This window comes from Lasioglossum baleicum, chromosome 8 (genome assembly GCF_051020765.1).
Source record: "Lasioglossum baleicum chromosome 8, iyLasBale1, whole genome shotgun sequence".
Taxonomy (NCBI): Eukaryota; Metazoa; Arthropoda; class Insecta; order Hymenoptera; family Halictidae; genus Lasioglossum; species Lasioglossum baleicum.
Genome location: NC_134936.1, coordinates 8,903,132 through 10,056,564, shown reverse-complemented (window position 1 = coordinate 10,056,564; position 1,153,433 = coordinate 8,903,132). Strand labels below are relative to the sequence as shown.

At 38.0% G+C, this 1,153,433-nt stretch overlaps 9 protein-coding genes and 3 long non-coding RNA genes across 23 annotated transcripts; 4 read left to right on the top strand and 8 right to left on the bottom strand.

Annotated features, from left to right (window-relative positions):
- Nucleotides 1-36,083: 36,083 nt before the first annotated feature.
- LOC143211099 (beta-galactosidase-like) lies at nucleotides 36,084-43,003 on the bottom strand. The gene is made up of 9 exons (XM_076428521.1): nucleotides 41,570-43,003; nucleotides 40,566-40,716; nucleotides 40,414-40,477; nucleotides 40,222-40,316; nucleotides 39,849-40,076; nucleotides 38,755-38,932; nucleotides 37,944-38,065; nucleotides 36,806-37,213; nucleotides 36,084-36,702 (listed from the first exon to the last, which is right to left on the bottom strand). Exons 1-9 carry the CDS (start codon nucleotides 41,599-41,601, stop codon nucleotides 36,301-36,303), a joined length of 1,680 nt encoding a protein of 559 aa, XP_076284636.1. The 5' UTR covers nucleotides 41,602-43,003; the 3' UTR covers nucleotides 36,084-36,300.
- Nucleotides 43,004-45,365: 2,362 nt separating this feature from the next.
- Nucleotides 45,366-47,522, top strand: LOC143211101 (uncharacterized). Its single transcript, XM_076428525.1, has 3 exons — nucleotides 45,366-46,380; nucleotides 46,683-46,839; nucleotides 46,918-47,522. The coding sequence occupies exons 1-3, from the start codon at nucleotides 46,227-46,229 to the stop codon at nucleotides 47,321-47,323; spliced, it is 717 nt and encodes a 238-aa protein (XP_076284640.1). The 5' UTR covers nucleotides 45,366-46,226; the 3' UTR covers nucleotides 47,324-47,522.
- Nucleotides 47,523-47,615: 93 nt separating this feature from the next.
- Pan2 (PAN2-PAN3 deadenylation complex catalytic subunit PAN2) lies at nucleotides 47,616-58,864 on the bottom strand. Of its 3 annotated transcripts, none has more exons than XM_076428517.1 (21): nucleotides 58,396-58,864; nucleotides 57,390-57,577; nucleotides 56,965-57,134; nucleotides 56,774-56,894; nucleotides 56,504-56,700; nucleotides 56,192-56,405; nucleotides 55,976-56,112; nucleotides 55,731-55,883; nucleotides 55,455-55,551; nucleotides 53,395-53,628; nucleotides 53,082-53,327; nucleotides 52,532-52,778; nucleotides 51,642-51,821; nucleotides 51,387-51,553; nucleotides 51,034-51,202; nucleotides 50,440-50,959; nucleotides 50,072-50,289; nucleotides 49,857-49,986; nucleotides 49,470-49,691; nucleotides 49,124-49,385; nucleotides 47,616-48,871 (listed from the first exon to the last, which is right to left on the bottom strand). In XM_076428517.1, the coding sequence occupies exons 1-21, from the start codon at nucleotides 58,475-58,477 to the stop codon at nucleotides 48,857-48,859; spliced, it is 3,969 nt and encodes a 1,322-aa protein (XP_076284632.1). In that variant the 5' UTR covers nucleotides 58,478-58,864; the 3' UTR covers nucleotides 47,616-48,856. The 3 variants fall into 3 exon arrangements, with proteins under 3 accessions (XP_076284632.1, XP_076284634.1, XP_076284635.1); XM_076428519.1 differs by having other exon boundaries at nucleotides 52,559-52,778; XM_076428520.1 differs by lacking the exon at nucleotides 58,396-58,864 and adding an exon at nucleotides 57,789-58,369.
- A 946-nt stretch (nucleotides 58,865-59,810) lies between these two features.
- Nucleotides 59,811-63,474, bottom strand: LOC143211100 (uncharacterized). 3 transcript variants are annotated; one of them, XM_076428523.1, is made up of 6 exons: nucleotides 62,065-63,474; nucleotides 61,343-61,490; nucleotides 61,078-61,269; nucleotides 60,792-60,840; nucleotides 60,469-60,698; nucleotides 59,811-60,188 (listed from the first exon to the last, which is right to left on the bottom strand). In XM_076428523.1, the coding sequence occupies exons 1-3, from the start codon at nucleotides 62,704-62,706 to the stop codon at nucleotides 61,079-61,081; spliced, it is 981 nt and encodes a 326-aa protein (XP_076284638.1). In that variant the 5' UTR covers nucleotides 62,707-63,474; the 3' UTR covers nucleotides 59,811-60,188; nucleotides 60,469-60,698; nucleotides 60,792-60,840; nucleotide 61,078. The 3 variants fall into 3 exon arrangements, with proteins under 3 accessions (XP_076284638.1, XP_076284639.1, XP_076284637.1); XM_076428524.1 differs by having other exon boundaries at nucleotides 60,771-60,840; nucleotides 61,373-61,490; XM_076428522.1 differs by having other exon boundaries at nucleotides 60,771-60,840; nucleotides 62,065-63,473.
- An 11,444-nt stretch (nucleotides 63,475-74,918) lies between these two features.
- On the top strand, nucleotides 74,919-253,999 carry LOC143211080 (uncharacterized). The gene is made up of 4 exons (XR_013009384.1): nucleotides 74,919-77,038; nucleotides 106,870-106,920; nucleotides 157,575-157,707; nucleotides 252,262-253,999. It is a non-coding gene; the product is annotated as an uncharacterized LOC143211080 (long non-coding RNA).
- A 29,733-nt stretch (nucleotides 254,000-283,732) lies between these two features.
- Nucleotides 283,733-299,591, bottom strand: LOC143211079 (uncharacterized). The gene is made up of 2 exons (XM_076428499.1): nucleotides 299,129-299,591; nucleotides 283,733-284,897 (listed from the first exon to the last, which is right to left on the bottom strand). The coding sequence occupies exons 1-2, from the start codon at nucleotides 299,323-299,325 to the stop codon at nucleotides 284,732-284,734; spliced, it is 363 nt and encodes a 120-aa protein (XP_076284614.1). The 5' UTR covers nucleotides 299,326-299,591; the 3' UTR covers nucleotides 283,733-284,731.
- Nucleotides 299,592-303,741: 4,150 nt separating this feature from the next.
- Nucleotides 303,742-573,218, top strand: LOC143211076 (uncharacterized). 4 transcript variants are annotated; one of them, XM_076428494.1, is made up of 8 exons: nucleotides 352,643-355,369; nucleotides 476,111-476,346; nucleotides 480,735-480,961; nucleotides 482,458-482,759; nucleotides 483,979-484,256; nucleotides 520,254-520,315; nucleotides 538,186-538,249; nucleotides 570,499-573,218. In XM_076428494.1, exons 1-8 carry the CDS (start codon nucleotides 355,315-355,317, stop codon nucleotides 570,766-570,768), a joined length of 1,494 nt encoding a protein of 497 aa, XP_076284609.1. In that variant the 5' UTR covers nucleotides 352,643-355,314; the 3' UTR covers nucleotides 570,769-573,218. The 4 variants fall into 4 exon arrangements, with proteins under 4 accessions (XP_076284612.1, XP_076284610.1, XP_076284609.1 ...); XM_076428497.1 differs by lacking the exons at nucleotides 352,643-355,369; nucleotides 520,254-520,315; nucleotides 570,499-573,218 and adding exons at nucleotides 303,742-304,039; nucleotides 309,721-309,774 and having other exon boundaries at nucleotides 538,186-562,649; XM_076428495.1 differs by lacking the exons at nucleotides 352,643-355,369; nucleotides 520,254-520,315; nucleotides 538,186-538,249 and adding exons at nucleotides 303,762-304,039; nucleotides 309,721-309,774.
- On the top strand, nucleotides 433,960-467,000 carry LOC143211081 (uncharacterized). The gene is made up of 2 exons (XR_013009385.1): nucleotides 433,960-443,305; nucleotides 443,369-467,000. It is a non-coding gene; the product is annotated as an uncharacterized LOC143211081 (long non-coding RNA).
- A 2,323-nt stretch (nucleotides 573,219-575,541) lies between the features above and the next one.
- Nucleotides 575,542-580,494, bottom strand: LOC143211077 (alpha-amylase). Its single transcript, XM_076428498.1, has 5 exons — nucleotides 580,282-580,494; nucleotides 578,974-579,404; nucleotides 578,043-578,412; nucleotides 576,156-576,644; nucleotides 575,542-575,685 (listed from the first exon to the last, which is right to left on the bottom strand). The coding sequence occupies exons 1-5, from the start codon at nucleotides 580,459-580,461 to the stop codon at nucleotides 575,671-575,673; spliced, it is 1,485 nt and encodes a 494-aa protein (XP_076284613.1). The 5' UTR covers nucleotides 580,462-580,494; the 3' UTR covers nucleotides 575,542-575,670.
- An 8,656-nt stretch (nucleotides 580,495-589,150) lies between these two features.
- On the bottom strand, nucleotides 589,151-614,569 carry LOC143211073 (uncharacterized). 2 transcript variants are annotated; one of them, XM_076428487.1, is made up of 10 exons: nucleotides 613,993-614,569; nucleotides 606,130-606,332; nucleotides 604,474-604,609; nucleotides 604,190-604,228; nucleotides 601,290-601,401; nucleotides 600,740-600,897; nucleotides 599,290-599,421; nucleotides 598,899-599,081; nucleotides 593,956-594,115; nucleotides 589,151-593,847 (listed from the first exon to the last, which is right to left on the bottom strand). In XM_076428487.1, exons 2-10 carry the CDS (start codon nucleotides 606,315-606,317, stop codon nucleotides 592,631-592,633), a joined length of 2,325 nt encoding a protein of 774 aa, XP_076284602.1. In that variant the 5' UTR covers nucleotides 606,318-606,332; nucleotides 613,993-614,569; the 3' UTR covers nucleotides 589,151-592,630. The 2 variants fall into 2 exon arrangements, with proteins under 2 accessions (XP_076284602.1, XP_076284603.1); XM_076428488.1 differs by lacking the exon at nucleotides 604,190-604,228 and having other exon boundaries at nucleotides 613,993-614,568.
- Nucleotides 614,570-622,525: 7,956 nt separating this feature from the next.
- On the bottom strand, nucleotides 622,526-1,121,017 carry Pgant9 (polypeptide N-acetylgalactosaminyltransferase 9). Of its 4 annotated transcripts, none has more exons than XM_076428489.1 (15): nucleotides 1,120,018-1,121,017; nucleotides 1,065,783-1,065,842; nucleotides 966,013-966,216; nucleotides 931,050-931,118; nucleotides 864,813-864,914; nucleotides 805,480-806,213; nucleotides 800,133-800,331; nucleotides 675,515-675,684; nucleotides 667,762-668,075; nucleotides 666,490-666,688; nucleotides 664,329-664,498; nucleotides 658,306-658,434; nucleotides 641,804-641,914; nucleotides 628,979-629,107; nucleotides 622,526-626,424 (listed from the first exon to the last, which is right to left on the bottom strand). In XM_076428489.1, the coding sequence occupies exons 6-15, from the start codon at nucleotides 805,727-805,729 to the stop codon at nucleotides 626,284-626,286; spliced, it is 1,812 nt and encodes a 603-aa protein (XP_076284604.1). In that variant the 5' UTR covers nucleotides 805,730-806,213; nucleotides 864,813-864,914; nucleotides 931,050-931,118; nucleotides 966,013-966,216; nucleotides 1,065,783-1,065,842; nucleotides 1,120,018-1,121,017; the 3' UTR covers nucleotides 622,526-626,283. The 4 variants fall into 4 exon arrangements, with proteins under 4 accessions (XP_076284604.1, XP_076284607.1, XP_076284606.1 ...); XM_076428492.1 differs by lacking the exon at nucleotides 641,804-641,914 and adding an exon at nucleotides 637,540-637,644 and having other exon boundaries at nucleotides 1,120,018-1,120,091; XM_076428491.1 differs by lacking the exon at nucleotides 931,050-931,118 and having other exon boundaries at nucleotides 1,120,018-1,120,088.
- Nucleotides 736,200-776,533, bottom strand: LOC143211082 (uncharacterized). Its single transcript, XR_013009386.1, has 2 exons — nucleotides 741,195-776,533; nucleotides 736,200-740,997 (listed from the first exon to the last, which is right to left on the bottom strand). It is a non-coding gene; the product is annotated as an uncharacterized LOC143211082 (long non-coding RNA).
- Nucleotides 1,121,018-1,153,433: the final 32,416 nt, after the last annotated feature.

Genomic DNA, 1,153,433 nt, shown 5'->3' with positions numbered 1-1,153,433 from the left:
ATTTGAACTAGCCAGAGTTGTTATATTAATTGTTCAGCGAGGAAGAAATTATGGGTAATATAAATTGCCAGAGTATAATTTATTTAAAACCATGTGGTAGTATTTCCCGTCGATTTATATCTCAAAAATATTCATATCTATATTCATTCGATTATATTCAATTTGCGGTTATCATTGACCTCGTCTGCAAACATTTATACATAAAATGTAAAATACCGTTTATAACTAGAGTAAATAACAATTACTGAGCCCGAATGAATACTGAACCGGGTGTATAATTTCCTGTTTAATGGTGGTTATAATTTGCAAGTATCATTACTTCACAAATCACTGTATGAAGAAGTTCCTTTAGGATGGTATTTTGTTTACATGATAAATGGAAACTAGCAATACTCAAGCAATTATATTAATACAAATAAAATATAGTATTTTAATGATATCGAATCAAATATTGAACTATTTAATATTTATACTAAATTAGCCAATGAAATTTTCTCATATTCCTTCCACACAAAATTCAAGTAACAACGCACATGTTACAAACAATCAAATACACCGGAACAGGAAGCAGAAAATCACCGAACAAAATGTGCAATCCTTCATAAAGATAAATTGCAGTTTCGGAGCGATCAACGTGTACACTTTTCAATCAACCCGTTAATTTGTTTCTCGGAAAAAATGCTCGTTTCAAAAACGAAATCTCGGTACACACCGCACGCAACAAAATGTTACACGAACGGCCCGAACCTCACCTTTCCGAGAGGAACACAGGCGAGGATCTGTTCGAGGAGCGAGGCTGGTCTTCCATTAAATCATTCGCCAAAAAACTCGTTTCCGCTCGGAACAGAAATTAATTCATTAAAAAGAGTAAACCCATGGTCCACCCTCCCATTCCAGGTTTCCCACGGGGTTCCGCCAAAGCGTCGATAGCTATTCCGTTCGAAGGGAATACGATAAACTGCTTGATTTTTAATCGATTCCCCCTCTCGACTGTGCACGGTATCGCTCGGGCCCACGAAAACGACGAGGAATTTGTTTAGAATCCGCATTAAAAGACCGGGCCCAGGGCGGACCGCCACCGAAGTAGATGCCTCGATAATAGTGCGCGCATGTTTACGGTTATTTCATTATGTTCGGATCGTTTTGCCTCGTCTTACACGGCCAGACTGGGAGGTCGATTCCGAAACCCGATTGAACGGAATCAGATAGAGATCACGATCCCGCGCCTTGATATCGGCCACCGAAAGAAATCGATAATCTTCGGGCCCCGCGAAGAGGTTAATGAAGTGGTGGGCATCGGTCGGGAATTGGCTGTTTCAATTACGGCCGCGTGCGCGCACGCATGTGCGTGGCTCGCCGCGATTATGCTCCCGGACGATTCATTTATGGGTGTAGCCCGACACGGTGTTCCCGGTTTTCAGAAAGAAGTGTCCGATGCAAGAAGCGCTTATTAAATGCTAGCTGGAATTATCCGGACCCCGGTGTCCTTCGATCCGAATGGTTTTGGTGGCTTCGCGGGAACTTGTTTCAATTTCTTTCGGATCTTAACGCGGTAATTTGAAACCTTTTAGTTATTGCTCGATGCAGTTCGCATTGAGACGCACATACTTCTAGGTCAGTTTTGTTAATGGGTTTCGAAAAGGCAAATGTCGTCGACTATAATACATAATATGAACATTTAGTTAGGTTAAAATTGCTAAAAAAGTGGATTGTCAACTTCATTCATTAACATCTTTTCATTACCACCTTTGTCACGAATGACTCCGGCATAGAGGGTTAAAAGTGATTAAAAGTAACTTGGAACTTCATGTGTAATGTGGAGAACTAAAAAAATTCTAAAGCAGTCATCATTAATTTCATTAACAGCAGCTCTAAAAATGCTGCGCAGACTTATTAAAAGACGACCCCTACGTGTATTACAAATTTACTAAATTTCCAGCCGAAATATACGACTAACTCCATGAAAAATGAGACAAGCCCGAACAAGCTGCATCCAAAGTGGCTTACAACCCACACTATGTAACAATCTTCGCATCACTTAATTAATATGTAATACCTCGCTCGCGAAACGTCGCTATAAACCACTGCGCCGGGCTATGCAACTCCAGTAAAATGATCAGAAAGTATAAAAACCTGATATCGTCCTGCTCGAGATAATCTCTCGCGCAGGCCGCTACAAATTACCTAAATTTTTCACGTAAGTGATTCAATATCCTCCACCCAGTGGCCTTCGAGTGATCGTGATAAATGCGTTGGTAGATCAGCGGAATCTCGAAGCGGTGCGCGCGGCACCTCTGTGAGAGGCGAGTTAAGTTGTTTCATGAAACGTATCATAATTAACGCTGCAAGCTTAATGGAGACAGCGTTTTAATTAACGCGTTATATTAAACTGCCGATCAAACGGCGGTGCGCCTGATGCGCTCTGATCACTAAAAATGCCGCGTCGAGGATCGACGCTCGATGAGATTGACCCGTCAAACAGGTGATGCTGTTCGGAGCCGCGTGTCGGCATTTTTGCAGACGCTTCTGACCCGCGGCTACCGCGCTATCTTCTGATCGGACCGGCAACAACAAAAAAAATTCATATCGAGCCTCGATCATTTCCCGTTGCCACACTTCGCCGTGCCGCATGATAGTAATGCGCGAGACGCATTACTATCATCAGCAACCGACTTTCCACCGGATACTATCTGCGCGACGTGAAAACGTTGCTTGGATCACCTGTTCGAGTGAACGATAATAACGGTCGTGGGCTTTATTAAGTTTCATGGTAGAGAGAGATGGAGGGTGGCGAGGGGATGATCAGTAGACATGTCGGAAGTGTGGAGAAGAAGCTATGGTGGTATTCATCAAATTGGTTTTGTGTTTCTACAGAAGTCAAGAGCTGAGTCTGTGCTAGGGCCATTTCTGTCTGTGCTGGAACCATTTCTGTCTGTGCTGGAACCATTTCCGTCTGTGCTAGAACCATTTGCGTCTGTGCTAGAACCATTTCCGTCTGTGCTGCAACCATTTCCGTCTGAGCCACAACTTTTTTGTCTGTGCTAGAACCATTTCCGTCTGAGCCAGAACTTTTTTGTCTGTGTTAGAATCATTTCCGTCTGTGCTAGAACCATTTCCGTCTGTGCTAGAACCATTTCCGTCTGTGCTAGAACCATTTCCGTCTGAGCCAGAACTTTTTTGTCTGTGTTAGAATCATTTCCGTCTGTGCTAGAATCATTTCCGTCTGTGTTAGAATCATTTCCGTCTATGACAGAACCTTTTTTGTCTGTGCTAGAATCATTTGTGCCTGTGCTACAACCATTTCTATCTGTGCTAGGACCATTTCCGTCTATGCTATAACATTTTTTGTCTGTGCAAGAATCATTTGTGCCTGTGCTAGAACCATTTGTGCATGGCTAGAAACATTTGTGTCTGTGCTAGAACCATTTCCGTCTGTGCCAGAACCACTTCTGTCTGTCCTCTGGCTACCCTAACTACTTAGAACAACTGTCCAACTGTACGTTATGAACAAGATAAGGGCGAAATCGCTCTTTCTGCATTTTCTTAAAGCAACTATGTATATTCTCAGAACCCGAAACATCAAACAAACATTCCGTGTTCCAGCCCGGCATTACGAAAGTCGCATTAGCATAAAAATATGTAAGTGCGACCACCTAATTTGGCAGCCGAAGTGAGGAATCCATCGGGAATGTCAGCGTTTCCGAGAAGCGTGCTCAAGATGGCGGTGGATGCGACGCGATCGAGGCGGGAGGATCAGAAATTGCTGGGCCGTATTTCAAGGCGAAATGAAATGATCGCCACGTTAAATATTTATACACGCCGGTGCACCGGCGCGGCATAGAGGGGGCCGGCTGAGTCGAATCTGAAATTCGATAATGCCTTACTCAAGAGCGGTCTTCCATTCGCCCGGAAGCCGCGAATTATGCCGTGAGTCCGGCCGAAGCGACGCCGCGTTACGTATTACCGTGTATCACGTGCAAAGACCCAGGCTGCAGGTGGTTACCTGTGTGGTCCACCTTTCTGTGTACTTTTCGGGAACGTTCCCCGCAATTTCGTGGCCGCCGCAAACAACATTGATATCGTTCGCGCCCGTTTTTCATTTACATGCACGATTCCCAGGCATGTTGTTACCTTGACGGTCTTTCCAGAAATACGAGCGAGAATTTATGGTCGTGACCGGCCGTGTATGTAACACCGTAACTCAGCTTCCGTCGAAATTGCGAATTTACGATCGGTCAGCTGCCTAATTCCGCCCGATTCACTTGGACGATCGGTAATCATGTATTCGAACATTTTCGAGAATCCCAGTAGCAATCATTTCTCGGCTTCGACGTGGATTAAACGGTTCAATGGCGTTCTCTTGTGGCTAACACCTGTGCTATAGTCCTTTAAACAGGCGAGTATCTTCTCGGCGATTTTTCTTCACTTTGGGGTGACTGATTTTATGGTTCCGAGCTCGGGCAAGCCTTGGGCACGTTGAGTTAGTGTGGTCTGGGGTACTGGAGTTTTTGAAAGTTATGTTTTTTATAAAAGAAAGTAAAATTAATCCTTTTTTTGGCTGAACTTTCACGCAGGGGACTAAAGATTGTCAATGTGCGAGGAACCCAAGTGTCGGTGTACGGAGTTCATTCGTTTAAAAGTTATACACGAGTATATCTGTTAGCGGATCCGCTAAGTTTGGGTTAGGTCTTGGATTCCTCGCACTAGAATTTGAAGCTTTATCATCTTTTCGTCGAATTGTATAATATTACCTTCAGAAAAGTTGAAAAGTTTTGGTCCCCTGAGAGAAAGTTTATTTAACACCAAACCTGCAACCGCCGGTTCAATGACCGGTTTCCGATTTTTTCTTTAGCAATTGTTGAAATTATAATTATGCTTTTACTGGAAATGATTATACACATTTTTGTATCCAAAATCTATATAAATTCTACGAAGCCAATTTTGAAAGGCACATGTCAACTATTTTTAAGGCTTGGTAGGTTTAGTAATAATCCTTTTTTGGATATGATTTATTTCTCGTCTTCCATATCGTAATTTCATTTTCGGATATCGATGGAGTGACGAAAATTCCGCGTTCACCTTCGAGCATTCCAAGCCAATCCGACGAAATAATAAAATAAGTATGTTCAGGTACAGTGTACTCGCGTGTGTTTCTCTTATCGGAACGAGGCCGAAACCAGTTCAGTTTGCCCACGGTCCGCGAAAATATCTCCGCGGCCTATCTCGGGTGTTATCGTCGAAGGGAACAGCCTTCGATTCGTCTCTCGCTCGCGAGGGAACAGCATGAATGCCTGCGATAATGGCGGCCGAGTGGTTTTTACGGGAATCAGACAAGTCGATCACGATCCAGCCGGAGATTAGGCAAGAAATACGTGTCTGCAGGACTAAATTTTCTCTCTTATCTTAAATACCCTCTTTTTATCGATGGCCCCCCCCCACTTTCTCTGAATGTGAAATACCGAAACATAATTCTCGCTCGCTCGCTATTTATCGTCGGATTAAAACCGTGAGAAATTCGACGTTTCGCTCTGAACGAACATCTCTGTGCTTTTTCATTAATTTTTTCCATCCGCAAAACTCTCGTTAGGCAAATACGATTTGTTTCAATTAAAACGGTTTGAAATCATACGATTCCGACGGGTTACCGTTTCGAAGCATCGCGCGGATAAATATCAGATTTTGTTTTTCGCCCGGGATTTTTCACGAGTTGCAACGTTCGAGTTCGGGTGTCCCGGCGTTTTTTAATCCGTGGATGGACCGACGAGATAATTAATTCCAACGGCGTTGATAAAATTCGCCGACCACATTCCGCTTCTATCGAAAAAATTCACCGCCCGACTCGTTCCGCCGGCGACACAACGACATATCGCACGACTAATTACTAACGATCGTAGTAATTTAGAAAGGGCATCGTGTGTGGCATCCTCCGATGAGGCCGGCTCGCTATCTGCCGCTTTAAAGTAGAAATTCACCGCTAATAATAGCTCCAGATGGGACGATAAATAAGATAATCGAGTGATACGCCGACGGAATCGCCGTATGGCGTTCGCCAAAAATGGTTTTATTCAATATTCGCCTTCGGCCGCAGCTGATAAGCGTGATAACTGAATTATCTGGAAAATAATGGACCAGTTGCGCCAGCTGATTCTTTCCTTAAATATTCCAATTAAGTCGGAATAAATTATGATACCGTCCCAGCCATAAAGTAACGTGACAAGGAGAGGTCACAGTGGTGGGGTCGCCGAGTTTAATTAAACTTTTTCTGGCGAATCTAGAGCAAAAATAAGCTGAGCCATGTCCGAGCGGTTTTGACAATAAAGATAATTTACATTTCATTTTATAATATGCAGGAAATATCTTGATTTACTTCGTTTCTTAATCATACTACAAGAGAAATTAGCTGGGTGAAATATACACGATGTAAACATAAATATAAAATAAAAATATAATGTTTTCAATACAACAAAATCATTAAGGGACGAAATCAAATTTTATTTTATTCCTGCTTCCCAAAATCAATGCAGGACATTTTTATTTTGCGTAAAGATTCGCAGTTCTATAACAAATGCAGAACATTTTTGTTTGGCTCAAAGACCCACAATCTACCCATCTCTAAGACATCGTATCAAAACGAGTTAATTTTTCAATTTGTAAAAGATTATATACTTGAAGAACGTCTTGCAAAGTTTCCATGTAATATTTAATTTAGCAAATTGTGCGACCAATGGAGCGAGCGGTAACGGTTGAAGTTGCATTAACAACGTTGTTTCGGAGATAGCAGGGGGTGGCCCGGTCCCTATAATTAAGCATCTAATATCAACGAACGAGACACCGCGGAGTTGCCGCGAATCGGGCCGTAAAAAGAACGCGGTGAACGAGGAGCTAATAAAAGGATTAAGACCGACATATAACCAGTTCCACGAAGGTGGTATACGGAGGCCGGGGGTTCACGTAAAATCTCACCCTCGGAGTTCATAAACCCCTCGGTCGGTCGAGATAAACCAATAAAGCAGCGCGATAGCCGGCGAAGCAGGTGCAACGTGGGCGGTGAGTTACCGTGCGGGTCATGGGTCACCGTGAACCCACCATCTCCGGCAATCCTTCTCACACACTGCACTGATGCACTCCCCTTTCACCTTGCTGCATGGTCTCCCGTAACATCCTTCTAACGACGGGGTCCTGCAGGAAACACGGATCGCGACGAGAGCCTCTAGCGACCACAACGAAAATGGCTATACGATCCATTCTAGGACGAGACTACCAAAAAATGTACAGTTAGGAGCAAAACTGAGCACACACACTTTAAATCAGAATAACTTTTTTATCAAATGGCTTCAATTTCTTTGTAAGGTTAAAAGAATTAGTTTAGTAAATGACGCCTAAAAAACATGTTTTGAAAAAAACGTGGTAAAATGCATTTGGTCGGAATTGTGAAAAACAATAGTAAAAATTGATTTTTACGACTTTTTTAGTTGGGCCAATAACGAAAATTTAAAAAATGTGTTTGGTCAACTCGTATAAATTATATACGCTCCGAAAATTTCATTGAAATTGGTTAATTGGTTTACCAGTTATAAATGATCAAAAGTGATAAAAGGCCGAATATTTTGAAAAATTGCCATTTTTAACAGGTTTGATCGTTTATAACTGGTAAACCAATTAACCAATTTCAATGAAATTTTCGGAGTGTATATAATTTATACGAGTTGACCAAACACAACTTTTAAATTTTCGTTTAAATGCATTTTTCCAACATATTTTTTAAACGTCATTTACTAAACAAATTCCTCTAGCCTCACTTAGAGAAATTGAAGTCTCTGTTCCTGATTTAAAGTGTGTGTGATCAGTTTGGCTCCTAACTGTATATTATGGCAACTATGGGTGTGTCGATAAATGATGTGCAAATCGACGAAGGGTAAAAATCTGGTAAAAAAGTTTGGTACACAATTGATCGTGTTCTACTCGTCGAGAGAAACAAAATTCTAAAAGGAACCATCAGTCAACGATCGTTTAGAAATCGTTTAGAAATCGTTTAGAATACACAGGGTTATGGAAAATATAAAAACATGAAACATTCCGTTTCTTGCAATTGGACAATTTTTATTTAGCCTAAAAATTCGCAGGCTAGTAATCACAATAATTCTACGAAGCACAGTTTGATACGCAAAAATGTAAACAGAACCTTTCCTCGGAACACACGTGTCTCTTATTAAAGTTTCTCCAGGATCCTAAAATACACGAAACGATTAAAAAACAGGAAAGCAGGCGTACACAAGCAAATATTACATTCCTCAAGGTTTATCTCCCCGAGAATCTCTCTCTCTCTCTCGTTCACGAAGTTGTCAATAGTTTATCGATACTGGTAGCTTTACCATACCAATAAATTCGATTGGAAATGAGGAAAACGCAACGTGTGGCGATTGCTAGACCCAAGATACGGGATAAAGACGACGATGCTGGTAGACCTAACCCAGACCTCCATGCGCGCGATACTTTATCGAGAAGTCATTGAAACGCAGCGGAGATGCTCGAACGAAATTTATGTTACATAATGGACTTTTTCGTGCAGAACACGAACTGGTAAGTAGCGACAGGTACAACTGGTTATTTTTCTTTCTCCTCGGAGCTTGTTCGGCTGTTTATTAATAAATAAAACAGAAAATATCTCTTGGATTTTTATTCGGGACCGATAAATGCAAATGGCCGAGCATTAAATTTCCCCTGTCTCGCATTTTCTGTCGTTTTGGGTTGGCAAACCTGCACAAACAGCCGTGAAATTTATTGGAATATAAGACCTTGATAAGAAGACTTAACAAAGGCTATTTTAATTACATTGTAATTTCAATTCAAAACGGGAATTAAAACGTAAGATTGAGGATTTTTATACAAAATAAAAATTGTCATTATTATTTGCAAGATATAGGAGTTACATAGACATTTATATCGTTTAAAATAATTTCATAGTGTTCAAAACAACATAACAGTATTGCTAAATTCTTTAAACGTTCTCACTGTTCGCGTTTGATCTATTCTTCTCATAAATTGATAATATTAAATATTAAAAAAGCTATAAGGTTTGATAAAATTCCATGAAATCCATTAAATGATACTTAATATATCATATAATTTACATACACACAAATCAATCATGTTCAAATCCAAATATCATTTGCAATGTACATTTGCATTTGGTCTGGCCAATTTTACAGCCGGACCACTTAATTCTATTCTCTTTTGTATGTAACAATCCCATTTTCAAATGATATACATATAATTCCTGGATAAGTTGTAGCATAAAATGACAATAAAATAGCAATACTTTCAGTGGAATGAACCGTCACAATTATTTGCAAGATGCTGAGAAGACCAGATATAATTGAAATCATTGATTGGTTGGGATAACGTAAGAAATTCATTAGTAAGAAATTAATTTGTCGAATCGAATCGATGTTTTTCGGTATCCGCGTCGCCTTTAGAACATTTATTACACGAATTCGCGCGGGCATCACGGAACGAAGGAATGTCCGGTGAAGACATAGGTGTTTGTTGTCTCGGAGACACCAAGCTTCGGGTTCCCGGTGCTTAATTAATTCGCGTAACAAGAGCATCAGGCATCGGCGTGCATGCATTCGCTTAATTAGGCAATGATGCGAGCCATTGAAATCGTATGCGATTTTCGATCAATCTCCCGGCCAGCCTAATTATCGCAATCGAACCGGCAGATGCAAAGTTATCTTTGGCATCTAGGAATCTTACGATTTACGTATCCTTTCTCTCCCGGCCGCGTTCGACCGAGTTAATTTAATCTGCTGGGAAACAGAGAGGAGATGCCTACCGAACGGCAATCGAATCGTCACGGTCGATTTATATCTCCGAGATCGTTATCGACGATATTTACTTTCATCTGTCTCAATCGAAACGGCCCAGTTAATTGTGCTAAAATTGCATTAACCTGCGCAAGGGAGTTACTTAAGGCGCACTGTTAATTAGGAACCGAGCTGGCCGGAACTCGGCTCTAGACGATGTGGAAACGGAATTTCGAAAGCGCTCTATTTCCGTGAAATATCGTCGCTCGAACCACGGCTTTTTTTTACCGATACTGATCGATAATGCAAAATTGCGCGCCCAGAATTTAAATGGGAAATGTTGTATAAAGAAAATGATAAAATTTTAAAAATTCACAAATGTCGATATACAGTGTGTGCATTTGAAAATTTTCCAGCCGAATATCTCGAAAAGTATGAAAGATATTAAGAAAGTCTGCCCCCCTCTTTCCCCCTCGAAATCCTTGGACACGTGTTTTACACTTTTTTAATATCTTTCATACTTTTCGAGATAGTCGGCTGGAAAGTTTTTAAATGAACACCCTGTATAATGCTTCATTTATTAAAATTATCGAGAGAAGAAATTACATTCTATTCGGCTTTATATCTTGCAATCGATGCAGACAATTTTTATTTTGCATGAAGATCCGCAGACTAGAAATGTGATTAGACCATCAAAGTGTAATTATTCACAGCATCCATTTCAATGTAATCTTATTTTACTAGAGGGGTTAAATATGCACCAAATAATACCAGGTCCAGTAAGAAAGTGAATTTCTGCAAGAACCTCTTTTGGTTCAATTAATGCCGAAGTTGTAATCTCAGTTTTGATGCAGGGAGCCAGTTGGAAATTACCGAAATTCTGCGGAGAAAAAATGGCGAAACCGAGGAAACTACGAGCGCGCAGGGTCGACGACGGGTGCACCGCCGAAAAATCAATTAACTTCGAATCAGCTGGCGAAGCGACGGGCTTAGCAAATGATGGGCATAATGAGGGTAGAACGCTGTTAATTTCATTCCGCGAGCCTCGAATCCCGCGCTTCTTTCGCGTGTGGCTAAAAGGCCCGCGAAGATTGCCGGCTTTCCTATCCGCCGAGACGAATTACCAATTTTCGGACGGGTGGCAGCGGCCTTCTAAATTAAATTTTCACGTGACGGCGACGCTGGCCCCCGGTCATTAAAAGCGAATTTAGCCGAGATTGGCGCCCGGTGAAAACCACCATAATGCTGCGGCGTACGATCGAAAAAACCCGGGACCAGGTTTGACGAAAAAGCGGCGTGGACCGCCAATCAAATTTACATCTTTCAAGGTGTGTAGAGGCTCGCATTAAACCCTATGTCGCTCATAATCAGCTCGCGATCATTCTGCGACAATAGCTCTAATCGCGTTACCTATCGGCGTGTTATTAAGACCGATTGTTCCGCGAGTTACGCCGCGTTAATTGATCTAATGCGAATTTAATTTATTCAGGTGACAATGGACTTGAATATACAGCGCAGAGGGGAGGCGTGGAATCGATCATTGTGGCAACATTATGAATTAAGGGGTGTTTGGAACACAGAAAATAAACACAGCTGCTTTAATTGTTTACCGCTAACAAAATTATCATTCTCACATCCAACGGGTTTCCATGAAATACATCTTTTTTTAAATTAACGTATTTAACCCACCAGAAATTCAATAAAAATACATTCCCGCCTGCAAAGAGTTGATACAGGTACAGCTTTATGCGAAATAAAAATTGGTTTGCAACAAACTGAAGTGAAATTGAAATTTATTTTCAGTCTTTGATATATTGAATAAATTTAAAATAACATAACAGTATTTTTGACAGCTCTTTTCTGTACCGGACTCAAAATTTGTGCCTTTCTCCTACGAATTACGATGTATTTGGTATGTTTTGTGTCCGGTAAAATAAAGTTTACCCGTATTTTTGTCTGCTTTAAATTACGGCCACTCATTTTCGTCATACAATCCGCTGTTTGGTTATAACTATTACAAAGCGAACTTTCATATTTCCTGGCTTAATGGGATACACAGTGCGCCTACTTCTGCATGTGTGTTTATCGTTCCACAGCAAAATAACAACGGACTTCGCTGAACGAAATTCCGCGGTCCTGTTGTTGTAAATTTGCATTATTTAAAAATTCGTTTAATCCCGTTTCCGCGTTACAATTTTCGGTAATGCTCGGTTCATTATGAGATTTTGTGCATACAGTGTCGACGAATTGCCGGGGCGAGACCGTGAGAGAAAAACTGCCCGCGGTCATTTTAAATTCATTAGGCGATTCTGAACGCGACTTAAGCGTCAAAGCAGGCATGAAGAGAGGGCCGATTTACCGCCGCTTTCCGGGGCCAGCAACGGCATGATTCTTTGTAATTATTTTCAGTCTTGTTCCATCGGTGCGGATCAAAGCGTGCACGAGGAGAGTGTGAAATCCTGAATGCCCGGCTGCATAATGGCTCTAAAATTCGAACGTAATTATAGCCGGGGCCCCGCCGCGTGCTTAGGTAAAAAATTTCAATTTACCGAAAACCAGAAAAAGTTCGTTTTCGGAGCAAATTGTTCGCCCGGGTAACGCTTCTTTAGGGGGTGTTTATGATTATGAGCCCTCGGACGCGATGCTCCACGGCGAAATGATGGGGAACGTAGTGACTCAATAATGACGGGATCATGATGAATTAGCAGCGAAAGTTTAAACAGAATTTTAACATCCTAGTGGTCTTTTTTATGTGAACAAGAGCATCGTTTCATTCTACGGTCGACGAACTTCGATCCATGTTAATACAAAGTTCAAGGAATCATTTTTAAATGGGTTCACTTCGATAAAAGACGATAGAGACGTCCATTTTACGTCCCTAATTTTAGTTTTAGTTTTAAAGATGTAAGAATGATGTAAGTGTGCATGTTATATATGTTTTTATTGATTGCAAGTGTTATATATGTTTTTATTGATTGCAAGTGTTATATATGTTTTTATTGATTGCGTTAATGTTTTGTTAATGTTTACGTTGTGATTTTGTTTAAAAATAAAAAGAGACAGTCCCCTGCGAGCGATCAACGAAATAACACGTCGTGTCAAATCTTTATGAATTCCGTATCGAGCCTGAATTCCGTGTCGAGCCTCCTTATAATTTTCAGAAGTGGGATTGAGACAGTCGTTTCGCAATTTCAATTTCAAGTCGGTTTTACGTGAAGTTACGTGACGGACATTTGTGTGAAATTTCATACCGTGTCGCTTAAAAATGAGTTGTTCTCTTACGGTACCGGAACTGAAAGAGAAGCTGAAAGCCAAGAATTTGCAATCGACTGGTACGAAGGCCGAACTGATAAAACGTTTATTGGGTGCTGGTGTCACAGTGGAAGAATTAGCTATGACAGATGATGGGTGTACGGAAGAACCGGTTGCGGGGACGAGCGACGAGACTCGCCATCGACCCGATACGAGAGGGCTGGTGGACGAGATAACTTTACGCGAATTAGACGTTCTAAGGAGAGAACGAGACGTTGTTGTACGAGAGAACGAACTGTTTAGAAGAGAATTGGCGTTGTTACGGGAGACGCCAAGATCAGAAGCAAGCGCATCTGGACGGACGAGAGTGAAGAAGTGGCAAGAGTTGAAAGAAATAGTGGGTGAATTTGGTGGGAATAGTAAGGACTTTGACCGGTGGGAGAAACAGGTGAGAGGACTCCTGTCGACGTACGAGTTGGACAACCACCAAGCGAAAGCTCTAGTGTGTAGCAGATTGACGGGTCGCGCATTGAAGTGGTATCATTCTAGAATGGACTGTGTGGAATTAGGTACCGATGAGCTTTTGAAAGAGTTGAAGAGGCTGTACGGGCAACGACTAGATCCTTTATGTTTGAGACGCGAGCTTGAAACGAGGAAATGGGCCGTGGAAGAATCTTTCGCCGATTACGTGCATGATAAGACAATCCTTGCAAACCGAGTGCCTGTTTCGGAAACAGAATTACTTAGCTACGTCGTTGACGGTATACCGAATAGGGAATTGCAAATACAAGCTAAGGTGCAGTGTTATAAGTCCGTGGATGAAATACTGACGGCTTTCACAAACGTCAAGTTGCCGGCGGGAAGACCGCGACTATCGGAAGGAGTTTTGTTGTCGGGTAAAGTCACACCGTTGGATGGATCCGGTAGACCACCCATACGCCACCAAACAACAGGCCCTTCAGCTGTCGGATCAGGAAGGCCATTGCCGAGGGAAGGACAAGGATCGGGAAGGCCATCGCCGAGGGAAGGACAAGGATCGGGAAGGCCATCGCCGAGGGAAGGACAAGGATCAGCGAGCACCGGGCGGAGATGTTTTAATTGCAACGAGCCGGGTCACTTCTCAGCTGATTGTACGAAGCCAGCAAGAGAAAGGGGTTCCTGTTTCACGTGCGGACAGATGGGTCATCGAGCAAATCAATGCAGCACACAGACAACGAGGGGCGAAGTCAACTACATTACCCGTGGGCGGAAAGAAGACGATGACTTTCGGCGTGCGGTAGAATTACAGATAAGTAGCGAGAGCGGTAGTTTCAGTACAAAAGTAAACGCACTAATTGATTCAGGGAGCCCGATTAGTTTTGTTAAAGAGGGTTACATTCCGAGAATGTGTTTTATGACCGATCGCGATTCAGATAGGTTTCATGGAATTAATGGTAGTGACTTGAACGTTTTAGGAAAGATGCGAGCTACGATTATTTATGACGCAGTAAAATATTATGTTACGTTGAGAATTGTACCGGATGAAACGATGAAAAACCCATTAGTTTTAGGACGCGACTTCATGAAAATTGCCAAGTTATCGTTGAGTAGAGAAGAAACGGTAGAATGCAACGATATAGCCGACATTATGAACATTGAGGTAGATCAGGTTAACGCGTGCATTAGTGCCGACGACATGCATTTCGACGAGAGCCTTTCGGCTGAGATTAAGACACGAGCACGCGAGTTGTTTAATAAGACGTACATTAACGCACAAAGACCTGCAGAGCCAAGCGTAGAAAATACGATGAAATTAACGCTTACGAACGACAAACCTTTTTCATTTTCACCTCGTAGATTATCGTATGATGAGAAAAATAAATTACGTTGTATCCTCGACGGATTATTAGAAAGAGGTATAATTAGGGAGAGCACATCCGAGTACGCATCTCCTATCGTTCTGACGAAGAAAAAGAACGGAGAAATTAGAATGTGCGTAGATTTCCGCACATTGAATAAAATCACGGTTCGCGATAACTTTCCTCTGCCATTGATCGAAGATCAATTAGATCTACTGGAGGGAAAAAAATATTTCACGACACTCGATTTAAAAGATGGATTTTTCCATGTTAAGATGGACGAAGCGTCGGTTAAATTTACATCGTTCGTAACGCCTTTCGGGCAATACGAATACACGAGGATGCCATTCGGGTTAAAAGGTGCGCCTCTTAAATTCCAACGCTACGTCACGGAAATCTTTAAAGAACTAATCAATGAGGGCGAAATATCTGTTTATTTGGATGATTTTCTTATCGCGACTGAGACGATAGAACATCATATGGAAGTCCTCGGAAAAGTATTTAAACTACTTACAGCGAATCTTTTGAATTTACGGTTAGATAAATGCAGATTTCTCCAAACAAAACTCGATTATTTGGGTTATACTGTAACGAACGAAGGAATTAGGCCGACGGAACAAGGACTCGAGGCGGTAAAGAAATTTCCTCTCCCGCGAAATGTTCGAGAGGTGCAGGGATTTTTAGGCCTCTGTTCATATTTTCGGAAATTTATTGAGGGTTTTTCTATCCTCGCGAAGCCTTTGTACGATTTGACGAGAAAGGATGCGAAGTTTCAGTTAGGCGAAAAAGAAAAACAAGCATTCGAGATGCTTAAGAATCGATTGTTAAACGCACCGATATTAAGTATTTATTCTCCGCGAGACGAGACTGAGTTGCATTGTGACGCGAGCGCGTCGGGGTTTGGTGCTATCCTGTTGCAAAGGAAAGCCGACAAGAAGCTGCATCCAGTATTTTACTTTTCTAAACGAACAACCGAGATTGAATCGCGCTATCATAGTTTCGAGTTAGAAACACTAGCAATCGTTTCTGCCCTCCGCCGTTTCCGAACATATTTACTAGGAATAAAATTTAAGATACTTACGGATTGTCAAGCTCTTAGTTTGACACTAAATAAAAAAGAGACCAATCCTCGAATTGCACGTTGGGTACTTGAAATGCAAAATTACGACTATGTGCTAGAGCATAGGGCTGGTTCGCGTATGCTCCACGTAGACTCGTTAAGTCGTCAGGTTCTCGTGATCGAAGACAATTCGTTCGATAGAAATTTAGCGCTATGCCAACATAATGATAAAGATATCGAGAAAATCCGTACAGAGTTAGAAACCACGGAAAGTAAATTGTACGAAATGAGGAACGGTCTAGTATATCGGAAGTATCAGGGTAAAATTTTGTTTTACGTGCCGAGCAATTTGGAATCGAGCGTTATGTATAAATACCACAATGAGATGGGACACGTCGGAATTGAGAAAACCGCGCGGAACATTGCAGATACTTATTGGTTTCCGGATATGAGATCCAAGATCGAGAAACACATTCGTGGCTGTTTGAAATGTATCGCGTACACGCCAAACTACGGAAAGTTGGAAGGTACCTTGCACTGTATACCGAAAGGGGATGCACCTTTTGATACGCTACACATTGATCATTTGGCTCCTGTTTCGAGATCGCACAAATCGCGTTACAATTATATATTTGTTGTAGTCGACGCGTTCACTAAGTATATTAAAATGTATCCAACTAAAACAACGAACACCGCCGATCTTATAAAGTGTTTAAAATCGTATTTCGAGCATTATAGTCGGCCACTGCGTATCGTTTCGGACCGAGGAAGTTGTTTTACGTCTCGTGAATTTGATGAGTTTACACAAGAGTATAATATACAACACGTTATGATAGCGACCGCTTCCCCTCAGGCGAACGGGCAGGTAGAAAGATATAATCGCACAATTTTGCCGATGATCGCTAAATTGATGAGTGAGCGTGGTGTGGTATGGCACAATGTGTTGCGAGAGGTTGAATTTGCGTGCAATAATACTTTTTGTAAGTCTACCAACAAGAGTCCGAGTATGTTACTGTTTGGGATGCAACAGCGTGGTGAGGTCATAGATGGGTTGCGTGATATGTTGGAAATCAGTGGAAAGATTAGTGTTTCCCGTGATTTAAACAGCCTCCGAAAAGAAGCTAGTGAACAGATTCGGAAGAATCAGGAGTCACAAAAACGCACTTTCGATAAAAGACATAAGGTTTCGAATAAATATAGGGTTGGAGATAAGGTGTTCATCAAGAATTACAATTGCACCCCAGGAGTGTCAACAAAAATGATTCCGCGGTTTAAAGGACCGTACGAGATCGATCGTGTATTGCGAAACGATCGATACGTAATCAAAGATGTAGAGGGGTTCCAGTTGTCGCAAATACCCTACCGTGGAACATGGGAAGCCGCCAACATGCGACCGTGGCGACCGTCACCGTAGATTTAGGTGTTTAATTTTATATTTAGATATTAAATCGAGACGATTTGTCGTCAGGACGGCCGAGAGTTGTAAGCTGTGAATCGACATATATTTGTCATCGGTATATATTTGTTGTTTATATTTCGGTAAATCGGGACGATTTGTCGTCAGGACGGCCGAATTGTAAGAATGATGTAAGTGTGCATGTTATATATGTTTTTATTGATTGCAAGTGTTATATATGTTTTTATTGATTGCAAGTGTTATATATGTTTTTATTGATTGCGTTAATGTTTTGTTAATGTTTACGTTGTGATTTTGTTTAAAAATAAAAAGAGACAGTCCCCTGCGAGCGATCAACGAAATAACACGTCGTGTCAAATCTTTATGAATTCCGTATCGAGCCTGAATTCCGTGTCGAGCCTCCTTATAAAGATTGTATAAAAATTCATGAACGTTGCTTACAATTAGATGTGTACAAACAAGTTTACAAAGTTATATGAAAAAGTATTATTCGGTTTATCAAAACAAATTCCCGAATACCGTTACTATTAATTCAGAAGTAAAAATACACCCTTATGATTGTGCCACCATAAGATAGATGTAAACTAAATGGCTTCAGGAAAAGTCAATAAAAATTTATAAAATGGTATACGTATATTATAAGTGAAAGTGCCTGTGAGAATAAAATGGCGAGAATATGAGCAATCCCATGGCACACAATCGTCGGATAAAACGTTTCCTCCATAACCACGTCGTAATATCACGACAGCGGTTGTTGATAGTGGAATAAACCTGCGGAAAAATCGCGAAACGATCGATTGAGGTAAAAGGAGGAGGCAGGAAGTAACGAGCAATTAATCCCGAAATGCTTCTAGCGAAAGGACACCGAGAAAGGCGGACGAAGCAATGTCCGTAAAACATGGAATCTCGTCGACGTAATTGATTTAATTCCTTGCCAAGGGATAGCAGCTGTTGCAACAAAGTTTCCCTTTACCATCTGCATTCATAGAACGCGTGGGGGGTTGTCGAGGTGGTGGGGTGTGTTAATCGGACGTCGAACCTCGAGACCCCCGGTTCTCCATCTTCCAGTCGAAGTTTTCGACGATTTTCTCCGTCTTACCGGAGACGAAGAAATTTGAACCAGAACGCTGACATTCCACGAGCCAGTTGCAGTTTCTTGCGTACGTAATTCGCGCACTGCAAACCGCCTGCTCTAATTCCAAGGTAATTGCTCTTTTCTGTTCCCTGAAAGCCACCGGAGTTCCCTTTGCATTCCGTTAAAACTGCGCGCGAGCCTGGCCAATTAAACGCGGGGGGCTCTAATTGAGACATAGCTATTTGCGGGAATTCGGCGAAACCCGTTATTATCCGGACCAAATGCACTTATAATCGGCCTATTTTAATTATCGTCCCGGTAGACCAGTGGCACTATCTATCATCCAGGGGCAACGTGTGATTCCCGGAAGATCTATATCGTTCGACTATACGATCTGCTCGTTCGGGACTGTCATTCTTTGTTTTTCGATCCGATAACCATCGGGTATTAAGCCGTTACACGCGAAATCATTGATAATTTCGTCGGACGTAATGTTGTAATTAAACCGCGGACTTTTATACGAATCCTTATTTCCAATGGTTATTTGCTTAAATGAAGAACCTTTAATAACGGTGGACTCAATGTAAGAAAGTCGTTAATAACTGGGGTAGCGGACTTATTAGGATTTTATGCGCAAGAAATGTGTTTCATCGGACAAAGTGGTACACTGCCTGCACATTACGTATAATGAAATACAAACGCTCGGTGTTTGAGTGCAAAGTTTGCAATTCCATGCCAATTTCATGACAGATCCATACCAAACCTTGTCCTTGAGCAGAGCTTGGGACCAAATTCTGCTCGCAAAGTACTATCACAAACAAGCAGAGATTTGGCTAACTGTGTGATTACTAGACTGCGGATCTTTCTGCATTTATGGGTTCTGAAAATTTCCAAAAAAAGGTGGAACATAAAATTCGACAGAATTTTGAACAATTTTTATTTTTTTGAGATCTGCAAAGGCTACCACTGGAAATAAGATTGTACTTTATAAACATTTTCTTAAAATTCGTCTACAAAAATTAAAAACTGTATAAACATCCGCAGTCTAGTGATAACATTGTATCTACATTTAAAATTTACAAATTTTCATGCTTATTTAGAAGAAAAGGACAGATGACGTTATCAAAATGGGGTTATTTACTTTGCTAAACTTTCACTTTCAACATCTATGCTTGGAAATTTCCCGTATTTAATGCCAGAATATGTCGCAGAGCGAAACGTGTTACAACAATGTTTACAAATACGAAATTGTGCATTTTCCCAGAAATTGAGAGAAATTATAAAGGAAAGTGTTTGATTTAAAGAGTGATCATAAAGGTATTGTTGTCCCGTGTTCCTGATTAAGTCATATTTTTGATTTTATGTAACAGAACAGAATGGCAAAAGGAAAATATTTAAATGAAGCTGCAAAGGCAATAATATCTTCTTTTAAAAAAGGGGGGAATCGAAAGATTGCCAAAGAAATTAAACGTTCCGAGTCCGTAATACGAAATTTTTTGAAACGTGGTGAAGATTGCGACAAAAAACGTGCTACAAAAGGAAATACAAAAATCACAAAACGAGAAAAAAATAATATAATAAGTGAAGCGGCAAAAAAAAATTAGTTGCACGTTAAATTGTTGCGCAATGTAGTTTTCAGAAAACCGATGAGAAAGTCAATGTTAAAACAACATCACAAGGCTCCCAGATTTACAATTCGCAAAAAATCACATGAACTGGACCGACGAATGGCATAAAGTAATTTTTTCCGATGAAAAGAAGTTTAATTTGGACGGTCCAGACGGATGCTCATCGTATTGGCATGATTTGCGTCAAAAGAATGATTCTAGATTAAATGGCGGTAGTGTTGTGATTCGGGAAGCTTTTTCATCATTTGGGAAACTGAAACTTTGTTTCGTTTACCATTTTTAGAAGATTTAGTTGGAGTTCACGTGTCATGATATTCCCGTGAATCCTTCGAAGCACGAAACATTCGTATAATGGAATGGCCAGCAAGTAGCCCTGACATGAACCCAATAGAGAATTTATAGGTTATACTGGTAAGAAAAGTTTATACCAATGGTCGTCAGTTCGCCAATATAGACAGTTCAAAAGAAGAAATTAAACGCTGCTGGGAAGAAATTCCTAACACCACTATTACCAATCTTGTAAATTCAATGACCAATCGAATTTTCGCTTTAATTCAAAGCAATGGCGATCATACAAAATATTAAATTTGTAATATTCCTGTATTTTTAATTTTAAATTGTTTTCTTTGCATGTGCGGTTAAACGAATTTCGCACGTAAAATATGGTTCTGTTTGTAAAAATCCTTACATAAATGTTTTGGTAAATATATATGTACAAATATTATAGCATATAACTTTATTTATAATCCTCAGTTATTGTTAAACGTTTCTTATTAAAATTTTGAACCTTTAGCCCCGAAATCCTTATTTTTGTGTGTGCGTTTAAACGAATTTCGCTCACAGTATGGAGGGCGGGGGATAAATTCTTATTGGTAACCCAGATTTGTACGGTTTTGTATAGCGTCTTACCGACAGGCTTACGCAAGAATCGACCGCGTAGAATACTTAGGGCCTCAAAGCGGATGCAGGGTCGGCAGGATCGATCGCGGGGCTCGCGCGAGATCATTTATCCACGTAGCTCATTTCGGCAACATCCCTGTCGGGGTTACGTTGGTATATCGAGGTCCATAGCCGGCGATGCCGCATGCGGTTCGCATACTCGCAGGGATTCGCGAGCGTGGCAGAAATTATACGCTTTCGTGATCCGCGGCGGAGAAGAAAAGGCGCGGGGTAGGGAGGCTCTGGGGGAGCAGGGACAGTGATAAATCACAAATTGCACGAACTCGTTGCGGCCGAAGACAAATTGGCTCCGAAGTCATGAGCTACGCAGCGGGTAATAATATAATTATAGGACTGCCAGACGGTTTCGACGTTTCGGTTTCAGCTTCTTGCCTCGGCCTAAGTCCGCGTAAGCGCGCGCGCAAGCGAGCACGCTCGAGCAAAAGCTGATTTACAGCCTACCAAGCGTTTTTTCGCCCGCATCGCCGTTACGTGGACGGATTTCAATAATATCGAGTGCGAGCAAAGGTGACCGGTTATGAAGAGGAATGAGTCGGGCCGTGACAAGCTACCCGACTGCCTAATAGCCAACGCGAGCGAGAAACGCGCTCTGACACGTAATTGTCGGCCCCCGGAGGACTCTGATTACCCTTTGATTAAATACCGTTGGTGCCGGTGTTTAGGAAACGTCTTGATCCACCGGGACCGATCGTTCGACCCCGGTACGATTGAAAAATGGCATCGCCAGGATTGTAATTGGATCATCGGGACAGGTGAAGAGGGGCTGGCTCTTGATTATATTGGAGGTCGTTCTTTAATTGCCGGGGCGGATTGTCCGAGAATTAAACGGAAAGCACCGCCGAAGAACACGCATTCAATTATATGCCATTCGCTGGGACGGGGGACGAAAATAAGCGAAAAGTATACGTTGTAGTGATGTTAAATAGGCGAGCGACCGCTTCGTGGAAGGAAAGCAGGAAGTTTTTGATTAAAAAAGGCAGGAAGGGTATCTGGGTTTTTTTGTGGGGTCGCAATTATTTCGATAATTTAAAACGTTCGAGCAGGAACATAACCCTTGTCATTAGTCAAATACCCGGGCACTGTCAATTCGTCTTATACATTTCTCGTATGTTCTTGTCAAGTGGCACAGTTGTAGAGGTTTACTTTCCTGCATGATCAGAAATTAATTCATCAAGGTGTAAAAATATGCGCTGAAGCTATGACGTCTGACAACTATAACGTTATTGAACGTTGTTCGTTCAAACATTTGTTGTCCGATATTTATTTAAACCATGCTCAATTAATCTGTAGACTGAGAAAGACTAGTTAATTCGTCATTCATAAAAATTTCAAATCCAATGAATATGTGCGAGTGTGAATTTGGCGAGGTTATCTAAAAAATAATACGATTTGATTGCATATTTCTACAAAGTGACACACAGAAAATAACCAAAATCATTAATCTGCATATTACAATTACTTCTACATATTTCGAGCTAATGGAAACTAGAGTTTCAGAGCACAGACCCAAGCAAACCGAAAGCTAGCCCAGAGAATTCCCTAAAGCAACGACCACTCGGCCGCTGCTCGTGGTTGATACAACTCCCGCAAATGAACTGATAAAAACGAAAATTTCGCAGCAGAGACCAAAGCAAACCGAAAGCCAGCGCGGAAAATTCCCTAAAGCAACGACCACTGGACGCTGACAGAATGTTGCTACAGCTTCCACGAGTGAAATGACAAAAGCGAAAATTTCACAGGAGAGACCAAAGCAAAACGAAAGCTGGCAGAGAAAATTCCCTAAAGCAACAACCATCGCCACTGACAGAATGTTACTCCAGCTTCTACAGGCAGCCACAATTCCAAGCCAACATTACAGCATCTTCCAACCACATCACTGGCAAGTATAAAATTGTGTGTTTCTTGTAGCATCCACATTCTAGCAATTGCACCTGTCGCTAATTACCAGCATCGTTTTCCGAAGGTATCGCCTCAATCGTAAATAGTTGGCACTCGGATCGCGACAATCGCCGGTTGATGAAGGGCCCGCGAAGTGGCGGGCGAATTTTTTCGCGGTGTGCACGCCGGGGCTCTCGCAATTTCCATTCCCAGCAAATGATCGGTTGCAAGAAGCGTCGTCGTGTCCGAGCCGAGGGCCGGCTCTCGGGTATAAAGAAATTAAAAAGCGTCTCTCGCGGTCCCCGGTAATCGGGAAAGCAAGAAGAATCGAAGCGAGAAGAGTGGCTGCCGGAGAGGAGACGAAGATGGTCGTTGGTAGCACTGTGGGCCCCGAAGATTGCCACACAGGAGGCTGCCGTAGATAAGGCCCGCATGCAAAAGTGGATCATTACACGGGGCATAAAGGCGAGGCAACCGGGCCACCGGCAATAAATACTTCAATCAGCGGCCTCTAAGGCGTCAGTTAGCATCGCGGCGGTGCGTCGGGGACACCGCAGCGCAGCGGCGGCGACTCGCAAAGACCGAGAGAGAGGAGTCCTTCCACTTTCCGTTTCGTGGCTAAAGTATGCCCGCCCTCTCTGACAGCCAGCTGCAGCCTGTTCGCCAAACGGGCACCCCTTTGTCGTCGATCTGCATAACTCCCGGACCGTCAGGCCTAGCCAAATGCCAGTTTTGACGACACGGAAACGCGGGGATGAGGATCGAGGACGCGCTTTCGCTTCGCGGTGGACCGCCGGGCCTCTCGGAATCGCCGTGAGCCTGGCACACCCCCAGACTTAAGTACAAGCATCGGGCAAACCTCCACCATTTTTTAGAAATTATTAGACTGCGGATCTTTCGGCAAATTCTTCCACGGTAATTAGAAGAAACAGGTGTACGCGATGGAAAATATCCTCTCCCAATTGAATTATCCCGAACCTGGAAATTCAAGAAATTAACTTTGGGGATACGTAATGATTAAACAGCAGATTTTATGCACTTTTGACAAAATTGAGTAGGTGAAATTTGAAACAGTGTAAAGATTAAAAGAAATTGTATACGTCGATACACTATTTTTAACGAAAGAAATTTTCATGTGGCTTCTGATCCTTGGAAGTAATGCAGACTATTTTTATTTTGCATAAAAATCCGCAGTCTGGTAATGATTTTTTTATACTGCCCAGATTCCTTTAAAAATTCTATTTTCTCGATTTATTTAATTCTCAGCTGTTCAGAAATCAATAAAAATTAATTCGAATGAAAATCTGAACTCTTCTCACTTTGGTGTGGAAACTTTGAAATTTCTCACGAACGAAGGCCCATTTTTACCGCGTTTTTATTAGCTCGCTTTCTTGTTTGTTTGTTGTTTGTTTGTTCGGTGGAAAATTTTGCAATTGATTTTAAACTAACTTCCTGATGAGCTAGAGACTTGAAATCGGTTACATGTTGCAATGAAGGTTCCTCGATTGTTGCATTGAGGTTTGCCCAACATATGCGATAATTTCCAGCTATGGGGATTCCGAGTTCGATTTTCCGAGCTATTGTTATCACAAACTATCACTAAGCACGGAACTCCTATCGGGCGTAATTAAAATACACTTCGCTACACCGCAGTCAGGTTCATTTATCTAATCGTACGCCATTCACTGTAATTAACTCTCGCTTCATCGTCGTTCTATTAACAACATTAACAAACTAATTGAACCTACCAACGAGAGCCGACAATAATCATACGCAAAAGCCACTCTTGTGCACCAGTGATCAAAGCGTGGGCCGGATGATCTGGGGAACCGGTCTATCTCTTAACGCAGGATTGTGTTTCATTCCTATCTGCAATTTACTGTGACGCTCGTCGATAAAAAACATATAAAAATCGATTTCCGAGTGACAGGTACAATTCGAAGCATGCACCCAGTGTGACAAAACGTTTTTCCGAATGGACGTACGGTTGTATGTTTTTTCATGCTTCCAGCACCGTGGTTGTAAAACGAAGCTGCTCGATAATTGCGGAAATACTTTAGTAAATACCTCCTGGATCTTTTCTACTAAACTGTTAAAAGCGATAGGCTCGTTTAAATTAGTGCTTACATAAAAAGGAAAACGATAGTGGAAGTTTTAGATTTCAATTCTGCAATCGCCATGTATTTTATCATTAATAATAAAAAAAAAATTAGAAAAGAGAAGTATCAGAGCACACGATATACAAACAACAGTTCGATGCGAGAGCGTGACCGCAGATGACCAAGGCGAGGAGCCTCATGATTTTCGCTCTCGCCCAATTGATCAGCGATCCAGTGGGAACGAAACAAATCACGAGTGATCCATATGATAAGGAATCACTGTAGCGTTTCGCGAGCCGCCGTTCGACGAGGTCCTGACGAGATAGGCTATCGGCGCGGATGATTCGCGTGACCGCGAAGATAGCGGTACCGTCTCGCCGCCGATAAATCATGTCAATTATATATTGTTTATGATCCGTGGCCGGCCTCGGTGGATCCGTGGAGGAGATTCGATCGAATCTGGCTGTTCTAGCAGAGAAGAAGAAGAAGCCTCTCGCTCGGTAGCGAACGGAGAGTGGCTAAGGTCGTTGTCAGGCCCGCTGATAATTGGGTGAGCAAAGCGACACGACACCCTTCGAGCCTCGCCGCTGTATCTGCGGCGTTGTTGCGGGGTCCAGGGCCGTCGTAAAGAGTGGCTGCCACCATCGGGGCATCAGGAGCCCTCAGTCAGGGCCTCGTCCGGACAATAAATCTGGCCGTTCGGTGGGTAATTGGGTTCACTCGGTGAGATCAATCCGATACTGTCTACCGCGTGTCCGTCTGTCCATCCATTCGCCGCTTGGCGAAGCTTCCTCTCTCTCTCTTACTCTCTTCCTCGCTCTCTGTCCGTTCTGCCCCCTTGTTCGCTGGTGTCTCCTTCTGGTCCGATGCCCAAACCACGTCCACGTTTACGTGAATGCCAGGGGAGGAATGCCAGAGGCCTGTCACCGGCTTGTTCCTCGCGATTGTTTAATTATTTTTATTGCCCCCGATCTCGCGGTGGAGGACTGCGGACCCACTCTGCGATTAGGGAAGTACGCGGGTTCATCAAGGTGGTATTCTGGGTTTTTCATCGTCAAAAAATCGATTTTTTTTTTGTAGTTTCCTTTAGGATAAGTATACAGAGAGTATGTGTACGAAAGGATTGATTGTATTCGTAAAATTAACGTGGCTCTGTAGCGCGTGAAGTGGCCAGTCGACTTGAAATTTTGATATAATCTTCAGCATATACCCTGTTGTAGCAGGGACCAACATTTTTGTTAATTTTTTATCGCGCTATAGGCCGAAGAATATACAAAAAAGTCGGTAATTTGACATGAAAATGTCGTCATTTTGTAAATAATCAGGATTTTCAATTTATTTCAGAAAGGCTTCAGTTTTCTGCTTCCGACTAGTAAAAGGACCGATATCGCGACAACCGTCGACCCATGTTTTTCAAAATATACTTTGGAAACATACTGGGTATACGCCTGTTCGACAAGAAAATAGTTCAAAACTGAAATTTCGTCTGGAACAAAGGGTTTGGTGTCGAAGAAGGGATAGGCGACGTGACTGGATTGCGCAGGGAGGTGCGTTCCCTCATCGAGAGCGCCCTTTTTTTCCAGAAGAAGAGACAGAGTCACCGGGATGCTTTTTATTTCGCGGTCGGGGACATCATGAACGGTACACTCGTAAATTCATCTTTTAAACCCTCAGCAGCGTCTTCTCACTGAGTCGGAGACTTCTTAGAGGCCGTCGGGACTCATTTATTATTCAGATTTATAGCCAGACTCGAGCTGACTCCCACAGATCGGCAGGTCTTTGCGAATCTCTCGACTGGCCGCGAGCCCTTGAAGAGAGGAAGAGAACCTTGGAAATTCGACGTTTTTGCATACGACACGATCTTCGCTCGATTCCGAATGAAACCGGCGCATAACAAGCGGCTCCGGGGAAGAGGTTTGTGCCGCTGTATGTATGCTCCCGGTTGAAACGCGGGGCTCGCGCGGCCCAAAGATCTTTTAACAAACGACTCGAGATATCTCATCTTCCCTATATCCGAGAAAGCACAATGTGATATTCCCACGAATTCTCCTAATCCATACAGAAGCTGCATTATACCCAGCCGTGTATCCCCGGGATACCTCGCGGGACGTTTCTACGAAGAAAGGCGCCGATCGGTTAACGTTCCAGGGGGACTCTCGTGTAACAAGTTAAAAAGAATCAATCTTTTTGCATAAATCAAAAGTACATACTTCTTTTTACACGGCAGGTATGCTCCCCAAAACGCCGTGTAAAAATACCGTGCGAAAAACATCATGGAAACCTAACTGTGTATCAGTTCTGGGATGTGTACAATGGGACCAAAAAGTATTTCACGATATTTAACCCGTTGTAATTTCGTGAAAAACAATCGTACAGCAACAAACTTGCGCTCGTTTCAAAGCTTGGAGATTCTACTTTCGAGCATATCGTTCTTATTTTCCCTTCAAGATATTTTTACATTATGTTGCAGAGAAACTGATGATCCATTTGGCCTAAATAATGCTATAAATTGAAACCTCTATAAAAAAATTTTTTTCAATTTTTCATGAACGAATCCTCCACAGATGTGAGTGTTGAAGTCCCTCCTTTACAACGACACATTGAAAATTCATGTATGATTTTTTCTCACTGTTTTATTGTACAAAAATGAGGACCGAGTTATTGTAAAGTTCCCGATACACCTGTCATTCAAAACTCGGTAAAATGATTTTAAAAAATCGTAAATCAGGTTCTTTTATGTCCTTGTAAAGAGGAAACTTTAATCTTCAACTGGTATCATTTTCGAGAGAAAATATGTGTTTGTCCATCCTTTAGTGGTTTTATAGTTTCTTTTGGTCACTTTAGGACTAATTTTCCGGTACCAAAATCGATTTCACAACGATTGTAACAAAAGGGGTGCGCTCATCCCTTACAGATTAGATCTTATCCCGCCAGAGCAGCAGCGATGTTCTAAACCTCCAGTATTCGAAAACCGAAGCAATTCATTTTAGGTACCTGGAAAGTGCCTAAATTCCTTTTTATCAAGGAACAACGCACCCGACAAAGGATCCATGGTTCCAAATCGTCTTTCCCTTGCTTCATTATCTAAACTTCCGCTATTATCTCTGTTTTCAGCGTGTAGCTGATGTCAAAGGACCGAGCAGACCCTCGTTCCCGAAAATACCGCGGATTCCTTTGAGCTGAGGCGAAAGGCTTTCCCTTAAAAAATCATCACCCATTTTGAAACACCTCTCGTACAACGTTACCGGGAACCATAGCAGACACCTGCTCTATCCTGACTGGGCGTGGAAAGGTGTACGAATTTATTTATGCTCACGGACCTCCCTAATGAATTTTCGTCCGCGGTGTGAAATTTCGTCGATTCCATAATTGGCTCATCCATCTTACCTGTTAAAATCGGCAAACCTAAAAAGCCGACGCTGCCATTATTTCCTATCTCTTCGTCCCTCCCCCTCGCTACGACCCATTCTGACCCTCGTAGATCGTAATTAACCCTTTGGAGGAAGTGTAAAAGTATGGGATTCGTTTGGGAAAGGAATGGTACCTCTAACCATACGTGATTTAAAATAGACTCTGACTGTGTGTCGAAATGAATGCTGTAAAGTGGCTGCCATATTTTTACTTCCTTAATGGGAAATACGTATTCGTGTAGAATTTTATCGGGCTTCTTCTCGTGTTTTAATTCTTTACAACCAGAGTTTGAAAAATTCTCAAATATGTGGTTCGATGTGATAAACATGTCAAATTTGTTTTAGAATGTTTGGACGCTATTAAATAGGTTTTTCATTTTTTCCCTCGTAACTAGCCTTACACGTGAGTTGTAAAGCAGAAACTTTATAGAAAGGGTTCTTTCTTGATAAGTTTCGTTTAGAGACAAATTATAAAACGAATGCCTGGTAGAATAATATGTTATGCAGCCAGCAGGCTGAATATAATATTAAGGAAAGTTTCATCACAGCGTAAAATGCAAGAAAATCATAAAAACCGTTCATGAGAAAACACGAGACGAATCATAAAATGAATGGTAGAATAATAGGGTAAACTTTACTTTACCGGACTCCAAATTAGTACCTCCCTCCTACGAATTATGATGTATTTGGTACATAATCCAGTAGATTTGTACCCGGCGCGAATGCAGGTCGAAGTTTCGATCCTTTAGGATCAATAGTTGAGGAGTTATGGTCACTTAAAGTTGAGCATATTTACAGTTTCTTGACAGGTTAGGGCGCCGCCATATTGGTTTGTAGTGACGACCGCGAGCCGCTTACCTTGCCGCTACTACTACTACTACTTACCCGTCACTACAAATCAATATGGCGGCGCCCTTACCTCTCAAGAAACTGTAAATATGCTCAACTCTAAGTGACCATAACTCCTCAACTATTGATCCTAAAGGTTCGGAACTTCGATCTGCATCCGCGCCGGGAACAAATCTACTGGATTACATACCAAATACATCATAATTCGTAGGAGGAAGACACAAATTCTGAGTCCGGTAAATTAAAGAGCAGCCGAATAATATGTTTTGCAGTCAGTAGGCTGAATATAATATTGAGGACACGGGATTAGCAAGTTCCATGAAAGCGTAAAATGCAAGAAAATCTTAAAAACCGTTCACGAGCACACGAGACAAATCAAAATGAATGCCTGGTAGAATAATATGTTATGCAGTCAGTAGGCTGAGTTTAAGGACACGGAATTAGCAAGTTCCATGAAAGCGTAAAATGCAAGAAACTGTTAAAAACCGTTCATGAGCACATGCCCACCGGTGTCTACAGCGAACGATTGTAATTCAGCGTTGGCTCCGTGGGACTTTCACGGCGACCCGCGGATCAATTGGAATTCACCGATAGCGATCGGCGCTCGCTGAAATTCTCACGCGGTCAGCCGGCGTGGCAGTCGCAAAGTGTTTCAGCTTTGCTGTGGGGTTCTACGTGCGCGGCACGTAGACGACGTTTATGACGGGCTGCTATCAGAATGGAGACCACGCAGCCGGTGAATGGGATAGCAGCGAAGCCGACGAGCATCAAAAGGCGCGAAGGAAGCAGCCGTGGCCTCCGCCGAGGTGTATAAATATGATGGAGCCCGGTGATATGGTAGCGGCTACCACGGTGTTGTTGTACGGGTGTTGCCGATCGTGCGGCATGGGGCTACCGAAGCCGAGCACATCAGCGTTACTTTTGTCTCTCGCCGACAACGGTTACCCACGTAACTCACGTCACCGGGAGGCCCCCGATTAGATCTTTACTGTTGTTTCATTTTTTCGCGCCCCTCGCAGCCGTCGCCATCTCTTCTTCTCTCCACCAACCTCGACACTGTCTTATGTCCTCTTCGTATACCTCTGTCTCATGCTCTTCGTATGCCAGGTCCGTCGCTCGTGCTCGTAGATATTCATACGCGAGCGGCGATCTCGTAATGCATCGACAACGACCATATTATTATGCCCTCACGAAATTCGAGCTAGTATTTCAGAGCCGCCGATAGAACCACGAAGCCTCCCGTGAATGGGAATCGAGCCATCGACAGGGGATGAATTATGAAAGCCGGAATTAGGTACGCGGAGGAATGGAGGACTTTCTTGTAACCCCCGCGCCATTTGTTTCGGGTTTGTTTAGCTCGATTCGTTGTGCGTCGGGACAAGAGTGTCGGCGGATTCTTTATTAATCTTCCGATGTTTACTGCCGGTACGGGAAAATGGATGAGAAACGTCCATCGATTGTATGGTAATTGCACGATACGTTTTGACAATTTCTGCGCATAACGCAGATTGCCAGAATAATTTCAAGAGATCCGTCGAGCGATCAGTGGACCGAGGATTTTTATGCGTTTCAGGCAACTATTAGAGGCTACTTCGGACTACTGTGTAACGCGATCAAAAATTGTTAAAAGAGACTGTATGTATGCACAGAATAAAATTAAAATTTTTGCATCTATTACAAAACACAGAAGCCAAAGAAAAAGTTCATTCATTTTGCAATGATTGTGTAAGGTTGAAACTGGCACATTGATGCCCTTAAATACTCGTAATGCATTTCCCGTTTTAATTTGCACTTATTCATTTTTGTCATAAATTATTACTGTTAGTAGTTCTCTTTTTGACGCTCCTAAATATGCTGGATTAACTTCTCTATAGAAAATGATCTGTATCGAACGACGTCACCGTTGCGTCTGCACGTCACCTCAGAAAAGAACCGCTTGTAACGACTGATTGTATTTAATGTTCGGTATTTGTTTAACAGAAGTGGTTACAAGCACTCGTCCCTTTGATCGTTAGAAACATCTGTACCGGATCGCTTTGGCGAATCGACGATGGTTTCCGATAAGGTTTACTCAATTAGGCGAATGTGCGAGCAGTTAGCAAATGAAAGGGTACATAGCAAATCCCAATTAGTTAATCGGCGAAGGTTTAGCCGTATCGTGAAAGGGGGAGAGTTGGGACTCGTTCAGTGAAACGAAGAGAATCCCGCCGATCGAAGAGCCTGGCGAAATGGTGTCCCCGGTGCACGCCAATCTCTTATTAACGAGCATATGTTCGGCCTGCGGGTGTAACGATAACATTAACCCACGATAATTGGACCAATTATCGCGGCCGTTACCATTCTCGTTAGTTTCTTCTTGGGGCGAGTTTGCGGCGCGGGCATTAAAACGCGGCGATGTTTATCGAGGTTTCGGGCCAAATATCCCCGACCACGGTGCCCACGAGTAAGAAGCATTTCGTATAGCTACCAAACTGTTTTCACGGTCCTCGAAGGATAGCCGCGAGGCGCTTTCTTGCGGAGCGACGAATATCGCCGGCTCGTGCACACGCCGCCGTGTGTTTTGCTCTTTAGGAATCATTAGCTTCGGCTTTCGCGGCTAATTCAAATTGCGATTCCCGGTCGGGGCAGGCGCTCCTCCTCATCAAAATACCGGACACATGGCGAGCCGCGCCATGAGGAACCGGCAAAAAGAATCGAATTAACTTTTACTACGGGAAAAAGCACGCAGGGTCATTTTGCGGAGCGCGGCGTGCCTCCTTCTGTGAACCAGTTGCGGTGGAGCCGCGACAACACGTTCCTCAGAGGCCGCCGTTTTTCAACGTTTCCGCCGATACACCAACGGGACCGTTCGCTGATAGCTTGAATTCTCCTGAATTTGTATGCAGAACCAAATTTTCTTGGTCCCAGAAAAACTGGGACAGGTGTTCCTTGCTCGGGTTAGTAATTTTTAATGCTTCGAACGACGCCTCGAACCAACAAGTTGAATATTGCAGCCAGAGTTGGGCATTAATCGATTAAAATTTTAATCATGATTCATTGATTAATGTATACGATTAAAAAAAGAAATCGGCGATTGATTCAATCGATTGATGAAGTTAATCGTCAATCGTTGATTAAAAAAAGAAATCATCGAAAAATCGGATGATTTAATCAATATTGTTGAAGTTAATCGCCTCACGGTCTATCCATAAATTGTAATAAGGAGGGAGAGAGAGACAGAGAGAGGGAGCAGAGAGCGGATGGAGAATTGACAGAAATTATAATATATTTCAACAAAAACACATAACCGTAGCTTTCCAGGAATAATAACTTCAAACATAAAAGCACGCAAACAAAGTTTCTATTATAGACCATTTTTTTCAGTATTCATACAGTTCTGATTACGTATTGCATTTTGAAATTTCAGCAGTTAATCATTAGTCATTTATCCGATTGACGATTAATGATTGAAGTAGAAATTTAGTCGTCAATCGTTGATTAAATTTTTGCCCAACTCTGATTGGAGCACCACCAAACGTGGCATACCAGGATTGTGGTTATTTAACTACCGCGTGACTCTTACTGTAATTTATGCTTGAATAAAGAAATGTAGTCAACAATGTCCCATGCAAGTATTTCTATACGTTCAATAATTGTGAAATAAAAAATTTGGGAAACTGGTTTATACTCTCTTAAAAAACTCATTATTCCATTGACAAAATACTCCAGCGAAAGAAATCTGAAGATGTTCAGCAAAGGTAAGATTTCAACAAGAATAAATGAATGACCTCAAATCAACAAAGCTGCTGGCCATCGTAAGACGTCCCTTTGAAAAAGATATTTTTCAGACACTCATTTACAACTTCAAACACTTTTTCGAATAATGTCTAGTTTAGGGGTAACTGAGTAGCTAAATTAAAATGAGATACCCCATATACCAACCCTCTTCTTCTTTTTAGGGGAGACTTAGGTTGTTGAAAGTGAAATAACTACCTCAACAGCCAGTCTACAAACTCTCATCCCCTGTTAGGAAAATTGACTAAACCGGAGTATAATAAATAAGAATAAGTCGGAATAAGCGACTTCATCTTTAAGTGGTATACTACTTCCTCAGACTAAGTACTATAGTGGGGTCTTCCCAAAAATTCAGTTGAAATATTTATTATATTACCAGAATGTTTTTAGATGTGTAGTTTAAGAGTACCAACACAAATGTTCCCAAGAAGTTAATAAATTTCGTATGTACAATTTGTAAATATTGCGCATGTCTTGCAATGCTGCCACGAAAATCAGTGTATAGTTAATTTTATTGAGATCATGAGAGACCTGGAGATACTACTAAATAGTAAGGGTTGAATGCCGTTTTGATATCGCCTTCATTGAACACTTTCCCTGTCAAGAGGTCATTTAGGTGCTCAATAAAATGGGAATTTGTAAAAATGGAAAGAATAACGAGGGTGAAGGAGAAGGAATTTAAATTGCGAGAAAAAGGCGTTTCATTTGCAACAATATCGCTGCATTAGCATGTGAGCATCTTTCGAAGGTGAATGGAACGTGCAAACGCTTCTGTAGGACTCTTTGAGAGGACGCCACACGACTAAATCGAGGTACAACTCCTGCATCCGAGCACCGGTGGCTGCAGTAAGAAACAGAAGGCCACTAAAGAGATCCTCGTCGGTGCAGAAGGCCACTGATGGGACTCTCGTCGGCGAGAAGGCGAATCATCACGGAACCATATCGATTATCATCAAATGTTACATTGTCCGACGAACGTTTCAAACGATCGTCTGGTCACCGACCAGATACTATTAACTATAGTTCGCTAATGAGTTAGAATTATTTAAATAAATATTATCTGTATACTGATTTTCATTTAATGGAAACTCATTCTCGAAACACAAATACTAAAGCCACAGTGAAAGTTTTATTTTTGAAATTCTAGATACCCTTGTTCAGACAAATCAAATTGTTATCTGACATTAGAAATATTAAAGATCTGTAAAGTATTTTAATATACGATTCATTTATCTTGAAAAAGACCTCTTTCTAAACACCAGAATAATGTATGTTTATTTTCTTAACTGCTTTAATCTTTTTCTTGCTTTTTTAGCTTACAATTTTAGCTTACAGTTTTGCTAAAACTCTGTAAATATTTCTAATAACTGATGATAAATCGTATACGAAATTGGAATCTCTTTTTCATGATGGCGTCTCGGCCCGCCAACTAAACATGTCACCGGAAGTACACTGTTTTACTGACCATTCTCCACAGCATAAAGAAAATTAGTAAAGACATTGCATGCAATGGATTTCTCTGTCTACGGTTCTGCATTACCAACTCTGTAGAAAATGCTCCGATACAATAACGGACTCTACCAAAATGGAACGGTCGGCTAGCGAACTACATGACGTTGCAACATAAAGGGTGTCCGAGGAAGCCAGATTTTAAAAGGTATGGACAATTAGAAAGAAATATTAGATCGAATCGAACAATCGAAAAAACGCAATCTGCAACATTGACAAAATTCGCACGGATTTAGGAGGAATTTCTAGATCTTAGAATGTATTCCTGTAGGAATTTTTAAACATTTGAGAACTCAAATCAATGGTAGAAGATGGTAGGGGCACCATTTAAAAAACCATCATGAGAAATCATGAAGAAGAATTGTTTAATCTTCGCAGCTATTAGCTCGGTGTGATTGTCGATTTTTAATATTTTATACAGCAATTGACCTTCGCGAAAGAAAGTATTCTAAACCGAGAATCACACCGATTGCCCGGGTCTCACCACGTGGAGGTTGCTGCGAGTGAGACCCACCCACCCACTTAACACTAAATCTACCGAGCCTTTAAATTTATTTAGATTTTGTGCAGCTCCTATTGTAATGGTACTGGTACGTACCTTAGAGTGTGCTTGTGTGAGATTTGAACGTAGGGTGTCGGAGGGGGAGGGAGGAGAGGGAGGAGAGGGAGTCATTTCATTTCACTTCATTTCATTTTTATTTCTACCTTGTCGCTGTACTCGTCTGTAGAAGTAGTAGTAGTAAATGTAGTTGTACACATGGGCAGGCCTCGCCGCTCCAACGATCAGTGCATTTTTTGCACCAAACGAACTTCTCGATATTATTTCGAATTTTCCTTTAAACCTAAATGCATCTATCACACAGTGCTATCATTCAACTTTATTTGACGCAATCTTGCGGTTTTGATTTGAGAACTTCAAAGTTAAAAAATCAAATAAGCCCTTATTTGAGGTTTTCCTCTTATTCTGCATAAAACAGTGAACGCTCTTTCAGGTGATCGAATTCATCGTTGCAATATGCAAAAGACAGTTCTCTGTGATTACCAGTTTACGATCGCACGAGCAATCGCACGATTTGTACACGCCCCTTCGAAGTATCGTGAATTATGCTAACGTGGAAAGTAATTCGACAACTATGCATTACGGGCGGCATTGCGTTTGATGATGTGACAAATAAATCGCTTATAATATATTTAAGTCTGAATAAATATTATTCCCCAATGTGGAAAAGTGTGGCTTTTATAACAAAACTTTCGACTTATCTTAGAAAACATATATCTGATACTACGTAACTTTTAATTTTCTTGAAATTAAACATATATATACATGTGATACATGAAGGTTCACTAAAATAGTATTAACAATAGTATTAACAGTGTTAAACAGAGAAATTATTTTTTTGTTTCTTTCAAATTCATTTATTTTATATAACTGTCAATAATCTCTTTTATGGGAGACATGATGAAACGTGAAATGATTAACAATAGTATTAACAGTGTTAAACAGAGAAATTATTTTTTTGTTTCTTTCAAATTCATTTATTTTATATAACTGTCAATAATCTCTTTTATGGGAGACATGATGAAACGTGAAATGATCATTTCAGTGGAATTATTTTAGAAATAGTGAGAGATTGATGCTAATACAAACGTCGTACCTATCAATTAAATGATTCTTCTGCTATTTAGAAACGAAATGATTTGTTCTATCCTTATCCAGGACAAAAACAATCTTCTACAGTATTTGATTACAGCTTGTAATCAAGAATCGGTGTGGGCTGTAATTTCATTTTTCTGCTATTCGGTACGTATTCTAATTCCACTAAAACTAACTCATTTTCTCCAGTCGTCAAAAATGGCGCAGGGACGTACAATGTTATTTGGGGGCCAACTGTTGGCCAATATCGGCCAAGATTGCGTCCATTTATGAATGCTACACCTTTGCCCCAGTCACTGGTATTCAAGTAAGTATCCAAAGGTTTTCCAGTAATAGTGAACGTTCCACGAAGAATGACTGGACCTCTGCGAAGACTTCCGTTTTCCAGCGTAATCGTTGGCAGAGACCTGATCATGCCGATATCATCTAGGCGGTAACCTGTCATTTTCCAATGTTTGATGGGGGCATTGTTTAACGTTACCTCTGAAATTCCCTGTTAAGACGAACAAAAATGAATTTCAAAGGAACGCGAACATTTTTGGGACACTCTGTATTGCCAATGCATAAAATCCATAGTGTAGTCATCATTAACAAACCTTAAAGTCATAAAGGCCTTGTCCATAGTTCACCCGTCCTTGATTCTCAACCAGTAGCTTCAACTTCCGTGCATAAGGATTTTCGATAGCTATATCATAGATGTCGTCGGTGCGAGTCAATGATCCGATTAAGTAATCATCCACGTAGACTAATCCTCTATCTCGAACTGTTGCGTGCAAAATCGATGGATCGGTTGTGCTATTTATTAAATCTGCCTCGTACAGTACCAACCAATGGGACAATCCAAGAGCCTCGAATGTTAGTGGCTCTGATTTCTCAAGAACTACCGTTCCCAAGAGTTGTCGGCCAGCAGGTTCAAAGAGGTTTACGATTGGCGAAAGTAGAATTGATCCGTAATCACCTTTGGCAGATACGTTCGGGAGAGATATGTTCGGCATCGGTAAATACTGGAACATGATATAACGCGTACGATAATAAAAATAAAATGCGTATGAGTAACTTAAACCACCAAATAAATTAGAAGAACTTAAATACAGGGTGAACATTATTAAGCATTACAGACGAATATCTCAAAAAATATTGATTGTACGCAAAAATGTTTCAGATGGAAGTTCTTCCATGCGTTGGCATGGAACGCTGCGACGCAGCGTTGCTTCGGGAAGGTTTAGGAGAAATCCACATTCGAAAAAGTCCATTTGTTCAAAAGTTGTGACGTCATTAGTGGCCAAAGATGATTTGTTATTGCACGTGGACAAAGTCGCGGGTACAGCTAGTAATCAATATTTTTGAAGATGTTCGTCTGTAGCGCTTTATAATGGTCACCCTGTACAATACTGTTTTATTACTTCCAACCTATTTTAAACATATTAAAAGAAAAAATAAATTTCTATCTCACTCCAGGATGTAGCAATTCAGATAGAAAATTTTTATTTTACACAAAGATCCGCTGTCTATTATGTTAGTATTATTATGCAAATTAAACATGTATACATCAAAAACGTAAAACAGGAGCCAAATAAAAAGTTCTTTCCTTCATTAATGATTTTAAAAAGTTGCAAATAACGCTACATTTATGCTTCTACAGTGTTGTCCTAATGTCTTTCCAATTTTAACTAATTTTTGTCTTAAATTAATAAAACTACCTTGCCAGTTTTAAATTTTATTAGTGGTTCGTACCTTCGAGATAACTTTCCTTATTTCGAAATACTTCGGTGTCGGGTCTCCTGCCTCAGTTAGTGGTGCGTCGAAATCGTAGGAAGTAAGGTGCGGCATAAACACGTATTTACCATCCTTGGCACCTGTGCAGTTAGTTACAATAATTTTATATATTGTTAGAGGGTTTTGCATTGAATCGCGTTGTGTACACAAATATTATGTATTGTATGTGTAGTTATGTAAACGTGTTGATTCAAGAAGTATACATCACTCTCATTCTATTAAATCTATAGAATCATTCCAATCTTTCAACGGGGAACTTACAATGGCACGTGACATGAGTGTGAATGTGTGCAAATTACTGCAAATACAATCCTTAAGAAAACAAGTCACACGATTGATGGCGTGCCAAGTGAAAGTTTTATTTGGTAAAATACTTCTTTCAGTATTTAAACAATTGTTTCATTTGACATACGAACACTATTCTTTATCGACTTTTTTTCTCAACAATACCAGCTATGTAATTGGGTATTGTTGAGTATTAACGTAAATACGATATAGTTTATATTAGGTTCTCCAAAAGTTTCTTTCGCAATACGCACGTTTCATATTGTTATGTAACACAAATATGTATAAACAATGTTATTAAACACGCATAACTTCTAAATCAGTGGATTCCTACTATTAAAACATGGATTGCCGGTATTTTCTCGCCGAAATCTACAGGATTCCACAAAAGAAGGTAAAAACTTTTGGTTTCTGGAGATGAAGTTTAACGAAATATTCTATTTTTTAATAAGTACAGTCAAGCGAAAGGAAAGTTTGCACTCACCAGAACCAGCTGTGTAACCGAAGTTTGTGCCGCCGTAAAACATGTACATGTTTACGGAAGCACCGATTGCCAACATTTCGTCCAAGGTTTTCACGACTGCACTAGTTTTTACTCGATTAAACCGTTGTCGCCAGTCAGTCACCCATCCGGGATAAAATTCTGAATTTACGAGTGGACCCTGTGGGAATAATGAATGTACAAATAAGATGACATAACGAATTTGTTGTTATTACTAGACGCCACGTTTAATTGTCGTACACAATTAAAACGCCCATTCTTATGCAAAAATCTAAGGAGTAGTTATAAATTAAACAAGACTGAGTTTTCTAGTCCTTGAAATATACATTGGGAGTTACAACCATTTAGTCGATCAAGTAGTATACGGTGACGTGAGAATTTCTTAGGAAAACGAGGTAATTGGTTTACTGTCATCGGTCTTTCAATTTGTCGTCAGACATTCTTACTGTCAGTGAATAAACCTATTTTTAGAATTTATTATACATCGAAAATTTAGTATTTGATTGCAGGTTATTTAACAAGACCGAAAACATTTCCCTTTTGAAACAAAATTCAGCTTATTTAAGCTGTTCCCATCTTATACTCTCAGTAAGACTGCTCACATAAAGGAACTGTCTGATATTACTTACAGATTTACGCCAGTTAATCCTGATACTGTCTTACATATTACATAACATATTACAGTTATCTTATCATCAAATCATCGTATCGTCAAATCATGCGGTATGTAACACTCTGTTAGATTAATTAAAAATATAATTAATTACGTTACATTTTATCGTTCAATTAACTTTCATGAAGCTTTTAGATCAGGTGTTGTTTTCTATGCAATACGGCAATCGAATGTCGAGTGTTTTGATAATCAAGAGATCAGCACAATCAATGTACAAATCTTCTTGATAAGCTAACCGTTGGTGCTGCTATCAGTAGTGTATCGGATATGTAGAATCGATAATATTTTGAATTTTGTAGAAATTTGTTTCGATATATTGATGTCGCCTTAATATCACTTTAGAGGGCCAGCTGATAATGTCTTGAAAACACCATTCAATTTATATTTAGCTATTGATATTTACCCGTGGTTCGTACTTGCGCATAATTTCGAAGCCTTCCGTTACATTCGTACTTATTCCAAAGTCGATAGTGGTGTAAACACCTTGCGTGTATCCACAACGAAACAAACTGTCGCTATGTCCATTAGTAGAGAACAGGAGAGCCTTTGAACCAATTTTCTCATGCATGATATCTCGAAGACGATTCAGGTAATCATGGTCACAGGCATAGCTTCCATATTCGTTTTCCACCTGAAAGATCGAATGCGAAACTCGCATATCGCGAGTTACCCAGAAAAAGCAGTGTTTTAAACTTTACGACATTATAGAGGCCCTTAGTATAAATGTATCAGATTATTTAAAAAATAATAAATAAAATGAAAAATATTGGGCTTACCTGAACCATGATTATAGGACCTCCATTTCCTCTCAACAAAGGTTCAATTCGACTGAACACCTCGGTTAAGTATATTTCTACGTATCTCATGTAACCTACAATATAAATACAGAAATATGTTGGAAAACTCTAGTTCAACTTGTAATGGAATATAATTAGTTTAAAAAGCACAAAATGCACCGAAATTCTTACGTGGATCATTTGTCCTCAGTCTAATATCCGGAACACGCGTGAGCAACCAATATGGCAGACCACCCTGAGCAAAGTAGGATAAAAAGTAGAATACTTTGTATTATATTATAGGTACGCAAAGGACGAACACAGTGAAAGAATGGAGATCTTACGAAGTCTCTTTCCGCGCAAATGTAAGGACCAGGCCTTAAGATAACGAGCAAGTCTTCTTCTTGAGCAATATTCAAAAAGTCTACAAAATCTGCGTCACCTGACCAGTTCCACTGATTTTCTTCAGGCTGATGTAGGCTCCATTCAACGTAACTGTTGTGTAAAGATTATTCTTCTATAAGAGACTCTTAGAAAATGATGTGACAACGAAGCAATGAATGTATGTACAGCCTCGATCGAATCTGAATAATGCGACGCGCGAACGTATGTATTTTCCGAAACTATACATATATGAATTAGACTTTTGCTCTATTTAAGAGAATCTCGAATATTTTCTAACAAATGCATACATTCACTTCTATAGTCTATTCTCTTTTATCTATGTGTATTAGGTTGTTGCACATGAAATGTCCGATTAATTTTGTATCCAATGTATTGGGTATCTATCGAGAAATACTTATATGTACTTCTATTTAAAAATTTAAAGTTTCTTGACTGTATTACGGTAAAAATAAGATATTATGGTCATTCACGTTTTTCATTTACAAGATTGTTATCTTGATTTTGTAGTTCATTTCTACCATCGACGATTAGTAAGTTAATTAATCACCACATTTTGACCAAAAATCATGAAAAGTTATTTTTCCAGGCATATAAAAGGAATACACGACAGTCGCGTTGGTTGACGTTGAAATATACTTTATTTAAAAGTAAAATTATACGTCTAGATTAAAACATTGAACATACGATATTAACACTAAACGTACCAAGCTATAAAAGCAACAGGCACGTGGTTGCCTTATAATTACAGTAACAGCATTGCTTGATCGAAACGTTTTATAAGAGTCGTATTCTAAAATCGGTCATTTCATATGCAACAACCTAATATTATCAGTTAACAATAGTGAAAAGCAAGGTACTATTTATGTACGAATGGAAAGTAAATAGATAATTGAATGGTTTGTGTAGAAGTCGATCTATTTAAGTGATTAGAGACTTCACTTACGTCGAGACAGCGTTCAATCCAGCCGCCCTCATTTTTCTTAGATTATTCCGCCAATATTGTTTCGGCGCACGGAAATAATGAAAACTGCCGGATACATATCGGAACGGCTTTCCGTCAAGTAAAAATTGATTGTTCTGGTAATCGACTTCGAATCCGAGTTTCTGTGTCTCCTCCTACAACCACAAATACACAAATTAGAGCAGATCTCTAACACAACTCTATTAAATGATCCATGATTGTTATGAATAGAAACGTGTATATTAATTGTTTTCGGTTACTTCTACAAATAAAACTCGTCTTAAACTAATCAGTGAGAAGTGGAAATGATGATGGAGGTCAATTGCAATTTATCATCGTGAAAAAAACAGTGCAGATGACGGAAAGGACTTATTGTAATGTAGGCAGTGTCACCAGGTGAGGGGAGGGAGCACACGGGATTCTTGATATACATATATTACAATATACAGTCAGGGACAATTTAAAGTGGACACCTTTAAAAATAGCATAACTTTTTAGAAATTGGTCCACAGGACTTGAATTTTTTTAAGATGTTAGACCGGCTAGTTCGCTAGAGAATAACTAAACAAAAATTTAATACGATTGCAATTGGTAGGAATTATACAAAATTTTTAAAAATGATGTTTTGTCAACATTTTTATCTGGGCCTGTAACGATAATTTAAAAAATGCGTTTTATAGATTTCGGTAACTTATATGCATACTGAAAATTTCATCGAAATCGGTCAACATTGCAATGAGCTACAAACGTTTAAAGATGATCACGTAAGGGCGAAATAGCCTGGAAAGGCTGAAAATCTGCGACTTTCATCCTTAAGCTCTCTAAGAATGTAACTTGCGCATATAACCAGACATGCTAAACAGTCTGCTAACTGATACACAACTGTTAATTTTCTTATCGTACAGTGGTTGTAACTACAAGTCTTTTGCTGGTCGAATTCGATAGTGAGGTAGCAAGGTAGTATTCTTTTCACATAGAAAATTTGCCGAAACATCCACAATTTAATATCAATTAAAAAATATTAAATTCTCTTTGAAATCTTTACCACGAGTCTCATGATATTCCAAAACACCAGCTCAAATATACGTAACATTTCTAGGCTGCGGAATTTAATAAAAAAATAAAATTCGTATGCATCGTATGCAAGAAAAGGAAATTAAACAAATTTTTCCTGTCAAATATATCAATAATTTGAAAACAACATTATTCTTACGTTCTTCCAACACCTGTTCGTTTTCACCTATTTATGCTTATCGAAAATACATAAAATTCGCAGTGTAATAATTTCTATACAATGATAATACTCACATTATTCTCGTGAACATTCACTACCTCTCCAAACGCACTCGTCAGTGTCAGAGCTAACAGGAAAGACAACATCTTCTAATTACAATAACTGACAGCCGAAGTGTTCGATTGTCCAATAATGTTTTCACTGACCGAACTCACACGGTACAAAAATTACATTGCCGGTCCGACGGTTCGACGATCTAATTCAGTAACGATCTGACCGGGTTCACTATTTCTGCAGATAATAAGTAGCCGACGGTAGGGTAGGAGTCAGTTATCGCACAGATAATACAGTAATGCCTCTATCGACGTAAAAAGGATCTTTATGCAAAATAGAAAGTTTGTGCATTAATTGCAAGGCACAGGAGCTAAATATAAATTTATATTTTCCACTAATAATTTCAATGTAGCCAAAATAATATATTAATACAGTAAATCCTCTATAAACGCAAAAAGGTCGTACACGAGAAACGCAAAAGAATATCCCCTCCACTGTACTAATCTGATCGCGGCGCGGGTATATCGGTGTGAAGTGTGAACCACTGTTAATGCAACGCGGAGAGTCGCAGCCGTCAGTACAGTTCAAAGGCCCGTTTTTATTATTACTTATTTTTTTATGAAACTTTCATCAATATATTCGTGGCATTCTTCTAATTAAAAACAGATCAAACACTATGTTATTTCAACTGTATTTAGTGGTTTAATTGACGATGAAAGTTTCGGACGCAAACTGGGGACGCAGTTCCTATACGCTGTCCTTCCTTGGATATTGGTCAGTAGACGATTTCACCGGTCAGTCAATCAGTCAAATAGTTTCTACCGGTCACAGACTCTCTTTCTACCGGTCACACACTCGCCTCTCGGAATATTCATACCCGTTGTTTATACCCATATAATTATATATATAATATATAATTACAGTTGTGTCATGATCATGTTGTCAAAAGGTAATATTAGTAATTTAAAAAATTTTTAGATTACGTGTTTTATCAATTACTGATTCTGAACTTTTACAAATACGTTCTTACTTTTACCTAAAGGCATCTAGCATCTCTTACATTTTAGTATACAATATTAACGAAAATTCAAAGTGTGCCGCTATTAGAACTAGAAGTTCTTACGAATAGGGGACTATGTATACCGATTGCCCAGAAATTCTTATTTACCCAGAGTAAACGAAAGATTTTTCAACACTTTCAAAAAATATATAAATAGAAGCAATTCATATAAAAATTGAAATAATATTATTTGTTCACAAACAGTACACCTACATATGTATGGGACCGACTGCTCTTTTAGAAGCAGTTGAAAATGTGTCAAATTTGGTACAAAGGACGAATAAGGATGAAAATTTCATCCGTGTTAAACTATTTAAAGCTTAAACTTATCGATCAGTATTCATATTCATCCGTTCCGACCGCCTTCCTCGTTGCTTATCCTAATCACAAGCTGCCATTGCCGATATTAATAGTCGCCTAAAAGAATGAAAAAGTGGTACAAAGAACAGAGGGTCGATTAATGGATCGAAAAATTGTATCCGTGGATCGTAAAACCTCATTTACCGGTTCGTAACGCGAACAGTCAACGGCTTGGCTCTCTCGGGTTTTTTCGCGCTTTTTTCCGCGAATTACACGTAATGCCGCGGCGTTTGTAATTTCGTCTGGTTATTACAATCAATTTCAGGTGGTTCCCTTGCGAGGGAGTGAAGGGGGATGACGAGGAAGGGGTAGTCAGAGCGGGGGCCGCCGTGTAGTCGCAGTCCATAAAACGCTACACAGCCGATGTAATTACCGAGGTCGGCACGGTTTTAGAGCATCGAAACTACGGCTCGGGTAATTGCCACAGAATTACGAAAAATAACGGTTGTTGCAGTTAGATCGTAAAATTGAGCTAACGAGAAGCGCGGCGGGCGGGCATTCATCGCACGCGATAAAAGCAAGGGCACGATGTGTCTGAACGCGACGGACATGCAGCGTACAGATTATTATATGTTTAATTTTTTACCGCACACGTTGCTTCCCCGTCGACTTCCAAAAATCGAGGAACTGCGCCAAACGTGCCATTTCTTTATCCATCGAGTCCCGGAAATATCTTTCGTTCTCAAAAACATTTTTTTATTATTTCTTTTCGTTGCTCAGGTGATGCACTGTCAATCCGATTAGATATACGAACCGTGGCAAAAATTATTCGATTAAAGTAATCAAGTTTTTCAGTATTTTCAATGTGGAAAATATTTAAAAATAGAACTTGTCTTATACATATCCCAACAAAACCATCCTGTAAACAGGAGCCAAGTTCCTATGGCCGTAAAAAGTTGCGAGATCAAACAAAATACGGCCAAGTTCGTTAGCTTAGAAATACCTCTTGCAATACTGAAAAAAGCGTTTGTAAAAATTAGTTTAAAAGAACGCTATTTAATTTTTAAAGGGTTACATGGAGGGCTAAATTATTCAAACTTGGCCGCTACCTAACACCTTTTATGGCCATTGGTTTAAAAAGTAGCGGTGAAGTAAAAAACTTCAGATAGATTATTGAGAATATTTACGTGCTAAGGTGGAATTTCCTAAGCGCGTCGCGACACGACGCTGCGTCTTGCGATTTCTACGCTATACGTCATAACTTCCTGGTATGCGTCTGGCGTCTGAACGCACACGTTCGCGTTCATACGATGCGATGATTTTAGTATGTCTGTCCTTCTTTTTCACTTGAGAAGAAAGAAGAAAGAGCATCGTCCAAACACAAACACATGCATCAGACGGTTTCCTATAGGTGTTCGACGCACACGTTTGCGTTCATACCACGCTTCCAGACCTTCAAATGTTGCACCCGACGCAGACGCGCGCGGTTGTCGACCCATTCCTTCAGCTGCAGTCCAGACGCAAACGCACGCGTTTTTCGACCCATAGTTTCACAACCAGTCCATACGCAAACAATTTCATACGGAATTTTCGTAATACTATTTCGGATTTTGTCCAAATTTGGATATGTTGTAATCTGTAGTGATATATGAACGTATCTTAAAGGATTTGTCGAAATCTCAAAAATTTGGTTTTACGAACGTGGAAAATAATTGAAATCTCATTCAGTACTTCATCAAAAGGGCACTCTCTGACAAATCCTAACCAATCCTAATTTTCAAGCCATAGCTTTTCCAAAACACAAATTCCCACTACAACGATTACAGGGTACCACGCATCTATTAAAAGTATTTAGCCACCCCATAGAATTTTCATCAACAATTGCAAAAGATTTGAATCACGAAGATCGGTAAATCTCGAAATACGATTATAGTCAAACGCGACATTGTCCAGTGCAGTTTTAAGTTGTGCGAGCGGAAGTTACGAGCATAATGACATGGAAATTTACCGCGGCAGAGGACAAGAAGCTTGTGGAGATGGTCTCTACATATCCCAGCATTTATGATCCAAGTGAGGTGGACTATAAAAATTATTTAACGAAGGAAAATTTATGGAGGGAGATATCCGACACATTACAAAAACCAAGTAAGCATTCTTCACACATAATCATATGTTTATTTTCCTGCTAGTCCAATGAACCTGTTGATGTGTTAAAATAAGATCGAAATTTATTTCGAATTTCAAATCCTTCGAAGAAATTGGAATCTATTCAAAGGAAACATATTATCACTTGATACATTTGTCTGATGTTGTGACCTTGTCACACAACATATTGTGTAAACCACATGTCGCCGTAATATGTCAGCTGTTTTCGACAGTATCGCCATTCCTATATAAAATATTCGCAAGCAACCTGCAAAAAATGTTATTACGTTATTATTATGTAGTTGTCGACTGTAAAAGGCGGTGGAGAAATATTAAGGATTCATATGCCAAAATAAAGCGCAGGCAGAAGTACGGTACTGGGTCGGCAGTAAAGTCCAAGTCCAAATGGCCACTGTTGGTACAATTAAACTTCTTAGATAATATTTGTTTCGAGGGAAGGTAAATGTCTTTTATATGCAAACACAGTGCTAAATCATGAAAAAATAATAAATGATAAATATAATTAAAATTTCATAGGGTTCATAGTCCGAACACCGGAGAATCATCCTCCGAAATATCGGCGGAAATATTAGAAACTACACTTTCACCAGCGGAAGTCGAACCACAAACGTCAACAGACGATGAAACGGAAATGGCAGTTGCCCACAAGACGGAAAGAATGAAAATAGAAAACGATTACATTTCAAATATTTTAGAAAACAGAGCGTTGCAGAGGGACGAAATACTTGAACTTTTAAGGTTCAATGCAACAAATAGCGAGGATCCGTTAACCACTTTTTTCAAGAGCATAGAAACAACGGTGAGACAATTCAACGATGACTTAATTTGTGAGGCGAAATTAAAAATTTTCAATATCGTCCACGAATTAGAAGTAAGATCTCTGGAGCAACGGAGACATCATTGTTCTACTTCCAATAATTAATAAATTGTAAAATTTTAATAAACACATCTTGTATACTGCATTTCTTCACTTGTGCAATAAAACTATAATAAGCTCGCAGTCATTAGCTTGATATGATCTTCGACGAGATTTTCGAAATCGAATAACTCCTTTATTACATTTTATAAAGCATCAGAGATAAAAGACAAAATTAGGTATAGTAAACTTCATCGGCAACAAAAGTGTGCCATTGAAACAAAACTTTGAGATTAGTGATACACCCTGCATGTACATAAATGTTATAGGTAAATATAGATTGACACAATCGTAGTAGTTTATTTTCGTGTAGGATCATTTATTGAAAAATCACAATGACATCGTGTACACAAAACAAATGCATGATTATTGTTTACCATAGTGTGCTACTGATCTGTTTACATCACCTTTTACGGATCGCATTTTCATCGGGATCAACGTGTAAGTTTTGTCACATACAAATCATAATAAAATCCTTCCAGATATAAAAAAATAGACGCTTCAATAATCTCATCTCGTTTCATAGATTTTAACAGTATTTTGCCCTCATATTTTTTTTTGATATTGATAAAATTTATATAAAAATAATCTATGAATACAATCATTCTTTTTTTTTTGTAAAATATACTACTATTTTTAGTATTATTTTTTTGTTTTGTCTCGCGAGCTTCATAGAAAAGGACCGTTTAGAAAACATCATCTAGTTGTTTTAGTGCGCAGAATAAATTAAAACAGCCTGTTTTTTCGCTTCTTTTGTCCCGGGTTTTGTTGTTCGATAAATGGTACAAAAGTTAATATCTTAGAAAAGATACGTATAAAAGGAAATCATGAAACGTTACCTTCATATCGATTCTCCATTCAGAATTACTGCTAGAATACTATGAATTATATACACGTATCTGTATATATGTAACTGGACTGCGTTGCATTTTCTTTTGCGGTTAAAAACATATCGCAAAAATTAAAATAAATATTGATACATATTTCGGGCAGTGTGGGATTGATACTGCTCTTCGAAACACTATTGGACAATATGTACAAAATCGCCGCCAACACGGCGTATAAGATACGCGCTGCCTAAAACCATGATCAACAAGAATTCCATTTCGTTAATTGCCTTAATAATTTACATGATTAGTTCAACAAAGATCAGACATCAGTTTGATTCACGTACGATAAATTCGATTATGCTCATGCTCCGTGTAACAGATATTATAATAAACGATCGGACAAAGTGGTATCGTAAAAAGAGAATGTAATTGTACCCGTAATATTAACCTTTGCGACATCATCGTCATATTTCACCCGCAAATGCTCTTTCTACCATGAGAGTTATTTCCGAAAACGAGGAGCGCATGATTTCGCCGCAAAATGGAATCTCGAAACACTGTTAACAAGTGTTCCAAACAAATTAGCTGATGCTTTACGAAACACAATTTTTAAATTATTTACACTGTGCTTCGAAACCATCACCTAAATCTCGCCTTCGTTGCCTAGTGCGATGAAATCATGTACTTCCTCATGGGGGTCATCCTCGTATCAGCTGTCTGGCACCTAATTAAAATAAAAGCATAATTATATAAACGAAACAATGTAAAGTATTTTATTCATACGTCGACTGCCGCGTCGGTCGCATTTGGATGACAGTATGCTTCAACCAAGTTTGAAAATTAATTTACATTCGAGTAAAATAAATTTATTCGAAGAACTAAATAAGTACTCATATGAGAAGTTTTGTATTCTGACTTTGTGGAATTTTTGAGTGGTTCGGCAGTCAAACGTGATCATCGCACTCAGTTTCCCTACCTTCCACTGCAATTGATTGCCAACATTATAAAGTTTTTTCAATGATTCTGATAATTTTCCTGAACTCTCTAACTCTTTATAGTTGCGGTACAATTCAAGAGCTGCACGAGCATCTTCCGTTGAATCATGTGTCTCAGATTGAATCTTCTTTCCCAAAAAGTGCCACGTTAAAAATCGTAACGATACCATACGATGATGAGGCAAATGAAATAATAGTACTGTATCTACTATCTGTTCCGGTGGTACAACTAAATTTATTACCCTGCGAAAATCAACGAAAATGTTAGTTATTCATTGATGGTATCTGTTTGTTAAGTTTAGAAATGATTTTATAAGATAATCTCACCTAAAATCATTCTTTAAACCATGACCAACAAATATTATCCCATTATCCACTAAAAATCGTAACTTCTGGTAAGTTGATTTAAGAGTGGTTAAGTGTTTACTGCTGAAATTCGCGTCCAAGTCACCTGGTTGGATACCACTGAATTTTGTTAAGTAATCAACCACTTGCTCTTGAGTGCTTATGTAGTCATCTATGAAAGGGGTGCCTTCCAAAGGACCATGCCTGTTGGAGAAATTATATGTTTAGCAAATTATAGTACTGTGTTTATAATTGTCCTTTTTGAGGACAGATTAGAGGAAAAGAGAAATGAATGTTTGGAATTCATTTATTAATTAATTGTAGGGGCATGTTCAATCTATTTCATAGGATAAGATAATAAGTACATACCCACGGATACAAGTAATTCGCGCAACAGACATGTGACTTGGTTTTATGGTAGACATTTTACCATCACTGCGAAGTTCAGACTCTTCCTGATTTAATGTTACAAATTCTGCATCGATACCGACCAATTCTCCTGAAACACCAATTCCATTCGCGACCGTTATAGACACAAAGTTACAATCTCAAAAATCTTTTCTTACAACCTATGCTTTTCGAACCTTTTTTCGGCATTTCGTCGGACGTCAACGGAGTAAATGTAATTCCTCTAGTTCCTCCACTACGTGCAATGCATTTGTCTTCTCCAAACACGTCATACGTAAGGGGGCTAACTAAGGGTGCTGGCTCGGGTGCCGGTACAGCTGTGTAATGCAGAACACAGGGAACTTTCCAATCTAAATTCAACCAAACTGCTTCTTGTGGAGTCACTGCTGATATGCTGCAAACAGAAAATAAATTTAGGATTTAATTTACAACACAAAAATTCTGAGATTCCTAACAATCATGACAAACTGAAATAAATATTTAGAAATTCCATGTACACAATTTATTATATAAACTCGTAAATAAATCAAATTCTTCTACTTACCAAAAATCATTAAAAATGTACCACTGCGACACTGCACTGCCAGCTGATCTTTTATGATAATTTGGCCCAACCCGTAGCAACGCAACAATGTTTCTCCTGTCCTCGTTACTTTTATCATCTATGTAGCAGATAACAGCACTGAGACTGTACTGCATTTTGCTCACTTCCTCTGGACGCTCATTAGTCGCATTTGTGTCATCTTCGTCTCCATTGTCTGCTACTGTAGCGACATGATTTTCTAAATCCTTTGTTTCCGAGTCTGTTGTAGAACTTTTTGAATCATGTGGCGTATTGTCACTCTGACCATTTTCTACCACGGTCTCTTTTTTACGTTTACTGCTTTCAGTGGTGTCGTTCTTTGGACTACTAATTTTTTCTATGCTTAGCTCGCCATTACCTTTTAAGGAAATTTCAATATTGTGTGGAATCCAAGAATGCGAATAATATAAGTGACTAGGTGGAGTTGCAATCAACGTTGTAGTCGTTGTAGGAGGTGTAACAGGCGATGTCGATGCATTTTCTATGAGAAAGATGAAATAATTGCTGCAGACAGTTTAGTCGTGATAGAAACATGTTTAAGTTGAATAAGCGTACCTGAATCTCTACCCACGTGCCTAAATCTACAACCAATTCGGGTGCAATTGTTACCGTACCTACAAGGCTTCACAGTAACAGGGACAGGACTTGAAGATGGACTACTCTCTTTTCCACTTAATACCTTTTGAACAACGATATCCATTTGAGTTTGCCAGAACGACTTGTCCTAAAATAATGCCGATTTAAAACACCTGAGCATAATTATATTGCTTATATTTATAGTTATAGTACTAGTAAAAAGAAAGTAGTGAGATAGTTTCGTAGTTCAAATTAAGGAAGTATCCTGCTGGAAAAACATTCATTCTTCTTTTTAATCTTAGGATGTATGTACAAGTTTGTGTTCTATGTACCTGTTGTGTATCTAAACCACAGTTCAGTGCCAATATTTGAGGTAGTTTAGTCAACTGTCGAGATTGGAGAGTGGGTGTAAATTTTTGACAATTGTCACACCATGCAGGTGTAATTTTCTCGGGTCTTAAACTGCGGGCAAGAACACTTGTAAACGGAACCTCCTCAGCTACAAAAAAAGGTAAAATTCGCTCGTTTAATGCACGAGAAAAGTGTTCGACACGCATGGGATACGCATAGCTTAAATATTGTCTTACAAGGGTGAGTTAATTCCGGATAAACTAAGTTACACAGCAACATGATGGAATGTTTGGTAGCTTCTTGCCTACATTTGAGACAACGATGTATGTGCGTTTGTTCGGATCCGAACAAACGACTGATCTCTGTCTCCTCGTCTCGCACTTCGTTTTCTTCGATAGATTTTTTGTCGTTCTTGTCTACCCGCAAAAAGATCAATTTAAAACATGAACGAAGCGATCTTAATAATAGTTAGTTACGCACAAATTTAAAAAACAATGTAAAATTATTTCTATTTTTTGTTCGGTAACTCATTTAGTAGAATTCTGCTGAAGAATACACTTTTATATTATTTGTATATACATTCAAAAGCTTAGAGTAAATATTAATTGTGTGTATCTAAAACACGGAACAGTCTGTATTTCAAAATTACTTTAATTTAGATTAACTCCACTTAAGTTTTTTTCTTATCACAATACGCGTATCACCCTCATTGGACGAAAGAAAACAAAGAATTAAAGATTGTTTTAAATTTGAAAATACCGTTGATACTTATTTTTACAAATAGATCATGCAATCGCGGAAAGCAATGTCTTCTTTCCTATAAAAAAAAGGATCGAATGAAATTCATAAAAAATGGCATGGAGCAAGCAACGGGAGAACGCTATTTTTATGTAGCATAAACAAAAAAAAAACGAAAACAGGTGTAATATCCTAAGAATATATCAAAGTAGCATATTTAAAACAAAACATTATTCATGAATGAAAAAACGTAAAAAAAGTTGAACATAATTGCCATTAATATTCTTGGGATATATTGCCAAATAAGTGCAAACGTATGGTCGGATACAAAATGAAAAATAAACACAAAGAGTGCCCAATGTGAAGGTTACACATGAATTGTGTTTACCTTTCGACGTGATCCACATATATTTACCATCCTCCTCTTGCCTTCTCCTCTTTTTCCGTTCTTCATCGTGACTTCTATACCGTGAACCGATGTCCTGCAAGATGCTAGGGAAGTCTTGCTCGTTATAAACGAACGGAGGATACTTCGGACCAGATTTAAGACGGGCTGCTTCCTCTTCCTCCTGTTGCCGTTTTTTTGTCTCCAGAACCTCGTAATGAATTTGATGCAGAATAAACCTATTCCAGCTCTGAAAAAAGTTAAAGTAGTTAGTAAACTCCTGGCCCACGTGCAATCAATAGCGGTGTGCGAGTAGCTCTCGCAGCTTTATGAAAATAGCTACATTCGCAGCTGTATGCTTCCGAATAATGCAAATTACGCCTCGTAAACGTAAAAATAGGACTTTTGAGGGCGACTGCGGCCTAGATTGATCTTTTATTTAGCGCTTTTGACTACTGAAAACCCCTCTTTGCATTAGCGAGAAATGAGAAGGCGCATCCCACACCCTTGCAATCCTCGAAACGAGACTACAACTGTATATTTTGTATCATACTTGTATCAAGCGTATCAAGTTAGTTTTCCTTTTGGTCTCAGGATGCAGGTCGCTTAATATAAGTCCCAATGCGGCTGCTTCAGGAACAGTCCTAAACGCTCTAAGGAAATTCGCAGCCTGGCAAGGTAATCCTCGAGATATATCCAGCATATGAAACAAGAATCCCAATTCGCAAGAGAGGCAGAATTCTCTTTGGCATGAGTGCGAGAGCAACGCTATTCTCACAGGTTCGCAATAGTAAAGTAACTGAAAAATACGTAAATTATATTTCTCTTGAACAGATTAAAAAAAAGACAGTTGGAGATTACCTTACCTGTAGCATAGCATTACAATAACTATTGGGAAGTGTAGCTTCCAGACCGCAGAAACTGGTACAATTATACTGATCGAAATCGAACTCGTCGTAACCAAGGCGTGAGTATTTCACCTCGATTTTACGGTATCTCTTAGGTATGGCCACAAACGTGCCATCATCGGTTTTAGAGCGTGAGTCCCCCGCGAATAGCTTCGCAACTACGCCACGTCGTTTTTCCAAATTGTAAGGTATCTGCAAAAGAGGTATTATTTATTTTTCTTTAATTAGTCGAATGTCTTTTTCGGGACGGCTTTGTACGCGCGATACATGCTGGAGAATTCAGCGTGTGTCGTTGTCAACATAATTTGGACCGTGAAAAAATAAATAATACCTATTAAAACACGCGTGGGACCGAGAGCCAATAAGTTAGGCTTACGTTTGTGTCGTACAATCTTTATTTCAATCAAATACAACTGTTGTCGATTATACATTCTTTGAGAAATATATTGTATATATATATTCTACAAACAATAAGCGTAATAAGGTTATTGAGCACAAACCGTAGAAAGGGAATAAACAAAATGCATCAGTTACAAACACATTGTGCTTGAAGGTGGGGTCTAGAAAGACAGGGCAAAGTACGGGGCTTTGAAATTGTACACATCGATATGAAATATTAATATTTATCTTTGTTTCATAGCTGTTTTTAAAAATATTGTTATCTCTGAATAGATGCTGTTTTTAAAGATAAAATATCCTATACTCGATTTGTATCTCGCAACATCCTCCATTACTTATCTGCCGTTTTTCTTTAATTTGCTCTCCTTAATGCAAAAATCTCAAAAATTATTTTTAATTAAAATTGTTCTAGAATCATATCAACACAGTAAATACAACAGTTATTGCAAATTATCGAGTACAACGATATATACCACAATGTTAGAGCACATTTATTCATTGCACATTGTTCTTGGCACATTGTTATTTATATAGACATAGAGTAAAAAAAATTAAGGCAATTGCAATCGCTGCTCCTTAACAATTACATTCTCATATTTCTCATACAGCCATCAAAGTGCTATTACTACAAAACAGAAAATTTGATATTGCCTTTCTTGTTTTATTCATACTTAAATTTAGAAATGCTCGAAATTAATTCTAAGAAACTCCTTATGATTCAAGGAAGATAGGAGACTTATAAGTACACACATATCTTCTAATAAGAACTTATGGCTTTATATATTTATATCTCTTTAGTGGCAGAAATGGGATCACAGGTAAATGTAATAAACTGGTAGGAGATATTAATATCAGAACCAAAGAATATAGGAACTAAAAAAAATATAAAGAATATTGTAAAAATATATTCGTACACGCGTTCGCTGTCTCATTAAGATCTTTTTCCCTCATACATTACTGTAGAGGAAATTAATTAGAATACTTGTTGGACTAGTTACGAAAATATATCACGTTTCTTTAACGTTGTTTATGGACTACAATATTTATCACGAAACATTATCAGTCTTAATCACGTTATATTATATCTTGTTTCCTCTACAAAATAAAAGCTTTAATCATATTGAGCTCGATACTTTGTCTCGAGTAATTCATTGTTCTGATTCATTGCAATGGTTACACCTAGCATTACACCACCAAAGCAACCATAAAATTATGGACAGGGCCTATCTGCAGGTATTCATGGAGTTAATATTGTCTTTCAAAATTGATTCAATTAATACACTACGTGTGTCAGCATATATGGAACGCATATTAATGATTATACATTCCGTATGAAAAGAAAAAACAAAACAACGTTCTCTGAGAACGACTTGAACAATTCAAATTTAAAGACAAGTAGATGCTCACAACTTTCAACAGTAATAATTCGTTGTGTGATCTCTTTGTCTATGAACTATAAACATCAAGAGTATAACACAGAATTTATCTTACATAATTATGATTGGAAATCATGGAGCAATACTGGAACAAGGGAAACACAGGAAGTTTGGATTTTAAGAGAGTTTTAGGTAAGCTGGAGAAGAATACTGTAGTAAAGTGGGAGAATATTGTTTCCTCACTTGATTTCTGCGAAATGCCTGAGGATTTGGAGCATAACCTATTGTCCCTTGCATTTTCATTGTGCGCAAAATTTCAGAGTCAATTGGTGGTGTTTTCCTGCGAAGCATACAAACAAAACATCTAATTAGTCTCTCAAGTTTATTTTACCACTATCAACTTGTTAATCGGGAAATTCATCTATTAAAAATTTACAATTATGTTATAATGTACTTTGCTATTCCCAATTAACAGGTGAAATGTGTGTAATCAAACATCTATCAATCACAGTAACGTACCTATAAACTTTTTTTAAGTATTCGTCTGACCAATCACTCAACAAGGGATGTCCAGTATAGATAATAGGTATTGTACTTAACGGTGTAACATCATCATCAAATGGTATATAAACAGAATGAATTTGTTCAGCTGGGTCAGCGAACTCTGTTGTGCTAAATAAATCAAAGCATTCAGATCCTTCTCTACCTTTCTCTCTTGAATTTGCAACTTTTTTACCGTTTTTATTGCGATATAAATTACTAACCGAGAGAACGTATTAAACTGTGGTTCTGGTGTGTTTGTAGACATAAGATGTATGGAACCTGCTGCATCTCCAAAGCAAAGGCATTGGGATGTGGAGGATACATCGAATGATAAAATCATAGCACCACCAGTAGCAACCTTCCAATACAAAAAGGTTGTGTGTAAAAAAATGTAATTGGTGATTTTGTTTCAAAGACATATTTTTGTATAAATTTACCTGATATAGGCATGTCACGGATGGTTGTACATTTGCATAGATAGTATCTAAAAGTTGCATTTGTCCCAATGGCGATACAACAGCTAAACGGCTCGAGTAACTGGGTAGGAACTTTAATAAAAGGGGATATACCAGAGTGGTAACAGGACTTAATGCTCGCATTTGTCTCAAGTCATACGCCATTAAGAAACGATCTACTGAGAGGCCCTGACGACTAAAGTCACAGATTTAAAGTATAAGATAGACTAGTTTAAATATAACACATTTAATTATCTTAAATCTCCTAATTCTTTGGCAGATTTCATTTCTTACCTATTACTAAAACCACAGGTAACAAGGTAATTCCCTTGTACATCGAAATCGCTAAGAGATCCGCTATGAGTATCGAAAGTGTGTTCTACTGATAATGTATTTGGATCCCTGAGATCAATTCTTCCAGCAGGATTACCGGCACATATAAGTCTACTATGCTGCCTTAAAATTGCACAACCACTTTCCCCTACATTTACCTACAAATACAAGAAAATTAGATATACATCAGTATACAGGAATGGACCTTTAATCATTTTCTTAGACACTTACTACGCCAGTCTCTTTCCCTCTAGTAAGATTAAAATCAATTATTTTATCCTGATGTCCCCCCATTAGTAATCTTGTAGGAGAAATTTGGAGCATGCATTGCATGTCTATCATATTCGATGACCTATAACATTATTTGTAATTAAGAAATTAATTCGATTTTATATACAGTATACAGTTTCAGCTTAACATACGTGTGAGTAAATATTGGTATGCCTCTTCGTAATTGACATCTTAACGAACCCTGTGTCAAAATTAAGATTCCTTCATCTAACGGATGAATATGTCGAACTTCGTGTGCAGCGTGCACTTGGAAAGAGGTATATTTTTGTAAATCAGAACCATAATAAGATGTTACATGACCCTAAAAAGTTTTATATTTTGTCATAAATGAATAATTTAAGACAGAATCCCCTGAGTTATAGAGTTTGACAGTATTAACATATTTGCATCCACAAGCAAAATAATATTCACACAACCACTGTCCTTGCTTGGCAAGCATGGAATAATCTATGCATTTAACTATCAATCGAGCATCTCAGATTTTTGAACTTGGTCACCTATGTAGGGTTGTAATGCAAATGGATTAAATTGTCATCCTTAATAATAATTACTGTACCCCTTGATTCCCCATCCACATAAGCTCCTCGGCAGTGTCGAAAGTAACAGTTGAAACTCCGAACCTATCCCCCCCATCAGCGAGTAAGGTACGAGTTTCATTGAACTCAGCCCCAGCAAAATCTTCTCCGAACTGTTCTGTCGCAGGTACATATTCTTCGGTGGATAATACATAATTCGTTTCTTCCCCTGTAATAAAATACACAAAAATTGACCAACAAAATTCTGCATGCTGGTAGCCATTAACGCTGCCGCTTGCTTAACAGCACCATAAATGAACGAGACTAGACCAACGTCAACACGTTTACGTTATCATATGTATCGCAGGTTTCTGTTTCATGTGATGAGACAACGACAGTTGGTCCGATGCTGTTAAGCGAGCGACAGCCTTCGACCGTACGTTTCAATGTAACTTGCGATAACATATTAGCGTTACACATAGGTTACTAAAATGGTCAACAATCTTTTCATAACTTAAAAAACTCTGATATCCCCTAGAAAGCAGTGAAATTTCACTACGTCAGCAACAATCAGGTTTTCCAATTACAAAAAGCTAAAGTATGTGATTAAACGATCAGCTGACCTGTATCAAAATGAAATGCCTGAAAACAATAGAAGGACAGATAGCAGTCAATAACAGTTTGTTGAATCGGCAGATAAGAATTGGCAAGAATCGATGTATCATGACATAGATATAGATAAGGTGTTTACAAAAAGAGTTTGAAGTATCGATCACCGAAATACCAATAGTTTATACAGAGTATTATATCGCGATATTCGGTAACGAAAATATTCGAGGGATTTCTGTTTCGAATTTTATTCGTCTGTGGCAGTGGGACGCTAGATCGCGCACCATGATCCGAGCGTCGGGTGTCACGGAGCGAACGGGTTTCGCGCCTCGCTGAGTCTTCGAGTTTGCAATTGGATACAGTTTGGCACGGTGCGAGAAATTCTTGGCGCCTTCGCGAGAAAGAAACACCGTTCAAACAGATACAGAGAGTACTTACAAAGGAGTTCTTGCTCGTCACCGCCGCTCTCGGCCGTGGCCTCTACGGACGGGTCGTAGTGGCCCAAAACCGGGTAGTCCATAATATTCCCGTCTTCAGGCTGTTCGTTTTTCAAAACATCGAATTGCCATCGGCGCGAAGGTAGCCGTAGAATTGTCGTCCCGACGATCGTTCTCTTTTCATAGCACACTTTCAGACACGCACACGCACAAAGCCACGCACCTTAGTCGCCTTGGCAACTGTGCAACAAGCGAAACACTTCGCCACCGATATTCCCGGTTTCAACAGCACTGCACGATCAAAATGATAGAAACCGGGCGAAACGCAACGCTACCGGAACTTTTTTATCACGATGGAAGAGCTGACCCAGTCATCGAGACACCTTTAATTCATGATTCCACTTTTCTGCGCGTTTCACCCGTGTAAGGTTGTAACACGTCCTTGAAGGTGGCGACATCTGCTCTTGCCGCGTTTGCCAGTCACGCCAATGGCAAGGACAAGAAACTCACTAAATAGATGACAGATCGCACTGCGCATCGTGCGCGCGAAACTCGTCGAGAATTTGCGAGGAATTTCAAATGAATTGTTTAATAGTTTTTCTCGAGTGATCTATACACACTTCTATCATGTTTCAAAGTATTTTAGAATACATATTAATTGTACACGTCTTTTAAGTGGATTTTGTAATTTGATTAGACTGTTGCGAGGTTAACTATATGCAATTTGAAAATATTCAATGTGTTTTATGAAGTTTTACGTTTTATACTCTTGAAACTAGAATTGCTTTATATACGAAGCGTTCTGCCTGACTTAATCGATAAATAATTCAATTATTATTGATAATAGAAAGAGGATAGCATGATTAAGTTTGAATAATCAAATATTGTAGTTAGAAAATTTGTCTGTCTGGTTTTTCAAGAGTTTGAGGTCCTGAATGTTTTGAACATTATATATACGTATATACAACGTTATAACAATGCAAATATTTTTATATTACCTTCACATAATAGACAAGGTAAACATGAATCCAACTACCTCTACTATTGTCACCTTCGCATGACCTTGGTTACTAAAAATAAATGAAAATAGATATAGTTTATAATAAATATTTCCATTAACGATAAACGTAAATATGCAATGATGAAACTAGCCATATATGTATAGAAGAACTAGTTCTATATATGTATATAAAGAACATATTAATATAAAAATTAATATGTTAGCTTTTTTATAAGATGTAGAATGAGAAAATATTATAAGAAATTTATAAGAATTGTTCCGAGAAATTTTACCAAATTGATACCAATTTGGAACATTAGATTTGTTAATTAATACAACATATTCAACTTTGTCTCAATATTTTCATGATTTAGCGTTTATATTTCTGGAAGCGTTAGGATAACTTTTGCACCCAATAGAGAATAATAAAATTCATTTATTGAACACCAATATATGTACATATGTATAAATTTCACAAGTTATATTTAACATTTTGCATATCGCGTGAGAAACGATGAAAATTACAGAAGTGTCGAAGAGAGGTACATGTATATATTTATTTGTTTTTAGAAAATATCGTGAAAATAATTTATAATTTTTTCCGAAAATACATTCATCTTTTTTTTTAATACTTTCACATAGCCTGTGCGTTATGTTACGATTTTGTACGTAAGAAGATACGAACAAGCAAGGACGTTAGCTTCCTCCCATTTCCGGTCCCAAACAGATTTGACGGTCTTTTTATTCGCTTCTCTTCGCTTATTCGCATAAACGTCTTTTGTTGACCGCATCACCTAAAAACAGATAAATAGTCACTAGTATTTTTATGTTGTATACAATACCAGTTGCTATGTCGTCGTTTTTTGACCATTTAATATTCAATTATATAATTATTATTATCGTTACTTGTACTATACATATAAATTTTTAAAAATTCAATCATTTAAAATTTAAAATATTGATTTAATGTTTATCTTCGCCTTATGATTTAAATGTTAAAAATCGTTATCTGTTTCTCGTAAATCGTTTGATAGATTCAGGAGGATTCAATTAAAGAAATAATATGAAAATTACCTTATAGATAATTATAAATGTCTAGAACTACGGAGAGGTGTAAGCAATACTGTTGCGTAGTTTAGCATCATAGGAGTTTCACTGACAGTGTAAAGTTTCTAAATTGTCGGAGTTGCAGAATACGAGCTAGAAGAATTAACGTCTCTTATGGAAGTCCTTTTGGATGGTGGGTTTCCCAGTAATAATTGTTTAGAAAATCGTGGACATGAGCGTTGTGCGATGCGTGTGACCTGATATACGAATAAAGAAATAGTATTACTATTTTTAAGACACACTGTATGTACCGTACTTCGTTGACCTACCCTTCAGTCTAGGATGCGTACCCTGTTAGTGTTAACGCGAAGTTTCAAATAACTCAATAGATTGGTTTGGCTGAAACGGATATAAAGTGTTCAATTAGTATTTTCACATATCTTTACAAATAGCATAATCAATTCATGACAAAACATTTTTTTTAAATAGTCCTTTTTTTTACATAAAGTCGATTTCGAAAAAATTTCTAAGATTCGCGTCTTCAGTAGAACCTACCGATTTTGATCCCTAGTAAACGTCAGAGTATTTTTATTTCTATGGATCCTGGGAAAATATGGTCCTACGAAAGAACGTTACCTTAATGTCGCCGAATTAGGCGTGTGCGATGGTGGAGAGCATTAATAAGAGTTCCGATTTCTTCTTCGGCCTCTGCCGACTGTCGTCGCGACATCCGATTATTCGGAGTGCCACAGACCGAGCCAGCAACGGTTTGCTTAGCCGGCTGCGACGGGAATGAGGATCGGCGGGTAAGCGGCGGCGGTTTTGCACCTACGGGATTTGATTCAGCCATTTACGCATGTTACTTTAATAGCCTGGCCAAGCCGATCTAATTATATGCTACCTAATAAGCGTAAAGCGGATCGATGCGTGCCTTGCATTTCAAAAGACCTCTGACTGTTCATTGGTTGCCTCGGAATAAAACGTCTCTTCATGGGGATTTCGATCGTGGAAGCATATCTTGAACTGGCAATACCTGCCTTAGACGATTCCTTAGGCGGTTTTTAAAAATATGCACATGTACGTATACTCGTGTTGTTTGGTTTTGCAGACACAGAATGAAATATTTTTTGTTTTGTGTTTACTTTTTTTTTTTGTCATTACTTTTTTGGCGGACGTGAAATCAATCAGTGTAAAGCCTTGTTACATCGTTTCTTACAAAAATATAACGTTTCTAATCGAACAAGATATATACGTATATACTCTATATACCTATACACAACATGCTATACAAACAACAGTAGATTCTCATATATGTATATATAACTCTGTGTGATCTATATGATATATAGTATCTTCTATATTGTAATATCTATTCTCACTTTCGTTTCATTCCGAAATGAAATGGGATTCTAAAACGTACTCGAAAGCGCCTACCCTCTCTCGCATATCTATCATGTATAATATACGAACGTCTCACGTTTTTCGAATATCTGTCTTTATGCGAATCTACACTGATTGGATTTGCAAAACCACGGAAATCAGAAATTCGTGATAAATCATATTGTTAAAAATCTCTGGATTCAAAATTAAGGTAAGAAACTAGTGCGGTCGCCGCTGTAATACCTTGTCTCTAGCGAAACGTATTCGCAATACTTCGACTAGAGCAGCTATCGCTGAAATCAGAAGCATCGTCACGAGAATATGCCCGGCCACCGTAACGGATTTCATTCGACGATCTTTGCCACTATCCTCTGTGCATTCTGTCAAGTTCTTGTCGTCGGTCTCCTTCGAGACCTTCTCTCCCTTGCTTTTATTCCCGATCGTCCCGTCTGTTTCCACTCCGTCGTTACCCTTCGAGTCCTTGTTCTTCTTGTATCTTGTGTACGTGCAATTCCGGTCGTAGTCGCACCGGAAAACCGACGACAAACGCTCCTTGTACTCTAATCGCGGACATCGTCTCAGCTTCCGATGATCTATCGGGATCACTTCCGCCTCGAAGATCGTCGTGTTGCACGTCGCCTCTGTTGTGTCGTTGTTGCCAATACTTTCGCTACGGCTGTAGTAAGTTGTGTGCAGCAACAATCGCAGAGGCAAGAACAGTAGCACGCCGAAGATCATCAGCATCACAACAATGCTGATGTTGATGCCCAGCCAGATGTGGATGTCCGACGTCTTGTCGGTACGTTCCGCAGTTTCCACGTGCATCACAGGTTCCTCGGGCACTGACAGTTGCTCGATAGACCTGGGCTTCACCTCACCCGTCATCGGAGAGCTCTTCTCACTACCGACAGTCCGTAGAATGATAATCAAGCACAATGTATCGTTCCCTGTCTTTCGTTCAGACGCAACTGTTGCGCATTCTGTTGTGACTGCAGTTTCAAGTGAACCTGGACGTCGACTGATATTGATTTCCAGGTGGAGGCAGAGCTACGTACGCGCAAGCCTCGCCAGTACCTCTTTTGTCGCGGATTCTGGGCTTGGCGGTAATTAGGTGTCGTTTAAATCGGGCTTGCTGTGAAAGTCGACACCTACGGACGAACTATCCCTTTTCGCGTGGATGTCGTATCGATAAATTCTTTCCGCAGCGTTAGACTGCTCTGGAAAGACCATGGGTTACAGAAAATATGATTCTGTTTATATTTCTTGATCCTTCTTAAGGATTAACGGAATTAAATGGATCTATTGCGTAGTATCTCTTGCGGAAATTTCAGGACTGAAATATCACTTATATCATGTGTATTCCTTGATCTATTACCGCTAGCGTCAAACGTAGACAGTATATTAATCCAATGATCAAGAACTTCTGATTCCAATAAGTTTTTAATAAAACTGTTTCACTGACATGTTCGTGACATTTTTCTTATTAAACTGACTCCAGACAGGACACACTTAGGATTGTATTTTCTCGTGTAATCCACGGTAAATTAGAACCTCGATTATCCGAACGAATGAGTGAAACTTCAACTGAGCAAATTGAGCGAAAATTCAAATGAATTTAAACGATGAATCGGATTTTCTGAAGACATATAAAACTGTGTGGTCACGTTACTAGTCCTCCCTCTAAATTAAAAAAAATCCAAACATCAAAAGCGGAGTCTGCGCCCGTCGGTTGCGCAGGCGGAACTTGAAAGCGGCGCAAGAGTCGATTCATCGTGTGTGCGGATAGCTCTCTGGTTTCCCGTCGAAAGGAAGGAAGCGGTATCGGCGCGGCGGGGCAGGCTGGGTGCGCAGGGGAACGCTTTGAAATGGGCAGGTTCTCTAGCGTGTGCATACATAAATAATATTAGACAATATCGAATTAAAATTCGCATCTTTCTGGCGAGCAACAATGGGTCGTGGTGTCCCAACAAAGGAAATGCCCGCCGCAGAGAGACAGCAGCGGCGGTGGCGGTGGCGGTGGTGGTGGCAGCATCGGCGGCGGCATTTATAAAAGTAATAAAACAGTCGAACAACAACTCTCTGAAGTGAGTAGCGACCTGAAGAGAGAAAGAGAGCTAGAGGAAGGTGGAAAGGGTGAGTGAGCGGGGCACTCCGAGGGAAGGTGAAAAGAGGAGGGCGAAAGGAGGCACAGAAAAACAGACCAAAAGAGAGAGATGAAGCGCAGGAGAACAGCGACCCGACCCGACCGACCGGTAGCCCAGCCAGCGCACGTATATCTTGCTCTGCTACACCGCACGCCGATTCTTCGAGGTTCTCATTGATGAATTCGTTCTCTTACAAAACCGAACCGCGTGATTTCTCATCCCCACCGGACCTCGTCTCGGATCATCCGGAGGAATGGAAACCCGGAAAAAAAGGATCCCTGACAAATCGCGACGTCTCGCGATGATCATCATTCATCTACCTTAGCTACCTTAGCAACCGGTGTTGCTAATAAGATAGAAAGGCTACTGGCTAACCCAGCAAACGATAAGCCAGGATGCTTAATTAGGCCCGATTATTAATCCATCACTTGGTACGCTTAATCCCCTGTTAGACCCGCTCGTTTCGTTCCACTGGTACATCAGATCCTCCTGGAAATCCGTTTCGCGAATATCGCGTCGTGCGGCGTTAATTTAATCCGCGTACCAGTTCTGGTCCAAGGGAATCCTCGATTGAGAAACCAGTTCTCTAAGCGAACCGTAATGACATTAGCCGTCGGGAAAACGTTTGAAAAAAAAACAACGGGGGTTGGTGTGCACCGCGGATAGATGACACGCAGGTGCAGCAGGATGATTATTGGCAAGTTTTGCGCGAAAGATGAGCGGAGGTTGAGAGCCAGGGTATGTAGAGCAGATGCTGGCCATGGCAGTGGTGGCGGGGTGCGTGATTTTTCACCGCCGACAGCTCCTCCTTCGAGAACCGCGCATTCCACCTCTTTCCTTCTCCTTCGACCCCTCCTGCTCCTTCGCCGTCGGTCCCCTTCATCCTTCACTCTTCGTTCGCATCCAACGCTCTCGTCTCTCTCGTTCACCCTGCATCCCCCTTTCCGTTCATCTTTCTTTCTCTCTCCCTCTCTCTCTTTCTCGCTCTCTTTCTCTCCGTCTTTCCCTCGGTGGCGAACATCGGCAACGTATGCCGCGGACACGCCACTGGACACCAGTTGCACGATCTTAGATTTGCTGATCTCGCATCCCGAGTGCACCGACACACGGATGCACTCGGCGAGCTGCACACGATACGAGGGGCACGCCTGCAGTCGCCTCCTTTTCTGCTCGCGTGTGCAACCGGCCAGGCCCGGCCGTGCACGTTCACGCACGCGATATACAAAGGGCCGGCCCCCGATGCTCGTGACCGTTCCGAGAAATGATTTTCAATAATCGGCCAGCAAGGGAAATATGAAAGGCGTGCCCGAGGAAGCCCCGTGTCACGACGGCTCGGTAATTTTGATTGATTCTCCGCGTGCGGCTCGCCACCGTCTGATCACCGACCAGCGCCACGCACTATTGCGGAATGGTTAGATATACAACGTTACGCCGGCCATTACACCATTAACGCCGGAAACTGTATGGTTTATCGGTCATTTCGGCCGATCGGCTCGTGGGCGGCGTTCTACCCCTCCCGGTCTCGATACAGTATTTCATTTGCCTTCGATGTCGATCGCAATATTCGCGCGTTTGCGTTGAGCCTTTTGTTCGAGTATTTTTGCAAATTTACAGTACAGTTCATGTGAACATAGTTATTGTACGATTTGCATCTTAGCTCTACAATAATTAGAACTTTTTACTGTATCGGAGAGTTGAGGTATGATTCAGTGACGAACGCCTGTCTTTATGTGACCGACGCAGTCCAGGTGTGAAGATGGATTTAACTGTAGTTAACAGAAAATTAAAATTTACGTTTTTAAACCAGTTAAAAATACAATGGATCGAATTCTCCATGTATCACACGGTTTTCTACAAGTTAACTTGCAAAATTCTCTACTTCGTCTACGGTAACACGCACCATACTTCAAAGGCACGAAGTTTCTCATGAATAAGACATGACAGGCAGTCTGTTAACTTTATCTCCCAGCAGTGAAATCTCAACTGTGCGGCCACTTTATAACTTTGTTATCTAAATAAACTGGTAATCAGTGGTTGATGCTCTGTCCTGAGAACATTCTAATTGAAACAATTTTTAATGAGAGACCTACTTGTTCCGTACGCAACGAACGACGTTTCCTGCCCAATTGTTCTTTTTGAGTGCGGCTAGCTCAGTCAATGGCTCGTAAAAAGAGAATTCCCCGTCATCGCGATAAACCCTGCCGGTCCCACATAAGGACGATAATATCGCCATTACTTTCCATTCGCTCGAAAAAAGAGAAAAAAAATGTAAGGCGAAGGCAACGCATCGAAAACGGTAGCAGAAAATATTTCCGCCGCGCGCGTTGGTTCATTAGAGCTCTGGCAGCCGGGGGCCGGGCCCCGTTGTCTCGTTTTTCCATCTTTTCCCAAGTGATCCGGGCGCGCGTTACGATTTCCAACAAGTGTACATCGGCAGCCCGCAGCTCGTTACGCTTGTAATTTACATTTGCCAGTCGAGTGGTACAACATAGTTGAATCGCCCGGCGAATAGAATCAACACTCGCGGGAGACCATTCGTTCCCGCGCGGAACAAGTGATTTACGCAAGCGGCGGGCTGTGTCGGTGCGGGCATAGAAAGCGAGATCGACTTGAAAATCGGAGTGCCATTATGCAGATTGCAAGATGCACCGGTGTGTGAGTGCCTGCAGAAAAAGAACGTGCTGCGGTCCGACCTAACCGGGGGATTTGCAATCGAGACAGATCGGAAATCACCGGGCAAGATAGGCATTAACCATCAAAGGCGCGAATACGGCTAATTGACGTAGCACGAGCCGAGGCGGTGCGACTAGCTCTTTGGGGTCGCATAGCTCCGAAATTTCCATCGAAACCGCTTACGAGGGCCGCGAGGGACGTTAGGCTGGGTATCCATTTGGGGAAACCCTAACAGGTCCTTTTTCAAAGACTGTAAGCTATCTATTTAAATCATGTCTCGCCTGTACTCTCTACTCGTAAAAAGGTTACTTTTTCTTCTTTTTTGTAGCATTATAACTCCAAATTGTAAAGCGGAATGGACTCATGGGTTTGAAGAACTGAAGGGTCCGAAGACATTGAGACATCAGACATTGAGTCGCGACTATTGTTACTTGTTTTCACATGCAAACAAAGTACAGTAATGCCTCGATATATGTAAAAACTTTAGAACCTACATGAAACAGGCAAATACGATCGAAATTATATCGTGCTTGGTATGATTTTAATCAGAAAAATGTGACGAATATGTCGGCAAACGTTTAACGAAGAACTAATTGAAAATGAAACGGGAAGAAATGGGAACAAATAGTTCACAAACATCGTGCACATCTCTTCAACATGTATCGAGGCATTACCGTAGATTTTTCTGTAATATTGTCCCCTCACAAGACCGGAGGTAACCTGTCGAATTCGAGAGTGGTATCGAGTGAAGCTCTCAAATGGACACCTAGCCTAAGAGAGTCGCATCTCGCTCGAACGAAATGTTCGAGGAGTTAGCGGGGCAAGGGAGTAAGGATCGCAATTACGCAAATTGCGGCTCTGTTCTCGCCTGCTCGGGGCTTACTGCCCGCGGAAGGGCATCAAGACGGGCAGCCCGGGTTGAAGGATGGTGTTACAAGGAATGCTCAACGTTTGCACGTACCGTTCACGTACAGAGGCGTTCGCTCTGTGGTTCTCGCTTCGAGTTCGATTGGTCGCCCAGGTACGACCGAGCAATTTGAATGAACGACACGAACAGCGAGTTTGTTGTCGGCTGATCCGAAAGGGCTACTGTTCGTACCTGGTCCCGTGTGTCTCCTCGCCGATCTTCGTGGTTCTCGTCCTCATTGGCACGAAACCTCACTCCGGAACGAGAGGAATCGCTTTAAGAGCGATGAAAAATGCTGTTTATATCGGGGAAACTGGTTGAACGGCGCTCACGGGCTCCTCTTGGCCAGCGAGCGAGCGAGCGGAGCGCGTGCCTGCTGCGGTCTTATTAGCGCTGATCAGCCTCGCGATAAATTTATGTGCCTGGCCGAGATATATATGCCGCGAGAGCACCACCGTCCGCCGGGAAAAAACGACGCCGTTACGCGGGATCCCCGTAGTTTCTGCCTCGATTCTGCCTCCGCGGGCATGTCCAGGACGTTTTTGCGTGAACGCCGGCGTACCGGCTGACAGTGCGCCTAACAGAGATCGACAGAAAATCTATCAGGCTTTCAGTGAAACCAGCGGATACACCGCGGCTGGAATTTCTAATGCCGGCGAGGCGCGCGCCCCAGCTATGCCCGGCACGACGATTGGCGAGAAATCGTTTTATGCTTCGCAACGTCGTTTTTGCGATCAACGAATCTGTCCTGTCGCCGTCCGCTACTCTTCCTGTTCCTCTTGTTCTGTTCGCGCCGCGTTGCCCACGGGAACAGACAGGAACACCCTTTTTCGCGGGTGCCTCTAGGATCCATTCATTCATAGCTTAATCCTGAATTGTCGTTGATTTCGCAGGCTTTAACGTATTCAGGATTCCGAAACTCTTATAAAATCGTGTGTCTCGCAAACAACTTTCTCGATGGATTTTCGAGACATTTTTCCATTTGCTCGATGAAATGAATGACAGTTAAACATCCCGGTAACCAGAAGTGCCTCCGCGGCGACCTGGGGCTCGGTTAATTGGCTGGCGCGAGATCCAACGATCTCCTAAACTTTTTAACTGTCTACATTACCCAGGCAAGAACCCAGTGGTCGTTAAAGATCAACATTCGTTCGTTCGCCGAATGAAATTGCGCAGAACAGTGGCCGGGGATAATTATGCCGACGCTTCTCGGCATCCTTGTTACGCGGCTGTTCCATTTTATGGGCCGTTCCGTCGTTGCAAAAGCGAAAGGGACTTTCCTGTGGGCGAAAAACAAAAATTCATAATCCCGATTGATATTAATGCCCATCGGAACAGGAAGGGTCGGTATCAAGGCGGCGCCGCGCAGAAGCCCGGGGTCGCGGGATTTCTACGCGACTGCAAGCGTGAAGCTGCTCACCAGGGGCGTATTAACGGCGGTGGCCATAACGCGGGCATTTATTTCTCTATCGGCGGCATCCGTTGGAAGAAGCGTCGGGACGGCCACGGCCATGGCAGAAAACGATGGAAATTTATACGGAGCCGATAATTAGCGAGCCGAATCGACTGCTTCTCGGGAGGAGTAGCTCAGCGACCGCGGTAATCGCCGTAATTTATGCCTGCTCCTCGGGATATAAGCTCGTTCAGATAGTCCAGGAGCGTAAAAAGCCGCACGGCGAAAATGTCGCCCAATTAACGGCGAATTGGAGCGAGAGGCCACGTGTGTACACGGATCGTTTCCTCTTTCGATGTGTTCGCCACCTTCTGCACGTGTTCGCCGTGAGCTCGCGCATGTCTTTCTACAGGGTGATCCGACACAACATTCCTACATGTATATGTAGATGATGGTTCCATAAAAACATCATGATTTACGAAGAAATGTCCGGACGATTTCGGCCAGATTTTTTAAAATTCACGTCTTTTCAAATTAACTGTCGAAATTATTGCGGTAATCTCAATTTAGGATGTTCGATGGTACTGTTGTATTTTTTAATTATTCACTAAAAACATGAAACACCCACCCTTACCGTTCGAGGGTAAGTCTAAGGTTTAATCTCTTTCATGGAGTTTTATCAATGCTATTATTAGACTGCGGATTTTATTCATTCATGGTAAAACCGAGTGGGCGCAGTTTAAAACAGAAGATGGATTAAAAGAGTTTCAGTGGTTGAATGTGTTAGTCTTAGCTTAGCAAAATGATTAAAGGAAGGAAGAGGAACTTCTGTTTGGCTGCTGCTCATTGTAATCGATGCAAACAACCTTTATTTTGCATAAAAATCCGCAATCTAGCCATCATCTCCTAACCACCCATTACTGGCATTATCAAAACACTGAAAATTTTTTATTGCGTAGCGTTCTTGCAGCAATTTCGTCGACAGTAAATTATCGGACGTGATGCATCGTCGCTTGTAATTTCTTTCCCTTGACCGTTCAGCGGGCCTGAAGAAACGGCGAGCGAATCGCGTCTCGGCGTGTATCGGTTTCCCGGGGAAATGGGAAAATAAAATAGCAACCACCGTGTATATAAATACGCGGAGAACATTCTTGAACATTCTTACTCGCGCACGCAGGTGTACAGATATACGTACGCGACGGAAAGCGGACGCTTAACGAGTCGCTTGCAAAAGCTTGCCGCGCGCTACGCCATTATCGAGAGAAAGATAGAGAGAGAGCGAGAGAGAGAGAGAGCGGGGCAAGTGAACCGGGCTTAAATAGCAAGACTCCGTTCAACCGGACGCGACCAGGCCCGGCATTCCCTTTTGAACTTTGAGCCACTTTTACGATTTTATTATTGGCTCTTACGTTCGCGATATTTATGCGACGTCGCGCGATATTTTCCACGGCGCAACGCGTCGACTTTAATGGCGGCCGCCTTCGTCCGAGCGCACCATCGACGACCCTCTTAGGAGCGACGCATTGCGCGGGCCTGCACTAATAACGCTTCGACCGAGCGGAACTTAATTAGGAGGCTACAAACAACGACGGAGAACGGCCCAGCAACTATTACGACCGTGTCGTTCACCGGCCGGGGATACTCGACGTTTCCAATTCCACGGGATTCCGTGCAGGCCACCGATAATTTAGACGTTTGCTTACTTCTCTGTACCATTGATTAAGCCACAGACCAACGGACGAAACGGAATACCATTGATGCTTGGATCCTTTTATGCTACTTGACTTACCATCGAACTTACAAGGCGAGAGGTCACAGCGGTGGGGCATAGGTTTCGATTTAACTTTTCTGGTAAATCTGGACCAAAAATAAGCTGACCCATGTCCGAGGATTTTTTACGATACTCATTATTTATCAAGATTATTAACATTTAATTTTATTTAATAAAAATCGTTAAAAGTACCTGAATAGGGTAAAATTTACTTTACCGGACTCAAAATTAGTACTTTTCTCCTACGAATTATGGTGTATTTGGTATGTAATCCAGTAGATTTGTACCCGGCGCGGATGCAGATCGAAGTTTCGATCCTCTAGGATCAATAGTTGAGGAGCTATGGTCGCTTAAAGTTGAGCAATCTCCAGTGTTTTTGACAGGTAACGGCGCCGTCATATTCGTTTGTAGTGACGACCGCGAGCCGCTTACCGTGCCCTCCCCCTCGACCTAACCCTAACCAACTCAGTAAGCGGCGTGTGACCATCACAGCAAACCAACATGGCGGCGCCCTTACTTTTCAAGAAACTGGAAATATGCCCAACTTTAAGCAACCATAGCTTCTGAACTATTGATCCTAGAGGTTCGAAATTTCGATTTGCATCCGCGCCGGGTACAAATTTACTGAATTACATACCAAATACATCATAAATTCGTAGAAGATTGGCACAAATTTTGAGTCCGGTAAAGTAAAGAGCACAGACCCTGAATAAATCCATTCTTCTTAGTTTTATAAAGCAATATACAATATTTAGTGTTCCGTAAATCTATTGTTGGCATGTCTTCTGCTTCAAATGGCAGCTGCTAATTTTTGTCATAAACGCATGAAATCCCATCCACTAATCATTCTATTTGCTCTTTGTTGAACGTCCCACTCGGTACACGGCTAGAATTCTGAAATACTCTATTAGATGGTGCGATTGAATTTTTCTAGTTCTGATGATAGTTATTCAAGCTTAAAAGATGCAAATGATGCAGGTGAATTTGACCGGTCGTTAGTCAGTTTCGGTCTTAAACCTTTGAATGGTACAGTAAATAGGGATTGATGAAGATACGAACTCCTGTCAAAGAGGCATCCATTAATCGAATGGCAGGCCATACGAAGAGCCTGATAATCTTTCACGTCTATCGGATGTTAATGACCCTAATAAATGTAACCGGGGCAGGCAGAGGAGCATTGACATTGAGCTGTATCGATATATCTACGCATCCCTGTTGGTCACTCCGGTTAATATTTATTTATGCATCTGAACCGGCCAGCTTCAAACTCGTTTGGCGACGTGTAGGTCCTTCTCCTCTTCTTGAACCTGAAAGGTTCAACCTCCTGGAGGCACCTGTGGATCTTACACGTCAAGCACATTTCATAATTCTCATTAATAATTCATGTTTTAATGAGAATTGTCCAGAGTACACTCCGAACAACTGTAGAACCCAACGAGTGCTAGCCAACGTTGAAATCATTTCAAACGTAGGTTTAATCGACATTCAATGATTTTAGATAATAGACTACAATTGTCTCTAAACGTTTTACAAGCTGAAGGATGGTTCTTTTTGTAGAAAGGTATTTGAAGGTTAATTGGAGTGCATTTGTGTTAACTTGTAAAACTAGTCTATAAATAATATCGATTCGCCCTTTTAGGATCTACATTACTGAAAACATCTTAAAGCCCAATTAGTGTGCATCATTAATATACGAGAGATAAAACCGTTCAGCTATTTAACACAGAATACCTGACACTATCTCATGATACGAAGTTCATCCATCATTATTATACATACTGCATACCTTAACGAATCTAAAAATCGTGTTTAGCGTTAATGATTCAACCAAACGGTTCAAATTACCGGCGAACAGATTAAAATTCGCATAAACCCCGCGTTCAACCTTCTTAATAGCGGTTCAAACAGTTTTAGCTCGGGGTCGTAGTAAAAGCTCTTCTCGAAGCTTTGCTATCGATTATTACCAACCGCTTCATCGCGCACCATGACGTAACCGTTCAAACGCTTTCTTTATAGAGATCGTATCACCTCTGGCGTTGCCTATGGTTTTCACAAGCAGCGTCCATATATGCAAAGAACGAATACGTACTATTTGTTCTGTTCTGTACACGTGTGCGTCCGATTCTCTCTCTCGATGGTGAGGCTCGAAACAGCTGCAGAAGGGACCGTTAGAAGTCGATAACGATATTCAAGCAGTTTAAAGGAGGCCTGGCCTTCGTTGCGTGCCGATCGTGTCCATTTTACTAGGCGCGAACGACAGCCTTTTCTCCCCCCGATCGGCCATCATGCGGACAACGCCTCGCATGTTCCCGACAGCGACGGTCAACGAGTGCTAAAGTACGCGATTTTCGAATAAACTATGGACTTGTCTCCAACTCGCCATTGCCTCAAACAAGGTTATTTGGCTTCGCGACTCTTGCTTGATGGCTAATTCCAAACGTGTTCAACAGTTTCGAAAAATCTTCAATTTTTAAAGATGCGTTTTCAGTGTAACATTTAGAAAGTAATTAGAAAACGACGAGCCCAATAGTTGCCCGTGCCTGGTATAATTTTACCAGAAGAGCAACGTCTTCTCTTGTTTCTCTAGTACTTTCTCTAGTACAAAATTTACTCTGCAGAATACTCTGCAGTTGATGTACCATCTAGATTTTGTTTGATTGTTGATAAGGTCAGTTTCTTTCTTCCATTCTGCAATGCAATCAAAGAGCACTTAGTTGCATCCTGACTCTTGTTCGACTCTCCCGAAAGAGTGGATTTCGCTAGTCACTCGAACAAAAAGCGACCGGTATCGCGTCGAAAGCAATTAAGTGGTTTTGCTGAAACTAGTTCCGAAGCAATCAAGATTGATCCGTCGATATTGTAAAGAGTTTCGACTCCTGCTAATCAGTATAGTCGCCGGTGAGCTTTAAGCCGATCCGGGATACAGTTTCTCAATTAAAATGATCCGCGTCCTTTCGATCTATCCGCCAGCAGGATTGCAAAAGGACGTGATAGGGAACGGGACACTGCAACGCATACAATAGCAACGCTTTACGATTCGATCTATTGCCTAGCATCGTTCGAAACGCGAAAACGTGGAAGTTGTTCTTGCCACCATTCCGCATGGCTGCCCATAGCTATGCCACCACTACTATTATTCGAGCGGACATTTTATTTTCGGCGACAATAGATGCGAGATGATTTAAGTCGGTGCGTATCGATCGTGGAAATCAATGAGCGGTGTCAAATATTTTCCGAGTGAATAGCGCACTTGGAAATTCCGAGGGAACGTGAACAGATGTGGTGGACTTTGAAAGTAGCCACACTTGTATTAGCTAGTACACTATCTGAAATATTTTTGAAGATACATTTGAAAAGGATTTTGAAGATCCATTTTTTAAATTTATTTACATTTAATAATTTTTTTAATACAGAGATCACCAGTCGCAGCGTAATTTGTTACAGGATTTATTAAAATTTAAAAGTCACGCTCAATGGAGCATCACTAGCATCCTTTGATCATTCTAAGGACCCACAAAACAAACAGTTCGCCGACAGACCCGAGCTGCACCGAGGTCTCTTAATTAACGTCACCGGGACGATCGAATAAATCATCTGCGGGTAGATCTGGTTACCGTTTAAGCTAGCTCGAACAGGGTCGCGACAAAGGTCGCTGGGTCCATGAATCACGGCTATTTCGACAGCCGAAATAATCCAGACCACGCGAAAATACTACTGTCGTGGTTCGGTCGTCGCAGTTCCGCTTCCGCGAGCGGGGCTCGCCTAATCTCCGGCGTCGCTCGTTGGACGTATGTTCGCGACGGTTGCGGCGACGTCGGCGTCATATCACTTGGGTTCTATAATTACAGAGCCGGCTCTCGATCGCTCGCCTCCGAAACCGCGGAACGAGCCGGATCCCGAATCAGAAGCAACATTTCAAAGCGCAGTTAGGCGCCAACGATGTGACGGAAATATTTTTTGTTAGAACTGCTGGAAAGTAGTACCAGCGGATCGTTGAGATTCTTCCGATTAAAACGAGTCCAAACACGACGTACGTCGGACTACTTTGAGACTTAACGTAAATAACAAAATCAAGGATTACTATATATACGAAGTCTACAAAAATGGACCGATTTACGTCATGTGAGGACTCATTTTAATCGGAAGAACCTCAACAACCCACTGGTACCACTGGTTTGTTTTTTATTGCACATTTATTTTTGCATCCTGATTTGAACATATTTATTTGAAATGGATACTACGCATACTAATCCGTACAGCCACGTGTACAATAATAAAACTGATTTACCGAAATGTACATTTTCTTCCGATATCGCATGAAAGCACAAAGGAATGTAGTGTCCCATTTTTTTGCCCCCGACTGTAGGTACTCTAATCATCGCGCGAACGCGGCGAAACTGCGACTCCGCGCGACTCCCGGGCGAACCACGCGCGAAATCAAATCGAGCGTCGCGCGGTCGTGTCTCGGTGCTCGGAAGAGTTCGTAAACTTTCGTATGAGCGGCACATCGTGCCTGTTTGACCTGTAGCCGACGACGCGGCAGTCAGCGCGACAGAATCGCTTTGTTTACACCGCCGCGACAACTGCTCATAAATCGATACGCGTCGCCGCCGCTGCGCTGCCGGTGAACGCGCGTGTCGCCGCGTCCGGATCGCTCATCCGATCCAGCGATCTTGCGTCCTCGTGGATCACCGTGGGGCATTTTTACCATGTCCAGCATCATCCTCTACCGCTGCCACGCGCGTTTCAGATCGGACACCGGACAGGAAACGTCGTTCATCGTACCTGCCTAAGTGCAGCCAGGTGCAATATTCAAGTCGAGCTGTTTTTGCTGGCTGTTTCTTGTACCGCTAGTTATGACCGATGGTACCGATCCGGCCGATGATAGGGATCATTTACATATCGGCACGCCCAGTGTGTAAAGGTGAATGACACAGATCCTGCCTCGCTGCTGTTTATACCATCAATGTCAAGGACTGTCGGTACAAAGTGATTTACTATTGGCAAAGGTCTGGCGAAGGACCAGTGCTGTTGATTCTTCGCACGTAGATTTCGTTTCACCCTCCTAGAGGATGGCTTCAGATTTAGGGGATGTTGAACGAATTGAGTTCGTCACGAGTGCTGGGAACTTCGTGACCAATTGACGAATTAGGCCAGGAAACATTAGACCTTAACCTAGACCTGGTCAGTTTCCAGAGTATATGAATCGGTGGCTCTTCGCGACTATAGTTAATTTTGTGGATGACTCGGGATATTAATCCAAACCAAGACGCAGTCTAGGACACGTGGATTAACTAGGCTCTCCAAGAGTGCTGTTAATCTTGTGTCCAGGTGATGACATAGAATTCTAATTCAGACATAGTTTATTCCCAACTTCTCCACAAGTGCTGCTACCTTAGTGTCCAGCGGACAACTTAGAACTATAATCCGCCCCATATTCAATTCCTAAATTACATGATTCGTCCATCAGGTTTTCTATAAGTGCAGTTAATCTTATACCCAGCAGAAACCTTGGGACGTCAACCTAGACCTAGTCGGTTTTGAGACTATGTGAACCGGTGCAGTCAACTTGGGGCCCTAAGCTACCCACTGTGTAGGGTACACAAACTGTTTACCTAAATTCTCCGCGAGTGCAGTTAACTGCACGCCCGTTGAATGACTCGGAGTTCTGATCTAGCCGTATCTTAGGAACGTTAAATCGATTCTCCGCGAGTGCATTTAGTTTGGTGGCCGGCGACTGACTGGACCGTGTGCGGTATGTTCCGAGGATTGAAAGAAACGTTGAACGCACTCGCGCGACGGCGGTTCCGCCACTCGGATGTGTTCGTACGGCTTCGTCTGCATAGAAGAGCGTTTGTAACCTGCGCTCGAGGCCGCGTTAGGTAGTGCACGGGCAAGAAGCAAAGTCGGCCGACGCTTTTGTTTACGTATCAGCCGGGAACGGGCCGATGATCGGTCAGGCGCCCTCGCGTGCATTGCTGTTATCCGCGCACCTTCGTAATCGCGATTCGTCGCTGTGCGTGACTCGTGTCCCGTCAGTAGGATTTCGCGCTTACGACCGCGACGTGCTGACCTGCCGAACGTGGCTCTCGATCATCCGACGGGGAACCGTGTCGATCACACTTCGATTCACACTCCGTCACGCGTCGTGTCCTCCAGTGATTTTTCGCGCAACCTCAGACCTGAGTATACCTCGGATTGGATAGTTAGTGGGTGCGCGCGTGTGACCTCCCAGTCTGGGAACATGAGACGATCCATCGAAGCCGGCGACACGATCTAACGATCCGAGGGGATTCAACAGGAGGATCAACCAGGCGAGTCTCGACCAGGTGAGCACGCCTCGGCCTCTCGCGTTTCCTGGAATTCCCGCGGCCGGCCGATTGTTTTGGAGCGTGAAAGGTACGCGGGACGGCCTTCGGCCGTTGCATATCTGTGTCAGCCCCCGGTACACCGGCGGAAATTGTTATTTGTGCGTTGCACCAGGAATGTTGGAACTTTCTTGGTGCACGCCTCCGATGCTTGGTCAATTGTTGAGTGACGCTTTTGACCTGGTATATAGAGTCTGTCCCCGTGCCGTTTACGATTTGCGCAAGGCTCCTTGGAGTTAATGGGCCAAACTATTAGCATTATCTTGGTCGGTTATATCGCTCGCGAGAATTCTTGCTGGAAATTGGCTTCCTGGTGGTGACGCTTTTCGTTTCAAACGTTTTGTTTCGTTTCAACAGCTTTTTGTTCGACTAGTATTCTAGTATGTTCTAGTAGAACTAGTATTATCTTCAGGCATCAGTATTAAGGTTTGAAGATGTTTTTTATTAATTGGAAAATATTATTACCTGTTTTCTGGGGTATTCCGTTTATGATCGGTCATTATTTGATAACAAGGTTCTTAATCGATGGGATTTGATGTATTTATGACACAAATGCTGAGACACAAAACAATGAAAACATCTGTATGATTTAATTAAATTAATGAAGGAAATTGATAGAAGAAATACATTTTTATTCAACTCTTATTTCTTAAGATTTATACAAACCACGAACATCTTTCAGGAACTACTCTGAATGAATAACTTATGTAGTTTAGAATTAAGTACGTACAATCATTCTAGTTTATATTGTTACACGCAAATTCTACGACTCTCCATAGTAAATATTTATCATACACATTGTAAGCTTGATGGCTGCTTGTACTCTGCGAATCAAACGTTCGTTTATCTTCTGTCGTAACTTCGTGAACTTCAATCTGATTCCGAGAATTTTCTCGTGGGAAAGTGTCTTTAGCCTGGCAAGTATGAAGGATGGAAGAGACAAATATTGAAGGAGAATAATGTTTTCAGACTCAAAATCATCTTCAGAGACAGCAATTCTTCCTTAGGAATGAAAACTAGACTCTGTAGTTCCAAAATAGTATTACTCAGTTCGAATAATTATTTGGGAGTTTAAAATTTGAAGAACTTTGTCGATGCATTTATGACAGGAATAACTAGGTGACTTTCAACCTTCAAAACTGTGAATATATTAGGCGAATTTAAGAACATTCTTATACTATCTTCTACTTGTTAAAATTATTCAGAACCATGACACAAATTATTTTATGCAGACAATTTTTATTTTGACGAATTTCCTTACACAGAAATAGTTAGAACACGTTCAACTTTGTAAAGCATTTGTTACTAACGTTACACAGGACGACTACGATTTTGTGCATCGCGTAAAGAAGATCAAAATAATTTTGTGCATTGTTTAACTTTACAACACACATCTTTACTCATATTTGGCAAGATGCATTTAACAAAATATTGCAACAACGAAGGCTACCGCTGAAATAAATGCAGGTAGCGGACGAGTTAATTTTCGATGCATTTTTATTCGCTGTTCCTTCTCTTGGCAAGACTCGTGCTAACATTCGCAGAGGATCTGTATGTTGTTATTTTATGTAACGTGTGCCGTAAGGTTATATGTATAGATAGAAGCAACTGGCGGCGGAAGTACAGGCTGCTGATAGCGGAACTCGAGGTGAATATGTAGTCGCCACAGTTCGCGTACATTCCGGTGGAAAAGTTATTTCGGTGTCGTGCCGCTTCAGAGGCTTTCGCATTTCGAAGTGACGATGTAGCTTTCGGGGCCGGAGATTAGAAATACCCATTTTACATTACAACCGAACCAATCGGAGCCGTGTTTTCGATTATTGAACAGCAAGTGAGAGGAGTCGGGTTTCTGATTATTGAGTAGTCTGCTGAAGATATGGATTGTAGGTCTGAGTGACAATTTATTTTTTTTTTTAGACGGAAATAGTCTGCTGCTCTAAAACAGATCAATCATCGTCGTTGCGAAAATAGTTAGCTAGCTGATAATTAGTTGGCAATATTTGTGTGTAGACAAGTTTCTAAAAACATTTCTGTGATTTTAAAATTATCATACTATTTCGTGTATATTTATCTGTAATTATTAGGACGTTAATAATTAGGAACAATTCCGTGTAAATTGTATAAAACAGGAGTTATACAAGTGTAGCAGAAGTTAATTGTTAAATTGATAAAAATATTGAAAAACTCGATGCTGCTCACCAGCGGAATAATGATCAAAGTCAAATGTTTTTAGGAATTTAAGAAAGTACGACAAAAACAGAGTCTACTTCTCAGGGGAAAGTTCTGCATGGATCAGACATGGCCGTGTGTGACTTGCAGTAGCTTCCGAAACGCTAATATACAATTATCAAACGATGCACTTTTTCGACCGCCAGCTGTTTCGTTTTTGTAAGAACAAGTGGAAGGTAGCCTCAGGTGAAAACCATTCCGAGTGCACCGCGCGTTTCCAGCAAGCGGGAGTTGATCTTCCTCACGGCGAGGAAGGAGCGGAAAAAAGTTCTTCCTGCGCATTAAACGTCGTATAGCTAATTCCGGGGAGCAATTACAAATATTCATAAAATCTCGGACGATTCCGCGAGATATTCGAACACAAGCACCGTGGTTAACGACCATCGGTCTTGCGATCGAAAGCGGAGCGGCTCGTGTTCGCGTCGGCATCGTTCCCGACAGTGTCAACGCCGAGCGGAACGATCGCAGTCGTCGCTCGTAAATGTCCCCGAGGATGATCCGGCAATGTTTCAGTTCCTCCTGGTTGATCCATAAACACGTAACTACGTATTCACCGCGGCGTCTGCTCGAACGGAACGGTTGATCGTTAGATTTTCTACGATCGACGTTATGGCTCGACACGATACGTGGAAGCATAGAAATCTAGCGGGGGCCGTCTATCGCGCGAGACCAACGGTGTATCGGAGCGGAGTGAAGCAGATAAGATAGCGGGGCCGGTTATCGACTCGCTTACACTTAGTTCACCTGCGTCCTAAGTACTCTTATCTTGGCCTTTTATCGGTGACCTCTGATCCGAACGGCCCCGGACTGATACAGGCGAGAGACACGAAACGTCTGGCCCGTATGCAACCAGACGATACCTCCGCTATAATGTCTACATCGGAATGGCGAGCCGACCCACCTATCGCACCCAGCTGAAAAGAAAACACTCCGGACGAAGACACACACCTGTACAATTAGCTCTGCTAATAAACTCGCTGCGCTTTTTACCGACATTTAACTTTCATTTATAAAGGAAGTTTATGTTCCGAAGTATTCGCCATTTTGTAGTATCTTTTCTCGTCCAGTTGGCAGATCATTGATTTCCCCGGACAAATTGTGCTAGAGCAGTTTCCCAAAGTGTGGTATGCGGACTTCGGGGGGTATAGGAAGAGTTTGGAGGGGGTACGCACAATCTAGGGGATTCTAGTGCAACAATCCTGGTGCAGCGGGAGTCTACTAGTGTGTACAAAGAATGTACATGCCTGCTATTTAGTAACAATTGTTCTTAATGGGGGATAATCAGTGTTACGACAGTTATAGAAGGGGCACACAGATATCGAAACTTTGGGAAACACTGTGCTAGAGGAACCCGAACAGATTATGGCCTGTTACGTTCCTCGTCCTGGAAATATTCCATGTGCCATTTAAAACTGTGGTGCCCAAGGTGGTTCGGAATCCACCTTAAACTGTAGGTCCCGTCGTTTAATAACCATAGCAGTTGAAGAAGTATGACCAAGCATTGATCCAATTTATTGTATACATTGTTGGCGGTAGCAATATGCAGTAATCGTTCGGGCTCATAATTTATTAAATGCAGCCTCATCGCAGACGTGCAGGCCGTTCCGAGACGAATTCGTTGACCCACAACACACCCATCTGCGAAGGTCACTCAAGGTCATCCATAGCCCTTCAACGCCGAGGTTCGTTAACCATCCTTAGAACTACCTCGCGTCCGGAGCGTTGAAAAGAACGACCTTGGCCATCGATAGAATAATTTATTCCATCCCTAGACGCGCTAGTTGCAGTTCGAAACGCGGCGCGCCGTTCGGTTCCTGTCCCGCTCTTTTCCTCTCCTTTTCTCTCTCTCCGCGTTCCACGAAGATGCGATCTTGTCCACCGACCACGCCTTCACGGCCTACAGAGAAGGAGAAAGATAGAAAGAGAAAGAGAGAGAGGACGGCATGCAACGTCGATCTCGTTTCGAGACCGGCGTGTGTCGTTCCTTCTTATTTCGCTGTGGAACGGGGGAACGAACACGGGGTAAAGAGGAGAAAAAAAAGGTAAGAAAAGAGGATACGTATCGAGAGCGCAGGATATAACCGTCGAGGTCCGTCCGCGTGGCAGTCGATCCCGATGCCTACGGTGGTGGTGACGATGATGGTAGTATTGGTGGCGGTGCTCGATGGTAGTGGTTTCTTCATTGCGGAGGTCCCCGCTCGCTCCGGCCGGCCTGGGGAGAGACGGTCTCGACACTTTTGCAAAGTAAATCTCGTTTCGTCGCGAGCATCGTCCTTCTTCCACTCGGTGGAAGGACTTCCGTCACCGTTGACGTTCCTCGTCGTGCTTCGATGCCCCGCAAAAAATCGACTGCGCTCGGCTGGAACGTCATAACCGCGCTCGCTACGTGTTTCTTGTCCGGCCACGATGATTCCTCGTCCCCTCATCCACCGACACGTCACGCATGTTTCTTATAGCCGAGTAAATTCTCGGTTCCACCACCGATCGACCAATCTTTCTTTTTTTTCCTCCAACGATTTTTTACCGTTTCATTTTGCACCAGAGACATACCCTACTCGTCTGATAAGGTGGGCTCCTCTTTGATGTCCTCCTTCCACATTTTTATCAGAAGTGTCCATCACAAGATCCACGTGGCTTCAAGTCATCGAAAAGTGGTCCAAGAATCTATTTAGCTCCCGTTTTGCTCTCTTTTGTTTCCTCCGATGGTCTTTTTTACCGTTTTATATTACACCAGAGTCCTTACTCTCCTGATAAGGTGGTGTCTTCTTTTTTCCACCTTCCACATTTTTATCAGAAGCGTCCATTACAAGATCCGCGTGGCTTCAAGTCATCGAAAAGTGATCCAAGAATCTGTTTAGCTCCCGTTTTCCTCTCTTTCGTTTCCTCCGATGGTCTTTTTCACCGTTTTATTTTACACCAGATACTCTACTATTCTGATAAGGTGATGTCTTCTTTGATCCACCATTCACATTTTTATCAGAATCCTCTATTAAGTATACGGCGATGCATATGTCACACCCAGAACAATTACAAGATCCACGTGGCTTGAAGTCGTCGGAAATTGATCCGGCTCGGAACGTATAAAAGTCATTATAAATCAGAACCTATTTGGCTCCTGCTTTCTTCTCTTTCGTTTCCTGGGACGGTATTTTACATTTTCTGTTGCGCCCGAGACCGTATGTTACCCTGTTGATAAGGTGATATTTTGATTTCACCGTGGCGACAGGTGCACGCGCGAGCGCGCAACGGCGAGCCACGCGATTTCTTGTTAGCCGAGAGAGTGAGAGAGAGAGAGGGAGATGGAGATTCGCAGGTCGGATTTTATGGTAACATTGATAATTTACGATCACGCTGGAAAAGCCGCGGGACCGTGAAATAATCGCCGGTTGCCGTGAAGCTTTTATCGGACGTCGCGTCGCTTATCCCGGCGCGTCATTACCTCGATAGGCGTGCGTGCATCGAAAAAGAAGGCTTATCGGTTCTTCCAGGAAATGCGCCGTGCACGTGATACCACGGGAAATCGAATCATATCTGATCGCAGCCTGGACTGGCGCTAATATCCTACTCATTTTTTTCTTTTCTTCCAGTTTCTTTTCTTTTGGTCGATCTTCCGATGATTTCTGCGGGATTAAGCATCGCGTGCGTATCGACACGGGAAAGCTCGATTGACAGGAATGAGTCGGTCGTGTTTACCTTCCACTCGTTAAACGGATCGATCGATCGCGACAATTTCTCCGAGCCGATACACCAAGCTGATACACGATTTTTCGTACGGGCTCGCCGCCGAGGATAATATGTAATCAGTCGCCCGGTCGATGTCGATGAAACGAACTGATACGGACAGAGTGGTTGTTCGAAGCTTGTAACGAGGAAAATGTGTTCTACCCGGTCAATCCAATCAGAGAAATTTTATTGGTTGTTCGATAACACGGATTAAGCTGTCTCGTGTTTTCTGCGTTTCCCGGAGGGTACTGCTTGCGATGATTACCCGGAATTTTCTGGTCCGCTGCGGCGCGCTCTATTACGGTCTCCAGCTTCTATCGGTGGGCCTTCACTGCGTTATTTCATTAAGTTCAGCGCCGTGAGCGAACGTTACGGTTTCGGACGACTCAGGTTATTCTGCGGAGGCATTACTCGTGGAAATTTTGTGCAAAATTGTCCGTGGCAGAAGTGAAATAGAAAATTGTTTCTACTCTTGTCCATCTTTTGACTGTAAAGGAATAATCTATCTCTCATTCCATAGATTGCGGAAAATCAGAGAGAACATATGCCACGGTAACATTGCAATCGTTCCGCACCTTCAGCCATGATCCTTTTCACCTAATTTCCCCGAAGTGATCGGCTCCTGGTACCGCAGCCATCGCGCCCGACATAATTACACATTTGCTGGGTGCGGAGCTTGCGTACCGCCGATAAATCTGCTCGGTAAACGAAGGAACGGTCCCCTGGCGAGGTGAGCACAAATTAAAAGATTCAATGATCGATCCGGCGGCTGGCCATTCCGTCGTGCTTAATAGAAATGCTTAACATTCTTCCAGGGGAGCATTAAGATATCCGCGTAATCGGGCCTCTTATTATCCGTCATACGATGGCGCCTAATATCACGGTACGTCCGGGGCGGAGAGAAAGAGAGAGAGACGTTCTCTCTTCTTTTTCTCTTCGGCATGTCGAACACTTTTCGTACATCGTGCTACCCATAGCCGACGCTGATGCTGGTAGTCACCGAGGCTCTTTCGGTGCTGATACAAAAGGGGACGATGCTGGATGTTGTATATGTATGGCGGTCGGCAAACAAGAGGGGCAGGTGGAAGGTTGTGCAACCTGTTGCTTCGATGCCGGGACTCGAGGTAGGATGAGAGTTCGGGTTTGGCTGCGGGTGTGCATGAGACGGCACACACCGGAGAAACATTCTGCCCTTGGGTATAGCAATCACAATGAGGCGAGTCTCCTTCTACGTGCTCTTTCTCCCGGTGATGTACGCTCTCGTTGCTCCTTCGTGCTCTTCCCTTCTTCTTCTTCGTCGTCGTTGTCGTCGTCGTCGTTCTCTTCTCTTCTCTTCGTCGTTCTCTTCTTCTTCTTCTTGTTCTTCCTCTGTACCCGATGCGGTTCTTCCCCCAACAGCCTCTCCGCCTTCCTCTTCTTGGACGTCGCGCCCCCGGGACGCGATCCCGATCTGACGCGATTTGCATAATTCCAGTATCCCCGCCCAGTCGTTCAGCTGCTCAATTATTAGCTGGAATTTAAGACGTGTTTAAGAAAATAGCTCGACCCGGCTGCGTTTCTGCCGATCTGATCCCCGATGGACCATTCGCCGGCGCAGAGGATTTCGGGGCTTGCGGAAAACGAATATGGGTGACCCTTCAATTGATGGAGTTTCCCATCACGTGGTGGGGAAGAGTGATCCAATTTTCAGGGTTGTTTCGCCACATTCGGACCCCGCGAACTTAGCTCTAGTTTTTGTGCCACATGAAGTAGTTTGCACTTCTTCATCTGCATGAACGTTTCCCTGAATTTTATTATCTTCCAAGGAACGCTGTTCATGTCCAGTTATACATTACGTGAATACTGTTTGTCACATAATTACATGATGATACAATTTATACAATGCGTATCATAAATTGCATGTAAGCTGAATGAAAAATTCATTTAAGAGCTTCTCGATATTTAATTTACAAAGTTAATGGACCACGTGGAATTACAACTGTTATGCAATTACATATTAATACATTTTCGTGAAGGAAAATTATAGGTGAGCACCAATTGCTGCATGTTGAGATAATGCGCCGTGATTTGTTTGAACAAGAATTTTGTAACGGACGCTTAAGAAATTAGTATAATAACTACACCGCGTTGCTGATGACCATTGATATTAAAGAAACATTGAAAAATAAAAGTATTAGCTTATATAAATTATTTTATATATGAATAACCATAGGAACATCTGCGTTTTGCAAGTTTCACTCGATTCTCCCTAGACACGCAGCAAACCTACAAAGCCACTTATCAAGAAGTTGAATCATTATTAGGTTTAAATAACATTTGCTGTCAGCGGCGGAACGAACGATACTAATACCTACACCGTTATCACGGAACACGTTTTTATCAGCGGTGCGATATGGTAACGAGGTCTGTACTTACGGATGTTTGTTGCGGTTTTTCGTTCCACATATGAGATTTACTTTGTGTTACCGTCTACGGGATTTAATTGGTCGCTTGCAATTTAAGTTCTCTACGCCTGGTTATTTCTGGAAAACTATGTTTCTCGATCTGCTAATTAAAAAAGAAACGTTGCATATGTAGAACCATTTTACAATTTTCATTAGAACCCTCTCAATGTAATTCTTCAAGGATTATTAATATCAAAAGAAAGATAGATTCTACGTCATAGTTATATGCAGTTATACGAATTACATCAGTTACAAACTATAGTTTTTTTAAAAGAAAGAGGAATCTTATGTCACTTATGATATACATTTATTACCTTATAGATTCATTTGCACTTTGTGAACTATCATATAGATTGCTTTGCATCTTGCAAATTGTCATATAGAATTCTTTGTAAATATTTGGAAAAATTGAGAATGAATAGCAGATGTGGTGCTGTTCAATCAAAGTTGGGTAACGTGTCTGTTCATTACCTGCCGTTTCTACTTACTGCAACTGCGAAAGACATATTAAAGACGGGGACTATAACTGTTATAACCAAAAAGAATAAGGTCATAGAATAACAAGTATTTTATCGACTAAAATCGTAATGGATTCAGATAAGAAAATTTTTGGTAATTGTTGGTAAATGTTATCGTTGAGAGAAATTTATTTCGATCGCTCATAACAGTTATCGATGATCGAATTTCTTTCCACTGGTTCATAATAATTATTGATGAGAATATTCATTTTGGTTGCTCGTTTATTGAGTTGTCTACTCTTTTTTGGATGGAGCAAGCCTGTGAAATTCATTGAGAAGGTTTCGTACAACAAGACGAATCGACAGACCATAAGAACAACACAAAATCTGTTTGTTTGTCACATTAAATTTTGATTGCAGCAATTAATTTTACGAATAAAAAATTTGTGAAATAATTCATTGTCTACTGATAATTTCCATCATAAATAACTGTTATGAGCGATCGAAGTGAACTTCTCTCATCGAAACTGCTTTGATCAATCGAAACAGTTTTTCTTCATCGATAACAGTTATCGAGGAGGATTCAATTTGTTGGACTGTTATTTGTAACCAAAAGGTATAAAAATCGATTTTTTAATCATTTTGTCCTTGGATTTTTTCTTTACATTTTGTGTACATTATCTTAAATTTCAATGATAATCAACTTTTTATTAATGATTTTTATCGTAGATAATTTTAGAATAACTGTTATTTTTGGTTCCTGATTAAAGATTCTTTCACAACATCGTATATTTATAAATTTCATCATCAAGTATGTCTTGAAGCGAGTTGTAGTGTTCAGGTAGAAAAGAAAGAACAAAGTTAGTGCTCAGAGTTTCTTCATTCAATTAATGGCGTCGCACAGTGGTCGATAAGTACAAAAAACTGGGACAGAAATAAAAAAAATAGTTTTAGAAATTGTAAATTATTATATAATTTGATGTATATATTAATACTGGATACGTTCAGATTCCAATACAACAAGTCTGATGGGATTTTCATTGGAAAAACCCATGATGATCGATGGTGATAATTAAGTCATTGACAAGAATGATACATGAATCTACGAAGATTAACAGCGTGCATCCTATTATTCGCGAATCGATTAAATTTTCAAGTGATACCGATTTTCGTCGCACTTTCCAGCAAAATCGAATGCAGTGCGTGGTCCCTTCGGCCCTTTCCGCTCCGGCACGTGAGCGTGCAACGTCAGGTTTATGTACTCGCCAATTTCGTTGATTAAAGCGCGCCTTCATCGGTGATATCCTCCATTAATCTCGGATCGGGTCGAGTGCATCGCGAATCGCGCTCCTTGATGCGCGATGTGTGTCTCTGGCGACCGAGAAGAATTGAACGGAACGCGTTAGGGCGCATTCCCACTGGCCAGTCATCCACGAAGCGTGGACGCACGTAGGCTAATATTCTGATCCATCGGGCATCATTATAATTCATTTTATTGCCGCCCACCTGTACCGACGCATCCCTTATGCTATATACGCTCGTGCTTATACATATCTGCGCGTGCATCCTGCTTAAGTGTTTCGCGTCTTCTTGTTGCCGAACCGCAGATTATTCTCTCGATAATTTCGCGTGATACATGGCAACGCGTCCCGTGTTCATCGATATCGTTTCATTCCTTCCTCGTTCCCCCCTTTCTGTACCTTCTGGACGCCCCTCTAGATTTTCACTATTTTTGTTATACTGATCTTACTTAAGTGTGTTAATATATCACGCGGCGCGTATGGGTAATTATTCGGGACGTTTAGGATAAATCCGATTCATTGAAATCGATAGATTAAACTTTTTACTGGTGTTTATTCTTCGGATGTTTTTACTATTTGTTTTTACTATGACATCTGCAATGTAGCAGTCACATTAGATTGGTGTATAAAAAATGACCAAATCCTTCCGCATTGCCTTGTTTTAAGCAGGCTAAGTAAGAAACAAGTTTGAAATAATATATAATAAGCAACATAACCAACAAGATTTGATGAAACTCAAATTGAAAGAGAATTCGGTCATTATTTTCGCACGAGCCTAGTATAACATGGTCAACGAAGAAATTCAAACGAGAAAATATGGCATACTTCAAAAATAACATATAAAAAGTAACACACACGAGAAACAAGATTTATTAGAATTATTTATATATCACAAAGCGAAGATTTTGGTCATCGTTCTTGCACGAACCCGATACAATATCGACCGAAAAGAAACGTAATCAAGAATTTACAGCAATCTCGTTTCAACTCCGAACAAATTCCACAACACAAAGGTACCATCGCGAAAGTTCGTAAATCACACGCGCGTCATCGATTTCACGACGCACTTAGACTTTCATAACGCACCTGAGAACTGCATCCGGCCTTACCCCCATCGACATTACCCAGGATCCTTTCGTCATTAATCGGAACTCTCGAATCGGCGATTACATCAGCGCCATTTCCACCGGAGCACTTACCATGCGTCGGTCGAACAAAAAGCTGCCCTCGGAACGATCTCCGGAGAAAAATTCATTCCGGGTCGGCAGAGGAGAGGATGTTTACAATTACCAGGCAATTACTCTACGTCTCTCTCGTAATACCTCGACGCAGAACACCGGTGGAAACGCACCCTTACGCCTTGGGCAATGAAAGAAGCAGGCCCGGCAGGGCGAGGCTCTCTCATCGTATCGCATCTGCGTACTCTCTTTAAAGGCGTTGGGCGTTCACCCCGACCTCGCCGGAGCTCAGTGCAACTGGTTCAAATGCATATCGCCTAGTGCAGAGGTGCACTACTGGTAGGTAGCGTTCCTTTGCCCCCCTCCCTCTGCCTCATCTCTCTCGCCTAATGGAGCTTGCAGCGGACCTTGTCCGGACGAGATGCACCGGTATTTCGATGGTTATGGTAAATTTGGAATTTTCCACTTTGGATGTACGTCTCGCATTCATCCACGACATGTAAAGGCTGTTATCCTATGGTCAACTTGGGCAAATGCCCAGGGCTCCAAAGCAAAAGGAAGCCCGAACTCAAACCAAGATCCAAGATCCAAATTCTACGTTTTTCCCCGGGGGTTCCGAAATTCTACTTTGCCCAAGGCCCCAACTAGTTATAACGCGCTACTGCTTACGGAAGTGATTCGCGAACAAAGTAGAAAAACAATTTGATGTAAATACATAAAGCAGTGCACAGTTAAGTGTCCACATTCGGACCGACTGCGGACGCTTGCGCGGGAGGTGACTTCAGCGAATTCAACTGATGGAAGGAGAGGGGTTGTGAATGAGATACAGATAACCGGCACGTATCAAGTTTTAATCGGCTCGCTTGAAGTCTGAGGTCCCATTTGTTTGGAATTGGCGGGAATAGCGGCGGACACTTGAGTGTGAACTACTGTACATACTTGTGCCAGCAAAGATCGAACCAGTGAATCGAATTCACACTCATTGACGAAGTATAAATAGTTCGGCTTTCATCCGCGATGTACATCCAAAGCGAAGAAGTGTAAATTCGCATTTATCGCGCCGTCGGCCATTTTCGTGTTGACTCGAGTAAAATGACAGTGATAAAATCGAGATGCAAACATCCGGCGTGATACAGCGATTGCTCGTCAATAGAAACTGGTTGCAAGCGCCATATAAACGAGCCGCGCCGCGATTCTTAGGCCCCGGACCGGTGCCATTTATGATGGAATTTTAATTGGCTCTCTCTCGGCCGGATTCATTACCAGCAGCACTAGCGACAGACAATGTTCTACGTCTGTTTCTGTGCTCGGTTCGCGCGCTAATTGGAGGCGGACGAATTCGGAACAATGGGGAATTGCGATGGAACTGGCGCGAAGAGGCTGTTGGACATGGGGATGAAGGAATCGGTGGTGAATAGTTAATTGAGCGGGAGGTTGGTGATTAGTAGACTGCGGATTTTATGTATTTATGACAAAAATGAGCAGCCGCAATTTTGAACAGTAGAAATATTAAAAGAATCTAAGAGTATCAATAGATTACTTTCGTCCTGTTAAGAGTATTAAAGGAAGTAACCAATTTTTATTTGGCTGGATAATCTTGTACTTGATGAAGAGAATTTTTATTTTGCATAAAGATCCGCAATCTAGTTATTAGTATATTGCGTATTGTATGCATTTAATTATTATTATTTATATTCCACAATGAATTCGAAAAGCTCTAAGTTTCAAGAACAAACGTCAACGAAGAAAGAGATATTTTTCATTTTATGAATTGTCTAACAATTACCTTAAGAAGAACCTAAAACGCAGGAGTATCTTGAGGATAATTTTATTAATAAAAAATATATAAAGAAGACTTTTTAAAAACCACGCTTATATTAAAATGCACTAAAAACGAGGAAATAATTTTTCTAGACATTGGTGACTATAAATAAAAGCGTGGGCGCTCGTGGGTGCGAAGTGTGCCAGTGGAGTGGGGATGATTCGGAGTGGGAACGCGTAGTGGAGTAGGGAGCGCTGGCGCGCGGAGTGGGGATCGCTGAATGCGATTACGTACTACCGAGCGTCGCGTGACGAGGTGTGACGGTTAATATTAAAATTTTCTTTTGTTTCAAGTCTTTAGTTCATCGGGAAGTGGTTTAAAATTCGATTACAAGATTTGACGTAATTTGATTTAAATGTGGTAAAAATCAAGATGGAAGGCTGACTTAAACAAGATCACACAAATAAAAAGATATATAAAAAGAAAATTGACGTTGAAAAAATTGCATCATCTTCATAACACTGATGTTGTTTGATTGTAATTGGAAAAATGAACGAGTTTCAATGATCGTTGCTCATTGATATGGCGTCTAACGCGACTGTTGGTGCATCAAATCCGATTTTCGAACAAAGGGCTTTGTTCGTAGCTTGCATAAATTTCCCTCTTAACGGCAGCGTCTAAGACAACCGGGATGCAGGGAACATATGGTGGTTTTTTGATTGCCGCGCGCCGCTACAATTTCTTAGTTCACTCCCTCTCGCTAATGGATACAAAAGGATAATGCCGGGGTAGCGCTGCTTCTGTGGATTATCGCATAACAGAAGCAAGAAAGGGACGGGTGACCATTAATGGCACTGTACCTTCGATAGGTTGCTTTTGTTTTATCGATACAATTGCGCGGCCGGGGAACGCGAAACGACTCGGGGGCCTGTAATGGATACTCCCCGAGTGTACGTGCTGATCATTGATGGGGATGATAAAGTCGGTACTGATTCTGGAATGAGCGTAGGCGATGTTTGAAGTTACGTTCCGATGCTAACCGCAATATCCCATTCGAATGGTCGCGGCGAGACTTGTTTTCATGTTTGAGCTGGTGAAGATATTTGCGTTCTGTTTTTCCAGTCGTTCAAATGAATCGATTTTAGCAGTGGGTACAATTGGAGGCATTCAAAGACCAGGACATAGTACTTGGATGAAGTTATAGCTTTCGGTTTTGTTGAAAACGTAAGTAATATTCGTCTATATCAGGCATGTCAAGCCTACCACAAATTTTGAAACTGTTGATGACAATTTATATAGGTTTCTCACTTTTGTAAGTCAATTTCACCCTTCTGCAAATCAATTTCACCCTTTTAAGAATATTTAAAATTAATTATTTATTTTATTAATTATATATATTTATATTATTATGATACTAGAACTAATTGCTCTAGTTTCTCAAAAAAGTTCAAATCGTACAGTACAGTATTAAAAAAGTTGTCTTTTTTTAGAGCGTCCGTATATCAATTCGAGTGACTGTATCAATCAGTATAAAATTTTGTATGGCGTTGTTTAATTGAAGAGAGTATACTATAGTAATGCCTTCAAACACGGGTAATTATTGATCTACCCTCGTAATGAGTACAATGTTCCCGCGATTGATATGACTTTCGGGTATGCGGATCATGTGACCTTTTTATCCCCACTACCAGGGGGTTCCCTTGGGCGTTATCTCGCTACAAAGAAATTAATGTAGTTGTATGATACTCGATGTATCATTCTCAGGTAGGAAATAGTATTAGTACAATACAACAATATCCCGCTTAGCACCGTTGTTTACTCAGGATCGTCGTTTACACTTGGAAAAGTTATCCGAGAAATCTGTTCGTATTGTCAAAAAGTCTCGGACATGGGTCAGCTTATTTTTGTTCCGGATTCACCATAGAAAGTTTCATTAAAATCGCCGACCCCACCACTGTGACCTCTCCTTGTCAGTGATACATAGCGAAGCAAGTTTCGCCAGGCCGACCTTGCTCGGCCGCAATACGAGTTAATCAGTGAAAAATCAGCCACGGGCCTAACCGTGTTCGCAACGCATCCGTGCGATCGCCATTACCGTGGATATCTGAATATAGATACTTGTTGCGCGTGTACAGGCGGGTACAGAGCAGCTCGTGTGGCAGTATATGGTTTTGGTACACGGGGGCATAAGTGGCGGCGCATGCCTCGAGCAACGTCGGCGGTTTTTCTGGTTCGAAAGGGCCGAAAGAAGCTCGCCGCAATTAACGGCTCCGTAAATTTACATACGTCGGCGATCGGCAGGGATAAATGGGCAGAAGTCGCGTCCACCGTGAACGAGCCGAGCCCCGCAAGATAAGCAATCGCGTAAATCTCCGCCGGGCAAAAAGCCGGATCTTCGTTTGCCGAAGTGATTTCGTAATTTCATTCAGAAATTGATTTCGCGATCTATCTTCGCCCGCCGCGAATTATCGCGGACCGGATGCCGACAGAAATGATCTCCGGCGGAGCAACGTCGGGGGCCTTTGACTTCTTCGTCCTCGTCGTCTTCTTCTTCTTCTCTTCTCTCCGAGTTCCTCTTCCTCCCCATCTTCTTCATTTCTTCAGGGGCCGCTCTTCATTTTCTTGTTGGGAGCACAAGGTTGCGTTTTCGGAAACGAGTCCCCCAGTAAGAAATCTCGTTATTTATTGCAACAGCATCTCCGAACCCCTGCGAAAAGGTGTTTTAAATCTGATATCGATCGTGGCATGCTCTTTTTGTAACACGTCGCGCCGTACTTCTTTCCCGGTCATATTTTAAATCGGCCGAGGAACATTTCGGCTCTGGACGTAAGTGGTTATTAACTTCCGAAGCGGCCAACGGTGGTAGTTTAACATCTCTATACCGTCGAATCATTAATATTGACTTATGGTCGTCGATAAGGCAGACAGAATACGTAGATTTTTCAATACAATTTATACGGGCGGCGTTCGCTTTTCATTCGACATTATTAGATATTTCGGGTTAAGTGGACGAGGGTGATCGGTGAATTTGTCATCCCTGTATCGGTGCATCTTCGATACGTGTATTCGAGATATTATTTACTTAATTAAGGCTCGCGGTTGATAAATGCTGTCTGCTTCGGAGTTTATCAGATACTGATTTCTGAAATAAAAGATCTCGCGGTGAGTCTTTGAAATTTATTATCTGGAAGCAATATGGTCGAAAGAGCAACTTTTAAACTACTCAACATTTTATTTAACCACTCACTATACAGGGTGTTCATTTGAAAACCTTCCAGCCTAATATCTCGAAAAGTGTGAAAGGTATTAAAAATGTGTAAAACACGTGTCCAAGGATTTCGAGGGGGAAAGAGGTTTTTTTTTGGATGATGTTTTCAAGGTCATTTGAAGGTCAACTTTGTTTTTTCAAATGGGAAGCTATATTTTTTATTATGGGATCTTGAAAACGCCACCCAAATAAAAAACTGATACTGGCCCCCTCTTTCCCCCTCGAAATCCTTGGACACGTGTTTTACACATTTTCAATACCTTTCATACTTTTCTAGATATACGTCTGGAAAGTTTTCAAATAACACTTTGTATGATCTTCGTCGTTAACAAAATATGAATAAGTTTGATTTAGACAGAAGCAACGTTCGTTTGAAGGTACTATTAAAAATCGAACGTCACAGGCGACAACTTAATAATCAGCAGTACACCTGTCACTCATTTTACTAGTTTGCAGAAGTACATTAATATCCTCAGCTACCCACTAACAATGCCGAGAATAATATTCAATCAGCCTCCACCGATAACCCTGAAAAAAACCGAAGCCCGTTTAACAAGGACAGCAGGTCGCAAATCTGAAAAGCGGCCACTCATTAAATTTGCACCTGTCGCGGCGCTCGGGCATCGAGTAATCAGATTAAATCAGCGCGAAACGCGAGGGCACAAATCATTTCTGTCCCTGGGCAGCGGAGTATCGTGAATCGCGTGATCGCTGACTAGAGTCCTGGTAAACACCATAAATCGGGGTCCCCGCCGAAAGCCAGTTTCATTGATCCCCGGTTTCATTAACAAACTCTTGAAATAAATTCCTGCCGCGGTAATTAAAGTCCCAGCCGCCGAGGGTCTTTCTTGCGGACGCGACCGAAAGAGCAGATCAATCACGGGCCGCACGAATTGATTTCTTTTTTCTCGGTGGAGGAGTGGAGAGATCCAGAAGAGAGGAGAGCGGATGCAAACGAGGATTCGTCTCGCCTCGGCAGCAACAGCAGCAGCAGCAGCAGCAATTGGATTCACCGATTCCTTTTCGCTAATGAAGGAATCGTCGGTTCGACTTTGTAATTAACCCACCTCGGGCACGACGACCACGTCAATGAAACTCTCGTTACAGATATACAGACGAGGCTGGCTGCCTTCGTCTGGCTGTTTGCTCCTGATCTCTCTCTTTCTCTCTTTGTTTTTCCTCTCTCTCTCCTCTCTCCTTTTCATTCTCGTGCCACCGTTTCCTTCTTCGCCCCGTGTCCCTCCACGATGTTCGCGGCCGCTCTCGAGATCGTGGCTCTCGGCACGGCCACGTCGCAGAAAGTAATTACAATAATGAATGTTTATTTTCGCAATCAGCTGAACCGCGGTAGGTAGACTTATACCATTCCGTAAGGTAACTTCTCTTGACTCTCTTTCTCAACCCCCGCGGCAAGGTGGTCCCTTACTCTTCGTCCCAGAGGCATCGACGTGACTCGGGCTGATCGCCGTACACACGATTCCTTCGGCCCGCTGCACTCTGGACGCTGCCGATTCCATTTTTGCGAAGCCGATTCGGTGACGGGTTCCCGTTGCAATACTGGGCAGAGGGAACCGTCGAGGAGAGTAACTGGTTGCCGTTATGGGGGTGGAGATATATGCGGGAAGTCTCTAATTTAACTCTTGCATTGATGCATACAATTATCCACAAGTTTTTACAGCGTTCAAGGATATTGTGTTGGATATTGTTTTATCATAGTCACCACCTTTTTCTGGAATTGACTCCATATTTTTGAAAGAATGTTACATGGTCTGTGCGTTACACAAAAACAAAATAATACCAAGCCATTATTAACACTAGAATTACCGAGCACTAAACCCCATTGATGAAACAGATTTCGTATTAGTTTCGTTTAAATGTGTACTTCGATAGAGAAGTTCGCTAAAACAATTTCTCAGAAAATCATAAGTTTCATATTTTTGAAAGAACAAATCAGGAGCAAGTCATTTTGACCCCCTTGGTAGATCTAGTGTTAAGGATCACTACGCGAGTGGAAATAGCGGACAATAGTCAGACATTTCAGGGGGCTTCATAAAGAGGACGTTAATCGTAATGTATAGTCACCACCATTTTCTACAATTGTCTTCATATTTTTAAAAAATGTCACAAATCGGTCCACACTTTTGATGCCCACAAAAACAAATTAATAGCGAGTCATCATTAAGTATCACTACAAGTAGAAATAGCGGACAATAGTCAGACATTTCCCTAGCTATGATATAAGACAAGTGTTCGTGTTGAATGATTTTTTGGGGCTTCGTACAGAGCATGCTAATAGTAATCTATAGTCACCACCATTTTCTACAATTGACTTCATATTTTTAAAAAAAGTTACAAATTGATCCACACTTTTAATGGCCTGTGCATCACACAAAAACAAATTAATAGCGAGCCATCACTACAAGTAGAAACAGTGGACAATAGTCAGACATTTCACTAATGATATAAGACAAGTTTCGATGTTGAATATTTGGTTGGCTAATGTTATTCTTGATTTATTTCTCGTATTTTTAGTTTACTAAAATAATCCTGTCTAATATAAGCCGATTCCCACAATTTTTATTTTGCATAAAAATCCGCAACGAAGAGTGTCCCATTATAAACAATTACCAGACCGATTCCCCCAGTTGAAAAATCACGAGTCCACGTAGCACGGAACGATCGGCATCGAGAGAGCCTCGAATTAGTCGGACATTCACAGGGTAGAGGAGAGGAAGAAGAAGAAGAAGAGGAAGAAGAAGTCTGTAAGAACTTCTCCGGCTTCAGAGGCCGAGTAACGTCTCATGATCCATGGGGCGCGTCGCTGTATCGGGGCGCATTCTTTTCCGCGGGTATAATCAAGATCGACAGTCCGTGCAATTAAAAACAGAGCCATCGACGGCTCGGTGAACCGTACCCTTAAATCCTCTCTGTCTCGTTCAGGCGACACGACGAAAAGGGAGGCAGCAGCAGCAGCAGCCAGCAGCCATCTCTCGAGTCGTCCGGTGGAGTCGTCGTGGCACTCCGTAGAGGAGAGAACGAAAAAGAGCGGGGCCCGTCCGGATCGCACGGATAAACCGTCTGGCGTGCACAGTGCCGTGAATTAATTATCACCCGTGGGCCCCGTGTTCGTACTTTTAATCGGCCTGCCGGAGCCCCGACCTCGGCCCACCTCGTGCCTCGTTTCCACCTATAAAATGTTCGTCGTGCGGCAGTATTTCACGCCTGCCCACGCGCGCCCTTACGCCAGAGGGAGAAGGTGGACAGCCAAGAGAAGAGGAAGAGCAGACGAAGAAGAAGCAGAAGAGTCCTCAAGAAAGAGGGGATCGACCATAGGAACTCTTGCTACGAGTTCCTCGTCTCTCGTTGCCCTCTCCTACACCTTCTTCTCGTCTCGAAACCCGCGCACGTCCATTCCCTTCGTCCCTGTTTGCTTACCGCAGGTGCAGCCGAGTCACCTTTGCGCTGAATGTTTGCAATATTGTACGGTTATGCGTGGCCGTAATGCGCCGGGACGCGCGGACCGTGTTTCAGGCTCGTGTCGCGTTTATGCGAGCCATGGACCACGTCTCGCTTCTTGTCGATCCACGCGATCGAGAACGCTCCAGGGGAAATAGGCTGCTTCGTGCGAAACCCTGGTATACCTCGGTTCCCGGAAAATGGCACCGCAGCTATTTTATCGCGCTTTCTTTCGCGATTTATCGCGGGGCTGTCGGCTGCCGCGTGTCAATGCTTCCGGGACGATTTTTAACCCTGAAGATGTACACTGCATCCTCGAAGGAGCACGCATCTTCCTCAAAATACTATCGAAAATAGTTTTAGGTGTACAGATTAAATAATAATAATTATTATTATATTTTATAGTAGATGGACGCGTCAAGGACTTATGAAGGTTAACTTTGATTTTTTAGATGGAGCCGCATATTTTTTGATGCAGCTTTTTATGTTCTATCAAAAAGTATTCACCCATGCTTGTCGAAAAGTTATTACTTCAGAAGATGTTTTCAATTATTGCTAAGAATACGATTATACGATTAATCACAAATGAAAACGATTCAATAAAAACAGAGGCTCTCAAGCATAATTTGAATTGCTCGCTGAATTAAATTCACTTCGACACAGCATCACACGCAGCTGATTAATGTCCTCTGATCTCGAACTGAAGTAAGCTAATTTCCATTCTTTTTCCTCTTATCTCCCAACTTCAGGCTCCACCAATTGATTCATCGTCATGTTTCTGTTTTTCCATGCTCGTCACGGAACATATTACAAGATTTTTAATAACATCCTCGGACCGCTAGCTTGCAAATCACAGCAATATTTATTCCGGATACATAGAATCATTAATTTCCCGGTCCTGCTATTCCGTTCGCGGTGACCGCGCACGGATCTCGGGCTGATCATATTACAGAAAATCGCTTCGATATTTCATGTCACCACTTCGGCCCGGTCTGAAACATTACTGATAAATGAAAGTCATTTGTCATTTAGGATCGATCCTTTAATTGATGAGCTGCTCATGGACACGATAGTCCGTGCGCGAGTGTGTACCAGGCACGGTTAATTAGATACAGCGAATACACGACGGATCTGAGAGGTCGCCAATTAGTCGTTTTATTTTGTTAGGATCGAAAAATGTCTGGTGTCCGGTTTAGAGGACTTTGAATTTTTAGGGAATTCTTTCAGAAGAATTATTCATTCTTTGCGGACGAGAAATCATTGATCTACCTAAAAGTGAAAAGTTCAATTATGATGTATTTTATTAAAAATTTATTCTATATAACGCTCCAAAGAAAATTGTAGAAGTTATTAATAGGTAATACTAGTCTGATCTCGACTTACTGTTTCTACTTCCTGTACAGATATTTTGTGACCACCATATTTGGGAATTAATTTCAAACGAACCCTTGAACTTAGCAAACTGAAATTTTTCACATATATTTACACGTATTCGAGGTAGTGGTATGAATTTTTATAAGACATTTTATTCAAAATTGTGGTTGTTATTAATAGGTTATACTAGTCTGATCACGACTTACCGTTTCTACTTCCTGTACAGATAGTTTGTCACCACCATATTTGGGAATTAATTTCAAACGAACCCTTGAACTTAGCAAACTGAAATTTTTCACATATATTTACACATATTCGAGGTAGTAGTATGGATTTTTATAAGACATTCTGTTGAAAATTGTGGCAGTTATTAATAGGTAATACTAGTCTGACCATGACATACCGTTTCTACTTATTGCATAGGTGCGCTCCCAGTACTATATCTGGGATTTAATTTTATCCCAAACGCTTGAACCCAGCAAACTAATATTTTGCACATGTGTTTACTCACATTCGAAGTAACATCATGAATTTTTGTAAGTCATTTTATGTATCGAGAACTGTGGGAGTTATTAATTCATGATTATGAAATGTTCTGGATCGAATTAGATTTCTAGGTGTAAATTTCCAGAGCTTCAAAATAGCTTTGAGTGCAAGGGGCGAAAGGAAATGCAAAACAATTGATTTTTTCATCGAAACCAGAATAGCCCTTTAAATGACCGGAGTGTTTCTGTTCGTTTGAGCCATATAAATGTCGAGAACAAGGCTCTATTTATAGAGACACGGCCGCGCGATTGAACTTGCGCTTTTACCTCGGAATCAAGTCGTTCCGGCGAAGCAGATTTCTGTTCTAATGGCCAATTACTGCCGGCGTCCGATAAACGGGAGAGGCATTATGGGCTGGTCATTTCGACACGATTTAGAAAATCGAGCATACCGCGCCGTTGTCCAGGCTGACGTGCATTGAGCGAGCCAATCAATTGATACAGAAGTCCTTTTACGGACGATATCGGTACCAGGTAAAAAGCTCACCTTTCTTTCCTTGAACGGGCTTCGATACCGTGTTCCTTGATATCGACCTGGGAATTGAAGCGATACAGATTTCCATTTAACCAACGGAGCTAACTAAATCGCCTCTCGCCGTGATAGTAGTACAAGGCAACGATTTGATTTCTATTTTTTTTCAATGGAAGTGGCTCTCGACCAAGTAGATAGAAAATCTGCCATGTACTTTATACTGCAGATCTTTGAAGAAAAACCGTGCAGTTCGTTTTCTTTTTATTTACCATTAAGTTGCACAATTATATTTCATCAATTATATGATCTGATTGCAAGGGCTCTTTAATTATGAGTCATAATTAGACTGTGGATTCCATGAATTTACGATAAAAATGAGTAGGTGAAATATAAAACACTAGGAGGACAGAAAGGACTTGAGAATATCGGTACTTATTAAACAAAATGAATAAAGTTTACTTTACCAGACTCAAAATTGGTGCCTTTCTACTATAAATTACGTTTATGAAGTTTTGATCCTGTAGGGTCAATGGTTCAGGAGTTATGCTTGCTTAAAGTTGAGCATTTTTGACAGGTAAGGGCGCCGCCATATTGGTTTGTAGTGACGACCGCGAGCCGTTTACCGAGCAGTACCGCCGGTCCTTGCTGCCCCCCCCCCCCGAGCTAAACCAACTCAATAAGCAGCACGCGACCATCATTACAAACCAATATGGCGGCGCCTTTACCTGTCAAAAACACTGCAGATTGCTCAACTTAAAGCAAGCATAACTCCTGAACCATTGATCCTACAGGATCGAAACTTCATTTCAAAACAAATCTACTGGATTGCATACCAAATACATCATTATTTATAGGAGAAAGGCACAAATTTTGAGTCCGGTAAAATAAAGAGCAGCCAATAAAATGATTATAGGAAGCAACAAATATTTATTTAGTCTATTTTGCATGAAGATATATTTACATTTGATACCAAACGAACTTGTCATAAACCAATAGAACATGGTGCTGACTATATGATTGATTAAGAAAAATATTTGTGGTGGTATCAGTATAGATAATTACTATACTGTGGGTCTCTATAAAAATTGAAGATAAGTGAAAATGTATTTTTTCTCTTTCAATGATCTCAAAGTCGAAATAATATAACAATAGGCTTAATGTTTTAAATGTCTTTTCGGTTTGGTACTTGACCTGTGAATGCATAAAATCCGCAGTTGAACAATTACTGTATCATGTAGAGCAAATCCGATTTCTTGATAAAAATGATGGCAGCGTATCTGCGGAAACGGTTAGCCTAAATCTGGTTCGCCGATCAATCGCCGCCCACGTGCTCAGCTGCGCAGACCCGCGTTCCCCGGCAATCGAAAGTATGCTAAACCGAAAGTGACACCTCGAGGGTGCACGCGTGCAAAATCGGTTCGCGGAGGCTCTCATCTAGCACGTGCGTTCTTTCGGCGGAAAGATTGCGGAGAATGCAGTTGCACCGGTCCCCGTTGCACGGTGATTGCTGCGTCTCGGTCCGGGCGGCGTACATGCTCCGATACCATTGCTCACTTGCGGCCGTGTAATTGCGAGATCGAGCGGGGCGTAATCGTTTGAAAAACCACGAAGCTTTATTAATAATATTCTTGTTCGTCCAGAAAGCGACCGGCCGGGTCCCCGTGAACGCCGCGCTTTCCCGTCCGGCTCGTTTGCGCGATTTACGCCCCGGCCGTCGCACTTTGTATTCCGCTATTAGTTTTTATATCTCGATAAGATTACCGCGGGTCGGAGCAACTATGCGGTCGGAACGAATATCCTGTTCCACCGATACGGCCGATGAGAAATATTTGCGATGCTGTTTGCTCGATATTTCGTTCGGCTACCAGATATCGCGGCTCGCTCTCGTCGTGCTCGTCTTCCAAGCGCAACGACCGTTTTTGCTCCGACTCCGCGTAGGTAAATGTACCTATTACTGCGGGTGTACCCGCACGTAAAATACGTGAAAATAACCATTTCTCCCCGAATAAATTTGTACAATTGATTGAGAATGTGTTCTTGTTGGCGAGGCAAACAAAATTGTCAATCGTTCTCATATTTTTATAATCTAAGGGGTTGAAAAAATATTCTTCATGAAAGGTAAAAATGAGACGATGATGATTGTATATTCTTCATTTTGCTTTAAATTGCATTGGGGAAAGTTTTATTATTATTTAGATACCTACCAGCCCGAAAATGGGGCTGGTTTCCCGTAACTACCCTTGCAGATTAGGTACAGGGCCATTTCCATAATCCGCCTCTTTATATTAAAACAAATATTACAAACGAAAAATGAAATATCAATTTCAGGTTCAATCTTTGAAGAAATAAGTGGGAAAAAGAAAATTCTTAAAAAATCACTTGCTTTCATTGTTACACTACCTCCCAAGTGAAACAGCAGCCAGCTAATACACTTGTCAAACGCAAAGCAGCTCGGGCAGTGTCACTCGCGATAAAAGAACACGGAACTGTCACCTAACGCGTTGCAACGTCTCTATTCCATTCGACCTATCAGCGGAAATGAACAAAAGCTTATTTCGTTAATGATCAGCCGAATGATCCTCGGCCTCTGACTATCGTAGAGCAAGTACTGTGGCATAAGAGCCGTGTTCTCGTAAATCAACGCGTGTCGTAGATAAACGAATGTCCTTATTGTCTCCCCGTGTGCCACGTACAGCTACATGTTCCCGTTTCTGCTACCAAGATACGGCTCCCCCGACACGTACACCTGCGCATATTTAAATATGCGCTCGCGGATTCACGCGATACCGATTTCATGTACGTACGTCGGCAATCGTATAGATCACGGCAATTAATCTAGGCCCGTGAACGGGGCCCGCTCGCGTTTCACGGGAGGAGAAATTTACATCACCCGGTGAGCGTTAACCGAGCTCCTTTAAAACCGCTCGAGCTCGCGGCACTTTGCGCACCAGCAGATCGAAAAAATTCGATAAGGGAATTGCTATTGTAATTAGCCGGCTCGACGACGATTTATACGGATTTTGCCGGATCGGCAATTAGTCGCGCGGAACTGAATGTCCGACCAGGGACATTCGTTTCTCCCACGATCCTTGGGACCGTTTTGGGACTTACCGGATCGGGAATTGCGTAAGCTGAAATTGCCGGTTCTCGGCACCGAGGATGAACATAATAAAATAATTTCAGTTATCGATCGTAAATGTTGAATATCAAATTTCTAAATGCTTTCGGCGCTGCCGTTTCGATCAATTACTAATATAGCAATTTTGCAAAATTTTACTTCTTTCCTGACGTTTCGGTTCCGTTTTGAACCTTTATCAAAGGTGGAAATTTGCTTCTAAACAAAAATATATTTATAATGTAAATTTCAATGATAAGAAATGAAAATGATCATACTTGGTCTTGATACGTACTTGCTATAATAACTTTATAACATAAAAATGAACATTGGAACATGATATGTATCAGTTGCTGGTTTGAAATATACTAAAGTCAAGTCAAAATTGCTATATTAGTAATTGATCGATAGCGCCGGAAGCATTTAGAAATTTGATGAACATAATTATGGAAATGGATCAATAAATTGTAATCTGTTATGGGTCCGCGAGAAGTTCAAGAAAGTTTTCTCAATTTTATTGAAATTGTTAATGCTTACACATTTTTTGTGCAAATTAATTTAGATCGGTGGTGCAGTTATTTTTACCACGTTTATATTAGCTTCCTGTGTCGTTGTTGTCACAGCGTTGTCACAGCGTTGTTGTCATAAAATTGATAATAAACTGTCAGCTTCAGGTAGTTAGGTTTTGAATTTTACTGATACGGTGCTTGGATACTTGGAGTTTATTCAAGAATGTATTAGGAAAGAAATGTGAACTATTCTCGAATTTTGAAAGTAGAAATTACATATTTTAGAACCTCGTTAAATCTAACTTTCCAATAATAATCATCTGAGTTATTCCCATTATGATTTTCTCAAGATATATTATCAACTTCTGCGCAGTTAAAAAAGTACTTGTATTGAATGTTCCATCGCATAAAATATAGAACAAAGTATACAGTTGATATGGAAATTGTTGAAGCATGAAGCATCGGTTTCCATCTAACTTTAGATATAGCATTTTACTTTATGCAAGACGCTGTTACGTATGATTTTCACTTTACAATATTAACTTCGCTTGCCAGATTGAAACTAAGGTGCGGAGATTACTATTTAATTGGAGATGTCTGAGTGAAATAACCATATGTTTCGTATTTAATAGAGAATGACTGTGTGCTCAACTATTTATAAACAGTGGTATAAATTATAAATCCTATCGTAGATGATCGTTGAAAATTGTAGACTTTTAATTATACAAATCTGCAAACATAAACGTCATTTCTGCCTTGTAGCATCCTACAAACAAATTATCTGTAAATAATAAGGATGCAGAAGGTAAATTATTTTCATATATCGAAAATGTGATAGCTTAATAATCCTCAGCTTTAAAAATAAATATCAATATCTAAAAACGTCGGAATAAATATCTACTCTAAAATTATAAATCATAATAGTTACCATAAGAAATGATTAAAGGGATTAAGCAAGGATGAAAATCATTCTCCGTGAGAAAGATCTTCGTGATCAGTCAGTCCCGGTTGTTAAATATATCGCAGCTTTGATAATTGAGGTATTACACGGAACGTTTGATGTATTGTACACCTAATTAAAAACTCGGTACACTCAGTGATTTGTAAAGTGTGCATAGATAATAATTTAAGTGGGTGGCAAGTTAGAGATGGGTATCAGTACCACTGTGCTGTGAACTACGATTCTGGTTAAAGGTCTAAATCGTTTTCTAGTAGGAGACAGGCTAACCTTTATCAGATTTTATCGCACAACTTCTGGTTGCAAAGGTCTCGCGGATCTCAGATCTGATGTTCCGTAAAAAGAACTATTTTTTGGAACGGTGCCCAATTTTCTAGCGATACAACTATAGAGACGTCTCGGATGTTTCATATTCATTAAATACGTAGAATATAGAATGTGTAGAACAAAGAATACAGCATATGTATATAGAATTTGAAATCTTTAGCATATAATAATAGAATACGTAGAACATAGAATATAGATTTTGGAAAATATGTAGAATTTGGAATCTGTAGAATATAGTAATAGAATATATGTACAACATAGAATATAGAATTTGGAATCTGTAGAATATAGTAATAGAATATGTACGACATAGAATATAGAATTTGGAATCTATAGAATATAGATTATATAGAAATTGGAATTTGTCAATACAGTAATAGAATATGTAGAACATAGAATCTAGAATCTACCGAATGTAGGTTATATAGATTTTGGAATCTATAGAATTTGTGGAAACTGTAGAATATAGTACCTAATAGAATATGTAGAACGTAGAATATAGAATTTCGAATCTGTAGAATATAGTGATAGGATATGTATAACATAAAATATAGAATTTGGAATCTATAGAATATAGATTATATAGAATTTGGAAATTGTCGAATACAGTAATAGAATATGTAGAACATAGAATCTAAAATCTACAGAATGTAGGTTATATAGATTTTGGAATCTATAGAATTTGGAAACTGTAGAATATAGTACCTAATAGAATATGTAGAACATAGAATATAGAATTTCGAATTTGTAGAATATACGTAGTGATAGGATATGTATAACATAAAATATAGAATTTGGAATCTATAGAATATAGAATATTGAACGCATTTCAATTTCAAAACAACTCGGAAAGTTTTATCTCCTTTCGTTTAACACAAAAACAAATCGAGTGCCTCGTTCGAGTTCCTCCGCGATATTCGAAATCCATTAATAACATCTCCATCGAACAACATTAATAAACCTTATAAACCCTCAAATTCCAGAGCTGTTGGGCCCATGATCATTTTGCATCAGCGATCGAACGGAATGCACCGTGCACAAAAATCCTCGCGGTATCGTAAATTCCACGGGGTATCTTTCATTAATAAAATTAAATTATTCTCTATCTTATCGAACCGTTTTATCGTACGCTGTCGCGCACTGTCCGCGACCATAAACTTCGATTCGTTCTTCCTCGCCGCTGTGTCCAGGCCTATTAATCCATTTCTCCTATCTCGTTCATAAACCATTCTCAAGGCAGCTCTCGTTCCACAAGTTCTTCGCCGATTAGGCGAGTTTTCCTGCGTTGGTTACGACTAGGTGGCCGGGTGTTTAGACGTCGATTAATCGGAACGATTCCCATTAAATTGACGAAATATAGCCTATCGTCGGTATTAATTGGCGAACCGTTCCCGGAACGGCAGCGCAATTTGTCTACGCGTTTAGTACAGCCAGCATTAATTCCCTTATGCGATTTAAGTGACCTTTGAGCTGAAAGTCGCCGGGTTTCGAGCTGATTCAGATCGCTGCTAGATACGCCGGTGGGTGGTCACGTTTGGTATATAATTAATTGAAATGTTCTGTGTCCCGACTCGTTACGCTTTGATAGAACGTGCCTGCCTCGTAATCCGGACAAAACGTTCCCCTCGCTATATTAATTAGACACCGTGTTGCGGAGAAAGAGGGAACGAACTCCCGTTCTGCAATTTGTCTGGAAATCGTTCGCAAAATACTAATTTGGAAGCTGACTAGCCTCGGAGAAATCTCGCGAACTGCTATTTCGCTCGTTCCTAGTCGCAGATATCGAGACGACTGATCTCAGCTGACGGTTTGCTGCGTTCCTCGCTCGCACACACACACACACACACACATATAGATCCTAGAGAAGTCGAGCGGATCTTGTTTAATTAATCGAATCAATAGCGAATAGCATGTTAGCCGGAGATCTTTAATGTTGCGCTCGCTCGTTCGCGTGTTCCCCGACTGTACGCCGATGTTACTTAATTCAAGGTGATATATTGTTCGAGTAATACTAATTAGAAACTTTAGCCGATGCACCATACGAAGTGCGTTTCGTCTCGCTATTTGTCAGTCGGCCCCGCATTATTTAATGACTGCGAGCGATCGAGCGAAATCATTTCCTTCGGAGGATTCGGTGTTCTTTTTCGAACGGCCGCGTCCGGAATAATTGCCAACTATGTTTCTGGCGCTAGAGGCCTGGTTCGTGAAATAAAATTAGAAAGATTTGTGCAGGTGTTTCTAATGCTACGTTTTTTCGTTTTTGACTGTTTGGAAGCTTCAAGTACCGTGTTTTTCGTGGAACTATTCTATTCAGACGCAATTTCTTCCAGGAAGCCTTCACTATCGATATTTAATTTTATCCATTGTACAGGGTGAGTCACCTAACGTTATCACCTCAAATATCTTTGTTGTTTTTAAAGATACATTAAATGTCTTCAGGAAAAAGTTGAATAATTGTTGAATGGTAAAAAAATGTTCGTTATTGTGTAATTTTTTTTAGAAAATTGTTCTTGAAAAAAGTTCTTTCCCAATCATTATATTGCCTCTTCGGTTAGGTTAATATTGTCCTATAAAGTTCTTTTTCTACTACTAAAGCTAAATTAGCCGAGACACCCAGTATAATGTGAAATAAATTTATAAAAGCGTATCTAAACTGTGGTCCTTTTGTTTTAGGAAGTCGGTCGGAACGCCATCACCACATGTTAACAGATCAATCATCTATCGGTATGTAACGATCCTTTCTGCGAGTATTTAAACTAATCACAGGTTTCCATCGGACCTTCCATCAAGAATGACATTAGTACTAGTTTCTAGAGTCGTTAGCTTGCGTTACCTTCTTCCGGAAATGTGGACGCAATACGAACCGACCCTCCCTTACCGGTTCACATAATTGTTCTGGCTTTTCTACGTCTCAATCAGGTTTCTATCTCTGTTCCCCCGTTTCTGGTCGGTCCAGTGGAGATACTCGGTTACACCTGTATAGTTTGTGATCGTTTCTAGATCACCGATACGTAGAATTTTATTTGAATAATCCGTACATGCTTGGGAACGGTATTTACGAGTCTAAGGCTGATCTTTATGAATGCTTGTGCATAGCATAATCGAGTCTGTGCAGAGTTGCTTGCTTCTCAACGAGAACTTCATATCTTTGTTCACAATGATATATACATTATTAATTTCCAAATGTAAATACTATCAACAAATTATTGATAAATCACAATTGGTTGAATTGATGACAGAACGAGTGTAATTTTACTCGTAAATTTCGTGTGTAACTACATCTGAGTGTCATTAACATCAATAAATAGTCTCATCGAAATTTACTTTACATTTATACACGAGCAAAAAATGGTGCAAACTGGAAATATTTGTTTAAATGTTCTGAAATGGAGGTACAATGAGACTAACAGGTCGTATCCCCGCAAGAAAACTGACACAACTCAAAAAATGGCAATTTTGAGGTTATGTCACTGAAAAATGTGTATGAAGTGCCCCAACATGCATGAAAAGCGTCACATCTCTATCTCGCAATTTATCATACTTACCTGGAATTTAAAATAAGCTTAAACTATTTCAATATAAGTTTTATCATATTCTTTAAGTTGATTTTTCTCAAATGCTGCATTTTTGAGTTGTGTCACTTTTCTTGCGTGGCTGCAATTTACTTAGAATTAAAAGAGTTACATAGAACATGCTGAAGTCGTACATAATTAAACGTGAAACTATATTTCTTACAAATGATTTGGGTCCACAATCTACTTGGAAGAGCCTACAAAAAATCCGTTAACACTTTCGCTCGCTGAACAAACCCGACATCAGCATGATAAGTGAACTCCGTCAAACGTAGTAAATAAAAAATTACCTAGACCTCGCCTTGATCGTACAAGAGGAGCTTGTAAAAAGCTGTGTACCTTGCAGGTTACATTGGAAGACAGATCGTTCGACGTGTAATAGTCGAAGTTTCAGAGCGTAATTGTTCCGGATTCGCTATGTCTCTATCCGGATTGGTCTTTTTGTGATCCTGTAGAACAAGTAGAAGGGGGGGGGGGACGATTTATTTCTCCAGCGACATTAACGCTCTCGACGAGCCAGTTTTACGCGTTGCTGAACGCAGGCCGACCTTTCGTGGATCGGAAACCGATCATCCGCTTATTCGATTCTTCGGCGTCCCCTTTACCCGTTCTGTTTTCTCTCTCTCTCTTTTTTTTCCACGTTGTTCCTCCTTTCCCTCGACCTCTCTCCGGTGTCTTCTGATTCGCCCTGAGCACCGTCACGTATCTCATGCCATCTTTCCCTCGGCAAATCGCTATCGATCGAGATCGCGGTCGTGTAGGAACATTACGTTGAAATTGCGCTATCCGTTTGACCCCGGTGTGGGATCGTCGTCGCGTCGATCTCGTTCCTCTATCCCCATCCCATGGAAACGACACTGTCACCGTTACCCTCGATCATCCAGCCATGCTAACGGCTGCTCTATTTTTCCCTTGGAGACTCTAACCTTTTTGCTTTCGGAAACCATTTTTACCCTCCAGTGCTCCTACACTGACTGCCTACTCATTTTTTATTTCTAGATGTTGCATTGGGTCCAGGAAGTTCCTTTATAATGGTGCGAATAGTGAAAGAATAACCTTTCCGCAGTTTTCTCTGTGGCAGAGATCGAAGCAAAGAGCTGGCTTTTATTTCTCAAAAAATTCTGTTCGAACGTATCGCACGTCTTCATTTGTTTAAGATATCGTCTTATGGAACTTTTATTTTCTATGGAAAATATTTTCTTTATGATTGAGTTGGGAGGAGGAAATGATGAAAGAAGAATCTGGTGAGAGTTTCTTCTACGGCAGAGATCAAAGCAGAGAGTTTGCTTTCAAATCTCAACAAATTCTGTTCGAACGTTTTACACGTCTCAATTTATTTATCTGCTACCTTGTAGAATTTTTGTAGAAAGAAATGTTCTATTGGGAACTTTTCACAAATATTTTCTTATGGGTTGGGTCAGGGATGATGCTTCTTTCAAATGATACTCATTTATTCCTAGATCTTTATGATTGAGTTGTGGGGAGGAAATAATGAAAGAATAATCTTGTGAGAGCTTCCTCTATGGCAGAGATCGAAGCAGAGGATCATCTTTCATTTCTCAAAGAATTCTGTTCGAACGTTTTACACGTCTCAATTTATTTATCTGCTACCTTGTACAATCTTTGTGGAAAGACATAGTTCCATTAGGATCTTTTTAAAAATATTTTCTTATGAGTTGGGTCAGGGATGATGCTTCTTTCAAATGATACTCATTTATTTCTAGATGTTGCATTGGGTCTAGCAAGAAGTTCTTTTATGATTAAGTTGGGAGGTGGAAATAATGAAAGAATAATCTTGTGAGAGTTTCTTCTACGGCAGAGATCAAAGCAGAGAGTTTGCTTTCAAATCTCAACAAATTCTGTTCGAACGTTTTACACGTCTCAATTTATTTATCTGCTACCTTGTAGAATTTTTGTAGAAAGAAATGTTCTATTGGGAACTTTTCACAAATATTTTCTTATGGGTTGGGTCAGGGATGATGCTTCTTTCAAATGATACTCATTTATTCCTAGATCTTTATGATTGAGTTGTGGGGAGGAAATAATGAAAGAATAATCTTGTGAGAGCTTCCTCTATGGCAGAGATCGAAGCAGAGGATCATCTTTCATTTCTCAAAGAATTCTGTTCGAACGTTTTACACGTCTCAATTTATTTATCTGCTACCTTGTAGAATCTTTGTGGAAAGAAATAGTTCCATTAGGAACTTTTTAAAAATATTTTCTTATGGATTGGATGCTTATCTCTAAATGTTTCATTTCCATTAGAAACTTATCGACAATATTTTCTTACGGATCATACACGCTTCTTTAAAATGATACTATACGGGATCTGCTTACTATTATCGCCGAGACCGTTAAACGCGCCGCAAACAATGCCGTTTGAGTTCATTCGGTTGAGTCGCTCGTTACGAGTGCATTATGGTCGTTGGCGGTGCGCAAAACGTTCTGCCGATGGAACTCGCTTACGCGGCGCGTCGCTATTGTTCCGCGTTTCGGACTTCGATTGCGCTCTTAGCGGGAGACAATGCGTCATTGTTAAATAAGGTGAAGATCTTCGATACACTGGCACCTCTTTTGGAAAATGATTCATGGTGTTCTTTGAACCGAGACCTGGACCTAACAAAGTAGCCGCTGGTCACTGGTGCGCAGGTTGCTCATGCGCAATTTCTCCTACAATAAGTGCACGGATAAAAAAATGCATTGTCTCATTTTGCGTGAGAAAAATTTTCACAACTACAAAATTTCCGAATTGTTCATTCAAGCGGTGATGGAAGGTACAGCGTCGAATACCGTCGCGGGCGCAGATATCGCACGGATTCGAAGGATGCGCCGAAGTTAATTGTGCTTTCATCGCGACATAAAATCGGCGAATGTGTCGGAAAGGGGATGGGGCGGGGGGTGGGTGATTTGGATCAACGGTGACGTCAAACGAAGCAGCACACGGTTATTTTGAGAGAGGACGGCTGGTGAGAGGAGAGGAGCGAGGTCGAGTCTCGAGTCTCATGCGATGAGTTCGGGTCAGCTCGCTTTGCTCGCGGGAGTCACCCACGCCACCCTTTTTTTCTTGGCGGTGATCCAGCGAATGGTGTCGTCTTCGCGCTCGGAACCCAGCGGAATCGCGTTCGATAATACCTCGAACGAATAATCTCGGTTTCTCAAGCGAGTCACGATCCCCTTCGGGCGGCGAACATCGCCCGTTTTCCTTGATCGTATATTTTCTTCGAAAACAACCATCGGTATCGATGAAACTGCTCAATGGAAAGGCGAAACCCCATGTTCAAACTTCGAAAAATGCACTCTCTTTTAACCTTGAATAGAAATCACGATTTCCATTATCTTGGAATTTTAATTGTGTGCTAAGGTGTTCTTTCGTCATTACTAGACTGCGGGTGTTTATGCAATTTGCAGTTTTTCTAGACGAATTTCAAGAAAGTGTTGAAAGCCCTTGTAAATCTATTTGAAATAAATAAAAACCGTACTAAACTTTGACGAATTTTATATTCTACCATATTTTGCAAATTTTTCTGGAGCCATGATACAGACAAGACAATAGGTTTAATTGTTTAATTGCCAAAAAATCCGGGAATCTGAAGGTGAGATCGAATACTTGGGTTTAGATAGTCATAGTTCATTCATATTCACTGTTAGTTTATTTCCGTTGGTAGAAATGTCATTAGTAGACAGCAGATCTTTGTACAAAATAAAAACATTCTACCTGAATTGCAATTAACTGTAATATGAAATAGAAATTTATTTTCTTTCTTAATATATTCAATAGGTTGACAATTATACAAGAGTATTTTTAGATTCATCTAATGTTTTTATTGTTTTAAATTACACCAACTCATTTTCGTCATAAATTCATAAAATCCGCTGTCTAGTTATTAAACACAATTGAAATTCTTTTATACGACTTCATTAAATAAATTCATTTGTGTATGCACTCGCTTAAAAGGCAAATAAGATCAGAATTATGTTCGCTATTGCATAGAAAGTTGAGAACGAATTGCATTTATTACTCAGTGGTTCCAGTGTTAAGTTCTGTAATCCCGAATGACGTCCCCCACACGACTAAATAGCCAGCACAATGAACACAAAGAATATTGCTATCTCATTAAGCGCGCAACAGATTATCCGTTGATACGCTCGATAACGCAACCACAGTCTGTTTCAGGAAACCGTTCTCGGACAAGTGAGTTTATCAAAGTAAAATCGATCGAACCTCTTATCGCGTTCACGTTTGAGCCAACGTTTCTATACGGTTCTAATCACGCAGCGGAATCATTTGCAACGGATAGCCCCTTTTCTCCGGTTCATAGAAAGATCAAGGAGGAAAATCAAGATAGAGACCCGACTAATTTCAGTCGCCGTCGGCCAAAACCGAGGCCGTTTCCAGCCATTTGTCGGAGATAGAGGATCGATATCCGAGGTATTCTGTAGATCGCGATCTACCGAATACCAGGAGATCCGACTGCGGCGCGGCGGGCAACGTTCGCGTGTCCGAGGGAGACCGCAAAAAGGTAAAGCACTGTTCGGGACTTGGATACGACAAAGGCCGATTGAAACGCCCTGTACAAAACGATCCCACTCGTACGAAAGAATTTACTGCGGCGGCCCGATGAAATATAGTAATGGCCGGTGCATGACAGATATTAGCGACGATTACCGCCACTGGGACGTCCCTATTGAAATTTCCCACATCCTCTTCGACCGGCTTCGACGAACGACCATCGATACTCCTCAAAATGATCGTGAAATAAAAAAAATACGGTGCTTCAATTTTCGTCCAAGCCGACGGCAGTCTTCGTTTAAGTACAGTAATGCCTCGGTACGTGTCAGTGAGATGTCCACGATATTTGCGAAAAATTTTTCCTCGATACTGTGAACGGAGCAAAACTAGAATAACTTTTTTAGGAATGGACCAAACGACTTCAATATCTCTGTAAGGCTAGAAGAATTAGTAAATGACGTCTAAAAAATATGTTGAGAAAATGCATTTGGTCGGAATTGTGAAAAACAATAGTAGAAATTGATTTTTACTATTCTTTTAGTTGGGACTATAACGAAGATTTAAAGATGTGTTTGGTCAACTCGTATAAATTATACGCGCTCTGAAAATTTCATTGAAATTGGTTAATTAGTTTACGAGTTATAAACGATCAAAAGTGGTAAGGCCGAAAATCTTGAAACATTGTTTATATCTCGTAAACCAATTAACCAATTTCAATGAAATTTTCAGAACATATATAATTTATACGAGTTGACCAAACACATCTTTTAAATTTTCGTTATTTCAACATATTTTTCAGACGTCACTTACTAAACTAATTCTTCTAGCCTTACAGAGAAATTGAAGTTGTTTGGTCTATTCATGAAAAAATTATTGTGATTTAAAATGTGTATGATCAGTTTTGCTTCTAACTGTACTCTATAAGCACCATAAAGTAGTACAATTCTTCCTTCCTAGTTATTTACATATGTTGGTAAAAGTATCATAAGAAGCAACTAGAAACAAAGAAGTTTTATAATAGAGTCAAACTTATTAATTATATATGGGTGTACTAAACACGTTGCTGTTTTGTTCGTAGATAATACTATAAACAATATTTCTCGCCCAAATAGATCATTGTAGCATTGCTATGATGGCAGTAGTAGAAAAATCATTTCACCTTACCCTTAAGTAGTATAATAGAATGAATTGATACTTATGAAACACTACTATTTCATGGACTGTATTCAGAGTAGTGCACAAATCAACTAATAATTAAAAATGACTAATTGTCTGATTGATTGTTAGTCATAGCAAATAGTCGTTAGTTAAAACTTTTTGTTTAGTTAGTCATAACTACATGGCAGTAGTTAGTCAGAGCTCTAAGTAATCGTTAGTCATTGCTCTAAGTAATCGTTAGTCATTGCTTATTAGTTATGATTAATCATTAGTTAGTTTACATGAGCAGTTATCAATCTTTAGTCATCAGTCACTATTGTGCGATTAACATATACATTAATATGTATACTTAAACTATATCGGAATTTGCAGTAACCAAACGTGTCATAATCTGTATTTTATGTTCATAAACTAATAGGATATTTTTTTGTTATTATTATGTCATATTTGTAACTTATAACCATTTCTGGTCATTAGTCGTAGTGAAATTCTGATTGCGTATTTAGTCATTTGTTATGCCATTATAGTCAGTATTCAATATTCATCCTTAATAAAAATGTAGTCATTACGCTCAAATATAGTCATTACTTATTAGTCACGCTCAAGTATTTACTTACAATTATGCAAAATAAAAATTGTCTGTATCGATTGCAAGGAATAGAAACCAAATAGAATGTTATTTTTTCCCTCAATAATTTTAATAGATGAGAAATCATATATTGACATCTTCGATTTTAAAAATTTTCCTACAATTTTCAATTTCATCTACTCAATTTTGCTATGAATGCATAAAGATCCGCAGTCTAGTCATTAATTATTTTATTACTTTTGTAGAGCTTGTGAAGTTATTAGTCAATAATCATAATTGTGACTAGAATTTGCCCAACTCTGGACTGTATCTACATGACGGTTTCGAATCTACGCTTGAATCATTAGAGACGCAATCTCAAGATGTACCACTTAAAGTACAAAACATGAATTTCCCAAAACTGAAAAAGCGAGTTTCTCCCTTAAATATCCCATATGATCATAAAAGAGTCGAAGGATAAATCTCTCGGGGCGATTCGCGCGCGCAGCGTTTGCGTAACAGTGGATACAGCGAGAAATGAACGGCTCGCGAGGATTCCGTCTTGATATCAAGTTTCAATAGCAACCGGCACGCATTCACTTTTCCCGCCAATTCGTAATCGTTAGCCGGATGTTCCGGGATCATGCGTGCGCCCACCGGGATTATTTTCTAATGGGGGATAGCCGCGTGGTAGGGATTATTTATAGAATAGCGCGGACGTTTCGACAAATTGCTTAGGCGAGCACCGGTAACCGCTGCACCAAGATGAATTCTCGTACACCGGGTCTCGTAGATCATGATCCACGAAACGCACGCTGCTCGAGTTCTCCCGCAGGTTTCTGTTCGCTCGGTTGCGTGGGCGTTGAGCTTGGCAGGGTTCCAGGACTCGTGGGAGGCGGCTGACCAGGCCTTATAGACTGACCTCAGCCTCTGACCTCACCCGAAATAGTCTCTCGTTCCCTGGCTCGTTTCTCCTGCATTTCTATTTCGGAATTTTCCTCTCGCGCACCGCGGGAGGCTCGAAAGGGAGAGAGAGAGAGAGAGACAGCTAAGCCAGACGACTCGGAAATTCTGGAATAAAATGTTTACGAGTTGACCGTTTGTAAATTCCGAATTCCTTCGGAGAGTGGTTTTCTTCCCTGGAATTGCTTTCCTCGGGAAACCACCACGGGAATATTTCATCTTGGTTTTGGACGAGGGCTTCACCTGCCGCAAAGGTTGCAGCGTAGAGAAAATTATGGGAGACATACCTGATAGACTCAGATGTCAGGGGTCTTTGAACCTCCTCGATATCACTCTGATGGGAAAGCGTAAGACCAATTTTCGTTAAAGTAACTTAAATCGTCACTAGACAGTGAATTTTATGCTTCAATGACACAGACGGGAATGTGTAACATGAAACACTAGAAACATTGTCGTCATCATTGATTTATTCGGATGATTTAAAGCACAAATAAATTTTTATTTCATTCTTGTACCTTGCAATTAGTGCAGAGAATTTTTATTTTCGTTGAATTTTCCTCCTGATCGAAACCAAAAAATGAAATTGCTTATTAATCGGCATCAATCGGAGTTGGGCAAAAATTTTTATTTAAATAAAATTTTTGCCCAACTCTGGTATCAATATAATTACAGTCCGAACCAAACGACATATCTTCAACAAAATGACGGCATTTCGAAATAAAATTACCTATTTCCGGACTATGTTTCGGCTTTCACCTCGATCAAAAAATAAAAAACAGATTTTAAACATTTCTGTTCATGCGACAACAAGGTATGTGTTGAAGATTCTCACAAAATTTCAAGTGTATCGGTCACCTAGAACATGAGACATCGTGGCAACCGTTCCGAGAAATTCATCGAAGGAGTTCTCCAGGGGTAGTAAATTCGCAGGGCCGTGATTAGCGCCCGGAAGGGGGTCGTTAAAAATTTGTAGCTTTCTCCGCCTGTCTCGCGTTTTCCCCGGACGATCGAAAAAACAATGATCCGGCAGGGATCTCTGGCGGTGATCGAGGGTAAATGTGTAGTTTCGCGTAAACGTCGGGCCGGTGGTCTTCGGTCGCTATTTTCAGCGTCGTCGTTTTTCTCGTCGGCGTCGACGGTAGCGACCAGCGGTCGAGGAATTATGACGTGGGCCGCATGCTACGGGTAGGTAGGTAGTTCCATTAAGATGCAAATTCGCCAATAATTCCGCGGCGCGGCCGCTTGTCGCTCTCCGCTCGCTTACCGGCTCGTAATCGTTCATGCCGCGCGACCGGATCGAGAGCCCGTTTTCCAATTCCCCGTGCATCACAAGGCGCCTTAGACGCCCGGAGTTAATTATTGTCCTGGGGATTTAATTGCCCGCGTATCGCGATACCCCCTGTTCCTTTTTCGGTAGGGGTTCGCGGGGGGACTGAGGGGCCTTGCGACAGACGAGAGGACCGTGAAGAGCGAGTGCGTGTGTGACGCGAAAAGCTCGATTCGCCCGGTGTGTTCTCTAGTATGTAGTACCAGTATCTGTTACAAGCCGATGTTGCAGATATTTGTTTGGCGCTGGGCAACGTATTCAGTACACTACTGGACAAAATTATAAGACTGGAAATTGAAGAATATCATACTAGATTTACGGTGAAAATGACGGATTCTGGATTGTTTGATTTACAATCGTTGACAGTGTAACAATTCATCCGTGAGAAATTGTTCAATTCATTTATTTCTCCGAGTACAATGAAGGCAGAACATTTTTTTAGAGTCTCCCTTTCTTCATTTTTTACTTACTTGGATTCAGTTCATCCCTTTTTGGACTAGTCACTCGTGGGAACTGCAACAGCTGATTCTACAGTTGTTATGGAGACATGTCCAATGTAAAATCTCCACAATGAAAATTCCAAAAAAATTGTCCTGTAATAAGCAATAACTAAACACTAATAAAAAAGTCTCATATTGTCAAATATAAAAGCAATATCGAGGTCTTTTTTCTGACGAGTTTCGGCCTTCCGTATAATTTTGTCGACTAGTGTACCTGTTCTCTGGGATACAAGCCTGCGTACGTTTATATCGACCGATTTCCTGTTAGACGCAGAGTAACAATCCATTCGGCGACGAAAAAAAACGTCGGGCTACAGCAGACGGGTGTAAGGATGACCGGTTGTACGCGTCGATTAGAATAATTGGAGTATCGGGTATCATACAGACCGGTGAATTATTGTCTACTAAAATATCCAATGTATTTAATGAGAGACTCGGAAGCTGCGACGGGTTTCGTTGCGACCAGTTTGCAACGGTGTTACAAATTTGCTGGGATATTTTATTAGGTTGGTGAGAAAGTAATTTGTAGAGGGATATTCATAGGCTGGACGTTCGGGATGGGTATGAGCTTGTACGAGCGACTGAAAATAGAGCTTTGGTAATGATCTTCTTTTTGAAGCGCAGGATATGGTTGTCTGTACATTGGCACAGTGTGTATTGCTGCCATGTAATCATAATGTTCATAGGTTTACGATTATCGGTTATTTATACGTAACATCGGGAACCTGTGTATTTGCTACTAGGTTGCTGAGCACATTATAATTGGCGGTGAATAATTGCAATCCTGTATTTACAAGATTGCAAGTTCTTGCAGCGCAGGACTTTAATAAGCAGGTGTATAGATCAATTTTCTTATTAACATTGAGTAATTATTAGGTTTCGAAGAAAGCTTATGCGGTCTTCTTGTCACAGATACGTTCACAATATTATTTCCAGGTATCATGTGTATGGTCTGATAAAATTGCTAGTGCTACAGGGTGTATTAATAACCATAAACTTCGAACATGATTTTCTTGAAAAGATATTTTGCGAATTGACAAACATGATATTTCGTAACTCTATCAGCTCATTCATTTCGAACTTGGCAGCTACAGTATCTTCTGCAGATGTTCCTTTATCACCTGATCTAGAACCATGTCAATCATCGCAAGATAAACTAGCTTTTGCTAGAAGTCTAAATTCTTTTCGCTATTTTTTATTACATCACACTGTGTACTTAAAAGTGCAGTTACACGCTGTAGAAACATCCATGTATTAGAATTTCTACAGCTTTAGACAATATCGTTATTCGTGCACACAAAAATGCGTATACATTCTTCATTATTAAGTTTCATTATTAATCTTCTTCATTAAGCTCGTCTAAAAAAATTTAGAGAACTGCTACAACCCGAAATAATGGCATTACTGAGGCACAAAAATGGTCGTATATTTTCCAAGAATTGACAACTAAGTCCACAGAATTTCAGTGCGATATCTGTATCAGTTCTGCTAAAAGAAAAAACAATTCGCAGACCGCATGCTTTCCCGCCGGTGAACCCAGCGGGCCCATTTAACCGAACATAAATCGTTTCCATGGCTCATCAATTACCTGGGCAAAATTACGTGGACGTTCAGTGTCCAGAAACCTTTCAGCGGCACTTTCTCCGCGACACGGGGCTGTCGGCGAACAAGCCTAACCATGGTCCGCGTCCGTGACCAGCTAATCGCGCCTATCGTTTCGAAATAGGAAGAAACACCCTGGGAAGCGATGTCTGGTGTCGTGGTGTGCGTGAAGGCATTCGGTCTTAGGTCGTTCCAGTAATTAGATACCCCTGGAAATACGTTAAGTCATGGCTGTCCGGCTAGATCCGTTCGCCAACACCACCCTTTTCAGTTTATAGGAGAGCGGGAGGTGCGTTTCGTACGCTGTTAGGGAATAAGCGATATTGGCTTACGAGATTGGGAAAGCGATAGCCTTGCCCGGGGAGAACTCTCCTTGTACTCTTGCTCACAAAGAACGTTCGCACAACGCGTACCAGCCCGTTGTCACGCGGCAACAATCGTACGCATAATTCATAACGCGAAACTGTAGCGCTTTCTTCCCGCGGAACCAGTCGGAAGCATCTTATTCTGGCTGCAACTGGAAAGTAAGCGAACGTCTCGTAAACGTTGGAACACCGTAGAAGTTGGGACAGTGCTTTTTTCATGAGCATTAGAAGCGACAAGTCTAATCAGTGCCGTAACGAGGGTATGAAGCGCCTGTGGCAAGTGTCCAACTTGCGCCTCCCCATAACCCAATAATGACAAAAAAATAAAAAATTTTAATGTAACAAGTTAAATTTTACTAAATGCAATATATTAAATACTATTAACCTCATCAAAATGAGTTGTCTGTATATACAATAACGTATTTGTCAAGGTATTTTTGTGTATGAATAAATGATCTATAACCTAAATACGAACAAATTTTTATTCATACTCAATGACGACAAAATAAAAGAAATACAAAACATACAGTGACTCCCACTAATATTCGGACACTCTTAAAAACACCGTAACTTTTCAAATACTGGACTATGCGATTAGAACTTTTTCGGAAAGCTAGAGCAACTAGTTTACTACAGGATGTGAGAAGAAATTTTTTCAAAAATTGCATTTGACCGGAATTGTAGAGGAAATACTAAATGTTGCATTTTACAACTTTTTTATGCGGGCCTATATTGAAATTTTGAAAAATACGTTTTGTAGATCTGTGTGGGTTATTATGCATTGTGAAAGTTTCATCGAAATCGGTTGATGCGGGGAAAAATGACAGTCATTGAAAGATGTAAGAATTCTTAGATTTACTGCTGTTACAGGTCGAGAAAATCGTGAAAATCTGCAATTTTTACCATCTTTAAACGCTTGCAGCTCATTGCAACGTCGACCGATTTTGAAGAAATTTTCAGGATATGTTTAATTGAAACAGATCTACAAAACGTATTTTTTAAATTTTCAATATAGGCTCACATAAAAAAGTTGTAAAATGAATGCTTTAGTATTTCCTCTACAATTCCGAATTTAGTATTTCCTCTACGATATCCGGCAAAACACTTTAAACTGCAATAATTTCGTTAAACAAAGCCAGGAAAGAGTTCGAACGCTATTAGGAAATAAACCATCAAATAGACTATCTGAGTTATGAAACGATACATTGGCACAATTTGGTAAATATTCACAGATGGGATATTAAAAAACGCGTTACTATTATAAAATAACGAAACGTCATGCACGATATCTTAAAGCACACAGTTTGTGGAACGATATCCGGCAAAACACAGTGTCCTTTATGAAACTCGCGATGAAACTGTAGAGGGATGCAGTTTGGAGAGATAGCAAGCCTGTCGGTCTTTATTAAATCAATTTACGACGGTTTCGGATCGTTCCAGTTTTCCTTCAGTAACTCGCAACAGGAATGAAAAAATTTTACGATGCCGCCAAAATGACTTTTGTCCAGCAAGATCGGCGATCCGCCACATTACACAGTCCGGAGACTGTACGAACGACCACTGGCACGAGATTAGTACACAGTCGACATTAATATCTCTATGGTATCGACTATTAAACCATGAAATACGATCGCCGGTCACGCAGGCATGAAACGTTGTACGCGGATTTCCGTCGGTCACCGTTTGAGCGGGTTTACGTGAAAATTCCGCAACCAGAATTATTAACATATTCATTGACCAGCTAACCGTATGAAAAATTCCGATATACGCCCAGCAATTGACCGGCGAATTTGTTTGCTGATTTACTCGGACCGGGGATTGTAAAAGACACCGGCGTCGGAACGGAAAAGTTAATATTATCATCTACATCGAATAAAAGTCGCGGCTGGCTTATTTAGACGGCGCGGCGTTACGTACTGGTCGGTCTTGTTGAGTCTCTGCGCGAGTTATGGTGTACGATGCAAATCGAGATAAACGGAATCGAGAATGCGGTGAACAATCCTGGTCTCGCGCGCATTTTTAATTTCTTGCGTTTGTTTTATGGGGAAAGTTGCAACTAACTGTTACGATTTTTGTGATATTTGTAGGTGTATAATGTATAACGTTGCTTTGTGTCTGTTGATCTTGTAAAGTGAGTTTACAAAGTATTCGTACGTCGTTTAAAATAGAATAACTTTTTTATAATTGTACCAAACGACCTCATTTTTTGTAATCAATTAGAAGTATTGGTTTACAAAATGACATGCAAAAAAGATTTTCCAAAAATTATAATTTACAAGGTTAATATCTATAAATCTTGTTAATATCTATAATGGTGTTCTTAAATTTTTTTAATGTCTAAAAATGCATAAAATCTGCAGGCTGCTCATGATTATTGATAAACGATTTCCAAAAATCTGAAAATCTTTGCAAGACTTTTTCAACGTTATGATATGTTTGGGTCAGTCATTTTTTATAGTTTTTTTATAGTACCTAACTATACTGTATCACACATTACAATTTTTTAGTACATACACTGCTATGTTAATATTATTATTAATATTATTCATGAATCTTGTTACTATAATGGTTGTTCTTATATCTGTAGAAATGTCTACGGTTTTACATTCCTCCTATTCATTCATGTAAAAATGCATAAAATCTGCAGTCTGCTCATGATTATTGATAAACGATTTCCAAAAATCTGAAAATCTTTGCAAGACTTTTTCAACGTTATGATATGTTTGGGTCAGTCATTTTTTATAGTTTTTTTATAGTACCTAACTATACTGTATCACACATTACAATTTTTTAGTACATACTCTGCTATGTTAATATTATTATTAATATTATTCATGAATCTTGTTACTATAATGGTGTTCTTATATCTTTAAAAATGTCTACGGTTTTACATTCCTCCTATTCATTCCTCCTATTGTAAAAATGCATAAAATCTGCAGTCAAAAATCTGAAGATCTTTGGAGGACTTTCAACATTACGGTATGATTGGATCAGTCAATTTGTATAGTTATGTCACCCAGTGTACATCATTAAAAACGAAGAAACCAAGCAATTACCCAATATGTATAATACGTAGCTCACGTGTACAGACTGGATCGAATGAAACGCAAGAAACTCGGTCGAATTAAAATCAATTTCCCTCATACATGAACATAAAGAACTGTGCAAACGCTCGAGACAATCCTCGCGGAAGGATACCAAACCGCGGAGCTGTGAAAAATTACGTCTGGAGCAACGCGAACTAAAATCGCAGAATCTAAGCTGAAAAATAATCTCCGTTTATCTGCGGTCGAAGCGCTTCCGCGAGCGCCAGGCCGACATTAATTAAGTGCGGCTCAAGCGTGAGTAAGAGATCCGATATTCATCGAAATGGCGTTCTTTGTTCACTTTGTTTAAAAATTCTCGGAGAAAATCCGACGATAAAAACCAACTAAGTAGCACGGCTAACAATGGCGGCTTCGTTATCTGCGAGCAGAATCGCGAACTTTCCTTGGCGATCAAGACGGAAGTCGCTGGTTGCAGACTTTCAGGGCGTCTCGAGCAAATATCAGCGTCGGTATTAAAAAAAAAAAGATAGAACCTTGCGGATAACTAAATTAATATTTGTATTAGCGGAGGCAAGGCTGTGGCAGGCTGCGGCGAGCGTGCTGGCAGGGAGCGAACGAGCCGCTTTCACATTAATAATACGGCCGCACGGTGGAAGATGCTTTCTATCTCCGGTGCAAACCGGTGACCCTTTTACCGGGACGACATCAAAGAACGCCTGCAGAGGCGTACGCGGTACGTGTTTCAAATACATGAAGTCATATTGATAATAATGCGTGCGGACGGGACGCGCACGGATACGCTCTCTCTCTCTCTCTCTCTCTCTCTCGTACTGGCGCACCAGGCCCCGGGGGTACAAGGAAGTCTCGGGATTTGTGGTACCAAGAAGCCATGATTGCCGTGGCCCTCGCTACCACGTTCATTACATAGCGCGCCATTAATCTGGAACGGTCTGATGGCTCGCAGCCCAGTAAATATGTAGAACGATAACATCTGCGACTTAACATTCGTTCCACGGATCCCAGGGTCCTCGACTTTTCATACCAGGGGCAACTCATCCGCGCGGCTGACCGTCCAACGAGAAGCGAAAGGCGAGAACCCACTGATCCGATTTTCGAACTCGCGCACAGTCGAGTAATTGCCTCGAAAAGTTGGCCAAAATAAGACTTTTCAAATCCCCCTGCCAAACTATTTAAAATAAGAAAAGACATTTATAATAATAACTCTCCTAACATTACACACAGGAAAGACCAAGTAATTGCTACGCGACTTAGAATTGGCCACTCGAATATTACACATCTACACAAAATCTCGAAAAACCCCCAACTCTCTGTCAACCGTGTAACATACCACTATCTATCGAACATATCCTCCTCGAGTGGCCAGCCCTTCAGACACAACGACAAGCCCACAACATTCCAACCAATCTGAGTGAATGCCTCAACGACCAAAAGATTATTACAAGCGTTCTTACTTTCCTCAAAAATGTAGACCTATACTACAAAATTTAATTATATTTACACTTATGTATTATTGCGATAACAAAAGAATGTACTTATAACTGTATGCCAAAAGTGGTCGCTAATGACCTCGATGTTAATGCCACCTTTATGAATAAACAATTAAAAAAGAAAAAAGGACTTTTCAAAACCTCCTTCAGATGAGGAATTTTGCTTGGCCGAGATATTCGATAAATGAACAACAGTGTACCAGTTTTATTTTTTTATTCGTGTACTCGTGTTGCGTTGTTATGCATTGAAAGTCAAGGATCGTTTTGCAGTCTGCACTCATCTTGGCCATTTTTACAGTGGTATAAGCATTAGAAGAATTTAGAATTGTTCTCTGTTATTATTTTTAACCCTCATACGCTCCTCAAGCATAGTTGCATAAAAGAGACCAGGATAATAATTCACCCATGTTTGCTCTACACGTGAAATCAACAAATTATGTTCCATTTGTAACGTCACATTTTAAAGAAATACATCTCACAATATAGACGTAAAGGGATCAATGATTTTACAGTATGTGAAAATAGTAAATGGGTAAATTTTTACCCTGAGGATCGTATAAGGGTTAACCTATTAACCCTAAGCAGTCGAAGGGTGACTCAGAGTCAGTACACTATTAAATATATGTTGGTGTCCAATTAATTACTACGTCTAATTATTGTATGAGGTAGATATTATATCAATTTCACATATCCATAAAATGGAATTATTCTAGGTCGGCAGAAATGTTTAATTTTCAAGTTAAAATATAGCTCCGTCTGCAAATCTATTGAGAAGTGAAATCAATTTTTATTTTGCTCCAGTTTGTTGCAATTGAGATAAAATTTTTACTTTGGCCTCACCTTTTGACGATTATTTTAAGGCGTCATTGGCGAAAAAATGTTGCAATAAAAAGGGAAAACCATTCATCGGTGGATGTTGGAGCTGGCAGATAACAGTAGAATCGAATGATAAAAAAATTCATACAATTTTCTGAACCGCAATACAATAATTTTCAAGCCGAGAATTCACAACAAACTCGTGACTATAAAGCGTTGGCGAAAAATTTCCGCAATAAAAATGGGAAACCGTGCATCACGCGAGTACGGTGTAGATACCAGCACGATCGAATAATACAAAATTCAGTGACTTATCGGCGTGCCCGCACGGATGGGTCTGCGGCAACGCAGCATTTGTTCCAATCTAAGCGACCTGGGGTAATAAATATGCCTCTCCGGCTGATATAATGCGAGCGTGGGTTGGTACCACTGGAATCAGTCGTCGCAGCTGCTTGATTTACGCCATACGCCGCGATGCATCACGGGACTATCGTTCTGCTTGCATTTCGCCGACCGAAAATAGGTTCGGCTCTCTCGTAACCCGATGCTCTCTCGCTCCATTTCGTTCTTTTCTCTCCTCCTTTCTCGAACGGTTCACGAAGATCGGTGGGATACGATTCGGAGCGATCCATTTCTCCCTAAATCTTCTCCTTCATTCTTATCCCGTGCTCGTGACTCCATTATCGGGCGTCGTTTGTTTTCGGACACGGTTCATAGTGCTCGCGATTCACGCCGTTTTCGAAACGTTCTTCCCCGTAAATGTCGGGACGTGTTTTTCCCAGGTTGTTCGATTTTGTTGGGCAATTTCGCCCGAAGTTATTCCCCATTAAATTAGATCAGTCGGATCGATTAGGAGACATATGAATGAATTCTAAATCATTGGAAAGTGCAACACGATGCCGAGTAATAAACGTGAATAGTTCATATTTTACTTCAAACGAATTCTACTATATTCCATTAATCTCATCAATTTTATAAATAAAAATCTTCGTAAAAATTATCGCAATAGTTTTACCGTTAGATAATTAGCCTGAAGCAATTTTCGTTACTTCATTATTTGTGGACACTAGCTGTAAAAGGGATAGTACAGGAGTATCGGTGCTGCACATGGCACAAAACCCACAAAAATCGCAACCACGTGGGCCCGATGTCCCCAAACAAATTTCCAGCATTTCCATTGTTTTCGAGGTTTGCTCCTATCGAGCATCAGAAAATATTCGGTTCGAAAACAGAGGTTTTCGCGAACCAGTTCAGCCTTCGTGCGAATTGTGAGTCCCGGCAGAGGGGACCGGACCCAAGCGTCGTCCGGGGACTGATCGACGAGCTACCTCGTCGGTGATACTGGTCCCGCCGCGAAAGCGTATATCCCGCGGCGTAAAGGCGGGAATATCGCGTGTCGTTCCGGCCCGAACCGAACATTTCAGCGTTTTATGGACGCGCGGTTAGAGGAAAGCCTTGTCGGGCGCGCGAGGTCGTCGCTTGGACCCAACAGGCCCCGTATAGGCTGCAAGAATCGGTCCCATCGTGCAGTGTGTCTCCTTGTTCCTTCCGCTTCGCAGTGGACCGAGTACGGAAAATAACTGGACGCGAGAATTATCTTCGTTGTTTCTGATTTTATGGAAAAATTAGCTCCATTGTTTTGAATGATTCTGTCGATGGCGGAGAATTTTGTTCCACTATGATTTCTTACGAGTGGACTGCGGATTTTTTGCATTTATAATTTTGCATTTATTAATATGTAGATCAATTATGAGCAGGGATCAGAAATGACAGTTATTATAAAATTTTCTGCGATAAAAATCATTAATTAAAAGTTGAGTATTAATGAAATTTAAGATAATGTACACAAAATAATATAAAAAAAATTCGAAGAACAAAATGATTAAAAAATATCGATTTTTATACTTTTTGGTTACAAATAACAGTTATTAGTGACCGAAAAATTGGATCCTCCTCGATAACTGTTATCGATGAAAAAATATTGTTTCGATTGCTCAAAGCAGTTATCGATGAGAGAAGTTCATTTCGATCGCTCATAACAGTTATCGAAGAGAGAAATTTATTTCGATCGCTCATAACAGTTATCGATGATCGAATTTCTTTCCATTTGTTCATAATAATTATTGATGAGAAAATTCATTTCGGTTGCTTATTTATTGAGTTGTCTACTCTTTTTCGGGTGGAGTAAGCCTGTGGAATTCATTGAGAATGTTTCCTACAACAAGACGAATCAACAGACCGTAAGATCAACACAAAATTTGTTTGTTTGTCACATTAAATTTTGATTGTAGCAATTAATTTTACGAATACAAAATTTATGAAATAATTGATTGTCTACAATTTGAAAGTTGTGCTATTTGATAATAACTATTACAAATTTCATTCATCAATAATTGTTAAGAGCGATCGAAATAAATTTATCCATCCATTATGAGTGACCGAAATATACTTCTCCCATTGATAACTGTTATGAGCGATCGAAATAAATTGGTCTCATTGAGAGAAAAAATTTTCGGTTACGTATAATCCTTATTTGTAACAATTACGGTTTTAGTTGAGGAAATACTTGTTGTTCTATGACTCTTTTCTTTTTGATTATAACAATTATGGTCCCTGATTATGAGAATTATTGATGAGAATTATTCAAGGACAAAATTTCAAAGTCATTCGTGTATCTTCCAAATAAAAAGTATTTGCACGGTACGGAGGAACGGAACGCCTATTTTCTTGGACCACAAGCAGATACAGTAGTGCACACTGAACCGTCCGCGGTTGGGACCGAATGCGGACACTTAAGTGGGGAGGTGGCTTCAATTGAAGGAAGGAGAGGGGATGTGAGAGGATTGGAAGAAAATTCTCCGGCACCGTCGACCCCTTTTCCATTTTCCATTTTTCCATAAAATGAGAAATAACAAAGATAATAGGCACGTCCAATTATTTTCCTTACCGGTTCCACCGTGGCGGCCTCTGGTCGTCGCCGGTCTTCGTGGCTCGACCTCCATGGACCGGTTTCGACCCGCAGCTACCGGCGTCAATGAAAAAGTCAACTTATGATACCGTGGGGCTCCTCTGACGGGGAGGCTCTCGAATCGGGGCCCGACCCAGCCGCGTACTCGCCGTTCTGATTGGAGTTCGCCGACGTCGAACCCGGGGCTACCGTAATTACTAATTGCCACCGTGCCTTAATTAGCGATTCACGTCGTTGGTTCATCAGCGCTTTCTGGGCCCTCGTCCGCCACTTTCTTCCGCCGATCCACGGACCGTTTTTCATTTGGAATCGTGAAAGTCGACCGGTTCAGCTCACCGTGTCTCTTCGTCTTCGTCTTCCTCTTCTTCGGAGGAGCACCGTTTCTGTTCCTCTTTCGCTCTTCTTCATCGGCCATCGACGTTTCAGGGGGAAACCGGGAGGATTCCGCGTATCGCGGACCTTCCTGTTCACCGGGATTGCTTCATTAGACAGGTGCACCTGCGCAGGGAATACCTTTACGTACCTTTACGCTGATTTCGGAGTCATTATTGGTCCGTGTCTCTTCTCTATCGCAATAATTTCTTCTTAGGAAACGGTTCCCGGAGGCGCGAGTTTTACTCGATTTTTGCTCCGCAATTTACATAATGACACACGGTGGTCCACCGGGTTTTCGGAGCTACGCGGAGACGAACCGAGTTTAATATATTGGTGGCAGCGAGTACGTCATTTTAGGTAGTTCGATTTTTATTATAGAGTATTCCGGGCGAGGAGAGACGTGAATTATTGTAATGGGAGCTCGGAGTCGCGGAGAATTTGAATTTTGATTGAGCCCTGTACGATGGGCGAGTCGGTCGGATGTCGAGCTGAATTTTTTGATGGATGACTGAATACCGATCAACTCTTTGTCCGAGACATTATTTTGCCAGATTATCGGCTGCGCCTGAAAACTCGTGGTAACTATTGAACAATTTCAGTGTGACTTACATTTCAACTCCATACATCGCAGTACAAAAAGTAATGTAAAAGCAATATTGATGATCTTGGCAGTCAATTCTTTCTGCATTGTCAACAGAAACCTTCACGGTTTCCAATGGCGCAAAGAAGAACATCGGCACTCACTTGGAAGCCTAACATGTCTTTCTAAAAATTCTACAAATGCGAAGTATCGCAGTAAGTGATAGGTCAGCTTCAAACTTGAATAATTTTAAACAGACAAATAATAATTAGGTGAAAATTGCAGAAAACTATAACGTATACCCGTCTAAAAAGTGTCTGTGGAGGAAAAATAACGCAACATCTTCGTTACATGTAAACGATCTTAAAAGCCGAGCGATATTTAAGAAATGGGCGAGTAGAAAAATGAGTACTACAAAAGACTTTACTTTCAATACATAACAACGCTACATGAATAAATTCATATATTCCAGCCACTCACAAGGGAAGGACCCCAAAATATTAGGTGTAGTTACTTAATACTTTTGAAGATATAATCAAAGTTTAATGAACTTCGAAAACTACAGCTCAAATCATAGTATATCAACGAGGTAATAAACTTTAATTGTTTATATCTTTAAAACTATTGAGTAACTACACCTAATATTTTGCATACATAATTAGGGATCCATACCATCGTCTCACAAAATATTATCAAAATCGAAGTTAGACACTTGGAGTCCTTCCCTTGTCAGACAACCGAAATTTCAAATACTCGACAGTGCGTCGGAGGGTTGAACGCCACCAAAGCATAACTTCAACCAAAGTCACGATCGATTGAATAAAAACGCACCGAACTTATTTGCATTGCGATGGCTTTCCATGGAGAACGGCGACCTCTTCCTCCCACACTCGCATCAGCCGGAATACAAGAAAATCCAATGATGTCCTGGCTCCTGTGTGCTCCCGGCGCCGCAAAAAAAGGTTGGCTCGGTCCTCGATAACTACCGTGCACACCGGTGGTTACGCCGTCAGAAAGAAGGGGGCTTCGGATCGGCAAGAGGTGGTCAGAAGGGACCTGCGAAGAGGAGAGGTTACTGAGAGAGAGAGGGAGGATCTTGAAACGAAGAGAAGATGCCCACTGTAAACGCAGAAGGAGAGAGGAAAGACAGAAGAGAGTGGAAAGAGCTGGACGCCCTTCCTCCTAGTTGGTCCACATTAATTAACCTGCTCTCTTAATTGCGCGGCTTGTTTATTACATGGCCACGGCCATTTGTCGATGGCCGGCTTCGAGAGCTCGGCCTGGCTCCTGCGCCGCATAGACCTATTATCCGATCTCTACCGTGCTCATTCGGCAAGCATACGCGTATCGATTCCGAAGGACCCGCCGCAATCTACATACGGGAGGGGTGCATTCCGATACCTCGATCCGGCGAAACGAGGGATATTTGTTTCGACCGGAGTCGCGGCCATGTTACTCGCATGATTCATGATCGGTGCTAATGAACCGAACGCTGGTTTTTGCGCCGAGACCGTTTCGCCCTTTTCGGGCCTTCGATTATGCGCAGAAATTATCGCTCGAACTGCCATTCGTATATTTTCAACCCACGAAACTAGGGGCTACATATTAATGGAGTGTTCAACCCCAGGACCGGGGATGTTGGGTCCGTTTCGACCCGGAGTCGCAATTTTCTAGTTGTCATCGTGAAAATGTTATAGGCCCACTCCTTAACCTATCATAAAAATTTCAGTAACTTCATGTAAAACAATTTTTATTTTGGTTTGAACATGAATTGTCACGTGTAGCGAAACCAAATTTGTGGGGCGTTAGAACCTAATGAGTTCCTTCTGCTATATTGTGTTGACCCCGCCCACACACTTCTACGCTCCGCCCACTTTCATCGATAGGCGGGGATCTGAATAATTGATGATTTAAATCCGAGTGTTTTATCTGCGAAGTGGTACAGATTAACTTCGAGCTGAAATGCTGCGCACCTTTTTGCAAGATAAAGTTCAAATTTGAGCTACATACTTATTTTGATTCATTTAAACAGTACTTAAAAATTTTTTAATATTTTCTTTTTGATTGAATTTTCTCTGTTCTGTCATTAACGCATAAAATCCGCAGTCTGAGCAGATATATTAATATTTTACTTGAGAAAATAATTTTCAGGTAAATTTCAAGTGGCAGTAATTGAGATTATCTTTTTAATAAGTGGGTGCATATTCATTATATTCCGTTGCACTGTGTGTCACATTTGATGTATATTAGGATGAATGGCAAGTCCTCGCATTTTTCATATTAACATAAAATGTTAATAACTATACCGCAAATTTTAAAAAATTCTGCTAAAGGTATACTATTCACTCTTCAAGATCAAAATAAAATTCTATTTTTCTGCTACAAATTTGACAGAAATTTCATTTGCCTTTCGCAAAGAAAAATTCTAATTTTCGCAGCTGTGAAAATATCGCAGCAAAGAGTAGATAGTTTCTATAGAAATGTAGCAATATCAAATGAACTTAAAATGCAAATATTTTCCATTCGGTACACATTAGCAAACATTGGTAAACATCGTGTATACAACGTGCATTGCACCGCGAACGCGTAGGAGAACACTCGCTGTCGAAGGAATTCCCGTCGCGATTAAAAAGAAAATTATGCAACAATTTCCAGCGAAACTAATCGCGAACGCGCGACAAGTTGACAGTATTAAAATAAATAACTACACACTAATCCATTACGATCTAATGAATATTTCATCGTACAAGCGCGTTCGTATAAATTATTGCGCGCACGATCCTTACGAGTCCGATTTGCGAAAGTAACGAAGGCAATCGACTCGACTTTATGCACTTGCCTCGGAAAGTAAGGTAATGGTCGCAGTTTATGGCTAAATCAGTGCAATTATGTTGTGTGCACTTTTTATTCTTTACATTTCTGCATAAATCAACTTAAAAAAATCGTACATCAATTTTTAAGGTCTCGCTGGAAAGAGGAAGCTTTAATCCTTAAATCCATGGTGGTTTCAGCAGCGAGAAAAATTTTGAAAGTTTTCGGAAACGTTTGAATTTGCAGCACTTTTTACAAAAAATGGGTCTGCAGTTTCTCGTCTGCTACACCATTCAAAAATATCTTAGATGAAAATAAATAATGGGGTGCGAAAGTTCGTAGCGTTTGTAAATTAAAATTTAAAGCTAAAATTCAGATATTTATTCATAGATTTATATTTAATAACATATTTTCCATTCTGTTCTATTACCTTTTGCCATTTTCGAGGTAACTTCTCGTGTTATTGAATAAACATATAAATAAATACCTTAATTTGAAAACGCCACGCTTAAAATGAATACAAGTTGATTCTCATACGATTGTTTTTCACAAAATTACAACTGGTAATCGTACAGCCACTGTATATCGACAGAACGATATTGCCCGCGACAGTGTTGCGAACGGGGTCATCAACAAACGAATTCCCTATGGTTGCGGCGCTGGCAGTCAACCAGAATACGTTTTGCAATGATTCCATCTGTAAACGCAGAGGAAATTGTGCGTGAAGCTCGCGCCATTGGGACTAGTGTCCGCATTAGACATCAATTATGAAAGAACATACCGCGAATAGACGTACGCCAGCGCTCGAAGATAATTATCAGACATTTTCCGTGACCGTTCAGCCGTGGGCACTGACATTTTGACGTTAACTCGAGAATTGAAAAACAAAAATCAGACACGTACCATTTATGTTGATTGTGCTTAGAGAGGCAGGTGTTAATGAAATCTTCGTAATCGAGATAATGTTCCGACCTTTACAACCAGATAGAAAGGTATATTTGCACGCTTCGGTTGTTAAGTCTCTTTGATTGCCCAGAATTTCGAGTGTCTTATCGCGCGCTGGATAGTGCTGTTTTCATTTTTGCGAAAATACGCCGCTAATGAATTGCATCGCACCGTTCCAGAAGGCTTTTATCGCGCTTCAGGTCAACGGTAATTTATTATGCACATTGTTATCTAGTCATTTTTGCTGCACGCTACACTGTGCTCGAAGCATTAATTTTGTTGCACATGCCGCAGTGTCGTGGACATGCCACGCGAACTTATACTTCAAGGTTTGAAGTTGCTTCAGTTTTGTGTAGAACACCTACAAAATTTGTTTCAATATTTAAATTGATCATTTTCAGGTTGAAGTGATCGCTGTTTTTAATGTTTTTTACTTTTGATCCTGATCAAAATGTACAATGCAGTTGTTTTGTACGAACCACAAAATTTCCACAATTTTTTTAATGTTTGCGATGAGATATTCAAGAAATTTTCTTCAATGTACACATTTAAAAATGATACTAATTAATAGACTGTGGATTTTATGCATTTATGATGTAGACAGTCTATTATCTATTATTATATGTATGCAACTCTAATTTATTTGCAACTAGTTTTTGCCTGCGGCTTCGCTCGCATAGAAAACCGTTTAATGCCCTCGGAAATTGATATTGTTTCTCCATAAAACCTTTTATCCCCCCATTCACCCCTATAGAGTTTTAATCTTATGTTATGCCGCCATCTTAGATTTCAAACCCCCTTTTCACCCCTTAGGGGATCAATTTTTTAGAATGCCGAAACAGGTGTTTGATTAATTATATCAAAGAGCATTAAGATCACGTATGAAGTAAATCCGACCACGAACAAAATATTCCTCATACAACCGTTACTACCCTTTTTCACCCCCTTGGAGGTTGAATTTCGAAATATCCTTTCTTATCCCTTGTATAGATCATAAAGGAAACCTCTGTGCAAAATTTCAGCTTTCTAGGTCCAAGGGTTTAGCCTGGGCGTTGATCAGTGAATGAGTCAGGATTGTCTTTTTATATGTATAATATTGTATATGTAGATAGATTAGACGTTATAAACGTTGCATCCCCTTTGCAATCCATTAGGAGTTGAATTTTTTAAAATGCCGAAATAGGTATTTGATTAATTATATCAAATAAAATATTCCTCATACAAACGTTGCAACCCCTTTTCACCCCCTCGGGGGTTGAACTTAAAAAAATGCCGAAATAGGTGTTTGATTAATTATATCAAAGGGTATTAAGACCAAGTTTCAAGCAAATCCGACCACAAATAAAATATTCCTCATACAAACGTTGCAACCCCTTTTCACCCCCTCGGGGGTTGTATTTTTTGAAATTCCGAAACAGGTGTTTGATTAATTATATCAAAGAGCATTAAGACCAAGTATGAAGTAAATCCGACCACGATCAAAATATTCCTCATACAAACGTTACAACCCCTTTTCACCCCCTTGGAGGTTGAATTTCGAAATATCCTTTCTTATCCCTTGTATAGATCATAAAGGAAACCTCTGTGCAAAATTTCAGCTTTCTAGGTCCAAGGGTTTAGCCTGGGCGTTAGTCGGTAAGTGAGTGAGTCAGCACTGCATTTTTATATATAGAGATTAATATTAAAAATTGCTGCAGTGTTCCAAAAGTCTGTCACCACTGAATATGCAATTGGCACAAAAGAGTCAGGAAGGAAGTTTATTGCTTGTTCTCACCATTTGTATTGGACGCATTGTCGGTTTCACTGTGTTTGGCGCACTGTCAACTCAAAGTGCAACATTTACATTTCTGGGAAAGTCGCAGCTTAGAAGGAAACGATTTCGCGGAAGAGAATCGCGTGGTCCAATCAGGAAATGGTTGAGATCGTGTTGCGGAACGTACGATCCTCTTCAAGGCCGTGTTAGACCTTCACCTCTTGACACGAGAACGGATTCGAAGGCACGGCTGAATGTAGCCTGGAATACCATGGAGCTTATGAACCGTACACACCCGGGTACTTAAGACATACTTGACCCCCGTGACAGAATTGAGTCAACTGGATATCGGTGCTCTATTTTATGCCAGCTTTCATTCAACGCATTGACTGCCATGGCGGTCGTAGGTGTTCGGCATTTCTAAATCGTATTAGGGCAACGTTGTATTTCTAAATGGCAACGTTTATCATTGTGTATGCGAAATTACACTGATCAAATAGAGCTGCAATACGAACAATGTTTTTACGTGGCGAGGAATGTTAGCTACAAACATGAATACTTCATGAAAAATGATAAGAATTCTTTTAGTATTTTCATTTTTATTTATTCACAGCAAATTTCTCACTAATGCATTTACTCAACAATGTTAAACGATGTTTGAAATTAATAGGACAATATTGACTTAGAACACAATATTTTTAATTTTTTTACGGTACTACACATCGATCTAAAATTATTTTTATGTTGACCACATTTTTTTACTGAACGTACTAAGATATCAAATTTTTAAGCTATTTTAAAACTAAAGATTTTGTATACTTTAACGTCCTTTTGCAATTGTCTAGAAATGACACAACATAATTATTGTATCGGATGATTGCATAAAATGCACTGGTGAAATTTTTAAGAATACAGCTTTATTAATCAATTATATACCGGTCTTTTTAATAAAGAATGCTCTGTGTTAGGTACTTTTTAGAAAAGAATGGTGACTATGTAATTAATAAGGCTGTATTTTTTAAAATTTAACCATCGAATTTTATTTTCAAATCGGGCACGAACTTATGCACTCATCTGTTATTTCACAATATGTATTCAATAATTCATATTTATACTCCTAGCGAACGTCTCAGATTTGAAACATCTTTTTGCTCACATATAATGCACATCTACCATTTATTATAGTTTCATTTCTTCACACTTTAAAGCATTTTTATTCTTCAACGATGTAAATGACTTTAATTACCTAGAAGAAAGCTAGCGTATTAATTTGAACAAGTCTTATGCACAACATAATTATTGTATTTGACAATATGCATTCAATAATTCATACTTATATTCAATTATTCATAGAGAATATCTCTGATTTTAAACACCGTTTTGTCACATAAAATGCACATCTACCATTTATTATAGTTTTATTTCTTCACACTTTAAGAGCACTGTTATTCTTCATCAATACAAATGACTTGAATCTGCCAGAAGAAATTTAATTATTAATAGCTGTAATGGTCGCTAATTGGTAAGTGGATACGATTAGTAATTGCAGTAATAGAATATAATGATTCAATTGCAAAACGATCAAGGTTGATTGGTTTCGATAATATATTCCTCGAGTTATGTAAGACCCATTGTGGGACTCATTTGAATCAGTAATTCGCGATGACTGAACGCTTCACAGAAGTGTATTATGGTAATCGAACTGCCTTCAGCAAAATCTGTGGTGTATCTATAATTTCATTGTCTGTGCTATTCGCGTTTATACCTCTTGCACGTGATTAAATTCTCGGGATTCCTAATTGTCAAATAAAATGTATAATTTCCATGATTTAGAAGCTCGTGCGAATACATGAGGATGTTATTACAGGTGTGTTTTGAAAATTCTAAGAAGCACAAATCAGTGTGCACTGAAAAAATTAAATTATGAATTGAGAAATAGTAATAAGAAAAATATTCTACCTCGTAGTTTAGCAATTTTTATAGTCATGCATTTTTATTCAAGTAGTAGCCTAATTATACTACACATTCACCATAAATTAATTTCACTTCATATTCCTTTAATATTAATTGTCCATATGACAAGTAGACTGCGGATTTTAAGCATTTATGACAAGAATAAATAAAGAAAAAGAAAAATTAAAAAAATAAAAAGATAGTAAAAATATTAGAAAAATTTAAACATACTATTTTATTATTTCCACCTGCTAAACATAATGAGAAAGAAAATTTCTATTTCACTCCAGTTCGTTGAAATTCAGGTAAAAAATGCTTTTTTGTATAAAGATGCGCAGTCTAATAATAAGTCTGATCTCGTCTCCGACTTATTTAATTTCTAAATTATTCAGTTTATGTTTTCGATGAATTTGCTTAATTCTGACATAACGTAGTTTGTTGATAACAAGATTTATTGGTCTCGACGGAGTGTACCAGCGGAAGGGTCAAAACGACCCGGCATTCGTCGATCGAGGGTTAATTAGATAATGGGCATGGAAATGTATTCCGAGTGGCCTGCGCAGAAGCACACGTAGCAGACACGTGCACCGGTGGACAAAAGGAAATTCGCGGATGGTTAAACGTTGCCAAGATCGCTAATTGTTCGGGACCACCTACCAGCTCCTGATTTCATAATCCACGCTCGCGGCGCTGGCAGACGCGGCGCGGTCTGCATGTGCCATTATCATCGGCGTTCGAGTTTCAATTAGCTTGCATCTCCCTTCCGAGACATTGCGCCGCTGGAATTTGAATCGAGTACTCTTGATTAATGCTCGTATCGCTTTGCCGGTGAACGATGGGAACGAGACCGGATTTCTCGACCGACAAAAAGCCAATTTTACCGATGCACTGCAGGCTGACCGAGCTTTTTTATGTTGCTACTTGAGAAATACTGGTTTTTGATTTCCATTTGAACTTTTTGCAATCGTCGCTTTACCAGTTGTTACTGCACAATATTTAACGATGCATAATATTGCATAAATATGCATTGTCAATTATTATGAACAAATGGACCAACAACACATTTTACACGGAATTCTTCCATAATTCTCTACTTGTAAATACATAATGTATTTTACTGCAATTCAAATATTATCATCACCTAAAAATTCGCCTGATAAGGACCCAATCGAAATTTACATAAATTTTTCAACAGTAATTTTATACGCACTGAATATTTTTTGATTTTACATTAAATGAAAAATTGTTAGACACGAAATTATCTTATGATGTAAATACTGTTTGTGAGGTTAGAGTTGTGAAGATTGAAATTGAATATTGCATTTGTTTTATTGCTCTGTGATTGCGGATTTTTATGTAAATATTTAAAAAGGAGAATTGAAGAATATTGTAATATTGTCTTCAATGCAATTAAGTAATTGAGGGATGATAAAGAGACAGAGCTGGGCAAAAATTCTGTTCAAATAAAAATTTCGAATAAAGTGGGTATTTTCCAAGTGGGTTTTAAACCTATTTGAAAATTTTATTTAGATAAAATTTTTGCCCAACTCTGGATAAAGAACAATGCAGAACATTTTTATTTTGCATTAAGATCCGCCCTCGAGTGATCGCCGAAGTTATGGTAATTTCAACAAGGTCACTCAAGGTTAAACATCGTAGCGATTGTATTAGAGAAGACGTGGAAAGTGTTGTCTATTTGCACAGCTGCAAAGTTGCATTCTTTGGTTAACTGAATCACGTACACGTTTTATCGTCTCTGAATTTATTCTATTGCATGCTGCAATCATCCGTTATGCCATATTTTCCCGGTATAGTTGTTTTGCTTGAAAGACAGGAGTCAACTGGGGTTAAGTTTACAGTATTGAAAATCTTAAAAAGACCAATTCCAAAAGTTAATTTAAACAATGTTTGAGACATGTCCACAGAACCTCTTCGATTTTCACGCGAGTTCAGTCGACAGTCTGAAACTGTAGCAACACTTTCACGCGTGGTTCCGTTCGATCACTTTTTCTCACGATACCCGGCAGTTCTTACGCTACTTTCACGGTGCCCCATTATCGTAATCTTCATATACAATTTCCACACACCACCACTGTGGAGACTGTAAACTCTGACCCGTTGATCGGCAGTGTTACGCCACTTTTTTCCGATTAGTCACAAGTTATTTTTCTCATCGAGCCCGAAAGGTTACGGCGGGACCGACCGGTGAGAACGGGGATGCATAATGATGGAGATCGATCGGCACATAATCGTTTGGCATTGCTGCGCTGCGAGAAAATGCGTCGTGCGTGAATGTCAAGAATCGATTCGCGGAATTCCAGTTTAGTCACGCGTGCGCACGCGTTCCCGTGAGAGATCGCTGCGAGATCATTAACACTTTTCACGGCTGCTCTTTACTTTACCGGACTCAAAATTTGTGCCTTTCTCCTACGAATTATGATGAATTTGGTATGTAGTCTAGTAGATTTGTACCCAGGGCGGGTGCAGATCGAAGTTTCGAACCTCTAGGATCAATAGTTGAGGAGTTATGGTCGTTTAAAGTTGAGCATTTTTGACGGGTAAGGGCGCCGCCATATTGGTTTGTAGTGACGACCGCGAGCTGCTTACCTTGCCGCCTCACCCCTCTCGACCTAATCCTAACCAACTCAGTAAGCGTTCCCGTGAGAGATCGCTGCGAGATCATTAACACTTTTCACGGCTGCTCTTTACTTTACCGGACTCAAAATTTGTGCCTTTCTCCTACGAATTATGATGAATTTGGTATGTAGTCTAGTAGATTTGTACCCAGGGCGGATGCAGATCGAAGTTTCGAACCTCTAGGATCAATAGTTGAGGAGTTATGGTCGTTTAAAGTTGAGCATTTTTGACGGGTAAGGGCGCCGCCATATTGATTTGTAGTGACGACCGCGAGCTGCTTACCTTGCCGCCCCACCCCTCTCGACCTAATCCTAACCAACTCAGTAAGCGGCGTGCGACCGTCACTACAAACCAATATGGCGGCGCACTTACCTGTCAATAATTCTCAACTTTAAACGACCATAACTCCTCAACTATTGATCCTAGAGGTTTGAAACTTCGATCTGCATCCGGACCGAGTATAAATCTACTGGATTACATACCAAATACATCATAATTCATCATAATAGGAGAAAGGTACTAATTTTGAGTCCGGTGAAGTAAAGTTTACTCCTTTTCACGATTCCGACATTGTTTATCAAGCGCAGTCGACCGCGATCTTTATTCCCCCTCGATGGCTACAGGATCGTAAAGCGGATTAGACGTCGGCGACACTGATACGCGGCGATACCTCTGTCAATAACACCGGTAATTCATTTCAATTTCCGTCGCAGGTCGAGCAATCCACGGATTACCCTGTGTTTGTATTTGGTATTTTAATCTCCACGATAATCCCTCTCCAAGCGGAATCGACATACGATGATTTCACGTATCAATAATCTGATAACGGTGCCATTGCTGCTTGATGACGGAATGATGCTGGGTTAATTAATTCTGATTTCAAATTGAATGCAAAACTTTTCTGCTTGTTGAAAAAATTATTTTTCTTGGATAAATAACGATGCAAGTGGATAAAGATGATAATTTAACGACAATTTAATTTCAACAAGTTTTTCTCTTCAAACTCTGGAACTGGCATTCAAATGTTAGTAGGACAGTCACACGTCTCCTGGGAAAATGTATTTTTCTTTATAGGAACGAATGACACAACACAGACGATTATGGTCTTTTAAGAGATATGCTTTTCAAGAAAAATTATTAACCTTCATTTCTTTAATTTTGCACTTGATTTTCTAACATTTCTCATTCCATGTTAAACGTTCAAGAAATGTAGATTTGAAGGGCCTGTAAAACTTGATGTTTTTTCAACTTTGTTCTGAAGAAATTCATAGATTTAATTGAATCGTCGTTTATTATATAAATTGTTCTGTACATTCCTCAATTAATTAATTGTTATTTCAATTCTCGCCTGCATCATGTAGTTCAATTAACGTGCACAAATACAAACAAGACTTATTTATCAAGCCACAATAAAGTAAATTAGAACGTGTTAAATATCTACAATAAATTCTCTCAGGGAGAAAGGTCGAAAAAATTCGTTTTATGACATGTTTAGGACATGTGCTCAAATACAAATGAGACCTGAAAGAATCATATTTACCTCAATTTATTAAGACTCGATTAAATAAATTCAAACGTGCTAAATGTTAAAAATAAATTGTCTCGAATAAAAAGCTGCAGATAGAGAACTATATTATATTGTTCTATTTAATTTTCTTCCGTACACTTTAATGGAAGACACAAACGATTATGTTAAAAATGCATCATCAAACAAGCAGTCGTACAAATTCTACAAACACGAGATCGATTGTTAGAACAATTCTCACGTTTCTATATCGCAAAGGCTTCCATCAACGTACCACCATTACTGCGCCCAGTTTCTCGAAAACGTTTTCCATTTTCCAGGGTAATTACCCTATCAATCAGTCGTTCGGTTCGCCATTAACAGCTGCCGCGAGTCTTGTTTGCGCGAAGTTGCACACAGTCGAACACACGAAACGACAGGAGCAAAAGTAAGGTCACTCCGCTAGAATAAAAGCAATTAGGCTCTATTCAAAGCTGCGCCGCTGTCCATTTCGACGCAGTCGCATCCTGGATTGATTCGATCCGATCGAAGGAGTATTCCTATAATCGTAGGACGAGGCTTTCCTATTAACGCTTCATCTTCTCTTATGGTGTTTACGTAACGACCGGGTTTTTTTCGCGATTGCTACTACGAGGGTACGAGATTGCCGGACCATGAAAGCCGCGGCTCTTTGTTTCCTACCGCAACCAAGCCGCGAAAAACGCTGGCATTTCTGGCGATAATCGTTCCTCCGCATCACCGCATCATTTACTCATTACTGCAGAACACCTTCTTGCTTCCTGAAAGCGTCGTCGCTTATGTTCTCCTCCAGCCTTGCTTCGAGACTGCCATATACATAGCCATTCGTTTTCTTGAATAGCACCTTAGAAATTATCTTTTGGAGAAAAAATAAAATATGTGACCTGTCCAGTGAACGAACAAAATTGTGTAGTACTATTTTTTTTTACATGAAAGTTTATTTTTAAGCGACTTCGAAAAAGGAGGTTACTCAATTCGATCTGTATGTGCCTTTTTTCTAACTATGTTCAACGATTACGCCGAGATGGATGGACCAATCGGAACGAAACCTTCTGAATTTTGTAGGGTATGTCTCCCCATTGGTCCCTTGAAAACAAATTTTGCATTTATTCGTTCTTTGCGGTTTTATTGCAAATAACCAATAAGACCGAAAAGCCATCCTACGAAGTGTTCTATAAATTCTGCTCGTTCCACTAAAAAGTGTGAAATAAAAAAATTTTATAAAAAAAAGTCAAACCGACTTCGAGAAAACGCACTAATAAAATGCACTAAAAAGTATGGAATAATTTCCATTTAATTTATGTGAATACACACGAACTTAAATACAATACAATCTTTTCGGAGGCGGCGCAAAATTGAAAATTTTCGACACTGGAAATTACGAAAATCCTTAAATTCTTCTACATGCTTTTATATATTAATGTATCTTCTCTTCCCACCTACTGATTACCAAGTCCATCATATTCCAATGAAATCATAATCAGCAACATTTGTCATTTGGAAAATTTTCAATTTCGCGCCGCCTCCCAAAAGATTGTATTGTATTTAAGTTCGTGTGTATTCACATAAATTAAATAAAAATGATTTCATACTTTTTAGTGCATTTTATTAGTGCGTTTTCTCGAAGTCTAAAGACTAGTGAGAGGATGTTAATCTTAAACGTTTCGTAAGTAAGTAGAAACGGTAAGCAATGCACAGACACGTTAGTCAGACTAGTCAAATTAAATTATCACTATTGCACAGTCAAAATAAATTTATCTTATTTATTTAACAATTGCCAGGATTATGCTGACGCTCTAGTGAAGAATTTAGAATGTTTACTTGTTTATATTAACAATGTTCACCATATTATATACTTAGGCATTTATGTTTTAAAATAACAGCTCCGTTAAATTATCTTTTGCTTCCAATCCTGAAAGCACACACAATAAAATATTTGAACTGTCCAGTGAACGAACAAAATTTTATAGTATTATATTATTTTTTTATATGAAAGTTTATTTTCTAGTGAGAGGGCGAACTTATTATGTATTATATATATATATATATATATATATATATATATATATATATATACCTTATATATATATACAATGTAAATTATTATAATTCACATTATATTTGATCTCAATCAACATTCGAGCCAAACAAAACAATGATAAAGCCAAAGAAGAGACTAGAACTAATTCTGCACATTTCTAATTTATTAATAGACAGCGGATCTTTATGCAAAATAAAAATTTTCCAGCTGAATTACAACAAACCGGAGTGACATAGAAATTAACTTTTTCTCTTAATATGTTCAATAGGTTGAAAATTATATAAAAGTATTTTTAAATTCTTCTGAAGTTTTGAATGTTTTAAATTACACCTACACTCATTTTTGTCATAAATGCATAAAATCCGCGGTCTATTTATTAATTAAAACGAGTAAAGCAATGATAAATTAACAGAATAGAAAAATGCGAAAAATTGAAAACTAAAAATTCTATTAGCTTGCCCCAGTGTTTTCCATAAACGTCAATTAGCAGACGACTAATGGTACAATTTCGAGTAGCAGATACCACTAATTGCAACAAATGGATCCAAGAGTGCCACCTATCGCGCATCGACACTGCCTAGAGAAACTCACCGTGAATCCTTCTTCGAAGAGAAAGGGCGGAACTGAATCCGCTCGTACCGCCGGCCATGACCTTGATTCAGCAGGTGCACTTCCTGAAGATTGTTCCGAGCGATACCTGTCGATTGTCGATCACTTAACAGTCGCGTCTCCTGTTACACACGGGACGAGCTGCAACATTGTAGAAAGCGGCCGGTGAAAGCGTGGCAAACGGCGATCCATCGTTTTAGAACCCCGCCTCGCCAGCGATTTGCTCGGATATATTAAAATTCATTGAAATACCTGCGGAGCAATCTCTTCCGCGTTCGCCGCCGCATTAATTCAATAACATTTGCTCGGACATTTCGCGCCTTTCACGGATCCCGTTTTGTTGCGCGCGCGCGTTCAATTGTCCGCGAGATTCTGTTTCATCGACGCTAGGATCGCGGCTTTGCTCGACAGTTGATGGACAGGTGTCTACGCGTCGCACTGTGGGGTATTTGGCCGATCTAGCTGGCCAAAAGTCGATCTGTCAAACTCATCCCAGGTAAAAATTAGTTGTTATGTGGAAAAGTTGAATATTAAATGTCAATGTAAATGCAAAGTTGACATATGCCCAGAACTACTTGTGTAATCAAAAGAAGAAATTCGAAGCAAATTTTCCTATATCAAGTCGGAAATAAAGCAAAGATGGACGGCAGCATCTCGGAAAGAAGAGGTTTTTTTAAAAAAAATCGACAAAGCTTTTGAACTGCAAAGACGTTAGTGTTTACTTACTTGTGTAACGTCATAGTACGACAGTAATGGTATTTTAGAGTTACTTAAATTGAAATATCTCCTGAACTACTAACTTTTCGACATAGGTGTACTTTTTTATAACGAATGTCCAGCTGCATCGATTGATGTATTAAAAAATATCTGATTCCATTTAAAAAAACAAAGTTGACCTTTATATGACCTTTACGCGTCCACTCACGAAAAAACTAATAACATCAAAATATGCTCCACTCGATACCATTCAAGCCTCTGCTGAAACATTTTTTGCTACGAGTAACAGTAGCGAGAAAATCAAGATGTCGAAATCGGGTGATATGATATTAGTTATTATATTATATATATTATAGTATTATATACTATATTATATTATATGTATATTATATTATCTATTATATTAATATATGGATGTATTATATATTATATTATATTATATGGTGAAATAGGTTATATTGTTTATATTATAGTGATTCGCGCATATTGTTAAATTAGTCAAAAATAATACTTTCAATCAAAATTGTCAATTTTTACTTTTTTATAATTATTTTTTTAAAGATAAAATACTATATATAAGTTAGTAGGTACATTTTAAACACGTTAAGCAAAAAAAAATAATTTTGGCCAGCTAGATTGATTAAATACCCCACTGTGCGTCGCCGGAAATCTCAAGAATGTAGACGCAGAGCATTGTCTTTTGGGAAATATGATTAATAATTCAACGACTGCAGCAATAGGAAAGCTGCGGTTTTCTTCCCGGTTTCTTTTCCGTCTTCGTCATGTTTGGAGCCGCTTGTACAAATCTACCGGATTAGGAGGAGAAAGCTACTAACTTTGAGTCCGGTAAAGTAAAGTTTAGCCAAATAAAAAGTTGACAAATGAAAAGTTCCAAAGAATTTTCTAGGAATGCCCCATGTGAGATATATTCCAAATTTCTTAAATATTGTATGCTTATCTTTTTTATAAATCAATCAAATTATACAAATATACTTATTCAGCCAAATTACACCCCTGTACACGATTAACATTAAAATAGAATAAGAAAATGGAAGTCCAGTGGCAGGTGCCACGACCGCGTCAAACGGCAGCAAATCTTTGAACGTCGAAGCTGCAACCTCGGACACCTCGTTTGCTGAAACCATCGAGTCACGGCGGACTCATCGAGGACTTTCGTGAAACCGATACGAAATGGATTGCCGTGCGAATTTTTTTACCAATTATTCATGGCTCGAATCCCGCGGACTGGTCCTTGGAGTGAACACGGTCTTGATCGATGTTGCTCTTCCTCGCCAGTAGCAGCGCGTTCTCACCCTTTCCCTGCGGGACGCCCATCGAAGCTTTCCCTAATGCGTCCTTGATGAGAGCTAACCTTGCCAGAGGTCTTCACTGGCCACCCCTTCCACGGGATTACTCGGTTTATCGATGCGGACGATTATTTTGCTCGTCACGTTCGTCATCGTCTCTGCGGGTCATCCGGTTGTTAACTTCTTCTAACAGCATTATAGAGACCCGCGATGCGGTCAACTAGGCGGGATAATCTTCTGGACGATGTCGTCGCAGGCTCCTTTAGCGGGTATGTCGTAAGATCGTCCCCGAGAGTCACCGTTTAATCTCCCGATGAAAAATGATCGCCGCACGGTTAGGACTAAGCAGCCCGTACAGGTTACGTATTTAAATAACGGTCTACTATTTAATAGACCGCTCGAATAGTCTGACGTCCATTTTTCGAAGAAATTAATCGGTGCTTCCTTAATCACCGATCTTTCTAATGGCGCTCGATCGGCCCGTCAACAAATTCTATCAGTCACTGTAGGATTATCTCGTACCCGTGAAACACGAGCTTGTTTAAACCGATGGTACACTTTTGAATTTATTAGTTAGAGTATCATTCATTCCGAAGATTACTATTAATATCTTTCTATTACACGTACTTTGATCTTGTAAATCCTGTACGAGTTTGACTATGTTTTATTGTGGGGAAGATAATCTTACAGTGACTGATGGTATTTTTTCTTAGATAACATTTTCTCAGACACCTTTAAATATATAATTTAATATTTATATATTGTAATTGTAAGGAAATTTGATATTTGTAATTACCGTGCAATACAGTAGCGAAGGTGTACCGGTTTAGAGTTAACTAAATCTTATTGAGTTGGACGTTATTTGAAATAATTTGCACTGTAACGGTTTTGTCAAATCTGGAGATAAACGTCAAATTCGTTTAGGATCGTCTCGGTTAAGCAAAGACTCGTTTACTCCAATGATTATAGTAAACGTCTTTTCAAGGATTACTTTCAGTCTCGAAGAGATTAGAATTCTAAATGAATTTTCTGTTTATCCGCAGATTTGACGTAAGAGTTACAAGTTTAATTTATTTCAAGCGTCCGAGTCAATAAGACGTGACATTTATTGAACGCAGTTCCAAGAAACTGTATATAATCAATTCCTTCAACGCCGCTGAACTTCTGACAGGAGGAACAACATTGTAACTTTGCGGTAAATGAGAATTCTTGGCCATAAAAATCTCCAGGCGAAGCTAATTCCCTAGATATAAAATTCCTAACAAAATACGTACTGCCTAGAGTATACCGAGAAAAGAATTCCAAGGCAACAGTAAAACGTAAAGGTGAAACGCGGCGAGCGTAGCAAACGTTCTCGGCAAAAATCCGCGAACGATGCTCGTAACTCTAGCCTTGGATCAACGGTGTTGCTCGCCAATGCTGGAAAAAGAAAATACGGTAGATCGCAAATTTTATTAAATATTTTGTTTGAAATGCTCGTACAAAATCTTCGAATTTAAGGCTTGTGATATATTTACAATTTTTACTATTGATGATTGCATAAGTTCGTGCTGGATTTGAAAATAAAATTCAATGGTTACATTTTAAAGAATACAACTTTATTAATCAATTATACATATAGTCACCATTCTTTTCTAATTGAAGAAAATTGAACCATTTTTTAATTCTAATTTAACCAATCTTTAACCAAATCTTTAAAATTTAACCATTGAATTCTATTTTCAAATCGGGCACGAACTTATGCAATCATCTAGTATTTTCAAGAAATTATATTTCATAGCAGCCTTGATAGATTTCATCTTAAGTTCAAGAAAATTTAGAAATTGTGACTCTACTTTCTTCTTTGCAATTTCGACCAATAGCAATTCTCTGTGAAGGGTACAATCATATAGTCTAATTTTTTTGAGGACTAGAATGGAATTTCAAAGTCAAATTAACTTTTTTAAACGGAATGTCCCAATTTTTATACCATAGATCGATAGAGTACTAAATTTTGAGTATAATAGTGTTGAACTTCATATGTCCTAAACCTAATAGTTAACGAGTTATTATCGAAACAATTTTCTTTCTTCTTTGGATAATATGTCGTTAACAATTAAGTTTAGGACATATGAAGGTCAACACTATTATACTCAGAATTTGATACTCTATCGATCTATGGTATAAAAAATAGGACATTCCATTTAAAAAACTTAATTTGACCTTGAAATCCCCACCATTCTAGTCCTCAAAAAAATTAGTCTATATGATTGTACCCGAACAATTTTTGTGAACAAAAATGGTGTAACAAGATATTTCTGTTATCAGATAAACGAAACACCCTGTACGTGTCCTAAATCGTACTTTCACAATGTCTTCTAAAATAGCTCAAATCACTCTCTTAATTTTATTTTATACGTAGAATGTTTATTTAGAAGGTTTCCGCAAAGATCAAAGCATAATTGCGAAGAACAATTTTAGTAAAACCGTGTATTGTTTATTAGAAATAACAAAAATCCCTTGGGTAGTACGATTTTGGCAACTCTCCCCTACATGGTGCATAAGTGACGGCAGTGTTTCGCAAGATCGTTCAGTAGCAGCGAGCTATGAAGCCGTTGGACGAGTCAGCAAGCGAACAGCGGTGGTACAGAGTACAGGGACAAGGAACAAAGGCTGAGGTCTAAAAGCCCGGTCACTAGGCAGGCGGCCATAGCTAGGGGTATGGGAGGGATGGCGGAGGACAGACGACATTAGAGGCACATTAGCGTGCGCCACTCGTCGTCCAGCTGGTAGTCAACCAGGCTAGCTAATTACATGCCGATTCCAGGGGATCAGCCGCACAATGCCGTGTCGACATACCGTTGGCTCGTCGAGGTGCGCGGGGGGTCCTCGATATATACCTCGATATATCCGTGTATATCCGCGGCTACGCTTTCGCAGAAAGGTTCCATCGGTTACACGGTTGCTCCCTGTAAGCAGAGAGCGCGAGCCAGCTAATCGCTCGAAACTCGCTAACTCGCCGGCGATTCGCGGTCGTCGATTTACTGGCGTCGATCCCCCTACAAACCGCCTGGTAATTGTTCCTCGTGCGTGCTCCCTATGGAAGCTCGGTTCCTACACCAGCCAATGATCCCTCTTTCTCTCGTGCTCTCTATTTTCCTTTCTCTCTCTCTCTCTCTGTCCCTCCCTCCCTCTCACCGTTTCGCTTGTACGCCCCAGCTAAATGAAAGCGAGCGTGCACGAGATCCTATCGTCGCGAGGATCGCGTATTAAATACAGAAACGAATTACTTTCTCGTGGGCCGACTTCAAACCCTGAGCGACGAGCTGCGAGGAGCTGCCGCGGTCAACTCATCTGCATCGAGCAATTAACCCCTCGACTTGTAATTAGCGTTGGATAGTCGATACTCTACACCGGGAACCTTCCCGCGCTATTCAATCGTCCCCCGAGCTTGAATTACTCCCGTAATTGTTTCAGGAAGGGAATTATTGAAATTCTTCGGGAGATTAATGTGTCCGCGGTTATTGAGAGCATTTTTTGAAAAGGCTTTTCAAATGTTAATAGTGCTGGCAGTGTTCGTGTCACATATTTTATGATAGGATAAATTCTTTCGTGACATCCAACGGTTTTAAGAATGTCTTCAAGAATATTATTAGTTTAATTGGTGAACTTCAATACTGAAACTACTGAGCATTAAAAGTATATGATACAAATTGCTTTACTTTTTACTTAATAATTTATTATATTCGCCTGGCTGTAATATTTCTAATATCGAGAAATCGTTTCGCAGATTGCACTCTGCAATAGTTCCGCGAAGATAAACCGTGTTTATTGATAAAATATTAGAACGTATCCGAGAGATGATAGGAACATCGCATAAAATATGTGAACGAAATTAAAGGACGATTGCAGCGTCGATTCTAAGCGTGTATACTTTACAACCCTTAAACGCAACGGGAACAACATGCAGCCCGTAGAGGAAGCTTTTGTTCATTCGCAGCGGCATTACGAGGAAAATCTTGCGGGCACGGTTCAAGTATCTATTTGTAACTGCGTGTTCATAATTCTTTGTACCGCGGAGAGATGCGCGCACGAACTTTTTCGTTCCAGCGGAACACGCTGGATCTACGCTGGTCCGCAGATGTTACCAGCGGGAGTTCTTCAGGTACGTATTTGAAGAACGAGCGCTCATTTCAGACCAGGCTGCATCCCACTGCGACGAAAATTCAAATGTTAAGATACGTTTCTCACTGCGAAGATCAAAGACTGCTGCTTCCTCTTGCTCCCTTGATGCTTTAATTAATTGCCCCCCTTTTGTTCCGATAACGAACGTCTACGCTCGTTCGAGCGTTCGGAAATCTTGTGATCACTTTTCATAGAAAATGGCACTGGATCAAGCATTCCATGCTTCTCTAATATTAATAACAAAAGGAAAAAAGAAAATGTGGTCAAAAACTGATTATTACTAGACTGCGAATCTTTATAAAAAATGTTTGCATTGATTGCAAGACACAGGAGCCAAATGAAAATCTCTGTCTTCTTTTAATTACGTTATTAACATGAAACTAATACACTGGTGGTCCTAAATCTTTTTAATATGTCCGCTGTTTTAAATCGTACCCTTTTTGTCATAAAATCCGCAATCTACTGATAACAATCTTTACTTCAGAAAGAGGATCTCCGAAAAACCGAAGTTCAGGGCTATGAAAGTAGAGTTTACCCTTTGAAATGAACGCAGTTAGGCTGTCGTAGGAATTTTTACACGAAGTTAGAGAAGCTGGAAGGTAGACAATCTTTCTGTTGCTGGCACTTTAATCTTGCAAAACTATAATCACTTCGTGAACAGAATAATATTCTCGATAGCACGGTGCTCAGAGACCACTCTCCTCAAAATAACCCTCGGGAAGCCTGAACGCAGCAGCACAATCATCAATTCCACAAAACAACTTGCCTCATTAGTCGCTCGTTACTCAGTCTCGAATCTTGAAGTGACCGTGAAAATGGCGATCGAAATATCCGCCGATCATGTCGTGTAAATGCGTTAAACGGGTCCACGATTTTTCCACTATGCTCTATCCAAGAGGGAGGCGGTCTAAACCGTCTTCCGACCTTATTGTTCCTGGAAAGTGGTTGCCCCGGAGTGTCTGGTTGTGTCTTTATCATTTTCACGAGTGGCTACGCTCGACATAGCTGAACCAGCGGGACAGGGACCTCGGTTCCTGCTCGCTATTACCGGCAGGATGTCTTCTCGAAGAGACGAGGAACAACCGTCGACAAACGTTTCTCCTCTCTCTGTCGCTGTGTGCCGGTTTCGCGAACGGCAAACACGGGGCATGAGTCCGTCGCGGAACTGTTGACGGCCTTCAGCTTCTTGCGAAAACTGTCTTGCGTTGTCGTCGCCGTTGCAAACCGTTGATGACACTCTACGCCACTCGAGGCGAGTCACCAGGTCCGTAGTATACCTCCTGGTCAGGTTCCTCGAAGAGTCTCAACCCTTGTTGAGGGGACAGGGACATCGACGACCGGGACAGCGGCGACGATTACGACCCGGACCTCTCTCTTCGGCAATTACCGCTCGAGTGGCACCGCAACTGACAGGTGGCCAGGACGTCATCCGCTATTCCTTTTTACCCCAGCGCCTCCTGTGAATTTACGATGGGATATATATATGCTGGTTACAGCATTTATTACGAGACGTGTCCCTATGCTTTACGATTCCCCGGAGATTCCTTATGCTGTCTTTCGCCGCGTTTCCTCGCTTTCTGACCAGATGCCTCCTCGACAAGCGATTACTATTCTTGATCGAGAGCTGCCTTTTTTATGGTGACTGTTCGGGCTTGTCTGTTAAAGGACGGTAGACAACGTGATTGTGTTTTCTTCCAGGTGCGCGAACATGATGTGGGTGATTGACACTAAACCTACCGAGCACTAAAAGCGATTAAAATGTTTTAGGTTAGAAAAATATTAGGTTGGTAACTAAGTTCGTGACCTCCACATTTTTTCTCGAACAAAGTAATTTATATTTTTTAAGCAAGAGTAATTTATATATTCAGGGCTTCCCAATGATATACAGTTCAGAAGGAATGGTCACTGAATCAGGTTATAATGATACAATAAAAGAATTACGAAATAAAATGTCGCGAATTTATGTAGTTGCCAACGTGGTTGGCTAACAAAGCTCTAGTTATTTAGATTTTGGGCAGTTTTTATTGCAATATGTGCTTGGATGAGGAAATTTATCGAATCAATTCTCATGTAAACAATTTCGTAATTTCAATAATTGCAAGATGGAAAATATAAGATTAGTTATTTGACCATTAGTGGTAGGTTTAGTGTTAATCAGGGACCATAAATGTTATAAAACAGAAAAAAATCATAGTATAACAAGTATTTCATCGACTAAAATCGTATTGGTTACAAATAAGGATTATAAGTAACCGAAAATTTTTTCTCTTGTTGGTAAATGTTATCGTTGACAGAAATTCATTTCGATCGCTTATAACAGTTATCAATGCAAGAAGTTTATTTCGGTAACTCATAATAGTTGTCGATGAGAGTTTATTTCGATCATTCATCGGTCGAGGAGGATCCAATTTTTGAACACTAATAACTGTTATTTGTAACAAAAAAGTGTAAAAATCGATATTTTTCGATCATTTTGTTCTTCGAATTTTTTTCTTTATATTTTGTGTACATTATCTTCAATTTCAATAATAATCGTGATTTTTATCGTAGAAAATTTTAGAGTAACTGTTATTTTTGGCCCCTGGTGTTAATAGACTGCGGATATTTATGCAAAATAAACATCTACATAATTATAATGAATACAAGGAGTAGCATGTTACCAGCTTCTTTCGCTCTCCATAGAGGTCTTTTTTGTCAACCGGCAAAAAACCGCAGCGCACGCTTTGTTTTATTGTGTTGGACGTCGTGGTGGTCACTAGTTAGCGATACTAATTAAGACATTAAATTGTGGTAGTTTATTTAAATTGGAATGTTTGAGGAAAAGAAGCGTTTCGCCCGGGGTCTGCTAATTGGACTTACGAGTAATGCTACGTGTAGCAGACTCAGCCTAAAGCGCTGTGATATTTCATTTTTTTTATTTCTTTATCTTGCGTACGCTCCTTATTATTGTAATTTATGATTGTACCTTACAGCTACAATTTAAGAATTGAACGTTTCTTGACGTCCGCATATAATAACCGCAAGAGCGCGAGTGAAAATAAGTGAATAAGATCCTCTCGCGAGCACTCAATTCTCCAATAATTATCACGTTTCGATGACTCAAGGATCATTATCACGTTTTACATAGACTCACTTCTACATTATCTTGGTTGTTTTGTCATTATCAAGCTGCGGCTGCACATACTGTATTTATTAAAAGAGAGGTAATGTCGATGGCGATTCAAATAGGAATTTCATTTAATAATTTTATTTCTTAGCATACTGTGACACGAATAAATAAAGTCGTGCTTTTCTTACAAAGTAATGTAAAGTATCCATTTTTAGTGCACACATTTTTAGGGCTAGCACACATTTCGTACTTGCAGTAAGTAGAAACGGTAAGTAATGACCAGACACGTTAGATTCAAACTCAGCACGATTATTGGCATTGTGGAGATAAAACAATTTTCTTCTTTAAATTTACTTATTTGCTAAAAATTGCTAACAATCGGAACAAGTACATTCATCTTATTTTCACAAAATAATGTAAAATGGCCTCTTCTAGTACCCGGTAGCTGTACTGTTAAAACTCAATTATGCGTTTTTGTGTGAAGAAAACATGCAGAGGTTGTTAGTCAGTCATTTCTGAAGACTGCAATAAAAAAAAATATTACCAGTTTCACTCAAAGAAAACTGTATTTAAAGAAAAAAGTCAATGAGCTTTTCTAAAAAATGCCAAAAGTCACGTTTGTTTTGATCGTTAACAAAACACGCCTCCTCAACAATTCTTGAAAATTATGAAAATTACGAGGGCTCGATTGAATGAACTGATTATCCACTTTGGACAGCGAGTGCGGCGTCGCGGGGCATTCCTGGAGCCCGCAATAAATTCGAATTCAAGTTTCTCCGTGGCTCGGGGAGGCAAGTACTCTTGTTCGACGAGCACGCCCGGTCCACTCTCGGACTTATGGTTAGGTCGGCTTACAACCGGATCGGATCGATTCCCCATGACACGTATGGCGGTGTCGCCCGTGCATTATAGAGCCGCTAGAGAGTCTGCGGATCGGCCGGGGCCCCGGCGGACAAGGCCCAAGTTTAGAATTCCCGCGGATCGTAATGCCGGGCGACGACGAAGCCCGTTCGGGACCGTTACCGAGAAGTCGTTAAGCCCCGTCGTTAAGTCGATTATCCGCAGCCCTTGACGACGAGCATCTCGCATCGAGTTTCCTCGCCGATCCCGTGGGCTGTGGGGGCTTCGTTTATCGGCTGGGAGACGTGTCATGCCCGACAGCGTTATCCTGGATCCCGCCAACGGTCCGCGAGGATCCAGTTTTATCGATCGTATTACGATAAGACGCGTTTTCGTCCCTAACACCGTCCCTCTCCCTTCTCTTCCCTTTCCCTTTCCTTCTTGCAAGATTGTCGACTTATGCCGATGGTTCTAATAACTTGCATCATCCACAGTTGCGTTACGGATAATTTCATGAAATCGTTACGACGCACTTTTGAAATTCAACCTTTCACGAATTTTTCTAGAGATTGAACTGCCATCTTTGGAGTAATATAAGATACCTTGCTCTTCTTCATCAAGATTTAGGGATTCGTTGTATAGTTTCAGTCTTCAAATCCATGCTAAACTCGGTCAAAGAATTTCTCAACGTATAATAAGTGTTCCACGGTATATATTAGGGCAACTGATCGCTCTCCAGCTGCCAACGCTCGAGCAGGTACCCCCACTACCGACTCGTACGAGCGCGGGATCTCCCACTCTACCTTTCCCCTTCTACGACGCTGTTCCCCACGCTTCGTCACGTTACTAACCCAGTTCTGGCAGAGAGAGGGTAGGTGACAAATGGAGTAATTCCAGTACTTTATAAAAATAACAAAAATGTGTCTATCTAAATCTGTAGCCATTCCTTTATGATACAGGGTGTCTCAAAATTCCTTCAACATACGGAAATGGGGGGTTCCTGAGATCATTTGAAGCGACATTTTCCTTTGCAAAAATGTTGTGCGCGGCTTTGTTGAGGAATTATTAACGAGAAACACGGACCAATCAGAGCGCGGCCCGGCGCGCCAACTGTCAATTGGCCGACTGTGCCAACACGCCTCTAATAACTCCTTAACAAAGCCGCGGACGTCATTTTTGCAAAGGAAAATGTTGCTTCAAATGATCTCCCATTTCCGAATTTTGAGACATCCTGTATATACCCAAAGAAATAAATTTGTTGAGTAATTTCTCATCGATGCATCTTTACATTTTAAATAATTGTAAATTAAAAGTATTAGAACTCGTCATTCTGATGTTAACTAGTATTAAGAACGATCCCTTCTCTTCCTTTCTGCTTCGCTTGCCTCAGCTTCCCTTCCGTCGTTTCCAGCTCCGAGCCAGCGCGGTGTTAATCCTCGCCGCGATCCCCGAACAGATTTATGGGGGACCGGAACCAGGGAATTTGTCGATCGGTAACGTACGACGATCGGGAAAAAGTACACGATCGCCGGACGGACCCCGGCGATGATTCATGACGCCGCCTAGTACCGGCGGGCTTGTTTAATGCGTCATTAGCCGCAGAATGTAAGGGCGCTTTTTAATCGGCGACCGAACGCAAAGGGAACCCATGATTGAACAAGGATTTTAATTCTTCCGGGCGAGGGCCGGGCAGAGAGGCGAGGTACCAGCTGGATCGAGATCTTGTGTATCTGTATGATTAACCTAATAATTCGAGAGAAATCAAAGGATTAATTGTTTTCGTATAATGTTGTGTGACAAACTGGGAAATTTTGTTATATAAAGGCTCGAACATGTTTAACACTGCCAGTCATATACTTATGGGTGACACAATTGTTGTAACAAACTTGGAAATTAATCATTACTAACTATTGGGTTGGCAAGAAAGTAATTTCGGTATTTTAAGGTGAAATAGAGCCCAATTTTTTTTTTATTCAAGCAATGAAAGATATTTTCCATTTTATTCGATGATCTTTTGCCAAAAAGAATGAATAAGAAAATATTTTATTAATTAAAGTTCATCGCTTGAATAAAAAAACAAAAATTGGGTTTTACTTCACCTTAAAATACCGAAATTACTTTCTTGCCACCCCAATAGATTAATTAGATAGAATTTTCGTTTGTTTATCTTTAAATGAAAATGATTAAACTTTACCTTTTTCATTCTTGTATATTATTCAATAAGTTATGTTCGAATACCTTTTATTTGGTCGCATTTTTATATATTATAAATGGCAGACTATTTTAAAATAATTGATTGATTAATACGTTCGTAGATGTGTTGATCAAAAGTAGGATTTGGCGAGGCAATGTTTATAACACTGAATTTTTTCCGCGTTTGAATTTATGAAGTTGGTCAGTTTGGACGCCGAGGGTCGCATATGTTACTGTTGACTTATAAGTACCGGCATACATGTTGCAGAGCATAAAGTAACTGAATTTAAGACTTGTTTCGTCCGTGTAGAACATTATTCCTATAACGACGCGTCGTCCTACTTACTAAATAACAGTGTCAATATTTCATGCGGAAAAATTTATGTCGGTTTTTGAATCCATTAATACTTGAAACATGAAGATCCTTCTATGAAAAACCATTAGTCACTGTAGAGATGTCACGATCTTACTGCATTTACAATTCTTCAGTATTTCCAGGATTCTACATATAACTTCTTCGTCTTTAAATCAATTTGAAAAATGTAAAGTAAACATTTTACAAGCGATGGAGATATTTAGCTGACTATCCACTATTAAAATAATATCATGGTTTAGTACCTACGTGATTAACTTATTTTTACGTATTAACCCTTATATCAACATTCAACATTATCTACAAAGATCAATAATCATGGTTTTAGTGCATATTTTTATCCATCAAGCCTAAATTAATTTATAATCACCACAAAATACTTGTCCGTAAGAAGCGTAGTTGGGCAAAAATTTTTATTTAAATTAAATTTTTTCCCAACTGTGGTAAGAACACACCAAAAATTTTAAAATTAAATGGGGAATAAATATACGTGTTAAACAAATGTATGCAGCATGTTCAACTGACTTTAAAATAGTGTAATTTTGCGTACAGTGTTTATAGTTAGGCTAACGAATGAACTGGGTAAAATTGTTCAGTTATGGTTGTTTCCGAGCAACCACGAGGTAGGTACAGAGAAATATGATGTAGTAGGATTAACGGTTTTAAATTTGATTAAATTCGTTCCTCCCCGCGAGGCAACGACGTCCAGTTCAGGGCTCGTGGCTTTCTAACTGCATTTTTATGGTGATCCGGTGCGTAAACGGTTCGGGGAGATTCAAGATTAACCTGACCCTAGGAGGCGTAACCTGTCGGATGGTTTATGGGATTCTTTTCTGTCATAAATATGATTCCGGAGCCGGGAGTATCTGAATCGTGGCGCTGGAAAAATTGTTGGTTTACGGTAATATGCTTTGATCGACTGTAGACTACTTCCAGAGTGATTTCGATGGTATATTGTAGTATAGCTACTATTACATTGTCATGAATTTGTTTCACAGTAACAAATGTTCTAAATTAATTATGAAGTATCCACAAATTTTTATCAAATAACAAAATTTGCTCTATTTGATTTCTTTAATTCAATTAAGCTGGAGTGGGATAAGTCTGCCCTAGTTTTTGCAAAGTAGGAGTTTAAACTGATATATTTTCAGTCTGGTATGTAAAAACTTAACGTTCTTGGCATCAAACTCTTGCCACAGTTATTATTGATGAATTAGTATCATGTAGGATTATAATTTTGGTTGAAAATTATCATTTTGATAGGATATTGTGTACAAAGTGTCAACTAGGACGTACTTGCCCCCAAAATGGGGCAAGTCCGTCTCTGAGAGTTAAAAATGCTTTCTATCCTTGTTTCAAGTGCTACGGGGCAAGAAAAGAATTATTATCAAGCCTGCTACAAAATACTTTTTATTGCATATTGTTTAGTTTTATATGTTTAGTCTTATAGTTACCCATACAGTACGGACTTACCCCACCGTGATAGTACGCACTTGCCGCGTGTAGTAATATTTACGGGGCAAGATCATCTTAGTGTTTTTCTCAATAAATTTAAAAAAGCTACAATTAATGTTATTGGCGCTCTGGTTCGATCAGTTGGAAAAATATAAATGTAAAAAAATACAATAAAAACGGTTTATTTAATGTAAACCTACATCAATATTTGTCGCACTTACCTAAAATAACAACACAGAATATATTAATAACTTGTAAACTATTGCACGTTCAGGGTAACCTGAAAGTTGTACGTGTACTTCGCACGTGACTGTTTGGCATTGGTTGATTTAAGCGAGGAAAACACCTTTATTCTTGGGCGACATCTATGTAGAATAGTTAATACTAACTTATACTACAATAATAAATACAAGCTAGAGAAATTTGGTTTATATTATAATAAAAATAACCAATTAACGGACTTGCCCCGTAGACGGACTTACCCCACTCCATCTTAATAGTTTATATGATAAGTAGACAGCCGGATGTTCATGCAATCTCCAATTTTTATAGACAAATTTTTAGGAAGTGAAATGAAATAAAATTCTTTTCTTAATGGAATAGCCTTTCTAGATCCAAAACAAATAAAAATCGTACTGAATTCTATCAAATTTGATGTTCTGGCATTTCCTGAAAATTTATATGTCCCATAAATGCATAAAGATCCGCAGTCTAATGATAAGTATAATACTAGGTGAAACGATTACTTCTCACAAAGTGTACTGCCATTGTACAATGTGCATACGTATAATATTGTTATTTACATGCAGTAAGTACCTTCAGAAGTAGGGGGTGGTTGTATTTGAACTGTTCATTGAGACTGCACGTCCCTCCCACAAGATATAGTTCCGCCATCGCTCTCCTTATTACAGTCAATGGGAGTCCCCATAGCTTTTACTTGAATCGTCCTGCTCAGTGAGTACACGAGGACACCGGAATTCACAGAATCGTGGTGAACCGTGGGAAATGGCGGCCTGTTTCCGTCATCCTTGCTTGTCTCTGTCTAATTTTCTCTGATTTCTCTTTCTAGGACTGTGACAACCTGGCGGAGGGCTCAGAGCGTGACTCCCCTTGGAGTTGTGGGGGTGGCAGCGGTAGTGGCCGCAGACCCCTCACCTCCATTATCGAGCACCTACGCACCTCTAAAAGCAGACTTCATAATGGTGAGTCATTGCACTAGCTTCTTTTCACTATAACTGGCCAGAGACTGGGTCAGCTTAGACTCGTGACATAATTCATTGATGCATCAGGAAATTATTTTCCTTCGGATGTTGCGGATCTACGTCGTAACATATTTCACACATTTTTATCAGTACATACTTTCTAGCATAATCCTGGAAATTGTTTAAAGAAAGTTAAAATATGGTTATGCATTTATGGTTGTAAACATAGGAAATATGAAATTGCAAGAGTATCATTTAAATATACTTCAATTATACATGAAATACATGTAGTATAAATATTGCTTTGAAACAATTATTCTAATCATTCTATATTTTCTGATAAAATAATATATGTCAGTAAGGATTTTAAATTCTAAATATTTCTTAGTATATTTTTTAAAAGTTTGTTTGAAATTGTGTGTTTTAATTCAACATGTAAACATTGTTCAAGTTAATATGTCAGGTACATCAACGTGAAATATATTTTCTTTTGTTTTGTACCTGGTAAAAATCATACAGAGCTTCGAACATAATAAATCTCTGGAGACTTCAATGCACGATGAAGCGCCATCACGTACAGATTCTCCACACTACGCGTAACCTAACTTAAGGCTTCCAAATGAATGGCATATGCCTAGAGCAATATCGTTCTTTATTAATACTACGAACTATCCAAAGCATCAACTATGTCTATAAATAACAATCTCTGATAAGCAAACAACATTTCCAGCAAGATTCAAAAGTTTTCCGTATTCCTCTAATTCGCATCGTATGGTGGCGCATATCGAGGTCATTAGAGGTAATGAGACCATCCATAAACGCGAGAATAATGACCGGTGCTCGTAAAGATAATAAATAATCGGCGAAACATAAAGGCATACAAAACGATTCGTTCTCGTGGTGGCTAAACTAGGATTCTCTCGGGAGAATCGCCGAGACTATGGTGATGTCTTCATCCGAGGTAATTAGAGGCAAGGATGCACATAAGCAGGACGTACAGTGCATCGATTCTCTCGAGTGAAACGGATGTCCCCATCCTGAAAGCCTTTGCCAAGTCTTTTAATGGTATCTTTGTAGAAACGAATCGAGAGGCAGATGTGTGGCGACGACGAGAGGATAAAGACATCTTTGAAAATGGGGACAGTCCGACTGATTGATAGATATTGACTGTTGCGAAATATTGCCTGCATGCTCTGTCCTCGGCTCTACTATAGTTAACCATTGTATTAACCGGGCAAACGTTCACGTTCACGAGTATTTTTCGAATCGTACAAAGGATCTCAATAGACCCTTCGGGACAACGTGATACATACTCCCTCTGTCCCATAATAATAGTAGCAGTTGATGAATTTAATTTGTCCCATAATAATAGTAGCAAAAGAAAATAAAGATAGAACGCAACATTTATTATGAAAAAACCAGATTACATTAAACAATAAATTAAAAATATTGCTCCTAATTTTTATTTTAAGTGTTCAGATAGTTTCTGGAATTTTTAATAATTTATAACTTGTTTTCTTTCATCTTACTTTTACAATGCATTGATATTCAACTAAAATAAAACAGATCAGCGGATGAAATTAGAAAGATAGTTATATTAGGTTAATCCACGCTTTTATTTACAGTCACTAATGTCTAATTTTCTCCATTTTAGTGCATTTTAATATAAGCGTGATTTTTAAAAAGTTTTTTTTATATATTTTTTCTAGTTAGATCGGTAAAATATCACACCGTGGGCCGCGCGAACAATAAAAGCAGAGCGAGAGAAAGAGAGAGAGAGAGAGAGCTCCGATGTATCATTTCGGATCAGATAAACCGTCGGACAACCAAATTGCTTCGGGACCACGGAATCACGTGAGTGTTTCGGGAAGGGTCGATAAACCAATCAAGGCAGGAACACGGACGCGAGCCCGGTCGAATCTAGATGACCCGGACATGAGAGAAAGAGAGGGAGAAAGAGTGAAAGAGAGAGAGGGAGAGGCGACTTTCTGGTGCTCTCCGGCGTGTTCGCGGTTTTGAATGAATCCCATTCCCGGGGCGAGCCTTGTATCCTCGTGGCGTCCTAGGTCGGCTACTCAATGGGCAGATCGTTAGATAGGATCGGTGCCCGGACCAGCTCTATAAATCCTCCGCGGGCACAATTATGTGGGGGATATAAGGATTATTGTTACGGTCCGAGGCCGGCATCGGCGCGCGGCTTTCGTATGGCCGCGAACGGCCGCGGGGATTACCCTCATAAATATATTCAGAGGCCATTATGCGAGCCCGGGGACGTTGATAACGTAATAATGAGGGCGTGGGCTAATGAGACGCGCGCTGAAAACTCATCCCGTAATCGTGATTGACGTCGAGGATCCTCTCTCCTACTGCTGCAGTTGCCGCTCCTGCTGCTGCTGTGCTCCTGGCTTCTTATTCTTCTTTCGGCCAGCCTACCGATCCTCGATCAGCCACAGACCTTCGGGACTTCCTCTGTTTCCGGTTTGATTGGTTGCTGCTCAAAGCACCGGGCATTCTCTAATTAAGACGTTAACTTGCTTGTGTTTTAAGGCGATCCACGCTCACCGAGATCGCGACGCCGGAGATCGTACGTCCGATCGGGAACCGGTTGCAATATGGAAAAATCGTTTGTTTATCGCCTCCTGGTTACAGTTCCCTTCCACTTTTTGTGAATGATCAACAGATTTTAGATTTGTTTTCCTTCGTACAGCAATTTAAGGGGTGTGGCAAGCTTTTTCAGTATAAAAAAATTATCTAATATAAGGGCCAGTCGAAGCACTTGAGAATTTTTTTTTTGTATTTTTTTACGGACCCTAATACGTCTTTTTTGAGGTGAAACATTTTGGATTGGCTAACAAAAAGAATTTAATGAAATATACTGAATATTTTAACTCGGATTTCGCTTGGATTTTATTTGATGTTAACTGAAACAATAAATATGAATGTGTTGTGACAGTGATTTCAAGTTTTCAAATTATAATGATGTTCGTAAAATAACAATTTCAACGGGATTCTCCATACAAATTGTCCAAGGTTCTTCTTAATCAATTTCTATGAATATGTACGACAAATCCAAGGTTTCGCATCGCTATAACTTCCCTCCAATTACCATGCAATCTCGGAGTTTGTCGGTGCGTCGGATAGAAAAGTATAAATGTCAGACGCAAAGCAGTTTTCAAGGATATGCAAGGAAACGATATTAGCCGAGTAAAGGATGTACACTGTTGGTCAAAAGTACGATGTATCCTATGTTTTCCTTACATTAACGCTTAGTTTCTATCGTGGCTTTATTAAACGTACTAAAATTAGCCATCCCAAGACTTTTATTAGGTAAAAAATTGTACCACGTTTCAATTTGTATCATTTTCAACCAAAAAAGTGTCTTTAGTTTCTCCTAGTTGCTGTATCATGCAAAAATATTTTTGATATAAAAATGAACGTGAAAGTAGAAGCTTCAACCTGTAAAATGAGTCCGTGTATAGTGCTGTACTATTTTTACCACACTTATATTAACTTGCCGTATTGTTGCATGCGTCAAATCTTGTAATCGAATTTTAAACCTCTTCCCATAGCTGATATTTTGTATACACACTTGCTTCCGGTGACAATAAAAGTAGAAAAGAAAATATATAAAAAAACTCTTTAAAAACCGCGCTTATATTAAAATGCACTGAAAAGGAGAAAAGAATGTTTTTTCCTGTTTCTCCATAAAATACCGAATCCAGTAAAATGATTAATAATATTTTTCCCCAAAATTTTAAATAATTAGTTCAAAATTTCTCCTGTTATAACATTTTTTTTAAATTGTAGAAAAATTTAATATAAATTTAAATAAAATCATGACATTGAAGACTATAAAAATAAAAGCGTGGAGCGCTGAACTACATTGACGTAATCTTCGTGGGCGCTCCATGCTTTTATTTATAGTCAGTAATGTCATGATTTTATTTAAAATATTAAATTTTTCTATCTATACCGACACTAATTTTATAACAGAAGAAATTTTGTACTAATTGCTTAAAATTTTGGGGAAAAATATTATCAATCATTTGACTGGATTCGGGATATTATGGAGAACCAGGAAAAAAATTATTTTCTCCTTCTTAGTGCAGTTTAATATAAACGTGGTTTCTAAAAAGTTTTTTTTTTCAATGAAAATATCATATAATTTGTCGAAAATTTGATTGAAACAGTTCACGACATTTGCATTCAGAAATCGAACATTTGCAACGACCACAGTTTTCGAGAAATTAAAGATGGTATCCTGGTGGTATCATTTTGTCCAGGAGTGTATTCCAGGACGATCGTCCGCGACGTGTCATTAGAGTATTGCTCGTACCGTGCCGGATGACATCAGAAGACTATGCTCACCTCTCGGTAATTCCGAGAGAGGCTCTCTTTTCTTCGGTCGCTCACGAACTGCACCTTGCCTGCCACGGTCTGGCCTAATAAGGAGCCTGGCGATGATCCACTGAGATAGATTCGCGTGTCATTAACCGGCGATTCCGTACCGAATTGCCCCTGTCAATTGTGGGAGCGGTCCGCGGTACTTGCTTGCTCCCGGGGCAACGCTCATCTCGCGCAAAGTGTTTTACAGGGCCGGTACCGTTAACGCGCATCGCTGCCCGAAGAAACAGCTCGTTATTAGAAACGCTGTTTTTGGCCTGGCGATCGCACACGACTACCAGGCCCCAAGCTTTTTACAATGGCAAATTGATTTAACGATTCGTCGGCCCGAGGCGTCGTTATTCGTAGGAGAAGCGTGCATTCGTTGACTTTTTGATGACTCTGTTTGTTTTAGCTCTTTACTCTTCGTTGATGCGCTTGGCTAACCGTGGTAGAAATTGGTTAGGCTTCTCTGAATTATTTTTGTGGTCAGTTTTCGCTAATTTTAACACTTGCATTACGGGATCTAATATTTTTATAGATTTTATAGATTATTCAATAAATTTATTTCTTTGGGTATATAGTTATTGGCACTTTTGCTTCTTATTTATATTTCAAAGCAACGTTGGAAGGTCTCATAACGGAGCTCCACATATGACTGTAAGAAATGTGCCAATGACTGTTACCAAAAGATTTGACTCGTAAAACTGTTTGATTTTGCTGAAAAATCTCTATTAGCTTACAATAATAGAAAGTTAAGCTCGTTTAAACATTCCAAAAAAAGATAAACAGATTTTTACTACGATTTTGGCTTAGGGTGCCAATCACTGTACAGTTCACACTATTCTAAGAAAGTGGCTAAACATTTGGACAAACGCGTTCTTGTTAGTTTGATAAAGTAACGTTCAATGGTCACTTTTAGTACTCTGGAAATCCGCAATTTTAAGATTCTGGAATTTCTAAAAAAATCTGAAAAAATTCACTGTGATGGCTGCAGTCCAGTAGGATGTTCATGAATTTTTTCGTAATATTTTACTGAGCAGAACCGTAGAAATTAATTCACTGAACCTTGCTCACCACAGCTACCCTCGTGTTAGGGGTATCGCCGTGCAACTTGTCACAGAAGGTCTGGGTAGGATTGTTTGATTTGTGTCGATCGTCAACGCCCTATGCGTCATGCTCATTAACGATCGATAAATCCACTCGACGGTCCTAAATCAGCTGGAGGAACGTTGGTCGGCGACGACTCGGGAACAGACTCGCCAACAATGCCGCGTACAACCAATTAGAATCGCGTGGCCTGGAAATCGAGATCGGATGCGCCGCCGGAAACCGCGTTTCGTGGCTGAATCAGCGTCGAGCAGCACGCGGTAATAATGAAAAGCCGAGCGATAAATAATGTATTGGAACCGCGGGAGGCGTATAACTCATTCCAGGAGAATATAGCCTTCGCGTTCTCCTCAGCAGCCCGCTGGCTGTCTCGCTTTCTCCAATAGCCAAGTTCTTCTCCTTTTTCATCGTTTGCTCTCGCGCGCGCGCGGACGGTAGATTCTCCAGCTGCCATAAATCCGAGCGCTACCATCCGAGGCTCTAATTGCATTATAAATTGTGCATGTGCCTGCACATCCTGGCGAGCGCGGAGCGCAACGCGGCTACCCCTACCGCCGTGTCCAATCGCCGCTTCCAGGATGCTGCCTGGAATCAGCCAGGAACGAGAAGACCCCGGTTTCGACCTCCACCAGGAGCACATTTCTTCGCTGGCATGATCGTTCCTCGCGCACTATAGCGAGTAGTACTGCGTCAAAACTGGAGTGCACTCTGGCCAGACGCGGACGGTGCATTTTATCGCTGCACAATTTGCCATTAAACACTCGATGGAAAATGCGAAGCGTGCTAGAAAAGATCATTCAAATTAATGTTGTGCATATCGTTGATAAAATTAATAATTAGATAAGGATAAAATTAATAATAGCAGCAGAATTTATGTTTGAGCTTCTGGATCAACGTTGATCTTCGTAATGGACCTAGTCCAGGTAGCTAATGATTTGAACTGGCTGCTGGACAATCATAATTTAGACAGAAAATTTGCAGTTCAGTGTCCGAATGGACCCAACAGGCTGAACGAATGGATGCCATTCGAGGGTTAATAGAATCTTATTACTAAAGTACAAATCTCTATGCAAAATAAAAATTTTTGGCATCAAGTGCAAGAGACAGCAACCATATAGATCTAAATTTTCTTTTATAACAGTCATAATAAGCTGAAGACTATATTAAATTCTTTGGCTGCTCTTTACATTACCGGACTCAAAATTTGTTCATTTTTCCTATGAATTACGATGTATTTGGTATGTAATCCAGTAGATTTGTAGACGGGGCGACTGCAGATCGAGGTTTCGATCCTGCAGGATAAATGGTTCAGGAGTTATGCTTCCTTAAACTTGAGCAATTTGCAGTGTTTTTTACAGGTAAGGGCCCGCCATATTGATTTGTAGTGACGTTCGCACGCCGCTTGCTGAGTTGGTTAGGTAAGCGGCTCGCAGTCGTGACTACAAACCAATGTGGCGGCGCCCTTACCCGTCAAAAATGCTCAACTTTAACCGACCATACCTTCTCAACTATTGATCCTAGAGGAACGAAACTTCGATCAGCATCCGCGCCGAGTACAAATCTACTGGATTACATACCAAATACATCATGAAAGGTACTAATTTTGAGTCCGGTAAAGTGAAGTTTACCCAATTCTTTCAATGTTAATATTTTGATAAATTGCCCTACTCATTTCTGTCATCAATGCATCAAATTCACAGTCTACTTATAACTATTCAAGGATGACAGTCTCCATGATGTTAACACTTTCTTCATACACTTCATACACTTCATACAATTCGCTGTTTAGGCTCATGGTAGACAGCATAATGTTCAGAGGATCCACTACTTTCTTTTTCCAAATTATTCTAATATTTCATGAAGCTGTTAATTAACGTTCTGACGCGGAAGGTAAGCAACGAAATAATCTAGTAGGAAACACGTTATGGCATAATTTGAGATTCAATTCGTTCGGATATAGTGGGCGTTATAGAAACACCCTCTTAACTTTCACAGATATCATTAATTGGATTCCTCAATATTTTTCAGACCTAGTTGAACTCGTTAGTGAGTTAGGAAACAGGTGTTGGGAGCACCTGTTAACCACGAGCAAAACAATAAATAAATAACAGTCGTACACACTTCGATAAAATTTTCCAGAGACACTGATATCTTGTTCGAGGCGACAAGTACAGATTCCCTTATCACGAGCAAGTAACATATTCCCGATCGGTAACTCCTCTCTCAGAGTTCTGAAATAACCCAGACCTATTAAACTCGCCGTTGAAAACAGGAAGTGCGACAGCGTCTCGTTTGACAAACCAATAAGAGGACCCCGAAGATACTGGTAGTGTGCGTCTGTGTTGCGTGTTGTGAGAGAGAGATAGAGAGAGACACGTACACACCGAAACGTGTCTGTTGACTGCGTTTAACGCAATGGTAAAAATACGTAGCCGTAAATAACGGCTTGTGCAACGAGTCCTCATTAGCATCGTATCGTCGACATAAGTTATTGCGCCTAATGATAGAGGCGACCCTGAATATGGCACGGGGCAAAAAGAAATTCCACCCCAGTAGGAGTCACAAAACCGGAAAACAGGTTTTAAAAAGGCGAACACGAGGAAAAGCGTTTGACAAGTATTCGAGTTCAATGTCCACGCTGGAACACTTGTCAGCGAACGGTTGGCTCTGCCAACAAGTGCAAATTTATTAATTACTATCATTCACCGCGGAGTGTCGCTTGTCGCGGCCAACCCCCTCGTCTTGTACTCTGTCGCGTTCACAATGAAGAATTCGAATTGGCTTCGACTAACACGAGACTGGGAGTTCTGTGCATTTTTAGTCGTCTTCAAATTTGTAAAATAGAAATGCAATTGTGTTTTTAGGTGCTTTGAAACGTGATATCACGAATAAACTTGTACTGTTTTATTTACTTGTTTAAGATATGTCGCGAATAGAATTGTGGTTTTATGAGCTTGCTTAAAATGTGATACCATGAATAAAATTGCTGTTTTCGTGTGCTCATTTAAAATATAAATACAATTGTGTTTGTGTGTGCTGATATTAAACATGATATAAATAAAATTGTATCGTTCTATATATTTATTTAAAATATGATACAATGAATAAATTTCTCTGTTTTCTGTGCACATGTTTAAAATAAGATATGATGAATAAAGTTTGTGTTCTCTGTGCACATGTTTAAAGTATGATATCGCGAATAAAATTGTGTTGAAACTGAATGCGATATCAGAGGGATACCACCAACACTATTGCGTTGCACAATTCGAAAAATAAAATTAAGAATAAAATGGTACTACAATTACAAAATACAAAATGATTATTAAAACTTATAATTCGATGAATGAAAAGATGAATAAAGCACATGTGAATAGATTTTGTGCAGCAATTTTCCGAGGGTCGTGGAAGGGTTACAAAAATGCGGAATCAATTTTTTTCGTATTAGCTCGGTGCATTCCGCAGGAATTTATATATTCTCCGAGGATCTCTCGCTGATAGTCAATAAAGACCGAGATCGCCGCGATATTAGAAAGTCTCTCCCCCACGGGGTCGAAAGAAGACGAGCGCGCACGGTTGCGGGCGTGAAGGAGGCAAAGCCGAGCACGAACCGTTAATCGTGAGCGTAATTACGATAATCGCTCATTGATTGCCCCGTGAACGTGCCTTCTGCACCTTCCTACCGCGTCCGGAGGCTGCACAAAGCGTTCCATCTTATTGCGCCACCAGCTACGTACCTACACACGCTGTTCTGGCCTGCGTTGCAGCAAAATTGGGTGTATAAATGATTGTTATTCATACAACGATCGTATGTTTCTCACGTCGGGAAGTGAAATATTATAATTCAAAGTTGATGCTGATTCGGTACACAATGTGCAACAAGTAATGCGGGCATGATTTATCGGTCGCGGCGCACTGTGTTTAAAGTTTTCGCTCTAAAATGATTTATCTTAACCTGGCTACGCTCCCGAGCTTTTTATGCCTAAACTTGCACTATGTGGGACAGTTTAAGCTTGAAACCGCGGTTACACCGGGACCATAAATTTCGAGCCGTTGGACAACGCTTTGAGGCCCGCGAGACTTCTTGTGTCTTCCAGCTATAAATGTCAACCTTTGTGCACAGCTCATTTAGCGAGCGTTAAATAGTTACGCTCCCGGATGTTAATGAGAGTCTGTGGAAAATCGCTCTATCCCGAGTTGGATTCAATGTAAATGTTCAACCATAAAATTAATAACCAGGCATCAGGGATCCTGACTGTTATAACCAAAAAGAAAAACAGTCATGGAATGACAAGTATTTCATCGACTAAAATCGTATTGGTTACTAATAAGGATTATAAGTAACCGAAAATTTGTTCTCTTGTTGGTAAATGTTATCGTTGAGACAAATTTTCGTAATTTCCAGTGTCGAAAATTTTGAATTTTGCGTCGCCTCCGAAAAGATTGTATTGTATTTAAGTTCGAATTGAGTAACGTCCTCCTTTTTCGAAGTCGGTTAAAAAAGTATAAATATCCATATTTTTTAATAATTTTGTTCTTCGAATTTTTTCGTTATATTTTGTGTGAATTATGTTAAATTTCAATAATAATCAACTTCTTATTAATGATTTTTATCGTAGACAATTTTAGAATAACTGTTATTTCTGGTCCCAGCTGCGGATTTTATGCATTTATGACAAAAACGAGCACGTACAATTTAAAGCAGTGGACATGTAAAAACTATTTAAGGATATCGATCTATTAGTCGCAGATAGGATAATTAAAAGAAGAATACAATGTTTATGTGTGACTCCTGTCCTGCAATCAATGCAAACATTTTTAGTTTGCATAAAGATCCGCAGTCTATTAATAACATACAGTAGAATCTCGATTATCCGAATCGATGATATCTGAAGTCTCTATTATCCCAACAAGCTTCAAGTAGCTGAATGTAAAGGCGATACACTGTACAAATCATTACAGATTGAAACGAGCCATCATCTGGGTTACTGTTCTCTGAACTCTCAGACGTCTCTGTTTACGACCAATATAAAAAACAATGATGAAATTTGTTTCAGTGGTGTCAGTTCAAACACCATTGTAAAATAAAAGGTCAACGATTAAACCGATACTCAGCGCAAGCGTTCTCCAGCATCGACGTCATAAACTCGAGCATTTCACATGTAACGACCTAATGCTTGTATCAGCGATCACGCTCGGCTAAATATTGCCACCCACGCTGATTTATTCCGCTAATAAATCTTTGGTGGTGCAACGAAAAAAAAAAAGGAAGAAGAAGAAGAAGAAGAACCAGTACGATGATGATCATACTACGGTGTCCGGTTGATGGATGTGTCACCGCCCACGCCGAGTCGAATTTCCAGAATTCCCGTTTCTCCGATGTGCTCTGGGTGTACGTGGCGCGATGATAAACGCAATTAGCCGGGTGAAAGCGAATTCGTGCAGCCGGGTGATTGACACGCGTGCAGGCATGCGCACACTCCGAAGTTAGCGCAGTCGTCGCCGTTGTGTGTGTGTATGTATGCGTGTGCTCACGAAAGCCGAGAACGGGGCCCGAAGAGTTATCCTGCTCGGCTGGTCCGAGTCCGAGAGCGCAGATAATGCATCTATTCGCGGGTAGACGCCGTGAATAAAGACATTAATAAAGCTCGCGGTTGCGCCGACGATGGAACGCAGAACGCAGCCAGGAACCCGGCGGAACACAATACGCACCAAGACGGGGCCGAGTAATGGATGCTGCTTGGCACTGGATGGTGTAACGGATGGTGCTCTAGATGGTGGTGCTATCTTGGGACTCTGATGGCCGCTCGGATATACGCGTTATCGGCCAGAGGAATCGTGAGGATCGAACAAAAACGGGCAGACCCTCCCGACGCGGAAGCCGCGGAATGGAGATGACAGGATGCTGTTTTAATACCAAACGCAAACCGGCTTTCCGCTTCGGTCATTGTTCCAAGGATGGAATCGTTTGGCGGCTACTCGCCTTGATTCGGTCGTCATCGAGATCGAGCTCACTGTCTCAGCCTGACACTCTCACGGGGTCCCATTTATATCACCGACGACATTTCGCGGACTCCAGATTTGACTGATTACGTCTTTAATCTACAACAAAGTGAGCCGTCATTAGTCTACCTAGCAATTGTATATGTACTCTCCGACTTCTGGAGTTCTAGGACTATGCCGGAGTCTTTTCACGTTCGACACGTTTTGTTTTTAGCTATCAAATTTCATAGGATGAGAATTACGCACAAATTTATTTTTAAACAATGTGATAAATGTTTTGCTGTTATAGGTTGTTGCACAGTCTAGGTGCACGGTAGTGCACCAGCCAAGTTCTCGAACTACCTCCTTTTACACGAAACAACTTAGCCGTTTTTTAGAGGCTTATAACTCGGCACTGGAGGCAGATGGAGAGATGTAATTTCGTACAGTTGTTAAATGCTATCATGTCTCAATATTGACAAAACATTAATCTTCCAACATTAGTAGGTTCCAAGATATAGGACCTCAAAAATCGCTAAACTTGTCACTGACTGACAGATCATCAAAACCTTTTGGGTACTTCCCATTGACCTACAAGCTTGAAATTTGGTACATAGCTCCACCATAACAAACACACAAAGGAATAATTATCAAAGTCTGAAATTTTACACCTTAAAGGGGTTGTATTGAAAAAAAACATTACGAAAAAGGTCTAAAGAGGTAGTAAAACGAAGATGCATTTATTAATTTACTTAATGTCCACACCTTAAAGATAAAAAATGTTTAGGATTTAATGAATCAGGGATAAGAGTAATACCTACTTGATAATTGATGAAATTTCAAGAAAAATTGATGGAATCCCAACAAAAACATCCTGTAAATAGGAGCCAAGTTCTTACAGCCGTAAAATGTTGTGAGATCAAACAAAATATGGCCAAGTACTGAAAAAAGCGTTTGTAAAAATTAGTTTAAAATAACGCTATTTAATTTTTAAAGAGTTACATGGAGGGTTAAATTATTCAAACTTGGCCACTACCTAACACCTTTTATGGCCATTGGTTTAAAAAGTAACGGCCGAGTTTGAATAATTTAGCCCTCCATGTAACTCTTTAAAAATTAAATAGCGTTATTTTAAACTAATTTTTACAAACGCTTTTTTCAGTATTGCAAGAGGTATTTCTAAGCTAACGAACTTGGCCGTATTTTGTTTGATCTCACAACATTTTACGGCCATAAGAACTTGGCTTCTGTTTACAGGATGTTTTTGTTGGGATTGATTTTACAGTTTTCAACAGAGATCGATGACACAGTAATGTTTCATTAAAAAAAAATTATATTCGGACTTGCAAGTCTCGTTTAAGACAATTACTGATATGCACTGATGATTGGACTGCGAATGTTTATGCAAAATAAAAATTGTCTGCATTATTTGCATATAAATGTCGCTTGCTGATCATATTCCGAAATGCTCGCAGCGAATCTACAAATTGGCAGACTTTTCGAAACGATAAATTTGCTGGTCGCCAGGCTGAAAGTGCAAAATTTTGATCACGCTTGGATCTGAACCAGCGTGATGTCCTGCGCGAGTCCCATTCCTCGGCGTCGATGTCCTCGTCCGGAGCCAGGTTCCCCTTAACGACTCCACTCGGGTTTGTGTACCGATCAATTCGCGGCACAAAACGCCCTCGTGGCCACGTGTAAACGAGAAAACGGAACGAGCTGGCTTACCCTTGTCCGGCCGGGTTTATCTCGTACCCTTCGTGAGTCTCAGCTCGACCATTAGTCGTTGTCAGTTACGTCCGGCCTCTCCTCTTCTGGATCAAGAACCAGGAACCGTGGACTCGTAGCCCGTTCGTGCTCTCGTACAGCTCGTAACGTGACCCCTTCACCACCTTCGAGGAATTAAGATATCGAGTCTCGCGCGCTACGGAAGTATCCTTCCCCCCTGGGAGATCTTTCTTTACGACCCTAGCATGATGATCAATTGCCGTTTTACCGCTCGTCTAGTTGGATTCTAATAGTTTCTGGGAATTAAGCTATCGGTGGTTACCTGGCGAAATGGCCCTCGTTCCTCAGCTACCATCTAGACTGATCTTTATGTATTTATGACGAGAATGGCGGGATTTGAAACAGCAGAGACATTAGACACAAGTTAAGAAAGAAAATAAATTTCTATTTCGTTATAAAGTTAGGAGCAAAACTGATCACACACACTTTAAATCAGAATAACTATTTTATGAATAGACCAAACGAGTTCAATTTCTCTGTAAAGCTAAAAGAATTAGTAAATGACGTCTAAACAATATGTTGAAAAATGCATTTGGTCGGAATTGTGAAAAACAATAGTAAAAATTGATTTTTACTACTTTTCTAGCTGGGCCAATAACGAAAATTTAAAAGATGTGTTTGGTCAACATGTATAAACTATTATATATACGCCCCGAAAATTTCATTGAAATTGGTTAATTGGTTTACGAGTTATAAAGGATCACAAGTGGTAAAAATTGCGATTTCTCAAGATTTTCGGCCTTTCGATCCAAGACTTTCGATCGTTTATAACTCGTAAACCAATTAACCAATTTCAATGAAATTTTCGGACCGTATATAGTTTATACGAGTTAAGCAGGCATATCCCTTAAATTTTCGTTATTGGCCCAGCTAAAAAAGTCGTATAATTCAATCTTTACTATTGTTTTTCACAATTTCAACCAAATGCATTTTTTCAACATATTTTGTAGACGTCATTTACTAAACTAATTCTTCTAGCCTTACAGAGAAATTGAAGTCGTTTGGTTCGTAGATAAAAAAGTTATTCTGACGTAAAGTGTGTGTGATCAGTTTTGCTCCTAACTGTAGTTTGTTATAATTCAGGTGGAAAGTTTTTATTTTGCATGAAGACCCGCAGTCTAATGATCACTAATCCCAGTGACCAGCAATTCCCAATTTTCTTATATAATATTGTGGCTTGTCCCAGTCAGAAAATTGTAGACAAGGAAATATAATATATTTAAAAGAAAAACATCAATTTCCATTATTATATACAAAAAGCCTACTCATAAGCTTTTTAATGACTGAGCTCTAGTGAAGAATAGCAAAATTATTGCAGATTTTTATGTCCTCGGGTAACCCCAAATTAATTTACATTTGAGACATAAAAATGTACATTGAATCTATAAAGTACATCATTGAATGTTGTCGAAAACTTTGGTAATTGACACAGGGGTTAAATAATATTAATATAATGTATAAAAATATAATATATTAATATAATATTAATTCTAAAAATGTGTGGAATTACGAATGAAATTTACGTCGCTTGAAAGAGCATAAGAGAAAATGGCTAACACGTGAACTGTTAATTTAATTTACAGCACTTATTCTCGCTGGACGAGTAACAGTCGCTAAAGTCAGCTGTTTAAACGCAACTAAAACGGATAACTCACCGAAAGTAGTTGACTGAAAGTTGTTCACCCAAGCAAAATATAGATTAATCGAGGTATAAAGAAACGTCGGTAGATCCATTCGCTGTTCATAAATCTGGCAGATTGTCGAGCCGCGTTCGATCGACACAGGATCGAAGAAAGAATCCTCGGCTGAAGGATTACGAGCGGCACGCGCGTCTCATTGTCCTAGGAATGGTGTCACGGCACAGCATTCCCCGTGGTACGCCATCATTGTATTTTATTCTTCAGCACGCTTATTAAGTCGGACATTTACAACCCCTTGAACCCGGTCGAATCGGGCTCGGCGAGCTGGTTTTATCGCCGCTTTTATTGCGCTTTACCATCCCGGCTAAATTAAGACGTTGCAAATAATGTCGTCGGTCCCGTCGCACAATCGGCACACCTATCCGAGTGTTTTCTACGCAGCACACCCGGGGCCACTCGGGTAATTTATTCGGAATCGTGAACATTTTATTGCGCGGGCCTCGATCAGGTTCGCTCGATCAACGCGACCCTGGAGAAACGATCGCGGATATCGGGTGAACGGCAATGATTAATAATCCGCGGTCCGTTGCGCATTGTACACGACCCCGTGAAAATTCAGATTCATCGAGGATTCCCAAAGAATTATGCGATAGCAATCATGGTTCTGCGAGAAAGCGTCGAGGAAATCCGCGCATTGTGCATTTCCCCGCGGATCGGGCGTTGGTTTCGGTGCTTGGTATTCATTTATTGTAATTCATCCGTGAGATTTTTCCGCTGGGCCGCTATAGCAACACTTTCCTTGAATACTATTGACCCAGTTGATCGGTCGGATTGGTGGGCCCGTGGGTGTTGCCTTCATCTTATTTTCTAATTTTAACGATTTAGTTGAGATTTATTGTACGTCTGCTGTGAAAAGAAGGTACTTGCAGTCTGGAATTGAATATTAATCCTTTGCAGTCGGAGCTATTTCAACTTGAAAATTAAACATTTCTTTCAAACTAGAATAATTCCATTGTATATGATTTTTTTTTCATTTTATGGATATGTGTAGTAATACTTAAATGTATGTAGTAATACTTAAAGGGGTACTAATTTTCAGTTTGGTAAAGTAAAGTTTACCCATACAGAATGAACAAGGAAATATTTTATTGATTAAAGTTCATGGCTTGAGTAAGAAAACAAATATTTGAGTTTTACTTCACCTTAAAATACCGAAATTACTTTCTTGCCAACCCAACATTTAAAAAATTTTCAATACAGGCCCCCATAAAAAAGTTGTAAACTGCAACTTCTAGTATTTTCTCTGTAATTCCGACCAGTCGCAATTTATCATCAATTTTGTTCACATTCTGTAGTAAGCTAGGTGCTGTAACTTCTCAGAAAATATCCAAGTCGTGCGTATGATCTAGTATCAAAGAAGTTATCGTCCTTATAAAAGTGTCCGAATATTATTGTGGCTCTCTGTAAAAGATATCCCAACAAAAACATTCTGTAAACAGGAGCCAAGTTCTTATGGCCGTAAAAAGTTGTGAGATCAAACAAAATACGGCCAAGTTCGTTAGCTTAGAAAAATAAAAATAAAAATTAGTTAAAAAGAACGCTATTTAATTTTTAAAGAGTCACATGGAGGGCTAAATTATTCAAACTTGGCCGTTACTTTTTAAACCAATGGCCCTAAAACGTGTTAGGTAGCGGCCAAGTGTGAATAATTTAGCCCTCCATGTGACTCTTTAAAAATTAAATAGCGTTCTTTTTAACTAATTTTTATTTTTATTTTTCTAAGCTAACGAACTTGGCCGTATTTTGTTTGATCTCACAACTTTTTACGGCCATAAGAACTTCGCTCCTGTTTACAGAATGTTTTTGTTGGGATTTCATCAATTATCAAGTAGGTATCAAAGATTAACACTCTGCCGGCGAATTAGAACCCAACTTTACCTAGATTTTTTTTGTTCTAATTTTAGTGTCATTTTCTACCTTATTGTAATCTACCAGTTTGAGCTTTTTGCCACTACCTCGAATGGCGCTATACGAACGTTTGAAGAGAGCAGATGATTCTTTCCGGAATTTACACGGTTCCTTATGGGAAAAGCGGCATATTTCATTTTCTCCATACATAACCTATTTCGTAATGTTTTTTTTCAATACCACCCCTTTAAGGTGTAAAATTTCAAACTTTAACAATTATTCCTTTGAGGGTTTGTTATGGTAGACCTGTGTGCCATATTTCAAGCTTGTAGGTCAATGGGAAGTACCCAAAAGGTCTTGATGATCTGTCAGTCAGTGACAAATTTAGCGATTTTTGAGGTCCTATATCTCGGAACCTACTAATGTTGGAAGATTAATGTTTTGTCAATATTGAGACATGATAGGATTTAACAAGTGTACGAAATTACATCTCTCCCTCAGCCTCCAGTGTCGAGTTATAAGCCTCTAAAAAACGGCTAAGTTGTTTCGTGTAAAAGGAGGTAGTGCAAGAACTTGGCTGGTGCACTACCGTGCACCTAGATACATAGTCGGGTGTATCCCATTTGGGGGTTAAGAACCAGAGCCGACGACTATTCAGAAGATGTTTTCGAGTAAGCTGGCAAAATTGTAAAGCAAGGAGGAGAGAAAATGAAAGATCGGATAATCCGGTAGACGCGAGAGGGTCGAATGTTGGCAACAAAAACGGCCCGCCGATATAGTCTTCCCCGGAGCTATCAAATTCCGCGCGGATAAAGACGCGGGATACGTCGGACGGCTCGTGAATGGGATTATTAATATTTCCCTTTCTTGACCGCTTCTCTTTCTCTCTCTCTCTTCTTGTCTCTCTCCCTCTCTCCAGCGGCCTTTCTCCTGCATCGGCTGCGAGCGATTCGCGCGAGATACCCTTGCCGATAATTTATGCGAAATCGTGAAATCAAGTTTTACTACTTCTCGCCCATCGAGAGCCTCTTTCGAACGCTCGCGTCTCGCGGAGAGAGACCTTCCACGGCTGCGTACGCGCATAGATAATTAAGATATCTTCCACCGGCGGATTTATTAATATTTCCTGTTCCCCTCAATAGGGATTCTTACCGCGCCGTGTACAAAGCGGCGATTTCATGGAAATCGCACGTTGAAATTTAAATTAATTCCCCGTACCCACGGTCCCCGTCGTACGTTCAGTCCGCGAGGTGATAAATGCATGCTGGGATCGCGAGGCTCGCGACATGTTCCCTCATTCAGCGAGGAAACTCTGCCGATGCTCTTGAGACTCTGTTGTGTTTGCATTTTAACACAGTTTATTTGCCATGGGTGATTAAATTATTAGAGCCATCGCTCAGTGACGTACAAAAGAAGAATTAAGAGGCGATATATACGATAAAACACCATGATTAAGTTTAAACACGAACGTCTTTCACGAGAACTTATTGTAACTATTAATCGGTGCAGAGCCGATCATTATAGCCTTAAAACGTCTCTATTTCGTGTGGGAATTATTATTGACCCGAAGTGCGAGTGCGGACACAGCAGCCAGGATATCAATCATATTGTTTGACAATGTAGCCTCTTCGATTTGCAGCGATTTAAACTAATTCATCAACTGCGTAAAATGAAACTTCAATTACCCTTCAGCTTAGAAATATTAGTTGCCCGACACTAAAGCTTGTTTTCTCATTTTTAATTTCTTAAAAAACTGTAAACTACGAATTTAATTTGATTTAATGTAGACTGTGTATTATTGAGTATGTATACAGGGTGTCCCAAAATTCCTGAACATCCCGGAAGTGGGAGGTTTTTGAGACCATTTGAAGCGACATTTTCCTTTACAAAAATGTTATCCGCGGCTTTGTTTAGGGGTTATTAACGAAATACACGGACCAATCAGAGCGCGATCTAGACGCGAGTTGGCACAGTTGGCCCGGCGCGCCAACTGTTGATTTTTAAGAACTGGGATTTTTAAAAATTAATTAAGTGCTTAATTTTTAGGGGTATTGCATAGACTATATTTTAAAAACTAAGTCTTATGCACAGTAATCGAGGCCTAGTATCAGTCATTTTGTTTCCCTGCCCATTCACATCGTACATTAGAAGTTGTCAAATAAAATGAACGAAAATCTTATTCATATATAAAATATATGTTTTGTAGATCTATGTAGTTATACGGCGGTTAAAAATGTATGTTCACGACTTTTAAAATCCACAGAATCGTAAATCAACCGATTTCGATGAAATTTTCAGCCCAAATATAAGAGTTTTAGAAAATGCCTTTTTTTGCATGCTTTAAATTATAATTTTTGTAAAATTCTTTTCGCACATCATTCAGTAAACCAATGCTTCTAATTGCTTACAAAACATCAGGTCGTTTAGTACAATCATAAAAAAGTTATTCTGTTTCAAAAGGGCGTACGATCACTTTTGTGGGCCACTGTAAAATGTATTTTAAAAACTAAGTTTTACGAAGAACAGCCTTTCGTGAACCGAGGAGTCCGTAAAAACAAATCATAACAATATCTGTCGGAAATTCCATTTCGCATTTTTGCAGAACTTTGTCAACTTCTTCTCGAATCCTCATTCCGTCCGCAACCATGTCCGAATAATGTCCCGAATGACAGTGTCCGCATCGAAACGTCCTGAAACGAGGAAACTGAACCAAAAACCGGAAAGAATCCTCGGCCAGAGGCCCCATAAAGGATTCCAGACGCACCTGGCCGAAATAAAAGCCATTCGATTATCTCTCTTCACGAACGCCGTAGCAGTGAACCGAGGAGAAAGATCGGAGTAACAAAAGCGCTACCGGATTGAAATGCGAACAAGTGACGCGCTGTTCTTCTCTTTTTTTTTCCTTAAACGGGGATCACGTAAACGCGTAATTCCGGAGCCCTGTGCCTGTTCCCCGATGGAAAAAGGACCGCGGCGATTGGCCATTTTTCTCTTGTTTCCTTTCTACGAGGCACGGGAAGACGTGGGCGGACTTCGACACGGGGTTGACTCTTGTCTCAAGGGAAACTGGATGGAAAGAGCGGATCGGGGCATTATCGGACGTGTTCCGAGCGCGTATTGGCACGCTGTAGGCGTGCTGGCTGCTAAATGATTTGTGGAATGTTGAAATTATCGGAGAACGTAGGAAGGAGAACGTAATAGACGTCGGTTCCAAATAGATCGCGCCAGAGATTCTCAACTGGTCCCCGTTGCCGTGTGTCCGCCGTGCGATTCGAGTTATCGAGAGTTTTCTAACTGCGAGACCGTATCTTGATGGCGGAGCTTAAATGCGATTCGCGATTTATCGCGGCGCGAATTTGACTGACGAGATCGAGCGGGCGAATTAGTTACGATCTCGAGATAAGATCGGTGGTGATACATTGTTTCTAGCGGATTATGGAATTCTATTTGTTCCGCTCCTTTTTCATCAACCATTTGCGTACAAGGATTTTTAACCCTTTTTTTCAGCACTTGAAACACGTATGGGCACGTTCCAGATTTTATGCATTTATTATTACACTGTTTTCGAGCTATTGAAACGATTCATAGAGGAAATACATTTTCATTTTACCTGTGTTTCTTACAATTGTGGCTTGAACAATTTTTACTTTAATTGGACAATTTTTAGACTTCGAAAATATTTTTATTTAATATTTTAATTATTTGAACTATTGATGGATTATTACTATGAATTATTTGAACTTTCTGCGGTTCATATTATAATATCTGAGCTATTATATACATTTATTTTATTATTTTCCACGAAAGCATCTTTGTTATTTCAATAATTGTGAAATAAAAAATCTAGAACCGGTTATCTGACCGGTGGTGTTAGTGTTAAAATCTTGAATACTGGGGAAACTGAAAGATTTGCATTAATATTTTGCCAGGTACGTAATTAAATTATTGTCAGCAACTTCAAAAATTCACTACGTATTAAGTTGTAGTCAATATTTTATGGTTTTCTAAACGTTTCTAAAGTGCACTTTTTATTGATGAAGTTTTATGTACATCTGAGAAAATAATTTTTACTTGAATATGTATTTCATGCACCGCCAAGATTTAATATGTCCGTCTGGGAAGCTCGTACCCCATAAATTCTATTTACTTAAGGGTATTTTCATGTTTTTCTTTATTTTATACATAAAATCGTTGTCTAGGAATTAACTCGTAGCTGGCGCCAGTGGCTACAGACTGCTTCCGACGAGGTAACTCATGGCGAACAGTCAACGTCTTAATTTCGCTTTAATGAAGGATATAAATTTAATTAGTACCTCGAATAAGCTGCTATTCAATATAGGTCTATATAGTTTATTAGGGGTACCGTCTGGTTCCGAGTACAATAAGAACATTATTAAACTTCATTAGCTTTGTTTATAGTGTATATGCATTACACATGCAGTATAATCGGTGTACCATAACTATTTGATCATTGAATTCTCCTCCATATTAAATATTTGCTAATTAATTACTAGATCATGGATTTTGTGCATTTTTTATATACAGGGTGTCTCACCCGATTTTGACATCTTGATTTTCTTTTATTTAAAAAAACGAAGTAGACCTTTATATGACCTTTACGCGCCCACTCACGAAAAATCTAATAACATCAGAATATGCTCCACTCGATACCATTCAAATCTCCCCTGAAACATTTTTTGCAACGAGTAACAATAGCGAGAAAATCAAGATGTCAAAATCGACACCCTCTATAACGCGAAAATCTGAAGAAACTAACAAGCTTGAAGAATTATAACCGAATGTAGATCTGGTCCGGTTTAAATTACAGTGACGATCAATCGCATTTCGGAGCGAGGTCCGAGTCATTCGAAAGCTCATTCAAACTACATTAACTTCCATTTCCGCGGAGGTGTATAATTTCGGTCGCTACCCCCTACAGTAAAACGAGTAGTCCCCGATGTTCACGAGCCTGGTCCCTTGGAAAAACGTGAAATACATATTTTTACGCGTTCCCCTTTTTTTTTTCTTCAATACACGGCGTATCATTACTTTAATGCATCGTTGCTGCTCGCTAGCAGGAACAACAGAATCGAAATCGCCTTGATCGTCGGCGGTAACGGAGTAGGTTACTAATGGTGGGCTTGGTGGGTCGGTGGGTTGGTAGACTGGGTTGGGCTTCTTAGAGGTCCACCGAGGTCAGCTGTACGAGAAGAATATAGTTGCCCAAGGCACCGATGACATCGACGAGCGAATAACCGGGCTCGAGATCCTCGAACGAGCACGCTGACCGAACAGAGACTCGATCCTTTCAATGAAATATTCACTGAATAACGATGCCAATACCCTCGAGATCTATGGTGCCGGGTTCTCCTTACTCCTTTGACAGTTATTTATTTTACCTTCGTTTCTTCCAAACCCTCCGAAGCAAGCTTCTTTCATTTCGATTCTTTTCTTCTTCGTTCCTTTAATTTCAAAGGAATTGTTTAAGATAAGGTATGAGGTAAAACATATTTTGCGTTGTATGTGACTTTTTGTTTTACTTAATTCAATCTAACAACGTGTTCCACGATTTATTTTACAATTGTGGGGATTAGAACATCTTTGTCTGTAAGAATTGTTTACAAAAAAATATGAGAAAATTCATGTGTGTTTTTTGACTACATTTTCGCTGTGAAAATTCATTAGGATCACATGTGGTGTTAAAGAGGAGTCTATGTCTGGTCCCTGCTGTCTGATTCTACTTATAGCAAGAAATTACATTTGCGGTGTCTGGTTACTGCTGTCTGATTCTACTTATTACCTCTTGAATGAATTATTTTGTGGAGGATTATTTTGCACAATTTTAATGTCGACAATTTGCACAATAGATTGTCACATTTTTCGATTTTCTTCAATTTTTAATATGATAAAGATATGGTAGTTTAAAGATAAGTAGTTTCCGCTTTAAAGTGAACAAAACTGGAATAAGAAAAACCCATATTACGTATTTGAATAGCTTTCATTTTAAATTTCTGAACAAATTGCAATAAAAATTGAATGTCTCATTTTAAATTTCTGAACAAGTTCCATTAAAAATAGAATTTTTTTTATGAACAAATTGCAATAAAAATAGAATGTCTTTAAATTAAAATTTCTGAACAAATTGCATTAAAAATTGAATAGCTTTCATTTTAAATTCATGAACAAATTGCATTAGAAATTGAATAGCTTCCATTTTAAATTTATGAACAAATTGAATTAAAAGTTGAATAGCTTTCATTTTAAATTCATGAACAAATTGCAATACAAATTGAATTTCTTTTTTTTTAATTTATGAACAAATTGCAATAAAAATTGAATGTCTTTCGTTTTAAAATTGCACTAAAAATTGAATAGCTTTCATTTTAAATTCATGAACAAAAATGCTGTGGAAATCCCATGATATGCAAGTAGAGTTTAATGCAATGTTCCTCCATTTATAATTCGACAAAGAAACGAATAGCTTCCGTTTCACGTTTGCGAATAAAACTGCAACAGCAGGAGTTTCTGGAGTCCAGTTGTATGAGAACTAGTAGAAATTAGAATCTGATTGAAGCCGGGTCGAGCCTTCCAGAACATGCTAAGCATTTCCTAAGGTAATTAGCAGATGCCACGGGGCGACCTTTGTCCGGGAATAATTATTCCGCGTGCTCTCTTTCGAAGAAACCTCGCGGTGCGTGTTGCAATGTATGAAACACCAGTGTTTCGTGCAGCTGATGTGTGTCTTTGCCGGATGGAGGGACGAAGAAGGATAAAAAGAGGCGAAAGGCCGGGTAGAGAAGGGCAGAAGAGATGCTGAAGAAGGCATGGGTCATGCAACAACAGGAAGGTTAGTTGCTCGGGGCGGCGACAAGCGAGCGAACACCATCTTGCCACGGCTCTTACATACGTAACCAGCTCTCATAATAATTTCACTGAGCCACGAGGGACCATGGGCGATGCCGAACGTACGGTTCCTGGAACTTTGTCCCTTTCACGATCGTCTTTTCAGATCAAATATTTATAGAACGGTTGCTCAGAAAATCTGCAAAAATATTTTTATAAAACTTCTCTAGTTGAAATTATTTTAACTGCACGAGGTACATACTTCATTCAGCGTGTATCTTCCTGAAGATTTTTCTATTTGTCGTTTATTCATTTTGTACAGTTTTCTCTCAAGAAAATATAAATAACATTCGTTTACATTTTATTATTTTTCTGTTAAACTTTTACCTTTACTTAACTCTTCATTTTTGTCTTTACAGAAACACAATAATTAAAATATTGTGTAAATCTGTAAAGACTTTATCTAGTACTGTACAAAAGTAACCATTCTACGAGTTTGGATAATCGAGGTTCTACTATATCGTGAATGAAACAAGTAAATGTGATTCAAACTTTGTCGTGTTTGGACTCCTTTTAATCAGAAAAATGTCGCGGATATGTCAGTCAAAGTTCCATAAAGAAATAATTAAATAATTAAAACATTGTGAAAATCAGTAAAGATTTCATCTAGCACTGTACCCAAGTAACAATTCTACGAGTATGGATAATCGAGGTTCTACTATATCGCGAATGAAACAAGTAAATGTGATTCAAACTTCGTTGTGTTTGGACTCATTTTAATCAGAAAAATGTCGCGGATGTATCAGTCAAAGTTCCATAAAGAAATAATTGCGAACAATAAAATCACGTTAAGAATTAAAGTACAGTGTCAGACCACAATAAAAGTGCCACTTCGGTCCTAAAATTTTCGAATAAACGAAGACATTGTCCACAATCGTACAACGTACACGATCATGAAAACCTTGAGCAGTATAAATCTCGCGCGGACATATTTACTCAATCCTGTCGTTCAGTTTCACTTGGCCGGCAATAACCACCGGTTTCAATAATTCTCGGCACACGTAGAGGTCTGATCGAGTCCGAAATCGATCGACGTCTCACGGATCGATACCGGACCCCGTCATCTTTCTCGCCGTCGAACGTACGAGCGGCGTTGCTCGCGCGATCTCCAATTGTTCCCGATGATCCCGATAAGTACTTAGCTGCCTACCTGCGAGCTGGTTCACGATGGACCGATCGTAATCACGCGAGCGTGTCGTGGAGCATGTCTAGAGGGGGCAGAGAAAGAGAGAGAGAGGGAGAGAACGAGAGAGAGAGGGTTCGTCGAAAGATTCCGGCGATCGGCAGCGAGCCAAGGGGTCCCCGATGGATAAAAGGTGAACCGAGGGCCCCGATTGCGCTCTCTCTCGGACGCTGCGTGAAATCGCGCAGGTGTACATACTGTACCACGGCTAATTAACGGGCTAACGGTGACGACGCCTCCATTAGCCCGATCGTACCTTCTCCGATCGATTATCTTGACCGCAGTCGTCTTGCTGTCGTTAACCCTGTGCGTCGTCGGTGGACAATCGCTGTTCGCCGAGACAAAAAACCGAGACATCCGAAAGAGATGTTATCAACCTGCTTAATCCTCCTTAACCTCTTAACTGTGCTCCCCAATTTTTACCTGCGAGAATTTGTACTCGCTTTGTCGATCATGCTGGTTTCATGTTTTTCACGTTGTCGATTATTTCGTAATTGAATTGGTGGCTGTAGCAACGTTAGATGCGAGATTTCCTTAAGGATGTTCTGGAGGTACAATGGGAGACAAAAGTACAAGAAATTCGAAATCCATCAATACATGGCAATGAAAGCCATTCATGAGTATATTTTGCATTAAACTTTTGCGAATACTGTACCCTCTGTAGCTATATTCACTGGTCTACCCTTGTCGCGTTTCCATGCTAGTGAGAGACAACACGATAAATTTGACGTTTTGTAACAGTTTATAATTTTTTGCTCTGTAACTGTTTAGAGAATCCTAATAAATTTTGAACATAATTAATTACATAATTTTTACTACATATAAAAAAAACTGGAGTTTCTAGTTGCGTTTTTTCAAGGTTTAAATAGGGTTTCAAGTGGAATTTTATGAATTCTCCATAAGAAGACGTGTTTAAATCTGCAAACTTTAAGTTGCTATAATTCTTAAACGGTGCAGTGAATCGAACCCAAACTTTGGTAATTGCATTAATTTAGTAAGAATTATATCTTGTCAAATTTTCAAAAATTTTGTTGCGTTTTTGTATACCTCCAGAACATCCTTAAGGTCTGTTAGCTTTTATTCTTCTCCCATCAAAGGCTACTCTCCTGTAAAATTTGCACTTTGTATCATCCAAAGTTGTTCCAGTCAACAATTCAATAATTGAATTAACGATAACGAACAAGGTTGGGCTGTTACGTAGAAACAAGAAGATCAACACTACTGATTTCTGCATTTGCGGGCCCGTTTGGTGCAACGAGCGGGGTTCTACTGTACAAATGATCATGCACACAGACATCTGTATAATTAGACTGTGGATTTGACGCAGTTATGACAAAAATAAATTAGTGAAATGCAAAACTGTGAACACATGAAATGAATTTAATGATGCTGTTACATTATTCTTGGCCGGTAAAAATTATTAAAAGAGCAAATACATTTTCATTTGACTTCTATGTATGTCTTACAATTTTTATTTTGCAAAAAGATCCACAAAGACCCACATAAGCCTTTTACAATAATGAAGAAACATTTCCTCTTTTACGGTAACCGCTGATGCGTAAGATGGAGGTCGAACACGTGGCGGGAATTTCAAATTTCCGAGGGACATTCCCGCGGCACGTTCGGGCCCGCGTGTACAGAACAGTCGCGACTACCGAGCGGATAATTGCCGATGTCTGGATAACAAAAGCGTGTCAATAATTAATCAACGGTGAAGCGGAGATTAATCAATTTGGTTAACGCCACGGCGGCGAGCGTGCGGTATCGTTCGGGCTAAAGCAACCGTCGTCGTCGCCGGGGCTAAAACCAGCCCGGTGTGTGCCCTCCTCTCTCTATCTCTCGCCTCCGCAAACGTCGGTGCCCGCTCGTGTTAATTAACTCCATTGAGATCCCAGTTAAGATATCATTGTTCCGTGGCGAGTTTGCGTTTCGACGAGAAACAAAATCGCCGCCGGTCCGCCGCCGCGCCGCGCCGTGCCCGCTCCACCTTTCCGCGAGGACCGAATAAATCTTGCCGCTCTGCAAGGGTCCGACTAATTTTTAAGATCTCGGTTTTCAATTGTAATTGCCGCGCGTCGGCCGCGCCGATAAATTATGGATGTCCGAAGTGTGTTCCCCGAGTGAAAACAGGCGAAATGCACGGCGGCCTAGCTTTTTATTCGGCGACCGGAATACCTGAGAAATTCGAGGATATTTGACTCCGTATTCTTGACGAAGTACAGGTATTATTTGATTTTCTCATCTTCTTCAACAATCTCAATAAGTCCAAGATAAATTATTGACACTCTTCAATTTTTTAAATGATTCCAGGTTAACTCGACTTATTTCTTCATGCACAAAATCCACAGTCAAATTAATTATTTTAAAGGCTAGTTGTTTAGTTGTTGGTACGATTAATAAAGTACTCTTTTGTAATTAATATATGACATGGGAATTAATTATTCTAAAGGCTAGTTGTCTTGAATTAGAGTTAATAATACCAGCATTGTGGAAGGCGGACCTTTATACAAAATAAAAATTGTCTGCATCCATTGCAAGAATCAGAAGACACATTAACATTTCTTTTTCCTGCTCTTTACTTCACCGGACTCAAGATTTGAGCCTTTCTCCTACGAATTACGATGTATTTGGTATGTAATCCAGTAGATTTGTAGCCGGCGCGGATGCAGATCGAAGTTTCGAACCTCTAGGATCAATGGTTCAGAAGTTATGTTTGCTTAAAGTTGAGCATATTTCCAGTTTCTTGACAGGTAAGGGAGCCGCCATATTGGTTTGTAGTTACGGTCGCACGCCGCTTACCGAGTTAGGATTAGGTTGTGTGTGAGGGGGGCTGCAAGGTAAGCGGCACGCGGTCGTCACTACAGACCAATATGGCGACGGCCTCACCTGTCAAAAACACTGTAGATTGCTTAACTTTAATCAAGCATAACTCCTGGACCATTGATTCTACAGGATCGAAACTTTGATCTGCAGCCGCCCCAGGTACAAATCTACTGAGCTACATACCAAATACATCATAATTCGTAGAAGTTTTTCTTTACTCATTAATGACCCTAAACAAATTGAAAATAAACCATTGACGTTCTTACATTCTTTTAATGTATCTACCATTTTAAATTGCACCAACTTATTTTTGTCATAAATGCATGAACTCCGCAGTCTATTTATTTATATGTATTGAAGAGGAACATAAAAATTGTGTTATTTATGACTAAATGGGATGGATCAAATGACATCAATTTACTTTACAATTATTAATATCGTTGAGAAGCTAATATTTTTTTGATGGTTTTATGTTGTGCATCGGTTGTTGTGCAGCGCTAGGAAAGTGTATTAGTAGAACTGTTTTTACGATCGGGGCGTGCAAGTGTATGTAAGAGAGGGTCAAGAAGAGGCAAGCAATAAAACAGCGGCGACTTCCTTGTTTGGCGACGAACGCGATCGAGAGATCGCAATTAGGCCCACCGCGTCAAAGGTTCTGGTCGGTGGGCTCTTATCTCCTCGCGCCCGTCTTGTTCACTTTCTCTTTTCGATCAGACCTTACCGATTTCGGTGGAAGGTGTGAGCGTTTTGCTCGACTTGCCACGGATGTTCGAAGAAGATCCGTATACAATTGTCCTTTTGTGTTGGCTGCGCCAATGAACGACTCATTATCTCCTTCTCCACGGCCCTACTATCTTAACACTAGAACTACTCATTCCGAAACAATTCATACGTGTTCCCTCGTAATAGTAACAAGATTGCGCTTAATCAGTCTTCATCTAACTTGGATGACAATATGTGAACTTAAACAGTCTTCATATAACTTTGATGACAATACAGTTAGGAGCAATAACATTTCTATGAATTGACCAAACGACTTCAATTTCTCTGTAAGGCTAGAAGAATTAGTTTAGTAACTAATAATAAAAAAAATTAGTTTAGTAAATGACGTCTAAAAAATACGTTGAAAAAATTAATTTGGTCGGAATTGTGAAAAACAATAGTAAAAATTGATTTTTACGACTTTTTTAGCTGGGCCAATAACGAAAATTTAAAAGATGTGTTTGGTCAACTTGTATAAATTATGTACGCTCCGAAAAGTTCATTGAAATTGGTTAATTGGTTTACGAGTTATAAACGATCAAAAGTGGCCGAAAATTTTGAAAAATCGCAATTTTTTACCACTTTTGATCGTTTATAACTCGTAAACCAATTAACCAATTTCTATGAAATTTTCGGAGCGTATATATAATAGTTTATACATGTTGACCAAACACATCTTTTAAATTTTCGTTATTGGCCCAACTAAAAAAAGTTGCAAAAATCAATTATTACTATTGTTTTTCACAATTCCGATCAAATGCATTTTTTAAACATATTTTTTAGACATAATTTACTAAACTAATTCATCTAGCATTGCAGAGAAATTGAAGTCGTTTGGTCCATTCATAAAAAAATTATTCTGATTTAAAGTGTGTGTGATCAGTTTTGCTCCTAACTGTATGTATTTGAATAAAGAAGCATGTTTAATTACAATAGAAAGAATGTATATATTGCTGAATGCACTTATCTAATTACACTATCCAATAAGAACTGTTTGCTTTTTGCAATGAACTTATTCGCTATCTTAATATTGGGTGCAATAATTTTTAACTTTTCAAACACAAATCAGTGAGTCAAAAATTTAAAACATTCCTTCTTTATCTATGTGTAAATTAGTTACAATAATTACATTTATTATTCACGGTTGTTTGGTGCAAGTACTTTGTTCAGGCTGACGATACAATACGAGCATTTAAAATTGTTATTCAAAATTACGTCAGGTGATCAGTGTAAAGATTGTACTAACACTCTCGTAATGATTGTATATTATTATACCTGTTCTCAGAACTTGTTTGTTCCAGTTACACGAATACATCGTAATATATTCAACAGGTATCGAAAATGACAGGAAACGATAGATTAATTTGTTTATAAACTCGAACTAGATATCTTTTGCAACGTAGAAATGTTTCCAGACAGCCTGTATAGTTTCATATTCGACTAATTCAATCTCTGAACTGAACACTATTATTTTCTATTTACGATCGAATGATTAAATTTGCAAACCTATATGGTAATCATTGCAAATTTCTCGAGTTCCCCATTTTCCGTAGTAACTTTTACGATCAGAAAACCCACACTATTATTTGGAACGGCCGCTTCAGGCCACAAGAGCTAATGATCCTAATTCGTAGTTTTGCAATTGAACGTTCAATAACTCAGCGTAGAATTTTCTTTCTCGCCGTGAAAACACAGCTACCTCTCGGGGCCGGTAGAACATTTCATTTCCATACGGCAGGAAATTATTTTTTATAGCATTTAAATGTCACAATATTTTCATGACGCAATGGTCCCGCTCGCTTAGAGGTCAATTTACTTGTGCGCTCGCGCGAGTTATACAGGCGGTCCATATTACTGTCAATCACAGTTTCATTTAATACGCGAGCCGCACCTTATGGGGGGTAATTGAAAGGTGTTCACATCTGGCCCATAGATTTCCATAACATAGTATATCAAGCGAACGGTTTCCTAGCTTCTCGAATGGCCATTTTCGTTTCGCGAAACGTCCACACCAGTCGCCATTACCATTTTCTTTGGCGCGCGCGTAATTCGCGTGACAGATATGCCCGTCTTTAGAACTATTAGACCTTACAGCTTCGTCTAATCGCGGAATGGGAACGGTACATCCGTTTTTGTTTCTGGAAAGTTGCAATCATCTTGGGCGATTATGGTACAGCTACGTAGCCATTAGGTTTCTTTGGCTACAGCATATTTACACGAAATGAATTCGCTTAACCTTGTTGCGCGTTATTATTTTCCTGTTGACAGCCATTTTTAATTTCTTTTCCTCATCGTGCAATGCAATATTTATTCGGCATCTGCGCAATTCTGATCCTGACCAATGTAAATTTCTTTGGCGCTGATCGATGCAAGATAATCATTGCATCAATTGCGAGACACAGGGTTCACTTAGGAATTTCTTTCTTCCCTTATCAATTTAAAAAAATTTTACATAACTTCGGGTTAAAATAACTGCTAGGTTATTTCGACATCCTACAATAATTCAGAACATATTCTGCATTATTCGTTTAATAAGTTTCGTTTCCTTGATGAAATTTAGCAGAATATTTATCATTTTGTTATATAAAAATAAGGATTTACACAAACTCGAGAAAATATAAAATTCTATTGCAAATCCAACACATTGTACATTGAAAAGCTGTTACTAGGATTCTCAATGATTACAACATATCAAGAAGGAACATACAAATCTCCGTTCAAAAAATAATTCTTCAAAAATCGATTGGATTACGTTCCAGAAGTCTGTTGGCTAAATTAAACAATTTTTCAAGAAATTCTCAGTTGAAAATCACAAACTATCAAGATTTATTAAATAGTCACCGAAAATAATGTGTACATGGATTCTTATGCAAACCATAAATTGTCTGCATTAATTACAAGTCCCAGTAGCTACATAGACATTAATTATTTTCCTTAATAATTGTAATCAGAAATAATACAACAACGTTTTTATTTCCACAATTCGATGTATTTATATTTATTATAAATGCACAAAGTTCAAGTGAACCTTAACACTTTCGTAAATAACTTCCAGACGTCCCCTGACGATAAGCTTACAATTCTCGTTCGTCCCGAAGAAATAAATTGTTGCAAGGTCCCGGACGTGTGCTACCGTTCTGCATCTTTAGTCTTGTATAAAGACCGTTATCGCGATGCAACAGGATTCAACAGCGGCGAACATTTTCTTACGGCAGGGAGACGTACACGACAGGCTGGGCCACAATCAGCGGAAAGCATTTTAGGTATTAGCTCGAACACGTGGCACGTGGACCGTGTCGCGCGATCACGTGGCAAAAAGTTAACTACCGCGGCACACCAGTCGCGGGATAACTGGCAGAAAAAGAACAGGCAAGAAGTCGTTGTTGCGAGCGACGATGAGGCTCTCCCAGACGCGCTATTATACCGGAAGCTACGTGGCTACGATCACAGTACAGCCTGATGCTTTGTACGGTTTTGTAGAACACACACCCTGATTCAATACACCGTGCGATATTAATCGTAACTATTCAAAGAGAGACAGCCAGAACTGCAGTGAAGCAGAAATATTTTCATGGACATCGTTCTGGCAATGTTTTGGATTAAGACAACATGATTCTGTACATTACGCGATATCAATTATAATTCTTTAAAGACAGTTGGAGCTTATGTTGAATATACAGAATGTCACGAAAATATTGTTGATTCCTCAGGTCATTTGAAATAGCGAAAATGTTCTCTGCGATTTTGTAAGGTTAAACTTTACTTTACCGGACTCAAAATTTGTGCCTTTATCCTATAAATTATGTATTCGGTATATAATCCAGTAGATTTGTACCCGGGGCACCTGCAGATCAAAGTTTCGATCCTGTAGCATCAATGGTTCAGGAGTTATACTTGCTTAAAGTTGAGCAATCTGCAGTGTTTTTGACAGGTAAAGGCGCCGCCATATTGGTTTGTAGTGACGACCGCGAGCCGCTTACCAAGCAGAACCGCCGGTCCTTGCTGCCCCCATCCCGACCTAATCTCCAACCAACTCGGTAAGTGGCGCGCGACCGTCACTGCAAACCAATATGGCGGCGCCCTTACCTGTCAAAAACACTGCAGATTGCTCAACTTTAAGGAAGCATAATTCCTGAACCGTTGATCCTACAGCATCGAAACTTCATCTCGAAACAAATCTACTGGATAATATACCAAGTACATCATAATTTATAGGAGAAAGGCACAAATTTTTAGTCCGGTAAAGTAACGAGCAGCCCTTTTTAATATATTTTCAATTATATTTTATGTAAAACTAGCAAGTCGTTATTATTTTAAGAAGTCAAAAATAGTTTTAATGCTTCCTCAGTTTCATATTTGACCAGGCCATTTTAAATAAATCCGACGTGTCAAGCGAAACTCTCTGATGTTAACTATTTTAAGGAGCATTCCTAGCCTCTTTAGAGCCAGCTGCGAAGACTTCTTCCCGAGGGCTCTGCCGTCGAGAGGCAGGAATTTCGAAAAACTTTCGACACTTCAGAACCACAGGATGCTGCAGTCTGCGGTTCTGAAGCAGGCTCTCGTCCGCTGTTTTGATCCAGTGCTCCATCGAGTTTATGTCGTGACGCGGTATTCATCGAAGAGGCACCTTGCTCGGTTCCTCGCGGGGTTCTCTATTTGTCTTGCTCGTCCTGTCGGTGAAGGGCCGCGCCCGGGTTCCTCTGGCTGCAGCAGTCACTCTTTCACAGAGGGTAGCTTCTTTTTTTCTCTCCCCACCGGGAGTGGTCTCTCTCTCGGCCGCATTTCTTCTTCGGGGCTTCCTCTTTTTGCCCGCTCGATCCTCCTCTCGCCTCGTCACTCTCTTCTTTATCGAGTTCCTGGCGACTACCACGGGTCGACGTGATTACTTATGGCCACTCGAGCACCAACGGACGGAACGGAGGGAGGAGGAGGATATAAGGTCCCCACTTTAATCCCTCCTCTTCATCCTTCCTGATAGAAAGAGATTAGGGCCGTTATAAGGCGGACACCAGTTTGTCGAGGCTGATCGATCATCGAGGCGACGACGAGGAGAGCAAGAGGGAAAGAGAGAGAGAGAGAGAGAGATACCGGTGCACGGATACACTTCGGTCCCCTGCGTTCATGACGAGGATTACTGTCAGCCCCCGGACTGCAATTTCTTTGGCTTCGTTGCTTACTATAATTATTTAATAGCTTTCTTAGTACTCGACAGAGTCGTTCGTGCTCGCCCCGCAGAGGACTAGGCTTCGTGAGGAGGCTGGAGCCAAGCTGCGCTCAATTTTCGTTGGATAACGAGGACTAATTCAGGGGACACCGCTTCTTCGAGAATGTTAGAGCTGTTTGATTGTAGCATATGCTTTTTGTTCATTGTTTTTATGGGGAACCTGCTGCCACAGCGACGGTAGCGATACCTGGACTACACACCCACCTTGCTCGACAATAATTGGCCTGTCGTGCTCGATTGTTGTAATCGATAGTGGCGACTAATCTGGTTTTCGGCGCTGGTTGCGACTGTTGAGCAACCTCCATGTCGTGACTATTTTGTACACTGTGTACAAAGTATTAGGTTGTCCCAAAAGTTTCTTACGGAATGTGATTCTTTAATATTGCTAAATAAATATTAGGTTGTCCCAAAAGTTGGTTTTCGATGCATGCACATAATGCAAATTCATATTAAGAAGTACTAAAATATTAACATAAACATTATCGTATCGTTTGTATTTATTTAGCGACATTAAAGGAACACATTCCGGAAGAAACTTTTGGGACAACCTAATATTTCAATACTCCCTCTGTCCCATAATAATAGTAGCTAGTGAATATTTAAACGGGAATTAAAATCAATGTTTCATGACATCTGTCATTTATTTTGACACATCTTTCAATTTTTTAGGTTAACCTAATTATCACGAATTGCAACTATTTTTCTAATTTCTAATTTCTATTATTATTATGGGACTTTTACTATTATTATGGGACAGAGGGAGTATGTGCTTTTATTTTTTAATATTCTTTGTTTCAGTGTTGCAATTTTTATTCACGCCTGATTTTTACTCCTTCTTCTACGAGTATTGTTAAATAATTTAGCTTCGAATCTGGTTTTTACTCAGGAACGTTTAGGACCAATCTACCATATAAATGAAGGATGTATTTTCTTTATTAGCTCCTTAATAATCCGATTGTAATGTAACTCCGATCGTTCACTTAATCAAGAAATTAATTCCGTTTCCTCGGAGGTATTGCATTTTCGTTTCGATATAATGCGTTCGCCTGAACTGCTGACCCAATAGCCACTTAATTCCACCGTGCTCGGTAATCTTCGGCTTGGGTTCATCGATAATTACGATCGGCCAATCGTACCAACAATATCTCCTTATTGAATACCACTGAAAATTGATTTCCCCTGCGTTTCATCTTTTCGGGAACCTGTCGTATAAAGAGTAGCCTGAAAAGTAGTAGCCAGTGCATGGTTCAAAAGTGTCAAGTTTTTCGTTAATATATTCTAAAAAGTCAGAGCTTTTACATAATGAAATATTGCATAGAAGTACTTCTGGGTATATAATTTTGTCTAAATGTCTTAGATAAAAAAGAACAATGGATTGCATGACGTACGAAAGTTGACAGACATTTGCAATCGACGTCATATACACTGGTGGACAAAATGATAAGGCACCGTTGTACACACACAAAATTTCATATTTATGTCGTGAAATTTCAAGGGAAACGACTTATATTCACGGATGAAAAGAAACTAAATTTGGATGGTCCAGATGCAAGTACTATTTCCATGATTTAAGGAAGGAACAAAGGGTTTCGAGCCGTCGCGTCGTCAATGTGAAGAATCGGCTATAGAAGAAAAATGGAAATAAAATTTATTCAAGGCCGTGTGAATGGTAAATTTAAGTTAAATTTAAGTAAAGAGCAAATTATAACACATGCTCACAGAATTGCTGGCAGAAAATATATATTTCAGCAAGATAATGTGCACACACACATACTGCTCGCATAGTAAAAAATTATTTTGAAGTGGAAAATATAAAGGTTTCGAATTAGTCTGCAAGGTCTCCTGACCTAAACATTATCGAGAACGTTTGGGGAAGACTGTCAAGAATATTATACGAAGTTGGAAAGCAGTACAGTACAGTATCCGAATTGAAATCAGCAATTTTAGAAGCTTGGGAAAGCATACATCATGATGATATAAAAAATCTATATACAGGGTCATCCGTTTTTAAACGGCCAAACGTTAACCAGCTGTAGAGGACCCCAAATGGAACAACTTTTACCCCTATCACTTTTCTTGTTTCGGCCTTGATTTCCAGATAATTGCAAAAAACCATCATTTTTTCAGTTTACATAAAATTAAATATCTCAGGACTCCAATGATGAATCTTGATGGTTTTTCCTTTTTTTAGTTTAAAATAAGTAGGGGCATCTTTTTTATTGAATAAACTTTTTTGTATGACGTTCGGATCATGGTTTTTTTGGCGTGGGACACACCGTGGAGCCTGAAAGAAATAAGTTGGAAAGTGGCGGTGTGCCCCACGCCAAAAAAACCATGATCCGAACGTCATACAAAAAAGTTTATTCAATAAAAAAGATGCCCCTACTTATTTTAAACTAAACAAAGGAAAAACCATCAAGATTCATCATTGGAGTCCTGAGATTTTTAATTTTATGTAAACTCAAAAAATGATGGTTTTTTGCAATTATCTGGAAATCAAGGCCGAAACAAGAAAAGTGATAGGGGTAAAAGTTTTTCCATTTGGGGTCCTCTACAGCTGGTTAACGTTTGACCGTTTAAAAACGGATGACCCTGTAGAAGTTTACCAAGAAAAATAATTGGAGTGGTAGAACGTAAAAGGCAGTCCACGCATGTAAAACTGCCAAAAATTGTGTAATTTTGTTGAATTCTAATACTTTTCTTATTTTATATTCAAAGTGCCTTATCATTTTGCCCACGCTAAAAGTCAATTTTTGTAGAAGTAATAAATGGTTTGAACGAGTTATTTAATTTTTAGTATATCATGTAAAAGTTAGTACCTTATTTTTTGTTGTATATTCACTTTCTACGTGTATAAATGTACAAATGAATGTTCATTGCTAAAACCTTGAGGTGCCTTATCATTTTGACCACCAGTGTAAAATTAAATTGTTTAAAATCGTGTGATATGAACGATTTCCAAGTACCTGTCGAGGTAGGGCGTTCATTGACAAGTTCGTCATCGGCCAGCATCGAGAATGATCGAAGTTATAGAGGTCCTCCCCTCAGCGTTTTCGCTTTTGTACGACGCGGACGGGAGATAACGGGGCGGCCAGTCGTTAATCAGCAATAATTACCGATGGTAGATACGTCATAGCGCTTATGCAGCATCCCCGGTGCTCGGACGTATCTCGCAGCGAGAAAGAAAAATCGAACGGGGCCTCGGCCAAGGCCTCGTTCCGGCCAGATCGAAAATGAGATGATCCCTTGTCCCGATATTTCTCATCCTTCGAGGGCCCCCTTCTTCGACGGAATCGAGATTGCTTCCGCCTGAACGCGCGCCGAGATGAACTCCGCTGGTAATTAAAGACGATTGATATTGCGTTTCTTCCACCACCGGACCCGGTCAAGCAACCACCGCTAAGATTACCAATCGCCATTTCTCGATGGCGAAATGAGCTGCTCCGAGGGGGCTGGAGTTGTGTCACTATTGACCCATTGCGAAATCTGTTAGTTTGGGATTTATACGATCTGGTTGTACCGCCGAAGAGGGATTCTACATGAACAAATCAGTTGAATATGTGCAACGCAATTTTTTTCATAAAGGGTGGGCCATTTAAGATTTGGAATTTGAATCGGCTATAAAAAAAAAACTAATGAATATTTTTTCAAAGTTATGAGTTTATTAAAAAGATTGAACCTTTCCATTTAGGAATGGAAGACAACATCATTCAAATGACTGCCACGGCTAGCCTTACAATACCCCATTCGATCAGTCCAATTTTTCAGTACATTTTCGATTGTTTGGGCCTCTATTTCATCAATGGCAACTTCGCTTTCGTGTTTCAAGTCGTCAATCGTCGCTGGATGGTTACCGTAACACTTGTTCTTAATGGCTCCCCACAAAAAAAAGTCCAACGGAGTCAAATCGCAGCTTCGAGGTGGCCAATTGACATCAGCATTTCGGCTGATTATGCGATTTTCGAAAACAATGCGCAAAAGATCGATTGTTACGTTGGCTGTGTGGCACGTTGCGCCGTCCTGTTGAAACCAAATGTCGTCTATGTCATCCTCTTCAATTTTGGGAAACAAAAAATCGCTTAGCATGGCGCTGTAGCGATCGCCATTCACTGTAACGGCGTTTCCTTGCTCATTTTCGAAGAAAAATGACCCAATAATGCCGCCAGACTAAAATCCGCACCAGACAGTCACTCGTTGTGGATGCATTGGTTTCTCCACGATGACGTGTAAATTTTCTGAGCTCCAGATAAAGACAATTTTGCTTATTGACGTATCCTCCGAGGTGGAAATGAGAGGCCCAAACAATCGAAAATGTACTGAAAAATTGGACTGATCGAATGGGGTATTGTAAGGCTAGCCGTGGCAGTCATTTGAATGATGTTGTCTTCCATTCCTAAATGGAAAGGTTCAATCTTTCTAATAAACTCATAACTTTGAAAAAATATTCATTAGTTTTTTACTTTACACTATTTACGACACTATTTATAAAGTTTGTGAATATTTTTTTGTGCGGTTTTTTTCTGCGGTCCCTATCTATCGCACGAAAACAGGTTTGACTGTAGTATATCCTGACTTATTTTATAATATCGCTACAAGCAGCTAAGTCAACGTAAAACTATAAATTAAAAAACAAAAAAAATTAAAGAAATAAATTTCCATGTAGCTCCAGTTTATTTTGCATAAAATCCGCAGTCGAATTTCTTTCCATCAGTAAAATGTGTTCCGGCTGTCTCTAAATAACCAAAATAAATTCACGAAATTACCAATTAATTCGTACACCTAATTACACGTTGCATAGCTGTAATTATCAACTAACCAAGCTACGCACAGCTTTATAAACCTCCGCAAGAGATTTGCGAAAGCTGAAACAAAACTGCCTGACTCACAGTATACTTTGAAGCTAATGAAACGGGTCCCTCGTTAAAATTCAAATCGATTGCAAGAAAAATTGTGCTCAAGTGCTACGAGCACAGGTAAAAAAAAAAGGAAAAACGATGAATAAACGGGATGAAAAATACTACGATACAGTAGCTAAATCGCGCGCATTGATAACCCTGACTACGGTCACGTGTCATTAGCTCCGACCGAGTCGAGATTAGAAATTCACGGTGTAATTTCGCAATATCTGTTTCGCGGGTCGATACGTTCGTCGGGCATCTCGTCGGTGGACTTTTTCGCAGACCGGCGCGGATACAACGAAAGTTTGAAATATCGAGTCGGATTGCGATATTAGATACGGCTAATTGAATGCCTGGGAAGTTTTCACGTAACTCGGGTCTCCGGGAGGCACGAGTAATTTATTATGTACTTAACGCTTTTTCGTATGATTAATAATATGCGTACGAGCACGCCGCGCGCTGCACCGCGCTACACCGGTGTGCATTACACTGCGCCCCGCGATGATTTATCGAATATTATTTATTATTGCGTAAGCCTCTCGTCGGCGGGATTGTAATCCTTCGCCGAACGATCCCTCACCCGGACCATTTTTTCCAATTAATAGTCAAATTGCTTACATAATGCCGAGTCGCCAGACACGGGACTCGAAAACTGCTACTTTTCATCGCCTTTCTTTGCTCGGCTGATGTATACCGTGCATTATGCTAATTTAATAACCGGACTGCGGATCCGTGCGCGTTTGCAGACAGCGTGGAGCTTCGGAAACAATCGAAACTTTAATAGTGACTAGTCGAAGCATTGGATTAATGTTAATTTTTTAGATACGATCTTGCAGTAGACATGATGTAATTCCAGATTTTCTAGAGCATTCTACGAAAATAGAATTTTGTTTAATGCTGTCATGCCATCTTTTTTTGTTTTTATTGTCGCGAGATTTTATAAGGAACTAGCTTTTGCCCGCGGCTTCGCTCGCACAGAAAATCGTTTAATGCCCTCGGAAATTGATATTGTTTCTCCATATAAAACCTTTTAACCCCCCATACACCCCTATAGAGTTTTAATTTTATGTCATGCCGCCATCTTAGATTTCAAAACCCCTTTTCACCCCCTTAGGGGATCAATTTTTTAAAATGCCGAAACAGGTGTTTGATTAATTATATCAAAGAGCATTAAGACCAAGTATGAAGTAAATCCGACCACGAACAATATATTCCTCATACAAACGTTGCAACCCCTTTTCACCCCCTTAGAGGTCGAATTTCGAAATATCCTTTCTTATCTCTTGCACAGATCATGAAGGAAACCTCTGTACAAAATTTCAGCTTTCTAGGTCCAAGGGTTTAGCCTGGGCGTTGATAGGTGAGTGAGTCAGGACTTCGTTTTTATATATGTATAAGGAATAGTGCTCGCTGGAACTTGATAACAGTAAAGGTGTACCACAACCTCAAGTTATTCACAATGACTTCACGTAAATTTTTACATGATCTTTTCCACGAGATTAAATGTCGGTAATTTTTCAATATACAGTAGTGCTTTACACTTCAACTCTCGTGCCTCACCTCGAAGATGCTTCTTGTAATTTCCTTTTACATTAAGGATATTTTTCTCTTTCATCTCACCACCATATTTGTTCAATCCCTCATCGTGCCCTCGGATATCAGACAATTTGCCCCGACGACAGACAGTCTATTTATAACCGCGGCTAACAACAACAAATTACGAGCGTCATCTCCGATTACCGATCCCCCTCTGATTAATTGATTAACGAGCCCCGTTATCGGGATTACGTTTATTAATGAAACCGAAAAGTAATCACGGTGTAATCAATTACCGTTGAACCGGCCCGAAGAAAGTTCCGCAGCCGGTAGCAAACTTCTCTCGCAAGTTTCCACTGTGGAGTTCGTTATCACTTGCTGATCGGTTCGCGGAACAATACATCATGCCGGTAACAATTAATAATAATTCTGCCGGTTGTAATTCATTATTACGAACGGCATCGTCGATTCTCGGAGAGGAGAGCCGGTCTCATAAATATCGAGCCGGGTATCATCGACAAAATCGCGACCAATTGCAACCGTGCTTCGAACCGGTGGACCTGGCGGCGGCGGCGGCGGCTGCAGCAACGGCTTGCATTGGCTGCACCAGCGCGGCGACCACTTATTTTTCCCGCTGCACCGTAATCGGTGCGTGCACGGTGCATACGAATGCGAGCACGCTAGATGCTCACGAAGAAGGAGACACTCGTATTTCTGGCCGTATCGGTGGATTACGGGGCCCCGTGTGTGCACTGCGTGCCACGAGGCCCACTGTGAGTGGCGTGGCGTGGCCTGCCGTGGCGTGGCACGGCGTGGCATCGCATGGCGTCGTGTGGTATGGTATGGCGTGCCGTGCCGTGCCGTGCAAATAGCAGCCCCCTATAAATCTTCATTTAGTGGCCACGGGTCGGGTGGTTAAGGGCTCTCCCGGTAGAACTCGAAAAACGAACCGGAATTTCGAGAACCGATGGAAACTTGTCTTCTAAGGTGTGCTACCACCCCTGATAACCACCACTCCATCCAAGAATTTCAACGAGTCCGCGTGCTGTTATTTTAACGGACTCTCGTTAAAGTTGGGACACCACACAAGATGGAATAGTGCTTTTTCCCGAATTAACACCAATGTCATGGTTGTCAATTTTATTTCTGTTTAGTAAAGGTACTAGTAGTTAACCAGTTAAGAGAAGTTTTCCACGCGAATAATAGTAACCACTTGCTCTGTCATCAAATAGCGAGAGTCGATGCCTGAAGACACTCTTTAAGTCTTCTAGATTATGTACCAAGGCCACTTTTTAAAAAAAGTTAACTTATACAAATTTAAGAAACATATTTAAAAATTCAGTAATTGCTTCAGAAGTTGACCACTCTTGAAAATGAAGAATCTAGTAATTGACTCTGTTCGTTAGTAGTTGACCACTTATACTAGAAAGAGGGTTAAAGCAATAATGTTGGGAATCATTTTACTATCATTTAGTTTCAACAATTACCAGCACAAATTACAATTAAAGAATAAAATAAGAAATAAAACAAATCAATTCCATAAAAAGTTCAATTCAGGAACAGAGTAGAGTTGCGAGTTCTTCTCGATTTCGTAGGCTCATTGATATGAGAAAGTACAGCCTTCCACTCGTAGTCCAGCACACCAGGCTTCTCTGGCCACTTCCATAATCGCCCATACATTTCCATGAATGAAATAGCCGCTTTAGTTTTAGTTACACGAAGAATTTTTTCAGGGAAATGTTTTCCTTCATATAAAAATATTACGTGTTCGTTCACAACTTTTTCAACAGGCAACCAGGCAGGCAATTCAACCAGGCAATTCAACAGTTCGTTTTCTTCGTTTTCCTCTTGAAGCCGATTACTAGGCTATCGGTCGGTAAAGTGTTAAAAAAGTGGACATTGGTCAATAGTATTGACTCAATACTTGACCGTGAATGCAATCAATAGTTGACCATGTGGTCATCCTCTAAAACACAGCATGCTACAAAATTTGGAATTATATTTTGTACTCCTAACAATCGTAGATGTAAAATGGATACATTATAAATCGTAAACAAATTTAAATGAGTCACGTCTGTACCTGACCACGTCTGTCAACTTCTGAAAATTGTTCAAAAACAATATTCAGTATTTGACCACCTAATATACTATTGTTTTTCAAGTTAGAATAACAAAAACAATGCATTCATCACTTATAAAACTCTGTGAGAAGTTAAAAAGCAAATAATTCAGTCGCGAAAAGTTCACAACGTATGGATTTTTTACCCGAACCGTACAGCTGTCCCTAACAGAAACGTTTTTTGCCGTATAAGTTGGAACACAAACTTTTTTTTTGGCGTTTTATGGAATTAAAATGAGGACCAAGTTTGGTAGTGTAAAACCCTCATGGTGTGCCTTATGTCACTGTAAAGTTTGCTCTTTACACCTTTCATTTAAGCTTAAATATAAAACGAAGAAATCTAGTACTGAGATTTAAATCTGGTACACGAGCATAATTAAAAGTAAGGCTTGTAAAATATTTTTCAATATTTTTCAAGAAGCTAGAACAAGTTAATTGTTGACAATGTTTCATCTAAGATTTAACGACACCAATCTGTCCGCAGCGTGCTCGTCCATTAACGATTAATATTGTTTGGAGTCTGTGTAGCCAGACTAGTAATTACAGCGAGGCAGGTAAATTTTATAATAACACATCGATGTGTGCTATTGATAAAGGACGTTTACGATTTTTCGCGGTCGAGCCATTAAAAATAATATTATTCGGTACAAAAACCGGTCTCCTTTTATTACGCAGATAACACTGGATTAAGCAAAGTATCCCATAAGTAACAGTTGCATTCCCCCATTATAATCCCTCAATTCACCACTTCTGCTTCTTTTACCGTAGCATCATAATTATACTCGGAAGACTTCATTCGAAGAACCTTTAAAATCAACAAGCCAGGCGCCCCCATCTGGCGTCTTGAATACCCGAGATGCACATCTCGGCCACTCGAAGCGTTCAAAGTTGCGTTCTCGGCGAAATTATACAAAATGAGGTATCGATTTTGCGAAAACGGACGTCGAATCGCTACCGGGTAATACTTATTGCGTTTTAAAAAGCATCAATAACGCGGCCTCCGTCGACTCGATCATTATGCTCATCATCTTGCTGGAAACGAGATCCTATACCCAGGAGGCTGTGCTCCACCAAGTGAATCCAAAGCTCGCCAATTTACTTGTCCTCTGCTTATCGCTTTTTGCGCAGAGGGTGACATAAAAACATTTCTCGTGTATACTTAAATCACACATTTTTCTTTCAGTTTATTTATCCTATGTTTTTCGACGGTTTTTCGCTCGTGCTTCTTATTTCTGTAACTTCGCATCGCTATACAGATTCGCTTGGCAATAGTTGTTGACACACTTTGATTTATTTCTTTTGTCACACTGTTTCTATAATTATCTTGGACATTTATATTACTAAATGTTAGAATAATGTAAGCAGCTATACAGTCGCGTTTACTGTCCGCGATCACTGTCCAGTGCCTACCCACTCCATTTCGGTTCGGATATATCGGTGTGAACCTCTACATTGACACCGACACCATTAATTGAATGTACAAAACTTCTTTATTTTCATTATTTTTTTATGGGACTTTCACCAAATTATTTCTGGTATTTTTCTGATTAAAACAACACCGAACACGATATAATTTCAACTGTATTTAGTGGTTTAATCGACGATGAAAGTTTCGGGCACAAGGAAGGACTACTCGAAATAATAGAAAATACAAAACGGAGACCATAAAAGCCAGAAATAAGAATTGTAATACTATTGCGTTTCACAAGTGCACTCTTTCGTCTAACAGAAAAGTTAGTTTTCATGCAACGTCGTAGAAAATGTCTGCCAATGCCTATGATTCACGTGACCCAGCACTTGCAGAGTTCATTGGCCATTTTTCAAGTAACTTTCCACCCATTCTCATTAGCTTTTACGAGGAATTTTATCCGCGTTCGAACCTTAACGATCAACCGGTGAAAAATGTTAGATTTCATTCGATCGAACAGCCTCCACGTGTTCCACAATCTTTCCCGACCCCTCTAATGTCGTAATGATTCATAAGTTCGGCAACTGATTACTGTAATGTCGTCGGAGTTTCCGCGAAAAATATGAAAATCGTTCGTTAATGGACCGTAGGCATTCCAAGTCCGGATCAGACGTAACAAGCATCGTAATGGAGAGTGTCACGTGCCATGATTTATACAGTTATCGCGTAAAACCGCTGCGTGCGCATTAATGAACACTGTTTCGCCAGTGTAATTGTAAAAACACGACGCGGTACGTTCTACGGCGTGAGTTAGCGTGCCCGACGTTTCACTAGTCCATTAAAATCATGCTGCGTGAATTGTTTGGCGTAACAATGCGTTATTAGCATTGCGCCCGAGATTAAGACAGTTATTATTGCTCGACGAAAGTGAAAGGTGCTATATTTGGCCTGGTCGGACTTGCTTCGGGCTGGTTAATTAAATTTTTCTGCATTTAGTTGCGGTACAGTTCCGTCCACGCATTCGCCACATTGCGTTCCCATTTATTTCGTGAATTAATCAATGATTCTTACGTGGAATTCGTTTAAAATGACAATTATATTAATGATTACTTATTATTCCTTGATACTATGCTTTATCAAACTTGGAGATCAATTTTTCCAGCGAATAACTCCGCCATTTTGTAATATTTTGTTCTGAAGAAAATGGAGAATGAAGTAAAGAGTTGCGTGAAAATATCGCTGTAAAATCCCAGAATTTTTCACTTATTAATTACTCTTAAAAAAATTCCCGAAAATTTCTCTTCATTTCTAAGTAGCCAAGGTGTGGTCCACCCCCGTAAACTTTAACTTCTTTTAAAAACGAAAGACATTTGGATCTGAAACTGGGCGTTTCCACGAACCTGTTCACGATCGACCAAATCCCGATCATCCCACGGAAACCCAACCTCCGTCAAGTCCCCCCGAAATGCCATCGAAGGTGCAAAGCGTCCAGAGGCGTCCGAGGTGTCCAAAAAAGGTCGAGCGAAGTGACAACGTGCCAGAGCACCGATTCCCAGAAATTTCGTGGCTCGATAAGTTTTCGTCAACCGCAAACAGGATGCGTGTAAGAATGTTTCGCCATTGTCCGTCCTCTTTCGCGGCTTATCCCCCCGGATGGTCTCTCCGTCTCTGATGGCTGATGGTGTTCCTCTTTCTCTCCTTATTCCCCCACGTTTCCACGGGTTTTGCGGTCGAGCTCCGGTCAAGTTACCGGTGTGCACCGGCAGCTAACCTCTCCGCGGATTAATTCGAGATCGGGGCTGGGTGTGTACCGACATGAGAAGAAGGTGCAGTCGTCGTCGCGCCTCCCATTCCACACGCAACCCTGGGGTCGCGCTATCGAGACTCTATCGTCCAAATATTTACGATCCCGAGGGAAGAGGGCCGGCTTTATGACGACGATTTCATCCGCGACAACCCACCGGCAAACTTGCCGCACGTTCGCTACCTCTCGACGCCTTTAGCGCTGCCACCGGATCCATCAACCTTGTCCGCGGTAGCCCCGATACTAGCGCATCGCTTATTATTGTAGTAAATGACCTTGAATGACCTTGAGTCTTATTCACTGTACGCGTCTTGGAACGGGGTCCAATGGAAATCACCGACACAGATTTCTCCGACACGGTTTTCACCGACATTTCATTAATTTTTTATTAATTAATTAATTAATTAATGTGGATTGAATGAAAATCAGTGTAAAAACGAAATATATGAAACCGAGTGTTCTTGAATTAATTAATTAATAAATAAAAAATTAATGAAATGTTGTCGGTGAAAACCGTGTCTGAGAAATCTGTGTCGATGATTTCCATGGGACCCCTTGGAACGACCCATTATACATACAGTGCATAGAAAAGTATATCATTCTAGTTTAAACAACTGAGTTGACCTTCGTATGTCCTCTACGCGTCCATCTACAAAATAAATATTGACATGAAATTATTCCACACTCTTTTTTATCACCAATCTATCACCCCACCGTGTATAGTGTCTCATAGTGTTGTTGCTGAGTGTACAGGGTGTATAAAAAGTAATGGTCATCTGTTCTAGGGGCGAATCTACACCTCTGGATCGGTGGATACTTGTAAGAGAAACTTGCCGCAAAATTGTTAAAGTTGTTTTTCACATCAACACCTTCCACTCATCCAGAAGAGAAAAAGTTTGAAAGAAGGCACATGTCGCAAATAAATAGTTATTGAGATAAAGCTGTTAAAGTTTTTGTAAAATTGGATTGTGTGGAGTTATACGTATAGACAAAAGCCTACTACTACAGTCCATCCGACCGTGTCTATGAGACAGAACATAATCGTGTGCGTGCCCCGACAAACGAAATTTAAAGGGACATTCGTCGTTAGGCCCGTACGACGTCATCGTCTCCCTGCCCATTCGGATCATCAATTTGAAGTTGCAAAATATGAAAGAATACCTTATATCCATTGTTATGAGAATATTAATCCTCTATTATAAAACGTTACCGTTCCTCACCGTTCCTCCAGCGTATTAGGCGATACACCTGTAAAAAACGTATGCCCTTATAAATCACGTTATTGACGACTGAAGATAATACTAAAAGGAAATTTTTGACACTTTCCCCACATCTCAACCCAAAGTCCTTCCGACCACCCCCCGTCCAATTAACAAACACAACATTTCCTCATCTAAATCCACCCTTAACCATTTATGAAAAACCGAGGTGACAACCGCAGTACTATTTTGACCGCGGTCGGAGTAACTTCTTCCCGTTCACTGTCACTACTTCGGAAAGTGTGTTGAGTAGTGTCCAGTGATTGCATAGAAGTGTGGTGTTTTGTGCTTCATCGTTAAATAAGACGTATTCGCGCAAATGGCAGTGTCCTGTTCATCCGACGGAGGAACCGAAGATTCTGAAAAATTTGTAAGTACCTATACTTAACATTAGCTGTCAAAAATGCTCAATTTTAAGCGACCATAGCTCGTCAACTGTTGATCCTAGAGGATCGAAACTTCGATCTGCATCCGCGCCGGGTACAAATCTACTGGATTACATACCAAATACGTCATAATTCGTAGGAGAAAAGGCACAAATTTTGAGTCCGGTAAAGTAAAGTTTACCCGGTATTGACGTAAAAACAAACTTTAACCATTTTCTTTGTTGTAAACTATTTTTCGGCAAATTTCTTTTAACAAATGTCCACCGATCCAGAGGTTTAGATTCACCCCTACGAAGAATGACCATTACTTTTGTACACCAATTCAAAGTCACATAAAGGTCATAGTGTGACGAGTCGTTAGATTTGTCCTGATATCAACTATTATGCCATCATGATAAAAATATACACTCCTATTTAAAAATTGCACACCTTGAAATTTTGAAAAACGTTTTGCCTAGTTTCCCCATGGAAAGAAACATTTCAAGTGATCAAGTTATGTTGTCCAGCCTGTATAAAACTATATGAATCTGCATTCCAAGTTGCTGCAGATGCATTGAACTTGGAAAATGTTTTAGTAACTGTTCAAGTATGATTCAACCTCGCACATATAATTTAAAATAAGTTATTCAAAGAGTTCTTACCCTATCACATGATCTAATGTAGTCGGATAAATTAACTTATTCGGACATTGTAATTGAACAAATTTATTTCGACGTAAACACTCGTTATTCGGATCTAATTAAATTTAATTTCCCAGTAAATAACAATCCAGTGCCCAGTCTATGGGGCAAGACCGTTCTAGAAATATTTGAAGAATTTTATAATTGAGGTGCGCGGAATCTCATTTGAATATTAAGAAGGGATTCAGCAGTTGTTATTAGCGAGGCTTTTTATCTGCAAAGGATATTCATGGGGAGGAAAATATCCCATCGTTCCACCATGCAACCGCCGCCGGATTAATTAAGTTCCGAATGGAACACTTTCAGCTTATTTTTAATAACGCAGAATTTTTTTACAAAAGAATATTAAAAAATTCTATAAATCCTCGCGGATATTTTCGATAGGGATTCAATTGAACAGCTGCGAAGTAAGAGAAAAAGAAAGGCAAATTAATAGTTCTTCATACGGATCGACGCGATTCGCCTTCGTTCCATTAAATCACTTCCTTTTATTACTCGTTCGCGTGTTTTCATTGCTTTTTCCCTGCGGCCGGTTCTGTAAGGTCATCGCGAAAGAGGAACCCGTCCTCCTTCTTCTTGTTCCTCTCATTTTCCTTTCACGTTAACGCCCGACAAAACGGAAAACCATCAGATCAAGCCTTATCATAGACGAGTGGATTTCTCCGATCGAGACTCGCGACTGGTCTGTGAAATGCAGAAACCGGGGCGGTTAGGTCGCCTTCCACTCAAGGTCGTCTCCGGAAAGGAAACTTATACTACTAAGATGTTAACACACCCATAAAATCCCACCTGAAAATTCCTGACGAACTATAACTTCGATGAAAAAAGTTTTCCCCACCACATTTTCTCAACACCTGAAACTTATCTGGCGAAACAGTATCTGGTTTAAAAGTACAATTTTTATCAACCTTCATAGAACCATTTTTAACAATATAAATACCTAAACATAAGAAAATCGTACAAATAACTACTGTGATATTTGAATGTTTGAAAATATTCTTTTTATTTCAAATTGATCAAGCAGTTGTTAATGAAAACTGGTTTTATATTTCTGTAAAGAATTGAAGACCTACATTATTTTCTAATAATTTTTTGCAGTCATCTTGTAAAAAAGATAAATAAGTTGTCTTTCATTTTTTCAAACTACAATTTTTGTGCGAAGAGTTTTTTTAAATAGCTTTCTGATGAAACAGATATTTCAGAATCTACATACGTAATAATATTTTGATAACAGGTTAGCCTTAAACTATTTGGTATTTTTGTTGTCCGGTGATTTACAAAGAAAAACAGGAACTTGCAAATCTCCTCGCAACTTTTGCAAGTAGCAATTCCATGGAAGTGGTCTATGATGGCGTCCGCGATGACTTGTATCTCGATTCTTCGAAGGGAAGTGTCGACAAACTGACCAATAAAATCTAACTCATAACACCAGACAAATTGTAGGTGCTTGAAAAGGTGATGGAAGTGGTTTTTCGATTTCTTCCTGTCAGACAGCTATGCCAATCCTTCTCGATTAAACTGTCTCATCGGCAGACACGCTTCGTGGCTTCGGTTAAGGGTTTAATCCTCTTAAAGTATTTCGAGTCGTTCGTTTAATACGATTTTATATCTTCATCTGGCCTTGTTAAATTGATAAGGAGCGTAATGCGGATGAATTGAAAGAAGTATGAACACACTCAAATTGGCTGGGGACCAATGATTTATTACATTGATCGCGAATTAAGATGCACGGATTATCATTTACAGACCCTTTGCGTTGGAAGTTTTAAGCAAATGCATATTTTAAAGACTGTTCATAGCAACAATAAAGTGAAACTCGTAAACTATACATAAGTTCACTAAATACAACTTAATTTCTTTCAAGTGCAAATTACCTACACGAATTCAATGTGAAATTTAGATAAATTAAATATTCTCGAAAATTGAACATTTAAAAACAAATAAAATGTACATAATTTACCACGTTTTTATTAGCTTTATAGCAATTGATTTTAAACCAACTTCCCGATGAGCTAGAGACTTGAAATTTTAAACATAGCTCAGAACTGGATGACAATGCAATATTAAAAAACAAACTTGTAAAAAGCCTATGCGTTTAAGAGATATAAACTATTAAATTTAACCGTTACACCTACCCGCGCGACGCTCGGTAGTACGTGATCGCGTTCAGCGATCCCCACTCAGCGCGACAGCTCTCCCTACGCGTTGCCACTCTAACTCATCCCCACTCCACTGACCCCACGTGTTTCGTTTTAAATCTTACAAGTATTTTCATAGCTATTAAAAATTCACAACCACAAATCAGGACTATCTGTACGGGGTTAGGAATCTGTATGGGGCTAGGAAAATTTATTTTATACTTTTTAGTTCGTTTTAAAAGCGTGGTATTTTTAAAAAATTTATTTTCATTTTGCATTTTTAATGTTCACGGATTTCGCAAGACGAAATTTTCGCTGGAGAAAACTGCGTTGGCCGAAGGAACAGCGCCGTGGTTACAGTAATTCCCAATCGTCCTCGCGTTTTCCCTATAATTATGGAAAAATGCGTCGTTCACGAACGTGATCACAATCAGCGTCACATTTACCATCGGGATCAAATCGTGCGGGCAACATATGTATATGCAGGTGTCCCGGGTGCACCAACCGGATGTAATAAATCGAACACGGTGAAAACGTTCAGCGAGAGCCTGCCGTGACTCGATGACAGCTCGAGAATATGCTTGGTGATCGTGACTTCACTGATCCAGAAGTAAATACAGCATAATAGAGTTCATTTCGCCTAGGAGTGCACGTCGTCGCCATTTCGAGAGCGTGCCCGCCAGGCGAACATTTTTCTCTTTCGTTCGAATAATGGCGACCGGGGATTTCGTAATTAACGCGGGGTCGCGGACTAGTTTTCATTCGTAATAGTTTGACTGAGCACGCTGTGCAATTATTTAGCGAATGTCTGACCTGCGATATGCAAATACAAGAATTAACGTCTGCATAATTGGACTGTTCATTTCATGATTTTATTACGGGTACGGAAAAGTACGGTCGCTTTTAACACGGGGTTTTTGGAGCACTAAAAGTGATGTAATTTTACACGTTCTTAATCTCTTACACATTTCTTTAATAATTCTTCACAATTCAATCTTTAAATTTGTTTAATAATTCTTCAATTACAACTGAATTTCTTATTCAAAGTACCACTTTTTCTACATATAATATCAAACTACATATATTCATTGTCTCATTGTCTTCATTGTCTCTACACTTTCAATTATAATTTTGATTAGCAACGAGTAAAGAATTAATTTGGTTCTGTGAAAATCTGCAATTCACAATAAAATTGTCGTCAGTGCACTTTAAGCGTTCTATTTCACATAACCGATCATTTAAAATGGCTGCCGATCGACCATGCTTACCATACTTACTGTAGGATTTAAAGTAAAGGAACAAACATATAAAGATTGAATAAAATCAAAGGTATATACAATTTGAAAATCAAAATAGAGATGATTAAGAAAAAGCATTCTGTACGTAATTTCGTTGTTCTAATGAATTTGAGTAAATTCTTTTGCGAGAATGCAAGAGAATTGATTTTTGCAAGATACCAAAAGACAAAATCTGTTCCCGATTCCCTTCAACAAATCGATTCACAACAAAATTCGTATGTTCGTTGCACTTCGAGCGTTCTGTTTCACACAACTGTTCGAGCCCGTCATAAATCATGTAAGATGGCTGCCGATCGACCGTTCGTTTCCCACGACTCTCAGTTTTTCTTTCCGCCGTGGCTTGTTCGGCTGGTGCCTGGTTCGAAGACAGTGTTAAAAGCGTAAAATTTCTCTGTGTTTCAATCACCCGTTTCTTCTTCCTGCTTACGAAATAATGTGTTCCACACTCTATCCCGTGGCTGAGTCCGTTGCGCAACAGCGACACCGGAGTCAATGCGCATTCCGCGGGGAAGACTTTTAAACCGCGTTTAGTATACTATATACGAAGAAGGAATCTCGAGAGGAACGGTTGCAAGGTGGTTTGCAACTGTTGTTGGGGTGGGAGAAATAAAGAATCCGCGCGTCGGTGCACGGGCTACCGATCACGAATTAATTAAATCCGTGTAGCAATATGCGGGGAACACGGTTCCGCGTGTTCATACACGAGATAGGGATTTGAATTGTTCGCGATCACGCGCCGTTTCTCCTATAATCGCGGACAATATATCGTGATTATCCGTTGCATGCTACACTCTACACCCTCCGCTCATTGAAAAGGTGTAGCATTCTTCGATGGACGCCCTTTGACGACACGGTTCGCCGAGTTGCAACTATTTAGCAGGACAATCCTCGCCGCGGAGTGATTAATTGAAACTCGTACGGTTTCTCGTGACCTGGGTAATCCGGCGAGAGCGAGATCGTATCGCGTAAAAATTGATCTAATCGATGATAATTGCTAAGCCGGAGCTGCGCTGGCGGACTACTGTGGCTTCGGTGCGAGGTGTTGGGCAATAAATGGATTCCACTCTATAGAAAAGCTGTTTATACACTGTTGTTGTCAAATATGAACAACATTTCCAGGATAACTTCATTCTACTTCTAGTTTTCGTGCGGTGGATAGGGACCGCAGAAAAAACCGCACAAAAAAATATTCACAAACTTCATAAATAGCTATAACAAATAATTTTTCACAACATATTAAAGAAAATGTCTTTTTATGCGGTGGAGAGGGACCGCATAAAAATAGTCTCACTTAGAATTTAAAATCAATTGCAAAATTTTCCACCGAACAGACAAACAAACAAACAAACAAGAAAGCGAGCTAATAAAAACGTGGTAAGATATGTCAAAGCTTTACGAAATAGCGCGGAAGTGCTTTCCAAACAAAACAAATAATTAATTTACACATGGAAACATTTAAAAAAATTTTAATCTCTCATTTTAAAGGTGGAGAAATTTTCAAAATGTACATAACTCAATACATATACAGGGTGTCCTGCTGAAATGAGATCAGCAGGATCTCGGTAAAAGTGAGCAGGCAATCAGAAAGCAAATCAGCAGGCAAAAAAGTGTTCCTGCAAAAGTTGTTTGGTATGACGGGCTACATTACCTAGTATTAATTGTTTTCTTATGGGTGAAGTGGTGGAGGACATTTCAGGGTCACCTTGATTTTTGTAAATGAAATGTCCTATTTTTTTATACCATATATATAGATATACATGCTATTATGCGAGTAGAATCGTATGACTTCTTTCAAGATGTCGGAGAAACCATTTTGTAATCTTCTATTATAAAAATGTTAGTACAATAGTTTTGCTTTCGGGACTGGCTAATTTGTTTCACAGAAAATTTATTCATGTTTAACTATATTTGACTACCATTTTTTTAATTAAAATGGCCAGTGACACCGGAGAACACGGAAGAACATCCTAATTGAATCAAAGTCTTCAACTTCCTGGTACACACATTACATCGACGGAGATACAAGAAGCTACATATTAGTAATAACTATAATTCACTGCTATTATTCGAACGTGCTTCTTAATTGTTCCACTTAGCTAGGTTCCCGTAGCTGAAGCAAACGAAAATTTATTTCTAGATTATATTTTCTTTACTAATTTAATTAATACATGTTATTTATATGTATGTAATATCACGCGCGACCATGGGGGGAATTTCGCTGGCCACGGAGAACCGTGAGACCGTGGTCCTCTGCGAACAACATACGATCTGCTTGGTCTTCTCCATCTATGATGACTGGACTGCGGATTTCATGCATTTATGACAAAAATGGGTACGTACAATTTAAAACAGTGGAGGTATTACAAAGATTTAATGCCATCAGTGTATTAGTTTCACCTTAATAAGATAATTAAAAGAAGAATGAATTTGTTATTTGACTCCTGTGTCTTGCAATCAATGCAAACATTTTTTACTTTGCATAAAGATCCGCAGTCTAATGATGACATTCATTAAAGTTTGTAATTTATACATGTAAAAGGAATGCTTTCGGGTTTGAAGTGAAATTGAATTTTTATGGAATAGTGTGGAATCGTTGAATTATTAGCTGAATTTCTATTGCAACAGATATTGGCATGTAAATTTTGGTTTCCCATTATTTTCATTAGTGCATTTTAAGACCGGTTTTCTCACAAGTGATTGAAGTATTCGTACACCTTTTGAAAACTAATAACTTTTTTATAATTGTACCAAACGACCTGATTTTTTTGTAATCAATTAGAAGCATTTACGAAATGATATGCAAAAAAGAGTTTCATTTTCATGCAAAAATAAAAGAGGCATTTTTTAAGACTTTTTTAATTTGGCCCTTAATGAAAATTTAAAATATATTATATGTTTTGTAAGGGCCCCAATAAAGAAGTTTTAAAAAATGACTTTTTTATTTTTGCTTCCAATTAATAGTAAAATAACTAATAAAATAAAAAATAAATAATAAAAAAACCAATGCTTCTAATAAATTATAAAAACTCAGGTCGTTTGGTACAATTATAAAAAAGTTATTAGTCTTTAAAAGGTGTACGAATACTTTGTACACCCACTCTGTATTTACTGTGTGCAAAAGTGTCACTTCTTAGGATCATGAGAGACCAGAGTATTAAGGGTTAGAAATATCTTCTTCATTCGTACGAGCACTCATGCTTCAGCAACAACGGCAATCCCAAAGCTCCATACTAAGGTTCACCAAACCAATCCCCAAACGAGCGAGCCGAACCAAAGAATGCTCCGCACGAAAAAATTAAAGCCGCTGCACTAATTCCCTTTCTATCACTGCGCAACCAAGGAAGCAATTAAATACGTTCCACCTTGGTCCAGGTCGTGCCGCGAGGGACCGAGAAAGGGAGAGAGAGAGAGGAACGAGATTGCCAGTTGATCGCCGCGAGCCCCCATGCTTCCCGGTCAGTTCCCCGGCTCATTACTCTCCTCCAAAATTTACGCGATAATTAATTGACCCCTCCGTCGGGGGCGCTCGTTCGCCGGCCGAATAATCGTCGGCTGGCCGAGCCGAATAATCCTCTCGCGCGCAAATATTCTAAATGACCGTCTTAAATTATCCGCCGCTATCGCGGATAATCGAGACCCGCGTTGGGGCCCTGAACGGTTTATACTATACGAACGCGTTGCTGTATCCACTGCCAGAAGCTGGTGGCTGCGGCGTTCCATCGGTGTTTCTTTGCTCGCCGCATGCAAGACGATACCTAGCCACGAGTGTTTTTCACCTGGCGCGCGATTCAACGGGGGCCTTCCCCTCACCTGCCGGTAAGTCCAGAGGCCCTGGTCTTTGCCCGTTCGCGGAAGGTGATAACGATACGGTACATTAGCGGCCGCGTGAATTTCTCATTAGTCATCGTCGCCGGCTGTCGTAATTTTCAGCCTCCTTGCGATTTCTAGGCTTTCGGCGCGCGCACACAGTCATCCGAAAGAAACCGGACTTCGACCAGATCGAATTCGATAACCTCTCTGTACCCTTGTCTATCAGCTCGTCAAATTTCACCCAGAATATCTCAATGAGTGAGAGGCGAAATGGATAAAGTGAATTTGGTTGAAGGAAATGAAGAAATGGTTCGTTTATGAACATGGACAATTCCGTCTGCTTGAACAAATTGTGTATAACATATTTATATGTTTCTGTTGATCGTCTCAATGGAATAGTCCAGGTAACTGATGATTTACCCACTAAAACCAACCACTCATCTGGGGCTTTAGGCCCTATACTTCCATTCAACCAATGTGCCCGTCGAAGGACAGTTCAGAGACCCTATTTGCATCTCTGCCTGAACTGCCTTGAGTTTCAAGCTGGTACCACTCATGTTCTTGTTTCTCCAATAGATAAGTGACGCCTGCAACCCCACAATATGCTTGAACATAGTTACACTAGCTTCATACACTTTGCTGTTTAGGCTCATGGTACACAGCATAATATTCAGAGTCCACTACTTTTTTTAAAATTATTTGTTTAATGTTGCTTCAACTTCAAAGATCATTAGCAACTTCTTTTCCCAAATTATTTCAATATTTGTTAACGGTCATCCTCAACGGGTAAAAATGAGGTTGCCAACGCGTCGTCTGCAACTCCAGTTTCTTTTCGATTGTAAGCGCACTCTGGAGCCGACCTGGTTTTCGAGGAGCCGCGGTAGTCGCTCGGTGAAACGCTTAAATCGTTTCGCGTTCGACACCCAGGCTACCGAACATGTCCTATTAATACTGCCTTTAGCCAGCCGAGTCTATGCGGCGGGTTAATGCACGCTTTTAACGCCCGCCGCCAGCCTGAAGTATGGAGACAGCCGCGCGATACGCGCTTTCACGGGACACCAGCCGGACTGGGCCAGGTGGGTGGATGTGGATATACGCCGACGCTGTAATCCTTCCGGATTGTACGGCTCCTTAGACGGTATATCGTCTGCGAACGTCTGGGAATGCGTCCACGGATTAGAGCCGAGGGTTTACCAGGATCGAGACGGGCTGGCGAGAGTCGCCAGGGTGGATGAAGCCTAGGGGGACTGGGAATGGGATTTACCGGGTGTCCTATTTCGGTTGCTTGTCATAACCGAGCAGATTTTTGAGGAATTTATTGTTCAACGAATAGTTTTCTTCTGCTGAATATTTTTTTCAGGTAGAGGTGCTAGGTCCGTCTCTAAAGGTTGGACAATCCTCATGGTTTCAGCCTTAACCCTTGTGTAGTCAACCGGGTACCCATTTCCTATATTTCTTTGAACAATTTGTTAGTGTTCCTCTAAAAAATATTACAGGATTTCTCTGGATGTCTATTCTTTACTCACTAATATATTAATTTGTAGTCTTATAATGAGAATTTGTGCAAACATGTTAAATACAGAAAGGATTTAAATAATCTATACATTTTGGTTGACTACACAAGGGTTAAGTAGACCGTCAAATTTAACACTTTCCACCAGAAGATGTTTTAAATCCAAAATCAAGATATTTCTTCCGACTTAGAAAATTTTCATTGCACATGATTTATTTATGCATGTTAAGTTAATTAGTGTTGCTCGTACTTGCTTGAATTTTCATCAATTTGTTAGACACAAATGTAGTGATGTAAAAATTGTTTTAAATAATAGTGTGGCTATTTTTAGTGTCGTCATAGATGACTTATTTAATATTATCATTAGACTGCGGATTTTTATGCATTCATGAAGAAATTGCAGTGTTGTTTTTAATGCAACAATACAATTAAGAGATGAAATCAATTTTTAGTTGACTTCTGCTTCCCCCACAATTAATGTGGAACATTTTTATTTTGCATAAAGTTCCGCAGTATAGTTATCATATAATTTCTAATATTCATCACCATCGAAATGGTAAATAGAGACGTGGTGAGGTAGTAAAATTTCATCTATATCTGCAAATATTATTAATAATTACACATTAAATAACTATTAGGTCGGAAAGAAAGTTCTTCCAGCTTTAGTTATTTTGATTTTAGTTAAAAACCGCAAGAACTTTCTTTCCGACCTAATATTAATAGACGAAATATTAAAAAAGAAGTAGATTCAGCTGCTACCCTAGTACATGCTTAACGAAATTCGTGATTATTCTTCATAATGTGCTCGGGTGCCGACAGGGTTTAAATTATAACAAAATAACACGCGTAAAAAGTGTAAAAAAACCCGGTTGACAATCGTTCATCCGTCTTGCGAAACCTCAGAATAAATCTGACTCGAACGAGTTCTTATCGAGCACCGTGCTAATTTTCTCTCTACCGAACGTCATTAGAGAACTGCCTAAAAATGACCGCGTAATCACGATTTCAGCCGCGTAATGCCATCATTGTCTGATGCCCACACTCATCAATTCCCGCGGACAGTCGAGGAACCATTGTCTTGCTGACGGATCGTGGTCATTTCTCAACGGCCTCGTATTCACCCGTACAGCATAATCGACATCAACCCTCTGCGGGGACATTAACCCTTTGACGATTGGACGCTCTTTTAATTATCGTCAGCAGCGGTCCGAGCGAAATTACTGCACCACTGTCAACGCCATATTAATTCCCGTCGAAAACTACATCCTCGGTTCCATTAATTTATTTTTGACAGTCCATCGGGGTCCTTTCGCAATTGCAATCATCGCGAATACGTTTTATGTATGGCTATGAGTTCAAGAAATTTTCAAAGTATTAAACGTACAAATGACATAAACAGTGACTCGAATTAATATTCGGACGCTCTAAAAAAGACGATAACTTTTTTAATACTGTACTATACGATTTGAACTTTTTTGGGAAGCTAGAGCAATTAGTTTACTACAGGATGCGGAAAGGTAAATTTTTTCAACAATTGCAATTGATCGGAATTGTAGAAAAAATACTAAAAATTGCATTTTACAACTTTTTTATGTGAGCCTATATTGAAAATCTGTGTTCATTATATGCACTGTGTAAATTTCATAATTCGAGTCACTGTATGTAATTCGTGGTCCAAATTATTAATCAAGTGTAACAATATTTTTAATTCAAACTGTTTATCTATCGGATTGAAGATTTATTAATTACTTCTCAGCATCAAATCTGCAGTCTAGTTATTAACAAATTCATAAAAGGACTAAATACTTAAAGTACTCAATTCAATAAAAGAAGAAATGAATGTACTTTGTCAATATTTATCAGAACCTTGTAAATTATATCGTACAAGTTTACAGACTATCGTACAAGTTGAAAATCAGGGAAAATTCTGACAATTAATTGCATAACCACATTAAATATTGGGCAAGGAATATAGCACTATTCCTAAAATAATTTTTTTCTAAACAAAGTATGTACACCGCAGATGATAGCTAACGTCTGTCTTTCTAGAACATCTTTGTTTTACATTTGTCTCGAATATTTCTTTCCAACTAATAAAATATTGATTTAACTTGGACCGTAAGCAATGTACAGGAATTTAAGCAAGGTATAAAAAAAAGAAATTTCAAGACAGAATCTGAACAAGGTACGAACCATAAAACATGAAGAATTTTGTTTCAGTTCCAATAACCTTACTAGATCTCGAAGCAAAGGGAGCAAAACTTTTTAATTAAGCCAACTGCATTAAGATTTAATCATTATCTGCGGGGTTAGTAAGGTTCGATCTTCACTGCGAATTTATTAAGGCGCCGCGTATGAAGAATCGTTCGTTGGTAATTGGATCGAACGAGTACGAACATCGTAGCACGGTAATAAATGGGATTCATTGAAAACTGGCACTTTCACTGTATTCATACATCAATGGATTGTTGCACGAAAGGGTACAGTGAATCAGGGAGATTCTGTAACAGTCTCCTGAGAACATGAGCGTGGCAACTGCAATTATACGGGGAACATTCTACAGGCAGTTTCATCTTTGGAAACTTTGTCGATGATACAAAAATTGAATAATTGATTCTTCCAAAGGAATTTTCTAAATCTGCATTATACAAGAGTATTCTCTTGTAATTTGACGATTAACAAAATATTGTATATGTAACTTCTCTGCTTTTTCTTTGGTTTGAAGTTTTCAATTTAGAAAAATATTTTGCACAACACACTATAAATTATGAGAGAATTGAAAAGAGTTTAGTTTACTATTATCTGCATAATAAAAGAATAAGAATAAGGTTAATTGCAAAATACTGCCTGATCGATGTCAATTTTTAGTTTAAACGAGAACTCGAATGTCCGAAGACAATTTGCTTGGGTCACGAATTCCCAATTACCGGAAATTACCCTATAGATTTCAGTTGGACGGAGCCGAGAATATTTTCGCGTAATTTTACGTCCAACGTCGTGTCCAGCGGTTATTCGACTGTGGGGGGATCGATTGCATAAAAGAGCGTAACCGCAAAAAATTTTCTCGATCTCTTCCAGATTCCCTCGGCGGATCTGCTCGTTCGAAAGGGAGGTTCGGGAATCGATGACTCCGGGGTCGGGTATATAATCCTTTCGGCGTCTCCCTTATATGGAAATTCAACGTAAAAAGCCGCTGTCAGGTTCTGTGTCCCTGCGGTCAGCATCTGTGATGAACGAAGGTGACACCGTGCTCATTCTGAAGCGCATTTTATCGAAGAACGATATGTCGATGCCGCGTATTATTAGATACAGCTTTAAGACATTCTGCTCCGGAGAAAAAGCTGTTTCATTTTTCAAATACATTTTATATATTGTATATACTCAATGTCTATCAATTTACTGATAACTTTATTGTCAGTGCAAAATCGTATTGCAAATAACCAAATAAACAAACATTTCTTCAAATATACAGGGTTTACCAAAAATTGACAATTGACTTTAGAATGTATGACAATATCATAGACATATAGAGATAGACTGCGCGGCCTGTACGAAGCGCTGAAGCCCACAATGGCGGCAAAAAACAAAAATAAAACATCAATAAATACATCAATTGGAAAGAGAGCGCTATGGACCCCGGCTAATGCTCTCTCTCTCACTCTTTGTACCGCGCGCCGCCATTGTGGGCTTCAACTCGCCCATAAGACGGCGCAGTCTATCTCTATATGTCTATGGACAATATATTATATTCTTGTTCTTCTGAATAAAAATTGTTTTCCATTTTCGTTACAAGATCAGAGTTCAGGATGGTAATAATTAATAGTCCATCATGTGGTCATTTATTGATTTTTTTAATGTGTCCACAATTTACCGATATCTTTATTGTTAGTGCAAAATCACATTACAAATAACCTGTCTGTTCCGACAAACATTTCTTCAAATATAAAGGGTTTACCAAAAATTGAAAATTGACTTTAGAATGTCTGACAATATATTACATTCTCGTTCTTCTGAATAAAAATTGTTTTCCATTTTCGTTACAAGATGAGAGTTCAGGATGGTAATTATAATAGTCCATGATGGTAATTTATTGATTTGTTTAAATGTGTCCTCTGTTTTGAATTGCACTTATTCATTTCTTTTCACGTCTGCATAAAATCCACAGTCTAGCGACGAAAATAGTAATGAGAGAGAAAAGAAGACAGAGTTACAATTATTTCACCATTTAAAATCACTAAATAATTCGTAACGTACTCTGCAAACGTCAAATAAAATGCAACTACCCATTCCCTTGCGAATTTATCCAAACACTTCAATCTCGGACAATCAAACATCTCAATAATCACGATTAAAAAGATCTGCTAATACTTTCAGCAGTTCCACTACCGAACAATAATTTCGTGGTTGCCACAGCCCGTAAAGAAATATAGCGCCATTAAAGTCGAACGATTTATTGTGCAGTCGTACCAAGAGCGCCAGCAATAAAACAACGCATATATTTTATACCCTCCGACCGTAATTGACGTTATTGTTTCCCCAATGACTGCTACAACTCATCTCGACGAGACCTCGACACTTCCTAATTCCACGGAGCCGCGATTACACTACCGAGCGAAACCGTGCAATTTCTGGGCGCCATGTTTCCCTGAAATTATGGGAAAAATCGCGGGAAGTGTGACTGCTTGCAGCACCTTAAAGTCGCGATCGTTGTAGAACATTATCTACACGATCAGTGATTAGAAACGACTTTTATCAGCGATGGTGCTCGAGGATGGCGACAACGGTGCCCGAAGAATTCCGGAATTCCGCGGGAATTCTGCGCGGCGCCGTCCTTGAGGTAGACCGTGCACACCTCACTCATGCGAGGTCGAGGTCGAGAGGGCGGAACAGGACCACGGGAATTCGAGGTGCTTGAAACGTTTCGACGACTCATCATAGAGAATACCTACCGGGCCCGCAGATAAAAGGGAATCCGTGTGCGTTCGGCGGGAAACGGCATGTGTACCTGTGTACCCGCTACGGTGCCACATGATCGGAATCTCTGCTAGCCACTTCCGTTATTTATGAACACCACCGACTACCTCTTTGAGAGCCCGCGAAGCTTATTACGCGGACGATCCTCTAACGCGAGCTAATCGCTGCCTTGTACGCTCACGTGAGGTGAGTGGGACTGTCGTAAAGATTGGGACACCGTATAAGTTGGGTCAGTGCTTTTTTACCACGCTTATATGTATTAACTTGCCGAGTTGTCGTCGTTGTTGTTGTATGCGTCAAATCTTGTAATCGAATTTTAAACCACTTCCCGATCAGCTGGAGACTTGAAACTTTAAACATAGCTCAGAGCTGGATTACAATGCAACATTAAAAAACACATTTTTTAAAAAACTGTGCGTTCAGGAGAAAAAATAATTTTAATATTAACCGTTATACTTCGTCGCGCGACGCTCGGTAGTACGTCTTCGCGTTCAGCGATTCCCACAGAAGTGTACAACATATATACAGTGAGTGTAAAAAGTATTTGTACGCCCTTTAAAATACAATAACTTCTTTATAAGAAAAGTTTACGAAATGACGGTCAAATAGATTTTCCATAAATTATAAGGGCCCAAGTAATTCTTTAAAGGCCCAAATAAGAATGTTCTAAACAATGCCTTTTTTATTTCTGCATGTAAATTATAATTTTTGGAAAATGTTTTCTGCACATCATTTCGTAAACCAATGATTCTAATTGATTATAAAAAATCAGATCGTTTGGTAAAATTATAAAAAAGTTATTCTATTATAAATGGTGTACGAATACTTTTTACACTCAGTATAAGTGGCTCATTACACAGAAATAAATTAATGTATCTATAAGAAACTCTCTCTCTCCCTCTCTAAGGGGGGAATTATTTCATCTCCATGACTCGGGAAATGTGTCGTGCATAATGATTTCCTGCTGAGCTGGAATCTCGTTTGAAACTATTGTTAAGCTAAAAATATCTGGCCAAGACATTAAACGTTTTATTTTTAACATCGACATCTAACGACTGCGGTTAAAACTGCTGGTCGTCGAACTTTGCACGTGTCCAACCGCGGATTTTGACGGCGAGAAACAGATGGTTTTATAATGGAGTTAAACGATTGCCGCGAGAGTTCGTGATAAACAGTCGAGATAGCTGGTCAGTATTCCCAGCGCGTAGCTTTTTTTACGCCTTTACAATCGACTGTTATAAAAGTACCCGAGAGACACGATTCGCGTTTATTAGCCCTTCGTGATTCGGCACTCGGATTATAAAACTCCGGTGAAATTTCACGAGATCCCTGTCGTGGTCGAAGAATTACTTTTACGAGTGCAAGGACCTGCGTAGCACGAATTCCTTGGGAAAAATCGCACGGTGATAGGCCAGTGTCGCCAAATCAAGGCTTGTGTCCCACTCTACCTTCCCCTTCTGCAACGCTATCCCCCACGCTCCGCCGCGACTCGGTCACGTGTTCGGTACTGGCAGAGAGAGGGTAACTTTTTCTCTCAATTCGTGCTCCCTCGACCCATCACTATAGAAAAGTATTTTAAAATTTTTAAATGTTCTCATTGTTCTGTATTCTATCTACTCATTTTCGTCATAAAACCATAAAAACGCATTATAGTTATTATTATTATTTTTTTTAAATTATTTATTTAATGTTGCTTCAACATTAAAGGTCATTAGCAACACGGTACATTTTCTTACAATATTTTGTGCATATTTGTATCCTTAATATACTGGCAAGACTGGCAACATAACAGAATGGGGTAAGGATCCAGGCAACTTAGCATTTTTCCTTTCATTCTCATATTTTTTGCATTCTATTATTAAATGATCCATGTTAACTGGTACTTTACATATAATACAGATCGTGTTTTCTTATTTATTTAACAAAGATGAATGGGTTATTTCTGAGTGTCCAATTCTGATTCTAGAAATTGCAGCTTGAATTTGACGAACTGCTGGTTCTTGGAAACTTTTGCCACTCAAGATCTGCTCCTTCATATAGTTATTATTAAACACATAGGAGACCTGATAATAAATATAAAACTAGCACTGGTACTTTGAATTATTTTTCAGATACCTGGATAGGTCAATAGATAATTCTAGGCGCGATCAGGGATCTAAGTTTACCAATTCGCAACTTTCTCACGTGGCCCCACGCATTTGTTATCTCGCTATTCAATAACACACAATTCTCCTGAAATAAATGATTATAAATTTCCGAGCGAAAGTCTGCCTAGATTACATTCATGACAGCATGTTTAACTTTCTATATTATACTCTGCTTATATAATAAAAATTCGTTGCTATTATGGCTTGTCGGTCCAGTTGGCCTATAAATGATAGCGATTCGAATTACCAGACTTCACCGGAACGTTCTTAAATAGTAATCTATTTGGATAGGATAATCGATCAACGCCAGTTATCCGGGCAAACGAAAGATCCTGGTTCGAAGCCCCACTCCTCTGAATCGATCAACCGACTTACTTCCTCGCCTGCATAGAAAAGAACACACACAAGACCCGACCTCCGTGCACGAAAGTGGACACAATGAACGCTTGATCGCTGACTCAGAGCCCCGCGAAACTCTCAATTTTTCAGCGAACTCTGCAATTTACCCCCGCCTCGGTTCACAGATCGTGGCAGAGTGATCGATAAATCACGGCTCGAAGGGGACTTTTCTGACAGAGCAGGACGTGTTAATTCAAAATATATCGACCGGTCGGATTCGTGTAGCAGATAAATGATCAGGGCAGCTCGATAACGCTCGAAAACTGGCTCCCTTCCACGCTAAGCGCTACGATAACAAAAACTCCCCGGATCTAATAATGATAAATTAACTCAAATTCTTGGCTTCGCCATTTGTACGATCGATTGTACACGTACAGGGTGGAACACTAACTTCGACCACTATGAATATTTCCAAAAATCACTAGATTTCCCCCTTCATACCGTACAAATTTTCTGTAACAATTTTATCATATTGTTACAAATTATTCTCGTCACCTGCACGTTGTCCTGTTCGGAGGACATCCAGATTCAAATCGATCTCTAGTGGAGAGCTTCACATTCGAGTCGGGTCCGAATGCGGACACTTAAGTGGGACAGGTGGCTTCTGCCAATGCAACTGAAGGAAGACCAGGAATGTGTTTGAGCTTCCACTGCCCAGTACGTATCAAACTCGAAGCTCATTCCGAGGTATAATTATTCTGGAATTAGGGGGATAGCAGGTGACACTAAAGTGTGCAGAAGAGCGGACGCTGAACATTTCAAAATTTCAAATAAAAATTGACTGAGGCTGCTAACATGCATTAAAGGAAAATTATACAATAAATCTGCTTGCTTGAATACACGGGGTGATCGTTAAAAGGGTCGAAATCTTCTCTTGTCACCTGCACGTTGTCCTGTTCGGAGGACATACAGATTCGAGTAGGCAATAGGACTGTTGCTTTCCTTCGAAGCTTCGATTTCAGAAACTTCGAAGGTGATGAGTAGACTTCGGATGTTTATGCAATTTTCAATTGTTGCAGACAAATTTGAAGAATGTGAAATTATGTAAGATGTTACTTTCAGTGGTAGTAGTTTTTATAGATCTAACATGAATAAAAATCGTACTAAATTCTGTGGAATTTTATTTTTACTAGCATTTTTTTGAAGCCACAAATGCATAAAGATCCGCAGTCTAGTGATGAGAATCGAATTTTCGAAGCTTCGATTTCTTCGATTCGTTCCTAGTTAACGGATAAGAGGCGGAAAAGTTGAATCTGCGCGAATGAAGACGCTCATCTTCTAAAATGTGTTACAATGTAAGCGTCGCACAGTGGTCGGAAATCGCCAAAACGTGGTCGAAATAGGAAGGAGTACTCCAATTTAGTTCGAAATTGATACTTATAGGTTTTTCGGGTCGCTGATTATAAATCTGAGGTCAAAATTATAAAAAACAAAATGGCGGATTCAATATGGCGGAAGCGTAACCCAAAAAATTATTGGACCCTCTTGAAGATTAGTATTCCCATATTTCTCGTGCCGTTGAATATGAATCTGATGTCAAAATTACAAAAAACAAAATGGCGGCCGGTTATGTGAAAAAATTATTTATATATTTCCACAAATATTAAATTATTATCAGATGACTTCAGATAGCAAAAAATGTAAGATTTTAGTGTTAAATATTGCATATTCACATAAATTAAATGGAAATTATTTCATTCTTTTTAGTGCGTTTTTTCGAAGTCGGTTTAATTTTTTTTTTTTTAAAGTTTTTTCATCTCCCACAGTTTTAAAAAATTAAATAAAGCAATAAAATCAGAATATTATATTAAATTAGGACATGCCCAACAATAGCAAGAATGATAAACCAGCGTTACAGCGCTATAATAAGTCGCAGAGGTAATTTCAATTATGGTTGAAAATGCCGGTCTTCTAGAACTACTAACTTTGAACTTACGTATCTCCGACAGAAGTACGTATCAAATATTGGTTGTAATAAAAAAACGTGCTCTGGAACCTTATAAATAAAGTAGTATTACATAGATTTTTAAACAACGGAAAAAAAATTTTTTCTTTGGCCACGATTTGGTGATTTCCGACCACTGTGCGTCGGCGATGCGAAAGTTTGGACATAGCTGTTCGCAATTTCGCATCGCTAGGACCGCCACGGGAAGCGAGACGCGCGGCCGGGTCGAGGGGGCGTAGCCTTCGAAAACCGCTTCGTAAACTTCGAAACATCGAAGGTCCTATCGTTCCTTCGAAGAGTCGAAGCTCCGGAAAAGTAACATCCCTAGTAGGCAATCGAATGGCTAGCCAGGAGCTTAATACCCATCCTCTTGGAGCGCGAGCTAATGATCGCGAAACAGAAGGTATCATCAAGCCATTAGACGCGGCGCGCAGAGGGAGGTAGGCAACAAGAGAACAAGAAAGAGAGAGAGAGAGAGAGCGGGAGATTTTTCGCCGACAGATTCAGAGGCCGATAACTGTCGTCGCGTTCTCGAAGGGAAAGAGAGAGCCGGTAGGCGTTTCCGTTAGACCGTAACGATATTGTCAGGTTGCATAAGGGGGGCCCCCGGTTATGACAGATTACGAGCGCATAAATAATGGCCGCGCGATTTTCGTCTCGTGGTACACGTATAGACAGAGAGCCGGGCCACGGCCGCTCACGTACACGTGCCGGCACGCACGTGTTAAAGCCGTGTGGCACAGGAGGCTCGGAACCGTTGCGGTGGGTAGGTATATCGAGGCGAGTGATCTACGGCGGGATCCGTAGATCGATGACTGACCGTGCCGACTGAACAGCTGCTGCCGGGTCACAGAGTGACCCCGGGACCGAGGTTGATCGATGACTTCGACGATGACCCCGGCCAGAGAACGATCGCCCGGCCACGGCCGGCATTCTTCTGCTTTGATCCTCTTCGTGAACACGAAGCAGGAACTCGGAGTGCACCGCGCCGCGCACCACACCGCGCCGCAACCGCATCCGTAGAGTGCAGAGAGTCCGGACGGTGACGTTTCATCGTTGCACAGGTAGGCTGGTATGCAAACCGGTATATCGTCGCTAACTACGATTTGCTCTCCCGCCAATGATACGATGCGTGTCGATCCGACAAAGACCAACAGGCCACGATCCTTGCTTGCTATTCGGGTATACTTGTTACGCTGGCGTGGGCGGTTCTGTAGGGCGACGACGGAGCATGGTCGCATGAACTCGAGGAGGTGTTCGGTAAAGGGATTCGTCGTCGACCCGATCCTCCGCGCGCTTGTGTCAGTGGGCCAGCCACGTCTGTGTTAACTCGAAGCTATTTCAAGGAGGCAGACTCGTTCATTCAATTTTTATCACAGTGGTCGTACGTCTTGCTTTATATAATCTTTTTTATAATTGATTTGAGTAGTCTTCACGTATACTGAACAATTTTAGTTCATTGTTTGTTGGTGCTATCTCTCCCATAATAAATACATAATTAGAGTCGTATCTTGCTGGCGTAGATGATTAGTAGACTGCGGATCTTTATGCAAAGTAAAAATATTTTGCATTGATTGTGAGAAACAGGAATAACATACAAATTGATTTCATCCCTTAACGAATTTGCTCTCGTTTAGAAGCAACATTACAACATTCTTGAATTTTTTAAATCTTTTACTGTTTCATGTTTCGTCCAATCAATTTCTTCATAAATGTATAAAGATCCGCAGTCTAATGATTAGAAATCTCAGGATGGACAGCTGCCATATTGTTAAAAATTGATTTTAGTTTTTCATTGAATAAGTTTTTGAAAATACGATAAGCCGTTCTAATTTATTTATGTGACGCTCTTTTTGGAACTACTATACCGTTGAGCTCAGGAATTATAAGGCAAACTCAACAATTTCTTAAACAAATAGAATTATGTTCCATTCAAAAATTAATATGTACATCTCACTGTATGTTGTTTAAGTACATGTTCAAGATTTGAGCAAAATGGGAAGACATGGCAGCCATTTTTCGTAAAACACTGAATGTCTTACACACACTTTTAAAATACATAAAATTATGTTCTTTAATGATATGTTCCTTAAGTGCTTGTTAAAAATTTGAGCAAAATACCTTAAACTGGGAAGACATGGCAGCCATTTTTCCTAGACGCTCACTGCCAGTATTCTTCAACAAAATGAAAGGACTCTACGTTGATGTTGAAAGATTACCCAATAGATACAGCGTCATTAACCAGAGAATGTTAGTGGTCAAACCATTAGCAACATGTTACACTCCTACGATATGTTTCCCGAAAAGTTTACTGCTTTATGTAAATCTACTTTTGCAATTTTCTACCTGTTCCCTCTATCCCTATCAGTGCTCGATATTTTTCTCTAGGCATTCTAACCATGAATGCCGGTGAAGTGTAACATATTTCTTATGATCTCACAATAACCCTCTCGCTGGAACATGACGAAATAATCCTGGAAATACTTTACAACATTTACGGATAGTGTTTAATGCAACATGGAATAATAAAACGGAATCTGTTCAAATCTTATGAAGTATGTGTCGTGCAAAATATGGCTCAATAAAATTTCATTGGAAAATGCAATATCGAATATTTTCATATACATTACAAGATTAAATTTGTTCGTCGTCGTAAACCGAAATGCAATTTCTCTCTAAAGTAGGGTGATCAATTTTAGATCGCGTGGTAGATGCATTTAACTCTGGATATATGTTTACGCTAATATGCGTTTTTATCAATGAAGTTAGAAGAAATAGAATCTGGGAAATGTTTGTTACGCTCTAACGTGTGTCGCGGTTGAGAAATTAAACTTTTATAGAGGTATTAAATAAAACCTGTTCGGCTGTGCGCGTTTGTTGCAAAAAATTTATATGTGCTAGATGAGTGATCTTAATTAGACAAAAAATATTAATAATAAAATGGAAAACTAAACGAATTCTGTTTAAAATCGTTCCTCTTAAAACTAGAAATCCATGAGAAATTAAACATCTACAAGAAACTATAAATCTACAAGAATTTTCTTTTTTATTTATTTATTTGACGTTGCTTCAACGTCAAAGGTCATTAGCAACACTACAAGAATTATCACTAAAATATTTCATTTAAAATTTCTAAAATTTTATCGAAACATATTTCTGTTGGGTGTTAATGGTACCAAGAATGTAATAAATTCCATTTTAAAAATGAAGGTGACCTTCATATTTCTAAAAAAAATTACATAAAAACAAAAATTTTTTTGGTATCGTAATAGCCCCATTTTACCACGTTTTTATTAGCTCGCTTTCTTGTTTGTTTGTTTGTTCGGTGGCAAATTTTGCAATTGATTTTAAACTAACTTCCTGATGAGCTAGAGACTTGAAATCGGTTACATGTTACCATTCAACTATGTTCGTCAGACATTTGACGTATCTTTAAAAACAACAAAAATATTTGAGGTGGCAAACTTTAGATGACACACCCTGTATAATACAATCGTGTCTGTCTGTCTGATTGTGATGGCATCAACTGAGAACAGCTGAACGTAGAAAGCTGGGGTTTGAGCCATTAGACGCAGCGTTTCTATGGGAAGGTTTAGGAGAAATCCGCATTCGAAAAAGTCCATTCGTTCAAAAGTTGACATCATTAGTGATCAAAGACGACTTTTTCGCCCTCTTTTGGGCACGTGTCTGCTTATAGCTTTTGGATTTGTTATTGCACGTGGACAAAGTCGCGGCTAGCATCATCTACAGTGGTCGAAATTTCTATAAAGTCATCTTCTTTTTCATAGATATTTTAAAAATATCACCATTTTTGTTGATTTATCGTATCTGGTCTTGTGCCTTGTAGACACTCGGATGGAGGGACTGCGTACTCTAGACCGCTATGTTTGCTATTTACGTTAGTTGTTATTTTTTTCTGTGTTGTGCAAAACACAGGTGCGAAGTTTCTATAAAGTCACTTAGTGTTTCTCTGTATTCTGAGCAGAGAACTACGGAAAACTGCGAATATTCTAAAAGTATTAGTTTTAGAACTCACAGAAATCTTGTTTGTTATAATTTGATTCACGTGTATGAGAATGCCGAGAGGGAAAGTACTAACAAGTGAAGAAAAAGCATCAATCGATGCTTATAAAGATATGGGCTGCTCTAATCGCGCGATTGCTAAGAAAACTAATCGGTCATATACTGTGATTAATAATTATATCAATTTACGTGAAAATTACGGAGAAAATCACCTTAAAGGTAGTAATAAAAAATAGACAAGGAGACAACATTCAATATTAATGAGGTCTGCAGCTAAGGAAAGGAAAAATGCAGCACAATTTCGAGGTGAATTGGAGCTCCCGGTAACAATAAGACGTGTGCAACAACTTTTAAATTCTTCTGGTCAAAAATACAACGTAAACCAGGCCTTAAAGAAGTATTAGGTTGTCCCAAAAGTTTCTTCCGGAATGTGATCCTTTAATATTGCTAAATAAATATTAGGTTGTCCCAAAAGTTGATTTTCGATGCATGCACGTAATGCAAATTCATATTAAGAAATACTAAAACATTAACATAAAGATTATCGTATTCTTTGTATTTATTTAGCGATATTAAAGGAACACATTCCGGAAGAAACTTTTGGGACAACCTAATACATAAACCGGCCCGTATTGATTTCGCACGGTCACAAAACACAGTGACTGTATAGAAATTTCGGCCACTGTATGCGTCAGGCTGCGAACTTTCTGAATGACCTGGTATTAAATCAAGCTGACATTTAAGGAAGGGGAAAGAACAACTGTCGGCTCGGTCGCGAGGCTCCTGAAATGAAGTTCAGTGAACAGTAACGGTGTATCGCTTGACGTTTCGCTAGGACAGGAAATTTTATACGCGTGCCACTGGTAAAACGATCCCAGCCCCTACCTCGGTTCGGCTGTTCGGTACCTCGATATAAGCTCTTCACGCGGCAACGCCGATTCTAGTCACTTATAACGAGCACCGTGCCGGATTGTATCGCAATTACCGGTAAACAAATTGCCCCGTCAATTTCGCAAATTGCAGGTTCAGAGAATGAAATCTCACAATCTGGACTGCAAAGTGTGCGCTACCTCCGTTCCGATCGCACGCACACGCGCCCCGTTGCATTCTACGTGTGGTTATATGCACGTGTTTGCATCGTTGCACTCCCGCTTTAACCCGAGAGCGCCCAGGTTTAATGCACGTAAACGACGCCTCGACTCGAATTAGCGGCTCATGGCTACTCTCCACTAAACTGAAGCTTTTGTTTTCGGTAGCCGATTGTTGATCGTGAGGAACAATGTTGCTCCGGTGATTGTTTAACGAGGTTTCAACCACGCTTCCTGTAACTACAGCATCGATAATATTTAGTCTGCCGAGGTGATTTAACGTGAGCTCGAGGAGCGATCTGTGTGGCAGCTTTGTTGGAGGTCTGGCTGCGAAGACAGTGTCGAGATTCTGCTGATAATAATGTGCTTGTGTTATTTTGTTGGGTCTAAAGCGGTTCCGTCTGTTTCCTGATTGCGTGAATATCGAACAGCGGCACGTGTTTGTTGTATAATTTATTTTTTGATAAATTGTGTTGTGCGAGACTGTGGATATTTATGCAAAATAAAAATCGTCTTAATCAATTCTGAGATACATAAGGTGTATCGACATTATTTTCTTGGTTCAGCTGAGTTGAAAACAATACTTTTAAATTCCTTAAATGCTCATTTTGTTTTATATTCTAACCACTTATTTTTGCCACGAGTGCATCAAATCCGCAGTCTAATTATGAGAATGTGCATGGACAAAATGCACAAAAAATATTTTTAGTCGCGTCAATAGTGCAGTGAAATGGTCCCAAATTTTCAAATAGTTTGGTTCAGTAAATCACTTACAATCAATTCGGAAATGTCGCTCCTGCACAAGAAACACGTCACAAATATAACAATAAATAATATACAGTGTATTTCAGTCTCACAAAAATACAAATTTTACATGAGATCGCTGCGAAGTCCTTTGATAGTTTAACTAGCTATGGCTGCAAGTAAAAACAAATAAAACTTGATAACTTGGTGATCTATGGGGTTAGTTTCATGAGTATGTATTAACATAAAAATGTATTTATTAATACTCTGGCGAGTATTTTAAAATATGTTATTTGAACATTTTTGAATTGTTACGTATTTCTCGTGCATGACCGATGTAATATACTTTTCACAACTTCCGTCAATACCAATCCAATTTACCGAGTTAGGAATCTCGCGCGAAGTGTGTTCAAAGTGTTCAGAATTGTAAATACTGGAATTTCCATCAACAAGCATAATTCGTTCGAGGCAATGCTGAAACCGCCTAGAATTCAGCGTCCTTAGGGTACCGTGGCACGTTCTCGAAGTTCGTCAAAGGCTTGTGGAGGAAGTTGATCCACGCATCGGCAGTCCCATTCATAGCCGCGTTTCCTCGTTTATTCCCCCGTTCCACCATGTACCACTGTCTCGACGTCGGCTCGCCGGCTACGATCCTTTGTGACGGGATCGGCCAATAAAACCACCCCGTTCGGCCAGCTACTGTTTACCCTTGAGCGCGCCGTAGCCGCGGACGAATAAACTCGTGATACTTACGGGAGTGCATACGTGGGATGGTTTACCCGTAAACTGCTTTGCATACAGTAACGTGGCCGCGTTCACAACGGAGCCGCCTCCTCTTTGCCGTCGGCTTACTTTCGATTTTCTTTGTGAGCACGCGGGGACCTGAAACCGCTCCGCGCATACCGATGCACACCGCCACTGTATTGTCATTGCGTGCCCGTGAGCTATACCTACGTGTAGGCAATGCCTGATGACGTTGCCACAGGAAAAAATCGATGCGAGTAATGATATCGAAAATCGGCGGGTTGCTTGAATTACAATATCGTACCAGCCTGGGATTTTTCAACGGGGGCCATTTTGTGCTCACCTTCAAGATACAGTTCTCAAACATTTCAAAGTTGTGCTAATTCAATTACACGATCGAATCACATTGTATTTCAATTATATATTCAACTACGTCGTAACTGAATTACATAATTCAAACCTTTCAATTAATTCTATTACTAAGTATTTTAATCAGATGTGTAATTGAAATACAATATTATTAAAATACAGCACTCCAAATTATAGCCCAGAACTACTAAAAAGTACTATGTACATTATGTTGTAATAAATCTCATAAGAGATTTCCTAATAAAAAAAAATTTGAAGAAGTGCGATATATTTTTATGTTTTTCTTTCATATACTTATTTGCTGTCTGTGCGCCGTAGTTTCTATTCCTCGTCCTCGGTCATAATTCGTAACGCTATTTTAAAATTGTACTCCAATTGCAATTACAAATTACATTGTAATTCAATTACAAAGTGTTTTATAATTGTACTCCAATTACAATTACGAGTTACATTGTAATTTAATTGAATGCAGATCTGAATTATAAATTACAATATGACTGATTTACAATGTAATTCAATTAATTTGTAATTACAATTCCTGGAGTAATTCAATTGTAATTCTGCACAACTCTGGACCATTTTAATGTTGACTGAATAATAATTCGTTTTTATACTATATTGTTTAGTTAATAGCAGGATGCATTAAGCAATAATTCATTTATATTGTCTAGTTTAAATGTCCACTTTTCCTGTTCTATTTATTGTACCATTTTTCATGGTACCCCTTTTTATTGATATTTTTATCTATTGTTTTATCTCACAAATTTTTTCAATAAATGCACAGGACACTGTTAACATGTTTGCAAAAACAGAATTAAGAACACTTTGATATAATTTGTTTAATGTTTGATATAATGTTTAAAAATGTATTCATAAAGCATCGAGAATGAATAGTGTTATATCTTATTATTTTTACATGTTCTTAACTAAAGTGTCACTTCATTTACGGTGTCAGGTTCGCCTGCTCCAGTGTTTGTAAGTAGAGTTGGTTGGTCATGAACAGACACCTCAATCGACTCCTACTTATCAGCATGCACATTTGTCGAAAAGAGTGTTATTCTTTTCTCAAACTGGATTATCTGCAAAATTAGAATGTGCAAATTCCTTTTGATTAATAATTTCAAAGATAATTATACAATCAGAATGTACAAATGCTTTTTGAAAGATGACTACAAAGTTAGAATATACAAACTTCTTTTGAAAAGTCACTACAAAATTAGAATATACAAATTCCTTTCGAAAAATAACTACAAAATTAGAACGTACAACTTCCTTTTGAAAGATAACTACAAAATTAGAATGTACAAATTCCTCTTGAGAAATCACTACAAAGTTAGAATACACAAATTCCTTTTGAAAGATAATTACAAAATTAGAACCTACAAATTCCTTTTTAAAATTAACTACAAAATTAGAACGTACAAAATCCTCCGTTCAGAACAGCACAAACAGCTGCAGCTTTTAATGCAAATTACAACAAAGAAGCGAAGCGAGGCTTAACCACGCGTAAGTAATGAGCGCACGATGTCAAAGCCACACATCATTAAAGAAGGTCAAAAAAGATTTAGCTGTAGAAAGTGGTGCTCTAAAGTATCTCCAGGACATAAATGGCTAAAGTTGCTTCCGTCGTGGTACTCATCAATAATCTCTTCCCGCCCATTTTCTAATGCCTCGCACCTCTTAATGACTGACCTGGGATATTTTGTCCACATACAATTTTTTACGAACGCCGTGCACACGTTTTTGCTCATAAAAATCGTATTATAACACGCATTTCAAATTTCGGACGGTCTTTTTATACCGCGACGTTGCATGATTGATATAGTGTAAAACACGGCCGGCTTATGCAAATGACTTGAAACTTGTCATGCATTAACAACGACGACGCTGTGACAGTATTGCAACCCGGTCACTGCTAAATATCTCCTTTAAAATATGTCTTAAAAAATCAATATAAATGTACACATATTTTTAAACAAATTTATCGAAGTAAAATATATTTACCATTTTAATTAAAATTATATCTTCATCAACGAACATTCTCATTGATAATGTAACAATACATTATCTTGGATTTAAAATAACCTTTCAGATTATTTATAAATTTTCTTATATTCTTGTTTGTTCGTTATTACTATTTTGTTGGGGACATATGCGAAAATTAATTTGTAATTTATCTAATTCAACGTGTAAAGGGTTTCGATGTATGAAATTAAGTAAGTCATCCTCTCCGAGCTAAGCCTGCTGCAAAATACTATAATAAACAATATAATATAGTATACTGATATATACATAATAAAATGGTTGCAAATTTTGCAAAACCAAGTATTACCTCGCCTTCAACGTTTACCAGCCTGGAATATGCAAGAGATCCGTGATTACCTTCCAGCAAAAGCTCCTTTTTTTCAAATTTCTATTTGCAAACTCCTTGATAATTGCATCCGATTCCCCGTTGCAACTTCCCGGCCGATATGCATTATTAACATCGACTGCGGATTAAAATATTCATGAACCCCTTCATCCCTAATCAACGATCCTTGAATTCATCTCTGCACGGGCCCTAACAAGAACTATAACGTTATCTTGTCTATCACAGCATTTATAATATACTTAGACGCGCGATAACGCATCGCGCGTACGCTGAATTATGTTTATTAAAAACGTGTTCGCGTTCGTTCCTCCACAACTCATTATAAATCATATACGCGAGCTTCGAGCATGACTTTGCTAGCCGTGAATTTAAACACTATCTTTTCGTTCTATTTTTGCGAGAAACATGGCAATTCGGAGTTATCGGCGGAGCAATCATGCTGGCTACGTGACTTTCTATTATGGTAATGAAAAATGGCGAAAAACTTACAAGGGATTATGATGCGCTCGTTGTTCCAGCTCTTGTTCTAACAAATAAATACTAATTTCAATTTATAATACGTAAAATGGAATGCCGGGTGCTTTAATCTACTATTTTTTAGAATAAAATTAGACAATATTCTTTGTGGAGTGTATTAGACCTTTTTGTTCCTTTACTATTTACATATGGCGGAGAACATGGTAGAACCAGAATTATCATTCGAGTGGTGCTACAGCATTTTTTAAAAATTAATGTTAACTAAGTGATAAAAGTTACTAGTTCCCATTAAATAGAATATGGTCAAATAAATGCTATTATTCAGCAATATCTATACAATCTTGAACCAAACCAAACTCGTCATTTTATTCAAAATTGACGTTTGAAAAACCATTTTATCGAGTACTTTCTTCGCTCTTCCATCACCGTTAACTTCAATGCTCTTCTACAATGCTTAAGAACTGTTCGTTATCCTACATAACTTTCAATCACGATAATTTGTAATTATGCTAAGTGCACAGTGTTTTATATACAAGACATTACATACCGTTAAGACTGCTAACTGTAAGATATACGGCACAAAAGATATAAGACTGTGCACTTAACATAATTACTCGTAATCATAATAATAAAAGTTATGAATTTTAATACTCCTCCTCGTTGAACTATAATTGACTTAGCACGTGTAAAACACGTACTGTCCCATCACCTAATCTCGCGTAGCAAGCGACTAGAATAGAGAAACATTTTTTAACAATAAACCTACCATCACCGGTCAAAATGACCGGTTCCAGATTTTTTATTTTACGATTGTTGATATAAGTTGGAGTGAAGTAAGTGTGCCCTAGTTTTTGCAAAGTTGGACTTTAAACTGATGTATTTTCAGTCTGGTATGTAAAAACTTAACGTTCTTGGTATCAAACTGTTGCCACAGTTGTTACTGATGAATTAGTATTATGTAGGATTCTAATTTTGCTTGAAAATGATCATTTTGATAGGATGTTGTACAAAGTGTCAACTAGAACGCACTTGCCCCGAAAATGGGGCAAGTCCGTCTCTGAGAGTTAAAAATGCTTTCGAACCTTGTTTCAAGTGCTACGGGGCGAGAAAAGAATAATTAACAAGCCTGCTATAAAATGCTTTTTATTGCGTTAAATTATATTGTTTAGTTATATAGTTATCCATTTTTAAACAAACAAGTACTTTGGGGATACAGTGATATTAAAACAAAGTTTAAAAATGCTTTCGAGTGCTTTCAAGTGCTACGGGGCAAGAAAAGAATTATTATCAAGCCTGCTCCAAAATGCTTTTTATTGCATTGAATATATTGTTTAGTTTTATAGTTACCCATACAGTACGCACTTACCCCACCGTGATAGTACGCACTTGCCCCGTGTAGTAATATTTACGGGGCAAGTGCATCTTAGTGTCTTTCTCAATAAATTATAAAAAATTCAATAAAAACGGTTTATTTAATGTAAACCTACATCAATATTTGTTGTACTTACTTAAAATACCAACACAGAATATATTAATAACTTGTAAACTATTGCACGCTCAGGGTAACCTCAAAGTTGTACGTGTACCTCGCACGTGACTGTTTGGCATTGGTTGATTTAAGCGAGGAAAACACCTTTATTCTTGGGCGACATCTATGTAGAATGGTTCATACTAACTTACACTACATTAATAAATACAAGCTAGAGAAATTTCGTTCATATTATAATAAAAATAACCAATTAACGGACTTGGCCCGTAGACAGACTTACCCTACTCCAACCTTAATAAAAATCATTTGAAAAGAAATAATTGTATAGATATATCTTTAGTGGAGCATATATTACAATAGGAGCTGCATAAAATCCGAATGAAATCAATCTTGTCATTTTTATAAGGGAACATGTACCAGTTACTTTTAAGGCTCCGTAGGTTAAGTGTTAAAAAACGGATATCTCTGGATCTACTGTATAAAAGAAAGGTGTTAAAAATCGATACCGCGCAGCATACCATAAGATCGTCGAACCAAAGCCATTGAAAGTCCCAGTATCCATCAACACGAGGAACAGCTTATAACCCAGCGGAGTGAGTACACCAATGCACGTCTCGCAGCGTCCATTCAATTCCCATCGCAAGTAAAACAATGTAACGACGCGTGTCAGATGTTCCACGCATCACGCCATGGTCCGCAATTCTCGCGATCGCAACAAAACAGAACCATTTAACGACACGGTATCACGAACGCAGCGGCGGCGGCGTGGCGTCTTCGCAACGGGCTCAATTATTTAGCAATCATTGCGGTCTCGCGCAATAATCGCCGCGATCCATCCACAAAACACATGCAGCGTCATGAATCCGCGTGAACGGGCCGCGGCTGGAACGATCCCTGAACCCATTATCACGGTCCACGGGCTGAACACAGGGACTCGGAGTCGTGGGTCGAACACACAGAAAAAGAGAATGTAGAAAGAGATAGACCAAGGTAGAATCTTCGACCACATATACTTATAGACCCGGCTTCGGATAACATGCCTTGTTCCAAGACTACATCGTCTACCAGATGACAGTTGTGGGCAAAGTGCTATAGTCCGTTGAAATGTCGCAGTACCACGAAGCTAAAATGTTAGAGGGGAAAGGGGAGTCTTCGCTGCATCTCATTCTGCATAAATATTTATGGAAACTGTAACTGTAATATATATTTTATTACTCGTTCATTTTTACTTTACTCTTATTATTTTACATAATGCTAACTCGTTTTGTAAATTATAATTTGGATAACAAGTTAAATTTTAATGTAGACGTTGATAATATGAAAAGATATACATATTTGTATCGCGGTTTTGTCGTTCCTTACAATTTTTTATGCAACGAGTTTGCACCATTTTCCCAATTGTTCATGAAATAATGCATAAATATAGTTGTGTACCTCGCTTTTTTTATATCGCTATCCACCACTCTGAATTATTTTGTGATGTCAGTTGTGGGCACCAGATACTCCGTTATCTTGGAACACTGCTCTTCCTGCGCATATCCTATACCTTCATTTTTAGATTAAGGATGTGTGTAAAAAATACAGGTCTTCGGTTTGCACAATACCCACTAAAAGAACCACACGTCCAGGACTTATGCCCTTTCCTCCCTCAACTTCTGGCTCGCTGGAGGGCCAGACGAGGCCCCGCTTTTCGCATTTCTCCCGTCTGGTGTATTATGACAGCTGACTCCACTCATGTTCTGGTCTAATCGCATATCCTATACCTATGCCGGATCTATATAAGTAAATACATATGGTCTAAGGGTAGGACGAGATAAACCTAGGTAGAGAAAGAGATAGACCAAGATAGAAATAGATAGAGATAGATAGAGAGCAAGAAAGAGAGAGAGAAATAGAGCTAGATAGGAAGAGGGAAATATAGCTATGTAGAAAGAAATAGACCTAGGTAGTGCGAGATAGACCTAGGTAGAAAGAGGTAGACCTAGGTAGAAAGAAATATATCTAGGTAGAAAGAGATAGACCGAGGTAGAAAGAAATATAACTAGGTAGGAAGAGGTAGACCTAAGTAGAAAGAAATATACCTAGATAGAAAGAGATAGACCTTGGTAGAAAGAAATGTACCTAGGTAGAAAGAAATGTACCTAGGTAGAAAGAAATATACTTAGGTAGAAAGAGGTAGATCTAGGTAGAAAGAGAACCATCTAGGTTGAAAGAGAACCACCTAGTCAGAAAGAGATAGACCTAGGTAGAAAGAAATATATTTACGTAGAAAGAGGTAGACCTAGGTAGAAAGAAATATATCTAGGTAGAAAGAGATAGACCTAGGTAGAAAGAAATATAACAAGGTAGAAAGAGGTAGACCTAATTAGAAAGAAATATATCTAGGTAGAAAGAAATGTACCTAGGTAGAAAGAAATGTACCTAGGTAGAAAGAAATGTACCTAGGTAGAAAGAAATATACTTAGGTAAAAAGAGGTAGACCTATGTAGAAAGAGAACCATCTAGGTTGAAAGAGAACCACCTAGTCAGAAAGAGATAGACCTAGGTAGAAAGAAATATATTTACGTAGAAAGAGGTAGACCTAGGTAGAAAGAAATATATCTAGGTAGAAAGAGATAGACCTAGGTAGAAAGAAATATAACAAGGTAGAAAGAGGTAGACCTAGGTAGAAAGAGAACCAACCTAGGTTGAAAGAGAACCACCTAGCCAGAAAGAGCTAGAGCCAAGTGGGGGGGAGAGAGATAGCTACGAGAAGGGGATAGAGAGAGGAACGGTGGTCGTGGTCGCTTTGAAAGCTCCAGCCGATCGACCTTTCAGGGTTCAACGATCGGAGGTCGATCTCTCGTTCGATCTTCCGGGTGTCCTCTCGCTCGGAGAGCGCATACCACGAGGAAGCACCCGGGCATCGAAGAGCGCAGGGTAATTTCAGCCCGGGACAGATCAGGTGTTACGAGCACCCGAGAGCGTATTAATCATTCGGGGCCGCCGTGCAACGGGGCAGGAGGAGGACCAAGGAGGTGGTTCTTCGCGTACGCGAACCCGGTACCCATAATACGCCTATCTCGTGATCAGCCGCGCGGCTTCCGCGGCTTTAAGCCCCGTGCATACTGACCAGATCGCATATTGGCCCGTAATTACCGAGGCCGGTGCTCCCTTCTACTTTGGCCGGGTCCCGATCGCGCCGAGCTGGCTTAGAAAACATGCCACCACCTGCGCCCAAGGGAGTTCTCCACGGGGGTCTTACGAGGAATGCCGTGATCCTCGCCACGCCACGCGAGGTCGTTCTAGTGTCTGCCGGCCGCGCTTCCGGTCCCGGAAATGGGACCCAGTGGACATTGTGCGTGGCGAGCTGCTCAGACTTCGACTTTTTACGAGAATGAAGTTGTTCTTGCGAGGCTGAAGATTTAGTTCATCCTTCAGTCGTTTATGATTGGAGTTGCTGTGATTTAAAACAGTAGAAAGAATAGATAGCTAGCCTTACTGATAGCCTTACTGATGAGTCCACTAGCGGGTCCAGGACGAAACACCATCTGTCGTTCCCCCAATATTTTTAACTGATCGAACCTGGCGCCGATAACATTATCTCCTTATACTTCAAAATTGCGATCAAGAAGAACTCTACTATAGTAGAAAGAATCTTTGACAGAGTATATGCTTACTTTGAACCATAAGTTTATTTAGGAGAAGATTATCCAACAACCTAATAAGTAGATGCATGAACTACAAAGACGTGTACTTCTTTTCCCAGTAATTTTTTAATGGGCAATTGTAATTGATTTTTGGAGTCTTTCAATGTTTCCACAGTTTTATATTTCGTCTAGTCGTTTTGGCTGCAAATGCGTAGAATCCACAGTCACTAATGCTATGTCCGTGGCTGTGTCATGCACACCATCGCGACCGACTAATATTCCAATACCAACGAGGATACAGAAAGGGGCTCCTCAGCGGCAGTCCTCTGCGAGTTAAGGGGTCGAGGTTCATCGTTTGGTGGTTGGCCGATTAAAGTGATATAATGCGGCTGGCGGCGACGGCGGCGTCGGCAGCGGCGGCGGCATTAAATTAGCTAACGAACTAGTCCGGCGCGCGGGCAGCGCCTAGCTTTAATAAAAGAATATTCGAGCACGAGCGCCGGCTTACACGTTGCCGGCTTTTGCCGGTGTATACTGGCCGGCAGAAGAAGAAGAAGAAGAAGAAGAAGAAGAAGAGCGGGTCTTCGGGTCGACGATGATGCCCTCTCCGCCTCGGTCCCGTGGCGGCGCACAATCAGCGGAGCGTGCTCGTAATGACCATTACCGTCCGACTCGCTACCTCGCTACCTTCGGCCACCACGGTAATGGCTCGTGTCTGCCAACCTTCTCGACCATGTGTTCACCGATACACCTACTTCAGGGACGGATAACCGCTATCTGGCACCCCTTTCACCCCTCCACCCCACCTCCTCAGATCCCCATCCGGCTTCCTGGTGGACGCGGCGGACTCTCTCTCTCTCTCTCTCTCTCTTCGCGGCATCGCATCGGGACAGATAAGGGAGCCGGGAGATTAACGCGCCTCTACAACCGCCGGGAACTTGAGACTCGCGTCGGATTTCATGGAATCGCGTGGGCATATTTCAGACGCGAAAAATGCTAATTTCTAGATACACCGGCCAACTTCGCTGAAGGATAGCTCGGGGATGCTGCGCGACGCTACGATGCCGCAACAGCTACCTTGCATTCTCACTAACACTTTACTCCTGGACCAAGGTATTCCCTCTTTCGAACCACGCTCCGCGACCTTCTTAGGCGCAGTCTTCGACCTGTCCTTTCATATTTCTTCATCATTTTTCAGGTTTTTATCGATAAGTTCATTTCAGTGAACAGTTTGTTGTTTGAAGAAAATCCAGCGGGATTTTTGCAACATGGAGAACCTGGGAGACCGTTCAGCCATTTTGTTTGTGCTTTGGAAGCACAATGTGGCCATCTTCTTTGGCTTCAACGTATGCTTTCGTATTTCTTGATCAGTTTCTCAGTTTTATTATCGATACGTGAGTTTAGCTGAAGGTTTTGTTGTGTTTGAAGAAAATTCAGTGTGATTGTTGCTGTATGTAGAACGTGGAGGACCATTCAGCCATTTTGTTTGGGCTTTGGAAGCACAATGTGGCCATCTTCTTTGGCTTCAACGTGTGTATTTCTTCATCACTTTTCCAGTTTTATTATCGATACGTGAGTTTAGCTGAAGGTTTTGTTGTGTTTGAAGAAAATTCAGTGTGATTGTTGCTGTATGTAGAACGTGGAGGACCATTCAGCCATTTTGTTTGTGCTTTGGAAGCACAATGTGGCCATCTTCTTTGGCTTCAACGTGTGTATTTCTTCATCACTTTTCCAGTTTTATTATCGATACGTGAGTTAAGCTGAAGGTTTTGTTGTTTGCAGAAAATCCAGTGTGATCGTTGCTTTACGTAGAACCAGGTATCCACCCAATTTATGTGTTAGCTAAATATATGAGTAAAACATGGATAAAACAGAATGGGTTAAATTGAAATGTCGAATAAAAACGGATGAGAATTTTAGGAAAATGTTTTGTACTACGATTTTTAAATAAATTAATTTTTACTTGGCTCTCACTTTCACTGATCAACCCATAACGTTTGAATGAACGTCAAACATAGACACCTTGGGTATTCAGTGTCTCTCAAAAATCTGTCTGGAACCATCTAATGCAGCAATTAACAATTATCATTTGCATCTGCTTAATTACCTGTCCAACCAACTAAACTCGAGCTCGTCAATTTTTTCAAGATGTTCAGCAAGTAAGTTTCTCATAAGAAACACCCCTCTATTCCGAAGATCGCGCTCTTATTCCGCTAATTTCGAAATGTCTAGCAGACTAATTAGGCTCGCGGGCTTGTTACCTCCAACAACGCTCGTTAATTTTTTATCTAAAATCGTGGTGACCCATATATGGACGATCGTACAGTGAGCGCGTTAATGCTCACGGGTCTGCGGCGATTCGCGTAATTTCATGTATTACAACGACGAAGGTAGCGAGGAGACTTTTTGTCGATACACCCTTCGCAACCCTAACATCAGTGAATTACGCTGTCCGATGTTGCTGACGTCGATGAACGTGCGCGGGGTAACAGTCCGGTGACCGCAAACAAAAAATCCCGTTCCCCGATCATTTCGTTCCGATTTGATTGCGGAGGGTCGCCCCGGTTGCATCCTCGAGGTGTACACCCCTGCTCAAAAGTACGTGGACACTTGTTTGAGACGTCGCGTCGGGGCAGTGCACAGAGAGCCACGATCGAGTACACAATACAAAAATTTATTTTAAAAAATTTTTTAAAAACCACGCTTATATTAAAACGCACTAAAAAGGAGAAAATAATATTTTTAGGCATTAGTAACTATAAATAAAAGCATGGAGCGCTGAACTATATTGACGTAATCTTCGTGGGCACTCCACCTTTTTTTTATTTATAGTCACTAATGCATACAAAAATGATTTTCTCCTTTTTAGTGCGTTTTAATATAAGCGTGGTTTTTAAAAAGTTTTTTTAATATATTTTTTAATTTCTTACTTTTTAGTCTTTTTTAAATGGAACGCAAGATATAGTAATACTGGTATGAAATAGTAAGATATATAGAAACACAAGATATGGAAATACGCGAGATAGAATGAGGGGATGACTCCGAGAGATGACGTCTCTTGATAGAGTCCGAAATTGTACGAAAAGGAACTGAATAGAGTGGGGATGAGTCGGAGTGGGAACGCGTAGTGGAGTAGGGAACGCTGGCGCGCGGAGTGGGGATCGCTGGACGCGATGACGTACTACCGAGGGTCGCGCGGCGAGATGTGACGGTCAATATAAAAATTTTTCCTCTCCTAGACGCACAGTTTTTTAAAAATTTGTTTTGTAATATTGCATTGTCATCCAGTTCTGAGCTATGTTTAAAGTTTCAAGTCTCTAGCTCATCGGGAAGTGGTTTAAAATTCGATTACAGGATTTGACGCATACAACAACAACAACAACAACAACGACAACTCGGCAAGCTAATATAAGCGTGGTAAAAATACCAACCTAAATACTAAACCTACCAAGCATTAAAAGTATCTGTTAAATATTGCCTTATAAAAATGGCCACGCTAAATTCATAGAGATCCTCTGTAATTTTGCTATATTACTTGAACAAGGAAATTTATTATTTTCCATAAAGGGATTTTTCTAATTTCACAATAATTGGAAAATATATAAAACCGGTCATTTTTTTTATTTAATGCAATTTGAATCTCCAGGTAGAGATTATTTTGCCGAATCGGTCATTCAACCGCGGTAGGTTTAGTGTAAAAGTAATAAAATATCAACATAAAAATATAAATGGAAAAATGGATGACTGAAAATTCAAACAGTAGAAAAATTTTAAAAAATTAAGAACGTTGTATTTTCAACGTGAGAATATTATCAACGACAGAAATTTTGATTTTTCACTAACAAATTATTTTTATTTTGCATAAAAGATCCGCTGTATAATCATTACAAACAAACAGGAAAACGAATTGCGATATTTCGGGAACGCAGCAATAATGGTGAGGTAAATTATACTTGGAAAGTTTCATGAAAAGTGTCCACATACTTTTGAGCGGGGGTGTATATGCAGTGGGGGCAGGGTCTCGCAACGGTGGTCGTCGGCTGACCATTAGGACGCACGCCGGCGCACGTACGTATAATGGCAATCATGTTAATTATTGTAAGTAGAGCCGCGCGCCACCGCTGCGGCCGCGGCCACAGCCGCAGAGAGCCGGCCGGCTGCCTTTTCTCCTCTTTTCTCGTGGTGGTAACGGCGTGTGCCACCATTAAGGGGAGCGCCTTACCGTGAACGCACGCTATTCATTCCCCCAAGAGACCCTGAAGAAACTAGCCAGAGGGAGCACCGGCCGCGGGAGAGGAGAGGGTTGAAAGGAAGGAAGGTCGAACGAGCGAACCAGAAGTGCACGTTTGAACCGCATCGTCTCTAGCCCCCTGTACCGTAACGCGTCCTGTCAGTCCGCGTTATAAATAGGGATACACATTTCTTCGGAGTAGGCTGGTCTGCGATCGCATACGCTTTCTTAACCCTTAAGCAGCATGGTCATAGTTGTACCAAAAAAACGTCAACAAATTAAACCATTCTTCTCATGAAAAAATAAATTAATACAAAATCGAATTGAAGCTCGGTTTATAACATATCTTGTGGTGCTTAGGAAACTTCTTTTCTCGTGTAATCTGTATTATTTTTATGTTGAAAAAATGACACGTGTACCACACATACTGAAAAACATATTAGCAAAGCACCGATGCGAAAGGTTTAATTGTTTCTCTAGAAAAAATCCTAAAAATTCGTGCAAAAATGACCGTGAAAATCAGAATATACCTCTCGAAGTGCAAAGCGACACGGTCGAGCGATTCCTACATCTAGCTACGAATAAGTGTCGCAACGCGGGCCCGAATCCGCGACACTTGAGCAACACTGTAGTGTACCGACTGTATACAGGATCATCCGTTTTTAAACGGCCAAACATTAACCAGCTGTAGAGGACCCCAAATGGAACAACTTTTACCCCTATCACTTTCTTTGTTTCGGCCCTGATTTCCAGATAATTGCAAAAAACCATCATTTTTTGAGTTTACATAAAATTAAATATCTCAGGACTCCAATGATGAATCTTGATGGTTTTTCCTTTGTTTAGTTTAAAATAAGTAGGGGCATCTTTTTTATTGAATAAACTTTTTTGTATGACCTTCGGATCATGGGTTTTTTGGCGTGGGGCACACCGTGGAGCCTGAAAGAAATAAGTTGGAAAGTGGCGGTGTGCCCCACGCCAAAAAAACCATGATCCGAAGGTTATACATAAAAGTTTATTCAACAAAAAAGATGCCCCTACTTATTTTCAACTAAACAAAGGAAAAACCATCAAGATTCATCATTGGAGTCCTGAGATATATTTAATTTTATGTAAACTCAAAAAATGATGGTTTTTTGCAATTATCTGGAAATCAAGGCCGAAACAAAAAAAGTGATAGGGCTGGTTAACGTTTGGCCATTTAAAAACGGATGACCCTGTATACGGAAGTTTCTGAATAGAAATAAAGTTAGAGTTAGTGTACAAAGTATTCGTACACCTTTCAAAAACTAATAACTTTTTTATAATTGTTTCAAACAACCTGATTTTTTATAATCAATTAGAAGCATTGGTTTACGAGATAATATGCGAAAATGATTTTCCAAAAATTATAATTTACAAGGTTACATGCAAAAATAAAACAGGCATGTTTTAAACCTTTTTCAAAAAAGTGTTTTATAATTGTTATTACTTTTTAAAAGATGTACGAATACTTAGTACACTCACTGTAGGTCCAAGAAGAATAATCTGATCTTAGTTTGAAGACGAAGAGAGGTGTAAGAGTTGAGTCGTAAATGTATCTAGATGTCAGCAACGATAAAGTTAGCATACCAGCGACGACTTCGGTATTTTTATAAAACTGCAACCGCAGATTAGAGCAGAGAATGCAGCGAGATTAACTTCCGTGACGATGAGGAAGGCTGCCCGTCTTAATAACGCACGCCGACATTTTCTTACCTCCGACTTAGACCTGGCCCATTGCTAACCGTCACGCTGGCGATCCTAATTAAATTGCCGCTAATTAAGATCGACCTTAATGCACGCTCTCGTGAGTTATATCGCCTATCGCGAATTCATTTTCGCGCGTGCACAGCCCCGATCTAAGTTTCTAGGCCCACATTGAACGTCGAATCGCCGCGGAACAGTCTTTGTAAAATAGTAATCGTGTCACGGACCGTGATTTTCAACGCGATACCGTCACGCAGCCTTCAGATGATTTTTAATTAGTCTCTAGAAAAATATTTTTTCCTATTTTTCGAAATAATTAGCTCTTTATGGCACTCCGAAGGAAACGTAGATTACATTTATAGTTACATAGTTATTGTATCTTAAATTCGTTGTCAGATGCATATTCACTTCGATGTACGAACTTTTCCATAAACAAAATACAATAACGAATTATTAATAACGTGCTTAATTACATTGATGAAGAAATTTTTGGCTCAAAAGTTTATTTATTTTCTACTGTAATCTTACATCAGTTACAATAAATACTAATTCGTGAGTCTGTATTTTTCGAAGATGTTAAGATCACTCTATCCCTTTTTTAATGAATTGTTGCATTGAATTCTCTCTGAGAGTGCTTTATTTACTTCGATCAACATCTTTCGGTCATGTTACAAAATTTAAAGAATGGAAGCAACTTTTCGATCATAACAATTCATTAAGAAATTTTGAACATCATGAAACTGAAAAATATCAACGACTAAAATAAAATGTTCTAGTCAAATAATTGGCATAATTATAAACAATTCGACGTTTTTGTATGAAAATGTACCTGTGCACCTTGCGAATTCTCACTGGAATATCGCGAATGTTTTAAACGCAGTGCACATTGATAGCGAGTAATGACGCTATCAACAAAGAGATCATTCTTCTTGCATACACTCCAAAGCTAATTAAAATAGTAAATTTGGCCCGATGAATGGAGCGACTTTTCAGAATGCCCCATTCACATCGGAACAAAAGAACGGCTAATGAAGTAATTTCGACCATGGAATGAGATCTCTATCGTTGGCTCGGTGCTTTGGAATCTTCAGTTCGCTTTTTAATTATTTAAACGTGTAATTGCACGCGATCAGTGGCACGCACGAGCGAAACGGGTGGCTCGCGAAAACGTATCGTTATGGCAACAGCTACGCGCACTTAAGCCCTCGCAACGTGCCCTGATAATTAGATAAAATGATACACGCCGCGGCGCACACGAGCCAGACGAACGCAGTCCTACAAATGCCGTTAATTGGACTGCGTCTAATTAGAGGTCGCGATCTGCTCGGATCGCGGCAGTCGAAAAATTTGGCCGTTCGTGGAAACACACCCGCAGAAATTTGAAATTGAGAGGAAACTACCACGTGATCGCTGCAAAAGCAATTTTATTTTGCAACTTATAATTTTGTAATTTTACTTATAATTTCTATTTATTTATTTATTTGTTATTGCTTTAAACCAGGTGGTTTATATAGCAAGTACGATATTATTACATTTGGCTTATAATAAATAGGTGTTACATTGTTTCTAAATTCTAATGGAATATATTGTTTGAGAAAATTATAAATTGTTTTCAATAATTTCTAATTTTTAAATTCCATGTTTAAAAGTCTTTACATCTCAAGGGATAGACTAAAGAAAAATAACTAAATCATTTCAATCAATTTTAGCATAAAATTTTGGGAAAGTATATATATGTATATATTTTTTTAAGGTTCTATTCTATCTAAGAATATAAAAAAAGTTTTTGGACTCGTGAAAATGCTCTTTAAAATCGAGATTCCGATTATAAAAATTGTTCACTGTAATGAGTAGCATAATTTCAGAGTTAGCCTCCTCGCTAAACGGAAGAGCTTGTATACTTAGCAAATGTTTCACACTTTATAACACAAATAACGCGATTTTCCAAGTTCTTTCTCGCTCGAGATATTTCCAATTTAACGCACTTATTTATTACACATTGTTAGCAGGCTTGAATTTTCTGCGTGCAGCGTAAAAGCAGAATTTAAGTAAAGGAGAGAATCTTTGCGGAGATAATAGAATTATTTATTGTTTACGCGTGTAATTAATGGACACTGTGAAGCAACTTGCCTTGAAAATTCAAAGCTGTAATGTGTACTTGTTGATTTATGGAATTGCTATCCACTTCTATCATCACATTGTAAACATTTCGCCATTGTTATGCAGACTTTGGATATTTATGTAAACGTATATTTTGATGGATTGTTTTACAGAAATTGTAGAATACAGTTTCAAAAGATCAAATGTGCTTACTCGTTTGTCTATTAAATTGTGAGTGCTAAAACATTTTTCCTACGCAGACATTGAAAGATGGTTAAACAACAATCTTATAATATTATGTAACGAGAAGGTGTGAATTGAATAACAGTTACCATGTCTGATAATAATCGAGAATATCTAATGAATGAATTATAATTGTAAAGAGAGTCTTGGACTGTCACGGAATAGAAAAATGGAAGTAGGAGTTATTTCTGACACAATCTAAGATTATTTAGTAGTGCTTCATTTGCATATGCATTCAATATTTGCATTTCCTGTTTACTTTCAACTCGATCATTTTATGACAATGACCTTACCAGTATTCTCTCGGTGTAGACACTTCATTTGTGAATAGAAAAACATTATACACATCAATTTGCAATTCTGACAGGAATTTAAGAATTGAAGTCTGAATAAAATACTTTTGTTCATTGGATACAAAAACATTTTCTGATGTTGTTATATCTATGATTTGGACTGTAAAATCGATATTAATGTTATCCTAAAACAGTGCTAATATAATTTCCATTAAGACAGTAATATTTTCTTTTGCTGTTGTAATGATGTTAGAATAAGAACAAATATTAGCATATCCCTCAACTATCGACAACGAGATGAAGCCTCGGTGCATAAAGTATCTCGATGCATTAATATCAACTCGATCATATTATTATAATTATATTATTACGATCAAGTGTTTCCATTTGCTATTTGCAATAATACACAAGCAAACTCGATCAGGGCGTTCCCGAAGAACGCGTTAAAAGATCGAACGACGTACATCAAAGTCGACTTCGACAGATAAGGGTTCAACGTTAGCAGAGAGCCTGGTGAAGTACTAATTGGTACACGTCTAAAGAGCCATGAAATACCGAGCAATAGCCAGGATCGTACGATCGTTTCATCGACCGGTGACCAGACTCTACTTAGCTTCCTCTCATTCTCCCGTCACCAAGACCAATTTCACACTAGCGATTTCCAGACGATCTTTTCCCACACGCGACAACCGCCGTCCTCGTCGTCCCACAACAATCCTCTCTGTCCCACTAGCTTGCGTACATTTCACGTGTTTCTCACGCAACGGAAGAGAACATAGTGAGAACTCGGTGCAATCATTTCTCCCGCCATCGGCGAATTCGAAGCTAGACACGCCTGCTGTCATCTGCTTCACAATATACTGCAATTAAATTAAGTCGGTCGTAATTATCAAACTATCAAACCGCGCGAACCACGCCTCTTTTGTCGGACAGAACTGCCGCGCAAACATGATAGAACAATGAGACAAAACTTCTATTAGATCGGTGCTGAAATAATTGACTTTTACACTAGAATATGGTATAATAGATGCCAGAATGCGCCAGGAGAGTCTTGCTCGGCGGCAGGTTCTACTGAGCGTAGCGTTGGAGTCGCGCCGCGGTGAAGTAGTGAACAAGAGAAGGATTATGCAGCTGTAAATGCACTTGCTGCTTCAAGATGTGTCACAGGCCATTCGGAGAATTGCACAGTTGACTACAGGTATACACGTAAACACACTACAACTATTAAAACTACGTACTATTAAAAACAAATATTAGCCACCGTCAGAGTTGGGCAAAAATTTTTATTTGAATAAAATTTTTGCGCAACTCTCTCTCTCTCTCTTCTCTCTTCTCTCTGGCCACCGTGAGCCTTAAAGAGTTTAGGGATGAAGGGGTGGTCACACAGTTGAAAAACAGAACACGAGAGGGACCGCTGCGAGACTAGATTTTACGGTAATCACATGTTTCGGTTTTTTTCTACAGTGTCTGTCCTTTTATCCAGCAAGAGATCGGAATGTCAGGTACGCGTAGCGTTTATGAGATTTTTTGTTCTATACCTCTCTTAACACTTTACCCACCGGAAGCCTATTAATAGGATTTTCAATAATTGTGCTGTACCAAAAGAAAGCATAGAAATTTTTCTTTTACATTGCAATCTTAACTGAAACTATTAGATGATGTTATTGAGGGTGACTTGTTAATTAACAATGAAAATTGCTGTTGCTATTGAAGCTTCCATTATAAAAGTGTTTAGCCATGTACCATAGATTTTTCAAAATTATGCATTAATCACCGGTCGGTAATGTGTTAAGAAATTTTCTAAAAGGACAGACGATTTTTTTAAACAGTTGCCCATCGCTTCTGCGTACCAATCTGCAGGGGAAAAACCAAAACATGTGATCGCCATAAATTCTAGTCTTACAGCGGTCCCTCTCGTGTCCTTTTTTTCGTCCAACACGCCGCGCATTAACGCCCTCCCTAAACTCTTCAGAAAAATTTTGTAAACTCAGTGTTGTTCGAATCGCGGTAGAGAGAACATCCCTAAGAAACATGTCAACTCGAAACTCACGGTTGCTAATATATGTAGTAGTGTGTTCATGTGTATACCTGTGGTCAGTGATACATCTCAAAGCAGCAAGAGTACATTTACAGTTAATAAGTGAGTTTTTGTTACATACATTTCTGCTCCTTGTTCACTACTTCACCACGGTGCAACGCCTACGCTACGTTCAGCGGAACCTGCCGCCGGCAAAAGTAAGTAGCAAAACACCTGCTGGTAACGAACGTATTAATTCCATTCACAACAAAAACTCGACGAGATTAAATCCGCACGATCTTTTCTCGCTACCTAACATAAACACTACGAAAGCTTGATTTATGCAACTTAAGAGACAAGCCTCTACGGAAGCTCGCTAGAAAACGAAAAACTCGCAAAGTGTTGCAACATGTGACGACGTTATCAGCTAACATTCCGAGGCGCGGTTGCAATTCTAATAGCTTAACTGGTGCAATAATCTCGAATCATACAGCACACCGGCGCAGGATAGCTTTAACGAACCGTGGCTGTCCTATCCTCGCGGCGGTGAAACGAATTACGGTAACGAACAAAAATATAATTTCTACAATGTGGAACGTCCGGCATGGTGTGGCCGGAATCAAGGATTCATTAGATCCAATCGAGACGGTCTCGCGAGCCGGCAGGAGTTTAAAATTCGGACGAGCGCGGCCGTAGCCGCCTAGTGCCAATTAATTACCGGGAAAGGAAGGAAGGAGCCAGGATCACGGCCGCGTTTGAATTTCCACGCGAGTTTCTTTCGCGATCTGCTTGAGCCACCGAGCGTAGCATTCGCATATAATCAGCGGCTCGAGCCTCGATTACGCCCTTCCTCTTTCCCCTTGCTCTATCTCTCTCTGTCTCTCTCTCCCTCTCTTTTTATCCCCGCGAGATTCAACTGTTTCAGTCAACCCGGCCGCCTGCATCTAGCGGGGCAGCGCTTCTTTTATTTATTTAGCAGGCCAGAGGAAGCCGTTCATTTCGCCAGCAGCCCCGCGGTAACTAATTAAAGGTCAGAAACGCAGCCCGGTCTTATCCGGGCAACGGCGAGTCTGTAAGCGTTCGTTTCCGGCCCTCCGGGTCAACTTTCATAGTCGAACGATAAACGAGATGCCACGGATTAAATCGTTCCCGCTCCTGGCGATGCTCCTTCTCTGGTGGCTTTATTAGAAGCCACGGTGCCATTCACAGTCGCGGCCCGACGCTAACTGCTACGAACCAGTTGTTCCGTTTCCTCGAATTAACCCTTTGCAAGGTTTTTCTCGGACAATAAAAATTGTTTCCTTGGAAAACCAGATCGTCCGTCCGAGTCGTATATAGCTGTTTCAAGGAAAAACGTGTACCGAGCCTTCGATAGTTAAATGATTGTATTATTTGTTGGCGCTGTAATGACCACACACGCGAGCTCAGTGTTGTATATCTATGGGAACAAGAGGAGACTGGTTATCTTGTCGATTCAGTCCGCAATCGCAGTAATATTTGCTGTGATATTTTTAACAGGCAGTTTCACTCTTTATTCCTTTCTCGAGAATGATTCAATTAAAATTTCGTTGAAGTGAATTGTTCCTGATTTGCATGGATCCTTCATTTGTACAACTTTGCCTGAAATATTTCACTCTCGACAAATTACCATTCGGTAATTAATACTTGCGAAATAAAGAGAGAAATTACTCGTCTCCATAAAATAGTCGTCAAGCAGTGGACTGTGGATCTTTATGCAAACTTGATTTTCCATTTTTCATTTTTCTGAAAGCTAGACGAAAGGAGGAGATACACCTGCACACTTAGTTGACTAAAGGATTCTTTATGGAATAACTCTTTTTTCTGTTTTGTCCACTATATCTTATTTTTTCATAAATGAAGACGATACAGTAAAATTAAATCTAGACTGTGAATCTTCATGCGGAATCAAAATTTGTTGCTAGAATGAATCAGGGATAGGACCCAAATAGAAATGTTTCATTTATCATTTCTCTGAAAGCTAGACGAAAGGAGGAGATACACCTGCACACTTAGTTGACTAAAGGATTCTTTATGGAATAACTCTTTTTTCTGTTTTGTCCACTATATCTTATTTTTTCATAAATGAAGACGATACAGTAAAATTAAATCTAGACTATGAATCTTCATGCGGAATCAAAATTTGTTGCTAGAATGAATCAGGGATAGGACCCAAATAGAAATGTTTCATTTATCATTTCTCTGAAAGCTAGACGAAAGGAGGAGATACACCTGCCCTTAGTTGACTAAATGATTCTTTATGGAATAACTCCTTTTTCTGTTTTGTCCACTATATCTTATTTTTTCATAAATGAAGACGATACAGTAAAATTAAATCTAGACTATGAATCTTCATGCGGAATCAAAATTTGTTGCAAGAATGAATCAGGGATAGGACCCAAATAGAAATGTTTCATTTATCATTTCTCTGAAAGCTAGACGAAAGGAGGAGATACACCTGCCCTTAGTTGACTAAATGATTCTTTATGGAATAACTCCTTTTTCTGTTTTCTCCACTATATCTTATTTTGTCATAAATGAAGACGATACAGTAAAATTAAATATAAACTGTGAATCTTCATGCGGAATCAAAATTTGTTGCAAGAATGAATCAGGGATAGGACCCAAATAGAAATGTTTCATTTACCATTTCTCTGAAAGCTAGACGAAAGGAAGAGATACACTTAGTTGACTAAAGATTCTTTATGGAATAACCGTTTCTTTCTGTTTTTTTCAGTATATTTTATTTTTTCATGAATGAAGACGATACAATAAAATTACACCTAGAGCCAAATAGAAATTTCTTTGTTTAATAACCTCAATAAACTGAAAATAGTATGTCCATATACAAATTCCTTAATTTTTAAAATTTCTATATTGTTCGCAGCAGACCCACGCCCACTCGCTTCTACCATAAACTTACAAGAAAAAGCCGTACAGCTTTTAACACTGTTACGTTTCCGTTTGTTTCAGGTAAGCGACACACAACTCAGTCCACGTAGAACCAGGTAGCACTCGCTTTAGGCACGGTGAGTTAGCAATTCAGCCCGCTCTCTATAACTCAAAAATCCAATTCAACTTGCTGTCCGCCGTCACCAGAAATAGTCTCCCAAGCGTCGACCCACATCTAATAGCCAGTCCAATTTGTCGCGTTGTTTCGTAACCGCGTGGTACGGTTCACCTTGTCTAACGATAGTCGCGGGCGATGACGATGACGACGGGTACGCCGATGATTTAACGATGCCGTGCACGGAGTCGCCGATTGAAATGGATGAAACGTCGTCGTCTTTGGCTGTGCGTCGGGGCGGCGATTCCACCGCTCGCGAGAGAGGTCGAAATGAAATCATTAGCCGTCGAACGAGAGCCGGTCTCGGTCCGCCGCTAATGGCCGCGCGTATATAGCGGCTAAATAATGGTATTGTACCGATCGGATTTCTATCGTTAACAAGCCGGGGTGTTCGCGTAAAAAGATACCGCGACTGACCGTAACTCAGCCGCTCCCACAATGAGCAGCCGCGAGCGGCATCAACGCACTTCGTTATTCGCCGATCGACAGAAACCGGCCGCCTTCTAGGGCATGCCAGCGCATAACGCACGACTAATGGAGACCGAGACAACGGATACCTGCGTGCTCGATAGTATTTACCCTGCCCTGATACCGGACGATTACTAATACCAACAATAAAATTGCATATTACTAGACTGCAGATCTTCATGCAAAATTAAAATTGTCTGCGTCGATTGCAAGGAATAGAAACTAAACTGAATGTCATTTCTTCCCTTAACCCCTTGCCGTACCATTTCTTTTACTGTTGCAGTGATTAGAACGTTTTTGTCCCGAAAAATGTCGTAGAAGAGAAGAGAAAATTTATATTTTTTGTTTGTTAAATTTTATTTCATCTAAAAAGAAAGGAATAACATTCATATTTGTTAGACACTTTGTTAACATCTTCATCACTCGTCAAAATACGGCAAGGGGTTAATGATTTTAATAGAGGAGAAATCGTATACAGGCTGTTTCGTTTATCTGATAACGGAAATATCTTGTGACGCACTGAAGTTATGAAAAAATGTCCTACTATATTATAATATCGTTATTGTTGAGAATAGACTGCGGCTCTTTATACAAAATAAAAAATGTTTGCATTAATTGCAAGACACAGGAGACAAATAGGAATTTCTTTCTTCTTTTGATTGTCTTATTAAGCTGAATTTAATACACTGATGTCCTTGAACCTTCTAAATTCGACCCTTGCTATTAATTTCAGCTAATAACACAATTAAAAGAAGAAAGAAATTTCTATTTGGCGCCTGTGTCTAGCAATCAGTGCAAACATTTTTTATTTTGCATGAAGATCCGCAGTTTATAATAACGATACTGTTGAACATACACTGTGTAACAAAACGATGGCATTAAGACATAATTTTAAGATATTATTTTAAGACATGATTTTAAGACATGATTTTAAGACATGATTTTAAGACATGATTTTAAGACATGATTTTAAGGCACGATTTTAAGACATGATTTTAAGATATGATTTTAAGATATGATTTTAAGACATGGTGTTAAGACATGATTTTAAGACACGATTTTAAGACATGATTTTAAGATATGATTTTAAGATATGATTTTAAGATATATGATTTTAAGACATGGTTTTAAGACATGGTTTTAAGACATGATTTTAAGACATGATTTGAAGACATGATTTGAAGACATGGTTTTAAGACATGATTTTAAGATATGATTTTAAGATATGATTTTAAGACATGATTTTAAGACATGATTTTAAGACATGATTTTAAGTCATGATTTTAAGACATGGTTTTAAGACATTATTTTAAGATATGATTTTAAGACATGATTTTAAGACACGATTTTAAGGCATGATTTTAAGGCATGATTTTAAGACATGATTTGAAGACATGATTTGAAGACATGATTTTAAGACATGGTTTTAAGACATGATTTTAAGACATGATTTTAAGACATGGTTTTAAGACATGGTTTTAAGACATGATTTTAAGACATGATTTTAAGACATGGTTTTAAGACATTATTTTAAGATATGATTTTAAGACATGATTTTCAGACATGTACATGATTTTAATTTATGTTCGCAATGGAATAGAAATTTGTATCTTGAGGGGTGAACCGTCGAAGTCGCAGGACGAAGGTGCAACGCAGCACTCTTCATCGAGTGCGAGCCATAAAATTTCAGCCGCGGCAGGAGCGACAGGCACATTCGTAAAGCTAGCAGCCAGTCCGTTAAACCGATTCACACGGCAATCAGCGGCGAACATTTCCATTTCATTGTCGAACAAATGCTGCGCGGTCCGATCGGGCCCGCGATCGATCTCGGCGTTCTTTAGAAAGGGAATCGGGAATATCGAGGCTGGAATATAAATTTCCCGGGATTATGTAAACGCTCAAGAGGATATGCCTAGAGAGTTTCTCTCTCTCTCTCTTTCTCTCTCTTGGTAAAAAGGGGATCGGTGTGTGCATGTTACGGGGACGCGCGTAACGCACTTGCGGCTTAGTCGGTGCACGAGAGGCCTCATAGTCTCATAGTCCGACATACGCATTCGAGCGTTGCTTCTCCGGCGTACGACACGCCGGAGCGGCTCGTTTGTGGATCTCTCTGGCCGTTTCTTACTAGCGCTCGTGGGACCCAACGGGGGGAAGGAGAACAAAGTTTCATCGATTCAATAAATTCCCATTAGGTCGATCTTGTCGGGATGTAAGGTCTCCCCGCGGTATCCGGTAACTGGTTTTCTACCGTTTGTAACCGGCGTCGTTTACCTTCTATCGTGCATGCTCCTTCGAGACCCACCGACGTAATATTATTTGTTAAATAATCTGTCCGAGCCGGCCGGCGACATTTGTCCCGGCGCGATTTACGATTCTTAATTTACGACGGGAAATCTGATTATCGCGCGCGAAAGCGGCCATTCAGTCGTCACTTAATTAACTTTCCGGCTTGTTGCGCTTGTCTCTTGATATTCCGCACTCGGTATGGCCGAGATTAATGGTCGCGGGGAGCACTCGCGAATTTTACACCGCCGGAATTGAGCTCTTGCCTGTGAAAGGCTTGTTAGCGACAATCCTGGACACTCTTTCACAGAGATTCGAATTGCAGATTAATTTTATATTCAGATCTTAACGCGTGTGTTTCATTTGTTTGAGTTTCGTTCGAGAGCCATTCTATCTACTAGATGAGAAACGTTGCTAGGATACCACTGGCGGTAAAATTACTCTGTTCATACATGCTTAACCCTTTTACTACAGTGGACGAAATATCTCGTGTATCTTTATTATTGATATAAAATGTTTTATTTGAACATTTCGCGCAAATAATCGATTTTTAAGACTTGTCAGACTGCGGAACTTTATGCATTTATAGCAAAATTATGACCTCTTCAAGTCTTCTAGGCATACTTTCAAACAATTTATTTATTTATAACATTTTCGTCAATACTATTCCAAGCACTCAGTTTTACTTGTTTAAAAACTGATTTATTATTCCGAAATTTCTCACTTACACTTCCGATCTAACAAGCGAAGGACCCCAAATGTCCGACTTCGATTTTGATAATTTTTTGTGAGACGATGGTATATGGATCCCTAATGATGTCTGCAAAATATTATGTGTAGTTAACAATTGAACGTTCATACATTCATCCATTAGCCGTGTAAGCAGTTTGCGTGAAAGTTCAATTGTTTATATCTTTAAAACTATTGAGTAACTACACCTAATATTTTGCAGACATCATTAGGGATCCATATACCAACCTCTCACAAAAAATGATCAAAATCGAAGTCGGAAACTTGGGGTCCTTCCCTTGTAAGTGATCCCACACAGGCGATCAATTAAATTCAAATCGGGACTTTGAGGGGGCTATGGTAACAGTTGAATATCATTTTCACTGAAATATTTCGTCGCTAGTTTGCATCTATATTTGCATGAATGTGGACGTTCATTTTTATTATTGAATCTTGTAAATTATGTTGCAAAATATTTACGTACTCTGTTACTGTTAATATCCCGTCTAGAAAATGTAAATTACCAACACCATTTGCAGAAAAACAACCCCAAATGTATACTGATCTTCCACCATGCTTTGCTGTAGACGTTATCACCGTTGATTTAAAATTTAAAGCATTCACCTTGCTTTCTCCATACATATTTTGTATAAAAACAAATCACCAGATTTCTGGAAGAAAGATATATTTAGCGACGAGTCAAAATTTGAACTTCGATGATGTAATAGAAGAAAATATGTATGGAGAAAGCAAGGTGAATGTTTTCCGACTTCTCGGGTCAAATACCCCACAGTGCGTCGGTGTCAATTACACCGTTTTCATAACGATTTCATAGCAGCTAGCCGGTCGTTCCAGTGTGCAATTAGACACTTTAGATAGCGCGCGCATCGATCATCGCCGAGAAAGGACACTGCGAGTGCCAATAATTAGTAATAATTGCTAGCCACCGGGACCGGGCAGGATAGTTTGTCCGGTAGCTGTCGACAGAATTGCGGGAGGTGCCTTTTCATGTGGTATTCGCCAAAAAAAAATAAAAATAAAAAAGGAACAGGTACTGTGTTATTAGAGGGGTCCGCGTGTGTGTCCACGTCGCCGGTGGCAATTAACCCAGCTACCGGTTGTGCGACCGTCGCGGCAATTAACAACGTTCCTCACCTATTTGCCGCGGTAGCTGCTGGCGACGAACGATCCGACGATGACGTCACGGGGACAGGTTCGATAAATAAATCTGGTGTATCTGGCATTCAGGTCGAATCTCCGCCAGCTCGGTACGTGACCGTTCGATCGAATATACACGCCGAGACCGCTACATGCTGTACCCAACCGAGAACTGCTTGATTGAAAGTAACGACCGGCCGGGCAGACGTCGTGCACGCATTTACCGTCTTGTTCCCCTGATCCTTGCGCTTCGCGGCTACGCCACTGTCACGGAAACTGGCCGCTGTCCTTGTATAGGGTGCCGCAAAATCGACGCCGACACTCCGCTCAATTTTTCATAATTTTTTTAGGGTCAGGTCTGGGTTTTACCCATAGAAGGCGTTAAATTACAGTGGCCATTTTTTAAAAATTTTATGTACGGGGTGAATTACGTAGAGTGATCAGTAGAGATTACTCTGTTATTAGCTTTCCAATTGAAAATATTTTTATCACATATACATGGTTTCAAAAGAACTTTCACGTGATTATAGCAAATTTTTCGTAAAAAAATTAAAAACGCAATTTTTTTGCGATGTTTTAAATGTTATGATACGTTTCTGAATTCGCATTGAAATCCTTTAAAAAATAGGCCTAAAATAGTTATAGATGTATTTGCAAAAAATTGAGGGTGATCTTGAAAAATTATAAGAAAAGAGTCGACGAAAAATTTGCCATAATCACGTGAAAGCTCTTTTGAAACCACGCTATACCCGATAAAAATATTTTCGATCGAACTGCTAATAACAGAGTAATCTCTACTGATCACGATTCGTGATTCACTCTGTATGTATGAAACTATGAACTTGGAAAGATTTCCGGAAGGAAGAGGAAACGGGGAAGTAATCATTAGACTGCGGATCTTTATGCAAAATAAAATATGTCTGCATTCATTGTAAGAAATTGAAGCCAAATAGAATGGTATTAGTTCTCTTAATCATTTTAATAGGTCAAAAGTACTATATCAACATCTTCAAATTTTGTTATTCTTCCTACAAAATTTTAAATTTCTCCTAGTCGATTCTACTATAAATGCATAAACTTCGCAGTCTAATAATCACTGTAACTTCCGCAATTTTTCTCTTGGACCGAAAAAACAAAAATGTTTTTAAAGACGTATAAAACTAGTTTTTTTGCATACGTTTTGCATACGAATTGCAGACATTTGTATACGGAGATTGTCCATACAAATGAATCCTGGGATAAAAACTTGTTTCACAAGTTTACGAGGTTATGCTTACAATAATATGTTTACAGGAAAGTGCAGAGAACATTTTAGCATACTTTTTCTTGCATAATTGATTCGAGCAACAATCGCAGAAATGAACAGTTGAGGAATGTGAAGATCGCTTTTTATATAAAAAAATCTTGCTTATTTTGTCCATAAAAAATAAGCTATTCCCAAGTCTACGAGGTTAAGCTTACAACACGTAAAGAGGAGAAAGTTCAAATTGAATATTTAAAAAAATTACAAAGAAGAGAAACTGAGGAATGTTTTTGGGACCTATAAAACTAGTTTTTGACATAGCAGTTTTCTTAATAAATTTTTCACAAAATAGCAGACGTTTGAATGTGAGATCGCATTTTGTATTAAAAAATCTTGCTTATATTGTCTACAAAAAACAAGCTGTTCCCAAGTCTACGAGGTTAAGCTTACAACATATAAAGAGGAGAAGGTTTAAAGAATATTACAAAAAATTAAATTAAAAAATAGCAGAGATGAGAAACTCAATTTCATCCAATAGAAAGCAGCGAAAAAGAATATCCTGCAGGTCCCTAGCAAAACCGCGAAAATACCGTATCGCGTGCCGCGTGCCTGGCGAGGGATGCGAGCGATTTCCTATCGAATTCGCAAAAAATGAAGACTTGCAGGGATCCTTGGTTCGGGTCAGTCGGGGAATTGGCGGACACGAAGAGCCTCGTGAATGGAGGCGGACGAGCGGTGAATGGAGGCAGACGAGGAACGGGGTGGAAGGAGTTGGAGCGTGGTTTGAGAAGAGGCCGGAGGAGAGGAAGAGAAGAGAAGATGCACAGAGAATCCGCGTGGCGTCGGCGTCGTTCGAGCGGTCGCATAACATAACGTGACGTGTGAGCGATGCTTACTCTCCCACAACGAGGCACACCGGTAGTAGATGATGCTATAATGGTTGGGAGTCGGACATGTGAGCGCGGACAGGAAGTCCAGGTTTCCTACGAGGCAAGACGCGGCCGGAGTCACGCGGATCTTCGCATGGAGGCCCTGCAAACCTCCTACGTGTCACGCAACTCATTCACCAGCTTTTCTACGTTGCATTAAGTACCATTATCCGCGAGTAGCCGGCCTCGGCTGCGAGCACGCATGCGTCCGCCTTAAATAATTAATTATCCCTAAATGATATGCAACCACGAACACTGGCCATCTTCTCTCTTTTTCTCGCGGATAGAATGAGATATCTAGCTATTGTTTCTCGCTTCCTTATCACGCCGAGCAACCGTGAAGTTGTTTACTCGCCGAGCATCTTCTCTATGAATTTCATTCTCCTTGTGCTCCCCTTCCCTTTCCTTATTTCCTTCCTCTCTTCCGCTTTTTATAGATCAACGTTTCACGCCGCGGGCCCGGCGAAGTTCATTCACGGGAACGTAATGTGTGGTTTTCGTGATTGCAACCTGAACTCTTCAAGTTCGGGGTCGCGTGACATCCGAAATGGCGGTTCTTACGCTGCTTTGCAAAAAGACGCACGATGGCTGCGCACTAGAAATATCGTAAAAAGCTGCACGCTCTTACTAATTAGTTTGTTGCATGCTTTCTTAACCCCTTGAACTCGAAGCTCTTCAGACTTCTTTGTTCTTAGCACTTTATCCGGCTGCCCGTACTTCACCGTGTTTTGAATGTTCGTAATTAACTGGTTACTTCTCGGAGTCTTGATTAACCCTTCTGGAACGAGGTGCACCGACTTTTATGAATGTTTCGAAATTTATTGCACGAGCTCTGATTGTTCATATATTCATTTGAAGCATTTTTCCTTTTTATATTTATTTCTTTTCGTAATAATCTACACGTTTGATCTACACATTTTTGGCATGAGTGCATCTAGACTAGTCAAATGGCTGAGGACTTTAAGAACCAGTTCAGTCTTAAAACTTCCATAAAGTCTAAGCAATTTTTTGAATTAAATAAAGAATCAATTTGAAGAAATTCCAGATTATGGTTATGAAATTCAAAATTGTTCAAGATGTCAATATCGTACCCTCGCAAGAAAAGTGACACAACTAAAAAATGCAGCATTTGAGAAAAATCGACTTAAAAAATACTACAAAACGTATTTTTCAATGACATAACCTCGAAATTGCCATTTTTTGGGTTATGCCACTTTTCTTGCGGGGGTGCGATATGATTTCTCGCTGACAATTTTTATCTTGCATAAAGATCCGCAGTCTAATTACGATACTAAGAATACTTTTTCACTCTTCGTGTTTCTCAGACTCTTACTAAAATCGTGATACTTATAGTTAGACAGCGCATCTTTATGCAAAATAAACATTTTCTACCTGATTCGAGACAAACTGCAGTGATATAGAAATTTATTTTCTTTCTTGATATGTTTAATAGGATGAAAATTATATAACAGTGTCTTTTAATTCTTCTAATATTTTTACTGCTTTACATTACACATACTCATTTTTGTCATAAATGCATAAAATCCGCTGTCTACTTATAATAATACCAAAATTCATTTCTGGGAGACGCAGAACTCAAAGTGTTAATTATGTCGGTAATTAATTGATGCAATGAATTGATTTCGTGGCAGTCCTATTTAACCCTTCCCACTCGGTTGTCCCTCTTTTTTTAAAAATTATTTATTTAATGTTGCTTCAACATCAAAGGTCATTAGCAACACGGTACATTTTCTTAAAATATTTTGTACATATTTGTATCCTTAATATAATGGGCAAGACTGGCGATATACTCCTCAGAACCTAACAGAATGGTTAAGGCACCACTAAAAATTGCTGTACATTATTAAAAATATTGTTTACATTATTAGATATGTCGGTATTTAATCAATTACTAAACATTTAGGAATTATACCACAATTTTATATCCATAAAATTTCAGAGAAACCATGTGGAATGGAAATATTCTAGATCGGAAGAAATGTTTAATTTTCCAGATAAATAGCTCCGAGTGCAAAGGGTTAATATTGTTGATAAGCCAGCGAAAGAGAAGGTAGTAAAATAGAAATACTAATAGAATAGTGTTCAGCGTTCTCCATAGCGCTGCCACTCATTGTGGAAGGCCTCGTGGGATGTCGTTGACCCACGGACAGGAAGATCATGACGCGTTGCGTAAGAGGACATTATCGTAGAGCCGCGCAGCAGGTTACAATTTCATTCATGAATCCCTCTCTTCCGTTCCTTCCCTCCTCGTACGTGTATTTACTTTCTCTGAGCGCATCCTCGGATTCCCCTTCCGCGCTGACTGACTTCGTTTTCCGACTTCTTTTTTTCCCCTGTCCCTCCATCTTGATTCCCAGGCGCGGGTGGAGGACAAGCGTATAACGCTCGACGATCGTTACTCCAGAAAAAGACGACCGGACGAGAAACCTGGATAATTGGGAAAATTACGTTTCGTATCGCAGGTAGTTTAAATCAGTACGTATTATTTTATTGTTATGGGTTTAATGTATCGGGCTCCTGCGCGAGTAAAAAGTGCAAGTATTATACCAAGAACCCCCATAATACATAATTCGTAAAACTCGATGTTATTCGAATGTTTTATTCAATTGTTTCGTTATTCTGTGAGAGAACGATCTTACTTTTATGATAAAAATGAGCGTACAACCACTATAATAACCTGTACGAGACTCACTCGTCGGTCTTAAAATTCGACAATCTCCTCCTACAAAATTTACGACAAGATATAACATTCACAATTTATTGTTCGACTGCTAACTTCATTCAGAATTGGGCAAACATTTTATTTAAATAAAAATGTCGAATAAAAAGTGGGTTTAAAACTCGCTTGGAAAAAACTCACTTTATTCGAAATTTTTATTTGAATACAATTTTTGCGCAACTCTGACTTTATCCCTTTGTAATATGTGTGATTTTCTAGAACATGATAAAAATTTGAACCTTAATCAATTAATATTGTATCTAGCAATAAAAAGTTGCTTTTTTCTAAACATAATTATTTTCGATTTTCATTTTCTATGAAAATGAACAATAATAGATAAATGACCCGGTGCGATAATTTTCAAAATCCATCAGAGTCTGTACGATACACGGTACGTTATCCTAAGAAAATTAGCCATGCAATGATATCATAGGGTCTCTCATTACTAGATTGCGGATTTTGTGCATTTATAACAAAAATGGAGAGGTGTCATTTGAAACAGTGAAAACATTGGAAAAATTTAAAAATACTATTACATTATTTTCGACCTATTAAATATATCAAGGAAGAAAATAAATTTCTATTTCACTCCAGTTCGTTGCAATTGAAGTAGAATATTTTTATTTTGCATAAAGATCCGCAAATTTCTTCAACTGCTTCAGGACACTTGGATGATTTAGTCTCCACAATTCAATATTTAATTTAATTTCCAGAGAATTTTCTAAAATCCTCAGCATGCTGCTTCTTGTCCCGAAACATCGTACCACTCGACGCAGCTCCCCACCCTTAATTTTCCGGCCTCCAAGCCCAACAATCACCAAAAAACCGTCCCCGCATAAATCCGCACGAGGCCATAAATCTCTCCTCTCGCATCAGCCGGTTCGAATCCCGGGTCCGACCGTGGGCAGGAATTATTGCGCGGTGTCTAACCTCCGAAAAGAATCATACACGAGTCCGGGGGATGAAGAAAAAAGGGATCGAAAAAACGGCGAAAAATGCCGGCTATATTCAGCGGCAGTCCGAAGCGAAATTTATAACATCTCGCCGGAGTAAATCCACATCTCCTCCTGCTCCTGGATGCACTCCGTAGCTTGGTGGAGCCCGGTGCAACCTACTGCAGCCCGGTGCATGGACTTTTTCCAGAGAACGATCGACCCGTGGCCCGCTAGGATAAAGAACGGTGCTCGCCGTGTCTACAAGTGTGAGACAAGAGGGGCCCCCGATATTACCGCCTTATAATAAGACAGTATCGCATGAACGGGCCGGCATCGGGCCCCGCCACAGAGGGCGGTCCGAACAATGGGCTGAATATCCACGGGCCCAGGGGAAAGAGGGCCCCCGATGCGTCGCATCGCATCGGTGTTGTGTGTAACAAGGAGCAGAGAGAGCCGCAGAGAGCAAAGAGAGCACCGAGCAGCGGTGCAGGGCGTGGATGGAGGAGCATGCACGCCATATATCAACATCGTACCGATAACGAGGTCCTCAGGAGGCTACCGGTCGTGGAGGACGCCGACGACCGAGCTCTCTAACTTCGGCTCTCTCTCCAGAGAGAGCAGAGAGAGAGCAGCACCAGCAGCCCCCACAGCACACACGAGAACCTTCTTCTTTCTGGGATCCTGCTGCGGGATCCCGGCGAATGAAAAAGCGGGGACCCGTCCGGCGAAAACGTTCGACACGTCCTGCTATAATTTACAGGCGGACGACCGTCGCGGAATTCCAACGGATTCCGCCGCGTTCCGACCGTCGTGTCACCGCGAACCTGAAAGTCTATTTTGAGAGGCGGGCGACGGAGACGACGCTCTGACGGTACCCGACCACGAGAAATTCCGGTGATTTGTGGCCCTCTTCAGGGGCAGAGATCCCTCGGTTATTTTGACGCAATGCCGTCGTGGTCTTTGCGTTTACTTCCCCCTTCTTCGGTCAGGGCGCAACGGGTTTCACGGCAGTAATTGGTTAATTGTACTGCCCCTCGTCGCCAGTAAATCGTAGGAGGCGTGTATTCAGTCGTAAAATGAAAGGAACGCATGACGCGTTCGGGATACAGGTACTTACAAATTCTACGTACAAAAAATACGTACAATTCTGTCCGAGGCCTCATTTTCGAGAAAATCCGTCAGATTTGTAGCACATTGTGCACTTGAAAAAGTGTGTTCAGTTAGAACCAAAATGGGCTGGAGTATTAAACAAACGTGATTACGAATGCGTAAGAATTGTACACTCTTTATTGAGGACCAGTGTTCCGATATGGTGCATCTTTTCTCGCGGATGCGCGGCGATTTCAGCCTCCATAAAGTAAGGTTCTCGATGAAATGGGGTGCCTTGAGCACCCCGCAGAATTTAAATAAATTGGTATGATTTGATTCTGAAAAATGAATGTATAACAAGTGTATTTGTGTATATTTTGTAACTCGTAGGGACACGTCCTGGAGTTTTTCTGTCCGGAACAGATTGTTTCGGTACATTCTCGCCAATATAACTACCTCAGGGCTCTGGTACCTCATCGTCCTGATATAGATACGTTACTGTTTTGGCCGCGCATGCACGAGAAAAGATGCACCATATTGGAACACTGTTTAGGACGCCTCGACCGAACACCTGCGCACACACATACAGACTCATCGGAGGGATTTGTTTTCGCGAGAACGTAAACAGTTCGTCCTCGTACTCGCTCACCAATCGCTGTCCTCGGTCCCCGTGGTCTGTTTACACTTTTTATATCCAACGTTCGAAAAAACTAAGAAGACGCGCAATTTAACCATGAGCATTTGATAAAAATTAATTGCGTTGTCGTTTTATATTTACCAGAAAGAACGTGTTCTGTATGCTGTCCGATTTTGATTATAATATTTGCTTGGATAAACATTCTTCATAATTCCCCAGGAAAATAAAAAATTTGGATTTAGTCATTTTGACCCGTCTGGTAATGAATTGTAAATTGCAATATTTTTTAGACATGAAAAAAACTGGCTGCAACGTTGGCGATTAACATTTCTTTGCTTAAGTGCTCCAGACGTTTCGCTAATGGACTTTTTAATGGTAATCTTTCGGCTTTTAAGGCTGAACTGCTACCCCGGTTTCTTTATTTAGATGGCAGGAAAATTTTGCGAGTTGCCCCCGTATCTCCGATCTATCTGTTGCCAACGAATTGCCGCGAGCGATTTCAATGGCGTCAGGATACGCACGCGGAAAGAATTCTCAGTTATAAGCGCGCGGCGAGTAAAAGGCTACTTGAAAGCGGAAGGTGGCTCGAAAGAACAAAATAAATGCAACGTTTAAACGCGTTATCTCGGGGCGTTCAGCCAGCAGCACAATTGTGGTCTGCGGCACGCAGCGGATCAGCGCTAAAACTCTTATCTAACTAATTTAAGAGCCGCAGTTTTCTATGCTTTCCGAGGCGGATTTACGCCGCTCGTGGCGTCCAATATGGTTGCGAACGAGGCGGTGAACAATGCCGGACAATAATGTTCGCCGGGCCGATTTGCATGTTCCCGGGAATATCAGCGGATCCAGATCGTGCAATTAATAAATTTGTCGGCCTGCTGCATTATTCATTTGCCACGGTGCCCGCGTACCGTTTTCTCGCTTTTTCTTTTCTTATCCGTTCGCTTTTTTTCCTCTTCTCCTCCAACTAAAACCAGCGACGCGTGCGCTTCATTCACACTGCGCGGGAATCGGACGTGAAAGTTCGGTGTGATGAAAGCTGGCACACGTTGGGATCGATCTTTCGAGTTGAACTGATTTTTTTAGGTACTCTAAAACATTTTTTTAGGTACTCTTGCGATGAAAGAATTTGAGAATGTCAATACATCATACGTAGATTATTGTAATTGTCTAGTTACGATAAAAAATATTCAGAAAGATGTATAAACCAGGATTTAATTGTAAATAGTCCTTACCGTACATGAAAGTGTCAAAAACGTTTATTTTTGGGTAACTAAACAATTTTTTGGTAAAAGTTTAATTTTGCCAGTCCTGGTGAAGAAGTACTTAATAAGAAGTTGCTTAGAAAAATAGAAACAACACAATTTCTTAATAATATTGTGTGCCGAACAACAAGGCTAACGCGTGCTCGAAACCATCTCGTAAGAATTTTGGAATAAAATGTCCATTTTAATAACCGTGAAAACAGAGTGGCTACAAAAACTGCCACGCAACCTCGATAAGAAATGAATGCAAGCAAAATGGCGGGGATCGATAGAAACAGTGACATCAGTAAACCGAGCCATAAATCGCAACGTCTACGGCGGCACAGTGGCAGCAAAACATCGCAAGAGCCTCGCCCTGCGTCTCCCCACGCGGCGCAATCTAATTACATCTCAACCCACGTCTCTCGCAACAAAGTAGAACGACTGTGGTCCTGAAACGAGCGTGGACGAAAAATCTCCCACGCCGTAGCAGCACGCGAATGGTCCTGCAGTGGTGTTCGTCCTCAGAAGTCTCGCCGCCTTACGAAATTTCGAAAAGGACAAGTTTTTGCTCGGGTAGGTGAGGGACATTAAGGTCTGGTCTCGCGACTGGAACAAGCGCGAGTGTGCTTGGGCCGGCTCGCCGGGGACATTGTAGGGCTTATATGGCGATCCGGCATAAATCAAAGGGCTAATATACTGCGGGGGCCCGGTAATGCAGCCACGGCGGCTCGGTGCATCGCGTTGCACCGCTCCGCACCGCTCCGCACCGCTTGGCGGAGGTCTTTTTATCGACGGAGTAAGACAATACGCATTTACATACGCGCGCACGCTCGCTCGCGCTCCTACGCCGGGTTTAGGGCCCGCGCAAGCCCTTCTGCGCCACGCCACGCCACGCCGCACGGGGCCCTGCGAAGGGCATATGGCATGGCTTATTGGAGCGGAGGCCGCGGCAGCGCGGCAATTACCGCGCTTCTGCCCGCCGGCTTCTTCGGATGCGCATCAAAGTGGCTGTCTCTGTTCCCCAACCCTTTCCTCTTCCTTCTCTTCCCTTTTACTCCCTTCCCCTGCCCTCTCGTGATCTTTCTTCCCCTTTTTTCGTACCCTTCTTGTCTCCGTTCTTGGCTCTCTCCCGCTTGTTTCGCCTCTGCTACCGCGAGAGGGGAGATGGGGAGATTGCGCTTATAGGGGTGCGTCTTCTTTTTGCGGAGATTCTTGTCTGGTGTTCGTTTCTGCTTCTTCTTCTTCTTCTTCGGTTTCTTCTTCCGATCTGTTCCCCTTCTCTACCGTCGAGCTGAAGAAGGATACCAGAGGCTCGCTCTCTGTACCCTACCTTCGCCGAACAGTATTTTGGCCCTGATTCTTGTCGCTGGTGATCCGTTGTTAGAGTAATTGGGCAGATGGGATGATGGCGGGGAAGCAGTTTGATGAGTAATTGGGATTATTTTGTGGATCGGTGGCCCGCGTTTTTTACGGTCACCGGGGCTGGGGTTTTTACCCTTTCAGGTCCAGTCGGCAGCGGGTTTCGAAACAGTGGGAGCGTTGTTGCTTTGAGAGTGGAATCATTTTATTGCTGATATATAGACAGCGGATCTTTCTGGAAAGAAAACTGGAAGGAGATAGAAATTTATTTTCTTTCTTAATATGTTCAATAGGTTGAAAATAATATAACAGCATTTTTAAATTCTTCTAATGTTTTTACTGTTTTACATTACAGCTCTACTCATTTTTGTTATAAACGCATAAAACCCGCTGTCTACTTGTATATCTGTGGTTGTAAGGAAGAACGCTGCATGCCACAATACTTTCACTTTCAAGATATTGACGTTTGAAGTTTTGATCGCTAATTGTTCACACCGGGCATCGGTAAGATTGCATTACTTTTTTGAGCCTTTCGAATTTGTTTTCATAACTTTCTCCTGGTAAATACGTAAATTCTATACTCCAAATAGCGTTTTTCCTTAAAACCACAGATATTGTGTTCGAATTTTTCAGGGGTTTCTGAAGATTGATGGGCTTGAGGATTGTTCTCTTTGCAACGGTCCACAAGTTCTAATTTACTAGGAGTCAGATCAAATCATTGACCATTCACGTTGGTCTCAAAGGAGCAGGTCCAAAGATATGAAGAAAATTAAAAGTATAAAAAAATAACAAGGACCCGGTGTACACTTAGTCTACCGTATAATAAAAATTAAATTTTTTCATACAAACGTATTAAATGATACACGATTGCTATGTAAATCTCTGACGTCAACAGTCACGTGACTGCTGTATAAATTCTATCAGATTGCAATTACACACTAGAGATTCTAACTACACACATAAATATGAAGACAATAATATTAGGTTGTCCCAAAAGTTTCTTCCGAAATGTGTTCCTTTAATGTCGCTAAATAAATACAAACAATACGATAATGTTTATGTTAATATTTTAGTACTTCTTAATATGAATTTGCATTATGTGCATGCATCGAAAACCAACTTTTGGGACAACCTAATATTTATTTAGCAATATTAAAGGATCACATTCCGGAAGAAACTTTTGGGACAACCTAATAAAAGCGTTGCTCGGACGCCATTCTCGGAAACTCTTTCTACACATGAAGATGAAAACAATAATAAAAACGTTGCTCGGACGCCATCCTCAAAAACTCTTTCTACATACATACATGAAAATGAAAACAATAATAAAAGATTTGCTCGGACGCCATCCCCACCACTCACACGACAGCAGCATGAAGTCTCTGAAAAATTTAGCATCCCTGTTCCAGTTCTCCGGGGGACAAAGGTCCAGGGTCCCGGTACTCTTGGTCTAAATACAGCCCCGACAATCAATCCTCTATAATTTTCAGAGGGAATCAAAATAAGTATTCGCGGTCTAGCCGCTTGTAATAGCTATGGAAAGCCACGAAACCATTATAAATCCCTCGTTCAGCTGGCTGCTTCATAAACCCCGCAAAACTTTTATCATAATTAGCCGTTCCCAGTTCCGCAGCTCGCCAATTAAGAGGACCAATTAAAATCCACCCGAATCGGCCAAGAGATTCGCGGGGGTGAAGAGTGGAGGGGATCGAAGGGAGAGGGAGTGTACCACGGGAAGATCGCATCCCATTCGTGAGAGTTAACGAACGTCCCTTCGGGCAGTATTCGTACATAATGCAGAGAGTAAGAAAAGGGGTTGGTAGAAGGAGGGGGGATGTAGGAAGGAAAGGAAAGGAGGGAGAGAGAGAGAAGAGGATGAAGAGAAGAGGGGAGACTGAGAGGGATTCGCGGTTACGGGGACCGTGTGGCTTGACGTAGAAGAATTTAGGAGCGACGGCGAAAGCAAAGGCCCAGTTCGCGAGCGGCCAGGTCCCTTTGAAGTCTAAAAACAATGGCATTGTCTCTTCAGTCTAGCGAAAGGCTGCATCTTCCTCTTTTTCTCCCGGTTGCCCCCGCCAGCGATCTCCTCCCGGGGCTCTCTCTGGACCCGCGTAAAACGTTTTAGATCTTTTTTCCGCTCACGGAGACAGAGGTCTCTCCGGGCCGAAAGGCCGCGATCGGTAAGGGCAATCGGACCAATTTACATTTTTCATTTACATCGGCCGGGGACCCCGGGGACCCCGTGGACCCGCACCGTTCGCCGATCCCGCCGGGACATCCCGGGGATATCGCGTGTCCTCGTCCCACGGACGTCCTCCCCGGCTGTCCTTGATTGAGGATGCTGACAGGTCGGAAATAATGCTGCCTGGACACCGGATGTTCAGAAGAAACGCAGTCACCTTCGCCTTTTTCCGAGCCCAGTCTAAATATACCGGGACGTCCAAAAAACCCTTTGCTCAGCTTTCGATCCAGCGCACAGTGGTCCCTTTCAGCGATTTAGCTGGCCAAAAGTCGATTTCAAAAATTGACCTAAAGTGTGAAATTTTTGGTGCTTGCTATAGTTTAATATATGGGGGACAATGTACTAATATTTTTTTTATCATTCAGGCACCCATGAAGTGCTGTACTTCATCGAAAGTTAAAGATTTTCGTAGTACGTGTCTTGCTGCTAAAATTCGATGAGACAGTTTTTATATGTTTCAAGTAAGTTGTTCACATTTCTTTCCATTATAAAAGTTTTGCAAGTAAGTATGGACTATACTTTCAACAATTTTCTATCTTTTTATTGCATATCTTATGGTAATTATTTACATTTCAACACGATTAGTATGTAAATAAGATTTGTTACGATTGTAACACTTTATGAGTAATTATGTTGTATATCAGGTTGCGTCCGAGAATTTTTTTAAGCGCGGTTGTAATTGTCAAAGGTTTGGGCTTACAGCAAAACAAAAAAAAGTTGCACGAGTCTGCACCTTTTTTTTACAGCATTTTGTTTATCGCGCCAAGCGGTCCTTGCGTTTCGGGCGCGCACGCTTTCCAAACGTAAACACTTGAGATGAAATGATGTTTTTAAAATACTGAAACAAATACAAAATGATACTATATGTGATTTGAAAACGTTGCGGGATCATTAAACATTATAAATAATTTTGGCCAGCTAAATTCAATGAAAAGGTTCGGTTCGAAAGTTTTTTCGGTGCAAATGCCCAATTGTCACCACGATGTTTTGAACATTTCGGATAATCTGGCAAGAAAATGTTTCGAACAGAAGTTAATCGATACTCGGTCATCTATAAATTCCAATAAAAATATTTGACAAACATTTTTTTAAATAAAAAATATGATCATGTTAATTTTTTAAATGCTACTAAGTATTTTTTATTTCATATTGTTGTAGCTGATGTCAAGACGAATCCAATGACCTACTTAACTACGGCTTTAAGTCTTAAAATAATGCTAGAATAATTTTGTCCAGCTAAATGGCCCGTTTAGACCACTGTGGCAGCGGTAGCTAAATGATAGGACGCACGGTGGGATATTCGGTCCGAAAAGTGGGAAAAATTTTGTGCAAGTTGCACAATTTTTGCTGTCCGACGCAGTTACAGGCCTGAAGAAGAAGGTATTGTTTCTTTTATTTGTACACACGTCAAGTACTCTACTTCATTGAGAATCAAGAGATTTTATAGCAAGCTTTGCGGTCTTAAAAAGTCTCTGAAACAGCGTTCATTCATTAGAAGTCTGCGGACCTTAATGCAAAATAAAAATATTGTGCAATGATTTTGGGCAGCACGAGTTAAATAAAAAATTACTTCATCACTTAATAGATTTTTTACATTGAAAAGATCATAACATTCTTGGATTTTTCTAATCTTTCACTGTTTTAGATTTCATCCAGTCAATTTCTTCATAAATGCATTAAAATCCACAGTCTATTCATTAGCGATTTTCTACGATTTTTCTTTTCTTACGATTTCGTTATCATCGTAATTAGTACAGTTATTAATATTTGTACACAATCAATCATTCAGTAGGTTTTTTCACGATTACAAAACTTCATATTCAATCATAGTGCAAAAGAAATTAGTCCCAAGTTTGCACAGATCGAAGATTAAGAACGATTTTAAGGAGAAAAGAATCCGATAGTGAAAATAAAATAAATTTTTCTCGGATTAAAATTAATAGATGAACAATTAGACAAGGATGGCTGTACCAGAGGAATTTTTATTTGCAAGATCTTAGAAAGAGGAAGTGTGCATAATCTTAAGAAAGGTTAGTGTTATGGTTTGAGTATGGGATATAATGGTGAAAGTGAAGTACAAATTTCAATGGATATATTAAATCACTAGACGAACAATTAGATAAGTGAGCGATTCTAGTGTTACGCATGACTGTCTGGTTACAAACATTTCACTCCCTCCACTACCCACAATGCAGTAACAGCAAGTCAATAAATCATCGACGATATTATACGAACGCATAAAACGCAAAGTACACAATAAAAATTCAAAACAGCAGTAACAACCTAGAAACGAATCAGAAACGCATTACGTTACCTCGTGGAAACTCTGTATTATGATACGATCTAATCTGGAAGACAAAGTACACAATATAATAGCATAGTCGATTAAGATAAGAACCAATCTGCGTAAAATTGAAACACGTTAGTATCTAATTTCCATTCTGGTAGAGTACTTAGAACTTTTGCTTTCAATTCATTTATCAGTTCAGGACTTTGACAAACATTTCTTGTAGACTACTTAGAACTTTTGCTTTCGCACGCACAAGCTAATTTTAATTTTATTACGTCACTTTCTATTTTTGTAAAATAGGCCTTGAAATGCGCAATCGTTGTCGAACTATTTTTTAAAAAGAATCAACACCTGTAAACTTCTACCAAATTTTTCATATTTTAAATGAAGGAATAAAAGTTTTATTGTGTTATGCAATTCATTTATTGGTTCAGGATTTTTAAAAAACTTCAGATCGTAACGCAGTACAGTATTTTGTCGACAATTGTCCCCAGCACAGGTCTGCCTAGGGACAATTATCCGCTAGGGATACTATTCTTTGACTTTTGCCGAACGTAGAGAAGGACATTGGGGCTCGAGAGGCCTCGGTCGCCGAGAAGTGTAAACATAACTAATCCAAAACAAAACTTCTTTATTTTTCATTATTTATTAATAGGACTTTGACCAACATATTCGTGGCATTTTTCTAATGCAAAATGATACCAATATGATATAATTCCGATGATATTTACTTGTGTAATGAACGATGGAAGTTTTCGACGCACTGAAAGACAGCGTATGGGAAGTTCTTTGAACTGTGCCGGCGCGGTACGACTCTTCGCGTCTCTTTGTTTCCCATACGCTGTCCTTCTTTGCGTCGAAAACTTTCATCGTCCATTACACAAGTATATATCATCGGAATTATATCATATTTGGTATCATTTTGCATTAGAAAATTCCACGAATATGGTGGTGAAAGTTCCACAAAAAAATAATGAAAAATAAAAAAGTTTTGTCATTTGGATTGGTGTGGTCTCACCGATATACCCCAGCCGTATGATGTCATACTTCACGGTGACCGAGGCCTCTCGAGCTTCATGACCCCTCAAGAGGGTACACCCCGCAGAAGTGGGGATACTTCTGGGACACTCATCGACCAGACATTTGGGACATTTATCGATAAAATACTGTATTCGGGAATTTTCAAAAATACTAAATATTGTTCTCTTAGGAAACTAAGTCGAAAGACGTAATTTCAAATACTGGAAAAATCGGGAAAACAAAACTCTGTGCTGTTCAAGTAAATCAAATCGGCATTGCGCAATTTCGAAAACTAAAGGGTTAACAAAGGGTGAACATGTGCTCCCATTCTCCGAAAAAATCATTCCCTCGCATGATACACACATAAAGCGACGCGAGCAAAAAAAGAAGGAGGATAACGTGACGAATGCTCGTTTCTATGAAACTCGGTAGCTCGGTCAGAGACGGGGGACAATAGGATCGTCGGCGGTATTCAGTGAAATTTGTGTACCGCTATTTGCATCATCCACTAAATTATGGGAAACGGAATTTCGGGGTTTCGTTTCGGGACGAGATCGTGCCACCTGCACGGGTTTTACCTTTCGCCGGATTGAAGGGCGAGTCTGTCTCTGGTGCGCGGAGAGGAGAGACGTCGGGTCGTTATTTCGTCCAGGTTCCAGGAGAGAGGAATACAGATTCGGCGTGTGTGTCCCTCGCGGTAGCCAACAGAGGCTATTAGGTTCGTATAGCGAGCGTTCTCCTTTTGTCACGAGTGGAATTTATTCGTCTCGATTCGCCGGGGCCCCCTCTCGTCAAAAAAGAAGCCGATCTGTCCGGGCTCCCCGAGTTCCAGACGATACCCTCCTATCTCTCCCTAGCGTCTAGATCCGCCGACGATTTGAAATTCCCGATGCGGCCCGCGCGCATCGGCCCTCTGACTTCCATGCCCTTCGTGTCACGCGTCGTAAACCATTCCCTTCGCACTGAACAATGGCCCGACTCGGTGCGCCGAATCTCCTCGCTCTAATATTTTCGGTGGCTGCTACGATTTACAGTAATGCCTCGGTATATGCACAAACCTCGGGACTGAAATGTCACTTACGCTGGCCCACTAAAGTACTCGAACGTCCCACTGTTGGGTATTTGACCCAAAAAGTCGGAAAAAAGTCGATTTTTCCCGATGTAGAAAAACGTCTGAATATTAAGGCTGCAGTACTGTTTTTTTTATTTGTTTTTGTTTGTAAGTCAAGAGATTTTATCTCGCTTTTATATCGCTCTGACCCAGCGTTTATTCATCAACGATTTCCAAATGTTTTAAGGAAATTGTGTAAATTCTTGCATTGCAGAAGCTTTTCAAGTAGGTGTACAGAACACTTTCGCACAGATTTCATTTCGTTATCATCTAAATTAGCATAGTTATTAATATTTGTACACAATCAATCATTCTGTAAGCTTTTTTACGATTACAAAACTTTATCGACGATTTTCTTATACTATTCAGTAATATTTATAACTAGACTGCGAATTTTATGCATTTAGGGTAAAAATGAGTGGGTGCAATATAAAACAGTAGAAGGGTTACAATGATTTAAGAGTGCAAATCTAATTTCCTTAGCTTGTTAAAATGATTAAAGTAAGAATAAACTGTTTATGTGGCTTCAGTCACTTGTAATTGGGGTGCAAGCAATTTTTATTTTGCATAAAAATCCGCAGTCTATTTATAACTAAATTAAGTAGAAATGTGAGCAACAACAGTCGCAGTACATATTTCGTATTGAAATATTAAATTACATCATTTCAACATAATTTGTGTAAAAATAATTTTTGTTTTTTAAGGGTTTCCGATAATCTGAAGAAAAAATGTTTCCAACAGAAGTATTTAAATACCTACGTACTTCTATATATAAAATTGATTAAAACGAATTGAAAGACCTACCACATTATAAACCTTGACTCTATAAATAACGCTAAAATATTGTTTTCCGACTTTCCGGGCCAAATAACCCACTGTGCGTCCTTTAAATCAGAATAATTTTTTTAAAAGGGAACCTTGACTTTTTAAAGCAGTTGAAAGTATTGATTTACTAAATGACGTGCAAACAGGATCTTGAAAAAATTCCGATTGGTAGAAATTACATGAAATAATAATAATTTTTTATATGAGCACGTAGGTATACTGAAATTTAAAATACCAGAATGAGGTATTATATCAATTTTATATCCATAAAATGAAAAAATCATACAGAATGGAATTATTTTAGGTCGGAAGAAATATTCACCACTACACCTACCTATTTTTTTTTATTAAGCCACTGAAACCTATTGCAGGTTTCTTTCGGCTTTTACAATTATACATTAGGCTTACAGTTTCTGTACAATTAGAGTCTTAATAACCGCTAGAGGTGAAGTTTGCAGTCGTTTAAAAACTGAAAGCTAAAATTGCAGGCTTTAACATTTGGTTCTGCAAAGAATATGTCCGCTTTTAATGGTAGAAGAAACTTGATTTTACGCAGCTTATTAAGGCCGGTTTTATATCTTTCATCTTACAATTAAGGAAATTATAAAGTTGTGCTTGTGCATAGAAATTGATTCGACTTTCTTTATCCAAGCGCACATACTGCAATCAAAAGTGCATAAAATCTAAATAAATACAGCCTTGTCATTTTTGTGTGCTGAAACATTTTAATCACATTTAGTGCTCGGTAGGTTCAGTGTAAATTTTCGAGTTAAAATAGCTCAAAAAAATTGTAAACTTTTAGTATTTTCTCCGTAATTCCGACCAATTGCAATTACTTCACAAAAATTTTTCCACGTCACGTAGTAAACTAATTATTCTAATTTCTAAAAAAATCCAGATCGTACGATCCAACATTTAAAAAGTTATAGTCCTAAAAATGTGCGAATATTACTGTGATTAACTGCAATTATAAAAATGGTCTGTCGTTCGAGGATTACAGTACTTGAACCTACAATGTTGATCCCGCTGGTAAACCCCGCGGTGGATCGGTAAAAGAAGCCAAGTGGCGACTATGGGCATTAATCTCGCAGAAAAACTTCTACAATGTTCGTGGTAGCAAAAATTCTTGAGCAGTGTTGCTCGGATGTCGCCATTCTTCAGCGTCGGTGATCGCCGAATTTCAACCCCCATCCTCATTATTCTCGAAACAACCGAGCGAGCGGTTGCGGCGGCGAATACGGAATAATTGGTATTCCGAACAATTCGCGTCGTGTTCCGTGGTACGTTGGTTAATCTTGTATATTCCGCAGACCAGTCTATCGCGGTCCAATTAAGAAAACCAGGGTCGAAAGGACCGCGGCGATGTCTTCGTCGTCTCCCCTCTTAAGGAACCGCAATTACCTGGGGCACCTGGAACGGAAGTCAAATTGAGAAGTTCCAGCGGCAATATACAAACACCTACCCGCGTTTGATTTACGTCCTCGGGTTTCCGTGCATAATTCAAGTTTGTTTAATGAACGTATGCACGTTCCCGCCGCGAGGCTGTTTATTTTTACGGCGTGTTCATCACTCGGAAAGCGCGCGAGCCTCCAAAAAAAAAATCAACCCGAGGATTTTAATTACGTGAAATCCGACTTTAATCATTTCGCCGGACGCTGCATATTCATCAGGGTGGCCAATTATTACCGTTACCTCGGCTGATTTGTTGCGCCAGCCTGTAATTAGAACTGTCGATAAGAAATCAACGGAGCCGTGATGAATGCCTTATTAATTGATTTTCATTGAACTTGCTAATTCTATCGCGGTGAAAGTAGCACTGAACAATTATTAAAATTTCCATTTAATTGAAAGGTTTTCTAAAGTATTTAATCGCATATGTTGAATGGGTGTATACTCCAGTGATTTACTCAGGCTTTTATGCGGAGTCAAAGAGCCATTTTTGATGGAGCCATTTTTGAAATTTCAAGGCGACCTTCGCTTATTTTTTAATGAAATGGAACTGCGTTTTCATTTAGCCGGGTTTGTGGTCCATTCTGGGACGAATTCGGTGAACTAGAATATGTTGAACTTCCAAGGTCGTTCAAGGTCATTTATTTCCGCGCTCAAAGGTAACATTCCTTAATATCCAGATTATCCGCTTTCTTAAAATTAGTGAAAATTGCATAAACATCCACTGTGTAATTTTTCCTTTACCCACGTTGTGTAAGCATTCTTGCTTCAAATCAATTTAACAAGGAGAGGTCACAGTAATGGAGTCGTCGATTTTAATGAAACTTTTCTGGTGGATCAAGAACAAAAATAAGCAGACCCATGTCCGAGCGTTTTTGACAGTACTCATTATTAATAAAGATAATTAACATTCAACTTTATGGTATCCCGAAAATATCATGAGATACTTCTATTCTTAATCATTCAATATCTTAATTTTTACCGGGCTTTGTCTGATTTCAGTATTAATATATTGATATCTGACAGATCTATTTTTCCAACGTGAACCAAGTTTGCTTTCCGAATGATATCGGAACAGCGAAGTGCCTATAATTCATTAGCATTCATAAAATGTTCATACTGCCAAAATTTTTTGGTTTCACATATTTTTACGAAGCATACCGCCCTATAAAATTTATAACTTGTTGCACTATTGACAACAAATAGCAAAATTAGGAAGAAAGAGTGCAGAAAAGAAAAACAAAGAGAAAGGGACAAACAGAGAAGAAAAACAAAGAAAAAAAAACAAAACAAAAATTTTTAAAAATTATTAATCGTAAGAGGGATTTGAACACGTTACCTCCAGCTCCCTCACTACCACAGCTGTTGCGATATGATTAAGAAATGAAGTACATCAACGAATTTTCTGTACATCGTAAAATTAAATATTAATTATCTTCATAAATAATGAGTATCGTCAAAAACTATCGAACATGAGTCAGCTTATTTTTGCTCTAGACTCACCATAAAAAGTTTGATTAAAATCGACGACCCCGCCACTGTCATCTTACAAAGAATTATAAAACTGAGGGGGGTGGGGGGCACACCCGTCCTCTGACAATTTAAAAGGTCGTGAAAATGACTTAGTGGTTTCATTATAATCGTGAGAGGACTCGTTCCCATTTTTCCATCGGGTTTCTCTCGGATCGCAGAAACCCATGGCCGAACCTGGGGGAATCGGTTCGGTTTATCGGATACCGCGATCGCTGGTGAACGGATTAAAAGCGGTGGCCCGTAATTAACGAGCGGCCGGACGGAAGTCGATTTGAGAAATTCCGGTGGCCTCCGCGGAGCCGAGGGGCCCAAGGGTGTTTCAAATCGATCGACGCGCCGCCGCCGCCGGTACGTACACAGATACGGTAGCACGAAAACATTTATCGGGCGACACTGGGCCCCGCGGGCCTCCCATCCCTTTTATTGATCGTCGCAATTAAAAGAGCGCGTCTCATTAATTGCGCCGCTGGCCCTTAATTAGGAACCATCAATTCGTAGAGCCGGCGGCGTTTACGTGCTAGGGCCCCGCGTATGATTAACGAGAAACGGCGGCTCTTGGTGGTACACGGGCCCAGGACCACGATAAATATGGATGTCGTACCTGTTTATCGAAATCCTTCCTCGCCGTTCGATTTTTTCCTGCTGCAGGCCTCCGTCGGGTTTTCATCCTTAAGCTCGATACGCACTCGAGGAATTTTCGGGCAGCGTTAAAATTCGGCTTAATCAGCAAACGTCGTGCGTGATAAAGCGATTTAACGACTGGTTCCACATATTTTATTTTGCGGTTACCGAAAGTCGTTCGAAGTGGGCTGGGAAAATATAATAACCATAAAATATGTTCTTTCTCGAGTTTTTAAAGCACGTAAACTGTTACGCTGTTTGTATTTCGAGTAGTATACAGTGTATTTTATTTCATACCGTACGCGTATGATGTACGTGTTGATTTTCTTTGAAGCATATTATGCATTTATAATACAAATTGGGTAGATAAAATATTATGAAATGATATCAAACATATTATTTTTAGTCCTTTAAAATTATTTTAAAAAAATATCCATGCAACTCCTGTATCTTGCAATTAATTAAAACAATTTTTATTTTCGGGAGAACTTTTTTAAAATTGTTTTTTCTTTGAATGATTATTATACACTTATAATAAAAATTGGGTAGATCAGATATGAAATAATATTAAGTATACGCAGTCCCTAAAAATTATTAAAAAATGAAATTAATGTCCATGCAACTCCTGTATCTTGCAATTAATTAAAACAATATTTATTTTCGGGAGAACTTTTTTAAAATTGTATTTTCTTTGGAATATATTATGTAGTTACAACAAAAATTGGGTAGATCAAATATGAAATAACATCAAGTATATTCAGTCCCTAAAAATTATTAAGAAAAGAAATTAATGTCCATGCAGCTCCAGAGTATCTTGCATTTTTACTTTGCTTGAGAAAATCCGCAGTAGAGCTATCCTTTATATCATGAAAGAATATTTAATATTCAATAACTACGGTACTGTTAGACTGAAATGCACGTCGAGTGCATGGAGCGCACGTGATTTATTGAATCTATCACAAAATGTTGATTGTTTTCTACAGCTCTATCACGATCTCCTCGCATCGAAACGATCATTAATTCTCCACTTACCATCACAAAATAAAAATGTCCAAGTGTACAAGAGGCTTTATGCATCCTGCATCTGACGTCGGAGAAATCAACGCACGAACGTCAACTCTGCGTGAGCCCGTGCGTGTTACGAAGAAAGTACCTACCGGCTTCTCGTTTCTTTGGAGTTGTCGAAGTCTGATATTTATAGGAACGCGCACGGTGAACCATTTATTTTGACCAGTTCATATATTTCCGTTCGGTAGTCCCTCGGATCGAGGGGAGAATTCTTTTCTCCTTTTCTCTGTAGATCCGATTCGGCGGAGTTTGTGCTCGGTTGCATGATCCAGGAAAATGCATCGTCCGCGTCGTTTTAATTATGTGGACATGGAAATTAATTAGGTTCGAGCAACGTGGGAATGTACGTAGTACTCCAGTTCGATCGCTCCTTATCGCTGCATATTTCTTCGTTTATTTATCTTGTTAGGATTAAATTACTTTGTTGTTTGAATGCGCCTTGTAATTTATTTGCGATCGACTTGATCCGTGGTTTTATTTAAATTTGGTTAAACATGTTCCTTACCAGTGCATTTTACTTATTTCCTTATTCTCCATTTTTACCACGCTTATGTTAGCTTGCCGTGTCGTTGTTGTATGCGTTAAATCTTGTAATCGAATTTTAAACCACTTCCCGATGAGCTAGAGACTTGAAACTTTAAATATAGCTCAGAACTGGATGACAATGCAATATTAAAAAACAAATTTAAAAATAAAACTGTACGACTAGGAGAAAAAAATATTTAAATATTAACCGTCACACCCTCGTTGCGCGACGCTCGGTAGTACATCATCGCGATCAGCGATCCCCACTCCGCGCGCCAGCGCTCCCTTCTTCACTACGCGTTCCCACTCCGACTCATCCCCACTCCATTCACCCACTTCGCACCGAAGAGCTCAGTGTGGTTGTGGAGTTCCGTTCATTCAGTTCCATTTCGTACAATTTCGGACTCCATCAAGAGACGTTGTCTCTCGGACTTATTCCCTCATTCTATCTCGCGTATTTCCATATCTTGCGTTTCTATATCTTACTATTTCATACCAGTATTACTATATTTTGCGTTCCATTTAGAAAAGACTAAAAAGTAGAAAATAAAAAATTATATATATATAAAAAAATTATTTTTAAAACCACGTTTAGATTAAAATGCACTAAACAGGAGAAAATAATTTTTTACCTGGTTCTCCCAAAAATTTAATATAAATTTAAATAAAATCATGACATTAGTGACTATATAAATAAAAGCGTGGAGCACTAAACTATATTGACGTAATCTTCGTGGGCGCTCCACGCTTTTATTTTTATAGTCACTAATGTCATGATTTTATTAAATTCATGTTCAATTTTTGAGAGAACCAGGAAAAAAATTATTTTCTCCTGTTTAGAGCATTTCAATATAAGCGTGGTTTTTAAAGTGTTTTTTTTTTATTAAGACAGATTATTTAAAGTCGTTATGTCTTGAAAATTTGGCAATAATTTTTAAAATTATTTTATTGATTTATTGGTTACATAAAATTATAGATGCACTCTCCGATCATATTCTATATCATATTTAAAATATTTCTTCTAATATTGGGTTGGAACGAAAGTTCGTAGCGTTTGTAAATTAAAGTTGAAAGCTAAAATATAGATATTTATTCCAAAATACAGATATTTACTCATAGATTTATTGAATAACATAGTTTCCATTCTGTTCTATTAGTTTTTGCCATTTTCGAGGTAACCTCTCATTTTATTGAATAAACATATGAATAAATGCATTAATTTTATCTTGGATTCCTAATTTGAAAACGCTACGAACTTTCTTTCCAACACAACAGTTTGCATTTGGAACAATAGGGAATTCTTTTATAAAAATAAATTGGTAAAGATAAATTGTTTGATATACTCAGATAACATGTTTAACAATGGTAGAGGCCCTTAGATACCACTGATTATATTTAACCCTTAACCAAAACTAAATTTTTGTGGTCGATGGATTGCAACACAAAAGGTGTCCGACTCAGGAAGATAGATTTTACAGCGTTGTCAGCATCCCTGGACCAGTCAACAATCGTGTTTTTAATAGAATATAAGTTATGTACATGTACATGTACACTACGAACATTTTATGTATCAATCTACAATGAATAAATAAAGACATTTTAATATAAAAAAGCAACTCTGCGTTTATATTTATTAAACCACCAATTTTTCCTGACCCTCTTGCTGAATTTCGAAAATTTTTCGACCGTCTGGCTTGACGTTGACTTGCACTACTTAATTTTCGAAATTTTTCGAGCGTCTGACTTATCGTTGACTTGTACTACTCAATTTCGGATTTTCGAAAATTTTTCGACCGTCTGGCTTGACGTTGAGTTGCACTACTTAATTTTCGAAATTTTTCGAGCGTCTGACTTGTCGTTGACTTACACTACTGAATTTCGGATACCTCCTTCGATATCATGTTCTCCTAATACAAAGTTCAATTTTCGAGATTTTCGAAAATTTTTCGACCGTCTGGCTTGACGTTGAGTTGCACTACTTAATTTTCGAAATTTTTCGAGCGTCTGACTTGTCGTTGACTTATACTACTGAATTTCGGATACCTCCTTCGATATCATGTTCTCCTAATACAAAGTTCAATTTTCGAGATTTTCGAAAATTTTTCGACCGTCTGGCTTGACGTTGACTTGCACTACTTAATTTTCGAAATTTTTCGAGCGTCTGACTTGTCGTTGACTTATACTACTGAAATTCGTGCCACCTCCTTGGATATCATGTTTTCCTAATACAAAATTCGATTTTCGGGGTTTTCCGAAAAAGTTTCGAAAAATCGACGTTTGTATTAGGAGAACATGATATCCAAGGAGGTGGCACGAATTTTAGTAGTACAAGTCAACGTCAAGTCAGACGTCGAAAATTTTTCGAAAGTCTCGAAAATTTCATACAATACAAAGTTCACTTTGTATTAGGAGAATATGATATCAAAAGAGGTGTTCCAAATTTTCTGAAGATTAATCTAATTCTACTATCGACTTTTCATGTACGGGGTGGCGAAAAAAGAACACATTTTCTCTTGTAAGTGATATTCTTTATTTTTCACCAAAAAATTACAATATTGTTTAATATATAACAATATATGTGATATATATAAAATAATATAGAACAACATAAATCATGTTGAGGAATGCGATGACGTAGGGTGCGAATACGCTGCAGATTGGATCCGAGTAGAATGGAGATACCTAGCTCTACACGCATTTCCGTCCCCAACCGAAATATTGGATCTAGAACAAAGTTGGGAAATTTGAGGAACTTGAATCGTGAATTAATTGTTTATTGCATACAATCTGCTCATTATCTCTGGATTTGGAGTTGGTTGGGATTCGGTTCGTGAGGAGACGGAGAGAGATGTGAAGATAAATGTCATCAGTGCTGGGACCCAAGGGACCCCTTTAGTCAATACAGTAAAGTCGCGATCTAGAGCCAATCGCCTGATCCGAACAGGGACAGAGGTCGCGTAGGGAAACTATTTTTGTATGACTGCATCGTCCGCGCCGACTATGCCGAAAGTACAAAGAATGCCAAACGTAGAAAAGGACAGCTTATAAAGACGGATCGCTCGGCAACTGAAGAATCTTAGCATCTCGCGGGGATGGCCTCAGTGGAAGGGGTAGGGAAGGGACAGTGATCGTAAAGATCCTCAGGGATCTAGACCGCGACTTTATCTTCCGAATTTATTTTCTACATATGTGTTGTCAGAAATTATCGTGTCACAGAGTGAAATAGGCGTAAGAGATACCACTGACAAAAAGGACGAACACAAATATTAACAATAGTACCTCATGGGTAATGGGGAAATTTGTAGATACGAGTGTCGCCCTAATGCGCCGCGAATAGCTCCTATGCTACGATGTGCTTCGAGCACTATAGCCGGGTCAAGGGTGCATTACCTTCAAGAAACGGCCGTCACAAGTCATTAATTCCGAGGCCTGTGATATATATCATAATAACTAGACTGCGGATCTTCATGCATAATAAAAAATTTCTACATGAATTATAACAAGCTACAGTGAAATAGAACATTTTTGCACTCAGAGCTATTTTAACTCGAAAATTAAACATTTTGCTGCGACCTAGAATAATTCCACTCTACAGGGTGTTTCGTTTATTTGATTACGGAAACATCTTGTGACGCACTAAAGTTACGAAAAAAATTTGTTTACACGAATTGTTCAGTATGAAGGGTACAATCATATAGTCCTATTTGTTTTAGGACTAGAATAGAGGGGAGGGAGTATAGTGTTGGGATGGGGTATAGGGGGATAGTGTTGACCTTCATATGTCCTAAACCTAATAGTTTTCATAATATTGTTTTCATAATATCTCGTAAACTATTAGATTTAGGACATATGAAGGTCAACACTATTATACTCAGAATTTGATACTCTATCGATCTATGGTTTAAAAAATAGGATATTCCATTTAGGAAACTTAATGTGGCTTTGAAATCCCCTCTCCCCACCATTCTAGTCATAAAAAAATTAGACTGTATGATTGTACCCTTCACAACAAACAATTTTTCTACACAAATTTTTTTGATGAAACGAAACACCCTGCATTTGATTTTTTTCTTTCGATGGATACGAGATTGATATAATATAATACCTCGTACAATACTTAAATGTTTCATAATATTGATTCGATGCCAACATATTTCATAATGTAAACAATATTTTGAAAAATGCTACACCAATTTTTTCTAAAGGCTAATAGGTTGAATACAGTACAATAGTATTTTGAAACTCTTCTAAGCTTTTCACTGTTTTAAATTATACCTACTAATTTTTGTCATAATTGCATAAAGATCTGCAGTCTAATAATAAGACGTAATTTATGTGGCTTATATTTGCTTATTAGAACGGATAACGCCGTTAATTATCTACCATCGCTACTCTCATTATTGTACTTGCGATATATTACCATTTCGTAGCTGTAAATAGTGCATACTCATTTACTACTTGGCAAACAATTCGTTTTTCTACAGAAAAACGATTGCACGAGCTAAAAATAAATTCTGTAGCCTCCATTCTTGTGCTAATGACAGGCTCTTGCACTAATTAGTAAGAGTTTGCATACAGATTTACAACCTAGTTACCATTTTATTGTCGTCCTGTTAGAGGAATGCAAGATGCACGTCTGATTAAAATTATTGTCAACTAGAACTCTAAAAATCGAATACTAAGGACGACTATCTAAAAACATCTATTTATAAATCAATAATAAATTACGTAAACGTAAGAGGATGAAATGAAGCAATTTCACAGAGTTTTAAATCAAGCTGGATTCACTTCATCGTTTGTCTACGAGAAAATGCAGTTGCACAGTCGTCCACGGGGTATTAAGACAGCGAAGCACGATTAAGGTTTATTCAGAGCTTAATCTGCACGAGGAATCTGCACTTCTGCGTCGAGAGATTCGCGAAGTCGGGTCGATGAGGGTCGCGAGCTGGTCACGTCGCGAATTCCCAGCACGCTGCGTGAACTGCTGTGACCTTTGTCCAAAAACTTAGGCGAAATCCGGCCTCGGATGTTGGGGGAGAACCTGCAAAGAGAAACAGCACGATTCTCTACGTTAAAAAACAAGTCTCAAATATAGAACAAATTGTTATCATACAGAGCTCCTTCGGTTAGAAAATCGACTTTGAATATTCAGATAAGCATATCTAAGGAGATACGGTTGGCCATGCTCAGACACATTGCGTATTTAATAGCAGGTGCTACGCGAATTTTTCGAAACTTACTTTTCAAATGGTGTAACAAAAATTTAGTTTTTTTTTTAACTTACTCTTTTACATAGAACCATCGTCAGCAATTAATGTGCTTGAGAATGACAAAGAAACATAATGAGAGGCAAAAATGTATGAAGTGAATTCGGTTGTGTACGAAATAAAGAAATGAGTGTGCATAAAGTTTGTTTAAACATTTGTCATTCGTTGATTGATCATCACTTGTAATTGCAGTCATTGCTTGAACAGTTAATTTAAATAAAATCAATGACTATTATTAACTAAATTACTTTCTACTAGTATTTATTTCTAGAATAACCTTCACAATTATAACTTTCTTTAACACATTCTATCATGAAATATGAAGATAATATTATCATTAAAATTTATAAATTTTGCACACATCATGCTACGTATAGTATTAAATAATATTTTTCGAAGTTCAAATAATAATTCAATTGAATTCAAATTAAGAATTTATGTTTGTATATGCAATTTTCTGCAGTAGAAGAAATGAATCGTTAACTTCTTCTGTCGTCCCGATGTTCGATTACATCGACCTGGTCATCCAAATTGATCCTAAGGGCACGTTTATGCTAAACAGCAATAGACGCTATGAGAGCGTCCACCAGAGCAACGATAAATCTGTATGGCGTGTTTATGGTGGAGTAGTAATAATAGTACAGTTTCGTTCCCCTGTTAATTTCTGCAGGTTCGTCGTTAATATGGTTATGAATCAATAATGAGAACGCTATAGCAGCGAAGAAAAAGTAATATTTAGTGAGCGCTAATCTGCTTATTGCTTCAACGCATCTCCACTATAAAACCATAGAATGTATGTTATATATATTTCTTCTGTTAAGTTACTACTAAGAAATACATTCTTCTTATTTTATTATTCCGATTATTATTAGCACAATATTAAGATGTTGACTATCATGTCGATTACATGAACGTATATTATTTCATCAGATACAGAAATTAAAATTGATCATAGTGACTGTCACTCACACTTCTATCCTTTTGCATCCCAAAATTCTCAGAGAATTAATGGAATCGAGAAAATTAAAATTGGTCATAGTGATTGCTACTTTAATTTTGTTATATCCGAAAAATTCAAATAAAATTTTGTTATTAGTATATATCTGAAAATTAAAATAATCGAAATTGAAAAATATTATACAAATTGGTCACAGTAATTGCTACTTTAATTTTGTTATATCCGGAAAATTCTAATACAATTTTTTTATTCGTATATGTCTGAAAATTAAAATAATCGGAATTGAAAAATACAAATTGGTCACAGTAATTGCTACTTTAATTTTGTTATATCCGGAAAATTCTAATAAAATATTTTTATTCGTATATGTCTGAAAATTAAAATAATCGAAATTGAAAAATACAAATTGATGACAGTAATTGCTACTTTAATTTTGTTATATTCGGAAAATTCTAATAAAATTTTTTTATTAGTGTATGTCTGAAAATTAAAATAATCGAAATTGAAAAATACAAATTGGTCACAATAATTGCTACTTTAATTTTGTTATATCCGGAAAATTCTAATAAAATTTTTTTATTCGCATATGTCTGAATATTAAAATAATCGGAATTGAAAAATACAAATTGGTCACAGTAATTGCTACTTAGTTTTGTTGAATCCAAAAAATCCTAATACAATTTTTTGTTCAGATATGTCACTCTAAAAATTAATGAAATCTAAATTGGAAAGCTAAAATTGGTCATAGTGATTTTTACTTTAATTTTGTTGCGTCCAAAAAATCCTAATAAAATTGATTTTATTCGTATATGTCTTACAATTAATAAAATCAAAATTGGAAAGTTAAAATTGATCATACTGATTGTTACTAGAACCCTTTAACATCCTAAAAATCCTAATAATATTTATCGTTCGTATATGTCACTCAAAATTAAAGACATCGAGATTGGAAAGTTAATATTGCTCACAGTGATTACTACAAAAAAAGGATCCTAATAAAATACGAATAGATCACAATAAAAATTATAATTAATTTTTAACAGTCGACGTTTTTAACAGTCTTTCTAGACTTCATATTTATCAATCGACGTGTTAACTCATTCTCGATAGTTGATCGAGCATAGACATGCCCCAAAGCGATGATCGTTACTGATCAGCCGTGGAAAACACGGAAAATGAGGAAAGTGACCTACATAGATCGCGTTTGTGGAGGAAAGAGGATTGACTCATCCTCCGGTAACTCCGCAAGATTCTCGGGAGTTAGGCGAACCGGGAGGAAAACGATGCTCGTGAACGATAATTGGCCGCGTTCAGTCGCGTAACGTGAAATTTTTCAAGCGTTCCAGTCAGCCGGTCGACCCGCCGCTGATGGTCCCGATGCAGGAGTCATGGTTCAGAGGTCCGATGCGGGTCTTCCGCACACATCCATATTAAGTGGCTCACTTTCACGTACGCGGCCGGACACTGAAACGCTCTCAAACGAACGGACACAGAGAGCCGTGCCCGACGTCGCCGCCGCGACACGGCCCTGATCCCGCTTTGATCGCTGCAAAAATATCGCATTTCTCAACCGTGTTCCTCGTACGTGGAACACTATTCTCAATGAAGTTTTTTCTCTCTTCTTCTTGCTCCGTATTTCTTCCTGCTCGAAGTTTGTCGTAAATAATGAAGCGACTCGCGTTTTTAAAGCGACATTTACGTTATCAGTATTGACGTTTTTCTTGCCGGATCAGAAGAAATTTGTTTTGCACCGTGTACGATGTTGCAGATATAATAGAGGTGTCGTGGCACGTGGATTTTAGTTAGTTTTTCAGAAAAGTTCAGAGTGGCACTAAGTGACAGTTGTTTATTCTCGTCTTACGTTAGATTTAAGATATACAGTGACTCCCATTAATATTCTGACGCTCTAAAAAACGCGATAATCTTTTTAATATTGGACTATACGATTCAAACTTTTTTCGGAAGCTAGAGCACTTAGTTCACTACAGGATGTGAAAAGAAATTTTTTCGAAAATTGCAATTAATCGGAATTGTAGAGAAAATACTAAAAGATTCATTTTACAACTTTTTTATGTGGGCCTATATTGAAAATTTAAAAAATACGTTTTGTAGATCTGTTTCAATTAAACATATACTGAAAATTTCGTCAAAATCGGTCGACGTTGCAATGAGCTACAAGCGTTTAAAGATGGTAAAATTTTCGGCCTATAACAGCAGTAAATCTAAGAATTCTTACATCTTTCACTGACTGTCATTTTTCCCTGCATCGACCGATTTCGATGAAACTTTCACAATGCATATAACCCACACAGATCTACAAAACATATTTTTCAAAATTTCAATATAGGCCCGCATAAAAAAGTTGTAAAATGCAACATTTAGTATTTCCTCTACAATTCTAGTCAAATGCAATTTTTGAAAAAATTTCTTTTCACATTCTGTAGTAAACTAATTATTCTAGCTTTCCAAAAAAGTTCAAATCGCATAGTCCAATATTTGAAAAGTTACGGTGTTTTTAAGAGTGTCCGAATATTAGTGACTCAGGGAGTCACTTGTTAAAGATCTTTATCTTAGAAATTTACGTTATCAGTATTGGCCTTTTCCTTGCTGGATCAAAAGAAATTTGTTTTGCACCGTGTATGATGTTGCAGCTATGTATGGTAGAGTTAAAGGTCTTTATATTTTATGTATCATAATTAGTGGAGTGGGGAATTCGTGCATTTATGTTAAGAATGAGTACGTACAATTTGAAGCAGTAGACTAAAAAAGTTTAAAAATATCAATGTATTGGTTTCGGTTTATTCAAACTGATAAGACAAGAAAGAAATTTGGATCTTTCTTCTGATTAGATAATCCTCGTTTCCTAACATGCTGAGTCACTTCAATAAAATGTACATAGCGAAACGTCGAACGATGTAGAGAAACAATTGTAGAAGATCATGAACACAAGGAAACCTAAACTCAGAACTGTTTGCAAATAAAATACAAGTTTCTTGATCGTATTATACAAAAGCACTAGAATCTCGTTCTACCTCAACAATTCTCCTTTTCAAACGACACAGAGAGAAAGAGAGTTACTGACAAGTATACCATGGAACACCATATCCACCATGCACTTAAGACTTACCAAGCACATCAGAACCAAAACCGAAACCACAAGGAGAAGAAATAAAAAGGTCTCGGCTAGAATGACGCCTGTTGCGGCGTTGAACAGAGCGAGATGAGGAAAGAAAAATTAGAATAGGCTGCCATTTGATTAAAAAAATAAGACTATTATTTATGAAATATTCTGTATACGTGATTTTCAAGAAAACTTCGTCTAATCAAAACCACAGAGAGCCCGGAAATCTTGTTAAAAAATTAAACGTGTATTTATTTAAAGAGAATACATTAGAATCTCTTCATTTTATCAATTGTTATTTTAGCTGAACCTTCAAAATTTATAACAGAAAGGGAACAAATTGAAAATAGTCTGGCTTGTTATTAGAAAAGTAATGATAGTGTTCATTACATAACATAATTATGAAATATCCTATTATATGTATGTGCCCATAATTATGAAATTTAGAGGAAGGGAATATTAACACTAAATGAATTACATATAAATGTTGACATAACGAGCACTATCGAACGATTCATTTTCGACAATATTGTAAAATTCGAATTAAATTAATTTAGTTTAAAATAATGTAATGTGAATAAGAAAAATGAAAATAAAAATAGTCATCCTTATGAAATCAATATTTTAAGAATAATCTTATAATAGCAAATTTTAAAATATCATAATTCTTTATATGTATATGAGTGGCATACTTCCTTAAAGAATTAATTTTTAACCGTATCGATAGATTAAATAAAAAAGAAAATGATTAATAATAAAGTAAAAATTGCATTCAATTGATTTAGTTTAAAATATAATGTGATGTGAAATAACTGATAAACTTACTGTTTGAAAATTTTGATATAGATCACTTTCATAATTATGGGAACATATTCAATGGAATAGAAATCACAGAAAAAATTTAAATAATACATTAGAATCTCTTATCAATTCTAGATAAACATATCAAAATAGCAGACTCTTCTTTCCACGAAATAGAGATCGCACTACAGTAAACAAAATTCTAGATTAGCATGCAAATTATCTTAAAAGCAGAATTTTTCACGAATACCATGGAACGTACACGAACAGAACTTCCCAAGCACGTCAGAACCAAAACCGAAACCGCAGGGAGCAGAAATAAAAAGGTTTCTGGCTAGAACGACGCCTGTTGCGGTGTTTAAACAGAGAGAGTGAGAGAGAGGGGGGGGGGAGTGCGGTGAGGGAAAGATGTGAACGCAGAAGAAGAAGAAGACGAAGAAGAAGCGCAAGAAGAAGAGAGAGTAAGAGTGTGAGGAGGGAAGGGGGGAGGATCGGACCGGGTCGGAGGGATCGAGAGGGTCAGGGGTCACGGGTCGTACGGCATAGCCCTGACCTTCGACCTTATTCCCTTCCAGCTCTTCCCAAGACCCCGCGCATACCCCTACCAGTTGTACCTAGAACTCAGCTCTGGCTCGCGTTCGACTCCGACTGCGAGTCTCGACGTCGACTCGTCGTCTCGCCAAGAATACGTCGCCGAAAAAAATCGTTCCAAGTGCAGTCACCCCGTCGAAAGGGGTGAGAAAGTGTTCGGTGCAACGCGAGGGTGGAATTCGCGACTTCCGGTGTTCGCGAAGCCTTGACACAGTTCGGATCCGGCGCGCCGGTGAACGTTCGCCGCGCACACCAGGGCAACGATAGTCTATGTGTGCGCGACACAAGTGCAGCGAGTGCATCTGGTGCAGACGCATGCACCGCCGACCAGTGCAGCCTCGTGACAACGTGTAACGACGCATCGATTTGATCTGGACAACGGTACGACGATGCAGGCCACGCTGATGCCGACTACTGTTGTTGATGTTGATATTGATGTTGGTGTTGTTGCTTCGAAGATCAATGCCGACTGTCCGAGTATTCAGTCGGTGGTTACACTCAGATGATTTAGATTGAGACGATGATAACGTTGGTGGATCTTCTTGGAGAATTGTTGGGAGTGGGAATTAGGCTTTTAAAGACTCATTTTTAGGAACTTGATGTTGATATTGATATTGATGTCGATGTCGATGTTGATGTTGATATTGATGGAAGATCATGGTGACTGTCTGAGTAATTTGTTGGTAACACTCACATGATTTACATTAAGACAATGATAATGTTAGTGGATCTTCTTGGAGAATTCTTGTAAGTGGAAATTAGGCCTTTAGAGACTCATTTTTAGAAACTTGATGTTGATATTGATCATGGTGACTGTCTGTGTATTTTGTTAGTTACACTCAGATGATTTAGATTGGGACGATGATAATGTTGGTGGATTTGGTGGCAGAATTATTGGGGGTGCAAATTAGGTTTTCAGAGACTGATTTTTAGGAACTTGATGTTCATGTTGATGTTACTGTTGATAAAAGATCATGGTGACCGTCAGAGTATTTTGTTGGGTACACTCAGATGATTTAGATTTGGAGGATGATAATGTTGGTGGGTTTGGTGGGAGAATTGTATTCTACACTAAAAATCTCACATGACCATTTTAAACGTTCTATCATGCTGAATTTTGGCAGATCGAAGCCAGTTAAATTGGCAGTGCGATTACAAGTATCAAAAGGTGCACGGAATGTGGTGCGAAGAAAAAGGGATCGGTTAGAGGACAAGAACGGGAAAAATGACGTCGGTGAAAAGGCTCGGAGACGTAGGAGCAATTTGTCTGAATAAAAGCTTCAAGCGGAACGATACACTGGCCGGCGAAACCGATTTCTTTCTTAATGGAAGCCACGGTTACGTACGGCCGCGCGATAAAGCGGCTTTACTGCCGATATCCGGAATAATTTATTGTCATTACATTCATCATGGTGACTGTTATGCGCGACACTCGCGTTCCGAGAGAAAGCACTGCATCTGGAGTAATGTTACTAGGTACTAACGCCGATTTACGGGCGACATTTGCCCATGCGTTTAACGGACGCCGTCGACAAGAGATAATTTCACCCGATAATGGACTATCTTTCTCATCAAATGGGAAATCTACCCTCGCTGAGCAAACGCTTCGAAATATTCTTCTACCTGGATCTTTATGCAAAATAAAAACTTTCTGCATTTGTTACAAGACATAGGAGCTACATAAAAATATATTTCTTCTCTTAATAATTTAAACGTGCCCGAAATAATGTAACAATTGTTGCAAGAAACAGGAACAACATTAAAATATATATTTCTCCTCTTAATAATTTTAATGTGTCCAAAATAATGTAACAATTGTTACAAAGCACAGGAGCTAGATCCCAATATGTATTTCTACTTATAATAATTTTAATGTGTCCGAAATAATGTAGCAATTGTTACAAGAAACAAAAGCTACATAAAAATATACATTTCTTCTCTTAATAACATTACTGTCATCAAAATAAGGTTACAATTGTCACAAGTCTGATGTTTCCACTTTTTGGTATTTTACCTACTCAATTTTGAGATTGCCTATATTCGATTTTATTGATTTTACATGTTTATACAGAATGCAATCAAATGCGCGATTCTTCAAACAAATATTTATCAAAATTGTGTCATTGTTACCATACTTCTCAAGAAAATTGATTTTGAAAATTACCTGTGCACTATGTTTGAAAATAGCATAGAATCAGTTTTCATATTCACAAAAATTAATTTCTCTCTAGTTTGCAATATAAACCGCATCAATAAAGAGCAAAATCTGAAGCTCATTTTCAGAGATCACAAAATATTAAGAATTAATTTATAAAAATTGACATCGAGAAACCACTTGCTCCCTTTATTAGAAGTGCTATTATACTGTATAACAGATAAAAATCATTACCATTTTACTAAATTGTTCCTTCTTTTCATTAATAGGGCCTCTATTATGAAGTTTAAAATTAAAGGAAAATTTTTACATTATTTAAGGGATTGAATTATTATGAATATTAATTTTACAGAAAATTGAATTATTAGAATTAATTTATATTATACAGAAGATATAAAAATCTTACGTCTTCGTAAACATTGTATAAAATATCCAACATTAATTTGCACAGAAATACGCAAATCTATTGTTCAGAAAAATAAAAGTAGTAATTTTCTCTCTAAATTACGATTTAAATATAGATCATTGATTTCCGCGAGTCGGAAGCAGCAACAAAGGGATAGTTTCTGAAATCGATCCCAATCGATGTGCCACGCAATCGATCATGGCGTCGCCTCGTATTTCGAGCATTCCCGATAATCCATCTCAGCTTCGCGCGTAATTTCACCGATCGGCACGCATTAAAATGTAAAACACGTAGCTCGATATCCTCGGATAATCGCGCGGCGCAGTCCCGTCGTTCGCAAATAATCTTTTCGAAGCCGGCACCGCGGATTAATTACGGGGGTAAACGACGGTATCGCGTAATCGTAAATAAAAGCAAAGCCGATGGGGACCATTCAGGCCCCGTGATTAATACTGTTATCCCCTGAGCAACGAGCGGCCGTTTGGCGGTTTATAAACTGATCCTAGATAAACGCCGTTTCCGATCCGAAAGTGCTTCATTATTGTGTCGTACTCGGTGTACGGTAATCCGTTTCATGTTTTACCCCAGACCAGATCATTCCGATTCCATTCTCAGGCGTTGCATTGGCGTCGCTGTAGTCGTTTTAGGTGTGAGCTAGTTGATGGACGATATAATTAAACGAGAATCGAAGAAGCGTTATGATTGGCGTCGCTGCCATTTTTACTGGACCAAAATGTTTCCATTACACTTTCATTATTGCGATAGAACCTCTCCGAGTCGCTTCAAGTAATTACATAGCTTGCTTTTATTAGAGGATTGAATGACGGAGTATTTAGGCACCCGGAGCGAGAAAAATTACTACAGGAAATTGGTTTTTTAGAGAACGTGTTCCGACTGGTTAGTAATGAGTTGTAAGCTCTTGAGTGAAGAAATCTGAATTTTTTAAATTTAAAGCTTGATCAGTTTCAATGCTATTAAAAATGTTTAAGAACATGGTCGAACACTTTCCTTACTTCATTATGACTTTTGTATGAGCAGGCGGAAGTATCATTTTTTAAAAAACCTATCGATTTTTGAAACATTCATTTTTGTTCAATTGAAAATAATATTGGATTTATTTATGCTCAGACGGTTTTAGACATCATTGTATTTCATATACACGTTGTTTAAACTTAATTGGGAATCCAATACAAATAGAGAATCTGGTACAACAATAAAATACAGGTGTGACGTAAATCAAGGTAAAGGATATTGCTTGTAGTATTCCTTTTGAAAAATCCCTATAATATCACATTTTAAAATACTATAGTTGTTTATATATGAGTGGCATACTTCCTTAAAAAACAGGGACTGAAAATATCATTTATCCTAAAATTTTCTACGGTAAAAATCATTAATAAAAAAGTTGATTATATTATTGAAATTTAAGATAATGTACACAAAACATAAAGAAAAAGATTTGAAGAATAAAATGATTAAAAAGTATCGATTTTTATACTTTTTATACTCCTCGATAACTGTTATCGATGAAGAGAAACTGTTTCGATTGCTCATAACAGTTATCGATGAGAGAAATTTATTTCGATCGCTCATAATAATTATTGATGAGAAAATTCATTTTGGTTGCTTATTTAATTATTCAGTTGTCCATTCTTTTTCGGTTGGATAGCAATCCTGCGAAATTCATTGAGAAGGTTTCGTACAACAAGATGAATCAACAGACCATAAGAACAATACAAAATCTGTTTTTGTTTGTCACATTAAATTTTGATTGGAGCAATTAATTTTACGAATAAAAAATTTATAAAATAATTGATTGTCATCATTCGAAAGTTGACTATTTAATAATAACTATTACAAATTTCTTCATCAATAACTGTTATGAGCCATCGAAATGAAAATCTCTCATTAATAACTGTTATGAGCGCGATCAAAATAAATTTCTCTCATTGATAGCTGTTATAAGTGATCGAAATGAATTTCTCTCAACGATAACATTTACCAACAAGAGAAAAAAATATTTGGTTACTTACAATCCTTATTTGTAACCAATACGATTTTAGTCGATGAAATACTTGTCATTCTATAACCTTTTTTCTTTTTGTTTATAACAGTTATGGTCCCCGTTAAAAAATCAATTGTTGACCGTATTAATAGATTAAATAAAAAAAAGTGAGTAGTCTACGAGTCTCCATGCATTTCATCCATAGAATTCATATGGCAAAAGTAAAGATGCTATTAGATTCTTCCTTGAAACATCAATTTTGAACATTGTTATTTCAGTTATAAACATTATAAAAGATCGTACTAATATATTAAAGGATATTCTGCCAGTTTCTGCTCATTTCGTGAATTGAAAGAGTTCTTCTTGCAAAAATAAATGAGAAAAATGATTAACCCTTAGCACTCGAATGGTACATTATTAAAAATATTGTTTACATTATTAAATATGTCGGTATTTGACCAATTACTAAACATTTAAGTATTGTACAAGGCATTATGTCAATTTCATATCCATAAAATGAAAAATTGTTTAATTTTCAAGTTAAAATAGCATCGAGTGCAAAAGGTTAAACATCACTAACATTCTACTTTACTTATACACGAAAACCATAAATACGTCACAACTGCATAAACACTGTACGTTCAGTACTAAAAAACATGCAGGCGTATCAAAATTACCTGGCAACTCCTTCCACGCAGATAAAAGCCCAGCTGGCAAATTTATGTGACATCGTTTCGCGGGAGATGCCCTCGGCAATTTGCGAAAATTTAACGCCGACATGGCCTGTTAATTGTGTCGCATCAACAACAATAACTGAAATTTGTCGGGCAAGAAAGTCCATCGTAGGTCGCAGCAACGAGACAAGAAACATTGCCGAGGATGGGCAGAGTGAATCGTCACGTTGATCAGCGGAGAGAGAGAGCCCGAACATGTCTCTCGTGCGTCAGTTGTGTGGGTGCGTAGGTGCGTAGGTATACACCGTAGGTTACGCGTGGCTCGTGAACGACCTTAGACTATGGTTCGTTAGGAGGGATCGTCCTCTTCATCTACCTCGAAGAGAACGAAGATGACCCAGCGTGGGCGAGGGCCACGCGTCGCTAATTACGAGCAATCAGCCGCGGCTCTATGCAGATCCGGTCTCCAAAGGGCAGCCGGAGAAAGTGATTAGAGGATCGGTTACGTTGCTTCATCCAACAGATTTTCTTAGACGAGCCGCGGTGGTCTTATTGAAGAGGCGAGACGGTGAGACAGCTTCTTTGAGAGACGTAATTAGCAGCCCGGACGTCTTTAAGGGGAGTTAAAGACAAAAATGTTAAACTAGAATTTTTATGAAAATTATTATGTGTGCCCTGTAAGTTAAAAGGAACTTGTGATAGGACCTCCGAGAAATCAGCCATTACTTCAAAATTAATAAATATTTTTAGATTAACAAGTTGTGCTATACTCTATAAAATCAACGACTTTAAAATACAATAATTTTTGAAATTTTCTCTAAAACACCACTTCCGAAAAAGTTAATTTCCTTTTTATAAAAATTATACTGTGCCCTGCAAATTAATATGCAAGTTAAAAATCAAAGTTGAAGTGTATTTGTAAAGGGACCTCCGGGAAATCAGCCATTACTTCAACGTTGATAAATATGTTTAGATTAACAAATTGTGTTACACTTTATAAAATCAACGATTTTAAAATACTTTTCGAAATTTTCTCTAAAATACTATGATACTTCCGAAAAAATTCATGTCCTTTTTACAAAAATTATAATGCGCCCTGCAAGTTGATATGCAAGTTGAAAACCAAAGTTGAAGTGGACTTGTTATAGGACCTCCGAGAAATCAATCGTTACTTGAAAATTAATAAATATTTTTAGATAAAAATGTTGTGTTACTATAAAATCGACGATTTTAAAATACGTCCTGACATTTTCTGAAGTACTACTTCTGAAAAAATTAATTTTCTTTTTAAGAAATTATAATGTGCCCTGCAAGTTGATGGGCAAGTTTAAAACCAATGTTGCAGTAGACTTGTGACAGGACCTCCAAGAAATCAGCCATTACTTCACTTCAACATTGATAAAGATTTTTACATAAAAAAATATTCTGTTACACTCTATAAAATCAACGACTTTAAAATACTACTTCCGAAAACGTTAATTTCCTTTTTACAAATATTACACTGTGCTCTGCAATTTGATAAGCATGTTGAAAACCAAAGTTGAGGGGAACTTGTGACAGGACCTCCGAGAAATCAGCCATTACTTCACTTCAACATTGATAAAGATTTTTACATAAAAAAATATTCTGTTACACTCTATAAAATCAACGACTTTAAAATACTACTTCCGTAAACATTAATTTCCTTTTTACAAATATTACACTGTGCTCTGCAAGTTGATGTGCAAATTGGAAACCAAAGTTGAAGGGAACTTGTTACTCGGGACGTGTGCAAGTGTTCATACTTAACAAAAAATAGTCTGTGGATGTCAATGTAAAAGATATGAATATTCTGTATCGATTGCAAGAAACAGGAACTGAATAAAAGTGTCTTTTTCCTTCTAAGAATTGCAATAAGGAAGCTAGAATTTTCCAATTCTATTAATCTCTGAACTGTTTTAAATTGCATCCGCACATGTGTACGTCATAAATACATAAATCCGCAGTCTAGTGATGAAATAATATTGCAATTTAAAAGCATGATCTATGTCATAAGTAACTTGGAATAACATGGGAATCTACACAGCTGTAATTCTTGATTTGAATATATTAATATTCATTCTTTATAAATAAATTAAGAATTCTTCCGTCTTCTACATGATTAGAGCAGGTCAGAATCTTGATCTGCCTTTTCTGTGATATCGTTCGTTTTAATAACTCAGACCACGTTTACACTGATTTTCAATGCAAACATTTTAACATCGTCACAAGAAGGAGAATTTTGCGCAAGGACAAATGATTGCGCAGGATTACTGCGCACCTAATTCGTCACACGCAGTGTTAGTTTTACTGTTAACGGGAAAAAATTAGGTCGACTGGTGTAAAATCATTCAAACACCTGCTTTAGTGGTCCCACGGACGTAATCTCACTTTTTCCGAATAGTTCATTTCACTCTTCAGTGATTCACTTTGGGTAGAATGTGCGCTCGATTGATTTTAGTAAATGGAACAGTTAGTCGATTTCCTGAGCAACAAATTTTAGTACCGTTTGTTTCTCTGTAATAGTCAGATTTTCAATTCAATTATGTTGTTGTGACAAAACTTATGTGTGAAAAGTATAAGAAAATTATAATCCATGTCTTTATAAAGAGTATTAATTAATATCGACTGTCTGAAATTGGTTTTCTTGCATCTAATATTGTATTGGAAAGAGAAAACTCACTGAAATAGTGCAAGATATTTCTAAAAAAGTGTGCTACTATGAAAAGGATGTACATTGTTAATAACAAGCTATAAATATTGTAAAGTTTAGCAGCGGAACCGATAAAATTTTGCACAGTTACCAGACCGCGGATTTTGCTACAAAATAAAAATGCTTGGCATGAATTTTAAAAAACAGAAGCGAAATAAAATTGTTATTCTTTCTCTAGTAATATCTTTAGTAAATGCAGAAAATTCGCAGTCGGTTTCTATGTCGACCCAGAGTATCAAAATCGCCATTCAATTACCAGTTTCTGGGAAATTAATCAAACGAACTGCATTAGGCACAATAGACATGTAAAAAATTGACAAACAAAGGAGGGAATGGTCCCAAACATCATAAATTATAGTTACATAAGAATACGAATGGTCCGAAGATTAAACATCGCTCATTGTCTCGCGAGATCGATAGATTGCAAGTTTTATCGACTAGTTGTAAGTGTGCATTAGACCTTCGGCGTATGATTCTCATGACATTTCTTTGCGAGCGGCAGTAACGATAGAGGAAGAAAGTTGTTGTGCACCGTTCTGGAGAAAGTTCGAATCAGAGCTCACCTTCGTGGTTCTGGTTTTCTCGCGGTGGCCCCTACCAACGCCGCCTCCTGAACCTCCACCAACTCCTCGAGGTCCGCCCACAACGCGTACTCCTTCATTCCCTTACTCCCACGCCACGTGCTCGTCCTTCTTGCCTCTCTGTTTCTTTTAGTCCACCAGGAAACCACGCATCCTCCATCCATCACGAGCATCTTCATTCATGACTTCTTCGTCTGATGAACCTCCTTCAGCGCTGTACAGGGCGGTCCGAAACTAATGTCGCGAGTAAATACGTCACCGAAAACATTTTTCAAAGTTATGTTACATTGTGTTACGAAAATTTCATGTACTCCAAAATAATTTGTCTAGATAGTCTTTCATAACAGTATACAAAATGATCATACAATTTGGAAACACGAAACTAATTGTCATACTCGTTTTATTTAAGTTATTCTATTTATTAAAACTCAATGTGTTATGCAAATTTTACGTACTCCAAAATTGTTTGACTTTAAATAATTATAAATTAATATCATGTAATTTTTTACAGTCACTTCAAAATTTAAACGTGATCGTTATTATAAAATTAAAATTTATTGATTTTTAATTACCGGTTTTTTTTTTATTTATTGATTTTTAATTACATGAGAAAGCAACTCTCTAGCTCTGAAATTATTTCTGACCCGCACCATTCTCTTGCAAGACCTTTCTCCTCATTTATTTTGCATAGACAACAGTGTATTTAAAGCTGTAAGCGCATAAAAAATTTTTTTAATACCTGTTTCATTCATCCCTAAATAATTATAAATTAATATCATATAAGTTTACAGTCACTTCAAAATTTAAACGTGATTGTTAAAATTAAAAGGCTTTCCTTGGCAGAATGTTCACTTACAATAATATTATTCGAAGAAGGACAATTTAAATTTTCAAATTAATCTATCAAGGTGAAAAAGTCTACCTGATTGATCTTTTTTGCAGCTGTATACAAAATAATTCTACCTATTTGAACAATGAAAATGTCTTAAATCGGGAATGACTAAAATGTTTAAAAAATGATCCTAACTTTCGGCTAAAAATCATTGAAAGGATGATAATTTAAATTTTCAAATTAATCCATCAAAGTGAAAAAGTATACCTAATTTTGTATCTGTATGCAAAATAATTCTACCGATTTGAACAACAAAATGTCTTAAATCGGGAATGACTAAAATGTTTAAAAAATGATCCTAACTTTCGGCTAAAAATTATTGAAAGGATGATAATATAAATTTTTAAATTAATCCATCAAAGTGAAAAAGATTACCTAATTTTGTAGCTGTATACAAAATAAATCAGGAATGACTGAAATATTTAAAAAAGATTCTAATTTTCCGCTGATATCTAAACATTATTCACTTTCCTCGAGCAAACAATCCATCTGTGTCTCGTTTTCTTTCCTCAATAAAACAGTTCCAATCGATTCGGAATCATAGAATTTTTTGAAGATCGATACAAATCGAATGACGACGGTACACAAAATAGAAAGTAGAAAGTGTAAGATCGTTCCCGAACCGCGTTTCCTCGCAAAAATGTCGTGCCGATGGGAGCATTCTCGGCCGAACTGCTCGAAGCGTGAAACAAACTGTTCCCACATTTCTCTATATCGCTTGACCATGAAGAAATAAATCGCTGGATCGCCGCGCGTCGATCACTCTTGATCCTTTAAACTATGACTCAGAAACGTGTACAGTTACGGAGGCGTAACGTAACAGTTCTGGGACGCTAGAAAAACCATCGGAATTTCGAAAGAGTCCAATGCAAAATAGACGGCGAACACCTTATACCGAAAGCGGGCAAAAGAATCTCGGCTGCTTCGCGGAACGTGAAACAATGAATCGTAGGATTCTAGGGTAAATCGATTCGCGTCTGTCGAACCGTGACTCGAATAGTATAATTGCAGTCGGTGGAATTTGATAAAAAGGTGCTGCATCGAGAACTGGGTTTGCGGAACACGCTTTGAAAAATGCCACTGACAAGTAAAGGTGCGTTGTAACTTCGAATTTAATAGATGGATAAAGACAGCACACGTGTGGACTGAACAATTTTAACCTGGACAATTTTTACCTGAACAATTCTTACCTGGACAATTTTAACCTGAAAAATTTTAACCTGAACAAATTTTAACCTGAACAAATTTTAACCTGAACAATTTTAACCTGAACAACTTTAACCTGAACAATTTTTACCTGGACAATTTTAACCTGGACAATTTTTACCTGACCAATATTTACCTCAACAAATTTTAACCTGAACAAATTTTAATCTGAACAATTTTTACCCGAACAAATTTTAACCTGAACAATTTCAACCTGAACAATTCAGATGAATGCCATTTCATCATGCATAAAGTTCATTGAGGGACGAAATGAAATCAATCATCAACGAGAAGTACCTTGGACACTTCATTTAGATTCAATTTAACTAACTAGTTTATCATAACTAGACCGTGGAGTTTATGCATTTATGACAAAAATGAATAAATTAGATTGGAAACAATGGGAATGTTTGAAGAATTTAAAATTCTTGTATCGTTTCAAACTTTTTAAAACGATTAAGCAAATAAACAAATGTTTGTTTAGCTCTAGTATCTCGCAATTAATGCAGACAATTCTTATTTTGTACAAAAATCATCTACGCATAATAAATAAATCATCAACTTTAAATGTATAAAAAAAAAGGTATTAACCCTTTGCACTCGGAGCTATTTTAAATGTTTAGTAATTGATTAGATACCAACATATTTAATCATGTAACCAATATTATGAATAATGGTGCCACTTGAGTGCTAAGAGTTAAAAGTAAAGCTTTATTGCTTTAACACTAAACTTACAGAGCACTAAAATGATTTACAGCGATTAAAATTAGCGATTTATTTAGATTTCGTGCAATTTTTATCACAATATGTGCTTGGATAAAGAAATTTGTCGAATCAGTTTCCGCCTAACATAAGCAACTTGATAATTTCAATAATTGTAGGATGAAAAATATAAAATCGGTCATTTGACCGGCAAGTGGTAGGTTTAATGTTAATAACACTTCATTTAAAAAGATCGAAAACCGATTTTCCGAAGATCGGTTCCCGTCCAGATGGTCAATCGTATAGAAAACGCAGTTTATAGATAGACGCAGCGATTTGTATCGAATCTGAACGGCGGAGTAATCGCGCGGTTTCCCGTCGGATAAAAAAATCGGGATCGATAGATCGACCACGGGGATACGAGGGGTCATTACGGGCGAGCGCTTGCTAACGCGAAAAACAGTAGTCGTTCTGCATGCGGGGAAACGACGACACGCCTCGTCTGCGAGGCAAACAGGCCGGTACACAAAAGCACAGACTATATCGGCACAGGATCGGCGCGAAAATAGTACGGTTACGACGTGTTTTATGATCCGCGCGGGTAAGTGCGCGTTCCTTTCTAGCGGCAAAGTGGCAAAACCATCGTGATAAAGGAACGCAGCCCCATAGGAAACCGCCAATGGTACCTGCGATCCGCGCCAGCAGAACCGTGGCCGAAGGGAACAAGGAGGGAAATCCGCAAGAGCCGGCGGTTTTTCGTTTCTGTCTGCCTTTTTGCCGGGCAAACAGCTCGGCTGGTGCCGCGCCTAGCATAACCTAGCCTAGCATAGAGATAGTTCCATCCTGGCGTTATAAAACAGTAATCTATGGTCTCCTTGGCGCACGGTCCGCCAGAGGTCGAGAACGACCGGAATCCTGGCCGGCTTTCCACAGCGGCTGACGATTATCCTGATCTATTCGAGGAATACTAGCTATGAAAAAGTCGCGAGGCCGTCTTGATCTCCGGACGATCCGTTGCTTTCGATCGCTCCGATCGGGTTACTTGTCCAACGAGAAAAATGTCACTCCTCGACGCTGATTTACCGCGCTAAATGCCAACACTTGCGTTCATCTTTTTTCGTTTTTATTAACCTCTTGATCCAGCTATTGCCAGCGTCAACCTACAGCGATTTATTCAAATTGATTCTCAATGTGACAGCTATTTAAAGAAGGTACCTTTCGGAACGTATTTAAAAAAAATTTTAATCGATAGCTGATCGATTTGAAACGATGGAAGAACTTGTACCCTCGAGAACGTATTTAAAAACATTTTAATTGGCAGCTGTGTTCAATTCGATACAGTGAGAAAATTTAAAAAGGTAGCTTTAAAAGCATATTTGAAAGAGTTTCAATTTCTAGCTGTTCAATTCGACGCAATGTAAAATTTTAATTGGTAGCTGTTCGATTTAATATGACTGTAGAGTTTAAAGAGATACCCTCGAGAACATATTTAAAAATATTTTAATCGGTAGCTGTTCAATTCGATAGATTGAGAAAATTTAAAAAGGTAGCTTCAAAAGCATATTTGAAAGAGTTTTAATTTCTAGCTGTTCAATTCAATGCAATGAGAAAATTATTTAAAAAGTTGTACCTTCAGAAACATATTTAAAAGAATAATAAATAAGTCGAAGTGCTTATAAGTAGACTGCGGATATTTTTGCAAATAGAAATTATTTTAATAAAAAAGAATTTTAATAATCTGAAACTAATACAGCGACGTTTTCAAATTCTTTTAATTTAGCTACTGCTTTAAATTGTACCTACTCATTTTTATCATAAATGCATCAACTACGTAGTTGTGAACAAACATAATATTAAAGCATACCCTTTTCAGAAGAATAAATAATTGATTTGAATCTGTGCAAGTTTGAACATTGAAACGTTAAAACATTGAACACAGTGAACTAGTGGCAGTGCTGTTTTAATCTCTGACACTGTTTGACCCTCGATGTAATATAAAGTCACATTAATGATACTGAAACATCGAGCGAAGGAAGACTATAAAATGTTCAGCCTCGACTGGGGTTTCCATTTTCTACCAGAAGAGTACGAAGGTAAGATATTTCAATTCTCTTTGCATGGTAATTTACACTCACTAGACAGCAGACTTGCATATTTATGTATCGACGTAGCATTACTTCACGTAACGAGAATTAAATAAAATCTTCCTTCTTTCTGAAAGGTTTAATCAAAGCAGGAATAAATTGATTGCTTTATTGCAATTAATATTGCTGTAGATAAGATACCCGAGTGCTCTGTACAATGTAAAATATATTATACACAGTCTAAATATTTACATACAGTGTAAAAACAGAACCAAGTTTCTTAATGTTTGCAAACTGCAAATAAACTTATACATAGATGAACAAATAATATATGAAGTAATACACTGAATATATGAAGGAAATCCTCATATCCACTGTTATAAAGCTATTAACCCTTTGCACTCTTTTGTCGATGTGACACGACATCGGAGAAAGAAAAATGTAAATAATAATGTAATTGTCTTATTTTTTAGTTAGAATCAAATGTAAGTTACAACAAAGTTTGAGAGCTATATTTAACATAATTAGTAAACAAAATTGTTTAAAATAAGTAGCAATCAAGGAACTGTGAAGCACAAAACACCACAATATAAATTCTATACAATCACTAACACTGACACATATTCCAAAATCGAGACAGCGAACGAGAAGAAGTTACTGCGACCATAATAAAAATAGTTCTGCGATTATCACCTAGGTTTTTTCGGGAATGGTTAAGGGTGGATTTAGGTGGGGAAATGTAGCGTTCGTTGATTGGTCGCGGGTGTGTCGGAAGGACTTTAGGTTGAGGAGTGGGAAACTGTCAAAGAAATACCTTTTCCTATTGTCTTCGGTCGTCAATGGCGTGATTTATAATTGCATGCCCACTCGTCGATTTGTGTGGGTCTGCCGCATGTGTTGTACATCTGTCGGGTTGTTCTTTCATATTATTTTACAACTTCAAATTTATGATCTCAATGAGCCGGAAAACAAAAGACCTTGTACAGGCCTGGCGACTAATGTCCCTTCAAATTTAATTTGTCTCGAGGCACGCACACGATTACGTCCTGTCTCATCGACACGTTCAGGTGGACTGTAGTAGTAGGCTTTTGTCTATACGTATAACACCACACAATCAAATTTTGCAAAAACTTGTTTGCAACATATGGCTCTTTTCTTTCCAAATTTATTACAGTACTTTTCTACAAATTCTGATCAATTGCTATTTTACCACGTTTTTATTAGCTCGCTTTCTTGTCTGTCTGTCAATTGGTTTTGAAAAAAAATTGTTCACATCCTGTAACAAACTAATTGCTCTAGTTTCCCAAAAAAGTTCATAATTGTATAGTAGAATATTAAAAAGTTATCGTTTTTCTTAGAGCGTCCGAATATTAATTCGAGTAAATGTACCCATGTACACATATGTATATATTTCAATATTATTAAATGACAAACAAAATGAACATCTGTTTCTGATACGTTAGAAACCATATTTTTGTTAAAATTAAATCGACTCTTCTAAGTACCTTGAATTCTACATAATTATATTTTTACAATTATTATATTATATGTTATCATACATTATACTTTAAATACATGGTGATAATTAGACTGCGGATTTTATGTATTTATGATAAAAATAGGTCGGGCAGTTTAAAACAGGAGAAAAATTAGGACGATTCAAAAATAAAGATACACTATTTTCAACGCGTTAAGATATTATTCAAGAAAGAATAGTATTTACTAAATTCTATATATTTACTTGAGAAAATAGCAAAGATTTTACAAATTTAATGGACGTCGACTAGCTTATTAAAACTTCATAAAACTTGGAACATCGACTCATTACATCAGTCATCACAGCACACCGCGTTTGCAAAAGTCATGCTTCGAGGAATCTAAGTGACTATTGTTTCAGTATGCCGTATCATTCAGCAGAGTTCAGAATAGACTTCTCATATAGTGTTAATTGCCGCATTTATGGCTCAATACGTCGGCCGTCCAACGACCGAGGACGTTGAAACATGGTGAAAACGAGTAATCGCGCGGTTTCATAGGTGCTGTACTCGCGGACCGAGCCACCTCATGCTGCGCGCTTACTATACCACGGGGGTTTCAGTATAACTCCCGAACACGTGGAGAAAGAAACGGTCGTTCGCGATCCGATGGAAAGCTTGGTAGCAGTGGTCCTGCTGCGAAGTTTTCTCGTTTCCAACGTTTTGACGTGCCTCGACATACCGCGAGTCGTCTGGAATAATGCATAGTACTACTCAGAGACCAATTAAATCGTGCCCCGACGAGAACCCCTTCATTACAGACTCTACTGATTTAATCGTTCTAGATACCGCCGTGTATTGCTATACATTGTAGACGAACTCGGTAACTCGTCGCAGTCAAAGAAACGCTCCGAAGACTTACTTACAGAAATCTTTGTCTCATCAATATGGAAGGAATCGTTCGTTTAATTAATTATTTAATCCCTATTGTTTTCAGTGACCTTCGCTCATTAGTCTAGCCGGCCTAATGTCGCGGGAACTGCTATTAGGAAGCATTTACGCGATGAATTTATTTCGTAATTGTAGTCAGCCATCTTGCGAGTTTTTGATTTTTCCTTGATATTTCAATTGTGTTGAAAAAATGTCAGTGGAAATGTCAGAAAAAATATTAAGGTGGTAGACAGTTTACATAGTTCGTTGAATAGCATTTAAATCTTCACATCAATATTAATAATTACACTGCGGATGTTTATGCGAAGTTACGTTTGTCGGTGTGGCTTATATAAACTGGAGTTAAATAAAATGTATTCTATTAATAAATCATGTTTTAGTTAATTTTAATGAAATAGTAACGAGCGATATAGGTGCATGACATTTCTATAGACCACTTTGTGTAATAATAACTTGCGTCTTTTAAGTGTAAGGTGAAGTCTTAGTTTTTAAATACATATATTATTTTTAAATCCACTTCCTACAGTAATTTATTGATTTTTAATTACCGGTGACATGAGAAAGCAACTCTCTAGCTTTGAAATTATTTCTGACCCGCATCATTCCTGCAAGACCTTTCTCCTCGTTTATTTTGCATAGACAACAGTGTATTTAAAGCTGTAGGCGCATGAAACATTTTTTTCATACCTTTTCTCTTCCGTTTCATTGATTTCTAAACAGTTATTGGAACTTTTTACCACGCTTATATTAACTTGCCGTGTTGTCGTATGTGTCAAATCTTGTAATCAAATTTTAAACCTCTTCCCATAGTTCAATCTTGCTGAAATGTATACACACTTGCTTCTCATGACAATAAAAGTAGAAAATCAAATATATTAAAAAAACTTTTTCAAAACCACGCTTATATTAAATAATTTTTTTCCTGTTTCTCCATAAAATACCGAATCCAGTTAAATGATTAATAATATTTTTCCCCAATATTTTAAGCAATTGATTCAAAATTTCTTCTGTTATGAAATTAGTATCGGAATAGATAGAAAAATTTATAATAATATAAATTTAAATATAATCATATGACATTAGTGACTATGAAAATAAAAGCGTAGAGCTCTAAACTACACATATTGACATAATCTTCGTGGGTGCCCCATGCTTTTATTTTTATAGTCACTAAATGTCATGATTTTATTTAAATTTATATTGAATTTTCCTATCTATTCCGACACTAATTTTATAACAGAAGAAATGTTGAACTAATCGCTTAAGATTTTGGAGAAAAATATTATTAATCATTTAACTGGATTCGGTATACCAGGAGAACCAGGAAGAAAATTATTTTCTCCTTTTTAGTGCATTTTAATATAAGCGTGGTTTTTAAAAATTCAAAATAGAATTTAATTTTAGTGTATTGGAAATAACACATTTAAAGTCTTTCACTATTTCTACTGTTATAAATTGCACACATTCTTTATAAATTCATAAAATCTGCAGTAATTGACCTTTCATTTTCGAAAGACAAATTCAACTCAATTCATAGCGGATAAAGTGTTAAATAAACATTTCCCTCTCGAAATAAACAAACTTCATAGAGATCTTGTAAAGCACTTTACCACTCAAAAGTAACGAAGTCATTCATATGCGAGTTCCTCGGGATTCCTTCTGGGAATATTTTTCAAGATCGTTTCCCTCATTCAGTTTCCTACTTGATAGTCAACAGGCCAGCCCCGTTCCCTTGATTTATCAACGTAGTTCTAATCAAGAGAGTATTCGCGCTTGCGACAGGACGCGCGACCATGGAAGCTGTATTAGTTAACCTTGTCAGATGGGTAGGTAGCTACCTTCTAGCTGGTCGTGCATGCTAAGTAGGTGCTTCGTGGGTGGTGCTCCTGACTACCACCTACAGTTGCACTCGCGAAGCACGTGGTATTCGACGATCGATCGATCGATATGCGTTCCATCCCCGAGTGATTGGAATTGCTACCCCCACTCGCGCGTTCCAGATTGTCGAACACGCCGGTCGAACGCGAGAAACCACCTCCAATTTCGATCCTCCGCTCGCCACGTGCATCATTCCACTTCGTACCTGTTCTTTTGCGCGTTCACACATCATCATTTATTTATCGGTATGCTTGCCTTCAAACGTTCATTATCTCCTTCCGCTTTTCGATCGTTAAACGATCCTTTCCCTTTCACTCCTCTCGTTCAAAGCTCGATGAAATGACTTCAAAAAATCCTGTATCAATTTTTAAGGCCTCGTTCTAAAGAGGAAGCTTCAGTCTTTAAATTTTCAAAGTTTTCACAGACGTTACAATGTATAGCATTTTCGAGCAGAAACACGTTTTCCATCCGCTGGATCATGGAAAAAATGTTGAAATAAAGTGAACTGTGGATTATGAAAATGCTTCTAGCTTTAAAATGAGACCAAAATTGCCATACGATTTTTTTTTTTACAGAATTATCCCAGTTTGAAAGTAGGAAATTTTTCTTGGTTAATTTTAAATTTGATTTTAAGTTTGATCTTGTCGAATTTTGTTGTTACTGATTTTTGTAGGCTTTCATAATTTTATAGATTTCAGAAATGATTTGTATGTAATTTGTGTAGCTATGAATTTATATATTGTATTAACAATTTGTAGAAATGGTTGGAATTATTATTAATCTAAAGGTGGTTTCAAGTTCCTTCATTCGAGAAAAAGAAATTATTAATATTTACAGCAACGATAAAAATATTGTACTTACACTTATATAATATATTGTATTAACGATTTGTAGAAATGGTTGGAATTATTATTAATCTAAAGGTGGTTTCAAGTTCCTTCATTCGAGAAGAAGAAGTTATTAATATTTACAGCAACGATAAAAATATTGTACTTACACGTGGAATATTTATTTAGATATTTAATTCAAGACTTACATTTTCTGTTGTCCAGTTTCCTGTATTACCCGTTCGAAAGATTCCGACATTCTTCCGAGCGATCCGCATAATACTAGAGAATCCGCGTGCGTTCACATTGTCAGCCACTTAGACAATGAACCGTAGATCCCACGGGTCTCGCTCGAAACCTCGATCGATTTGATTAAAATCTTTCCATTGATTTCATTCGAATCCTTGGTTCCGACATCTAGGGCGGTCCCTTTAATGACAGTATACGGAAAGGGTTGCATCGTGGGCGGTGCGTACATCTGCATTTGTTCGATTCCGCCGTTTATCCGTCTGCATGAACCCGCTATCTCCGATCTAACGATGCATTCGGTTTGTTTCAGGGTCGGAGAAGAATGGTTTCCCCAACGCTGGTGGTTCCTACGCGTGTCGATTTGGTGAGTGCTTTGTAACACTAATTAATTATCGACCTGTCCCCCAGCTAATTTTAATCACTGTTGATCGCTTGTACTTACTGCCCAATGATCTCTCATTTTTTCTTACAGAGGGTCGTCAAATTATTACGAATAATTGTATGAATAATTGTACGAATAATTGTATGAATAATTGTACGAATAATTGTATGAACAATTGTGTGAATAATTGTACGAATAATTGTACGAATAATTGTATGAATACTTGTACGAATAATTGTATGAACAATTGTATAATATGAACAATTGCATGAATAATTGTATGAATAATTGTGTGAATAATTGTACGAATAATTGTACGAATAATTGTATGAATAATTGTACGAATAATTGTACGAATAATTGTACGAATAATTGTATGAATACTTGTACGAATAATTGTATGAACAATTGTATAATATGAACAATTGTATGAATAATTGTATGAATAATTGTGTGAATAATTGTACGAATAATTGTACGAATAATTGTATGAATAATTGTACGAATAATTGTATGAATACTTGTACGAATAATTGTATGAATACTTGTATGAATAATTGCACGAATAATTGTACGAATAATTGTATGAATAATTGTATGAATAATTGTATCAATAATTGCATCATCAATAATATTATGAATCTATCAGACTTCGAATAAATAGTAGCACCAAAGTGTTCATAATAATTGGATCACTCTCTGTACACATATAAAGGGTGCGTAAAATATTTTCCAACGCAGTTGACCTTCAACTACCTTGTATGACCTTGACTTAAAACGCCCTATTAAATAGTACATAGAAAAGTAAGTCATTTTAATTTAAAAAAACGAAGTTGAAGTTACGAAGAAAACAATTAACCCTTAGCACTTGAGTGGTGACTCTGAGACCACTAAAAATTGCTGTACCATTATTCAAAATATTGTTTACATTATGAAATATGTTGGTATCTAACCAATTACTAAACACTTAATTGTTGTACAAGGTATTAAAAAAGTCATATAGAATGGAATTTTTCTAGGTTGGGAGAAATGTGTGTTTAATTTTCAAATTAAAATAGCTCCTGCTGCAAAGAATTAACATGGAATTATGCCACCCTCGTTAAGACACCCTTTACTTAGTAGGGAGTTGTTGGCAACAAAACTGAAAAATAATTCGGAGTATAAAGGATTAAAAAAGCAACTGACGTGGCCAATTAAGAGGAACTTTAGAAAATAATACAACATTAACGATTTGCTGTCTGCGCATATGCTCGTGTTATCTAACAATATAAGACGTGCACGATGCGAAATGAACTTTCGGGTCAAAGTTGAACATCGACAAAACATCGTTCGGTTACCGTGTAAATTTGCATAGCCGCTAAAAGAATCTGAGCGTAGTTTCCGTGCAGAAAATCGGTTTTCTGAGATAGAACGTCCTGGCTCGCCAGAAAACACGAGGCAGAACGTTTTCAAGGAATGGCCAGATTCGTCATCAGGAGGGTCAGTAGCAAGGAGGCTTGCGTGCAGCTAGGATATGTCGTCTTCCTCGTGAGATAACAAAGCATTCCTATCCCTTGGCCGGCATGGGGCTCGAGCGCATAGGAAAAGTTGCTCGCGTGGTTCGTGTCGTGGCTCGTTCGATTTACATAAACACGTACTCATCGATTGCCGGACCAGATTGCCCGGCGTTATTACTTCTACGACCGGTTAACTCCTCCGTAGGACCGCGAATAATCGTCGGACCCTAATCGTTTCGCTACGCGTCGACCACGACCACGGCATGTCTCGGTCAACTCGATCGATCGGTCGATCGAGAGGGAGAGAGAAAGATGCAGGATAGTTTCATGGGTGTTGATGCCACTTTATTTCGGATACGTGGCTCGGTTACGCGTGATTAGCCCTAGGAGAGTTTCATTTTCTCCCCGGATGATTGTTCGATCGGTCCGGTAGCGCATCGGTGCTCTTTGCGGTATACTTGACGATACCGTGTGGTTTTCGTAAAGAGAAAACCGAAATGAGCCATGAAGGAGGAGACACAACGCTATTTCAGAGAACAGGATGATTATTATAGCGCGTCCAGAGGCGGGGTCACTCGATGCATTATATTTTTTCATGCCAATTTGTAATTATTAAAAATACATCGCTCAAACGGTAATAATTAGATTACAAGATTATCGATATCGCTCATTAATAATTTCTTGAATTCATTGAATCCATTCCCTAAATGCATAAAATCTGCAGTCTGGTGATAATAATCCTGAAACAGCAATCTAATATTCGAAACGAAAAATCGACTGATTGAATAAAGCTTGGCAAGTTTGTTTAATTCCGACGGATAAAAACAGATTTTAAAAGGGATCTGCTAATTTCCTATTTTAAACAGCAGCGTTAAATAAACGTTCCCCAGGTCATTTGAAAGGAAAAAGTTACTTCAAGCGACTTAAGAATACATTTTCAAGGAAGTACAACATTTCTGGGACATCGTGTATAGTTAAATCTAAATGTGAATCCTGGAGCGCTAAACTATATTCACGTAATCTTCGTGGGCGCTCCACGTTTTTATTTATAGTCACTAATGTCTAAAAAATTATTTTCTCCTTTTTAGTGCATTTTAATACAAGCGTGGTTTTTTAAATATATTTTTTTATTTTCTACCGTTTAATCTTTTTTAAATGGAACGCAAGATATATTAATACTGGTATGAAATAGTAAGATATACATATAGAAATACGCGAGATAGAATGAGGGGATGACTCCGAGAGACGACGTCTCTTCGTGGAGTCCGAAATTGTCCGAAATGGAACTGAATGAACGAAACACCACACTGACTGAGCTCCTTCGGTGCGAAATGGGTCAGTGGAGTAGGGAGCGCTGGCGTGCGGAGTGGGGATCGCTGAACTCGATGACGTCCTACCGAGCGTCGCGCGACCAGCTGTGACGGTTAATATAAAAACTTTTTTTTCTCCTGAACGCACAGTTTTTTAAAAATTTCTTTTTGTAATATCGCATTGTCATCCAGTTCTGCGCTATGTTTAAAGTTTCAAATCACTAGCTCATCGGGAAGTGGTTGAAAATTCGATTACAAGATTTCACAACTCGGCAAGTAAATATAAGCGTAGTAAAAAAGATCGTCTGATTGAATAAAGAGCTTGGCAGGTACCTGTCAGCGGGAAAATCGTGTGAAAATCAGCAAGCGTGAGACTCGCCGAGCAACTGGACGCGGCCATTTCCCCGTGGACCCAATAAAGAGTACCCCACCGATCACAGTCTAATATATTCGCCGCGATCGCCACTAAACACTCCCTCGCTCGTTCTTCTACACCTAACAGAGTGAAGTGTTGGTAGCGGTTGGAAATGCTCGGTTGCTGGTCGCGGGTAGCTGACGATCGTTCGAGTTGTAACTCTTGTTGATCGACGATTATCTGTAGTAAATTGCGCCGTCTTCCTCGCGAGCGGGTACCCGTGGTACCCTAGGCTTGCCTCGCGAGTCCAGATGTAAAGCAGAATAATTGTAGTCATTACTTTGTTAAACAGGGTTTCGCCACCGCCTGTATCCCCTCCCTCTCCGAGTTTCGTCCGGTGAACGTGACGCTATAAAATTTTTAGTGCCGGGAAGAGAGGCGCACCGGTGTTATTGGTACGTTCACACACGAGCCTGTCCCGAGCCGGGGCGTCGTTAACGACATAAAATTGCAGCACTTGTGGCATTTGTTTGTCGTGGCCACCATTCGACCGAACCCGCGCACGTCCGTTTAACCAGAACGAATTGCACGACGGCCCCGCGGTAATGATAGGTATGCTAGAACGTTCCCCCGTGTACGTGTCACTTTTTTTCCCCCCACCACCCCTCGTACACCTATATACCTTCCTCCCTTCCACCCTCCCCCCCACCGCTGCATCCAGGTTTTTAGGCGATGCAACTGCACCGGCAGCTGCAGCCGAGGGATTTATCGGTCGAGCGCAGAATTTATGGAAAGTACCCGCCGAACAACATTTTGAGGGACACTGAGCTATGGATAGCTGAACAACATCCACCATGTTTTCGGCGTCACACTCAGGCGAATGAGCACTGCGATTTATGAAAGTGGCACTTGAATGGCGAACCAATGGCGAACGTGCAGCTTTATTTGAAACTCGACTTTCCGGGAAAAGTTTCACCGTTTTGCGGCTCGACGCGTTCGATCGATTCTGCTCGATCGCGGTTGCGTGGAGATTCGAGGGTATTGTAAACAGAGTTAGAGCCATTTTCGTGTGGTACTTCCGGGTGGGAGGCTGGATTGTGAATCTTTACGGCGCACAGTGGGCGAAAATGCTAATCTAGATATATTGCTGTATCGTTATTCACGATATTAATTAAATTATTCGATATGTTGGTATCTAAGAAATTACTACAGATTTAAGTATTGTACGAAGTATTGTGTCAACTTCATATCCATAAAGCGAAAATAAATTGTGTACAACGGAATTACTCTAGCCCGGAAGAAATGATTAATTTTCTAGTTAAAATAGCTCCGACTGCAAAGGGTTAGGACCCAGTAAAATACATATTATTTATGACAGAATTGAAGAGGTGGATGGATAAAGGTGTGAAGTAACAAATTGATTGTTTTCTGTAAAACAGGTTTTAGCGAGGTATGTTGTCCTTTTTTGATGAATGAAGATAATAACACAAATCAATTACAAATATATATTTTGGATCTTTTTCAAGATTTATTTGAATCGCGTCTGTAAAGTAAATATGTTATAATAATTTTAAAAACAGAAATATTGAATGATTGAATATGCGAAAGCATTTAAAAATTTATTAACAGCAAATACGATCGATAGAAGAAACATATTTATATATATATTGTTATGGTTAATCTCTATAATACAAAAAAAGATAATAATTATCTTCCTTCATCAAAAAAGGACAACATATTTTGTTAAAAACTCTTACAGAAAACAAACTTGACACCTTTATCCATCCACCCCTTCAATTGTCAATTTGATTGAATCCGACCAAAGAATTTAGAAATAACTCGCTTCACATAACTCCCAACACATTCTTTAATTCATTCAAGAAGTATGGTCAAGGTATTTCGCATGGTAGCATTAGGTAAGAGAGTCCTGTACGCATGATGAATACCAAAAAGAACGCTCCCGTGAGTTTCACAGTAAACATTTGTGTATCCTTTTCAATCACTTCTTTGATTTCGATGACGTTAAAGGATAGTCCGTGTAGCTTGATCAGTATATGCCTGTCCAGAAGATGTAGCAACGTTCATTCCTGCATTCCAATGTTACGTTACAACAGACGCAGCTTTAATGAATGTTACCTTAACGGCCTGAGGTTAAGGTCATGATCACATGAGCGCTGAGTTATAACGTACCATTAAAGTATATGCATGCAATTACAAGTTCGTTGAGTCGCATAGTTCGGCTAAGCAAAACTGAAGCTGTGAAGCGCATGCCCCGGCTAGCTGATCGATTAGATCCCATTCCTGCAAATCCTATGGGTTCACATATATGCTCAATTTTTCCCCACTACTGATCCCATCGTTTAAAAATTTTAGTCTCACAAATTTCAGGAGTAATAAAAAAAGAATTATTGAATTATTCACATAAATTTTTGGACATTTCCATTCTTTTTTAAACGAAGAAAAATCTGAAAAAGATACACATTAATAATCCCGATGAGACTCAACTAACATGATAATATAAACGCGATACTCTGAAAAGTTGAATATAAAATCGACAATTTTATGATTCTGAATTTTTTAAAATATCGACTTTGCCACCAAAAATTCTGAAATAATTCACTGTCGTGTGTGCCATTAGGTAGAATGTTCATGAATTTTTCCGCAATTTTTTGTTAAGCAGAACAGCAGAAATAGATCATGATTCATTAAACCGTGCTCGCCCTGTAACTACCCTTGTGGCAGGGGTACCGACTTGAAACTTGTCACCGAGCATTTTCTGTGGGAGTCCTATCGAATGATGGAACCAAAAATTGATTTGGTGGGACCAGAACTTAATTTCCCGCATAACATTGGTGTTGACATTGGCTGTTTAACAAAAACTAATCTCGAGTGTCACTAAATCGGTGTTGACGTTACGTTCTACCGCGATAAAAATCTTTTGAGGCTCATAAATCACGCGAGCTGATGTCCAGTGGATTGTCGGCGACTTATTAAGAGTAACTGCGGGACCTGACTCTCAAAGTAAACAGCGGCCGCGTTTCTGTCTTCCGAGATGTTATGGTCGTAACCGTATCAGACGCAACGGAATCGCATTGTCGTTCGTCGAATGGGAGCCGCAGAGGCCGATCAATTATGCCGGTCGATTCCAGGCCACGAAATGTCAAGGCTCCACCTCGATGGAATTCTAAGCCGGCCTCATCCTCGATGTCTGAATATCGGACTCCGGGGGCCTGATACATGTGTACACGTCGTATGATCGTCATTGATAATGTTATGCTCGGTGATCCCCGACTGGAATACCGATTCGATCTCCTCCTGTACCGAGAAACGCATTGGCTCGCCTGTAATTAGGCTCTCCGGAGAGGAAAGCCTCTTTCAGTTATAAGCGGATTTTTCAGGGGACAGCGATCGCGATCGGAGATTTATGCCTGTCACGAGACTCGCCGGAGAGCTCGATACTGACTATATTTATTTTAATAATGTCCCGAGAAGTATCGCTGTGTTGCATACGGATTCGCGTTATTACGTCCTTTTAGTTAGGGGGTTGATACTGTTCGCTGGAACCCGTGCAATATTTCAATCCGGTTCACAGCTTATGTCTTATTCATTTCTTTGGTGCCTAGCAGTCCTACTTCATTTGTTCCTTTCAAATTATAAGTTTATATCCACATCTCTTTGTATTCACGATAACTGATGGATTGAAAATTAATTAGTTTACAAAGTATCAATGTGAATTTTTAAAAGATAAAGGAGTTATTTTAAAACGGTCTGGTCACGTTTGGACCACCCCATATTAAGACAATCTTCAATTTTTAAAATTCGATGAAGAACTGTGTCACCCACGTGTGACAAGCATAGCAGTTCACGTGTTAAGGTACACAGCTGTACATCGATTACTTTTCGCTTAAGATTTACAATTTACAATAAAAATAAAAATTCGACAGAAGTCTGTGGAGAACTGAGAATTTGCCTGGGGTGGTTAGGAAACAGAACAGTTACCATATTGCAACCCTACAGTACTGGGGGTAAATCAATATAAATTTTTTAAAAATAAAAGAGTTCTACATCGATAACTTTTCACTTAACATTTAAAATTTACAATAAAAATAAAAATTAGAGAGAAGACTGCGAAGAACTGAGAACTTGCCTGGGGTGGTTAGGAAACAGAACAGTTACCATATTGCAACCCTACAGTACTGGGGGTAAATGAATGCGATTTTTTAAAAAAATAAAAGGGTTCTACATCGATTACTTTTCGCTTAAGATTTACAATCTATATAAATAAAAATTAAATGCTGTTCGTAGGTAAGCGCATCACTTGAGAACGGCGGGACCGATTTGGCTAATTTTTTTTTTAATTGTTCGCAATAGTCCGATTAAGGTTTTTAGGGAAGGAAAAATTGGAAAAGTCCATTCGTTCAAAAGTTGTGACGTCATTAGTGCGCTCATTGTGCGCCGCCTGTCAGGGCAACCCGTCCGGAGGATCTGGTTGCGAGGGCGTGCCATAGGCACGTCTCGGGCAGCTAGTTTACAATAAAAATAAAAATTTGACAGAAGACTGTGAAGAACTAAAAATTGCCTCGGATGGTTAGAAAACGGAACAGTTACCCCACAGTACTGTGAATATTATACACATCTCGTTCGCATACACCGAGGCATTACTGTACTTTCGCAAACCTAGCCACCCAGTCCCCAAAAGAACCCAGTCCCCAAAAGAACCCGTTCCCAGCGGAAAAAGCCTACGCCCCGAAAAGTCCCAGCTGTCGGTTCGCAAAGTAACAATGATTTTCACGGTTTGATAGTTCGGTATCGTTATCGTAGGCCACCCGTAGACCCGTGGCACCGCGAGTACGTCACGTCCCTCGCGATAATGCAGCGTACGCGGCTTGGCGGAAAGGCGAGGCCAGATGTAAGTACTCGCACGTACGCACACGCGTGTGCCAAAGTATAATAAACATAATCGCGGTAGCACGATGAGAGGAGGCCTTGGCTGTCTCCCTTCGGTCGTGGCCGGCACGCCCACCGTTGCTACCATCGTGCCGTGCAAAGAGAAAATACAGCCGTGGCAATCAACGGTTTTACACCTGAGCATCTACACGTAGGTCGAAGGCGGTCGAAGAAGGGAGCCAGAGGTTAAGGAAAGGATGGAGGAACAGACCAGATAACTTCTCAGCCTCTCCCTCTTTCCTCGTCCTCCCTCTGTTCACCTTTTCTCTGCCTCCTCTTCTTTCAATCCTCCTCTCTTCGTCCTCTTGCTTCTTCTTTATCTTGCAGCCGTTGCTTCTGATTCTCGGCAAGTTGCCTCGCCTTGCCTCGACTTGTGCATCGGGCTCGATAGGACCGAGCACGACCTACGCTGAAGGATTATCGACGGCGCATCTTTCGATACGCTCCCGTTGCCTCGACGGCTCCCGTTGCACGTCCTGGATCGATCCTGCGCTCTGCTGCTCTTTGCTACGAGTGTCCTGCCCGATGTTGCCTACCTTCCACCTAACGGTCGCTCCGTCGGGTTATCTACGCTCTAGAAGCATGATGATCGATTTCGTGGACGCTGCATGTGCGGATTATCTCCGCGATCCAGATCCTACCGGTGCCGAGGGGTCGCACAGAAAAAGTAGAGCTCGGTGGACGTTCATTTCCTCCTGCTGTAACTTCGAGCTTTATTTAGTCGTATCCGCTCGTTACCAGAGTGTGGATCTTTGAGGAAAGTAGAAAGTTCCTGCAGCCACTGCGAGAAGGAGATTAATCATTAGTGCAAGTTCCAAGAGATTGGAGTTGAAGCAAAACTATATCAATTGCTGGAGACAGGAGAGCTAAACACAAATTTCCTGCATTATTTGAAAGAGAAATAAATTACAAGAATTGGAGGGGAATAAAAATTTGTGTCAGTCATAAAAAAGAGGAATTCAATTGTTACTTTTGTGCCAATTGTAAAATGAAAATTTCCTGTATCAATTCCAAGAGACAGGAATTGTTCACAAATTTTCAGCATCATTTGTAAAAAACGAGGAATGAATTACAATCGAATTAATCACAAAGATTAAACAGGAATAAAATACAAATCGTTTGCATCAGTCGTCAGAAACAGGAATTCAATTGTTACTTTTGTGCCAATTGTAAAATAAAAATTGTTTGTACCAATTCCAAGAGACAGGAGTTAAACCCAAATTTTCTGCATCATTTGTAAAAAACGAGGAACGAATTACAATCGAATGAATTGCAAGGATTAAACAGGAATAAAATACAAATCGTTTGAATCAACACCGTCAGAAGCTCAGAAATTCAATCGTTATTTTTGTGCTAATTATAAAATAGAAATTGTTTGTATACATGTATAATATTTTCAAATATTTTGCTAGTTTGAATGCTAGTTAATAATGAGATTCTTACGACGCTGAGGAGTCAAGTACAACGGATCCCACAGACAAAGAAGGCGCACTGTATCCTTCGAGACGTATCGAGATGTATCGATGATTATCATTCGAGCGGAAGCGATCTCTCTCTTCGTGGTCACATCGACCGGGTTGACAAGCCAGCGATCGAATTTCTACGGCATTCCGAAGGGCAATTTCTACGACGTAGAATGATTTCCAGACAGATATTACACTCGCAGTATTCAAAGACAATTTTGCCTCGATAGCTGTAAATTACAGCTGATTAACTAGCAAAGCACAATTTTTTTTCACTTTTCCGATCACTTTCCATTATTAAAGATGAGACTCATATAAATAGAAATCCAATATCGATCTATTTAAAATTTTCGTTTTAAGACTCCTGTACAGAAATGATTAAAAACATTCATCAATTTATTTTAATTTGTGGTTGCATTATTAATTGGTTTATACTAGGATAACTGATCGAACTTCTCAGCAAATTATACGCATAGAACATTAAATTAATTCGTTCATTATATTTGACTTAATTAACTTCTATAATCGACATACGTGTAATAAGTTTAATTAATGTTATGCAACGATGACAATAACAATTATGCACCGACAAGATTCATGAAAGTTAATATCATCTCATTTAATAGTTCTACGTAAAACATGAGAACCATGAACCTTTTTTTAAAAAAATGTTTTAACATCGTCTTACAAGACAACAGTCAATCGGATAATCGATTAATGATTAACTGCTGAAATTTCGAAATGAAATAGGGGATCAAAACTGTATGAATACTGAAAAAAAATGTAAACTGAATTTAGGTGTATTCTCATTTGGTCTATATATGTATAATAGAAACTCTGTTTACGTGCTTTGATGTTTTTTCTCGATGATTTCTTTTTTTAATCAACGATTGACGATTAACTTCATCAATCTATTTATCCAATCGTCGATTTTTCGATGGTTTCTTTTTGTAATCAACGATTGACGATTGACTTTATCAATCGATTGAATCAATCGTCGATTTTTCGATTATTTCTTTTTTCAATCGTACACATTAATCAATCAATCATGATTAAAATTTTCATCGATTAATGCCCAACTCTGCACGCACCTAAACCCGCTCCAAAAATCGGGGACAGCAAGTGAGGCGTGTCGACCGAGTTAAAGTGGCACAGGCCATAAATCACCGGGCGTCGATAATTATATCGAATAGTTCATTAACGAATCATATACGCGGCGAGTTCCCGTGGCAGCCGCGCCGGGGTCCGGGGTAATTACACGCGTCTAATGTCAGCGATCGTTAGCCGCGTTCGATCGTTGCTTCCGCGATCCACGGTGTGCCCGAGCGATCCGTAGATTCGCCCCGCGCGTACATGCCTTTTCGACAGCGATGTAGATCTTCTGAGAAAGTTGTTCGGGTCGCGGTTATTTGATCAGAGAGCTGGTACCAACGAGTCGTTAGCTGGTACGTGCCAAGATCGAGATTCGCCCGTGTGGACACCAACACTGTTCGAGAGCTCGTGCTCCCTGTATCATCGGCATATACGTGACTCGATCGGTCTTCTCGCACCAGGGTATATATTCCCTTCGATATATAGGGTGGGGTAATAACTATTGCCACTTGAAATAACTCGATCGGATGCTGGCCCGAGAGAGCCCCAACCCTGAATGATACCCGATGCCTGCGGTGTGTGTGTGTGCCCGGTGATACCGATTTGCATGAATGGGAATTTTTTTCCTGTGATTTATAGCACGGCCCGAGTAATTGGCAACCGAGTGTGTTCCACCGTTCAACCTTGTTCGGGGGCTTTACACCGCAGCTCGATGATTTACATGTTGAAATACGAGGAGCTTTCAAATTGCCAGGAACGAGATCGGTAGAACTGGATCGACTCTACTGAATAAGTTGCACCGCTGCTGTGACTTGAAATGGCACACTGTTACTCGTGCTAGCTAGAATATTGTTCGAGGTGCTTTTATGGGGCTGGCGTTGTCGGATGTTTAACCCTTTGTGGACGAGGAGGTTGGTTTCGTGGATCCAAATACTGGGTGTGTCACCTAACGGTTGCACCTCAAGTTTCTTTGTTGTTCTCAAAGATACATTAAATGTCTTCAGGACAGAGTTGAATGGTAAATCTTATTGGATTGAATGGAAAACCGAAAAAGGAGACCTTCCATGTGCCCCCTGCACTCCGCTCACCTCCTAGGAGTGGGGACTTTTAGTATGTTTACCTCCTAACTAGTCCAAACAAAGACCCAAAGTTAAAAATTGTGTTCCCCCCAATTTCCCTCTACAACTTTTCGTTGACTGGACTAGCTTTTCATTTACAAGATTGTTATCTTGATTTTGTAGTACCTTTTTACCACTAACGACTAGTAGGTTAATTTTAATCACCACATTTCCACCAAAAATCACATAATGCTATCAACAATCGTCAATAAGCTATTTTTCCAGGCATGCATATAAAAGGAATACACGACCTGAGAGTCGCGTTGGTTGACGTTGAAATAAACTTACCCGTAAATTGACGTTGAAATAAAATAAAACACTAAACGTACCGAGCTACAAAAGCAACAGTCACGTGGTTGCCTATAAAAATCACAAGAATTAATTTAATAATTAAATTAATTCAGATAGAAATTTAAATAATTTCTCTTATGAAAGCATCTTTATAATTTTATTGATTGTGAAATAAACAAATCTAGAACCGGACATTTAACCGGTCGTGATACGTTTTGTAACAATGAATCTATAGACTATAATAGCATTTCCTGATCGAAACGTGTTATAAGAGTTGCATTCTAAAATCGGACATTTCATATATGCAACAACCTAATATAATTCTTCCTGGTCATTCGAGATCACGGACAGAGAAAACGTATAAGATTTAAAATATGAAAGCAGAATGCGCGTTTATCACGAGTGAGACTTTTAGTAAACATACTAATAGTCCTTCAGAATGTTTTCTGTATGTGTGTTTGTATTCTGAATGTTTAATGACGATTTATTTACAAACAGTATGTTTCCAAACGCGATTCCACTATGCTTTTGTCCGTGACCTTGAATGATCTTGAAGAATTATAGTCACTGAATTCGTAATGAAAGGGACTACCATTGTAGGTGTTTAAAAACGGGTGGTTAAAATATTTTGGTATCTAGTGAGCCCCATTTTTGAAATTCAACTTCTTCCTCAAGACATTTAATGTATCTTTGAAAAGAACAAAGTTATTTGGGGTACAAACGTTAGGTTAGGTGGCTCACCCTGTATATTTAAGTAAACAAGAGCATTTATAAAGATAGTAGACTTGCAGTAATTTCGATCTTTGTCAGTACTGTATAAGCTTGATCCTACACAAGGATCTACAGTGTACTAGTCAGGTAGAATCAGATAGTTTGGATACAATAGCCGATTTGATTCCACAGGTAGCTATTCAGTACACCGTACCTATTCAGTAGCAGACCATTAATTAAGACAGCAACGTTGCAAGATACTATCTAATAATATCTGTTTCATACTGGTTCATGAATTTAAATAAAATTACACATTGTGCTTTAAATGAGACGAACTATATTATATAATGGAACCCTGAGGCCTTCATTTGCAAGGTTTTTAATAAAATATTCAATGATAATTTAATGGTTATTTTGCAGGGACGTAAGTATTATGTATAGAAGTAATGACAATAATTGTCTGCCAGGCTGTAATCATTTCAGTATTATAATATTTAGGTGATTACAGTGGAGTGCACAAGTATTTTAATCGACAGCATGTGCCAGTAATACGCTAACTATAATACTTTCAGAAACAGATTAATAATACTATATTATTTATTGATACTGCTCGTTAAACAATTCTGCAGGATCTTGTATACGTCGAATACAACCTTGAAGCAATCTGTGCAATATTTTATAATTTTATGGTCATGAACTATGGAATATGTCGACGTGCAATGACTATATTAAAACATAAATTATAGTCTCTGCATCTTTTAATAACGTGTCAGCTTCTTGAGCTTCAATTTACTTGTTAACATGTCGTAACATTTAACCATTTTAACAATATTTGAAAGATTATTGTGTATCAAGAGTATTGATAATTTTCCCAAGTCGATTGTACGAGACAGAAGTTAAAAAAACTGTGTTTCCTCTTGTAATAATTTTAATAAATCAGGAGGAGTATAAAAACATCACTCAATTCTTCTAATATCATCAGAATTGTATATTTGGATAAACTTTACATTACCGGACTCAAAATTAGTACCTTTCTCCTACGAATTATGATATATTTGGTATGTAATCCAGTAGATTTGTACCCGGCGCGAGGTTGAGGACCTACGGCTTAAAGTTGAGCATTTTTTACAGTAAGCGGCGTGCGACCATCACTACAAACCAACATAGCGGCGCCTTTACCTGTCAAAAACATTGTAGATTCCTCAACTTTAAGCAAGCATAACTCCTGAACCGTTGATCCTACAGGATCGAAACTTCGATCTGGATTACATACCAAATACGTCATAATTCGTAGGAGAAGGCACAAATTTTGAGTCCGGTAAAGTAAAGAGCAGCCTTGTATTTTACCAATCCATTTTTCTCATCAATCTATAAAATCCGCAATCTAGTAATAACACGTTCGCGAATTCCCGAGACCCAACAGTTCCACAATCCCCCAAAAACCGCTAACAAAAATCCGCTCCCTAAAATCATCAGCTAAATGAACACCCTCCGTAATCAAGGATCACGAATCCGGAGGAGCAAGTCCAAAGAGCAAGTCCGAAGCCACACCCAGAGGAATCCGCATCCCGACACCGATCCTCCAAAAGGTCCACCACAAAGAGGTGCTCTGGCCGGGTGACACGCGATGTTCAGCATCGGTGTCGTATCAGGTGCGAATGATCGTGGCGTCTGGTCAAGCCCGGAAATTACCTTGTAGGACAACGAGGTATCTGGTCCGATAGAAGGAGCCAGGTCTCGATTATTTTCCCCGATAGTTATACGCGAGTGTGCCAATATACTAGAACGCGTTCGCTCGTAGCCGCGTAAGATATACGCGCGTTTGGCAGTGGCTGGCGGGGCTGTTACAGGGCAGCGGGAGCATAAGTCTATACTTATGGGCTAGGTGGTAGATATGGAGCGGTCGATAATGATCCAATATACTGGTACATCCTCGCGAAGTAATTACAATGATGAGCGAACCGCTACCATCGGCTGGCCTGCCACTCGGGCGAGCTCCTTCAGGAGGCTAGGCGTCGGGTCGGCAGGCCGGTCCTCTTCTTCTTCTTCTCCTTCTTCTTCTTTAACTCTTCCTGTTTTTCTTGTTTCCCCATAGCTATGCTTCTCTCTCTCTCTTTCTCTCAGTCTCCTTTCTCTCCCGGTTCCTCTCGTCCGCTTTATCTTCGTTCGCCTCCTCTTCTTCTTCCTAGAGGCTGCCGAGCTCTGAACCAAGCCGAGCCGCGCCGCGCCGGTACGCGCATCGCAACAAGAGCAAACATCTCTTCGGGGTCGTCACAGGGCCACGGAGTCACGGTGGATGGATCTCGAAGAGCGCTTTCTCGATCCACCGGAATTATCACGGGGGCCACCGTGGGGGTTCACTCGGCCGGAAGTGCGTCATCAGCGGGATACGTGCCCCGATCGTAACGATCCTACGGGATCCATGGACCCCCTTTGTTCGTCAGCGGCTTTTGTATCGGCTCGCTCCAGAGAGAACACTTCTCCGGTGCCGGTTTCATTGTCGGACACGATGATCTGGAGATTCGTATCGGACTCGGAGACAAAGATCGCGAAAACACCAACTGTTGTGAATCGAGATCGAAGTGCCACTCTTTTTAACCGACTTCGAAAAAGGACGAGGTTACTCAATTCGAACTGTATGTGCCTTTTTCCGCGTTTATTTTCTATGTATGTTCACCGATTACACCGAGATGGATGGACCAATCAGGACGAAACCTTCTGCATTTTATGGGTGTCTCCCGATTGGTCCTTTGAAAACAAATTTTGCATTTATTCATTCTTTGCGGTTTTTATTGCAAATAACCAATAAGACCGAAAAACCAACCTACGGTGTTCTACAAATTCTGCTCGTTCCACTAAAAAGTGTGAAATAAACGAATTTTATAAAAAATTAAACCGACTTCGAAAAAAACGCTCAAAAAATGCACTAAAAAGTATGAAATAATTTCCATTTAATTTATGTGAATACACACGAACTTAAATACGATACAATCTTTTCGGAGGCGGCGGAAAATTGAAAATTTTGCAAATGACAAATGTTGCTGATTATGATTTCATTGGAATATGGTGGACTTAGAAATCAGTAGGTGGGAAAAGAAGATACATTAATATGTGAAAGCATGTAGAAGAATTTAAGGATTTTCGTAATTTCCAGTGTCGAAAATTTTCAATTTTGCGCCACCTCCGAAAAGATTGTATTGTATTTAAGTTCGCGTGTATTCACAACAATTAAATGGAAATTATTTCATACTCTTTAGTGCGTTTTTTTGCACGGTCGATTTGTTGAACTATTCAATTGAACACCGTTTCAGCGTGCATAAAGTGCATTAGAGAAGAAGTTAAATCAATCGTCAAATTAATGGTGACTCTAGAGAAATGATCTAACAGATCAGTGATGCTGCAATGTTTTGGAACTTCTAAAAGGTAGCACATGATGGACTGCGGAGTTTATACGTTTATGACGCAAATAAATCGGTGTAATTTCATATGGCAACGACATCAGAACAATTTAAAAATGCTGTTGTATTATATTCAGCTTATTAAACATATTAAAAAAGAAAATAGCTTTCTACTTTACTCTAGTTTGTTGTAATTCAGGTAGAAATCTTCTAATTTTGTAAATTAAATTGAAAACAATGGGAATATTTGAAGAATTTAAAAATACCCTTGTATTGTTTTAAACTTTGCGAAAATATTTAGCAAAAAAATAAATGTTTGTGCAGCTCCAATATCTTACAATGAATGCAGACAAAAAATTTTTATTTTGTATAATAATCCTCTACTCACAACAAATCCAGTATATTATAACAAAAGGAGGAAGCTTTCTTGAATGTAATAAATTGGAAAAAAAATAAATTTTATATAAAAATATTATTGAGAGGAATAATATAAAAATTATGAAAATTAATAATAGTTGCTAATGACCCTATTTGGTTGGTGCAACTTTAAATATGTGTGAAAAAGGTATTAAAAATAGACAGCTGATTGGGAACGAGTTATTTGTTGCAGTTGTCACTGACTTCTCGAGAGAACGAATGAATAAATAAAAAGAGAAATATAGTTTTTGGCTACCTTGAAAAGGTGGTTGTTTTCAATTTTGGCCATGGAACACCGGTCTCCAGAGCAGAGTGCAGCGCAGCATGGCAGTGCGCGCACCGGCGAAGGTTCATTCATCGATTTTTTGCCCCCGAAGAACCTGCTGCGAGCTAGATCACTTCGCTCGCCGGGAGCTGAATAGAGGCGATACGAAGTGTCTGATTAACGTTGCTTTTTTGTTAGTAACGACCGTAGAGCGGCTCGTCACGAGCCGACGACCTCGCCCTCTTCGTTCCCTTTCCGGTCGACTCGATTATGAGCGAATATGGCTATCGAATTCTGCAACATCGCGTTACATTTACAATTCTCGCAACCGCCATGTGCCGCGGCGAGGCGGTCTCCGTGTTCCCCTGCATAATTGATCAGCTGGGATTCAAAATGTTCGGATTTTATTAAGCTCGACGATGAGCGGTCCATTATTTACTACCGCTTTTGGTTGTGCGTTTCCACAGAACCTCTGGAGGAATTCTATTGCCTCTGGATCAAACGATCTTTGGGAATTCTGCGTGGAAAGACTGTAGAGCACTGGATCTTAACCGGTGTTACGCGAAATTCCACGAAATCTATTAAATATATTTATTTCTACGCGGAATGTTTTTGTTTATTTTTTGAATCATTAATTTTGGTGTTCCGCAAATTTTTCATGTAATCAAAAGTGTTCCCTGACTTCAGAAAGGTTAAGAACCACTGCTGTAGACAATAAAGAAACAAACTATCTTGGATTGGGAACAGACATTTCTCAATTGCAATCAATTGCTCTTGGCTGTTTTTTTAACTCTGTATTCGGACATTTTTCTTAACGCTAGAACTGTCGAGTCCCAGGCGAGATTGGTGTAATAATAACAGGATTGGATTTATTCAGATTTCATAGGATTTTTACGGTGACATGAATAAAGAAGTATACTAAAAAGTTTCTCGAGAAAATATTTGTATAGTTTCGATTTCTGATGTTTTTTAATACGTGGACCACCAAATAATCACTCCGAAAAATCATACACAATTAACTTATTTAATACTGGAGCTACGAGGCTCGTGAAACGACGAAGTTGCATATTTTTCAATTTACGGTTTCTGAAATCGTAAAAATTCATGGGCAATCATTCAATAAATTTATCTCTTCAGACATATATCATGATAATAATCGCAGTAAATTTTAATAAATACGACCTTGTTACTCTTTTAAAGTAACCTAAAATAGTCCCCGTTAGTGCTCCGTTGGATACTAACAATAAGATAACCAAAACAGTAAATTTAAGATATCGATAAGTACATCAAAATATTGATCGTCAATGTTTTACGCATAATAGCTGGAACCTTGTCAAATCGTTTTATGCACGACCATCGTTTCACGTACTACAATTTTGAGCAACGTTATCCAATAATTATCTATGTGGAATAATTAGAATGAAACGGCTAAAAACTTACGTGGAGTATACGTCTGTCATTGTAAGATACATTAAGTTATTTATTCGCATAACTAACGACTTGAATGCGATTTCAATAATTCCGATAACATTAGTATTCTCTGCCAAGAGTAACAAGACCAAGTACTTCAGACAAGTAGAATAAAATACATTGTAACACGTACTTTCTTTTTTATTTAATGCAGTTTGAATCTTCAGGCAGAGATTATTCTGCCGCATTGTAAATCGTAATGAAATCGAAGAAGATAACAACTTGAGAAATATATCTACATTTAAAAAATTCATTGTATATACATTGCAAATTGAAATACTTCTAACCTAACAAAATTGTTGAAAATGGCTGTACGTGTCTCTTAAAGCAACGTTTCTTACGTATATTGTTGGAACGGCGTGCTTTGTCGATGTCGAGGATTCTAAGGTTGTCAAGTCGGAGTAAAGTGACGGTTGCGACGCCACTGTAAGTGCATCCGAGGCACAAGAGCACGCATAACGTAGATGCAACGCTCCGCAGCTCCGGATCGCCGAGGGCGCGCTTCTCCGCAAGAAACGGAGGTGAAGGGGGCACGCCAGGGACCATGAAGAGGGGCCTGAAGAGAGCTAGGGGAAGAGGTCGACCGGGATAAACATCTGAGCCCCGCCCGGCACCCGAGGCTGCACCTTTTGTTGCTCTTCTTCATCGTCTCTCTTCTCCTTCCTCCTCTTCTTCTTCTTCTTCTGGTGGAACCTTTTGCCCGTTGTACCCTCTCTTCTTCTTCTTCCTCCTCTTCTTCTTCTAGCCCCCTCTCTTCTTACCATCTACACTTTGCCATTTCGCTGCCATTATTGATCACCGATGCGGCTCGCTAGTGTCGATACGCAGCATTTCACACATCTCGCGTTTTATGGCGTTACGCCTCTATCTGGTTTTCCTTAATTGTATCCCCTTTATTCGGGGTTGATTAACATTCCTGTTCTAGACTAGTGTTGAGTAATTGTGATTCGATTATGCGATTGGAACAGTGGGGGTTACGAAGTGCTGCAAGTTCTGCTGGAGGGGAGCCTTGATTTTAATAGTTCCGGAACTTCCAACTTCGTGGAACTCCGAACCATTTTATTATAGCTACGTTCACAGCTTTGATTAATCATTTTTGAAAATATATTTTTAAAGATGTTCCTTGTACGTTAATCCTTCTGATATCTCCAATGCGACAGCCATTTATTAGTTTAATAGTAGCTAATAATAGTAATTAGTAGCTGATAAACATTGCCTTGTGAAAATAAAAACCTAGGATTTATTCTAAACAGAAATTTCCTTAATGATTTCATCAACTAAAATGATCACATGGATATTTTTAAATTCTTTCAATTGCATTTTACTAATTTTTCTAAATATATTAACAAAACTAATTACAAATCAATTTAGTCACGTTTTCAAACCTCTCAATTCTGATGACTTAATGAAAATAATTTCGTACAAATGGAAAGTGTGCCCAAAATTGCATCAATATTTTTTATCAGTTTTCCGAATATGCATATTCCGGTTTCGGTTGAGAAACGAGGCCGCGTCAGAACCGTGTAAAAACTAAATTGCACACCGAACGGCCATCTCGCCGCACGAATCAACAAACACTCGGAATCCCATCTGGCCGGGAGCCTCGACAAATAACACTCTGATCGATCCGCTCCGCTAGATCAAATTAGAAATCCATCAGAAAGCTGTTTTTGCCGCGGAATAGCTGCATCGAACGAGGCTACGTTTATCGGCCCCGACCCCGGCAATATCAGCACAGTCGGTCTTTGGATTTGTACCACTTACCGCCGATAACAAGAGCCTTTCTGATTAAAGTTTATTGCCTCCGCGGTGTATCAGATAAGGGCTTCCGTGTTTCTTGTCCCGAGATCATCGGGGGAGCGCCATTGAGAAAACGGTTCCCGCTTTCAGCGTCCTAGACCTGGAAATACTCGCTACCTTGAAGAACGACGTGGACGTACCTACAACTCCAAATCAGAGGAACAAAACAAAAAGAAATTAAAAACAAGAATTCTGGTTGACCTTGATACATTTGTTCAAGAAATCTGCACCTGTTGAGCTCGTGTAGAGAAACATTAGCTCTAAAAAGAAAGAAATATGGTATATAAGATTAAACTAAACAAAATTCATTTGCGAGTACAGTAGAACCTCGCTCGTTGTATACTAGCGACTCCTTAGAAGTTCTATGAACTCGTGGTGGGGATTGTGATGGCCACGTAAGCGAGCACGGAGTAAGAAGGTGGGGGAACCCATCGCGTGATTCGTTGCCTCTTTCGTTGCACAACGAGCGAGGTACTACTGCACTGGTTTCAACAGATTAACCCTACCACAATCCCACTCGTAAATATGAAATTTGTTGAACTTCTTTTGAACATTTGGGTTTGTAATCTCACAACATACTCCGAAAAGTACCCTAACAAATTTGAACTGAATTTGTAGGAAGATTCCAGTATGGTACTTTCTAGTCTGAGGAAACAGTACAACACTTCAGGGTCGAGTTTCTCGCTGGACAGATGATTCGTCCGTACCTTTGTAAAATAAGTAGAACAGTGGAGGTCGAAGAGGATGGATGGATGCGAAAAGTGGGGAACAGATTGCATGATTGGTTGCCTCTTTCGTTGCACAACGAGCGGGGTACTACTGCACTGGTTTCAATAGCTTATCCCTATCACAAACCCACTCGAAACTGTACACTGATTTTTGTAAATCAATTGTAAATATGAAATTTGTTGAACTTCTTTTGAACATTTGGGTTTGTAATCTCACAACATACTCCGAAAAGTACCCTAACAAATTTGAACCGAATTTGTAGGAAGATTCCAGTATGGTACTTTCTAGTCTGAGGAAACAGTACAACACTTCAGGGTCGAGTTTCTCGCTGGACAGATGATTCGTCCGTACCTTTGTAAAATAAGTAGAACGGTGGAGGTCGAAGAGGATGGATGGATGAGAAAAGTGGGGAACAGATTGCATGATTGGTTGCCTCTTTCGTTGCACAACGAGCGGGGTACTACTGCATATTCTCGTACTGCAAGACAATTATAAATATGAAATTTCTGTAACTTCTTTTGAACATTTGTAACCTAATCAATTTTAACTGAGGACTACTTTTATATATAGTCTGAGGAAACAGTATACCACTTCAGGGTCAAGTGTCTCGCTGTACAGGTGATTTGCTCGTACCCTTGTAAAATAAGTAGAACAGCGGAGGTCGAAGAGGATGGACGGGAAATTCGTGAGAAAATCCCGAGGACTTTCCCAGGAAAGTTCAGCGGAGCGAGGCTCGCGGCCAGCGCCGTAAGAATAGGGGAAAGAAAGCCAGAACGGAATAAAGAGTGAAAGAGGGATCGGGCACGCACGTTGCACAAAGTGCAATTTTGTGATTTTTGCCTCGTAAAATCCGGCGAATGAACGGCGTAAAAATGAATAACTGGAGGATCGTTCACCCGCTGCCGCCGGGGCGCAGAGGGTACCCCACTGTTGCTCCTGCTCTCTGCGCTCTTTCGTCACGATCGCCATCTTTGTCCATCGCATAACGCCGGGGCCGGGGCCGGGGCTGCTCCGTGGAACGATTTTTATCTTCCGGGTAGAATAGATTATCTTTATTTACGAGCAATCTGTGGCATGGGCAAATTGTTTGGGAACGGGAGGGCCGCTTATTTAGAAGCCGTAAACTATTCAATACTCGAGGAGGATCCGCAAGAAACGAAACAAGGGCGGCAATGCCGGAATGGAAGGACAACTTACACCTGATAGGGCGGTTTGGTTACAGTGTGACCACTATTGAGACATCACCTGGTGAATAGAATGCTGTTTTCTAGCAGACTGCAGTGCTCTAGTCACTTTCTGGCGTTTACCTCTTCAGGGTTAATGGCGCATAGGTGTGTCTTCATTTTCTTCTCAAATTAAAATTATTCTAAGGAAGACAAAATCAAAATTTGTTGGAGAAGTTCTCTTCCTTTTAAGGTGGAGTGGGGTAAGTCCGTCTACGGGGCAAGTCCGTTAATTGATTGTTTTTATTATAATATGAACGAAATTTCTTTAGCTTGTATTCATTAATGTCGTATAAGTTAGTATGAACTATTCTACATAGATATCGCCTAAGAATAAAGATGTTTTCCTTGTTTAAATCAACCAATGCCAAACAGTTACGAGCGAGGAACACGTACAACTTCGAGGTTACACTGAACGTGCAGTAGTTTACAAGTTATTAATATATTCTGTGTTAATATTTTAGGTAAGTACAACAAATATTGATGTAGGTTTACATTAAATAAACTGTTTTTATTGTATTTCTTAAAATTTATTGAGAAATGCACTAAGATGATCTTGCCCCGTAAATATTACTACACGGGGCAAGTGCGTACTATCACGGTGGGGTAAGTGCGTACTCTGTATGGGTAACTATAAAACTAAACAATATATTTAATGCAATAAAAAGCAGTTTGTGGCAGGCTTGGTAATAATTCTTTTCTTGCCCCGTAGCACTCTTGAAACAAGGTTCGAAAGCATTTTTAACTCTCAAAGACGGACTTGCCCCATTTTTGGGGCAAGCGCGTCCTAGTTGACACTTTGTACAATCTCCTATCAAAATGATAATTTTCAAGCAAAATTAGAATCCTACACAATACTAATTCATCAGTACTAACTGTGGCAAGAGTTTGTTACCAAGAACGTTAAGTTTTTGCATACCAGATGAAAATACATCAGTTTAAAGTCCGACTTTGCAAAAACTAGGGCGGACTTACCGTACTCCACTTTACTTCATTAAATTCGTCCCTGAAGAGGTTAAGTCTTGTTCAACTAACACTTTGAGTGCCAGCCCGGCGGCCTCAATACTTCCATAAAAGAGAAGCAATTTATTTAACAATGTGCTATTTTTAACTTACTAAAATTGTTAAGAAAATAAATAGATGTCAGAGTAGTGCCTGCAGCTTGCAATGAACAGTGACGATTTTTATTTTAGATAAAAATCTGCAGTCGAACAATGAGCAATGGAGCAACGAGACTTTAGGTCCAACTTGCACACACATTTGATCACACAAAGACAAGTCAAAAGATGTTATTTCCCTTGTAAAGATCACTATCAGTCCCACGAGAGTCGGGCATCTGGTCGTTTCAACATTTTCATTAAAACTGCAATGAACCTGTCACCAGCAGTCATTCAGCAGCATGCCAGCCGTCACCAATCGTCAGTATATAAAATCTCCGATTTACGATCATTAATTCAGAAAAAACAGTGCCCAACTCTCTATCGATGTTTCTCAAATAATAAAAACGGATCATTGACCAATTTATCGTCGCCCGGCGCGAGATGTCGAGGTGTTAACCGATAAACACGAGACCCTTAATTAACCGTGAAACGGCTGTCGTTCGGAGTGTCACAAATTCCACAGTGGCAGACGTTTTTATGCCCGAGAAATGGGAATAACAGCTTCGATTCGTTTATTAACATTCGTACGACCTAGACGATGTAATTTTCCTCGTCTCTTGGAATAATCCCGCGGCATAAATCCTTCTAATTTAATACATACAATTCCGGGCTTTTAATTGAAGCACACCGGCTGAAAACATCGTAAACTCGCCGCGATCGTGTCGGACCGAAGATAGAGATGGCGCCGTGCCAACCGGTAGCCATGATTGAGGAAAATGTCGAATATCGTTCCTCGAATCGCTAGAATCCACTGAAACGACGAGGTTTTAGTGGCATACGAACGATCAGTATAGTAACACGTATACTCGTCAAGATCTCAGAGGTGGATTTAACACTAAACATTTTCAATTTTATAATTATTGAAATTATGACGTTGCTTACATGGAAAATAATTCGATAAATTTCTTTATCCAAGCGCATATTGCAATAAAAATTGCACGAAATCTAAATAAACAGAGCCTTGTCACTCAAAACTTGTGCCTTTCTCCTACGAATTATGATGTACAGTGGCTGAAATTTCTATAAAGTCACTGTATTTTGTGCCCGTGCGAAATCAATACGGGCCGGTTTATGTACTTCTTTAAGGCCTGGTTTACGTTGTATTTTTGTCCAGAAGAATTTAAAAGTTGTTGCACACGTCTTGTTGTTACTGGGAGCTCCAATTCAGCTCGAAATTGTGCTGCATTTTTCCTTTCCTTAGCTGCAGACCTCGTTAATATTAAATGTTGTCTCTTTGACTATTTTTTATTACTACCTTTAAGATGATTTTTTCCGTAATTTTCGCATAAATTGATATAATTATTAATCACAGTATATGACAGTATATGATTAGTTTCCTTAGCAATTGCGCGATTAGAGCAGCCCATATCTTTATAAGCATCGATTGATGCTTTTTCTTCACTTGTTAGTGCTTTCCTCTCGGAATTCTCATACACGTGAATCAAATTATAACAAACAGGATTTCTGTGAGTTCTAAAACTAATACTTTTAGAATATTCGCTGTTTTCCGTAGTTCTCTACTCAGAATACAGAGAAACACTAAGTGACTTTATAGAAACTTCGCACTTGTGTTCTACACCACACAGAAAAAAATCAAAACAAACGTAAATAGTAAACATAGCGGTCTACAGTACGCAGTCCCTCTATCCGAGTGTCTAGAAGGCACAAGACCAGATACGATAAATCAACAAAAATGGTGATATTTTTAAAATATCCATGAATAAAAAAATATATAAAAAAACTTTTTAAAAACCACGCTTACATTAAAGTGCACTAAAAAGGAGAAAATAATTTTTTTAGACATTAGCGACAATAAATAAAAGCGTGGACCGCCCAGGAAGATTGCGTCAATATAGTTTAGCGCTCCACGCTTTTATTTATTGTCGCTAATGTCTAAAAAAATTATTTTCTTCTTTTTAGTGCACTTTAATATAAGCGTGGTTTTTAAAAAGTGTTTTTATATATTTTTTTATTTTCTACTTTTTCCTCTAGGATCAATGGTTGAGGAGCTATGGTCGCTTAAAGTTGAGCATTTTTGATAGATAAGCGTCCTGTCAAAAATGCTCAACTTTAAGCGACCATAACTCCACAACTATTGATCCGAGATGATCGAAACTTCGATCTGCATCCGCGTCGGGTACAAATCTACTGGATTACATACCAAATACATCACAATTCGTTGGAGAAAGGTACTAATTTTGAGTCCGGTAAACTAAAGACTACCCAAATAAAATTTTTACCCAACTCTGGTTTTAGGGTACCTCCGACTTCAAGGAACCGCAACATTTTCGAGACACCCTGCATGAAAAAATGCCTTGTTGGCTGACATGCAGCATGAAAATTGCACGAAAAGACAAATTCGATGTCTTCAAAGTTTCAGACCAGAAGATCGCCCTCCATTTCTGGAGAACGCGGTACTGTGTTAATAGTCTGTGATAAACTTGAACACGTGCGACCATGTTACTAAAAACTAATGTACTATTCGAAAACTGCTGATATCGCCGAGGATCTAACGATAGCGCGCTATCTTTGTATCGAGGAGTGTGTCCATCGTTCTGATGGCGACGTAACGGACGATTCCGTCCGAGCAGAGCGCAGTAAAATATTAGAGACAGTCGTAAAGCCGGCGAACAGTGTAAACCAAGCACCGTGGCCGATATTATCTTGTCATTCGAGCGGCGGATCGGTGCCTGTTCGGCGGACCCGCGAATTCCGAAGAAGTGTCTAAACAGACGGGTGTTTGCTTCCACTGTTGTGTCGATGAGTTCTCTCTCTCCGGAGACGAGCACCAGGGCGAAATTGAATGGCACTCGGCGTGATTGCAGTTGTAAAATATTAGATATCGTTTATGGCTGTCGTCGAGCGCGAGCGCGCACTCCGATTCAAAGCGGCGCGTCAGTTTGTTTCCTTGTTTATTGCGTCGTTGGGCTCGTCAATTACTAACCAGAGTCTTCAGCTGTCCATAGAAAAAATGCTGAATGGCGCCTATTCAGGGCTAGGATTCAAACGCGGCGCTGATCTCGCACACCATATCTTGCTCGTTCACACCATCATTATCCTCCTCGACTCATATATTAGTTTATAAGCACGGATATTCCATCTGTCTTTCTTTTTTATTGTTGTATGATGGATGAATGCGAGATACGAGCGATTTTTTGTTGTTAGTGCTATGGTAATGAGGATAGTAATGGTAAGGTTGAATGCAGTAGCACTGACTGTGGCTTGTTGTCAAACCATTGTTGAAGGATAGTCTCTTATTTGTCTCATTTTGTCGAGTAGATTGACTCCAAACACGATACCATTTGGATTGTGCTTGCTCATGCAATTCACAGCTTAATAGATAATCGATAAAGATTTAATCTAGGCTAGGAGGCACCATTAGTTAGTCAAATTGTAAAAACACATTGTTGTTAATCATTCAAAATAACACTTCTTAACGGTAGAACCTGTATTTCATTTTTTTTTTTATTACACTGCTTTATTTTGCTTCTTATTACTATAATGTATTCAACACTCAATTACATATTTTATCCTATCCTTAAATCTATTCTGCATTTGATTCATTCATTTGTATCAATAGAAAACAGTAAAAACATTTAAGGAATTCGAGAATATAGTTGTGCTGAAACATCCATTTTTAATAGATACACTCACAACTTTGTGTGTACATCTTTTTTTGTGCACCAGTTCTTCTATCCTCGGTTAGTTCGGATAATCGAGGCCCCACTAAATCGTACAATGAACAAACAACTACTATGACTCAAATTGTGTCGTGTTTGGTCCCATTTTAATCGGGAAAACGTCACGAATGCATTAATAAAAGTTTCACGAAGGAATTATCAGCGCCAATGTTTCCGCTTACAATTTTTTCTTCAGCAATACCGCGAGTGAACGAAGCTTCATCGCGAGTTTCTTTCGAGCCACAAACAGATAAAGAATTTGTACCAATCTCGAGTAACAAGTCGAGAACACGGTCGCCGCGAAGGCCACACAAAATGATCTTCCCCTGAACGATGTTATTCGCGACGTACACTTGCACGGCGGGGCCGGTACACTAATTAGATTACTCGTCGAACATGTGGCCCGTCCATTTATCGAGACTAGTAGCGACATAATTAACAAGTTCCTCAAACAGGTTACGTAATCGTCGCGCGAGGAAAGCGAGCGGTTTTTCGAGGTGTCGCGTAAAAAGCCAAGATAATTAATTCCCCGATCACGTTTAGAGGTGTTTCCTTTATTTTTTTCCGAGGAGAGACGGGCGACGGCCGTTTCCTTGACCTTTCAAGTGCACGTTTATCCAGCTGACCTTTACCTCCGCTGATTCATCGGCATCTGAGGGTGTTACCTCGACCGCCATAATCGTGCGTGTTCGCATTTATCATCCCATTTATCGTTTCGCACGCGGCCAGATATTAATCGGCCAGAACACGGCCGCAACGAAACTCGTTGAAATTGGACGAGTTTTCTGTAATACTGCTCTGATTTTCTGTGTAATGGCCTTCGGGATACGTCGGATCCTGCGAGCATAACTTTCGATAGGTGTTCCTTGTACAGGGTTCATAGGGAAGTTTCTGAATTTTAAAATAATTGGGCTTTGCAATGCACAACCATACAAATAATGTAATATATCCTTCCTTATTTCATGATGTCGCTAATAACTAGCAGCTGATGCCACATAAAACCATGAATTTTAAAAAAATGCACACATGAAGTTACTTCAATACTAAACCTACTACGTATTCAGATTTTTTGTTTTACAATGATTGAAATTATAAAGAGGCTATCACTGTAAATGAGTCAGAGTTGTGCTAATTCAATTACATTGTAATTCAATTACGTAATTGAATTATATTGTATTTCAATTAATAGTAATTCAATTACGTTGTAAATGAATTACTATATAATTCAAATACAACGTAATTCAATTATTAAGTATTTTAATCAGATTTGTAATTCAAATACAATATAATTGAAATACAATGTAATTGAAATACAATGTAATTGAAATACAACATAATTGAAATGCAATTTATAATTGAATTACAGTATAATGGAAATACACACACACAATATACTTGAAATACAATATAATTGAAATACAATGTGTAATTGAAATACAAAATAATTGAAATATAATATAATAAAAATACAGCTCTCCAAATTACAGCCCAGGACTTGGAAGAACTTGCGTATTTTTATATTTTTCTTTCATATACAGTAACCGCGTGTTTACTGTCGAACAGCCGTGTTCTGCACGGACAGTATTCCCGCAGTGACATCATTTTTTTCACAATGTAACACCAATAATTAATCTTCTTTATTTTTGATTGTTATTTTATGGAACTTCTTTCATCGACTAAAATCGTATTGGTTACAAATAAGGATTATAAGTAACCGAAAATTTTATCTCTTGTTGGTAAATGTTATCGATGAGAGGAATTTATTTCAATCGCTCATATAATTAGACTGCGGGGGTCTGTATGCATTTATAGAAAAATTGAGTAGATAAAATTCGAAATTGTTGAAAAATTTTAAATTTTAACTTCAACGAAGTTAGCAATGTATGATTTCTCCTCTATTAAAATCATTACGGGAAGAAATAACATTCAATTTAGTTTTCATTTCCTGCAATCGATGCAGACAATTTTTATTTTGCATAAAGATCCGCAGTCTACTCACTTTATCGATACGAGAAATTTATTTCGATCGCTCATAACAATTATCGATGAGAGAAATTTATTTTGATGGCTTATAACAGTTATCAATGAGAAAAGTTCATTTCAATCGTTCATAGCAGTTATTGATGAAGGAAATTTGTAATAGTTATTGTTAAATTGTACAACTTTGAAATTTGAAGTTTTATAAATAATGTACACTGAGAAAAAAATCCTGTCGAAACAAAAAAAATATATGTTGATTCAATAAGATGTACTATTGAATAGTGCCAATATCATATGAACTTATTTTAATATTTAATACTATTGAATTTCAATAGCAAAACTCATTTCCGCCAATCATATAAGCGAACAGCTTGACATCAATGTTTTCAAAAAAATAAGATATGGCCTCAAACCAATTCCAGTATAAATCAATACATTTCTCAAATTTTTTTAACAACATATCTGATTGAAGAAAAAAGAGAAATATTACGAATAATAATGTACGGTATTGAATCGAATAATATTTTCAATCAATTCATGACAGACCATTCAAATACATCACGATTTGCTTCTAAATTTCATACTATTGAAAAGAATACATTGATATTCATCGAAGTAAAAAAATTACAATAACACGCGTGTTATTGAAGTAACTACTTTTTTTTCTCAGTGTATTAACATAAAAATGTATTTACAATTTGGAGTTGTGACGTTTTCCTTGTGCACGAGCGAAATGTCCCAATTTTCCGAACAGAGTACAGAAGTTGAGCGGATGGAATGAACCATACTTCAGTTTCATCATCAATTGAATCGATTTTCGGTCACGTATCCCTTACAACACTGGTATCTGGTACTTTACGATCGACACGTGTTCCCCACGTTATGAAACTGTCTGTACACCGTCGGATGAATACATTAAGTAAGAGCACGCACGCGAAACAACGCGTGTACCGCATATATTGTGTCGTATTTATGTAGCGGGTGCAAAAAGGAACTGATATTGCCCCGCTACATCATAATTTTACTTCCCGTAAACATGCACCGAGGCAGTTCGCAGTCGACTGGTATCGCCGGGTCGTTTAATTGTGACCCATGTAAAGATGACCACGTGGCACGTCACAAAATTCATTAACGTGAAACCGACGGGAACGGCGTAAAGGGGGCGGGGAGATATAGGGGGTGGTCACATCTCTCCATTCGGGAACGTAAAGTCCCCGGGCGAAGGAGTGTCGTGGCTTTCAAACGAAACCTCGTGGAACCACGCGAATTCGTTCCTCGTCTTTTGCGTTTCTTGTCGCCGCGGCGAGAAACGAGGCTGGTTTCGTAACGTACGGTTCATTGCGATGCAATTTACGCGAATGCTCCGCGCGCAGGAAGAGGTCGGACCCGATTAACGTTCACGAGTTTTAGTTAATTAAATACCTCGTTCGGCGAGGGCCAAGCCGCGCGAACGATAAACGCTATTCCTTTCATTATTCAGTGTTTTCGCAAGCGCTTAAAATAATTCGAATACGCTCATCGCGGCGTGCATGTTCCCGCGTCTTTTTAACCCTCGTGGCGCACTTCAGGATTACAGACGAGCTTCTTGGATGATACTTCACCCATTTTCGCTCGGGTCTTTAATTTTACGAGTTGCGAGTTGCTCAGAGTTTCGTATTTTATGTAGCGGAAAAGTAAAAATTATCATTTTATCCTCAGTTTACAATTTTTGTCACGATATGAACGTGTATAAATTGCGGATTTTTATGCAGAATAAAAATTGTTTGAATCGACTGCAAGACAGTGGGACCACATGAACATTTATTTATTTTAATGAGCTGGAGGAAGTACAATATTTTTAAATATGCTAAATATTTCATCTGTAATTTTTGTCACTAATCCATAAAATCCACAGATGTGGTGGTAATGACAAAATCATTTTTGTGATTCATTCATCGGGTTGTGTCAAAAGTTTCTTTCTAACAATCAAATCAAAAATATTGTAAGAAAATGTACCGCGTTGCTAATGACCTTTAATGTTGAAAAGCAACATCAAATAAATAAATTTGAAAAACGAAAAAAAATAAATTAATACATTTAATTGCGACTCAACGAACTAACAATAAATTCAAACCTCCAAGAATAATTTTTATAAAATGTTTTAAAAGCTACTGCTTCCTAGATCCAGAATTAAATGAAGTACGGATCCATCGAGGTCCTCGATAAGAAACCTGAAGAAATGAAGTCCACGACAACCCTGAATGTCTGGTTCCGCTAAAAAGGCGACGGGAGCGCCATTTACGAGTTCAATAACGAAACCAATTACCACTTAAGAGAGCTAAAGACATTGACATTTCCGAGACGGTGCAATTCTTCAGCAGCCGAGTTTCCCCACGAACTTCTTAGCGAGCCATCATCTGCCCGTAGCTACCCCAGCGAAACAAGTAAAATCGAACATCTCTGGAAGAGAGCTTGTCACCTTCGGAAACCCATGTTCCCGACTTATTAATTGAGCCATTGGTCCGTTTAGCGATCCGTGAAACCGATTTACATCGAATCAGGTCTCGACAGGCGATCGTCGGATCTCCTCGAACGATCCCGCGATCGAGCACATCCAGCGGCGTCGGATCGTCGATGATCGTCACGATGGAAACGCCTCGAAACCGCAAAAATAACGACGCCGAACCGTCGCTTAAGATATCAATCGACGACGCGTCCGAGAGACTGTGACGAGTGAATCAGGGTGCCAGGGTAACGGACGATCATCCGGTACGACGCTGATAGTCCTCATCTTTTCATGGCTCATTAAGGCCGCGGCATGTCGCGTGTTTCGCCGCATACATCATAATAAAAATTCCGTAAAGCAGGTGCCTCTTATCGTTTTTACGCCTGTGAGAAAGGCCGGGGCAGCGGTCTGTCTCTCTCCGCATCTGGTGGCGTTCCATCTTCCGCAGCGGGGCTGTTGTCCCCGTGGCTTTTAGCGCGGGACGCTTTTAAAGCAAATTAAATACGGCGCGCAACAAATTACGCGCGGCGAGCCGAGCTTCTCGTAAATCAAACGGCCAATAAAACGTCCTCCGAAACGGCTCGAAAAATCCGACGGGCCATCCGATAGGGCGCCGTCCCCTTTCTCGCCCGGAAGAACAACATCGCCGAAGAAACCGGCGAGGGAGGGAGGCGAGGGGTACGGGGGGCAGGGTCTTTTTTAGTACCGGACCGACGTCTCAATTAAATCTTCGAAATCATCATCGAGACCCTGGCTACGTCGGTTTCCTCGTCACAGATCACCTCCCCACTCCCCTCCCCACTACTTTTTGGTCCCTGTTTTGTCGACGGGTGTAAATTTTCTTTGGTCAACGGCACCGTCATGCCTATGCATGAGATCAATGCAGGAGCATCGTCCTCTTTGAGCTTTTGCAGCGCATCCTTTCGTAGGGGATCGTAGAAGACAATCTTGAAATGTTGTATTTATTGCTACTAAATTATCTAGTGATATTGTGATGTATTTTCAATCAATTTGTACTTTCTGTTTTATTTATTGCCGAGTAACCAGAACACTGTGATCCCCCATACAGAGTGTCCCTAATATTGATCTCTTTTGTTTGAAGGGTGTTTTACTCTTCTTTATTTGAGAATTTGTAATTTAAATCAGAGACCATAACTGTTATAATTAAAAAGAAAAAAAAGTCAGAATAACAAGGATTTTATCGACTAAAATCGTACTGGTTACAAATAAAGATTATAAGTAACCGAAAATTTCTTCTCCTGTTGGTTGAGAGAAATTCGTTTCGATCATTTATAACAGTTATAATTTTGATCGCTCATAACAGTTATTGATGAAGGAAATTTGTAATAGTTATTATTAAATAGTACATCTTTGAAATGTGGTAGACAATCAATTATTCCATAAATTTTTTATTCGTAAAATTAATTGCTACAAACAAAATTTAATGAGAACATGAATTATCTCATCAATAATTATTATGAACAAGTGAAAAGAAATTCGATCATCGATAACTGTTATGAGCGATCGAAACAGTTTTTCTTCATCGATAACAGTTATCGAGAAGGATCCAATTTTTTGGACACTAAAAACTGTTATTTGTAACCAAAAAGTATAAAAAACGATATTTTTTAATCAGTTTGTTCTTTGAATTTTTTTCTTTATATTTCGTGCACATTATCTTAAATTTCAATAATAATGAACTTTTTATTAGTGATTTTTATCGTAGAAAATTTTAGAATAACTGTTATTTTTTAATCATTTAACTGTTATTTTTTTAATTAACTGTTATTTTTTTTATACCATTTTTTTCCCCGAACACATGTAATATTAAGTAATTGAATGTTTGACAACGATCTTTATTAGTCAACAAAATTTACTTCATTCCCCATAATAGTCGCACAAGGATTTAATATAAAGTTTTGATGATTCCTGTAAGACAGCACATCAAAGATTTAAAATAATCACGATAACAAATCGTAGTCTCAAATTGTTTGAATTTCATCGCTGTTTTCAATTTCACCTACTCCCTTTTGCCATAAATGCATAAGTCCAGTTATCGTGGATACAGTGAATCGTTGCAGGCTAATCAATACACTCAGACCCCATCTTCTTCCATTACGATTTAATAAAACAGCAGATGCACTTTTAATCAAATAATAACGAGGAATCCGCGCGAGCTTTCAAAGTAATTTCGATTTGCTTAGAACCGCGATTTGGCATGCCCGGCCGGTGTGCAGATTACAGTGTTTCAGAACGCTGTAATCTTCGCTGGGAAATATGATGATTGGAGTCGAAAGCATGAATTAGGATTGATTCTTCGGCTGAGCAACGAGTCTTTCGTGAAGGCTGAAAAAACGAGGCGTTGTTAGAGGGCATAGTCTTTCAATTAAAGTTTCTGAACGGCAAAAGAAAATGCCGATTTTGCCTCTGAAATATTTCGCCCACTGACAGCGTGGAATTAAAGGTGCGCACCTATCAAAAATATTACTTTGGAGCTGTTCCTTTTAATCTCAATTGCATTCCGCAATATATGCTCGTCGTTTTGTAACCTACCACTAAATATAATTGATCCACTTTTTATAAGAGTAATTAAGACACTTCGCAATTACATCGAATTTTCAAATTAACTGCTTGAAAAAATTATTCGTTTGTCTGCGATATTTATTGTTTGTGAATTCATTTTAATATATTCATATATTATTTAATATATTCATTTTAATATATCATTTCAATAATTTTCTCTAGAGTACTCTAGTTTCGCATTCCTTCAAATAAATATCTCACTTTTGTAACCTTGCATGATGCATTGAATTTCTATGTTTCAATTATCTAATTTATATTATTCTTATTATAACTTTCACGTTAATTAAGTGTTTCAAACATAATAAAATTACAGTATGTAAGTGACAAAATTGAGAAGCAATACAAAACAGTACAATAAAAATATTGTGATATTGTTTTTAACTCAGAAATTAAGAAAGTTATTTTTATTTTGCCTAAAAATCCACAGTCATCAGGAACCTGACTCTCGCACTGTGCAAGGGGTAAAATTCACTTGAAAATTCATAGCTAAATTGATTCGGAGCGGTCAAAGTCGGCGAGGAGGATGCTGAAGAAGCGTCCGGCCATCAAACCGCTGGCAGATCTCGAATAACACGGCCAGTATAGGTCTCGTAGAGCGAGAGAGAGAGAGAGAAAGAGAGGGAAGATTTCAGTTCGATCAGGGGCCTCGATGTACAAAAGGCACCTCGTTATCAGTTGGTCCCATCTTATCAGGTTGAACGGGCACAGCCGATAAATCATCCGAGACCTTGGCGGGGTACCTTTAATTACCGGGTGTGCATCAAGGGAAAAAAATATGAAGACGTAATACGTTATCCGGCTGCCTCTCTTCGTGCCTACCGGTGTATAGAGAGGCTGGTCCAGTTGATGCCGAGAGGCGTTGCTCATAAATAATGAACACGTATTCATGAACGCCACTGGTTACTTCAGCTCCGAAGATGAGCTATGGCTAGGCTACGGCTTCCAGTCGAACGAGATGCCTTAACGGGCCCGATCCCGTAGCGATCGTCTTCCGTTCGTCTAGCTGTTTTCTTGAAATATAGATTCCGCTTCAGCGTTTCCTGCAGAGTCGATCAGATGCAGATACAGTTCTATAATCGTACGAAACAACGTGGAAAAATCCCGAGGAGAATGATGCGCTATTTGCCGGGCACAAGCTCTTGCAGCGCGGCGTGAGGGGGATGCGGCGGATGCCCGTGATAAAACTTGTGGAAAAAGTAAATAATTGAAGCGCAGTGGAAATATAGAATGATCGAGTACGCGAATGGATGCAAAATCGTAGCAACAAGGGAAGTGATTTATACGGATTGAATACTACACAAGAAGCGATGCGATTTCTGTGATTTTGTTGCGCGGGCTTTCAGAAGACTTCCTCCGGTGATGTCCAACTGTGACCTCTTATTCTAACGATTTGTTTCTTGTCCGCTCTTTCAGTGATTAGGCGCACGTAACTGTTTCTGCCGGAAATGCACTTCGGGGTTGTTTTATGCTCATTCTTGTACTAGACAGCTCTGTGAATTTCAAACAATTGCAACATGTTCAACGTGGTCGAATTATTAATGAGGAAAGGCTCCTGCGGCCTATAAAAGTCGCTTAATAATTTTATTTTGCATAACGATTCACAGTCTAGTCTCGTTTATTTGAATTTTTATTTAATTGTCTGTCACGGGTTCGTTTATCCAAACACGTTTTATCAGTTTCCAGAATATATTCGCGATATTTTCTCATTTGTGAAGATCGTACATCGCGATCGCTTGCAAATGGTGCCTGTCGATGCTCATTTTCCATTTCCTTTCGAAACAGACTAGTTCATTTGAATCAGCCAATTTTTGTTCGGAAAGTCGATCAACTATCTACGTATGTTATTAAGCATACGTAAGATTATATTGATGTAGAGCGTTCATCACCATTTCCTTTTCAAGCAAATTGGTTTACTTGTATCGAGCCATTTTTAATGCGAACGCGAACCATCTATCTGCACTGTTGAAGATGTTGTACACCTTGCAATTAATGCAGACTAACTAAAAAATCCGCGGTCTAACTATAACGTCAGCTGACGAGATACATATTTAATGATTTTACAAGTTAGAATATTGCTAACCTTCTGTGCACTGATATTCTAATGTTAACCATGTACAGCAGGCATGTCAAACACGTGGCCCGTCGACAAGTACTCTGTGACCCGACTAAACACTTTGAAACTGTTGCTGACAATTTACAACTGGAATTAATCGAAATGCGGTGTGATTTCGTACTGAAGTATTTTCAACACTATTTTCAACGTTAAAGAATAATAAAACTGAGAAAAGGTCAAGATTAACAGACCAGCTTGTGCAATCAATTTCAAAAATAATTACAAAAATTTGGTTACTGAAAACCGTTGCCAAGTTTCTTCGAAATAAAAAGATTAAGTAGTTTTATTCAAATAAAGTAAATTTGAAGAAAAACAATTGTGTTTGCACTATGTTATTTTGTAAGTGTAACTGCAACGTTAAAAAAAATGTGTTTCTTCTTTATCTCGAATCTGCTTTTTTTATTGCGGCCCTCGAATTAATTTATAATACTTGATGAGGCCCTTGGTGATAAATGAGTTTGACATGCCTGATGTACAGGAATGTAATTGGACCTTATACATTTTTGGAGCAAAATGCAAAGAAAAATTTGTCTGCATAGGTACTTGTGAAAATTAAAAATTTTAAACATATCACAGATAGCATTCCCAGAAAATCTTCGGTAATTATCCATTCGTCAACTTTTTAGAGAGACAACAGATCGACTGCTGATGATTCAGAATGATAAACTAGTTTTACAAAAGAAAAATTATCTACGTTATGATTTTTATCTCTAATCCATTCATAATGAAAGGAATCTACAGGGTGTTCATTATAAAACTTTCGAGCTGAATATCTCGAAAAGTATGAAAGATATTAAAAAAGTGTAAAACACTTGTCCAAGGATTTCGAGGGGTAAAGAGGGGGGCAGTATCAGTTTTTTATTGGGGTGTCGTTCTCAAGGTCATTTGAAGGTCAACTTTGTTTTTTCAAATGGAAACCTATATTTTTTATTACGAGATCTTATTGTACGTAAAAAGACCAGCAATTTTACATTTTTTTATCCGCGCACTAGTTTCGGAGATATTTAAAGAGAAGTAGAGCGAGTCATACTTATACTGCGAGAAAGTTTGTAATTTCTTTATAACTATAGCAAATTTTCAAAATGCTTTCCGTTGTTTTCTAAACAATAATATGAAAATAATGCTTGGAAACGTGTTTTACACTGTTTTAATATCTTTCATACTTTTGCGAGATATTCAGCTGGAAAGTTTCCAATAAAATTTCAAGTATGAACTGAAAAGATGCTATAAATTCTTCCGCGAGACTTTTGTCCAGCTAGCTTGGTCATTTTTCCCACAGCGCGACACCGTCGGCATTCACGCCAAGCATGTGGCAGATACCATGAAGAAGGTCTCTAAGACACTGGGCAAGCGTACAAGGATAGAAGGGTCCCGTCCAGAAACACAGCCGACCAGTCTTGTCATTATCATAGCTAATCACGTATCGGGTTGCCGGCGCAGAATGGCAATCTATCCGATTGACGCTAATCTTTGGGATCGGCGATTGCTACATCGCGGACGTTGTCGGTGTCTATAGGGGAGTGTGGGGTCGACGGACCGTTTAATCTGCGAGCAAGGTCCGCGAAAGAAAATGGCCGAGGTGGTAATCGTCCGGTCCGGAAGCTGGGGTCCGATGGGGCCCGATAGGATGCCGATGTAACGCACAACGGCCATCGCATCGCATCGGATCTCGTGGACGTTAGCAACGAGGTTGGACGTCGCTGCTGCTGCTGCCGCCTCGAATAATCTTGGTGCCGAGCGGATATCTAAACGAGGACCTTGAAGCGAACCCGCGGGCGATGTACGCGTACATATGTACGCTCGAGCGGACGTATGGAAGTCGAGTGCTCACCGAGTGATATATATCGGGCCGCGATATATCGCTCTCGATGCTACGGCTCGATCTTCTTTGGCCGTTCAACGGCCAACGAGAGAGAAAGGGAAGAAGGGCAAGAAGGGAGAGAAGATAAGCTGGTCTCCACGCACTCGCCGCGAACAACACTCCACCACGCCCTCGTGAAACAATGTGATGGTTAACCTAACAAGCTCTCATCCGTGCTTCACGTGCTGGTACCCTACCGTGGTGCACGGTTGCAGCTCGTTTCGCTCCGCGTCCTGGTCGCGTTCGCCACGCAGAAGACGCCTAGGGCAACACTTCCAGGACACCGCTCTGCCATATAGCGATATTCTACGGCGATAACGATGTTGCGACATATACGAGAGTTAAGTCGTGGGACCGCGATGGGGTTATGGTCGTATTAACCAAAGGGCGGCTGTTAGGGTCCACGGTGACGAGCCTGACCGAACCAGGGCTGGTCTACGCTCGCTTACCTTCCTTCCTTCTTACTTACTTCCTTCCTTCCTTTTGCTGCCACGGTGTAATTGAAGGGTGGCTTCCTCTTCTTTTCGACGGCCAAACGAGTTTTCTGATCGATTCGCGGAACTCTGCTCTTTGAATATCATTCGACTACGACGCTTATTCCGGAAATCAGTACTCGGGAGCACCGCGGCACGGAGAAATATCTGTACCATCGATATCGGGAACGTTCAAGCACTCTGTGCAAACCATACAATCTTCTATTTAAAATTTTTTAGCGCTAGAACTACAGAATCTTTCAATTTGGTGGGTTTAAATATTTTTGAAACTTCTATAACTATTAAAATGGTTCTCAATGTTTTCCTTCGCAATTACTGATATTACAAAACTGTTTTAGTCAGAAATTATCGAATGAACTTCTTTATGGATGCACATATTGCAATAAAAATTGTATGAAGTCTAAATAACAGTCTTGTCACTATTATAATACAAAGGAATATATTAGGTTGGAAGCTAAGTTTGCGACCTCCATATTTTCTCAAAGTCATTTATAATTATTTTTTAAGCACGAGTAGTTTATATCAAATTAATCGAAAAATTCAGAGCTTTCCAATGATACACAGTTCAAAAGGAATAGTGACAGAATGAGGTCGCGAATTTAGTTGGCAACGTAATACTTGAGGGATGCAATGGATTATTATTGAGACTGTAGAAATGCGTTCATGGGGAAGAAGATAATAAATAGAATGATTTAATAAATTTGAAGATGAGTTTGTTTAAATACACAGCATATACCAATTTTAATATTTTTTTAGATACACTTTTAAACAGTCTGCATTTCGTCTGATCGTTTTCATTGGAATTGATAATACATATAGGGGATTTAATAGTAATTAATTTCCCACTGAATCTTATCAGCATGACCACTTAGCTATGTCAGTTATCGAACAGACGGTTGATATCAATGAAAATCAATTAGTAGTGTATCTTTCACCATGCTTGGCAAGATAATCCCGCCTATCTCTAACAGGCTACTTGGAACTACTGTTATAATGAATTTTAAAATATATTGAATTTTGTATACTACTCTTCACTTATATGTATATTTATTACATTAGTACTTTTTACTAATTTCTATACTACTCTTTGAATCAAATCAAGTTATATCATTCACTAAATTAATTAATTTTTCCCCAATTATCCTTTTCCTGCAAATAGTTAATTCAAAGTTGAAAGCATATTTTATTGATTCTTAAATTGTGAGAATGCTGCAGAATTCAAAGGAAAAGGGTGAAAACTAATTTGTCGTTCATCGATGATATAATATAGCGAAAGAAAATTTGACATACAAATTTCCTGAGTTCACGGTCTATTTATTACGAGCAGCTAACGTGTCTGTTTAATACTTCCCATTTCTACTTCTTTCTACTAAGTGCAGTCAGCGGTGCAGCACACTATCTGTTTACATTTGATATTATTATCTTCTGTTTATCAATTTATGTCAGATTATTACGGAAGACAAACAATACCTTATCGCCGTCAATGTTTATAAGCACTATCAGAAGTAGTAACAATCAACAGTGAAATGATAGTATAACCCTTTCGTTCGATATTCTCAGAAGCTTCAATCGAAATTATTAATTCTAAATATATACTCTCAACAGAACAGTCATTTAGAATCAATGTAATTCACTGCTAGCTTCATCATCAGAAATAATAAAAAGTACTTCTTATTGTACTTACATCCTAAATTAACACGATCGAACGTGAGACAATTTGACCGAACTTGTGCGCTTCAAGAAAATAATTAACTAAAAATATTTTACTATGGATTAAACTACAATGAATATTAAGTAGTATAAAAAACTGGAATTTAAAGCTCTTAAAACATGTCAAGTCAATTTTATCAGGGACGAAGTGCATTTCATTTTGTTCTCGGTTCAATAAAAATTAAACCACTTAATTATTGTGCCCATAAAATATATTACTGAAAAAATTAATTCCTACAAAAAGCTGCAATTTGAAGTCTGTATCCAGTATTGGGCAATAAATAAATTTATTTAAATAAAAATTTAAATAAGTTATTTGTTATTTGGATGTTCAAATAAAAAGCAAAAATAATTATTTATTATTTGAGCAAGTCTAAATAGAATTATTTAAAATAATGAAGTTAATTGTTATTTACAAATACAATTTAAATTATTATTTGTATCGACAAATAAATAAAATAAATAAGAGAAGACCAAAAACTATTTATTTGATTTTCACCTCAATCCAAATAATAAATAATCTTATTTGCAAATAAGAAATAATAAATAGATCACTTTCGGAATTATTTAAATTACTTTTATTTAAATAAAAAGTTTAGTTATTATTTAGAATTAAATTCACACGTTTACTTATTATTTAAAATAAAATTCGCCCAACACTGTCTGTATCAAATATATATGTTCAACATCAATTACAATAGACAGAAGTCAGACAAACATTCCATTCCTTTTTTAAATAATTTCTCGTCATGAATCCGTCTATTGATTAGCATACTGCGAGCACAACCTATTCCAGTAACTCTGAAGCACGAATTACTTTCATTTCTATCTGGAAGACCGCTTTACAGGACTCGGTATAATCGGAACACGATTAAATCGGTAAACTTTTCGTAGATCTGCTATACCCGGAGTGGAGAACAATGTCCGATCATTTGCGAGCATATAAAGATAATTGTATCCCGTATCGTCGCGTTCGAACGTAGAAGCAGTTGTTCTCAAACCGCATCCACATCCCCGTGTTTGGGTGGAACAAGGCATTCTTGTCTGGTTTTATCGATACACTGTCCAGCTAGACGAAACGTAACTCCGCTCGGCTAGAGACGTAAAGAAAGACGTAGTTAGACAGCGCACGACGTTCCCGGACAACGAGTCAGGAGACAATCTGCCATCAGGTTGTACCGTGAATCGGTGGAAACGCCTGGAATTCAATACTCTTCTGTACCTTCGGGAATCCAAATATGGGACTCGGCTACGATCTTTGTAGCAAGCCGTGGTAGCCGATGGAAATACGAAAGTGCCGCGCACACGTCTTTTGTCCGAACACCAATAAAATCTAAATGAACGAATCACTTTCTCCGTACTATTCTTTCTGATCGTCTTCCTTCTCTATTTTCACTCTCCAACACGTCATCGCATTTTATACTGCTGTGATTAGGCTGCGGATTTTTAAGCGAAATAAGAAAATGAACATTAATTTTCTATCCTGATCGTCTTGAAACATCGAAAACGTTACGATATCTTATAACACCCTTTTTGTCTTTTCAGTCTTACATTTTAGTGCCGTGCATAATTTATTTTGCTTTCTGAGTGGTTCATTAAAAATACATATTCTAATAAAATGTCATCATTTGACCTATATAATCTTTTATAAAAGCACGAATTTCGAAACAGGTGTGATGTTGGAAATTTTCCCGGGTAAACTTTACTTTACCGGTCTCGAAATTAGTACTTTTCTCCTACGAATTATGATGTATTTGGTATGTAATCCAGTAGATTTGTACCCGGCGCGGATACAGATAGAAGTTTCGATCCTCTAGGATCAATAGTTGAGGAGTTATGGTCGCCTAAAGTTGAGCAATCTGCAGAGTTTTTGACAAATAAAGGGCGCTGCCATATTGGTTTGTGGTGACGGTCGCACGCCGCTTACTGAGTTGGTTAGGATTAGATCGTAATAAGGGGGCAAGGTAAGCGGCTCGCGGTCGTCACTACAAACCAATATGGCGGCGTCCTTACCTGTCAAAAATGCTCAACTGTAGGCGACCATAACTCCTCAACTATTGATTTTAGAGGTTCGAAACTTCGATCTGCATCCGCGCCGGGCATCATAATTCGTAGGAGAAAGGCACAAATTTTGGTTAACGGAAAACAATATGCAAAAATCTTAAGCTTATCTTTGCAATCTTAAGTGTCTTTTTAATCGATAAAGTAACTTTCACTTTGGGCATAAAACGAGTTGTGAACATGGGAACTCACTTTAAAATCCGAGGCTGATTATGGGGTTTGAAAAGTGTTGCAATATATGTAAAATGATACCGTTTCTGTAGAAGTTCAATATTATTTCTAAGGAAGTAATAAATGTATCGGAGCCGTTAGTCAAGATACTGTAATCATTATTGATAAGGGAATCGTAACCGACTTTCTAGATTCTTCGCGTTACCGTATATCGCAATAAGGTAGAAATATTTTTGTTGGGGTTATTAATAGACGGAAATAAATTCTTTACGATATTGTCGTAGCAATTAATAATAGATTTTTGATCATTAATGTACTATGCACTTGACCATGTTTCTTATCATGGAAAGATACTACTCCATAAAATACTATTTCATGCAAATAGAGGAAAACGTAAATGCATGCGTGTTAACATTATAATCCGATGGAAAATAATTATGAACTGCATAAGTGGAGGATGTAACGAAGTATTCCACGAATATAATGAATCAGTTTGAAAATACATCGAAAATGATTATTCTGATCATTATAGTGGAGCCTTGAGGATGGCCTTGATTTTACAAGCTTCTTTATTTATAAATAACTCACGGAGATTGCACATTAGAGACAGGTTACCGAACAAGGTTTTCTGCGACATTGTAAGTAATCATTACTATGTTGAAACCATCAGAAGCATGCCAAGAATGTTTGAACAGGTTCAATTAGCTACTTTGCTACTTTGTTTAAGAATTCCATTAGTTCTCTTATTACTTTACTTTAAGGACTGTACGTTTAAACAGAGATGCTTGCGAACTTGAATCTGTAAATTCCTCATTAATCAATCCGACAACATTCAAGTGACTCACTCCACAAAATAGAAAGCAGAGAAAATTTATGAAACATTACGGTACACATTCATATTTAAAACTTCTTCCCAGTTTTGTCATTCAGTGCTAAATAAATACATTCAAATCTTCCGATAGCAATTCCTGGATTCAAGATAAATAGCTGATAATTTAAGCTGGAAATCATAACTCTGGGTCAAAATGGACCCGTTTGAACTCTCGCCACATCCGAGGTTCGAGGAAATTGATTCTAAATATGAAAAAGAGAAGCACCACAATTTACTTCCCCAGTAAACTGTCAAAAAGTCCAGAGACAGCCGAGCAACCATGATCGGCTCGAACATAATTCGATCACTGTACTCTCCAAGGTGGCTGTACCTCTCAAAAAGTCTCCCAAATTGTCGTACGCATTAATTCAGTATGCGAAGCGCACTTCGTGCTGTAGCTCTACTAATTCGATCACTGTACTTTCCAAGGCAACAATGTGCAGCAATCCCAAAAAGTCTTCGAAACAGTACGGTGGCGATTGGATTCGAAGGAAGATCCAGTGGTAATCTCTGTGGATGCAGCCTCCGAAAGAAAATATTATCTCTGCGGCCCATTGTGAGGAATCATCCACAAAGAACGGCCGCGACAGGTTACTCCGACACCGTCTGCTCGGCTTGAGGACCTCTTCAATTCCTACTCCTTGGTCCTGCATCCTACCAGCGTCGTCGGCGGCGGCAACCACCACCGCCGTCCTGGCGGCCACCACCACCAGGTACTACCTTTGTCCACCACCACTTGGTACAGCTACCACCTCCTTGTTCGCAGGCAGCGCGGGGCACCTCGCCATGTGACTGATTCCCCTTCTCCGCAGGTTGACGAGCGGTAGGCCTGCCTACCTGCCGCCCGTTGCCCCGCTCCCATTACGGCGCGGACTCTCGCGGCAGGTGCACCAACCTAAGTGCCACTCCGCTTACCTGTGTGTCGTGCCTACCAAGCCAGTGTGTCCGGTGGTCAGGTTCTTCCCTCTCTTTCTCTCTTCTCCCTCTTTCTCTCTCTCTCTCTCTTTCCTCCTCTCCTATCTTCTTCTCTCTCTCTCTCTCTATCTTTCTCTGTCTTTTTTTCACTTGATCTTTTTACCTCCTCTCTCTTTCTCTCTCTCTCTCTCACTCTGACTGTCTACCTCCCCCTTTCTCTGTCTCCTCTTCTCACCCCCTACCCGGCATCTCCCTCTGTCTCTGTCCCCTTCGACGTCGCCTCACGCAGCAGTGCCGTGTTGTAGTGTCGTGTCATCCTGCGCTACGTCAACGATCCTCCCGAACGTGGAGGCAACGATCGATCGCGTATCCTCTCCCGATTCCGTTGCTACCGGGTCGCGTCGCCTGGTGACCCGGTACCCGCCGTGTGTGGACAGTGTAGACAGTGTCGTCTACCCGCAACACCACGACCCTGTCCGATACCGAAGAGCGCCCCGCATAGACACGCCGCCACAACGTGTCAAACCGAGATCGCTTTCTTCGATCCGCGGGTGTTCGGCCAGGATCGAACGTGTCCTAGAGGATTGATCGTTCGTCGGTGGACCAAGGTGGATCGGTAGCGGGATCTCGGATCCGAGTTTCGCGAGTGTCAGTGATTATATCGATAGTGCGCACGACGATAGAAGGAGGACTGGTTCCCTCTGCGAGGCTGGGACGCGGAGGAAGGGGACAGTGAAGGTGTCAAACGTCCGCGACTCCTCATTGACATTTCCGTGACATTTAGTGCGCGATTCGAAGGCGAGTGCAAAACAGCTTTTCGTGTAACACGCGTGAGAGATCGTCCCGCCGGAGGACACGTACCCTGGAGAAAGTCGCAAGGGCAATCGTAGGAGGAGGACCCCGAAGAGTCGATGACGGACCTGACGTGCCTTATCATCGGCGCAGACCGCTTATCGACGCGTATCTGCCTCCTGGAATCGCGTTCTGCACGTGCAGAGGAACGATAACAGAGGAGACGACTTCTCGCACACGACCACCACCGTCGACTCGTTCTGTCGATCGCGCACTGGGATCCAGCATGATACAGGCATGATCTTTGACCGACTTACTAGCTGCGCGCGCGGGTCAACCTGAACCCGACGTTCGACAGGTGGTTCTCTCTCTCTCTCTCGCGCAGTGACGAAACACGCCTACGATATCCCGCCGCGGAATCACGGACTGGGTTCAGGCTAGACCGGGACGGGAGACGTGCTTTCTTATTCTGAACGGGAGACTTTATTGGGAATCAAACTGGACATACTTAGCGCCACGTCGGGACGCACGGAGTGGAGATGTCCGCGGGTCGCTGAGAGAATGAGGGAGCTGGACACCGAAAGCCCTGTTGTCTGGCCGGCCTGGTGTTATACTGGTGAGTCCTAGCAAGATTCATACCAAACTGTCTTCGGATCCAGGATCCTCATCGATCCTCTTAAGGTATACCCTTTCTCGAGGAGACAGACCTGCCAGCCTGATGTGACGTCTATTTGCTAGCTATTGCGTGTATGACACCCACTTAGTGCGATTATACTACGTTGACTTGATCGGGACACTGATAGTCCCCTGGACTATTTATACAATGACTCCGAGCGAATCCTGATGGATTCTCTTAGAAAATGTTACGTCTTGAAGAAGGTTAGCCTCATGTGACATCTTCGTGATAGACACTGGTCACCTGAATTTATTTGATTCAGTCGATCCTGATGGACTCTGTTAGAAAATGTTCTCTTCTTCAGAAGCATTCAGCCGAGTTAGCCTGATGTGACATCTTCGTGATAGACATTGGTCATCAGAGTGTATTTGATCTTCTTCTTTGATGATCTTCTTTTTCTGTGACATCCTTTTGCTAGTACGATACTCATTGATTACCTAATTCCAGTTTGTCGATCTGGAACACTTGTAGTCCACTCGATGATTTATGAAATATGTACGACGACGCGGAAGAAGTCCGTTCGGATTAGTCTCGTGTGACATTTCTTTGATTGATGTTCTGTGTGAGGTTGACATTAGTAGAACCGGTTGCCAAAGTTCGTTTTTGTTGAGGATAAGAATTATAGCCTGCGTGGATGAAGTATATGAGAGAAGTTTGTTTGAATAGGCTTGATGTGACATTTTCTTAAAATAACCAATGTGTCTTGGATTAGGAGCGTTTATAATCTGTGCAATAATTTAGAATTAAATGTGTAACGGAACGAGGTTAGAACGAATTAGTTTGATGTGACGTTTTCTGAGTAGCTCTTCTGTGTACAATTGAAATCGTTGATTCAAATTACCGATCTGTCTCGGATTAGGAACGTTTATAATCTGTGTGATAATTTATAATCAAATGTGTAACGAAACGGAAGAGGTTCGAACGAATTAGTTTGATGTGACATTTCTTTGGTAGATCTTTTACACGGGGTTCAAACTGTTGGAGTACAACTGATTATTAAAGATTCATTTATTGAATCTATCGATTCTTTGTTTCTCTGGTTGCTGAAGATTCCTTCACGAGATGAAAGAGGTTCATTCAAAGTAGCTTGATGTGACGTTCCATTGATAGTTGCGCTACATAGAATTCATCTTGCAAGTGAAAAATGGCCCCAAAACACTTATACTCTGCGGGACAATGAACAAATAATGAAATGGAAGAAGTTCATTTGAATTATTTTCGTGTGACGTTTCTTCGAATGCTGATATCCGTCGAGTCGTCACTGTTAGCTAGATCTGGTTGCCGAAGTTTATACGATCGAACCTAGAACAATCGCGCTGCGTGATCGTTCATGAAACATACAACGAAATAAAAGAAGTTTATTTGAGTTAGCTTGCTGTGACGTTTCATTTGCAGCTGTTCTACGTGAAACTGACACTGGTAGCTAAAATTGACACTCGTAATCTGTGCGAGAATTTATGCGTGTAATACTTATTCGCGTGTAAGTACATAATGAAGTCGAAGAAGTTCGAATTAGTTTCGTTTGACATTTCTTTAGCTGTCGCTTCGTATGTGATTGGAGTCGCTGAATCAAATTGATTGTCACAGCTTAATTAATTCAATCTAGAACACTAATAGCCTTTAAAGAAAGATTTCTCGACATTATTTCACGTGACATTTCAGTTCACGTCTGGAACTGAAATCGTCGAGTAACACTGGTTACCAAAGTTCATTTTCCTGTATTTCACAAGATTGTCTGCCTGATAATTTATAAAATATCTAGCGAAATAAGGTCGTTCCAATTAGTGACGTTTCTTGGTAGCTGACCAATGTGCGGTTGACATTATTGGGTACCAAAGTTCATTCGATAAAATCTTGAACACTGGCGCGCGATAATTTTCAAAGTAATCAAACAAAAATCGTATCTTCCAGTTAGATTTATTTTCTAATTATTTTACGTGGAATTAGCTGTCGAACTTGTCAAATCTGTTGTCAACGTTCATTTGATCGAAACTAGAACGTTGTCTGAGAATTTAGAAAAATGGAGCTGAGGAAGTTCATAAATGTTTTTGCTAATCCTTCAGTCATTCAAATTTAACGTTTCTGTTATATATATTTCGTTATAGTACACGTGACACTGTAATAAATTCTAAAAAGTTCGTATCTGAACATTGTCTAAACGTTTTCATTTCTGATATTCAATGGAGATAAGCCGTTTCACGGTTAAGTGCATGAATGAAGACTGGAGGACGTACATTAACTGTTATCTATCTCATGAATAAGCGACATCAATTAGCAAAATAGTGGAGAAATGGTTGAAGTGCTCGTTAGAATTTCCCTCGAAAATGTTGCGTGCCTCTAAGTGGACAACATTATCAAAGTGTTTGCTCGGAATTAGGTCCCGCCAGTGTGTTGTCGCCATTCATTCCAATGTTTCATTGAGAACAATGGTTTCCATTCAGTAATTGTTAGGCACGGCAGCGAGTAAGTAAACCAAATGACAACTGCCACCGTTGTAAATGACATGGTCTACAATTTTCCGAGGGCAGAACACATTTTACTGCAATAGCAGCTTCTATTTATCTCCGACAATGTCTAACAAAGTCTCGCAAGTCTGATCGCTAAGTAAACCGTGTCTTTAGTCTGCTCGGTTCATTGAATTTGCTACTTTTCAGAATTCAGAAGAATTTCCGATTTTTAAGCTTCTATAAACTACTTATCGTAGCTTATTTTTATCCTAATAAAATATTTGACAGGACTAGTTCTTCATTTATCTTATATTTTTATTCGTTGGCTCGAAAAAATTTTTCCAAACACAGTAGACTTTCCAAAAATATTTTAGGCACCCAACTGTATCTGAATCTATTTGTTTTATATTTTAGTTTGTTGGCTTGAAACAAATTTTTCCAAAAACATTTAAGTATCCAACTGTACCACTAATTAAATCTTCGTGTATATCTGATTCTATTTATTTTATATTTCCGTTTGCTGGCTCGAAAAAATTATTTCAAACATAGTAGACCTTCCAAAAACATTTTAGGCACCCAACTGTATCGGAATCTATTTATTTTATATTTTTGCTTGTTGCCTCGAAAAAATTGTTCCAAACACAGTAGACCTTACAAAAACATTTTAGGCACCCAACTGTATCTGAATCTATTTATTTTATATTTGTGGTCAGTGGGTTCGAAAAAATTTTTCCGAACACAGTAGACCGTCGAAAAACATTTTAGGCACCGAACTGTATCATTAATCGAATCTTCGTATAGCTGACAGATCTTTTATACTATATCAAACGATACGATCAATATGGATTTGTGTTTGACGTTTCACAAACGCTGTTGATTGCTACCAGCGAGTAAGCATTCTATCAGTGATACGCGCGTTAATAGTGGACAAAATACATATATTGATTCTGATGTAACACGATACTATTCGCGATAACAACGCGCGCAAAATTATGAAACACATGTGCGTCCGCGAATCATTGTCCGCCGCTGGAGTTCGAACCTTCGCAGGTGAGAGCAAATGTCGCCTACGATAAGAAATCCGGGGAATGCTGTTTCGCGATTATTTCGTATTATATAACGCTGTAGACTTTTAATCGGTGATCGATGTTGAATAATCTGTTGTAATTGGCCAGAGATTTGGAGCTATCCGGGAGTAACACGTTTAAAGTCGAAATAATCTGTGATGGAGAATGTTATGGTTCACTTGGTGAAGAATGTTATAGTGACAGGTCTGAATGTGAGAATTTAACTTGGTGGATGAAGTTGTTTGTTTTTGAACCAATAAAATTTACAGTAATTAATTTGCCGGATTGTTGGCTGAATTTTAGTTAATTCTCTTCGATCGCTTGAACATTTTGAGATTTAGGGGCCAGTTGCCTCGTATAATGAACTTTTTCGAAAATTTTGTCATTATTGATGTAGTTAATGTTATTCTTGTTACTAATCTTAGAAACTGGTGGATGTAGGGTAAAAAACAGAATTTTACACATTTTAGTATATATAAATATTAAAAATAAATGCATTTATAATCCACGATCATTTAAGAAAGAACTTCGACGTATCAAGACACAATGTTAAGGGTTTCAATGGCTTACAATTAGACTCCGGTTTACATTAAACGTGTTAAGAGAAAAATGTACCCAGAATAAAATTTATAATAAAAAGAATGACGCGATATCATTAGACAGACTTTACAAAAGCGAATAAAAGTAATGGCTGAAAAGTGACAAGAGTTCCACGTTTAAGTGTCAGTCGTGTCGACACATAGTGAAAGAGCCATTCTGAGAACAGCTCGAATCTCCTTCCGGCTGAGGTCTCAGCCGAGAACACCTTCGTTATCTGGTGTTATCAGTGTCGCCTCGAAAGTTCCCGACAAGTGGAGGAGTCGAGGACGACGGTTTCGGCAGGCAACGCCATAAAAACGAATTCCCGGGAGTTTAGGGTGTCTTAAGTGAGCCGGAGGAACGAATGTCGAAGCGTGTAATTACGGCTCTCGATCTTGACAATTAGGAGGCCCTCGGAAGCTGTCGGTAGCGAATAGGCGGCCACTTAGACCGGCGAAATTTCCAGCGGGGCCTTATCTCGGCGAATCGGGCTCGGTTGTTCGTCGGCCGCTTCTAATTAAGAGGGTCCCCGCCGATTTTTTCTTCCTCTCGCGAAATTGCTTCGTCGACTACCGTCCTCGTATAATCCGGCGATATTTATTTATTGCGCGACTCCGATACTTGCAGCCACGCAGTCGCTCAATTATTTTGGCAATGTCTACGATCGTAGCTTCCGAGGGAATGCCATAATTATTCCGCCGAACGAGCCTATCTTTAAATTTTATGAAATCCGTATTCGTTAACTCGTGAATTTCGTCCAATCGTTCCTCCGAATACCGACGTGTTAAGGCTGCGGAATTTACTAAAATATTTTCTGCAAGTTATGGTTCTCTACGTTTTGCACATCGTGTTTCTGATAAAGACCACAGTATTTATTTGAGAAATAAATTACTGTACCTACTGGAAGAAATAGTATATTACAACAATTATTTTACAAAATTACAAAATTTGCTATTTCTCATACAAAATCTGCGTTAAATTAACAAAAGGAATATATTTTTAAATCATCTTATTTAGTAAGACAATTCCTACAACCTCTGGATTAAATCCAAAAATAATAGGAAATAAATAATATTGTTCAGCTTTTTCCTATAATTTCATAAAAAATTATATAATTCTCAACAGTTCCTACAACCTCTGGATTAAATCCAAAAATAATAGAAAATAAATAACATTGTTCAGCTGTTTCCTATAATTTCATAAAAGACTGTATAAAATTCTCAATAATTCCTACAACCTCTGGATTGAATCCAAAAATAATAGAAAATAGGTACATAAAATTGCTCAGCTTTTTCCTATAATTTCATAAAAGACTGTATAAAATTATGCAAGCTCAACAATTCCTACAACCTCTGGATTAAATCCAAAAATAGTAGAAAATAAATAAAAGTGTTCAGCTTTTTCCTATAATTTCATAAAAGACTTTGTATAAAATTATGCAAGCTCAACAATCCCTACAATATCTAAATTAAAACCAAAACCAATAGAAAAATGGCACATTCTCCTCTTAATGGACGCTGTACAAACTGTTCATCTGTAACATTTGTTAATTTCTCCGCTAAATTCCCACCACGTTCGCCTGTCAGCGAATCCGGCGGACAGGCGCGCTCGTTTTGACACAGGATTTCACAATATTTATCCATCCGAGACAGAGAGAAAATTCCAGCAACTGTCCAAGGAAGCAGTCCTTCAATCAGTCATGTAGACCCGACTGCGGGTCTCATCATTTCTCTCGCGAAAAAAGGAAGAAAGTAAGAAAGAGAATCCCGTGGAAACGGTCCGGCGCGATCCAACTGCTGACGTATCGAAAATGATGAACCGACATTGTGTTGTGTCGTGCGCGTATGTCCGCGGCGTGTTGTTGCCGGCTACGGGGCCCTGCAAAGTGCATCGCTTGGCGCACAATGGCGTCGGCAATCAGTGGCTTTTTCACGGGGAATACATTATCTTCCGGCTGGCTGATGCCTGTTCGTTAACCGGTACCCCGTGTTGCGATTCGGTGACAGCGGCGATCCCGCGGAACGAATCCGTCATGATATAATGCCGCGGTAATGGCGAACGGTGCGCGCCGGACAAACGCCACTCTTTGTCGCGGCCGCTAATGGGATTAATGTTCGTTCTCAGCTGACACAATGTAAACCTGGACACACCGTTTCGCGATTCCCGATGATTAATCGACCTGACGACTGAATCAGCCTTGGACAGGGCCTTGCTCCACTATTTCGGCGCTGGGCTCCATTTTTACCTTCCTAACCCTTTCGAGCCAGCGATTTGATCCCTTCAGGACGCAGTTCATTACGTCATCACGTAAACATTTAGTTGGTCCTGACAGTTCTTGCATATATTTGGGATTGGCAGCGAGAGGGTTAAAGACGAATTTAGTAGAGGTGTGCGCTCACCACTCTTTCTTCTCCTTCTACGATGCTATCCCCTCGCTTTCGCTACGGCCCAGTCACGGGATTGTCACGTTTGTGTGACAGCCTACGTTTACCATCTTATTGCAAGTTGAAAGAGTACGTTGGACCGAGAATGGTGACCTCATACGATTTCCTTTAGCAATACAATGTTCCCGCGATTGTTGTGAGAACCTCGGAGCTATCGAGTCTCAGGAAACGAAATGGTACTACAATTTTTTACTGAACATAGATTACTTGGTTAACTTTTCCAAGTGTAAAAGTTGTTGGGAAATTGTTGTATTGTACTAATGCTATTCCATACCTGAGAATGATACATCGGGTATCATAAAACCCCAATTTAAACGCCCTAATACCTTAATTTCTTACCTAATAATAATTAGTAGTGGGGATAACAAAGTCACATCATCCGCGTACCCGAAAGTCACATCAATCGCGGGAACACTGTAATTAGGACGTCGTCGGTGTCTCTAATAATTCCACAGCAGAGCAAATGTCAGGAGAAATCTAATCAATGAAAGGGCGATAAATAACAAATTCCTGTTGAACAGAATTTTCGAGCAGATAGTTGGATTCATCATTGAATAGATCTGGGTTAGTTTTATCACCTTACAGCAAGTTGAAAGAGTACGTCCACCGCGAGAGGTCGACCCTTATGATTTCCTTCAACAATAATTAGAACGTCGGTGTCTCTAATAATTCCACAGCAGAGAAAAGAAGATTCGCATTTAAATGTCAGAAGTCTAATCGATGAAAGGGAGATAAATAACAAATTGCCGTTGAACATGTTTCCTCGTGAACAGAATTTTCGAGCAGATAGTTCGATTCATCATTGAATAGATCTGGGTTAGTTTTATCACCTTATAGCAAGTTGGAAGAATACGTCGACCGGGAAAGGTCGACCCTTATGATTTCCTTCAACAATAATTAGAACGTCGGTGTCTCTAATAATTGCACAGCAGAGAAAAGAAGATTCGTATTCAAATGTCAGGAAAAATCTAATGAATGAAAGGGAGATAAATAACAAATTCCTGTTGAACATGTTTCCCCGTGAACAGAATTTTCGAGCAGATAGTTCGATTCATCATTGAATAGGTCTGGGTTTGTTTTATCACCTTATAGCAAGTTGAAAGAGTACGTCGACCGCGAGAGGTCGACCCTTATGATTTCCTTCAACAATAATTAGAACGTCGGTGTCTCTAATAATTCCACAGCAGAGAAAAGAAGATTCGCATTTAAATGTCAGAAGTCTGATCGATGAAAGGGAGATAAATAACAAATTCCCGTTGAACATGTTTCCCCGTGAACAGAAATTTCGTGCAGGTGGTTCGATTCATCATTGAATGGGTAGAAATTCGTTTATGGGAGGTGAGCAGTGTATACATCGACAGGGAGCTTCCGGTTAGGTTCGTAGAAACGAGGAGTCCTGTCGAAGTACCCCTGTAGAAGTGTCCCTGCAGGAGAGAGCGCCATGTAGGGCCTTCTGGCTTCGACTTCGCTAGCCAGCACGGTTATCCTCGACCTTCGCCTTTACGTCAGTGAACACGAGACTTGTCTTCTTCGGTAGTCCCCTCGGGTCGTAGCTGTCCCGGTTGCACGGATCGCCATTGCCGGAGTTAAATATTGGCTGTCGCTCAAAATACAAACGCGATTCCTCTCGTCGCCGGTCGACCAGACCCTCGCAGACTACCATCCGCGCAGCCAATTGACATATTTATGGACCACAAAGCAGCTGGCTTTATCGTTTCCACCGGTGCCTCGGTTCGTTTTCATTGTTTCTGACAGCATCGGAATTGAGTTACACCGCGGCGTGTATTATTGTTCCGACGCGTTCCGAATCGCTGCGACGCGACGCCGGCTCTCTGTGGGTCAGGGTAGTCTGGTGGTTACGATTCGGCGGCCATTTTTGGTGTCTCTTCTTGATCGCCATCTCTTTCCATTCAGGGAGACGTGGTCTGTAACTTCTGCGTCTGAATTTTATTTTGTTCCAGTACGCTTCACTCGTTTAGAACTACCCCAAATTTTGTTAAAATCTCGAGCAAATTAGCAGTGAACCTACCATGCTTTTCCACCTCTTAATTGTTGAAATTATGAATCGTCAATCAAGCATATATTATAAGCACATTATTGTATTATTGCGAATCTTTATGCGTTTATAGTATGTGCATCTTTTAACAAAGTAACAAACATTAATGACATCTATGCTTACTACAGTGTTCCCGCGATTGATGTGACTTTCGGGTATGCGGATCATGTGACTTTTTCATCCCCGCTACTAGGCAATCCCCCTTGGCCGGTCGATCGCGCTACAAAGAAATTAAGGTATTAGGGTGTTTAAATTGGGGTTTATGATACTCGATGTATCATTCTCAGGTATGGAATAGCATTAGTACAACACAACAATTTCCCAGGAAAAGTTATTTAATTTTGTTTTATTTAGTTATTTAATTTAATTTAATTTAAACAAAATTTAGAATTTGCATAAAGATCCGCAGTCTAGTTAAAATGTAAATAAAGTATATGAACCTGTATCCACTAGCCACGTTTTGTGCTCGGTAGGTTCAGTGTTGAAATATCGTCAACTTCTCGAGGATTCTGAAGGTCTAAAAATGTTCGTCATTATTTTTCCCTTGTTCCCTAATATTTCATCTTTGTTTTAAAAAATGTTTCACCTTCCCATCTTGATTCTATCGAAAGTTCTACAATTTTACCTTCCCCGCTGTACTTGTGGCTTCCACTACGGAAAGAAAAGCTCCATACAATTACCAATTTAGAATCACCCAGAAGAATCACCGGCTTTCATTTTCAATACATCCGTAATCACATCGACAATCACGATGCTCGATTCGCTTGCATAACGAGGAGGAAAATTGTCGCGGCGCACGGCAGCATGTTGGGAACGGGAGACGCGGGTCCAGGGGCGTAGAAAAACGCTTCAGCTAGGTCGGAACCCGGTGCATAAGATCTGTATAAGACACTCGATGTTTCCAAACTAGATAACCGGGAACGTGTCGACCGGCGGGAAACGAGTTTTCTCAAGCCGTCGCGTCCGGGAGGAGGCCGCCGAATGGATCGGCGTGTGGTCGCGGAATCGTTTCGCCTCCATTGTGAGCTGACAGTACATAAAGTCGGTTTCTAACTACGACTGATTGCGAGCAGTCTCGCCCACGTATCGCGGCCACCTTGTCATGTTTAATTTGTCCGCAGCCCGACAACCGGCGGACGCGTGATTCGATAGTTTGTCTCGGGGCACGCGATCGTCGGTTGCGATAAACGTCAACGTCCGCCGCGATTTTCTGCGATCGAGAGATCTGGACTATGACTCCGGCTCCGTTTCAGGATAGATCCGACGATAGCCGAAGTTTCGTTCGGGATGATGCAGTAACCGATCCGTCGAGGAACACGCTCCGCTGCATCGACTGCACTTCGCCGTTCCCTTCGTTAACTCCTCGGACCTGACGTCAATGCTCGGGAATATTTCTAAATTTATTATAAAAGCCAGGGTGGTTAGATGCAATGCGTGTTCATGCAGTATTATTATCGGATTTATAGAATATTAGGGGTGGGCGGGTGGGGGCCCGAAAATTCGTGATACTCGGGGGCCCGAAAATTAGCGATATTCGGGGGCCCGAAAATTAGCGATATTCGGGGGCCCGAAAATTAGCGATATTCGGGGACCCGAAAATTAGCGATATTCGAGTACCCGAAAATTAGCGATACCCGGGACCCGAAAATTAGCGATACTCGAAGACCCGAAAATTAGCGATACTCGAAGACCCGAAAATTAGCGATATTCGAGTACCCGAAAATTAGTGATACTCGGGGGCCCTAAGTCGAAATTGGGTCGAGAACTCCAAAATTTAAAATGTTCGGATGGATCGGAAGGGAGAAGTTTATATTTATTCTATGTTCCTGTATTCCCCAATTATAAATTAAAAATAACAATTTTAAAACGAACAATTAAATATTTAAATTTAAAATGTTCGAATACCCGAATGTCCTAGATTCTCAATGATTATTCCGGATTTTGTATATTCATTGAACACATGTAGTCAATTATGATGCATTAGCTGCCACCTTGTCTTCCGTACTTATTTCATTCTCTACGTTTCATCGATAGCAAGAAACCTGTTACTAATTAACGCCGGTAATTACGCAGATCGATGAAGTGCAAGAAAGAAAATAGTCGAACAACTTTTACACGATTCTAGATTAAAGCATTAGGTTAATTGGTCACTTCTCATTCAAATTATTCGGAAAATATTACTTTCCCTTTCCTTTGTTCCCTAATAAATATTTCTTTAATTTGTGATATTATACTTGGCGAGTATAATTTGGCTATTTAATTTACGGAACTATTGGGTTGGAACGAAAATTCATAGCGTTTGTAAATTAAAATTGAAAGTTAAAATTCTGATATTTATTCATAGATTTATTCAATAACATATTTTCCATACTGTTTTATTACTTTTTGCTATTTTCGAGGTAACTTCTCGCATTATTGAATTTACATATGAATAAATACCTTAATTTTATCTTCGATTCTTGATTTTAAAACGCTACGAACTTTCATTCCAACCCAATACTTTTACCGGCGAGCAAAATCGGAACACGACTAAAATCGTGAATTGTTGCTACATAAAGCAAACAATTTTTACAAATATATGATTTATTCCGCCCTAAAAAACCGAACGAACTTATTTGCCAACCCAATATTGTATTGGATGATTGCATAAGTTCGTGCCCGATTTTCTGATTCTAGAAAAGAATGGTAATTATATAATTAATTAATAAAGCTGTATTCTTTAAAGTTTAACCATTGAATTTTATTTTCAAATCGAGCACGATTTTTTCTAATTGCAAAACAGGATGGTGACTATATGTATAATTGATTAATAAAGCTGTATTCTTTAAAATTCAACCATTGAATGTTATTTCCAAATCGAGCACGAACTTATGCAGTCATCTGATATAATTGACGATACACCTAGGTTCACATCTCTGACAAACAATTTTAAAAAATTTAGGGTTAAGTGTTAAACATCATGTTAGATTATGTATTTAATTAAACAAATTAACTTATTGTACTTTTATTAACACATTGAATTAACACATCTATGAGCACACAAGGAAAACACGTCTATTCTATTTAAATATCACACGTCAATTGAGAATCATTCAGGCTAGAAACTGAACGATACATCGAACAAATAAATAACGGGTTTATAAATAAACTGAACTATACAAATATTAAATCGATCTTGAGTGAAACAATAGATTCATTTTGACATATTTCAACACATCACATGAGATACTTTTCGCCAAAAATGCTTCCCTAATCTTGCCAGTGTATTTCCACGGATCCTGTGAGATTTGATAATTTCTACCACCAACAAAGCACGGGGGGCCTGTGCAATACTTTCTGCAGTTCGTTTCCAACACCCCGATAAGTGACACCATAATGATCCCTGGATCCGCGAGGCCGAACTGTCGATCAAACGAGGAGCTGATTCGGGTTCGTGTGGTGGCGTAATGGTCAAGAAGCGGGATCAAACGAAGGGACAAAGTAGCTGAGAGGGATTGGGGTGAAGGAGAAAGGGGGGCCACAGGGGTATTACGTGGTTTGGGCTTCGTGGAAAGGGAGACCCTTCGTGTTCGCAGCCGCGAAATAACGTCGGTGGTTTGTGGTTTTTCATACGTGCAAGAAGTCACAATGGTGAACGGGAAGAGAAAGAAAGAGAGAGAGAGAGAGAGTGATCCTTGTACGTGGCGAGCCAAAAGCCTCTCCATAGACGACTCCATAGAAGACGAAGAAGAGGAGGATGAGGAGGAGCGGAGGAAACTAAAGAAAGGTGGCTTTTGTTCCCACCTTCGAGCGTAGCCCCGGCGTGGTCTGCCACTTTTTCTCGTTTCATCCTCTTCCCCGTGTCTTCCTGTCCCCCGCCCCCTCGTACCGTCGCTCGTACCCTTCAGTCATTTTCCTGCTGCTCGTTTTCGTCTTTCCGTCCTGCAGGCTTTGTCTCGGGGAAACGTGATTAGGAATCTCCGCGGTGCAATTTTCAGACCCGACTTCCGTCGTAATCGCTCGCCTATTAGTTTCTCGGCCAAGATTTCACGAAATTAGCCGGCATTTTGTCCTCGGCTTCTGCCCCATCTTCGGGTCCTTCCAGTCCCACGGAGATCGACTTCCTATTTGCAGATTCCGAGAAAATGCTGCTCCCGGTGTTGATTAGCTCTCGTGCGGTCTTCGCGGCATTATGCTCCGATCAATGAGGATTTCTTCGCTGGAATTGTTTAGGCGTGCTTGTTTCAGTGATTTTGCTGGTTTCGTGTGGATTTCCGTCGTTCTTTAGATAATGTTTCTGATCGTTTGCGATTTTACGAATAATGACCGGAATTTTATCGGAAATGAAAGTTGTCCGAGCCTATTGTGAGAGACTGAAGTTACGTGAAATTATATTTTCTTTTTCAATGGCCTTAAAAAGTTGAAAATAAAACAACACAATGTCCTGAAATCCCCTTCTAATATCTCTTAATGTGTCTTTAAGTAAATTATTTTTATATTTCTGCGAATCTAATCATAAAATCTATTTTTGCAAAACCATATTTCCCTTTCCTGATAATCGTTATTTAATAATTGGCGGAAATATACGTGTAATCGCGGAAATAATCTGACAGCAGATAAATTGCCATTATGTACTATTAAGGGTAGTTTATATAATATTACGTATAATTAAATCGAAACAGCTTTATAAAAATCCACGCTATTTATGCACTAATTTATCCGCGAACTAATTAGACGAGTGGATATTTTCTCAATTACGAGAATGAACACTTGATATCAAGCTTTAATGAGATGGAATTTATCGTTCCATAAAATACAACGCATAGGTGAATCACAATTAAACATTAAACCAAGTTTACGTTTACTCTTGAAAGAATAAAATTTTCTCATTTGTGCATCAGATCGGCTGATGCGTCTGATCATGACCTACCGATTCTACTTCTTGCATATACTATAGCTCGCGAACCCGACGGATCATTATACTCATTTCTGTCAAAAACGAGGCGTCAACTGCACTGTTGCGTGCAGAATTTCTTCTCGATCGGTTGTCCACGGTATGCAGGATAACCGAGTATTTCTCACGCAGCCACCTAATAACTATGAAGACTGAATGTATGACGAAGTATCAAAATTATCATTGAATTAGTCAGTTCTTGACGAATTAATTTAACGAACATTGCATCGGGAACAATAGAAATAGTAATGTGTCCATAAGAAGTAACTCCAAAAATATGTTTAAACAATTGATAATGGTTCTGAACAGAATTGTACTAATTCAATTACATTGTAATTCAATTAAACAATTAAATTACATTGTGCTTCAATTATATAGTAATTCAATTATATAGTAACTGAATTACATAATTCAAATCTTTCAATTAATTCAATTACTAAGTATTTTAATCAGATGTGTAATTGAAATACAATATAATTGAAATACAATACAATTGAAGTACAATATAATTGAAATGCAATAGAATTGAAATACAATACAATTGAATAATACAATACAATTGAAAAATACAATACAATTGAAAAATACAATACAATTGAAATACAATATAATTGTATGTATGTAATTGAATGCAATTGAGTTTACCCGAATAGCGTTTTACCTCGGAGCGTGACGGATCAGACTAATTCACTGCCCAGCAACTGTGTACGCTCTGCGCCTGAAGAAGTTTTCACTTCAAAGATTAAACTGTTGAAGTGCAGTTATTAGAAAGTGCATTATCAGTCTTCAGGAAGGTAAATCGTGAATGGCGAAACACTTCGACCGACATAATTCGAAAACTAAAGGGAGGAAGTAATTTTTCAGCGCCTGCGACTCCATCGGTATCAGCCGAATCCGCAACAAATTGACACTCGCGTACCCAACTCAACCGTCGTCGTCGCCGCACCTCGGGTTACACCTCGTGGACATTTTACGACACCCCATTCACTCAAATTGATTCATTGTCCCCCCAAACGAGCGCAGGTTGAAAGGATTCCCGGTCGGGGCGATGAATGACAGTAAACCGGGTGTTCGTTCCGACGGAACGGCGCGCGCGCTCCTTCCTACAGGTGTCTCTCACAGGTGAGTGAGACGGTAGAAGAAGTGGGTTGGGAGCTAGAAGGGGGTCTCCTTAATCGCGTCATGACGTTTCCATAGCACACGGAATCGGGCCGAGTCACGTCACTTAATTGCCCCAGCGAATTGTTGGATGTCTTCCGTGCGCGGCACGCGTTTATCTTTCGGGTGGAAACGGCGCCCGGCGTGAAAAGGAACCGCGTGTCTACCTGACGCCATTATCTGCCGGCCATGAGAAACTGTCGATAACGAGCTATCAGAATGGGAAGACGGGACTTGATAAAACGAGGATCCCGGCCACGGATTGTCCGGAATCGGACGACAGCTGGCCGGGATTTCTGCCTGATTGCCGCGAGACTCACTCGAGAACAGAACGATCTAAGGAGATTCGGTTCCTGTTGTCGTTGCGCATCTAACGGCCGTGAATAACACGGATGGAAAGAGTTGGCGGATTTTTAGATGGGTTCTCTCTTTGAAGCGTGGACAATTTTTTAGAAAATGTTGTCATTGTAATATTGCATAAGAACATCTTTATATTTCTGCACAGATTTCACCCCTTGCACTACGATTTATTCTATGGCAGTGATTAGAACTTGTTGGTTGTGTTCATAATTTCTTAGAAGAAGCGAGAAGTTTATATTTACCACGACAAAATCAAGTTTTATTCCTCCTCAAGGGAAATTAATAACTAGACTGCAGATGTTTACGTAAAATAAAAAATGTTCGCATTGACTGCATGACACAGGAAACGAATAAAAATTTTTTTGAAACTAATGCACTCATGTCTACAGGGTGTCCCAAAATTCGTGAAAATCCCGAAAGGGGGTGGTTCCTGAGACCATTCTAAGAGACATTTTCCTTTGCACCAATGTCAACTGCGGCTTTGTTTAGGAGTTATTAACGAAAAACACGGACCAATCAGAGCGCGCCCTGGCCCAGCGCGCCACGCCGCGCCGGCAAGCGAGTGTCGGTGGTACGCCGCGACATCGCAACGAACAAGAGTTTCTCGATAATGTGAACCCTCTCCGATTTCGATGCGCTTTGGATACGTTGTCAAGACCATGATTCTGAACAACATTTCTCTTTAGACTTTTTGGCAATCGGCTTTAGTTTACGAGATAATCGTAAAAAAAGAGAAGAAGCAGAAACTGATTGAATTAAAAACTCACGTATTCAGTCGTAAATCCATTTGCTGCTTCGAAATGTGTGTCACTGGGTCACTCGGTGACGAACTGCACAGATGTCTTCAGGTACACGGCAGTACCGAAAGCCAAGGGACATACGGCCAGGTCGACGAGCTGCACAGCCGGTGGTAGAAGGCCTAAGGGATGCGCGGTCAAGTCGACGATCCAGAATTTAACTTTCACTTTCGAATCGATAAATAATTCGTATGTTTATTTTACACAGATGCCTTGAAATTTTTCCACACTCACAATCACTGTTCACATTTGTCAACACATAGTTATGCACTAATAATAATTGCCATATCTCTTGTACTGCTGCACAAATCACAACAATCAGGTAATGCAATCACTAGACAGCGGATTTCATGCATTTGTAGCAAATATGAGTAGGTGCATTTTAATACAGTAGAGAGATTAAAATAATTTCAAAGCACCATAGTATTATTTTCAACTTCTTAAAATGATCACAGTAAGAATCAAATATCTGTCTGGCTCCCCTGTCCCTTGTAATAGCGGCAGCCAACATTCATTTTGCATAAAGATTCGCAGTCTAGTGATTAGTTTAAATATCACTATCAAAAACACAGCTAATAGCAACCGTTAGCTTTGAATTGACAAGTCTTTGGAGATGTTCTCTCTACCGCGGCTCGAACGACACTGATTTTCCTCAAGATTTTTCTAAAGAATTTAGGAAGGGCATTTAGAGTGTCGAAATTCGAAATGCACGCTGTAGCACGAGAACGACGGGACGGTTAGACGAAAAACAGAATGCGAGAAGGACCGCTGTAAGCTTTGTGGCAAACACATGTTTAGTTTTTCCTGCAGGTTGGTACGTAGAGTCGATGGGTAACTGTTCGAAAACGTCATCCGTCCTTTTACCCAGCAAGGGGTAAAAATGTCAGGTCAGCGTAGCATCCCTATTGTCCTATACCTTCCTTAAGAAACTTTCTAAAAGAAGGACAGACGACGTTTTCGAACGGTTACCCATCGACTCTGCGTACCAATCTACAGGAAAACCTAAACATGTGATTGCCATAAGTCTTAAAGCGGTCCTTCTCGTATCCTGTTTTTCGTCCAACCGTCCCGTCGTTCTCGTGCTGCAGCGTGCATTTCGAATTTCGACACTCTAAATGCCCTTCCTAAATTCTTTAGAAAAATCTTGCGGAAAATCAGTGTCGTTCGAGCCGCGGTAGAGAGAACATCTCCAAAGACTTGTAAATTCAAAGCTAACGGTTGCTATGTATTAGCTGTTTTTTTTACTGTTATATTTAAACTAATCACTAGACTGCGAATCTTTATGCAAAATGAATGTTGGCTGCCGCTATTACAAGGGACAGGAGCCAGACAGATATTTGATTCTTACTGTGATCATTTTAAGAATTTGAAAATAATACATTGGTGTTTTGAAATTATTTTAATCTCTCTAGTGTATTAAAATGCACCTACTCATGATTGCTACAAATGCATGAAATCCGCAGTCTAGTGATTGCATTACCTGATTGTTGTGATTTGTGCAGCAGTACAAGGGATATGGCAATTATTATTAGTGCATAACTATGTGTTGACAAATGTGAACAGTGATTGTGAGTGTGGAAAAATTTCAAGGCATCTGTGTAAAATAAACATACGAATTATTTATCGATTCGAAAGTGAAAGTTAAATTCTGGATCGTCGACTTGACCGCGCATCCCTTAGGCCTTCTACCACCGGCTGTGCAGTTCGTCGACCTGGCCGTACGTCCCTTGGCTTTCGGTACTGCCGTGTACCTGAAGACATCTGTGCAGTTCGTCACCGAGTGACCCAGTGACACACATTTCGAAGCAGCAAATGGATTTACGGCTGAATACGTGAGTTTTTAATTCAATCAGTTTCTGCTTCTTCTCTTTTTTTACGATTATCTCGCAAACTAAAGCCGATCGCCAAAAAATCTAAAGAGAAATGTTGTTCAGAATCATGGTCTGGACAACGTATCTAAAGCTCATCGAAATCGGAGAGGATTCACATTATCGAGAAACTCTTGTTCGTTGCGATGTCGCGGCGTACCACCGACACTCGCTTGCCGGCGCGGCGCGGCGCGGCGGGCCAGGACGCGCTCTGATTGGTCCGTGTTTTTCGTTAATAACTCCTAAACAAAGCCGCAGTTGACATTGGTGCAAAGGAAAATGTCTCTTAGAATGGTCTCAGGGACCACCCCCTTTCGGGATTTTCACGAATTTTGGGACACCCTGTATAAATCTGTAATTAGTCCACTGCTTTAAATGGTACGTACTCATTTTTGTCATAAATGCATAAACTCCACAGCTCCGTCTGTGGAGCATGATTTATAAATTATAACGAAAGCAGGAAAACTATTAATATAAAATTAAGAATTCTATTCCGCGAAAGAAATGTTCTCTTATTCCGATTTTAATGAAACATTTAAATAAAATTAGTATTTACGCAAATAGCTGCAATTTAATTAGGAAAACCCAGACGAGGATACTAATAAAAATTAACTGCATTTTTATCGCTATAAAATAACTCGTGCTTTAAACTACAAACTGAAACCAAATAAAAAAAATACTAGAAAAAATGGCGTGTTCATTAACTCGGTGACATTTCCGAACCCATTAAAATTAGAATCCGCGTAAACTCCTTCTCAGTCTACATCGAATAAATAGTTAATCCGAAAAGAAGTCGGGTAAACACAGGCACATAGAAGGTCTTCGGCGTCGAAACAAAAAGATCGCGATTCCAACAGGCTTCTAACCACATTCCAAAGCGAATATCGCCGCGAGAGAAGGCACCGCGAGTCTACATGTTATCCTGTCGTTTCTTTCTCTCGCTCTAACAAGCCCCGCAATTAAAAATCATCCGCACGCTCCAATCAGCCGAGAAGTTCTCCGTTAATGAGACTCGCGCTACAATATTTCGACCTCGAGACGATTTCGCTCTTCCGGTATGCGGAGCGGTCGAATTTGCGCGAGCACGAGAAAGAGGAAGAGAGAAAGGGGAGGGAAAGAGAGAGAACCCGATGCCCCGGAGACTTTAACGAGTGGAATAAGATGCGTGAAATGTGTCGAAGCGCGTGCAGATAGCTCCCGTAGCCCGGTGCCGATCTAACGAGCCGTGAACTACACCTCGCGGCCCTATGAAAATGCAAATGACGCTGCGCCACGGTCAGATAACGATTTTTACGGGGACGTGGTCGCGATTCATCGGCGAGCACACGTATCGGCCGCCATGACCACCGACGGAAGTCGAGCTTAATGGCGGGATCGTTGTCGGACGATCGAACTTCTGCGACCGATTTTTCGCGAACCACTTACCAATCTCGCGCGCACACTGCCCGAGGAAATTGAGCGGAGATCGTTATCGGCCGGATGATTGAATGGACGGCCGCCGGGAAACGTTTCTGACGGGAAAAAGCTTGGAAATCGCTTCCTGGTTCGCGATTTCTTGGTACCGAGCAGGAAAAATATTAGCTTAGGGGATTTTGAGGATTTCGTTGAATGCCATTTTGCAGTGGTGATAGCATGAATATTGTATTTTAATTTTATATTAAGTTTTTACTACTCCAAAAGCTAGAAACTCGTAGAACTCGTCAAAATATCCATCGCTATCAAAGTGTCATCATCTTTTAAAATACGAAGATATTTTATTCATGTTGACACAGCATAGCTGCACTCACAGTACTAAGCTACTTTATTTTTTTTTAATTATTACGCTGGAATATAATAGTAAGCAAGTAAGACATTTTGTTTCTAAAATTGTCTTCTTGAAAGTAGTGCAGCCCCTGCAATTTTAAGTATTATGGCTCCAAAAATATAAGTTTTATACTCGAAATGTGCAAAAAATAGTCTTCTGATTTTTGTTTGAAAAATACCAAAGGAAGTTTAAAAATGTTCAGACCAGATACGTACTTTCCTTACAAGAAGGAACAGTAAATAATTTGTCAAACAAAAAAATAAAAACTGATCAGACTGAAAATAAATTATTATGAAGGGACTCGCATCGGTAAAGGAAGAGAAGGGAAGATGTTAGAAAGAAAAATTGTTGGCTGACCAAAAATCGACACTGTGTTGTTGAATTGAATTTCTCGGCATACAGTGTGCGCCGTTTGAACCGTTCAAAAGATACGATTCACACGGTGAAAGAAAACGGTGAACGACAACGGTGGAGTTTCTGTTGGCCGTTCGCAAGAAGGACAACGTTTTCGTATTCTGCGGGCGTGTTGTCTGGGTTGTCATACCGACACGCCAGCCACGACACTCCGAGTCTTCGTACGTAGTTGGTAGGCAGACGTGCCAACTCGACGGCTAAATATGCTCAAAGTCACGGATCCAACCGATCGTCTCTCACCCGACAAGTATGCACGCACCTGTGTTTTTGTTTCCCTCGCGCATTCAGCTTTCGATTTTTAGCGCCGTCGGCGAAAAAAAGCGACCGGCGAGACTCTGCATAAATATGGACGGCGGAGCCTCCATCGCGGTTAGCCGATTTCAGCAGATCTAAACGATTTCCCTCGAACCCTCTTCCCTCAGGCATTATGGCGAAAAATGTACTCTGTACTCCACATTCTAGCATGATTAAAAAATATCGATTTCAATTTTTGTGAAAGATATGGAAGAAATATGTATCTAAAATTGGGTAGATGAAATTCAAAATACTGAGAAGATTAAAATTTTCAATCTATTCAAATTATATTAAAGATAGACAGAACTTTCTATTTGGTTTCGATTTACACGAAGATTCACAGTCTAATAAGTCTAATAAGAAAATTTTGAAACCAGTGTGGCTGCCAATTTTTCAATTTATCAATTTTGCAAGGTTGCCCCTTCTGCATAATTATTATTCTCTTTACCCCATATTTGGACTAATCAGCACAACTTTTTGCTTTCCCTTTGTATTTATTATCCTTCAATGCTAAATGTGAAATAAAATTTGTCTGAAAATGTTTAAAAATGTCAATTCATTCAGATTTTGCATAGTTTTTACTATAGTATAAGCTGGAATATAAGGAAATTGATTTGATAATTTCTCATAAATGTGCAGCTTCAGAGTTTCAATGTTAATATCACACTGTTCTCAATTTGTTTTTACTGGCTGGTTTACTTATTGCCATGAAAGTATAAACACTAATTGTTGTTACTCGAAGAAGGATTAAATGTTTATGATCTACAATGCCTTATACAGTAAGAGCACGTTGTACGTCGCTAAAAATTAAATAGAGTCGATACAGTATCTACGAGCTATAAATTCGAGTCACAAGTATCGCAATCATTTTCCAGAGGTGAATCGAACAAAAACTTAAGCTGTTTGCTGCTTTCACAGCCTAGTATCTTATGATGATTGTTCTGTCAAACTTCCGGGTGTAAGCTATCACCTACAGGAATTGTCTTCCGAGAACAATCATCGTAAAAACTTGATCTCGGAGGGATTAATACATTAGAGCCTAGTGGAACCACGATACCTGCAAGTGAACCTCGTTTCTTACATTCCAGCATCACATGATAGGCGTGATCACTTAACACATTATCTGCAGGCAATTATTCAGCACTCTAAAAAAGTCACAGCTTAGCATTTATTCTAGTCCACTCTCTAACAATAGTAGCAATTTCAATCGTGCACCAAATCACCCTGAGTAATTGAAAATAATTTCTTGTGGGACTACTTATTCTTTGAAAGAAGACTTGCAAACTTCTCTTTGATAGAGCATAGTGTTTCAAATAATTATTCTGCAATTTAATGTAAAAAGAAAAAATTGTCTTTCAACTTGGATGACCTGCGGATCTTTATACAAAATAAAAATGTTCTGCATTGATTGTAGGAGTAAAATAAAAATTGATTTCATGCCTTAATGATTTTCTCGCATTAAATACAATATTCTTGAATTTTTCTAATCTTTTATTGTTTCATATTTCACCTAGCCAATTTTTCATAAAAGAATGAAGATCTGCAGTCTAGTAATTATCGTCATTGTGGAAGTTTAAAAAAAAGGTGGTTCCATTCCTAGAATTAAGATAACCTTTGTATCTCTAAAAAAAATTGTATAAAAACAATAATTTCGAAAAACAAGAAAGATATTTGAGGTGCAAACGTTAGATGACTCACCCTGTATACAGTTCTTCTAAACAATTTTTCGATATTCGACAACGAAAATGTCTCTATTCACCAGCACAATCTCAAACACAGTCACTTCAACTAACTAAGGACAACCCAGCAACATGCCCCATCGTCCAAATGACCTTTTTTCATCACATCGTTAAACAAAGCATTAAACGAAACAACACCGCCGCAAGTCGCTCGCGGAGCACCGCCCTCCGAAGCCTGAAGTCTCTGGCAACCAACCAACCGCGGCCGCATACAATCAACCCTAATCCGATTATAAGCGCGATGCCCGGTGCATCGAGGTTGCTTGCATCCTGTTCGACAGTATAACGCGATCGTCCGAGGGCCTGGGCAATCCGAAATATCGTACGTAAAAACGGGGTCCAACGATTTCTCGGAGGAAACAGCTTCCCGAAGAGGGCAGAGAGGGCACGCAGACGAGGGGTCCGAGGAGAGGCCCAGCCCCGGTTGTGTCTTCCGATTAAGAGCGAGCTTGCGTTCCAAGGCGGTCGTAACGCCGCTCTAAGAGCCCGTACCTGTCCACGGCCGGGTAATACCTGAAAACATGTCTCTATCACGAAGGGGAATCTCCCTCGGCTGGTAACGCCTTCGCATAAAACCGACGTTTTATCCCGTCTCCGGCGGCCGCGACGTGTTTACGGCGTTTCTATAGTCGACGGTGCAATAACCAACGTCCCTCACCATGGTCCCGGGGCCCCGTAGAAGAACGGGGGTTAGGGGAGAGAATATTTTCACGGGGCGGCGTCTAAATTAAGAGACGGGAGCGTAAGGTGGCGCCGTCCCGGTATCAGGCTTTTTCTGCCCTTTTCCGGTTCAGCCGGCGGCCCGGCTACCAATACCGTGATTCAGACATTGATACACGGCCAGCCTTAAGTGCACCCTTTCTCCTGCAGTTCGTTTATTTTTCCCTTTTTTCTTTTGTTGCTGCCAGATCGTGCTACGACTGCTCTCTGCCTCTCTCGATCTCCTTATCGCTGCAGCTCTTTTATTGGCTCCGCTGCTTCGTTCAGCTGTTTCCCTGGCTGATCGACGCGTTTTCAGAGATTTCCAGGATTTTTTAATTATTTCTGGTACGGCACTGTGCTTCGGGAGCTTGTTAGAAGATCGTGGTAAGGTGGAGTGGGGCAAGTCCACCCTAGTTTTTGCAAAGTTGGACTTTAAACTGATGTATTTTCAGTCTTGTATGTAAAAACTTAACGTTCTTGGTATCAAACTCTTGCCACAGTTATTATTGATGAATTAGTATTATGCAGGATTCTAATTTCGCTTGAAAATTATCATTTTGATAGGATAGTGTACAAAGTGTCAACTAGGACCCACTTGACCCGAAAATGGGGCAAGTCCGTCTCTGAGAGTTAAAAATGCTTTCGAACCTTGTCTCAAGTGATACGGGGCAAGAAAATAATGATTAACAAGCCCGCTATAAAATGCTTCTTATTGCATTAAATTATATTGTTTAGTTTTACAGTTACAATTTTAACCAGTTGATAATGATCGAGACAGTGTCTTTAAAGTCTTTTGGTCTTCTTGCTGTTTGAAATTGTCCCTACTAATTTTTGTCATAAAAATCCACAGTATTCATTAACAATTAACAATCATGTCCTAGGCCTCACATATTCTAACATGAATGTATCTTAAGATAAAGGGTGATCTTCAACCCAGAATGATTAACCGAGCAACAATATAATTGCTGTGAAACCTTGTTTGAATGGATCATTATAGAGAAACAAATACGAATTAGAAACAGATCATTACGTGCGTTGCTACCTTAGTTTACTGAAGAAGCTATCAAGATTCGGGATTAGCGAAGTAAATGGGGATGCCATAATAAGTGCGCAGAAGGCCGCTTGCGTTAATTAAGTTTCGGTACGATCGAAAGTGTCAGTAGCGCGTTAGTAAAGACATAAATCATTTTATAAACGTGAATTACGATTTCCTCGTGTTTTACGATCGTTGCTTAAGTAATCGCGGGGCGTAATTAAACACGCGAGTTACGTTACGTCTAAATAAAGCCTTGTTACACATCAACGACGATATTTAATTATACCTGGAGTTGATGACATAATTTCGCGTGTTAAAAATTAAATTTTAAAATAAAAAAGTAAATTTTAAAAAATCAGCACTGCTTCTGCGGTAAAAAATTAATTGAACAAAACATAGATGCGCAACACATCAATTAAACATACGTGAACGATTGTCGGAACGTGCAAACCTGTAGGACAAAAGAAACGCACGTACTCGAACGAGGTTCAAGAAGAAATTTCGTCGGCAACGAGCGCATCCTTTATTCCAGTTTTTATGAAACACAGAAAATGAGAATTTGCCTAAAGAACCGCGGCTAAAAGAAAAATCGTAACTGTGAAATGAAACGGGCAACGAGCCGGGCGTGTACACGATCGCCACGTTTCTCATTTCCTCGGCAATAAATATCGATTTCGGTGCATCGAATGCCAACGCGCATCCTGTGCCACCGGCAAAAACGGCGGCCACGAGGATTTGAGAAACAAGGCCGAGACCATAACGCTAATCAGAAACGAGTAAAGAGGAACGACGGAAGAACAAGGTAATGAAACGCATAAGGCAAAAGGATCCCGGTGCCAATAAAGAGGGCGATTAAAAGGTGCATCGGCGTGTTTCGCGAGAAAAAGAGGAAGAGGTGCGCGCGGTGCAGCGGAATTAAGAGGGGAATCCGGTTTACCAACTTCGAAAAAAAACCTTTTTTTTTACCTTTACTTTAATCAGTAGTGCTGTACAGTTATTAGTTCATATATGATGTTAAAAGAAATTAAATCTTCACCGTTTTTTCCTTTTGCAAAGTTCCTCTGTTTGGCCAAAAATTATTTAAAATTCATAGGTGCAACATCAACCTTTCTTTTATGAAACTTTTACCAACATGTTGATAGTGACATTTTTCTGTTTAAAATGATACTAAACACGACACAATTCGGAGCATACTTTGATTAAAGATTCAATTCGTACGGAAGGTAGGAAAAATTGTAGAGACAAGTTTTGCTACACTAGTACCAGTTGGAAAATGCAATTCTATATGTTTTAAAATACAACTCTACGTTTTTGAAATACAACTCTACATTTTTAAAATACAAGTCTACGTTTCTGAAATACAAGTCTACGTTTGTAAAACATAACTCTACGTTTTTGAAATACAAGTCTACGTTTGTAAAATATAACTCTACGTTCTTGAAATACAACTCTACGTTCTTGAAATACAACTCTACGTTTTTAAAATACACAACTCTACGTTTTTAAAATACAACTCTACATTTTTAAAATACAACTCTACATTTTTAAAATACAACTCTACATTTTTAAAATACAACTCTACGTTTTTGAAATGCTACTCTATGTTTTTAATGCATGAATCGATTCATCGTTTTATTCAGAAGAAGAAAGTATTAGATTACAGTCACGAAAAACTCAATACTTTCAAAACATTCGCTTTTTCCCCAGCTCCGTTAGTTCGGATAATCGAGGTTCTACTGTATCGTGGATTAATCGAGTAAGCATGATCCAAACTGTATCGTGTTTGGATTCATTTCAATCAGAAAAACATGACGAACAAGTTGATAAAGTTGTCGCAAAGAAATTATTAAAAGAAAAGAAGGTTTTTTCATTAGATTAGTATCGTCTCATCAGGTGATAGAGTCTGTGCACGAAGTAATTGACATATAGGACCGGGATTTTGCGTATATATCGAGACATTTCGGTAACCACAGGTGGAAGAGTCGAATGTGCCTGGAGGTAGAAGGAGAGAGGGTTAAGCGACATTAAAGAGAGACGCTAAGGAGGGTGGGGCACGAATTAACGAAGAGTCCGTGGCGATCGGGGTCCGCGGGGGTAGGAAGGATGGAACGAGAACGAGTGCCCGAGGTAAACGAAAAGGAACGAATCGCAGGGAGATTAAAGGGGAGGCCAGAAAAGGAGCAACGCGATAAAAGAGAACGAGCTCTGCGCCCGGACAGAAGAAGAAATCGAGGAGGAAGCAGCGTTACGTTTACGCCCACCGAATCGTAGCGGGGCGATGCGACGCGACGCGGCCGTGGAACGAAAAAGGTAGAAAGAGAGACGTCAGGGAGAGGCATGCCTTTACGATACCGTCCTCCGCCATAAACGTCACGTATCTTTGGCTAAAGAGAGCTCATAGTGGCGCCCCTCGCGAGCCCACGGCCCTTTATTAACGACGTGACTCGCGGACTTCCGGGACTCACGGAGAAACCACCTCGAGCGAACAAAGGGGATCGGTCCATGGGGTTTCGTGTACGCTCGGTTGTTCCATCGAAACAATTATGTCGCCAAAAGGGACGACCCAGGAGCAAGTCACACCGAGACCCCACCGGAATCGACCCACGAACAGTCGGACCGGTTTTTCGTGAAATACTTGTAACCCTTTTGTGCGATCATCTGATTTATTGAACGACGCTATGGGCGCGGCCTTGATCCCTCGAGGGTCAAACTCGATTCGGCGGTTTGAGCTCGAGTTTTGATGCACGAATAATGGGAATTTTGTGCTAATCTGCAATTAATGGAGACAATGATAAATAAGTTCGTAGCATTTTATATCTTCTTTTATTCTACAACGATCTACTTGTACTTCGGCAAAGTGTTGTACATCAATCGAAAGAGCTCTTTCTGCTCTACAAAACTGTGCTAATCGTTGTCTTGAATACTTTAATTTTTTATTATTTTTCGAGCTTACAAATGGAATATCCAACAGGCAAAAATCAACATTTTCGACACCTGCTTTTCTTCGCTTTTCATCGAGGTCAAAAAGAATTAGCGGAGAAAATGAACTGCGATCATAGGACCATTCTCAACCATCTTCATTCGATGGGATTTGTCGAAAAATTGGGAGGTCGGGTGTCTCACGACCTCACCGAAAACGACAAAGAAAATCGCCTTCAAATTGCTTCTCAACATGTGTCGAAAATGTTGATTTTTGCCTCCTGGATATTCCATTTCTAAGCCTGAAAAATAATAAAAAATTAAATTATTCAAAACAACGATTATCACAGTTTTGTAGAGCAGTAAGAGCTCTTTCGATTGATGTACAACACTTTGCCAAAGAACAAAAAAATCGTTGTAGAATAAAAGAAAACATAAAACGCTACGAACTTATTCCCCAACACAATTGTATGCTAATTCATGTTATTCAAAGATATCGTATTCATCATATTCCAAACATATAAAAATGTTCTTCAACGTTTTCATGCATTTTACTGTGGCGTTCTTTTAATGATTTGAACTAATTTGAAGTCGAGTTTGAAAGATTGAAGCAGGTTTAATTTCGATTTTAACTGGTTGACGAAAGAGTAACGAGAATTTTTAACTTCTCTATAGACTTTTAAGCAAAAATGCACATTTAAACTTCTTATATATCCAAAAATATTATATTCATTATATTCCAAAGATATCAAATGTCATTGAACTCTTTCATACATTTTTCTGAGGCCTTATTTCCATTTTGATTAGCACCAAGCAGTACAAGCAATTTGAAAATGCAATAGAAACATTGTTACGAAGCAAAAATAGTCGAGTGGAATAAATGACTACATAATTATGTAAAGTAAAAGTAAAACACTTTTATCTTTGCTGAAAATGTAATAAAGATCAGTTATGCTAAACTTAGACAATTTGCATGATTATGGTCGTGTTAAAAACGGAGGCTACTTAACAACCAAATTGCACAGTTTTTGCATTTACATTGTCATAGAATTTCATTTTATTTTTCTTCCATAGAGACTTTAGACTGTTCGCTTCATTTTTATTCAGAAAATAACAAGCAGGCATACACGCTAACACAAAGTGATCGTCTCGTATGAAAATTCTTACGTCACAACGCTGCTGAAAGAAATCGTTGCGACTACCTTTCAAGCAAATCTAACAGACGTCTCATAAAACGTTGACAACTTCGTTCTGCAAAGATTTCCTGAACTTCAGGAGCGTCCTAAAATATAGGTACAAGCAGCGAACAGACCGTAACAAGAAATCACATGGTACAAAATGTCCCGTGTCTTATGAAAATTCTACTTTATGAAAATTCTTACGTCACACGGCCGCTGCAAAAACCATTTGCGAGAAAGTCTCGTTACAGAGATCCCATAAAAATGTTGACAACTCCATCGTGTATAAAGATTTCCTCGACTTCGCGTCCTCGAGCGAGATCTCTACTTTCGCCGGCGCCGTTCCTCATTCTCCGTTGAGGTCTCATTTGGGTTTCTCGTGTTTTGCAGTGGTCCAGTGTGACCGTAACGTTGCCTACTATATACGCAACGACCGCAACCGAGAATTTCCTCGTCGGGGCCCGGGATCGCCCGTAATGATCCGTACGGTTTTCATTGGCGTGAAATACGCGACGTTTACACGCTCGTTCCGTATCTTCGCTCGCGAATATCCTTGCGTACCCGCTGAGCGTTATTCCGCTCTCGATGGAAATGGGCTTGACCTTGCCCGAGCCACGGAAATGGAGCGATTTTATGTGGAGAGACCTGAATCCGCGCAAATAATCCTCAGCTTTCGGTTTCCAGAGGCCACCGAGACCTCTGCAATCGCCGCTGCCATCGAGAAAAGCGACGACGGCCACGGGCCGACAACTAATTTCGCGTGTGAATTACTTGGGTACTGGCTGCTTCGTATTTTGCATCTCCGAGTTGAAAACATTTTTTAAAGCCGACTCTCATTTATTCTGCCCTTCTGTGCGGCATTCAGTTCAGTTTCTTTCATTTTGCGTAGGCAACCCCTTTGCGAAAGGGACTCATTACAGCTATGTGTTTTAGCGTTACTTTAGTGCCATTCGGTATCTATTGAAATTGCTTGAATTCATTGAAAACGACTGAGAAAATTTTTATGCTGAAAAACCTGTTGCTATTCAGATCGTGTATAATTGAAATTTTACTGTTCTCGTTTTTTATTAGGTGTACAAATAAGTTCGGTACCTTTTAAGCATACTTTTCATCTTTATTTTTAAAAGAAGGAATACACGTTATGTTTCGAAGCTCCCAAGCTTCTTCAAATGAACGGAAATTGCTTGTTCAGTTACGCCAAGTTACACCAAGTTACATTAGAGAAAATTTCAATTTGAATTGCAATCACAATTGAATACAGTAATCGCGCGTTTACTGTCAAACAGCCGTGTTCTGCAGTGACAGTGATCGTTCAGAGACACTAGTTTTTTATAACTGCGTCTACCGCGCCGAGATTTCAATAGAAAAGCCGAACATAGAGAAGGACAGAATGAAATACGGATCGCGTGGCCGAAGCATGTCGCCGTCGCTCTCACAATGTAACGCCAGTTAAAAATACTTTATTTTCCATTACATATTTTTTTATGGGACTTTCACTAACTTATTTCCGACATTTTTCTGATTAAAATGACACCAAACATGATATAATTTAAACTGTATTTAGTGGTTTAATCGATGATGAAAGTTTCGAACGCAACGAAGAACAGCGTATAGGAAAGAAAGAGACGCGGACAGTCGCCGTCGCCGGCACAGTTCAAACGCCCGCCTTGTCGCTGTCCTTCCTTGCGCCCGAAACTTTCACCGTCGATTAAACCACTAAATACAATTGAAATTATACCGTGTTTGGTGTCATTTTAATCAGAAAAATGCCAGAAATAATTTAGGGAAAGTCCCACAAAAAAATAATGAAAATTAAGAAGTTTGAACATTCTGATCTCATAATGCACGACAGGCTCACTGTTAAATTTTGAAATTGTACTTTTTCAGAAAATTATGAATACAGGTAGTACTATATGGTTTAATGATTGACATCTGAATATCAATAAGCTATAAGTATACTTGTAAAACCCAGAAAATGAAAGACGAGCCGGCACAGAAAAAATAAGAGGGTACCCATTACTCTTTATAATCGCATTACGAAAGTCATAACTAGACTGCGGATTTTATGCATTTATGATAAAAATGGCTATGCACAATTTAAAGCAGTGGTCATATTAAAAAGATTTAAGGACATCAGTGTATTAGTTTCAATTTAATAAGATGATTAAATGATGAAACAATTTTTTATCTGGCACCTGTGCCTTGCAAATGATGTAAACATTTTTTATTTTGCATAAAGATCTGCAGTCTAGTCATAACTATCAAACCCGATGGGTTCTCGATTATCTCGACTACATTTCCATGTATATGGTTCCAGTATTACGGGTCGAATATATAATTCGTATTACATATACAGTAAAAATGATTGACATTATGTTAAGGAGGATAGACAGGCTCTGATCGAATGGAGTCTAAATTACCAGAAAAAAAGAATCTGCATTAATGAATTGGAGACCGGTCTGGTTACAAGATCAAGCTAGATTTCATGCATCAAGGATAGCGATAAAAAGTTTAATAGGGTGTGAAATTTTACTTATGTAGTTCCATGTATTTTCGCTTTCAAGCTTGTGAATAATTCTCCACGCGATAAAATACTCCCGGACAAGTGGCGCGAAAAATACCGAAGAATGTGGTCATTTAGAAACCCGTCGGTCACGAGAAAAACGATACTTTGCACGGGAATTGTTCGATTCTAGCACAAAAGTGTAACTCGAAAGCGGAGTCTAGCATCTATCACTTCTTTATTAGTGCTGTGTAGTATAGTCTGAATATTTTTTCATGATAAATTCAGTGGTCTTGACAGGGAACATAAACTCAACTAGATAGATAGAAAATACAAGCACAGGGTGGCCCAAAAGTCACTAGATCATTTCCAAATAGAACTACACTTCAATTTTTTAAAAATTCTATTCTCTTATAACCAAATTCGAATTTTAGCTGATTATAAAGCCCCCTTTGAAAACATACATTTCAAATAAAAGAAGAAAATAAGAAACATTGTCCAATTTAAACTCCAATAACTTCATTAAAAAATGTTATAAAAGTTATAACATAATAATATCAATATAAAAATGAGACTTTTACTATGACCTTTCCAAAATTCTATATAAATTTCCTCAGATGCCTTCATGTATTTAATTTGAGACTGAATAGTCCAAAGTTCTCAAGAAGTTAAAAAAAACTTTATATTTTGTTGGGATCATGAGTAGGCTGCGGATCTTTATGCATTTATGGCTTCTAAAAATTTTCAAAAAATGCTAGAATATAAAATTCCACCGAATTTAATACGATTTTTATTTATTTCAGATGTATAAAGGCTACCACCACTAAAAATAAGATTATATTTGTTTCTGCTTTCTCAAATTTGCATAGGAAAATAAAAACTTGCATAAATATGCGCAGTCCATTCATAAGAATCCCCAGAATACCAATTAACCCTTAACACTCGGGTGGTATTCAAAATATTATTTAGATTGTTAAATACATATATTGGTATCTAATCAATTACTAAACATTTCAGTATTGTACGAGGTATTATGTCAATTTTTCATATCCACAAAATGAAAAAAATTATACAGAATGGAGTTATTCTAGGTCGGAAGAATTTTTTCATTTTCGAGTTAAAATAGCTCCGAGTGCAAAGAATTAAAATAGACAGACCAGACTACAAAATTAGATACAGAGTGAACAAGTTATAATTGCACAAACTTCCATGTAGGCGATGATAAAAATTCTCGAGCACTTTCGAACTGGTTTTAAAAATCGTAAAAGGTATAGAGCAGACAAAACTCGTGTAGTAAGTTAACGTGTAGAGGTTTAATCCGATCCGTTCCGCGAGATTTGCACACCATTCGCCTACGCAATTAAGAGACAGTATCGAGGATAGACTATCCCATTGGGAAAACAGTAGAAACCACGGTGCCATCTCGGAAGTGACGATAACGAGCGTCGAAATCGCCTTCCCGTCGATAGTAACGCTCTCGTGGAAGCGGTCAGGGTTCAGCTTGACGCTTCGACACGCTCGTAAAGCGACGCTGGTCGCAACCGATCCACGGGTTAAGTTGTCACCGTGGCCGCTTCGTAAAGAGGGTTGGCCACGGCTCGCCGAGGAGGAACATTAAGCGTGGAATCATCCTGAAATATGGCCAGATAAAAACAGCAGGCTACGACCTGCGGGACACAGCCAGGTCGGGTTACGCATCGGCTTTACGAACGAGTGACCTCCGGCCTGTACCCAACAATGGAAAATAAACAGAGTCGAACAAAAATTTGTTTTCGATCCGGCCAGACCGTAGCTGTTTATGTAATTTCTAAATACCGGGAAAGAGAGTTCGGTCACCGTACGAATTAATACATTGTTTACCGGTGACTGAAGATGTTATCAATTAGATCGAATGTAAAGCAAGAAAAACATTCAACTCGATAAAATTATTAAGAAAAGAAGTAAATAGAAGAAGTTTTATAATATTGATATAGATCATTTTCTTTTGTAAATTTGATTCAATCGTCTAATAATAGTATTATATTATTACTAGACTGCAGATCTTGATGCAAAATAAAAAATGTTTGCATTGATTGCAAGACACAGAACCCAAATAAAACATTTCTTCTTGTCTTAATTATCGTATTAAACTGAAACTAATACACTGATGCCCTTAAATATTTTTAACATGTCCAGAGCTTTTTAAATAATTGTACATGTCTCATTCTTGTCATAAATGCATAAAATCCGCAGTCTAATTATTACCAATAAAATGAAATTATTACGGACAAAAATGCCAATCAAATATAATTTTCAAACATTTCAAAACGATCGATGAACGAACGATTTCAAAATAATAAATTTCAAAACATTTTTATTTTGCATAAAATAACGCAGTCTACGGATGGCTATTGGGCAAATTAGATTGAAGAGTCTAATAGTATTTAGTATTATACTATTTTCAATCAAATAAAAATATTACGGACAAAAATTCTAATCAAACAAAATTTTCTATAAAAGAAAATGTTAAGAAGACTATATTTGCGCCCTAGTTGTTGAAATTTAGACAGAACATTTTTATTTTTATTATTTTCATTCAAATAGAATTATTACGAAATTCCAATCACAAATGAAATTTTCAATTAAAAAAAAATATTAAAAAATCATATTTGCGTCCTAGTTGTTGAAATTCAGATACAATATGTTCATTTTGCATAAAAGTGCACAATTCACTCGTTAATATATGTTCATATTCATCAATGGATCTTCCCAATTGAAGAAATAATAATAATCGATAATAATTTCTTAAAAATTGTTCGAAATGTGTGTGTGTGGTTATGTACAATGTACACAGATATATTTAGTTCTTTAGAGTCTCCAGGATTAGCAATTCAAAACAAAATAGTGACAATGCAACAATTGCAATGACTTGGGACAATAGTAGCACACTATGCCTTGAAGACTGATATAAGCGATTATTTATCAGCTTAGCCCATGAATAATACGTATTTTTGGAAGTTGACACACAAATAGGCTCCTTGCTCGTGCCGATAATAAATTTAAAATTGCAAAACATTAAAAGATAGTAATGTAAAACGTACTTACACATTTTCCAGAATCTTCTGTTCCTCCGTCGAATTCACAAGCCACTGCTATTTACGCGAATACGTCTTCATACTTCTACGCAATCACTAAACACTAACACATTTTCCGAAAACGAGACACTGAATGAGAAGTTGCTCCGGCCACGATCAAAACAATTCTGCGATTGTCACCTCGGTATTTTCGTGAATGGTTAAGGGTCGATTTAGATGGGGAAATGTAGCGTTCGTTGATTGGTCGCGGGTATATTATAATTATATGTCCGTTCGTCGCTTCGATGGGTCTGTCGCACGTGTTGTCCATCTGTGGGGGTTGAAGTTTTCGGAGCGCGATGGTTGTAAACTAATCGGCCAGTTTGGAGCCGAGCCACGTGCGTTTTTTGTCTTCTATAACGTCCTTGTCAGGTATATCGCCAGTGGTCGGGCCCTTGTGCCCCAATAAACGGAACGCAAAGGGTTAAAATAGTAAAAACATTAGAAGAATTTAAAAATACTGTTACCCCCTCTGTGCAGTTTTGGGCAAATTTTATTTCAAATAATAAATAAACGTGTGATTTTAATTGCAGATAATAACTAAACATTTTATTTAAATAAAAGTAATCTAAATATTTTCAGAAGTGATCTATTTATTCACATTCTTATTTGCAAATAAAAGATTATTTATTATTTGGATTGAGATGGAAATCAAATAAATAGTTTTTGGTCTTCTCTTATTTCTTGTATTTTGTATATGTATACTTATAATGAACACGTGCGCGTTTTTTGTCTGCTATAGCAACCTTATTTGTCCATACAAATAATAATTGAAATTGTATTTGTAAATTAACTTTATTATTTTAAATAATTCTATTTAGAGACTTGCTCAAATAATAAATACTTATTTTTGCTTTTCATTTGAATATCTTGTTATTTAAATTTTTGTTTAAATGATTATTTATTTATTGCCCAACACTGTCTCTGAGGCACCACTTAAAATTGCTGTACCATTATTAAAAATATTGTTTACATTATTAAATATATCGGTATCTAATCAATTACTAAACATTTAGGTATTGTATGAGGTATTATACCAATTTCATATCCATAAAATTTCAAAAATCGTAGGTAATTAAAATATTCTAGACCGGACGAAATATTTAATTTTCCAGTTAAAATAGCTCCGAGTGCAAAGGGTTAAACATATTTTGAAGGAAAATAAATTTATAATTCTTTGTTACAATGCAGGTAGAAAATTTTTATTTTGCATAAAGATCCGCTGTCCAGTCATAATCGATTAGAATTGACCGAAGTCCGATGTTTTGCCAGACTGTCAATCGTTCCGTCACCCGTCGCAGTAAAAATGGTCTCGCGCGCGGTAACAGTTTCGCGCGCAAGAACGCCCACGAACCGTGAAGGACAGATTCCCGGGTGATACGTGGCTATCGAAAGCTACCCAAACAGATTGGCTGCACTTGCGGATCGGCAATATTGACAGGTAGATACACGTCAGTCCGAATGACCGCGCTGGGCACACCGATTAAAAACCAGTGGAATTAGCCGAGCATGTCCGAGCATTAAGGCAACGTTTTCCTCGGCGAGAGCAGGGATTATTAGTTGTGCAATAACGTAGCCTGAATTATGAAAGTCAGTGAACTCCGGCGACGACATGGCTTCAGCCTCCTTCAGTTTGCCGAGTAAATTAGCGTGCGCCGTGTAACGAGTGCAATCTGATACACGCACCGGTATTTACAATACTGTTCCTCATCACCGGTTAGCGCACGCTCGTGTTATTCGAAGCAATTAGTCTGCGAGCTATTAGAAAATCAACCGCATGCGTTTTCTGTTCTTACGATCCGCATTATACTAAACCGGCGATTTTTATTCCGATTTCTTCTCGACGCACTGTAGAAACAGTGATGATTGCTCATTTTCTCTGTCGATGATTTTAATGCTCGAGGAAGGATAATGTTCGGATTAATTGTAGTTTACGTTTCCTACGTACGCGTTTGATGCAAACGCGTTGTAATACTGAACTGCTTTGTGCAATTTTATTTTGTGGAATTTAAGGAAACTAAGATTAGGGAACAATTTTTTGTTGTTTTGTAATGGATTTAGTGAAGAAATATTACTTTTATGCTTTATAAATATGAAATCATTTAGGAATATTCGAAATAGGAGAATTAAATCCTTTATAAACGCAAAAGAGCCGTACATGACAAACACAAAAAATATCCCCTCCGCAGTAATGTGAACCACTACTAATGCGACGCGGAGGGTCGCAGTCGTCGGCACAGTTCAAAGGCCCTTGCGTCCTCACAATGTAACACCAATATTCAATTTTTTTGATTATTACTTATTTCTTTATGAAACTTTCACCAATATATTTGTGGCATTTTTCTGATTAAAATAAGGCCAAACACGATATAATTTCAACTGTATTTAGTGGTTTAATTGACGATGAACGTTTCGGGCGCGAGTCTCTCTTTACACGCGCTGTCCTTCTCTATGTTCGGCTCGGCCTTTGAAGCTCAAAAAAATAGTGTCCGACTACGAAAAATGCAAACGAACCACCCCGAGGCTTTTTCGTTAATAGAGGATTTACTGTACATTAAAAACCAGGCAGATTAGTGTATGGAAAATCTAGTAGGTATTTTTCAGGACCCTTTCCCATTATACGTTTACGTAGGAGCCATTAAGTAGTGTCCATATCCTTCACCTCTTCCTTCCTCTCGTTTTTGCGTTATCGGTTTTTGTGATTAAAAATGCATTAATCATTGGAACACGGTTATGCACACACTCTTAGACGAATGTAAACATTCAGCGTTTCTGGAAAAGGGACATTAATTATCATTAATAGACTGGTCTTAATAATGTGATTATGAATATCCTCTGGGTTAGCTCTGGGTTAGGTGATTTGCGCTCGATAATTTCTTTTTTCCAGTAATCTGTTACACCGAGAAAACAAGGAATAGCGCTTCATTACCGATCATTTGAATTTCTGCGAGATCACATTATGTATTTATGTACAATTTTGTTTACATCCTGTCGATTTGACGTACGTTGCAATTTGCAATGCGACCATGGACTTTCTTCATCTCGATACCTACTTGAATTCGTTTAAACTCTACGAGTATCTGTCGTCCGTTTCGATTCGCGAGACCTCTAGACTCCAAATATCAAATACTTAAGCGAGTGGTATTACGTACTTAAACGACTATAACCCCGCGTGATTAATATTAATGAGTCAGGCGTCGTCGTCGTTGTGTGGTGTCGCATTAAAAGCCACCACTGGCATTAATTAATTGCTGCGCTAACTTTATGATAAGCGAGAATTTATGGGACAATAAGAAGTATACAAGCTACACATTTTGCGTGGTAATTAGGAAATTATTGTAAATTCTGTCTCAGTCGGTAAATGCATTTTCATAAGAGTCGCCTGGCGAGTGACTCTGAACTTGTTACATATTATTCACTCTTTGTGAGCGACACTTATTTACCAGATAATATTCTGAATAATATCATACAAGGTTGGAACATGAATACAATGTTTAAGAAACTTTTCAATTTTTAAACTAGCCAATTAGTAATTTATTCAAATTCATTGGTAATCATTTATCTCTTCAAAAGTCTCTGCATTCGTTGTTAAGTTTCAACACCGATTTTAACTGATTATTTATTGGACTGCGGACTTTTATGCAAAATTAAATTTTCTGCATTTGTTATAAGTTATGGGAACCATTTAATATACTGATGCTATTCAATTTTTTCAATCTTTCCACTGTGTCGAATTGCAGCTATTCATTTTTATCATAAACGCATAAAATCAGGGATAAACATTGGAACTTTAAGAATATAATAACTCTGTACTATTTATAAATTTCGTACAGAAATATCAAAACCAACCACTGCATAAAAGAAACTGTTATATTTTTTTATGAATTTCTGAAACCACTCCTAGTAGACACGTTGACCTTTCTATTGTTTTTAATGCAGCAGCTGTTTATCTAATTATTTTAATTAATTCACCAGAATAACGATTTTGATATTATGGATCAAAATAGACCCGGATTCCAATGTCAGAGGGTCAAACTGCATGCTTCATTCTACTTTGCACACCACCACAAGCCATAAACGTAAATCTACAAGTTCAACACCACACGTAAAATTGTGTAACGCACGATTTCAGTATTCGCATCGCGCAATCGCGATTCAAGGCCAGCGACGAGCATTTAACGGGTCCCGGGTGCATTTTCCGTGGGTCTGGGTGGACACCTAGACCAAGTGAAAGGTGTGTTGGCCGTCGATCGACCATAGAGTGGCCCCGGATCGGCATCGAAAACGTTTACTTTCCGCCGATCGGTTTTCCACCGCGTCGAGCGTGGACGCGATCGGGGAGAAAAACAATCCCGACGTGACTCGTTTGTGTATCGGCTGAATCTGACCGCTCGATCACTTCCTTTTGACGCTTACTAGACCGCGTCGAAGTTGCATTACAGTACTGTTCACTTAAATTTGCAAGATTCGGGACCCGGAAGTCAAATTCTTGCGTCTCACAGAACAACGTCTCTCTTCCAAGACTCTATTACAATCAGGAGCAGCTTAAAAAAAGTAAAAAATAAAGGTGCAATAAAAATTTCAAATTCAGTAATGTTTGTTCTACCTTCTCAAATATGGCACCAATAAATTGCCGAGTCTCTTCCGATTGGAACGAGTCCAAACACGACGTAAATCGGTCTACTTTTGCAGACTTCGTGTAACTATCACACGTATGTTTTTAATTATGTCACTTACATCAAGTCCATAAAACTGGTCCGATTCACGTCGTGTTTGGACTCGTTTTAATCGGAAAAATCTGCATAATCCATTGGTAAGACAAAAATTACTGCATTTGAAATTTTCTTTTTCGCAAGATTACTTTTTACGATCACGGCGACTCTTTGAGGTACGTCTTACCCTTCTCCTCTAGTAGTTTCATTCTGTTGCTGGTAACGCTGAGTTCGAGGCAGTAAGTGGTGGGGGAAGAGTGGGGATGGTTGGAAAATTAAGTGTCACAGATTTAGTCGGAATCGTGTCGTGTTTGGACTCGTTTTAATCGGAAAAATCTGAATAATCCATTGGTAATATACATGCGAAGGTAATGCAAAAATTTCTGCATTTGAAATGTTCTTTTTCATAAAATTACTGTTTACAGTCGTAGCATTTCTTTGACGTCTTTCTCTTCTCCCCAATTTTTATTTTGCTTCCTTGCTAGTAACGCCGAGCTCGAGGCAGAAAGTCGCGGTGGAAATGTAAGCGTTACAGATTTAGTCAACTCTAACGAAGCACTACTGTAATCCAGGTGGTGCTATAATGACGCGTTTTTATCGGCGCGGGACCGGTATCCGCGATGGCAAAGGTGCAGAGGTCTGGGTTAGGTGAAGCCGTGTACCGGGATTTTTCCCGTTCATGCGTCGTCGGCTACGGGATCAGAGGTCGATGGACAGATCGTGGAATTCAACGATCATCGGAAACCGCACAGGAACGATTTCTGAGACCGGTATCCGGGATAGACGCGGTCGCGTCCCGTCTCGTAGTCTCGTAATCGTCTCGTCCCTAGCGAGATCTAATTCATCATTATGATCCTGGAGCGAGACCGGCAATCGCGTGTGCCGATGCCAAGCGATAACGATACCATGCTGCGGAGAAGCATCAATCTGATCGGTAATAATCGGCTGCCAGCCAGCCGGAAATCCATTACCGGGACGTCGATGATTTAGCCTAGATCGCGCGCCGAGTCAGTTAGGCTCGACGATCGGTTTCCCGCTACGAGTTTTCTTACCGAGAACAGGAAGTCGGAAAATCGAAAGGCGGAAATTGTGCTGGGTGGTGCGCCGCCGCTGCGCTGATTTCTTGCGAATGGATTACTGTGGGGAATAGGGTTCCGTTCGAGTAACGAGACTGGAATTGGGTGGCAGATTTGTCTTTTCGGTGATTTTGTTGATGGATGTTTTTGCGAACTTCCAGTGTGATTTCTTGGTCGTCAAGAATGAATTTATCGTTCCTTTAAACTGTGGAATTGGAGAAATCGATTCACTTCTTGCAGGAAAAATTGTTCTCCACAGAATTTGAAATTAGAGTTTCTTTAAAGTTGTGAATTTTTGTAGAAAGCTAAAGTCTATTAGTCTAAGGTTTCTAACTTTCTCACAGAAATACAATTGTATTTAATGAATGAAACAGTATATTAAATTATAGTATTTTTAAAGGTGAATTTTTGTAGAAGGCTAATAGAGTAGATCTTTAACATTCTGACAGAAATACAATTGTATTTAATGAATGAAACGGTATATTAAATTATAGTATTTTTAAAGGTGAATTTTTGTAGAAGGCTAATAGAGTAGATCTTTAACATTCTGATAGAAATACAATTGTATTTAATGAATGAAACGGTATATTAAATTATAGTATTCTTAAAGGTGAATTTTTGTAGAAGGCTGATAGACTAGATCTTTAACATTCTGACAGAAATACAATTGTATTTAATGAATGAAACGGTATATTAAATTATAGTATCTTTAAAGTTGAATTTTTTGTAGAAGGCTGATAGACTAGGTTTTAACTTCGTGACAGAAATATATTGCATTTAATGAATGAAACATTATATTAAATTGTAAGTAAATATATCATAAGCAGAAAAAGTAAATTTTTTAAAACTGATTCAGTCATAATTTTATGACTCTATTTATATAACAAGTTTATGCAAATAGAAGTCCCAGTGAGATTTTATTTTCTCCCATAAAGCATCGAATGATTAGAAAGAAAAATTCACTGATTAAACGGTACAATTTATATTGAAATCGTATTTCATGAAGTTTGCAAATTTTTACATGTCACAAAGGTGCTGTAAGGTATAAAAATTGCAATATTAATTAATCTACGTCCCAGAGCTTGATCAAATGCTTATGCTTAACCTGTAATACCTGTACTAGTTGCTAAATTAGTGAAAAAGGTACTAATGGTTGCACAAAAGGTGAAACTCTTCAAACGCTTGTCAATTGAAAAGACGATTGAACACGTTCGTAATCTTGCAACCTCGATTACTAAAATCATTCGAATGAAACATATTGCATTAGCGACTTTCTTACAATCTCCATTTCATATTTCAAAGGACATAGTAAGTCACTGGATGGCGAAAGTAAGAGAATCATAGCATTTAACTGTGAGAAAGTATCTGATATGAATAGCATATAATTACATATTTCTGCATGATCGACTTATGTTTAATTCAGATTTGAAATCGCACTAGATTATATTGGTGTATATACGAGAAATGTAAAACTCAATTGTCGCAATACCTGAAATATATAACGTTCATTGTAATTCTGCGTACACAGCTTAGCTTCATTTTGACTGAAAAAAATGTAATATAATTTACGGATATTTATACACAATAAAAATTGTTTCAATCAATTGTAAGAAGCAGAGGACTGATTAAAAATTCTGTAAAGATCTTAATAAATTGAAAATAATCAACGCGCGTCCTTGGACTGCTTTAATTCCTGTACTGTCTCAAATTGCACCAACTCGTTTTTGCCATAAATGCATAAAATCCGCAATCTAATCATAGCAATCCCCAGCACACTCGGCTTAAAAGTAAAATATTTCGCAATAAGATTGCTGTTAGCTTCATTTTAGGTCCAGAGGCTATCAAACATAATTAGACGGTGAATGTGAAAGAAGCGTGTTACTTAATTGCAGTTTAGAATTAAAAATACATAAGGAGCGTTTCTCATCCGGGAGTAAAGGTTCCGAGGAAATCTAGAGCGCGACGCGTTGATACGTTTATGGTCGCGAGATCGCGGCGGCGACGACGACTGCGAAAAGTCACGTAGAATGGAAACAACGATATATATTTTTTTTTTCTTCACTCGGCGAGCACACGGAAAACAATGAATTCCAGCGCGGCGGAACGAGATCATTGCATAAGAGGCGGCGGCACACGATCGACGCGGACAGATAATTCGGTGTGCACACGTAAGCAATCGCAAAAAGCCTCGTAATCAAGGGAACTGCACACCCCACGCCGCGCCGCGTAATATATCGGTATCACGCGGCCGATCGTAAAAGGTCAGAATGTTATTTTACCCTTTGCTATCTGTTGTCTAACCTTTTACGATCGGTATCATTGATCTCATTAGACGTTAACAATAAAATGTCGTGCCGCCTCGACCTATCGTTATTACTGAATTTATACTGAACCGTTGCCTCTCGACAGTTCGCCGATTTGTCGGGGTCAAAACAAGAATTTGTTCACATTTCTCAACAAAATAAAGTTAATTATCGAGGTTGCAAAAATTATTTTATAATAGCCCAGACCTTCTACATAAAAGAAAAAAAGATTTAGCTCAATCAGATAAACAAATCCTCAGATATAAATTCGTAAGTGAGGCCTGTTTCCGCTAAAATGGGCAAAAATTGCAAACTTCCGAGGCTTGTAATTTCTAAACAAATTTCAAACCGGTAATAATATGATGACTGAATCCCCCCTTTTTTTTGTTACGGAAGTGGTAAAAAAATGCATTACGCACACCCCAAAGGGGGTAGTGTGGGGCTCACGTGACGGATGGTCGGTCACGCATACCCACTAAAAATCACTCCACTCCCGGGACGATCAATAGAGCGCCCCTCTGCAAAACCGAGCCGAGATGGTCAGGAGCCCAGGGTCCCACTCTCCAAACTCCTAGTTCCTGTGACTCAGGCTCTATTCTACACCTGTTCTTGGCACATGACTAGACTGCGGATCTTTATGCAAAGTAAAAAATGTTTGCATTTATTGCAGGAAACAGGAGCCAAATAAAAATTGTATTCTTCTTTTAATTATCCTATTAAGCTGAAACTAATACGTTGATGTTCTTAAATATTTTTAACATGTCCTCTGCTGTATATTGTACGTGTCTATTTTTGTCATAAATGCATAAAATCCGCAGTCTACTCACATGGACTACAACATATTTCATTTAGAACAAAAAATGATCGAATTGGCATGGAATGACCCGTTCATAACGACTCCTTTTGCTAACGATGTCAACAAGCACTCCTTCCACTATCCGACCACCTAATGTTTTAGTAAAAGTGGCTAAGAGTACTTGAGATACATCGTAACTTTCAAAGCATGTATTCGAGTCATTCAAGATTTTATCTAACCATAAATAAAAATTAAAATTGTTGATCTTTCTTTGAGATCTGCTGAGAAATATGTTATTTTGATACATTCGGGAACAGCTGATGTTGCTTTCTGAACGAACAACATATCAAACCATCACATAAATTAGAGTTGTTAGGGGTCCGCACAGCCAACATAATGTGTCATCACGAAAACACGCAGGCTGCACGAGAACGATGCAAATTTCGTCTTGGTTTTACGATCGTTCTTGGAATCGATCAGTGCTATGCGATTAACCTTTCGCCTCCGAAGGATCATGTCATAGGTTAAATGTTACGACGGTCCTTCCGATAAAAAGTGGGACTCCAACTTGTCTGCGATTAGATCATCGCGTTGGGAATTCGAGGAATCCTTCGAGGACTTTGAACACGCTTCTGCTCTTTCTGCTTCTCGGGAGGATGAACGTTCGTTATTTCAGAATTCCATTGATGCATGCATACTTTTTCATATTTTCATACACGATTGGAGAAGAACGCAATTATTATAGACATTGAAACTACTGTATTCACTACAGAAGGTCTAGACTGCTAGTATGTCTTGCGTAATTATTAAGTGACAAATAAAAATTCAATTATTCTTACTTTATTACTAGACTGCGGATCTTTATGCATTTATAGTTCCTGGAAACTTTCGAAAAATGCTAGAATATAAAATTTCACAGAATTTAGTATGATTTTTATTAATTTCAAATCTATAAAATACTACCATTGAAAAAAAGATTTTATTTATTTTCACTTTCTCAAAATATGCATACTGAAGCACTTTCTCATTTTAGCAAACAGCAAAAGGGTTATATTTATGAAAAGGATAGTTGCATTTTTTCTGGGGTGCTTTATCTTGATTCTGGGCATTAACAAAACCTGAGAAAATACACAAAACAGACATTTTGTCTGCTGCACTTTCTCATTTTAGCAGAAGGGTTATATTCATGAAAAAGATTATTGTACTTTTTCGGGGGTGCTTTATCTTGATTCTGGGCATTAACAAAACCTGAGAAAATACACAAAACAGACATTTTGTTTGCTTCACTTTCTCACCTTGATAGCAGCAAAAGGGTAAAATTTATGAAAAGGATAGTTGCATTTTTTCTGGGGTGCTTTATCTTGATTCTGGGCATTAAAAAACCTGAGAAAATATACAAAACAGACATTTTGTTTGCTGCACTTTCTCATTTTGGTAGCAGCAAAAGGGTAAAATTTATGAAAAGGATAGTTGCATTTTTTCTGGGGTGCTTTATCTTGATTCTGGGCATTAACAAACCTGAGAAAATACACAAAACAGACATTTTGTTTGCTGTACTTTCTCATCTTAACAAAAGGGTCAGATTTATGAAAAGGATAGTTGCATTTTTTCTGGGGTGCTTTATCTTGATTCGGGGCATTAAAAGACCCGAGAAAAAAAAATAGAAGAACCGTCAAACTCCGAAGAAAGTCGCATTGACTCTGAGCGGGTACATCTCGATTCGGGCCCACTGTGCGTCATCGGGACAGTACAAAGGGGCCCGGAGCAACACGTAGACACGAATCCACGGGGGAAAGGTACACGTCAACGACGATGGTCGGACAGGCGGCGGCGATGGTACGATGGGTGCAGAGTAGCAGACGCGTAGCAGGAGTTCGGACCAATGATGGAGCTCACGGCCAGTCAGCCAGTACTAATTAACCGAGGAATGCTGTATCTAGATTGAAATCTGGGTGACCCGACGCCCTGGGGCCACCACCTTGGCTTGAACCTCCAGGCTTCGTTCTCGAGGCGGGTTCACCGGCCACTGTGTGCGCAGATATGCCTACCTACCTACCTGTGCTCTCTGCACGGTTAGCTATCCGCTTCTCCAGTACTTGTACACGTGCTACTTTCGTGCGAGATGTTTTCTTGCACGCGACTATGCTTGTCCATCTGACGCGGCGTTTCTTTCGATCAACCGATGACTAGTCGCGTCTTTAATATCCTTTTTATTATTCATTCGACCTGATAGCGATCGCTGCGCGCTTCTTAATTGCTTGGCGGAACTCGATCAGGAATTCATCGATTGTTTATCCTCGCGTTTCTCGAACTTCTCTCGCTGTGAGAAAAATTCAATGTGTATGTCAAACAAATAGGCTAGATAAAATTGTAAACCTCTTTGTTTAACCCCTTGACGTATAATGACGCCTTAGACCCGCCATATGTTTCCTATGACTGAGGATCTTCATGCATCTCTGTACTCTTTAAATTTCCACCTATCCAGGTTTGTCACAAATGCATAAAATCCGCTGGCTATGACGTAAAATAATCCTTAACATTAACATGCAACATGCTTTGAATTTCTTACGAAAATTCTCTGTTGAGCTTGTCGAAATAATAAATTAAAAAACTAATAGTACCTTCGATCTCATCGAATTTCATTCAATTCGTATGTCAAGGAGTTAATATTGTATCTAATCAATTAAAACATTTAAAGCAGATTGTACCACAGAATAACCACCTTGATGTAGAACAGATGCTGCACCTTATTCTTCAGATAGTTAAGCATAACTGCTCGACATTTGCGCGAATGTGGTTCACATAGTGGAGAGGTTTAAAATGTAAGACACAACAGTACTCATTTGGAAGTCTATAAACTCATCCAGAAAAGATTCCTAAAGATTCCTTGTCCTTCAGACAGTTAAGCACATCATTTGAAAGATCGTGGTTCGCATAGTGGAGGGTTTAGAATTGTAAGACTACTGATTTGGAAGTCTATTAACTGATCGAGAAAAAATTCGTAAAAATTGCTCGTTCCTTAGACAGTTAACTACCCATGACTGCTCGCCATTGAAAGGAGCATGGTACACATAGTTCGTTCTAAATCGCTCCAGTTTCCTTTTCCACTAGACCGGGATCGCGGAACAAGGCTGGTTGGTACGGCTCGGTTACAAAATCGCAAGAAACCCCGGTCCCGGTCAATAAATCACCGATCCTCGCTGCCAAAGAATACTATACCCGATATTTCCGGGTAAAGAACGATCTCGGCGCAACTAATACCGGCGTTGTAGCTCCTCCGCTGGTACACGGGTCGGCACCGGCGTCGTGTCATTCTGTAAAACAAGGAGAAACGTGCCGCGGCAAGAAATTTCTCTATATCCCGTGCAGTGTCGTGCAATCGATCGACGTCTCTCGATATCAAGCCCCGCTATAGTGCCCGTTTCCTGGCGCATGACACCATCCCGTAGCCCCGGTTCTTTTCCCTTTTTTATTTAACCATCCTCCCCGTTGCTGCTCCCCCTCTCTACGACCCTTCCACAAAGCCGCCTTTCCTCATTTCTCTCTTCGTCGGAGAAGCCGGTGTGTCTCGCCCGAAGAGGCGAGAAACATCGTGAGTTACCGCGTTTCGAAGATTTATCGTCCGCTGCTACTTCGGCTAGCGCACCGTGCTACCATGTGTGGGATTACGTAACTTATGGCGGAGCCGCGCGCGGAACCCGGCCCGCATAAATTTCGCCCGGGAATATTAAACCGAGCCTTTAAAGATTGCTCGCTTCTGTCCGACTTATCCCGGGACTCCGTGCGGAATAATTAGCTGGCTTGTTCCGATATTTTTCACGAGATTTATGTCGGTCGCTCCTTGGGGGATGATTTCTCGGTGATAGCTTCACGATTGTTTTGGGGTCGTTGCATTTTGCTCTTTGAGTAGATTAGTTTGCTGCCTTCCCCTAAGAGGTGGATCGTCCTATTTAGGGGGTTGATTTTTAGGGATTTTTTTGGGGTAGGTTGTTCTTTTTCATTTTTTGTCAACGCTACACCTATTGAGAGACTACTCCGTGTAGATCAGTTAGCTGCCTCATCCTGAGGGGTGGAATTGTCCAATTTAGGGATGATTTTTGGGTTAGGTTGTCCTTTTTGATTTCGTGTCAACGGTTCACCTATTGGGAAACTAGTCCGTGTAGATCAGTTTGCTGCCTCATCCTAAGGGGTGGAATTGTCCAATTTAGGGATGATTTTTGGGTTAGGTTGTTCTTTTTTCGTTAGTATCAACGGTACACCTATTGGGAGACTACTCTGTGTAGATCAGTTAGCTGCCTCATCCTAAGGGGTAGAATTGTCCAATTTAGGGGTGATTTTTGGGTTAGGTTGTTCTTTTTTCTTTAGTATCAACGGTACACCTATTGGGAGACTACTCTGTGTAGATAAATTACAGCTTCGTCCTGACGGGTGGGTCGTCCATTTGTGGGCTGGATTTTAAGGGATGATTTTCGGCTAAATCGATTTGCTTCGATGGTTGCTTAACCCCTTTCCCTACAACATCGAGTCACACTCGTGATGAAGATTCTGAACTTAATAAATATGTATGTTATTAATAGACTGCGGATCTTTGCATTGATTACTAGACACGGAGCCAAATAAAAATTGCATTCTTCTTTTAATTATCCTATTAAGCTGAAACTAATACATTGATGTCTTTAAATCATTTTAACATGTTCACTGCTTTAAATTGTACGTGTCCATTTTTGTGATAAAATCCGCAGATGAACTCGGTCACACAGAAGAGGAAGCGGTGCAAAAAGTCGCATCATTGCGAACTTGATTACGTAACCCTAGTTGACGCTAAGTACGACAACACTCTGCTTGACTTCTTTCCCGCGAAGTTCACCGAAGTACGTAAAATAACAAAAAATCGAACTATTTACACATTAGAAGCACGTGGATTTAACAAATCGATATAAGAACAAGATAGAAATTCCGAGTTCAGTCAGGTGTTTACTTCTTCCATCGCATACTTACACATGCCAGACTTCAATCATTCATACTTACTCTTCCGAGTCGAATAACTTTTATAAAACTGGACCGAACGACTGCAAGTTTTTTGAGAAGCTAAAAGAATTAATTTATTGATGTAGCGCGGAAGAAACTTTGAAAGAAGTTTGTTGTTGATGACAATCGTTAAGGAAATGGATAGAGGTTGTTTTTTACTGCATGTTTATCCAGATGTGTATTAAAATAGTACTTATATACGAGCTGGACATTTTATGTTCATGCTTTATGTATGTCCTCAATGATTGATCATTTTTCTCGACTAAATGCCATTTTTTTGAAAATGCCTGTAGACGTCAATTAATAAACCAATCATTCTTACTTACCCACAAAAATTCAAGACATTATTTCGTAGAATATCTCAACGCAGTTACAGATTGATAAATTCTTCAATCACGTTTCTATTTTCGAGACAGTTGTACGAGACTGAAATAAATATAATAATTACGTGAGAAGAGAACAGAAGGGTTAATGAGAGTCACTGTGGACAATTTCGCGTTTACACGGAAGCGAAACAGTTCGCCATTACGCGGGCAGCTTGGCCGGAGTCCATCATCGTTTCTGCTCCCGTGACTTTTGTCGCGGATTCGTTGTGTCCGTGTGCCGGGCTTGGTGCGGTCGCGTTGCATAACGCGTTATAAAATTGCAGTCAATTGAAACCGCATAAATTTTCCCGTGGAATGTCGGTTCTTCCAAGCTAATCGTTCTCGCGGACGTGAAACGGCAGCGGCGCGCCGCACAATGGCCGATTATTGTCCCGGCGCGGTTCGTCCTCCGCTAATCCTGTTTCGTTGGTTCATTACGTGATTTTTCTGGTTACTATATCGTTTCCGATCCACGGTTTAATCGCGCCAGTTTTCTGCGCACGTGATCACGTAACAGATGGCGGACCACCGCTCGGAATTAAATACACTCCTTCGTGGTTATTATTAATGGACCTCGGGATCGGACCCGCTGCCTTCCGGGCATCTCTACGGAGCCTCGAAAAAATATCGCCTGGCGCTTGAACTTGTTTGTACAACTCGCCGTTTCATTCCGTCCCGTTCCATCCCGTTCGTGAAATCCCCTTTATTGATAGGTTTCTTCACCTCGGCAAATTATAGTTTTTGCACTTTGCGCCCGTCGACGTCGGGCTACGTGAAAAATTGCCTCGCATAACGCTCCTCCGATGCTTCGCCGGCTCGAGCGGATTTTTTCGTCGGCATTCCGAGAGAGACGTTTCTTTGGTTATCGCGTGTCGAGTGACACGATAGATTCGAGGATTATTACAAATCTGTGTCGTGTCGAATTAAAAATTTTAGTCTTCTGTTTTGATGGACAGTCATTATTTCGTGCGAAGTGGCTCGTTCACAAGCTGAGAACAGATGTCTTCTTCGGATGACGGCTTCGAAGCTGCTCGAAGTATCACAGGCTCAATTTGTACCGCGCATCAGAATTTTTATATGAACTTTTTGCACTTTGTTGGAGGTTCTCTAGACGTTTGTAGTTTGCTCTACGAATCCTCGTATTAATTTTGAAACTCTGGACCTGTCGAAATTCTTTGTTTTACAATTGGTGAGATGTTTCAAAAGCATTGAACTATATCAAAAATTCAGTGACAGTAAGAGCAAGCATCATGTTCATGCATCCTAAAAATCAAATAAATATTGAGTCGAATAATATCAGTCAAATAAAATATTCAAATCCTCGATTGACTACAGACAACATTCGCAACAATTTCGCAAAATAGTTCACTAAAAATTGACGTTTAAAAAGCATTGTACTAAACCAAAAATTCTGCGACAATAAGAAAAAGCACCTGTCCTGGTATTAATAATAAAACTCTGGATCTGTCGAAATTCTTTGTTTTACAATTGGTGCGATGTTTCAAAAGCATTGAACTACATAAAAAATTCACTGACAATAAGAGGTAGCATCATGTTCGTGCATCCTCAAAATCAAATAAATATCGAGTCGAATAATACCAGTCAAATAAAATATTCAAATCCTCGATTGACTACAGACAACATTCGCAGCAATTTCACAAAATAGTTCACTAAAAATTGACGTTTAAAGAGCATTGTACTATACCAAAAATTCTGCGACAATAAGAGAAAGCACCATGAGATGAAGCAGCTACATCAGAATTGAAGAACGATCTTCTGATCGGATGAGAGATGCATCTCAATACCTCTAACAGTTTCCACGAAAGGTAGCTGTCCATTTCCCCGGTAATAACCTGGCATTAATTGCCAGTACCGTCTCATTTTCGTCATTCGGTTCGCCGAAGACGAGGTGCTCCGACAGAAATTTCCGTGGAATAACACAGGTTCCCCGCGACAAAACAATAATTCACGTCGCGGCCTGTGGATCCAGTCGATCCCCGGAGCGGATCAAGATCTTAAGGACGCCCGGAGGTTGCCTCGAGGTCGAGGAAACAACGTGCAGGACAGACAGCAGCATCAGCTGCAACAGCAGCGCACAGCAGGCTGCAGGAGCAATCTCCCGGACAATTAGCCCGTAGTTCGTGACGGGTACCTCCTCCTTGGATCCTCTACCGATGCGGCTTTCTCTTTCTCTTTCTTCCACCTCTTTCTTCCTCTGTTCCTCTTCCTCCCTGCATTCCCGGGCTCTTCTAGCTAACCGCAATTCCCTCGCGCAACGCGTTATTCCTTTCTTTCGCGGACTACCGCTGTGTATCCTGGTTCCCTCTTCATCTTATTCGGTCCCCTTTGTGATCCCCTTCTGTTTTGTCATCGTTCGCCTCGCCGTTGCTCACCGTGGAAACCCTTTCCGGCTCCGAGGGCCCTCGACGGGATCAAGGTTATATTAACGTGCAATTGTTGTGGCCCAAAAATCGCACAATGTTGGTGTTAAATGAGATTTCTTCGGATATTTTCTGGGGATTAGTTTACGAATCTAGTCTTTGAGGATTTAATCCTTGTTATAGGCTTGTAGCCGAAGGATCTATAAATCCTATTTGGCCAATGTCTATGGTACCAATTATTCAAAATTCTTTGCGAATTTACTGATACTCGTCGACTGATTTTTTCAATGGAAACATCAATTTTTATAGTAGTTGTTCACTTTTATGCACTTTAATTAAAATGATAACTTAGCACTCGAGTGGTCACTCAGTCACCACTAAAAATTGCTGTACCATTATTCACAAAACTGTTTACACATTATTTTCTTTCCCCTCAAGAATAGTTGCATAGAAGAGACTAGGATAATAATTCACCCATGTTTGCTATACACGTGACATCAACAAATTGTTCCATTTGTAACGTCACATTTTAAAGAAATACATCTCACAGCATAGACATAAAGCGATCAATGATCTTACAGTATATGAAAATAGTAAATGGGTGAATTTTTACCCTGAGGATCGTACATATAAGGGTTAATATGTTTATTAGGCTGAAAATTATGTAACAGTATTTTTTAATTCCTCTAATGTTTTACTGCTTTAAATTACACTTACTCATTTTTGTCATATTATAAATGCATCAAATCCGTTGTGTACTAATCAATTACTCCACATTTAAGTATTGTATGAGGTGTTGTATCAATTTCATATTCATAAAATAATAATTATATATTATAGTAGAAATTAAAATAAATATAGTAAAATAAATAAATAAATAAATATAGTAAAAAATAATAAAAATTATATAATTTTTGGAAACAACCAGATACATTAACAAATTGGCAAAGAGACGTGAATAATTTTTCCCACTAAACATCTTCCCACGACTCATTTTTATCTCATCGTGACGGCAGAGCGGCACAGCAACGTGTCTCCTCGCCTTCGTCTCCCAGTCAATCTCTACCTGGCGTTTCTACCCTAATGACCTGGCAGGTGCGGCGGCGTGCCCTCTCGGTACAGGGCCACCCGGCTACGTGACGCCTCCGAAAACCTCCGTGAGAGAGCCTCGTGGTCACGAGTCGAATCCTGTCCGAGGCCTGTCTCGATCCCGAGGAACGCGTTCCCCGGAATAATCGGTCGAAAAAAGCATCGCCATGGAACGATCGACAGGTGCTGGCCCGACGGTTCTACGAGCGCAGAATGAAAGATTGATTCCGAGATTCATTAGTGGAATCAGAGGAAGCTGTTACGCTTAATGGTGAAACGATGTTTTGTCGCGATAGAAGACGAAGATTACGAGTTCTGGAGTGAGATATTCTCGGGTTGCCCATGGTGGACGCCGAATCGCCTTTGTTTAAACACTAGATCTGGGACAAAGTTCTATTGTAGCTAGGAAAAGTAAAACGTAAGAAATTCTTTCCTTCTGCAATTTTAATAGTTCAATTATTGGAATCTTCAAATTTCTTACTTTTTCTTCTGTTTCGAATTGCAACTACCCATCTTACTATAAATGCATCAAATTCGCAGTTTAATTATAACACTATGCGATTCAATATTTATAATCTGAATAGGTTATTAATGCCATAATATATTTTAGACTGCGGATTTTTAGGCAAAATAAAAATATTCTCCATTTGTGTAAGGAACAGCAGTCACTTCAGAAATTCTTTCCTGCTTCCTGCTTTAGAAACACTACAATTCTCTCAATCCTTCTGCTGTCTTAAATTGCAGTTACCCATTTTACTATAAATGCATCAAATCCGCAGTTTAATTATAACACTATGAGATTCAATATTTATAATCTGAATGGGTTATTAATTCCATAATATATTTTAGACTGCGGATTTTTAGGCAAAATAAAAATATTCTCCATTTGTTTAAGGAACAGCAGTCACTTCAGAAATTCTTTCCAGCTTCCTGCTTTAGAATCACTTTAATTCTCTCAATCCTTCTGCTGTTTTAAATTGCAGTTATTCATTTTACTATAAATGCATAAAATCCACAGTTTAATTATAACACTATGAGATTCAATATTTATAAACTGAATGGGTTATTAATGTTATCATATATTTTAGATATACATATAAGTACTCTATAATATAGAGCCTAAATTATGGCATTGTTCTCTGTTAGTTCCATTTTTATTCTAGATATTATTGAATACCAGTGCAAAACATAATTTATTGTATAACACAGTAGGCACTTAGAAGAATGTGAGAGCAGGAGAATATACATTATGTTCCTCGTGTTTTACAATTTAATGAACACATTCCTATCTTGCATAAATATCCTGCATATTAAATACAATTTTTAGGTCATAAATACATATAGTGTCATTTTAAGTTCAATAAAAACAAATGCATTTCTTCTAGAAGGCATTCGTGGTTTCTTATATTCTTATACTAAATGTTTAAAGATTGTTCTAATAGCTGTAATAAATTATAAGAACATGAATGAACATATATATAATAACACTTTAAATGAAGTCAAGTGTTCTTAAACATCTACAATAAATTCTTTGGACGACAGGTGCAATTTCATGAAACCTCAAACGTAAAAGAAGTGCCTTAAAAACGTCATAGTATAATATCAATCACATGTATAACAGAAACACCATGAACGAAAATCAGAGTGTCAGAGCCGACAAACACGGAGCATCAAAAACGTGTTAAGTGCTGAAGTGCTTATTCACTTTCCTAAAAGCAAAAGTTCCCAGCTTCCCGAGTCGGGGATCCATTCAACTTTCTTGGTCGTAGGCAGCGATAGAGACTCGTCCGAGGCAGCAGGCCAGGATGCTAATCGATTCTCGTAAGAACCAGCCACGACCATGTTCAGCGCATCCTTACGTATCGTTCCCGGCATCGGGCCTCTCGCGGATTAATTCATTCGCGGTTTGTACTCGTCAATTTTTTCACCGCGCCACGTTTACCCGCGGACGGATCGAGCAGCATGACGCTGCCGCGAAAAAGACTCGCTACCAAGGGATCGGTAATGGATGTGCATATTCGGTCGGTACGAAACCTGGCGCAACGATTAACGTTGCGAAAATCCCGTGTCGCCTGCGGATCGTCGACGTGACTCTATCCCGGGGCTGAATAAGCAATAGGACACGTCCGATCTGCTTCGTCCATTTTACCTTTTATGCCGAACCATTGTCTTCGCAAATTTGTTGGCTGGAGATTGTTAGCGATGTTAATGTTGCAACGGGGATGATTTCTATCGTATAACTAATTGGATTCTACAGAGATTTTATAATAATTTTCTGTTTCTGTTTGTTTCAGGTAAGTGGTCGTTCATATTGCTCTGATACGTAAGTAGCAATTTCGTCCACGTTTTGATATGAATACAGTAATGTCTCTATCGACGCAAAAAGGCTGTACACGCAGGACGCAAGAAAAATATCCCCTCCACTTTAGTAATCTGATCTCGGCTCGGGTATGTCCTCACAATGTAGCACCAATATTTAATCTTTTTTATTATTACCTATTTTTTTTATGAAACTTTCATCAATATATTCGTGGCATTTCTCTGATTAAAATAAGACCAAACACGATATAATTTCAATGCGCTGTCTCTCTTTACCCGCGCTGTCCGTCTCTACGTTCGGCTCGGCCTCTGAAGCTCAAAAAATAGCTACCCGTCTACGCTCGACGCAACCGAATCCCCCCGAGGCTTTTGCGTCGATAGAGACATTACTGTACAGGGGTATATAATTATTAAAAGTGGAAATAGATATTTATTTAAATTCTGTTTCTCACAATGCGCTCAAACAATTTGTATTTTTACTTATTTTATTATTAAAGTCTTTCTGAGCCCAACTGGACTGAGTTAACAACCCCTCCTCATCAATAGAGTGCACATCTTTATGAAAAATAAAAAAATGTTTGATTGCAAGGCACAGGAGAACTTAATTTTCATATTCAGGTGAAATTAATACACTGATGTCCTGAAATCTTTTTAATATGTCCACTGCTTTCAATTGTACGTAACCATTTCTGTCATGAATGCATAAAACCCATAGTCTACACGCAAAAATATAATATTTACCATTCAGAGAAACAATTTCTCTACGCTTTTCCCTTCCGGAGTTTCATTAATTATCTAATACTCGTTATTAAGGCGACAAAGAACGTCGCGACGAGGGCAAGTGGAGGGGTGAGGAAGGGTCCGGGGAAGAGCTCTTTGCAATTCGATTCGAGCTGCGTTTACGCTCGTCCATGGAATAGTAATCAGCCACGACAGCCCTTTTACTCATTGTCAGCGGTGGCGTTCGTAGAAAAGCGTGTGACTGCCCTGACAAATTGGCCTACTACTCCCAATGGGGGACTCCGCTCCGCGGGATCTACGGCCCTCGATCGCTCAAAGTAATTAATTATCGAGTTGGTCTCTCTGCCTCCTAGGAGATCGTGCCGATCGGCACTGTCCGCGGCCAACAGAGAAAGAGAAAGACAACCAGCGTGGGCGAGGTGCGAACGATCCATTCATTATACTACACCGGCAAGGTCTTGTCTTTCAGACGGTCGTCGATGATGCTCTTTCGTTATTGTCACGTCCGGGGACCGGTCGACGGCGATTAACGGTCCCCGGATGGATCGCCTTCCTCTCAGGAAGACGTGGGTGGATCGCCTAGGAAATTCTATGGGAACACTTGAAATTTAAGGATGAATATTCAATCCCCCGTGAAACGTTCCTTTGAAACGACCGGCCTCGGGTTCAGGATCCCTGTGAGTTACGACGTTAACGTTTTGATGGTTACGTCCACGCGATTTCACTCTGCCAGCGATTAATTGCTCGCATCAGTGTCAACTTAATTGAGCTGTGTTTTATGGCGGTCTCGTACGTCTTGATTTATCGTATCCGAGCTCAAAAATTGTTATATTTTAATTTTGAAAAATCGATGAGTAATCTACACGGTCTCGTTTCACAAGATACAGTTTCTACTTTCACTCCCTGAAGCTGTTCTCTTTTTAGAAACACTTTTGTCCTTGCAAAAAAGTTGAACAAGGCAAAACGAATTCTTTCTTGACGGGATCGAAGCTTAAACATTTTTACTGACTTTCAAAAATTTATTTCGCGAATTCGATTACCATGGAATTCAAGATTGAAGTGTTTTCTTTACAATGACAGTACGAAATTTCATGCACGATTTTTTGTTGTTGTTTTATTGTACTTCACGTGGAACAGTGCTAGTGACATTTACCATTTTGAACAGGAACCAATCTCGCTTAATTCTGACGATATCGAGGGATGCTAAGAAAATTTATTAAACAGTTGAAATGTTGCGAAACAGTTACAAATATTTTACTGTACTTGTACGAATAAATCGCACTAAAACATCAACAAAAACTTCGTAAATTCTGCGGAATCACTGTAAACTTGAATCTTCGATTCCCTGGTAATGTAATTCTGTAGAAAATTATTCTCGGGAGAGAGCCGAACATAAAACAGTGAGTTCAGGTTAAAAGCGGAGGATGGCAACACGTACGAAACAAATCGCGGGTGCACCGATCCCGCTGAATAATTCAATGAAACAATTACCCGGGCCGATCGTGGTCCGCGAGCGGCAATCAATGATCCCATTCACGCCGCTAATTCTCATTAATTCAACAGTGGCCCGAGCCCTCCGCGTATTAATCTCTTGAGCGGGCTGCGCGCACGCTCGAAACAAATTATTTCCTCCGCGTTCGAGGTCATTCTGCAGACCGGAGTCGGAAGCGGTTCTCGTATAAAAGGAAACCGGAGATGATCGGTTCGTTAATGGATCCCGGCAACCGGTGATCGCCACCGGGTGATTAATTATCGAACGATCTTGCCGCCGCAAACTGGAGAGGAAGACTGTGGAGCCTGGCCCGACGACGAACGAGAGGAGCGGAGACAAATAGCGTGGGCGAGGTGTGAACAATCCATTAATTACGGTGCATCGCGGCGAGCCACCGTATGTTGAATCAATCAATTTCCTGAGAACTTCGCCGTTTCCTTATTCCTTTTCGATGGAACGGTTCCTTAGCTCCGACGATCGCTAACTGTGAATTAGCGACGTTAATTGTTAATGGACTTAATCCTCCTGCTGCGCTCGGGTCAGGATCAGTCTGCAAGCGATAGTGCCATTTTCAATCTTCATGTAACTGAAGATGTTAACCCTTTCGACTGCGAATTTTTTTCTATTTTATTCTCCACAACTCATTTCTTATAACTTCTCATGAAGTGTTTTATTGAAATTGTACTTTAAGAGACTGTTCCTTGATTGGTAATTTTAAACAATTGCTTTTACTGATTGTTTTGGATATAGCCGAACACACATACAGTGGGTGTAAAAAGTATTTGTACACCCTTTACAACAGAATAACTTTTTTATAATTGTACCAAACGACCTGGTTTTTTGTAATTACTCAGAAGCATTGGTTTACGAAATGATATGCAAAAAGGATTTTCCTAAAATTATAATTTACAAGGTTACATGCAAAAATGAGACATTTTTTAAAACTTTTTTACGCATACTGAAAATTTCATCATGTAAAATTGTATGTAACCTTGTAAATTATAATTTTTAGAAAATCTTTTTTGCATATCATTTCGTGAACCAATGCTTCTAATCGATTATAAAAATCCGGTCGTTTGGTACAATTATAAAAAAGTTATTCTATTTTAAAGGACGTACGAATACTTTTTACACCCACTGTATATTGCTTGAATAATGAAAAGAAAGATTAATATTATAAAATATAATGCATATTTAAAAAAATGTTGTTCAGTGTAAATAAAAATTCTGTGTATTCTTTTGTATATGTTGGAACGCAATGCAAATACATAAATTTTCTTGTGTAATGTATTATTCATTATTTTGACAACATAGTAATAAAATACAGTAACAAAAGAATTAATATATTGTATATACAACATTTTTTTAAAGCATGAAGCACAATTTGTAAAAAGGCGATTGTAGTTAATATTATTCTACCAATTGGACTTAATTTACAATTTTTTATTATCATTAGTGTAAAGTATTTGTTGAGAAAATACCGCACAGGTAATAATGTTTTATAATAACAGTCTGATGAGGTTTTGAAGAGTGACTCTTTACCTTGAGAATGTTCAATAGTTAAACAGAAGTATAACTGCACGAGACCCCGATAAAGTTCAGGAAACCCACTAAAACTACAGTACCGTAACATGACATAATTTCATCTGAAATACTACAGACTGGTGATTACCATAATTAGAGTCTCACCCAGCACAAGGCCTTGATTGACATCGTAAATTACCGAACGCTGATGACAACCCATTCGAATATCAACGATTAATTGATCGGAATAGCAAATTTACATGGACCAGAAGCTCCATAATCATTGCATTACAAAATATTTCGTGACAGTATATATTTCTCGAAATCCTTTTGCCGGTTTTCTTTTGTGTAATATATCTAGCAAAGATTATGTTAATCGGCGACGTATATTTGCAATAAATCTGCAACTCTCTTTTACTGTCGACACAAATCCTACGGTTTTAAATGTGAAGGAAATAGATTTCTAATAAATCTATAGTCGCGGTGTCTTTTTGATAAATGTTATGCGATGTCTTTAAATATTTACATTCCCATTTCGTATATCTCACTAAACATTTATGGGAAGTTATTGGTTGTGTGATTTATGCTATTTTAAATTCGCAAGTTTGACATGTAGTAGAATTCATAATGAAATTATTATATAAAATAAACATATCTATATGAATATCTTAAATCAAATTATCGCTTGTATGAAATTATAAAATATAAAAATTATAGAATAACCTTGCAGAGAAAAATGTATAGAATACATTTATATGTAGAATAAAATTTATAGAGCATTGTTCTATAGAAAATAAAAATTATAAAATGCACAACAAGCTTACGAAATAGAGATTACACAATATTCAACAGAATTGAAGGGTAAACTTTATTTTACCGGACTCGAAATTAGTACCTTTCTTCTACGAATTATGATGTATTTGGTATGTAATCCAATAGATTTGTACCCGGCGTGGATGCAGATCGAAGTTTCGATCCTGTAGGATCAATGGTTCAGGAGTTATGCTTGCTTAAAGTTGAGCAAATCTGCAGTATTTTTGACAGTAAGAGCGCTGCCATATTGGTTTGTAGTGACGACCGCGAACCACTTACCTTGCCCCGCCCCCATCTCGACCTAATCCTAACCAACTCAATAAGCGGCGTGCGACCGTCACTACAAATCAATATGGCGGCGCCCTTACCTGTCAAAAACAGTGCAGATTGCTCAACTTTACGCAAGCATAACTCCTGAACCATTGATCCTACATGCTCGAAACTTTGATCCGCATCCGCGCCGGGTACAAATCTACTGGATTACATACCAAATATATCATAATTCGTAGAAGAAAGGCACAAATTTTGAGTCCGGTAAAGTAAAGAGCAGCCGAATTGAATATTACTTGTCTGAAACTAAACACTGTAAAACTTCTAGAATAATATTACATGTACAATAATATTTATATAATATATTATTATTATTTATAAAATAAAATTTTAGGAATATTGTTACGTACACAATGAAATTTATAAAGTATACAACAAGCTTACACAACCGAGTTTGCACAAGCTCCAGCCGAACGAAATTATTGCTTGTCTGAAATTATACGTAGAATGGATAATTGGTTTCACTCTCGTCTTCAATGGATGATTAGAGAGGCACCGCAATCAATCGATCATTAGTGAGTATAGTCATCGGCGTCTCAACTTTGTCCCTTTATCTTCGGTTTTCTAATCGCTGATCGGGGGTCTGGCCTCATTAAAATTCCTCGCCTATCTGTTGCATATTCATATCAGTGGTATAAACCACGAGAGATGAAACGATTGACCCCGGGTTAATGAGTTCTCCGGATTGCGTGTTCGATATGAGATTTAAGGTATTTCGTCCGGCGAAGTATTTAAGTGGAATGAGTTTATGAATATTCATTCGTGACAGAATCGGTGATAAAGGTTGACTCGGATGGAATCATCAGGAGCGGACGTTTAATTGGCGGTTCGGGATCCGGATTAAAATTTTTAATCTCTCTAATACTGTGAGCGATTATGGTATGCTCTGGGCGAAATCATTTCTCTTCTGAAATCCTCAAGTTGTAATCTTTTTTCTTGAAATTTTGAGGGCAGCGAAATATTAGCAATAATTGGAAGAGATTTAAAACATTTTATTGTCAGAAAAGGAAATCTAGAATCCTATAGATATTAATTATTACACTGTGGACCTTGTGAATTTATAAAATTTACAAATTTCTTAAATTTGAACTTCTTCCAAATATCCTGGCATTTATAAAATACTTGATGAAAGTGTATTAAATAATGTTGTGGACGTAGTTAATAACTGTTTCTTATCTAAATCAGTTAAAATGTTAATAGAGTTCGCCTACTGCAAAAAGTTAATAGTCCTTATCAGATTTTAATAGAGTCTCTTTCTTTGATGTACAGGTTTGCTTTGGTACAAAAAGCAAGTTCGATTCGTTGTTATGTGATCAAGATAACAGATTATAACAAAATGTGTTCTAAACGCTAGAACATATTTTTTGCGGTTCAGTTCTTGGTGTCTGTACTACTCTCTTCTTGTTTAGTCTATTATTTAGCATTGCTAATTCACTCATTTTTATCTTATCTAGGTCGTACCTTATTTAGTTCGCTCGTTAATCAGATTTCGATGTAAACGTCAAGAGAAGTTTTTTCATTACCGGCGATCCCCATCATTCATTACTAAATTATGTATGGTACAATCAGTGATGAGATCGAGCCTAAGTCAACGTCTAATCAATCATTAATATCAATCAATTTAATACGTGGAGTCCGTTCTGTTTTCGTTAGATGTGATTGATGATCGCCAAAACAATTGGTTCATTCCGTGGTCTTGTATATGTATTACTTAAGATCGGTTCCTCGATTTGCAATCACTAATGAAATAAAAACGAACGTATGTTATAAAATAACATGAATGTGTGTGTATAATTATGTACGTATTAAATCGTACGAAATCAATCAATTCATAACTAGTATGAAATGAATAATATTATCGATTCCACCAAAAAACTAAAAAATTCACGTTTTCTAAAAGAATTTTAAAATGACACGCATTTTTCTCTCAAGACTTCTCTAAAATAATGAATCAATGAATACGAGAGTTTATCATCATTATTTTGAAAAAACCATCTAATCTTTCATCAAAATCAAATGGTTTATAAAAATGAATTCAGGTAAATATTGATTGAAATAATGGGAGCCAGACTAACCAAAAAAATTGTTTAAAAAACTTTCAAAATGTCATGTGCAGTATCACTACATGTATGACCTTAAGGACACACTTCAAGATCATCAAAATGGAAATTGGTTCTTTTTATGAACATTTAAAAGTGTTCATACAGAAATCAAGTGTTAGTCTCCATCTTTCTATATGATGCAGTATAAGTACCTCAATTAGGGAGTCTTGCAACAAACAATTGCCTAATCCCCAGCACCAGAGATAGAAAACATGTACATCAAGTACTCGCACCTACATAGAAGCTAATAAAATAACTATCTCAACTAGAGCGTCCCGCAAGTACCGCCTAATCCCCAGCACTGAAGGTAGCCGAAAGTCCAGTAACAAAATTCCCCTGTCACCTGATCGTCAACGAGGAACATAGTCACGGGGACTGAGGGAGCAATTGCTCCTGTGAGGCTAATCGGTCAGTGGTCGTAGCTGCTCCCACCAGGTAGTATCTCGATCAGAGCTCGGCCGAAGGAGTGAAAGGAATTCGATTAGAGGAGATTAGGATAGTGTACGGAGACGAGCCGGGTACGAGAGCGTGTCCTGTCGATGTGCATCCTCTTGTCGCAGGATAAGGAGAGCCGATGCGAGCGAACGTTTGCCGACCGAGTGGCTTTCAGAGCGAGACGTCAGATCACGAAGACAAAGCCATCCATCCGGCAAGACCGGGGGACAGGCGCATTCCATCGCCTTACGAGGCGTCCACACGCATGTCCAGCAACGCACACAGTCATCTCTCCGACATAGTGGTGTGTGCTTGGCACTGTTTGAACCTGGAAGCCTGCCGGTCGCTACGGGGTCACGAGACCTCGCTCGAAAAGAAAGAGAAACAGGCTGCCCAGGATGCAGCTCGAGGTTCTTCCACGTGGGCTCCGCGAACCTGACCAACGGTCGACGATCTCTGCCCCCTCGAAATCGGTTCGAGGATCGGCCATCAAGTGCTTCGCGGCCTTTACGGGCTTCCTGATCGGAATATTAACCTTTGGGAAATTAGAGCGGCGGCTCGCAACCTGGTTCAAGCGTTTGCTCCGGACAGCGACGTCTTCGGAGTTTTATGGAAGAACGTATACCGATCCGATATGACCAGCCATCATTTAAACGATCTAGAATAAATAACTAGATTTTCGACGATCATCAAATTCCTCTAATCAAAAGTAACTTCTGTAACGTCTCATCCTCCCACACCTTCAATAAAGGAAGACTCATCCATGGACCACCAAGCTCCAATTCTTTGGCAATAGAAATCTGAACAATGTAGGAGTAAAAATAGAAATAGATGATCTAGAATAAATAACTAGATTATTGTTTGTTTGGGAGCTTTTCTGCTAATGTTGGAGGTTTCATCGGGATTGAATTGAAATTAATTCTTCAGGGATTCTTCAGGACGTATGTGTACCCACGATTTTGATGGACGACATAATATGTCGTAGCAGCAAAGATCATCAAATTCCTCTAATCAGAGCTAACTCCTATCTCATCCTCACACATCTTCAATAAAGGGAGACTCATCCATGGACCACCAAGCTCCAACTCTTTGGTAATAGAAATCTGGACAATGTAGGAGTAAAAACAAAAACAGATGATCTAGAATAAATAACTAGATTATCGTTTGTTTAGGGGCTTCTCTGCTAACATGTTGGAGGTTTTATCGGGATTGAATTGAAATTAATTCTTCAGGGATTCTTCAGCACGTCTGTGCACCTATGACTAAGTGGCAGAAAAGATCATCAAATTCCTCTAATAAGAGCTAACTCCTGTAAGTCTCATCCTCACACACCATCAACAAAAAAAAGACCCATAAATACTTTGAAGCTTGGTCTTCCTTTGTTGAAGGTGTGGAAGGATGAGACGTTACAGAAGTCAGCTCTGCTTAGAGCAATTCGATGAATTTTGCGGGCACAACATATTAGATATCATCAGATGTCCATCAAAGCCGTGGGTCCATAGACGTCATGAAGGATCCCTGAAGAATTAATTTCAATTACTTAATAAAGGAGCTGGTGGTCCATGGATATCTTCAACCACCAGCTACTTTCTTACTCCAGAATGATACACATCCAGCCCCATAGATACCAATCTAAGTAGAGTATCCAAGACACCCAGGCTCATCAATCAGAAAGAATCCGAGCAGCTATCTCCAGGGTCGTGATCTTCCAATACAGCATGCCGATTCGCGTTACATTCGACATAGGGAAGGAAGGGCATGCGAAGCACATGCACAAATCGAGAAGAACGATCGATCTTTCTCAGTGGACGGAGAGTCCGATCGGCCTATATCACTGGAGTATCGCGACGCGAACCGGTCGAAACCTCGTCAAGGTCTCCGACGTGGCACCGAGGCGAAGGGGACACTAATCCCTTAATATCGTTTTACAAGGCGTCTTCTCGCGATCCGGGCCGCGTGTCAGGTTATGGGAGGAGGCAGGACACGAGTCCACCACGCCGCTATCGGTCCCGTGGAATCTCGCTGGGCTGACATTCAAGAGGACATCGATCGACGATATCGCCGTATCGTCCCGGCTGCTCCTCTTCGGGCTCGTTCTTCTTTTTCCGTCCATTCTCTCACCTCCACCTTTTTCCGCGGCCGCAGACGACCAGGGCGAGGCAGGGCGAGGCAAGGCGAGGCGAAGCGTGCACGTTCGTCCACCTCGTTCCCTCCCGTCGTTTTTCAATCTTCGCCCGAGGAAACCGGCGTCCTGAGGCGCACGCACCGAGTGTGCGTGTCACGCGAGGTGGAGGCTGAAGAAGGAGGGTCGCGTTCATTCGTAGCTCCGGGAGAACAGAGGCTGTAGCCTCTTCCGTGACCTGAACCGGTCCGCCTCGCGCTCGTTCTATGCAGCGGTTCTCAACCTAGGACTACGCCTATGCACCCCTATCCGCACATCCCAGAAAGGATAGCACATGGGAAGAAGAGGGCCTCAGTATTAACAAAGTTGCAACCATATTTACCACTGAATGCATAGCTATCAGCAAGGCAATTGGCATGATAGAAGAAAAACATATAAATGACAATGTCAAAATAATTATCCTCTAACAGATTCTGAGAGTACTCTGAGTAGACTACAAAACATCTCACCAGACAAAAGCATAAACCCATAGATCATAAAAATCGCAAAACAAGTTAATAATATCAACATAAATGGAAATAATAGAATATTCTTTGCATGAATACCAGCTCATGTGGGAATTGAAGGGAATGAGAGAGCAGATACAATAGCGAAGGAAAGAACAAATTATGAACAGGATGACGACATTAAAATACCAGCAAATGATATAATTAATCATATCCAGTTAATCAATCCAGTTAATTAATCGTATCATATTCCTATCCTAGAAATCCAGTTGCACAAACTTCAATTGATATTAATCATGAGTTGAGTGGATAAATGTTGCCAGGCACCGCCATTCAAGAATTGAATAATTATTTATGTGGTTTTATATCAAATACGGTATATATAGTTATGTATTTTATGATAAACACGGTTTATGAATTTCAGTGAAACATAATCGCGAGAGATAATGGCCGCAGTGAAATCACGATACCGAGCCCCGGCTACCTGTTAATATCGTCTAACTCCGAACGGTCATTATCGATTAGATAGACACGATTTATTTCACTTATGGTACGCAGTAAAGATAATCGGTGTTTCGGCCATTAGAAAATTTATCTTTCCCATCGTACCGTACGAAGTAAACACCAGTTAACGGTTGCGGCATCGGTAGGTCGATTCATGATTAGTTCTCTCTCTCTCTCTCTCTCTCCCTCTTTCTCTCTCTCTGTCTCTCTCAGGTCGAATTTTACGGCGTTCCGATGCGGAAGCAATAAACTTTGATTTAGATTCTGTTTGAGACGCGAACCGATTGTTACAGGTCGCCAACCAGCGAGAGTGTTGCGCTGTGTCAAGTGAGATCAGTGACTACAGGTTTAATTAGCCGTTCATAACAGGACACCGAGCTCGCATTCGAGTCTGTGTTTAATTAATTAATTCAATTGCCATGGTGCGGAACGCGTGTTGCGTTCAACGTTTGACGTTTCGTTTAGTGGAGAAAGACCTGTCAGCCTGGCCAAGGAAAGAAATAGTACTAGGTAATGTACAAGGTGTTCTTGAAATTGTGATTGAATCGGGAAGTTCGCGGTTCGATTAGGAAAAGCGAGTCATAATATGAGTGTTGTCACAAGTGTTATGTGACAACTTGTTTGTTACATTCAAAGTCGCCATATCAGGGGAATTGAGTACCTAACAGTCATGTGGATGTTGTGTAATAGCATTTCAGTACATATTTGTCTTTTTTTCCTGATACAGGGTTAAGAAATAAATATTGCACTAATCTTTTAATTTAGTGAGGTGGATAATTATTAGACTGCGGATCTCCATGCAAAATAATAATGTTCAGCATCAATTGCAAAGAACCAGATTAAAATTTCATTCTTTCTTCAATCATTTTAATAAATTGTAAGTAATGAATACTCTTAAATTCTTCGAATCTTTTTACTCTTTTAAATCATAGCTACTCGTTTTTGTTATAAATGCATAAAATCCGCACTGTAGTTAATTGTAGCAATGTGAGCACGCGTTAGAGTTAGTTGCGAAATTCCAGCAATCATCATAAAGAATCCCGAACCTCGATGGCAGGAAATCGATCTTTGATTATCGATTTCGAGAGCCCATTTTCAACGAACATTTTTCAACGCAACGCGAAACGAGCGCGAAAATGTTTGGCCTTGACTGTGGGCTGGTAATTTCCAGACACCGATTACAGTTTTACGATTGCTCACTGGAGATACGGTTTTACGTCTTCCTTTCGATAATTGAACTCCCGGGAACGACAATCGAAATGGCATTTGTTTATCGGTGACCGATAAGAACGTGTCAATATATGCTCGCCGACGTTCTGGGTTAAGCTAGTTTGCAGAAAATGGTCTTGAAATGATTAATTCGCGTTTTAATATACGGCGATGTTTCAACTGAGTCTCAGCTATGCGAAACGACACGTGGACAACCTAATGCATAAAAGGAAATTTCAATGAACTAATTCATACTTAAGAAATTCATTTATTTAAGTAAATTTTTCGTATTAAATTAAATCATATTAATAACATTGTTCGAAATGTGCATTTCCTTTCGTTTTCAAATTTCTATATCACATTATATACGTTTTAATAACAAAATACTTTATTCTAATGCATCATACACTAGCAAAATGATTTAAAGATCACAAACTATGGTGAGTTATACTTCTCGTTGGCAAGCTACAGTGAAAAAACAAGTTTGAAACAAGTTTCTGAAAATCAAGCACCACAACTTTCCCCAACGTTACTAAATTATACAAAGGACGAAACTCGACGTCAAAGATAGGCAAATCGCTATGTGCAAAAAGCGTTCGGGTAAGAACATAAATATTGCATTTAAAGATACGAATTGTTAGTTTGTTTTGAATAAGCAGACACGTATCCGAACATTTATTTATACGAATAAATAAATTTCGTATCTTTCCTTACACGTTATTTTAAAGCAACTTCGTTTCCTTTTTATCGTGATCTAAATATTACAAAAATAAGGTGCCACATCAAAATTCCAATTTATTGTAGTAGCTGCACAAATAAATAAATTTCTCAATAATTTCTCACAAAAGTAGGTGTACAATTTTGGTAGTGGATTTTTCTTGCCAAATAAAAATTGTCTGCATTTATCCAAAGATACACGAGGTACTGTTTATATCTTCTCTTAACAACTTGAATGAGTTGGAGGTAGTAAGACAATATTTTTAACTTCTATAAATATTTTTACTATTTTGCATTTGATCTACTCTTCTCTGTCAGAAATGCATAAAATCTAATAATAACTTTTATGTACGTATTACTTATCACTAGACTGCGGATCTTTATGCAAAATAGAAAATGTTTGCATTGATTGCAGGACACAGGAGCCAGATAAAAACTGGATTCTTCTTTTAATTATCCAATTAAGTTGAAACTATTACATTCATATCCTTAAATCTGTTTAACATGTCCACTGTTTCAAATTACATGTATCCATTTTTGTCATAAATGCATAAAATCCGCAGTCTACTTATTACATAAAATAATAACGCGGAATCAGTACTCCTACATTCTTTAAATAAATAAAATAAAACGGACAATCTAGTCATCCCGAAACAAGAAATCATGAAAGGCCCAATTCAGCCATTCGATACTCGCAGTCTTCGCATTTACTTGTTATTAGAATATCTTTATTCGAGTAAAACCGAGTTCTGGCAGCAGGCAGCATCGAGAAGGAACAAGAAAAAATCGGAGGAAGACAAAGTTATGGTCGGCCCGACTGCAAAAGTGTCGTTTCCATCAGGAGCCGGGGCTCTCGGCAATAGTGAACGCCCACGCGTGACACCGTCATCGCCGATTTAATAACAGTATCAGCATCGTGCGGGAAAAAATCCCGGAGAAAACGGGGGAGCGAGGCTCGCGATTCCGAAAGGGCAAAGGCGACGGGATCTCACGGCGGATTTTTCGAACGAGGAATTTCCAGCCGGACAAAGATACGTGCCTCTCTGCGTCCCCGGTGCAGTGCGGTGCATATATGCAACTGCAACGGTGCAGATTAGGCCGTTTCGAGAAACGTGCACGGGGACGTGCGGGCACGTTGCCGCTTGCAGCACGTCGTCGCAAAAGTCAGAGGTGACGTGTCACTGAAGGTGACGACGATTCCGCGGCGGAGTTGCGCAACAACGGCGAAATAACGGCTGCCGTTGCACGCGAACCGGCAACAAAACGATCTCGATGCCCCCGACCACTTTTTCCTGTTTGCCGCAGGCCCCGGTGAGTTATTGCGAATCAGCAGCCTGGCGTGGCTCACGCTCATTGTTAACTGTTGCGAAATTTCGAAATCCCCCAATTGAATTTTTGCCGATCGACGATTTCAAGTCAATCGGAAGGCCGAAGAGTAAGTGATGTTGGAGAATTTTTTCTGGGAAACGGAATGGCTTACTTTAAAAAATGTTTCTGCACCGAAAATGGCATATTTTGAAGAGTATCTCCAAATTTTTTTACTTAAAAAGATTTATCCAGTGCGAAGTTATGGCTGATCTCCCTAAAGTCTGAAATGACCAGCCTAAAAGAAAGTAATCTTTGAGAATTTTTTTCTGGGAATCTTAAATTTATTTTAAAAAATATTTTGGCACTTGGAATGTTCTATTGCGAAATTTCGAAATCCTCCAATTGAATTTTTGCCGATCGCCGATTTCAAGTCACTCGGAAAGCCGAAGAGTAAGTGATGTTGGAGCATTTTTTTTTGGAAACGGAATGGCTTACTTTATAAAATTTTTCTGCACCGAAAATGACATATTTTGAAGAGTATCTCCTAATTCTTTTATCTAAAAATATTTATCAAGTGCAAAGTTATAGCTGATCTCCCTGAATATTCCAATAGTCCAAAAAATGTGATCTTTGAGAATTTTTTTCTGGGAATCTTAAATTTATTTGAAAAAATATTTTTGCACCTGGAAAGTTTTATTTGAGAGAATATATTACAAAGTTAAGCTGACCTGAGGTCGGTCATAATGAGTATTTCTAAATGGAAGAATTATAAAGTGGTTCCCAAAAGAAACTATTTTAAATACGAGAACATTTTGTGATTAACGTCTCACAGTTTTTAAGGAAAAAATTGCGATCAATTAATTTCTCCGGCCTCCTGACCTGGACGTGATCTTTCGATTCAACTCTGCGAACCTCTGCCCTCGGCGTACTTACGTATTCAGCATTTTTTAATTCATTATTTAGAAATTCTTTCGCAGTGATGAAATACAAATATCCTGTATTATTCATGCATTGAAAGGTTAAGCTATATTCCTTCAGCATTTTATTCAGAAATTGATTAAAGCAACAACGTGATGGTCTGCAACAGAAATTTAGCTCAACGGTTCCCGTTGCAGTGTTTAAAATTTTGAACAGATAATTAAGTGATTAATTTTTCTTGAGAAACGAATAAGCGGAGAAATGAATAGGTGAAAAATGCACGGTAAATGCACTAAGATTCGCCGGTCGGGCCGTCATGCTTTCTTCTTTCGTTGGCCTAAGCCTCCGTATCGCGGTGTAGTTTCTCCGTGGTCTTCTCGCGTATGAAAAATCCTCTTGAACAGAGTATGTAACAATCTGTAGCCGTAGCATTCAGTCCACGCGTAGCAAGGAAAGTCGCTTGAAAAACACACACGGGCCGGAACAAGAGTCGCTGTGGTGTACCAGGTTGGCGGCGACCCCGGAGCACTCGGAGATCTCGTTCACACGGCGCTCTGCCCTCCTCGCGGAAGGATTTGCATTTTACAAAAAGGACAGTCGAGTATTCTATCGAGCTGCTCGTGGAATACGTGCGGGCAACGCTTAAGTGAGGCCCCGTTGGTTGTCGGGGCCCGGTGTCTACGAACCAGGGCCCATGGACCAGGCCCCGCGTGTGTTCGCCCGAACAAGAGGCTGCCTCCTCCAGGGTCGGAGTCGTTACTTATTTACGCAGGCTGCATTGTCGGGAACAATTGCGTAGGCCAGGCCCATTAAATCTCCGACCTTTGTGTAATTACGAGGAAGGGTCAGGTGGTCCGACCTTTCGGCGAACTGAGTCGGAAGAAAATGAATTGCCGCGCGAGACGTCGTAATTCTGACTCCCCGGCTAGAAAGACTGCTCCCGGGAATAGAGAAAGAGAAATGGCACCTCTCAGATACGTTCGAGTAATGAAAATCGTTGCCCGATACCATACGACAAACAACCGCTTTCCGTGAATGCTTGTTTCTTTGTCGATGAATCGGTGGGAATCACCGCGGTTGGGACATATCGGTTTAGTACGCGCGCAGGCTAAGTGATTACCATTTTGTGCGCCGGTGACGACGAGATCTTGCGATTTTCTGAGGGTAAGCCAGTCGAGGTTTAATTCTTTGGTCTAGAACCTAAAACGGTCCTCGTGGTGCTACGAAGTACCATTTTTATTTCAATCTTTTTACGTTTCAATTATGGCCAAAATGTGTTCATTAAAATTTGATGGTGCTTCGATGTGCCGCTTTCTTTATTATGAATAAAATGTTCCTTTCAATTCAACTCTGAATTGAAATACATAGTACTTTTAATTAAAGCTTAGGCAAAATGTATCCATTGTGCTGCGAAGCATTTTTATTTCAATCTTGTTACATTTAAAGTATGGCCAAAAGTTCAGTAAAATTTGATGGTGCTTCGATGTGCCACTTTCTTTATTATGAATAAAATGTTCCTTTCAATTCAACTCTGAATTGAGGTACTACTTTAAGTTAAAGTTTGAGCAAAATGTGTCCATTGTACTGCGAAGCATTTTTATTTCAATCTTATTACATTTACAGTATGGCCAAAATGTATTCATTGAAATCGGATGGTGCTTTAAGAATATTGTTATATTATTTTCAACCCACACTAAACATATTAAGAAAGTAAATAAGTTTCTATTTCACACCAGTTTGTTGCAGTTTGGCTTGAAAATTTTTATTTAGGCGTAAACGTCCGCTGTCTACTAATTTAATTTGAGATGCGAGAAAAATGTATTCGTTATGACTCGACGGTGCTTCGATGTACCATTTGTATTTCCTACTTACTGCGAGCAAGTGAATTTTCTATGATTACTAAAAATCAGATTTTCTCCTCACTTGTCACCTGTATAAAATTCTCTGATTCCGTATAAATCGCTCAGTGTCACGTTTATTGAGAAATAACGTCGCGAACGGGAATTGCCAGCGATATTAAGTAAAATACGGTAGAATAATATTCCGAATAGAGTGCTTGACGAGTTACAGTGAAAAATGTCGATAATTTTCTCATGAATATTAGATTCGTCACGCCTTTCTGGCAGAAGCAGCTTCCTCGATCCGCCGCAAAAACAGAGGACAGCCATTACGCCGGCTGGATGTAAATTCAGCACTAAATTTCCGTCAGTCCGCTCATTTATATTAATCAAAAAATATAAATCAAGAAACGGAATGTTCGGAGTGACGGGGTTTTTGTCGGGCCCGTTCAATTATACGGAACGTTTTTCATGGTCGTCCGCCGAACCATCAATTTTCTAGTGTTTCCGATGCAGCGATCAAACCGATTCGCCTGACGGTCGGTGTCGCATCGGTTGATCACCAATTAAATTAAAACTGCGAGGCCGTAAAGGGATTATCATAATCGACGCGGGTCGGACGTGTCGTACGCTGCTCGTAAAGTCGTGTCCTTTAATTCGACGGTAGGAAGAGCAAGTCTTCATTATTCGATCGTGAAATGTCTAATACCGTCGTGACGCTCGCACACGGTTATTAACATATTAGAAAGCCTGGCCAGTGATTAATATTTTTACGAGCCCCCGAAAAAGGCGACTTGCGTCAGAATCCGTTGATCAACGGTTGATACATTATCCGTCCCGTTCCGCGCATGGCATTTATTACTTATTGTACCTGGCTAGTGAAAGTATGCATCCGACGTCGTCCCGCGAATTTCAGCGTGATTACTATCGTATCGACGATCCTCGCCAACCTGCTGCTTGGAAAAATCCTCTTTCCATTTATTCGGCTTCGACTTCCTTCTTAGACAATCCTAACTGCACCCTTTTCATACTTACTGGGTGTTGTCATCACTTATCTCGAGCAATTAACGCATTACAGGATTTTATTAATTGCAATTTTAATTACGAACAAACAAATACGTCAGATAGTCAAACGTTAACTACTATAATGTTGTCTAAAGTTCCATTCTATGGTCTATTTTAATTAATGTCCATATCAACAAATGTAAATCACGAAATTACACATTGCATTAGGTATCGTCTAAAGCTAACACGAGTATACATATAGCGGAAGAAATTCTATAGTCAGAACCCGAGTGACGTCACACAGCTATAGTGTAGTCTAACCTAGAAAGTAACGCGGCGATTCTTGCTCCAGTCCATGGTCCATTTTAATTAATGTCCATTTCAACAAATGTAAATCACGAAGTTACACATTTTATTAGCCATTATCTAAAGATAACATGTCTGAAGCGTCACACGGTCCCGAGGTTCAAGTTTAGCATCGTCGTTTCAAAATGGAGGGATTTCTATAACATAGTCTAACCTAGACAGTAACGCGGTGATTCTTGCTCCAGTCCATGGTCCATTTTAATTAATGTCCATATCAACAAATATAAATCACAAAATTACAGATTGCATTATCTATCGTCTAAATCTAACACCTTTAAAGCGTCACACGGTCTCGAGGTTCGAGTATACATATAGCAGAAGAAATGCTATAGTCAGAAACCGAGTGACGTCGCACAGCTATAGTGTAGTCTAACCTAGAAAGTAACGCGGCGATTCTTGCTCCAGTCCATGGTCCATTTTAATTAATGTCCATATCAACAAATATAAATCACAAAATTACAGATTGCATTATCTATCGTCTAAATCTAACACCTTTAAAGCGTCACACGGTCTCGAAGTTCGAGTATAAAGCGGAAGAAATGCTATAGTCAGAACCCGAGTGACGTCACACAGCTATAGTGTAGTCTAACCTAGAAAGTAACGCGGCGTTTCTTGCTCCAGTCCATGGTCCATTTTAATTAATGTCCATTTCAACAAATGTAAATCACGAAGTTACACATTTTATTAGCTACCGTCTGAAGCGTCACACGGTCCCGAGGTTCGAGTGCAGCATCCTCGTCCTAACGGATTATTAGAGAACGTATAACCGGGATATGGTAGCAAGCGTACGGCTCGATCATCTCGGCGATATTCCGCAAACCGGGAGTCCGGCTTGACATCTTTCTTCCCTTCTTCCTCTTCACCTTCACCTCGGCTTCTTTTCGCCAGGGATTAATACTAACCGAGAGCGGTGTCCACTAGAGGGCCTACGTGCCCGTGGACGCCCACGGCATCTCATATCTTACGGATGAAGACATTTACGACAATCCTCGCACGGGGCACCCCACCTACTTCTCTCGAAACCCATGCAGAAACTGCTCGTCCTGATGTCACTCCTCCACCCGGGGTCTCCCTCTTACTCCCTCCGGGACAGCTCTTTTGAATTCCTACCTCTATCCATGTCCCGTTGTCCCCCTCTCACCGAGAAGTAAATGTCACATTAGGCTGTTGGACGCGACAGGACCTCGATGTTGAAAAACTCGCGTTTAGGAAGTGGTCTCTGCCTCCCTCGCACCTCCGCGCTGGATATTTTTGCGGTTTTTCGTCACGAGGTCCTCGGAGACTTCTTCACAATACCAGGGCTGTTTTATGCAGTAGATTTAGATTTAGATTTAGAAATTTAGTGCTCGCGAGTGGGCGTTGAAATTGCAAGATCAATGGGAAGCAGGCTGTCACGATGAGAGAAGAGGAACGTCGTGACAATTTGGACTTTGAGGATGGTGTAGTAAAAGGGAGCTTATGGCAGTGTATTCAGGAAGTGTCTGCGGTGTACATTGTAGGATCTATGGAATATGTGACACGGGCGATGAAATTGCAAAATCACATTTGAAGCTAGAAATTACGATCAGGGGAAAGGAATGTCATAGCAGTTTCGACGGGTTGGTTCGTGTAATAAAGGGTAGTTTATGCTACTGGTAGATCATGCCCCCTGGCTGAGATCTAGAGATCCTTGAGATCCCCAGGAAGGATTCATATTTGAGATCCCCCAACCCTTTTGATCCCCAGGAAGGATTCATATTTTCATAGAAGCATTTAGAAAAACAAAGACAGGACTTGCGAGGAAGTATCTCTAACTTTATTATTGCTAAATATTTCCAACTGAAAAAATTACGCTGCATTCACCAAAGTCTAGCATCTGAAACAAAAAAAGTTTGATAAGTAATGTTTTACAGTTTTTGAGAAAAGAATTCCGAAAGATCTGTTTTTCCGGACCGCTTAGGGGTTAATCACCCCATAACGTCAGCTGGATTGAAGCGTGGAGTCTCGAGATGACACTTGAGATCCTGTTGATCCCCCAGGAAGGATTCAGCATGTTAAAGAACTAGAATAGCGACAATGGGCATCGAGTCTCCGAGAAGAAGTTAATCCTGGTTGAATAGCGTCGAGGAAGAAACTTTCCCGAATCGGGTCGCACGCTCAACATTGAAAACCAAATGCCCCGTAAGTCCTCTATTCTTCGGTTTCCACGAATCCTGTTAGGGCTCGGTTGTACGTCCAATGCACCTCGAGAGAGGTTTTACCTTCCTCTCTCGTCGTATTCCCTGACCGGTGAAATTCCAAAGAGGCTCTCGCAGCTTAGAGCTTCGTTGCGTGTTGGCGTTGCACGTGGGTTGGGCACCACGTTGAGCCCCCCACACAATGGTACACCTTGGCCCGTGTACACGGGAATAGGTCGGGACCTCGACGTGTCAGAGGTGAGGCCGCACCCTGCATTGTGTCCTACCCACGTGACCGTCGTACAAGTCGTCATTCGTGTCAACGTTTGCCCCATGAATCCTTCTCTGACCGTACAGACGCGGATATGTGTTGGTAACGAGTTGTGATAAAGACCGCGCGCGCGAGACCAAAATGGCTGATCGTTCTCCCTTTCGGGGACATTTTCTGACCCCGTGGTCACAGGGTAGTTCAGTCGTTTTGCATTTCATTCGACTCAATTTATCATCAACATTTCGTTTTTACTTGCATCGACTCAAGGGGGTATTCTTGTTTTTCTATAAATTTTTTTTGGGAAAACTATTGAACCTTTTGCATTGGCATTCTGCACACATGTACACTGATACTTGAAGTACATGTGAGATTTTTTTAAAGTGAAAGTAATGAAAATCGCATGAGTTACAGATTGTTTTACAGAGTACGTTTCAAAAAACAGAGAAAGGTACTAGACTACAACTATAAATATACATAACTCATGTAATTTTGATTATTTTAACTATTAAAAAATCACACATGCAGGTTGTATACAAGCAAATGTGTACACTAAATTCCAATGCAAAAGGTCCAATAGTTTTTCCGAAAAAAATTCCTAAAAATTGCAAAAGCAGCCTCGAAAACGTTAAAACTGTCTTGGTGAACATAGTGGCTACCTTTAGGTGTATCACCCTGTACAGTGTGTGGCAATATAATGTATATTTGATGATGTTACGGTAGTGAACGGTGTCGCGTTCTCGGGTATCGATTACGAGTACAGGTTGCTCGCGAAAAAAGTCGTACAGGAAATGCTAATTAGCTTCTGGAGGTCCGGACAGCTGCCATGCTTTTTCTAATTGATAAAACGTCTCGGTCAGGCGAACGAACGTCGGCGAATAAAAAAGCTCCTGGAAAGCATCGCCGCAATTTGACATCGAACGGTTTGCACACGGCGGCGTCGAGCGTTTCGATGGCCGGGAAAGATTTATGGACTAACGGGGCGTTTTAGTATTGAACTTAGCATATACCATCGGTTTCTGTGCCGATAGAAAGTTTCGGATCCAGAGGTTAGAACCTTCGCCCCGACTTGCTCGGTCAAACGTGCACCATGTAATTCATCAAGCTTAATAATTGGTGGCCTGCGTAATCGCTTGCATAAATTACGCGTCGGGCGAATTGAATTGATCGGAGTTTTATAATCTTCTATCATGCATCACACGCACGGCGTGCTCGATACATTGTGGGGGAAGACAATTGACCTAATAACGATCTAATACCCGCCGTTGGATTATGCGAAACCCGATTCGGCGGAGAATTGTCCGTTTTCACTGTTGGCTAAATGCCACGGTCTTTAGTTCGAAGTCTATCATGAGGTTCAAAAGCAGGGATTAATCTTTGTATAAGTGGTTGGTGTCTCGCGGTGACGCACAGTGTGTCGAGTATATGGGAATTCGGGAAAAAAGTCATAACTCTTAAACTATGCAATTTTCGAGTAAGGTACCTCAATACTTTTTGAAATAAAATGCAAAGACGAATCGATTGGTATATAAAAAAAATTTTTTTCTAATTATTTAAAAAAAAAATTTTTTTTTCAAATGCGACAACTTTGTTTTTTATGTTTTTTTTTTTATTGAGTTATTTTCGATGGACTTGTTGAAGTCGTCATTGTTCCACGACGGAACATATTATATAAATAATACGCATAAACTAAATGATATACATATAATACAACACACAATAACAAAAATACTATATTACAGAATATTTTAAATATAATATGTAGAATAAAAATAAATACTGTAGGAAATGAATTTACAGATTATTAATAACTTGGACGCGTTTGCGATTGACTGTGTTCGGCTTCAGTTTCACGTCTGATACTTTTGACCACGACGGCTATCGTATAAACAATTGAAAATAATGGACTGTATATTTAGAATAACATAATGAGTAAACATATTGTCTTATCGTTTCGCGCGGACTCAAGTAGGAACTCGATAGACTACGTTAAAGGCGTGGACGCGGCGAACGCACGCGTCTCAACGTCAACATAAATTTCTACTATTTTTAACATTTGTGTATATTTATTCACTTAAGGTCGACCGTCATATCAAGTCTAATGTGCTTTAAATTAATATAATACAAAATCTCAAAGGAACCTATTGGTACTTTCTTTAATACTCAATTGAAAGATTGTAAATGTTTAAACAATTTTAAAACTAAATATATAATTTATAAGAATAAAATTGAACACATATGTAAGTACTTATCAAATGGAATGCGTTTAAAAATAATTGCAACAAATTTCTTCGAAAGACTACGCAGAAAGCCGCCGAGCGCGAGCGCGTCTTAATATGGTTTTTTATTATTTTCTTCGCTTGATCAAATGTGAGCAGATTTAAACCAACGCGAAATTAAAGTTTAATATGCCACCAATTACTGTAAAAAAATTCACGGGTGTACTTTGATGTACTTTTTTTAAAACTCTAATCAAAGATGATAAATGTTAAACATAAAAAATTAGGACAAATTGCGATTATTTAAAAAAAAATTTTTGGGAGATTGAAGGTCTTATAATGTTAAACACACACCCTGTAAAAATCAAATTAAAAAACCAAATAGCTTGCGAGGGACGCATGTTTAAAAAAATGCACGGAATTTGACAGTAAAGTTTCAGCCTCAATTTTAATAACAAATTGATTTATTCAGTTAAAATTTAAGGCAGTTTTAGAACATAGAAAGTGTTACGAACATTTTAGGATACATAAATTTGCCGATCTTACACTTTGATTTTCGGACTTTTTTCCATTGGACGACACACTATTTGACGTCGAAAAATTAGTACACTCTGTGCTGTCACCGTAGAGTAATTGTCAACTGTTGTGTACCTTTAATTTAATTGTGTACATGAAAGAATATGTAAGAAAGAAGTAAAAATCTTCTACATAGTCATTCAAAACGAAATGATTGGGGTAGTACTCGGGCTGACTTGTTGCCGCCTGAATAAAATTATTATTGCTGTTAAAACATCGGCTCAACTTTACATTACCGGACTCAAAATTAGTACCTCTCTCCTACGAATTGTGATGTATTTGGTATGTAATCCAGTAGATTTGTTTCGAGATGAAGTTTCGATCCTGTAGGATCAATGGTTCAGGAGTTATGCTTGCTTAAAGTTGAGCAATCTGCAGTGTTTTTGACAAGTAAGGGCGCTGTTACATTGGTTTGTAGTGACGACCGCGAGCCGCTTACCTTGCCGCCCCTCTCGACCTAATCCTAACCAACTCAGTAAGCAGCGTGCGACCGTCACTACAAACCAATATGGCGGCGCCCTTGCCTGTCAAAAACACTGCAGCTTGCTCAACTTTAAGCAAGCATAACTCCTGAACCATTGATCCTAGAAGTTCGAAACTTCGATCTGCAGCCGCGACGGGTACATATCTACTGGATTACATACCAACTACGTCATAATTCGTAGAAGAATGCACAAATTTTGTATCAAGACATAGATGGATACTGTAGTAATATTTTGATACAGCTCTCCGAGGAAAATCCTCGTTCGTCAATGATTGAATGATTAAATAAATTACACAAAAAGATTTCTAGACTGCGCAACGTCAGGCTCGCGTCTACAACTTTCAGCTTGTACAAACAGTTGTCGACAGTCCCACCGGGCGTATGAAACCAATTGTCACGTTATCGTGTCCACGATCGACACCCTTTAGCACGCGTTAAACCAGTTCTAACGACGTCGCAAGACACGTCAGGTGCCATTAGAAATTCCAATGAGCCCGAATATAGCATTGAAATTTTGAAATCGAGAGACAACGGGTCCCGCGCGCCGCCCAATCGTCTCTCGCGTTTCCTGACAGCTAGCTCGAGGATGAATCTATGAAAGCATTAGTGCAATACCGAGGTCAAGTCGTAGGCAGATACGCCCAACTGTTCTCTTCCTTCTCTTTCGTTTTATTAACGCGGCATCGGCAACTCGATCATCAGCTTTGTCGTTCGTAACCATTCACTGTCTCTCGCTGATTAATCATCTCCAACTCGACCGTTTACGAGCCATTTAATGTACCCACGATCGATTTCATGCAATAACTAGATTGCGGAATTTATTGATCGATTGTGAATTTAATTGTGGTCTTTAATTAAATGTTCTACGTGCTCTATTTAAGATAATCGTGGGCCACATAAATGTTCTCAGACTGTCGTTTCTGTTTTATAGTATCAAGTGTAATTAAATGTAATTAGTCTTCCCATTATGCGCCACGCTGTGCTCGAAATTGATTGAGGATGTATTAAACAAATGACTCGGCGATTAGGCAATTAAGGTGTGCTTGTGATAGTCGGTCTTATTTTATTCCAGCTGGATTTGGTCCAATTATGGGTAGTAAAACAGATTTTACGTTATTAATGTTTAAATCTCTTTTTTGAAAGAATACTTATCAAGTAACAAATCGCTTCGCTACTATTCGTTATCCATTTATATTTAGAAAAGTACTTCTACGAAGTTAGATATGGAAGTTTGCACAAATACAAAACTCAGCTCATTATATATAGAATTATACAACAATTTCACGGGCTTCATTTTAAGCAATCGTGTTTTTTTTTCTGTTACAGGTAAGCAACGATTTTTCCTCTGCATGGGGCCTCGGGGATCGTTAAAGATCAGACGAAAATCTCATTAGGTTCACATCAAACACACGTACGTTCTATCGAGCATGCTCGAAGTAGTTTAGTATGGTGGTTCCTTGGTATCGGGATTTTTCTATTGTGAATACTAAAGTCTATGGGACCCGGAGGAATTCTCACACTTTGTTGTGATTGATCGCACGGAAATCGGCGCCTCCGCTAACCTGGAGCGCCTAAAGAGACGTAGGCCGATAAATTTATGAAAGCCATAACCTTTCAAGTCGAAGTTGCCTCGCGAATTTTCGAACAACACGATAATGGATTTTTAATGCGATCCTCTTTTTCCTTGCATTGAACTATGGAACATTCTTTTTGCAAGTCTCCATTATCGTAAATCATTGGATGAAAACCGGGCGGGAGGAAAGACTTATTATGTTAACTAAAAAATTATTTACGTCGCGACGAAATGGTACTTTAATTAAGTTTCTTTTAATAATAACCAGAAAAGAGGAAACTTATTTTCTCTACTCTGAAAAATTACTAAAAATTGTAGAATACTTTCAACTGTTTATAGCAACGATTATGTAATGAACGTTATTACTAGACTGTAGATTATGCAGAATTAATCATTTAAATAAGTTAAAAATAGTAAGTCATTCAATTATTCTAATGTCTTCACAATTTCGTATTTACCATAAACGCGGAAAATCCGCAGTTAATTATCACCTAGCCTTCGGCAAACAAATTAACGGGAAATATGAATACAAAATATGCATTTTACTAGAAAATTTTCCGTACGATTTGCCGTCTTAACTTCCGGAACGAAGCGTTACGTTGCATAGAAATTCAAATTCTTTTGTACAATGTTTCCCGATATCTTTACTTTGTATTTTTCGGGATCAAGCTTCGTTGGCCAATTAACAATGAAAATTCTAATTAATAGTGATTAAAGGATAATCTGCGAATATAAATAGGAAGTGGGTATAGCAAAGTGCGCTCTGAACTGAAACAAAATGGCAACGGAACAGCCATAATTAAAATGCCGAAAAAGGAGGAAGCAGGAAGCGAGTATTCAGAGATTTTGCGATCGTTTGCATATTATAATTGGTGATCGCGTATGTATTCTGTTAATGACTCGTTTAAAAATTCTTTCGGCGAACTTTATACACAGCGGTGCCATTATTGTTGACGTCTTCGATCCGAAGCTAATTACCGCGTCTATGATATAAGCCAATTACCGCGGCTAATTTCAACCACGCGAATCTACCATTAATATCGCATTATCACGCTTTCCTGCGGCCTGTGCTAGGTAGCATATTTGTTATACGAATAAGAAAGATTTATGAAAATCGCGATTGCTGGGCTACATGAAAAACTCGTTATTGTAATTACAATTTCCACAAAACAGTTTACGATGTGAGATAAATACTGGGTGGAGTTTGTCAAGCTTGGGAAAATGTAGATGTTGTCAACCTTTGGGAGAAAATTATATGAAAGTTTTCTAGTTTGAAAACAAAATCATACTCCTAACTAAATCGTGGACTTTTATGCAAAATAAAACTATTAATTGCACACAAGCTACATAGACATTTATTTCTCGAATAATTTTATGAAGTTCGAAACAATGCAACAGCATTTTTAAACTCTTTAAATGTTTCTCCTGGTTTGCATTTGATCTTATTTTTGTTTGATCTTTAAATTATAAAATGTAATGAGAATTGATATGAATTTTTTCCAGTGAAATTGCAAATTTAATTTTACAGAGTATACATATTTTAATAGCACAATGTAAATTCATTGAATGATGAATCACGTTTTCATAGTCTCTTTCTACTCCCTCACTGTTCGTCGAATTTTGAGAAGAAAATTGATACAAGAACAAATAGAAGCAAATGAAGTCATTACCATTTAATACACGTCTCATGGGCCATCACTCACAGGATGGTTGTAATGGTGTTGTTTCCCTCGGACATTTTACGCTTTTATGCGAACAAATGGCGGTTATGTAAACACAGTAGTCAATCATCACCATTTTCATGTTCTCCGCGAATAAGTGAATGATAGTTCGGCCACAAAACGACGATTGCAACATCTCACGAGAGTAAACGATCGTAAACGCAAGAGCTCGCGAAACGTCGATTTTTCAATGTCATTTTTTCTCCAGAAACCACGATCAACGGCATTCGCTGCATTAATTGCGCTCCGGTCTCTGCGGTTTCTCTATCGTTTGATCGATTGTCCGTATCTGTTCGAGGTTCTACGCGCGTCTAATAGGCCCTGATGAGTTTCGATAAACACTGAACGGTGTTCTTTAATTAATTGCTGATTCAATTAGTTGCACGAGTTACTAATTTTAATTACCCGGCAAGGGCGATCTTGTATGCGAACGCAAACAGACGGACACACGTAGATCTGATTGCACGCGAGATCGAGATCGACGAAACTTCCCTATTCCAATCCAGTGGGCTCGCAGGAGTTATACCGATGACATAATTTCTGATCAAATTCTAGTTTTATAAATAAAAAATTCGTAATGAATTTATTAAACTAAAAAATTGCAACTCACACGTAGCTGAGACTGCAGGCCCTGAGATAAACACAAGACTATCTTCATCGGTTTTGGAAGCGTTCCAGCTAAAAAAGAGGTTAAAAATATATTAAACCATGGACACGTAAGGAACAACACGCACAGATAAAAAAATCTGCATTGCTCCAGCAACTCCATTAAACCTAAGACCGCCCTTACAGGCCCTAAGTAACTCAATTTTTGGGATTCAGGACTTCCCAAATCAGAAAATTCGCATGGGCACTGTACCAGATCTAGGAGAATCTCTGCGCGCTCCAAAATTTTTTCGACGTCCCTAGACACGGCGCACAGTGCGTCGGAATGCCCGTTTTTTGGACAAAATTCCATATCTTAAAAACTATAAGTCATACAAAAAAATGTTTCAAATAAAAGTTATAGAGTATAAGGAGGACTATATATGATGATTGTATTTGTTTGGTATTGTTGTAACCTTGAGAAGCTCTATGGAGGTCACTTTTAAAATTTCATACGGTAATGTACATTTTTGATTATATATTCTAATAGGTGAGGTTAAAACATTTTCAAAACACTACAAAAACATTATTTTTCCATAAACCGTTGTCAAGATATATGCATCCAAAGTTGGCGTACCGTCTACAGTGGTATTGATTATATGTATTACTACAAGTGAAACAAAAGTCAAAAGTCAAAATCGACTGTTTAGTAACGCGTTTATTTTCGTACGATTTTATAATAAATAATAATGATAATAACCATTTCTCGAAAATCTCTGCGTACGTGGTTTCTGGGTGTCTTCCTAAATAAATATTTTTTTAAATTAGGGGAGCAAGCAGGAGCAGAAAATTTTTATCGAATTCGGTAAAGAATAGTCCTACGAATATTTTCTAGCAAAAATCACAAGACATGTTTTAGCTTTTTTGAGAAAAACTTAGTTAAAGTTATAAGAATTTTCGATTTCGCGTTTTAACAAACGGATCAATTTGAATCAATAAAATACGATAAATAATAATTGTAAACACCGCTAGGGAGCCAAAATAATTAGTACACACCTTGACCTAAATGATCCATCGCAAATTATTCAATTTTTGGCTTTTCAGTATGTTGTATAACGTTTTCTAAAGATGCGCGTACTTGAGGTTATAACAGAAGAAAAATTGGCGTGTCGGATTATGAACGGAAGGAACATGTTTTTTCTCAATCGATGTTCAGTTGTTTTTTTCTGGCGAATGTTCATGAATAAATGGTATTTTTAAAATAGATTCATGCAAACACATATACATTTTAAAAATATTGATTTTTTTATTTTTGCCCTCTTGGTCGACGCACTGTGCGGCGGCGAGCGATCCCATTGCCCAAGAGGGCAGCAGCCGTCTAGTCCCCCCATTAGTTCGTGCATCGGTTGCGGTGGCGTGGCACAATAAATCTACTCGGTAAAATCCGCGGCGCAACACGGCGCGGCGGGGTAAGGCTGAAAACGGTCCAGAAAGCTCCCAGAAAGATCGTGACGAGTTCTCCCGGCGAGTAACCGATGAGGGGTGGAGGAGGGGGGGGTGTGTGGCAATAAATCCACGGGTGTACAAGTGGCGGATGAAAAACCGCGTGCAGCGTGCGTCGATGGCGGGGCATACAGCCGGGCTTCTTCGGGCCCCGGAGAGACTTTAACGACACCTCCCAGGCCGCGATAAAGATGTAAATCTGCCTGTAAGCGACGAGAAGTACGAGCACGGCAGCGGCCGCTATTAATTCATGCATGCATTGTTACGTGTCAAGCCGCGCGGTGTATCTGTCGGCAGATCGTCGTGACGAGATAAGCGAGTGAAAACCTTCCTCCTCTCGATCGGCCTCCTCCACCTCCACCTCCTCCTCCACCTCCGCTACCACCTTCTTCTTCTTCTTCCTCCACGTTCACCTCGCGTCCTCATCCTTCTCCTCAACCGTCTCAGCATCCGCGGTTGCGGCGGGGCAACGCGAACGCTGGGAGCACGACGAAAAGACTACTCCTTCGCACTGGCGAAGATTAATCGTCCACGTCGGACGGACGTCGTGATAATTCCTTTAAACGACACGCGGCTACGCGAACCGGGACCCGGTGATACGGTGAAACGAGGCTCCGTCGGTGCCGCGACGGTGGTAATTATTTCGTTTAGCGACGCACTGATAGACGGCTCGTGTTCCAACTGCCAGGCCGCCCCGACGGCCTGCTCTGCCGATTCGGAGCGCTGGAATTACGTTATCGTTTGCCTATATTGCCTAGCTACTGAACAGACTGCGTAGCTTCCTCCCGATTCTGAACGTTGCGGATTGTTATGCGAGGTCGCACTTTTCTGCGCCGGCTGCGAAGAAGAGGACCTTGCTGCTTGCACGTTCCTCCGGAATCAGTAGACTCTGGATATTGGTGGAAGTTTCGAATTGCTCCTTCAAGCTATTGACACCTGCTACACGTCATTCGGAAATTGTTATCTATGCTCGATCAATCCGAATTTACCTTCAAATTCGAGTTTTATGAATCAAATCATTTGCAGCGAGGACAATCCTCAAACACAGCAAGACTGTCAGGACTGTTGATTTCGAAAAACGGTTAAGAATATATTAAAACATGGATACGCAGGGATTTGAATGAACCTAACAATGGCTGCCATGATGTCGTCAAAAATATCCGCCTTGCGGGGGTTAAAACGTTTGCATTGCTCCAGCAACTCCATCAAACCCAAGACCATACACGACCTAAGCTAAAGACTGTCAGGCCTAGATTGCGGTTCTTTGGGATTCAGGACTAGATTTGCTAAAGACTAGACTTGCTAAAAGCATGTGGGGAGTACATTCGAAAGTGTTCCCTTATAAGATCTAATAAAAAGAGGATTATCCTATTTTAGCTAGCGCTTTGATAGATTACAGTCTTCGACCGTAGTTGAGAGCTTAGAGGATAATCTAGCAAATCTCAGTCTGAGCTCAACAAAGCTACATCAAAGATTGCAAGCCATCAAATTGCTAGATAATGAAGCAGAAATATTATAACAACTGTCCAACATTGCTAATGTACTCAATTTATAAGTTAACCAGATTGTTCATGTATTTTCCATGGAGAATCACAGTCTAGTGATCAGGGACGAGTAAAGGTATCAAGGGCCGGCACAATGGTCGAGCCAATGAATCCCTCATTACAGCGACAGAAAGCAGGACCGACGATTTGTCGCGTAATGCGCGATATCGTGGATCTCGAGGTCGCAATCGCCATGACCGCCGCGTCAGACACGCGGTAACACGTGTCTGGCTTCCAATGAGAATTTAATTGCTCGAGCTTTCATTCGCCTACCGGTGAAGCAAGACTCTTCTCGGGACTCTCATTTGCATTGAGAGAGCATGACCATATCGGGGCCGCTTCTCTATTGCCCTTTGCCCTTTCCTTTCTTTACTTCTTCTTGCCGGTGTTTCCTCTTCGACGAGAAGCTCGCGGAACTAAGAACTTTGTCTGGTGAACGCTTCGTGGAACAGTAAAAGTGTTCGCACTTTCCAAGTATTTTCACATTCAAAACACTGTGAACACTCAAATGATAGATTTCAGTTTTTCAGATCTTTTATCTTACTATTACTAAAATTGTAAGGACAATTTTTTTCGTGGGAGTTTAGTCAATAGATTTCTTAATTCAAGTATATTATATTATATTCTCTGTTTTATATCTGTGTTATTCTATATATTATTTTATATTATATTCTGTTTTATATCTGTATTATTCTAAATATTATTTTATATTATATTCTCTATTCTGTATTATATTTTCATCTATGTATATTATATCCTAAATTGTGCTATATTCATTAAGAACATTAGAACAAGAATTCTACAAATTCTAACTCTTGATACTTTCATAAGACACCACGTATCAGTCACTCTTAATGCTTGGTAGGTTTAATACTAATCACAGTTGCGTGGGAGGAAATGAGGTGAAAGGATTTCCTTAGAAACATTATTGCGCACATTATTCAGGAAAATATTTACTCACTTTCATCTCTCTAATTTGATGAGGAAGCATATATTCTTCGAAAGAAGCAACTCTCTTTATCACACAGATGGTAAAATAAAATAAACTGTATGCTTGCTTTCTAAAATCCAATTTAAAATATAAAAATTCATTATATAATGGGAGAGCCAATTTATTATGAGTAGACTGTATACTTTTATAGAAATTCCCACTTTCATAAGAAGACTGAATTTTTATTCCAAATAAACATTTTTAGGTACAATTTATGAAGGATATATGCATTATAACTGTTTGCAATTACCATTTTGTATATTCAAGATTTTCTTTCTCATACACGCAAACACAGAACACAATCTCTTAATGACTTCATTAACATCTCCCTGTTTCCCGATACTTACATAAAATGCAGATATCCATTAGATATACATAAACACATAAACGGGATGAGGACATCCGTTTATGAACCTATTTATTCAACAATTACGAATCAACTAATAGAATATGCAATTAAAAGTCCATAAATCTAATCTTTCATTATCGTAATACATACATATTCATATTCGAACAAATACTTCTTGGGAATTGCGATACCGGGGCGAAAACTATAATCAATTCCATCAATTTAATTATCTATTATTAATGATTATCGCCCTCGCATCTCTACGCACTCTATCAGTCACGCTTGTCACTCTAGGACATATCAATTGATTCAGTCATGCTTGACGTATAGCAACACCTTGTTTATGTTATCTAGTGTCATAATCGACGAATGCTAGTGTCACTAAATAAACGAGCCAATATTTCTCGCATTTACTGTTGTGAAAAACTACCTGCACAAAAATTATTTTTCTTAATTATGTATCTACTTTTAATATTTTATTTAGAATGTAAAATTACGAGCATATCAATTAATTTGAAGATAGAAATCATGTAAAAGAGGCACAAAGTGATCTTTAAAACTCTCCTTTTAAAAAAAGTGTGCATACTATAAATTATTCACCATTTGTTCTCTGAATTTATTTTCAATTTTAAAATGTATTTCAAAAGACAGTTCCTTCCTTCGAACTAGTTTTAAACAATTTTTTTGACTAATTATAAAAGATTAATATCATAAAATACAATGCATATGCAGTTCAAAAATGTTTCATTGAAAGAGTGAATGAATTATTGTCGTAGAGGTTTTATTTCTTCAAGTAAACTAAGATAGAAATTAATTTTTGCTGACATCATTAAACTTTCTATCGCTAATCTAATGGAACATTGCCAGATCTTTTCAAAAGTGATCTTAAAAAGATCTGTTCGCACACCACCAGAGTTGGACAAGAATTTTATTTAAATAAAAATTTCGACGAAAGTGAGTTTTTTCCACTTTGTTTGAAATTTTTATTTAAATAAAATTTTTTCCCAATTCTACACACCACTAGACCACTGCATCACTTCCTTCTTTCACAAAAGTGCGAAGGCTGCGTGTTGCATAAAATTCCCAGTTTACTGTACGCCGTAGAAAATTCCTCGAAGTCTCCGGCTGTAATTTCCATCAGTTTAGAAAATCGAATAACGTTCCTCTCAGTGTTTAGATGAATAACAGCGGACAACGAAACAGCCTTACGACTCCTCCGCGCGAGAAGAAAAAGATCCGGGCAGGTTTCCGCTTACTCGCGTGTTGTTTGCAAGGTTCGCGACGCCGATAATTCTCATTGTCACAATGATGTTTATGCATGAGCGGAGAACAAGGGGGGCTCGACACCTTGGCACATACAAATGGCGATCGATAGTATATCGACGAAGCCTTCCGCTAATTGGTGGTTCGGGAACAATTAACCGGAGGAAAAAAGAAATTCTCAGAGATTTTCGAGAATTCAACCCTAATGTTCAATCGAGTTGGGTCGCATTCCATGGATATCTTCTTGAAGATCCACATATCTCATCAAGATTCGCTCCCTATCGACAAATCACACTCGGTTACTCGCCAAGATCGAGATGCGGTTCCCTCGCAATTAAAACTAGTTGCCGGTGGGATTTTTATAGTTTAACATTCACGGCAAGATCCGAAACGATTCGGCTGGCTATCGATAAAAGTTTAGTGTGCGCGGTAAAAGTATTCTGCGGCCTGTGTTCCCCGTGGAATGTTTATGGTGGTGTTAAAGGCAGGTCCCAGCTGTAAAGACACATTGTGGCGCCTGCAGTTTATGGCGATATTAAAAATATCTGCCAGAGATACTGGCCAGTGTCGGGAATTCATCACTTCGACTAGCATTCCCGTATTCCTGCGATACCTGCTGGATATATTATTATGTTTACGCAAACGCGTATACTTGGCTACGTACGTTTATTATCACGATCGTTTCGTTTTTAACCCTCGCTACGTTAGATGCGTAAAAATCCAATGTCTTTTTACATCGCGTGTGTTCTTACACGGTTTTTAGACACCTTTTACTTACTTTTACGCTGCTTTCTTTTCTTTTATTCACTTTCACCTGGCTTTTTGACGCGTTCCGTTCACTTTTGCATGGTTTTTTAACACTATTTTGCCTGATACCTCTTGTGCATTTTCATACAGTGCTTTCACATGTTTCGCGCACTTTTGCACAACTCTTTGCACACGTTTTATATGTTTCTACACGTGTTAAAATTAACTTCGCAATTTCCTCGAGATCTTTGTGCATACTTAATATCATGTACATGCAATTCTACAGCATAATAATTATATTATAGTGGCTTTCAATGTCTAATATTTCCAGAAGTTTCAATTTTCTTCACAAAAACTAGTACGATCACTATCGTTTTCTATTTTAATAAATAAAATCAGACATACGAGATTGTAAAGTGCACTATGATTACTATTTTCGTTCCAACAGTATTTAAGTGTTCCACGATTTCATCTCTAAAGAAATAAGGTGGAGTGGGGTAAGTCCGCCCAAGTTTTTGCAAAGTTGGACTTTCAACTGATGTATTTTCAGTCTGATATGTAAAAACTTAACGTTCTTGGTATTAAACTCTTGCCACAGTTATTACTAGACTGCGGATTTTATGCATTTATGATAAAAATGGGTACGTACAATTTAAAACAGTGGCGGTATTAAAAAGATGTAAGGTCGCCAGTGTATTAGTCTCACCTTAGTAAGATAATTAAAAGAAGAATGAAATAGTGATTTGACTCCTGTGTCTTGCAATCAATGCAAACATTTTTTATTTTGCATAAAGATCCGCAGTCTAGTTATTACTGATGAATTAGTATTATGCAGAATTCTAATTTTGCTTGAAAATTATCATTTCGATAGGGTATTGTACAAAGTGTCAACTAGGACGCTCTTGCCCCGAAAATGGGGCAAGTGCTACGGGGTAAGAAAAGAATTATTATTATCAAGCCTGCTATAAAATGCTTCTTATTGCATTAAATTATATTGTTTAGTTTTATAGTTATCTATTTTTAAGCAAACAAGTACTTTTATGCTGAAATATGAAAGGGGATACAGTGATATTAAAACAAAGTTTAAAAATGCTTTCGAGCATCTATGTTGAATAATTCATACTAACTTATAGTACATTAATAAATACAAGCTAGAGAAATTTCGTTCATATTATAATAAAAACAACCAATTAACGGACTTGCCCCGTAGAGACGGACTTACCCCACTCCACCTTACATAATGTTTCAAACTCGACTCAACTTTCATCGATAACTAAAGTAATGAAAAACGTATAACCGTTTATAGGTTCCTGCGAGCCCTATCTAAACTATTTAACAGTAACCTGCAACCGAAAGCTTTTAATAAAACTATTAACCAAACGAATAAAGTTCACGGATCAAATAAGACTTCCGCGGTCAGTGCTAATTGTGAGTCTTTCGCAGGTATTACCCTTAATGCTTTTAGCCTTTGATTATCATTAAAAAATAAAAAAAGATCAAACCACTATCTGTCCAATTATTCCACGTGCTAACCGGGCAACGGTTCTGTTCTCCATTATCTCGCGGCGAATTAGTTTTCCAGCTAAGTGTGTGCAACAAGTATAATGTATACGGGGCCATCATATCCCCGCCTCTCGAAAACCCAACAGATCGTAACGTCCATCTGGTCCGAGATTAATGAATAAATAGCAGGAGAGCGTGCGATATCGCGGGTTCCACACAATGTGGCTAAATCGCATAATTAACAACGTGCTTGGCTCCAGCCGAGATTACACGAATGAGGCTTGATTGCATTCTTCGGCGATATCAACGCGCATGAGTCCTGTAATACTAGCATTACAGAGTAGTAACAGCAATCAGAATCTACATTATCGTAAAGGCCACGTTCTCGCGCGGTTTTATGGGATTCCCCCTTTTGATGGGCAGGCATCTAGGTACACCCATGGTGGGGTTAAAGTGTACCGCCTCGAAACAACCCATTAACAGCCGTGAGAGCTTTTATTGACTCGTTTCGTAATTGTGAAAAGTTTACCCAAGACCCTCTAATCTCTATCGGAACATTGAGACCCGCTTGAAGGATAGGTTGTCCAGTGCCATCAGCGCTCGGATGGGATGCTGAAGCTTGTGTCTACTATCGGTTGGCCTTTGGCCGTTCGATTGCCACGCAGGTCGAAAACGACCTGCGAGCTTTCGAGACCCGGTCGTGTTTCCCTGTCCTTCGGTAAATAGACGGGATGCTCGGGAATGGAAGGTTCATTAGCGAGAGGGATATCAGGTCCTGGCATTCCTAAGCCTGTCGACCCGGGGACCCTAGCCAGGGTCAAGGGTCCTAGCCATTTTTCTTACCCGACGATCGAGAAATCGCTCTTATCTCGACGTCCGACCTGTCAGCTCGCTGATGCTCTACGTTGGGCTGTTCATTTTTATACGATGAAAGCGGGTTTTAAATTCTGGAACTACAGTGTTCATCAACTCTCGTAGGTCAACAAGGCTTCAAAAGCATTAATTATAAATGAAGATATTACTAGACTGTGGATTTTTATATAAAATGAGAATTGTCTGCATTATTAACAAGATACAAAAGCCACATTTTTAATGTTCCATGTATACTTCTGCTGGTCAGTTTTATATAATGAAAGTGTGTTTATAATTCTGAAACCAAGACCAGAGTACATATCGTTGAATCGCCAATCTCGCACGCCATTCGCTGTCCTCGGTCCGTGGTCTGTTTACATTTTTAATATCCGACGTTCGAAAACTGAGAAGACGCACAATTTAACAACCAGATTGTGGATTATATGAATTTATGATTTCGGCGCCAGGTTCGATCAATTATAAAGCGACAGCAAATGTGCAATTAATTAAACATGTATCTTGACGTTTCGATCCCTATGTGGATCATTTTCGCAAAGAACATTTATTGCGCCTGAAAATAATGCAAGAAAATTATAATTTGGCAAAAATATTATAGCACAGCCGTGTAGATCCGAAAGATCAAACAAAAATAATACACTTACTTGCTGCGACAAAAAAAGGAAGGAACATTTTATACGAAAATTATGAGTCACAGAGACAATCTTCCATCCATGGTGGCAGATATGTAACTGAAATTTCGTTTAAAATGTTCCTTCCTTTTTTTTTGTCGCAGCAAGTAAGTGTATTGTTTGATCTTTCAGATCTACACGGCTGTGCTATAATATTTTTGCCAAATTATAATTTTCTTGCATTATTTTCAGACGCAATAAATGTTCTTTGTGAAAATGATCCACATAGGGATCGAAACATCAAGATACATGTTTAATTAATTGCACATTTGCTGTCGCTTTATAATTGATCGAACCTGGCGCCGAAATCATAAATTCATATATTTCCATTTCGATCGAGAAACAAATTTCACCTTTATAGATTATGGATTTCTATACAAACTAAACATTTTCTGTATGAATTGCAATTTAACAATTGTAGAAGGTTGGAGCCAATATATCTACATACTGTGTCAGACTACAGCTGCCAACTTTTAGTCACAAATGCATAAAATCTTCGAGTAACTAACATGCCGGTACACACTGAAACTCTCGCCTAATTGCACAACGATGAAGTCGACAACAAAGCAAGCAGAACCGTCATCGAGTATCAACAAAGTGAGTTGCTCGCATCCAACCTGCTGCATCGGAACTTTCGCAGAGTATCTCACAGATAGCGATCGCAATGCATGTGATACAGTTCGGCGTGCGTTTGCCGAAAAAAAGAAAGAAAAGCCGCGTTGAAGAGCTGCGAGTCCGCATTCCTTCCCACGATATGATTCTATCCATACATAACGCAACCTATCACGAAATCTTTCGCCGGGAGATGAGCCGGTAGGGTTGCCAGTCAGCGAGCAGCCGCCGCGTCGGTGCAACATAGTGCAATCACCGAGGATCAGCGGACAGAGAGCAGAGGATCGCATAGTCATGGCCATCCCGAAAAGCGTGACCGATCACGGCGATTACAGTTTCGTTCGGCGATATCGTTCGCCTGCTAATTAATCGCGGGCATGTCGCGGCATTCGCTGGGCCACAGGGCCCCGAGATGGAGGACATATCGTACTGTCGTATGGAACGACGCCGTGCGATGGGCCACCCACGACAGGCCCTCACGGTGTCGTCGACAAACGTAAATTAGCGACTTATCGTATCGCGGTGGTCGTTAGCCTGGACGATCGGCGCGAAATTCGAAGACGTTTTCGTGACTCGGTGATACTGCGAATACGATATACCAGGATGCTAACTTTCCGGTAGCTTTGCTGATTGCTAGCCTACCTTGCCATCGCACTCGATCCCCTACTTTCCGATCATCCTGCGTCGACAAACGTAAATTAGCGACTATCGAAATACTCAACAATATTTTTGGAAAATAGAGATCATATTAAAACAGAAATGTTTAACGATATTTTGGAAAATAATACAATGCACTATTTATACCAACAACAATCCATTTGAACCCCCACAAAACGAACTGTGGATTTTTATATAAAATTCAATAATAAGGATTTAGATCAGTGTTTCCCAACGTGGGGCAATTTGATTGTTAAGTAGGGCACTTCGGAAATTGACTCGTCCAGAGATTAAGTTATACAGTAAATCCTCAATAGTCGTACAAAGGTCGTACACGATGAATGCAAAAAAATATCCCCTCCATTGTAGTAATCTGATGTCGGCTCGGTTATATTGGTGTAAACCACTACTAATGCAACGCGGAGATTCGCAGTCGCCGGCACAGTTCAAAGGCCCGCGCGTCCTCATAATGTATGTAATACCAATATGAACATTTTTTTATTATTACTTATTTTTTTCATTAAACTTTCACCAATATATTTGTGGCATTTTTCTGATAAAATACAACCAAACATGATATAATTTCATCTGTATTTAGTGGTTTAGTTGACGATAAAAGTTTCGGGCGCAAGGAAGGACAGCGTATGGGAATGAAAGAGACACGGAGAGTCAGCTTCAGCCCGGTCTTTGAAGCTGAAAAAAATATTGTCCGTCAACGAACATTGCAAACGAACCTCCCCGAGGCTTTTGCGACTATAGAGGATTTACTGTAAACTATTCAAATATCCAACTTCAACCAAATGTGCAAGGAAACTATTGTTACCGTTTTCATCTTCATATTTAGCTAAATACGGATTTAGTGCCATAAATGATTTGCTGCTAAAACAATAAATCGGCTGGATATAACACAACGGGGAGACTTGAGACTGAAGCTAACTAAATTGGAACCTAATATAAAATCCCTTTGCAGCAAGCATCAAGCGCAAGGATCTCGCTAAATGTAAACAATAAATAATTACTCTAATAATTAAAATAATATAGAAAAATCTTTCATTAAAATTATTTCGTTCTTGAATTCTTAGTACTGTTTTTGTACTTTTAGAGAACTGTGTTTTCTCAACAATTTCCTACTGATTTCTTCCTAAAATCTATCATATTTAAGTTTTTTCATTGAACAATTCAGTTTTTGAATATTAAAAATGATGTGTATGTTACATAGGGGCCATAAGAATTTTAGAAGGGCTTAGGTGGGGCATGGCACAAAAAAGGTTGGGAAACACTGATTTAGATAATATCTGTATAAAATTTAATAATGAATAGAGATGAATAGAGATATTTCAAATAAAATTTAAAGGATATGAATGAAAATTGTTTGCATCAATTACAAGACAGGAGCCAGATGGACAGTTAATTCTTTTCTAAATATGTTATACTTAAATTTTTTTAATTTGACCACCATATCGAATTGCACCCACTGATGTTTGTCATAAATGCATCAAATCCGCAGTCTAATCACAAACTTTCAATTTTCTGCCAGTGGACCACACACCAGTTCCATAAATTCTACTTTTCAAGATTAAAATGTTTCCATTAAACGTGATCCTGAAAACGGCCAATAAATTATCGTCCCGTTAGCTAAATCGCTTTCAAGAAACAGCCCGAAGCACAAGTGTTTATCCGCTTTGTCAATCATAAATAAAATTCGAATTTAAATTCGACTTATCGACATCTGAACAATATTTCGATATTATCGACATTTCGCGATAACGTTATCGACGAAAGCGCCGGCTGCACCGCGCCCGTGTCTCGCCTGATTACACAATATGTGACTGCCGGTCAGCACACCTAGATCGTATCTCTTTCACCTGTACTTTTGAAGAAACTGTGTTACTGACATGGCCTTCCTCGTGCACGCCAGTTATTGCAGGTTACTGAATCGCAGATCAACACAGTTGCGTTGCACGCGGCCATCGGACATGACACAACAATGGCAGCGGAGCTTCGAAAGACAGCCATTAGTCAAGCACCGAGGAGCTTGACCGTGGTGAGCCTCTCGTTTCAGCAAGAAACAGAATGCTCGGCCCTAGAGTGGCAATATATTACGCTGGTAATTACTGTTAAACCGGCATCAATTACTATCAAAGCGGTTCGGTTAGCTGATAGCTGAGCTGAACGCGGTGACCAGGTTTGCTGGCGTTGGAAGCCGTTGGAGGCCACAGAAACGGTTTTGATGACTGTTCATGAACATGATTATCCGAACTGGATTTAGGAATAATGCTGGATTCAATATTTATCGATTTGTGTAATAAATAATGTTGCACATGCATTGCTTTAGAGTTTGCTATTTAAATGTGAAGCTTGTTGGGATAATGGAGAATTCAGATCTTCATGCAAAATAAAAATTGTCTGTACGAATTGTATAAAACAGGTGCCAAATAGAAATTTCATTCTCTGTTTAATGAAAATTTAATTAATCTGTTAAACTCTCTCAATCTATCCTCTGCATTAAATTGCACTTACTTCGTCATAAATGCATAAAATCCGCAGTCTAGTAATTAGTGTTTTGATCCCGCATATTAGTTCAACGATCCATTAAGCAAGCTTTTCTTTAAGCCTCCATAAAGTCATGTTTGATTAATGTAGTGCATGCATTTATAGTTTAACGATGACAGGACCTAGCAGAATCAAGGATCCTGGCTGCTAGACACTTTATCCCTCAAAATGATATCCACCAGTGCTTGCAATGTCCCCCACTCCAACCGGGAAACACCATCGACAGCTAAAAAGTTATTCATGACGTCCATACGTCCCTGAAACGAACGACGCTCGAGGTGTCGATCAATGGCATTCGATACATCGGCTGCATCCGTTTACGTGGCTCCTGTCATTGGAATAATTACCCCGGCAGGCTCCTTGACACGCGATCCGTGGCCCATGTGGCATCGCCATTGGCCATGATGAACAATGCGGTCTGATTGGTGACGCGATTAATTGTGGGAACTGTTCAGTCCACCGCTTTCGAAGGACACCCGTGGTATTCGCTTCTGCCGTGTGGATTGGCCTTGGTAATTAATTGGAGGTGGATTATTTTTTATAATTAATTGTCGGCGATTATGAAGTCGTTAACGAGAATGTGAGAAATCGCTTTGTTTGGATGATATTGTAATCTACTTCGAATCTTTCTCTTTTTCATGAAGCACTGCCTACGATGATACCTGTTTATCGTTTAGGATAATAAATGCTGTCGCATAAAGTTTTATAGAATTTCTGATCATATTGAGAATTAACTGGCACAGTTGACTGTGTGACTAAAATTGACTAAAATTTTAGTTTTGCACTTCCTCGATATCCCTCAGTCCAAAATACTCGTGACCAAATAGTTATGCGAATGAGTGACGTAGAATAAGCATGACTCATAGGTGGATACACAGGAGTCACCGTGCTAAAAGTTCAAATATCAAGATCTCTTCTGAATCTCCAGTTTTAAGTATATTAACTGCTACTGCAAACGTTGCAACATTAAAACTTCATAGTGGCTTCCTAAGAAGCAGTCACTATATGTACATCCATATCCGCTATTCGTGGCGCCTAGGAGAACTAAGGCCGCCACGGGGAGCGAGACGCGCGGCCGGGTCGAGCGGGCGCACACTGGGCCAAACCGACGAAATCTGTATAAAAATCAAAGAACTTTCGATAGAAATGAGGTAGAGCGATGAAATTTTTTTAAAATTAAAGCTGAAACTTTGCAGAATATGGGAAAAATAGGGAGATTACGGTACGAACGTTTTTTAACCTTGAGATAATTCGTTAAACATGGAGAATTTCAAGAAATCGATTTTGCAATATCCTGAGGTCGTAGAAAAATTTTGAAACCAGATTTGAAATCAGCGTGAAAAATCTACGAAAAATGATATGTCGCATGTTAAAAAAAAATTTTTTCGCGCGTGGTATTGAAAAAACCACAATTTTCTTGAAATTGTGCAAGTTTAACGAATTCTTTCAAGGTTAAAAAACGTTCGTGCCACAATCTCCATAATTATTCCATATTCTGCAAAGTTTCCGCTTTCGTTTAAAAACAGTTTCATCGCTCTATCTCATTTCTATCGAAAATTCTTTGATTTTGACACAGATTTGACGAGAAACTCGGCCGTCGCGAGTAAGTAAGCCCGAGCGCTGCTATACGACTACCCTTCATATTCTACAGATTCCCTTTCACAAAAACAACCTATTTTTTCATTATTTCCAATGCACAAAATGACACCATGCAAATAGTTAAAGTACTTATTAAAAGATTGAAGAATATTGTTGCATTCGGTTCGATCTATGAAAATTGTTAAAAGAAGAAACGCTTTTTCATTTCTGCTTCTTTGAATTGACTGAAACAATTTTTATTTTGCATAATAATCACGGCCATGTTGATGCAACTGGCAGTCGTGGCAGCGTTTTGCGTGCGACTGTACGCCAGCAACCAGGCAGTTAACATTAGCCATGATGACGAAGAAGGCCAGGGACTCGGCGAGATGATAGCGAGCGCGTTCGCTGGCTGCTCACATCGGTCACACCGCAGGTGACTCGTCGTGGTCCGACTCTGACCCTTGCTCGACCCACGTACCTGACTTCCACTCCTCCTCCGCGTCCTCCAGCTTCCCTCGCCTTGTTCTCCCGAGCTGGAGAACGAAAGTGGATTGTCGGTGCTAATCGTTTCTCGCGCACGAAGTCACCTTGCTCTTTGTCGTCCATCAGCAGATACCATTACTCGTTCACCCGGGACTCTAATCATCGGAATAGGCAGAGGAGCACGTCGACGATTAGGACCTGGACCAGGTGGTCGATGTTCGTCAATCTTGATTTTCATTCCAACTGAGTTTTAACAAGTTCTACTCAGGATTCTCCGAACTCTCCTGTTTGTAGACAGGATCTTCGAGCAAGGAAGTTTTGAACAACGTCCTCTAGATGATGTGTTTGTTCAATCTGACATTTTATTCCAACTGAGTTTTAATCAGCTCGATTCAGAATTGTTACATCCAGGTGTGTGTTAGGGTAGGTCCTCATTAACCTCATCAACCTGTTTTAAAGTTGACAAGTTTGGTCAATGTGGAATTGACCACCAACTGAATGTTATAACACATCAATGGGTTCTATTTAAATTTATTATGCAATTCAGATGCACCTGCACAGGTCTTCATGAAAACTTTCTTGAAGAAAGTTATATTGACAACTGATGATTGAAAGATGAACCAGCTGGACGGTCCACGTTTACTCCCTCTTGAATTAGATTCCGGCCATCCTTTTATTGAGACATTGAGAGAATAACTTTGATTGAATAACTCAGAACAGGACAACTATTGACTTTGAACTGTGGAAGCTTACATTGGACTTTGAACTACGAATATTGATCCTAGAATCTAGCACGTAAAAGTGGACCGTATATATTAATCATTTATGTTTTTATTAATCAACCTTACTATACCAACTACTCAGAACGAGGACTGTCTATCTCGTCTGCCCCCAATCACACCAGCCACTTAAACTACCTATCTAATTGTAAAAAGTGAATTAAATGCACAGACTAGAAACGTCGAGATTAGACACATCCAGAAGTTGCCAACATAGTTGAAACTTGCTTCAGATAATCCCGAATTGATGGACAGTACTCCACTAATGAGTGAATCTACCTATTCACCAGGTATCACAGTCAAAGAAGCAAACAGGCGTGTAATTTGAATATCAGAACACCCCAGAGAAACCGGGTTGCACATTTGAAAGTAGCCTAATCTATTTTCCCTGGTAAATCGAGTACTTTCTAATACTCCAAGATAATTCTATCTCGATAATCTCCGGTCAGTCCCAATCGCGTGTGTACGTAAGCAACTGTAACTCTCATCTCTCTGGAACTGTCTAATTAAAATACGTGAACATAACTCAGTTCCCTGGATCGTTGCAAACAGCACATCGAGATACGCAAATCGATGCGGTGATTTATTCATCAACCTTGAGCCTCCCGCACCCACGTATCTTTTTATCACCTGGCGTCGAGGAATAATCGAATCCTAGACTATGCCCAAGCTTTTTACAAGCAGTGAACAAGCTGCGAACGTCAGCTCCCTCGGTTTGCTAAACACCCTTTTTTTCTCGCGGAGTTCCTACGAGAGTCTTAGCCGCCTATCGATGGCATAAGCGACGAGAGAGTATCGTTCACGTTAATCGTTCCTCTCGGCGCACGAAACGACGAGGTCGCGAGTCGCTCTTTGTTTGTCATCCGCTCGTAACTCGCCTCGCTGTCGAGGTTTAACATACGCGGCCAAGAAAGGGCGCGAGAGAGATAGAGAGAGATGGGGAATGAGCGGGTGGAGGAGAGGGAGAGAGGGAGGAACGGTGCCAGGACGTGTAAGACTCCGGTGGAACTGCGTGTGGAAAGTTTCCAGTGCACGGTGTGCAATCGCGGGACCGATGTGTGGGTGGTTTATTAACCTGTTTAGATGCATATCTAATCGTTTTTATCTCCCGAGCAATGTTAAATGATTCTGCGCCTCGGAGCGCGAGACATTTTTTATCAAGCGTCACTCTGGTTTCCAGACCGGCGGAATTACCTGTTCGCTATTGGTCGATCGTGGTGGTCCAGGTGCTGGGACCAGGTGGTCTGAAATTTGTCAGGGTGATGGCTCTTTAACACTAGAACTACCGAGGTTAAGACGAAGCTAGTTCTACCAAAACCAGTTAAAATGACTGGTCTTTAAAAAATATGTAATAATAGAATATTTTTATATTTATTGATTTATATTACTGTCTTAGAAAAGGAATATGGGGCCGGATATGTCTTTGAAAATATTATGTAGTGGTAACCTTCCAGCTTTAGACCCTCCTTTTATTTTTCCCAACTGGATCTTGTATACTTTCATTTTCGTCTTCAGAAATTCAACAGTAAATTCAAAATATTTTTTAACTTACTTTCCGTGGACTCCTGAACATTTTCTTTGTCTCTATAATCTCATTATTACTATTTAGCCTCCCCTAAACGTAACATTTACCCTATTTATTGCTATTATCACTGTAAAGTTCAATTTCATTTTCTTCTGATTTACTTTCTTCATGCTCATACAATTCCCCATCCTCGATATCAGAACCTTCCATTGGTATATTGTTCACTTTTTGCAACAATTCAGAGATTTTCAATCGTTTCGCCATTTTTAGGGCTAGTAAAATATTGTTATATAAAAAAGAATTAGGTCCTATTCCAACGGCTATGGTACACAAAATGACCGCGTGAAACAACATCGATACCTATGTTACGTTACATCGCAGCTATGTTTATGTTGTGGCGCCAAAATAAGACGTTGCGCAAAACATCAATAAATCTATCTAAATATCTAATAAACGATTTCGGGTTCGGTAAACAAATTATTGATTACCTTTCTACTTAGAGAAGGACCAGTCAAAATGACTATTGGTATAAGTAGCCACGATACAAAATTATTTTGATTCTGAATAAATTAAACAAAAATAAAATTCATTGTATTACTCCTTTAGTAATCGCTGTAAAACTCTTAACATCATTGCGGGAAAAAATGTAACATGAAGTAGAAATTTTAAAATGAAATTGTAAAACCAGTCATTTTGACTGGTCTGGTAGTTCTAGTGTTAATTGGGTAATTGTCTCTTTCCGAGACTGTGCGACAGTCTGTATTTTTATTTAGTTTAGAGTACTGTAGGATGTTGTAGAGATTCGACGCTACTTTATCACTGAAATAATTAACTGGAGATCTTTGTGCAAAATAAAAAATTTTTGTGATGTTTGTACCTTGCCCTATTTCACCTGCTCATTTCTCTTCGAAATGTATAAAATCTGCAGTCTAATCGTGCCGCATAATACGATCGTCAAAGTGTATAATGGACTACGAGCATTAAAGACTTTTTAGAAACATTTTTCGTTTATCAGCGCCGCATATCGAATGCAAGTACGCAACTTTTACATACGATAAAAAATTATGAATATGTAAAATATTCTCACACGTTTTTGCCACAAACAAACACGCCAACGCTGTAGCATATGCAAAATAGACGCGTGATAAGTGGAACCACACGCACAATTAGTAGCAAAAAGTATAAGTAGAAGCAAAGATAATAAATTACATCCGAAGATTGTATGTGTAAATATAAAATTAGAAGCGAATCTAGAGGTAGAAGTAGTACAGGAAACGTCAATACAGGTAGAAATGCGTGTACAAGCGAACAAACACATGGCGTAGAACGCAGGAATAGAATATAAGTCATTAAAAAGTGCAGGAACAGCTATGCAAACAGTACACATCGCCGAGAAACCACGAGACGTTTCTATTTCACGGTTGCTCGGGCCATAAAACTCTACAAAGTTGATATTCATTTTTCACGGATCGATAACGCGGCGTGAAGCGAACGAAAATGGCAGTAACGTCTATAAGGAGAGACTTGCAAACTTTTCGCAGATTATGACACCATTATCACCGGTATCAGTATCTACGATCGTAAAAGGCTAAACCACTCTGCATCTTTATGACGTTACGTTACAAGCTGAAATATCATACACAGTTAAGTAAATGTCTTTCCTACGCAGTCAGGACAGGCGACGATAAGAACCGGCGGTGATCCGACAGGAAATTTTCATCCTGGAGAAATGTAAAAACCGACTCCCACGACCCGGCCGTTCTATACTTGGCGCGTTTCGCGATCTCCCCCTCTGACCCCCTGCTAGCAAATGAGTTGCGTAATTGTTTTATCACGGCCAATGCGGCATCGAAAGGGCACGGGGAAATGGCGCCACGCGTAGATCGCAGTGCTCGATCTGAACAGATAAAACAGCTTTGCTACTAGGAATTGTAACACAGTCTCTTATATGGATTTTACGTGTGGCAATTTTCATTAATATTCCTCAACCCTTGGACCCATTTCTTGTAGACGCATTAATCTACAGTTGTTTCTAATGGCACATTCATTTAATTTAATTACTAGAAATTGAGAAATTGTTTTTATGGTCAAAATTATTTTAGCGTTATTTCAAGATTCATGGTTACAGTGTAGCAGCATATAAAAATTAAAAATTGATTTTCAACAAAAATATCATCAATGTAACTAAGGCAAACAAAATAAAACATATTCAAAACTATAACTGTTTCTAAAATTCTCTAAAATGGTAATTTTGGATTTTCAAGCTTCCTACTACCAGTTGATGTGTACAAAAATTGGAAATAATTATTTTGTCGTTGCTTGAAGGTTTTTGTTTACAGTGTAGCAGCATATCAAAATTAAAAATTGATTTTCAACAAAAATATCATCAATGTAACTAACGCAAACAAAATAAAACATATTCAAAACAATAACTGTTTCCAAAATTCTCTAAAATGGTAATTTTGGATTTTCAAGCTTTCTACTACCAGTTGATGTGTACAAAAATTGGAAATAATTATTTTGTCGTTGCTTGAAGGTTTATGTTTACAGTGTAGCAGCATATCAAAATTAAAAATTGATTTTCAACAAAAATGCCATCGATGTAATTAACGCAAACAAAGTAGAAAATATTCAAAACGAAATATGAAACACCGAAAATTAAATTTTTGAAAACGGTGTCCCAGCCCACGTTTTTTCCCCACTTTCCCGAGGGCTGTGTTCCCGGCGTTTCCTCGCTTCGCGCATCGACGCCCACCGACTTCCGTTTCCAAAGACCCGGCGAGCACGCGAGGAAATTATCATTTAAGGCGCGTTTGCCTAAGCAACGCGGCACTTCCTCCATCTCGGCGGTGGTATCTCGTCGTGTCGTGTCGTCGATCTTCATCCGGCGTTAGGCGACACTCGAGTCACGCCCAGCATTCACGACACCTACACGACCCTGAGCCAAGGACTAGGAATCGGTTTACGAAACGGTAGACACCTACGTCCGACTGCGACACCGCTGGGAACAAAGTTCACCGGCTGTGCTGGGAGACCCGATGTCCCGCGGAAGAAACCTTCTCGGGTACACGTAGCCGAAGAGACCACGGTGGAATGACCCCGCGGATCGCATTGTAGGCGCGTATGGGGCCCCTTGCGGAGGGTAACATATGCGTGATGGCCTGCGAAAGCTACGTCACGCAGGAACGCATCTCGCGTCTCCTTTCAATCCGCTTCCTTCGCTTTTTCCGTTCAGATACACGGTGGGACGCGATTTATCCGAACCGTCGTTTTGTCAGCATGCCCAATTTACATCAGCTCTTGTTATACGAACGGAGAGAGTGATGGACGTGGTGGAAAGAGATACTGATGTATTGTCCGAGAGACAAAGACAGAGGCTCTGTTCTGGGACATTCTGGGTGCTGATCAACTTTGATCCTCAATAACATCGTTGTTTTGAATTTCTGTCTCATTCTTTCAAGTCATTCAGAAAGTTCGTAGCCTAACAATGAAATGACATGAAATAATGAATCAATATACATTTATTCTTCAGTATATTCTCCCTTAAGCTCAATAGATGGTTTCCAGCAATTTTCTAATTCACTTACTCCATCTCTGAAATGATTTTCCTCGAGACCTCTAAAATACTCATCTACGGCTGCTATAACTTCTTCATTTGATGAAAAACGCCTGCCACGTAGGAATTTTTTGAGGTTTGGCAACAAATGGAAGTCAGAGGGGGCCAGGTCTGGTTAATATGGTGGATGCTGCAACAATTCATAGCGTAACTCCTTCAAATTAGCCATTGCAAGAACACCTTTGTGAGCCGATGCATTGTCCTGGTGAAAATGACTTCTTTCTTCGCTAAGCCAGGTCTTTTCTCTCGAATTTGTGCATCCAGTTGATCCAAAAGGTTTGAATAATACTCTCCTGTTATTGTTTCCCTGATTTGAAGGTAATCAATTAACAAAATTCCTTTCGCATCCCAAAAAACGAACGCCATGACATTCATTGTCGATTTTGACCACTTTGGCTGCTTTGTAGCTGAACAACCGGGCTCAGTCAACTCTGCGGTTTGTTGTCGCAATGCAGGATCATAGTGGTAAACCCAAGTCTCATCCAAAGTCAGTTTTATTGTTTTGCAAACGATCCAAATGTTGTTGAGAACATTTCACGGGAATGCGTTTTTCATCCGAATTTAACGAATGCGGCACCCATCTTGTCAATAGCTTTCTCATACCTAATTCATAAGATCTCATGAACTGATCCAGTTGAGATGCCTATGGCCATCGATCATTTCTGAACTGGTTGGAGTTCTTGGACGTCCTGAACGTGGATCATCATTAATGTCTGTACGACCATGTTTAAATAGAGCAACCCATTTTTCTACCATTGCATACGAAGGAGCACTGTCCCCTAACACATTCACCTTTCCGCTTAATCCTTTTTTATATAAATATTCAATGACTACACAATTTTTCAAATTTTCCATTTTTCTAACCAAAGCAAACACGTCTACTTTAATCAGCTGCCTGAAGCAATCTATTTGACAGATCGATTTGGAATGTATGGTATGTTCACATCAAGGACGGATGTTTTCAACAACGATATGTTTTTGCTGCTGCCAATATCATTTATGTGTCAGGCTACGAACTTTCTGAATGACCCAGTATTGGAGTTTAGTTGAACACCCTGTATGCACTTTTGATGCAGCCTGCTCCACACCATGGGTCCCGTAGGTCACCGCATGCTGTCTGCCACTGACAGAATGGTGCACTGTTGTGCGTGCACTTCCTGAAGCCTTGCGCACTGTTTGTGCAATTCGGAGCAGATGGAAGTTTGTTTTTTCTACAGCTCTATAGTGCATTTTTGTTGAAAGTGCAGCAGCTTGACCATTGTTATGTCTCCATTCTTTAGGTATTTTTCTTTTTGGGTTTCTTCAAGCCATCATCGCATGATCAGTCTTCTTAGTTAGACTTCTCTTTACGTAGGAACTTATATAATTTCTCTTTTCCATTGGTTTCTGTGATTATAGTCCTGTAAAATTGGTAACGTCTACTCAGTCTGCTGAAGAATGTTTAAGCTAGACTCTTGCAATATTAGTTATCAGTTAGTACTTTTTAAACGCTTTTATACGAAACGAGTTCATCATGTTTTTGTACATATGTTAATATTTATTCAACTCGTTCGTGTGAAACAATAAAACGAAGTGTGATGAGGTCAATATTATTTATTTAGGCTGTTACCGGCGGTAACTTACCGCAAACCAACAACTGAAGGTAATAACAATTTACTAATTTTAGAAACGAAGCAATGATGTCGTAATCATACTCTGAATTTTTATACAAAATAGGCATTTTCTGCATCACTTACAAGAAACAGGAGTTAAATAAATAATATTGTAATAAATAATACAGTGTACGTACGATTTTTCAAACATGTTTGCCGATTCACATTTTACATATTCATTAACGAATTCATACGATGCGCAGTCTAGTCATTCCAAACGTTACATGAATTATACAAATGAATAATACAAAATTCGCCGAAGATAGTTTAAAGCGATAATAAACAACGGCGAATGCTTCGACAGAAAAACTTACAGTTATTCACAGTCATGACTGCAGTCTGTAAATATTTGTTCGTGTCTACGCCTTATTCCTTTTCGCTTTGAACACGTTAAAGTGAGCACTTACATAATGTTTTCGAAGATAGACGAATTAGTAAACAAAATAGTGGAGAAACGTGTTAACACAATAAGTTGAATACAATCAAGAATGAAGCCAGTATAATGTGAAAGCTCGTATAGTTTGCATAAGAGTTAAAGAACAAAGTGAAACATCTCTGTAGGAAACTATTGTGCAACATATTATTTATATTATTCAAATTTCCAAATGCTAGTTGTGTTATCACTCTGCGTAAATCAGTATTTCATATAAGCTTATTTGCAAACAATTATGTACAATATTTAAATATGTTTCTTCTATCGATCGTATTTGCTGTTAATAAATTTTTAAATGCTTTCGGCGCAAAACGGTTCGTTCGTTTATTACGAATTATAAAGTAATTTTGCTAATTGTCAAACAAAATCAACGTTTCGATCCTAGTTTGGATCTTTTTCAAGATTTATTTGAATCGCGTCTGTAAAGTAAATATGTTATAATAATTAAAAAAAAAAAAAACAGAACTATTGAATGATTGAATATAAGAATTTGATGATGTTTGACGTAAAATTTTCTGAGTAACCGTTGCGCTTTAATACATTTTTTATCAACAGCAAATTGTATTATAATTAGAATTGTATTATAATTGTATTATAATTCGTAATAAGCAACCGAACTGTTGCGCCGAAAGCATTTAAAAATGTATTATGTACAATATTGCATGTCCTACTGAAACAGTTCTCTGATAAAACAAAAAGTAATTACTTTTAATATGCTGTCGTCAGTAAATCAACTAGATTGCTAATCTAATTTTACTATACATAGAACATTCGTTATGAATATGTAGGTATGCTAAAGAAATGAAACGCACGTCAAAATAAGCAATCACATGCTGAGATTAATGTTTATAAAAAAAAAAAGGGAAGATTGCATCAAGATTTTCCAGAACCGTAAGATTTCTTGATGAAGTCATTATTAGCTGCAAGATGAAACTTTGGTACAGTTTCAGTTAATAAATTCATCGAACTCGAATATGGTAACGAAGGCACAGTATTCTGCAGAACTGCAATATCATTTCCATCAAAGAAACTACTAAATATCCATAAACTCGTTCGATTCTAACAAAACTGGATAGTCATACGTGATACCGCGTACGTTCAACTTTTTTGTACTGGATAGGCGATTGTAACGAAATGTAAATTGTTGTTTTTACGGTTGTCCAAAAAGAAAATCATTATCCAAGTCCAATCTGATATGTATATTACGCTATTATAATTAAGTACAACTAGATTTGCTGTAACTAGACAGCGGATTTTATGCATTTATGTCACAGATGAGTACGTGTAATTTAAAACAGTAAAAATATTAGAAGAATTTATAAATGTACTGTTATATTATTATCAAACTATTAGATATGTTAAGAAAGAACATGAATTTCTATTTCACTCCATTTGTTGTAATGCAGGCACAAAATTTGTATTTTGTAATGCAACGTAATATGACAGTGGGCACCAATAACTTCAATTAAATAAATTTAATAAATTTCATCTGTGTTTCTAATTGGTATCATTATTTTTGTAGATCTATTCTAATCTATTCCAAACTTTTGACATTTTATTGCTAAAGCACTACATTTATGCTTAACAATTTAAATTTAAAATAAATTTTCATGATACCACCAAATGATAAAAATCGAAAAAAATGTTTAAAAATTAATGTATACTATTTCATAAATGTTCTCTAAACTTTGTATTTTGTAATGCAACGTAATATCACAGTGGGCACCAATAACTTCAATTAAATGAATAAAAGAAATTTTATCTGTGTTTCTAATTGGTATCATTATTTTCGCAGATCTATTCTAATCTATTCCAAACTTTTGACATTTTATTGCTAAAGCACTACATTTATGCTTAACAATTTAAATTTAAAATAAATTTTCATGATACCACCAAATGATAAAAATCGAAAAAATGTTCAAAAATGAGTGTATGCTATTTCATAAATGGTCTCTACTTTTATTTTACGAGTTAATCATTATTAAATGTGGTAGTTCCGGGGGGCCAATAGCAAAGTCCTCGAGAAGGTAATGAATGTTGAAGTCTGAACTTGAATGATCACCACGTGCTTCCGAAACCCGCATTCCAGCTGCACCCGACCGCGTCACGGCCACGTGTACTTGAAGGGGTGTTAATTAACCGTAACCATAATAAATTGTATCGTTCCCCTTTCTTTCATCGCCCATTTTCTCGTCTCACGTCGGCTAATAAACGCTTGCCAGTCACGTGATAGCCCATTGTGTACCACGGGAGGCCTTCCACCTGAAACAGCTGATTCGACCATTCTCCGCACGACCAAGGTTACGCCTCGACGGGAAGAATACGTGGTCTTATTATGCGGTCGGTCGTCAGTTCTCGATCGGATCGTGCATTCGCTGGTTCGCGGCCGCGGAACACTCGATAAGAATGCTGAGTTAGGCCGATCGCGATCGGGAGCACAAGCCGAAGCAAGCATTCCTCCCCACCTGGCGATCTCGTTATGATGATAATGAACTTGGAACCCAGCGAATTTGCCAGCCCTTGCAAATCTTTCAACCTGTCGTCCATGAAATTTGTTGACACGATGCTAGTTCGTTCAGGATTAATTATATAGTTACACCACCACAAACCTATTCTTAGACTGCGGATTTTCATTCTTATTTTACGACAAAAATGAATTGGTCAAATACAAACTCGTAAAGACATTAGAAGTCTTGCACTGACTTGCACTGGAGACTGACTGGGACAATTTTTGTTATTAATTGTTATGTGAAGAAGATAAAATTAATTTTGCGTATGTTTAATAGGTACGACCTAGTCAAACATGTTGCACTATTTTTCTTCATGATGTTACAATAGTTTGAGTACCGTCAATTTTTCGGAAAACATTTACAAAATAAACTTTTAATTTTACTCGTCAATAAAACTATGTCAATAAGAGTGGAAGGTAACATAAACAACCAACGTGAGTACCGAATAACAAATGCGTATTAATACGTGTATAAATGTTACTTAATTTTTGAAAACATTTGAATTTAAATATTGATGTTATACTCCTCTGTTTCCTTAATTCAATCAACCTTGTTTTACATTAAATAATAATCGCTTTCCACTTCTCTGTTTCTATGTTCATTTAAAATAATCATACAAAACTATCAAAATTCATGAGCATCGGTAGCCTCTAAACCCCATAATTGGAACATCGACTGATGCAACACTCAGTATTATTGCAACTGAAGAATCCTTTTGAAAACACATTGCAAATTAGATACCATTCAACAGGAACTGTGAAAATTACATCCAAAGAACTTAAAAGAAGCCCAGAATTATGCATGAAGAATTTTCGAGTTTTCATAGATATTTTCGTACGGTTTGTGCCGTTCATAGCGGGTGTCACTTAAAATTTGCAAACGAGATGATATTCGAGCACTCTAGATCGTCTGTAATTTCAGCTGTGTGGCCGTCGCATAACGATGACCTCAACGCGGCCATATTTCACGCTGCAGGGACTCGTTCTGCATAGTAGCGTCGCAACGTTCTTTCCCTGAGGATGATTCCTCGCGTGCTCCGAGTGCCTTCACCTACTTCGAAGTTACAATCATTTGTTCTGTGTCCTCAGTTTCGCTAAATTGACGTAATTCTTCGATTCTATTCGCTGTACCAATCAGATCTATTCATCTTTATGCATTTTCTTGTTACGTATGATCTCATCATTCGTTAATATTCATAGATTATTTTAATCCTTTTCGGTACGAAGAAGCTGGAGTCATTTATTTACTTCTAGACAAACAAAGTGAAACCACTGGAAGAATTGGAAAATATTACTATATGCTCATCAACCTATTGGACCCATTAGAAAAGGAAACAACATTTTTTATTGCAAGATCCAGGAGTTGAATATAAATTTACTGCCTCCACTAATAATTAAAGGGGTGGATGGGTAAAGGTGTCAAGTTTGTTTTCTGTAAAAGAGTTTTGAACAAAATATGTTGTTCGTTTTTGATGAATAAAAATAATTATTATCTTTCTTTGTATTAGCAAAAATTTGTACCATAACAATATATTTGTGTTATTATCTTCATTCATCAAAAAAGGACAACATACCTCGCTAAAAACTCTTTTACAGAAAACAAACAATTTATTACTTGACATCTTTATCCATCCACCCCTTCAATTGTAATACGTTGAAAATATTATAATATATGATGTTATATAATTTCGTCGATTGATATTCTTGAATATTTTCAATCTGTCTCTACTCTTTTAATTCACACTAAAAATTAATTAATAAACACATATAAGTATGATTAAACAGAAGGCATTATATACAATTTTATAATTGATTGATTCTAATGTACCTGGCGATGACCGATTGAACTCTTTGAAGCCCCGATTTCAAAAGAAGTAAAAATGCAGTTTCGTCCACCTATCCCCAGTTTTATGGTGCACCGTCCCGTACGGTGTCGCACTCACCCACATAGAGGCCCGGTGAATGACACGCGCACACGCACGGGCACACCGGCTACTGCATTATGCATTAGTCATGATTACAAAGTAAGTGGCGTGCTCGTGGCGCGTCTATAGTAATAACGGCGTATTTGCGGTGCTTATGATTTTCCACTTGAAACGGGCATAACCTGCTTTAATGGCGCTGGCCGACCGGCCGACCGGCCCTCCCGGTCGCGCATAACTTACGGCAGATTTACAACGCCATCCGGGGGCCCGAGCCCGGCCCGGCTGCGGCCCGCTGACGGCGCTGATCGCGTTAACGTCGTGACACTAATCTCTCCTTCTTCCTACGTTCGCGTTTCTTTTACCCCGTGCGCCGTGCACGCGGCCTTTAAAGGTCGTTTCGCTTGGTAATTATTGTCACCAGGGACTACCAGCCCGAAGAGGATTGATAGAAGCGAAATGGCAGCTACCTATCCAATTCGACCCAGTCTCGTCGATGCTTTTACCGCGACGATCGTCATCTATTATCTCTCGATGCATCTGAAGTCAGAGTTGGGCATTAATCGATTAAAATTTTCATCAAGATTGATTAATTAATGTGTACGATTAGAAAAGGTAATCATTGAAATATCGACGATTGATTCAATCGATTGATGAAGTTCGTTAATCGTTGATTAAATTTTTGCCCAACTCTGTCTGAAGTGTCTGTTTCGTAACAATAACTTTGAACATAATTTTCCCTAAATAAAATTTATTGATTGAAGTTGAGTTTCTCGATTATACTACAATAAAATATAATAGAAATTTGTTCAATAGATATTTGACAAGTTTCTGTAAATTTGTTGTCACGTAAAATATTTACAATGTTTCAAAACAGTTTCTTGATCTCGTTATACATATAGACGTCTACCTGCTGTACAATTAAACCCCTTGACTTATTTGTTGTACAACCACAATGATTAGAATTTCTACTAAAAAAAATATCCATTTGCTAGAATATATCTCCATTGGAATTGTAAATTCAATTGTTTATTTTAAATTGTGTTAGAATTATTTATTATTGTATGTTCTGCAATGATTTGCACGTAAGTACTGTTAGCTTTATTCTAGGCACTTCAAAATTCTCCACCGACGTTTATGCTAGGTATAAATACCTTTTACAATCTTTAAAGTATAAGTGTACATAGTGGTACTTGAAAGGAAGTTGCTATTTAGCAGTACTTCAAAAAAATGATACTCCCAACAATTTTTAGAATGTGATATGTTAAGAATATGTAGGTTTGTCTGCAATCCTTAATGAATTCATATTTTATGCACTTATTAAAAAATGATCCAGTAAATTTGTACACGGCGCGGATGCAGATCGAAGTTTCGAATTTCTAGGATCAATGGTTTAGGAGTTATGCTTGCTTAAAGTTGAGCAATCTGCAGAATTTTTGACAGGTAAGGGCGCCGCCATATTGCTTTGTAGTGACGGTCGCACGTCGCTTGCTAAGTTGGTTAGGATTAGGTCGAGCGGGGAGGCGGGGGCCGACAAGATTAGCGGCTCGCCGTCGTCACTACAAACCAATATGGCGGCGCCCTTACCTGTCAAAAATGCTCAACTTTAAGCGACTATAACTCCTCAACTATTGATCCTAGAGGATCGAGACTTCGATCTATATCCGCCGGGTACAAATCTACTGGATCACATACCAAATACATCATAATTCGTAGGAGAAAGGTACTAATTTTGAGTCCGGTAAAGTTTACCCAAAAATTTTATAGTATTCAATAGAATATAAAAACAATGTAACACTGTACTTATTAAATAAACCAATCGGTTTAAAGCAATAATAAATAAATAAACAATCTAACCTCATCAGTAGATAAACATGTCGGAGTCCAGGTAGACCCAGCAGTAGGAGTCGTCGCAGTTCCTTCCGGTCTCGTGTGGTAGCTATCGAGCTGGCCACTCGGGCACAAGTCACAACACTCGGAGTTGAAATACTTTTACTTCCCGCGGCCTTTCCCGTGGCCTAGGAGTCCCCGGGGAAAAACAAAAACATCACATATTGGCGAATACTCCGATATACAAAGTGCACGATTTTCTTTACGTAACTCTATATTGCCTGAATAATTCGTGCATATAAATCACAGTTTGCAGAAACACTAACAGTCTTGTGATGACATGTTAATGTCCACGCAATAATATAATATTTTATCAGTGGGTGACGTGTTCCACTACACCGTCTCTTGGCACACAATGGAAAATTCTTTGACTTTACAGACACGACGTTTATGAATCTATAAGAAAAACAATCTTTTAACTATTCAATCGAGTGTGCAAGAATTAATTCGTTTCGACCTCCATATGATAATTGATTTCTGATTTATAGATAGTATAATTTATTGGTAGACAACAGATTTTAATATTTTCTATGTACTTCTCATTCTAGTTTATTGTAAATTAGGCAGAAAATTTTTATTTTGCATAAAGACTCGCTGTCTACTTATTACAATTATATAGAAGGCTACATTAGTGCTATTTAGATCACTTGTAAAAATTAGATGCAATTAAATGCAACTCATAGCATTTAGAATTTTTCACATTATCGACACTAAACGACCTATGTAACTATTTATTTCAATAATTTCTGTAGCGATATAATTCATGGTAAATGTAGTCTGTGCTCTTTATCGATTCTAGTTTAATAGACGTTGTAATTACATAGCTGTACTATATTTTATTAGCTCATGTAGACAATATTTCATTACGTGTTCGCCGTTGCATGAAGGTTAAGGATCGAAGTCTTGGCTCCTCTGGCTACAAGGAATATTACTCTTGCGCATTTCTTCGCTGATATGGGTTATCTGAACCCATCAGCGGGGCTGGTCCGTTATAGTGGCACTTGGTAGCAAAGGGGTTCAACCTTTGAATAACGTAACCAATGGCATCTGTGTGGTATATCGACGCATTCAGTGAACTGTAAAATACATTTAAATCAAACAGCATTTCAGCACTGCTTGATTTATTTTAAAATCTATGATCAGGAATTATATTAAAATCATCAGAAAGTCAAATTATTTCAATCTTCTTGCAGGAATCATCTGCATAAATCTCAATATTTAAAGTCCACAACATTTCAATTACGAACATTTGTTGAAAGTCTACAACCTCAATTCACGTAATTCAGACTAATTTTTAATGGTGCTTGAAGCCAAAACTTTCTTTAGTGTTTAAAACAAACTGTCATCATATGGGGTAACAGCAAACCAATATGGCGGCGCCCTTACCTGTCAAAAACACTGCAGACTGCTCAACTTTAAGCAAGCATAACTCCTCAACTATTGATCCTAGAGGATCGAAACTACGATCTGCATCCGCGCCGGGTACAAATCTTCTGGATTACATACCAAATACATCATAATTCGTAAGAGAAAGGTACTACTTTTGTGTCCAGTAAAGTAAAGTTTACCCAAAAATTGTATATTAGACTTAAAAATTCATTTTTGTTCTGATAGACCGACTGCAAATAATTTACCTTCAAATTTGATGTCTGTGTATTTAGCAGATTAAAAATACAACTAAATAAGTTGTTCTTATTCCATGTCTGCGATTGCACAGACGAACAGCACAATTCATATGATTTTAAATGCTCCGAAGTCCACAATCAAAGGAGTATTTCCGAAGAATCTCGAATCTGCGGTCCCCCGTTTAATTACACCATTTTGATAATCTCTCGGAGGCGATGGTCTCGGCACAATGGCCGAGGGGGAAACATTTAATTATGAATGTTCACGCAAAGGATGTTCGAAATACCGGGATAACTCAGCCAGGAATCCCGCGTATTAAAAAAATAATGGCTCACCACTTCTGGAGTTTATAATGACGGTCTGTATGCGGCAGCGCCGCCTTAATCGTTCATTAGGTACCGTGCTAACCCCGGATGCGGACATTCGAAGATGGTTGCGTGCACGCGCGCTGCACGCGTGCAAACTCTTACCTGGCGAACCGACAGTTTTTCAACCGGCCAGCCTTGCCGAGGCCGACGCAAATGGAGGAAACGGGGGCTTCCGGTCTTGCTTCTTCATCTCGAACCATTCCTAAGAGTGCCTTGCCTGATCCGCTCCACCGGAGCAACGTGTTTCGCTATTTCTTTTAACTTTTCATTGAACCACCTCTCCAGCTGCTTTCTTTGGAATAGTTGCTCTACTAGGTAATCGATGTCCGTTTGAAGTTCTTGCTTTAAACCCTTTATTCATTCTTTATCCGTGCTCGAAATAAGGACAGGAATTAAGGATTCCAGCGTGATTGATAAATTGGCTCGTGCAAAAATTAATCAGAAGGGCAGCACTCGTTTTTTATGGGGACGAGAATTCTACAAGTTGCCATTTTTGACATAAATTAATTTTTATTAGCAGAATTAATCTCTTTGTGTCGTTTTAACCATTTGCTTTGTAATTTATTTTGCAGCTTTGATTCGATTTTCTTTGCCATTGATAATGGCTAAATATCAATAAAAGAGAAATAAAATTTTATTGGTGACATACGGGTCATTCCATGGCAAATCGATCACTTTTTGCAGGCACCATCGCCGATTTTGTTCTAACTGAAATATGTTGTAGTCCATGCGAAATTAGGGGGGGTTTAAGTCATCATTTTGCCGGTTTCGAATTTTTTTTTAAATGGCAGGCCTTCAAAGTTTTCAATTTTTGCCCATTTCGGCGAAAACGAGCCTCACTTACGAATTTTTATCTCAAGAACGTTTTGTCCGATTGAGCTAAATTTTTTTTTGTTTTATTCGGAAAGGATTGGGATATTACAAAATAATTTTTTCAACCTCGACAATCAACTTTATATTACATGTTTAATAAATTGTGTTCAAGATGAGTCTACTAACAATATTATATGTTCCAACAAGTTCTGACATGAATAATTAATATAAAATGTGTATCTTGTATTTACAAGCGTAACTTCATTTCTAAAAATAAATTGCTGTTCCACGCTTGATTCAAGAATGAAGTTCTACACAATTAACATAATTTTGCATGTAGAATAGTTCACTCGCATTACGTGACCTATCGCATGAACTTTTCCTGTAAGTGTTTACAATGTTCATGATTGCTTGCAGATTATGGGTTGTAGAAAATGATTTCAAGTGTAAACTGAATCATTCTTTTAAGTATTCAATCATAGGCATAAATGCTCGCCTGTGTTAATTATAGAAGCTGACAGTAATCTGGAAAGGTGTTTACAAATAATCTTGGAACAATTCGTTGGAAGATGTAAAAATATACAGAACGGAGCTCTAACTCCATTAAAATTAGTTTACCTTCACGGGCATACTTCGTTACCAAATTATTTCAAATCGCATATTCTTCTTTCTTTTTAATAATTGCTAAATGATTAATTTATCATATTGTAGAGGACTAAACATTGAAATGTCAATTGTTAAACTTTATGCACTCAAGTGAATTAGGAAAATGAAAACGAATGAAGTGAATTTTCAAATCCTAAGAAATTAGAACAACTAGGTATGGTTAAATAAAATAGATACATCAATTATTAAATGCTCTGTACTCACGTAAATTTGGAAAATTATAATTGATGTACTCTAATATTTAAAATCGTATGAGGATGTCGGCACATCTTTGGGCACATTATTTTGTCACGTGCTCTAACTGCTCACAAAAATAACGAAGTGTGTCAAGAGAGGACAATCCCGTTATTGTCATTCGTTGAAAGAGTCGCAGAGTGCAGATACATTGTGCTCTGTTGAAGTCCGAATACAACGAAAGAATAAGCGATTCCGAAGGCGATCAGTCATTGGGCTTGACAGTCGCTTGATTTCAGCTTTTTTTTTCACTGACCATGCGAGTGCTATATGCTTGAAACGTTTTACACGGATTTCGCCGAAAAGGCTCTTGAGGTGGGAATAATTACCGGCGGCTGAAAGAAGCGTTGCGCCATCTTTATTCCTGTCGCGAGCCGCTCTATTCTCGACCCCGAGGGTCAATTCGTTTTAGCCGCAGTCCCGCGAAATAATTTATGCCCGGCACCCATTGCTAGCAGTTCCGGGTGTCCCTAGCTTTTCTTCCCCGTTCGAGCTGCATTTCGAGCAGCAACGTGATAATTAAGTAATTTGTAACCTTTCCGAGGTATCCGTTTCCGGGACGGAGGCGTGGGCTTTTACGGATATGAACAACTCTCTCGACGCGCGAAACTAATCTTTCGCCATGGAACGTACAACTTAACAGCTGAACGTACCAATCTGTCCAAATTTTTACTCCACAATTCTACAGATCAATTATTTATTCGCAGACACCCGGATCTTCCTGCAAAATGGTAACACAAGTTTTCTGAAATTTATTTCTTGTACTATTTTGTACAGCATTGAAAATAATATATTGCTGAATCTTTTATTATAATTTCATATTTTCTTCTGATTCTGCAAAGTTATTGGCGCATGTTCACAAGTATTATTAATAAACTGTGGATTTTATATGCATCAATAATAAAGTTTTAAGAATTTAAAAGCACTGTTGCATCGTTATCTGTGAAATTATTAAGAAAAAAGTAGCTTCTGTACCTCGTAATTGTTAGATTTGACAATTCTCTTTTTATTTAATCATTCTCCGTATTGTTACATCGTATTCATTCAGTAATTTTCAAGAATTTAGTAATCTATATATTTTCTCCAGTGTTGACTTTTAGAAATATTTTCAAGAAGCCAATTTCAGGCCAACACGGTACTTTTAGTTGCGAAAGGTCGGCGGTGTATAAGAAACTTTGTTCTTCTACTTCGTATTAGAACAATGCCAGGTTCGCGTGTGAAATATCGTAACGACTTGTTAATAGGAGCTAACAATAACGTGTCGTCGCACCTTGGAGTTTAAGTCGACCGTCTTGTGACTTTGAAATCAGGAACGTCAGTTTTCTTACATGTTATGTTTCTGAAAGCTGCAAAGCTATTAATCCTTGGCACCTAATAATCTCAATTCCTGATCTTTATGAATGTTTACATAATTTTATGTGTGTTCTGTTCACTCGTCTGTTAAGAAAAGTTACAAAATCACAGTGGAACCTAGTTCCTTGTCACATTCAGTACAAATTAATTTCTGTTCCGTATAAACATAACTAATTATTTTTTAATAGAAATGGGTTTGGGTAAATGGGTTCCTTTAAAACTTTTTTATAATTCTACCAACCGACCTGATTTTTTATAATCCATTAGAAGCATTGGTTTATGAAATGATAATTTACAAGGTTACATGCAGAAATAAAAAAGGCATTTTTTAAAACTTCTTTCTTTGGGTCCTCAATGAAAATTTAAAATATATGTTTTGTAGATCTATGTTAGTTATACACATGCAGAAAATTTCATTATCTTATATAAATATATTATATCAATAACCTAAAATTTAAAGGGCGTTCGAATACTTTCGTGGCTCACTGTATATTTTTCGGAAATGCTTGACGTGACAAAAGTGACATTAGAAGAATTTAAGTGTATATATTGTCACAATGAATTTAGAAGATATTTATTTTGCTTAAAGATCCACAGTCTAGTAATTACAGATAAAACTTGTTCAGTTGAAAGATTTAACTTTTCGTGTATCATTACAGTCAATTTCAAAGAATGCAAAAATATACAACACAATAAATAAATTGTATACATTCGGTCAGTATACACAATACTTGAAGAAAGCGTCAATGACAGAAAAACATCCTCGAAAAGAATCCGGTGGGCAGAGCGTAAATATTGTGTTGACATTTTCACTTCCATTAAATATTATTGACTCTGGAAAATCGTCCGAGCACTGTCGCAATAAAAATTATTCGCCGCGCGCATAAAACCGGTAAATGTTTGAAGACAAACAGCTGTCGCTTCGGAAACAATTCACGTGCTGACTCGTGGATTTCGCTAAGCCCGACGGCCATAACTGCAAACAATTTTTCGCCCATTCGTAAATAACTAGGAAGAGAGGCCCCGGGGAACGATCTGCAAACAATAGTTCGGCTCTTCGGGAGTTCCGGAATTCGTGTTATGATATTTGTCGTACGTGACTTGGCCGTGCTACCGCACTCATAAAAGTTGCGGTTGAGATGTATCTTCCGAAGGAAACGTGACGGAATGCGATGGAAACGGCCAGATAGCAGTTTACGAGCTTTCCTTATTACGACGTTAAATCAAAACTCGGTCCCGTACACATTAGAAAGTTTCAATTACAAATAGCTTTTGCTGTGTTTCACACTCTCGCTGCGAAATTGTCGTCGCATTTACATCGAATGCACCAGTTCCAGTCACAATTCTATAATTGTTCACACTTTCCATAATTGTCGAGTCGTAAATTCGTAAATGGTTCTTTAAAATGCAACTAGAATGTAAAGGGGAGGTTGTTATTCATTTCTATAATCAAGTCTATAATTTTTTTATGAGAACAAGCATTTTAAAATTTGAATATTTTAAAGAAAAAGAAGCATATTATACATTAAATATATTTAATTCATTTGAGCATTTTATGGTATTTTAATTCGTTGAAATAAAATCAGAACGTAAAAGGGAGGTTTCAAAAGAGAAAGAGCAGTATATAGACAAGTAAATCTTTGACAGCTTTGTTCTATTCGTTCGAGTTTTTCTTGTCATTATTTCAATCCATTAAATCGTAATGGATTCGAGTTTCTTTTTGCTATTAGAATACGATCGTGCACCTTTCATAACGTTTTTTCGTAACGTCATAAGCTAGTACCGAAAGCAATAAATCGACGCTAGAAGCTGCGTATCAATGGCTACCGTTCGCGTGCCAGAAAAATGAACGAGCCAAGCCCATAAACTGCGTGTAGACGAAGAATTCATTTTCTTAATGTACTCGGAAAGAGCCTGTATATTTTCAAAGCATAACAGGAGATGGAGGTATCAAGACGAACGAGGGTTAGTTTCCTGTTTGAAGATAATATCTAATAGAATTTTGATGGGAAGCTGTAAATATTCCGGCCTGTAACGATGAAGTCATTGGATAATGACTATCATCGGAATGGACTTTACGATGTTCTTATACAGACTTTTCTCGTTATACGTAACAGAACACTACCGATTTCAATACTCCGCTTCACGCTGCCGGTAACTATAAAACAAGATTTATGTGATTTATTATGATATTTTTGTTATTGCTCGGATAAACTGGCAATTATTATGTTGCATTAGCCCGTTGCAGTCGGAGCTGTTTTAACTCGAAAATTAAACATTTCTTGCGACCTAGAGCATTCTATGCGATTGTTTGCATTTTATGGATATGAAATTGATATTGTACCTCGTACAATACTTAAGGGGGTAGACTCCTTTTTTCAGGATTGGAAGGGTGCGGGCTTCGCCTTCCCATTTCTCGATAACACAAGGTTTTTCAGTAAAAACGCTAGATAAAAGATCGATCTAGTAAATTTGCATTATTCGGACGCATACAACTGCGCATGTAGCTATTTTCATAGCTAAATGCTACCAAATAATGCAAATTATGCCTAGTAAATGAAAAAATAGGACTTTTGAGGGAGATAGCGTCCTAGATCGATCTTTTATCTAGCGTTTTCGGAAAAGTCTACTCGCTTAAACGTTTAGTAATTGGTTAGAGACCAAGATATAATATTTAATATTTTGAACAATGGTACAGCAATTTTCAGTGGTGCCTCAGAGTCACCACTCGACTGCTAAGGGTTAGAAGGTATTTGAATTCATTGTTAAAAGTCTTTTTCAATATTTTTTGTGCATAGTAGCGTACACTTAACCGTCTCTCTTGTGTTTAGCACTTGGTAGGGCTGAACACAATCGCTTTACTTCAGTGCATGGTAGGTTGAACAGTAAAAATACTTCACTTAGATTCGCGAGAAGACGACTGACCCCGAATTCCCTAGGCACTCAAAAAATCCACTATGGCACACGTGTGCATCGATGGCGAAATCATGGCTCGCGAGGCGAGGGCCTGGTCGTCGGCGAGGATCGCACGCAACCATCTCCGCCTTGATCCTATCGTCCAACAAATTCGGCCATGTGCACGAGTTACTACCGCCATAAAATTCCGGCCGTTTAACGATGGGAAGAATTTATTGGATATTTTTGGTAGCTAATGTGGCCACCGACCTCTCCCTTCTTCGAGTCCTACCCCATTCCCCACATCTCTCCCCACCCTCGCTCTCTCTCTTTCTCCTTTCGAAAGAACCCCGTTTCTCTTACCTTTCCGCGCCGGTACCCCCTATCCTCATCGCTTCTTCCTCTTCTTCCCGGCGGCCCCTTGTATCATTCGCCATCGAGGCCGAAAACTTGTGTAGTTCTCGCACGCGGCAACAGATACGCGTCTCTGATCGAGCATGAAGATAATGGCGGCGGGGACGGGTTCATTTATTGGGTGTAAATCTCTTCTCCGCCTAGCGGCTTCGCTCTCAGCCACCGTGTAATCGCGTCCTACGGTTATCCCTCTTAACGTATTTCATCGAAATTCTCGGCTGTGTCGAAAGACACCGTTTACACGGGGCACGACGTTAAGGAAGCTTTACGACGTGCCCTCAGCTACCGCCTCGTTACGAAACCGGCGCTGCTCAGCAGACGACGGCGACGACGACGTCGACAACGGCAAACGTACGAGCCTCAAGATCCGACGCGGATTTATCGGCACCACGATGCACCGAAATACGAGCCGATGTCCTACGGTGACGCAAAGACGCGGGAAAACCGGCTGTTCAACGTTTAAACGCCGACCCGATGCTTCTTCTTCGTCCTCCTCCTCCTACTCGATCCGCGGAACGAACGCGCTAGCTCTATATTTTAGGGATTATCTGATCCTGAATGAGAACTATCCTCCATACTTAATTGTGCGAGATAGCGACGGCTAGTTGTAAAATCCATGGGAGTTATGGTTTGGTCGGTACTCCGGGTTTCTTTAGGGATTTATTGATAGTGGAGGTTAGGCGATTGGCTCGAGGTGGGAGTTTAGGCGACCTCTAGCGGTGTACTGTTCAGTAGCCAGAGCATCGGCCTCGGCCAATGGGGCATCAACTCCATCATCTGGAGGGTGGACAGTATCGCTGGAGGAAGACAGAGTTGGGCAAAAATGTAATCCACGATTGACGAATAAATTTCTGCTTCAATCGTTAATCGCAATTAACAATTGAACTCCTACTATTTAGTCATTAATTGCGGTTAACGATTACATACATTCTTTTCAATTGTAATCCTCAATCGGATAATTGATTAATGATTAACGGCTGAAATTTCGAAATGAAATACGGAATCGAAACTGTCTGTATACTGAAAGAAATGTAAACCGAGTTTTTGTTGAGATACATTTCTGTCAATTCTCCATCTCCGCTCTCTGTCTCTCTCTCTCCCTCCTTATTACAATTTATGGATAGACTGTGTGGCGATTAACTTCAACAATTGATAACAGTCTCTGATTTTTCGATTTCTTTTTCTAATCAACGATCGACGATAAACTTCATCAATCGATTGAATCAATCGTTAATTTTTCAATGATTACCTTTTTTAATCGTACACTTTAATCAATCAATCTGGTGAAAATTTTACTTGATTAATGCCCAACTCTGTTTTGGGGAAGCAATTGTTATGTACATTTTTTTAAATTCGTTCTGTCACTTAGTCGCATTATATTGATGAGAACAAGAATTAAATATGTACATAATTTTCGTAGTTGTAAATGGTTGTTTATTCTGTCGTGATTTAATGTTATGTGTTGATGCCGAGAATTTAGAAACGTGATTCCACCTTTTATATTTTTTAAACTATCGTTACCGAAGCATATAGGTGTCCAATTTTTTTGTATAGTTGGAATAAACTGTCTTCATAATTTTGCTGCCTGTGCAACTGAGATGTTTAGGACCGTTTTGAAGGTTTAGATAATGTGCGACTTTTTAACAGGTTGTTTTTGGATTTTCCAGGTGAGGTATCAGGTGAAAACGTGTCGGCTAGTTCCGGACCACGTGGCGGCGATCGTGGAGAGGCGACTGACTTAGGCACACACACGGAAAATAACGACGGGGCCACCCTGGCCGCGAATACAGCGGTCGACGCCAGGGGCGGAAGCCCCCAGGGCGCTCACCTGTCAGGTGCGGCCACCCCCAGACCGCCGAGGGGTAGAAGGCGGCAGAATCAGAATGGTCTCGACACTACTCAAGTGAGTTTCGAAAAATTTTCGTATTTTATGCAAAAATATCGAAGAACACATTTTCAATTTCTTAAAATCGATCAAGAAGAATTGAAATGTTTATTTGACCTCTGTCTGTTGCAATTGACGGAGAGAATTATTATTTTGCAAAGCATGGCGTACTTCAAATTTTAGTTACGCAAGAAACATTAAACATTTCCTTGCCACAAATCCCTGAAAACCAGGAACACCCGGTGGTACTCTCACTGTTTGCGTTCGCACAAATTCCCAAAAGACTCGTGCTCACTGTCGTCTCGAGTGTTTGATCGCCTCCGGAAACACGTGTGGGTTGAAGCTTTAGCCTACTCGTCTGCACAAGTAGTATTTCTCTCTTTCTCTTTCGTCCGAGCTGGTCCGGACCGGTGCTCTATGACAGCAATGTCAACGAAAGCTGCACTGTCATACCGCCGCTGACATCCGTGTAGCCGTTCGACGCTTCTGTAAACGGCGCACGGAGGCCAGAAAAAAGCCGACTGTTCGGCGGCGGCGGCCGCTGGGAAAAATATCGATGGTCATCGTTCGAAAAGAATGGCCGACCAATGACACGTGGAAATTCTTTGCTACTATCTTTCGACGTGGCCGGAATGGAGATATCTGCACTGACACTACCTAGAATCTGTCGCGGTAGACTGAGGAATTTATTGACCCAACCGTTGCCAGATTATTTTATCCCATTCTATCGCTTTATTACCACAAACACATTTTTCTTGACAGTTCGCTTGTTCGTTGAATTCGTTGCAAAAGGTTTATTAATAGAAGATGAGCTAGCAGGAATCTATAAAAGGACGTGGACATTTACGATAATAAATAAAAACCGAGAATCATGTTCCTCAATAAAACATACTGTTTGCCTTCTGATCTACCATTTTGTTCTTCGAATGTAGGACAGCAGTGGGAACAAGTAAAAGATTGTTGTAGGTATTGAATCGTACATTTATGCTCAATTTAAGAGCAGTATATTGTGCTTTTAAGAGTTTGTTTTTTAACATTGTAAACATTTTGGAATGTTTAATTAATATTAGGAAAGTGTAAATGGTGTCAGGTATGGAATACGATATGGTGCACAATATGGATCACTGGAATTTATGCTCAATTTAAGAGCAGTCTTATATTTTTAACATTGTAAACAATTTGGAATGTTGAATTAATATTAGGAAAGTGTAAATGGTGTCAGGTATGGAATAGCATATGGTGCACAATATGGATCACTGGACTTTATGCTCAATTTAAGAGCAGTCTTATATTTTTAACATTGTAAACAATTTGGAATGTTGAATTAATATTAGGAAAGTATAAATGGTGTCAGGTATGGAATACGATATGGTGCACAATATGGATCACTGGAATTTATGCTCAATTTAAGAGCAGTCTTATATTTTTAACATTGTAAACAATTTGGAATGTTGAATTAATATTAGGAAAGTGTAAATGGTGTCAGGTATGGAATACGATATGGTGCACAATATGGATCACTGGAATTTATGCTCAATTTAAGAGCAGTCTTATATTTTTAACATTGTAAACAATTTGGAATGTTGAATTAATATTAGGAAAGTGTAAATGGTGTCAGGTATGGAATACGATATGGTGCACAATATGGATCACTGGAATTTATGCTCAATTTAAGAGCAGTCTTATATTTTTAACAGTGTAAACAATTTGGAATGTTGAATTAATATTAGGAAAGTGTAAATGGTGTCAGGTATGGAATAGCATATGGTGCACAATATGGATCACTGGAATTTATGCTCAATTTAAGAGCAGCCTTATATTTTTTACATTGTAAACAATTTTGAATGTTGAATTAATATTAGGGAAGTGTAAATGGTGTCAGGTATGGAATACCATATGGTACCCAATATACGATAATATAGTGAGAGACGAACAATAGGCAGTTTTGTTAGGGTCACCCTTGCCCCACCAATAACAACAACAATCACTTCACCAACACGATTTCCCCGACAGTATTTACATCGACACAGTTAGGTTAGTGACAATCATTTTGCCCACAATGTTTTTCATCGGCAGCGTGTTTCGCCGACAATGTTTACATCCATGCTGTCGACTGTGCCTAATGATTAGTATTCGTTCTGCCAGCGTATGATACAGTTCCGGTCGTGCTTCGTACGTACATATTGAACGTTATGGATTCATCGGAATCGATCCACGTGGACCACCAAGAAGTTGAAATTATTTCCAGTATCCGCGGACAACCGAAAATTTGTATTAATGGTTTTCGGTATTGTAAATCCAGAAACAGGAATAATTTGTATTACTGGGTGTGCGAAAAGAAGATCTACGGGAAAAAGGAGGGAAAAGGCATTAGCTGTGTTGGAACAGTGAACACAATATATGTGAATGGAAAGCACATCATTCGCTCTCATGATATTTCAAAACACAATCATGCTCCGGGAAAATCACCGTGTGAGGTACAAAAATCTTGTAATAGACTGATAGAGTGAAGAAAGTAGCTGAAGATATACAGATAAGAACAATCATTGATCATTGATTCAAACATCGATTCAGAACTAGGTTAGGCACAATGATTGACAACTAGGTTAGGCACTAGTCCTGCGATTTGAGAGCTGTAGTTTCCGTAATTGACAGATGAAGGGTTAAAGAAATTTTCTAAGGACTGTTCCTTCAAATTGCTGAGGAGTTTGAGTAGACCTAGGTCAGTCCAAGTACAGTGCGGAGCACGAGAGAAAACTAGATGGAGGGGAACGGGTCAAGAGGAACGCAAAGGCAATCTGAATGGTCAGACTTCTTTCCCCGTTCCCTTCCCGCGAGTTTTCTCTCGTGCTCCGCACTATACAGACTATATGATGGAAACAGGATTAAATATAAACATTAGCACTACTACATAGGTGCTCAGTTTCCTAAATCGTCAGATGGGGGTTAAAACAAAATGACTATCCCTTCAAATTCGATTTAGACACTAGTCCTGCTAGGTGCTACAATTTCCTAATTTCTAAGATGAGGGGTTAAAGAAAATTTCAAATGGCTATTCCTTTCAATTCAATTTAAACACAAGTCCTACTAGGTGCTACAACATCCTAAATTCTAAGATGGAGGCTTAAAGAAAGTTTCAAAGGTTTATTGATTCAAATTGTTGAAGGATAGACCAGGTGTCTACATTCTGTTAACTGGATTAAATTCAAGCACTAGTCCCAAGTTTTAGGTAAGTGTAGATCCTAAATTGTAAGATGAGGGATTCAGGAAAATTTGAAGACTACATGTTGTGAACTAGATTAAAAGGCACTAATCCTGCGATGTAGGAGAGCTACACTTTTCTAAATCGTAAGACGAGGGATTACAGAAAATTTCATACGTTCATTGATCCAAATTGCGGAGTAGTCCCCGTAGACCTAGACCAGTAGAAGCGAAGAGGGACGTTCGGTCGGTCCCCTTTTGTAAGAAACTGGCATAGTCGGACTGAAAGAGCAGAGTCTCTGGAAACGTATACACGGGGATCGTGTCTACGTCGCGAGACCCGGAGCGGCCCCTTGTCAGGAAGAGGTCTCGAGGCGAGAAAGAGATTTACCGTGGCCTCTTCGAGCGGCTCCTCGGACTCCTCGGGGATCCTATTCTACGCCAATCGAGTCTCGTTCTTCTTAGTGTCACGCCGCGTTTCTCGCAGCCGAAGAGGAGTCAACTCTTACGCCACGCGTTGCCTTCATTACCATATCTCAGATGCAATCTGTTCTCGGGAATTAATGCACGGAGATATTTCCTGCTAGGTCGGACACTTCCACCGGTGAAACCAAAGTGGATCGCAATGACGTTTTCAATGACCAAGGACGCGAGCCTCGCGGAGGCATCTTGATTTGCATCGGAATCGATTAGAGGGCGAATTTAATGGCTTTCCTTCTTCTCTTTGCGCTCGGATTTGCTCTTGTTGGGGTTGCCGGCGTTTCTCGTGTATGTGCATCGAACCTGGTTGATCGAGATTCGAGGAATGCGTTCGATCCGAAGAAGATTCGTTTGCGTATTTCTTATTTAAAACGCTTTTATCCTTCTGTTTTACATTTTATTGAAGTACAACATCTGGTGATAATGCTTGTTATTTTTTAACAACATATAGTATGGTTGCACGCGTCAAACGAAAATGTGTTGTTACGTTTTGTGTGAAAAAAATTATCAGGAACAAATTCAAATCTAAATTGAATTTTTTAAAAGTAATGGCCTTTCCATTTTAAAGTGGTCTTACTACTTACTTTGAAAGTAAATTATTATAATGTTTGTTGGAGGGGTTGAGGGCAGGTTGAAGAGCCATTGCACCCTTTCATCAATTCTGAAGGGTAGCTATTGAGTTGATGAACTTGTTTGGTGAAACACTTTATGTTTCTCTGTTTCAGGTCAAAACTGAACGACTCACGCCAGACAATAACTCAACGTCGTCGAGAAGCGTGACGCCCTCGTCATCAAGCCACCCGGGAACGCCACCAAATGCAACCCCCTTGGGTGGTCCTGAGGGCCCACCACCACCGCATCACCTCAAACACATGGAGCAGATGATGGGACGTAGTTACAGCGATTTTATGAAAAGTCTCGCTGCCAAATACAACAACGCCAATCCTAATGAGTAAGCAATCAACCCCTTTTCTTTCATTGTCACTTCAACCTATTTTACGTAGTTTTAAACACACTTCTTTGAGATCAACCTTTCTATTGGACTTAAACAAAACCTGAACCTAAACCTGACAAATAACTTGATACGATTTGACCATTAGGAAATTAGAATTTAGACGAAACGTTTGTAGTTCTGGGTAAAAATGGACCTGCCTTTTCAAGTTCAACCTCTCGTAATATTTGTGAGGTTAATGAGGTTTTTAATTTCCCCAGAATTTTAGAAATATCGTCGGACTATGTCCACGTCAGTAAAATGACACAAAGATAACTGGAAATATCCGAGTTCAGCAAAACATTGTCTTCCATTTGCACATAAAAGGTGTGTTTTCAGTATCTCCGGACAAAAGAGAAGGTGCCGTACGTGGTTGAACAATGTGTGGCAAGTAGCGCGTTCCTAATTCCAGCGAACCAATCATCATAATTGCTGGAAACTCGAAGAACTCGCGATCCTTTCTTTCCAAACACAAGCGAACGTCGATCCATTACGCCGGCTTCGCCTATCGTCTAGCATTATTTCAAGTAAAGAACGTAAGACCTTGAGAGTCATGACGTTTGCCTTGACATTCTTCCTGTGATCTCTGTGTTCCGTGTGCATACGTGGGAACGCAGGAACGCCTAACAGGCCATTCTGATGGTACACCTCCGGGCTCCGGTAGACAGTTCCACGAGGACACAAAAGCCGCGAAGGGAAAATATTGATCGTCTTGTTACATGTCTTGAAATATTGATGTTCGAGGGGACCGAACCGCTGGGTGTTCCGCGCGGTATCGTCACCGTGGAACCGGTCGCAAGGTTCGCTGATACGTCGACTTTCAATTATGTACCTTCCGGCAATCGATCGAGGCCTCGGGTAACCGGCTGATCAGTCAAGTATCGTAGATCTGCGAGACATGAACGCTGGAAGCTCCCGCGATGCTTGCGATCCGTGACATTTCCAGGAGAAAGTGCCTTCTGCATTGTCTCAGCTCCCAGAATTAATAGAGGACAGCACGGCTGATAGTGGAACCAATTTTTTCATAATATTCATAACTATTTTACAGAGTTCGTACAACTTATAACCTGCTTTCGAGGTTACATTAACACTTTCAGTGCCACGTCTCCCCGAAATTCGACATTTTCTACATTTATAAATGAATTTTTGAACTATTATATTCAGTGTAGTACATTTGGTTAGAATCTGTAGTACTTTATTATAGATCTTAAAAAAATGTTCAGTTTTTATTTCATTCTTCGTTCTGTATTCTTTACTGCAAATATTAATTATTCCACGCAGTTCTCCAGTGAATTTCACTCGATTAAATGCAATATAAATGAAACAGAATGTAAATGTCCAAATGAATGAACTGTTATCCCAGCATCTTTCTCGCAACTATTTCTAAGAAGCATATGAACTCGATTTAAACGTTGTTTACTTTACAAAATTAATTTTCTGATCATTCCTTGTTGCAGTTACTTCAGTTCGCCAAGGAATGGCTACCCTCCCGGTCTGGATCCAAGGTTTCCAGCATTCAAAACTGCCGCGACGCCCTTCGTCGGTTTAATGGCGCCTTTGGGTGCTCCTCAACCACCGACCGTATCAACCACCTCACCCCTTTCCAGCAAAGATCCGAAAGAACAGAAGCAAGACAGTTTGTTCGGTAATCCCGTTTTCCCACCGATGCTCGACATGTCGTCGACACAGGCACTTCTGCACATGGTTAGGACTGCGAATGCAGCCCAGAACGCTGCCGAACTGGAAACGTACCTGAAAGGTAACGTTATGGCACTTCCATCCCCAGAAATGTAACTTTTAGATCAATTTTTAAAAAAATTAAAAAGTATGTTCTTGTACTTGAGTCTTCGAGTCATGTATATTAATTCCTTTATTTAAACAACGGTGCCGCAGTATTTTCCTGCAATATCATCAAAAAGAATTTGTTTGACAAAAATTTCTTAATTTTATGCTGTATTTATTCAGTTCAATATTGTACAAAAATCCTGTTACAATTTATATTAGTTATTTAATAGACCTGCATTTTCATTAAGTCATATTTAAGTCGTTAACATTAGAAATTATTGATACAATAAATCCTCTATAAACGCAAAAAGGCTGTACACGATAAACGCAAAAAATATCCCTTCTGTAGTAAATATGTAATCGGATCTCGGCTCGAGTATATCGGTGTGAACCACTACTAATGCAACGCGGAGAGTCGCAGTCGCCCGCACAGTTCAAAGGCCCGCGCGTCCTCACAATGTAATACCAATATAAAAATGTTTTTATTATTACTTATTTTTTTATGAAACTTTCACCAATATACTTGTGGCATTTTTCTGATTAAAATAAAGCCAAACACGATGTAATTTCAACTGTATTTAGTGGTTTAATTGACGATGAAAGTTTCGGGCGCAAGGAAGGACACCGTATGGGAAAGAAAGAGACGCGGAGAGTCGGCTGCGCGCGCAGTCTCTCTTTATACACGCTGTCTTCTCCTGCGTTCAGTCCGGTCTATGAAGCTCAAAAATATTGTGTCCCGTCTACGATAAATGCAAACGAATCCCCCCGAGGCTTTATAGAGGATTTACTGTATTTGCATCCAAACGAATTTATGCTACAGCCCAATAATGAAGACTAGGTTTAGACCAAGAGGTCCATACAATGTGTTCGGTAGCAATAAATATAAATTTAACAAATGTTAATCTTGCATCTTCAATGAATCATATCTAAATCATTCACATTAGAAAATATTTATATTTGCATCCAAACGAATTTATACTACAACCCAATACTTACTAAAGGGTAACTAAGTATAGGCTAAAGGTCCATATTGAATTGATGAACATTTTGGGACACAACTCAACAAAAAAGAACAGTATAACCAACAAATTTTGTTTAAACTTCCCTTGAAAAATCGTTTTCAAAATACGAAGCAATCTACAATAATCGTAACAAAAGTTTGCATCATTACAATGAATTTTCCTCGTGATCAGGTGCGAACAAACGAGACGCCGGAGTGACGAGTCCTCTGGACCTCTCGAGTCCAGGTGGATTCGCACCTCGCAAGAGGCAAAGAGCGGAGACCCGAAGATCAGGCAGTGTATCTCCGAAGCCGAAACCAACCCCTAGGCCCACAACACCACCCCCAGTCAGGTGTCCATCCCTCTGTGGCCACATGCCCTGCGGCGACGGCCAAGCTGTCAACCGGTGGACCATCGAAGACGTCGTGACTTACGTGTCGTCGATCGACAGTTGCGCCGAGTATGCACAGGTGAGTCACGACACTTTATTTTTATTCTCCCGGCTTGTTTTTTGCCGCTCGGCATTACGACACTCGAGGAACGTGTTGTTACCGAGAGGCTTCGCAAGAAACGCCATAGGCGCTGGGAAAACTCCAGGTGAGCTAATCGGCGAGCTCAGAATTTCAGAACGATCAGGCCGGTGTTCTAATTGATTCTCTTCGACTCGTGAAATATTCGTCATCCTCGCCGGAAACACGGGAATTCTCTAGGCTAGTTTTCAGGTGTGGAGAATTTTTTTTCTGACGGTTTTATTTAATCTGATTCGACGTAAATACGTGGTCGACGCTGCGTGTTTGCATTGTCGCTTGATCTATGGGGAAGGTGTGTTAGGGCATAAATTGAACAATTTATTCTCTGCGTCTAGCGGTAGGATTTAACATAAATAATGGATGAAGCATTCTGCAAATTTTTATTTCGTAACTACTAGTTTCTGAACTCACGTGGTGACGCGGCGATGGAATTTTTATTCATTTTAAATTATTGCTAAGTGTGTTTGGATGTTGGAAATTTTATTATTATAGTGGGAGTTAAAATTCCTACTGCAGGCTGTAATCCGGTCGTTTCTACTGTATTAAATAAATTATTGAATATATATATATTGTAGTGAAAATTAAAAGACTGTCGCTTCTACCGCATTCAATAATTTACTGAACACGGAAGGACAATCTTTCTAGCATAGAGTACATTGTACCACTAAACTTATTTCCATTTTACTGATTTTCATCGAACAAAATGGAAGTGTTAAACATTCCAGGCTCGTCAAGCGTGGACGAACTTTTGCTAGGGACTGTCCAGCAGCTCGATCAATTTCCCAGGCGACGTATCGGCAAAAAACTTGTCGTCGTTCGAAAATTTACGCGGCAATTAGGCCCATCACACGGGACATTAACTGTCTAACGAAGTATCAATTACGAAAACGCGTGCGTCGGACGTCGGCTCAGGGTGAGGCTTTTAATTACTTCCCCGACGCTCTGATTTCACCGCGAGCTTTCTCTCTCTCCGATTTTTCAATGTTTTCCGTGAGCGTGGCTCGGGTTCCCCGAAGAGACCGTTTAGTCGGCCAACAATTTCTCCGCGCGGAGGAACAAAGGCGCATCCCACAGGCGAAAAGCAAGCAAGCAAGCCCGTCGGAGGCTTGCGTCACTCGTCGGAAAATTAACGAGTGGCCGTGGCGACTCGCGGGCGAATAAGCTTCACCGTTGCCGGGTTTTAATTGCTTTTGAAAGTCGTCCGCGTAATGAGCCGTATACCGAGGATCCGTCGCGCAATATCTTTCGAACTGTTCAGCCTCCAACTCGACAATCCGCGTCGCGATGAGGCAACACGGAGGAGGTCTAGGAAGCTTCGAATGACCTGACATCAGTCAATCCAGACAGTCTGGCATCAGCGAGGAGAGCCGGTGCTACTCGCCCGTTAGAAGAGTTCTATAATGACCCCTCGAAGCTAGGATCGACCCTACACCCCTCTCTGCATCCTCTTGTCCGCACTTTCTTCCCCCTTTTAGCGGCCGATCCTACGAACCGTCTGTCTCTCTTGTTCTATCCACCGTTGTTCCATCCGTGGGACCAAATTCCGAGGAGAACGTGAAGCTATCCGTGATTGCTCGACATAGTCGGCTCCCTGATTTTTCCGTTCAGCATCCACTTCATGGGAAAAGTCTTCCTGCATCGTCGTCGTTTGCCAATCGCCGGTGTTTGATCGTGTGTGCGTGGGTTGGAGAAAATAGACGTGTTAAACACGCTGCTCATTTGTCAAACTGAGTGACTTCGCAAAATAGAGAATATTGAAATACAGTAGACCTCCGCAGCACGCGTTTAGCATACTGTGTGTTTATTCTATGTGGCAGTAAGTGTAGAAAACAATTTGCGAAACGTTTACTTCTTGGAAAAGCATTTTATCATATTTTAGAGAAACTACGAAAACACAACAGGGCATTTGTATTGTTATTTGTTTCTCTCGGGATTCGTGGAGTTCTAGAAATATTTTCTTGAGAAATTGTTTACTTCTTCATTCATATAACTATAAAAATCCAACGAAATTGTGAATAAATTTGTGTGTAGTTCTAGTGTTACAATAGGCTGCTCTTTACTTTACCGGATTCAAAATTTGTGCCTTTCTCCTACGAATTATGATGTATTTGGTATGTAATCCAGTAGATTTGTTCCCGGCGCGGATGCAGATCGAAGTTTCGAACCTCTAGGATCAATAGTTGAGGAGCTATGGTCGCTTAAAGTTGAGCATTTTTCATTAGAAACCAATATGGCCCTTACCTGTCAAAAATGCTCGACTTTAAGCGACCATATCTCCTCAACTATTGGTCCTAAAAGACCAAAACTTCGATCTGGTACAAATTGGGTACAAATCTACAGGATGACATACCAAATACATCATAATCCGTAGGAGAAAGGTACTAATTTTGAGTCCGGTAAAGTAAAGTTTACTCTTACAATATACTAACATGTTAAGGATCTTCTTTTTAAACAATTTTTTGATCGCTTTATACGGGAGTCTACTGTTCTCCTGCTCAACAAATTCCACGAACAATGATCTCAGCATCAAATTGATCGAACAACGTTTAGAAATCGTCTCCATCGAGGTATTATTTTCAGTGAAAACAAGAACAATATCCGTTTTTCTCGATCCTCATTCAAACACGATCCCACAAGAACGATCTCCATTGTGATTCACTCGTGCCCCTCGTATCCTTCTGATAACATGCTCGATTCCTCCGAGTGCAAACCTCTCGGAACGCCCTCCTGACGTTCCGAAAACACTGACCGGTCGTTTCGGAGCGTAACGTGGTTCCTCGGGAACTGTCAGATCCGATTATGTGACCGGTTATCGTTGTGCCTCGCTCGCAGCCGCGGTCCTCGAAACGTCAGCCTGTCAGCTTCGTAAATTTTTGCGGGGGCATCCACCTAGTCATGCATATTCATGAACACTCGAACCGGGAACGAGGTCCTCGAGTATCTCGATCGGCCGTCCAGTCGGATTCGAGGATCACGCTGGTCCTCCTGCACGAATATGGTCTTCGCTGGCGAAGCCGGTATGACTGTTGTGGGCTTGGCTCACTTTTCGGGCCCCTTGCATGATAACTAGACAGCGGGTTTTATCACAAAAATGAGTAGGTGCCATTTAACACAATAAAAGGATTAGAAGATTTTTTAAAATACGTTTAGATTATTTTTATCCTATTAAACATATTAAAAAGGGAAATTTTGTATTTCACTCCAGTTTGTTGCAATTTGGATAGAAAATTGTTATTTTCCACGAAGATCCGCTGTATAATGATAATATAGGAGCCTGTAAAATTAATAAACTAGAATGTCGATTTATACATAACATTCGCATTGAATTTTGAGAATTATTTAAGAATGTACTTATTTGTACAAGATTCTTCCTTTTAATCAAAAGGATGTTAAAATTAGATACTTCTTTTTTCGTGCATAAATTGTCGTTAAACCTCTTCAGCATAATCTACATTTCAGAGTGCTCTAAACATTCGTTAGATTGATATTAAATTTCAGGTTTAATATATTAATAATTCTCTAGATTGAAAAAAAGTGATCGCAACTGTTCATGAAAAGGTACATAAATGTAGAAATTCTTTAAATGGAAATTAGAAGTTATATTATTCTGATCAAAAAATTCTGTAGATGAAGAAGAGGTGATTGACAATTGAGGAGGTGGATGGAAACGTATCGTTCCATTGATCGGAGCCGCAGGAGTCGATCTAGGATCGGGGATTGAAGGCGAGCCCGCGTTTCGTGACGAATCACAGATAGCAGAATCACGAACGAACGATTTACAAGGTTTTCTGGTTCGTAAATAGCGTATCGCGTCGCGGCGTCCCGAGATTATCTTATAAAGGATACCGCGAACTGATCAACTGTGTGAGAGACAGAGAGAGAGAGAGAGAGAGAGAGAGAGAGAGAGAGAGAGAGAGAGAGAGAGAGCGATCCTACGGTAGATCCTCATGGAATTATAGCGTCGATCCTTATCTAGATCTGGAATAGTGCCGCGGTATGTACGCTCACTTTCGTTCGAACGTACGTACGGCGAGAAACTATCGCCGAGAAATGTAAATAATTGCCGCGAATACTGCGTGCCTAATTATCGCAGCTCGTTCGCCAGCCAGGATTTATGATGTTCAATGAAGACGCGATATTTAATTGCTCGTTAATGATGCTCGCGCCGGTGTCCACGCGTTGATTGACTTCCGAGGTGGTCGATCTTTCCATCGCGCGCAAAACTATACTGTTTCCCAATTTACTATTATTAGTTTCACTGCATTCAGACAAATTTAATTAGCAATTAGCTTTAATTGAGACGTCATGGGCGCAGCTCTAATTCCACTACCAAAAATAGAGCAATTGCTGGAAAGCTATTTCAAAAACGAATTGAAAACAATCACTATAATTTTGAGTTTTTATTTGTTTATTTAACAAAATATATTTTCGTTCCGATTAATCTGTTCTCCACATTGTTTAATCAAAAAATTTTAGACAAGAATGAACCTAGAAATTCAATAATAATTTTAGACAAACATGGATAGGGGAACACACCTAAACTATATCTTTCCTTTCAACTTCGTTGCTGTAGTAAAAAAGTTTACTGAATACTTAAGAAGAAAGTGAATAAAGTGAACAATGTATAGACTTTCCCTGGAAATATCAGACGAAAGTTGAATGCCAAAATAAAATCTAAAACGTCGACAATGTTTTGCATGTGCAATAGCATGATCTGCTTGAACTTTAAATTTTTCTAATTTTAATAGAGGCATCGAAGAGTCTCGGAAGCGTACTTCACGTTAACAAGAAGCCTCGCCAACGTAAAGAGCCCATAAGAAATCTCGCATGTTTCGGAATCAAGGGGGGACGACTTTAAAACCGGCACATCGAAGTGTCTTTACGTATGTGTGCTCGGTCCCAGATCGTTAGAAAGTCATGAATGTGAATCGAATCGGTTCGTACGTCTTTCGTGATGTGGCACACACGAAGATATCGTGTCTTCACGTCCCACGCATGATCTTCATGCAAACTCCTCCATCGTTCTCGCTCGCGTTTTATCGGTCTCGTGCTTGTCGCCCATTCCAGGTCTGCAGTGATTTTTTGTTGCTGGGGACAAACTGACAACGTTCTTTTGGCTTCGGTTCTGCACCTTTTAATTCTTCTTTCTCTGAATTTCTAGCAGACAATTGATATTTACATAAATATTAAAGACATTGTTTTGTGTTTTCGTTGGCTACTGGTGGGTTTATGTTCATGAAATAAATCTTGGTGTAGGTGCAAACGTTGTGTATAAAATTGTGATACAATCTTCACTGAAAAATTGTTGCAAAAATTCAGTTTATGAAGTTATCGAGTTCAAACTGCAATACTTTCAAAACAAATGTGTTTACGTAGGTTCAAAAAAGATGAAGATATTTTGTATGAATTTATCGTAAGTGGACAGCTGATCTTTATGCAAAATAAAAATTTTCTACCTGATTTGCAACAAACTGGAGTAAAATAGTTTTAGTGTTTTAATATCGCTGTCTAATCATAAGTCAGTTACAATAATTTTAATAAAAGTACTCTGATCTTGTGGTATATTTTAGAGTAATAATTCAGTGTAGTCAAAGTGTTAAAATTTATTCTGTTTCAATGGGTGTACTGCGACATTTTTCGGCTGACTATAATGATTAATACGAAGCTCTCTCGAGTTATGATTAACGATTTTGCTGTTCGGTAAGAATTCCATCGTGTCTGCCACCGTGTTTCACTTCGATTACGCGGATCTATTTAAATCTCGTGCAAAAGCGTCACGTTAGAAAGCATCCTCCGCATCTCGCCCAACATGCAAATCATTCATCACCGATTCCGTGTGGCCGTTCCAAAAATGTCGAACCGCATCCAGATGCACACTGGTGTGCAATTACCCGATGAGTCGTGTTGCGTCGCCTGCTGCACCGACGATCCTCGTAAATCGTCGATCGATGCAACGAAATGCAACGAAACCGGGGTCCGGGATATTTCTGCATCGTGGTCGCGACGGATCTGGGACGATTTTGAAGGGACCCGGCCGATCGACGGACGATTCGACATGCCTGTCCATGATCGACGCGTTGTACCATCAACGTTATCGCCTATTAATGATTAATCGACCGGCATTTGGTACGTGTTCGCGTTACACGCTCGACTATACGCTTCCAGAACGAGAGGGGTCGACCCGGGTCACATCACGCTCCGCACCGAATCGTTAGAAAGTTCGCTCCGGATCCTTCTTCCATCTCGTATCCTTCGTTTTTCCCGTGGACGTGCTCCCATTTTTCATTCTCGTATCCTCTATTTTTCGTCTCTCGTCTCGGCCGATTCTGAATACTGTAGCACGCAGAGAAATTGTAACGCCGCGAATTCGGGACGCGGCGAAATTTGTGACGCGACGAATTTCAAACGCGGCAAAATTACAACGCGCGTGGAAATTCCACTCCAGTAAATTTACAACGCGTAGAAATTTCAGACTGTCTTTACAACCGTGTAGAAATTTCAGACCGTCAAATTTAGAACGCGTAGAACTTTTAGCGCATCAAGATCTCAGGGCACCAAATTTACAACGCGTAAAAGTTTCAGCGCGTATAATGATAAAGAGTAAAAATTACAACACGTAGAAATTTCAGCGCGTCAAATTTAGAGCGCGTAGAACTTTTAGCGCGTCAAAATCTCAGGGCACCAAATTTACAACACGTACAAGTTTTAGCGCGTTAAAATGATAAAGAGTAAAAATTACAACACGTAGAAATTTCAGCGCATCAAATTTAGAACGCTTAGAAATTTCAGCGCATCACATTTACAAGGCGTAGAAATGACAATGCATAAAAATTTTAGCGTATCAAATTTACAACGCGTAGAAATTTCAGCGCGTCAAAATAATAAAGCGTAAAAATTACAATGCGTAGAAATTTTAGCGCATCAAATTTACGACGCGTACAAATGTCAACGCATCGAATTTACAACGCGTAGAAATTTCAGCGCGTCAAAATAATAAAGCGTAAAAATTACAATGCGTAGAAATTTTAGCGCATTAAATTTACGACGCGTACAAATGTCAACGCATCGAATTTACAACGCGTAGAAATTTCAGCGCGTCAAAATAATAAAGCGTAAAAATTACAATGCGTAGAAATTGTAGCGCATCAAATTTACGACGCGTAGAAATTTCAGTGCGTCAAATTTACAAAGCGCAGAAATTTCAGCGCGTCAAAATAATAAAGCGTAGAAATGTCAGCGTAGCAAATTTACAACGCGTAGAAATTTCAGCGCGTCAAAATTATAAAGAGTAAAAATTACAACTTGTCAAATTTAGAACGCGTAGAAATTTCAGCGCATGATATTTGCAACATGTAGAAATTTCAGTGCGTCAAATGTAGAACGTAGAAATCCCAGCTCTTCAAGCTAGATTCACATTTTTTTTCTAAAATTTTGTTCTTTTTCCGTACTGAGAAGTAGGAGTTTGAACTGGAGTAGCGTGACCATGTTCGATTAAGCTGATTCGAGAACCGGTGCTTGGAACTTTTCCGTCGTGTTTCGGTCCGGAACATAAATTAACACTTTTTCCGAAATTTTTTAGAATATTATTCAGCCGCTGATTGCACACCTGGGCCAGTTAACAGAAATTATTAAATACTATTGAATTATATCGGTCGATCGAGAAAATTCATTGATTTAGATGTCGAGTGGTACGTGATAACAAGTATTAGTTATATTCCAGATTTTATGGGGCGGTTAAATTTGTTTTTACTCACGCAATGGAAGGCGAGTTGTGCTGTGCTTAATTCTGTTGCTGATAACTACACTGCTAATTTTATGGCCTTATGGCACAATTTGTTAGGCGCAATTTAAAACAGTGAAAATACTAACACAATCTAAAAAGATTTAAATTGATGAAATTTATATATCGAGCTTGTGAACATTTTTATTTTGTAGTCTATAATATATTTAACTAAACAATAACGGTCTGTGAAACTTTCCAACAATCACGAAGAAATTTTTCCGCGTTGCTAAATCGTCGAGCGGCATTTGGCAATCCGTAATTACTTTCCCAATTTTCTCAAACCTTCTCGTACCCTCTCGGTTACACGTGCCTCTTATTCGGATCGCACAGGTACGAACAAACGTCTAGATGACAGAAGCCATCCATCCAGCGGATAATTCGTTTCGATTGCGAAGGATCCCGCTCGCTATTCGTTGTTCGCGGGTACCGGGACGCGAAAAGGGTCGTTAGGCTGAAAAACTCTTGTGCAACTGTGGATCTCGAAGTGCGTTACCTTTCTACGACTACGGGGAACAGTAACGAATAAATCAGCACGCCTTTAGATCTACACACCGGATTTCTAGCATTTCCTTTTGAGGATTTATTGGCGAGATCCTTGCTGCATTAATGGCCGAGATCAAGGGTGATAAACTTGCGCTCATAACTCCAATTTATCGATTCGAAAAATACTTTCTCGGTCAAGAATTACGATCGTCACAGATGGACACAAAATTAAATCAAGGTAAATTGCGTACTTAGTTGACCAAATGTACATTTCTGTTCAACTAACATAAGATGATATTCATGAAGACATAAGTAGGCGCAAGTCGTTGTAAACCTTACAGTAAAATAAATAAAATTTGATTAACAAGAAATATGAATTTCTTTTCTACCTTTTTTTCTCTCTTTACACACGCTGTCTTTTTCCACGTTCAGCCTGGTCTTTGAAGCTCAAAAAAATAGTGTCCGTCAACGAGCTTTGCAAACGAATCTTCCCGAGACATTTACGACTACAGAGGATTTACTGTAAATTAATCAAATATCCAAATTCAACCAAATGTGCAAGAAAACTATTGTTACTGTTTCCATCTTCATATTTAGCTAAATGTGAATTTAGTGCCATATTTATGGCCCATAAATGATTTGCTGCTAAAAAAATTAATCGGCTGGATATTTTGTAACAAGCATCAAGCGCAAGGATCTCGCTAAATGTAAATAATAAATAATTACTAATTCAAATAATATAGAAAAATCTTTCATTAAAATTATTTCGTACTTGAATTTTTAGTACTGTTTTTGTACTTTTAGAGAACTGTGTTTTCTCAACAATTTCCTAGTGATTTCTTCCTGAAACCTATCATTTAAGTTTCTTCATTGAGCAATTCAATTTTTTAATATTAAAATGTTACATAGGGGACATAAGAATTTTAGAAGGGCTTAGGTGGGCCACGGCACAAAAAACGTTGGGAAACACTGATCTATACTACATTACTTTATTACGACATACAGGGTGTCCCATAAATGTTGTACTTCCCTGAAACCGACGATGCATTTCTTTCCATTGGATTACAGCTCCAATTTAACTCAAAGAGAAGCATGGGTATAATCTTGATTTACAATTAAATATTAATTAAGGTCCGACCAGTTCGGCCAGGCCATTCGCATGATGCAATGCCGCGGCCGCTATCAAAAGTGTCCACTCGCATCCAGGGTACAATTAAGTTCCTCCGTGTCCTCGGTATCTCTGAGCTACAACTCCGGCTGATAAATCGTTACACGCATCGTCCTCGTGAAAATTCTTGTTCGCTGGACAACCGAGCCCCTTATCAAACCTCTACGGAGACTTGTACCGATAGAAACAGTTACTCGATCGACTTTGTGGCGTACGACTTTATCCTGGCGATAAGCCGGACAGGATCGTCGCGAATCTCGCATTCGCGATTCGGTTCTCTTCTCGCGATCCCCGGCTAGAAAGTAGCTTAAGGCATATCGGTTTTTCATGGAATCCCCAGCGCGATCCAACGATCGATTTTAATAACCGGCCACGTGGCCGCCGTTTACTACGCGGATAGCTAATTAACCGCGAGCCACGTGCGCGCTTTCTCCGTGCGTGCGTGTAATTACGCGTGTTCATGGCGGTCCAATGATTTTTGCCGGGAGGTCCGCTCGCTGTCCAACTTGCGGCGGCAACGATCGTTTGCGGTGAAACTGGTCAAACGATTTTTGCCGATTCGACTCATATAAGCTACTTAGCTACTTGCGGCGAGATTCATTGACGTGCTCGTAAATTAATAAATGTGAATGATATCCCTTGCTTCTAGGTCGAAGTCGTATTTCGTTAGTAATCAGTAGACAGCGGCTTTTATGCATTTATGACAAAAATGAGTAGTGTAATTTAAAATAGTAAAAATATTAGAAGAATTTAATAATACTGTTATATTATTTTCAACCTATCAAACATATTAAGAGAGAAGATAATTTTCTATTTCACTCCAGATTGTTGTAATACAGGTAGAACATTTTTATTTTGCATGAAGATCCGCTGTCTAATAATCAGGCTGTCTTTATGCTTATTCGAACGTTCGTGGATTGTTTTATAAAAGTCAGGAGGATGAACAAGCTAAATTTGTTAAACTTATGATCATTGTCTACTTATGATCAATATTTTATGCATCAAAATAAATGTGGACTAGAACAAATATATATTTCATTTTTCTTTTATAAAATTAGTAAAGTCAAAGGAGTTCTGATTATTGTAAGAAAATCATACGGCAAGAGGTTAAATGTCATTTGACTTTTAAGTATTTAATTAATTCATTTCATTAGATACTTCATATCTTAACATCTATACGTAATAAAGATGGGAAAGAATCAATAAATTTCCATAGGGCAAATTTCTATTGAATTCGTTGTTCGACGGCTAACTAGTCTTCAAACAAATATGTATATTACATATCGACCGATACATTTGCAGGTAGCATGTCCCAGTCACGTCAATGAACATACACTCGAACTTTTAGATAATGGTACACTAGGAAATGGTTCCAGCCAAGCATTTCTATGGAGTGACTCATGATCGTGCTTCTGTTGGCTTGATTGAAGCGAAAACTGGTCCTTATCTGAGTAACTGGATTCCTTGATCGAATCATTTCAGTTTCGTACGTGCACTATGGGCGAGATTTATGTAATAACTTCATTGTTCAATCCTGGACTAATGAATATTAGCTTTCCGTTGCTTTGTCGAGCACACCACCCTGTTCTATAATGCAACTTCAATTATTTTGTCGAATTTTGATTCTTGTCACTTTCCACGGCTATTTTTGTTGAAAGTTATTATTTACAAGACTATACGGGTACAAACTTGAGATTAAAGATGACTATTTTACATTGATTTATAAAAATGTCAAAAATATAAGCATTTGAATTTCACCAATTTATATCACAATATTCAAAGAAATAAATGTATTGAATAAATTCCCCATAAATGCTTCCTTACAATTTTAATAATCATGAATTAAATGATTTGAAACGATTCATGATTAATTTCTGAATTAAATTAAATTAACTCATACACCGTTAGTATTTCTGTGTAAATAATTGGATTACGATTTGACATACTTCTTTATGATATAAATTTAATCCAAAGAAACCAGAAAGAAATTAAATTATAAAAGAATTTCGTATCCAACTAACCTTGAGATAAAGATCCATCTAATTATTTCGTATTACCATTTTCTCGAATACAGCAATTTGTGAATACCTGGAAGACCTGAAAGCCTCCCATAAAATTACAGTCTCCGAAAAATGGTAACACCGTACCCTATCGATTATTCAAAGCACAGAGATTCGTATGCGACACACACGTCCCGAAAAATCGGAACGATCCCCGCGAAACGATCAATTGTCTTAACGAGCAGACGATCACCGCTGTCCTTCATCGTCGCAATATACATAAACAATTTTTTCGTCTGCTTCGCGAACGGCGCCTGAGAATCGGCTCATCAATTCCGAAGTCGGCCGGAATACACGAGCATTTACGACACCGCTTGGCTACCAATAAACTCGGAATGTAAATCGTCGAGCGTCGCATAAAATTCCGCAATTTCCCCATAAAATTTGCTCGGTGTCTGTTATCACAGTGCATCTACGGGTGGCGCATTGGCGAACGGGTCCCTGGCCATTCTTAAATCCCGTAATTTATGGCAGCGAGCGCGACCAGCCGCGAACATTGTCCGACATTTAAATTAAAATGTTTAACCATTTTCCGTTCGCATAAACGAGCCGAATAAGCCGAACGACATCGTGTTATACGTTCTGGTCGAACACTCGGGACGGGAGAACAGGTAGCCAGGGGAGAGAGAGAGAGAGAAAGAGAGAAATTCATACGTGGTCACGTAGGTAGATGTATGTAAAGCGATATGTGAGCTCCTACGGAGCCAGGGACCGTTTTTCTTCGACTGACAGATCGCTACCGTTCGTTTAGAAACGTGTACAGCGATAAAACCCGCGGATATTGCCTTTCAGTGGCGTTCGTGTTCTGTCATTTTGCAGATGAAAATGTCTCGGCCGATATCAATGCTGCGCCATGCTGCGCGTCACGTGGGTGTAATTAGGGAGATATTAACCGCGAGCTATCGACACGGGTTCATTATGATAATGAGCGCCGGGGTTCGTTCGTTTCGTTGCCAACAGTGAATTTGCTTTTCCGAATGTCACGTATGCGCGACACGTCGCCAAGCCGATGCCGATACACCGGCGTAACCGAGCACACCACATTTCTCATGCGCTACCTGAAAAATCTGTCAACCGACACAGATACCTGTAATTAATGGCCATTAACCGCGGAAAAGTACATTCAACGCGGACCGTTTTATCGCAGACATTTTTGAAACGTTTGACGCGGGTGATAACCGAACGGTGTAATGGATTGTTCGGCTATCGGCTGCGTTAATGTACACCATGTGTTTTTAGTTAGAGTCTTGGTTCTTGTTAGTGGTGATTGCCGGCGGTGTGTCGGCACATTATTGATACAAGAAGCTGTGTTTACTTCTTCTTTTACAAGGAGTTGTGCTTTTTCAATACTTCTCTTTCTACTACAATAAGAAGTCGTGAATTGTCCTTGTGCTTTTATAAAATTTTATTTTTTAATATTTCTCTTTTTACTTGTACTTTTCGGTTCTCCTTCGTTTTCTATAAGAATTTGTATTTTTGAATACTTCAGTTTCTACTTCCACATGCAGATACACTTTTGAGTGCTTCTACTTCTAATTCTACTACTCCTAAGCACGCTTCTTGTCCTTCTATTTTTGTAAAAATTTATGTTTTCGAATAAGAAATGTTTATAATAATTCGATCACTGGACAGCGGATCTTCGTGCAAAATAAAAATGTTTTGTCTGAATTGCAACAGACTGGAGTGAAATATGTCGAATTAATATAATTATAAGCATTTGAATTTTGACAATTTTTATCACAATATTCAAAGGAATAAATGTATTGAATAAATTCCCCAATTAATCATGAATTAAATTATTTGAAATCATTTATGATTAATTTCTGAATTAAATTAAATTAACCCACATACACCGTTACGACAAAGATCTTTTGTATTTCTGTGTAAATAATTGGATTACGATTTGACGTACTTCTTTATAACATAAATTTAATCAAAAAAATCCAGAAAGATATTCAATTGTAGAAGAATTTTGTATCCAACCAACCTTGACGAGCGTACGTAAATTTATGTTTTCAAATACGAAGTGTTCGTAATAATTTGATCACTGGATAGCAGATCTTCGTGCAAAATAAAAACGTTTTGTCTGAATTGCAACAGACTGGAGTGAAATATGTCGAATTAATATAATTATAAGCATTCGAATTTTGACAATTTTTATCACAATATTCAAAGAAATAAATGTATTGAATAAATTCCCCAATTAATCATGAATTAAATTATTTGAAATCATTTATGATTAATTTCTGAATTAAATTAAATTAACCCACATACACCGTTACGACAAAGATCTTTTGTATTTCTGTGTAAATAATTGGATTACGATTTGACGTACTTCTATATAACATTTTAATAAAAAAAATCCAGAAAGATATTCAATTGTAGAAGAATTTTGTATCCAACCAATCTTGACGAGCGTACGTAAATTTATGTTTTCAAATACGAAGTGTTCGTAATAATTTGATCACTGGATAGCAGATCTTCGTGCAAAATAAAAACGTTTTATCTGAATTGCAACGTGCTGGAGTGAAATATATATAATTAAATGCATAAAATCCGCCGTAAAGATTTCAAAAATTACAGAATTCCACTGAAAACTTCTTGAGAGTGATCAATAAAAATCCGCTGTCTAGTGATTGCTCTGAAGAATTTTCCGATGAAATTTTTCCCGGTAGCCGATTGTTCCGGAGTATCAATAACTCATCCGGGTAGGAGCATATGGTTGATCGACGTCGGATCGTTACCGAATCACTTTCAGCGTTTGTCAACGGTCGAGCGTGCGCGCTAATGAGGAATCGGCGACGGTAGCCGGAAGAAGTGCTCACCGGTCTTGGCCGAAGAAGGGCAACGAGAATTATAGCCAAAGACAACCAGTGGAACCAATAAGACGTTGATTGCGGCTCGGCCACGGCAACCGGCTGTCGATATGGGGAACGCGCGTGTGCCTCGTATACACGTACGTGTCACGACCCTGCTCTCTCTCTCTCTCTCTCTCTTCTCGTTCCCCTTTCTTCTCGGTCTCTCCCGCAACGCCACTTTGCTTCTCCTTCGTCTCCTCTCTCGTTGTTGGTTGTTGGCCGCGTATACGATACGGGTTTAGCCTTAACTAGTCGGCGAATATGTGGTAACACGACGTTTAAACCGGGGGCTTATTGAACCGCCACGTACGAAACGTGAGTGATGGCTCGAAACTCGATCATATCGATCCGACGAACAGGCAAACGAGACCCACAGATGCCTAAAACGAGAATGATCGCCGCGCGTTCCTTCTGCAGGTGCGCTACCATTCGATCAAGCAATATTTTGCAGCGGAAACCGACCTACACAGTTATCTCTCGTTTTTGGCGAATTTTATGCACTCATGGCAAAAATTTATAGGCCAAATGCGAAACTGGAAAGTCATTTGAAAAATTAATTCATTAAATACTTTCGTATCAATTTTTGTGAGCCCTATTCTTTGAGATCAACGTTGATTTTCTTATTGGACACAATATAAGTAACCCTGGCAGAAAATATTCTATCAAAATTTAATTATTTGAGCGTATATTAAACGCGAAAAATATATTAGACAAATATAAGAGTCAATGATATATCCGAAAAATATTAATAAAATGTATGACCGCCTTTTTATCAACTACACTTGCTTTTATAGTGACTGGAAATATTTTTCACATTGAAAATATATGTAAATCATTGCAATGAGAGACAGTTAATCAATTTGAAAATTAGAACTTAGGGAATGTTAACCTACAAAGTGTTACAAATACTATTATTACTATTATATGAATAGCTTTCTGTCGCACAAGCATCCAGCAACAGAACTCAATAATTCATAGCCATCCCGAAACGCACTCGGACTAAGGAGAATGCTGAGATACTAATCGCACTCGATCAATCATTAATAACTATGTGAAGAATCAAATTTCACAAAAACACGAATTCCTGGTCATCTAAAAAGGGAGACGAATGATCGAGAACGTCCCGAGGCGTCAGCAAACTTCACCTAACCAATTCATCACTTATTATCAGATAGTTGGTGCTAATTCATCATTAACGAGCAACAAAATTAATTATATCGCGTCCTCTGTCCCCGAGCTCTGTCGCTGTTGTCTTTCCACGAGGACTCCCTAAAACCTGTACCCTTTCTTATCAGATTCATTGTACATTTCTGAAGTGATCGATCAGCGTGTTACCAGAAGGATTTTTCTCTTCCCTCGACTTCTAAACTGGTTTCGGAGTAACCAGACAATCCTCGTTCACGGGTATCGATCTAGTTGAGACATTTACAGTATCCTAATTACGTAGCCTGGTTGCTGGGATTCAATTCGATTTTTTTCTCGCTTTTTCACGCTGTCCAACTTGTCCGACTGATCGCGAGTAATAGAAACATTCGTAGCTCTAACGTTTCTCCTAGTTGGAAACGTTAGTAAACTGGTTGCTGACTTAACGCCTTGCTGCTGGTAGCAAGCCTCCTACCCTCTGGCATGCTATGTAAAAAGAACATGCTATCAACTGTTCCAATTAATACTTCAAACGTGCGTAATGTGTATCCTCTAACTCGGAGAAGTGGGAAATACAATAAATACACAAAAGATTGCACAGTAGATATTAATTAAGATAAACATTATTTATTGGTTTGGGAACATTCTTGGCTAGTTCACTTTACAATTTCCTGTTGCATTATTTGGATTCGTTGGACTGTTTAAAATAAATATGTATATATTATAAAGACTTTCTATCATGTTAAAATCGTCCGTATTTATTTTTAATTTCGCTTTATATGTTCATTATAATGTATTTCAATCATCAGTGTAACGTTCAAGGTTAATTCAGAAAACAAAACTCAGTTTTTAATTAAGTAACTTATAAGAAGCGTTATTTTTAGAATTTTTTCCCGAAAACACGAATGGAAAACTTGCAGAAATTTTACCATGAACGTCTTAAACAATGTCTTATTAGCAGCCTTTTAAAGACGCTCATTTAGGAAAGAATCTCAATTAATTCTCTGAGAAGAAATGGCTGAAATCGACGGTGTTTTGCAGACTTGGCATGGCGCCTCAAATCGCGAAAAAGAAGAAACAAAATGGAGAACACAATGGTCGCACGAATTGTCCCCCAACGAAAGTTAGTGTCCCGATGTTATCAGCACGCTGATCGTCCGATTCCTATCCGGCTCGTCGGGACATAACTAATTATAGCTCGTTATAGGTCAATGCTTAATTACACCGCGGGCGAGATTCCACCTCCGCTTTCGGTCTTATCGATCCTCTCGATCTTAGACACGGCAACAGGTTCTCCTCCGGACTGGTTTGATTTTACCATAACTCCTGATCCGAATATCCGCGGAGAGCCTGTTAACCTTTTCTGCCCGGCGTGTCACTGATCACGCCGCAGAATTTGCCAGCTCCTATTTAGGTGTCGGCCAGATCTGCCACCGCGGTGTAATTACTTTCTGCGGATCGGTGTATCCTTTTAACAGACGCGCGGCAAGCAGGAAGCCGCTTCTGTTTTAGCCGAACGAAAGTAAGATGGTGATTAATTTGTTGGTTACCGCGTTACACGATCGGCTTTCACTCGACGACCCTCCGGACTCGCGACGCCATCTTTGTGCGCTGAGCAGTGTTAATTATTATCTGTGCTTCCAGGAATTTTTCAGCATTTTTATTGCACTTCCAAGAATTTACCAGCATTTATTTATACTGGCTTTTTTAAAACGCCAACTATCCCATTAAAAAGGAGATTCTAGAAATTTATTATTTTATACGTACAAAGATACGTTCAAAAACTAGAAAAATTTGGTAATCATCTTTTTATCGCTATTATATGCTTGCATACAATTGCTGTTATTCTTTTCGGCACTGCAAACATTATCGTTCACAAGCTTTAAACATTTAATACAAAAGGTAACATTTTTCTTGTTCGCTACTTTTCAAAAATACAATTTAAAAAATCGACTTTTTAAGAAATAAGACGATTTTTAAGTAAACCATTATTTACTACTATTAATTGTGTACAGGAAGGCGTACAAATGCTACCAAACAAATTTTTAAACTCACACCTTTTTAATATCGAAATTGATTTACAAAATTGATTTACTGGAATTAATCATTCATTAAATTTCAGAATCATTCTAATTTTTGTAACTTTCAAAGAGTATGGCAGAATGGAATGAATAAATGTACTATTAGAAATAATATACTATGTAGTCTTGGAGTTAATTCTTGTGAGATTTGATTTTATCCAAAAGAACAATATCTAAATTACAATGGACGATTTAGATTACGCAATATTACCCGCATTTACTGAAATGACAAAGAAAATTCTCCATGCAACGTGTTAATAATCCACGATCTGTTATGGACTTTCACACGCGAAATCCGTCGCGGAAAAACCGTACGTTTCCCCTGTGAGGCAAATAAACATGTGCAGACCCACGACTCGATAATATTGCACGACATGTGCTTAGAAAACAATCCGCCTAGAGTTCGCAGTAGGAAGTGAGTGCATCGCGGTATCAGCATTAAACTAGTGCACCATTGTAGAAACATGTGCATAAAACAGTAGCTCCATCCTTAAAAGGAACGTCCTTGCATTGCACGGTAGCGCACAGATGCACGCTCTTGCTTTCATGAAATTCTTCGTTGCGATTCTCTTACCCTAAACATCTCCAGTCCCATCTTTCCCGCAGTAGTTGCCGTTGTAGGCGCATGCTTCAGATTAAGTTACTGCGGATACCCGGTTGAAATAGTAGCGCAGATATCTGTATCCTTTTAGACGCAATAACTATTTAGACTTTCCTCTTCGCCTGAGAATATTCCTGAACAACCACGGATTTTCTTTTCCACGGTTTCCACAACTTAGTAGCGGGTTTTATGCATTTATAGCAACCATAAAATGGTGCAACTTACAGTCGCTGACAATTTAAAGTGGACACCCTTAAAAATCGCATAACTTTGTAGAAATTGGACCAAAGGACGTGAATTTTTTTGAGATGTTAGACCGGCTAGTTCGCTAGAGAATAAGTAAACAAAAATTTAATACGATTGCAATTGGTAGGAATTATATAAAATTTTAAAAAATGATGTTTTGTCAACTTTTTTATCTGGGACTGTAACGATAATTTAAAAAATGCGTTTTATAGATTTCGGTAACTTATATGCATACTGAAAATTTCATCGAAATCGGTTTACATTGCAATGAGCTACATACGTTTAAAGATGAGAGCTTAAGGGTGGAAGTCGCAGATTTTCAGCCTTGCCAGGGCATTTCGCCCTTACGTGATCATCTTTAAACGTATGTAGCTCATTGCAATGCAGACCGATTTCGATGAAATTTTCAGTATGCATGTAGGCTACCGAAATCTATAAAACGCATTTTTTAAATTATCGTTACAGGCCCAGATAAATAAGTTGACAAAACATCATTTTTAAAAATTTTGTATAATTCCTACCAATTGCAATCGTATTCAATTTTTGTTTACTTATTCTCTAGCGAACTAGCCGATCTAACATCTTAAAAAAATTCAAGTCCTTTGGTCCAATTTCTACAAAGTTATGCGATTTTTAAGGGTGTCCACTTTAAATTGTCAGCGACTGTAAATCGACAGAGAAATTAAAACGGTCCCAGCACATCGACATATTATTTTCAATTTATTAATGTGTCTATGCATTCTTCAATATATCGACAACATCGACAACAACAACATAGAATTTTATGGTATTTATTACAACTAAGACGGAGATTATTATCGTAATGTATTTTAACTGTTTGAAAATAATCAATAAATTCGCGAAGGTCTAATTTGTAAGTCTATCAAAAATACGGAAAACCAGCTACACTGTTGAATAAACAATCGTGAAAATCGCCGGCAAGACGAAGGCAGGAAGCGTATCAATGATCTTAATAACCTCAAGACGCACGAGCCCGGTACATCTCAGATTACGATTTTCCGAGTGAACCGCAGAGGAAGTGTTCGCACGAGCCTAAAAGGAGCGTCCTTGGATAGACCAAAGTCCGGTCTCAATTTCGCGTAATTCGCAACCGTGGTTCTATCCACCAGAGACATCTGGGGTACTGGTCGGCGCGTGCAGCAACACAGGAGGCACACCTATATCCATTTTCCTCAAGTAGATTCCTCGTGTCTCGTTCCACACGTATCTCGTTATCATTTAAGGATGATTACAAAACGCGGCGAGGCTCGCGGGCCTCTTTCAGCGCGGGATGATTGCGCGATGATGAGGCCTGAAATCACGAAACGACGTGGTTGTTTTAAGGCTTCTTCTCTCTTCAATCTATCCCGACGATATTCCCTGTGACCTGTTCCACTCCGTATAAACTCTGTTCGAGTTACCGGGGCCTGATGAATGGCCGGTCTCGCGTCTTCTTCGTCTTTTCATCTTCGTCTACCCGCGAGGCTCGATCCTCCCTCGTCTCTTTCTCGGGTGACAGATCTGGGTTGCTTTGAGTTACGTCACTCCCCCCCCCTCCCCTCCCACTCCTCCTCACGTTTGTCTTCTTCATCTTCCTCTTAGTCGCCTTTGATCCTTTTCCTTCTAAACGCTTATGGCGGTACGAAGAAAGTTGTTAAGAGTGACGTGCAACGGGGGATAAATTGCTCGGTGAACCGAGATTCCTTAATGAAAAAAGTACACGTGCATGCTCTCGAGCCTTCACTTGCTCCTGTGTTGAAGCTCTTAGTTGAGTAGAAGTGGTAAATTGGTCGTGAAGAAGAGCTGCTTGTGCTAAATGAATTTTTTACTCGCTCCGTAAGAGTGTCCATGTTTTATTGTCAGCGGACTGCGCGTCTTTTTGCAGTTACAGACGTGGAAATTTACAATGTACGTGCGAGGAAACGTGTATACGACGATGCCGTTCGTGGACCAGTGATAACTTTTGTTCAAAACATTTTTTTCTCATTGGAAATGCTTCAAAAATTTCGAGCCACCCTGTATATCAATAAAAATCAGTGGTCCTTTCATTTGATTTTTATAAAAATAACCAAAACAAAATTAGGATTTCCATCAAATCAGTAGGCAATTACAATTACTGTTTACAGAAGCTTATTAATGTGATGTTCTACTATTCTAGAGATTTTGTCATTAAACATTGATTAAGACACGCAAGACATAATATAAAATGTCTTCCTCTAACTCCTGACATCAAGATTCCTCTACCGAGCGAAAAGGGCATCGAAATTATACCTCACTTAACGTTCAATCGCGGTTTTCGCATTCGCGTCAGAACTGTAAACACATAAAAGTCCGCGTCCAACATATCGCCAAACATTACCCAACATTGTCCGTCCGAAAACGGTTACGGAGACGATAAATCTGCATAAACGTCCGCAGTCTGTTTATCATTCCTGGGTTCGCCCCTCATCAAGAACCTCACGGAATTCGCGATCATGCCAGAGCGAGGCATTCGAAGACAAAGCATCGATTCCGCTTTTCCCCGTGCTCCGCCGACTCTGAACAGTCTCCTTTGGTTCCCTTGGTAGGAACGAGCAAAAAATGAGGCGCATTAAGGAAGAAAGGGGCACCAGAGTCTGTAGAAGAGAGGAGAGAGAGGGAGAGGGGGTAGAGAGGGCATCGGAGAGAGAGAGAGAGGAGAAGAGAGCTTTCTCGAGAGGGTCTCGTTTCCATCATCGTCTCGTTAAAACCCATCGATCCGCCGGTAGCATCCGAGGACCGTCCCCGTGACACGCTGGAAATGCGGTAAACGAACAGGCGCTGCCTTTAAAGGGCCTGGCGGTCTCCCTTTCCCCTTCTAGGTCCCCTTCTGGGCAACGTAGCTGCACGTCGCTCGTCTCTGTCGTATCGAAAGGTATTTCTCATGGGGCCCTGTCGTCGTCGTCGTCGTCGTTGGGGCCCCCTTTTGCTCTCCTCTGCGGCCGAGGCACGTTTCCGAGCCGGCTTTAAAGTCGGACGTCATAGACAGCTGGTATCTTTATCGAATCGATTCGGCTGACAAACTGGAGGATACCGCAAGACGAATAGCCGATCTGCATGAGGTATGGAGTCGTGTGCATTGCGATTAGTCAGGAGACTCGAAGTCCTCGTGCTCTAATGGGCATCGTTAGCCGTTCACGTAAAGGAGAGGAGCGTGTCGGTACGCGACCGAGCCAGCAGCGGTTCGCCTCCTCTAGCCTAACCTGGACAACCTGGGCGAACGCAACGACGCGACGGGAACGGTGGCTCTCTTCTTGATGAACGGGTCGAGGAGACACGTCCCCGATCGGACCTGGAACGCGTGTACGCTCGTGACGATCTACTTGTTCAGGGTGTCCCGGCTAATCGTCCCACGATCGTCATCTTCGAACCCTTTCCCAGAAGCCGGGAATATGGGAACAGGATGCTACTCGATCGCGCACTCTATACTAGTCCCACGGAGACCCTATCGTGCCGTTTGTGTCTGCTTCTGTGCTTTCTATTGTTATTTCTTTTCGTTGAGGCTTGAACTCTTTAGCCTTCTCTACAGTAATGCCTCGATAAATGAGGAAGACATGCGCATCATACTTCTGAAAAATTGATTCCCATTACCACAGGATCTTTGAAGGACCCAGAAACTTCCCCCAGAAAAACTTTCGTGTTCCTAATTATTTCTATATGAATTTTGCACCGAGATATTCGTGACATTGTTCTGGTTAAAACGAGCCCATACATGATCCAATTCGGAGCGTATATGCTCCTCCAATCCACGATTCAGTAGAACCTCGATTATCCGAACCGATGATATCTCAATTCACCACGATCTCCAAATACATAGAAATGTCACATTATAGTCTAATGTCCACATACTATATTCGACTGATCAGGTCGGACAATCGATTAAACAGATAAATATAATTAAAAGTGTATCGTGTTTGGGATCATTTTGAACAGAAAAGTGTCATGAATGTGTTGGTAAAAGTGTCACAAAAAAATCTGGTCACTATTCCTTTCTGTGTTTGATGCTAGTTCTAAATTCTTCGCATATCGAGACATTATTGTACCTCTGCTTCAGTATTCCACTATATCTGACATCGGCGAGTTTGCGACCGGACGCCGAACTGTGGGATCCAAGGAAAATGTTAGAAGTGATGTTTCCGTCCAGATCCATTCTCTCCCCAGCTTCTTCCCTTCCTCTCGCGATCGGTCTTCTCATTATACCCGGGGGGAGCAGAAGTGGGTCGTGGCACGGGCGCGGTAGCCAGTCACGGCGAAGGTGAGGCTAGGTGGGGTACACACGATCCCATTCCTTCCACGAGGGTAATGATAATTAATCCACCAGGGACCGCTCCTTTCAGCCGGACCCCGGTGTGGTCAACATCGGTGGCGGCCGAGGTCAGCCTCGAGAGAGTCTTCCTTCTCCTACCTATCCTCGTTCCTCCCGGCCAACAGCCAGGCTTCTCCCTCTGCTCGGCTCCTCTTTTTCTTTCCATTAACCAATTAATAACGTCACCTACTATGGCGTTACCGTTCCGGTTCTCCTCCCTGTGTTGACCCTGGCGAACGGTACCTGCACAGAGAGACTCCGGTTCGAAGAGCCCTGTGCCACCTGGATCGAGCTAGGCGATTATGTCCCTCGGGGACAAAGTCACTGGGTGTGCAATTTCATCGGGTTCATTTGGCCTGGTTATTTAATGAGAGAACGACGATGGTTTAGCGGACACTCCGGTGCCCCCTGAAGCGCAGCTCTGATGGAGAGAAGCCTGTTGGCTTCGGGGACGATGCTAACACGATGTCGATTTAGGCATTTGATCTATGACGTTCAAGCAGGGACAATAAACCATTGGTACACTCGCTTTCGAATGGTCTTTGTTCTACTCTTTTGTTAGAAGCTGGTCGAGTGTCTCTGTGTCTCTACTTCTTATGTGATGTATGAGGATTTTGACTGGCAGTGCCATTTTTGTAGATCATTCTGTGACGGATATAAGAGGGCTGAGTTTATTTCGTTGAATATAAGACTTCTCGTAGCGACGATGCCATTGATCCATTCTTTTGTTAGAAGCTGTTTGAAGTAAATGGGCTATTAATGTTAAAAAAATGTCCTCTCTCCTCGTGTAAGTATTAATGCAAATTCTGCAACATTAGCACGTATATTTCATTTATTTTAAGATGTCTTCATCTTGAACTGACAAATATTAAATCATCCACTAAAAGCACTGAACAGGAACCGACAGGAACGAAATTATAATAATAAATAGGAAAAGATATTTAATCTTGAACGATTGCTTTCACAGCCTTTGCCAGCCTCGCAGCAAGACAAATGCGTATAATAATAATGATAATGATGCCAATTTCCCGATCGGACAGATTGTCGGTATGTTCTAATCAAACGCTTTGCATACGCTCATTTATTCTTTAAGTCAACGAATTAATTTTCATTCCATTGTTAGTCCCCCTTCTCGGTTGGATAATACCTCACCTCGAGAATAACCTTAGCTTTATTAGATTAAATGATTCGAGTATCCACGAAGACTACTTCGCGGTGGAGATCTCTCCGATTAGTTGACTCGTTGAATGTAATCAAGATAGCCTTCTCTCGCTGCAGCAAACCAACATATTTCTTCTTGCTCCGACCAATTTTAGCATGTAAAATGGCTGTGAGATACGCATCTTGTCATTACGATAATAAGCCTTTTTTTTCACGCGCACGCGCAATTACTTTCTTCTTTTCATTAGCCGTAGTATCGTGCTGGGATCGGCTTTGACAGGTTCCAGACGATCAAACGTCTCTTCAACTCCTGTGACAATTATTTACCAATTAGAACCTCGTGTACTTATTCCTGTTCTTCTCTGTATGAATGGCTAGTTAAAATCTTTAGGAAATTTCACTTCGCGGGGAACCTACTCTCCTGAAAAGGAATATATTTTTATTATGTTGTCACGTTGAATTATGACTACTGTCTATCATCGTGTAATCTAATCCCAGCAAAATAAAATTATTTGAGACGTCTACGTCGAAACATGTTTGATTTATCGGGTGAATAATAATTATCTGTCCAGTAGGAAGGTATCTAAACTCGAAGATTACAGGCAATTCCCTGTAAATTCATAATAAACACCGATGATACTCTTATTAGTAATCTGTAACTTGTAATAACAATAATAAAACTGCAGATTAGTAATGTGCAGCTGTATGTCTGGATTTATTTATTATATGACGTCGAGCTGAAGAACATGCATAAGATTGCGCTCGCCAGATTGATCTGTTCTATTAGAGATTATTAGGGAACAATACGAATAAAACAAAAGGGATATAAAAGAGAATTGTGTCGGGACAGTGCGAATAAACCACGGCGATAATAAAATTCCGCGAGCAACAGATCGGAATTAACAATGCAACGGAAAGGTGAGGCAGAACCTATCAGCGTCCGCATCAAGCCAATAAATTTCATCGCGGGGAGATAAAAATTCCGCGACTCATTTTCGCCGAAGAATGTGCAATGCATAAAACTCCGGTGTCACATTCGCAAGAGAAACGAGCTCGCTAGCGTTGTCAGCTATTAAATCAGCCGTCGCGAGCGAATTTCAGGCGGCAACAAAGTAATCGAGTGGACCGGCCGACTCAATGCGCGTTCGATTACGGCGGAACGGCTTCATTAAATCCGTTCATCAGAATTAGCTGGCTGTTAAATCGCAATCGGCGGCGCTCGATATAAGTGCAAGCCGCAGTTTGTCGCGATCGCGCGCGGACCGCTCGCTTACTCGCTCGCGTTTATGCAACGAGCCCGGTGCAGGCCGGCCCGGTGCAATGCAGATGATGAAAGATAAAGCGGGCGAAAGAGCACGAAACGAACGTAATAATCTTGTTAAAATTCCCCGCGCTCTGAGGCAACGGTACACCGGGGTGAGACTCGAACAGCATCCATCGCTACGCATGCTGCGGAATTGTGCGTTTTCCTGGAAAACTGGCCAATTTCGATTTAAAAAATTTTTGATATTATAGTAAGTTTGTTGTGCATGTATCGGTGCGTCTAATGCAGTTTGAATTTTTCGAATATGTCGATTGGTTGCCGAGATATAATCCATAGAATTTCATGCTTCTTAAGGGAGTACAGTAGAGCCTCGTTCGTTGCACGGAACGGGATCGAAAAGCCGTGCAAAAATCGAGGTCATAGTGATTTACACGATCGATCTTCTACGATACATCGAACGGATTCTCTGTAATAAACGAGGTTACAACGAGCGAGGTTCCACTGTACATTTAGAGACTTCAATTTCAGACAATTTGTGATGGATCAAGTGTTTTAAAATTTCAATTATCTTTATTATTACATCATTCCCTCCAAACAGCAAATGATTCAATGAAAAATTCAAGTAATTTCCAGAACAAATGTTGTCCGTTTGTTAGACAAATGGTGGAAAGGAAACAGGAAGGGAATCGAGAAAGAAGCTAAAGTAAACCGCAAGGAATTTCGGTTAATTGCAACATCGGTCACTCGCTCACGTTCACGGCGTTAGGGGTTCAAAAGGTGAGAACGAGCGAATAAAAGTGTTGCGTCAGCCGTGCTGGCTGCAAAGATCCATTGTTTCCGTTTTGCGTTCGAGAAAAATTTCGCTCGCGGTTTATAATTGCCCCGTTCACTATCTGTGTACGTTTTATTGTTCCAAGTTTATCGAGCCAAGTTATTTCTTCATGGTTCAAGTGGTAAGGGGAACTTGTGCAACAGCCCAACTTCGTGACGCGAGAGCGATGAAAAATCTGGGTTTTTCGTTTTCGATAGTGTTATCGATTGATTGTTATTTGTTGGAAATTCTGTGTAGAACTTGCTCTATTATATTTGTAATATTTGTAAGGATACACTAATTTACTCTCAACAGTTTATTTAACTTTAAAAATTAACTTACAAGACATTCGTATTATAATTTTCTGAACAATTCCAAATTTGTTAGATAAAGGAGTCCTCTCTGAATCAAATAAACTTTCAAAGTTAATGTTAAACAGAAATTGATACACCTTTAAAATCGTATAGAATTGCAAATTCAATGACAGATTAATTAGATAAAATTTCTAAATTCCTCCTAACAAGGTAGTTGCAATTTAAATGTAAAACTAAGGAAAATTTTTAATTTAAAGGACTATGATGATGCCTTGAATAATTTCCGAAGATGCTACCAAAAAGCAAAGATTTCTAACGAACAGAGAATTACCATTTGTTTAACGAGCGTGTTTAAAGATAAAATACAGCTTCGAATTAGCATAAGCACGCGCAGTCTACTTACTGCACGTACATACAGGATCTGCTTACGGAAATACCGTACGTAAATCACAAATCCCGACAAAGCTTTCCTAACAGCTCGGCGCAGAAGTGAAACATAAAGCAAGAAGAACGGCTAATCGACGCGCACAATAAATCTCATTCATTACCTCCGCGAGGATTTACACGCACACAGAGCCGTGGAAAAAGAGTGGCTCGAGTGCAAGGGGTTAACAAATTGTTCGGTCGTCGCGTAATCTTTCCACCCCCTGTCCCTTTCCCGACGATGATTCTGTCGCAATCTAGAGATCACGCGAGCTAGCGATGGGACCAAGCTGTATCGACTATACCCAACCCAGACCAGTAAGGTTAATTATTAATTCTTTAGTAGAAATTTTAAGTAAAATTTTCAATAAACATGATTAAACCTATCGGTACAGGATACTTCTTCTTCAAACAAAATGTTCTATTTGCTCACTTATAATACAAAAACAAAGCTAAGACTACTGCATCAGTTGATTACTTCAATTGTACATTTTAATTTAAACCTGACTATTCCACAACAAAGAATAAAATTAAAAATACTTTGATCACGTCTTCTGCCAGTGCACAAAATTAGAATCATAAAGACAGGAACATCGTATAAAATCAGGGCCCTAACATCTGAGGACCACACAAGAGACGTAATAAATTTTCTCAAAGAGACTAATACTGTAAAATGTAACACGCCAGGCCTTCGCTAACGACCTCGCAGCCGGTGCGACATGAAACACATACAAACAACCGTAGTATGACATCAGGCCGTTAATTAACTCTATTAAACGGTCGGATCGCAACAGATGAAACGCATGTAACACGTCAAAGTAATCGATATCAAGTCACATCGAAGTTAGTCCCATCGCTAACACGGGCGTAAGCCGCGCGACAAGCGACGATGGGAGAAACGGCTGTTCTCCATGGTGCGCTGGTAGTACAGATCGTCATAAGCGACCGGCAGAGACGAAGAAGCAAACCCGTGGACCGAATAGACGCGTCGGCTCTCCACCTCCGAGTGTGCCGAAGATATATTACCTCCTCGATGTGTCGGCCCACGAGTGCTGCAGACTTTCCCCTGGGAGACGTAACCGGAGCCACTAGATGCTCTCCGTTTCATCTTCTTTGCTCCCCGGCATATCGTCACCTATATCTCCTTTGTATCTTTCCTCTATTGTGCCTCTGCCTACGGTGCACCGAAGACCACTGAACAAGGCTCAGCCATCTCAAACATCCGCTTGAAAGTCCCCATTTTTACGTCCTCTTCATCGGAACGGTTCAGCGGACTCTCGAGTGCTAACATTTGTAATCAGAGTTGCCAGTATGCGTCGCCAGAGGAAAATTCAAGATGCAATTGAAGCATGAGCTTGTTGGTCGCTATTTTTACGTTTTCAGGTCTCTACCTTAACTGTCCAAATTTTATCCTCACTGCTGGGGGTCGGGTATCGGTGAGACTCACACTAACAATGGAAGGACCCCAAGTGTCTGACTTCGATTTTGATAAGATTTTGTGAGACGATGGTATGTGGATCCCTAATGATGACTGCAAAATATTAGGTGTAGTTGCTCAATAGTTTTAAAGATATAAACAATTAAACTTTCATACATTCATCCATTAGCTGCGTAAGCAGGTTGTGTGAAAGTCAATTGTTTATATGATAGACTGCGGAAGTTTACGCACGACAAATATGCAAAATGCATATGACATTTATGCACGAAAAACATGCAAATATGCACGAAAAATATGCAAATATGCTCGAAACATATGCAAATTTTTCCGATATTAATTATATATTACATTAAGTGTTAGGTACACTATTGAGTATTAACAGACATTTCACAGTTATACTGGAGTATTTCGATTTATTTTCGGCAATAAATCGTGAAAATCTGCAATTTTTACCATCTTTAAACGTTTGTTGCTCATTGCAACGTCGAGAATTTTGACGAAATTTTCATAATATATTCAATTGACACAGATCTACAACGTATTTTTTAAATTTTCAATATAGGTCCACATAAAATAGTTAAAAAATCAACTTTTAGTATTTTTTCAACAATTCCTATCAATCGCAATTTTTGAGAAAATTTCTTTTCACATCCTTTAGTAAACTAATTGCTCTAGCTTCCCAAAAAAGTTCAAATCGTATAATACAATACTAAAAAAGTTGTCGTCTTCTTTAGAGGGGTCTTAAAAGCTGTTGTCCGCTACTGTATATTCCTATTGTTTCATTTAATGATAAACCTATATCGTAATATTTGCTTGATCACTATTTTTTCTGTGCATGGAAGTATTAATTGATTTTCAAGAGAAATATGCAAAACATATGCATTATGCAAAAAATGCAAAATAAAAAATATATTTTTGGAATCCTCTAATCGCAAAACATATTTCTGTTTAAGTCCCATTGCTTTATCAGATTCCTATATAAATATGCATTTGCATAAACATCCGCAGTGTATATCTTTAAAACTACATATTGAGTAACTACACCTAATATTTTGCAGACATCATAAGGGATCCATATACCATCGTCTCACAAAAGATTATTATCAAAATCGAAGTCGGACACTTGGGGTCCTTTCTTTGTATGGCAAGCGAAGCAAAAGATTGCAACTTTTCTATATTTTTTTTGTTATAAATCTTTCACCATCGTATTCGTTTCGTTTTTCTGATGAAAATGACACCACACACGATATAAATAAAAATTGACAAGGTGTCCAGTAGGGTGCCCCTTCCATTCTGGGGATTCAGATCCACATTTCTTCCAGGGTTCATCTACTCATCTTAAGATGCATTGACAAATACCTTGATATTTTCATGTAGAGCTCCACAATCCAATAAAACAATCAGTCCAGAGGAACGTGTTCCAAGCAGACCCGGCATCCCCCGCACTCCACACATTGCTATCACACACGAATTCCGTGTTACCGAACAATTCACCTTTGGGAACGGAGGTCGCTAGCGTTGCTCCAATAATTCGCGCGGCATGTTCGCCTCGGCATTATCTGGCTGATTCCTGGGAGTTCATAATTCCCGGTAGTTCGAGCGACAAACGCGGCATTCCTTGCCGTGAATCAAGCAAAACCATAAAAGAACACCGGCTCTCGCGGTGCCGCGAGTCACATTTCCGAGGCAATAACGCCGTGCTCCGGGAACGGTATAAATTTCCCATAAAATCGCTGGGGCAGGCTAATTGAAAAATCCCCCGATAGCGATGCATCATCCGACGCTTTCTAAATTACCCTCCGCTCCCCGGCTTTCCGAAGGTGTGTTACCCGAGCAATGACGCATTAACAGGCAGCAAAAGGAGACAGCTGCGCGATCACGAGTCTGCATGCGATCGGATCGGTCGCAGAACTCGCAGAGAGAAACAGAGACGATTGTATTGTGTATGTTTGTATTATTGTATGTGTGTGTGTGTGTACACGAGGCTAGGTTTATATGCCGGGAGACAAACAGCACACGTTTCTGGGCGGCCGGGAGCATCCTTCTTTTTCCCCTCGCGCGGCTTCTCCTCTTCTTTCGCGGCGCAACATGTGTTACGATTTCGACATGGCCGGGGGCCCGCCACGTTTCTACATCACGGCGTCGCCGTATTCGTCGTCGTTGTTCCACAAGATATATCCACGCAAACCGAGCCCGGGCCGCCGTCACGATTACCTTATTGTGTTCATACTAATGGGCTCGAAACAGCATTACCTTGTTCGCCGTGCGGCTATAGGATCGAGTATAGGCTGCCTCAAAATCCCCGGACACCCGCCATTACATTAGCTTCTTACACAAATACAAACAATTGTTTGATGTATGCTAGTACATGTACAGCATTTTTAAACAATTGAATTCCATGAATTAGGAATTAAATTATTTCCACATTGTGCACTAAATAACGAGCTTGAAGATTTTTCCTATCCTAAAGATTGAACACCTAAATGTTGAAGATTGCTCTCAAATAATCTTTGAAATAAAATAAATGTTGAAAAGGAGTGTTTCCTTACGAGTGCATGCACATTTGCAACTTAGTTCTTGCGGTGTCACAGACGTAACTACGACAGATTGTATCTTATTCTAAGCTCTTCGGAAAAAGTCCCATATATCTAATCCTCGTAACATGACCAATTATAATCTCTCGTCTCCCACAGTATAAAACTTGCAAGACAGTTGCGCGTAGAGATTATGCTCGATTGTGGGCTGAGAACAAGTTTCCGTTTCTTCTTCTCAAACACCTACTCGTTGTCAGGCTAGTGTAGGTATACTAGCGTGTCGGATTAGCAACTTGTTAGTCTCGACTTGCTTCGATGTTAGAGTAACGTGTAGCTGACCGGAACAGTAGCTACCTGTCTTACAATTGTTTCTTTGTGATTGAAACGCAACTGAGTGGTCACTGTCTACTTTGCAGCAGAGTGACTCGGTGTACATAATGATAATCCACGTCAAGATTCATTTGGACCACGTGAGATGATGAGGACTTATTCAGATGGCAATCATGCGAACCCATTGTCTTCTGTACGATAAAAATATAAGGATTTCTCTCTGAACTCTTTATATTAACACATTGATCGTTGCATCACAGAGTCAGAGTAATTCAAGCCCCTCGAGGGGGATGCTTCTAGCAATCTCTTTTTCTCTTGCTCGTGCCGCATACGACTTAAACGCTGAGAGGCTTAATGAAGATCCTCGACAGCTGACTAGAAAGATCCAAGAATTCGGATACACCCAGTATTAGCGATCGCGGCGCGAGTTCTCCAGGCAGACTCGCGGTGTTTCGATCTTTCCCTGGGATAAGTAGATACATCCTAGCCGGGCAGACAGAGCGGCAGATAATATCAGTTTTGTTGGTGGGTATAAAAGGCAGGAAGGAAGAATTCGTCTGGTTCTCAGGCTCGGTTAGGTTAAACTGTGCAAAACGATCCTAGACGTTCCTTCCGGGCACGAAACTCGGCCGAGAAGATCTCGGCACTCTCTCCCTCCGAGGAGGATGATCCTCTTCGGTGTTCTTATCTATAGGGGCCAGCCAACGCGTCGTCTTGGGCCACTTCCAAAAATAAATCACGCAACGTCGATCGTTAGGGGGCCCTTGTCTGTCCAGGACCGGGGGCTATCGAGGAGGGAGTTAGAGGGGAGTTAGTATGAAAAAAGGGGGGCACAACGTAGCTCCGAGGAATTATGCGGGGAAACGTGTGCGCCGGCAGGATGGCTGGTAGTTACCCAACCCACAGAATACTTAGGAATACTCGCGAGAATCCAAAACTCGTTTAGAGTACCTGCGGCTCGGTAACGTCGACCGGTTGGTCCTGCGGAAGCTTTTAAATCAGGCGAGGGCGGCTTTCGATGGATGGGCCCAGGCAAGGTAGTAGTTTGCTGGGTGTTCTTGTTTGGACTGGTCCTTCGAAGGGCTGTACTGCGCACTGGAGATCCTCCTTAACCTCCGAGAAGGTGTACCACATTGTGTTCGTTCCTCTTTAGTTAGAAACACGGTAGAACCTCGATCATCCCCGTCTCGGATATCTGACTTCTTCATTGTCTGAACACGTTCCACTTGTAAATAGTTCCACGTTCCACATAAAAATTGTTTTTCGTTATGAATAGTGTTCATAATGAACAATATAAAGTATATAATCACCCTAAAACATTCAGAAATTATTGTGGCAATGTCTATTGTCATCTTCACCGTTAGAAACATTAAGAAGTGTTGCATTGCTCTGCTATGCTGTTCCAATATTTTTATAACTTTCACATTGAGGGTTCCCTATTTTTTATATGTTTTCATATTCGCTCCAACAATTTGTTCGACAACTTCGATCGAATGTTTTCTGTCAGAGTAGGTATACTAGTCGGAAGAATATAAATCTGTGGAAAGAATGTTTTTGTTGTTGAGAAAAACATTGAACAATTAGAGGTTTCAGGACAGATTTATGATGCCCGTCCACGCGAATGGCGCCGATTATCCTGAATAGTCGTACGCCTAGTTATCATGTTCTCTCGCGGCCCGCAATCCATTCAGTAGCCTGTAAATTTGTTTGAAACTATCAATTAGATACATCCCACAGTCCGGCCCACGCTCCGGATCACAATATGTAATCAGAATATTACACCTCCGTACGTAGGACTAAATTATCCACTATCCAGCTAGATAAATGCGGGCACAGCAACCTGATAAATCTTCTGCAACAGATTCCACTGTCCGTAGCACGCGATAGGACCACACCTACGTGGATTTCATTATTTCGCTTCGTGCAGGTCCGCGCGACAACGCCGCTATTTAATAGATCAAAGATTCCATTAAGTCTCGGCAAAACGGCCAACGAAGAAATCATTTCTTTCTGATGTTTATAGCATATTCATGACTTCATTTGCGGGGCTTAATTGAATACCGCTAGATTACGGTCGCGGTAACGAGGGGGGGACATGAATTACACAGGACGTCCACGGTGTCATAAATGAATGTCTAATGAAAAGTAGAATGCCAACGAGAAAAAAGCTGTAAGGGTTTGATTTATATGAACGCTGAAATATGTTTTCTTCTAAATAACTCGCGACATTTTGTAATTATTTAAATTATGCGCGCAGCGGGTATCGCGTTGCTAGAATGCTGAAAAAATTAATTGGAGCTAATCAATTTCGACATCGACACATTACAACTCTGTGGAGATTGAAGACAGAAAGTACGGCATAATCTTCGGTGAGTGGAATGACGTTTAATGAATCATGTAAAAACTAAAGAAATTAAAGATACGTTCTTCGTGGAAGCTATAAATTGGAAAATTGTGTTATTTTTCAGTTTATAAGTGTGCACTTCAAAAAGCATTCATGTACAATCTAATGTACACGCGTTAACCTCAAACCGAGTTAAAATTAGTGTTGCAGAATGACCTAAACCGTTCTAAAACTGATACATTTCTAAAATAAGACAATGGAAACACCGAAAGCTGCAGTCAGTTATTGGTACGCAGAATCTCAAGCTATAATATTTCGAGACGGGAAACATGTGACTTATGGCGTCCTGCCAAACACGCACACACATAACCCCCATTCAGCGCAATCATTTCAACTTTATTATCCTCGACGTTTTCGTGCCGCATGGCAGACAAGATTATTGCAATTTTGTCGCGCAGTGATCTGGATCGGAGATTGTGGTTACATTTTGCTTAAAACTCAACTTTCTCATACCGGTATCTACTTTGACCTTCTGTCATCTTAGAAAATTGAGACATTAAAGGAATTAAGTAAAAATATGAAGACATGACGATGTTGGGCACATTTATTGCTACAGATTCGGCCGTTGTAGTTGCCTCGAGTAGAACGACCAAGAAGATTATAGACCTGTATAGTCGTATATTGTCAGATAAAGCGCAATTTAAATTTTTGTAAGACATTCAATGGTTCCTCCGCACGTTTACTACCAGATCTTCAGTCATATTTGACGATCACGATTTCGCTATTTATTTAATGACGATCGAATTAATTTTATACACTTTGCTACATCATTCTAACTCACAAGAGCGCTCAAAATTTTCTGATTAAAATGTGAGTGCAAACCACATAATTCAGAGCATATTTGCTTATTAGTTCGGATGATCGAGGCTCCATTATATCGTGGATCAAACAAGTAAATATGATCTAAATTGTGTCGTATATCAATCAGAAAAGTGTCACGAGCACGTTGATAAAAGTCTTGTAAATAAATAATTGGAAACAAGAATGTTTTATCCGCGAACTAGCATTACCTCGCCGTGTTAAAGCGAAGAGTCAAAGAACAAGAAAAATGCAATTTAAAAAATTGTTTAGAGATCAAGCACAGCTTGAAACCGATGGAATAAATTGACTTACACCGTTTGTGCATTAAACGGCTCGTTTAGGAAGGATGTCTTACAGAATCGACCCTGTTGCAACAGAGTGTCCTCAAAATACGGTGCAGAAACACAGAGTTGCAATTCTCGCGCCGTGTCCCCGGAAAATTGCGTTGCAAGAGGCTGGACTGTACAAATCACGAAAGAAGATGGCGCACGGTGTTCGGCGGCCGATGGAAACGGTAATCCCGGTCTGGAAACGCATCGGCCGGTGATTTTTGCGCGGAACTGTACGATAAGAGCATGTCCGACAGAACGTTCGGTCGGATGCTGCCGGCGGGGACAATTACGCAGATGTGTGGCTGGCAGAGGAGGACGCGTGAGCGTGTCGTGCAACTCGGGGGATCGTTCGCGTTGCCCTCACGCGTGCGCTCCGGTGCGCACACCTACACGATCACGGAACCCCATGCTCCCGTCCAGAATTAGCATGCACCGCGGCGGATATTTTGCACAAGTGTGTCCGAACGTCTACGTACACACGTTACGCTTAGGTGTGCGTGGACTGTTGAGTATAGGTGGACGACAGCCCCCTTCCTACGTGAGCACACGTGTGCTCGTCCCGCACGAACGTGGAACGAGGAAGACGGCAAGAGAAAGAGAGAAAAGTGATTACAGAGCTCGAGCCTCCGGTTGCCCCCGGCGCGTGCGTCCACCTCTGCGAGCATCCTCCTCCTGTAAAATCCTGCCAGTTTCACCTTTCCTGGAACACCGCCCCGGGCCGTTTCGAGAGATCTCTTCGGAGTCGAAGCCCCGACGCGCCGGGGAATGTTACCCGGCCCCGACGAAGACGTTAGGAGGAGGAGGATCATGCTCTCGACAAGGAAGAATAGAACGACGGTAAATCGGTGTGTACCAGGTGGCTCCAAGGATCGAGGATCCTTGAAAAAGGTGGTTATTACCGGAAAGCTGGATTTCAAGAACCGATTCGATCCCCACGTTCCTAAGGCCACGTAATGCTTCATCGGATTCGAATCGATCCCCTCAGCCCTTCGTGAAATCGACTTTTAGCTTTTCAGTCGACTCGTTTGTTCAATGGGCTACTCGTGTGCAATGTATACATGCAACTTGTCTAACAAATTTTGTGAATTTTACATTTTTCGCCCTTGTCAAGATGTCAGCACTGAACCCAGAAAGCATTAAAAGTGGCTGAAATGTTTTTATTACAGTATGTACCTAAACAAAGAAAATCAATCATTGTGAATACGTATAAATACTTGGAAACAGCGTTTCAAATAATATTTACATTCATTTAAAATGTAAAATGGAGTACGACAGGATTTTATTTATGCAAGAGCTCCGTTGCCATTTCTCGATCGAAGCAATCCCAACAAGGTGAAGCACGAACTTCACTAACCTTGTCTTCTCATTTTTGTTCCAGGTGAGTCACAAATCAGTGAGATCCACACTTATCGCTGCGGATTATAAATTATCGCCAGCCATGTAAGTACGAAATTCAGACAGCGGATTCATTAAAACTGACTTCAGAAGACAAGTTACCATATACGAAAAATCAGATTTTAACTTTGCTCGCGTGTCCGAATAACTCTAGACGGTTGCGATAATCACCTGCGCGTGATTATGAAATACAAGATGTGCTCTGATGTACAGTGCTACCAAAAAAGGCAGCTTCAGCTGGTAATGATATTGACATATCTGAACCACCGGAATTTTGATATCAAGATTTCGTGTATGATTCTGCGCGGACGTAAATTAACAAGTTGCTGCCCTTTGATACATCATTCGTGCTGGCTGACATTTTTATTTTGCAGCATTTCAATTTGATTGTTGAAGATAATTATAACGAAGTATATCAAAAATATTTTACCTTACACATGTTACTCTAAAAATATGTTTTTTGCAACAATTATTTGACTGGTTAGAAATTCTACCATTATTTTATACATATGTAGGCATTTAATTATATAAAAATTAATTGTTCCAATAAATCGAATACTCCAAGTCACAATTGATTAAGATGCAAGAAGAAGTTCCGTAATAAATTGCTTCGATTTCGTGGTATTCAATAATCGCCGGTACGGGCGTTCGACGTGTTAATAGTTTGAGTGCTGGTTTCCAGAAAAACAGCAGCTACAAAGCATTTTTCAAGCAAGTAGCATCTCGTGTTACACGGTTCAAGTGATTACGCGACCGCGGTGCATCAAATTATGCGTTTATCCGACGTAATGCCTCGGTTCTTCGCTCTTTAGGCGGCGAAGAACCTCGGCCGGCTACCGTATGGAGCAACACATCCACCCCCAACTGTTTACATAACACGAAAAACTTAATGAAGCCTCGTCCGTGGCAAAAAGCATGTAACACTTATTGCCGCGTAATCGACGATGCGCGTGAAGCGGCCCGATGGAATGTAGAAAGTGCAAGAAAGATATTGAACCGGCCGCGGCCCCCGGAGAGGAAAGTCAGCCACCCTTTTGTCGCTCTTTCAACATCCCGGCTCGGCTCGGTCTATCCGTCCGGGGCTAATAAAAACAATGATTGATCTTAATGGGTAATAAGGAACCAGTTGCCGCGTGAGGTAACAGAAAATGATCCGCGATTAACGTCAGGATCTGTTACGCCTCACGATCGCATGACTCCCGGCGCGCGATTCTTCCGCGGATTATTTCGCCCGTGAACAATGGTGTGACAGGATGTGTTAGCGATTACGTCTAATTTGTTCGTGAACTGTTTTTGCTACAGACTCTTCGGGTCACGAAGATGAAGTTCGCGTTTCGGTGCGTGGAAAATGTTAGTGGAGCAACATAAACAATCTTTACCGTGGATGATAAATTCTTGAATTATTGAACGTGTCGGAATTATTTGATTTTTTCTACACTTAACAAAATTATAGAAATTTTTTGAATTCGTTCTTATCGCTATTAATAGACTGCGTAATAGACTTGAATTGCGACAAAATTGGATGAGACAGAAATTTATTTCTCTTCTTAAAAAATGTTCTACTTGAATTGGAACAAACTGGGATGAAAAATTATGTAACAGTATTATGTAAATGCAATTATCTCTGGTTACTATGTTCTTGTTGACTGAACGATACGTGCTTATAAATTAAAGAAGATTAACGCATTCAGACAACTTTCAACAAAATATATTTACATGGTGCGTACCAAGCACGTTACCAAAAGCTGGAGTGCAATCCACAATTCTTCGACGAATTGTCCGCAGCTATAATTCACACGGGCCGAAAACCGGCTCAGCCTCCCGCGAGCTCTCTATGCAAACAGTTCGCACGACTCGACGTAAATCAGTCACGGTGCAAAAGCAGACCGCGGTGGCGGCGGCATGGCAGCGGCTGGTCTGCGATGAAATTGAATTTCGAGCGGAAAGGTCGTCCGTGCATCGCGATGCTCGTTGCGTAATGCGCGGATCACGCGGTGCCCGTTTCGAATCGATCAATTTGAAGGATTCAACGCGGCGGCGCGGCGCTCGATCCAGTTTTCATGACGGGGCACGCGGAAATTCCGCGTTGCGACGAGCGTAACGCGACCCCATAGAGGGCTCCATTAACCCTAGTAGGAGCGAGCGCGCGAGGAATCGGGCTTTTAACTTGATTGCGGTGAAAGTTCACGCGGAACCGCGGCCCAGGACAAACGCGCGAACGAGCCCCTCTCGCTTCCTCGTCTCGCTTTTACAGCCGTTCCTCCTTTTAATTGCGATCGTTCCAATTCCGTGCCGCGTTTTCACCATCCGACTCGCGGGTTCGCGGAATCTACACTTCCACGGAAAGCAATCGAGACATTCCGCGAGACCGATCGATACCCGTGGCTTACGGAGAAACGAGCCTCTATAGGGAATGATAATTTAAGATGCAAAAACTAGATTAACCCTTCCAATACTGAGCCGTGCACGCGAAAACCTAAGCACTTCGTTCCATATGTTTGTCGTGGCATATTTGCGCATGTTAAATTCAGACGTAGTTAATGAGTAGACAGCGGATTTTATGCATTCGTGGTAAAAATGAATAGATCAAGTACAAAAGTCTATGTGGCTCCTGTAGTTCGCACAATTCACACAGACAATTTTTATTTTGTAGAATAATCTATTGATAACTTCTATCACTATCACTTCCGTCATTTCCTGTGAACAGGAAACGTTGCACTAGCTTTTTGAACGCTATTTAAATATTCTCTTTTTCCAGTACATACATTTTGCAGCTGCACCGATGGACTTCCGTAAAAAGTCACAGTGCAGGATGATACTGCTTATTAAACTATGCAAAACTCTGTATAATTTCGTTCTATCTTCAGCAACAACCGAGTCATAATTCAGCCCAGTTACCAGACACGCCCTGTACACATGTACTCTAAAAAACCTTATGTGTCCGGTATCGAGTGCATATCAATTTCCTAGTAGCGTCAGAATTTCCTTATCCGTTTCGATTTCTCAAAAATTTTTCCAGCACGTGTAGTAGTCACTGTGTTAATGGTCGGCCGCAACAGCGCGGAAAATAAATGGCCACGACCGTCGTGGTTTTCGCTACTAATAGTCACTTTATTTATCGTGCCGCGTCATTCGGCGATCCATCATCGATTCCGAACGTCTCACAGCAAACAATCGGTATAAATCATCCGGAGAGAAAACCAGCGGCCCGTCTCTCTCTCTAATGGTATCTCCCGGGGCGAGGGGAAAAACAAAGCACCGACGCGAACGGAACGGAAAAATTTGCGTACGCGGGCACAGCACCGGATCGACGACATAATCACTGTGATCGACATAACGTCGGCGAAAGTAGAGACTCCGGTGTTCCTCGAGGACAGGCCCTGTCCTTCTTCATCCCCCAGGTTGGATACTACGATGTACTATACCCCTCATGCGAGTTTTTCCGTGGCCTTGCTTGTGGATCGGCCGGTCGCAGCTGGCCGAGCACCACGATCGTCCTTCTGGCGAACGCGAGGCGTTCTTCGGGCACCGAGTTTGAAAAGTGCCGTCGCGGCCTGCCTCTAATGACAATGTAGATGTGGATCAAGTTAATGATAATGCGTGGCTAGGCCCCGGCATGGTGCACGGTTCACGGCTGCGAGCGCATTCGTGCGTACATCGCGACGCCAATCACCGAGCAGCTGTTGACGTGTCACGGGATATGATTTCGGATTCGGGTTTCCTGACCATTCTCAACAACTCTATTCTCATGGCAACGAGCAAAAATTTTACGGCCCTGGATCTGATGAGATGCGCTCTCACAAACTGACAATGTGTACCTACAACAACCAAGGTAGTGAATTAATTTTTAGTACCATTCCTAACGATTTCCAACAACTACGAACGAAGAAATACGATGAGAAGATCAGTTTGACAATGAAGAAACTATATCATAATTTGTTAACAGAACGGTTGGGTTTTTACCTGGCTTCTGGCATAATCATCCAATTTTTAACAATTCTTCTTTCATTGCTTGGAAAAATAAATTGAGTTATTAACTATAAAAATGATGTAACAACATTTTTAGTTTAGTCTAGCTACAACCAATCTCCCAATCAGCTAGAGGGATGTATCTTCCAATTCCACTTTCAGAAAATAAATGACAAAATTGCATCAGCAGGTTCATTGTTCTTTCCCCACTTGCACGGAGAGAACGTCAGAGCGATCTACATACTTCCATCATCTAGTTCCCGATTGCTGCTCGTTTCGTTGCCGGTATCTGGACAGTTCACAAAGAAAGTCAAAAGAACAAGTGGAAAGTCTGTACGAGGCTGGAAGATTTATCATTTGCATCCGGAGGAAGACACGGCGCAGGGAGAAATAAGACGTAAGCGAGGGGAGGGAAACAGGATGTGGCTCTACCCCCGAGGAACATGAGCGCGAGTCTTCGACCTCCAGCTCTTCCGACGTTACTCCGATCACAGTGATTACGACTTCGATGACCGATGCGCACGGACACGCGTGTCCCCTCGTACCGCGTTCTTAATTTCACGCACTGTCGCACTTTCAGCGTTGATCATCGGGAGAAACGGACGGACGTCTGGAAAAATACTGCCCGAGGCCGTACGTCTCTCCTAATAATTTCCGAACTTATTTCTCTCTTATTGATTCGCCGGCCGAGTCGGACAGGTTGCGATACGGACTTGACGCTATCGATGATCGTGTTAAACGCGGTCTACCCTCTTTTGCATTCCAGATCTACGTTGGTCTAGGCACAAACAGCTTTTCGATTAAATAGAACCCATCAAAATTCCTTGTTCCAACGATAAACGTTTTATTTGTCCGATCCCATACTTTTCACCAGCGATGCAGAACTCTGTACTCACTTGGGGTCTCTGGAGAATTGACGCAAGCGGCGTCTTATCGACGTCGCGGCCAATCCGAATTGAGCAATTACCCGGCGATAATTAGGTCCCGGCTTTATATCTTTGTAAATTGCGGCACGGTGGCGAGCGGCCACTCCGGTGGAGGGGGGGGGGGGTCGAAGACAATGGGGTCCCGGGAAACAATGGCTGTCTCGTAGCCGGCGTACGGTTCAGCGCTATAAACAATACCGGAGAGAGGCCTGGCTGATAGGGTCAGAGGGTCAGCCCCTGTGGGAGCTCCTGACTCTCTTTACTCCTCTTCATCTACCTTCTTGACCCACCACCGCCTTCGCCGTGGCAGGTTCTTCCTGAACGAGGTCACGAAATTAATTTTTCCTCCTCTCCTCCGACAGAGGACGGGGCCTCCGCGCTGCGATGGCCGCGGTTAGCTTGCCTCGGTTCATCGGTGTTTGCTACTATGTATTGTTCGGTATGTAATTACGCGCGGTGTTCCGCGAGTAATTATAACCGTACGGACGCGGTGCGCGTACCGTGTGTTTAACAGTTGGAAGGAATTCGTTGCGGGAATCCACCTTTTTTTCGACTTCGAAACGATAAAACTGCGGACGAGCAATGGCATCCTGGGATTACGGGATTCGGCCCCGGCTTTGTTTAACCGGGGATAATAACTGGGCTCCCTTGGCAATTTTCTAGAACGATCGCGAGCGTTATTTTTACCACGGATTGCGGGTCTTTAGGCGAGCGAAGTTTTCCTGAAGTGATTCGAAGTTGAATGGGAGAAGCATTGTAGAAGCATGTTCTGGACATTTCTTTAGCTTCTGGTGTTCATAAAGTGCGTTTACACTTAACACAATGAGCAGTATATATTGTGTATCCATGAGCATTTAGGTAATTAGCTACCACATTGTACAACCGCAGTACAGACTATATTTTATAATAAATATTGCAAGAAATTCAATGTGCCAAACGTAAAGTTCGGCCGCGTATTAAATTTCATTCAGCTACCACGCTAAATATTCGAGATTCCCCCGCAACAATGTATCGGAGTCGCGTAAAACCATCGCGCAGACATTGTTTAACTTTGTCTGGGCAGTTAGTTTGTCGCGTTCCGACACAAGATACCAATTTGCCACAGTTGCATGAAACGCGCCGTTGTGCATCGATTACCGACAAACGTTGCAATTTTTCCGCGGTCCTAGGCGCCGCGGTGCGGCGGTTCGATAGGGTAAAAGGGGGCAGAGAAATTCCAGCTGGAGGGTTCAGAAAAAATGGGACCGTGCTTCGGTGCGAGGGCCCCCGAGTGCATTTGTTTGCCGTTTCCATGGGTTTCGACCTTAAAAGCGTGCCGACGAAACCGACTTCGCGGATATCCTATCTCGCGAAGGGATCTCGGCGAAAGATTTTTGCGGCTGGGCCGCCTGCGCCAGCAGGAATGCGTTTACGCGCTCCTGCCTTCGAGTAAATCTCGTTAAAGGCTTCCCCGTGGATTACCGGAGGAAAAAAAACTCACCCGGCGAACATATGTATATATATATGCATATATATATATATGTACACGCGCGAGCGTACGGCGTATGTATATATGCATAACAATTTCGCATGAGGTTTCATGGACCAGCTGAAAGAGAAATTCGCCGGTGGAGATGGTAATCTGATGTTGCGTTATCGGAGAATGCTGTGAACAGAGGAGATTATCTGGCCGCACGCTCTCGTGTAATTTAGTGTGTAACATTTGCTGATGTACGCCAAGAATACCGGCACCGTAACACGTGTACAAGCCGCGAGGTGATTAATGCGACGAACACGCGGCCTACGGTTAGGCGTTTTCGTGAATGGCTCGGGTCCTAAACGGAGAAACTGAAGCTACGAGATGCAGCATCCTCCGTGCCATCTGCTGCGAGCAGAACAGTCTCGCCAGAGGTTTGTTTATGAGCAGACGATGCATCTTTGTGCGAAATTAAAATGGCCTGTTGCAAGATAGAAGTTGCTTGGCAATCTCTTTCTGTCGTTAACCCTGTGCACTATCCCCTTTAATTGAAAATTACTGGGATGAACTAGTATACAATTGCCCCTCCCTGAGCTTTTCGTAGCTATACGTCATTGCACTATATTGTGGTATAAAAGTTTTTGCAAATAATTCGGTAATGAAAGTCAAAAGCTTGGCAATAGATGTTCAAAAGACTTAAGCGAACCTAGTCACCTGTGCAGTTATCAGAAACGTCCATTTTCTGAGAGTTAATACACATTACCTTGAGTTTGTGGGATTTATAACAATAACAATTTGACAGTCAATGTACCAATTGAATATGAAAAAGATCAAGGTGTTTAGAAGTAATTTCGACAGGTGTCGTAGTGCTATTAGAGGTTGGCAAATAAAGATTTAAGCCTGCTTCGCGTTAAGTGCGCAGTTGTCAGAAACGTCCGATTCCCGAGTGTTAATACGCATTCGCCTGAAAGAATCGCGAAAGAACATTGAAGCTGGCGCAAACGTGAGGAGAGGCCGGTCGAGGCGTACATCAAAGCCACGTGGCGTGCGCGCTTCTGTGATTGCAGAGTCGGCCCGTCATTACGTGACCTCCTCGTGGCCTTTTCGCGAGGGCCTTCGAGGTTCAGACCAGCCGTGTACATGCGCACGCAGCGTAATAACCCGAAGGTACCGGAACGCATGTTCCAGATCCTGTAAAATAGAAACTTAATTGTAGCCCGTCTACCGAAACCAAATAGGCTGAGTTGTCCAGCGGATGGACATTTAAACCGCATGTCTGTTGAAATTAGTATTCGCGAATCGTTATTCAATTTTCCGAATGCTATTTCTATAAGAAGCTCATTGTTAACCCATCGTGGGCACACTGGGTCATTTTTAAAACTTTAATCCGTAAAATTTTTAATTCTTACTGATGACAGTATTAAAGTAGAGACTTGAATGAGTATCCTAGAATTTTTCCAGATTTTTTGAAAACCGGAAACAATACATAAATAACCCGGTACACATGTTATTTTATAAATATTACAAGGTTGAGATCATTTAGATTTCTCACAATTTTTGAAGCAATTTGAATAAACCTTTATAATCAAGTCAAGAATTATAGAATCTGCATCGAAGACTTCAATTATTTTGCAATGGCGTCTGGGGCAGCTTGTGAGGATAGCATTTAGTCCATTAAATCTGAAAAAATCACAGCAGAAATTAATTTCTCCACTCGCTTCTGAAACTAGCCACCCTAATTCCCATTAGGGGTTCATCAAGGTGGCGTTCGAGGGCGGAAAAAGTTCACAGCCGCTTTTTCAAAGGCCACGACTCGCCTCCGAGGAGCTCCGAAAATCCATTAGTTCCCGAGTCAGTGGGGTTTAGTGCTTAGTCACAGGCATAATCACGGAGGAAAATTAATAACGACGGTATCAAGACAGAGGCGAACAACGTTCGACGGAATCGAGCATCGTGGCCGTTCCTCCTGGTTCTTCTGAAGGTTCAAGGCACCGGAGGAACTAGTATGATCCGCAAAATGACTCGGATACCTTACCGGAGCCTGGGGTCGGAACCTCTGGACGTTGTCATGGGATTAAATGACTTTGGCCGGCTTGAACAGGGCCAGCTGTTCGAGCCGATAAGAACCGGAGGAGATCACCGAGTTTCGCCGAGTCATTCCCGTCTAATTATACGTACCGCGAGGCCAATAGGGGGTCTCCGTATCGACAATTAGGGCATTTCGGCTCCCCATTTAACGGCCCTTCGATTTATTCGGATACACCCGCGGCCGTTCTTCATTATCTTCTTATGGTGAATCGACCCGACAGGATCACGGATCAGCCGACAAGCTTTTATTAGGGGGTTAGGTACCTAGCTGATCAGAGCATATAAATACCTAATGGTATCGTCGGGACTCGTTTCCACGTAACTGCAGCTCATTTTTGGTAGCGTTATACACATACGGGTTGGACCTAACAATTACTTTCCAAGAGTAGCTTCATCATTTTTATTGAATTTATTGACATTTCCTTCTTTTATTTCACTCTTTCAGGCTGCATCTATCTTTCAAAGTGATTGTTGTAAATAGGTTACAACAAGAATTCATTAAAATAGAACTAGTTTTACTCAACTTAAATTGTCTATAAGAATATGCATAAAAATTCGCACCCTGGTGACTTCGTACCCAAGTAATTTACTCAATGCAGTAATTAAATAACTTGAAGTAGTCACCTTAAAAAATCACGTCAAAGGGGAAGACTTTGATTAATTATAAGAGAAAGAAAATGTTGATCGTAGCAAGAGACGCTTCTTCAGTGAAAATCAACCGGTCGCTTGCGAGACCGACTGTAATTTCTTGGTTATGAATAATGCATGCGCGATTGGTACCGCTGATACCAAACAAGTACATATAATTACGATCGGCTGTGATAATTGCGGGGAACGCCAGGCGAGATTCCCTGATTTGGGGTTGCATAGAGCCTCACCCCTTCGCACCGTCATTTTTGACACTTCAACATTGCACAACTTGTGTCACATTACAAAATTTTCAACTATTTCATTATTTTATTTTATCCGTGTCTAGATCAAATTCCAAACCGTAAGAACATTCGAAGAATTTAATTGTTAAAAGTAGAAATACATTTTTTATTTAACTTCTGTTTTCCAGAATTATTTTAGGCTGTTTGTATTCTGCATAAAGATCCACAGTCTCGATAAATTGAATTAAACCACTGTTTAAGCAATTTTCAAGCAATACTAGAACGTCGCGTGTGAAACAAAATTAATTAGGCACACGTTTTCAAAGAGTGAATTCTAGATCAGCACACCTGGTTTCATCGTCGCCAACAAATTCCATTCTCATCGGGAACTTCAGAACTGCGGAACGATATCATCGTTTCGTGTAACTCTTGCCCCATGAGAAACCGAACTCTGAACGAAGCGTAACAGCTTCCATGGGAACCTCTAATCAGTTTTACAGACCGCGTCAAACTTCTAATAGCCGTGATGACTTCGAACGGTACATCGAGTGTGCCAAATTAGTCAGAATCGAGTCAACATTTCCATATTCTTTTATAGAAAATTTACACTACAAGATTTATATGAAACAGATCTTATAATTAGACCGTGCATCTTTATGCAAATTAAACATTTTCTATGTCAATCCTAAGGGGCATAAGTTAAACAAAAATAGGCCTAACAACTGCAGAAATCTTATAATCTACAATTATTGTTAATATTTGGCAAATTATTATATTACATTATTCACGACAAAAAAAAGTATATAAAATACAAAACAGTGAAACCATTTAAAAAATTTACAAATGCATTATTAGCAAATCATTGAAATGATTAAAAAAATAAATTGATACCGTTGCAATTAACGCAGACAGTTTTTCATAATTGTTACGATCCTATTCTTGTATTATTAAATAAGTTTGAATTACGTGCGCTTTTACGGGCATTTGTGCGGCACTGAAAACGTGCTAATTTTCTCTGAAAAAAGGAAATGCCGATTTTGTGAAGAAGTATTACCGCATCGAATAGCGATCACTGAACCAAGAACTAGAATTTAGTAATTGGAGTCGGAGCATTCAGGTTTTACGTAACTCGCTATTCGAATGTCCGACTCGGGGAACAAAATCGTCGGCACGCAAACGCGTAGAGAATAGTTTCGAAGATCGATTCGAAGCGTAACGAAGAATCCATCTTGTCGACACGGTTTGACGGACAGTCCGGCCGGACAGAAATCGAGTAAGAAGTTTATTCAACGATAGCTTCGGGCGTCTATCGACCAAGAAGAGACAGGTCTGGGTGTTCGAGGACGCGGAACGACTTACAGGTTTACCGTGGAATCTTTCGGCTTCGCTGTCGGACACCTTTTTTCTCTTAGATACACCCACTGTGATCTTATTTCATGGGCATGGTTATTACCCTATCTCGTGGACAGATGCGTATCAGCTCGCCTCCGAGCCATCGTAATCGCTTTGCTCCACTTCGGTCCTCGTTTCTTCTAAGACAATTAGGTTCCTTTTAGTTCAGGTACAGTTACCAGTTTTTATCCCCTCGATCATAGCTTATCTATCAGCTTGTGAAGCTGTACAGTGAATTTTATTAATATTCGGACGCTATTAAAAGGAGGATAACATTGTTGGACCATACGACTTGGATTTTTTACTGGGATGTTAAAACAATTAGTTCACTACATGATGTGGAAAATAATTCGAGGAAAGTTCAATTGATGGGTATTAGAGAGAGAAGTATTAAAACATGTTTATGTGGGCCTATATTGAAAATTTAAAAAATACCTTCTCCTTTTGATTGCTGCTTCGTCCACTCAAGAACAATGTCAAGACGCACTGGTACCCTCATCCGCAATACGTCGAAAGCCGTCCCGAGCCATTATCTTGTATCAAGAGAAAACTGCATCCTGAAAATATCAAATCACAATTAGAAAATATTCGATGTGTAACTAGAATTTTATATAAAAATTGATTATTCTAACAACTTGATCTCGCACTGGATGTTCTTATATTTCGCGTTTCAGAACTATGAACAAAAAATTGGAATAACTTGTTGGATAATCTCTATCTTTCGTAATTATAAGACTCGTGTGCAGGAAGTTGAAGAGAGGAAAGAAAAACGATTTACAGTAATCGTCGAGAAATTCCCCGAAGATCGGATCATCGATGAGTAACTTCTACCATATAGTATAGCTATTGGGTATTCATTACTCTAATTCCTAAAGATCATCGTCGACTTCGACACGCCGTAGATGAAGTGACCTGTAACACGCACGCGCGATTATTCGAAATTTTCAAATTCCATTGGTGCGGGGTCTCGAATGGAACTAAATCGGGCGGAGGAAATTACACGTTACGCGTCTACGCGAGTTAGAACAGGTCTAAAGTTGGTTAAACCCGGCGAATATGTTGCCGGAGGAATGTGCTTTCGTGACGGTTTTATCTGATTCTGCCTAGCAGCCCGGTGATTATGAATTATGCAATTGTCCGTGCGACTCTCTGTTTCGGTTACTGCCTCCCGTTTATGGAAATCGCAATTGGCTAATTATCAAGGGCCCTGCTGCTGTTGGCAACCTCGGAAATTCGTTCGTTCGGGGGCTCTAAGTGCTATAATGAGTAATTGCGGCCCGCATGAATTATGCATTGGCACGGGGGTTAAGGTTGGCATGCGACTATAGGTAAAACGACGAACAAATGCGCCGTTTATAATGTAAACATCTCATAGTAAACGGTGACTTGAAAGAACCAATTAGGAGGTTGTGCTAGCCGTAATTGCGAGAGTGGCGCCTAAGTTCCAGGATTTTACAAGAAATCTGTCTCTGACACCCCAAATCATACATTTTGAATATCGATTGAGACAGAAAGACAACATTTAGTTATTAAGCTACTATTAAACTACAGATTTGATGCATTCATAACAAAAATGCGTAGGTGGAATTTAAAACAGCAGAGATATTAGAAGAATTTGAAACTATCAATATGAAGTGTCTTCTATGAAGAGGTGTCCAATCGAAGATTAAAGTTGTCACTCTTCGACACGTGTGTTTAGTGAAATTGTAAAAAATTGTTAATCGTTGAAAAAAGCAGCGTTTTCTAATCATTTAAAATAACACTTCTCCATGGAAGACCCTGCAGTATTTCCAATTCTATAAAATTATTAAAGAAGGAGTAAAATTATATATAAATATACGTACTATTTTACAAATTAATATACAGTATAAATGTACATACAAGTAGCTTAAATAATAATATAGTATTCTGGATTCGTGTGCACGATTAATCATGTACCGCGATAAAATCACGAATCTGTAAATTTCCCACCATAAAGAGTCAAATGATCTATTAGGCATCGCGTAACGAGACCACCGGCGAGTCGCATTAAATTTATTTCGCCGGATAGCACACGTGACTGGAATTAATCCGGCAACAATTTGATTAACCGTGACTCGACTGAACGATCCCTTTCGCGGAGCATTTTCCGCGTTAACAGTTACGCGTGCGCCGCAACGATTGATACTTCGTCTTTGTCAGATTGCTGGAAAAAGTCACCTGGAAAAGTGTGCTCCGGCACGACGGAATGCGAGCCCGAACACGTTTCAGCCTGCAAGTTAGATATTCATGCCACCGAACCTCGCGGCTTATCAATATTCATACCGTATACGCAGCCGGTGTTATACATATCAATCAGCCGTGGCTGATTAAAAAATGAGGCTGGCTGAATTGCCGACGAAATCGTTCGCTGGCGATTTTCGACAATTTCGCGGGCCTCCGCCGTGCGTAGATTTTTAATCATTTGTAACTGATCATTATTTTGGTCGTGAGACACTGGTGACTGAACTGCAATCTCGTGTTGTGTGCTGCAATTTAGGCAGCATTTACATACTTCTTCGACATTCGTAGGTTAATACTTTCAGTATTATATCAGACTAGTTTGTAGAAAAATATCTGTTTCTGTTTTAAAAAATGAAAGTGACTTTGAAATCTCCGAAATTCTTTCACCTACAAAAACACCTGTTCCTGCCATATTGTAGTCCTCTTTATATTGAAAAACTTCGGTCTTTTTTGTCAAATTAAGAAGAAAATTAAAGCTGTCTGAAAAGCAATAACAAAAAGGTTAGTTCAGCTATGAAACAGTGACCTATGAGGGGCCGAAAAGATCGTAAGGGAATATCGATTCCTAAGCAAAGGTGCAGCAAGCCGAAGCTCGCTGGAAGTCCTAGAGCCAGGACCTGGAAAACGAGTCCCGTGTACGGAGGACCGATAGCATTCCTGCACGTCACCGTGTCCGCCCAGTGGCTGCGCCGAATCGCGGGGGGACTCCTTATATAATTAACCATTAAATTATAAGTTTGGCTATCGAACCGCCGGCGAAGCTCAGCGCCGGACTAGAAGTAATTACTTGGCCCCTCCAGGGCCCGCAGAACGGCAGCGACCGAGATCATCGGTGATGAAGAAAAAGACGATCGAAAGCAACGAAGGGCGCAAAAGGGTGGGGTTGCTTGCTGGATAGACGAAGACGTTCAAAGGGAAACGGATAGGGACAGAGAGATATCGGACCTCGGCGAAAGAGGTGAAAAAGTCGAGGGGGAGGGGGAGCAAACGGGAGTAAAAAGGAGCCGGAATAAGAGGGGTTAGCGACGGCTACCTTACTTCGAGCACGGAATTGCCCAGCGCCGTTCTATCGGCGTAATGATCGGAGGCGGGACTTTGGCCTTTTTAATCGACATTAATCGCACCGGGGGCTCTACCCCCGGACAACGTATCGTCGTTATATTCCGCGCTACAACGACCCGAAGAACGGGTCCGCATTAATGCGGGTTGCCCACCTTTTCGACCATGTCCGACTCTGAATTCTTTCAGCGGGATGAAATATTGAAGCACCGCAGCTCGTCGGGTTGTTAGGAAGTTATGAGGATTGGTTATTGGAATGCGCGCGGGTGCAGGTGCACGCGCTCAGGAAGTCCGATGAAAAGATTTCGCGCTGGACCCACCGAGTTTATAAATTGGAAGGGCGATTCTCCCTCCCAGAACTCTTGATACGGATTGATTCCTCCTGATTGGAAATTCAGATGAGAAACATCGGGGAATTTCTCGATAGAGCTTCGAACACTTTCTGGAGCAGAACTATCGCACCAATAACTGTGGACAACCTGTCAAGCATTTTTGTTGTCATCACATCAAATATGGAAAATTAAAGTTAGGTAAAATGCAAGCATAAAGAAAATTGAGTGCTGTATCACATGAAGAAAAAATCGCGTAATCCATACCTACATATACACAGCACATCCTCGAAGTTTCAGAATTTTTCGAATTCCTAATTATAACAAATCCTCATTTGGGGTTCCTCATCTGCTTCCTTGTATAACCCAAAGTCGAAGCCCACTTTGTAACCTGAGTACCTTCTCAGGCGAAGTGTCCACTCCACATTACTGCAAATTGAGAATCCTCCTTTTCAGTTTCATTTCCATCAGCATTTCCTTATTCGGCGAAGTTAGAGATGCAGGTGCAGTCCCGATCATTGTTATTCGCATCAGTTCGCGCTCGAGGGTGGACACGATCATAAATCCGGACCAATACGTTGGCACATCCGTGAAGCGTCCGGATCAACGAGACCTTTTAAAATTCTCATCCCGCGTCGACCGATCAGGACGTGGCGCGTTTCGAGCCGTCCTTAAAGGCGACCACACACGTCGCGATCTTGATACTGGTTGTCTTCTCTTTCACGTGCACGGTGCCGCAGTGCCCATCAGGGGTTACCAAAGACTCAGCTTTGTCGCCGTACTGATCTTCAACCTCCTGTACTTACAGCGATCTCCACCAACGGCTAATCCCAATTTAATGCCAAGCTGCTCCCTCTCTTTCTCACCCTCTGCCCACCCCCTCGCCATCCGTCTAGCATCCGATGCGCCCGTGTACCTCGTTTATCTCTCCGCTGCGCTCGTGAAGAGTGCTCTTCTCCTAATGATTCTCGAAATATCGTTACATCGGTTTAGAATGTTGCTTCATGGAGCAAAGCCTTGGATGTCGGCTACGAAATTAATCGAAATCTCGACCAGGCTTCGAATCACTTTCGAAATCGGACGGGGGATGAGTCGACGCTTGATTCAGATCTTATCTAGGGATTGAAGAAGTTATGGGACTTTTTGGATAGGTTCTTGTTAGGGCCTAGGCCATAAACTTCTTTGAAGACTGTCCTTGTTATACGGTGGATCCAAAAAGTCAACATTAAATTCCTGAAAAATTGTGGACGTTGAAACAGCAATAATTTTATTTAAAAAAATTTTAAATCCACTATATTATCAATACAGTCATTTTTCCCTATAAAAATGTTGCATGATACAGCTAGTAAAAAACTGAGGACCCATTATAAATTATTTATTCTTTAAATATTATTTATTATAAATGTGTATTGTTTTCTCAAGGGAAAATGAAAGCCAATTTTTTACTATTTATAATAAGTTTTGTAACATTTTCCGTAAACAGCATACAACTTTTTCTTTCGTGCACTGCATTTTTAGCCTTCCGATAATAAAAAAGCAAAAGGTGATGGAAATGCGTACTTTGATTTTGCATATTTGATGCGATGATAAAAAATGCTTGAGAGGTTATAAAGCACTACAAGGTTACGAAATGATGAATGCACCACAATTTTGCGATTTAAAATAAGGTTAAGTAATAACAAATGGAAACAATGCTATCTCTACACGAAAAACGAAATTATTTTTCGAACGAGTTAATAATGTACATTTTCCATTAGTGTAATTTCATTTCACAATGAACAGTAATAATTTCAATTGGTTAACCAGCAGTGTTACGAGAGCCTGTGATGTTACATATAATACGGCTAACAGAAATGGTTATCGAAGATATGCTACATAAATTCTTCCCATTGTGAAACAGCAGATTCCCACCACTTGCTACAAATTCCCCGAATAGTCGCCCAGCGATTCAACAATTACTAATGCAAATATTGAGATTAGATAATCAAGGAATCCGTACTAGATGCATTCTTCATCCTACACGAGGAACAACGTATCTAGGAATTTTCCAATGCGTAATGGACATTCTTCTTCGGACAGAAATTCTTCCTGCGACTTTTAAATTTCAATTGTATTACTGGAAATTCCCCGTGTTCAAGTTACGTCGGCGATCAGAGAGTCTGAACATTTTTTCATTTCGTTTTTTTCCGAATACTATTGCAACAAGAATTTGTCCTAGAATTCGTAATTCACATTTAGATCCTCGGGGGATCCCGTTCGATGCTTTTACGCTGATTTTTATACTTCTTCATTATCATTTTGTGAATCTTTTATCTGGATACCATCGAGAAAACTATACAGTCGCATACATTGCGTTTTTCATCATTCTTTTATAAGGTTAGCATATAAGACATCGTAAATATCGTTGTAAATGACTTGTATTTTGATTTATTTAAACGTTCTTTACTTTTGTTCGCTTCTTTTCTTTTGTTTTCTTCTTTTCTGCTCATCACGGCACTGGTTTTGTTCCACTACGCGTTATAACTTGGTTTATGTCATTTCCTGTTAGAAATCAGACTTATAGGTTAGTGCGATCGTTGCGCCCTCATATTCGTTCTCGGTCGTGTGATTAGTGCGGGTTATGCGTTAGCCTTTCTATGTACGTGTTTCGTATGTTAAATATACATACTGGTATGAAACTAATGTTATCTTTATTTTGAGCGGACATAATTAACAATTAATAAAGCATATTTTGTGTTTCCCTCCCTCTGTAATTCAATCACTAATCCACGACCTATTAATCTCACATTTCCAAGTTTGTAATAGTACAATTAATATAATTATTTTTGAAGTGAAACTTCTTTGTTTAAATTGAACGATTACATAGAATATTTAACAGTGTAACGAAGTCATACGTAATAGCTAATAGCAATATTTGATGTCTACTGATTTACGACAATAGTTTATACCTTAGACTTACGATTACATTGTCTATCATCGTACGAACACTGACTGGGGCAGTTACACTACCGCTCAAAAGTATTCGGACACTTCCTTTTTCTTTACAAAACGTATTTTAAGTTAGTAGGAAAAATATTTAGAACAATTTTGTCACTTGTAATTATTATTATTATGTATATTGTGGTATCATAGCACAATAGAATTTATTTTTATGTACAAATTATACATATATAATAAAAATGCAATAATGTCTTGGTTTTGCAACCTTTCTTGCATTATTTTTCTTTATACGTACTTATATGTTGTTCTTTTCTCCTGTGTAATAATAAAACAGTGAATTTAACAGAGAATTTTTGATAATTGTGTACAATTGTGTATAATTAAAATCAGTGAAAATGAAGCTCTGAAGCCATTTAGACTATATGTCCAATATTTTCATACCATTCCATTTAAAGAGTTAAGTTCTATTTTTTTGTGTACTCAAGCTTATATGCACTGTTATTTTTTTAATTACTCAACTATTTCAATTGTGATTGAAAATAATCAGTCAGAGACTGACTTCTGAGCTCTCCAAACAATTGATTTAGTAACCTAACCAAAGTTTCCATTTCTTTTGTTTCAGGTATGATCCTTTGTCCGTTGGCTATTTAAGTGAACCAAAGTTCGATCAAAAATCCACGCAGGAGGTATGATATAAAGATATGATATAATAGTATAGAAGACAAAGGTATGTTACAATATAAATATGAAAAATTGTCCCGATTGAATGGAAATCCTGAATAGACACTAGTGACAGTGGGTGGCAACTGTGGGAGAATGCCATTTGCTCTATCGACTGTCGAAAAAGGCACAGACCTAGTGAAAGTGGGATCGAAGGTTACGTTGATAGAGGGTGTTAGCAAATCGTGAAATTAACTCTTCTTGTAGCGTTAATGACGGCTGATGTCGGGATGCTGAATCGACGCGATCTTATCGAGAAATAATGTAATTATCATGTTGCTCGGGGCCTTCGATTTAATGATGAAGCACCTTCGTTTTACTCTCTCCTAATTGTCCGACGGTCTTCATTCGTTGTTTCGTCGATTCAGCGTTGTATGTACTTTATTTGAAACTCTCGTAATTAACGTTTCTGCCAAGTCACAGGGAAAGATTGCGTCGCATGCGACGCCGCATTTATCGGACGTCGCACGGCTCCGTGAATTCGCATATTCTGATACATCGTTGTGTATTTGTTACAGTATTATCAACTTCGCGGCGCCGTGATCTCGATCGAAGAATATATTAACTCTTTTACGGCACGATCTTATATTTGCAATCCAATTAAGACTCTTAACACGTACGTTACCATCGCATACGCGTCACGGCCATGATTTTAGATTTTGTGGAAAGAAAAGCAAATTGATTTTGTGCACGTTGTTATTTATAATTATATGGCACGGTGTTGATGGATTTATGAGTTGAAGGAAATATTTTCTTGGATTTCATAGAATATTATAATTAGATTCCTCAGTCTAATTATAACTAACAAGTGTAATTTTCTCAAACATGCATTTACCTTGAAAATTTGAAGCAAAATTAGAGAAAATTGTGCTATTTTATATTTATAGTTCTTACATGTATTTACATGTACTCATAACCTAGAAAAAGGTTATACATTTTCATTAAGCATTTATTATTAGAAAAATAGCTATTATAATCCAATCGCCATTGTTATCACTTTCGAAAAAGTTTTATAGAACCATGTTAAAGGATCGACTTTAAAAAAATTGGCTAAACAGATAAATAAAAATATACTGAGAAGGAATCTTTGAGAATGATCAGCACATCAGGTTTTAAGATTTCGCTATTAGACGATGTTTATAATCTGTGATGATCGTTTATCTCGATCCTCGATGCTTAGGGATCCTGTCCAAGGGTAATCTAATGCACGAACGACTTGTTATCACCAACATGCACGGAATCGATGCTGGCTTTAATTATGTGTATTAGTGCCATCATTATTCTCGTCATTATGGTGTACATAACGTTCGAACATGTTGTACCATCTTCGCGGAAGATCGTCATTAATATACCACTAACCAGGCTGCCTTGTACCAGCGCACATTTTCAACAATGCTTTCGATAAATCAATCGGCTTGAAATACGAGATTTAATTGCGGAATCGACCCATGAAACGACCTCGCGACCAGGAAACAGATTCCTGGACAGGTTTGATTAAACGGTTTCAATTGGTTTTACAAAATCTCCCCGTATGTTAATTAACACTGCACAGAATACGGTGTTTTAGATAATTTATCACTAAATTTGTGACCGAGACATGGATAATATATTTTTGGATTATTTATTATTGAATTTACGATCGACTTTTGGATAATGTGTTCCGGATAATTTATTGTTATATTTAAAATTGTGACTGACTTCCACCATTTATATGAGAATGCTAAATTTTCTCAATGATAAATTAATTATAGTTAAATATATCGTAAAATCGAGGTACTGGTAACATTATTAATATTATTGTTGCTGATTCATGATTACCAGGACGATTAATAAAGACAAATAAATAGCTTTCATTCCTATGCTATTATGTCTATTATAACTTGAATGTCATGCAATTATGCAATCTTAGGATTTTCTCTTTGTTGTAAGTTAGTTGTTCCGTGTAATGGCGTTTGCAATGACTCTTTATTATTTCATCAACATAAATCGAAGAGAATACCTATATTATTGACATAATAAGAAAAATGAGAATTAAAGTTGGTAAATTAATTTATATTCTAGTAAATATTATTATATTTCTCGAACGAATTATTTTGTGTATGAAATTTCTGCATAAAATTGCTATTTAAAATTTGTAGGAATAATTTCGTTCATTTTCATCTCTATATTTCTGGTTAAATTGTTTTTCTCGAAAAAATCAGTGGTCTCTCTATTAATTCCAATAATAATAATTACTTTCGGCAAGCGTACACATTTCCACAAACCGTTTACGTCGAAATTCGCGAACCGATACGGGAACTTCCTCGCTACGGAACGAAATTAACGCGCCTCCGAGCGAATTAATGTCGCATTCTTTCCACGAACGAAACGAAAGCGAGCAAGGGACGTTTTCTCCCGCATTAAGCGGATAAATGTCGCGTTCGCAGTGACAGCTCTCGCTTTCGTTTATTCTTACAATTCCAATAATGTGGAGAAGGGTACACGGTACGAAGACAAAGCAATTTTACCTGATATACGTCTGAGAAATCGAGGTACACTTCTTGGGTTGCACAATCGAAAGCAATTGTTCCAATACGGTACATAATTGCCAGTTGAGTGTTCCCTTAATTAATTTCTTATTCGACTTCTCTATACGATCTCACGTTTCCTACGAGAGGTCGAACTTCAATGTAGACTGCAGACTTTATGAATATGAAGCATACGGGATCGCTATCGTGTATTGCTACTTGGCCTAGTAAGCCTTCCCTTAAATTAGGTGAACGACTTTCTGCGAGACAGTCAGATCTCTGAAGATTTGTTCACCAGAATTATGGTTGAAGAATTTTGCATTTATTGATTATTGAATTTTTAAATATATTGACTTCTCATTTTTCTTTTATTTATAAATAAGCTTATTGAATAAAAATGATCCCCTAGATAAATGGTTCAACTTAGCTTGAGATATGTTATAGTAGATATTTTAAGAATTAGACGTATTAATTGATTTCGGGTCTCGCGGGATGTCGTCAGCGCCGCAAAATGGAGCCGCGTCGTTGCAGGGTTAACACAGAAAAATCTGCAGAGTCACTCTTGACCCGCGATCACCGTGGCAGGGTTAATTACACGATGGTCCCCGACATACAAGCCGCAACCCCCGCGGCGTTCCTCCCTTTCGTCTTGAGGTCCGCACGCGCAGGGTTGCGCGCCGTGTCGCTCGGAGCCGAAGTTGTAAATTCGCCCGCGGTTCGGTTGCGTGCCCTTTATAGGCAAGGCTCTTAAGGGGCCACGTCCAAGTTTTAAGGTCCGTGGGACCGGTGGATCGCGGACATGATTGCATTTGCATTATACACGCCGCGGCGCGCACGCAGATTTATCTGCCCCTGGGGTTTATTTATCTGGAGTTATGGCAAACACTGACCGGCCCGAAGCCGGCCAATAACGTATGGTAATGGAGGGGTCCGATTGACTTTTTTACCCTGCCCCTCCACCCTTACACTTTATCTCTAGCTTGCCATCTTTCTCTTTCCGTCTGGCCGGACTCGTTGCTCCCTCTTCTCGCGTGTAACTCTTCTCTCTTGCTCTTTTTGATTTTGCTTTCGCCGTCTCTCCCGGCGTCTCTCTCTCTACCAGCACGTCTATCATTCATTTTCTCTTTGCCCGCCTCGTTTCTCCCTTTCTTCCTCTAATTCCGCGCGAGCTTGTCGTCCCTCTTTCCTTCTATCCATTTCTACCACGCGAGATCGTCCTCCTCTCCTTTTATTGGGCCCGCGGCCTATCATAACACGAACGATCGGTGAACCTACGACCCTCCGTATCCTCCTACCTCGCCCTTTTTACAGGCTTTTTTAGCTTTATCCCTGTCCCGACGTCCCCACCCCTGACATTCAACTTTTCCCGTTTCTTCCTCTTCTTCATCGGCACGTTTCCTGCTAGCCGCCATCGAGACTGCATCGTTTAGCGCATTCTCCGGGACTGAGCATTCGTTTCGTAGCGATTGGATATTTCTGCGAATTTATGAGTTCATTAAAAAATTTATAGCAACATAAATCAGCTATTTTATTCCTGCCGACGATGGTTTCAATGTATCAGAAATGATCACTTCATTAATATTTATATTCCACGGATTTTTGTGTCTGTGTACGTGGAGAGACATAGTTCGGTGAATTGGTTTTGCGGATGTTTATACATATACGTGGTCTGTTGACTGTCGTGGAAGTGGTTATGGCATTGCAACTTCGGTATTACCGTGAGACATGTTCTAGATAGCAACATTCTTTTGTTCCTCAGTCTAGTTTGTGTCAAATTGTTTCTGAAAGTGGGAATTTCCAAAAGAATCTGTAAATGCTATTAATCTAATCGGTTTATAATTGTTCTTGGAACGATCTAGAATGTAGGTAATCGCTTCCACAGAGATTTCATCAAATACACAGTAGAATAGGACGTTGCGTGCCAGACAGACAATGATTGTTTTGTGTTGCATGTACAGGCAATTGTGATTGGAATAAACACAATAACGAGTGTTGATTAAAAAGATACAGCTTCCTTTAATATGACAATAAATAATAAATTATCTTCTTTAATTATTATAATAATTTTTACATTGTATCGTCCTACTTTAAGGACTTTCTGAAACCATATTCTAATCTTTAAAAACTTTGGAATCTTTTATCTTGAAAAATTATAAGAATATCTTTAGGTAGATTTCAAATACTACTTTTAAATATCATTTTTAATAATTGCAGTGTCAAATGATATATCTAATTTTCAAAGCTGTACGTATACTCTAAAATAAATAGGATTATTTACTGTTTATCGTTTCGAATAGTATTTTAGTCAGCTCTGTTTATCCATGAGCGTAAAATGCGCACGTAAAGTTAAATCAGGCAGTTTAGATGCACTCTGTGCGTCGATTTCTCCTCGGGTATGGAAAAGATGGGCACCGTTGGTCCCGGAGAGAAGTATATGGTAAAAGGTGTCTCTGGAACAAGGTGACAGCGACGCGTCAGCGTATTTGAGGAGCTGCAAGCAATATCAGGCTGCTCGTACAGCACCGCTAATGAGACAGCTGCCCTTTTCGCGAACGAATCGCCCATTTCGCGAGTAATAAAGCCCACGCTGTGTCAACGTGTTAACTGCCGTCGTGTCATAAGGCGTGTGTGTGACATTTTAGACGGCACCGGTCGATAAAAATGATGTTCGATTTTATAGTAGGCCCTCGAACAGAGACTGCAATTACCGCGAACGAATTACATCGACAGTTTTCTTAATCACTTCGCGAACGGTCTCTACTAAAATAAATTATCCAGCGCGAAGTGGACATCTAATTTATCGGTAACAGAGATTAGATCGTAGTTCCTTGCTAATAAAGATGTAGATACTGTATGATTATTATTTCACAGCTTTCTACTAAGTGATATTTATAACATGGGGTTCAGTAAATTGGGATTGGGTAAAAGGAACTTTGTTGCATTATATTTTGAGTGTAACCAAGTTACGAAAAATACGAGCGGTTGAACAATAGCGTGGGAACGTTACCCAATTTCGATTACGTTTCGTTAATCATAAAAATTTGCATTTAAAATTACATAAATATTTAAACGAACTCCAAATGTCGATCTTAATCCATTTTCCGTCTCACCAAGCATGAACAAATTGAAGTAAATATTATTTCTGTCCGCACGTCAGCTTATCACTCGTCATACTGTGGCGCCAGTTTATTTTTAAATCGGTGTCGAGCCTCTGCAATCATTCAATATTATCAACAGAGTGGTGCTCGTTGCGAGAGCGTCGCGGGTCGGTCTCCTTTAGCCTAGAAATCAGCAGATAGCCTAACTAAGCCGGGGATCGTTGGAATTCCGGATTATCGGGGGACACGCAACCGGGGAACGCAAAGTTCGATCGATGGCTCGATGGACAGCAAGTCGCGTTCGCCGGCAAACGAAGGCGTCCATTAAAACCTGGCGAAGTTCGATCTACCGTGAACCGGCGCGGCGATACCGATTGGACAGTTAATATCTCACTCCGGTAGCCGCGGCGGCGTTCGCATGTCCCGGCGGTTTGCCGCGCGAGGGATTCGAAAGGCGGCTTTATATATTCATTTCTCGCGAGACTCGCGTGATGTATGAACGTATGTGGGAGCGGGTTGTTACGTCACCCCTTTTGCCGATCGAGCGCAACCGTGCAGCTGTGCCGTTTCTCGACACACCGCGATACCGCATCGGCCACGAAGAGAAGCCTTTACACGCGGATTCGTGTAAAATTGATACAGCTGAGATTGCGACCCCTCGACGGACACCGGTGTGGAAACACTTGAGGTCTACCTGGCGCTTGAATCAATCGGCTTTTGCAAACAACATTCGGTTCCTGTGTAGTCATTATCAGCTGGAGGCCGAATTTTTACCTGTGTGGTCGACGCGCATGTTACAGATGTTACCATAATCTCCCGATGATTGAGACTTTCTTCAATTCTGAAAAAACACACGCATGAAAGATGTGCACATTTTTGTCACTGCAAAATGTTGTCCCTGAAGGGTTAATTAAAAAATGGGTGGGTCTTATGGAACACAAGGGATAGATTAGCAGAGTTTAAAAGCTTGATTACAATAGTTCCAGCTCATCCAAATTATTAAAGGAAGAGAGGAATTTCTGTTTCGCTTAAAATTGATGCAAACAATTTTAAAATTCTGGTAAACTGTGCATGATTTTCAAGAATTAAATTTTGTATCATAGATATTTTATTGCGAGCAAACTTAAAATTTACTTACTTGAACATTAGCTAACCAATGTCTTTTAGTATAACTGAGAATTGATAAATTCTCTTCTAAGATAAATTTTCTTCTAAGTGACCATTCATGGTCACCCGCGATGGTTTATCATAATCAGAAGCAGAACGAAGATTATTCTCCGGTGAATGGATTTCCGGTCGGCAGGATTTTAAATTTCGCTATTAACGCGCGAGTGTTTGCTTAACGAGATCGAGAGCGAAGATTGACAGCGATGTCAGGCGTTCTGGTTTAACGATTTTTCGTTCCGAGGTAGAATTGCAAACGATCTCGTTATTCAGCGAGCACGCGTGTTGGCGTACGCACGATGGCATAAACGACTTTTACGATCGTGAAATTTATATTGCTGCCAGGATGAAATTTTACGAGTTCTCACAGTGTGTGTCTTACAAATTGCTTTCCCCTCCGGGTTATACCGACGGTCGTACTTTGTGATTTCGATTTGCAAGTAATGCCGGTTTATTGTTAATTAACTATAATTGGTTTCGCGGATTTCGCGGACACACGGAAGAGATGTCGAGTGAAAAAGATTCTCTCTTTTTCGATTCTGCGTTCGTCTATAGCGATTCACGTAAAATATTAAATATCATACAATACAAGTGAGCATGTTCAATGTTTATAAGCATTTTCACACGAATGATGGACGACTGTTAAAGAAGTGATTAAGACCTTCGACCAGCGCCTAAAAAATGTCTATGGTAACATCTGTGTATATGATATTGACGTTGAACGCGCGGCAGTTTCCGTACCGAACGGGGGTAGGCTAATAATTTAGCAATCAGTTTGGTTAATGACTAGCAAGAGTCCAAGCTAAATGACGGGCAAACGGCGCATTAAGCCGGTTACGCAACTCCGCGAAACAACTGCATCTTATGGCAATAAGGTGTTCTCTGGTCAAGATCAGGTCAGGAAAAAATCGAAGGGGCGTGCTAATATCAGCGCACGGAGTCATTACGCAGGCACACGGTCGTTCAACACGCGAGGGATCCTTACCTACCGTCAGTGAAAAGGCTACCAGCGTCCCGCAAACCGGCATTCAGCTTTCTCCCGTGCGAGTTGTCATTAATTCGTCGCCTGAATCGTTTATCGCGGAGCCGCTTCGGTTCCCCTCGTTGATGTTATCGCGACTCGATCGCTGCAAGGTGAACCGCCATGAGAAAAATCATCGACAAATGATTTTTCACATGAACGCTTGGCGATAGTCTTCTGTGCTGTTGAACGATCCATTAATCCATTGCTGTACGACTTTTATCGTAGCTGCAATGATTAGAATCTTCCATTGATTGAGGAAGCATACGATGACAATATTTGCAGAGACTTATGAATAGACTGCGGATTTGTATGCATTTATGAAGTAATTGGCTAGTGTAAAAAAACTATTACGGGTTGAAGTGAATATTTATTTAAAACTTGCTTATAAATATGAAGACTCCCAGATTTGGAAAGAGACGAATCGTTGATTCCCTTGAAGAGACACCCAATCAAGAAATGAGATTGCAAACCAATGGGAGCAAAGTGAGAATTTGCAACCGGTTAAAACAATTGTGCAAGATGGAGAAATTAGTTTCAGCAAAAAGTCCGCAGAGCCAGGAATCTAATAGAAACGCGGCGTGGCCGGGTAGAGCGGGATGCCTATCCCGGCATTGAAATCTCCACACACGCGACCAGCAGCCTCTAGCTGGTCTGGTTGGTCCCATCGTCCCCGTTCGCCGTGGCCCATTATTCAAACACCCGGAAGACCGAATGCGCGCATTGTTCGAGGTGGTCAGCCACGCCTGCCCGACCCAGGACATCCGGGCTATCACCGAAAGAACAACACGAAAGAAGAGGAGAAAGGACACACACCGGAGCGTTTCTTCTGGTGGCGAACAGCGTGTAACACGTGGCAGTATCTTGTATCGGGACCGCGATCCCCCGCTGGTAGCACGGTGTTCTACTCTATCCGCGGTGCTGCCATTCGCCTTCTCTCCGGGCCGCGGATGCCAGTGGCGGTTTCGAGGGGGACACCAGGGCACCATCGTTCTCCCCCCACACACCTTCCCATCATCCCACCCCCTCGGCCCCCATAACCCCTTGCCACCGCCCAGATCTGCTGGCATACCTACAAGAGTAGATTTCCTGCAGATAACTGCCAACCGCACGGAGGTCCGCCGGTGGCCATAGGTGCACTCTCCCCTCGGTTTCCTGCGTGTGTGAGACCCACGGTTATGGCTGTATAATATAGCCCCTCTTCCCCTCTCTTTCTCTCTCTCCCTCTTCACTTCTCTCTCTCCTTCTGTCTATCTTGCTCCTGCTCTCTCTCTCTCTCTTTCTGCCATTCTTTCTTTCTTTCTTTCGCTCGCGCGTTGTGACTGGCCGTGCGCGCCAACTTGCGCGCTCCGAGCAGGCTCTGGTACCCGGGTTCACCAGAGGTCATTGCAAGGTTGCCTTTCGAAGAGACCGCCTCGAAGAGGCGAGGCTCTCCTCCGGGCGACCACTTTCCCCGTTTGATCACCCTGCTATGCTCTTTCGAGTGTTGCCGTTGCCGGTGCAACGAGGGAGCCTCGAGGTTGAAGGTGAGGCCGGGGAGAGGTCGATGTGCTTCGAGGTCGACGGTTTTTTACCCGCTTAGGACGACCATGATCACTGTGTGGGTGGATTGCGCGAAAGGGGTGCACGGGGAAACGAGCACCGTTCTTCCCAGCGGTTTGCGGATTTCGATTTGGGGACAGTTCTTCAAGCATTGGTACCCTGCGAGTTTATTGTATGTCGTTCGATGGTGCGAAGCTAATCTTTCAGGTCCTTCAGCTTCTACTTACATATCCAAGTTTACTTTTGAATCAAGTTTATCTCGATACCAGCTGACAATGCACCACTTCTCCAATTGTTCTAAATATATTAAATTATATTAATTGAAGTTATTGCAAGTTCTGAAATAATATAGAGGGAACTGTTAGGGCAGCAAAGGGTTGAATGCCGAATGTAATAAAAATGGTGCATCTTAGAGTCTGTTAATGGTGCAAGAAGAGTTTTGTCGATTGTGTTTTGCAATATCGTGAATTGTTTTAGTATTCGTTGTAACAAACATATAGGGGCTCAATTAATTATACGATGTTGCAGCACGTTCTGAAATAAAATAGAGGGAGCTATTAGTGCAGCAAATGGTTCAGTACCGAATGTAATAAAAATATTACATTCTCAGGGTCTGTTAATGATGATTGCGAGAAGAGAATCGTATGTATGTTTTGCAACACGGTGGATTGTTTTAACGTTTGTTGAAGCAAAGCAAACATTATAACAATCCGCGGTCTCGCTTTTCCTTTCACGGGAGCGTTCTCCGCGGCAAAAATTCCGATCGAATCGATTTCCTCACTGCCGCCTGCGGCTATCATTTCCTTCGATCGCCGACCGACTTTCCTCGACGCTTTTCGTCGCCGAGTGCACGCACAGACTCCTAGCTGGCTGACCCTGAACTTTCTAGGCTAATTTAAATTCTCGAACGGTGCTCGTAGGCGCGTTCAGATCTTTAGTACTGACCTCGGCCGTCTCACTTCCGGTGAACACCGTTCGTGGATCCAGTCCGCTACCAAAATACGTTCGCTGTCGTCCGGTGGAAAAATGTCGTGCTATAAATAGACACGTTGAATAGTGTCACGGCCAACCGAAAGTAGTCTCCGACTTTTATTCGGAAACACCAGATCACTGTTCAACCAAATCAAATTAATCAAACGTCCCATATTTAATATGATTTTTCATGAATACCTATTTTAAATTAATCAATTGAAGTCTGAGAAGTTAAAATACGAAACTGTAAAAACGTTAGAAGAATTTAAGAACATTTTTACATTATTTTCGACATGATAAAATCAAGAAGCAACGTTTAAAACATTTTACATTTTTATGGAAATAAATGTGGGTAGGAAATAAATGTTGACAGTAAAAAGTTTTAAGTTTTATTAACTGTAGTCTTACTTGAAGCATTTATATAGTTTTATTAAGCTCCTGTGTCTGATTTAATAGCATCACGTGTACTTTAATTATTAATATATTAAATAATAGTACATTGCAAGAGTAAAAGCAGAATTTTCAGAACATTTTAAGTAATTGTAACATTAATGCATTAGGCAACAGCACATTGAAATTGAACATTGAAAAAATGTCTCCATAGCAGTCAGTGATGTCTCAATTACACAACTGCTAATACCAGAGATTATTAATGTGAGCCTGTTAAAGTTGGTCTCATCGCTAACACGAAAATCCAAATGATCAATGTCCAGCTGCCACGCTTCGCTTCAGGCCTGAACACAGACGAATACGATCCACTTATGGTCAATTTAATTCCACGAGGACACATTTTTCACTCCTATTAAGGAAGCTGTCAGAGCTCGGTGCCCTGTTTCGGAGATAAATTAACAAGCCGATGTCTTGTTTTGGGAATCGAAACCTATACTTCATCTCCATGAAAACGAAAATGTTCCCTCGTGTTCTCGATGTCATGTCGGCGCCGGGTTTAGAAATCCACGACCCTATCGACAGTGTACAGTTAAAACGGTACATGTGGCAGTGTATAAATTATTGGCGCGATTTATTATTCAAGAATTTGTGATTGGTCGTTGATAAAGTGGGAAACGCTAAGGGACTGTCTTGCTACTTCGTGTTCCCGCAGATACCACGATTATTGCATCAACGTTGAAGTTTCTTCGCTAGAGCCTTATCAACTGGCACGACTACTTGATTTTAAAGGGGGAAGGATTCAAATGTTTGAAAAATGTCCGAAGTGCATAGGTCTGCGAAACCGGTCAAGATTAAGTATGAAATGTGGTATCGTAGCAACAAGTAAACTACGACTTTATTCGCTTATAGTTCCCTCGAACGTTGAACTGTTCTAGGAATAAACTTTTCGTAAAATTTTTAACTCTTTTCTAACGTAACTTCTCTTTAAAAAATTCGTCGTTAATACAAATCTTTGTATTTGATTGGCAAAAATAAATAAACTTAATAAACTGCATTTTTATTTCACATTTGCTCACAAATGGATCACCATGGAAGAAATAATCTATTTCAACAATTAAAAATTACGTCGAATTAAAAAAGTGTCGAAGTGTTTTCTCACAAACAGGTCACAATAAATAAATAATTTATTTCAGCATCCAAAGATTCTTCAATTTAAAGTGCACACTTAACATGGTACATCTGACGTAACATTTGTTAACAGAAGATAAAAAGCTCAACCGTAAGCTTACACTCGCCATTGTCGTGTCATCCACGCATTCTTTTCTCGAGCTTTCATTAATTACTAACTAAGATTTAGTATCCTCGCGGTTCAAAGGATTGTGTGCACACACCTACGCATCAGGGTGAAGGGATCAATTCATTAATCACGATCAATGCAAGTGTACTCGCCGCTAAATAAATAGTATTGTCAGAGGGAGAGAGAGTATTTTTGTCTGAACAACTATCTACAATGTTTATCAAATTTCCCCATGACGACATACTATATATTATTAGCTGTCGAATTCATGGATCATGATCGATGAACAAATCTCGTGTGATGGACACGCGTCAGGGTGACCAGATCTAAATTCGTTTAGGCTAGAAACATAGACAATATTTTATTAAGATGTTTTACATTAGAAATAGCTTGACACTACGTTTTTCAGTCGCTTTCTAATGCAGAGATTGATTAGGCGTGCTTCATTGCTTGTCCACGTACGCGCAGAAAGTCATTTCTCAAATTAGAATTTCATTTTGATGATCCTTTAATGAGTATTCTTAGCTTCACAAGTTGTTAGTGGTAAATATGTATGCATATTTATACTACTAAAAAAACAATTACAACAATGTCCCACTAACTTGCATAATAAATCTGAGAGACATAAATCATTTTTTGCGATCATTTTTCTATTCAACTCGAAGAACGCTTCAGCTTAGTCATTAATATTAATGGTTCTAGAGGTTAAATTAAAATTGATTGTTTGTCAGATGGATACCGTACGTAGTACCATCGATCAGGATTCAAGAAACAATGATCCGATGACCCCGATGGCCGCCACGAAACTTCGTAGCCCTCGGAATCATTCAGCGATTAAATCAGAAACCGCAATATTACGGATTTAATCGGCGTCATCCTCTGATCGATGACGACGTGCCCGGAGCTAGTTCGGCCGAAGGATCTTCTGTGTTGTGTCTATGTCAGCGTGTTCATGTGTTATCGATCACCGTGTAACAGAAAACAGCATTAACTTCGCCGGGCTCTCTCTCTCTCTCTCTCTCTCTCTCTCTCTGTGTACCTCTTGGCGAAAACACGTAGTGCGGCGGGTTTGAGCCAGCCGCTCGCATATAAAACAGAACTTCTCAATCTATCTTGCGGGTTCCCACATTCGCGACGCATTCAAATAACGTGTTATCGATCGATATGGTTCCCATGATAAAGCCGCGCCTCTCGGAACCTCGTGAACGCGATATCGTGCGATGGTAAAAAGAGCTTTATCCTGATTTTCTGCCGCAGATAGCTTGCTCCGCGCGAGGTCACTGGTTAATTAGCTGTTCAAGGCCGTTTCTTTCTTATCTGTACACCGTGGTCGGATGTCGGCCTGTCAAAAGTTGACTGGTGTCAAGGGATCGCGGAAATGTTTTACTTCGTGAAATAAGAAACGCTCCGATGAAAACCACATTGAAATTTTATAATTAAATATGTGGCGAGTGTAGCGAAAAATAGAAAGAGGAATAAAATGTAGGTTGAAGTCTTGCTGGCTACTTCAGTGCTGATTTTAATTGATTAAAAACGAATTGGGCATTGAAAATCGCAAGTCTTGAATTTCTCGAATTGATGATGAAAAGTTCTTATATTATCCATGCTTTTATAATTTCACTGCTGTTTAACTGTCTATCAACTTGTAAATGCAGGTTACGTATCTATGCAATTTCTGCCATTTTTGTTTCCGAAGAGTTTCCGATAAGAGCGCAGAAAATTCTAAAGCAAAAATTAGCTGCCCCCGGCTTGCAACGTTGAAATTATAGAGATCAATTTGTGTGCACGCATTTTGCGCTTGCTGCAGGGAAACGTTGGTGCTACGAATCGGACCGATTTATCGCCGCTAGTTTATCGCCAACCGCACTTTAATAACGAGTTATTACGAAGGGCTATGCCGCGGGAGAAACGAACATTTATCAGGGATTTAGCCAATAATAGAATGCACTGGTTCATAGGCAACGCACGGGGGCGGCAATTTGTAAAATGTGTAATAAACTATAACCACCCACGTGTCTCATTCTTCAGGCGAGTTCAAAGGAAAATCAAAGACCGTTTTAACAATGAGTTTTGACTTCTCTTCCATCTACTATTAAATGTTCAATTCAATTAGAAGCCTTTGATATAATATTGTTTTAATATCGTACAATAAACTTCCTCTTTAATATATGGGTTCACTGTGATTTGTATAATCTCGATGGAAAATGGCAGAATTACTTGGAATCCGATTTCCTGTGATGGTAATCAATTTTATATGTATTTCATTAACATTTCAGAACATTAATAAATCGTGTAAAACTCGGATAAAAGCGAGAAGGACCAAGATAGTGAACATCAAAACTAAAAATCGCGTGCACAAGCAGCCTCCAAGCATCTTCGCATTACAAGCAGCCTCGATAGATGGTATCTAAATTATTCGATCGAAAGACAGCGCGAGTATATGTCATCCGAGGTATCACGATCTCGTTATCGAGCCGACCTTTCGCCGATTTTTCCTTCACCCTTCGCCGGATACTTTCTCCGATTGTTCGATCGACCTGTAGTTCCCCCCCACCCCCTAACAATTTATTCCGCTCACGTGGGCACGGCTTATCGATTTCTCGAAACGACTTCTACGGGGCCGCAGATAGCCCGGAGTAATCCGAAATCTCGCCCTGGGACACGATCTAAGAGAGTATCGCAGGCAATTTTCTTCGTACTGTATCGTAATGGCGTCGTGGCGCCATTGGCAGCGGACACGATCGAGTCGCAACCTCGTCGCTGATAACAGCCCCAGCTCGGTGGCAATTTAAATTCTGAAGCTGTCCCCCTTTTTGCTCCTCTTCCTTCGCAGATAAGGGACTCTCTCGGTTAAGATCTTCTTTGCTCTGCTCGATCGAGCCCAATAAATACTAGCGAAATCGCTGCTGGTGGCGACGTTGATAATCCCCTCGATTTAATTCGAGCACCGCGAACCAATGTAACAATAATTTACAGTCCCGAGATCATTTATAGATTCTTTAATTATATCGGATGTAAGGGAGCGTATCGGGGAAACCACTTGTTATTTTCGTACTCGTTTTCACGCTTGTAATGTTTATCGGCTATCGGGTACATGCACGCAGATTTCAATTTTATACATGCGGAGTGAATTTAATGATATCGGGTATAACGAGATTGCTGGAAATTATTCGGTTGTTAGCGCGCTGATTGAAAATTCGATTCGGGGAATGTCGCTCGGCGATATGCTTTTAAAGTAATTGCTGTAAATGTGGATCGAGGATCTCTGTCCATTTATTGTGTATGTACGAAATTCGAGAACGACAATTATGGTAAAATTAACAGAATCTGTTGGTTTCACTGCACGATCTGCATGAACAGTCTCAATATATGTTTAACATACTCACCGATTCTGTGTGCAATTTATTCGTAGATTGTATATTAAAAATCGTAAAAATTTTCCTCCGAAGTTCTTTTATCAATTAATGTCTAATTAAAATAATAAAAGAACGAATCCGCCGTTCGCGTTCGTAAGTCAGTATCATTTCCCGAGGTCAGAATTAAGACGTTCCATCAGACACCGAAATTGTCGGAAGATAGTAATCGTGGAAGTTATCGGAGATTATAGGAAACCAGTCTCTGAATGGCAGCCGAGGGGACGCGCGGCCTTAAGAATTCAGACTCGGCAGAAGCTCGGAAACACATCTCGCTAATTAAGAGCCAGCTATCACGAGCCCCACGGCGTGTCTTCCCCCCCCCTTTAGCAAAACAGAGAATCAAAAGCGGACCCTCGTTCTGCATTCCCATTTCTGCTCGGCGCGGCGGGGACTTATCTGCGGCTTTCCGTGTTCCAAGGATCCCGGTGTGTTCGGTGGATCGCCGATTTGCTTTTATCTCGTCCCCGGAGGCTCTCGAAATTCGTCGGGAATAAAATCGTTCTGGGCTTGAACAAGAATATCGGGGCCCGCGGGATGTTCCTTCCCTCTCCCGGTTCTTTTTGCGTGTATCGTCTTGTTTTCATCGGGAGAGGTCCTCTCCCAGCGCAGAGACATAAAGAGACCGGTAGCGTCGTGACAGTGAGCGTGGCTTCATTACCGGGGAACCTGTTAGTTATGCTAATATCGGCTTGCAAACCGTTCATTATTGTTGATGAGCAATTAATACGCCTGCCTGCCTCCTGGCCGGCAGTGCTAATGCACTCTGAATGTCTCTCAATTACATGGCGACACGACCGTGGCCCGACCAGCCCGGCCATCATCGCCGATGCACTTTTCCCCCCTCTTCCGCTCTTCTTGTCCCAGGTGAATTTATACTGAAACCACGCTGAAATTCCTCCCCCGAGACCGCAGTCGAATTATCAAAATCCCGGGCGTTCGATGGCGCTTTACGCTCGCCGGACTACATTGATTATCGAAGCGCACTTTCGCGAGGGATCCACGTTGAAGAGCAACTTTCGAAATTCTTATGGGGTTTCACCGATTTTTTAATCTTTCATTTCATGTACTTTTGTTTTATGTCACTTTCGTTTTAGTAAGTGCATTCGCTAGGTCTGGGTTAGATCTGGTCTAGAATTTAAAGGTTTATCATTTTTTCGGCGAATTGTATAATACACTCACCGAAATTGCTATAAAGTCACTGTATTTTGTAATGAATTCGTATAATTATACCATAGCAATGAAAAATTTGTATTTGTTAGCACTTCGGGATTACATAAAGAAAGCATACGCACCGATTTCGAAACATAAGTATAACATTTACAGTAAAGTCGCGTTTACTGTCCAACAGCCTGTGTTCTGCATGGACAGCGAACGCGCCGAGAGTTCAAAAGAAAGCCGCAGACCTCATTAATAATGAATGTTGTCCCTTTGACAATTTTTTATTACCACCTTTAAAATGATTTTTCTACGTAATTTTCACGTACATTGATATAATTATTAATCACAGTGTATGACCGATTAATTTTCTTAGCAATTCTTAGCAATTAGAGAAGCCCACACGTCTTTATAAGTATCGATTGAAGATGCTTTTTCTTCACATTGTTAGTACGTTTCCTCTCGGCATTCTAATACACGTGAATCAAATGATAAAAAACAGGATTTCTATGAGTTCTAAAACTAATACTTTTAGAATATTTGCAATTTTCCGTAGTTCTCTGCTTACAAGGGAAGGACCCCAAGTGTCCAACTTCGATTTTGATAATTTTTTGTGAGATGATGGTATATGGATCCCTAATGATGTCTGCAAAATATTAGGTGTAGTTACTCAATACTTTTAAAGATATAAACAATAAAAGTTTCATACCTCGCTGATATACTATGATTCGAGTTTTCGAAGTTCATTAATCTTTCATTGTTTATATCTTTAAAACTATTGAGTAACTACACCTAATATGTTGCATACATAATTAGGGATCCATATACCATCATCTCACAAAAAATTATCAAAATCGAAGTCGGACACTTGGGGTCCTTCCCTTGTCACAATACAGAGGAACACTAAGTGACTTTATAGAAACTTCGCACTAGTGTTCTGAACCACACAGGAAAATATCAAAACAAACGTAAATAGTAAACAAAGCGGTCTAGAAGGGGCAGTCCCTCTATGCGAGTGTCAACAAGGCACAAAACTAGATACGATAATTCAATAAAAATGGTGATATTTTTTAAAAATATCTATGAAAATGAAGATGACTTTATAGAAATTTCGGCCACTGTATTGCATTCAGAAGAGTTGAAAATTTATGGTCCCCTAAGTGACAGTTTAACCCATTAGTATTTTATAATGTAGGATTAATATTCTTACGTATAACGATAGATACAAGGTTTTCTCTCATATCAATAATGAAATAACAATTTCCTGTCGCAACTTCCAATCGATATCGACTCCAGCTACATAAATTTCGCGGAGTACTTAATTTTATGTAAATAATGTTTACCACGCGTTACAGGAGACTAGCATACGAATAATTTCTCAGCTCACGCCCATCTTGAGCGAATCTCGGCTTGCTTCATGCAAATTCATCGATTTAAAAAATAAATCTGGTATCTGTAGCTTATTAATAGACTTCTGCTAGCAAGTGAAGTTCGAGGAGCTCTCGACTAGGACAAGATTACGACAGGATGCGAACTTCCCTCGCGGAACGACGACAGTTCACGGCTTCCTCCGCGACGCGATTCAACGGCTATCTAAATAACTTCGTATCTCTTCGGGCTTAATTCATGGTTAGCCAAGTTGTCCGACTCTAATTACTCTAAGCTCGATATCGTTTCGAACGCCGGAGCAAAATGATAATTAAAACGCGAGCAAATATGGCCGGTAACGAGCTCGCTGCGAGCCCCGTGGCTCGGGGCCATGCTCAAAATAATACAAAAAAGGAGGCCGAAGGAATCACAGATAACAGTGTTTTAACGAACCCCGACGCAATGAGGGTAAAACTCGCCGCGGAAAATAGAAGCTCGGCCTGGGTAATAATCTGGGCGTGGACCTCTGAATGATTGCGTCTCAGGGACTGATGGGCACGGGCAGGATGGTGCACGAAGACGTGTGAACGGTACTTAATCCTTTGCACTTTGAGCCCCGATCGTCGACGGCTACTGTTACTGCGAATCTCTGTGACATGGAAATATTTCAAGTCACTCTTGTAATGTTGTTAGCGGACTGCAGGTCTTTATGCATTCATAGTACATGCAATTCCATGACGTGTAAAGTAGTGGTTCGTTAACAGTATTACTGCATTATGTACAATTTTCTAGAAACATGAGCTAGACAGAAATTGGTTCTGGACTTTTGAGTCGCTGCAATTTTTGAAGATGACATAGCTAGTTGCGGAACTGGTGGAACCTTCGAGAAGGAGGGGAAAGGTCAAAATTAGTTGCAAAACTTTCGAGATACATTCGAGATTTTTGGTATCACTAGACTGTGGATTTTATGTACTTAGAGGTAAATTGAGAAGATGACATTTTAAATTGTAGGAAATTGGAAAAAATTTAAAGACGTTACTATATTATTTTCACCTGTTGAAATTACTAAGGTCTTGCAATCAATGCAGACCATTTTTATTTTGCATAAAGATCCGCAGTCTAGCAATCACCGTATTTTCTGAAGCCTACAGTTAAGAGCAACACTGATCACACACACTTTAAATCAGAATAACTTCTTTATGAATGGACCACACGACTTGAATTTCTCTGTAAGGCTAGAAGAATTAGTTTAGTAAATGACGTCTAAAAAATGTTAATAGTAAAAATTGATTTTTACGACTTTTTTAGTCGTAAAGAAAATTTCATTGACATAGGTTGATTGGTTTACGAGTTATAAACGATCGACAGTGGTAAAAAATTGCAATTTTTCAAAAGTTTCGGCCTTTGTACCACTTTTAATCGCTTATAACTCGTAAACCAATTAACCAATTTCAATGAAATTTTCAGAGCGTATATAAATTAAACGAGCTGACCAAACACATCTTTTAAATTTTCGTTATTGACCCAGCTAAAAAAGTTGCAAAAATCAATTTTTACTTATTTAGATTTTACTAAACTAATTCTTGTAGCCTTACAGAGAAAATGAAGTCGTTTGATCCGTTCATAAAACAGTTATTCTGATTTAAAATGTGTGTGATCGGTTTTGCTCCTAACTGTATAAAAGCTACCTGAAGTAGCCTCGAAGAGGAGATGAAGACGGTGTGGAGTCGGAGAAGTAGCGAAAGAAGAGAAATGTATTGGTGAAAAAGGAAATCGAAAAGTAGAGGGGAAAGATAGAAATTCTCTCTACTAGTTTCAAGAAATATGCACCAAATAGAAACTTGTTCTGTATCGATTTTTGAAGACGATAGAGCTATCCGCGGCGAGCTCGAACAGATTCTCTGGGAGGAGATGAAGACGCAGAGTCAGAGAAGTAGCGAAAGAAGAGAGATGAGATAGGGGAACCGGTGAAAGAGGGGTGCGAGAAGGAGAGGAGAAAGGTGGAGACGGAAGTGCAGTGGGAGACAGAGCGTAGCGGGAAGCAGTGGGGCGATGTTGATCTGGTTAGGCTGGTGGGCAGCGGTCGTCGGAACGCTGCGGTCGACGTCTATGTCGGTGTGTGCCGGTTGCCGGTCGTCCGCGAGAGAGACGCGCGACGACCTCCACAGGGCGTGGCAGGTCACCGGTTCTTGTTCGCTGTTGCACAGTGGCGTAGCCACCGATCAGATTTACCGTACGCGAACAACAGGAATTCCTTGCCCGATTCAATCGGCAGGCCTGATCGGCCGACGATAGACCTCGAAACGTTAAACAGAGATGTTACGTTAGTTATTTGAGCATGGAATAGCGGTTTTGGAACGATTCTACACTACGTCTGATAGTTTTATGGAGAGAATTCTCTCTTTGAATTTCTCTATCGCGTGATGTTAGACGATCATTACAGATTTTAGCATCAAACTATTCTGCTTGTCAGCTGTAACAAATTTCGATTTTTGGTGGTGAAAGATAGAAATTTTCTGCATCAGTTGCATGGAATGAGACTCAAATAGAGGATTGTTTCTTTCTTTGATAATTTTAGAAAGTTGAGAATAATATAATATTGTTTGAATTATTTTTGAAAATACTTCTACTGTTGTATATTGTTCATTTTTGTCATGAATCTATAAAATGTGTAGTCTACTGGTAACGCTACTTAAATTTATTTAATCTTTAAAATTGGTCTTGACTGGTCTTGAACCATATTAATGTAAGATTAAAATTGTTACAATAAAGGAGCTATTAATTATAAAAAGGAAGTGTAAGACTTTCTATTGAACTGTTTAAATATTAATAAAGGTCAAGGAATGTAAAGTTTCCTGCAGTGAGTTACACGCGAGATAAAGGTCGCGATTAACAAAAGGTGGAAGGTGACCGGAATTTCTGATACCTGTTCGACACAAATTCCGGGCGTCGGTCGAGTCTAGCACGGAGCATCGGCACATAAAGAAATTCTGTACGAATTTACTGTTTCTCTACACCCGTGGAATTTTCAATGTAAATTCGATCGTTCGTTCTCGTGTTACAGCAACAGACTGTAGGAAATTATTACTGTAATAAAGGAAATAAATAAAAGATGGAGGGTATTTAAAGATTCAAATGATGAAATAGTCACAGATTAACAAATTCAGAGATTTAAAGACTTCAAAAGTCTGAAGATTCAGAGATTCAAAGCTGTATTAATGCTATATCGGCGCACTGGTTCGATCACTTTTTTTTGAAGATTGGTTTTTTTAACGTTTCGATCTTAATTTAGATCATTTTCAAGAAATGTTACCAGGTGATCGATATAACGAAATATGAAAAAAAATTCAATGATCCGAAAAGTCCTAAGATTCAAAGATTAAAAGATTGCAAAAGTGCAAAATTTTAAAGGTTTAAAGATCTCAAACATTCAATGCGTCGTAGATTAAAAAATTCAAATTCAGTCAATAAAACAGTTACGTGCGTACACTCATAAAACCAAGAATTCTCTCGAACATCGTGCAGAGGTTTCTTAGATCAGGGACTTATCTAGTGCAACACCCGACCGAGGCCTAGACTACAACTAGTATTCTCGCTTTTTACAAACCCAATCGCCTGCACAGTAGTGTACAACTTGACAGCAAGTCGTAAACGTAAATTCCGAGCATCGGTTCATCCTACCTCGTGTTTTGCATACTGCAATTCCAAATAAGGCGTTACCGTGAGCGTAAAACAGCCCGGGGCGAATGCAGCAGTTGGATGCAGTAGCGTTAACAAAAGTTATAACAGCGGTTGGCAGGGTACCCAGGAACATCGTTCGTCCTAGATTCATATCGCTTAATTGCTTTGTTCTCCTTGCAGTACTACCATTTAACCTCAAATACAAATGTTCCGCGATTTTTCTCGAAATCTTTTCATTATTTTCATGACGTATTGCAACGTGTTCCAAATTGTGATGATAAGACTCGATGAGAAACTAGATGATTATACTATGTAATATATTATTTTTGCTGCATTAAAATTATTAGTGAAAAATGTAAATTTATATTTAGCTCCTGTGTCTTGCAATTGATGCACAAACTGTTTTAACCAAATATTTCATCCACGTCGAAATAAAAATATGTAATGAATTCATAAACTGTCAACTTACCACATCGACGAATGCATTAAATAAGTCACGATTGTAAAATATCGCATTCCGCAGTTACTAACTCTGAAGAAAAATTTATACTTCCCCGAAGAAACATTAAATTTTTATTACGTTCATGCAAATCGATGTCGCAAGATTTTACTAATTATTTATCATAAGTTGGGTGTGTCTCTGATCGATGTGCCTTCCAATCGATCAGCTCAGCTTACATCGATTCGCTGGATAATGTCTGCGGACAGCTGAATTTCGAACGGAGCTTTTTACAACAGCAGGGGACTATTTTAAATAGCAATAAAGTTTTTCTTAACGGTCGCTAAGTATGCCGCATGATTCATATTCAATTATATCCAGGAATATTAACGCATCGGGTATCGCCTGAAAGTTCACCAAAAGCAAACTCGTCTCGTATCGTTGACCGAGCAGCGTAAAATTTTTGACGTATCGTAAAACGTTCGTCTCATTAACACGTCAGGGTTTCACAACAGCTGTAGCAACAGTCAAAGCTACCTGATGTCAGCGGCGAGACTTTTATTGCAGAGCTACCGAGGACACCTGATGCACGATGATTTAAAGCCGTCGAATAATTAAGAAAAGTATTTTACGCGTCGTAAATAAGGAAACCGATGGCCGGGCGACGGTTAAACAGTTTGACACTTGCTCGAAAATCAAGCGTAAATCACCGATCCCGTAACTATAATGTTCTCAACAGCCTCCGAGGACAGTAAATCCGTCGAGCAACACGCTGAAAATATTCCTGACACGGTAACGTTGACAGAAAAATTCTAATTATTTCATCAATCCGTTGACTGAAAGCGACTTCCAAAAAGAGCATTTTGAGTAGTTATTGTTACATGTTCATTTCTAGTTTAATAATTATTGACGACTTGATGCTTGAATTCTAGTACGTTACCGAACATCTTTATAACAGTAATAATATTCTTATTATCATATTAAGGTGCTTTAAATGGCCATCACTCATACTGTCATTTTATTGATTCATAAATATATTCTTTTATATCGTTCCTAATTTAATTATGAGTATACAGTAACTAGTAATGCTTTGTACAATAAATCACTAAGAAGTATAAATATTTTATACACTGTACAATATTATACAAACTTTTGTCGCATTGTGTAAAAATTATTGACTATTTTTCCTATTCACACGAGAAAATTCTGAAAAAATTCGAACAGGTGTCAAAGACCTGGATACATGTCCCAAAATTAATTCGAATTTTTAAGTTGAAAGTCCTGGTTATAAAAAATCAAAAACCTGAGAAAAATCGACATGAACAGAAGTGTAAAGTGTCGATACGAACGATGCACGACAGTTCTTTTTCGAGGCGTAGGTCGAACAGAATCGAAAGCGTGATAGACATCCGCGGCGTGTTTACTGCATTCCATAAATTCGTTCCCGGAGGTTGGGTCTCTCGATTTTGCAACGGGCAGGTTACTTCTACAGAGTGTTTTTCTCGGCACAGAAACCGATGGACCGAGAGGAAAGATTCCTTGGCTTCACCGCGAACGGTTAACGTGACGCGGTTCCGACTCGGTGCTCTTCCGAGGTTATAACCGCGGCTCCGAGATCCTCCGGGGTCAGGAATTCGAACTCGGTAAGAACCAGACCATTACTTTTCGAGGATCCTCGATCCTTTTCACGCTCGAACAACACTTCTCGAACACTTTCCAGCGAAACCCCTACACGACAATATCTTTCTGCTCGATCGAGCGGATTTTCGAACGTGTTCCCCCGACGCCGACCTCCCGCAGTTTCAAATTCGGAGCTCTTCGAATGAAGCTATCTTCTGTCCGACATTTTAGAGACAAAAGCATCTGCCTCCTGATGCTCTAAAAAAATTATTTTTATTGGTTCAAAATCAGTGTAACAAATATTTGTCTACGATGGAAAGTTAGAAGTAATTAATGTTTGGCGTTCGAGAACCACGATGAAATTCGATCTTCATCTTCGGCGTTCGAAGTCATTTAAAGGTCACGTTACATTTTCTTCTTCGTCTCATTTTTTTATTATTTAGTGTTTTTAATGCACCAAATAAGTCATTATTATTACTTTGAAAGATAATTTTTACCCGAGTAAAAATCCCTTAATTGTTAGTTTCACTAAATAAATATGAAATTTTTCTATAAATTTTTCAACTAATATAAAAATTTCTCATACATTTAAAATGAAACCTTAATATTATACACCTACAATACTAAGCTTTTATTACTATTTTTTAAAATTTAAAATTAAAATTCTATATAATTATTTAATATTAACCACTATACACTAAATTTTCTATAAAATTTTTATAAATAATATTACCTTCTCAAACAATATTAATTATATAAAATTTCATATTAATTTAATGCTATTTTAAAACAATATTAAATTTTATATAAAATTTCTACAAATAATATTAACCCCCTCAAATAATATTAATTATATAAAATTTCATAACAATTTTAAAATAATATTAAATTTTCTATAAAATTAATTCATACGCCCCTACATTATTTATTTCTAATAAAATTTTCATACAAAATTAATTTTCCACAACTTTTTACCCTAAAAAAAGCTTCCTCATATTTTATTAGTTAGTGTTTTTAATGCACCGAATAAGTTATTATTACTACTTTAAAACACATAATTTTTATCTAAGTAAGTACATATTTGAATGTATTTTTTTATTAACTACGCGACGCAACACGGAAATATATTGTAGTTATTTAAAAGAAAACGTCGATGAGCTTGAAAACTACTAGAAGAAACAATCCTTGCGAGATACTGACCACTCCATACCATTGAAATTACACATAAAAATATCGTACATCGTATTCAGAATTAAAATCGTTGCTTGTATTGCAACGTCAATATAAAAAAAGAGCAGCTAATAAAAATAAAGTGAGCCGTCGATTTGCAGAATGTTAATGGCATTTTTAAAAACGATTTAATCCAACTTCGCAGAAAAGCCGAGCTCCGCTTTTAAAAACGTTACACCGATTTGAAAGGTGCGCGAACAATTATGCGAGAGTCACTGGAGATAAAAATCCGCGGACCGCTAATTATTGGGTTGCGAGGTCCAATTACGATCGAGTCATTCAAGGAAAGGAGCAATCAGTGGCCGAAGGCGATGTTCATCCAGGAAATCGTAATCCCGGAAAATCATTGATGACTGGTGCGTACGAAGCCTTCGCTGTTAGTCGAAGTTCACGCTTGTTGGTAAGCTGCGCGAGATAAGAGCGTGTTTGTGGAAGGTATAATTGATGCCGGACCAGGTCTGGGATCGCGTTTGCCCTTAAGAGTTTGGAACTGGGTGGAGAAAATATAGGTTGTCTTCGTGGCCGGGGCTTTGGAGGGCCGCGGTCGCCCGCGGTGCAACACGAGGATGATATATTCGCTGCAACTGCAGCTGCACACCACACGGAGCGCACGGCCGCGCCGCCGCGCCGGCTCTCTTCGTTTCGTGAGATTACAAAACTTCTGCCTGTATTCCTACCTCGAAGACAATGAGATGTATGCGCCGAGATGAGATATCCGCGTGGACGCTCTTTTCTTAAATATGCCCACGGCCCCGGACCCGTGTCAACTGGCCACCGAGCTTTTCCTTTTTCGATCCACGCAAATGGCCGTCCCGATCCTACAACTGGACATCCACTCATCCTTGGAACTGTGTTTAAATCAAGAACAGCTGTCTTTCGCTTTTAAAAATGGTCTGGGACTTTACGTTTAGGAAAACATTTGTTTCTTCAGGACTTTGCTTTTTATATTCTTAAATCTACTGCGGTGAGATGACAACAAGTTCCCCAAAGCAAGACTTGTGTCCCGTATTCGCACGAGAGAGGGTAACTTTTCCCCTCGATTCCTGCTCCTTCCCCTCATCTGCTACCAGGGATCTTCTTGATACCTGTGACAATCTCTGGACATTCATCATTTATATCGTGTAGGTATAGACACGATGGAAAACACTGTACATCTCTGCATTTCTAATGTTGGAACATTTTTCCTTTGCAACTCCTAAAAAGACTTTAATGCTACACGAGGATCTGTAGTATAATTTTCATTCATCTGTACTGTTATCTTTATTCGAGATGTTTTAAAAGTCATTTAACTGTCTTCCTGCCATTATGATGTCTTCCTGACAGAAGCATATGTATGTAACAGTACCTTAAATGAAATCAAATCTAAAAGAATGATAATTTATTTGATTCGTAACAGCTTTATAATGAGAGCGGTACTTTAAAGTGCATCAAGTCGTAAATATTAACTGTAGTACCGCAGGCTATACGATGCTTATCAATGTCTTAAATCTTTACTGCATTTATCTTTCAAATAATATGTGGCATTTAATATTTAAACTTCATATAATATTCATTCAAGTACATAATATTCATATAATATCATATGATACTGTATGAAAATCAAAAACCATGTTAATGAAATATTTAAAATGTGCTAAAATGCATAAAATGTATATGCATAACTGTTCGTGCAAAATTATTTCGGATAAAACCATACAAATATTACCGAATGTTATCCAATACACTAAAAAATAAGCATCTTCACATTACATAAAAACCTCCATACAATCACGAATATCTCTTGATTCTCGTTTACAAAAAGAGTGATCCGTTCACCAAAAAAGTGAATCGTTTATCTTAATTTTTATTATCACATGAAATTAAGCACCAACAATCCCTCGAGGCCTTGAAACGAAAATTTGGTCTGCATTTCACGTAATTACGATCTTTATGCAAGATGATGCATTCCTGTGCAGCGAGTGCAGTCAAACAGTACCGTGCTCGATCTCCCAAACATCTTCATGCCTCGAGGACTGAAACAAGAACATTGCTAAATTTAATTTTAATTGTTCTACGGCAGTTTTCCCGGTTACTTGCTCGTCCTTTTGATCTTCCGCAGTCTCTACAATGTCCAGGTACGCCGATTGAGTACCCAGGCAAGCTACAAGAAAAAGGCGTTCTTTTATTATATTAAATTGCCGTTCGGAATAGACCGTGGCTACGGAAAGGCAGGCTTCGCTCGCGATCTTTTAGCTGATTATTATGAATTACTGACCTGAAATCTGGGTATCAATTATGCTTGTAAGCCGTGGCGGTAACAAGTAGCACGAAATTACAGTGCAGGATGTCCCCTCGTTGATCGAACCGACGGTTTTTGCACGGCGCGGAGCTTCGCGTGGAAATTGTCGGGCCGCAATCAGCGTGTGCGAGGGGACGATGCTCTCTATTTCATTAAAATGTATTTAGAGCAAAATCTTGCTCCTGGAAACGCATTTTTCCTTTGTACCACTGATGACCGCGCATTAAAACCGTCCGTCTCGATTATTCCCCGGATCATCTCGCAAAATTACGACATGCACGCCCGATCCTTTTATTTGGAACTACATGGAATCCATTCTCGATAATAGTCTCGAAAAATAGGCTTACTGAACACGAAATTGCGGCTTTTAGGATATTATAGGAGACGCATTAAGCGGTACAATTTTATTTTATCTAACGGACCTATCTTCGCGATTCTTCTTCACCAATAATTCAACGCTTTGATGTGATTAATAAATGTCTGATTTTAAAATGTAAATGTAACAATGCTTTTTGATCTAGAAATAGTATTATAGTGTACAGATTTATTACCATTTTAAAATACAGAGCTGATTCACCAGTCACCGATGTTAATTTAGATATTTAATTTAGAGTAAAGAAGTAATGGTAAAAAAAACTTGAAAATGAAGATACTAATATGAATAAATATATTGCGGGTCTTTATGTAAAATGAAAAGTGATGGCAAGACAAACCGTATACAATTTTATCTTATTTTATACATATAATTTTACCATACAAAAAATTCTTTCTTCTTTTAATGATTTTATTCAGCTGAATTTACTGATGTCCTAAAATCTTTTTAATTTTACCTACTGTGCTTTAAATTGTACGTACTCATTTCTGTCACATTTCAAATAAATATACTTCACGTGAAATTCTTCAACAAAACGTGTCAAATTGACACGAGAGTCGGATGAAGGTTAAGATGAAGTACCCAAAAGATTTACGTCGCACAGTGGTCTAAACGGGCCATTTAGCTGGACAAAATTATTCTAGCATTATTTTAAGACTCAAAGGCGTAGTTAAGTTGGTCATTGGATTCGTCTTGACATCAGTTACAACAATATGTAATAAAAAATACTTAGTGGCGTTTAAAAAATTAACATAATTATATTTTTTTTATTAAAAAGAAAAATTTTGTGAAATGTTTTTATTGGGATTTATAGATGACTGAGTATCGATTAACTTTTGTTTGAAACATTTTCTTGCCAGATTATCCGAAATGTTTAAAACATCGTGGTGAGAATTGGGCATTTCCACCGAAAAACTTCCGAACCGACCGTTTTATGTAAGTGCTTATGAATCACAAACGACAAAAGACAGCAAAAACTGATTCAAATAAAAGTTACATCGTATTTTTAGGCCGACAAATTTGTACAAAAATGTTCTAAAAAAAATCATTTTCAAAATTTTAAAAAATTTATAAATCTTCAAAATTGTTTGCATAAATTTTAGGGGTCCAAAAATACGATATCACTTACTCCAACCATGTTTTAATATCTTTTTGTGACGTTTGTGGCTTACGTAGAGGAGAATCATAGAGATGATTCGTATATCGACATTGAATTACTTAAAACTGTCTCAAATTCAAAGGCGCAAGTTCGTGCTAATAAAATTGATTTTTTCGGACACTCTAGACTTCTATAAAGATGTTTCAACATGTTCCATCCTAAAGGTTTTTAAAGGTTTTTTTTGCGAGACTGTCAAAGTTTGAATGCTATATACGTTTGAAGTATACTTTCATTTTTAAGCACAAATAAACAATATATTTAAGTTTTATTTGAGTTTTGTCCTTTTGGTTCATGCTGGTATCTATCATAGAATGAAAAATTCCACAAATATTTCCACTACTAGATGTTCACAACGAGATATGAAAACGAAGATGAAAAATGAGTTGTTCGTGGGGGTATATTTTATTATGGGGTGATAAAAAGGGAAAAACCAACAGTGATTCTTCTGACCTGGTACCATTTTTGGGTTTTGTCCAGCTAAATGGCCCGTTTAGACCACTGTGCGTCGTTGCCATAGTATTAGAAAATAGAGTCGAAGAATTCGCGAATTCCGCCGGGAGCTCGGTAATTGTGAAAAGCGGTGAGGAAACGCAGTGACTCGCACAAATTAGTTCGTCTCGCTTTACATCCCATTTATCCGCGTGAACCCGGCAGTTTCGCGTTGGACGGCTAATTATCCCATTCGCCCTTATACCGACGATACGGCGCGAACCAGCTGACACCGTTGTTAAACGACGACAACGACGACGACGAGGAGGAGCACGCGGCGGCCATCTATCACCTGGGGTACACGGCCGACATTGTTTCGAATTTCCGATAGCGTACCGAGCGACGGTAACGGTATAAAACGGGCTGGAAACGGCGATGGAAACCGCTGCTGGTAGAACGGCGCGGCGGAACTCTGTCGACGCGGCCGTGCTCTTCACGGTCGTTTCGCGTAAACGCTAATTAACTAAGTCGTTACGCTGGCTGGAACCAGAGACGCCGCGGAAGAAGCCTTCGCCGGACCGTTATTAGAAGCGAGCGCACCGGGGCAACGTTTCGAGCAATTGGCCCGCATACTCGCGTTTAATGATCCACGGACGCAGCGAATCGCACTAAAAACAACGGGCCAACTCGCATTCGCGTGCCACGGCACCCACGAGATGCGCGAACGTCGAGATCCAAGGAGCTTAATGGTGGTCGTTGCTGGAGCTTTGTGGATTTGCTGGGTAGATGGAGATAACTGCCAAGCTTTGTGCAAAGCAAAAATCGTCTGCATTAATTGTAAGAAACCACGGACGGATCTACTTTTCGAGTGGTTTTATCAATGCCTTATCTACAGGAAGTCTACACTGAGAAAAAAATCCTGTCGAAACAAAAAAAATATATGTTGCTTCAATAAGATGTACTATTGAATAGTGCCAATATCATATGAACTTATTTTAATATTTAATACTATTGAATTTCAATAGCAAAACTCATTTCCGCCAATCATATAAGCGAATAGCTTGACATCAATGTTTTCAAAAAAATAAGATATGGCCTCAAACCAATTCCAGTATATATCAATACATTTCTCAAATTTTTTCAACAACATATCTGATTGAAGGAAAAAGAGAAATATTACGAATAATAATGTACGGTATTGAATCGAATAATAATTTTCAATCATTTCATGATAGACAATTCAAATACATCACGATTTGCTTCTAAATTGCATACTATTGAAAAGAATACATTGATATTCATCGAAGTAAAAAAATCACAATAACACGCGTGTTATTGAAGTAACTACTTTTTTTCTCAGTGTATTAACACATTATACATTTTGGAAGTATGGCTGAGGATTTTTTAAAACATTACAAATTTAATTCTTGAATAAATAACACCGTAATACAAATTTTTGTGAAGTTAAACACGGATTTAGTGGTCCTCTTCAGACCTTAGCATCTAAAAATGTCACAAATTATGAAGGACATCCCCAAGTTAACATTTGACAATTAAGAAATACCTTTCGGTATCATTTAAATGTCTCGCCGCAACCATCCTAAAAATTCGAATCTCGAAACTCTATCTGCTGCTGCTTCCCGTACAATCTTCTACCAGAATCCAGGAATCTGAAAAATTGCTCCCGTTCGAGGCGCCGCCATAAATTCCAAGGTCTCGTTGCGCGACCTCGATTAATCTCGATCCTGATCTTCAAACGCGTCCTCTCTTCCCCCTCGCAGCCGGAATGCCTCGAAGAAGACCGGTCTGCCTTTGCGTGCAACAGTCGCATTAGAGCGTTGAATATTTCATTCATAAGCGGGCTGAGCAATCACCGTATTCCGCGAACGTGTGCAGCGGCGGAGAGACGATACGTAGTATAGTGAGTGGTGTGAGTGGCCTGAACGGACGCGTGCAATGCAGCGGGGGTAAGTTGCAGCGGTTGCAGCCGCAATTACGTCCGTGGCCCCCGATGCCGTGAATGAATCGTCCGTCCTTTTTTTCCCTTTTCCTCTTCCGCTTCTTCTTCTTCTTCTTCTTCATCCTCCACGTTTCGTTTCCCCCTCGCCTCGTTTCGTTCCCTCGATCCTTGCTTCAGTTTCCTCCGGTCCCCGGCAGTCTGATTCTATCCGAGCAGCCCAACTGACTTTCTGCGGAACCAGAGGTTTAATGAGCGAGCGCCATGCGGCGTTCCGCGTCGTTGAAGATGCACCTTGTTGCGCATCGCGACGCATTGCAACCGTGAACGGCATTCCGCGAGATGAGGCGCGCGCGATGCGCTCGCCGCTCCTCGCGTAGAACCTCGACCTTCGAGCTCGTTTCCGCGAGGGTTAAGGGTCGCCCCGAGGTATTCAGGAATGGCAGGATTGTTAATGCGGCCGGCGAGGACGCGTGGGTGTCATTCTTCGGGCTTGTTGAATGGGGATCAGCCTGGGCGCGGTGAACACATTTAATTGAGGAAACGGACCGGCTCCTTCGGCTCTGCGTTATTGAAATGTTGCTCATCGGCTCAATCTTTAACACTTTCACCCTTTATTTTCAATTTGCGTCTCAGAAAACTTTCCGCGCAATTCAGATGTACATGAGAGAGCAATTGGACCCAGCTTGCTCATGGAATTTTTTACTTTCATTGAGCATTTTATAATAGAATCGGTATTTCGAGAGGAGAAAACTTAATATTGAAATGCTGCTCGTCAGCTGAATCTTGAACACTTTCACCTATTATTTTTAATTTGCGTTTCCGGACATTTGGCATGGAAACGTAGAAGCACATAAGAGACCAACTGGTCCCAACTTGTTCATGGAATTTTTAATTTTCATGGAGCATTTTAATAGAATCGATACTTCGGTAGAGGAAAAGTCAATTTTATTTATTTGATGAAGTCTTTTATGGAGAAGTTTGAAGTTGAAGAACGGGAAGAAAGAATTTAAGCTAAAGCTACGACCGGTTCATTCAATAAAAAGTTACTGAACATTCGATATACAACAATCTGATGCAATGAAATCGCAGCGTCCTAACCATCTCGTTTCTTTCCAGAATTTCCGCGAGCACCGCATCGACGGAGCCGCGTTGCCCTTGCTGTCGGAGGACCACCTGACGGGCCCGATGGGCATGAAGCTGGGACCGGCCTTGAAGCTGCGCGCGCTGCTAGCCCGAAAGCTCGGGGCCTGCACGGTGTGCTTGCACTGCGCGCACTGTCACCAGACACCTCTGCCAGCGTTGAACGCGGCTGCAGCCGTAGCAGCGGCGTCTCAGCAACAGCAGCAACAGATGCCCGGAAGGCGGCCGAGTAGCACGGGAAACTGACAAACAATGGCGGAGACTCCGGTGGGTCTGGAGGGCGCGTCGGTGCCCTCGCCGGACCCAAATAGGGCTTTGAGGATAGAACGGCGCGTACCACGTCCGATACGCAAGCCGGAAGTCGTCTTCAAGAAGCCCATCAAGCAGTGACGCGGTTCGAGGACCGTTGTTCAGGAGGCTCCGCCTGTTAAGTCCATCGACTTAGACTCTAAAAGTGTGTTCATACCCAGCGAACTGTTTCGCAGTGGAACGCGGGTGAACGGGACCCTTCGAGTTGCGATCGAGTACCTGGGGAAACGAAGGGTCATTCTTGCACCTTGAACTGTTTCACGATGCCCAGACATTCAAACCTTCCTGTCTTCTTCAGTTTGAAGACGCTCGCGTCTATATATGCGGAAGATAATCGATGCGAGACCCGGATGAGATCGAGAGAGGTGATCGATAGAGACTCTCGAGCCTGGGAGACCTAACGCTAGTTTGTAATTCATGGATGTAGAGTGGTTCGACACCCGGTGCCTAAGGCTACAGTGCTTACAACCCGACTTAGATTTACTCCAGCCCTAACCGCGGTACAGATTTCGAATTGTCTGTTAATGAGACAGTTATTCGGATGTCTTTCAATGATCTGCACCTCGGATCAGGCTTCTAGATCTCGGCTAGACGGGCTTCTGCCGCTTCTTCCGCGCAGGAAGCGGAGGGTAACTAACAAGTGTTAACGATCCCTGAGTCCGGGTATAAATTAGAGATACACACGCGATGAGCACAAAGAAGCTGATACTGTACAATAAACGAATTAATTGGCGTTCGGGAATTCGGAGCGCTCGATGTATGCGGTTGTTTCCATTTTTGGATTGTACACACCTGTCAGCCGACCAAAATTCGATTTTAGATCCTCGGACTTGTGTTGAAAACACGTGGACTGGACATTTTAGGGTAAATAGAGAATTTAGGGTAAATTTGCTGATTCGAAAAGTCTTTCCACGAACGAAGAAAGTATTTCGACGATCAACGAAACGAGTGCCTATCCGTCAAAAGAAGTCTTCCAAAGACTGGCCTTTCGTAGAGAAACTCGATCGACCCGGTGTGTGATTCGTAATTTCCGATCTGTGTACGGCTCGTTGAAATTGCCCCCGCGATGTGAATATTTTCAACTGTTACCTGAGAGGCGAATTTACTGCGACCACGACTGCGAATTATTCGAATTCTTCCGTGTATTAAGCGAACTCAATGTACAGAGCAAATGAATTGTTGGTTTCTTGTAATACAGAGTGATTTCGATAGATTGGACTCTTGTTTGGAAATTTCTTCTGTCGCGTCTCTGTGCTCAGAATTCTCTAATAAACAATTTTGTAAACCGTCTAATGTTTTGAGTATTCCTGCCTCGAGTATTAATCGTGGGATCTTTAATCCATATTCAATCGGATTGGAAAAACGTATTATGTTGGTGTACTGAAATTTGTAATGAATGATTGTTGCTTGAAATTTCTGTAGAATAAAAAGAACGTTGTACAAATCGATTATCGATGAACAATGGCGGTAAATTCGAGTAATTCTGCGAACCCAACAACGACAAACAGTAACAGAACCGATCAAGATGAGAACGAAGAGAATAAATAAGCGTACATACTAGAGTATGTATAAAAATAATTGTTGTTTGCGAGTGCAAAGATGGATGAGCGTACCACTGTGTGAAAGCGTGCGTGAGAGAAAGAGAGATGAAAAAGAGACAACACTTTATTAGCGGAAATTGATATGTGCAATAAAGGAACGTTTCGAACACGGTACTTTTAACTATGGTAGGAGATACGTATTTGCTCAAATCGTTGTTTCTTTTATATATTTTAACGAAGTTTTTATATGAATGAATTATAATGATAAATATACTAAATTATATTTTTGCTAGCGTTCTACGTGCAGAAAACGGGGTGAGCTCCGCACACGTAAATATACATTCATATTTCGTACGATGATCAACGTACTCATAAACACTCGTGTACAGATCGCTCTGGATTCGTGTCATCGGCGAAACTTATGGTTTCCGTTCTTGTAAATAAAGTCTCGCACAATGGAGGAAAGCAGGAAATGAGAAATTTAACATTTAACTAATTAATGTTTGAAAAATTGTATTTCCAAAGTGAGACTCTAACTAAAACTTTGTTTGGTGTTTACTATTAATTTAGTATTCGAATGACACACTAAATGACAAATTGAGAGGTTGTACATAATTTTTGAAAAGATGTCAAGTTTGAAAGAATAACTTCGGAGGGTCTTTCCTTCATTGTTGTGAACCTGAAACACAAAATGTAAATGTATTTACGTAAAACGTAAATTATTAAAAAATTATTCAAAACGTTTTCGACTACAAATTTCGTCTCATAAAATCGTGATAACGTGTTCAATAAATTCAGGACAGTAATCAGGCGAAGTTGAACACGAATAAGAAGAGAAAACGGCCATATTGTTTCTCCGTGATGCGAATCAATAGCGCGTGGTACACGTTGTACAGACGATACGTAGTAAACAATATAGATGTACGAGCGACGGATCCGTAATGTAGCTTAGATGACTTGTAAATTAACTTCTTCTTTCTTCTCTTACTTACAACGTTTAACGTTTATTTATTTAGATGTAAACTGTTGCCTTATTGTATTCACGTATAACAATTAAGACGTAATGAAATCGCAGACGTCCTAGGTTGGAGACAGCGTTAAGACCGAAAAAGTTGGTAAGTTCGTAAAAAATGAGCAGTATTTTTAGATTTACATTAGCCTGAATTTACTGCAGACTATATACGTTTATAAATATTATGTACACATACACTTACGCGGCTGCGTGCGCTCCCGAGTTCGTGTTCCACTATAAATCACAAATTTGGTCTTCCAATCCGTATTGCTTTCGATATTTGTAAAATGTGTGATTGTTACTGTGGAAGAGATGAAAATATTTGTTGACGATTTGTCCCATTTTGCAGAAGAGATTAAGAACGCAAGCTCGAGAGCGACGCGCGGCCATTAACCGAGCTAGCGGCTTTTACTTAAACTGAGATCACTGTACATAATGCTTGAGCATTTATTTATATCGTGCTTTTACAAGAAGACCCGTAGTATTTTATTTAGTTTCGTAGCCGGGGTTCATCATTACTGTGTGGCACGAGATCATTACGTTATCGGGCAGCAGGATCGCTCGGATAGAACGATAGAGTGAAAGAGAACCGTCGAATGCGTGTGTACATGTGTATGAAAGGGAGCAGAGAGAAAGAAAGAGAGAGAGAGAGAGACGAAGATACTTTACATGGCAGGAAATGCGTTCGACGAGAGAAATCCCGTAGAGTTATTTAAAGGGATGCAAGAATATTGTAGACTCGTGAAGAATGATTCGTGACGTTTTTTCTTAGAATGCGACAAGAATTATTCCGGACCACGAGTGTGTAAAACGAACGAAATGGAGAAGAGGAGGGACAATAGAAACGGGCGATAAAGCAATCTTGTGATACTTCGATGTTCTTCCATCCATTTTATTATTTTTCACACCCTTCGTTTCCTCCCGCGGTTGGTTTTCTTGCAACTATGTTCGACAATCGATCCCCTCCCCTCCTCCTCCCATTCCTCCAGCACAAACCCTTTTTTATTTCTCCATCGCGCGTCTGTCGTGTATTATTCTACGATTATCTGTCATATTATGTATAGTAGAAATTAATGGTGAAAAGAGAACAAAAACAGTACATTGTTTCTGTTAAAATAAACTTTGTTGAAAAATAAACGATCTTCGAGTTCAGTCACCCTCTATTTAGGTTTGCTTTTTAGTCGAATGCTGCAATCAATGAGTTTTTCTTCATCTGTTCAGGAATAAATGTTCTTCATCTCTGCCGAAGTTAATTGTGCACGAGTGACTTAACAGAAAATTATCAGAGTATTGTTGTTGTGTTAGTTATATGACTTCTTGTATTTTAAACATTTCCATAAGCCGTTTTTAATTACTTAATGCAATTACTTAATGCTCCACTCTAGATCATTATGGTTTCTTCATGTGAATTGGATTTCTGCTGCAAACAATCGTGGATACATTCGTGAGCAATTTATAATAAAATTTTTTTAAAAATTGTATGAATGTTGAACACTGTTGATAGAATCTGGATGCGTAGAGTTTCGTTACAATTTGTAGAATTGATTAACGAAGAAATTATTGTTTCAATCAACGTCTGAAGTGTAAATTACTTTGATTATAGACTAAAGATTTCAGTCAAGTCTGAAAGGATTAGGGGAAATATGTGTCAAGGCGAGAGCGTTACAAAAACGTGTTGGATTTGGTCGATGCACGTGACAGGTGAGTACAACTATTAGATAAAGAGATAGGAATCGACACGAGGAACCGAGTTGGCGTTCTAATTTTAGATACAAGTGTACGAAGAGTTTTTGGGTAGAAGAGAACATATCTAGAGAATGTTTGATCTATTTTTATCACGACATAGGTGGATTTAGAAAGATCTATGAATACATAGTTCAGATTTATATCGTTTTGTATAGATGGCTGTTATCACAGGTTGCATTGTATTATACATCGAACACAATTCTTTAGACTTATTTTCTCAATTATAAATTAAGAATGGTAATTTTTATTATTGTCGTTGTATTGGCAATTCAATAGATTATTTTAATGAAATTGGTAGATAGATAAATGGTTTATATTAATTGTTTATACACCTTCAACTTTTGTGTGTATTAGTAAGCAAGATTAAAATTATTTACAGTTATGGGGTGTATACGAACTAATTAACAGAACTTGATGATGGCTGTAAATTTATTTTACACAATATAATCTATATTACTTCGCACAAAATTATTTTACAATTCAAGATTCTTAAAGTATCCCCTGTTTATGTCCAAGTCCATTCTTCATCATGAGTCTCCTTTAAGCCAGTCTTGCCTGTAAACAAATTATAATATTCGAAATAATCTTCAAGAAAGATATTATATGATATAACTTCAAAAAATCGTATTAATTTCCAATCTAACAGAATTTTTTAATCTCAACAATAATGTAAGAAACAGGTACAACAAATTTCTAGATTTATTAACTGGAAAATAGAATTACTAGAAGAAAAATAAAAGTGAAGGAAGAATTCTTTACACTCAACAATAATGTAAGAAACAGGTACAACAAATTTCTAGATTTATTAACTGGAAAATAGAATTATTAGAAGAAAAATAAAAGTGAAGGAAGAGTTGTTTACACTCAACAATAATGTAAGAAACAAGTACAACAAATTTCTAGATTTATTAACTAGAAATTAGAATTACTAGAAGAAAAATAAAAGAGAAGGAAGAATGAGGGACGCATGACTCCCAATAATAATGTGAAAAATAGTTAGAAGAAATTCCGCAACGAGTACTCACGTTTCTGTGGATGGCGAGCACACCGTCGTCTTCATTCTTCAAGATCTGGACGTACATGTTGCCGTTGGACTCGACGGTAACGACTTTTCCGGTGCATCGTCCGTTCTCCAGGTTACCGGAAATAACATCACAGTATTTGCCTGGAGGCATGCAGCTCTTGAGGGTCTGCTTCATGTCACCTTGATCGCCGTTGAACGCCACGAAGCCGGCGTTTCCGCGACAGAATGCGATCTGGTTGCTGCCGTTGTCCCACCAGTTTGAGACTCCAGTGCCCTTCACAACACCACGGAAGCGAATCATGTTGTAAATCTGTCTCCAACGGTGCTCGCAAACCCAGCCATTGCCGCAAGTGTTGTCGGGCTTAATGACGGGAGATATGATGTGACCCTGGTTGTCCTGGGGCGGCCCCGCGTCGAAATCGCGGAAATCGAACGAGCTCATCACTTTGGGGATACCGTACTGATGGGCCAACATGAAAGCGACCGCCATCTGAAACGTGAACATGCGATTACGGTCTCAATGTTTAAATCAGCCATGAATTTCGACTTGGTAAAGTGCCTCGTTTCATGTTTCGAGGTTTAATGCTCTCATAAAGTGTGATGTAATAAGATCAATATACTGGAAAGAATGATGACAAGATTTTGTGAAGAATTTTTGGAACACAAGAAGCTCTATAAATTGTGAGCTTGGCCATTTTATTTAGAACTTTCTACCATCATTTACTTCATATATGTATTTATTTATAATATTTATTCGTGTCTATAATGAAATCAACAAACTGAAAAGAATGATGACAAGATTTTGTGAAGAAATTTTTGGAACACAAGAAGCTCTATAAATTGTGAGCTTGGCCATTTTATTTAGAACTTTCTACCATCATTTACTTCATATATGTATTTATTTATAATATTTATTCGTGTCTATAATGAAATCAACAAACTGAAAAGAATGATGACAAGATTTTGTGAAGAAATGTTTCTACAAATTTTGTGAAAAATTTTTGAAACACAAGAAGCTCTATAAATTGTGAGCTTGGCCATTTTATTTAGAACTTTCTACCATCATTTACTTCATGTATGTATTTATTTGTAATATTTATTCGTGTCTATAATGAAATCAATATACTGAAAAGAATGATGACAAGATTTTGTGAAGAAACTTTTCTACAAGTTTGAATGTAATTTATTATACGTAAATATAAAATAGCCTGATATTGACATAAAATAAATATTGCCCGTATTAATTGCCGAACCCAGCAGCTAATTTTATGTGTATCACGACAAATGTTTGATTGTATTCGTTCATTTCGTTCACAATCTAATCTTGTTTCTTCAGCTTGTAATATGTAATATGTAAGTTAAGGTTTTTAATTAAGGTTTAAAGGTTTTTCACATTCTATTTTTTACAATTAGGAAAATGAAAAAATTTTATTTATCTAATTATTTATTTTACTGAGGAATTATATCCTTCCCTATTAAGTATATCATGAACATTTTGGAGAATAAATTATTCCCATATTTGGAGCTACGAGAACTTTTCTTTTCTACTGTTGTCTGACTACGTGTCGACCCATTCTACTAGCTAACCTGTTCAGACCCATTACTGATTGAGGAAGTATCTTCTACTCATTCTATTTACATATACAGCTAGGTAACAAAAAATCCTTATAATTATATATGATTCTGTAATTAATTTCGATCCATTTAAACATTATTTAAACACTGTTTTTATCAATTTATTGTAGAACGAACTTTGCTATCAAATGATAGATTAAAATGCAGTTCACTGCTACTGAAAGGCTGCATTGAAGGTCTAGTTTGGGTAATATACTGTTTTACCATATTCTGAAATTATTAATAAACATAGAAACAGAATTGTGTCAATTACCTTGTACAATTTCGGTGACTTGTAAGTGAGCGGATCATTATTGGAACGCTGAGTGTCATGGTTGTCAATAAAAACTAAAGCAGAGTTCGACGGCAGGAGACCCCATTTTTCTCCCCAGTTAGAGAACCATTTCAACATATTGTGACCACGGAATGAATTGCTGAGCTCTTGGCCAAATTTGAATTCGGTCACAGCGCCGAGGTTATTGTATTGGAATTTGGTAACTGCTTCGTGGCCATTGTAGTCGATTACTTCCTGGTATATGAACGCTTGGCTATTCGGTGGGAAACCGTGATGTTGGCTCAAACCATGTAATCTGGAGTAAATGACCTTCAGGTCCTCTGGCCACATGTGTTTTGCGGCGTCCATACTGAAAGAAAATTAAGAAAACAGTTAACACAAAAAGAATTGAAAAAATTAGAACGTTACGCTATTATGAATTTATACACGCCAGTAAGAGAGAAAATCAATTTTTCTTATGTATTTCTTGTAAATAATGAAAAATGAATCGAAAGAATTAAAACGTTACACTATTATAAATTTATAGATGCCAGTAAGAGAGAAAATCAAGTTTTCTTATGTATTTCTTGCAAATAACAATGAAAATTGTCTATAATCCAATGACACATGTTCAAAACAAAGATTTTTAAAAATGTTAGAAATATTGTTCTCACAGATCTAAATCATATATCATCTTTAAACTCTAGGAACAATTACTATTTAAATAATTAGACTATTCTAAAAATGCTGACATTCATTTTCAATGACTTAAAATATATCTCGCAATTAGAACATCAGAAATGTTTAAAATTTAATCTTCATGATAGCAAAATTAATAATGAAGTTGAAGAAAAATGATTTTAGCAATGAAATGTAACATATACGTTATAAATTGTTTGTAAAAGAGGTATGATAAACGTTTTATACAAACCGGAAACCAGCAACACCAGCATCAATCGCCTCGTTCATGAAGTCAACAATTTTGCCTCTGACATATTCATTACCCTGATTCAAGTCGTGAAGACCGGTCAGTTCACAGTTCCTGACGTTGGTGGCGTCGTTATAGTTAGTGATCGCGCAAAGACTGTGGAAATCGTTTCTGCCGTATGGGACCGCATAGTAGTCACGGTTGTACGTGTTTGCTCTGGAACCAGCAGTGCCTACTGCGTTCGCATGATCTCCACTCATGTGGTTCACGACAGCGTCGACGTAAATTCGAACACCAGCCCTGTTGCACCTGGCTACCATGTCGACGAACTCTGCCTTGTTACCAGATCTTGTACCCCATAGGTAGGAAATGGGTTGGTAGCGTTCCCACCATGGTCTGTTCACGACTATCACGTTCTCTTGGATTGGGGATACCTGGAAGATGACATATCGCATCGCATTTATGGTGGAGGATGTGTTTATACATTTTGTTTAAATAAACTTTATAAGGCATACAAAAATATTTTTAATGATACAGAGGCAAAATAGAAATGGATTTGGTTTAATCCAGATTGCAAAACAAACGACATAAAACAATGACGGATAAAAATGTTCTGAAACAGCCATTTGTGTGAATATTTTTATACTAGTATTTATAATAAGTAGAATCAGCAGGTTATAGTCAGAAGATTCTTATTAGACAGCTCATGCACTCGATGAATTTTTAAACTCAATTTTCTTCAAAACCTATCATTGTGTTCTAAATATTCAATTTAGTTCTTCATGTAAATTCACTCTTCCTGTTTTTCTATCAAAATTGAAACACCATGTACAGTATTATTGCGAATAATAGAATAAGTAGATACTGTTATCTACGTAATTGTAAAAAACAGTTGTTCAAGTGAGTAAAATCATTACGATTATACTCGGCCATCTAGTAAACTAAAAGAATAAGAAAAAATACAGAACTTAGTTAATATTCTTCTTGAAAAATAGCTCACTTGTTGGAGCACATTTGAGGCATGAAAGTGTGAGTTAAAACAGTGAAGTCGAACGATTAGAATGTTCTTAAACGTCATAGAAAATTGTTGGCATTGTCATAAGGGTTAAGAAGTGATGGTAAAATTATTATAATATGAGTAGTCCATTTTCTAAAAATTGGATTGAAAAAACAACTGGTGAGAAATTCGTTCTAAAAAGATTCAACTAAAAATGCTGTTACATTTTAATAAAATAAATGCTTTCTTCATGTGCATGCTATAAATGGTTAAAGAGCCACAGTCTAATAATGAGTATGTTATGGTTAACTCACCTGAACACCACCGAATCCTTTAGGACCAAGGAAAGTCTCACACTCCCTTGCGATGTCAGGCCATTTCCACTCGAACAGGTGTACGATACCCTCGTGGCCAGGTGCATAATGTGGATCGAGGTGGTCGGCTTGGACCAGTGCCACCGAGAATAGGCCAACTAACACAGTGATCGTCAACATCGTAGCAGGTTGTGTCGCTAAACGATCGGTCCCACAATTTATAACTGGTCGCCACTTACATCACTGCTCTCTACCGCATCCAAAGGTCAATAATCTACCACCAGCGATCTCTTATCAGTACATACGATGCTCCACTGCCTGTTCGGTAATTTTGTGTTCGCGTACCTCTTATCTTCCCTATTATCGAAGAAAACAGTGCAAACAGGATAGCTTTTTTTTATGTAATACGCGATATCGATCCATGGTCACGATCGATCGAGGATCAGAAAGGACTTCAATTTTTGGTTTTCCATGGAGTTTTTCGTATAAATTTAGATTCCTTAGACGAACTTTGAAAAGCAACATTTGTGATAAAACGTTGGGTTTCGTATCAGTAGTTTTTCTTGAATTGAAAATTATGCAAACCTATGTAACTTCTATGGAATTTTATACTTTACTATGTAGAGAATTCTCCAAAATATATTCTATCAAAATATAATATAAAAAATATAAAAAAAGTTAATATATTACATAAAATAAAATATAATATAAAAAATATAAAAAATTAATATATTATATAAAATATAATATAAAAAATCAATCAAAATATATAAAAATATATACACAATATATATACAATTCATAGTGCATACAAAAATAGTAAATAGTCAGACTAGGTTTCCACTGAAAAATTGATTGTTTCAATGTAAACTTGTCGATTTTAAATAAAGTCACATTAATAATTTGATCGTTTGCTGCACATGCAAGAATAAAATGCAATTTCTAGTCTATTCGTTCATTGAGATCGTTCAAATTGTATTTCAATTGTTTTTTATATTATCGCAAATTAATTTTGGTGAAGACTCATTACAATCTCAAGATGTTATAAATAAATATTTTTAACGAACTCTCCAACAGTCGTTACACATTCGCAACGTCAATGTTTACAGTTCTATGTATTGGTTTGGCAAATAAGTTCGTTCGGTTTTTTACATTGGAATAAATCACAAAAACCGAACGAACTTATTTGCCAACCCAATATAATACCATCTGCGTCAACACCCACTAATAACGTATAGAACTGGCTCTCAGAATTTACAAGGCCACCGAAATTGTTTTTAGCGAATAAATTATTAACGGGCCTGGTATTTTTATACCATTTTAACATGTAGAAGCACTCTGAGATTTGCAATTATATGACATTTATATGATAACCATTCCGCAGAATTAGAGTTAAATGTGAAACATATTTTCCTGATCAACAAGGACAAGGTTCAAGGTATCAACAAGGACAAAATTGAAAAACTTAAAATAGCATGATATCGAATGATTGTGTTGTCTTCCTTTCATCTTGCAGCGGGTGTTTATGTGCACTCGAATACGTTCGAGTTCCGATTGTAGAGCGTCGTGGAAGATAAAAGAACATGATCAAGCAATAAGATATCTGTACAATATGTCAACTTACTGTTTATATTGGTAAAACCTTCGCGGTGATATTGATCAACGGTATATCAATCGATACGATCGATCAAGAATCATAATATGTACACTGTCAATTATATCTTTGACATAATGCCTTCAGCAGAAGCTTTGATTATTTTTCATCTCTTTTGAAGTGATTGCTTACTATCGATAATCACAGGCTGTGATAACAAGCATGTTCATAAGAATGATGTTTACCTTACTCTATGTATAACAAATCTTAGTAAACAAACTACTTTAATTTCTTGAAAATAATCTATTTTTAAGTGAAGATCTATACACAATACACACCCTCTTTATTATGTTTTTAATGAACTATTGATGTTTCTAATTGTTTAGTAATTTTCACTATTTTAAGAGTAAATATTAAAGTTTACAGTGAGTGTAATTCGTACACCCTTTAAAACAGAATAACTTTTTTATAAATGTACCAACCGACCTGATTTTTTATAGTCAATTAGAAGCATTGGTTTACGAAATGATATGCAAAGACGATTTCCTACAAATTATAATTTCCAAGGTTACATGCCAAAATAAATAAGGCATTTTCTAAAACTTTTTTACATGGACCCTTAAAGAAAATTTAAAATATACAGGGTGTCTCAGCTGAAGGAGGCCACCTAAATATCTCCTTTATTTTTAATGGCACAAAAAGAATATTTATGGCATAATTTAAATGGTATCGAAGGGGGAATATCATAGAAGTACAATTTCTTTTTGTCCGGTTATTTTTTCATAGTTTTTTCAAGGTCATCTTAATTCATTATATTTTTTTTTTATTCCATCTTGTTAATGACTTAAGGATATACAAATATATTTTTTCAGTCGCTACAAGAAGGAATAAAAAAAATAAGTTTTCCCGATGAAAATATAACGATGACCTTGAAAAAACTATGAAAAAATAACCGGACGAAAGAAATTGTTCTTCTATGATATTCCTCCTTCGGTACCATTTAAATTATGCCATAAATATTTTTTGTGCCATTAAAAATAAAGGAGATATTAAGGTGGCCTCCTTCAGCTGAGACACCCTGCATGTTTTGTAGATCTATAGTAGTTACACAAATACTGAAAATTTCATCGAAATCGATTAACATACACACGAGCTGCTAAAAATGGTGAAAATCGTAGTTTTACACGACTTTCGATCAGTTTCTGCTTAAAATCCACAAAATCGTACATTTTTCGATGCGTGTCGTTTTTCTTGCATCAACCGATTTCGACGAAATTTTCAGTACATGTATAACTAACATAGATCTACAAAACATATATCTTAAATTTTCATTAACGCCCAAATAAAAAAGTTTTAAAAAATGCCTTTTTTATTTTTGCACGTAACCTTGTAAATTATAATTTTTGGAAAATCTTTTTTGCATATCATTTCGTAAACCAATGCTTCTAATTGATTCTAAAAAATCAGGTCGTTTGGTAGAATTATAAAAAGGTTATTCTATCTTAAAGGGTGTACGAATACTTTCTAAACTGTATAATACAGTGAAACATTTTTACTGTACATTTAATGTACAAATGAATAAATAATCGAACTCTGCAGATTTTACTTACAAGACGAAAATTTACGACACAACATTATTGACTTGTGGAATGTTACAAACTCCAGCCAATTACACAAATAATAGAACTTCTACAAACGCAATCGTGTCACAAATAACTTTCCGCACAGACGTTGGCCGATTACGAAACGACAATTAAATAACAAGAACAATGATTAGTATTGGGTAACAATATTGACTGACCCTATTGTTGCGCGACATTGTTTACCAAGTTTGCTGCAGTAAAGTGCACTCTTGGCACCTCGAGGAAATTCATATCCCTCGTATAAATACCGGGTGACTTCGCATAAAATGATTTAACAGTTTGTTCTATATTCCAGCCTAACCGAGCTATTTAGGTGTTCCATTTCCTGTGAATCACTCGGTATATCTACTTCGTGGAACAATCTGTCGGCAAGTGTCAATAAACGAGAGTGTATCGCAGTTGATTCAAAGAACATTGTTGTTAGTATCTTATTGGAAAAGCTGACGCCCGCAGATAGCAATTTTTTTCGAAATGTTGCGAAAGACCGTGTTTACATTGCTCTTAAACATGCTTTCGTTTCGTCCGATAAAACGATACTTTGAGGGCTCTTTCATTACCTATCGATCCACTGTGTCTCGTCGTAAATCAATATCCCGGTTGCTATAATTGCTCGCCGATTCTTTCGCTGTGATTCATTGAGAAATACGAATACGTCTTGTTGCCTTAAACTTTGGACGTTTACGTATGAAGTGCGAATATCGCCGATAGTGACACATACGAACGGCAATCGTAGCAAGGCTTTGTGGAAGCTCACTATTACTAATAATAAGCGATAAGTAATTGCAATCGTATTATGCAGAACGTTCGCGTGACGTTGACGTATCGCGTGCGTGACGTTACGCATTGCTCAAGTGTACTGTTTATAAACAGAGAACGCGCGAGGAAAATGTTTCAGAAAATACAGAAATTATTTACTTCGATTGCCAGATGATGAGTGAATAAAGTAATTATAAAGAACTTTTTAAAAACCACGCTTATATTAAAATGTACTAAAAAGGAGTAAATAATTTTTTTAGACATTAGTGACTATAAATAAAACCGTGGAGTTGTCTAAAAAATTATTTTCTCCTTTTTAGAGCATTTTAATGTAAGCGTGGTTTTTAAAAAGCTTTTTTTTATATTTCTTTTTATTTTCTACTTTTTCGTCTTTTTTCAATGGAACGCAAGATATAGTAATACTGGTATGAAATAGTAAGATATGGAAATACGCGAAATAGAATGAGGGGATGACTTCGAGAGATGGAGTCCGAAATTGTCCGAAATGGAACTGAATGAACGGAACATCATAACCACACTGAGCTCCTTCGGTGCGAAGTAGGCCAGTGGAGTGGGGATGAGTCGGAGTGGGAACGTATAGTGGAGTAGGGAGCGCTGGCGCGCGGAGTGGGGATCGCTGAACGCGATCACGTACTACCGAGCGTCGCGCGGCGAGGTGTGACGGTTAATATATAAATTCTTTTTTCTCCTAGACACGCACAGTATTTTTAAAAAATTTGTTTTTTAATATTGCATTGTCATCCAGTTCTGCGCTATGTTTAAAGTTTCAAGTCTCTAGCTCATCGGGAAGTGGTTTAAAATTCGATTACAAGACTTGACACATACAACTAAAGCGTGGTAAAAAGGCTGAATCTTATCTTCATAAATGAAATATAAGCTCCGTTCATATTTAACTTTTTGGAAACTAGAAAAGTAACACTATGTTGATTTCTTCAGAACAAAATCATTTATTAAATGTAGATACTTTCATAATATTTTTTTAGAGAAACTGTCCAAAATTATGGTATAGATTGTTGTATAAATTCCCGTATGACATAAATGCATGAAGATTCAGTCTAATGACAAGAATTAACCGAGCAACATAAATTGTAATTAAGTGTTCAATTTATACAATAGCTTTGGACTGCTTTTCTGAAAAGAAAAAAATGTTGAGAATCTCTACATTTAATAAATGATTTTCTTTCGAAGAAGCCAAAAAAGATTCGTTAAAAATCGTGGTCTGTAAATTGTCGTCCATCGAAATAGTGTTGGTGACGTGGACGTAACAATAAAATAATTTATTGCAGAATAACACGTCGCAAGTCTTTTGGTCGATGTTTATTACCCTATAATCAGCGAAGACTACTGAGCCTTGGTTCTCCGTTCGATACGAGAATTCTCGATTAATTAACATTCATTAGATTACCTTATGATAGCATATTACAAGGCGGTTGCAGGAAGCAGGTATATCGACAGTTGATTTGTGAACCTAATAATCCTTACAACTTCCGCCGCGTTTGTCGCTATATTACACCGATGAATATTCGTTATGACGCCATTTACATTTGTAAGAACGTCCGCTGCATTCGTATGGAATATATTATTTCATCTGTATGTTCCTCCAGTGCACTGATTGCTTCGCAGATTTAATGTGTCATCCTGTTCATTATCATTTATATGGAATGTGAAAAATGTCTCTTGGATTTAGCAATTAGGAGAACAGGTCTGCGTTGGTCTTTTGGATTTTCAAGTTCAAAAGATTGTACGCAAGGATCAATTTGATGCATTTTAACGACTTACTTTAATAATAGTAATTATTGCACTTGACCGACGTCCGTATTAGCACAGAATGCAAGACCTTGCTATTTTTATAGAATTATGAAAAATACAATAGCACAGACAAATTAAATAATAATATTCGAATCTCACAAATTCGAGGGATTTTACAATATTTGAAAATGATAAAATTTAGTCACAATCATTTTCTAGCAATATAAAGAAAGGTAGTTTCAAATTGTTGCAAATATTAAATACCTGTGACGCAACAGGATTTCCAATTTGCATAATCTGATCCATCTGTATCTGTTTATTTCTCGCAGAAGCAAACTAGAGTGCACAAATCTCATATGTAACCACGTACAATTTTATCAGTGGAAAAGTTAAGATACCGTTCAAGTGATGGGAGAAATTTCTTCGATTTGAATTCCGTGATAAATATCAACAAGTCATTAATGATTTAATCGGTATACTCTTCGATAAGGGAAGTTCCATCTGGCGTTATTCCACTTGAATAACCATTTGATATTTTTGTGTCTCCTATCTCGGATAGGTGACGCAATTTATTGAAATGCAAAATCGTTGTTGATTTTCAAGAGATTATTTCATGGACTTATCTTGACTAAACAGTTTCGAACACGCACTTCATAACCCACCCCCTACAACTCGAATTCGCACAACTTCTGCATGGAGTCCGAGGTTAAATTTTTAAAGAATTAAATTATTAATAAACTAGTGGAATGCATTTCTACCTTTCAATATATAAAATATTTAAAAAACGTGTATATATTAATATTTAAACGTCTTTATTTCGAGTTTGATTTTTTACTTCTGATTTTTTCTTTAAAGAAGACAATTTTTAACTCGTTCAGGTTTGTATAAAATAATGGTGAAAATTTGTCTTCAACCCCCTAGAAAGTGCAAGATATTATTTAAGCTCGTGTTATAATATTTTCTGCATTCCGACCAGTAGCAATATTTCCAAAATTTCTCTTCCACATTCTATAGTAAACTAATTGTTCTAACTTCTCAAAAAAATCCAAGTGACATGATCCGATATTAAAAATATTATTGTCTTTCGAAATATGATTGCGAGTGTCCGTGTTTGGCATGGCTAGCTGCAGAAGGAAGGACTCGAAAGAAGATGTCTCTCTGGCAACAGGATCTGCTAGCGCAAGGTCGGTTCTGTGAAGATGATTCTCAGTTTTCGAGATGCTCGTGAAAGGGCATCTCGGCTGATCCAACGGGCGTAATTACGGGCGATCGTTAATCGGCTCCCTCGGTTCTCCGGGATCAGCCAGCCGGCAACCAAGAACAGAGATAGAGAGAGGCTTCACCCGTTATCAACGGCCGACGCATACATCGTTCCTCGGCTTGCAAAGTACCAGCCTCCGAGCGTACGATTTCGCTGCAGGTTACAATTACGAGCGAGGCGCGTAATTAAAAGCTGATGTCCCTCATTTATTAATGCTACCGGACGAGTCCGGTCGCTGTCGATGCTGCGCCACGACTCGCTCGGTTTAATGCCAAACGTCATCAGTCTTCGACCGGCGTCCTTCATTCACCCTGCCCTCCCCACGGAACTCCTCCTACCCTAACTTCATTTGCATACTTCTGCCGCGGAATGTGCGTCCACCGATAGGGGTTATCGATAAACCCCGATAATTGCCACCAGGCCGGATGACTCAATCAATTTTATGTCTGCCCGTGTAATTAAGCCGGGCTCTTCTAGCTTACCTCGCGATGCCCGACGATCCTCGGAACGTGTACTCGTGTTCTTCGGGGCCCAATCTCGAAGACTCAATGACCGATGTCGCGTACATGCGATTTCCGACCGCACCGCTTATGGCTGCTCACCGACGAAATACTTTTGCGCCGTTCAACCCCTTGCCGTAACGTGTCAGACTCGCTATGAAGATTTTGAACAATGTCTAAAAGTTTTTGCTTTTGTAATCAATTTCTAAGCATTGAAGTACCTACATGTAGCTGTATAAATAATGTTAATTTTCTTTTGCCTTCTAACAAATATAAATGTCTTTCTTTATAAACGTAATCAAGTTTTACGCTTTTGTAATCAATTTTTAAGTATTGAGATTTTCTCTTCTCTAACATTTTTAAAGAAAATAATACGGCAGGGGTTAACGAACCGTAGAACTATTGTTAAAGTCCTCATGTTACGTAACAAATATACTATATTATTATAGTTATGTTGTACAACATAAGGATGTTTTTCGAAAGTGAAATAATACGTTTTTATGAAGCACGAAAAGAGGGAAAACTGGGGTGGGTTGACACGTTTCTGAAAGAATATGAATAATATTTTAATGATCTTTTCTACCATATTTAAATATTTTTAAAATATGTTGTTTAGAGAGCTGTGTGTGCTTTTTACTTTACCGGACTCAAAATTTGTGCCTTTCTCCTACGAATTATGTAGTATTTGGTATGTATCCAGTAGATTTGTACCCGGCACGGATGCAGTTCGAAGTTTCGAACCTCTAGGATCAATGGTTCAGGAGTTATGCTTGCTTAAAGTTCAGCATTTTTGACAGGTAAGGGCGTCGCCATATTGGTTTGTAGCGACGACCGCGAGCCACTTACCTTGCCGCCCCTAGACCTAATCCTAACCAACTCAGTAAGCGGCGCGCGACCGTCACTACAAACCAATATGGCGGCGCCCTTACCTGTCAAAAATGCTCAACTTTAAGCGACCATAGCTCCTGAACTATAGATCCTAGAGGATCGAAACTTCGATTTGCATCCGCGCCGGGTACAAATCTACTGGATTACCAAATACATCATAATTCGTAGGAGAAAGGTACTAATTTTGAGTCCGGTAAAGTAAAGTTCACCCTGTTGTTTCTGTGTTGATGCATAATAGTAACTAGATTAGACTGCTTAGAATTGCTATTGAATAATTTATTTAGAAAGCCTTCAGTGATCTCGAAGAATTGATTAAGAAACTGTTGATAAGTAAAATGTTAAAATATTTTATTCATAATTGGTGTACGTTTTATCTAAAGTCCTGTCTAATTTCTGGCCTCTTTCAAAAATCTGTCTACCACAACGAAAATAACGCCGCGAATGAAGCATAGAAACGTTTATAATCACAACTTTTTTTTTATTATACTCTTTTCCAATAGCTCTGTGTAATCATGACAGTTGAACCTGAGACAAGAGCATGTGTCATACGAACAAAGTATTGTCGATGGTATACGCAAGGAGAACAACGAAAATCCAAGCACATAGAAGACCCATTATGTTTCTTGTCGCCTCTTACTGCCCTAGTTTCGTTTAACAATTATACAACGCTACTATACACGACAGTCTGACGAGTAACAGAGGAATAGCGAGAATTTCACGATCACAATGACAGTGCGCGACTGCGGATGTTTATGCAAATTCCAAGATTCGCACGGTAACACACGTTCTATAGAAACCAGAACTATAAAATAGAATTTTATCATTTCTTTTTTTTTTTTTGTTTTTACAAATTTCCTCCGACCATAAACTGAGAGTGAACAGGTATAGTAAACGTTCTTTTTCTATTTTACATCATGAACACTCGGTCTTATAAATGCATAAAATCCACAGTCCGATGATAGTTTTCCCTCTTCGTTCGGTACTAAACAGTCGAACGGAAGCAGTGCGCGACTCGCGAAGTACGAAATTTACAGAAATTGTACAGTTTTATTTACACACGAGACGTTTTACGCTAACAACAAAATCGCTGCGTCTTTGAGCGCAACGTTGCACGGAGTTTGCACGGACAATTGCACGGCTATCATAATTTTTTTTGTCATTTCTTTTATTCATTGCAGCTGTCGAGTACAATTTGTGTTCGTGGAACTGGCTGTACACAATACGCACGCAAAACTATCGCAAATGTTCTGTCGAATATGGCGCGAATATCTCAAACAATCTCTAAACACATCAAACTTCGCGTATATACGATTTTACTTCATACTCAATGAGTTTTATATTCCGCAAACACAATTCCACTAGATGACATAGTTCATTTATTAGCTAAAATGAAGAAATACATTTTAAACCGCGGATATGATTTTACTTCGTACTCAATAAACTTATAAAATTAGGAAATTCATTTGATAAACGAATTATGGTTTACTTTCAGTCTTTCGTAACTCATACATGAATTTCTCGAATTCTTTATCACAAAAAAAAAGAACTGATTATGAATCATTTGACTCGTAGGGATCACCTGATTTGACCATTTGACTCGAAGTGATTAGAGTTACTTACAAGGCGTTTACGAATACGGTTACGTTAAATTATAGTTTTTAGTCTTACGCAGTCTTTCGTAACGCAAGGATTTCTTATATTCACGAGAAATTCCTTGAAAAATTAATTAACTTATTTACCTTAGTATGTAACGATGTTGCGCCGAAAGCTTTTGTGTTTTCACTATTCTCGCACACAATCGAAATTCGTCTAGAAACTTTGGCATTGAGAGAACGAAAATGTTTACTGAACAGCCATGTCCGAGCACATTCCTCTTTGAAACTGTGCTTCGTTCGAAGAACATTTGCCGTCGCACATACAGAAAACAGCAATCACGTTCGCAACCACAGCACACGTAAGTACATTGTTCACAATACGTGCGATCGCCACGTTCGGCGACCGACTTATCATATAAATATTAACATCCATGTCCTCGTTTGACTCCTTTTTGCTGTCAACAGAAATGCAGATCGTAGCATTCGGCGAATCGGAAATTGTCATTGCGCTTTATGCCAACGCTGAGTATTACATCGATCAACAACGTTTATAAACACTCTGATTTAAACCATTTGTTAAACAATTTCTCCTGCAGTGACAGCCAAGCAAACAGATCTCCTCTTGGAAGAATTAATACACCAACAATCATTCTTCTCTTCAGTAAACGAGGCAATCAAATTATTTACACTCTTCTCGAAAATCATAAAATTAGCCATACCACAGAAACCATGTCGCAGTATCAAACAAAGATCATCTCCCAAATCTCCAATATTTATAATCGATCTCGAAACTGGAAGAAAATTCTTTTTTTTCTCTCAGCTGTCAGTTAAACATTACTATAATATATGTATATATACATTCACATTTTCATAAACTAAATTCTCATAAACCACATCACGTTTATAATAACGACTCAATCTCGCTGAAGATCCAAAATGGCGGAAGAACCATTGCGCGTCAGGAGCGTCGAGGAATAGCGTCTCAAGTAACAACACGAGTAAAAAGTATCATATAAAAACAATAAAAAAATATCCAAAATGTCGTAGGAAGGGAAACTTGTTAATACTGAAAGAAAAATTAAGCGACAAAATATCTCTGCTCACAATTCATTGACGCTTCGACTCTGCTGATTGAAATGAACTATTGTAGAAATGAAAAACCGTGGTCTCGAGGAATCGTTTGTCATTGTCAAGTCAGCTAAAGTTCTCGAGTACCTCGTCCGGAAGCGACACGAGCCTATAACACTCTATATTTTTGTTCATTTAGCATAGTATCAAATATAGATATATGTAGTTATACATATATATACATATGAATATGCTAGTCCATATGAATATATATATGTACATAGTTAGTCTTTGCAGTTCTTCGACATATAATAATTCACGGTAATCGATGGATATGTCCTATAGTAAAAGTGTTTAACAATAACATCGTCGACCAGCATTACTTTCCTCTCGTTGCTTCATCTCTAACTATTCCACACTCGATCGGATCCGTGATCGATGTCTGTGATAAAATATATATATTCATTATTTCATTGTCTGCAATTAGTCGCAGCTTGAACGATTCTCGGCGAGCCATCGTGCTCCATCGTTCTGTGTTCGTGTCATGAGTCCAATAGTTCGGTAAAAAATTCATAGTGTTTAAGTATAGCGCCGCTAATCATATGGTTTCACCCAATACGAGAGAGTAGCAAAATGACGAAGGTTGAAACTTCAATGAATTCAGTAAAACCTGATACATAAACGAATACTAAGTTTGATCAATTTTATTTTATTTGTGAGCGTTCATCAAAAAGATGTCTTACATTCGACGAGAAATTAATGAATCCTGTAAGAAAATTATAAACAACGAGACGAAGTATTAAAAAGAAATGACTGAGAAGTACCTTCAACAATAGAATTTTATCAAAATTATAATATAACATTGAACTTCGATCCGAATCTTGAATTGATTAAAGCACCAATGATCAAACAGGTTAAAATAGATGTTCTTCTTTCAACTAAACACAAGTTTGAATTGCCAACAAAAGGAGAACGTGTTTCGTTCAACACCTCTTCAAAGAAACCACCAACATAGAGCCTCGAAGACAACAATGTCGAAAGCCTGCGTTCGGAGTACAATAATGCCAATTAAAACTCATCAGTGCGATGATCGTCCGCCTCCCATTAACAACAACGTTAAACATCTTCGAGCAACACGCAACCTACCAAAACGATCCATCATCGGAACCTGTTATACTCTGGAACAGTTTTCCACACGTCGGAAATAACAAATCCGTGGACAGGTTTCAACAGTAGCAAACCAGAATAGACGAGAACGAAAAAGTTGAACGTCTTTAGAACATGTGTGTCTTGAGGAGCCAAACCAAATTCCTGCCGCCCCCTTGCGTTACCACCAATCTGATATAGAAGCCGCTGACTCCTTCCCTGGGAGCAGCGATCGGTTGCTCCTGCGGCTGATCCTGTTGATCCCGTTTCTGCGTTTCGGGTTTCTTCACTCGTACCTTCACCCTATCCTCCTTCTTCTTCTTCTCTTTTCGCTCCTGTTCCCTGACCTGTTTTTCCTCAGGTTTCTTCTCGGATTCAGGCTTTCGACCATCGAGATACAACTGCAACAGTTGAAACTCCTGAGATTCCAGCTCCTCTTCCCTCCTCTTGTCTTGTATCTGTCTCATCAACGCGTCATCCTGCTGCTGCAAATCCAACTGTTGCTGCACGGCAGAGTGCAGCTGCAGACGCATGTCCTTCCGCATCCTCTGTTGCTCCTCTTTCTCCTGTTGACTCAGTTCCTTCAGCTCTGTCACTGTCTTTCCTTGTTCAGCTTGCGACGTACTCTGTTTCTCTGGTTTGTGTTCTTTTTGCTCTTGTTTGGGCTCTGGAGTCTTCGGCGCAAGATCCTGTTGTTTCTTGGCTTCCTCTTCCTTGTGTCTTAATTTCTCCGATTGTGTCTGTGGTTGAATATCTTGCTCTTTCTGTCTCACCGATGGCTCCTCTCTTTTTCTGCACCGTGCAAATTCCTCCTCCCTCTGTTTCGATTTGATCATGTCCTCTTCTCGTTGTCTGGCTTTCATCAATTCCTCCTCCTGCTTCTGTTTCTTCGTGATTTCTGCCTCCAGCTTGTTCAGAAGCTCTTGCTCCTCCTCCTGCCTCTTCAGCTCCTTCGCTTCCTCTTGCTCCTTCTTCTTCTGCTCCTTCTTCAATTCTTTCTTCGATTTCTTGCTTTTCTTCCGTTTCTCTTGCTGCTTCTTCGTCTCCTTGTCGTCCGGCTTCGACTCGCCGTCTTTGCCCTTGTCCTCGTCCATCAGCTGTCTCTTCAGCTCTTCCTCTCTCTCGTGCATCTGCGCTTCCTCGATCTGCCGCTTCAGCTCTAACTCCTGCCTAAGCAGCTGCAGCTGTATCCTTTGCTCGATCTGCTGCTGCAGGTCCTCTTCTTCCTGTTGCTTCGGCGATTTCGACTCCATCCGCGGCTGGTGTTGTTGCTGGTGATGATGGTGGTGTGTCTGCGGCTGTGACTGCTCGCCGATCGATTCCTGCTCGGCTGTGCTGTTTTTACCTTCAAGCGGATGCGAGCACGCATCGTTAATAGGAATTTCCTCGCGTCGGGACCCGTCCGAAACGGCCGCAATGTTCAGTGCGGCCGTGGCCGGAGGTTAGTTGCTACCTGAATGCTGCTTCTGATCGGAGCCGGCGTCGGAACCACTCGAGCTCAATGTCGTCTTGCTATCGTACTGGTCCGGCGAGGACGTGCACGACATCCCGCGGTCTTGACGAATCACTCTGTGGGGGGAGTGTTTATCCGGGTCGACACTGCTCGGGTCTGCCTGCAACAAACCCTCCGGTCAACGGATTTCGGGAGTTGAGCTGTCGCCACGCGGATACGTCTACAACCATGGGGGATAGTTCCGGGAGCTACACGCACAGTGGTCAATTTGCACGAAAATGTGGACGGTGGACATGTTCCAAGTGGACATGTTCTAACTGCAATCCTGACTACTATGTTCTAACTCCAAGTTTTTCAGTTCATGGAATCGCTACTAGCTCCATCGAGTTTCAGCTACAACCCTGACAAACTTGTTGTAGCTTCAAGGAGGTAAGCTACAACCCTGACAAGCATGTCTTAGCTTCAAGGAGGTAAGCTACAACCCTGACAAGCATGTCTTAGCTTCAAAGGGTTCTACCTACAACTCTGACAAACATGTCCTAGTTTCAAGATTTCGGTTCTTGGAATCTCTTCTAGCTCCAATGAGTTCTATCTGCTACCTTGACAAACATGTTCTACCTTCAAGGAGTTTTAGCTACAACCCTTACAGCATATTCTGGCTTCAAGGAGTATTAGCTACAACCCTGAGACAATATTCTAGCTTCATGGAGTTGTAGGTACAACGCTGACAAGCATGTTTTAGCTTCAAGGGGTTCTAGCTACAACCCTGACAAGCATGTTTTAGCTTCAAGGGGTTCTAGCTACAACCCTGACAAACATGTCCTAGCTTCAAGTTTTCAGTTCTTGAAATCTCTTCTAGCTTAAATGGATTCAATCTGCTACAATGACAAACATGTTCTAGCTTCGGGGAGTTTTAGCTACAACCTGACAGCATATTCTTTCTGCAAGGAGTTTTAGCTACAACCCTGACAAGCATGTTTTAGCTTCAAGGGGCTCTACCTACAACCCTGACAAATATGTCCTAGCTTCAAGTTTTCAGTTCTTGGAATCTCTTGTAGCTCCAATGAGGTCTATCTGCTACCTTGACAAACATGTTCTACCTTCAAGGAGTTTTAGCTACAACCCTGACAGCATATTCTGGCTTCAAGGAGTTCTAGCTACAACTCTGACAAGCATGTTTTAGCCTCAAGGGGTTCTAGCTACAACTCTGTCAAATATGTTCCAGTTCCAAGTTTTCAGTTCATCGATTCTGTTCTAGCTTCAAGAATTTGTGCTGTTACCATGTCAAACATGTTTTACTTCAAAGATTTCAGTTCATGAAAGTTCAGTTCACTTTACTCATCTAGCTTCAAAGAGTTCTAGCTCCAACAATGTCAAACATGTTCTAGTTCAAAGTTCTCAGTCCATAGAATTTTTTCTAGTTCCAAGGAGTTCTAATTGCGATTCTCTCAAATATACGGAGTGTCACATTTGAAGTGAACCACTCGAATATCTCCGTTATTATTAACGATATCGAAAACAGTCTCAAACAAAAGTTATATTGTTTCGAGAGGGACATAATTCCACGTTATCTTTTTATAGGTGGAGGAGTGGAGAGCATATGAAGGTCATTTTCAATCTTTTTATTAGAATCATAAATTTTTCTCTACTCATATCGAGAAACAATTAATGTGTAGGAGATACTAACATAAATTATTATGTAATCTGTATATATCATTAATAATTTCAGATATTCGAGTGGTCCACTTTTAAAGGAACATCCTGTATGTAAAAACTTGGGCATCGATATGTCACTGTCAACGTGTCAACTCAACTATCAGAGTTTGATCTCTTTGAAATTTGAAACACATCTTGTAAGGGTAGTTTCCGATCCTAACAAAGAAATATAATTATAGGATAGTTTATAAGTTATAACTATCAAAGATATACACGGGATTTGTCCACGTCTTTGAGCAAATTGACCACTGTATGACGGTGGCTGACAACGGGGCACGGTGAATCGACAATCAATACTGAGTGCAGTGCTGGGTAAAATTCATACGTTTTTCAGGCAACTGTTGACATTATACTATAAAGACGATTCATAGGTTACAAGTGGTTTAACATATCTTCTCTAATAATATCGAGTTAAGTTCGTAATACAAGTTTTAACAGAATCTAGTAAATATATCTACGTTATTCCTTTATTTTAAATCAAGATACAATTATAACCCTTCAATATTTTCTCTCATCAGAAGGACAAAATTTCATTTCGGTTTAAAAGAAATGGATATCGTTTATATTCAGTAGATTCTTCCATAACGAGTCAGACTCGGTATTATACGAGAAAGGGTTAAGGGATCTCCCCAAATGACGCTTTGATTATAAGACAACTAGGAAGTTTCTAAACGCTTATCCACTAGCATTCGAAGAATATAGGTACTTAATTTTTTCTGAGCAATAATAGTAATTTTCTTTGAGGTTACGACGATAGTAATAAAGGGGTTTGAAGAACAGTTTATTAAAAGCGAAGAAGAAAGAAGATATAGAGTTTGTGGATGAAAGAAAGAAAATTGTGACGAAGCTGGATAAATGAATTAAAAGTTCCATTGAATTTACTTAACTAGTGAAAATTTTAGAATTTTGTCGATAATATTTATTAAAAATGTGCGCTGAAGTAATTACTAAGCAATCCCTATTACGTCATCATGGTCGCGAAGTGATTAAATGTGTTTGATGAGCTTGTACTGGGGTAGCATGTATATTAATCCTTAATGAGATACTGTTCATGAATACTAATGATGCAGAAGACGATTTTATAAGGGATATAATTTCATTAGTTACATCTCGTTAGTTTCATTAATTATATGCGAGCCAAATATTTTAAATGATAAATGTGCTCGTAACTTCGTAAATGAAACGTTCTATTTTTTGGTTATCTCATATTGTAAACTATCCTGTTCCGTTCTAAATTTTGAAATGAATAATTCAAAATATTTTTACCGTAATGAAGACTTTATCTAAAAATATTTCTTGAGTTGCATAAACGGCGGAAATTTTGAGCGATAATGTGCATACACTTACGCATACAGGGTGTATGAATGCATACAAATGTGTGCATGCATATATAAAATCGATATAAATTTGAATTCAATACTTGATATACACTACCACTCAAAAATATTTTACATTGCTTGTAATAATCACTTAATCTTCATTGTTTCATGATCACAAATTCGTCATCATTGTTCAATTAAATGTGAAACCTGAATTACAGAAACAAAAAAAAAGTTCAAATATTCATTTTCACTTGTTCATTATAAAAATGTGGATCGTGGTTTTCTAAACAAATATTCTTGAGCAGAAGTGTACTTCTAAGCACTTATCAACAGGAACTTGGTCCCATTAATAAAGATAATTGAACATAGTGGTAATATAGGGAGATAATATGAAGATAAATTGATAATGAATGAAGATAAAAAAATACATTTAAATGCTTCTATAATACTTATATGCGGGTGTTACAGAATATATAAATATGGAGCCCCATTCAATGCTTCAATCAAACATTTTTATATTTTTTATATTTTTATATTTTATAATTTACTGTTTCTTCAGCATGCTTGAAATATAAAGGAAACACAGAGGGGAGCGAAAAACGGAGAAAAGTATTTTCTCGAAAATCTCTGATTTGCTGAAATTGTTTATCATTGAATCTTAATTATTGTTGCAAGAGAGTGATTAATATTTTCTGGCAAACAGCCACTTTGAAATTGTTTATCACTGAATCTTAGTAATTGTTGTAAGAGAGTGATTAATATTTTCTGGCAAAAATGCCACTTTTACAAGATTAAATTTAGACTAAGATACACGTCATTAATAGACTACTGAATTTATGCATTTATGGCAAAAATGGGTGAGTGTAATTTTACAAGAAAATATAAAACTTACAAGGTAAGGACCCCAAGTGTTCGACTTCGATTTTGATAATTTTTTGTGAGCTGATGGTATATGGATCCCTAATTATGTATGCAAAATATTAGGTGTAGTTACTCAACAGTTTTAAAGATATAAACAATTAAAGTTTCATACCTGTGAATCACCTGCTTACACGGCTAATGGAACTTCGAAAACTAATGAAACTTAAATTGTTTATATCTTTAAAACTATTGAGTAACTACACCTAATATTTTGCATACACAGTTAGGGATCCATATACCATCATCCCACAAAAAATGATTAAAATCGAAGTTGGACACTTGGTGTCGTTGCCTTGTTAGTAGTCTAGTCACTAACATAGAAACACAATTATTATATAACTGTCAATTAAATATACAAAGAAAGAGACTCATGATATTAAAGCTAAATTGTCAGACTACGCTGATCACAAAATTGCTGGATCGAGTAGAAATGAGAATAAATTTTCGAGAGAACACCAGACTCGCACAGAGACGTATTCTTACTTTAATCCCTTTGCGATCGCAAATTTTTCGGACAAGACTGTGTGTCACGGTGACGATACGGAACATCGAGTAGATTTGTTAATCGGTTACTACCTTCGGTGGAGAATGTACATGTTCTAGTTCGTATTGTTAGGAATTCACAGACTAATGTCCTGGAGCTACGTTAAAAGCGCCGCTTGTAAACAGTGTGGTTCTCAGGTATTAATTTTCATCAGGTTAGGCGGGTGGGTGGTTCGCGCGAATCTCACTTACGTCCCACAGTTAAAACAGAGAAAATCGGGAGGTTCGTTGGCGTCGCGAGCTTTGCGAGAAAGAAGAAGAAGAAATGAAGAGAACGAGATCGTAAAACAAGGATACAAAGAGCGAGATTATTAGAAACAGAAGAAGAGCAATCGCCGAACAGCGATCGAACGTGGCAGTGAGTTCCCGCGATAACGGAAAGAAAGAACAGCGAGAAAGTAGGCGTGATAGATCACGATCATTCTGCGGGACAACACGCACCTGATAGGCCAGCGCGTTCATGATGATCCCAGGCGGCACCAGATCTAACGGGTGGATCTCTTTCATTAACACGTTCGTCGGGATTTTATGAAACTGAATGTACTCCAGGAAGTTGGCCATCACCTCCTTCAGGGTTGCGCTCTGGTTACTGTCGCAGAACTTCTTGCTCCACATCAAGGCCGCCTGAGCAATAAAACCAATGTTAGACACACCTGCGAACTTTAATAAATTTTAGCTGAGCTAACATTACACCTGGAGCAAGTATATTAATCTCTTCAAGGATACTGACACGTGTACACTTAATTTTAGTTTCATATGTAACATAACCTCTTGGGAAAGGATGGTAAAACGTGGAAATAGATGTTGTAGTTTCTAATTAAGTTAGACGTACTTGGAACTTGGTAAACTCGTCAGCTCGAAGCTCCTCTCTCGCCAGGATCAACAGGACCACGTGTTGAGGGAGCAAAGTGAAGGATCCTAGGTTCAACACTTCGTTGCCATGTTCGATGACGAATTCCAGCACCTTCGAACATCATCAAGATCCGATTAATATAATCTGAGACATGTACAGTGTGCAGGGTGTACCACTTATAACTCGAGAACTTTAAATATCTCATTGATAACAGAACGGAATATCATAGCAAAACAATTGAGCATGAAGAGCTTTTGGGGTTTCAAGGCCATCAATGATTTTTTAAATGGAATTGTATATTTTAAGATTTTCAAAATGGATTTGTACATTTTAAGATTTTCAAAATGGAATTGTATATTTTTAAATTTTTTAAATGGAATTATATATTTCAAGATTCTCAAAATGAAATTGTATATTTTGAGAGCAGAACGAATCGAATGATCTATAATAACTGTAAGTAAAATAAGAAGAACTAAGTAAAAATATAATAATCAATTTAATTATATAATTGAAATGTGATAGAAAAATAGGTAAAGAAAATATGTCTCAGGAAAAGCTCCAAATTATTATTTTAAAAGGTTAAAAAAGTTGCAATAACAATATTGATAATTAGATCGAAGATGAAAAGCAACTGCGACAGTAATGCAGTATCATCAACACACTTCGATCTCTCATTATGCAACGAATACTACCTTATCTTCTATCGTCATGCAATAAGAACGTGCTATTATTGATCTGATTAATTAATCACGTACGGCGTTATCTAATCTTAATTCAATTAGATTAATGATGTTTATGCGATTCCGAGCGAAGAGAAAATAAATCGGGAAACACTCACTTGATGCTTAGAATCTTTCGTTCATTCTTTTCTCAACGCGATATCTATTTATCAGATACGATGTTGAATCGATACATATGTTGTGGATAACAAATCTGCGTGAGAAGAATTGTATCGGTTGATTTCATTGCGGATTGTCAGAGAGTGTATTTTCTTAATGCACGTGATCGGCTGACTTTTCCAAAATTATATCTACAAACAGTCACGATCAGCTTGAATTATCGTCTTTTAAATGACAAGAGTCTATAAGTGTCTTGTTTACAAAATGTCACACGGTACACGCGTACTTATTTTTGACAGCTCCATGAAATGAGATTACTCCAAGTGTATGTAATTTGTGCACTTGTGGGCTATTCATTATAAAATATTGTATCAATATTATATCGATATGAATCTCTGAAGAAAATATTTTTACTAATTATTTTGAAAGCTCGTCCACAAAGGGTGATTTCCCATTTTATTTTTAACTACTTCAGCAAACAATTTATCGCATAAAGCAAGTTTAGTTCGTAAAACATGAAGAGAGTTTACATTATTTTTAAATACTATGACGTCATAGTTTCTGTGAAATTAGCAAGAGATGAGGTTTACCTTTTGTACCAAGGATTTAGTGCATTTGTACTGAATGTATCGTTCGGCTGATGCCAATAAAGAACACACAGTGTCCACTGTTATACAGCATTGAACAAATCCAGCGCAGGCACTTCTCAGCTGGTTCAAGCCATAGTAATCAGCAGCATTCATCACTCCTTTAACGCGAGAAAATATTATTTTACAATATCGAATGACGATCCCTTGATGCTTTCATCGTTCAGCAATTTTACGCTAAGAATGAAGTTTCCAAAATATTTGATGAAAATTGCAATAATATAAGCATATATAATACAAAAACCATTAATTTATTCAATGATATACAATGAATTTTAAAAGCGATTCCCAAAAAAATTTACCGAACACTATTATTAGTTGTCACTATAGTTTGCTTGTTAAATTTACTTTCAATCATTAAAAATATTATCTTATTATCAATAATAATAATCCTGGAAAATATCGTTCAACAACTTTAGGTGCAATGATAAAATTGAATGAATTAGTATATTGCTTGCATAATTAATTGATAAAATAATATTGTTTCAATTACCTAGCAACGTTCTAGGCTGCAGCATGATGCAGCCGGTGTGAATGTATTCTATCACTTGGCGAAACACGTCCGGCTCGAACTCCTCGATGATTATAGTTGGATGTTGATTCGGCTATGGTCCAGCAATAAATGAAATTTTATAAGAACGTGGATACATCGCAATTAAAATAGTTCTGATTCTAGCTTGAACTCGAGAAACTATGCTAAGTAAGCCAATTGCACGGTGCATTCAATGATGGATACACTAAATTTTGAATAAGGAAATTATAGGTTATTCACTCACAAGCTTTCAATACATTAATTAATCTTTCGAGGACAAATTGTTCTGTTCCGGAGAATTTTTAAACATATTATCTAATATAATACAATATAATAAAAAATATACGTATGTTCATATTTTTGTATACAATTTCCCTTCTGAATAATGAAATGGTATTTTTTTTATTTGCGTTAAAAAATTATGTGTATATACGTTTTTAAAGTTTTCTGCTCTTCTGTATGCTTTAAAAAGTGGTTCAGAATTATTAAGAATATTAACGTTTCCTTGAATGAATTTTTACTCGAACAATTTTCATAATTTTCAACGGCAATTCTAAATATTATAAAACATTTAATCGATCGTCCATCATCGATCGCTTAAGCATCGGTGGAAGTCAGTCGATCCACTTTCTCGCCGTGAACATTTCGCGACACAGTTGGCGTGGGTGCAGATTGTCATAGGCAAACTACTGTGCGTCTAACACCATCATAAATCCACGACTACGTAACGAACTTGTGAGATGCAGAAGATTAAACTGTGTCATTCCTGAATGACATTATCGTTATCGTGCGATCGTAGAACTACTACAAATTCCTCTATGCGATAACTAGGCGATCATTCATCCTCGCGATCCGCTAGATCGCTGGGTCCAATTTGAAATTAGCATGCTCACTCAAAAACGAAAAAAAAAAAATATACATAAACACGATATTTATATTACAATTTCAGCTATCGAGTACTAGCTAGCACTACGTCCAAGATGTCAGCTTATGGATAGAGTCTTTTGTGTTCTTTCTCTATAATTCTGATCATTTTCACGAACTAAACCTAGCATGAATGAATGACCTCATTATTATTCTTTTTTATTGTGTATTATGAGTTTCATTCAATTGATTTTTCATTTATAATAAATCATAAATGAATAGTCAGATTTTATTAAACGACATGCAATTTGAAATTTCACTTACATCCGTACCAGATCCAATATAAAGTATAAATATTCTAAATTCTTGTTGTTAAATATTTCACTGACTATGCAAAATGTTTTAAAATTTTCTATTGCGACTCTAATTATTGAAATATCTTTCTTGTGTCAACAAATATTTTGGATTATAAGTGAATTATTTTGGATTATAAGTGAATTAGCTTGGCTTAATGAATAGTTAAGTAGGGTAAACTTTACTTTACCGGACTCAAAATTAGTACCTTTCTCCTCCGAATTATGATGTATTTGGTATGTAATCTAGTAGATTTGTACCCGGCGCGAATGCAGGTCGAAGTTTCGATCCTATATGATCAATAGTTTAGGAGTTATGGTCGCTTGAAGTTGAGCATTTTTGACAGGTACGGGCGCAACCATATTGGTTTGTAGTGATGACCGCGAGCCGCTTACTTAGCCGCCCCCCCCCCCTCGACCTAATCCGAATCAACTCGGTAAGCGGCGCGGCGTGCGACCGTCACTACAAACCAATATGGCGGCGCCCTTACCTGTCAAAAACACTGCAGATTGCTCAAATTTAAGCAAGCATAACTCCTGAACCATTGATCCTAGAGGTTCTCCTTAGGTAGATTTGTACCTGAGGCGGTTGCAGGTCGAAGTTTCGATCCTGTAGGATCAATGGTTCAGGAGTTATGCTTGCTTAAAGTTGTGCATTTTTCAGTGTTTTCGACAGGTAAGGGTGCCGCTATATTGGTGTGTAATAACGATCGTGCACCGCTTACCGAGCAGAACCGCTAGATGGCAGCACGGGCACACAGTAATATCGTTAACATAGAGAAAATATCTCGGAAAATGTTGAAGAAGAAATCTTGTGGAAAATATTTACAAAAACCACGCGTTAATGCTGATAATATAGAGCGTGTATTGCGATTATTGTTTGAATTTTGGAAGTCGTGGCCACGATGTTGCGTTTTAACTGGTCTGGGTTAGGTTTTTGTAAATATTTTCCATGATATTTCTTCTTCAACATTTTCCGAGATATTTTCTCTATGTTAACGATATTACTGTGTGCCCGTGCTGCCATCTAGCGGTTCTACTCGGTAAGCGGCGCGCGATCGTGACTACAAACCAATATGGCGTCGCCCTTACCTGTCAAAAACACTGCAGATTTCTCAACTTTAAGCAAGCATAACTCCTGAACCATTGATCCTACAGATAGAAACTTCGATCTGCAGCCGCCCTTGTACAAATCTACTGGAATACATACCAAATACATCATAATTCGTAGGAGAAAGGCAGAAATTTCGAGTCCGGTAAAGTAAAGAGCAGCCAATACTAATGTCAATAATTGTTGAATAAAAGAAGAAGAGGTCCAAGAATTTGTACACTATTATACAGGATTTCTACGAGTCAGAGCAACAAAAATGGACTATAATCACAAGGGTTATGTGATGATTCGTGTGACATCAGTGCTAGATCTATCATGCAGTTCTATAAATCACGATAAAATCGAGACTCTCCAAGACAACAGCCAATTTCTCCTAATGAGAATCGTTGAGAATGAGCTCTAGAATCTATGGTAATTAATTTGTCAGTTATTCGTCTGAAAGTTCTATGCTATAGACTGTACAAGACTGTATGAGCAGAATGAGTAAACAGTGGAAAACAGAGCATCGTATCCAGAAGAGACGTTCATAGTACCTCTTGAATGGGAGCCAACTGCTGCGTGAACCCTGACCGCTATACGTCATATAACAGATGCACATTTACAGTAATTTCAGCGGTGAGATTGTCCGTGTCTGTAGCTTACACATACTCTTTTCAATTTCAACTATATTTATGTATTTTCTTCGGTATCGGAAATAATTCAGATTCCTACGGTTTCTGCTATTAGGTTCCAGTGCCGGGATGTGTACTACTCTTTGTGACGACGGACAGTAAGAAGGATTGCAAGGAAACAATCGCTGCGAAATGACTGCAATTACCTGTTGCGCCGCATTCTGCAGATTCAACAGCGGCTCCGAGCTTCTCTTCAGGAACATGCGGATCTTGTTCTCGCGCGTCGGCGGCTCTTTCTTGCGCTGAGGACTCGGCGCTTGGTAGAGCATTTTGTGAAACACCCTGCAACAATACGGAAAATCAGTGAAATTGGACCTCTACGTAACTAGACTACGGATTTGTGGGTATTTATACTTTGTAGAAATTCTCGAGAAAGAGGAAGGTACAGAGAGAATTTAATAGAATTTCTTAGTTCTGGTTTCTCCGCATTTTTAACCCTTTGCACTCCGAATTATTTTTTCTTGCCACAACAACTGCTTACTATTTTAAATGTTTAATTTTTAAAATTAACTTGAAAGGGCAGTCTCTTGACTGGAAGTTATTTCAAACAAATTTATGTACTAATTACTACACTGAGGATCTTTATGCATTTATAGCAAAATTTGGGAAGACGAAATTCAAAATTGATGACAAATTTTTTAAATTGAACATGTCAATATATTTCTTCTCTATTAACATCATTGTAAAGTGATCAATGGGTCGATGGAAATTACAGTACTTGTCACCTTCAATGAATTTATTTTCTCGTCCCCTTTGGCCTTACATCAAAGAGCACTGGATCGAGACTGACCTGGTGAGGACTTCCTCCATACTTCGTATTTTGTTGGGCTCCCCTTCCCGGATCGCGGCGGCCCCGACCAACACGCTATCAAGGGCCCGCATCCCTTCCCGGGGTTTTCTTTGTTTCCGATCGCGATACCAACTCCCACGGTTTCGTCGGTAGCCTATCGGCTCTGGAAGACCTTGTGTCTTCCCGTGCATGATCCCACCATCGTTATCTCAGGTACCTAGCCTGGTCTAGGTGGTACCTAGCGTGGTCTGGCGGCCGCGGCCTAGGGATGACCCTGTGTCTGCCCCCGCAAAATGGCCGTTTAACACCGTTAAGAGTTGGCACGCATCATTATTCCAATATCTCAATAACATTCCCCCTTCCTCCTCGAACCAGCCCCGCCGTTTTCCTTACATATCGCTCTCATAAATCTATTTTTACGGAGAATTACAACATTTTTTACTACATACGGTACCTCGCCACAATAATCTCGCAGACATCCATTTATCGCCACCTTCGCGCTACAAACAATAAACGCTCCTAATTCTATCCGCAACAATCATTAAGGGAAGAAATAAAGTTCCACTTAGTTCTATTTCTTGCAACCGATGTAGACAATTTTTATTTTGCATAAAGATCTGCAGTCTGCGAATTAAACATTAAATATTACTCAAACTTTGTTGTAATTTATATTTGTGGAACTCTTAGATTTGTTTTTAACTGAAAAGTAAGACAATTAAATACATAAAGGAAGAATATAGAAATCCGTTTTATTTACATTTCTCGTTCTTTAATGTCCTTTAATGTAATATTCGACAAAGGAGTGCAAAGGGTTAACCATTGAATTGTGTACTGTTTCCTCAGATTGTAGTCTTCCTGAAGATCCCATAAAAATTTATTGAGATACACTGAGAACACCCTAAAGCATTCAAAAAGTGCAATGTATTTAAATAAAATTTTAGGAGCACCGTAAAGACGATTCTTTGGATTTGTTCCGCTAGAGTAGCCCTTTAAAGAGTAAAGTTATACATACCTACTCCTCGCCGCTAAGACAGCCTTGACAGCGCACACTGGTTCTCTGGTGTCACCGACGAGGAAGGTGACGTCGCAGAGTTCCGGCATTCGAGCCAGAAACTTCATGTCTTCAGCCAAGCCGGTCTTATTCTCGAAAGTCGAATAATCCGACTCGTCGGTCACCCCCGACCCCGAAGCCTCCGGCATCGTGCTCGTATTTTCCTAAGAACAATTCCATGCACTGTCATTTAATATTTAACTCGCACTAAAAAATGTCGTCCAACCTTTAAAGGGGCGGTTTCACCGAGCAGTGAAGAAGAGGAGAAGTAGAAATTGATTTAATGAAAACTCACTTTTATTCTTCCGTAAATGAACTTTCTAGTGAATAGCTTAACACTAAACCTACCACCACCGGTCAAATAATAATTTTTATTGCTCAATTATTGAAATTATAAAGATGCTTTATTATAAATGATTAAATATATACAGTGACTCCCACTAATATTCGGACACTCTTTAAAACACCGTAACTTTTCAAATATTGGACTATGCGATTTGAACTTTTTTGGAAAGCTAGAGCAATTAGTTTACTACAGGATGTGAAAAGAAATTTTTTCAAAAATTGCATTTGACCGGAATTGTAGAGGAAATACTAAATGTTGCATTTTACAACTTTTTTATGCGGGCCTATATTGAAATTTGGAAAAATATATTTTGTAGATCTGTGTGGGTTATATGCATTGTGAAAGTTTCATCGAAATCGGTTGATGCAGGGAAAAATGACAGTCATTGAAAGATGTAAGAATTCTTAGATTTACTGCTCTTATAGGCCGAAAATCGTGAAAATCTGCAATTGTTACCATCTTCAAACGCTTGTTTAATAAATAAAATTATTAATTAATAAATAAATAAATTTTCAGGATATGTTTAATTGAAACAGATCTGCAAAACGTATTTTTTTAAATTTTCAATATAGGCCCACATAAAAAAGTTGTAAAATGGATCTTTTAGTATTTTCTCTACAATTCCGACTAATTGCAATTTTCGAAAAAATTTCTTTTCACATCCTGTATTGAACTAAGTGCTCTAGCTTCCGAAAAAAGTTTGAATCGTATAGTCCAATATTAAAAAGATTATCGCGTTTTTTAGAACGTCCGAATATTAATGGGAGTCACTGTATATTTAATAGCTCAGATATTATAATATGAACCGCACAACGTTCAAATAAATTTAATCTTGTTATATTTATGACGCAACATGTACCGGCTACCAGAGTTGGGCAAAAATTTTATTCAAATAAAACTTTCGACTAAAGTAGGTCTTTTCCAAGTGAGTTTTAAAACCACTTTGTTCGAAATTTTTATTCAAATAAAATTTTTGCCCAACTCTGCCGGCTACTTTTAAAGCTCTGTAGGTTTAGCGCTAAAAAAATCTGACGCGTTTCGATTGATACTGATTTTACGCAAGATTTTTCTGAAGAGCTCTACGCTGTTCTTTCCCTAAGGGAGGACGGGGGTTGGTCGTCGAATTTATGGGAATCACATGCTTCAGTTTTTTTCTGCAAATTGGTACCCAGAGTCGATGGTAATTGCTTGAAAACAAGATCTGTCCTTTTACCTGGCAAGAGGTAGAAATGTCCGGCACGCATAGCGTATATGACACTCTATTGTCCTACTCTTCCTTTGAAAAACTTTCTAGAAGAAGGACAGACTTGTTTTCGAACGTCTACCCATCGACTCTGCGTATCAATCTGCAGGAAAACAAACCGAAACATGTGGTCGTCATAAATTTTAGTCTTACCGCGGTCACTCTCGCGTCCTGTTGTTTGTTTGACGACCCCGTCGTTCGACATCACTAATGTCCTTCTTAAATCCTTCAGAAAAATCTAGCGTACAATCAGTGTCGTTCGAACCGCGGTAGAGAGAACATCTCTAAGGACGTGTCAATTCGCGGTTCTTAATATGTGTTTTTAATAGTGATATTTAAACTATTCGCTAGACTGTGGATTTTTGTGGAAAATAAGAGTTGGCTGCTGCTTTACAAGGAATAGGAACCAGACAGGTATTTAATTAATATATTAATTAAATTAAGAAATTGAAAATAATACATTGGTGTTTCTAAATTATTTTAATCTCTCTACTGTTTTGAAATATCTATTAACCACCAGCTGTGCAGTTCGTTGACCTGACCGTATGTCCCTCCGCTTTCTACACTGCCGTATACCTGAAGTCAGCTTTGCAGTTCGTCTCCGAATGGACCAGTGACACATTACGAAGCAGTAGGTGCATTTATGGCTGAATAAGTGAGTACTGATTAAAGCAATTTCTGTTCCTTCTCTTGTTCACTACTTCACCGCGGCGCGACAATAACGCTACGCTGATTAGTTCGCGTTTTTCGTTAGTAACTCTTTAACTAAGCCGAGGCGGACATTTTTTCAAATGAAAATGTCACTTCAAATAACCTCGGGAACCATCCCTCTCAAAGTTCGGTGACATTTCTGGGACATCCTATTATATACAGTCTATAAATTGAATTAGTTAAAGTATACAATAGGGATAAAATAAATCACCGATTAAATTACACATTATACGAAAATATGTTACCCCATGGGGTTCGTGTAATTTGGCAGCCAGTGTGATAAAAAAGGACAAAGAGAATTCAGAATAAAATTTAATATTTCATTGTCAGAAGAGGGATGGTTTTGAGAGTGGCATGACAGGCTTATTTCATTTGTAGTATTTTAAAACAGTAACTTTAAATTCTTTACATATTTTTATCATTTCGTGTTCAATACATTCATTTTGGTAATGCATGCATCAAGTTGGAAACAATACTGAATATTAGCTGCTTTATTTTTTTATTTTTATTATAATGTTTGACAGAAACAATTCTGAATTAACTGCTTTCTTCTTTTATTTTTAATACAATGTTTGGCAGGAACAATTCTGAATTAGCTGATTTCCTCTTTTATTTTCAATATAACGTTTGACAGAAACAATTCTGAATTAGCTGCTTTCTTCTTTTATTTTCAATATAATGTTTGGCAGGAACAATTCTGAATTAACTGCTTTCTTCTTTTATTTTGAATACAATGTTTGTGTTATCAACAACAGAATATTGAAAATAAATTTGTAACCCAACCTATTAGTTTCTGTAACATTCAATAAGAGATTTTACATAAATAAATAAGTTCACTCCCCGTTATGATGGTTAAGGGTAACCTGAGTGTATTGAATTCTAAACAAAGAAAAACAGAGACAAAAATAGAGAAACAAGAAAAAATGCACTTTTAATATACATAGATTAATAATGCAGATAAATAAATCAGGAGTAGGTTGAAATATCCCCATAATGTCAGAAGAGAGAAACAACTGGTAGCATTTATGCATGGCATTTTTTATAAAATTCACTAGAACGTGTAAAATTTATTCTCACCTTTTCTAGAAGATAAAATAAAAATGTGCCGTAACAAATATAGGACTCGGGGGCGGAGAATTGTATTTTTCAAAATATATGGCCATAACGTCTTTTAAAATTAATAATATAGCACACAGAATTCAATTGATCTGACGATGATATTTTTATTCCTGGTTTTATATTAAAGTTTTTCATTTTGAGGGTTGCGTGGGATGTAGGAAAATTGAAAACGAACTCGACAAAAATTTATTTAAAAAATTCGATTCCAAGATTGAGGACGATATTTCTTTTTGACTGGGATTATTTTAAAATGTTAAAAATATTCACATATCAAAATCTTTCGATAATAATTTTTGGCCGGATTATTTTAAAATATTAAAAATATTCACATATCAAAATCTTTCGATAATAATTTTCGGCTGGGATTATTTAAAAATATTAAAAATATTCACATATCAAAATCTTTCGATAATAATTTTTGGCCGGATTATTTTACAATATTAAAAATATTCACATATCAGGCTGTTCAAGGCTGGCAAAGTGAATAATGTTCTGATTTCATCTGAGTTAAATAATTCCCATCATTCGTATAAAACAATAGGAATTAGATACATGATATTAATTTTGTTAATATGTGGTAACACTACACCTTAGAACGTTAATATCTATATAAATTTTTCAACATGAACATACATCAAAGTATTTTGACGCGCATTAAAGTATATTCATAAACAAATTTCCAATATGAGATTAGCATCCTAAAAAAGAGCTCAATACCAAGAAACATGTTTATACAATGTGCCCTAATAACTTCCCCATCATCGAATTTCATCGATCGCTATTTTCAGTCGCAATAAAAAAAATGTTAATAATACATTAACAATTTCGAGAAGGTCACGATTTCGTGGGAATTTTCCTTTAAAGGGTGACGGTATGAACAGATGGTATGAACAAGGTTCCGATATTTCAAGCAGAAAAGGTTGTTACTTTAGCAGTCTACACACTGTCTAATAAAAACAGGAAATGATTGAAAATACCTAAACAGAAATATCACAAAAAGATATCTCCTCGTCGTCGAACACGTGTGCATACGAATAACGAAGTGAAATATACAGGGTGTCCCAGTATTGATGGTACAACCGTGGAAGAGACGCTTCTACATCAAAATACGGAATAAATTTTTCATTAAAAATTATATAGATATAAAATTTACATTCGACGCTACATTTTCGAGAAAATCTCTCCAATTATTGGGATGGCAAGAAAGTAATTTCGGTATTTTAAGGTGAAATAAAAGCCAATTTTTCCATTCAAGCAATGAACTTTAATGATCTTTAATGATCATCTTTCTGGTAGCTTCATAAATTCAAAAAATTGCGTTTTATTTCATCTTAAAATACCGAAATTACTTTCTTGCCAACCCAATAGATATTCAGAGTCGATATTCTCGAAACCAAAGGGTCAAGTGAGAAAAATTGATTTCATATTTTCGACTTATTTTCTCACGTATCATCACCCCCTCCACGGTTGTACCATCAATGCTGGGACACCCTCTATAGAAAGTTATTTACGAAAAGCTGTTCTCACGTGAAAGGTTTTTAATGCACCCAGCCAGCCGAACGCGTTAAGAAGTTCTAAAGAAAGGGCGGGAGCACGCTTTAATGGACGAAATGCACTTTCCTTTATCGCATAGGGAAATCTGCGAGTCCATCGATAAATCAGCCGTTCCCTCCCCTTCCACAAAAGCTTTAACTACCCCTCCTGGTAACGAGGTACGTTATCTACAATGTAGTTAACCTACTTGGGCCTGGAGACTCCTTTAATCCTTGCCCGTGGCCGACAGTAAACTCTCATTTACATTTGACCTTTAAATCGGACGAATTAATTCGTCGGCATTTCGCGACATTTCAACTTTAATATCCGGTTAATTAGCTGTCGATGAACGCAGACTTCGAACGGGGTACTCTCTGTTCCTTGGTATTAATTCCACTTCGAAAATTAAAGCTATGTTCACACTGAATCAACAATGAGCAACTTTTTTTTTTACTGAAAGCTTAGCCCTTTGCACTCGGAGCTACTTTAACTCGAAAATTAAACATTTCTTCCGAACTAGAATAATTCCATTCAACAGGGGGTCTCAGCTGAAGGAGGCCACCTAAATTTATTTTTAATGGCACAAAAAAAATATTTATGGCATAATTTAAATGGTATCGAAGGAGGAATATCATAGAAGAACAATGTTCATTTGTCCGGTTATTTTTTCATAGTTTTTTCAAGGTAATCGTTATTTTTTTTTATTCCATCTTGTGAATGACTTAAGCATATTCAAATGTATTTTTTCAGCCGCTATAAGATGGAAAAAAAAGTTTTCCCGATAAAAAAATAACGATAACCTTGAAAAAATAACCGGAAAAAAGAAATTGTTCTTCTACGGTATTCCTTCTTCGATACCATTTAAATTATGCCATAAATAGTTTTTGTGCCATTAAAAATAAAGGACATATTTAGATGGCCTCCTTCAGCTGAGACACCCTGTATATTAATTTTTATCTTTGTATGAATATAAAATTGATATAATACCTCGCAAAATACTTAAATGTTTAATAATTGATTAGATACCAACATATTTAATAATCTAAACGAGAAAAGTCTCTGGATGCTGCTTCAGTATGGACATAGCTTAATAAATTAACTACCAGTGTGGATGAGCACTAATGAAGGAGTGAAAATGAAACATTTTAGATTTTTTATTTCATTAATTCTGAAGTTGTAAAATTTTGCAGAAAGTTGTTAAATAAATTCATGCACTTGTGCATGTATAATACTTTTGCACCTATTGCTACGAGATCAACATTAATGCTCTTATTGAATATAAATAAATAATGATTTGTACTGGCTGCTATAAAATTAGAATTTAGATTGAAGGTTCAATTATTGCAAAATTAATTTAATCGTAAAGGATATTAGTTTTTAAAATGTACCGAATCCTTGCAATCGTTAATGTTAGGCTTTCCTCTAACTGTGAATATTTATTGCACTATAGTTTTGCAACTGCGTTTTGGGTTTCGTGGAGTCTAGCATAGTGAAATGTCATGCAACAGTTTAATTCTGAAACACGATGCGCTTTAATCCGCAGGAATTTGAGAAAGGTCACACGGCACTATACATGCATAGCACTCCATATGTATATATATTTTGGATAATATATGAGTCTGCAACAATAAACTATTTTTTCAGAAATTTCAGGATGCTTTTATTTTCAATGAAACTTGCTGAACTTTTACTTTGATCAACGTTATGGAATATTCTGATTTTTTAAACCTGGGTACACTTCAGTTTTGTGTAACATTTCACGGCAATTTGATCTTGAAACTCTCGGTGCATCCTTGTTTTGAGCATCATTATGAGAAATGACTTTGAAACTTGTTCGCATTTGCTTAAAATGATATATAAAGGTCAGATTTGATACCAAGCTACAGAAGGAATAAAGTTTTTTACTTCATATTTTTCATTATTTATTTCGTGACTTCCTTTATGTTATTTCTGTTTTACTTTTTCTCGAATCCACATTCTTCTATTTGATTTTAACAACTTTGTATTGCCTAACCAAGTGATGTTATTGTTGTTGAAACTACACTTGTTATTGTAATCACTAATTATCAATATATTTTGAGTGTTATTATTCAAGCTATGTTGCAGTTTCCTTTTTCCTTTGACGTAATCGTGCAATTACTTCACGCACTAAAGACCTTAATGAAAAATAAAATAGATAGGCATAAATAAAATTTTCGAAATTCTTACCTTGGCTATTACATAGTAATCGGTTACTATCTAAATTGTTATTAAACCGTAAATACTATTAGAATAACCTCAAAACAGCAGAAAAAAACACTAAATGATTCTCAAAACGAGACTTTTACGAAATAATAAAATAAATATTCAATAAATATATAAATGTTACTTAACCCTACAATAAAAAATAAATACACAATTACCCTTATGTACAAAAATGTTAATTGCTAACCTAATATTGTAACTTGCTTGCATATTTTTTTCTAAAACAGTGTATCAAACTACATTTCCATTTCGAGATAGCATTTAATATAAAATATAAATATAACTTAATTGAAACACTGCATTTTTAAAGTACATTTTGAAAGTCCACTTAAGGGTTAAATACTCAGAAAGTGCTGGAGATTATTTCCGACAGTGTCCTGTATATTCATTGTTTGTAAATAATCGAGAAATTCAAGAATTAATTAGTACACCTGACAAAATCTCTCAAAATCTTGTCCATAACACCGAAAATAAAAAAATTACACGAACACCTCGAAAGAAGCCCAAAAAGCATGGCAATCCCATTCATCTGGCCACCAAATTGCATCATGTGCCCCGGTCAGAGGAACGGGGTCACTCTCAAAAGAAAGATCGACAAAAGGGGTGCCCCGTAGAAGGGGTAAATTACCTGTTGCTCGAATCCCGGAGCCCCCTCGCTCGCCGGGTCGCTTTTGCCCCGAAAAAACACTTTTACCTCACTTCCGCGCTTCCACGATCACGCATAATCCACCACTCTGGCCGTGAACAGCATCCCCTGTCGCGACCACCCTTAATACATTATCCTGTTCTGAACGTGGCCGACAGCTTCGACGAAAACGAGTGTAACTGGTCACGAAACGAAGACGAAGCGTCGGAACAAGACTCCCACGAGCCACCCCTGTCGACAACCACCTAACCCCTGTTGCTTTCAGGGCCAACCCCGACCGAGCGATTATGCCACGAGAGACACGCCTGCCCGCGACCGAGTTTCCGTGCCAAAGGCCTTCTCCTCTCCACCTGGATCCTCTAATAATCTCAGCCCGGGCACGCTCCGGAGCTCCTTTTCTTCTTGGATCAGAATGCACGCGCGGGGGTGGTTTCGCGAGCAGGTTGGTGTTTCGTGAATGGAGCTTCTCTCGCGTGTCGAATACGAAAACGGTGCTCGGTTTCGGGCAGAACGAGTCGACTGCGCCGAGTGTCCACTCCCTGAGGCCAGGCAACCCTTACTGCGCACTCGCAGAGAACCGTGTTGGGGGTTGAAACCCGCCGGCTGCGCCTGTACGACCCGCAGCCTCCTCCGAAGGACCTCTCCCTTTCCTATCGGGGAATTTTTAAATGTCACCTAGTTACCGGGTATCCTTGGCGTAAACTGAGATCGGTGGTTTCTAGGGGATGACGGGGGTTTGGTGGAGGGGATGGAGAGGGGTTGGAGGACCTGTTTGATCCGTGGGCTATTTTGAAGGACCTTTCGGTCAATTTTTAGATGTTACCTGGTCAGTGTGTCCTTCACAGAAACTGGAGTAGGTAGTTTCTAGGGGTTGGAAGGGAAAGGGGTAGTACAGAATGGGATTGATAGGTCTAAACAAAAAAAATGGGTTTTTAAAAGTTAAATATTTATCAGATAACCTCGACGTAATCTGAGATCTGTGGTTTCTGAAGGGGGTTGAAGATATTCAGGGGTGATGAGGGGTTGGAGGACTCGTTTGATCCGTGGGCTATTTTGAAGGACCTTTCGGACAATTTTTAGATGTTACCTGGTCGGTGTGTCCTTCGCAGAAACTAGAGTAGGTAATTTCTAGGGGTTGGAAGGGAAAGGGGTAGTACAGAATGGGATTGATAGGTCTAAACAAAAAAAAGTGGGTTTTTAAAAGTTAAATATTTATCAGATAACCTCGACGTAATCTGAGATCTGTGGTTTCTGAAGGGGGTTGAAGATATTCAGGGGTGATGAGGGGTTGGAGGACTCGTTTGATCCGTGGGTTATTTTGAAGGACCTTTCGGTCAATTTTTAGATGTTACCTGGTCATCCGAAGTGGATTAGGTAATTTCAAGGGGTTGAAAGGGATTCATAGGTCCAAATAGTGGATTTTTAAGGGTACAAAATGTGTCCCACCCTGTATATTGTTTTATAAAAATGTCAAGTCTGAATTTATTTAGATTTTTCACAATTTTTACGTGCTCTTATTGAATAATTTCTAATGGAAGCATCTTTATATAATTTCAATAATTAAAAAATAAACAATGTGAGAGCGGTCATTTGACCGGTCGTGGTACGGTTAGTGTTAAAAGTTAACTATTTACCAGATATCCTTGACGAAAGCTGAGATCTGTGATTTCCGAATGGGGTTGAGAATATCGAGGGGTGATGAGGGGTTGGATGACCCGTTTGATCCCTTTTTGGGGAACTGGTTGATGCATTTGTAAATGTTAAAGAGTCTCCTTGATAAAAATTGGAATAGGTGATTTTTATGGTTTGGAGAGGTGGAGACAGGATTTATGGAAAAATAAAAGGGTGAAATAGGATTTTAAAAAATAGGAGGAGCTATTAATGGATTTTTGAAGGTTACCTAGTTACGGTGGCGTAACTTGAGATCGCTGGTTTCCTAGAATGTACGAGAATTGAAGAGGGTTGGAGAGGGATGGAGAGGGCGGGGATGGGTTGAAGAGGATGGAGTACCTGTTTGATCCGTAGTCTGTTTTGGAGGACCTTTCTATGGATCTTTATGTTAGTTGGTCACCGTGTACGTGATAGAAACTGGGACGGATTTTTAGGGGTTGAGGAGATAGAGAGGAAGGGAGGAGAGTATAAGAAGGAAGAAGGTCTTGTAGAATCTGAAGGACCTCTTCTTTTCGCATTGGTTGATTTTTGAAGGTCAAGTACCCTTGACGCCACCTACGATTGGCGATTTGGAGGGGTTGAAAGGGGTGACAGGTGGTTTGATGGACGTAGGAAGGGGTAGAAAAGGATCGAAGATGGTGGAAAGGGGTTGGAGGGGTCAACTCCAAACTGTGGACACCAAAGCACAGATCTAGAATCTTTCAATCACTTTGATAATTCTAGAGAGAACAGATATGTTCCTTATACATATATTTTTGTAAAAACAGTATTTAGAATGTTTGTAGAACAGTAATTAAAATGTATCTTCAACATTTTTATTCAAGAAGTTTAATAGAATTATATTCTTTAGTGTTTATATTTAATACAGTGATTGAGGAACGAAACTTGACGTAATATTCTGAAAATATTCTGTGGAAGTTTCAAATATCGATTTTATCCTAACTTTCTGTAACTTCATTATTGGTCCATTATCGATCAAACAATCTCGTTATATATTCATAACGCCTGAAACTTTCCCTGTGTACATACAAAAATCGATTTTCGCAAGCTCGTGTTAATATACTTTATAAACAGCCAATAAATTTTAACAACCTCCCGTATATAAAATTAAGTACTTGTATTTACAAAAATACTATGAGAAAACGAAATTTCTGGCTTTAAATTCGATAAAATTTTAAAATAACTCGAACTACAACACCAAATGGAATAATCCAATATCCAATAGTACAAGGTAACTACGATGTAGTAGATTTTAACCAAAATACCGTCGGAATTCATAAATCTGTTGACACTTTGTCGAATAACGACTATTTCTATAAAATTAATCTTGCAATTATGCAAGTATCTTAAGCTCCACACAGTTTTTCACATCGAGTTACAACTTGGGCAACGAAAGTGAAGGTAACGTGAACTCCACCGTGACGAATCCGGGTCAAGCTCAAAATCTGGCTCTGTGGACCACAACCATTCATGACTGTAGGGGGAGTCTCGTCTCCCTCCATTGCAGACCGTCTTCCTCTACTAATCAATAACATTCGGCCCTGCAACAAGTTGCTACCCGGCTGGAAGTTGAGGGAAATGGCGCAAGCATTTTGATCGAATAAAAATTTTCCTCTTCCCAGAGCCAGCACCAGTGACCCAATTATTAATACCCCAAATATATCGATGTTTATAAGCCCCTTTATTAATGAAGGGAAAAATTAGAACGCCAAGGTTTTTTTCGTACAAACGTTATTCTTAGAACAGTACATATTATGAGACAGACTTCATTTATACAATTCACGATGATTCTTTGATTCTGTTTAAATTATTCGACGAAAGTCTATCTGAAATATTCACATGATGATGATTCTTTGATTCTGATTTTGTTTAAATTAATCGACGAAAGCTTAACTGATATATTCACAATCTATTGAAAGGTGAACTCGATTTTTTTCAGTTTTAGAAGACTTAGAAGACTGTTCTTTAATTTTAATGTACTGCTGAATATTTATACATACATTCTTCCTCATTTATTATTATTTTCATTAGAATGATCGTGCTCAATGTAATTAAATATTAATTTTTTAATAATTCTCTAAATTCTCAATGTTATCAATGAATTTATATTTTTATTGTATAAGTACACAGATGTATATTAACATTTACCTTCAACATGAATTTTAAAAGGTGATTCAATATTTAATTCTTTCTGTTAGTTTTGATCTAATCGAAGGAGCGAAATCAATGAGATTATTTAAAAAATTAGTAAGATATAACAAGAAGAAAGAAACGTTTGAGTTTTTATTGTAATCTATTAAATCCTTGACATATGAATTAAATAAAATTCGATAAGGCCAAAGGTGCCATTTACTATTGCAATTATTATTTGTTTGAATAAATTCTGGCATAAATTCATAACAGCTCTTGGAGTAATAATAGACGTTGGTAAAATTTGCTGTTAACAATATTTTTCTTCAATGTGAAAAATTGAGTAAGCAACACATGATGTCTTTTCATGCCAAAGAGTTAATCACACACAGGAAAACAAATTCCACTTATTGTACTTACTACATTTTTAACAATATTCCGTATTTAACAGTTCATAATGTTTACTATCGTATATACTTATCGAATTACACTATAGACCCTACTGTTTGTTATTCATAACACTACGAGTTCTTCTTAGTTTTGTTACAATTAGTTCCTCGAAATCGTACTTGTAAAATAAAATTCTGGAAATGTGGTATGATGATTCTTTCAAAGTGCCAGGCAATTTGCACCAACGGGACACGTGTGTAGGATTTTTCCGAGAAATTCCGTAGAAAAGACGTGTCCTCGGCGACGGTATTCCCTAGGCGAGGAACGTTTCAACGTCGAAGAACGCGTGCGCGAGAATAACGAACGATTTCGTTTTGGTTTCCGTAGCAGCCCCTCGATAATTGGCAAACGGCTCGATAGACACACGCAGCACTTCGAAATATTCCTTAAAACGTCTCGACAAATTTTTTCCAAGTAAAATTCACTATCCTCGTAAAATCTTAACCCACTGATTTTGCATAGTTCACACTCCCCTCGCGCGGTGGAATAATTAACGATTAATTGAAAGTCAAAATCGAGCCGGTGATTGCATATTGATTGTACTGGTTTAGCGATTCAGCAAGAATTTGCGGGAGTAGAGCGACGCGCCGAAGTGGGAACGGAAATTTATGGCCAGACCGAAATAGTTCAAGGTTGATCCGAACTATGTCATGACCGACTTTCATGGGGAACTCTCGATTCAATAACTGTGTTTAATTATGCATATCGGGCGCATTAAAGGGAACCATGGCGTTTGAGCTAATTGCAATTGGGCGCGAACGAAAACAAGGGTGAGAAATTGTTTTCATAAAGAATGACGCGATCGGGATACATCGATTAATAAATATAAAAGTTTAACGATTTTCTCAATGTAAATGATTTAGTGAATTGATTAATGTTTTGTGTTGATTCAATGGTTCAAGTGAAAGAGAATTTACAGGGCCCTCTTTGCTAAAATTTGGATGGTATAAAAAAAATTGATTTGGAATTTATAGAACACTGCTGGAATTTTAGAGTAGAAGCAATTTCAAAATACATATATTTTAAGTTTTCATTTATAGGAATTATAAATAGAAATTGTTTGAACTAGGAGAATGTTTTATTAATTTAATGGTTTAAAAGTGCTAGAATCTTGCAATGGAACAAATAGAGAATTGATAAAACGTTCTACTAAAATTTGGAACGAGAACAAAATTCTGATATATTTTGTTTCATGCACAAGAATTATAAGAACAAGAATATTGAATGGAAAACGAGCTTGCTTTTAATAACGTGTTATTAAAAATTGAATTTATGAGCTATAAACAAAGAGCTGAAATAGTGAGATAAATTCTCATAAGAAGTTATACACTCGGGAAGTTTTTAATATATTTAACAAATATAACTTGTAATATTTATTTACATTTACCTATGCATAGTTAATAGTACATTCTCGATGAAAATTAAAAGAAAGAAGTTAACTTGAACACCTTACTTGAAGTAAATTAATTAATCTACTCAAAGAGTTGACTGAGACTTTCTTTTCAATTTAACCCTTGTGCAACGTTCCAGTACAGATTTATTAAACTCATTTGAACATTGAAACACACAATGTATACATTCTCAAAACGATAAGCTTCTAATTTTAACATTACTTGCCCATTGCACGAAATTAAATTGTATCGAAATAGAGAATAGTGATTTTCGAAATTATTCATTTATTTTGAAACAAATCCACCTTCGTCCTACCGGTGAAATCCAGGAATTGGAGAAAGAATTGAATGGTGAGAAGAACATCTCCACCAGTAACATAAAACAACATCGATTTATTTCAACACAAATACTTGCACGTTACGATAGAGGTTCGTAGTAATGATAATAGTGATAATAATATTCATATATACAGGAAATAAGGCACGTTCGATATTACATTAATTAACGTGCGACCAGCGTCGCTCGGCTGTCTGTTATATCTCTTATCATCATCATTGTATCTCCACCTCTCACGATATGCAACATCCTTACCAAATGTAGAAAATGTCTTATATTATATATATAATATTTATAATATATTTATATATCTATCTGTATAAACGTTCTCGTTGAATTCCATTCGTCCGTTCATCGATATTTCGAAGAAAAGAATCTTACACCACCTTAAAATCTACAATGTATGCTCTCCCATTCCGCTTAATTACTCGTGATGATAATCGCGACCATAATTGGTCGCCCGTGTCATAATCTCCCTTCAAGTTTCGGGAAAAATGTTCACGGTTTTGTTCTCGCTGAACGCGTGCCAGGAATCGCGAAAATTTTTTATTAAGAACAAATCAGAACAAATAACGTCGCGATCAAAGCAATTTGCTTTTCAAGGTCATTCCTCCCACCGCATCATCTCGCTACTCCCACCATTCGACTATTTTCGTGAAAACATATCGAGTGAACGATTTATGCTCTCTAAATTAATTATTACATCCTATAATTTTTCTAGTTGCATTTTCTAGCAGAGAATCATCAAATTTTCTAAATCAATTGTTTACTATCCACGCGTGGTTCTTGAAAAAGTTTTAATGTAAATATATGAATAGTATTAAAACTTTTCTACATTTTGACAATCGAAAAATGTGCTTCGGAGAGTTGATGTAGGTGTGGAGGGTAATAATTTCTCTGTTATAAATCGCATAATCTCTCGGGCGTAGGTGTAATGGTCATATCTGATCATTGAAGTTGAAGAGTATTCTAAAAGTGTAGGCGTTAAGGGCAGTTATATCGTCCCACTCAAACTGAGAGAGAGAAGAGCACTTTGATCATTATAAACTCTCGGCGTACTTGGACCTTTCTATTCAAAAACTTTTTATTTTTTTCTGGGCTGGAAATAGAAGATTCACATAAAATCTTATTTCAAGTATCCTGTGTTGTCTTCTTCAAAACAACTTAGTGTTTGCTCTGTAGAAGATGTTCTTAAGAAAAATCACAATTGCATCACAATTTTTCAACATTTTCAAAATCATCTAAAAATGTGCATTGTTGATTTAGTGATTTTTCTACAAGTACACAACAAATTCAAATACAATCTTTCTACTACTACCACAAATCACAAATTAGAATCAACGTGCTCTCCGTCTATTCTATCCGTTAACAATTCCTCGAGTCCTACTGGCAGAAAATATGTACAATGATCGATTCTAAAATTAGGGGTGCGGGTGGATTGACCTGGAACAGCAAAATCAATTTGCTTCAACTGATAAAACTTTATCGCGACATTTCATCGAATCTTATTTTTCATGGAGCATTTCATCCGTGCACTCGTCAATGCATCGCACGCTTAGGTTTCGCATGATTGGAGATAAACTCGCACAATTGTGAACCTGTCCGTTGATTGACAATAGTCGGGGACAATCAGTCGAATGTACAATATTTTCACGAAGAACTTTTTAATAAAATTAGATCGAAAATTTCAATGTTTAACAAGAATACCTGATGGTTTTTCTTTTCGATATTTTCGATTGCGATGCATGACAAATGATTCGCGGAAGAGTTCGAAAACTTTGGGACAGTATGTGTCATACACTGGCAGCGACATTCATGATTTCGTTGGCACGCACAGACGTCTGCAGATCACGTCAATGGAATCTCGGTAATCGACCCTTCGGTGTCCTTTGATATAAGGAAGCCATTTTTTGGAACTGTTGTGGCACAAGTTCAACTGATTCGTTTCTGTTGGGGTGCACATCTTTTGCTTCAGAAGTTTGTACTTTCTTCAGAGTGTAAATGTTTCGCAAATTGAGAAATTTTCATTGTAGTACTTTTTGAGACAGTTATCTGGACCTTCATTGGATTTTACAAAATGGGTACTGTAATTAGTGGACTGCAGTTCTGTATAAAAAATCACTTTTAATTGGATGAACATTTCTTCCAAGATTTTTCTGTGTTAAAAATAATTGATAAATGTTGGCGTGTTATTTTTTGAGACGAATATTTGAAGCTTTACAAAACTTCCCTAATTGCTTCAGCTATTATAATAGGTTCCTTTGGTTGAATTATACTGAATAATCTCACCCATTCTTTCAATGAATCCACGTTGAAACGACGAGTAAAATGTCGATAGTGCAACTGTCTCCTCAGTACAACGACCCTAAATGGTCAATTGATTTTTTCTATTCATAGAGTTCCATGCTTAAAGTATTTATAAAATTACTATGTCGAACATGCGAGTAAAACTTGATTAGGACTGATATTATGCATTCCTGATATTAATTACATCGTGTCTGTAAAATAGTCTGATCAAACATCATTTTCTTTATTATTTAACAAAATCTTTCAAAGAGGCATTGGTGTATATGTTAATCTCCATTTCTATAAATGAGTAAATGTATGAACATTCGTGGTCTATATTATGCTATAAATATACAAGGCAATTAATGATTCTTATTTCACAAATACAATTCTTATCACATCCCATTTTGTTAATCAAAATTCAATAAAGGCTTCAACTTGCTCAATATAATTCGTTCATTATTGTTGTCATTTTATATACACTCTCGACTTCTTTATTTCACTTTTCTACTTTTTCTTAGATCAAACATGATCTTTTGTGTGACTTTGCTTTTGAAATCCTGCTTTTAAAAGAGGAACTGTTTTTTTTAAAGAAAGTTGCTTCTCAGATTTTCATAAAACTTGTACGCAATATAAATTTCGAGACCGTGAACTGTACGTAATTTTTTAATGAGCATCGTTCATATTCAAAGGGTGAACGCAACCCTCAAAATTGGGGTTGTCAAATGTACTTCTGGAATTTTTAATACTGCATTGGCCTATGCACTCAAATTTTTAAAAAAGTCCTTTATTTCAAACACATTAAAAAATATGATTGTGTAGTTACGAATATAAAAGTTGAGTTGTACTGCTAAAAATACTTGTGGGATTTTTAATACTGCATAGGCCTACGCACAAAAATTTTGAAAAAAATTCTTCGTCTAAAGCACCCAATAAAAACTATGATTTCCTTCTCATAAATTGTGCTCACCATGAAAAGTACGTCTAACACTTCTCCAAGTTTTACAAAAATCGATAATCTGAAGCTACTCGTTCGAGGAACAATAGTTCGCTTGAAAACAATGGTGGACACCGAAGGGCCGCACGGATCGTCCTCGAGGAACTCGTGGCTCAAGATCACGCACTCTGCTAATTATTTATTCTCGCACATACACTCGTAATTATACACTCGGAAAATTTACGTTAGGCGGTATCTAAACTGGCATCGAGATACTTTACACGAATGTACAAAAGTCTTCCTGGACAGTATATCGGAATGTATACCGTCGCCCGTCCGCTCTCCTTGTCCCTACACGCTACAGGTGATCTAAATTACTTCGGAAAAAGGGTTCTTATCGTCGCACACGAACTCGGAATCATAGTCAACTTCGTTATCAACCACACTGGAATGTACGATATTGCCGTGAGCGCTGTGAGCACGACAGAGAGACAAGGGATGATCGACGAATCATCGATTGGCTGATCCATACTAGTCGTTCGGGTTTTGATTCGCACACTTCCGAAAGCTTTCTACAATCTTACTAACTTTACCTCGGAAAACTAAGAATTCATATTTATGATTTTTTACGGAAATCAAGTCGCAAATCTAAGACGATTTCAACCCCTCCAGAATTATTATACATTCCGATGCATTAATTTAAAGTCCTTCAACTTATTTTTATAATGTAAAATAGAGAAATAATGAGTCACATTAATGTACATTAATTTGTATATACAGTAGAAAGAATTATATTTGTTTTGTTAACTTCATGGAATTATATAAAATTCAGATCTGAAGGGGCTAATATCAATCTTGAAGTACAAATAATTTTTTTAAATATTCTACGTAAGATAAGTAGATTATTTTTATTTTTGTGGCTAGTTTGAAAGCTTCCCTTTCACTGTTGTCAAGTTCGATTTCAAAAGGCTTTAAATGGATCAAGGCGATGTGGAGACATCGGTTAAAATACAAGCTTGTAAAATGTTGTAAATAGTAAATACTTGTCTTTTAAATTCTGAAATCTTCGAGGTTCGATTAAACTATAGGCGAACGTAATCAACTTCAAGACTAACGTTGAATACCGATATGCAGGAATGTAAAGCATAGAATTCTCAGATTCGACGTGTTAAAATTCTTAAATTCGATGTGATATGTTCACGAAAGTTCATTAAGTTTTAATTCTTAATGTTAATATGTATCTTGAAGCGGTAGTTCGGATAAAAATGAATTTATCAAACCGTCCAATTGGACGTTTTCTGAATAGCTGAATTCTTAACGTTCATTTGATATGTAGGTAGACATAATCAATTTCATAACTCCAACACTAAAGATTATCAATTAAAACCAACATAATTTTCCTATTTCATTTACTTCTAAAACAATTGTCCCTCGGACCTTAAAATTATTAAACGAGTAATTTCAAAGAAATCAAATGTTCTGTAACATTTAACTAATTTTGGAAAGTCTCGTGATATCCATAGGTGCGTTTCCACTGGAATTTGATTCGTAGCAAAAATTTGTAAAATCGAGTTTCAATTTTCCCACCGTTGGCCAGTCAACGATTCGTCGTACTACGATGCAATCGAAACACGTCGTGATCTCTGTGATGGCACTCGCCATAAGCGGTTTGCGCGAACTGTTCGATCCCCGTTAAAAAGTCTATGATCGAACGAAAGCGACGATCGAGGCTCCCTTCAGGAGATCAATGCGATCGCGTTCGTTCGGCCATTTTGGAAAGAAATCTAAGCAACGCATACTCTCGACACGCGTTTCGCTGCCACTGATGCATTGTCAACCTAATTATTGTCTTAACCTACAGAACCAGCCGTTAAAACCTCGTTTCCATTCGTATGTGGCTCGCGAAGATTCCTTCCCATAGCCATTACCGATCAAAATTTCGTAAACGTAACATACTTTACAACTATTCGAGTTAGTATACTACAGAAAAACATATCCAACTTCTTCGAGTCTCGTGAAACACGTTAACATATCCAATGAACGAACCCAGATCTCGTTAACAACGAACAAAATTAAACGAACAACATACAATTATTTAAACGTAATATTAGGTTGTTGCATTTGAAGTGTATCTTGTAATACTTTCATGGACGCGAGTGATCAGTCATTATTATTCAATTTGAAATGGATCAGAGTTGAAAGAAATTGTTTTATCGGAATTTTATGACAACAAACGCTAGTATTGAGGAAAAAATAATTTGCAACAATCGACGCTGAATTATTTACAAACCTATAACAGTTAAAGAAAATTCGTTCTAATGATTGTTAACAGGACAAAGTTTTAACAAGAACTCGAGATCGATCAAGATCGAGGACTGTCCAAGTGAGAATATAACTAAATCTATTTAGACATTGCAAATAAAAATTCTAAATTACGATACCCGGTAGTTCACCTTTCGATTTAATGAAAAATTCGCTAGAATCTCTTCGGATATGGGGGAACAGATCAGAAGAAATGATCCATCTGCAACAAGCTAATACTAAATCTCGGGAACCAACTATTCTGCGAGAACTATTCAATTCTTCAATGCCAGCGAAAGCGTAGCTCGAACACAGACCAGCTCGATCGCTCTCGAAACGGTTATCCCGCCTCTTATTGTACATCAGTTACAATTTCGACCGAAGGCAATGTCCCTATTCGGTCTTTCTTAAGTCGATAAATCTATTGCACTTCGTCTGTTCGAATATCCTATAGAAGTTACGGTCCGACGATCGGCGATTGGATCGTGTCTTCCTCTTCTGTCTTCGCGCTCGAAGCCTCGTCCTTGGAGGGATCCTGATTTCTCTCGAAGGAGACGAGCTTCTCGATGAGACTCGCGACCTTTCCGTCCTCGCAGTCGAGCTTGAGCGTCCAGTCGATGAACGATCGAGGCACCACGGCCCCGAGACCACGGGATCTATCTACCAAAACGAGTCTTAGCGACGGAGTACCGTTGATCGGACATCCAGCTGCCGGAACGATCGAACTTCCGGCCAGTGTTCCTCGACTGGCGACGTGAAAAGGCGCGATATCACAGCTTCGTGGCGTCATAGTTCTCGAAGTTCCACCTCTGCCTCGCGGCCGACGGCGAACACTCCTCCATTATCAGACGCTGCTTGCTCTCCGTGATCGCTAGACACTTGTCGCTGCTCCCGTGTCTGATCTGCTTCGCCTGCGAATAAACGTGATCGTTAATATCAGGTTTTCATGATGATTGCTGACTTGTCACCTTTGTACTTGTCACGCATGCGATACTTTTAACGAGCCAGTTAGTTCGCCTGTTATCGATAGACTATGGATTTTCTGTATTTATGGCAGACGTGAGTAGATCAATATTCAAAATAGTAAGCACTTTAAAATAAATAACAAAATGTGTCATTTTCAATATTTTTAACCGACTTTGAAAAAGGAGGAGGTTACTCAATTCGATCTGTATGTGCCTTTTTTCGCTTTTTTTTTTCTATGTATGTTCATCGATTACGCAGAGATGGATGGACCAATCGGAACGACACCTTTTGCATCTTGTAGAGTATGTTCCCGGGACGGTCCCGTGCAAAAAATTGTACATTTTTTTATTAATTACGATTTTATTTGCGAAAATGTAGGGTGGTGATACCGTTGTGAATTCCGCTGAATGTTAGATATTAGGAACAGTAACGACGCGACGTCGTTACCGTTATCGATTGCGGCTTTCAGATATTTATAAATTACGATTTGGAATGTGACGGCTGACAGAGATAAAAAGTGTGAAAAAAGTGTGAAATAAAAAAAATTTTATAAAAAAATTAAACCGACTTCGAAAAAACGCACTAAAAAGTATAAAATAATGTCCATTTAATTTATGTGAATACACACGAACTTAAATACAATACAATCTTTTCGGAAGCGGCGCAAAATTGAAAATTTTCGATACTGGAAATTACGAAATCAGCAACATCTGTCATTTGGAAAATTTTTAATTTTTGCGCCGCCTCTCCGAAAAGATTGTATTGTATTTAAGTTCGTGTGTGTTCACATAAATTAAATGGAAATTATTTTATACTTTTTAGTGCGTTCTTTCGAAGTCGGTTTAATTTTTTTTTATAAAATTTTTTTAATATTGGACCATACGATTTGAACTTTTTTGGAGAGTTAGAACAATTCGTTTGCTACACAACGTGAACAAATTTTTACAATGTAATGTATATGTGGGTTTATATGGAAAATTTAGAAAACACGTTTCGTAGATCTGTATCAATTAACACGTTTGCTACCAGCATTTGTTTCGTTGCTTACCTTCCTCGTTCGAAAGTTTTATTAAATGCAACGTACCTAATTTTGAATTATTAAAACAGTTTAGCAGAAGAGAGTCACAGATTCTCTGAAAATTTTACATTCTACTATGACCTTAAACAACGAAGAGTGCATAAAATTAATTTGTCTGTTTTTAAGTGAACTGTCAGATTATGGATGTAACATACATATATGTGACGGTGGTAGCGAACATGTTAAACATATCCTGAAAATTTCATCAAAATCGGTCGACGTTGAAATGAGCTGCAGACGTTTAAAGATGGGAAAAATTGTAGTTTTCCACGATTTTCAGTCTTTAACTTTAACACACAAAACGTATTTTAAAAATTTTCAATATAGAACCACATAATAGCAATACATAGTAACACTAATAGCAACTTTTTAGAAAATTTCTGTTCACATCATGCAGTAAATGAATTGCTCTAACTTTTTAAAAATGTTCAAATCGTATAGTCCAATATTAAAAACGTAATTGTTTTTTGAGAGCGTCGAATATTAATGGGAGTCACTGTATATGTCTTGCAACCGATGAAGACAGTTTTCATTTTGGTTGTTTAAGGGGGTATTTACAGATGTCAATTTTAGACAATCTATCTGATAAAAAATCGTTAGGTTATTCTAGATGATGTTGTAATTGTTCATAAAAATAATTCTCCAAGAGAATTCACCAGGACAATTCACCAGGACAATTCGCCAGGGGAATTCGCCAGGGGAATTCGCCAGGGGAAGTCACTGTATATGTCTTGCAACCGAGGAAGACAGTTTTCATTTTGCACAAAAATCCACAGTCTGGTTGTTTAAGGGGGTATTTACAGCTGTCAATTTTAGACAATCTATCTGATAAAAAATCGTTCGGTTATTCTAGATGATGATGTAATTGTTCATAAAAATAATTCACCAGGAGAATTCACCAGGGGAATTCACCAGTGGAATTCGCCAGGGGAATTCGCCAGGGGAATTCGCCAGGGGAAGTCACTGTATATGTCTTGCAACCGAGGAAGACAGTTTTCATTTTGCACAAAAATCCACAGTCTGGTTGTTTAAGGGGGTATTTACAGCTGTCAATTTTAGACAATCTATCTGATAAAAAATCGTTCGGTTATTCTAGATGATGATGTAATTGTTCATAAAAATAATTCACCAGGGGAATTCGCCAGGGGAACTCGCCAGGGGAATTCACCAGGGGAATTCACCAAGAGAATAATACACGATCAAAATAATTCTTTCCAAAATGGACCGTCCACGACATTAAAAACAGAGATAAACGAACGTTCATCAAAAGTGACATCCTCTCGCACGAAGCAGCGTATGAAACGAAAAGCATGTGAATATCCGCGAGCCTGGCGATAAGCTAGGAGTAAAATTAAAGTAATTAGGTCAGTGCTGTATAATCGTTGACAGCGACGCTTCACGTAAACTTGATGATAGCGTACCAGAGGATTATATATCCATTGTTGATTCCCCTTGCTGCCGTGACAAGGATAGAGGATGACATCAGTGCCGCTGTAATCCAGGCACGACTCGTCTCGACGGATCTCGCCGGTCTTGCTCAACATCCAGTACTGTGACAAACGATCAAGATTAATGGCTGCGGATTTTGACCTCTAGCGTTTGCCTATGACCGATGGTTCCGACAGTCGTGTACAGATGCGCGGCAACCAAAGAATTTCGGGAACGTAGACACACGCCGGATGCATGGAATCGTTTTGCTGCGAAATTTGTTGGAAATATTGCGCTATCAAGTTTTTCTGGAATCTCGGACGTTGACGGATACACCATTCGAGACTCCCGAGAACACTTGTATACCTCTCCTTCATCTCCAAACGTGATAACGTCGTTTCGAAGTAATTTCAGAAAATATAAAGGAGTCGAGCAAACTGAAGTTTTCCACGCGAAATTCTTATGAAATATTTTTATTTGTCAAGATGTATGTAGAAGGTGTTCATTTTATTATTAGCCTGCGGATCTTTATGCAAAAATAGAAATGATTGCGTTGTTTGCAAGACACAGGTGCCAAATAAAAATTTTTTTCATCGTTTAATTATCTTATTAAACTGAGACTAATTCACTGACGTATTTAAATCTTTTTTATATGACCACTGCTTTAAATTGTGCGCCGCCATTTTTATCATAAATGCATACAATCCGCAGTCTAATTATTACATACATCGAATGACCAATAATTATAAAACTTTTTTTAATGAATGTCTGGAGTAGTAACCCCTTTACATACAAATTGTGAAAAGGTTTAGAACATTTTAAAAATTATTTTGGAAGTTCGAGTTCGGGTTTATGAATCATGTAAATTTAGAAGAGCATTTAAGCTTACATTTGCAGCGTGTTGCGGAGACGACGACTTTCTTTTTCAGTTTTATCCTCCATTAAACGTTGTTCGACTTTGTCGTGCGAATTAAGTGAGGCTTCATCGTCGTAATTACTAAGACAATCTACTGCATTCAAGTTTGCTGGTAATGGGTAGTTAATACTTGAGACATTTATGGGCCTCATAAAAGAAGTTGCAGCGCGTGGGTCGAGAAAAATTTGTCGCCGCCCTTTTAAACTATTCAAGCCTTCCTTTTACTTCGGCAACTTCCCCCGGCGCGAGCGAAATTATGAAACTTCGCGGGAGTGAAGTAAAAAACGGTAATTGTCAGCGGAAAAAATTTCTCTTCTTATGAATTGACATTTTGTGTCTAACGGATGCACATGAAACTCGCGGAGCCGAGAGTCAAGGTGAAGGGAATTGGAGACGTAGAAAGACACTTCGATAATTCCGGAAAAATTCTCGCAAGTCGGGGAATTCTTAATTTCTTTTCGCTGAAGAACTTTGTTTTTAGTCGAGAGGTGATATTTCCAAAGATATAGATTCAATTTTGCACAGAATATTAATAAGTAACATTTATGAAAATAACTTTTAAATTTTAAGTTTACTCTACTAATTCAAAATGAAGATTGATCGTTATCTTAAATTTTTCTACCTGTACACAGGCATTTAAAATGCTTTAGATTTATTATTTAATTTCTACTTTGAAATAATTTATGAGGTACGGACTAAATGTTTAACGATTCAGCTTATAAACAGAATTGTTCACATTCCTTAATGTGTATATTACAAAAGCTCGATTTACGAAGTGTTACACATGTGTACTCACATTTCGCTCAGCACAATATTTCCAAAAAATCAGCACAAATCTGCTTAAAAATAAAGAAATTCATATCTGAAATGGTATTGTGTACACAATTTAAAATGATTTAATGTACTTCACACTGTCGGAACGATCTGTATACGTACCACACACCGCACACCATGCAATGATAAAGTTGAAAGTAGCAGGATTAAAGTGAAGAAAAGCAAGGATTAATAATGGAAGTATTGTTACACGGTTTACTGATTTGCAAGGGAAGAAGAATAGCTTAAAAAGAACATCAGGTCAGGTCATCAAAAAGCAATTTACAGCATCTTCAATGTAGCAAGGCCGTTTTTATAACTCCGTAATAATTTTCTGCCGGTTTATTCGTAACCATACAATTTCCCTATACCGTAGAATCACACAGAACACAAGAAACTGTAAAAATAAAAAGCAAAGTAGAAAAATATGGTACATTTTGTCTTCTAGTTTCACGAAGACGAAAGGAAAAATGATTCAAAGTTTAAATCGTACATTGAAATCGAATAAAAATCGTTGTTATTTAGAACAGAAATTATAGTAACACTGTACACGTGTTTAATCGATCAGCACCGTTTATTCGTGACATAATCGCAGGGAGTATAGCGACAAAATGAAATTCCTTCGAGGAAAGACTGTCGATTTGTCAGCTAACTGTCGCATTACCTGGCTTCTAATTATCGATAATTGCCTACTATTAATCTCATCGTGCGGAAATGTAATCGCTCGATCTAATTGCAATCTGTCCACTAGCTGTCAGAATCATGTTCTCGCTGTCAGTTCGTGCATTAACTCGGCTAGCATCGACTGGTTTTCAAAACATTGTCATCGAATGATTACTCATTCCTCATCTGCACGGTGTTATTTGATAAATTACAGTTGACTATGAACTTCCATTTAAAAAAAACGTGTAATGTCAAAAGCAACCGGGAACACCATAAAACTTCTCACGCAGCTGGTTCATGAATTATGCTGTCGTCGCATAAAAAATTCAACGACAGGAAACTTTCTATGAGGTGTCAAGATAGTTTCTCTACTTATAGGGGGACACTCGGTATCATTAAAGATTTATTAAAAGGCTGATGAAACGTCTTCTGTAGTTACGAATATGGTGTTATTGATTATATATTAGTTTTTAGTAATGCACGTTTTTAATCCAAGTTTTTACTGGTAATAAAAAGTTTCGTCCTAAATGCATTTCGTAAATCTAGTTCAATGAGATAACGTTGAATAATTACTAATCCCACAAGAAACATGAACATTCTTACTCAATATAAAATAATAAATAATGTATATATCCTTGTATTGTGCAAATTTAATTTAACGTGTAAGGGGGAATGCACGAAAAATAAACATTGATTAACATAGAATCAGACCATAATGCTAAAATTACTGAAATTTATCAAGCATTGTCAGCTCCACGTGGCAAAATAATAGCTTATTAATTATATTCATCCATTGAAAAAGGAATTAAATAAAAGCATATTAGCACGCAACAGCGTTCGGAGTTCGATAGCCTAACTCCATCGCGGCACGTAGCCCACAATCAGCGGAACGTAGCTAAAAGGGTTGCCCTAAGCCAATAAGACAAGTATTCCGTTCAGGTAGAATGTTAACAATTCCCAGCGGTATTCCCCCAATCATTCGAACACGTCGAAGTCATCAATAAACAGAAGTGGTCGCGACTCAATTAGAGGCAGCCCAGTCAAGCCGGGTAACGCTTAATTACCGTGAAACCGCGGTTTAATTGCTGGGGCAAATAGCTAAATTAAAGCGGCGCTTTACGAGACCGGCCGAGCGCCGACTGATTGTGTTTTTGGTTGTAACTGGTTGTCACGGTTGTTAAACCACGCCGTGTTGCCAGAGCTTTTGTGCGAAACGACGGCCGGGATTTCGCTGTCGTTGACGTTGCCGTTGCCGTCGGCTGTTGTCTGCGTCCGTTTAACGACGAGACGGGCGTCTGACACGGTTTCATGCACCTGACGAACTCTTTCACCGTTTTTCCCTGCTATCAACCGACTTTTACAGGGCCGACAGTTGAAGTTGCATTTTAAAAACCACCCCTGACTCGTAATCGTGTATTATTGAATGAAATGCGTCATTTTAGTTACACTAGTTTACACATTTTTTGGAGAATATTGCATTTCTTTTATCAATGGATCCCTAACATCACATTCCTCAAGCATTCGAGTGTTTAATTATCAATGAAAATACCGAAAATCTATTCGTTGAAACTGTACACAATTTTTTTATAGTATTCGCGTGCATAAATAAATTTCTGGGCTGTATTTACGATTTACGACGATCAAAATAGGTTCCTTTTTGGCTAAAATGATGATTGTCATAAGGATTATTGGCGACTCGAAAAAGAATTTTTTTACCATTTCAATGTCAGTCCCTATATTACCGACAAAATCTTTTTATTGTTTTAATGTCATTCTCTACCTTACTGACAATGTCGTAGGCGCGATTGTAATCTGCGACGAGATATGGTGCGGTACGAGGTCAACAAAGCTGGTAATGATCCATTTTTGCAATTAGTTGAAACATCAAATATGTATAGTCTGGAGATTAATATGAAATGTTTCCAAAATTCCAATTGTTAGACCAATTAATTGAATATCTACAATGGGAAGATTATGCGATCAGAAGAAGTTTGGTTTATGTGGCGGGGGGTGGAGAGGCATACGAAAATCCTGGAGTATAGTGTCGGTAAGGTAGAGAGTCGCTAAGTCGCCAAAAATCCTTCTGACAATCATCATTTTAGTCAAAGAACAACCCATTTCCAAAATTTCATCCAAATCTGAGCGTGAACGTAATCGGAAACTTCGCCCAATTTCTGTAATAATTTTCCTTAGGAGTTTAATTCGAATTTCATTTTAATCCTTCTCATAAGGGTTAATAATCAATTACATATTTTATTTGATTAATTTTGAATGAAAATTTTGGTAATATCAATTTTTGTCAACACGATTATAATATACCAGTCTTATATAAAAGGAAAACACCCCCGCAATGAGGGTGGAATTGATAAAGTTCGCCACGCTCAGGAAAGTAAATAGTGGCGCCATCTACCATAGAGGAAGGATAGCGTGTTCGAAAGGTAAAACGGAATACTCGCAAGCAATTGTAGTACTGATAACCCCAAATGATTCTTGCCGGATGGACCGTGCGTCGTCATGTTACCAGCGGCAAGAATTACTTGTGGAGACTTCAATGCTTGATAAACAAGTGTTATCGATCCTCCCTTACAAGTTACGTACGATTGACTCGTGCCAATTCGATCGTGTAACATCGTTTTACAAGCAGTGAGATATAAAGAGTGTTTACACAGTTCTTAATCAGGACTACCCTTTTAAAAAACTATGAAACTATTTACATTAAACTACCGTTACTTTAAGAGATATTTTAACTTCAATATAGAGTAAATTAAAAAGGCACGCCATTTTTATTACGACTACCACCTTGTGTTTTTGGTATTATTACCTCAGTATTTATACATAGTGAATAAATAAAATTTACAATCTTTCACGATCTCTGATAATAGAAGTACTAAAGCCATCACCATAAAACAATTATTTCATCTCCAAATATTTAGACTTAATTATAATGAATTAATCTATATATTGAACGTTTGAATGCCAATACAATTCATGCGTAATGCTTGTCAACGTTAGCATAGCTTCAAATCGAACACTTTAGGAAGAAGAAGCTGTACAGAGATTGCTTGAAAATTCAATTTGGTTTCGAATCTTGATTTCACCATTAATCGTGATTTGCACTACACTGTTATTTCTGTTTCGTTTTAATTAACTACATTCTGAGACTATTATTAATTTTCAAGCACCGTATTCGACCAAGAAAAAGTTGCACCCTTGAAAATTCAATTTTACTACCTCTTAATTGTGCCTCTCAACCAAGACCCTCAAAGCCTCCTCGAGATCAATTACGATTCTAAGTATGTCACGCTCGTTATTTTCAATTAACAATTACCGGGGCTCGATTTACTACCGTCGAGCTTTAAATGCCGCGTTTGGTGAAAAAGAGCTCCACGGGGAACCCTTGAACGGCCGATTGAATCGCTCTACTACGGCCCTTCAACCCTCTAATAATCAATTACGATTTCAATCATGTTTTTCAATTTTTTTCACTCGGAAGCTAGGTTCGTGTAATCAATACACATGTTTATTAAAGAAAATCCTCCGAGATATAATTCTAAAAAACTACTAAACAATCTCTGTGCAAATTCCAATTTTCCTATATTCTTTTTTTGTAAAAATAAATTAAAGGGATGAATTAACTTTTGATTATAACGAAAGAAATATCCACGTGAACGAATTAATATGAAAATTTTGTTAGCAACACGTCTTAAGGGGACAATTTTTTAAACACGTCTTTTGCGAATTTTTTAATTGGCTGTCGATTCGAATCCAATTGAGAGAATTAAAAACAGACAGTGGCTAAATGTGGCATTGACCCAGACCCACGTGAACGAATTAATATGAAAATTTTGTTAGCAACACGTCTTAAGGGGACAATTTTTATTAAACACGTCTTTTGCGAATTTTTTAATTGACTGTCGATTCGAATCCAATTGAGAGAATTAAAAACAGACAGTGGCTAAATGTGGCATTGACCCAGACCCACGTGAACGAATTAATATGAAAATTTTGTTAGCGACACGTCTTAAGGGGACAATTTTTATTAAACACGTCTTTTGCGAATTTTTTAATTGACTGTCGATTCGAATCCAATTGAGAGAATCAAATACAGACAATGGCTAAGTGTGGCATTGACCCAGAACTATTTAAGAGTCATACTATTTTTCTCCTCGGGTCGTACGAGTGTTATTTAAACTATTTTTCTTGTTACCAAAATAACATCACCGAGGCGACCAAAACAAACACGACACTCTGTATAAAACGTAACTGTATATGTCGTCGAACCCCTTTAATTCCGAATGGAGAATTACGAATTTCTTTCAGTCGTACAATTACTAATTGCTAATCCGCGCTTTGTATACACGACACGGTTTACATTTCGGAGCTGCGCAGCGTTTAATCGGACGTCGAAAATTTCGCATCCGTTTCCAAACAAGCTGGTTCGCAGTGTAACGCGAGGCACTAAATTATTTCGCCGCAGTTGCCTAACCGGCATAGTCTGTGCAAACGATGAACCGGCTCTCCGCTAAGCGATCGTTTACGATAATCGTTCCGCCAGGAACAAGTATCGCCGACGTAGGAGAAAAACCGACCATTAGCTGACGACACGTTTACCCATTTAACTTGCACGCTAACTCGACCCATTTCGCTGCAATTAGTAACGTCGCTAATCTAGCGCAGCTGATCATCAATCGTCCAACCCTTCCTCTCTCTCTCGCGGCGCGATGACCCAAGTCAGGTTTCTCCTCGTCACTATCTCGTCGTCATTTCCAGTCCCGTGACACCTAGGCGTCGAATTAATCTTCTTCTCACGTGCGAATAAACATTAACCCCTTTGTTACAACGGAAGATTTAATTGACCTACTAAAAGACTTTATTATGGTCATCACACGGTCGTTTCGCTTAATCCAATTAATCGGCTGCGAATCCGCGCACGTTCGTACCGCACTCGAATTTATGCGGATCTTCGTGAAACGGAGCAATTTTCTGCGTCAATCGCGCGGAACAGAAGCTAAATATTTATTACTAGACTGCAGATCAAGCAGGAATAACATAAAAATTGATTTCATCCCTTAACGATTTAAATCTTTTACTGTTTTATATTTCACCCAACCAATTTTCTTCATAAATGCATAAAGATCAGCAGTCTATTTATTACTATTAATAAGTGTAATAGTGAAATAGTGACAAGGAGGTCCGTCTATTTGTTTGCTTATTTAAAAATTCACAAATGACGTGTTTAAGTAAACATTTACTGTATCAATTGTAAGTGATAAAGGCTGAATAGAAATTTTCTTTCGTTACTAATTGTGGTATTGAAAAGGAAGTCTTTCTTCTTGTATAAATTTCCTTTCTCGAAACGAATTTTATCACAAAGAATTTTTAAGTGCTTTCATTTCTTAAAGTGAATTCAGTGTAAAGAGAATGTGTCAAAGTGGCCCCAAGATTTTCTCTTGCGAGTTGCATCAATTTTATTTGAACCTCTGTCTGAAATATTTGAGCAATCTGTAATGAATCTAACTTACATGAACCGATTTCTAAATGTTTTGAACCAGTTTTTTGAATAAAAAAAATTCTACCCTAACCCAAATCTAAATTCAATTTATTCAAAACTGAGTTTTCGTTCAAATCGAAAGTGACTTCCATTTTACCACGTTTTTATTAGCTCGCTTTCTTGTTTGTTCGTTTGTTTGTCTGTTTGTCTGTTCGGTGGAAAATTTTGCAATTTATTTTAAACTAACTTCCTGATGAGCTAGAGACTTGAAATCGGTTACTGAAAATATTTTCCCTAATAGAGTAGTCCTGAGTAAAATATTTTTATGATGATAATTTCAGAGAGAAATTGCAGAGTCGTTTAAAAATTGTTTAATGGTGCATTAATTATCATTATTTAGTATAAATCAAATCCTAATTGAATAAAAATAGAGTTTTCGCTACGTTAAAAAATCAAAGGAGACTTTTTCTAAATATTTGTCGTAAATTAGAAATCGTGAGCCACAAGCAAGTAGAGTTTTGAATATCCCATCACCATCAAGGACCCTGATCGAACGATCGAATTCCAAAAGTAACGCCGACATTAGCTGATTAAACGCAACCACGTGCCCCTCGATAATTCGTAAAAGTTTGTCCAAGCAGTTCGTCCTATCGATTTTCGAATTGGTGTACCTGATTGCCGCCCTGGCGGTGACAGGGATATAAACCCACTGGCTGGTGTAAGTCTTCCGGTTTCCCTGGCGAGTCTATACATATGCTGCTAACGAGGTGTCTGATCTGAATCGAAATTCAAGAAAAATTTCAATTACTATCGGTCCCACGAACCGGAAAAACGTTTCGTCGATTTTGTTACAGTTCATTGAAAAAACCATAGTTCGAAAGTTCATTGGTTCCTCTCGGTATCTGCTTTCGAGAGGGTCGTTGTCCTTGCTTTTCTTTTTGACTTTCCTGATCCTAAAGCGACGGAGAAACACAAGCAAAGGATAAGCCTGGAAGTGCGTACGTGTGAACATGCATGCGTGATTCGGGATATGTTAGATCACAGACGCTTTTATGCCAAAACGAAAAGTCGACTTTACGTGTATATCGAATATGTTTTTAAATTATGCTCTTATTCTTTTATTGAGTAAATATTTTTAGATGTATTTAATAATGATTTTCTAGTTTATTTTGAATTGAGAATGCGAAATGTTTAATAGTATAAAATCTTGAAATGAGTCGACACTTATTTATATTTGAATTGCAATTTTATTATAAAAGCTGTGTGAAATTTATTCAATTGCAATTGTCATTATTGCAATGAGTAGATATTTCCATAAATTGTTGATTTTTAAGAAGCTTTTCACATCTTTATATCATTTTCAGAATTTTTTAAAAATTTCCGTTTTCTAAATAACTGGAGCTATTATTTCCTATGCAATTTGTTGTCAAATTGATCACACAGTTAAACTACGTAATTTTTCGTATTTCAAACAGTGGATATTTTTAAAAAAATATAGTGTTGCTTTTTCTGCGTATCTCTATTTCTTGGCTTTGCAGAATCGTTTTCAGAAGTTCCGAATTTTTCGGGTATATTTTTCTGTAAATAACCTGCGAGAGTTCAATTTTTTTATTTTTGATCCGAAAACTTGTTTCGTTTATATTCAACGTGAGATTTCATTTTCTATCGGTTACGAGAAATTGATTTACCGTGCTGAAACTAATACCACAAAGAAAATTTGCCATGTAGAATCGAAAGGAAGCAAACTGAATTTACAAAAAATGATGTATGAATTAAAAGGATAAAAAATATAAGTAAAAAAATATTTCTGCTGTGTCAGTATTGATCTGAACCCATATAAAAATAAAATAAAGATGTGAAATCTAACTGAAACATAAAATGTGTACGAAAAATTCAATCTTACTAAAAACTTTTTATTCAATTTATTTATTTTATGTTGCTTTTCAACATCAAAGGTAATTAGCAACACTAAAAAGTTTTATTAATTCAAATAATGTTACAACAAGTAAAATAAAAGAAACGTTCAACAATAAGAAATAAAAATCTTTTCAATGTATAAAAATGAGCGTAGGATTTCGAGACGTTGATAATAAAAATCGTCCACTTGAATGAGTTATGGTGTACACAAAGAAACTTCGTTTCGTTACTGATTGCGTTGCATTTTCAATTTACATCGTATAACTGCAGCAAATTTTACAATCCCCATTGTAAAGGACTGATAAAAAGGACAACCAAAAACCAAAGCCGAGTTTTCGTTTCAGTGAATGCACACGTGTACAAAATTGTTCAACAAAAACACACATTCTGGCCGAAGTATTACGTGCGGCGATGATAACAATGATAAAAATACATGTAATATAATATCCCTTGAATAGTAAATCGAAAAACAGAAATAACATTTTCCTGGTCGAAGTGTAGCTTCCCGACAAATTGAATTTGAATGTTTTTTAGGTCATGTGCGTTTCAATGCCATTTAAACTGCGTCCGACCAATACTGGATATTTCTACTGAGATAATACCCATAATTTACTTTCCACAGAAATTCGAAAAAATTTATTACAGAAGTCCTAATAGACTAAAAATAAATGATTATATCATGTGTTCAATTTATAGTAGGTTCCATAACTTTAAAAATTAATTCTTTTGTTTATCCTGCTTGCTTTAAAAGAGTTAAAGAAAATTAGTTTAAAAATTAATTCTTTTGTTTATCCTACATGCTCAAAAAGAGTTAAAGAAAATTATAGTTTCTACTAACATTATAATTGTTAGTGTACTTCTCTGAATAAAAATGACAATAAATAATTGGACCCATTATACAAAACCTAGTCGACGTCAAGCCTCAACGTTCCAATATTATGAAATTCGATATTTTCGAAGCTCATATTTCGCACAACAAAATGTTAATTCTGTAATTACGATTTATTTTGCACGAGACATTGAGTACCACGAATCTACAGCATCACTATCATTGCACAGTGTATACAGAATGTCACATAAGCTTCCATATAAATTCTGCCTGTGTGTTTTACAGCTAAAAATTGCAAACATTAAAATTTATAGCAATAATACATGTCGCGAAGTTCAAGTTTGCACATTTATTCTTGTGCTCTTGCATTTATTATGGACTTAATTATTCGACTGTAAATTTCATGTATTTAAAAAGCATAAAGTGCTGGTTCACTTTATTTTCAATTTACTGGCACCATTTATAAAGAAAATGGAGTAGCACTTCGTTACAGTTCCTTTAAACATCTCTATAGAAATATGCATTTGCACGAAATTGCGTAGACTAATAACAACGCAGACAATACTGCTCATGCAAGAGATAATTTAGAACATTGGCATCTTTAAAGCAGTGCACATCGCACGGTTACTGCACAGTGCACAGTCAAGTATGTTCTTTATTAGCAAAAGTTACATTGTAAAACGAAATAGAATTCATTGACGCCATAATTTTATCCAACTACATTGCTGAAATGCAGCTTGTACGAGTGCAAGTTGCAGAGTGCGCTCGGGTGACAAAATGTCAACGCAACATTTTACATTTATTTCTCGCTGTATAACACAACTGGCAAAGTTTGTATGGAAATTTGTGGGACACTGTACAGGGTGTCCGGTTTAAACGGTCTTGGAAATTGTTGAAGATATGAGAAAGTTGTTTTTATAGATATAAAACAAAGAAAGAGCAGTCTTTTCAGCATAGGAAAATATCTTAGTGCTCTTAATTAATTTTAAAGAGAATTCAAGATATTTTAAAAATGAAATTCAGTGTTAGGCGTACTTCACTCTGGAGAAGACCATTAAACATGAAAAATACATTCTATAAAATTCGAATTTGTGCAAACAATATTCAAGATGTACGGTCTATTTCTATAAAAATAACTACAATTTGTATCTTTAATACTTCCCAAGACAGATTAAATACATGGTGTCTCAGCTGAAAGAGGGGCCATCTAAATATTTTCTTTATTTCGAATAATATAATTACGAAATTTGATATTTTATCAAGTTTCCAGGACAGCTATGTATTCCACCAATGCATTATCATTTTACATTTAAAACGAGCGATTCAATTAGCAGAACCATTTGCAAAAATCGACGAGTCTCAATTATTATATAATAGAATAGCCAATGGCCAACTAAATTATTTTTCTATGAAGTTGTCGATGTTTTTTTTATATAAATTATATATACAGGTATAGCGATACTACAGTAATGTCTCTATCGACGCAAAAGCGTCCGGGGGATTCGGTTGCGTCGAGCGTAGACGGGTAGCTATTTTTTGAGCTTCAAAAGCCGAGCCGAAGGTAGAGAAGGACAGCGCGTGTAAAGAGCGCGGGCTTTTCAACTGTACCGGCGACTGCGACTCTCCACGTCTCTTTCTTTCCGATACTCAGTCCTTCTTTACACCCGAAACGTTCATCGTCAATTAAACCACTAAATACAGTTGAAATTATATCGTGTTTAGTCTTTTTATAACCAGAAAAATGCCACGAATATATTGATAAAAGTTTCATAAAAAAATACGTAATAATAAAAAAGATTAAATATTGGTGTTACACTATAGAGGACGCACGGGCCTTTGAACTGTGGCGACGACTGCGACTCTCCGCGTCGCATTAGTAGTGGTTCACACCGATATATCCGAGGGGATATTTTTTTGCGTCCTGCGTGTACAGCCTTTTTGCGTCGATAGAGATATTACTGTATAGACACCACGATGGCTAGAATAATTCGATTACCCACTTTGTTCGTCTTACAAATAAAAAATCGTAGTGTATTAAAATTTTCCTGAATACCACAAATTGAACGCTAAAGTACTAATAATAAGGAAAATATTTGGATAATCTTTTTCAACTGGGACACCCCGTACAGTAACGCCGGACACTCCGCACACCGAACGAGAGACAGAGCCAGCTTCCTGTCTATTTGTACCTGATTTCCGCCCTGTCGATGGCAGGGGTAGAGTCCGGCCGGTTTATGCAAGTCAGCCTTGCGTGCCGGCGAATCCAGACAGGTGCTACCTCCCTCTCCGAGATTGCGTACCTGTTCATTAGTTAGTACAATCATTTGCGGGATTAGAGACGTTAGGCCGATATGTTAGTCAGGACTGTTTGGACAATGGGGGTAGAGGGTGGAATATTTACGTGTGTAAACGCGACGCAAACACCGAGAGAAGAACAGGATCGATCCCCGGCGAAGTTACCGGGCGTCGTGTGCACCCCATAAAAATAATAGAATTATCCCACGAAATATTTTTCGCGTCGACGTTTTACGCCGAGCGTTTTCCCATCGAAAATATATTTTGTAACCACCCACCCCTCCCTCCCTCGCTCTCCTCCTTTTCCTCTCGGTGTTTGTGGATCGGCAGAAATATTCGCAGCGACGAAAATTTCGTTGCGCCGCGGCTGGAACAACAAGATACACAAATCAATACGAGTGTAACAATCGAATGAGCCACGCGAGCTCGTAAAGTTGTCGAACCGGTTCGGAACAACGGGGGGGAGAAAAAAATCGAACGACGAGCTCGGGATCGTGTTCGGGCATCGCTCCAGCAGATTTTCCTTTTCGTCTCGCGTCGACCGTGAATGGTTCTTTTGAGTCGCGCGAAATATTTATGTGTTACACGAAACCCCCCGGTTTCATTGATTCCGAATTGTTTCTGGCCTCTCTCTCTGTCGTTCCGCTGCGCTGGCGCGCCAAAGATTGGCAGCGTTGATTTTACGAGCGTGTTCTGCCCATTAAACAGTTTATGGAGCGTGAAAGTGCCGATAAGGGTTTCTTACACGTAAAAATGTTCGGAGACGAATACTCGAGATATTTATTGACGGCGACGCGTTCTGCTTATTTTTGCGTTTATTTATGGGAACATCGGCTTCCGAACTTTCAGACGCGCGTGTTTTCGAGCGTATTATATAGGGTGAGTCACCTAACGTCATCACCTCAATTATCTTTGTTGTTTTCGAAGATACAGTGGTCGAAATTTCTATAAAGTCATTTTCTTTTTCATAGATATTTTAAAAATATCACCATTTTTGTTGATTTATCGTATCTGGTCTTGTGCCTTGTAGACACTCGGATAGAGGGACTGCGCACTCTAGACCGCTATGTTTACTATTTACGTTTCTTTTGATTTTTTTCTGTGTGGCGCAGAACACAAGTGCGAAGTTTCTATAAAGTCACTTAGTGTTTCTCTGTATTCTGAGCAGAAAACTACGGAAAACTGCGAATATTCTAAAAGCATTAGTTTTAGAACTCACAGAAATCCTGTTTGTTATAATTTGATTCACGTGTATGAGAATGCCGAGAGGAAAAGTACTAACAAGCGAAGAACAAGCATCAATCGATGCTTATAAAGATATGGGCTGCTGTAATCGTGCAATTTCTAAGAAAACTAATCGGTCATATACTGTGATTAATAATTATATCAATTTACGTGAAAATTACGGAAAAAATCATCTTAAAGGTAGTAATAAAAAATAGTCAAAGAGACAACGTTCAATATTAATGAGGTCTGCAGCTAAGGAAAGGAAAAATGCAGCACAATTTCGAGCTGAATTGGAGCTCCCAGTAACAACGAGACGTGTGCAACAACTTTTAAATTCTTCTGGACAAAAATGCACCGTAAACCAGGCCTTAAAGAAGTACATAAACCGGCCCGTATTGATTTCGCACGGGCACAAAACACAGTGACTTTATAGAAATTTCGGCCACTGTACATCAAATGTCTTCAGGATATAGCTTACTGGTAAAATGGGGCTCATACGATACCAAAAAAATTTTTGTTTTTATCTAATTTTTTTCAGATGTCAAGGTGTCACCTTTATTTTTTTAAATGGAACCACCCTTTTTCAAACATCTACAATGACAGTCCCTTACATTACGAATTCAGTGACTATAATTACTCAAGGTCATTCAAGGTCACAGACAGAAAAAACGTATAAAACTAAAATATAGAAGCACGATACGTTTATCACCAGTGAAGACCTGTAGTAAACATGCTAACTTCATGAGTCAAAGTAGCGTAATACAAGCTCTGGCCCGACATAAACTTCATCCGTTTCACATATCATCAGGTTTTGGTAGGAATTCATCAGGTTTTTTCTGTCCGTGACCTTGAATGGCATTGAGTAATTATAGTCACTGAATTCGTAATGAAAGGGACTATCATTCTAGATGTTTAAAAAAGGCACACATTAAAAAAAATGAAGGTGACCTTGATATCTCTAAAAAGAATTACATAAAAAGCAAAATTTTTTGATATCGTATGAGTCACATTTTACCATTCAACATTGTCTTCAAGATATTTAATGTATTTTTGAAAACAACGAAGATATTTGAGGTGATAACGTTAGGTGACTCTGTATGTTAGAGTTGAATATAATAGAAGTTGAATTGTGTTCTCGCCTGGGACTGTAATTTTATGCGAGTTATTTTCATGAAGTTCGAAAACTGTTTTGAATTATCATTATTATTCACCTTCGACTAAATATAATGAATTTTAAGAATACATTCTGCTCAGTAATCACTCGTGAAGATGTCGTTAGTGTAATCGATTGTTTATAATGTCTGCCATAATTATTTAGGAATTTTTACTATCTATAAAATAAAACTGCTCAATTTCCAAGTCAATTTCATGAGATTCAAACTGTTTACACTCGAAATTACCATTCTTGTTTGATTAGATATAGTGTACTGAATTTGAACAATTTATTGCAACATATTTATTAAACCAATTGTGTGAACGATTGTTTATAATGTCTGCCATAATTATTTAGGAATTTTTACTGTCTATAAAATAAAACTGCTCAATTTCTAAGTCAATTTCATAAAATTCAAACTGTTTATACTCGAAATTACCATTCTTGTTTGATTGGATATAGTGTTTTGAATTTTAACAATTTATTACAACATATTTATTAAACTAATTGTAGTGTAATCGATTGTTTATAATGCTAGCATAATCTAGTTTGAAATAATCTAGTCCTAGACAATGGTCAAGGCAATGTAAACCTTGTTGTATTCAAATTGCTGTGTGTCTGATCATTGGCAGACCTCTACTACTACTTGGATTCTAGTATAGGTAAACTGTTTCATAGTTTGTGATCATATTTGTAAAATATGTCAATCAAAACGAAGCTTATAGGCAAATTAAATCGATAAACTAGAATTTCAATGATGTTTTGAATAAATGTTTGGCTTAAACATGTATTAACATCGTCAATAAATATCTCTATTAATTCAATCAATTCTTGTCTCCAATAATTCCATCGTACTAATCGACACTGCATTACAAAAGCAATGAAACATTATTACTGTTATTATTACTAACAAATAATGGTGACACTCATTTTTGTATAAAAGAAAGCATGAAATATACGACGAATTATTAATTTTGTTCAAATACAACTTACAAACCTATAAAATACAAGCTTTGATAATATCTAACAAAATATCAATTTATTGTTAATTTAGTGGAACTATTCTGGAAGAAAATTAACTCTAATAAAACGAAACATTGTATTCTCTATTTTACTGGAATTTTCCACGAAGAAAATCAAGTCAAATTAAATTTTAGTTTCTATTTTATTGAAGTTATTCCGAAGGAAATTGAAATTCTATTTTCCATTTCACTGAAATTATTCAGAAATAAAGTGAAATGCGATGAAAATCTGCATTCTATTTTATTGAAACTGTGTACAAAGGAAACAGAATTTCATTTCACATCACGTTTTCCACGGACACATTTTCAGTAAATTAAAAATCAAATATCATCCATTCAGACATTAACGAAGCTTGTCTTCTAAAAATGTACAAAAACTTGCAGAAAGCAAAGTCTGCATAAACCTCCGCAGTGCAGGACTGTAGCAGCCAGAAAAAGTAAGAAACCCGTAGCACAAAATAACCATTCAGTTTGATAGTTCGACAACTTCAGAAGTTCGCGTCGGCTCATCGAATTTCCGACCACAGAATCATTGCGGAAGTCTCGACCGAGAAGCCACAGTTTCGCCGTGGCCACGTTCCGTTTCTCAGACAGCAACAAATCGGAAACGAGCCGGGACTGAATGTTTTGTTCGCGAGAATACACGCACGAGTTCGTAGATTCGTGGTTTCGGCGGTGTGCACACGTGTGTGCGTGTATTCGGAGAGAGAGAGAGTGAGAGAGTGAGCGCGCATTCAGTCACGAAGCTCGGTCAGCAGTTTCGATTCCTGTGCATGCAAGAATTCTGTGGTCGCTGCAGTTTCAACGCGAGCATCTTCATCCCTTTCATCCTCTTCTCCTCGACGGCGTCGTCATCGTCGTCGTCGTCGGCGGCATCTAGCTAGAATAAAAACTGGTGATTTATCGTCGACGGTTCCGATATAATTCTGGCTGGAACATCGACTCGATCCTCGACGTCAGCTTTATTAGAGTGGCTCGGAGGCTCCTATGTGGACTTAACCATTTTTACGAGCAATTTTTTCCTCGTCAACGGGGACACTAAATTTCAGTTTTGTTTTCGAGAGGACTGATGGACTTGTTCGATTACTACGGTTATGGTTCCTCTGTCTCTCTTTTTATGGGATTGTCACTCCATCGTGGAATTTGTGGATTTTCGAAATAGTAACACTGCTAAACTTATGAGAACTTATAATATGCACTCCATGTCTGATCAGACTAAGAATAGGAAGTTCATAATATGTCTGACTATGTATACATTCCACTTTCACTTAAGTGTCTCGTTGTTCTTACTATTAATTGCTAATAAGAAGGAATTTATTAAGTTCGATTAGAAGATTTTAAAGAATTCAATGTATGTCTGACCATATACACTCCACTTTCACTTAAGCTCCTCTTTATTCCTACTGTTAATTGATAATAAGCCATTTCTATTAAGTTCGATAAGAAGAGATTAAAGAATTCAATGTATGTCTGACCATATACATACCACTTTCACTTAAGCTCCTCTTTATTCCTACTGTTAATTGATAATAAGCCAGTTTTATTAAGTTCGATAAAAAGAGATCAAAGAATTCAGTGTATGTCTGACCATATACATACCACTTTCACTTAAGCTCCTCTTTATTCCTACTGTTAATTGATAATATTCCAGTTTTATTAAGTTCGATAAAAAGAGAATAAAGAATTCAGTGTATGTCTGACCATATACATACCACTTTCACTTAAGCTCCTCTTTATTCCTACTGTTAATTTATAATAAGCCATTTCTATTAAGTTCAATAAAAAGAGATTAAAGAATTTAATGTATGTCTGACCATATACATACCACTTTCACTTAAGCTCCTCTTTATTCCTACTGTTAATTGATAATATTCCAGTTTTATTAAGTTCGATAAAAAGAGATCAAAGAATTCAATGTATGTTTGATCACATACACTCCACTTTCACTTAAGCTCCTCTTTATTCCTACTGTTAATTGACAATAAGCCAGTATTATTAAGTTCGATGAAAAGAGATCAAAGGATTCAATGTATGTCTGACCACATATACTCCACTTTCACTTAAGCTTTTCCAGTTGAAAAAGAGAATTAACATCGAAGCAAGTGGGTGTAAAAAAGTATGTAGGTACGTCTGATCATACATATTCCACTTCCACTTGAGCATTTCGAGATTTCTACTCTTTAAGAGGATTAATCAAGAGGATTTACATTGATCTGCTGGAGGTGGGTTCAGAAACACGAGAAAGAAAAATGGATGCGCGGCTACGGCTAGATAAAGCATCCGGCGTCGAGGGGCAGCAAATTTCAAATAGTTCGCCCCCGAACAATCCAACACAAAGCACACGGAGAGCTCGTACAAGCATTTCTGATCGACTTCCACACAAAACTTCTGAGAGAATTGCGCGTCGTCCGAGGTTATAACATAGAAATCGTATCGATCACAACCCTCTTCCAGTTCCGCGAGCATTCTCCACAGCCTCTCACCCTCGATTCGAACGTGGAATGGAATGCGTTTTGCCATATTTTTTCTTCGCGCGCGCGCGCACCGACACGAGCATTCTCGACGGCGCGACGGCTGCAGAAAACTCTTGCACAACGGGTAAATAGTGGAAAAGAGAGGGGGTTGGGGACTCGTCGGAAAAAGGAAGAAAGCATAAAAGATGGCCGGACATTTCCACGAAGAAGCATTTCACGCGGCGCGCGTTTCGGAATGCGGTTCGCGCCGCATGCGAAATAACAATTTCCTCTGGACGAGCCCGTCCGCCCGTGCCAAACTTATGCTTTCGACGACAACCCCTGCGCGTCTCTTCTTTTTCTGCCCCTTTATGGCTTGTCCTTTTTGGGCCGGTTAAATCACGACTCGCGGTTTCCTTTTTTCGGCAAAGCACTTCTTCCTTCTCGTGTAAGCAAACGCAAGATCTAAACTCTCCTCGTTCCTCAAAAATGATTTTGCTACTGTCATATCTCTGATGCAATTTTTTAAAAAACTGGTTTTACTCATAATTAGGCAGTGGATCTTCATGCAAAATAAAAATTGTCTCCGTCGATTGCAAGAGATAGAAACCAAATAGAATGTTATTTCTTCCTTTAATGATTTTAATTGAGAAGAAATGTGATATTGACATCTTCAATTTTTTAAATTGTTCAACTATTTTCAATTTCTTCTACTCAATTTCACTATAAGTGCATAAAGATGCGCTGTCTAATCATAATTGAAGGGATGGATGGATAAAGGTGTCAAATAATAAATTGTTTGTTTTCTGTACAAGAGTTTTTAGCGAGGTATGTTGTCCTTTTTTGATAAATGAAGATAATAATCAATTACAAATATATATATTGTTATGGTTAATCTCTAATACAAAAAAAGATAATAATTATCTTCATTCAACAAAACTCTTTTACAGAAAACAAACTTGACACCTTTATCCATCCACCCCTTCAATTGTAATATTTGATAGTTCAAATAATGATTTGGATAGTACAGATAATACAAATTATATTTTGAACTTAATTCAATAAGTTTTTATGAATGTTCTAATAAGGAACAATTTAGTAATGCAATATAGCCAATGTTCTCCTATCTATTTATAAGTAAACTTCAAACTATTATCGTTGTATAATTTTTATGTCGGTTATTTCGTGTAAAATGAACTGAAATATTCACTAATTTTCAACAACTCCTAAAAATTCCTCAAAATATTATTACTCAGCTACGAATATATACGTATCTTAATGACTTCATACATAATGATGTAGTTTTTATTTGAATTTCTCATTGCAAAGAATTTTTGTAGCAGTGCAAATGCGACAGTATCTGTATTTATCGGGTACTGCTGGTAAATCAGCAATTCAATCTTGCTATGTAATTAAAGCGAGTAAATGAGTGGAGTTGACGGAAACACCGATATTGGTCGAATTATTTTCACACGGCAGAGAGCACGAAAATATTAATAGCAGTTTATATCTGATTTATTCGAGCAAACTGTTTGTTTTTAAAGAAAAATCGTCGGTCCTCGTGAAACGTGTCTAAAATTTCGACGAAACCACGATTCCAATCGGCAATTAAATGCTGTGTAAGCTACGATATCGCGTGAGCAAAATGCACACCTTTGTCGCCCCCCGCTCCCCTCTTTTTTGCTGTTTCTCTTCGCGAGCAATTCATAACACTTTTAACGCTCAATTAACTTCTCCCATTTTTTTATACGCCATTCTCGTAAACTAAGTACGAGAGCAGAAGGCTAAAGTGGCTTAAGAGAGGTACAGCACGCGGAAAAAGAAAAGTTTTAGTGTTGCTAGTGCTGTTTAAAACACTGAATAATAAAAGATGAGTTTTTGTAGCCAATCTGAAGTAATAATACATTTTAAACATGTATAGTAAATATAATTGTTTCAATAATAACATCACTGAAAGATCTATGAAGTTTTGTACGTTGTTTAAAAATTTCCGAAATTTTAGTGCAGTGCTTCAATCATAAACTACAATATTTTATATTCTGTTCAAATTTTATTATTTCCAATCAATTTTATTGTGTAAATATTCCAAGACATGTCAATATTCCATAACCAATGCAAAATTATATTTTTAAGAATTTAGAGAATTGCATAATATTCTTAATCTATATTTTATTTTATCAAAATTGAAATTCTTCTAAGAGAATATTTATTTACGAACGCAAAATATTTATGTACAATTAGGTTCTAATTAAATTTTGTTATAGAATAATACATTTAGGCAAGTGTTCTTGAATATTTTGTCATAAACTGCAATCAAAGAATAAGGAATAGTTTTTCAATTTGAAACAGCAGTAATGTCGAAAGAAACGTCATAACTACTAGTCATAGTTAACAATTGATCTGTGGGTGTTGTAATCGCGGACTCTTTTGTAGTCCTACCCTTCTTTTACGTCTGCTACTAGATCCTTGATAAATACACGGATTAAGGACTTCCTGCTCGCACGTGAATTGCAGTATCACGCAACTTGGATATTTCGTGCTTTGCTTTAAAGCTGTACACCTCCTGTGCACAATGTTAGAAGCCCCCGATTTCTATAGCAAATCTTACTATTCAATAATATCTTTTAGATCGTGTGTATATTCATTAGTTAATTATGATACATTGTAAATTGTAAGTAGAAAGAAAACAAACGTGCAAAATAAAAAAATTATTTCAACGTGTCTGACCAATACCGACTACTTCTACTTGCTCTGAACTCTTTGACAGTGATATAGCATTACTACCTAAACTATCAATATTACTGTCCTGCTACACGATTTTTTGCATTTTAACAAACATAAATATTTAAACATATTGCTTTGTGATAGCATAGAAATTTATTAAATAATGAATAAAATAGATAGAGTAATAAGATTGTATTAAGATGTAAGATTTTCAATTTTATAAAATCCCAATATTTTACTAATAATTGTTGAACAAAAAATTCCATTGTTTTCTTTGCATCAAAACGGCGCTGTTATTAACAGTGTCAGATTTTTAGAAACGAGAGACTCTTATTAGAAAGACTAATCCATTACGAGCTGCACACTAACTACGTCGTTACACTATTCTTTTTGTTCATGATCGATTGTGACGTCTCCAAAGAACTTTGCTTTAATCTGTTATAATTTACACGTGTTTCGTTAAAAGCAAGACGAAGGTGCATCAGTTTTCTTGTGACGCGTTGTTTGAGCAAGATAAAGTAGAAATGAATTTTTCAATTACACACATACACAGAGCTTTGTTGCTTCGAAGTTCTAAACGAATAAGCGAGAAGCAACATTATTCTTCACTTGAATCTAAGTGAAATTGGATTATGTATGGGCAGAGGTATTCCGAACTGAGTAAGTCTTTACACTTTTCTGGAACTTCTGCGACATTTATTAATCGCGAAACTGTTTCTTCGACTGTGATACTTCGTTTCAATCTTGTACTAACTTCTTTTGATACAAGCAGTTATGAAACTTAAATTGCTCGAGAACTATCTGTTGACTTTGTGACAGGAACTGTATATCAAAATGAATAGAAATTATACGATTTAGAAAAATAAAATGATCAAATCAAAGTACTATCACATTAAAATAAATCGGCGACTTTACCATAGCAATGCACTGCTGCATACTGCAGTTAGAAGGTACGTGGACACCTAAGACAATATTATTGAATCTCTAAACAGTTTAGAATATTGACATAAGATTAAAATATAAATTTCAGTAAAAGGAGCTACTACGTCAAATTTAAATAAAAATTACACAAAAAGATGACTTCTGACAGCATCAATTCAATTTTAATTTAGTTCAGTTCATTTAAAGAAATGTTATAAAAGCACAAACTCTATTTCTCGAGTAGTATAAATTAGTATGATATTTAAACGTATCAATAAAAGTCGCAGAAGTTTCGCAAAAGTGTAAATAATTACTAGGCTGTGGATTCTTATGCAAAATCATGATGTTCAATTGAATCATTCAATGAAAATAGTATAGATCTACAAAACATATATTTTAAATTTTGTTTAAGGACCCAAATAAAAAAGTTTTAGAAAATATCTGTTTTATTTTTGCATGTAACCTTGTAAATTATAATTTTTCGAAAATCTTGTTTGCATATCATTTCGTAAACCAGTGCTTCTAATTGATTATAAAAAATCAGGTCGTTTGGTACAATTATAAAAAAGTTATTAGTTTTTAAAAGGGTGTACGAATTCTTTCTGCGCCCACTGTAAGTGCATAAAATCCGCAGTCTAATAATTGCACAGTTCAGAATAGGTCCGACCATGCTTAAGAATAATGTTGCTCTTATCTAATTTTTTTTTTTCTTTTATTAAGCTTACCCAGGCCCCAAAATGGGGTCTATACAGCTGAACATAAATCGCATTATTACATAGTTTGAGTTACAAAATTAGTAGTTTGAGTACAGAGGTTGCACATTTTTACAGAGTTTTGCGGTTTGTGTATCAGTTAGCAGACTGTTTAGCATGTCTGGTTATATATATGGTTATCTAATTCGTTTAGAACCTAGAAATGATTGAAAAGCCGACTGTAAGTAAGGTATTGAGTGGCAAGAAAGAATGTTGGTTTTTTCGTTGACAATGGTTCGGTTCAACATGGACGCGTTCGGATTAAGAAACGAGCGTCGGTCTCGCAACAATTCGATAACAGCGCGAACGCTTTGGCCATCGATCAAGTGCACGTACACGGGGTCGAGAATGTAATGACCCGTAGGAGCAGCGGGGGCCACGGGGCCACGAGATTATCGGCGACAAGCTCGACAATCATTTCGCAATTACGAATGCAGCGAAACAGAGGGCTGCCAGACGTCGGCCGGCGTTGCGACACGACGGAAATAAATCGAAACTTGATTGATCGCCGTTGCCCATGAATCCTCTATGGAAACGGAATTAATGCACTGTCAATCGCGGAACGTGCAAAGCTGGGCCCCCAACTCGGCGAACCGTGGTTTCCGCGTTCCCCATCACCGACGGACTCTAACATCGATATTTGTACGGTCTTTGTCAAATTCTACCGCTTTGCTCCATTTTTACCGTCGCCTGTTACCTCGCTACCGTATCACTATATCGTTGAGACACGGTGGCTCGAGGGAGCTATGCTGTATTTTTCAGTAGAACATTCGCCGTGAGAATCTACCCACTGTGCTGGGAATATTCAGTGCTGAAATTTCTTACTGCGTTTCGTACGATCTGCGTAACTATTTTGCGGGGAATTGCGTGGTGAAATACGGTACAGTGAATGGAGAAAAAGTGTGGTACGTAAATAGTAACGTAGATCGGAGGAAATCCAACGAGAGCCGTTCCAGAGCACGGTCTCCGTGTTTTGAAACAGGTGTTCGATTGATTTGGAGTACCAGAATAAATTCTTATTTTTATATAATACCGATAGAAATATTTTTAATTCAGTATCGATCGCGATTTTATTTTATAGTTGTCTATGGTGGATTGTTGAGGTGTAAATCATTTGCAATTTTCAAGCAGTATATACTGTGATATTTAAGAAATACGATACTACACATTTTGAGCTTCATTTTCATTAGAAATTATGGTTTAAATTTGGTGGGGCCGTAAATGGAGCATTCAAGCCGTGTCTGACCATATGCATTTCACTTTCACTGCAGATTTGACTGATTTCGAAATTTTTGGAGCACCACAATAAATTCTTATTTGCATACGTAATTTTTCGAAATTCATAATAGTAAATGACTGTATGACATCGATAAGAATATTTTTAATTCAGTATCATCGCGATTTTATTTAATCGTTGTTTGTGTTGGATTGTTGAGGTGTAAATCATTTGCTATTTTCTAGCATAGATACTGCAACATTTAATAAATATGATACTATATATGTCGAATCTTTATTTTCATTAGAAATTGTAGTTTAAATTTGGTGGGGCTGTAAATGGAGCATTCCAGCCGTGTCTGACCATATGCATTCCACTTTCACTGCAGATTTGACTGATTTCGAAATTTTTGGAGCACCACAATAAATTTTTATTTGCATACGTAATTTTTCGAAATTCATAATAGTAAATGACTGTATGACATCGATAAGAATATTTTTAATTCAGTATCATCGCGATTTTATTTAATAGTTGTTTGTGTTGGATTGTTGAGGTGTAAATCATTTGCTATTTTCTAGCATAGATATTGCAACATTTAGTAAATATGATACTATATATGTCGAATCTTTATTTTCATTAGAAATTGTAGTTTAAATTTGGTGGGGCCGTAAATGGAGCATTCAAGCCGTGTCTGACCACATACATTCCACTTTCACTGCAGAATTTCGTTAATCTTGCTTGCCTCCTACAATATCATGTTATAATAAAATGATGGTTAGCTGACAATGAACAGTATATTCTGATATCATATAATTTATTAGACTACACTAAATTTTTTATTATATCATGATTTTGTATCTATAAAAAATGTCGAACTTACAAACTGCTATTCTTGCACAGAAACGTGATTTTTTAAATAAATTGTAACTAAAATCAGTGGATTTGAAACTTAAAATTGAACTTGACATGATGATACCAAGTAAAAAGCATGTTTGACCATTCACGTACGACTGCCACTTGGTATTTCCACAATCATAAAAAAATTACTATACAATAATTTCTTCATACCAGGGACCATAACTGTTATAACCAAAAAGAAAAAAAGTCATAGAAGAACAAGTATATCATCGACTAAAGTCATATTGGTTACAAATAAGGATTATAATTAACCGAAGATTTGTTCTCTTGTTGGTAAATGTTATCGTTGAGAGAAATTAATTTCGATCACTTATAACATAACAGTTATCAATCAGAGAAATTTATTTCGATTGCTCATAACTAGACTGCGGATTTTATGCATTTACGACGAAAATGGGTAAGTGCAATTTAATTCAGTGGGCATAATAAAAAGATTTGATGAAATCGGTGAATTAGTTTCAGCTTAATAAGATAATTGAAAGAAGAAAGAATTTGTTATTTGGTTTCTGTAGCGACAATTTTTATTTTACATAAAGATCCCCAGTCTACTCATAACAGTTGTCGATGGGAGAAGTTTATTTCGGTCGCTTATAACAGTTGTCGATGAGAGAAATTTATTTCGATCGTTCATAACAGTGATCAACTTTTTATTCATGATTTTTAACGTAGAAAATTTTATAATAACAGTTATTTTTGATCCCTGCTTAATACAATATAAATTTTTAATTATACAATAAATTTCCATAATAACATAAAATCTGATGATCACATACACGGCAGAAGTTCGACAGAGAATAAAAATGTCTAAAGTGCAAGTAGTGCAAGGAAGTATATAGTCAGACACAGACGAATCTAGCAACTGAAATCAGTACTATTTGCGTTTCAATAACAATTGTCTAAGAAAACGTACGTAAAGTCGTAGAGACGATTAAAGGACAATAGCCGCGAGGTACGGGATCAAAGTAGGAGAGCTTTAATCGCGAAATCGAAATCGAAAGTCTCGGCAGTGGCCCAAGGGAAACGTCTTTGCCGGGGGCCACATTTGATTCGCTTCCATTATCCAATGATTACCAACTTCGTTGAGAGCAGCCACCGTTTCAACAAGCCGATTGAGGAGAATCGATTTCCGATCGGATGTCACGCAAACCTTCAATCCGGCGCTATCGGGATCGTTGCGATCGCGAGTATCATTGTTTCCTTATCATCATCGATCAATCCTCGTGAAATTAACAATCAAGACGCGACATTATACCCGGGAAGGTGATGATTAGACTCCGGATTTTATGTGTAATTTCAAACAGTAAAAAGATCACAAGAATGTAAGAGTATCAACACGTTTCTTACAGCTTAATAAAACCACTAAAGAGAGAAATAAATTCCTCTTTTGTTCGTGTGTCTTTCATTTAATGTATTCGATTTTCATTTGGTATAAACATTATCCACAATCTAGTGTCGATGCCTACAGATTGAAACTGCATTTATGATGAAGAAAGAAATTAACTTTGACCTTGAACTTCAAGGATAAAAAGTGCAAAAGGAACCTACGGTAAAGTTTTTCATTATGAAAAAGCTGATTTTATTCATATCATATTTTCATTTCTCGGTCAGGTGGAGGTTAGACTACTATTGATGAAGTCGTTGTAAATATATCGACAATACAGGGCGTCCCAGCTAACTTGACCACCTTGAATATCTTTGTTGTTTTTAAAGATACGTCAAATGTCTGAAGGACAAAGTTGAATGGTAAAATGGGATAAGATACATAAGATACTAACAAAATTTTTTTTTTCATGTAATGTTTTTATGAGATTTCAAGGTCACCTTCATTCTTTTAAATGGAATGAGGTATTTTTTAATACATCAATCGGTGCAGCTGGACATTCGTTATAAAAAAGTACTAACCTATGTATGTCGAAAAGTTAGTAGTTCAGGAGATATTTCAATTTAAATAGCTCTAAAATACCATTACTGTCGTACTAAGACGTTAGTGTTTACTTACTTATGTAACGTCTTAGTACGACAGTAATGGTATTTTAGAGTTTTTTATATAAATTGAAATATCTCCTGAACTATACTAACTTCTCGACATACATAGGTTAGTACTTTTTTATAAAGAATGTCCAGCTGCATCGATTGATGTATTAAAAAATACCTCGTTCCATTAAAAAAAAATGAAGGTGACCTTCATATCTCTAAAAAAAATTACATAAAAACAAAAATTCTTTTGGTATCGTATGGACCCCCCCCCATTTTACCATTCATCTTTATCCTTCAGACATTTGACGTATCTTTAAAAACAACAAAGATATGCAAGGTGGTCAAGTTAGCTGGGACACCCTGTATAATACAAATAAAATCAGCCTATAATAGGTTCTAGTGGCTCGATAAAAAAAAAATAATAAAAAAATCAGTTTGATAACAAAAAGAAACTTTATCATATTTAATTTTTTAAGAGAACTGTTCAGTTTTGACCCGAGATTTCGTCGGCACTTTTCATCCTTGTGATGCAGAATAAGCCACAATAAAAAAATTGTTGGCCTGTCGACCTTGAGATTCCAAGGTTAATTCTACCACTTTACATGAATTAAAAACTACAACCACGATAGTGGCGACATATAATTTCTACACACCCTGTATAATACAAATAAAATCAGCCTATAATAGGTTTCAGTGGCTCGATAAAAAAATAATAATAATAAAATCAGTTTAATAACAAAAAGAAACTTTATCATAATTTTTTAAGAGAACTGTTCAGTTTTGACCCGACATTCGTCGGCACTTTTCATCCTTGTGATGCATAGAATAAGACACAAAAAAAATTGTTGGCCTGTCGACCTTGAGATTCCAAGGTTAATTCTACCACCTTACATGAATTAAAAACTACAACCACGATAGTGGCGACATATAATTTCTACACACCCTGTATAATACAAATAAAATCAGCCTATAATAGGTTTCAGTGGCTCGATAAAAAAATAATAATAATAAAATCAGTTTAATAACAAAAACAAACTTTATCATAATTTTTTAAGAGAACTGTTCAGTTTTGACCCGACATTCGTCGGCACTTTTCATCCTTGTGATGCATAGAATAAGACACAAAAAAAATTGTTGGCCTGTCGACCTTGAGATTCCAAGGTTAATTCTACCACCTTACATGAATTAAAAACTACAACCACGATAGTGGCGACATATAATTTCTACACACCCTGTATAATACAAATAAAATCAGCCTATAATAGGTTTCAGTGGCTCGATAAAAAAATAATAATAATAAAATCAGTTTAATAACAAAAACAAACTTTATCATAATTTTTTAAGAGAACTGTTCAGTTTTGACCCGACATTCGTCGGCACTTTTCATCCTTGTGATGCATAGAATAAGACACAAAAAAAATTGTTGGCCTGTCGACCTTGAGATTCCAAGGTTAATTCTACCACCTTACATGAATTAAAAACTACAACCACGATAGTGGCGACATATAATTTCTACACACCCTGTACAATAAAATACCCGAGGACGACTCTGAGACCCAGTCAATCTCAAAGTAAGAAACCCCAAATAAGTTTCCACGACTACACAGAACGTTCCCCGTAACTCAACAAATTCAGGAAAGAATAGCAGTGTTCCATCGCGGAGAATGTTCGGGATCTAAAACAGAGGAACCGTAGGAGCACTCGATAATCGCGCGCAGCGTCCGGAGGACGTCGCTGGAAGAGCTCCTCGAGGAAACATTACAAGCGTTTGTTCACCTAGCTCGCAGCTGGGGAACCGAGAGAGGAGAACGTTCGAAAAGGAAACCTCCTCTCGATCATTTATCCTGCGGGTGGTGGGAGCCTCCGAGCCAGTTAGATGGTAACTCAACACCTTGATGGATCAAAGTAGCGGATAACGTTGTTAGAGAAACGAATGGGCCGCCTCGGCAGTCGCCGGTCGATTCCCAATGGCGGCGTTCACCTGCGAAGAAAAGATACGCGGACGAGGGGGTATACGCGTGAGAAATTCTTACCTCGCCGGAAGCCACAGCTTCTCCTGGTATGAAGAGCTCCGGGTAAACGTTGTCCAGGTACCATTTGAACGACTTACAGCCGAGCTTCATCCTCAGCGTTTTACGGTCCGATACGTCCCCGTAGTTACCCTGTAAATTGCGGATTATGAGGAATTTTGCGTTGACTCGATCTTCGGTTAAGGACAGGACTGGAATAACTATGATTCGAACAAGGATGGGGGGGAAAGGGGTGAGGATGGAAATACGAGAACGTCGTTTCCGGGGGCACGGATTTAAAGGCCCAGCGAACGGATAGGAGATATAATCGTAAAAAAGGGAGCTGGAAACCCGAGGAAGAAATAAAGGACGAAGAGAAACACGGGGAGCCTTTTATGGACTGGAGTTTAGAGCCTCGAAGTGGAATAATGGGGATACTTGTTCGGGGTGAAAGGACGATTTATGTGGCTGATGCGCGAGGAATCTTGGACAATCTTTCGGCGATCATACACGGTGTCGTGAAATTTCTTTTGTTGCGTGAGGGTGGAGAGAGAGAGAGAGAGAGGCTTTCGTGGACGTTCCGACGGAGTTTATTGTCTCCTTATCGCGTGTACTCTTGATGGAGACGGAGAAGTTTAATTGAAAATAAAGTTATTTCGAAAGTGGCGGTACGTGTCGATAAAGTCATTTCGAAGCCGTGGGCGTGACAACTGAGATAATTGAGTGTTTTGAAACTTAGTTGTGGAAATAATACTGGTACTTATAAAGGTTTAGAAGAACATACTTTTGTTCAGTTCGCTGAATCTCGATCGACAATTGTTTAAACTACAATTAATAATATCGGCACACTGGTTCGATCAATTGGAAAATAAGCAAATTTGCAAAAATATCACATGAAATTTAATTCAACGTTTCGGTCTCAATTCAGACCATTTTCAAGAATAGAAAATTTCCGTAAATTGCGTCCGTAAGAATTAATTATTTCTTTTTTTTAAATTAATTATTACTTCATCTAACTACGGAAAGAAATAAAAGTAAACTTCTTGGATTCAAACGAACATAACAAATTAGAATATTCTGACACATGTGTTTTCGTCATTCTGCTATGACTTGATTGCGATTGTTGTTGAACAAATTATCGATAAAAAATTTAATTTCAATACAAAACTGTAGATCTCGTGCAGAAAGAAGTTCTACTTCAAAGAAATGTTGAAAAATAAAATTATTATTGGATATTATAAAGTTATTTATATCTAACTAGGGTACATATTGAAGTGACAATCAATTCTTACATAAATATCTTGTAGTAAAAATATCCCTCTCTTATGCGCACATAGATATAAATGTGAACTATTTACGCAATAAAGTGTACAGGAGAATGAATTAATATTTATCGAAAAACTTAAATAGAACAATTATGTTCTATAATCGGTGGTTGAGGGTAAAGATTTTGTATCAAGAATGGAATCTATAAACGTCTGTCAGCATTTAGAAATTAACGATGGAAAGAGTTATACTATGTCTGACAACAGGAGAACCTTTCCCACTATCTGAATAATATTCCTATGTCATTTCATCCAGAATGTTTATATTAACTTCATCATTTTCCAGAAACATTGGTCAAATTTATAAAATGACAATCACTCTATTACCGAATTAATAGTTCCATGTATGTAGTTAAAACTGGCTTTGATGTGATTCTAGTTTGTCTGATCTAATGAAACAGGTTAGTATTTAAACTATTAGTGTAACGTGAACAGCAAAACAACCAATTTTAAGTGTTGTATAAATAATTAATTTACAGTAGTGGATTTCGATAACCGGATCGACGAAAACGATCGTTAAAAACGGACTGCCTCGAACATATCGTACTGTTCGATTTTGAAATAGTTGTACCTAAACGTAATTGCTTGTACGAAAAATATGACTGACGTATCAGCCATGAATCTGTTGGTAGAAATCGAGATTGCTTTCCTATCATCCATGAAAAAATAAATCAAAAACCTGGTTCCATATATCTATAAAAAAGTCCGGCTTAAAAATATGACGAACACTAGTATTCGCAAAGGTGTTGCCACAACATGTGTTCATGACGCGTGTACATATGTACAATAAATGAACTGGTAACAATGACTTACACATTAATTCCAGACGTATTAAGTGTACAAATTAATTCAATTCTTTTTTCATTATAGTACAAATTAATTTAATTCTGTTTTTATTCAATCAATGATGAATCATTTTGAGTCTATTAGATATACAGGGTGTCCCACGTCACACTTTTCACGATTTTTCAATTAAGTGCTTGCGATAATCTGACAAAAAAATATTTTTAACAGAAATCTATCAGTTTTCGATTGACTGTACATTGCAATAAAAAAAGTTCGAAAATTTTCTTTTTAATTATTGCCACCTTTATTTTTTAAAATAGTACTTCAAAGTCATGCGAAGGTTATCCTGTTAAGTCAAAAATACCAAGTGCCATTGAAAAAATGAAGGTGGCCTTGACAATATTAAAAAAAAATGTAGAACTCTTTTTTATTGCAATGTGTAGCCAATCGACAACTGATCAAATTTTGTTGAAAATATTTTTTTGTCAGATTATCGCAAGTACTTGAAAAATCGTGGAAAATGTTACGTGGGACACCATGTATATTTTAGGTATATAATTAGTAGACAGCGGACTTTATGTGCATTTATGACAAAAATGAGTAGATGTAATTTGAAACATCGAAAGCATTAAACGAATTCCAAAATACTTTTATGTTATTTTTAACCTAATGAATTATTAAGAGAGAAAATTGAAGAAATATTATTGAAATATTAAGAGAGAAAAGAATATTTCGATTCAGATTGAAAATTTTTATTTTGCATAAAGACCCGCTGTCTAATAACAGGTACATTTCAGTTTCACTTTCTACGACCGAAATATGAAAGGAAAATTACTTGCGAGGACGACACGAAATAAAAATTGACGTATCTCCCGCAGAAAATCGAAAAACCGAAGTTGACGTCTCCGTACACTCGGTGCGTTCTCCAGCTCTCATTTGAGACACAATGTGTCAACGACCATGTCCCCTTTACAAAATGTCGTCGGAGGTGGTCCGGGAGTGCCACTTGTTCCGGCGATATAATTTGACGTGCGCGCGCGCGTGGGGGAAACGATTTATTTTTATCCTATCATTCCACTTGCCCGATCGGTTCCCGTCACAGAAGGACAAGCTGCCAGGATAAAGGATAGATCGTTATGACCGTGGATAAAGGAAGCGTCTTTCAAGAAAGCCGGGACACGCGAGCGATCCCAAAGAGTGCTTGGCACGTTTATGGCCCCCCTTTTTACGACGAGTCTCGGTCTACACTACTCTCCATCATCGGCTCCGGTTATCGTCATCCCTTATCGTAACTGTTCCGACGAACGTGTGCCCAAGTACACTCTGATGTGCTGCTCAATAAAATCACACGCAAATGGAAACACAAGTGCCGGCCACCCACGCGCTGGATTCGGTTTAATGCGCGTAAAGATACGCTTAACGAACAACAAAAAAGCTATACCACCGTTAGCCGATGTTGTTAACCAACGATCCCAAGGATTTAACGTTGCCCTAATGGAAGGGTTATGATCTACTTCCACCGCAATAAGGGCTCTTTTCTAACGTGGCCTCCAATTTTCTGCTGCTCGGCAGAAGAAGCCTGCCGATTGGTTGACTTACAGTGGCTCACGAAAGTATTCGAACGCCCTTTAAAACAGAATAACTTTTTTATAATTGTAACAAACGCGACCTAATTTTTTATAATCAATTAGAAGCACTGGTTTATGAAATGATATGCAAAAAAGATTTTCCAAAAAATTATAATTTACAAAGTTACATGCAAAAATAGAAAAGGCACTTTTTAAACTTTTTTATTAGGGTCCTTAATGAAAATTTAAAATATATGTTTTGTAGATCTATGTTAGTTATACACATGCTGAAAATTTCATCGAAATCGGTTGACGCAGGAAAAAACGACACGCATCGGAAGATGTACGATTTTGTGGATTTTAAGCAGAAAGTGATCAAAAATAGTGTAAAACTACGATTTTCAACATTTTTAACCGCTTGTAGCTCGTGTGTATGTTAATCGATTTTGACGAAATTTTCAGCATGTTTATAACTAACATAGATCTACAAAAACATATATTTTAAATTTTCTTTAAGGGCCCTAATAAAAAAGTTAAAAAAGTGCCTTTTTTATTTTTGCATGTAACTTTGTAAATTATAATTTTTTGGAAAATCTTTTTTGCATATCATTTCATAAACCAGTACTTCTAATTGATTATAAAAAATCAGGTCGTTTGTTACAATTATAAAAAAGTTAATCTGTTTTAAAGGGCGTTCGAATACTTTCGTGAGCCACTGTAGATGCACGCTACGTTGGTATCCACTAATCTTGTACCACTTCAGGAATTTTAAAGTCTCCGGGGAAGAGAGGATATACTTTTTAAGCCTTTGACTTAGGTGCTTCCTTGGCAATCATTTTGTATTGCTCCAGGTATAGATGTAGATACAGGTAGTTTTACTTTAACGAAACAGTTAATGTGATTACCAGACTGCGGTTCTTTATGCAAAATAAAAATTGTCTGTATTGATTGCAAGAAATAAAAACCAAGTGGAATGTTCTTTCTTCCCTTAATAATTTTAATAGATGAGAAATCATGTATTGACACCTTCAATTTTTAAAATTTTCCTACACTTTTGAATTTCATCTACTCAATTTTGCTATCAATGCATAAATATCCGCAGTCCAGTGATTATCGATCAAAGTTTCTTGAATGTATACAGGGTGAACCCCGAAGTGTGATCAGTAGACTCCGGATTTTATGCATTTATGACAAAAAAGGGTACGTACAATTTAAAACAGTGGCCGTGTAATAAATATTTAAGGACATCAATGTGTTAGCTTCAGCTTAATAGGATCATTAAAGGAAGAATACAATTTTTATTCGGCTCCTGTCTCCTGCAATCAATGCAAACATTTTTTATTTTGGATAAAGATCCGCAGCCTAGTGATCACCCCTTAGATTATTCTGCAGTGGTTTTTGTTAACCCTTTTTCCCCAGAGTTATCGAGGTCACCCACAGTTTTTTATAGGCAAACCTACCATTTTTGACACCCTGCATTAGGTGATACTGGGACGAATTCAGCAAGCATTATAACAAATATTTCTTTTTAATCTAGAAAGGTTCTTTTCGCTGGAACCTGCAAATGACACACCACAAAAACAAATATTTTTCCCAAGCTGTATTAATTTTTTCACAAACTTGACCCCAGAATCTTATAGGAAGGAAATGCATCTACAACTGGTAATTTTTTGGTCGAAAAAGAGCATTCTAAAATAATCAAAAAATGTCATCAACAAAAAGTGGTTTATATTTGGGCACTTTACCCTACAATTCCCATTGTTTCCCCAAATATACTTCCAGGCAAAGTCGATTCCAAGGAAAAGCGAAGTAGCAATTTTTTATAGATAAGCCTACCATTTTTGACACCCTGCATTAGGTGATACTGGGACGAATTCAGCAAGCATTATAACAAATATTTCTTTTTAATCTAGAAAGGTTCTTTTCGCTGGAACCTGCAAATGACACACCACGAAAACAAATATTTTTCCCAAGCTGTATTAATTTTTTTACAACCTTGACCCCAGAATCTTATAGGGAGGAAATGCATCTACAACTGGTAATTTTTTGGTCGAAAAAGAGCATTCTAAAATAATCAAAAAATGTCATCAACAAAAAGTGGTTTATATTTGGACACTTTACCCTACAATTCCCATTGTTTCCCCAAATATAATTCCAAGGAAAAGGGAAGTAGCAATTTCCCTTTGGTTAAAAGTCTTTTTCAGTGAAAGAGCATACGTTCGAGCGTAATCCGTCTCGAGGAAGCTGGAGGAAGGAAAATCAAGATGACGAGTTAGAAGGCAAGGTGTGGAGGTGTGTAGGGAGGATGGGGACGGGATGTGGGTGGATGGGCTTTCTGAAAAAGGTTGCTCAGAGGAGAAGTGCTCACCTTGTCGTGACCTATCCTCTGGTAGTAGTACTTGGCGTACTCGTCTAGCCACACTTCGCTCAGCCTTATGCTGTTCCTCTTGAGCACGTTCACGCCGCTGCGCCACTTGTACGGCGAACGTTTCCGGAAGATGTGGCCCACGTGCGAGCACGGCACGATTTCCAGGGTACCTAGAACCGCAAGTCGAATCTCATTCGTACGTTTCCCGCGAAGGCAAACGGCTGATTGCCGGGGAAACAAGTTTATTCCGCGGAAACCAGACTGGGAGACCCCGGGTTCCCGGATTGGATACAGCCGGGACCAACCCGGTGATCCCGTCGCTGTTTCCGGGTTTAAGCTTTTCGGGGTATCCGTGGTAGGTTCGCGGAACAAAAATCTCCGCCACCCAACGTTATTGGTTGTCGAGAGGGATTATACCCTGATGTGGATTTACGTCCGCCGAGATTGGATTGTTCAAACTACGTTCCAAGGCTTGATACAGTTTAACGGCGCTCTTGGACCAACGCGAGAACAACCCTAGCTACCACTTTGTCAGGATTTTCGGAAGAATGAACGGCGCTCTTTCTTAGCAATTTTCTACTATTTTATTAAGTCGGCTCGGTTGTTCGAGCACTCTTGGTGCTAGCTAACTAAATTATTTTTCACTGCCCTGAGCTTACAGTCAAACCTGTTTTTGTGCGGTCTTTTTTTATGCGATTTGCTTTGTGCGATTTTTTTTATGCGGTATATGAATATCGAGATTCTGTTCGCCGCGAGATTAGGTCAATCTCAACGGTGTTGGCATCACATTTTTTCTATCAGTGTGTACGTACCACGGACTTGACTTATTAAGAATGATTAAGAACTATTATTTAATAGTTAATATCATTTAATATTATCTCGTCGGTGGTTGAAGCTAGTTCTGAGCCATGCCACAGATTTAATAACAGTAAAGTAGGTTCTGTCTTTTTTTTGAAAATTTTGTTGAAACATTGACTTCGTCTGAATTTTTCATATTCTGCTCGGTGACGATTTTTCGTGACCTGACTGTTTGTTGTCAACAAAATTTTTCGAAAATTTTCGTCATCTGGTAAACAAATCTGGCTTTGCAGGAAAATTTATCTAATTTGTATGGAAAAGTTATTCTAGATAGTTTCCATAAAATTAAAATATAATTTTGAAATATTAGCTTCATTCAGCAGATGATTCATAATTAATTAAGACTGTTTTCGAAGTAGAGGTACAAGTATAGTAATAAGCATGCATTCTCTCACAAGTGCTGAATTAATTTTAAGGAAGGAAATGAAAGTCTTAAATGATTGGAGACCTTGAATATATATGTACATTATCTCCCATAGACTACAAAAGTTGAACAAAGGCTTCCTCCCTTAATTTTAAGGAAGGAAATGAAAGTCTTAAATTACTGAAGGACCTGAATAAATATTGTCTATGGACTATCGAAGCTCTGAACAAAGGCTTTCTTCCTCGGTTTTAAGGAAGGAAATGAAAGTCTTAAATTACTGACGCTCTGGAACAATATTTTCTACAGACTATCAGAGGTGAGCAAATTATATTTCACCTTTAAGTTCCTGCAATTGTGATATGAATATTTTGAAGATTGAGTCTAATCAAAAATGTCCAACTAAAATGGAAAATCTAATGAATGAGTCAATTCGATGATAAAAATGCAAGTCTGGCTAAAAAGAAAAATGTACTAAATGAATTTGCATATTTTTATGAAAACAAATATTGAAAGCAACTATTTGATTTTACAACTTCGCGCGCGAACACACACACACACAGACAATATAATAATAAATTATTCTATTTTTAAGTGTGCAGAATAAAATTGATGTTTAATCCACCAAGCCAGTATGAAGCAATGTTGAATTAGTTAATTAAGTAGCACTTTTCTTGTCCCCTTGAAAAATGAAATTGAATTAAATTAAACCAGATTAAATTAAATCAGATTAAATTGAAATTAAATTAAATTAGATTAAATTGAAATTAAATTAAATTAGATTAAATTGAAATTGAATTAAATTATTTTTTAACGACTTCTCGTACAGTTATAATCAATTTTTCTCATGGTTCTGGACAAGAGGATTTTCAGTCAGAAAATTCGATTTCGTTCATTTCTGTCAATTTCTCGGGAGTAGTTTTTACGGTATCGTGTACGTACCTCCACACATCCAGGTCTTGAACGAAAGCTCGAGATTTTCGCCGCCCCAAATGTCGAAACCGCTGTCGTACGTGCCAAGGCGGTCAAAGAAAGCTCGATCTATCGAAAAGAGGCCGCCAGCCATGGTTGGTGACCACACAGGCTCCGCGGGATTCTTGTGCCTCTTTTTCTCTCTTTCTGGTACCGCGTGCCAGTTGAACTGATAACAAATCAAGAAACCATGAGAGCATAAAAAAATTTCGATTTTACCTACTGTCGCGCTTCATAATTACTTTCGACAATTTTTCTAATTACTAGACTGTGGATCTTTAACCATTTATGGCTTATGAAAATTTTCAAGAATTGCTGGAGCCTTTAAATTCAACAGGTTTTAGTATGATTTTTATTTATTTTGGATCTACAAATGCTATTACCAGTGAAAATAGAATTTTATTTGATCCCACTTTCTTAAACTTTGTCTACAAAACTTTAAAATTGCATAAACATCCGCAGTCTACTAATTACAGTGTCCCGATACTTAAAAATATTATACCTTAAGAGGTCATATACCATTGAACCGTTGAAAAATAAGAGAATCTCAACCATTTTTTAAAATTTAAAATTATTTTTCTTTAAAAAATCAAAATGAAAAGAATCAATACAATTCAATAGAAATTCCAAAATTTTCAACACAATAGATAGTATAAATGCAACTCGTCTGCACAGAATATTTAAGATCACAATCGATTTAGGCTACTTAAAAATATAAAGAGATGAAGAATTTTTCTTGAAATTGTTTTTGCAACCCCAGAAAAGAGATTCCAAGATTTTCAATATAATAAGTAGTCTCAAAGCACCTTGACTGCACAGAATATTTGAGATCACAATCTATCCTTTTTATAATGAAGTTAAAAATTTTTCTTAAAAAATAGTTTGTACAACCCCAAAAAAGAAATTACAAGAGATTTTGACTACGAAGAATATTTAAGATCACAATCTATTTAGGCTACTTAAAAATATAAAGAGATGAAGAATTTTTCTTGAAATTGTTTTTGCAACCCCAGAAAAGAGATTACAAGATTTACAATATAATAAATAGTTTGAAAGCAACTCGACTACGCAGAATATTTAAGATCGTAATATTTGGCGAAATTTCCGGTGAAATTTCCTTTGGGAACTAGGACATTTCTTGCATCCAACTCGACAATTCTCGACATAGTTTCGCAGAGCGCGACCCCCGGGTACGAAATTATTTTCTGATAGCGACATAACAGTGGGGGGAATTTCACTTACTTGCAGATTCCAATCGAAACCACCCACGTTGACGCCACCCGAATCCCGCCAGTGATATTCCAGCGTGGTGTCGTCGATCACGTCGATCACGGGACAGACGACCGTCGTTGAATCCCTGGCGATGCGATCGAGAAGTGGCTCTAGCCAACCTTCGGTGCATTCGCAATGGCTGTCCAAATATGTGAGCACAGGTGCTTTCGCGGCTGCTGCACCGAGCAAACGGGCTCTAATAAGGCCCTCACGTTTTTGCGCCCTAATGATCTGCACCTTCGGATAGTTCATCATGTAGTCCTCCAACTGGCGTTGGAGATGCGCTGCAAATCATTTTAGAACAAGAGTTAGCACTCGAGCTACAAATATTGACATAATCTTATCCCACTAATCGATTTTCTTATATTTTTTCAAAGTAACCACACGCTCTATGATTTTTTACAATGTCTAAAGGCAATGATTAAAGTTTCTTTGTCCTTAATAATTTCTACGTTTACTTAAATGCTTCAATATTGATCACAGGAGAATAGAATTGTGTTTCAACTTAAAAGAAATGAATAAAGAACTCGTGGTTATGACTGAATTATAACAGAGAGATTGTTGCACATTTCAAAGCAAAAATAAAATATCCAGGGTTAGTCTACATTATTATGAAAACCGTGTATAAATTGAATAAATTGAAATTGAACTGTTCAGATTCCATCTAAATTATTATATAATAATTGCGAGTAAATTGTATCATAAATACGATTAAACTGTTCAGTTTCCACTTGTATTAATATAATAATTGTGAGTAAATTATGTTATTTTCCCAGGTGATTATTCAGCTATCTAAATTAATATAACAATTGTGTGCAAAGTGAGTCATTTTAGAATAAAATAAAAATTTCTAATTTCCGTCTGGATGAGTGTAAGAATTCGACATAAATTTTACTATTTTTTTAATACGATTAAAAATAATCGAATAATTGTTCAGTTAACTGTCCCGTTTCTATTTTTTAATGACAATAAACTCTTCAATTCTCGCCTAACTTAACACAACAGTAAGGAATTTGTGCTATTTTTTAATAACATTAAGATATAAAAATTCTGCCTAAATTAATGTAACAATTGTGAGTAAACTCTATCATTTTTTAATCAGATTAAGAGGTTGAATTTCTACTTGAATACAAAAGCAAGTATTAATACGCAGAATATCACGTTAAATTAAGCTTGTCAGTTTCTCATAAATTCCGCCATCCAACAAATCATATCTAACGATTACCAGGGGGAGGGGGGTTTGTAATAATTAGCAGTCATCGAAGATTTATTCTTCATTAGGCTACCTCCACTAAAACCTTATTTCACGTGGCCCCATCCAAGGAGCTTAGTTTAACTGCGGATAATATAAAGGGATTTCGAGGACTAGCGCCGATAACGAATGCATCGATTAGTCTCGCAAGACACGCGAATTATTCGAACAGAAGTGACAACGCAACAATCGATTTTTTTTTTTACAAATTCTCCAAACAATCCGCTTTTGTTTCGCCAGCCTTTTAATAACGCGCTTGATACAAAAATTCATTAAAAGCGCGGTATCGAATGCACCAAAGAGAACGGTCGCACGAAACGTTTTAATTAAAATTCAATGTCTGAACTGGTACATCGACGTGTCACGTGACGCTTCGCGTCATGTTCAGGATCGTTAAACACTATTTGCCAATTACTAATACTTTCGCACTCGCGGCACGTAATTATACGAGAAATAAATGTTTCGATACAGGACAAAGGACGGTTTCCGCTAGAATTCACCGGCTTTTAATCGTATGAATCTATCGGCGCGAGAAGAGATGCGCGGGAAACAAAAATTATTTTTCAAAATGTTTGTTCCTTTGTTAGCGAAATTCTGCAGATCGCCACTTTTCCATGTGTTTGCTGAATTTGTGATTGCGGCGTGATCATCTCCATCAGATAAAATGACGACGTGCGATATTTTATTTTCTACCTCCTATCCGAATTACTTTCTATCGAAAATCGATTAGGAATAAACTTTGGGGTGTACGCACTTCTAACGAAAACGAGCAGATCAAATGTGGAACGGTAAAAAATTAAAAGAAGGAATTTTTATTCAATCCCTGGTTCTAGCAATTGTTGTTTTGTATAAAAATCAATATTTCAATTATAAATAACTGTTGTGCACTCTTTGAAATGGTGAAATATATTAAAAGCAATAAGTCAGAACACACTGACAATAATATTTAGTATAATAATGCAAACAATAGTCACTCAATTTATGAAATTAATTTACTACAATAAGCTGGAATAAGAATGAATATAATACTCGTGGCATAATAATGAAGATTATTCTTATTGTGGAGAGGAGAAGCTTATTGTTTTTGTTTATGAAAATGCTGCCCAGGCCCTCGTGATAAACTTATGCATAAAATGCTGGAATTTCCATGGAACAGTATAATGAAAGTACGAAGAATAAGGTTCATTTGCCAGAAAACTTCCAGGAATTGCTGCAGCAATTAATTCCTAATAAATTCCTCCAACCCCGGCGTTCGCGTAATTGAAGTGAATCCAGTATTGCAAAATTAATTTCCGTAGCGGAGCATCCTCTTCATTTATTATGTAGCATCGAACATTGTTTGTAAACTGTTCGATCAAAGCCTATGAACGAAATTTGACACTTATTGTGCGAGTGATTATTACATGCAGCTATTTTGCTTCGGAATATTCGCAAGTGTATGGTATGCTGCACTGTATATAACAATATTAATGTTCGGGGAAAATTGCGAGGGCAAATACTTTGCTCTAAAATAATACTGTAATATGATTTTCATTATCGAAATATTTTGCGTTTCACAGAAATATTGATTCCGAATAAATTGATCAAATATTATTTTTATAGGAAAAGGTACACGAATAAAATACAGTAATGTCTCTATCGACGCAAAAAGGCTGTACACGCGGGACACAAAAAAAAATATCCCCTCCACTGTAGTAATCTGATCTCGGCTCGGGTATATCGGTGTGAACCACTACTAATGCGACGCGGAGAGTCGCGTAGCCGGCATAATTCAAAGGCCCGTGCCTCCTCACAATGTAACACCAATATTTAATCTTTTTTATTATTACTTGTTTTTTTATGAAACTTTCATCAATATATTCGTGGCATTTTTCTTATTAGAGAAAGACCAAACACGATATAATTTCAAATGTATTTAGTGGTTTAATTGACGATGGACGTTTCGGGCGCGAGGAAGGACAGCGTATGGGAAAGAAAGAGACGCGGAGAGTCACAATCGCCGGCACAGTTGAAAGGCCCGCGTGTAGTCTCTCTTTACACGCGCTGTCTTTCTCTACGTTCGGCTCGGCCTTTGAAGCTCAAAAAAATGGCTACCCGTCTACGCTCGACGCAACCGAATTCCCCCGAGGCTTTTGCGTCGATAGAGACATTACTGTAAAATGACTAAATGATTTATCTGCTCGTGAATTTCATTTTTCTTTGCATTTCACGCTTTTAAAAAATAACGTTGCTTTTGTCAGCAATTTTGTTTGTGAACGATTCCTTGCTTAACATTATCTCTTAACATTATTCTTATAAAAATTCATTGAACTATAACAAGAAACGAACAAACAACAAACATTTTACAAAAATGTTTCATGGATATTTATATTGTGTTACAATTATTTTAATTCTTTCGTAATGGAAGTAATAAAGCGTATCAACGGATAAATTAAAGTACTCGCGTGAAATCAACCAAAAAATTAACAACATAAAAATTCATTGAACCTATAACAAGAATTTTTACACAAATGTTTCATGGATATTTATATTGTGTTACAATTATTTTCATTCTTTCATAATGGAAGTAATAAAGCGTATCAACGGATAAATTAAAGTACTCGTGTGAAATCAACCAAAAAATTAAAAATAAATAAATGTTCATTCTTAATTTCTAAAAATTGTGTGTGTAAGATCCTGTACTAAAAAATGGAGGACCAGCAAGAACTTAGTTTGTCGCGTCAGTGAAGCATTATTCTTACAGCCACGCAACCCCAGGCTTCGCGACTGATAAAAGCAGTACAGAGAAGGTTAAAGGAGCTTATTGTGTCGTTCCTATGATAAAACAATCAGTCGGCTTGTAATAGGACACGCCAGGTGCTGTCTATGGTGTTGGTACCCATGTTTATGAGCCGCACTTCCGCCCGACGCGGAAGCTTATCTCGAGCTTTTAAGGGGATTTTCACGGGCTCCACGCCATGCTGCTTCCACCACACCACACCATCCCCTATTCCCTGTCAAGGGTTAATCTCGCCGGCCTTTCCGTTACGATTTTTATTTTTCTTCACCCTTCGTTACACGCGACTCCTGCTGGTTGGTTATCTGCCCTCTCGATCCTCAGGTGTATTAATAAGATCTGAACGCCCTCGAGGATACGAAAGCTTCGACCGATCGAGTCACTTCTCGACGATGTATCGAACCAATTTGCTTACACCATTTCACAAACAAGAATACTCTGGCACGACCAAGTGGAGTATTTCTTAATTAAGCCATTGTTGAGTCAAACTCTCGTCTAGTAAACCCTTCTTGAGTCTAATATAGACCTTCTTTTTATTATAAGAAATTGTTATAGACAAAGAAGTTTTAATTTTTGTAGCTACGAAGAAAATTGTGTAGTAAGGAATAATTGTTATGTTTGAAATGTGAGATGGTGAAAATATGGGGAATTATGGTGGTTTGATTTATCGCAAACTCTACTTCATGTTAAAATATTATGTCTTGCACAAAATATAAATTAAATATCAATGACTCTCTCTTCTAATAGATACTAATTAAAATATTGCATTTCTTTTTAAATATTTGAGCAAAAGAAGGGGTAAAACTTTACCGGACTCAAAATTTGTGCCTTTCTCCTACGAATTATGATGTATTTGGTATGTAATCCAGTAGACTTGTACCCGGGCGGCTGCAGGTCGAAGTTTCTATCTGTAGGATCAATGGTTCAGGAGTTATGCTTGCTTAAAGTTGAGCAATCTGCAGTGTTTTTGATAGTAAAGGGCCCGCCATATTGGTTTGTAGTGACGATTGCGCGCCGCTTACCGAGTAGAACCGCTAGATGGCAGCACGGGCACACAGTAATATTGTTAACCTAGAGAAAATAGCTCAGAAAATGTTGAAGCAGAAATGTCGTGGAAAATATTTACAAATACCTAACCCAGACCTAACCCAGATCAGTTAAAACGCAACATCGTGGCCACGTCTTCCAAAACTCAAACAACAATCGCAATACACGCTCTATATTATCAGCATTAACGCGTGGTTTTTGTAAATATTTTCCACGATATTTCTTCTTCAACATTTTCTGAGATATTTTCTCTATGTTAACGATTTTTTTTTTTAAATTATTAACAAGCTTTAGATCTTTTCTGACCCATAAGCCTTATACATATAAATATATAAAAATACATAGTATGTATTACAAACTGTTATACCCTTGTTCTTATAAACATTACCAGATAATATAATTCCTTACATCTAAATATATTTTTAAAAAATACATAATATATCTTACATAACTAACTGTTGTTACATATTCACCTGTCTATCTCTCCTAAAATATGATATTATAATATAATTTATCTTATATCTACATAGGAACTTTCTGTCAAGTAGGTATCTCGAGTGAACTTACAACCTAATATTGCATTTATTACAGAAGTCATTGATTATCCTTAATATTTTTATTAACATATTACTGTGTGCCCGTGCTGCCATCTAGCGGTTCTGCTCGGTAAGCGGCGCACGATCGTTACTACAAACCAATATGGCGGCGCCCTTACCTGTCGAAAACACTGAAAAATACACAACTTTAAGCAAGCATAACTCCTGAACCATTGATCCTACAGGATCGAAACTTCGACCTGCAACCGCCCCAGGTACAAATCCACCTAAGGAGAACCGGTAAAGTAAGGAGCAACCAAAATAAGACTTGTCTGACCTACATATCTTTTTATAAATACATAAAATCCGCAGTCTAGTTATTAGGATCACATTGAATTGTTTCTGATCAAAACAATCATACTTAATGCATGATCAGCATTTTATTAGCCTTATTGTGCTTACAGTTAGTTTCGAAAATGTTCACGTATCCCGTCCAAGAATACATTCAATAAAACTTCTAGTTAAATTTGTCGGATAGTGTGAAGTTCTAGTTACAATGTAGACAAGTTCTACAGCGAGTATCTTAATCCCCGAAGTTTTAATCTTGTCTGAGTGATGTTATCTAACAGAGCTCCAGGATATTTAGTAGCGAAGTTTAGGAGAAGAGTTTTGGTTCTATTTACGCAGTACGACAAAAATGTTTCATTTGATCGTGAACTTGTCCATCGAACTTGTATTTCGAAATGGAAGGAAAATAATAATTGCCCAATAAACTTGTTCCCTGCGGTGTTGAAGTTCGCGCGTCAAACGCAGACAAATCTGACTATCATGCGAGGGTAGCGAGATCGAACGAACGAACGGAAGTCCGTGGAAAGGTATCAACGTGTCGGCGTCGTTGGCATGTATCAACCTGTCGGAATTTCCCGAGTACACGCGAAACATGTCGGCGAAAGCTTTCCCTTCTATTCACGTTGACCCGATCGTTACGGTGCTCTCGCGGACCCCGCTCCACACGTTGGAGATGGATCGCGATTAATCGATCTATCGTGGAGCTACAGAACACCGGCGCGATAACGAATCACCAGGCTGAATAGGGACAGGCTTGCTCGGTCGAGCAACTATTATTACTGCATAACGAAACTCTTCTATTCGAACTCTGTCCTCGTCGATACTTGACGCATCGGCTCGTTTTTCCGTCGGAATAATTGAAAAAAAATCAGAGGATTTCAACGCGTCGCGCTCGCGGCTGGAAAATTTCATGAAACGGGTTCGGTAAATTTGGTTTTAAATTGTTCTGCGATACACAGCAGGCTTATGGTAAATATGCATACCTATTACTGCGGTTTATTTCTTCCCAATCAGATTAAAATACGTAAAAATAAATATTTTGAGCTAAATAAGTTTATACAAGTCAATGGAAATGTGTTGTTCTCGTTGGCGAGGCGAACAGAATTGCCAATCGCTCCCATATTTTTAAAATATCAGGATTTGAAAAAACATTCTTCATAAAATGTAAAAATAAATTTTTTTTAAATACCACGTTTTTAAAACGGACTATAAAAAGTATAAAATAATTTTTCCTAGATACACATACAGATTCCTAATCGGAGTGGGGATCGCTGAACGTGATCACGTACCACCGAGCGTCGCACGGGGAGGTGTAACGGTTAAATTTAATAGTTTATATCTCCTAAACGAATAAGCTTTTTAATAAATATTTTTCTAAATATTACATTGTCATCCAGTTCTGAACTATGTTTAAAATCTCAAGTCTCTAACCTATCGGGAAGTTAGTTTAAAATCAATTGCAAAATTTGTACCGAACAGACAGACAAGAAAGCGAGTTAATAAAAACGTGGTAAAATGAGACCATTTTTCTTCTTTATGTTGCTTCAAATTGCACACATAGGGGAAAGTTTTGTTACTATTTAGATACATCTACTTCGATACAACAAAAATATAAAAAGTCTCTATCGCCTTATATAATATGTATTATGATATGATTCATATTTAAATAATGTACGTTCCAAGCACGATACCGCAGTAATTGGTACAGTTATATTTTTTGGGGCAATATTGAATTCATAAATGATTAGACTGTGATCTACTTACGCATGTCGGAGAAGTCATCCACCAAGATGATCTCTTGAATCAAATGTTCCGGCGATCTGTCCAGAACCGAATGAACTGTCCTTAACAATACTGACCACGCCTCGTTATGGAAGCATATTATCACCGCTGTTGGCGGAAGATCCTTCATGTACCTTCCTGTTTCTTTGCACCTGTAACATTAAAAATATAGAAATATGTTAATAAAATTTGCCAAACTCCAAAAAATTTCAATCAAATTAAACTTCAGAAAATACGCTGTTTTATATCAAAAGAGATTAATCAATTCCAAATTTGATGAATTCGTTGTTGATATAATTTTCTAAAATATTTACTGTAGTAAGATATTTCATAAATTGTAATGACAAAGTTAAATTGTTTGCCAACGGGACTATTATCATGGTAAACGAAATATTTTATGTATGTAAGTACTGGAGCAACAACTTTGTTATTGCTTTGACTTGTAGTTTTATGGCTACACAAAAAGTACGTATATTAATTATGTTTTTAATGTAATTTCTGAACATCCTATAGTTTGCTTATAAACTACAAATATTTATTTCTTGAAGTTCGTACTAACAAACACTATTACGAATGTGCCTGTATAAAAGTCGTATGTGAATGGAGATGATGATAAATTTTGTATATGTTTTAAATTAAAATTTATATTAAAACATATACAAAATATATCAAAATTTATAAACTTATAAAAGTCGTATGTGAATGGAGATAATGATAAATTTTATATATGTTTTACATTAAACTTTACATTAGAACATATAGAAAATTTATCAAAATTTATAAATTTATGAAGTCGTATGTGAATGGAGATGATGATAAATTTTGTATATGTTTTAAATTAAAATTTATATTAAAACATACAAAATGTATCAAAATTTTTAAACTTGTAAAAGTCGTATGTGAATGGAGACGATGACAAATTTTATATATGTTTTACGTTAAAATTTACATTAGAACATATACAAAATTTATCAAAATTTATAAACTTATAAAAGTCGTATGTGAATGGAGATGATGATAAATTTTGTATATGTTTTAAATGAAAACATATACAAAACTTATCAAAACTTATAAACTCTTAAAAGTCGTATGTGAATGGAGATGATGATAAATTTTGTATACGTTTTACAATAAAATTTACTTTAAAACATATACATTTATCATCATCTCCATTCATATACGACTTTTATAAGTTTACACAGACAAATTCGTGATAGTGTTTGTTAGTACGAACTTCAATAAATAAATATTTGTAGTTTATCAGCCAACTATAGGATGTTTATTAATTATAATTTAAAGAGAGTGTATTCACCTTTATTGCCAGATTCGGCGAACCAAAGTCAAATGCAATTGGAAAGTACAATAACTGATCGCGCTGCCGGCAAGTTTGTCGAATAAGTATTCGAGTCAGCTATAAATTCGACGGTACGGTATTAATATCTTAATCCCATCATCGAACGGAAGATACGGATTACGGAGAAGAGATACCGGCGGAACGATAGGGGCCAAAATACGGTAATGCGATTAGAAACCACTGTGTTGGCAGAATAAACGGCGGGGAGGTGTACACACATTTCTGAGCTCCCTGTAGGCCAAGATTCCGTGTTGTCGTTTGATACGCCGCACCGCGGCATCAGCGTATCGCCTAATAAAGCTAATGTAGATAATACGCTCCGTAAACAGTGAAGTTTCTCTGTTCCTTAGTTATTACGGGCATCTGTGTGTGCCTTCTACCTTTGAATCTGGATGTGTAGCTAGCGGAACGATCATAAACGAAGTCCTTAGTTTTAAGTAGACCGCGTATCTCGACGAATTAACCGTAATTTTAAACACAATAAAACCACTCGTTTACCTAATCCATAAAATAAAATGTAGAAAACTTTGGTCAAATGATACATCGTATTTTTAAAAGTTTTTTAAATGTATGTCGTTCGTTGATTTTAAAGCTAATTATTAAGGACATTTATTCTAAATGAAAAATGTTAAGCAACGATGAAGATGGTTAATCACTTTTGACTCTTTGTAAACTATTTTTGTGGATGAATCATATTATTCAGAAATGCAATTATATTTTATTCTGAATATTATATTGTATACATTTTGTAATACTGTTTCGCATTAACCTGTATTTTGAGTTCACAATCCATTTAAAACACAAACAGCGTATAAAATAATATATTATTTCCAAATTGCACTATCATTTACAGAATTGTATTATTCCTGAAGCTATACAACAATATTCATTACAGTTTTAGACATGTTACATGTTTAGTAGTAGCCATTAAATACAATGTTTTCATGATGCAGGAAAAGCATCATAAAACAAATAGCGTATAAAATACTATATTATTTCCAAATTGCATAACCATTTACAGAATATATTATTTTTGAAGCTATACACAACTATTCGTTACAGTTTAAAACAAGTTACATGAAACATATTTGTAAGGGATATTAATTACGAGTTTAAATAATATTTCTTGAATATTTCAAATAATCTTAGCCATTAAATACAATGTTTTCATGATGCAGGAAAAGTTATTCAATATTTTGGGATTAGTGTGAGTTAATTAATGTAGGACCCAGAGAACGAATATATATAAAATAAAAACTTTCTGCATCAATTTTACAAAACACACAGGCCGAGGAAAGAGTTCTTTCCTTCTTTAATAATTTTAGTGGGTTGAAAAGAATACATTGGTGTTTCTAAATTCTCTTCGTCTCTAATTTTGTTTAAATTGGACTTACCCATTTTTGTTAGAAATACATAAAATTCACAGTCTAGTGATGATCATTTGGAGAAACGTTAGAGCGCATCATTTAAAGGGACTACAGTCAATAGTGAAGTTTTTTAAAGCGACGGTCTTCACAAAGGCGTCACCGTTTCAGCTATTGCGTGCATTAAACTCGAGTCATTTTTTTCGAACGTGGTTCCATTTGTGGGAAATCATTTTGCGGTTTATATTTGCCTGTTTGCGTGGAATCAACTGTAAGCCAACTCGGTTCTGTGAATAGCAATGGTGCAGCGAACAAGCAACAGGAAATATATAAAAGCAGCTTACGTGGGCTTAGGACGATCGTGACTGTGTAGGAAAGAACGTGCGTGCAGTAGATACGACGAACCATGGTCAGACAAGAAGGTAGCGACAGTGTTAGAGAGCTACAGTGGTTACCTATCAACGTTCTAACCACACAGAAATAATTATCAAGTCGTTAAGTATGAAACTTGACAAATGTCAAGAGGTTTGCGTTTTCTTTGTCAAGTTTCATACTTAACGACCTGATACATATAACACAAAAAACATCAAATCGTGATTAGATAGATTTTCCATTAATAATTAAGTAATTAAATTGACACATTTTTTTATATTTTGATATTATTCATACCTGTTACAATATGGACTAATTATTTATCATATTACATCTTCATACATTTATTAATATTTATTATATTTAGGAAACTTTTTACCGCGATTAGAAAATTTTATTTTAATCAATGTTCTTATAATTTCACAAATTGTGCAAAATGTCATTATATTTGTACATGTGGTTGCTTTAAGTTGACAAAATTTGCTTTGATTTTACTTACTTTGTTCATGTTGAACCAACTTAGATTTATTTCAATATACATACTATTTTGTACATATGTATAAGGATGGTTATTTGCAATCAACAAAATTTTATATCACTTAATTTAGTAGTAAAGAATATAACGGATGGTGTAAAAGACTCGGCTGTTGCATAATATAATATTATTAGGTTGTAATAATAATTGATTGAGTTATTGAGATTGATTAATTTACTATTCTGCATAATGGTGCGACCGGAAGACGACCATAAAATTAAAACAATATTATATAAATTATGAAATGTCACTTTATAGATACATTTGTCCAAAATCAATACTTTTGTTTATGGAAGTATTGGAAAAACAGCGTGAGATAAAATATATGTTCGATAAATGCTGATGTGAGAAAATCCCCATCACAAAAATGTATGTACTTGATGTGATTGCTCGAAATTGTTTGCAGTAGATAAATCAGTATATAGTCAGCCACGCCGCAATATTATCGATAGAACATCGGTATCCGATAACAGTACGATTTTAACATTAAACATATTGCTGTGCTATGCACAATGAAAAAGCAACATTGTATTTCCTGAAATATTAACCGTAACACGAACAGTAATTATCAATTAAATGCACTCCGATTAATGGATTACATGTTGAATTATGTAACGTATGTTCTATCATTTATACCCTATCACTGTATAACGAATATAAAATTGATTGCTAAGAAGAATGAAGGTTACACTGAAACATATAATGTTATAGATTAAATTAAAACGAATTTATAAACTACTTCTACTCCTTTAGCAAAATTTAATTTCGAAGAGCTTTCAAAATTTAATTTCGAAGAGCTTTCAAAATTTAATTTCGAAGAGCTTTCAAAATTTAAATTATCACTTTTGCGATTGACTGCGGCGAAATTTAGATTTAAAAGCATTGATACGAAAAAGTGAGGTTATAATCAACGACCATAAATCCATAAAAATAGTTTCAGAAGGAACTTTTTAAAGGGAAATGCTGCAGCCGCCACTCTAATATTCCAATATACAAGCGAAAAACCGTGAGAATTTTCTCGCAAAAGCTGTGACGAAATCGACTGTGTTTGATCGATCTCGTAAACTGATGTTCTAAATATTTTGTGTGGGAGAGGCACATCAATATAAAATAAATATAAAATATAACTATAATAAAAATAGAAAATATAACTATAATAAATATATTCATCTTCACGTTCGTTTAAAGTTGTACGTATCTATACGTTTTTCTTTCTTTCAATAGTGTGACTTTCGAAGCTTCATAAAATAAAATAAATAAAAATAATTCTTATACAGAAAATGTTTGTCGCAGCAAATTATAGCGATTTACCAGGATTTTTAGAGTATTCGACATCCTCAGAACTTCATAAATCATCTCGTTAATTGGGAATATTAAATCTTCGAGAAATTGACGTCAGAATATTTCCGAACAGGAGAAGCAATTTTTCCTTGTAGGTCATTACACGAATCGATCACTATTTGACGTCGACATCTAGGATTTTCTTCAAAATGAATCATGATGTATCACAAGTGACATTAGGGTGAGATGTCGCCACATTCTGCTGGCTTGGAATTTGTACAGGGTGTATAAAAAATAATGTTCATCCGTCCCAGGGGTGAATATATACCTCTGGATCGGTGAAAATTTTAAGAGAAACTTGCCGCAAAATTGTTGTTGAAGTTTGTATTTATTAACCCCATTATTGTGTACTTATTAACCCCTTGTCGTACTTTGACGAGCCAGACTCGTGATGAAGGTCTTTAACAAAGTCTAACAGGTATGAATGTTACGCGTTTCATTTTAGATGAAATAAAATTAGATACGTTTGTAATCAATATTTAAGCATTAAAATAAATGTAGCCATACGAAAATATATATTTGCTTTTCCCTTCTACGATATTTTTGTGCATAAAAACGTTCCAATCACTGTAACTGTAAAAGAAAAGGTACGGCAAGGGGTTAGCATATAATCTGTTGAAGTTCTTGCAAAATTTGATGGTGTGGAGTTATTCGTACAGACAAAAGCCTATTATTACTGTTCACCTGACATTCGAGATGAGATAGAATGTAATCGAGTGCCTCGAGAGAAACGAAATTTAATTTTAATTCAGATCATAAATTTGAAGTTGTAAAATAATATGAAAGAAAATCTTATACTACATATGATTGGCGGAAATGAGTTTTGCTATCGAAATTCAATAGTGTTAAATATTAAACTAAGTTCATATGATATTGGCACTATTCAATAGTACATCTTATTGAATCAACATATATTTTTTTTGTTTCGACAGGATTTTTTTCTCAGTGATACCTTTTACATTAGTATTTTATAATGTAATGATATGAGGTTTTCTTTCATATTTTGCCACTTAAATCTGTTCTATATGTAACGTATTCCTGCATATATTATTTGTTCACGTATGTATAGTTTATTTGAATGGGCAGGGATATGATGATTTTGTAAAGTTCCTTTAAATTTCATTTGGCACATTTCACGCACACGATTATGTTCTAATTATGTCTATCGACACGTCAGGTGAATAGACAGCGGATCTGATGCATTTATGGCAAAAATAAGTAAGTGTAATTTAAAAAAGTAAAATATTAGAAAAATTTAAAAATACTATTACATTATTTTCAATCTATTAAACACATTAACACTTTACCTACCGGAAGCCTATTAATACGATTTTTAATGATTGTGCTGTACCCAAAGAAAGCATAGAAATTTTCTATTACAATGCAATTTTAAATGAAACTGTTAGATGACGTTATTCAGGGTGACTTGTTAGTTCACAATGAAAACTGCTGTTGCTATTGAAGGTTCCATAAAAAAAGTTTTTAGTCATGTACCATAGATTTTTCAAAATCGTGCAATAATCACCGATCGGTAATGAGTTATAAAGAATACAAATTTCCATATCGCTCCAGGTATTTGCAATTCGCGTAGAAAATTTTTATTTTGCATGAACATCCGCTGTCTAGTTGTAAGCGAACGATATCTACGTTGCATTAAAAGTAACAATTTTGAAAGAAAAATGTCGGGAAAATATAAAAAGAAAATTTACCTGTTGAAACGATTACGTCAGGGAATCTAAGAATCGATGAATTCTATTGTTCTGTTCAAAGATCGAAGTAGCTAAATAAATTGTAATAAAACGTCGGCGATCTCGATCGATTTCGTTCAATTTCGACAATTACGCGGTCCGTCGAGCGGGTAGTCAAAAAGAGACGGTCTCGCCGATTCTTTCGCAATATTAAACTTAGTCGTTCTACGGTAGAGACAACTGTAGAAAATCGTCCGACATCGTTCCGTACAACTGTCACTGCGGCCCGTTAATTTCACGAGCGTGTTGCCGCGGCCATGCGGACCGGAAAAACCTTTAAGCCGGCGGAAACAGTGCGGATCGTTTCTGCTCGATTGCCGTTCAACAGCGACGATATCCTCTTTACCGCCGATAAAAGGGCCTCCATTGTTGGTTGCCTGGAAATCAGCCGGGATTATCGAATGAGAAAAGGGAACCCGGGAACTCCTTTCGTCCTCTCCTCCGCCTTTTTCGATGGTCTTCCGGTATTTAATCTCTCCCCGTTCCCGTAAAACCTACCGATCCCCTACGCCTCCCTCTCCCGCAATCCTCTCGTGCTCGTATCCCCAAAGCGCGACCATTTCTGGCTAAAGCTAACATTTGCAAAGCGACGGGGAAATGCGTGCCAGTCCTTTCGAAATAGTCAATTTTTGTGGACCTGCACGTGCTTCCGCGCGACCGACGGGATAAAAAGTTTAGTGGCGTTCTGGCGAACCGTCAACTTCATCCCACACCGCAGACGGTCAAATGTCCGCCACTTTTTTATATAAAGAGATTTCGGAAATTTAATACTGCAACCACCGAGCACTCGAAAGCACTTTGTGCTAGTTTAATGCGAATTATAGACTGCGGAGTTTTGTGCAAAATTTTCTGTTTTAACCTTCTGCGGTCGAATGCGTTCACTTGTACAAAAAAAAAATGTATTCACTTGCACACTGAATAGCTAAGTGTAAGAATTGAGGAGACAGTGTTATGTTCGGTAAAGATTTATCTGTAATTTTTTTAGAGTGATCGTTTCCTTAAAAATGATTCAGTCGAAATTATGAGAAATGAGTTAGATAAAAATTTATTTCGTCTCTTAGTAATTTTAACACATTGAAACGAATACTGATTTATTTTTCGAATTTGTTTTTTGGTCGAATGCGTTCACTTGTACAAAAAAAAAATGTATTCACTTGCACACTGAATAGCTAAGTGTAAGAATTGAGGAGACAGTGTTATGTTCGGTAAAGATTTATCTGTAATTTTTTTAGAGTGATCGTTTCCTTAAAAATGATTCAGTCGAAATTATGAGAAGCGAGTTAGATAAAAATTTATTTCGTCTCTTAGTAATTTTAACACATTGAAATGAATACTGATTTATTTTTCGAATTTGTTTTTTGGTCGAATGCGTTCACTTGTACACTGAATAGCTAAGTGTCAGAATTAAGGAGACAGGGTTATGTTCAGTACAAAAATCTGACATTTATCGAGAGTAATCGTTTCCTTAGAAATTATTCAGTCTTACTTATGAGAAGCGAGTTAGATAAAAATTTATTTCGTCTCTTAGTAATTTTAACACATTGAAACGAATACTAATTTATTTTTCGAATTTGTTTTTGGTCGAATGCGTTCACTTGTACACTGAATAGCTAAGTGTCAGAATTAAGGAGACAGGGTTATGTTCAGTACAAAGATCTGACATTTATCGAGAGTAATCGTTTCCTTAAAAATTATTCAGTTTTACTTGTGAGAAGCGAGTTAGATAAAAATTTATTTCGTCTCTTAGTAATTTTAACACATTGAAATGAATACTGATTTATTTTTCGAATTTGTTTTTTGGTCGAATGCGTTCACTTGTACACTGAATAGCTAAGTGTCAGAATTAAGGAGACAGGGTTATGTTCAGTACAAAAATCTGACATTTATCGAGAGTAATCGTTTCCTTAGAAATTATTCAGTCTTACTTATGAGAAACGAGTTAGATAAAAATTTATTTCGTCTCTAAATAATTTTAATACATTGAAACGAATATATTGTGACGTTCTTAAATGCTTTTAACATTTTTACTGTTTCCTATTTCTTCTACATACTTCATTTTCCGCACACGACTAATAAAAACCCTAACAAAATTTGGTTTAATCGAATGCATCGGAATCAAAAATGAATTTCTGACACGATCGTGGACATTGACAATGTAAATTATAGAAAGTGATACAATATGAGCAGCAAATTTTGAGAACGGAGAGGAAATATTTAAGTAGAAAATAGCAAGGGAATCGGCCACAGAATGGCGCGTGATCGAGGGCCTAACTAAAATCTATAGCTAAGCGGTATCATTATCGTCGGGAACATCCTTCGGCGCCATAACTCAGGCTCGGGTGCGTGTCAAAAGATCCCGGATAGGTGTTTCAATTAGTCTACTGGCGGAATTTCGCAGCCCTTAGGCTGGTCGACCCATGGGGTGTCGTAAAGATCCGTAATGGCCAGGGGGTGCGGACTTTCGGCCGTGAATGTGATAGGGATGTCCATGATGAAGTGTTCCTCTGGCCACGTGGAAAGACGCCAGGATGCGTGTGTATGCCGCAACACGGGCTAACTGATGGGAGTTTTTGCACGCGAGGAGAATAGAATCGTCTACACGAGAATACAGAGTGAATCGTTTCCGTATTTTGTTAGCACCGCGGCTGCTGACAGCTTTTCGTGATGAACAGCTACATAATAGTCAATTTCGTGTACCCCACAGATTTCTTCAACCTTAGTCGCCCCCACACATTTTTTCTGCTTAACACTTTGTGTGCCATTATTAGTGGATACAAAATATATTTGGACACTAAATTTCCCATTCTTCAGACCAGAGTTGTGCAGAATTACAATTGAATTACTCCAGAATTATAATTACAAAGTAATTGAATTAAATTGTGATTCAATTATGTAGTAATTTATAATTCAGATCTTCAGTCAATTACATTACAATGTAATTCGTAATTGCAATGGAGTACAATTATAAAATACATTGTAATTGAATTACATTGTAATTCAATTATATTGCAATTTATAATTCAGATCTTCAGTCAATTAAATTACAATGTAATTCGTAATTGCAATGGAGCACAATTATAAAATACATTGTAATTGAATTATATTGCAATTTATAATTCAGATCTTCAGTCAATTAAATTAAAATGTAATTCGTAATTGCAATGGAGCACAATTATAAAATACATTGTAATTGAATTATGAAAAATGAAGTAATAGGCAAGAAGAGGTTGAAAAATCCATGTAAAGGATTACATCTATCGTCGATTACACCACTAAATACAGTTGAAATTATATCGTGTTTGGTACCATTTTGCATTAGAAAAATGCCACGAATATGTTGGCGAAAGTTCCATAAAATAATTATGAAAAATAAAGAAGATTAATTATTGGTGTTACATTGTGAAAAAAATGATGTCACTGCGGGAATACTGTCCGTGCAGAACACGGCTGTTCGACAGTAAACCCGTGGTTACTGTATATGAAAGAAAAATATAAAAATATATCGCAACTTCTTCCAAGTTCTGGGCTATAATTTGGAGAGCTGTATTTTTATTATATTATATTTCGATTATACTGTAATTCAATTATATTGTATTTCAAGTATATATTGTGTGTGTGTGTATTTTAATTATACTGTAATTCAATTATAAATTGCATTTCAATTATATTGTATTTCAATTACATTGTATTTCAATTACATTGTGTTTCAATTATATTGTATTTCAATTACAAATCTGATTAAAATACTTAATAATTGAATTACGTTGTATTTGAATTATATAGTAATTGAATTACTATTAATTGAAATACAATGTAATTCAATTACGTAATTGAATTACAATGTAATTGAATTAGCACAACTCTGCTCCAGACATTGTCGATATTTAAGTCCAAAATTGTTGCACAATTTTTTAGCCTGCTCTCTGTGAACTGTTATTCTAATGTTGAAGCAAAATATTTGTCTGCATAGGTATTTCTGAATTTTTATTGATTTTCAACCAATTATTGAAAATGATTGATTTAGTACCATTATTCAAAATATTATTTACATTATTAAATATGTTGGTATCCAATTCACATTACTACACACTGAAGTCCATAAAATGACAAAAAATTATGTGGAATGGAATTTTTCTAGGTCGAAAGCAGTATTTAATTTTCAAGTTGAAATAGCTCCGAGTGCAAAGGGTTAAAAGATAAGTACACCATACTTAAAGAATTTGAAACATATCACTGATAGAATTCCTAGAAAGTGTTTGAAAATTTTCCATTCGTCAACTTTTCATTTCCGTTAATGTCAGCCTGGAGTGCAAATGCATCCCATACATAGAGAGAAGGTTAAACGAAATTATCATGGTTCAAATATTGACAATTCTTAATTAAAATTGAAAATCAATTGTCTCTACAATCTGTTAAGCAAACGAAATTTTATTAGGATCCACGTTGTATGAGAATGTTGCAAAAATCACTGCTGTAATACGTATGCACATACCCAGGAAATTGCTTTCATTACTACGTTCACGAAACAAAGCAGACAAATATTTTATCCGGTAGTTTCGCCAGTTCCATTGTCGAGAGATTGGCTTTAAATTCATCGGTTTTAATCTACTCGATCCATTGAACCGGATCAAAATAATTGGAACGCGGATGCAAGTTTTTTTTATTGTATTCGTTTTAATATATCGAGATAGGGGTGTTTTGAAATTGAAAACGTTTCGAATATTTCGAGAACTGTCTCGTAATCTGGAACGATACATCGATCCCGTTCGAGTCAGTGTGTCGAATCTACCACCATTTTTATTTTATTTTACTCCATACTAACATCATTGAATTTTGGATTATTTTATAACGTTTTGTAAATTAATACATTTAATGAAATCATGTTTAATAATCGCAAGAATTTATTAAAGCCAAAGAGTTTACAAAACAGCAATCAGATTTAATTAATTCACAGGTATGTTACACAGTGACTGAAATAAATATAAAAATGGCATGTTCATTAATTTTATTTGCACAAATTGACTCAATAATTTTTTAAAACTCGGGGATTAACAATCGAGTGGGTTTTAATAATTCTCTCAATAACAGCAATTCGAAAACCAACTAGATACACCGAGTAATGCAAACTGATAAATTCTACCGACATTGTTATGAAAAAGAAAATGATACAGCATCTTCTAGACACAGTACCGTAATTAAAAAACCGATAAATAAGCTTCGTAAACAAACTACAGATAGCACTTTGATGTACATATTTGCATCGCGGAAAATTCGTTGGAGGTTCAGCTCGAGAGCAGAATAACTCGGCGAACGCGTTAAAAAAAAAAGACAATTAACCTGAGGATGGGCCGAGGCGCGATCATTTTTGCATACAGCGAATCTAATTGAAGCGACTCCAACGGCAACGTAGCCGCGGACAGAGTAAACTTTCGTGAAAATTTGCTAAATGAATCGCTGCGGCTGTTGTGCTCCATCACGCGTGGCTTGATTGTTTCGTTATGAATTCGTTCGTAGCCGTGCGCGACGGAAAAATAAACCCTACCAGTGCGAAACTGTGTTAATTATAATACTTCAATTCGTATCATTGAGACGCGCGCCGCGAGATCCGTCGTCCTGGTTGTTACACGGAAAATACAACGGACGAAAGTTCATTCTCAATGATGGGCTTAGATGTTTATTTTCGTTGGCCACGGTATTTCATTCTTTAACGCGGCAGTTAATTATGTTTTCACGTAGCGATATTTTTTCTGCTAAATGGAGTGTAGATTTAATGGAGCAATCTAAATTTTAATTAAAATAATATTCCACGCTTTATGCAATTCTTAATTAAATTGCGTGTTTAACGGTGCTACTTTTTTCTGTTCAACTCTGCCTTCTTTTTCTTTCGTTGTATTTCATTATACTTGGGTCATTATTATTACTATACAGACAATTTAATTATGGTGTACAGTAACGTGAAGACCATACTAAAGTAATAAGATTAAAAAATCCTGGCAAAGTGGCTTCTATCCAATTCCAGTTAATTTTTACTAATGTCAGAAATTTGAGGTGTATAAAATCAATGTCACTGTATTGGATGAATTCCATTCTGATCAGCAATTTGCTTATATCGGAATAAATAAATACATATTGAACTAATTTTTATTTAATATGCAGGTCTGGTAAACTTTGTTTATGAAACATGTTCTGCACGAAACACGAAATAAGTATTATACGAGAAATAGAATCTTAAAAACTAACAATTCTTTACCCTCTGAAACTCGATCTCGGAATCCAACACAATTGAAGAGATTCCGCGAACCGCGCAGAAATTGGATGCAAACAGGAATGCTTGTTAGCGCATTGAGCATCCCCCCGGCATATGCCAGGAGCGATAACGCCGCTAGAATGTTGACTCATTACCGGTAAACACAATCTATCATCTACCTTTCAGCTCTAAGTTGATCGCATATTGCGAGGAAAGTCTGATCGACAGCCGTCTTTAACTTGGAGCGAAATTTTCAAACACGTTTACTTGCGAGTATCAGTTTCGCGTGAGCTAAAGTTGGCTTCACAGCAACGAGAATAATTGGTTAAAGCTATTCGTTGGCGGAAACATAATCCCGGTTTTTGTTCTTGAATTTTAACGTTACATATTTTAAGTTTTTTCAGTTCTTTTGCAATCTATAGTTTCTATCAGTTGCAATCTATATACTACAGTAAAAACAAATTTCACTTAAAATAATAATTTCATTTACGATCGTTCGTAAAATAAGAGAATTTATAATTTTATAAATTAATTTTTGTTCTTTGAATTCAGTACTAAGAATTATACAGAATATATACATGGGTAAAAAATCAAATTTGTAGGTTTGAAAAACCTACGTTCTATTAAATGGTGATATTTTTAACTTCAGGTTTCGGCCGAAAATAGGTGATTGAGACCGGAAGTTACATTTTTCAAATGGAACGTGGTATTTTTTATCAGGGATTCTGATTCTATGCGAAAAAACAAGAAACTTTCGTCTGAAACATTTTTTCAAAAAATGTCATTTTATGTCCTGTAAGTAACCTTCCAAATGAGTCTTGGCGTAATAATGTTTTCACTATCTGCTCTTGGCATAATCCAGAAAGATGCCAGAAAGATGGCAAAAGATCATCGAACAAAGTGCAAAATATTTTATTGATTAAAGTTGATTGCTTGAATAAAAAAATTGGACTATATGACACAGATAGTGAAAACATTATTTCGCCAAGACTCATTTTGAAGGTTACTTAAAGGACATAAAATGACATTTTTTGAAAAAATGTTTCAGACAAAAGTTTCTTGTTTTTTCGCATAGAATCCGACCGAAACCGGAAGTTAAAAATATCACCATTTGATAGAGCGCATCTGATTTATAAAAAAAACACTTTGCATTTTTGAAAATAACCTATTTTATAGATTATAAATGGGTGATACGGGTGGTCTGGGACACCCAGTATATAGTTTATGTTCTGCAAAATAAATTTTATCCTGCGTTAATACTGTCTGACCCATACTATATCACAACTGTAAGGACAAACAAGTTGTCATTGTTAATGCGTGTAGAATACAGCAGAATCGATGCTCTTTCCAATGCACTTTGTTCCATCTCGATATCTCAATCCGTTCCCGAGATATAAGCGATCAAAGTTCTCGCGTAAATTGAATGGAGTGGGGGGTTCATTCATTAATAATAGTACGCACTAATAGTAATAGTAAAAACTGACCTGCCTCAATTGGCGGTGCGTAGGGGTAGGTCAGTGGCGTGTGCGCGAGAAAGAAAGGCATGCTGTGCAAGAGAGAAAGATATAGTCGGATGTTAAAAATTGCCTTCGTCTTTACACGACGATATCTCGGGAACCAAGCATCGTAGCCTAACGCAACAAAAACCGTTTTAAAGCGTAGGCTTCACGCCCGCTAACAGTCCAAGTTTCATTAAAATATCATTAATAGTTTCAAATTTATAACAATTTAAAAATTAACTAATTTCAATACAATTTCTCCGTGCGATTCATGCTCTTCAATGGGTTCAAAAGAATAAATATCCGTTATTTAACGCTAGTTGACATATTTTTTAGTGAAAATATTATTCATGACTATTTTATTAACTGTCTGAAGACCCTGTGCGTGGTTATCGATTAATTATTATTTTTTTAAGTTATCATAAATGTAATGTGATCACAAAATAAATTTGTTAGCATTTTCTGTGGGTCAAAGATAACCCACCTTCAATATAAACAATTTCTGAGAGTATCAAGTTCGACATTAATTCGGGTGAATTGAAATTATTCTGAAATTTTCTTTAAACCTATCGCGTTATTTCTCGAAAACAACAAGGTGGCGGTGAAATTAATGAACGGTACGCCAGTACACTGATTGCTCGAGAAACTCAATATTTTAATAATAATGTATCATTAATTTAATTTGACGAGATTATTATAATGCATGAGGGAAACTGCGGGTGAATGTGTACACGAATTTCACGCTCTAATTAGAACATATTCAGAGCAAAGTATCACGCTGGCCGCAATGAAGTTTATTGCCAGCGGCAATTTTGACCAAATTACGTGTTACAAACGCGGCCCCAACAACCATATGAAATTAGCAATCAGCAAACAGCAATATCTAGCTGCATTAACTACCGGAAGCATTTCTGACATTTGTTTAGACACGAAACCAATGAAATGAAATTCAATTTACGACTTCACTAATATTCTAATGTACCGGGTGTAAAACTTTGCACCACACGCTCGCAATTTTAGCAACCTATTTCGGAGTCGCGTGTACCTTCAAATAACTAATCAAAAATTGGTCAAATTAAAATATACATTATATTAATGTGTTCATTAACGTAAACATATTTTGGTTTTCAGAGATTAGAAATGTGTATAAGTATATAAACAAATTATCTTCACATGAATATTAGCATTCTAATCGCAGAAATTAAAAGAATATAAAATTGGAGAGGTAGGATTTTGTCTGAGACAAACGTTTACTATTTCTACTTGCAAAAAGTCCCAAGCATGTTGCTATATTTTCGTGGATACATAGTGCAGTGATCAATATCATTTGCATCTAGATTTGCATAAAATTATTATACAGAATACCTTAATCATTATCAGGAATATTCATAGCACTATTATCAGTAGAAATGTCTAGACATGGTTAGACAAAGGAGAAAAGGGTCGACTAAACAATTTATCATATAGAAAAAATTCTTCAATTATTTTGGTGGGGCTTGTGAATTCACAATTATTTTATAAAGGTTAAAATAAAGGAGAAATATTTGTCTCCTGGGGAGTTTTTTGTGGGAAAAATCAAATAAAAATATCTCTTACTATTAACACACAAAATTATATTATAAAATTTTGTATCTGCCATAATTATATAGTAGTAAATATTATTTAACATTTTCAATTAACACATTTTTGCAATTCAGTGAACTTCATGTCTCATTTATAAGACACAAATTCGTTTCGAACGGAGGATTCGTTTATTCTCGAAAATTCTTAGCATTCGTGGCAATCAATAAATTGACCGTTAATGTATGTTAATGGAGTCCGCAGTCAACACATTTACGCAAGCATTTTCAGCTAAATGGACTCCCGACGCGTGTGAAATTCCGTTCTTGGTGATGCCGACCGGACATATGGTGAAATTCATGAGAATTATAATCTGAACACAATATTCTGCGTCACCACTCTAAACGGGATTAAACGCGGTTCAATTAATTTGCCCGCATTGAAATTGTATTTATTTCATTCGAACGTGAGAGTAACGGGGCCGAACAGGTAGATTATCGGTACATAATTAAATCGTGTTAGACCAAATTAATCGCTTCGGGGATTAATTGACGTTCATTTGTTCGACGTAAAAACACATTGTCGAAGTAACAAGAAACTACCGCCGCATCGGCCGAACTAATATTTCAGTGTTAGACACTTCCTATCCGGGTTAATTAACTATGGCACAATCCCGCGGTGATATACTGCCGCCAAGTCTCACAGAATACTTTATGAAGTTTTCAAGGATCACCTGGAGAAGAACTAGGACCTTCGACACGAAATTTCGATCCTGAACGAGATTATGCCTGCGAGAATGAACGCTTGAACGGATATTTTCTGGTACATTGTTTTAAGCAACCAGACGATATTGAACGAGTAGAACTTTTTAAAAATCTAGTACAGTTTGTCAAATATTTGCACGTGAGTGTACGGTGAATTACACAAAAGATCTCTGAATAATACATTAATCATACAAATTCAAGAATCACTGGATTCTAAGTGGAATTTAAATTTGTCAAATTTGTAGTAACCTCGTGAAGGAAAATCGAATAATTTAGATTAATCCAGGTTAGGTTTACGATCTCAGTTTATCTTCCATTTATAAGAATAGAATTACCATCGAATTGACTTGATTCTTTCCCACGAACTTCAATAGTTCACTTATTGGGATTTTGATTGACTTTTGTACGATTAAAAATTCTTACATAAGAACTCGGAAATTGTTTAAAATGTTAGTATTAAAAGCAGAAACCTTACAACTCCGTAAGTTTTTTCAGGGATGCTTTTATTTTGAGAATTGGTGTGGAAAGTAAAAATTCTCTTTCTAACGTGGAGGTTCGAACATTTCCACAGAGTTCAAACAATTCTTTCTCGCGATTCAAATTACCATGGATTTAAAGATTGAAGTCTTCCCTTCGCAACGACGCCATAAAATTTGATATGCGATTTTTTGTTGCCGTTTTATTGCACCTTAAATGAAAACTGGCCTCCCAGCGTTACCCTAAGAACACCATGAAAAGTTTAGCGATCCTTTAACTGTGATAGCCGGTATATTTTACTCATTTTTCTTTATATTTAACTCGAGATGGATTAAGCTAGATGAATTGTTATTCATGTTATTTTACAACTAGAAAAAATTGCAAAATGGAGTCATGAATAACATGGTAGAAATAAATAATAATTAGATTAAGATTCTTATGCAAAATAAAAATTATCTGCATCGATTGCGAGGAACAGAAACCAGATTGAATGTTATTTATTCCCTTAATGATTTTAATAGAGGAGAATTCATACAGGGTGTTTCAGCTGAAGGAGGCCACGTAAATATGTATATCTCCTTTATTTTCAATGGCACAAAAAATATTTATGGCATAATTTAAATGGTATCGAAGGAGCAATATCATAGAAAAACAATTTTTCTCAGTTTTTTCAAGGTCGTCGTTATTTTTTATCGGGAAAACATCTTTTTTTATTCCATCTTGTTAATGACTTCGGCATATTTTACGGCATAATTTAAATGGTATCGAAAGAGCAATATCATAGAAAAACAATTTTTTTTTCATAGTTTTTCAAGGTCGTCATTTTTTATCGGGAAAACATTTTTTTTATTCCATCTTGTTAATGACTTAGGCATATCTAAATGTACTTTTTCAGCCGCTATAAGATGGAACAAAAAGAAAGTTTTTTCGATAAAAAAATAACGATGACCTTGAAAAAGTGTGATAAAATAACCGGACAAATAAAAATTGTTCTTCTATGATATCCCTCCTTCGATACCATTTAAATTATGCCATAAATATCTTTTGTGTCATTAAAAATAAAGGAGATATTTAGGTGGCCTCCTTCAGCTGAGACACCCTGTATATTGACATCTTCAATTGTTTTAATTTTCCAACAATTTCGAATTTCAGCTACTCAATTTTGCTATAAATGCATATACATCCGCAGTCTAATAATATCACACAAAAGATGCACGGTGTGCACAATATAATTAATTGTTTATTGAGCTTCGTTTGAAGTATCTCGCGAACAAAATGCTGCACTCTGTTTCTCGTAGTTGGTGCGAAATTCTGAATCCGTGGGTCAGTTGCAACTGAAAGAGGACCAGCGTTCGAAGAAAGACCCTCGTTAGGGGGTGTCGAAAGCTGTCCGGGTACGCAGCGAACTAACATAATTATCGGCATATCTCTAGACAATGGTTCTTGTTAGCCGGTACGAAACTAGTAGCGGAGACGGGCTACAGTTTGTCGAAGATGCTGGCAGCTCCAGCTAGAGTAGACCGAGGTATTACTTCCTCTTTGGAAGAGGTCCAAGTTTCCGAGTGCTTATTGGACGGCCAGCCCTCATCTGTGTCTCCCTTTCCATCTTTCCTTGGTCATCCCCACCATTTTCTAGTCGTCTCTTTGCTACCGTCCCGTCCCGTCGTTTCGACGGTATCCCCTTTTCGAGACGACGCGACGACGACATCGAACAGCCATCGAGATTGGACGGTTTTCTAGAACCGCAGCAGATTTTCGACTAATGGACCTTGAAGAAGAGACACGCGGACGACACCGACGTGCCGGGAAACCTTGAGCACGACCTCGACGAACTTGAACGGGTTTATTTACAACGTTACAGCCATTCATATCTGCACATTTCGCGAAATCGATTTCGGCTGTGTCAGAAACGCTGTCGACATAAGAGAACGTTTCAGTTGTTATTGGACATTCTTTTCTGCTTTAGATACTGTGCAATTCTCCATCTTGTAGTTTAACATATTTATTTAAAATGTAATACGGTGTGTATATTTTTGCATCAGTTTGAGAATCAATATTTTAGAAGATTAATATTTATTCTAGTTATGTTGTTGGAAATTCAACCATTTTCTGCTTTACTGTAAGATCTTGTATACCTCTATCTTCTAATTCAACATTTTTATTTAAAATGTAAAACAGTATATTTTTGCATCAGTTTTAGAATCAATATTTTCAAAGATTAATGTTTATCCTCGTTATGTTATTGGAAATTCAACCATTTTCTTCTATCTATCTTCTAGTTTTACCTATTTATTTAAAATGTAAAACAGTATATTTTTGTATCAGTTTTAGAATCAATATTTTCAAAGATTAATATTTATCCTAGTTATGTTGTTGGAAATTCAACCATTTTCTTCAACTATCTATCTTCTAGTTTAACCTATTTATTTGAAATGTAAAACAGTATATTTTTGTATCAGTTTTAGAATCAATATTTAGGAAGATTAATATTTATCCTACTTATGTTATTGGAAAATCAACCATTTTCTTCAACCATCTATCTTCTAATTTAACAGACATATTTAAAATGTAATACAGTCTATTTTTATATCAGTATTAGGATCAATGTTTTGGAAGATATTAATATTCGTAGTTATGTTATTGGAAATTCAACCATTTTCTTCAACTATCTATCTTCTAATTCAACATATTTATTTAAAATCTCACACAGTATATTTTTGCACGAGTTTCAGAATCAATATTTTGAAAGATTAATATTTATACTACCCAACTCATTCATATATGTATGTTTTTTAGAATCGATATTTTAGATGGTTAATATTTATATTTTCCAAGGTTTTTCGAACTGAGATCTATGTATATTGAATATGGTTTCAAGAACGTCGTACATGAACGCTTTTATTTTCTTGTATGCTGTTTACAATGGTCGATGTCTATACTCTCATAACTAGACCGCGGAGTGAATTAAAAAATTTAATTTCTGTCTTAATATGTTTTATAGACTGAAAATAACGTAACAGACTATCATTAAATTCATCTAATGTTCTTATTCTTTGAAATCAGGACCAACCATTTTTGTCATAAATGCATAAAATCCGTGATAATTTCCTAAACAATAAAAAATACGTAACTTCATTTTCGCTTAGAAATTGTTTCTACATAAACACATCAATTCGTGTTCGCAATAATTTAATCATAATTTAATCCATGCAAAGATCAAAATTATGCATTCTTCCTAAATTTCTGTCGCCACCAAGAATGATACAGCATGAAATTAATTACGGTTACGAGACACTATCATTAGCAGTTCCGTGGCAGGTGGAAGGTGCAGTAAATTTCTAACGGCACGTGTGAACCTAGCATAAGGTGCGTAACAAAAATGCATACGAGTGTACCGCTGAACCGGCCCTTCTCGTACGTCGCCACGAATTAATTGGTCTTGCCTCGTGATTAGTAGGTCCAACGGAATTACCACGATGCCTCTGTCCCGTGATTAATATCCCAGCGTTGCCAACTTTCGCACGGAAGATTAATAATGGACAGGGCGAGGATAGAAAAGGGTGGGGGGACGAATAGAGGACGACCATTAGAATAGAAGTTTTAATGCGGCCGCGACGGTTTGTCTCTGAGGGCTTTCGCCGGACAAATTCCTATATTTTCGCGTATGCAGATTCAGGTTTCCTGAACGTCAGATGCAGCAGTTTGTGCGGATCCGGCGTCGACGTAACTCCTATTCAAATTTTTGTTGGCTGCCTGATGAATCGGGAGTTTCGAGGATTAAACCTTGGACCCCCTGTGAGCCCTTCCGCAGATTTCATTCCATAATTTTCACAGCTGATTAAGGAGGATTTTCCCCTCTTCTGTCAAAGAACTGTTCCCACCAATTGTCATGTACCACTGGATTACTGAAAAGTATTATTATACATATAGCTCGGCAGCATGAAAGCTGTTGATAATATACAGGGTGTCCCAGCTAACTTGACCACCTTGAATATCTTTGTTGTTTTTAAAGATACGTCAAATGTCTGAAGAACAAAGTTGAATGGTAAAGTGGGGCTCATAAGATACCAACAAAATTTTTTTTTCCATGTAATTTTTTTTATGAGATTTCAAGGTCACCTTCATTTTTTTTAAATGGAATGAGGTATTTTTTAATACATCAATCGATGCAGCTGGACATTCGTTATAAAAAAGTACTAACCTATGTATGTCGAAAAGTTAGTAGTTCAGGAGATATCTCAATTTAAAAAACTCTAAAATACCATTACTGTCGTACTGTACTAATGGTATTTTAGAGTTTTTTAAATTGAAATATCTCCTGAACTACTAACTTTTCGACATACATAGGTTAGTACTTTTATATAACGAATGTCCAGCTGCATCGATTGATGTATTAAAAAATACCTCATTCCATTTGAAAAAAATGAAGGTGACCTTGAAATCAAATTAAAAAATTACATGAAAAAAAAATTTTGTTGGTATCTTATGAGCCCCATTTTATCATTCAACTTTGTCCTCCAGACATTTGACGTATCTTAAAAACAACAAAGACATTCTAGGTGGTCAAGTTAGCTGGGACACCCTGTATATGATTGATTATTGATCTACGGATTTTATGCATTTTAGGATAAATGAACGACATTTAAAAGTGTGGAAGGATAAAAGGAATTTAAAGTATCATTACACAGTTTTCAAGTTTTTAAAATCATTACGAAAAGAAATCTTTATTCAACTTTCATCTCTCACGATCAATTCAGAAAATTTTTATATGGCACAGCCTATTAACTAAATAAATACAGTCTAAAGACTGATTTGAATTCCAAATCTCAAATACTCCAAGACGTGCTTAAATTTAAAATATCATGCATCAAAGTTGTTCCAGGAAAACACTGAAAAGAATTTTTTATTCAACTTTCATCTCTCACGATCAATGCACAAAATTTTTATACGGCACAGTCTATTAACTAAATAAATACAGTTTAAAGACTGATTTGAACTCCAAATCTCAAATGCACCACAAGACATGCTTAAAATAAAATATTTCAAGCATCAAAGTTATTTAGGAAAATATCGAAAACTGATTTTTAAGGTTTCTGACACATGAATAACTTAATTTATTTATTTATCTTCTGGAAATCATTGTTCATAGTGTATATGTTGCTAGACGCAACATATTGCCTGCAGGAAAATAGAGTCTCGACGATTATAAACGCATGTAATTGATACAACAAAAAAACTGCTGTTTTTCGAGGGCCATTGAATAAAAATTTCGAGGAGAGCACGTTGCACGTCCGTAACTGGGTGCTCGACAGAGCTGCAGAGAGGCTTGAATTTTTCCACTTGCGACACTACTGTAGCTCCGTCAATTTTTGCATTTTAATGTCGGACTCGTTTCACAATATTTTCGAAACTGTTCGTTTATTCAGATGCGTAAAAACGTCGATTTTTCATTTGGTGTTCCGTTTCAATTTATTCGAGCAAATCTACTCGGTTTACAAGCTGCTGAGTACTGTAATTGCACGTTACTAGCTGAATCATTCACGACTCATTTTCACTTGTCATTCACAGGTCCATTTACAATTCTATCTCGCTTATTTCTTAATAATGAAGTACTGTTGACATCCGAACTTACATAACTATTGTAGAAAATGTTACAGGCATTTATTGCATTAATCTAAAATGTACGGAAAATCACAGATTATAATTCTAATAAATCTAAAGAACTTTGCATCTTTCGTTGCCTTTCGTTCGATTCTGTATTAACCAATTCATAGTGAATTTCTATTTAACTAGAACTTATGAAAATTACATTAACTTTAATGCATATGTGTAAAATAGAAGTTTCTGCAATCAAAAATAAAATTCTATAAAAATTCAACGAGGCAACGTTTTCGGACGTTTTAGAATTGATTCTCAAATTTTTGGTAAAAAATAAAAGCATGACTTTTCACGTAAATTTTTAATTTGTCAAGACGTCAATTTCCTCCACAAAAGCTGCAAGACGATTTTCTTGGTAATGTTGTGGGTAATATGAAAATGGTAATAAAGCTTTTGAACCTTTTCGAATCAGGCCGCGAAAGTAAATTGAATGTTAGACCTATCCTTACATCTCGTCTGTGCTCCCGGTTTCTTGGACCTTCGATAAAGGAAACCATCTTTCATTACCTACATTACCAGCATAGTCGCTCGTGCATGTGGTCCACGCGACTGATTTCGCTGAATCTGGTAGACGTCCTTGGCGAATTCGCCCGAATAGGAAGTGACGCAACCGAAAAATCCTTTTGCGCCGCTTCTTATCCTACGGGGCTTATTTTTTGACGATTCGACGGGATCCATTCTTATGAGTCCTTTCGCTGAATCGTAGCAGAAAATCACTGTGCAAATTTAAGATCATACTCTCGTACGAGATTTTCACATCACGATATTGAATTCGGTCGGAAACGAAGTCAAAATTTATTTTAATGTTCCTAACACTTGGTCCATTTGGTTATGTTACGTTGTAGTTCTTTGAAAAAGAATTTTTTTCTGCCATCAAAAATTAAGAATTAAGCAAATGTAGGCATATATTAAATATAAATTTTCTTTTTCATTCTATGAAATTGTTGCGGTCGAATTTCAATAATCAATGTAGCTGCAAAGAAAATCGTACAGCGAGGGTTTAAAATTTATTTATTTGAGAGGAATATTGCAAAACAATGTGTTTCTAATTTGAATTCACTGCTCAATATTTTGTAATTTCTACGAAGAAATTAATTTGGCATTTCTCAAGTAGAAAATTATTTTTTACAGATTGTTTTGTTAACTTATTTCACCCAAAAATATTGTTTGTAATAAATTTTAGAGATTTTGTGTAAATCTCTAGGTTCACCCACATTCAAGGAATAAATAATAAAAGAATCTTTGTGCACACAATTCTAAAGCTTCGAAATGTTCGCAGTTGAATTCAGCATTTCGGAAGTGGGTCGCGGAATTGAATACTTCTATGTCGAGAACAACTATAAAGTGTAATAACTGTTTCTAACGAGCAATCAGCACTCGGAATAATTGAACTTTTTCCCGCCTTTCGGAAGCAACTTTTCGTTCGCGTGCGACGCGATTGCTGTAAGAATGTCTAATTTCGGTTCTTAAATTCTTGTCGGGGTGCGGAACTTTTTTTATGAGTGTTCCTTTCGTCTCCTACAAAAGCGGCGCTATTTAATATCGCCGGTAAAGTATCGTTGAAAGTTCGTGAAATATGGCGAGCAAACTCCCCTATCTAAACTCTTAAACAACTGCAAAGCACGGGCACCGAATGAAATTCAAGGCGCCACCCGGAAGAATAATCGTAGCCATTTAGACGTGCCGGGCCAGGAACTAATAAAAACTCGGGGCACCTTTTCTCCCCGTTATATCTTCATCGAGGTGGAAGAGGCGTCGCGACGCCGTGCGACGCGTCCTCTACTGTAGAAACTGGTATTTCGCATTGACATTCTTGACGACGAAATGTCGCGCTCCCCATCGATTTTCATAAGATCATTGTGATCTTGGATCTGTGAAGATCTGTTAAAAAAATGGACCTCAAAGTTGACGATCCTTTTTTCAAGATCAAAATGGTTTTTCTATTGCATCCTATGATGCTCGTCGCGAGGAACAAAAGTCTCAAGTCAACTGTTATCTTAAAAAATAACTAAAGTTGTCAAACTGTTTTATTCCATCTTCAGGGTGTCCCGAAATGGTATAATTGTGGAGAAAATAAGTGACATTTCTAATTTTGTCTATGAGTGGTATACAACACAATTTCTTACAAAATATAGGAATGTAGGAATATAGGAATATAGGAATGTAGGACTGTAGGAATGTAGGAATGTAGGAATGTAGGGGAATATATATAGGACTTATGAATGTAGGAATATAGAAATGTGTGTAGGGGGGAATGTATAGGAATGTATAGGAATGTATATGAATGCATAGGAATGCATAGGAATGCATAGGAATATATAGGAATGCATAGGAATATATAGGAATGCACTGGAATGCATAGGAATGCATAGGAATATATAGGAATGCATAGGAATGTCTACGAATGCATAGGAATGCATAGGAATGCATAGGAACATAGAAATATAGAAATAAACCCTTTGCACTAGGAACTGTTTTAACTCGAAAATTAAACATTTCTTCCGACCTAGAACATTTCCATTCCCGATAATTTTTGAAGTTTTATGGATATGAAATTGGTATAATACACCTCATACAATACTTAAATGTTTAGTAATCGAATAGATACGAATATATTTAATAATGTAAACAATATTTTGAATAATGGTACAGAGTCACCTCTGGAGTGCTATTAAATATAATAAAGCAAGGTAGAAGAAAGAAATTATAACACAATAGAGAAATTATTCTAGTTGTGTCAAAAGTTCTTAATAGATAATAAACGCTTTCTATTACATACAAATAAATTACAGGATTGCAAAGTGTACCGCTTTGTATCGATTCATTAAACATCGGTTTGAACATGAAAATTGAAACATTTATGTCTGCCATATAAACTTTAACGAAGTTTATCGATTTATGTAGTACCATTGTTGCTACGCTGCAAAAACACTCTTTTCCGGCACGGAAGACTGTAATGTACTTTTAATTGTACACGCGCTGTTATCGGATAAACATTACATAAAGCTAGCAAACGAAGTGAAAACAAGCCTGGACGGCGGATGAAAAATTTACTAAACATTAATGTATTACACTCTGCATAATGTTCTATATAATGGTAGGCGGTAAATCAACGTCTACGTAGTAATTAATTCCTCGATAGACGGAAAAATAAATAACGTCAGCAACATCCGGCGGAGTAATCGATACTCCGATTCCGCGGGTATCGTTCTGAACTGTCCGATGCTACGTGTTCTGCATTGAGATTAATAGAAGATGAAATAGGAAACCCCCTGTTTACGACCACCATCCTCGAAAAATCTAGTACATCGTCGTAAACGTGACGAGCGATTTATCGACGATGCTTGTCATCGGAAACTCTGTAGGACGCAAGTCGATTTCATTCAGTGAAAATCAAGCAAAAAAGAATTTTTTTCTGTCATCAATATTTAAGAATTGACAAGAATACAAATTTTCTTTTTTATACTGCATACGCAATTGTTGCGATCGAATTTCAATCAAAATAGCATAAAAAAAATCATACAGCAAGGGTTTAAAATTTGTTTATTTGAGGAATATTTAGTAATCTTCAAGAAAATTAGAAGATCAATATGCTTCTTTATGTATTGGGTTGGCAAATAAGTTCGTTCGGTTGTTGTGATTTATTCCAGCCTAAAAAACCGAACGAACTTATTTGCCAACCCAATACAATTATTGAGGAGAAATGTTTCTAATTTGAGTGCACTGGTTGATATTTTGTAATTTCTCATACGAAATTAATTTAGCATTCCTCAAGTAGCAAATTATTCTTTACAGATCGGTTTGTTAATTTATTTTTCAACTGTGCGACGTGTTTTGCATTGAGATTAATAGAAGATGAAATAGGAAACTGGAAACCCCCTGTTTACAACCAGCATCCTCGAAAAATCTAGTACATCGTCGTAAACGTGACGAGTGATTCATCGACGAGGTTTGTCATCGGAAACTCTGTAGAACGCAAGTCGATTTCATTCATTGAAAATCAAGCCTTTTTGCCACGCTTTCATTCTGTCAAAAACTATTATTCGCACTCGTTACATGCCTTTGTCCGTTTCTCTTTTAAATAAGCGGACATTGTTCTGGGAAATAGAAATGCAACAATATGATCGGTTCGGGAATCACAATTTCATCGCGGCTTGTTCGAATCTTTAAGGGTGCGTATCACTTTTGTCACATTGTCAAAATCTCTATAGTGTCTTCGAGTAGTGTTAAAAATGCGTTAGTATAAAAAATCGTTCGGACAACGTAGACCATTTAAATCAATTTTCTATGATTTCTCTATTGAACCCTCGTACGATTTTTAATAATAGTTGCTCAAAAGATTCTCTTGCGATTTTCTTACATTTCCCATAGGAATTTAAATTACCGATTTTTATGCATTTTACCCAGATTTTTAACCGAAAGTATTATCGCCTTCTAATTTATTTTTACCATTAGTGTGGTTCCATAATACAAACATAAACAGCCTCCGATATTATCGTGTTTTTTAGAACTTGGTACCCAGATTTATTTGGTAAATATATGTTTCCAATATAAAAACATCATCAAAGTGTTGCATACAGTGTTACTAAAATACAGGGTCATCCGTTTTTAAACGGATAAACGTTAACCAGTTGTAGAGGACCCCAAATGGAACAACTTTTTTTTACCCCTATCACTTTTTTTTGTTTCGGCCTTGATTTCCAGATAATTGCAAAAACCATAATTTTTTGAGTTTACATAAAATTAAATATCTCAGGACTCCAATGATGAATCTTGATGATTTTTCCTTTGTTTAGACTAAAATAAGTAGGGGCATCTTTATTATTCAATAAACTTTTTTGTATGACCTTCGGATCATGGTTTTTTTGGCGCGGGGCACACCGCCACTTTCCAACTTATTTCTTTCAGGCTCCACGGTGTGCCCACGCCAAAAAACCATGATCCGAAGGTCATACAAAAAAGTTTATTCAATAAAAAAGATGCCCCTACTTATTTTAAACTAAACAAAGGAAAAACTATCAAGATTCATCATTGGAGTCCTGAGATATTTAATTTTATGTAAACTCAAAAAATGATGGTTTTTTTGCGATTATCTGGAAATCAAGGCCGAAACAAAAGAACTGATAGGGGTAAAAGTTGTTCCATTTGAGGTTCTCTACAACTGGTTAACGTTTGGCCGTTTAAAAACGGATGACCCTGTATAATATACATAAATTTACAAAATATCAAATCGTCATTCCTGGATTGAAATAATAATGCGAGATTTTGTAGAACACATAATACAAAGAAAGAACACTTTTGTAACAATAAAGAAAATAAGTGTTTAGATAAAACGCTACCAACATTACAAAGTATTGTCAACATATAAAAATAAATTTCTACAACAAATAATAAGTGTAGTTAGACTTCCATTTTAAAATTGATTGTTCTACCGGTAAATTTATATAAGAGGTTGAAATATATAATTTGATCGGCCCCGCTGCAAGGGTTACATACGATTAAGTATCCTCGAAACGGAGTTACGAGTAGGCGAATGTCGAAGCGGAAAGTTTCAGAGTGGTTCGACTGAGCTGCGCGACCGATGAAATTTAAATGTGACCACGAGTCGCCACTCGACTTTAAATTCATGCCCCTGTAAGTTGCCTGGGCATGGCGTTCTCACATGAACGCCCTAAGTAGAAGCTACCGGCACTAGTCAGACAAGCGTAAGTAATTTTATGCCTGTGGTCGACAGCGGCCGGGACGCCTCGCAACGCGTATTAACCTGCTTTTCGTCTATTTGCCAGGCCCGTTACGCGGCCTGGCCAATTTTCCGTTCGAATTTAACGTGCTGCATAAAATTTCACTTCCGGTTGCTCCCGTCTTGAACCCTGGCCACCGCTGGGGAACCGGCTGAAATTTTCAACACGGTCACTGTGTCGCAGCTGCGCGAAACTTTATTTCCCTTTACCTCATTATGGCTCTCGATGCAATGCTCAACTTTGAACAAGTTGAACAATTAATATTTTCTTTTAAACAGTGGCATTTTCAAGTTTTCATTCTTTTTTCTATACGACGTCTCTTAGGATTAGGATTATTCAATTAGGATTGGTCAATATTTATGAGACTTTCGATAACATGATCACTATACATACAAGTCGGTACCCTTACTCCGCCGCACAGTGGTGCCAAATGGCCAAAAAGCGGAAAAAATCTATAAAAACCAAACTATCCCACAGATTTGCTTGAAAATTTGTGGAAATCATGCCACAGGTACAACGGTTATGTGGCAAGACAATAAATATTTATTTATTTATTTATTAATTTATTTTTTCATTAAAAATTTTTTTTTACTTGTTTTACTGTTCTCCGATTTTGATGAAATTTAAATATGTTATAGATTTAGAAAATCCTGAAACCGTTGTATCGAAACATGTATCCCCTATTTTGAATCAAAGATCACGCACCCAAGTTTACATTAAAATTAACTAACAATAAATACGAGAAACTGCAAAAAAATCAAATTTTTAATATATTGTTTAAACAAAAAACTTTTGTTAAAATTTTCTTGCGCGGCTACATTGCCCATTGAAAAACACACAACTTTTTAAAAAATTCAAATTTTTTCGACCTCTGGTTTCCATGATATCTCAAAAAGTATGGTTTTGACCCCCAACTTCGAGGGCTGTTTTCACCCCTTCAAAGTGAATGATCGCCAATACAAAAAAAATACGTGTCAAATATTTTTCAAAGAACTATAAACTCCTAAAGTTTCATCAAAATCCGATTTTCGCATGTGAATATGTTCCCTTGTAAGTAAGTATATTTGTAAGAATTTAACAATCAGGCTAAAAACTGGTAAATGTAAAGCACAGGACCCTCTATAACGAGCTCAAAGAATAATTTAAAAAGGGAAATAGAATGATCTCTGTATTAGCAATTATTTGAATCACAACTAAACGTATGCTTAAAGGAGAAAGAATATTTTCCTCGTTCAAGCAGTGCCAGTATCTTTAGCGGAGCACATAAATATTAAAATAGGAGCTGCACAAAGTCTAAATAAAATCAATCTTGTCATTTCTATAAGGGAATATTTACCAGTTACTTTTAAGGCACTCGGTAGGTTTAGTGTTAAAGAGAGCAGAATTCGCGATTTCAACATTTCCAAACGACAAATCGCTCGTGGATCCTGATTTCCTCATTAGATTTGTTGGAATATCTGCAAAACTAAGTCGAGTGTTGAAGGATACTAAGAGTGTCCCGGAATATTTTAACGGTCCTCGGGTCTTTGTCATTGACTTCGGTCAGAAGTGGAAGGCCTGCAACCTTCAAATACAAAGAGGCCCTGAGTAATAAATTAAGGGACTTCCCACATCTGTTTTTCCCGAGTGGACCCAACAGGGGTTTTTCTTTCCCCTAAAACTTTCTCTGTAGCTTCAGTTCAGTATCGGTCTTCAAACCATACAGACGTCTTCTGACTTGTTCCTACTTCGTTGAAATAAAGAACTGTATTACGGAATTCTAGTGCATGATCTTTATTGATTACAAATACCCATTTCCAATAAGATTCGAATCCCGCAACCATCCTCATCATCATCATGATCTTGTTTTTCCTCCTTGGTGCCGGGCGGTAGTTGAAAACTTCCGTAATCGGATTCCGTTGGGCGTGCACGCTTCATACATTTCCACAATAAACTGTTTCCCGCGGGCATAGCTATGCCGTTTATGCACTTCCGTTCGGTCTGCATTAATCCGGATCATGCATATGGGGGACGTGAATGCATGCATGGCGGCCGCGTTTAAGTGCGCCGATGAATTTCGCGAGCGTGGGGTGGCCGACGGGTGGGCGACGAAGAGCCCGGCGACGGCCGCCGCCGCGGAGGCTGCAATTCATCCCGCGAATTACGACCCGGTCACTGTTTATGATTAATGCGATGTTTCTACCTGGAAACACACATCGCTCGACACGATGGCATAATCCATACGTTAATTAAACGACGCCGCGAGAAACGTCATCGGCCGAGGAACGCTACGCTATCCTGGCCGTCTGTACACCAACTATACTCTGCTACTTTACCTACAAGCAACAGACGCGAAATTATTTACACGTTCCGGGTGTTGCACCACCGGCTAATCGCCAGATATCAAGCTTGTGTAAATTATACAGACAAGCCTGGAACGACCGGCGAGACCCATTCTGCGAGAAGAACGCTCCGGGGGGATGCACGGAGGATTGGGGTGGATCCGAGAGGGTGCGTTTCCTGCAAACTTTCGGGTTCCCTCGTCCTCGGACTCGCGGGAATCAACGCGTGCGAACAGTGCCGGAGTGAGACCTTCGCAGGCCCTCAGCATAGGATTTGTATGCTTCATTAATACACCCCCTGTCCCAAAAATAACCGGAATGGCTATACAGAATGAAAATTAGTTAAAAAATCTTGACAAAAATCATTTTATTTATTCGAAATATTCGCCGTTAGCAGAAATACAGCGATTCGCACGTTCAAGAAGTGCATCGAATGACTTTTTTTATATCGCTGATTCGGAATGATGTTGAGATTACTCGTCGTTGACCGTTGAATGTCTTCAATTGATGCATAACGATTTCCTTTCATTGCCAAATGCAGCTTCGGGAATAGAAAATCCCAACAAAAACATTCTGTAAACAGGAGCCAAGTTCTTATGGCCGTAAAAAGTTGTGAGATCAAACAGAATACGGGCAAGTTCGTTAGCTTAGAAAAATAAAAATAAAAATTAGTTAAAAAGAACGCTATTTAACTTTTAAAGAGTCACATGGAGGGCTAAATTATTCAAACTTGGCCGTTACTTTTTAAACCAATGGCCCTAAAACGTGTTAGGTAGCGGCCAAGTTTGAATAATTTAGCCCTCCATGCGACTCTTTAAAAATTAAATAGCGTTCTTTTTAACTAATTTTTATTTTTATTTTTCTAAGCTAACGGACTTGGCCGTATTCTGTTTGATCTCACAACTTTTTACGGCCATAAGAACTTGGCTCCTGTTTACAGAATGTTTTTGTTGGGATTTCATCAATTTTTGTTGAAATTTCATCAATTATCAAGTAGGTATCAAAGATTAACACTCTGCCGGCTAATTAGAACCCAACTTTACCTAGATTTTTTTTGTTATAATTTTAGTGTCATTTTCTACCTTATTGTAATCTACCAGTTTGAGCTTTTTGCCACTACCTCGAATGGCGCTATACGAACGTTTGAAGAGAGCAGATGATTCTTTCCGGAATTTACACGGTTCCTTATGGGAAAAGCGGCATATTTCATTTTCTCCATACATAACCTATTTCGTTTTTTTTTTTTTTAATACAACCCCTTTAAGGTGTAAAATTTCAAACTTCGATAATTATTCCTTTGAGTGTTTGTTATGGTGGACCTATGTACCAAATTTCAAGCTTGTAGGTCAATGGGAAGTACCCAAAAGGTTTTGATGATCTGTCAGTCAGTCAGTCAGTGACAAATTTAGCGATTTTTGAGGTTCTATATCTCGGAACCTACTAATGTTGGAAGATTAATGTTTTGTCAATGTTGAGACATGATAGCATTTAACAAGCGTACGAAATTACATCTCTCGATCTGCCTCCAGTGTCGAGTTATAAGCCTCTAAAAAACGGCTAAGTTGTTTCGTGTAAAAGGAGGTAGTGCAAGAACTTGGCTGGTGCACTACCGTGCACCTAGATAGATTCTATTTCAATAGAAATTCACATCTGGTGACAGTAATTGTAGATTGACGATCTACCATAATAAATGAATAAAAATAGTATCATACAATTATAATTGTATATTTTTATTCTATAGAATTTATTCTATAGAATAAATTTTTATACTATATTTTTCTCTATATTCTATATTCTATATTCTATATTCTATATTCTATATTATACATATATTCTATATTCTATATTCTATATTCTATATTCTATATTTTTATTCTATAGAATAATATACAATTATAATTGTACTATTTTTATTCATTTATTATGGTAGATCGTTATGTATTTATGCCATGTGCACTATTCTTAACATATAACTAGACTGTGGATTTTATGCAATCATAACAGAAATAAGTTTAACGCTAACCGTTTTATAAAAATTGCAAGACAGAAATTCTTCTTCAGAATGTCTTTAATAATGATTAATGGAAGCATCTATGTAATTTCAATAATTGTATAATAAAAAAGGTATGTAACACTAAACAGCTCCTATATCTAGTATCTTGTGATATTTTGTTTATCTTTAATTGCGAATATATGTTCATAAAAATTAAGTAGCTTGTAAATGCGTAGTACACCGAGTCCGCTAATAGAATGTGTACGAGTTGTTACGAAGAGTTCGTGGATACGTGGTTCGTGTTGTAACGAAGGGCGTATTTGTTCACGTAAACCAAACAAAATCTATTCTACGCGATTTGTACATACACGGCTGCGTTCTGCAAAAATTGGCTTTGAAAATTCGTTAAACGCGCTTTCGACTGAATAACGACTTGGCTGCCGGATCATTCTGTTATTGACTGTTTCTGTCTATCAAGGTATTCGTAAATATTGACAGCAGCGCGGTTCAAACGATTGAACAGTTTTGTAGATTACAGAGAAACAATCGTCAAAGAAATAACGCTGTAGTTGAATCGGAATTAAATTGTAAAATTGTGCAAGAAGATTTTATGGTTTTAAAGCAATGTGATTAATTATAAGATTCAGAGATGCTACAAAATCTATGGCGACGTTCTAAGGTTTACGGAAATTTGAACGACTGTGGGGTTTGTGAACGAATTCGAGGAGCTTTGATTGTAGAAATGATTGTAGAACCCAAGAAGAAATGGGAGGGCTTTTGAGAATTGTGAAACGTGCGAAGGGGAACTATTAGGGCTTACGAAGGAATTCTCAGGATTGTAGAAAAGTTATGGGTCCTATAAAGAAATTAGGGTTCGCAGAGAAATTGTTAAAATCAATTTTAGGTCTTCAAAAATATTTCTGAAATTGAAAAACGATTGGACCACATTTGTAAAATTTATGTAAAAATTACTTAGGGTGCAAAACCGATTTTAAGGGTTGTGATTAAATTATAACGATTTTGAAGATTATAAGACTCACGAAAAAATTGTAGACTTTTAAAAAATATTTTCTTAATTACGAAACAATTATGGATTTCTCTCGATAAATGTATGAGCTTTACAAAACTTTTCCAATTTCATGGTTTCTCAAAACTGTAAGATCTATGAAGCATTTGCAGTGCTTTAGAAGTCCTGCGAGACTTACAAAAAGAATAATGGAACTTGGAAAGTAATGCTTACGAGAATAAAAGTAATATTTGTGAGACAAATTTAATAACACGGGTGAAAAATTGTAAGGCCTTTTAAAAAGTAGAAGTCTTACAAAAACGAGAGTAATAAAACATATTTGCAAGCAGAGTTGGGAAAGGATTTTATTTAAATAAAAATGGGCGGGTTTAAAACCCACTTTATTCGAAATCTTTATTTAAATAGAATTTTTGCCCAATTCTACTTGCTAGACAAATTTAATAACACCAATGATACGTGAGAAAAAGAAGATTTAGGTCGAGCAAAACAATGTCTAGGTTCGACGACGAGGACCATGATGCGTTTCTGACGAGAACAACGCATGAATAACGGAAACTGGCTGCTGTGAAGTTAGCCATTCCTTTTACAGTTTCCACTGGCAGAGGATCAAACGATTACAATATATCGATATGATAATGGACAAAGAGATGAGAGCGATGGTTCTTCAAAGGTTCTTTCCATATCCGCGTAATAAGTGTGAAATTCAAAGGGTGAATGATATTTCTGATCTCTTTTGGCGTATGAACAAAATGAAAAAGGAGAATATATCGTATCGATCCTTTCATGGTGCCCGCTACTTTTTCCTGTTGGCCTCTTTGCCTTTGTCGTGACAGATAGAATTCTGCGGTTTTTTTTTCGTACGCGCTTTAAATTGCATCGAACCACTCGGTACAAAGTGTTTCGGCCCGGACGCAGCGCCCGCGCGCCCACGTCAGTTATTTCTGCGCTTTTATTGGTTTTTTTCTTCCCTTTTCCTCGTCACATTCTCCGCGGGGCTCGCATTATATTTTATGAGCTTCGGAAAACGAGAAATGCGGTCTCGAAATGGGCGCGGAAAGCTCCGACTGTCTGACTTTCCGCTTGACGCGAGATTCAACTTGTCAATTTACACCGACTTCCATTATGTATAGGGGGTTCTTTTTCGAAAAATAAATTCTTTGCGTTTTCCTTACAAGTGTTGTGGAAGATGTGTGCAAAAACTCTAGTTGACCGATTTTTTTTTAAATTTTTGGACAATCTTCAGCACATGCCCTGTGTCACCGACCAATTTGAAATCCGTCAATTTTTTTTACATTTCATTTTTTTTTAAAAAATGGAAGCTTTTTACAAGCAATGTAATGATGCTTGTATAAGTTTTTTAACTGCATTATTTTTTTTAGAAATACATATACATAGATGACCTTCATCTTTTTACCACGCTTATATCTGTGGTTGCAAGGAAAAACGCCGCATGTCACAATTTCGAAAAAGATTTGAGTTAATGCATTCATCGAGTTTATTCGTAGTACAGGATTGACGTATTTACCAGAAAAAAAGTCACGAAAACAAATTCGAAAGGCTCGAAAAAATAACACAATTTAACCGATGTCCTTTATCGAAGCATTCGTAATCTCAACTTTAAACGGTTACATCTCGACAGGGAAAATTTGTGACATGCCACTATAATTATAGTCAATATAATGCCTAAAAAAATTAGTTTCTCCTTTTTAGTATATTTTAATATAATATAAGAGTAGTTTTTGACAAGTCTTTTTAGATCTACGAAGGCTACTACCACTGAAAATAATATTTTATTTGGTTCCCTCTTCTCTTAAAATTCTTCTTGAGAAATTGTAAATTGCATAATTATCCACAGTCTAGTCATAATTATATACAGTGGCTCACGAAAGTATTCGAACGCCCTTTAAAACAGAATAACTTTTTTATAATTGTAACAAACGCGACCTGATTTTTTATAATCAATTAGAAGCACTGGTTTATGAAATGATATGCAAAGAAGATTTTCCAAAAAATTATAATTTACAAAGTTACATGCAAAAATAAAAAATTCATTTTTTTAACTTTATTATTAGGGCCCTTAAAGAAAATTTAAAATATATGTTTTGTAGATCTATGTTAGTTTTACACATGCTGAAAATTTCGTCAATATCGATTAACATACACACGAGCTACAAGCGATTAAAAATGTTGAAAATCGTAGTTTTACACGATTTTTGATCAGTTTCTGCTTAAAATCCACAAAATCGTACATCTTTCGATGCGTGTCGTTTTTTCCTGCGTCAACCGATTTAGATGAAATTTTCAGCATGTGTATAACTAACATAGCTCTACAAAACCCATATATTAAATTTTCTTTAAGGACCCTAATAAAAAAGTTTAAAAAATGCCTTTTTTATTTTCGCACGTAACCTTGTAAATTATAATTTTTTGGAAAATGTTTTTTGCATATCATTTCATAAACCAGTGCTTCTAATCGATTATAAAAAATCAGGTCGTTTGATACATTTATAAAAAAGTTATTCTGTTTTAAAGGGCATTCGAATACTTTCGTGAGCCACTGTATGTATACAATTTCCTTAAAACATTTGAAAATTGCTAATAAATGAACGCTGATTCAGAGACTGTTGAAGATCGCGAAGTAGAGTACTTCACGGGTGTACAAATAAAAACACAATACTGAAAACCTTATTCTTCAGACTTTTAACGACGTCGGACCAGTGTCGCCAGAAAGTGACCGAACCGTCACTCGAGGGGAATACAAGGTACCCCCTCTCTGATGACCAGAGTAATATGTGACACGTTGCGCGTGCGCGATGGTGACGCAACAACGACTGACATTTCGCAGGTTTTAGGTTATTGCCGCGTATCGTATCGTACCTATTATGTACATGTACCTACTTAATGAAATGAATCATGTGGGTCGTTCTAAATAGAAACTGTACACATTCTTTATTATAAATAACATTAATTGTAACATGTGGGAGTTTCACTCGTGAAGCGAAGTATGAATGCTTACTATACGTACAATTGAAAAAATCTTGAAATCTGTATGTATGTAGTACTGAGTTACATTCCAGTAAAATCAAAAAATCATAATATATTTTAACACTGTTAACCCTCATACGCTCCTCAAAAATAGTTGCATAAAAGACACTGTGATACTAAATTCGCTCATTTTTCTTCTACACGATAAATTAACAAATTATGTTTTATTTGTAACGTTACATTGTAACTCACAACATAGACATAAAGGGATCAATAATTACATAGTATGTGAAATAAGTAAATGGGTGAATTTTACGCGGCAATAACCTAAAACCTGCGAAATGTCATGTCATTGTTGCGTCCCCATCGCGCACGCGCAACGTGCCTTCCATTCGCCCCACTAAATTCCCGTCGCGCACGCGCAACATGTCACATATTACTCTGGTCATCAGAGAGGGGGTACATCATTTCACCGTGACTCCCCTCATCTGGCGACACTGCCGTCGGACAGCAAAAATTGTATGATTCACGCAAGATTTTGAAATAGATTTTTCGAGCCGAATACCCCACAGCGTTTTGATAATTTATCCTGCAGGGAGAAAGTATCGAAAAGCTGGTCGTGATGAATTTGCATAAACACGTGCATTTCATAGCCGGTTGGATCCCGGTGGATCAAGCTCGGAGGATTAACCCTTCATTAAATCGTTTTCCATCGCCTTCCGGTGGTTTCGCCGGCCGATCGAATGAATCGCATTGAGTCGTTCGGTCGGTTTGAAACAAGGGCCAATCGAGCAACTGTAATCCGATCATCGATCACCTTTCAATGAGCCGTCTCATCCCCGTTGCGTCATCCCTCCCGATCATCGGCGTGCCCGCGCGTTTTCGAGCCGGGATTCCCGATTGTTCGCGAGCAACCGTCGCTTTAACGAGCTTCCGGCGAGTTTCCGTTTATGTCCGCAACGGCGTGCAGCTTCGCGAGCTTTTAATTTCCAACCATCAGCCGCACTCGAGCAATCTGGCAAGTTCGTTAGCGTTCGTTTAAACTTGAAACGTTAACTGGACCGCGGTGAACCCGCGGGAATAGTTTCGAGACTACGCGATGACTGTAAATTCCTCCTGGAAAAAAAAACAGAGAAGCGAGACGGTGAACAAACGAAAATTGTCACATTGAAAATTCAGAACTTATTATGCCGGTACTAGACCCTGCGAGCTGAATAGATCTTATTAGAGCCCTCCATGCAATTTTCCGTTTCGCAACGCGAATTTTCCTGGATCTCCATGAAATAAAAATTAGATTCGAACATTTTTGAACTGTAACAAAATACAAGTATACTACGGATCTTCGTGCAAAACAAAAATTGTCCTCGTAAATTAATTATTTCACTAAAATATAATTATGATTAATTTAATAAGTTCTAATCGATGTGTTCCCCCAAATAAAAATGTAATTCATGGAATCTCGAAATCAATAAATAATCCAGAAAATGAGATTAAGAGAAATAAATATTTTCAGAATATTGAGACTATTATTGGATACGGTACTGATTGAATAAATTATTTTTTTTTAATATCTAAATATTTACTACAGGTGTGAGTAGTAAATTTAACGTCAGTGTAAATTGTAAATACAGTTAATTAAAAAGGGGATTAATATCAGTACTCCATTCAATTAGATTAATTTATTTTGATGTTCTCTGATATTCTCAGTGATGAATGAAATTACAAATATATACACGTTTTCTTTGCGTAAATATTCCCAGAAGACGGGAAGGAATTGGGAAACAAATTAGAAAGGGTATCTTTAGAAATTCGATTGCGAATTCCCCGGAATTGTAGCAAGCAAAGACGCACTGATGCGGAGAAGCAAGAAAACGAAGAAAATAAAAAGGAATGGAGAAGAGATCGGAATGATTTGACTGATCCAAGAATTGTGTATCGTAATTTGCACGGAGATTGGTTTTTCGATCCGATCGCTGCTCGTACAATTCATTGAGATTTTCGCGTCATCTTCGTCGTTCGACGTTGGTATTACAACTTTGCGCCTCACGCGACTTTTGCCACCGTTGCCGACCTTAATTTCGATCGTCACTTCACATTCTGCGAAGTAAGTTCCGGTGTTCGAATTGTTCCTCAAGTTCTATAATGGCTTCGAGATGAGTTTTCGTAGGAATTCGATCTAAAGCGGTTCGATTCATCGCTCTCGACACGATTCTTCCGAGATAAATGGACTAGTGGAAACGAGACTATAAAGACGTAGACGGGATAAGAGCTCCTATTTGTACGGAAAAGAGTGGCGACGATGGGATCCGGATTATTCTAATTACTGCGGTAACTTTAACGATTTAAATTAAATTGGGGTCGGAAGGCTCACCATTTATTCGTGATGGATCAGGTAAATTAAAGACTGATAAATACAGCCTGCAATTAACATGCGCAAGTGGACAGAACGTGATTCTACGTGTAAATATAATAAATCGAAATAAAAAAATATATAAGAAAGCTTTCTAAAAACCACGCTTATATTAAAGTGCACTAAAAAGGAGAAAATAATTTTTTTAGACATTAGCGACAATAAATAAAAGCGTGGTGCGCCCACGAAGATTGCGTCAATATATTTTAGCGCTCCACGCTTTTATTTATTGTCGCTAATGTCTAAAAAAATTATTTTCTCCTTTTTTTAGTGCACTTTAATATAAGCGTGGTTTTTAGAAAGCTTTCTTATATATTTTTTTATTTTCTACTTTTTAGTATTTACATATTTTGTAATCGATTTTAATTACCACTTCAACCTGTAAATTCAACCATCGTTTGTAAAAGGAAAAATATTGTGTCATGGCGACTGCAAATCGAAGTTTCCATTTTGTAGGATCATTAGTTGAGGAACTATTGCAGTGTTTTTGACAGGTAAGGGCGCCGCCATATTGGTTTGTAGTGACGACCGCGAGCCGCTTACCGTGCAGAATCGCCTGTCCTGGTCGCCCTCCACCCCGACCTAATCATAACCAACTCAGTAAGTAAACTGAGCTCCTTCTATGCCAGGCATGCACAGCTCTTTGCTCTCAGAGCAGCTCCCGTGCTCCCAAGTTGCTCCCCGTATGCTCTCAGAGCAGATCGGACGTATGGAAGGAGAACCCACTAAGCGTGACTTGTAAACAGAGCACGAGAGAAAACGAGTGGGAGGGGCGTGGGGAAGTGGAGAGCGCGCCGGAGTGGTCAGACTACAACAACGTAGACGCCGCCCCCACTCTCATACGCTCTTCTTCTCGTCTTCTCTCGTGCTCCGTTTACAATTGGTGGGTTCCCCTTCCATACGTCCGAGCAAGGTCACTGCTCCGACCCTGCTCAGGAGCAGGGTCGATTGCTCCTGCTCCCAAATCGTCCACCTGTGCATGCCTGTTCTATGCGAAGTGGGCCAGTGGAGAGGGGATGAGTCGGAGTGGGAACATGTAGTGGAGTAGGTAATGCGCTTGCGCGCGGAGTGGGGATCGCTGGCCGCGATGACGTACTACCGAGCGTCGCGTGGGGAGGTGTAATGGTTAAATTTTTAATAGTTTATATCTCCTAAACTCATAGCTTTTTTTCTAAATTTGTTTTTAATATTGCATTGTCACCCAGTTCTGAGCTATGTTTAAAGTTTCAAGTCTCTAGCTCATCGGGAAGTGGTTTAAAATACGATTACAAGATTTGACGCATACAACAACAACAACGACACGGCAAGCTAATATAAGCGTGGTAAAAAAGGAACAGCATTTTTTCTTTTGACGCCTCGTCTTCGAGAAAATCTAATTTAAAGGTCCGTCGGGTTCCCGTGCAATATGCAGGAAGTGGAATTGGTTGGTAGAGTGATCAGACGCGTCGGACGATTCCTATCCATATAATAAAATTTTATATTTTTTTCTTATTTTCTCATAAAAATTTTTAATTTAATCACTTCACGCACGCTTGTACACGTTATTCGGCCGCATCCTGTATGTTACTTGAACAGCGTGACCGTAGGGTTTCGTGATAATCAAAGTAAAATGTTTTAATTATTTGAGCAATTAAAGACGTATTCATTCGTTAATTGAAAATTGATTTTCTCAAAGGAGCGTTCGTTGTTTAACAAGTAATTTTTCAAAGTTCAGCTAGTTATTTCGACTTCTGTTTGATCTATTGGGTTGGCAAGAAAGTAATTTCGATATTTTAAGGTGAAATAAAACCGAATTTCGTTATTCAAATGATGTGAGCTGTAATCTCATTAAAATATTTTCTTATTTATTCTTTTTTACAAAAGATCAACGAACATAAGGGAAAATATCTTGTTCATTAAAGTTCAATTGGGCTTTATCTCACCTTAAAATACCGAAAGTACTTTCTTGCCAACCCAATAGTTCTTGTTTCTGAGAAATTGTAAAAATTGTCCGATCGAAAGTATTTCTAAACAGTCAGGAAATGAATTTGTTTAATTCAGAATTCGATAAAAACTATTTCTGGAGCCTCCATATTATAATTATTGGTAACACAGTTGCAATAATGATTGATCTGAAAAGAGAAACAAACAAAAATGATCACAGATCTTATCATTTTTGAAAAGTAAAAGTAGTTGTGTCAAACGTAGTTTTATAGTGAAATATAATTAAATTCTCTTATCATAGACATGTCATAAAAATCCTCTGTATTAATAAATCATGTTTAACTCCTCCTAAAATTTCCACTGTTAGTATCACTCATTTTCGTTCACCAATTCGTACAATTAATAAAAGCAATCTATAATTTGCGTTGCAAAATTTTAACCATAATACATTAATTCACGGTTTAGCCTAAAATCGCACGATGCAAATTCTCGTAATCCAAAGAGTTATAAATAAATGGCAAATCCCGTGAATTCCCGTAAATAATCACAGCTGAACTAATTCCATACGTACGTAACAGAAGCGACCGTCTAAAAAACAATAAAAAAAGCTCCATGGAGCTTGAGAGATCTCCACTGCACTCAAAAGTCCAGAAAATGTTTAAAAGAGGTACTGTTTCGTTTAATTCTCATTCTTTTCAAAAGGGTCGGGGGGAAAAAAAGTTGAAATCTCTGTCCAGTGATTACCATTTGCTCTCGCGAAGCTTCATTCTGTTTTTGCGTAATCGTGTAACGTTGAACTTTTTCACATGTACCGTAGAACAAAATAAATTCGCAAGAAGCTTTGTTTTCGAGAAAATTAAATTCCAAATTTATCTTACGGGCGAAGTAGAAGTGGCAAATCATGGTCAGACATATTAGCTATTACCTATTCAATGGTCCAAGTGCTTTAACAGTTTTTTGAAACTTGTTTCTTTTAAATGAATGAATTATTTAGGTGTATAAATTAATTCGTAAATTTTTTTATTATATCCACAAACACATAAAATATTGTTGAAAATAATTTCTATCGCATTTTGTGCTTCCACTTCACCCTATAAATAATGAATGAATTTTCTACAATAAGAATCATTAATAAAAAGTTGATTATTATTGAAATTTAAGATAACCTACGCAAAATATAAGATTATGTAACATTTATCAACAAGAGAAAAAATTTTCTGTTATTTATATATTTGTAACCAATTTGATTTTAGTTGATGAAATATTTGTTATTCTATGACTTTTTTTCTTTTTGGTTATAACAATTATGGTCCCTGATTTGAAAGAAATTAAATTGCGGATCTTCACGCAAAATAAAAGTTGTCTAAATCAATTGTTAGAAACCGGAGTTGAATGAAAATACATTTTCTCCTTTAATAATTTCAATAAGTGGGAGATAATATAACATCATTAAATTCTTTTAATGTCTACAATTTTTTAACAGAAGACCACAAATTAATTTGTACACCTATAATTAATACAACAATTTCAACATTGCGATGTAACAAATTTGAAGCTTAGATGTTATTTTATAAATCGTTTTTTCGGGAACGGAGCCTGCAAAAAAGTTTTATTCTACATTGTTGATCTATCTGTCCGCGCAGAATCATCCCTTATCAGTTCTGGAACGAACACCGCGACACTCTGTGTATCACGATTTTTTCCTACGCGATCTCGCGGGCTATGAGGGAGAACACAAAAATATAACTTTCCGATCCCGACGAGAACACTTCACAGCGATTTCCAGGAGAGAAAAAAAGAGTGAAGAGGAGAGTGAGGGGAATGAGAGATGGAGAGATGGCCGCGATGAATCCGCTGGGTTCTGTGTCTATGTAGAGTCGGGGTGCGAAAATACCGATTTCCAAAGAGAAAATGGAACGTTTCGCCGTGGCGTGGACGAGTGCGTGCTGGAATTGAAGCTATCGATACACTGGGAACGAGTGAAGTATCCTGTGACCGCAAACATCATTCGGATGCGTCCCGTCTATAGCTGTAGAGACAGTAACGACTTTTTTTGTGTAAAAAAAGAAAAAGAACGACGGAATCCTCCGCGATCGAGGGAGACAGGGTGCGTTAGTCAAGATGAACTTGTCGGATCGATGAAAAAAGAGAGATGCAGTTTTGATACGCAGAAATTCAACGATATCAACATTTCCAACGATTGTGGTACTGTGGATTTGTGTTTTTTTAGCAGAAGAAATAGTTCTTCTAGAGCAACGGAACTCATTACTGTGGTATCGTGCTTCGACCGTACTTTATTTTGATATTATTCCTAATTTATTATGAGATAATAATACATGTAAGCATTTTATAGAAGAATGATGTGTTTTCAATATAAAAAGAAATCGTTGGCCCTCAAAACATAATGCAACATCAGAAAATATTAAAAATAAAATACATAACATATTGTACGTAATACTGAGTACTGAGATAGAAGAAAAATGGTCTTATTTTTATCTTTTATGAAGAATGTTGTTTCAAATCCTGAGATTATACAAACATGAGAATGATTGACAATTTTATTTGCCTCGCCACAACGAGAATACATTCTCATTGAATTGTATAAATTTATTCAGGGTAGAATATTTAGTTTTACGTATTTTAATCTGATTGGGAAAAAATTTCTCAGTAATACGTACGTACATCCGCAGTAATAGATACATTTACAGTACTTGACAGATTAACTTGCTTTTCAAAATGTGCAGTATTTTTTCGTATTGCTATACTGGAGATCCTTATGCAAAATAACAATTGTCTACATCAATTGTACAAAATGTGAAGCATATAAAATTGTTATTCTTACTTTAATCATTTTAACAAGATGAAAATAATATTGGGTTGAGAAGAAATATTGAATATTGGCAAGAAAGTGACATCGGTATTTCGAAGTGAAGTAAAACCGAATTTTTTTTATTCAAGCGATGAACTTTAATAAATAAAACATTTTCTTATTTATTCTTTTTGGCGAAAGATTACATCGAACAAAAGGGAAGATATCTTATTCATTAAAGTTCATTACTTGAATAAAAAATTGGGCTCTACTTCACCTTAAAATACCGAAATTACTTTCTTGCCAACCCGATACATATCTACTCACTTTGTAATAAATGCATAACGTAAATGTGATAGAAGCTCCGCTGTACCGTATGGAATTTAAACAAGCATCATTTGAACAGGACCAATGTGAAAATAATTGTAAACAATATGAATTGTTACAGTCAAGGACCATTATTTTATAATTTCGTAATTCTAATTAGACTCGTTACGATCAAAGACAATTAAATGCAACGAATGCTCTTACAAAACATGAAGAAATAAAAACTTATAAATTGTATACATAAAATTAATTTATAAATCAAAACCTTCCCCAAAAATTCACCAAATCAAGCATTGCGTCAAACTAAAATTGGATGAACACGTGTCGGCAAGTATCTTCGACGAAGTTAAATGTGAATAAATATTGGCTCACAGTACAACGTATTTTTATTTGGTTACGAATTGCCGGAAACCATCGGCAAAGTTATCGGACGAGTTTAACGTAATTCGAACACGCAGTTCATGGTTCAGCTATGAAACTATTAGAACACGGAGTTATAATAATGAACGTCGTTCCACGTAGAAGGATGACGAGCGACGCGGAGCAGAGCTTTCGGATGGAGAACTGCACCTTAAACTCGTGGCGGCACTTCAAGCATGGAAATGTGGCGAGATAGCGACAGAAGACGAGGACAAAGTGAACTTCGCGGCGAAATTCTCTGACAATTAGTTCAACATCGTGGGGGAGGACTTCTGATTCTATTGACGGAACAAGTTTCCCCCATCGGTTTTAACTTCTGTCACCAAATCAGAAATATACAGTCGCATTTGGCAAACTTCGAGTACTTCGTATACTTCAAACGAAAAGCATTAGCTTCGAATATTTTATACACGAACACGTTTTACATTGCTTCTTTAATAAATCCTTCAGGACCGAATTTTTTAGCATTGAACCCACTACGGTATTTAATTTTTTAATTATTGAAGTGGTAAATACGTATCAATGGGAAATGATTGAATCAATTATTCAAGCACGTATTATAAGGTCGTAAAAAGTCAGAATAAATTAAATCTTCTTACTTAGATTTTTACTAAACGGATAATTATTCCTTTAATAACTTCTTCAGGACCGAACTTTTTAGCATTGAACCGACTACGTTATTTAATTTTTTAATTATTGAAGTGATAAATACGTATCAATGGGAAATGATTGAATCAATTATTCAAGCATGTATTATAACAAGCATGTATTATAAAATTATAATAATGTATTATAAGGTCGTAAAAAGTCAAAGAGAATAAATTAAATCTTCTTACTTAGATTTACTAAACGGATAATTATTCCTTTAATAACTTCTTCAGGACCAAACTTTTTAGCATTGAACCCACTACGGTATTTAATTTTTTAATTATTGAAGTGGTAAATACGTATCAATGGGAAATGATTGAATCAATTATTCAAGCACGTATTATTGTATAACAAAGGTCGTACAAAATCTGAATAGATTAAATCTTATTTTTATAAGAGCAATTATTGTTTGATAGAGTGTATGTAATGATATTTGGTCCCCTCAGGGTTTCAAATCCATTTACCACACTCCCCCTCTTCCACTCTCACCACTATCGCCTAGTTTCAGCGGGACCTACACTTTATAAAGGTGCGTTCCGAACCACCTTTGTTTCATAGAGTGATGATCACGTTTTTTTATTATTCTAAACTGTTCAAATGAATAAATATGATGGGAATATTAAGTAATAAACTCGGTGCCCTTTAAATCGAAACAATTTTGAAACGGTTCCAGGATAAATCACAATTCCCATAAATTGTTGGGAAAAAAATGATAGAAACGCTACAGTTGCGAAAAAAATATTTTACAAAATGAAAAACCTTCAATGAAGATTGAAATAAATGCCTCTCAGAATATTTATGAAAATAATATTATTATACCTCCACAGGAATGTTTAAGGTAGATCGTTTTGTGCCACATAAAATATGTTCCTCACGACAAGAAATTATCCAACCGAAAGCCGACACTGCCGAGTGCTTAGAATATTAAAATACTGATTACGTTTCACGTTGGGGGAGTTTGAATGAGAAAGCTCTCGGCCAAAAAGAAAATATTAATTTCACAAGGTAAAGAATTTCCACGGTAGAAAATGGCAGAGGAGACAGGGGCCGCGAGAAGACGGGTCCCAAAGGGCAAAGAAAAACTGCGGAATGACAGCAAAGGTTTCCACTGTTCGCGGATTAACCTCAAAGTGACTGTCGTTTGCACGAGCCTTCCGGCTTCCATCGGTATTTATGCATTATTCCTTCCCTTTCCTTTTTCCTGCCATCGGCGATATTCCTACCCGTCCCGCTTTCCGATTTCAATACGACTGAATTATTCCGTCCGGGGGTTGACGCGTTTCAGAACACAGACCGCCGGCATATTATAGTTCGTTTCGGCGTTGAATAAAAAATTCAGATGACCCATCCCACAGATCAAACCGGAGAGTTGTATGTCTCTCGTTTTTTTTTTTAAATTCTGTTCAATCTATTACGGCTCGTTTAATATACGGTGAGTCAAAAAAGTCTCCACAACAACACTTAAAGTGGAGTCACTTTTATAAAGGTGGATCAAACAAGACGAGTACTTTCAAGAAATTAGAAGGACACATTCACTGCATGATGTGTCAAAACAATTTTACGAATATTTTCATTGAATTGTGCGAAATAAATAATAGCTTTGTTACCTGTGAGCCTGTAAGTAATGAAACTTGAAAAAATATACACTGCGCAGATTTCTGTCAATTACACAATTTATAGTAGAATATATTCGCTAGAATATATATTGAATGGAATATACATATGTTATTAGTAGAGTGCGGGTCTTTATGCAAAATAAGAATGTTCTGCATTTATTGCGGAAAGCAGGAATTAAATAAAAATTGATTTCAGCCCTTAATAACTTCGTTACATTAAAAACAACAGTCTTCATGCAAAATAAAAAATGTTCTGCATTTATTGTGGAAAGCAGAAATAATAAGCGTGGCAAAATGAAAATTGATTTCAGCCCTTAATGACTTCGTTACATAAAAACAACATTACATTTGAAGTGACTTTGTTAAGGAGTTATTATAGAAAAATCACGGACCAATCAGAGTTTGGTTCGACGGAAGGTGCCACTAAGCGTAGCGTTGGTGTTGTGCCGCGGTGAAGCAGTGAACAAAAGAATTTTTTCTGCAGATTAATACGCAGAGTTGACGGGTAGCCGTTCGAAAAAGAAGTGAAGGAGGGACCGCTGTAAGACTAGAATTTATGGCAATCTCGCATGTTTCTAGGTAACCATTCGAAAAAAGTCTGTCCTTTTACCCAGCAAGAAATAGAAATGTAAGGTACGCGTGGCGTTTATGAGTCTCTATTGTTTTATAGCTCTCTTAAAATATTTTTCTAAAGGACAAACTTTTTTTTCGCACGGTTACCCATCGAATCTGCGTACCAATTTGCAGGGGAAAAACCGAAGCATGCAATTGCCATAAATCCTAGTCTTACAACGATCCCAACCGTGTCCTTGTTTTTCGTCTGACCCACCGCGCATTTGCGACACGCGCATAATGCCCTTCCTAAACTCTTCTGGAAAATCTTGCGTAAAATCAGTGTTGTCGAACCGCGGTAGAGAGAACATCTCTAACGACGTGTCAATTCGAAGCTCACGATTGTTAATATCTGTGTTTTTAATAGTGATATTTACACTACTCGCTAGACTGAGGATTTTTGTGCAAAGAAAATAAAGTTGGCTGTTCCTATATACTTAATTTAATTAAAGCAAGAACTTTAATCATTTTAACAAATTGAAAATAGTACAGTGGTGTTTTTAAATCATTTTAATCTCTCTACTGTTTTAAAATATCTACCACCAGTTGTGCAGTTCGATGACCTAATCGCACATTCCATAGTTTGCTGTGAATAGTCCAGTGACACATTTCGAAGCAGCAAATGAATAAGTGAGTTTGAATTAAATCAATTTCTGCTCCTACTCTTGTTCACTGTTCCACCGCGGTGCGAAACCATCACTACGCTCAGTGAAACCTGCCGCCAAGCCTGACTTTGATTGGTCCACGCTTTTCGTTAATAACTCGTTAGTTTCATTCAGAGTTGGGCAAAAATGTTATTGAAATAAAAATTTTTGCCCAACTCTGGTTTCATTCAACTCTTTGTTATATTTATGTATGTTTTTTTCTTATTTCTTCTCTCTGGGCATAAGTGAAATTTTGTCGTTGTGTTTTAGTCGTGTAATATTACTAAACTGTGGATTCTTACGCGAAATCAGAATTGTCCAAGTTTTTTTTATAAGTGGACCACGGATTTCATGAATTTATGGAAAAACTGAGTAGGTGAATTTTAAAACAATGAAGGGATTCCAAAATTTAATGCCGGAATATTATTCTCAACTCTAGAACATTTTTTAAGAATTCCAGATATTTTCATTTGGCTCCCGTCGCTTACAAACAATGCAGACCAATTTTATTTTGCACAAAAATCCGCAGTCCAGTTATAAGCAGCATGAAAAAATGTTATTGTGCGTTAAATGAAAATGTATTTCTTCTTGTAATCATTTTAGTACGTCGAAAATAATATAACATTCTGAAACTCTTCTAATGTTCCTGCAATACTTTATTTTTCACTTATTTATTTTATAATTCCATGATTATTGATGTTGCAAACACGACGCATAATATACGGTGTCCCCATTATTTTGTCGAAGCTGCATACGTTTGAAATCGCGCGTGTCCGGACGGAAGTGGAGAACCCATCGTGTTTATTTTAGCGGTTCCGAGAGTTCGTGCAATTTCCTTTGAGAACGACCCACGCCGGTTAGATGTGATTATGGGGGTGGCAGTCGATGCAGACCCTCAAGCCCTCAAAGCGAATATCTTTCCCGTAATGGATGGAAGATGTAAAATTGAAAACTACGTGCTCGATGTAACGTTGGAAATTCGATAAAACGACTCATGGTTAATCGCCTTCCTTGTGCTACATTCCTCCTCTTACAGTTAATTACTAGTGCGAAGATTTAAGCTCCTTTCTGGATTTACCTAGCATTTGTCGACCCCTACATGATGATTTTTATACTGCATTCTACAATTTAATGCGTGTCTGGAAGAAGGGCCTATGTGTGTCAGGTTTTTTAAATTTTATAGGAGCCGATTTTTCGATCTAATTTTGCTACAACATTTAATATAAAAACAAAGCTTAAAGAAATTCTTTTAATTTTCAGTCTTTTTCCAATGGAAGATAATCTTACGTTATTTTTAGCCATAAAATTTAAAAAAACCTGACACAGGCCCTTCTTCCAGACACACATTCAATTAGAATTAATTTTAAAATGTGAAGGTCTTTCAATTTTCAGTCTTTTTCCAATGGAAGATAATCTTACGTTATTTTCAGCCATAAAATTTAAAAAAACCTGACACAGGCCCTTCTTCCAGACACACATTCAATTAGAATTAATTTTAAAATGTGAAGGTCTTTCAATTTTCAGTCTTTTTCCAATGGAAGAAAGTCCTATGTCATTTTCAGCTAATTTTAATTATTGCAATTCACGTTTGAGTTCAATATTGCGCTCCTATAAAATTAAAAAATCCCGACATAGACACCCATTACAAGAGAAAATTGTCGTTCAACTTCAGTTTCAATCAATTGTCCAATTGACCGGGACAATTTCTATTTTCCACGAAGATCCGCAGTCTAATTATCTTCATAATAACAGGAATGCCCAACAGGGAAAATAAGGGTCCATTTCAGGGATAAAATGATTCCGTTATAAGAGAAACGTTATCCTGAGAAGTCTCTTTAAATGTATTATTATGGGAACGATTTTCGCATATGTTCAATAAATGTACACTCATTCAATTATAATTAATTTTAAAATGTGAAGGTACAATTTTTACACAATCCGGAACTGGCTCTTTTCGGAGATACAATATTTATATCATGTAAAGAGAAACACAGCGGAGGATCTCTCTTTTTTCGAAAATTTTATAAATTTTTCATGATAAAAACGTGATGCATACAATTTTTTACGAAGATATATTAAAACTACGCTGCGCACAGAATACGAAACGAGCTAATGGACCGCACGGAACACATAGAAAAATGAATAATAAATCAACGAGTACCGAGTGCGTTAACCGAAACACTAATTATTCACGCTCCACAATAAAATGTGGGAAGAAGCGGAATAAATAAATCCGGGTAGCAGTATGAAACGGAATATCCCGTCGGGTTTCGAATCGCCGGGTGCGGACAAACTCGAGACCCAATTGTCCGTGGCGTTCACAAAGAACAAAATATCAGTTTCACAAGTCCGTATAATCGGATGGTTTTTTCCCGGGGCCAGATTTCCCGTAAAATCGGTGTCGGGGTGGCCAGTCAAAGGGAAAACGGGCTAGTAGGCGCGCACAGGTGGTCGCGAACACGAAACCCGGTAGACGCGTAGTAAAAACCGGCAGGGGTCCTTTGAATCGGCGTGGTGGATTATCAGAATACGGTCAATGACACTCGGTATCGGTTACTCGGTCTCCCTTCGACGTGCCATTTCAACGATACAGCCCAGAGTTTGCTAACCGCAGGCGTTAATTCAATACTGACCCTCTTTACCTTCGAACGCCTACACCCTCCCACCCTCCCTCCCTCTTTCCACCCACCAATGCCATTCTAGAGTCTACACTTTGACACAGTCATCGGTGCATTCGAAAGGTGGCCTCGTTTCAGCCTTGGACGTTTCCCCGCGAGGTTTGTGATTCGCAAATTGGACGGCCCCGGTCAAAAGCACCAAGAAACTTCTCTTTCAATGGGAGACCTCCATTTTGTTCACCGCATTACCAGCCGAGAGAATTTTATAGAAATTCTCCTGAACCATTACAATCCTTCTACTGCTTGTTCCGATGCGCGGTCAATTTGCTCTTGAAATTTTTCTTCGAAAATTGTAGAAATATAGAAATTCACAGATAGTACCATTTTACAATTGGTCAATTTATTCTTAAAATTTTTCCTCGAAAATTGTAGAAAGTGTCTGATCAGAAGGTATTTTACAGAAATTCACACATGGTACTATTTTACAATTGGTCAATTGTAGAAAGTGTTTGATCAGAAGATATTTTATAAAAATTAACACATGCTACTATTCTACAATTGGTCAATTTATTCTTAAAATTTTTCCTCGAAAATTGTAGAAAGTGTCTGATCAGAAGGTATTTTATAAAAATTAACACATGGTACTATTTTACAATTGGTCAATTGTAGAAAGTGTTTAATCGGAAGGTATTTTATAGAAATTCACACATGGTACTATTCTACAATTGGTCAATTTGTTCTTAAAATTTTTCCTCAAAAATTGTAGACAGTGTTTGATCAGAAGGTATTTTATAGAAATTCACACATGGTATCATTTTACAATTGGTCAATTTGTTCTTAAAATTTTTCTTCAAAAATTGTAGAAAGTGTTTGATCAGTAGGTATTTTACAGAAATTCACACACATGGTACCATTTTACAATTGGTCAATTTATTCTTAAAATTTTTCTTCGAAAATTGTAGAAAGTGTTTGATCAGAAGATATTTTATAGAAATTCACACATGGTCCTATTTTACAATTGGTCAATTTATTCTTAAATTTTTTCCTCGAAAATTGTAGAAAGTGTCTGATCACAAGGTATTTTATAGAAATTCACATAGAACCGTTACAACTGGTCAATTTATTCTTAAAATTTTTTTATTTACCATTTACCATTATACATATTTATCATTACACACATTTACCATTATAAGGAGGATCATTTACTTTTATATACTTGTTTACAGGCCTGGACATTCGATTCAACATCACAGAAGGTTGTCTCAACCCCGTTCAACATGGACTAATAAAATCGATCAATAAAGAGGAATATACAGTGGAGGAAGTATGCAATAAATGCGGAAATATATTTAAATTTGTAGTGTCATGACAAATCTATTTTAAGTTTTCACAGACTTTTAAGTGTATAGCATTTTCGAGAAAATACGTGTCTTCAGAAAAAATCTTGGGATAGAATCAACGGAATGATTCTATGAAATGAAAGGAAAGTTTTAAAATGTGTTACGAAATTATCACGGTTTAAATATAGACAAATTTTTGAGAATCGGGTATTTAGTGTTTGGACGTCTGAAATATATTTTTGAAAGCAGTATTATTTATTATTTATATACAGTTTATTTGAACGTATGTTATATGTATAACTAGACAGCAATCGACGCAGACAAGTTTTATTTTGCATAAAGATCCGCAGTCTAGTTATAAATGTTTATATAGAAAAAGGAGGACGTCCTGTGATGTTATATCTTCGTTTGGATTATGTTTCGTTGAAATTCTTCTGTTTTAAAATCATTAAGGGAAGAAAGGAAGAAATAGCAATCAATTTCGTCTCTATTTCTTGCAATCGACGCAGACAATTTTTATTTTGCATATAGATCCGCAGTCTAGTAATAACAATTTATGTAGAAAGGGAGGAGGACGTTCCTGATGTTATATACACGTTTAGATTATGTTTCGTTGAAGTTCTACTTTGTTAAAATCATTAAGGGAAGAAATAGCAATCAATTTAGTTTTTCTGTTACTTATAATCGACGCAGACAATTTTTATTTTGTATAAAGATTCCCAGTCTAGTTATAACAATTTATGTAGAAAGAGAAGGACGTTCCTGATGTTATCTTCGTTTAAATTATGATTCGTTGAAATTCTTCTCTGTTAAAATCATTAAGGGAAGAAATAGCAATCAATTTTGTCTCTATTTCTTGCAGTCGACGCAGACAATTTTTATTTTGCATATAGATCTGCAGTCTAGTAATAACAATTTATGTAGAAAGGGAGGAGGACGTTCCTGATGTTATATACACGTTTAGATTATGTTTCGTTGAAGTTCTACTTTGTTAAAATCATTAAGGGAAGAAATAGCAATCAATTTAGTTTTTCTGTTACTTATAATCGACGCAGACAATTTTTATTTTGTATAAAGATTCCCAGTCTAGTTATAACAATTTATGTAGAAAGAGAAGGACGTTCCTGATGTTATCTTCGTTTAAATTATGATTCGTTGAAATTCTTCTCTGTTAAAATCATTAAGGGAAGAAATAGCAATCAATTTTGTCTCTATTTCTTGCAGTCGACGCAGACAATTTTTATTTTGCATAAAGATCCGCAGTCTAGTTATAACAATTTATGTAGAAAGAGAGGAGTACGTTCCTGATGTTATCTTTGTTGAAATTGTGTTTCGTTGAAATTCCATCAAAGTCGGTTTGTACGGGTTGGTGGAGTTCTAGTCGGCGACACAGCAGTTTTCGTCGTGCAACGAAATTCCTTAACAAGAGAGGCAAGATCCGAGAACCCTGAGTGGCCGATCCCTCTCGAATGCTTTGACTCCACCGTCTTCCTCCACTTTCCTTACCCGGACACCCTTTCGTTCGTAGCTGAAGATTCAAACCGCCCCCGCAACCCTCCTCTCATTGACCCAGCGTCTAATGAGCGCACACCTGAGTGTTTCTAGACAAGTGGATCCGCACTTGCATCTACCTGGCGGTGTCTGAACGCCGACGCGCGTGCATCGCGGCGCCACAAAGCCGCGGGATTTGCAAATGGGAAGGGTGGCGAAACACTGTCGCGAACGATGATCTTCCTTCCAGGGAAATGATCGTTGGAAGGGGCGCAGACTGTCTGAAGTATTTCGGATATTTGTTTCCCGGTCCCTTTTACTGTCGATCTACTCTACCACCCAAAAATTATTTCATCGGGACACTGCTCAGCACGAATGTACTAAAATTACAGGTTTGAAAATTAATTATTAATACTCGGATCTTTATGCAAAATGAAAATTTAAATGTAAAGTTCCATTCTTTTTTTCCTGAAGTCTCGTAATAGTTTTACTGTTTCAAACTGCACCTTGTTTATTGTTGTCGTAAATGCATAACATCCGAAATTTTATCAAGAAACTCTTCTGAAAGCGAAATAATTTTTAACTGAAGTATTTTGAATATTTACTTCCCTTCTCATTTTATTATTATTATTGCTTTATATCGGCCTCACATATAAGAAATTTGACATGGTTTACTATTGTAAACCAATCCTATCTTTTCATTAATTAAAAATTAATTAAAATAAATTAATAAATTTTAATAAATTAATTAATTAATTAAAAATTCTCTTTCTCCTCCTTTTATTTAGTCTATACTATTTCCAAAAATATTTAGGTAACATGGTATTGATCAGAAAGACTAGGTGGTTCCATTTAGTACCACGCGAATTTCTCGAATTTCTCCAAGACACTCTCATCGAATCGAAATAATTCAGGTAATGAAACCGAAACTGGAAAAGATAAATGAATACTCCATCACCCCTTTAAATTTTTGACAAATTTAATTTAGTTCAGTATGTATTCATATTACTGTCAAAATTAATCTTTTAAATGAGGTCAGAAGCTGTCAGTCTGTTAAGCAGTAAGTGAAAGTCAATTTTTAATGGAATTCGTTAATTTTATATGCAAATGGTGGGGGGGGGGGGGAGCTGTGTGCAAATTTTCAATTTCAAAGTTCGTTTTGTAACAGTTAAAATAGTAAAAAATAAATCAGCAGTTTAGTAATAAATATTCATAAAGTATTTATATAATTTTCTTGGTATTTGCAAAACTACTATTCCATGCAAAATATGGTTGAATAGTTTTATGATTAATTGTGTGCTGTCGAAATTGATTTGTTCTTGTTTTTGCATAAAAAAATATGCAAATTGGTGCGTTGTTTTTACAAAAATTCCACATCGTTCAATAATGAATGTTAAAAAAATATTGTAAAACAAAATCTCGGTCTCCATTTTTATTCTTGTTTTTGACTGACAATTTTATAAATGATCGCATTTTCTAAAAATATTCTTGAAGATTGAAATTAAATAAGAAAATATATGAAAACAAGTTGGTTTAAGATTTTGACATTATTTATTTACCAGACTATCCATTATTTAAATATCGCCAGTCTTTGCATCCTTATTCGCTCCAGTAAAGAGTTCAGAAAAATAATAATCCAATTTCTGCAAGTATGCTAGTTCATAGAAAGAGACAACAGAGAAAAGATAATGAAATAACAATTGTCAAATGAATTGGAAGAAAGTAATTTGCACTATGTGCTTATTTTATAAAACTTTCATCGAGTAAAAATAGCCTCGGCACAATGTCTGTTTAAAAACCAAACAAAGCACAGCATTTCGCAAAGTTCGTTAGCGCACGAGAGAAACAATTTCATTAAATAACATTAAAGCGAGTAACAAACATTTGGTAGACTACAATTTCCAGGATGGAATAGTCAAGCGGTTCGTAATCAATATTACGTGGAAACGAACTGAAAGCTCGTTATAATTACAGAAAGTGTAATGCAACCGGTTTGCGTGCCAAACAAAACGTTGCGCACTTGGCCAAACGCCGTTGGTAGGATTTCTAGCACACTGGAGCGTGCAATCTCGAATAATTAAAGTTGAAATTTAACCTTGGACACCGTTGCGTTTGAGTAACTTAATTTCGCTTGAGATTCGCCGAGCGATTCGACGGAGACTATGAAATATACTGCGCCGCGAATTGCAAACAGTTTGCGGAGTCGCGTGCAAATCACGTGTCCGCGCCGCGTAACATTACGACGGAACGAAATTGTTTAAAACATTAAACACCAATACTTTAAACGAGGGAGAGAGAGAGAGAGACCACTTGCGTATGAGAATTTAGAGGCGTAAGATAAAATTTTCATTTTAATTGAGGCCGGTTGCATAATGCAGTATGCTAATCCCACTGGGAACAACTGCTTCGTGTAATTTTGCATCCGACTCCCGAATTATAATACCAAATGCATATTAAAAAATGCAGCAAACTGTTCTACCGTGGCTCTTTTATGTTTTGTTCGCGGCACTCGACTGGTTCAAGGAAGATTCGACGCCGAAAAAACTTTTGAAATTCAGTTTTTCGTATTAACCGTTTTCCGAACCCGTTCACTTTTTCGCTGTATTCTTCGAGGTGGAACGTGTACAATTAAACGCAACACAATCACGCGGTCATACTTGATAACAGGCTGCAATTTGTAAACTGTCGATTAAATTTTACCGTAGCAAAACCGAGAGGAAAATGAATTTTTCGACAAAGCACACACTCCCATGTTTCAATTTATATTCCTTGAAAAGATTAATTACAAATATAAAGGTTTACACACTGGTTCAATTCTCATTACCGTGTTCAGAGTAATCTATTTGATAATTGCAGTCGTTCTAAATTATAGTCGCGCTAGTATTTTTTGTAATTAAAAAAAGTGGAATTATTGTAAATGGCTATAAGTGTGTCAAAATGAAAATTGCGAGAAAATCCATGTAAAGCTTGTAAGATCGTCTTGTAACCAATTTAGCTACGAACTCGAGACTTATGACACAGATTTCAAGTCAGTACAGTCTTACAGTAGACAGTCTTACAGTAGACAGTCTTATGGTAAATAGTCTTGCGGTAGACAGTCTTATGGTAAATAGTCTTACGGTAGACAGTCTTATGGTAAATAGTCTTATGGTAAACAGTCTCACGTTAAATAGTCTTACGGTAGACAGTCTTACGGCAGACAGTGTTACGGTAGACAGTCTTACGGCAGACAGTCTTACGGTAGACAGTCTTACGGTAGACAATCTTACAGTACAGTTAAGATTGTAAGCAGTGAAGTAAAGACAGTAGTGTCTTTAACAGTAGAGTCTTTAACAGTAGAGTCTTTAACAGTAGAGTCTTTAACAGTAGAGTCTTTAACAGTAGAGTCTTTAACAGTAGAGTCTTTAACAGTAGAGTCTTTAACAGTGGAGTCTTTAACAGTGGAGTCTTTGACAGTAGAGTCTTTAACAGTAGTGTCTTTAACAGTAGTGTCTTTAACAGTAGTGTCTTTAACAGTAGTGTCTTTAACAGTAGTGTCTTTAACAGTAGAGTCTTTAACAGTAGTGTCTTTAACAGTAGTGTCTTTAACAGTAGTGTCTTTAACAGTAGAGTCTTTAACAGTAGAGTCTTTAACAGTGGAGTCTTTAACAGTGGAGTCTTTGACAGTGGAGTCTTTGACAGTGGAGTCTTTGACAGTAGAGTCTTTAACAGTAGTGTCTTTAACAGTAGTGTCTTTAACAGTAGTGTCTTTAACAGTAGAGTCTTTAACAGTAGAGTCTTTAACAGTAGTGTCTTTAACAGTAGTGTCTTTAACAGTAGAGTCTTTAACAGTAGTGTCTTTAACAGTAGTGTCTTTAACAGTAGTGTCTTTAACAGTAGAGTCTTTAACAGTAGTGTCTTTAACAGTAGTGTCTTTAACAGTAGTGTCTTTAACAGTAGAGTCTTTAACAGTAGAGTCTTTAACAGTAGTGTCTTTAACAGTAGTGTCTTTAACAGTAGAGTCTTTAACAGTAGTGTCTTTAACAGTAGAGTCTTTAACAGTAGAGTCTTTAACAGTGGAGTCTTTAACAGTGGAGTCTTTGACAGTGGAGTCTTTAACAGTAGTGTCTTTGACAGTAGAGTCTTTAACAGTAGTGTCTTTAACAGTAGTGTCTTTAACAGTAGTGTCTTTAACAGTAGAGTCTTTAACAGTAGAGTCTTTAACAGTAGTGTCTTTAACAGTAGTGTCTTTAACAGTAGAGTCTTTAACAGTAGTGTCTTTAACAGTAGTGTCTTTAACAGTAGTGTCTTTAACAGTAGTGTCTTTAACAGTAGAGTCTTTAACAGTAGTGTCTTTAACAGTAGTGTCTTTAACAGTAGTGTCTTTAACAGTAGAGTCTTTAACAGTAGAGTCTTTAACAGTAGTGTCTTTAACAGTAGTGTCTTTAACAGTAGAGTCTTTAACAGTAGTGTCTTTAACAGTGGAGTCTTTAACAGTGGAGTCTTTGACAGTGGAGTCTTTGACAGTGGAGTCTTTGACAGTAGAGTCTTTAACAGTAGTGTCTTTAACAGTAGTGTCTTTAACAGTAGTGTCTTTAACAGTAGAGTCTTTAACAGTAGTGTCTTTAACAGTAGTGTCTTTAACAGTAGAGTCTTTAACAGTAGTGTCTTTAACAGTAGTGTCTTTAACAGTAGTGTCTTTAACAGTAGAGTTTTTAACAGTAGAGTCTTTAACAGTAGAGTCTTTAACAGTAGAGTCTTTAACAGTAGAGTCTTTAACAGTAGAGTCTTTAACAGTAGTGTCTTTAACAGTAGTGTCTTTAACAGTAGTGTCTTTAACAGTAGAGTCTTTTACAGTAGTGTCTTTAACAGTAGAGTCTTTAACAGTAGTGTCTTTAACAGTAGTGTCTTTAACAGTAGTGTCTTTAACAGTAGAGTCTTTAACAGTAGAGTCTTTAACAGTGGAGTCTTTAACAGTGGAGTCTTTGACAGTGGAGTCTTTGACAGTGGAGTCTTTGACAGTAGAGTCTTTAACAGTAGTGTCTTTAACAGTAGTGTCTTTAACAGTAGTGTCTTTAACAGTAGAGTCTTTAACAGTAGAGTCTTTAACAGTAGTGTCTTTAACAGTAGTGTCTTTAACAGTAGAGTCTTTAACAGTAGTGTCTTTAACAGTAGTGTCTTTAACAGTAGTGTCTTTAACAGTAGTGTCTTTAACAGTAGAGTCTTTAACAGTAGTGTCTTTAACAGTAGTGTCTTTAACAGTAGTGTCTTTAACAGTAGAGTCTTTAACAGTAGAGTCTTTAACAGTAGAGTCTTTAACAGTAGTGTCTTTAACAGTAGTGTCTTTAACAGTAGAGTCTTTAACAGTAGTGTCTTTAACAGTAGAGTCTTTAACAGTAGAGTCTTTAACAGTGGAGTCTTTAACAGTGGAGTCTTTGACAGTGGAGTCTTTAACAGTAGTGTCTTTGACAGTAGAGTCTTTAACAGTAGTGTCTTTAACAGTAGTGTCTTTAACAGTAGTGTCTTTAACAGTAGAGTCTTTAACAGTAGAGTCTTTAACAGTAGTGTCTTTAACAGTAGTGTCTTTAACAGTAGAGTCTTTAACAGTAGTGTCTTTAACAGTAGTGTCTTTAACAGTAGTGTCTTTAACAGTAGTGTCTTTAACAGTAGAGTCTTTAACAGTAGTGTCTTTAACAGTAGTGTCTTTAACAGTAGTGTCTTTAACAGTAGAGTCTTTAACAGTAGAGTCTTTAACAGTAGTGTCTTTAACAGTAGTGTCTTTAACAGTAGAGTCTTTAACAGTGGAGTCTTTAACAGTGGAGTCTTTAACAGTGGAGTCTTTGACAGTGGAGTCTTTGACAGTGGAGTCTTTGACAGTAGAGTCTTTAACAGTAGTGTCTTTAACAGTAGTGTCTTTAACAGTAGTGTCTTTAACAGTAGAGTCTTTAACAGTAGTGTCTTTAACAGTAGTGTCTTTAACAGTAGAGTCTTTAACAGTAGTGTCTTTAACAGTAGTGTCTTTAACAGTAGTGTCTTTAACAGTAGAGTTTTTAACAGTAGAGTCTTTAACAGTAGAGTCTTTAACAGTAGAGTCTTTAACAGTAGAGTCTTTAACAGTAGAGTCTTTAACAGTAGTGTCTTTAACAGTAGTGTCTTTAACAGTAGTGTCTTTAACAGTAGAGTCTTTTACAGTAGAGTCTTTTACAGTAGAGTCTTTTACAGTACAATCCCAACAGTACAGTCTTTTTACAGTACTGTCCTTACAGTAGAGTCTTTTACAGTACAGACCTCATGGGCATCTAGTTTCTATGGGTCTAGGTCTCGAGGGGCTGTGTAAGACACTCTGTATCATTTCGGTGTCGCGTCGCATGTTACCGATAGTTCGCGGATTTAGGCGTATTAGCAAGAGCTGAGTACTCTATAATTGTCTAAAATTTTAGATTATTCTACATATATTGTATATGTTTCAGCCGTTGTCTCGATGTATACGTTTGACGTCACATGCTACATAGTATGTGTGAGCACTCTATCCAATATTGCGGTAAAAGACGAAAATGAGTGTAGAGTGAACGTCACCATTCCACTCTGATCCAATCGCCTACGTATTCGTACCAACGTCATCGCATTCCTGCCAGGGACCTTCTCTCCATCTTACTACGATACACGTTTAATATTGTAATTTTTTGGTGAAAAATAAACAATATTTGTTACTCTAGTTAATGTGTTCTTTTTTACTCAACCTGTACATGAATAGTCGATAGTAGAATTAAGGTTAATCTTCAGAAAATTTGGAACATCTCGTTTGCTTTAATATTCTCCTAATACAAAGTTCGATTTCCGGGTTTTTCGAAAAATTTTCGACCGTCTGGCTTGTCGTCAAGTTATACTACTGAATTTTCGAAAATTTTCGAGCGTCTGATTTATCGTTGACTTGTACTACTGAAATTCGTGCCACCTCCTTTGATATCATGTTCTCCTAATACAAAGTTCAGTTTTCGGGATTTTCTAAAAATTTCCAAGAATTTTCGACCGACTGGCTTGTCGTTGAGTTGTACTACTGAATTTTCGAAAATTTTCGAGCGTCTGATTTATCGTTGACTTGTACTACTGAAATTCGTGCCACCTCCTTTGATATCATGTTCTCCTAATACAAAGTTCAGTTTTCGGGATTTTCTAAAAATTTCCAAGAATTTTCGACCGTCTGGCTTGTCGTCAAGTTATACTACTGAATTTTCGAAAATTTTCGAGCGTCTGATTTATCGTTGACTTGTACTACTGAAATTCGTGCCACCTCCTTTGATATCATGTTCTCCTAATACAAAGTTCAGTTTTCGGGATTTTCTAAAAATTTCCAAGAATTTTCGACCGTCTGGCTTGTCGTTGAGTTGTACTACTGAATTTTCGAAAATTTTCGAGCGTCTGATTTATCGTTGACTTGTACTACTTTTTTCAAAATTGGCGGAAATTGGCGAAAATTGAGAAAGTAGTACAAGTCAACGATAAGTCAGACGCTCGAAAATTTTCGAAAATTCAGTAGTACAACTCAACGACAGGTCAGACGCTCGAAAATTTTCGAAAATTTAGTAGTACAACTCAACGACAAGTCAGACGGTTGAAAATTGGCGAAAATTTTCGAAAATTGAGATAGTAGTACAAGTCAACGATAAGACAGAATCTCGAAAATTTTCGAAATTCAGTACTACAAGTTGTAGGGTCGGGAAAAATTGATGGTTCAATAAATATATATACGCAGATATTCTTTTTTATTATATTTTCTTTATTTATTCATAGCAGATTGATACATAAAATGTTTGTGTGTGTGTGAGTAGTGTACATATAAATAACTTATATTCTAAACATTTATAACACAAATGTTGACTGGTGTAGAGAGACCGACAGCGTTGTAAAATGTAGCTCCCTCAGACACGCACCTTTTGTGTTGGAACCTCATGAAGTTAGCTCGCTGATGGTTTTATTTCTATGGAGTCCGTCGTCGTAGAAGTGCATTTTCTTCAGTGTTGATAATTCAGAACAGTAGACAGTAAAATTCATTGCATGCAATGTCTGTACTGATGTGAAGTCCGTGCTTGTAACCAGTCGTCAGAAAACTTTCAGCGCCTTGTATCATTGCATTGGCGTTGGAATTTACATCCTTATTTCCTGAGAAGATTATATTCAAAAAATTATGTCACTGACAGCCTTTTTAAATCCCAGTCGTCAGTCGTTTCAAAGAGAATGTCACGGTCCCTGAATATATCGGGACTTTCGGAATCCCCGAATCCTATCAATCGCAGAGATAAATAAATTCTGCGTCACCAATTCCATGGTCACAATAACACGAAACGTTTTACACGTCAGCTAACAGAAACTCGTGAACTCGTCGAAAAATCTGCAATTCGGATGCTGCGAATAATCCGCGTATAAAAAAGGCGATCGAGTTCTAAACCGAAACAGGAAAAACATCGGGTATAGCGTGAGGAAATACGAGAACGATTTCGCGTCAAGTTGCTCCGGCTGCACCCTAATTTACATAAATAACCCACCCCCTCGTGCTCGCAAACTTTCTCCTGCTAATAATCCGCTGGTTGATCCTAATTCACCGAGACGACGTTTTCCGAACTTGGTGTTCCCCCAGTTCTTCGGATACTTTACGATCGCGTTACTTTTACGGGGAACGAACTTCTGCAGTCGATTGTACCCGGTGTATCCACTCGAGGAGTCCTCCACACACGAGACCGTGTGCGGGGGCGGAGGTGCTGGAGCACCCTCTTCCCCCTAACCATTCGTCGCGTGCGACGCCGTGAACACCCCATCCAGCCCCTTCAGGGTCTCACCAAGCTCTCTTTCTCTTTCGTCGGTGGCTGCGTCTGGGCTCGTATACATATACATATGGATGTAGCTGCATCGCGTAATTAGAGCGAGACGTGCTCAAAGAGCCGCGGACCCCCACCTACCCCCTTCTCCTCCCAACCATCATAAAATCCGTCGCGACGTGATCGTTCCTTTATCGAGGATTCCCGGAAGTCGCTGCCACCGTCAGACTTGTTCTCTACCTTAGAATTCGATGTCTGGTGGTAGAGAGGGGCTGCAGCGAAAATAATACATTTTTTTTAAATTTTGAGACTTTAGACTCTAGCAGAATTAACCCTCTGCAGTCGAAGCTATATTTTGACTTGAAAATTAAATATTTCTTCTGACCTAGGATAATTCCATTCTGTACGATTTCTTTTTTCATTTTAAAAAAGTTATACAAATTGCTCGTACAATACAATTCTCTAAAAATTTTGAGACTTTAGATTCAAGTGGAATTAACCCTTTGCACTCGAAGCTATTTTGACTTCAAAATTAAATATTTCTTCTGACCTAGGATAATTCCATTCTATATGATTTTTTTTCATTTTATGGATATGAAAGTTATACAAATAGTTCATACAATACTTACATATAATACAACTTTTAAGATATTTTGTGACTTTAGATTCAAGTAGAATTAACCCTCTGCACTCGAAGCTATTTTAACTCGAAAATTAAATATTTCTTCAGACCAAGGATTATTCCATTCTGTATATTTTTTTCATTTTGTGGATATGAAATTTATACAAACAGTTCATACAATACTTACATACAACACAATTTTTTAAAAATTTTGAGACTAAATTCAAGTGGAATTAACCCTCTGCACTCGAAGCTATTTTAACTCGAAAATTAAACATTTCTTCTGACATAGGATAATTTAATACGATTTTTTTCACTTCATAATAACTCATACAATACCTGAATGTTTAGTAATTGATTAGATACGAATGTATTTAATAATGTAAACAATATTTTGAATAATCGTACAGCAATCTATAGTGGTGACTCTCTGAGTCACTGCTCGAGTGCTAAGGGTTAAACATTCCTTCTGTAATTTATATTCCAGTATACATGCAACTTCATATAAATATCTCACAAATCCTTATGAATGTTTAAAAAATGTTTTAATACGTATTCAACAAATTATACTTTATTTCCTCAATTCTGCCTGGCTATGGTTTCCTGGCTCTACTATGGCTTCCTGGACTGTAACACAGTATTTCTTTATAATGGAATTTATAACCTTAACAAGTGATATCATGATTGCACTTTTTTACCTACGGATTGCAATTTCAACCAGAACACCGAGGAAACACTAATTCATAACAATTACTTGATATATCATTTATATTATCGCAAGCTACATAACCATCTCTGCATTTATTACTATACGTAAATGATTTTACAACTTTTCTTGATCTGGTAAAAACGTTTAACGTTACGTAAACAGTATTGATTACTGCACATGAACGATTTCACAACACACACACACACACACACACACACACACACACACACACACACACACACACACACTTCTCTTCATCCAATTTACACGTTTAAATTATTTCCTTCAATTAAATTCTCCTATTTCGTTTTTGCTATTTAATAACTTTGATTGGTGCCTAACTCGAACACAGTTTTATATTCTCCATATGTACATCTTTCATATAGTTTTATTATTTTTCGTCGTATAATTATGACATCAAAAATAGCACATCTTTGATCCTATCTAAATTTCCTGTTTCCCTTCGTTTTAGAACTTGACTTGGCTAACTTTGACTTGGCTACTTACATCCTAACTTGCAGAGATCCGAGACCGAAATAAGGAGTAAGGGGCTGTAAAAGGTGACGGTTTGTAAATGATGATTAGACTGCGGATTTTACGGGTTTATAGCGTATGCAAATTTGTCAAGCTCAGTGAAACGAGAGCGTTAATCGCAGGAGCGCCACGGCGTTTATAGTATTTCTCGAGTTGACAAGGCTGGCAAAGTGCTCATATCTCCATGATATTTAAATGCAAAGAAAACAACTCGGATAAAACATGAGCAGTGATGACACGATAACCCAGAATATAGAACACAACAGTTGGACTGCTAACTTTATGCATTTATCGCAATCTCGATGTTCTAAATTTTTTAATAGTCAAACATAGAACGCAGTTTAGAAATAATAGGACAAGCAGATATTTATTTGGCCTCGGTTTTCGTAAATTAGTACATAAAATTTCCTGTAAAAATTTTGTTCAAGAATAGTATTTAGAAATTTACACAAGTTGGAAACAGTTAATACGAATTTTATCGAATTTTTAACTTTATAAATTCTTCCTTTGGTTTATGTAAAATACATAAAACGCAGTTTGGAAATAATAGGAGAAGCAGATATTTATTTCACCTCGGTTTTCGTAAATTAGAATATAAAATTTCCTGTGAAAATTTTGTTTAATAATAGTATTTAAAAATGTACACAAGTTGCAAAGAGTTAATACGAATTTTATCAAATTTTTAACTTTATGAATTCTTCCTTTGGTTTATGTAAAATACATAGAACGCAGTTTCGAAATAATAGGACAAGCAGATATTTATTTGACCTCGGTTTTCGTAAATTAGAATATAAAATTTCCTGTGAAAATTTTGTTTAATAATAGTATTTAAAAATGTACACAAGTTGCAAAGAGTTAATACGAATTTTATCGAATTTTTAACTTTATAAATTCTTCCTTTGGTTTATGTAATATACATAAAACGCGGTTTCGAAATAATAGGACAAGCAGATATTTATTTGACCTCGGTTTTCGTAAATTAGTATATACAATTTCCAGCGAAAATTTTGTTTGATAATAGTATTTAAAAATTTACACAAGTTACAAAGAGTTAATACGAATTTTATCGAATTTTTAACTTTATGAATTCTTCCTTTGGTTTATGTAAAATACATAGAACACAGTTTAGAAATAATAGAACAAGCTATATATTTATTTAACCTCGATTTTCGTAAATTAGTATATAAAAATTCGTGTGAAAATTTTGTTTACCAATAGTAAATACGTATGAATATTCCAGGCCATATTATTTAAAACTTTACACAAGTCACAAAGAATTAATACGAATTTTTTCAACTTCATAAATTCTTCCTTTGGTTTATGTAAAATACCTGCTGTAATTGCTTGCACGAGGTTGAAGGAAAATGCGATATTTATTTTTTTATGCGTAAACGGTCAAGGGGTTGAAAATAACCCGGTAATTAAGGGCTGCAATGTAATTGCTTTAAAATCTTCGAGGCCATTAATGCAAACTACAAAGCTTCCTCATGAATATTATAAAAATCGTTATTATTACCACGGTTACTAAGGAAGAATAAAATAAGCATAAACAGTGCGAACAAGCTTTATACTCAACATAGTGTAATTATGTAAATGTAATAAATAACGTAGATACCACGTGTGTAAGTACACGTTTAAACTGTATAAAATATTTTCAGCGTTCAATGATGTAGAACACGTTAGATTATGTTTTTACTTATTCCGTAGAAGAAATATTCTGAAATGAACGAACACATGTTGTGTAATGATCGATATGAACAGTCACGGAGTAAATAATCAGAGTACAATAGGATTTATTCGCCTTTGGTGTTCGCTCGTTGAAAAACGAACAATGAAAAAGTGAAAGAACGATATTTGATTCGCTAGGAAACAACAGCTGTTAACAGGTCGCCCACTCGACGGGAAATAACGGGAACTCTCGAAGGAAACTCAGTTCTTGCAATATTCATTGGCTGCGAATACATTGTTTTCCTATCACGAAATTTCAAAGCAGAGGGAACAGCTCCTCTAAAATTTTCTTTCGCTTCGGGAAGCAAATAAGCAGGCATTCTCTCTCGGTGACTTTACATTTTCCATTTTCACTACGTCTTGCAGCACTCAGTACTGTTATAAATTAATTCACTGTACTAAAAATGTACATAGTTGAATCACAATTTTTATTAATTTTCACCATCTTCCAGGTACTATTCTTTAATTTTCTATGCTGCTCTATGCTTCTATGCTGCTATATTCAAATGGTTCGTAAAAACAAATTTAATTTTATGAATGATTTATTTAAAATTCTTCACAGTAGAAGTATTGTTATAAATTAATTCATTGTACTAAAAAATGTATATAGTTGAATCACAATTTTTAGTCATTTTTATCATCTTTGAAGTACTATTCTTTAATTTTTTAAGCTGTTATATGTTCAAGTGGATCGTGAAAACAAATTTAATTTGAAGAATGATTTATATAAAACTCTTCACAGTTTCAGTATTGTTATAAATTAATCGACTGTAATGAAAAATGGAGATAGTTGAATAACAATGTTTATGATTAATAAAACTAAAGATTATTTATCATGTTTGAAGTACTATTCTTTAATTTTTTAAGCTGTTATATGTTCAAGTGGATCGTGAAAACAAATTTAATTTGAAGAATGATTTATATAAAATTCTTCACAGTTTCAGTATTGTTATAAATTAATTGACTGTAATAAAAAATGTACATAGTTGAATCACAATGTTTATTAATTTTTACCAACATTGAAGTACTATTCTTTAATTTTTTAAGCTGTTATATGTTGAAGTGGATCGTAAAAACAAATTTAATTTGAAGAATGATTTATATAAAACTCTTCACAGTAGCAGTATTGTTATAAATTAATTGGCTGTAATAAAAAATGTACATAGTTGAATCACAATGTTTATTAATTTTTACCAACATTGAAGTACTATTCTTTAATTTTTTAAGCTGTTATATGTTCAAGTGGATCGTAAAAACAAATGTAATTTGAAGAATGATTTATTTAAAACTCTTCACAGATCCGATATGTTAGTTATAAAGAAATTTATAAAGAGAGATTATTGTTGCTTCTTAGTCTGTGAATGTTTACTTATTCATGTGTTGTAAAAATCCTTAGAAGCAGTAAACTAAGTTCCCATTGCACTTAATTCATCGTTGAATTATTCTTGACGAACTGAAGCTATCCACCTCTTAATACCTGAATTATGAATTTGTAATCAAGAAACTTACTACTTCGCACTTCGGTTTATTGAAGTATGTGGTTCGGTAGAATGAAGTTCGTACTATACCTGTGTTTGCAGACCATGTATAAAGGGTGTTCCAGAAATGTCGTGTTCCGTTGAAAAAATCACTCTTTTCAACGAAATACATTTTTGCGACACCCTGCACACAATACTGATTTGATAGCAAGAGACTATTCAACATTTCAAATCTCGAAACAAATTTTAAAACTATGGTTCATCCATGTAGTTCGATAATTGTTCTGCCACTTTTCAATCTGCTTTTTAATTTGTTTGTTTGTTTGTTTGTTTGTGCATTTACTCGGTTGAATCTGTCATATTAGAACAAACGAAACCAACTCGGTGTGAATATGTATATTTACAATCGAATGGATCATTGTATTTATTTTTGTCGTAACGCGACATGCACGGTTAAATTGAACAATGAGTCTGGCACGAAATACGAACACGTTTAAATAATTAAACTCGTATGAAAACAAATGTTCCAGAAATGAACAGAACCATTTCCGCTTTCATATTCCGAATGTTAAAACGTCTGAGGCATGTTCATTTAATTGCGACAAAAATTGCACTGTTTTTAATTGCAAGAAAAGTTAAGAGTCAAAGGGTCGATCTTAACAAAGAAATAATGATGAAAATGCAATTATCATATCTAACCAGCATCCATAATGAAGGTCGAGCTGGATTTAAATGAAAAGTTAATAAGACATAGCTGAAAGTGGCAAACGTGACAAGTGATGTTAAACAGAGTTGGGCATTGATCGATTAAAATTTCAATCATGATTGATTGATTTACTGTGTACGATTAAAAAAAGAAATCATCGAAAAATCGACGATTGATACAATTAATTGATGAAGTTAATCGTCAATCGTTGATTAAAAAAAGGAATCATCGAAAATAAAGCATAATTGTTTTTACACATTCGTCATATTTGTACCTTGTAATTCTTGGGATATTATTAGTTTCGTACTTGATCTACCCATTTTAATTATGAATTAATCATAAACAAACAAATCCACAGGCTAATTATAATAATCTAACAATTGAATATCTGTGTGCGCAGATTATTTTCGATTTAGTAAAATGATTAAAGTAGAAAGGACACTTCTAAACAGTACAATGTTAACAAATTTTCGGATGAAGGGACGAACAACCAAAAAATTCAGTTGAATGAGAATCTACTTGCCTATGTATATCAATCGAGGACAAAGGATAAAGTACAAGAAACAAATATAAAAAAAAGTAGAAGCTTTTAAGGTTCAATTGAATTTTATCTCACATAACAGATACGAGAACACTATCTGTTTCCTAAATCCTGTGCACTTTCCTATGCAATCGAATTTCCTTACGCAATTGGATTCAGCTCGGACGCGCTTTGCGACACGGGTGTACTATATGGGTCACGAGACCGTGAAAGTGTTAATCTTATTACAGCCGAAAGAATATTGCTCCGTTATCCGAGCAGCGGCGAAGTAAATGAAGCTAATCAGAAGCGACCCAGGAAACGACTCAGAACTTGCAACGTGAAATTTCTTGCGTGAATCTTCTTGCGGCGCGTCGTAACGGGCCCCTGCCTCAATATCGCTTTTACGTTCCGGAAGAGAGACGATATCCGGAATACCTTCTGGCTTCCAATTGCGGCACGCTATGAAATGTACTTCTTGCTACTCATCCACGGAAAATTGTATGAGATTACGAAGATACGAGGGGCCGGACCCCGGGCGTAACGCGAAAATACCCTACTCGCGCTAATGCTTTTTACGAGCGTCGTTACTTCGCGGACCCGTTTCCGTGATATTATTATTATTACAACTTCGCTTATTTATTTCCGGGCGAAAAACTAGCCCGTCTTTCAGTGAATCGTAAACTGAAAATCCCTCCGTTACAAGCCGCTGAACTCGACGTAGCGGTGTAAACAATATGCGAACAAACAGCCTAATTTTGGAATAATGTCTTCGTCACTTCCCCCCCCCCCACCCTTTCGTGTTCCTATCAAGTATATCTTCAACCTTCACGACGATTATGGATTCCAGGTCATAATAAAGTAGGTCGCTGAACTCGTCTTAACGCCAGCTATAACATAGTGAAATCAAAATTCAATGTAACATTTAGAAAATAAAAATAATCTTTATATGTTGTCGTGAAAAATTCCTTTTCGAAATTTTATGTATATTTGAAAAGCTGGAAAAATTATTTTTGCATGCAAATTATGTGGAAATGATTTAATTATTTATTTTAATATTAAATATGTGAATCACGAAACTGTTTAATCAGTAAATATATATTTAGAGAAATTTTTAAATTCTTATATTCATTTTTTTATTAATGATTTATACTTAAACTGGTTATAGATCTTCAATCTGTGCGAATCTGGTACTAATTCTTTTTGCACTATGTTCTAGGTCAGCTAGCAAAAATTGTAAAAAAAATTCACTTTTTCCGACTTCTTTTGCCAAATACCCCACTGTGCGACGTCTGTACATTATACTGGCTCTAAACAGTATTTCAGAATTTAACCCTTTGCACTCGAAGCAATTTTAATTCCAGACTCGAGACATTTCTTTCAATCCAGATTATTTTTATTCTGTGTAATCTTTTTTACGTTGCGCACATCAAATTGCACCTGCTTTCTCATATAACAATTGAGTTTTTCACAATTTAATAATATTTAATTTAATAATATTGAAATTGCTTTGAATAATGGTATGGCAATTTTGACTGGCGCACAGTGCGTCGGAATGCCCGTTTTTTGGACAAAATTCCATATCTTAAAAACTATAAAGTCATATAAAAAAATGTTTCAAATAAAAGTTATGGGGTATAAGGAGGACTATATGATGATTGTATTTGTTTGGTATTGTTGTAACCTTGAGAAGCTCTATGAAGGTCACTTTTAAAATTTCATACAGTAATGTACATTTTTGATTATGTATTCTAATAGGTGAGGTTAAAACATTTTCAAAACACTACAAAAACATTATTTTTGCATAAACCGTTGTCAAGATATATGTATGCATCCAAAGTTGGCGTACCGTCTACAGTGGTATTATATGTATCACTACAAGTGAAACAAAAGTTAAAAGTCAAAATCGACTGTTTAGTAACGTCTTTATTTTCGTATGATTTTATAATAAATAATAATGATAATAATAACCATTTCTCGAAAATCTCTGCGTACGTGGTTTCTGGATGTCTTCCTAAATAAATATTTTTTAAAATTAGGGGAGCAAGCAGGAGCAGAAAATTTTTATAGAATTCGGTAAAGAATAGTCCTACGAATATTTTCTAGCAAAAATCACAAGACATGTTTTAGCCTTTTTGAGAAAAACTTAGTTAAAGTTATAAGAATTTTCGATTTCGCGTTTTAACAAACGGATCACTTTGAATCAATAAAATACGATAAATAATAATTGTAAAAACCGCTAGGGAGCCAAAATAATTAGTACACACCTTGAACTAAATGATCCATCGCAAATTATTCAATTTTTGGCTTTTCAATATGTTGTATAACGTTTTCTAAAGATGCGCGTACTTGAGGTTATAACACAAGAAAAATTGGCGTGTCGGATTATGACGGAAGGAACATGTTTTTTCTCAATCGATGTTCAGTTTTTTTCTGGCGAATGTTCATGAATAAATGGTATTTTTAAAATAGATTCATGTAAACAGATATACATTTTAAAAATATTGATTTTTTAATTTTTGCCCTCTTGGCCGACACACTGTGTGGCACCTCAGAATAACCATTCGAAGGCAAAGTGTATACGAGTGTAAATGTGTGGCGTGAAAATGTGCCCAACACCATTATGCAAATTCAGTTCTACTGTCGCGTAGACGACGCAACGAATTAATAAATCATAAGGCACGGCGAAGTGTTATTTTTTTTCTACAGGTTTGTTTGAGCCACTTTTAAAAGCTGTTTCATTATTCAGTATGTTCCGTTGGAAGACGTACTTGAAAAGGTGGCTGCATTTGGCAATAGCCATGTAAGATTTACGCGAAACGGTTCGAGTCCGGAAAGGGCATAGAATATATTCCTTTTAAGTGGCGAAACGCTTTGCTTTTCTCTTTCAGAGCGTACTTTCTTGCCGAAGAAAAATGTTACTACATGCTTTGCCTTTCTGTTCCGGAAAAAGACATTACGAATGTATTGATGTCTTGCGTTAGAGATGCTGCTGAAAGCAGTGGACGATGTAATGTCGTGGACCAGGTGTAAGAGTGAAAATTATTTACTGTTTTAAATTACACCTACTCATTTTTGTCTTAAATGCATAAAATCCGTTGTCTAGTAATTATATTCCACAAATATTAATTTCAACCTATTAAACATATTAAGAGGAACAATAAATTTCTATTTTACTTCGGGTTGTTGCACTTTGGGTAGAACATTTTTATTTTTCATAAAGATCCACAGCAATTATTTCTATTAATGTTCTGATTAATCATTATTTAATTTATTTAACAAACACAATTTTTTATCTTTATTAATGTTCAAATCGAACGTTATTTCATTTAAAGCATGTTATTTTACAAATATAGTGAATTGGGTAAATAACATTTATTTAATGTTATCTATACAAACAACAGAATATTTTTAATTCTTATTGTGATAATTCCTATTACTATTGTACTTGATATTGCCTATTATAAATTTCGGTTCATTATATGTAATACGTACTGTAAATGATTTTCAACCTATCAAACATATTAAGAGGAACAATAAATTTCTATTTTACTTCAGGTTGTTGCACTTTGGGTAGAACATTTTTATTTTTCATAAAGATCCACAGCAATTATTTCTATTAATGTTCTGATTAATCATTATTTAATTTAACAAACACAGTTTTTTTATCTTTATTAATGTTCAAATCGAACGTTAGTTCATTTAAAACACATGTTATTGTACAAATATAGTGAATTGGGTAAATAACATTTATTTAATGTTATTTATACAAACAACAGAATATTTTTAATTCTTATTGTAATAATTCCTATTAGTATTGTACTTGATATTGCCTATTATAAATTTCGGTTCATTCTATGTGATACGTACTGTAAATGATCAGAAATTATTTCATACCATATTAAATGAAAAATATTTTCAACCACGTGTGATAGATGTTATAAGCATTAATATAAAAATTGTAAAAAGTCAGTGCAGCTAGACTTTCTAATATTTTGGCGACTATACCTTGGTATCTTGCAGCTCATTTTCCAGAAGTTCCCAGAGACACCCCCAGGCAATAAAGTTTTCAATTTGAAAAACTATTGCCTGCTGAATATAATTGTCAAGTTCCGACAACTTTTCTTAGCGAGACGTCAGTTTCATGAATAAAAACAAGTGTCGCTCGTTTGCGTAACTTTGAATGAACTATAACGATGCAAATGAGACACGCTGGGAATTATGTATAATCATTATGCTATGGTTGCTTTATGAACTTCACCTCGATGTAACTATTCGGTGGCAACTGAGGCAGCAATTAGACGTAAAAACAATAGCACCTGATGGCATCACGTCGTGAACAGCATTTTCATTACCTTCGGCTAATAACTTCGAGAAAAAGACTGTGACTACGACGAAATTTCTAAAAACGAATATACGTATATCAAATTGATTTAAAACTCAACTTTTATTCCTCATTGTGGATCGTTATAGAAATATCCATTTTTATAAATTTACAGAGAGAATTATAAATTTCTTTACTCTATTAGATTAGGTAGATTTATCATATTTTATATGTAATTAATTTTATATATAATTAACGTCAACCGCAGATTTTCCGCGTCTCTTTCTTTCCCATACGCTGTCCTTCCTTGCGTTCGAAACTTTCATCGTCGATTAAACCACTAAATACAGTTGAAATTATATCGTGTTTGGTCCTATTTTAATCAGAAAAATGCCACAAATATATTGGTGAAAGTTTCATTAAAAAATATTAAATACTGGTGTTACATTGTGAGGACGCACGGACCTTTGAACTGTGCCGACGACTGCGACTCTCCGCGTCGCATTAGTAGTGGTTCACACCGATATACCCGAACCGAGATCAGATTACGAAAGTGGTGGGGATATTTTTCTTGCGTTTATCGTGTACAGCCTTTTTGCGTTTATAGAGGATTTACTGTACTAACAATAAACCTACCACTGCCGGTCAAATGACCGGTTTTATATTTTTCATGTTACAATTATTGAAATTATCAAGTTGCTTATATGTAAATTGATTCGATAAATTTCTTTATCCAAGCACATATTGTGATAAAAATTGCACAAAATCTAAATATATAGAGCCTTGTCATTTTTGTAAGCAAAAACATTTTAATCGCTTTTAGTGCTCGGTAGGTTTAGTGTTAAATAAAAAAAGAAGCTCCACTCAACTTTTAAATTAATAAATTCGGTAATTACTGGAAAGAAATCTTTACCACTGCATTTTCATGGTGCATTGTTCACAATTAAGAGATACTACTGCATACCTTTAGTTTTAATGTACTCCATTTTCTAACAAAATCTGCAACAGTCTAAATAAAATTTTTTATCATTCTGATTTTATACTGCAAACTACTGTCTATTCGCGCACCAAAATGCTATTTAATACTTGTCCGTCGCTTTGTCGCGCGACGTTTGAAATCTCTTCCGCCGTTCCAAAAAGAAAAGAAAACTTTTGGCCATCGTAAAAACGGATGAAAAAGGACTTCTTTAGAGGATCAGCCACTCGTTGAAACAGCAGCGGACCGGTATTTTTGCCGAGGCGATCCTGAATATCGTCGCTGGGTCGCAGTTTATAACTTTTGAATGAGTCGCGTAGACGCGAATTAAACGCGGCCCCCTGTGTTTTCCTCGCGCGCCGATCTTAACAAGATTCAGAGCACAACAAAATTCGCTCCCATTGAGTGGAGCAACTTCGCTCGCGAGGCTGCTGCTCTTTGACATCCGGCCATGAATAAACTTCATCGTTTTATAACGTTCCCCGTGTCCCCGTGCGCTGAATGCCCGAAGAACGGCGCACTCCGTTGATATATTTAGTGAAACGGAATAAATTGTATTTCGTAATTCAAGCCGCGGCGGGCGAACCGGAACCGGAGACAAAGGCGTCGCGTAATAACCGGCAACAATTCCTGAAGTAACCGTGCGTTCCGGGTGATCGAGGATCGTGGAATCTGGGGTGGCAGATCGCGACAACCGTATGAAATGCAAATTTCACGAGCGTAGGGGTTGCAACAGAAACTTTCGAATAATTCCGTTCGCGCGATAAGGCGCCTCCGGGATACGCAGCGTGGCACAATTGTGACGTAGGTCGACGAGGGAGCTTATGGATTTTGTGGTGATGAATATTGTGGATCAGGATCACAATACACCACATACATTATATTAGGTTGTCCTAAAAGTATCTTCCACTACGTGCACATTGTGGGCCTTAGCTATACCTGGTGAAATTCTTTTCGTGAGATTTTTTTCACAGACCCCCGTCCTAAAATTGTGCCATTGGGTAAGAAAATAATTCCTGCACATGATGAAGTTGTTTCGATAAGCGGAAGACATGCTACATTGACGTCGAAGTTGCGAAAAACATGAAATTTTGTAGGAATGGGAATACATATTTGAAGGAAAGACTTTTAATTATGACTTCGTGAAACGTTCTTCTTGTTCAGCAATTTTGAATTTCATTGCGAATGAAATTCACACAGTGGTTGGATATTTCTTAATTAAAATTTGCAGCTGATTAAAATTGGTGCATAAATTACAAAATCCTTTACTCTATGAAATCGTAATATGAGTTAATCACATACATTACATACGTTACATCATCACATTGATCACATGCGTCACATCATTACTAGACTGCGCATCTTTATGCAAAATAAAAATTGTCCTCATCAATTGCAACACACCATATAAAACTTTCTTTCTATTTTCAACAATTTTAATAAATCGATAATAGCATATGGCCGTTCTTAAATTGTCTTAATGATCTTAATGTTTTCAATTACATCCACCGATTTTTGTCATAAATGTATAAAATCCGCAGTCTAATCGTTACATTCATATGTATACACTACTGTGCAAAAGAAAGAAACACCCAGCATAATTATAAAAGATATAATTACAAACAATATCTTTATGTAGAAATTATATTGTACAATGAAAAATTGATTACATTTAAAGTATTAGATAACACATATGCATATTCTCAGAACTATTCAATTAAACAGCGGAATCCTTTTTCAAAACTCACTGTGTTCTTATTTGATTTTTTACGCTTGTCTATTAAATGTGGCCGGGTGCTTCTCTCTTTTGCACAGTAGTGTACATTCATATACATTATGCATCACATACATCATATACACTATACATCACGTAAATTATATACATTAGACATCACATAAATTATACATATACAGTAGACATCACATAAATTATATACATTATACATCGCATTCATCACGTACATCTGATACATCACATAATCACATACATCATATCATCACATATATACATCATATCATCACATACATCACATGCATCACATCATCACATACATTGCAGACAACATTAAAGACAACATTAAAGACAACATTGCAGACAACATTAAAGACAACATTAAAGACAACATTAAAGACAACATTACAGACAACATTAAAGACAACATTAAAGACAACATTGCAGACAACATTGCAGACAACATTGCAGACAACATTAAAGACAATATTAAAGACAACATTGAAGACAACATTGCAGACAACATTGCAGACAACATTAAAGACAACATTACAGACAACATTAAAGACAACATTAAAGACAACATTGCATACAACATTGCATACATCGCATGCGTCACATACGTCACATACTTCTGATACGTCACATACATCACACAGGTGTTAAGATAGGACTTTGATCATCAGCTGAGTCATTGTGTCCGTAATATTGTGCTAAACACGATTAGAATCTTAATTTCGCTAACTTGCACAAGTTAAAGGATGCGATAAATACATAAACTTCCTCCGTTCACATACAACAAGCAAGTTACCCAAGTCTCATTTCTCTAGTTTAATTATCTCCACTCTTCTCGCGTTTGAGCATTACCGAAATACACGGAGATACTTATCGCGCGTGAATTCTTTGCACCGTTGTTGTTCTCCCGTTTCTAATTAGCTAAACACTCGGTGCAGTAACTGGTTATCAGGCATTCGTTGCACAGCTGCCATCCTGGATCGGAAAACGTTTCTCGAGACGGCTAATTAATTCCTAGCTCGTGATCTTTCCGTATAAGCTGGGGATTCGTCGTCGCGCGAGAAAATGCCAGAAACGTGCTCGATCATGCTTGCACACTGTACAAAACTTCAATGAAATGTACAGAATGTACCGGGTAATTGTGGGAACATGTTTCAACAAAAAATTACGAAAAATTTCATGAACACTTTACCTAACAGCACACATGGCAGTGAATTATTTCAGAATTTCTGGTTGCGAAATCGATTTCTAAAAAAATCCGGAAGCATAAAATTGCCGATTTTGTATTGAAGTTTTCGGAGTACTACCACGGTTATATTATTATATTATTAGTAATGTATATTTTTTCCAGATGTTTCGGATCGTGCGAACATGTTTAAAAAATTTTGAAATCTCCAAACATTCGAAGCAAATCCATATTTGGTGTTGAAGTATCAGAGATACTGGTTTTATAAGAGTCCAGTACTGAAATATTGTTGATGCCATTGTTCTTGATTTATTATTAGTAGAGTGCGGATTTTTATGCAAAATAAAAATTTTTTACATCAATTGCAAAAAACAGGGGCCATCTAGAAAATTTTTTCTTATTCCAAGTATCTTATACGATTGAAACTAGTACACTGATGTCCTTAATCTCTTTAATATAGTCACTGCTTTAAATTGTACGTACCTATTTTATGCATTTCGGACAAAAATGGGTGGATGTACAATAATTTAAAACAGTAAACACACATTAAGACGATTTAAGGAGATCCATATGTTATTTTCAATTTATCGTGTACAGCCTTTTTGCGTTTATAGAGGATTTACTGTAATGTGCAAACTTAAAAATGCAATATAAAATGTGAGTTAATTAGCTTGCCCGTTTTATTTGTGTTTTCGTTAACGAGCGGAACGATGTCACGCGAATGGGACCTTGAAATTCAGATTCGAGCATTTACGGGCTCCCGTACAGACATATTTCCCGTCGAATGCGGAAATTGCGTCGATGCTGACGGGTTCCGGCGGGAGTGTTTTAGCTGTGCAGAAAATCGCGTACGTCGCGTTAAATTGCCCTTGTTGAATTTCTGGAGACATTTGGGAATGGGTGACTGTAGAGAGAAAAGCATAGCGTGGAGGGGGGGAGGGGTTTGTGGAGAGGGGTTTGGTGCAAAGACGTTCTTCCCGATTGAGTTTTACGAGGCGTTCACGTCACGTGCAAGTAAAACGATAGTACCCATGGTTACGCTTCGAGAAACTGCAAATGCCTCGTAAAAGCCAACAGGGGAGGAAGATTTCGGGAGGAAAATGCGAGCGAGTTTTGCATCCGCTATAAGTTTCCTCGTTGCGCCCGCTTTTTTCGCTGTCCTCGTAAAAAACTCTAGCCATTTTAATAAATTTGAAGAACTCCATGGTGTACCGGCGATCTGGTTCGAACGAGGTGTTCTAGTGTTTTTAATTAGAACACTGGGGGGGGGGGGCAACGGCGATTTTTTATTGGAACTTTTAACTATTTTTGATTGGATTTTATATTTATTTCAGCTATCCTCGTAAAAACTCTATTTTAAGAGAGAAGCTGCGTACAGTATCTGCGAACTGGTTTAAATCAGTTTTTATCTCAATGCTAGACGCAACAATGAATTTTTGTTATTTTACTTTTTATTTTACGTATCATATTTCCTTTTTCTGTTATTCTTTTTCAATAGTAAATAGACTGTTGCAGGAAAAATAATATTCTGAATTTCCAAGTCGGCGGTACATTCACGATATTACAAAATGACTTGACAAGTCAAAATTGGATTCAGTTTGATTGAATAAAATTCTGAATTTTTACACCATTGGTATATACCTTTACTTAATAAATAAAAATTGAATTCTACACGTTTTTATAAACTGTCATTTGGAGATTAATATTTTGAAGCTGGTCGTACAGATTGCAATATTCTTAGACCACTTTTTTTTACCTTATTACTGACCTAGATTCATAAATCGAGTGTACTTCTTCGATTTTTCAATTTTAACTGATTTAATAAATTACAATAAATGACTAAATTATGAAAGCTTGTCTCCAAGAATGTTCATGCCAGAAATGAAAAATTATTCAGAATGTTCAGATTTTGTGAGTAATAAAATATTATGTACAAAAACAAGGTATAAAATACTTTCTACTTGTATTTGGAGCATGCTATACCTGCATGAAATTCGCAGTAGTTGGACTTTTCCTAATTAAAATTCACAGCTGATTAAAATTGGTGAAAGCATGAATGAGAAAATCCTTTCCTCTGTTTGAAGGAAGAACAGAAAAAGTCCTTGACAAACCAAAAATGTGTTTGACCAGTCTCTTAAAACAGTACCGATACATGGACACGCTCTGTAATTTTTAATTAGGCGTTAGATTCCGAGTGTATCTAAAAAATCAAGTAGGGTAAGTAAGTAAAGAAAATAAGAAATCATACCAAAAATTGTATAACTGTACCTAAAAGGAAAACAGTAAACGAACACTTTTAATTTTAACGGCAAATAGAATTTGATTTAACGTTAATTAGTGACTTACACATTTAACCAAACTCGCTAATTTCCTCTCTGCCGCGAGATTTACGGTCGATCGGCAAAGTAAGAATCTATTCCCAGCGGAAATCGATATTTCCATCGGAAGCATCGAACGCGATCCAGCTTTTCCACCCTTAATTAATACCCGCCCCTTGAAAATGGATGGGGGGCCGTTCGGATAAAATACTAATTAGCGAGATTCCTAAACGGCGAACAATGGATCGCGCAATTAAGTAATTGCCGTGGAATAGGGAGGAGTCGTTCGCCGAATAAACGGTCGAATTCCTTTTAATAGCTTATTACGATTGACAGGCAATAAGAAGAGACAGCGAAGACGCTGATGGGGGAACGTTATCGAGGAAAAGGAAACAATGGGACGGAGAGAAACGATAAAAGGCGAAATGAACAAGGAGAAAAAGAAAAAAAAAAGAAAATGTCGAAGAAACGGCAGTTGGAAATTGAAGTTCTAGACATTTTCAATTAGGATTATTAATTTTTTAAATATTACATCCAGAATATGTCAAAAGACACGACAAATTGATTTTTTAAAATGGTATTTTTACGACGGAAAATACTTTGCATGAACTGTTCTGTGTTTTTCTCTTTAAATACAGCACTTCTATTTACCAAAAGAATGGCAGATGCTTCAAGTACAGTAGAACCTCGCTAGTAGCGCGGAACGGGACCGAAAACGCGAGCAGAAATCGAGGTTGTGCAACGAAAGAGGTAATTAATTATAGTGGCTCGTAGTGTCGATCTTTGTTTCTACGTAACCACAATCCCCATCATGGAACCTTGAATACCTTGTGTTAGGAGTCGCGGATATACAATAAACAAGGATTCCATAGTGTCGTCAGATTAATACTTGGCTCCCCTATACCCTTCCCCTTCTACGACGATATCCTCCATTTTTTACAGCGAGTCTGCGTCGCACAGTGGTCTGAGAGCGGCAAAACCCCCATATTTTCAAGTTAATTAAAAAACCAAATTTTTTATATTTTTGAATAGTAGGAGAGTAAATCAAAACGTTTCAAGGATGAATCAGTTCAAAATCCAAATTCACTTTGTTGTACAACGTCTGTTTGAAGAAACCGTATGCGCCTGTAAAAATAGTAATGTAAATAATGTTTTCTTTTCTGGCTTCCTTTTCAAGTACGAAGACCCGGAATAATTCGCGAAAAATGTTTATTTTTAATTTTTTCGAGTAGTTTTACAGATAATGCTATTAAACGGGGAAAAGGGCAACGTTAGTGAAGTTTGAAAGACGATATCTCTCTTGCGCCAAACTGCGCCAACTTGCCAATGGAAAAATAACGTTTGTAGAGATATCTAAGTAAACAATAAATGCAAGATTCAACTGCGGTAACCTGCGGCTTTGGGTTTTATCTCATGAAATGTCGATGAGAAACGCGTCAAAGAACGCTCCGCTTTCAGGAAAATTTGACGTCCGTCGTGCGTTATATTTATGTTGAATTATATTCCATTTTAAATCTATTTTTTTAAATATTTAATTTAAGTGTAAAATGTATTATTTATTATCAATTTATTATTTATTTCTTTATTTATTTAATATTTTTCGTGCCCTAACAGTAAATAAACGTTACCTATATACATAGTAAATTTCCATCAAATCTTGTACATAAGCGCGTATACTTTTTATTTCATTTTCCTTTATTTTGTTATAATATTACATGAAATTATTATTTTTTAAATTAAGTAGTCATTTCTTATAGAAAGGAATTATTTTTTATTATCTTCGATTTAAATTGAATTATATTTTATTCCAAATTTATTTTTTATATTCAATTTAAGTGTAAAATTTATTATTTATTTTTTAATTTATTTATTATATTTTTCGTGCCCTAACAGTAAATAAACGTTACCTGTATGCGTAGTAAATTTCCATTAAATCTTGTACATAAGCGTATACTTTTTATTTCATTTTCTTTTATTTTATTATAAATTACATGACATTATTATTGTTTAAATTAAGTTAAGAAATAATTATTTTTTATTATCTTTAATTTTTAAATTGAATTATATTTCATTTTAAATTTATTTTCTATTCAATTTAAGTGTAAAATTTATTATTTATTATTAATTTATTACTTGTGTTTTAATGTATTTATTATTTTGCGTGACCATGAACGGTTACAAACATTTTTGTCGAGATTGTCCGCGAAATAGAGCTTTCCTAGGGTTTTCGCCGTTTTCTGCCGCTCTCAGACCACGGTGCGTCGTGACTAACCCAGTAATGGCCGAGAGTGAATAACTTTTTCCCCTCAATTCGAGTTAATTCCCCTGATCTGGGATCCCGTGCAGTAAACGAGGCTGTAAATTGGCTATTAACTGTAATTAATTGAAATTAACTTTGAATAAACTATTCTGCATTTTTCTATTCGAATAAAGCGTTTTTATCTATGAAAAATTCGATAGGAACTTATTCAGGTAACAGATCCATCATCTGTCGGCTCGTACCATCAGATCGGCAACAGCCTGTACAGGAAGGAGTTCCGAACAAACCGGAGAATGTTTTATTTCGTGTTACGTGCTCCGTCCGACGGTAAACTAACTTCGACCGCGGGTCATGCTACGAGGTATCATTAAAAATTGCCTGGAAAAAGTTAGACCGGCTCCGGTTCTTTTCGGGCTGATCGACTTTGCGAGAGATAGGACGGCAGCGACGGGGGGCCATTAAGAAATGAAACAGGGCCGCGTGTCCAGCTTCTTGCGACCTCGACGGGAAGACTTCCACGGAGCAGAAAGAAACGCTCGTAAAAAGCTACAGTCTATGACCAAGAAAGGAAATTATTTAAAGGACGCAACATCGTGCTCGTTCGAAAGTACCTCCTTCAAACTGTCTTGAAGGACGCCGGGAAAGATGAATACGAGCGCGCGAGTGGTTCAAGCGACTGCATGAAATCTAAAATAGTGCTTTTGTTGAATTACTAATGACGTGGAACGGCCGGATAATGTTTGCGAAGAACGTCTCTTGCGTTTTATTCAGAACAAAGATGGTATTGTCGTTACTCATTCGTAAAATGTTGAAATGAAAACATTTGGAGACAATTCAAAACGTTGCGACTGGATAGTGTATGTCACCTCTTGCCACATGATCAGTATTGAGGCCTCATGATCAATTCTGAGGCATCATGATCAATTCTGAGGCATCGTGATCAATTCTGAGGCATCGTGATCAATTCTGAGGCCTCATCATCAATTTTGAGGCATCATGATCAATTCTGAGGCATCGTGATCAATTCTGAGGCATCGTGATCAATTCTGAGGCATCGTGATCAATTCTAAGGCCTCATGATCAATTCTGAGGCATCCTGATCAATTCTAAGGCCTCATGATCAATTATGAGGCCTCATGCAAAAACATACTATGTGGACGAAACCGAACTTGAACTAAATTTTCCAAATATCCAGAAATTGTCAATACCCAAAATTGCATTAATAACTCATTAAACATGGCCGCGGAGAATACTTTCACGGAGGAAAAAGTAACTTCGAATGACCTGGTGAATCATCTCGTTCAATAAAGTACATTTTTGAAACTATAATATCGAGTCAGAACAAAGTCTATTAAACATGGATATCATTCATTTCCGTTGAATCAAGATAGAATTCGATTTTAACGTTGTCAATACTTAACCTTACTTCTACACCCTTATTTTATCGACGTCGTCTGCAACTGGGTCGTTTATCTTTGCGACTAATCCTTTACGATTCTACATTATACAAACGTCTAAAAAAATTCTGGAATACGTAGTTACGCGTTAATAACTCCTTCACAAGGCTGCGGAGAACACTTTCGCACAGGAACAAAGTTACATTAAATATCCTGAGGAATCACCTGTCTCAAGTACATTTCTGGGAAACCCTGTATAGTCTCTAGTTAGGTACTTCCCTTGTCAGAAAGTGAACGAGCAGTAGTTCGACGGGTCCCGGGTCTCAGCGTTTATTTATTTGCTAGCCCCGGAACGAGAGAACAACACGGTTCTCTTTAATACCGGCCCGTAGCACGACTCGCGGCCCTGATACAGGTGTACCGTCGTCTTTTGTATCGCTCTGCAGCTCGCGCTGTCTGCCGCCGTTGGATTTACGGTGATCGATTACCAGTGCACCGAAGGAAAATTGCTATCCCCAACGACGGCTTTGCACACAGAATGAAAATTACGAGTCCCTTGCTCCCCGCCCACTGGGCCCTCCCCACCCTCCGCCCGACCCCTCTCGCCACAACCCCATTAGCTGATTGATATGATCGAAAATAATGGCTAGATCGAGAGATTGCGAAGAACTAGATCGCGGTCGTGCATTTACACGACGTTTCGCGTGAAATCCGGCTGATGTAAAATGCCGCTTGTTCTGCTGAACGAGGAGTCCGCGAAGCTACATGGCATCATTCGATTTACAGGACGATTCAACGAGGCTTCTTGTGGAAAAGTCAATTTTTCTGATTCTCTATTTTTTGCGAATGTAACACTTGCAGTGTTCCTTATACACTACTGTGCGAAAAAGAAAGAAGCACCCGGTATAATTATAAGATATAATGACAAGAACAATATCTTTATATAGAAATTATATTGTACAATAATTTATTGCATTTAATGTATTAGATAATCGGCAATAACGCATATTCTCAGAACTATTCAATTAAACAGCGGTATCCTTTTACAAAACTTATCGTGTTCCTATTTGATTTTTTACGCTTTTCTATTAAATATGACCGGGTGCTTCTTTCTTTTGCACAGTAGTGTATACCATAATATGCTCGTGAGATTTCAAACTATTTTCCCATAATAGCATGTGAATTGTTAAACATTAATTAAAAATTTTGGAACGTGTAAGGATCTGTAATTATTAGGTCACCTTATAAGTATCAGATGATTGCATAAGTTCGTGTCCGATTTTAAAATAAAATTCAATGGTTAAATTTTAAAGAATATTAATTTTTATTAACTTTATTAATAAGTTATATAGTTACCATTCTTCTTCAAAAAGAATGGTCTGGGTTAGGTTCTTTTTAGAAAAGAATGGTGACCATATAATTTATTAATAAGGCTGTGTTCTTTAAAATTTAACCATTGAATTTTATTTTTAAATCGGACACGAACTTATGCAATCATCTGATAATATGATTTTTATATATTTTCAGAAGGCAAAGTAGCATCACAAAAATATACAGGGTGTCCCCAAAAAAATTCCATTGAAAAAATAGTTATTCCTAAGGGATATCGATATTATTCTTGCATTTAGGGATGCACGTTTCTGCTTTTTAAATCTACCATATAATTATAGCAAAGTAGTTATTCAAAAATTGTCATTTAACTTGCTTACAATAAACGTGAATTCCAAATGTAGAATGATAATAGTAGGAAAAATGAATCAATAATGCTGGATACGAAAGGCTCTGTTTACTAACCATAAACAGTATAATGTGTTTGGGACACGAATTACTGTGACATAAACCAAATGTGTATATTTGCACGTTGTTACAATTAAACATACATTTCCGCGAGGAAAATGTGCGTCAATGTTAAATAATTATATATTTAATTGTATATCTTTAGACCACCATTTTCTCTGGAATCAAAGCTCTGTAAATAGTTGAGGTAATTTATTAATAATGTTAAAAGAGAAGTTGTGCAACCAGGACAAATATTATCAAGGAATTTAGTAACCGCGTCATGTTATTTCATTCATTGTGTAAGCGATAGAATTATTTAACGCCGCTCGCCCGGAATTTTTAACTAAAATTATTCAAAACAAGGATTTAATAAATATCTTTGTATCGCGTACACAACGGGTACCTATGCTTTAAAATATTCATAGGGTTGCGTAAGAAATTTATCCCGCCAGTGTTGTAATAATTCTCACTGCTCACAACGCGTGAATATACATATGTATGTTACAACCATAAGGGTCATTGCAACATTTTATGTGCTCGATTTTTTAACGCACAAATATATGGTACCACACACCATAACAAAAATAATCTCTGTAAACGTATGCTGTAGAAAACGAACATAACTTATAAAGAAATTAATTATTCATTTAGGAACGTAGATAAGTAATCATGAAAACAGGCACAAGTGTTGGCCACAAGTAAGCGAAATAAAAATGATAGATATAATAAAATTCAACCCTTCAGGAATGAGAATTTTTGAAATATTTAATTAACTTTTCTAGTTTGATAAAAAACGAATATCACGCACACGCTAATAGCGTGGCAGCTGAAGTGTTGAATAACCTAAAAAATGTAACCAAATTTTCTCACACGAGCTATTCGCCGCCACCGAGGAATAGAAGAAACCGCACGAAAGCAATCTTTGAGAACGCAAGAACCAGATTTTTAATCTAAATAACGCCGCGAGAAGGTGCGTGATATGAAAAAAAATCATCTCTGCCTCGCACAGGAACGTTCATTAAATTTTTTTCTAAAATTTCAGCTCGCGCAGAATACCGAAAAAGTCGGTGTTCCAATTACTCGAAACACTTTCGCCGCGTTGAACAACGACGTGAATAAAATGTCGGGGCATCCTCGGCGGCCATAAAAAAGCGCTTCAGAAATCATGCACCGGACTCTCATGCTCGCGTATCTCTCTCTCCCCCGCGAACTCGGGGAATTTTTCCAAAAGAATTCTTCCCGTTCGCGTTTCTTTCATTCTTCCCTGTATCTTAGCTCGACGTTCGCGTCATTCATTCGTTTCCGGTTGGATAATGACCGAGGCTTCCTCCTTTTTTCCGTACCCCCGCGTCGCCTCTTTCATCCACTTTTCCCATTTTCCGCGGACTTTTATTATATTTTCATACGGGGAGAAAGAGAGAGAGAGAGAGTAAGAGAGAGAGAGAAAAAGAGCAAAAGGAGAGCTGGCCGCGACTCCGAGGAATTTCCGAGCGAAACGGAAGAAAGTAACGCGGCGGACGTTCCCGTGTCTCTTTAACGAAATGGGTTATTTGTTTCGTAAAAATGGGGCCGCGCATTGTCAGAGAAATTGCAGAAGTTTCCGAGCGGAACGCACCCTTTCGCGAATCTGAAACGTCGTTTCTGTCGTTTCCGCCGACGCTGTCCCTTGACAATATACAGTAATAAACAAAATTATATGGCACTTTTAGAATTGTAGCTAGGAAGGGCTATTATAAATTCGGTGCCGAATTTCAACCCTGAAGAGTCGCACAAAATTAACCCTTTGCGGTATACATAGAATTATTTTTACAGTAAACTATGACAGATCAGAAAAGTGTTTAAAATGATGATATGTATACAAGAGTTGTGCAGAATTACAATTGAATTATCCCAGGAATTATAATTATACAGTAATTGAATTACATTGTAATTCGGTCATATTGTAATTTATAATTCAGATCTTCATTCAATTATATTACATATGTAATTCGTAATTGCAATTGGAGTACAATTATACAATACTTTCTAATTAAATTACTATGTAATTCGTAATTGCAATTGGAGTACAATTATACAATACTTTCTAATTAAATTACTATGTAATTCGTAATTGCAATTGGAGAACAATTATAAAATACTTTGTAATTAAATTACAATGTAATTTAATTACAATTGGAGTACAATTATAAAATACCGTTACGTATTATGAACGAGGACGAGGAATAGAAACTACGGCGCATAGACAGCAAATAAATACAGAAAAAAAAAACATAAAACTATATCGCACTTTTTCAAAGTTCTGTATTTTAATTATATTGTTCAATTGTGTAATTGAATTAGCACAACTCTGATGTATACATATGTATTTCATGTGGAAGTAAATGTACGGTAAATGTACAAAGATTTCTTTGAAAGAACCGTACACACTTATTGCCACAGACAATTTACACAGTTGTTTGAAAAACAATTTTTTCGTCGCGTTATACGGGAGCCTGTCTTTTACACTGTGCTGTACTTCTTCATAAATTCAAAAAATGGGGCATTAGTATTTATATGTATTGTAATATAAAAGTGTAAAATAATATAAACTTTGCGTGACTTTTATTTTAATTCACAAAAATTCAAAATTTGTAAAAATTCTCAAAATAAAGGCAAAAATGATCATTTAATTTAATGATTATTATCATCTGTCAAAAAGATAGATCACTGAAATGAGGGTCTGTTCTCTTAAATAAAGGACGCATGGTCACCCCATTATGGTGGATGTTTTAAAAAGAATCTATCAAAATGTTAATAGTTCTAAGCACTTTTAAATGATTGCTGGTTGATAAACATGTAGTAGTAGGTACATGTTTATTCAATAATTGTGTACGAAAAAGAGTGTGTACCTGTATAATTTCAATTATTGTAAAATAATTCTATCAATCTCTAGATCTGCCCACTATTTCTATCATTCTACAATAAGTGTCGAGAAGCTTCCCCTTTGCCGACCCACGCCATTTTCCTCCTCTCCGCGATTCACACACTCTCCCGCGCGAATCTTAATCAACTTCCCGTATATTTCCGTTCTCCGGTTAATTATTTCAATTCCCGGGGCAAATGGTATACGGCCGGAATAACAGAGAGTTCGTTACACTGTTAATCAAAGTAATGTATAAACAAATATTTAACCGCGCCGCTGAAATGGCTTCTCAATTTCGTTCCTCTACTTTCTGGATCCCTCTCCCTCGTGTTTTAAGGTTAGTTTTTCGTCTCTTTTGTTTTGATTCGGAATTTTGTTGATTTATTCCGATCTACGAGTTCTCTCTGTCGGCAGTGAATTTGAATTAAATCTTTTTATTTTTTAGAGAGAAGGGGAACTTTGTTGATTTATTCTGACGATTGAATACTGTTTATATTATATTTGGCAACTACGGCAAGACAAATGTTCGTGGTCATAATTCATTTAGGGCTTCCTTTCGATTTAAGACGTTGACATTGTTCTACAGTGTTCTTGTTGCGAAAAAAACATCGTCCTCTTATATCGAAAGAAAATTATAATATGTTAAATAAGTAATGTGAGAATTACTATTGTGAATTTTATAAAAAGCTGCGTCCACACTGACAAAACAATGAGGAACATTTAGTTGATGTTGCGTCATCGCGAAGAAGTCGTCACACTTCTGCCGAAAAAAAGAACACATCCGGAGGAGGCAAAATGTCGATGTTGCTTCAGTTGTGGACGCAGCTTAAAGCAACAGGATCAGCTTATTAAACTTGTGAAAAGAAGAATGGAACTTGAATTTTGAAGTGGACCCCATTTTACCACGTTTTTATTAGCTCGCTTTCTTGTTTGTCCGTCTGTTCGGTAAAAATTCTGCAATTGATTTTAAACTAACTTCCCGATGAGCTAGAGACTTGAAATTTTAAACATAGCTCAGAACTGGATGACAATACAATATTTAAAAAAAAATTTTTTTCAATTTTCTTTCATAGATTGTTCAACGACCATCCAGTGAAAGGGAATTTATGTTTCTATTTACCCTACAGAATCGACGCGTGACTCCATTGTAGCAGATAATTTCGGAATTATCGTGTACGGGACCGTATCGCCGCAGCTTGCATTGCAAATGGATAATTAAAATTGTTCTTCCGCTCGCATTATCACGAATTTCACGGTGTTCCGCCGCTTTACGTCGGACAATGACCGACTCGACATCCACCCTCTTGTACTATCTCGTCCTATCCTCCAACAGAAGACGTTCATCCCCCGCCTTTTTCCAATTTCCGCGAGCAGGCGGCGTGCGTTCCGCTCGCGAGTACGTACGTCGTTGGGAATACATAAGGTTATTTGCATGGGACAGTCCTTGGCAACGTAATTTCGCGACTGTGCAATCCCATTGTCTATCGTGCCGCCTTAATTGGACGTTTCACAGCGCAAATCCACGGGACAGCTATAGATAATCCTAATTAGACGGTGCTCGGTTAATTCGGCCTGGTTACACCGGCGAAATGTCACTTCTTAAGTAATGCCCCCTTCATTGCTGTTTATGGGGACTTTTCAAACTTGTTTAATTAGTAATGCGTTGCTCATTGATTGCCACTATGAACACCGACCATTGAATCCTTCCTCTATACTTAGATCCTGTACAGACATTATTCCTTAACCTCTTGTCAAACATGGGAGGACACAGAGTAAACTTAACATTCACATAGTTATAAAACTTTTCTAATTCCGACGATTTTTTAATGACATTTTTACTAACGTATTCGCGAGAATTTTCTGATTAAAATGATACCAAACACGACACAGTTCAAACGATATTTATCCGAGTAATTCACGAAACAGTAGAACCTCGATTATCCGAACTAATCAGTGGAACATTCGAGGTTCTATTGACTCGTTAATTGAATCAGTAAATATGATCCGAATCATATCGTGTTTGGTGTCGTTTTAATCGGAGAAATATCGCGAATTCGTTGGCGCGAAAGTTCCATAGAAAAATAATTAAAAACAAAAACAACATCGTCCCTAATCAGTATTTATATGCAATTTTGTAAATTCACTATTTGCAGAATATTTCTATATGCAAATGCATAAATATCTGCAAACTAATAATGAAAGTAAGGTAATTAATGTTACAGCTGAAAGTGAAAATTGAGATATGTGAAACAGAAAATTAAATTAGCTGTATAACAAAAATAAGTTGTAGAATTATTTAGTATGTAAATTAAACATTGTAGCTGAATGAGATTTAACGGAAGCAGAAGGGACACGGCACTGCAATTTCTCGGGGGACATTTTCCGGCAGAAGAAGCGATCGAAAATTTTCCCACAGTGAAAGCAGATTTCCCCGCACTCGGCGTGGAATGATCTCATCTTTTACTGGAAACGAAACCTGTTTGCAGTTTATTTATGCACTATCCCCGGTTTTTCACCTGTCCGGAACAGGGAACCGTGCGAGAATAGAATCGTAGGAGTCTTGCAAACTTAATTACGCTCGCCAATTCAATTACCCCGAAGTCTTTGTGCAATGTTCCGGATTCAGGGTTTGGATAAATAAATCACTGCCAGCTAGAGCTTGTTACCAACGATCCCGGTGTTTATAAATAATAAGTGAGCCCACCGGCGATAGCGCAAATTTCCAGTTTTATTTCACTAATTTATCGGAGCCGGAATTAAAAATGTTATTTATCGGCTCGGCGATAAATCGATTTTTACTAACGGCCGCATAAAATTAACTTCGCGGAAATGCTTCACGAAATATTTATCCCGCCGTAGACCAATAATAAATATGCAGAGCATTCGACGGAGAGCACTTTCGGCATTTCAATTGCTTCATATTGTTTGCGAGTGCACGATCGATGTAATTAAGGAACAAAAATTTAATTAACGAGAATACCTACGGGAAAAGTAGCTGAATGAGAGATGGAAGTGTTATTTATATGGAATCTGCAAATGTTGTTCCTGAAAATCCACATAATATATGTATTTTTCTTCAATACTTAATTATTTTTTTTACTCGAATCGATCTGTATGTGCCCTTTCTCGCTTTTTTGTCTATGTATGTTCACCGATTACTCCGAGATGGATGGACGAAATCAGGATGAAACCTTCTGCATTTTGTAGGGTAATTCTCGAGAAATTATTAATATTTGAAGAACTATAATTTTGTTAAAAGAATAGGACAATAATATATTGGGACTCATTTTAAAGCTCGTCGCCTTCACTTCCGTAATACATCATTCACTACAGCTTAAAAAATTTTGCATGATACAGCAGGTGAAACACAAACCAATACTGTGTGCATAAGATCGCAGGATTTCTCGGTTCTCGGCATGCACTCCGGATCAGACTCGTTCAGTATCCAGCATTTATGTACGCGGTGCGCCTAAGAAGTTTTCACTTCAAAAATAGAAGACAGCTTTTTCCTACACTGAGAAAAAAAAGTAGTTACATCAATAACACGCGTGTTATTGTAATTTTTTTACATCGATGAATATCAATGTATTCTTTTCAATAGTATGAAATTTAGAAGCAAATCGTGATGTATTTGAATTGTCTATGATGAAATGATTGAAAATATTATTCGATTCAATACCGTACATTATTATCTCTATACATATAAAAATGCAGTCCTGACTCATTCACTCACTCACTGATCAACGCCCAGGCTAAACCTTTGGACCTAGAAAGCTGAAATTTTGCACAGATGTTTCCTTTATGTGATCTATACAAGGAATAAGAAAGGATATTTCTAAATTCAACACCCAAGGGGGTGAAAAGGGGTTGCAACGTTTGTATGAAGAATATTTTGTCGGATTTACTTCATACTTGGTCTTAATGCTCTTTGATGTAATTAATCAAACACCTGTTTCAGCATTTCAAAAAAATCAACCCCCTAAGGGGTGAAAAGGAGTTGCAACGTTTGTATGAGGAATATTTTGTTCGTGATCGGATTTACTTCATACTTGGTCTTAATGCTCTTTGATATAATTAATCAAACACCTGTTTCGGAATTTCAAAAAATTCAACCCCCGAGGGGGTGAAAAGGGGTTGCAACGTTTCTATGAGGAATATTTTGTTCGTGGTCAGATTTGCTTGAAACTTGGTCTTAATGATCTTTGATATAATTAATCAAACACCTGTGTTCCGGCATTTTGAAAAATTGATCCAAGGGGATGAAAAAGGGTTTTGAAATCTAAGATGGCGGCATGACATAAAATTAAAACTCTGTAGGGGTGAATGGGGGGTTAAAAGGTTTTATGGAGAAACAATATCAATTTCCGAGGGCATTAAACGGTTTTCTGTGCGAGCGAAGCCGCGGGGAAAAGCTAGTTCGTAATATTTCTCTTTTTCCTTCAATCAGATATGTTGTTAAAAAAATTTGAGAAATGTATTGATCTATACTGGAATTGGTTTCAGGCCATATCTTATTTTTTTGAAAACATTGATGTCAAGCTATTCGCTTATATGATTGGCGGAAATGAGTTTTCCTATTGAAATTCAATAGTGTTAAATATTAAAATAAGTTCATATGATATTGGCACTATTCAATAGTACATCTTATTGAATCAACATATATTTTTTTTGTTTCGACAGGATTTTTTTTCTCAGTGTAAGAACATTCGTAGAGTCTAATCAGCAGTCGACAGTCCAACAGATCCCGACGCAATTGACACGACTAGTTCACCATCTGGCGCCACGCTCATTCCACTTGTGTCTCGCGAGGATTTCCGCCTGGGCGCGAACCATCGATTCCGAGGTGTCTTCGAATCCCAGAATCGAGGTGTTCCCTTCAAGAAAAACGAGAAGGGGGTTGCGCGGGAGGTGTTCCCAAGATCGCAGTAAATCCAATTACACCGAGGCTTCTGAGTGATGCGCGCAGCCCGGGAGGACTCGGCGAAAGAGAAACAGGGAAAAATAAAGAACCACGGGTTTCCCTTCGACTCCTTCACCGTCCGCACACGTTGAAATTAGAATTCGAAAGGATTTGCGGGAGAGAACGTCGCGAGGTTTAGATTTTCCACGGGAATCTGTCAAGATACATACTTCGACCTCGGTCGTGCCAGAGACAATGTGTCAAAAGTTCGAAGTACCCTGGAAGTTCTATCGAAGATGATTGGAACTTCACGATGTCGGAGTGACGTGCGCGTAGATGGAAAGACGAGCTCTGGCGGAACCGAGTTCACGTCACATAATTTAAGTTGCCGTAGACGGTTAATGACATTGTTTCAAGTAATTATCTCGCCGGGGATCAGACGCTTTCGCAGTTTTTGAGATTAGGTTAAAAATTCAGATGCATGCTGTTGCGGGACTATTATTAGATCGCGGCTTTATGCAACATGAAACTTTGGTCATTGAATGCGAGCAACAAATATGTGGGGGTCATCATTAATCACTGAGAATGTGGATCTTCACGCATTTATGAAAAATTGGCGGGGTGAAATTTAAAACGGTGAAAGATTAGAAAAATTTGAGAACATTGTAATGTTGTTTTTAATGTAACAAAGTCGTTAGAGGACAAAATCAATTTTTGTTGTCGAAGAAAAACAGAATTTCTTCGACATCGTCATTACGTCTGATGTTTGTGAATTATTCGTTTATTTTCAATTTTTGTAGGTAAATTTTAAGAAAGTGGAATTAAATGAAGTCTTGTTTTCAGTGGAGTGACCTTTGCAGATCTGGAATAAATAAAAATCGTACCAAATTCTATCGAATTTTACATTCAAACAATTTTTGAAAATTTTCAGACAATATAATTGCATAAAGATCCGCAGTCTGTACAGCTGTTAGCGATGTAATATTACCAACTGATTTATGAAAATACAGTATACATAGAAGAACATCGTGAAAATAATTTAATCCGGTGTTATACTGTGTTCACATGATCAGCTTGAAAATTTGTTTATCGTTTCGCGAGTGATCAAACATTATCAATTATAATATAAATGTTCTGCATTGAATCTGGGAAGCAGGAGTAAAATAAAAATTGCTTTCACCCATTAACAATTTCGTTGCGTTAAAAACAACATTACAATATTTCTAAATTTCTTCGTATCCTTTACTGATTTACATTTTACCCAGATAATTTCTTCATAAATGCATAAAAATCCGTAGTATATAATTATTACAAACCTACTCATGATATCTCAAGTATAAAAAATCAAACGAAAAATACCTTTTAAAACAAAATGCCGAATTTTGAAGGAACTATGTTCAAAGTAGCAGCAGCTGCTTGAAGCTTCCTAAGTGAAGCCACTGATCACTGATTTTTACGAGTATTATCAAAACTAACGATGACAAGAATTCCATCGCGAGGCTTCGACGGTTCCCAGAAACTTTTCTTCGAAAGTGACTCGACAATCTCGGTAGTTAACTGTTCGTCACTTGTGACACTTGCTAAAAGAGCGGAGACGTAGCTGCGCTGTACACAAGACCTTACTTAGCAACCTAGACCCAAGATCCAGGACGTCGATCATCGTTAAGGCGATAAGACCCTTTCACTTAACTTAATCCTCGCGGGTAACGGGGATTAAGGTGAACCAGTTCGTTAAGGGTGAATACTGGTTACCCCCGCGGAAGAAGACTTTCGGGGTGGACAGTATGCACCCCGTGTACTCCGAAGTTATCCAAAAAGAGAAAACTTTGTCCAAAAGCATTAACGCCTAGCTTAAGCCCCCATCTGCTTCATGATTTCTCTTGCAACCACCCTCATCAGTGCCACTTTATCGTTCATATTAGCACGGGAAGAAAAGGGATTTCTCCTCTTTACCTTCTTCTTTAATCCTCCCCCGCCCGAAGGACGTACGGCGTACCTCCTGATGCAATATGACGAATTTTCGTCTTTTCATGACTCTACGATACATATTCTGAATAACAACAGTATTGTTAGTATATATTTAATATCTTCTTGCTCAATCATTTTTTTATTTTTATATACAAATCTTTATTTTATTTATAAAACTAAAGATATGAAAGCAATCGTGTCTCGCATAGGCTCATTCAAAATTGTGTTCAAAATCAATTGTGTTCAAAATCAATTGTGTTCAAAATCAATTGTGTTCAAAATCAATTGCGTTCAAAATCAAGTGTGTTCAAAATCAATTGTGTTCAAAATCAATTGTGTTCAAAATCAATTGTGTTCAAAATAAATTGTGTTCGAAATCAATTGTGTTCGAAATCAATTGTGTTCGAAATCAATTGTGTTCGAAATCAATTGCGTTCAAAATCAAGTGTGTTCAAAATCAATTGTGTTAAAATCAATTGTGTTAAAATCAATTGCGTTCAAAATCAATTGTGTTCAAAATCAATTGTGTTCGAAATCAATTGTGTTCGAAATCAATTGTGTTCAAAATCAATTGTGTTCAAAATCAATTATATTCCAAATCAATTATATTCAAAATCAATTATATCCAAAATCAATTATATTCAAAATCAATTATATTCAAAATCAATTATATTCAAAAAATCAATGATATTCAAAATCAATTATATTCAAAAGGAAATTGTGTGTGCCTGGACACATGGAGGGAAAAGAATGGGCTTTTATTTATGTATACTTGTATCTATATGGCACTTCATTCTGATTTTAAATGAAGTCAAATGAAGTCAAATGAAAACTTGAAAAATAATAATAAACTTAAATAAGAAAATTTTGAGGACACCTTTACAGAAGATTTTATCATACGAATTATGATCAATGATGTATACTTTATGATGTGTATTTGTTCCGTTTCCAATCCAGTTTAGTCCAGAAATTATTTAAATCTGTATTGTATAATTTGTAAAATTAACAAGTAACTAAGAGTATTTAACCCTCATGCGTTCCTCAGGGTGAAAATTCATTAATTTACTATTCTTACATGCTGTAAAATAATTCATCCCTTTCTGTTTGTGTTGCGAGATGTACTTCTTTAAAGAGCAACGCTATAAATGAAACATAATTTGTTATTTTAAAGTGTAAAATAAAATTAAGTTGAAATATTATTCTAGACTTTTTCATATGCAACTTTTTTTGAGGAACGTACGACGATTAAATATAAATTTAAACACAATAGAAATAGATACGCGAGGATTTTATGTACCTAGAACTGAACCGAGAAACCCCATAAATTTACAATGCAGAAAAATCATCAATTATAAAAAGCAAGATTCAAAGGAATGTCCATTAAAATTTCTTTTACAAAGAACGAGCCAAGAACAGAAAATCTCATTTAACTTCGCCAACAGTAAATTCGTCCCTGAAACTGCGAATTTGCATGAACTTCCACGGTCTAATTAGAACAGCGAATCTACGTAACTAGTGAAACAAATACCGAGCAACGATCTCGTTAATTAACAATTTCCCTCACGTGACCATGTAACTAAACGATCAGAAATCGTCGACGCGTTTTACAACGTTAATTTAGAGTGTCCGGGGTTCGCGCGTGGTCCGAAACGAAAAAGAAACGAGAAACAAGCAAGAGAGAACCGTTTCAGATAACAAGGGAAAGTCCGTTATCACGTTGCAGGAATCTTTCCCTTAAAGCAAAAGTAACAAACCGGCAATTCGCAGAAACTAACTCGCGCAATAGCGACGCGGAGAACTGGTATTCCGGGCAGAAGCTACTTCGGCAAAGTAATCCGGGCAGATGTAAAAAGGGACTCTGCCCGGCCGCTAGATCGACTTCGCGCACGGTCATAAACTGCAAAGTGGAAACGGCCTGTGGAGAGGGCCGGCAAATGAGGCTCGCGACTACGGGCTCCCCGAGTTTTCCTGGTTAACTGCGTCCAAGGACGAAGAGAGCCCAGAGACCATAAGCTCCGGCAACGAAACGGTACGCGGGTAGACAGAGACACGAGCAACTGCTGCCATCCTCGTGAAAAAGACTATCTTTCTTTCAAGAGAACATCAACCTGCGCATTGTTCTATTGTCGAAAAATAGTGTTAAGGGGTATAGCCACAGTAACAGGCTCAAAATCATGCATTAAACAATTTATTTTCAGTAAAAAAGATAATAACATATCTTAAGCTACTTGAACCAATTTTTTTTAGTTAGTTAAGGGTTAAGAACGAATAATAATCTTCTCATAACAATTGACTCATGAGAATGATGTCCGAAAAAGAAAATGGTACTGCATTACCATTCTGGCCGTTTTTAACAAGTCGTCTCGTACACTGAGAAAAAAAAGTAGTTATCTAATACAATGTATTCTTTTCAATAGTATGAAATTTAGAAGCAAATCGTGATGGATTTGAATTGTCTATCATGAAATGATTGAAAATATTATTCGATTCAATACCGTACATTATTATTCGTAATATTTCTCTTTTTCCTTCAATCAGATATGTTGTTAAAAAAATTTGAGAAATGTATTGATTTATACTGGAATTGGTTTCAGGCCATATGTTATTTTTTTGAAAACATTGATGTCAAGCTATTCGCTTATACGATTGGCGGAAATGAGTTTTGCTATTGAAATTCAATAGTATTAAATATTAAAATAAGTTCATATGATATTGGCACTATTCAATAGTACATCTTATGGAATCAACATATATTTTTTTTGTTTCGACAGGATTTTGTTCTCAGTGTACAATAATAATAACATATTTTACGAACAAGATATAGAAATATGACCACCATTTTCGAGCAGCAATGGTCGGCGAGCCTCTGGCAAAATTCGAGACTCTCCGCCATTAATCGTCGTTTCATTTAATATGAATTAAATGCGGTAGCCTTTGAAATTCATTCTCGTTTGCGAACATCATTAACCCTCGCTCCAATTAGCCCGCGAAAATGACTGTAGGTGCTAGCTAAATGCGTATTTGGGACAGTCGGTGATTTTTATCGGCGAGTCCGACGGTTTTTCCGCGAAACAGGAGTTTTATCACGATCAGAGGACGAACTCGACCACTTTCCAGGCTCACTTCAACGTCCACGGTCGAAACGAGGGCGCATTACACTACGAGAACGAAAATTAGCCAGCAGTTAGGCGATCGTAAAGGCCGGTGGGAACGATGCGATGGACTTGTACGCGTTTCCGGAAACAAGGCTGATGCTGCAATTTTTGACTCTGACAAATTGCCGCGCGAGCGTTCCGTTTGGAAACACGCGAGGAATGTTTGGTTCATGCCGTTTTCTTTCTTTATTGTAGAACATAAGCCGAGGCTATAATCAATTTTTAACCGCGACGATGACTCGATTCAGTTTATTTCAGAATTAATAATTAATTGGTAAATTAGAGAAGAAATTATCAACCTTGTGGTCTCGATCTATTTTAACCCAGAATATGAAAATCGTCATTTAATTGCTAAGATTCTAATGATTACATGACATGGACAGCTGGTGCATCAGGAATCACTGAAGTCTGATTGAAACGAAAAATATGATTGAAAGAATTGGTAAATAAAGCAACGAATAGTCCTGAACATCATTAATTATTTTTACAATTTTTTGTATGGTCAAATCTTGATTAACAAATAGAGTGTTAGAGTATAACAAATAGAATATTTTCTCCATACCATTATGTGTTATACTAAAACGATTCAATATTACCAAAAATATAATACAGTCTTTGATTAATTAATTAATTGATTTCAGTCTTCCATTAAAGAGGCTAATTGGTGGATACACGATCAATTATTATTAATACTAGACTGCAGATATTTATGCTAGTAAATAATGTCCACTAAATTAACCATGTTAATAAAGTCGACTGCACATTAAATATCTTCCTTTGTTCAACAAAGCAAATTAATTTGTTGTGTAATAACAGTTACAATAAATTTCTATCTATTTCTTCCAACAAACACGAATTAACACGAAGAGCTACAGTTATTCTTCCCACGCTGTTGCAATAAACACCAACATTATTTCGTATGAATTATAAACCGAAATATGTTATCGCCTTTGCGATAACGACATTCAAACGAATCCCGGAAACAATATTAACAGAGAGGGAACAGTTAATCGAGCGAAGCTTATACAGAGAATTATGTGTGATACCTATAGTGATCCCATTAATATTCGAACGTTCTTTAAAGGAGGTTGACATTAAAATTGGTTCAAACGACTTGAGATATTTTGAGAAGCTAAAATGTTATTAGAATGTTGTCAGTAAAGTTATTAAATAACGTTCAAAGAAAATCTTTTAAGAATTGCACAGATACTTTTACAGCTGTTTTAGCTGAGCATGATTAAAAAAATTTTGAAAAGACGTGTCACTATTAGATTGTGTATTTTGCAGAAATATTGGAGAAAATATCTCATGGCAAATTTTGAAAAATTGATGTTAAAATAGGTTTCGATAAGGAACTTTTTCGTATTACTTTTGTATCTGTATAAGATATACGTATTAATTTCCTAATAAAAAGATAATGCCACATCTAATAAAAATTTTTGAATCTCTCATGAATCGTTCAGAAGTAACGTCTTTCGGAAAAATAGCTGCTTCATTATTCTAGTGGGTTGGCAAGAAAGTAATTTCGGTATTTTAAGCAATGAACTTCAATGAATAGAATATTTTCCATTTTGTTCGATGATCTTTTGCCATCTTTTTGGTAGCTTCATAACTCCACGCTCATAAAACTTCAAAATTTTCCCAAAATTGGGTTTTATTTCTTCTTATAATACCGAAATAACTTTCTTGCCATCCCAATAGTTTACGATATTTGGCCCAAATTTTCAGCAAATATTACTTAAATATGTAAAGTATAGGCACTTACAAATTTTTCTGAATCTTGTGTTCCTCCGTCGGATCCACAAGACACTGTTATTTACACGAATACGTCTAATAAGTATGAAACACGAAACACCACACTTCTACACTCTACACGATCACTAAACGCTACACAACACACTAACCGAAATTATGACAGCGAACGAGAAGATGTTACTCCGACCACGATCAAAATAGTACTGCGATTGTCAACTCGGTTTTTTAGGGAATGGTTAAGGGTGGGGATTCAGGTGGGGGAAAATGTAGCTGTTGTTAATTGGTCGCGGTTGTCGACGACAAAGAAATTCCCTTTCTTATTGTCTTCGGTCGTCAATGGCGTGATTTATAACTATTTGTTTATTGTTAATTGTTTATTTGTGTATTGTCAGAGCCCAATGGTTGTAAAATAATCAGTTATAACGTCCTTTTCAGGTGTACATTGTACATATATAAGATTTTCTTTCATATTATTTTACAACTTCAAATTTATGTGTGATCTGAATTAAAATTAAATTCCGTTTGTCTCGAGGCACTCACACGATTACGTTCAGTCTCATCGACACGGTCACAAGGAACAGTAGGCTTTTGTCTACAGTGTAACTACACAATCTGGCAAAAACTTCAACAGCTTATATTTTAATAAGTATTTGTTTGCGACATGTGAACCGTTTATTTTGAAAGTGGTGCAAGTCCATTCTTTGTTGTTTTGAAAAATATAAATTAATTATGTCAAGTCTGGCAATGTTTCTACTAATTTATCAATATGTAATTTGATTATATAAATTTGTTTCAGGCGGATTTAACTAAAATAATATATATTTACGGGCTGTAAATGGACTTACACCGTTTTCATAATTAGTCAATTGTAAAAATCATTTAATTTCAATTATGAAAAATTAAATATCACTTAAAATATATTTTGTATTAATCCAATTTTGTTTATAAATAATAACTAGAAATAAAACAGGAGTAGTATTTTTTATTTTGAACGTATATTATATTCTATATAAGATATTGCTATTATTTATTTATGCTCTTTATGTGGCAGTATTTTGAAATATTCATGATGCACAGGAGGTATATAAGTTAATAACAACTCCATATCCTTATATTTTTCGTATGCAATAGATCTGGCATCGTTATACAAAGGGGCCAGGGCGATTCTTTCAAATTTTGGCGATCTTCCCCGACATGTAGGTGATAAATCTAGCATGTTAAATTCTGTGTCCTCCATCGATGTTTTATACAGGGTGTCCCAAAATTCGTGAAAATCCCGAAAGGGGGTGGTTCCTGAGACCATTTCAAGCGACATTTTCCTTTGCAAAAATGTTATCCGCGGCTTTGTTTAGGAGTTATTAACGAAAAACACGGATCAATCAGAGCGCGACCTAGACGCGAGTTGCCCGGCGCGCCAACTGTCTATTGGTCGACTGTGGCAACTCGCGTCTAGGTCGCGTTCTGATTGGTCCGTGTTTTTCGTTAATAACTCCTAAACAAAGCCGCGGATAACATTTTTGCAAAGGAAAATGTCGCTTCAAATGGTCTCAGGAACCTCCCATTTCCGGGATGTTCAGGAATTTTGGGACATCCTGTATAAATAGTATACGGTGCACTTTTGCAAAATCTCATCCAACATATTTTCTCTTACCCGTTTTGAATTGCGTTTTGTAGATTTTTTGTTGAAACGAAATTCTCTCGTTTCATTTCGTGTAAAATAAATTTATTTGTCTACATTGTTTTATGACATCATAGTAAACCTGTGGTGTGGTAACCACGTGACCGCGCCACCTATGTTTTATTGGCCAATTTTAAATTGAACAAAACATTGGCATTTTTTAAGATATTAAATATAAACTAGTTATAAATAAACAGTTTATACTAAATTAATCACAAATTATGTGATATCTCAGTTTTTTTTAAAAATGGACTTGTACCACTTTCAAAATAAACGGTCCATGTGGTTCCTTTCAAACTTATTCTCTTCTCGATGCGCAGAAGGTGTTAATGTAAAAATAAACTGTAACAACAATTTTGCGGCGAGTTTCTTTAGAGGAAGCTACTCGGTGTAGGAATGTCCGAATATTATGTAACGGGGATCAGTGAATAGTACGCTGGTTTACCGCGGAAATCGAAATCTCTGTTTCGAAAGTACTCGCGCGGCTACGAGGCGGGTTCATTGAAACCACTCAGCGCATCGAGTTAGCGAACAAAATGGATAATTGAAGAGATCATCGTTGCTCATAACAGACTTTGCTCTGGTCGTTTTTAAGCGATGCGAACCGTGGCCCAAGTCGGCGAGTGGATAAAAGCTACGCAAATACGGATGCGAACGAGAGCCTCGACCAGGGTTGGGGTTCCACTTCACTTGGAAACCCGCACATCCACCAGTGGGCGGAAATCACTGCCAGCAACAACACTACTCCCCGCGTGTCGTAAGCTGCCTCGTTTCGCCCGGTGTGCGAAACCACCCGCAATTAAATACTTAGCATGCGTCGACTAATTAATACCTGTCTTGACAGCCCGGAAGATAAATCTTCGTCGCGCGAGATTCTTCCGAGTCGCACCGCGCAACAAGCTCTAAGCCCCGCTGACGTATACCTGATTAATAATTCCCGACATTGGATAATTTAAATCAACCAAAAATAAAATTATTATTCGCGCTGTATAATTAAATTATGCGGAATGGTTATTAGCGCATTTTTTACAGGCGGTGCGTGGACAGATAAAATGTACGAGGGTACATTATTGTGCTATCATATTTTGCGAGATGAGTAAGTGGCTTTTGTCACTTTTATGCTGGCGATATTTTTTCGGTAACGAATGCGATCGTTACTCGCGCTAAAATGCGTCATATTTTTGCGAATACATATAGCCGAATGCGTTCGCGTATAACAGAACACAATTTGGTCGATATAATTCTATTGGGGGGTTTGTTAGTAACTCTCTCGGAAACAATTACTGTCGAGTACTTGTCGAGCTATAATACAGGTATTCGTTATTAAATTTTGATTATCATGAGGTGTATAATTACAAATATGTGAAACTATTAGAAAATCAACAGAATTTAATTAGTTCGACCTGCATTGAACACATTAGTGGACTATTTTTAACATTAAAATTCGTATAAAATTATAGGATATATTTGGAGAAAATTATTTTTTAATTATTTATCTAATTTTTCTCTTTCATTGCATCAGATGTATTATAACATTTGTGAAATTACTTTGATCACTTTGATCGTTTTTCTGCTGCAGAAATACAGAGTATTTATTGCTTTATTTTCTTTTAATTTTAAAAACTGTCGAGAATTCCATCATTTACCTTTTTTCATACTCGTGCAAATTATTCCCTGTCAAAGAGGCGAACGCATTTCTTGAATACTTGTTATGACGGAGTATAATAAAAACGTTCGAAGAGAATAATGGAACAATTACGACAATAATGGAACAATAGAAGAGGAATGCTCATAGAGGAAATCATACAGCGGGACAGTTCACAACAAAACATATGATGCGAAATGGGACGAGTAAAAATTATACACAGGTATTTAATTAAATGAAAAGAATTTATCGGGGTGCGCAAAGGATGAATAAAAATATTTTGACGTAACTGTGAAGTCACCGAATGATTTAAAACCTTTGAGAGAAATTGGATTAAATAATTAAGATCTAGAACAGCAATTATGAATTATCGATGCACCGTTAAACTTGTAAATACTAATCCAGTGACAAACATTCCTTGTTTCGATTTTTCTATGAAACTTTTACCGTAATATTCGTAACATTTTGCAATACAATTTCGATCATCTTTACTTTAATTGACGTTTATGTAGAACCTCGATAATCCGAACGGATGTTTAAATTCTTTCAATGTTTCTATTATTTTAATTTTCATTCATTCAATTCTGTCGTAAATGAATAAACTGTGGCTCTAATAACTTGATCACCGATTACAACAAAAATGTTTGAACAAGTTTTTAAGAAGCTTTGAAGGCAATGTTCAATTTGAACGTATCAAATCACATGAATCCCCTACTATTTTAATTTTCATCCATTCAATTCTGTCGTAAATGAATAAACTGTGGCTCTAATAATTTTATCACAGACTACAGCAAATATGTTTGAACAAGTTTTCAAGAAGCTTTGAAGACAATGTTCAATTAGAACGTACTAAATCACATGAATCCCCTATTATTTTAAGTTTCATCCATTTAATTCTGTCGTGAATGAATAAACTGTGGCTCTAATAATTTGATCACTGTATGTTGTCTACAGTAAAAATGTTCAAACCACTTTTCAAGAAGCTTTGAAGACAATATTCAATTAGAACGTACCAAATCACATTAATCCCCTACTATTTTAATTTTCATCCATTCAATTCTGTCGTATAAATACAGTGACTCCCACAAATATTCGGACACTCTTAAAAAGCCAATACCTTTTTTTAAATTGGACTATACGATTCGAACTTTTTTGGGAAGCTAGAGCAATTAGTTTACTACAGGATGTGAAAAGAATTTTTTTTGAAAATTTCAATTGGTCGGAATTGTATACAAAGTTGCGTTTTACAACTTTTTAATGTGGGCCTATATTGAAAATTTAAAACATACGTTTTGTAGATCTGTGTCAATTCTATATACTGTGAAAGTTTCATCGAAATCGGTTGATGCGGAAAAAAGCGACAGGCATTGAAAGATGTAAGGATCTGTAGTTATAGGCCGAAAATCGTGAAAATCTGCAATTTTTACCATCTTCAAACGTTTGTAGCTCATTGCAACGTCGACCGATTTTGACGAAATTTTCAGAATATGTTCCATTCACAAAGATCTACAAAACGTATTCTTTAAATTTTCGATATAGGCCCACATAAAATAGTTGTAAAATGCAACTTTTACTATTTTCTCTACAATTCCGACCAATTGCAATTTTCGAAAAAAATTCTTTTCACATTCTGTAGTAAATACATTGCTCTAGCTTCCCAAAAAAGTTCAAATTAAGAGTGTCCGAATATTTGTGGGAGTCACTGTACATAAACTACAACTTTCACAGACTACAAAACTTTGAAGACAATATTTAATTACAACGTACCAAATCCTCTACTATTTTAAAAGTTTCATTCATTCAATTCCATCGTAAATACAAAAACCGTGGTTCTCCAAGAAAGAAAATTCAACCCATCTTTCAGGTAAAGTCAAAACACAAAGTTCTGTTAGAACGTGAAAACTGACCACCTTCCAAAATCGCCTGCCCTCTCGACCACCGAGCTGCACTGCAGAAAAAAAGAGCACGTCAACTTGCAGGCGACCCGGATAGATAGTCTGTAGCTGTAGGAGTACTGGGAGTGGAAGTAAACAGACCAGAACCGGCCAGATCCGCATCCAACGAGCCCCATTAATTTCACTGGGACGAAAAGTGGTGTGTTTAGGAGACGCGACGTCAAAAACCGAGCTGGGGTCTACCGGTTCTCGCGTCAACACCGTATAAATACTTTCTCTCGCACGGTCCACTCTGTCGCAGGTGTCTTTACAGCTCCGGAACACGTTAGTGGCGCCAGGCTATTTCCAGGAGCACGGCAACACCTCGCAGGAAGGGACACCGGGTCCCGGAGGAAGCTGACTGCGCCACAATAGGACCCCACGAATGGATTCTCTAGCTAGCACAATGGGACGCACGGTGATCGTTATGCATTCGCGGCGCGATTTGGCTGGCACGCCAACTTATTTCTTCCGGCCACGAACTGTTCGAAAGCTTCCACTCGGGACGACGAGTCCTCTCTTCGCTCGGAAATTGCTCTAGCGTCTCGCGAACAAGTTTCCAACCGTCATTATGCCGTTTCGTAGCCCCGAATAAGCCCGCTCGTGTGTCGTTTCGTTCAATACCGGTCGGCCGTAACGCGCCCCTTTTGGATTAAGTGTTTAATTTTAATGCGGTTCTCTTGGAATATACAGCTACTGTGCTGGACAAAGTAATCAGATATTTTTCTAATTATTCTGTGCAGCACAATAATTTATTTCGTCTGGTGTTGTTCGAGTAATTTCGTTTTATAGGGTAAATGTAAACGCATGATACCGCAGTAATCGGTACAGTTACCCTATACAGTTATTCTGCTGGACAACTTAATTAGACATTTTCCTGACTATTTTATCCAGCACAATAATTTAGTTTTGTTCGAGTAATTTCGTTTTCCATTAAACCAGAATAAGAACAAGTTCTTCGCGATTTCCTTTCGTCGCATTTTCCACAAAGTTATAATTAAACTGAGTAAATTGTGGAAGAAACGTGAAAATAAAGAGTTACGTATTTTGTAGTTCAGCTTCTTGATGAATTAAAGTTTTTCGATAACAATGTTATTAACAACACGCGTTTCTGTGTAGTGTTTTATTGCGAGTCGGGTTAATGCTCATCCTTAACAAAAAGAAGAAGAAACATAAAAATAAAATGTTAGCTTGTTGATGAATTACATTTTTCAATAGCAATATTGTTAACAATACGCGTTTCTAGGTAGTGTTTTATTGCATCACGTTTTTCGTGCGAATGGGCGATTATGAAAACGCGAATGTCAATTGCAGTGCAAATAATTCTGGTACTAATAAGAGAACTACATTTCATTAAATTGCACATAACGTAATTTATTCCGTCTACAGATTGAATTAATTATGAAAAATAACGCGCGAAACTTCGATGAAATACAATCAATTGAAATCTACGAATAATTTCATTTCTACTGCTATCATACGAAATGATTTTAATTATAATCTTTAATTAAATTACAATCAAGTTAATTAAATATCGATAGGATACAATTTCCCAAAATTTCAATAAACACGTTCCGATAGATATCTGTTTGCACATTTCCGTGATTCATGGTAAATTTATTTGCTCTGAATTTGTTCGTGATATTGTCAAGAAATAAATCACAATTATGTCATCATTGTTCAGACAATGTTTTTATTTGTTCTACCATTCTTTTTTGACACTGAGAAATTAAACCATTTTTGTAATAAGCCGAATCAAATAATTTTTGGAAATCAAATTATAAGGTACTTAAAAAATTGGGATTGAAAATACAAATAAAAGTTATGAATTCCATATTTCTCATGATTTTGTAATCTGAAAATTATAAAATTAATTTACGAATTAATTTAGAATTAATTTACGAGCATGTTACGGAAATAGTAATCAGTCTTGAAAAAAGATTAATTGACCATTCTATTCTGTGTAAATATTTCTTCACACTAAACAATGCTATTTTCAAGATATCGATTGAAGGCATTTTAAATATCCAGGTTGTCTCGTAACATTTCAAATTGCTCACGACTAAATGAATCTTTAATCTCATTTCAGCTCCATGTATTTTCTATTGTATCAAACGTTTCAGCACAATGTTATCAGAAACACAACGAAACTTGAAACGCCAAACTAGATCTGTCAAAGTTTTAATTCACCCGAAACCGAATATGTTTTATCAAGAATCTCCGGGAACTTCTGCAAACAGCTTGACTGCAGTACTGAAACGTTACAGCTTCACCGAAATCCCGCCAAATATAGTCGAGACACTAATATGATTGCAAGTTCGAGAAATTCAATAACTGTAACATAGTTACGCTGCAACAGAAAGTCTAATTCGAGGAACATTTAATCCTGAAACTTTTAAAGCCTCCCTGTCGAGCTCGATGAACTCTTGGATGACGATATACATATTATTCGACATCTCGGTCAGTTGAATTTTTACGTCGAACCGCCGCACAGTGGGCCAAAACGAAGAAATCTGTGCCAAAATCAAAGAACTTTCGATAGAAATATGTGCTTTTTAAGTAAGTCAATAACTGGTATTTCGTGGTCATGATGATTCTTATACATATAGTACCTTAAGATCTTCGTTTAGATCAGCTCCATTAGATAAAAACAGTATAACCATTTCTATATCTTGCTTTACAATAGCATCATCTAGTGGCGTTCTTCCGTAATCATCTTTAGCATTAACATTAGCTCCGTGCTCTATCAATAGCTTGGCCCTTTCCACTAATAAAAGCAAATAAAATAATTTTGTTTAAAAAAATGGTTTCAACAAAAGTTGAACAGTGTTCCGACATCTACAAACTTCGATATATGAAATTTCGAAAATATGTTTTTCACAACAATTAATCAAGGTCACTTTGATTTTTTAAATGTTAAAATGTATTTTTTATTTCATAATGTTGTAGCTGATCTTAAGATGAATTCAACGATATATAATATTATGACCTTGAGACCATAAATAACGTTGCAATAATTTTGGCCAGCTTTTCGGGTCAAATACTCCACTGTGGCGCCGCGCCGTGCAATTTTAATTCACACAGACGACGAAGAGGTCGCCAAGAATTTCATTACAGTCCTCGTTCTGCCAGGAAAAAATGATTCTGTGATACCTGGCAGTCAATGCTCAAGGTACCATCTCGTTTGATAACGTTCTGTTTGAGTTCATCGTGGTGTGTGTCTTGATTGGAAACCGGGTCGAAATTGCTCTTCGCAAATAATTCCGTGGCACGAGCTAGCGGGCAACGGGCTGCTTTATTTAGAGTCATCTTGTTTGGATTTTCGTTCACGGTCCACGAAAGGGCCCGTGTTTCATCTTACTGCCTTCGGTTCGCTACGTTGTTACCCTGCGAAACTACATCCCAGTGTTCCTTGCGCGAGCCGTGTTGTCAGGAAAATACCGAACTTTCGAGATCGACGAGATTTACCTCTCTTTAATTAATAGACTGCGGGTTTTAGGCATATACGACAAAAATGAAGAGACGAGAAAACTGTGAAGATATTAAACAAATTTAAGAATGACGTTACATTATTTTCGACTTATTAAAATTCTCAAAAGCATACATTTTTAATGTTCCGTGTTCAATCGGTTACTTGGCGAATACATCCCCTTGTTGTAAATTCAATTTTTATTTCCTGTGCTTAATTTCTCCTTCAAATATCTGATTCCGTTCGACTTTGTATCGATTCGACGTATAAAGACGTCTTAGATACGTCATGTGATTCTTATGACTATTTTATACATTGAAGAAAAATATTGTTTATAAATATATATATAATTTATAAATATTGTTCAAAAATTTTTTCATTGTCAAACTTATACAAATGATAAATTATTTCTCGTGCCATTCTACACATTGATGAAGAATATTACCATCAACGTGATTATCATCCCAGGAACTGTATTAAATTTATTAGATGATGTATTTAATTAAACAAATTAACTTATTGAACTTTTATTAACACATTGAATTAACACATCTATGAGCACAAAGAAAAACACGTATATTCTATTTAAATATCACACGTCAATTGAGAAACATTCAGGCTAGAAATTGAACGATATAACGAACAAATAAATAACGGGTTTATAAATAAACTGAACTATACAAATATTAAATCGATCGTTCCTTGAGTGAAACAATAGATTCATTTTGACATATTTCAACAAAATTTTTACGAAAATTCATTGTTAAATCTACACAAACGATAGATTAAGAAATGTATTTTTGTTACACTGAATTTCATTTAATTTGTACATGAAGAAATTAATGACTGAAACAAAATGTCAAGTAAATGGCTCAAAATGAAAACTTAAAATTTATTGTCACGAAATGAATGCGATTAAATATTAATTTATTGATTATGAAATTTACTAGATTGTAGCAAGGTGTGAGCTTCATTATCAAGTCTGTAACAATTGCTATTAACGTCAGTCGCTTCTACGAAAGAAATGGATGGAACATGTTTGAATAAAATTTCTCGTGGCTGAGGGGCTGAATTCTAAAAAGTGTTGACTGAAGGGCTTGCAAAAATCGGTGAGAATTGCAACATTCGGTGATCGTGAATAGGAAGAGACGCGTTTTCGTCGTCAGCGATATATTAAATGATAGGCGGTCAGGAGAACGAGTTTCAATCTATCGTTCCGCATACGAAAGCGATTTGGCCTCTCCGCCAACTTATTTCTTCCGGCCGCCGCGACTGAGTTCTCGTCGAGTGAAAGCGCTCCCATCCGAGGAGGGTACCAGTCAAAATTGCTTTTCTATTTTGCGAGTAACTCATTACAGCGGCAATACGCAATTCCAGTTTCGCTCGAGCTGCGTCGGCCAAAGGCATACCATTCGGAAAAGGGGTATTAACTTCGCGTGTTCATCGAATAGAACGATGCCTCAAAGTATTGAGATGCTGACGAAGTATTTTAATCAAAGTCGATGCTGAAAGCAGCCAATTTTATACGGTATTGCTGGTATTCTGTTAACCTGTGCACCGATAAATAATTCAATCTCGAAAATATCTGGATAGTTCAGTGTAGCTAACATTTTTCGACGTTTGTTAAACAAAATGCATTGTGAAGGGCTTACTGTTGCTTTTTAAATGTAATATTAGTCATATCAATACGATCTTGTAATTAATGCATTTTATTGGACATGTGTATACAGTGTAGAATTTGTGATCAGTTTTTAATGAAGAATTAATAAACACGTTTCAAAGTAATGTAGCGTGTCTCATTGTTTTTCGTTGTTTGTTAAATAAAATGAATTAGCTATAGCGTCTTAAATTTATGTTTGAAAATAATGTTAATATTATACATGCAATTTTACAATAAATATATGGTCTGTAAGATATCCACTGTGTTAAAAATGCGAAATCATTGACACGTTTTCGTTGAATATTATTGTACTGCGTTATTTGGTTAATAAATCTGTTTTCGTTTCTCTTGTTCGTGGTATAAATTTTATATTTAAGTCATCTTGAACGAGCAACAATGCTCTACGTTTATCGTTCTGCCAATCAAATTGTTGTATCAACCAATTAGAACCAGGGATCAAAAATAACAGTTATTCTAAATTTTCTAAACTCTAAAATTCTAAAAATCTAAAATTATATATATCTACGACAAAAATCATTAGTAAAAAGTTGATTATTATTGAAATTTAAGATAAATCACAGATAAATGAGACAAAAGCCCAAGACCTTAGATAAACATATTTCATTCGTTGTCATCGACACTCGAATAGTTTTTCTTCGAATGCAGCTAATTTGGCGGAGACGGTGGCAGGAAGAGGGGCAGGTCGTGGCAATTGTACGCAAACTAAATAAACTCGGGTCGACTGGTAATTGAAAAATATTGGCGACCCAGCATTGGCCCGCGTACGCGAAACGGAAGTCGAGCCGGTCAGCTCCCCGACCCGGGCGCATACTTTTTCATTACCGTTCCTGCGTTTCCACCTACTCCGCTCCTCCGCGTCTAGTCGGGACTAAATTAACGGCGCGCAGTTGCTTGTTCCCAGAACAAAGGGAGGATCTCGAATCGTGGACCCGAGAAAGATGGGAATAAATAATGGAGTAGGTTATTCGACCCGAGGGCCGCAGACCCTACGCACGGATCATCATCGAAGGATTTTGTGACGCGTATTTGGCTCAAGAAGTCGGAAAAAAGTCGTTTTCAAAATTCTACGTAAGTCTTCAGTATTGTATTTTTTATTCGTACACCATGTGAAGTACCCAAGTTCATCAACTTCGATTTTATGCATTTATGACAATAGTGGGTGTAATTTCAAACAACAAAGAGATTACAAGAATCTAAGAGTATCAATACATTTCTTAGGGTGGATTTATAGTGAAAAAAAGAAAAACAAAGAAGAATTTGTATGTTGGTTTCTTTTCACCGCGCCGCTATTATCGATATTCTCGCAGCTCCACTATAAATAAATCCACCCTTACAACTTAACACGTTAGCTACCAGCATTTGTTTCGTTGCTTACCTTCCTTGTTCGAAAGTTTTATTAAATGCAACGTACCCAATTTTGAATTATTAAAACAGTTTAGCAGAAGGAAGTCACAGATTCTCTGACAATTATGCATTCTACTATGACTTTAAACAACGAAGTGCGTAATATTAATTTTTGACTGTTTTTAAGTGAACTGTCTGATTATGGATGTCACATATTTGTGGCGATGGTAGCGAACATGTTAATAAAACCACTAAAAAGAGAAATAAATGCCTACTTGGTTCCTATGTCTTACAATTAATGCATAAAATTCTAATTTTGCAGAAAGATTCGCAGTCTAATTATGATGTATGTTGTATGAAGTATGTTCTCGTTTTGTAGACAGTTGCTGTCATGATTTCATAAGGTACAAACCTCCGTCGTAGTGTGTATTGATTTTAATCATCGTTGTTAATCGTTTTCGTGTTAAATAATGTAAAAATCAAATCCTTGTCACTGGACTGCGGATTATTATGCAGAATAAAAATCTCGTGGACTGATTGCAACAAAGAGGAGACAAATAAAAATTGATTTCGATTCCTAATCATTTGAATAAGTTGAAAATGATTATTATGATATATTCTCAACATCAAACATACCGACCTCTAAGAGCGATTAAAAGGTTTTAGCTTATAAAAATGACAATGCTCTATTTATCTAGATCTCGTGTAATCTTAATTACAATATGTGCTTGAATGAAAAAATTGATCGAATCAATTTCCATGTATGGAACTTCATAATTTCAATAATCTATATAATAAAAATCCGATTTGGCTAATTTTTTTTTTTAAATGTTCGTTGTAGTCCGAATCAGGTTTTTAGATTTTAAAAAATTGGAAAAGTTGCCCGAAAATATGAAAATTCGGGAAAAACTAAACGAAGCGAGCGAGCAACACAACTCCCCTCTAGTTATACAATGAAAAGTATAAAATTGCTCATTTCACCGGCAGTGGTAGACTTAGTGTTGAATATTTCACTGTTTCAAGTTTCGACTACTAATTTTGTTATGAATGCATAAAAACCGCAGTTATCATTAAATTATGAAAATCTTTCGAGTTACACAGTACCAAACGAATGTATTCGCTACCCAACTAGAGGATCATGTAGTTTCTGTACCTTTCTCCCATGGACAACAGATTGCATCTAATTAAGAATTTTTACAGGAACCCGGGGCTAGTAACCCTCAAATGTTGCAACGAGAGATGCTTCCCGTTGCAGTTCCGCGAACGAGAGCACAGAGGTCAGTAAGAAGGTAAAAATCTGTCTGACTCGGTTAACGAGGAGTTATGAACAGCGTGGTTGACTCGTCCGGCAATAATTTCACCACTCCTCAGAACGGTTTTTATTGTTCCTGTCGTAACGTGGACTCTTCTTTTACTCGCTCGCGTATTTCATGTTCTTAGAATGCTTGTTAGTATCGTTCAATGCGAAACACGGCTACATTCGCTCGTAACAACAGCTCGTTGCAGAACTTGTTTTTGCAATGAGGATGCTCGACAGCATCATTGGCAAAAGGAGTTCTTGTAATCGTTAAACAAGCAGATTTATGCGTATAATATGCGTGCGAATATTCGTGGATTAGAAGTTACTCTGTATCTCGAGTTTCATCAGTTATTTTTGTTAAAAAATTGAATGGCATGTGCGGCAAAAGGAATTGTTATAATATTATGTAATATTACCCAAGCTACTATCGTTCTATCACTTCCTCCAAGTGCCCCTATAAAAAGTACGGTCCTGTACATAAATTGTCCTACTAAAATCAATATCAAAAAAGAGTTAGTTTAGCTCTGGTTCGAGAATATTAAATAAAAGCGAAGAAGTTGACGAGCAAATTCATTCGGAAAAGAAGGAAAAGCATGTAGAATATTATGTATTCGTTGAAAAAACCGTTAGTTTAGCTCTGATTCAAGTATTTTATAAAATAACTGCTCTTTCAACAAATACATAATATTCTACATGCTTCTCCTTCATTTCCGAATGAATTTGTTCGTCAACTTCTCCGTTTATCCATTTAAATAAGTTTGTAACTTGAAACGAAAGTCACCTAGCGTATATTCGAGAATATCTCCTGGCTCTTCAATGAAAACAAGAATTAAGTAGAACTTTACTTATTCAATTAAATAACTTCACGGACGGGAAACTGAATCGAAAGCGCATTGAATATTCATCAATGTTTTTCTGCTATTGCATTTCGGATACCCCGGGGTATAGTAAATGCATAAAATCAATAATGGAATTTCGTAATATCCTTTTTCGGCTAAAAAAAAAAAACGAATATTGTGACTTTCAATATTCTGAAATTATTGGAATAATGAATCGACGCGTCTGGTAATATTTTGTGCTTCCAGAGGGAAAACAGATTTCAAGCCTAGCACTCGTCGCGAAAGAAACTAATTCTGTGAAAGCCTCTCAAGGAGCTCCGCCAACTTACCTACTATCATTTATGATCGCGTTAATTAACAAAACTTTCCGCGGAAAGTTTCTTATTAAATTGGCCACGGTTTTGGAGGTAATTATTTCGCGATACAATTTTAATTAAACGCCCAAGAGCTCTCGTCGGGAAACATGTGCACTCTGTTTCTAATCACGATATGCAATTTGTTCGTTCGAAAAGTTGCGTCTCGATTTAGCAGTATGGTCGGTCAAGGAATGTCAAGTATGAAATTAGAACTGGTTCTCTAATCAGGGACCAAAGATAACAGTTATTCTAAAATTTTCTACGATAATAATCATTAATAAAAAGATGATTAGTATTGAAATTTAAGATAATGTAGGTAGACAAAATATAAAGAAAAAAATTTGAAGAACAAAATGATTAAAAAATATCGATTTTTATACTTTTTGGTTACAAATAACAGTTATTAGTGTCCAAAAAATTGGGTCCTCCTTGTTACGGATAGAAATACATTTATACAGTCGGTCACGAAAATATTCAGACACCACTATAGTTTTGACTATTATAGTCCGTACTTCATAAATTTATGAAATAAGAACTAAAAGAAGTTTCACGTATGTTACTATGCAGTGTGTAGTTAACATAAACATAAGAGATATTTATTTACGATAAGTGATTACATAAATAATAAAAGAAAAATGGAAAATGCGCTCATTTTCATATCACGAAAAGATTCGTGATCTCAGACGAGTCGTCAGACCATAAGAACAACACGAAATCTGTTTGTTTGTCACATTAAATTTTGATTGTAGCAATTAATTTTACGAATAAAACATTCATGAAATAATTGATCGTCTGCCATTTGAAAGTTGCACTATTAATAATAACTATTACAAATTTTCTTCATCCGTAACTGTTACGAACGATCGAAATGAATTTCTCTCATTGATAACTGTTACGAACGATCGAAATAAATTTATTGCATCGAATAACTGTTATTGGCAATCGAAATAAATTTCTCTCATCGAATAACTGTTATTATTATTATTATTATTTATTATGAACGGACCGAGGTCCATTTACACAAATGTTTACAATAGAACAAAGACTTAACATAAATTACTAAGAAAGGACATGCATAAAAAGAAAAAAAAACTATTTGAACTATTAATCCTGCGTAATTTCTTTTTGAATGTTTGTAACGACCCATTAAAATAGTCAATACTATGTATGTATAGAGTGTTGGAGTTCGCAATAATTCGATTTATAGGATTTATTAATCCATATGTGGATTTGCATTTAAGTGTTTGAAAACCTGCTCGAGATCTGAGCGATCGAAATAAATTTCTCTCAACGATAACATTTACCGACAAGAGAACAAATTTTCGGTTACTTATAATCCTTGTTTGTAACAAATACGATTTTAGTCGAAGAAATACTTGTTATTCTTGACTTTTTTTCTGTTTTGTTATAACAACTATGGCCCCTGGTTCTAATTTTACATCGACTCAACGTTCGTGGATCACAATGCGACAGGAACTTCTCGGATGCATAGTCGCATTTTACTCGCTTCGCGAATCACAGTGGCACAATGGCAGAAAAAGGTATTCATACAGCGCTGACTTTTACTTTCAACTGTCAATACTGTTTCTGACGTAAGGCTGCGCGCGGAATTGGCAGTGTCACGTCGTTTCGCAAGTATTGTTATCGATATACACGGCTGCTCAAGAAGATTTGATAACTGGACCGCGGATTTCATGAATTTATGCTGATAATGGTGAATTAAATCTGATACACAATAGGAAGAGATATGAAACGGTGCCTGTTGTTGTAAATAATTAAAGTGGGACATTTTTATTTTGCATAAAGGGAAGCTCAACGGTTTCTAATTGCTAGACAGCGGATTTTATGCATTTATGACAAAAATGAAATATTATTTTCAACCTATTAAACATATCAACAAAGAAAATAAATTTTTATATGACTTCAGTTTGTTGCAATTCAGGTACAAAATTTTTATTTTGCATAAAAGGAAGCTCAACGGTTTCTAATTGCTAGACAGCGGATTTTATGCATTTATGACAAAAATGAAATATTATTTTCAACCTATTAAACATATCCACAAAGAAAATAAATTTCTATATGACTTCAGTTTGTTGCAATTCAGGTACAAAATTTTTATTTTGCATAAAGGGAAGCTCAACGGTTTCTAATTACTAGACAGCGGATTTTATGCATTTATGACAAAAATGAAATATTATTTTCAACCTACTAAACATATCAACAAAGAAAATAAATTTTTATATGACTTCAGTTTGTTGCAATTCAGGTACAAAATTTTTATTTTGCATAAAAGGAAGCTCAACGGTTTCTAATTGCTAGACAGCGGATTTTATGCATTTATGACAAAAATGAAATATTATTTTCAACCTATTAAACATATCAATAAAGAAAATAAATTTTTATATGACTTCAGTTTGTTGCAATTCAGGTACAAAATTTTTATTTCCAGTGCAAAATATGTAATTACATTTATAGAGCTTCATAGTAATTGTTCCTTTGTTATTCTCCGACTTACACGTTACAGCGATCTAGCAAAAGTAACTAAGGCTGTCTGCGACAATTTCAACGCTGGTCAGGTAATACAGCTTTAAGAAATCATAAGCCGAGTTTCTTATGCAGCTTGCACCTCACGTGCGACCGAATGTTGTCCAGACAATTTATTATTGAAACGATCATGTCCGAGGATCCGAGGACAACGCGCATAAAATTCTGCACGAGATTTCCCCATTCGGTTTACGTCGCCACTGATATGTTACAGAGGAGGTTGTCCTTTTCTTTTCTTATCATGTTGCACTTGTGCCGATGAACAACATTAAATGTGCACATTATGAAACGAATTTTTCTACAACTAATATTACTCACCCGGTAAATGATTGAATATTTTGTGAATAATACAACATCATTTTTAAATTATTATAAATATGGCTTTATAGATACAAACTTCATAAACTTTTTAAACACGTTGACTATTGATTTTTCGTTTGCCAGAAATATTTTTGATCTTTATCATTTATTCCACAGGAAATTAAATAAAGGAAATGAAATCTTGAGATGACACGCTATTGACATTAGCCGCAAGATAGCAGATAATCATTCTTTAAAATGGCACATGTACGATTTAATTACATGATTATAAGATCAAGAATAAAGCTTTCAATTAGTACTTAAATAAAGTTTAAAGCTTTACCGAGAACCTAGTAAATCTAATTTACATGGCAAACTATTCAAGTTAATCTCCGGAAACTGCGAAGTTATATGAAGTTTTTAAAAGGTAAATTAAAATAAATCACGACGCTGCCATCTGCAGATTAAGAAAGTTAAATTCCTATTATTAAACTGTCTTTTTTTTACTAAAATTTTGTGCTATATTACTATTACGTCGAGTGCATTAAAACCATTAGAGTAATTTATTTAAATTCTTCGTTTAAAACAATAATTCCCATGAAATCCTATAATAGTATTCATATTGATTTAAATATTATTCTAATAATAATTAATTTTTAGACTACACAATTTTATGCATTAAGAGACGAAATAAATGTTTAATTCATTCTTTTTCTTTACAATCAATGCAAAAATATTTATTTTGAACAAAAGTGTGCAGTCAAAACTTTTGTCACATTAATTTTATTTGAAACAAGTCACGTAGTTATCAGTTTAGATAATATTTTTACCACCGTTTTGAAGGAACGCAAAAGTTTTTCTAATGGAAATAATTTCCTATTTGTTCTCGACGTTCGAAAATTTCTTTGACATCAATTTCAATTGCACATCAGTTCCCGGTGTAATCTAATCTTAATAGGCGCTGTAAATATGAGGGTAGATTTTCGAAACGCGTGCATTTTATTTAAACGGCCGAGTCTTAAGTTTGTTTTGCATAATTGAGGGGTTCCTTGAGGAGCAGCGATAAATTCGTGTCTCAGTAACGTGGCGAGGAATCGCCTGTGAACCGCCGGCGAACCGTGAAATCAATTAAACGATCTGTTACGGATAAACTTTCTCTTCCTGCAACTTAATGAATATGTCGGGGGGTCGGCCAGTTGAATATTCACGAATCATGGACGCCGTTGAAATAGGATCCATTAAGGTGAATTTGTTCATTAATCGACGCCCGGATTGAATTAATTTGCCTCGATGGCGATAAAAACGAAGTTCCTTCACGGTTTAACCACTTTCTTAACCGGTATATCGCGACTACAGCACCTTGCATTAAGTGCACGAATTAAATCATTGTTATTCCTCCATTTTGAAAATCAGTGTCGTCATTTCCTGTGCATTTTCTGCGTGTTACAGATACATCATTTTCATTCTAAAATTATCAATGCATTTCTGTCAATGCATTTATGTCAATGCATTTATATCAATGCATTTATATCAATGCATTTATATCAGTGCATTTATATCAATGCATTTATATCAGTGCATTTATGTCAATGAATTTATGTCAACGCATTATCTTCCTGTTATAGATAAATAATATTAATCATTCTAAAATTACCAACGAATTTTTTCAGCTTTTCGGGTATTTTAAAGAACGAGAATTTTTTAAATTGAGTGACATTAATTAATAAATTGATTCGTAGCCCTATCTCCGTGAATTTATTGACTATTTTAAACAATCATAATATTGGATTGTAACATCAATTCATTCGGTTGTAAATATAAATATGTTCTAATTTTAATTGTAAATGTACATAACTGTGATTGAAATAAACCCACATGCAGTTCGAAATAATTTAATGCTGGAGAATGAAAAACAATATGCTAATATAAACGATTTAGAAGACAGTACAAATTAAAATGGGATACATTTAAGTCAAAATCGGGCTCTATTTTTTTGTGCACTTCTGTGTACTAGACATAATATTCATAATACTCTTTCAGTGCAAGGTAGTGACGAAATTTGTAGTAGAGAAAGCATTACTGACAAGAGAACATATTCAGATGCGAAAATCCGATTTTGAAGAAACTTATGGTAGCTTATAGTTCTTTGAAAAATATTTGATACGTGTTTTTTTTTATCGGCAACCATTCAATTTGAAGGGGTGAAAACATCCCTCAAAGTTGGGGGTCAAAACCATATTTTTGAGATATCTCGGAAACCAGAGGTCGAAAAAATTTGAATTTTTTTTTAAATTGTGTGTTTTTCAATGGGATATTGTTTAAAATACTATATACGTTTATACTAAATGCTTATATTTTTCGATAAAACAAGCCAGAATTCCTTCCTACGCACGCCAGGTGCAAGACTATCTTCCATTATGCATAATTATGGTTAAATGGCAAAAAAAAGAAAATCCTGAAACAACAATAAATAAACAATAAATAACAATAAACAATATATAACAATAAATAAGAGAAACTGCAAAAAAAATCAAATTTCTAATATATTGTTTAAACAAAAAACTTTTGTTAAAATTTTCTTGCGTGACTACATTTCCCATTGAAAAACACACAATTTAAAAAAAAATTCAAATTTTTTTCGCCCTCTAGTTTCCGAGATATCTCAAAAAAATATGGTTTTGACCCCCAACTGTGAGAGGGCTGTTTTCACCCCTTCAAAGTGGATGGTTGCCGATAAAAGAAAACACGTATCAAATATTTTTCAAAGAACTATAAGCTCCCATAAGTTTCATCAAAATCGGATTTTCGCATCTGAATATGTTCCCTTGTGAGTCAAAGTCACCACAAAAAACTGCTGTACCATTATTCAAAATATTCTTTACATTATTAAATATGTTGGGATCTAAATAATTACTAAACATTTATGTATTGTATGAGGTTTAATATTCGCAAAATGAAAAAAACCATATACGATGGAATTATTCTAGGTCAGAGGAAGAGTTTAATTTCCGAGTTGAAATAGCCCGAGTGCAAAGGACTGAGTATGAATATATTTATATTATATTTAAGAACGAAAAAAAGATAGTAATTGGTCCCGCTAAAATCGCGATCCATCCTACTGTGTCGTCTCGGAAGGTTAAACAAGCAGTGCCTCGATTTTTCGGTAAAAACAGATTAGCTGCAAGCTGCGACCGTTTCGTTGACCAACAAACCGGGCCACAGGGCCGGCGCGTGACCGCCGATTGGCTCTATTTAGCGCCGCGGAAAGCCTGTAAATCGGTGCCACCTGTTCGAGGACACCTGCGCGTCGGTTTCACCCTTCACCCCTGTAGTTTAGATCGAACGACGTCGCGGTGTTCCCGCGCCAATGGACGCCCACGAACTTCGTCCCCCTACCCTTCTGTCTCCTGATAATGCTGGTTAATATCATGTAAATTGTAATTAATATTCATGGGGTTAATTCGCCGCCGGCTGCGAGCACCGGGCCGCAAGCCCGAAGTTTTACCGAGAATTTACGCACGCCGACGAACATATTTCGGAAAGGGGTGCCAGCCCCCGATCGTCGGCCAGATACCGCCGCGCACGGCCCTGGTTGCCGGCCCTGTTGTAAAATAAATCGTCGGCCTTAAGGCGACCGCCCGGAGATTTATTACGGAATTATGAAGAATGATCCAGCGATACGAGGCCCGGTCACCCTTCCGCGATAAATCGACCGTGGCTCTTGATATTTCACCCCCTCCCACCCCCGAAAACCTTCTTAGATATACCACTTTTCAACCCTTCCACCGTGTTTCCTGAATCTCACGTGACGCCGTTCGACCTCCCTGTTTGTCGATCAGAGACTCGATAGCAGAGAATGACGCTTTTATGTGCGCGACGGTGTTTCTTATATTGATGGGACCCACCCCTGCTCGAGGAATTCTGAAGGGGTTCGATTTACAAGCCTGTGTGTGTCTGGCAGACGGTATAAATTATTCTTATGATATTTTAGATCGTAGACCGATATCAACATTTCTTCGAATGAAATGAATTATTTTACCCCCCACCCTTAACGCCTCTCATTTTTTTATACAGTTCTGTTTTGAGAAACGGCCTCGTTTGTTTTGAGAATATAAAGTTTCTTTCTCCTCTTCTTCTTTTCTTAAATTATTCTTTCGACACAGGGTCACAGCGAGGGGGTAAGTCGTATTCTACCCCTTTGATATCGCTGCTCGGCCGACATCTTTATGGTCTTCTATAAATTTATGAGACTCATAAACTTCCGGCCCACTCAAGAATCATGTCAAGCCGAATGGGTCTCTCATCCTCAATACGTCGAAAGCCGTCCCGAGCTATCCTCTTATGCTTAATAATATAATTAATGCTTAATAAAAAAAATAGAAAATATTCCATGTAATCAGAATTTTGCATAAACATATGTATATTGTTTTAATTACGTGCAAGTAGCTCTAACAATTTGAGTATGTTTTTGTATAGATATCTTTTTTATTTTTACAAATTTTTGACTAGTTGGATGAATAAGGAACTAATTTTATTTCAATGCGCGAATAAATTAATTTGTTTGCGAAACGAATTCTTAAATATTGTTCGAGTCCGGCATTACCCCTACGTTTTCTTCTCGCGACTACAAGAAAAAATATGAATTTATTCTACGAAATATGAAAATATCAAAAATCGTGTCATTAGGAAGCGAAGAATATTATATCAAAATTGATTGTTTTGATGTAGTAGTCACGTCAATTTGCACAAGTAGCTTTAATATATCTTTTTTATTTTTACAAATTTGACCACTAAGATGAATAAGAAACTAATTTTGTTTCAACGCGCGAATAAATGAATATTCAAGTTTGCGAAACGAATTCTTAAATATTGTTTGAGTCCGGCATTACCCCTACGTTTTCTTCTCGCGACTACAAGAAAAAATATGAATTTATTCTACGAAATATGAAAATATCAAAAATCGTGTCATTAGGAAGCGAAGAATATTATATCAAAATTGATTGTTTTAATGTAGTAGTCACGCCAATTTGCACAAAGTAGCTTTAATATATCTTTTTTATTTTTACAAATTTGACCACTTAGATGAATAAGAAACTAATTTTGTTTCAATGCGCGAATAAATGAATATTTAAGTTTGCGAAACGAATTCTTAAATATTGTTTGAGTCCGGCATTACCCCTACATTTTCTTCTCGCGACTACAAGAAAAAATATGAATTTATTCTACGAAATATGAAAATATCAAAAATCGTGTCATTAGGAAGCGAAGAATATTATATCAAAATTGATTGTTTTGATGTAGTAGTCACGCCAATTTGCACAAAGTAGCTTTAATATATCTTTTTCATTTTTACAAATTTGACCACTAAGATGAATAAGAAACTAATTTTGTTTCAACGCGCGAATAAACGAATATTCAAGTTTGCGGAACGAATCCTTAAATAGTGTTTATAACCCAATATTTTAATTTAATTGTTATCATTGCTTAAGTGTCCGCCATTACCCCTACATTTTCTTGACTACACGAAGAGATATGAACTTATTGTACGAAATATTAAAATATGTCAGGACATTAGGAAGCGAAGAATGTTAAGGGCCAATTAGATCGTCGAACAATCACGCGTAACAGGGGGTTGCAGCGCGATAAATTAGTAGCGGGGCAAGCAATTTGTCCGGTTGCGCGCGGCATATCGCGCGCTTCGCCGCGGCCAGCTTGCGAAATTACTTTCTCCGTGTCAACGGGAAGTAATTCGGACAATTTGTTAACAAGAAGTTGCAATAACGCGCCATTGCTCCGGCGCCGAAGCGTATTAATGGCGCCCAGTTCGCCCCGTTCTGCTCCGTGTTCTATTCCGTTCCGTTTTCGATGGACTTCGCGGGCGAAACAGGCCTGGAAATATTCGCTTTATCGCGTTACATGGAAGAGGGAACCTTGAGAGATCCTTGAATATTTCATTCGGCTCGTTTCCTACGACCTGGCTTGGCCTCGGCCGTGCAAATCCACCGGTTCGCGAAACACGATGTTTGACATAACTCGAACTAAATCTACTGCCGGGTAATTTAATTAAATAATAACAAAGGAACGAGTTCAATTACGCGAGAAACGGTCGGGCCACGTTGGCCAGCTCCAAATTATCTCGTGTTTTATCGAGATCCCTTGCTAGCACGCAGCTCCCAACGGGATATGCGCGTTCATTTTAAGGTCCCTCCCCCGAAATGGAGAAAACGAACGCGCCGTTGGTTTACGTGCACAAATGAAAGAATAATACCGTGTTTGTGGAGTTACTGTAATTGGATCCTGCTCCGTTGGCTTGACTTTTGTAATGTTTTTCGTGTACCTTTTGTTGCATCGATTCCGACAACGAACGTACCGTTTCCTACTGCGGCCGGCTGTTCGTTCGTTCTTTTTCAAGAAGTCAAATACCCTTCGAAATGAAATAATATTCGCCATTGTTATTCGATGAGCTGAGCCAATTATAAACGAGCGGCTGGTCGAGAGAATATTTTTTGCTGCGATTGCATTGTTAACGTTGCGAACCAATGAACGAATGGTGCTGATATTTACAGGGTTTTATGGTACTTTGGTCTGAATAGTTCTCGTAAAAATATTTTATTTATTTGATTGGTTATCGGTTGTGATAAAGTGAGACAAGCTCTTCAAATTGGCCAGTTCGAAACATTTCATTTCTTTGAAACGTTCAGTTGCTACGACAATGGTATACCTAATTCAGAATTTACCGTTTCAAGGAAAATCAGCTTAAATGCTCTCCTCTCTCGAAAACTACCATTGTGTTATCCCATTGTTCTATCAAATGAGCGACACGTCGGCGAATTTGTTCAAAATTGTAACGAAAATCAGCGGTTATGATTTTGGTATATTCTTTCGTAAAAGAAAACAGTGTTACGTAACATTACTGTTAAGTATACACCAGCGGTGCAATAGCTTATAATTTTCATAATTGCCATTCAGATAATTGACTACAATTTTGATGATACGCTGGTCTATTTCAATTATTAAGCTACTCGACTTCTAGCGAGTAATTTCAAAGCTGTTTAAGTCGGTGTAATGTAAACTAGCCTAGGTAAAGTAGCTCTGAAAATACGATTTATAGAATAGAAGAATTAATAAACGTCTGATCAATCTACTTCAAAATAATATATACACACAATATACATATGTATATACATATAATAATATATATCAAATATAAACGAAAAATAAATATAAAATAATATATACATATATATGTATATAGGTATATAAATACGCGATTTATTGCCGAAAATCTTGAAAATCTGCAATTTTTACCGTCTTCAAACGTTTGTAACTCATTGCAACGTCGACCAATTTTGACGAAATTTTCAGAATATGTTTAATTGACACAAACGTATACAAAACGTATTTTTTAAATTATCAATATAGGCCCACATAAAAAAGTTAAAAATTCAACTTTTAGTATTTTTTTCAACAATTCCGATCAATTGCAATTTTTGAAAAAATTTCTTTTCACATCCTCTAGTAAACGAATTGCTCTAGCTTCCCAAAAAAGTTCAAATCGTATAGTACAATATTAAAAAAGTTATCGTCTTCTTTAGAGCGGTCTTAAACTTTCGTCCACTACTGTATACATAATATGTATATCAAAATAATATATGTATATGTATACATATATTTATATATCACATAATTATAATAATATATTTATATACCATATAATTATAATAATATATATAAGAATAAAATTAAAAATAATATAAAATAAATTATAAGAAACGTAAACAGGCAATTAGCTCGTCAGATTTATCGTCACGGTAAATATGCCGTGATCGATAAGAATACACGTGGCAACGTGCTTATCGATTTATGACGATGCAGACAGTAAAGGTGGTTTTGTATAAAGATTAACTCACCATGGATCACGAGGGTCGGGCAGCGTTCGATGAACAGAAATCAAGTCGCTGACGTACTGATTGAACGCGTTGTTCAACCATCCATCGTCGACGAGTTTTTTCGTTTCGGCAGTTAGGTTAGTTGGCAGAATTACTGGTCTCCCCATCTCACCCGGCGCGCTGGGGTCCTGCTCGCGAGGGGCGGCGAGTACTCCACCACCTGAGGCAACAATTAACAAAAGAAAGTGTTAGACAATCGATAAAAGAACAGCAAAAATAGGAAGAGTTACTTCAAGCTCAGTCTTGTTAAAAAATTACACTGTCCAACAGTCAAAAATTAATTTCGATTATCACTATGCGATTCTTATAGAGTTTTTCGCGCTGATTTTTCTCCTATACGTACAGTTTTTGAGAAGATTGAGTTTAAAAAATGACATATTTTTTAACTTTGAACAAATATTATGATGTTGTTATAAAAGATATTGAATTGTTCTTTACAGCAAAAGATTCTGCAGACTTTCTCGAATACAGTGATACCCAATACTAATATGTTATGATTGTTTAAACATGTTTAAATTAATTTTTTTTCTTTAAAGTCGGAGAGACACCACTTTTGCACCAATTTTTAAGGATATTTTTCAATTTATCTCGAAAAATAAGGGTCCAGCGGAAAATCAAACTATACCACGCGATAGAGCGGACTTTTATCTTGAAAAACCACCTTTTCAAGTTTGCGGTCGTCGTTTTTTTTCGAACCAGAAAGCAAAATATCTTCGCCCGACATGAGTTGCCGCCAGTGGCGCTCACTACTACAATGGGCGATATTTTGCTTTCTGGTTCGAAGAAAACGTCGACGTTCCAAACTTGAAATGGTGGTTTCTCAAGATAAAAGTCTGCTCTATCGCGTGGTATAGTTCGATCTTCCACTGGACTCTTATTTTTTGAGATAAATTGAAAAATATCCTAAAAAATTGGTGCAAAAGTGGTGTCTCTCCGTCCTTAATGCTTGTTTAAACAATCATAATGTATTAGTATTGGACATCACTGTATTCGGGAAAGTCTGCAGAATCTTTCGCTGTAAAGAACAATTCAATATCTTTTATAATAACATCACAATATCTGTTTAAAGTTGAAAAATACGTTTGTTTTTCAAAGTCATGTTTCTCAAAAACTGTGCGTGTAGGAGAATCAGCGCGAAAATCTCTACAAGATCCACCCAACACTACATTGGAAACATAAAAAAGGTTGATATTTGTTGGACAGTGTTATTATACTGTTTTTAGAAATACATCTCGAGTTGTGTCACGTTCCTTATGAATGAACGATATTGTTTGCAACACAGTTATTTTGATTTATGTCTTTCGAAGTCACCTGGCTACACGTTCGGAACAACATCATCATCGCGCACATTAATTTCCCAGCGAGCGACACGAATAGAAATCCAATGACGCCAACAGCAGCTTCTCTCGAGCAGGTAAACAATAGGCACAAATAGAATTTTGATCAACGAACTCTTTCAATGAGAACAATCGACCGATCGAAACCGTTCTTCCCCGAATAGCTCCGTATAAATGGAGTCCCGGCGTATTGAACTTGACACGCGACACACAGAGAAGTCACCCGGAATAGTATCCCCGCACACTTCCACGAGGCGAAACTTCATTTTCCCTTCCGATTTCCTAATAAAAATGTCTGTCGAGCGGACTACGGTCTCAAAGAAACCGGTAAACGCGGGCCGAAGTAATCGAAAGACAAGGAGAGAGAAAAAAGAAGGCGGACGGCGCGAATTCAATTTTCAAAACGTTTCATACATCCGTGCCTGCACGCCGTTCCGAGAGCTTTCCCGCGTAGAGTTTTACTTTCTGGCGAGCATATTGGCGAGGTACAGGTAAAGCCGCGGCGGTAAGTGGAGTCTCGCGATATGCTCGACGCGTCTGGTTCTCTGCTTTCACGCCATCTTGCCTTGTCCGAAAAATAATTTTATCCCCGCCGGCGAGAACTTGGGCCCCGGTGTGTACGCCGCGGCAATAAAGAGAACGACAAATTGCTATAACGGCTGCCGGACCATCGCCTTGCGAACTCCGCCGAGCCGAAACTCCCGTCGTGCATCACTCCTCAACACCAGTTGGATTTTCTTTCGAAATTTCGACCGCCGTTTCCATATATTTATTATACTCCTCGCGCATTTTTTCAACTGCGCTTTCCTCAGGCTGATCTATATTAGTGTGCAAAGTTCTCGTGAAAATTCACCTCTGCGATATTTGAACTGGTAGGATAAATGTACCTATTACAGCGGTATTTTTTTCCGATGAGATTGAAAATATTGAAATGCGGAAAAGTAAATATTTCGCCCTGAATAAATTTGTACGATTCAATTAGAATGTATTCTCATTGGTAGACAGCGGATCGTTATGCAAAGTAAAAATTTTCCACTTGATTTGCAGCCAACTGCGGTGAAATAAAAATTTATTTTCTTTCTTAGTATGTTTAATATTCTTTCAATGTTTTCACTGTTTCGGATGCATAAAATCCGCTGTCTACTCATTGCCGAGGCAAACAAAATTGTCAATCATTCTCAAATTTTTATAATCTCAGGATTTGAAAAAATATTCTTCATCAAAGGAAAATAGGACCATTTTTCTTCAATCTCGATCACCAAAGTATTCTTAAGTATTGATTTAAATTGCATAGGGGAAAGTTTTATTATTATTTAGATACCTAGTTTATCACCAGATGAAAATTCGAACTTTCCACTAATATTTCACGCGTTCATTCTGTTCCCTGTGTATTTGCAGAATTGCTGAATCTGTTTCAAACGGTCTACAATATTGTTGGATTATTTTCTGCAAAATAGGATTTATGTTGTGTCTCGCTGGTTTACACCGGCGGATGAATTTTCGTTCAAACTTTCGACCGATATTTCATGTGTTTATTTTGTTCTCTACATATTCGAAGAATTTTGTTTTTGTTCGGGTTGATCTATAGTATTACCGGATTACAATATCTACGGAATGGAATTTATATTTTGCAGTATTGATGCACACCATCAGCTGAATTTTCTTTCAAAATGTCGAATTGTTTTCCTCCATATGTATTTATCTTATTCTCTGCACACATTGTCTGAATTGTACTTTGGTTTAGCTTGATCTCCAATGTTATTGGATGACACTCTACAGTATAGGGCTTATACCGTCTAGATATCGTGCATGCGTTCAACTGTATTTTCTTTCAAAATTTCGACTGCTATTTTCCATGTTTATCTTGTTCCTGCGTAGTTTCGAAATAGTAACTTTTAGCTAGGTCTGTAATATTATTGGACTATTTTCTACGATACAGGATCTAAAAAGAAGGAAGGTGTTCCCTTTTTAGCCAGCATCAATGTTCTAAATCCCATATTAAATAAATACATAAGTCACTTCATCATCATTTACTGAAGTAAAGAATAGGTGAACTCTTTTTAGCCACCATTAATATCCAAATCCCGCAACCTCTCAAAACATCATCCCCTACTTAAGAAAAGGAAATTAACTCTGTCCAAACACCATTAACATTTTCAGCCGCTTTATCACACACCCACCCCTTACGTAAAAAGCAAATGAACCCCTTCCGAATACCAATAACATTTTAAGTCACTCAGCCGGCTATAGCATCCCTAATAAATGCAAAGTAGGTGAGTCGTTTCAGACACCACCAACATCTTAAAAAGAGGATGATTTAAAATACCTAGTAAATACCTACGGCATCCTAAGTTGATCGTCACAGCATTATCCTTTATATAAAAAGGTACATGATTTTTAGCTCCCATCGGAATCCTAAATCCCACAACCACAACACCGTCCTCTAAAAAATAGGTTAACTCTTTTTAAACACCATCAACATCATAAGTCACTTCGCCACAACACCATCCCTACCTAAGGAACAAATCATCCTTCACTAACGGGGAACTAGATGAACACTTTTTAGCTAGCCTGGGCATCGTAAATTCCACAACCACAACACCATCCCCTAAGAAATAGATAAACTCTCTATACCACCAGTATCCTAAGTCACTTTGCCACAACACCACTCCTCCCTAAAAGACAAGCATCATTCCCCTCTTTAGCCAGCATCGACACCCTAAGTCACTCAACTGCATCATCCTCTACTAAATAAAAAACTTTCCGAACAACCTAATAGATGAACTCTTCTCAGCCATCAGGAACATAAGTTACTTCGCCACAACACCATCCCTACCTACTTAAGGGACAAATCATCCTTCACTAATATTATAACTAATATGGAAAACTAGATGGACTCTTTTTAGCTAGCCCGGACATCGTAAATTCCACAACCACAACACCATCCCCTAAGAAATTGATGAACTCTCTATACCACCAGCATCCTAAAAGACAAGCATCATTCTCCTCTTTAGTCAGCATCGACACCCTACGTCATTCAACCGCATCATCCTCTACTAAATAAAAAACTTTCGGAACACACTAATAGATGAACTCTTCTCAGTCAACAGTAACACAAGCCACTCCGCCACAACACCATCCCTACCTAAAGGACAAATCATCCTTCACTAACTGGACAACTAGATGAACTCTTCTTAGCTAGCCTGGACATCCTAAATCCGACAACCACAACACCATCCCCTAAGAAATTAATGAACTCTCTATACCACCAGCATCCTAAGTCACTTCGCCACAGCACCACCCCTCACTAAAAGACAAGCATCATTCCCCTCTTTAGCCAGCATCGACACCTTAATTCACTCAACCGCATCATCCTCTACTAGATAAAAAACTTTCCAAACAACCTAATAGATTAACTCTTCTCAGCCATCAGCAACATAAGTCACTTCGCCACAACACCATCCCTACCTAAGGGACAAGTCATCCTTCACTAACTGGAAAACTAGATGAACTCTTTTTAGCGAGCCTGGACATCGTAAATTCCACAACCACAACACAATCCCCTAAGAAATAGATAAACTACCACCAGCATCCTAAGTCACTTTGCCACAACATCACCCCTTACTAAAAGATAACCATCCTTCCTCTCTTTAGACAGCATCGACAGCCTCAGTTACTCAACCGCATCATCCTCTACTAGATAAAAAACTTTCCGAACAACCTAATAGATAAACTCTTCTCAGCCAGCAGCAACATGTTAAATCCCACAGAACCACGCCATACCCCTTAAAAGACAAACTCTTTTCAAACACTATCAAGCCCCGTAAACCGCAAAGCCCGCAACATGATGCCCCATCTCCTTTGCAGCTTTTCGCGAGACCTTCATTCATCGGCAATCCCATTCTCCCGATACTTAAACCAGGCAAGATCCCGGCTCCTCGGGGAATCCCCGTTAACAACAAATTAATTACCTTGCTCGGGGCCGGCCTGCACGACCTTCTGCTTGGGTTTCTCGTTAAACGGCGTCTCCTTACGAAGAGCTGCGGCTGCGGGGACGAAACCGTTGGCCATCTGCGGCGCCGCGACGCCAGACGGGGCTAGACCTTGTACAGCAGCGTTCGCTCTATCTTCAGTGAAAAGCAGGAAGCAGACTGTGACCCAGACCGCGGTCGCCAAAATGGCCACCTTCAGCCACAAGGATCTCCGCCTTGGGAAACCCATTCTTGACTCGGAGGTCCTCTTTAACGAAATTCTAGAGTCTTCTCTCTCTCACTTGCTCTCGCTCTCTTTCTCCTCTCGTCGATCTCCTCGGTATCGAGCACGGTTCAATTAACTGTCGTTTCTCTGCCGGCTCGATAAATCGTGTTACCTCAGCAACATTCTCTTACTTCGGTCCCCTTCTGGCCTTCCTGGATAAGGAATGTTGCAAGCAAGCACAAGGAACGCAAAGTTTTCCAGCCGACACACTACTCACGACAGCTTCTCGTCGATCGAACTGCGTGATCGACCTACTGAGATACGACACCGTCGCGATTGGATCATCTTCGAACCTTCATTCGATAAGATTTGAGTGGGATCGATAGCGGTATTTCCACAGTGATTGCGTATCGCTCAGACTTCCGCGTGTCTTGATATGGGAATATTTGATATGGATTGATATGTGTGGTGGCAGGTTCGTGTCTTCTGGTTTACCGCATCACTGGTTCTGGAAAGAAGAAAATTTGGGGTTAGTGGCTGGAGACCGGGGACATGTGTTTTGGAATATCTGAATTATTTATATACGACGTTTGATAACATTTTTAAAAATTGCAGCGAACGAATTTTTTGCTTGGAATTTCAAAGGAAAAAGTGGAGATCATGATGTTTTTATTTACCTATCTGTGCGTTCAATGAAAAGTTATTATGCGTGCACAAAGTTTCATCGAAATTGGTATTTTGGAGACGTACCTAATAGGAACATAATATTTCAACAATTTTATTAGAACGTAAATACTTCGGTTTTGTGCCCGTGGTTAAATAAAATACTTTTATACATTCTTATATTATGAATTTTACTATAATGTATACAATTATTCTATTGCTTGTATCAACAATTTACAAAACAAAAATTTACTTAATATTGGATAGATAAACATGTAACAAAAATTTGTTATTATAATAAAATCTGATATAGACGTATTTCGAGAGGAACAAGAACAATTAACAATATTACCAATTTCAAATATTGATCAACATTATAGTTGAAGTTTACCTACGTACAAAGATTGGTCAGATTGATTACAGTTTTTTTAATCATCACTCTCATTAAAATCTCTGAGGCTGTAGAATTTAATGAGCGGAAGGAGAAAGAAAAATTTAATTTGATACTTTCTTGCAGCAAAATTAAAAGATTATTTGATTATCACGAATAGACTGCGGATCTTTTTATGCAAAATAAAAATGTTTTGCATTGATTGTGGAAAACAGGATTAATATAAAAATTGATTTCATCCCTTAACAACTTTTTTACATTGGAAACTGTATTACAGCATTCTTGAATTTTTGTAATGTTTTTTTTCCAGTTTTACATTTCACCCAATCAATTTCTTCATAAATGCATAATGAGCCCCCCCCCCCCCCCGTTGGAGATATTATAATTTATTCTATATATTTTATGAGAAATGTCCTGGAGGAGTATTTAAGTAAATCTCAATGATGGAACGTTAGGAATGCAAAATATTTGCCGAAGATATGTTTGCGGTGCACTGGTGCATCGTACTGGGAAGCCCATAAATTAACTTAAGCGAAGTAATTGAGTAATCTATCACAGCCGTCATTTCATTAACCAAAGTAAATCAACGGAGAAATTTCGTTTGGCAAGAAACGTGCCGATTGGACGGCGAAAACAAACATTCCAAAGTAAAGAATTTAAACCAATATCCGCAGATGTCAAAAATACCTATCGGAGAAAAATATTAAATTTAAAAATCAATTTTTTAGAATATCGAACACACGATTGCATATTTTGATCAATGAAAATCTACTTTTAAATTTTAATTAAAATTTACACTAATTTTTGTAACTGTGTTTGCACCTGCTTTAAAATCAGTAATAGATTGAACGTGGCTCTAATGCATTTATGATAAAAATAAATAAGTAAGATACAGAACAATAAAAATATCAGAAATATTTAAGAATATTGCTATATTATTTTAAATTTATTGCTTTTCATTGGAACTTTGGTTTTTTATACATTTTTATTGACAATTTGTTTAATGTTTGCCTTAGAATCGGTGCAGAAAATTTTATTTTGCATAAACTGCATATTATAATAATTGTAACTATCAATTGTAAGTAATAAAATAGGAAAAACTATGGCTGAAGCATACTCAATAAAGAATCCCATCGATATGGAAATTCGAGAACTTTAAATTGTTCTCTCCGGGTTTAGAAGCGAAAAGAAGATAAATTTTCCGCGAAGCTAATGAAGTTTATAGTCCATCCGAGATTTGGTTAATTGAAACGAATCACCATGGAACTTTTGAATACGAAGCTGCGGTATTAAGGGCCGAGCTGGAAGTCCACATCGAGTCATTTATTAATAAACAGAGAGCACGTTTGCTTGTTGTACTACGCAGACTGTTCTGTTCTTAAATAACCGAAGCACTTCCAACTGCCATGAAGATTTAAGAAAGCAAAATTGTACAATTTTCTCTGACTCTTTCTCTGCATTGTCTGCATTATACTAATATTGGAATTAAGATTTACTATTCAAACCCATCATTTTCATATTATCATTTTGTATAAGTCATATAAAAGAAATTATTATACAACCATGGTTTTATTTATACGATGCAAATATCAGTATATTTGGTGTATGTAAAAGTTTAATCTTTTATTGTAGCCCCTGATAAAATTGCTTTTAATTAAATTATTTATTTTCCTCTCTAAACACACTTTGCATGTTTTAATTTGGCTAGAAATGTCTTTCCTTTGAGTTTAAAAACTATGCAAAGGCTTATAACTAGATAGCAGATCTTTATGAAAAATAAAAATTTTCCACCTGAATTGCAATAAACCAGAGTGACATAAAAATTTATTTTCTCTCTTAATATGTTCAATAGGTTGACAATAGTATAACAGTATTTTTAAATTCGTCTAATGTTTTTAATATTCTATATTACACCGACTCATTTTTGTCATAAATGCATAAAATCCGCTGTCTACTAATAAGCCTGTATAAATATCGGGTTTGAAAATTAAGGCATTTATTCATATGTTTATTCAATAAAACACTAGAAGTTACCTCGAAAATGGCAAGAAGTAACAGAACAGAATGGAAAATATGTTATTGAATAAATCAATGAATAAATATCTGACTTTCAGCTTTCAATTTTAATTTACAAACGCTACGAACTTTCTCGTTCCAACCCAATACAAAACAATTCAGTAGCCTGAATGGTGTTTGAAAATGTTGATGAAGAAGCTACTATCTCGAAAACGGTATTCAAATGTATTGTGAACCTTCTGATTAATTAAAGATTGAGTAAATGAAGGAAAGTTTCGTGCGTCAACAAACTTGCGAATCGTGGAAAGAGTTGAAGAACTTAGGGAAGTGGAAGTCGCCATTTTCTCCTCTTGCAATACTGATCTATGGCGTGTAGTGTACACTCGAAGACACCGGAATAATGCAAGCGGAACGTGCTAATGGTGTTGCGACCGGCGAAACGTTACGTAAATCGCGAAAAAGCGAAAGAATAATGGGCCGAGCGCAATCTTTGTCCGCGATCCGGCATTAGAATGCCTATGGTTCGACATTGGGGAACCCAAGATACGGGATGCACGCGTATTCAGCCTGTTCACCCTATACATACCGTTTTATGCACCAGGGATTCGCCTTGTGTTCGATGCAGTAGCTTGCTGCATTGCTAAAATTTTGATGACGCAAAGAATGCGGTCTGCCGTTGTCTTTCCGATGGATCAATCACCCAAAAGAATCGTGTCCCTATTTACCGGCGATTCATCATTTCGTTATTTTATCAGAGATTTAATCGGCAAGAGCTGAATGCTCGTTAAGGGAAATGAAAAGATTTATTAACTGCGACCAGCTACAACAAAGACACCATTAGCATTGTGCGACTCGACAGTACCGTGACAATCACCGAGGTTTCGGAAACGAGGAAATATTGCAAAGCATCTTTAAATGATTTCTTTTTAGGAATTTTAACAATACGCTCAATTCTCTATCAATTAAGCAACAAATATAATGAGGTAATATATCTACTATACAATTATTCGAAAATAGCCAAATTAAACAATGTAACATCTAGGTAATGCAAACTACATGTACAACATTGTACTTGCTAAATAAACCACTTGGTTTAAAGCAATAATAAATAAATATAGAATTCGAGATTTAATTTGATTTTTAAGAAATCAAGGTTTTATTTTATTTAAACGAAATTTTTTAGTTTAATTCAACTGTACGGTATCAGAACTAAAATTATTTTAAAGAAATTTTGACGTGTTTTGTGTTTCTTTCTTAATGTATTCTTTAATTAATGTTTAAATGTTTGTCCAGGTTTCCATCTGACCTAATTTTCGCCGTAAGCACTTAATACTCGCGATTTAATTATTAGTGTAACTAACTATTCAATATGTACAATCATTTCTTATTAGTAAGTAGCCATTCAATGAATAAATTGTTTTCCCAAATTGGTACTCAACAACTGAATAAGTAAAATAATTTCTTATTGATACTCAGCTGTTCAATGTATTATATAAAATCATTTCTTCATTCATTCAATGAATAAATTGTTTTCCCAAATTGGTTTTCAACAATTCAATAAGTAAGATCGTTACTTATTGATACTCAACTGTCCAATAAATAAAATTGGTTCATACTAATTCTCAGCTATTCAATGACCAAAATTGAGTGTTATTAATGCCTCTTCGATAAGATGACAAAGTAGATTTAAGTGGAAATGTTATCTCTGGAGAGGGGGGAAACTTCAAGGCGATATCGAACAACGAGGAAAATTCTTATAATTAGAACGGAGTGTCTTCATGCGAAATTACATCTTCCCAAAGTAATCTACGAAAACCGGAATGAAACGGAAATTTAATTCTTCTTTTAATGACTCCGCGGAGTCGCAAAGAAACTTAATGACGTTATTAAAGTTTAATGAAGTTCTTTATTACATTACAGTTCGCACACTCGTATATGTGTCACCGCCGCAGAAGGTCCACTAGTTACCACAGAATGCATTTAGAATTTTCTTGAGAATAAACTGTGAACCAGACGGAAGACTAGTAGATTATTTGGTACGGCTAATACAAATCCCATTTCCCTTAAGGGACTGTGCAAACTTATGTAAATGCACAGTTTTAGAGGTGGAATCGCGTAAAGCAGCACGAAAGAGAAATATATTGTTAGCGTCCTTTGTTAAGAATTTTATTAAACCTACATTTAAAGGAAACTGCAGAGTGAATATTCATACGGGTGTGCGATTATTTGCAATTGCTGTTAATTACTACAATCTCAGGTTCATTTAAATTTGAAAAATGATAATTACGTTCATGATCAAAATTTATTAACAGATTACGTGGACAAATCAATTCGTAGCCCTTTCTTCACGAATTTGTTGATTATTTACAAATAACTTTTCTGAACATTTACACCAATTAATTAATTTTTCATACGACCACGAACTAATTTATACACCTCATAAATACAAAAAGAAATACTAAATTTTTCTGTTATAAGATAAAACAGTATTGTACACATGTGTTTGGACAGGAATCATTATAAAGAGTAACAACATCATTTACACAGTGTCAAGGTAGTCTTACTTGGAATTATTTCTATTTTCTAAAGCGTTGTAAACACATGGTAAATTACAGTAGGACATCACGTATAAGTACAGTGGTTTCCCAAAGGAATTTACCAGTACTAGATTCCAGTGAAATTAAATACTTGCGGACGACGTGAAAGAAACGTCTGCAAGACGAACCGAAAAGTGAAGAGCATTATCCACTGCAATTTAATCTCGTGTACGACATAGTACGATCTCGAATACGAAAATGTTACGAGCCATCAAGCTTTACAGTCGCATAATCTGGCAGCTAACATGTCAAACAGATCGCAATGACTGTGCAAGAGATATATGATTAGATCTTCTTGCATCTAAATTTTTAGTGCATCTGATCTACTTCCACATTTGAGTCTAAGAACTTGTAGCAATTTTTATATATTAATATTCCTCCTTTCAATAATATACTTATTATAAATCATTTCATATAATAATATGCATCGTTATTGAAATTTTATAATACTTCCCGATTTTCAAATGCAATTTTTATAAATCATTTCATAGAATAATATGCAGCCTTATTGAAATTTTATAACACTTCTCAATCTTCAAATTCAATTTTTATTATAATATTATTCTTTTCAATAATGTACTCTTTATAAATCATTTCATAATATAATATGCATCCTTATTAAAATTTCATAACACTTCTCAATCTTCGCACTCAATTTTCATATTAATATGACTCGTTTCAATAATGTACTCATTATAAATCGTTTTGTTTAATAATATGCATCCTTATTAATATTTCAAAACGCTTGTCAATCTACAAATTGAATTTTTATTTTAATATTATTCTTTTCAATAATGTACTCTTTATAAATCATTCCATATAATAATATGCATCAATGTTGGAATTTTATAACGCTTCTCAATGCTCAAATTCAAATTAATAATCTACTGGTTTACACGATTTTCAGTGACGAACAATTTAAATTCGTAATGAGTTTTTATAAATTCACTGGTTGAATAAATTATCAGAATTGCATATGTATAAATGGCATGAATTATTCCAGAGGATATAATTCATCGGATAGCCCAGAATTTATCAAAAAAAATCTTTTGTTAAGTAAAGGGTCGGACTGCAGAGCTTGCAAAATTAAAAGAAATTAGGTAACCTGAAGTTATCGGAGTTTGCTTTCGAACAATGGCTTCCGTAGACTTTTCGAGTTGTCTCGGGGCCGCCGCTCGATCGCGCAATAAATTCTGTATCGAAATGGGCAGAATGCGAAGGGATTGTTTTCTATTTCGCGTTCAGTCGGAACGGAATTTCAACAGTGCGAACGAACAAGTCTCGGGCGAATTCACCTTGCCGAAACGAAATTGTTTCATTCAGCGGCTCGTTACGCGAGCCCGGTATAATATGCGTCTAGTCGTATTGGCAATGAGATTAAATTCCGCTTCATAGGACACCCGGGAGACCGTCAATTTGACGTATTTCAATTAAATACGACGAATCCTGGCATCCTTGTAACGACGACGCGGCGTCGACTCGCGAAGTTAATGAGATCGTTAAAGTTTAAAGCGCGAAACTTCGCAGCTACCAATCGCTAAGCTCTTTCGGGGGTGTGTCGTTTCAATAGTTGAAGCTCACGAAGCTCCTCTGCTTCTCAGCGTAACACTCGCTTGTCGGCGAGTTATCAAAAATAGCGGAAGTACTTCCTAAGTAGCGATATTAAGATTCTGAAAGCAACAGGTGGTAATGAATTTTGCGTCACAGCTAGTTGTCCGTGAGAAAATAAAAGAAAAATGTACTGTCGACAAATTTCGTTCGGGGGCTTCGTTACCGCGTTATTAATGCGGAAGAGTATCCCCGAAGTGCGGCAACCCGCATGCAGCCGCGCGTGAGAAGGTTCCTAGGGCACAGTGATGCATCTAGCGAAAGATGCAATTACGCCAGAGTTATGATCTTGGGTTCATGCGATACGTTTTGGGATCGTGTTTTATGTACACTATAAATATTGAATAGCCCTGTAAGATAAATCCAATTGATCTCTGAATTGATCGTTTGGCTACGGACGCTTCTGCTGGCGAATATGCATTTCTCGATTGATTTACGAATGCTAAAGCGAAATGGTAATTTCTCCTGGTGTAAACTTGTTCGAGCAAAATTCGTATTGATCGCAAATTTAACTATAGGGTTATTGTTGCTCGCTCGCTCGCGAGTAGGGTTGTTTTTGCTCGCTCGTTTCGCTCGCTCGCGGGTAGGACTGCTCTTGCGAGAGGGTTAGTGGTACGCATGGCTAGTAGGGCCTGCAGCTAAAGGGTGGGCCATTTAAGATTTGGAATTTGAATCGGCTATAAAAAAAAAAACTAATGAATATTTTTTCAAAGTTATGAGTTTATTAGAAAGATTGAACCTTTCCATTTAGGAATGGAAGACAACATCATTCAAATGACTGCCACGGCTAGCCTTACAATACCCCATTCGATCAGTCCAATTTTCCAGTACATTTTCGATTGTTTGGGCCTCTCATTTCCACCTCGGAGGATACGTCAATAAGCAAAATTGTCGTATCTGGTGCTCAGAAAATTCACACGTCATCGTGGAGAAACCAATGCATCCACAACGAGTGACTGTCTGGTGCGAATTTTGGTCTGGCGGCATTATTGGGCCATTTTTCTTCGAAAATGAGCAAGGAAACGCCGTTACAGTGAATGGCGATCGCTACCGCGCCATGCTAAGCGATTTTTTGTTTCCCAAAATTGAAGAGGATGACATAGACGACATTTGGTTTCAACAGGACGGCGCAACGTGCCACACAGCCAACGTAACAATCGATCTTTTGCGCATTGTTTTCGAAAATCGCATAATCAGCCGAAATGCTGATGTCAATTGGCCACCTCGAAGCTGCGATTTGACTCCGTTGGACTTGAAACACGAAATCGAAGTTGCCATTGACGAAATAGAGGCCCAAACAATCGAAAATGTACTGAAAAATTGGACTGATCGAATGGGGTATTGTAAGGCTAGCCGTGGCAGTCATTTGAATGATGTTGTCTTCCATTCCTAAATGGAAAGGTTCAATCTTTCTAATAAACTCATAACTTTGAAAAAATATTCATTAGTTTTTTTTTATGGCTGATTCAAATTCCAAACGTTAGATGACCCACCCTGTATTAATGTTTTTTATTTGGTGTGTGACTCTCCAAGAGCCACACAAAGAACTTCCCGATTCGTTAGTTGCAGTATATTATTATCATTATCTTTAGTACTTTTTAATAAGATTATACGTTTTCAGGGAAATTCAATAGTTTTCTACTTATCAAAATGTTTGCTATATGGCGTCGCATTAAACCAACATCGTAGGCTCGTTGCTCGTTTGGTTCCTTGTTATAGCATACTAATGTCGCAAAATAAATTGTCTTAATTAGTTTTTCGCAAACGATACAACTCCTCATTATCCGGGTTTGCAGTATTGATCTTGGTTTTCTTCGATACTGTTAATTTAAATTGTCCCAAAATATATAATATAAACTGCTCAATTTTGAAACTCTGCTCAGTGCTACATACAACATTTGTTAAGTTCGTTTTTCAGATGTTTTAAAATGGAAACATACTTTCTCGTATGTTTGTCCCTGACTTTTATGAATCGTAATCGCTTCCGCAGGAACCACTGGAAATTGACTACGTGTGATTTGATATTTTTCCTCACTCGACATATTATTTACTTGATTCGATATTTTTATTATTGGTGTTAAATTTTGATGTTGCATTTTTCATATAATCACGATAACGAGTTCTTACTTTCACTCCTACTCTGGCCAATTGAAAATCTAACCACAATATAGACGGAATTTTAGTATTTTCTTGAAAAGTAATAAATTTTAATATTCCGCATGTGTGCTCCATTAACCAATCCGTTTTCAACATCAATGTTATTAATAATTATCATACAGTTTATATTAATTTTCAATTTAATCTCAGTTAATAATTCGTTTTGAACTGATTGTTTTTTTAAAGATTGTAATATAAATTTCTTTTTGTACTTTCATCGATATTCTTTGAAAATGTATTCTCGGGAGTAGAGATGATTAACTCACTCTTGCATTGGGATAATTTTCGATTATTGTATGCGGAAACATCATCATAAGGTACAAAAAAAAATTTTTTGTGTAATTACGTTTGTTTCTTCGGTGGAAACTTTCCGTTCTCTCGTATAAATTGTATTGTTGAATGAACTTCTTTCGAAAAAAAATAAAAAAACTAAAAAACTACTTGACCAAAATGGACCAAAATCTAATCAGCTCTAAGTTACAGCGGAGCACATCGATTGCATCATTCACCATTCTGATCGCGTTGTTACTTTTTCAGAAAACGTTAACGAAAAATTTGATTACATACAAACGGACATACATACGCACACACACACATACGAACATTTTGCTGAAAATAGTCTAAAATGGCTCCAATGACCATGAAACGTGAAGATCTGCTAAAAAATCGATTTTCGGGGTCATTACAATAACTTCCCTATAAAATCGGGAAGTTAATAATACGTATAATAATCTATAAGTAGACACTGCGGATTGTATGCATTTATAATAAAAATGGGTAAGTCCAATTTGGAAAAGTGTAGAAGTTAAGAGGTTCAACCCAGTAAAATTATTTAAGCACAGAACTTCTCCCGAGCTCCTGTCTTTTAAAATTGATGCGGGACATTTTTATTTTGCATGAAGATCCGCTCTGTCTATTTATAAGCTGAACAAAGTTGTGCATTTTTGTAGACATTTTTCCGATTTTTGGAAAACTGTCGATGTCTAAGCCATGTTAATTTCCTTGAACAAAATAGTGCAGCAACAAACAAACTCATTTTGAAGCTTGAAGACACTTCTGAATCTGATAGAAATTATAGATGTGTCAAAACGTTAGAAAATAGTTTTCCCGAACGATTCTATCGTGGATTTTAAGATTGAAGCTTCCCATTTCTAACGACAGCAAAAAAGTTCTCTGAGCATATGAAGCAAGGGGGCGGACGCGCCTAATTAACGACTCGCGGTTCCAGAGCGTCGCGATGCCGGAGAATCCCGGTCGTTCGAATGGTGTACGAAGGAATCCTGTTGATCCCTTGGGGAGCAATTTCGGTGTGGTAATCGTCGTCCTTTTCGTCGTCGTTTCTGAAACACGCGGTTACGCAGCCTCGCGTCGTGCTATCGCGACAAGAATCGGAATTGTTCGCGATAAGTAGGTATATGCAATGCTCACGGCTTTATGCACCGTCCGGGAAAAGTTTCGCGGCGCACGCAATCTCGGAAATTGTCTAAAGTTGTCGTCTACCGTATCAGGGAATCGAGAGCTGCATTCCGAATGCCCGGGGACGGTACGAAGAGGAGCGGGATCGAAGCTGGGCCTCGAGGAACGATGAAAGAGGTACACCAGCAACGAGTACGTGGATCTTGAAAGATTCCCTCGATGCGAAAAAGCTCCGCGGAAGCTCGCCTGAAGAGAGTATGCGTGCGCACGGTCGCATGTACTCCTCCATCGACTGGCAGACATCGCGCGACCACCGGATTTGCAGAACGCACCGATGTGATCGTTTCCAGGTGGAATAATTGACCGCTGTGAAAACAACGATGGGAGCCGGAATATCTTATCTCGCGTGTGCCAACTGCGGAGACACCGTTTTATGCGAGATGAGATTCCTTTTTTCTGATCGTGAACACGCGAAACGCGAGTCTGCTGCTTGTCTTAAACGTTTTATCATGTCGGAATCGAGTAACTCGAGATGAACTCCAGTACTGGTTTCATCTAAAGCTGTGCTAGTATTTCTCTTGTATGCATAAGATAATGGATTGTATACATAGAACGGTTCATTTTGAAACCATTGGTGCCTTTGAGAAGACAATTATCACGTACCCGTCAGCATTGAAAATAATCTTCATCATTTTATTTATTGTAATTAAAATAACCTTTAAGTTGGCGGATAACAGATTCGAATCTTAAGTAATGTTACCATTTGACTGTGGATCTTTACGCATTTATAGCAAACTTGAGTATATGAAACTGAAAATTGTTGAAAGATTTTACGAATTGAAGATGTCAATATACAATAATCTCCCCTCTATTAAAATCATTACGGGAAGAAATAACGATCAATTTAGTCTCTATTTCTTCCAATCGATGCAGGCAATTATTATTTCGTATAAAGATGCAGTCTAGTTAAGTCTAGTAAAGTCTAGTTACCACTGATTAATCGTGGAGGCCACAAATTAATTTATACACCTAATATTTGCTAAGAATCAATATTTCCAGAAAAATTTTGACGACGAAAGGATTAATTGAGTGATTAAACGACAATTTTGAGCCTCTGTGTCAAAACAAATCAGGAGACCCTCGTCGTAGGATTAATACGTCAAACGTAAATCCAAAAGGGCATGAATTTTCCACACTGTCGTCATTCTAAAATCAGCTAGGTAAAATCGTAGATAGATCTAGCTCCTGTCTCCAGAACCTGCTAGGAATCAATTGTTGTAGAAAATTTTGACGACAAAAAGAATTAATTGATTGATTAAACGACAATTTTGAGCCTCTGTGTCAAAACAAATCAGGAGACCCTCGTCGTAGGATTAATACGTCAAACGTAGATCCAAAAAGACACGAATTTTTGATACTGTCGTCATTTTAAAATCAGCTAGGCAAAATCGTAGATAGATCTAACTCCTGTCTCCAGAATCTGGTAGGAATCAATTGTTCCATAAAAATTTTAACGACGAAAGGATTAATTGATTGATTAAACGACTATTTTGAGCCTCTGTGTCAAAATAAATCAGGAGACCCTCGTCGTAGGATTAATACGTCAAACGTAGATCCAAAAGGACACGAATTTTCCACACTGTCGTCATTCTAAAATCAGCTAGGTAAAATCGTAGATAGATCTAGCTCCTGTCTCCAGAACCTGCTAGGAATCAATTGTTGTAGAAAATTTTGACGACAAAAAGAATTAATTGATTGATTAAACGACAATTTTGAGCCTCTGCGTCAAAACAAATCAGGAGACCCTCATCGTAGGATTAATACGTCAAACGTAGATCCAGAAAGACATGAATTTTGCACACTGTCGTCATTCTAAAATCAGCTGGGCAAAATCATAGATAGATCTAGGTCCCGTCTCCAGAACCTGGTAGGAATCAATTGTTCCAGAAAAATTTTGACGACGAAAGGATTAATTGATTGATTAAACGACAATTTTGAGCCTCTGTTTCAAAACAAATCAGGAGACCCTCGTCGTAGGATTAATACGTCAAATGTAGATCGAGAAAGACATGAATTTTGCACATTGCCGTCATTCTAAAATCAGCTACGCGAAAGGATAGACAGATCTAACCCCCGTCTCCAGAAAAATCGTGTTCAAGCTAAAATCGACCTTATCAGAAGCAAAAATTTACGGCGCGTCGAATACCTCCGAGCCCGCGGAAAGTTCGCGGTGGCGTCGGTCAAAGAAAACACTTTCGATCTTGTTACCCCGACGAGAATTTTCCCGTCTCATCGCAGTAAAGCCTGGCTTGCTGAGCGTCGCCGATAGTAACGACCACTAAAAACCGAGCGAACCACTTTGCCACGTACGGTTCTGGCAGTCGGTCCCTATGGCAGAGCCCACGGACTATCTTGCCATCGGTGAGAGACGCGGCTACTCGAGACATTGGTATCCTCTCCACTCAATGGGGAAAATGGAGGTCCCGACGCCCCGCGCCGGTGCAGGAACGGGACGGAAATTCGGTCCGGTTCGATTGTTAGAAACGTAATAATCCAACGGAGGTGCAATCACTTGCACTTCGATCGGCACGGGACCTTTCTGCCTGTGCTGTACGTATATACACGGCCCGATACTTCGGACCTCCTTTAGAAATCGAGTTTTATTCGACCGTCTAACTGGATGTACCGGGTAAACGCGTCCTCCCGACATTGTTCGACGATGATAAAGCAAAGTTCGCGCTGTTGTTGCGAGCCGTGGAGGGCTACCTTCGATTGCTCTCGAGCTTTATGAGCTGTCGGTGTTTGCTCCACCTGTTAGCCCCGGTTTTTTCGAGGACAAACAATCAGACGAGGTGTTTAGGAGCGTGTTACATGAGTTGAAAAGATGGGACTTGTAATAAAGATACGCTTTTGGTGTGTGGAGGAATAATAACGTTATAGAATGTGTGCCAACCTTTAGAGTTGTCTTAATTTACACTCTTCGAAAGAAATTGTTGTTGCTACACTGCGGATTTTATGCATTTATAGCAAAATAGATGAAATTTAAAATCATCCCACGATGCCGGACAACGAAGGGGCGATCACTGTAATTTGCTACGCGCGCGGAGCGCGGACGCCACAGTGAGCTCGATTGAAGAAGTACGCGACATTTTGCGAAAAAATCAACTTTCCAATTTTGATATTTTTTCAATTGATATCGATTTCTAAATGTCCACCGACCACGAAAATGATAAAGTTAATCAAATACAATAGCAGTTCTAGTTGTGATACACGCATGAAGTTAGACAGTTTTGGAATATCGATTTTCCCTACATAATTTGGCTGTCCATTCTTAAGGATGTTCTGGAGGTATATAAAAACGCAACGAAATTGTTGAAAATTTGACAAGATATAATTCTTACTAAATTAATGCAATTACCAAAGTTTGGGTTCGGTTCACTGCACCGTTTAAGAATTATAGCAACTTAAAGTTTGCAGATTTAAACACGTCTTCTTATGGAGAATTCATAAAATTCCACTTGAAACCCTATTTAAACCTTGAAAAAACGCAACTAGAAACTCCAGTTTTTTTTAATATGTAGTAAAAATTATACATTACAGAGCAAAAAAATTATAAACTGTTACAAAACGTCAAATTTATCGTGTTGTCTCTCACTAGCATGGAAACGCGACAAGTGTAGACCACTGAATATAGCTACAGAGGATACAGTATTCGCGAAAGTTTAATGCAAAATATACGCATGAATGGCTTTCATTGCCATGTATTGATGGATTACGAATTTCTTGTACTTTTGTCTCCCATTGTACCTCCAGAACATCCTTAAAGTGTCCTGATAACTGTGATCAACTTCTTGCCCTGAATTTTTTTCTACATCAAAGTGCACACTTTATTGATAAGAAATCATACTTTCATTGACAATTATGATATAACACATATTTATTAAAAATACTGAGCAAAATGAAAATAATCGTCGAAAATTTGTATCTTTGACATGCGCGATCTTTCAAGTCCCAGGAGATCCCAGTTTTTAACAAGTAAGGATCTTATCAGTGAACCTTCCTCTATGTAATGTGACAAAAATGATTTCCTCCTTCGAGTCCTTTTTCAAGATATTGAAAATTCGTCAAGTACGCAGCCTCTGAAAGTCTGACAGAACTGTATTGAATATTTATATTATATTTTTATTTAATATTAATTTATATTTTGTAGTAAATAAGTCAGTCTTTCATTTCTGACATTTTGACTGCGTTGAGTTTGACGAATTCTTTTCGACAGTGCATAAGCTACATTGTAATTGTTTACGCGCATCAATCTTCAAATCTTTTGAAATTTCTTTTCAAATGATTTGTTTTGTCGACGCAAATTGTGGATTGAAACAGAATTATTGTCAGTCAGAGCAGAACTATCAGCCTGAGCAGTACTGTGATTCCGATATTATTTTCAGTTTTATACGTTTTCTGTTCATATTATTTAATATAATACATCAAGTAAGTTAATATATATCAATTATATTATATTTTTAGAACTTCATATACAGTAAGGAGCATAACTGATTCCACACACTTTAAATCAGAATAACTTTTATATGAATGGACCAAACGACTTCAATGTCTCTGTAAGGCTAACAGAATTAGTTTAGTAAATGACGTTTAATTTAAAAATAACGAAAATTTAAAAAATGTGTTTTGTCAACTGTTATAAATTATATACGCTCTGAAAATTTCGTTGATATTGGTTAATTGGTTTACGAATTATAAACGATCAAACGTGGTAAAAATTGCAATTTTTCAATATTTTCGGCCTTGACAAATTTTTCTCAAGACTGTAAAACATAAACACTGTATCTATTTGCATTGAATAGCGAAAATATTAAATATATTATAGAATAAATAATTTATAAATCTGTTTTAAATTAATAAAAACGGTTAAACAAATGTGAAATATATTAAGTTAAAAATCATTGAAAAGGAATTATTTCATTGCAATATCTTCAGTGGTTGAAGAGTTATTCAAAAATGTCGCGTACTTCTTCAATCGAGCCACACGGTTCGTTCAAGTGTAAAACGGGGTTTACATGTTCGATCGGTCACCTCGCCGCGCCGGTTGTTGTCAAATTCGAACAGTTGATATCAGGCAAAAACTGTCGAACGCGCTGGTTCTTATGTCTCACTTCTCATGCAAGAAACGTAAATACGGTGGGTTGACGCTCGAAATCGAATTCCAGCTCTGAGAAAACTGTTTTTAAACAGATGCGATTAGACTGTCCACGCGTAAAGTCGTGTTGTCTGGTGCTCGCGAGTATATTAGAACTGGATATTCATTGAGCTATTACACGTTTTGGCAGTGGTGTGTGAAGTGAAATAAAGTTGAATATACCACATCTGAAGCAACAAGGAGGAACAAAGACACTAGTGAATAATTAAATAATATAATGGCGTCTTATAAAGGATCACATGAAGAGGTCATCCCCAAGGAATATCAAGCTATAACCATTGATGCGTCGGAGGGCATTACGTTAGAAGAGTACGCAGTAGCCATTGGCGATCTGATCGGCCCCAGTAATATACGTTTTGCTATAAAAAACGCAGACGGTAAACTGTGTTTCTACCTGAATAGTCAGGAAACGGTAAGCAATCTGCTCGACGCTCACAAACACGTAGAGATAGGCAATCAAACCTCAGAACTACAATTACTGCTTCCCAGATACAAGATGATTGTAATATCTAACATAAGCCCAATTGTTCCTCATAGCATTATAGAAGACAAACTCACAGAGATTAACGTAACTAGAAGATCCTCGATCTATTTTATGACAGCTGGTATAAAAAAACCTGGCTACGAACACATCCGAAGCTCCCACAGATGCGTCTGGATCAATGCTCAAGATGTCAATAAATTAGTTAATGCTGTGCAAATCAATTTTGAGGACATCGTATACTGGATACATTGGCAGGAATGTAAAGGTCGTGATTTGTACGTAAAAGAAATAAAAACCCTGGGACAGAAACTAACCGCCTTGGAAGAAAGAATGCTGCAGCTCAAAGAGTTACCAGTCCCACCATCTGAAGCAACAGTTCCCGATGAAATTATCCACCAAGAGAATCAAGGTTTAAACGAAGAAAACCAAAACTTAAAGCAGAAACCCAGTGTCAGTGGCAGGAGAGTATTACCTACTTTCACCTCTGATAGTTCACTCTACAACTTTACATGGGAAAACAAATAGAGAAAGCAAAACAACACACATCGGTAATCAAACCTGCAACTCTGCCCTCAGTTTATTGTAAAAGCTTATGATGATTTATGACGTGTTAAACCACATTTTACATTAAGAAGCCTGAGGAAACGTTTAACGGGAACCGCGAATGAACCAGAAATGCCTTATTGTTGCGAGCCCTTTTCGGACGAGGATTTCGGATAAGAATCGTCACAATACACAATCCAAACGCAAAAAGGAAGATGCTGACACAAGAAAATTATCAGTCCTGCGGATTACGGCTACTTTCAGTGGAACGCAAGAAGTGTCGACCAATGCGAAGAAGATCTACAGATGATTTTGAAGAATATAGACATTTTTGTGGGTGAACGTCACTTTAGGAGACCAGAAATTTTAGACTTTGTATAATATAATCCTGCAGATTTTTAAAAATCCAAGTTTTAGTGTATGTCGAACAATTTATAGAGTTTTTGACAGGTTGAGAGCCGTCATATTAGTACATATTTAGATGGTTTGAACTTTCAATGATGATTATAGTACACGATCATTGTTATCCATGTGCACTCTTGCGTAGAAATATTAGCACAGATATGTGAAACTAATTTCTCGAAAAATTATGATTACTATGTCTATAACAGACTCCACGCAAAATGTTAAATAAATGAATTCAATTCGATTATGCACATTAAGTGATAAGGTATACAATTAATAGCTTTAGCGGTGTTAACACTTTTAATCAATACCGTGCGATATTTTGTACTTAGTTTCCTCTAAAAAAATAAATCACCGCAACTATAATTAGTTCTGTGTCTCTCTGCAATCCTTCTTCCGACATTTTCCTCGAGTCTAATATCTCTAAAATTGAAGAACTGCTTGGTGGAATTAAATTAGATATCTATTTTCCATAATTATATTTTCATTTACACAGGGAGTATGGTAAGTACTTAAACTTTTTAACTAACTTCTCATCAACGAATTTTTTAACTTTTGCTGATACTTTATTCTTACTTTTATCAGCAGAACGTCATCGATTAGTCTTGCATTTAGACACGCTTGTTATATGAAATTTCTTTCCCAACAGACGGTTTTCTTTATTATTTACTTCAGTCGGATCGGTAAAAAATATTTTACAATATTTGTCGTATTCATGTCAAAGCAGTTAAAAAGGTGACAGCTTTATCCTTGAAAACTCAGATCTGCAAAACGTATTTTAAAAATTTTTAATACAAAAAAGTTGTAAAATGCAACTTTTAGTATTTTTTCTACAATTCCGATCGATTGCAATTTTTGAAAACATTTCTATTTACATCCTGTAGTAAACTAATTGCTCTTGCTTCTCAAAAAAGTTCAAATCGTATAGTACAATATTAAAAGAGTGTTGTCGTCTTTTTTAGAGCGCCCGAATATTAATTCGAGTAACTGTATTTAATGATCGAACCGTTGCGCCGCAAAACATTATATTTCCAAGTTTATTCAAAAACAATTTACGATCGATAAGAATCCCTCCTTAATTATAGATGGCGAAAAATTTACAGAGTTCGAGAAAGCCATGATCGAACCGTTGCGCCGAGAAACATTATTTCCAAGTTTATTCAAAAACAATTTACGATCGATAAGAATCCCTCCTTTAACTGTATTTAATAATGTAAACAATATTTTGAATAATGGTACAGCAGTCAGCACTTTGAATCACGACTCGAGTGTTAAGGGTTAAATAATTGCGCATTCACATGTTAATCTATGGTTCCAATTTCTCTAAAAATGTCCGTTCATTATTCGCTGTGTCCGCGAGTAAATATCGACCGCGACGCGTGCTACATTCGAAAACGAAACTTCTTTAGACAACGAAAGGTTTGGTCATTACGTTAGTAGTAGACCAGGGGGGTGGAAATCCCTCGGTGAAAATAGAAGGCAAGCCAAATAAACGGGAACACGCGACCGAGATGTTATCCCGGGCGTGGCAGTGCAACCTAACTTCAAGCAACACGGAAGGTAATGGCTGAGGGAAAGAAAAACTTTTTGGGAAAGTAATCTGATGTCGGCCATCACGGAAACTTACTGATGAAAATTCTTTCTCTTGATTCATGCAATAAGCTGGTCGACATTCTTCAATCCTGCGTTTCACTGCATAGCAACAAAATCATCTGATATTGTATTCCTAAGTTCGCTGACGTATTCAGTAAAGTCTCTAGTCATAATTTTGAGAATTTATTATCGTTGATTAAGTCCGGCTGAGAACCTCTTAAATTTTAAGGTTTAATAAAGCAGTTAAAAGCTTCCATTTTTTAAAAGCAGAATTTATCACAGTATGATAAACGTCTGAACACGTTTTCACCTTTAGCGTATCATGACCGAGCTACTTAATATACATTGTTGTATGTATGTTAGTTGATAAGTAGACTGCAGATTTTTATGCAAAGTAAAAGATTTGGTATCCATTGTGAGAAATTGGAGTTGAATTCAAACGGGGGAATTACTCCTTTTCTTCCTAATTTTTCAAAAACGAGCCATATGTAAAATATGAATGTTTTAACGAAGATTTACAAAGACAAAAAATTTTTTTATCGACGAAGACTCACTTTTAAGGGATGAAACCACCCCCCGAAATTTCTCATTTATGAAACTACAATCTCGAGAACTCTTTAAGATAGAAATTTATGTACTTCGAAAGCCAAAAACATAACAAATACTGGTGTAAAAATTTAAAAAAATTTTAAGCAGATCTCTTTTAAGACTACAAAAAATTCATAATCATATCTGTTTTTAAGGGATGAAACCACCCCCCGAAATTTATCATTTATGAAGCTTATATTATGAAGCTGTTTTAGATAGAAATATACTTCGAAAGGGAAACAACATGACAAAGACTGATGTAAAAAATTGAAAAAATTTTAAACAGATCTCTTTTAAGACTACAAAAAATTCATAATCATATCTGTTTTTAAGGGATGAAACCACCCCCCGAAATTTATCATTTATGAAGCTTATATTATGAAGCTGTTTTAGATAGAAATATACTTCGAAAGGCAAACAACATAACAAAGACTGGTGTAAAAAATTCAAAAAAATTTCAAACAGATCTCTTTTAAGACTACAAAAAATTCATAATCATATCTGTTTTTAAGGGATGAAACCACCCCCTGAAATTTATCATTTATGAAGCTATCTCGAGAACTGTTTAAGATAGAAATATACTTCGAAAGGCAAACAACATAACAAAGACTGGTGTAAAAAATTCAAAAAAATTTTAAACAGATCTCTTTCAAGATCCTACAAAAAATTCATAATCATATCTGTTCACGAAATTCATAATTACATCTGTACAAATAGTTTCATCTCTTCCTTTTAAACGACGTGACACTCGACACGCTAACAATCGATAACACAAAAGCCACGCTCACACAATGCTGCACTTTACGGAACGTGCCTCACAAAGCCTCTCCCCACCTCGACACACACTTCGCCCAAAACTCCAAGAGAAATTGGACCATGCAAACCGAAACTAAAAATTCATTTTCGTCAGATCCACGACTTGCACGCGATTTCGATAACTGCGTAGAAAACTCGAGGAAATACACGGTCCGGTGGAAAGAAAATTTAATCAGCTTGCAAACTGGAAGCCGGTGTGTAACCGTTTCGATCCTTCGGAATAAAAGAAGGATCTCGAGTTCATTTCGTAAGGAGTAAAAAAGTTTCTCGTTTGTAAGTACGCGGTTCCGTGGCCAACAAAATATATCTCGAAATCAGAGTTTCGAAACTTGAAGTCCCTGGGCGTGTTCGGATGGGAAATATGCGAAACCGGGCCGCGCGCGGACTAAGAAAATAAGCCGACTGTGGCCGGTTGGTTCGGTAGACATAGTGCGAGAGGAACAGGGAATCTAGGGATTTCGAATCTGCATGAGGTCCCGAGTCGCTGTAAAGGAGATTGGGAAAACAATCGGCGGAGAGGCCCTCGCGGAAAGCGCATGAACCGCGCGGAACTAAAGAAAGTAAATCGAAGCCTCTCTTCTTCATCCTCTCTTTCTATCCAGCTCTGTCTATCTCCACTGCTCGGCTCTGCTCCCTTCATTCGTTGTTCTAGATTCGAAGTTCACCTTTCCGCCTTGTTTTTTCTAGTTTCGCCCTTCCCACCATTCACCTAATTCGAGTAAAGTTCTCAGGAACATCAATATTGTTCTTTAAACGCTAGACTTGCTCCCCGAGCTTCTTTGATGAGAAAACTTGCGCGGGTTAGTTGAAATAATGCTGTTAATTAGCGACGATCATTTCCGACGTTCCTTTCTTGCTTTCGAAAATGACGGAATTTGTGGGCCGGGGATCCTTGGGCAGAATAAATATTCTTGGCGTACGTTGTAAGGGGTTAAGTGCAATTTTCTTTGTTTCAATAACTGCGCTGCGGATCTTTATGCAAAACAAATGTTTTGTATATTCACTGCGAAATACAGGAGTCGCAGCTGCAGCTACTCGTTTTTGTCGTGAATGCATTTTACAAAATATAATAACATCAGGGACCAAAAATAACAGTTATTCTAAAATTTTTAACACGTTTTAAAAATCATGAATAAAATGTTGATTATTATTGAAGTTTAAGATAATCTCCACATAATATGACGAAAAAAATTCGAAGAACAAAATGATTTAACAAAATGATTTTTGGTTACAAATAACCAGTTATTAGTGTCCAAAAAATTGGATCCTCAATAACTGTTATCGATGAAGAAAAACGAATGAACGATCGAAATAAATTTTTCTCATCGAAAACTATTATGAGTAGACTGCGGATGTTTATGCAAATGCATATTTTTATCGAAAACAGATAAAAAATACTGGTACCTAAACAGAAATTTGTTTTGTCATTAAAGGATTTTAAAAAATATAATTTTCATTTCGCATATTTTGCATATTGCATATGTTTTGCATAAGTGCATATTTCTTGCATAAGTGCATATTTCTTGCATAAATTTTGCATAAATATATAGATTTTGTATAAATCTTATTCAGAGCCATTTCCAAATGTTACCTGAGGCCATGAAGAAATTGGAAACAATAGGATTACACCTCTAACTTATCACTATGAGCAATCGAAATAAATTTCTCTTATCGATAACTGTTATGAATGATTGAAATAAATTTCTCTCATTGATAACTGTTATAAGTAGACTGCGGATTTTATGCATTTGTGACAGAAATGGGTATGTACGATTTAAAACAGTGGATGTACTAAAAAGATGTAAGGCCACCAGTGTATTAGTTTCACTTTAACTAGATCATCGAAAGAAGAATGAAATTTTTATGTGTCTTGCAATCGATGCAAACATTTTTTATTTTGCATAAAGATCCGCAGTCTAGTAATAAGTGATCGAAATAAATTTCTCTCAACGATAACATTTACCAACAAGAGAAAAAATTTTCGGTTACTTATAATCCTTATCTGTAACCAATACGATTGTAGTCGATGAAATACTTGTTATTCTATGACTTTTTTCTTTTTGGTTATAACAGTTATGGTCCCTGAATAATATTTTATTGGGTAATACATTAGATGTTTTGAAAAGAAATTAGAGAAATGTAGGGTTATCGAGGCTGTTAGAAATAATTTAAATTGAAGTTAATAATTTTTTGAAGCAAGCATACCGTTATAATAAATGGAGAAATTAAGATCATGAATAATATATAAATAAATACTAACAATAAGATAATGGTAGCTTATATGCACGGTGAATACTGTTGACAGTTTTGAAAAACCTTTCCAATTTTCAAAAATGTAATTAAATACGGTACCACGTATCAGCATGGCCAGAAAAGTTTGAGAATACTGCTGAACTTTCAAAATGAAGTCTGGGATATTTTGTGAAATGTTTGGTAAAAATTTCATGCAGAACAGCAGACAAACTAGTTTACAGGATGTTTAAAATGGCAGAGAATGTACACAAGTGTATGAAAACTGCGCAATTTTATCGTTACGTTTTCCAAATCGAAAAATCGTGGACGAACAATTTTGATTAATAGTGTAAACTTCATGAACATGCTTCATCTATGTAGTGAAAATATCTATTAAATTTTTATATATTTTTTGAATGTAAGGATATTAGAGAGAATTCTCTATTATGAAAGTTAGTCTGTAAATATGCGAATTAACATGAATACTCGCAGATCGTTGATTATAAACATCATTGCCAATTTCATTACCAGAGACCATATAAATAATGCTGGAATAATTTCAGCATTCCAGTTATATTTGTTATTTACAGTTCCTTAAATTTGCATTATTCGGGATTATTTCTGTAATATTACAATGCAGTAATGACTACATTGAAATTGTTCAAGCTAATAACAATTTACTGTTGCAATTCTATTGTGATCATTGAACTTTCATCGCTTTACGCAAATGCAAAAATAAAATGATTGTAGTAATTATCAATTAATAAGAACATTTCCGGAAGTGTTATATCATCAAACAAATAAATCAGCATTTCACACAAAATAAATCTTCTTGTATTATCTAAAATCAGAAGTAGCTTGTTACAATCTTCAAATGGTTTGCATCACAAAAATAATAAGAAGAAATCAATTACATTTTAAGTAGATTTTGCAACCTGTACTTTACGCAGACAGGATTTATTGCTCGCGTGAGGAACTGCAATTCATTGAACATCACATTGTAAGCAATATGGTTCATTAATAACGAGTTACAATGCCCTAATTTCTAGCAAAACATTCGATTCAAAAACCACCCGTCTATTGAGAGTTTATTTAATGCAAGAAACAACTGCATTTAGAACGCATGACTCGGCACTCATTTTAATATCAAACTAAAATTTTCGGTAATGACATAGCATGTTATAATGCTACTTAAACGTGGTGAAAAACAATTTAGAATTACATATGTGCAAAGTAGCACTATCGAAGTAAGAATTGATCGTTTTAAAAATGAAATTACTAGTACATTACGTTAAAATTAAGTTCCCCATTAAAAATCTAATTGTTCATAAATTACAATAAAAATTATAGCAAGTTAATATATGCACTTAGAGATGATTTAAAATGTTGTCAATTGTCGTTTCAGTGCTAGAATTTATGTATCATAATTATATTGATATATTTTGTATTATGCAACTTAAGGACCGAGTAATAAGAATGTTTCTAATTATATAATTTTAATATTACAAAAGTAATAATCCACGAATCACGGACCGTATAATACATTTATCCCTCATCGTGTTACGGCGCCGAGAATATTAACAGGAAATTTTCTAAACCCATCGATGCAAGAAATTACATTCTCGACCAGTATGAGCTGCAAAGCAATCTTGAGTGTTATTACAAATCGTTACGGATTTCTGACTTCTACTATTAGAAACGAAACAGCGAACTATGTTATCTACCAACTAGAAGCTAAATTGATTTTCCACTTCACATTATAAAGGTTTCGTTCCCGAGTATCATTTATACAAAAATAAAATTTAACTTTACTAATTTCGATAATAGCAGAATAATTCTCTCCTCCTACACAACAAAAGAACGAACGTGAATATACTACGTCGAATGTTAAAAGGCAAATTAAACATGTTCTCTGTGAAACGAATATCGCATACGAAATGGCAGATTAATAAAATACACAGTAAAATACGCGAAAGGCAGTCCGTAACGAAATGCATCGAAATTTTGTAATTTCATTCAGGAATAATGCAATATCAAGCTAATAACCAACCTCTATATTATAAAATCGAAAATGTGCTTGGAATTTTTTACCAGGCCGGGGAATATAATGTGGGACGGTACACCTTCGTATAAATTGCAGAAGAAAAATAACAGGAGCACGCTATGCATATTTTGCATATTGAAATTTATATGCGGCGCGGCAACTTTATTTGAATGATATGTAAATGATAATGTATTTCGTCTACCCTGCTTTCCGAGCGGATTTCCCCCGCTGCCCTAATTTATTTTAATTCCGTCGCAAATGAAATTTGTTTGATAGCAGATAATTTCGTTGGTCTCTCCCGCGGACGTGATTGAATCATTTTTCATACATTTTGCGAATTGACAATCGCATTACATGTTTGTAATACTGTATAAATGTTTTATACATATTTATAAATATTTATGTTGAACTTGTGCTTCTTATTAGCACGCTTATATTAGCTTGCCGAGTTGTCGTTGTTGTTGTTGTTTAAACCATTTCTCGATGAGCTAGAGACTTGAAACTTTAAACATAGCTCAGAACTGGATGACAATGCAATATTAAATAACAAATTTTTTTTAAAAATTGTGCGTTTAGGAGAAAAAAAATTTAATATTAATCGTCACACCTCGTCGCGCGACGCTCGGTAGTATGTGATCGCGTTCAGCGATCCCCACTCCGCGCGCCAGCGCTCCCTACTCCACTACGCGTTCCCACTCCGACTCATCCCCACTCCACTGACCCATTTCGCACAGAAGGAGCTCAGTGAGTGTGCTGTTCCGTTCATTCAGTTCTATTTCGGACAATTTCTGGCTCCATCAAGAGACGTCGTCTCTCGGACTCATCCCCTCATTCTTTTTCGCGTATTTCCATACCTTGCGTTTCTATATCCTACTATTTCATACCAGTATTACTATATCTTGCGTTCCATTTAAAAAAGACTAAAAAGGAGAAAATAATTTTTTTTAGACATTAGCGACTATAAATAAAAGCGTGGAGCGCCCACGAAGATGACCTCAATACAGTTTAGCGCTCCACGCTTTTATTTATAGTCACTAATGTCTAAAAAAATTATTTTCTCCTTTTTACAGCATTTTAATATAAGCGTGGTTTTTAAAAAGTTTTTTTATGTATATTTTTTTTGTTTTAATACTGAAAGGGCGAAAATATGTCTTGGGCATTAAATTGGCACAAAAGTTTTTAATTTGTATTTTTGGAGCTGGAACTTATTGAAAATTTATTTTATTATTACTTATTTATTTTAGTAACTGCATAAGATTTTTAAAAAATGAATAATGTTAGATTCAATATTATTAACTGCACAATTATTTAAAATTATAATAAGGGGTTTTCCGTTAAGAGGTGTCACGTTGTTAGTAAAATTGTAAATCATAAACAATAGCGTTGTTTTATCATTTAAAATAATGCTTCTTAAAGAAAAACCCTGTATATCCTCAAAATTGATATATTTAAATAATTACTGCGTGCCTTAAGTTCTCTTCAAAGCTCTCATCGATGAATTTCTCATGAATTTTTGATTAATGGATCGAATATTATCGGAGGTTCTCGTTTGCCAAAGAGAGGAGTACGTCAAACTAGTTAGCAGAAATATTTTATTTTATCTTTTCAATCTTGGATGCTGACGAGTATTATTACAGCGTCGAGCATTCGATGCTCCCCTGGCACAAAGGAAAATAATTTCATTTTGATTGCATCAATATTGAATTTTACTGGCTGAATAAAAGAGACTTGTTATCTTAAAAATGGAAGAATATTTTTAAGCTGTGTGATTGAAATATTAAATTGAAATAACTCGGAATGTTTAAGAGTCACACAAAATATATCTGTGTCAGTATTGGGCATTAATCGATTAAAATTTTAATCATGATTGATTGATTAATGTATACGATTAAAAAAAGAAATCGTCGAATAATCGGAAATTGATTCAATCGATTGATGAAGTTAATCGTCAATCGTTGATTAAATGAAGAAATCGTCGAATAAATCGGCAATTGATTCAATCGATTGATTTAATCGTCAATCGTTGATTAAAAGAAGGAATCTTCGAAAAAAAAAACATAAAAGCACGTAAACAGAATTTGTATTATGGACCAAATGACAATACACCTAAACTCAGTTCACATTTTTTTCAGTATTCATACAGTTCTGATTACGTATTTCATTTCGAAATTTCAGCAATAATCATTATCAATTATCCGATTGACGATTAATAATCAACAACTAAGCAATTAACGACTAAACTAGGAGATTAATTGTTAGTTGCGATTAACGATTGAAGTAGAGACGTCAATCGTTGATTAATTTTTGGCCCAACGTCACGTATCACAATTTGTCGAAATATTTAATGAAGGATCTGTTACAAGAAATTATTCTACGGTTAAAAATGAAATTAATGAATAATGAAAATTGTTATATCATTTCCAGCCTTACGATTGTTATAGAGGCTGTCAGGATGAAGGATGCAGGAAGTAAGTCAGGATGTGGGACGGTGTCAAAAGGCAATTAGCTCGGCATGCTAATGGAGAGAATTAACGAGCGATCATGAGGGTCGAGACGCGAGAAGCGAGGCCTTCGGAAGTACGAGCTATCGAATCGGCGCGAATTCGCGTGCGTTCGTAGAAATTCGCCGAGTGCGAGCGGAAACCACGACGATACGACAGTGGATAATCAAATTTTCACCCGTGGGACGATTCGTGATCGATTTCACGGGCCGTCGACACCGTGAACCCGACACGACACCCGCGCTAGGAGACGTCGCGTCGCCTCCTCGAAGAGCCAGCAGCCCGACGCTAATGAATTTTCGTCGAATTAACGCCGACGTACCGTGAACCAAGCGGCAAAGGAGACCCGGCCGGTGGAACGAGGCTTCGCGGATGCGATTCCGCCTCCCAAAGGATGCACCCTGCATTTATTGGCCCCGCGCAATTAACGGGGCGGCGCTCCTGCAACGACGATACACAAACTGGCATGCAATTCGCGGTCCGGCCGTAAATACCATGATTCCTTCAAGAAAAATGGTCGGCACGCGTGAAATCACCTTTTCTTCTATCTAGTCTCGGTTGAGAGCACACTCAACTTTTGGTCAACACGTGTTTCTAGCTTTGTGTTCCCCTAACGCGGATTGCGGTGCACTAAAAATCACAACTTTGTAAAAATAACAAGTTTCGTAGATTTTTACAATTTTAATAATTGATTACAGATAATCATACGTTAAAAATATTCTTTTGTCTTTAACGCTAAACCTACCACGGTCAAATGACCGGTTTTATGTTTTCCAATTATCGAAATTGTAATAATCTATCTGTGGAAAATAATGGAATAAATTTCCTGGGCCAAGCATCTATTATACATATCGCAAAATTACAGACGATCTCAACGTTAGCGTTGCCATTTTTACAAGGCAATATTTACTAGACACTTTTAATGCTTGATAGGTTCAGTGTTAAAAGATCGTGGACAGTAGACAAACTTTTATTTTGGCGTTACGACTACAAGCAGGCTCATTTAGAGTACTAAATGGGATTGGAGAGGCGTGGTCTGAAATTAAATTAGAAACATTACAAAAACTAATTTCATCAATTCCACGCAGAATATTTGAAGTTATAAAACACAAAGGAGGATCAATTGAGTACTGAATTATTTTTATTTTTTCTTCTTTTTAATTTTTTATGTGAGAATACATAATGAACCTATGTTTATTTCGCAACTAAAAATTCAAGAGTTGTAGTGGAAAATTTGCAATTGACATTAATTAACATTGTGTTATTCAATTAAGCTGTGTATTTTGTTAATTTTATTAGAATGAATAAATAATAATAAGTAGAATGACAAAGATACTGCATTAAACAACATTATGTCAACAAATTGAAGTGAACCTATTATTTCGAAGTAGAATTGGTCGGTCATGATCAGACGCGCCAGACGATTCTTATCTAATATGGATGAAAAAATTTATAAATTCTGATATAACTGTTGGTAGATATCGTATTAACACTGCAACCATCGAACACTAAAAATTAAAACCTATTAAAACCAACAATACCGCATTTATTGACCAAGACAAAATGCAACGATTTTTTCAAAGACTTCTCAATAAATAAATGTACCCAGTGTCCCCAAAAATATCAGGAGAATCTCTATAATTGTCAACGAGGGATTCTGTGGTCTGTCGTTTTGGTGGGTAAGGTACAGGGTGCGCCGTCTGTAGGTACCATATGTTAAACGCTAAAACAATTGTTATTCGTAAACATTCCGGAGAATATTCTAGCGTATTTGACAGCTCATTTCATACCATTATTCACCATGAATAACTTAACACCAGCACAATGACTCTCCTCAGAAGATTGTTCCCGAATCGCTTAATCTCGAAAAATGGCGATTACAATTGGCCTCCACGTTCGCCGGATTTGACGCCTCCAGACTGCTCCAGACTTTTTTCTGTGGGGATATTTAAAGTCAAAAGTTTATGTTGGCGCGCCGCGGTCCCTCCAGGAGCTGAAAGATGCAATCCGTAAGGAAATAACGGAAATAATGCCCGAAACGTTGCAAAAAGTTATGGGAAATGCCCAAAAACGAGCATTTCTTTGCGTCGTTCATAAAGGTGATTACTTGCCCGACGTTGTATTTAAAAAATGAATTTTTTGTATTGGTATAAAACAAAGTAAATAAATATCGCAAACCGAACTCGATTTAATTACGTTTTCACTATTTTATAAGCATTTAACATATGGTACCTACAAATGGCGCACCCTGTAGTTCCAGTGCTAAATACTGAAGCTTTGCGATTACTATTTGGTTGGCAGCACGAATGTGGAAAACCGAGTTTCCAAAATCGGAACCGGATGAGGCGAGCGTGTCAACAATCTGGGCTTAAGGTTCTCAAGTCACGTAACGATTTCTTGTTGAACGGGTCACAGTGGCCTCGTGACCCATGACCCAAACTCCGAGCACGCGACTTCTCACGCACCTCGAATTTAGCTCGAGTTTCCATGTCGGTCTGCGCTCACACAAGCTGTTGAACCCCTGGGCTTAAAATCGGAACTCATGACAGACAAACGTTTGTCATAGATTTGGACACGCTCGGCTGTCTTGCTTGATAAATCGCTGTTACGCTTCTCGAAAATTAGATCAACTAGATGGTAGCCGAACGGGATCCCGGTTGGAAATGTACTTGTGAGCCGCACAGGAAGTACATTCATGATTCTGTCATCAGAATCGTAAAAATTATAGCGTCGGACTGATCAATTTCAGAAATGTATAAATAAATCGGTGCAAGTTGAATATGAAAATCGAATTCGCTGAAAAAGAGTCACATGGACGTTCTTATCGTTTGTGAAAATTTTTGGGTTTGTAGAAGATCTTGATGAAATCAATAATCAATATTAAATATATTTTTTTGTTACTTCATAAAATCAATAATCAATATTAAATATATTTTTTTGTTACTTCGTAAAATCAATAATCAATATTAAATATATTTTTTTGTTACTTCATTGTGGTTTTTTAAATTGGAATGCTTTTAGAAAATTATTTCGAAGTGCTTCAAGAAATCGCGCTGATAACAATAGACATAAAATATGTGTGTATATGTTCTTGATTATTAATTACTAATTACTAATGTCGAATTACTTATTCAACATATAGTTTTTTCGCAACCTCTGTTTATCGAGAATCTGCTACGACAACAGCACAGTAAAGGTAAAACGATTACTACTAACCAAATTTCACTGTTAACAATAATAAAACTTTCATTCAAAATTCTCTTCTTTTCATTGACGTGCTATACCCACGAAACCTGTGGAAACCGGAATTATCTTTTCAGCGACGTGATAAAATGATGGACGTTTCCTGAAGAGCGGAGGCAAAAATAGGGGATGAAAAAGGTCCTCGTCTATTTATCGGTGTCGAGTAATAGAGGAATTTTGCAGTTACTGGTTCCAGCTGTGAAAACTCGTTACGGGGAATAAAAATAAAATTCGAAAAGACAAGAGGGCTCGGAATAAGTCAGATTAGGGTGGTGACAAAAGAGGGTGAAAGGGTGCAGTGAGGCCAGGCCAATATTCCGGAAGGGAAATACGTATTTGGCGATGGTCCAGCCGCTGTCTGCGCGAGTGTCCATTATTCCATTAGCGGTTACCGTGTTAACTCTTTATTGCCCGTCGTCGGTATATGAGCCACCGTTCTTCATCCCTCGCGGAGAGGGCGTTTAATGTCCACATTTCCCAGGGATTACCGTAAAACCGTTCCGGTACTGGCAGCCGGACCAGATAGGGCTGTTCCCCTTCGACCACGCGGAAACATTTCCGCGTGCGGCAAACGCAGACCGCTACACAAGTTTGTTATTCTTATCTTAACACGCCTGCGCGAGCCAACTTGCGTCGCTGCGTTAACGAAAATAGCTAATTTAATAATGAGCCGAAGGTAATTGGCAAACTTGCGTGCGCTCGCAACTCGCATACACCCGGCGCAATGATCGCTTGAATAACTTTAATCAAACTCCCGAGTTATTCGTTCCAAGTTCGCTTAAAGGGCTTCCCTACTCCGATGAGTTCGTCAGACTAAATCCTCTTGGTTATTGTTAATTTTTTCTGGTTATGATTGGACGGCTACATTTCCTAACAATAAGAGGATCGGAAGGATTTATGAACACACCGATGCAGTCCTTACAATTAATTTAGTCTGTTTAATTGAAGAATCACATTTCCGTTTGGTTACCGAGCTTTGCGAATGATGCAAATCATTTTTGTCTTCCTCAAAACAGAATTGAACGGCAATGTTTATTTATATCTAACAAACTAATCATCCGATTCATTTATTACTTGGCAGATATCATTATCAGATGCTTATTTCTTATTTGAATTAATACCAAGTTGCTGTTTATAAAATTATTAAAATTTCACATGTTCTAATTCAGACTTTAACCTGAATTATATTAATATAATAAATGAAATTGAAATAACATGACAGTAATTGATACGAAATATATAATTCAAAAACATGTTTTTCAAAATTTTAGACAGCTATAATGGTTAATTTTGAGGTAGCCAATGACGTATATTCTTTTCAACATCATCGGCCTGATCGAATCACTATTCCTGCATATAAAAAATATTTTTATACTTTCTAACTACGTATGTATCCGATCACAAAGTTCGAAATCAATCTCTTCATTAGTTCTAAACAATTCTCGAAAGTCACAACTGTATGTTATCCTCAAACGAAAGCTAATCTTGAATTACAAATAAAATGAATAACAGAAAAAGTCCAAAGACCAAAGTCTGTTCTCAAAAGAAAATATAACTGATGTACAATAAAATAATTGGAAAGTAAAGTGAAATCGACGATCATATATGTATAAAGCATCGAAGCGAAGAAATTTTATAATAAATAAAAATAAATTTTTTAAAAATACCACGTTTTTAAAACGGACAAAAAGTATAAAATAATTTTTTCTAGCCCCATACAGATTTTTAATCCCGTACAGATAGTCCTGAAAATTTGTAATTGTGAATTTTTAGTAGCTATGATAATACTTGTAAGATTTAAAACGAAAAACGTAGGGCGCATGAAATTGATAATTGATGCATGAACACCTAAATCACTAGCAATTCTAATGCACTGCAAATGATATGAACTGTCGTGCGAGTTTTCTCGGCGGTAGCTACTCTCTACACTCCTTACTATGTATGTATTATCTTGCGCCCCACGTTTTTCGTTTAAAATCTTACAAGTATTTTCATAGCTACTAAAAATTCACAATCACAAATTTTCAGGACTATCCGTACGGGATTAAGAATCTGTATGGGGCTAGAAAAAATTATTTTATACTTTTTAGTCCGTTTTTTAAAAATTTATTTTATACTTTTTAGTCCGTTTTAAAAACGTGGTATTTTTAAAAAATTTATTTTTATTTAAATAATTATTTTCTGCTTTTTAGTCTTGTATGTGTGAAATTTTACAATCGATTTTGAACATTTTGATGAGATTATAACAGAGAGATGTAGTAAATTTCAGACGGTATTGCGACGCGTCCATAGACATATAGAGATAGACTGCGCCGTCTTATGGGCGAGTTGAAGCCCACAATGGCGGCGCGCGGTACAAAGAGTGAGAGAGAGAGCATTAGCCGGGGTCCATAGCGCTCTCTTTCTATATGATGTGTCGACACATCAATTAGAAAGAGAGCGCTATGGACCCCGGCTAATGCTCTCTCTCTCTCGCACGCCGCCATTGTGGGCTTCAGCGCTTCGTTCAGGCCGCGCAGTCTATCTCTATATGTCTATGGACGCGTCATATCGAAAACAAACGCCGCCGCGTGGCTATCGCTGAACGCGATGACGTAGGTTTCGCGGGGAGGTGAACAGGTAAATATTTAATTGTTATTTCTCCGAAACGGATAGACTTTTTAAAAATTTTTTTTTGAATAATGCATTGTCATCCAGTTCTGAGCTATGTTTAAAATTTCAAGCCTCTAGCTCATCGGGAAGTTAGTTTAAAATCAATTGCAAAATTTGCCACCGAACAAACAAACACACAAACAAGAAAGCGAGTTAATAAAAACGTGGTAAAATGGCGTGCAACGTACGTGTTGCATAAAAATCGATACGATTCGGGATGTCGATTTTCGAGTCTCATTAAAGGAAGCTGTGAAAGACATATTTTCCGAGTCAACTCTGTATTCGTTTCGTATCAGCCAATAATTTTCGGAGCGTTGACGTCTCGCGACACCGACGCCCGACGTCGAAACGACGAGGACCTCATCTGCTGAGCGCCGGCGACGAAACAAAATTTCATTCCTCGGAAGAATTTGATGGCGGCGTCAGTCACACGACGATCGACCGGAAAATAGAAGAAATCGAATAAGAATCACGGCGTCTGTGCTCGAGGCCGAATGTCTCCCGTTCTGATTACTCGTGGGATTCGGGGGGCGTTCTCAAACGTTACCTTCGGCAACTTTACGATGTCTGTTTCGTCGAATTGCTCCCGACGATTCCCGCAAACATTCCAACTCAAGAACGTGGTGAATGTATTCCATGTATAATTACTAGACAGCGAATTTTATGCATTTGGAATAAAAATGAGTAGGTGTGTGATTCGACACAGTGAAAACATTAGAAGAATTTAAAACCACTGTTACATTATTTTCGACCTATTAGCACTAACCTTTTCACCAACAACAAAATGACCCGTTTCATATTTTTTATTTTTTAATTATTGAAATTATAGAGATGTTTCCATTAGAAATTATTAAATAAATTTCTTTATTCAAGTACTACGTATTATTATAAGAATTGTGAACAATCTGAACAAGTTCGGTCTTGGAATTTCTATGAAACAATTTTTGTTAAATATATTAACACTAAACCTACCGAGGACTAAAAGCGATTAAAATGTTTTAGCTTAGAAAATGACATGGCTCTACTTATTTATGTGCTTGGAACAAGAAATTTATCGAATCAAGTTCCATGCAAGCAACTTCATAATTTCAATAATTGTATTCAATTACTGTTGAGAAAGAAAATAAATTTATATTTCATCCCAGTTGGTTGCAAATCGCGTGAACAATTTTTATTTTGCATAAAGGTTCGCTGTCTGATAATTACCATTCCGTTCATTGAGTGGCGACTGATCCTCGTAAATGTTAACAAATATGCCACATATGTAACAAGGAAAATCAAGATTCAATAGAAGAAATCCTCGGTGACGAAAAAGATTTAATAATCTCGCTAATAGTACAGGAAAAGTCGCGGAATTTGTCAACGACCGCGTACGCGATAGTTGTCACGTGCCTACCCACTCCACTTCCGGCCAACGCCGCAGGGCGGCGATAATTAATCTCGGCTCGGTTATAACTTCTTTATTTTTTATTATTTTTTATGGGACTTGCACCAACATATTTCTGGCATTTTTCTGACTAAGATAACACGATATAATTTCAACTGTATTTAGTGGTTCAATCGACGATGAAAGTTTGGGGCGCAAGGAAGGACAGCGCATGGGAAAGAAAGAGACGCGGACAGTCGCCGTCGCCGGCACTACTACTAAATACAGTTTAAATTGTGTCGTGTTTGGTGTCATTTTAATCAGAAAAATGCCAGAAATAAGTTCGTGAAAGTCCCATAAAAAAATATGTAATAAAAAATAAAGTATTTTTAACTGGCATTACATTGCTTCGGCCACGCGATCCGTATTTTATGCTGTCCTTCTCTACGTTCGGCTTTCGTTTCAACTCTCGGCGCGGTCGGCACGGTAGATGCAGTCATAAAAAATAATGTCAGTATGCGATAATTGTCCGCGCAGAACACAAGTTGTTTGACAAGAATCGCGACTTTACTGTATATACTTTGAAAATTCAATTTTGGTTTTTAGCGATTCTGTGCGACGCGACGTCTCCACGAAAGCGGGAGTCTCTAATAAATCCGTGGAACAGCTTTAAATTGTTCAGCCGGCTAATTGAAATATTTGCGCGGGTCCAAGTTAAATGCTTATATTACAAAACTGCGTCCGCGCCGTGCGCGGCGGCTTGCTCAGTGAAAAGCTGCGGGGCTGCGACAATGAATTAAAGCGCAGGGCAAACTTGTATCGCTTAACGGGACGTGTTACGGCGGGAAGACACCGAATAATATCCAGTTTAACGTACCGTGCATACGAAAAGACTCGGGACATAGTTTCAACGAGTTGAATTCGGTTTCGTCGAGGCAACGGCGGCGGCGCGGAATCCGCGGTGCGTTTTCCGCGAAGTGACCGAAGTCGAGTGCAGGGCAAAGCCGACCGACTGCGAGAACGTCGCGGAATATTTGGCGACTTGGAGTGCAGTTTAGATCTCGAGCGAGGAAGTCGAACCACCCCTAACCGCCGCCCACCTCGAGCTCCGAACTCTATTTCCCGACTGCAACCGCGCCACGTGTACTTTTGACAAATTCGAGTGGTTACTTCGGCGAATTCCCCTTGCACAGACCGGCCACCCATTCTACAAACCCGATTTTCGAAAGATCGGAACTCCCCAATGCAAAGGTCCAACGTTTTGTGAACACTTCGTTTTTATATCGTCAGTGGATGGTCGAATTCTCTTCTCTCACCGATTGGTTTGCTATTCTATTTTTAAATTCGATTACGGTAATGCTTCGATAATTGTGAAATTTTAAAGGTCACATACAGACTCTATTTGTTGATAGCTAACACACAAATGAAGACAAATTATAAATTATTTATCAACTTATCCGTGATAATTCTCTGATTGATGTTACACCAAACGCGACACGATTTAATCCACGTATCAAAACCCGTCCTATTCGAACTAATCAGTCAAGGATTGCTAATATTTTCCTTGGATGTTGGTGTTGCTAGTTTAAATAAAAAGTTTTTTTCCCATAATCCAACAAAATTTATCACTGAAATATCAATGTTGTTTTTGGAGATAAAAAAGACTTCATCGGAAAAAGTTATTCAATATGAAAAAGCTATAACATTTACTAAACAAACATTTGAATGGAATCATACCTCTTTTATACACTACTTGACCTTAGCATTTTCTGTAAAAAAATGTTAACCTACTTTTGATAATATCATTAACATTAGACTGGGTTCTTTATGCAAAATAAAAATTCTCTGCATCAATTGCAAGAAACAGAAGACCCATCAACATTGTTTTAAAATAATACACATCGACGTTCTTAAATTATTTCAATTCGTCTACCAATCTAAATCGGGTCCCATGGAAATCACCGACACAGATTTCTCCGACACGATTTTCTCCGACAACATATTTTAACCGACAACGACTTTGTCCAACATTGAATTTGTCCGACAACAAATTGAGACGACCACAGTAATAACCAACAGTAACATTGTTTGACAGCAACGTTAGCCAGCTGCGTATTTCTCCTACAAATATTACCTCAGCGTATTGCTAAGATCCGAGACGCATCGTACGTATTCATTAGAACTACAATTCTTATTGTGAAATAATTATATTTTTACATAAAAGTAAAAGTGTTAGTGCACTGAATAGTTAAAGAAGAAAATGTCAGCATCATCTGTAGCAATACGCTAACTGAGGTAATATTTGTAGGAGAAATACGCAGCTGGCTAACGTTGTTGTCAAACAATGTTACTGTTGGTTATTACTGTGGTCGTCTCAATTTGTTGTCGGACAAACTCAACGTCGGACAAAGTCGTTGTCGGGCAAATCTGGAGTCGGAGAAATGTTGTCGGAGAAATCTGTGTCGGTGATTTTCATGGGACCCTCTAAATCGTACCAGCTCATTTTTGTCATAAATGCATCAAATCCGTAGTGTAATCATATCCCATATTTTTGAGTATAAAGATGAGTGAGGATAGATCCGCGTTCTCAGTGCGATCTTTCGAACGAGGTTTTCGAAACAGGATTTTCCGGTAGACTTGCACTTCTCTTTGTCGAGTGAAGTGAAGTCGAAAACCAGTCTCCGCGTCGCATAAAAAGCCCGTCACGTGACTTTATTTATCGCTGGGTCCGATCACCGATCGGTGCATCGCGGTTCAACAGGGTCCACGGGGTTATTCGGATTTATTCCCAGCGCGTATGCGATGCAACAAAAGTGGCTCGTATAAATCTGTGTCTAAAGAAAAGGGGTGGGGGTACCAACCACGAAACACAAGCAGCAACATGACAGTCGCGGCGCGACTGGATCCTGCCGCTTCTGGGACGCTCGCGTCTTTCCGACCGGATGCACGTGCACGACTTGCAGCTGCATTGTTGCGCGGACGTCTTGCGAGGAACGAAAACGAGAAAAACTAAGGAACGTCGCAACCGTTCACAGCCACTCAAAATGTATGTCTTTGGAATCACTGAAAACGTTTGTATTTTATAAACAAACGCAATTGTTTGCAGTTAGTCAGGTTTGATGTCTTAGCAATTTACCTGATGGGAATAGCCTCCTAAAAATTAAAATAAATGGACCACAAATCATCCAGAATAAATGTTCCTGGAATCAACGCGACTGAAAATCTTGGACAATGTTTTAAGTCGAGGTTGCTGTCTTAACAATTTTTACCTGAGGGCAATAGCCTCTAAAAAATTCGAATAAATAACTGAAAATCTTGGACAACGCATGTTTTAAACTAATGCGATTTTTGCAGTTAGTCAAAGTTGACCAGAAAAATCATTTTATAAAAAAGTTGATTATTAGACAATGTCCACAAAATATAAAGAAAAAAATTCGAAGTACGAAATGATTAAAAAATATCGATCTTTATACTTTTTGGTTACAAATATAACAGTTATTAGTGTTTAAAAAATTGGATCCTCCTCGATTACTGTTATCGACGAAGAAAAACTGTTTCGATTGCTCATAACAGTTATCGATGATTGAATTTCTTTTCACTTGTTCATAATAATTATTGATGAGAAAATTCATTTTGGTTGCTTATTTAATTATTGAGTTACAGTTACTATTACTATTATAATATTGGGTTACTCTTTTTCCGATGGAGCAAGCCTGTGAATTTCATCGAGAAGGTTTCGTACAAAAAGACGAATGAATAGACCATAAGAACAACACAAAAACTGTTTGTTTGCCACATTAAATTTTGATTGTAGCAATTAATTTTATGAATAAAAAATTTATGAAATAATTGATTGTCTACCATTTGAAAGTTGTAGTATTTAATAATAACTATTACAAATTTCCTTCATTAATAACTGTTATGAGCGATCGAAATAAATTTCTCTCATTGATAACTGTTATAAGTGATCGAAATGAATTTCTCTCAACGATAACATTTACCAACATACCAACAAGAGAAAAAATTTTCGGTTACTTATAATTAGACTGCGAATTTTATGTATTTATAACAAAAATGAGTAGGTGTAATTCAAAACAGGAAAAACATTAAAAGAGTTTAACAATGCCGATATACTATTTTTAACATATAAAAATCATGAATGAGGAAAATCAATTTTTACTTAGCTCGTATATAGCTTGCAATTGATGTATAAAAATTTTATTTTGCATAAAAAGTCTACAGTCTACTTATAAACCTTATTTGTAACCAATACGATTTTAGTCCATGAAATACTTGTTATTCTATGACTTCTTTTCTTTTTGGTTACAAAAGTTATGGTCCCTGAATAAAATATGATAATATTTTATTGGATGGTACATTAGAGGTTTTAAGAAGAAATTAGGGAAATGTAGGTTTATCGAGGCTGTTAGAAATAATGTAAATTGAAGTTAATCAATTTTGAAGGCAAGCAGACTATTATAATAAATGGAGAAATTAAGGACATGAATAATATTATATTATATGCACGCGGTGGACACTGTTGACAGTTTTTAAAAAGTTTTTCATTGTCCCTGATTTTGACAATTCACTGAGGCGATGACGTAGACAATAACCTCTTGGATTAGCAAATACAAGTATCTAAAAATTACTGAAGATAAACATTCATAGAATCAGGCACTAAAAATGGCTTTAGTTAATTTCGTTATACGTTTTAAGAAATCTAAAAAAATTCTGGAATACGCATTGAAAATTTATGGAACAGAATAAGTACTGGAAAGAAAAAAATTCAGGACTTACAGGATTTACATACGTATCTTGTGTTTTCCATTTATGCTGTACTTGACAAATTTTTATCTTATCGCACTCTTTGACAGTCAAATACCGAAACTACATGCATTATTTACAGTCATATCATGAATATATATAGAATGCTATAATTTTTTACCATTTACACGTACTCAGTTTTAATCATCTGGGAACGTTCCATCGAACTTCTATCGCGAAAGCACATATGTCTATAATCTATTCAGAACAGCAACAAAGTACCGTTTCGCCACGATACGCTGTAAATATTTCAGGAGATGTAAGCGATGACAAACGTTTGCTTCCGCGATGATAGAACAATCCAGCAAACGTTCACGCGAGCTCGCGGTTCTGCTGTATCCTTAGTGGGCCGCGCGATAAAGATCGATAATTTCCCGGAGCTGAAACTTTTATCACGCTCCAGTATTTAACGACGCACGACGTTGTATTAATTAATAACTTGTTCGTGAATTCGTCCCGGCGTTACATGGCCGCGTTTCGCGAACGTCCGCGATGAGAGAGAAATTAATTATATCATTCAAAGCGTATAACTGACGACAAAGTACCCGCTGCGCGTCGTATTTTATGCCCTTGCATAATCCGATTGTGACTCTTTTTCAAGTCTTTGAACCTTATGCACGAAAATAATTAGCCTGACGTTCAAATGTTTCGAGCGATCTTCCAAATGAAGGACGATTTTACTAAAAATTATTTATGCAACAAAAAGACCAGCGAATTAATTATTAATTATCAGCGAATACTGTGTGCGACAAATATGCCGTTGTAATTATTTTTTAAAGAATCTCTGAAGCTGAATTTATCAGCAGTGAGAATCATTGTAACAGACATTTTTTTCGTATCATCACTTTCACATATAAATTACAGAAATGTTCAATTAATATTGTGACATACCATTGTTGCAAGGTAAACGTGATGCGGCATTCTTGTTTGCAAGCTAATCAAGAAGTTATTTTTATTTAATTGTATTGTATCTCACAAAGTTGCCATTTATTTTGCACATATTATAGAGAAAGAATGAAATCGAAATTAGAAGAAAATCTCATTTTCTACAGGTTAATTAACCTTCCAATGAATGCAAGAAAAATCGATTTTGATTACAGTTCCGGCCACGCTCTACAAAACCAAATTTTTGGAAATTCAATAGCGAGACGTTCTTCGTTCCATCATCCACAGACTCATGCATACATTCAAAACAGCCCGCGTTATAGACTAAGCTCAACGGAATCAAGTTCCGCCGTCGGTTTGACGATCATTTTTAAACATTATTCGCGCGAGAACGAGGAACAGTGTTACCCAGAATTTTTATCGGGAAATTATGGAAAAAAAGCCGCTATCGGTGACAAGCTTGCTTCGTTTTCGCAGAGACAAGCCGAAGCACTCGTTCGGAACGTTGTTCCTCCGGCATCGATACACGGACGATGTCGTGCAAACAAAAGTCTCATCGGTTTTACGTGGCTTATGTCGCCGAGGAAAAACTCCGAGAATATCCGATTCTGTGTTCTGTACGCATGCATCCGCGAGAGTAAACAGAATGCATTAGGAGGCCGTGCGCTAAGGCCTGGCCTACGATACTGCAAAATACCCTCCACTCCTCGGTACTTTAATCGAATCAACGACAGCGACTAACGTGTTCTCAAACAATTTTTTAATCTGAAATTTTTCCCAGGGTTTACTCCGGCTATGACTCTTAACGTGGTTAAAGGGCTCCAGTGTTCCAACAAATTGTGTATGTCAGGGATTGAAAGAGTTGGAGAACTTTTTAATGGGCTCTGTTTTGCTCTCAATTTTTTCAGTTCGATTCTCCCAACTTCCTATTATTTTAAGTGGTATAGTTAAAATGTACTTGAAAAAATTATTCCTCGAGCAGAGAACCAGTGTATTAACATTCTTCGAAATATTCTTTGAATAACATTCTTCAAAATATTCTTTCAATAACATTCTTTGAATAACATCCTTTGAATAACATCCTTTGAATAACATCGTTTCATTCATGAATTTCCAGAAATTCATAATTTCTTCTAATAATTTATCATTTTATGTAGTACAATATTTTGTCAAAATTATAATGATTAAAAACGGCTTTAGGTAAAGAACTTTCTCTCCAGCGATTATCAAATGTAATTACAGGAAATTCATTATTGCTGCATTAGCGCTCAGAAATTAGTCAACATTAATTTTGCATCACAGGTCGTTAAATCATCCAGTACAATGTGCTGATAAATATTAATGAAAGTGCAGTATACAACGATTCTGTGCTCCGGAATATTTATAATGTATTAACATAGCAAATAAATCAATGGTAATAAATTATTACTAATAATATAACAGACAGTGAATTCCTTTCCTTAAACATATTGCCTGTACTAAAACTAAGTATTAACAATCCACGTCATTCTCAAATTTAAATTTAAATTAAAATTTAGAGAATTTAAATTTTAGAGGATACATGCATTAAGTAAAATGTTTAAACGTAATTGTAAATGACCCTGTATAAAAATCCACACGGCAGTAAAAATCAAAAATCTTGTTTCGCAAATGTTATTTAAAAAAAAAATGTCTAAACGAATAGAATCGACGTTTTCGTTAACAAAACACCGCGCGTAAACGTGTTTAATTTTTCCTCGGATAAGGTGTACCGCGTTATCTAGACTCGAAGGACTTTTTTTTTTAATTCCAAAGGATAATAGACCGGTTCACGAGGAGGGAGGCTGGGGTAGAGAAGCGAGTGGAAGCAAAAATGGTGGAAACGAAGCAGACTGAACGAGCAATATTCGTCTCACCAGGAGTTACACCTCGCTGGTTACATTGTACTGCCCTATAGACTGCACTTTGCGCAATAGTCCGCCGGTGCATATGCCAGACAGACTGCGAAAGCTATTTATGAAATGAAACGAAAAGGATAACGGACGATACGACCCCTGAACGTTTCTTCTCCCGGAAAAATGTTGATTCGACGGTTCCGGACTATATTTCTGGACATTTGCGCACGCAATGTGCTGTAATTAGACGACGTGGAAAATGCTACTTGCTAAATCTACCGAATGTTAATAACACGCTGCCGGCCATTTTTGATTCTCGCCATTTTTTAGTGCACTGTTAGGTTGGTAAATAATTTTCCCTTTCAGTGAATCTATTCTTTTATTTGTTAATTAAGGACAATTGTATACACTGTGTGATCAATAGGCTAGATTTTTATGCATTTATAACAAAATTGAGTGTATGAGACTAAAAATTGTTGAAAAATTTTAAGAAATGACGATGTCAATTTTGTGACGATGTTGATAAAAAATCATTTTATTTTTTATGCTTGAGGTATCATGAGTAGGTTTGTAATAATTAGACTACGGATTTGTATGCATTTGTGAAGAAATTGTCTGGGTAAAATATAAATCAGTAAAGGGTACGAAGAAATTGAATAATATTGTAATGTTGTTTTTCACGCAACGAAATTATTAAGGGATGAAATCATTTTTTATTCTACTCCTGCTTCCCACAATCAATGCAGAACATTTTTATAATAATTAGACAGTGAGTCTTTATGCATTTATAGCAAAATTGAGTAGTTGAAATTCAAAATTGTTTAACAATTTCAAAAATTGAAGATGTTAATATATATGATTTCTCCTCTATTCAAATCATTAAGGGAAGAAATAACATTCAGTTTGGTTTGTATTTCTTGCAATCGATGCAGACATTTCTTACAATTTTGCAATGCACTATTACGTTTAGTTATAAATAAATTATAGTGCATCGATTCTATTTATTACTAAAATAAATTCATAGCACAGTTGAGATTATATTTTTCATTGGCTTTTATTGATTTACTCAAATTATTCGACAGTGGAGCTGCCTCTTTATTGCAGCAGTTTTTCGTTTAAATGTTTGTGTTACTGCTCAATGTCATAATTTCGAACATTTAATATAATTCGAATAAAATGATGGCACGTTTTGAAGTCATCACATTGCTTTATAATAAATTTTTTAGTCCAAGGTTATTTAAAGGTCATAGTGTACCACATCATTGAACTCGTTTTGAAATCAAGGACAACACTATGAAGTTAAAAATATATGTATGGTCCCATGCAGAGAAACACCGATATCATCATATTGCCCTCTTTGAACGGTTTCATTCCACTTTTGAAACTTTCGTTTACCCTTCGTACAAACAGTGAAATCGGGTATTCTGTTTTCGGCTCACCCTGTATACCTAACAATGTAATAAAGGAGGTATTAGTATAAGTAGAAGACTAATTCAATTTCTTCCCAAACTTCAAATAAGTAGTTCCGAACTACAGTAAAAGCGCGTTTACTGTCAAACAGCCGTGTTCTCCACCGACAGTGATCGTTTAGGGACACTATTTTTTTATGACTGCGTCTACCGCGCCGTCCACCCCGAGACTTCAATCGAGAGCCGAACATAGAGAAGGACAGAATGAAATACGGATCGCGTGGCCGAAGCGTTTCGCCAGTGTAATGCCAGTTAAAAATACTGTATTTTTCATTACATATTTTTTATGGGACTTTCACTAACTTATCTCTGGCATTTTTCTGATTAAAATGACACCAAACACGATATAATTTCCACTGTATTTAGTGGTTTAATCGACGATGAAAGTTCCGAACGCAACGAAGAACAGCGTATGAGAAAGAAAGAGACGCGGACAGTCGCCGTCGCAGACACAGTTCAAAGGCCCGCGTTGTCGCTGTCCCTCCTTGCGTCCGAAACTTTCATCGTCGATTAAACCACTAAACACAGTTGAAATTATATCGTGCTGGATGTCATTTTAATCGGAAAAATGCCAGAAATAAGTTAGTGAAAGTCTCATAAAAAAATAATAAAAATTAAGAAGTTTGAACATTCGATTCATTCGAGTCAATGTTGTGGTGTTCACGCCGATATATCCGAGCCGAGATCAATCATCGCCGCCCTGCGGCGCGCCGCGTGGCGTTGCCCGGCAGTGGAATGGATAGGCACTTGACAGTGATCGCACAGGCGACCCCTGACAGTAAACGCGCTTTTACTGTAATAATTTGATCGCTCTGTAGATGAAAGCAAATGAGAAAAAAGCTGATCAATTCTCCCTCGAAGAGGAACAATAAATGAGAAAAAAGAAAGAGACAACAACTCGTCGAACGATTCATATTCCCCTGATCAGAGGCCACCGCCGCGGTACGATTCAATTTTCCGCATAATTGCCCCGATCATTAATAATCGAAATTGAACTTCCGCGATACTTTCGTTCGCTCGAAGTCAATTAAACTTTACCCAGGCTACATTAATCACGCTGTTCCTCGATAAGACGTTATTACGTAAATGTAAAACGCGATCGCTCCGAATATCAGGGGCTTCGAGACGGAGGAGAACTAGACAGAGAGAGAGAGGGAGAGAGAGAAACAGAACGAGAAAAAAAAGGGAGAAGAGGTGAAAACGAAGTAGAATGAACTCGGGCGTCTAGGCCGATTCAATTCTTTCTTCTCTCTCTCCGTTGAACCCCCAGCATCCCCCATCTTCTTCTAACCTCACCGTAGCCACCGGTTAAGAGGACCCTCAGGAGAGGAGGAGGCGAAATGGAAGAGGCAATTAATTAATCCCGGACGAAAGTATGCCGAAGAAGTTCCAACACGTTCCCCGGGTTCCCTGGCCTCTGTTTCCTTCGCGAAACAATGGGGATTGCGAGTGTACCCTCGAGAGAGAAAGAGAGCCGGAAATACTCGACGATTCCTAGTAACGAAGCGGCGGAAGTCGTCGGTTGCCGTCCCCGGATTTGCATAAAGTTTTCAGAAACTTTTCGAATAAACACGAGGGGATACCTACCCCCTCCCCCCGTCCTTCCCCCGCCCCTCGTGCAGTTAACAGGAACAACTTTTCCATTTCCTTTCTGCGACACGGCGCGCGCGAAACTCGAACTCGCTTTTTCAAGTATTTGCGATCGGATTGCCCCGCCGAATTCGAACGGCGTGTCGCCGAAAAGGGCAAACTCTTTTTTTCGGACGGTAGTTTTGATTGCGTCGAGACTTCTTGTCACATTCGAACTGTGATTGGAATCTGAGGGGAACGATAATTACGAAGAAAATGTAGTAAAAGTAAAACAGAGAAGGAAAAGTTATCCCCTCTCTGCCAGTACTGGATTAGTCACGTGACCGGGCGGAAGAGTGGGGGAATAGCATCGTAGAAGGGGAACGTACAGTGGGGACACAATTGTAATCTGAGGACAGTGTTCTCGAATTTTTATGAATTGTTGGTAGTTTGGTTATAGATAAATGTACGATAATTAGCATGGACTCGTTTCAACCCTCGGACGGCGGACCAATTTTATAGTTATATAACTGATGATGTTTAGAACCATTCTTTTACCAATTTTTTTCAATAAAAAGTTTTGAGTTTATTTCTTTTAGACCCGTTGACCTTTCTATTGTATTTAATTCAAAAAATTTACAATGATGATTTTGACACTCTGAGTGTAAACAGAGACGGACTCCGCCTCCCATTCAACCCTCTGATCTTCTACTTTCATAATTCATCATTCATGTTCGCGAATGTTCGCTGACGTAATATTTGATAACAGAAGTTTCTCAAGAATTATTATAAAGAACTATTATAAAATCATCAGAAATTATTTCGTGAACTTCTTGTGAGGTCGCTGTGATAATTATTCGTTTCGGTCGTTCGTCGCAACAAACAGGGATTGCATACTATAACAGCACAGTTATCCCCGACGCGAGGATAGTGAGATGCAAGCATTATGCTCGTGTTTCGAAGAGTCAGTTGAAGTTTCGCAAAACTCAAAGGGGTTGTAAGACCATAAATCGTCTTTGTTGTTTCGGGGCTCGTTTATTCTCCCATTCTGTTATCTGATTAGAAGAGATAGTGGTAAATTGTTCCCTCGGTGGAAATGTTTGATACTGTAGCCAGGGTATTTAAGGTAGAATTATTCCACAGCTTTAATGGTTTCTATGAAATCGCTTGTGGCTCGTTAGGGGAACAGGGTTAATCCTGACTAAAAATATACCGACGGATTCTGAACAATAAATGAAACAAATTCAACGGGTTCGTTCCAATTAAATCACCAATATAAAGTTCAATTACTCAAAAAATCATTCAGTAAAGGATGATTGTATTCAAATATTGGTAATTATTAATTTTATCATTTTGATGAGAAAACCTTACGATTACTAATTGATTGTCGAAAATGAAGATATTTTTTCCTATTCAATATATCAGAAATCAAACAATGGTTTTAGAAATATGGTAACGAATTTGTGATAGAGAATATGTTTTGATGAGCATTTTATAGCATTCCATATTTGGCTATTCATTCAATACTTGGTACTATTTATAATTTTAATTCGATATCCGAATTGTTTCTAATGTCAAAAATGTGAAACTGCCTCGAATTGAGTTGTTAAATAAGAATCCTGTACTTGTTGCGATTGCTTTTAAAAAATGGCACTCGAAAAATAAAATGGTATTCCATATTTGGCTATTCATTCAATACTTGGTACTATTTATAATTTTAACTCGATATCCGAAATGTTTCTAATGTTAAAAATGTGAAACTGCCTCGAATTGAGTTTTTAAATAAGAATCCTGTACTTGTTGCGATTGCTTTTAAAAAATGGCACTCGAGAAATAAAATGGCATTCCATATTTGGCTACTCATTCAATACTTGGTGCCATTTTTAATTTTAATTTCGATATCCGAATTGTTTCTAATGTTAAAAATGTGAAACTGCCTCGAATTGAGTTTTTAAATAAGAATCCTGTACTTGTTGCGATTGCTTTTAAAAAATGGCACTCGAAAAATAAAATGGTATTCCATATTTGGCTATTCATTCAATACTTGGTACTATTTATAATTTTAACTCGATATCCGAAATGTTTCTAATGTTAAAAATGTGAAACTGCTTAGAATTCAGTTTTTAAATAAGAATCCTGTACTTGTTGCGATTGCTTTTAAAAAATGGCACTCAAAAAATAAAATGGTATTCTACGTTTGGCTAAGTTCCTCTATTTTCACTATTTCCAGGTGTGCGCAACCCGTAAAGTGACGGAACGAAACGGATTAGCATTATTTCTGCCCCGAAATGGTAAATAATCAGATCGATCGAATCGTCGGACGTGAGAACCGCATCCGGCCCTCTTCTCCTTAGTAGCAAATCGGTTCAAGAAATATGGGTAGTTGGAAGAATAATGCGGCTGCCAATGCTAGCTGCCTCTGAATGGCCCGGAGAATTTTCTTGAGCACGGTAATGATGTTTTATGTGAGAAGAATCATAGCCCTTCCGGGAGCCGTGCACCATTTACGAGGAATCGATGCGCTCCTCGGATAAGACATTTTGCAAGTGGCTGTAATAGTGATAGAAAAGTGGCTCTCGAAGTTACTTCATCCATATTAGCCATTTTTTTAAATCATCGGTGGCTTCCCGTAATTACCGAACCGATTATTAAAATAATAAGGAAATCTCAAATCATCGTGGAGAGCATTGGGAATTTAAAAATTGGACTGGGAATTCCTCGTGAATAGTGTGCTGGAAGACGTACAGTCAGCTCTGCTGGATATATTCTGTCCCTTATAATGGAGAAAGCAGTTTAATACGCAATATTCAGCAATTTATTATTTAAACGATAAGTTCAGTCAACTTTGTTATATTAAAAAGTATATTAAAAAGCAAACTGAAGAGGAATGTTATGATACAGAATTTATCTTTGAGATCATGCTGTTTTAAACATGTTGCTCTGACAATTTATATGTAAGAAATTTTATATAAAAATATCAGAAACAGAAACCATAGTCTATGATTAAAAATATTCCAGCAAATAATTTTTGTTTATTTTATGTAATTGATCAGTCACAATTTTAAAAGAAAACATTCGAATCCGCCGTATTAAGAAATTTTAACACTCACAAGCTTCAGTATTTGAATATTATATACGCATTATATTACACATTCTTGTACAAAATGTTACATAAATATTTTTAAGAAACAGCATAGGAAATTCGAACCCACAAATTTTATGCATTTGTAATAGACATGCATAAGCAGCAGCGAAACATTAAATATCAATGAAATCATATCAATTATGCAGTTCAAGGTCCGAAGGGGAAGATGAGCTATCAATAAATAATAATAATAATTAATTTCAGCTCAATTTAGACAGAAGCCTCAGAAGAATAAATGCATATTTGTTACTCGACGATTTCCACGAAGAATATAATTTTACGTGAACTTTCACGTAACAATCTAAAATGTTGAAATAAAACTCGACAAACAGTGATTGTGTATCGCTATAAGAACAAAGAACTTCGCGAGGGAAGAAGATACATAGTCAAAGAATCGGAGAAATCTGCGAAGAGCCGACGATAGTACAGAAGTCGATCAAGTGTCGAATCGAACCGTGGCAATCGAAACCACAGCTCGTTTTCGCTAGTTCGGAGCATCTTCGAAGTTTCTCAAAATCGACGTTGGTTCTTGATCCGGAAGTTTCCTCCGAATGGCACAAAAGTGCCTCGGCATTCTCCGTTTCTTCGCGAACTTGAGACCGGAGGCTTTCAACAGGTATACTCAAGTTTTTTTTTCCCCGGGCGCGATCGTTTCCACGGATTACCCGAAGAACAGGGTGAAAATGCGTCGTCGGGGCACCAGATTGTCCCAACAATTTTATTCCATCATGGATTCCATCTCTCCATTTTTTAATAACACCGCAAATATTAAAACTGGGACCTTTTCATGTGTGTTTGTTGTGCGCGAGCCTTCAAACAGATCGATAATGAAACATTTCGTTGAAATCATTCGCACAGGAAATGAAGTTTTATGAAATTTATTTACAAAAATGTGTGTTTGCGAGTTTATTGTTCGAAATACAAGAATATTTACTTGTTTGTTATTTGCTGTTTAACCAAACGTCTTTGTTGATGCTGTATTCGTTTTTAAACCAAAGATTAATCTTAAAAATTATATTATTTAGGAAACATATGTAGTAAAGATAGAATTGTTACAATTCTTAAAAAAATGGAAAATAAGATGATAGTAGATAGTAGCAATTGATGTAAATTTAAAAGATAATAGTAGATAGTGGAAATTGATTAAAACATACAATTGTAAAACAAATATACAGGATCATCCGTTTTTAAACGGCCAATCTTTAACCAGCTGTAGAGGACCCCAAATGGAACAACTTTTACCCTTATCACTTTTTTTGTTTCGGCCTTGCTTTCCAGATAATTGCAAAAAACCATCATTTTTTGAGTTTACATAAAATTAAATATCTCAGGACTCCAATGATGAATCTCGATGGATTTTCCTTTGTTTAGTTTAAAATAAGTAGGGGCATCTTTTTTATTTAATAAACTTTTTTGTATGACCTCCGGATCATGATTTTTTTGGCGTGGAGCACACCGCCACTTTCCAACTTATTTCTTTCAGGCTCCATGGTGTGCCCCACGCAAAAAAAAACCATGATCCGAAGGTCATACAAAAAAGTTTATTCAATAAAAAAGATGCCCCTACTTATTTTAAACTAAACAAAGGAAAAACCATCAAGATTCATCATTGGAGTCCTGAGATATTTAATTTCATGTAAACTCAAAAAATGATGGTTTTTTGCAATTATCTGGAAATCAAGGCCGAAACAAAAAAAGTTCTCTACAGCTGGTTAATGTTTGGCCGTTTAAAAACGGATGACCCTGTATAAATAAAAAAACTGTTTAAAATGTTTTTTTTTAATGTTCAATTATAGTATATGAATATGTTCGAAACAATTAAAATATTTGTAAAACATACGTAATGAAGAAAGAATACTTACAATTCTTAAAAAATAGAAATTTATAAGATGATAGTAGATAGTAGAAATTGATGCAAATTTACAAGATAATCGCAGCAACTGGAAATTGATTTAAAAAAAAAAACAAGAGAATAAAATTAAAATTACAAAGAACGTTTGATTATGAGAAATGTGTTTATTTTAATTATGATAGAAATGTTTGATTACAGTGTATGAATATGTTCGAATGAATTAGAAATGAAAGGTATGTAACGATTGGTCAAAAGTGAAGGTACAGTGAGAAAGCACAACGTAGCGGACTAATTGTGTAATAATTTAATACCATTTAGAGAGTTAATGAAGTAACAAGGTTCCCGGCGCCACGCGGACAACATTTTTCTGCAAAGACAAGGGCTGCTACCACTATTTATGCGGCTGAAAATATGGGGGGACCGCGAGAGAGACCGAGGGACGCCGCGCCGCGCGGCGGGATTTATTATTTCGCCGCTTTTAATGAAATGAGTGCCGAGAATTTAATTAACCCTTCGCCGTAACGAAGAAACAGAGCGCACGTGTGGATAATACATTTAATCCACGTGTACGTCGAGTGTCTACCCTCGTTTTTGGGTATTTTTCGCAAGAATTCCTTTGTTTGCGGCGCAAGCACGTTGGTGCACGTTGCGAAAATGCAACCATGCGACAACGTTGCACCTGTTTCCATTAAACTTTTTTATGAGTGACGTACCGCCGCCGGTGCTTGTGAACGGAGGATGGTTACCGCGAATACTGTCCTCGTATGCGCGTTTTCAAGCGTGATGCGCGCACACGCCGCGCCGCGCCGTGCAAGATATAGTTGTACAATTAAATACTGCGACGACAGTTCCGGAACGTAAATACTCCAGCTGCGCGAACGTAAGTGATCTTAAACCAGTCCCGAAATGGTATGTGGGTACTTTACTATTCAAAATTAACAGACTTCGCATCTGCCGCTACTAACAAATACACGTACTTGGTAGTTGTAATGACCAAACAATATGTAAAAGGAGGTCAACCATTTTTCTTTTAAATAATAATTTCAGATTACGTTGTTACATTATATTAATTCTAAAAATCTGTTGAATTGTACAGGAAATTGCTGTCGCTTTTCAATCATTTAATTTGAGCTCATTTAATTTGGCCATCTTTGATTTTAATTTTACGCTAATAATTATTTGATGTCCAAGTATTTAATAATATAACTATTTGGGGATTTCGATGGAATTGTACCATCTCAATTCAGATGAATATTAAATATAATTGAATCATTGCAATTTTGAAGTACATTTTGAACGTCCACTTAAGGGTTGAAAAATTGTGAGAAAATATTAATTGTAATCTAGAGAAATATTTATCAGAAAAATAGTATTTTATTTTATGCTAATAATTATTTTATAAGCAATTATTTGTGGATTTCGATAAAATTTTACCATTTGACTACGTTTCAACATTTACCATTACGAAAAACAGATGAATATTAAATATAATTGAACCATTGCAATTTTGAAGTACATTTTCAACGTCCACTTAAGGGTTGAAAAATAGTGAGAAAATATTAATTGTAATCTAGAGAAATATTCATTAGAAAAATAGTATTTTATTTTATGCTAATAATTATTTTATAAGCAATTATTTGTGGATTTTGATGAAATTTTACCATCCGACTACGTTTCAATTTACCATTACGATACACAGATGAATATTAAATATAATTGAAACATTGCAATTTTGAAGTACATTTTGAACATCCACTTAAGGGTTGAAAAATTGTGAGAAAATATTAATTGTAATCTAGAGAAATATTTATCAGAAAAATAGTATTTTATTTTATGCTAATAATTATTTTATAAGCAATTATTTGTGGATTTTGATGAAATTTTACCATCTGACTACGTTTCAATTTACCATTACGATACACAGATGAATATTAAATATAATTGAAACATTGCAATTTTGAAGTACATTTTGAACATCCACTTAAGGGTTGAAAAATTGTGAGAAAATATTAATTGTAATCTAGAGAAATATTTATCAGAAAAATAGTATTTTATTTTATGCTAATAATTATTTTATAAGCAATTATTTGTGGATTTTAATGAAATTTTACCATCTGACTACGTTTCAATTTACCATTACGAAAAACAGATGAATATTAAATATAATTGAACCATTGCAATTTTGAACGTCCACTTAAGGGTTGAGAAATTGTCAGAAAGTATCAATTTTAATTGAAAGAATCCAGGATTATTTATTAGAAAAAGTGTACTCATCATTGTCACGAAGGAAGCAGCATTACGCGATTGCGCGTGTCACGCGACCGAATACAAATTACCTAACGCGTTCTCCGATATCTATAAACAGAGAGCAAAATACAGAAAATTGGAAAGTCGAATTCTCCGGTTTTGTAATGCTCGCCGTTCGCTCGAAAATATCGTTCGAGCCAAGAACATTCGATGTGGCGGCTGCTGCGTTCGATCGAAACGCGTCGCACACGGATACACAAGTAACTGAATGTCCCACAAGGAATAACACATGTCCCCGGCAAACACTAATACGCAATAGTGGGCGTATCGTGTACATATCACGCGGAACAACAGTGAAACACACGACTGATTGGGGACTAGCGAACTGCCTATACACAGATGTACCGCAACCGTGAAAGTGCAAACTATTACTGAGGCAGTGGCCAACTTTATGCAAATTGAAATGACAACTGACAATGAAACAGTCGCTGGAAATCCACAAACTCCCGGCCAGGTACCTCTCCGGACCATTACAGCGTCTTCTATTTACACCATAAAGTATGATAATTAGACGTGGCCACCGCGGAAACTCTCCATGAAGGCTTCCGAAGCCGGACTACGGTATCTTTGTGCACGTATGACGCGTTCATATTTGCGAAATACCGTCGAACTGCTTTATTTCTAGAATAACCGCCGCATGTCGATAATTTTTGTGGAACAATTAGTAGACCGCGAATTTTAACACAGAATACAAATTGTCACCGATAATTATAATATACAGAAGTACGTAGACATTCATTTCTTACTCCCTTTAATCATTTGAAAATATGAAAAGTCTATTAATAGGACTCTGTATTTATACAGCAATTACTTCCTTGAAAGAGGCGATTCCCGAGGTCATTTTAAGTAACTTTGTCCTTTGCAAAAATGTTCTCTGCTGCTGTGTTAAGAAGTTATTAACTGAGTCAAGCTCGGTGGCAGGTTCCACTGAGCGTAGCGATGGAGTCGCGTCGCGGTGAAGTAGTGAACAAGAAGAGGAGCAGAAATTGATTTCATTAAAACGTAAAGGATCAAGACAATGATCTTCACAAGAGTTAGTTAAAATTTACTTCAAAAAATTATTCCTGAACAGAGAACTAGTGTATCAACATTCTTTATCTATGTATAATATCTTTCTTATAATATCTTCTTTATCCATAATATATTGTCATTAAAAGAAATTGATTTAAGTAGTAGTGTATTAAAATGATCAGACAAAGTAAGAAAGTGAGGATTTTCTACTATTTACACCATAAAGTATGATTAATTAGACGTGGCCACCACGGGAACTCTACATGAAGGCTTTCGAAACCAGACTACGGTATCTTCGTGCACGTATGACGCGTTCATGTTTGTGAAATATCGTCGAACTGTTAATTTTTGTGAAACAATTAGAAGACCGCGAATTTTTATGCAGAATAAAAATTGTCCCCGATAATTATAATATACAGGAGGTACTCACAGACGTAGAAATTCATTACTTACTCGATTTAATCATTTGAAAATATGGGAAGCCTATTAATAGGACACTCTGTATTTATACAGAAATGACTTCCTTGAAAGGGTCGATTCCCGAGGTCATTTTAAGTAACTTTTTCCTTTCCGAAAATGTTTTCTGCTGCTTTGTTAAGGAGTTATTAACTGAGTCAAGCTCGGTGGCAGGTTCTATTGAGCGTAGCGATGGAGTCGCGCCGCGGTGAAGCAATGAACAAGAAACGGAGCAGAAATTAAGTTCATTAAAACGTGAAGGATCAAGACAATGATCTTCACAAGAAAAAGATTTTAATACGAACCTCCACAACGAACTGAACAATTGAAACACGTGCTGAAAAACTGTTTAATTTTCGACTAATTACGAGAGTAACAGCACAGAGCATGATCCTTCCAGCATGGTTTGAAGACGGCACAGTGACAAGTACTCGCGTAAATTTCCCCAAGGCCGGTGTGTTGAAAATTGGTTTCGCGAAACAGAAATCCAGCGGCGAGTTGTGACAGCAGGTGTCCGTTTCAATTTACTTATCGCGTCGGACGACAGTGTCCGTGTTTAATCCCATCGCGGTCAGATCCAGAAAAAAAGGAAACCAGAGCAGCAAACCCTTCCGAAAACGTAGCCCATTGTAATCCGCGATCCTTTCTATCCCCCGGTTGCCTTTCTTTTTCGGCACAGCTTCCCCCACCCCCCGCCCGTTCCATTTCTTTATCAACATTTCACTCGATTCTTCCGCTCGGTTCTTTTGCCCGCAACCGCTTTCGTTTTCCCTTTTTTTCCGACCACCAACCAGTGTCCCGGTTTCGTTTGATCCTTTTGCAACCCTTTCTTCTTTGGTTTCGGCGCCCTAACATTTATCTCCACGTTTTGTATTAATTAATCGTCGTCCCCCCTCCCGTTTTTTATCCTGTTGCATTGTTTTTGCCACCCGCGCTTCTTCAGGCTCTACCGTGTGCACGGTTGCTTCTTGTTCTTCGTTTTCTCTGGATTAATCGTTCCTCCTATACATACCGGGCAATTTGTACTTTTCGCTCTGTGTTCTTGTGTTTTAATGTCGCACACGGCGTTGCCTTATTTTACGTTCACTTGTAATCTTTAATTTGTTCTTTCGGTTTTCAGCATTTGGCATTTTATCTGTTGGGCACACGGCGTTTCCCTGTTTTATGTTAACTTGTAATCGTTGGTTTGGTCTTCCGGTTATTTCTTTTGGGTTCTTGCATTTTATATGTTCCGCACACGGTGGTTTCCTATTTTATGTCAGCTTGTAATCTTTAGTTTGTTCCTTTGGATATTTATTTCGAGCTTTTATGATCCCATATATCCGGTTTTTATATTAATTTATAATCTTTTGTTTTTCTTCTGGTTAGCTTTCGGTTTTTGCATTTTATCTGTTGGGCACGATGTTTCTCGATTTTATGTTAACTTGTAATCTTTACTTTGTTCCTTTGGATATTTGTTTCGAGTTTTTAGTATGCTATGTGTCCGTTTTGATCTACTTTTGTTATAAATGCACCCCCCAATCTAGTTATCACAGTAGTTAGTTATTTATAGACAACTCATTTACAGAAACAAGATTTTGTCTTTGCCGCAACAATGTCGAATGGACAACGCGAAACAATTAAAAGAAAAACCATTGCATAAATAATTTTAAATTGGAGTTTACAAGAGGATTGTCTCCACTGCCAATAACGTTGGTTCGAAAGAATTAGGTTCTATAAATATTTAAAGGAAAAGTCATAAGTCGAACCAACATTTCTGATGATCAGTCACAAAGAAGGAATTGACCTACATATCCCCAGACGTCTAAGAATATGTAGATCATACCAAATTGATGCGCGACTATTTATTGCCGAATCGCCTGGAAAATGTCAAAACTTTCATCCATTATTAAGAGTGCAGCATATTTTATTAGCTTGTGTCGCCCTCGAAGGAAGAAGACCACGATGTATAACACCGAACGGGTAAACTTTACTTTACCGGACTCAAAGTTTTTTTTTTGTGCGTTTCTCCTACAAATTATTATAACCTAACCCAGACCAGTTAAAACGCAACATCGTAACCATGTCTTCCAAAATTCAAACAACAATCGCAATACCTGCTCTATATTATCGGCATTAACGCGTGCCCGTGCTGCCATCTAGCGGCGCCGTTACCTGTCAAAAACACTGAATAATGTTCATGTTTAAGCAACCATAACTCCTGAATTATTGATCCTACGGGATCGAAACTTCGATCTGCAGCCGCCCCGGGTACAAATCTACTGGATTACATGCCAAATACATCATAATTTATAGGAGAAAGACGGAACTCTTGAGTCTGATAAAATAAAGAGCAGCTCACCGACCTATAACTCCTTTGTCTTTCAATATTAAATTTCAATTGAAAACATGTTCTAGAACTAAAATGCGAAATAAGTGTTCTAATAAGACACCCTGTCTAATCGTTGGAACGTCAAACATTTAAACGATTCCTGGGAAAAGATAAATATCGCAAAGAATGAATTTTCGCTCTGGACATAGACGACCCAGCCTGTCCCCGGAGGGTTAACTTCTGTTTCTTTACAATTAACTAAAAATCCGCAGTCCAGTTATTACCCAATGATTAACAGTTTCGCCTCGCATAATTATTCCATCGAAAGGCTCGACTACTAAAAACCTAACCTTCGCCCCCGGGAGCAGCAATCAACCACCGCTCATCTTTTGTCCCGAAATTGACTGGGATCCGCGAGTACATATCGGGCTGGAACCCGTTCCCGGTAAACACACAGAAAAATTTCAATTTCCACCTAACAAACCGTTCGCCTCGGAGCATCCACCCCCGCCGGGAGCGTCTGCGCCCTTTCCTCGAGCGTGCTCGTCGCCGGGCTACCAGAAATTTCCCATCAAACCCGCATTTACACCTCCAATCTGAGAGAAGAGGCCGGATCCTTTAATACCACCCTTAGTAGTGGGCCTGGTTTGCAAGATAGAAAGAAAACCAAGCAAACCGAAAAGAGAGGGAACAAGAGTGAAAGGGGTTGAGGGATGGAAAAAGCCGTCGCGTCGGACCGATTTCGTCGATGAAGCCCCCAACCCACTCCCCCCCTTTTGTTCCCCGATTGAATGGTAGGCTCGATATCAATTGAAACGTTCTCGGCATCGACTCCATCGGCTCGACCAACAGAAAATTTTTAATGAAAGTCACGAGGGTGCATAAATGTAACGGGGGAGAGATCCCTTCGAGGGGAGAAGTAAGACGACGAATATAAGAGGGGGTGGAAAAGAGGGAGGGGAGAAGGGTAATCTCTGACATCTTGTTACAGAGACCGGCATAAGAAAGAAGCAGAGGGTGTGCGGTGGTGGTGGTTGGCGAGACCTCTTCGTGGCCGTGTTCAATTAAAGCGTCACCTCGCGAAGGAAACTTTTATATGAATGGTTTTCATTACGTCGCGGACTTATTAAAGCCGTCTTCGCGCGAGCATTAATATCCCTCGTCCAGACGAGTTTTGTTATCAGCCCCGACCCATTCAGCCGGCCCCTTGCTACCACCCTGGATACGTAATAGGCGGTTTTATCATCACCGGCGAGACGCTAACTAAACGGTAACCCGGCCCACGCGAATTAACGAACAATTTGCTGGCGACAATGTCCGCATTGTTGTCCCGGAACGATGGTTCTGCCGGCTCCTGAACGGTTTCCTCCAAGCAGGCTTTTTTGAACGTTGCTTACAAGGGAAGAACCCCAAGTGTCCGACTTCGATTTTGATAATTTCTTGTGAGACGATGGTATATGCATCCCCAATGATGTCTGCAAAATATTAGGTGTGGTTACTAAATAGTTTTAAAGATATAAACAATTAAACTTTCATACATTCGTCCATTAGCCGTGTAAGCAGATTGCGTGAAAGTTCCATTGTTTATATCTTTGATACTATTGAGTAACTACACCTAATATTTTGCAGACATCATTAGGGATCCATATACCATCGTCTCACAAAAAATTATCAAAATTGAAGTAAGACACTTGGGGTCCTTCCCCTGCTAGGGTGGTGTTAAGGGATTTTTTTGTACGGTTACACGATGAACAAAGAAATCAACATCCCTTAACACCCCCCTAAGCACCGTTCAAAAAAATCTGCTTAGACTATAACCTAACCCCTGGTGTTAGGGGATGTTGATTTTTTGTTCAACGTCTAACCTATACCTTTGCCATACGATTCTATCTTCTTCTTCATTCTCAATGCTTTCACAGAAGAAAATTTATATTTATTGTCCGCTTAAGTTTATTTTAATTGCTTCATGTTGTCCACGAAAGAATGGAATTTTATCTCCTCCTAAAATAAAGTAGTCTAGACTGTGGTTCTTTATGCGAAATTAAAATTTCATAGCTGAATTGCACGAAACTGGAGTGAAATGGAAAATGAATTTCCATTTTTACAAAGAATTTTTTAATTTTTCTAGTGCCCTCGCTGTTTTAACCCTTCACTGCATGATTTTTTTAATTGGGATGAAAAATTGAAGAAAGGTCAGTTTTTGTGTTTTATTTAAGGGAAAAATATTTAAAAAAATTAAAACAACATTTTATCAAATGAAATAAAATGTGTAGAATAGTAAAAAAACACATTCTTAGTTTACTACATACCAGATTTGTTAATTGTATCAGATATGATACACTATACAGCGAAGGGTTAAATGACACCTGCTCATTTTCGTCATACATGAAATCTACAGTCTAAACATAACATTCACATTTAGTAGATTGTTGAAATAAATAATTTTACTCAATTTTATAAATTTTCTTAATCCTCAAGTTTTTGTAACTTGAAAAAAGGTAATAATTCTTCTTCTCCAGAACAAATCTCTGTTCATATTCACATTCTTTTATAAAAAGAACTCTGCCTCAATGTAAATCGAACAAGCATAAATATAGAAATAACCTGATCGTAGATATTGAGTCTAAAAAAATGGTGTAAATAAAAAAATAATAATCAAAGAAAAATTTCAGTTAATTACTGGATAATGAAAGAAGAATTCTGTAAAACGCAATAAAATCGAAGAATGTTCTTTCACACATGTAACCCATTTGTGAAGTTATATCTTGAAACAATAATACTCGCAACGAGTATGTAATATTCAAGCAACCAAACAAACAATTGGCTTAGAACACTGTTCCATTAAGCAACTCAAACATAAGCTCCATCACTTACCTAATACAACTTTCCCAAGTCCAATATGACGTCACTAAACTGCTTCGTCACGTGTAAAGATTATTGTCTCGCTAATGAATGTCCAAAATCCAGAACTGTATCCTGAAACAAAATAGTAGAGACCAATAAGAATAATCATGGAATAAAGGAAAAATACGCCACGAAATATTTGTGTGATATGAGCTTTAGTTTTTGATACATGTGGTAAGGATATATTTGTAGGAACAATATTGTGATTGTAAATCGCAAGGCAGAGACATGTAACTGCAGCTGGTGACAGAGAGCTGTTGCAAGAAAAAGCCAGTTGGATTGGAAAATAAAATATATTCCTATCCACACTCATGGCACGATAGTGGCATAAAATGTCACGTGCCGTTTCATTCTTAAGATTTAAACGCTCGTAAACTTTAGATAGGATATCCGCCACTGCAACCCGCATACGAAGCACATGGCAATATCGCGGAATCTTACATTTCCTAGCGTGTACACATAATCTCGAGCGTCCATCATATATAGGCCGCACGAACATTATATTATTTCCTTTCTTGAATAATTGCGAACAAAAAAGTAACGAAAATCGTTGTGATGTGATCCTAATAGAATCCTGACATAAAATAATCTGCTCCTTAAATAACCTATAACAATATCTCTTTCGTAGGAAATTACATAAAAATAGTATTATAATATAAATCCTAACATAAAATAATCTGATCTTTGAATAACTTGAAATAACCTAAAATAATCTGCTCTTTAAATAACCTATAACAATATCTCTTTCGTAGGAAATTACATAAAAATAGTAATATAAATCCTAACATAAAATAATTTGCTCTTTAAATAACCTGAAATAATCTAAAATAATCTACTCTTTAAATAACCTATAACAATATCTTTTTCGTAGGAAATTACATAAAAATAGTAATATAAATCCTAACATAAAATAATTTGCTCTTTAAATATAACCCGAAATAATCTAAAATAATCTGCTCTTTGAATAACCTATAACAATTTCTTTCGCAGGAAATTACATAAAATAATAAAGTAAATCCAAGCATAAAATAATTCGCTCTTTAAATAACCTGAAATAATCTATAATAATCTGCTCTTTAAATAACCTAGAATAGTCTAAAATAACATTCTTTCGCAGGAAATTACAATTTAATAATTAAGTTGCATACAACCACAGCTAATTATTTTCTGTCTCGTAAAATGTAAGGAAATTTTAATGTACAATAATTTATAATCAATAATTAGTGTGTTTTCCGAAATATTATATATATTTTTTGTATTTAACAGTTTCTTAAGATTCAGTAAAAATAATGTTCACAACTACCGCCTCCTTTCGAACGTAACAGGTTTACGATAACGCCATATCAAGGCTCCCACGTTAATAAACTTCCGAGTTAAATTGTTGTTATAAATGGGTTGGATTTTAGTGTCGATTTCTATTTATGCGACCATACGATCCGGATTAATAGATAACAATATTAATAAGAGTAACGACGTTTCTTTATGAAACGGGACATAAAATAAATGGCACGTAAAGAACGTGGTTCAAGCATGAAGCTGTTTTTTAAAACCCTACTTTGATGTTGGTATAATGGAAATTTTATGAGACTACAATAAGAATTTTTATACTACTTTTCTGACGCAGGAACTTTCATTTTTTTCGAACAAACTCGTTTGAAGACGAATTATTGAACAAATAAATATTCTTATATATTTTATATTTATAGTAATATAGACTCATTTATGTAAAATAAAAATTGCCATCAGTAGCAACAAACTCGTTTAAAAACGAATTGTTGAACAAAGAGGACTGAATTCTTATATGTATACATGTTTTCTATTTATAGTAATTGACTGATTTATGTAAAATAAAAATTGTCATCAGCAGCAACAAACTCGTTTAAAAACGAATTATTGAACAAAGAAATGAATTCTTATATACATGTTTTCTATTTATAGTAATTGACTGATTTATGTAAAATAAAAATTGTCATCAGCAGCAACAAACTCGTTTAAAAACAAATTATTGAACAAAGAAATGAATTCTTATATGTATACATGTTTTCTATTTATAGTAATTGACTGATTTATGTAAAATAGAAATTGCCATCAGCAGCAGCAAACAGAAGCCAACTACAAATTTCGTTCCTGATAATTTCACTAATAGCTAAATTCTTTTGATCTTTTCTCTGTTTCAAATGTCATCCATCAATTAACACGTTTGCTACCGGCATTTGTTTTGTTGCTTACCATCCTTGTTCGAAAGTTTTATAATAAAACTTTTATTAAATGCAACGTACCCAATTTTGAATTATCAAAACAGTTCAGCGGAAGAAAGTCACGGATCCTCTGAAAATTATGCATTCTACTATGACGTTAGACAACGAAGAGAGAGAGAGTGCATAAAATTAATTTGACTGTTTGTAAGTGAACTGTCAGATTATGGACGTGACATATTTGTGAAGGTGGTAACGAACATGTTAATATTAAATGCATAAAATCCCTATCCCTAGAATTAAACACTGCCAATTGAAAATATTCGGTATCTGTCCAGCAAACTAGTTCCAGGATAATTATGATAATACACCCGTCCCAGTGAAGTACATTGGAAAGTAATAGACAACATTTCCGCTACTGTTGATAGCGATAAAGTAGTTAAGTGGCAGTAACAGCTTTCTCGTCAGACAAAGTAAGCGTTCTGATAGTTACGGGCCGTTGTTAGCGGCTTATAAAAGAGGGGATACAAGGTTTCAAGACATATTCGACTTATCCATAAATACCGATACCGTTATCGGGAGGAGAACCTCTATCCGGGCCGGCCATTTTCTTGATTCTCGGCTCGCCACTTAGCGTACTCCTGCTCGTATTACCAACTCTGCTATTTCTGCTAATGCTTGCAGATACACGGCGCGGCGCATCGTTTGCCCGCGCGGGGCACTCACGTTTGCAGTATTGTTTCGCGAGTCCGTTGCTTTGTCGAGAAATCCTGTTACCCGCGCATTTAGTCCTGCTCCCGGAACTTTGTTTCTTCCCATTTCCGAAGCGCCTTTGTTCCTTCGGATTTTCAGCCCTTGTTGCCCGCGGTAATTGAACCCGCGAGCAGCCGTTTCTGCGGTACTTTCAATAACGAGACAGTGTACGATTAAGTTGGATGATGAGCCTCCATAGTCGTTGACTAAACTTACAATTAGCGTCGTCGATTATTCGTCCACCGGTGATTATTCCGTAATTTTTTAAAGATATTGGGTTGGCAAATAAGTTCGCGTTCGGTTTTTGTGATTTATTCCACTCTAAAAAACCGAACGAACTTATTTGCCAACCCAATATTTTAACACTAACCGCATCGAGCAAAGAGTACTATACGTTCTTTTATGAAAATTACAAGACTGAATTTTTTAACCCTTTGCGCTGCGAATTATTTTTCAATTTTGTTGCCAACAAGTCCCTACTATTTGAAGTGTTTTATTTGAAGTTTATTTCAAAGGGCATTGAAGACAATGAATTGAAACAATTCTGTTTACTAATTATATTATAGATATAGCTCTCAAACTTTGTTGTAATTTATATTTCTGAAACTTGTATTTGTTTTTGACTAAAAAATAAATAAAGGAAGAACCAAATTCATATAAGAACCCGTTGTATTTACATTTTTCTTTATCTGATGTCGAGTCACACTCGACAAACGAGTGCAAAGGGTTAATTGAATATAAGAATTTTTAAGAATTGATTGAATAATTTCTAATGGAAGCACCTTTGTAATTTCAATAATTATAGGCACATGTGTGTGTGGATGAAAATTAAATTCGTTGAATTTCTAAAATGGCACTAGATAACCATCGCAAAACCGTCATGTTAAAAATGTTCAATCCCTAACTGGTATACTGGGGTCTCTCATGACCCCGACAAAATTTCTGCACACTAACTTTCGCTACTGTATTGCACGAAAATTGCAGATATCAACATTTTTTAACTTGTTTATTAAAACCCACTTTATTCGAAATTTTTATTTAAAAAAAATTGTTGCCCAACTCTGAGAACATTTGAATTATTTAGTCTTAAATGATATATCTATAATTATCTGATAAAAATGTATACAAAATTTTAGAAAGGTCCTAGGATGATAGTTCATAATCTGACTAAACACTATCCCACTCAACAGTTAAAAGACGAAAATTAGATGCACAGTAAAAGCACCAAAATTAATGAAACTCGAATTAAAAGGAGAAAATTAATTGAATTAATTACTTCTCGTTACCAGGATACATTGTGGCATTATTTGATACAGTGGAATGGGGTCAATGAGAAAAATTACTGTTCCTATTGGATGTTCAGAGTTCACGTAAGATGTTCTACGAAAGCAGGAGTGCAGAGCAAGTTTGTTGTATTTTTCTTGTAAGACAGAAACGAACCCGTTGCCATTACATGACTCCTGGAATTATACTTGGAATTCCTGTATTACCTCCCAGATGACCTACACAACCTGCATTATCGATATTCATCGATCACATTACCGTTAGGAGTACCTCTATGGGAAACTGACCCGTAAAACCGCAACGCGCGCCAGAAATGGGAAAATTTCTAATCTCGGTAAAAACTGTCGGACATTACGTAAAAAATCGAAAGAATATTGATTGCTTCATAAAACATTGATCCTGGTGAATGGAAAACACTTTTGCCTATCCATGGCAACCATAATTAAACGGAAGTAAAAATAAATTTGAAGACAGCGTTCACATTTACGATGTTATATTCCTATGAAATATTCTATTTTGTTCTTGAAGTAGCCTAGAGAATAAACAATAAAACATAATGACATATAAAATTATAAATATAAATCCTTCATGTGTCAAAGAAAAATTATTATAAAAATTGACAGAATGTAAATGTAATTCACAAAAATTAATTTTAGATGTTTCGGATAATTTTCTACTTGCTTCAGAATATGGACTGTTTTATTTGTCGATTTTCAAGTTTTCACTCAGAATTGCAGAGCAATTAAGAAACCAATGATGTCCATTGTTGGAAATGAATACACCCATTTTCATTCTACACATTAAATCAATAAATAATGTCTCAATTCATTCACATTTTAAAGAAACACATCTCACAATATAGACAGTAAAAGATTAATCACTCCACAGTATCTAAAAATGGTAAAAGGGTGAATTTCCACCCCGAGGACTATAAGAAGATTAAATAACAAATTTCATCAAGTAAAATGTAAAAGAACTACTTCCCCAACTATCTGAAATTGAATTCTAACATGAAGCTACAATAACCTTTCGAATTCTGTTTCACCACGTCGCAACATTTAATCACGTTTCTCGTCCGTTAATAAATAAATTCAGTCACGAATCTCAGCCGCTTGCGTAAGGTTAGTTACGTCGGAGATTAATTGACAAAAGCGGTAATCGGAAGAGGATCTATACCGCTCGTCATTTATATTTGCACCGCGGGGTAGCGCGCGAACGCAAGAAGCTTGTTCGTTTCGGAACCATCGCAGAAATTGGCACTTAAATTCCGCGGCCGCGGTAAACAAATAAACCGGCGAAAAGCGTTCAGGCGAAGGAGGCGAACAAATTCTTCTATAATCTGGCGGACGGTAAAAAAGTCACGCCTCCATCGTAAAGCCCGAACCGCATCGTAATCCTGGAGCAGCTTCTCAGTGCGCGCATCCATCGTGATCTAGCCGTGGCGCGGCGCGGCGGCTGCCGTTTTCAAGCTTTCTCGCCGAGCCATTTCCAGCGTGAAATTATAAACGTCAGTGCGCGCATGCATTTTATACGAGGGCACTGCGCGCGAAACTGCAGTTACTTCGTCGACGGAGCTTACTTAAAGGGATGCTGCGCGTTCTCGCGAGCGCGCGAATCTCGCGAGCCCGCAATTTTTCATTACGCGCGCGGCCAAAGGGAAAAAAAGAAGAAGAATAAACGAACGACGCGCGCGCGGAGGGGAAAAGAAAGGCAGAAAGAAAAATGGCACAAACGGCTCGCTCCGCGAAATCAAGAAGGCCACGGCCGGCGGAATTGCTTCCGCGTGTCGCGCAAGCATAATCCCCCCCCACGATGCGTCTGCTTTTCTCTCGCTGCCCCCACTCAGCTTCCACCCCCTTTCCGTGTTATTATTGTTTCCTACGGGCCAGAGAGTTTCGGAATTTTCAGGTGCTTCGTCGTCCGTGCCGTTTAATATCCGTAACGGCGGATTCAAAGGCCTCTTTTCGGGGTGAGCAGCTCCCGGTATTCATCGTCCGCGGAATCAAAGCGTTCTTTTCGCCGCCGAGGGTTATTTACGTGCTTAAAAATTAATTTTCGACGTTGAATTCCGGGTTGGTATCAGTTTGATTCCGGCCGGCAGACTAATTAGCAAAACGTAAGACGATTTGTTGACCTTGAGTTTGTATGCCGCGAGGAAGTCGGTGTGTTTTATACTGTGTGTGAAATTGCGCGTCTTCGAAGTTTGAAACGTACGAGAAAAAACTGTAAGCAGGCCATGGGCCGAGTTCGGCGAAGAACGCTTTGTTTACGTTTTTTTTCCGCGAGAACGAATCCGGCGTTTGAGCCCAGGGATCAAAAACCTAACCTGAATCGGATTCGGTTCTCAATAACCCGCTGTAACCCGCGTAGCTTCGGTAACCGGTTACTACATGGCCAACTGTAACCCGGTTAACCCGAATCGGTTTCGGTTTTTGGTAACCCATGAAACACTGTAACCCACACTAAGAGCGGGTTTTGAGTACGCAAAGTTTGAACTTCTTTTCTTATTTATAATTATGCTTTGGTGCCAATCAGTTGAATTTATCTACAAATCGATTTTAAATAATATGAGGACAACTTATTATTGTTAAAGAAATTTGGTAAAGAAATTTGTATTTTAGGTAATTATGAAGAGTATGAATGTTGTGTGTTTCGGAAAGAAGGTATATACATATAATAATAAGGCAATAATGAGCCAAGAATGCCTGGTATTGTGGTATCGTTGTTGGAGCGTCGATTGGCAATTGTTTGACGCGGAACGGAAAACGAAACGAAGAGAAGATTTATCAACTGTTTTTCGATTTTTTATTGTTATGGGTTGCCCATCCATCCCATTCTTATTTCACACGTTGTGTTCACACGTTGTGTTGAAAACATTTATAGTTCAGATTGTTTTTATTGTGTGTTCACGTTTAAATAGTGACATTATAGATGACATCATAATACTTCGGACAAACGAATTCGATCTTTAATTTTGATAATTATTGTTATTATCTAATAATCTAATTTAAAAAGCTCTTTTCAATACGATTATTACCTGAACCTGTTTATTTACGTTAGCTATAAATACTTTACGATTCGGGTTATATTCCGTGAATCTCTATTTAATAGTAAGTAACCCGCTCCGAGCGGGTCAACCCGCTCTCTCTAAGATTTGAGAACCGTTCCCTCGAGGATAGTATGGGTTACAGCGGGTTACAGTAACCTTCCTTGGTTAACCGGGTTTGGGTTAGGGTTAGGCGTCGGGTTAGAACCCCTGTTTGAGCCTGAGTGTGTGTGTTGTGTGTGCGGCCGCAGGTGTTCGGGTCGGGGCGTCCGAAACGCGTATTGGTCGGTCGAAATCGGTCGTAGCCGGTGGTAGTGAGTAGTCTGTCGTTGGCCGAACTAGGCAACAGTATCTTGATCCTCAATAAAGAGTTTATGTTCCACAATTATTCCTCTACGAATTCCTAACAGTGTCTTATTTACGAAATCTAGTTTATTTATTTATTGGTTCTTATTGAACATTTGGCGACCGTGACAGTACTGGATTACATCAGTGCAATGGATAAAGTGAAAAGGAAGAGGGCTATACAGCGCACCGGCTTCACGAAGGTGCTGAACGCTTTCAAAGATACTCTCGGGGCAACCTCCGACCACAAGGCCACGAGAGTTGCGTTTCAGATGCTCGAACTAAAGATGAAGGATTTAGAAGAAACAGACATTCAAGTGAGGGATATGATGTTCGAGTTGCCGGATCCAACTGATGAGATGATCGAACATGAATGTAAAGAAGCGGACGATTATAAAAATAAATTCCTCGGCGCGAGGATAGAAATGGATGAGTTTTCGTCGACGTTATATGACGCACCGGTAATATTCAGTGCGCCAAGTGAACATAACGAAAAGAAGAGATCTCTCAAATTGCCGAGGATAGAATTGCGCAAAGGGTATAGCCGGATAAGATAGTCAAAAATGCCCTTGAACCGAATTTTATCGACGATGTGCCATTCGATAGAGCGCCAAGAAAAAACATACTGTGCAAACTTTCAACCCTGTATCTCGATCGGGAGGGTAGTTATGGGGTAAAATCGAAAAATCAGTTTTTGGCCTATTTTCCCTAGTTAATGACGTTTAAAAATTCTGAAAAAAAATCTGACACATGTCAAGAACCCAAATACATACTTTGCAATTGGTTTCAAATTTTTAAAATGAAAATCCTGCTTGTAAAAAATAAAAAACCTCAAAAAAATCGAAAAAATGCAGATTTCACATGGGAGTTCTAGAGTGACAACATTTATATTTTTACAGTAGCAGTATATTGTTATAAGTATTGTTCATGAATTTTTTCAGATTTTTTGGTTTGGTGCGCCGTTGTTGAAAAAAAAATAAAAACCGATTTTTTTCGGCGTTTATTCCGAATTCGCACGCTGACGGACTCGTGAGTAGTTTCCCTCCGACGGACAGCAAATATGATAAAGCGATAGCTGGTCTACGAAATCGTTTCGGACGGGAGAACTTGCAAATTAAAGTCTACGTGCGCGAATTTTTGCAATTGATGCTGCAGAACGTTCTGTCTCGCGGGAAAAATGTGAAGATATCTAGTTTATACGACAAAATGGAATCACATTTAAGAGCGTTAGAGTCTCTCGGCGTGACGACGGATAAATGCGCAGCAATGCTGATTCCTCTCGTTGAGTCGTCGCTTCCGGAAGATTTACTGCGGGTTTGGCAACGCAGTCCGTTGAACACCTTGTCACAGCAAGAGACAGCAGGTCTGATGATTCGAATACGGAGTTAGTTCAACTAATAACATTTTTGGAAGGTGAAGTCCGGAATGAAACTGTGTAATGTCTATAAATAAATATGAATTTTTGTTGTGGATATTATTTCAATTTGTTCTTGAGGCTGACAGTTTGCCTGACAACTGCCAGAAGTGCTTGAACAATCGTGGAAAGTAATTTTGATGCCACTCTATATACTGTATATGATAGTATTTCTGTGTTTGTATAATAAGTAGACTGCGGATCTTTATGAAAAATAAAAATTATCTTCATCAATTACAAGACACAGAAGCCATATAAAACTTTCTTTCCATTTTCAACAATTTTAATTAAAAAAAGAGAATAACATTGTGGGCGTTCTTAAATTGTCTTAATGTTTTTTTACGGTTTTGAATTACATCCACTGTTTTTAAGCGTTCAAATAATTCTTTCATATCGACCATATTTACGATTTTGATCAAATACATGTATGTATTCCAACATGTCCATAGCAATATCAAAACCGAACATTGTTTTCTGTTTATATATTTAGTCATATCTAAAACAATATAATTTGTGTATCCAGAGACTTGTCTGATATTAAACTTGAACATTACCTCTAATATAAAGGAGGTATTTTTCGTGATCGCATTATTTGAAAGAATGATAATAATTATTTTTCTCGGCGCAACGGTTCGATCAATTTCTACACTAAATAAATATAGCTAAAGAGAGGCATGAAACTCTAATACCTCTAATATAACATTTTAAACCAACGCACACTTTATGAGTCGTCGCTCTTCTAGCGTGGTTAGAAAAATTGTAAAAAAAGTTGTTGATTGTAAAACAACAGCGATTCTCATAATTTAAAATAACAGTGCTTACTGGAAGTCGCTGTATTTATGAATCCCCAGCGATAGTTTCCAAATAAAAGGAAGAAGTGCACGCTGGAGGACAGTGAACTTAAAATTCGCGTTGTGCGGTGCAAGGTAAGTGTATTCGCGAGATTTCGTATATTCGAAGAATGGAAAAAGGTAGTATTAAAATAAAGCCACGGCGAGGGACAAAAATGTGACGAGGTACGCAGCCGAAATAAAAAGAAGCCACAATTATGAAACACGACTGTGAAGGAACCGCAGCGAGCGTGTTCCCGCGATACGCAGACGTTGTAAAAAGGGAAGAGAAGCGATGCGAGGAATTGCGGGAGAAAAATTCCTCGTTAAAAATGAATCGGAATCCGCGCCATCGCCGTCACGGTTACTTATCGATTATTTTTTCTCTGTCGTCGCCTTTTTTTCCCTCGTATCATCGGTTCGCTCACTCTTCCTTTCAATCTGATACATCGCAATTCTCTTGTCGGTCTCGGTTGCCGCGAGAAGCGTTTCAAAGCGGATTTCGCGGAGCGTGGCCGCGTTCGAACGTGATCCCAGCAATTTGTCGCAGCGTAGCATTCATCGTAGCAAATCAAACCGATTAAGAGCACCCATGTATAGCCGAGTACCCAGGGCTCCGACCCGCCAAACCGGTTCCGGTTGGTAACGGTGCAAAGCCGGCTCTTTTTTTCCAGCTTTCGTGGGCCCGCCGGATTTTGCGGTCTTTCTAGATCCTTTAGAACCTGCGAGGCACGAAGGCTCTCCATCCAAAGCTGTTACACGCTCGTGCAAAAATCATCGAGGTTTTTGTTCTTGAATTTTGAAACTATACAGCGACTCTCACTAATATCCGCGCACTCTTAAAGTGACGATAACATTTTTAATATTCGACGATTTTTCAGAAGGAAGAGCAATTGCTTTGTTACACGAGGTGAAAAAATTTTCGAAAAAAATTGCTACGTACTTGCTGGAATTGCAGAGAAAATTCTAAAAGTTGTATTTTGCAACTTTTTCGTGTGCGCTTATATGGAAAATTTAGAAAATACGTTTCGTAGATTTGTATCAATTAAACATTTTTTTTTAAATTTAATATTCACTCGTAAACATACAGTACTGGACAAACTAAAGTACGCACCTCGAATATTTTTACAATCACGTGTATAACTTCGTAGTTTTTACAGATATAATAATTATGTATTTCTGAGTCTACTTTTAAGTTTTAACAAAAATAATATCAAAAACATTGAACATTTTTCAATAGACAGGTCCGTTAAAGTACGCATGTGATAATAAGAGTCAAAATTAAGTTCTAATTGAGAACTAGTATTTTGTGTGGCCCCCTTTGCTCGTATGACCTCTTGCAAACGCCGAGGAATGCTCTCAACGAGATTCCGGATGTGCTGTTCGTCGATGTTTCCCCACGCCTTTTCCAAAGCTTCGAATAACTTGAATTTATTCATTACGTCACCCTTGTCAACCTTCTGGTCCAAAATGGACCGCAGATTTTCAATTGGATTTAAATCCGGCGATTGTGCTGGCCAATCTAGCACTTTGATCCTCGAAGCACGAAAGAAAGCAGCAGTTTTATGCGTGGTATGTTTAGGATCGTTATCTTGTTCGAAGATAAAGTCATCTTCCAGACCAATCTTTAGCAGAGACTCCCCTAAATTCTCGTTGAGGATGTCAATGTATTTGTCTGCTGTCATAATACCATCGATCTTGACGAGATTTCCCACACCCGACCACGCAAAACACCCCCACACCATAATACTGCCTCCTCCATGCTTGACAGTTGTTTGGACATTTTTATCCAGAAGCTTTTCGCCGGGCTTCAACCAAACCAGTGTTCGTTGTTTATGACCAAACAGATCATATACTTACTCTCATCGCTCCCAATAACCTTTTCCCAGAAGTCCACTGGCTTATCGACGTATTTTTTTGCAAATTGGAGACGTTTCAATTTATTAACTTTTCGAATTAAAGGGCGACGCTGTGCAAAACTGCTCCGCAGCCCAGCTTCCCGAAGTCTCCTGCGCACGGTTCGTTCAGAAATGTTGAATTGCACATTTTCCCTGATTACACGACTGGTAACAGTCGGATTTTTCTTCGTGTCCCGGATAATTCTACGATCCTCGACTGAATTTGTCTTCCTCTTCCGTCCGCGACCGATGTTATCGGCTACTGTGCCAAGCTCTACAAATTTTTTGTAGATCTTTCTGACCGCTGCGTCACTAACATTGTACTTTTCACCGATTTTCCTATTGGAGAGCCCCTTTTGCCGGTCGTTAACTATTAATTTTCTAATTTGTACGGAAATTTGTTTCGTTTCCATGTTATTCGTAATGGAATGATACAATTTTGCTTCTAAGAGCACTGATGGCTAACTGAAACTTTATTAATACGTTTATTTGTAAACATTCTTTTATCTCCAACCGCAAGAGAAGGTATCCTACATGCCATTATTGCTGAAAGTAACTAAACACTCTAGTACGTACTTTATTTTGTCCGAGGAAAATATGACAACAGACGTAACGTGCTTGACTAATGAACGATGTTTCATGTTTTTAACACTATATCTCATTGAGTTTAAAAGTAAACTAAGGAACCTTCTTTTTGTGCAAATACATAATTATTATATCTGTAAAAACTACGAAGTTATAAACGTAATTGTAAAAATATTCGAGATGCGAACTTTATTTTGTCCACTACTGTATTCTGAAAACTTTTCAGTATTTTTGAAAATTTGCAATCATCTGATTGACTTCGCTAACTAACCTGTACATATAATAAGACTGCGGATGTTTACGCAATTTGCAATTTTTGTAGACGAATTTTAATAGAATCAAATAAAATCTTATTTTCAGTGGTCTCTGCAGGTCTGAAGTAAATAAAAATTGTATTAGATTCTGTCAAATTTGATCTCAAACATTTTTCAAAAATTTGCACAACCTATAAAGATCCGCAGTCTAGTAAAATTCTCACGAATGGATGAACTTTCAACTTTCACATCATTAATCAAGAACAAATGTCTCGTCGAACATAATCTACGAGTTCGCACAGATGATTACAGCCCCGTTGACTTGACCTACCGCATAGAAAATGATTCCTTCATTCGCAGTTGAAACTGCACAGTGAAGGTAAAGGAAAACGGAATGAGATCGAAGAACATTCGAATCTCCCGCCCACGTTTGAATTTTAAAGGTTCGTGGGATGAATCTGATCGACCGTGGAAAATCCGATTCCCTGCGCCTTCCACGTGATTTCGCTAACGCTATTTGCGAGTTCAACGATGCTCTGCGAGATGGAACATCTTCCGAGTGACATTATTCTAGGAATAAGAGGAAGCCTTACTGCGTGCGTGGGCGAGAACGAATGGGGATTATTTTTGAGTTTCGAAGGAGGCTTTAAGCAGATTCCCGGGGATTTGGTTTCACCAGTTTTCTCGACAGAGTGAACACAGTTTCGCTGAAGTAGGCGGTGGGATTCTCAAATCTCGAACACGTGTGCCAATGCACTATATGTATGTTTGATATGACGACAACGTTTAGTCGTTGGTGGTCGTAAGAATTTTCTGCAGTACAAATTAGATTATTACACTTAGTAAATTACTCACGTTAACATAGCAATTTTAAAATACTAGGCTGGCAAGAAAGTAATTTCAATATTTTAAGGTGAAATAAAACCGAATTTCTTTATTCAAACGATGAGCTTCAATCAATAATAATAAAAGCATACAAATATGTACAAAATATTGTAAGAAAGTTGCCAATGATCTTTGATGTTGAAACAACATTAAATAAATAAATTTTAAAAAAGGAATAAAATAAAATATTTTCTTATTTATTCTTTTTTGCAAAAGATCATCGAACGAAAGGGAAAATATCTTATTCATTAAAGTTCACTGCTTGAATAAAAAAATTGGGCTCTATTTCATCTTAAAATACCGAAATTACTTTCTTGCCAACCAAATAGTAAGTAGGTGGAATATTAATGAGTACACTGCTTTTTCTATTTATATGCAAAATAGTTACCACTGAAAAATTTCTTTTTATTCTAATAATTTGAATAAATAAAATATATATTGATATTCTGGAATTCCTTTTATCTCCTTCCCATTTTAAATGGAAACTATGTATTTGCTGTTGTCATAAATGCATAAAATTCACTATTCCACGCTGATTGCAGGGAATGGAAGTTGGAGAAAATTTATTTTGCCGCTTATTAATATTTATAAAATAGGAATGATACTATTTTGTATTTCAAATACTAATTTTCTCTATTCGAATCAAATACTTAATGGTTCTACTAAATGTTAAGATTGAGTTCCCATGATTACGTGTAGACAGGATGCTCAAGCAATTATACATGGATGATACAGACCTCTCAAATAAAGTAAACAAACATTTTAATACAGTCTTAACTGCACATACATGTCACTATTAACATAATACAACTCCCAATACAGGAAATTAAATTCTACTTGATTTCCTTTTCGATAATTGACGAATTTGCATAGACATGCGCAATCTAGTGAGTGTTAATAAATAGCAGAGTATTATCAGGAATTCATATAATCGGGTTAATCTTGATTGATCGTTCGAGGGAACTTCCACTCCAGTGAACTCTATCAAATACGATTTATAAATGGCATTCTCCAGCTATGAAGTGAAGAATCGGCAGATCAGACTACATACCGAAGGATATAGAAATTTAATGGTTTAGAAGAAGCGAAATAATTATTCACATCATTATCGCAGACATTATTACATCATTATTCCACACATAATTAAAGAACCTGCATGTGGATAAGAAACTGACACGGAAGAAAACGTTCTTAGAATACAAAATTGAACACGTCAATCAATGCATAAAAATCGAAGTTTTCATGATGATTAATACATCATGGTATTATGAATTTAAAAATACTGTTACATAATTTTCGACCTATTAATACTATTCACGGCAGAAATTAAATTTTATTGAATACGTGTTTATCACAATTGCAGTAGAAAACTTTTACTTTGCATCAAGACTAGTTCCCTATTTAAACCTGTAGGGATCGAATGATCGGTTCCTTAAATAAGTTTAATTTTACATTATAAGAACTGTATACTTGACACAAAAAAATATTTAATCTTACAAATATGTTAATCGTACATTTTGTTATACTTTCATATTTCTTAATCTCTTTCCTCACGAAATCGTACAAACCCTGAACACTTTTGACCCAGAGCATAAAAATTCAATCATTCAGTATCTAGTAAATTAATTACACACGAATGGTGTGAATTTATTACACAAATGCTGTACTATGTAGTAGCAGTAAAAAGATTAAAGTGTCTACGAAAAATACCTTCAAAAATGTCTTTTAATAAATTGATAGATGAAGCAGTGAATGGTCTAAGATCATTAATCATGTAGTTATAGGAATGGTCGATGAATAGAACCCGAAAGGAAGGTAAACGCCGTGAAAATCAACGAATTCTACAGCCAACAATAAATTCTCGTATCGAATCCGAACACGTTCAAATGTTCCGCTGATTAAACTGTAACGCGTCGGGTTTCTTCGCGAGTTCAAATTACCGTGGAATTGAAATCGAGAAGCCAGAATTTTTCAAACTCCGGAAATTGCGTGATCGCTTGCACGGAAGGCTGTGTTCGTTTATTACGCTCGAGACGATCGGTTCAATTTACCGACTTTCAATTTAGGATTAGAGTAACAACGGTAGATTGTTCCTGTTAAAGTGACCAGTTTCCGCGGTGATCACACACCGGACAGATATCAAACGAATCGGGTTTTTGCGTGGAAACACCGAAACAGCCTGTGCGCTGTTAATTATAATGAACCTGAAATACACGCGAAGAGTGGTCAATATACGTTCGGGTTTGATTAAGAGATCCGCTGGTTTATTCGTTCCGTGTACAGCATTACCGATCCCTGTGATCGACGTTAACATTCGCATAACACGCGCCGAACACTTCGCATTTCACCCGTTGCAATCGCAACTGTTCTCCTCTCCCTGATAAAAACGAGAAATTTATTATGTAACACGAACGATTTGCAATTTACTAAAAAATACGTCGATCCACATCTTCGTTATTTAAACTGTGCAAATGTTGGATTTATAATAGCCTAGTGTCCCAGAAAAAAAATATTTCATCAAAATCATATTACTGTATTATACAGGGCAGTGCCGTAACGAGGGTGTGGCGAAAGAGGCGCCCGCCATCGGCGCAACTGGGTTTGGGGCGCAAAGCAAAGAATACCACTGTTTTATGTTTTTATTATACATATTATTCTAACATATACCTACGCAGTGACTCCCATTAATATTCGGACACTTTATTCTATACGATTCAAACTTTTTTCGGTAGCTAGAGCACTTAGTTCACTACAGGATGTGAAAAGAAATTTTTTCGGAAATGCATATTGAAAATTTCATCGAAAACGGTCTACATTGCAATGAGCTACATACGTTTAAAGATGAGAGCTTAAGGGTGAAAGTCACAGATTTTCAGCCTTGCCAGGGCATTTCGCCCTTACGTGATCATCTTTAAACGTTTGTAGCTCATCGCAATGTTGACCGATTTCGATGAAATTTTCATTATAAATATAAGTTACCGAAATCTATAAAACGCATTTTTTAAATTATCGTTACAGGCCCAGATAAAAAAGTTGACAAAACGTCATTTTTAAAAATTTTGTATAATTCCTACCAATTGCAATCGTATTAAATTTTCGTTTACTTATTCTCTAGCGAACTAGCCGGTCTAACATCTTAAAAAAATTAAAGTCCTTTGGTCCAATTTCTAAAAAGTTATGCGATTTTTAAGGGTGTCCACTTTAAATTGTCAGTGACTGTATATATATATAGATTTTGAAAATCGGGAACTAGAATGTCCCCTTGAGCGATATTTTCGATTTCGGAGAATGCTATCGAAAGTAGAAGCGATTTTCCATTTGATCCGCATGGAAATCGTGTGGCAGGTTTATCGGGGGAGCCGATGCATCTTGCCGAATCTGAAAACGATCTTTTATCCCCCACGGCGCGGCACGATATACGCGCGAGTCTACTAGAACACGACACATTCGGTTTATCGTCGATCTTCCTCCCGTGCTGCGAATCTGCGTCTACACGTTTAACCCATTAAGTTAATCCGGTCGGTAAATTCCGCTGTGGATCCGCAGCGACTGGATTTTTTGGTCGAGCTTAAACGCCTGCTAAATCATTTTTATCGAAAATGCTTGGGAAACCTTGCATACGTACAGCGTATTAATAATGTAATTCATGTTAACAGCGGCGGTCTGTGAAAATTTACATGATTGGGTATAAAATGTTCCCGACGCGATGGTAACCTGCTAAATCACTTGTGTGTTCCGAAGATTTTATAATGAATTTCAGCACTTCCATAGCAAATTTACACTAGAGTCTATCTATTTTCGAAATTGTTTATTTTCGGAATCTATTTCTTTTGAAATTGTCTTCATCAATTAAAAGACACAGAAGCCATGTAAAACTTTCTTTCCATTTTCAACAATTTTAATAAATCGAGAATAACATGTGGGCGTTCTTAAATTGTCTTAATGTTTTTACGATTTTGAATTACATCCACTGTTTTTAAGCGTTCAAATAATTCTTTCATATCGACCACATTTACGATTTTGATCAAATACATGTATGTATTCCGATATGTCCATAGCCATAGCAAAACCGAACATTGTAGAGTCCGTTTATATATTTAGTCATATCTAAAACAAATTAATTTGTGAATCCAGAGACTTGTCTGATATTAAACTTGAACATTACCTCTAGTATAACATTTTAAACCTGCGCACACTTACGAGTTGTCGCTCTTCTAGCGTGGTTAGAATAATTGTAAAAAAAAGTTGTTAATTGTGAAACAACAGCGTTTCTCATCATTTAAAATAACGGACGCGATGGTAACCTGCTAAATCACTTGTGTGTTCGGAAGATTTTATAATGAATTTCAGCATTTCCATAGCAAATTTACACTAGAGTCTATCTATTTTCGAAATTGTTTATTTTCGGAATTGTTATCAGAATATAGGTCAGAAAAGGGTCCAATCTCAATAATCGTAAATTAAAGAATTTGTAATTCTACTGTTGATAATAAAGAACGATTTGTCTTGATTAGACTGCGGATCTTTATGCAATTTTCAATTTTTGTGGATGAATTTTAAGAGAAACTGGAATAAAATAGAATCTTACTTTCCGTGGTACTAGCCTTTTTGGATCTGAAATAAATGAAAATCGTACTAAATTCTGTCTTATTTTATATCCTAGCATTTTTTGAAAATTTCAGAAGCCATAATTGCATAAAGATCCGCAGTCTAGCGGATCCTGTAGTATAAGGTAAAATAGTATTCTTCTCGAAGGATCTGAAAGTTCTAAGTCCTATTTCTCCTGCAATTCCCTAACAAAGCTCGGGAAAAGATAATTTCCTTGGCAGGGATAAAAATTCCAAATTTATATACCAAATTCGTGATTTCATTTCTCACGCAAGCCTCGTCGCTGCACAAAGATCCCTTGTTCAAAGATTTATCCCCAAAACTGGTGTCGCCTTTCCACCGAGTGTGGGCCTGCGATGCGTCAATTGTTATTGACACTGGGGTACGGTTGGTTTGTTTTCCTGATACGAAACAAAACACTTAAGGGGCTAGTATACCCTCGATTTGTAACTAGAAGATACCTAGAATCTTACTAGATTTTGGGTCGAAAATATGGGTTTGCGGCCAGACGTTGATTGACCTTATTAGAACAAATTGTGGGCTGTGTGAGGGCTCATTCGAAAGAGGAAGGTTAGACGCAGCGCGCTTTTCTCACGAGGTTAACGAGATTATGTTTATATCTAATAATATGATGGCCCAAAGTAGAGAAAAAATCTAGGAAAAAATCCCGCAGATTTCAATGCATTTTCTGTCTCTAATAGACTTTTTTGGCTTATGAGATGAGAAAGGCGCGCTGCGTTGAACCTTCCTCTTTCGAATGAGCCCTCACACAGCCCACAATTTGTTCTAATAGGGTCAATCAACGTCTGGGCGCAGATCCATGTTTCGACCCATTTTTCTAGTAAGATTCTAGTTATTTGCTAGATATTTGCTATTTACTAGAATCTTACTAGAAAAATGGGTCGAAACATGGATCTGCGCCCAGACGTTGATTGACCCTATTAGAACAAATTGTGGGCTGTGTGAGGGCTCATTCGAAAGAGGAAGGTTCAACGCAGCGCGCTTTTCTCATCTCATAAGTCAAAAAAGTCTATTAGAGACAGAAAATGCATTGAAATCTGCGGGATTTTTTCCTAGATTTTTTCTCGACTTTGGGCCATCATATTATTAGATATAAACATAATCTCGTTAACCTCGTGAGAAAAGCGCGCTGCGTCTAACCTTCCTCTTTCGAATGAGCCCTCACACAGCCCACAATTTGTTCTAATAAGGTCAATCAACGTCTGGCCGCAAACCCATATTTTCGACCCAAAATCTAGTAAGATTCTAGTTCCTTTCTAGTTACAAATCGAGGGTATACTACCCCCTTAAGGGGGTAGTATAGGCTCGATTTGGAACTAGAAAATACCTAGAATCTTACTAGAAAAAAGGGTTGAAACATGGGTTTGCGCCCAGACGTTGTTTGACCTTATTTGAGCAAATTGTGGCCTGGGCGAGGGCACATTCTAAAGAGGAAGGTTAAATGAACTGCGCTCTTCTCATGATTTTAACGAGATTATGTTTATATCTGATAATATGATGGCCCAAAGTAGAGAAAAAATCTAGGAAAAAATCCCGCAGATTTCAATGCATTTTCTGTCTCTAATAGACTTTTTTGACTTATGAGATGAGAAGAGCGCACTGCGTTAAACCTTCCTCTTTAGAATAAGCCCTCACCCAGTCCAAAATTTGTTCAAATAACGTCAAACAACGTCTGGGCGCAGATCCACATGTTTCGACCCATTTTTGTAGTAAGATTCTAGTTCCTTTCTAGTTACAAATCGAGCCTATACTAGCCCCTTAACTTTCAACCGTACCCAAGCCCGTAACTAATTTTACGGGCCAAGCATGCCAAGCTTCTTCCATTCTATTGGCCAAGCATGCCAATAAATAACTCGAAAATGACAATGTTCCACTCGATCGCGGCACAAACCCAGTCACGATGTCTAGACAATTCTAGACAGTATGTACAAGTACTATTTCTGAAATAGTTTATGTGGATAATGCTTGTAGCACGATATCCCGTACATGGAAACGAAGAAAAAGGTTACCGAGGGATGCTAATTAGAACTGGAGGACGAAAAAGTCGTCAGGGGAGCGTGAATGCCGCGGTACACCGGTTCTTATCGCGTCGACAACAATATCCACGAAAGGGAAAAGGGGGGGACGGGCTCTGAGAATTACGCGCGGATGCGAATACGCTCCAGAGCGTTCGCCATAAGCAGGCGAGAAGTGCAAGCTCCGTCGGCGGTGCTTGAAACTTAATCCTCCGCGTCGTCGTAAGATAACGGCACTCGGCGCCGCATAAACTTCATTGTCCTCGGGGTAAGCGGCCGTTGCAACGTCGTCCCGTCACCCAGCCCGGTCTCTCATTGTTTTCGAACAGTTTCTGACGTTTGAATGACTGTATCGTTACACCTAATTCCCGGCTGTGCTGTTTTTCGGCCGTGGCTGCGCGACCCCATTAGTTTACGGCCAACGTTATCGCGTGTACCCTAACCTGGCTTGCATTAACACTTTATTCACCGAAAACCTATTATCCACTTGGCTGGAACCTGAGCCTAGAATTCCAGCTACATCTTCTTTGATAACAGAGGTGTGTGTTCCCCCCCTTCGTATGCAACCTGGGTCGTTTTTGCCACGAGCGAAATTTTACTCTTCGATTCCTTTCTTTCCAATATTTATTTTCTCCCATTTGAACATTTCACGTTTTAACGATTGCATATTAAAATAGAAACTTTAATACGTAATACAGGATTTTTTTTAGATTTTTGTGTATAATCTAGAATAGGAAAAAATTAGTCGTGAATGTGAACGACCCTGTATGCAGAAGGCGTCGATAAAAATAAGGGACAGACGAAATTAATAGTATTCACGTTTAATAGTCTCCGTTCATAATCTTCGTCGCTTTCCTTGAAAAGGGTGATTCCCGTGGTTATTTGATGCAACCTTTTCCTTTGCGAAAATGTTCTCTGCGGTGTTGTTAAGGAGTTATTAACGAAACCCACGGACCAATCAGTGTGTCCGACTTGGTGGCAGGTTCCACTGAGCGTAGCGATGGCGTCGTGCCGCGGTGAAGCAGTGAACAACAGAGAGAGCAGAAAAAGGATTGATTTAATTAAAAGTCTAAAGAAATGTATACAATCACTGTGCCACTATAAAGTATTGACAACATGAGAACAGAATCTCATTTTGACTCGAGGAAAATGAATATCGTGTTTAACAGGCTATGCACAGCAAGAGGTAAACAATTTCTATTTGAAAAAAATCGTAGACTTTTATACTATTTCGCAAAGTTCCTTCACGCATCGTTCCGTGCAATAAATCATAGAGCGATCGGCGACGTCAGGACGCAACAAATTAGGGCCTACAGGATGCATCGGAGTTCCCGGAATATCGTAAAAAGTTGTTCGACGTTAATGGCTCGGTAAAGATTGCGAAGAGGAGAGCTCGTGACACGAACCAAAGGACAGAGTGCCGTTACTCCGCGGCTGGATGCATCGATGCAACGTCGTCGTCGTCCTATCTCTTTCTCGCTCTCGGCTACAATCCCACGGGGGTCGAAGTTTTCGCTGAATTATGCATGATCCCCACCTCCCTTGTCCGCCGTGATAACCGTTGACTACCAGCGCGCCGCCTCTTTCACCACGCCTTATTTAATAATAACGACACCGTCGTTCCCGCGGCCCTTATCGGCTCTTCGTCATTTCGCGCTGGCTGCATAGCCGTCCCCGTAAAACGCTGACGGCTGACTGGGAATCTCGTAAAACGGCTATATGATTTTCCATGGGAATGTATTTTAATACCTCGCCGTGGTAATCGTTCAGTATTTACTGTTGCCGTGTTTCGCGAGCGCGCTTTGATCTCCCACGCGCCGCTGCTAACAAAGGGCAGTCGAGGTAATTAAGGACACAGAGCTCAAAGATCTTTACAAGGATCACGGCCGAGGCGCCATTATCCTTCTCGCTTGCCTTGTCAAGCCAGTGGGTCAAGCTTGCCTCACTCGCGAATCAAATTGAACGGATTTGATCGTTCCGATAGCTCCTAATGAAAATCGTTCTGGCCCTCTGAATTAACAATTTAGCTTCAATGTTACAGTTGGGGCAAAAAAAATAGGTCACTCAATTAGTTTCTTTATTTTTAGTTGGTAGATAACATAAATGAAGTTTCCTACTTCTTCACAATTTTAATAATCGCGAAACGAAGAGTTTGGAATTCGCCAATTTCGAAAAGTTTCCTTCAATTGTAAAAAGCAGGAACCAAATAAATTTATTTCTTTAATAATTTGGATGAGTTGAAAATAGTACGACGTTCTTAAATTCTCAAGTTCTGTACTGTTTCAAATCGCAGCTGATTATTTCTTTTTTTACGAGCGCATAATATATTACTCTTCAATTGTAAAAAGAAGGTGCCAAATTCTTTTGTTCTAACAAACTGAATAAATTGAAAATAGTACAACGCACGTTCCTGATTGCTCTCAATTTTTCTACTGTTTTAAATCAGAACTGATTTCTTCTTATTATATTATATTATATTATATTATACTATTAAATTCTTATATATTTTCTCTTATGTATTCATATTATAAAATATATTCAATTTATTCAATTTTCAATTTATTCAGAGCAGCTCATTGTTATCACAAGTGCATAAAATGAAGTTTTTTCGTTAACAATTGATCAAGATGAATTTATTTAATAAAATTAAAGTAGCGAGGCGACTACATATCTCCGACGATCGTCAGGCGGTCGAAAAGCCGCAGTTCCTTAAAACGGAAAAACAGAGGTGTCCGATAATGATTAACGACGCTCTCGAACCCGGGAATCGCGAGTCGAAGCGTATGTATCGGTAACGCGATACCGGGTCCTCATTAATCACCGTGTTTCCCCAGCCGGTTTCCCTCGAAAAGAGGAATTTTTGCCTTTGAAAACCCGATTGTAAACAGCAATTTTCATCGTGCCGTTTTCACCGGGGCTCTTTTCTTCCAGTTTCTCTTTTCTTCGAGTTCTCCCTGCGGCGGATCCTGATTTCCGCGACGCGAATCAGCGGGAACCCGCGCGCCGCGCGGCGGGATCCTTCAAACATTCATGCCTCCTTATCTTTTGTTCCGGTTCAGTCGTTTTAAATCCTGATGGCTCCGTGTTCTGTCTGGCTTCTTACGTCACCGTGATAGAGCATTAATCAACCGTCAGTTCCCGAAGCTCTCTATCTTTTTCGCGGCTATGCGCGCCATCATTCATTCGCGCCCCGGCTCCATTACAATTTTTCAACTTTACCGTCAATTTATGAACGCCGCTTCCGCGGGCAAAATAAAATCGCTTTCTCGGCATATATCTTGTACAACGTCGCATTTTTCTTCGGCGGCCACCTGCCTCGAATTGTGCTCGAAAAATCAGAAGTGAAGTCCGCTCGAGAGCGTTAGATTTTCCGAAATTTATCGTCGGGAACGGCGCGACATGTGCCGCGCCTTCCATTTTCTGTTAACCCGGTTACTAACTGCGGTACACACGTGTTTCGATCGTGATTTTGTGTTCCGTGCTGAGAAAATCGATTTCATTTTGCGCACAATTTCATTCTATGATTATTAAATGAATTTCTGCGATGATAATTATGGGAATCGGTGTCAAATAGAAGCAAATGAAGTGACAATTATGCAACCACATTCTTAAATTCATTCAATCCTTCCATTACTGCTTCAAGTTTCATTCACCAATATTTTAAACATGTTTTTTTCATGTCTTTTTGTTATTCCAAACGGAACGTTATTATTGATCATTAGTGTACGAATCTGTGTATACAAAATAAAAATATTCTGCATTCATATATTGTGGAAAGAATATATTAAAAATATTTAAGGACATCAATGTATTAGTTTCAGCTTAATAGGATAATTAAAAGAAGGATACAATTTTTATTTGGCTCCTGTGTCCTGCGATCGATACGAACATTTTTTATTTTGCATAAATATCCGCAGTCTAGTTATCACTATGTTGTCGAAACGAACGCTAGCAGCGAGATCGCGTTAATGTTTTACGTCAATGACAGAAGTAATTAGCAGTATGCTCGGCCAGTGGGATTATCCATCACCTAGTTTTGTTATTTTTACTAAAAGCATAATGAAAAATGAAGTTTTAATTATAGAGATACAGTGTTGTGAACCGGATTATATTTTTTCCGAGTTCCGAGCGTGATATCGCAATATTTAATAGACTATTTTGAGCGAAATATGTTCGATTTATGGAAGAATTCTTTCGGCAAATTGTAGATGTAAAATTTAAGTACTTTTCTTTAATGTCGTCGTAATCCTTTCAGTCATCAGATACGAGTAGGTCGATAATGGGAACCTTTCCGAATATATGAAAATAACTTTTGATTTTCGTGTCACGTGGACATGAAGGACGAAATCGTGCTCGCTGGCACTGAACGTGCATTCTGTGGCTAGAACTACCATTATTGCAGATTTATTGATTTTTTAAGCTGAAATTTGCATAGATTATATTTTAAAATTAATAGAGATATTGGAAAATGATTCAGATTATACGGGGTTTTATATTTTAGAAAATCACAACAATTTTCCTTATCGCGACGATGTATGCAAGTTGCTCTAAAGTTGGCGTTGGATGAATAATAATTAGACTGCGGATGTTTATGCAATTTTCAATTTTTGTAGACGAATTTTAAGAAACTCGAATCAAACACAATCTTATTTTCCGTGGTCGTAGCCTTCTTACACCAGAAATAAAGGAAAATCGTACTAAATTCTGTCGTATTTTATATCCTAGCATTTTAAAAAATATATATAAAAATAATACAGAAGAAAGAGTCTTTGGACGATTAAGCTTTCGTTGTTCTTTCGTAAAATGTTAATTTTGTTCGAAAGTTACTGCAATACTAAATCTAAAACTTACTATACACAAATGAATGTTTATATGATCCTATTTCAATATTTTTAAACATATTTTTCAAGACAGTTTTCGTAGACCATAACTCTACCTGTTGTTCCCAATGTAACATTCAATCGATTGACGAGCTACAAATTGAAAAATGAAGTGATTCTAACCAGAGTTGTGTGTGTGGGTATTAATCAATTAAAATTTTAACCGAGATTGATTGATTAATGTGTACGATTACAAAAGGTAATCATTGAAAAATGGACGATTCAATCGATTGATGAAGTTAATTGTCAATCGTTGATTAAAAAAATAAATCATCGAAAAATCGGAGACTGATTTAATCAAGTGTTGAAGTTAATCGCCACACGGTCTATCCATAAATTGAAATAAGGAGGGAGAGAGACACAGAGAGCGGAGATGGAGAATTGACAGAAATATATCTCAACAAAAACTCAGTTTACATTTTTTCAGTATGCATACAGTTTTGCATTTTTCAGAGATTTCAGCAGTTAATTATTAATCAATTATCCGATTGACGATTACAATTGAAAAGAATGTAATCGTTAACCGCAATTAACGACTAAAGTAGGAGTTTAATTGTTAATTGCGATTAACGATTGAAGTAGAAATTTATTCGTCAATCGTTGATTAAATTTTTGCCCAACTCTGATTTTAACATCCTGGGTTAAAATGGAACCGGATTGATATTCTATCCACGGTATCAGGCACATTTTATAAGATGAAAAATAATCGCCTGAAATAATGAATTATTCTATCTGCACAGGACACAGAGTTGGGCACAAATCAACTAATATTTAAAAATGACTAATAGTCTGATTGATTGTTAGTCAAAACTTTAAAAAAGTCAGTTAAAACTTTTTGATTAGTTAGTCATTACTACATGGCACTAGTTAGTCACAACTCTAAGTAATCGTTAGTTATTGCTTATTAGTTATGATTAATCATTAGTTAGTTTAAATGATCAGTCATCAATCTTTAGTCATCAGTCACTATTGTGCGACTAACATACCTTAATATGTATACTTAACCTATATCGGAATTAGCAGTGACCAAACGTGTCATATATACATATAATCTGTATTTTATATGTTTATAAACTAATAGGCTATTTTTTTGTTATTATTATGTCTTATTTTAACTTATAACCATTTTTAGTCATTAGTCATAGAGAAATTCTGATTGCCTATTTAGTCATTAGTTATGCCATTATAGTCAGTAGTAAATATTCATCCTTAATAAAAATTTAGTCATTGCGCACAAATACTTATGTAGTCATTACTCATAGTCACGCTCAAGTATTTACTTAGTCATTAATTATTAGTCACTTTTGTAGAGCTTATGAAGTTATTAATCAATAATCATAATTGTGACTAGCGTTTGCCCAACTCTGACAGGACACGACGGATCCGATTTCAACATCAAACGTAAGCGCAAAAAGAAAGGAATTGCATGAAGCCATAGCTGGTCCCGGCAGCGATTTAGCAAAAATTACAGCTGGAAAATAAAAATTCAAGAACCACTCACAATAACCGAGATCCAGATAAGGAGGACTGGATTCGCCAGCCTCGTTGAGATAAAGCAAATTATACCGATTCGTATTAATAGCCAACAGGAGCGGTTCTGTATCATGGTCGCGATCGTCGGTCAACGTCACGGTGGCTAAGAAATCGCGAAAATTCTCGACGGTGATATCCGTTCCCGGCGAAATTAGACGAGGGAAAGGTAACAAGGGAAAAGACGAATGACCCTGGCGAATGAAGTCGGAGGGCTGCACATCTCGGCTGGACCCAAGGGTAAAATTTGCATCGTGGATCTCTCTCTCTCTCGCCTTGTCTCTCTCTTTTCCTTCTTTCGTTGTTCTTTCGCTGTTCCCAAGCACTCGTTTTATTTCCCGGACCGTGGAAAGCCACGGGAAAGTTTATAATCGGCCGCGACCCCTCAAGGAACACATCATCTGCTCGTTTCATCCCCCGGAAGATGGATAACCAGTCGCAAAAATACCAGAAATTGTGCGAGAAGTTATGGGACTCTGCACGTGTCTTATACGTTATCCTGCACGACTCTCTTCTGCTTTATATGCTTTAATGAATTTTTGAGAATTTAATCAGCGTGTTACAGCCTTTGTCTTACACGAATTTAATCCTTGGTACTCGAGCAGTGACTCAGAATCACCACTAAAAATTGCTGCACCATTATTCAAAATATTGTTTACATTATTAAATATGTTGGTATCTAATCGATAGACTGCGGATTTTATGCATTCACGACATAAATGAGGAGGTGTAATTTAAAATAGCAAAAACATTAGGAAAATTTAGACATACTATTATATTATTTTCAAGCTATTAAACATGGTAGGGAAGAAAATAAATTTCTACTTCACTCCAGAGTTTTTTGCAATTCAGGTAAGAAAATTTGATTTTGCATAAAGATCCGCAGTCTAGTAATCAATATTACGAAACATTTAAGCATTGTATGAGCTCAGAGTTGGACAAAAATTTTTGCCCAACTCTGTATGAGCTCTATCAATTTTATATTCATACAAAGACAAAAATTAATATGGAATGGAATTATTCTAGGTCGAAAGAAATGTTTAATTTTCAAGTTAAATTAGCACCTAGTGCAAAGGGTTAATGATTTTAATAGAGGAGAAATCGTATGTCGACATCCTCAATTTTTAATGCCAACAATTTTGAATTTCATCTACTCAATTTTACTATAAATGTATAAAGATCCCCAGTCTACTAATGACTCCAGTAAAATTTCCTGTACACTAATCTTCGTGAATATGCAATTTTCTAAATTTCTCTTGGACATTTGGGTTATGTAATCTTGAACTATACACCTGGAAGTATCCCAATGAATTTTAATTGAATTTTCAGGAAGATCCCAGTGCGGTACCTCGCTAGTATACCTCGTCAGGGTTAAGTACCAATCAAGTCAAAAATGTCAAAAAACTCGGAAGCTGGTTAACCGTTTTGGCCTGTGAATGAGTCACATATTGATGAATCCCTACAGATGGATCAGCCTGTATATCAAATGCGGAACGCAACGTTACAGATGCGCGACGAGTTTCGGAACAGAGTTTTAATCGCCTGGTATCATGCAGGATTAATAAAGCATGCACGCGCCTTATCAAGCATTTATGGACTGGCATCTGGACATCCCAGCAATAAATTGACAAGCTATTCCTCGGGTTTACGGTTTTAGTAAAATTGGAGGGAGAAAAAGAGAAATAGAAACCGGCGTCGGGGCTCATCGTAAAAGATGGAGTCGCGTTTAAAGGGTTCGATCTAGCCGAGGATAAAATGCCGAAATGAAATTGGATGTTTCGCCGCTGCGCCGAAAACACGTACACAGAGATATTCTCGTTGCAATTTAAACGGATGTAGAAGTTACGAGAGATTGTTGCGGATGAAGCTCGCTGGATTATACAACGGGAAATTTTATTCCTAGAACTGTATTACTAGAGCGGGGATCGTAACGGAAACTCGACATTTTGTGACAATTATTTTGGAACAGACAGCATAAGACAAATTTGTTTCGTGAAATAGGACACTTCTCTTGTTTTTTTTTTTTACTAAAAGTTGCACGATGTTGCCTCAGTGTGGACACAGCTTTATGGTCAAAATATTCATTAATAATTAACTTTAAGTAATAATTAATAATAAGTGAAATTGTATTTGTTGACCTTTTAGTATATTGTTATATATTTCCGATTGTTTGGTGCCAACATTAAGCAGATCTTGTACTCTAGACTTATTCCATTTTTACAACAGTCTTCAATTTGAAAATTTGTAAAAACTTTATTTCTTTTTTGATCGATATGAAAATTCGATTTTATTATAAATCATTACAGATTGATGTCGTAAAATAGAATATTCTTATGGAATAATGAAGTAAGAATACCATTAACTGAAAAATTATTGATTGAATATAAACTGACAAAAATTATAGAAGACATAATATAATATTTAAAGTTGCTATACTAATCAAAATGTAAAAGATAATTCATCATGTTTTCTTTTATTGTACATCAAAATACATTTACTTATTAAATGCTTAAGCATAGTAATCAAATTTATTTCAAACTAATTTGTCCTGCAAGTTCGTTCTAATACAACAAAATAAAAATTTGCAATTAATGTCAAAAATTTTTATTCTACATAATCTATACATATACAGGGTGTCTCAAAATTAGGTCCGGAGCCGAAAATGGGAGGTTCCTGAGATCATTTCAAGCGACATTTTCCTTTGAAAAAATGTCGTCCGCGGCTTCGTTAACGAGTTATTAACGAAAAACACGGACCAATCAGAGCGCGAGCTAGACGCGTGCAGCCCGGCGCGCCGGCAGCCGAGTGTCGGTGGCACGCCGCGATGTCGTAACGAACAAAAGTTTCTCGATGATGTGAATCCTCGCCAATTTCGACAAGCTTTGGATATGTTGTCAATACCATGATTCTGAACAACATTTCCCTTTACAGTTTCTGTCGATCGGCTTTAGTTTACGATATTATTGTAAAAATTTGTAATTGTAAATCGATCGATGTACTATTTCCTATCCGATTTCGATAATCTTTGGATATGTTGTCAATACCATGATTCTGAACAACATTTCCCTTTACAGTTTCTGACGATCGGCTTTACTTTACGATATTATTGCAAAAATTTGTAATCGTAAATCGATCGATGTACTATTTCCTGTCCGATTTCGATAAGCTTTGGATATGTTGTCAAGACCATGATTCTGAACAACATTTCCCTTGACGGTTTTCGTCGGTCGGCTTTAGTTTACGATATTATTGTAAAAATTTGTAATTGTAAATCGATCGATGTACATACTATCTCCTCGCCGATTTCGATGAGCTTTATTTCAAAGGAAAAAGATATTTAAAACATCGAATTTATAACATATTTCAAAGTCATCGAAATCGGTGAGGACCCACATCATCGGCAACTTTACCCGAACGATAGAAGAAGCACAAACTTATTGAATTAAAAACTCACTTATTCAGCCGTAAATCCATTTGACTACCACATATAACCATCACACTTTTACATAATTGTTGAACTCGTAGCACACTTTTATAACTCGTATCGATATCGAACGAAATTACTTACTCCGACGCGGAAAGAGTTCGATGCTCTTCGCGATGCCGCGCGAAACTGTGTTCTCCCAGCATACAATGTATTCGATGAAGGCGTCGTTTAAAACAAATGAAATCGTTCCCAAGGAGATATTGATTTTTCGAGAATCATATGATTCTCGAAAACACCGATTCGAAGATTATGTAAAAGTGTGGTGGTTGTATGTGGTAGTCAAATGGATTTACGGCTGAATAAGTGAGTTTTTAATTCAATAAGTTTGTGCTTCTTCTATCGTTCGGGTAAAGTTGCCGATGATGTGGGTCCTCACCGATTTCGATGACTTTGAAATATGTTATAAATTCGATGTTTTAAATATCTTTTTCCTTTGAAATGAAGCTCATCGACATCGGCGAGGAGATAGTATGTACATCGATCGATTTACAATTACAAATTTTTACAATAATATCGTAAACTAAAGCCGACCGACAAAAACCGTCAAGGGAAATGTTGTTCAGAATCATGGTCTTGACAACATATCCAAATATTATCGAAATCGGATAGGAAATAGTACATCGATCGATTTACAATTACAAATTTTTACAATAATATCGTAAACTAAAGCCGACCGACAAAAACCGTCAAGGGAAATGTTGTTCAGAATCATGGTCTTGACAACATATCCAAATATTATCGAAATCGGATAGGAAATAGTACATCGATCGATTTACAATTACAAATTTTTACAATAATATCGTAAACTAAAGCCGATCGACAGAAACTGTAAAGGGAAATGTTGTTCAGAATCATGGTCTTGACAACATATCCAAATATTATCGAAATCGGATAGGAAATAGTACATCGATCGATTTACAATTACAAATTTTTACAATAATATCGTAAACTAAAGCCGATCGACAGAAACTGTAAAGGGAAATGTTGTTCAGAATCATGGTCTTGACAACATATCCAAATATTATCGAAATCGGATAGGAAATAGTACATCGATCGATTTACAATTACAAATTTTTACAATAATGTCGTAAACTAAAGCCGATCGACAGAAACTGTAAAGGGAAATGTTGTTCAGAATCATGGTATTGACAACATATCCAAAGCTTGTCGAAATTGGCGAGGATTCACATCATCGAGAAACTTTTGTTCGTTACGACATCGCGGCGTGCCATCGACACTCGGCTGCCGGCGCGCCGGGCTGCACGCGTCTAGCTCGCGCTCTGATTGGTCCGTGTTTTTCGTTAATAAGTCGTTAACGAAGCCGCGGACGACATTTTTTCAAAGGAAAATGTCGCTTGAAATGATCTCAGGAACCTCCCATTTTCGGCTCCGGACCTAATTTTGAGACACCCTGTATACATATATAAAAACGAAGTCCTGACTCACTCACCTATCATACTTGGTCTTAATGCTCTTTGATATAATTAATCAAACACCTGTTTCGGCATTTTAAAAAATTCAACCCCTACGGGGGTGAAAAGGGGTTGAAACGTTTGTATGAGCAATATTTTGTTCGTGATCGGATTTACTTCATACTTGGTCTTAATGCTCTTTGATACAATTAATCAAACACCTGTTTCGGCATTTTAAAAAATTCAACCCGTAAGGGGGTGAAAAGGGGTTGAAACGTTTGTATGAGGAATATATTGTTCGTGGTCGGATTTGCTTGATACTTGGTCTTAATGCTCTTTGATACAATTAATCAAACACCTATTTCGGTATTTTAAAAAATTCAACCCCCAAGGGGGTGAAAAGGGGTTGCAACGTTTGTATGAGGAATATTTTGTTCGTGGTCGGATTTACTTCATACTTGGTCTTAATGCTCTTTGATATAATTAATCAAACACCTGTTTCGGCATTTTAAAAAATTGAACCCCTAAGGGGGTGAAAAGGATTTTGAAATCTAAGATAGTGACATGACATAAAATTAAAACTCTATAGGGGTGAATGGGGGGTTAAAAGGTTTTATGGAGAAACAATATCAATTTCCGAGGGCATTAAACGGTTTTCTGTGCGAGCGAAGCCGCGGGCAAAAGCTAGTCCTACAATAATTTCATAAAAGTGTCCAAAAAGCACAACAAAAATATTTAAGCATTTGATTGAAAATTTTAGAGAATAAATCAACATTCACGTCATCCCTCCATGAATTAGTTTATAAACAATCTCTACTCACTCTCAAGTCGTTATAGGACCCAGTAATTGAAGGAAATATTGTACTTGGAAAATCACGACCGTCGCGTTTCCCGCGTGAGCGAGAGTACATTTTCAATTTCGTTCCGGGTTGGCTTCGGCGGAGAGCGACGGAGGAAATGATTTTCGTTGCGTCCCATGCGAAAATTCATAACTTCGTTCCGGAAACGGGAAAAATGGTCGACGAAGTCCGACGGTGAATCGACGTGTTTGCAAATGTTCGACGCGCTGCTTCGACGGCCCGTTACGCAAGAGAAAAATTGCCCGTTTCATTGTCCACCATTTTTCTACCGGCGAACTATCCTGTCATCCGCCCGCCCACGCTGCAATCACTTGAATTGCGACTATGTACAATGTTTTTGTTTGTCTCCGATTCTTTTCAACCGGCTGTGTTCCGTACTTAATTACCTGCCGACCTAGACTCGCTTCTGACTCTTGCCTCCATTTGTTACTCCCTCGTCTCAGGGGCATTTGTTATGTAGAATAACGACTCGACTGCGAATTTCCAAGCAAAAAGAAATTTTCTGCGTCGATTGCAAGGAACAAAATAGAAATCTGTTCCTACCTTTCTCAAAAAAGTAGACCACAAAATTTAATTATATCCACACTCGTGTATTAATGCGCTATCATAACATTGTATTTATAATTGTATACCAAATGTGGTCGCTAATGACCTCGATGTTAATGCGACCTTTATTAATAAATAATATTATATATAAAAAACAAAATTTTCTCTTTCTTTAATACTTTGAATATATTGACAATAGCAATATAGCCATACTCAAAAATTCCTTTCGTTTTTTATATTGTATTATACTGTTCCATTTACTTATTTTTAAATAGACGACGAATTTTATGCGTTTAAAACAAAAAGAAAGAAGAGAAACACAAAACTGACAGTAAACGAATTTGATTATATTGTTACTAGACTGCGGATCTTTTTGCAAAATAACAACTTTAAACAAAACAGAATGTCATTTCTTCCCTCAATAATTTTAATAGATTTAATAGAACATATATATCTTCAATTTTTAAAATTATCCCTCAATTTTCAGTTTCATCTACTCAATTTTGCTATAAATGCATAAAGATCCGCAGTCTAATTATTACCATTATTTTTGACTTATTAGAATCATAACTTTTAACAACTTCTGTTCTCTACAATTGATCAGGAAATATGTATAAACAAATATCGTAAATTTATACAAACTGTGGCTCATGTAATCACCTCAACAAATAAAAAACAGTTGCTAATTCATTCCCACTAAAATAAATTACACGAAAACTTCCAATTCGCTATTAAGGATGTTCTGGAGGTACAATGGGAGACAAAAGTACAAGAAATTTGAAATCCATCAATACATGGCAATGAAAGCCATTCATGAGTATATTTTGCATTAAACTTTTGCGAATACTGTACCCTCTGTAGCTATATTCAGTGGTCTACACTTGTCGCGTTTCCATGCTAGTGAGAGACAACACGATAAATTTGACATTTTGTAACAGTTTATAATTTTTTTGCTCTGTAACTGTTTAGTGAATCCTAATAAATTTTGAACATAATTAATTACATAATTTTTACTACATATATAAAAAAACTGGAGTTTCTAGTTGCGTTTTTTCAAGATTTAAATATGGTTTCAAGTGGAATTTTATGAATTCTCCATAAGAAGATGTGTTAAATGTGCAAACTTTAAGTTGCTATAATTCTTAAACGGTGCAGTGAATCGAACCCAAACTTTGGTAATTGCATTAATTTAGTACGAATTATATCTTGTCAAATTTTCAAAAATTTTGTTGCGTTTTTATATACCTCCAGAACATCCTTAACTCCTCCAAATCTCAAGATTAAAATTGTGAGACTAATGGACAAAATAAATCTATTCCACACTCGATACTTCTAGAAAATTATTTACAGCCGGCCATTCGTATTGTCAAGTTTCATCATCAATTGTCAAGTTTTTCATCGAGTCGTTCCTTTTATTCCCGCGAAGCGATACACAAGAAAATTGTATAATATACATAGTAGATTTTAATTTTTTACAGCGCGGACAATAATTCACGGAAGAATTACTTTCCAGCAAAACCAACGCGACGTCCAAGTGTGTGCGCGTTCGCCGATTTTGCAGGATGTGTTTCGAAATTTTGTCGCGCGTATATGGATTTATTGATATTCCGTGGAATACAAAGTGTGCATCAATCGCAGTGAATAATTTGAAACAACAAAAAACCAGCGGAGGAAATATCGCCGCTCCGACGTTCCATTTTAACGAGGATTTAATCGCGAAATTATCCGCTCGAACGACCGAAAATCATTTTTCTTTTTTCGCGCGACATGATTACGCGCGTTGCGTTTTCACGAAACTTTGCATTTTAAATCAACAACGACTCTGTCTCTTAGCAATATTTAATATTCGATTAATTCCACCTACCGTCCGCACGGTCGCGCGTGTACACGTGCTCTTTGTATACTCAACTAATTGATTTTTATATATGCGTGTCTCCAACCAATTTGTTTACTCGATCGAATTAAACTTGTTTCACTTTATTCCTCCGTAATATTTACATTTATAGGAGAGATACACGTCTCGTGTATACTACTCTTCAACGAAGCTTATAAAATCCGGAGTGGAACAATCCTGACAAAATACAAAACGTGGAAACATAAGCGTATGGCGAAGCATTTGCACTCTGTTCGATTTAAAAGCTCCTCGTTTCGTGGAATGCGATCTATATGCGAGTATACTTCAATTTACAGTGTTCTATTTACAATGTTTCGCATATGAAAAAGGTAGGCAATTTGCGCAATTTTCGAACGGGATTCTGTTCTTTTATGAAGTATTTATGAAATATTTACATTGCAGCTATCGGTCGATAACTGTTGTGTACAAAGCTGTACTGAATTTTACAATACAATATCGCGTCAGACTCGTGATGAAGATTCTGAACAGACTCTAACAAATATGTATGTTATTAATATTTCCCTCAAGCAGAAATAAAATTCTATTTTGTTGTAGTGTAAAAAGTATTCGTCCTTTAAAATAGAATTACTTTCTTATAATTGTACCAGACGACCTGATTTTTTATAAATCAATTAGAACCATTGATTTACGAACAGATATGCAAAAAAGATTTTCCAAAAATTATAATTTACAAGGTTACGTGCAAAAAAATAACGGCATTTTTGAAACTTTTTTGTTTGGGCCCTAAATCAAAATTTAAAATATATGTTTTGTAGATCTATGTTATTTATACACATGTTGAAAATTTCGTAACACACATTTTTAAAATTTAACCATTGAATTTTAATTTCAAATCTGGCACGAACTTATGCAATCAGCTGATAGTTTGGAAATTGAGCATAGCGTCCTGCGAAATTGAGCGTAGCGGTAGTGTCGCGCCGCGGTGAAGTCGTGAACAAGAGGACGAATAGAATTTAATTGGAACTTACGTATTCTGCCGTAAATGCAGTTGCAGTTTAATGAATTTTCTCAAGGTTAAAAAACGTTCGTACCATAATCTCCCTATTTTTACCATATTCTGCAAAGTTTCAGCTTTTATTTTAAAAAAACTTCATCGCTCTATCTCATTTCTATCGAAAGTTCTTTGATTTTGACACAGATTTCGTCGGTTTAGCCCACTGTGCGGCGTAGCGACATAACACATCCAAGAGAACGAAGTGATTAACGACCGTGACAAGTCTTTAGAGATGTTCACTCTACCGCGGTTCGAACGAGACTGATCGTACACAAGATTTTGTCCGAGGAGTTTAGGGAGGACGGGGTGGTCAGATGAAAAACAGGACACGAGAGGGACCGCTGTAAGACTAGAATTTATGGCAATCACATGTTTCGGTTTTTTCCCCTGTAGATTGGTACGCAAAATCGATGGGTAACTGTTCGGGAAAAAAGTTCGTCCTTTTATTCAGCAGGAGGTAGAAAGGTCAGGTCCGCGTGTCGTTTATGAGAGCCTCTATTGTCCTATACCTCCCTTAAGAAAATTTCTAAAAGAAGGACAGAGGATGTTTTGCCATGTGGTTGCCATAAATTCCGTTCTACAGCGGTCCCTTTTGTGCCCTATTTTTTTTTCTGACCAACGTCGTTCGACATGCATAATGCCTTTCCTAAATATTCAGCACTCAATTTTCAATAATATTTTGGAGTTTTTTAATTATTTTAATCTCTACTGTTTTGAAATATTTACAACCATCTGAGTAGTTCGTCTTCGAATGGACCAATGACGCGCATTTCGAAGCAGCAAGTGCATTTACGGCTGGATAAGCGAGTTTTAATTTAATCAATTTCTGCTCCGTCTGTTGTTCACTGCTTCATCGCGACGAAACGCCATCGCTACGCTCAGCGACACTTGCTACCGAGTCGGACTCGCGTTCTGATCGAACCGTGGTTTTTATTAATTTTAATAACAAAGCCGAACCAGATATTTTTGCCACATTAAGACTCTTCAAAATCTCCTACTAAATAATAAATTTCCCAAAGGAAATCGTTGCTGAAAATGTACTAGATTGTCAATCGTGAACCAGTAAGGTTAAAAGGTATCGAATAAAGTTTCGTAGAAATGTAAGGGGATTGAAAGAAACGCGTGCGAGGTTGGAAAGAGTAAAACGGCTCGCAGTCTACCTTCAGTAGATTAAGCTCAGTTTCTAAAAAAAAAAAAAAATAAAATCACAGGGTAGAAAAGAAAAACTAGTGTCGAACAACCCGGTGCAACCAGATTTTCCCCAGCGTCTCTCGGGCTGCGAAACTCGTTCCGCGTGAAAATGGCTATCGAAAAAGCGGGGCAAGAAATGGTTCGTCATCCGTGGAACGAGATTGCCGATGAAACGTAACATCGTTACGTCCCAACGGTAACATTTATCGCAGCGGAATGTAAATGCACGATCGGCCGGATAAATGCATTTGTCGATGCACCCGCCGCCGTTTTTGTCGCGGGTGCGTTCGCTTCCGTTTCCCCCGGATTAGAATCGAAGCACCGGCTGACAATGATCACTATGGCGCTTCGATATTTTTCTCTCTCTTGCCAAACGAAACGTGTAACACTAAAAATTCCTCTCGCCCATTTTTTCCAACGTAAAGGAACAGTCGGTCGACGTAACAAATTGATATTCGATCTTGATTTTAAAATTATATATTGGCAAAATTTATTCCGTCGAACAACTCCAGTATTCCATTATTGTAATTATCCATATTGTTAACGTGGATAATGGTTCCATTAACGACACAAAGTGAATACAATGATAAAGCAGAATCCATAATTTTATTAATGGTATTCTAAAATATTAAAATATCTATTATTATATTCTGTAAAATATATCGTTGTCTGTTAGAAGACATTTGTTTAAAATACTGTTGCGTCACTTTCCACTTATTCCACTGATCAAGAAATATTTTTATTTTCTATTTTAAGGAAATATAAAATACCTCTCTTTTAAAAATCATTTTGTTAACAATTAAATAAATATTGCCATTACATATTCTGTTATACTGTATATTGCATGTATTAGGTTGTCCCAAAAGTTCTTTCCGCAATGCCTTTCTTTAATATTGCTAAATAAATATTAGGTTGTCCCAAAAGTTGTTTTTCGATGCATGCACATAATGCAAATTCATATTAAGAAGTACTAAAATATTAACATAAAGATTATCGTATTGTTTGTATTTATTTAGCTACATTAAAGGAACACAATGCGGAAGAAACTTTTGGGACAACCTAATACATAATTCTGTGCAGAAAGGCGAATTACTATGGATCGATGCTGCTACAAGAGGAAAGGGCTGCTCTTTACTTTACCGGACTCAAAATTTGTGCCTTTCCCCTACGAATTATGATGTATTTGGTATGTAATCCAGTAGATTTGTACCCGGCGCGCATGCAGATCGAAGTTTCGAACCTCCAGGATGAATAGTTGAGGAGTTATGGTCGCTTAAAGTTGAGCATATTTCGAGTTTTTTGACAGGTAAGCGCGCCGCCATATTGGTTTGTAGTGAGGGTCGCACGCCGCTTACTGAGTTGATTCTGATTCTGAGTTCATTAGGATAAAGTCGAGAGGGGGGGGCGGAAAGGTAAGCGGCTCGCGGTCGTCAGTACAAACCAATATGGCTGTGCCCTTCCCTATCAAAAATGCTCAACTTTAAGCGACCATAACTCCTGAACTATTGATCCTAGAGGATCGAAACTTCGATCTGCATCCGCGCTGGGTACAAATCTACTGGATTACGTACCAAATACATCATAATTCGTAGGAGAAAGGTACTAATTTTGAGTCCGGTAAAGTAAAGTTCACCCGAGAAAAGTGCCATTAAGTTGCCATTTAATTTCCTTTCACGTTTCTTGTGCACTTTTCCGAAGAAGCGGCTCGTTATATTGATTCAGAACGCGTCGGTAATGTGTTGTTTAGTTTATTGGACGTCGACTAACCATGTGAATGAAACTGTAACAAATAACAGTCATAACAAGGCGTACCCGGGGGTTGGTTCGTGTGATGTTAAGCGTCGCGTGACATCGATGCGCGGGCACGAAAACGCAAATTGCAAATGCCTAACCGCAAAAACGGGAATTCCACGGTCGTGATGCATCGAAGCATGAAACATTCATTGTACACGGAAACCAGATATTAGTCGGCATCGATGTACTGGTGGCCACGTATCTACAAAGTGTTGTGCGCGGAGGTTCGTTCGTCAGAGCAATTCGTGGAACATACCGATGAAGTACAGATGACCCCGCGGATCAATTCGCAAAATATGCTGGTCGAGTAACTAGGGGAATTGTTGCAGACGCGGTGTGCATTAGGATCCGTTGCACAAAGGGTTTGACCAGGGGCCGCGAATATTCACATTCACACTATCAAATTCAACATTTCGAACGCATCGTTCATTTTTTAATATCTATTATTGTTATTAGCCGACTGCGGATTTTTATGCAAAATAAAATTTTTCTAAATCGATTGTAATGAATGGAAGCTAGATAATAATGTATTTCATCTTTCAACAATTTTAATGAGTCGTAAATAATGTAACAACATTCTTAAAATCATCGAGTGTATTTGCAATTTTGTTTTCACTCATTCATTGTTACTGTAAATGCATCAAATTCGCAGACTAGTTATTATAGTTATAAAACATTAACCTAGAAATTAATATTGTTATTGTTTGCATACGTAACGTACGAAATGAGAGAAACATTCAGAACATTATTACAACATTGTCTATTATCGCTAGATTTTACGAATTCATAGCGAAAATGAATAGGTGCATTTTAAAACAGTAGAAAGATTCAAATGAGATTTAAGAACACTAATGCATTATTTTCAACCTGTTAAAACGATTTAAATATACTAATGTATAATATTATTTTTAAGCTGTCGAAATGATAGAGTAAGAATCTAATATTCGGCTCCTATCTCTTGCAATAGAAGCAATTTTTATCTTGCATAAAATTCTGTAGTCTAGTTATAATTACTACACTGCGGATCTTTATGGATTTATGGTTTAAAAAATTTTTTTTAAATGCTGGAGTACAAATTTGTCATAATGTACTACGATTTTTATTTATTTTGAACCTGCAAATGTTATTACCAATGAAAATACGATTTTAATTGGTACCACTTTTTTAAAATATGTCTACAAAAATTGAAAATAGCATAAACATCACAACCTGTTACAATTATTAAAGTAAGAATCCAATATCTGGCTCCTGTCTCTTGCAGTACAAGCAGAAAATTCTTATTTTGCATAAAATTTTGCAGTCTATCTTAGTATTTAAAATTTTTTATAAAAATGATCCGGGGTTCTTATTACTACACTGCGGATCTTTATTGAAAATAAACATTTTCTATCTGAATTGCAACAAACCGAACTAAAATTATATATCAGAACTTTTAAATTCTTGTAAAGGTTTTTAGGTTACAGATTTAGGTTTTTGTTATAAATCCATCAAATCCGCAGTCTAGTTATTACACTATGACCTCGTTAGTTGTCCTTTCTGGGAGTCGTGGTGGGGATTACGGCGGCTACACAATGCGTGGAAATGGGGGAACACGGAGCGGGACAGTGAACAAACAGATCGCGCGATTGGTTACGTCTTTCGGCCCTGTTTCGCGCAACGAGCGAGGTCCTACCGTACTTCATTCTAGGTTAATCTTACACATAGGGCTCAAACTTGGGAACATGGGAAGATTCGTATCGCGAAACCGGCGGAAAGTCTGACAGTCCGGAACATGATTGCTTCTGCCAGCTCAGCCGAATGCAGCCAGTATTCGCAAAAAGTCTGGTAGGTTCTTTCGCTCAAGCGAAGCGTCAAAACGCGATCCCGAGGATGCGTGGCTTTCCTCCGTGCGCGATTTTCACCGGATTTCGCTTTGATTTTATCGCGACCCACCAACGAATGCTGGGAATCATGATATCGACGCCGATAGAACGAATCTCGTCGGCGCGGAGGCTGTATGTATGTATGTACACCAATCCCGCAAACCCAACCCACACACGTTCTTGCTCAACTTAAAATTGCAATCGGATTTCGTCTTTGATGCGTAACCCACCGAACATCGATTCCTGTTAATTGCAAAGGTCACTCGATGAGCAAAGGGGCGATTGCCATTTAAAAATGGTTTATACAGTTCTCGTTAACCCTTAGGTGGATCTTCAAACTTTAAAAATGCAATTATTCAACTAAATTATATTTAATATTCATCTCTAAATCCACAAATAGTTATATTATTACTAGTTACACGTTTAATAATTATTGGCGCATAGAGTGGAACAACATCGACCCTAATAGTTTACTCAAGGACCCACCGAACATCGATTCCTGTTAATTGCAAAGGTCACTCGATGAGCAAAGGGGCGATTGCCATTTAAAAATGGTTTATACAGTTCTCGTTAACCCTTAGGTGGATCTTCAAACTTTAAAAATGCAATTATTCAACTAAATTATATTTAATATTCATCTCTAAATCCACAAATAGTTATATTATTACTAGTTACACGTTTAATAATTATTGGCGCATAGAGTGGAACAACATCGACCCTAATAGTTTACTCAAGGACTAATGAGGTTAGTATAGTTCTCGACTAATCAATTGTACACACATTAATGTCTCGATATACTCAAACAAGGTGTGCATGATAATTGTTTTATATCTTAAGAGTCGACACCAACAAGAGACGTGTGTCAACTTATGCGTGACATTTTTCTGATTAAAACGATACCAAACACGATATCATTTGGATCAGAATTAAACGAGCAAACATGATCCGAACTGTGTCGTGTTCGGTCTCGTTTGAATCAGAGAAATGTCACGAATACGTTGATGAAGGTTTCATAAAAAATCGTTAGAAACCAAAATGTTCTGTCATTGGATCAGTTATTTTGTTACTTTGCTAGCTATCCTTTTCTACAAGAGATTCATGCTTTTTATGAGCGAAGTTTGCTTAAAAAGTATCGAAACACTGCTGTACTCGATTAGAAATCGTCCCCTAGTCCTTTCACTCCCAAAGTCGCCTGTTTCGCGATTTTCGTCGCGCGTTCTAATAACTGGTAGCACAGGTTCGCTCTAATCAACAACTCCATTAAAACTTCGCGAATTTCTCACGAAAACGGGGACAACGGAGGACAAGGGGCCCGGTCGTGCAAGATTCGCGAGCAGATTAACCTCTCGCCGAATTGCCAAAAGTCTCGCGATAGGGTTTCATAATACGCTCTATCGCTCGTGAATTTTCAAGCAATCCCGATCCCGGGAAATAGGAAGATGAAGAATTCGCACGGCGCGGCGCGGCGGCTGGAAAAAAGAAGCGCGTCAACGTGTATGGCTGCTGGAAAAAGGGGAGACGGGATTTATTGGATGAAATGCAAATTGAATCGTAGTTAGCGAGAACGCCGAGAAACGACGCGAGTAAATCGTGCTCCTCCTACTTTCCAAGCTTCTCTCCCCACTCTCCAGTCTCCTTTCCCCCCCGCCATTCTACTCGAGAGCTGCCGATAATTCGCACATAAATTCACGACAAATTGAAATAAAAACTGGGTCGATCGAGATGCAATTTACTCGGATCCACTCGGCATTACGAAAAACGAGGGGAGAAAAAAATAGAAGAACATCGAGAGGATCGGTTGGGGGACGGCTGAAGGAGGCGGGATTGTTTAGCGCCCGGAAACCAATCGCGACGCCGGTAATTCCCTCCTCGCGTATTAATTACGCGACTTCTGAAGTCCCCGCGATCAGATAAACCACCGTGACCGGTGATAATTGCCGGCTTAATTGGTGAAAATTATTTTCTTGCCCCGGCCGGTTGTTGCCGATCAGTTGCTGCTATTGTGGCATCCCCAGGGTGTGAAGCGGAGATTGCGCGAATGCTTTAATAATGGTCAAGGTGAAAGAAACAGTCTACTTTTTCGCGCCATTGTTTCCAGGTGGGAGCGCAACTTTAATCGTTTTTTTTGGATTGTAGGTTTTACTCGGCGTTCTTTTAGGGGAGCATTTTTATATGGAGTTACAAGTGAGAATTGTTTCACACCATTTTGCCATGATGTGCTGTTACAAGTTGGACAATTTTGTTCATTTTTTACCACGTTTTTATTAGCTCGCTTTCTTGTTTGTCTGTTTGTTCGGTGGCAAATTTTGCAATTGATTTTGCATTGTGTAAAACATTTTTCTATAATATACTTTCGATGCTAATGTCTTTACATGCTGACCAATTCATTTTTTAGAATGTACAGACTTGATTACATATTCATGATGATTTTTCTGATTTTCATGAATAGGTTGAAGTTGCGTTTTTTGAATAAAATTTAGGAAATCATTGGGATGGATACGGTATAGAAAGAAATTTAAAAAATGATTGGATACGGCACAGAAATAAATTTAGAAAATCATAGAGGATAGAAATGGTATGGGAACAAATTTAAAAAATGATAGGGTATGAATACGCCAAAAGAATAAATTTAAAAAATGGTAGGTGATATGTATATGTTGGAAGAATAAATTTTCAAAATGACGGGGTTAACTTATTTCTAAAAATACTGCCTTTAACCGGTTAACAAAAAGTAACTAGTATTTTCATTTGATTTTTGCAGTATAAATAAAATTAATTGGACATTTTTTTCTAAAATGGTCCACAAGAATGGACATGAATTTACGTAGAACACAGACAGATTAAATTATTAACAAAAAGTTCGTAGATTTTTTATTGATTATTGCAGTATAATTAGAATCAATTGGAACGTTTTTTTTTAAATGGTCCACAAAAATGGGAATTTACATAGAAGATTGCAGGCTGCTGAAGATAAATTGTAACTGATTAAATTATTTCAAACAATACTGCACTTATGGGATGACTATGGTCAGTGTTAAGGAACCGGCTGATCCGCAGAGTGGTTATAAAACGAGCGCGTCAAAGAGCGCTAACGCGGTTCTAATTCAGTCTAGGCATGTCTCGCCTAGGACAAAGGAGCACTGGTTCACGGTGGTCGCTCGCGAATCAGGTTTTATCGGGAGAAACATTTTTTCCTTTCCCCTCAGTCTGGCTCTGTGTCCGAGCTTCGGTAATCCAGCCCTTGCGCCGCAGCCCTGGTTCTTTTAATGACCACTTCTGGCTTCATAAAAATGGCCGGCCCCGGCCAGGCATTATGTGAAATTAAGGGTTTTACGAGCCGCTCCCCTGGTTATGTTTAAATCGCACAATGCGAGAAGTGTTACGAACCTGGCTGCCTCTCTCCGCTTCGTGTGCCGGTGTATTAAAAGTATGCGATGTTTCGCTCAAGCGTGTGCCGCTCGTAAAGGACACTGCGAAAGGATTTTAAGTTGTTCCCGCCGGATGACGGTATAAAGGACCTGCTCTCTAGACCGGCGAATGCGGAAAGTACTGCTCCCGAGGATTTAACCGTAACGAAATAGTAATTTCGCTTTTTGTGAGTCTATAATACAATGTTCTTCAGAGTTGAGCCACTGGCAAAGTATTTGCAGGACGGAATGGGATTATGGTCCGTTTTTAGTCATAGCAAATCCTTTTATTCAGTGATCAGTAGACTCTATGTAAAATAAAAATTGTCCAAGTTCATTGTGAGAATCAAAAGTTATATGACAATGTGTTTCGTTGTTTAACCATTTTAATGAGTCAGAAATAATGTGACGATATTTCTTTCTGGTCTTACAATGGCTCAGTGATAAGTAGACTCTATAAAATAAAAATCGTCCACGTTGATTGTGAGAATCATAAGTTATATAAAATATGTTTCGTTGTTTAACCATTTTAATAAGTCGAAAACAATGTGACGATATTTCTTCCTGGTCTTACAAAATGGCTCAGTGATCAGTAGACTCCATGTAAAATAAAAATCATGCAGGTTGATTGTGAGAATCAAAAGTTATATGACAATGTGTTTCGTTGTTTAACCATTTTAATGAGTCAGAAATAATGTGACGATATTTCTTTCTGGTCTTACAATGGCTCAGTGATAAGTAGACTCTATAAAATAAAAATCGTCCAGGTTGATTGTGAGAATCATAAGTTATATAAAATATGTTTCGTTGTTTAACCATTTTAATAAGTCGAAAACAATGTGACGATATTTCTTTCTGGTCTTATAAAATGGCTCAGTGATAAGTAGACTCTATAAAATAAAAATCGTCCAGGTTGATTGTGAGAATCATAAGTTATATAAAATATGTTTCGTTGTTTAACCATTTTAATAAGTCGAAAATAATGTGACGATATTTCTTTCTGGTCTTACAAAATGGCTCAGTGATCAATATACTATGTAAAATAAAAATCATGCAGGTTGATTGTGAGAATCATAAGTTATATGAAAATGTGTTTCGTTGTTTAACCATTTTAATGAGTCAGAAATAATGTGACGATATTTCTTTCTGGTCTTACAAAATGACTCAGTGATCAGTCGACTGTGTAAAATATAAATTGTAAAGTTATATGATAATGCGTTTCCATTTTTAATAATTTTAGTCAGTCGAAAATAATAGTATTATTAAATTATTTTAATGTCTTCACAGTTTTGTGTATATAACCTATTCATGGCGAAATAATAAATTATGGTAAGGCATGAATTTTTGTTCTTGTGCAGCTTAAATTATTTCAGCCACTTGAATAAGTTGACAATTTTACATTGTAACAATCAATTTTCAAATGATAGCCTGAATACTCATTCTGAATACACATTATTCACCTTAAACATTATAAAATTCAAGACAGAATATTTATTCAAAAGATACTGTTCAGGACAATGATCCATAAATTATTTCTTGCAATAAATCAAGATTCTGAAATTCTTAAAGAATTCAGACCAGCTGTGCTACGTGGTTCTCTTACAGACGAGTCTAATGAATTAATTACTTATTCCTTTCAGTAAAAACTGGATTTAATGCAAACGTCGTTCAACATCGATTAGTACCGAGCATGAGTTATGGCATTAGAACTGTCGATGGAAAGTGGAAATCGAGGAAATCGAATGGAAAGCATCGAATGTAATTTCTGCGAAGGATACTCGTAGCATGGAGTCAAATCACGAGCGAATAAGAAAAAGTCGGTGGAGCTATCGATATCGCGACGATTTATGACGGTGGAGGATTCACCAGAAGTATGATCGCTTTCACTGGTTGCATGGGCTTCGGTAAAATAGAGGAGGAATGAAGATCGTGACAGTGGAATCTGGTTCGTGTCGTCTCAACTTAATCGTTTTCTGTCGCTCGATACTTGGACAATAGAGAACGGAGGAAATTAATACTGTCCATAACCTTTCTAAACAACAATCTCTTCTGTCTTCAGAAATGTTCATTCCATATCTTTTATCTCAAAATTACTCAGAGAAAAGTCAAATTATTTTCACGATTACAGTGTTCCCGCGATTGATGTGACTTTCGGGTATGCGGATGATGTGGCTTTTTTATTCCCACGATGTATCATTCTCATGTATGGAATAGCATTAGTACAATAACCATTTCCCGCTTAGCACCGTTGTTTACCCAGGATCGTCGTTTACACGTGGAAAAGTTATCCAAGAAATCTATGTTCGGCACACACGTAAAAAAAACGTAGTACTATTTCGTTTCCCGAGACTCAATACCCCCGAGGTTCTCACAACAATCGCGGAAACACTGTATTTTGTAATGTGAAACAAGGAAGAAATCAAATTTTATAAATTGACTAACTTTGGAGAAAAAAAACGTTTTAAAAACCACGCTTATATTAAAATGCACTAAAAAGGAGGAAATAATTCTTTTCCTGGTTCTCCATAAAATAGCGAATCCAGTTAAATGATTAATAATATTTTTCCCCAAAATTCTAAGCAATTAGTTCAAAATTTCTTCTGTTGTAAAATTAGTGTCGGAGTAGATAGAAAAATTAAATAAAATCATGACATTAGTGACTATAAAAATAAAAGCGTGGATATATCATTTTGTATACATGACATTTTTTGTAGAAAGAAAGGATTAAGACGAAATTTTTTACCAATGCTGATGGAAAAAACAATTTGATAATTGTATAATATATTGATTTATTATAAATGGTAGTTTAATTAAGGAAAATACCAGGTACTCCTTGTAGAAGTACGTTAAAACTTGAGACTGGAACAATAATGAACATTGAAGATATAAAATGTACACGTGCACGTGACAATGCTACATTGACTTAACGCTTTCCGCTACCTCCACTTCTGCAACCATTTAAAAAACGCTGCTGATCGCAGTATCGCGACCGGGCCGATAAATTGCACGGCAACAACTCGAAATCCAAAAAGCGAAAAAGCTTAATCGCTTCGTTCCAATTTAACGAAGAGCCCGGATTCAATTGTAACGTCCTCCATCACGGATTCTTTTTGAACGATCCCGGATTCGCGGAGCGCAGTTCGCAAAAAACATACAAAAGAGAATTTAAAACTAAGAGGTGGAGGTGGTGAGGGTATAAGTTACCGACGAGAGGGAGGGGAAACGTTATTAAAAATTCAGCGGCGCGTAGCCGGGGCTTTTGTAATTAATTTCCGAGACAAATTCGCTGGAGGGTTAAATCCCGCTTTTCAAAGATAAATTCTGGCAACAAAAGGGGATCGCTCGGGGTGGCGGGTACTTTGAATGTCAGGTGGTTGTCAGTTGTTCCGCGGAATCAATCAAAAAACCGGATTCTGCGGAGATTCCGCTAGTCGAACGAGAGCCCGGGTGAAAAAAGACAACAACAAGAACGACGAGGGGAGGCACTAAATAAATAAATACGTGAAAAGAATTTTCCGATACGTGACCGACGAGATGTATCCATTTCATCGTTGACTCGAGGCGGTCTCTCGACTCGTCGAGAATATTGTACCGGGGTTTCGTGTGCGGGTATCGATTTCTATCGCCGTGAGCGGAGCAACTCGACAAAACAGCTCGCAGTTATTCCTGCAGAACGACGATGGGACGTGAACGAAGTAAATCAGAACTTCCGGTTCCCGGGGCAAGTTCAACAACACGGGGCCATCGCACGCCGCTGGGATTATCGATGATCGTGGAAACTTGATCGTCGCTCCGTCACGGTTTATCACGTTTCCCCGTTTCATTAATATTATTGGACTCCCACAGTATCCTGGTTCAATGATTAATTATACGCGCTGACCAAGGCTTCGGTGCTCAAACTTCGTCATTCTGTTCTTCAACACCTTTCAGTGTCGTTTGTACCAGAAATGGGAATTATTTGGCCTCTTGTTATCGTATTGCGGATTTTGTGCTTTTATAATGAACATGGATTGGTCAAATACAACATTTTCTTCTCATAAAATTTTTCTTAGGGATTTATGTCCTCGGAGACGATGTAAGTTTTACTTCAACCAATTCTTGGTGTCTTCTGTCGTACTCAAACTTCGTCTTCGTGTACCAGAAGAGGGAATTATTTGGCCTCTTGTTATCGTATTGCAGATTTTGTGCTTTTATAATGAATATGGATTGGTCAAATACAACATTTTCTTCTCATAAAATTTTTCTTAGATATTTATGAGCCCAAAAACACAATGTAACTTTTACTTCAACCATTTCTTGGTGTCTTCTGTCGTGCTCAAACTTCGTCTTCGTGTACCAGAAGAGGGAATTATTTGGTCACTTGTTACCATATTGCGGATGTTATGCAGTTATGATGAGCATGGACTGGTTAAATACAAAATCATTTTCAACATTTTCTTCTCACAATAAATTTTCTCTGTGATTTATGTGCTCAGACACGATGTAAGTTTTACTTCAACCAATTCTTGGTGTCTTCTGTCGTATTCAAACTTCGTCTTCGTGTACCAGAAGAGGGAATTATTTGGCCTCTTGTTATCGTATTGCGGATTTTGTGCTTTTATAATGAACATGGATTGGTCAAATACAACATTTTCTTCTCATAAAATTTTTCTTAGGGATTTATGTCCTCGGAGACGATGTAAGTTTTACTTCAACCAATTCTTGGTGTCTTCTGTCGTACTCAAACTTCGTCTTCGTGTACCAGAAGAGGGAATTATTTGGCCTCTTGTTATCGTATTGCAGATTTTGTGCTTTTATAATGAACATGGATTGGTCAAATACAACATTTTCTTCTCATAACATTTTTCTTAGATATTTATGGACTCAAAGACACAATGTAACTTTTATTTCAACCAATTCTTGGTGTCTTCTGTCGTGCCCACACTTCGTCTTCGTGTACCAGAAGAGGGAATTATTTGGCCTCTTGTTATCGTATTGCGGATTTTGTGCTTTTATAATGAACATGGATCGGTCAAATACAACATTTTCTTCTCATAACATTTTTCTTAGATATTTTTGGTCTCAAAGACACAATGTAACTTTTACTTCAACCAATTCTTGGTGTCTTCTGTCGTGTTCAAACTTCGTCTTCGTGTACCAGAAGAGGGTATTATTTGGCCTCTTGTTATCGTATTGCAGATTTTGTGCTTTTATAATGAATATGGATTGGTCAAATACAACATTTTCTTCTCATAAAATTTTTCTTAGATATTTATGAGCCCAAAAACACAATGTAACTTTTACTTCAACCATTTCTTGGTGTCTTCTGTCGTGCTCAAACTTCGTCTTCGTGTACCAGAAGAGGGAATTATTTGGTCACTTGTTACCATATTGCGGATGTTATGCAGTTATGATGAGCATGGACTGGTTAAATACAAAATCATTTTCAACATTTTCTTCTCACAATAAATTTTCTCAGTGATTTATGTGCTCAGACACGATGTAAGTTTTACTTCAACCAATTCTTGGTGTCTTCTGTCGTATTCAAACTTCGTCTTCGTGTACCAGAAGAGGGAATTATTTGGCCTCTTGTTATCGTATTGCGGATTTTGTGCTTTTATAATGAACATGGATTGGTCAAATACAACATTTTCTTCTCATAAAATTTTTCTTAGGGATTTATGTCCTCGGAGACGATGTAAGTTTTACTTCAACCAATTCTTGGTGTCTTCTGTCGTACTCAAACTTCGTCTTCGTGTACCAGAAGAGGGAATTATTTGGCCTCTTGTTATCGTATTGCAGATTTTGTGCTTTTATAATGAATATGGATTGGTCAAATACAACATTTTCTTCTCATAAAATTTTTCTTAGATATTTATGAGCCCAAAAACACAATGTAACTTTTACTTCAACCATTTCTTGGTGTCTTCTGTCGTGCTCAAACTTCGTCTTCGTGTACCAGAAGAGGGAATTATTTGGTCACTTGTTACCATATTGCGGATGTTATGCAGTTATGATGAGCATGGACTGGTTAAATACAAAATCATTTTCAACATTTTCTTCTCACAATAAATTTTCTCTGTGATTTATGTGCTCAGACACGATGTAAGTTTTACTTCAACCAATTCTTGGTGTCTTCTGTCGTATTCAAACTTCGTCTTCGTGTACCAGAAGAGGGAATTATTTGGCCTCTTGTTATCGTATTGCGGATTTTGTGCTTTTATAATGAACATGGATTGGTCAAATACAACATTTTCTTCTCATAAAATTTTTCTTAGGGATTTATGTCCTCGGAGACGATGTAAGTTTTACTTCAACCAATTCTTGGTGTCTTCTGTCGTACTCAAACTTCGTCTTCGTGTACCAGAAGAGGGAATTATTTGGCCTCTTGTTATCGTATTGCAGATTTTGTGCTTTTATAATGAATATGGATTGGTCAAATACAACATTTTCTTCTCATAAAATTTTTCTTAGATATTTATGAGCCCAAAAACACAATGTAACTTTTACTTCAACCATTTCTTGGTGTCTTCTGTCGTGCTCAAACTTCGTCTTCGTGTACCAGAAGAGGGAATTATTTGGTCACTTGTTACCATATTGCGGATGTTATGCAGTTATGATGAGCATGGACTGGTTAAATACAAAATCATTTTCAACATTTTCTTCTCACAATAAATTTTCTCTGTGATTTATGTGCTCAGACACGATGTAAGTTTTACTTCAACCATTTCTTGGTGTCTTCTGTCGTGCTCAAACTTCGTCTTCGTGTACCAGAAGAGGGAATTATTTGGTCACTTGTTACCATATTGCGGATGTTATGCAGTTATGATGAGCATGGACTGGTTAAATACAAAATCATTTTCAACATTTTCTTCTCACAATAAATTTTCTCTGTGATTTATGTGCTCAGACACGATGTAAGTTTTACTTCAACCAATTCTTGGTGTCTTCTGTCGTATTCAAACTTCGTCTTCGTGTACCAGAAGAGGGAATTATTTGGCCTCTTGTTATCGTATTGCGGATTTTGTGCTTTTATAATGAACATGGATTGGTCAAATACAACATTTTCTTCTCATAAAATTTTTCTTAGGGATTTATGTCCTCGGAGACGATGTAAGTTTTACTTCAACCAATTCTTGGTGTCTTCTGTCGTACTCAAACTTCGTCTTCGTGTACCAGAAGAGGGAATTATTTGGCCTCTTGTTATCGTATTGCAGATTTTGTGCTTTTATAATGAACATGGATTGGTCAAATACAACATTTTCTTCTCATAACATTTTTCTTAGATATTTATGGACTCAAAGACACAATGTAACTTTTATTTCAACCAATTCTTGGTGTCTTCTGTCGTGCCCACACTTCGTCTTCGTGTACCAGAAGAGGGAATTATTTGGCCTCTTGTTATCGTATTGCGGATTTTGTGCTTTTATAATGAACATGGATCGGTCAAATACAACATTTTCTTCTCATAACATTTTTCTTAGATATTTTTGGTCTCAAAGACACAATGTAACTTTTACTTCAACCAATTCTTGGTGTCTTCTGTCGTGTTCAAACTTCGTCTTCGTGTACCAGAAGAGGGTATTATTTGGCCTCTTGTTATCGTATTGCAGATTTTGTGCTTTTATAATGAATATGGATTGGTCAAATACAACATTTTCTTCTCATAAAATTTTTCTTAGATATTTATGAGCCCAAAAACACAATGTAACTTTTACTTCAACCATTTCTTGGTGTCTTCTGTCGTGCTCAAACTTCGTCTTCGTGTACCAGAAGAGGGAATTATTTGGTCACTTGTTACCATATTGCGGATGTTATGCAGTTATGATGAGCATGGACTGGTTAAATACAAAATCATTTTCAACATTTTCTTCTCACAATAAATTTTCTCAGTGATTTATGTGCTCAGACACGATGTAAGTTTTACTTCAACCAATTCTTGGTGTCTTCTGTCGTATTCAAACTTCGTCTTCGTGTACCAGAAGAGGGAATTATTTGGCCTCTTGTTATCGTATTGCGGATTTTGTGCTTTTATAATGAACATGGATTGGTCAAATACAACATTTTCTTCTCATAAAATTTTTCTTAGGGATTTATGTCCTCGGAGACGATGTAAGTTTTACTTCAACCAATTCTTGGTGTCTTCTGTCGTACTCAAACTTCGTCTTCGTGTACCAGAAGAGGGAATTATTTGGCCTCTTGTTATCGTATTGCAGATTTTGTGCTTTTATAATGAATATGGATTGGTCAAATACAACATTTTCTTCTCATAAAATTTTTCTTAGATATTTATGAGCCCAAAAACACAATGTAACTTTTACTTCAACCATTTCTTGGTGTCTTCTGTCGTGCTCAAACTTCGTCTTCGTGTACCAGAAGAGGGAATTATTTGGTCACTTGTTACCATATTGCGGATGTTATGCAGTTATGATGAGCATGGACTGGTTAAATACAAAATCATTTTCAACATTTTCTTCTCACAATAAATTTTCTCTGTGATTTATGTGCTCAGACACGATGTAAGTTTTACTTCAACCAATTCTTGGTGTCTTCTGTCGTATTCAAACTTCGTCTTCGTGTACCAGAAGAGGGAATTATTTGGCCTCTTGTTATCGTATTGCGGATTTTGTGCTTTTATAATGAACATGGATTGGTCAAATACAACATTTTCTTCTCATAAAATTTTTCTTAGGGATTTATGTCCTCGGAGACGATGTAAGTTTTACTTCAACCAATTCTTGGTGTCTTCTGTCGTACTCAAACTTCGTCTTCGTGTACCAGAAGAGGGAATTATTTGGCCTCTTGTTATCGTATTGCAGATTTTGTGCTTTTATAATGAATATGGATTGGTCAAATACAACATTTTCTTCTCATAAAATTTTTCTTAGATATTTATGAGCCCAAAAACACAATGTAACTTTTACTTCAACCATTTCTTGGTGTCTTCTGTCGTGCTCAAACTTCGTCTTCGTGTACCAGAAGAGGGAATTATTTGGTCACTTGTTACCATATTGCGGATGTTATGCAGTTATGATGAGCATGGACTGGTTAAATACAAAATCATTTTCAACATTTTCTTCTCACAATAAATTTTCTCTGTGATTTATGTGCTCAGACACGATGTAAGTTTTACTTCAACCATTTCTTGGTGTCTTCTGTCGTGCTCAAACTTCGTCTTCGTGTACCAGAAGAGGGAATTATTTGGCCTCTTGTTATCGTATTGCGGATTTTGTGCTTTTATAATGAACATGGATTGGTCAAATACAACATTTTCTTCTCATAAAATTTTTCTTAGGGATTTATGTCCTCGGACACGATGTAAGTTTTACTTCAACCAATTCTTGGTGTCTTCTGTCGTACTCAAACTTCGTCTTCGTGTACCAGAAATGGGAATTATTTGGCCTCTTGTTATCATATTGCGGATTTTGTGCTTTTATAATGAACATGGATTGGTCAAATACAACATTTTCTTCTCATAAAATTTTTCTTAGGGATTTATGTCCTCGGACACGATGTAGGTTTTACTTCAACCATTTCTTGGTATCTTCTGTCATGCTCAAACTTCGTCATTCTATTCTTCAACGCTTTGAGTGCCGTGTTGTCACCATATCGCTGATCTTACGTTTTTATAATCAGCATGGACTGATCAAGTACAAAATCATTTTCAACATTTGTTTCTCATTCATTTACAAGCATAAAGATATAACTTTTACTTCAGCCACTTCTTGATATCTTGTGTCGTTCGCGATTCACGAGCATTTACGTGGAATGGCTGGTTCGGATAAAAGGGTTGACTTGTCGCTTAAAGTAAAAGACCTTAGGGCGTAATGAACACTTGCGCGAAGCTTCATGAAAATCTGCGTGTCCCAGCCATCGGGGTTTCCTTGTAAGATTGCTAAATCAGTCGCACGGCTACAGGCGTCTGACGTTTTCTTAGGAGAAACCGGTCGGAAAGCGAATCAGTCAATTAACTGGGAGAGAGGGGGGGGGAGGAAGAAATCGATGAAAAGCGACAGGGTACCGACCGAATGATAGCATGAGCCGGCGTTAACTACGCGCCTGACAAGGACCGGCCGTGTTATTAAGCCGGAATGCCGGGTATCGATTTCTCGAGCGTACGCAGAGATCCGCGCGCGGTCCGCGAATTCCCGTGGCGTGCCTTCGACATGTGGAGCGTGAAGATGCCAGCGGCGTCACGCAAACATGCTGTCTGTCGGATGAAATTAGACGGTCAGACCGCAGCTTCTGGATATGTAATAGTTCGCTCATGGGTATTTAACGAGTTTTGCTCCGTAACAGTTTAATAAAGTTCGCCTGGACGCCGTTCGACTCTCACTGCTCTCGGTTCTGTCGCGTCGGCCACCAGTTTCGCCGTCTTCGCGCCTACGTAGTGCTCGCTTAAATTTGATAAATATGTTACACTTAAATGTCCACCACGCATCCCCACTATTCGCCTTCCACTTAGGTTAGCCCAACGAAAACTCATTTCAGTAGATCAGGATGGGTGACTTCAAAGAGCTGCCGCGGACGTAAAGATTTAAAATTAGTACCAATGGATCATCGAGACTTTTCTGATTAAAATGAGTCCAAACACGACATAGATCGGAGTAGTTCTGTAGACACGACAGAACACGTCACGTGACCGGGCCGTGGCGGAAGCGTGGGGGAATAGCGTGGTAGAAGGGGAAGGTACGATTGCTATGTGTAAGGAAGTAGACCGATTTACGTCGTGTTTGGACTCATTTTAATCGGAAGAATCTCAACGATCCATTGATACCACATTTAAAAGGGTAATACAAAAATGATTGAACTTGAAATGTTTTGTTCTTCTTCAAGTGTCGACCGTCGAATGCATCTATCTCGCTTTCCTTTAATATATTAATTCTCTTGCTTTATCCAACTCGAGTCGATTCCTCGAAGTCGAAAAATAACAGCAATATTTTTACAAAATCGCAGATTATGACAATGCCTTATTGTCGAATTAAATTCCAGAGGAGACGCTCTTAAACTTCAATAGGTATATCAAATCTGAAGTTTTCGGGTTTTTCATTTTTCGCGACCAGCGTTTGCCACTGGAAAATCGGAAAGAATTCTCAAATATGTAGTTCAATATACAGTAAATGTGTCAGAGCTTTCTTAGAATTTTTAGATGCACTAAATGGGGGAAAATGGGGCAAACAGTGGATTCTCTCGCTTTTCCCCGTAACTACCCTTACAGGCAGAGTTAAGCAAAAATTTTATTTAAATAAAAATTTCGAACAAAGTGGGTTTAAAACCCACTTAACCCACTTTATTCGAGATTTTTATTTGGATAATATTTTTGCCCAACTCTGCTTACAGGTGAGGTACAGGGCTGAAACTTGGTAGGAGGGGTTCTTTCTTGATAGATTATCGAACGAGCAATTTCTAAGCGAAAATTGGCTGACGAATGTTTTTGACCCACTTCGTCCCAGGCCCTTTAAGTGAACGATACTGTTATTGTCCAAATGCTACATACTTTTAACGCTACCTCGGTTATGACAGAGTTCTTTGTTGCACGCCCACGCGTTGCTGACGGCGTGGGACACTGCCTAGGTAATTCGCGATTGTGAAAGGCGGATAACTTACCGGAACAATGTTAGGCGCGTGCGATACCGTGGGTCGGATAAATATTTGCGCACCCAGCGTTTTTGCGCGGTAATTTTAGGGTGGGACGTCGCGCGTTAATACGATCTTAGCTTTTCTGCGTGATGCTGCCTCGTAACTCGGCGACTGAAACTCTTCTGTCAACACGTGGCACAAGTGGTTACCTAGTTTACGAGTTGCCCACTTCGCCAGTAAACAAAATGGGTGGCGGTGTAATTTCTCTTTTGTTCCTGTTTAGTTTGTTGGAATGCGCGCGTATTTCTTTATCGTTCGCTGTTATTCGCTTTATGTTTGTTAATGTTGTAAGCAGCTACTTTTGTTAACATTGCAATATTGATGTTCATTTAATTCGTTGTTTGTTAGTTATTTAAAATTATTTAAAATAATTATTATATCCTGAGCAGAGTAAAGGGTTAAGAAATTAAATACTTTTCTCAGGACATTTCTGTGGATTTTTATGCACAATAGAAATATTTGCGAGAATTGCTAGAGACAGGAATTAAATTCAAATTCTTTTCTTTAATGATTTTGACAAGTTCTGAATATTATTGGGTTGGCAAGAAAGTAATTACGGTATTTTAAGATGAAATGAAAACCTCAGTTTTTTATTCAAGCAATGAATTCTAATGAATAAAATATTTTCCATTTTGTTCGATGATCTTTTGCCATCTTTCTGGTAGCTTCCGAATTCCTTCGTCATTAGTAAATGTTCAATTACCATTCAGAGTTTTGTAAACCTACCAGAAAGTTGGTAAAAGATCATCGAACAAAATAGAAAATATTTTATTCATTAAAGTTCATTGCTTGAATAACAAAATTAGCTTTTATTTCACCTAAAAATACCGAAATCACTTTCTAGCCAACCCAATATATCGATGATTTTTCACATTTTTAACAGGTTGATGTTCTACTAATGCCAAAACTTTCGAGTTTATAATGATTAATGAATCACAAACCTCCAAATATGACAATAATTGACGAGTCCTCTAAACCAGCATCCATTTTAGATAATGCGCCCCTGAGGCTCGCTTCATGGTCAATGTTATGGATCATAGTCATTGTTTTGTAAGCAATTGTTCATTACGGAAATTCGAAGCCGTTTTACTAGTAAATTTTGATGATTTGAAAAAAGCAATGAATGGTTTCGAACAGAACATGATCTATTAGTTAATGCAGAAATATAACACTAAAATATAAATGATGAAAAATTCGCTGTCTACTAATTGCTGACAACATCACAACAGTGATGTTTGGAGGACAGGCATGTGTCCTGTAAATGGAGAAAATCAACAGTCCAGTGATTCGTTGCAACGTGTTCCAAATTGTTTGGGAACACGCCGCTCGGTAGATTGATATGCAAGTATCACTACAAAACGTATCAAACAAGTCTCAGTCCCATCCCTAGCTACCTGATAGGCCACCCTTGCTATCAACTAAACTAACATTCGATCGATCATCCTACGATTCCAGTCGTTGATTCTATTGAAATGTGAATGATTCAAATGGAAACTGTGTCCGAGTTTTAAAAAAAAACCGATGATCGATAGAGGTATCTGTGAAGGAATCTTTTCTGTTTGGCCGGGAATGGCAATTTATTTCTATCGATCATCTTCGTTTGTATTTCATAGCAGTGATATTGTGCGGGATTGCATAGATGAATTGGTTTGTCCGGTAGCTAGTCACAGTAGCCCCTCAGTCTTCCAAAAACAAATAACTAATTAATGTTTGTTTAAAAAGTAATTTAATTTCAAATACTGAAAATGTGATCATTGATTCATTGATTTAATTGAAAGACAATAAGGTAATAGTATTTTTGATTTGTGCAGGATTGCATACATGAATTAGCTCTACAATCTTTTAAAAACAAATAACTAGTTAATGCATGCTTGAAAAGCAATTTAATTTTAAATACTGGTAATGCAATTACTGATCTATGGATGATTTAATTGAAAGGCAATGAGGTAAATAGTGTTTTTGATTTCAATGTGAGTGATCTATGGAACTATTTAAAAATGATGTTATAAAATTAGTCCCACTGAATATTGATTTATTAAAAATTAATTAGATGATAGAGTAAGGTGAGAGACCTACGTTATTAAATGAATAACAAATTTAAATATACGCATAACGTTCGTGTGGCAGTCAACATGTTAAAAGAGAAAATGCATTATCATATGTACGTCTTACAACCAGGGACAATAACTGTTATAACCAAAAAGAAAAAAAGTCATAGAGTAACAAGCATTTCATCGACTAAAATCGTATTGGTTACAAATAATGTGACAAACAAACAGATTTTATGTTGTTCTTATAGTCTGTTGATTCGTCTTGAAAGAGTAGCCAACTGAATAATTAAATAAGCAACTAAAATTAATTTTCTCATCAATAATTATTATGATCGAGTGAAAAGGAATTCGATCATCTATAACTGTTATGAGCGATCGAAATAACTTTGTCTCATCGATGACTGTTATGAGCGATCGAAATGAAGTTCTCTCATCCATAACTGTTATCTGCGACCGAAATAAACTTCTCTCATCGATAACTGTTATGAGCGATCGAAATAAATTTCTCTCATCGATAACTGCTTTGAGAAATCGAGACAGTTTTTCTTCATCCATAACAGTTATCGAGGAGGTTCCAATTTTTTGGACACTAATAACTGTTATTTGTAATCAAAAAGTATAAAATACGATATTTTTTAATCATTTTATTCTTCGAACTTTTTTCCTTATAGCTGTTATTTTTAGTCCCTGCCTCCAACCGATCTAGACAATTTTTATTGCGCATAAAAATCCACAATTTGCATATAACATTGACAAAGAATTTCGCGCAGGCATAAAGAATGTCGTCGGCATTCTGGCTAAGTACAATCACTACAACACCCACGCTCGATCGAGTCTGTACAGGCGTCGAATAACGTTACACAATCCTTTCAGCGCAAATCGCCGTCAATACAGCCGACGAGTTTATTACTCGATAGCTAAAGTCACGAGACGAGATTGAAATATTTATTCCTCACGGTCGAGATTTTCCGGGAACGATTTCATGTCTAGCCTGAAATTCTATACCAGACAGATGCGGATTGCATCGCGACTAACAGTCTTCTACAACACGGTCGACCTCCTGCGATATTCGCATAACGCTCGCGATCCTTTCGGATCTACCGGGGGCCATTCGACTGATCGTTGCACGATCCAGGAGCTGTAAGTGTGTAACTGTAAATTGGAATTGCTCGGAAGCACCGATATTACACCGCAGTAAAAATATAACGTGTTACATAAAGTTGCGTGCAGCAATTCCGGTGGACGTGACTGCATCAAGTTGTCAAGTTTAACGATCATTATAATTTACGTGGATGTTTTCCATCCAGTAGAGAGACTGGCGAATGACGAAAGAAGTCAATGACTTTTTCGTCTTGGTAATGACGCATTTAATAATTGCACTCAAAAATTGAGTGGTGTCGACTTCATAAGATTAATATTTAAATAGCATTCAGCATTAATTTTATCTTTATTCTCGTTCCGCAGAATTACAGTGGCCGAAATAATGATAGGTTCTGTGTATTTTGTTATTAAATTAGAATGAATAAATAATTATAAGTAAAATAAAAAATTTTGCATTAAACACAACATTATGGCAACAAATTGAAGTGAATCTATCATTATTTCGGCCACTGTAATTATTGAATCTGTTCGCATAAATCATGTAGTGGGATGAATAATTTTATGTTTCACTTAGTTTAATCTGTTAATCGTATTAATAGATGTATAAAGTTGCAGTTCTGCATAAGCTATCACACTTTCATGATATGTAATCATTAATTTTTATATTGCTATTAATTTCTTGGTTGTTAGAAAGTCCTACAAAGTTACGAGGACGATTAAAAGATTTAAATAAATGCTACTCCTATAAGACGAATAATGACAACTTCAATATATTATTTATTAAATAATTACTTAATCTCAATACTCTAATATAATGTGATATTTGTCCATCGTGTTTTACCGCATTCATTATATTATAATTTTACAGACTAACATCTCATAATACAAAGGACAATACAATCAAAGAAACCTACATCATTCCTCTGTGAAATTTTGTTCATACTTTAAAAAGGATACATTATATTTTATAAAGAACTATACCTATGAAAATTGCGATAAAATCATGCATGAATAATATCAAACGAATAAAAATATAAGATTTTACTCATTCCCACACGTATGACGAAAAGAAAATTTTAATAAAGTCTAATTAAACTCACCATTATTTAATTGTGGAAACTCTGTCCACACTCCTAAAATATACCCTTAAAAAGGGAATGAATTCAGCCAGGAGTCTATAAACCGTTTCAGACTCGGTAGATTTATAATCGCTTAAACTGTTCTACTTGTAGTCAAGGTTACACCGTTAACCTTGCTATAACATCAACAATAATCTCGCCTAATTCGCGACGCTGGTTTGGAAGATGGCGAGTAATTCGGACTTGTAAAACATGCTATACCACAGTATCTGTCTAGACTCGAAAGGTCTGATATTTCCAGGGTCGCGTTTGAAATAATTGTTTAATGAAAATTCAGCGAGGGGGGTAGAGGGGGCGGCAAAAAGGAGAACAGTTTGGCGTGTTGGCGTAAAACGCCTTTGGAACGGTAGTCGCATTTAAATTCTACATTCAGTCGCAATATCCCGGGACGAATCACGGTACAATAAGTGGCACCAGATGGTGCCTCCTAATAAGCGGCGCGCCTTTGCACCCTTCATCACAAACGACCACCCCCGCAAACCTAATTCGACTCGAGCTCCGCGAAAGACAAGGCCCGTGCAACTTCAATTAACAAATTCTTGCCGAGGGAATCTCTGCGACTCTAATTAGGGAAGACCGGAGAAATTCTGCCCGGAGACCGTCTCCTGGTAATTTGTTTAAAAATATTGCACCCTTACCGAACGGCACCCGCGGAATTGATATGCTCCGGGGAAGCACGGGCAATTGCAGTGAGTGAATGGAAACAGAGGACCGTTCCAGCATGATATAACGCTTACTGTAATCCGTATTTTAAAAGGAGAATTTTGTTACGCCACGTTTCGACAAATTTAATTTTGGTTATTTTGGAGTTTCCTGCAAGTGAATTAACACTAAACCCAAAACTGACGGTCAAATAACCGGTCTTAGATTTTTAATTTTATAATTATTGAAACGATGAAATTAATTCGATAAACTTATTTATCCAAGCACGTATTGCAACAAAAATTGCACAAAATCTAAATAAATAGAGCCTTGGCATTTTTATCAGATAAAACATTTTAATCGCTCTCAGTGCTCGGTAGGGTTAATGTTGATTTATTACTAATGGATGTCTCGCATTATGTCTGCGATGATTTTTGAAGCAGTCAATATTTTTTTAATGAATGAGTTTTTAAACGTTTTGAAGTATATAAAATGATAACGTCATCCAGGATTAATACACGAAGTTATTTGAATTAATTTTTCATGGAAGTGTGTTATTCATTTCCGTTGCAATTTAATTTATTATGGATGCCTTGTACATACACGACAGATTTTAATAAATAATTTTTCGATAAAATATTTCCATGTGGATATTTTTAAATCGTTCGCATTCTGGCATTATTAAAAGGAATTTTTGATAAAAACATTGCAATTTCATACACGAATGGTTAAAGACTCGAAAATTCTTGCACGAGGTGTTTCAATGAAGTTTTTAGTGAATTATGTCATTGAATGAAATTGCAAAGCTGCTTGAATGAAACTCGCTAAAAACATGATATAACAACGAACTTTAAATGCATAAATATGTGCAATGAATATTGAACGTAATATATTGTAATAAATATTGAACGTAAAAGACTCGATCAAAGTTCGTATTGAAATTGAAGTTACAAAAGCATGATTATAAAGATAAAAAACCATTCTACGTGTTGAGTGCAGTTCATACATTCTAAATTCCAGATGATCAAACCTCGTTACGAACGAGGTACAGAACTTCTTCATTTTCATTATTTTTTTATGGGACTTTTACCAACTTATTCCTGGTATTGTTCTGACTAAAACAACACCAAACACGATATAATTCCAACTGTATTTAGCGGTTTAATCGACGATGGAAGTTTCGGGCGCAAGGAAGGATAATGTATGGGAAAGGAAGAGACGCGGACAGTCGCCGTCGTCGGCCCAGTTCAAAGGTCCGCGTGTTCGCTGTCCTTTGAAACACTAAATACAGTTGAAATTATGTCATGTTTGGTGTTCTTTTAATCAGAAAAATGCCAGAAATAAGATGGTGGAAGTCCTATAAAAAAAATCATGAAAAATAAAGAAGTTTTTGTACATTCGATTAGTGCTATTAGTAGTGGTTCACACCGATACGCTTCGACCACGCGATCCGTGTTTCATGTTGTTCTCCACTACGTTCGGCTTTCTTTTGAACTCTCGGCGCGGTAGACGCAGTCATAAAAAGATAATGTCGGTATGCGATCACTGTCCGTGCAGAACACAGGCTGTTTAACAGTAAACGCGACTTTACTGTACCTCCAAAGGTAGTCAAAACCGGAAAAAATTATGTTTGTACTAGAAACTAAATCTTTTTTACCAAAGTTCATCAATCACATTGAGTTCTAGCTGAAACAGTTCTCGGAGCAGCTGCCGCACAAAAGGAACAGTAGAGTCGACCGTAACCCTAGTTATCAAATTCCCGCCTCAATTAAAACTTTTTGGGTAAACTGCGCGAACTTACGATGACCTGGAGCTCCGATATCCGAACGATCGATACAGGCTGATCCAGAGGAACAGTTTGAAGGAAGCTGTAGCGGCTAGAAACTTGCCTAAGACTTGGCAAGCTACATAAATCTCAGAAATTGTGTTATCGATAGTGTCTCAAGAAACCAACAAGTCGAAGCTTGAAAGCGTGGCGTGCAATCGACAAGCTGGAATGCGATTAGAAGCCATTTTAGGTAGTGTTGTGGCGCTGGATCCTGTGTCTCTGGAGGATCATCCCATTATCGAGTGTCCTGGAAGACTGGGACGTTGGCCCTTTCTCTTCGTTGTCACGAGTTTCGTACGTGGAGGTCGTTAAAAAGTGCCGCTCTCAATCTCACGGCCCGCTCCTCACGATCAAGGACGGGGAGGAGGATCGAGGATGATCCGGGTGGACGAAAACGGAGAAAGATAAATGGAGAAGCAGAGCAAAGAGTAAAAGCTCTGAGAGGAGGATCCTGTTGATGGGCGCAGCTGGCTGTATTTTCGAGTGGAACTATGGTCGTGGTGGGTACAGGGTGATTAAAATTTTAGAATCGTTGCAGCATAATCTAATTCAATTGTATTCCCTTGTGTAACTGTACTACTTAGAACAGCTGAGAAATATTAATTCAGTGACAGAAAATCTTTGGTATTTAATTATTTCTTTTGTGAAACTTGGACTGTGACATCTTCGTGACAAGTTCCTGATTGAAATGGCTCCGAACATGACGCAATTGGAGCCCTATTAGCTCGTTTAATCCACGACATAGTGGAACCTCGACTATCGGAACTGTTCAAGATAATAACCAGATGGCGGATATTTATGCATTTACAGCAAAATCCGCAGTCTAATAATAACAAACGAGAACATAAAGATTTGTATACAATAAATCGCGTTCTATATTCATCGCTTTAGATTAAACTCCTTACACCCGAAGGACTCCGATACCTTCGGTTCGGATAACCGAGGTTCCATCGAATACGATGCAAATCGTACCATGTTTGGTATCAATTTAATCGGAAAAATGTCGCGAATACGTTGGCAGGTGTTCCCTAAAAAAGATAATTAACCACAAGACGGTATAAATAAATTTTTGCACGAGTCCACACTTCTTTCCCATAGATCGAGACATCGTGTTCGAGTATCGAAGAAGGAACGGAGAAATGGAGGAAGGAAAGATCAAGGGCACGGGGAGGGAGGGAAGGGTGAGGGGTGGGGGTTAAATACACGATTAAGTGGGAGAGGAGGGAACGAACGACGCCGGGTGTCGGGCATCGAACTCTCGGCACAAACACGGGGACGTGTTACGTCGGGCCAGAGCGATCATGCGGTATGTGCAGGTATCCCGAAGAGACATTGCGGGGCCACGTGAAATAGACTTACAGGACTTAACGGTGCTCGAATTGCCGACGATCGTGCGAACTGCACTCTACCGGCACGACCTTATGACTGATTTCAATCGCGCCCGCACGACTCTATGCTTCATTCCGAGGCACTAGCGACCTCCTCTCTGTCTCCCTCTCATTCCCTCTCTCTCTCTCTCGCATCGCAAAGCATGTTCGATTAACACCGGGTTTCAACGATCCCCGTGAACTGCTGCGAGTTTAGAGAATTGACTGACGGACTTCGCCTCGGGGGTTCATACTAGAGGTTCGTACTGTTATACGTACGGAATGACCCGCATCAACTCCTGACAGCTATCGTGCAGCATCGCCCTTAACTTTGCATCCTACGTTTATAGCAGGATGTAGGAAAGATCTTATCAGGTTTAGGATGACGAGGCTGTTATTGGCAATTCTAGCAGATGCGCCGGAAATTAGTGGTAACATACGAGCCGTTTATTTCGAAAGTGGCCTAAGTCCATTTTCGAGAAAAATCCAGCTAGCAATTTCAATATTTACATTTCTACGTTATCTTTTCATTCTGAAGCAAATTGTAACTAATATATTTAAAATCACAAAGATTTTGTGAAAAGGAAATTAGCTGGTTAATAGAATGATACAAATTTTTATTTTGAAAGTTGCCCGAGTCAATTTGTCAATTGTTTGATGGACCATAAATTCTTAGTATCAGGACATTCGTTTTCAACGAATGACAGAGACTTTGGCGTCGTAGATACAGTGACTCCCATTAATATTCGGACGCTCTAAAAAACGCGATAATCTTTTTAATATTGGACTATACGATTCAAACTTTTTTAGGAAGCTAGAGCACTTAGTTCACTGCAGGATGTGAAAAGAAATTTTTTCGGAAATTGCAATTGGTCGGAATTGTAGAGAAAATACTAAAAGATCCATTTTACAACTTTTTATGGGGGCCTATATTGAAAATTTTAAAAATACGTTTTGTAGATCTGTTTCGATTAAACATATCCTGAAAATTTCGTCAAAATCGGTCGACGTTGCAATGAGCTACAAGCGTTTAAAGATGGTAAAAATTGCAGATTTTCACGATTTTCGGCCTATAACAGCAGTAAATCTACGAATTCTTACATCTTTCAATGACTGCAATTTTCCCCGCATCAACCGATTTCGATGAAACTTTCACAATGCATATAACCCACACAGATCTACAAAACATATTTTTCAAAAAGATTTAGTATTTCCTCTACAATTCCGGTCAAATGCAATTTTTGAAAAAATTTCTTTTCACATCCTGTAGTAAACTAATTGCTCTAGCTTTCCAAAAAAAGTTCAAATCCAATAGTCCAATATTTGAAAAGTTACGGTGTTTTTAAGAGTGTCCGAATATTAGCGGGAGTCACTGTATGTCATTAAAGAAAAATAATTTACTGTTTGTCCCTCAAGATTATAATAATTTATAATTCGCAAACCAATTAACTAATTTCAATGAAATTTTCAGAGCGTATATAATTTATACCAGTTGAGACTAGACATTTTGCATTTTCGTTATTGGCCCAGCTAAAAAAGTTGTAAAAATCAATTTTTAGTATTGTTTTTCACAATTCCGTCCCAATGCGTTTTTTCAAAACATTTTTTACACATCATTTACTAAACTAATTCTTCTAGCCTCACAGAGAAATTGAAATCGTTTCGTCCATTCATAAAAAAGTTGTTCCGACTTAAAGTGTGTGGAATCAGTTATGCTCCTTACTGTACGTAGCCATTTTTGTCATAAATGCATTAAATCCGCAGTCTACTAATAAATAATATTTTCGATTTTAAATCACTTTAAGTATTATTATTTTATTACTTGTCAATGCTTTAAACCAGAGTGGGAAAGATAAACATAAGGATAGTGAGTGGTCTATGGAACTATTTAAAAATTACGTTATAAAATTAGTCCCACTGAATATCAATTCATTAATGCTAAAATTAACTAGATTATAGTGTAACTTCCTGAGAACTTCGTTATTAAGTAACCATTGCTATTAGTAATGGCGACTTTCTCGAATAAAATAGCTAAAATTTAAATTAAAAAAATATTGTAAAAGAATTTGACACGTTGATTGCCAAATTAGAGATCCGAGAAAATCCGAGGAAGATCAAATTCTCAATTTATAAAATGGAAACTTGGGAAGTACTAATAGGACTCAGAGTCCTCGTAAGTAGATCCTTACGACCTTCGTAAGACTAGTAGGTTAGGAAAATCGAATTTATCGCAGTATGCCTTTGATGATAAGGGCAAACCTGATGCAATGATGCAAAACTTCACGAGTATTATATCATTTTACTTTAATATGTTTAATATGGTTGCTGCAGAATCGTAAAAAAGTTACATTATAATTGTATGGGAAAATGGTTGCAAAGGATGTGATAGACGAAATGGAATTAGGAGCTACTGCGTTCATGATTAAAGTAATGTAACGAAAAAACTCACCGTTGTGATAATGCTGGATATTACGGGTCGAGAATTAATCCTACTTGCAAAAGGTTCCAGTGGTTCTTCCTGTAGCATGAATAAAATAATTTACCCTTAATGAGAATATTTTGTATTTAGAAGAAATATAATGAAAATGTATGGAAATGTACATAGATAAATAATAGAAGTTCTAAGTAATAGGAACACTATTAAATTAAGATATGCTTTCAATTATAGGTAGTGTGTTCACAGATAAAATTAAAAATCTATTCTAACCTATCTATTCTAACCTTTTCGGGCTCCAAGAACCCTAAACGATTCGGCCACGCAGCGTAATAGTAATTAGCGTCGAACGTTTTACACAATATGTACCGGCGTCGCGTGCATTTTCATCGCATCAGAAATGAATTTCTGGTAACCTTTTGGATCGCAACTGTCTGTCTGAACCGATTGCATGAATCTAGCTCAATTACGAGGCACATGAATGACGTGTCTTAAACGTACACCGTCGGGCACCGTTAGATTGAGTAATGCACGGTGCCGCTGCTGAACGACTTCTATCGACTTGAATGACTGTCTCGCCGGTATTGACAGTCTTCCGGTTGCACGTTATTAGACCGTTACCACGTGAGTCCGTGGAAACTCAGAAAATGGACAGTATGCAATTGCAGCTGTCCTTGAAATGGAAACGTTAGGTAAATGACCCCGCCGACTGCATAAGAATGCGATTGTTTGGTTATGTGCAAGTAGAGTGGACGCGAGTTCTCGTTTTCAAATAGCAATTACTTCGAACAGGAATTCTACGTTCTTATCTAAAAGAGATCTGCTGGAGAAGAGAATATCGAGTTTCTCTAAAAATTCGTATTTTATTGGATTTTGCTAAATTTAATACTGTGCAATTTTGCAATAAATATAGTAATTCTGTAATAAATATACACGATTTGCTAGATAAAGAAGAATACCGAATTTCTCTAAAAATTTGTATTTTATTGGATTTTGCTAAATTCAATTCCGTGGAATTTTGCAATAAATATAATAATCCTGTAATAAGTATAGACGATTTGCTAGATAAAGGAGAATATCGAGTTTTTCTAAAAATTGGTATTTTATTGGATTTTGCTAAATTTAATACTGTGCAATTTTGCAATAAATATAGTAATTCTGTAATAAATATACACGATTTGCTAGATAAAGGAGAATATCGAGTTTCTCCAAAAATTTGTATTTTATTGGATTTTGCTAAATTCAATTCCGTGGAATTTTGCAATAAATATAATAATCCTGTAATAAGTATAAACGATTTTCTAGATAAAGGAGAATATCGAGTTTCTCTAAAAATTGGTATTTTATTGGATTTTGCTAAATTTAATACTGTGCAATTTTGCAATAAATATAGTAATTCTGTAATAAATATACACGATTTGCTAGATAAAGGAGAATATCGAGTTTCTCCAAAAATTTGTATTTTATTGGATTTTGCTAAATTCAATTCCGTGGAATTTTGCAATAAATATAATAATCCTGTAATAAGTATAGACGATTTGCTAGATAAAGGAGAATATCGAGTTTCTCTAAAAATTGGTATTTTATTGGATTTTGCTAAATTTAATACTGTGCAATTTTGCAATAAATATAGTAATTCTGTAATAAATATACACGATTTGCTAGATAAAGGAGAATATCGAGTTTCTCCAAAAATTTGTATTTTATTGGATTTTGCTAAATTCTATTCTGTGGAATTTTTCAATAAATATTATAATCCTGTAATAAGTATACACGATTTTCTAGATAAAGAAGAATATCGAGTTTCTAAAAATTTGTATTTTATTAGATTTAATCCAGAGTGGAATTTTACAATAAATATAATAACTCTGTAGTAAATATAAACGATTTGCTAGAAAAAGGAGAATATTGAATAAAATTTGGATTTCATTGGATTTTATACTAGATTTAATCCAGTGGAATTTAGCAATAAATTTAATAAATCTGTAATAAATATAAACGATTTGGTAGATAAAGGAGAATATCGAGTTTCTCTAAAAATTTGTATTTTATTGGATTTTGCTGGAATTTTGCAATACATATAATAATCCTGTAATAGGTATACATGATTTTCTAGATAAAGGAAAATATCGAGTTTCTAAAAATTTTTATTTCATTGGATTTTAATCCAGTGGAATTTTTGTAATATAATAACTCTGCAATATAAATATAAACGATTTTCCGGATACCAGAGAATATCGAGTTTGTAAAAATGTGTATTTGATTGAATTTTATTAAATGTAATTCAGTGGAATTTTGAGTGATAAAAAAATGGATATTGAAATATTGAACTTGCAAAAAATCTTGATACACATAAAGTAAATTTGTATAAATGGGTTAGTTACATGAATGAAAGACCTTATCCAATATTCTATAATTATTTTATACATGACCTCTGTCAAGAAGTATAATTTAATCCATTCTTATTAAAGAAGCGTATAATTGAATATAACGATCAACCAGAAATAAATTAATTAAAAATTAAAATACGTCAACCCGAAATGTTCATTAATATGTAATGCTTAATAATACCTCTAAATTCTCCTTCATCATTCATTTAGGAGATTTTATCTCGTGTATAATTGTCTCACTGCACGAGTGCACATTATCTGCCACAGCATGTTCCTTTCACGCAAATTATAGCTCGAGAAAAATTGATCAGTTCCGTGTGATGAACAATAGATTCAACTTATCGTAGAATAAATTTTTAAACGAAGGAATTTGCATTGATCTGATATTGCTGTAGTTCGCTAATTATATTACTTTAATGTTTTTATTAGAAACACGAGTGTAAATAAACGGAATTTTTAATGAGATAGTATGGAAGTTTATATACTTCTTTTTGGATAAAATATAAAATCTTTGAATAAGCGAAACTTTTAATGAAATAACGTCCGTTTGCTTTTTCCCCGTGCAATTTTTTAATTTGAATTATATGAAACTTTTAATGAAATAACGTGAAAGTTCATTTACTTTTCCTGTAAAAGGTCTTTTAATATGAATACGTGGAACTTTTAATGAAACATAGTTGTTCCTTTACGTTTTCCTTGAAACTTTCAATTAAATAACAAAGATAATTTTACAATTACAGATACACAGTTATATTATACAGGGTGTTTCGTTTATCTAATTACGGAAATATCTTGTGACGCACTGAAGTTACGAAAAAAATTTGTTCACAAAAATTGTTGTATGAAGGGTACAATCACATAGTCTAATTTTTTTTAGGACTAGAATGGTGGTGAGGGGGGGATTTCAAAGTCAAATTAAGTTTTTTAAATGGAATGTCCTATCTTTATTATACCATAGATCAATAGAGTATCATTTCTGAGTATAATAGTGTTGACCTTCATATGTCCTAAACCTAATAGTTAACGAGATATTATCGAAACAATTTTCTTTCTTCTTTGGAAAATATCTCGTTAACTATTAGGTTTAGGACATAGTCAGCGGTAATAATAAGTGGACATCCTTAAAAATCGCATAACTTTTTAGAAATTGGTCCAAAGGACTTGAATTTTTTTAAGATGTTAGACCGGCTAGTTCGCTAGAGAATAAGTAAACAAAAATTTATTACGATTGCAATTGGTAGGAATTATACAAAATATTAAAAAATGATGTTTTGTCAACTTTTTTATCTGGGCCTATAACGATAATTTAAAAAATACGTTTTACAGATTTCGATAACTTATATGCATATTGAAAATTTCATCGAAATCGGTCAACATTGCAATATTGAGCTACATACGTTTAAAGATGAGAGCTTAAGGGTGAAAGTCGCAGATTTTCATTTCGCCCTTACGTGGTCATCTTTAAACGTTTGTAGCTCATTGCAATGTACATAGACCGATTTCGATGAAATTTTCAGTATGCATATAAGTTACCGAAATCTATAAAACGCATTTTTTAAATTATCGTTACACAGGCCCAGATAAAAAAGTTGACAAAACATCATTTTTAAAATTTTGTATAATTCCTACCAATTGCAATCGTAATAAATTTTTGTTTACTTATTCTCTAGCGAAGTAGCCGGTCTAACATCTTAAAAGAATTCAAGTCCTTTGGACCAATTTCTAAAAAGTTATGCGATTTTTAAGGGTGTCCACTGACTGTATGAGGTTCAACACTTTTATACTTGAGAATTTGATACTCTATCGATCTGTGGTATAAAAAATAGGACATTCCATTTAGAAAAAAAAATGAAGGTGACCTTTATATCTCTAAAAAATATTGCATAAAAATAAAAATTTTTTGGTATCGTATGAGCCCCATTTTACCGCGTTTTTATTAGCTCGCTTTCTTGTTTGTGTGTTTGTTTGTCTGCTTGTTCGGTGGCAAATTTTGCAATTGATTTTTAACTAACTTCCCGATGAGCTAGAGGCTTGAAATTTTAAACATAGCTCAGAACTGGATGACAATGCATTATTCAAAAAAATAATTTTTTAAAAAGTCTATCCGTTTCGGAGAAATAACAATTAAATATTTTACCATTCAACTTTGTCCTTCAGATAATGTCCTTCGGATGTATAACTTGAATAAAACAATATAAACATTACATATTCTCTACAAAAAGAAACATATCTCAAAAAAATAATTTCTCAATTTAATCACTTAAATTTCACTGTACATGTTACTCACATTACCCAACAAACGAGCCCATTAACAGACATAATATTTTCGACAAAATTACACATTACCTAAATTGCTGTGTTTATAGCGATTTATGAATTAATCATGGAAAGTGTTGCCTCTGTGAGGAGATTTCGTCGAAAACGAAGCTAATTCCGTTGGTTCTATCATTCATGGCCGTTCGAACGTTCGCCGCTTAACTAGCCGTTCGATTGCAATGATTGCTATCCTTGATCAACGTATCGAATTCGCGAAAAAAGCCGGGGAACACGGGAGAAAAAGTTCGATTGGGGACAGATTAATACGGACGCAGTTAATCCGTGAAATTGCGCTGCGCGCTTGGCGAACCGAACTCAAACACACGGGGGGGGGGGGTCAGTAGCCTGGAAGATGGTGTTGCAACAAGCAGCTCGACGACCTCGCAAACTGGTTTCGCACAAGTCAAGATCTAGATCGCGACCTTCTTGGAGAGCTGTACGCCTCTGACCTCGGAATCCGACTCTTCGGGCAACCTCGGGAAAAGTGGAGGTCGATCCGAGGAAATTAAAAGTAAATAAAGCCGACGAGGTTCGATTGATTTTGTATCAGTTGGATACACTTCGCCTCTCTGTATTTTGGAGCTTGTTCTGTGCATTCGAGATTTATTAGGTTCGATGAAAGAAATGCTAGGTCATACATACAGTCACTCCCATTAATATATTTCCCATTGCAATCTATATTGTAATTCGTACAATACATAATTCAACAAATTTTACCAAATCCTTTCACATTTTTAAGTACAGTCGGGGACAAAGATAAGTGGAAATAGGTAAAAATGAAGTTTAGTCGAATTAACATGACTGTTATAATCTTAAGTTTTATTTATTATATATCCTAATAGTGCATAGATTATTTAACGAATAATTGAAGTTCATATTTACATCTTTGTGTAAACACGCCGTGCCATAACGAAAATGTCAGCTATTTATCAGGAGACAAAAATGAGTGGACACTCAATGAAATTCGTAATAAATGAAACACATAACAAAATTAGTACTTGGTATTGCCACCTTTTGCATGTATTACTGCTTCCAGACGTCGAGGAATACTTTGTATTAACTTTTCAATATAATCGTTACTAATTTTTTCATATTCAGACAGTAACCTCCTGAAAAAATCGACCTTATTATTTCGCTGATCCAATGGAACTTTTGCGTCCAGTAAACTCCATAAGTTCTCGATAGGATTCAAATCAGGACTCTCTGGGCCGGCCATTCAAGCAATTTAATATTGGAATCGTTAAAAAATTTTGTAGTTTTCTTAGCAGTGTGCTTAGGGTCATTGTCTTGTTGAAAGACAAATTCGTCGTCGCAACCCATTTTTACCACTGCTTCTTCTAAATTTTCATTCAGTATATTAATATACTTATCTGCATTCATAATGCCGTCAATTTGTACTAACGTACCAATTCCGTTTTGCGAGAAGCACCCCCACACCATTAATGATCCACCGCCAAATTTAACTGTGGGTGTAATAAATGGTCTTTTATACGTTTCATGCTGTTTTCTCCAGACTTTGTGTTTCTTTTTCAATTGTCGCAACTCAAATTTACTTTCGTCGCTCCAAATTATATTTTTCCAGAATACTAGTGGCATATTCACATATTCTTCTGCAAACGCTAAACGTTTTCTCATATTTTTTTTATTAATATGTGGCTTACGTCCAGCGTTGCAGCATCTTAAACCAGCTTCGCGCAGTCTTCGTTTTATTGTTTTTGTTGAAACATTTAATTCCACTATTTCAATGATACTTCTTGCTGCAATCGTTGGATCTTTTCGACTTCTACGAAAAATTCGACGGTCTTCTTGTATGGTGGTACAGCGTTTGCATCCACGACCTCTCAAATTTTTCACGGTCTTATGCACTAGATACTTTTTATAAATTTTTCTACTGCACTTTTAGATACGTTGTATTTCCGAGCTATTACGCGGTAACTTAATTTCTTACAGCAGTCCGATATAATTAAATGGCGAATTTGATATGAAATTTCTTTCGTTTCTTGCATTCTTTAATTATTGTATGAATGTTCTTATTTGCACGAAGCCTGAATTGGTACTAATAAGATTGATGGACATCACTACATGTAAGCGTGACCTGTGCCTAGTATTTGTATACATTTCTTACCTTACAATAACATTATAACCAAGTGTCCACTGATTTTTGTCTCCTGATAAATGGCTGACATTTTCGTTATGACACGGCGTGTTTACACAAAGATGTAAATATGAACTTCAATTATTCGTTAAATAATCTATACACTATAAGGATATATAATAAATAAAACTTAAGTTTATAACAGTCATGTTAATTCGACTAAACTTCATTTTTACCTATTTCCACTACCTGTCCACTTATTTTTGTCCCCGACTGTACATGTGCTTTCAGAAACATTGAGAAAGAAAAATCGTGGCTGAAGATTAAGCCTAGGAGACAAACTGTAAATATTTAAATCGTTCATTGATGATAAATCGTGGTTTAATAATTTCAACTTACTTTAACAGTGAAAAATATATGGGAATGAGAAATGAACAGGAACATATTAAAAAGTTATGAACTATTAAAAACTTCAAGAGGTCACAGTGTTAATGTGAAAATATATCTTCATTACACCCCGTTAATTCGGTGATTTTTCACCTAGGCAAGTTAGAAATTATTTTCGTAGTTGTAATTACAAGCGAACGAAACTCGTGGGATATGATTCATCACTTTAATCAGAGAAATGCTACAAATAAGTTGGTAAAAGTCTCATGAAAAAATAATGAAAAATAAACAAGTTTCGTAATTGGATTAGTAGTGGTTTACACCGACAAACCCGACCTCGTATCGGATTACGCGACATATTTACAGTTTATACTGGAGATATTCGTTTGTGGATATTCGTTTTTCGTAGATCAAGGTTTTACTGTAGAACTATTTGCTTGGATCCGTGGTACTCCCTACAAAATCAGAGATAACGACCATAATTACGAGCGGGATCATAAGGGAAGGTAATGCGTTGGAATAATACCGTGCTCGAAATATTCAAGCCCACGAATGCGGAATACTCGATGGGAAAAATTCCTGCGGATCAGGCGCAATCGTTTATGATTCTTGTAACGAACCGTAATGATTCCAATTGCACGAATCAAATTCATATTTAACGCGTGAGATCGCATGGAAATTCGCCGGATCGGAAATACAAATATCCGCGCGTGTGAAACAGAGTTTCATCGGGTTCGAGAAAGCGGGATTGCGATCGCCATCCCTAGTAAACCCGCCGGTAAATCCGCTGAATTTTGCTAAATCGTCGGCTAACGAGCCTGTAACGCGATTCGATCCCGGCGATCGGTTGTATCATAACTAATGCAAAGAAATAATGGTCCTCGTTATTCCCCGTTTAAAACGCGACCGGTGTCATTATCGCGCGGAACAGCCCCAATAATCGCTCGTCCTAATAATCTGATTATTAAGTATTGCGTTGCTGCCTGTTACGAAACGACGTTTAACAACAACACGGAAAATTAGCATCGGGTAACAGTAAATGAAAAATAATGGCGGCCATGTTACGGTACGCTCGCACAATGTAAATGGAAACGTAAATGTCTCTGCACTTTAATTAGCAAAGAAAACACTGTAACTGTGTTACGGAATAATATTTCACTGCTTCGTGAAAAGTTTGCAATTCATTCGCGTGCGACTTTTCACTGTACAAACATATGGTGTGACTCTGTCAGATTTTTCTTACAATATGTGCGTGCATAAAGAAATTCATTCAACATGTTTATCACTTCGATAATTGCGGAATAAAATATTAGGTTGTTGCTCACGAAACGTCAAAGCAGATTCGCCAGATCAAGATTTGTGTCCCCACTCTACTCGGACGGTCACGTGACGCGATTCGTCCGAGAGGGGATAACATTTTCCCCTCAATTCTTACTATCTCCCCTCACCTGGCAACTATGTTAGTTTATTATAAATAGACTTCGGATTTTATGCATTTATGACAAAAGGGGGTTCGTACAATTTGAAACAGTGAGCATATTTAAAAGATTTAACGCCACCAGTGTACAGTAATGTCGCGTTTACTGTCCGCTATTGGGTACGCGATCACTGTCCAGTGCCTTCCCACTCCACTGTCATGCTGTCCTTTTCTACATTCGGCTTTCTTTTGAACTCTCGGCGCGGTAAACGCATTCATACAAAAATAATGTCGGTATGCGATCACTGTCCGTGCAGGATAGAGGCCTCTCGAGTTTCATGGCCCCTCAAAAGGTTACACCCCGCAGTAGTGGGAATAGTTCTGGGACATTTATGGATAAAATACTGTAGTTCCATCTTAATAAGATAATTAATTAAAGATTGACATTTTTATTTGGCTCCTGTGTCTTGCAATCAATGTAAACATTTTTTTATTTTGCATAAAGATCCGCAGTCTACTTACAAATCATTTGGAGATACTAAGTTGATTTTTAAAGTCTTACTGTTTTTATTTAGACACCTAATTTTCCTTTAAATGTAATTTGAACATCATCCAATGTGATTGTTGAGATATATGACTGGAAAAATAATACATTGACGATAGCATTGTGATGCTTGGCCAAATTGTTTAAATTATTTATTTAAATTATTAAGTTGGATATTGAAATATATTTCCTTACTGAATTCACTTGACTGATCTATATTTTATTACCATTGCAATATGTAAGTGATTAATTCGAAATTAATGATTGTTATTATGGGGTTATATTATGCTTGATGCAAACATCTGTATTTGAGCAACGCCGCGTTTACAGTGAGCATGCAACATAATAATTAATTGTAACTATCCATGCTTGTAATTACATGTGTACGTTACAGTATGTTATGTCCATTCATAGTGAATTATCGCGAAATGTAGTGTAAAGAGTCATTCCTCAAATTGCTTTTCTGTCAAAATAATGGCTAACCACTTCACATTTCGGGTGAATTCCAGCGGATATTGTTGTTATTGAACTGTAGAAATGTGTATCACACCTGAATAGTATACATAATGCATTTGACAATATAATATAAATGACATTCAAATAAAACCTGAAAGCAGGACCTCAAAGAACGGCTTTGTACTACACAAAAAATACACTAAAATATAATATAATGCAATATAATAAACATCTGAATAAAAATAGAAAATTGGATCTTGTTTTCGATTATTCAATGCAATTGAATACGAACCATTATTTTCAGCAAAATATTCAAAATAAAAAAATTTCGAGATGAAATCCAAATGTCTTTGACATTCTTCAAAAAAATGAAATACTATTTTAAAAACTTGTTACATCGAATAAAATATTTTATTTCCAAAGTTGTACGCACACTAAAAGTAATAGGGGCTGCTCTTTACTTTACCGGACTCAAAATTTGTGCCTTTTTCCTATAAATTATGATGTATTTGGTATGTAATTCGGTAGATTTGTACCCGAGGCGGTTGCAGGTCGAAGTTTCGATCCTGTAGGATCAATGGTTCAGGAGTTATGCTTGCTTGAAGTTGTGCATTTTTAGTGCTTTTGACAGGTAAGGGCGCCGCTTACCGAGCAAAACCGCTAGATGGCAGCACGTGCACGCGTTAATGCTGATAACATAGAGCGGGTATTGCGATTGTTGTCTGAATTTTGGATGACATGACCACGATGTTGCGTTTTAACTGGTCTGGGTTAGATTTTTGTGAATATTTTCCATGATAATTTCTTCTCCAACATTTTCTGAGATATTTTCTCTATGTTAACGATATTACTGTGTGCCCGTGCTGCCATCTAGCGGTTCTGCTCGGTGAGCGGCTCGCGATCGTCACTACAAACCAATATGGCGGGCCCTTTACTATCAAAAACACTGCAGATTGCTCAACTTTAAGCGAGCATAACTCCTGAACTATTGATCCTACAGGATCGAAACTTCGATCTGCAGTCGTCCCAGACACAAATCTACTGAATTACATACCAACTACATCATAATTTATAGGAGAAAGGCACAAAGGCTATAGCCGGGTTTGATAGTGAAATCGGCCTCCAGCGGGATTTTAATCGGACTTGGACCATTCGATAGCCTACCAAAAAAAACCCGTCTCTGCCAAGTTTCAGCCCCCTATCTCATCTGTAAGGGTAGTTATCGAGAAAAATCAAAAAACCAGTTTTTGGCCCATTTTCCCTATTTATTGACAATTAAAAATTCTGAAAAAAATCTGACACATTTCGGACACCAAGCCACATAGTAGGTATCATTTTCAGATTTTTCTGCTGCAAGCTCTGCTCGTAAAAAATGAAAAATACGAAAAAAATCGAAAAAATGCAGATTTCAATGGTCCAAGTTCGATTAAAATCCCACTGGGGGCCGATTTCAGTATCAAACGGTAAAGTAAAGTTTACCCGAGAAATATATAGGATTATTTACTATTTCAAACACTATTTTACCCAGCTCTGCCTAATATCTCATAATGGTATAATACGACAGTACTTCTTGATTAATACAGTTCATTTATTTCGGAGACTCCACGGTGGCCACGTGCTCTGGCGCTATCAGTACACGCGGGGTTATCTGTCCTTTGAAATTCAGTCCCGATAATTCTTGTTCCATTAACCGTAAATGGAGCTCGCGTCGAACAGTGTCCCTTTATGCCCGCGGTCCGTCAATTACAATCGAACACGCCTACGATATAATGAAAGCGAAATGTCCGCGACGCATGAATTCGCAACGAATTTCTGCAAGCTCACGCACCGTGATATTGTACACGAAAATCGTCGGGGTCCACACACCGTCACCATACGTGGGGGTGATAGTTAATTTCAAACGGTATAGTGGCGGATCAGGTTTCCAGCGGATTCATCGGGGACGGTGCCATCATAGATCGAACATTTTTTTGCCGCGATAAAAATCAACATGGATGGCGTGAAATCTTATTTATTCGCGATAGATTACTGCGAAACGGTTTTTTGATCGCCGCCCGTGATTCAGTTTATATTCGAATGAAAGAGTGTTCCGATAATGTTTGCGTTCGCAGAAAACTTTATTCGCTGCTGTCTGAATCGGCGCTGCTCTAAACCGGTTCTCCGTACCGCGAAGCTTCTCTGTGAGATGCGATTAGGTTAAAAATAACCCGGTTTTCGTTTGCTTTTCGCGCGGTAAAACTTGTTTGATTTCACGCGTTTTTAATTATTACGCTGTCTACTTGACTCGTGATTGCTTTATATTACGAGCTTCGGTAGTTATAGTGCTCTTTCAATATTTTATATATACGATTTGTTGAGGTGAGCATGTACTTGCTTTTTACTGTTAATAATTAAATCATGATTCTTTCTATTGCATAAATAATTGTCGTCAAAATATTGAACAGGAACACGTTAGACGTTATTTTAAAAAATTATTTTATGTGTGTCAATCGCGTAATAAAATGATGAGAAAATATTTGTCGAAGTTAACGCTTAATTAAGAGGTTATCTGTGTTGCACTATAATAAGTATAAATCTGCGTCGCACAATAAACTCGTTTATTTATTTCGTTAATAAAGGATATGATTAGAAAGAGAAATTTGTATTGGAATCAAACAGAGGTGGGCATTATTTGGCAAAACAAATATTTCAAATACTATTTAATATTTTAGATATTATTTTGCTTAAAGAGAACAGTATTTTAAATGAGATATACAATTTCGAAAATAAAATATTTCTATTTTAACAATTTGAACCTCAAAATAAAATATTTCTATTTCAACAATTTGAACCTCAAAATAAAATATTTCTATTTCAACACTTTGATCCAGAAAAAAAAATATTTCTATTTTAACAATCCGAAACACAAAATAAAATATTTTACTTTTTTTTTACTATCTTATCGTTAAGAAACGATTTACACTAATAAATGTACTGAATCTGAACCGTTATTTTTCAGCCATAATAATTAAAATTAAAATTAAAAATAAAGACAAAATACAAATATTTGCAATATATTCTTCAAATAAAATACTATTTTCAAACATTACTGCCTCCCTCAAATAAATTATTTTATTTTCAAAAATCACTACATCAAATAAAATATTTTATTTTCAAAGTTGTACACATACTATAAAATAAGTAGGATTATATACTTATTATTCACTATTGAAAATACTATTTTCCCCAGCCCTGGAATCAAACTAGAGAAAATACAGCATGTGAGGAATCTTTTGTATTTGCTCCAGCTTATAAATAATTACTGAATCTTCAGTTCGATGTTTCCAGATTTGGATTTAAAATGAGGTTACAACGAAGTAATTACGAGAGCCACGATATTTCGACTTTCTGGAATAATTATGAGTAAAGTTCACATTCAAGAAATACAAATTGTGTGCACAAAAAAGTTAGAAACAGATGTGACTGAGTTCAGAGATCCAGCAGACAAGTCGGGCGAAAAAAAAATACTGATGACAGTGAACCTGGGAAGTAGAGAATGATAATAAGGCGATTCTAGAATCATAGTCTCGAACCGTGGCGAATCGATAATAAATCAGCGAGTCACGGCGAAGCATTTGCAAGCAAAAGTGGGCACTTCCCGGCACTGCGCAGTGGAGGGATCGAAAGTTTTCTTGGGGTCTTAATCCGACAAGAATTCCCTCGGATTATTGAAAGCGATTCACCTTCACCTCTGACCTTCCTGCCGGCAACATTCCTGTCTCTCGGATCTTCGGCCCTCTAGACTCCTCAAGGATCTCTTCTTTTTCCCGGCGAATCGAAATGGCTGCTGGTTCGCGATCTCTCCTTTCGAGAATATATTACCCACGCGAGATGAAAGCACTTTTATCTGAATTTCTAGTGTTCGGAGATTGCTGCGGATGAGAAATTCTGATGACGTCTGGGACCGAGTTAGCGGAGCACCGCGATGAATCCTTCCTGCGGATATGTTTATTAATAATTTTCTACCTGACGGATTCCGACGAGACGCGTCTATTCCCGTACTCCCAGCGACTGTGTGCTCGAGAACTATACACACGCCCAGGGAAAAAAGTATTTCTGCTCGTTGCGGTTCGTATTCGCGCAAAAGTTGCCAGACTGTCTACTGTCCCGACAAAAATTATTTAGGATTAAAGTACAACGACCGAAGTATTCAATTTATTATCGAACACAGCCCCTATCAATATCTAAGTCAATGTACTTTATTTGAGGTACGTTTTTATTAAGAAATGATAGAGCTAGATTGGTTCTTTCCGTTTTGGATTGATCAAAAATTGAGTACGAAGACTAGACAGCGAGTTTATGCATTTATCTTAAACACACATGGATAGGTGTAATTTAAAACATTGAACGAATTTTAAAATACTATGTCATTTTCAGTGTATCGAACACATTAACCCTGCGATGGTATACTGGTGTCTCCGATGAACCCAATGAAATTTTATTTTATTTGAGATCATAATATAAAAAGGGATTTCAAAGTCCGTCCTCCACTCCACATTAATAGGCCTCCTAGGTAGGTAAAGATTTAAAACTATTTTCGTAAATTTTTATGGAATTTTAGAGGGAAAAGTGAACATGGTACTACATTCTCGGGTTAACCTCTTGCCCTACGATATATTTTACGATTTCAGAGATCAAAAATTTTTCTGTGATTTTTAATTTCTTGAAACAGGGAAAACTTTATCTATTGTATTGTCTTTATCTATTGTGTTTATCTATTGTACGCCTATATATTTTCGAACAGCTGTACATTAACAAAACCAAAGTAGAATTTTATTTCGGTTCAAAGGAAACTAATAGCACACATATTTATTAGACTCTGTTCAGAATCATTAACACGAGTCAGACACGTGACTCGTAGGGCAAGGGGTTAAGAAAGAAAATAAATTTCCATTTCACTCCAGTTTGTTGCAATTCATGTAGAAAATTGTTATTTTGCATTCGATTCACTGTCTAATGATGCTAAGCCTGTAGATTTTGTGCGTTTATAACATTAACCCTCAGTACGCCATTGTCTAATATCAAAATAAAACTGTATTAGTGAAGATGTGCATAAAAAATGACTCGAGAAAGACTGACTTAAGAAAGAAAATATTTTCACTTCAGTTTGTTGCACTTCGGGTAGAAACTTGTTATTTTGCATAGAGATTCAGCAGAATGATGCCAGGCCTGTAGCTTTTGTGCATGTGTGACATTAACCATGATTAAAGGTTACAGTAATTTCAGTAAAATTTAAATGACGTGGTACAAAGGGATATGTGAACAGGCATCAAAGAATTTTCAGAATTGGAAACGCCGAGTACTCCCCAGAGTCGCCAGATGAGGGGAATCAACGAATTTTTTAACTACTGGTGACAAAAATAAAAAAATAAGGTATCACCAGTATTCAAATCAAATACAGTGGGTGTACAAAATATTCGTACACCTTCTAAAAACTAATAGCTTTTTTAGAATTGTACCAAATGACCTGATTTTTTATAATCAATTAGAAGCATTAGTAGTTTACGAACAAATATGCAAAAAAGATTTTCCAAAAATTACAATTTACAAGGTTGCATGCAAAAATAAAAAAGGCATTTTTTAAAACTTTTTTATTTGGGCCCTTGATGAAAATGTAAAATATACATTTTCTAGATCTATGTTCTTTATACACATGTTGAAAATTTCATCGAAATCGATTGGCGCAGGAAAAACGACAGGCATCGAAAGATGTACGATTCTGTGGATTTTAATTAAGCAGAAACTGATCAAAATTCGTGGGAAACTACGATTTTCACCATTTTTAACCGCTTGTAGCTCGTGTGTACGTTAATAGATTTCAATGAAATGTTCAGCATGTGTGTAACTACTATAGATCTACAAAACATATATTTTAAATTTTCATTGAGGGCCTAAATAAAAAAGTTTTAAAGAATGCCTTTTTTATTTTTACATTTAATCTTGTAAATTATATTTTTTGGAAAATCTTTTTTGCATATTATTTCGTAAACCAATGCTTCTAATTGATCATAAAAAATCAGGTCGTTTGGTACAATTATAAAAAAGTTATTAGTTCTTAAAAAGTGTACGAACACTTTGTACACCCACTGTAAATAGTTTTTGGTCTTCTCTTATTTCTTGTATTTTGTATATACAATGAACACGTGCGCGTTTTTTGTCCTTTGCTTGACCTTTTGGGATGACTATGGGATATAACATCAAGTAAATTATACAGAATTTAGTATACAATAACTTCAAAATATACCATTATTAATAATAAAACAATTAATAATATGTACGTTCAAATTCGAGGAAACCGTTTCTAAAAAACCTTCTATAACTTTTATGGGTTTGGAATTAAACAAAATCTGATTATTAATTTGAATTCAGCACTTCAAAAGCTATGATATAAAACAGTACCATTTTTATTCATTTAAACTTAGAAGTAGCTTCAGAAATGATTTTTGTCCGCATTTTTCGCGTTTCAACCCACTGTGCGTCGGCACAGTTCAAACGCCCGTGCGATTAATTGACGATGAACGTTTCGGACGCAAAGAAGGACAGCGTATGGGAAAGAAAGAGACGCGGAGAGTCGCAGTCGCTTCGGCCGCGCGCGGTCTCTCTTTACACGCGCTGTACTTCTCTACGTTCGGTTCGGCCTTTGAAGCTCAAAAAAATAGTGCTCCGTCTACGATAAATGCAAACGAATCCCCCCGAGGCTTTTGCGTTTATAGAGCATTATTTACTGTAATAAGATTTTCAATAATTGTGTTGTACCAAAAGAAAGCATGGAAATTTTCTTTTACATTTCTCAATCTTACATGAAACTATTAGATGACGTTATTGAGGGTGACTTGTTAGTTCACAATGAAAATTGCTGTTGCTATTCAAGGTTCCATTAAAAAGTGTTTAGCCATGTACCATAGATTTTTCAAAATTATGCAATAATCACCAGGCCGGTAATGTGTTAATATCTGGCGACTCCTAATGATAGTTTCTTGTGTAAATGTGAGAGAAGGGAGAAACTTGTGCATCACATCTAGCATATGGCATCGTGACTAGTCGTTGGCTTAACGCGAGATGTTCGACTAGTCACGGGGAGCAAACCACCGTTATTAATATTTCCTTTCTATCTCGTCATTAACGGGCCCGGACTACGGAAAAAGAATCGTCTCTTAACGCGATTCTCCTCGAGCGAACGACAAAGATATTCCATCGCGATTACGTGAACTTTAATTTCGTTCGTTAAGGGTCTCGCTCATGGGAACGATTTCAAATGGAATTTTCCAAACGAGCGTAATTAATGCATATTCCATGACAATACCGGTGAAAAACAGAGGTAACTGGTTCAGAGGAGAGATAATCGAGAGGGACGGGATGAAACAATCAAGGAAATGGGCGTAATCATTTGAAATGTAAACTGTAAGTGTCTACTGAAGCCAGACAAGATGGATTAGCGCGTAATTGTTGGTAAAATGAGTCTCGTTACTCTGTACACAAGTTGCTCCAGTTTTTCTTACAAGTAAAAGTAAGAAACATTTCGTATGCAGATTGGTTCAAGCATTGAATCAAGTTTTTCCAGAATTATTGACATTGTACCATCAATATTCCACGTTGAAATAAATTGTTGGACGAAGCGGCCGGATAAATAGACGGTAAAGAACGGATACGCGGTTCGCATAAAAATAAAGGAGAAGGAAAGTGCATCGCGGTGGAATCGTAGAGCTACACGTCACTGGAAACGGTGGCCAAATGCTGGAAATTCGAGCGATTCCGACGAATTACTGTTATTAATTCTCAGTTTTCACCGTTGCTCCGACGCCGCCGTTATTCAAAGCCGATCGGAATCCGCTCGGATACACATCGATTTGGCAATATCGTTCGGTTGAGGGTGGGGGGATGCAAGTTGCTCCGTTTACCACGGAGAAAAAGTAATTAACGACACATCCGTTCCGTGGCGACGGAAAGCCCTCGTAATATTTTTCCGACGACCGCCTTTTTTCCAATGGCCGCGACGCGACGCAATATAGCGCGAAAGAGCGCGAGCAATTTGATGAATTTAATGGCTGTATTGCGGACTTCTGTTCATTTATGGTTTAGAGAAATTTTGGGGAATCAATGTGGCAGGAAATCCCATAAAAATCGGTGCTATTTCTATATTTCGAACCTGTCACGGTGCAAATAAAATTGAAAGCTGACAAGGAGAGGTCACAGTGTCACTTTACTCGCCAAATGAAAGCTAAATGAGGAAAACCCATGAAGATGAAAAGAATTATTAATCGTAAGAGGGATTACGAATAAACTGAAATATTGAAAATTGAATTTAAAAAAAGACTGAACAGGCTTTAAACCTTTAACAAATTATAAGACAGGAATCAACGTAAGGATTTTAGTTTATTAGATTCAGACTGGTAGCTGCTAATAATAATTAAATATTAATCAAAATACACGTATAAAGACAGTGTTCAAATTGCGTAGAAAGTATTAATAAATAATTGAAGATTTCTTAAGAAATGGTTCTACAAGAAATAGTAACAAGATTATTTTGTTTAAGAGAAAATTGTGAAACTTCTTTTACACAAAGCTTCAGTCATTAAGAATCCTGTTAATAGGTTCCTGGTAATTAAAGTGTTAATATTTGCGGCTAGAATAATGTATTGAAATTATAGAAAGCTGAAGAAGTTGTCCATTAAGGTTCTTTAATAGAACAAGAAGTGAAAGCAATGTTACAAAACCTTTTTGCCTAGAAATGAGCTTACATTTCTCTTGTCTGCTATTTTAGTCTGTTGTCCATTAGTGCGTTTATTGTACGCAGAGTAATAATCAGAAAAACAGAAATGGACAATGAGTATTTTGCACAGTGTACAACGTTCTGCTACCACTTTTGTTTGAAAAATGGTTGAACAATCTCTACCCACATTTTATCATCAACCAGGAATGATGAAATATCAATTGCGGAACCAACCACTGTTATGTCTCCTTTTTTTATATTTGTTGAAACTATTTTTAATACTACAACGGATGAAATATTCTAGTATACTGGGAACCCTAAATAGTTTCGACTATTATTCTAATTTTTGGAACTGCAGATTACTCCTCTGGTAAATGTGCATTCCTGAATAAAAATATTCAATGAAAATAGTGAATATGATAATATGATAAATATGATAGAAGAGTTAGTAATATTTAGACTGTGGATTTGATGCATTTATAAAAGCTATGAATGCACAAAACATAAAATAAAAATGATATGGGACAAGAGAACAGTTTTTATTTTATTTTTGGCTTACTAAAATTGTTTAAAAATTGATGCAATTCCATCATACTCCTGGTTCTTTAAATTGCCTCAAGATATAAAGATCTTGGGTTTAATGTTACACCAGAAAAATATTGATAAAACGAAAGCCTTGCCCTTTTACCAAGTATGAAATAATGCAATGTCCATCGCTGTATAAAACTTATAAAAATGATTGAGCCCTTCCACAAATTAGTATAAAATTTTCTCCAAGTTTTAAATCTCTTCCACTCATTTTTGTCATAAATGCATAATAATTTTATTCATTTAATGAAAGTACAGTGCACCGCAAGAATGAAAGTTACTGCGAACGTCGATTTGAATATAATAAATGGCCCAGAAAACGCAGTTCTTTATTCATTAGTTTACTTTTGCCGTATCCGAAAACGTCGGTGAAACACGAATCAGATTGGCCATGATTCGCGCAGTATACTAGCTAATGCAAGTAAATGTGTCCCATCATTTCTAGATCATGCGTTTCACCTTTGCAATTTTTCCCCGACTTTCTTCGCGCGCTGCGCAACGCGCCGAATTCCCACGAAATCTGCATTTTAAATCGCGCGCCGCGATTAATACGATGCAATTAAATCGAAGTTAATATCCGCCGTCGACGACGAACCGATTTCCTTTTTTTTTATCGGAATATTATTGGCTCGCGGTCACGATGAAACGCTAATTATTCAGCGAACGTATAACAATTATCGGGCTGCGGTGGTATGCACGGCGTTCCAATTATTCATTATCCCGTGATGCAACCAGGATATGCCTCCGCATCTAGAACAATCAGCGGTCGATTTTTTGCCGAGTTGCATTAAGCGATAGTTTGCTTTCCAGTGTTATTTTTCGAACTTTTTTCCGTAACACGAACCGACCAGGAATATCGATTCGCATAGAATAAGCCGTCTCGAGCGGAATGTACATATTATATGTAGAACTTTGCGCTGCAGATTAAATTCGTTTTAGGGAAATGATGCTCCAATGAGTGTCCTCCGTTCGGAGACAGATAACAAATGATGTGCATCTTATGCATTTATGACAGAAATGAGTTCTTTCAAGTTGAAGGATTAAAGAATTGCAGAACATCTACCCTTTATCCTCAATTTATTAAAATTGTGGAAATTTTTATATGGTCCACGAGTCTTGAATTTTTATTTTGCATAAAAATTCACAGTTTAGTAATAAGTAAGCAAATTTTTCATAAAATCTTTATAATAATATCACCTCCTCAAATAATATTAACTATATAAAATTCATATTAATCTTAATGACTAGACTCTGAGATGAAAATTTTCATTTTGTTATCTATTATTATAATAACAAATTAAAATTTTATTAGTTCTATTATTATAGAAACGATTTTCTTTCATTAATAATTTTCTTGCAAGTTAAAAACTCTTTGCAATATTATTCTATTACAATTTACTTATTTCTCTTCTTAATAATTTTAATATCTTCACTATCTTGTGTTTTGCCTACTTATTTTTGTCGTGAATGAGTGAACGATATACTTTCATCAACTATAGTGTAATATAAAAATTGGAATCCGTCGCGAAATAACCACAGCAGTTAAAAAAGCGACGTAAAATAAATTTAAAAAAAAGAAATTGGAATGAGTAAGCTGAAAGTGTATAGAAATTAAAAATATAATTTCTTTCCAGATGTATGGACATTTATACAATTGTTAAAAAATATTGTACGAAAAATAATTGCTGGTAAATCGAATTGTGGCGAATCAAAGGACGATATTCTGTTCCACAATCTGTTGATTTTTATGTTGATTACTAAAGATTGATAAAAAATCGAAACAACCGGACAAATGAATATGTTATTGTAATTACGTACGAATAAATTGCAAATTTTATACGTGCATGTGCAGAACGTATGTGCATTACTAATTTCAATATTGTTGGATGCGATGTTTATTTTATTTCGTGCGCAATCAAACCTCGAATAAAGTAAACAACAGTGTGCTTCAATATCCTTTTCCATTAATTAGTTTGAAAACATGTCCATTCGTACGGCCATTTGACAGCCATCGTATGAACAATAAAGTGTACCCGAAAAAGAGCAAATGAAAGTTATTATTATAATATGAAATTTCACTTTGAATAAACAGTGCATCTAATTTACTATAAAAGAGAAAGCCGGTTTTAATAATCACATTTTATAAAGGTCTTGTTTGGTGTATATGTAGTATAACAAATTCAGCGTTCATTAGGCATCGGTGTTTAATTGCACACAACGTGTCTCACGCTCGAATTGCGAATAAAATTGGACGGGTATTTCTTTCTATGAAACGTTAGCGGTTATCTCCTTAATTGACAAAATTTCTTTACACGTATTAATACACTATTTTTAGTGGGATTCGTAGAAATTTACTGTATCGCATTGTTCCGATTTCTTTAACGCGTGATATTACACTAACGATAAAAGTCATCTTGAACATGACTTTCACGCTGTTACTGATTCAGCAAAATAACTAGTTTCTCGCGATTACTGATGTTCACGCAGCTGGCTCTAACAGCCAGGCGAGTTTCTTTCGACAGAACAGAACGATGACACTTTTGTTTTTGCGGGATGGTCGTCAAGAAGTTTCTAATGGCCTCGATCCCCTGCAACATCAGTTGCTTCTCTCTAAAAAATGTTTCTGCCACTCCTAAGGTTTTTACCATTCACTTTACATTATATCATTGCTTTTTTAATTTACGTTTTACCATTACTACCATTTAATTTCAAATCCATAAACATCTCCGTTTTCAATTCTAAAAATAAAAAGATCAAACTTCATTATTCTCTCTTCGTTTTCAAAAGCTCATCATTTTAGTCTCTCCATTTATCCATAATTGTCTCTCTATAAATAAATAAAGAGATGCATTTTATTCATAAGTAAATATTATTCATAAATAAAGAGATACATTTTATTCACGAGTAAATATTATTTATAAATAAAGACATACATTTTATTCACGAGTAAATATTATTTATAAATAAAGAGATTCATTTTATTCACGAGAGTAAATATTATTCATAAATAAAGAGATACATTTTACTCACGAGTAAATATTATTCATAAATAAAGAGATACATTTTACTCACGAGTAAATATTATTCATAAATAAAGAGATACATTTTATTCACGAGTAAATATTAATTATAAATTAAGAGATAGACTTTATTCATGAATAATTTTATTTATGTATAAATAAAGACATAAAATAATTACCAGCAGTAGTTTACACGATGGAAAATGCAAATTTGATGCAATCGCTAAATAAATACGTAATTGAAACGCGAACAAAAAGAAAAATGTGGGTCAGGAGACTGACCTGTATCGACTACAATGATCGAAACAGGTTAATTAGCCTGCCAACTTTAATCTGGCGTGCTCGATAGTAGAACATTTTTCTTCCATAAAAATGCACTGTTCGAATCGAATGCGCCTCGTGCAGAAAACACAGAGCTCTTTTTATTTCCACGCGTTCGTAATATTGTACGAACACTTGTCTCGCTCACTGTAAATTCATGGGAGAGAGTTTTAGCTGGATTAACGTAGAAAAAACGTGCATAGGGATGATTCTACGGGAATAAAGGAATGATCTAGCCCTAGCCGATAGTGGGGAACGAACCAGTGATCTCGGGATTTATCACTGCCTTGCCGTGCCTTAACGACCACGGCCACAACAGCCTTCCCACTCTACTAGTTTTACAATACTGCTCAAGACGCTACCACACGTGCTGCTACCAGTGTGTCTGAAGACTATACTGAATTCTCAAGTTTTCTCGTTCGAAAACATGAGTGTGGCACTAATTGAACAAAATTTGGAGACTTTCGTAATCAAAATAATGAATGATTATAAACAATTTTAAAATAAAAGCAGTGGATAAGGTCGTTTCAATAAAAAAGGAGTAACTTTCTGATAAAAATGTCCAATGTTTCGAAATAATGTTCATATTGAAATATTAACTACATTTTTAGATGGGATTTTTATAAACTAATAGTATAATCAAAATAATGAATGATTCTGAACAATTTTTAACAATTTCATTAAGCAAGTGAGTAACATAATTAGAGTACATAATTACAGTACAGTACATTAAGCAAGTGAGTAACATAATTAGAATACATAATTACAGTACAGTACAGTACATAATTAGATATTCAATGTTTAATTTACTGATGGTAATAGTCGATACAATATTGTTTTGTTTAATAATTCACAGACGCAATTATTAATTATCGTGAAAATGATCTAAACATAGATCGAAACGTCGAAATTTGAATTTGATAAATTGCAAAATTGCTTTGAAGGAAAAATTGATCGAACCAGTGCGCCGAGAGTATTAATACATCTTGTGTCAACAAATATACGATCGATAGAAAGGAATATTTAAAAATGTCAAATGTTTCGAAATAATTTGCAGATTGAAGTAATAACACTACATTTTTACATGGGATTTTTATAAAATAATTGTATAATAAAAATAATGAATGGTTATGAACAATTTTAAAATAACAGCAATGGATAAGTTCGTTTCAAAAAAAATTGCTGTCATTTTTTGATAAAAATGTCAAATGTTTCGAAATAATTTTCAGATTGAAGTAATAACTACAGTTTTAGATGGGATTTTTATAAAATACTTATCATATAACTTTCAGACGAAACTTTCGAATCGTTGAATTAAAAATACTGTCTACTGCCATTTAAAATATACATGCAGCGACTCCATTAATATGCATACACTTTACATAAAACCATAAAAGAGATAAAATAAAGTATAAAAGAGAAGAAGTTTTTTAACATTAAACCAAATAACTTTACTTTATCTGAAAAATTAAAAGCATTATGTAGATGTCGTTCAAAGAAATGCATCCACAAGAAATTGTTCAACTTTATTTCTTTGGCTATATCCTATTTTTTAAAAATGGCTAATTAATTAAAAATAATCACGTCTGCAAACATTAAACCGAGTGGTTCATTTAGCAAGTACAATATTGTTAAATGTGGCTCATATTAAACACTAAATTTATTGAGTTCAGTTGTCAAGATAATATATTCTGTTATTTGGCAGAAATAAATTTGTATAATTCCAATAATTGTAAAATGTAATAGGTCGTGTGACCGTGGCAGGTTTATTATTAATAGGGCCATCCGGTACCCTTGATATCTCCAAAAAACCCATCAATTAAATGGTTGCACCGATCGAAGGCGCGCGAATTCACTGGAATTACATTCCCCGACGACTTATCCATTCAATTATCGCGATTCATCCGGAGAATACCGCGCGACCTTGCGGGAATCGGCGACAATCCGCCCACCGGTCAGGAATGCGGACTTTCACGGCATACATATTCATTCGGTGCGCGGTACTACGCACCCTCGCACGTGCTCGACACCCACGCGCCTCGTCCTTGCACGTCGGAGGCACGAATCGCGGCTTACAGCCCGCGCCTCGATGTAATCAGGTGCTTCTATAGCATCATCGAAATTATCATAGGCATCCGGTCTCGTCGGTTCAACTCGATAAACTCTAATCACCAGGCCACGCTCGGGGTGGATCGAAAAATCGAACTACAATGTAATTGTTACACCGCCATTTTAACCTGTTAACTGTTTTCCTTCATTTTGAGGACACTTAAAATCAATTTTTAGCTGGAATTATTTTTGTGCTTTCTTCAGGATACAGTGTTCCCGCGATTGATGTGACTTTCGGGTATGCGGGTGATGTGACTTTTTTCTCACCACTATAAAAATGTTCTATCTGCATTGCAACCAACCAACATTTTCTATCTTAACGTATTTAATAAATTTAAAATAATATAACAGTATTTATAAATTCTTCCAATGTTTTTACTGTTTTAAATTGCGCCTACTCATTTTTCCTATAAATGCACAAATTCTGCTGTCTAATCATGAGAAATATTAATTTTATCTGTAAATGTTATGTATAGACTGTCGATCTTTATGCAAAATAAAAAATGTATGCATTGATTGCAGGACTCGGGAATCAAATAAAATTGTATTCGTCTTTTAATTATCCTATTAAGCTGAAACTAATACATTGATGCCCTTAAATATTTTTAACATGTTCACAGCTTTAAATTGCATGTACCCATTTTTCCTATAAATGCATAAAATCCGCTGTCTAATCATGAGAAATGTTTATTTTATCTGTAAATGTTATGTATAGACTGTCAATCTTTATGCAAAATAAAAAATGTTTGCATTGATTGCAGGACTCAGAAGCCAAATAAAAATTGTATTCTTCTTTTAATTATCCTATTAATCTGAAACTAATACATTGATGCCCTCAAATATGTTTAACATGTTCACAGCTTTAAATTGCATGTACCCATTTTTCCTATAAATGCATAAAATCCGCAGTCTACTTATGAATTAAATTTTTATTCTATGTCCTTTCTCGTTCACTGAAATAAATTATTTTTATTCTGATCTTTCTTACTACTCACAGAAGATGGAAGGAAGCATAAACAGGCACATCTTATTGCCGGATAAATGAATCGTAAATTAATAATCTCCAGCACTGCTCCGGGAATGCTCAAAAAGGATTAATTCCATCGATAAAGAATTACAGGACGCGTCTCTTTAAAACTTTAACGACCCAGAATAAGAAGTTTAACATTTTCTACCTTGTTGGTAAAAGTATCTCAACTCGGCGAGTGAACAGAATTTTGTAACTAAGTGGATGGAATACTTTCTTTGCGATCTAGAATGCTGTAGAAATTCCCGTGAGAATTTTCTGGACGAGCAATTTATAACAGAGGAACAATTAAAAGAATGTAGGTCTATCAATACATTATTTTCAACTTCTTGTAATAATTAAGAAAATACCTTTATATTTGGCTTCTGGCTCTTGCAATTTATACAGACAATTTTTAGTTAGTTTGCATAAACTGCAGTCTAGTAATTAATTTCCAACAAACCAGGATATACATAATTTGATTTTGTTACAAATTTTGGGGCTCGAAATAAATTTTATATTATTTCTAAAAGGCTTCGAACGACGAAGATATTATATTCATTATAAAAGGTAAAAAAATAAATCCTAGCAAAATTTGGTTTACGTAACTTTTAAAAAACAACAAAGAATTGTAACACGTACTGACAGATGTTTTATTTCTAAAAGGTTTCGAACGACGAAGATATTATATTCATTATAAAAGGTAAAATAAATCCTAGCAAAATTTGGTTTACACAACTTTCAAAAGAGAACAAAGAATTGTAACACGTAATGACAGATATTTTATTTCTAAAGGGTTTTGAACGACGATGATATTATATTCATTATAAAAGGTAAAATAAATCCTAGCAAAATTTGGTTTACGTAACTTTTAAAAAACAACAAAGAATTGTAACACGTAATGACAGATATTTTATTTCTAAAAGGTTTCGAACGACGAAGATATTATATTCATTATAAAAGGTAAAATAAATCCTAGCAAAATTTGGTTTACACAACTTTCAAAAGAGAACAATGAATTGCAACACGTAGGCGACAGATGTGGCAGCCAGAGATCGATAATTTTACCAGAAAATAGAGACTTCTCAAACGCATTTCCACATTTATCCGAAAATAGTTGTTAAGCCAGCTGAAGCAGTTTGGCCATCACGGCCACATCGAGTTACACCCTTGGCGCCACGGTTCCATAAAACCATTAAGATAATGCTGTCAACGTCAGCGCGTCCAGGCTCCGTTGTCCAGGCGGATCGATCGGATCTCTGACCCAGAATGACTCCGCGTTATTGCTGCGAAAAAAAGTTTCATCGCCGCCGAATTACAAAGGGGGAAAAAAGGAGACAACAGGTCGCGGGGAGAAAAATCGGGGACAGAAAAATTCTGCCGACCCGTAACGCTCGAACTAAAGCACATTTCCCGACAGTCCGATTTTTTCATCCACCCCTGCACGTTGTTGAGTGAACAGGGTTTATCGACTTTCACCGGCTAGACCGGATGCCTATCATAATTTCATGAAAGCAGCTCATTACGAATCTAAACGAAGACAACATCGGGAACGTCCTCCTCTTTTTTAAATCCGTCGATCTATACGAACTATTATAATTTTATGCTATTGTGTCTCTCATCCTCTAATGTCGATGTTAACTATAGGCCTCCTTACAAGTTACATATCAAATATATTATAACTAGACTGCGGAACCTTATGCAATTATGGCTTACGAAAATTTTCAAAAAATGCTAGGATATAAAATGTGGCAGAATTTAGTATGATTTTAATTTATTTCAGATCTACAAAGGTCACTACAGTAAATCCTCTATAAAAGTACACGAAAAACGCAAAAAAAAGATAAATATAATATAGAACCACTACTAATGCGACGCGAAGAGTCGTCGGCACAGTTCAAAGGCCCGTGCATCCTCACAATGTAACACCAATATTTAATCTTTCTTATTATTACTTATATTTTTATGAAACTTTCACATCACTATATTTGTGGCATTTTTCTGATTAAAATAAGACCAAACACGATATAATTTCAACTGTATTTAGTGGTTTAATTGACGATGAACGTTTCAGGCGCAAGGAAGGACAGCGTATGGGAAAGAAACAGACGCGGACAGTCGCAATCGTTCGGCCGCGCGCGGTCTCTCTTTACTTCTCTACGTTCGGCTCGGTGTTTGAAGCTCAAAAAAATAGTGTCCCGTCTACGTTAAATGCGAACGAATCTCCCCGAGGCTTTTGCGTTTATAGAGGATCTACTATACCACGTAAAATAAGATTCTTTTTTATTCCATCTTCTTAAAGTTCCTCTACAAAAATTGAAAATTGCATAAACATCTGCAGTCTGAACTATAACCAAATGTAACCAGGACCACGTTAAAATGAACTGCAAATAAATAAATAACAATATCACAGAGCACGGTTAAATTTAACACTGCCATCGAAGCTATTTTGACTCTGGATGTTACATACGACCTTTTCAACTTAAATGGACAGTTGCTGCATTAGAAATAACATTTTTAAGAAGTACCTTCAAAAATACGTTCCAAAAATTTGATAAATAAGTCAGTGGCTGGTGCTCAACAATTATACAGTTATAAGTAGACCGTGGATCTTTGTGCAAAATAAAAATGATCCGTCTAAATTGCAACAGATTGGATCGGAGTTGGGCAAAAATTATATTCAAATAAAAATTTCGAATGAAGTGGATTTTTTCAAACCCACTTTATTCGATATTTTTGTTTAAATGAAATTCTTGCCCAACTCTGGATTGGATACAATTTTATTTTATTTCTTGATAAGGAAGAGAAGATCTCTACCGTAACTGTGAAAATTGTATCCCCACTTAAATGTGAAAAATCTTTACTTCTCAGCTGTTGTTAAATGAAATATTTTGTAGGATCTTCGACAGGCAAGGCGTTAAAATTAGGGATTCATTGACGTTTCAATCATCTCTCCCATTAAACGCTGTCCCGGCAATCTGGCGACAGATTTCTTGCTAAAGGCGCATCAAGATACATATCTTGCGAGCTGTAGGCATGATAATCACCATTGCGACCTTACCGAGCTAGTTAACCTATGCTAAGGGCGCTTTTTCATCGTCGACGACTCAGCGTGTTTGAAGACGCGCCTCGAGAAGAAGGATGATACCATTCTTCACGTTTAAGAGGATCAGACTGCTTATGATTGCCAAGATCTGGCTTTCACTTCTTGTACGAAGACGGTTCTCCGAACTGGAGATAAAATGGCAGAGCGTGAATGTTAATTAATAGAAGATTCCTCGGACATTATTCACTCTCACGATCAAGCTGCAAATTTTATACATTCATACATTCATTGCAAAAATGAGTGGTTGAAATACAAAACAGTAAAAGAGTAGAAAAATACTGTCATATTGGTTTCAACTTTTTGAAATGGTTAAAACAAGAAACAATTTTATGTGACTTATGTTTGTTGCAATTTAGGCTGAACCAATTAACTCCACTCTTTTTAAATTACCAACATTTCAATGCATGCTTAATCTATTAGTACCATTGAATGACAAAAATTTAGTTTAATTGTAGATTTTCGTAGAACATTGTCGTAGAAGAATTTTGTATTCTTTTTTATTCTTTCTCTAATTATCAAAATTATTTGTGTATAATTTTCAAAAGTAGAGCATCGGCCTGATGTCATCAAATACATATATTAATTGCCTTAATTAGTAATATTAATTACAGTGGTATCGTATGAAGAGAATAAATGATTTAATGGAATTAATGGAATAAATGATTCCAATAATGTGCGAATAAATTAACAGACATTACTTGTGCAATAGAAATGTTTATCAGTACAAATTCACTAAATTTTCTAGAATTAACAATAGTATGAAATAAATGCTAATTTTATTATTTACAACCATGCATGTATATATTAATGCAGAATATGAACAGCAAAGGATAACCAAAATATTGTGAAATATTTTGGCGAAGTGATCGTGAAACGTTTCAACAGAAATCAGTATTCACACCGATGTCAAAGCTAGAGCCAACAAACACGACCCCATGTGCGCATGCTAGAATAAAGTTTGCGTTCCCTTATGTAACATAACATATCGATGTTTGAAGTGCATCCAACTTCCCCGTTTTCGTTTGTGTTGTGACAGCAAACACGACATCCCTTGAATCAAAGCCTTACCCACTCGCCAATAAATTAAAAGTACGTTTGCCTTCCACGTCAATTGACAGGACCTTCCACGGATGCGCCTCAAAGAGGACGGCAAATTTCATTAAAATTAATGCCTCGTTCTGTCAATAATCTATTCTAAAATCTATTCTAAAAAAGAAGAGGACCAATGCTTTTCAAAATGAGAACCGAGCACACTTTCCAAAAATTAATATTATGCAATTAATATAATGGCACTGACTTGCCCATTATTTTTAAATTGTATTTCCACACTGTTATTTAAGTTGCTAATGAATGGCTATCAACCATTTCACTGAATAATACAATTTAATTCCATTGCTCATTCAAACAAATTACATATTCTCCTTATTTATTTTTATAAAGTGTATACAAGAATGATTATGAATACACATATAAATATATTTTTAGTTTAATAATGATTCTCTTAAAGCATCATCACAGATTGTTATTATGCAAGATGGGGTTGAGCTTACTCCGTATGATTATTATTATCAGTAATATATTGTATTGAATGTTAGAACCAAGACATAACATTCATATTTCCAAGCTTTTCAGAAATTTTCGTAGCTAATTTATGAGACAAACAAATCTGATGCTTCTGGTTTACGTTGCCAATGAATGGCTGTCAACAATTTCACTGAAAAATATAATTTAATCTCATTGTTCATTTCGGTCGCTCATCACAGTTGTCGATGAGAGCAATTTATTTCGATCGTTCATAACAGTTATCGATAAGAGAAATTTATTTCGATCGCTTACAACTGTTATTCGATGAAATAAATCTATTTCGATCGTTCATAACAGTTATTCGATGAAATAAATCTATTTCGATCGCTCATAACAGTTATTCGATGAAATAAATCTATTTCGATCGCTCATAACAGTTATTCGATGAAATAAATCTATTTCGATCGCTCATAACAGTTATTCGATGAAATAAATCTATTTCGATCGCTCATAACAGTTATTCGATGAAATAAATCTATTTCGATCGCTCATAACAGTTATTCGATGAAATAAATCTATTTCGATCGCTCATAACAGTTATTCGATGAAATAAATCTATTTCGATCGCTCATAACAGTTATTCGATGAAATAAATCTATTTCGATCGCTCATAAAGGTTATCAAGGAGAGAAATTCATTTCGATCGCTCATAACAGTTATTGATGAAGGAAATTTGTAATAGTTATTATTAAATAGTACCTACAACTTTCAGATGGTAGACACTTAATTATTACATCAATTTTTGATTCGTAAAATTAATTGTTACAATCAAAATTTAATGTGACAAACGGAAACAGATTTTGTATTGTTCTTATGGTCTGTTGATTCATCTTGTTGTACTAAACCTTCTCAATGAATTTTGCAGGCTTTCTCCATCCGAAAAAGAGTAGACAACTCAATAATTAAATAAGCAACCAAAATGAATAATTATCTCATCAATAATTATTATGAACAAGTGAAAAGAAATTCGATCATCGATAACTATTATGAACGATCGAAATGAATTTCTCTCATCGATAACTGCTTTGAGCAATCGAAACAGTTTTTCTTCATCGATAACAGTTATCGAAGTGGATCCAATTTTTTGGACACCAATAACTGTTATTCGTAACCAAGAATGATAAAAAATTGTTCTTCGAATTGTTCTCTTTATATTTTGTGTACATTATCTTAAATTTCAATAATAATCAGCATTGTATTAATGATTTTTATCGTCGAAAATTTTAGAATAACTGTTATTTTTGGTCCCTGTATTTAATAGATTTTGTTTGAAGCGATTAGGCGAAAAGTAGGGTGGTGAGGGTTGGAAAAACGAGCGAGAGTATCTCAAAAATAATGATTGCTGACCGACATCTCGACAATCGTGCTTCCATAGTGTTTTCCTCTAGAACTGGTGGAAGCTGTCCTGGAGTGGGGAAGGGAGGGGAGTTTCTTTCTCGGTGATCTCTTTCACCCCCAACCCGTCGACGGCCCTTTGTCTATACGACGCACAAAGGAGTAGATTAGGCGTGGATCTACTCAGTCTAACGGCATGCATGATATCGCGTATCTGTCGGAGCATATGTGTTTGTGCCGAGATAGACGTAGTTATGCAGCTAAATGTACCTGAATTGTATGCCTAGATGCACACGCTTAAGCGGGGAACCCATTGTCTCAGAACACGCACACACCGTCGTCGGCGGGACCGAGATTAGGGTGAATACACCACATCAAATCGGCGACGTCATATAGCGCGCCCGCTAAGTATACGGATTTAATTTAACGATGGAACCGATAGGGTTGCGATTGACGAGATACCCTGCACGGAAAAAGGGGATATCGAATTGAATTTACCGCGCCTGGAATATTGCGTGACGCAGTATCGTTTGAGACAAAGGAGACTGCTATCTGTCACCTTTAACACAGTAATGTCTCGATATATGGGAAAACTTCGGGGCCGCAATATCATTTATGTCGTGTACGGACACTATACTTTCGTTTCTTATCGCTGGCGTTGTACGTGGCAAAACTAGAAAAAGATAAAACAGCGTAAAATCAAAACATCGACTCACAATCAGTAAGTAATCATCTTTTTGTAAAACTTCTACTGAAATACCTGTGGCATTTTACTGATTTAAATGATACCAAACACGATACAGTTCGGATCATGTTTACCTCTTTAATTCACGATACAGTGGAGCCTCTGCTATCCGAACTAATCAGTGCTTGGATAATAGAACAGTCGTCTAACTACAGTGCTAGTGCTGCGTTGTATACGAATCGCTTTGAATTGAACAATGCGCAATGGAGAAGTTACATACTAGGTTCGGATAATCGAGGTTCTACAGAATAGTGAATTAAGCAGGCAAATATGCTCCGAATTATATCATGTTTGGGCTCGTTGTAGCCAGACAAATGTCACAAACACGTTCAAAAAAAAAAGTTCCAAGTTCTCGCACTACCTCCTTTTACACGAAACAATTTAGCCGTTTTTTAGAGGCTTATAACTCGACACTGCAGGCAGATGGAGAGATGTAATTTCGTACACTTGTTAAATGCTATCATGTCTCAATATTGACAAAACATTAATCTTCCAACATTAGTAGGTTCCGAGATATAGGACCTCAAAAATCGCTTTTGTCACTGACTGACTGACTGACTGACAGATCATCAAAACCTTTTGGGTACTTCCCATTGACCTACAAGCTTGAAATTTGGTACATAGGTCCACCATAACAAACACTCAAAGGAATAATTATCAAAGTTTGAAATTTTACACCTTAGAGGGGTTGTATTAAAAAAAAAAAACGAAATAGGTTATGTATGGAGAAAATGAAATATGCCGCTTTTCCCATAAGGAACCGTGTAAATTCCGGAAAGAATCATCTGCTCTCTTCAAACGTTCGCATAGCGCCATTCGAGGTAGTGGCAAAAAGCTCAAACTGGTAGATTACAATAAAGTAGAAAATGACACTAAAATTATAACAAAAAAATCTAGGTAAAGTTGGGTTCTAATTCGCCGGCAGAGTGTTGATCTCTGATACCTACTTCATAATTGATGAAATTTCAACAAAAATTGATGAAATCACAACAAAAACATTCTGTAAACAGGATCCAAGCTCTTATGGCCGTAAAAAGTTGTGAGATCAAACAAAATACGGCCAAGTTCGTTAGCTTAGAAATACCTCTTGCAATACTGAAAGAAGCGTTTGTAAAAATTGGGTTATTAATCAAAATGCTATAGTTAGTTTGCAAGTGGTTGAATCTAATTGCAAATATTCAATGGTCCTCACACCCTCCAAAGTATCAGTGTAATAAATTAGACAGCGGAACTTCATGCAAAATAAAAATGGTTTGCATCAATTGCAACAAACAAGGGCCAAGTAATAATTTCGTTCATTCTTTAATAATATTCATAAGCTGCAACTAATACACATTGATGATCTAAAATTTTTTTAATCTGTACATTGTTTTAGATTGTAGCTACCCATTTTAGTCATAAATGCATAAAATCCGCTGTCTAGTAATAACGTACACACCGACGTTGTGTTTTATGAGGTCACGTGGTGCTGTGATAGATGAAAATCGTGATTCGTTGAATAAAAGAAATTTCAAAGATATTTTCTGATAACAGCATTATTAATGGGCGTTAATAATTATTGCATATTCGGAATTGTATTTGCGAAGTCGATTTATGGTCGAAGCAGTAAATATTTCCAGAAACACCATTCCGCCGGAGGAAGGTCTGATTTACCTAAAATGAATTATTGGTCCCGAGTGAATACGATTGACACGGATTCGGTAATGCGCCGGAGCGTTCTTGGGCATGCACCTGAATGCACCAGCCCGGGCAAGGCATTATTGTTTCAGGACACGCACACGAATGATAGGACGGAGATTAGCGCCACCAAAGCGCCCACATTCGGCACACACTGAATCCGTGGAGTGTCATTACGGGGATTGATTTGCTAAATAAATGTTTGGCTCCGTAACGGGGAAGCCATAATGTTTGACTCTTCACAACAAACTTCTCTTGGCCATTAATTACGCTACCATTAGCGAATAAAAAATATAGAAAAATTCATAAATAAACTCGGAGCATTTTTAAAAATGTACGAATTTTAAAAAATAAACGTGCGAATTAAGACGATTAGAAATCATGAATTAAATGTGTACTGCTTTATTTGAGAATAGTCAGCTAGAACTTGTTGTACGTGTTAATAACAAATTTTCAGAGAGAATTGAATATAATATTTGAACACTTTTAATATATTTGTCATAATTATACTGCGGATCTTTATACGAAATAAAAATTGTCGATTACAAGCCAAAGGTATCAAATAAAAAATTCGTTCTTCTTTTAATTATCTTATTAAGCTGAAACTAATACACCGATGTCCTTAAGTCTTTTTAATATGTCCACTGCTTCAAATTGTACGTTTCTACTTTTGTCATAAATGCATAAAATCCGCAGTCTAGTTATAATATTTAATTTTAAATTTAACACGACTAGAGCTAGCTAGATTTATTGAATGGGAAAGTGAAAGAGTAACTCTGCGAATATAGTTTCACCCTTCTAGCATTTCCCAGATTCCAACCGCTAATACTTGAACAAATAATTCCATCTCCCAGTTTTGAGACTCACAATGTCGATGAAATGTGTTAGTTTGGAGAAACTCTGTTTACTAATCGATTTTATAACTATTTTTACTGTTTACAAAATTGACAATGTGTAATATAAGAATTCTTAATGGACCGTCTTCCACGTTAGCAAGAAAATTTACTGGAGAAAATAGAGAAATAAGAATAATCGTACCACTTCGACGAGGCATAATTCTTTTAATCCTTGAAAGAGAGCAAGGTAGTTAAAAGTCGGCGACAAAAAATTTATAACCAAAGAGAGAAACTTACCGACGTGCCGTGGGAACGTCCTCGGTTCACAGCTTCCGATTCACCTGGATGATCGACTTCCGCTTGCTATTCATCAGCTCTCGTTTTCTGTACCAGAAGACAATCTATCTCGTAGTCACTCGGGCCCGAGCGAATAACCGTGAAAGTTTTGGGAATCGAGCCGGAAAACTGTAACTCGCGTCGAACACTCACGGCTCGGTGACACTGAAAGTAAAAAGACGAGAACGTTTCTTGTAGGCAGGTTCGTTGCAATATAGAAATTAACAGGTCTTCCCACTTTTACTAATTTACTATCCTTTCATTTCACCGAGAAAAGCAATTCTAATTAGCAGCGCGAGAAGATCGTGAAATGATCGAATTCATTTATGGATACGTACAGACAGTTTTAGACTTTCAGACTAGAAAATGTGGATACGGATATGCACATGTGCTTGATAGATTTAATAGATTTATCTATAGAAATTAAGGTCGGATGAATAATTAAATGATGTCCCATCAAGTTTCATTACGCTTTTGACTGTAATTACTGGAAGGAAATAGTCGCTGAAAATGTACCAATTAATTCAGTAGAGCTACATATAAATAATTAAGTTATAAAATACTTTTAGGAAAAGTTTAAATACAATATAAAAAAAGTATTAGAGAAACTAATTTGGACAAATTATTTTCAAATCATTAAAACAAACCTGTAACTTTTATCCAGGGACCAAAAATAACAGTTATTAGCGTTAAAAAAATTCCATCCTCCACGGTAACAGTTATCGATGAAGAAAAACTGTTTCGATTGCTCGAAGCAGTTATCAATGATCGAATTTCTTGTCACTTGTTCATAATAATTGTTGATGAGAAAATTCATTTCGGTTATTTATTCAATTATTGAGTTGTCTACTCTTTTTCGGATGGAGCAAGCCTGTGAAATTCATTGAGAAGATTTCGTACATCAATACGAATCGACAGACTATAAGAACAACACAAAATCTGTTTGTTTGTCACATTAAAATTTGATGGTAACAATTAATTTTACGAATAAAGAATTTATGAAATAATTGGTTGTTTACCATTTGAAAGTTGTACTATTTAATAATAACTATTACAAATTTCCTTCTGTTATGAGCGATCGAAATGAACTTCTCTCATTAATAACTGTTATGAGCGATCTCAATGAATTTCCTTCATCGATAACTGTTATGAGCGATCAAAATAAATTTCTCTCATTGATAACTGTTATAACTTATAATATAAGTGATCGAAATGAATTTCTCTGAACGAGAACATTTACCAACAAGAGAAAAAATTTTCGGTTACTTATAAATCCTAATTTCTAACCAATACGATTTTAGTCGATGAAATACTTGTTATTCTATGACTTTTTTCTTTTTGGTTATAACAGTTATGGCTCCTGCTTTTATCTATTACATTCTAATTAGAATAGAACGTTGTTAAATCATATCATTGTCGTTTAGTTACGACCTCAAAAACAGAATATAAATGCAATTCTTTTTTCATAAAACATATTATTGAAGTTATATTATTATTATTGTCATAATCATAAAATTGCTAAATATGAAAATAATTCTTTGATGGTAAACATGATTAGTGAAGTCGTATTATAAATGTAGTAAAAACATAAATGAAATCACTCACATTATTAAATCATATTATGATCATTTAGTAATTCATTTAGTAAGTAGAATGTAAACGTTATTATCGAAGTAATATTAATATCGTTATTAAACAATGCTAAAGACAGAATATACATTGAAGATATAATTGCAATTATTTACATTATTAAATTATATCATCGTCGTTTTTGTGCAACGTTAACACAGAATATAATTGTTAAATATGAACGTAACTCTGTAGTGGTAAATACGATTCGCACTGTCAGTGAAAATAACGCTTCCGAAAAGTAATTCGAGCAGCAGAAAAAGCATTATGGTTCCCTTCATACCGAAATGTTAAAATACTTTCGAATAACTCGCGCTCTACTTTCATCCCGCGCTGACAAGTAGTATTGGTCTTTGCGTGGTCAGACGGACTACTTCGTCCAAGTTTTCTCGTGGAGAAAATGAAACTGTATTTCTGAATTTCCAACCGGCTGTGTACGTGCGCGCGTTTTGTACACCGTGCTTTCGCTTCAACTGAAACGAAACAGACTGTCACAGGCTGAGAAGAAAGAATTGTCGAAAGGAAGAAAGACGCGTGTAATTTAATATGACGCCTCTGCGAGAAAAATTCTGAGCGACGCGCGCCGTCTGATTTTATCAGTTTAGTTAGAGCAAATTGAGAAATATTCACGAGTGCGTGGAATATCTATCATCCGACACCGAACAGGAATACTGGAACGAGGAACGAATGAAAGCATTTCCATTGGATAAAGTTTTGCTTTTGGTCAAAATAATAACAAGCGAATTCATACAAACTTATATTAAAAATTTTGTATTTAAATTTCTTTTATTCAGTGTCAAGGTTCTAGTTTATGCTGAACATTTGATACAACTTGATCTCATTTATTCGTGATATTCCTTTTCATTTATTAATGTTTTTATTGCAGCTAGAGTTAACCAACAATTATTATCTCTTCATAAATTGATAGTTTAATTGAGGTTAATCGAATTTATTCGAGTACTTTAAATACAGCCACTAAACTACGAGATTTTATGCATTTATAAAATACAAGAAAACATAAATATTGATATGTATATCGTAAACGTATTAAAATTATTAATGACAGGAATAAATTTGTATTTAATCCCTTTATCTTGCAAGTAATGCTGACAATTTTTATTTTGCATAAAGATCTGCAGTCTATAATAATAACAGATCATATTAGTAAGTTTATACAGGGTGACAAGAAATAACGGAGTTAATAATTTCTTATTATAATTCTGTCAAATTGACGAATTTTGAAAAACCAAATAATAACAACCATAACACGAACCTTTAGTATTCATATATTTAAGAGGTTTCGAAATGGCCACCCTTTGCGCCGATACAGAGGCTCAAACGTGTCTTGAAATTTTCGGCAATGGGCCGCAGCTCTTCTGACGTCATTCGGTATCACTTCTGGTACAGAGATATTTTCAATGACTCCAAATTTTTATGGGGCCGAGCACAGGCCCTGGCCTCCAAAATCGACCACACGCTGTAGTCCATCGGGTTGAGATTCGGTGAGTACGGCGGCCATTCCACAGATGTGATAAAACCTGGAAAATGGGCTTTGCACCACTCCTGAGTCGTTTTCGCTCTGTGGGCCGGCGTGGAATCCTGCTGTAACGGCCATTCCGGATCGCCGAGGTGCTGTTGGGCCCACAGAAGTACGACGGCTTCGAGAATGTCCCGTCGATACACTTCTTGGTTGATTTTGACCCCTTGATCCACGAAAACCGTAGCAAATCCTATTTTCCAGGTTTCATTACATCTACGGAATGGCCGTTGTACTCGCCGGATCTCAACTCTATGAACTCCAGCGTTTGGTCGATTTTGGAGGCCAGGGTCTGTGCTCAGCCCCATAAAAGTTTCGAGTCGCTGGAAAAATCTCTGCGCCGGGTGTGGGACCGAATGACGCCAGAAGAGCTGCGGCCCATAGCCGAAAATTTCAAAACACATTTGAGCCTCTGAATCGGCTCGAAGGGTGACCACTTCGAAACTGCTTAAATATATGAATACTAAAGGTCTATGTTATGGTTGTTATCATTTGGTTTTTCAAAATTCGTCGATTTGACAGAATTATAATAAGAAATGTTTAACTCCGTTATTTCTTGTCACCCTGTATAAATATTCTCTTGCTTATAGATACCACCAGTTAATAAAAAGATACAAAATGAAAGAGATCTTCTTAGAACAAAGTTGAAAATAACAATCTCTTCAGTGCCGTTTAGCAACCGCATTAATTTGTTAAGAGACACTTGCGTTGTTGTATAGTGGTGAATTATTAATAACCCCACAGAAAAGAATGGTACAAGCCCCCGGAGACGAAATAGTAATCGCGACAGACAAAAATGGCGACTGATATTACAAGAATTCTATTAACGGAGGCTCAACAACCCCGACGCCCGGTAACGCCATTTTCTATTTTAATTTCAACTTCGTCAGCTCGGGGTGCGCGAATTCCGCTCGCGATTGTGTCAGCTGAATGCTGCTTTAGCTTCGCCCTTACCTTTGAGGAATCCCCTCGTCCGCAAACAGAACAATAATGATGTAAATACTTAATTAAACGACCGCCCCCAAGGGGAGGGAAAAATAAGAGGATTACTCGAAAGAAACGACCAAATGTTTAGTCGTAACTGGAACGAGCCCTTAGACCCCTGAACAATGGTGCAAAGAACAGCCAAAGGGAAAAGCAACAGAGATTTCCAACTGCTCTATTACTTACAACTGAACTGCGAATATTCGTGGAGATTTACATTCTTGCGGAGTAATTAGCGAGAAAAGACATTATACAAAGTTAATGTCCGGCTTTGTAATAATAAACGCGAAAGGAAGCACATTCTCCAGCTTGAAATTAATTCTTTTATTATTCCTCCTCGCTCGGATCTCGTTAAAAATTGTGTAACTCGGCGCGCTTCGATCTACGTCAGTTACAGCTGTTGCAAACGTTTAATGTTTCGTAGCTGTAACTTCTAGTTTAAAATATCCAAAAGAATCCTGAAGCACTTATTGTCGTATCTAACTAAGTTAATATACAGTGAGTGTAAAAGGTATTCGTACGCCCTTTAAAATAGAATAACTTTTCTATAATTGTACCAAACGACCTGATTTTTTTGTAATCAATTAGAAGCATTGGTTTACGAAATTATATGCAAAAAAGATTTTCCAAAAATTATAATTTACAAGGTTACATGCAAAAGTAAAACAGGCATTTTCTAAAAATTTTTTATTTGGGCCCTTAATGGAAATTTAAAATATATGGTTTCTAGATCTATGTTACTTCATCGAAAAAACAAGAACGTTTTAGAAAACGCCTTTTTTATTTTTGCATGTAACCTTGTAAATTATAATTTTTGGAAAATCTTTTTTTCATATCATTTCTCAAAACCAATGCTTCCAATTGATTATAAAAAATCAGGTTGTACAATTATAAAAATTATATGTTACCCGAGGGTCTACAAAATTCTAACTACGATCTGAATTGTGTAATGTCTGGAATCATTTCAATCAGAAAAATGTCACGAATATGTTACTAAAAGTTTCACAAGGCAATTATTAGCAATAAAAAACTATTCTTTCGCCGCATTACTAAAAAATAAACTGTTGCGAGACGATAACGGGCATTGTGGTTATGTTGGTTCGAGAACACGTGTGGTAAAGTCCGTACTCGACCGACAACTTCTGCTGAACGAAATTTCAGTTAAGAAAAGGGCCACCGTGGAAGTTCAATTTAAATCCGCGGCGTCGCGTCGCCCGGAGATTTCAGTTCTCCGTGAGATGTTGCGCAACACTAAGGGAAGTTCGACAGCTGCAGTGAAAGTACTTTAGCCGAAGAGAGACCCGTGTTTGCTCGTAAGCTCCGGCAAGACCGTTTGCGGTCAACCACAACAGAAACGACGAAAATTCGGTTCGCTCTAAATCTGCTTTGAAAAGTGGAACTGGTCGAAGTGGTCCTTCCGCCAAATCTTCTTCCGGATTGCGAAATAAAATCACCGGTAAATCTCTGGTCCCGCGGACGCCGGTGGAACTGTAGTTTCAAGGTCCTAAAACCGTTTATTGTTTGTAAGATGTTGTAAGAATGATGTAAGTGTGCATGTCATATGACTGAGTGTGAGTTTAATGTTTAAGAGTGTTATACATATATGTTTTTATCGATTTACGTGTCATATATGTTTTTATTGATTTGCATGTTGCGTTAATGTTTTGTTAACAAATGTATGTTTTACGTTGTGATTTTGTTAAAATAAAATAGACAGTCCCTTGCGAGCGATTGACGAAGAATCACGTCGTGTCGAAATATATTTACGAATTCCGTGTCGAGCCACCTTATATGTTATCGATTATTTCAAGGAAAAATATGGCGGGGATCCTTCAGAAGTTCCAAGAGTTTCAAATCGTTTGCTCTGTCACCGAGACTTCTAGGATGTCGGGGGATAGGGGGTTGGATCACGAAGTAATTCCTTATATGACGATAACTATAATGACGCTTCGGTGGAACGCTGAAATACTGGGTCCCTCGGTATGTACGCGCAACAATTTCCACAATGTTGCATCATCGACTCGCGTCTCGAGAACTCTCATTAACCACGACGTTACAGCTACTTAGAAGTTACTAGAGCCGAGTGGTTACTAGTGCTTAGTACTCGTAGTCATTCAATTAGGCGTTGCTTAGCCCCGTCGCGAATGAAATTCACACCTCTGACGGATAATTGGGTAAACAGCTTCAATCTACACGTTCCCCTTGACAATCTGTGCCACAGGTATCGCTCCCCCTTCGTTTCGAACACAATCAACGCATTCCATTCAATTCCATGTTGCGAGCCTTTGCACAAAATACTGCTTCCTCTGTTTTATAAAAATTAGAATGAATTAACAGTTTCTTTCGCCTATTACATGGCCTATTAGTAGGCCTATTAGATGGAAAGTGCCATTATTTTTTATCTAATATTCATGTCTTATTTCTAAGTGTCACATTTCTTATGTTGTTACAAATAATAATAATGGAAATACAAGTTCCCTTCTTTCTCTTCTTCTTCTGATAGCATTCGCTAAATTGTTGCTTATAATACTCTTTACAACAACTACGAAGTTAACACTGAACCTACCACCGTCGCCTGGTGCGGCCGATCGCTAATCTAGCTGTTCAAAATTCAGAAAAAAAATGACCGGTTTCATATTTTTCATTTTTTAATTATTGAAATTATAAAGTTGCATACATGGAAATTGATTCGATAAATCTTTTCGTCCAAGCACATACTGTATTAAAAATTGCGCAAGATCTAAATAAATAGAGCCTTGTCATTATTATCAGCTGAAATATTTTAATCGCTTTTAGAGTTCGGTAGGTTTACAGTTAAATATGAAATACCAATCATATACATTGTCGTGTTCATAATCTATAGCTCGTAAAAAGCATGAAATTGAATTACCATCGAGTAGAGAAATTACATTAGACATAACGAAAAAATTGATGTGTGACTTAAGAGTTTAATGTACATTCTGAGTACATACATCGATGTATAACTGACATGAATCTTATCCGATGTGTTGCATATGCTTTATAAAAAGGAAGAAAAAACAGCTTCAAGGCTCTCGGTACACCGGAGTCATCAGCACGTCCATCGATCATCCTAGCGAACCCAATACAAAAACCTCAACAACATATTTCCTCTTCCCTTGCACGTACGCTATCTGCATCGATTAACACGTCAACGTGCGCTTAAATGATGAAATATAAAATTGAAATAAATATAAAAGAATAGTTATTTACAACGACATAGTTAACAGTTCTCGTTCAAAGGAAAATAACCATTTTATCTAAAATAAGCAAAATTATAGTAAAAATTTATTAGAGTAAAATAAATATTTGTTTCCCTTTTTAATTGATTGTATTGAAAAAATAATATAATATAAAATACTTAAATTTCATGATACTGAAGGGGAATCCGTAAATTCGAATAAAATATCAATTCTAATATTAGAATGAGGTTGTAATATTCTATTATAATAATATACTAAAATAAAAGATAATATTTTGATATGATTAAAAATCTATAAATTAGTATAGAACAGTTGACTTATTCCACTGCAGCCACTTCCAATAAATTAACTTCCAATCACTAGACTGCGAATTTTTATGCGTTTATGAAGAAATTGGCTGGGTCAAATATAAAACAGTAAGAGATTGTAAAACATAAATATTGTTATGATGTTGTCAACGTAAAAAAAAACTTTTTAAAAACAACGCTTATATTAAAATACACTAAAATGGAGAAAATAAATTTTTTAGGCATTAGTGACTATGAATAAAAGCGTGGAGCGCTAAACTATATTAACGTAATCTTCGTGGGCGCTCACATTTGGAGAATGTATTCCCCTCGATTTCCTCGATCAGGCGACACTGCACTAAACTCCTTCGGTGCGAAGTGGGTCATTGGAGTGGGAACGCGTAGTGGAGTAGGAAGCGCTGGCGCCCGGAGTGGGGATCGCCGAACGCGATCACGTACTATGTACCGAGCATCGCGCGGCTAGGTGTGACGGTTAATATTAAAAATTTTTCTCCTAGACGCACAGTTTGTCCTCCAGTTCTGAGCTATGTTTAAAGTTTTAAGTCTCTAGCTCACGGGGAAGTGATTTAAAATTCAATTACAAGGTTTGACGCATACAACAGCGACAACGACAACATCGACAACAAGGCAAGCTAATATAAGCGTGGTAAAAATATCTATTAACAAAATAAAGTGTATGTTTATTTAACTCCTGTTGTCCACAATCGTTGGAAAATATTTTTATATCGCATAAAAATCCACAGTCGACTGTTCACCCTTCGAGGACGAGTAAACCCGCTGGAATAAAACTCGTGCCAATAACAATTACTAAATTGTTCCCAAAAACTAGAAAATCCTGGAAAAATCACCAGTCGCAATGGAGTGCTCGTTCAACGGTGAAAAATATCGGTCCATTTATAATTTATTATCGGCGCCATCGGTTCGCTGACGCGGTCCGCGATGGGACAAGCGATCCGCGGACAGAGCCCTTTGTAAAGGTAGTCTAACTGTCCGAATTAAACATGTTCGGCGATTTTTCAACGGAGGTCCAACGGGGCGTTGAGGTAGCAGCGAGCTATCCCCTCTCCGAGAGGTCGGAGAGCTGACGAATGAATCCAGAGCACCGGTGTTCCTTTTTCGTCGCCGGTATATCACGGCCCCGACAATGTAAATTCGGCATTGTGGACCCTTGAAAAATGCCGGGCCTCTCTCACCATGCTTTCCGCTCCATTTTCGCTGCCGCGACGCCCACTTCCGGCGTCGTTTCCCTCCATTCCTTTCTGGCATCAAGCAAAGAGACGCCTGATCGTCTCCGGCGTCCGGAAACGACGCTTTTGTCCACGCGTTACCGGTTACATCGAGTCGACTCGATCGATTAGGCTGCAGGGGAGCCCTCCACGGACAGGTGGCGTCGTTTTTCACCGACCTCCCACTTCTTCTTCTTCTTCTTCCTTCTCCAAGAACGTGGGACCCATTTGACACCCTGCCTCCGACTCAGGCGAACTCAGACTCTCCCTCAACCTCGATCGATCTGCTACACAACTCGATTTCCTACTTTCGGATTCTCCGCCGACCGTCTCGAAGACGAATGGAACGCGAAATCCCGGTTACTGATGGATTTTGTTTGGTTGTTTGATGGAGGGATTAGCCATTGTGCTGCGGCAAATGATCGGCCCGCCGGGAAATTATACTGGGGAGCTCCTTTCCGAGGGATCATGCGGCCTGACGGATATAAATGAGTGCTTTCCCTCGCATGCTCGTTAAGAAGAATAGTTCATAGCTGGATCGTTATGCAAATTACAAATTTTCTACCCGAAGTGCAACAAACTCGAAATACGAATTTATTTTCTTTCTTAATGTGCTTAATAGTTCTTTGTTATTAGATGGTTGAAGTGGCTTGTGTCTGACCTTCTCTGGTACATCGATACAGTTTTCTTTCGATATAAGGCAATTAGGGTATCAGGGTATCTATTCGGCTTGCCTTTGGTCTTGAGTGTTTCTTTTCACAGTTTTATCGAGCAACAATGAGACTCAAGTTCGGCGCTGTATAAAGCTGACAGTACACCTTTCATTCAAAATTTAATAAAATCCCAAAAATTCGTACATTAAGTTATTTTATGTCATTGTAAAGAGGAGGCTTCAGTCTTCAAACGTGGATTAGATTTATTTCCCTAAAAATTTCGGCAATGTTTCTAGAACCGCTTCGATAGGAAATATTGTTGTGAGAAAACATGTCTTCAGTTCTTCACCCGTCGAATCGCTCAAAATTATTTTTATCAAAAATGAATAACGGGGTTTCAAAGTAGAAGCCTTAAAATGGGAGCAAATTAATTTTTGTACATCGATACAAAGGGTCTTCCATTTTAAATTTCGCGCTAGTTTTTATTTGTGAAGATTAGAGTAGTCTCTCTTCGACACATGGATAGTAAAATTGTAAACAATTGTACCTAAATTTTTGGGAGGAAAAATGTCTTCAATTTTCCACCCATCGATTGTACAGAATTATTTTTAACTAAAATGAATGATGATGTCTAAAAGTAGTAGCCTTTAAAATGGGTGCAAATTAATTTTTGAACATCGATACAAAGGGTCTTCGTGCTATGTTTTATTTGTGGAGATTAGAGTTGTCTCTCTTCGACACATGGATAGTAAAATTGTAAACAATTGTACCTAAATTTTTGGGTGGAAAAATGTCTTCACCCATCGATTGTACAGAATTATTTTTAACAAAAATGAATGATGATGTCTAAAAGTAGTAGCCTTTAAAATGGGTGCAAGTTAATTTTTGAACATCGATACAAAGGGTCTTCGTGCTATGTTTTATTTGTGAAGATTAGAGTTGTCTCTCTTCGACACGTGGATAGTAAAATTGTAAACATTGTACCTAAATTTTTGGGTGGAAAAATGTCTTCACCCACGGAATCGTACAGAATTATTTTTAACAAAAATTAATGATGGTGTTTAAAAGTAGAAACCTTTAAAATGGGTGCAAGTTAATGTTTGTACATCAATATAAAGAGTCTTACATTTTAAATTTCGCTTTTCTTTATTTGTAAAGATTAGAGTTGTCTATCTTCGACACTTGGCTAGTAAAAAGTTGTACCTAAATTGTAAAAAATTGTTAATTATGATTTAAAATGCCAGTTCTTAATGTAAGACCCTGCAGAAACGGCCCCCAGTTGAAGTAATGATATTGCAATCGCAGACAGTAGCAAAACAATCGCAGCTGGTCCAGTTCATGGCCATACTCCGGACGCTGCACAAGCGGAAACGAGAGTCCGCGATTTTCCGTGTAGCTACTGTATAAATATTCTCGGCAAGTATCCATTTGAAACCACTATCCTGTAATTACAAGGTCGTAAAACAAGTCCTGCGCGTTGTTCGCCGTGATAAAAAGAAAGGGGAAAGCATGGGGTAAAAGTGCGGGGCAGGGTATACGCGAGAAAAGTGGCGAGGAGAGGTTCCACAAACGGTAGTGAGAATTTTCCGGCATAGAGGCGCAACAATGGCGGTCGCCGAAGAACGGGGTCCCGTTTCCTGGCCTTCCTGCTACCTCCTGTCCTGTTTTTCTTTTCTCCATTCCCTTCTTCCTCTCAAACGCACCCAGGACTCCCTGCTCGCGCCCCAGTAATTCGAACGATGTAATCTGGCTTCTTCCTCGGCAGATTACCGGACGGAATTAACCTTACGCCGACTGCTTTCGAGACACGCTGTACCTCGCTCGAAAAACCTCGGGGAACCTCGGCTCTTCAATTTGTTGCTTTCTTTTTCTATATTATTTAATTATAATGGTCTCATTAGCGGGGAACGTCGTTAGCGAGTATCGATTCTTGGTACAATGCTCGGCGAGCGAGCGTGTCCTGTGCAGAGTGCATTGGTAGCATTATTTATGATTCGATTTGTGAGCTTCATGCACTTGTGGAAAATTGCGAAACATGAAATAGTTAAAATATTACGTCATGAAAAATTGTTAAATATTGTTACGTTACTTTCTCAAGATATTAAAACTGAATTTCTACTTTCTACGAAAATGAATTTCTACTTTGCTTAACCTTGTTATAAATAATTGAGGTAGAACATTTTTATTTTACATAAAGATCCGCAGGATATTTTGATTTATTACATACATTACAATTTATTATGGTTCTAAGGGGATAAAAGCAGACTTTCGATTATTTAGACCTATTATTATGAAGAATTTCGTGTTTTAATCAAACTAATAAAATTTAATAGGATCCTAGCTGAAACTTTAATTACTCGAGACTTGATACATAAATTATATCATAAATTATATTTATAAATGCTTATACCTTTAGAATGTTCGATGAAAAAGTTACATCACGTCAATTTCCGTATGAAAGTACGAATCTGTACTATACTAACTGTAATGTAAAAATTGTAAAAAAATTTAATCTTTTTTACTTAATATACTTAATATACAAAATTATTTTCCACAAAATTAGATTCGTCTAATCTAAAAATTGTAAGAAATTACCATTTTTATATGTCATAAAAATGTATATAAACATAGTATAAAAATTATTGCTTTCTGTTAGAAATTCTTCCATTAAATTTTCAGATAATTATGATCTTCAACAAAAGGAACAAGTTACAAGTTATGTCTTGTTTAATTTCTGTTTTCCAGTGATTTGAGGATGAAATTAAATAGACTGCTGCTTAAATCGCGCGCAACGAACGCGCCATTAGACAAATCCGTATCCACTTCAAAGTACAACCCGATTATCAAGGAAACAACAAATTCGAGGCAAGCTTACTACAGATTAAACCCATAACTTCCGACACGTCTCGAGCAGCTGGTTCTTTCCGACGAAATATATCGCGTAGCCTCTCCTATTCCGTGCACTCGTCTATGGCCGCGGCTTAAAACAAAACTCTCTCGAAATTTCAATAAATCGCGACCCCTAACGCCGCTGGTGTAAGTAAAACACCGAAAGTCGTAGTAAAGTCCCGCCAGTTTACGGAACTGAACGTTAAAACCAGGCTCGACATCATTAACTACGTTCTTTCTTTAAGAAACACATGATCTCTGTTCCAGACTTTAAGAAACTTAGATTAACTCTGAAATTAACATTTCTCTCCGAATTACATGCCATGTTGTAAATTTTAGGTACCTATAACTTAACGATTCAGAAATGAAGATCTAGAAAGATTTTATGCTGACTTCATTATAGTTCACAACCCTTAAAAATATTTTGTTCAAATTAGTCAATAAAACAATTTTGTCATTTCTTCTAAAAATGCAGAGCTTTCTTCTACCCAATAGAACTGTTGTTCGACTGCATAAAACTGCCCTTAGTTTAAACGAAATGTGCACCAGTGTAAATTCATTAATCTCACAGATCTAATTCGTGAAGGGATTAACCCCTTGTCGTACCATTTCCTTTGCAGTTACAATTAAAACGTTTTCATCCCCAAAAATGTCGTAGAAGGGAAAAGAAAATTTATATTTTTTGCATGGCTACATTTATTTCAATGCTTAAATATTAATTAAAAATGAATCAAATTTTATTTCATCTAAAAGGAAACGCGTAACATTCATATTTGTTAGTCTTTGTTAAAATCTTTGTCGTTAAAATACGGCAAGGGGTTAATGAAGACAAATTTTGAAAAATCCCGATACACAACCAGCCGAGAAAGAGAACAGTTTCCCCAAAAAGAAGCTAGAGTTTCTTTGGATTGAAGGAAATTCCGTCAGGTTTCCAGGAAAACCACTACAAAAGCTCGGGGGAGGCCTTTAAAAAACAGGTCCAGGGGTGAACCGTAGTCAGCAAGTTTCGCGATGGGGATGGGGCAGAGAAGCCTCCCCTTTTTGGGGGTGGGGGGCGGCCGAGTCTTAATTAACTCGCTTCACCGGCAGTTCGTGCGAGCCTTTGCCTTTCACCTACCCCCGGTTTCCCAAGCCCTGTGCCCTCTCCAGCCATCCGAGAGCCTCATAAATCCCCCTTATATCCGGGGCATCTTTCACGGCCGTTTTCCCTCGGCCTCGAGAATCTCCTGGCAAACAGAGATTCGTCCAGCTTTCGGCTCAGCCGTTAAATCCATTAACCGCCGGCTGCAGCCGCCCCTTCGAGACGCCGAGGAACAGACGAAGAGGACCAGCTGAATCGCGAGGAATCGCACGTGCATCGCGTGCCAAACCGGGAAAGAAACTTCGTTATGAGAAAGCTCATCGTCGTACGACAATCCCCGGCTTTCCAACAGTGGGGGTTGTTTCCATTCGGACCTAGGCTCGCCCCCGTTTCTTGCCCGAGCTGTTTTCTTGCTGCTTGTCATCCTCCCTCCAACCCCTTTCGCCACCCCCTCGAGTCTCATCTCTGGGAAATTTGCATTGATCATCTATTTCACGTTTCACTTTCTGGAGTTGGTAGACTGGATGCTGGAATCCTCATTCTGGATAATTGGCGATAAGACTGCGGGATTTTCTTGTGAGGAAATTAACTGGGCGAAAAATCTAGGAATATTGGTACGTTGTTTTTGACGTAAAAAGACTTGAGGGTGAAATGAATTTTTAGTTTTCATAAAAATCCACAGTCTAGAGAGTAGACAGTGGATTTCATGCATTTTATAAGAAAAATGAGTTGGTGTAATTTAAAACAGTACAAACATTAGAAAAGAATTTAATAATATTTTTATATTATTTTCAACCTATTGAACATATTAAGAGTGAAAATTCAGACAGTCCATTTTTTGGTGGTAGCTAGACTCTGGGTGTTTATGTAAAATTGGACTTGTTTAGTTAGAAATAACCTAAATGTTATATTTACTTTACGTCAAATTTGATGTAGAGTATCATTGTTAAATTTTGATGCATTTATAGCTCACACAAATTTTAATCAATAGATACTCGATACTGTCTAATGGTGTAGTGTCTAATACTGTTTCAGATAATATTTAGTGTACCCAAATGATTCATTTTTTTATATTTCTGTACGGTAACGAAGATGACAATTTTTATTTATTTTATTTCATGTTCTGTACCACGAGGATTTGCAAAAATGTCTACAATTTAGTAACCATTTTTATTCATCTTGTTTCATTTTATACGTCCTTCATTATTTTTTCCTCTTTTCTAGATCTTTGTAAAAAAAATGTTTCCTCCTCGATAAATTCCAAATTAACATCGTACTTAAACATTTAGCATCTACACCTCTCCTCACGTGTCCACACCTAGCTAAATAATAGAAGCAGTAACGAAGCGGCATAATAGAGTATGAAATGTCACTCTCGGCTAATTATTGCTACTGTTTCCCTCCTAGCTAATTAAAGCATGCAGAAAGCGAGACCGTTACGTACTCTCATTCTTCCTTAACGCAAAAGGCGTATAGTATTCAATGATAGAGAAGGTTTCGTGCATGATGGCGAGACCTGTAATATTTGTTAGACCTGTAAACGTAGATCATAGAGCGAGATTCACCCCTGAACGTCCACATCCCTGATTTTCATTTCGCGTGTTCACCAGTCGTGGCTGGTTGCCGTTTCACGGAGGTTCTTCACCCCTTTTAACCATCCCTTAACTGTCACTTGGCTAATTAACGACACGATTCTGACCCCGTGAAACGAAGACGGCGATCAAAAGTAGCGAAAATCTGATTCGCTCGATTCGTCGACGTTTTTTTGTTCAGCCGGTCCTGCAATTGCTCGATGAATTACATCCTCGTTTGATGAGCTCCACGGAAAAAGAAATGGCAACCTTTCCAACCCCTACTCGTAAATACAACCCCCACCTCCCGAGAATCTTTTTCTATTTTCCTGCGAAAGCTAATTAACGTTTGCACGGCTGATTGAGTTAACGTCGAAGGAGAATATTCGTTTGCGAGAGAAGTTACTGCTACGCAAGTTACAGAGAGAAATTTTAAATCATGAAGTTTCCTTGAGGAGAATGTTTCATGTTTCAGAAAAATTGCCACGCGGATTGGAACAGAATATTTTTATTTATACCGTCGTGTTTCATGTTGAAACTAAACGGTTCTACGATATTTTTTGAGTAATAAGCCATTCAAGTTGATCTTTCAACGTGGAAAGCAATCTATTATATTGAAAATGCTGTCATTTCTACAAATAATGCCTTTTAGGTAGAGAATAGAAAACTGTCTCATTTCAGATTTTCGCCATCGTACCGATAAAAGACCGTTTCAAAAATAGCGAATAACTCTGCCATTTTTTAATATATCGTTTCGAAAAAAATGGGGAATAAAGTCAGGAGCTATGTTAATATTGCTGTGAAAGACCGGAAATTTTCACCTGTAATTCTCATTACAAAAATTCCCGAAAACAGCATATTTTTAATCGAGGTGTTCTACCCTCTTGAACAGGATAAATTTAGTTATATTAATCATTTCTGTAGTTACAATAATATTGTATTACATAAAAAACAGTTGGAGAAGATCGATATTACATGAACACTGTAAATAATGTAGAATAAACTATTAAAGATTATACAATATATTAAAAAATACATAAAAGTCCTCTAAATAAATCCAGATGTGAATACAATTCCTACGATAAAAACCAGATAAAAATGTCACAAACGCATAAAAATCTATGTTCCACTTATCACCACCTCCAAGCATTGTTATTTAAGATAGCGAGCTAATCTAATATCGCATAAAACAGTTCAATCTTCTAAAGCAACATCTGAATCGCGTCTGGCCACGAAAGAGGAGAAACAGAAGGCGCGATGTATCCACAAAACCGTGACCGGAAACCATTATTGCCCAACGAAAAACGGCACGCAACAGTTATACAATAACAGCGGCAACCTCAACTTGTAAAATCAATTAGAGGCGCGGAAGTGGCGACGAGGGGTTGCGGCGTGCGGAGGTGGTTGAAGAGGAGAGAGAGAGAGAGAGAGGTGCTTGCAGTTTCCCAACGCCTCGGATATTCAAATCCTCGGGAGCAAAAAGTCGAGGCAACCCCAGAATCCGAGCGAACTTGTTGCGCAACGAGGTAATCACACGGATCATTGCACCGAATCAGATACCGGAAACGGCCCCAACGTTGACGCAATAAGTCGATGCTCCATGTACCCGGGTTACAGCCGCCGATAGCTCAGCGAGCAATCAGGTGCGAACCTCGTCGAACACACATTGATAACGAGGAGACCGAATCAATTTCGAACAATGTTCCGGCTAGAGTGAACCTGCCACTTCTTGTAGAACGTAGAATGTGTCAGGGTTGCAAAACTATTTGCGGTTTTTAACCAGTGACCATAGCTGTTACAACGAGGGATTTTATGCATTCATGACAAAAATGAGTAATTTGAAACAATAGAGAGATAAAAAGACACGAAGAACATCAATACTGCATGAATTTCGGCCAATTAAAATTATTAAATAAAGATATTTCCAAGTACAGTAAATCCTTTATCGACGCAAAAGCCTCGGGGAGGTTCGTTTGCATCGATCGTAGAGGACACTATTTTTTTGAGCTTCAACGGCCGAGCGGAACGTAGAGGACAGTGCGTGTAACGAGAGGCCGCGTTTCTTTCTTTCTCGTACGCTGTCCTTCCTTGCACCCGAAACGTTCATCGTCAATTAATCGCACAGGCCTTTGAACTGTGCCGCGTCGCATTAGTAGTGCTTCACACCCAAGCCGAGATCAGATTACTACAGTAGAGGGGATATGTTTTTTTTGCATCCATCGTGTAGCACCTTTTTGCATCGATAGAGGATTTAATGTTTCTGCTTTTCCTAGCAATTGATGCAGCCAATTTTTATTTGGCATAAAAGTCACTAATTATTAGCAATAGTATAATAACAGCCACAGCGAAGCAGTATTATAGTTTTACGCATTTGTGACAGAAATTAGTGCAGTGGCGCGTTATAACTAGTTGGGGCCTTGGGGAAAGTAGAATTTCGGGGCCCCCAATACCAACTAAATAATTTTATGAGAAAAACGTAGAATTTGGATCTTGAAATTTGGTTTGTGTTCGGGATCCCCTTTTGCTTGGGGCCCCGGGCATTTGCCCAAGTTGCCAATAGGGTAACGCGCCACTGAATTAGTGGCTAAATAATTATAGAAAAATATGCTACTCATTAAAGTTATTAAAAGAAGCAACAAATTTTTATTGGTCCCTTTTATTTTTGATGAAGATCTGCCTCATCATATACATGAATAATAATAGAAGTAGAGAGTGCTACTCGAGCGTGTGGTTAAGTTAATTCTAAGTTAAGGTTAGAGGGCCTGAAGTCCTCTTGAAGGTTTTAAAAGTTTTCGTGACAGGACTAGAAGCAAAGCTATTTAAATAGAAGCGGTTTTGTACAGGTTCCGACGAAAGTCTCATTGTCCTATTGTCGTTCTATCCATTGTTAAACGCTGTATTCAAATCTTCCTTTATGTCCCCGCCGAGTCCACTGCTATAATATCGTTATTCAGAGTGTTTCATTGTACAGGTTGCAAACCGATATTTACGAACCTGTTAACCCTGTTAACAGTGTAATATCCCAACCATCAACAGGTCTACCAGTGCAATTAAATAGAAATCAAGATGTTCCAATGCGATTTACTCTATAACATTCCCTGAAAATTTTGATTTTGCATGAAGATCCACAATCTAGTTATTTCTGGCATTTCTGTTAGTATCAAAGCACTCTACATGGGTGCAGTTCATCACGTAAAAGGTTAATTCCTTTAATGCGAAGAAAGCTCGTCCTTATCCTTACTCTTGCTTCGTTTCGAATAAGCACAATTATCTGAGGCTGAAATTCTATTTATCTTTAGCCTGTGACTCCAAGCAAAATCTTTTGCACCATCACCAGGCTCGCTTTGAAGCGACACTACGTCGTTTGCGAGACCTAATTCGCTTAATGTGCTATCTTTCAATTAGCCGTAATAGTTGACACGTTTACGTGCTCTCTCTCTCTCTCTCTCTCTTCATTCTAATATGTTGTTATAGTTATACAACTAATCTAATCATTTTTCTACGTATTGTACATAGATTAATATCATTTTACAAAGAATAAAAAGCTGCATCGATCAGTGCACAAGAAAATATGTAGTCCCATCTTGAAAATCAAAGTTGACCTTCATTAGTTCTTAACGCGTCCATTTAAAAAAAACAAGTTTTATAAAAAAAATTAAACCGACTTCGAAAAAACGCACTACAAAGTATGAATTAATTTCCATTTAATTTATGTGAATACACGCGAACTGTTAATATATAAAATTGATTAAAATACAATACATTCTTTTCGGAGCGCATTCGTTGCGCCGCCTCCGAAAAGATTGTATTTGTATTTAATATGGTATTTAATATTTTATTTTAATTAGTGCATTTTTGTTTTTATTATATTAACAGTTCGTGTGTATTCACATAAATTAAATGGAAATTATTTCATACTTTTTAGTCCATTTTTTAATGTGATCTCGGCTCGGGTATATCGGTGTGAACCACTACTAATACAACGCGGAGAGTCGCAGCCGTCATCACAGTTCAAAGGCCCGTGCGTCCTCACAATGTAACACCAATATTTAATCTTTTTTATTATTACTTATTTTTTTACGAAACTTTCATCAATATATTCGTGGCATTTTTCTGATTAAAGAAAGACCAAACACGGTATAATTTCAACTGTATTTAGTGGTTTAATTGACGATGAACGTTTCGGGCGCAAGGAAGGACAGCGTATGGGAAAAAAAGAGACGCGGAGAGTCGCAGTCGCCGGCACAGTTCGGAGCCCGCTGTCCTTCTCTACGTTCGGCTCGGCCTTTGAAGCACAAAAAAATAGCTACCCGTCTATGATCAACGCAACCGAGTCCCCCCGAGGCTTTTGCGCCAATAGAGACATTACTGTAATAATAATGACGTAAATCAAGGTGTTAATTTCTGATACCCCAGCCTGTATATTTCACCTTAAAAAATGAAAGTCACAAAGTTTCAGATCAAATGTTCAGCAAATTGCAGAGTAGCATCATGCTTCACATAAGAAATGAGTTTCAAATAGACACGGGGGACGGATGAGGGATAAAATATGGTACAACCAGTAGAAAGCCTTCTATGCACACCTGGTACCGCATGGAAAGCGTCGACTGACCCATAGCTATCGGTAAAAGAGCCCCGTGAACCAGGCGGAGTGTTCCTCGGATATCGGGCAGTTCGTAGCATTTCCGGTCCCGAGGGTGTCGAGGCGCCATTAAAATGGTAATTTTATGGCGTATGCTCGCGCTTTTGTATCTCGGCCGCGGAAGAAATTGGCTGCAAGGTACGAATGCATCAACCGGTGGAAGACGTTCCCGGCGACGGGTGAAAGGAAGCGGACCTAATCTCTTTGCTCTTTCTTTCCCGAGCCAGGAGTTATGGCTATATTACGATAGGAAGCCGGGTGGCGGAGGATAAAGGAGTAGCCGGGGCGGCGGCGGCGACTGCTCACGAAAAGTGGAGTTACGTGCGGTGGCGGTTTTCGTTCGATGCCCCCGGGGCTCCGACGAAACGTAAAACCCGGCCCTGGCTAACCGTTTGTCGCGACCTACGGGTTACAACCGGCAACCCTTTGCTGCCTCGGTGTCCCTGTGGAGACCGTAATTTTTGGTAACGTTTATTTTGTCCCCGTGCTTTGTCAACGTCCACGGGTACCACGGAGTTCCCGACACTGACGACGACGACGCTCGGGTGAAAGGCTGCCACGGTTCTGTCTTGCATTGTGTTTGTAATTACACGCGCCGCGGACAAAAGAAGGAAGAGAATTTTAAGGCGGGGCCGCCTCCTTTCCGCGGAGACGGCCGTTGAAACGGATTGCTGGAGAAACTGGAGTTTCTGACATCCGAAATGAAGAGTGGATTGCGTGGGCGACGCCGCCGACCAGCGGCGGTGTTACTCACAGTGATGGACAAAATAATTTACGTTGCATATTCATTTATCGCGCAATCGTCGAGGGATTTCGAGAATATCAAGTTTGGAAATTCGGCGCACACGCACGTGCTATTTAACACTAAACCATCCAAAGTGACTGATGTATATAATATTATAAAAATAACAAGATTAACACGCTCGCTACCAGCATTTGTGTGTTTCGTTGCTTACCTTCGAATTCTGAATTATCAAAACAGTTTAGCAGAAGAGAGTAACGGATTCTCTGAAAATTCTGCATTCCACTATGAATTCAAACAACGAAGAGAGAGTGCATCAAATTAATTTTACTGTTTTTTAAGTGAACTGCCAGATTATGGATGTCACATATTTGTGACGGTGGTAGGGCGAACATGATAAATTTATATATATTATATTTACTGGAGTCAAAAAATATATTGAATAAATTCCCATGAAAACACCTTTACAATTTCGATAATTGTTTGATAATTATTGATGAAAATTGATATTGAATTAACTTTTAAATATTGAATTAATAATTGAATAAATAAATATTACGCAGAATAAATGAAACAAAGGCTGTGTAAAAAATATTCGAATCGGTGCAACCATATTTCTCGCGACTATGAAGCTGTCTAGCCCAGAGACGGGATCACTGGCGCGGCGAGATTGTTTCGCGAGAATAAGATGATCTCCGCGTTTTCCGTTCTTCGGTTCGTGTCTGGCTTCTTTTAGCGAAATTTATCGCAGCCCTCCTCCTGCCATCTTAGGAAGTTCTCGGCGAAGATAAAAGCAAAGTTCAACGGGTCTCCTTGTGGCTAGAGTTTCTGCTCCGTGTCGTCCGTGCGCGCACGCATAAATCCGCGGATTATCGCGGTTTCATATGATCCGGCGCGGCGAGGTTAACCCGAAGAAACGTGGTTCCCAACCGCGGTTTTGCTTTCGCGGTGGCTAATCTGAAAATTGCGCGACCGATTTCGCGAGACCGCGAGAAACAATATTTGAAGAACACGTCGGCGTGCCACGTGCAAATACGAACGTTGCGATGCGTACCTGTTAACCACTACAGAAACTTTCTAGAAACAAATTAGACGATTTTAACCCTCGTCCGTCCTTCGTATCCATCTGACACAATTTTCATGTAAAGGATGTCATTCTGCCATCAAGATGTCCTAAAAATGTTGCAATCCCTTGAAAAGAGTGATTCCTTATAGTCCAGTCAACGAAAAGTTGTAGAGGGAAATGGAAGGAACACAATTTTTAACTTTGGGTCTTTGTTTGGACTAGTTACAAGGAGGTAAACAAACTGAAAGTCCCCAGTCCTAGGAGATGAGCGAGGTGCAGGAGGGCACGTAGAAGGTCCCCTTTTTCGGTTTTCCGCTTATATCTCGCAAACTATGTGTCCTAGCGATAAGACCATTATACACAAAATTCAAGCTGACAAAATGTGCCATAAGATTGACTCCATTCAGTTTTTTGCTATCTCGCATAGTTTCCGAGATATTCCAGCTCAAAGTTCACTAATTGTGCTGAAAAGTTAGCTAGTCAAATAAGGCAAAAAACGTGAGGCAAAAATTTCTTTTTAGGAATTAGAGAACATTGAGCGCGGATATCTCGGAAACTGTGCGAGATAGCGGAAAACTGAATAGAGTCAATCTTATGGCACATATTGTCAGCTTTAATTTTGCATGGAATGGTCTTATCGCTAGGACGCATAGTTTCCGAGATATCCGCGCTCAAAGTTCACTAATTGTGAAAAAGAACTCTTCAGCACAATTAGTGAACTTTGAGCGCGGATATCTCGGAAACTATGCAAGATAGCGAAAAATTGAATGCAATCAATCTTATGGCACATTTTGTCAGCTTTAATTTTGTATACAATGGTCTTATCGCTAGGACACATAGCTTCCGAGATATAAGCGGAAAACCGAAAAAGAGGACCTTCTACGTGCCCCCTGACTTTTAGTATGTTTACCTCGTAACTAGTCCAAACAAAGTCCCAAAGTTAAAAATTATGTTCCTTCCGTTTTCCTCAACACCCCCCTTATGTGCATTCATGGACTGAACTATTAGATCATTTGAAGCAACTTTCTCCTGTGCGAAAATGTTCTCCGTAGCTTCGTAAAGGAGTTATTAACGAAAAACGTGGGCTAATCAGAACGCGGACGGATTCCAGAACATGCTGAGCGTAGTATTGGTCGAGCCGGAGCCTGTCTGCTGTAGCCGCGCTCTGATTGGTCCGTGTTTTTCGCGAAAACTCATGAAGAAGGCCGTGGAGAACATTTTCGCAAAGGAAGAAGTCGTTTCAAATGACTTTAAGAATATAATATTTGTGAACGCTGTGGGTAGTAATAGCGTGAACGCTCTGCATGTACAACCAGGAGTTCCAACATGTAGCTCGCGGGCCACAAGCAGCTCCTTCCCCGCTTAGGTACGTCCCCCACTCTTAGACTTCATCGTTGCCGTAGGACTTATCCCTGTAACTAATTCTACGGCAGTACGTAGTATGTAGTGGGAAGAGTTTTGGCTAATGGTGGGGACCTTGTGGTTCTCGGAGGGGAACAAGTTGGAACTCCCTGACGTACAATACTGTATTTGAACAGCTCGAACCGAGCTGCTCCTTCGATTGTCGGACGCAACGTGCGTTCCACGGCGCGGCGCGCGGCCGGGATGCAAAGGGGCGAATTTAGGAAAGTTAACGTTTATCGATCGAGCCGTCGAATGACTTAATCACCGGCCCCGACCGAGCCAGACCGAAATATCCGGGGCCGCAAGATCGCAATCGCCGAAAACGGAATACAAATCGAACGAAAATCACGATACCGGATCCAGTCCGCGATCTCGTCCATGATTCAGATGAGAATCGTTCCCGATTTATCCCCGCGTTCTACATTTTAATTAAACCGTTCCCGGCGTGTCCACCGAATTAATTACGCGGCTCGATAACGAAACACGGGTTGCAAACGGGACGTGGGATAAAGGTTTGAACAAACTTCCGCGCGAGGCAGAAATCGATTAGGGGACAAAAGGCGACGAGGACCGTCGTGGTTCAAACCACCCCCACTGTCCACCCATCTAAACGCTTCGTTACCAGAGAAAATGAAGCAATATGACGGCGGAGAGATCGTATTACGGGTTTCCTCATCGTGAATTTGTTACGGGTGAGTTGATTGCCGGTTAAAGTTAATTAGATTCTGGAGACATCCGATTTTTATGAACGCTTCTTGCTGCGCCCTGCTCTGCGACGATCATGCGACCACGATAATGACATCTTCGTCCGTGCGACAGCGAATTGCTCTGACCAATTTAGGTTTGTTTTTCCGTCTCTTATACACTACTACGCGAGATTAAAACAGCACTGTAACCAGAAAATTGATCTTTGAACATTTATGCATGTGGAGGATGCATTTATGGAGGAAGTGGATAAGTGCAATTACAAGCAGCAGGTTCAAAAGCATTTAAAGATATCAATTTATTAGTTTCAGCTTATAAGAATTAATCAAGCAAGGAGGAAATTTCTATCTGATTCCTGTCTCTTGCAATTAACCCAGAAATCCAAATACAGCTAATAACTGTGTTTATGAACCTTTATAGCTATGTCGACTTTTATGTGTCTGTGTCTATGTAGTACTGCTATGTAGCTTTGTTAGAATTTTATTTAAATATATTGCAGAAATAAAGAATATGCATATTAATAAAATTCAGAGTCTTTCAAAGAAATATATGCAAATAGTCACTATTTAAATTCAAATATATTCAATAGTTGAAGAGGGATTAATCTGGGACTTCATTATTAAATAATGAATATCGAAACAAAAGCAGAAATTACATTTTACTGAATTTAACAGATGTTTTTTGGATAAAATTACCGAACCTCATTGAACAATGAACATAGAATATATTTCTCAAAATGAAGTCAATGCTTGAAAGATCCCTGATCAAAGAGTAAGCAGCACATCTTCTACAAGAGATATTAAAAAATATAATAATAGAAAGCCTCATTATAGATCCTATACGTCACGGTTCTCAATGAAAATTCACACAAAGAGAGTCTGAGCAGAACAGAAGGATTAAATAACGCAGTTCACAAAGGCAAAAGAAAGCAGAGAATTGTGCGAGATCGAGATTGAATTTTATGAAATCGTAGAGTTTCTACTTTCCGGTTCCTTTCTTGGATCAGACGATTTCATTTCGCTGTTCGAGTCGATCCGAGGGATCAGACTAATTTGTTCCGGGAATCCTGTAATTCGCAGTCATTTTTTGGTCTCGTGACACGGGTTAAGTCACGCCCACACCGAGACTGTTGTCTCCACGACACGATCTACAAACTTTCTCTGTTGCCGCGAATGTTTTGTCCTTCGATCGAGCGGAGAATCGCTATTGATCATGATAGATCGTATTAATAAATCTGATAGAAGGCTTGACGAACGAAGATTTCTACATTATAAATCACGATTATTCGGGAAAAATTCAACCCTTACTTTCTCTTCATTCGCAGAGTTGAATTAATGATTTTACACTTTAAGCTTCAGAAAGAAAGATCTTTAAGAATATTTTCAATAAATCACCAAGTGTGACTCGGTACAATATTGAAATTAGCTGAATATTAATTTAAAAATTAATTTAAAAATTGTATGTAATATGAAATTATTTTTACAATTGTTTATTGGACGAACCTGAGCCTCAGATTGTTGTAACAATAATTTCTAACTGTTTCAGTAATTTTTAGAATATTTTATATTAGTAATCTTTATTGTAGTATTATGCTATATTCTTCTTTTATTACAAAATTAATGAACATTACGTGCACTCCCTTTGAATATATACATTTGACCAGAAATTAAATAATTCTATTACTTAAACAATAATTCATATCCCTCCCCTATTTATCCATTTTAAAATATGATTAATAATATAGATTCTGTAAGGAAAAGATTTTTAACATTATATTGTACAATACGTTCTTCTGCATTTATTATGCAACTCATTTTTGCCGATTGAACAGGAATGAATAATTTTGCAAACGCCTGTAACGTTAACAAAAATAATAATGTACACTTTAGCATCAAAAAAGAGCCGTCGGAAAATGTTCAAATAATCGCACGAATTCAATATCTGTCCGCGTTCGCAGTTTTTTCGTTGAAAGCTCATTGCGTACCGGAACGGTTCGCAAATGAATATTAACGAAACACGCAATAAATACGGGGTCGCTATGAAGTAACGTTACGCATGAATATTTGCGACCGTTGGTCACCGGAAAATATCGCGGCATGCGTTTGTAATTAGCGTAACGATGTACGCGATCCTGGGTTACACGCAAATTGCATAAATTGCGAACTTATCCAAATTACGGGCCAAAATAATTTCGACGCAGTCGATTAGTACTCCGACCTTGTCTACTCGGGGATCGAATTAAATCATTGTTGGTAATTCACGTGGAAATTACAATGGACCGTGTACGGTAAAGTGGCGTCTGCATTGTTTAAACGAAGCACATTAGCAACGAATAGAAACTCATCGTGAAATCTCAATCAAATTTAATTCCTTCTTTAGTTAAACTTCACATAAGCGACCAAGAAATGTTTAACTTTTTGTTATATCATTCTGCAGATTTTTATACAAGTTTCAATATTAGGAATCCACTGAATCATATGAAGTATTTCAATTAGAATGATTTCTTGTAATTACTTTTAAATGTCAGCGTAGAACGGACGATTAAATCCAGAAAATAAATGTACGTCGGATCTGTGTATGTTCACAAATCAATATTTAAATTCGTAATTATCATAAACACCGATGCAGCAACGTCACATTACTCAAAAGACTGTAGAAACGAACAAGATTCTTATCGGACAGTTGCCACAAGTCACAGCGAAAAAATGTCAATTAGCATACGCATCCTCCATCCGTAACCCAATAGCCTCTTTATTAGTCATTCCTTTCTCCTCCGACATATAGTCAAACTAAAAGAGAAATGAAAACATTTAAGAAACCTTTCAAAAATTCATGCTTGAATGTGTAACATATAGAACACGCCTCTTATCTTGTTTCGCAAGATTAAAATACTAATACCCCTATTAATCAATCAGGAAGATTATAACTAGAATTATGGCACCTGGCAAAATAGCGGGCTTCAATTTTATTAATAGATTGCGGATTTTATGCATTTATGGTAAAAGTAGATAAAATGTGAAACAAAGTGCCGATCAACTTATTCAAATCGTTAAAAGAAGAAATCAATTTTTGTATGGTTCCAGTATCTTGCAATTGATGCAGACAATTTTTATTTTAGAGTTTATTATGTTATTATGTGGAGTTATTATATTTGTTACGTGCAGTTAATTCAGTAAATTTATTTCTTTAGACACATATGACAAGAATCGACAGAAACCTGAATAAATACATTCTCGTCATTTTTATGAAGCGATGTAAATCACGTTTAATGTTTCGAAGACCTAACACCATTCTTTGCACTAAAATGGAAAGTTTGTTACAGTCATGGTGTAGGTACCTTTTACGCCTTTCACACTGCAAGACATGTATAGAATGCAAAAGAGGAACCAGAATAAACTGTATGTAAATATAATAGTACAAAACATATTCTTGGTGTCATCAGCACCGATTAACCTTTTAGCTACTGTATGTCACAACAGGGGCTTTCGCCTTTGCCATCTTCTATAACGTTGCGTCACTATAGTGGCTTCTTTCTGTTTACGTAGCTTCTCCTCTTAAACTTTAAACGATACGCAACAATCGCTCGTATCATCACGTTCATATTGTACATTGTTTCATTCAACTGAACAAACTACCCTTATGAAATATCAAAACAGGCATGAACTCCCTGAATATTATATAATTCCCTGAATATTAGCCGCTATAACACTAGTCTAGTCAACGAAAAATTGTAGAGGGAAATGGGAGGAACACAATTTTTAACTTTGGGACTTTGTTGCACTAGTTAGGAGGTAAACATACTAAAAGTCCCTACTCCTACGAGGTGAGCGGGATGCAGGGGGTCACGTAGAAGGTCCCCTTTTTCCGTTTATATCTCGAAAACTATGCGTCCTAGCGATAAGACCATTCTATACAAAATTAAAGCTGGCAAAATGTGTCATAAGATTGACTGCATTCAGTTTTTCGCTATCTCGTATAGTTTCCGAGATATCCGCGCTCAAAGTTCACTAATTGTGCTGAAGAGTTAGCTAGTTAGACTGCGGATCTTTATGCAAAATAAAAAATGTTTGCATTGATTGCAAGACACAGGAGCCAAATAAAAAATTCTTATTAAGCTTAATTTTCATATTAAACTGAAAGTAATACACTGATGCCCTTAAATCTTTTTAATATGTCCACTGCTTTCAATTGTACGTACCGATTTTTGTCATAAATGCGTAAAATCCGCAGTCTAGTAATAATACATCAAGTTTATCAATTAACTTTCCTCGGATGTTTAGTCGCTGTTATAGTATCCATCGACCCAGCGTATAGACATCATTATCATTTAACGCGGGCGCAAAATTTCCTTTCGGATTTCATTAAATCAAAGTGCACCGAGCACCGACTGGAATGTCCCTGCGATATTATCCAAATCCGTTTCAGCGATAAAAGAAATACTGACTATAATCCGATGATCCGGATAATCCTAACTACACAATAAAAAAGAGTTTTCGAGGCTGATTCCACGGTGATGTGTTGTTCGTTTAAAGCGGCTAAACTCCTGCAGAAAATATTTTTCCGAATCCACGCGGCGCGTCCTCGCAGTATTTGCTCGAAATACAATTTTTCGAATTTCATCTCCGCGTGATTGGCATGGAGAAGCGAGAAAGTGTGAAAAAAGGTGCGTGCCTCGCGCAAACAACCGCGTTAATTGCACCGGGATCGTTTCAAACCCGATCTAAATAAACTTCGTTTATTTCCAGGAAGCACAGAGCAAAAAGGTTTGCTGTTTGCAAAATTCGTGTCTCCGTTCACGCCGGCGCGGCGCGGCGTGGCCCGAGATACCGATATTAGTGATGGACGTAATTCTGTTCAATCAGTATCGATTCATAATAGCAAAGTATGATCGTATTTAAGGTACTAAATACATGAGTATTTCCCAATTAATGTATGATTACAGTATTCTCTCCGTATCTCTGCATCTCCGCGCCGAGCGACAGTTTTAGAAGAGAGATACAGTGACTCGTATTAATATTCGGGCGCTCTAAAAAAGGACGATAACTCTTTTAATATTGTACTATACGATTTGAACTTTTTTTAAAAGCTAGAGCAATTAGTTTACGACAGGATGTAAATAGAAATGTTTTCAAAAATTGCAATTGATCGGAATTGTAGAAAAAATACTAAAAGTTGCATTGTACAACTTTTTTGTATTGAAAATTTAAAAAATACGTTTTGTAGATCTGAGTTTTCAAGGATAAAGCTGTTACCTTTTTAACTGCTTTGACATGAATACGACAAATATTGTAAAATAGTTTTTATCGATCCGACTGAAGTAAATAATAAAGAAAACCGTCTGTTGGGAAAGAAATTTCATATAACAAGCGTGTCTAAATACAAGACTAATCGATGACGTTCTGCTGATAAAAGTAAGAATAAAGTATCAGCAAAAGTTAAAAAAATTCGTTGATGAGAAGTTGGTTAAAAAGATTAAGTACTTACCATACTCCCTGTGTAAATGAAAATATAATTATGGAAAAAGATATCTAATCTAGTTCCACAAAGCAGTTCTTCAATTTTAGAGATATTAGACTCGAGGAAAATGTCGGAAGAAGAATTGCAGAGAGACACAGAACATTTCTCTTCTGCAACTAATTATAGTTGCGGTGATTTATTTTTTTAGAGGAAACTAAGTACAAAATATTGCATGGTATTGATTAAAAGTGTTAACACCGCTAGCTATTAATTGTATATCTTGTCATTTATTTAAAATTTGGCGTGGAGTCTGTTATAGTCATAGTAATCATAATTTTTCAAGAATTTAGTTTCATATCTATACTAATATTTCTACGCAAGAGTGCATATGGATACCAATTATCATGTATTATAATCATCATTGAAAGTTCAAACCATCTGAATAAAATCATCTGAAATTGTTCGACATACACTAAAACTTGGATTTTTCGCATTTTCTCTGCAAAATCTGCAGGATTATATTTTACAAAGTCCAAAATTTCTAGTCTCCTAAAGTAATGTTCACCCACAAAAATGTCTATATTCTTCAAAATCATCTGTAGATCTTCTTCACATTGGTCGATACTTCTTGCACTCCACTGAAAGTAGCAGTAATCCGCAGGACTGATAATTTTCTTGTGTCAGCATCTTCTTTTTTGCATTTGTATTGTGTTTTGTGACGATTCTTATCCGAAATACTTGTCCGAAAAGGGCTCGCAACAGTAAGGCATTTCTAATTCATTCGTGGTTTCTGTTGAACATTTCCTCAGTCTTCTTAATGTAAAATGTGGTTTAACACGTCATAAATCGTCACAAGCTTTTAAGTTAGGCAGGAGGGAGGAGTACTTCTGATTACCGTTATTTTGGGTCGACTAGGATAGGTGAACAAAGCTCTCTTGCCACTGACATTAGGTGACTCTAAATTTTGGTTTTCTTCGTTTAAACCTTGATTCTCTTGGTGGATAATCCCATCGGGAACTATTGCTTCAGATGGTGGGACTGGAAACTCTGAGCTGCAGCATTCTTTCTTCCAAGGCAGTTGGTTTCTGATCCAGGGTTTTTATTTCTTTTACATACAAATCATGACCTTGACATTCCTGCCAATGTATACGGTATACGGTGTCCTTAAAATTGATTTGCATATCATTCGTTAATTTATTGACATCTTCAGCATCGATCCAGACGTATCTGTTGAAGCTTCGGATGTGTTCGTAGTCAGGTTCTTTTATACCAGCTGACATAAAATGGATCGAGGATCTTCTTGTTACGTTAATCTCTGTGAGTTTGTATTCTATAATACTATGAGGAACAAATGGGCTTATGTTGGATATTACAATCACCTTGTATCTGGGAAGCACGGATTGTATTTCTGCAGTCTGATTGCCTATCTTTATGTGTTTGTGAGCATCGAGGAGTTTGCTTATCGTTTCCTGACTGTCCAGATAGAAACACATTTTACCGTCTGTGGTTTTTGAAGCAAAATGTATATTACTGGGGCCGATCAGTTCGCCAATGGCTACTGCGTACTCTTGTAACGTGATGCCTTTCAACGCATCAATGGTTATACCTTGATTCTGCTTGGGGAAGACCTTTTCACGTGGTCCTTTATTAGATGTCATTGTATTTATTATTTAATTATTCACTGAGTGTCTTTGTTACCAGATACACTGCTAATTCGAGTTCCTCCTTGTTGCTTCAGATGTGGTATATTCAACTTTATTTCACTTCACACACCACTGCCAAAACGTGTAATAGCTCAATGAATATCCAGTTCTAATATACCCGCGAGCACCAGACAACACGACTTAACGCGTGGACAGTCTAATCGCATCTGTGAATTCGATTCCGAGCGTCATGGCATCAACCCACCGTATATTTACGTTTCTTGCATGGATGCACATGGATGAGATACCGGCGAGAGTGGTAAGCAGTGGTAAGTGGTGAGTCATAAGACATAAGGGAGCAGTGTTCCGGTATGGTGCATCTTTTCTCGCGCGTGCGCGGCGATTTCAGGTTAGATTCTCGATAAAATGGGGTACTTTAAACACCCCACAGAATTTTAAAGAATTGATATTTCAATTTGATTCTGAAAAATGAAAGTATAACATGTGTATTTCTGTATATTTTATAACTCGTAGGACATGTCCTAGAGTCTTTTTGTCCGGAGCAGATTGTTTCAGTACATTTCTGCCAATATAACTGCCTCAGGGCCACCTGATCGTCACACTCACACTTCACGACTTCACACACAGTGATGGTACGTAAGGCGTAAGGCGCTTTTTTCGCGCATGCGCGAGTTTCGTCAGGAACGTATCTATTTACGCCCGAAGTTTGTGGGGAATGGGGAACTGCTGTGGCCGCCTTGGCGCTGTCAAGAGACAGTTGGCGCGCCGCACAGTGGGTAAAATCGACGTTCTAGCTGTTCACGGGCTGAAAACAGTAAAAACTCAAAGTCCTCATATCGATTTTTAACGAATGCACAATGTTTCTTAAATGTCTATTACATTCGAAAACGATAATATTAATTAAAGCTATTAAAAACTCTCGTTACAATAAACGTTCAAAAATCAAACTTTTTCAGATACGATTTATCACCGAAAAAATTCCTTTTCTTCATAATGATGTCCTGGAAAACCTACTGAAGATTAAGTGACCAATTTTTTTTTATATGAAGAATATATATCTATGTTTAGAACGCACCAGGAACTAAACATCATTGTTCATAATTTATTATAAAAAAAAAAATATATTTAGTCAACTAAGGAAAATCGTTAAAGTTTTTCACCTTTGACAAGGGATAAAGTTGTCATTCCCGTTGATTCCTGTATTCTAACATAGTGGAACATTTTCGGCAAGATCTCCTCTAAAAGATCGTGCAAAATTTAGATCCCAACTAATCCCAACTCCGCAGTTATGATAGTTTAAAGCGTCGCGTGACACGCAATTCCGCGGCGAGTCTCGTTGCACGAGTTGCATTGACGACCACTCAGCGGCTCTTAAGAGTGTAAAGACCTAACCCAGACCAATCTTATGAATTTTTTAGATTATACGACCATTGATAAACATTCAAACTTCTTGCTAGCTTAGTTGAATCATTTGTATTTGAGAGATCATAGTAATAGCATCGTAGTATAGCACCACAGCAGTTTTTCCATATTTAAAACCTGTATTTTACCTTTGTTAAGAGGAATTATAGTATACATTTTTGTTTATTAATAGATAAATACAGTCACAAGCAGAAAATCCGTATGATCAATTGATTGTAGTCAGTGTAACTTTGTAAAATATAATACTTAATCTTGTTTGAATATTTGTGATTCTTTAAATAAGACTGTAATAACACATTTTTGTTATTTCAATAAATGTAATAAACTTCATTCATTCAAAAATTATGGATTAATCTTGTTTGAATGCCTGAATAGCCAGTTTTCAATTATTATTCATTATTCACACGATTTTTCAGACATTTCCGGTGGTCCGACAAAAAAATGTTTCCTACAAAAAGTAATCAGTACACAGTCAATTACAAATATCAGTACAAAAAATTTCAAAAAAAATTTTTTTTTAATCAAAAATTGTGGTCACCTTCATTATTTATCTATAACTATATATTTTTTATTCAATAATGTTATAGCTGATACCAAGACGAATCCAACGACCTATTTAATGTGGTCTTTATGTTTTGAAATAATGGTGAAATAGGTGTGAACAGCTAGCGCGTCGCGGCGCGCCGGGCCGACTGTGCCAACTCGCGTCTAGGTCGCGCTCTGATTGGTCTGTGTTTTTCGTTAATAACTCCTAAACAAAGCCGCAGATAACATTTTTACAAAGGAAAATGTCGCTTCGAATTGTATACATATGTATACAGGGTATTTCACCCAACTTGGCCACCTTGAATATCTTTGTTGTTTTTAAAGATACGTCAAATGTTTGAAGGACAAAGTTGAATGGTAAAATGGGGCTCATACGATACCAAAAAATCTTTGTTTTTATGTAATTTTTTTGGAGATATGAAGGTCACCTTCATTTCTTTAAATGGAATGAGGTATTTTTTAATACATCAAACGATGCAGCTGGACATTTGTTATAAAAAAGTACTAATCTATGTATGTCGAAAAGTTAGTAGTTCAGGAGATATTTCAATTGGCTTGATAATAATTCTTTTCTTGCCCCGTAGCACTTGAAACAAGGTTCGAAAGCATTTTTAAACTTTGTTTTAATATCACTGTATCCCCTTTCATACTTCAGTATAAAAGTACTTGTTTGCTTAAAAATGGATAACTATAAAACTAAACAATATAATTTTATGCGATAGGAAGCATTTTAACTCTCAGAGACGGACTCGTCCCATTTTCGGGGCAAGTGCGTCCTAGTTGACACCTTGTACAATATCTTATCGAAATGATAATTTTCAAGCAAAATTAGAGAATCCTACATAATACTAATTCATCAGTAATAACTGTGGCAAGAGTTTGATACCAAGAACGTTAAGTTCTTACATACCAGACTGAAAATACATCAGTTTAAAGTCCAACTTTGCAAAAACTAGGGCGGACTTACTCCACTCTACCTTATTTGATTATTGAATTACATGAAAATCATGAAGAATTAGATCACTCCCATCGCTGATCGATATTTCGCCTCTCGGAATGGATACTGGTCGTCGATAGTTCCACGAGACTGATGAGTTTGGCCCCGTGGAGGTCCACGCGAAAACTCGCTGGAATAAGATCGGGCCAGATTTTCCGGGTTTCTCTCTTGTCCGCCGCTAAGTTGCTCTTAACGAGAGATCCGTTTGATTCTTCACGCAAATGATCCGAGCTCCCTCGGGCCACGGAACTAGTTTGCTTCTCGGGCAGACGATCCGAAGAATGCGGGACCTTTTTGTGGCTCACCGATGGAAAACTTTGAAGTCGTTTAAATACAGCGTCGAGGATTCTCGATCTACGTAAATTTAAATTTCACCTTCGCTTCTCCTCTCTTCTCTGCGCTTTTCTGTTTTCAGTCCACAGTCGATCCTCGGACTACGCTCTAAAAGCCGCCATTATGCAATCGTAACAATTCCTCTTCGTAATTGGAGTCCTTGCACAGCGGCGACATGTTCTTTTCTTGAGCACGCTCTTCCAGCGAATTATACAGGGGGAAGTTCAGCTTTTGGGATTTGTTGGGGTGGTCCCCTAATACCAGATAGTACTTAATACTGGCATAGTATTTTATTAGCACGTTCACTGTTGTACCAATGCTCATAAAAGTCACACAACGTCGGAGTAACTGAGTTAATATTAAACCTGCCACCAACAACACAAATAACTGGTTTTGTATGGACTTTCTTTGAACTCTTCGTTCCGATATATGAGCCGTTTAAATTATTTTGAAAGTGGCCGAAGTTAATTTTCGAGGAAAATCAAGCTAGCAATTTCAATATTTACATTTCTACGTTATCTTTTCATCCTGAAGAAAATTGTAACTGATATATTTAAAATCACAAAGATTTTTTAAAAAGGAAATTAGCTGGTTAATAGAATGATACAAATTTTTATTTCAAAAGTGGCCTGAGTCCATTCTTGGTAAGGAGACACTTAGGCCACTTTCAAAATAAACGGTTCACAGACAAAGCTAAAGAAACGAAACAATTTCAATAAATATATTACAAACGTTCTTCAAGTATGCAGACACTCACAGTAAATTCGATTTGCACACTTTTTCCGTTCCTTCAGGGTGAGAAATACATTTCTCGAGCCCCCTTTCAACACAACTAATTAGAGAAAAGTTACATTAGATTGTCCCCGGCTAATTTGTTTAGCAACATCGGTCTTTATGCACCTGTGCACACAGTTTAAAAGAAAACGAGGTCGCAATGCCATTGAACAACGCGTGGTAACATGTACGCGTTTACGAGTAAATAAGGGGATGGTGGAGAAGCAGAGACTCTCGGAGCCTGGTCGCAATTATACCTGGTATAATGCTGCATTCATGCCTGACCTAAACTTTCGTCGAAAAACCGCAAACGACAGAATCTAAAGCGGAATGAATCGCGAGCGATCATTGTTTCGCTCGTTTATTCATGAAATTCACTGGTTTGGACCGGAGCATCCCTCTAAGAAAGCCGGGCTGGTAATTAAATCAAGAGCTGTTGTGCGGCAACATTTTCATCTTGCCAATTAATTTTCCGTTCCGCTTGACGAACGAGACCAACGTCCAACGAGACCTTTAATTACCATACGAGTGCGAAAATTACCAGTTTTCCCGGCACGTTAAGGCCGCGTCCCGTTCATCGGAGCTGCTCTAACGAGAACACCTCGGTACACAAGCTGGGACATCGCGCGTCAACGCCTCGGCTGATACAGAAATTTTCAATTGTTCGTCGTTCGATATTTATCGCTGCAACGTGTACGGACCTTTACAGCTTTATTCATTACTTTTTTATCGACTTCGGTAACCACTTGTCTCGCAACATCGTGCGCGACACTTCGCACAGATCTCGGGCTAAATTTAATAAGTGTGCCGGGGATTATGAAAGCAGAAGTGAATCATGCTTTACTTCTTCGCGAATAAATATTTTAGCATGATAATTGTTCAATTAGAACCAAGATGGGCTGGATTATTAAATAAACGTGATTACGTACTCGCTCGAAGACGTACAATTTAACAATAATATTTAATATGTAGTATACAAGCCGAGTCTCGTAACATGACGACTTCAAATAACTTGTTATTTATTTGACGAATAAATTTTTTAAATGGAATGCCCCATATTTTTTCTCGAGTTCGAGAGAGTATTCGTGCCATTTAAAAAAATCCTCGTCCCCGAGGGGTCAAAATGACCTATACAATATTGCTAAATTAGACTAGAACACACAATAATTTAGCCTTTTATGTTGATCGTAAAAATTCTGATATGCCTTTTCAGTGAGATGATATTTTGACAAAGTTTCTGATAGTAACGTTTCTTATCGAAATGCCCTAGGTACAGATAAGTTCGAGCAGAATTTTCCTGGAACCGGAAGATGTTTATATGGAGGCCCATTAAACGGAGCAATTTTACAAGCCATTGCTGCAGCCATTCCGAAGTACTGTTCCCGATCTGCCGATAAAAAAAATCTGTAGAACAGCAGTTTTTATCGCAGCCGTATAATTTAAGTGCGAGATAGCTCGCGCGAGTTCGGTTTCGCGATCGGTAAATTAGTGTAGGTGGTATACCCGAGGTAAACTAAATAAAAGCAACGATCGGCCTTGATCAGAATGCCTGGCAGATGGGTCCAGAAGCCGCGGGAACGAGCCCGTGAGCCAGCTAAATGGGACTTGATATCGACATGCTTTTATTAATGCCCCGATGTTCCGAGCACTCGGACAAATCGATGTAGAATATCCGCGAGCCTACTCGCGGATTCTGGCCGATCGCCAGGCTCGATCACGCTCGAGTGACTTTGCAGCTGCAGCTGCAGAGGCTTCCTTAATGGACTCTTCCTCTAATCCCGGCTCTGATCCACGGAAGGAACGAACAAGAAGAGAGGATGCGGTGGAGGGCCTGCCGATTGAGTGTCCAGGTAAAGATACGTGACCGGTTTTCGAGAGTGGATCAGTTCCAGCGTCGTGGATCACGGTAATTGCGAGAGACCTTTGCCTCCATTTTGCTCCCCTCTATCCAACCAGTTCTCTTTATATTGGCCGGAGCCCTTAAACGCCACCCTGCGTCCTGTCCAGAGACATTTCGAACCGAAACAGAGGAACATGCTTTTCTGTCGGTGACTCCACTGGAAATTGCCTTTGACGATCTAATCGATTGCAAAACTTTCTGTTCCGCCGGTATCGGGCATCGAGATTGCAACATTTTAACAGGCTCATCATTTTGGCGGTCGGGCGTGCATCCCAGTATCCTCTCACATGTTTTATTCGCAGTCACATAGATTTTTATCTATTATTTAGTTTTATTCCATTTATTTTCATTCAATAGGTTTTTACACTCCATCGCGTAAGAGGCACTGGTGTAATATCATCAGAATGTCATCATGAATTTGTCAAGACAATTTAACAATTGGTTTTAAACTTCCTGCCTTTTTTCGTCAATATTTTTGAGTATTTTAAAATAATTCTTATATGCATAAGTATAGAGTACCATCAAATTATTAGAATTGCATAAATTGTCGATTTCACTATTAAAACAATCAACATTTAAACGGGAGTCAAGCTGTAATTTGAATTCTCATAATTTTTGTAAGAAGTATTGATGTTTTTTTGCGACTATAGAGGATTTACTGTAAATTAATCCAATATCAAAATTCAACCAAATGTGCAAGTAAACTATTTTTACCATTTCCATCTTCATATTTAGCTAAATGTGGATTTAGTGCCATGAATGATTTGCTGTTAAAAAAATAAATCGGCTGGATATAACACAACGGGGAGACTTGAGACTGAAGCTAACTAAATTGGAACCTAACATAAAATCTCTTTGCAGCAAGCATCAAGCGCAAGATCTCGCTAAATGTAAATAATAAATAATTACTAATAATTAAAATAATATAAAAAAATCTTTCATTAAAATGATTTCGTACTTGAATTTTTAGTACTGTTTTTGTACTTTTAGGGAACTGTTTCCTCAACAATTTCCTAGTGATTTCTTCCTAAAACCTATCATTTAAGTTTCTTCATTGAACAATTCAATTTTTGAATATTAAAAATGAGGTATATGTTTTCAGGCTGATTTAGGCTTTGTGCTGCTCCTATAGTAATACGTGCTCCATTAAAGACACATATACAATAATTCCTTATCAAATAATTGTTACCATTTCAATAAGTGTAAAATAAAAGATCTGGAACCGGTCACTTTGATCGGCGGTGGTAGGTTCAGTGATAAAGTCGAGAATTCCGTCATGAAACTATCCGGTCACGAATTCATCCATGAAAGTGGACACGCAGCGAAATCCTCTCGACAATCGGACATCAGCGACTCGTAAAAATGGCCGGTCACCGGTGAAACTGCAGCTCCCGGTGCACACTTCGAAATTGTTTGTCGTACCGCGCTGATTCCAATCCGCCAAAGGAAAACAACTGACAAAAGGAATAAAAAAGAAAGAATCGAACGAATAGAGAAAAGAACAAGCGAAAGACTCTAGGATACGGCGAGAGGAGACGGCTTAAAATTTCCAGCGTTGTCGATTCAGCTCGCTGCAGCGAACAAATAAGGGAATCGGCGAGCAAACCTCGTTCCTTCGAAACGCTCAGGACTCTGCGAGAGACAGGGAGTAATAAACCGGTAGAGAGAAAGAGAGAGTGAGGAATGGTGGAGATCCAGGCGAGTGAGAGAGAGGGAGAAAAGGAGAACGAAAGAGAGAAGCAAATGTGCACGGAGGCTGGAAACAGACACGAGGGACGCAACGAAAAAGAGGAACGCGCGAGTACAAAGGTCTTTCAATCCCGGCAGAAAGAAGAAGGAGCAGAAAACGTCCGCCTCTCCTCAAGAAGAAGTAAACGTTGACCTTTCGATGGCACACTTTCCCGATGGTGACGGAGGGTCTTCGTAGGAGACCTCTGGGTATCCTCTTCACCGCGTGGCACACATAGTTCAAGACGCGACCTATCGCGTCTGCTGCGCGCGATATCTAACGAGGAAACGTTTTCATGCCTCGCCGTGCCATGCCGTTCGTCCGTGAAGAAAGTCCCTAGGAATGTCGAGAGTTCGAGGAGGATCGCGCAATTTCTCTTTCGTTTCGTCTCGCCTCGTCCCGTTTCGTTTCATGAACATCGTCCCGCCGACATATCCGGGTCGACGCTTCCCTGTTTGCTTCCCAGTCCTCGCTAACAATCACGTAACTGCATGAATTGTTCCGGATAATTGATGGCCACTTCGTACAATACTTCACCCTGGCTGGATGCTTTTGACGATCTCCTGGCAATTATGGCTGGTTCCGTTTCATTTTATTCTCTATCTTCTCTCTGTTCGACCTAATGATGGAACTCGGATGGAACGTTTCCACCTCTGGGTCTAAATTCACCCGAGTCCCGTCATTCCAGGCTTTATCCTTGGCGATATTGTGTCGAGACTGACTTCACATTTTCATCCAACTGTGTCGAACTCGAATCGACGCGAGAGGTGTTGATTATTTTTCATAAAGGACAGTCTTAACACTAAAAACTACCGAGCACTGAAAGCGATTGAAATGTTTTAGCTGATAAAAATTTAAATAAAAATAAAAAGTATAAAATAATTTAAATAAAAATAAATTTTTTTTTAAATATCATGTTTGAAAAACGGACTAAAAAGTATAAAATAATTTTTCCTAACCCCATACAGATGTTTCTGAAAATTTGTGATTGTGAATTTTTAATAGCTATGAAAATACTTGTAAGATTTAAAACGAAAAACGTGTAAACGTTTGTAAACACCGCACGGAGCTCGAAAGCACACTGAACTCCTTCGGTGCGAAGCGGATCAGTGGAGTGGGGATGAGTCAGAGTGGGAACGCGTAGTGGGGTAGGGAGGGCTGTCGCGCGGAGTGGGGATCGCTGAACGCGATCACGTACTACCGAGCGTCGCGCGGGGAGGTGTTCCGGTTAAATTAATAGTTTATATCTCCTAAACGCATAGGCTTTTAATACATTTTTTAAAAATATTGCATTGTCTCATTCAGTTCTGAGCTATGATTAAAATTTCAAAGTTGGTTTAAAATCAATTGCAAAATTTGTACCGAACAGACAGGCAAGAAAGCGAGCTAATGAAAACGTGGTAAAATGACAAGGCTCTATTTATTTAGATTTCGTGCAATTTTTATTGCAATATGCACTTGGCTAAAGAAATTTGTCGAATCATTTTCCATGTAAGCAACGTCATAATTTCAATAATTATAAAATTAAGAATGTAAGACCGCTCATTTGACCGGCAACGGTAGGTATAGTGTTAATTCCAATTCAAATTTCGGCTCTCGATTTTTTAAGATAAATTCTGTCTACCGTCATCAATAATATTCTTGTTAACATTTAAGCGGTTGTTAAATTCTTCCAGTTGCAGCTATTGCATCAGGCAGAGTTGAATAATGATTCAGGTTTGGAGAAGTGATTGTGCAAAACGCAATAAAAGAGGAGACGATAAATAAAAACTTTGCGCCTGTTCTCTGATTGGACGAAGATAATTAAACGGGCTCCGCGCAAGGAAATTTGCGAGAGACTAAAAGTGAGAGATTAGAAGTGATTTACAAACATTTGGAAAGAAAGTTTATGTCTCGAGGCTGGCTAGACACTTTCACCGGCTGAAGTTACTTCACACGAAAATGTGTCGGCGAAGAGCCGATCCGGCAATTATTTAGTATTTAAGTTTTTCTTCTAACTGCCTTCTGGTAATTAATGATCATTGGCCAAAAGAAAATGATTGGTATGTGGAAACTGTAGACTGTTCAATGTTGAGCGAGGCATTCATAAATCAGAAATTTTTACCTTCCTAGCAATCCTTTTTGCTAAAAAATGAGAACCGAAATATTCTGAAAATTTGATATTGTATGTTCTCGTATTTCATTATTATTCACTTTAATATAATAATTAACACGTTTTTACATATGTGTTTCGACAAGAAGAATATTTTCCCTAAAAAATGCTACAAATTCGAACGTCTCCAAAAATTTTAAAAAATTTTTCTCATAAATGAAACTCCAATAGATTTAAAGATTGAAGGCTCCTCTATCTAGTGAATCTTTAAAAATTAATGTACGATTTTTTCCACTATATTATGGAACAAAAACGAAGAACAAGTTCGGTCGCGTGAAGCTCTCGCAAGTTGGCGGCACATCTCTCATTGAAGCTCGATAAAACGACGAAAAAAAATCGTACATCAATTTTTAAGGTATCATTGCAAAGAGAAAGCTTCGATTTTTAAATCTGCGGTGGTTTCACTCACGAAAAAAATTTTTCAAGAATTTCACAGACGTTTGAATGTAAGAATTTTCGGGAAAAAACGCATCTTCCTCCGACCCGAAAGAAATATCTATAATTATTCATTATGCGATCGGACCACAAGGCAGAAACTCGTACAAGTGATTGCACAATGGACTGAAACATGTCACCAAAATGTCTGCATTTTTGTAAAAATGTCATGCAGCTACTCCCATCGAAAAGAAATGGGAGAGACGTACCTGTTCCAGCATAATATAATCAATTATTGATCGCCAGCCAGAGGTCGTTCGATCGCGAGGCGAGAGCCGTCATCCGTGATTAAGCAATCAACTCTCGAGCGTGCGACCGGGGATCTATTAATTCGCGGTGTCAAAATAATCGCGGCGATTCCGCAACCGTCGAGGAGGGTCCGCTCGCGTGAAAATGTCAGCCGGCTGTTGGTACGTTCTGGTGAACGGGAAAACAACCGTGTCATCGTCGAGTAGGAGGAACCGTCGAATTCCTAACAATTATTGGGATTACAGTGCCTGGCGTCCTCTCGAGCCTCCGACAGGAGAGAGAGAGAGAGAGGGGCCGGGAGGGAAATGGAGATGCACGGTGTTTATTAGCAGCGGATATTTCGCCAGGGAAGTTCGAGGCAATCTTTTCTGTTGCACGGCGGGCATGCGCCACGTTTCATCGTGGATGCAATTAGCGAGACCGCAGACCCGGTAATCGTCGACCGGGCGTTGCTCAATTTAAATAATCTTCCCGGCAGAACGGTTCCGACTCGTAAGGACCGACGATCAATTGGACGATTCTGACTGACTCGCATGACTCAGGGGAGAAGATCCGACGTTCGTCGCATGTACAGGGGATGCACTCGAATGCACCTGCAACGAGCCTCGGTCGCGGGTAATTAAAACTGTGTCGCGCTACGAACGTTCAACGGCCACTAGAACCGCCTCGTAATTGATGCAATTTATGATCGTTATCGGGTCGGACGCAGCAAGACACGTGCACCAAGCTGTACTACCGATGCTCGGTTATGATGTCTACTGATGGATCCTTCGGTTAATGAGTCGAGCAAATCTCGGCGCTCTTCTTTCGTCGATAATGAATTTAGAGTGCGATTGGCTGGATGGGTGATATGCATCGTGCCTCGTTTGCGATGTACTTCAATCAAAAGACTTTATGCTGTTAGATAGTACAGTTATTATCTTGGTATACGTGAAAAATTCGGAACTGAAATGCCACTTAGATCGTGTAGATTCTTTCAGTTATACATTTTTACGGTACATTTCTCTGGTTAAAATGACACGCAACACGACACCATTTGAATAATATTGATCACAACGAACCGCTTCATTTTTATTTACTTTCCAACTCGAATGAACTTAGCTGCACAATAAATATATGGCTGATTTAAACAGCACAATGCTGAGAATAATTATACACTCAATCCTATTTTTAGAGTTTGCAGGACAGTGAAACAAGAATTGACTGGTTGAACCTTGTAAAACATTAAACTATCTGTTGAAATTGCGTTCCTAGCTGTGCACAAACATACACGTTACTGGAATGACAAGACATCCCGTCGTTCCATCAACAGTATTAACCCACCCGGATCAGGTAACCTCCAAAAGCGACCTGAAAAAACTTCATCAAATGTCCTCAACCCAGTGCAAACACGCAAACCAGCGGCACCGTTGCTGAACAATAATCCATATACCAACGATATTCCCAACAACGAAGTACTTCGTGAAACCAGCCCGCAAAGTTCGCAAAACCTTTGAAAAGTCATGAAAAACCGTAGCTCTCTCGACAAAACGAGCCATCGAATTTCATTCGAAAAGCGAAACGTTCCCATACAATCCCGCGGAACTTGTTAGCAGCAACTTCTCTCTCTGTCCCAGTTTCGCGACCGCAAGCTCGGCGAATAACCCGGTGAGCCGATCCAAAATGGCGACAGACGGGATACTTGGTACCGGACAGAGCTGGTTGCGCTTCCTTTTGCGCGGGAACGTCTCTCTTTGAAGCGGACGTAGGGTGTCCTCCGCGTTTCCCCTTCCGCCCGAAAAGGACTGCCCTTTGAAACAACCCTCTCTCTTTCTCTCTCTCTCGACTGCAGTGTTTTCCTCCGGCCGAGTTTCTGGCGGATATCCAAAAAGCCTAGCCCTTTGCTAACTTTCACCCCTCTTCGTTCCCACCACCCAGCGAAAACCGCCTGCTACCACCTAGCCTAGTCCCCTCTGTTTTTCTCTTTTGCTCCTGGTTCGTGACATCGAGTGGGCGGATTTATATCCGGTACCGGGGAGAGAATGCCTATCCCTGTCCGCGTTCCAGTTGTTTGTTCCGACGCTCCCCAGACGGTTCGGCCTCTCGCTTCAGACTCTCCCCCCTGGCGGTTCGCGGTTTACTGCGGCGATTCTTTCCTTCGACTATGCGGATTTATTCGCCGGGGAGCTGCGAAGAAGCGACGCGAGGACTGGGAAAACAGACCCGGCGAAATTTCGATCGATAATCCGCCGCGATTTACCGAACACGCTCGCGCCAGACGCTCGTGTCCGCGTTACGCTAGGCCGGACAGAGTTTGTAGAAAAATTAATGAGACTGGCTCGCTGGAAATCCTAATCTCCTCGAAGTAGCGCAGAATCTCGATTAGTTGAATTATTCCGAGAGACGTCGACGTTCGGATACTTTGATTTACGACGTTATTACTGCGGATTTTGTGCATTTATGGCAAAACTGGCTAAGGGTAATAATAGCAGTGACGGCATTAGAAGAATTAAAGAACATCATAATGTGTTTTGCGATTTATTAAAATTATTAACGGACGAAATTCATTTATTTCTAACCCGTGATCGTCGCAATTAACACATGAACCTTTTATTTCGCATAAAGATCCGCAGTGTAATCATTAGACTGCGGATCTTTATGCAAAATAAAAAATATTGGATTGATTGCAAGACACAGAAGTGAAATAAAAATTTCCTTCTTCTTTATACGCTGATGTCTTTAAATCTTTTTAATATGTTCACTGCATTAAATTGTGCTTACCCATTTTCGTCATAAATGCATAAAATCCGCAGGCTAGTTATCATTATACATGTATATACAGTTAGGAGCAAAATCAGAATAACTTTTTTATGAATAGACCAAACGACTTGAATTTCTCTGTAAGGCTAGAAGAATTAGTTTAGTAAATGACGTCTAAAAGATATGTTGGTCGGAATTGTGAAAAGCAATAGTAAAAATTGATATTTACGACTTTTTTAGCTGGGCCAATAACGAAAATTTAAAACATGTGTTTGGTCAACTCGTATAAATTGTATACGCTCCGAAAATTTCATTGAAATTGGTTAATTGGCTTACGAGTTATAAACGATCAAAAGTGGTAAAAATTGCAATTTTGCAGAATTTCCGGACTTTGTACCACTTCTGACCGTTTAGAACTCGTAAACCAATTAACCAATTTCAATGAAATTTTCGGAGCGTATATAATTTATACTAGTTGACCAAACACATCTTTTAAATTTTCGTTATTGGCCCAGCTAACAAAGTCGTAAAAATCAATTTTTACTATTGTTTTTCACAATTCCGACCAAATGCATTTTTTCAACATATAATATTTTTTAGACGTCATTTACTTAGACGTCTTGCCTTACAGAGAAATTCGAGTCGTTTGGTCTATTCATAAAAAAGCCATTCTGATTTAAAGTATGTGTGATCAGTTTTGCTGCTAACCGTAAATTTTCAATGTAGGCACAGATAAAAAAGTTAAAAATCGTGACCTATAATTTTATCCTCCGCATTCCATAGTAATTTCAAACTAATTTTATAAACATTTAAAAGATACTCAAGTCGCTTGATCCAATTTTAGAAAGATCGAAAAGCTTTTAAAGGGCGCTCGTTAAATTTTCATTAGGGATTCAATTAACCAAGTGTTTAGACACATTGAATTTGCGGTAAACTAAAATTTGCAGATAATTATCAACAATGTTGTGACTAATGACGTCCAATAATACAGTTGCTTGCATAAATAATTGTATAATAGATTGAATTATAATATTCTATATGTATATCCAATCAACCTGTGGTTATTTAAATTCAATTATGCAAAAGGACTGGTACTGATCTATATTCAAGCAACCAATTTTTAAATTGTTGCCACTGAAGTACTTATAAATGTATCCTGAATATACTTGAGTATGCTCGAGTATGCTTGAATATGCTTGAATATACTCGAATATGCTCAAATATGCTCGAATATGCTCGAATATGCTCGAATATGCTCGAATATGCTCGAATATACTTGAATATGCTTGTATATACAAGAATATACGAGAATATACAAGAATATACAAAAATATACAACAATATACAAGAATGTACAAGAATATATTTAGTAGAATATACCAGAACATACAGTGCTATGAATAATTATAAACTCACACTTATTTCGTGTATTTTTTCGTTATTATTTCGAAGAGTCCACTAAGTAAGTTTTACTACATTTATGATGAGGTAATACTACCTTGTCTATGTTAACAGTCTCTTGTTATCTCTTCTTCGTGCAATGTAGTAGCTGAATGTTTCAAAACAAGCAGATTCGAGCTGTGAATATTTATAAACTCAGTCGCTGTCCTCACATCATTCAGAACGTTTCTAAAGTTTTGTCAGATCTTCTTAGTGGTACATAGTAATATTACAGCAAGTCTCTAAAAGTATTCTTTTAAGGATCTTTGAAACAATTCTTTACTGTACAAAAAGCCGAGTGGCACGCAATTGAGTGATGTAGAAAAACAACGAATAATCGATTTGAAGAGCTGTGGGAAAAGTCAACGACAAATTGCGAGTATAATTAATAGATCCCAAAGTGTAGTTAAAAATGTCTTGAAAGTTGGTATTGAAAATTACGGGAAAATCGAGCGATTAGGACGACCTACACGATTTTCGTCAATTGTAAAACGTGCAGTGTTTTAAGGGAGATATTAAAAACTGGAACTTCTTCGTCTAAAATTGTGAGTCGATTTAACTTGAATTGTGATTCCAGTCTTGTAAGAAAGTGGGTTGCACATTCTGGAAGGTTTAAATATCAGAAATGTTTACTAAAACCGCCATTACAAAAGCGTCATATTGACACTAGACTAAAATTTGCCGCAATATTCATTCAAAAAAATAGCACGTGCAGACATGTTATTTGGAGCGATGAAAAAAAGTTTAATCTTGATGGGCCTGATGGTTTCAATTATTATCGGCACTATTTGAGGAAGGAAAAAAAGATCATATATGGTATAGTCGATGCGTTCGACCGACGAGTGTCGAGGCTTGGTGGGCGAAGATTTCCGATGATCGGCGACAAGCGCCGATCAACGGAAGAAGACGCAAGTGGACGATGACCGTTGGGAGGCGTTGGTCGTGTATCTTTTTGTCTTATGCCTTATGTCTTGTGTCGCGATGAGTGGGTGATTTTATGTACACAGTGTGTTTTCTTATCTAAATATATCTATCTATATATCCACTATTTACTATCTGGTCCTGACAAATCTCCTAGAAGACTACTACAGCTTCAGAAGTGGGATAAGAACGATCCGAACGATTAGAACGATTGCTGGCGTTAAATTGTGTAACGTGAATAGTGACCATGATATCTCTGAAAGATATCCCGAACATTTATGAAAACATTGGAAGAGGTGCGACTCAGTCGATTCGTGTTCTGCACAGGCTCGTATTCGAGCAAGATGGCGATCGAAACAATCGGAAGCGGCTAAGGCAGTTTACCGGTTTCACTTTTGCAAATGCGACCGAATTCGAGAGCAAGGTTACGTCGGTTGCGGCATCATTTAGTTTGAGCGAGTTGATCGGGATCACCGGCATACTGAATATCGACTCTGAGGGGCAAAAAGAAGAAATTGGACGACGGATCTGCCGGCATTTGTCCGATTTAGTATTATTGAAGGAAGCTAACGCAGAAGTCCTTTCAGAAGAGGAAACGGAGGACGAAGAATTGCAAGACGCGATAGCAGAGACAGCCGAACAACGCCGAGGTGATACACCGAAATTTGCGTTGAACTTTCGAGATATCGAAGACTCAATACGACCATTTAATGGAAGTGATGGATATCCCGTGGAAAGGTGGATGGAAGAGTTTGAGGAGAATGCGATGTCATTTGCATGGTCCGACCTGCAGAAAACTCTGTTCGCGAGAAAATGTTTGAAGGGATTGGCGAAATTGTTTGTGCAAGGGGAGAAGGGACTTTCATCGTGGGCACGATTGAAAAGTCGGTTACTGGAGGAATTTGCGACGCGGGTAAATAGTGCAGAATTGCACGAAAAACTGCGCACCAGAAAAATGCAGCGGGACGAATCGGTGCACGAATATTTTTTGAAAATGAAAGAAATTGCAGTTCAAGGATCGATTGAATCCGAATCGCTCATACAATATATTGTGGACGGGATTCCAGACGAGCCGATGAAGAAGGTTCATCTTTACGAAGCCAAGCACTTGAAGGATCTTAAGGAAAAATTAAAAATTTATGAACGAGTGCGGAATGTGGTTCGACCGTGGGTAAAGAAGGGATCCGTGGCACCGGTGACGCCGACGACCGGCGCGGCGAGCACAAGCAACGTGACGGGGAAGACGTATACGGCACCGGGATATGTCAAGCCGCCACTTCGATGCTTCAACTGTAACGAGGCGGGACATTTGGCCAACGCCTGCCCGAAGCCGAGAAGGAGTCCGGGATCGTGCTACATCTGTGGATCGGTCGAGCATCAGAAGCAGTCTTGTCCGCGACGTTCGGAGACGCCGAAAGAAGTGAGAGCAGCGAAGAAGAGCGAGATGAACACGCACTTGGTTCATCTAAGAGCAAGCGAGATAACTCCATGTTACACCGTCGAATTAATTTCAGACATAGGTAAGATCGAAGCAGTTATCGATACCGGAAGTCCAGTATCATTTTTAAGTCAGAGATTAGTCCCCGCGAATGTTCACTTAAATAATTATGACCGTACGTTGCGATTTGAGGGAGTGAATAGAAGCGCGATAGAAATATTAGGCCAGTTGAGGCAAAAAACATTAGTTTCGGGTTGCGAAGCAACACTCGATTTTTACGTGATTCCGGATCGGACGCTTAGTTGCGATTGTTTATTGGGTCGTGATTTTATTAATAATGACAATTTAGATGTTACGATTGGGAAAACGATTATTATTCGCCCTAGTTCGTTTGCGGAGATAATGAAGATAGATGCGATAGATGATAACATGAACAATGATGTTTTGAATAACATAAAAGTTAATCCGAATTTAGAGTACGAGTGGCAGGAAAAGGTAGGCCAAATTGTTAATGAACATTACGTGAAACCGAGTAGACCCGAACTTCCTGAAACAAAATTAGAAATGGAATTAATTTTGAAACCGAATCACCAACCCTTTTATTACAATCCGCGACGCTTATCGTACTGCGAAAAGAATGCAGTGACGCAAATAATTCAGGATCTATTAAGTCGAAAAATTATCCGTCCGAGCACATCGAATTATTGTAGCCCGATCGTGTTGATAAAAAAGAAAAATGGTCAGTACAGAATGGCTGTGGATTACAGAGATTTAAACAAGTTAACTTTACGAGATAATTTTCCTATTCCTAGGATAGATGATCAAATTGATCAATTGCGAAACAAATCGTATTTTACTCGGTTGGATTTGAAGGATGCGTTTCACCATGTATTTATGAAGGAAAACTCAATTAAATACACGGCATTTACATGTTTTATGGGCCAATTTGAATATCTACGTATGCCTTTTGGTTTGGCAAACGGTCCATCATTTTTCATGAGATTTATAAATACCGCATTTCGACAATTGTTAGATCAACAAAAAATTTTGATATATTTAGACGATATCTTAATTGCCACCGAAACAGCTTGTGAAAATTTAGAGATACTGGCAGAAGTTTTTAAGGTTGTAACCAGAAATTGTTTGGATTTGAAATTAGCAAAATGCGCTTTCTTGCTTACGGAAGTAGTCTATCTAGGCTATCGTATAGATTCACAAGGCATTAGACCGAGTGAAGAAAATCTAAAGGCTGTTTACGATTATCCTATTCCCAGAAATTGTCGCGAATTACAAAGCTTTTTGGGTTTAGTTTCTTATTTTAGGAAATTCATAAAAAATTTTGCAGTAATAGCAAAACCGCTGTACGACTTGTTGAAATCTAAGGTCAATTTCCGATGGGATGACGAGTTGCTAAATTGTTTCGAAAATCTTAAGAAAATATTAATGTCGGAACCTGTGTTAGCCATTTACTCGGTACACGCAGAGACTGAGCTGCATTGCGATGCTAGTTCACACGGATTCGGATCGGTATTATTGCAAAAACAATCAGATGGTAAATTCCACCCTATCTGTTATTTTAGTAAAAGAACTACTCAGGCAGAGAGTAAGTATCATAGTTTCGAATTGGAAGCATTAGCAATAGTCTACGCACTGGAGCGTTTTAGAATTTACTTACAGGGAATACCGTTCAAAATTGTGACGGATTGTAACAGCTTGAAATTGACTTTGGAGCGAAAGGAAATAAATCCACGAATTTTGCGGTGGTCACTAATTTTGCGGAATTATCAATACACGTTGGAACACCGAACGGGTGATAAACTGGTACATGCGGATGCACTTAGTCGCGAGTTTAGTGTATTGATCATTACAGAAAATAGTTTCGAACAAAACCTTTCTATTTTACAGAGTCAAGATCCGCAATTAAAAAAGCTGCGAGAGGAATTGCAAAATTCCGAAAATAAGTTTTACGAATTGAGCAATGGATTGGTCTATCGGAAGGTTAATAACAAACGGTTATTTTGTGTTCCATCTTCAATGGAGGAAAATGTAATTAGGACGAACCACGAAGAAGTAGGGCATCAAGGAGTAGATAAGACTCTCGAATACATTTCGCGAATTTATTGGTTTCCGCAGAAGAAACAGAAAATCCGAAAATGTATTGCGAATTGTTTAAAGTGTATTACGTATTCGGCAAATGCGAACCGGGTAGAAGGCATATTAGAATGTCCAGATAAGAATTCAGTACCGTTTTACTGCGTGCACGTTGATCACTATGGTCCGTTGGAACGTACAAATCACCGCTATAAATATGTTTTTGAAGTAATTGACGCATTTACAAAATTTGTAAAATTTTATCCGACCGTCAGTACCAATGCGGACGAGGTGATACGGCATTTACGAACTTATTTTTCCGTTTATAGCAAACCGTACAAAATTGTTTCGGATCGAGGCAGCGCATTTACCTCGAACAAATTTAAGGAATTTCTGTCAGAATTGAATATCCAGCAGGTGTTAATTGCGACCGCAACACCACATGCAAACGGTCAAATTGAAAGGATAAATCGTTCTCTCACACCGATGTTGGCTAAATTAAGTTCGAGCGCCGGTACATGGAATCAAGTATTAGCTGATGTGGAGTACGCATTTAATAATACGGTAAATCGATCTACGGGAGACACGCCGAGTCGATTATTATTCGGGATCAACCAAGTAGGTACTGTGTGCGACGATTTGCGTAAAGTGCTGAATGAACAGGATGTTGATGATCGTGAACTATCTACGATAAGAGAGAATGCCGTCGCGAAAATTCGTGCAACTAATGTATATAATAAGAAATATTATGATAAACGTCACAAACCACCAGTACAGTACAGTGTAGGCGACTATGTAGTAGTAAGAAACGTAGATGTTACGGCAGGAGTTAACAAAAAATTGTTACCAAGATTCAAAGGTCCGTATGTCGTCAAGAAAGTGCTTGACAAAAATCGGTATGTTATTTGTGACCTTGAAGGACATCAAGTAACGCAACTTCCGTTTGAGGGTATATCTTCACCAGAAAATATGCGAAGATGGGTGAAATCGGATGATGATAAAGGTTAAATGATGTAAATTTTTCACACTTCTGTCTCACCAGTCATATTTTGTGTTTATTTTGTTTTGTGTGTCACATTGTAAATGTTTGAGGATTCATATTGTTTATTTTGTTTTGTGTGTCACATTGTAAATGTTTGAGGATTCATATTGTTTATTTTGTATTATAATATGCGTTTCATATTTATTTGTATTCGTTAAATTCTATTGTATACGAGTAATATGCGTTAGTTTTGTGAGTTTGTGCCATGACGATTGAGGGCAATCGTCGGTCAGGTTGGCCGAACTATAGTCGATGCGTTCGACCGACGAGTGTCGAGGCTTGGTGGGCGAAGATTTCCGATGATCGGCGACAAGCGCCGATCAACGGAAGAAGACGCAAGTGGACGATGACCGTTGGGAGGCGTTGGTCGTGTATCTTTTTGTCTTATGCCTTATGTCTTGTGTCGCGATGAGTGGGTGATTTTATGTACACAGTGTGTTTTCTTATCTAAATATATCTATCTATATATCCACTATTTACTATCTGGTCCTGACAAATCTCCTAGAAGACTACTACAATGGTTGAGTTTATAATTATTCGCAGCACTGTACAGGGTGTTAAGAAATGTTTGGCCTTGGCAAGCATAGGCGTATTCTACATCTTCGGATCGATGGAGATCTGTAAAAAAAAGTTGCCGCAAAATTGTCCTTAACCTTGAATTTCAAGGACAAATTTTCTTTTTATTTTATTGTATTCTACGCATCATGAGGATAAAAAGTGTGAAAGGAACTATGGGTCAAAACTCAACCGTTCTCATAAAAAATAATAGTAGAGTTATTACTAATGAAGCATGCAGTTACTATTGTTGTTTATCTGTTGTTTATCGAAAATCTAACATAATCAATCATAATCAATATTACCTTCTGAGTCTTGAAAGATGTTCATCTTCTATTTCTTCTTCTAAGCCCAAGAACCGATCCATTCTGATTAATATTTCTTAATAGCCGAGCTTGACTGCCAGCTTCAATATGGCCAGCATTGTTTTGCAAACAGGTCTCTAATCTGTTCTGAATATTGTTTATAACTCGCTGATGTAAATTTGGTATACTTCGTAAATGTTGGAAGACATGCTCTATTCGAATTTTCAATTCTTCCATAGTTCTTATTTCGTGCCCCGATTTATATGTATATCTGTTGATTTACCGCTCCCCGTAAGAATCTAGCGAGGGTCACTCGAACTGTGTTTATGTGGCGTTCAACGCTATAGCGGTGTGTTTAAATTCTCGCCAGGACTGTGTCTATGTCAACAACTAGAAGTTCCATTTGAAATCCCCAATTTCTGTGAATAAAATTCATCTTGCAGCCGACAAAACTTCCGCATCAATTTTTGGCGAACGGTTGAGTTTTGACCCATAGTTCCTTTGACACTTTTTATCCTCATGATGCGTAGAATACAATACAATAAAAAAATTTGTCCTTGAAATTCAAGGTTAAGGACAATTTTGCGGCAACTTTTTTTTACAGATCTCCATCGATCCGAAGATGTAGAATACGCCTATGCTTGCCAAGACCAAACATTTCTTAACACCCTGTACATCTCGTCATCAAAACTAATTGTAACATTTTACAATCCCAAAACTGCAGGTTTCGCATTCGAACTCTGATATAATTGCAAACTATCTGCCAGAAAATCAGATAAGGAAATCCTCGAAAATCAAAAGTTCCTCGACGTTCGTTCCCGGGCTAATTCGCTGAGGTCGAGCACGGTGCTTGAAATAATATCGAAGATAATGCTAGATGACTGGTCTTCCAAGCAGTATCTTCGCTCGATCGCAACCAGGCCAGGGACTGGCTCGGTTACAATCAGCGGGGATCATCGCGGGAGAAACTTCGCTCGGAAGAATTGGCTTACGAAGTCGGGACTTCCGTTGTACTTCTGCTTCTCCGGAGACTCGTTTCCGATCAAGACCATCAAACGTTACTAATTACGTTTCCACGATGAACTTCCAGATATGCATCTGAACGCACCGCGAGGGGACGTGGCCGGGGATCAATTTGCTACTGTTGGAAGTAGGATTATGATCTTAATTTTCTTCGAAATTACTTTTCTCTTACGGCCGCTGCGAATACGATCGATACAGAGCAATGACTCGGTAATATTTTATTGCATCTTGCGGAACGATCAGATACATGATTCGCACGCTAACGAACGTCAGTAGGGTCCGAATGATGCAATCGAAGATAACACTTAAATAACAGTTATTAGCTTCCATATGTTGATTTGAACGCCACTTATCACTAGACTGTGAATGATACGCATTTCTATCTGATTTTATCGATCGCCAGGAAGAAACAGTCAAATTAGACGCCTAAGAAAGATTAACGAACGTTTCTGCTTGTGTTTTAATTACTGCACTCGTTAGTACCGGCTAGAAAATATTTGAAGATGTTAATTTATTAGTCCGAGCTGCGTAAACGCTCGTCGTAAATCGGAGCGGTTGCTAAAAGCAAATATAACTCTTCGATTAATTTGATCTGTGATATGCAATCGTAATTGAAATTAATAAGACAAAAATGTTGATTTATAGAAGAGTGTGAAGAAGTGTTTCACGTGATCGTGTGAAGCATAGTGTCTCGATAAGAGCAATTACAATCTTTTTTATTCCATCTAATTAAGTTCGTATAAATGTGGATAAATTTAGTGAAATATACAATATCCGGCGTTTGCTTATCGGGTCGAAAGATTAATTACCAGAACGATAAATAGTACATTTAATAAACGGTGATGTCCGAACGATTATATGTTAATATAGTTAAAGCTATAATTTGTGCATGAAATTATTGTGATTAACGGATTAAATTTATATCGATGATCTTCAATCTGCGCGATGCATCGGTCAAACAACTGTACATGGAACTTGCACGTCCAAGCGAATTAAATAAAATAGTTCCGATGCCGTGGTTTGATCATGTTTCCTTTATGCCCTTCGTTTCTGTCATTAACATTTATTATTTGCTATCGAATACGTTCGACTGTAAAGTCGACGCGGCTAATTGGAAATTTAACCGCTTCATGCGCACGACCCGCGTAATGGAAATAATGATAGATGCAGCCGCACCAGTGCTTGCATATAGATTCAATCATTTCTCGCCAAAATATTCTGTGGAATGCGGCGAATTGTAATTAGCTCAAAAATCATATCCATTACTGAAACATGTTATGATACGTCGATCGAACATTAAAATGACGAGAATGTAATATCAGTTTAATATTTAACAGCTTTTTAATTCGTTTCATTGAACTCGATTTTGTAAGGTACGAGTTATATGTCATGTGTAGTCGTGTTGCACAGATATTAAAAATGATTGACCGAGGTTCTTTAATGATTAAACATTGTATAATCTTTTAGAATTGTTATTTTATTCTTGTATGTTATATGGGAAAATTGTATTCAAGGATTAGTAACGGTTTGTTGAAAATTTATTCGACGTTGTTGATAATATTGCAAACTAGGTTAGAATTCATTAGTGATAACCTCGAAATTTCTGTGAAACCATTTGCCATTTCATAGTATATGTACAGTTAAATTTCACAGACTGGAAAATACATAGGTATAAAATGTACACCGAATAAAACAAGTAAAATAAAATGAATCATCACAATATTAATAAATTCGTCTCGTCTTGAAAGTTCTACAACAATTGTGTTCTAAACGAACGTTCTACAATAATTGCTGGACTGCGGATTGTATGCATTCATGGCAAAAATGTGCAGATCAATTGCACCAGATTAAAATGATTAAAAATAAATAAAAAAGAGAAATGCGGATTTTACGCATTTATTACAGAAATGAGTAGTTGAACCTACTAAAGTGGGAGGTGACGTTCCCCCACTGTTTCGAACGGACTAATTGATGGTGGGGGTCGTGTGGCCCGCGAGAAGAAGAAGTTGAACAGGCCTGTAAGTATACTGCCAGTCAATAATGAAAAGTCTGTTATTTACAATTTACACACATCGGTAGCAAACTAACAAATGCACAAGAATGTAATTATAAGTCATTATTAATCTACGAAGAAGGCGGATTGCATTTCAGGTCCCAGAGATCAGTCAAGTTAGAACACAAAACAACTTCTGCATCACGCCAAAAAGGGGGTAAACGAAATTTCCCTCAGACCCCGAAAGCTTTCGAAGTTCTTCAATGAAAAAAAGACAGGAACGCCCTCCACCGAGAAATATGTGTTTGCTGAAAATTTCTTCGGCTGACAAAAAAAACCGTCGTCTAATAAATATTCGTTTATAGCGAAACAATGCAACGGCATCTGGGAAGAAACGAGGCGAAGTTGCCTCGCGCCGACAGAAAGTTGGAATTTCTTCGGCCGTGTTCCATCGTTGTTGGACCTCTCACGAGTAATATACCGCGAATATTAGTTTCTCAGCTCGGGGGGAAAAAAATTACGGCAGGGGATGGAAAAGGGTGAGAGAAAGAGGGAGGGGGCGAATATAAGACGAAGGCAGAGAAATCGTCGATGCGCTTTGGGAATATTTCAAATAATATTTCCTCGTGGCCGCGTCCGTATATCCGCGGGTACTGCTTTAATTGGACGGATTCCAATCAGCACGGCAATCGAATCATGTATAGGACCCGGTGGTCGTGGAAAGCAATCTGCCGATAAAACGAACAAGGACGCCTCAATTTTAGCCGGGGAAATCGAAGATATCGGCTTGCCGGCCAACTACGCTTCATTTGCCCGACAAATTATTCGGGGGAAATAAATTTTACACGATATTTCCCTTCGTCTACGGCTGTTTAACCACTTTAAAAGAATACCGAGAGGATCCCAGCCGCGCTCGAGGTCTCTGGAATCGATCGAACGCGATTCCGGTCGAATCGGACTTCCAACGTCTCCACTTATACGCCACTTCAAATTTAGTACGCATCCCGAACATGAATAACTCCGGATGTAATCCTCGTGTGCTTATTGGGTGGAAATTCGGTCAATTTGTGCTTCTAAATGTAGGACGTTGTTTGGTTTATTTCTTGTTGCGCTGCACCTCGAGATGTGTGTGTTTGCTCGAGTTTTGATATCGTGAATAAAATAAAAGTCTATCGAATTGTTACAGCAGCAGGCTAACGATTTTATATTGGCACAGTTAATTGTTAACCCTGTTACACCCCTTATTTCATACATTATTGCTTTATGCTTTAAATCAACGAAGTTTGTTTCATTTTTCACAGCGAGACTGAACCCTCCGACGGCGAGGCCTATTTTGACCCAAAGTATGATAAGTGAAATTTTTTTTTTAAAACATAAATACTAGAAATGCATAAAAATTGCTAACATCAAGCAAAACGTTGCTTTCCCTTCTTTACTAACTTCTAAAAACTATAGACAATACATGGATATTTATTACTAAATTCTTCTAATCTCTGTACTTTCCCGAATCGCAGCCACCCATTTCTGCAATAAATGCGTAAAATCCACTGTCTAGTAATAAATCAAACGTAAAATAGGGAATAAAGTGTATGGTTGAAAAATAAAGCAGGTGTCTGCTCAATCCTTGTTTATGGCGTACAAATCTGGATACAACCCCTAATTCCTATATACTGAATGGCGCGAAGAATTCAAAAGGATTCACGAGGATCATAAGGATCATCCTGGATCGAGCTAGGGAAGCCAACAGTGAACACATCATTCAACTCACGTATATGCCGACTATAGAAAAACATACTACGACCCATTTAGCGCGTATAGTACTACACCAATATTAACTACGTTCCTTTTTATTAATTTCAACACCTTCACTGTTGTAATTAGACTGCGAATTTTATGCATTGATGTTTGGCTCCTGGTTCTTGCAATGAACCGAAAAAATTTTATCTTGCATTAATATCCGCGGTCTAGTTATTATAATTTGTCAACGATTGGACTTTTCGACATTTTCCGTGGACATCTTTCCAGAAAGTAAACGTAATGTGACAGCATGTAATAAATTTTAAACTATTCTCTAGAGAGCAGGCCTGGCCAATACGCGGCCCGCCGGGCGATTTTATATCTGTATTGAAACTTTTGTTTCTCATTGTATGTATACAAAACATATTAAATAAATGAAAATTTACATATGTCATTGTTATAATGCAAGTGCGACTACGAACTCCAGTTCTATATTTGATATAATTGAGTTACAGTGCAACAATGGAATGAAACAAATTTTTGCGTCCACATGAAAAATTAATTTTTACAATACTTATATTACATCCGAGAGATATTCCACAACTTAAGATATTTTGCACAACGAGTTGTAAGTGCTTTTTCGAAGATGAAATTTACAATGAGTTCATCACGTGCTTCATTAACTGACGCCAATTTAGAAAACCAGCTAAGATGTGCAACGTCGAACATAAATACAGATTTACAATAATTAAGTGAAAGGAAGGATAAACAAATATCTCATTAACACTTTGATCGTCCAGCGTAATTCGGCTAAGTTTCACGCGGGGCCCAAATCCGACCGTCAATACACAAAATGTAAACACAGCGAAAAGCGAGAATTCATGTTGTATATTCTATATATAAAATCGTATTTTTAATTAACTCGAACAAGAAGAGCGTCACCCATATTTGGGTGACGGGGTCCTCACGGAAGTATACCCGTCACCCAGATATGAGTGACGTGGCGATCAAAGTGTTAATGAAGACTCGAGAGTTAATTATATTGAATCATAGTATGACAATACAGTTTTATTCATTTTGTATTTGTATTACATTTTTCAAAAGCATGTTTACCTAAAGTGCTGCCCTCTGTAACGTTACGCGTCATCAAAGTGGCCGGTGCAACCATTAGGGTTGGCCAGGTCTGTTCTGGAGTCAGTACTAGACTTCAGAGACATCATCCTCAAAAGTTTAAAAATGTGCTTTCAAGTAGAAAAGCTCGTTGAGTACGACAATTCAGTTCGTGTTTTCGACGCGTCCCTTAACCGCCCTTAAGTTACAGATTATTCTCCATCACCACGGTGGCCCAGGAAAATATTATCCACCGCGAAGCCACCGGGATCATTAGGGAATGCCATGGCGTTCCATCTTCCGTCGACGACGTCATCGCATCGCCACACCACGCCGGTCGTCGTCGTTTCGACGGTTGCCCTATCAACGGCAATCTCCTCAGCGAATACACATTTTCGCGTCGCACACCTTCCTCTTGCGTAGAGGGAGCTCTCGACTCTGGGATTAGATTACGGCATAAGCGGCTTATTTATCGCTGCGGCGACGCGGGATTCGCGACTGCACCGTAATCAACGCGCCGAGAAACATTCCCTGAAACGCGTTCGCCCTCCCACGAAAATCCCGACGGTTTTCTCTCTCTCTCTCTCCGTCTCTCTTTCGTTCATCGACGCATCCCATCGTCGACGACACCCGACGGAATACCGTCGAGGAAAAGGTTTTTCGACGACGAGATTCCAGACACGCGTGGATCCGAAACGGCGCGCCGCGGAATTTACTGCGTCTCGTGTCGTCGCCGAGATTGTTCTCAGATAAGATTCGGTTTTTGATAAGCTCGCCACCCGGCTGGAAGCTACGTCGGTTTCGTCCCGACGATATATGTATACATGATTCTTCGAGGAATATGTTTTCCTCCGGTTACCGAGGTATTCGGTCGGCGTACCCTACTGGAAAATTACTGTTCCGAGTGTTCGGAGAATTAGACTGTTTTGCATTTTACCGAATACGTAATTTGGATCATCTATCAGAGATATTTCGTCATTTTTGAAAGTCTCGCTAAGTTCGCTGTTGAGGATTTTTTCGGGCGATTGCGAAAATTCGTGCCCGATTTTTGGAGATCCTGACACCTCCAGTTTTTACGAAGTTTGAATCAAATTGTACGAATCTGAATTGTAGAAATTGCTGGTGACTGTATAGAATTTCGAAATGGATGGAATTGGATGTAACCACTTATTTTTTATTTCCAAATTTTTTGTTGTTATTGAAATTTGTGGTTGAAATGGTGTTTTTCAGAAATGGCTGCAATATTCTAGTTTCAGATATTTTTGACGATTTGTTAGCTACTCTTTATACGTCATGTGATAATATGTACAGTGGGTGTAGAAAGTATTCGTACATCTTTTAAAAACTAATAACTTTTTTATAATTGTACCAAACAACCTGATTTTTTATAATCAACTAGAAGCATTGGTTTACGAAATGATATGCGAAAAAGATTTTCCAAATAATTGTAATTTACAAGGTTAAATGCAAAAATAAAAAAGGAATTTTTTAAAACTTTTTTTAGGGCCCTTAATAAAAATTTAAAAAATATATTTTGCAGATCTATGTTAGTTATACACATAATGAAAATTTCATCGAAATCGGATGACGCAGGAAAAAACGACACGTATGGAAAGATGGACGATTCTGTTTATTTTAAGAAGAAACTGATCAAAAGTCGTGTAAAACTTCGATTTTCACCATTTTTAACCGCTTGTAGCTCATATGTATGTTGATCGATTTCGATGAAATTTAAAGCATGTGTATAACTAACATAGATAACATAGATCCACAAAACACATATTTTAAATTTTCATTAAGGGCCCAAATAAAAAAGTTTTGAAAATTGCCTTTTCTGTTTCTGTATGTAACCTTGTAAATTATAATTTTTTGAAAATTTTTCTTGCATATCATTTCGTAAACCAATGCTTCTAATTGATTATAAAAAATTAGGTCGTTTGGCACGATTATAAAAAAGTTATTAGTTTTTAAAAGGTGTACGAATACTTTGTACACCCACTGTATATCTTTTAAAGGGACCTGATTTTATATGTTAAAAGAATTGTTGAATTTTCCTTATTTTACAATCGTTCATCTAGTCTCTTAAACCTCTTTCTGTATCGAAATATTCTAAAATGTTTTCTTTCCTTTCAATCATGCTGTGAACTGACTGATTTATTTAAGAAGTATTTACTTAAGAAATTTTGTTTGTAACAAGTTTTTTATTCAGTAAAAATCTAGGGTGAAATTTCCAAGAATTTTTTAAATGACTATTTCCGAGAAGCATGAGGGTAACAAAGAGTGCAATGAGAATTTTACATAGTATCTTGTTACAGCGAAGAGTTCTTATGTTATTGACGTAAGTAAGTGTGACTAACGAGGTCTTTATGCAAAATGGAAATTGTCTGCATCCATTATATAAAGCCGAGGTTGAATTCCTTCACCTACAAATTTTAATAAAATGAAAATGAGTTGTGCAATAAATGTACAAAATTCAAATTATTCTAAATTGTTCTCTCAAAAAATGTTAATGTTTAACATCACAATGCTCACTATTACGCGTTGACAATTAAATAACGATTAAGGGCTTTTTCCATTAAGTTTAACAATCGCGTCACTCGTTAATTGATTGTCAGATTAGTGAATGGCAATTCAATCTATGACGCGTACACTGTCCAATAATTCTGTATAGTAATTCGTATCTGTCATTTAATTATCCACAGAATGGTCTCATAATTGCATTATCAACGTGTTAGTATCATTTATTTATTGCAGATTGTTAACAATATTTAATAACAATGTAATTAGGTTCCATTGTGTCTGTAACGTAACAAACTCGTTGCAAATTTATATAATAAATCTATTTACTAAAAATATTCAATCAAAATCTTGTTTAATTTTTTTCTCAATTCAACTAATAACACTTTCGAATATTCGATTATATGTACATTTGTATAAACTGTGTTGTATTTTCATTGTCATGGTAAAATTTTCCAACGTGTTTATTAACATGTGTTAATAATTGTCAGAATAAAGTCATCCAGTTAACAAGTTGATTACCCAACCAGTGCCCTGAAAGCTTCTACAGAACCAACATACATATGTATCTATTGAAACTCAGAATGCAGAGTTAAAACTCACATTGACTTTTTTTATTAGGAAATCTCTTATGAGATTTATTACAACATAATGCATATCACAGAGTATATTGTATAATGAGAACATTAGTAACATTGTGAAAAGAAAAAAAGACCCACAGGCACGTAGGTTACATGTCTTTAGACTTTTCTTTTCGTCTTTCTAGATCCTACAGAATGCAATAAAATTTTTATAGAAATAAATAGAAAATTAATTTTTAAACGTATACGATAAACTATGTCACCCACACCCACGTGGTAATCCACGTGTTAATCAGAGTTGGGCAAAACTTTAATCAACGATTGACGAATAAATTTCTATTTCAATCGTTAATCGCAATTAGCAATTAATCTCCTAGTTTAGTCGTTGCAGATAACGATTAAATACTCACTAATTGTTAATTGCTTTTAACGATTAAATACTTATAAATCGTTAATTGGGAATAACGGTTAAATTTCTACTTCAGTCGTTAATTGCGATTAACGATTACATTCCTTTCAATTGTAATCGTCAATCGGATAATTAATTAATGATCAACTACTGAAATTTCGAAATGAAATACGGAATCAAAACTACAATATGAATATTGAAAATAATGTACACTAAGTTTATGTGTATTATCATTTGGTCTATGTATAATACAATCTCTGTGTACGTGCTTCTATGTTTTCTTTTTTCTATGATTTCTATTTTTAATCAACGATTGACGATTAACTCCATCAATCGACTGAATCAGTCTCCGATTTTTCGATGATTTCTTTTCTTAACCAACGATTGACGATTAACTTCATCAATCGATTGAATCAATCGTCGATTTTTCAATGATTACCTTTCTTAATCGTACACATTAATCAATCCATCTCGATTAAAATTTTAATCGATTAATGCCCAACTCTGGTGTGAATTAAGGTCATTATCAAATTTTCCGTTCTCGCACCACATCTGTATCAGTTCGTATCGGCCATCGAACATCGTAGTTTGCGCAATCGCGATCAAGTAGCGCTGAAATTCCCGATGGATTTCACCGCGATTACTCAATCTTATCGATCGCTATACAAACATCGGTGCCAATTTACCGGTGATCTGCGAGTAGAGTAGTCGAAGTACGACGAGAGAGGAGTCTCATTGAAAGAGCGTCGGCTGCGCGAAGGGAAAAAGAGTGGTTATCGTGGCCTCTAATTAATTCCATCTCCTCGAAAGAGTACCGGGGGGCCTGAATAAAGCTGTCGCGACGCGTAAACGCGTATCGAATCGATCCGGACTGATCAAACGAGCCATCACGAGAGTATCGCAACCTCTGCACGTCGATTAAACCAACGTATCGAATAATTGAACCGGATGGGTCGTTTACGGTAGACAGAGGGATACACATGCAAGTGCGGCGTGCCCGTCGATGAAACGACGGGGAAAATGGCGGCAACGAGTAAACGATAAAACACACGCGCGTTCTCTTCTTCTTCCCTTTCGAGGGACACGATGCATGGCGGGAAGAATAAGTGTCGTCGGTTAGGTGAACTCCCCTCCGACCCTGCAACACTTTTCCGCTCTCTTTCGTACACTTTCTTTCGCGATCCAACACCGAGACCACGTGGACTCTTCAAGAAACCAGAGCGAATTAAAATTCCGCGAACGCCCGCTCGCATGATCGCCAGCTGATACGTTCACGCAACACTATCAGCGAGCGGCCCCAGGCTTTTTCGAGGATGTTGGGAAACGGTTCTGTCACTGCCCCGGCGAACCGTGTACTAATTGACGCATTATTTAATACTAGAACTACCAACAGTTAAGACGAAACTTTTTCTACTAAAACCAGTCAAAATGACTGGTCTTTCAAAAATACGTAATAATAGAATATTTTTGTGTTTATTGATTTATTATACAAGGCACAGGAGACAAATAAAAATTGTACTCTTTTTTAAATATATTACATTGACGTACTTACAGTCGGTATACAAAGGATGCGTATACATTAAAAAATTACTTTTTCAAAATTGGACCCAACAGCTTGAGTTTCTTTTCAGACGTTAGAAGAGGTTCTTGGACGTTAGTTTACTAGCTATTGTGTAAATAATTTTTTTTTAATTGTTATTGGTCGCAATTGTGAAAGAAATGTTAAAGATCACGATTTTTAAATTTTTTATCTGTACCTATTATGAAAATTTAGATGGCGCCTTTGGTAGGTCTAAGTAAGTTATCTACTTGTATAAAGTTTCATCGAAATCGATCAAAGATGTTACGAAATATATAATTGATTGAAAATAGCAAAAATCGTAATTAGAATCTGCGATTTAAATGAATCGCAAACCGTAAATTCAAAGATTTTTACATCTTAAAATGCCCATAGCTTTTTTATCCGTCAACCAATATCAATGAAACTTTGTACATATATATATATAACTTACTTAGATTTACAAAATACATGTTTTAAATTTTCATTATGGGCACAGATAAAAAATTTAAAAATCGTGGTCTTTACTGTTCCCTTTGTATGTAATTGCGACCAATGACAAATACAACAAAAATTATTTACACATTAGCTAGTAAACTAACCCTTCTAACGTCTCAAAAAAACTCAAGCTGCTGAGTGCAATTTTGAAAGATTTATTCGTTTTTAAAAGGTGGACGATTACTTTGTACACCGACTGTAACTATTTATAACATGTCCGCTGCTTTAAATTGTACGTACCAATTTTCGTCATAAATACATCAAATCCAGTCTAATTATCGCTATAAAAGTTCAATTTCATTTTCACTTTATTCACTTTCAAGCAATTCCAGATCCTCGTTATCAGAGCATTCCATTCGTATATTGTTCACTTTTTACAACAATTCAGAGATTTTCAATCGTTTTGGTCCTATGAATTAGATCCTATTCCAACGACTATGGTACAAAAAATACAAAATGACTGAAAAACGTAAAATCTGAATGAAAGAATGAATAAACGAATGAAGCAAGATCTATATCGATCAGTTGACACAGTTTGTTCTCTAATCTGGTAGAAACGGTAACTACCTGGCCACGTGTATAAATACTGCGGTGCAGTTTGTGAATTATCGCGAATCTGAAATTGACTCAGGTGAGTGCACTTTTCGGGCCGAGACTCGAGACATAATGACCTCGAATCGTTGAAAATTTCAACATGCGCTATTAGACACTTGTAACATGTGTCTACACATCTACACATTTATATCTTATCTTCACGCAACTGTTTGCACGAGTTTTCCTTAGTGACAATTCTATAATCGAAATGGAACGTTAAGAATAACTGGAACTGACAAATAAATGATGTCTGGCAATCTGTAGCCCTTGAAAAATGTCAAACATGTTCCTAACCGATCGATAAGTACAGATACGTCATTGAAGACAACTATTACCACGAATCAGGTGCACCAGATTAAGACTTGTCTCCCACTCTATCCTTCCCCTTCTGCGACGCTATTCCCCCACCCTTCAGCCACGGCCCGGTCATGTGACGCGTTCAGAGTCGCGAGAGAGGGTATAACCATATTCTCCTCTCAATTCTATATATTTATTTTTCTAAATATATTAATTCCATGTATTTTTTTATTAGGAAATTTTAATAGAAGTTTATATGTACACACTGACGGAAGAATGAAATTGTGTTTGCCATAAATTTATAAAAGTAATGCTCAAGCTTATTATGGTACAAGTCGCTAAAATTGTCTCTGGATTGAACTATTAACCCTTTGCACTCGGTCGACCCCTCTGAGGCACCACTAAAAATTGTTGTATCATTATTCAAAATATTGTTTACATTATTAAATATATCGGTATCTAATCAATTACTAAACATTTAGATATTGTATGAGGTATTATACCAATTTCATATCCATCAAATTTCAAGAATCATAGGGAATGGAAATATTCTAGATCGGAAGAAATGTTTAATTTTCCAGTTAACATAGCTCCGCGTGCAAAGGGTTAACGTTTCTGTACATAAAGATAGTTGTAATCTTTTTTTATTAATTTTATTCTTCGAGTTTGCTAAAGGTAAACAATTGGATTAATTAAAGGTTATGTCACAGCCTCTCACAGAATGAATATTCATGCGAAAATGCTTGATTGGCATATCTTAAGATACATTTGGCACATTGTAATTAATCATGATATTCAATGTTGGATATCTTGAAAATTGATACGATTCATTAAATAATCCATTGAATTCTGATATTACGAATTAATTTTGCCTTTTTCTTTTGTTATCGGTGACCCAATTATCGCTCAACTGTCTCTTCAACTACTCATGAATAGAAAATGATCAACATATACCGACAGTCGATGAAGTTTGACATAACTATCCAAGTTAGTTCCATATTAGCGAATCTCTCAGTTAGCGAAACATCTCTACGCCCGAATGACTGTGATTCCAAGTTCGCTATAATTTAAATCTGATATTCGATCATTCATACCGTGATAATTTTGTAGACAATCTCTTCGTTAATTGCAACGATTAAAATTTGAGGGTGACACGTATTTTTTTTGAAAAAGAACGTTTTTAATTTATCGCAGGTTATCAAGTTATAAATTACAGGCTACTAAACGCGAATTAGCTTTATCATACGATTCGCCTTCGGCAATGATAACGAAAAGAATACAAAATTTCAAGAATGTTTACAGAACGGTGCATTCAATCTGTCGTGTATGCTGCTTGTAAATTCTGTGTGCACAAGTTGATAGCATTCGTATTCAACATTTCGAGAAAACAACGAATTTTGTAATTAACTTTTAAAACAGTTGTCTGTACGAAAAATCTGTATAAAGAATTCTGTAATAAAAATATGAGGTGATAATATCGACAAATCACGAATGTGTGCTCTGTAAAGATGAATACAATCGTGCCCCAGCAATGCACTTGCTATAACAAACAAAGATACTACTCACAATTAAATCAACGTATCTCTAAATCATGTAGCTAGAGGAATCAATGTAAACCTATCAGCATTGTGTACATTTCTCACACTTGTACAGCGCATAAAAGTTACACGAACGAATCCCATTTTATTCATACACGTATATTACTCATTTTGCATTAGACTTTCCCTGCATAAATCGTTGCACTGGCTGGCAACTTTGCTCTAGACTGTGGGTCAGGATCGGAGTAGCCACAGATGCATTTCACTCTACGCTGGAAGAAACCAACAAGTTCTAGAACTGGTTAGTCGATTTCAATGTGCCCTCCTGGTATCTTATACAAAACAGACGAAATTCATTCTCTGACTAAATTCAGAGTCGACTGAAAGTTGACTGAATGAACTTTTAATAGGAGATAAACCTAATCTATTTTTCCCTGAGCAATTAATTAGAAGAAACTCACAACTTCTAGAACGATTTATTTTAACACAACATTGTATTTTATGAAAATTAAACAGAATTCATTTTTTGCACAAACCTAACTTGTTATTAGAGACGAACCTGGTTTATTTTTCTAAATGAACAAGTTTTAGCAGAAACAAACAAGGAAACGTGATTCTCTGTATTTTATATAGATATCGACAAAAATGTATATTCTGATTATACAACTTACGTTTTCTATCTGAACAGCTGATACGAAGAAACTAGCAAGTTCTAGAACCAGTTTGTTTACTCCATAGGAGTGCCCTGTATTTTACCAATTTCAAATGACTGTCACTCAAAATCATCAAAAATTGATATTGTCAAAATCAGATAATTTACACTGTGGCTAAAGAAATCCAATTTTTCATGAGAAATAAATATATATTTCGAAAGACTTCCTATGTTTGATTAGAGATGAATCGAGTCCATTGCTCTATTTGAACAACCGATAAGAAGCAACTAAAAAATCCCCAGACCAGACAGTTCATTCGTAATCACCGGTGATTTATAAAAGTCAAACAATTTAGTCTCCGACTCAAAAATCGTGTGTTCTAAAAATCAAATAAAATTTGTTGCATCTAACCAGCTTATTACAAACAATGCATTCAATAATTTCCTACTAAACTGCAGAGTGGTCCAAAATCCACTAGATCACTAAAAATTTGAAATTGGTTATGAAAGAATCAATGTAAATAAATTCATCTCCTGATAGTAAATTCATACCAACCCACATTATGTACTCTAAAAATCAAATAAAATTCGTTCTAACTTCTAACGATACATTCAATAATTTCCCACAAATACGTAGTGGTCCAAAGCCTACTATTCAAAATTTGAATTTGGTTATGAAAGAATAAATGCGAATTTTTAGAAAATGTAAGTTACTATTCTATTTTAAAACGGTCTAGTAACATTTACTTGATAGTGGTCTTAAAACATAACTGCATTCATCGAAATAAACTGATCTCTGGCCAAACAGCAATGCATTTCTAAAGAAATCTTGATCTCGAGATGCTACTCCGTATCCCCAACAGAGCAACAATCAAAGAGCAGCTCACCCACACGCAATCAGTCCGAAAGAAAAATCAGTTCCAAGGATGAGCTACTTACGTGTCACCGAAGCGACCAGGTCTGGAGAACACAAACCCACAACGCTGCACCCACACACAATACCGTCGTACGAGTCCCGGCACTGAAAACGGATCGAGAAGACGAAGACCAAGACCGGACCTCACCGTTTGGCTGACGTATCGTCCGGTCCACGCGTTAAAATCACTCACAGAAAACCCGCGAAGGCAGCGAAACCGTGCGGAGACACACGCGACACCGTGAAACAAAGAGCAACGACAACGAAAACCCGTAAACTAGACGATCGAGAAGTAATATGACGGTAACCCACGGGGGAACCGGCATACCTGGCGACGACCAGGCGTTAACTGAAAGCGTATGGCGGCCGAGGAACGCCGCTGACTGCCGGCCAATACACCTGTGTGCCCCCAGGTAGGAGAAGGTGAGCCGAGTAGGAGAGGCTGCCGGCTCTAAAGGAGAGGACCGACACTCCCGATACGACCTTTACACAAGAGATATGTTCACCGCGATAAACGGTAAACGATGCGTCGCCAGGCATTACCAAACGCAAGAGACCGAAATTTTACTGATAAACTTCCCAGGAATTTCTTTCTTGTGGTGTGTTTACACGGTTCAAGCGACCTTCTCTGTTACTATTGCCGTTTTCTTTCGATATAAGACGATGGCTCGCGACGGCTTTCGACGTATTGCGGGTGACGTTATTCGACTTGACTTTGTACTTCAGTGGACCGGGGTTTATGGGTCCCATAAAGGCCACTGTAGTGTTATATTCTATAATTCTTACGACACTTTATCGAATGGAACGCTACGAATCAGTTTTATTCGTAGCATAAAACTTAATTTTAAACGTGAATTGCAATAATAAAAACCAGCTGAAAATGACATAGGGCAGACCTGGACGACGGTGGCCCCAAAAACATATGCTGCTACTACTCTGAGACTGTCTTACCGAGCAAGAGAAGGAAAGAAACAGCAACATGTGTTTTTCGGGCCGCCGTCGCGTCGCCCAGGTCTGACATAGGCCATTATTCCGTTGGGGAAAGAGTGAAATCTGAAAGACTTCTTTTACGGTTTGTTTTATTCAATGTTAAAGCAAAATAAGTTCTTAATTGCGCTCCTATAAAATTACAAAAACCTGGCACAGGCCCTTCTCTCTCTCTCTTTCTCTCTCTCTCTCTTCCAAGGTTTGCGAGGCAAACACCTTTATTCTTGGGCAACATCTATGTAGAATAGTTCATACTAACTTACACTACATTAATAAATACAAGCTAGAGAAATTTCGTTCATATTATAAAATAATAGAAAAAAATAACCAATTAACGGACTTGCCCCGTAGACGACGGACTTACCCCACTCCACCTTAACAAAATTAATGATATTTGTATTTTATTCTTATCATAAGAAATAACTGATGGAAATTTTTTGATGAACTGCCTTAACGAATTTAAAAAGAAAAAATCAATTGCAAAATTTGCCACCGAACAAACAGACAAACAAACAAGAAAGCGAGCTAATAAAAACGTGGTAAAATTGAGCAATGTTATTTCCTGCATTACAAGCTCCATTTGATAATGTGATTGTTTATAGCTCGTTTTTGCATATCGCTAGACTGCGGATTTTATGCATTTTTGACGAAAATGGACACGTAAAATTTAAAGCAGTGGAATTAAGAAGATTTAAGGACATCAATGTATAAATTTCAGCTTAATAAGAGAATTAAAAGAAGAAATAAAGTGACTCCAGTGTCTTGCGTTCAATGCAAACATTTTTTATTCTGCATAAAAAAAAGATCCGCAGTCTACTTATCGCACTTATAAAAGTTAATTTCATTGATTTCTACAAACGAAGCGATGCTACACATGTACAAATTCATGTTCACACTTCACAAATTCACACATGTTCAATCTACCATTGAAATACGATTCTATCTAGCAGAGCGCATAAAAACAGTTCGACTTTCTTTTCGGAAAAATATGACATCGTAAATGTCACGCATGTGCGCCGACGACGCGACGGCGAGCGTGTTAATTTCTAGCCTTGACTGCTGCGGTTATTGGCCATATTGAAACAGCGAATGGCGAATAGAACAAATAAAACTTTTTCCATGGTAGAAAAATGACGCGTCGGCGACGACAGTTTATTCCGTCTATTTGACATGCTTTCACTAAAGTTATTTTGTTTGTGGTTTGAAGGTAAAGCAATATATGCCGCAGTTTTCACTTTCCAGATGCTGCGGTTTTCTGTTTGACGTATCAATGCCAACCATCTTTACATGTCGTTGGGTTTGATGTGTTCTCTCCAGACATAATGTCGTGTGTTTACAGTGTTTATAGTTTATTATATTCCATAGTTTACAACGCTATTCATGGTGTTATGTTGCTGTATGCGTTTAGCAACTTTCCTATTGTCTTTTTAGTTTATCCTAGTGTACTACATTTTTTAACCACTCTTTTCCCTACACATTTCTTCTTTATTTTGTTTATCTTGCATTGTGTGCACTATCACTTCAATATCCTTAGTTAAAAGCTTATTTATGTACATATTATTATTAAAAATGATTTACCATCTTATGAAAAGTAAAATAAAAATATAGTGTTTAGATAACTGCAATAATTCTTGGATAATTAATATAGTGTTTAGATATACTGCAATAATTCTTGAATAATTAATATAGTGTTTAGATATACTGCAATAATTCTTGAATAATTAATATAGTGTTTAGATATACTGCAATAATTCTTGAATAATTAATATAGTGTTTGGAAATACTGCAATAATTCTTGAATAATTAATATTGTAATTGAAGTACAATTTTATTGTGTTTTAAGTTAGAACTTTTAACTAGATCTGAATTTTCACAAGTTTATAGGAAGTTAACAATATTAAGTGAATATGTCCAAAAAAAATGAAGTTTTCTGTGATGAAGAAAAATGCAATCTGTAAAATTATGTATTTGTATAGAATTAAAAATTTAATGATCTCCACACCAATGTTCAACATACTAAACAATGAATCGACATGTGTTTATAAATATTCACTGTCCAGGTTAATTCCCATTCTCTTTCATTCACTATATTATTTATCAGAAGCTACAAATAATAAACAATGGATACGTTTCGGTATTAAAATAATTAATAGACTGAACAGATCATATACACTTATGATTTATGAAATGTATAAAAGTTATATATAATGTATAAAATGTATAAAACATTTCATCACAGTTTAAGAACAGACGGAAACAATTAATTTCCACTTCGTAACAATGTTCATAACATTGATGAATAATTTGTAGCTCGTTAAAATGCTCAAATAAAGAATGGAACGTCCCTCTCGCCGCCATTCGTCGCTGCAGAAAATCTCTTATGTAAAGGTGCCCAGTCTAATAATTCATTAGAGCGAATTTAATCGATCGTGTTCGCATGGTTTCGCCCCGAGGGATACCCTAATCACCGTGACACTCCTCGGAAAAGTATTTCTTCGGTCGCGCGTCGCGTCGGCTGAACTTCGTTGTAACATCGAAGTTCGTTGCCTCGAGACTCTTTCGCTCTAAGATAAATTACCTGCAGGCACTCCCTTCAACAGGTGGAACACCGCGACGGTTTACGGTTTAATTCTACAAAGTGTGGAGAGAATGCGAGGAGATTCTTGCGCTCTTATTGGAAAGATTGCGGGTCGAGCGATCACGGGACCGAGGTCTTCGGCTTTCGTGTAAAAGGCCATCCGGAATGTTGCTTTTATCCCGCGAGAAACAGGTTTTGCATATTCCGTTTGAGATCCGTCCTTTTGGATTATTTTCGAGACGAGTTCTACCGGTTCATCCCTCGGCCCGAACGTTTCCACAGAGAATCAAGGAAAGTGAAACACCGCGTGGATATCCATTATTCCTATAATATGCTAATTGAAGTGTCTCACATCGGTGCATCATGTTTTCAACAGGATCTATGTACTCGTTCGTTCGTTGCTTCAAGGTTCCCAGGAAGAGAGCACTCAATGAATATTTATTCTTCGTCTACAACTTGGTAATCGATTACACTGTGGTTCTAAAAATTACGTTCAGAAGGACGCTATTGGAATCTCGTGTATGTATTATAAGATTCCGTTTAATGACTGTACGCTTCTCCATTAAACCGCATTGTACAGTAACGATTTTATAATAGACTGTGTTTTAGTGGATCTTTGTTAGCATTAAAATGCACAGTTATAGATTATCCGATTAACCAAATGCATCTGGCTGAGTGGCTTTTAGTAAGATTACGTTCGTAAGTAACTTTCAAGTTGTCCTTATGTGTGATTTTCCTTCTACGCTGCATATACAGAGTGTCTCATTTGAAGTTTTGCTTCGCGAGAGACATCGTATAGCGATCACTAGACTGCGGATTTTATGCATTTATAACAGAAATATAATTTTGTTGCTCTGTAACTGTTTAGTGAATCCTAAACTACATATAAAAAAACTGGAGTTTCTAGTTGCGTTTTTTCAAGGTTTAAATAGGGTTTGAAGTGGAATTTTATGAATTCTCCATAAGAGGAGACGTGTTAAAATGTGCCAACTTTAAGTTGCTACAATTCTTAAACGGTGCAGTTGAATCGAACCCAAACTTTGGTAATTGCATTAATTTAGTAAGGATTATATCTTATAAAATTTTCAAAAATTTGGTTGCGTTTTTATATACCACCAGAACATCCTTAAAACAAAAATGAGTAGGTGCAATTTGACACGAGTTGACAAATTAAATGAATTTGAGAATATTAATTTATTAGTCCCAGTTTTTAAAATTATAGAAAAAAGAATATCGCTTCTATTTGGCTCTTGTTCTTTCTAATTGATGTAAACAATTTTTATTTTGCATAAAAATCCACAGTCTAGTAATCACAAATCTTCTTTGGGTGCACGTACTTCCGTCTAGCTAAGCTAAATTTTGAACGACACTGAATGACCTTGAATGACCTTGGAAGACGAAGGTGTTACAGGTCGATGAACTCGTCTCGAGATAGGCTTCACGTTTACCCAAATGAAAACAGACAGTTCCTTATAAAAAAAGGCAGAGGTCACCTTGAAATTACAAACGCAAGTCCACTTTGAGGATATTTGTGATGAAGATGCCCCTGCAGCCTCTATAAAGCTACCTATAGGAACATAATTGAACAATATTATTCTGTATCTAATTCTGAAGTCATGTAGAAGAAATACGTTGAACCGTAAAGGGTTAATTACGTACATTGTGGACTCTAAGACTCTCCGAACGAATTAGAAAAATGATCTAACGAAGAATTGAATGACCTTGAATGATCTTGGAAGACGAAGGTGTTACAGGTCGATGAACTCGTCTCGAGATAGGCTCCACTGCAGCGCCCACTCTAGCGGTTACGTCGCTCCGGACAAAAAGACAAATTGCCACCCCTTAAGAATATATATACATATATTTTTTAAATAAAGGTACATACTCTTTTTATCTCCAATAAAAATCAAATCATTTTATTTAAATTTCAATAAAAGCATTTATTCTAATAAAAGCAAATTTTCTATTAATTGGGTATTTAACACATGAATATTTTTCTCACAGTTACAGCCAAAATGGCGCCCCTAAATTTTCGCGCCCCGGACAAATGTCCGGGTTGTCCCACCCCCCCCCCCTAGAGCGGGCCCTGTCCACTGAATGATATTATTCTGTATTTAATTCTGAAGTCGACTAGAACTAACACGTTCGACCGTAAAGGGTTGATTACGCGCATTGTGAACAAGTTAGACAGTATGTAATGAGAAAGACGTTATCCAACAAAACACTGCTCCTCGGAACGTACTCTACGAACACGTTACAAACAATCAGCCTGATTGACAGTACTGGAATTCGAACTGTTCGCGGAACGCGGCTGATAATTAAGCGCTATTATAACTACGCCAGGCGTCAGTTCGACTCGAACGTCAAGTTCCAACCCGTCGGAGTATACGGGATGCAAAGGGGCGCGTTGGGAAAACTCGGACAATCGGGAGAGTAACACAGCTACGCGAGTACATAGTATGCCGCACGTACGGAACGATTTCGAGCCTGTTTCATTACCGCGAGCCACGTCGGAGTATTGTATCGGCGGTCGAACAAATTGCTTCCTTCCATACGGTTTTCGAATTGCGGATACCATAAATACCGGTCCACCTACGGGGAATTCGTCGGACGGAATTCATCAGCCGACAAGCCGGCGAGGAGTCGTAAGTTATCGGAATCACGGGAGGAAAATTGAACCGATACGAAATAAAACGTCGTTCAGAGCAGCCCCCCCTAGATCGTTCTTTCTCTTCTCTGTCTCGTTGTAAAAATAATGCGGGCAACCCGATACATTTCTGGTTTTCTTTCTTGCGGGACCGTTTTCTTTTGGAACGTATGGGGAATAAAACGTACGGAAATGGACGTGACTACGACCGACATTGCTCCGGCATTTTGGGACTTTGGGAACTGCTCGACGCCCGTATAAATTGCTATCCAAGAGCGATCTCTTGTTCTATGCTGGATAAATGGCGGAATTGTTCCATCGACGGGAAATGTATTGGTCGACGTCGACCTGGTCGGAGAGGTTATGTATGCGTTATGGTACCTTCAGATTTTTAACAAATGTTTATGCATTTAAGGGGGAACTATACCCTCGATTTGTAACTAGAAAATAACTATTTATCAATGTTATAAACCTCTGTGCAAAAAAAAAGTTTGGTAACATTGATAAACACGCAACTGCCTAATGAACACGAGATGGAGTTGCTTGTTATTTCCATATTCTATTCAGCTCGTCGCGAATGCCGTTACACAGGGCAGCTCGCACTAATATTAGTGCCACCGATGAGAATATCTACCTCGTCTGTGTCAGTTTTGCTATGATTCCACGTTGATAGCAGTGCAGCAGTGAAATGTTGCACAATATCACAGCACTGATTGACAGTCCTCCTGACTAGGCGCCATCTCGTCTAAACGAACTGCACTAAAATTGGCTCTAGACTGGCTCTGCATCCGGGAGGACCTCTGTCTTCATGGGGAAATCTATGCTAATGTGAATGAAATCACGCGCCTCGATTTTTTGACCTTATACGAGCATATTTTGAGCTGCACAAAGGTTCATTTGATAGAGGAGGGTTCATTACAGGGCGCTCTTCTCGTCATATCAGTCAAAAAAGTCTCTTTGAGACAGAAAAATACATTGAAATCTGCGGTTATTTTTCTAGATTTTTTCTCTACTTTGGGCACTCATATTATTAGATATAAACATAATCTCGTTAAATCATGAGAAGAGCGCCCTGTATTTAACCTTCCTGTACAGAATGAGTCCTCACCCAGCTCAAAATATGCTCAAATAACGACAAAAAATCCAGGCGCGCAAACCCATGTTTCGACCAAAAATCTAGTAAGATTCTAGTTCCTTTCTAGTTACAATCCGAGGGTATAGTTCCCCCTGGAGGTACAATGGGAGACAAAAGTACAAGAAATTTGAAATCCATCAATACATGGCAATAAAAGCCATTCATGAGTATATTTTGCATTAAACTTTTGCGAATACTGTACCCTCTGTAGCTATATTCAGTGGTCTACACTTGTCGCGTTTCCATGCTAGTGACGTTTTGTAACAGTTTATAATTTTGTTGCTCTGCAACTGTTTAGTGAATTCTAAACTACATATAAAAAAACTGGAGTTTCTAGTTGCGTTTTTTCAAGGTTTAAATAGGGTTTGAAGTGGAATTTTATGAATTCTCCATAAGAAGACGTATTAAAATGTGCAAACTTTAAGTTGCTATAATTCTTAAACGGTGCAGTTGAATCGAATCCAAACTTTGGTAATTGCATTAATTTAGTAAGGATTATATCTTGTCAAATTTTCACAAATTTTGTTGCGTTTTTATATACCACCAGAACATCCTTAAAACAAAAATGAGTAGGTGCAATTTGACACAGTTGACAAATTAAAAGAATTTGAGAATATTAATTATTAGTCTCAGCTTATATTAAAATTATAGAAAAAAGAATATCGCTTCTATTTGACTCTTGTTCTTTCTAATCGATGTAAACAATTTTTATTTTGCATAAAAATCCGCAGTCTGGTGATCACAAATCTTTTTTGGGTGCACGTATTTCCGTCTAGCTAATTGTAAGCCAAATTTTGAACGGCACTGAATGACCTTGAATGACCTTGAAAGACGAAGGGGTTACAGGTCGATGAACTCGTCTCGAGACAGGCTTCACGCTTTCCCAAATGAAAACGGACAGTTCCGTATAAAAAAGAGCGATCTCTTGTTTTTTGCTGGATAAATGGCGGAATTGTTCCATCGACGGGAAATGTATTGGTCGACGTCGACCTGGTCGGAGAGGTTATGCGTTATGGTACCTTCAGATTTTTAAGAAATGTCACAATGTTCAAGGGCTGCCTGCATAAATTGACAAGATTATATTAACTATCGAATGATATACTGTTTCTTCAGACACTGGCCTAACTAATGTGACTTGTCCGGTACTGATAGAGAGAGGCTAACTTGCCGCACTAGACTCTTCCTAAACATCTCGTAACAATTTACCGAGACACTTCAAGGTGTATCGTTCTGGGTTACATAATCCAAACGTCCTGAAAATGCTAATGAAACTTCACGTTTGCAGTTATCCTGCAATCCGTTACTAGAAAGTTCATCATGTGGCAGTAGAGCTAACTCAGCCGCCCTAACCACCCGACGAATTCTCGAACCCGGTCCTCTTCATCGTGCATTTCAGCTCTTGAATTTAAGAATCAAGGAACGATTTTCATCCAACACTGGCGTAACTCCGGATAATTCGGTTCCAGAGTTCGTTCATGCGTCTAACGTACTAAACTTTTCCCACGATTGCACGCCTCCGAAATTGGCAAACAGTGAAGTTTCGTTCCCGATGTCCAGTAGATCGGATCCCTCGGATCCTTGCTTGCCTTCGTGTTCCTTCGGAACGAGTCTCTGAAACTTTTCTCCGTTAGCTACCCGGGTGAAGGGCCAGTGAACGCGATAGGTTTCCGCGTTCCCTCCCCCGTCGAAGATTACGTTCAATCAGAATTAAGGATGTACTTGCGGAGAGCATCGACGAACCGGGATCGGTCGATGATCTTCGTCTCATTTGCCCGATTCCGACGGAGTTTAATCCGCAGAAGGTCTCCTCGACTTCCTTCCTTCCCGTCGAGTTCAACCTCGAAAAGGTCGATAGCAAGTTCCGGCAACCCCGCGGCTTATGGGAGCATACTGGTTTTCATTTTAACAAGTCGATTTTTTCGCAATTTTCCTTGAGAATAAGTGTGCAAACATATTTGTCTGGATTCGTAAAATTAACATAGTTACAGCCGTCTGAAGAACAGTCTTGTATAGACGAGTTAAAACATCAATTACAAAGAAAAGAATTGTAACGTGAAACGTCACAGTGAAAAGATTCATGGAAATTGTTAAATTCCGCAGCATTTACCCGAGACTACCCCCTTGATGTCCTCCCACCCTCTACCAGCGTCGATTTTCGCGAGAAGTCCCACGTAAATATTACCCCATGAATAACGCAAACGTCGTGGAACGTAAAATGGAAAGAAGCGTGACGCTTTGATCTTATCGGATTTCTCGGGATGCCGTGTAATTTCAGAACCGGGGGAGAAACGCCGCACTGTCTGCCATTAGGGCGACGCGGGGGTGGACGTACTCTAAATTGCATGATTTTTCTGCTTTGTCGAAGCTGTTTGAATATGTGATGAGGAACTAATCATTTCTTCGGAGATTATTGTTTACGAGATTATTTGTTTAGCTCTTTCTGAACGTTTGCATCATGTTTAAAGAGGGCAAGACGCCTTCAACGTACCATTCTTCTCGAATCTCTTCGATTTTATATTGAAAATTGAGAGTCAGAGGCAAAATCTAATTAGTTTGTAGAACTTTTTGTTTTAATGGTAGACATTGTATAAATGATTCTGCAGACATTGCTAAATGCAACGGTGTATTTTTTGATTCAGTAAAGTCGCGATCACTGTCCAGTGCCTACCCACTCCACTGTAATGCTGTCCTTCTCTATGTTCGGCTTTCTTTTGAACTCTCGGCACGGTAGACACAATCATAAAAATATAATGTCGGTATGCGATCATTGTCCGTGCAGAAAACAGGCTGTTGGACAGTAAACGCGACTTTACTGTAGTATTATAAAAATTTTAGTAGAACGATTAGAATGTAAGCCTGTCAATAATTATATGTATAATGTCACTTTATTAAAATTAATACTGCATTTTTATTTGGTTCCAGTAGTTTGCAATTGATGCAGACAATTTTCACTTTGCATAAATAACTAATCCAAATGTTTACTAAATTCTGATAAACATTATAGGTAACTGTTTTCGTTTAGTAAATACAGACTCGTAGTCTATTATGTATTCACTCTACGTTTAAGAAAAGTGTATTAAAATATATAATAATAACTAACTCAACCCAGTGTTGAATTCTATTCAATGTACTTTTCTGTTGTTTAAAGAAAATATTTTGTGAAAGATAATAAAATAAAAACAATCACAGTTTAGTACCTCCACAGGAAATTAATTAGGACTACTAAACTAATTTGTTGTCGTAAGTTAACTATGAAAATACTAACATTCTACCTCATGGCTCTATCAAATTGGAAAAATTTAAGAACGACTCTAACTGTAATGGAGTTGGAGCACGACAAGATTCCTCGGAGCATCTTCCTCGACGCCTCTTTTGTGCCGCTAAAGCAACGTTTATTTCCACTCATCTGTCTTCTATTGTTCCTTCAACCCCTTCAATTATGACAGTGATTTAAGAGGGTATGTTACTTGACCGTAAAGTTGGAACGGGTAAAACCATCTATCCCCATGCGATGGGCGGCCATAAATCTTCTAAGAGGACACGGGCTTCCTCCACTTTGCTGGTTGACATCCACCACAGCCAATACCTCAATATTTTCGTAGTATACATCGTATCGACACATGATACCCATGGACAGAGGATGCAACAACTGTCCGCCAATGTCGATAGGTTCATCGTGTGCAAAAGGAAAAGTGGAAATACTGATACGACAATGAAGTGGAGGGAACTGTGGTTCGAAAATTTATAATATAGGAGTAACACAATCGAATCTTGATAAATCAAACCTCCATAAATCGGAAACCTCTATAAAACAATAATTTTGTTCATTTCCTTCTGCTAGAACCTCCAAAAATCGATATAAACCTCTAACTCGAATTGTTTACCACGTGTCCAAATTTATTACTTCAGCTCAGTAACTAGAACTCGGAATAACCAAAAAGGAAGGAAAAATATTTTTCATTTTCATTTTCAAATGATACAAAAAATAATTTGAAGAGTATTTACGTCGGACTATTCGAGAATTGTTTACTATACTGAAGTTATTTCTTCAATTATTAATTAATATAAAAAGTTCACTTTTCACAGGACCACAAAGTTTTGAAAGAAAATTACAAAATGTATTCTATATTTTAAGTATTCTAATATTGTTTCCAAAAATTGAATATTAACTGATCGAATGAAATGGACTGAACACCACAATACTGTAAACTCTTCAAAATTGTAAAGAATTATAAATCAAGTCTAATATTTTCTGGGTTCTCACATTTTTGAAAAATCTTATCTGAAGGAAAAGCACATATGTGCACACACGCGCGTTATTGAAAATATTGATTGGATCACTTGGATATTAATCTTGTTATCGCGTGTATCCTCGCGCCCCATCAGTATTCCGGAATTAATTAAAACCGATATTTATTTTAGAAATGTACAGCTTACTGTCGCGACCGAAACCCAAGTCCGAATATAAACCGTTTTATCAATCGTGTTTTATTAATCGCATTAAAAATTTAACTCTTTTCCATTGAATTTTGTAAGAGGGATCGATGCCTCCTCTACGCGCAACGCAATTTCATGGAAATTCCTGTATTAAATCGGATATTAAAGTGACAGTTACTTGACGAGATCGTTTATTTAAACAATTTCATGCTGCCAATGGGACGCAGACGGTCCGATATCCGCTCGACATCGGAACAGAAAGTTATGATGTTATGTAGTAGGGGAAAATGAATTTAATAATCGACATCTTTTTTTTCCCATCGACTGTTTTAGCTAGTTCGATTGAAAAAAGAAAACGAACGAACGCAGTCGTGCTTACAGAGATTCGCGTATTTATTCTGGATTTGCAGTTGGTCGTAACGCACGATGGAATTGGGATATTTCGTTGACGCATTTGTAACGGCCGGATTAGTGCATGACAAATCGGAGCAGCAGGAGAACGTTAATCCGGGAACGGTACACTTGCTATTCCGGAAAATTGTTACGCTCGCGTCCCAGTTGTGTTAATCATTTGATTTCTAATTCTTTCTTTCGCGCCAGCATAGAGAACATAATTTAAAACCACGCGGTTTTGGAATTGTAAAATTCACAGTGAAAGAAAAACGGAAGATAAGAAATATCAATATGTATCATTTTTCACTGTTTCACAAAAGAATTGGATTAAAATATCAAATTACTTCTAAATTCCAGGACCAAAAATAACAATTATTCTAAAATTTTGTACGATAAAAATCACGAATAAAAAGTTGATTGTTATTGAAATTTAAGATAATCTACACAAAATATAAAGAAAAAACTTCGAAGTACAAAATGATACGAGTAGTATACGAGTATAAAGTAATAATATTATACAGTTTATGTGTGTATTATTTACTCATGGGCAATCACTTAACAGCTTCTTAACAATTGAAGAATAATTATTCAACAAGTTATATTGAGTACAATTATCGAATAACGTCTTTTAGGATTTTTAGTTTGAAGGAAATCATTAAATTTCTTTTAGATACAGCACAGTCATTAAAAGAGCTACCAGTAGGCATCCGGTAGGTGAGATACTAAGATAGCGGTACAGTTATGTTAACCATTAATGGTGCTGAATATGCAGATTCTTAGAAAGGACTTCCATTATGCTACACTTCATAGTTAATCTATTCATCTCTACGAATGTGTAAAGACTACTATAAAAACTGTACTCATCTGCATAAATGTGTAAAAACTACCATAAAAAATTCGTTCATCATAGATGTGTACAAACTTGTTGAAAAAATTCATTCATGTCTGTAGATTGCAAATCCTCCCATAATTGCTAACTGTTCTACTTCTAATGCAACTGTTACACAATGATTTTTCCTTTGACCCACTCTGATCGTTTCGTGTTGAAACAATATTTTAGTACTAATAAATCACGTATTCTCTACTAATATCAATGATACTTGAAAAAATAAAAGAGGTATTTGCAGAAAAATAGTCGCAGCTTCTGGTAAAAATTAACCATTTCTTTTCTATGGTGTTCTGTTTGTTTTCTTATAAGTTTTAATTAATATCATTACATGGAACGTTAAGCGTAATGAGATCAATTAGTAGAGATCAATTACTAGATCAGTAAACAACATTTTTGTATCATACACAGAAAAAGGTTTTCAATCCTTCCACATTTTGAAAAAATTCTGAACATTGTTGAAAATATTTATTTCTTAGAAAATGAAACGTATAATTATAATTTAAAAATTTATACATTTCTAATATTTAATATTTAATGTAATTATAAAAGATTGCGAGACAATATATTGTCTTCAGCTTATTAAAATTGTCAAAAAGAAAAGCGAGTTGTATGCTGCAGATTTTTGTAATCAATAACAACAATTATCGTTCTGCATAAAGATTATTGCATTATTAAAGACAATCTAGTGAAATATAATTCATCTGTAAATATTAAAACGTGTAAAAACTCTTTTCATGCGACCTAATATTTTATTCAAACCTACAAAAATAGGATTAAAGTGGTTCGTATAATATTGTCCACCGCAGAGAATTTTATTTTATTATTGGCACGAGAGGAGTGACGCGTTTCCCGGGTCCTTCTCGTGACTGATGTCAGAGCGAAGGCAAAGTAAAATTAAGTTTGTAGGTCAATCGATCCTCCGGAAGAGGAACGACATTCCGGCAGATGCACTTGGCCCATTTCGCGCGTATTTGTTTCGCGAGGTCCAGCCCTGGTCTCTCCCCGAATTGCGTTCTAAATAATGCATCGTTCGCGGGGACGTTTGACCACGTTGAAATATGCCGGGCATGAAAGTGATTCAAGAAGCCGGGGCTGCTTCCTTCAATCGGTAATTCTAGGACGGCGGTACACGGCAGGAAAAAAAAGCTCCGCAAGGAGAAGAAGAGAAAAACGAAAAACCTGAATGGCTTGCTAGCCGTGACATCAATTTTTATTACACTGGTTGTTCCCGCGCGACGCAGTGGATTTTCAACGGACGCTTTATTTCTGATTCTATTCTCGTTTACAGCGTAAAAATACGTTCGCACGTTTCTGTTAACGTCTGGTGGAGCTTGCAGATTTTTTTGCCAGAAAAATATTCCATTGCTTGACTTCGTGAAATTTATTGTACCAACGGACGAAAACAACGCGCACTTATTTATAAATGTGTAGGGCGACTTGTCCGGTGAAACAACGTAATTCGTATCACACAAATAACATTTATGGTGCACGATTCGCGTTGAAATTTATACAGCAACTCTAAATTGTAAGTTCACTGAATTGTAAGGTAATACTATAATTTATTAAGCAGTTCGAACGACATCCTGCAAATTCAAAGTAAGCATTGTTTATTTATTATTTAGACTTACGGATTATTATATTTCCAACCAAAATAAATAAACATTTGCAGGCCGATCGTAAAGAATAAAATTAGTAAGTTCACTAAATCGTAAGACAATATGTACATTAATTTATTAAGCAGTTGTTCGAACGACATTCTGCACATTCAAAGTAAGCATTGTTTATTTATTATTTAGACTTATAGATTATTATATCTCCAACCAAAATAAATAAACATTTGCAGGCCGATCGTAAAGAATAAAATTAGTAAGTTCACTAAATCGTAAGACAATATGTACATTAATTTATTAAGCAGTTGTTCGAACGACATTCTGCACATTCAAAGTAAGCATTGTTTATTTATTATTTAGACTTATAGATTATTATATCTCCAACCAAAATAAATAAACATTTGCAGGCCGATCGTAAAGAATAAAATCAGTAAGTTCACTAAATCGTAAGGAAATACCATAATTTATTAAGCGGTTGTTCGAACGACATCCTGCAAATTCAAAGTAACCATTGTTGATTTATTATTTAGACTTACGGATTATTATATTTCCAACTAAAATAAATAAACATTTGCAGGCCGATCGTAAAGAATAAAATCAGTAAGTTCGCTAAATTGTAAGGAAATACCATAATTTATTAAGCAGTTGTTCGAACGACATCCTACAAATTCAAAGTAAGTATTATTTATTTATTATTTAGACTTACGGATTATTATATTTCCAACCAAAATAAATAAACATTTGCAGGCACAGATCATAAAGAATAAAATTAGTAAGTTCACTAAATCGGCAATACATTAATTTATTAAGCAGTTGTTCGAACGACGCCCTACAAATTCGATGTAAATATTGTTTATTTATTGTTTGGACTTGTGAATTATTAGCCAGGTGAGGGGAGGGAGCACGAATTGAGGGGAACAAGTTACCCTCTCTCTGCCAGGTACCGGATCAATCACGTGACGTTGTGACACATGCACGACAGAGACGAGGCGCGTCATGTGACCAGGTGCTACGGAAGAGGGGGAAATAGCGTCGTAGAAGGTGAAGATAGAGTGGGGACGCAAGTCTTAATCTGACGATTCTGCTCCCTATCCGAACGTGACCTGCATCTTGAACCACAATATGACGCTTTTCATAAATATTGAAAAATTGTCAAGTGTAAACTTTTATGGTAGACTGTACGCTCCTGGAACACGGACATCCACTTTTTCAGGACGTCCACATGCATTTTTAAAAGATCCCTTAACACGTTCGCCACCATCGTCGTGGATATATGACGTCCGCAATCTCGCGATTTACTTAGAGATAGTCAAATGAATTTTACACTTTTCGTTGTTTAACACGTTACATTTGCAATTTAGTTGGAGATGATCAAATTAATTTTATACACTTTGGATAATCACAGAATCTATGACATTCTTCCGTGAAATTGTTTTAATATTTAGTAAAACAGGTGCACTGCATTTAATGAAAAAATGAAAAAAATTTTCAAAAATTTTTCAAAAATTGCTAGAATATAAAATTGGACAGAGTTTATTACGATTTAGACTTATTTCAGATCTACAATGGCTACTGCTATTAATAATATTTTATTCGATGCTACTTTCTTAAAATTTGTCTAGAAAAATTGCAAATTGCATAAAATTTAATGAAACATTTTCATAGTGAAATTAGGCAGCGAAACAAATGCTGATAGCGACCACGTTAATGTTAATTACCCGGTAAGTACATTAACCTTTCAACTGGGTGACTGTGCAATTATGAACGAAGACGCAACGAAAGACAAGTAAAATCGAGATAACAGAAATTAGAGCGCAGCCGACGTAAATACAATGTGGATACAACATAATTATTAAGTGAAATTGTATTATTATTATTTTAATATTTACAGCCCCACGATCTTATATACAGGGTGTCCCAAAATTCGTGAACTTCCCGGAAGGAGGTGGTTCCTGAGACCATTTCAAGCGACATTTTCCTTTGCAAAAATGTTATCCGCAGTTTGTTTAGGAGTTATTAACGAAAAACACGGACCAATCAGAGCGCGACCTAGACGCAAGTTGCCACAGTCGGCCCAGCGCACAGTGTCGCGAAATGCCTGTTTTTTGGACAAAAATCAATAACTTTCGTTCTGTTCATGATAGAGACATGAAACAAAATGGGTTTTCTTCTTTATATTGTAAGCAATCTCAATATGATGTTATTATAAATATAGTCATTTATTTAAACAATAAAAAACGATTTCAATAAAAAAAATTTAATTTTTTTGCGCGTTATTAGTACGTGATATTTACAATTTTTAAGTAGCATAATTAATATGTAAGTATAATAGAAATATAAGTATAATAGATAATAATAAATACATAAAAATAATAGATAATGATAAATACATAAAAATAATAGATAAAAATAAATACATATAAGTATAATAGAAAATATAGATATTAAAAAACAACTGTTTCCCTTAAATTTTATTCATATTATTATAAATTATTCATATAAATTATAAATTATAATATACATATATATATATATATATATATATATATATATATATATATGTATGTGTTTTTAAAATATATAAAAAGTAGATTAATTTTTTTTGTTAATAACTTTTTTTATAAACGATGACCAACGAGTAACACCATTACAACATTATTCGGGGTGCTGACCTGGACAACATTAAAAAATCAGCATGATCGGAGGGTGTTACCTTTTGTAAATAATTATCAATGATTATTAGAACATTAATTTTTATTTATTTAATCATATCTGTAATTTATGTAATATAAACATTCTTTTATTTATTCAACAACCGTAGTCAAATCTCATATGTATATCTACAAGAGGATATCCGCGTACTCGGCTGCTGACCGGTTCTTGCTATATATTTTGTTAAATAACTCTGATGTTTGCCGGAAGTTGCAAATTAGACTTATATAATATCAAAATATACTATCTTAGGAATAGACACAACCAAAATCACCGATACGTTCGGATACGTTTTTTTTTATCCTCTGGTAAAGATTAGGGAAACCTATAAAATTTTATTGTTTCGTTTCAGGTCAATTATTATGTTGCATATAAGTATTACAAAATTTTTAAAGTTGAATTACAATTAGTCAACCCTTAGCCATTATTTCCTAAAAAAATTATTTCCTAGAAACGTGTTTTGTTCATATCACAACGTAAACAAGTTACGCTAAGAATTGATGTACTATTTGATCTTCCTAATATTCGCTTACAAGATTCCCTGCAACTAATTTTCTACTGCATTTTTTAAATTTTTGTTTTCAAAAAATGATTATTTGGACTAGGGATGTCGATTTTTAATCGATTATTTAAAAAATCGATTATTTTCATAAAATAAATCGATTTTTAGAATCGATTCTTCAATATCCGATTTTTACAAATAATCGATTCTAACATTGTAAAAATAATCGATTTTTATGGCAAATTGTATAACTGTACGTGGAGACCGTGGAGTGTTTACTGTGGAGACTGTATAAAGAGATCTAATTAGCATCAAAAGTAACTATATAAATTTTCCTAAAACGCGACAATTCTACTCCGCATAATGATTCTAACGGAACTCGTTCGTTGGCTAATTCCCTACTCGTACTCGGCCGACCACGCGACCATTGGCTGACGCGCAACAACATGCGCGAAACAAGTACGTAATAAATCTTTCAACTTCTTCGATTTTCATATACTCAATTTTGCTATAAGTGCATAAAGATCCGCAGTCTAATAATCATTATTACTTTATTTCTTTAATAAAAGAGTCCAACAAAATTTTGATCTTCGTTTTTTTATCATTTCTAGACATTTCTAAAATAAAATCGATTATTCAAAACATCGATTATTTTGGAAACGATTTTTTAGTGGATCGATTCTTGAAGCTTCGATTATAATCGATTCAGAAAAATCGATCTTTTTGAAAATAATCGGCATCCCTAATTTGGACATTTTAACATAGTATGAACATAGTTTTGAATCGATACGAAGATGTGACTTTTTCGATTTTTGTCCATGGTTTGCGACACTGTGCGGCGCGCCAAATGTCTATTGGTCGACTGTGGCGACTAGCGTCTAGGTCGCGCTCTGATTGGTCCGTGTTTTTCGTTAATAACTCCTAAACAAAGCTGCGGATAACATTTTTGCAAAGGAAAATGTCGCTTGAAATGGTCTCAGAAACCACCCCCTTTCGGGATTTTCACGAATTTTGGGACACCCTGTATGTGAAAAGCACGGGGCCTAAACTTTTGCAGCAAACTGTACCGCGAGTGCATCTCCATTTTCGGTACGTCTGCATACATTTTTAAAAGGGTTAATTTCCTTAGGGTTCGCCAGCATGGCGGTCAATGCGGTGACGAAGGGTTGGTTTTGCACATCGGAATTCACTTTCGGCGAAAAAAGGAAAGCGATGGGCGAATCCCATTTCCTGCTAGCCCCGGCGAGAAAGCAAAAAAGCAGAAAAACTAAAAACTAAAAACTAAAAACCAAGGGAGAGTGGCATCGTTCAACAATGGGTCGCCGCGGTTTGTCCGCGACGCTCGCATTACGTGTTCGCGCAGCAAGTAGGCCAGATTGAAAGTTCATGTTCGGATGTCGGATCGAAGCATTAATCTTCTCGCCTCGGCCGTGCTCGCGGCCCATTATTCGCGTGCCGGTGATTCCGGAAAAAATTGCATCTAAATAATGAAGCAGCCCCTCGCGTGAAATTCATAACACCCCCGCGGCGTGTCGGGCTGTACGCGGGCTGGGACGCGGATTAAAGAGCGAGTGGGATTGTTACTTTCTTCGGCGAGTCAGCGAAACCATCGTTGAATCACCCTTTCAATTTTCGATCGATCTGAATACCGGCTTCTTTTGTTACCCCTGTGCTTCTCTAGCATTCTGTTTCTTCTTTTATTTCGCGTTACATTGCGTTCCCTCTTTTTGTCGCGACGACGCGACGCCGGGCGACGTTGCATTAGACGAAAGATCCTCGAAAGAGAGAGAAAGATTTCGCTAGCCGCAAGGGAATTCCTGAAAGATTGATCGCTCTGCTCGAACTTCCATTCAGTGATGAATAGATTTTAATTATGCTTTTTGTAGAACTCGACTTTCGAGTTGTTCGGAGGTTTTTGCGAATTGTTTTATTCAACACAAATAGGGGCTGAAGGGTGAAATAAGAGAAAAAAATACGAGTAGGGGGTGAAGAGTATGTAAAGATATTTTTGAAGTCGGTCAACTAAATTCTTCAATTTTGATCTTCGAATAATAAATATTGCAAAGTTATGAAAAACTTTTAGTGAGTTTTACAAGCATGAATTTTTGTTTAAACAAACAAGAAGGAGACACTGTTTTGCAATATGTGATACGCTCCACTTCGGGGTTAGGGTACCATCAAATTTTTGTAATTTGTCTCCAATTCTTCAGAATTCGATGTTCTTTACCTATCAAAGTAAGCACATTCCTAAGTTAGATATTCAAGTCTGATCATCATTTGCTGTTCTTTGTTTAAATTAGAATTTTACAGGTCACTTATAATCTTTCAATTTTGTATACAGGGTGTCCCAAAATTCGTGAAAATCCCGAAAGGGGGTGGTTCCTCACACCATTTCAAGCGACATTTTCCTTTGCAAAATTGTTATCTGCGGCTTTGTTTAGGAGTTATTAACGAAAAACACGGACCAATCAGAGCGGGACCTAGACGCGAGTTGCCACAGTCGGCCAATAGACACTTGGCGCGCCGAGTCGACTGTGGCAACTCGCGTCTAGGTCGCGCTCTGATTGGTCCGTGTTTTTCGTTAATAACTCCTAAACAAAGCCGCGGATAACATTTTTGCAAAGGAAAATGTCGCTTGAAATGGTGTGAGGAACCACCCCCTTTCGGGATTTTCACGAATTTTGGGACACCCTGTATAATTGAAACGATTTTATATGAGCTCTCCTAAATTTATAAACTGTGTTTAAATTCTGCTTTAATCTGATTCTCTTGTACTCACTTACAGCAATCGCATTCAGATAATATCTGCATTCTACTTATTAAAGTAGCCAGTCATCGCTGGTAATGAGCTTTCGTTAACCTTTCACAAATTACTTAACTCAAGTCGTGATAATATTTGTGTTGCTGTAATCAGAGTTATATCTCTTGCTACTGCTAGATCTAATTAATAATATTTATTATATCGAAACTGCAGATCTTTATGCAAAGTAAACATTTTAATCATGCAATATTTATCTTACTACTTCTAGATTTAATGAATAGTATTTATTATACCTAAGTTGACTGTCTTTTTGCAAAATAAACATTTTCTACGTTAACTACAGGAACTAGAATTAAAATAAAAATATATTTGCCTCTTAATAATATTAATACTTCATACATTTTTCTACCCTTTTCTGTCGTATATGCATAAAATTTGCAAACTATTTACAATGTATGAAGCAAAGTTCTTCGCTTAGTAATGACTCAATTACGGATTTCATGCATTTGTGACAAAAATGGATCGACGCGAACCTGTATAAATATTTGAAGAATTTGAAAATATCATTTTACCTATTCACCTTATTAAAATTATTAATGAAAGATATGTCTGTGTAGCTCATGTATCTTGTAATTAATTCAGACAATTTTTATTTTCCATAAAAATCCTCAGTCTGCTAATAACATTTTGTCACACCGATCTTTCTACAAAATAAAAATATTCCAAGCTAATTGTAAGAAACAGAAGTTAAATGAAAATCTACTTCTTGTTTCAACAATTTTATCAAGTCCAAAGTAATATTTTTTGTATCCAATCAAGTCGAATTATTCATACAAGAAGTTGCTATGTACATGTATTTCTTCCAAGAGATAATAATGATGTTATCAATGACTCGTTAAAAATCTGCATTTAAAACGACGCCATAAAAAAAAAATGGTTTTCGCAGTATGAAAGTCATCTTTCTCGATCAATAATAAAGTGATTCTCGATGTACAGGGGCAGTCAGGTATTCATAAATTTTTCTCTACGCCCACGTCTTCCGCGATACGATCTTTGCTTACGTCGATCGACGATTAATCTTTCCGGCAATTCATCGTCACGTATTCGAACAATCACTATCGACGGCTCTCACAATTTCTTCCTGCCCGACTTCCACCCCCTTCCGACTCGCCACTGAAATATTATCAGCTTCAGGAGAACAGATGGGAGTGCAACCCCACCCCTGGTCACTATAAATGGGATGCAACATGACTGACGAGTTCATATTGTTTAGAGCCACTCTTCGAACTCCACTACACTTAGAACTTAGAATTGTTTCGTGTTACATTTTATTTTTTAAGTCCTTACACTATTAGTTATTTTGTGTTTTATCTCTACACTGATTTCAATTTTGACATTCAATGGTATTGAGTCCAGTCACCAGAGTGGCCAGATTAAAGTTTGGCTCCCCACTCTACCTTCCCCTTCTTCGACGCTATTCCCCCACGCTTCCGCCACGGTCACGTGACTGGTCCGTTACTGGCAGAGAGGGGGTAACTTTTCCCCTCAATTCCCCTATCTGACGACTCTGCTAATGAGAGCCAGCAAATACTGCATCATATGATTGATTTTTAAATGAAAACTAATTTTATATATGAAACAAATATTGAATTTCTCTTATTTTGTAAGAATTATGAAACATATAAAAGATTATCTTGTCTCAATGATTCCATTCATTTTTGCAATAAGTTTTGTATACACGTATTTACGGTAAACAATTGACTATCTAAAGGTAATTGTATGAAAAACAAAATATAATTAACGGACTGCGAATTGTATACAATTAAGTAAAAAATGAATAACCAGTGTACCAGAGTGGCTGCCACATCCTTCTAGTTTAAGACATTCAGCTCACCTTTTCAGCAAGTGCATTTACGATATAACAATTGAGTACCGAAAGATAATTGTACGAAGAACAAAATATAATTAATGGACTGCGAATTATATTATGTAAAAAGTGAATAGCCAGTGTACCACAGTGGGGATGTTTTACTAAAATGGTTTTCAAAAAATGGCCATCACATCCTTCTAATTTAAGACATTCAGCTCACCTTTTCAGCAAGCGTTACTCAACTATCATCTAACACAGGCCTGGCCAACACGCGGCCCGCCACGTTAAATTGTGCGGCCCGCCGGGCGATTTTATGTTTCTATTGAAACTTTTGTTTCTCGTTGTATGTATACAAAAAATATTAACTCCAGTTCTATATTTGATATAATTGAGTTACAGTGCAGCAATGAAATGAAACAAATTTGTGTGTGCGTCCACATCAAAAATTAATTTTTACAATACTTATATATAACTTAAGATATTTTGCACATCGAGTTGCAAGTGCTTTTTCGAAGATGAAATTTACAATGAGATCATCACGTGCTCCATTAACTGATGCCAATTTAGAAAAAAACCAGCTAAGATGTGCAACGTCGAACATAAATATAGATTTACAAAAATTTAGTGAAAGAAAGGATGTACAAATATCTCATTAATTAAGACTCGACAGTTAATTATATTGAATCATAGTATAACAATAAAGTTTTATTCATTTTGTATTTGTATTAAATTTTTTAAAAGCATGTTTACCTGAAGTGCGGCCCGCTGTAACGTTACGCGTCATCAAAGTGGCCCGTGAAACCATTTTAGTTGGCCAGGCCTAATCCAACACAATGCGCATACTGATATCTCAAGGAACCATAATTTTAATCGACGTATTCCTCTAATTCCCCAACCGTTCAAAGGTAGGTAACTCTGCAGCGACCGAACGTTTGTCGGTGGTTATTTCGGATTCAGACGCAGCGCCAGATACAATCTAATTTTACGATCGATTACGTTACAAGGGACGGTTGAGCACCCCCAATGGTCAATTCGAAACTCCGGAGGTCGTTACTTGACCGTAGTTTCGATCTGTCCACTTGACGCATAGTTTCCCCCGAATCGGAAACATACTGCTATATACGCTGCGGACACGGCCCGTTAAAACAATTACACGTCCGAGTTCGTGATCTCGGAAGTTTGTACAGAGTAAAACGGCAGTGGTTGCGACCAATTGAAAATCGCATGACTCGGTTTACAGGTCCCTCCCCATCGATGACACCGTCTCGATCTTTCGCGAAACAATTTCCGACCGTATACATTCAGAAGTTGCGCATCACCGGCGTGCACTCGATGATGTTGTTCATCGAGGAAGACACTTCGCAATTGCTTAGGTCAGTTAAGTTTCGACGGAGATCGTGTTCCATCTACGAAGATTGAATGATTGAGTGTGCTCCGTTTCTGCTGCGAATTTAATGGATCGAGTCTGATGACCATACTCTACACCCTATGTGTTCGTGGCAGAAATGTTTATATAGTACACTACGTATTGTGATAGGTTTCATGAAGTTTGCTGAAGTTTGCTGAAGTTTGACGAGATTTCTAGTGAATGTATTCGATCCTTGGAGAAGTCGTTAAGGGGGAACTATACCCTCGATTTGTAACTAGAAAGGAACTATTTATCAATGTTATCAACTTCTGTGCAAAAAAAAAGTTTGGTAACATTGATAAACACGCAACTGCCTAATGAACACGAGATGGAGTTGTTTCCTATTTCCATATTCTATTCAGCTCGTCGCGAATGCCGTTACACAGGGCAGCTCGCACTAATATTAGTACCACCGATGAGAATATCTAACTTATCTGTGTCAGTTTTGCTATGATTCCACGATGACAGCAGTGCAGCAGTGAAATGTTGCACAATATCGCAGCACTGATTGACAGTCTTCCTGATTAGGCGCCATCTCGTCTAAAGGAACTGAACTAAAATTGGCTCTAGACTGGCTCTGCATCAGAGAGGACCTCTGTCTTCATGGGGAAATCTATGCTAATGTGAATGAAATCACGCGCCTGGATTTTTTGACCTTATACGAGCATATTTTGAGCTGCACAAAGGTTCATTTGATAGAGGAGGATTCATTACAGGGCGCTCTTCTCGTCATATCAGTCAAAAAAGTCTCTTTGAGACAGAAAAATACATTGAAATCTGCGGTTATTTTTCTAGATTTTTTCTCTACTTTGGGCACTCATATTATTAGATATAAACATAATCTCGTTAAATCATGAGAAGAGCGCCCTGTATTTAACCTTCCTCTACAGAATGAGTCCTCACCCAGCTCAAAATATGCTCAAATAACGACAAAAAATCCAGGCGCGCAAACCCATGTTTCGACCAAAAATCTAGTAAGATTCTAGTTATTTTCTAGTTACAATCCGAGGGTATAGTTCCCTCTTAAGACAGTTGACGAGCTTCTGTCTCGTATTACTTTGTTTTAATCGAATCTACGAGAATACAGTAAATTTTCGATAGACGCGAAAATCTTTTCACGATAGATGCAAGAAAAATATCCCCTCCAACTTAATACATACACTGATCCCGGCTCGGTATATCGGTGTGAACTACTACTAACGCGACGCGGAGAATCGCAGTCGTCGGCACACTTCAAACGCCCGTGAGTCATCATAACGTTACACCAACAGTCTATCTTCTTCATTTTCCATGATTCTGTTATGGGAATTTCACTACCTTATTTCTGTCGTTTTTCTGATTAAAATGATACCAAACACGATATAATTTAAACAGAATTTAGTGGTTTAATTGACCATGAAAGTTTTGGGCGCAAGGAAGGACAGCGTATAGAAAAGAAAGAGACGCGCAGAGTCGCAGTCGCCGGCACAGTTCAAAGGCCCGCGCGTGGTCTCGCTTTACACGCGCTGTCCTTCTCTACGCTCGGCTCGGCCATTGAAGCATTGAAGCTGATTGAAGCTCGAAAAAAGTAGGACCACGATCGAAAGATGCGAAGAAATCCCCCCGATGCGTTCGCATCTATAGAGAATTTACTGTACTTCAGTTTGTAGTCTATTTGACAGTTTTGTGGATCGATTGGCTTGGTTTATAATAATGTATAAAGTTTTACTATTTATTACATTGTTTTTATTTATTCTACAGTTCATTTGAGTTTACAGTCTAGGTTATTTCAGTGTGTTGTTACCATTTCTGCTATTATTAGTATCGTCTCGTTTGGTTTAGTTTGTAGTATATTTAATTTTTTTTTACGTTTAGGTGATTCACCCTGTATAATGTTCTCAGGAGAATTGCCGTTTAAATAATTTAATTCAGATTATAGTTTACACCTTGAAGACGAGTCATTAAGAATATTAGTACATGAGAAGTATAATTTTAAGCAAATACTGTGTGCTGTATAATCTTGATATGTAGTATGTACTGATCGTATTTAATTAAAAATACTATAATTTGATTAAAATTGAAAGTTCACGTAACTACAAATTTGAAATAGATCAATTAGAGATGGAGTAGATCAATTTTTGCTTTTCATTTGCAAGTCTCGCAATATCTCTCCAATTTCGTGCATGACGCGTTTTCTTTTAACAAATCGTCGCGATTGCAGATATTATTAGTATGATCCCTTTACGGCAGGATGACATGCAGAGTATCGCAGAAAAACGTGATACAGATACCTCGTATATGTATAGCGGATATGAATATTAATGGCGACGAGGAAACCTGTTCATGAAAGGTGGATATCGACCATCGGGAACCAGTTTACAATTTATTTGCATCCCTGTGCCGGTCCCTGTAAAAATGGCATCCTTTAGCGTGCGTGTCAGCCCCTCTTTCTGTCACAACGTTGTCGCACTCGCTTTATACGAGAGCCGATATAATGACAGTCACCTCGTCGATTATAGACACTTCATCGATTTTAATCACTTAATTATTACTCTAATAACATTATGCGATCTTCGGATGAATTAGCTACAACTGTTTCTCAGTTAACTAACACGATTAACATTTGCATGTAGAAATTATGTGATTTATATGCAATTACGACCTCGAGATTCGCAATTATAAAACGTAACAAACCAATTTTATTATTCGAAGCCGAAATTTCTTTTGAGAAAATTAAATAATCGGTAGGAAGACCCACAGTGTATCTACTGTACCTAATAATATTTAAAATCATGGAAATAAATATCGAACGTATAAATTGTAGTATAATTAGTAGACAGCTGATTTTATGCATTTATGGGAAAAATGTGTAGGTGTAATTTAAAACAGCAAAAACATTAGAAGAATTGAAAAATAGTTTTATTATTTTCAACCGATTAAACATATTAAGAAAGGAAACAAATTTCTATTTCGCTCCAGATTGTTGCAATTCACGTAGAAAATTGTTATTTTGCATAAACATCCGCTGTCTAATAATTAGTATGTACGTCTTATTTGTATTTGTACTTATATGAATATTTCTCAATGATGCGTTTCGACGTTGTAGACTAGTTATATCACTCTTGTTCAATTGTTAATACTATTCACTTGCAGTTTGTCGACATCGTGATATAACGTTCCAAGTACTATGCCAGTTCCATGCATCAACACTTGGCATATTTGCAATCACTATTGTAATAGGAGGTCCAGTAGAATCACCGTTATTTGAAAGCCCATTATGAGAAGGTTCTATTATACGAACACGTGTTATTTGAACGTTCCATTATATGAACAGTGTATTTCCTTTCAGAATTCCTGTGCGTTACATATTTGTTTCTGTAGGATGAAATCTGTTCACTATGAAATTGGCATTAGAACGTTGAAACCGCCTCATAAACATGGTTGCCATCCCACATCTATTCGATATTTTTTTACGAAAGTTTAGTATTTTCTAGATAAAAGAGTGTGACACAACTTATGTACTAAATGTTTCTTTAATATAACCATTTGTTGAATAAAAAGAAACTACTTAAAGTCGAGCTCACTTTTCAACCTGCTAGGTGTATGTCCTCCATTAAGGTTTGATAATTCGTTGATAGCGTATATCGATGGTTTATAATTCTCTTTATCTTTTCACTGTTTTGTATTATTCATTCTTGTCAGGAATATACAGGGTGGGGATTGTTTTGTATACAGGGTAGGGCAATAACTACGTCCACGTTGAATATCTCCGTTATTTGTAACAATATGGAAAAATGTTATCATCAAAATTTGCACGGTACAGAGGCGGACACATTGTGACATAAATATTTTCTGCGTGGGTGGAGACAAAGAGGAGATTTCAAGGTCACCTTGATTTTTTTTTAATGGAAACACCCACTTTCTGTATCATGAATCGATAGACTATCGAATTCTGAGTAAAAATGTATTGACCACCATATGTCCTAAGTCTAATAGTTAACGAGATATTATCGAAACAATTTTCTTTCTTCTTTGGACAATATCTTGTTAACTATTGGGTTCAGGACATATGAAGGTCAACACTTTTACACTCAGAATTTGATACTCCATCGATCTATGGTATAAAAAATAGGACATTCCATTTGAGAAAATAAAGTTGACCTTGGAATGACCTTGGAAACATGATGAGAATTAAAAATTCTCTGGAATTTAGTTTAAGAGGTATTCCAGGTGGCCAGGATAAATGCCCCACCCTGTGTAAAAAGCACAGTCTAGAGATGAACGAGCTCATCAGGATGTTAACAACAAACGATGTCGCGCAACAATGCGAAAGAAACTCGGTCGGAACATCAAAAGAAAACTGAACCGCGGGTAATTCACGATAATTCGCTGGAGGATGGCGGATAAACTCGGCGAAATTCTGCGCAACTAAAAACCATGACGTAGAGCTAATAGAACTGCGATAAAGCGGAGAAAAAAAAAGGAACAGAAAATTCTTGCCGAGCGTGGACGATGAATGTTTGTCGTAACTCCGGGTCGAAAGGGGTGCGGCGAAAATCGTTCGGCCATTTAATAACGTTCTTGCGCGGGGAGTAACAGTTCTTACGGGGCGGTATCAGAAAAAGGTTTCGTTTCGCGGGTATAAATCTGCATGATGGCGCGGATTTTTGCGGCGATGGCCACGCTGGCCGAAGAAACGCGGGGTTGAAAAGAAAGAGTGATAGAGCCGAGTTCATTAGACTTCTCGTATCGTCTCGCGTGTACGCTCGAAAGGGCTTGCGGGAACCCGCCCCCGCTGATCGATAACGGCACATTATTTGTCGTTATGGAAGACACGTCGGCCACGCAGACCGAACCCCGGTAAGAAATTGACGATTCGTATTCCTGAAGCGAACGCGATTAACCATCGTTACCTTTCCCTGATTACGTGCATTCCTCGCCGCATACGAGAAACGTATGTCTTGGTTAGCCCCAGGCAGTTCGAATTAGTCTTTAGACACCCGACGAGAACAGCGCCACGGAAACCAGGCAAATGATCCCATTACCGAATATACAGGGCGTTTTAGAACCGGCGCGGCGCGGCCCATTTCGTTAATGAACCAAGCGAAGCTGATGGATAGACTGTCGATCTTTGTGCGTATATGGGTCATACGTGTAGAGTGGGTTGACCTAGTGGGCGAGACTCCTTTTTATGCACGCGTTTTACCCGTTCACAGTCACTACTTTACCACAGAACATCTTCCCCACAGTCGCACAGTGGGGTATTTGATCAATCTAGCTGGCCAAAATTATTTTTTTTGCTTAACGCGTTTAAAATGTACCTACCAACTTATATATAGTATTTTATCTTTAAAAAAAGTAATTATGAAAAAGTAAAAATTGACAATTTTTATTGAAAGTATTATTTTTGACTAATTTAACAATATGCGCGAATTACTATAATATAAACAATATAAACTATTTCACCATATAATATAATATAATATATAATACATCCATATTAATATGATAGATAATATAATATAGTATATAATACTATAATATATATATAATATAATAACTAATATCATATCACCCGATTTCGACATCTTGATTTTCTCGCTACTGTTACTCATAGCAAAAAATGTTTCAGCAGAGGCTTGAATGGTATCGAGTGGAGCATATTTTGATGTTATTAGTTTTTTCGTGAGTGGACGCGTAAAGGTCATATAAAGGTCAACTTTCTTTTTTTAAATGGAATGAGGTATTTTGTAATACATCAATCGATGCAGCTGGACATTCGTTATAAAAAAGTACTAACCTATGTATGTCGAAAAGTTAGTAGTTCAGGAGATATTTCAATTTAAGTAACTCTAAAATACCATTACTGTCGTACTATGACGTTACACAAGTAAGTAAACACTAACGTCTTTGCAGTTCAAAAGCTTTGTCGATTTTTTTTAAAAAAACCTCTTCTTTCCATCTATGCTTTATTTCCGACTTGATATAGGAAAATTTGCTTCGAATTTCTTCTTTTGATTACACAAGTAGTTCTGGGCATATCTCAACTTTGCATTTACATTGACATTTTGAAGTTGCTGAATAATGGCACCATATTTGCCTCCGTGTAAATATTTGAACATTAGATGACCCTAAAATAATAATAAATGCTTTCAAATCGGGTAAAACATCACTTTAAAAAATATCATCCAAACATCCTCTAGCCGATTACGCTGCGGTTTATTTACTAACAGTATGTTTCCAAACACGATTCCGCTATGTCTTACTAAATGATTGATAGGTGACACGATAACGGTTTACTGTGAATGTAGACAAAATGCATTGCAGGCCCGATTGCTTTATGGAGGAAGGTACCCTGAGCGAAACACTCCTTCTAGGCTGACTTTTACTAATATCTACAAGTTATTTAGAAATACTGGAAGATGTAGATGTGTGAGATGAGCCCCATTTTATCATTCAACTTTGTCCTCAAGACATTTAATGTATGTATAAAAACAACAAAGATATCTAAAATGATAACGTTAGGTGAATCACCCTGTATATCCATAGTAATGGCAGCTATGGTTCAACCATGGATGAGAAAGGATAATAAATATGTAAACATAGATAAAATAATAATAAACATACATAAAATAACTGACCAATAAAGTAGAATATAAAATAAAAGAGTGTACAGATTTAAAGAACTCGACAGCAAAGGGTTTTAATTACATTCCTATTTTTAATTATATGGAAGTACCTTATTATTATTGTTACGCATGTTACCCTCTCTTTGCCAGTACCGGACTAGTCACACGACACTGTTACTAGCTCAGACCTAACCTAGTATCGAAATTCTATTTATAAAAATGATTTTGTTAATAGCTCTTCAAGAACGACCATTCAATTCTAACATGGGGTCTAACATGGAAGTCTTTTAAAAGTTCGAATCGTATCAAGATTACTTGTCGCGAATGTTCCAATGTATTTCCCGGCCCTCGAACGAAAAAGCTCGGGGTGTTTCGGCGCGCTACGTACCGCAAGCTGTTAAGGAGAATCCAAAACAGTAACACTAAACCAGCCCCGGTACATTAAATTCCCGGTTCCCTAGTATTTCCGACGGAACCGCTCGATTTCGAGGCTGCGAGCCGTCTGTTTATACTACGGGTTGTAGGAAAGCTACAGACACTTTTTTCCACGGTGAACGTTATTTAAAGGGAAGTACTTACTCACGGATGCAGTAAACCGAGCCATTATAACTCTCGGGAGGCAAATAACCGAGAAGCTCACCCCCATATCGCTCGCTTTCATAAATCGAGCCACGAGATCTCTCCTCCACGGACAAAGGAAGGACGAATTTCACTCGCGGACGAAGACTATGCGAGGCGAGACTAGAGCCGAGGCAGAGAGAGAGACATGATAATGAGTCCAAGAAGATACGAAGGTATCGCGAAATAAATCCGTGGCTTGGAACGAATGATAAAGGGGGTGGGGTGGCGCGAACCGTGCTCGAGAAACACCGAACCGGTGTTATCGAGGTTGTTCTCTTGGAGAACACAAGAGGTACTGCTGGGGAATATAATACTTTGCGCTGTTCACTTGACCCTGGAGCACAGTGCCGGTTAACGAGCCGAACACTACGCCAAAGATCGTTTCTCGCATATACACTGGATTCAAATTGTATTTCAGCGCTAAATTTCAAATCCTGAAAAATTGACATTGAAGTTTTCCGATCTTTCAAAGTTTCTTGTAGATCGTCAATTTTTCGGTCATTTATACAGGGTTAGGCACCTCAAACAGGCCACCTGAATAATATATAATCTAAATAATATAAATAAAAATCCCTTAATTTTTAATTTCACTAAATAAATATAAAATTTCATATTAATTTAAAGCAATATTAAATTCTATATAAAATTCCTATTGACGTTAGGAAAAAATTCATCGAATGCAAATTGCTTGGTTTCGAGGGGGCATTAATCTGATGTTAGTAGCTTTTTTGTAGGTGAACGCGTAAAGGACATATGAAGGTTAACTTCATTTTTTTGAATGGAATGAGGTATTTTTTAATACATCAATCGATGTAGCTGGACATTCATTATAAAAACGTACCTATGTGTCTCGAAAAGTTAGTAGTTCAGAAGATATTCCAATTTAAGTAATTCTAAAACACCATTACTGTCGTGTACTAAGACGTTACACTAGTAAATCAACGCTAACGTCTTAGTACGACAGTAATGGTGTCTTAGAATTATTTAAATTGAAATATCTCCTGAACTACTAACTAAGGCACTTTTTTATAACGAATGTCCAGCTGCATCGGTTCCATTAAAAAAAAAAAAATGAAGTTGACCTTCATATGTCCTTTACGCGTCCACCTACAAAAAAGCTACTAACATCAGATCAATGCCCCCTCGAAACCAAGCAATTTCCATCTGATGCATTGTTTGCTAACACCAATAGCAGCCGAGTTATTCAGGTGGCCTGTTTGAGGGGCCTCACCCTATAACCATCCATAGCAAGGAGTATCGCCATGTATGAAAACCACCACCTACAGAAAAGCTCAGTACTCACCTTTCCGTCATCGAAGGAAAACTTGCGGCGAAGTGCACTAGCTTCCCAATCACCGGAAGCCTGAAACAAAAAGGAGAACGTTAGTCTCAATCGAATTGAACAAGATTTCGAAATTACTGTCACATTCTGTCCATCGAAATATAAGTTTCCACCATTCTACTCTGTCCAACGGAAACCCAGGATTGTATTAAAAATTCAAAGGCGGTTCGAGAGGGTGGTTAGAGCGAGGAGAAGGGAAGCCGAAGTTCTAACTCAGTTGCGGCGCCAACGAAAAAGCACCCCTGACCTTCGAGCACTCCGAAGACGATCATTTCCTCTTCTCTCCTCTTCTCGAGGGATTCGCTTCGCCTTTCTCTCTCTCTCTCTCTCTCTCTCTCTCTCTCTCTCTCTGCAAGAAGTTTCATTCGTCTCGCGAGCTTCCAGCTTTTTCCTGCCTTCGAAACCGACGAAGAAATGTATTACATCGGCCCCATAGAATATTGCCGGAAGTCCTCCTCGTCCTGGAAAGGGCGAGCTCTCAGTGTTTCGCCTCGGTCTGTACGCCACCGTGCAATAAGAAACAACCGAGCTTACTGTTTCTTATTTAATTCCTAAAATGAACTTAAGACGAAACGTAACGCGGTACTGGTTGTTCGCTGTTTTGGTGGAACTTATGTCCCATTAATGCGATTCTGTAGGTTGGACTGCCAACAATCTTTTAGATTAAGGTTACGATTTTCTAGAAATGTGAAATACAATTAATTGTATTACGATTTTCCAGAAATGTGAAATACAATTAATTGTATTACGATTTTCCAGAAATGTGAAATACAATTAATTGTATTACGATTTTCTAGAAATGTGAAATACAATTAATTGTATTACGATTTTCTAGAAATGTGAAATACAATGCACATAATTGCGTTCTTTTTTGGAAAGAACATTGTTTAAAAATAGATTACTAATTTATATTTTAATTTAAAACTTCCCCTTAATTTTAAATTTTACAATATAGAATTTCATAACAATTTTAAAATAATATTAAATTTTCTATGAAATTTTTAGAGATAATATTAACTCCTCAAATAATATATTGAATATATAAAATATTTGTTGTCATGTTACAAAATATGAGGGTTTTAAAAACAAGAAAACGTAATAGGGTCAAATATGATTTTACCTTGTTAGGTTGTCAACTATTTCCTAACAATTTTTATATGCGATTACAAATCTTCCTGTTACTTTTCAATGAATTGAATTAAAACATTTTTTAGAAATATAAATAAATATACATTAATTCTGTTGTCTTAATTTAACTCATTGCCACGAGTTAGGCTCGATATTATACAGCAAGAGGTTAACGAACAAGTAAAAGTTGCTTTCATGGTTCCGGGAGAATTTGCAATGATTCTAACAAAGAGTACTATACATATAATTTTCAGAGAACAATGACAAGTATGGCAGTTAGGAAGAGATGGAATTGTATGTACAATTGGCTATAAAATATTTTCTGTAGAGTCTCTCATTCATAATAAATGCAACACAGAAACAACTAACATAGAAAACATTAATTAATGTAAATGAAGAAAGTGATAATCTCTATTTCGAAGGAAGTACATGTTAGCATTTAATTATATTTCAGCCTATTCGGCCACTTATCAAAGACAAGCAAATAGGAAGTGGTCCACTAGTACCGCAGCCATGATAAAAATTAATTAGACCCGTGACCTTACCAACGATGGATAATTCCGTGGTACAGTCTTTATCGTTTTTATGCACACGAGAACAATAAACTGCGATGTTATCGTGAAACACGCAGCCTGCAGTTCGGCTCTTTGCCACACGATTTGTACATCAACTTTCTGTTATGCATACGGTACTTAATTGAAAAGAACTTGCTACTAAAATTTCATCAGCTAACACGACAACTGTATTTGGATTAATATTTGTGAAACACGTTTTGTCGATCCATGAAAAACTGTTTTTTTTTTAAGCATTTCCGATGTCAACTGAGATCTATTTCTCTGTGCTGCACTGAAGTAAATTACAGTATATATATTCATAAATACATAGTTTACATTAAATCAAATTAACTGCATGTTCTGAATAAAATTTTAATTTCTTTTTAGTATCTCTTAGTTCCACAATGTCACAGTAAATCAATAATTATTGAAAGCAAATAACGCATGTATAACATTATTGATTTCATATTGAATTTTATGCGGCGTTTTTCACAACGATATTTTTTAATCTTTAATCCCAGCGAAAAATTGAAACGGACAATTTCAACATGAACACATCTCGCTATGTGTTTGTAACGATTTGTTTAATAAACGTGTTTTAATAGACTTGTTTAATAAACGAAAATGGTTCAGGTAAATTTTATTCAATTTGACAGAATCTGTCACAATAATAAAAAATACCACCTCCCATTTACAAAATTTTCTTCTTAGCAATTTTTCCAAAGAAACCAATTGCGTAAGTACATTTTGAATGTACTTGCATAAAATGATACATAGCTAGTAAAAAAATCAGGGAACTCCCATGTACATTTTAAGCAAACTACAGTGTGTTCCCGCGATTGATGTGACTTTCGGGTATGCGGATGATGTGACTTTTTTATCATAGAATGAGGGGATAACTCCGAGAGACGACGTCTCTTGACGGAGTCCAAAATTGTCCGAAATGGAACTGAATGAACGGAACACCATACTGACATGAGCTCCTTCGGTGCGAAGTGGGTCAGTGGAGTCGGAGTGAGATCGCGTAGTGGAGTAGGGAGCGTTGGTGCGCGGAGTGGGGATCGCTGAACGCGATAACGTACTACCAAGCGTCGCGTGGCGAGGTGTGACGGTTGATATTCAAATAATTTTTTCTCCTAGATGCACAGTTTTTTTTTAAATTTGATTTTTAATATTGCATTCTCATCCAGTTCTGAGCTATGTGTAAAGTTTCAAGTCTCTATCTCATCGGGATGAGCGTCTCTAGCTCATCGGGAAGTGGTTTAAAATTCGATTACAAGATTTGACGCATACTACGACAACAATAACTCAGCAAACTAATATAAGCGTGCTAATGACAGATATTTGTTGAGAAGAAAATTGATAAAATATTCTCAGTACGGCGGATTAATGTAGCGTATTCAGAAAACTGGGGTAGGGGGAAGCACTCGATTAGCCCCCTCCCCCGGAGAGCGTCGTTTCAAAGCGGACCTCCCATTTCGCAGGGTTCATGGAGACGTTTCCTGGCTCACCTAAATTTTTCACACGTCGCACGTCTTCCATTAAGTTTTCTATGAACAGCTCTTGTACGTGCGCTTTTCGCGCCCAACCCCGTGAAGTCCTCACCCTCTCCTATGGGGATCTCCCGTTGCGTTTCCGCTGCGAATTTTCCTCTCGCATCCGCGTGCAATTTTTTCGTGTACACCTTTTCGCTGAAATCTCGCAGCTCTCGCACACATACACACGCGCGCGTACGAGACTACCTTAATATTTTCCCGCGAAACTTCTCCCCGTGTTTCTACGTGATCCCAGCACGCTTTACAAGCTTACATGTAAATAAGCTCGGCGCCAGCTCGCGGATGATTATTAAAGCGACTATTATACGCGCGCGTGACATTGTAGTCCGCGGAAGGCAGCGACGGAGGTGGCGAAGGTGCTCCTGGCGAGCTGTCGAGAAGAATCGATACTCGCTGCCTCGTGTCAGCACTCTGCGTGCCCTTCTGTGTGCTGAAATAACCTGTTGGAGTTGTTTTCACCGATGAGATTTCGGGAAGCAATTTTTTCGCGAGAATCGAGGAGATTGACAGCCGATAAACGAGTTCGTTGCTCCCTACTGGCGTCTAAAGATCGGGTGCATCATCCGAGGAAGTGTTAAAGCTATCGAGTTGTTTGGATTTGACGAGGTTTTTGGGATAGACTGTTCGAAAACTACCGAGACTGATGTAACACAAAATTGATTATGGAATTATACACGATGTGACGGAAAATACCAAACTAGTTTAAAAAATAGTGAGTTGTTCTTAAAAAAATTTTTATTCAAGTTCGTACCGAAAATTTTATAAATGTGTTTTGTGGACTCGTATGAGTTATGCACGTGCTAAAAATTTCATGAAAATCGGGCAATTGGTTAATCAATTATGCACGATTGAAAATGGTGAAAATCGTCGAATAATAGAAGATCTTGGCAAACTGTAATTTTCATCACTTTTAATTATTCATAACTCGTAAATCACTTCATCAATTTCGACGAAATTTTCAGCATGCGCATGACGTATACGAATCTACAAATCGCATATCTACTGGCTACTCTAATGTACCTTGACGGTAAAACGAAGGTGGTGTGGACCATGAATAAAGAAGTTATTGTGACTTAAAGTGTGTGCCATCGATTATGAAACTGACTGTACGTGCCGAATAAATATTGAATGAATTTTCAAACTGCCCCTCTACGCAGAACTTCAAAACCATCGATCCACAGCAACCGAAAAATTTGTAAGCTCGTAAATCACGCGAAATCGCCGGCTCCAAACGCGGGACAATGCTCTTAAACCACAGTGGAAATGTGGACAGGGCGAAACAGGAATCGCCAGAGATGATCCGTCGGCATTCGACGGTGTCCTGTCGTCGTCGACGAGGACGCGATAAATCAATAAAACGAGGCTAACCAGGGCGGCGTGGAAAAGATTTTATTTGCGAGGGCCGGTCCTTTCAGCCAGATGGACTTCGCAGGGCGAATTCATTGGGGCTGGTCGTTCTTTTATGATGCATGAGATTTCCCCCGATCCACGGATAATGGAATGGGAAATAAAGTGCGAACAATTCCGTCACTCCCAGAGTCCACCTCGAGCAAAGCGGAGCAGAGCGGAGAGAAGCTGAGCAGAGCAGAACGAAGCGTTTTCGCGCGAAGAAGTGTGCGCCGGGCGCGTCCGCACACAATGGGAACGCTATTTGTGTGGCAAATGCAGTCTACGGAAGTAGTAGAATGTAAATTTGTCCTCCGATGGAGCTCGACGACGATCACTTTAAAATTAGACGATATACGGGACCGTGTAAAAGTCGAGCTGATATGCTGCATAGCGATTGCTACAGAGCATCTGACAGTTTCCCGATGAAACTAAAAAAACCTGGTCGATAGTGAGCCGTGTACCAGGCAAATAATTCCACAGAGATACGGCGAAGTGAATCTAACGCCCAGCCCTTTCGTACCTCCGTGTGTTTTCTATGCAATTACAGTAGTACCTCGCTAGTTGCAACCTCGCTTATTGCACGGAGTCCTTCGTTCGTTGGACACTTGCCACTCTCACTACGAGAGGTGCTCAAGTTTCTGGAACTCATGGTCACTTCGATTTATCCACGCATTCTTGTGCAACGAGAGAGGTTTTACTGTAGTGGACGCACACCACTACACACGATCCACGATAATATAATAAGATCCTCATACATATATTTCGCTCATTTTTATTTTACACTTTAAGTGGGTGTTCTAATTTTCGGGGCGTTTCGCAAGAATTTTTTTCAGGATAACTATCGAACCTTTTGCATTGGGATTTTGCATGGATGTTTATTGGTGTCTAAAGCGCACGTGTGATTTTTTTGAAGTGGAAATAATTATAATTACGCGAGTTATACATTTTTCTATAGAGTATGTTTTGGAACATATGTTTCGACGATTATCGCGCTTCCTACTGATCAGGAACAAGAGTAATTAAAAATCTTAAGTATTTACAAAATGGCGGTATGTTTACATACACTACTTCATGAGACTTGAACTTGACAAATAATTATTCAACAAATGAGGTCAGATATAAAAAAAACTGTTAGTCTCGACCTATTTTATGACACGAGAATTTTCCGAATTAATTCCATCTATTCTGTAGAAACCGTCCATTGTGGTTCTTACTTTTCCGTTCATGCCGGTGGCAGCCAGCACAATTATTCAGGACGTTCGAAAATGTCATCTGCGAGCATGACACGGGCTCTCTATTCACCGAGGGTCGCAAAAATTCGCCAATGCCTCTCCGAGTCTCGCTATAGTTGCTCGTTTACGAGGCGATTTCATTATTGCCGGACTGTAGTTGATTTTATGACTCTAGCTAGCGGCAGTTAATGGGCGGCCGGATTCCGTCGACGGTGATTAAATTTATTTGATGTAGCCGAAGGTAGGTCGCATTACGAACTAATTGATTTTCGATTCACGCTGGCATTTGTCCTGTCGCGAGAAAATCGGGGCGCGCCTGATTCCGTGCGTAATCGCGATGGAAAACTAATTGTAAGTGTCACTGATGGGGTAAAAGTGCGGGGGGAGGCGTGGGGGGGGGGGTCGAGCCGGCGAAATAAACTTTTTATCGCTCGAAGCTAAAAAGAGAAACGACGGAATTTCGATGCAATTTCACCGTTGAGAATCGCATTTACCGGCAGCGAAGAAAATTGTGCGGAGCATGGAAATTATTTTCTAATTTGTTGCTAGAAATATCCTTCCTAATTCTGTCGTGTGCTGGAATGAAAAGATATTAAATTTGGCCGTTTGTGTACTGTAAAACAATTTTTATTCACCACTGTTGTCTAATTGTTTAAGTAGTGAATATATTATAGAAAAATATATTAAGCTATATTTGTTAAAACCATATGAATTTCTGCCTCTACGACTTTTTTCCATAGAAAATATAGTGGGAGGCAGTTTTATTAATTTGTATTGCAATCAGTCATTGTTATATCTATGTTAATAATCTATGTTTAATTTTTTGCGAAACTTGAGCTTTAATCACTCGATGTGTGTGGAAATCTGTGTTGTCTTGTAAAAATTTGTAAATGTATACAAAAATGTATAGACTTCCTAAATCTACGATATTTTCATGGAATATTTTGAGTGTGTCAACTAAAATGTGGATCTTTGTGAACCTGTGTTTAGCTTCTCCAAAGTTTTTGTTTTGTTGCACTTTATTTAATGAACGCTTGCCATAAACGCACAAATATTAGTATGTATGTAGTCTAATAATACGCAGAGAACCAAATGCAGCTCAAAGCTCTTAACCTTCGCTTACCCTCGGCGGGTCATTTTAACCCAGCTGTTGCAATATTCAACTTTACCGAATGCGTGTCTTGCCACATTACCACAAACAATGGAGTATATACTACAATGAAGTAATAATAATTTATTCAGTGGAATGAAGTAATAATAATTTATTCACTGCAATGAAGTGATAATAATTTATTCACTGCAACGAAGTGATAATAACATTTTGAAAAAATTCTGAGTGCAATTTACTCACTGGCTATGGTTCCATCTAAAAATTGAATCACTAGACTGCAGATTTTGTGCATTTAGTATTATGGATTTTTTATTCATTTATGACGAAAATGGTAAAACACAAACCCGAGAAGACGTTAGAAGAGTTTCCGAATATTGTTACATTATTTTTAACTGTTTGAGATGATTAACAGTTTTCCGGTTTCTTACGATCGAGTTGAATAATCGTTTACAAAATAATAAATAGGAAAAAGCAGTAAATGCACCTTTGCCAAACTGATTGCAGTGAGCGATCAAAACGAAGATGATTAACAGGTTTTCGGTTTCTTACGATTGACTTGAAGAATTGTTATTTTGCATAAAAATTCGCTATTGATCGCCCACTGCAATCACTTTGGCAAAAGTGTATTTATTATATTTTATTATACCTAGCAGAGAAGACAGATAAACAGAGAACCGACACAGCTTTCAGATAGATCGTACCCTCGTGTAAGCCCTAGGTGTTTATTGGAGAAGATGGCCCCCCTCGTGTCCTTCCATCACCATCAGAATCTTATGTATAATATATCAGTGGCAATATCACGTCGCTGACAGTGTACATTTCGCGTCATTTTTACCTGTACCTGCCGGAAGCATGCGGTCTCCAAGCATTAATAAATCAACCCCGAAATCGAATCGCTCCTGATCAATTATGAAAGTCGGACACTCTACTGCAGCCAATCAGATTTACTATTTTCTATGTTAAAATTCATCCAGGAGTGAATAAGCAAAAATGAAACCCACTCTCACTAATAACTTTGTATAGACTTTGTAAATAAGCAGCCAAAATTAATTTTCTCATCAATAATTATTATGAACAAGTGAAAAGAAATTCGATCATCGATAACTGTTATAAGCAGTTTTTCTTCATCGAAAACAGTTATCTAGGATCCAATTTTTTGGACACTAATAATAACTGTTATTTGTAACCACAATGTATAAAAATCGATATTTTTTAATCATTTGGTTCTTCGAATTTCTTTATATTTTGTCTACATTATCTTAAATTTCAATAATATCCAAATTTTTATCAATGATTTTTATCGTAGAAAATTTTAGAATAACTGTTATTTTTGCTCCCTGATGACTACACATTTACAAGTATTGTATGAGATATTACACCAATTTAATGATTAATTAAAATTAAAATAGCTTCGACTGCAAAGGGTTAAAGTGCAAGGGGTTAACGTAATTCTTAAATCGATTACGAGTTTTATAATCGACTTTACTCATCTGCGGTCGAGAGTAGACAGGTTTCCGCGCGGTCGGATCGAGCAGTTAAATACGCGAAAAAGCAAATGAGAGGATCAGGCATGCGAGAATAACGCGGATAACGCGCCTAACGCATGCGTATCGGTAATAAGACGCTCAGGCAATTAGAGCTGAATAATTAAAGGGTCGTTAGTCTCGGCTGCTGGCGAAATAACTCGGCTCGCGAGAAACCCATGGGGGCAAGGAGGGGCGGAACGGAACGGAAATGAAGTCCAGAATCTTCGAAGCCGGACGAACCGGCTGAATTACAGAAACTATCGATCGTGTCAGCTACGTCTTAATTTCTAGCCAGGCGTCTCCACGCGGAATGCAATAATCGTACGTTAAGCGTGACACAACTACCCGTATAATTAGTGCTACAGGAGCGGCGGTGCTGGGGGTTGGGGGCTGACTGTCGCGTTATAATGCATTCGCAATGCCGGTGGAGCACGTAATTACCGTGAGTTTGTCTTGGCCCTGACAGTGCGTGCGAACAAAGAATTATTCGGGACGCGTTTTTATTCGTGATATTGCGCCATCATGCGGTTCGCCTAAAGCGCGTTACTGTCTCCTGCGAACCGAGTGCGAAACATTGAATAAAATTTACGCTGAAATGCGAAATTCAACCAATGGTACCGTCTTTTCGGAAAATCATTATTCATGCGTCATCCCTTGCCGAACGGTTTTCTGCAACGTTACAATAATCAGAACGTTTTTATCTTTATCATATTTGCTCATCCTTTGACAGAAGATTTAACAGAATATTTAACAGAAGAGAAAAGAAAATTTATGTTCATGTTCAAGGAAATAGATTTACTGAAAAATTTCCCTTCGACACTAAACCCACCGAGCACTAAAAGCGATCAACATGTTTTAGTTTGAAAAAATGACGAGGCTCTATTTATTTCGATTTTCTGCAATTTGTGCAACAATATGTGCTTGGATATAGAATTTTATCGAATGAATTTCCACGTAAGCAACTTCGTAATTTCAATAATTATGAAATGAAAAATATAAAACCGGTCATTTGACCGACAGTGGGCAGGTTTAGTGTTAATGCATCTTTGCAGTCCCAATGAATTTTCATTTGAAATTTTATAATAAAAGGTGTCTTGTTGCCAGCTTTGATAGAAATAGTATTAAATATTGGTTACTGAAGAATAGAATTTTTTATGTCATTCTACGAGAAAGGCGTAGTATTTATATTTAGTAGATTTTGTTTGAAACGTGTAGCTGGACTATAACGATAAATTGTTTTAAAGTAAAATTGTCAACTTGTGCAAGTAGCTCTAGTATCTAGACGACGACTAAGTCTTCAAAATTATTTAATTTAAACTTATTTTCATAAGGTGAATAAACTTCTGTAACAAGAACGTGTATAATAACAGAGTTTGATTAAAATGAGTAAAAGTATGTATAAAGTGTATAATAAAGTATACAAATCGACTGATTTTCAGATTACATTTTTGTCAACAAGTTACAAGTTGCTTTTTTATTCTAGTACGGTAGAAATTGAAGTTTTCGAGCTGGAATTTTGCAGCAACGGAAAGCATTGAACGAATTTTTCATTTAAGGTAACGTTTGCCAACGGATTCCTAGCTTTTTCACTCCATTATGATAGAAATTTCAGTTTTTGAAGCCGATAGATATTTCTACCAATGGCTTGAATGCTTTCTCATTTGCGGACGCTTTCGGTCACCCACGTTCTCCATTTACCAGAATTTCATCTTCGAATTTCTCGTACCGTACACGAATGCCGCGTTCATTTACCGTGTATTTTGACCAGAGGTAGTATTAACGTTTCATGGAGCTACTGTGGCATTATGTCCACTTTTCCACTCGTGCGGAATAGTAGTTCAAAGAGCGAAAAGAATTTTTAAATTCCGTACTGACATTTTTCATTCACAGCACAATAAAAGATTCACGAAAAATGTATGTAAAATTTCTGTGATTTCATTATGGGGAAGAGAGTTTAACCTTTCGTGGTAGTTCGTGAAATCAACTTCGTGGAGTATTTACATTAATAATTTCCAAAAAGAAGATCATTTTTGGAGGAGAAATCAAGTGGATTCCAATCCGCAGTCTAATAAAATTAAAATTTTCTATATCAATTGAATGGGATCAAATAGAAATTTGTTTCCTCCTTTAATAATTATAATAACGAATGGATAAAACCAATTATAACAGAGTGGGCACAGTTAATTTAAAATGACATAACAAATAATCCTTTGAATGATTGAATTCTTTTAAACACTTACTTATTTGGATTTTAAAAATAGCGAACAAACTTTATTTTCATTTGGCGTTTAGATCAAATACACAATTTCCAAATAATTTCCAATTTCATTAACATTATTCAAATAAAATTAATAATTTCACCTCACGAAGAGGTAATTGAAGTAACTAATGAAGTTTAATGATCAAACTTTAACCGCATACGTTTCCAAAATTGGTATTTAATACACGAAACAAACAGAATTTTGGAGAGAGTTAAATTCAATTAATTATTCAATTTAGATATACCAATATTTGTAGTTTAATTATTACAGTTTAGCTACAGCCGCTTTCAAAACTGGTCTGCAGTACACGAAACAAACAGAATTTTCGAGAGAACGAATTCAATTAATTATTCAATTTAGATATACCAATTTTTGTAGTTTAATTATTACAGTTTAGCTGCAGCCGCTTCCAAAACTGGTCTGTAGTACACGAAATAAATTGAATTTTCGAGAGAAAAATTATTTAAAAGGAAATAATTTTTACAAAATGATTTGACTGTCCAAACAAACTAACAGATGATTATTTCAAGTGACACGTAGCCAAATAGGATAATGTATAAACTTCACGATTATTATTAAATTAATTTATTGTTAAACCTGCTTTATGATAGTAAACGATTGCACACGTAGTTACTCGAATTAATATTGGACGCTCTAAAAAAACGATAACTTTTTTAATATTGTACTATACTATTTGAACTTTTTTGGGAAGCAAGAGCAATTAGTTTACTACAGGATGTGAATAGAAATGTTTTAGAAAATATTAAAAGTTGCATTTTACAACTTTTTTATGTGGGCCTATATTGAAAATTTAAAAAATACGTTTTGCACGTGCTCTAGCTTCCCAAAAAAGTTCAAATCGTGTAGTACAAAATATTAAAGAAGTTATTATCTTTTAAGAGCGTCCGAATATTAATTCGAGTAACCGTACTTTAAACCCGAATCCATCCGAAAATGGTCGAAACGTTCGCGCTAATTTTGCGCAGTCCACATTGCAGTGAAAGTCGCGCGGCTAATAACCGTGCGACACCGGCGAGGTATCCTTTAAACCTCTAATTCACGGTGCGCGTGGTCCGCTCCTCGGCGAATTCCCTTGGAGCCTCGATTAATATTAAAGTACCGGCGTCGCGTTAAATATCGCGGCGTTTCGCACAAAGGCATGCAAATCGACGTCGAAACAACAAGTGCCGGCGTGTGCGCGACGTTCGGCCGATACGCGAGGCTGTTTTTATTTTCGTAAATTATTTCGCGAGGCAACGCTTTACAAATAATAGAGAAAAAAAAGAGAGAGAGAGAGGGGTGAAGAAAGGGATTCGTGCACTCGTTAGCAAGCGGACGAACATATGAAAAATGCATGACGCCGGAAGGATCGTTATGCTAATCCCTTCGCCGGGCACAGTCGTCTCGTGTACAAACCTGGCGCGTAGATCTACGGTACCGATGCGCGCGCGTTCACTAGCATCGATCGTAATTAAACCTGTCCATCAGATTTCCACGTCGGGACCGGCGTTTCCCCACTTTCCTCGATCCACATTCAACGCGCGTCATTTCGGAACTGACATGCCGGAAGGGTTCGTTAAATCGTGCCAAGGGTACATTCTCATAATAACTCCATTCTGTTTATATAGAGTGTCCCGAAAATCTGGGACCGCTTGAGCATTATTCTTGAGGCAAATGCAAGTTAGAAAGTCCCGTATCAGTTCAACATTAACCCCTTGCACTAGAAGCTATTTTAACCAGGGACCGAAAATAACAATTTTTCAAAAAATTTTCTACGATAGAAATCATTAATAAAAAGTTGATTATTATACATTTTGGTTACAAATAACAGTCTTTAGTGTCCAAAAAATGCGATCATCTGTTATCGATGAAGAAAAACTGTTTCGATTACTCAAAGCAGTTATCGATAAGGGAAGTTCATTTCGATCGCTCATAGTAGTTGTCGATGATCGAATTTCTTTTCACTTGTTCATAATAATTATTGATGAGAAAATTCATTTTGGTTGCTTATTTATTGAGTTGTCTACTCTTTTTCGGATGGAGCAAGCCTGTGAAATTCATTGAGAAGGTTTCGTACAACAAGACGACTCAACAAACCATAAGATAAACACAAAATCTGTTTGTTTGTCACATTAAATTTTGATTGTAGCAATGAAATAATTGATTCTCTACCATTTGAAAGTTGCACTATTTAATAATAAGTATCACAAACCTTCGCCAATAACTGTTATGAGCCATCAAAATGAATTTCTCTCAACGACAACATTCACCAACAACAGAACAAATTTTCGGTTACTTATAATCCTTATAGTCGATGAAATATGCACTTGTTATTCTGACTTTTTTCTTTTTGGTTATAACAGTTATGGTCCCTGATTTAAACTCGAAAATTAAATATCTCTTACGACCTAGAATAATTCCATTCCATAGGATTTAAAAAATTTTATGCATATAGAATTGATATAATACCTCGTACAATACCTAAATTTGTAGTAATTGATTAGATGCTAACATATTTAATAATGTTTAGTGCAATTGTTAATGGTTACTCTGAGTCACCATTCGAATACTAAGGATGCTATTTCTGCGGACTTCTGGCGTGTTACCTTCGGTTAAATGAAAATATCGATTTTTTAAAAGTAGTATGTTCTGGTAATACGATTCTTTCGAAATACTCTCCTAAAGTTTTATTTGGAAATTCGCGGAACTGCTGCATTTATAGCTCGCAAAGTGCAGTCGTTCTCCATTCTGGGAACAGACAATTAAGACTTTAAACTTTAAACCCATTATTACCAAACCAGAAATACCTGTAAGACCCAGACTCGATCAATTTGGATAAAATTATGCAGCACTATTCTTAAAACTTCTAGTCCTTCGTGGAGCCGATTTTTTATTCGTACATTTCTCCTATTTTATGAACAAAAGAGGTTGATTAAAATAGCTGCAACTTTCTTAAGAATTGATTTCATCCAAATCGGTTGTGACAAGGTCTCTTTCGTCTAATTTAATGTTAAATTTAAGAATGTTTCTTAACTAGATCACATGGAGTGTGAAGATGGCTATACTTCTCGTTTAAGATGTTCAATTTTCCGGTAAATACTAGTTAAATATATTACGATATTAATGTTTTAAAGAGGCATCAGTTTGTATAAAATTGTCTAATTTTCAGATGGTCTCACACTTTTAGGACACTCTGTATAAGGGAGCAAGCCTAACTGCGGACGGGACTTCATGTCGATTCCCAGCTGGCTACCACTTTCGGCAGAATAACTACTCCGGATAATGGTTAATTTATGGAGAATGAAAGTTGACGTGAAACGGTCGATAGAAATGAAGTAGACGGAGTACCTACGCGAGACTGATGAAGTTGAGGAACTGGATGAAGTAATGGGATTAGTCGAATTGCGTGATGTACGAAGAGCAATGATGGATGAAATATTTCATGCAGTCGCTTGACTTGATCTGCTGGGTAATATAACGTTGTAGAAACTTTGTGTGACAAATTTATCTTTGTGTGACATCGTATTTTAAATGTTTTTTTCACTTTTGATCCTTGAAACATTCATACTAACATTTCCAGATCAGTGTCAAACATATTCAAATTTGGGAACGATTATTTTCATTTGTTGTGCACATTTCTGTGTTACACAAAAATGAATTCGTGAATTCATTCTTTATAGAACGAAAAATTTATAAAGACTCTTAAAAATCATTTTCTAATAGAACATTATTCATCTTGTTGAACATATTTATTGTAAAAAGACTATTTGCACGAATTCACTATGAAAATTATTATAAAATCATTTTATATACACTGAAAAATATATGTATAGACTTCTACATTATACTCTACAGTTTTTTTTAACCTAAATAAAAATCATTTGCTTGAAGAAAACTATTTATTCGATCGCATTTATTATCATAACAGCAGAGCTAGCTTGTCCCTCACGCATCGTACTTTCTCTTTGACACTTTTTTGATAGGATCCTTCGAAAAAGATGAACGATCTGCGAAGGAAATTGTTCCCTATACCCCGGGATCTGGAACAGGGTCAAAGGGAAACGAGAAATTCGACCGCCGAGGTTAAGAGAAGAAACTTCGGCAAGCGCTGAATGAACCGCCACGTGGACATAGTTACGCTACTTCGTAAAATCCACGAAAACCCGATATCCAGGAAGCCTCGGTGGTAATAACTGCGCATGGGTCCCTTTCGGATCTACTAAAACTATTCCCGAGAGATGTGAATGAGCCGAAATTCCGAGGGAATTAGTAAGGATCCGTTCGACGTCCCGAAGTTGCCTCAATAAGATTCTCGAATAGTGCGACATCCGAGCGGGGGAACCGTCAATTTCGATAATTGCACCTATCACGTTGGGATGTCAAAGAAACATTGACTGTTCGAGTCTCGTGATTACTCTTGCTACGAGTATAAAATGTTAAAATCGATGCTCGAAAATCTTTTTGAAATTTTTAATTGAGATCTAAATTGTTGTCGATGATAGCGATGTATAAAATTAATCATTAGAATGTACTTTACCGATTGTGATCAAATTGTGATTCACCCTTTTGCAAATCAAATTTAACCTTTTACAAATCAGTTCCACCCATTAAGAATATTTAAAATTAATTATATATTTATTTCGATTAAATTATATATTTATTTAGACACACGTGAACGGTGTCATTACCGCGAGGGAAGACTCAATATGTACGTTTCAATAAATATGTACTTTTATTTCTAAAATTTATTAATCAGAAAATGGCTACCATGATTACACATATCTACATACAGTTTTCGCACATTACAAAGTTAACGAATTGGTAATTACTTTTAAATAAGTACTTGATGTACATCTTTGTAGTAAATGAAATGTTGAATTTCTTAACAATTAATTTACACTTTATCTGATTTTTTTTTACAAAAACTTACTTAAAAATACTTTATTTATAAAAGCTAGAGTTTGATTTGCAAAAGGGTGAAATTAATTTGCAGAAGGGTGAAATTGGTTTACGGAAAGGTGAAATTGACTTGCAAAATGGTGAATTTGGAGAGTGTATACCTGTACAACTAGAATTAATCGAAATGCAGTGTGATTCCGTATAAAATAAAAAATATATTGTAATTCCACATTTTTACAATTATTTATCTGTCGACAGATTTCCCGATATGTTATGTGCAATTAGGCGTATTTCAGCTATGTTCGGAAGTAGTGGTAACACATATGTGTGCGAACCACTATTATCAACGTTAAAAAATAATAAAACTGCGGAAAGGTCAAAACGAACAGACCAGCGTGTGCAATCAATTTCAAAAATAATTACAATTCAACCAAAGGACCCCGCACTAAACCACGTGAGATAGGTCCTCGGTGAAAATGGCTGAATTTGAAATATGTTGTACCTTTTGGGTCATTGAACAAATACATGTCAGGGTAAATGTCAAAAAATGGACAATTTCGTTGTTTCAACCCTTCAAAAGCCTGAGGTCAGACTAGCAAAGATATCACTTTCGGATCAATGCGGTTACCATTATAAGGGAACAATATAAATTTTTAGTGAACAGACAAAATAGTTAAAGAATTTCTTTCTTTCCAATACGCTGTCCTTCTTTGCGTCGAAAACTTTTATCGTTCATTACACAAGTAATATAATTGGAATTATATCATATTTGGTATCATTTTCATTAGAAAAATGCCACGAATATGTTGGTCAAAGTCCCATCAATAATAAATGAAAAATAAAGAAGTTTTGTTATTGGATTTTATGTTTACACTTCGCGGCGACCGAGGCCTCTCAAGCTCCGTTGTCCTTTTCTACGTTCGGCAAAAGGCAAAGAATAGTATCCCTGGTGGATAATTGTCCTTGGGCAGACCCGTGTTTGGGACAATTATCGATAAAATACTGTATAATACTTAATGAGGCCCTTGGTGGTAAAAGAGTTTGACATGCCTGTACTAAAGTATGCTACAACATACTATCTATACAAAGTGAAAAAGCTACCAAGAAATGTTGTATAAAGATGTGTAATGAATGTGTACATTTTGGTATAATTTGTCAAGGCAACGAGTTGTGAGGATTGAACTGAAGCTTATGGGATGCCAAGGCAAACAGAAATTCCACAGTGCCCGTGGCCAAGGTTGGTAACGCGTCGAAATGCAGTTCCACGGTTGACAGTAATGAAAGACCGAAGGTTGCGGATTTGAAGCAGTATAAAGGATCAGGATGGATTACCCGACAAGAAAACGACAGCGGCTTCCGTATGCTCAGCGGGACATATGCGGGGGATGCAGAAAGTTTTGTGCAAAGGGAGGAGGAGTCTTGTAAGCACGAAGAAGAATCGATGTTCGCCAACAAAGTAGTAATACCAGGCCATCCACTATTCAGTAGATATCATCGGACAACGAATCGAGAATAAAGTCACAAAAGAGGGAAGGATGGAACGACTTGCTCTAATGCACTTTTAATACGTATCAATATTTTATAATAGTTTACCGTAAGACTCCGAGGCACAAAAGAAAGATTTGCGTGAGCTCGTCCACGCCAAAATTGAAGTTTAAGTTACTCAAACGACCTCACGTTCATTTAACGATGAGGAATATTTCGATAACGAAGCAAAATAACTGAAATTTTACTTTTTTGTTTGAAGATTTTATATTGTGGTGATTTTATATTAATTATACTAATTATATATGTCTTGTGAATTTCAACGATTTGTATAAGTGCATAATATATTTCAAGTAAAGCCTTTCTCTCATATAAATATTAATTAATGTAGATCATTATGTTAAATTATAAATTGTATTAATTTTAAAGAAAATGATCCTGAAGAAAATGTTAAAAGTCTGCAGTCAAAAAATTAAGGTGCTAACAAATTAAAATAACAGTTAGAAAAACATAATATGTACACACCTAATATCAAAAGTTTATAAATTGAAGCCACTTTATTCCCACATCACTCGTAAATCGTTGAAATAATATTATCGTGACCCTCGAAGAGCTTATGAGACCGTGATTAAAAGTTTGCTCTCATGACCCCCTTAATTAGTATCATTCGCTCATAAATGAAAGCAGGATTACAGTGAAATCCCCTCCTATGATGTTCGACATTCCAGAAAGTCGTTAATCATGATTGCGTCATTCACGGGGAGATTGAGCAGACCGTAAGCCGATTACATGTTGATAAGGACGATTGAAATGTAACTGTTAATTCAATTATAAATTACTTCCCATAATGTTTCGTTATAACTCACTGTAATAAGCTTAATTAAATTTCTATCCAATCTGTTTCGTTGTTATTATATTATACCACAGATTTTCTGTTCAATCCTCAACGACGTCACTTCATCTATGAATCAACGTTCCGAATCCATTTTTACGATGGATGAAAACGTATGTAGAGTTTTGAATGAAAGAGCTCCTGCTTCAATCAGAGCTTTCAATCCTTCAATATTAAACGTTGTTGAAAGGTAAAAAAACTCCATTTCGAAATTTGAAAAACTATTTGCGCCTAGCACTCAAATCATGCTCTCCATGTACATATGTTGCAAATATTTTCAACTGTTCTAATATATTCGCTTGATATTGAAAGGTTTAAGTAAATATTTCATACGTAGGTTTATTGATCAATTTCTTAAACGATGTTTAGTCTAAATGTGGTGATTAACAGTGGACCTTTATGCAAAATAAACATTTTCTATCTGAATTGCAACAAATTGGAGTGGAACAGGAATTCATTTCTTTTTTCTTAATATGTTTAATAGGTTGAAAATAATATCATAGTATTTTTAAATTCTTCTAATGTTTTCCCTGTTTTAAATTGCTCATTTTTGTCGTAATATGTACAGTCGAAAAACTTGTAATTCATTGACAGAATATGTAAAAAGTGAGTGTAAAAAGTGTTCGTAGGCCCTTTAAAATACAATAACTTTTTTATAATTGCACCAAACGACCTGATTTTGTATGATCAATTAGAAGCATTAGTTTACGAAATGATATGCAAAAAAGATTTTCCGTAAATTATAATTTACAAGGTTACATGCAAAAATATAAAAAAGACATTTTTAAAAAATTTTTTATTTTATTTTATCTGTTAGTTATGCACATACTGAAAATTTCATCGAAATCGGTTGACGCAGGACAAAACGACACGCATCGAAAGATGTACGATTCTGAGGATTTTAAGCAAAAAATTTGATCAGAAGTCGTGTAAAACTACGATTTTCACCATTTTTAACCGACTTCGAAAAAGGAGGAGGTTACTCAATTCGATCTGTATGTGCCTGATCTGTATTACGCGACGTCGTTACCGTTATCGATTGCGGCTTTCAGATATTTATAAATTACGATTTGGAATGTGACGGCCGACAGAGATAAAAAGTGTGAAATAAAAAAATTTTATAAAAAAAATTAAATCTACTTCGAAAAAACGCACTAAAAAGTATAAAATAATTTCCATTTAATTTGTGTGAATACACACGAACTTAAATACAATACAATCTTTTCGGAGGCGGCGCAAAAATAAAAAATTTTCCAAATGACAGATGTTGCTGATTTCGTAATTTCCAGTGTCGAAAATTTTCAATTTTGCGCCACCTCCGAAAAGATTGTCTTGTATTTAAGTTCGTGTGTATATTCACATAAATTAAATGAAAATTATTTTATACTTTTTAGTGCGTTTTTTCGAAGTCGGTTTAATTTTTTTTATAAAATTTTTTTTATTAAGTGCTTGTAACTCGTGTGTATGTTAATCGATCTCGATGAAATTTTCAGCACGTGTGTGCCTACTATAGATCTACAAAACACATATTTTAAATTTTCATTAAGGACCCATATGAAAAAGTTTTTTACACGTTTTACACTCAGTGTATGTGGAATCAAACTTTCATGTACTACTTGAGACAGTACCTTACGCAGCTCCTGTTCCAGCCAATCAACTTCCGCGAACCTTGTGCTAGTCACTCGAAGGTCATTTAACATATCGTCAACGAGGTCGCGCCCCGGTAAATTAGGGTCAGGTTTCGGCGAAGACGGTCCCGGAGTTTCTCGAGCGTAGCCTCGTGCACTGGAACGTGTCCAGTTTTGAGTCACTCTTCCAGCGGCTTCTAGCCAGTTCCAAGTTCCATTAACAGCCCGAGGGGTACTGGATGCCACGCGGTCGAAATACCTCATTGGAACTCGAATCATTCCACCGCGCCGGCTGGAAGACGCTTAATCCGCAGTATGTTGCCGATTGCCGCGCGGAATATCAGCGGGGGGATTCTTCGAGCAGAAACAAACGTCCGGCACACGGATTAATTACCCCCGAATCCTTCTTAATTAACGTTCCTTGGCACCCCCGAGGGACTTCAAACTTCGCCGGAGCCACCGTTTCTATTTGAAGTTCCGCGTTACTCCGCGCAATTCCTCACAATTTATGCAAATGCTCGACCGATCTCCATTTTGTTGCGAGCAGACCTTCCGCAGGGCTTCCTATTGCCAGTCGGATCTCGTTGACGATGACAGAAATCCGTGGCATTTCTAACCATTTACCTCAACGATTTATTCAGATCGCGAACGAAGACTATTCGGATCAGGTTAGGTAGATAGATATTTTCAGAATTGCTTGTAGTGAATTTAATAACTAAACCGCGCATTTTATGCGTTTGTAACAAAAATGAATAGATAAAATAAGAAACTGTGGAGAACTTCGCTTATTAAAATTATCGACGGAAAAATTCTTTCATAATTGGCTCAGAGAATTTTTATTTCGCATGAAGATCCGTAATCTATATTCTATATTCTACATATATATGTATATAAAAGCGAAGTCCTGACTCACCTATCAACGCCCAGGCTAAACCCTTGGACTTAGAAAGCTGAAATTTTGCACAGAGGTTTCCCTTATGATCTATACAAGGGATAAGAAAGGATATTTCGAAATTCAATCCCCAAGAGGGTGAAAAGGGGTTGCAACGTTTGTATGAGGAATATTTTGTTCGTGGTCGGATTTACTTCGTACTTGGTCTTAATGCTCTTTGATATAATTAATCAAACACCTGTTTCGGCAATTAAAAAAATTGAACCCCCAAGGGGGTGAAAAGGGGTTGCAACGTTTGTATGAGGAATATTTTGTTCGTGGTCGGATTTACTTCGTACTTGGTCTTAATGCTCTTTGATATAATTAATCAAACACCTGTTTCGGCATTTAAAAAAATTGAACCCCCAAGGGGGTGGAAAGGGGTTGCAACGTTTGTATGAGGAATATTTTGTTCGTGGTCGGATTTTCTTCGTACTTGGTCTTAATGCTCTTTGATATAATTAATCAAACACCTATTTCGGCATTTTAAAAAATTGAACCCCTAAGGGGGTGAAAAGGGGTTTTGAAATCTAAGATTGCGGCATGACATAAAATTAAAACTCTATGGGGGTGAATGGGGGGTTAAAAGGTTTTATATGGAGAAACAATATCAATTTCCGAGGGCATTAAACGGTTTTCTGTGCGGGAGCGAAGCCGCGGGCAAAAGCTAGTCTATTAATAAAAAGCGAAATAATTTATTTGATAACATAAAGATTGGAAAGTTAAAATGTATATGTACTATGAATCTTTCAATCTTCTTGCATTGCTCAGAGCTTATCCCAGTTTGATGGATACACCGGTGCAAAAACTCATAAGAATGATTGCTTCTATGTTGAAAATGGTATTTTCTATTAATATTTTAGAACGAGCCGTTTAGCATGGAAATAGATGCGATCGGTGGCGTTTGAGCCGGGAGATCGATTTTTACCGATTCAGGACTTAGTATGACGGCCATTGAAAGCTAATCGGCCGGCTTGATATCACGGAGGCAAACATCAACCGATCGTTATTAATTTATGCGGACAAGGCGAGTTTCTAATCTGTCCCCATCCCGGCGCGTTTGCAGTCTAGATTTAATCTGCATTCGGTTTAATTAAAATCAACCGGCTCCACGGCAGTACGCCCTCGTTGACAATTGCATGCAGATTGGATTAAGCTTTGGAATTAGAATCGGGGTCGAATTCATGCCGCGCCGGAATCTGCTCGCCGTTTGTCCACATTAATATTCGAATTTCTGGAAATAGAGCGATCCGCGATGTGAGGGGAATGTGCATACATTGCACGGCACCGATAGCGACGAAATCGTCTGCGACGAGATCAATCGTTGTCGGCGCTTCAGAACATCCAGTAGTTCAACGAGCAACCACTCTGCGGCTGACTTCGGGAGCGACGGAGTGTGAAAATCGCTTTTGAAACGGCACCGGTTGTTGTATACATCTCGTATTACAAAACCCTTATGCCGTCCCTCCGAATAGACCGACCCTCTTGAGAAATTCTAGTTTCAATGCACTTATGTATGTATTTTCTACCGTCGCACAATTTGCCGAACCATGGACGAAAATCGAAAAAGTCACCGCTTCATATCGATTTAAAACTATGTTCATACTAGGGATGTCGATTTTTAATCGATTATTTAAAAAATCGATTATTTTCATAAAATAAATCGATTTTCAGAATCGATTCTTCAATATCCGATTTTTACAAATAATCGATTCTAAAATTGTAAAAATAATCGATTTTTATGGCAAATTGTATGACTGTACGTGGAGACCGTGGAGTGTTTACTGTGGAGACTGTATAAAGAGATCTAATTAGCATCAAAAGTAACTATATAAATTTTCCTAAAACGCGACAATTCTACTGCGCATAATGATTCTAACGGAACTCGTTCATTGGCTAATTCCCTACTCGTACTCGGCCGACCACGCGACCATTGGCTGACGCGCAACAACATGCGCGAAACAAGTACGTAATAAATTTTTCAACTTCTTCGATTTTATATATACTCAATTTTGCTGTAAGTGCATAAAGATCCGCAGTCTAATAATTATTATTACTTTGTTTCTTTAATAAAAGAGTCCAACAAAATTTCGATCTTCGTTTTTTTATCATTTCTAAAAGACTTTTCTAAAAAAAAATCGATTATTCAAAACATCGATTATTTTGGAAACGATTTTTTAGTGGATCGATTCTTGAAGCTTCGATTATAATCGATTCAGAAAAATCGATCTTTTTGAAAATAATCGGCATCCCTAGTTCATACTATGTCAAAATGTCCAAATAAATCATATTTTGAAGAAAAAATTAGAAAAATTCAGTAGGAAATTAGTTACAAGCGAATTTTAGGAAGATCAAATCGTACAGCTTGTCAAATCTAGCAGTGCGGTTGACCAAAACTTAGGAATGCGCAGAAAAAAACAAAGACCGTACTCGACGAGAGAAGGATACAACATTTGAACAGTAAGGTGCACACCTCGTCAAAAGTGCGTACTGCCCATTATTTCTTACAGCAGTAAACATACAAAACAACTGTTTATATGTTTATTATTTTCTTGTTTCTCGATCGTAAATATTTGATAAGAAGTAATATATGCTCGCGGCGCACGGTTTCGATCAGTAATACAGACAAAGCAAAAACCTCTCAACGTTTCGATCCGGGTTTGGATCATTTTCAAGAGAAATGCGTTTGCTATGTATAAAGAATTGTTTAAAAAGGTATGGTTGAAAGACCGAGTTCCATGCCGGTCTAAATTGAACTGATGTTTATACGTTTGTGTGAATACACTTGTGTCACTTTACTTTTTAACTGAACTGTCGCCACGTGCATCGTTTGACAGGTGACGATCAGTTCTCTATCGTTTTGAAGTTCCGCCTATTTACCACTGCGCAGCGGGGTCATTTCCCCTTGCGGGGGACATTCAGCCGCACAGCTAGATTTGACAAGTTGTACATCAGATCATAGCGTAACTTGTTTACGTTGTGTTATGAACAAAAGACATTTCTAAGGAATAATCTTTTTAGAAAATGATGGCCAAGGGTTGGTTAATTGTAATTCATCTTGAAAAATGTTGTAATACTTATATGCAATATAATAATTAACCTGAAATGAAACCATTCAGTTTTATTGGGTTCCCTAATCTTTAGAAGAGGTTAAAAAGAAACTAGTTCGAAGTAGCCCTGGGATTTTGGTTGCGTCGTATTAGTAAGATAGTATATTTTGATATTATATAAGTTTTAATTGCTACTATTTGCAATGATCAGAGTTATTTAACAAAATATGTAGCAAGAACTGGTCAGCGAGCGAATACACGGATATCCACTTGTAGAAATATGAGATTTGACTACGGTTATTGAATAAATAAAAGAATTGTATCTGACTTGTTAGACAAACTCAATTCATACATAATGAGTAGACTCCGGATGTTTATGCAAAATAAAAAGTTTGTGCATCAATTGCAAGACGCAGGAGCTAAATATAAAGGAGCTCATTAATAATTTTAATGTGATGAAAATAATACATTAATACTCTTAAAGTCTTTTAATATTTTCACTGTTTTAAATCACACTCGCTCGTTTTTGTGATAAATGCATAAAATCCGGAGTCTAATAATAAGTCACACGATGAATAAGAGATTTGAGTGGGAAACGTGAAATATCATTATCAATAGAAGTGGACTGACCTAAAAAGATCCAATCAAACAAACTACAGAAAATTCAAGGTAGGACAACATTTTTGGAACACCCAGTATATTTTTTGCTCTTCTTTAAATAGTCATTTATTTCACCACTGGTTAATATTATATCTTTTTAATAATTTTACCCTTTCACCTGGAAAACGGAAAGATTTCTTGCGTGTAAATAATTTGAACAGTCAGGATAAATAAGAAATTTGAGTGGGAAACGTGAAATATCATTTTCCATAGAAGTGGACTGACCTAAAAAGATCCAGTCAAGCAAAATCGGAAAATTCTACAAAAGTCAAAGGAACGTGGAATCGGGGAAGGTATTTTCTTTGACAGTATTTTCTCTTGATACACAACCCCACAAAATTGAAGCATCACTAAATTATAATAAAAAGATTCGCGATCTTTGAACCTCTGTGTTTTCTTTTAAACAGATTGTTCAGTTCAGAGGTTAAAGCCTTTACCTTCACGCCCTTGAACTTACGTTCTTTCAAAGATCGAGTCGAATTTCAAATGAGGAAAAAGCAACTTCAGCTTTTTACTTCGTTCTATTTCGTAAAAAATTGCCTTTGAAAGGGTAAGTTTCGAAAACCGGAAGCTGCGCGGAGGTCCATTGACGAAAACAGAGTTTAGGCGACGCCGGAAGTGTGTCGCGCGTGTATAACGCGGACGTCTCTCTCGGACTAACAAGCTAATCTGCTCATCTCGCTGAAAGACTAAACGTGCCTTTCAGGTTAATTGTTTCCCAGAGCCGAAGACTCTGCTGCTCTAATAGCATTAGCTCCTTATAGTCGTAGCAATTAGAAGGCTGCCACGGTGTCGCGGCGGGTTGGAGGGGGTAGTGGCTATAGCGGAAACCGTGTTACTCGGAGACGAAAATTAGCGAGCCTTTTGCGCCGGTCTGCAATCTTCCGGAGCGGAGTTCATTCTGACTGATCGAACCTGGTCGAATTTAATTACTGTGCGTACGTAGATATGTACCTACATACACGAGGCCCCAGCTCTGTTTACATGAACGCGATCCTTCGATTACTGCCGAGAGACCTAATTTCCGGTTTGATTTTCGGCCAAAATAACATCGCCGTTGCCTTGCAGTTTTTGGAAGTGCATAGCTTCCATAAAGTTTCATATAACCAGGACTTTTCCGTATTCATGGCTCGTAAAACTTGCGGAAAATGGTCGCGTAAAAAGAACACTTGAATCGATCGTGATTTTAGTCGCTTTTTGACTACCGAAACTATTGCTGCGGGCAATAAAGTTCTAATTAATTCTATTGTCTTTAGGGATCTGAGAAAATGTGTTTTTTAAATATTTTGTATCGAAGAACCAATGGATTGTCTTTTTTAACGATTACTTTATTTAAAGGTCCATATTGTACGAGCTTATCTCTGGATTTCTTATCCAGATAGAATGATAATAAAAGTCAATAAAAATTTTCAGTCACCGCGACTATACGATACACTTAATTGGAAGGAAAACTATAAAAATATTTGTTTATTGAGCTATAAATCCTACGTCTATTATACTTGCGTGTATGTGTTTTTAATAAGAGAGCATCGCGCCACACTTCGAAGTGTTTCTTTTAATTAACTTGACTTTGGCGAAGCAGCAAACTTTCAAAGTGATAACGTGGCATTATCAGCGGGAGTACGTTCCATTTGATAAAGTACCGAAATAATAACATAGGAACGTCCATTCATTAATTAACGCCGAAAGAACATTGTATTCGTACAACAGATACATATTCATAATTGATAGTATCAGCAGGTATTACAAATGCAAATGAAAAAAGTGCGTGTTTGCGTGGCAGCGAGTTTAACGTGCCACGACAGAAAACGTGTAAGAACAGAGTGATATATAGTCTGTTGGAATATTACATATTCCACTCGAAAATTTCGGTATTCAACGTACTCGTATTTCAAAATCCTGGTGGTTCGTATGGGCTGTATAAATCACTGAAGATTGCGGCAAACTATAATATAATATTAACCGTGGAGAGAGAACATTACTTTTTCCGAATCAAAGCGATTTATCGCCACGAGAATTGATTTAAAAAGGTTACCAATTTTTATCAGAATTATTTTCATAATATTTTAGCACTTCGAAGAACTGTTCATTCACCTATGTATAGCATAATTCTTTAACTGAAAAAATACAACACACAAATAGCATTCTGTAATAACATACTATGTAGTACAAAATAAATTTGAAGAATGAAAGCAAAAATATCTTTCGACTTATCTGTGCTGATTACGTTCCTAACTCGTACCATATGCACAGTCTTATATCTTGTGGATACCAACATCAGGTTCAGGAGTATTTATAAAAATATTCCACCACTAATAGAAGCTGAAAAATATTTTCTCTTTTCCAATTATTGTGTATTGCAGTTATCGGTGTCATTCTTAACTAATAAACTACAAAAAGTTTAATTTTATCACGGACAGCTTTGAACAATTTAGACAAAATTATATTTGTCTAAACGTATCTGCCTTTATGACAAAAATGAGAGGCTGTAATTTATTTAATTTCAACTGCTTGAACGTATTCAAAAAGAAACTAAATTTCTATTTCACTCCAATTTGTTGCAATTCAGATAGAACATTTTTATTTCGAATGAAGATCCGCTGTCTCATTACACTTTGGTCTCGGAGTAATTAATCTTTCACGACTCCCGAGAACAAATAGTACCTTATAATTCGCTGACGCTGATTGTGAGTTTCGCAGCTCCGCACCGATTGTTTCCAAAAGTGAGATATTAAGTTTCTCCGAAACAGCGACGTCATTTCGACACAGATAGCATAAGGATGCACCGGAGAAAGAGAAGCTAAAAGTCGACCTTCGAATAACGATAACGACTGCCGGAAAAGGAAGTTCCTACTCAGACATTAATGACCGGCGGAACCTCTTTTTCTCCAGGCTACGATCGCGGTGGCTTTTTAAAGATTTATCGTTATTGCGAGCAAAGAATTGCACGTTGTACCTACCTCAATTAAAATACAAGATAGTGAACCACCTATTCTCTCGAAAAAACGATTACTTTTCCCTTTCGTAGCAATTACTTTTTAGTTCAACCGCTACAAAATGCAACTACGAATTTTTCACCACTGCTTCCACAGTCTACTGTAACAATCACTTTTCACTACTGGGGGCCACCGATTCTCTAGGAAAAACCATTATTTTTTCTATTCAATACAACTGTACACCGAGAAGCTACAATATTTCATAACTCTGAGTTTTCCACTTGTCGTTTCAGCAATTAACTGTGACAGTAACTGTATTATGAATATGTTGTAGAAAAAAAGGTTTCTTTTCGTTGTCAAAATAATTACTTCCTTATCCAGAGCTGGAAAATTTAATAATTCTACTATAATTTCTCAAGAATCTATTGTGACAGTGATAGTGAACTATTATACAAATTGATTGAAATTTATTTTAATAAAATTCAGTAAATGTATAATATTTACTCTCGTTATATATATATATATATATATATATATATATATATATAAAGAACTATATTTTATCAAAATTCATTTAATACTGTGAAAAATTAAGCTTTATAAGAATGAATTACATTTACTTCTGTATTTCACTCTTCTATAATTTTAGGAATTTATTTGTGACAATGAGTGTAAACTATCAGGTCATTGCATAAGTTCGTGCCCGATTTAAAAATAAAATTCATGGATAAATTTTAAAGAATACAGCTTTATTAATCAATTATATTGTCACCATTCTTTTCTAAAAAGAACCTAACCCAGACCATTCTTTTCTAAACAGAATAGTGACTATATAATTGAATAATACATTGTATTCTTTAAAATTTAAGCATTGAATTTTATTTTCAAATTGGGCACGAACTTATACAATCATCTGATATTATACAGTTTTCAATTGAAATAGTTGATTTTTTAAAATAGGTATTACTTTATGAAAGGTGCAAGGGTTGACCGAAGCTTGCAGAAAGATATTGTCCAAACAGAATTCGTGCACTCTTGAATGCAAAATTGCACATTGCAGTATTCCTCGTAAAAACGTATTAAAAAAAATGTTGCTGTATAAATACCGCAAGGTACAAGCTGGTCACGCGAAACAGGTGCTTCAGGTTGTTGTTTTTCCTGCAGCTTCTGAACCAGCAATCAATTTCTCTTCGAATGTTTCCCGCGCAAGAGTTTTAGGTTACTCCGGATCCTATCAGTACAGCTTTTTGTCCGGGGTGAGCGGTATTTTTTCAGTTTACAAATCCAGAGTGCAATTTTACGCTTCCATGTAAAAGCTCTGTGGTAATCGGTTGGGAACGGGCATATGAACACGTTACAGAACATTTTAACTTGGAAAAACTAGTACGAGTATACTAACGAGTTTGAGCTGTTTCGAATTTAGACGCTCGAATAACTAGAATTAAATACTTTGGATAGAATTGAAGTTAATCTAGGAAGTTTACTACCACGAACCAAAATTTCAACGCCAAATGAAAATTAAATATTTTGTATTCACAAGACCGAATATTTCCTTTCAAACAGGACAAAGTTGAATGGTAAAATGGGGCTCATACGATACCAAAAATATGCTTACCTTGCTCCCCCCCCCCCCCCCGAGGTCGAGACCTAATCCTAACCAACTCGGTAAGCGGCGCACAGTGGGACCTTTCGCCCAAATCGGAGACAAAATCAAAGAACTTTCGAAGTGGAGCGATGAAATTTTTTTTAAATTAAAGCTGAAACTTTGCAGAATATGGGAAAAATTGGGACATTATGGTAAGAACGTTTTTTAACGTTGGGAAAATTCGTTAACCTTGCACAATTTCAAGAAAATTGTGGTTTTTCTAATACCACGCGCGGACAAAATTTTTTTTGAACATGCTGTACTTTATTTCCCGTAGATTTTTTCACGCTGATTTCAAATCTGGTCTCAAAAATTGTCTACGACCTTAGGATAATGTAAAATCGATTTCTTGAAATTCTACATATTTAACGAATTTTCACAAGGTTAAAAAACGTTCGTACCATAATCTCCCTATTTTTCCTATATTCTGCAAAGTTTCAGCTTTAATTTTAAAAAAATTTCACCGCTGTACCTCATTTCTATCGGAAGTTCTTCGATTTTGAATCGAGTCTGGTCTAAATTTTCCACTGTGCGCCACCGCAACGAACAGTGGGCCAAACCGAAGAAATCTGTGTCGAAATCAAAGAACTTTCGATAGAAATGAGGTAGAGCGATGAAATTTTTTAAAAATTAAAACTGAAACTTTGCAAAATATGGGAAAAATAGGGAGATTATGGTACGAACGTTTTTTAACCTTGTAAAAATTCGTTAAACATGTAGAATTTCAAGAAATCGATTTTGCAATATCCTGAGGTCGTACACAAATTTTGAGACCAGATTTGAAATCAGCGTGAAAAAATTTACGGGAAATGAGATGTAGCATGTTAAAAAAAAATTTTCCGCACGTGGTATTGAAAAAACTGCAATTTTCTTGAAATTGTGAAAGTTTAACGAATTTTCTCAAGGTCATAAAACGTTCGTACAATAATCTCCCTATTTTTCACATATTATGTCAAGTTTCTGCTTTAATTAAAAACAAATTTCACCGCTCTACCTCATTTCTATCGAAAGTTCTTTGATTTTGTCTCCGATTTGGACGAAAGGTCCCACTGTGCGTCGTCGCAACCGTCACTATAAACCAATACATATAGCGGCGTCCTTACCTGTCAAAAATGCTCAACTTTAAGCGACCATAACTCCGCAACTCTTCATCTTAGAGGATCGAAACTTCGATCTGCATCCGCGACGGGTACAAATCTACTGGATTACATACCAAATACATCATAATTGGTAGGAGAAAGACATAAATTTTGAGTCCGGTACAGTAAAGAGCAGCCTTACAGTTTTCTATCGATATAAGACGATGGCTGTGGTCAGTTTTCGTCGTATTGCGGACGAGGTCACAAAATTGGCTCGACATTTTGAGTGAGTCGAGAGTTCATGAGCCCCATAAACTTGTCCGACGAACTATGTGGTCGGCTGAACAGCGATATTCGTTAGACAACGATAGAATATGACATACCCCTCATTCTTATTTCGAAATAAACATCGTCGTCTTAAATATATCGAAAAAGAACTGCCTAGCAACTTCATCCGTCACACAGACAATAAATTCAGCTTACTGTCGCTCTAATAGTTTGGTCGCCCACCGTGTTCCACAAAGTGGGTCACAACCAAACCAACCGCACCCTCCATGATGAAAAACTAAATTTCCAGTGATCACTGCCACTTCGGTGGCACTCCGACAGAGAGAAACGATACCATTCCCGCTACCAAACTTTTGCTGTATCCATAGAACTGTAAAAAAAGCTCTCGCGCAGAAATAATCGACCGGAGGCGGATAGCGATTGCTATGGTTCTACGGGGAGGGGATTGGTTGGTTGGTAAAAAAAAATAGTATAGAAAAAACATACACACATGACGGGGGCAGGTTTCGGGGCACAATCGTTTCCAGTGGCGAAGCGTGAAAAGGAACTGTCCAAAAGGGAAATTTTGCGGGTCGGTCGGCGCTCGAGGAACGAGGCAGACCGGGCGTGTTCAAACAAACGTTGGAAGACGCCCGTTTTCCAACTCCATTTTAAAGCGAGCGCGCGCTCACGCCGCTCTGCCAATATTTGCCACCGACTAAAATGACATATCGTTGTTGTCGGAACGCGCCATTAAACATTGCAGTCAGCGACTTTTTCGCGACGCCGCGGGACGCTGCATTGTAACGCAAATAATGTACGTACTCCCGGTGTCATAGAAATCACCGTCGAAACGGCCGCCACGCTCGGCCAATATCGCGAATAGCTCGACAAAATTCGCGTCTCTGTTAATTATACATTATTAATTACAAACAGAACCGCCTCGGGGTTTTCCGGGATCGTAGAATCTGTTTCTGGTATTGGTTATTTGCCATTAGGTCGCTGCATATGCAATTTCCGAATTTTGGTGTGCAAATGTTACGCAGTTTTCTGTCGATATAAGACGTCGATGGTTTTTCGCAACAAGAAAAGGTCTATCCTCTCTTCTTTAGATGTTGTCCGCTCGATACCGCTTAGTTCCACAACGAGAACGCACTTTATGGTCGGCTGGAAACACATAAAATCAGTCTATCCAAGAACAATGTCGAGGCGAATAGGTACCATCATCCGCAATACTGTATTAGAAAATTGTAAATCGTTTTGATCGAGAACTACTATTCAAGAACACAGGTTTATTGTATACCACTTTGTTAAGGTCCTGTCTAGAATTTTAATTTAGATGTACAGTGCTGTGAATAATTATAAACTCAACCATATTTTTATGTTTTTCATAGTACTGAAACAAAAATTGACGAAACCGTTTATGCATTTTTCTATTCTGATACAAAACAAAAGTGAGCAAACAGAAAATAATAGTTTTGCTCCTCAGAAATCTGGAAAAATGACATTTGTTCTTAAAATTGTGGTTTAAGCTGTGAACAAATATAAACTCATATAATTAATTTTAATATCTTTCATTTATTATTTAGTTAATTTTCTTTTATTCTATTACTAGAGGGGAGTTGTTGCTCGCTCGCTTCGCGATCTTCGCGAGTAGGGTTAGTGGTACGCATTTTATTTTTGCGTACGTAACGAAATAAATTGTAATCGAAATTAACTAACTGGCGAATGTTTATAATGTCGATAATGCAAACAGACGTCGATAATGTAAATTTCTATTGAAATATTGATTAAAAGCTGCGACGTTCTATTGAAATATTGATTAAAAGCTACGACGTTCGTTTTTTTTTTGTTTTATTGAAATATGATTCTAAAAGCACTTTTAGTTTTTCCCGAGTTTTCATGTTTCCGAGCAACTTTTCCAATTTTTTTAAATCTAAAACCCTGATTCGGACTACAACGAACATTTAAAAAGAAAAAATGAGCCAAATCGGTCCAGCCGTTCTCCGGTGATGTCGTGACCAACGAACAGCATTTGATTTTTATTATACTTTATTATACTTTATATATTTTATTATACTATATAATTTTTATTTTTATTATTGATTTATTATAGATATAAAAATATAGATTACTGTCACTAAGAAGATGTGACAAAACTTCAGAAACATTCTGAATGATGTATGAACAGCGACTGAGTTTATAAATATTCACAGCTGAAATCTCCTTGTTTTGAAACATTCAGCTATTACACGTCACGAAGAAGAGATAGCAAGAAACTGTTAACATAGAAAAGTTCGTACTACCTCATCATAAACGTAGTAAAACTTACCTAGTGGATTCTTGGAAATAATAACTAAAAAATACAGGAAATAAGTGTGAGTTTATAATTATTCACAGCACTGTATAATTTAACTTTAAAATCAATTTTTCTCAACGTTAATCAATGCTGTTCACTCTTTTTTAATGAGTGGAAGCACAACATATTGATGATACGTAGCATTATGTGATATTTGGTCAAAATGAAAACTACAAAATGGAGGTGACAATCTTGTAAATGAAGAACGTGAACTACTAAAAAAAATTCAAATTTTTACCGTAACACAGTCAAGAAATTCTAATTCATTGACAGACGAACATGAGATGTCAAGAGAACACAGATGAGATTGAGAATTCATTGATTAATAAGCTTATTTATTATAATTTTATATTGCGGATCTTTATGCAAAATAAAAATGTTCTGCATTTATTGTGGGGGAAGCAGGAATAAAATAAAAATTGATTTCACCCCTTAATGACTTCGTTACATTAAAAACATCATTACAGTATTCTTAAATTTTTCTAGTCTTTTACTGTTTTATATTTCACTCAACCAATTTCTTCGTAAATGTATAAAGATCCGCAGTCATCGGAAAACACGTTCTGATTTAGGACACAGCTGGTAACTGTGTATGTATTTGCAAAAATGTCGCGCATTCCAGTGATTGATTATTTTCCGCTAAATTCTTCGGAATCTTTCGAAGCAAATTTCAATACAATAATATCGAGGTCCGCGACATGTGGAGTCAGGCAAGTGAAAAATCATTGATGTCAGTATCTGTAGCTGATACGCGTATCAGCAGCGTGAATATGCGGTGCTTGAGTGCTAGCAACCGGAAGGACAATCAAATTGACAGAGCGTAGAGAGAAGCGGAGGGTTAAATGAAATTAATCCTGAATAGCATCAGCATGGTTGTATGCAACCGTGCATCAGCTGCACTGACAAAGGCGACAATGCGACCCCGTTCGACCGGCTACATTTAACAAAAATTGCTCACTTTCGATCGTAGTCGTTCTACACGCTGCATTTCCTCAAATTGCGAGATGAAATTACATTTATTAACACCATTCGGACTGTCTACAACAATGGACAGTGATACATTAAATGCAATTAAAACGGAACGTTAAAAAATGGATAAAAACCCCCTCTTGTTTTATTAAGGGTCCTCATTATAATTTAACAAAAAAGAAATGTTATTTTAATCAAAAATATATATTAAAAGCTTTAAATCAGATCTTTCCATTATTGTTGCAATACTTTTATAAAATAATATAATTTGACATAACTATTTTATACATCAGGTTTATATTATCATAATGATTTTGTAAAATAATTATGATTCAAATTTATGTTCCGAAACAGACAATTTATTCTAGTATCTAAAACTAAAGCGAAAATGTGACTGATTTTTGAATTTTATAAACTTATTATTATTTTTACGATACATTATTTTATAAAACCCGAAATTAGAGAAAATCGTGTTGTCAACTAGACATTACAGTAAAAATAAAGTGAAAATGTCTCTCATTTTTGTTAATGTAAATGTTTTCTTATATAATTGAAAAATTATTCTTGCTTTATCGTCACTCCTCGAATTCAAATACTAGACGCCTATTTGCAGTATATTTTGATTAATTTTACGGAAATACCGATGACAAATCAGTTCGCGCCCAGTATCGTTTGCAACAACAATTGTCGGAAAATGTTGCAATACCGTATTTAATATTCCAGCGTGCCAGCACATTTATTTCGTGAAAACGGCCGCGTTATCGTTCCTTGTCATTACTTTCATTGACGTTAATTCACGTGTTACCCGAATACCGCGTGCCTCTCGTAAATAATAAATTGTAAACAACGAGGAATGCTGGGATACGTCTGCCAGGCACGGATTTCTGCACGTTCGGTTCGTAAAACGCTTTCAGCGTCGCATTAGCACGAACATTGTAATCTAAAATTTAATCGTCGACTATAATGGCGATGTGTGAGCATGCGATGCGCTAATGTGACGCGCGCGCGCGCGCTCGAATATCGAAGCGTCTCCATCGAATTACGATAGTCTCGTTGGAAATATGACGGGGCGTTGTAAAATGGAATTGAATCATACGAGAGCATCGATCCCCTTTTTACAAGCCTCTAACTACCTCGTCGTTATAGCCGTCGATATTTCCAGCTGTTAACTCCTTCATTAAGCGTAACAGTTTTACAACGTTTACTGAATGGCAGTGCGTTAAACAATACCCTGTCGTGTCTCGCCGACACACTGTCAATTATTATGCGAAATAAAAATTTGATTTTCTCAATAATTGCTACACGAGTTGAACACAATTTGTAATAACTAGACTGCGAATTTTATGCATTTACTGCAAAACTGGCTAAATGAAATAAAAAACAGTGTCGACATTAGAAGAATTAAATATAAATTGCGATTTATTAAAATTATTAACGGACGGAATTGATTTATTTCTACCCCTGTTGCAATGTATACAACAAATTTTTATTAACCATAAAGATCAGTGGTCTAATAATAACAGTGCTCTCGTATACGTCTGACATAAATAAATGAAACGTAAAAACTTCAATTCTACATTAGTTCTCCGCGGGAAAAATGTCGAAAGGTGCGTTTTTTATTTTTGTCTACCACAACGCACCGCGCTAAAACTCTGAAAAAATTTATGAACAATGCTAACACCTACACACTGATACTGTAAAAATATAAATGACGTCGTTCTTAAGCTTCGATGTGAAATCTACATTCTTCCGATTGTTTGAGGGTTTTTAGTTTTTACACCCAGGGCTTTCAAGCTAAAAATCCGAATTAATTGCAGTAACAAATGTTTATTTTGCATGAAGAGAAGAACATCATCCACTTGGTCGCTGAAGCGATCGTTCATTCAATCTGTTCTTTCAATAAATAAAAAAGAATGTAAGAAATTCTTTTCAATTTCTCTTCAAATCTCTAAATTAAAATAAACCTCTTTAAGACGTCCACCTCAGGACGAAACAGTGCAAGATCATTTCTGTTCATTTTATCCGGCTATACAAATTGTCGATATTAGCAAGAGGGTTGAAGAATCAGTTTTGAAGAGGCGGTTAATGGAGCATCTCGGGCGTCGCGATTAATCAAGCTTAATTACTCTGCTCGACTCTGCAAGAATAGCAAATTAGGAGGGTAACAATATTTATCTTGCGATTGTTAATACGGCAAACGTCGCCGCGGACGAGATTGCGGCGAAACAGAGGAAGCGTCTATTGCAGCGTTGCTCAAAGACGGAACCGGGCGGCATTAACGGGCAAGATTAACAATGGCGTTAACCAACATAACCGGGACCGAGGCAAGATGGGGCGAGACATTAAATTAACTTCGCGAAGTTGAACAACGGGGGTGGGAAGTTTCGCGGGGGCTACTTCATAATGAAGAGTAAATGACTCATCCCCAGGACTGTGTACCGCGGCCGTGTTCAATTTGCACATACACCTGTTATTACTTTCCCCGGCTGGCGAAGCGGCAGCCACCGTGGAGCCCCGAGGAGCGAGCATAATAAATGAATGGAATGGAAAAGTGGGCGCGAACGAGGCGAAATAACAAAAACCAGGGATGAGAGATGCGGAATAAGACGAATGAAGTCCCGGGGACGTAAGGATATCTACGGAATGAATGGAACGGGTGATGAATAAGTATGAACGAGCTGCCTGATGTTTCCATTCCAACCGGAATGCCGACGCCGGGAAAAATATTTGGTCGCGGCGAGACCGCGAAATATTACGAAATGATGCGAATTTTCTGCGCCCGTGCACGGCGCATTTAACGACTTGAGTGCTCGACCAACCACGCTCGCTGTCTACAGCCTCGGGAGATCCGCGATAAAACGAAAGATGCACGAATCAACGTTTCCCCTGCGGAATTTTACATTCGTTCGGAGGAATTGCTCTTCCGGAGAAATGGTAATTTTAAAAAACTCTGGCAAATTGGGGACGTCGGAATTAACCCTCGGACCATTCTTACAGTCGTATCATTTTGATGACGTTTGTTTATCAATTTTTTAAACATATTCTTTGGAGGTACTTCTTGATGTGTTAGACTTTCTTTTTTCAATATGAGAGTTGTTCATAGAATTAGACTCTGGTATTTGATTCAATCTTCTGAGCAAATATTTTGAATGTTTTAAGAACTTGTACCTTGCAAACTTAGAACTAATGTAAAGATTCATTGAGGTACCATGTACAGTAAATCCTCTATAAACGCAAAAAGGCCGTACACACGATAAACGCAAAAAATATCCTCTCCACTGTAGTAACCTGATCTCGGCTCGGGTATATCGGTGTGAACCACTACTACTGCGACGCGGAGAGTGACAAAAATCATTTTATTTATTCGAAATATTCTCCGTTAACAGAAATACGGCGATTCGCACGTTCAAGGAGTGCATCAAATGACTTTTTCATATCGCTGATCGGAATGGTGTTGAGATTACTCGTCGTTGACCGTTGAATGTCATCAATTGATGCATAACGATTTCCTTTCATTGCCAAATGCAGCTTGGGAAATAGAAAATAGTCGCAGAGAGCCAAATCGGGTGAATACGGTGGATGTTGAAGCAAAAAAATGTGATGTTTGGTCAAAAAATCAGTGACAATTAATGCCCAATCCGGTTCAATTTTTGGTCATCAGTCAATCGATGTGGAACGAACTTTGAATTTAGCTTCCGAACACCAAGTTTTTCGGTTAAAATTCTATGAATTACTGTCTTGGATATTCCAAGTTCCATTTCCATGAATCTCATTGAAGATTTTTTTGTAATTTTTACGAAATCACGCACTGTTTCGATGTTCTCTGCGGTCATCGTCTCAATTGATCGGCCTGAACATTTATCGTCATCCACATCCTCTCTGCCCTCTCTAAATCGTCGATGCCATTCAAAAACTTGTGTTTGTGATAAACAATTATCTCCATAAGCGATTTTAAGCATCTGAAGCGTTTTCGTAGCACGTTCTTAACACAGAACTTAATGGAGATTCTTTGTTCCTTATTCATTTTTCGACCGATGTACACAAACTACTATCATTAAATGCGTAGAAATGTTATGAAATTTTTAGAGGTTAGTAAAAAACGCTCGCGATTCATAAATCAATTTCCGACTAACAGATGGCACCACTACTTTCGCTAAACTAGAGTCATTCCGATTATTTTTGGGACAGAGGGTGTATGTTTGGCTCGGCCTTTGAAGCTCAAAAAAATGTCCCGTCTACGATAAATGCAAACTAATCCCCCGAGGCTTTTGCGTTTACAGAGGATTTACAGTAGTACACATTTTTAGAGCAGTAAATGCAAAATTTCCGAATTTTCTTGTATTTCCGTAGAATCTATGCTGTATCCTCCAATTTTTCAGAGCAGTGCGCGTCGCCCGTTCAGCCACTTTGTCCAGGTAGCATTCATCGCGAAAATCGCGGGTACCAGGTGAATGTGCGAGCGAGGCGATAAATATATCCCTTACAGCGTATCATAAACATGAGTGGTTCCACGGCTGGCAAATATTTTATGCAAATACTCATGCGCCCGGACAGGGTGTCTTACTTGAAATTAGCGAAAGGGCGCACGTATCGCGGGAGGGTCCAATTTGCACGTATTCTGAGCGTCGTTTCTCCCACACAGACTAACGTGTAATCTGCTTGATAGTCCCGGCACGTTTCTCTTGTCGGATGCGGAACTCCATTCCTCGTCATATCGCGACGGTACTTTCGGAGAGGCAGGTCGAGCGAAACAAAAGGTGTTACGTCTGCAGCATAGCTGTGCCAGGGAGCAAGCAAGATGGACGAGACAGCTGTGCGCCGCCGGTATCTCGACTGGAAAATCATTGAACACCGGAGAGGGAGATCGTGTTCGAAGTAATCCGAACGAAACCGTCGTATTAAATTAAATTAAGCCAACCTCTTCGCGATCCCGACTCAACGCGCGAAGCTCGCGTTTGAAACGACCTGTAGCGCGGACTCTGAATTGTTGCGGGTGCATTTGCAAGTGAAATGCAGTCGACCGTATCTCGCGCCATTCGTTACGCTTCATCGGATAACTTTACACGTCAGAGTTTTCATATCGTTCGCCTGACTCCTTCGTTGACAGCGCGCTCCGCTGCGATGCGCAATTTCCTACCCAGATGCGACGCTATTATTAACGAGGATTTAACGAATTTTAGTGCGCGAAATTAACCCCTTCAATTAAAAATTAAAGTCACCGAAGATGCTGTTGTAGAAAACATAATTTATTGTATGAAATGTTTGCCGCTCACTCATAGTATTCAGATTAGTGTAAACTATTGCCGTTAATTGCGGTAAAATTTTCATTACGTCTTCGTGTTTATAATTTAAATGTTTAAAATGAGATAATTATAAAATATAGTAATTTAAGGGGGAATTCTCACAGCACATTATTCTAAAAAAGAATCTTTCGCTTTTGTATTTCATGGGGCTTATTATAAATGACGTTGATTGACTTCTTGATGAAAAAAGGTTCCTCAAAAAAGCTTAAATTGTTTCTCGTGTGAGAAATTCGTTCCTCTATGTTGATCAAGTTTGAAATATCTTCATATTTTTCTTTTCTTTTTATTTCTTAACACGAGAGTTTCAGTAGAACGTTATTGAATGGAGTCCGGCAAATACTAATTTTGACAAATATGAACGTGGATTTAATTTCCCCCTTCACGTAACAAAAGTCGTCTATTAACCCTTATCACTACGCCCGGCAGTAATGATTGCGACCCCAAACCAGCGTTCCACTTCAGCTACAATATCCTTAGAATGATAAGGATTAAGTACTAAGCTTCAAGAGGTACAATTTCTGCTTTCATCAATTATTCTGTAAAAACGTGAATTTGCATAAAGATCCGCAGTCTACCAACTACTTACTAGTGTGATTCTCTACCTGTAACAACCGGTACTTCAAACTTGTTTGGCTCGACGTATTAATCAAATCAAAGCAATTTAGCGAAACAAAAACGAAAAAAACCTGTCGCAATAAACTGCTCTTTCTCTTTACTCTACTCTATTTTTAAGACGCACACTTTTTTACGTCTTTGTATTGAGAAGCACAACTATGTGTCCGTTTGACACCGTTTATCAGACTTTTATGGTCTGTCGGAGAACTTCATGGGACGCATAAACTCTCGGCTTGCCGAAGAGAAAGGCAAAATCGATCACTTTTTGATATTGCTTTGAGACCAGCGCTATACTGACCATAACAGAAGAGCGCATGACAAGCCTACCTAAAGTGGGGGTACACCACGTCCTTGTCCATCTCATTGTGACGCCAATTTTCAATTGTCTATCCTTCTGAAGGGCTCATTTTGAAGGAAAAACTCCCAGGAATATGAACATATTTGTTCAAAATTTAAATCACTCTGTCTCATCATCGAAAAGAACGCGGAAAAATAATTAGTTTACATTTTTCGACATTACAAAGTGAATTATCGAGGTTGAAACGATCATTTTATAATAGCCCCCAATCCTTTCTGAATAAAACAAAAAATTAAGTTCAATCGGACGAACAGTTCCCGAGATAAAGATTCCTAAGTGAGTGACCGGTTTTTGTCAAAAAAGGCAAAAATTGCAAACTTCAAAGGTCTGTAATTTCTAAACAAGTTCTAAAGCGACAAAATTATGACCTAGACCCCTCCCCCTTAATTTCACATGGACCACAACAGCATATTTCAAAAAGTGATCGATTTGACATTGAATGATCCAATGTCAAGTCAAATAGGTACCCTCATCCGCAGTACAGTGTTCCCGCGATTGTTGTGAGAACCTCGGGGGTATCGAGTCTCAGGAAACGAAATGGTACTTCGTTTCTTTACGTGCCCCGAACATAGATTTCTCAGATAACTTTTCTAAGTGTAAACGACGATGCTGGTTAAACAACGGTGCCAAGCGAGAAATTGTTGTATTGTACTAATGCTATTCCATACCTGGGAATGACACATCGAGTATCATAAAACCCCAATTTAAACACCCCAATACCTTAATTTCTTTATAGCGCGATCGACCGCCCAAGGAGGAGCCCCGTAGTAATGGGGATAAAAAAAATCACGTCATCCGCATACCCGAAAGTCACATCAATCGCGGGAACACTGTACGTGGAAAGCCACCATATTATATCGAGAGAAACTGTAGCCCCATCCTACTTAATAATCCTGAAGGACCTTGAAACGCGTACCTAGCGCGGGTTAGCCACAGTTGAGTGTCTCTATGTTTCTCTCCGTGCTTGTCCAGTGAAATCATAACCGGTCGGTCTCGGGAAGTCTGGTCAGCGTGCGCAGCGATTCAGCAAACGCAATTTCCCTGGGAACACAATACGCGTTGCCTTTCATCGGACGTGGCGATGCGCGTGGCATAATCTCGTCCCGGGAAAGGGCGCGAACTCGTTCCGCAAGGTCGCCCCCGTTGTTGCCGTCGGAGGGTTCCTCGTTCGGGGCGGCCGGCGCGGCATATCAAGCAGTTCCAGACACGCCGGAAGATTAATGCAAACCCGTCCCGATGGTCGTTACGGACCTAAGACGATTACATCCTGCTTAAGTTCAGGAGCCGTCGTCTCTACCGTCTTAATCGCTGGGTCACGTCGGATGTACGCCGTTCTAATTAGTTAATCTACCTTTAGCTGCGTTAGCGAGATTGTCCCTACCACCTCCCTTCTCTCCTTCGCAGACTGCACCCCCCTCGTTGACTATCGTTCTAGGTCTACCGTCGCACACACCCGCGCAGGAACAGATGTTAACACGAAACATGTACCAATTAGGGGTCTCAGGGTGGCCACGATACCTGACGAATCCCGCGTCCACCCAGATCCAGCCATTTTGATATCCGCGTCGGTTACGCCGAACCCCCGTTACGTGCGTCGCCACTAATTAGAGGCCGCGATCGGTTCACCTTATTACGGCCGGGCATTATCGTGTAAGGGACCCCGCGATCAGTAATACTATTAGCATTAATTGGAACAGAGTAATTAACCTTCGGCGAGCCTGAATCGCGGCGCGACGCAGATAACACCGGCAATATGTCCAGCACGTGGCCGCCGCACAATGCTTATTGTCTGCTCCACCCCCGCCACTGTCGTCTCGCGGCTTCATAGAAATTTATCGTCGCAAAGCGAGAGCTGCTCTCGTTGCCTTGTTTCTTGATACTGTACAGGCTTGAGGGCGTACAAATAGTTTTTGGGAAATTGCTAGTGGTCAGGGTGCCCGATAAAGGTTGCTATTTACAACTTTTCGATCTCGCCCTGTATTGGAAACTTGTTTGTTTGTAGCTCATTGCAGGATGATATGTCCAGCATTTTATAAATTTTTAATATAGGCCCACATAAAAATAAATTGTAAAAAGCAATTCTTAAAATTTTCTCCATGATTACGACTAGGGATTGCAATCATTAGTTCAGTCAACGAAAAGTCGTAAAGGGAAATGGAAGGAACACAATTTTCAACTTTGGGACTTTGTTTGGAGTAGTTAGGAGGTAAACATACTAAAAGTCCCCACTCCTAGGAGGTGAGCGAGGTGCAGGGGGCACGTAGAAGATCCCCTTTTTCGGTTTTCCGCTTATATCTCGGAAACTATGCGTCCTAGCGATAAGACCATTGCATACAAAATTAAAGCTGACAAAATGTGCCATAGGATTGATTGGATTCAGTTTTTCGCTATCTCGCATAGTTTCCGAGATATCCGCGCTCAAAGTTCACTTCACAAATAAGGCAAAAATTTCTTTTTCACAATTAGTGAACTTTGAGCGCGGACATCTCGGAAACTATGCGAGATAGCGAAAAACTGAATCGAATCAATCCTGTGGCACATTTTGTCAGCTTTAATTTTGTATGCAATGGTCTTATCGCTAGGACGCATAGTTTCCGAGATATAAGCGGAAAACCGAAAAAGGGGATCTTCTACGTGCCCCCTGCACCCCGCTCACCTCCTAGGAGTGGGGACTTTTAGTATGTTTACCTCCTAACTAGTCCAAACAAAGTCCCAAAATTAAAAATTGTGTTCCTTCCATTTCCCTCTACGACTTTTCGTTGACTGGACTAATGACGCGGGATTGCAATCCCTAATTACGACTAATTGAAATTTGAAGAAACATCTTTTCCCAAAGAAATCCAAATCATATAATTAAAAGTGACCGAGTATTACTGTGAATGACTGTTTCCCTCCGATCCTCTAACAAGGGAAGGACCCCGAGTGTCCGACTTCGATTTTACAATCGAAGTTACTCAATAGTTTTGAAGATATAAACAATTGAACTTTCACGCAATCTGCTTACTGTATACATACCTGTATATCAACAAGGTATGAAAGTTCAATTCTTTATATCTTTAAAACTATTGAGTAACTACACCTAATATTTTGCAGACATCATTAAGGATCCATATACCATCGTCTCACAAGAAATGATCAAAATCGAAGTCGGACACCTGGGGTCCTTCACTTGTAAAAACCAATCACATTTCACACTCGGTTCAATGATCTCTTACAAAAGTAGACGCGCAAACAAATATTCTGGTAACAATGAAATTCTCTAGATTACAATCTAGCAGTAATCCAAACACCCATGAATCGTCTGTTACGAGGGGTTGAAATCCGAGGGAAAGAAATTCCGCAATTCATCATTGCCCCGATTTGCTTCCTACCAGGTAGAACATTCCTGGTCGGCGTGTGATCGCAATTGAAACATTAAAAAGCTGTTACACTCGAGGTAATTACGCGTTCATTATCGCCGACAGTCACGATACTATTAGTAAGCAGCGGTAAACTGTTGTAGCGAGGGGCCGTGGTCTCGAAAAGCGGGGGAAGGAAACGTACCGGGGACGTAATCGTCGTGTGAAATTCATCGTGTCCGCCTCGGTGGAAACGCGAGAGTTCGACAAACTCGCGCGAAACGCGTGACCGTCGGCGAACCTCGCGGAATACGAGTATGGTTGGCGAAGGCTTGTTTGCTATTCTGACCGCGACTGGCTCGCTACCCGTTGTCTTTTCAGTTCCTGGCTGCGAATACGCTGTCGAACGGCCGATAGGCAGCCTGGAACCGCTGCATCGTGACCGATAAATCTGCCAACTACCCCTATCGGGGGGTGAGGACGGTCTGCAACCACCGTTCTTGGCCCGAGTCTCGTTCCAGACGGTGATACGGGTTGGTCACAGGACGATGAACACGAGTTTCTTCATGTTAGTCTTCCCTTTATACTGTCACAACACTTGGATGGACACTTTATTAGGGTGCTGCATACGAAACGTTCGATCATGAACAGCAACGTCAGACAAACAGTCGATCTAAAAAGTATCTAAACCCCACTATTCTCGAAAAATTATAATAATTACGTAAAAACACATTCATTACATACAGTCTCATTCTAAAAATTTTAACTTACACCTGTGTGCTTTTCTGTTTAAATACCTACCAGTCTTACTACAGTGTTGTGAATAATTAAAACTTACACTTATTTCCTGTATTTTTTCGTTATTATTTCCAAGAGTCCACTAAGTTTTACTACATTTATGATGAGGTAGTACGACCTTTTCTATGTTAACAGTTTCTTGCTATCTCTTCTTCGTGAAATGTAGTAGCTGAATGTTTCAAAACAAGGAGATTTGAGCTGTGAATGTTTATAAACTCAGTCGCTGTTCATACCTCATTCAGAACGTTTTTGTGAAGTTTTGTCAGATCTTCTTAGTGACAGTAATAATAAAATAAAGGAAAATGTACTAAATACTAAATGAAAGATATTGAAATTAATTATATGAGTTTATACTTGTTCACACAGCTTAAACCACAATTTTAAGAACAAATGCCATTTTTTCCAGATTTCTGAGGAACAAAACTAATATTTTCTGTTTGCTCACTTTTGTTTTGTATTAGTATAGAAAAATGCATTAACAGTTTCGTCAATTTTTGTTTCAGTACTATGAAAAACATAAAAATATGGTTGAGTTTATAATTATTCACAGCACCGTATGTCCAGAAATGCTCTTTTCGCTACTACAGAATAAATGAAGCTTTTAAATTACACAGAATGAAGTAATTTCAATAATGGAAATTTTAAATTCCTTCGGTAAAGAGCTTGTGTTCTGGCAGTGAAACAATCTTCTTTTTATGAAAAGGGGGGAGAGGTCATGAGGCAAGGTGTTTCATATTTCATCGTTGTTCCAAGTATCGATAGCAAGCTGCAAGCTTCCGGGAGATTGATAGATACATCACGGTGAAAATTTATTTCGAGTCCGGAATGCTCGAGGGTAGTTTTCCGGAATTGTTCCAGGCGAATAGCCTGTGGAAATAGTCAAGAAATTGCGAAGGATACGTAACGTCGTCACGTATGCACGCGGAACAGGGTAAAAGACCGCGGGTTCCTCTCTCTCTCTCGGGCCGAGTAACACGCAATGGGGTGCAACATTGATTTAATGCCGCACGTGCGGAGCACGGAAAACGCTGGAAACCCTGTAAATTGGTTGCACAGTTTCGGAAATTAATTAGGAACGTTATTCGACGTTAAGTTGCTTGATACATTTATATCTGACATGTTTCCTATCTAAAATTTTTCTGATTCCTACTACCTCAGAAAGTATAATTTATCTTGTTGTTAGTGAACATTTTAACCACAATATACCCTATACATACTGCTTGAAATTGATTGAAGCAGAATTTGTATAAGCATATTTTATTTTATACAGAAGTGTGTAATTGTTCTTAGTGAACATTTTAAACAGAACATTCCCTATACTACTCGAATGATTTCATTCAATTTGAACCCTTACTGTGAAGATTTCAAGCAGAATTTGTAAAAACATATTTTATCTTATACACAATCATAATTTTTGTTAATGCAAACTGTAAGCAGAACCCTGCCTTTTTTAGTAAAAATTCCAAGCCGAATTTGAAACATAAATATTCCTTGAATACTCTAGTTTTATTTCCACCCTTAGAACTTGGAACTTTGGGAGCATTTAAGTTTATGTAAACCTATTTTAATTTTAATCTATTTGAGTTGAACCTATAAATTGCACTTGAGTGGCATGATCTAATTTAATTTTTGCAGGTAAGATTTCAGACGGAATTTTTAAAAAAATTCATTTAACATCAATTTTTGTAAGTACAGTAAATGTTCTATAGACGCAACAATTTCTACACGATAGATGCGACCAAGAATATCCCCCCCCCCCCCCAACTTAGTAATCTGATCTCGGCTCGGTATATCCGTGTGAACCACTACTAACGCCGGTACAGTTCAAACGCCCGTGCGTCATCACAATGTAACACCAATATTCAATCTTTTTTATTATTATTCATTCTTTTATGAAACTTCCATCCAATATATTCGTGGCATTTTTCTGGTTAAAAGAAGACCAAGCACGATATTTCAACTGTACTTAAAGGTTTAATTGACGATGAACGTTTCGAACGCAATGAAGGACAGCCTATGGCAGGGGTCGGCAACCTTTTGAGTCGAAAGAGTCAAAAATTACAATTTACAAAATTTCAAAGTTTTTAAAGAGCCACAAAATTTTTTCTTGCCAACAATAAATAGTACTCGCATAAATAAAGTTTCTTGATAAAAAAAACCTAATATATTTATTCATAAGAAAAAATATCTGTTTATTCATATATAAGTAGTGTTTTTCACAACAAATTAGATAGTATATATGTATATTGTATGTACATACATAACTTTGAGAAGATAATTCGCTTCTAACTCTTTTACTTGAAACAGCAAACTATACGTCACAGCCAAAGCGCTGTTAAAGACGCCAAATTGTCTTGCGTCGAAAGCGAATTAAAACCTACATAGAAACATCCGACGACGGCGTCATTCGAGAGCTTCCGACGGACTGACGACAGTGACGACTCGTGTCACGGGGGAGGGGTGCGGTGAAAAGCGAGTACAAGTGGCTGAGAGATAGAATCGGTGCCTAATCCTCGTTAATCAGTTCAGAACGATTTTTAAATGTTTTTTTTTATAAAATAAATAATATTTGCGTATGGAACTAAAGAGCCGCAGCTTCACATCCAAAGAGCCGCAGGTTGCCGACCCCTGGCCTATGGGAAAGAAACAGACGCGAACAGTCGCACTCGTTCCGGCCACGCGCGGTCTCTCTTTACACGCGCTGTCCAATTCTGCATTCGGCTCGGTCTTTGAAGCTCAAAAAGTAGATACCCTGTACGGTAGATGCGACCAAATCCCCCCGAGGCTGTCGCGTCTATAGAACATTTACTGTAGAAGTAAAAAGTTATCTATCAATATATTTAACCTCCTAACAATGAATAACTGCGGACTTACTAAGAACACAGATCTTTTCTTCTTATAATAAATACGCTTAATATTAAAGCACCTAATAAAGCAACTAATGGTTATAATAAAATATAGCAAACGCAATTACCATGCAATAACGTAACGAAAATCAATGCAAAGATAATTTTGCTGGGATCACGACAGACCTCAAAGTACCATAATACATTTAAAATCAAAGTAAAATTGCCTGTCATTTATTCTACCAAAAGGGACCGTCCCTCAAGGTTTCTATTTAAGTTGAATCTTGTATTCGATTACTCCATGCTTTCAATTTGCAGAAACGTCTACCGTTGATAAGTACACGTTGCACGAAGAAGTAGGTATCGAGAATGTCTTCAAAGGTTCGAGTACTAAACCGATTACAGAACCAGAACTATTCAAAAACATCATTACCAAGTTGAATCTGTAAGATTTGTCAGCGATGCGCTGGGGAATTCCGTCTCTCTCCGAAACCTCCGTCAATTTCATCACGAATATCGTGTTCCCCGAGGACGATTAAAGGGAATATATACGCTGACGAAGTTGTTGTATCAATGGATATACAAGTGACTCCTTAGGGGAGTCGGGCATTAGGAGACAATCTGCATAAATCATTACTGTCTTCGTCATTTATGCGTATTACTGCATCGGAGCGGATCGTGAGATTCGGAAGCGAAAGTTCTCTGCGATCTGTACGTCTCGATGGAAGATAGCCGAATCAAATTCAATAATCAAATTATTAAACTAGTTAAACATCATTCGGCTAATTCTGTGATTTTTGGTAAACTTTACTTTACTGGACTTAAAATTAGTACCTTTCTCCTACGAATTAATGATGTATTTGGTATGTAATCCAGTAGATTTGTACCCGGCGCGGATGCTGATCGAAGTTTCGATCCTCTTGGATCAATAGTTGAGGAGTTATGGTCGCTTAAAGTAGACCATTTTTGACAGGTAAGGTCGCCGCCGCGCCGTATTGGTTTGTAGTGACGACCGCGAGCCGCGCTTACCTTGCCGCTTCCTCCCTCGACCTAATCCTAACCAACTCAATAAGCGGCGCACAGTGGTCGGAAACCGCCAAATCGTGGCCAAAAGTCGAAAATTTTTTTCCGTTGTTTAAAAATCTATGTAATACTACTTTATTTATAAGGTTCCAGAGCACGTTTTTTTGTTACAACCAATATTTAATTGCGACTAACTGCGACTTATTATAGAGCTGTAACGCTGGTTCTTGCTATTGTTGGGTATGTCCTAATTTAATATAATATTCTGATTTTATTGCTTTATTTAATTTTTTAAAACTCTGGGAGATGAAAAAGAGAAATCTACACATCTGGTACATTTCATTAACGAAAAAGTTGCTTATCAATCGCGATCAAGCAATAATTTTTTTTGGAAAAGAAGCTGTTAAGGCTATTAAACAAGTGTACGTTTCATTTTTCAGCGACCTATTGCGACCTTATGAATTATCGCCATTTCCTTAGCGACCGGTAACGTTCCGAAATGGCGAATTTGCCCTAAATCGTAGACAAAACTAATTTTCGCAAATGCAAGGTACATATTTGTTATATATTACAATAAAATGCTTCAGATAGTCAACAGTGTAAGATTTAATTTTTTCTTTTTACATATCTTTATTTTACTAGAGGTGAGTGAAATATCGGAACGAAACAGAACTGAGAAACTTCTATTACATTTTAGTACTAAAGAACTACCTCGCATGCAATATTTAACACTAAAATCTTACATTTTTTGCTATGTGAAGTCACCTGATAATAATTTAATATTTGTGGAAATATAAATAATTTTTTCACATAACCGGCCGCCATTTTGTTTTTTGTAATTTTGACATCAGATTCATATTCAACGGCACGAGAAATATGGGAATACTAATTTTCAAGAGAGTCCAATAATTTTTTGGGTTGCGCTTCCGCCATATTGAATCCGCCATTTTGTTTTTTGTAATTTTTACCTCAGATTTATAATCAGCGACCCGAAAAACCTATGAGTATCAATTTTGAACTAAATTGGAGTACTCCTTCCTATTTTGACCACGTTTTGGCGATTTCCGACCACTGTGCGGCGTGCGACCGTCACTACAAACCAATATGGCGGCGCCCTTACCTGTCAAAAATGCTCAACTTTAAGCGACCATATCTCCTGAACTATTGATCCTAGAAGTTCGAAACTTCGATCTGCATCCGCGCCGGGTACAAATCTACTGGATTAAATACCAAATACATCATAATTCGTAGTAGAAAGGTACAAATTTTGAGTCCGGTAAAGTAAAGAGCAGCCCTGATTTTCTCAACAATTGCAATCAATACGCTGCGTTATGCAAATTAAAATCGTTGGCATAGTTACGCACATCTTGACACTCTTAAACTTTTTAAGTACCTCTACTGTCTCAAATTTCCCGAAGTCATTTCTGTTATAAACAGAGTCGCCAGCTGAGGGGAAAAAGTAACCGTCTCTCTGCCAGTACCGGATTAATCAAGTGACATTGACGCGGAAGCGTGAGAGCACAGCGTCGCAGAAAAGAGATGTAGTAAATTTTGGGAGAACATTTTCAAGGTTCAGCACTTCTAAAAAGCACATTAAAAAGAAAATCGATTTTTCGGACCAGTTACACGAGAACCCTCCCGCTTAAGAAGCGGAGAACAAGACCAACACTTTCGGTTTCGCTTTCAATCCAACGCCGGAACATGTGCCGGTCTGCACATGCACATGGAGCTTAAGGATCTCTGACGTGCAATCAACTGGTTTCATGGTCGCTTTCATTAATATCGCCCCGGCATCGATCACGCCGATTCGAAACACAGCCCAGAGCTCTCTCGCCGTGTTAATTCCGGCGGTCGAGCTGAAAACTGGAGGACCAATTCCGAGCGATCGGGGGTGGTCGAAAGGGGTCGAACGAGTGGTAGATGCGAGGATTAAGTCGAGAGGGCAGCTCGTAAATCAGAAGCTCAGCCAGCTATGTCTGCGGCGCCGGAGATAATAACCATTTTGCGCTTCCATAGGCTCTGGTTCCATCCCCCGCGGCGTTCCGAAGCAATCTTACGACAACCGAGAGGGGGATCTATTCAATTAACTTTGTAAAACGTAAATCGGGACCGCTCGTACCTCATCGCCTCTCTATCGTTGCTCTTTCCGCCCCCACGGAAAAGAGTGTCTGTCGTTCCCCTGGCCTCGCCATCAACCCCTAAATCCCGTTCGCGGCGCTTCAACGTGCGACCCCGTACTAGACCCGCTTCGGGACACGCTTATTGTTTGATTTGCATATTCAACGCGTGGCACAGTTGTTGCGTACATTATAAGGGATACCGACGCGACGACCGCTTTCATATTACATTTTCGAGCCTCAAAGCGGTTCCCGAGGTATTACAGTATTATCTCTGTAACGATCGCAAAGGCCCACACTGTAATTGTCCAAATTGTAGCTCCACCATTTGGAACCGAGCGGTGAAAAAGCCTACAACTTATCTAATTTTTTAAATTTTTCTATGAAACTTTCACCATAGTATTCCTCTCGTTTTTCTGATTAAAATGACATCAAATACGATACATTTACGATTATAATTCGGAATTAACATTTACAGTAGAGGTACACGAATTCCTAACTGCGCTTGCTACGCAAATAATCATGATCGTAACTATATTGTGCTGGGTGTCATTTTAATGATAAAAACGAGACGAGCACGCTGGTGGAAGTCTCATAAAAAAATATAAGAAATTAGAAAAGTTGCGCTTGTAGAGATATTTTCGACAGTCACGGAGAGAGAAGACAGTAAGTGAGTTAAGCGAACGAAGATAACCCTGAAGAGAAACCTCGACGTAACACTTCGGGAACATTTCGCATCTCTTTAGAATCATGTCGAAGCGAGACAACCCCCCGGTTTATGGATCGTAGAGAAACAGTGGAACTTCCATTTCCTAATGACCCAAATACAAGACTGCAGCGAAGTTTCGAACTAATTCGAGTCCGTCGAGCAGAGTTGCAAAGTATATACAATGCTAATCAGACAATTTCCGAATCGGACACGCTCGTAGCTGGTCCGTGGAAGGAAGTTTTTCCTTCCAACCCCGCGCACCGCCTTCCCCTTACTTCTCGAGGAGCCGATACAAGAAAGTTGGCGGATCTGGTCCCGGGGTCTCGTAACTTTTCCTCGGGCTCAAAAGTTGCAACTGTAATCACGAAATTCGCCGGGCAGGGACTTACCGGACTGTCTAAGGAAATTTCTTCCGGGCCTGGCTGATAAATGGCAGGAATCAGGAACTCGTTCCCGAGGCTCATGATTCTTTCGGGGTTGCTTGCTCACTCCCGCGGCGGATCGTCCGCGCGAAACAAACCGCTCAATTTGCGGTCCGGCAGCCGAACGAATGACCGCCATCCGAGTTTCAGCGAGTTTACGTATCGGTTCCGAGACTTATCCCCTAGACCGTCTGGGGCTTCCCTGTATCGTAAATGGCGTCATTTTTCACCGGCCGATCGAGCAGCTCGATACATAGTAAGATGTCGTTAACACGCGCCACTGCAACACCGGTTAATCCGACCTACTCGATCCGGAATATCCGGAACTATCGCCTGTTATCCCTGTTACGATCTCCTATCCTATAGGCTGTTTCATTCTCATGTTACTTGAATCCCTATGAAATCCAAATATGTACTATCAGTAAAAGTTTTTCGTATCTTATACATCTTATACATCTTTCGCATCTTAGTACAGTAGATCTTCTATAAACGCAAAAAGGCTGTACACGATAAACGCAAACAAATATCTCCTGTACTTTAGTAATCTGATCTCGGCTCGGGTATATCGGGGTGAACCACTACTAATGCGACGCACTATGGGCCAAACCGACGAAATCTGTGTCAAAATCAAAGAACTCTCGATAGAAATGAGATACAGCGATGAAATTTTTTTATAAAATGAAAGCTGAAACTTTGCAGAATATGGGATAACTATGGCGATTGTGGTACGAACGTTTTTTAACCTTGAAAGAATTCGTTAAACTTGCACAATTTCAAGAAAATTGTGGTTTTTTCAATACCACGCGCGGAAAAATTTTTTTTTGAGCATGCGACACATCATTTCCCGTAGATTTTTTCACGCTGATTTCAAATCTGGTTTCAAAATTTGTCTACGACCTCAGGATTTTGCAAGAACTCGATTTTTGTGAACACAACTTATGAAATCATTTTTCGTTGAAATGATTTGGTACCCCACTAGTTTGAAGGAATATTGTATTCTCATATATAAAACTCATTAAAAATAATCATAATGAAGTATTTGAACGTTTACTTAAAATCAGTGTGAAAAAATCTACGGGAAATGATGTGTCGCATGTTAAAAAAAATTTTTTCCCCGCATGGTATTAGAAAAACCACAATTTTCTTGAAATTGTGCAAGTTTAACGAATTCTTTCAAGGTTAAAAAACGTTCGTACCACAATCTCCATAATTATCCCATATTCTGCAAAGTTTCAGCTTTCATTTTATAAAAAAATTTTATCGCTCTATCTCATTTCTATCGAAAGTTCTTTGATTTTGACACAGATTTCGTCGGTTTGGCCCATAGTGCGACGCAGAGAGTCACAGTCGTCGGCACAGTTCAAAGACCCGTGCGTCCTCACAATGTAACTTATATTATTACTTATTTTTTTATGAAACTCTCATCAATATATTTGATGCATTTTTCTGATAAAAATAAGACCAAACACGATATAATTTCAATTGTTTTTAGTAGTTTAATTGACGATGAACGTTTCGGGCGCAAGGAAGGACCAGCGTATGGGAAAGAAAGAGACGCGGAGAGTCGCAGTCGCCGGCACAGTTAGCTCTTTACACGCGCTGTCCTTGTCTACGTTCGGCTCGGCCTTTGAAGCTCAAAAAAACAGCTACCCGTCTACGATAAACGCAAACAAATCACCCCACAGGCTTTTGCGTTTATAGAGGATTTACTGTAAAATTTGTCTCTGAGAAAATATTCTCCATTGCTTCGTTAAATAGTTATCACCGAAAAACACAGACCAATCAAAGCGCAGGTACAGTGGACGGATTCCAATTTGACCAATGACACCGCCGCGCTCAGCGAGAGCCGCTGCAGCCGCACACAATTTTATTGGTCCGAATTTTTCGTTAAAAACTATTTAACCGAGCCGCGGACAATATTCCCGCAAAAGAAAAAGTTACTTCGAATGAACTCGGGAATCACCTCTTTCTAAGAAATACACAATTTCACAAGGACACCCTATAGATTAATATTATTTACAACACAACATTTTTGAGTTTATGTCTCTTTAACAAAATGAGAAGACGTTGTAAGACGACCAACGAGAGTAGCAATAATGTAGAAATTATTGCAATAAGAGGAATATTATCCAATGAACTTTTTTTAATAGCAACATGAATATCTAAGAAATATTCTGATGTGAAGAGTACACGATTCAATAATTAATAACATTAGCATCTGTTACGAATAAGATGAACGATAAAAATTTGTAGTGATCAACATTTTAATCAATGTGTCTCTTTTAGACTTGGTCAAATGAATCGAAGTGCAGCATGTGACCGATAGTAATGTATTATAGTAGAACACGTGATAAAATACTATTATTAATTAATCAACGGTACAAGGTTCAATTTACACTACTACCTATACAGTTACACGCGTTTCTAAAGAATTTTAATTTGCCGATATTCATTACTTGGAAATCGATTTTTAATAATGTGGTAACGTTGGCCATCGGTGGAAAATGTATCAGCTACCGTGTTAATTAAAATTTTATCAATTAAGGTTTCTTACGTGCATGTATGTAAATGGAAAAAAATATCTGTAAAAGGTGGCTTTGGTCATTAGAATGTTCAAATTATAGAAATAAAATCTGCTTAAAAAATGTTATTCTCGTTACCAGACGGCGAAACATTCGTGTCACGTACCAGTGCGTTGCACGCAGTAAAATGATATTTTTAGCGAAAGATTAATATGATTATACGTATTATTTTTAACCATTTAGAATGTTCCATACGAAATTTTAATTCTAATTTAATTCGGGTTTCCATAATAGTTCTCGTAAAGATATTTTACCAATTTTGATAAATAATTCATAATTTGCTTGTTACGTCTGTGTAATAAACATTCAAAATTGTATTGAAAATTGAAAAAATTTAACAAATTGTTCATCTTTATCTTAACCATTTAAAATCTTCCACAGAAAATTTTAATTTCAAGTTAACCGAGTTTTTGCAAAATTTACAAAAATATAGACGTATACAGACAACATAAAAAAAGATTTACCATTTTTTAAAAATGGACCAAATGACGAGCTTTCTTGAGAAACTAAAATAACTACTTTACTTACGATGCGAAGAAGAAATTTTTCGTATAATTGAAAATTATCCAGCAGTATTTCTCCTTAACGTTCGTCCCTTCGCTCAAAATAGAACTGCATTTACCTGGAATCATGAAGAATGACTCGTCAGCCACAGCCGCTGTCAAATAATTATTTCAGCGTATCTGGAGTAAGCGGAAAATTAACCTTTCGGCAAAACTTCTCCGCTAACATTTTCAATAATCAAGCGAGCCCGTGAACGCAGACGAATTCGACTACGATGGCTTCGGCTGTCGCCGCTTAATCGCGTTATATTGCGATAAGCCAGAATCCAATTTGACCAAATGCAATTTTACGAATCCTTTCTCCGTGCCGCGTTGTATCAAGATCTCTCGGCCCGATGGTAAACATGCAGCTGGCTTGTCAGCGAGCTAATTTTTCATGTAAAAATGACGGGCGACCGGTTGCGATTCATCATTGTCGTCCGCCATTATTAGCAGTTTCCACCGCGGTCCGAAAAAAACAATCCCGCCGTTCCTCATTTTAATTTCAACTTTCGAAGTTCGTGATTCGGGGAGCGGCCGAAGCGTTCTAAAATCTCGTGCAAGCTTTACACGGAACTGTAATTAGTCATAGGATCAAGTATATCGCAAGCAGCGATCGAGAAATCTGACAGTGCACGCTTGCGAGCCATCCGTGTGCACTTTAAAAACGGTACTCGTAAACGGTGTCGGTTAGGATCTTGTTCGAACAATTTTATGGGAATTATGCTCGAATAATTTACGGGAGAATGAGGTAGTAATGATGTAGTAACAATTTCACTCTGGTAATTTGTACAATTAATTTATCGTGGTATTTATCTATTTTTTACCTTCTAAATTTGCATATCAATTTTTAGTTTATTTATTTTTTAATATGGAAATTTTTGTACGCATATACAGTGAGTGTAAAAGGTATTCGTACACCCTTCAAAAAAAGAATAACTTTTTTATAATTGTACCAAATGACCTGATGCAAAAAAGATTTTCCAAAAACTATAATTTACGAAGTTACATGAAAAATAAAAATTGTAGATCTATGTTAGTTATACATATACTGAAAATTTCATAAAAATCGGTTGAAGCAGGAAAAAGAAACGACACGCATTGGAAGATGTACGATTCTGTGAATTTTAAGGAGAAACTGATTAAGAGTCGTGTAAAACTACGATTTTCACCATTTTTAACCGCTTGTAGCTCGTGTGTATATTATGTAATCGATTTCGATGACATTTTCAGCACGCGTGTAACTACTATAGATCTACAAAATATATATTTTAAATTTTCTTTAAAGGCCCAAATAAAAAGGTTTTAAAAAATGCTATTTTTATTTTTGCATGTCACCTTATAATTTTTGGAAAATGTTTTTTGCATATCATTTTGTAAACCAATGCTCCTAATTGATCATAAAAAATCAGGTCGTTTGGTACAATTATAAAAAAGTTATTCTATTTTAAAGTTCGTACGAATACTTTTTACACTCACTGTGTACTGTGTATATATATATAAAAACTTTCTACTTATTTATATTTGAATTTGTAAATTTCCTTATGCATCTACCAGATTTCTCTATACATTTTTGCTTGTGATAGATATATGGAGATGTACAAAATTTAAAGACGTAACAATTTTAACAGAATTCAACATAGTTTTCTATAAAACACAATGATACAGGTTAATTGTTGTCTGATCCTCTATTACTTAAAGTATTATCTAAAAATGCAAAGTTTTATACGTAAAAACAGCCCACAAATGTAATGTTAACAAACAAGAAAAAAGAAGCACCTTCAATATAATAAAAAAATATTCATTGCAGTCTTATAGATTACTCCAGACGTTCATATTGATGAGTAGAGACACATTGATTAATGACATGTCTGAAACAATTTTTGGAACTACTTTTTCCCAAAAAAGAAAATTCGTAATTTTATTTATCTAATTAATAATACAATTGGAAAAAAGAGAGTAAATGTAGAACTTTGTGTTGTCCAGTAGTTCAATCCCGTGCATCGACAGTTACAAAGAACAATTCCGAAGTCGCCTAATTCGAAAGTGAAAAGGAGATTCATACAGTAGGCAAGGTGGATAGAATTTTTATGAGTTTTCGTAGCAAGTGGAAATTTTATTGGCCCGATAACATCGTGGCCCAATATCCGCAATATCCGGAATTCAATATTTATAAAACAAGTGTGCAATAAGAGAAGCATCGAATCCGGTAATATGTTCAGTATCTAAAATATCCGTTCGACGATGAATATAAAATATTTCAGGGAGCAAATATCCCACGCGAAATACCAGTGTGTACACCTATCTTTGTATGGAAAATATTTGGCCGTGCCGGGTACGTATTTCAACCGACTGCTCTTGGCGAGAAAGCATTTGAGGGAAAAGTACATGCACCACTTAGTTTTTTTTAAAGAAACACTGACCTGGCAACTGGAACAGAGATCTCATATCTTTTATTTTTACGCAAGCGTTGGTCTCTCACCTCGAACAATGATTCTCAAATGCCACGTTTATTATTATTATATTGGATATCCCTTTTCGTTAATTTAATAAAGTACAAAATTTTATACGTATTTATTCAATAATACAATTCCTAATTGTAGATCACTTATTTCCAATTTCATTTTCATTTTCCAAGTTAATATTAGAACGTATTTATATTTGTAATCCAACGCATTTTTGTTCTAACAATAAGATTAACGACGCTCATTTTGGTTCTAATTAAACACATATAAAAGTGACTTCGATGTACGGTAGAACCTCGCCAATGGCAACCATGACTCCTACCACGAGGTGTTCAAGGTTCTGGAACTCGTGGTGGGGATTACGGCGGCCTATGAATAATTATGATCGGTTACGTGCAACGAGCGAGGTTCCACTGTGATTGAATATTTCATGCAATTAAAAGAAGAAATCGTGTACATATTTTATACACTGTAAATCTGATTCCATAAAAATTCTAAGGAGGATCTAATCTAGTATCTACAGAACCTTTAATAGTTAACTACCAATACACTAAATGTTTCAGTTAATAATTTCAATCCTACTACCTTATAAGATAAAATATGATCGATCACCAGAAAAATAGAGAAAAAAAGTAAATTCATGTTTGGAACCACCCTTGTAAGTATACCATCCTCATAGTACACTAATCTCGTGCCTACTCAAAAGTAAAGCAAACACGTAAGTAAATGTTTCATTGAGCTGTATAGTGGCCTGAATGAATTAAGGAAAATTGAAGCGAGCTGATCAATTTTGCAACGTCCCCAGCAGATCATCCTCCGGAGGTCCCACAGTGTTTCGCCCCATGAAACTCGTTTGTGGCAAGCGTCAGCGCGCGTCCAAGCTAGCGAGAAGAAGAAACCCCGTAGGAACCGCGAAACGGGATCACCGTAAAGGACACAGTAGCGTAGGAAACGACAGTCTCGTCAGTCTCGAACACTAGGCGAACAGTGGAAATTGAAGTCGGACAGGAAAAGGACCTAGGGAAGCTTCTGGCGCGGTGGTGCCAGGGAGCAATAACAGTTTTTCCCTGGGAAATACTTTACATCGACAGTGCACACTGGGGGTGGTTTGATCTGGTGTGCGGGGTAGTGGGTGGGTTGTGGCGAGGGAAGCCAAAGGCGCAGGAGGGAGGCCTCTCTTAGTCCCGGCATCCTTGTATCGGATTTTCACAAACGAAACGAGCAATCTCGCAGCTCAAGAATCCTGCCTTGAAGGGCAACCGATCCGAGCCCGCCTTGTCTGCTCGGGCTTTAAAGCTCGAACCCCGAGGAATGCCCTTGAGTGTTGCCGCGGATACCACTCGCAGAAGTGACTTCGACCCCCGGAGAATCGATCCGCGTCATCTTCTATCCCTACCAAACCCCTCTGTCCCTTTCTTTTCTTCCCGACGCCCAGTTTCCCACCGCCAGTTATCTCTCGGCTCACAAGATCCACCCCCCGCAATGCAGCTGCAACCCCCGCGGAATGTAATCCAATCGGGAAGGCAAAACGGAACACGGTCCTTTTACGGTGATTCGATAGTAAAGAATACGACCCGGCTATGGGGCAGCCTGTAGAAAATGTTATCTGCCAGCCCCCAGAAACCTTCAGCAACGACGGCGATCGGCCACCCTCGTCACAGGGAACGACTCGTTCTAATTAATTTTCCGGGGTTTTGTGGGCTCTTTCTAAAGGCGATGGCGGTTTTTAATTATTGTGCAACTCAACTTGACGCTTCATCTAGCGGAAATTACTTGCGCTGCCGCTCAGAGGTGTGTCGCCTAACACTAGAGTTGTTAATACCAGATCTACGGAGCACTACAGGGTGCCCAAAAATGTCGGAGAACCTTAAAACGAGCGGTTCACTTGATTAACCAGTTTGTTCGAATCAATTTTTCAGTGTTAGATCCGTGTAAAAATTATTACGAGTTCGGCTCTTCAATTTTTAACTACTGTACAGTTAGATTGGAATATATTAATTTATTAAATGAAATTTTACCCCCCAAAAGAGTCGGGCAGTTTGCTCCAGTTCATTTTGAAAGATGAAGTCTCCTGTTAAATCAATTCGTTTAAACTCATGGGGTTGCATTGGGTATGCGCAAAAATAATTGCGGTTTTAAACCACCAACTTTGCAGCAGTGTATTTCAAAAGGGAAGTTGAGGTACCCTCGGAAATTCATAAAATTATGAAACTTTGTGTGAAGGTCGGATAAGTCATCCGTAACGTAAACTTATTTTTTTTCGCGGCGTAATACAGTTTTAGGGGTGGAATTATGCTTTCAAAAGAATATGGAATTTTCTTTCCGGTAGACTACGTCAAAAACGGCGAGAGATAGCTAAAAATAGTTTTAACGAAAAGTCTCTATTTTACACGCGAGAACATATTTTGTGAAAAATTTGTACCTTTCATTGCACGCTCCATTCATAAAAATCGTACCTACGTATTTTAAACCAATTTTTCGAAACTGAAACCACTCTGGATGAAAATATTAGAACCTCAATTTTGTAATCAGCGAATAAAAATTGAAATTTCACTTTTCCTTATAATTTTAACATAATTCTATGGTTCTCAGAGTGTTGCGTGATTGGAATCGCATACCGCGCGATGCATTTAAATTCCGGTGATTCAATTTTTATTAAAATCCATTATATTTTTATTCACAGTAAACAACGTAGTGTTATTCTAACACCGGTAGCACACTTTTCATTTAAAGCACAATAAAACGGCAGCAAAGAATCGAATATCAAGTTTTACGGGGTCGTTGTAAAGCGGATACGTCAACGTCCAAATTTATGGCAGTTTGAGTCGTGAAAAATATTTTTTAAACGACGCGAGAGCGTTTGAATTTGTAGAGTGTTACAGAAAATTCTTCTAACCACGGTCAAGTTGTTCCTCGATCAAATTCATGTCATTGTTACAAACAATTTGCATTGTTTTACACTTTGGCGACATTAAATGAATAATGGCATTAAACTGTAATTTAATACTTTGCACAATAACTATTAAATGGATCATGGCTGTAAAAATAATACGATCCTGATTTTAATGTGTCGATAAATAGGAGCATCATGATTCTTTGCCGTGTAACGGTGTAATAAAGTTCGTAATGGTCGCAAGCTAGAATGAATTGTCGCTTGTTACGAAGTTTGTTGTTCGACTTTATTATAGATATTTACTACGTAGAAGTACCGAGTCTGCGTAACTGAACGACTTAGGGGTTACGTCAATGGTTTATAGCGATCGTTATTTGAAGTTGCATAAAACTCGGCGTTGCGTACGATCTAAAGTGATCTTTATGGATGCTATTAATGCTGCCACCTAAATGCTATATTAAAAATCATAAATGTAAATCCATTGAAAGTTTACTGGAACTTTATTGGTACTTTCACTTAATGATATTGTTATTATAAAACAGACACTGAATAATTCTCGGACAATTAATTTGATGCTTGATGTACGTCTTCAGTACACCTGTTGCTATAATCTTTATTGCAATCATATGTTCCATTATTGCATTAATTGCAAAATACTGGGGCTCCGTAAACTCTTGGTTCTTTTGTAAATGAGTTTAATGCGTTGAAAACAAGGGAACTCGGCCTTTGAAGCTCAAACAAATAGCTACCCGTCTACGATAAACGCAAACGAATACCCCCGAGGCTTTTGCGTTTGTAGAGGATTTCTTGTAAGTTGCCCTCAATTTCCTTCGAGCACCTGCAGATATCAGAAGTATATAAGACGCAAATTTTCCAACAGAAGCAACGAGAGGACTACGGAACAAATTAGAGTGCCTGACCAGTTACATGTAAGACAAATGCGAGCCGTCCGACGCGAAGAACTCGAAGAATGCAGGCTCCCCCAATATCCAGTCGCGATCGCTAGACAAATCGGGCTTATAGCTGGGAAATCCATGATCGTGTTCCTTGAAATCGCGTCGACCGTGTGTACTTATCGGCGCAATCTGTATCCAGTGCAATTTCGAACGATCGTATTTCTTCCCGGTGGCAAACACAGCCTCACTTGGGCCTGTACGTGCGCACACGCACGGAAATCCGAGCGCGACGTGCTCAATTGTCACTCGGTTGTAACGTTGCCTCGTAATGTTCGCGATTTAATAACGAGTACGAGTCGGTATTGATCCCCGCGGGAATCTCTCGGCACTGCCTGGCGAATACGTTAAACGCGAACATCACCTCTGACGTGATAACTTGATATTATTGGGATCTAAAAACAAGTCACTTCGAAGGAATGCAGCGCGACCCGAGTCACACGTATTTTCGGTTCCAGCAAAATATTGGCAAGATAATAATATTGGAACTACGAAAGCATCAATGGTGGGGATCACCGTTGCAGCGTACTGTAGGGGCCTCGAAAGAAGTGAACGTAATGTGACGTCGCATTACTCCCACTATGAGGAGAATCGAGCTACAATTAGTGGTAGAAGAAGTAGCATTTTGAGGGGAATACAAGCCCACTTGGCAACGGTGGTACAGAAGAGTCTTTCTTTCCTTAATAATCTCAAGATTGACTTCGTTTAATCTTTCTACTGTTCCAATTTCACCTACATTATTCTTATTATAAATGCATAAAGTCCGCCAGTCTGATTTATCAGTAGACTGCGGATCTTTATGCATTCATGAAAAAATTGGTTGGGCGAAATATAAAACTAAAAGATTTAAACAATTCGAGAATGTCGTAATGTTGCTTTTAATCTAACAAAATCGTCAAAGGATGAAATCAATTTTCATGTCATTCCTGCTTCCCACAATCAATGGAAAACATTTTTATTTCGCATAAAGATCCGCAGTCTATTTATCAGTAATTATTAATTAGACAGCAGATCTTTATGCAAAGTAAAAATTTTCTACTTGATTTGCAACGAACCGGAGTGATATAGAAATCAATTTTCTCTCCTAATATGTTCAATAGGTTGAAAATTATATAAAAGTATTTTGAAACTCGCCTAACGTCTTTAAAGTTTTAAATTAAACCTATGCATTTTTGTCATAAATGCATAAAATCCGCTATGTATTAATAATTGATGAAGTGATTGAAAGTATGATTAATTGTAAATCAGGGGAGAAGGCAACTAATTTTTAAAGACTAATAATTCACGTTGGAATGCGATTGAACACTCGAAAGCAGACAATAGTGGACAATGTTAAGTGGAATATATTTGTAATAAACATGATGGAGTACGCGAGGACACGTAACACCGATCCGCTCAGTGAAAACATTCATTGTGTAATATTTGTCGGTTTGCATTGGTCAATTGTGAACGGTGCCTTCTCTATCTAACGGGCTACGGTAATCTATTGTATTCGTGGTTATATTCCAGAGGAAACGATAATTTGCGTGGAGGAATAAAGCGCTGACCGTAAATCTGCTGATCACGGAAGTTGCATTCTACAATGGAGGTACGGAACGATTTGTTTGGAAAACAACTGTACCATAAATATGGGCCAACGAAGACCGTGCATAACTTCTAGATATATGATTATCGAACTTGTACTGTGAAAGCTCTTAATTCATCAGTTAATGTGACACACACACACACACTTTGGCTAAATAGAAATGAAACATGCTGTTTGTCATCTAATTATATGCAAGATATCAGGAAAGAATAGCCGTTCCATTTCTGAAAAAATGAAATCGACTGTTGGGAATTGGTATCTCAACGATTGAATACGTTAGAGAATTCTTTTCAAAAACTGTTTTATTAAGCAGCGCGGAAGGACGATCTAGACCAGACCTGGGCGACGCTGGCTCAAAAAACACATGTTTGCTGTACTCTGGGACTGTCTTACCGAAAAAGAGAAGGAGAGAAACGGCAACATGAACGGAAAGAGAAAATCTTTCGCCCACTTGAAATAAAGAAAAACCCAAGGCTGCATCGTTTATTGCCCTGGCCCTCGGGTGCGACAAATACCAGGCCTATGGGTCCGATGACATCTGGTCTGTTATTCTAAGATAGAGAAACTGCAGTGTTTCTCATGGACGACGAAATTCATTTTTGCTCTCTTGGCAGTTGCATTATTCTTGCCAATAATCCAACATCGACCTTCAGATCTCGATGAAAAATCAAGACAACGCGCATTGATGGCAGCATGAATCGTCGCTGACAGTATCACTGAAATAACCGAAGTCACCGACAGCTACTATACGTCCAGAATGACGGACGGAAGTCACTCAACGTGCCAATATTTCAAAGATCCGTAGGGCAGGCGCATGATGGGGCGACTTCCCATCAGCCCGGCAGCAAAGTACGAAATTAATGGACATTGAACGATCCGTTCGCCAACAATTAGCCGCCTCGCGCATGTTCGAGGCCCTTGGTCTCGAATCGTCGACCGGAAACAAATGTTGCCATTCGTAGGCAATGATTAATAGTAAACCGCGTCCTGGGACGTGATTAAGCGTGGTTAATCATCCCGCCGGCGGCCCAGGGAACGGAGGATTCCCGTTCTGTGGACCATAGGACAGAACTATGGCCAGCCACGGATTGTTTGACAGATAGCCGCGTCAAAACAACCGCCGCGCGTGGCCCTTGTATATACGGTAGTCGCATGTGCACGGGCCACTGACACCTGTCGTAGCTCCCGGAGCCTCTGTCAGTTCGACTAACCGTTCGAACAATAGGAGAGACCCAACCCTCTAGCAGACCCCTGCGAACTCTCATACATCAGGAACTGAGTCAGCCGGGGCAAGACTCGCGTGCTGGGAAACGACATGCTCGAACCATCTTGTTGAACATGGCAGCGGGTGCGTGGCCCCGGCCCTAAGTGCATTCGTAATCGCGGCCCCCGCACACCGGCGAATGCGCAGGATAGTTTCCGTTGATAGATAGTGTAACACAATCCATGCCGTGTCGGCCACCGGTGACCGGCCCCACAGTGAATGACACCGGACAGGAGATTGGCGTGGCAGGAAATTCGTTAACCTTCGCATGACCAACACTGGGTCACATTCAACCCCTAGCACTGCCTCATTTTCCAAACTTCGTTCGAACGAAGAAGGTACAGTGACCTCTTCGTAACAGTCGCCACAGTGCGGACAAATGGCCTAATATTCGGCACTTTTCTCTAAATTTGGTTATTAATGTATATATAGGTAATATTTTAACAGGAAATGATATTTACCAATATAATTAATAAATTTATTAAGAAATTAACAATTTTTATTTAAACAGAAATATATTTTTAAAAACTAACAAATTTAAAACGAGATTTATTGATATATGACGTCGTTTATCTGTTCCTAGAACTATTGTATACATATACAATATACAGGGTGGGGCAACAACTATTAGCACCTCAGATATTTTCAAAACTATAAGTTTCACAGAAATATTTGCTGAAATGAAATTGCACAGTACGCAGGGGGCCATCCGGTGGCGATAATAGTTTTTTTGCAGATGGAGGTACTTCGGACATTTGAAGGTCACCTTCATTTTGTTAAATGGAATCAGGTATTTTTTAATACATCAATCGATGCAGCTGGACATTCGTTATAAAAAAGTACTAACCTATGTATGTCGAAAAGTTAGTAGTTCAGGAGATATTTCAATTTAAAAAACCCTAAAATACCATTACTGTCGTACTAAGACGTTACATAAGTAAGTAAACACTAACGTCTCAGTACGACAGTAATGGTATTTTAGGGTTTTTTAAATTGAAATATCTCCTGAACTACTAACTTTTCGACATACATAGGTTAGTACTTTTTTATAACGAATGTCCAGCTGCATCGATTGATGTATTAAAAAATACCTCATTCCATTTAAAAAAATGAAGGTGACCTTCAAATGTCCGAAGTACCTCCATCTGTAAAAAAAACTATTATCGCCACCGGATGGCCCTCTGCGTACTGTGCAATTTCATTTCAGCAAATATTTCTGTGAAACTTATAGTTTCGAAGATATCGGAGGTGCTAATAATTATTGCCCCACCCTGTATACATACATATACATTCGGGGAACCATATCTTCCGGTGTCGATATGTGACGTCATGTTACAGAAATGAATACTGTTCCGAAAACCATTGTTTTAAACATTCCAGGGACCATCTCTGCCGGTCCTATTACACTAATCTCTGCGATATCTTAGGTTTACAAACAGAGATGGAACGGCGGCCCTTTGAATCCGCATGACGACAATGACTCGCGTTTTGGTATAAAATGTACCGGCAAGCTCCGGACCATCATCAGTCTAAACCTAACTTCTGAAGAGAGAGCATCTACATAAATATCGTTTAAAAAGATATCTGCCTGTTTTCTTTACTATAAAATTACCTTGCTTCCCAAATAACCAACAAAATTAATAATAAATGAACCATATTTAATATTAATAATAATAAACTTAGACAAATTATAATAGTATAAACAAAATTAACAAACTGAACAAAACGCTATTCGCTATCCGAGTCATCCTCGGTACTTTGAATGTGATCCAAAACGAATCATTCAATCCCGTGATCTTGCACATTTCTGATTAAATATATTGATCAATTTCAGTAAAATCGCCAGATTTGCTTTTTGTTGTCGTTTCTCGAGATATTTCAATCTCTTCAGATAAATCGTCCACCCTGTATAATTATTGCAAAATTGTATTATGCACAAAAATGATTATTATATGATTATTAATAACAATTTCCATCCTAATACGCATTTTTTGCAAAAGAAATGTATTTCATATCGTGATATACACGAATATTGAATTTTTCTGTGGCGGACAAATGGCAAAATTTTGTACAAAAATCCAAATTTGTTTACGAATGTATATGTATTGGTAATTATTCGCAGAAAATGAAATTTAACGATATAACTAATAAATTTAAAAAGAAATCAACGAATTTTCCACAATACAACATAAAGGCAAGGTACGGGCATTTATTAAAAAGTTTATAAAATTAAGAGTAGCAGTTAGTTGCAGGCTAAACTATGAAATTCTTAAACTACAACAAGTAATATATCCGAATATGTCAAAATCTCAGGATATTTTTTGCCTCTCTCGAGATATGTTAATTTGAAGTTTTATATGCAAGTAATAAATAAAACCACCGTTCAAAATTTATACAAAAAATAAGTCTACTTTATTAAATGTAAAAAGAATGCATATACCTTGGTGAGCATTTTCCATTATAAAGAAATATTATTGCAACACTGATTTACAATTAATGTAATATTATTTGATTTTTGGGACTCTAGAGAGTGCGACACATGGTAAAAATTTTTATAAAAATCTAAATTTGGTTACTAATGTAAATGCAATAGTAATTATTCACAAAAAAAATGTAACAATAAAATTAATAAATTAAAAAAAGAAATTAACAATATTTATGCATAAAAATTATTGTTATATGATTAATAATATCAATTACCACCTAATAAAACGTTTTGCCAAAGGAATTTATCGTACATCGTGATATACACGTGTAGTGAGATATGCCACGTTTGTCCGCACTGTGGCGTCGCACAGATCTCTACCGTAATCGTTCAAATTTTATCTCTAGGGAAATCCCCCTTGGATCTAATCAATCGGTTATGATCACATTACTTGCGTAGCAAGCGAAGTTAAGAATTCGTGTACCTCTACGTAATTATAATCGTAACTATATCGTGTTTGGTGTCATTTCAATCAGAAAAACGATTGCAACTCTTCTAATTTTTTAGTTTTGCGTCGTATTCATCGTATTCGTCTGGTTCTTCTAATTAAAATGACACCAAACACGGTATAATTACGATTATAATTGCTCGTGTGATAAACGATTTTCTGTAAAACAATATTTCGAAGAACAATCCGGTAATAGAATTTGCAGTAAAGTTAGATTTGATAGCGTTGAAGCAGCAACATTGTCTCTCTCGTATAACGTGTGCCGTTTGACCTAGTCTTAGCCCTATCTATTTAGAGCCTAACATCACATGCTTCGAGGCCACTGACACCTGTCGCGAGCTATCTTCCAGCTTGAGTAAGCGAACAATGGAATCGTAAGCTTGTACATAGTCTGAGATCTTCTGGATTAAACGCTGACCGTCCGGCAAATTGTCAGATCAACAATCACAATCTAATGCATTCTGCATAATGAATTTACTTTGCGCACTGAAATATTGATCAAAATATTATCAGTTTGTGTAGACATAATTGCTAAATGTAATTAAACGGTGCTAATAGTGTCTATGTACTTTGAAGATAAAAAGATTGATGAGGAGAATGTAATGTTACACAATACCTTACAGTCCTCATTTATCACAAGTAGAAACAGCCGGCAATAGACAGACACGTCAGCTAGATCTATTCGAGGAATCGCGTGTCTGAAGAACATTACACATTTTTCTGCACGATGCTCGACCACTTCGGAGATCCTTTACTTCTCTGTTATTAATTACTTCTGCTTGCAACAACATCCATGAATTTATTATTCATAATAATGGACAGTGGCATTCTAATTATAGACAGAGCATTTTTGTGAATATAATTTGATAAAAACCGAATCTTAGGGAACACTAACATTGATAAATGAGATTTTAATGTTGCACTGTGAATTTGCCGGGAGTCGAAAATGCCATTCACGAACAGGCACACTAGCTTGTCCTTTTGAAATGTATTCTACGAATGTGACAAATCCTTCTCATGCAAAGCTTTCTACTGTTGTCACACAATGCGTTAATTATAATAACCAAATACAATATACACTACTGTGCAAAGGAATGATGCACCCAGTATAATTATCAGATATCATGACAAACAATATCTTTATGTAGAAATTGTATTGTACAATGATTGATTTATTGCATTTCAAGTATTAGATAATCCGCAATAATACATACATATACAGGGTGTTCATTTGAAAACTTTCCAGCCGAATATCTCGAAAAGTATGAAAGATATTAAAAAAATGTAAAACACGTGTCCAAGGATTTCGAGGGGGAAAGACGGGGACAGTATCAGTTTTTTATTTGGGTGGCGTTTTCAAGGTCATTTGAAGGTCAACTTTGTTTTGTTTTTTAATGGAAACCTATATTTTTTATTAAGAGATCTTATTGTACGTAACAAGACCAAATAAAAAACTGGTACTGCCCCTTCTTTCCCCCTCGAAATCCTTGGACGCGTGTTTTACATTTTTTTTTATATCTTTCACACTTTTCGAGATATTCGGCTGGAAAGTTTTCAAATGAACACCCTGTATATTCTCAGAACTATTCAATTAAACAGCGGAATCCTTTTTCAAAACTTACTGTGTTCTTATTTGATTTTTTACGCTTTTCTATTAACTATGACCGGGTGCTTCTTTCTCTTGCACAGCAGTGTAGATGATGAATCAAAAGTGTACTATTATAAAGGTACAGCGGGACAATACATTGTTCAGAGAATATGTGAAAGTAAAAAAAAGTGAAAGAATTATGTTTTACTATTCATAAAGACATATTACACCCTATTAATTGGTAGGCATAATTTTCTCACTGTAATTGCACCTGCAGGAACAAAATAATCGTTCGTGTTTAATATTTACACGAGACTGTATATTTTGTAAGCTTAAAGAGCTTGTTCCCACGTCAGGTTATTCGATTATTTGGCGACCCGGTCGGGACGTGTCCATTAATTGGTACCTGTCGTTCGTAACGATCGTCTGCGGTGTATCTTGTAACCGATACCTATATCAAATTTAGGGTAAATAGGTTTAATGCAGTTCGTAACTGAAAATCGAGATTGATCTTGTTCAGCGTGTCAGCCTGCTTTCGGTAAGTTAACAAATTATCCATTGCAGAAAGACACATCTCCCTCCTCTTTGATAAAATAAAACTTCCACAGCGTTTTTATTCGAATTTTTATCGAAATGAATAGTTTTGAGAACTGTTTTACACGAATATAAATCTAATGAAAATCTAGCATCCAATTACACTGTCCAACACCAAATTTGATTTCAATATACTGTTGGGTCCTTCTTATAGAGTTTTTTGCGCTGATTCCGAATCTGGTTTTAATTTTTTTCCTATACGTCCAGTTTTTGAAAATCATGGCTTTGAAAAAAAAACATATTTTTCAACTTTAAACAAATATTGCGATGTTATTATAAAAGATATTGAATTGTTGTTTACAGCAAAAGATTCTGTAGACTTTCCCGAATACAGTGATATCCAATATTAATACATTATGATTGTTTAAACATGTTTAAACAATGATTAAAGACGGAGATGCGCCACTTTTGCACCAATTTTTGCGGATATTTTCGAATTTATCTCAAAAAATAAGGGTCCAGCGAAAAATTGAACTATACCACGCGAAAGAGCAGACTTTTATCTTGAGAAACCCCCCTGTGAAGTTTGCATGGTCGACGTTTTTACCGAACCAGAAAGCAAAATATCTTCGCCCGACATGCGTTGACGCCAGTGGTGCTCTTCCACTAGCGCGGTCGTTCGTCGGGATACGGCGCGGCGCGCTGCGGTGAAACTGCGCGTGGCTATAAGCGCGCAATTATGTCAGCTTACTTAAATGTAATATTTTATTAAATGTTATATTATTGTTATTTATTATTTATTAGTATATTTATTCTGTATAAATTATTTTATGTATTTTTTAATGTTAGTCTCTCGTTTATAGTATTTTTAATACAAAAAATACCTTTTGTAACAAAAAAATAATTTATTCACACACTACACTATTACACTATTTACAATACTAATATATATGTGTACACTATTCAGATATAATACACTATATCGATTTAATATGGAGCAAACTATTTTAATTATGTATTTAAGTCAATAAAAATAGTCCCGTTTATATTGTGTTTGGACTTATTTTACTCGGAAGAATCTCGAGTGTTCATTGGCACTATAATTACAATACATAGATAAGACGACAATTACTGAAAATAAAATTTTTCAGTCACCGCATTGCAGACTTTCCTTACATTGTATGTATTCCGTTGTCCGTAGACCGTCATTTATTTCAAAATATCGTGTTGGTTCTTAAGAAAACTGATGCCAGAGTTCAGTTTCGGCTTTGTGTTTGTTGAAATCAGTCGTGTCAAGCATTTCAAATCTGCATTGCTACGTATAAAACTTCATAAAAAACATTTATAGTTATTTATAGTATTTTAGTTGTTGTGTATATAATATATGTATTTTAGTAGTGTATTATATCTGAATAGTGTACACATATATATTAGTATTGTAAATAGTGTAATAGTGTAGTGTGTGAATAAATTATTTTTTTGTTACAAAAGGTATTTTTTGTATTAAATATACTATAAACGAGAGACTAACATTAAAAAATACATAAAATAATTTATACAGAATAAATATACTAATAACTAATAAATAACAATAGTTTAACACATTTAATAAAATATTACATTTAAGTAAGCTGACATAATTGCGCGCTTATAGCCACGCGCCGTTTCACCGCAGCGCGCCGCGCCGTATCCCGACGAACGACCGCGCTAGTGGAAGAGCACCACTGGCGTCAACGCATGTCGGGCGAAGATATTTTGCTTTCTGGTTCGGTAAAAACGTCGACCATGCAAACTTCATAGGGGGGTTTCTCAAGATAAAAGTCTGCTCTTTCGCGTGGTATAGTTCAATTTTTCGCTGGACCCTTATTTTTTGAGATAAATTCGAAAATATCCGCAAAAATTGGTGCAAAAGTGGTGCATCTCCGTCTTTAATCATTGTTTAAACATGTTTAAACAATCATAATGTATTAATATTGGATATCACTGTATTCGGGAAAGTCTACAGAATCGTTTGCTGTAAACAACAATTCAATATCTTTTATAATAACATCACAATATTTGTTTAAAGTTGAAAAATATGTTTTTTTTTCAAAGCCATGATTTTCAAAAACTGGACGTATAGGAAAAAAATTAAAACCAGATTCGGAATCAGCGCAAAAAACTCTATAAGAAGGACCCAACAGTATATTGAAATCACAAAAAAAGTTGAAATTTGTTGGACAGTGTTATTAAAAGGGACACAGAAAAATCAATTTTACATTCTAAGTCAATCAAATGCGCGATGAAACTATACGAATTGATCTGTTTCAGCACTTTCTACTTATTTTCCATTTTATCTATTTATTGTTCATTTGTTTCCATAATAGTTCTCTCTGTACTACAACTATAACTTATACATTTGTAATAACACTCTAGATAATTATAGCATATTAAACTGCTACACTAAATTGATTTGAACTAACGATAATTTTACAATAATTTGTTCAATAATTCATATGTAATCTCCATCCAATGAAACCATAAATATATTAATGGTTCGTATTCTCTTCGTTCGCCGGAATAAAATTGCAAAATCCACTTCTGTAGTCGCACTAATTAGATCGCAAAGTACAATAGGAAGGTAACTCAACTTAGCAAGTAAAATTTCGCCATCGCCAATTGAAATTTAAATAGTATTTCAACTTTCGACTAAGGTGGGATTAAGAACAGCTTCTCGCTGTAACTTCATTTTCTGGTACCAGCAATGTAAATTTATTTCTTCAATGTAACGATGCAATGAAAAAATGCAAGTACACATTATTCAAATAATTTTAGGTACCTCAATGTTCCCAAATAGTCTTTAATAAAGAAAACTGTTGTAAGAAAATGAACCTTTCTATACAATTAGACATTTGTCTGCATAATTTTTTATAGAGACACTATAAAATAAATAATAATCACTATTATGCATTTATGGCTCAAAAAAATTATTGTTGATCTACTGAAAGTATTAATACAGGAAATAGAATTTTACATACTCTCAAATTCTACAAATTTATCTGTGTAATGTTTTATAGAGACAGTATAAAATAAATAATAATCACTACTATGGATTTATGGCTCATAAAAATGATTGTTGATCTACTGAAAGTATTAATACAGGAAATAGAATTTTACATACTCTCAAAATCTAAAATTTGTCTGTGTAATGTTTTATAGAGGCACTATAAACTAAATAATAATCACTATTATGCATTTATGGCTCTTAAAAATGATTGTTGATCTATTGAAAGTATTAATACGGGAAATAATATTTTACATACTCTCAAATTCTACAAATTTGTCTGTATAATATTTTTATAGAGACACTATATAAAATAAATAATAATCACTCTATTATGCATTTATGGCTCATAAAAATGATTATTGATCTACTGAAAGTATTAATATACGAGAAATAATATTTTACATATACTCAATTTCTACAGATTTGTATTTGTACTATTATTAGTTATGCAGCAATTTAATTAATAGGCTAAAATTATTCTGGAAATCGAAAGAGACCGTCGGCCAACATCTGAACAGTCGAAACTGATTCGATTGAAATTATTCAGCGAAGCTAACACTCAAATAGCTCTAGTGTAGACTGTAGACATTGCCCAGTAAACAATTCTCTTTGTCGATACGCCGTTAGTCCTGGTCTCAAACGGGACAGCACCAGAATTTGGATTAGCTCTTGAAGAGGCCTGATGCATCCAATAACCCTCGCCCCTTTATTCAGAATTTAAGTCACATACGGAAATGGAGAACACGCGATCACCTTCCTTTTGCACATTACGGACAGATCGGTTTCGCATTTCTACGTTGATCGAATTGGTTTGACGTTAGTGCCATCCTCGCTACGCTTATCTCCTTTACCCCTAGAACAGTATATTTCTCTTCTTACTCTATTGTGTCTACTTAAAAAAATCGAATTTCTTTTCATACGTATTTTAAAAGTATAATAGTAAAATTTGAAATAATAATATTTCCTTAAATTGCTCGAAATACTTTCTCACTAAGGACTATAATCCACGTAACATTTGTTTCACTTTATTTATGCTGGCTTTAAAAAGTCAAATTTCTTTTTATAGTATTGAGATCTTAATTCAAAGTATGATAGTAAAAAATTAATATTTGAACCCTCAAACATTTTACGAAACTTATCAAATTATCGTTAGTTATCAAAAGGCAAGGTTTTAAAGGTTCTCTTTAGTATTCAAGCTGGAAGCAGATTAATTTGATAAGAGTTCGTAATGAGCTAACGAAAAAGATTGAAAAAACGTCCCATAGATTTTCTGCATTTACAGCACTTTTAATCTTCTAGAGAGAAATATGCATAGAAAAATGTTTGTAGAAGAGTCTAATGAGATTTTAATCTTATTTGGGGTATGATGAAGCTTCTAGCAGAGAAATTTATATTTTTTTGAAGATCTACAATTTATTAATACTACTTTTAAAATGAAAGTCTTTGATTTAAAGCTTCGAGCCGGTTTAAATATTTTTTCCACAAGTCCATTGAACCAGAATTCTAATTTTTCTTTATAAAAGTGTTGTAGGAAGATGGGCTCACTAGATTAATATTAAAGAAAGGACTACAAGCGGTAATATAAAGAATATAAAAAGTATATACTCGCGAAACGTGGAACTATGGAAACCGTGCATACTATACCGCGATATTTGCGAAGGCTGACCTAACCACCAAATTTTCCTGTTACGAACTGGCTGGATATTTTCGGAGTACCCCAATTTTCGTGCGAACAAAAGCGAAAAGCATCAAAAGATGGGAAAATGCACAACCCCTGTCGGCCATGGAACTGTTCCATTTGATGAACTGTGCACAGCGAAAAATGAAACAGAATCCGAGGAAAAAATACTTTTACATTCGACGAAGTTTCGAGCCGAAATTTGTATTTTCGAAAAATCGAGCAGGTTCGATGGAATGGATGTAAAAACACAACGTTTCTGAATGGGCTAGAACACGTCGTTACGAATGCAGATAAAATGTACAAATTACATGCAATGATGCAGACTATAGTATTGTTCGTGGCAAAAATAAATTGACAAATGGCGAAAGCTCGTTTCGAAAAAGTTTATATGGAAAATTGTATTTTATAACTATTGCGAAATTGACAATCGATTATATTAAAAGTGTGGATATATTGACAGTATTTGTGTAATGGAAAATTGATTGTGAAGGGATGGTTTTTTGGAATTCATTTTCACGAAGCATAAAAGAAAATTACTCCCTTTGAGAGCTACGCAGATGCCGAGAACAAAGATGGCGTCAGGATTTCAAAGACACCTTCGCATGAATGCAGCGTTCATAAAAATGATAAATGGATCGGGAGTTTCGTGCATTTTTTAGCACTCATGAATAAATGGAGTAAATGCTGCATGAAAGCCAATAATATTTTCATTCTATTGATGTGAATATTCTTGAACACAGGAGGCATACTTCCATTAGACGTCTTTATCAGACGAAACTATAAAGCGCTTACAATTATAATAATTGCGAATAAGTATTCAAAGTTTAACTCTCAAGAAATAGAAAGTCTTCATTATTTTAACACTACTCGTGTTATTTATTCATTTCATTGCCACTCGCCAACGACCGAATGGCACCTAATGTTAATCATTTGTGTCTTGCAGCGATGAACGAGCCTAATTTCTTAAAATCGAGATATAAATTAAACTAATCCACGAACACGAATGAAAGATAAAGTCATAATTTATTAGAAAAGTATACGAAAGGGCAGAGAAAAAACGCCGGTCGGGAATGTTTTAATACGAAAGGAATAAATCATTAAAATGAGCTCGGCGCGCGATTCTTTGCAGCCAGCGCGCGTGGTATAAAAAATAAGCTAGCAGGAAACTGCGCGGAAGTTTCTTCCGAGAAGGAAGCACGGCGGAATTATATCGAGGAAGGAACGTCAGGATCGATATTATCGAAAAGAAAGCAACAAAGGTTAGATTACATATGTACCGAGACCCGCAAATAGATACCTGTCTAGCAAGCACATCTAATAGGAATAGGGTCGAAGGGCCTGGTGCAAACTTGGATTTATGCTCACGTTGCACCGCATAAAGTTCCCTGTCCTTGCATACCCGGTTCACCATGGCAAATTTCTCACCGTTCCAGCAATATTCTCGCTGACGGGTTAACGCCAAATATATTTGGAAGGACGTGCGATCAATTTTCCCGGCAGAGTGTTTCAATTCGAGTGACTGTTACGGCCGACTGACCAAATCGGTTGGGACTATCTAAAATTTTCACTTTATATGTATCCCACCAAATTACATGTAAACGATATACGGACACAGGTACGTCGAGAGGTAGCGATATAGAAAAGTGATCCATCCCGTGAGGGCTCCTCTCCTTCGAAAGCCGATCCTTGGTCAGCTATTCCTCCATCTACAGCTTCAGTGATCTGAAAATTGTCGACACTGGTGGAAGGTTTAAAGGTCCAAAAGAAAATGAAGTTTTACTTCATAGACGAAGAACATTTTCTCCAGAAAAATGAAAATCCGTGTTTTCAATCTTGTTTTGTTCAAGCAAAAATGTAGTAGAAAGTACCAATATGCTAGAGATCCAATCAATGAGACAATCACCGTAAGCTTTTGCCTTTTCTGAGCTTAGGTCAGCTGTCTTTAGAGACATAGAACTATCTTCGGTAATTTGAGAACGATACTGATCCAAAAAGGTGCAAAGGTACAGAGGAAAAGTACAAGAGTTCATAGAGTAAGAACACGTTCTCTAGAAAATTGAAACTTGTCAGTAACGCTTATCGTAGTCTCTGTGTGTCCCAATCTTGTTTTATGCGAGCACAAACATAGTAGGGAGTATCGATGTAGAAAGGAATCTACCCCATGAGAATATCGGTGAAACCTTTTTCCTTCTCCTGATCCTAGGTTAGCTAGAACCCTCAGACCCAGAACTGTCTTCAGCAAATTTTGAAGATTTTCAGGATTGGTCTAAAGGGAGTAGTAAGTTTAACTTTTTATTATGTGTCTTATTAGGTAAGTCTAGCCATATACAATACATAAATCTGCATCGAGTATGAACTCATTCTTTAATGAATTGAATGTTGCCAGCAGTCTTAATAAAAATTATATGAGACACTTGCAAGGAACACATAAAATAGACGTTTATTTCGCCCGTAATAAAGACTAATTCTCAATTTAAGACCGAAAGGGGGGTGTCATATGCAACATGGCTACACGACACTAAACGTGTTAAGAGACTACCGTACATGATACTGAATGAGGTGTCATTTTCTTACTTTTATGATACCGTTCTTTAACCGCTGTACACGAACATCCTTTATGGCTCCGAGTTACTGTCTCATTATGTCGTTTCTTTCAAACGCATGAGATGACCTGATAACGCAAATTCTCGTATCTGATAGATGCCATTGTTCTAATATTACTATCTTAATATACAATCTGAAGTATAAAATAAATTCGTTTCATCTTATTTCAGATATGTACTTGAAATATTTCTTGGCATTGTGAAAGTAAATATAAATTTAATCCTAATTGAAGTGTGACATTTAATAAAGTATTTAAATGGCTCTAAATTAGAGTTGCCTGGTCATTAGTAATCAATTTGTGTTTAACCCTCGTACGTTCCTCAAAAATAGTTGCATATAAAAGTCTGGAATAATATTTCACCCATTTTTATTTTACACTTTAAAACAACAAATTATGTTTCGTTTATAGCGTCACACTTTAAAGAAGTACATCCCGCATCACAAACAGAAAGAGATGAATTATTTTACAGTATGTAAGAATAGTAAATTGATGAATTTCACCCTGAGGAACGTATGAGGGTTAAGATATACTATTTAAATTATTTGTACCCAATTCTAATTACGACATAGCTGTGCATCTTTATCATCTCAAGTGCACAGCATATCAAGATAGAAAAATAACCTCTGTGAATCATGCACAGGTCCCTCGTCACAGCGCGTACAAACATAATATTTTATACGTTCAAATTACCATACACTTGTACGTATTTATCAGTTTAGGTATGCACCATCTCACAAACACTATTACAAAATAAAAGTCAGGATAAAAACAATTACCCTCAACCTAGTTCTCTAGGGCACCTAACGCAAAACGATCTAGTCACCCCATCCACATCGCAGAACCATCAAAATTCACAGCATGGAGAAAACTACAAAATTAGGCAGTGCAGAAGCCGCTTCTGAAATTAGGTTTGCCCGATCATTGGTAGTCGAGTCATCGCTCAATCCCCGGGAAATGCAGAAGGTCCGGCGCGGCTGATTCGTGCCATCCTGAGAACGAATAAATCGCTGACATGAAGGAAAAGGACGAGAATTCCTCGTCCATTTTCCCCGTCCCTTTTCTCTGACTTTGCATTTTTCCCGGGACGCAGCTGGACACTCGGATAAAATTCCTTTATAGGAAATCAATGAAAAAGGAGAGAGGGGTGGGGATGGTTCCGTGACTCGCAGGAATGATTCTATTCCCTTGCCCCACGATGAATGCCGGACCTGGATGCATCGGAGGAACATAAGCGCGGCTCAAGGTCAACACTCCGGCTCAAGGAGACCGGGAAATGTGCATCGCAAAACGCTTGGATCTTCCTTTCACGAGGTTCTACGAGTGGTGGAAGGTTACGATTGACTCATCGGGTATTTCAAGTCATTTACTTAGAACGATGGCCGGGGATAATTTATTTCCCTCCAGCTCGGACATCTTCCTTTTATTGCAACCGGCTGCGATCCCGTACACAGATAAACGGTTGCGTATTTCGCGCGATTATCAGCGCTTTGGGCTCCCCGCTGTCGCAACTGTACTTGGAATCCCGGTCTAATAGATGGAAACTATGCCGGCTAATTCACCGATTGATCACTGTTCAAGTATTGCTCTGATGGGAAACGATTTTTCCTTCTCGACGATCGCGTGAGGCAAGGTAACCCTGATTCGAGAGAGATTATTAGCCTACTTGCGATTTGAAGAGAAATAATCAGCAGTTCAGTGATTGTAGTGTCCGTGCTGGTATTTGTCTTTCTAGGCCGACTCGGCGGAAATGGAACTTGTCCTAAGCCCGCTGCTTTGGAACAAATAAGGATATTTGTTAAATATTTTACTGTAGAGTTTGAGAGGGTTAGTATATGTAATTTAACGAAGTACAAGTCGTTAAAAATATGAAGAAAAGAATGAAATGTCTATCTGGCTGCTATCTCTTGCAATGAAGGCAGACAATTATTACTTTTGCATAAAAATTCGGAGTCTGGTGATAACGTTGGCGCTGTGGCAGCCTGACTAAAAATAATAAAAGTGAGATATACGAAGTTTTCCATTATGTTGAATCGTAGTAGGAGTTTTAATTAGAATAGTCCACGAAGGTTAATAGAAATATTTGTAAGGCAGACACAGTGATACTTGGCTCGCAGTAATTGTTTAAATAAATGACCTTTCACAGTGCCCTTTAATTTATTTCACGGAACAGATAATTTACGTTTGAATTATCTCGCCGATTGGCTTTTAATGGAATATTTTAATTTATCTTTTACGTGGACAATGTTTGCTTCAAATGGCCTTGTAATGAACTTTCTACAGACTTGTATATGTGCTGTGTGTAATACATTTTTACATTAACAATGTTTTCAATAAGGTATTCTAGGAGAAAGACTGTGCAATATTAAACACTGGAATTAAAACTTTTGATTGTATATTCGCTTCTTCTAAAGAACTTTGGAGTATTTTACATAAATTACTTTTCTGCCATTTCATTTGAAATGAAAGTTTCGAAGATAGTTTAAAGTGTGAATGTAGATTAACTTTGGTTGGTACAGTATTTAAATCATACAATAATTAAATAAAAAACAACGTGTTAATATTTTTTATATCATTCATAGTATTTTACAATTAGAGTTTCCACTTTTGTTGAGAAATTGTGTTTCAAAATGTATAAATTTACCAATTTGTGCAAATAAGAAAACATTTGACGTTCTTAAAAATAAAATGATTTCATAACTACAATTAATACCGTGCACAAGTATTGTCTTCTACTTTGTGACTTTATTTATGGTATCTAGCAAAAAGAAGACCAGAATTGAGAAAGTGGCAAAGGTAAAATAAAGAACCTAACGGAGAAAAAGTAGACAAGCGACCACGAAGGAGAAGTAAGAGAAATAACAGAATCGGAGTGAGAGCATTGACAAAAACAAAGCGGAGGAAAACCAAACCTACCAGCCAGAAGTATGACACCAGCGGTCTCTAATAGGGCTGTAACTTTTCCGAAGCTTCGAAGTTCCGAAGCTTCGAAGTTCCGAAGCTTCGAAGTCTTCCAGGTGCTCGAAATTTCAAACGTATTTCGAAACGTATGAAGTTGTAACTTATGAGTTCCATACCATGTCACGATTTTTGATAAATAAAAATATTAACTTTCAGTCACCGGTGACAGACACTGAACTTTCCGTTCTGATTTTTCGTAATTAAATTAAATCTAAAAGAGTGCATTCTATTAATAAATTTCTGGATCATATCACGAATGTACTTAAAAAATAATACTTTGCAAACAAAATTTTAATGAGTTTTATTAAATTCGGTGAAATCGGATATCGCGGACTAAATGAAAAGAAAGGCAAGACAGGCTTGGCGCTTGACAAAACTCACGTATTCAGTAGGACTGTAACTTTCCTTCGAAGGTCGAAGATTTCGAAGCTTCGAAGCTTCGAACTTCGGAACTTCGAAGTTTCTGAAATCGAAGCTTCGAAGCTTCGAACTTCGAAGCTTCGAAATCTTCGACCTTCGAAGGAAAGTTACAGCCCTAGTCTCTAATACAATAAAACATAAACTTACAGAACCATTGAATTATAAAATCAATTCCTCAATAGTGTACATGTATACTTTATGCAAAAATTCTTAGGCATCTAAATTAATAAAAGATGAGCGTAGAATTCCACGTAGACTAATGAAACTGGTAGATTAAGCTTCCACAAGAAATTGTTTTAATGAGCATTAAATCATCTTAAAACGTCTCGTGTTCTCTAAGAAATTGTAAAAACTTATTATCCTTCTAACCAGTTCTGAACAAGTTGCAGAGTTTATTCATGGCAATCAGGGAATAGAGCACAGCATCTGTAGCCTCTTGCACAATAAAAAACAAAATTTACGACGTACGCACCAACATAATGTAATATACCCGGTAATACTCCATTTGCAATTTTGCAAAATAGAAAAGAATATGTATGACTTTTCTATTCTATTACATAAGGAATATTTTAATCAAATAAATTATTTCATCGTGGTTTTAATAGAATAACTTATAAGAATGAGAACTTTTTTGCAGAAATGTATACAGTCTACTTACAAAGTCAGGTTAATAAATAGATTTGTATGCAGATATAAAAAATTTTTGTATATCATATGAATTCTCTATCCAAAGCTACTAGTATAAAAAAATTTTCTTTACCCATTTCCATCGGAATTAACGACGCAAGCATATTTTTCAAAAAAGTTCTACGATCCATGTTTCCAGCAGAACTCGTTAAGCATTTCCCCCAAGTTCTTCCATCCCTGCATACTTCCACGAACCGAAACTAATATACCAAATCGTCAATGATTTACCCTAGCCAGTTGAACGCGCCTTAAATCATCGCAAAACGTCTTACTCTCCGACAGCCCGTAAAAACTCGGTTCGATACTTCTAACCAGTTCCACGTACAAGCTCCATACAGTCTATTCATGGTAGCGATAACCGGCGATCGATCGGATCACAAAAACGGCAGAAAAATCCCCTGATCGAACGTGGCGGGGCAGAAGAAAGCATCGGAGGAGGCCGCTAAAAATTCTATCGTGAATCAAAACCAGTTTTCTCGGGCACTCGAGAGAACCACCTGTACCAATAAAAGGGAGGGAAAACGCGGAGGTGCGACTAGCAACGCGGCGAGAAAGCGTCTTTTCTAACCTCAGAGAATTTTCGCGTTGCAGCTAGCAGGGCAGACTCAGCAGACGAGATTCGAACATTTTTTGAGCAATGGAGCTTTCTTACAATAATGCTACTTGTAAAAAGAATTAAATTTTATGCGTTGATATTATTGCTTGCAAGTAAATTGCAGTGCAAGAGATTAGACTAAATTGTAACACTAAATGAAGAGAAGTAAAGTAATTATAATAGTTAACACAGAGACTTACAGTTTTGTTGCTCCAAAAATATTTAATTTTTCTATACTACAAGTTTCTGTGTTAACCACAGCTCCATAAAACCAAGAAGAATTCAATTATTCAATTGCAATTCATGCAAATTAGTTTGTAATTCACATTTTTATGTTACATCTTTGATTTGTAGCAGTAAGAAAAGAGAAGCAAAGTAATTGCATTCGTATGAAAGAACGAAGTATAAATCAAATTCGTTAGGGAATCGTACATTTTTATCTGATTACGAATTATGACATAAATCATGTTGTTCAGTGCATTCTTCGTGTGCCCAATCGTTACATTCCATGCACTACACCCATTTTTCATTTGCCTTACAAACTGGTACTACATGGATCGAGGCATACAGGGCAATAATAACTCTTATCATTCTCATCATTGCATTCTTCACTTCCATTTTTGCTCTTGTTGTTGCTACAATTCTACCTTTTGAAATTCGCATTATTCTCAGATTATTTCTCAGATCTCCGACTACAAACTCGGACGCATTCATTTATTATTTATGGAAATAATTACTGTATCTGAATGAGATTCGACATGAAATTTCATTCATATAATATTATATGAAAGAAACATTTTGGAAAACTAGGTTTAGGTTAACCTAGACTTAAGATAATCAAGTGTAAAGGGTTCATAATTGTTTCGACATAAATAAAACGTTTCATGTTTTTAAAGATGAACATCAACATAAAAGATTTGAACATTAAAAAATTCTTAAAAATTACCTTGTCTTCAGTATGTTACACGAGTTGCTTCCCTTAATCCCCACATCTAATTAGAATTCGTTTGTCCTGGATAATTACCTGGAAAGAGACAAAGATAATTACTTAAATGCTTGAATATTGATAAGAGAATACAGTTTTCATTATAATAACAGCCATTTGTAGTAAGGATTTAAAAACACAGATTTCTTACTCTCAACTCATTGAAATGATTAAGAAAAGAAATAAGTGCCTAAATCGCACCTGTATCGTGCAATTAATACAATTAATCATATCGTTAGAACATGGTTATGCGGGCTTCAATTTTGCATAATATCCTACTCAGTGGAGAACCCCATTGCAGCGACACCCCGTAATTAATTACGAAAATCTCATTCATTTATCACCATAATTTGGTAGATAGCTGCATATTAGCTGCGTTATTATTAATTGTACCCTAACTCGGATGGTTTCCAGAGTTAAAAGATTACACCCAAAATTTGCGGCGACTACCACAATAGACTTGAAATTATTTCCAAAGTAACTCGCACCCCTAGTTACATCTGACCCTGGCCTTCCTCGCACAGTACCCAGCTCCGGGTCCTCGTCAAGCAAAGGATTGTACCCCTTCCAAGGGGTTCAGTGGGTAGTAGGGGGACTGGAGGGTTTTACGACCAGCGATTTATCGGGTTCGCCCTCCCTGTCCTCTCTATCTTGCCGGCTTCCTGAAGCAGTCCATAAATTGCAGCGATGTACCGGAAGAAAAGGAATGAAAAGGGGGTGAAAGGAAGAAAAGAGTGAGTCGGGGTTGTGTAGATATAGGAGAGGGGTGTGCGAGAGGGACTCGAGGTTGCACACACATAGCAACGAAGAGAAGGCTTGAATAGGGGTGCAACCGTCTCCCGCTCGACCTACGATCCACAGGAACCAAAATGCATCGAATGCATCCCTCTTCTGTCATTCGCACGGCGCGCGATCCGCGGGAGACGCCGAGATATACGCAAAAGGGTGGATTCCGGTAGCCAAAAACGAGCGGGGGCAGCCGAGCGTGTAAGTGCATCACAGGCTGCAATGGAAACGTCGACCTCCTTCCTTCACACCCCGCAGCTTCCAACCCACACAACCCTCGAGAAACGTTCCGCGCTTCCATTTCCGCGAGCATCGATAAGATAGAGCCGAATACATTTTAGGTTTCGTTTAATTTATGCCGGCGTTTCCGTTCGAAATTGCCGACGATGCGAATGGGGGATGATCGAATCCTGCTGTGGCACTTTCCGCGATGCTTTTGATCTCTGTCCCCGATTTTTTTATAGGAGGAGGCAATCGATTGTTGCAGCAATAGGGGATGATTATCTCACTAGTACAGCTAATGGTATGCACCGACTGTGGAGCGTTCGAAACAGGGACGGGGTAGAAACATTTTCATATACGTGGTTTTCTAAAATGGGTCACTGAATACCTCGCTTTTATTACTGATGATAGAAGAAAATGATTCAGTTGCAACTTGTTTGGTTTCGAGGAATCTATAGTCTCATGTTATCAATGTTTATATGTACAATAATGATAATAAAACAGGATGTTATTGAAAATGTTAATAGTAGAAATATAATTCTACATCAGGCTGCTTTTTAATTACAAAAATGTAGACTGGCAGAAACATTTTCATATAAAGGGTAGAGCATTTAAAGCAGGTCACCTAAATATTTCGCTTACTAATGATGATAGAAAGCAATTAGAAATTAAAAATATTGAATAAGTGTCTGTTGCTCATCGAAAAATATTCGTAAATTAATATTTGCCTTAAAGATTTGCAGCAACAATATTACCTTTCATTTTCAAAGCTAATGTAATAACGTTAAATCAACGGAAGCAGTTTGTTTGTGCGGAATAAATGAACCCCGGCGAGCTAGAGAAGCACGCTGGAAATATTAATGCTATCCATTGCTGAAACATTATATTTTATCAGGAATTCCCCCGTGGAGAACTGGACGGATGCTTTCGCGAGGCTGATGAATATTTATCAGGCAGTTTTTATAATTTCTCAGCGATGAATTTAAGGTGTGTGACGTAGATGCCTCAGCCGTCGGGTTTTAACTCCAGCGGTTTTTTCACGGCGACTTTTCTGGAATGGACTCATTGTTCGACGTCGGTTTGTATTACGAGGGCGCGAAGATGATCTCGTATAATATTCAAACTGCGAGAAATTTTTCTGGCCCCGTGAATGTATTGTACTCGCGATACGTGTGAAAAATTTAATATTGCAGTGCTAGTATTATACTCAGCTCCATAAAGTTGAAAGGTCACTAAATTAAAATCGAAAACTTGTTTATCTTTGAGTTTCTGTAATTTTATGCAGAAAAATTTTGCATCTACCATTAAAGGGTAAATTTTATATTTTCACATCCTTCAACATAAATTTTCATACCTTTGAGTTTCGTTTTTTTCAAAGACCCTCCTTTGTTGCAAGATAAAGTGAGAAGTTGCTTTCTATAGTTTAGCCTGTTCACAAATTTAAATGACTCTGAGAAGTTTAAAAAATATGTTGCATAATCCTTGTCAGACAACTTTATAGAGAGAATCTCCTCTTTACCCTTTTAAAAGTTGTCCTGCGATTTTTTGTCACAGTTTTCTTGTACTTTAAATGAAAACTGCGCCGCCGGCGTTCTCCACATGCTTAACAACTATATGCTAAGCATGGCAACATTCATCATTTGTAAAATATTTTCCTTCTCTTCGCAAGACCTTAATTACACGGCGAATGTAATATAAAAGCAATAAGGAGAATGGACAACCCGTAATGGTATTCCCTTAGATCTCGACTTGGAACAGTTTAAGATTGTTTCTTGTTTGTGGTTCATTTGTAGAACAAAAGAAAACTTGGTTCTTTATTTAAAGTCTAAGGATTCGAGAAAAGTTTCTACAGACTCTTTCGGAACTGGTAATATTTATAAGTATATTAGTGGTGATGTTACCCGCGGAAAATCTTCTCGAGAAAGAAAATTCTTACAGAATAGCTGAAAGAAGAAATGTGAAAAATCTGAGAAAGTTCAAGAACAATTGCTATGATTATACATATATTACTTCTGTGAAAATATAATCGACAAACTCTTCCGATTTCTATCAGAAATCCACATTTTTTGTGCGATTTTAATTTTTTACGGCCAGAATGTTCAACCGAAAAATCGGAACAAATTCTCAAATATGGAGATCGATAACTGCAATGTGGCACATTTTTTTTTTAATTTTCACATGCAAATGGACAGGAAAAATTGACACAAAACTGCTGAAACACAGAGTTAAACTACAACTACTCTCCTGATCAAGATAGGGGATTAAACTTTTACACATAACGGTTCTATTTTAATGATCTATCAAATTCTCATTATCTAAAAGAGTTCAGGAAGTAATCTCGGTGATCAGGCTGAAGGTTTTATTACAATGACTATAAATTACTATAATTTTCTGGAAATCTTTTGACCGGTGAAATTGGTCGAAGGTCAGTTTTGAATCAACCGGCTACATCCTCCAAAAATTTCCGCGTGACTCGAGAGATGAAGAAGAACATACCGGCGGATATGTAGCGGACAGACGGATAAAAATTCGAGATTTCCGTAAGGAGAGCCAACGGATATAATCCCATCAGGCCGTGGACGGTCCGGCGAAGCGAAAATCATGAAAACACGATTCCCCATTCGCCGCGATATTGCCGTAGATTTTTCTAGCCGTCGCGCGTCGGGTCAAAAACGCGAGGACGCTGCGCCGCGGCTCAATATCCAGCAGGATATCAGATCCCGGGGCCCGGGGTGTCCGCTTTATCATCCAAATAAGTGTAGCAAGCGGGTAAACTCGAGCGGATAACGGTAGTCTTCGAGAAAATACAACGAGCTAGCTGGAAAGTGAGCGAATCACTGACGGCAGACGAGGAGATAGGGCTTTCAGAGCGAAGCCGGACGAAGGAAAGGGATGAAAACACCATATAAGGGACTTTATTTCCGTTTCGCAGTAGCTCCGTTTTATTTCCTCCTCCCAGACCTCTCTATCCCGCCGAACGTCGCAGACTTCCTTCGCTGGCAAATGGAACGACAAAAGTTAATCTCGGACGCTTATCCGATGACTTCTTCCCGCTTTGTCTTGGAACAAATGCAGCGGGTGCTCGAATTGTTACGGCACTTGATATCAATGCAGGGGAGAATGGAGTATTGACGGTCATTTATGCAATTATTATAATGAAATGAAAATGTGAAGAGAAATATTTACTTCAACTGATCTGTCCAATCAATGAACATTTCAGCTTCATGTCTGTTAAATGCTATTTCTATAAGAAGGCTGTGTGACATTGTTAACCCCTTGCCGTATCATTTTCTTTACAGTTACAGTGATTAAAACGTCTTCGTCCCCAAAAATGTCGTAGAAGAGAAAAGAAAATTTATTTTTATTCATCTTTTGTATGGCTACATTTATTTTAATACTTACGAACGAATCATTATTTAATTTAGAAAGAAACGCGTAACATTCATTCTTGTTATACTTTGTTTAAAATCTTCATGACGAGTGTGACCCGTTAAAATACGGCGAGGGGTTAAGAGGTACAATAGCGGACAAAAGTTTGAGATCGCTCTAAAGAAGACGATAACTTTTTTAATATTGTACTATACGATTTGAACATTTTTGGGAAGGTAGAGCAATTAGTTTGCTCTACATTCGCATGTAAAGATACTGTAAAACAAAAAAACTTTTTTAGGGAACATCAAGCAACATTTTAACTTCATTTTTATATTTTTTTTACAAAAAATTACAAAATGGTGGGGTTGCATAATATTGTCTACCTCCATGTCGAACACCCAGCGGTAAAAGTGACTGAAATATAAAAAATAAAAAATTGTTGTATTACCTTATGCGATTTTTTTTGATATCTCAATTTGTCAGATTTTTATAAATGTTTAAAGTTGATGTTTTTCGGCGAAAAAGATATTTTTGCTTTAAACAGTCGCCATTTTTTCATTCTTCAAAATTATTAAAAGATCGTACGCTACATTGAAGATATATAACCTACTTTCGTTTAAGTTAATCCAACAAATTTTTAATTATTATATTCCAATCATTTTTACCGTTGGTTGCAAGCTACCAAAATTCTACTGGACATGGAGCTAGATAACGTTACACAACTCCGTCATTTTGTAATTTTATGTAATACGAAAATGCGAAATGTAATAACAAAACACAATTCCAACAATATTTGACATAAAATAAACAATGGGGTCAAATAATCAATGAATTAGCATAAATTTATAACGAATGAACAAAGGTACTTACTGAGATATTCTCAAAATAAATTTAGGTCAAGTGTTTCAACTGGTGTCCATTACTGTCAATATACCTCTTTAATTCGATTGTCAGTAAACGATGCACTGTTCCAAGTATTTATACACTTATCGAGGCGCATGCGCGAATTGTCAAAAATAAATACTACAGCAAAAATTAAATATTCTTCAGATATTACAATTTTACGAGGTTCACGTTTTATCATGTTGAAGGAGCCATGTTCTTTTCGCATTTTATTGCGTCTTAAAAAAGTAGAATACGATGGCTGATTTCGATTAGGATATTCAGTTTGATATAATGTTTTAACTCTCACGAAATTTTCAGCACACGCACCATAAGCGATTATTATTATTATTATTATCATATCACATTTTTCAATGTAATTAAACATGGTAATAAAAGCAGCACGCAATATCTTCTACTTGTTCTTGTAAAATGGTGGAATAGAAGTTGAAATTTCAATGGTTTATCAATTTCGTATACATATAAACTAAATTATGGTTTACGCGACAGAATAATAAACGGGGAAGCAACACAAAGAATATACTTTATCTTATCATAGAAAACAAAGGGAGCGTGACGCGGCACAATTTTACACCCTGACGATGGTATCGACAAACCAGGAAGAGACCATAACACAGAAAACATCTAGAATGACAAATACAATTCGCAATCAACAATTACGCGATCGAGAATCAATATGAAGGCGCAACGATCGAATGAACCTAAAAGGTTCATTTCCACCAAAACCAAAATAAAATTCTATTTTGTTGTTCTTGATATATGGCCCTAAGAGAATCAAAATAAATATAAACTTTCTTATTCTTCTATAAGAAATTCGGAAAGTCATATTGTTTTCTCAACAGAAAAAATCAAAACCAATTCTTTACTATTTAGAATAAGTTTTATGGCATTTTGTTCCAAGTATAATCTTTCGCGATTTTTCAAGCA

Coding starts and splice junctions, on each gene's coding strand:
- LOC143211077 (XM_076428498.1), bottom strand. CDS start 580,461: ATGTTGACGATCACTGTGTTAGTTGGCCTATTCTCGGTGGCACTGGTC. Junction 578,413..578,973: donor GCTGGTGTTGCTGGTTTCCG/GTTTGTATAAAA, acceptor ATTTTCTTTCAG/TATGGACGCCGCAAAACACA. Junction 576,645..578,042: donor AGTCACCGAAATTGTACAAG/GTAATTGACACA, acceptor TTCACGTTTCAG/ATGGCGGTCGCTTTCATGTT.
- Pan2 (XM_076428517.1), bottom strand. CDS start 58,477: ATGGACTACCCGGTTTTGGGCCACTACGACCCGTCCGTAGAGGCCACG. Junction 56,406..56,503: donor ACCTGTGGTTTTAGTAATAG/GTAAGAAATGAA, acceptor CTGTGACTTTAG/TCGTCAGGGCCTCTCAGTAG. Junction 55,552..55,730: donor TACTTAAAAAAAGTTTATAG/GTACGTTACTGT, acceptor TATGCTTCGCAG/GAAAACACCACCAATTGACT.
- LOC143211099 (XM_076428521.1), bottom strand. CDS start 41,601: ATGAGGGCGGCTGGATTGAACGCTGTCTCGAC. Junction 40,317..40,413: donor ACTGAGGACAAATGATCCAC/GTAAGAATTTCG, acceptor TTTATATTGTAG/GTTACATGAGATACGTAGAA. Junction 40,077..40,221: donor GTCCTATAATCATGGTTCAG/GTAAGCCCAATA, acceptor TCGATCTTTCAG/GTGGAAAACGAATATGGAAG.
- LOC143211076 (XM_076428494.1), top strand. CDS start 355,315: ATGAGGGAGCTGGACACCGAAAGCCCTGTTGTCTGGCCGGCCTGGTGT. Junction 482,760..483,978: donor ACTGGAAACGTACCTGAAAG/GTAACGTTATGG, acceptor CCTCGTGATCAG/GTGCGAACAAACGAGACGCC. Junction 484,257..520,253: donor GTTGCGCCGAGTATGCACAG/GTGAGTCACGAC, acceptor TTTTTGTTCCAG/GTGAGTCACAAATCAGTGAG.
- LOC143211101 (XM_076428525.1), top strand. CDS start 46,227: ATGACATGGAAATTTACCGCGGCAGAGGACAAGAAGCTTGTGGAGATG. Junction 46,381..46,682: donor CGACACATTACAAAAACCAA/GTAAGCATTCTT, acceptor ATTATTATGTAG/TTGTCGACTGTAAAAGGCGG. Junction 46,840..46,917: donor AATATTTGTTTCGAGGGAAG/GTAAATGTCTTT, acceptor AAAATTTCATAG/GGTTCATAGTCCGAACACCG.
- LOC143211073 (XM_076428487.1), bottom strand. CDS start 606,317: ATGCCGGAGGCTTCGGGGTCGGGGGTGACCGACGAGTCGGATTATTCG. Junction 604,610..606,129: donor GTCTTAGCGGCGAGGAGTAG/GTATGTATAACT, acceptor GTATTGTTGCAG/GGTGTTTCACAAAATGCTCT. Junction 600,898..601,289: donor GCAGCCTAGAACGTTGCTAG/GTAATTGAAACA, acceptor CTCGCGTTAAAG/GAGTGATGAATGCTGCTGAT.
- LOC143211100 (XM_076428523.1), bottom strand. CDS start 62,706: ATGACGGGTGAGGTGAAGCCCAGGTCTATCGAGCAACTGTCAGTGCCC. Junction 61,491..62,064: donor TACGTTTCGCTAGAGACAAG/GTATTACAGCGG, acceptor AAACCGCCTAAG/GAATCGTCTAAGGCAGGTAT. Junction 61,270..61,342: donor ATCCGCTTTACGCTTATTAG/GTAGCATATAAT, acceptor CAAATCCCGTAG/GTGCAAAACCGCCGCCGCTT.
- Pgant9 (XM_076428489.1), bottom strand. CDS start 805,729: ATGGGTTTCCCAAGGCGGAGATCCTTGTGGCTGAAGGTGGCCATTTTG. Junction 675,685..800,132: donor CCCGACCCTCGTGATCCATG/GTGAGTTAATCT, acceptor TTAATGTTACAG/GTGCAAAGAAACAGGAAGGT. Junction 658,435..664,328: donor AGAGGATAGGTCACGACAAG/GTGAGCACTTCT, acceptor CGCAATTTACAG/GGTAACTACGGGGACGTATC.
- LOC143211079 (XM_076428499.1), bottom strand. CDS start 299,325: ATGAAGATGCTCGTGATGGATGGAGGATGCGTGGTTTCCTGGTGGACT. Junction 284,898..299,128: donor AGAAAACCAGAACCACGAAG/GTGAGCTCTGAT, acceptor TTCTCTTTGCAG/GTTCTCCCCCAACATCCGAG.